At 42.2% G+C, this 1,096,212-nt stretch overlaps 2 protein-coding genes across 9 annotated transcripts; one reads left to right on the top strand and one right to left on the bottom strand.

Moving 5' to 3' along the window:
- Positions 1 to 18,038: 18,038 nt before the first annotated feature.
- VPS41 (VPS41 subunit of HOPS complex) lies at positions 18,039 to 290,756 on the bottom strand. Of its 2 annotated transcripts, none has more exons than XM_056520459.1 (29): positions 290,380 to 290,756; positions 254,186 to 254,224; positions 222,263 to 222,370; positions 190,874 to 190,951; positions 155,913 to 155,987; positions 144,675 to 144,737; positions 141,693 to 141,758; positions 113,070 to 113,189; positions 106,627 to 106,773; positions 105,270 to 105,336; positions 101,516 to 101,613; positions 100,263 to 100,392; positions 97,587 to 97,702; positions 89,975 to 90,031; positions 89,761 to 89,822; positions 82,800 to 82,881; positions 76,766 to 76,858; positions 74,534 to 74,661; positions 67,366 to 67,510; positions 66,924 to 66,965; positions 64,581 to 64,631; positions 51,575 to 51,712; positions 46,377 to 46,431; positions 41,236 to 41,376; positions 30,261 to 30,397; positions 21,640 to 21,739; positions 21,228 to 21,272; positions 19,870 to 19,949; positions 18,039 to 18,341 (listed from the first exon to the last, which is right to left on the bottom strand). In XM_056520459.1, exons 1-29 carry the CDS (start codon positions 290,473 to 290,475, stop codon positions 18,261 to 18,263), a joined length of 2,640 nt encoding a protein of 879 aa, XP_056376434.1. In that variant the 5' UTR covers positions 290,476 to 290,756; the 3' UTR covers positions 18,039 to 18,260. The 2 variants fall into 2 exon arrangements, with proteins under 2 accessions (XP_056376434.1, XP_056376435.1); XM_056520460.1 differs by lacking the exon at positions 290,380 to 290,756 and adding an exon at positions 275,962 to 276,073.
- A 37,704-nt stretch (positions 290,757 to 328,460) lies between these two features.
- POU6F2 (POU class 6 homeobox 2) lies at positions 328,461 to 1,043,737 on the top strand. Of its 7 annotated transcripts, none has more exons than XM_056520455.1 (10): positions 328,461 to 328,588; positions 541,245 to 541,416; positions 710,565 to 710,656; positions 721,411 to 721,639; positions 866,250 to 866,596; positions 955,441 to 955,590; positions 990,749 to 990,955; positions 1,009,536 to 1,009,704; positions 1,030,453 to 1,030,621; positions 1,041,162 to 1,043,737. In XM_056520455.1, exons 1-10 carry the CDS (start codon positions 328,481 to 328,483, stop codon positions 1,041,556 to 1,041,558), a joined length of 2,040 nt encoding a protein of 679 aa, XP_056376430.1. In that variant the 5' UTR covers positions 328,461 to 328,480; the 3' UTR covers positions 1,041,559 to 1,043,737. The 7 variants fall into 7 exon arrangements, with proteins under 7 accessions (XP_056376430.1, XP_056376426.1, XP_056376429.1 ...); XM_056520451.1 differs by having other exon boundaries at positions 1,041,054 to 1,043,737; XM_056520454.1 differs by lacking the exon at positions 328,461 to 328,588 and adding an exon at positions 525,610 to 525,802 and having other exon boundaries at positions 1,041,054 to 1,043,737.
- The last annotated feature ends 52,475 nt before the right edge of the window (positions 1,043,738 to 1,096,212 follow it).

The raw sequence follows: 1,096,212 nt of genomic DNA, 5'->3' as shown, positions 1-1,096,212 counted from the left end.
TAAAGTAGAATATGTCACGAAAAAACAATCTCTGAATCAGAATGATAACTAAAAGCATTCCAGAGTTATTAATGTTTAAAGTGACAGTGGTCAGATTTGCAAAAAACGCTCTGGTCCTTAAGGTGTAAAATGACCTGGTCCTTAACCTCTTAAGGACCAATGACGTCCTGGGACGTCATGGCACCCTGGGCCTTAAGGACCAATGACGTCCCAGGACGTCATGGCGTTTTCCGGTCCCTGCCGCTCGCCGGGCAGAGATCGGAACCGGATGCCTGCTGAAATCCTTCAGCAGGCATCCAGGGCAAATGCCGAGGGGGGCCTTGCGATCTGCGGCGATACCGGGCTGATGGAGTCTCTGGGACCCGACCGCCCGGGAATTTTGCATGATCCTGGCTGTCACAGCCAGAACAATGCTAAAGTATAGGAGCGAGGTGGCAAGCCTGCCACCTCCTCCGATCCCCTGCGACCAATCGCAGGGGGGGGGTGGTTACTTCCTCCCGCCCTGCCCGGCCCCTGGAAGTCCGGAGAGGACGGGAGGAAGACCGTAGGACGCAGCGGGGGACGGGGGAGTGCTGGGGCCCGGCCCTGGTACTTACCTCGTCCCTGAAGACCCGGATCCCGGAGATGAAGACGGCGGAGGCGGTGACAGGTGAGTGGATCTTCAGCCGCGGTCGGGCCCTTTACAGCAATGCACATCGCCGTAAAGCAACATGCATTGCTGTATTGGGACCCTGTATACTACAACTCCCAGCATGCCCAGACAGCCCTTGGCGTCTGGGCATGCTGGGAGTTGTAGTTTTGCAACATCTGGAGGTCCACAGTTTGGAGACCACTGTGCCCTTCCAGATGTTGCAAAACTACACATCCTCAGCATGCCCTTACTGTCCAGGCATGCTGGGAGTTGTAGTTCTGTAACATCTGGCCCTTCAGATGTTGCAGAACTACAACTCCCAGCATGCCTGGACAGTTTTGGCATACTGGGAGTTGTAGTTTTGCAACATCTGGAAGGGCACAGATTGGGAACCACTGTATTAGTGGTCTGCAAACTGTAGTCCTCCAGATGTTGCAAAACTACAACTCCAAGCATGCTGGGAGTTGTAGTTCGGCAACATCTGGCTCTAAAGATGTTGCCGAACTACTACTTCCAGCATGCCTGAGAATGCTGGGAGTTGTAGTTTTGCAACAACAGGAGGCACACTGGTTGGGAAACATTGTCTGTTTCCTAACTCAGTGTTTCCCAACACGTGTGCCTCCAGCTGTTACAAAACTATAACTACCAGCATGCACTGATAGACTGTGCATGCTGGGAGTTGTAGTTTTGCAACAGCAAGAGGTTCCACCCCCCTGTGAATGTACAGGATTCATTCACATGGGCAGGGGGCTTACAGTGAGTATCAGGCTGCAAGTTTGCAATGCAGCAAATTTTGCGCGGCAGGTCAAACTCGCAGCGGGAAACTCGCTGTAATCCCCCGCCCGTGTGACTGTACCCTAAAAACACTACACTACACTAACACAAAATAAAAAGTAAAAAACATTACATATACACATACCCCTAGACAGCCCCCCTCCCCTGTCCAGGCATGCTAGGAGTTTTGCAACAGCTGGAGGCACCCTGTTTGGGAATCACTGGCGTAGAATACCCCTATGCAAATCCCTAATTCAGGCCTCAAATGCACATGACGCTCTCACTTCGGAGCCCTGTCGTATTTCAAGGCAACAGTTTAGGGTCACATATAGGGTATCGACGTACTCGGGAGAAATTGCCTAACAAATTTTTTTTTTTTCTCCTTTCACCCCTTATGAAAAGGTGAAGTTGGGGTCTACACCAGCATGTTAGTGTAAAAAAATACATTTTTTACACTAACATGGTGGTGTTGCCCTATACTTTTCATTTAGACAAGAGGTAAAAGGGAAAAAAGCCCCCCAAAATTTGTAATGCAGTTTCTCCCGACTACGGAGATACCCCATATGTGGGCGCAAAGTGCTCTGGGGGCGCACAACAAGGCCCAGAAGGGAGAGTGCACCATGTACATTTGAGGGGATTTGCACAGGGGTGGCTGATTGTTACAGCGGTTTTGGCAAACGCAAAAAAAACAAAACCCCACATGTGACCCCATTTCAGAAACTACACCCCTCACGGAATGTAATGAGGGGTGCAATGAGAATTTACACCCCACTGGTGTCTGACAGATCTTTGGAACAGTGGGCTGTGCAAATAAAAAAATTTGTACAGCCCACTGTTCCAAAGATCTGACAGACACCAGTGGGGTTTAAATGCTCACTGTACCCCTTGTTACGTTCCTCAAGGGGTCTAGTTTCCAAAATGGTATGCCATGTGGGGGTTATTTTGCTGTCCTGGCACCATAGGGGCTTCCTAAATGCGACATGCCCCCCGAGCAAAATTTGCTCTCTAAAAGCCAAATAGGACTCCTTCTCTTCTGAGCATTGTAGTTTGCCCGTAGTGCGCTTCAGGGCAACTTATGGTGTACCTACACCTACATACCCAGAAGAGATGGGGTTACAAATTTTGGGGGGTATTTTCTGCTATTAACCCTTGCAAAAATGTGAAATTTGGGGGGGGGAAACACATTTTAGTGAAATTTTTTTAAACTTTTTTTACATATGCAAAAGTCGTGAAACACCTGTGGGGTATTAAGGCTCACTTTATTCCTTGTTACGTTCCTCAAGGGGTCTAGTTTCCTAAATGGTATGCCATGTGTTTTTTTTCCTGTTCTGGCACCATAGGGGCTTCCTAAATGCAACATGCCCCCCAAAAACCATTTCAGAAAAACGTACTCTTCAAAATCCCCTTGTCACTCCTTCGCTTCTGAGCCCTCTACTGTGCCCGTCGAACACTTTACATAGACATATGAGGTATGTGCTTACTCGAGACACATTGGGCTACAAATATAAGTATAAATTTTCTCCTTCTACCGCTTGTAAAAATTCAAAAATCGGGTCTACAAGAACATGCGAGTGTAGAAAATGAAGATTGTGAATTTTCTCCTTCACTTTGCTGCCATTCCTGTGAAACACCTAAAGGGTTAAAATGCTGACTGAATGTCATTTTGAATACTTTGGGGGCTGCAGTTTTTATAATGGGGTCATTTGTGGGTTATTTCTAAGATGAAGACCCTTCAAATCCACTTCAAACCTGAACTGGTCCCTGAAAAATTGTGATTTTGGAAGTTTTGTGAAAAATTGGAAAATTGCTGCTGAACTTTGAAGCCCTCTGGTGTCTTCCAAAAGTAAAAACTCGTAAATTTTATGATGCAAACATAAAGTGGACATATTGTATATGTGAATAAAAAAAAATGATTTGGAATATCCATTTTCCTTACAAGCAGAGAGCTTCAAAGTTAGAAAAATGCTAAATTTTTAATTTTTTCATCAAATTTTGGAATTTTTCACTAAGAAACTATGCAAGTATCGACAAAATTTTACCAATAACATAAAGTAGAATATGTCACGAAAAAACAATCTCGGAATCAGAATGATAGGTAAAAGCATTCCAGAGTTATGAATGTTTAAAGTGACAGTGGTCAGATGTTCAAAAAACACTCTGGTCCTAAGGTGTAAAATGGCCTGGTCCTTAACCCCTTAAGGACCGGAGGTTTTTCCGTTTTTGCATTTTCGTTTTTTGCTCCTTGCCTTTAAAAAATCATAACTCTTTCAAATTTACACCTAAAAATCCATATGATGGCTTATTTTTTGCGCCACCAATTCTACTTTGTAATGACGTCAGTCATTTTGCCCAAAAATCTATGGTGAAGCGGGAAAAAAAATCATTGTGCGACAAAATTTAAAAAAAAAACGCTGTTTTGTAACTTTTGGGGGCTTCCGTTTCTACGTAGTACATTTTTCGGTAAAAATGACACCTGATATGTATTCTGTAGGTCCATACGATTAAAATGATACCCTACTTATATAGGTTTGATTTTGTCGGACTTCTGGAAAAAATCATAACTACATGCAGGAAAATTAATACGTTTAAAATTGTCATCTTCTGACCCCTATAACTTTTTTATTTTTCCGTGTATGGGGCGGTATGAGGGCTCATTTTTTGCGCCGTGATCTGAAGTTTTTAACGGTACCATTTTTGCATTGATAGGACTTATTGATCTCTTTTTATTCATTTTTTCATGATATAAAAAGTGACCAAAAATGCACTATTTTGGACTTTGGAATTTTTTTGCGCGCACGCCATTGACCGTGCGGTTTAATTAACGATATATTTTTATAATTCGGACATTTCCGCACGCGGCGATACCATTTATGTTTATTTTTATTTACACTGTGTTTTTTCTTTTATGGGAAAAGGGGGGTGATTCAAACTTTTAATAGGGAAGGGGTTAAATGATGTTTATTCACTTTTTTTTTGCACTTTTTTTTTGCAGTGTTATAGGTCATAGGGACCTATAACACTGCACACACTGATCTTTTACATTGATCACTGGTTTCTCATAAGAAACCAGTGATCGATGATTCTGCCGCATGACTGCTCATGCCTGGATCTCAGGCACTGAGCTGTCATTCGGCGATCGGACAGCGAGGAGGCAGGTAGGGGCCCTCCCGCTGTCCTGTCAGCTGTTCGGGATGCCGCGATTTCACCGCGGCTATCCCGAACAGCCCACTGAGCTAGCCGGCATGCTTTCGGTTTCACTTTAGACGCGGCGTTCAACTTTGAACGCCGCGTCTAAAGGGTTAATAGCGCGCGGCACAGCGATCAATGCCGCGCGCTATTAGCCACGGGTCCCGGCCGTTGTTAGAGGCCGGGCCCGAACCGCTATGACGCGGGGCCACGCCGTGGCCCCGCGTTATAGATCGGGAGTGGACACATGACGTTCCAGTACGTCATGTGTCCTTAAGGGGTTAAAGGGGTATTCCAGGAAAAATCTTTTTTTATATATATCAACTGGCTCCGGAAAGTTAAACAGATTTGTAAATTACTTCTATTAAAAAATCTTAATCCTTCCAATAGTTATTAGCTTCTGAAGTTTTCTGTCTAACTGCTCAATGATGATGTCACGTCCCGGGAGCTGTGCATGATGGGAGAATATCCCCATAGGAGCTTCACAGCTCCCGGGACGTGAGTCATCAGAGAGCAGTTAGACAGGAAACAACAACTCATCTTCAGAAGCTAATAACTATTGGAAGGATTAAGATTTTTTAATAGACGTAATTTACTAATCTGTTTAACTTTCCGGAGCCAGTTGATATATAAAAAAAAAAGTTTTGGCCTGGAATACCCCTTTAAGGACCAGGCCAATTTTATTTTAGCATTTTAGTTTTTCCTCCTTCTAAAATCCATAACTTTTATATTTCCATCTACAGACCCATATAAGGGCTTGTTTTTTGCGTGACCTATTGTACTTTGTAATGAAACCTATTATTTTACCATAAAATGTACGGCGAACCCAAAAACATATTTTTTTAGGGAGGAAATTTAAATTAAAACCACAATTTTGCACATGGAGGGTTTCGTTTTCACACTGTACACTTTACAGTAGAAATTACATGTCTACTTTATTCTGTGGGTCAATACAATTAAAATGATACCCATGGCTAGATACTTTTATATTTTTGTACCACTTATATATTTTTGCATATATAAAACTTCTAGATAATATTTTATTAATCTTTTTGGGAAAAAATGTGACAAAAAAGCAGCATTTTTGGACTTTAGGTTTACGCTGTTCACAGTACGGGATCATTAACATTATATTTTGATAGTTCGGACATTTACGCACGCGACGATACCAAATATGGGCCCGAAGAGAGCGGACTCCTGCCGTTTGTCCGGCGGAAGGCAAATCCAGGCAGAGGCCGAGTTGAATTGAAGTCCCAAGAAGATCAGAGACTGGGTGGGAGAGAGGACAGACCTGTCCCGGTTGACCATCCACCCGAAGCGATTCAGGGTCTTGCGAGTGAGATCCACATTCTCCAGAGTCTGGACTCTGGTGGGAGCCTTGATGAGAAGGTCGTCCAGGTAAGGGAGCACTGAGACTCCTCTCGACCACAACAGGGCCATCACTGGCGCAAGGATCTTGTTAAAGACCCGAGGAGCAGTGACCAGACCAAAGGGTAGGGCTATGAATTGAAAATGCCCCTCCGAAACCGCAAAGCGGAGGTACCGCTGATAGCTGGGAAATATTGGAACATGAAGGTAGGCATCCTTGATGTCCACTGAAGAAAGAAACTCCCCTTGCTCCATGGATGCCACTACCGAACGGAGAGATTCCATTCGGAAGTGGCGGATGAGAAGATGACGGTTGAGACGCTTGAGGTCCAGAATTGGTCGCACAGAACCGCCTTTCTTGGGGACCACAAAAAGATTGGAATAGAAACCCCGAAAATGTTCCCCTGGAGGAACGGAGACAATAACGCCCGGGAGGAGCAGGGACTGGAGGGCCTCCCGAAACTGCTTCCCAGAGAAGGAGACCGGGGGGCTCGGGACTGAAAAAAAGATCCCTCGGAAAGGAGGCAAATTCGATTCGGTATCCGTTGGACACCACGTCTCAGACCCAAGAGTCCTAAATGTGTGCGGTCCAGATGTCTCGAAAAAGAAGAGACGGCCTCCCACCCGAGAAAAATCTGCGGGTGGGGGCTTCACTTCATGCGTAAGTGGGATTGCGGTTGCCCAATTTGGCCGCAAAACTGCCGGAACGGTTCGTGCCCGACTTCCAAGTCAGACGCGCCCTGAACGAGGGAGCCTTTTTGTCCCGCGAAGGCGCCTGCCCAGACCCCTTATTGGGGCCAAAAGTCCAAAAGGACCGGAAGGAAGAGGACGTCCTCTGGGAAGTAGTGTGAGCCTTATTTTGAGGCAACAAGTAACTCTTACCCCCCGTCGCCTCAGAGATAATCTCGTCAAGGCACTTGCCAAGAAGACGGGTACCAGTAAAAGGAAGCTCGGTGAGAGACCTTTTGGAGGCGGCATCCGCATCCCACGCCTTAAGCCACATGGAGCGGCGGAGGGCCACTAGGAGACCCACAGCAAAGGCAGCACAACGGATTGACTGCATGGAAGCTGTGCACAGAAACTCCCCAGCGTTAGAGCATTGGAGAACCAAAGCAGATAGATCCTCTAGGGGGGAATCCCGCCAGGATACCCTGACGGAGTTTTGAGCACCACACCGAAAGGGCCTTGGACACCCATGCAGAGGCGAAGGTGGGAAGCAGAGAAGAGCCTGCTGCTTCAGAGGAAAACTTCGCTAAGGACTCCACCTTCTTGTCTGTCAAGTCCTTGAAGGCAGCCACATCTGCTAGCGGCAGTGTAGTAGCCTTAGAGAGGCGGGAAATTGGTGGATCAACCGAGGGAGGGGAAACCACCTTAGAAGCAAGGTCCTTGGCGAATGGGTAACGCACTTGAACCTTCTTCATTCCCGGGAACCTCTTGTCCGGATGTCTCCATGCAGATTCTAGAAGGATGTCAAATTCAGCGTGAGAGCTGAACCTTTGAGCACGATGAAAGGATACTTCAGGAGTCACGTCCGAAGATAATGGGTCCTCTAAGTGAAAGGTGTCTCTTATGGCCGCAACCAATGAGTCCACCGTTTCAACTGTATCCGAGCGGTCCTCTGAGTCAGATGCCGATTCGAAAGCCTCATCCGCCAGTTCACCAGGAGAATGTGAACGAGTGGAGGAAGCCCTGGAGGGGGGCAACCCTGACCGGGTACGCGGCTTTGGCGAGGCATAGCGGCGACTCTGGGAACGTCTTCTGGAGGAGCGACGTTTGTGCCCAGATGACACGGGGGGCGAGACCCACGGGGAGAGCGCCCCCACGTCTACCTGAAGACTCAATGTAAGAGTCAGAAGAAGCGGGACCCTCTAGAGGACCGGTGCAGGCTTCTTAAGGCAGACACCACGTCACGGGAGGCCTCAGCCACCGAATGGGAGACTTGAGTCAAGTCAGCCATATACTGGGATAGGAAGAAACCCAGGCTGGAGGGGCGGCCAAATCCACTGGAACTGTAAGAGCATCCGGGGGAGCTAGGGGGTCTGGGGGAGCAGTGGAGCAGGCAGAGCCAGTGGGTTAAGCAGAACCAGGAATTTTGGAATTAAATGTCATACAGACAAAATAGGAGACTAAGAGTCCAGTTGTCTGTTTAGAGGGAGGAACAGTTCTGTGTCCCCTGTGGCAGCTGCTGTGAGGAAACTCCGCTCTGTAGACAGAGAGGAGAACAGACTAGCCAATAGCCAGAGAGGGGCGTGTCTGGAGCAGGGTCACTGTCTGATTGGCCCCTGCCACCTACATCGCGCGCACAGCACTGATTGGAGGACAATTCGCGCCTCCAGTAAGCTCCGGCGACCCTGTGGGCGGAGCTATAGCGCCCTGGCCGCCGAAATGCCGATGAAGAAGAATAATAATGGCGCCCGCTCGTTGCCCCGAGCGCACATGTTGTCCGCATATGCGCTCGCGGGGAAGTGAGCGGGCAAGACTGATATGCGCCGGCAGCTGTCTGCTGCCAAAGTGAAAGTAAGTCGGCGCTTCATGAGCCCGTACAGTACAAGTGCCGCGGCTGTCAGCCGCATAGTAACACACACACACACACACACACACACACACACGAGTGCACAGTAACACACACGAGTGCATAGAAAAAACTAAGCCATTCATCCCAATATGTCACTGCTCTCCCCAGAATAATGGAGATTAAGCCCCTAGCACAGGCCAGCCCCAAAAGACCCTGAAAGGTGGGCCAAAAACTGAGGGTCTCCAGAGGTTGCGAATTAGCACCTAAGGAAGAAAGGAATAAATATATACTCACCTCAGTCAGAAGAACTTACCTAAGTGAGTCTTCAATGAGGTCTTCAGTCAGCTTTCTGTCACCTGCATCATGCCGAGCTACCATGTGCGAGCGAGGCGAGCAGGGAATAGGGGGACCCGGACTCATGAGGTACAACCCCAGGTGCTGACCACTGGCGAGAGGGGGTGAACAACGCATATACGCAATGTCTGTGCCCCCTCAATCGCAATGGGGAAACCGCAGTGAGCCGCAGTTCCTGAGTCCCCACCTGAAAACATGAAAGAAAAAGGAATAAAAAACTAACACATTCCCTAACTAGGAAAATAATAAAACAGAAGACCTGGTCTGGAGAATTCCAGACCATGTCCACCTTCTTTAGACACTAAGCTTAAACTGATTAGCTCAAGGCCTGGAGGCGGGTATATCCTGCTGGGAGGAGCTGACTTCTTTGTTGCCATAGTGTCATACCTCCGAGAGACAGCAGCATACATCCACGGTCTGTGTCCCCCAATGGAGCCGGTAGAGAAAATGAAGTTGTTATCACAAAGCCCATTGGAAATGTAAGGGTAGAAGTGAAAAAAAGCATCTGCAAGCCTACAAACCTAATTGTTCGGTCAGAAGGAGCGAGACACAATTCCAGTAACTTTTTATGAGAAGCTTGTGGAAGCCTACCTAAAACCTTTTACCAAGCTAGGCAACTTAAATTGAATCTGTCAGCCGTATTTTCTGCTAAGAGCTGAAGACACTGTTGGATAGCCGTTATGGTATAAAAGCAAACTGTACCTTTCTTGGAGCTGATGGGACTGAAAGGTATGTATGTAAACTTCTGAGCCACTGGGAATGTGATGAAAGAAAATAAAACCTGAAATAGATAATTGTCTCCAGTATTATTCTGGCATTCACGTACTTGAAATATAACAATGATCTTACGGGACCCAAGAGAAGGAATGGTGCACCAGGATTAAATGTCAGGAGATGTGACAAATTGAGTTTTAATAAATGTGAGAGAATGATCCAGTTTCTTGAATGTAGACATTACTGTTTGCACATGGCAGCTCTGGTAACTACAGTCCAGCAAGAAGGGACTATCTGACTTCCGGTTCCGGCGCGGCCATGTGAGGAGCGGAGGGACGGAGCTCCTGTACCCCACACCCCAGAACGGCACAGTACCGGGCGACTTTGCCCCGCTCGCAGTCCCTGCACGTACCTGCATCCCCGTGAGCGCTACGGAGATCAGCCGGCAGCGAAGCGCCCACTCCCCGTGCTGTACCGGGCAGCGCATTAATCTCGGCCGGGGTTCCGGAAGCCGCGGCGGGAACTCCGTCCGGGAAGCAGCAGAAGATAGCTGACTGAGATAGCGGGTGCCGGAGAGAAGACCGGGAATACAGCTGGGCGGCCTGAGGAAGACGGCGGAAAACCCGGAGAGCACAAAGACAGGTGCCCGCAGCCAGGACAAGCTCCGGTGCGGGGAGGGGGGGCCCTCATCGGGTGCACTCAGCTGGATCCCTGCACAGCGCTCCTCAGCGCCATCTTGGCCCCTCTGAGCCACCACTGACTATTCTTCCCTGTTCCCTGCTGAGCTACTATTGCAACAGGGCATTCCCACACTGACTTTAGGGAGTGACTTTATACGGACATAACAGCCTGGTCATGGATAAATTTGTCCACAAGGGACCTCAGGGCACGGCAGCCTCTGGATTACACACATCTCCTGCGCCTTCTGGGCCCCCCTGCCCCCCTACCCCTCAGCACGAGACCACAAACGGCGCCTCTATTTCTGCTGCAATGGAAGTGAATGGTAGCCAACTCCTGTTCTCTCAACTTGCAGAGTCCTCGGGTCTGGGGGTCCAGCTCTCAGATGCCATGGCCGCAGGACCCTCTGTGGGGGGTTTACCGGCCCACCCTGATCTACAGGCACTGGCCGCAGCGCTAGTTTCTCTCATCACCCCCACGATACAGAAAACTTTAGAAAATACCATACGTGACACCCTAACGCAGATACGCACAGATTTGGGCGCTCAGGAGGGCCGCATTGGCGAGATGGAGCATAGAATTGTTGCGCTTGAGGATGAGAACAGCGGCCTGGCTACCAAATTGCGTCAAATGGACACAGATTTATGCTATGTTAGCGGAAAGCTGGAAGATTTGGAGAACCGTTCGCGGCGCAACAATCTGCGTTTGGTAGGCGTTACTGAGTCGCTCCTTCCTGCGGAAGGCGCTGGGTCTGCCACACAAGTGCAGGGTGGAGAGGGCACACCGTATAGGCAAATTGCCTGACCGTAATGTTGCTTCCAAGGCGAGTTTAGATAGCCGTCCACGTCAAGTCATATTTAACCCCTTAAGGACCGGAGGTTTTTCCGTTTTTGCATTTTCGTTTTTTGCTCCTTGCCTTTAAAAAATCATAACTCTTTCAAATTTACACCTAAAAATCCATATGATGGCTTATTTTTTGCGCCACCAATTCTACTTTGTAATGACGTCAGTCATTTTGCCCAAAAATCTATGGTGAAGCGGGAAAAAAAATCATTGTGCGACAAAATTTAAAAAAAAACGCTGTTTTGTAACTTTTGGGGGCTTCCGTTTCTACGTAGTACATTTTTCGGTAAAAATGACACCTGATATGTATTCTGTAGGTCCATACGATTAAAATGATACCCTACTTATATAGGTTTGATTTTGTCGGACTTCTGGAAAAAATCATAACTACATGCAGGAAAATTAATAAGTTTAAAATTGTCATCTTCTGACCCCTATAACTTTTTTATTTTTCCGTGTATGGGGCGGTATGAGGGCTCATTTTTTGCGCCGTGATCTGAAGTTTTTAACGGTACCATTTTTGCATTGATAGGACTTATTGATCGCTTTTTATTCATTTTTTCATGATATAAAAAGTGACCAAAAATGCACTATTTTGGACTTTGGAATTTTTTTGCGCGCACGCCATTGACCGTGCGGTTTAATTAACGATATATTTTTATAATTCGGACATTTCCGCACGCGGCGATACCATTTATGTTTATTTTTATTTTTATTTACACTGTGTTTTTTCTTTTATGGGAAAAGGGGGGTGATTCAAACTTTTAATAGGGAAGGGGTTAAATGATGTTTATTCACTTTTTTTTTGCACTTTTTTTTTGCAGTGTTATAGGTCCCATAGGGACCTATAACACTGCACACACTGATCTTTTACATTGATCACTGGTTTCTCATAAGAAACCAGTGATCGATGATTCTGCCGCATGACTGCTCATGCCTGGATCTCAGGCACTGAGCAGTCATTCGGCGATCGGACAGCGAGGAGGCAGGTAGGGGCCCTCCCGCTGTCCTGTCAGCTGTTCGGGATGCCGCGATTTCACCGCGGCTATCCCGAACAGCCCACTGAGCTAGCCGGCATGCTTTCGGTTTCACTTTAGACGCGGCGTTCAACTTTGAACGCCGCGTCTAAAGGGTTAATAGCGCGCGGCACAGCGATCAATGCCGCGCGCTATTAGCCACGGGTCCCGGCCGTTGTTAGAGGCCGGGCCCGACCCGCTATGACGCGGGGCCACGCCGTGGCCCCGCGTTATAGATCGGGAGTGGACACATGACGTTCCAGTACGTCATGTGTCCTTAAGGGGTTAAACTGCTCGACTACAACGACAAGGTTGACATCCTGAGAGCGTTTCGAAAGCGCACAACACCTCTGACATTCCGTAACAAGAATATGCTGATATTTGAAGATTTTTCGGCTGATGTAGCGAAGAGAAGGAGAGCTTTCAGCAATGTTTGCACTGCCTTAAACAATACCAAACACCGCTTTCAACTGCAATACCCAGCCACATTAAAAGTGCACATGCCGGATGGATCTTTTCGCTCCTACCAGACTCCGTCAGCAGCCGAGGTGGAACTGCGAGATGTGCTAGCGGACCACCAGAGACAGCCCAGACATTCACCTACCCGCCAAGACCCCTCAAGAGATCAAGGTCCCCTGGCACAGAGACCCGCTCGTCGTAAGGAGGGGAGGGACCGATTCCCTGCAGAAGGAAGGAAGAGAAAGAAGTCTCCAAGATGGAGGAGCAGAAGCCGTAGCAGCAGATCCTCGTTACCGGACTGAATCCCAATCTTCCAGCTATTGTTTCCACCCCCCCCCCCCTCTTTTTTTATTTTTTCCAGCTTCCGATAAAGTACACGGACATATGGACTTGCCGAGCAGATGATCCATGGAGCCATCATAGAAGCTGTTCTCATTTATACCACAGCTGAGAGTATAAGACTGCACTGTATAGCGGGTATTGTTCATCCTTATCTCCCGTGCTTGGTTCCTGGGACTTAAGATTTTGAGTTATTGGCCATAGTATTTTGAGGGGACTGTTCCATTATTATCAGATTGGGCCATGGCGGTTCTTTGCATATCGTTAATGGGTACGTTTCGGGAGTGGGGCGGGGCCACGTGTACGGGTGGGTGTGGGGAGGGGTGTTCCTGTCTCCTCTCATGTCTGAAAAAAGTGAGGTCCACATACAGTCAGGGGGTTGCCATTTTTCCACACAGGGCTTCCCTCATTGTTGGAGTTACAAATATAGTTTTTTCCAGTTTTTTTAATAATTTGAATATTTTTTTCTTACAAGCTGCGCAAGCAGGGGCACACTCTAGGTTGGAAGGTTTAGGATTACTGTGGCGCTCCCCTTCTGCGAGCTCTTGTCATGTGCTGAGGTACTACGATAACTTGCGCTGGCGATCCCTGCTCTTCCCCTGTCTGCCTTTTTCCTTTGGGTTTCCTTTGAGTTTCCTTTGGGTGGTTTTTTGTGTTGTGTCCCTACGTCTCCCTGTGCATTCCTACTACCCTTCCTCACTGTATTCACGATGTGTAGAATTGTTTCGTGGAATGTGAAGGGTCTAAGATCACCTCAGAAGAGAATGTCCATCCTTCGATATCTTAAGCGCTTGAGGCTGGATGTGGTTCTTTTGCAGGAGACACATCTGACCGCAACCGATTTCCCTAGAATGAGGAAGTTGTGGGTGGGTAGTGTGCATGGTTCCCCGGCGGTGGACCGAAAGGCGGGTGTATTGATTCTGATACACAAAGCATTCCAACACCATATGATCTCCCATACCCATGATGATGCGGGACGTCTTTCCCATATTTCCTTAGTACATGGCGAGCAATCTTATGCTATCTATAATGTATATGCACCGAATGGAGATAACACCTCTTTCTTTCGTTCCCTAACAGATGAGTTAACTAGTGCAGCAGGTCTGCAGGTGGTGGTTGGAGGTGATCTGAACTCGGTGGTGGATCCCCTGGTGGACAGGAGAGGAGCGACATCGGCGCCAGTGGCCATCCGACAGAGTGATAGGGTCCTGCAACCATTTCTGTCCAGTACAGGCTTGGTGGATGCCTGGAGACATTTTCATCCCGACGGTCGTGAGTATACGCACTACTCCCATACACACAATTCCTGGTCCCGAATTGATTACCTCATGGTGAGCCTTTCCCTATGCCCTAGGGTGACTGTAACGGACATCTCTGACCTGATCATTTCTGACCACTCCCCCGTAGTGTTGGAGTTTCGGCACTCACACCCGAAGGGGACTGACTTTTTGTGGCGCTTCCCTTCTTATTTAGCGAAGGATGAGTCTTTTCAAGATCTTCTTCGGGGGTGGTGGCTGGAATTTCAAATTGACAATGCCCAACATGAAGGGGACCCTGCCCTTTTATGGGAGACAGCCAAGGTAGTTCTGAGAGGTAAGGTAATGGCCTATCATTTCACGTTAAAACGTAAATCGCAAGAGGGACATGCGGCCGCCAGCTCTCGCTTAGCCGCAGCCTATTCCAAGTTTGTATCCTCCTCGACCCCCCCCAATAAACTAGCATGGCAGACAGCACGTGCCGACTATGAACTATGGTTAGACAGGAGGGAGCGAGTTTATCGCTCACATTATGATCTCCAGCTGTTTAAACAGGGAAACAAGGCAGGTCGCTTGCTGGCTAGACTAGCGAAGGGCCCACATTCGTCCACGCATGTGCTTGCTCTGAAGGACACCCAGGGTCAAGTAAGTAGAGATCCGAAGGCTGTAAGTGCTCTATTGGGTGCTTACTATGCGGACTTGTACTCCGCTCCACCTGACGTAGGTTCTGAGGGTCGGGACTTTTTGGACAAAGTGAGTCTCCCAAAGTTGTCTGAGGACCAACGACGGGAGCTGAACATGGCCATCACAGTAGAAGAGGTTAGGGGGGCTATCAGATCTCTAGCCAATGGGAAGGCCCCGGGACCGGACGGTTATCCGGGGGAATTTTATAAACCCCTAGATGATCAGGTCACTCCTGCCCTGACAGCTTACTTTAACGGTGTCCTGTCTGGTGGAAACTTGTCGCCGGGAGGAAAACTAGCCTTCATTAAGGTTCTCCCCAAGCCGGGCAAGGATCCACTAGATCCTGGCTCCTATCGTCCAATATCACTTATTAATCAGGATATTAAATTACATACCAAAATATTAGCGGACCGGCTAGCGAAACTGTTGCCCGAGTTGGTAGGAGATCATCAAGTGGGCTTTGTAAAAACGCGTTCAGCTGTCACGAACATACGGAAAGTTCTAGCGGTCATGGATAGTGTAGGCAGAAGGCGTGCAGCTACGCCCCACCCTGCACTGCTCGCTCTAGATGCGGAAAAAGCGTTCGATAATGTCCGGTGGGATTGGTTACATTTAGTTCTAGAACGCTTTGGTATCACGGGGAGGTTCAGTGGTTTCCTGGAGAACCTCTATTCTGGCCTGGCAGCCAGGGTGTATACCCCTGGCTTTTTGTCTCCATATATCCAACTGTATAGAGGGACACGACAGGGATGTCCTTTATCGCCCCTTTTGTTTGATTTAGCAATTGAACCCTTGGCGCGCTTTTTGCTCGCTTCGGACACGTACAAAGGTATAGCGGTGGGTTCCAGAGAACTCAAAATATCCTTGTTTGCAGATGATGTGCTGATGTTCTTGGATGACCCAGGGCGGGATGTTCCCAAGATATTGTCTTTTCTGGCCGGGATGGAAGGTTTCATGGGCTATAAGGTGAACGCATCCAAAAGTGTGCTCCTTCCTTTGGGGAAGGGCCCGCCTCACTGGGAGCGGATGGCTGGGGATTTAGGGATCACTTATAGCACTTCTTCCATTCTCTACCTGGGGATTAGGATAGGGAGAACCGCGGATACACTATATGCGTTGAATTTTACCCCGGTGATTAAGAAGATAGTGGACGAGTTGGCACGGTGGAAAGACCTTCCACTGTCCTTTATGGGACGTTGTCATCTGGTGAAGATGATAAGTTTTCCCAGGCTACTTTACCCTCTACAGACACTCCCAATATTGCTGAAGAACGTAGATGTCAGGACACTCAACGCAGCATTCACTAAATTCATATGGCACGGGAAGAGACCCAGAATTGCACTTAAAAAGTTGATACTGTGTAGGATGGAAGGGGGGGGGGGGGGGGGTTAACCTCCCCAATGTGAGGGGTTACAACTTGGTATGCTTGTTCCGCAATGTGATGGATTGGTTGCATGATTCATCATACTTCTCTAATCTATTGATTGAGCGAGAGCTGGCGGCACCGTGGTCATTGACAGCCCTACTGCATACTTCCTACACTAAGCTACCCCCGCAGGTCAAGGGCTCGCAGGTCCTTAGGGATACCATTATTACCTGGAAGGAACTCCGCAAGATTTTTGGCCTACCGCACTTGTTGTCCAAGCGAATGCCACTCAGAGGACATCCTGAATTCTCTCAAGGGACTTCATCTACCTGGCTTGCTCTCTGGGAGAGGGAGGGGGTTTTGAGAGCTAGAGATTTGTGGGACGAGGATCGAAGGTCATGGCTTTCCCCTGCAGAGATGGTAACAAAATTTTCTTTACCCCAGACTCAATTGATCTATGCAAATCAATTATACTCCTTTTGTTCGACTCGACTTAGGAACCTGATGGTTGAGGCCCCTGTCCACTCTTTTGATGACATAGTGGGGGATGGTCAGAGGAAGGCTTCCATTTCCCAACTATACCTAGCTTTACGGGGGAGACTTTTAAAATTCGACCCAAAACATCTATTTACCACCTGGGAGAGATGGACTGGGGATCCAGACATTCATGAGACCATACTGACGGGATGGGAGGCTGTTTGTAAACAGGTTATCAATGAACGATGGAGGGAGACCTATTTTAAAGTTTCCCACGCAGCCTTGTATGGCTTTAATATCCCACCGTCGCCTTCTTTCCCTGAGCGTATAACACACTGCCCCAAATGTCTTACACCTATGACAAATCTTTTTCACGGGATCTGGGACTGTGCTCACTCAGCTGGCTACTGGCGCTCGGTCTGCTCCTACATCAGGGACCACTGGCGGGTAAGTCTTCCTTTTAAGATTCAGACCCTTATATTTCACCAGCTTTGTCCTCCGGAGGAGGATCAGGCGGGGATCCAGAAGATCCCTAAAATAATACATGTGGTCTTGCTGGTTGCTCTCCGATGCTTGTTTCTCCGGTGGTTGGAGGACCGGGTACCGGACCTGCAATTATTGATAGCTCAATTGAAGTTCTTTTTAGGGGTAGACAGATTGGATGCTGAACGCCATTGCAACTCTGGCACGGCACGTTTCTTCAAAAAGTGGACGCCGTTTATTGTTACACACTATAATCCCCTGGAGGTAGCAGACATAGTATATCCTTTTAGACATACCACATGGTACCTTACGGAATCATTGAAAGGGACGCTAGGGGCATTACAGCTTCCTGATTCGGTTTAGACTGTAAGGATTAGGCTTATTGAATCCTTGGGGAGGGAGGAAATCCTACATCACTTCACTGCAGCACCTCAGTATTTGTCATTTTTAAGACAGTTGTTGAATTGTATGTTGGATCACGTTCCATTATTTTTCCCAGGTGGGGATCGTGCAATTTCTGATATGTTTCTGTATTGTTCTGAAAATGTTGAATAAAAATATATTACAAAAAAAAAAGAAGGGACTATCTGATGATAGTCAATGTTTTTCAGAAATGATATAGACAAGTGCAACAGTCAAGTATAGGAGAATTAAAAGGCTGATAACTGGAGAAATAGGTATTTTTCTTTAGTAAGATATGTTACAAACCTTAATATTGTTTATGTATATCACTGACTTATGAGGAAAAAGACATTTACACGATAAGAGTGATTCAAGTTTTCACTAAGAATCTAAAAACAGTGTACTGTATAGCAATTGCTTAAATAATGTGGACAAAAAACTGTAAATGTGTTAGCATTTTTTACTTTACACTATAGAAATTATGATAGGTAGATGAAAACAGAAGTACAGAAACTTTATTTTAATTTGTAACATAAATTTTTTACAGCCGTATGCTTTGCACATGCGACAGTTGTGTCCAGAAGAATAACTAATATACAGTAAGCGACACTATGCGTCCCTGTCAACAGGAGTACATTTCTAGACACAAGACATAACATTACTTATCACAAGCATCATGAATAATAAACAAGAGAAACAATGCATTTATTACAGACTATTTAGTCATATCTAAGATTGCGCTCCCAGGACCTCTGTGTTTGGCACTGCAGATGTTACAGAAATAAGCAGGGGACATCTAAAAAAGAAGATACAATACATTAGAGTCTATGTATTATAGCCATGAGTGTAGTCAAAAATGTATTCAGCACTTAATCTGCACGGTATCAGGTGTTATTGTTGCTGTACATGGACTTCCTCTAAAAGGTCTTTCTAACGTGGTATTTAGAAATGCCGTAAATCAGGATTCATAAGGTCATCTCTCCATTGACAATGGAGACCAGAACTCTGTTCTTCCCATGATTTAGCAGGTGCCCTAGTGGTCTGACCTTTCCAATTTTACATGTTTAATTAATATCCCCTAAAAGTCTATTAACAGAAAACATCGCAGTATTGGGACTAAATTAAAGCCATGTTCACATCACTGTATTGAGCCTTTTTTTTGGCATATACAATGGAAAAAGCTTCCCGCGCATACCTCGGATTGAAGATTGCAACATATCCTACTATATAAGTATACAGGAGATATGAATATATTTGGCTAGCATTATAAAGAAGTATACTGTTGCATGGTACAGTGTAGTTACTAGTTGCTGTTCTGTACCACAAATAAGTTATAGGGGTACTCCACTACTCAGCGTTTGGAACAGAGCCTGTGTCGGAAGCTCGTGACATCATAGCATTAGGTCACGCCCCACCCCCTCAATGCAAGTCTATGGGAGGGGGCGTGACAGCCGTCACGCCCCCTCCCATAGACTTGCATTGAGGGGGTGGGGGCGTGACATCATGAGGCGGCGGGGCTATGATGTCATGAGCTCCCGGCGCTGGCTTTAGTATTTGGAACAGTTTGTTCCAAACACTGAGCAGCGGAGTACCCCTTTAAGGCAGTTGTGGCAGTTGTTTTGAGCACAAAATTAAGCAATATGGGACTTCATAAAGTTCATAAAGCAGAAAATCTGAGAAAAAATAAACCCATAAAGATAATTTCTCGGAGTAAAAGAATGTGATGCTAGTAGATTGGCCAAGATTTCTCAATTTGCCTAAAACCAAAACGGTCTGATTTGCCTATTACAACCAATCACAGCTCAGCTTTTAGCTGGTAAAATGAAAGCTGGTTGCTATGGGTAAACCAGAACATTGTTGTCAGATTGAAAAATCTAGGCCCTTGTGTCCATCTATTTAAGGATTTCTTCTTCTACAAGTGAGGTGAATATGCTTTTCTGTGCAGTATCGGAGGTCCCATTGTTGTAGGGTTGAAAGCATTTTATTGTAATATACTTCAAGAGATAATAATCTGAACAAATTAAGTCAAGACATTTAGGGATAATTGATTTCTCATTAAAAAGAAAGAAATACAACTATATATCCATAATTAAATTGTAGGTCTTTACTGTGATCCTTCTTTTAAGTGACTCACTATTACATTTCAGCCATTTCTATCCCAGCTCGGGTAGTTGTATAGAAGTAAAGGTTTCATGGAATCTGTGCAGCAACTTCATTTTCCCTTTCATATAAATACTCGTGTTTGTGATACTGTCTCAGGGGTGGATGAAAAATGTAAATCTATTTGTTTCTGATATTTGCAATAGGTTATAAAATCTGCTTACTGTGTTGCCAACAGGCAGGCACTCTCTGTGGAACATATGCCTGCAGTGGAATACCACCACTCCGAGAGGCTTAGAAGAGTCTGCAAAACAATTAAATAGTCAAACACTCACAGTAACACTGCGACAACTGGAATAAAATCATTTTATTGCCATAAATTCTTTACACTTCTATTTAAAGAGAAAAAAAAATCCACAATTTTTATTTTTTCAATAGTGTTGTTTTAACAAATACTGTTTTACCCTCACTATAGGGCGACACCTCCTGTCAGTTTTCAGCTTGTGCTGTGAACACAGGGTCAATAAGTATAAGATAACATCCCGCTCTACAACACACGCCGAAGGGGAGCCCGGCCCAGCAGAAGAGGAGCTGGGTGTGTGAAGAGGTGAATAATTCAAGGGGGAGGTTCGGATCTGCATTTGCTGAAGTCTTGCATTTGCTCTGTATTATCAGGTCTGGGGTTAAGATATTGGTTCCAATACAGGTCTGAGCATTAGGCACTGGTCTAAAGTGTCAACACTGGGGTCTAAAGTCTGGGGTCTGAATTACAGTGTCATCATTTTGGAATCTGGGGTATGGTCTGAGATTTGAATACTAGGTTCTGTATTATGACATCTATAATAAATTCTGGTCTCGATTAAAGGGGTTACTCTTGCTTTATAAAAAATGTATCACTGCTTCAGGCCCCTTTGTACTGTCCTTATAGAGGCAAACTCTGCCTAAACCATAACCTGCTGACCTGTTCCTAAAAAACATAAAATGTTTCACGTGATGACAACTATGCAATATTTGATGGGAACAACTCAGCTCCCCCTTCTCTCCAGCACAGTAATCGCTATATTGGTTCTTGGACCTACAAGTATTTTAACAATCCTGACATCATCTTAGTTGCATCTTAAAGGGGCACTCTGCCCCTAGACATCTTATAAGATGTCTGATCCCCAGCTCCCTGCTGCACCCGGCAATCGTTTAGAGAGTGTCGGGTGCAGCACCAGAGGCTTGTGATGTCACGGCCGTGCCCCGCTCGTGACGGCATGGCCACGCCCCCTCACAAAGACTTGCATTGAGGGGCGTGGCCATGATGTCATGAGCGGGGCGTGGCAGTGACATCACGAGCCTTCGCGTTGCCGGTCATCCGGCACAGAGCGAAGTTCATTCCGTGCACTGGATGTCTGGGGTGCTGCAGCCGACATAGAGGGTAAGATGTCTGATCGCGGGGGGTCCCGCTGCTGGGGACCCCCGTGATCAGACATCTTATCCCCTATCTTTTGGATAGGGGATAAGATGTCTAGGGGCAGAATACCCCTTTAAGGGTAAACACAGGTTAAAGACAATTTACTGTCACACTACAAGATGGTACCTGTTGGAAGTATTGGAGACAAGCAAACTTCACAAATCTTGTCTTCTGCAAAACAAAGAAGGTAAATGTAAGCTATAAGCTATACCTAAATAGCAGAGATGTCTCTTCTACTGTAGGTTGACTTTGTATATCAGATTATTATTGTGTATAATAGTAAATAAGCATCTTGTATAAATACTGCAAGGCAACACTGGGTGCCTACACATGCAATTCATGAGGCTCTGCTAATAGATTATGCTGTATTCTAGATGTTAGTAATGGTAACAATATAATAAAAACAAGATATAGCAGCAGATCTCAATGTGACCACTTATATTCCTTTTCAACACTGAATGTTAAAAGTAGATAAAAGCAGTAAAATAAATAGTAAGGAATACAACTATCATCTTCCAAAATGTAACTATACACATACCATCAACCAGCATGGCTCTTGACTGAGTTCGGTGCATTTTCTTCAACAATGACAGAGAGTCTGATACTAAGATCTTTTTGCAACCTTCTCTTAAAAGTATCTGAAAGAGGAAACGTACAGTATTTTTCTATGACATCTATTTACATATGAAATACCTGTGATTCACAAATATTAACATTTCTCTCCAAATAAACTTATTTCAAAAGCAAAACCATACACTTACATTCCACTATTTGGCTGATGAGGCCTATAACATCCCTGAAGCTGGAAGTACTTTACGGCAGGGACCAGCGCTCTGTGATTCCAGCAGTGGCGGGGTAGCAATTATAAAAACTATTGCAGCCTGGATAACCCATTTAAAGCAAGCCAGACTCCACATTTATGTCTGCCAACATTCTGCTAGCTATAATAGTTATAATAAATGCCACTGACTTTCTAGATAATACTTCATTCCTTAGTCCAGAAGCCATGTTTTTCTCCTCTGCTTTTTATGGAGTAAATTCAGGTTTCCATGGTTTGTGTTATGTTACTAATAAACGAAGTAAGTGCTAACTGCGTAACATAGTAAAGATTACAGTATCAAAGCTCTTGCATTACGTAAATTTTTTATTTAATACAGTAGTCCCTCAAGTTACAATATTAATTGGTTCCAGGACGACCATTGTATGTTGAAACCATTGTATGTTGAGACCATAACTCTATGGAAACCTGGTAATTGGTTCTGAAGCACCAAAATGTCATCCGAAAATAGGAAAAAGGGAGGATTAAACAAAAATAAGTAGATAACTAATATAGATAAAGCAAGTCCTTACTTAAAAAGTAAGAAAGATCTGCTTTTAGTGTTTCCCAACCAGGGTGGCTCCAGCTGTTGCAAAACTACTCCTCCCAGCATGCCCGGACAGCCTTTGGCAGCCGGGCATGCTGGAAGTTGTAGTTTTGCAACAGCTGGAGGCATCCTCGTTGGCAACACTGCTCTATGTAGAGGACAGGTGCTTCTTCAGGGTCCGGTACAGTACACGCAATGTCCTAAAAAAAGTAAAATGGAGCCGCCCTCACCTGGTGTCCAAAGGAGCAGCTAATTGTGGCATAGGTTTACAATAGTACAGAACATGTACCGTATTTTTCGTCCTATAGGACGCACCGGCGTAAAAGACGCACCCAATTTATAGGTGCAAAATCAAAAAAAATAAAGATTTTGAACCCAATAGTGGTCTTCAACCTGAGGACCTCCAGATGTTGCAAAACTACGACTCCCAGCATGCCCGGACAGCCGTTGGCTGTCCAGGCATGCTGGGAGTTGTAGTTTTGCAACATCTGGAGGTCCGCAGATTGAAGACCACTGCATAGGAGGTAATACTCGCGTGTCCCCGCCGCTCCGGACCCGTCACCGCTGCCCTGGATGTCGCTCCATCGCTGTCGCCGTTGCTTTGGAACGTCTCTGCTGCCGGCCGGGTATACTCGCTCTCCGTCGCCGCCATCACGTCGTTACGCACGTACGCGACGACGTGATGACGAGGAAGGAGAGCACCGGCCATACAGGGGATCCCTGAACGGAGAAGACACCGAGGAGGCAGGTAAGGTCCCTCCCGGTGTCCTGTAAGCACTAACCCGGCTATTCAGTCGGGCTGTTCGGTCCCGAACAGCCCGACTGAACAGCTGGGTTAGTGTCACTTTCCCTTCAGACGCGGCGGTCAGATTTGATCGCCGCGTCTGAAGGGTTAATACAGGGCATCATTGTGATCGGTGATGTCCTGTATTAGCCGCGGGTCCCAGCTGTTGATGGCCGCAGGGACCGCCGCGATAGGGGTGTATTCGCCGTATAAGACGCACCGACTCTTTCCCCCCAGTTTTGGGGAAGAAAAAGTGCATCTTATAAGGCAAAAAATATGGTAATACCTCCTTGAACTGTAGGGAGCGCTACCAGACAGCCAATCAGTACATGCACTTTAGGAATACAGGGGTTTTACCAGTGAATGTCCATTCTGATTGGTCGGGTCTTCCAGCCATTGACGCGTTTCGCAGATTCCATAGCATTGTATGTTGAGTCTGGTTTCAAGTTACAATGGTCCAGAAAAGACAATTGTATGTTGAAACTATTGTATGTTGAGGCCATTGTAAGTTGAGGGATCACTGTACAAACAATTTTTGCAACATACATTCATATATATTTGTAAAGAAACAAAAAACTATATAGCACAGTTCTGGAAATTGTGTAAGGTTTTGTAAATGTGGAATGTAAGAAATCCTTATCACACACAGCTCTATCATTCTCATTTTCCAGAGCATGCTTTCTGCTGCAATATTATCGCTACATGGGACTGTATCCAAACAAAGCAAAAACTTCTGAAACAGGCAAAGGTCTGTCAAACCTAGTGTTAACTGGCTCTTGTTAAGGCTGGCCATACACATACACGCAGGGCCGGACTGGGAACAAAAATAGGCCCTGGCATTTTACAATACACAGCCCATTTTAGCCGTGGGTGTGGCTATGTGGAGGCGGGTTAAAAATGTGAGGGGCCAGATGATAATCATAGTTGAATATAATAGAGCACATAACGGGGGGGAAAAAAATATCTATCTATCTATCTATCTATATATATATATATATATATATACACACAGTATATATACATATATGTACATACACACATGCTATACAGGCTATGATCACACAGGGTATTTTAAGCGTATTTCATTTAAAAAAATGGATCTGCAAAATCGCAGAAAGATTGTGTACTTTTTTTAACAAAAATATTTTACATAATAATTCATTATATTAGAAATAGAAGCAGAACAATATTTCAGTTCATGCACAAATATACAAAATGTATGTATTTTTAATATTAACCCCTTAAGGACCAGAGTGTTTTTTGCACATCTGACCACTCTCACTTTAAGCATTAATAACTCTGGGACGCTTTTACTTTTCATTCTGATTCAAAAATTGCTTTTTCGTGAAATATTCTACTTTATGTTAGTGGTAAATTTTCGGAGATACTTGCATCATTTCTTGGTGAAAAATTCCAAAATTTGATGAAAAAATAAAACATTTTGCATTTTTCTAACTTTGAAGCTCTCTGCTTATAAGGAAAATAAATTATATATTGATTCACATATACAATATGTCTACTTTATGTTTGCATCATAAAGTAGACGTGTTTTTACTTTTGGAAGACATCAGAGGGCTTCAAAGTTCAGCAGCAATTTTCCAATTTTTCACAAAATTTTCAAAATCGGAATTTTTCAGGGACCAGTTCAGTTTCGAAGTGGATTTGAAGGGCCTTGATATTAGAATCCAGGTAGAGAAAACAGACATCGTTGCACATCTACAATTTGTATTTTGATCTACTTGCTTCTCAGCATAAATTCAAAAACTAACAGGTTGTTAGTATACATTTTTGATCAAAAAGTACATGCCCACTTGCCACGTCATGGTCACCTATTTAGAGTGGGTCCCTAATGTCCCTAGCATAAAATGGCGTAGTGCTGGGTGGCGACAACCACCGCTGCAACACCAATTCCCACAGGGGGGGGGGGGGGGGACGATCCACTGGCAGAGCAGCCCCAATGCCACTCAAACCAGTCACAGGGCTGCCCTGCCCCACAGACACGGTGCCACGGCACCAATGGACACCGCACAGCACCACACCAGTGTGAACAAGACGCAAAAGCTCACTTACCATGTGCTCCCAGAAAGACTGGGAGGCTGCTAGAAATGAAGAGGCCCTGTGTAGCAACCTGCTACTTTATATAGGGTTGGGCTGAGGGGCTGGGGCAGAGTGCAGACACAAGTGAAATAAAAAAAAGGTGAGGATTGAAACACAATGTGAATCAAGGTAGAGAAAACAGACATGGTGCACATCTACAATCTGCATTTTGATCTACTTGCTTCTCAGCATAAATTCAAAAACTAACAGGTTGTTAGTATACATTTTGATCAAAAAGTATAAGTCCACTCGCCATGTCAAGGCCACCTATTTAGAGTAGGTCCCTAATGTCCCTGGCAGAGCAGCCCCAATGACACTCAAACCAGTTACAGGGCCGCACTTCCCACAGACACGGTACCACGGAGCAATGGACGCTGCACAGCACCACACCAGTGTGAACAAGGTGCAAAAGCTGTTCGTTTTTGAATTTATGCTGAGAAACAAGTAGATCAAAATACAAAATGTAGATGTGCGACCATGTCTGTTTTCTCTACCTGAATTCACATTGTGTATTCTATCCCCTCCTTATTTTTGCTTTAACTTGGTTTGCACTCTGCCCTACCCCCTCAGCCCAACTGTATATAAAGTAGCAAGTAGCTACACAGGGTCTTTTCATTTCTGGCAGCCTCCCAGTCTGACTGGAAGCACATGTAACTGAACTTTTGCACCTTGTTCACACTAGTGTGGTGCTGTGCGGAGTTTCCTGCTAACACCCAGAGTGGGGGGACATTCTGGGGGTTCAATAGGGGAATCTCGTCCCTCATATACTCTACGCTTTCAAATGTCCCCGGAGGTACTCTCGCAAGTTTGTTCCACGCCATACCACGCCCGCTTCGAGGGAATATACTGGCGGAAGATAAGTCTCCCCTTAAAACTGATAAGAGACTCATCTACCGAGAGCTCCCTGAGGGGTACGTAGGCCTCCCAAAATTTGGCCCCAAAGTGATCTATTACCAGCCTCACTTTGTAAGGCCATTCATAGGCGGGACCAACTCAGGGGGGGGGGGAACTTGGTGCATTATCAGCATAATGCAGGCATTTCCGAATGACCTCGAACCGCCTCCGTGCCATTGCCATACTGTAAAGCGGGGTCTGGTAGAGGACGTCCCCGCTCCAGTACTGCCTGACACTTGGTTTTTTGACCAGGCCCATATGCAGCATAAGGCGTAACAATCCATTGGGCATAGCCAAAAGCGAATCAGGGTGGTGGGCAATGAACTGTTGGGCGTACAAGTTCATTTGCTCCACTATTAGATTGACAAAGCTGTCACTGAAATAAAAACAAAAATAGTCAATTTCAGTGTATCCAGCAGTGTCAATCCGGATTCTTGGGTCGCAAATAAACTCAGGAATCTGTGGCTGATAACCCTCTGGGGGTCTTTGGACAGGATAGGATCTTATGTAGAATATGTTAACATTTTGCTTTGGTCAATAAAACATTCATCCTAAATATCAAAGAATCGGACAGTTCACTAACAATAATGATTGTGATAGACATTTCTAGTGACAAAATAGTCCAAACCAGCTCATAGGTCTATAGCTAAATGTACAGTTTAAGGGTATGTTCACACATACAGGATCCTGCACAGATTTGATGCGCAGGCATTTATAACTGCAGATTAGAAGCTGTGCTCAGTCATTTAGTTTACATTGAAATCTGCAGCAGAAAATCCTGTGCATTGCTACCACCCCTCCCCTTTGGGTGCTGTCCTGCTGTTACCTTTCTAGTGCACCTGTTGTTACTTTTATTTGCACCAAAGCAGGTGAAACAGATTACAGATTGCTTATGATTCATAACTGGACAGATTGGTGTCACTGAAGACAAAATTACTTGCGAATTGAGATATATGGACAAGTTTAAGTATTCTCTTTCAAGGAGTTCTGTAGTGAAATATAAGCTATCCCCTATACAAAGGATAGGGGATAAGTTATAAATCACAGGGGGTTTGATCCCTGGGATCCCCCACATTCTCCTGAATTGAGCCCCGGCAGTCTGCTGGAAGGGGGTGTGCCAACCCCCGCATGGAGCGGCGACCGACAAGCTCCCTCCATGTATTCCGTAGAGATATATGGAGGGGCGTGTTGGCCACCGCTTCCTGCGGGGGGTCGGAATGTCCACTTCCGGCAGACTGCCGGGGCCCCGTTCAGGAGATGGCAGGGAGGTCCCAGAGGTCGGAACCCCACGATCTATTACTTATCCCCTATCCATTTCACTGCACTACTCCTTTAACCCCTTAAGGACGCAGGACGTAAATGTACGTCCTGGTGAGGTGGTACTTAACGCACCAGGACGTACATTTACGTCCTAAGCATAACCGCGGGCATCGGAGCGATGCCCGTGTCATGCGCGGCTGATCCCGGCTGCTGATCGCAGCCAGGGACCCGCCGGCAATGGCCGACGCCCGCGATCTCGCGGGCGTCCGCCATTAACCCCTCAGGTGCCGGGATCAATACAGATCCCGGCATCTGCGGCAGTTCGCGATTAAAATGAACGATCGGATCGCCCGCAGCGCTGCTGCGGGGATCCGATCATTCATAATGCCGCACGGAGGTCCCCTCTCCTTCCTCCGTGCGGCTCCCGGCGTCTCCTGCTCTGGTCTGTGATCGAGCAGACCAGAGCAGGAGATGACCGAAAACACTGATCTGTTCTATGTCCTATACATAGAACAGATCAGTATTAGCAATCATGGTATTGCTATGAATAGTCCCCTATGGGGACTATTCAAGTGTAAAAAAAAAAGTAAAAAAATTTAAAAGTAAAAGTAAAAAAAAAAGTGAAAAATCCCCTCCCCCAATAAAAAAGTAAAACGTCCGTTTTTTCCTATTTTACCTCCAAAAAGCGTAAAAAACATTTTTTATAGACATATTTGGTATCGCCGCGTGCGTAAATGTCCGAACTATTAAAATAAAATGTTAATGATCCCGTACGGTGAACGGCGTGAACGAAAAAAAATTTAAAAAGTCCAAAATTCCTACTTTTTTAATACATTTTATTAAAAAAAAAATTATAAAAAATTTATTAAAAGTTTTTTATATGCAAATGTGGTATAAAAAAAAAGTACAGATCATGGCGCAAAAAATGAGCCCCCATACCGCCGCTTATACGGAAAAATAAAAAAAGTTATAGGTCATCAAAATAAAGGGATTATAAACTTTTTTTTTTAAGCGCAACAATAATATAAAAGTATATAATAATGGGTATCATTTTAATCGTATTGACCCTCAGAATAAAGAACACATGTCATTTTTACCAGAAATTGTACGGCGTGAAAACAAAACCTTCCAAAATTAGCAAAATTGCGTTTTTCGTTTTAATTTCCCCACAAAAATAGTGTTTTTTGGTTGCGCCATACATTTTATGATATAATGAGTGATGTCATTACAAAGGACAACTGGTCGCGCAAAAAACAAGCCCTCATACTAGTCTGTGGATGAAAATATAAAAGTTATGATTTTTAGAAGGCGAGGAGGAAAAAATGAAAACGTAAAAATTAAATTGTCTGAGTCCTTAAGGCCAAAATGGGCTGAGTCCTTAAGGGGTTAAGCAGTGTAGAAAAAAAACATAACAAAAACTATGACTATTAAGGTAAGTATGCAGAATTGCTTATATATGAACCATAAAAGTAAAGTTATACAAATACTGCATAAAGAGAGCAATTTGTTGTGGCACAATAGAATACAGTAATTATAGTATAAAACAAAGGAAACCCAGAAGAGATAAGAGAGGTCGGAAATGGTATTTGTTATAGTTATAGGATAGTACTTGATGTTACAAAAGCAACGCTGATCAAGGATCTCAATAAAAAACTGCAAAAAGAACATTACGTTCTGTATACAAGTCACTTACCAAACACAAGTAAGTGAATATATATACCGTAATTCAATAAGCAAAAAAAATCCATCTAGTTCAATCTACCTTTCTGCAGTGTTGAAACAGAGGAAGGGGAAAAAAAACGCTAACTATGATGTCAAAGACAATTTATTTTTTTAGTTTGGGGAATTCCTTTCCAACTCAGGTTCAGGAAAGAAATAAAGAGGCAGTACATAAGGTTAGTACATCGACGCTTGACTTTGATTTGGTAGCGAGTAGGAACAGGGAGGCACACATGCCTATTTTTTTTTACTAAAAAATTGTATCTTCCCTCAATCAAAAAAAAATAAAAATAAATACAGATATATAAATAAAGAGAAAGAAAAAATAAAAATAAAATATAAAAAAAATTAAAATTAAAAGAAAGAAAAATAGAAATACATGTCATCTTCCTAAGGCCTTGTTCACACAGCAACATTTCTAATCAGAATCAGGTGGGAAATACAGCTCAGAAATTCTGTTGCAGCAGAGTCTCATTTATTTCAATGGGATTTTGTTGCACCGTGCACACGGCAGAATTTCCGCACCGGAAACATCTGCCATATAAATTCAAATAATGGCCTCTGCAGAAAGATGTGACATGTCAATTCTTTCTGTGGAATCCGCTCGGAAATGCATTGACATCTATGAAGACGGTGCTTTAATGAGTGGTCCTAGAGCCAGCATGTTCTGCCAGCGCCCAACATCTGTGGAATGTCTGCCGGAAATTTTCTGGCCAGAAACTCTGGTGAAATTACGCCATGTGAACTTAGCCTTACTATGAAACAGGAATAAACATATCTAACTCTTCCTGAAGTCCAGAGACTATGACTAGTAAAAAGGTGTTAGCCTGAATGATCTTGTCTTGCAATCTAAACAAAATAAATCCTACTGCTTGAGGCTTTCACATAAGAAGAAGAGCAATGATATTACCAGATGTTTAACTGATAAATATCAACAGGGGTGAAACCATTATTTTAGCTTTCAAAAGAACACGAGATTCTATACAATGTTCGGTATTGAAGTCAGATTTACAAAGCTCCACATTCAGTTTTAGAACTCACCTGGAGGTTATAGTCTTGCAGGATTTTAACAAGCGAGTCCCTCAAATTAGGAATCTCCATTCCCTCTTTAATCCGGTGAATCAGAAGGATCGGATCAACATGGGTCCCAATGTTATTTAACAATCCAGTTATGAATGCTGTTCATAGAAATACAAGGCACGTTGTGAGAGTTTAATGGAAACAGTACAGTATTTTAAACAAAAACTTTTGGACTTAGGAGAGGTCCCAAGCCCATTTTCCTGAACAAGTAGATTCTGTAGTCTAACTTCTTTATGTTTTACATACATATGACAAGGTCAATTCAAGATGAAAATAGCATACCCCGGTCAGATGGAGAGAGACACGGGTACGCATGACTAAGGGGACGTGCCTCTGAAACATAGAATGGCAGGTTTGTACTCCTGTCTCTCTCCACCTGACCGAGGTATGCTAGTTTCATCTTGCATTATGAATAACGGCACTCATATGTCTGAATACTGACTATATTGTCAAGAATTGAACAAACAAATGAAAGATTTATCATCGGTATAAAAGTATGGACATTATGCTTTACTCTACCTGTCTGCAGTACTAACGGGGTTTTAAAGGGGTTCTCCGGTGCTTAGACATCTTATCCCCTATCCAAAGGATAGGGGATAAGATGCCTGATCGCGGGAGTCCCGCCGCTGGGGACCCCCGGGACCTTGCACGCGGCACCCCATTTGTAATCAGTCCCCAGAGCGTGTTCGCTCCATGTCTGATTACGGACGACCACAAGGCCGGCGCCGTGTGACGTCACGCCTCCGCCCCCGTGTGACGTCATATGCCGCCGGCCTTGTGGTGGTCCGTAATCAGACATGGAGCGAACACGCTCCGGGGACTGATTACAAACGGGGTGCCGCATGCAAGATCCTGGGGGTCCCCAGTGGTGGGACTCCCGCGATCAGGCATCTTATCCCCTATCCTTTGGATAGGGGATAAGATGTCTAAGCACCGGAGAACCCCTTTAAGTGATTTTTAACCTGGCATGGTTGTTGGTGCCAGACTAGCTGGTCTGAGTATTTAAAGGGTAGCTCCCATCATCCTATTTTTTTTTTCTGCCCCTGCCTATTGCCAGTCTATCCCTAACCCCCTCCCTGCTTTTAATTTTAATTTTTACAATATTAAAAATGCCTGGCATTGTGCTTACTACCAGGCAGACTTCCCCAGCAGGCACCACGTCACTGATGCCTGCTGGGGGGGACTTCCGCCCTTAGTTCATCTACACAGGGTGCCTCCAGCTGTTTCACCACTACAACTCCCAGCTTGCCCTGACATCTATTGGCTGTCAGGGCATGTTGGGAGTTGTAGTATTGAAACAGCTGGAGGCACCCTGTGTAGATAAACTATTAGTTAGTTACATGCGGCGCTAGCCCGTCCCCTCAGTCTCCCTCCCCCTGCGCCATACCCCGTTCCCCCCATCACAACCCCCCCCCCCCCGCATACCCCGTTCCCTCCATCACAAACCCCCCTCCCGCATACCCCGTTCCCTCATTACACTTACTGCAGAGTCCGGCAGCGGGCGTGCAGGGACAGCGGCGGCGATGAGGCAGCGATGTGCGGGAGGAGTGGCCTCCCAGCCAGTGGCCGGGGAGCCAATGCGCTCACTCCCTGCCTGTCTAATTGACAGGCAGGGAGCGAGCGCAGGCTGAATGAAAAAGGACCGATGCCCGGCCGCATCAGTCCTTTTTCAGGAGTGACGTCACGCCAGGCTGCAGCCGGCCACTAGGAGGGAGACCCCTAGTGGCCGGTTTTCAAATGTAAATTAAAGCATTTTAATAAAAAAAAAAATAAAAGTATATTAGAGATATGTTGTAGTACATAAATACTACAACATATCAAAAAATAAAGTTGGTGACAGTGCCCATTTAAAAAACTACTGATCTACTGGGATTTTCACACATAACCATCTCATTGGTCAGAAAAATAGAAAAATATCCAGTGAGTTGCAGTTGTGTGGACAAAAATGCCTTGTTGATGTTAGAGGAGCATGGCAGACTGGTTGGAAATGACAGATCGGTAACAATAACTCAAATAACCACTGGTTACAACCAAGATATGCAGAATACAATCTCTGAATGCACAACACATTGAACCTTAAAGCAGATGAGCTACAGCAGCCTAAGAACACACCGGATGTCATTTCTGTCATGTAAGATCAGGAAACTGAGGCTACAATTTGAACATGCTTAGCAAATTAAGGCAAAGAAAGACTAAAAGAACATTGCCTGGTCTGATGAGCCTCGATTCCAGCTGCGACCTTCAGATGGCTGGGTCAGAATATGCTGTAAACAACATGAAATTGATCCTTGTATCAATGGTGCAAGCTCGTAGTGTAGGTGAAATGGTGTGTGAGATATTATTTTATGGCCCATTTTGGCCCCTCAGTACCAGTTGAGCATTGTTTAAACGCAAAAGGCTACCTGAGTATTGTTGTGACCCTGCCCATCCCTTATGGCCACAGTGTACACATCTTCTGGTGGCTACTATGAACAGGATAATGCACCATGTCACAAAGCTCACATCATCTCAAATCAGTTTCTTGAACATGACAATAAGTTCACTGGACTCCAATGGCCTCCATAGTCACCAGATCTCAATCCAATAGAGAACCTTTTGTATGTGGTGGAAAGGGAGATTCGCATCATGGATGTTCAGATGACTAATCTACAGCAAATGCGTGAAATCACTGTGTTCAATTTCCAGCACCTTGTAGAAAGTATGCCAGGAAAGATGAAGGCAGTTCAAAAGGCAAGTCAGCCAACCCGCTACTAGCAAGGTGTACCTAATAAAGTGGCCAGTAAGTGTATATGCTCTAGTTTTTAAAGTTTTTCCCACTTTAGGTGAGATTCCTTAACATTGTTAACAATTACAAATAAATATATTAGATTATAGTTTATACAAAATACAAATTACTGTTATATTGTTTTAAACTTGTAACGGTAGATTTCATTCAAAAAGAAAAGAAAAAAAAACATCGAAAATAATCCAGTTCAAAAACCTAAAAAATGCATCTACCAAATCTACTGTGACAATGACAAACTTTTAAGAAGCACTCCAGTTTTTTTGTAAAAGAAAGAAGAAAGCACAGCTCATGTTCTTTGATTCAATGCAGGCTTCTTTTTTCAGGTTGCAACTGAACACATGTTCTGGCGGGGCGCCAGGAGCGAGCGTGTGGGACAGGTCCCACACGCTCGCTCCTGGCGCCCCACCAGAACATGTGTTTGGCCGCAACCGGAATAAAGAAGCCTGCATTGAATAAAAGAACGTGAGTGCCCCCGTGCTTTCTTCTTTCTTTTATTGTTGAGATTGCCTTTTCTCTACACGGGTAGAGCACCGGGTGTGATTCTAAGCTGCTACAGTTGCTGCCGCTGCATTAGCCATGAGAACATTCAAGCACCATACACATTACCTTACCAGTGCCAGCGCCTATATGTTGTTTCTCACTCCAGTTTTTTTTGCCTAAATCATGGACACTCGCCATCACTAGGTAACGGTGTCATGTGATCACCAATGTGTCACAGAATTTCGCTGAAATTCTAGCCCCATTCATTTCAATTGGATTCCGCTAAGGAATTCTGCAAAATATAAGACTGAATGCGGGAAGCAGAATTTTTTGCTGCTGAAATTCTGCTGTCTGTATGGGACTGTGGAATCCCCTTCAAATCAATTTGATGTAAATTAGGGTGGAATTTCCACCTGAATTACGCACGGAAATTCCACAGTGTGAACATAGCCTTATAAGGTGCAGTGATCAAACAATGGACACACTCTGCAAAGCCAGAGGATTCATGGGAAATGTAAGCAACATTAGGAATTCATTTCTGTGATGGAATTTCAAACCTGAACGGCTGCAAACCCATGTTTGCTACATGAGCTAAACAGGTAAGCACAAGGCATACACAAGAACTTCTACATTATCTAATAATATTCCGTTGCATACGGTGTATTTTTTTTCCCAGAGTGCTTCTTTATTATTGCCTTTCTCTGCCAATTGTTTTATATTGGAGATGTATGCAGGATTTCCAATATGACTGTACTCTGGAAGTAAACATATTTGAGTAAACAATATTCATAGCTGCCACTTCCTTAAATTATGAAAGCAATATTGTGCTTCAGCCGCACTGTATCTTGGCTAAATAACAGGGAAGGGCTAAGACCATGAATCTCTCCAACATACATTACACAGACAACATCCACACACTTTCATTTATAGCCCAACTAATATTAACTGGAACGGGAGAAACAAGAATTATCAATAATGACATAAAAAAAACGTTTAACATAACCAGAAAAATAGGGAATTATGACTACTGTACTAGTAGGTGATTATAAAATAAGAAATAACAGTAGATAGTGGTAGGTAATAGTAAAATAAATCATAATAAGTGTACAAATACTGAGAGCACTCTTGTTTAGGACCTGTACTCACTGGCCTGTAAAAATATATATCATAAAAGTATCTACTACTGTATATAGATTCTCAGGTACTTGAAAAGGTTTCTATGCCTGTATGTTTATAACAGGTAAAAGTCATACATCTTAAATACCCAATGCCTACTGTTGGCCAGACAGAGGCAAAACCATGAAAAACAGGGAATTAATAAATGAATATACAATAAGTATAAGAATATATGATATATATATATATATATATATATATATATAGGCCCTTGCTATAGTATATACAAGTTTTCACATATTCTTATAATCCCAATAGTAAATAGAGCAGAATCATGCTGGTCTGGAACAACATTTCACAACACTCTTAGAAAATCAGGGCCATAGTTTTACTGGGAAATTTCCAGGATAACTTGTGATTTATAGATGGAATTCTCAGCTCCTTCTGGGCTAAATAGTCAAGTAGGCGGTCTTGCTCAGTGATTAACCTCTTAAGGACCAGGCCATTTTACACCTTAGGACCAGAGCCTTTTTTGAACATCTGACCACTGTCACTTTAAACATTAATAACTCTGGAATGCTTTTACCTATCATTCTGATTCCGAGATTGTTTTTTCGTGACATATTCTACTTGATGTTATTGGTAAAATTTTGTCGATACTTGCATCGTTTCTTAGTGAAAAATTCCAAAATTTGATGAAAAAATTGAAAATTTTGCATTTTTCTAACTTTGAAGCTCTCTGCTTGTAAGGAAAATGGATATTCCAAATCATTTTTTTTAAATTCACATATACAATATGCCTACTTTATGTTTGCATCATAAAATGTACGTGTTTTTACTTTTGGAAGACACCAGAGGGCTTCAAAGTTCAGCAGCAATTTTCCAATTTTTCACAAAATTTCCAAAATCACAATTTTTCAGGGACCAGTTCAGGTTTGAAGTGGATTTGAAGGGTCTTCATATTAGAAATACCCCACAAATGACCCCATTATAAAAACTGCAGCCCCCAAAGTATTCAAAATGACATTCAGTTAGCATTTTAACCCTTTAGGTGTTTCACAGGAATAGCAGCAAAGTGAAGGAGAAAATTCACAATCTTCATTTTTTACACTCGCATGTTCTTGTAGACCCAATTTTTTAATTTTTACAAGGGGGTAAAAGGAGAACATTTATATTTATATTTGTAGCCCAATGTGTCTCGAGTAAGCACATACCTCATATGTCTATGTAAAGTGTTCGGCGGGCGCAGTAGAGGGCTCAGAAGCGAAGGAGTGACGAGGGGATTTTGGAGAGTACGTTTTTCTGAAATGGTTTTTGGGGGGCATGTTGCATTTAGGAAGCCCCTATGGTGCCAAAACAGCAAAAATTCCCCACATGGCATACCATTTTGGAAACTAGACCCCTTGAGGAACGTAACAAGGAATAAAGTGAGCCTTAATACCCAACAGGTGTTTCACGACTTTTGCATATGTAAAAAAAAATTAAAATAAATTTCACAAAAATGTGTGTTTCCCCCCAAATTTCACATTTATGCAAGGGTTAATAGCAGAAAATACCCCCCAAAATTTGTAACCCCATCGCTTCTGAGTATGGAGGTACCCCATAAGTTGACCTGAAGTGCACTATGGGCGAACTACAATGCTCAGAAGAGAAGGAGTCATATTTGGCTTTTTGAGAGCAAATTTTGCTCGGGGGGCATGTCACATTTAGGAAACCCCTATGGTGCCAGGACAGCAAAATAACCCCCACATGGCATACCATTTTGGAAACTAGGAACTTGAGGAACGTAACAAGGGGTACAGTGAGCATTTACTCCCCCACTGGTGTCTGTCAGATCTTTGGAACAGTGGGCTGTACAACATTTTTAATTTGCACAGCCGACTGTTCCAAAGATCTGTCAGACACCAGTGGGGGGGGTAAATTTTCACTGCACCCCTCATTACATTCCGTTAGGGGTGTAGTTTCCGAAATGGGGTCACATGTGGGGTTTTTTTTTTTTTTTGCGTTTGTCAAAACCGCTGTAACAATCAGCCACCCCTGTGAAAATCACCTCAAATGTACATGGCGCACTCTCCCTGCTGGGCCTTGTTGTGCGCCCCCAGAGCACTTTGCGCCCACATATGGGGTATCTCCGTAGTCGGGAGAAATTGCATTACAAATTTTTTCCCTTTTACCTCTTGTCAAAATGAAAAGTATGGGGCAACACCAGCATGTTAGTGTAAAAAATTTATTTTTTTACACTAACATGCTGGTGTAGACCCCAACTTCACCTTTTCATAAGGGGTGAAAGGAGAAAAAGCCCCCAAAATTTGTAGTGCTATTTCTCCCGAGTACGGCGATACCCCATATGTGGCCCTAAACTGTTGCCTTGAAATACGACAGGGCTCCAAAGTGAGAGCGCCATGTGCATTTGAGGCCTGAATTAGGGATTTGCATAGGGGTATTCTACGCCAGTGATTCCAAAACAGGGTGCCTCCAGCTGTTGCAAAACTTCCAGCATGCCTGGACAGTCAACGGCTGTCCGGCAATACTGGGAGTTGTTGCTTTGCAACAGCTGGAGGCTCCATTTTGAAAACAGTGGCGTACCAGACGTTTTTCATTTTTATTGGGGAGGGGAGGGGGGCTGTGTAGGAGTATGTGTATATGTAATGTTTTTTACTTTTTATTTTATTTTGTCTTAGTGTAGTGTAGTGTTTTTAGGGTACAGTCACACGGGCGGAGGGTTACAGCAAGTTTCCCGCTGCGAGTTTGAGCTGCCGCGCAAAATTTGCTGCATTGCAAACTTGCAGCCTGATACTCACTGTAAGCCCCCTGCCCATGTGAATGTATCCTGTACATTCACAGGGGGGGGAACCTCCAAGCTGTTGCAAAACTACAACTCCCAGCGTGCACAGTCTATCAGTGCATTCTGGTAGTTATAGTTTTGCAACAGCTGGAGGCACATGGGTTGGGAAACACTGAGTTAGGAAACAGACAATGTTTACCAACCAGTGTGCCTCCTGTTGTTGCAAAACTACAACTCCCAGCATTCTCAGGTATGCTGGAAGTAGTAGTTCGGCAACATCTTTAGAGCCAGATGTTGCCGAACTACAACTCCCAGCATGCTTGGAGTTGTAGTTTTGCAACATCTGGAGGACTACAGTTTGTAGACCACTAATACAGTGGTTCCCAATCTGTGCCCTTCCAGATGTTGCAAAACTACAACTCCCAGTATGCCAAAACTGTCCAGGCATGCTGGGAGTTGTAGTTCTGCAACATCTGAAGGGCCAGATGTTACAGAACTACAACTCCCAGCATGCCTGGACAGTAAGGGCATGCTGAGGATGTGTAGTTTTGCAACATCTGGAAGGGCACAGTGGTCTCCAAACTGTGGACCTTCAGATGTTGCAAAACTACAACTCCCAGCATGCCCAGACGCCAAGGGCTGTCTGGGCATGCTGGGAGTTGTAGTATACAGGGTCCCAATACAGCAATGCATGTCGCTTTACGGCGACGTGCATTGCTGTAAAGGGCCCGACCGCGGCTGAAGATCAACTCACCTGTCGCCGCCATTGCCGGGATCCGGGTCTTCAGGGACGAGGTAAGTACCGGGGCCGGGCCCCAGCACTCCCCCGTCCCCCGCCGCGTCCTCCGGTCTTCCTCCCGTCCTCTCCGGACTTTCAGGGGCCGGGCAGGGTGGGAAGAAGTAACCGCCCCCTCCCCCCCCCCCCACCTCGCTCCTATGCTTTAGCATGGTCCTGGCTGTCTGTGACAGCCGGGATCATGCAAAATTACCGGGCGGTCGGGTCCCAGAGACCCGATCAGCCCGGTATCGCCGCAGATCGCAAGGGCGATTTCCTACATGGCCCCCCTCGGCGTTTGCCCTGGATGCCTGCTGAAGGATTTCAGCAGGCATCCGGTTCCGATCTCTGCCCGGCGAGCGGCAGGGACCGGAAAAGGCCATGACGTAGTGGGACGTCATTGGTCCTTAAGGCCCAGGGTGCCATGACGTCCCAGGACGTCATTGGTCCTTAAGAGGTTAAAGGGGTACTCTGCTGCTCAACATTTGGAACAAACTGTTCCGAACGCTGGAGCCTGGAGCTCGTAACGTCATAGCCCCGCCCCCTCATGCCGTCACGCCCCACCCCCTCAATGCAAGTCTATGGGAGGGTGCGTGATGGCTGTCACGTCCCCTCCCATAGACTTGAATTGAGGGGGCAGGGCCCTTCCCATAAACTTGCTTTGAGGGGACGGGGCGTGATGTTATGAGGGGGCAGGGCTATGATTTTACAAGCTCCCGACGCCGTCTCCAGCGTTCGGAACAGATTGTTCCAAACGCTGAGCAGCGACGTGCCCCTTTAACAGCTCTATATATGTATTCACACCTATACATAGATAGCTGTCAATCAAGACACGGAGCCTGTTACCCTGCAACTTTACCCACCAAAAAATAACTCAGAACAGGAGGAGCTAAGCACCTCAATTTAATGTATAACATGCGCTGGTTCACGGAGACGCTTTTGGACCGCTGTACAGTATATAAGAAGGATTAGGATGGACAGTAAGTGAGGCACCTGAGGAAGGAGACGAAACAGCTGTAGGGGTTGTGGTGGCATAAGCGGTGCAGTTGCAATATGGGTAACATACATCTTTTTTGATATTTATATGGCAGGATTTTGTGACTATCACTTAGTGAGCTGACGCTCTGGTAATGTTAGCTGAGGCTAGGTCCATGAGGCAGTTCACTATCATAGCACCTTTCAGCAGCACAAGCACTTTACATGAATTGGCCATATATATGATTGCATAATAACACTGCACCTCCTATCCCCGCATATTTTGTTGGGTGCCTTTTTGCCTTTTTAATATTATTATTTAGTGTTCATTATGTATTTTCAATAAAATTTGTTATATTTTTGGTAATACAATTCTAGTTTTGTGTCTTTTTCACAGTACATTATTCGTAGCTACTAGAGGATTCTTTTATAATAGCAAGATAGGGGACTAGCTGTTAGCTATGATATCGTACAGTTCCGTGAGACCTTTGTGTCTAATCTTATGTATAACATGCTGCCCCCAAATTGGACCGCAAAACGTTAACAGGTTCCCTTTAAAGTGTACTTGTCATTTAAAAAAAAAAAAGGTTTGATCGGTCCATGTCTCAATGCGGAGACTCCAACGATCATTAGATCAAGCAGGGAAAAGCAATCTCCATCCAGTTGCACAAGATGGGTTGTATTATCAGTCCATGGGGCCGTCTATTGCAACTGGATGGAGATTACTGTGCACTCCCTGCTCCTTCTACTGCAGGGCGTCCCAGCACTAAGACCTCCTTTTAGTTAGGTGACAGGAACACTTTAAATCTACAGAAATCCTCCTTGTGTTACCTTTGCACTGGAAAAGGTAAAATATGCAGTGAATAAGGAGCATGCAGGGGATATGAAAATTGCAGTATGTCCTCAAATATGAAGCAGACACATTTGCTACAAGTAAACAGGGCTGGGTATAATGTTCATTTGCATGGTACTGTAAATATGCTGCAGTTTTCCATTGTAAGTTTAAAAATATATATCTTCTATGAGTGGGGTTTGTTTGTTATTGGTGCAAATAAAGACCTAAAAGGTGTAGATATTGTGGCAGTGTGGCAAGGAAAGGGTGTATTTCCCTTGCTAACTCTGGAGAATCCACCTGTGGCCTGATTAATGAGGTATCAGGAAGGGGAAGTGTGTTTAAAAGGAAAGGAAACAGAATGGTTGGGCTCTCCCTGGGAAACAGTATGCTGGCTGTTAGAGGGGGAGACACACGTGCCCTGTTTAGGTAACATGCAGAAGGCGCTGCGAGTGGTCCAAGAAGTGGTGTGAACTGTGAGTAACAGGTTGCAGGAGTCACATGTTTAACTGGCTGGGGGTAGCTCACCAGTTCGTAGTCAGGGCATGCTGATATGTGTAGTCAGTGACCAGACGGTCTAGGACTTTATTTTGTTACTGTTTATATTTTGTTTTACCTGCAACCTGTGGAAATAAAGCTGGTGAGGAGCCAGACTTGTATGCAGAACTGTGGTCTGTGGTGTTATTGTGAGGAACGTGTCCTGTGACAAGTGACCAGGACGATCCCAGAGCTAATCCCTAAGACGGATCGTCACAGTATGGATCAGGTGATACAGGTGCATGTATGAAAAACATGCATTCAGATAAAATGCTGTGCAGATTGTATACAAAAAGCTTGCAGGGAATATGCCAGAATTTGCATGAAACCTGATTTCTACAGCAGCGAATACATTCTCTATCTGCAAATATAAAATCTTAATATGGTCTAAAGATACTTTAGGCAAAGAAGTGAAGGCGATGTCTAAAATAAACAGAATTGCACATAATCTAGCTGAAGGAAATGACTGCATCCCTCACAATTCTACAGAATGCTGACAATGCAGTACTTCACACTGGCATCAGAAAAGCTGGATATACTCCAGATCAGATTCACTATTCACCAGAAGAAGACTATGGCCAGGAAGAGAAATGCCCTTGAATGTCACACAAGAGAGTATAGAAAGCAATATTCAGCACTATATGCTCTTACGTGGTTTGTCAATGGAGTATAGAATAAGGTCCTCCCACAGCTCAGCATCATCCTGCTCCTTTGCAAACTCAATAGCTTTGTCTACATTCTTTAGTTCCTCCATGATCATCTGCAATGCTCTTCGACTGTTACCCATTCTACCTGTGGAATACAAAGAATAAAGTGTTTAGGATTGTATCACCATTTAGACCTCAGTGAATGCCATGCAATAAGATATGATTCATCTATCAGTGATATACTACACATTGTAACTTGTGAGCTGCCGCTACATTTCCTTCGGTAGTCTGAAGAAACACCAAGATGGTGTGAAACAGCTGTTATCACAGTTTTGTCTGGACAGTGTGGACAAAAAAGTTTTGTCTGGACAGTGTGGACAAAAAATATACATATTTTTTAACCAATGTATATTAAAAATATACATATAATGGTATTATCTACATTATATAAAAAGTTTTTGTTGACGACAGGTACACTTTAATGTTTACTGCCATTCAGGAAGATTGAGCACCCCAGCAGTTGCCATTCTATGGCAGACACCATAGCTGCAGCAAGCCCAGTAATGCACGGCAGAGGTTCAGGGTGATTATGGCTATGCCGATCGCGGTTTCTACATAGACTACATTTCCTTCGGTCACCAAAATGTTCACCTGCATTTTTCTACACTCATCTTTTACATGAACCTTTCAGCAATGACCCATAAGTGTTTTTGATACTAGACATGAGGGACTTTTTTCTAGAGATCTCTGTTTCATGAAGCTCCAAGATAATGGCTAAAGGAGAATTGTGCAGCTGTAGGTAGGAAGGAGAAATGTTATAACTGCCAGTTCTGTTTCTAGATGTATACAATAAAGAAGACTGACAAAAATAGAGACAGGTGCTTTTGGCACAGCTGCAGGACAATCCTTGCTGAGCCTTCCTGCTGATCACCGCCTAGTGACCATGAACTGCACTGGAGTGCACAGCTAGGATTACCAAATGGACCGAGGTGCTCTCCTAAATACAGCACAAAATGCAAGGTAATGCCATGATAGAAGAAGATGCATTATATCTATTATATCTGCATATTATAGTGGAGGATGGGAGTGCAGGACACTGTGGATGCTAGCGTCCACAGCATCTTGCACTCCCCGTTCTCCACTATAATTGCTTTTGTCGGTCTGGATTTTACTGCAATAAAGTGAAGTTTGATACATGTACAGTGGTGAGTGCATCCTTCAACTTCTTTTATCATACAATAAAGAAGGCTGATGTGCCAGTGGGCATGCTCTGACTGTGATGATTCTCTGCTGTTTTTATTTTTTTTTATAATTATTTTTTTTCCTTTAGTTTCAAATTACAAAATTCAAAGAGCATATCCTCATATAGATAGAGAATAGAGTCTATATACAATATTAAATTGTATTAACCTATGATTCAAATTTGGAGATCCTAAATTGATATTCTTCCTAACTGTATCCCATTTTATTTCTTTAGTTGAGCCAATCTCCTCTTCCCATTTCTGAAAACTATATTTTTTTCTTTTTTAAACTTGTCAAAGCTTTATACACATACGACATATGTCTTTTGATTATTTTACCATCTATTATTTTAATTACAATGTCAGGATAACTTGTATTTATGCATCCTCCGTTGCTAATAAACTCAATCAAGGCTTTTTTTAAACCAATGTATTCCAACCACCCTCCCTCCTTTAAATTGAATTCCTCTTTCAGTTCTATCCAGTTTTAAAATTTACTTCTCCCCCATACCTCTTTTATCCTAATACACCCCATATTATTATATAAATTTGTTTTTCCTATCTTACTTACTTCAGGAATATTCAAGTTATCCAACAATAATGCCCTATCCATTACTCCCTTAATGACAATGGATGTAAATGTCGTTAAATATCACGCCACTCTCAGATAGCAGAGATCTAAGGAAGTCAAGTTTTTCCCATTCAATCCAAAAATATATATACTTATATATATCCGGAAAATCTATTTCTCCATTCTCCTTTCTTTGACACAGATACTCCAATTTAATTCTTGTTCTTTTCCTGCCCCAAATCAATGAATACAATTTTTTATAATTTTTCTAAACAACCTAATTTCGCACCAAATTGGTGCAGATCCAAATACATACAAAATCTTTGGCATCAAAATTGACTTGATCAATATTACGGTATCTTTTCTGTTTTGGACAAATTTAAATCATTCCATATATTAACTTTTTTTTCCATTTCCTTAATTTTAAGGTATTTAACTGATGATATTTTCTCGCTTGATATATTTATTCCCAAATATTTACACTCCTCTCCTTTATTTATTACCCCTAATCCATATGTCCTTCCAATATTTTCTTTTCCCAATGGCATAATAACCGATTTCGACCAATTTATTGCCAATCCAGAAAATCTACCATAACAGATGAGCATAAGAAGATTCTCTGCTGTTATGAAGTTCATTTCCTTACTGACCTTTTGCAGGTTATTAAAAACCAAAAGAAAAATAGCAAACAGAAAAAATAATAACAGATGTTCTGTTCCATTCTATTTTAGAATGCTTTAATGCTGAAGCAGTCACATGCCATAGCACTGTCATGGAGTCAATAAACAGCCTAGTTACATGAAGAGAAGTGAATTTCTGGAAAAATAAGACCCGCCATGTTGAAAAGTATGCTTTCTAATTTATATAAGGGGATAGAACATTTTACTCCTCCGCCCTAGGTCATCTGAAGCCATACAGGAACAAGAGGAAGATCGATACAGTTCCCCTGCAATGCACCCCAGTTCTGCTCTTCATGTAGCCTGAAGTTAGTGTTGCAAGTATATGCAACCTTCACTCCAAGCTGCTCTGGCTTTGGCTAGACTGCCGCTTTGGCCATGTTTAATAGCCAAGGCTCTATGCTGCGTTCTAGCCTGATCTTGAAACTCTAATAGCAGTTTCCACTGCAATATCACTAAAGCCTGAACGATGCTCTTTAAAACTAGTTTAAAGGTGTGTACTCTGGATTTGTAAATTACTTCTATTTATAAATCTTAATCCTTCCAGTACTTAGAAGATGCTGTATGCTCAACAGGAAGTTATTTTCTTTTTAATATATTTTTCTATCTTTTCAACAGAGTCCTCCTTCAACTTTTTCCAGGTGAATGAGCACACCTCGGGTAATCCCTATTCAATAGTAATCACTTATATCACAGGATTACAGGAGAGTTGACTTGTATACACAGGTCACAGAGCATGCTAACTATACTCCCACAGAAGACAAGCCAGACTAAAAGTTCATATGGTTCATGTCATGTGGCTGATGTAAAGCAAATCACTGAATGCTATACACATAAAAAAAAGAGAAAAAAAACTTGCCCAGGCATCATAATCAAGATAATAAACGTTATAGTTACATAATTAGATAAAATCATTTAAATAGACATGTACAGACACTTAATGTAAAAAACACACCAACTGGTCCTATCCAAACCTCTGCATAAACAGTGTAAGTATGGAGCTCACTGCATAAAATAACCCCTATAACTCCTCCAGGATATATCACAACAATCAATAATGTTCCTAAAATAATGATACAATTGTACAGTAAATATCATAGGAATGAGATAAATATATTCCAGTTAAGCTCCACAGTAGCGACACTACATCAAAAAAAGATGCTGTTTCCCAAACAGTGTGCCTCCAGCTGTTGCAAAACTACAACTCCCAACATTCCCAGACATCCAAAGGATGAGAAACACTGTGGGGAATCTCCTGCTGTGGCATATCCTGTGGAAGGTATAGGGGTTATAGCGAGCTCCATACTTACCCTGTTACCTATACATATGCTTGTAACACACATGGTTTTGAACTACACTTGGCTACTGCAGGCATTTAAAGAAGCAGTAGGGGTTTGGATAGGACTGGTACATCTCTTTTTAAATTATTTTATCTGATTATACAACAATAAAGTTTATTATTCTTTTGATTATGATGTCTGCAAGTTTTTTTTGGTAACAAAGCAAGAGCTCTTAGCAACCAATTAGATTCCATCAGTTTGGTTGTTAGGGGCAACTGCTTCCCTTTTTCATTGTATAGGATTTGATAAAACAGGGAATATGGCCACCTCCATAATAATGTACATATAAATACAAAATAACATTAATGCTTATGCAGAAATATAAAATCACATCCCTTCCCCTTCATCCAACCATACCCCTTCCCTTCAATTCCTTTTTTCAACCATACTAACTATGCAACTATGTAATAAAAAAAATATTGAATATTTGAATATCCGATATTGAAATGTTCTTAAAGGGGTAGTCCAGTGGTGAAAAACGTATCCCCTATCCTAAGGATAGGGGATAAGTTTGAGATCGCGGGGGGTCCGACCGCTGGGGCCCCCTGCAATCTCTCTGTACGGGGGCCAGGCTCTCCAGCCAGATAGCGGGTGTCGACCCCCGCACGAAGCGGCGGCCGACACGCCCCCTCTCAATACATCTCAATGGCAGAGCCGGAGATTGCCGTAGGCAGCGCTTCGGCTCTGCCATAGAGTTGTATTGAGGGGGCGTGTCGGCCGCCGCTTCTGTCGGGGCTCCGTACAGGAGATCGCGGGGGGCCCCAGCGGTCGGACCCCCCGCGATCTGCAACTTATCCCCTATCCTTAGGATAGGGGACAAGTTGTTAACCACTGAGTCACCACTGGACTACTCCTTTAACTTCTTCACAAGAAAGATTTGTTCATAGAAAGTGGATATTAAAGGGGTACTCCGTTGGAAACATCTTATCCCCTATCCAAAAGACCCCCGCGATCTCCGGGCCGGCAGCGGCTGAGACCGGAACACAGAAGCTTGCAGTTTCCGCATTTGTAACGTCACGCCACACCCACTCCATTCTTGTCTATGGGAGGGGCAATGATGGCTAGTACATAGCCGTCACACCTCCTCCCATAAACATTAATAGAGGGGGCGTGACGGCTTGCATCGCCAGTCATCGGGCATGGAGCGGAGTTCGCTCCATTCACCGAATGAAAGGGGTGCGGCTGCGGAGATCGCGGGGGTCCCCAGCGGTGGGACTTCCGCGATCTGACATCTAAGATGTTTTCAGCGGAGTACCCCTCCCTTGATTTTACCAAGACCAGTAAAACTACTAAACACAATACAGTTGTGTACTTACTTAGCAAAAAAACTGTTTCTTCCACAAAATTTCTCTGGTGACAGATCTCAAGGGCCTGTAAATTAAAACAAAAAAAAATCAATAAATCAGATTATATGTTTTGTATATATGTTCTGTATGCACTGTATGTTCTATATATATATTGTATGTTCTGTATATATTGTATGTTCTGTATGCATTGAATGTTCTATATATATATATATATATATATATATATATATATATTGTATGTTATGTATATATTGTATGTTCTGTATGCATTGAATGTTCTGTATGTACAAGTGGAAAACCAAAAATGAATTTACATAATTGTAAATAACGATGAACAATAATCGTCTCATGGCTAGACCATTGAGAATCTGTGTCCATGTGATAACAGGTAAAGTATACAAGGCAACTGTCAGTGATTGTGTAAGGGCCTGTTTTTATTTGGGGGGGAGGGTGGTCTTCTCAAAAAATGCATAATGTTTGGGGAACTGAACATCTATTACATTAAATCTGGCCATGACAAAGGGGTGGTCTTTTGCAGAGGTTTTTACTGTGTACATATATTTTTCTGAAACACTTATACAATACAGTTATGTGGTTTTACTAGGCCTCTGGCTGCAATGACAATCCAAGAGCACCAACAATTGCATGGAAAAGGGATGGGGGAAATCAGGTTATACCCAACACCCCATCCAACCCTTCCGATACCACAAATGTCTAAAGCAATAGAAAACTAAATTTCAGCGATAGGTTATGATGCAGATTTCCAGTGATCCATTTAAAGCGTCCCAACAAATAATGCAAGAAAGTGGGTGCTAAAATCAATATCAGAACAATGTAAGTTAGCATGGAAAATGTGTTTGTCTATTCTGAAAACATACAACAGGCAAAATAAAATACTCTTGTTTTTCTGTGGTTCAAAGGCTGTGATCACCTCCAACAGCTAGCATGTGAGGAGTAAGGGATATGATGTACCCCATAGGCTCTGCTCAGCTGTTTTTTAGGGGACCACACGACTGGTTTAGTAAAGTCAGTTGCTGAAGTGCCACAGCCTAGATGAGCTGCCGTCACATTCAAGTGATTGGATCTCCAACCATTGATATTTTATCATGACATCATAGGGAAACCACTTTTACATTGTACTGTATTGAGTAATTGCTGATAATTCCTGATACCATCATTACAGTGTATCATTCTAGTCTTTCATTAGTAGTATTCTGTATTACTTATTAGCACAAATTTTGTAATATACAGTCTCAATAGGGTAAAAGTGGCATCTTCTAAACTTCCAACATCTTGTACTACCCTTTATCCTTGCTGCAGGCTCTCTACTAGGTCAAGACATTTCTACATTCATAAAAACAATCCAACAAGTATAAAAAAAGAAATTATTAGACAGAGAAAATGGGAAAGTTGTCGGATTGTTTGTATGAAGAATCCTACAATCAACATGGTAGACTAAACTGACAGATCAAGGAAAAAGTTTAAGAAAAGTGTGAAACAAAGAGTGGGATTGTGCAAAGTAGTAAAAGAATAACATGTACACATCTAGTGCCAGCCGACAATGACCAAATACCTTCAATATGAGAGATAATAGTTTTCTCTGACAGTAATCTGCCATCGACATATTATTTTAAAACTGTCCAGGCAAAATGGCCATTTTGTCTGACTTTTATATTTTGTTTATATCCAGCTTAATTCTCTCTCAGCCGGTGTATGAGATTTATAAGGTGTATGAGGGACCGTATGAGTGGTGAGGGGGAGACATCTGATTTATCATGGAGAACAGCACTTAAATGGACATTGTCAGATACTAAAACTTTTGATTTGTTGTAAAGCATGTATAACCAATAGGTTTTGCAATTGCTTTCATTAGAAAATGTTCAGTATTTCATACTGAAAAAGCCAGTCAACCAACTGTCCCCCCTGCCTGCTTGGACACATACTAGTCCTGCTGTGTCCATGCGTCATCACCTATGTCATGGACACACTTCCTTGGTTGACAGCTGTGAGTGCAGGGCTAACTGCTGGAGGATAAATCCTTCCACTGTCAGCTTGTGTCCCGCTATTGTCAGTGAGGAGAAGCTGGGAGTTGTAGTTTTGCTAATGCTAGGGGAGATGTGAGCAGACAGCATACTGAGGGAGGGGGCGGAGACCTGCACAGTGAGGCCACACCCCCTCCCTTTGAGAGGAATTCAGACTAGTGAGCTAAATTAAAAGTGTAAAAAAATAAAATAAAGGTGCTAGACATAAAAATGTAGATGTAGATGTACATGGTCAGGATTAGATACTGAGTGATATATTAAAAAAAAATAAATTTTGTTGGATCTGATGGGTACACTATAAGTTCCTTACAAGGTAAAGCCTGCTAACTCAGAACAGTATAGGAAAACAAAAAAGTACATTTACAGAAATTATGTAGAAGCAAGGAAAATAATTTAAATGCACAGGCGGCACACAACATTTCTGTACCTCCTGCGAGTTCACAGAAGCATTGACTTTGCTATCTTAAACTCTAAACATGCTGAACAATGAAAATTGTTTTATATACTTATCTGAAAAGACACTCGACAACTATTTCAATTTTAATTTCCAAAAGGCTTTTAGGCTTTTCCTCAAGGAGCCAATATTTTGTAATTTGTCTATGCACTTAATCAGAGAAAAAGCTACTGATACATTGCAGCCAAGGACTTGGATTGTGTTAAGTTTCTAGATCAAACACAACACTTGCTTTATGTCATGAAATGGCAGCTGCCTGGAAGGCACAACTGCTTCTTTGTCTATTATGACAACATGAAAGCTCCAATAAAAAACATAATAATCATACTTGTAAAATAAAAAGGTATAATTCAGTATAACCTATGAAGGATTTGGCGATTTGGGAACTAGTGATAAAATACAGCTTAGATTATTACATCCTAAGTAGTAAAACTGAAGAATAGTAGAAAAAAAAAACATTACACACCTCAGTGATATCCCCCTCCGATCCTACTAGATCTCCATTTCCTGCCCCCCTTCTTACACAGGAAATAGTTGTAAACGTTTGTTGAGCCAGGCAATGGCTGTCACCCACCTTAGCTAATGACTGGCTGTGACCCACCTCAGCTAATGACCGGCTGTCACCCACCTTAGCTAATGACTGGCTGTGACCCACCTCAGCTAATGACTGGCTGTCATCCACCTTAGCTAATGACTGGCTGTGACCCACCTCTGCTAATGACCAGCTGTCACCCACCTTAGCTAATCACTGGCTGTGACCCACCTTAGCTAATGACTGGCTGTGACCCACCTTAGCTAATGACTGGCTACAGTTGCAAGAAAAAGTATGTGAACCCTTTTTTATGGATTTCTGCACAAATTGGTCATAAAATGTGATGTGATCTTCATCTAAGTCACAATAGAAAATCACAGTCTGATTAAACTAATAACACACAAATAATTAAATGTTACCAAGTTTTTATTGAACACACCATGTAAACATTCAAAGTGCAGGTGGAAAAAGTATGTGAACCCCTAGACTAATAACATCTCAAAGAGCTAATTGGAGTGAGGTGTCATCCAACTGGAGTCCAATCAATGAGATGAGATTGGAGGTGTTTGTTACAGCTGCCCTGCCCTATAACAAACACCCACCAGTTCTGGGTTTGTTTTTCACAAGAAGCAATGCCTGATGTGAGTGATGCCTTGCACAAAAGAGCTCTCAGAAGACCTACAATTAAGAATTGTTGACTTGCTTAAAGCTAGAAAGAGTTATAAAAGTATCTCCCAAAGCCTTGCTGTTCATCAGTCCACAGTAAGACAAATTGTATATAAATGGAGAAAGTTCAGCACTGCTGCTACTCTCCCTAGGAGTGGCCGTCCTGTAAAGAAGACTGCAAGAGAACAGCGCAGGTTGCTCAATGAGGTGAAGAAGAATCCTAGAGTGTCTACTTACAAAGACTTACAAAAGTCTCTGGCATATGCTAACATCCCAGTTCGCAAATCTACGATACGTAAAACACTAAACAAGAATGGATTTCATGGGAGGATACCACACAGGAAGCCACTGCTGTCCAAAAAAACATTGCTGCATATTTACAGTTTGCACAAGAGCACCTGGATGTTCCACAGCAGTACTGGCAAAATATTCTGTGGACAGAGGAAACCAAAGTTGAGTTGTTTGGAAGAAACACACAACATTTTGTGGGAAGAAAAAGAGGCACAGCACACCAACATCAAACCCTCATCTGTGAAATATGGTGGTGGGTGCATCATGGTTTGGGGCTGCTTTGCTGCGTCACGGCCTAGACGGATTGCTATCAAAGAAAAAAATAATTCCCAAGTTTATCAAGACATTTCGCAGAAGAACTTAAGCCCATCTGTCCACCAGCTGAAGCTCAACAGAAGATGGGTGTTGCAACAGGACTATGACCCAAAGCATAGAAGTAAATCAAAATGGCTTAAACAGAAGAAAATACACCTTCTGGATTGGCCCAGTCCCGAGTCCTGACCTCAACCCGATTGAGATGCTGTGGCATGACCTTAAGAAAGCGATTCACACCAGACATCCCAAGAATATTGCTGAATTGAAACTGGAATGGTCAAGAATTACTCCTGACCGTTGTGCACATCTAATCTGCAACTACAGGAAACGTTTGGTTGAGGTTATTGCTGCCAAAGGAGGTTCAACCAGTTATTAAATCCAAGGGTTCACATACTTTTTCCACCTACACTGTGAATGTTTACATGGTGTGGTAAAAAAAAAACAGTAACATTTCATTTTTTGTGTGTTATTAGTTTAATCAGACTGTGATTGTCTATTGTTGTGACTTAGATGAAGATCAGATCACATTTTATGACCAATTTGTGCAGAAATCCATATAATTCCAAAGGGTTCACATACTTTTTCTTGCAACTGCATGCCAGCATTTCCCTTCTGTTGAGATGGGACCAGGATACAAGGTGGAGATAGGTAGGAACCAAGTAAATGTCAAATGGCGAGAAACCCCGTCTGCCCCTTTAAAATGACTAAAATGCTCTGCTGAACAACCTGTTTACCCGTAGTTACACCTTTTAAGTTGTGAGTGGAGTTTAGTAATAAAAATAAAACCACAGCTGTATTTTAAAGGAGAATCTACAATCAGAAACCATATATTCTAGCAAAACTATTTTGGAAGTATGACCGCTCTGAAGAGATGAAATCATGCCACCCACAGAACAGCTGTGCTTACCTTTTCCAATGGGCAATGAGTGCTGTCTCGAAGAAAAGGCAGAAGATTTGGTCGATCGTATTCTGCATACAAGCTGATTTGTTTTTCATGATATTTTTGACCTTTATGATGATCTCTCTTAAAAAGCTTGTGAAGATACTAGAACAACCAAATAAAAGCAATAATGTTATAGATATATTCTGCAAATAAAATATGTTAGAATTTAACTATTATCACTAAATAAATCACTGATAACAATTGCTAGAATTAGCTGGGAGAGGCAATGCACTTTTTTCCCAGTCTCACCGAATAAGATTTAAAAAAAAGAAAAAAGAAAAAGAGAAATAATAATAGTGCAGTACGTTTGGAACGGGGGCCTATATACGGGTAGCAGTTACTGTATGCTTATCGGAATGCATTGTGGTAGGAGCACAGCACCTATGTATGCATGTAGACTTGCCGATGCAATGAGCCAAATGGGCTGTGGTCAGCTGCCATAGCATCCTCCCGGGTCCATAAAAATCTGCCGATACCTATGCAAATATAGTTTAGGACCAAAGCCCAGTTGGAAAAAATGGATGTTATCTACTGGCACTTCTCCTACAGAAAATGATGGCTCCAAAGTACTTTAGGTATAAATAATTTCTCTTTATTCCATAACATGACAAGTTATGGAATAAAGAGACATGCACTTTACCTAAAGAACTTTGGAGCCATCATTTTTCCTAGGAGAAGTGCCAGTAGATAACATCCATTTTTTCCAAGTGGGCTTTGGCCCCAAACTATCTTCGCTGAATAAGATGGGCTCCTTAGACTTACTACAGAACCAGTCTCACACACTTCATCACTCTTACACTATACATTTTCTCCATTATAATCATTTTGCATTTACTTTCTCTCGCATTGTCTCTCATGATAATTTTTAATAGTTGAAGGGGTTGTCCCACCTCATAACTTCCTGCTTTTCTGGGAAGCCAAAAGCAGCTGAAGCAGGGAAGTTAGACAATTTGCGTTACTCCTATTGACTTTAATGGAGGTTACACAAAGGGTGTAAGTGAGTCACGCTGTTTACCTAACTCCTGAAGTCACATAAAGAGAGAAGCCAACGGGGCTACTCTTTTTGCACAACTTCCATTAAAGCCAAAGGGAGTTATGCAAATTGCCTAACTTCCCCGCCGTGGCTGCTTTTGACTTTCCCAACCACCTCAGGTCACTGTGAACAGCCAAGAAAAGCGAGAAAATTCCTTCCACCCTGCTATAAAAAAAACAAAAAAAAAAACATATCTATTTTATATTAAACTCATATACAACAGAACATTGAATATTCAGGAAAGAAATCCCTCGATTACAGAAATGATGATTTTCCTTTAGCACTAACATCAGTATCAGTCTGGTTTCCAGGCAACCATAGAAATAAGAAGATTTAATAATTATTGTCATGGCTGCAATTGCAGGTTTTATGTACAGTTACATAATAGCTACAACCCTTCTCCTTCACCCTCTGGAATCTAATGACTAAAAGCACAAATCTCCTACAGTAAGGAAAACCTGACAAAAACAAGACACACATCATTTGGGGAAAATGAAAAGCACTTTTAATAAACTGGTGTTAAGATGATGCGTCTTATGGAAACAAGCAGTGCTACATAGTGTACTATAGCTAGAGCGTAAAAGAAAAGGACTAACAAAATAAACTGGTCATTCAGTGGATGTAGGATGAATAAAACAATTTACCATTTTCTCTAAATATGTATTTTTAAGGACATCAGAAATGTTACTTTAAGAAAAAACTGAACCTGCTCCAAAACTACATGGGCTAAAATGCAGTCATGCTGGAAGTTTTTTGCTATAATTATGGTATAATAATGTAGCACGCCATAGCCCTAAATATATTTGTAAACATATGTCTTTAGCCACATGTTCTGAATATGTTCGTATATGCTGGTCTCACCCTTAGTGGTTAGACACATAATGTTACACTGGTGATTGTCGTGGCCCCTCCATTAAAAGGCACTTTCTGTAGCGGCTGTGTCTGGTACTGACAATTACTGCAGCTCAGTCCCATTCAAGTGAATGATGCTGAGCTATGTGTAGTACAAGAAACAGCCGCTGCAGTAGTTCTCAACTGAGCTCACTCATCTGATCATAGGAGGACCCGGAGTTGGTCCCCCTCTAACCTGATATTGACAGCTTATCCTAAGGATAAGTCATCAGTCTTAAATTCTTGGCTCCCAAAGTAGTGATCATGAATCACCCAGAGTCCCTAAAGGGAAATGTAGTATTATACAGAGGCCATTCATGTAATACAAGGACAGCTCAAGTTCCTCAGAATAGGAGCAACTTTCATGAATAAGCTCTCTCTGTACTAGCTCAGAGTCACAGAAGGTGGTCCTGAACGGGGGACTCTTTTCTATGATATCCATATGCCATAATAAATCATACGGACAAATGTTGTCTTCTTGACACAAACCATTTAACATACATTTCTTTTTGTATAGCTTACTTTCATTTTAAGTTTACACGTTACTTTAGTTCTCCGCTGTGGTCCTGAGCTTGCTCCTTCCTCTGACGTTTTACTCATACACACAGTGCCCATTCAGCTCTGTGATTGGCTACCGGAGTGAAAAGTCATTGGAAGAACACAGGAGTGATGAGAAGATGTGGCAACAATGGGGGAGGTACATAGGCTGGTTATTTTCATATTAAAGGTTTTATTAATTTTTGAATAGAAACAATAACATACAAAAACAAAAAGGGGAAGACCACAGTATAGAAGCGGTTTGCACACTGCACAAGCAATGCTCAATGGAGTGCAACAGGAGTAATGCAAAAACAGCATCAAAATACAGGTTCAACTGGTCATTGAGGGTATGGAGGGCAAAATTAGGCATACAAACAGGTATATGACTTAGAAGGAAAAAGCCTTGGGAAGGAAGAAAAGGCGTAGTTTGTTTGAAAGAAAACACTGAGACGCACACGAAGACTGACATGTAAAGGGGCCATCACGACAGCAGAGTACACAGACAAAAAACAGATAAAAAAAAAAAAAAAAAAGGGGGGGGGGAGGGTGAAACACACAAGGAGGGGGAGAGAGAAAGGTCACAACCCCACAGAGCTCCCAGGGTCTGAAAGAGAACGGTACGCTGGGGAAGACTGAAAGAGCTGCCACTCCAGTATAATGGCCAATTTCTGCAGGGGACAGAGAAATCAGTTCCTCCATGCCTTAGACATCTCAGACAACCAAACCCCAATAGAGGTAGGGGAGGTCAGGTGATTTCCACTTCCAGCAAGTGACGCATCAATGACTTCTTGTAAGTGGCTGAGGAGACATCAAACATGTAAAACAGGGTTGCCTCAGCAGAGTCAGGAACTACGATTCCCGTCACAGATCGAATTGTGTTTAAGACCGTTGTCCACCAGGGGTGGAGGGACAGGCAAGCCCACCAAACATGAGTCATAGTGCCCACAGATTGCCAGCAAACCTTCAGGACCGTGGGGTACCAATGGTGGAGTTGAGCAGGGACTCTGTACCACCGTGACAAAACTTTATCATTGGTTTCCTGCGCCTTGCAGGCTATTAACAGACTTATGAGTAAGGTAAAAGCTTTTCTGCCATTGGAAGGGAGTGAATTGTTTACCCAGTTCCTCCTCCCAGGCTGCACAAAAAGGATGCCTGACATTAGAAGAGCCAGAGAGCAGGAACCGGTAAAGAAGGCCAATAGCGTGAGGGGGGTGTACAGGGGTGATAGGAGTGAGAAAAAGATGTTTGTAAGCGGACAGGTTACGGTGCATCTCATGACTCAGTTTAACCATTGCATAAAAGTGTCGTAGTTGAGTATATTCATACAGACCCTAGCAAGCGGGACATCGTCACAGAGAGGCAAAGGTTTCAGTTGTCAGTAGCAAGGACATGGGAAAATCGGAGAGGCTTGACCTTAGTACCTCCCAGAAAATCTTCGCTAGAGAGTCCCGGGGGAAAGTCAGGGTGGCCTGTAATAGGGTAAAGAGGGCCCGCCGGGTCCACCATGGAACTACACGTGGCAGATAAACGCAAGGCCGAGAAAGTCTGGGAAGACATAAACGACAGGAGGCACGGGGCGGAGGCCACAGCCAGGAGAGCACCGACAGGGAGTGCGGATTAACATAATGAGCGATGCGCACCCAAAGTTTAGATGCAGAATTATGGAGCAAGTCCAAAAGGCGTGCATGCATAGGTGCCAAATAGTATAAATGGCAATTCAGTAGACCCACACCACCAGCCTCCTTAGGATGGAAGAGAGTACCTCGGCGGATCCTGGGGTGCCCTGAAGCCCAAACAAAAGTACTAAAATGTCGCTGCAAGGTGCCCCAGTAGGAGAAAGGAATGGGAATAGTTTGGAATTTTGAGGATACTAATCCTGCCGAACCACGAAAAAAAAGTAAAAAAAATTTGGGACAGATCAGATGGTATCTAAATGCCCAGATAGGTGCTACCCTGGGAAGGCCAGGAAAACGTGAAATTCGACTTAATCACATGAGCCAAGGATTGGGTGAGGGAAACATTCAGGACCACAGACTTAGAAGTGCTTATATTGAAATTTGACCAAATGCTAAAGGCAGATATCTCCGACATTAAAGAGGGTACATAAATGTGGGGATTGGTAATATAGACAAGAAGGTCATCGACAAAGGCCGAGCACTTATATTCACATCCCCACACTGTGACATTGGAGATATCAGAGTTGTGTTGTATCGCGGCCAGGAGATGCTCCATGAAAAGGACATATAAAAGAGGGGACAAGGGGCATCCCGGTTGCGTACCATTGTGTATGCGGAAGGGTTGGGAAAGGGAGCCATTAATTTTGAGATGAGCTGAGGGGTCCTGATAAAGGGACATGATTTTAGAGGTGAGAGTGGGACAGAGGCCAATGTGAGCAAGGGTGGCAGAGAGGGAAGACCAGTAAGTAGCGTCAAATGCCTTTTCGACGTCTCCCGAAAGAATCACGAGTGGTGTTTTCATTCGCTGGGCATGATGGATAATGTCTATGGTTTTCAGGGTGTTGTCGGGGGCCTCCCTCCCCGGGACAAAGCCCACCTGATCCAGATGGATGAGAGAGGGCAAATGAAGCCCAAGCCTATTTGCAACAAGTTTAGCAAACAGCTTAAGATCAAAGTTCAAGAGCGAAACAGGTCTATAGCTGGCACAGATCTTCGGGTCCTTGCCTGGTTTACGGAGAACCGCGACATGGGCTAAGGTAGATTGAGAGGGAAAAGGGGCATCTGGAAAAACTCAATTAAAGGCTGAGATTAATAAGTGGCCAAGGCTCTCCCCAAATTTATTTTAAAATGGAGCAGAGAAGCCCTCAGGGCCTGGGCTTTTACCCCCTGGGAGGGACTCAATAACCCCCAGGAGTTCAGGCAAAGACGGGAGGCAGGGTGGAATAATAGGTGTGAAATACAGAAGCAACATCAGGTGTAGTGTGAATGGTGGAGCCAAATTGGGATTTAATGTTGGGGATGTGGGACTGACTGAGACGGTCTCTAAGTGCTCTGGCCAACATGCGTCCACTCTTATTGCCATATTCATAAAATTTACTTAGTCATAGTTGGAGGGTGCTCTTGTAAGAAGAGTCAAGCAAACGACTTGCCTCCTGCCGCGCAGCCTGTAGGTAGATAGTGCACACTTGTGGGCCAACTCTAACTCAGAGACTCACCGCAAGGCTACCTGTAGGGAATGAGCTTTCTCTATCTTAAGGCACAAACCATGCTTAATGAGAGTCCCCCTCACCACACATTTGGCAGCTTCCCACTGCACCACAGGGGGATTGTAATCCTAGGCAGGATCAAAGATAAAATTTGCGAGGGTAAGATCGACATCTGCAACACAAACCAAATCTAACAAGAGAGATTCATCCAAGCGGCAAGTCCACTCCCCCCAGGTGAGAAAGGGGATCTTCAAAGTGCAAAAGACTGGGGCATGGTCCGACCAGAGGATGCTGCCTATGGTGGCGGAAACCAGCCAGGGAAGTGCCGAATGTAGAAGAAGGACATAGTCTATTTGGCTATAGGAGTGACGAGTGGGGTAATAAAAGCTGTAGTCCCTATCAAATGGGTGGAGCAAGCACCATACATCATACACTTGAAAAAGGGCCCGCTTAAGGTGTTTAATGGCCAAACAAGAGATAGCAGAGCGGTCTGTGGAATTGTCAAGAATTGGATCCAAGGTAAGATTAACCTTTTAAGAACCAAACCCATTTTGGGCATAAAGTGTACCTGTCATAATGCAAAAAAACAAAACAAAAAAGGATTTATTACTCAGTACCTAATCCTGATCATGTACATGTGATTTTTATGTGTCTGGGACCTATATATCCCTAACAAATAGCATTTATATGTTGCGCACTTGCTTTATCTTCTTGCCTTGTGAAGGGGGCGTGTCAGTCTGTCTCCCTCACTGTGATGACTCATCCGCTCTAAGTCTGGGAGCAGCCTGGCAGTCTGCAAATCACTGCACAGTATTTTTTATGCATACATTTTCTATCTGTTCCTAGTAAAGCTGGATGCTAATCAACATAGCTGTCACTATGTGTGCCAGTCAGTGTTCACAGACTTCTGAATGTCTGATAAGCTTCTTTGTCATTCAGGAGTCTGAGAAAGCTTTGGCTGCTCAAGCATGCTGGGAGTTGTAGTTTTGCATTGCAACAGCTGGAGCTGCAATGTTTGTAAAGCACTGTGTTAGAGCAGTGTTTCCTTTAGCTGTTGCAAAACTACAACTCACAGGATGCCCACACATCCTTTTCTGTAGTTTTGCAAGAGCTGGAGGCCCACAGCTAGAGAATACACAGCTCTAAAACAGAGTTTTACAAAGATTGTACCCCCAGTTGTTGTAAAACTACAACTCCCATCATGGAAGTTGTAGTTTAGGAACAGCTGAAGGCTGTAGTGGTGCAATGGTGATCTCCTATGCTGGATACCAACACACTTTATGGCCGGTATCCAGTATACTGCAAAACACAGACTAGTTTGTCTGCATAAAGACAGATGACCCCTAATGGCGTCTATTGTCATTTTCTATTTTTTTGTAAAATTGACATTTAGAAAAAAACCATAAATGTATATTTAAAAAAGTCATCTTATCAGTAGTACTACAGAATATAAAAAGTTTTTCATAATGACCAGAGGTGCTGCAGCAGCGATCCCCGGGGTCCCCAGCAGCGGGACCCCGACGATCTGACATGTTATCCCCTATCCTCTGGATAGGGGATAAGATGTCTAGGGGCGGAGTACCCCTTTAAGGACCAAGCCAATTTTATTTTTGTGTTTTCGTTTTTCCCTCCTCGCCTTCTAAAAATCATAATGAAATCATGCTATATTTTCATCCCTCAGCATTTCGAGACACATCAGTAGATATAAAATACAAGCTTTTATTTTGTCTTCTTAAAAAACATCATGGTAGCAAATCATGTTAAAAACATAGACCGACGCATTTTGGCTGTGTAGCCTTTCTCAAGGTCTGCTCAAGACAAATATATTATGCAGAATAAATACACAAATGCATACAAAGCTCCTCCCTGTTGTTAACATCCCTTCCTGTGCCAATCCTGAATTTAAGCTACTTATTCACACTTGCTTGATTATGTGCCTGCGGTTTAAGGGGGGGAAAAAAAACGGAATTTAAGCTCCATATTCACACCTGCTTGATTGTTCCAACACAGAATAGAGAAAGAATTGTTTCAGTTGGAGAAAAATATCAAATCTACACCCACATCTTGTTCCAATGTCACGACTAGAGATAAGCAAACTTACAGTAATTCGATTCGTCACAAACTTTGCGGCTCGGCAGTTGCTGACTTTAGCCTGCATAAATTAGTTCAGCTTTCAGGTGCTCCGGTGGGCTGGAAAAGGTGGATACAGTCCTAGGAGAGAGTCTCCAGCCCACCGGAGCACCTGAAAGCTGAACTAATTTATGCAGGCTAAAGTCAGCAAACGCCGAGCTGAGAAGTTTGTGACGAATGTCATTACTGTACGTTCGCTCATCTCTAGTCATGACTACAGACCGCAAAGCCATTAAGGATTTGGAGAAATTTGATAACATTACAATACACATGTCTGACAAGGGCGGCTCATTCGTCATTTTGGATAAAGAATTGTACTGTACTGAAGTGTGGAAGATCCCAATACCTATAAAGTTTTGGATTGTAATCCATAGTGCAATCCAAACTAAATAGCATTTTACAGGAGGGTGTGAGTTTGGGCATTTTGGATGAAAAATCACGTGAATATCTGTAAGTTACCAAACCAGCATGCCCCATTTTTCGCTGTCTACCTAAAACTCAAAAACTATCCCCTACGCCTGATAGTTTTGGGCATAGGGTTGGTGAGTGAACGTCTGTCTATGTTCCTGGACAGTCTTCTTCAGTCTCTGGTCACCAGGACTCCAGGCTATGTCAGGGATACAAAAGATTTACTAACTGCCGTCAACCAATTAGAGCGGGAACCTGACATGGCCTGGGTATCCTGTGACGTCCCCTCGCTCTATAGTGTGATCCCTCACGATAGAGCCCTTTTTGCCTTGGAACATCATTTAAGTAAATACAGTAATTATCCCCCTGCTCTGCAACACTTCATGTTGGAAGTCACCAGTTTTCTTTTGAAGCACTTTTTTTTCTTTTTTGATGGATCTTTCATCCTCCAGACATGTGGTTGTCCAATGGGGGCCAAATTCTCGCCCTTAATGGCCAACCTATACATGTCTTGGTGGGAGGAAACATCCACATACACCTTAACCTCTTCCTCCGCCACATCACTTGGTACAGTCGCTATATAGATGACGTGCTGGTGGTGCAGCGGCGGTCTATGGAACCCCAGATCATGTCCCTTTTTCAACAGTATCTTAATAACAACAATGACAATCTTCGGTTTACTTTGAATTACAGTAGTACAGAGATGGTCTTTCTGGACATACATTTTTTTACTGATGACATGCAGAAAGGTATTTCTACCAAATTGTACAGAAAGCCCATCTCTGGCAACTCCTTATTACATGCTACAAGTAGTCATGAACGACACATGATTAAAAATCTCCCTGTAAGAGAATATATTATAGCACGTAGATCTGCTCTACGAATGAACTATATCAACAGGAATGTCAAGCGATCAGATGGTGATTCGAAAATAGGGGGTATAAACACAGTGTTATATCTAGAGCGGAAAACATTGCTGGTGCCAAACCCAGATCAGAGTATCTGTATCTGGGGGGTAATCCCAGATGGAAGGGAGAGGGATGCAGCAGTCCCAGATGAAGGCTGGCTACTCACAGCAGGGCAGGGACTCTGACAGGGCATGAGGACAGCAGAGGCAGGGAAACAAGGGGCATAAGGCCCCTCCAGAGGCTGAACAAGGGAGGCTATGGGATAACCTCTACCTTCAGGCACTGACTCACCCAGCGGCAAAGTGCGAGAGTAGACAGCTGCAGCATCAGGCGGAGCAGGCACAGGACTGCCCGGGAGAGCCATGAGCGATGTCGGGTCCCAGGAGGAAAAAGCGGAGGTCAGCAGCAGGGGCCGAGCACAGGACGGAGGTGCACCGGTTACTGGGGACGGCTCAGACCCCTGCTGCTTCTGTGCTCCGAAAATGAAGGCAGCCGGCATCCCTGGAGAGGAGGTACAGGTGGAGGGCTGCGGGGGGCCAGAGATGGCACCGGTCTCAGGCGCAGGCCGCGCAGTCTCAGCGCGTGACTGCTGGGACCGGGTGAAATAAGCCTCCAGATCCATAGACGGGATGAGGGTCTTGTGGGGGGCTTTCCCTTTGTTTTTCTGGAGCTTTTCCCCATATTATAGCACCGGGAGAGCTGTTTTAAAGAGGCAGCAAGCAGAAGCTGAAGTGCATTGCGCCCTCAGACCACCACGGCCAGACACGCCCCACCACGTATGCTTATTTTTATTGTTTTACTGCACAGGGAGGCATACACACAGAGGTAAAATATTTGTCTTGAAAACCCCTTTAAATTACTTAGCCCCCCGCCCATGATGCAGCTAGTACCATTTATATTGCTCATTGTAAAGAATATTTACCATTAGTACATTATTTGGCATTGCACATATTGTAATATAAGACAGTTCACTAACTACAAAGACAGTACTGTAATACTTTAAAAGGTTTTCATTAGCCAGCCATTAAAATGCACTAAATTACATTGTATAGCCATAAACTCTATCACACAGTACAAGCCTTAGCCAATTGAGAAATGTAAGCGGTATTCCCATGGAGAATGAGTGACACCTAGAGATTCCATACAAGAATACAATGTGAAAAGAGAACTGCAATTGTTGTTCATTCGGAATTTTTTGAGCCTGCAATGTTGTTTGTGCAGTAAAAAAAACAGCAGAACCCCAAAAGAAACCTGATACCCATAATAAGTCAAAGGGATCAGTCCATCAGGATTCAATGGGATCTTTTTGAGTAGGAATCCGTTTATAGTGATGGTGATTTTATAAAAAGGGAACTTGTCATCAGTTTCATGCTGCCCAAACCATGAACACCAAAATGAAACACTGACAGGTTCCCTGTGTACAGTAATGTACGATTCACCCTACTGATCTTCACCACAAAAAAATCCAACAACTTCAGGGCCGAAGCCCTAACAAATAGATTATATTATGCATAAAACATACAAAAACTTTTATAGGGTTATGTGATGTTTTTTTTTTTTTTTTTTTTTTTTAATATATTTATACATACTATAATGGAAGCTATGTCTTAGTGGTAGGATAGGAATAGGGTTTATTTTTACTCTGTGCTCCGGCCCTAATGTTATTTGACTGATAGATCTACCCCTACTTGTGTATAAGGAGACTGATCACTTAGGGTTGGGCAGTGGGGAGAAGTGCCCCATTACCAGCCATCTTTTAACTATGATTCTTTTGAAAAGCCACAGCATTACAGAGTGAATAATACATAATTGTATAGAGGGAGTCTGGCAGTGTTTCATGCTGCCCGTGGTTCTGATGGCAGATTTCCCTTGAAGAACTGAAGTTATGAGCTGTAATCCCTTTTTGTACATTTTATATTTGCACTAGGTTTACTTGTAGTCCTGTGTAAAACCCAGTGATAGCACAAATTTGCTATATAGGCCAACTCCCCACTGCCTCATACGTACAATTATATATTTGTGTATATATATAAATATATATATATATATATATATATATATATATATATATATGCCAATTGCATCTGACAGGGCTAAGAATAGATTAAACACTGTCAATTATTAAAGGAGAACTGTAGTGCAACATAACGCAGATCACAGGGGGTCCGAACTCTGGGCCCCACCGTGATCAGACTTGGGACGACTGACATGGAAAAGGACTTGGAAGTCTTAGTTAACTGTAAATGTAGCTCTAGTGACTAGTGTCAGGCAGTGTCAGGCAGCAGGTGCATCAATAGGGGCATAGATGCCCACGACAAGGAAATAATTCTACCGCTGTACAAATCACTAGTCAGACCACACATAGAATACTCTGTACAGTACTGGGCACCTGTGTACAAGAAAGATATAGTGGAGCTGGAGAGGGTTCAAAGACGGGCAACCAGGGTAATACGGGGAATGGGAGGACTACAGTACCCAGAAAGATTATCAGAATTAGGGTTATTTAGTTTAGAAAAAAGAAGGCTTAGGGGAGACCTAATAACTATGTATAAATATATCAGGGGGCAGTACAGAGATCTCTCCCATGATCTGTTTATACCCAGGACTGTATCTATAACAAGGGGGCATCCTCTACGTCTAGAGGAAAGAAGGTTTCTACACTAGCACAGATGGGGGTTCTTTACTGTAAGAGCAGTGAGACTGTGGAATTCTCTCCCGGAGGAGGTAGTGTCATGGGGAACTCTGTAATAGAGTTCAAAAGGGGTCTGGATGTATTTTTGGAGAGTAAGATCATTGACGGTTATGTATACTAGATTTATAGAGACAAAAAAGTTGATCCAGGGATTTATTCTGACTGCCATATTTGGAGTCGAGAAGGAATTTTTACCTCTAGTATGAGTTTTTTTTTTCCTTCCTCTGGATGAACTCAGTAGGGACTTTTTAGGGTTATAGGTTTAACTTGATGGACTCTGGTCTTTTTTCAACCTTATGAACTATGTTACTATGATCTTCTGTACGGGGTCAGGGAAGTCTGAAGGACATGCCCCCTCTATGTTTCTCTATGGTGTACATGGAGGGGACGTGTCGGCTGCCGTGTCATGCGGGGATGGAACGCCCCCCCCCGCGATCTATAACTTATCCAGGAGGAGATAAGTTATATTGCACTACAGTTCTCCTTTAATAAAATGTGATCTATCATTAGTTTCCTTACAGTATTTTTTAAACAGAGTGGGGGAGATTTATCAAAACCTGTCCAGAGAAAAGTTGCTGAGTTGCCCATAGTAACCAATCAGATCGCTTCTTTTGTTTTTTCACCGGCCTTTTAAAAAAAAAAAATGAAAGAAGCGATCTGATTGGTTGCTATTGGCAACTCCGCAACTTTTCTCTGGACAGGTTTTGATAAATCTCCCCCAGTGTCTCCAGCTGTTGTAAAACTACAACTCCCAGCATGCCCGGACAGCCAAAGGCTGGGAGTTGTAGTTTTACAACAGCTGGAGATACACTGTTTGGAAAACACTACATTGCAGGGCATACAGAATTATGCATGCCATGCAGGCCAAAAGTATCCACAGCATCTATGACTTTCTATTGCATAGTCAGATCAAATAAACTAGGGCAGCGGCTTACAGGCATAAATGATAAAAATAAGGTACCCATCATGCTGCATTCGGCATGCTCTATAATAAAGAAGCTCTATTCATATTAGAGGCAGATTCTTCTCAGAATGTAGTGCGCAAACAGGACAACAGGGACGCCGGGGGGATTACTTTACCCAGCACTCCAGAAGGTTACTGTCAGCATCATCACGGTTGTTACTGGAAACAAGACTGTACGACAGAGTTGTCATTTTGTGCAGTTCTTTTGTAAGGTTCACCATAAAAGAAAGAACAGACTTACCACATGTTGCAATTCCGGTCTATCTTTTAACTCTTCAATAACTTTATCAATCTACAAGAGATGCAACAAAAAAAAAGATTTATGCCTGTGTTGACAATAGATAAGATACTGCAAGGAATATGTCAGGGCCACAAATATTAGTATACAGCTACCGTACATTCTTAAAATGTATCCTAAGTGTGGGAAGAATAGGATAATAAGGGGGGTGATGGGTTTGGGAAAATATAGCGTTCTATTTGGTTTCATTGTTCTTTATCGTTTCTTTTTTTCCTATGCACCCAAGTGCACAATACTATTTATTTTGTGTTGTATTATTATCATGTTTTATATCGTGATCTGAAAATGTTTTTCTCCCAGAGTACATTTACAATATATTTCCAACTCATCCTTGTTCACACATTAGAGTTTCACCATTGCAATTCATGAAGAATTAACTTTATGAATAATGCACTTAAAGGAGTTCTGCAGTGAAAAATAACTTATCCCCTATCCTAGCGCTCAGACCCCCCGCAATCTCCTGAACTGAGCCCCGGCAATTTGTTGGAAGGGGGCGTGCTAGACCCCGCACGGAGCGCCAGCTGACACGCCTCTTCCATGTATCCCATAGAGATATATGGATGGGGTGTGGCTGCCGCAGCTTCCTGCAAACAGACGCACCCTGTTCAGGAGATTGGGGGGTCCTAGAGCTCGGACCACCGCGATCTATAACTTATTGCCTATCCTTTGGATAGAGGATAAGTTATTTTTCGCCGCACTACTCCTTTATTAGCAGAATAAAAGGGATTTTCTAGGATTTATTTTTTAAATGACCTATCCTCAGGATATCCTTAAAATCTAATTGGTGAGGGTCAGACTTCTGGCACCCCTTACAAATCAGATTACTGACGGTACTGCTATGCTACTGCAAACACCACAGTCTCTTCACTTTCTACCAGTACACAGAGTTGTGGCTGGATCTGATATTGCAGATCGTCCCACTGATGTGAATGGAATGAGATACAGCAGATACTGTGTAAGGCAGTGTATGACAGCGATTGAAAATCAGCTGAATGGTGGGGTGCCGGGAGTCGGACCCCCGCATCCAAATATTTATAAGTTACCCAGGAGTAGACCATCTATAGGTCATAGTTAATGAATTTCTAGGTGATTAGTTTGTTAATTATTCCTCCCAATAATGCTGCTATACAAATTCCAAAACCCCAACTCAGTACCCCCTACAAAACTGATTCCGAAACCCATGTTGGGGTGAAAGGGAAAAGAGTTAAGGCAGACTAGGGAAGAAGGAAGAAGGGGGGGGGGGGCAGTGCAGCCTATCTACAGTATGAGTCTTCTGAGGAAAGAACTAGCAGTCCAAGCATATATAGGCCCCAAAAAATACATAACTGGGGGGACAGAGTGGCAGGATATGGGACAGACTGTTACTTATGTCCATCAAAAAACCAAGAGGACAGGGCGCTCAATCAAATAACAATTGTGTGGGTGCTGATCAGTGTACCAATAAGCATAAACCAAAAAAGAGAAAAGCGTAACACTGAAAGAATATCAGCACACCAATATTATGATGCTATGCCATGTGGGCTAATCAATTTTTAATTTCCCTCCCTATTACAAATGTGTAGTTGTTTACAGGGGATATGTGTGTATTTAATAAAGATTTGTCTTATTAGCATCATAATATTGGTGTGCTGATAATCTTTCAGTGTTACGCTTTTCTCTTTTTTGGTTGGTACTTATGTCCCTCACATAATGGTGCTCAACAATGTCCTTCTACATCAAGTGAGCTGCCTGTGATGATGCTATAACAGGGCAGCAGCTAAGATGGTGGTGCGGCCTTTAGCCACAGCAGAACAGCACTTTCTTTCACCCATTAGGGCAGGGGCTAGGCACTAGTGTCCAGAGGAGTTTTTAGCCCCTGGGAGAGATGAATGTGCCTGTGTGTGCTGCCTGTCAGTGGTCAAGCAAGCAGTGATGCGCAGCAGGCTAGAAACTGGCAAGATTTCAGTTTCCTGGGTCACTAGGGCTGGAGTTCCAGAGTGTGCCAAGAGAGCTGCGAAACCCCCTTAAAATGGACCTCATGTAGCTGGGAGGACAAGGGCACTAAGTTTGCTGGCTTAGGGCAGTTGGCAAGGGAAAAGTATGTGAATAGAGTCAGTGATTGAGAAGCTCTGCAGAGGCACATCCTGCTGCAATGGCTTTCAGGTTTTACTCTATATTTTGGCAATGCCTTGTATTAAACCCTGGCCCCCATCCTAAGGTTCTTAGTCCATTTTATGTATTTTAAGGCTCCGATGGCCAGACTGACACATCCATTTTTCATTGTGCCCAGATATAACAAACACTCACAGAGATTTTGTCTTCATTGTCCAAAAGCATATCCACAGCTTTCTAAAAGAGAAATGTGAATAATAAGTGAAAAATACTGTACATATCTAGCAAACATAATGTCTAAATGGGAAGAGTTTATATGTAATTCAATAAGTAATTGTTTTTAATAGAGAAATCTCTCTAAGCACATTTTCTATTCAGAAATCTTAGGAGACGGGTGAAAAATCCTTTCAGAAATTGAATGACTATGTTTTCCTATTTTAGAGGCTGTACAATTAGAAAAGCTCTTTTTTATAGTGGAAACTGCGTCAGTGACCCGCTTAGTACTGAATGTCCCCTGTTTACACCTTCAACAGTCAGCTAGCAGTGCTAGAGAAAGATGTCACCGAAGAAGCAGAAGTACGATTTGCAAAAATTTGGCCAAAAGGCATCAAGTGTTGGACTTAGAATACGTACTTACCTCTGTATCAAAATCCATCAGCAAAACGATTTTGTCCTTGATAGAGCTGAAGAGGTTATGCTTGTGAATCAGTTCAAATACCTCCTTGTGTTGAAGGGTAAGATAAATTTCCAGAGCTTGACTATAACATTGATCATATGTGTGTCTACAACGACAAATCATGAGGTATGGCAAGTGAAAAATATACTTGAAAGGCTATTTTAATAACATTTAAATACCATATATAAATGTAATCATGTTTTATTCTCATTTACACTTTCATATAAAAGTAGTTAAAAAGACATCCATCCACATCAGTGTTTCACATTCTTCTAAGCCTTTAATCCCTTAAGGTCCAGGCCCATTTTATTTTTGCATTTTCGTTTTTTTCCTCCTCGCCTTTTAAAAATCATAACACTTTTATATTTCCATCCCCAGACTAGTATGAGGGCTTGTTTTTTGCGTCACCAATTGTACTTTGTAATTACATCACTTATTTTACCATAAGATGTACAGTGCAACACAAAAACATATTTTTGTGGGAAAATTGGAAAGAAAACCACAAATTTTGGAAGGTTTTGTTTTCACGCTGTACACTTTATGGTAAAAATTACATGTTTTCTTTATTCTGTGGGTTAATACTAGAGACGAGCGAATTTACAGTAAATTCGATTTGTCACAAACTTCTTGACTCGGCAGTTGATGACTTATCCTGCATAAATTAGTTCAGCTTTCAGGTGCTCCCGTGGGCTGGAAAAGGTGGATACAGTTCTAGGAGACTCTTTCCTAGGACTGTATCCACCTTTTCCAGCCCATCAGAGCACCTGAAAGCTGAACTAATTTATGCAGGATAAGTCATCAACTGCCGAGTTGAGAAGTTCGTGACAAATCGAATTTACTGTTAATTCGCTCATCTCTAGTTAATACTATAACAATGATACCCATGATATATGCTTTTCTATAATTGTACCGCTTAAAAAAAAATCTCAAACTATTTTAACAAAATTAGTAGGTTTGAAATTGCCCAATTTTGACCACCTATAACTCTCTAATTTTTCCATATATACGGGGCGGTATGAGGGCTAATTTTTTGCGTCTTGATCTGTAGTTTTTATTGGTACCACTTTTGCTTAGGTTTTACTTTTTATAAATTTTTTATACATTTTTGGGGGAATAAAATGTGATGAAAATGCAGCAATTTTGGACTTTTTTACGTTTACGCTGTTCACCGTACGGGATAATTAACAATATATTTTGATAGTTCAGAATTTTACGCACGCGGCGATACCAAATATGTTTATAAATTATTTTTTTACGCTTTTTTGGGGGTAAAATGGGAAAAACTGATCATTTACGTTTTTATTAGGGGACTATTTATAGCAATCATTTGATTGCTAATACTGTTCAGTGCTATGCATGGGGCATAGCACTAATAAGTGTTATCGGCTATCTTCTGCTCTGGTCTTCTCGATCTCAGACCAGAGCAGAAGACCCCTGGAGATGGACAAAGGCAGGTGAGAGGACCTCCGTCCACCATTATGGATGATCATCCGATCATCCATTTAAAGTGCCGCACTGCTGCAGATGCCGTGATCTGTATTGATCATGGCATCTAAGGGGTTAATGGCGGACATCCGCGCAATCGCAGCTGTTCGCCATTACCGGCTGATCCCTGGCTGCTGGTGCTCACGGTCATGGCAGAGTGTAAATGTATGTCATGGTGTGTTAAAGTACCACTGTCGTTAAGGGATTAAAGGGGTACTCTGTTGAAAAAATTTGGTGCCAGAACAGATTTGTAAATTATTTCTATTTAAAAAAAATCTAAATCCTTCCAGTACTTATCAGCTACTGTATGCTCTACAGGAAGTTGTATTTCTTTCTGGAGTTATTTTCTGTCTGACCACAGTGCTCTCTGCTGAAACCTCTGTCCATATCAGGAACTGTTCAGAGCAAGAGAGGTTTGTTATGGGGATTTGCTTCTACTCTGGACACTTCCTGATACAGACAGAGGTGTTAGCAGAGAGCACTGTGGTCAGATTGGAAAGAACTCCAGAAAGAAATACAATATCTGTGGAGCATACAGCAGCTGATAAGTACTGAAAGGATTAAGATTTTTAAATAGAAGTAATGTACAAATCTTTTTAACTTTCGGGGCACCAGTTGATTTAAAAAAAATGTTTTCCACTGGAGTACCCCTTTAAGCATTCCTGGGGAAAAAAGTTTATCTAGGGCACTGCTACCAAATAGGTTTATTGAAAAGCCAAAAAATGGCTAAACACCTGCAGTCACCATTAGCTACTTAGTACCGGAGTTGAACTTTAAAATGGGAAAAAAGGTTTACCTTTTTAGTACCATACCTTAGCCCTCTCCCAGCTGTTGGGAATCATTGCTCTACTTTGTTAGGGATATGCCAGTTTCATAGAACAACATGCAGAACTGTGAACGCAGCTCTGGACAATAACAGGAAATTTAACTTTTATAAAAGTTACAGAATCTATCTTGCAATCAACATATGTAAATGAACTTTATAGGTATACTTGCTCATTATAAAAAATATTGGTATAAGGGTTAACTATTTCACCAATATGAAAGACAAAAGCATGTGAGCCCCTTCATCCTTGGCATAAGTAGGAGTTTAAATAGTTGGAACATCACAAAAAAAAAAACCTTTATTGAAAACCAGTCTAATGAAGTAGGTATGTGTCTATGCTAATCTCCAATAATGCTATAAATTGAATCACAAAATATAGAAGGTCAATTTATATATGCCAAAAGAAGCCCCATTTGGGGATGTATTAATTAGTGACTGTAGAATATAAAATTCCACTAAACCCCCTATCTACAAATACTTACTTTCTTAGGTAATAACTACACCATGCATAGGCAACCTTCGGATTTTTGAACTACATCTCCCTTGATGCTCTTTTAGCCAAAATGTTGCCAAAGCATCATGGGAGATGTAGTCCACAACATCTGCAGTGCCATTGCCTATGCCTGAGCTACACTATAGACTCTCAGCATTACGGCTACATGATTCATCATAGAATTCATTATATCATTACGCAAAACAGATATCTACTCTTCAATAAATGACCTACACTTCTCGGCTGTGTTGTATGCAGCCTCTATGTGTGAGTTATATTGAACTCATTATTCTTATTAGGCCACTTTCATTTATTTCAGGTAAAAGCATTGGCAATGATAACCAATGCTCAGAATCACAATATAACTGTGTATAAATACTGTATAGGAGGTAGATCTCCAGACTGTTGGCAAAATTAATCTTTTTCCAAACAACTTTTAGTGTTTAATCATTAACTAATGAGTAATTTCCTAACAATGGGAGTAGCACACCATTGTAACTATGAATGAAACAATACTTAAAGGGCAATTCCAAGTGAAATCACTTATCCCCTGGTCTACGGATAAAAGATAAGTGTAAGAGTGAGGGGGGGTCTGACCACTGGGTCCCATGTGTTTGTGTTGATGAAGTGTCAAGTTGCACATGTGCACTGTGGCTGCACTGGTTGTCGATGGAGCTGCCAGAGTACAGTTCTTGACTATTTTAGGCAGCTCTCATAGAGAATCAACGGAGCTATGGCGCTTGCACAAGTCGCCACTCTGTTAAAGGATGTGATTTAACATGAACAGTGAGGTACACTTCTATTAACTTCCATAGGTCCGCCGGCAATTTGCAAATCTGCCACTTTTGCGGACTTTCAACAGACCCACTGAAGTGAAAAGTAGCATAACTCGCAGTACATTTCAGCAGCAGGTAACCCACTGTGAGTTACGATCATTTAACCTTAAAGAAGAGCTGTGGCCGCTATGAAAGGGAAACTGTCAGCTGAAAGTCACATTCCAAACTGTTGACACGGACATTTTTTTTTTCAGTTGCCAAGTGTCAAAGAGGCATTTTCAAGCTCCTGAAGTGCTGAGAGCTAAAAAATACTTTTTGCTCTTTCTCCCATTCCTGATTGACAGTCAGATGGAAGCCAAGTTCCAGCGCTGCGCCTACAAATTGAACACAGGTATGAGATTTGGAAACAAGGCTCGGCTTCCAGATCACTGTCACTCAAGCAGGAACACGGATCGGAGGGGATGCAAGGATGCATTCCGCCAGTTAGAACTTTGGAGGCTTGGAAACACATCTTTGACCCTTGGGGCACAGGGGAATAAAAGTATTTTCTGCACATAAAGAATATGTGCTTACATTGCACTGTAATTATCTCTGTTATTTCAGGACATATTATCAATAAGGTCTACTAGGTAACTTGTTAATTAACTCAAGACACATGGACACAGTTCCAAAGTCCTCTTCAGTTAGAGATGTTGTCTGCTGAACTTTGGAGCCTATTACTGAGACAGTACCTGGACCCATAGTTCCATTGGTACTCTGGTGGACCCCTCAGACCACACTTATCCGCATACACTTAAAGGGATACGCCGCTGCTAGACATCTTTTCTTATATTCAAAGGATAGGGGATAAGATGTCTAGATGCTGGGATCCCACTGCTGGGGCTCCCCGCTATCTCCCACTGCACCTGGTGTTCTAAACAAACGCCGGGATCCTGCAGCAGTAGTCGTGACATCATGACCACATCCCTTGTGACATCATGCCACGCCCCCTCCATGCATGTCTATGGGAGGGGGCGACCACGCCCCCTCCCATTGACATGAATAGAGGGGGCGTGGCTGTGACATCACGATCACAGCCTCTGGCTCAGATCGTTCTGAACAAAAATGTTCAGAATGCTGGAGCACCGGAGTACCCCTTTAAAATACTTTAGTTAAGTGCTATAATTGCTTGGCTGTAGCTGAATATATTTCAGCAGTAGCCTAGCAACCTGTCCATTTGGGTGACTACTGTACTTTGCATCTCCATGCTGTTGTTATGAGTAGCTTGCTCCTCCACTATTCTATGGTCATGTATAAAGTGGGGGTACACTTTCCTCAAGTCTGGGCTTGCTTGTAACCAGTAAATTGTGTGTATATAAAATATATATAAAAAATGATGTAGATCCAGTGAATTAATTTAAAACAATTTATTATTACAATGATAGTGCTTGTGGTGTCCTTTGTAGGTAAGCGGTACAAGTGATAGAGGCTAGACGTGTTTCGAGGTACTCATCAACCTCTTTTTCAATAGCAATGCCATTGTACCCCAGTATTTGCAAACCCAACGATCTTTAACATAATTCACCGGATTGCAAGAAATTTACCGGAGCCCGCTTCCAGGTTGTCTGCATCCCGCCTGCCAGCGGACGTCTCCCCGGCAAAAACCATTTTCCGGCTCCAGGACATTGCTGGTAAGAGGCACAGTGTGCCAAATCCCCAAATCCACTCAAAACTTTCCCTGTGCCGCCGGGGTAGAGTGGTCCACATTGAGGGGCCTCCAGTGCTGCAGAGCGCAGCCTCATGCACCCACAGGATTACAATTAAGAGACTATCTATATACCACTCACCAATCTCTATCCCTGTGCCGCCAGGGTAGAGTGGGATACACACAAGGAAACCCCTGCGCTGCAGAGCACATTGATTTTAATGCCTTACCAACATGCTGCCGCATACAGTATCCTGACCAGATACGAGCTATACAGAGACATTGCTACTCAGACTATTTGTAATCAACCATACAAGGCACGATCTCCGTGCATACATCTATAAGCGCTACAGACTATTTGTAATCAACCATACAAGGCACGATCTCCGTGCATACATCTATAAGGGATACAGACTATTTGTAATCAACCATACAAGGCACGATCTCCGTGAATACATCTATAAGCGATACAGACTATTTGTAATCAACCATACAAGGCACGATCTCCATGCATACATCTATAAGGGATACAGACTATTTGTAATCAACCATACAAGGCACGATCTCCATGCATACATCTATAAGGGATACAGACTATTTGTAATCAACCATACAAGGCACGATCTCCGTGCATACATCTATAAGCGATACAGACTATTTGTAATTAACCATACAAGGCACGATCTCCATGCATACATCTATAAGCGCTACAGACTATTTGTAATCAACCATACAAGGCACGATCTCAGTGCATACATCTAGAAGTGCTACAGACTATTTGTAATCAACCATACAAGGCACGATCTCCGTGCATACATATAAGCGCTACAGACTATTTGCCACACTGGGATACCAGCACTTTTTTACCCTGTATATTATATGTCTATTTTATATTATTTCATTGTATGAATATTTTATACATTCACTACCTTGCTTATTGTGGTGAGTCCGATGTAAGGGCAATACAAAGGACACCACAAGCACTATCATTGTAATAATAAATTGTTTTAAATTAATTCACTGGATCTACATAATTATTTTCATATATTTTATATACACCCATTTATTGGTGACAATCAATCCCAGACTTGAGAAAAGTGTACCCCCACTTTATACATTGTATGCAGGTTGTATGGGAGACACAACCTTTTTCACATTAGTACTCATTTGGCAGTAATACTATTGTCCCTACTGTTGGGTTGCAGCTACCTATACATGTTTTTATTATATGGTCATGCTGGAGAGAAGAAATGACGACGTGACACCTACACCTCCACCCCTTGTATCAAAGTTAGATGGCTTCTGATCCAATGTGGAAGTGAGCAATACTGTTAGGTAGTTACTGTATATAGATTTATGTTGGCTTTAAAGGGGTTATCAAGGATTAGAAAAACATAGCTGTTTCCTCCGAAGCAATGCCACACATTTTTTTTTTTTAGGTCGTGTGGTATTACAACTTAGCTCCATTCACTTCAACAGAACTGAGCTGCAATACCACAAACAAAATGAGGACAGGCGTGGCGCTGTTTTAGTAAGAAAATAGCTATGTTTTTCGAATCCTGGATAACCCCTTTAACGTAAAGGCCGTGGGAGACCAGCAGTAAATATTTCAAATTCCCTCCAGAGATTTTGTAAATTTCCGGTCTACGAAATATGATAAAATAGCCAACCAATATACATTTACTGTGTAACTTGTACAATAGGTCAGGCACTGCATGACAGAAACCAACATTATTTAAAATAAGAAAACAATAGACTCGGAAGTTTATAACCTCGTAAATCTGATCTGAAAAGAGAAAGCATGTGTAATGAAAACATTATTTTATACAAAACAAGCACACCGGTAATATGAGGCAATAACTTACAGTTCTGCAAGAGCCTTCAAGAGTGTTCGGTTATTTCGGTCTCGGTTCAGATGCTGCTTTAATGCATGGACTATAGTTTTGTTATTGTACAGGTCTCCAGGCCACTCTCTGATTAGGGTGGAGAATCCCTGTTGAAATAAAAAACAGTATTACTAGAACTTGTGGTGAGGAGAAGCATCAGCGGATAACCTTTATTTTCCAAGTGGACCTTTCTCAGATTCTGTCTTTCCCGACCATGAGAGGACATCACGACAGCTGACCACTCATCTTCTGGCTGCATTGCGATTCTACTTGCTACTCAGGGTATTATGCCCTCGGCCCAACATCATCCTTTAAGCCTAAATGCTATCGTCAAGTGGGACTTTGTCTCCAAACCTTACCACACTATATATTTTATAGGAGGATAGGTTTATTTGTGGGCATTCTCAATAATCCAAGTAATGGTTGATCTTGTGAAACTTTCTCCCATCTGCACACAGGATTTTTGGAGTTCAGCCAGAGAGACCATTGGGTTCTTTGTCACCTATCTTACCAAAGCCCTTTTCCCCCCATTACTTAGTTTGTAAGCTCTAGGAAGAGTCTGGGTTGTTTCATACTTATCTTATTTAAGAATTATTGAGGCCACTGTGCTTTTGGGAACATTCAGTGCAGTAGAACTTTGTGGCCTTTTGTTCAATCCTGTCTTTGAGCTCTCCAGGCAGTTATTTTCTCCTCATGTTTTTTTTTTGCTCTTATATGCATTGTTCGCTGTGAGACCTTATAAAGATAGGGTGTGTCTTTCCAAATCCTGTCCAATCACCTGAATTTACCACAGGTGACTCCAGGTGATTGGACATGCCAACCCCAATGGCAGCAATGTATTCTTTTTGTATTCCGCTGAAAGATTGAGCAGGATCATTCTTTTGTGGTGGACCTACAGCTTTGGAATGTCCACTGCTGAAATTCTGTAGTCTGAACTGTGCAGCAGAATCCCATTAACAGCAATGGGATTCTCCAGCACCGGAACTTCCAAGCGGAATTATGCTAGGAAATTCCTAAGTGGAATCACGCTCAGAAATTCCGTAGTGAGAACCTAGCCTAAGTTTTATAGCAAAGGGTCTGAATACTTATGTCCATGCTAAATTTTAATTTTACCTTTTTAAAAAGTTTGCAAAGTTTTTACTTTGTTAAAAAATGATGGGAGAAAACTAGATTTTTTTTTATTTTAACACAAGGGCGTGACATTCTAAAATGTGCAAAAAATGCATTGTATATAATGCTCTGTAGCAGTGAAAGATGCTTCTTTTAGAGACCAAAATGAATAGATATTAATCTCTGAATAAGGGTTCACACGTCCGGAATGTCCGCACAGAAAATCTCTGTGCAGACATTCCGGAGACTGCGGGCACCAGCATACCATGCCAGCGCTAAGACCACACGGAATGCGCCGTCTCATTGACTGCTATGCATTCAGTGCAGAGTCTGCAGAAAGAATGGACAGGTTCAATCTTTCTGCGGACATGGAAAGTGTGCACAGTGCAGCAGAATCCAATTGAATTCAATGGGATTCTGCTGCTCTGTGCATACTATCATGGAGATTCCGGACTTATGAACATGGTCTAATAGGAAAATGACAGCGCTAGCAAATAAGCTCCTAGGACATAACAGTATAAACAGCAGATCTAAAAGCTCTGTTCACACTGCTGCCATAGTTTTCATTATAATACACACATTACAGAGGTGCCATATCCATCACACAGTGCACACCAACAAGGCCCAATGGACCACACTGGGGTCCTTCGGGAGCTCCCATTTCAATGAGAATAATAGCACTAAATGATGACAATTTTTCCTGTAATCTGCAAGGAACCTCTGATGATAGTGTGAACACAACCTAAATGTTATTATGCAATTTCCATCCATAGAGACTATAGGCACTATAAACATTTAACTTCATTTAAATAAAAGGGTATTTTGTGCTTTTATCTGAGAAGCAGACTTTTTTCAGCCATCTTTTTGTCTTTGTGCTGGTATGTTTTTTAAATATTTCGTTGGCCACATTTAGCCAAATTTGCAGCTGTGGAACTCAATAAGAAAAATATAGCGATTTTTTTGGGTCCATAAAAATTTCTTGGCTGTTTTACATTCCAAAATTGGGTTTAAAATTGTCCTTGAAGTATATATCAGAAATATATATATATATAGATTATTTTGCAGGCAGCACTTTGTACCTTTGTACTCCAGGAGCCGTACCTCATAATCCGTTCTCAAAAACTCGTCCAGGATCATTTCATAAATTGCAGGTCTCAGCCGTAAATCTCCTCTTGGTAGATACTTGCTGATGGCCTGGAAGACACATAATACTCAGAAATCAGTTTTGTTATGTCTATTTGGGATACATTACTGTTTGCTATTAAATAGGTGTCCAAAAAACATTGGGGGAGATTTATCAAAACCTGGCCAGAGGAAAAGTTACTGAGTTCCCCATAGCAACCAATCAGATCGCTTCTTTCATTTTTAAAAAAGGCCTCTGAGAAATAAAAGAAGCGATCTGATTGGTTGCTATGGGTAACTATATATATATATATATATATATATATATATATATATATATATATATATATAAAAATTTAATAGACAGTGGCACACCAGGTGTCAGCAAAAAAAAGGTGATTTATTCAAAAGACGTGTTAGGTAACGTTTCAGCTGGCTCACCCAGGGCTTGAAATCACCTTTTTTTTGCTGACACCTGGTGTGCCACTGTCTATTTAATTTTTCTGTGTTTTGGAGGGGTCCCCAACCTAGACCCGACACAGTAGGCACCCGAGCACCTTTTTCTACCCTGGAGTGCTGCTTTGCTTTGTCGCTTCGCTTTGTCGCTTCGCTTTGTCTCTCTGTCTCTCTGTCTCTCTGTCTCTCTCTCTCTCTCTCTCTCTCTCTCTCTCCTCTCTCTCTCCTCTCTCCTCTCTCTCTCTCTCTCTCTCTCTCTCTCTCTCTCTCTCTCTCTCTCTTCTCTCTCTCTCTCTCTCTCTCTCTCTCTCTCTCTCTCTCTCTCTCTCTCTCTCTCTCTCTCTCTCTCTCTCTCTATATATATATATATATATATATATATATATATAATATATATATATATATATATATATTGTAGCCATACAACGTCAGGCTGTGGAATAAGCTATGAGGTGGTCTAGTGCAATCCATCATGAGCAGTAACCCTGAACTGACTAATGTCACAGCAGCCACGTATGTTACTGGACAATAGTGGTTAAAAGTGGTTAACATTTACATCAAAAGCTCTTGAAAAACAACAAGGAAAGGCTGTAGAAGAAAAAACAGAGCCAATATTAGCTGATGCTTATTATAATTGTTTAAAGGGGTACTCCACTGGAAAACATTTTTTTTAATTAACTGGTGCCAGAAAGTTAAACAGATGTGTAAATTACTTCTATCAAAAAATCTTAATCCTTCCAGTACTTATCAGCTGCTGTTATGATCCCCAGGAAGTTCTTTTCTTTTTGAATTTCCTTTCTGCCTGACCACAGTGCTCTCTGCTGACACCTCTGTCCATTTTAGGAGCTGTCCAGAGCAGGAGCAAAACCCCATAGAAAACCTATCCTGCTCTGGACAGTTACTAAAATGGACAGAGATGTCAGCAGACAGCACCGTGGTCAGGCAGTAAGGAAATTCAAAAAGAAAAGAACTTCCTGTGGATCATAACAGCGGCTGATAAGTACTAGATGGATTACAATTGTTTAATAGAAGTAATTTACAAATCTGTTTAACTTTCTGGCACCAGTTTATTTAAAAAAAAAAGTTTTCCAGTGGAGTACCCCTTTAAGGCAATGGGGTCATATTTACTATGAACATGAAAGATCCTTTCAAATACAATGATATTACCTATGCCAGTGTTTCCCAGCCAGGGTGCCTCCAGCTGTTGCAAAACTACAACTCTCAGCATGCCCGGACAGCCTACGGCTGTCCGGGCATGCTGGGAATTGTAGTTATGCAACAGCTGGAGGCACCCTGGTTGGGAAACCCTGATCTATGCAGTGATTGCCATATGAGACACTGGTACTAGCTGCATATATGTCATGGCATGTAGCTCTACAAAGATGTAGAAGAATGTATCTGTGGTTATGTTTTATACTCAGTAATTTACTTAACTATATACCATTTATAGGATTGATAATAGGGGAATACTGTATATGTAGTCAAATATATCATATACAATTATGAGTTGCTATTAAATGTATGACCGTAGAGACACAAGCTGCCATCGGATCCTTGACAGTCCATGAAAAGTAACAATAACAACAGTGACACCTAGTGGTACACAGAGAGCAAGACAATTTTATACTAAATGCAGCAAACGTTTCAAAACCATCCATATTATATGAGTTGCCCTGTTACATGAAGAGGTTATTTAAAAAGGGGCATTCTTGGAAGGCAGGTTTTGTTATTTTTTGTTTTCTTATTAATTGCAAAAAAACTGTAAGAAGAGGAGTGCAGCAGGGAGGGACGGAGGGGGGTGGGGTTTGAGATGGGGCGGATGGTGGTGGTTTTGGGAGGAAGGCTAATGGAGGGGCGGATTTGGGGTTCTTTTCGAGAGGGGAGTATTCTTTTTTTTTTTTTTTTTTTTAAGTGCAGCTTGAGGCAGTTAACAAAAATAATACCTGCCTGGAAAACCCCTTTAAGTTCCAAAGTATTTTTGTTATAAAAATATTGCTTCCTGTTGACAGAATGAATCATGCTTGTCTAAATATGGGAAACAGTTTCCTGCACATGCAGTTACCCTAGATCATTAAAGGGGTATTCCAGGCCAAAACTTTTTTTTATATATCAACTGGCTCCGGAAAGTTAAACAGATTTGTAAATTACTTCTATTAAAAATTCTTAATCCTTCCAATAGTTATTAGCTTCTGAAGTTGAGTTGTTTTTTTCTGTCTAACTGCTCTCTGATGACTCACGTCCCGGGAGCTGTGAAGTTCCTATGGGGATATTTTCCCATCATGCACAGCTCCCGGAACGTGACATCATAATTGAGCAGTTAGACAGAAAACTTCAGAAGCTAATTACTATTGGAAGGATTAAGATTTTTTAATAGAAGTAATTTACAAATCTGTTTAACTTTCCGGAGCCAGTTGATATATATATAAAAAAAGGTTTTGCCTGGAATACCCCTTTAAGGAATCGGACATCAATGTATCATTCAATCCTTAGAAACAATCAAGGGTGGCATAACCTTAAGCCACCAGGGTATCCAATATTAAGACCTTCACCAACCTAGAGCACCAAGGAAGGGGGCATAAAAAACAATGTTACAGTACAGATCATTCATTCTGGTTTTTGTCCACAATCTGTCCCACCAGGCACCCATTGACTCTCATTAATGAGGACTAACAGAAAGAGTTCCATCACTAATCATTGACTTCAGTGGGGACTGGCATGCACATGCACGGTGAAAGTGCCATTGGACTCAAATGGGGTACTATTCTAAACACAAGCAGATTCAATATTTATGCTATTTCCTGTAGATTTACCATCCTACTACTTAAGTGTGTGGCTGCACTGACTATACTAGGTAAAGTTAGTGGTACAATTGTGCTGAATAAGTTGCTGGATTCATTGTATTGACCATTAATATATAGCGTGTAGGTATTGTATAAATAAACTAAATGATCACTGCATTAGACACACCTACTAAATAATGGGTTGGTTCACCATGATCATGGCTTTACAGACAACAGGGGACCAATTCCTCAATGTGGTAAACATCCTCCATACTCAACTCGACCTATGCCCCCACAGCAGCTCCGTCAGTTGGTACACATTTTTGGAGCAGTAGGAACAGATCTCATTGCCCATTCCAGCATATCCCAAATGTGTTCAATGGGATTACAGTATGGGGAGATTAGGGCCAAGGTAGTCTTATTTCTCCAACCTCTACCTAATTATCCAAGCTTGATAACACAGAGCACTGTCCTGTTAAAACATGGCATTGTGGTCATGAAAAACTTCTTGAAGATATAGGTGCAGATGGTCAGCTACCAGATCCCCATGGCGCTCACTTTTCAAGGATTGTGCTATGATGATAAACAGTCATAGGACATGCCATCTGTTTCTGACACAGTGATCGTGCAGAGTATACAGTTACAATGGCCTCAGGTTACAATACTGTCAACATACAATGGTCTTTTCTGGAACATTGGAATGTGAAGTCCTACTCAACATACAACGCTATGGATAGTGCAGATCTGCAGCACACGTGAACGGCTAAAAGATCTAATCAGTCAGGGGGAGCATTATATTGTAAAACTTATTTCTCGGTCGGCTCCACTGGGGGACACAGAGATCGTGGGTATATGCTGCTGCCACTAGGACTCTGACACTAGGCAACAATATACACTCCTACCGACTATGAGCTATCAGTTGTTAGTTTTAGCTTAGTGTCTGTAGGAGGCAGACACAGGTGTGGAGTTCTCCAGACTTGGTCTTTTACTTTCTTATTTTTTAGTTCAGGGATGTGTATTTAGGTTTTTTTCTCCCTCTTATTTCTCTCTTTTTAGGTTATGCACTGTCAATTCCTTCTCACTGCTGGCCAGCACCTGTGGTTGTACCTTGGGTCCAGGTCCTCCTACCTTCCTTGCTTGTTTCGTTGTCTCAGCCCAATGATGCAGGTGTTTAATGGCTGGCTACAGACTTCGGTAGGTAAGTTTTCTCTGGGACAGGGTGAGTAAACCCCCCTCTTTTTCCCTGGGGACTACCTTTTATACTGGGTTCTCAACCTCTGGAGTCCCGCTGTTTTGGGCCCACTCTTCCACACCTCTGTTTCACAGGGACCAATTTCCCCTGCTTGGCCATCCTGAAAGTCCAGGGTGCTCTGTCAGGCTCCAGGGACAGCACTGTAAAATCGGGTCTATTCTCCCAGAGCGCCGCACTTCTACCTTATTTAGCGAGCGGTGCGCTGGCTGTCGTTATCTTCAGCATATGCGCCTCTCTCCCCTGTCAACTGCGCTGCACGTGCACGACCGGCAGTTACTTTCACTTTCGGCCACCTCCACGTGTGAGGCGACCAGAGTGTCGGGGGTCATTTTAATTGAGGCCGTGGCCTAATCGCGGCCTTTAGCTCTGCCCACTCCCTGCTGGCCAGGCATTTCGTCAGGGATCCCAGCCCCCTTCTCCCCACCGTCCTATTACTGTTCGGGGGGGGGGTCAATGACTTTCTATCCGGGGTCATGTCTGGGTGCCTCCTCCTCCAATGAGGGCCAGGCTAGATCTGGCTCTGCCCTCCCTTTTCCTTATGCGGGGCCCTCCTCTCTATCTTTCCTGAACAGAGTGCCTGCTCTTCACGCTACAGCCTGCTTCTCCTTTCCATCCGACCGATCCCCACCTTTTTACCTAAGGTGGTCTCCTCTTTTCACCTGAATGAGGATATTGTCCTCCCGTCCTTCTGCCCAGCTCCGTCCCATCCCAGGGAATGCTTGCTTCATTGTCTTGACGTGGTTCGGGCTGTTCAGATCTACCTTTCGGTCACTTCTTCTTTCTATCAGTGTGACTCTTTCTTTGTGCTTCCGGAGGGTCGTCGTAAGGGACTTCCTGCTTCAAAGGTGACCATTTCCCAGTGGATCCGTTGCGCCATCTCGGAAGCCTACCGCTTGCAAAGGGAAGATTTCACCTTTCCGGGTCTCAGCTCATTCCACTCGATCCTCTGCAATAGGGCTTCGGCCTTGCAAGTCTGTAAGGCGGCCACGGTCTCTGTGTCCCCCGAGAAAGATTTTACGGTAGGCATAAAAAAAAATCTACTTATTACTGAGGTGCAAGAATTGGCTGTCTGTCTGTTAGTGCCTCTCTACAGTACAGTGCAGTACTACAAGTCCTGTTTCTCTCCTTACCTGTGCTAGGTGAGGGCTGCTCCATTTTTTATGGCACATTCAAGGAACATGCCATGAATGTCTGATAGATGCAGGTCCCATCTCTGGGCCATGGCCCCATCCCACCTACTTGTGGGAGCCAGAAGTGCTGTTTACACACTCCTCAACTCCCATAGCGGTTACACTACTTTTGTACACCAAAAATATATAACATACACTAAAACATTATAAGGCAATATTTACACCAGACCACCTCCAATGCATGAATGTGTTTTCAGCAACAATGAAGAAAACCTTTATACAGATCTGCAGTAGTGCAAACTACACATTTACAGTACATCCAGAATACATCGGATGTATGAACATGTATACTAAGCTTTTTAGTAATATCTAGAAACAAATATTTTCCTCCTCACCTTCAATTGTCCTATTTTCTTGAATCGGTAAACTTCATCTTCCCACAGTTTCATGTTTTTGCCAAGTATTTTCTGACACTTTCTAAAAGAGAAAATGGAAGATTAAAGCTAAAGAGGAAGCTAAAAAGGAGAGAGGAGAAGAAGAGAAGGAAAGGGAAGCGTGGCAATATATGCTTAGAGATATGGCTTTCATGTGGGCAAAAATTTTAACCAAAGCTGCCAGCTTCAAGGAGAAATAAAAATGATAAATACTGCAATTTCTATTGGTGCTAACAAGAAGAGCATACTGTTTCCTGATACATATGTATTGGACATATACTCTGTCACGTCTGCTGGTTTACACATAACGGAGAACTGTTCTTTTGTTAGAGTAGTGGTTAAAAATGGCTCTTCCTATGCATTGGGATAAATGTTCACTTTCAAGTGACCTTTACATGGAGCGTCTCATTCACTACCCGTAGAGGACAAGATCCTTAAACTGTGCTAATGATGGTGTTGGCAGCTTCACGCTGAGGCCAGCATAGCCCGCAGCTAGGCAATTTACTTCTCTTAAGTGGATCTCACTGTCTAACAATTTGAACCTGACTTTACTATATCTAGTTACATCTGTTATCTGGCAGTAAGTACAAAGTTCTGCTTAAGGTGTATTTGCTAAGAAGGAATTACATAAGCCTGTGTGCTCTTCATGTTTTGAACCCGCCATTCATTTATCAATCTCCATTTCACTAATGCTGTAATAGAGTATCAGCACTTTTATGGCGAGTCCACATTAGGTGCCACTTAGCAACTGTAGAAAGGTCAGCGACTAGGACTTCAGAAGTGTGCGGAGAAAGCTCTGTGCATTAGGGGATCTTTTATACTCTGGGATTATCAAGTCTGAAATGAGCTACTACTATTAAGTGACAGCAGTGAAGTGACAAGTCAGTGACTGCCAGGGCACTACTACCATCTCGTGGCTAACCTTAACTTGGGAAGTAATGTTTGCTGCTGCATTATACAGTGGTCCCTCAACATACAACGGTAATCCGTTCCAAACGGACCATCGTTTGTTGAAACCATCGTATGTTGAGGGATCCGTGCAATGTAAAGTATAGGACAGTGGTCTACAACCTGCGGACCTCCAGATGCTGCAAAACTACAACACCCAGCATGCCCGGACAGCCAACGGATGTCCGGGCATGCTGGGAGTTGTAGTTTTGCAACATCTGGAGGTCCGCAGGTTGAAGACCACTGGTATTGGAGGTTATACTCACATGTCCCCGCCGCTCTGGACCGTCACCGCTTGTCACCGCTGCCATGGATGTCGCCTTCCATCGCTGTCGCCGCGTCACCGCGGTGTCCCCAACGCTCCGGCAAGGCCTCTGCTTCCCCGGCATCCTCGCTCTCTGTCGCCGTCATCACGTTGCTACGCATGCCGCTCCTATTGGATGATGGGACGGCGTGCACAGTGACGTGATGACGTCGATGGAGAGCGCCAACGATGCAGGGGATCCCGAAGAGGACGCGCCGGAGCCCCGAGGACAGGTAAGTGATCTTCAGCGGACCACAAGGGGCACCGTAAACAGCTATCCGGTGGTAGCTGAAGCAGACTGCGCTGCCGGATAGCCGTTTATGCGATGGCCCCGACATACAAAAGCATCGTATGTTGCTGCTGCCTTCAACATGCGATGGCGTCTGAGAGGCCATCGTATGTTGAAACGATCGGCGGCCATTGTAGGTCGGGGGGGTCACTGTACATTATAAAATGTCACTTGTTTCCAGTGTGTACTAGAACTACAGGCATAGAATTGCTGTGTCTTTTGGAATAGCTTTACATCTCTTGCTTGTTGTGTCTCATTTTTATTTCTTGTCAGTGCAGAAGGCATTGCGCTTCTAGTATTTTACACGTCATCTTGGTATCTAAAGTCCTCAAGAGTCTTGCTGAGAACTGTACATCATGCAACGGAGCTCACAGTCTAGTGCTGTGTTAAGCTGGCCATACAGTTGGGATCTTGGGATAAAAATCTATGATATTCTTCAGTCTCAACAGGATCAGACAACAACCCCAAATGTTAGGGGCAGGTGTCAGAGCAAAGTGCATTTCTTTTGCAGGAGCAGCTTACTGCCCTATCACGATGCTTATGGTGAAGTTGAAACAAACAGCTGTCTACCAAGTAAACCAGTGTTTCCCAACAAGGGTGCCTCCAGCTGTTGCAAAACTACAACTCCCAGCATGCTGGGAGTTGTAGTTTTGCAACAGCTGGAGGCACCCTAGTTGGGAAACAGTGAAATAAACATTGAGTTGACAGTGATCTCAAGTGGATGGCTGGCATGTTCTTAGTTGTAGTGAGGACATAGATCATTCTGAACATTTTGCAACACAAATAAGCCGTTCTATAACTATACACTGATCACTGAAACTTAAAGTGTACCTCTCTTGAAACAAACTTTTTATATATTTAAGATAAAGCCCTACTGAACAACTTTTCAATTGCTTTTATTAAAAATGTTTCCCTCCTTTCATGTTTTTTTTTTTACTTTAAAAACTCCTCCACTAGGGGTCTCCCAAGCAATTCTGTCAGAAAGCATTTTGGACTCAGTGAGTGAATCTGAAATCATTCTTCAGCCAGGACACATAGGAACAGTCAGACAGGCAGGAGGGAGGGAGCACTGAGCTGTACACAAGCAGGGAGCGAACAGAGAGGATACATTCCCTCTTCTCTTTTTCTCTCCCCTCTCTACACTTTCCACATGGCTTATTATATATGCACTGCTTATCCTTGGACTTGCCATTGCTATGACAACCTCCCCTGCTCTGTGCCTTCAACTGAGCTACTGAAGAGCATATAAAAAAATTATTTTTAGGGGTTTTTAAAGCAAAATAAATGCAGGGAATAGACTTAGTCAGAGTCAGGGACAGATGGGGAAGGGGATTAGGGAAAGTTTAGATGGTGATAGGTACTCTTTAATGTTGAGAAGGTGTCCCAATATAAAACCACTGAGAGGTGAAGTGGATAACACTATCTTGTTACAAAGTCACTTGTCAAAGCGATCTACTGTATTAGATAGCAAGTCAGTTCTTGAAGTTGATGGTTGATGTGTTGGAAGCAGAACTGTGATCAATAGATGGCTGGGTCAGAACATCTAGGGTTTGTAACTACAAAAAATGACCCAAACAACAGTACAAGAAAAAAACAACCCCTTACAGTGAAGTCCCCAATAAAAATCCAGAAGAAGAACAGAAGATGTATTCAAATTATCTTCCTTCTACTGAATAAAAAATGGTACATGAACAACACGTTTCAGGGTTTTACATTGTGAACCCAGAAATGTGTTATTCCTGGACCATTTATTATTCAATGTATTGAAGCTAATTTAAATATGGTACAGGAATTGTATTCAGCTAGGGAGAGGGCACTGCAGGTTGGGATTGAGGTGCTGGAGGCGGCAGTGGTGCAGAATTCTTCTTCTGAGGTGGAACGGGAGTGGGCTAAAGCTCAGAGGGCTTGTACAAGGTGTAGGTCCAAAAGAAACTGGTGGATAGGGAGGCTGGGAAACTGTTGGCGTATCTGGCTAGAGAGAGTAGACCGGTGCTTTCCATTCCTTGTATCAGGGGGCCGAATTGGGTGTTGGAGCCTGATCCCACAGCTATTAACGGTATCTTTTAGGAGTTTTACTCTTCACAAGTTAGCGATGTCCCTGTTGGTCTCCTCCCTTTTCTAGGGGTGCAAGGCTTACTCCCTTTACTGCAGCTCAGGCGTCGGCATTGGAGGCTCTCTCTGCAGAGGAGGTTTCACTGGCTATTACTACTTTGCCAGCAGGGAAGATTCCTGGCTTAGATGGTATGGTGGGGGATTGGTACAGGATGAACGAGGAGAGATTGGTCCCCATTTTGCTGAATCTCTTTAGTGTTGCCTCTGAGTCTGGGGTGCTACCGGATTCTATGAGTGAGGCCCTTATTTAGTTCTTCCTATGCCAGGAAAGGATCCATCTTTGCCGGGTCCTGGCTAAAATTCTGGCTAATCGGCTTAAGGGGGTCATTATTTCTAGAGATGAGCGAACTTACAGTAAATTTGATTTGTCACGAACTTCTCGGCTCGGCAGTTGACGACTTTTCCTGCGTAAATTAGTTCAGCCTTCAGGTGCTCCGGTGGGCTGGAAAAGGTGGATACATTCCTAGGAAAGAGTCTCCTAGGACTGTATCCACCTTTTCCAGCCCACCGGATCACCTTCTTCTATCTGTGGGTTGCAAAGGGGACCCGTGGAGGAGAAAGTTTCCATGTATGCTGATGATACTCTAGTCCATTTAGAGTATGTGGAAGGCTCCTTGATGGCGTTGTTTGATCTCCTTGACCAGTTTGGTTCCTTTTCAGGCCTGCGGGTCAATTAGTCAAAGTCGTCACTAATGCCTTTGTCTGCGGATGTTGTTCTTCCTCCTCCTCTCTCCAACGGTCTCTGGCGGCGGGACTCCCGCGATCAGGCATCTTATCCCCTATCCTTTGGATAGGGGATAAGATGTGTAAGCACCGGAGAACCCCTTTAATCGGTTTAGGTATCTAGGTGTGGAGGTTTCTGCATGTCTTGGGGATTATTTGGCTCTGAATTTGGATCCTATAGTGGCTTCTACTGCTGACCGGCTGCAGGCGTGATCGTCTTTACCTTTATCATTGGCGGGAAGGGTTAATATATTTTAAATGATTTATCTCCCTAAGTTCTTGTATGTATTTCATTTGTCACCGGTGATCCCTACCAAATGATTCTTTGTTAAAATGAGTGGTGTCGCGAGATCCTTCTACTGGCAGGGCAAACCTCCGAGACTGGGTTAGGCACTGCTCCAGGCGCCGAAACAGCGGGATGGCTTAACGGCTCCAAATCTGTTCACTTATTTTTAAGCATCTCAGCTGGTGTAAGCAGCCTGGTAGTTCAGTCTGGATCTATCTAATGTATCTACGGCTCTGGCGGGCACACTAATGGGTTTGTATGAGACTTAAACTAATGCTTTCTATAGATTTACTCCTGCTTCTAAGTTATTGACTCCTATTAAAACCGTGGCTGCAGTGTGCTTGATGGTCTCTGTGCATTTCCCACAGCCGGCAGTATCTCCTAGGGCACCTCTGTGGGGGAATACTCATTTGGAACACCTGCAGGAGTTGGAGGTGGCTGAATTCTGAAGCTCACATGGGATAAAATTTGCTATGCATTTGTTTGGGAACTTTTCCTCCTTTCCATCCTTTGCAGACCTGTGTGATCGTTATAATGTCCCTTGGAGTGCCCATTTCCGCTATCTCCAGCTGAGACATGCGGTCCAAGCGCAATTTGGCTCTCTGGTTTTAACCAGGAATTTTCTGAGGTGGAGTTGATCCTGGGAACCCCCGACCTCTCTAGGCCACTAACGCAGGCATATGCCCTGCTCCAGTCTGTACGTCCTGATCCCTTTGTTCTAGCTTATTTGAAGTGGGTGAAGGATGTTCTGGAGCTTTCGGAGGAGAAGTGGCAGGAGGTTGTTGGGACGTACTATCCCACAGTAGTTAGTGCTCGAGATATGCTTTTCCAGTCTAGATTTATTCTCTGTTTGTATTATACCCCGGTTAGACTCTTTCGTATTGATGTTTCTCCTTTGGATGTTTGTTTTCGTTGCCAGGTTGATAGAGGATCCTTTTTGCATGCGGTTTGGAGTTGCCCTTGTGTGGCTCCCTTCTGGAGAGCTGTGATGCAGTTCTTGGCAGATCATCTAGAGATTCATTTTGTCTTTACCCCTGAAGTCTGTCTGTTAGGTTTAATTAATGACCTGGAGTCAGGCTCCCATAGGCGCCTACTCATCTGTTTTCTGCTATTCTGTGCCTTGGTTGATTTTGGGGGAGTCTGTTGTCCTCGCGGAGCATGTGAGTTCTTCTCAGTAAATATAGTTGGTTCCTTTCCAATGAGTTGTGGTCCATTGGGATTTTCCTTGGTGTTTATGTGGTGTGTGGAGGGTGGTGAGTGCTGTTTGTTGTTGGGCTGCTTTATTCTAGAGACTCCATGTTTAGCCTAATTCCCGGCTGCTGTTGATGTGTTCTCTATACTTATGTTATGTATCTTTGGGGCGCTCGTGTGGTTCTCTTTACAGTGATGTTGTTTCTTTTCTGTTATGTTGTAAAATTATAAATAAATACTTTTAAGAAAAAATATGGTACAGGAATAATGTGTTTCAAGGTTCAAATCGTAAAGACTGAACTTTATTATTCAATGGATTAAAGATCATTTGAAAAACAGTACAGTAATAACAAACAGTCCAGTAATAACAAAATTTAACCACTTCTGATAACATGTATGTATTTTGTACCTTTTTATGCAGACTGGTGGAGGGTACAACTTAGTCTTTCTGTCCCAAGGGGATCCCTGTCCTGGACCTCTGGGCATCCATTACACATTAGTAGTTGGATTGTATATATTATGTTATATTTACTAAAAGCTAGGTTTAAGCACTCTCTGAAGACTACTACTGGTAACATGTGACCTAATTGTACCTTGTTACTTTTATATCTCTTTTTCAGAGGAAAGTTTATCATATTTCACGGTGCCATCTCACCATTGCACTTATGTGGTGTTTTAGCCTGCTGTGATGGACGGGACAGGGTGGGAGGGAGTGTTGTTTTGTTTTTGGGGTCATCGGGGGGATAGGTAATGATATTTTCACTCACTTTCTTGCAACTGTAAGTTGAACCCATATTCCACAAAACAGAACAGTGCACTTAACTTGTTAAAAAGCTGAACCGTCTGGCCCTACCAATGTGCAGAGTAAGAGAAAATATGCACATGCTAAAAGTACTTGCACTTAAATTTAAATTTGAGATCCCCTTTAATGGTCTATTCACACGTACAGTATTCTGTGCAGATATGATGCACAGATTTGATGCACAGGATTTTCTACTGCAGATTTCAATGTAAACATCTGTTTAAGGGGTAATCTAGAACTGAAGCTAAATCGTAGGGATACAATTACCTGGCAGCCATGTCGTAATCTCCCTTTTCCACGAGATGTGTTATATAAGCTAAACCAATATCCTGAAAAATTAAGCATAAATTCAGTGAAGCAGCTTTTAATCCATGCACACATTATAGCAATGTTTTCTACTATTATATTCTGCCCATTATATCACAATTTATAGCTCTGTAATAAAAAGTAATTAGCAAAAATCCCAGTCTGGGAAACTCACCAAAACCTCATGTCTCTTAATGTTCTTCTGACTAATTTCTGCAGCCATAAGAGCTTCCTTAAAATTAGATATCAGAGGGAAAAAAAGTCATTAAAAACCAATATGCCACAAACTGTAATGCATACTGTCAATTAACTTAATTGTCGGCATAATTAAGAAATATTTACTGCCTACTATAATAATATATAGGAAGATTAGCTTCAGTTTACGTTTATATTTGGATGCGTATCCAAAATATCAAGTTTCTTGCAGTGGGAATACAGCTACAATGGCCTAAGAGTGGGGTAACACATTGTGTAAAATCAGCTGCACAGCAGGAAATACGAGCAGACACACAGGGCAGTGAGTGCAGTGAGGTTTAAAGGCGGCCCAGGCATCACAGTCATGTGCTGGCCCTACCTCCAAACCTCACTGCACACACAGAGGGGAAGACCTGTGTGCCTGCTTACAGAAGATTTTCGCATTGTGAAATCCACTGTGTGTACGCAATGTGTGACCCAACCCTTAAAGGGAACCAACCAGCAGATGGCTTGAATGACGGCTCGTGTCACCGCTCTGCTCAGTCTGCTTAGAAAGCAAGAGCGATGATGCGAGCCGTCATTCAAGCTGTCGGGGCGGGGCCACGGCCGCATCAAACGGAGCTCGTGAGTGAAAGTCCCCGTCCCAGGGACTACTTGCCGGGTGGCCGGGGGTAACTTTACAACTTAATATCTTCACCATCCCTGGGGGCACAAAAGTTCCCCGGGATGGTGAGGATAATGATTTTAGCATATAAAACGCATTGCCAAGCGTAATATATGCTAAAATCTGCTGATTGGTTCTCTTTAAAGTGTAACTGTTACTGTCATTTGGAAAAACTTCCAACATGTTGTCCTGATATGCCAGAAGTTTAAATCGCACAAAAGTTTAAGTCTCACTCTGATCGCGGGTCATAAACTGTGAAGTGTGTGGAAGCAGGTGCTTCACTCCCCAGTCGCTCCATCAGACTCATTCCCTATATTAGAGTCTAAGGGGGAGATGCCCATAGTAACCAATCAGATTGCTTCTTTCATTTTTAGAGGCCTTTTCAAAAATGAAAGAAGTGATCTGATTAGTTGCTAAGGGCATCTCAGTAACTTTTCCTTTGGACAGGTTTTGATAAATCTCTCCCTAAGTGAATGAGTTGGGTTTAAGTGATAGCCTGGGAGTGGGGCACATACTGTCGCGCACTTCACCCAGCTGTAAGCCATGATCACAGTGGGTCTCAGCAGTGGGACCCAGAGCAATCTAAACTTTTGACCTGTCTTAACAATACATCAAAGACTTTCCAAATAACAGTTATGCTTTAAAGGGGTATTCCGGTGTGGTGCCACAAAGTTTAACAGATTTGTAAATGACTTCTACTTAAAAATCTTAATCCTTCCAGTACTTCTCAGCCGCTGTATGCTCCACAGGAAGTCGTATTTCTTTCTGGAGTTCTTATCAGTCAGACCACAGTGCTCTCTGTTGACACCTCTGTCCGTATCAGGAACTTTCCAGAGCAGGAGCAAATCCCAATAGCAAACCTATTCTGCATCAGACAGTTCCTGACATGGGCAGAGCTGTCAGCAGAGAGCACTGTGGTCAGACAGAAAATAAATTTAAAAAGAAAAGAACTTCCTTTGAAGCATACAGCAGCTGATAAGTACTGGAAGGATTAAGATTTTTATAAAGAAGCCATTTACAAATCTGTTTAACTTTCTGGCACCAGTTGATTTAAAAAAATAAAATAAAATTGTTTTCCACCGGAGTTCCCTCTAATGTTAACATTGAGGTCTGACCACTAGTACCTTTACCAATCCTCAAGAACAAGGAGTGCCAAGTCCTAAACTTGGTGGAGAGGTGGATATGCTTTCACCATAATCTCCTATAAAATTAACAGGATATACACAGATCAGTCATAACATTAAAACCACCTGCTGATATTGTGTAGGTCCCCTTGTGGCATCAAAACACCGCTGACTTATTGAGGCATGGACCCCACAAGATGAAAATGTCCTGTGGTATCTGACACCAATACATTAGCAGTAGACCTTTGAAGTCCTGTAAATTGTGAGGACAGGTAACAATGGTTTGGACCAGTTTTTCCAGCCCACCCCACAGAGGCTTGGCTGGATTAAAATATGGGGCATTTGGAGGCCAAGTCTATAGCGTTAACTCTTTGACGTGGTCCTTAAACCATTTCTAAACATTTTTTTTACAGAGTGGCTGTGTACATCCTACTGAAAGATGCCAGTGCTGTTAGGGTATATCATTGCCACCAATGTGTACTTGGTTTGCAATAATATTTGATTTTGGTAGGTGGTGCATGTCAAAGCAACATCGACACGAATGTCAAGACCATCATACTGGCTCAGGCAGCTTGCCTTCTTTCTATACTGCATCCTGAAGGCATCTCCAAGATGGCATCCAGACATCCACATGATCTTAAAGAAAAAGTTACTCATCCGACCAGGCCACCTTCTTATATTGCTCCATTGTTCAGTACTGATGCCCACATGTCTATTGTATGAGCTTTTGGTGGTGGACAGGGGTTAGCATGGCCATCACAGTTTAGCCCATGTTATATCTCTCGCATGTGCTTCACTATCTCCCTCAGAAGATATAATGAGGTAGATAAAAAAAAAATGGATATTTTTCTTGCAGTGCTGGACCAATAGAATTAGAAGAGACCAAACTCTTTTGGTTATCAAAGAGTAGTGTTTATTGAAAGCACATCAAATCGTTTCTGGCCCGGAATGGGCCCTGATGAAGGGCCCATTCCGGGCCAGAAACGCGTTGATGTGCTTTCAATAAATGCTACTGTTCGATAACCAAAAGAGTTTGGTCTCTTCTAATTCCATTGGTCCAGCACTGCAAGAAAAATATCCGTTTTTTTATCTACCTCATCTACTACTACGACGACTCCAGGGGGTGTTCGGAAGGATTGCGAGCTGCAGGACCAAAAGACTGACTCTACATGTGAACACAGGTGTTGTGCTCTTAGCGCAACACCAAAGGGTGAGTGAGATTCATATTTTTTCTTTCTCTATAACCATTGTTTAACTATACTTCACAAGGGGCGCGTGTCCTGTTTTTTCCTTTTCTCCTCTTTACATATCAGTAGATAAAATGTTATGGCTGATCGGTGTACATATTTACCGTATGTAGTGTCTTCCTTACTTCCCATTTATTTTAATAGAGAATAACCTTTTTAACTGGGTTGTGTTTAATTATATAAACACAGCTATCTTATTCATTCTCTTTTTTTTTATTCCTAGCAATTTCGAATAATAAAAGTCTCTTTCAGATATGGAGTACTGTCAGTCTATATACAGGAACTGTTGTGGTGGCACAGCAGCGAAGCGTACCAAAACTGAAACACAAAAACATCAGCACTCGTCACTGGAAAAGATAGAACTCTGCGGCAGCATTGTTTATATTGGTGGCTGCATTTTTCCTGTCACAAAAGCTTAATGAAAATATTCCTAGAATTTCTTCTATGAAAAACAACATCACAACACTGCGCCAAGGTTTCATGGGCACAATTGTGTGCATACAACATTATAGGCATAATACTTTTAACAAATGAACATTTGGTTCCAGTCTAGACAATCCCCTGTGAGCTATATTTCTTGAACTTGAGACTCATACATTGTATCTGCAATGACATATTGTGGCAAATTATCTGGACAGGAAAGAGATTTGAGCTGCTCACGATTTTCTACAGTGGATACAACTGTAATAAAATCTTCTGTGAGAAAGACTGGTTCGGAGCCTTTATGTAGACAAGAATGTTATCATTCACCTTTACATTCTACTTACAAGGGTTTTCCATTATTATACAACTGTATTTAAATAAAACTATTACCCCAATACATATAACCAAAATGGGTACTCCAGTGAAAAACATTTTTTTTTTCATATCAACTGGTACCAGAAAGTTAAAGGGGTTATCCAGGAAAAAAACTTTTTTTAATACATCAAATGGCTCCAGAAAGTTAAACAGATTTGTAAATTAGGTCTATTAAAAAATCTTCATCCTTTCAGTACTTCTGAGCTTCTGAAGTTGAGTTGTTCTTTTCTGTCTAAGTGCTCTCTAATGACACGTGTCTCGGGAACCACCCAGTTTAGAAGCAAATCCCCATAGAAAACCTCTTCTACTCTGTGCAGTTCCCGAGACAAGCAGAGATGTCAGCAGAGAGCACTGTTGCCAGACAGAAAACAACAACTCAACTTCAGCAGCTGATAATTATTGAAAGGATTAAGATTTTTTAATAGAAGTCATTTACAAATCCATTTAACTTTCTGGAGCCAGTTGATATAAAAAAAAAAAAAAAAAGTTTTTTCCGAGAATACCCCATTTAAACAGATTTTGAAATTACTTCTATAAAAAATATCTTAATCCTACCAGTACTTATCAGCTGCTGAAGTTAAGTTGTTCTTTTCTGTCTGACAACAGTGCTCTCTGCTGGCACCTCTGTCTGTCTCAGGAATTCTCCAGTGCAGGAGCAGATCCCCATAGCAAACCTATCCTGCTTTGGTCAGTTCCTGAGACAGACAGAGGTGTCGGCAGAGAGCACTGTTGTCAGGCAGAAAAGAACAACTCAACTTCAACAGCTTTTAAGTATACTGGTAGGATTAAGATTTTTTATCAGAAGTAATTTACAAATCTGTTTAACTTTCTGGCACCAGTTGATATACAAATTTTTTTTTTTTTACCGTTATACCCCTTTAGCAAACAAATGTTCAATGGTGGCCAGTTCACCTGGGCTTTGTGCTTGGCCTGAACTCCAAGTTCAAATAGAAAAAAAAGGATTGATAGCACAATGTAAAAGAATCTTGTTCTTTATTGAATATCCAAATAAGACATCAAAGATAAAAAAGAGAAAAAAAGGAACACAATAGCGCCCCTGGTGAAGCACGTTAGGCACAGGTAGGGAGACGCTGGTAATAACACTCACCCTGTAGTGTTGCGCTCAAACCACAACATCTGATATAGCATATATCATAATATCATAAAATGGGATCCTGCAGCTTGATTCCCCCGATCCCAGGCAGTGTCTGGTCCGGTAATGGTGTAGGCAGCAGAAGAAACAAAAACGGAACTTATTCCAAGCGCCAGATCCCTTGAGAGTCAGTCTAACAAAGTAGACCAATTTCCATAAAAGATAACAATTATTCCAAGCATAGATCAACGTGTTCAGACCTGAAACGGGCCCTTCATCAGGACAGAATGTTTTATAGGAAGCTGGCTGGGTGCATGGAATACTTTAGTAACTGGATGTTCGGCAGGACACTTTGCTTCCTGGACCCTGCAGACTCAGCCGACAGAAAGTTACACTGTGCGAGATCGTTCAGTCAAAGTATTCCATGCACCCAGCCAGCTTCCTATAAAACATTCTGTCCTGATGAAGGGCCCGTTTCGGATCTGAAACGCGTTGATCTATGCTTGGAATAAATGTTATCTTTTATGGAAATTGGTCTACTTTGTTAGACTGACTCTCAAGGGATCTGGCGCTTGGAATAAGTTCCGTTTTTGTTTCTTCTGCTGCCTAAATAAGACATCAAATCATAGCAAAAAGTCAAAATATAAAAAGAGCAGAGCATGCAGAAATGCAGAAAAAAAAATGCTAGAATGGATGGCATGTCCCTGATGTGTACTTAGCTGGTTTTACATTTAGGCTTTTTGATGTCTTATTGGGATATACAATAAAGAAGAGGATTCTTTTACATGATTTGGGCCTCTGCTGTCTCAAGAGGCTTTGCTGGATCTTGTGTCTAAGCTCAAACCCCCCGCCCTTAGTTATGTCCCCACTTCTGACCAGCCCCTACAGCCTACATCACCATCTTCCTGCCATATACATACATGCATATAGATTTTGGGACATTAAGGGAACAATAAGGTACGTGTACAGCATGCTGCCATACAGTGGGTGGAACAATATAATGTCAAAATATTATTTTAAATAATAAACCATGACATACCTGTCCACAGGTTCGGTGCGGTACTGCAGCCCAGGCTAATTTGAGTCCATGAATTTGAACTGCAATACACTGTGGACAGTAGCCATGTTTTTCTAATCCAGTATAACTATTTTTTCCCCGTCTATATTTGGCACTATTTTGGCGCAAGTGTCCTTTTTTTTCCACACATTTTTGCTGATTTTGAGTTGTAATACATTGGTTTTGGCAATACGCATGATAAGGACAGATTTTAAAACTGCGGCCTTTTGTGAAAAGGCGCAAAAAAGGCGCAAAACCACCGAAAAGTCTCTAAGCTACACCAGCCCAGACTTAGCTTAGCTTTTTGATGTATGTGAAGAGTGAAATTTCAGAAAGTGTGTCCCTGCACAAAATTTATCAAATGCTCTGCGACCATTTAAAGGGGTACTCCGATGGAAAACATTTTTTTTAAATCAGTTGGAGAAAGTTAAACAGATTTGTAAATGACTTCCATTAAAAAATCTTTACCCTTCCAGTACTTTTTAGCAGCTGTATGCTACAGAGGAAATTCTTTTATTTTTGAATTTCTTTTTTGTCTTGTCCACAGTGCTCTCTGCTGACACCTGATGCCCGTATCAGGAACTGTCCAGAGCAGGAGAAAATCCCCATTGCAAACCTATGCTGCTCTGGACAGTTCCTGACACGGACAGAGGTGTCAGCAGAGAGCACTGTGGACCAGACAAAAAAGAAATTCAAAAAGAAAAAGGATTTTCTCTGTAGCATACAGCTGTTAAAAAGTACTGGAAGGGTAAAGATTTTTTAATAGAAGTAATTTACAAATTTGTTTAACTTTCTAGCACCAGTTGATGTTTTCTACCGGAGTACCCCTTTAATACATTTGGTGATCCTATACATTACCAGCACACAAAGGTGTAGAAAAATGCTTCACTTACACCTACAATGATGAATGTTCATGTTCAATAATACAGATACGTTAATGTATAAGAGTCAGAATACAGAACGCCAGCTACAGTGCTTGATCACATTTGTCGGTTCACTGAGCAGATGGTACCTAGATTCTGAACACGGCACTGTACGTGCTGCTTCTACACAAATGTACTGCCAGGACCTTAGATACACACAAGCTCAGATTCAACCGCCTGATCACCGATGGCTATTACATCTGGATTATTAGATGCCCCGGCAGAGCGCTGCACAGCGCTGTCTAATGTGTCTTCTTATTAACGGTCCCCTACCACATTTTAGTTTACATTTTTGTATGATGACATGTTATCCACAGGGGCCATACTGTTTGTCATGTCACGGTCTGCTGTGGTGGAGTCTAACTATGGTCGACATGCACCGCAGAAGGCTGCGATTGGTCAGTCTGGTCATGTGACACATCAGCACACAGAGCAGATACAGCAGGAGACCCAAGAAGAATTCTAAAAGCTAGTGTAGTATTACATTATTGACATCTTGCAATACAGTAATATGGGTGCACTACTGTGGTAGATGTATACAATGACATTGGCTATCCCTCAACACATCTTGGCCAGTTTTATTATTTATTTTGCCTTGAAAAACTCACTCAGAAAGTATACATATTTCAATGTAGAACCTTCTAACTATACAAGACGTTAAAGTACTAGACTGAAAGAACTGATACCTCATATTTCTTACGCCCTAATAGCCAGTCGATGTGGTCGTCCTGGTCCCGCTCTTTGGCCACAACTACATCTCTTGGGCTGATGATATAAAAGAGTGATTCACCTTCAGCATACTCTACATAGATGAAAAGCAGAAGAGTTACTGACATAAAGTATCCAACACATACATGTACACACACAGCCATCACATATCAGTCCTTGTCCCTATTGGGGCCCACAATGTATTTACCATAATTTATATTTCTAACAAAAAATACATAGTAGGGCAATCTCATAGGAAGACAATGATCTTCTCAGTGTGTTTTTGGGGAGTCGGCATAAACAGCACTCTAGGCTCCATTATAACCATGAGTGATATTAAGTTTTACCTGTGACTGGCTGTTAAACTGGCCAATTGTACAGTAAATTTCAGGTTATGGCCGATTTCCACCTATAAAATACCTGATTCCTCACACAAATGATGGCTGACAATTAAAATGGCTGTCAGCCATACTGTAGTTGGGTAGACAGGGGAAGATGAGGAGAGGTGTGAAGAGCGCCCCCACACTATTCTGTGTATTGTGTATTATCTGATCCTGTATATGTTGCCCTCAAATAGTGTGGCGAACACTACTGGCAGACCCACTTTAAAACAGAAGGGAAAAGAAAGGTTTTGAATACACACCTTGACTTTGTGCGGCTCATTGTAATCAATGGGGTATGACATGGATATGGCAGCGATACGGCTGGAGGAGATTTTGATATTCTGGCTGCAGGATCTACAAATTCTAGATGTAAATCCACCCTAATCGAGTTTATATATATATATATATATATATATATATATATATATATATATGTCTTGAAGGAGAACCGCACTCCTCTACAGTGTTACAGATGCAGTCTGGTGTAGCCCAGGTAAGGCTCACAAATATATTCAAAGAAGTTCAGGAGCACTCTGATTCAGATGAACTTCTTTGTATATATAATAAACAGGGTGGGCCATTTATATGGATACACCTTAATAAAATGGGAATGGTTGGTGATATTAACTTCCTGTTTGTGGCACATTAGTATGAGTGAGGGGGGAAACTTTTCAAGATGGGTGGTGACCATGGCGACCATTTTGAAGTCGGACATTTTGAATCCAACTTTTGTTTTTTTCAATAGGAAGAGGGTCATGTGACACATCAAAGTTATTGGGAATTTCACAAGAAAAACGATGATGTGCTTGGTTTTAACGAAACTTTATTCTTTCCTGAGTTATTTTCAAGTTTCTCTTTGTTTACAGCCATTGACATGTCGCCGAGGTTAACACATGAGGAGCGGATAGAAATTGTGGTGATGTCCGGTGAGCGCAGTAACCGGGTCATTGCAGCAGATTTCAATGCAAGACACCCTACGAGACCAACCATCTCCCATGCTACAGTTAGCAAACTGCTTGCTAAGTTTCGTGAAACTGGTTCAGTGTTGGATTTGCCAAAATGTGGAAGCATGAAATCTGTCACTAATGAAGAAACATCAGTGGCTGTCCTAGCTTCATTCAGCAAGAGCCCACAGCGTAGCACTCACCGCATGTCACTGGAGAGTGGCATTAGTCAAACATCCCTTCGGCGGATATTAGCTACTCACAAATGGCACCCTTACAAACTCCACTCCGCTCTACTGCAGCATCTCAACGAGGATGACCCAGATCGGCGCACTGAATTTGCAGAATGGGTAAAACAAAAATTGGAACAGGACCCTCAGTTTACGCAGAAGATTTTGTTCAGTCATGAGGCAAACTTTTATGTGAATGGTGAAGTTAACAAACCAAACCACCGCTATTGGTCTGACACTAACCCACATTGGATAGATCCCTCCAAGACTGTGGGAAAACAAAAATTGATGGAATGGTGTGGTATATGGGGTACAAAGATAGTGGGGCCATTCTTCATCAATGGAAACCTCAAGGCCACTGGATATGCAAAATTGCTACATGATGATGTGTTTCCCTCTTTATGCACTGAAGCTGGCACGTTCCCTGAGTTTTTCCAGCAAGATGGTGCACCACTACATTATGGGTGTCAGGGCCGAGCAATCCTAGATGAACAGTTTCCTGGAAAGTGGATTGGTCGTCGTGGGCCAGTTGAATGGCCCCCAAGGTCTCCCGATCTGACCCCCTTAGACTTTTATCTTTGGGGTCATCTGAAGGCAATTGTCTATGCTATGAAGATACGAGATGAGATGTGCAGCACCTGAAACTACGGATACTGGAAGCCTGTGCTAGCATTTCTCCTGCGGTGTTGCTATCAGTGTGTGAAGAGTGGGGAAGAGGGTTGCATTGACAATCCAACACAATGGGCAGCACATTGAACACATTTTATAAATGGTCAGAAACTTATAAATAACTCATGAAACAATATAGTTATGTTAAAACCAAGCACATCATTGTTTTTCTTGTGAAATTCTCAATAAGTTTGATGTGTCACATGACCCTCTTCCTATTGAAAAAACAAAAGGTTGGATTCAAAATGGCTGACTTCAAAATGGCCACCATGGTCACCACCCATCTTGAAAAGTTTCCCCCCTCACATATACTAATGTGCCACAAAAAAATTTATATATGTGTGTATATATAATAAAAAGCATTATAACATAAAGGACTCCAGTCAGAGGGCCTAAAAGTAGGGGGAATTCATAGAATCCCTTCTTACCCAAACGATAATCCCTGCACTCATTCTCCTGGAAGCCCCTGACTGTTATGGCATCAGAGGACACTTCTTCACATGAATCTGCCTGAGGCTGAATGATATCGAGTCGAGGCCTGGCACAAAGCTCCTTATTCTGGAACAAAAAGCAGAAGTTTGTGGAATAAATAAAAACCACAGTTCAAGTTCTAATCCATTGTTAAAAATACTACGACTTGTTACACAATAAAATCTAGTTATACAGTAATAAAATAACTATAAAATTGTGTTACTAAAACTACAGTTCCCCCAGAAAAAACCCAAGTTCCATACAGATACATCAACAATAAGAATAATAGAAAAGTTGTAGTTTTTGGAATGCAGTGATGAAAAACCTAAAAACGTTGTGTCCTTATAGAGGACCTGTGGTCAGTTTAATAATAATGGTCAGGTTGTCAAGAACTTTGGAAGGAATCCATTAATAGTGTCCTATTGTCCGCACTATTTTAGATCAAAAAAGTTGCGTCAGATTTGATGTGCGTATGACAAATTCGTGCTGCCAGTTTAGGTGACTTTTTAGAGCTGGTAGAAGTTAGCCAGAGATAGCGTGTAAATGATGGCCATTGCGCCAAACTCGCGACATTCACACAAAATCACACATGATAAATCACTGACCACTGCACAAAGTGCTCTAAATGAGGACACTTCATGGTAATATATTTTTAATGTTCTAAATAAATTTTCGCAAGAAAAGTCGCACGGAACTAGTCTGCAACATTTCATGTGACAAATTTAGAATGAAAAATAAAAAATAAAGTATAAAACACTTTCATCAATTCCCCACTTTATTTCAAAAAGGGCTGTGAATACTAAGCTCTAAGGTCTGAGGGTTGTGAGTCCGATTCACACCCCTATATCCGCAGCATGTCAATTATGGTGTCGGCATTTTTAAAGAAAATGGTGCAGATTTACCAAACTGTCTAAGCCTAGCTCAGCTTACATTTTATCAGAATAGTATAAGAAATTAAAGCTGAGCTCTGATTGGTTGCTATGGGCAACAAAGACAGTTTTTCTTTTAGACAGTATTGATCCTCTCCCAAAGTTTTTTAATTTTTTTTTTCAAATTTCATTTGTGAAATCAACACCAAAACCTGCAGCAGAAAAAAAAATGTAAGAAATCTGCACCAAAACACTCAATTCTGTGTGGGTTCTCTGCTGCGGCTTTTAGCAGTGAAAAATCTGCAGCATTTTAAAGATCAGTGTGTAAGAGTATTCTTTACCGCATTGTCAGTCATCTCCTTCACAAAGAAAAGCATCACAAACTGGTCGCAGAGAGGTGCTATTCCACTAATGAAGAATTCTGTATCAAACTGGGACACTAAAAAGAGAATTAAAACAAAGTTAATAAATCAATACGCAATGAGGCAGATGTAGAACAGAGTTGAGCAGAACCTTTTTATTAGAGGCTGCCAGGTTTTACAGAAAAATGTAAACGTCCATCAAAATAATCTAGGAGTTAGGCAGAACAATTTTTATTTTAAGCTAAAAGTGAATCTTTCTGTGCCTAGATGGGAACTCCAGTACATGAGTAGCTATCCCCTATCCATAGAATCCTGTGAAAAGGGGATAAGTATCTGATCACGGGGGTCCGACCACTGGGACCCCCCCCACCCCAGCTCTCTAAATGCACTGAGCGACCTCCGCTCCGTGTACGTGTCGACTATGGCATGAAGAGGTGGCTGACATGCCCCTTCATGTATCTCTATCGGAAAGCCAGAGATACAGTGTTCGTGTATCTCTGACTCTACCATAAACATACATGAAGGGGTGTGTTTGCTAAAAATAAAAATCTCCTTCGGATAGGGGATAAGATGTCTGATCTCAGGGGTCCCTCCGCTAGGACTCCCGCGATCTTGATGGGGCCCCCTGAACCAAGACTTGACGTTACGACCACGCCCATGTAATGCCACCCCTCCATTCAGGTCTATGGGAGTGGGCGAGACGGCCGTCATGCCCCCTCCCATAGACATGAATGGAGGGGGTGTAGCATGACGTCACGAAGGGGTGTGGCCGTGACTCCTTTATTAAAGGGATATCCACTGTAAAAGGAAGCTTATTGTATAACGTGTTATGAAGTTACATGTACTCTAGAGGCCACAGGCAGCCAGCAGGCTATCTTTAAATGGGCACTGTCAGTATGAAAAACTTTTGATAGGTCATATCATAATTTTTGATCAGTTGGGGTCCGAGGGTTGAGACCCTGACTGATCACTAGAACAAGCTGGGAAAAGTGTGGGCTTAGCGTGTTCTCTCCTGGCTCTGTGTCATGAGACTTTCTCATAATTCAAGGTTATGGAACATCTTGCTCACAGAGCGGGGAGAGAAGCAAGTTTCCTGCTTGTTCGAGGCCGAAACACTCAGACCCTGACCAATAAATACTTTGGACATATTCCTAGAACATGTCAAACAGTTTTTGTAATGACGGGGACACTTTCAATTGACATAGGAGATGGTTGGCTCTAGATCAGAAAAGTAAATTATTGCCTGCTATGAAACATAGGGAGAAATTAACAAAAATTTTAAGTAGACATAAACAGGGGCGCTTTTGCCTTACTTTTTCAGCTGGAATATCAAAACAATGTACAATCCTAGAGAGGTCCAGTCATTGTAGCCGCAATCCAGACACAAAATGCAATGACATTACAGCCATCTGAAAACTTACTCAAACTCTGATCAATCCATCCCAATACTACGCGCGGAGATATGGCCATTAAACGCAGCATTACAGCATGAAAACGGTCATGCAGGAAATAGCTGGATTCTCCCCCCCATTCGTTTAAAAGAGCAGACATCTGAGGCAATCTGCCAGAGGCTATATTACAGAGAAAAGCTTTCCAACGCACTATATCACAAACGGGAAATTGGCCTCGCTTCACACATTTTGCTCAGAGACTTAAAAATAAGGTTTGATCTTCAAATATACGTGAAAAAGTAAAAGGGTCCAGGAATTTACCTCAGAAATAACACAAAATGCATACGATATCTAGATTTGAAGAATTTAACAAAATGATCATTTACTAACATGGACCATCATGAGTGATATAAGAATGTTTGTACAATGCTGCAGAATATGTTGGCGCTTAATAAAGTTATTATTTTTATTATTACTAGAGTGTTTAAACAGTAAATATAAACCACAAAGGCAAGAGATAAAAGTTGATGGCAGCTGGACGGTCTGTACATTATAACCGAGCACCGACCAACAGTCAACAAATAAAACTGAACGTTTATTAAAATACCTATGAGGCTATACCAATATACTAAATGGCAAACCGCTTCCATAGATACTATCTTTCCCCGATTGTTATTTTGGCTGGTGTCTCCAACCTCCATACTAACCCTATTAACACCCTATTATGAGCCTATATATCTTCCTTATAAATTGACTAGCCAATAATTAGGATTTCTTGCTGTAAATGAAAAAGACTAGGGCAGTGTTTTCCTAACAGTGTGCATCCAGCTGTTGCAGAACTACAACTCCCAACGGTGCCAGTCACTACCCTAATGCCTCCCCCTCTGTGCCAGTTACTACCCTAATGCCTCCTGCCAGTGCCAGTCACTACCCTAACGCCTACTTTCTGTGCCAGTCACTACACTAATGCCCACCCTTTGTGCCAGTTACTACTCTAATGACTCCCGTCTGTTCCAGTCACTACCCTAATGCCTCCCCTCTGTGCTAGTAACTACACTAATGCCAACCCTCTGTTCCAGAAACTACACTAATGCCAACCCTCTGTGCCAGTTACTACCCTAATGCCTCCCATCTGTGCCAGTCACTACCCTAATACCTCCCCCTCTGTGCCAGTCACTACACTAATGCCAACCCTCGGTGCAAGTTACTACCCTAATGCCTCCCTTCTGTGCCAGTTACTATTCTAATGCCTCCCTTCTGTGCCAGTCACTACCCTAATGCCTCCCTTCTGTGCTAGTAACTATGCTAATGCCAACCCTGTGCCAGTTACTACCCTAATGCCTCCCGTCTGTGCCAGTCACTACCCTAATGCCTCCCCCTCAGTGCCAGTAACGACACTAATGTCAACCCCTCTGTGCCAGTTACTACCCTAATGCCTCCCATCTGTGCCAGTCACTACCCTAATGCCTCCCCTCTGTGTGAGTTACTACCCTTATGCCTCCCCTCTGTGCCAGTCACTAATGGTTGCCAATTCCATTCAGAATACAATTTAAACTCCTCACTCTCACCCACAAAACTTTCCACAACAAAATGAAAGAGAGTAAAATTATACATTTAAAAAAACAGAGGCTACCCAGCCTAAGTATTAATAAAAAATCTTAAGTATCTATGAATGTTTTGGCTTTTAAAGAAGCAAATGAAACAGTAAAAGTAGGCAGGAGATAAATCTGCCCACAGTGTCAGTCACGGCAGGATTTTCATCCTACTTCTGAAGTCTTGCCGAAATCCTGCAGAATACAAGGGGAAGGACTAAGTGTTAAATGTCCACTATTGCAGGCAGATCAGTGGGGGGAGGTTCCTGCTGCAGCCAATTGTGCTACACAAATGCCAGGAGGGGGAAATGGCTGGAATCTTGAGATATTGAAGAAAGCTTCACATATGTGACTCTTGCAATTGTAACACTAGACAGATTGTCAGGAAATCAAAGCTAAGGAGGTTTCATTTTTTTATTTTATGTGTGTACATTTACTATGTATATGTTTCTAAATGGAAACTTTTTTGTTCACATCTTGATAAATAAAATATCAGCTGCCCTGATCCTGGACACAGTGGAGAAGGATAATAAAATAATTTGTACTACTACTGTACTTAGCGCAAGCAGGAATGCTTAGGCTGATACACTGTAACAAACACTCTGCCGTGGGAGCAGAACTACGTCCGGGCAAGCTTTAATGTTGATGTGGTCAGGTTGAATAAGATAAATGAACAAAAATCAATGATCACTAGATTGAAATTTATATTTTGGCTGCTTGAAAACTGGCAGAATATAAACCATATATTACCAATCTCCACATAACGGTTAGGCAAGTCTCTTATTTCACTGGCATGTCGCTCCTTCACAGAACAGATCTGCAATAAAAACAAAGATGTTAGTGGGTTCTTCTACATCCCATCAACTTTTTGGGACCACTTGATTCCAGAGTCCAACACAATGTAAGAGGAATATAAATATTGATATAAAAAATTTTAAAATTTTTATAAAGCGAAACACTAACTGCAGGATTTACCAGCTACAGCCTATAACAGTCGGTAGCAGCCAAATAGTTGTGATAAGAGGATCTAGAAACTAGACACCAGCGGGGGCCCAGGATAGTTTGCAATGGAGCAGCAGGAGGTGAGGAAAATAAGTCTTGTTTATTTATTTTACAATGGCCTTTTTTATTTAAACACCAGGCAACCAAAGGGCATGAACGGAAAAGAAAGTGTAAAGTACTGATTCATTTGTTAATATGTGTTTATAGACGGCCCCAAATCTCCTGAAGAGACTGAAAACATAACATGTTTATCTACTGTCACCACTAGAGGGAGCTCATAGCATACTCTTTATATATTAAATTGAATGGACATCTTTGACATATGTCTGTGGTTTTATTCGGTTAAAAGTGTTGAGCCTGCAATGTTTAGTCCTTCATTCATACTCAGATCTTTTAATACAAAGGAGTGTATTTCTCTAGGTACTTTTTCTGTCTACAATTGTAGACAGCCCATGTTATTACTCATTGTAGACTGCCATGTGTGTGCTCTCTTCCCTATCGACTGCCCTCCGTGTGTGCTCTCCCCTCTTTCCTCCAAACTCTAGTACTGAGAGAAGAAACACTGTCTAGATTTTTCTCACACTTCTGCTCTACAGAAGCTAAATGGTAGGAAATTTTAAATGAAGACTACAAAAAAAGCTAATTCATTTTGAAACTGGAAACAAATGAACAATAAAAATAATACAGAATCTAGTTAGCTCCTAAGCTCCCTCTAACGTAGACTACATGTAGCCCCTATGTTACTGTCCCAGATCTAGGTCTGTATTTCAAAGCCAGGGTGCCTCCAGCTGTTGCAAAACTACAACTCCCAGCATGCACGGACAGCCTTCGGCTGTCCGTGCATGCTGGGGGTTGTAGTTTTGCAACAGCTGGAGGCACCCTGGTTGGGAAACACTGTGCAGTGGATCTACAGGGCTCAGAAAATCAAAGCTCTGATCGCTATATAGAATTAACCAGAATGATGACAAAAGGTGGATATTTAATTTAAAATTGTAACAAAAAGATTAAAGCAAAGTATATCATTAACCGATTTATTGGGTTTAAATCTTAAATTAAAACTGTAAAAAAAAGTTATACGTTCCTTTATCCTTAAAGAACACAGTACCTTGACAGATTTCCCCCATCCGATTACAAGGGTCAGATTATCCTTCCAGAAGAGGCTGCAGGGGTACATGTCAGGACGTAGGCTGGTGTCATCTCGCGGCACATTTGTAATCCTTTGCCTTGTGATTATGTCTAGTATTTTGACACCCTATAAAGAAAAAGAATTACGTGAGGGGAGATATTTAAAAACAAAGCCTTTTTTTTTTCTTTATCTGCACCACATATTTAGATATTGTACACATGATTTTGAGTTTATTAGCACCTTGCACAACATTTTTTTTTAAAGGGCCTTGGCCTCGTGTTTTATGCATTTTACCCAAGATATTTAATGGTTTATATTCATTTTGTTTTTTAATTATAATTCTTTTCCATTTTTTTTAAATCATAAAATCTTGTTCATTTTTTTTTTCAAACTAATAATTATTATAATTTTTTTTCAATATCAACTCATGTTTCTTGAAAGGGAAACTGACAGGCTGTTCACCCCCACTAAACCCAAAACACTGGGCTATAGAGGGGTCACTTACATTAATTAGTGCTGTTGTTGCAAAGTTCTGGCCCTTTTTAGCCCCTATTGCTAAAGCGCTTTAGTGTACAATGGAGGCTGGGAGCCAGCTCGCCATGTTTCCCTGCCTCCTCAATATATGCCACTCTGCTTGCCCATTTGATGAATATTCTAATTTCTTCACTTTCATATTCTAGTGATAAGAGAGTGAAGAAAGTCATGACCCACTGCACATCAGCATGATAGGTTTTGTCCTACATTAACCCTACAGATGCCATAATCAAAGTCAGCTGTGGTATATAAAACCGTTATAATGTTGCCGGATAGTGAGAGTGGTCTGGACCTCCTTAGCGCCTTTGCAGGCTTCCAAGCAGTTTACATGACTGATCGGGATCACTTACCCTCCTCACTGGTGTCAGATTGTCAGATTATCAGATTAGTGCTCTGACTATACAGGCTTTCTCGGCCAGCTGTGTAAGCAAAGCGCCAATAACAACAACCAATAATGCTGTGCTATTTTGCATAGCATTTGTAAGGGTTTGTAATTGAAATATTTGTAACAGTCCCCGATAGGAACTACAAAATACTGATAAAATTAGTAGAAAATAGCATAATTAAGAGGCATGTCTCCTTATAAGTTTGGGCTGTTATAAGTTTGGGCTGAGCCGGCACCTTGTGACGTCATAGCCCCACCCCCTCATGATGTCACGTCCCGCCCCCTCAATGCAAGTCTATGGGAGGGGGCATGACTGCTGCCACGCCCGCTCCCATAGACTTGCATTGAGGGGGTGGGGCGTGATGTCATGATGGGAAGGGGCTATGATGTCACGAGCTCCCGCTGAAAACTTCAGCGTTTAGAACTGTTTGTTCCAAACACTGAGCAGTGGAGTACCCCTTTAAATATAGAGTGGAACAAAGACAACTTGACATAGTTTATGTGACTGTGCACAAATGGGTAGTTTTTAAGTGGGAATTCAGATGCTGCAGATTTACAGAACCACATATATAGATGGGGTTGGGAAACACCCCCCACAGTAGCATTAAAAAAATCAGATAGCCTAGGAAATACTGTAAAAATATGTAGAGTGCATATATACCATTCATGTCTACATGTTCATGCACATTGCGAGTACAGAATTACCAAAAATGTCCTTGATACAGATGACTGCCATAGAAGAGGACCCGTGGCCAACCCAAAAAATTAGATAGAGTTATCATATAACAGCTTAGGGTAACCTGATCACACCCCTTTTTACAGTATCTTGATACTCCCTTCCAGGGTTTATAGTGTGTGAGACAATGTTAGGGAATCAGTCAGTGAACTTAATTTTAATAATGGGACAGAATATCAGGTGATGGGCAGGATTATATGGTCAGGGTGGCATTATTAGGCATACATGCCCCTAAATGTACAATATTCACAACCCCTAACTGTATAATCTTGCCCATCATCTGATGGTCAGGACATAGCAAAATCTCAGTCTTTGGTGGGTTGGTCCAGGTGGGAATTTTTAGAATACTATAAGTCATGTACAGTAAGACTCACCAGTAGCAGTGGAATCATAGATATGAACCACCATAATACCCAGATGAATGTGAACGTCTATCATACCAGAGATTAGATATCTGTGAAATATACTCTGGATGAGAGATTAAGTAATAACCAGCACTTTATATACAGACATAGAACAATGTTCATAAACAAGTGACAGCAAATGCTTCTGTATTTGGAACACTTTTTCACCTGTCAGGACTGAATTAGTCATATAGAGCAGACTAGGCTGCCATAGATCATTGACTGCTATTAGCCATCATAATACTTTGTTGTGCTTTATGTGACTGAAAGCCAGACTGCCAATGATCAGAAAGAAGCCTTCCACAGCCTGACACTTAAATAACAGCTTAGTCTTTGTTTGGTCGTAGGAAGAGTAAAAAGCAACGAAAATCAAAACCATAGAGAATCTTTTTTCAGATTCTTAATCTAACTTCTTCCCTTACTATATAGAACAAGGTGTACTGCGTGTAAAGCAAAACAAGCAGTGTTGGCTAAGGACAAAGCTATCTATCCCATGTGTATTATGTTCTGCAGGGTGGGGCAACCTACAGGTACCAGAAAATTTCCTGCAGAGACCTCTGTTAGGGTGCGCTCACACGTCCAGGTTTTATTTCTATTTATTTTAAAGGAATAGATTTGAAAAGGAAAGAAGCCTCAGCTTTTCCTTTAGGTCTTCCCTTTAATTTGCTTTGCCAGTACTTGCACAATTTTCTTTTGATAAAGCCTTATTTTTCTGAATTTCAGACTTCAGTCAACACTCCATATCAACAATAGTCATCAGGGGATGTGCAGTAAAAAGTAACTTGTTCCCTATCCACAGGTGCAGCCAGACCCCCCAAGATCAGACACTTATCCCCTATCCACATCATAGCCGTGCATCCCCTCCCCTATTTCCACGGGAGGTGGTTTTGGGTTGTTAGTGGATCCAGCAAGTCATCCAGCCTGATGTGAGTGAATGTTAGGGTCCCATCCGATATGAGGCCACCTCCGCAGGGTGGATGGGGGAACACATTTTGATCAAAAAGTGCGCTAAGAGCCTCCATTTTGTTGACCAAGTGTGCTGCTGCCATTTTGTTTTTTTTACATGTTTCATAGGGGATAAGTTACTTTTCGCTTTAAGGGTATATTCACACTTACAGTATGCTATGCAGATTACATGCAAAGGAATTAAAGCTGCAGACTTGATGCTGTGTTCAGACATTTAGTTTATATTGAAATCTGCAACATAAAATCTGCAGCTTCAAATCGTGCACATCAAATATGCATAAGATACTGCACGTGTTAACAGACCCTAAAGGGGTTTTAACCCCTTAAGGAACAGGGGTTTTTCCATTTTAGTTTTTTCCTCCTTACCTTTAAAAAATCATAACTCTTTCAATTTTGCACCTAAAATTCCATATGATGTCTTATTTTTTGCACCATCAATTTTACTTTGTAATGACGTCAGTCATTTTACCCAAAAATATACGGTGAAACGGAAAAAAATCATTGTGAGACAAAATTGAAGAAAAAAAACACACAATTTTTTTACTTTTGGGGGCTTCCGTTTCTACGCAGTACATTTTATGGTAAGAATTACACCTTCTCTTTATTCTGTAGGTCCATACGATTAAAATGATGCCCTACTTATATAGGTTTGATTTTGTCGTACTTCTGGAAAAAATCATAACTACATGCAGGAAAATTTATACATTTAAAATTGTCATCTTCTGACCCCTATAACTTTTTTTCGCGTATCGGGCGGTATGACGGCTCATTTTATGCGCTTTTTTGATCCTTTTTTCATGATATAAAAAGTGATCAAAAATACACCATTTTGGACTTTGGAATTTTTTTTGCGTGTACGCCATTCACAGTGCAGTTTAACAATATATTCGGACATTTCTGCACCCGGCGATACCACATATGTTTATTTTTTATTTACACTGTTTTTTTTTTTTTATGGGAAAAGGTGGGTGGTTCAAACTTTTATTAGGGAAGGGGTTAAATGATCTTTATTCACTTTTTTTTGGCAGTGTTATAGCTCCCATAGGGGGCGTTAACACTACTACATGCTGATCTTTTACATTGATCAATGGTTTCTCATAGAATCTCAATGATTCTGCCGCTTGACTGCTCATGCCTGGATCTCATTTGGCGATTTGGCGATCGGACACCAGGAGGCAAGGTAGGAGACCCTCCTGCTTTCTTACAGCTGTTCGGGATGCCGCAATTTTGCTGCGGACATCCCGAACAGCCCCCTGAGCTAGCTGGCAACGATTTACTTTCACTTTAGACGCGGCGAGGTGCTGATCGAGGTCAACTGATCGAGGTGCCGCGCGCTATTTAGCCACGGGTCCCGCGTTATAGAACAGGAGAAGACTCAGGACGCAGATTTACGTCATGGGTCCTTAAGAAGTTAAGCCCTATAGCATAACTTCCTTAAACCCAAAATAACATGCAATAGTTACATGCTTTATCGTTCTTACTGCCTGTATCAGTCTTCCCTACAAGTACTGCATGTTATTCATGAGAGTATTGCTTTAAATAAAACTTAGGTACAAGAAACTTCTTTGGGGTGTCTTTTTGATAAAATAACTTACCATGATGTTCTTAGCAGCAAGACTTAAGACTCCATTACTAAATATGCTGTTCTGATAGAAGGCTGTGTGGGAATATAGAGTCTGGACTGACCTTAGGGCCAAAGTACCCAATGATATTTTTCCTTGACAACCAGGCAGTATGCCTATTAGAAAATGCTTAGCTGATGTGAAATGCAGGCTTGGCCTTAGCATAGCTGGCACCCTGTGTGGAACTTTCTTTTGTTGCCCCCTCCGCCATCATAACAAAAAGAAATACTAAATCATGCAATAAAGGTTATCTATCGGCACAACATGATCATGTCACAAGGTACCCACACCTCTGTCAAGCCCTTTAGATGCTGCTGTTGACCATGGCATCTAAGGGGTTAAATGGTTAACAGGGGCCCCACAGCATAACTGTATGTCAAGGTGCCTACATATAAGGTGAACTATGGCATAATCTGTCAACTGGTTTTTAATAATGTAACTAATGCCAGTGCCAGATAGAGGTTCAAAGCCTCTTTACAGTCATAACTTTAGATTTGTGAAATTCTACTTTAATAAACCGAGTAATTGGTGTTTTCTTATATATGAAAATGAGCCCAAGTGCCCAAAAGGTGGGACCAATCACCTCAAGTGCCCAGCATTTGTATGCCCTAGAGCACACAGAGGCTGTCAATCAAATGTAGGAAGAAGAGGCAAGCAGAGATAGAAGATGGAAATGCTGAACACTTGAAGTGACTGGCCCCACCCTGTGGGCACTTGCTGCTCATCTGCATATATGAAAAACCACTAATCACTCAGCTCACAAGCAGAAGTTCTCATATATATATATAGGTATGCCTGTGCCTCCGCCTGATGCTGTGACCAGTTACACCCTGTGACATCATCCAACATAGTCCATTTCCGAGGTTAAGTTTTGTACTATACAGTTCAATATGCGCATATGGGTGCCACGCTATTTTCACACAACACTAGCAATGCCAGTTTACCATATGCATTGTGAAGGCTATCAGTATATACTATAAACGTATTAATAGATGATGTCATCTGATATAGGTATATAACCTGAGAACCCCTGGGAATACAGCTTGGACACACATTGATCTGTTCACTGGTAGCAGGTCAGTGGGTGCGCTGTATGTGGCCAGGCTTGGGGTAAGGATTTTTGACACCCTAGGCGAAAGCTAATTTTGCACCCCTTGACCCCGCCCATTGGCTCCTCCCGATGTGGTGCATGTGATGTCAGGATGTTGGACGGACCTGACCTTTGTGATCACCCCTGTCTGCGTCGGAGGTGGCGCTGCGCTCCTCCAGCAGGCTGAAAAAAGCAGATTATTATAGTACGGGTGGGGTGTGAATAGCGAGGCGAGGTTTTGCTTGATGGACAGGTACTTCGGATAGGTGGGTGATTCTGACACTGGCTTACTTTATTGCAGCAGGCAGAGCGGTGCCCCCATCAAGAGGGCGCTCTAGGCGGCTGCCTATTTTGCCTATAGGCAGAGCCGGCCCTGTATGTAGCGCCATAGGCTCCCAGTAACTCTGTTTGCAGTCATTTATTGTTTCCTTCCATTTATCATATCTGTGTCTTGTTTTGAGCCATACCCGTGCCCTCACATGACCAGGACAATTTTATTGTATTTTCCAATGCTCAATGACAGCAAGCAGAGCTCTTGAAACCCATTAGGAATGGATACAGAAAATAACCTAGAAATTTATATAATATATAACTTTTCATTACAAAAAAACTACTTGATTTATTGAATTACAATATTATTTTAACAAATTTCCCTTGACTGTACGTGATAACTGCCGCCTCTTACCATGTTATTGGACCAAGCCATAAGATTTCCCCTCCATTTAATATTGGTTATAGTCCCTTCTCCTTCGTGTAAAATGGTTGTCTTCCATCGGTTCAGCCAGGTTCTCTCATACAGGATGAGCTGAGGAGAAACAAAAATAGAACTAAGTAAACTGCATATTGGTGCACCTATGCATACAGAACCTATGCTTGGACTTCTAGGATAGGATATTTATTTGTGATTAACCCCTTAATGACGCAGGACGTAAATGTACGTCCTGATGAGCTGGTACTTAACGCACCAAGACGTACATTTACGTCCTATACATAACCGCGAGCATCGGAGCGATGTTTGGGTCATGCGCAGCAGGTCCCGGCTGCTGATAGCCGCCAGGGACCCGCCGGTATTGGCCGACATCCGCGATCGCGCAGATGTCCGCCATTAACCCCTCAGATGCCGTGATCAATACAGATCACGGCATCTGCAGCGCTATGGTCGCCCGCGGCAGTCGGATCATCCAGAATGGCAGATGGAGGTCCCCTAACCAGCCTCCGCTGCCTTCCACGGGTCTGTTGCTCTGGTCTGAGATCGAGCAGACCAGAGCAGAAGATGACCGATAACACTGATCAGTGCTATGCCCTATGCATAGTACTGAACAGTATTAGCAATCAAATTATTGCTATAAATAGTCCCCTATGGGGACTAGTAAAGTGTAAAAATAAAAGTAAAAATAGAAAAAAAAAAAAAAGTTTAAAAAAATTTGAAAAACCACTCCCATAATAAAAATGTAAATTTTCCCATTTTCTCTATTTCACGACCAAAAAGTGTAAAAAAAAAATTCAATTATACATATTTGGTATCGCCGCGTGTGTAAATATCCTAACTATTAAAATAAATGTTAATGATTCCGTACGGTGAACAGCGTTAACGTAAAAAAAAAAAAAAGTCCAAAATTGCTGCTTTTTTATAACATTTTATTCCCCAAAACATTGATAAAAAAATTATTAAAAGCTTTATATAAGCAAATATAGTATCAATAAAAAGTACAGATCACGGCGCAAAAAATGATCCCTCATACCACCGCTTATACGAAAAAATGAAAAAGTTATAGGTCTTCAAAATAGGGGGATTTTAAATGTACTAATTTGGTTAAAAAGTTTGTGATTTTTTTTTAAGCACAACAGTAACAGAAAAGTGTATAATCATGGGTATCATTTTAATCGTATTGACCCAAAGAATAAAGAACACATTTCATTTTTACCATAAATTGTACGGTGTGAAAACGAAACCTTCCAAAATTTGCTAAATTGCAGTTTTCTTTTTAAAGGGGTTATCCAGGAACCGACTCCAGAAAGTTAAACAGATTTATGAATTACTTCTATTAAAAAATCTTAATCCTTTCAGTACTTATGAGCTTCTGAAGTTAAGGTTGTTTTTTTCTGTCTAAGTGCTCTCTGATGACACGTGTCTCGGGAACCGCCCAGTTTAGAAGCAAATCCCCATAACAAACCTCTTCTAAACTGGGCGGTTCCCGAGACACGTGTTATCAGAGAGCACTTAGACAGAAAAGAACAACCTTAAAGGGGTTATCCAGGAAAAAAAACATTTTTTTATATATCAACTGGCTCCAGAAAGTTAAACAGATTTGTAAATTACTTCTATTAAAAAATCTTAATCCTTTCAGTACTTATGAGCTTCTGAAGTTTAGGTTGTTCTTTTCTGTCTAAATAATCTCTGATGACACGTGTCTCGGGAACCGCCCAGTTTAGAAGAGGTTTGCTATGGGAATTTGCTTCTAAACTGGGCGTTTCCCGAGACAAGTGTCATCAGAGATTACTTAGACAGAAAAGAACAACCTTAACTTCAGAAGCTCATAAGTACTGAAAGGATTAAGATTTTTTAATAGAGGTAATTTACAAATCTGTTTAACTTTCTGGAACCAGTTGATATATATAAAAAAAAAGTTTTTTCCTGGAATACCCCTTTAACTTCAGAAGCTCATAAGTACTGAAAGGATTAAGATTTTTTTAATATAAGTAATTAACAAATTTGTTTAACTTTCTGGAGCCAGTTGATATATAGAAGAAAAAAAAAGTTTTTTTCCTGGATAACCCCTTTAATTTCCACAAACAAATAGTATTTTTTTGGTTTGCAATACATTTCATGGTAAAGTGACTGATGTCATTACAATGGACAACTGGTCACGCAAAAAACAAGCTCTCATACTAGTCTGTGGATGAAAACATAAAATAGTTATGATTTTTTGAAGGCGAGGAGGAAAAAAAACGAAAACGTTAAAATTGTCAAATTGCCAAACGGCCTGAGTCCTTAAGGGGTTAAAGTGAACACATTCAGAATGTAAACTAGTGTTTTCCAAACAGTGTGTCTCCAGCTGTTGCAAAACTACAACTCCCAGCATGCCCGGACAGCCGTTGGCTGTCCGGGCATGCTGGCAGTTGTAGTTTTGCAACAGCTGGAGGCACACTGGTTGGAAAACATAGATCTAAATGTTGCAGAAAAAATACAGTAATACGTACACAAGATGGCGCCAGAGCACAAGAATTCGGCTGCACGCTAATCCGAGCCAATAACACTTTGCCATTTTCTATGCAGCACATAACATTGCAAACCTGCAAGGGTAACATCTTGTAATTTTGTTTCTTTGTCCTACTGAGCTCATCTTGTGGGTGTACTGTAGACGGTACTTACACCCATGGGTGCCTGAGCAAAATCATTACTGTGCAAATGACTTTTGGTCGGATCTTGTGAACTAAGGTTTTAAAATATCTGTTCCATTTCACAAGGGTCATGGGCAGAGGACATTTAATGCAAATTGCTAAACTGTTACTACTCTAGAATTACCAATTGGCTGAGGGTAAACGTAGAAGACGAAAAAACAGGCTGCACACTGCCAAAAGAATAAAAATGGGAAATTAACCTTTAAAGGTGGCAAATGCAGCAATAAAAAGCCTTGAAATGCAAAAGTAACTGGTAACCCTGTGGACCAGGATCCGGCGGGGTTATCTACGGAGTTATTATCAGCGGGCGAGAAGGGGGTCACATAAGGTAGAGTGGATTTAAGCTGGCTCAAAGAGAGACGTGATCCTACACAGCTCTTCACAATACACCATTCACACCAGTGTCGGACCATCAGGAATCTCCACGGCAGACTCCATCAGAAATCCTGGTCAAGACGGTGTAGCATGCGGCACTTATTGAGGAAAATTCTGTATACTATGGTGGAAAACTGGCAGGCCTCCTTAAAGGGGTTATCCAGGAAAAAATATTTTTTTAAATATATCAACTGGCTCCAGAAAGTTAAACAGATTTGTAAATAACTTCTATTAAAAAATCTTAATCCTTTCAGGACTTATGAGCTGCTGAAGTTGAGTTGTTCTTTTCTGTCTAAGTGCTCTCTGATGACACGTGTCTCTGGAACCGCCCATTTTAGAAGCAAATCCCCATAGAAAACCTCTTCTACTCTGTGCAGTTCCCAAGACAAGCAGAGATGTCAGCAGAGAGCACTGTTGCCAGACAGAAAACAACAACTCAACTTCAGCAGCTGATAATTATTGAAAGGATTAAGATTTTTTAATAGAAGTAAGTTACAAATCTGTTTAACTTTCTGGAGCCAGTTGATATAAAAAATTTAAAAAAAAGTTTTTTCGTGGAATACCCCTTTAAAGTCAATGGAGTCTTTTGCACATTGTATCGGTCAGTAGATATAGCACTGCTTTTTTTTTTTTTTTTCCTTCATCATACTGCTTCCCAAAAGACACACTGTCCAAATACCTATAAGGCTAAATTCCCACTTGAATTTTGTTATAATTTTTTTTTTTTTAGTTGCAAAAATACAGACAAAAGCGCCCAAACCGCGTTTTTATGGCGTAAGGCTCCTTTCACGCTATATGTTGCTCTGTTTTAAAGACCCATTACAATGTCCCATTAAGAAAACCCTTAAAAACGTCCGTAAAAAAATCCCATTCAAGTCTATGGGATTTTTTGATTATCCTTTATCACCCGTTATGAATAACAGACGTTATTTGTGACGGAAGAAAAATCAGTGTATGTAACGTTTTTCTCCCAGCACAAATAACGTCCATTATTCATGATGGGCAATAACGGACGATAACGGATCCAATAGACTTGCATAGGATTTTTTAATGACCGTTTTTATGGGTTTTCTTAACGGGACATTGTAACGGGTCTTTAAAACGTAGCAACATATAGTGTGAAAGGAGCCTAAAAACGCTGTGACCAAATGTTAGCTGTAAGTCAATAGGGATTTATCAAACGTCATACCCACTTGGTGTTTTTCTGCACATTGGTGTTTTTCAGCATTTTTGGGTTTAGTAACAGTTGTTTTTATTTATTATTTTTAAATTACAGCATGTCGAGACTATGGTGTTTTTTTTTCTACGAAATCTTGGAGAACGCACCATGAACAATGCACACCCAAATCATACAAAAATATTGTAGTGTAAAGTTCATTAGGGCATCACAAAAAAGACATTGCATTTAATAAAAACACTTAAAAAGTGCTGTTTTTAGATATGATGGCCTAATAAACTTTACAACATTTTTGTATGATTTGAGTGTGCATTGTTTATAGTGCGTTCTCTCTCCTTTTTTTTTCCTGCGGTTGCTCATGGTTTGCTCCCTATAGCACCCAGTCATGTGTAAGAGCTGTGCCCCCCATGTTTTGTAGTTTTCTAGGAAATCTTGGCGTTTCTCTACCATAGAAGTCTATGGGAGAGGAAAAAAATGCCAATACCCCCTTGAGGATGAAGAATTTTTCCTTTTTGCACTTTCATTTTTTTCTCCTTGCCTTCTAATAGTCATAAAACTTTCTAATTTTACACCTACAGACCCATTTATAGGGGTATTCCACTGCCCCAGCATACACAACATTTAGTTTAGAACGCTGGGTGTGGGCTGAGAGGGTCGTGACGTCATGGCCAAGCCCCTCGTGACATCACGCCCCGCCCCCTCAATGCAAGTCTATGTCACCACGCCCCCTCCCATAGACTTGCATAGAGGGGGGCATGGCCGTGAAGTCACAAGGGGGCATGGTCGCGATGTCACAAGCCTCTGGTGGTGCAGGGAGTTCGCGGGGGGTCCCAGCGGCGGGCCCCCTGCGATCAGGCATCTTATCCCCTATCCTTTGGATAGGGGATAAGATGTCTAGGGGTGGCATACCCCTAACTAATGGCCAACCATATACAGAACCAAACCAGATAGAATGCTAGGTCGCTCAGGTTGGCTCATTCAACACAATGCTGAAAGGTAGCCGATGGAAGACAAGGCTATGTTCACACTGTGGAATTCTGTGGGAATATTCTGCTGCAGAAAAGTCACATTGATTTCAACAGGATTCTGATGCACAGAATATTTGCAGCAGATGTTTCTGCAGTGGAAATCCTGATTATGGCATCTGCAGATATAATGAACCTGTCAATGGTTCTGCGGATTCTGCTCGGAAATGCACTGCCATCTATGGAGATGGCGCATTTTTGAGCGGTCCCAGTGCCGCCGCATCAAGTTAAATGGCTGGAATGTCCTCCTGTATTCAGCCGAGTGAACATGGGTTTATACCCTGTTCCAAATAATTATGCAAATGATATTTTTCTCATTTACCTAGATAATTGATGTAAATAACATCAAGTCAAATTGTATTGAGCAAACCTCCTAATGATAACAGTATTTTTTTAAACATTAGAAAAACTTACAATGCACTGTTCTAAATTATTACACACAGTAAGTTTCAAAACGCTTTATAGATTGTAAAGAACTGAAAATTGTCATTTGTTGTGTTTGCAGCATATTTATTGAAATCAAAAGCTATTTCAATCAAACTTTTAACAACATTTTAAAGGGGTACTCCGCTGCTATGACTTTATCAATACATTTGCCCATTGGGTAAAGTTGTTTAACTCTTTAATATGCTTGCTGTGTCAATAATGCATATTATTTCCGTTATACTTACTGTTCCTATGTGCAGGAAGTAGTGTCGTTTTTTGGTGCTTGGTGACTGCTGACAACGTTTGCGGCCATGTTGTCGTCAGCCCGCCCTGCAGTTTCGGCGTTGACGTCCACATTTCCCTCCTCCCATGTCCGTAGTCAAGCCGACCCACTTCTGGAATATTCATTCTTTGAAATTGTGTGGGAATGACGTTTTTCACTTTCTTTGCCGCCCCTTGTGTGAGCGTCCTAGCCTGGTCCAATCGTCCTTTGCGCCAGGCACATGCGTCATGTATGTTTTGAGAGTCGTCTTCGGCGCGTAGTGCGCATGTCAGGTTATTTTGTGAATCGCGTTCTCAGTACTACATTTCCAGTGTAGTGCTGAGCTGTAAGGACAACTGGGAATGCGCAGGGCTACGCTAGGAACGTAAGCCCTGAACTGAAAGGAGAACTGCGCATGCGCATGGCTACGCTACTAACGTATGCTAAGTTAGCACTACGCTGGCAGCGTAGGGATGCGCAGGTGCACATTTCTCCACCGAACGATGTAACATAATGGGTGTGGAAAGAAGAAACAAGGGGCTAGGACGCCTATGGGCGGAAATAAAATAAAAAAAGGGGCATGCACATAGGCGTGAACAAAAAAAAGGATGGGCGGAATAACAAGGAAAAATAGGTGGCACCTAAGTGCATAATCAGGCTGCAAAGTATTAGGGGAATGGACGGTAATGGATAAGGCGCATACAGTACAGGGGTGTTATGGGAAGTCATCAAGTAAGAGGTAAAAAGTTGGTGAAATAAGCACTAGGCAGCGGAGTACCCCTTTAACTTCTTAGACATTTTAACAGGTCACGTTACATTTTAACATAGGACCCCTTATTTGATAGCAGCTTCACAATTCTTGCATCCAATGATTTTTGGACAGTTTCTGCTTGAATTTGTTTGCAAGATGTCAGAATAGCCTCCCAGAGCTGCTGTTTGGATGTAAACTGCCTTCCACCCTCATAGATCTTTTGCTTGAGGATGCTCCAAAGGTTCTCAATAGGATTGAGGTCAGGGGATGATGGAGGCCACACCATGACTTTCTCTCCTTTTAACCCCATAGCACCCATTGATGAAGAGGCATTCTTTGCAGCATGAGATGGTGCATTGTCATGTATGAAGATGATTTTATTATGGAAAGCATAGTTCTTCCTTCTGTACCAGGGAAGACAGTGGTCAGTCAGAAACTCCACTTACTTTGCAGAGGTCATGATTACACCTTAGGGGACCCTAAAGGGGCCGACCAGCTTTCTTCCCATGATTCCGGCACAAAACATGACTACACCACTGCCTTGCTTATGTAGGAGCCTTGTTGGAACAGGGTGGCCGTCCACCAACCATCCAGTACTCCATCCATCTGGACCATCCAGGGTTTCACAGCACTCATCAATAAACAGGACTGTTTGAAAATTAGTTTTCATGTATTTTTCAGCCCAGTGCAGCCATTTCTGCTTGTGAGCATTGGTTAGTGATGGCCAAATAGAAGGTTTATGCACAGCTGCATGACTCTGGAGGACTCTACACCTTGATGTCTGTGGGAGTCCAGAGGCAGCCGCAGCTTAAAATATCTGTTTGCTGCTATATAATGGTATTTTAGCAGCTGCTCTCTTGATCCGATGGCGGAAATCTTCCTGGACAGATGTGGGGACAGCGCAGCTGATAATTCATTGGGGGAGGGGGGGGGTGTTTTAGAGAAGCGCCGCCTAGGACACATGGGCGGGGGTTACATACCGTGGAACCGCCATCACTTACAAAAATACCGTGATACACGTTTTTGCTCATAATGCACAGCTCTAACCCATGAGTTGAACTGAAAAACAAAATGTTTTATCTTTGTGACATAGAATTGTGAATAGAATTTGCATAATAATTTAGAACAGGGTGTACAAGGGGAAAGTTGGAAGGGTGAATTCCATCTTTAGGACATGTTCACATGGACTGTACACGATGCAGATTTAATGCTGTGTAAATTAATATAGATTACATATCTGAAGACAGCATAAAATCTGCAGCAACAATTTGGCAGTGTATATAGTCTGTGTAAACATACTCTAAATATTTTGGTCAATTGAATATAATGAAATCATAAGAAAAGTCAATGAAAAAGGTTAATCCAGGTCATATATAATAATGCTATATATAACTACAATGGAGGACTTAATGTGTTACTCTGGGGCTAATGGAGCATATAGATTTCTTGTTATTGATATACACAATTGTCTACAGTGTGGACTCATTTTCCAGCATAGATTATAGTGCACTTTTTGAAGCATAACGTTTATGCACAAACATATCTTTAGTTTATGACTATGCCTATTAATGTGCCGTCATTATTGTATGCTTCAGCAATAGCAGGCCAAGGAAAAGGCTCTCTCCAAACATCACTTACCTCTATGCATGTGCTATTCTACTGTTTACATATATGGCACACTGAAATGTCACCATGCCTTAGTTTTTCAACCAGTGTGCCTCTAGCTGTTGCAAAACTACAACTCCCAGCATGTCCCACAGCCTTAGGCTGTGGGGCATGCTGGGAGTTGTAGTTTTGCAACAGCTAGAGGCACATTTGGGTTGGGAAATACTGCAACATACCATATACAAGAATCCAGGTTGTATGAGGCAAATGGTAAACCAATATGATTAAGGTGCAGTTGCCAATAGAAACCAATAACATTGCCCTTTTTTTCCTCAAAGGCCATTTTCAAAATGAAAGCTGGAATCTGATTGGTTGTTATAGACAACTGCCCCAATCATCCTCTACCCAGGTTTCGAAAAACTTCCCCATGAGGGCCCATTCACATGGGTAGAATTTTTGCACAAAGAACTTTAGCTCAGAAGTTCCAGCCTCCCACTGTCTTCAGTGAGATTCTGCTGCGCCGTGCACAGTGCAGAATTTCCGCGGCGGAAAATTCTTCAGTTGAAATGTAAATTCCGGACTCTTCCGAAAGAATGAACATGTTCATTCTTTTGGCGGAAACCGCTTGGATAAGCATTGTAGTCAATGGGTTTAGTGTCTTCTGCGCACGTATTGTCTGCCCCGAATATTACTTGTGCCGATATTCTGCTGTGTGAAGGGGAAATTTATTAAAGGGGTATTTCGGGCATTGAAAGGATAGGGGATAAGATGTCTGATCGCGGGGGCCCGCTGCTGGGACCCCCCGCGATCTCCCTGCAGCAGCCCGCATTCTATGTGTAGCTGCGTCTGAAGTTTCGGAAACCTCAGGGCTTCAGAGACGGGGACGTGACGTTATGCCACGCCCCCTCCATTCATGTCTATGGGAGGGGGCGTTGCGGCCATTACGCCCCCTCCCATAGAAATGAATGGAGGGGGCGTGGCGTGACGTCCTGGCGGTTTCCGAAACTTCAGACGCAGCTACGCATAGAATGCGGGCTGCTGCAGGGAGATCGCGCGGGGGGGGGGGGGGGGGGGGGGATTCCAGTGGCTGGCGATCAGACATCTTATCCCCTTTCCTTTCGATAGGGGGATGAGATGTTTTTGCCCGGAATACCCATTTAAAACTTGTCCAAAGGAACAGTGGAGCAGTTGTCTATGGCAACCAACAGATTCCAGATTTGATTAAAATAAATAAATAAATAAAAAGAAAGACTTCTGAAAAAGGAAAGCGGAATTCTGGTTGCTATAGGCAACTGCTCCACTGTTCCTATACACAAGGTTTTATAGATTTCCCGCTAAATTTATTTAAACCTTTGGACAGATTTATCAAAACCTTGTTACCCATAGCAACCAGATTCCAGGTTTTATTGTTCAGAGGCCTTTTAAAAGAAGCAATCTGATTGGTTGCTATGGGCAACTGCTCGATTGATTCTCTACACACGTTCTGATAAACCTCCCCCCATGTCCTGCACTCACCTTCTTTCCATCCAAACTGTGAATTTACTGGCGTCCTATGGAGCGCGTACAACAGATGGTTAACTTTGCCCTCTGGCTCCAATGGTAAAGCTCATCACTGCAGCAATATGCCTATATACATACAACTCCCCCGCTGGAAATCCTATATTTTTGGCGGCTGACACGAACACTTAAAGAGGTACTCCGCTGCACACATCTTATCCCCTATCCAAAGGATAGGGGATAAGATGACAGATCGCAGGGGACCCACTGCTGGGGACTCACGCGATCTCCAGGCCTGCAGCTCCGTGTTTGTGATGTCATGCCCCGCCCCCTCCATTCATATGTATGGGAGGGGGCATGAAGGCTAGTACAGAGCAGTCACGTCTCCTCCTATAGAGAATGGAGGGGGTGTGGCGGCTGGCATTGCCAGTCATCGGGCACGGATCGGAGTTCGCTCTGTGCCCCGAATGACAGGAGTGCTGGCCAGGAGATTGCGGGACCCTCGTGATCTAACATCTTATCCCCTAGCCTTTGGATAGGGGATAAGATGTGTGCAGCAGAGTACCACTTTAAGCCTAGTCTTACAGACTCCATTGCGCAGAACTAAACTAGTGCGGGTGATCCTGCAGTCAGTTCCCTTTTAATGTTTTGCCAAGGTGTACAACATACACAAATATTTGATTCTGACCGTGCCTATTTATTATAAGGTATAGTGTGCAGACTGAAAACCGAAATATTTCCTTATTATTATTTTTATATAAAAGCAAAATGAAAAAAAATAAAAAGACAGAACATCACCAAAAATCCTTTAAAAATATGTTTAACACAAAAACTTGACTAAAACAATAGATCATTTTCTCATGACACATTCCCTTTAAAAAGACAGCTTTCCTATTAGTATTTATCTGTAATGTCAAACTGACATGTTAGAAGCTCAAGTTAGTGGTGGGCCAGGGCCAGAATTGATCCCAGCACCCACAGAGATGGTGGCATGGCCATATTAGAGTGTAAATGATTGCCCCATAACCTCTAAGGATGTCACTTGGTGATAAAACATGTTAGGAGGGATATTGTATTGTGGTTTTAATATCAGCACAATTCACTATTTTCCCCTGACACACACTGCAGGTATGTTCAGGGTCACAGTCTATACACCGTGTACGCTTAAAGGGTGACCAAGCATACAGAAAGATCTGTTATAGTGCTGGGTTTTTATACCTCTTCCCCTTTTGATTTTGGCTCAGATTATATATATATAAAATAATACAGAGTTAGTGTTATTTAAATGGGAGGTAGGACCCCTTTATTCCAAACACTGGTCGCCATCCCAGCTAAGGAGGCTACAGATGAGACCTTTTAAAGAAATGTGGTTGATATGTCATAAAGGGGGTTGCTAGATTTCTAAAGATGGAACATTAATCCAAGGATTTATTCTGATTAACTGCTGACAAATTCCCTTTAACAAGCTATAAGGGGCCCTGCAGATGAAAAGAGCACTGTCAGATTAAAAGATGTTGTAAATTATAGTAAAACATTAAAGGGTATTCCAGGAAAAAAACTTTTTTTTATATATCAACTGGCTCCAGAAAGTAAACCAGATTTGTAAATTACTTCTATTAAAAAATCTTAATCCTTCCAATAATTATCAGCTGCTGAAGTTGAGTTGTTGTTTTCTGTCTGGCAACAGTGCTCTCTGCTGACATCTCTGCTTGTCTCGGGAACTGCACAGAGTAGAAGAGGTTTGCTATGGAGATTTGCTTCTACTCTGGACAGTTCCCAAGACAGGTGTTATCCGAGAGCACTTAGAAAACTCAACTTCAGCAGCTCATAAGTACTGAAAGGATTAAGATTTTTTTAATAGAAGTAATTTACAAATCTGTTTAACTTTCTGGAGCCAGTTGATATATAAAAAAATGTTTTTTCCTGGATAACCCCTTTAAGGTTGTTCTTTTCTGTCTAAGTGCTCTCTGATAACACGTGTCTCGGGAACCGCCCAGTTTAGAAGAGGTTTGTTATGGGGATTTGCTTCTAAACTGGGCCGTTCCCGAGACACGTGTCATCAGAGAGCCAGTAGATATATAAAAAAAAAAAAAGTTTTTCCTGGATAACCCCTTTAACCTTTCTAATATACTTCAAAAAAAAATTCTAATATACTAATAAAAAAGACCGATAGGGGTCACCATACCGTCCAGAACATGGTACTGTCAGGCAGCAGCATCATCATCTTTGTCCCAGCTAAAGCACAGGCTGGGACAAAGTCCAGTAAGTGAAGGTGGGACTAACACTCCTCTGTGCTCACTCCTGTCTTATCAGACTGCAGCATGAAAACAGGGAATGAGAGGGTAAAAGAGCAATTTGTAGTCATTAGATGAATGGGCCGAGAACAGCACAGCAGACTCAGGTGGGAAGTAAATGTATGGCGAAGGCAAGTTTGGTGCTCGCCTCGGACATTCCCTTGCTGAACAGTGGATGTCAGAATGAGTGACCAGCAGAACAGAGGAATTTGTGAGCCAAATACAGACACAAAAAGACATGTAAGCCATCTACATGACCTAGTGAGAAATATATAAGCATTTTTTTGTGACCTGACAGGTACACGTTAAAGATCTATTTACACATACACTATTCTGTGCAGATTTGATGCGAAGGATTTCATGCTGTGTTCAGTCAGTTTACATTGGAATCTGCAGCAGAAAATCCTGCGCATCAAATCTGTGCATCAAATCTGCGCAGAATACTGTACGTGTGAATAGACCAGAAAGGGTTTACATGTGAGGTGTACTGCATATCACAAGAATCTGGATCACAGTAACATTTGATGGTGCGTGATTACACAGTCATGGCCATAAATGTTGGCACCCCTGAAATTTTCAAGAAAAGGAAGTATTTCTCACAGAAAAGTATTGCAGTAACACATGTTTTGCTATACACATGTTTATTCCCTTTGTGTGTATTGGAACAAAACCAAAAAAGGGAGGGAAAAAAGTAAATTGGATATAATGTCACACCAAACTCCAAAAATGGTCTGGACAAAATTATTTGCAGCCTTAACTTAATATTTGGTTGCACACCCTTTGGAAAAAATAATTGAAATCAGTGGCTACCTATAACCATCAATAAGCTTCTTACACCTCTCAGCTGGAATGTTGGACCACTCTTCCTTTGCAAACTGCTCCAGGTCTCTCTTATTGGAAGGACGCCTTTTCCCAACAGCAATTTTACGATCTCTCCAGAGGTGTTCAATGGGATTTATATCTGGACTCATTGCTGGCCACTTCAGAACTCTCCAGCACTTTGTTTCCATCCATTTCTTGGTGCTTTTTGACGTATGTTTGGGGTCATTGTCCTGCTGGAAGACCCAAGATCTCGGACGCAAATCCAGCTTTCTGACACTGGGCTGTACAGTGCGACCCAAAATCCATTGGTAATCCTCAGATTTCATGATGCCTTGCATACATTCAAGGCACCCAGTGCCAGAGGCAGCAATACAACCCCAAAACATCATTGAACCTACACCATATTTCACTGTAGGTACTGTGTTCTTTTCTATGTAGGCCTCATTCCTTTTTCGGTAAACAGTAGAATGATGTGCTTTACCAAAAAGCTCTATCTTGGTCTCATCTGTCCACAAGATGTTTTCCCAGAAGGATTTTGGCTTACTCAAGTTCCTTTTGGCAAAATGTAGTCTTGCTTTTTTATGTCTCTGTGTCAGCAGTGGGGTCCTTCTGGGTCTCCTGCCATAGCGTTTCATTTCATTTAAATGTCGACGGATAGTTCGCGCTGACACTGATGCTCCGTGAGCCTGCAGGACAGCTTGAATATCTTTGGAACTTGTTTGGGGCTGCTTATCCACCATCCGGACTATTCTGCATTGACACTTTTAATCAATTTTTCTCTTCCGTCCATGCCCAGGGAGATTAGCTACAGTTCCATGGGTTGCAAACTTCTTGATAAAGTTGCGCACTGTGGCAAATCTAGATCTCTGGAGATGGGCTTGTAACCTTGAGATTGTTGATATTTTTATTCATTTTTTCATGATCTAAAAAGTGACCAAAAATACACTATTTTGGACTTTGGAATTTTTTTGCGCGTACGCCATTGACCGTGCGGTTTAATTAACCATATATTTTTATAATTCAGACATTTCCGCACATGGCGATACCACATATGTTTATTTTTACACAGTTTTTTTTTTTTTTTATGGGAAAAGGGGGCGGGGTGATTCAAACTTTTAATAGGGAAGGGGTTACATGATCTTTATTCACTTTTCTTTCACTTTTTTTTTTGCAATCTTATAGCTCCCATAGGGGGCTATAACATTGCACACACTGATCTTTTACATTGATCAGTGGTTTCTCATAGGAAACCATTGATCAATGATTCTGCCGCTTGACTGCTCATGCCTGGATCTCAGGCACTAAGCAGTCATTCGGCGATCGGACACCAGGAGGAAGGTAACGGGACCCTCCTGCTGCGTCTCAGCTGTTCAGGATGCCGCGATTTCGCCGCGGTGATCCCAAACAGCCCCCTGAGCTAACCGGCAATGATTTACTTTCACTTAAGACGCAGCATTCAAAGTTGAAAGGGTCACGTGTTATTAGCCATGGGTCCACGCCGTGGCCCCGTGTTATATAACGGGAGCGGACCCATGATGTACCAGTACGTCATGGGTCCTTAAGGGGTTAAAGGGGTACTCCGGTGGAAACCTTTTTTTTTTTTTTTTTAAATCAACTGGTGCCAGATAGTTAAACAGATTTGTAAATTACTTCTATTAAAAAAAATCTTAATCATTCTAGTACTTATTAGCTGCTGAATACTACAGTGGAAATTCTTTTCTTTTTGGAACACAGAGCTCTCTGCTGACATCTTTTCTCAGAAGAGAGCACTGTGCTTGTGATGTCAGCAGAGAGCTCTGTGTTCCAAAAAGGAGCAACACAAGCTTGAAACAATCTTATTTTTCCACAATTTTGAAAGGGTGCCAATATTTTGTCCAGACCATTTTTGGAGTTTGGTGTGACATTATGTCCAATTTGCTTTTTTCCTCCATCCTTTGGTTTAGTTCCAATACACACAAAGGGAATAAACATGTGTATAGCAAAACATGTGTTACTGCAATCCTTTTCTGTCAGAAATACTTCATTTTCTAGAAAAATTTCAGGGGTGCCAACATTTACGGCCATGACTGTAGATGTAAAAAAGGAAATTAGGCCACTTCTGGGGTCTAATGGAGTTTATATGGGCCAGTATTGGCCAGTAATATATGGTTTCTCTGGCTAGCATTAATTTATTTCTACACCTCCAAGTATAAGATGCCTAACCAAGTTTAAAGTAAACTGCCCTTGGAGAAGGTTACAAGCTGATTTAAGAGCCTACTTATCTTGTCATCTCTTTTCTTATGCCACATTTAAACACTTCACTATATGCTGTATTTTATCTCACTTGATTTCATGGTTTTAACATATTTTTCTGTTCTTCTAGATATGAGTTTGGTTTAACACAGAAAATTTAAGACCTTTAAGATGGTTCCTCTTGTCCCTAAGCCACTAACCATATGTTACATTTCAGGCACTTCATCAACGCTAGGTATAAAGAATAGATTTATCAAAGTTTTAGGCCAGGTTTGAAGTGGTATGATTTACAGTGGCAATGAAAATATCCTATTATATTTAATGTAAAACCAATTTTACACAGTGCATATATATAGATGACAGATTGCTGAAAAGGAATACAGGACAACACAAACAGTAGAAGTATAAGAACTAGTTTCATGACCTCAGCTACAATACTGCATTAATAAAAATGCAATCACAAGGCAGAGGAACAATTAACAGAGACCATGTCAAGAAGAGCAAAGGATCTGTCAGAAGATAGAGAAAGGGATGGTAAATGACTAAACCTTCCTTACTAAACTTCAAAACAAATATAATAAAAGGTCTAATTATTTAGTTGGTAAGAAACCTATTAAAATGGTTGTCCGGGTTAAAAAAAGAAAAAAAATGTTGGTCCATTGGTTTATTTGAATGGGAATACCCTACAACACTATTCACAAACTTTGAAAAGAAATGTAATGGTTAATGCGGAAAAAAACAGCTCCCCACCTCCTCTATTATTAAAAATTTTTCTAAACCAAGATTCTCCCCAAATTCTTAATTTCATTTCATTTCAATTCTTTGCTCATGTTCCCAAGTTAGTCTCAATGGACATTTTGTTTAAAGGAGACAAGTCGCAATCATTATTTGCACTTACCTGATAATAATAATACAGGTTCTTCTAAAAAAAAAGTTAGCATATTGTGCTAAAGTTCATTATTTTCCATAATGTAATGATAAAAATTAAACTTTCATATATTTTTAATTCATTACACACTAACTGAAATATCTCAGGTATTTTATTGTTTTAATACTGATGATTTTGGCATACAGCTCATGAAAACCCAAAATTCCTATCTCAAAAAATTTGCATATTTCATCCGACCAATAAAAAAAAAGTGTTTTTAATACAAAAAAAAAGTCAACCTTCAAATAATTATGTTTAGTTATACACTCAATACTTGGTCGGGAATCCTTTTGCAGAAATGTCTTCTTCAATGCGGCGTGGCATGGAGGCAATCAGCCTGTGGCACTGCTGAGGTGTTATGGAGGCCCAGGATGCTTAGATAGCGGCCTTAAGCTCATCCAGAGTGTTGGGTCTTGCGTCTCTCAACTTTCTCTTCACAATATCCCACAGATTCTCTATGGGGTTCAGGTCAGGAGAGTTGGCAGGCCAATTGAGCACAGTAATACCATGGTCAGTAAACCATTTACCAGTGGTTTTGGCACTGTGAGCAGGTGCCAGGTCGTGCTGAAAAATGAAATCTTCATTTTCATAAAGCTTTTCAGCAGATGGAAGCATGAAGTGCTCCAAAATCTCCTGAGAGCTAGCTGCATTGACCCTGCCCTTGATAAAACACAGTGGACCAACACCAGCAGCTGACATGGCACCCCAGACCATCACTGACTGTGGGTACTTGACACTGGACTTCAGGCATTTTGGCATTTCCTTCTCCCCAGTCTTCCTCCAGACTCTGGCACCTTGATTTCCGAATGACATGCAAAATTTGCTTTCATCCGAAAAAAGTACTTTGGACCACTGAGCAACAGTCCAGTGCTGCTTCTCTGTAGCCCAGGTCACGCGCTTCTGCCGCTGTTTCTGGTTCAAAAGTGGTTTGACCTGGGGAATGCGGCATCTGTAGCCCATTTCCTGCACACGCCTGTGCACAGTGGCTCTGGATGTTTCTACTCCAGACTCAGTCCACTGCTTCTGAGTCCCCCAAAGTCTGGAATCGGTCCTTCTCCACAATCTTCCTCAGGGTCCAGTCACCTCTTCTTGTTGTGGAGCGTTTTCTGCCACATTTTTTCCTTCCCACAGACTTCGCACTGAGGTGCCTTGATACAGCACTCTGGGAACAGCCCATTTGTTCAGAAATTTCTTTCTGTGTCTTACCCTCTTACTTGAGGGTGTTAATGATGGCCTTCTGGACAGCAGTCAGGTCGGCAGTCTTACCCATGATTGCAGTTTTGAGTAATGAACTAGGCTGGGAGTTTTTAAAAGCCTCAGGAATGTTTTGCATGTGTTTAGAGTTAATTAGTTGATTCACATGATTAGGTTAATAGCTCGTTTAGAGAACCTTTTCATGATATGCTAATTTTTTGAGATATGAATTTTGGGTTTTCTTGACCTGTATGCCAAAATCATCAGTATTAAAACAATAAAAGACCTGAAATATTTCAGTTGGTGTGCAATGAATCTAAAATATATGAAAGTTAAATTTTTATCATTACATTATGGAAAATAATGAACTTTAGCACAATATGCTAATTTATTTTTAGAAGATCCTGTATAATAATCTATCTGCACAGAGGTTATCAGATTATTGATTTTTATCTTCTTTCAAAAACCAAATCCCTATGTTATAGATAACTGGGACTTATTAATGAAGTCTGGGATAGAGGGCTAAGAATAGATAATAAGGATGTTTCAACTATTTCTCCGTCCCACCAAAAACCTCTGTATAGCATGCTTACCTTGGAGAGAAGCTTGACAAGTAGAAAAAAAGAAAAAGATGAATTGAAATTAATGATATCTGAGAAAAGATATGACATCATGGGAAAACAGAGTATACTACGGTTTAGGTCCGGTCCCAAAACCGTATACGGGGCAATAATGAGCCGACCGGAGTCACTGTCTGACTCTGGTCGGCTCATTAAAGTGAATAGGTTTCGGCGCCAGTCCGGCTGATATACGGGAGCTCCCAGTTTTGAAATTTCCAGCAGCCGTAGTGCTTAAACGTAAATGTGCATGCAGCCTTAAATGATACAGAAGTCAGGATCCACCTATGAAGTGAGCTCAGCTCCTGAGCTTGCTTAACATTTCCCGATCACACATCTGCCGTATATTGTCGTGTGGTAATAACTCAATTATGAATTATGGTGATAAAAATATAAATTATGAAAAAATTTTAATTATGAAAATTATTAAAAATATCATAACTATGACCTGGTGAATTGTAGACAAAGCCAATCAATACAATTCACATCTGAGTCCGACTATTTCCTCAGATATCAACAAGTTATTTTTATGACGGGATGACATTAACGCTTAAGGATGTAGTTTTGCAATATACAATAATACACAAGTATTATAAAAATTTGCAGATTTATTGGTTATAAGGTTATGAACATAAATTAGTAATAAACACAATGATATATGCAAATGAATATCAAATAGATATATTAGTAAACATTACAAGCTTGTTAATTGACTACATATAGTAGAACAACACATGTGAGTAGTAAGTAACTTGTTACAATACAACAAAAGCTACTAGGTTAGGAATATCATAAGAAAAAGGTTACATATCACTATCCAGAGGAACCTCATGATATCAAGATGGGCAATATCTAATCATATGGGTAAATCCATCTAAGGATATAAACATGGAAGACATATGATATACTTCCACCCCATTCTGGATTATTTTCTATACATGATCTTGGTAAGACATCAAGACCAATAGCAGAGTTTTATGATCTCCCTAAACTATATTTTAGGAGTAAAAACTTCAAACAAGTTTCCTGTGTGGGAAATATACTTATAACACTTAGTTTGGCGAATAGGAATTCTATCAATGTCTAAGCAATTATTTAATGCTTTGATAGATTATGAGTCTTGATTCTTCTGCAGGTAGATTAAAGTCTCACAATATCCTAAAACTATAATCTCAATATGGAGATAATTATTTTATTTAATTAATTTATTTGCCAATCTAAATGGTATAATTCCATCCACATTATCCAAATTAGTCTTAATTAGATGGAATACCATTTTTGTGTCTCTTACCAAGTTCTATGTAGGAACCTCGCATCTGGTCCTAGGAAAATGCTGGAATCTCACATGGCTTTTCCACCTGGTTGGACCTCTTTCCTGTGTCTTTGTGTTCTCTACAGCACAGTACAGTCTACAGTCCAGTCACTAACATCTGGTTTACCAGACTTTTTAATTAGTTAGATACACACTCCTAAATTGGAATTCCCCAATGAATGTAGGTTGGGCATGTACATATGGTAATATCTATGACATCACTATAATACCCTGAATGCATTGAGCAGATCACCCATAATGCCTTTCCTGTCGGTGTAATGTCAACTACTCATACGATAGTGGGTGCTATTGCGTAAGCACTTAGCATCATTACCATTAAGGGTTAACTGTCCAATGTTGGTTTCAAACCCATATTCCACACTTGACGTATGGAGCCATAATTTAATAGGTGTGACACATATAAGTGATTAAAACCTGGATTCTCATAGACATAGAGTCATCAACTAGACATCCAAATTCATGGGAAAGATAATAATACAAAGGACGATTCTCTAACACAGATGTGTGAATGTCTAGAGAATATAACTAGCCCCCCTTATCTTGTCTTAACCAAACAGGCATAAATATCTAAAGAGACAACCAGTATTCAACTCCCAGACTGGCACTTGAATAGGAGAACTTTATAATACACTGTGGTCTATTTAGAACATACACAAAATGGCCAACATCATGCTATTAAACATAGTGATTCATTTTTGGGGTGTATAATTAATTACATTTTCAATTTATCCGGTGAGTGCCTCCTAATTACTCTACGAGGGATATTTTTTATATTTTCTTAAATATACTTTGTGAGAAGTACATATGTTTTGGAAAGGTATATTAAGAAATAGAAGAAACCTAATGTAGAATAAGAAAAATTTAATGGGAAAATAAATATGTAAAAAAAAAAACATGTAAAATACTAAAAGAAGGAAGTAAAGCATCACTAAATAGTTAAAACTATAAATTATGCAAAATCAGATGCAGGCCCAAATGCTCAAGACACATATGCTTATTGTCATAAAGTAAAACTAACCCTTAATAGATCTTCAATTATATGAATGGTAAAAAGGTTAAAACCTAAAGTGCTGGCTATAAAAGTAAGAAATTGTTGAAGTTTCTTTTGAAAAAAAAAAAAAAAACATGTAGTGCCAATATTCACAACGGGGTCTGTTGTATAGGCCTGTAAGTTTAACATTTATTGTGGGAAAACTTTAAAGGGGTACTCCGGTGAAAAACTTTTTTTTTTTTTTAAATCAACTGGTGCCAGGAAGTTAAACAGATTTGTAAATTACTTCTATTAAAAAATCTTAATCCTTCCTGTATTTATTAGCTGCTGAATACTACAGTGGAAATTATTTTCCATTTGAGACACAGTGCTCTCTACTGACATCTCTGTCCATTTTAGGAACTGCCAGTGTAAAAGGAAATCCCCATAGCAAACATATGCTGTTTTGGGCAGTTCCTAAAAATGGACAGAGATGTCAGCAGAGAGCACTGTGCTCATGATGTCAGCAGACAGCTCTGCGTTTCAAAAAGAAAAGAATTTCCACTGTAGTATTCAGCAGCTAATAAGTACAGGAAGGATTAAGATTTTTTAATAGAAGTAAATTACAAATCTGTTTAACTTTCTGGCACCAGTTGATTTAAAAAAAAAAAAAAAAGTTTTTCACCGGAGTACCCCTTTAACCCCTTAAGGACGCAGGACGTAAATGTACGTCCTGGTGAGGTGGTACTTAACGCACCAGGACGTACATTTACGCCCTAAGCATAACCGCGGGCTCGGAGCGATGCCCGTGTCATGCGCGGCTGATCCCGGCTGCTGATCGCAGCCAGGGACCCGCCGGCAATGGCCGACGCCCACGATCTCGCGGGCGTCCGCCATTAACCCCTCAGGTGCCGGGATCAATACAGATCCCGGCATCTGCGGGAGTTCGCGATTAAAATGAACGATCGGATCGCCCGCAGCGCTGCTGCGGGGATCCGATCATTCATAACGCCGCACGGAGGTCCCCTCACCTTCCTCCGTGCGGCTCCCGGCGTCTCCTGCTCTGGTCTGTGATCGAGCAGACCAGAGCAGGAGATGACCGATAATACTGATCTGTTCTATGTCCTATACATAGAACAGATCAGTATTAGCAATCATGGTATTGCTATGAATAGTCCCCTATGGGGACTATTCAAGTGTAAAAAAAAATGTAAAAAAATGTAAAAGTAAAAGTAAAAAAAAAGTGAAAAATCCCCTCCCCCAATAAAAAAGTAAAACGTCCGTTTTTTCCTATTTTACCCCCAAAAAGCGTAAAAAACATTTTTTATAGACATATTTGGTATCGCCGCGTGCGTAAATGTCCGAACTATTAAAATAAAATGTTAATGATCCCGTACGGTGAACGGCGTGAACGAAAAAAAATTTAAAAAGTCCAAAATTCCTACTTTTTTAATACATTTTATTAAAAAAAAAATTATAAAAAATGTATTAAAAGTTTTTTATATACAAATGTGGTATCAAAAAAAAGTACAGATCATGGCGCATAAAATGAGCCCCCATACCGCCGCTTATACTGAAAAATAAAAATGTTATAGGTCATCAAAATAAAGGGATTATAAACGTACTAATTTGGTTAAAAAGTTTGTGATTTTTTTTAAGCGCAACAATAATATAAAAGTATATAATAATGGGTATCATTTTAATCGTATTGACCCTCAGAATAAAGAACACATGTCATTTTTACCAGAAATTGTACGGCGTGAAAACAAAACCTTCCAAAATTAGCAAAATTGCGTTTTTCGTTTTAATTTCCCCACAAAAATAGTGTTTTTTGGTTGCGCCATACATTTTATGATATAATGAGTGATGTCATTACAAAGGACAACTGGTCGCGCAAAAAACAAGCCCTCATACTAGTCTGTGGATGAAAATATAAAAGAGTTATGATTTTTAGAAGGCGAGGAGGAAAAAATGAAAACGTAAAAATTAAATTGTCTGAGTCCTTAAGGCCAAAATGGGCTGAGTCCTTAAGGGGTTAATATTTTGTAAGCAATGCTATTCTGTCTTAACCCCTTAAGGACTCATGACGTACGCGTACGTCATGAGTCCCGGTCCTGCGATATAACGCGGGGTCACACGGCGACCCCGCATCATATCGCGGTGGGCCCGGCGTCACAGTGACGCGCGCTATTAACCCTTTAGCCGCACGCTCAAAGCTGAGCCGCACGGCTAAAAATGAAAGTGAAAGTGCCCGGCTAGTTCAGGGAGCTGTTCGGGATCGCCGCGGCATCCCGAACAGCTGTAGCAAAGGAGGAGGTCTTCTTACCTTCTCCTGCGCTGTCCGATCGCCGAATGAATGCTTCAAGCCTGAGATCCAGGCTTGAGCAATCAATCGCCGAAAACACTGATTGATGCATTCCTATGGAGATGCATCAATCAGTGTTAAAGATCAGTTAATGCAATGTTATAGCCCCCTATAGGAGCTATAATATTGCATAAGAAAAGTGTAAAAAAAAAATCATTAACCCTTTCAATTATCCCTTCCCCTAATAAAAGTTTGAATCACCCGGCATTTCCAAGAATAAAAAAAAAAAACTGTGTAAATAAAGTAAACATATGTGGTATTGCCGCGTGCAGAAATGTCCGAATTATAAAAATATACCGCTTTTTAAACTGCATGTTCAATGGCATTGAGTCCAAAGTCCAAAATAGCGCATTTTTGATGACTTTTTATACCAGTCTGATCAGAACAAAAATGGTACCGCTAAAAATTTCAGATCACTGCGCAAAAAATGAGCCCTCATAGCGCCCTAAACACAGAAAAATAAAAAAGTTATAGGGGTCAGAAGATGACCATTTTAAATGTATACATTTTCCTGCATGTATTCATGACTTTTTTCTGAAGTGATACAAACTCAAACCTATACAAGTAGGGTATCATTTTAACCGTATGGACCTACAGAATAAAGATAAGGTGTCATTTTTGCTGAAAAATGTACTGCGTAAAAACGGAAGCCCCCAAAACTTACAAAATAGTGTTTTTTCATCAATGTTGTCGCACATTGATTTTTTTTTCCCGTTTCACCGTAGATTTTTGGGTAAAATGACTAATGTCATAACAAAGTAGAATTAGTGACGCAAAAAATAAGAAATCATATAGAATTTTAGGTGAAAATTTCAAAGAGTTCTGATTTTTTAAAGTTAAGGAGAAAAATTGAAAATTAAAAAACGGAAAAAGCCCGGGTCCTTAAGGGGTTAATGGACATAAATGTATAATTTCTTATCAGCATGGGTGTATGAGGGACAAGCCCTTTTCCTATTTGATCAACTTTTATAAGGTGGTAAGCTCAAGACTGAACTGGGGGGGGGAAGTTGCTGGATGTAATATCCTGATTTTTCCAAAGCATTTGACACTGTAATACAAAAAATATGGGGGCTCAGGGTCTCGGATATTTATCCAATGAACAGTTTATTAAAAGTAAATTATACACAATTATATAATATAACCGGTGACTCACAGAGCCCTTGTGAGTTGTCTGGGTCACCTCTTAATCAATAAAATAATATTCAGATCTTTGGAAATGTAAAAAATATATAAAGGATAATAGACTGATATAACATGTTAGCATACACCTAATAAACCAGTCCAAGTATTCCAAATAGTAAGTTCTGTTACTGTCTCTACTCGGCTGGTACGCTTAACAAGCAGACTTGAGGATAGTACTCCGTTAGAATCCTCAGAGGTTATATGCAATGCATGCATTATGTTCAATTGCAATGTAGCTCACCAATCCTAGGATGTTGGATATAGGTGAGGAAAATGTACCTTCCTGTAACGCTGGTCTTAATCCTCTGTGCCGCCTCTCCTTGCAGGAGTGAGGGCTGCTGGAGACTCTCACAGTGCTGGGTACTGTGGGCTCGGAGGACTGCAGCACTTCAGTATTCAGTAGTAAAGGGAGCTGGTACGCTCGGCGGCATCCTCGTGTCTGTAACGTGCAAAGTCAATAAGTGCCAAATAGGGCACAATGGGGTACTGGTGGTGGTCACAGATATCAGTATATCATAGGCTGGATGCGTTTCAGGACCCCCATAGCTCCTTTCCTCAGCAGCTTGATAAAAATGTTGCATTGTGAGAAAACCGTCACACACAGGTACAGACACTATATTATGGACTACACTAACTTTACAGCCCCTGTAGCATAGTCAAATAAAAAAAAATTCCTGGAATACCCCTTTAAGTAAATCTGTGCTCCTGGGCTTAGCTTGCTTCTGCAGGTGACGTAAACACCCACTTTCTGCTTTTTTCAACAATACCAGATGAACAGCACAACACTGGGGCTCACATTGGTAAGGATTGTAATCATCAAGACTGCACCTATTTGGCTTGCCTGGCTCAACAACCATGTTTTCTTCCTTAGGTTTCATTATCTTGTGTTTTGCTGTTCTTTTCTTTCTTACTATTGCCCTTTATTTAACGGGTATTTGTTGAATTTAACAGCCCCCTTTGTTACTTTATGAATACATTTTATATTTTATTTATTATTCTGTATTATACTGTTTTGCAACATGCATTTCAATTAAACCTACACTATATTAAAAAGGATTACATTGTTGTTACCTGGAAAGCTCTATTAAAACAAAGGAAAACAAAGAAAGAAACAAAGGAGCCAACATATCCTAAAACTCGTCAAACAAATGCTTCCTAAAATACATTCGTATTCATTACTTCTACTATACACAAGCAAATCACATTCTACAAGAAAACACTCTAGAATAACCACTTGTACATCCGCAATAAAGAAAACGTCATATTCTGTTTATCATCATTTCATATTCTGCTGATATCTTCTAAAAGGAACTAAAAATGATAATAGGTCAATAGCAGAGATAGCCATACATTCATATTTGCTGCATGCATAGCTAGCCATTTAAATACCTTGGTAAGCAGTGAGACAACATATGACTTTGTGACCCATTGAGATCTATGCAATAAGCTCTATAAATCATCAGCTTTAGAGGCTATAGGAAACTAAAAGTCATTGCCAGTGACTCTAGTAAAGATGTCTCTTTACATATTAATATTTGCTGCCTGATTTAACAGCTATGAATGATTTTCCTGCAGTAAAGAGGACAGGTAACATGGTTAGTATGCTAATCTCTTATTGAGCAGAAATCGGTACCTGCCTTATCTGGCCCACTGTTTTACAAAGGGCAGTAATGGCACCATTAAATGGGCTATTTAGCAAGCTTGTCATCTTGGTTAACATGGTTATCACTACTGCCAAGAATGCCCTCCCGGAAGAAATGGAACAGGGATTCTTGTGCGCACTGCAAGACAATAAACTACAGATTTCATACAGTATATGGTGCAGTATTTGCATTTGCAAATTATCCGCCTGTGTAAGCTATACTTTATGGTTTCAAAAAAAAAAAAAAAAAAAATGAAAAAACTTTTTGTTTTTAAATCAACTGGTGCCAGAAAGTTAAACAGATTTGTAAATTACTTCTATTAAAAAATCTTAATCCTTCCTGTACTTATTAGCTGCTGAATACTACAGTGGCAATTCTTTTCCATTTGAAACACAGAGCTGTCTGCTGACATCATGAGCACAGTGCTCTCTGCTGACATCTCTGTCCATTTTTAGGAACTGTCCAGGGTAAAAGGAAATCCCCATAGCAAACATATGCTGTTCTGGACAGTTCATGAAATGGACAGAGATGTCAGCAGAGAGCACTGTGCTCGTGAAGTCAGCAGACAGCTCTGTGTTTCAAAAAAAAAATTTCCGCTGTAGTATTCAGCAGCTAATAAGTACAGGAAGGATTAAGATGTTTTAAGAGAAGTAATTTACAAATTTGTTTAACTTTCTGGCACCAGTTGATTTAAAAAAAAAAAAAAAAAGTTTTTCACCGGAGTACCCCTTTAAGGGGTACTCCGCCCCTAGACATGTTATCCTCTACCCAAAGCATAGGGGATAAGATGTCTGATCGCAGGGGTCCTGCCGCTAGGGACCACCGCGATCTCCCTGCTGCACCCGGCGTTCGTTTAGAGCGTCAGGTACAGCACCGGAGGCTCGTGACGTCACGGCCACACACCCTTAATGCAAGTCTATGCCACACCCCCTCCCATAGACTTGCATTGAGGGGACATAGCAGTGACGTCATGAGCGGGGCGTGACATCACGAGCCTCTGCCCCGCATCGCCAGTCATCCATCACGGAGCAAAGTTTGCTCCATGCACCGGATGTCTGGGGTTCCGCAGCCGAGATTGTGGGGGTCCACAGCGGTGGGACCCCCGGAATCAGACATCTTATATATATATATAAGGCTATGTTCACACGGCCGTTGTCCCTGTCCCGATTTTCTCCAGTCAATGCTTCCTAAACGGAGCATACTACTAACAAATGCAAACTGATGCAAAGGGATGCCATTTAGTGGCATCCTTTTGCATCAGTTATTCATCTGTTTGTATGAAAAGTCAGCAGCCTACAGACTCCCGCAGCCAGGACTACTACTTCTACTCCCATCATGGAACAGACCTGTTTCCATGATGGGGGTAGTAGTAGTTCTGGCTGCGGGAGTCTGTAGGCAGCTATGGAGTGTTTGTACTACTACCCACATCATGGAACAGAGCCTGAGGGGGGGGGGGGGGGCCTGAGGGATTGATCATACTGGGTCTCACTTCTGAGACCCAATGCGATCAAAAGTTATTAACCTGCAATATATCGTGCGTGTTTCACTTTCATTTTAAAATACCCCGCCGGGAGCCCTGAAGGGAAGTCACAGAGTGCCCGAGTGTTTTTAAACTTGTCCTTTGATTAATTTAATTTTATTCCCCCAACTCCAAATATCAAAATTAATAATAAAATGTTGCACTAAGTTTGAGTACTACAATGTCAATCATTAATTCTCAGACTCCCTTATATTCAGTTTGCAGCCTTCTTGTAGACTTTTCTCATGTGTATATATCCTCTTAGTAATGCATGCTGGATGTGAGGGTCGTGTTCAGGAGTCAAGAGATTGCTATGGGAGCACTGCTTTCTCTCCACACTTGTTTTCACCCCATATAATTCTCCCTCCTCTTGAAAACTGCCTTGTGTGCGTTTTCATCCTTATCTACAGCATGTATGAGCTGCCCTCTATTTCTGCTCTTTCAACTCTCCAGACTCTGAGTATAACCCCTCCCTGCTGCTATCTCTATCACATCCCGTGCACAAGCAAATTGGTTGCCCATTTTTTTATGATGTTGATTAGTTAAAGACTAATCATCAACTACACTCTCCCTATTCCCCCCTCCCTATATGTCCCTAACTCTGACTAAGGCTATGACTGTACTTAATTTCATTCAAATCCTCATATAAATACCTTTTTATTGTCCTCTTCGGCAGCTCAGTTCCCCGTCATGTGCGAGCGGAGGATGTGGGCGGGGCCAGGGCGGAGCAACATCATCTGATGCCTGCCAGGCTGGCTTCCACCCTTCTTCCTGATGTAAGACCTCGATTAGATGTGTATGTGTTTTTCCTGGGCAGACCCGATATTTACAAACTGCAGGGCAGCGCACCACTGACTCAGGGCCGGGAGCACGAGTCAGGAGCGTGCCCTGCTGTGTTATGAACACAGCATTCGCTCCCGCCTGTCTGATTGATAGGTGGGGAGCTGTGCTGAGCTCGTCACGTGATCAGCCGGCGCTCTGTGATTTCGGACTCATGTCAGGCCGGCATGAGTCCGAAATCAACAGAAAGCCTTGTGGCCAGGAACTCCTATGGAGACCCCTGGTGGTGAATTTTTCAAACTTTAAAAAAGAAGTGAAAATTTATTATGGAAAGCAATTAAGAATTTGTCTATAATTGATTAAGCTATAACATCTTAAAAGTTTTTTTGATGATAGATACTCTAACAAAGTTAATTATTTATAAAAAATAAATAAAAGGAGTAAATAAATGCCTACGTATTTGTAATTTGTTGCATTGTATTTGTCAGAGCTTGTGTTTTCTTTTTTGTAAGCATTGAATAAAAATTAAAATTTAAAAGAAAAAAAAAATAGTCGCAAGTCCCTCAATTTGTAGCAAATCTTCAACAATCCAGACCTGGCATACAAAACTGGCTGTGGTGAGCATTATTTAAAAAAAAGGCGCACATTTTTTTCACAACGAAGTACCGTAATAAGTGGCAGAGAAGGAAATATATAAAGTTGCGTTCTGAAGTGATTTTTTATTTTTTTTTGCTTATGTCAAATTTATCAACCACCGTGCGACATCATGATAAATAGCTCGTACGTAAGCAAAACCAAAGAAAAAATTACACGCAATGAGAAATGTCCCTCCATTGGTTGTCCATCTTTTCTAACATACTGAATAAAACAATAGCCCAAGATCTGCACATTACCGGTCACTAGACTTACCTTCTTTCCTCCCGTCACAAACTGTTTACAGGCAGATTTTCCAAATTGAGGGTGCACAGCAACAATCTAGAAACAAAAAGAATGGCGTTGTTAAAGGGGTATTCTGGCTTTATACATCTTATCCCCTATCCTTCGGATAGGGGATAAGATGTATGATCACAGGGGTCCTGCCGCTGGGGCTCCCCCCCAATCTCGGTGCAGGCCCCCGACACAGAATGCCTCTGAGACCGGGACATGAGGTCGCCACCACGCCCCCTGCATTCATGTCTATGGCAGGGGGCGTGGCACCTCCTCCCATAGACATGAATGGAGGGGGCGTGGCGTGCCTTTACTAGGGCGTGCTCGGGGCTGCACCGAGATCGCGGGGGTCCCCAGTGATCATACATCCTACATCCTTTGCATAGGGGATAAGATGTAAACTAAAGGGCTGCACTGTGGTCAGTAAATGTCACACAACATCTTACAGTAAACTGTCCTGGTTTTTTCTAACATTTTGTACATACAAATATAGGAATGACTAAAATGTTTCCACTTTACTTAGTGCTTGTTTAATGTGAATATTCCTCATTTTATTAGGCAGAGGATCTAAATCCATCGTGTTTTAATGAGCTTCTCAATCTGAGAGACGGGTAGGCAAGTCTAAAGCTGCAGCGAAGCATTCTGGAACAGACAGAGATATCAAGATATGCCAGAGGAATCATTATTGAGCACTCCTTTATTTATGGAACAACATTATGTTTTATTGTAGTTTTAAGAGCTGCACATAAAGCAGAAAGAGCAGCACAATAACTAATGATTTTCCGAGCTGATATCAGGCAGTGGTTTTACATGCAGGGGGATTTTCATCATTTTAAATCAAAACCCAATATACTTGAAGGTTATGCTATACAAACTAATGAACGGTGCCTGTAGAAGTGTAATAAGTAGATAAACTTACTGCAAGGAAAAACTACTGCTTTACCTTACAACCCCATAAAATGTTATATCCTATCTCTTCTCACAGCCACTTCACATGGAAAATATACGGCAAAACGTAATAAATGGAGTACATACTGCGAAAGACACATTATTAGAAGTGATTCTCCACCTTTAGACCATCTGTGTATCAGTGAAATGCATACATAACCATTTCCTAATGGAATATTGCTATGAGGAATTACCTTAAAGGGTTTTGTCTGATTTATCTATGTATTCTTTATAATGATATTATTTACCTCTCGCTGTCTCCAGCAAATATATAGTTTATTTAGTGCTCCTTAAAGGATCCATTCCCTGCTTCAGCGGCACATGAAATGTGCCATCAACTCTTCCTGCTCCAGTGAGGTCCCCTATACCTATATTTTTGGCTAAAGTTGCTTCCACACCTGATGATAAAGTCAGCCAAACCCGTCGTTTCCAGCAGGTTTCGCCGACTGCTTAAAGGGGTACTCCGCCCCAAGACATCTTATCCCCTATCCAAAGGATAGGGGATGAGATGTCTGATCGCGGGGGTACCATCCTCCATGATCACAGCTGCGGCACCCCAGACATCCGGTGCATGTAGTGAACTTCGTTCCATGCCAGATGAGTTGCGATGTGGGGCGGTGGCTCGTGACTTCACGGCCACGCCACGCTTGTGATGTCAAGGCCGCGCCCCCTCAATGCAAGTCTATGGGAAGGGGCGTGGTCATGATGTTACAAGCCTCCAGCGCTGCACCCGATACTCTAAACGAACACAGGGCGCAGCAGGGAGATCCTTTGGATAGGGGATAAGATGTCTAGGGACAGAGTACCCCTTAAAGACATATGGTGGCCTCCAGATGTTGGTGGAGCGATGGAACCGGTGTCCTGGATTTTTGCTGCCTAACCATTATGTTTAGGGATGGATAAGATGGTAACAGAGCTATCTGGCTGCAGCTTTCCCTGGCAATACTAAACATTTATGTCTATGTGGGAGAAAGATAACAGTTATTAAAAAAGTATGGCCAACCTTAAAGGGATACTCCGCTGCTCAGCATTTGGAACAAACTGTTCCAAACGCTGGAGCCGGCGCCGGGAGCTCTCGACATCACAGCCCCACCCCCACATGACGTCACCTCAATGCAAGACTATGGGAGGGGGCGTGATGGGGTAAGGCGTGACATCATGAGGGGGCGGGGCTATGAACTGATGAGCTCCTGGCGCCGGCTCCAGCGTTCAGAACAGTTTGTTCCAAACGCTGAGCAACGGAGTACCGCTTTAAGGGGTGAGATTCCTAGTATGGTAGATTAATAAGAAATAAAAAATTGGACAACCCCGTTAAGTTAATTTCTAATAATAACATTATCAGAACAGCTGCTTATGTTACCTAATGTCCAGTCTGGGCTGTGATTGTTGCTGTCATGTCAGTAGATCTAGCCAGACATGTCCAAAGTTTAGACAGCACCAGGTCTCAGTAGTGAGACCCGCAATGATCATGGGTTACAGCTGGGTGAAGAGCGCGGCAATTATTAATCCCATGCGGTGCTCTACAGCTGAGTGTGATTTCATCCAGGGCTCTACCATTGTGGTGGGAAACAAAGTAAGAGGGCTATGCAGTGGGGGCCACCTGAACTAAGCTCATATAGAAATATATGCACTGCAATGTGAAAATCCACAGATTTTCTGCACAAGAACAAGCATGCTAAAGAGCAGATATTTCATGTGAAACATTGCTGCTACATGTGTATAAGAATTTAAAAACCCCATCCATTTGTAAATAAAATTGCGACATTTATGTAGACAGGAACCTCATACTGCAAAGATGCTGTTGTTTTAAAATTATTTAGGGAAACCTAACTATTGGTGTTTACAGAAGATAAGGTATAGTAAGGTCTTCCATTTATGTCCATCTCCATAGACTTCATTAAAACTATTAAACAGATGTTACATTTCCGTATTCTTTTACTGGTAAAAAGCAGCGAGCACCCAGAAACAAAATGGATTGGTGTGATAATGTGCAATAATAAAGCAGATTGTACTCACCTTTATGGGGCAGTCAAATATTTCATGTAATCCTTCTCTTGAATAAAGTCCAAACACCTGCACCTGTAACACAAGTGACTTTCTATTAACTGGAGGAATTCCCAAGTATTCTCAAGCACCGGCTATGATACAAGACCATTCGGTGAAGAGCAGTTACTGTATGTAGGTGAAGTAACTAAATAAAAGACAGTGCAATGTATTTCTCAGTAACATCTTTTACAAGCTGGAGGAAAAAAATCGAAAGGTATTTATCAGGGAACAGACTTATCCGGCATCATGTGATGCAATATCAAACGTGTTACCTCTGCGGGTACCAGGGTGCACAAAAGAAACAGTTTGCCAACAAATTTGGCTCTGCATAAAAGACGTACAGTATAACTGTTACATAGGGTTGGGACTTAGACTATATACTCATGCACTAGCAAACCTGTAGACAGCCCTTAATAATCACTGTGAAAAACCTTTGTTCTCAGTCAGGCACCTTACATGACAGAGAAAACAGCGCTTTAAATTTATAAAAATTTTTTTTGCTATTGCACTTCTTATGGTAAATAAAACATCTTTCTAATGTACTTTGTTTAGCCCCTTAACCCCTGCCCTCTTTGGCGATTTTTCATTTTTGCACGTTTGTTTTTTCCCCCTTACCTTTTAAAAATCATAACCCTTTCAATTTTGCAGCTAAAAATCCATATGACGGCTTATGTTTTGCGCCACCAATTCTACTTTGCAGTGACATCAGTCATTTTACCCAAAAATCGACGGCGAAACGGAAAAAAAAAATCATTGTGCAACAAAATGGAAGAAAAAACACAATTTTGAAAATTTTGGGGGCTTTCGTTTCTACGGGGTACATTTTTGGGTAAAAATGACACGTTCTCTTTATTCTGTAGGTCCATATGATTAAAATGATCCCCTACTTATATAGGTTTGATTTTGGATTACTTCTGAAAAAAATCATAACTACATGCAGGAAAATTTATACATTTAAAATTGACTTCTTCTGACCCCTATAACTTTGTATTTTTCCATGTAGAGGGGGGTATCAGGGCAAATTTTTTGCGCCGTGATCTGAAGTTTTTATCGGTACCATTTTTGTTTTGATAGGACTTGTTGATTGCTTTTTATTCAAATTTTTATGGTATAAAAAAGTGACCAAAAATACGCTATTTTGGACTTTGGAATTTTTTTGCGAGTATGCCATTGACCGTGCGGGTTCAATTAATGATAAACTTATAGTTCGGACATTTACGCACACGGCAATATCAGATATTAGGGATAACGTTTTTTTAGGGCCGATACCGATAATCGGTGGAGGTTAGGGCCGATAGCCTATAACTTATACAGATATTCGGCGCTTTAAATCAATGAACTGCAGTGGCTTTTGCGGTGCCAGAGACCGACGCCGCCACCCGCTTCTCTCCCCCTGCCTGTCCGGGGGTCCTGAGTCCTATCACCGCCACCACGACCACCCCCCTCCACCGCCGCACCACTCCGCGCTCCCTACCGCCCCAACGCACCGCGCCGCACCCCCCCGGCCCCATTGCCTCCCCCATCCCCGGTTTTATAATTACCTGTTCCCGGGGTCCACTCTATATCTGGCTCCGGTGGCGTCCTCCTGAGCTGTCACTGTGCACACGGACGGTGACGTCGCGTCACTCGTCATTGCGCGCACAGCGTAACGCAGGACGCAGCAGGAGCCAAAAAGTAGCGTGGATCCCGGGAACAGGTAATTATAAAACCGGGGATGAGGGAGGCAATGGGGTCGGGGCGGTGCGGTCGGGGTGCAACGCAGTGCGGTGCAGCGGGTCGGTGGGGGGGGGGGGGGCGGTCGCGGTGCGGTGGGCGGGGCATTATCGGCTTATCGGCAAGGTAATTGCCGATATCGATAATGCCCAAAATCGTGATTATCGGCCGATAATCGGTTGACCCCTACCAGATATGTTTATATTTATTTTTACACAGTTTTTTTTTTATCGGAAATGGGGGGAATCAAACTTTTATTAGGGAAAAGGTTAAATCATCTTTATGAATTTTTTTTTTCAATGTTATAGCCCTCATAGAGAACTAGAACATGCAGTGCATTGATTCAATACACTGATAACTGCCATTGCATTGCAACGCATTCATCAGTGTTATCGGCGGTTGATTGCTCAAGCCTGGATTTCAGGCAGGTATGGCACATCCAGTTGCGTTCCAGCTGGTCAGGACATTTTACTGCGATGGTCCCGATTAGCCCGGCTGAGCTGCCGGGAAGCTTTTACTTTCACTTTAGACACGGCGATCAGCTTTGATCAGCACGTCTAAAGAGTTAATGCCGGACATCAGCCCGATCGGCATTAGCCATGGTTCCCGGGACCCACCGGGTATGATGCCCGCTCACCTGCTGAGCGCGCGTCATACCTCGGGGGCCACTTATGGATGTTTATAAACATTCATATGTGGCAAAAGGTTAAGGACCAAACGTTTTTGTTTTTTTTCTCCTTACCTTTTAAAAATCATAACCCTTTCAATTTTGCACCTAAAAATTTGGCACCATACAACGGTTGCTGTCTCAGGACGAGCCGTCTCGGGACGAGCCGGCTCATCCTTAGCTGGCAACCGGTTAAAAAAAGCACCTCTAGGCCACCTATCACCAATGATTGACAGCTCTAGCGTCCAGTCTAAAAAACGTTAGAGCAGTCACTCCTTAAAGAGCCCGCCTCTCCCACTATTCAGCAGGTGTGGCTGGAACATTAAAATAAAGATATATGCCCTCTCTCCCCTTCCTGGTGGCTATTTAGGCTGCCTCAAAACTGGTGATGGATCCGCTTTAAAGCGTCACTATCCAGAGATACAAGACGTCAAGTAGCAGCTAGAAACGTTGATGAAGATCACCATTTTACAGCTTCCCTGCCTTAAAACAATAAATAAATAAAATCGATGTGTTTTTTGCCACTTTCAGTCCTTATAAGGATGTGCAATAAGAACTTGAGGAGGAAAGGCCTGTTAGTCAGCAGCTCTACTTTAATTAGTGGCACTGTGCATTTTAGTTGCTCATTTGCTAAAAAAAACTTTTCAGTGGTTTTAGGCTACACTGGTCACTTTTAAAAAATCCGTCTGGTAATAAGCAGGAAGTGGGCACAGCCTTCCATGGCCCCGCCAGTGTATCATAATGTATGCTGTGTGAAGCACACAGTCAAATTCTCCCCTTGGTGTTTTATTTCCTCAACATTTTCAGGATCTCAATTTTTTGTTAACTTTCAGACCGAAAATTCTTCTTACTTAGTCCTGTTCTCATCTAAGGAGTAAGATACAATTGTATCCAACCTAGGCAATAGTCTGTGAGCAAAATAAATCAACAGCAACTACACAATTCTCACCGATAGTTTGCTGCAATGTGAGCATTCTATACACTCAAGATTAACAAATTATGTCGTACCATATGTGCTGTTTTTCAAACGACCGTTCTAGGAACATTTATCTTAATGTGGTACTCCGCCCCTAGACATCTTATCCCCTATCCAAGGATAGGGGATAAGATGTCTGATTGCAGGAGTCCCGTTGCTGGGGACCCCTGCGATCTCCCTGCTGTACCCGGCGTTCATTTAGAGCGTCGGGTGCAGCGCCGGAGGCTCATGACGTCACAGCCACACACCCTCAATGCATGTCTATGGGAGGGGGCGTGACGGATGTCACGCCCCCTCCCATAGACTTGCATTGAGGGGGCATCTCCATGACCTCACATGCCTCTGCCCCGCATCTCCAGTCATCCAACACAGAGCGAAGTTCGCTCCATGCACCGGATGTCTGGGGTGCCACAGCCGACATCGCAAGGGCCCCCTGCGATCAGACATCCAAAGGATAGGGGATAAGATGTCTAGGGGCGGAGTACCCCTTTAACTGCAACCAGTATTGCTGTAGTTTTAGATAAGCTGTCCAGCCTGGCATAGTTTGGAGTGGCATTATAGGTCCCAGCACACACTAGCTTCTCGGTGTTTCAGGTAACGGGGATGGGCTTTCATTCATTGTTATCCTTTATCTGTTGCTAGAGTCAAAACCTTTGACTCTAAATCCATAGCACTGACAGCAATACAAGGTATTACCATAACTATATGTTACAAATATACCTACACAAAAGTGGTGATTTATTTGATTTCTATTGTAAAATAAAGCAAGCCACCATGTCCTCTACAGTACAGGGCAAAGAACTCACCTCCCATTCAGCACTAGGGCAGAGACGCATTTACAGTAACACAAAAGCTGTCCAAAGCAACAATAAATGGTTTCTCCATTTTTTTATGAATAAGTGTTCAAGGCCTCTGCCACCAAAATGAATGAGAAACTAAGACCTTCATTTATTTTCACAACAACAATACTTTTTTTCCAGGCTGATTATGGCAACTCCTGAGTAATGTCGCTATCCGGAACAGTTTAATACAATTTTTCTATACTATTTTCTCTGTTATGTATTAAAAAAATAGATGCTTCTCTCTTGAAAAGAAAACAAAGGACATATGTGTTGTGTTTGCTCAAGCTATGAAATGTGTGCTGTGTAGAAAGATGATCTGTGTAAAACAATGCCTCACCTTCCAGTGCACGGTATCAGCATTTATATTACCGGCACAAAATGAGAAGCTGGACAGCCCAAGTACAGGATGTGAACGGCGTTACTTTATAATGGCCGTTCACGACTACAGCAGCCATAAATAATTAACACTAGCCTGCGACATGGAAGCAACGATCCAAAACCAAATACATTGAAGGGTAACTAAACATTCACACAACTTCTGACGTGACATGTCAGAAATTGGGATCAGGGTGGGGGGTCCAGCTGCTGAGACCCCCACGACTGCTAGAACAAAGAGACATAAGCGCTCGGCTGAATGTTGTGTCATTTTGCTCAGCTTACATCAAAAACCCGAGAGATCATGATGTACAAACAGTGAAAAGCTATGTTAAATAAAAGTCCCTTAATTCTAGCAATTGGTGGAGGTCTCCGCAGCCGGACAACAACCACTCACAACTTCTGACTCAATGGCAACGTTTCGGTGCACTTTAAATGGGCACTGTCATTTGCAAAAACCTTTTCTATAATGTAGATGATAACAATATACTATGTATGTAATAACAAGATACTATGTATACTATAATATATTTGGGTGAAAAATGCTCCATATTTCTTAACAATAGAGGTCCCTAAACTGTCCAGAACATTGTCTGGTACCTGCAGCTATTGCCTGTGTGCCTCAGCCAGCAGCTGTGCTGAGACAAAATACAGGTAGTATGGGTGGGACAAGCAGGCCTGTGTGCACACTCATGACATGCCAATCAGCCTGATCTGTGAGCCAGAGGTGTGTTCGAGAGCAGGTAGCATCATGGTGCCCAAGAGAACACCCCTCCTTCTCTGTAAACTGAATGCAGTTTGAGGAACATAAACAAGGAAATTAGGAGCCAAAAAAGGATGAAAATCAGGATCTAAGCATAGACAGGATCAGCACCAGTAAAAGAGTAAGTCTGGAACCTTTTACAGTGATTCCCAACCTATGATGGCCCCGACATACGATCATTTCAACAAACGTTGGCCTCTCAGAGGCCACCATATGCTGAAGGCAGCATCAACATACAATTTTTTTTATATGTCGGGGCCATCGCATAAACGGCTATCCGGCAGCGCAGACTGCTTCAGCTGCTGCCGGATAGCAGTTTAACGTGCCCCACGTGCTCCGGTGAGTGTCACTCAACTGTCCTCGATGTTCTGGACCGTCCTCTTATGTTGAGGAATCACTGTATTTATTTATTTTAATCTTGTAATAGGTACATTTTAAAGCGCAACTGTCACAAATTTGTACCCCCATAAACTAATCACAGGGTAACAAAGTTCTTTAGAATTACTCTCCAGGTATACCTTTTACAGCTTTCTGGCAGCTTTTATCAAGCTAAAAAATGCTTTATAAGACAGCCAGCAACAGTCGGATAGGCGTATCTATGGCCCGCGGCCACCACGCTTATCTCCTGTATGTCATCGCTAGGACCGCTGTGTGATTGGTCCCAGCAAATAGGCCACTTTATTATCCTTATCTGTGGCGGCGAACATACAAAAGTAAAACAAGTGCCCGTTCTCCTATACTCCTATTAGGTTACAGTGCCATCACAGGGGATTAGTTTGCATAGAAAGCGGCAGAGCATTACGTTGTGCACTGGGGCCGGGAGCGAGTGCTTGCTATGAAAACTAGCCGCCCACAGCGCCGGTGATCTAATCACAGCAAATAGGCGGCCATCAGGAGAGAGCGCTTGCGGCCTGCAGGAGAGTTTTCTTCAAATCATCGGCGCTGCTGGCGGCTAGTTTTCATAGAAAGCACTCGCTCCCAGCCCCAGTGCGCAGCGTAATGCACTTCCGCTTGCTATGCAAACTAATCCCCTGTGATGGCGCTGTAACCTAATAGAAGAATAGAAGAACGGGCACTTGTTTTTTTCACCGACATTTGTATGTTCGCCACCACAGATAAGGATAATAAAGGGGCCTATGTGCTGGGACCAATAACACAGCGGTCCTAGCGATGACATACAGGAGATAGGCGTGGCAATGGCCCGCGGCCGCTCGCCTATTTGACTGTTGCTGACTGTCTTATAAAGCATTTTTTAGCCTGATAAAAGCTGCTAGAAAGCAGTAAAAGGTATACCTGGAGAGTAATTCTAAAGAACTTTGTTACCCTACGATTAGTTTATGGGGGTACAAATTTGTGACAGTTGCGCTTTACGTAGTAGTCATATTAACTACCTACAGATCTTTTCACTACTAATTTCACAGTTTATAAAACAAACCTGCGTTATAGAAGAAATACAAATTCTGGATTCACATCGGAGCCTCTGTAGCAGATTACGTTCAGCAGACGAAAAATGAACAAGCCGGTACACCGCATGAAGAACCCCACTAAGTTTAATGGGGGTCCGTTAGGATTCCAGCTGATCTCTCTCATCTTACATTATTATAGCCAGATAAAAAAATATTACATGCTGTGTTTTTTGTCCAATTATTTAAACATATTCTGCGACATACCCCAAATGGAGTGTCCGGCGCAGAACAAAGCCTAATACTGACCCTACATACCTTACTGGGCTACATTGAGACTGATTGACTTTAACTATTAATCTACAGACTACACTGAATTGCATGCAGGACTGCAGAAGTCATTCAATAGTTAAGATCAGTCCGTAGTGTAGTCACAGTGTAGCTTAGACCTAAAGATGCTCTTACACACAGCAACGGATAGTGCTTGCAATCCTGAAATGAGAGTGGGGCCTGATCTTGACGCTCTAAACAATGGCATGTCCAGATACAGAGTAGGCTTAAGTTCTTTAGCGACCACCATAAAAATGAATTTAGGTAGACACTAACAGGTTAATGGTTTTAAAATATAAAAAAAGAGGATTATTAGTAATAATATGCAGCACAGCAGATGAATTATAAACTCTTGCCCTTGCTGTATCAAGACCAGTTAATTCTGTATTACAGCAGTCCTATCTGTTAATAAAGCCCTGTAGGCCCATGATTCTTCGGTGTGCAGGTTTAGAAGGAACATTCTGAACAGTTGTACACATCATGTCAATGGGTTGTCTGTCTGTACAATGCAGGTTAAGACAGGTCCTTCAGAAGAGGAGACACTCTAAGGCTGGGTTCACACTGCAGACTGATTCAGTCTGCGCTGTTGCACTCGGAATCTCCGTCCGGAGATTCCGAGTGCAAAAGCGCAGACTGAATTAGTCGGCGTTAGGACCGCGCAGACATTGCTGTCCCCACAGACGGCAATGTCTGCAGAGCCGAGATCCGCCAGAACATTGAACAAGTTCATTGTTCTGGCATAATTTTTTGAGGGGATTTTCCTCCTTCTAAACTGACTTTTTGAGACAAGACAATTAGATTGTGAGCCCCTGAGGACCGGAACCAATGTAAATGATTACCGTTTGTGTACAGGAATAGGTGGCTGCTGTATAAATGACAGAACCATTGCACAGGTGGAGTAAACACTGCTTTATAACTGAAATAACCTATTTATTTTGGTGAAATTAATCTTTATTAAAGTAGTACGGTATATATTTATTAGGGAACCTAGTGTGTCACCTCCAACATTCACCATGCTAGGGTAATGCAAGGTCTCAGCTTTTAATCCGTATGGATCACTAAAGTTCAATTATCACTTCCCTAATTCACAAGCTAGAATCAGATATAGACATAAAATAATGCACTATATAAATACTATAAAAATCTATTTTATAAAGCGTCTCCCCATGGAGGGTGGAAGGAGGAAGAAGATAAATCATGCCAGCTTTGTTTTAGTACATTGGCCCTAATGTCCTGGCAGTGCCTCCTATTTCTTTGTCCACCGTTCACACACTTACTGAGAAATAATGGCACTTTCTTATAAGTGGGAATCAATCATTAAAAGCTTGACATGTCAGAGTCCCACATTCCCTGAAAGCTCTGATAATTGTTACTTATATAGCATCCGTGATAAATGCTCTCTAGTTGCACAGGTAGGCACACATTTTTTTTAAAAATTGGGCTGTACATATATTGATTTTACATCTATTTAATGTGGCTGTCGCTGGATACTTTAATAGGCTGATAAACTACAATTGCTCATCAAAAGTCTCAATAATTCAAAGGAAACACACATAAGTGTTTGCCACTGTCTTAATGTAAGACAGAGAACCTCAGGTCCACAGAAATCCAATTTTGCAGATTTATAACAGACAAGGCGCAAGTCTCCGCAGTGTGGAGGTGCGGTGAGATGCAGAGGGATAACTTGGTAATGGCCCTCGATGCCTCTAAACCTCTGTCCTGCCTTCCGCCTTTCTTTCTGGAGCTGTTAATCAACTTAATACAAATAACAATATTGACATTCTTGTAATTACTTTTTCCTGAGGCACATTTGTGGGAGAAAATATACTCGGCCGTAATAAGAGGAATATGTGAGTAAGCCCGGGAAGTCTGATAATAATGGGCATGTGAATTGAGGGCAGCCTCTCGCCACATTTCACTCCCTATCACCATCTCAAGAGCTGAGAGGTCAACTCAGCGGGGCTTTAGAAACATTACACCCACTTTCTATGGGAGCTGAAGGGGTTACGTTCTATCAAAATCAAGCTCCTCTGCTTAGTCTGAAAGGTTACTGTAGAAAACTGGGAAAGATTTGAGAAAACTGAATTTAGTTTGTATTTATTTGGAGAACATCTGCAAAAAGATTCCACCAGTTCCTGTCAAGCCTCATTTATGTAATAGCATCTTACCGGTACATTTTATAGCCCTGATTTGAACGCATGCCGCTGCTAACATAACTGGATGTCAACCACAATCTTACATATCTCAACCACTGCTCTGCCGCTATGAAAACTATTACATGAATACAATAACATATTGGGCTAAAACTCTATACAGAACCCTGGAAACAAAAAGTATTGAGAGGCGTTGTATGCACAATAGGCCAACCACGCGTATGCTTATGACAGCGCTGTTTAGAGGAAAAAGAAAGGTTACAAATATTTACATATATTATTGCAACGCTGGATGGTGAGGCTCCAGGCATGAGCGAGCCTACCTAAACTTTACTATATACACACACATTATATATATATATATATATATATATATTTTTTTTTTTTTTTTTTTTTTTTTTTATAGCAGTCAGAGCTTTGTTTTTTTTTTTTTTGTTTTTTTTACTCCAGATCCTCTGTGAAAGGCTACATGGGTATTCTGGAAGTTAACAAACAATATTAGAAGTTGGAAAAAAAAGTGGGGTAAAAAAAACAAACAAAAAATAAATAAATAAACCTTTACCCTCATTTTGGGCCAATTAGTCAGGTGGGTGTTCCTACTCAGAGACTGTCAACTCTATATCTCAACCATTGTATATGGACATATACACAAATAGCTGTCAATCACTGAGTAGGACTGTACACATGACTATATACACAAATGGTCATATACACAAATAGCTGTCAATCACTGAGTAGGACTTTACACATGACTACTTATTCCAAAATGAGCAGACATTTATATATATATAACACACTATCCTGAAACATTTCCCACAAAACTATATAGCAATCTGCTCAGATGTATATCATGCTGCCTGCAGAGTGGACTACATTTTCAATGTAACCAGTTTCTTGTAAAGCCTGAATGGCGAAAAATATATACAGTGATCCCTCAACTTACAATGGTCTTTTCTAGACCATTGTAACTTGAAACCAAACTCAACATACAATACTATGGACAGCCCAGATCTGCGAAACGTGTCAATGGCTGGAAGAACTGACCAATTAGAATGGACATTTACACCTGTACTACTGAAGTGCATGCACTGACTGTCTGGTAGCGCCTTCCCACAATACAGGGAGGTACTACATGTTCTGTATTACTCTTTACCTGTGCCAGGGTTAGCTGCTCCTTTGGACACAGGTAAGGGCAGCTACATTTCACGTGTACTGTACTGGACCCTGAAACAGCTTCTGTCCTCTATATAGACCAGTCTTTCCCAACCAGGGTGCCTCCAGTTGTTGCAAAACTACAACTCCCAGCATGCCTGGACAGCCTTTGGCTGTCCAGGCATGCTCGGAGTTGCAGTTTTGCAACAGCTGGAGGCACCCTGGATGGGAAACACTGACATAGACCGCGATTTAAAGCTCCCAGCAGATCTGTCTTACTTTTATATGTAAGGATTTGCTTTATCTACAGAAGTTATCTACTTATTTCTATTTACTTCTCACTTTTTCTTATTTTTGGATGAAATTTTGGTGGCTTCAGACCCAATTACCAGGTTTCCATAGAGTTATAGTATCAACATACAATGGTTTCAACATACAATGGCCATCCTGGAACCAATTAATATTGTAACTTGAGGGACCACTGTATAGTTTGGCATATAAGAGCAAAGAAGGAATACAGTAGACTCATAGTAATAATATCCCTTTATAAAGGAGGGTCCCCCACCACCTCTCCCATCCCCAGGGAGAAGAGGGAGGAGCACTCTTCTAATCTATTTGTAGAATGCTTTCTGTGCTTATAGAAGAACAGACCTGACCACAAACTTTTATTTTTATTTTTTAGCAGAAGGCAGCAAAACTTACCAACCATAATTAGAAATTTTGATTTGGGAATACTAATTTTCAGTATTTTTTCCCCATGTATTATAGACCCATGTTTTTAAACGGCTACAGTCAGAAGTCCAAATATCACAAGAGTAAATAAGCAGGGCATACCTTGCCATCCTCAGCGCAGACGCCTACATGCTCCCCACCTTCATCCAGGCTAATCTGATTGATCTTCACAGTGCTCTGCAAAAAAGAATATGGAAACAGTCACACACAAAGAGTTCCTTACAGTGATTAATGGAATAACATTATGAAAAAGCTGTAGAATATTCATATTTTCATTTGTGTTCTCCATGAGTCACATGCTAACATCAGTAAGATTATGTAAAGTAGCAACTACAATATGCAGGTGTATAGCTGATTCAGGTGTTGGATACACAGAAAATTGCTATACAGAAAAGCAAATCTGTAGAGGTCCTTGGTCTTAAGAAGTAGAAATACCTTGGTGGGAATATATTAACAATGTTGGTTCCGTTTCACGTGTTAGTTTTCACGCTCACAGTGATTTTTCCAGTAAATTTATCGATGTGGTCCAAGTGCTGAAAAGTAGTTTTTGTAGGGTTTTTGGAGCATAGTGGCCCTCATTTACTATTCTAAACCAGACTTGTTTTGTCATCTTTTTTTTGGCGCATCTTTGTCTGCGACATGTTGCAGACATCGTGCGCCAGTCTGCGACACGATGCAACATTTTTTCCCTGACGGACCAGATGTGGATTCTCCCAAATCCGAAAAAGGGGCGTAACCCGACATTTCTGAGCTTTCCCATGTATTTATACAGCTTTCCAACCCAAATTTGTTGAATTGTTGTGGATTTTTTCCCGACAACTCAGAGGAATCGGAAACCAAAACCAACAAAACCCACGTGTGACAAACAGGAAAAAAGCAATCGGGTAAGAAAGCAAGATAGACTTACAACCCGATTTTCTAAGTAAATGAGGGCCAGTGTCTGCGTCATGTCTGCGCCAGTGTACACCAGGAAAATCCGACAAACCTGAAATTGCATTGTGAAAAGCTGAAAAGGGGGTGTGGCCAGACTGAAAAGGGGCGTGGTTTCACACCCGACCTATTTACTATTGAGTTCACAGAAAATCCTGTGAATACAAGGCTGGAAATTTCAACTTAGAAAAAGCTAGTCAGAAAATCCTGCAAGTCAGAAACAACATTTCACACTAGTAAAAACCCGACATTCTTAGTAAATGAGGTCCAATATGCTCAGGGGTGACGTAAGCTGACACCTCGGTTTCCTCACAGGAAACAAAGAAATCACCAGAGAACAGTTATGGAAATTGGACAGGGGTCCCTGCAAAAGAGAAGGAAGAATCCTTCTTGTACAGAGTTCCCCACATAAAACGTCCCCAAGCATATAATTTATTAACCAGTTCCCTCATATAGTTTCCTACATTAACCAGATTTACCTGGGTTAAGTAATCATAGTTTGAAAATGCCACAGGGACCAGGGTAACTAGTCATGGGGGCGAGTCCCAGTCGCTTCTTCCTGAGTGATGCATATTTCACTCTCTACTGGCGGGGTGGAGAGCAGCCGCTGGACCCTGAACCTATGACTAGTTAACATATTTATACTATGATTTCTTTGAAACAACCTATTATATCAGAGTAATATATAGTCTCCCTTATTGCATCAAGTTTATGCTGCCAGTGGTTTGAGAAGAGTAAAATTGACGACAGATTCCCATTAAGTGGTTTACAATATTAGCTAGAGGCACCCCTTTAGGTGGTCATGACTAGGAGTCTCATCACCACTGCATATAAAAAAATATGCCACACAAGTGGACATTACTCTATCTATATTATTTACTGTAAAATAATAGCATTTATAAAAAAAAAAAAAAAAAGTATATATATATATATATATATATATATATATATATATATATATGGAAAATAATAAAATATATTCCACCCAATGTGATTTTCATAGTCAAAGATTACGCATTTTTCTACAACCATGATTCAGTTCAGCAAAGCACTAAATTAGAAAGGCATAACCTCTGTGCGCACCCCAGTGGAACTGAGTAGCTGGCACTGTTGTGGAGTAAGGTGTGGCTGTATCCTGTTTGAGTTCTTTTGAGATAACATAACGGAACAATCCACCTGTGGGAGGGGGAGGTACATGACTTCCCACAAGTTAGGGGTATGGATGGGATACGCATTTAAAGAGTACCTGTTACTAAATAAACTTTTCTAAACTAACTCAGGCTATGTTCCCTAACTACTCCTCACACACCTCCCAGCCTTAGAAAAAAATTTCAGAGCTTTAAAAAGCTCTGTATCATACCTTTCTTCTTGCTCACATAGTGAAATCTCCCAGCAGAAGAAAGTGGGCGTTTCCCTGCAGGCAAGACATCACTGAAGCCTGCTGGGGGACAACTTCCATCATCACATCGTTGCAGCGCTGTGATGATTAGAAGACCTCAAGCTCTGTGCAGCAGTTTTCAGTCTGTGTATCTTTCATTGAGACTCTGTGCAGCTTTTAGTCTGTTCAGCTTTTAGTCTGTGCAGCTTTTAGTCTGTGCAGCTTTTAGTCTGTGCAGCTTTTAGTCTGTGCAGCTGCTTTCAGTGAGGCTCTTTGCTGCTGTCAATCAAGCTCAGTGCAGAGAAACACTTCCTGAGTTTGGTCTCATACCATTACAGGCAGGAGACCAAAATCAGAAATTTTGACCGGATGGAATGTGTTCTGGCCAAAAAGGAAGACCCCTAGTGGCCAGAAGTATACAGCAGAAAAACTAACATAAAACTTTTTTTTATGGAAGCCAATTACAAAAGTTATTTATTTGGCATAAGGAATCAAATGGCCCTCAAAACATGGCCCTAACCCAGACAAGGTTGTGCTGCCCTCTACTAAAATTAAGGCAGTAAAAGAGTTTTTGTAAAATGACCATTAACTTAGAAAGACTTACAGTATTTCTATATCATTATTTCAAATTACAAGCCTACAATTACTGTATGACAGCTCTTTATGTTCTCTTTCATGTTCAGTGTTATTTCGGGTATACTGTGTGGGTCCAAATCAATATAACACATCAATTCCTACCTCTTAACTAGCTCAACTAGCAGCAGTTATGTGCATGTCTCTATATCCATATGAATGGGAAATTTATTTCACAAAGTGGAAGTGCAGATAATATTTTTTATGTACGTTAAAGAGGCCTTTCATGTATTTCTTCTGGGAGTTCTACTTAAAAGGGGTACTCCGGTGGAAAACTTTTTTTTTTTTTTAAATCAACTGGTGGCAGAAAGTTAAACAGATTTGTAAATTATTCAAGTAGAAAACGGACATGGTGCACATCTACAATCTTGCACAATGATCCAATTGCTTCTCAGCATAATTTCAAAAACTAACAGGTTGTTAGTATATACGTTTTGATCAAAAAGTACAAAGCCCACTCGACACGTCAAGGCCACCTATTCAGAGTGGGTCCCTAACTTCCCTAGCATAAAATGGCGTAGCACTGGGCGGCGACCACCACTGACGCGACACCAGTGCCCACAGGGGGAACGACCCACTGGCAGAGCGGCCCCAACGCCATTCAAACCAGTCCATGGGTCGCACCTCCCCGCAGACACGGCACGTTGTATACTAACTACCTGTTAGTTTTTTATATTATGCTGAGAAGCAATTAGATCATTATACAAGATTGTAGATGTGCGACCATGCCTGTTTTTTTTCTACCTGAATTCACATTGTGTTTTCTATCCCCTCTTTTTTTTGTTTGAACATGTGTCTGCACTCTTCCCCACCCCCTCAGCCCAACCCTATATAAGTAGTAGTTAGCTACACAAGGGCCATTTCTTTCCTAGCAGCCTCCCAGTCTGACTGGGAGAGCATGGTAAGTGTGCTGTAAAACCTTGTTCACACTGGTGTGGTGCTGTGCGGCGTCCGTTGCCGCCGTGGCGCTGTGGGGGGGGGGGGGGTGCGGCCCATAGACTGGTTTGAGTGACATTGGGGACGCTCTGCCAGTGGGTCATTCCCCCCCCCCCCCCGTGGGCACTGGTGCCGCGGCGGTGGTGGTTGCCGCCTGGTGCTACTCCATTTTATGCTAGGGACATTAGGGACCCACTCTAAATAGGTGGCCTTGACGTGGCGAGTGGGCTTGTACTTTTTGATCAAAAATGTATACTAACTGTTAGTTTTTGATATTATGCTGAGAAGCAATTAGATCATTATACAAGACTGTAGATGTGCACCATGTCTGTTTTTTTCTACCTGAATTCAGATTTGTAAATTACTTCTATTAAAAAATCTTAATCCTTCCAGTACTTATTAGCTGCTGAATACTACAGAGAAATTATTTTCTTTTTGGAACACAGAGCTCTCTACTGACATCATGACCACAGTGCTCTCTGCTGACATCTCTGTCCATTTTTATAAACTGTCCAGAGCAGCATATGTTTTCTATGGGGGTTTTCTTCTACTCTGGAAAGTTCTTAAAATGGACAGAGTTGTCAGTAGAGAGACCTGTGGTCATGATGTCAGCAGCACTGTGGTCATGATGTCAGCAGAGAGCTCTGTGTTCCAAAACACAAATCATTTCCTCTGTAGTATTCAGCAGCTAATAGATTTTTTAATAGAAGTAATTTACAAATATGTTTAACTTTCTGGCACCAGTTGATTTAAAAAAATAAAAGTTTTCCACCGGAGTACCCCTTTAACTATATTCATGGACATTTGTAATTCCATAGACAAATCAAAAACTAAAAATTATAGTAGAAAGAAGCTGCTCTGTTTTATAAACTTTACTTTTTATATAAGGATTTTTATGACCTATTTACAACATACAAGCTGGACAATGTACACCGTCACTGAACTAGCACTAGCACTAGAACTATGGAACTGATGAAAGTCTGGAAATTTAACACTTTACTTAAATACTGGTATTCTATTTTGTATGTAAAAATGAATTTTAATGCAAAACTAACTAAAAGTTGTACTACAGGAGTTATAGAATGTTCTATGTACAATTGGAGGGTGAAAACGTAGAACATGCTGAATCTGGAATGTATTCCCTTGTCTACTTAATATTTCTCAAGCTACCACTTGGAGAACCTTTAACACAGAAGACAACTGGGTCTGAACAAATGAAGCTTAAAACTAATATCTCTACAGGGCAATATTTCTCCTAAGGTATCATTAAAACTCCAGTAGGATTCTAAGACTGACCCAGAGGCAAAATTCTTAAGGTAATAACTGTAATTTCCTGGAATTTTAACAAAGGTAAAATATAAAGCATCACATTATAATATGTAACACCTACACTGTAAGCTGCCAAAAGTAGAACTAACTAGATAGCACTAGGGCTCCCACAGAAACATTTTGAAATGACTTTTTACCTTCTTAGCTTCTTCTCTCAAAGATGTACTCCTAAAGTAATATTTGGGCTCAATCAACAGAGAAGTTATCACCGCTATAAAGGTCCATAGGCATAGCAGGCTATGCCCACCAGGGACAGCAGGAGGAGCTTGGGGCACTGCTTCCCACAGGCTGCATGACAGACAGCTGTATCTGCTATAAAGAGTTTAAAGGCGAACTCCAGCAATACATTTTCTTAAAGGGGTATTCCAGGAAAAAAAAAATTTTTATATATCAACTGGTTCCAGAAAGTGAAACAGATTTGTAAATTACTTCTATTAAAAAATCTTAATCCTTTCAGTACTTATGAGCTTCTGAAGTTAAGGTTGTTCTTTTCTGTCTAAGTGCTCTCTGATGACACGTGTCTCGGGAACTGCCCAGTTTAGAAGCAAATTCCCATAGCAAACCTCTTCTAAACTGGGCGGTTCCCGAGACACGTGTCATCAGAGAGAAAAGAACAACCTAAACTTCAGAAGCTCATAAGTACTGAAAGGATTAAGATTTTTTAATAGAAGTAATTTACAAATCTGTTTAACTTTCTGGAGCCAGTTGATATATTAAAAAAAAAAAAAAAAAAAAAAAAAAGTTTTTTCCTGGATAACCCCTTTAACTCTATAGGGCCGGGTTGCTGGAATAAAAATCATAAACTTTAAAGAGTACCCATCATTAAACCATATTTTCTAAACTAACAGATTATATTCCCTAACTACTCCTAACATCCCTTTAAAAAGCTCTATATCATACCTTTCCCCTTGCTCACATTGTGTGAGCTCCCGGAAGGAGAAAGTGGGCGTTCCCCAGCAGCCATGACGTCATTGAAGCCTTCAAGAGCTCATACAAATGGTTGAGAATTTTAACAGCAAGTAAATAGCAAGGCGTCACAGTCTTTACTGTCCTATCCTCACTCCCTGGTGTCACAATCATTAGTATCTCCTCATCTTCCCCCGTTTGTCAGTTAATAATGTCCCCTTATCTCCCCCCTGTGTGTCAGTTATAATTAATGTTCCTTAGAAAAAGATGAAAGGCTGCACTCACCACGTCTTCATAAAGTGCTTTATTTCTTCCATAATCAGTGGGGGACACTACATGCGGGTGCTGTACAGAAGCAACACGTGTTTTGCGCTTAACCGCGCATCGTCTGGCTCTCTGGGAAAATTCTGGGAAAGGCACTAGCTGCTAGTGTAAGAAGAGTAGACATACAGATATGGAGAAGAGTGTTGTTCGGCAGCGTTGTCCTTCATCCTGATAGCTAAGGAAGCTATACTGTATAGTTAGTGGATAAATGGCCTACTTTGATATTGTGAGAGTAACTTTCTTGGGTGAGAAACAAATAAAGCTATTTGAGGCCAGTTTAAATAAAAATCCTAAACTGGATTAAAGGTCTTGGTGTGCAGCTGTCAAAAGGCCATCTATCCCAAGCGATCCCATGATCTACCATATCAAACAATTGATTGTGAAGAAGACTGAATCACTGCATCTGGGACACATTAAAAAGCTGTTCTATGAAAAACTTCCTCATACATGGCGCCATTCCCTCTTTCTTGATCAAGAAAAAAAAACAAAAACATGCCCTCTTTATCCATAAGAATTGTTAACCTGTCGGAATAGACTACCTCAGAGCAGGTCTAAACAGAGACACATGATGTCTTAAAAATAATAGATTAGATTTAAAAATAAAATAACATTAAACAATAAAACTTACATCAATGTATTAGTGTTTAAAACTACTTTTGAGCTGAAGCCGATCAACTGATATTTTTCCATTTAGGACGTTCATTTATGCTTTTTTTTTGGATCAGCAGATGGAAATGTCCTAATGTTACCTATATTGCTCCCTTTTATTTAAATTATTCCCCCACTGGTTGAATTTCATGGTCATTTGTCTTTTTCAATCGTATTAAAGGGGTATTCCAGGCAAAAACTTTTTTTATATATATCAACTGGCTCCGGAAAGTTAAACAGATTTGTAAATGACTTCTATTAAAAAATCTTAATCCTTCCAATAGTTATTAGCTTCTGAAGTTGAGTTGCTGTTTTCTGTCTAACTGCTTTCTGATGACTCACGTCCCGGTAGCTGTGCAGCTCCTATGGGGATATTTTCCCATCATGCGCAGCTCCCGGGACGTGACATCATCATTGAGCAGTTAGACAGAAAACTTCAGAAGCTAATAACTATTGGAAGGATTAAGATTTTTTAATAGAAGAAATTTACAAATCTGTTTAAAGGGGTTATCCAGGAAAAAAACTTTTTTCTATATATCAACTGGCTCCAGAAAGTTAAACAGATTTGTAAATTACTTCTGAAGTTTAGGTTGTTCTTTTCTGTCTAAGTAATCTCTGATGACATGTGTCTCGGGAACCGCCCAGTTTAGAAGAGGCTTGCTATGGGGATTTGCTTCTAAACTGGGCGGTTCCCGAGACACGTGTCATCAGAGATTACTTAGACAGAAAAGAACAACCTTAACTTCAGAAGCTCATAAGTACTGAAAGGATTAAGATTTTTTAATAGAAGTAATTTACAAATCGGTTTAACTTTCTGGAGCCAGTTGATATATATAAAAAAGTTTTTTCCTGGATAACCCTTTAACTATATAACTACGTATGAAGATTTACAATGCAGGAGCAGAATGATATGCAGAAAAGAAAATGTAAAATGCATGGTGTATATTTTGACACTTATGTCTACCTACACAAATGAGAGAAAAATATGTTGCTTGGTAGAGTTTTAAAATTGTACAATTTTAAAATTTAAAAGTGCAAATGTATTAAAAAAAGATTAAAAACTTTTGGTGCAAAATACTGGTGCCCAGGTATGCATCTACCGTGCCCAGTAGTTGTGACATAATGTCATGTGTTACATTTCGTCTAAACAAATTTCTCTTACACCATTCCCAGTCATTGTAAGCACTAATCCCAAATATTTGTTAATTCATTTACAGTATAAAAGAAAAATCTTTCATCCTGTCAATAATATTTGAAAAAAATCTCGGTCTTATTTCAGGGTTTATTTTCTACTCAGCACCTGTTACTTCCTTATTTTCTTGGAAAAATAAAAAAAAGTGAACCATGTAGTAATCCACCTTGTGCAATATTCAATTACCTAATGTAAAATGCTGGAAATAAATACACTTAGTATAGATTCTGTCAGCTCTTCAATTAGGAATAAATTTAAGACTTGTTGAGGAGGCCTCTTTTAATTGTGTTCTTTTGTGGAAACTCTGTCTCCCCGGAGGATCATCACCATTCTGATTATATTATCAGTCCCCCAATGGTGAACTTGAGAAATCAATCCACTAATGTATAATTTGTAAAGCTTCCCTTACTAACAAATGGATAATTGATTCTTTCACAAATGCTGCATCCCAGCGGAACTGAAGCAGAGTGGATAAGAAACTGGAGATGGGAACGCACTTTAAGGCTGAGACAATGCAATATTTAATCTAAGTAACTGTTCGTTTACCAATAAAACATCATAATTGTAATCCTCCAACAATGACCAGTCATAAAAAACAGTTTTGGTGTCATGAATTGTAGGCTTTATTTATTTAAACTAGTTAAAGTTTTGTCTAGTCAAAGATCCAACCCGTGGATGGTGTCAAAACATATCACAAACTTGCCAATATATAGTTATCCATAGTGAACAGATCATTTATTTTAGCTGTGGGTTTCTTCATGTAAGCTGTGGCATCACATTAAAGACATCAAAGCCGAATCCCTCCTCCTGCCTCCCTCCTGTCAGCATGGGACAAGACCAATGATGTGAAGGGGGGAGCTGGTATAACTGTCAATGTGAACTTCTATGATCAGATCACCAGTATCTGATGATTCTGGTTGGACGATTCGGAATAGCTGAGTGGCAGCAAGTATTTGGCCAACAGCTATTAAAAGTGTACCACCTTTAGGGGGAGATGCAAATGTTTTTCCTATACAAAACAAAAACATTCAGACCCTGCTACAGCCACTCCAGTACTTCAGGAAAGGTCAGTAATAAAAGCTTTAACTTACCACGGCCAAATAATGGATTTGGCTTTATTTTATGGCCAAAATGATGATTTAACAAAAGTCATAGTTTACCTTTCAGTTTGCATTAGTGTTTCACAACAGTCCATCAATAGTTTTTTACAACCAGTCTCAAAATCATTTAGTTGAGTGAAAGTAAAAGCATTTTTCTTTGCTGTTTTTTGCTGTGTAATCTGTGCAGAGTGTATCTTATTATATAAAGATCTAGTTGAATGGTAACATTTTTATTTTAATGGCATAAAGAGAAGAGGCCCATTTTAGAAACAATGTAAAATTTAACCTTTGATGGCTTAGAACAATGTTCCCCAACCTAGGACTGTCCAGCTGTTCAAACTACAACTCCAATCATGTCTTGGCCCCCTTCATGGGAGCTGTAGTTTTGCAACATTTGAAGAGCCAGAGTTTGGGAAACACTGCCTGAAAAGATGATAGGACTTAATTGCACAGTCTATAAAAGGTGACTGGGAAAACCATTGGGGGAAATTTTGTCTATCCTTGCACAATCTTTCAGGAAGATTGGCTATGCTTGTTTTGGGCATATTTATTATTCTGGTGCACATCACCTTATAAATATGTCTTATCCTCAAATTAGATTATGTGTGCCAGTAATCTGTCCGTGCACTACAGTTCTGTGCAGTTGTACAAACTGTTTAGATCACTTTGCATTATGGTCTATAGTGGGAAAGATTTCAGAATCAAGCTGTCACTAGATGACGAGTCTTAAAAATGTATTTCCAACTACAGCATATCCACAGGACATAGCAAACACACACACATATATATATATATATATATATATATATATATATATATATACACATATATACACACACACATATATATATGTATGTTCCAGCATAACTTTAGAACAGCTGGATATATTTCAATTAAACTTGGTACGTTTCTTATATGTAAAAAAAAACTATAGCAGAGGATGTCCCGATACTGACAATCTCCGCAGCCCGGGGGTGAAAGAGTGGAGCCCAGACAGTTCAATCATACTTTACAATGACATTTGTCCGGTGGCAGAATGTTTAAACTCCACAGCAATCTATGCAGCCCAAGAGTAACAAGATCAGGAGATGTACCGAAATGCCCATGCAAGTATGGTATGAAGACTGGGTAATGCCAGGTACTGAGCTAGTATCTGATAAATGTTTGTTCTACCTCTACCACACTTGCCCAATCTGAGATTGTGGTTCCTTCAACCCCCAACAAAGCCTTCTTGTGGGAGCCAGTTGTGGCCTAGTTGGGAGTTGTGTAAATAGTGTATCATCGCAAGCTAAGCTATTTACTTACCTCCCAAATTCCTGCATCTATCAGACATTTATGGCATATCCAAATGCCTCTTTTCGGACAGAAATTGAAAACTGTCTAAGCAAACCTTTTTTTTGGCATAAAAGAATCAAAAATATGTCTTACAGATTGGGGAGAATTAAATGAAATGTTTACTGGTGCTTTTTGCTGGGTTTTGCATCTATTTTGTGGCACATGCCACTTGTGATTGATTTCAACTTTTTAAAAAATCAGTAAAAAACAGAATTGGCACAAAAATAAGTACTTAGGAACCCGTGGAAAGAGTTTTTTGCAGTTGGTAACATGGTAACAGTTTACAATGCACCAAATAAACCAAAATCCAGCTGCCGGGGAACACATAAAACATAGGCGACTTCACAAGAGTTTCATTTATTATCTCCTATTGTATGGCAGAATATTGGTGCAGTATATATCTACAACATAACAATATCTTAATTCATAGAAGTAACAGACAGGAGATGAAGGTAACAGACATGAAGATGTCTACAATTAAAAGCAAACTTGCTGCCACTGCTCAGCATTCCTTATATTCAAAGTTGTCCAAGTTATATGCATTTATGTGCTGTTTCCTGCCCATACTGGTGGTGCACAATCGGTCCAAGGGTAAGTATAACTGGCACGTTAAAAATAATACAGAACACGTACATTTTTAGGTATAGGGATGATTAACATGTGCAATAAAAGATATTCAATAATATTCTAAGTACAAGCATTTTTTTCTGAAGTCTAAAGTACAAGAATGAGTTAATTCCTTGTATGATAACAGTAGTAATATCACAGATAACTGCATTTTAGAAGATCCTTGGAAATTTGGCACAGAACATTTTTCAAAGCAGTAAAGCTATTAGCCACGCTACATAAACAACTAATGCTCATAGTAAATGTGCGAAAAGCAAAACCATGTTTAAAATGTGTTGATTCTATTTATCATTTCATTTGGAAACATTATTTCCAGATGCTGTTTCTAATCCATGTTACAAGAAAAAGCTAATTCCCGACTCCAAACTTATAATAATGCATCACAAAGTCCCCTGATAGTAAACACATTTGGAGAAGTGGTATCGCAGGTTTTCAAAGGTCAATAAACCACATTTTGTGACATAATTAACCTTGGGCTATGATGTTTCATTTAAAGGCTTTTTAAATGTAAAGAAGAAAATAAAACTACCAAGAGCTGCTAAGATCGATCACAAGTCTGTTGGGTAAAACAGAAGGAGGAGTCAGAAACGTTAATAGTAATAAGAATACAGAAGATACTAATGCCAACTGCCTCATAAGATTGATGAAGTAAAAGGGTATAAAAATTTACATGGTGCTAGGGCCTGTAAAAATGACAAAAAAAAAAAAAAGATATGTTCACCTAGCCCTGGCCCCTTGTAGCTGCCATTTGGCTTAGTTTGATGCTTTGATCTTCTGTCTTCCTTCTGTTTTCATGAACCTGACCGCTCAGCTAATCACTAGCCGAGACAGGAAAACACCGCAGCCAGTGACTGTCTAAGCAAGTAGGCTTTGCACCGAGCGATTGTCTCGGAAGCAGGAAGAAAAAATTTAATTGGGGGAAACCGATTGGGAGAGCTGTGGGAAACCAAGATACAGTAAGTACAGTGGTCCCTGAACATACAATATTATTTTGTTTTGGGACGAAAACATGAAAAATGAATATAAATAAGCCCAAGTACAAATAAACACTATCCTTAGTATTAATAGTCAGAAGGAGCAACTGGAAACTAGTTAATCATTTTCTAGAATTACACTGAAGGCAACTGAGATAGCCTTATCTCCTTTGGCGGTAAACTAAGTGCTGGTCATGCCCCGTGTGAATAGAGCAGTAGTATGCCTGTTTGACCATCTTTTATTCACCACCACTGGCACTGAAGAAAACAGCCAAGCACGTTGCTTGACTTTCACTATAAGTCCCATATACAGCATATGAAGTGGTTGGTACTAATGCTTTATTCATGTGCGACACTCCTAGACTGCTCTTCTCTTGGTTGGTTGTGGTCCCAGAGGTCAGATTCCAAGTGATCATGCATTTACCCCCTATCTTGTGATAAATGCTTTTAATGGACAGGAACCCTTACCATTTTTTTTTTCATCTTACTTTACGCATGCCCATTTTCCCTTATGCCCTGGCTCATTAACCAATGTGCGTTCACAAAGTTCAGTGTAAAACATTAACACTGATTGGCTGGTGGTGAGTCAAGGGTTTAAGCAATTGGCTGCTGGCTTTCAGTGCTGGGACAAACGTGTGCACAGCAAATGGCTGGATATCCCAGCCAATCATTTCGCACTACCTTTACTGACTCCCTGTTGTCCTTCCATCACTTAATGCAGCAGCCACTCCGCAAGATCGTCACTACAGCTGCCACCGGGCCAGTAGTTCAGCCAGGAATTCTAATAAGCAGTTGAGCGGCATCATTAGTGAGTGAGTGAGTGCACTGCCGAACAGCTTCTTCATGTGGTCATTGTGTCAGGCACATAGAGCGGAGGTCACTAACGTAGCCAACTGTACCAATCAGCTTCGCTGAGTGGCTGCTTGAGTGTGGTCCCCTGACATATAGTAGTCAGCAAAAAAAACAGCAGCACTGTCTTTTGCAGCTGAGATGCTTCACAAGTTGATGGTGTATTCAATGACGGCCTGTGAGGGGCCATTGTAAGTTCAATCCACTGTCTATGCCATCGTATGTCGGGGATCACTGTAGTTTTTTTTTTTTTTTCATTTTAACAGGCCCAAGCACCATATTAATGTTTATACAGTTTATAGTGAAAAAATACCACTTTAAACAGTAACAATCATTTTAGAAAAAGCAAAAAAAAACTTTTCACACATGAGCGATGTTAAAGGAAATCTGTCAGCAGTATCACTTGCACTTAACCTGTCACACAGCTCTGGGCATGCTGACGTCATCTTCGCCGGGCAGGCGCTCTGCCCGGCTCATCAATTTTCATAAACACCCTCCCTGCTCTTGCACCCCGTGATAGTATACGGCGCATCCAACGCTTCCTGGGTACTCCCGGAAGCAGCATTCTTACTTCTCCAAGATGGCTGCAGGAGTAAAGTCAAGGCGAACGCCGCTTCCAGGAGTACCCAGGAAATGTTGCAGGCGCCAAACACTATCACGGGGCGCAAGAGCAGGGCGAAGACGACGTCAGCGTGCCCAGAGGTCGGGTTGGAGCTCCACCTATGCCCCAAGACCCTAATTTACATATGCAGATTATGGCAAATTGAGGCGGAACTGCTGGACAGGATGTTGTGAGTATTGTTTTGATCAGTATCACCAGCACTACAAATATTTGCTTTGTTTCTCTCCGTTCTTTCCTTACTTCCTATTCTACAGCCTCTATAGTGTCCTGTTATTAGTCGAGCCCACCAGAGAAGCTATAAGTTTGTTATCAACTCTTCTCTCCTCCATTGAAGGATCATCTAAGCTAATTTATGACCACATCAAAATTGACCTTTGATCTCGTCAAAAATTTGTTTAGAAGTTGGCTCACTTGGCGGGAAAGAACCACAATTTTAACTATATGTACTCTACCAATCCAGGAAAGATAAGGTAAGTTCTAAACACACAAGTCTGATTGGATGCTCTAATACAGTTTTGTGTAATTGGGGAAATAGATGGAGCAAAGGGTATGTGTCAAGGAAACCCCCAAATAAGATAGCTGGTCAGGGTCAGGAAAACTAAAGTCTAGGCCTATAAATTTCTGAATAGATATAGGGACCCCACAGTATAAAACTGTGGATTTAGATTTGTTTACGCTCAAACCCAGGCAGAAACCAGGAACACATTTGAGAGCGATGTAAGCGGACGAGTAAGAGTAACAGCAAGTAACAAGCAAACAAGCTTGATTTATACTCATAGTAACCCACAGAGACAATCAAAATATCTAGATGTGTCCTAATGAGTGCCCCCAGGAGCTCCACTGCCAAAGCAAACAAGGCCCGAGACAATGGAGATCCCTGGCCAGTTTCCCTAATGAACATGATTAGGGTCAGACAAACTGTTGGAAGCTTCAAGTGGAGGGATGAGAGTGCCAACAACTCAAAAACCCGAATGAATAGGCCAGAAAAGCCTATACGGACTAACACAAAAAGATACCGCCAAGAGACACTATATTGATTAAATGTTGCAGCCCTAAATGCGAGCCTATGGGGCTGTCTTCACTTCTCTCCATGCTCTTTCAAGCAACTGGTTGGGGTTTGAACACTCAAAACTTTTGAAATGTCTCTAGGACATCTAGTGACAGGTAAACTTTAAGGTGGGTGTCACTCATGTCCATGTTTATTATACTATTGTATGCGTGATTACGGCAGAACTGTGTGAATTTCTATGACACCCACTGAGTGCCAAGAGATCTATGTAAGACAGTGTCCGGGCATTCTGGGAGTTGAAGTTTTGCAACATCTATAGGGCCGCAGTTTGATACCACTGATCTAAGATGTAGGTAATTGCCAACTGCTATATGTGCTATACTGCACTGGTGTCTTCGAACACAGACTGATGCAGGTAAAACACACATTACTGGAATTGTATGATAGCCACTACGTGCTTTCTGAGGCCACTGCTACTTGTACCAATAAAATCAGAGGTTTGGATATCAGAGGTGCAATATTGAGTTAAGCTTCCATCTTGAATAAAAAATTATTCAATATAATTCTACTGGGTTATAGAGAGTGTGTCTGGTACAAACAGTGCCATAGAGAGTGGAATGGTTGAGGTAAACAAAAGGTGGTTTATGGACAAGCATAACATTCTGTAGGGGGATCTGGAGCTGTAAGATGACAGTGACACACACAACCGAGGCCCTGTTGGCATTCTCTGTCACATTTTGTATAAAAAATCTAGAAACTGTGACAAAATAACTTAAAAGAGTACTCACCTGGAAAGCATTTTTTTTTTAAATGGATTGGTGCCAGAGAGTTAAACAGATTTGTGAATTACTTCTATTAAAAAATCTTAATCCCTCCAGTACTTATCAGGTGCTATATGCTCCCCAGGAAGTTCTTTTTTATTTATTTATTTTTTTGTTTGACCTTTCTGTTTGACCACAGTGCTCTCTGCTGGCATCTCTCTCCATTTTAGGAACTGTCCAGAGCAGGATAGGTTTGCTATGGGGATTTGCTTCTACTCTGGGCAGTTCCTAAGATGGACGTGTCAGCAGAGAGCACTGTGGTCAAACAGAAAGGAAATTCCTGTGGAGCATATAGCAGCTGATAAGTACTGGAAGGATTAAGATTTTTAAATAGAAGAAATTTTGAAATCTGTTTAACTTTCTGGCACCAGTTGATATAAAAAAAAAAAAAAATTAAATTAAAATCAATTTATTTAACCCCTTAAGGACTGAGCCCTTTTTCACCTTAAGGACTCGGCCATTTTTTGCAAATCTGACCACTGTCACTTTAAACATTAATAACTCTGGAATGCTTTTAGTTATCAATCTGATTCCGAGATTGTTTTTTCGTGACATATTCTACTTTAACGTAGTGGTAACATTTTTTGGTAACTTGCATCCTTTCTTGGTGAAAAATCCCAAAATTTGATGAAAAATTTGAAAATTTTGCATTTTTCTAACTTTGAAGCTTTCTGCTTGTAAGGAAAATGGATATTCAAAATAATTTTTTTTTAATTCACATATACAATATGTCTACTTTATATTTGCATCATAAAATTGATGAGTTTTTACTTTTGGAAGACACCAGAGGGCTTCAAAGTTCCGCAGCAATTTTCCAATTTTTCACAAAATTTTGAAACTCGCTTTTTTTCAGGGACCAGTTCAGGTTTGAAGTGGATTTGAAGGGTCTTCATATTAGAAATACCCCATAAATGACCCCATTATAAAAACTGCACCCCCGAAAGTATTCAAAATGACATTCAGTAAGCGTTTTAACCCTTTACGGGTTTCACAGGAATAGCAGCAAAGTGAAGGAGAAAATACACAATCTTCATTTTTTACACTCGCATGTTCTTGTAGACCCAATTTTTGAATTTTTGCAAGGGGTAAAAAGGAGAAAATTTTTACTTGTATTTGAAACCCAATTTCTCTCGAGTAAGCACATACCTCATATGTCTATGTTAATTGTTCGGCGGGCGCAGTAGAGGGCTCAGAAGGGAAGGAGCGACAAATGGTTTTTGGGGGCATGTCACCTTTAGGAAGCCCGTATGGTGCCAGAACTGCAAAAAACCCCACATGGCATAACATTTTGGAAACTAGACCCCTCGGGGAACGTAACAAGGGGTAATGTGAACCTTAATACCCCACAGGTGATTCACGACTTTTGCATATGTAAAAAAAAAAAAAATTTTTTTTTACCTAAAATGCTTGGTTTCCCTAAAGTTTTACATTTATACAAAGGGTTAAAGCAGAAAATACCCCCCAAAATTTGAAGCCCAATTTCTCCCGATTCAGAAAACACCCCATATGGGGGTGAAAAGTGCTCTGCTGGCGCACTACAGGTCTCAGAAGAGAAGGAGTCACATTTGGCTTTTTGAAAGCAAATTTAGCTCTGGGGGCATGCCGCATTTAGGAAGCCCCTATGGTGCCAGTACCGCAAAAAAAAACCACATGGCATATCATTTTGGAAACTAGAGTCCTCGGGGAATGTAACAAGGGGTTAAGTGAACCTTAATACCCCACAGGCGTTTCACGACTATTGCATATGTAAAAAAAATAAAAAATGTTTTACCTAAAATGCTTCTTTTCCCAAAAACGTTACATTTTTAAAAAGGGTAAAAGCAGAAAATACCCCCCAAAATTTGAAGCCCAATTTCTCGCGAGTACGGCGATACCCCATATGTGACCCTTAACTGTTGCCTTGAAATACGACAGGGCTCCAAAGTGAGAGCGCCATGCGCATTTGAGGCCTAAATTAGGGATTGCATAGGGGTGGACATAGGGGTATTCTACGCCAGTGATTCCCAAACAGGGTGCCTCCAGCTGTTGCAAAACTCCCAGCATGCCTGGACAGTCAACGGCTGTCCGACAATACTGGGAGTTGTTGTTTTGCAACAGCTGGAGGCTCCGTTCTGGAAACAGTGGCGTACCAGACGTTTTTCATTTTTATTGGGGAGGGGAGGGGGGCTGTGTAGGGGTATGTGTATATGTAGTGTTTTTTACTTTTTATTTTATTTTTTGTGTTAGTGTAGTGTAGTGTTTTTAGGGTACAGTCGCACGGGCGGGGGTTCACAGTAGTTTCTCGATGGCAGTTTGAGCTGTTGCAGAAAATTTGCTGCAGCTCAAACTTGCAGCCCGATACTTACTGTAAGCCTCCGCCCATGTGAGTGTACCCTGTACATTCACATTGGGGGGGACATCCAGCTGTTGCATAACTACAACTCCCAGCATGCGCTGACAGACTGTACATGCTGAGAGTTTTAGTTTTGCAACAGCTGTAGGCACACTGGTTATGTATCACGGAGTTTGTGACCTTACTCAGTGTTTCAAAACCAGTGTGCCTCCAGCTGTTGCAAAACTACAACTCCCAGCATGTACGGTGCATGGTGTAAGGTGACTGCTGGGAGTTGTAGTTTGCAACAGCTGGAGGCACACCGGTCGTGAAACACTGAGTTAGGTAAAAAAAAAACTCTAAGTTTCACAACCAGTGTGCCTTCAGCTGTTGCAAAACTACAACTCTCAGCAGTCACCGACAGCCAACGGGCATGCTGGGAGTTGTAGTTATGCAATCAGCAGATGCACCACTACAACTCCCAGCATGCACTTTAGCTGTTTGTGCAAGCTGGGAGTTGTAGTTATACAACAGCTGAAGGTACACTTTTCCATAGAAAAAATGTGCCTCCAGCTGTTGCAAAACCATAAGTCCCAGCATGCCCATAAGGGAATGCTGGGAGTTGTGGTGGTCTGCCTCCTGCTGTTGCATAACTACAGCTCCCAGCATGCCCTTTTTGCATGCTGGGAGCTGTTGCTAAGCAACAGCAGGAGGCTGTAACTCACCTCCTGCTGCTGCTCCATCACAGGACTGTCCCTCGCCGCCGCCGTCGCTCCTGGGGCCCCGATCCCAACATGGACGCCGGGGATCGGGGTCCCCAGCACCGGGGGTCGTCTTCCCGCACCCGCTCACGCCCTCCGGAAGAGGGGCGGAGCGGGTGCGGGAGTGACGCCCGCAGCAGGCGCCCTGATTGGTCGGCCGGTAACCCGGCCGACGGATCAGGGCGATCGTGAGGTGGCACCAGTGCCACCTCACCCCTGCAGGCTCTGGCCCCGAACAGCCAGTAATTCCGGGTCACCGGGTCACTGGAGACCCGATTGACCCGGAATCGCCGCAGATCGCTGGACTGAATTGTCCAGCGATCTGCGGCGATCGCCGACATGGGGGGGCATAATGACCCCCCTGGGCGATATGCCGGGATGCCTGCTGAACGATTTCAGCAGGCATCCGGCTACGGTCCCCAACCGGCTAGCGGTGGGGGCCGAAATTCCCACGGGCGTATGGATACGCCCTGCGTCCTTAAGGACTCGGGATGCAGGGCGCATCCATACGCCCTGCGTCCTTAAGAGGTTAAAATCGATCGTACAAAATGGTGCATAATGTTACAAGGTATAGATTTCAAACAGAGTGTGATTCAATTTCACAGAATATTTATTACATCAAATATAAAAAAATTACACACATATATTAAAACAAGCACTGATAATACCTTCCTACCACATTGTTTGGATTAGATTTTCACTTGCTCATGCACAATAGTAATACCCTGATAAACCGGCAACTCTATTTGTCCACGTTACAATATATCTAAATATAAGAGTGGATACGTCCCACTGTATGCAGTTCTTACTATGCAATTCAGATATGTCTCACCAGTGTGTGGCCGCTGGTCTCGTGCTGGGATGGACACAAATAGATGCCCTGCGGACACTTTAGCTATGAGCTGCACACATTTGTGGTTTTATTTAAAATCAGTAGGTCCCATCAGGTGGCGTCTGTATACAGTAAGTTAGAGATCCCCAGCAGGGGTGGGAAAATATATAAGGGCTTGTTCGTTGCTGGACCAATTGCACTTTGTAATGACACCTTTCCTTTTTCCATAATATAAGCCCGGAAACAGAAAAAAATTATTTGTGAGGAAATTGAAAAAAAAAAAAAAGAGAGAACGCAATTTAGCAAATTTGGGGGTTACTTTTTTACGCTATTCATCTTGTGGTCAAACTACTTTACGCCGGCCTGATTACAGGAATACTAATTTAAAAAAATTCTAAACTTTTTAGAATATTTTTTTTTTATTGCCATTTTCTGACCCCTATAACATTTTTCCATGTACTGGGCTGTATGAGGGCTAATTTTTTGCACCATAATCTTCTATTTGTATTGATACCATTTTGGTATTGGACTTTTTGATCACCTTTTACTTTTTCTAGGATATGTTATAAAAAAAAAAAACCTCAATTGTATGGTTTGGTATATTCTTACGTCAACGCCACTGACTGTATGGGATATTTAAGGTTATATTCTAATAGTTCAAACAATTATGCATGGGCCAATACCAAATACGTTAATTTTTTATAATTTTTTATATGGAAAATGGGGAAAGGGGGGGTGATGTAAACTTTTCTTATGGAAGGGGTTACAGGGGTACTCCGCCACTATACTTCTTATGGACTTCTACTCCTTTGGATAGGGGATAAGATGTCTGATTGCGGGGGTCCCGCCGCTGAACCTACTCCCTTAGACTTGCATTGAGGGGGTGGGGTGTGACATCACGAGGACGGGGCCTTGACGTTACGATACTCCGGCCTCTGTATCGTGAGTCATCAGCACGGAGCGATCTTCCCTCTGTGCAGCTAATGACAAGCGTGTGCTGCAGGAGAGACTGAGGGGGGTCCCCAATTTTATCCCCTATTATATAAAAATGTAAACTTTTTTTTTTTCTTTTTTTACACGTTATTAGTCCCTTAAGAGACTTTTAGGTGGAATCATGAGATTCCTCATACAGATCAATGAAGTTCCATAGAACTCCACTGACCCATGTAATCTGTGCTCGTTTTGTTGAGCGTGCACAAGCCAGGCTCAATCAAATGCAGATCCACGGCAGCCGTGGGATGAGACGTAAGCCCTCTGGGCTACCTCTGCAGTGGATTGAGCACATCCTCACCCCTCCACGTTTGCACTTGGTTTGGTTAAAAGGTCCCTTTAGATCGCCGCTGTTAAAGCTGACAGTGGCGATCTAAAGGGTTAATAGTCGGATGTTGCCACATGCCAGCTGCACCAATCAGCTGGGGGTTGCCGAGTATGGAGCGGGCTCGAGTCAGGAGACCGCTCCAAACACCTTGAGCGCTGCCATATTAAAATTAGAGTTCTGGCCCTGCTTGCCCTAAGCAGGGCTAAAAGCATGAAAAATGTAGCAGCCCGGCACCCGGAACTGCATGCCCCAGGCGTTGGGCGATAGGATGTCCACATACCTGTCCAGTATCATTTATTTCATTTGTTCTGCTCCAATGATGAAACAGAACAACAGAAAATAGAACCCAGGTGTGAACCAAGCCTAAGGGTGCATTAACACCACATTTTTTGGGATGCTGTGCCACAGTTTTAAGTCCAGCAATTAAACTGATATGGTTAAAAAATTAGCCAACCAGAGTCACTATTTGAAGCAGTCCGGTTCATTCAAACCCTTAGCATGCAAAACATTCATCTGACAAAACAAAAATGTTACAGTAGATGCAAAAGTACCGTAAGTGAAATATTTGTTGGCCTCATGATATTTAGTTTTCATTGTTTCCTTACTTTTTTATTGCTAGATAGAACATTATATAGAGTAATTTTCTACTGTTAAAATATTTATTAAGCAAATACCTGCTTGAAGTAAAAGTATAAAACACTGTCACTGAAGACTACAATACATAAATAAACAGTCTGACAGCGTTAAGAAACATAACTTTTAAAGGGAATTTATTGTCACTTCTGCTTTGTGCAAAGCAAAGAAGCAAAATGTAGAAATTACTAATGCTCCAGGAGCCTGCACAACGTAATATGTGTTAAAGGAAAGGCACATTTTACCAAAGTGCATTAATATGCAATAAATGTCAATGGAACCTTTCATTGATTTGTAAGTAAAAATATTTGTATAATCACCAGAAAATGTGTCAGTTACAAAAGTAAGAGTAGCACTATATAGGTAATGTTTAACTCTATCTAGACCAGACACATTGACATCTGCAAGGGGGGCAAGAAGAGCGCTTGCCCTCAATGGAAAATACACACTCCTGTCATCCACTGGCAGCTTGTACATGTGCCGGCTGCCTGTGAATGATAGAAGTGTGGTTGAGGCTGCATAACTAATAATGTACACATCGACATTCAGCATTGTGCAGGAGCTGGAAGTTCGGCTGTAAACTGGACTTCCTGCTCCTGTACTGTAGTGGTGCAGGGCATACGCTACAGCCTGCAGGAGAAGGTCCTGACCTTTATGTTGGTGCAGAGGGAAGGTAAGGGGAATTTAAATTCTTGTTTGGAGGTGATTGTTTGGAGGTGATCTGGTGAAAACTACTTGCATTTACTTAATTGGGAGGGGGAGGGGGAATTTCATACATACTGGGGGATTCTACCTAATAGGGGGAATTAGCCTACCTACCTACTGCTAATGGGGGCATCAACCTAATAGGGCGAAATTACCAACCTACTGGGTGCTTCTACCTAATTGGAGGATTACCTAACTACCCACTGGGGGCAACTACCTAACTTGAGGGAAATGCATGACAAGGTCCGGTGTCACTCCGTGTGATGGACCAGAGAATGAAGAGGGCCTGACCTCCGCGTGGGAGCAGAGAGAAGATAATTAAGATTTCTTAATATTTTTTTTGTAGGTGGCCTTTTTGGTAAAAACTACTTAATGGGGGTACCTAACTAATCAGAGAGGGACTACCTATCTACTGGGAGAATCTAGCTAATAGAGGGAATTAGCTGCCTACCTCCCTACTGTTACAGAAGATATTTACCTAATTGGGGCATTACCTACCAACTGGGTGCATCTATCTAATAGGTGGGTTAACTAACTACTGGCGGCTTCTACGTAATAGGGGTGGATTTCCTTCATACTTACTAGGGATTTCTTCCCAATAGGGGATTACCTACCTACCGGGGGTATCTAACTAATAGGAGGGGGATTACCTGCCTGCCTACTGGGGGCTTCTAATTAGTAGAGGGGATTACCTATATACCTACTGGTGGCCTCTAATCGGGGGAATTTACTTAATGACTGGGAGCATCTACCTAATGGAGGAGTATCTACCTACTGGGGAAATCTGCCTTATGAAGGGAGGGGGGGATATATCACCTACTCACCACCACCCATTATCCTTCTCCCAGCACACTCACTTACTCATACTACGCAAAGCACCATGGGAAGCATTATTTGGGGCACTATGTGTATGGGAAAGGTGGGTTAGTCACTGGATAACTGCATTTACAAAGTCTTGAGCCACCTCTGATTAGAAACTGCAACACTCGGAAAATGGCCACTTAATTCTTAAGCTTTTTCATCTGGTTTCTCAACCCTTTGCATGCCTGCGCTTTAAGGAATATGGAATAAGCCCCTCCCCTTAATTACCTTGTCAAGAAGAGGCGGAGCATGTTGCCCAGACTTTTTTTCAACATTCGAGCCAGACATTGAAACAATGTGCTTTCTCCTAGTACATTTCTATTTTCTAACTGCAACTTATTACATTTCATTTTTGTGCATTATTATTGGGGATGTCATCTTTTCTGGCTATTTTTAGCAGCATTTAGTTATTTGCTTTACAGCAGAACCCAAGGACCATAAACAACAACGTGACCTGTCCCATTCAGATTAATTGGGGATGCTAGCGGGCATTCTCTATGACCTTTAATGACATTTATGGTAAAGTTGAAAGCAGATAACATGGAACCACAAAACTGTCAGTAAGTAATGGGAAACTGCTCAGGATCCTCTTTGTACACAAGTGGCCAGTATGCATGTCATAGACCATGACCAAAATATTGTCACATGCAAGTAAATAGATATTTTTTTTCTAAACTACAAGTTTTTACTACTGCTCTTTACAGATATATCTTCCTAGAAGCATGCAAAAAGAACAGAATAAAATACTGTACATTCCCTTTCAATTAAAGTATCTGTATGACATCCTAGTAGATCTATTCTACATTTCATTATTTAAACAAAACATTTTTATTACAGAAATGCTACAACCTGCTGTTGGCCACCTGTCCCCTTCAGTGACCCAAAATGATGACCTGCAGTCATCTGTACCTAGCATCTATCATACATTAGCCAGCCATAGCCGGGCTTAAGAAGGCATCATTACCAAATTGAAAAATGTAAACAAATGGAGCACATTAATGTAACCCTAAGGCGGCGAACAAGAGAAGGTCAGTACTGGCCAAAGAGCTTCAGAGGCTTTTCCTGGGAGTCTGTGAAACAAGGTGCTCAATTAGATTTACCCGACTTAACAAGTCAAAAACCTTTGACCTTCAGCAAGCCAGGCCAGCTGTGTCAGCGTACTAATGTGTGTACCCAATAATAAATGCTTCAGTATATGCTGACAAAGACACCCAGCTGTCAGTAAAGCACATAAGGAAAGATCTTTGACATAAAGCACTTGATTGATCATTGGCGTGTATATATATATATATATATATATATATATATATATATATATATATATATATATATAAATATATATATATATATAATAGTAATCATTTTATTACAAGGATATGTTATAACAACTCATGTTCTACCAATTTATAAAGGCAGCATTCATATTCCTGAAAAATGAATGGAAGCTGAGGAGACATACGGGAGATTTAAATGAAAATGCGTCATCAGAAAATAACCCATTGTTTAAATCAAGTTTTTATGTTAATCATATTCCTTCAAAATGCTATATCTATACGAAAACTGCAAGATGTCAGGATTGTTTTATATCTGGCTACTAAGCCTAATAATGAGCTGGAACTTACTGCTCTGTAAAATTCACTTTCCAGCAGGGTGCTCCTTATCACAGACAGGAGTGCAATGAAAGGTGACATCAGTAGTGTTAGGTCCTTTTACGGAGGCACATAAAGTTAATAAAACACATAATAAAGGTGTCCTCTACATCATAATTTGTGATGGAATTCTGGTACATCTAAATATGAATCAGTCCGGTATTCAGAGGAGGAGCAGTCCCCTGCATCTCCCATCATACAGTAGAATAAGGAGGCGGAAATGCTTAAATGCTAAGTATGAGTCTGTGATAATTTTTAGTGTTCACATAAACAATATCTATTTTATCTCTCTCTCTCTCTCTCTCTCTCTCTCTCTCTCTCTCTCTCTCTCTCTCTATATATATATATGTAAATATATGGGGTCAGCACTTTCCTCAGGGAGAGGACACTTCTTCAGGTGTAACGGAGATTCAAGTTAGGCCATTTAGCACTCCGCGGGCTTCTGGGTAAAAAAAATATTTAAATTAGCTCATCACACCACCTTCACAGCCTAGTGTGTCCTGCAAAACAGCTCAGGCTCCATTTAAGAAGTCTCAGAACTGATGGGGATTTATGCCAGGCTTGGCATAAATCCCAATCAGTTCTGAGACTTCTTAAATGGAGCCTGAGCTGTTTTGCAGGACACACTACCTGTGAAGGTGGTGTGATGAGCTAATTTAAATATAAATATATGTACAGTGGTCCCTTAACATACGATGGTAATTCGTTCCAAACGAGCCATCGTTTGTTAAATCAATCGTATGTTGAGGGATCCGTGCAATGTAAAGTATAGGAAGCTGTACTCACCTGTCCCCGGGCCTCCGCTGGGCTCTCCGCTGTCTTCTCCGGTCCTCTGCTGTCTTCTCCGGTCCTCTGCTGTCTTCTCCGGTCCTCTGCTGTCTTCCGCAAGGCCTTACTGGGCCTGCGTAGCGACGCCATTACGCCGCTGCGTACGCCATTCCTATTGGATGACGTGCGCAGCAGTGTATTGACGTCATCGGAGAGGGCCGAGAAGACACCGGAAGACCAGCGCTGGACCCGGAGGGCACCCCGGAGCATCGTGGAGGGGTAAGTAATACTGCACCACACGGGGAACATTAAGCTGCTATCCGGCAGCAGCTTAAGCATTTGGCGCTGCCGGATAGCACTTAATGCGATGGCCCCGACATAAAAAAGCATCGTATGTCGATGCTGACATCGACATGCGATGGCCTCTGAGAGGCCATCGTATGTCGATTTCATCATATGTCGGGGCCATCGTAGGTCGGGGGGGTCACTGTAAATACACACACACATATACATATATATATATATATATATATATATATATATATATATATATATATATATATATATATATATATATATATATATTTATATACACACACATACATATAGGCTGAAACACATTATCACTTAACCTTTTCTCCCTCCCCATGCGGTGATTGACAGACAAGGCTCGGGTTCTGTGGCCGAGCCCTGTTGAGGTCTCACGCCTGCATCACGCAGTCTGATTCAAGTGCAAATGCAGTGAGTTCCTCAGGTTTGACAGCAACATCACTTAATCCCCACCATGCATGCACTTAAATCAAACTGCATGGTGCAGGGTTCATCTACAGTGAAGTAGAGTCCTGTCTGTAAATCAACCTGCAGGGAAGGTTAAAGGGGTATTCCATGATTTTTTTTTTATGTGACTATGCTACAGGGGCTGTAAAGTTAGTGTAGTTCATAATATAGTGTCTGTACCTGTGTGTGACGGTTTGCTCACAATTCTTCTGTGATTTTCACCCCAATATTTATTTTTAACAGCATACAAAATGACTGCTGTCTCAGAATTTTTCCAGGTTGCAATGCGGCCAAGACCTGACTCACTAGTCAGCTGATGACAGGGAGCCTGTCTGCTTCAATGGGTGGAGGGAGCAATCTGCAAGTAATGCAACAGCTGGAGGCCCTCTGATTGAAAACCACAGGTCTTTTGAATGGATGCAGCTAATTTATGTTTCAATGGGTGGGGTAACTGATGTGTGGGAGGGAGGAAAATGGAATTGTGGGATTTTTTTGTCAAAAAAAGAAAAGTCAAACAGGAAATACTAGTTCACAAAAAGCTAGCCACAGTGTTATGGTAACACAACATAGCCATTTAGCCCAAAGACAAGTGCAGATCCTTCCTAAGCATGTCTGCCAGGTACGTGCTAAAATCACCTTATGGCGGATAACCCCTTTAAGCGATAAAGTATTGAAGTCCTGGGCACTGCAAGGCCTGGGGAACATCATCTTAGCAGCCAACAGCGCAAAATGAAAACATAAAGGTAACATATCCTGGCAATAATACCACCCTAAGACTGTTAGAAGGTAGGAATACGTTTTAGTGCTGACATAATATATTATGATATATTCCTTATGAACTTTATTGATACCAACAACTTTTTTCTATTTTTTCACAGTGGTGAATGTTCTTTTTATTTTATATCCTATGGCGTGTTTATGTGTCAATTATGAGTTCATCTATACATAATACATACCATATGAGTTAAATGGGTTGTCCAGTGGAATTATTTTCTTACTGTATATAGGCTGCCTAATAAAACAACAAACACTTTAACTCCCCTTCCTCCGCTCTCTCGTAGCTCGGGTATCAGGCCGCCCTGTCTCTGGCTTCCCAGAGATTTAGACATGTCACAGCGCACCTCTGCCAATCACTGGCTGCATCGGCAATGAACAGCAAGTAGCACTGTCAGTTCCCCCAGCTGTAGGCGCTACGTTCTGCAGCTTGGGGGAAAGCACAGTCACAGAGCGCGGGGTTAAAGTGTTTGTTATTTTACTAGTCAAGGCTGGGGAGAATAGAAAAATAATACATTTTATGTAAGTAAGGCACATTAGTTACTGTGCGTTATACGATCAAGCAGCCATCAGGACGGCTGCTGTTGAATATTTAAACACTCTTTACTGTAGCGATGACAATATCCTGTCTTTAGTGCCAAACTTATAAGAAAATCAGGATTCACTTGAGTGCATTCCAGATGCTCAGGTTTACTGTATCAAGTAGTAAATTCTTTGTTATACAGCTTTACAATTCAAGTTGAACAAAGTGAAAGCAACATGATTAACCTACTATGAGTTGAGGCTGTCTAGACCCTGCCATGTACTTTATGCTTTTATGTGACTAAAATGCCAAAAATACACACATTCATGTGAAGCCATTTTTTCACATAAACAGGGATCGGTTATCATGAATAACTATTTTCATAAGAATGTATGGTACACTGTTTATCCTATCACTCTCCATTATAGTCCTTTTGTTTTGAAAACCTCTTTCCAATTATGCTAGCATTAAGACATTGGGGGCGATTTACTAATGTGATCCCTACTCTTCATTCTCGGGTTATGCACCCAAATCGCACATTTCGTGTCACAGATTTTGCCTAAAAAAAATAAAAAAAAATTTGAAAAACCTGAACTCTCCATTTTACTCAGAAAACCCGAAAAAGGAGTCTGTCGAAAAAAGGGGCGCGTCACCAACCATTTAGAAAAATCCCAACAAATTAACTAATGTTAACCCCTTCCCGCAAAATTACTTACAGAAACGTCATCTTATGCTGGTAGATCGTGCATCATGACGTTTATATAAGTCATTCAGTTAACCTGGCGATGCGCGGCATCACACGGGTTAACAGGCAGAAGTCCCGCTGTTACCAGCGGGAGACAACTTCTGCAAGCCCCCCAAGACCATCTGTGGATTGTCCTGGTCAGCGACCACTGATTGGTCCCTGTGGACCAATCACAGTGTCTCAGCTGACTGGGGGGGGTTTAAAGTTCAATTTCCTGGCTCTATAGGCCATAGAAGTCTGGGCAGAGCAGGGGAAGATGAGAGCTGCGGTGAGGACATACCGCAGGTCCGGCGATGGCAACGGTGAACGGGGATCGGCAGCAGGCAGGTGGAGGACGCAGCGGCGGCAGTGAAATGGCTGTAAAGTGATCTTCACTGCTGCTTCTAGGAGTTTGAAAACTACAACTCCCAGCATGCCCAGACAGTCCAGGAATGCTGGGAGTTTTAGTTTTGTAACATCTGGCCCTTCAGATGTTGCCGAACTACAACTCCCAGCATGCCTGGGCAGTCTGGGCATGCTTGGATTTAAAGTTTTGCAACATCTGGAGGGCTACAGTTTGGACACCACTACACAGTGTTCTCCAAACTGTTCTCCTCCAGTTGTTGCAAAACTACAACTGACAGCATGCCCTTCGACTGTCTGGGCATGTTGGGAGTCGTTTTGCAACAACTGGAGGCACACTGGTTGGGAAACATTGTCCGTTTCCTAACTCAGTGTTTCCCAACCCGTGTGCCTCCTGCTGTTGTAAAACCATAACTCCCAGCATGCACTGACAGACCATACATGCTTGGAGTTGTAGTTTTGCAACAGCTGGAGGCACACGAGTTGGGAGTTAAGTAACAAACTCTCAGTGTTTTGCAACCAGTGTGCCTCCAGCTGTTGCATAACTACAACCCCCGGCATGCATGGACAGCTGAAGGTATCCCTGGCATAGAATGCCCCTATGCAAATCCCTAATTTAGGCCTCAAATGCACATGGCGCTCTCTCACTTCGGAGCCCTGTCTTATTTCAAGGCAACAGTTTAGGGACACATATTTCGGTACTCGGGAGAAATTGCCTAACAAATTTTGGGGGGCTTTTTCTCCATTTACCACTTATGAAAAGGTAAAGTTGGGGTCTACTCCAGCATGTTATTGTAAAAATTTTTTATTTTTTACACTAGCTTGCTGGTGTTGCCCCATACTTTGGGGAAAAGGAAAAAAAGACCCCCAGGCAATTTCTCCTGAGTATGGAAATACCCCATATGTGGACGTAAAATGCTCTGCGAGTGCACAACAAGGCTCAGGAGTGAGAGCGCCATGAACATTTGAGGTGATTTGCACAGGGGTGGCTGATCGTTACAGCGGTTCTGACATAAACACCAAAAAAAAAAAAAACACCCACATGTGACCCCATTTTGGAAACTACACCCCTTAAGAAACATAACAAGGAAAATGAGTGAGTGGTAATTAGTAAAAGGTCCACACAGCCTATGATACAGACCCCATAGACAAGAAATATGCACTATTTATCAAAAGAAAAAGGGGTGACGCTAAAAAGCTAATTTTATTTTATAATATTAAAAATGACCAAAGAGGAAAAAGTGCATCCCAACCAGGTATGTAGGAGACAATAATGCTGCCAATCAGCAAAAGGGAGACAACTGACAATCAAATTAGACCGTGAGCTGTTCACCCCCAAATCCGTACCTGTATACACACTCCTTATGGATAAGCAGCAATTGTATATAAACTGCAGAGGGCTATCTAGCCCATTACCAGGATAATTCTTTATTCTAATTCTAGACTACTAATTATGTGACTTAGGTTCCCCTGAGGATGTCCCCATGTACATTATTTAGCATGTAGGACAGAAAGGCGTTGGGAACGCATTTGTTGTATATATAGGTGTATTTTTATGCACAGTAACTATATCAGGAGTGCATGTGGGAACACATCTATTTAGGTATAACCCACCTGGATTGTGTATATACAATTGCCGCTTATCCATAAGGAGTGTATATACGGGTACGGATTTGGGGGTGAACGGCTCACGGTCTAATTTGATTGTCAGTTGTCTCTCTTTTGCTGATTGGCAGCATTATTGTCTCCTACACACCTGGTAGGGATGCACTTTTTCCTCTTTGGTGGTTTTTAATATTATAAAATAAAATTTTCTTTTTAGTGACACCTCTTTTTCTTTTGATAAATAGAGTATATACCGTATTTATCGGGGTATACCACGCACCGGCCTATAACACGCACCCTCATTTTACCAAGGATATTTGGGTAAAAAAAGTTTTTTACCCAAATATCCATGGTAAAATGAGGGTGCGTGTGTGCGCGTGTATACCCCGATACACCCCCAGGAAAGGCAGGGGGAGAGAGGCCGTCGCTGCCGGCTTCTCTCCCCCTGCCTTTCCTGGGGTCTAGAGCCCTGCTGCCGGCCCTTCTCTCCCCCTGGCTATCGGCGCCGCTGCCCGTTCTGTCCCCCTGACTATCGGTATAACACGCATAGACTTTAGGCTAAAAATTTTAGCCTAAAAAGTGCGTGTTATACGCCGATAAATACGGTAAATACCCCATATGTGGATGTAAAGTGCTCTGCTGGCGCACTACAATGCTCAGAAGAGAAGGAGCGCCATTGGGTTTTTGGAGAGAGAATTTGGCTGGAATTGAAGTCCATGTGCGTTTACAAAGCCCCCATGGTGCCCCCCACGTTAGCCTATTTTGGAACTACACCCCTCATGGAATGTAATAAGGGGTGCAGTGAGCATTTACACCCCACAGGTGTCTGACAGATTTTCGGAACAGTGGTCCGTGAAAATGAAACATTTTTAATTTGTAGAGCCCACTATTCCAAAGGTTTTTCAAACACCGGTTGGGTGTTAATGCTCACTGTACCCCTTATTACATTCCAAGAGGGTTGTAGTTTCCAAAACTGGGTCCATGGGGGGTCCACTGTTCTGGTAGAATGGGGGCTTTGTAAACGCACATGGCCCCCGACCTCCACTCCAAGCAAATTCTCTCTCCAAAAGCGCCTTCTCTTCTGAGCATTGTAGTTTGCCCGCAGAGCACTTTACATCCACACATGGGGTATTTCCATACTCAGAAGAGATGGGGTTACAAATTTTCGGGGCATTTTCTCCTATTACCTCTTGTAAAAATAGTAAATTTGGGGGGGAAACTGCATTTTAGTGAAAGAAATTTTTTTTTTCATTTACACATCTGAATTTAATGAAAAGTCGTCGAACACCTGTGAGGTCACTGGATCCCTAGCTACGTGCCTTGGGGGTGTAGTTTCCAAAATAGTATGCCATGTGTTTGTTTTTTTTGCTGTTATGGAACCATAGGGGCTTCCTAAATGCTACATGCCCCCTAAAACCATTTCAGCAAAATTCACTCTCCAAAATTCCATTGTCGCTCCTTCACTTCTGAGCCCTCTAGTGCACGCACAGAGCACTTTATGTTCACATATGAGGTATTTCCTTACTCGAGAGAAATTGGGTTTCACATTTTGGGGGGTGTTTTCTCCTTTTACCTCTTGTAAAAATTCAAAAACTGGGTCTACAACAACAGGTTAGTGTAAAAAATGGAAATGTTTTATTTTCTCCTTCACTTTGCTGCTTTTCCGGTGAAACGCCTAAAGGGTTAACAAACATTCTGAATATAATTTTGAATACTTTGAGGGGCGCATTTTTTATAATGGGGTCATTTATGGGGTATTTCTAATATGAAGACCCCTCAAATCCACTTCAGAACTGGTCACTGAAAAATTCTGATTTTGAAATTTTGTAAAAAAAAAAATGGGAAAATTGCTGTTGAACTTTGAAGCCCTCTGATTTTTTCCAAAAGTATTTCCCAGCATGTCCTCACTGACAGTAGCGGGACACAAGCTGACAGTGGGAGGATTTTTCCTCCAGTTGTGAGCCCTGCGCTCACAGCTGTCAATCAAGGAAGTGTGTCCATGATATAGGTGATGATGCATGGACACAGCAGGAGTAGTATGTGTCCAAGCAGGCAGGGGGGCAGTTGTTTACTGGCTTTTTCAGTATGAAATACTGAAAATTTTCTACTGAATAGGTTTTGCATGCTTCACAACATATCAAAAGTTTTTCCATCTGACAGTGCCCATTTAAGGCCAAAATGACCTCGGTCCTTAATGTGTTAAAATGTGGTGAATCAGCTGTAAAAAGCAGCAAAACCTTGGATAAAGCACCAAATTAGTAAATTCCATGGAAAACTCCCTGTCAGGAAAAAATATCCACAATGAAAACAACACCCCCATTGTCTGTACACTTTAAGTATAAGTAACATGTATTTTTTGTTCAAGAGGCAGAGCTACCTCCTCCAAAATAACGGACACCCAACAGACTCCATGAAAAGTCAATGGGATCCATCGGGACCCGTTGGTGCCCATTGTGCTTCGACCAGTTCAGGGTCCGGTAAGCACCAAAAAAAATTACAAATTTAAAAAAAAAAGAGCCTACACCAAACTCTGCATTCTATGTAAGGCCCATTAAATTTTTTTCTCCATCTACAGATTCATAATAGATCTTATATTTTGCAGGACAAGTCCTTCTTTTTAGTGGTTTCCTTCATTTTACTATATAATGCACAATGGCACAAAAAAATAATTATATATTGGGGTGAAATTGAAAACAAAAAAACGATTATAAATTTGTGAGGCAAAGGTTTTTTCCAAGTTCATCTTACAGTAAAACTGATAAGTTACTTTGTTCTATGGGTAAGTACAATTACAACAACACCTAATTTGCACCTAACAAAACAAAAACAAAAAAAAACTTGCATCGCTGTGTTCAAACCCAAGTAACTTTTCTATTTTGTTTTCCTGGATACGGAGCTGTGTGAGGGATCATCTGTAGCTTTTGTTAGTATCATGTTGGCACACACAACTTTTTAGATTTTTCTGGTATTTGATTATACCAAAAATCAGCAATTCTGGCATTTTTTTTTATGCCTTTGATTAATATTTTATTTTAAACAGTTTGGACAATTCCACACTTAGTGATACAAACTGAGTAATTTTTTATATTATTTTGGGAGCTTAGATTGTTTTATTTAAAAAGTAGGGCAATTTAAGTTCTTATTATTAGGGGGCAGGAAATAAAATGTTTTCAAACCAACTGGTGCCAGAAAGTTATACAGATATGTAAATTTATTTTATTTAAAAATCTAAACCCTAAAGTTGTGTAGTTCTTTCTAGTCTGACTACAGTGCTCTCTGTTGACACCTCTGTCCCTTTTAGGAACTGTCCAGAGCAGAAGCAAATCCTCATAGCAAACTCTCCTGCTCCAGACAGTTCCTGGCACGGACAGAGATGGCAGCAGAGAGCACTGTGGTCAGACTGGAAAGAACTTCACAACTTTCTCTATTTTAAATAGAAGTAATTTACAAATCTCTATAAACTTTCTGGCACCAGTGGATTTTAAAACATTTGTTTTCCTCTGGAGTACCCATTCAATAAAATATAAATAAAATGTTGCACCTAAAAATCTGTATTATGGCTTATTTTTTGCCATAACGGGGAAACGGGGAAAAAAATCATTGTGCGACAAAATTGAAAAAATACAGCCATTTTGTAACTTTTGGGGGCTTCCATTTCTACGTAGTAAATTTTTCGGTAAAAATGACACCTTATTTTTATTCTCTAGGTCCATACGGTTAAAATGATACCCTACTTATATAGGTTTGATTTTGTATTGCTTCAGAAAAAAATCATAACTACATGCAGGAAAATGTATACGTTTAAAATTGTCATCTTCTGACCCCTATAACTTTTTTATTTTTCCATGTTCAGGGGGCTATGAGGACTCATTTTTTGCGCCATGATCTGAAGTTTTTATCGGTACCATTTTTGCATTGATCTGACTTTTTGATCGCTTTTTATTCATCTTTTCATGATATAAAAAGTGACCAAAAATACACTATTTTGGACTTGGAATTTTTTTGCGCGTACGCCATTGACTGTGCGGTTTAATTAGCGGTATATTTTTTTAAATCGGACATTTCCCCACACAACGATACCCCATATGTTTATTTTTGTTTTTATTTACACTGTTTTTTTTTTTATTATTGGAAATGCCGGGTGATTCAAACTTTTATTAGGGGAAGGGATAATTCAAAAAGGGTTAATGATTTTTTTACACTTTTCTTTTGCAATATTATAGCCCCCCATAGGGGGCTATAACATTGCATTTACTGATCTTTAACTGTGTTCAATGCATCTCCATAGAGATGCAGTGATCAGGGTTTTCGGCGATTGATTGCTCAAGCCTGGATCTCAGGCTTGAAGCATTCAATTGGCGATCGGACTGCAGGAAGGAAGGTAAGAGACCTTCCTCCTGTAGTACAGCTGTTCGGGATGCCGCTTTATCACTGCGGCGATCCTGAACAGCTCCCTGAGCTAGCCGTGATATGATGCGGGGTCACCGTGGGACCCCGCGTTATATCACGGGAGTGGGACCAAGGACGTACTCATACGTCCTTGGTCCTTAAGGGGTTAAAGCTCGGATGTTTTTGTTTTTTTTAAAGGTCAAGAGGGGTGTTAGGACTAGTTAGGGAATATAATCTGAGTTAGTTTAGAAAATATGGTTTGATGACAGGTACTCTAAAATAATTCCTGATCACTGAAAAAAAGTCACAAAAAATTTGTTAAATAACCGAAGAAGAAGATGCTTTATAAATCTGCATGAACCAAAAAAAAAAATAATCTGAAAATGTACTTTGTCAGGAAAGGGGGTAGAAAGACTGGTCTAGAAGTGGTTAGTGGAAGTGTTGTAGCCATACTTACAATATCAAACCTCTGTGTCATGTTCCCTTGGATGTCAAGTAAATAGACCTTCCCACTGTGAGTCCCCAAGGCCAAGAACTGAAAGACAGAACAGCAGAAGAACCAATGTTATAAAATATTATAGAAACAACATTAACAAGCCAAAATAATCATTAGAACAAGAATGGTGGTAAGTCATATACCAAACTCTTCCCCAGCTGACACATTGTGGCATGTCACTTCTTTGAGCAATGCCTTCTGGCAACACATTAAAGATGCAGAGTCCTGGAAACAAATCACAGCTATGATGGCTCATATACATGGACAGATGGCAGTCACCTATTCAACAGCCAACATCATCTAAGAGATTGCCGGGAAGAGCAGCCACATTTGTAGGGTGGCAATCCATAACAGGTCACAAAATGTAGTACAGTAAGTGTTACCACGATCATTAAGAGAGCCAAAGAGGACTTGAAGCAGTCACAACTAAACCCAAAAGGATAAAGAGCAATGGCTCTAGAAAACGGCAACCAATAAAAAATGGAGTCACTTATACAACAAAATGAATATATTTATTATCATAATGAGATCAAATCAGAGTGACACATTATAAAGACAAAGAGTGGTTATTTCCTAGGACCACAACACTGAAAATTGTATATTGTAACAAGTATTAAAAAAAAATACACTATATCAAGATGTTGCGATTCTATGCAAGCGGTCACAAGCAGCTGTCACATGACGACGCATTGGAAAGTTGTCATGTTTAGCGGGCCCATCTTTGTTTTGCAGAGTTCATTCTCCCTTTATCCCACCCAAATAGGGCCTTCTGATAATAAAAACACAACTCTGGACAAAGGTTGTGTTCTGAAATGCATGTCATCCCAGGTTTCACAGTGCATTTGTTATTGATAATGATGGCTATGTATTAGTCATATGAACTTCTCTGGTACTTTTATTAATGAGTATTTGCTGCCATGTGCACTTTTTACTTTATACATTCATAGGGATTTAATCGTACATGTACCAGGGATATTTCCTGTATCATATACTCCAATAGTATACTGGAGTATTGTACTTTTTACCATATACTATTTTTAGTGTTGCGTTCCCAGTGATCCCGTACTTTGCCCCTATGATGTGTCACTCTTCCTTTTTAAACTTTTGCGATCGTGACTCCATTTTTTATTGGTTTCTGTGTAGTGTGTGGCGGTTGTGTGGCGGTCCTATCCCAATACATTTCTTCTGCATATTATTATAGACACTACTCTGCCCTAGACATCTTATCCACCCCCCGATCTCCCTGCTGCACCCGGCATTTGATTAGAGCATCGGCTACAGCTCCAGATCCTTGTGACATCACGGCCACACCCCTCAATTTAAGTCTATGGAAGGGGCGTGACGGCCGCCACGCCCCCTTCCATAGAAGGCCGTTACGTCACAAGCGGGGCGTGGCCGTGATGTTTCAAGCCTCCGCTCGGCATCGCCAGCAAATTCTACTTTCTTCCCCATTCCAATGCTCTGTTTGAACTTCAGCAAGTAGTAATCTTGACCATGTCTACATGTCTAAATCTTTTGAGTTGCTGCCATGCAAATGGCTTAGCTGCAATTTGTGATAGCAAGCCATCAGAAAGGTGTACCTAATAAAGTGACCAGTGAGTGTAAATTATTATAAAGCACAATATTGTACATTGACAACCATAAAGTATAATAATGCATATGGTAAAATTATACATATAGACTGCAGCTTTAAAAAAAAAAAAGTCTATGGGGATACATATTAAGAAACAATTAGAAATATATACATATATTTGTCAATTATTGTTTAATGAGACATAAACAATTATAATAATACTAACATTAACAATAAAAAATAAAAAAAAAAGATGTGAGCAAGCAGTTCATTACCAATTCATACCTTACATTGCCTCTCTCCTGCAAGGTTGCCCTTTTTTTCTCAAGAAGAAAAAAAAAGGAAAGTCCCACGGGTAAAAAAATCAATAGTTGTTAATAAAACATCAGGTGTGCTGACATAACTAGGTATGACTATTCCAGCGCACAGGCCTGCTTGAATGCACAGGGTGCCATGACGATTATTCATCCAGGGCAGACGGCCAGCCTGGTGAAAATATGATGCTTTACAGCTCAGGGGGCGCGGCGGATGAACAGAAGATAAGGACAATGATCATTAAAACATCATAATGATGTTCTTATTTTTATTATTATTAATAATAATAATATCAGCATTATTAGTATAAATTATAATAATATTTGTATTATTAGTTATTACTATTACTATTATTATTATTATTATTATTATTATTAATAATAATAATAATAATAATAACAGTGGCCAGAAATTAAGATGCTTTACATTTAAGTTAAATAATTACAGTACATATGAACATGAAATAAATACAAAGTTTCCATTTAGTGCAATATATTAACAAATAGTCAATACAAATTTAGTAATATAATTTAGTAAGAAGTAGTAATAAGAAAAACAGTCTGCTTAAATTAGCTTATCATATTTGTCACGATGCCGGCTGGCAGGTAGTGGATCCTCTGTGCCAGAGAGGGATGGCGAGGACCGCGCTAGTGGACCGGTTCTAAGTCACTACAGGTTTTCACCAGAGCCCGCCGCAAAGCGGGATGGTCTTGCTGCGGCGGTAGTGACCAGGTCGTATCCACTAGCAACGGCTCACCTCTCTGGCTGCTGAAGATGCTGAAGATAGGCGCGGTACAATGGAGTAGGCAGAAGCAAGGTCGGACGTAGCAGAAGGTCGGGGGCAGGCGGCAAGGATCGTAGTCAGGGGCAACGGCAGGAGGTCAGGAACACGGACTAGGAACAGACAAGGAATGCTTTCACTAGGCACAAGTGCAACAAGATCCGGCAAGGGAGTGCAGGGGAAGTGAGGTAATATAGGGAAGTGCACAGGTGATTACCAATTAAGCTAATTGGGAAGATTGGGCCAGGCACCATCATTGGTGCACTGGCCCTTTAAATCGCAGAGACCCGGCGCGCGCGCGCCCTAGGGAGCGGGGCCGCGCGCGCCGGGACAGGACCGAGGGAGAGCGAGTCAGGTACGGGGACCGGGGTGCGCATCGCGAGCGGGCGCTACCCGCATCGCGAATCGCACCCCGGCTGAAGGCGGGACCGCAGCGCACCCGGTCAGTGGATCTGACCGGGGCGCTGCAACAACGAAGATGAGGCGAGCGCTCCGGGGAGGAACGGGGACCCGGAGCGCTCGGCGTAACAGTACCCCCCCCCTTGGGTCTCCCCCTCTTCTTGGGGCCAAAGAACCTGAAAAAAAACTCAATTTTTCCGTGAAGAGGTCCGATGCAAATTAGGAGGGGTTCAGTGTGGAAACGTACAAGACAGTCCAATCTTTTATTGTAAAAACAATAGATGTAGAGGGGTCTGGCGAGACTGGTCACAGGAACGTAGAACCTGTTGATGAGAGAGGCCAAAAAAAATTTTCCTGCAGATCCGGAATCCAAGAAGAGCATAGTAGAGAAGGAGAAGGTAGAGGCAGATATCCGCACAGGCACAGTAAGGCGTGGAGAAGCAGAGTTGACATCAAGAACTGTGTCACCTTCGTGCGGAGTCAGCGTGCGTCTTTCCAGGCGGGGAGGACGGATAGGACAATCCTTCAGGAAGTGTTCGGTACCGGCATAGTACAGGCAAAGATTCTCCATGCGGCGTCGTGTCCTCTCTTGAGGTGTCAAGCAAGACCGGTCAACATGCATAGCCTCCGCGGCGGGAAGCACAGGAACAGATTGCAGAGGACCAGAGGAGAGAGGAGCCGGAGAGAAAAAACGCTTCGTGCGAACAAAGTCCATATCCAGGCGGAGCTCCAGACGCCATCCGGAAGAACGCATGTCAATGCGAGTGGCTAGATGAATGAGTTCATGTAGGTCAGCAGGAGTCTCTCGTGCGGCCAGAACATCTTTAATGTTGCTGGATAGGCCTTTTTTAAAGGTCGCGCAGAGAGTCTCACTATTCCAGGACAACTCGTAAGCAAGAGCACGGAACTGAATGGCGTACTCGCCAACGGAAGAAACACCCTGGGCCAGGTTCAGCAGGGCAATCTCGGCTGAAGAAGCTCGGGCAGGTTCCTCAAAGACACTTCGAATTTCCGAGAAGAAGGAGTGTACAGAGGCAGTGACGGGGTCATTGCGGTCCCAGAGCGGTGCGGCCCATGACAGGGCTTTTCCAGACAGAAGGCAGAACACGAAAGCCACCTTAGACCTTTCAGTAGGAAACTGGTCCGACATCATCTCCAAGTGCTGGGAACATTGCGAAAGAAAGCCATGGCAATACTTAGAGTCCCCATTAAATTTGTCCGGCAAGGACAGGCGGAGGCTAGGAGTGGCCACTCGCTGCGGAAGGGGTGCAGGAGCTGGCGGAGGAGATGATTGCTGAAGAAGTTGCGAATGTTGGCGCACTTCCGACAGCTGGTGGGTTAGAAGGGCGACCTGTCGGGCGATATCAGAGGCAACTGGCAGGGGATGTTGGTGCAAAATGGTGGACACTTCCGACAGCTGGTGGGTTAGATGGGCGATCTGTCGGGCGATATCAGAGACAACCGGCAGGGGAACCTCAGCGGGATCCATGGCCGGATCTACTGTCACGATGCCGGCTGGCAGGTAGTGGATCCTCTGTGCCAGAGAGGGATGGCGAGGACCGCGCTAGTGGACCGGTTCTAAGTCACTACAGGTTTTCACCAGAGCCCGCCGCAAAGCGGGATGGTCTTGCTGCGGCGGTAGTGACCAGGTCGTATCCACTAGCAACGGCTCACCTCTCTGGCTGCTGAAGATGCTGAAGATAGGCGCGGTACAATGGAGTAGGCAGAAGCAAGGTCGGACGTAGCAGAAGGTCGGGGGCAGGCGGCAAGGATCGTAGTCAGGGGCAACGGCAGGAGGTCAGGAACACGGACTAGGAACAGACAAGGAATGCTTTCACTAGGCACAAGTGCAACAAGATCCGGCAAGGGAGTGCAGGGGAAGTGAGGTAATATAGGGAAGTGCACAGGTGATTACCAATTAAGCTAATTGGGAAGATTGGGCCAGGCACCATCATTGGTGCACTGGCCCTTTAAATCGCAGAGACCCGGCGCGCGCGCGCCCTAGGGAGCGGGGCCGCGCGCGCCGGGACAGGACCGAGGGAGAGCGAGTCAGGTACGGGGACCGGGGTGCGCATCGCGAGCGGGCGCTACCCGCATCGCGAATCGCACCCCGGCTGAAGGCGGGACCGCAGCGCACCCGGTCAGTGGATCTGACCGGGGCGCTGCAACAACGAAGATGAGGCGAGCGCTCCGGGGAGGAACGGGGACCCGGAGCGCTCGGCGTAACAATATTTATGTTTACAGTCATCCTAATTTGCTCTGCCTAATATTTAACTACCAGTTAAAGGAACACTAACCCTTGAAATAAATGATACACAGGGGATAGACTTGCCCCCATTGTTTGCCATTCTGAACAGTTTTCAGCATTTTTCTGAAACAAACAGTCCTGAAGAAACCCGGCAGAGAGAACAGGGGTTCATTTGCTGTTGATTTCTGGAGGATAAGACCCCTTTACATCACACTTTGAGTCTCCATCACCAGTAGACATTAGATATTGGGTGCATCGAAATTAAAAATTCTAGGCCAACACCAAAAATGCAGAAAAGGGAGAAAAAACACAACAGGGTGCGCCCCTAGTGAGGATCGCTGAGGTTCGCTGGAAAGGTGAACAAACTTGGGGTCCTTAACCTTAGGTGTTGCGCTGAGGGCACAACCCCTACAGTAGCGTCTGGAGAGAGGTATGGGTTAGCCACCATGGGGGAACACCTGGGTATGACGTCAGCCAGTCTGGTACAGGTACAATGCAAGACAGTGAAAAATGGTTCCCCCAAATGAAGTGCTTCTCCCGGTGGTTGGCTGAGGATCTTTTAATGCAACGCGTTTCAATCCTGAACTAGGATCTTCATCAGGCATCCTGGTGAAGATTAGAGATGAGCGAACTTACAGTAAATTTGATTCATCACGAACTTCTCGGCTCGGCAGTTGATGACTTTTCCTGCATAAATTAGTTCAGCTTTCAGGTGCTCCAATGGGCTGGAAAAGGTGGATACAGTCCTAGGAGACTCTTTCCTAGGAATGTATCCACCTTTTCCAGCCCACCGGAGCACCTGAAGGCTGAACTAATTTACGCAGGATACGTCATCAACTGCCGAGCCGAGAAGTTTGTGACAAATCAAATTTAGTGTAAGTTCGCTCATCTCTAGTGAAGATCCTAGTAAAGGATCGAAACGTGTTGCATTAAAAGATCCTTATTCACCACCGGGAGAAGTGCCTTCATTTGGCGGAACCATTTTTCACTGTCTTGCATAAGACCAAAAATGCAGGATGTACTTCGCTAAAAACTGAAAATAAACCTTTCCCAAATCAACTTCTTTTTTAAATATTTTTATGTAAACTGCAAAACAGCAATAACCGAAGCAAAAAATTTACATCTGAAGTGTTAAAAACTTTATGTTGATCAGAGGAATATATATGAGGATCTTTATGTAACATTCTGAGACCATTTCTTAACACTCTTTACAAATATTACATGACTCAATAGACAAGCAACAGCCATTCAGCACTGACAGTAAACCAATATCTTGTAAATGCTGACGAAGATAGACTCTGTCCTTTAGAAAGTTGTAAGACTTATCACCACACAAGAAATTATCAAAGCCTGAGGAAATCCCATGAGATATTGATGTGTGCTGTTACTTGTGGTTTAACCAAAATTTGCCAACAACACTGCCAAACATTGCTTCTTGTGCCCACATGCAGCCTACAACTTCTAGCACACAGCTCCCACTTCTTCCCCTAGCTACTACACCGGGCATAGAACAGCCCCCAGCCACCCCTCCACACCAGTTTCCCTGCCCCCACCATGTTGTATTTGTAAAAAGGAAGATTGGCTGTCACGACGTACGCACTGTGATGGATGCTGTAAGGAGGAGCGACTACTGCGCTGACCCCCCTGCGCTGTTAGCGATCGACGCCAAAAAGGCGTTCAACAATGTGGATATTTAGAGACCCATCAGTTCATATATCAATGCCATATACCCCGGCCTTCCTGTCAGATACCATCCCACCACAGAAGAGTACAAGACAGGGGTGTCCCCTTTCCCCCCATTGTTTGATTTGGCCTTAGACCCATTGGCACAAAACGTTCTGAAGTCATTGATATATGAAGGGATCAGAGTGGGGAACCGGGAGGTGAAATTAACATCTTTTGCGGATAACATTTTACTGCTTCTGAACTTCCCATCTAGGGACCCTACCGCAATCCTATCCACCCCAGCCTTTTAATCATTCACGGGCTACAAAATCAATACTACGAAATGTCAGCTGTTCTATTTGCTTCCTCCCTTGCAGGACACCCCTGGGAATTTGCAAGTAGAGTGTCTCTACTTCCCTCACCTATCTTGGGGTAAAACTAGAACGGTCTCCACAATCAGTGTACAATATAAACTACACACACACACACACACACACACACACACACACTGGTTCACAAAATTGGGAAGGAACTTGAGCGCTGGCAGGATGATGAGCTTTGCAAAACTCTTATATCCCCTGCAGACCATAATTCCTCTCCTCAGACATTTGGATGTCATGAAACTGCAATCGGCCTTTGTCAAGTTCTTTGTCAATCCGCAACTATAATTTTGCCTCTCTCTGTGAGCATGTAAGAGACTGGGTGCATTCCACATCCCAATTCTCCAACCTAACATTGGAATCCCAACTTTCCCTTCCCTGGGACTTGGGTGCTCTCATCCACACTAAGATGGGCGACCTTCTGACTGAGGTGAAGGATAGCGTTCTTTTATCTGACACAAAACTGCATGGAAGGCAATCAGGAAGCTGTATGGGTTATCCTTCTATCTATCCAAATATAAGTCATTTTGGGGCTCACCATCTTTCCAAGAAGGTAAAAAAAAAAAACAGTTTGAGGCGTGGAGGAAGGCACGTTTCTGCGTAGTGGGGGACTAGACTGTACTGAGGGCAAAATCCTACCCAGGATAAAACAGCGGCTAAGTTTCAGTTACCTTCGTTGAATGCTCTTCAATACTACCAACTACGCAGCTACTGTAGGACTGTTGTATATGACTTTGCATTGATTGAAAAAAGTAGAGCCTTTGACACCTTGATAGGGACTAAAGATGGATACGATTCGCTATCAGTTTTATATGCCAGGATTTGCCCTCACTGTTTTTGTAGGACAGGCAATACACTGTTCGAGGCCTGGATTAGGGTTGTCACAGAGGAAGAGTTAGACGATAAAATCTTGGGAGGTTTGGCTCATGTAAGAACATCCATGGTCAATGAGAGATGCATTTTCGCCTCCAAAGAGCTATCTATGCCTTCAATTTTACCAATATGGAGGCCTCGACACACTACTTATGCCAGTGTCCAAAATGTAAATTGCCTAAGGCATACTTGTTTCATGCCACTTAACAATTCTAGACTTCTGTCGGAAGTTGGGCAAATTTAGAGAAGAAACCCGAAATTGGTCTGTCCCTATCACCCCGTTGGGTTGTCTATTTCACTATATGCCTGTCATATCTGATGCTACCTCCCCATCCCTCAAGGACACTGAAGGGGTGCATGTATCTCTTTTAGTGGGTCTGAAGTGCATTTTGCAATTTGTGAATATGGTTAGATGAGTAGCTTCCCACCATTCCAGAAATCGTCAATACTCTTAAGCAGCTTCTAAACATTGACATGATCAGTCCATCTAATATCACAAAAACTTCCACTAAACCTTTTTTTGAGCAAATGGAGGACTTTTATGAGAGACAAAAGTAAATGTCTCATTTTCAACAAACTATTTGGTACTTTAGTGAGGAACAGAAAGAGACACTTGGTAGCCTACAGTAGAAGGAACCCCCCCGGGTATCGGATACCCTGTGAAAGAGTTCACTGGCCCTCTAGATACTTTTTAGCCATTTTTATGGTTTATAGTTAGCTCTAGGCCACTCTGTGGTCTTCTGTAAATTAACCCTGTTTTCCTCAGTTTGGGATATCGGAAAAAGCTATGGTGCTGGTTTGGGTAGGGGAGTTCATATTCGCCCCACAAATCTTTTTTTGTTTTACAGTAAATTTTGTGGTAAAATGAGTGATGTCATAAAGTACAATTGGTAGCGCAAAATGTAAGCCCTCATATGGGTTTAAGGTGGAAAACTGAAAGGGTTATGGCTATTAGTAAGTAAGGAGGAAAAAAGGAAAGTGCAAAAAGTGTGCTTAAAGGATTAAGGTATGAGCTGTAGCCTGTTCAATAAGCAATTGCCTACCAATTGCCAAGCTACTTGTATATACAGTGGGGAAAGAAAGTATTTAGTCAGCCACCAATTGTGCAAGTTCTCCCACATAAAAAGATGAGAGAGGCCTGTAATTTTAATCATAGGTATACCTCAACTATAAAAGACATCAGGAGGAAAAAAAAAATCCATAAAATCACATTGTCTGATTTTTAAAGAATTTATTTGCAAATTAGGGTGGAAAATAAGTATTTCGTCACCTACAAACAAGCAAGATTTCTGGCTCTCACAGACCTGTAACTTCTTCTTTAAGAGTCTCCTCTGTCCTCCACTCGTTACCTGTATTAATGGCAGCTGTTTAACCCCTTAAGGACCAGGCCATTTTACACCTTAGGACCGGAGCGTTTTTTGAACATCTGACCACTGTCACTTTAAACATTAATAACTCTGGAATGCTTTTACCTATCATTCTGATTCCGAGATTGTTTTTTCGTGACATATTCTACTTTATGTTATTGGTAAAATTTTGTCGATACTTGCATCGTTTCATAGTGAAAAATTTCAAAATTTGCTGAAAAAATTGAAAATTTTGCATTTTTCGAACTTTGAAGCTCTCTGCTTGTAAGGAAAATGGATATTCCAAATAAAAAAAAATTTTATTCACAAATACAATATGTCTACTTTATGTTTGCATCATAAAATTAATGAGTTTGTACTTTTGGAAGACACCAGAGGGCTTCAAAGTTCAGCAGCAATTTTCCAATTTTTCACAAAATTTTCAAACTCACTATTTTTCAGGGACCAGTTCAGGTTTGAAGTGGATTTGAAGGGTCTTCATATTAGAAATACCCCACAAATGACCCCATTATAAAAACTGCACCCCCAAAAGTATTCAAAATGACATTCAGACAGCATTTTAACCCTTTAGGTGTTTCACAGGAATAGCAGCAAAGTGAAGGAGAAAATTCACCATCTTCATTTTTTACACTCGCATGTTCTTGTAGACCCAATTTTTGAATTTTTACAAGGGGTAAAAAGAGAAAATTTATACTTATATTTGTAGCCCAATTTCTCTCGAGTAAGCACATACCTCATATGTCTATGTAAAGTGTTCGGCGGGCGCAGTAGAGGGCTCAGAAGCGAAGGAGCGACAAGGGAATTTTGGAGAGTACGTTTTTCTGAAATGGTTTTTGGGGGGCATGTTGCATTTAGGAAGCCCCTATGGTACCAGAACAGCAAAAAATCCCCACATGGTATACCATTTTGGAAACTAGACCCCTTGGGAAACGTAACAAGGGGTAAAGTGAACCTTAATACCGCACAGGTGTTTCACGACTTTTGCATATGTAAAAAAAAAAAAAAATTTTTTCACTAATATGTGTGTTTCCCCCCAAATTTCACATTTTTGCAAGGGTTAAAAGCAGAAAATACCCCCCAAAATTTGTAACCCCATCTCTTCTGAGTATGGAGGTACCCCATACGTGGACCTGAAGTGCACTACGGGCAAACTACAATGCTCACAAGAGAAGGAGTCATATTTGGCTTTTGGAGAGCAAATTTTGGTCGGGGGGCATGTCGCATTTAGGAAGCCCCTATGGTGCCACAACAGCAAAAAACCCTCACGTGGCATACCATTTTGGAAACTAGACCCCTTGAGGAACGTAACAAGGAATAAAGTGAGCCTTAATACCCCACAGGGGTTTCACGACTTTTGCATATGTAAAAAAATATATATTTTTTTTCACTAAAATGTGTGTTTCCCCCCAAATTTCACATTTTTGCAAGGGTTAATAGCAGAAAATACCCCCCAAAATTTGTAACCCCATCTCTTCTGAGTATGAAGGTACCCCATAAGTGGACCTGAAGTGCACTACGGGCGAACTACAATGCTCAGAAGAGAAGGAGTCATATTTGGCTTTTGGAGAGCAAATTTTGCTCGGGGGGCATGTCGCATTTAGGAAGCCCCTATGGTGCCAGGACAGCAAAATAACCCCCACATGGCATACCATTTTGGAAACTAGACCCCTTGAGGAACGTAACAAGGTGTACAGTGAGCATTTACCCCCCCACTGGTGTCTGTCAGAACTTTGGAACAGTGGGCTGTACAAAATTTTTAATTTGCACAGCCCACTCTTCCAAAGATCTGTCAGACACCAGTGGGGGGTAAATTCTCACTGCACCCCTCATTATATTCCGTGAGGGGTGTAGTTTCCGAAATGGGGTCACATGTGGGGTTTTTTTTTTTTTGCGTTTGTCAAAACCGCTGTAACAATCAGCCACCCCTGTGCAAATCACCTCAAATGTACATGGTGCACTCTCCCTTCTGGGCCTTGTTGTGCGCCCCCAGAGAAGTTTGCGCCCACATATGGGGTATCTCCGTAGTCGGGAGAAATTGCATTACAAATTTTGGGGGGCGTTTTTCCCTTTTACCTCTTGTCAAAATGAAAAGTAAAGGGCAACACCAGCGTGTTAGTGTAAAAAATTTATTTTTTTACAATAACACGCTGTTGTAGACCCCAACTTCACCTTTTCATAAGGGGTTAAAGGAGAAAAATCCCCCCAAAATTTGTTAGGCAATTTCTCCCGAGTACGGCGATACCCCATATGTGACCCTAAACTGTTGCCTTGAAATACGACAGGGCCTGAATTAGGGATTGCATAGGGGTGGACATAGGGGTATTCTACGCCAGTGATTCCCAAACAGGGTGCCTCCAGCTGTTGCAAAACTCCCAGCATGCCTGGACAGTCAACGGCTGTCCAGCAATACTGGGAGTTGTTGTTTTGCAACAGCTGGAGGCTCCATTTTGGAAACAGTGGCGTACCGGACGTTTTTCATTTTTATTGGGAGGGGGGGGGGCTGTGTAGGGGTATGTGTATATGTAGTGTTTTTTACTTTTATTTTATTTTGTGTTAGTGTAGTGTAGTGTAGTGTTTTTAGGGTACAGTCACATGGGCAGGGGGGGTTACAGCGAGTTCCCGCTGCGAGTTTGAGCTGCCGCGCAAAATTAGCTGCATCGCAAACTTGCAGCCTGATACTCACTGTAAGCCCCCTGCCCATGTGAATGTACCCTGTACATTCACAAGGGGGGGACCTCCAGCTGTTACAAAACTACAACTCCCAGCATGCACAGTTTATCAGTGCATGCTGGTAGTTATAGTTTTGCAACAGCTGGAGGCACACGGTTGGGAAACACTGAGTTAGGAAACAGACAATGTTTCCCAACCAGTGTGCCTCCAGTTGTTGCAAAACCACAACTCCCAAACATTCTCAGGAATGCTGGGAGTAGTAGTTCGGCAACATCTTTAGAGCCAGATGTTGCCGAACTACAACTCCCAGCATGCTGGGAGTTGTAGTTTTGCAACATCTGGAGGACTACAGTTTGCAGACCACTAATACAGTGGTTCCCAATCTGTGCCCTTCCAGATGTTGCAAAACTAGAACTCCCAGTATGCCAAAACTGTCCAGGCATGCTGGGAGTTGTAGTTCTGCAACATCTGAAGGGTCAGATGTTACAGAACTACAACTCCCAGCATGCCTGGACAGTAAGGGCATGCTGAGGATGTGTAGTTTTGCAACATCTGGAAGGGCACAGTGGTCTCCAAACTGTGGACCTCCAGATGTTGCAAAACTGCAACTCCCAGCATGCCCAGACGCCAAGGGCTGTCTGGGCATGCTGGGAGTTGTAGTATACACGGTCCCATTACAGCAATGCATGTCGCTTTACGGCGACGTGCATTGCTGTAAAGGGCCCGACCGCGGCTGAAGATCTACTCACCTGTCGCCGCCGCCGCCATCTTCCTCGCCGGGATCCGGGTCTTCAGGGACGAGGTAAGTACCGGGGCCGGTCCCCTGCACTCCCCCGTCCCCCGCCGCGTCCTCCGGTCTTCCTCCCGTCCTCTCCGGACTTTCAGGGGCCGGGCAGGACGGGAGGAAGTAACCGCCCCCCCTCCTGCGATTGGTCGGTTAACTAACCGACGGATCGCAGGGGATCGGAGGAGGTGGCAGGTTTGCCACCTCGCTCCGATACTTCAGCATGGTCCTGGCTGTCTGTGACAGCCGGGATCATGCGAAATTACCGGGTGGTCGGGTCCCAGAGACCCGATTAGCCTGGTATCGCCGCAGATCGCAAGGGCGATTTCCCTTGCGATTTGCGGCGATCGCCGACATGGGGGGCCTACATGGCCCCCCTCGGCGTTTGCCCTGGATGCCTGCTGAAGGATTTCAGCAGGCATCCAGTTCCGATCTCTGCCCGGCGAGCGGCAGAGACCGGAAATACAACAGGACGTTCTCTAACGTCCTTGGGCATTAAAGCCCAGGTAGCGGGGACGTTAGAGAACGTCCTATGTCCTTAAGAGGTTAAACTTGTATCGGTATAAAAGACACACTCCAAACTCCACTATGGCCAAGACCAAAGAGCTGTCGAAGGACACCAGAAACACAATTGTAGACCTGCACCAGGCTGGGAAGACTGAATAGGCAAGCAGCTTTGTGAAAAGAAATTAACGGTGGAAGCAATTATTATGAAATGGAAGACATACAAGACCACTGATAATCTCCCTCGATCTGGGGCTCCACGCAAGATCTCACCACGTGGTGTCAAAATGATCACAAGAACGGTTAGCAAAAATCCCAAAACTACACGGAGGGACCAAGTGAATGACCTGCAGAGAGCTGGGACCAAAGTAACAAAGGCTACCATCAATAACACACTATGCCGTCAGGGACTCAGATCATGCAGTGCCAGACGTGTCCTCCTGCTTAAGTCAGTACATGTCTGGGCCCGTCTGAAGTTTGCTAGAACATTTGGATGATCCAGAAAAGTATTGGGAGAATGTCATATGGTCAGATTAAACCAAAGTAGAACTTTTTGGTAAAAACTCAACTCGTCATGTTTGGAGGAGAAAGAATGCTGAGTTGCATCCAAAGAACACCATACCTACTGTAAAGCATGGGGGTGGAAACATCATGCTTTGGGGCTGATTTTCTGCTAAGGGACCAGGATGACTTATCCATGTAAAGGAAATAATGAATGGGGCCATGTATCCTGAGATTTTGAGTGAAAACCTCCTTCCATCAGCAAGGGCATTGAAGATGAAATGTGGATGGGTCTTTCAGCATGACAATGATCCCAAACAAACTGCCAGGGCAACGAAGGAGTGGCTTGGTAAGAAGCATTTCAAGGTCCTGGAATGGCCTAGCCAGTCTCCAGATCTCAACCCCATAGAAAATCTTTGGAGGGAGTTGAAAGTCCATGTTGCCCACCGACAGCCCCAAAACATCACTGCTACAGAGGAGACCTGCATGGAGCCAAAACACCAGCACAGTGTATGAAAACCTTGTGAAGACTTACAGAAAATGTCTGACCTCTGTCATTGCCAACAAAGGATATATGACAAAGTAATGAAATTAACTTTTGTTATTGACCAAATACTTATTTGCCACCATAATTTGCAAATAAATTCTTTACAAATCAGACAATGGGATTTTATGGATTTTTTCTCATTATGTCTCGCATAGTTGAGGTATACCTATGATGAAAATTACAGGCCTCTCTCATCCTTTTAAGTGGGTAGCTGACTAAATATTTTTTTGCCCCACTGTATGCAGAATAATCAGTCATATTTATAAAGCACAAACATTTCGTAATTCTTTTTTAATGGGCACTGTCAGATCCAAAAATGTTTTAAATGTTGTTACTGATGAAAATTAAAGACCTTTTGTAATATGGTTGTTTAAATTTTGTTTTAATATTTAATAAAGAAAACAACTCCTAAAAATTCCACACTAGGGGTCCCCATACCTACTGGGACACTAACCAGTTCTGCAGCAGCATTAGGCTTGTCCATGAGTCATGGACAAGACAGGACCCATGGACAAGGCTGCATGAGCAGGGGCACCAATTACCTCCCACCATCACAAGGGAGGGACACGCCTCCTCCCAACAAATATCAATCACCACCCACCACAAGGAGGTACTCGCCCCCTCCCACGGCACAATAATCACCTCCCACCACCACAAGGAAGGGACATGCCCCCTTCCTCTAAAAAGGATTTCTAACACTATAGGTGTTGGAGGCATAATAATCATATGTAAATAAATAAAAATAAAAAAATTATTATAATAATAATAATAAAATAAAATGTATAATAAAATGAGAAGAGTGTGTGTGTTATTAAATGATAATGGGAAAGAATATGTAGTAAATATAGTTGTAATGAATGGTAGAGAATAGTGAGTAATAAATGTAGTTGTGGTATTGGTGTATGTGACAGTGGAATAATGTCCGGGTGTGAATGGAAACGGTGTTGGTGTTAATGTAATATAGCAAATGAACCAAAAGGATATATGGATTTACGTGTGTTGCAATAACTCATGTGCTGACCATGTCCAAAGTATAACAGTTTATTAGATACAATTTATCAACATAAACATAGCACTAATAATGCAAGTGCTGGATCCTAGCACTAACCTACAGCGCTTGTTGTATTTTAAGAAGAATATATTGCATAAATTTTTTTTTTTTTTTTTGCATAAAAAATTATTAAAATTAGTACAATTGGTTCAAACAGTCTCAAGAAATATGCGGAACAGGTGGAAAGTGAAAGTTGGGTGGTGGGAGCGCCTGCAGTGCACTTGCAGGCGCTGGAGTACCACAGTTCTTTGCCCACTCCTATTTGACAAGATGAGAGTTCCTCATTAGTAGTAAGGAGGAAAGATAGAATGGGTGCCGGACAAGCTGGTGTACAGACTTGGGAGGTAGTACAGTAGTTGGTGAACGGCTCGGCGGCCGTCTAATAACACAGCACGGCGGCTATGCGGCAAAACAAATACACGGCACGGCGGCCGTGAAGGTGGAATAAAGTCCCGTCGGTACAGCGTACCTCTTACCCTGTGCTGGAGGATATGGCAGTCCTCTCCTTCTTCTGTGGTGATTACCTAATGGTGACAGCCGGGTCTGCCTTGCAGCAGTCCGATCGTCCAGGTTAGGTTACCACTCTGTCAGAGATCGGGTAGGCGCTCAGAGTTGTAGACGTGGAGCAATAGGCGAAGATGGTGCATGCAGCGGTGGTGGCGGTGATGTCCTAGCTGATGTCCGCGGTGTTTCCGGTACTTTGTTTGAGACTGAGGGTAATGTCAATGAGCTGTTGAGCTGGATCAAACGCGTTTCGGTCCGCCTGGGACCTTCTTCAGTCTCCCACTTATCCAGAGCTATAAATAGCTGGAATTTGGCAGTCAAATTGGGTGAGTGAAAAAACCTGGTTGGATTCTTTGGACATAGATGGCCATGGGAAGTGTAAAACGTGGAATGGAATGTGTCAATGGGTGAAAATAACTTTATTCTGGATGTGCTTTAAGTGTGAATGAGTAACTGAGGTTGTATAGGGAATGAATGAGTTGGTTATAATATCGGATGATAATAGATATATGTGGAATTATAAAGATGCAATAGAAATATATGAATGTATGAAAATCAGTGCAAGAAGGATGTATCTGATATTAGTATTGAGTGAAGGTGGATTGGATTAATGTATAGATAATATAGATAAATATGCTGATTTGCTGATAGATGATATAGATAAATATGATGATTGTAAATGTTTGAGTGTATGTTGTGTGTGGAAATATGAAAATATGAGTATGTATTATGTGTGAAAATATGTCAGAAGTATGCATTAAATATATAAGCATCATAATGCATCTGAATGGCTGTTATTATGTGTGATATGAATTGAAATTGGGTGAAGCTAGATTGATATGTATAGCTAAGTATAAATAGGTACAGGTTATGTATATAGCATAAAATGTAAAATATATATTATAATGTAAAAAATGGAGATGGTGATTGGTACAGAGATAAAATATGGAGATAAAATAAAATAGAAATAAATAAAAATAAATAAAAAATAAATAAATAAATAAATAAAAAATTAAATTAAAATAATAGTAAAGTAAAAAAAATTATAAATAATAAATAAAAATTTGTAGAATAAAATAAAATAAAAATGTAAAAAATGTTAAATAATTTTTTTTATTAAAAGTCAAAATAAAGACTAAAATGCACAAAAAGGTCACAAGATAAGAGGAGATAAAATGATGATAAAATTAATATGGGTTAGGTGAGAAAACCAAAAATTTCCATTTCGGAGTTCAATCCACACAACTTTCACTTTCCACCTGTTAAACTACAACAAGTGCTGTAGGTTAGTGCTAGGATCCAGCACTTGCATTATTAGTGCTATGTTTATGTTGATAAATTGTATCTAATAAACTGTTATACTTTGGACATGTTCAGCACATGAGTTATTGCAACACACGTAAATCCATATATCATTTTGGTTCATTTGCTATATTACATTAACACCAACACCGTTTCCATTCACACCCGGACATTATTCCACTGTCACATACACCAATACCACAACTACATTTATTACTCACTATTCTCTACCATTCATTACAACTATATTTACTACATATTCTTTCCCATTATCATTTAATAACACACACACTCTTCTCATTTTATTATACATTTTATTTTATTTAATTATTATTATAATAATTTTTTTTATTTTTTTTATTTATTTATTTATTTATTTTTTTTTGCATCTTATCATTTCTATATAGTCCTTGAGAACCAGCCAAATTTTTCTGCTTTTTATCATTTTCTCCAGTGGTTAGAGGATACCATTCTAGGCTAATTTCTCGGACAATACACTGTGAGATAGATAGAGTATCCCCACCTATTGTTATTTGAAATAATAATCATATGTACATGGTCAGAAGTAGGTACTGAGTAACTTCTATTTTGTGGGATCTGACCGGTACGCTTTAATCCTATTTTCTTGTCTACCTACGTTCCCTCTTAATGCCCTGCTGAGGAGGTGTTTATTGCATGACGGCACCAAACATTCCTGGGACACACATGTTTATAAGCATTGTAAGGGTTTTTGTCAGCTTCTCACCCTGGATGCATTCTTATGGACACTGTCATAGCAAAGGCTGTCACATTCAGGAACATACTGATGTCATATCACAAGATCCGGGTGTCAAGTATGACTGACAGTGCCGATGAAGAAAAGAATGAAGAGGAAAGTGCTTAGAGCAGCATTCTATAACAAGAAGTGAGCAATGTTTATAGGTTGAGCTGCAATGGAGACTTATGGCTGTTATCATTGTCAGAACAAATGCCGATGCATTTTGGATAGTGCATGATCCTTAGTCATGGCATAACACATACTTTAAAATCATAGTTTAAATACTCATGGAGATAACACGTGCATATGACATCCCATTAAAGGGGTACTCCGCCCCTAGACATCTTATCCCCTATCTAAAGGATAGGGGATAAGATGTAAGATCGCCGTGGTCCCGCTGCGGCACTGCGCTATCATTACAGCACAGAGCGAGTTCGCTCTGTGCGTAATGACAGGTGATACAGGGGACGGAGCAGCGTGACGTCATGGCTCCACCCCTCGTGACATCACGGCCCGTCCCCTTAATGCAAGTCTATCGGAGGGGGCGTGACGACCGCCACGCCCCCTCCCATAGACTTGTATTGAAAGGAGCAGGCCTTGACGTCATGAGGGGCGGAGCCGTGAGATAACAATGCTCCGGCCCCTGTATTGCCTGTCATTACGTGCAGAGCGAACTCGCTCTGTGCTGTAATGATAGCGGGGTACTGCAGCAGGGATCCCGGGGCTCCCCAGCAGCGGGACCGCGGCGATCTGACATCTTATCCCCTATCCTTTGGATAGGGGATAAGATGTCTAGAGGCGGAGTACCCCTTTAAGGAATAAATGGAAACTATGGAGACTGGATTGTAATAAGGGAGAAGCAATTTAAAGGGGAAGACACCTTAAATAAATATTGTTTGGTGCAAAAATAGCAATATCATGAAAACTACAGGCCAAAGGCATGTAAATAAATGTAATATATGTATCAAATATTAATAAGTTAGAATTAAATCATGTATTTGATTCATGCCCCTTGGCTCTCTGGTTTCCAACAAAAATATCCAATAGGACTCTATTAAATAGCTTGCATCTTATATCTCCTTCCCTAGCATTAGTTACGGTACTCTTTCAGCACTAACGCATTGTGTGGACACATCTCCATTGTGATAATTCCGGAAATGCCGAGACAATACAGATTTATTTAATTGTTCACATTTTGCATCAGAGATATGACGTCTAATGCGCGTTTTGAGTGAATTAGAAATGCAACCCTGGACATCTTGGACATTAAGTTATGTGCAACCCCCTTGAACAATGATGGAAATGCTGAGAATAATAAGGTCAATGTACAACCTTATAGGAAGGAATCAGCTGGTAATACTATTTTACAAGCGAGCTCATGTCATCCTAAGCATGTTGTACAGAACATTCCTCATGGAGAATGGGTATGCTTGAGAAGAAATTGTTCTAATGATGACATCTTTGAAAAAGAATCTAAATCCTTACATGACAAGTTGAGACTAAGGGGTTATACATAATCTTAATTTAGCATACAGTAGAGCTAAAAGTTTAAAACAGGATGCTTTAATTACAGACAGTAACAAAAAACGATTACAATCTGACTAATACTGACAAATCAAAATTGCCGGTCTTTGTAACCAGTTACAGTAAACAATTTTATGCCAAACGCATAGTTCACTGTCTCTGGGCTATCCCCTAGCTTGTTTCTAGACAATACCAAAAAACACACCAACCCTTCCTGGTTACATTCTCCAGGAACATGGATGTGTCCACACTATGCGTTAGCGCTATTGAAAGAGTAACTAATGCTAGGGGAGGAGATATTAGATGCAAGCTATTTAATAGAGAGTCCTATTGGATATTATTGTTGGAAACCAGAGAGCCAAGGGGCATGAATCAAATACATGATTTAATTCTAATTTATTAATATTTGATACATATATAACATTTATATACATGCCTTTGGCCAGTAGTTTTCAAGATATTGCTATTTTGCACCAAACAATATTTATTTTAGGTGTCTTCCCATTTAAATTGCTATTCCTTTGTCTCCTTTTGTTATTACAATCCAGTTTCCATAGTCTTCATCTATTCCTTAAATGGGCACTGTCACCAAACTTTTTTTTTTATATGTTGTAGTACTTATGTACAATTACATTTTTTTCATTAAAATAGTTTATTTTAATGTTGAAAACCGGCCACTAGGGAGCGGGGTTCGGGGTAGCGCCGCGGCAGGCTCTGCAATAGAGGTATGGCTGGGGGAGGGAGCGGGGTTGGGGGTAGCGCCGCGGCAGGCTCTGCAATAGAGGTATGGATGGGGGGGAGCGGGGTTCGGGGTAGCGCCGCGGCAGGCTCTGCACTAGAGGTATGGCTGGGGGAGGGAGCGGGGTTCGGGGTAGCGCCGCGGCAGGCTCTGCAATAGAGGTATGGATGGGGGGGGGAAGCGGGGTTCGGGGTAGCGCTGTGGCAGGCTCTGCACTAGAGGTATGGCTGGGGGGGAGCGGGGTTCGGGGTAACACTGCGGCGCTAACAAAGTTATTGTTTTCACCACAGGGTGCCTCCAGCTGTTTCCCCACTACAACTCCCAGCATGCACTGACAGCCAGTAGATGTTAGGGCAAGCTGGGAGGTGTAGTGGTGAAACAGCTTGAGGCACCCTGCATAGTGAACTAAGGGCGGAAGTGTCGGCCCCAGCAGGCATCAGTGATGTCACGCCTGCTGGGGAAGTCTGCCTGGCAGTGAGCACACTAGGCAGACAAAAAGCCATTTTAATATAGTAAAAAAAATGTAAAGGCAGGGAGGGGGTTAGGGATAGATGGGCAATAGGCAGGGACAGAAAAAAAAAGGGATGGTGGGAGCTACCCTTTAATGATTGTGATGTCATATGCATGTGATATCTCCATGAGTATTTAAACTCTGATTTTAAAGTATGTGTTATGCCATGAGGGGTGGACTAAACACCGGTTTCTTATATACTACAACTCAGCCCATCAGGACTGAGTAAAAAGGTCCACTTGTTGTCCCTCACTAAAGATTATTAAAACTTAACTTTTATTAACTGAAAATAGTGATAGTAATAGTGAGCATCACAAGCACTCTATGCTGCTTATATATTATTTTCCAATTGGACGAATATTTAAACTTCAGTATAGCACACCTCCAGTGTGTGCTGATAGACAGTGCTGATGCTGTTGTTAAAATTCCTCACAATGCCCCCCGTTAAAGGGGTACTTCGCCCCTAGCATCTTATCCTCTAAGATGTCAGATCGCCGAGGTCCCGCTGCTGGGGAGCCCCGGGATCTCTGGTGCAGCACCCCGCATTCATTACTCCACAGAGCAAACTCGCTCTGTGCATAATGACCGGCGATACAGGGGCCGGAGCATTGTGACGTCATGGCTCCGCCCCTCATGACAACACAGCCCGCCCCCTTAATTCAAGTCTATGGGAGGGGGCGTGATAGCCGCCACGCCCCCCACCCATAGACTTGTATCGAGGGGAGGGTGACGGCACAAGGGGGCGGAGCCGTGACGTAACGATGCTCTGGCCCCTGTATTGCCCGTCATTAAGCACACAGCGAGTTTGCTCTGTGCAGTAATGATAGCGGGGTGCTGCAGCGGAGATCCCGGGGGTCCCAGCGGCGGGACCCCCTGAGATCGGACATCTTATCCCCTATACTTTGGACAGGGGATAAGATGCTAGGGGCGGAGTACCCCTTTAAGGGGCAATGACCATGAGAACACCACATGTTTATTTTTTATAACCTCCCACATCAACATATGGATCAAGACCCCCCCCCCCCCCCCCCCCCGCTAACAGCCAATAATGGACGGGTCATTTTATCTATCCTGAGGTGCATAAGATTGACCAATCAGGGAATATTCACCTATGCAGGTAAAAACCTGCTTCTTTAATCGCTATTCCAACTGCCATTCACCTTAGCTCAAAGTAGGGGGAAATGGAGGGAGTGCTGTTCTTAGATGCAATAAGTAGGCTCAGCTCTTCAAAGACATTATTAATGAACAAGATGAATGAACTATTTCAATACCCTGGCTGGTAGCTCTCACTGAAACAGATTCATAAAAAAAAGGTAAAACCTTCATTTAGGCTCCTGGATTCTAATTTATAGATCCAAAAGGCTTCTTCCTTTAGAAGTTTACCATTTAAATTACCACGTCTTGGACCCAAATTGCTTTTCTGAATGCCCCAAAACTTGAATAACATAACATTTCCACTGTGGACTTCTCTAACGTGCTTCGACAAGGGGGTATCCATATGGGTATTGATTGTGCTAATATGTTTGGATATCCATCTGCAAAGTTGCTGAACTGTCTTGCCCACATACAATTTTGACAATGGGCATTGTCCGCATAAATTACTCCGGTTGTCTGGCAATTTAGAAATGTTTATTATACTTCTTTTTATCCACCGGGTTAATGAATTCCTTAATTTTTGGCATGAACTTGCAAAAAGTACAACCCCCACAGGGGTATGATCCAGTTGTAGGTGATTTTAACCACATCTGTGTATTGGTTTCTGAGAAGAAACTAAGGACCAGGGATTCCTTCATATTTTTTCCTCAGCTATGCGTTATGGCTGTTTTTTTTAGGTAGCACTTCTTTAAGGTCCGTGTCACTGGACAAAAGTGGCCAATATTTCTCCAAGATCTTTACAACTTGTTTGTTATTGGAATCATACGTTCCAATACAACAAATGATTTTTTGTGGATCATTAGCGGAACTAGCTTGGTTTGTCAGTAATTGGCTGCATGGTGTCGCTCTCGGTCTTGCATAGGCTCTATGGAGCCATTTCTTGGGGTACCCACGACTCAGGAATCTCATATACAGTAAAAGTTATGTTTTAATCATCTTTAGTGTGGGACAATAAGTGGACCTTTTTACTCAGTCCTGATGGGCTAAGTTGTAGTATATGACTAAGGATCATGCACGATCCAAAACGCGTTGGGTTTGTCCTGTCACTTGTTCTGTATCCTATGATCCTCCAATAAAGTAACCTGATTTTACTGCACCTAGTGCTGGATATCGTTCATTGCATTACTGTATCCAGTCCGGAGGTGCTGCCGGCCAGTCCGAGCGCAGGTGGTGGGATTGAGGGAAAGAGAGCTGTCTGCAGTGTGTGATTGCATATCATTGTCAGACTTCCTGTCGTTATGACCTTAGAGGCCATGTAGTCCTTACGAAAAATTTAGTGCATCATTTATATTACGTAACCATATAAAAAGGAAATGCTAAATACATATTTTCTATATGCTGTGAAGGGTCCGAATTGAATATTATTAAAAACGGTAATCATAATAAAAAAGAAAAAATATATATAATTATACATTTTTATATATTAATAATCATCACAATACTTTATTATTATTACGGTTATGAAGAAGCATGGCTTGGGAGCTGGACACCTGTGCTTGGTTACCTTCATGTACTACAGAAAAAGCTCTGTTTGCTCTACCTTTCTCTTCTTACAACCATCTATAACAGCAAGAGAAAGGATAAGTAGTGGGGAATGGATAACCCAGGATTGTAATATCATCATCCTCCTCCCATAATAGTCTAATATTATTAACATGTAGCTACCAACAGGTGCAGACTGACAGGAAGGTCCAATAGGACGCCGTCCTAAGGCCCGGCAGGGAAAAGGGCCCGCTGTCAGCCACCAGTCAATTAAAAAAAAAAATTCAAAATTGCCCGGGCCCGGCACAGGGAAAGGGCCCGCCCTCTGCAGCCGCACAACCTACACCCCTAACCCCCGCAGCTGCCGTGTGCCTATTTCACAACTCCCGCCGGGCGCTACCTTTCATTACCCTGCGCCGCCTCCTCCGTCACTTTTATCCACGCCACTGAGGACTTTGACAGCACCGCTGTGGCTGACTGGGAGATCGACGTCATCACGTCACGGGCGGCATCATAGAGAGGAGCTAGTGGAGCAGATTCCGCCGCTCCTCTCTGTCAGGGAGAAGTCCTGTGCCACAGCCTCTGGGGCAGCTTCCAGGCCGCAGCGCACCATCACTCACCGCTGGAGTCGGTCCTGATCAGATCCGGACTGTGAGGTGAGAGGGGATTATTCCATTATGGGTAGTTGGGTATTATTCTATAGTGTGTGTGGGGGGATTATTCTATAATGTGTGGGGGAGATTATTACATGATTTTTTTTTTTTTTTGGGGGGGGGGGGGGTATTCTGTAGTGTGTGTGTGTGTGTGTGTGTGTGTGTGTGTGTGTGTGTGTGTGTGGGGGGGTTATTCTATAATGTGTGGGGGGGATTATTCTATAATGTTAGGAGGGAAGAAATTATGCATGTGAGGGGAGATAATAATAATTATTATAATCCTCCCCTCACATGTATGCAACATCTGCCCCTCACATATAATCTGATAATCCCCTCCTCACATGTATAATCCCCTCACATACAATCTGATTATAAGATTATATATGTGAGGAGGGGGGTTATCAATGTGAGGAGGGGGGTTATCAATGTGAGGAGGGGGGTTATCAATGTGAGGAGGGGGTTATCAATGTGAGGAGAGGATTATACATGTGAGGAGGGGGTTATCAGACTATACATGTGAGGGGGAGATGATACTTACATGTGAGGGGAGGATTATAATAATCCCCTCCTCACATGTATAATTCCCTCCTCACATACAATCTGATTATGAGATTATACATGTGAAGAGGGGATTATACATGTGATGAGGGGATTATAGATGTGAGGAGGGAATTATACATGTGAGGAGGGAATTATACATGTGAGGAGGGAATTATACATGTGAGGAGGGAATTATACATGTGAGGAGGGAATTATACATGTGAGGGGGAGACGATACATATATGTGAGGGGAGGATTATAATAATCCCCTCCTCACATGTATAATCCCCTCCTCACATGTATAATCCCCTCCTCACATGTATATAATCCCCTCCTCACATGTATATAATCCCCTCCTCACTTGTATAATTCCCTCCTCACAAGTATAATCCCCTCCTCACATGTATAATCTCATAATAAGATTGTATGTGAGGGGATTATACATGTGAGGAGGGAATTATACATGTGAGGAGGGGATTATACATGTGCGGAGGGGATTATACATGTGAGGAGGGGATTATTATAATTCTCCCCTCACATATATGTATCGTCTCCCCCTCACATGTATAATCTGATAATCCCCTCCTCACATTTATAATCCCCTCCTCACATGTATAATTCCCTCCACACATATATAATCCCCTCCTCACATGTATAATCCCCTCCTCACATTTATAATTCCCTCCTCACATTTATAATTCCGTTCACATACAATCTGATTATGAGATTATACATGTGAGGAGGGGATTATACATGTGAGGAGTGGATTATACATGTGAGGAGGGGATTATACATGTGAGGAGGGGATTATACATGTGAGGAGGGGATTATACATGTGAAGAGGGGGTTATCAATGTGAGGAGGGGATTATACATGTGAGGAGGGGATTATCAGATTATACATTTGAGGGGGAGACAATACATATATGTGAGGGGAGGATTATAATAATCCCCTCACATGTATAATCCCCTCCTCACGTGTATAATCCCCTCCTCACATGTATAATTCCCTCCACACATATATAATCCCCTCCTCACATGTATAATCCCCTCCTCACATGTATAATTCCCTCCTCACATTTATAATTCCCCTCACATACAATCTGATTATGAGATTATACATGTGAGGAGGGGATTATACTTGTGAGGAGGGGATTATACATGTGAGGAGGGGATTATACATGTGAGGAGGGAATTATACATGTGAAGAGGGGGTTATCAATGTGAGGAGGGGATTATACATGTGAGGAGGGGATTATCAGATTATACATGTGAGGGGGAGACGATACATATATGTGAGGGGAGGATTATAATAATTCCCTCACATGTATAATCCCCTACTCACATGTATAATCCCCTCCTCACATTTATAATTCCCCTCACATACAATCTGATTATGAGATTATACATGTGAGGAGGGGATTATACAGGTGAGGAGTGGATTATATATGTGAGGAGGGAATTATACATGTGAGGAGGGGATTATACATGTGAGGAGGGGGTTATCAGAATATACATGTGAGAGGGAGACGATACATATATGTGAGGGGAGGATTATAATAATCCCCTCCTCACATGTATATAATCCCCTCCTCACATGTATATAATCCCCTCCTCACATGTATATAATCCCCTCCTCACATGTATATAATTCCCTCCTCACATGTATATAATCCCCTCCTCACATGTATAATCCCCTCCTATCATGTATAAGGCTCGATTCACACTTATGATTCTCCAGAAGAAATTTCCGCCAGCAATCCCTTTAAGCGGCACTAAGACCGTGCAGATCTTTCTGCAGATCTGCTCAGAAATGCATTGCTGTCTGGCAGAAATTCCATCTGGAGATTCTTCAGTGTGAACCTAGTAATCAGATAATGTAAGAAGTATTACTCCCCCCCCCGTATGTATCCTGTACTGATCCTGCATTATACTTCTTGCTCTTAGATCCAGCATTAAATTTACGTGCATGTATGTTGAAACCATTGTATGTTGAGACCATAACTCTATGGAAACCTGGTAATTGGTTCTGAAGCCACCAAAATGTCATCCAAAAATAGGAAGAAGTGAGGATTAAAGAATATATGTCATGTGCGATACTGTCTGCTAAGCCTGTGTATCTAAATCTGTCATGTGCGATATTGTCTGCTAAGCCTATGTATCTAAATCTGTCATGTGTGATACTGTCTGCTGAGCCTATGTATCTAAATAGGTCATGTGTGATACTGTCTGCTGATCCTATGTATCTAAATCTGTCATGTGCGATACTTTCTGCTTAGCCTGTGTATCTAAATCTGTCATGTGTGATACTGTCTGCTGAGCCTATGTATCTAAATCTGTCATGTGTGATATTGTCTGCTGAGCCTGTGTATCTAAATCTGTCATTTGTGATACTGTCTGCTGAGCCTGTGTATCTAAATCCATTATGTGCGATACTGCCTGCTGAGCCTGTGTATCCAAATCAGTTATGTGTGATACTGTTTGGTCAGCCTGTGTATCTAATCCTATCATGTATCATACTACTGCTGAGCTTGGGGCTGGACTGGCCATGTGAGATAGGCCACAATAAGGGGCCCTGGGCGGAGGAGGGAGCAGTGGAGTCAGGAGGGTTTAGGGGTATGATGGGGTCAGAGGGGTCTGGAGGAGGACACAGTGGTTTTAGGACAGAGCAGTCTGGAGTAGGACACAGTGGTCTGGGGGATAGATCGGAGGACTGAAGGAGGACTTTGGGGTCTGGGGGCAGAGTGGTCTGAAGGAGGACTTAGGGGTATAATGGGGGCAGAGGAGTCTGGAGGAAAATTTAGGGGTAAGATGTGGGCAGAGGGGTCTGGAGGAGGATTTAGGGGTATGATTGGGCAGAGGGGTCTGGAGGAGGATTTAGGGGTATGATTGGGCAGAGGGGTCTGGAGGAGGATATAAAAGGTGTAGGGGACAGATGGGTCTGTAAGGAATATATTTAGGAGGCACAGTATCTGGCAGAGTTATAATGATTGTCTTCTTATGGAGGATGAGGATCTGCGGACAAAGTGATTAACCTATGATGTGCTTGTGTCAGACTCTGCAGAGAAGATGGAGCTGGAAGAAGTCCTAGCGTCTGGACCAGATGAAGAAGAGAAGAAATTACATCAGAGAAGATGTCACTCAGGTCACTGATATGATTGTGAAGTCAGTCTGACTGTCCCATCAGAGCTGTAGTCACTGATTTCATTGTGTAGTTTGTCTGACTGTCCTATCAGTCTGCCCCTGGCTACCAACTTTGACATTACCAGAAATAAGCATATAAATTAAGGGTGCTGTACCTGTATAGTTAAATCTGGCCATGTAACATACTTTTTAAGCAATATTTTGTTAAATAAAATGCAGCTGTCACCTATCTTAAAGAAAAAAAGAAAAAAAAACATTTTTGTTGACATTTCATAAGTTATGATTAGCGGGGGGTCTAGGTTCTGATATACCTTCACCAATTTCTAATATAAAGTGAGGGAAGTATTCTGCTGTGCCCCTTTGTTTCCTTTGCATTCGTCTAGAGTGCCGAGCAAGCAATGTACAGATTTCCTATAAATTCGCACTCCACATGGAGGAAAGCCAATCAGAAATGAAAGGGGCCAACCAACTCTTACAGATCAAAACTTATCATGCAACACGATGACCTGTCAGGAGTTTTTTTTTTAAACAGAAAGGTTTTGTAGTTTAAGAGTTCTACAGTTTACTGGAGCCATTCAGACAACAAAACTACAAGTGGCTCAGTTTTGCACCCTATTTTATTGTTTATATTAATGAACACATAAAAATAGACTCCTTCTATGACCTCAGGCTACAAGACCTTCTTATACTTACAGAGTAAAAACTTTCACAAAGTGCATTAAATGTAACAAACAAGAAACACATTAAACGCGAAGAACCATCTTTTTCCACAGACAACCTCAATGACATTAACAGACTGTTTCATATACCAAGCCTTCCATGTCAAATCACAGAAAGTATTTTCAAGACATAGGACATATTTTTAAGATATGAACATCCTTTTATTCCAAAAGAAACAAATAAATGGGCTGCTTTGAAAGCAAAGTATTTCTATCAGTCAAGGAAACACAAACTGTTGATTTCAAGGTGACTAAGTATCTGGAAGACAGCCGATATCACACAAGAAAATCCAAAAACAAGGGGGAAGACAGGACAAAATAAGAAAATGAATTTCAACATAGAAATAGCGAAGGGACAAAGGATGAGGAAGGCAGAAAAGCTTGGAAAGTTCTCTGCTATTTGTTTTTGAAGACTGGAGATTTAGGATCTCTTTCTAATTCCATGAAAGGCATTTTATCTCCCTTACTGTCTACCCCATAAAATATAACAGTAAGTGGATCGGAGCTGGTACATTCCTCCTTTTTGTTTCTTTAATGAAATCCATCAAATGGTCACGACATGCTCAGAAGCTTTGTAATGGTTGTGGGTGATGTTGGATTGAAGGGTTGTGCACTACTAATATAGATCAAAACAACAAAAAACTATACAGGCTAGGAGCCCTCCAGCAAAACAAGTAAAATGGTGGTGTGCTCGCCTAGTCTCATACTGATCTACCTCCATACAACCACAGCAGAATAGTGAGGCGAAGCAGGCTTTAGTAGTGGTCTGAATGGTGGAATTCTGCACCAGCAAGATAGCTATTTTTAAATTCCCAAGAAACTTCAGGGCCCGAGACTTGCATGAGACTATCACAAACTGGATACATGTATGCAAACTTATGACCTCCAGCAACTCCCTGTCTAGGCTGTGATAGTCTCATGCAAGTCTTAGGCTCTGAGGTTGCCGAGGAATTTTAAAAAGATATTCTCCTGCTGGAGCATCGCTGAATGAACACTTTAAAAGGGGTATTCCTATGGAAAAAAAATTCATAACAACTGGCTTCAGAAAGTTTAAGAGATGTGTACATTACTTCTATTAAAACATCTTAATCCTTCAATTTCTGACCATAGTGCTCTCTGCTGACACCTCTGTCCATGTCAGGAACTGTCCAGAGTAGGAGCAAATCCCCATAGCAAACCTCTCCTGCTCTGGACAGTTCCTAAAATGGATCTTTGCCATTTTTGATGATTTATGTACCATCATCTAGACACAAGATGTCTGATTAATCCTTTACTTACTTACATTGGGGGGGATTCATCAACATCAGTGTATGGTAGAGCTTTTTTTTACCCCTTTTTAATGCGTGTATTTGTCATTTACCTGTGCAAAATTTACTAAACTTGCGCACAGGTCTCTGTGAATCATGTGCAGTAATAGAATCCAGCCCATCTCAGCTCTTGTAAAAATATAAGGCAGACTTGTACGTGTGCTTGGAGCTGGTGTATATTTGCGCAAGAAAATGATACTTGCGTCCTTTTTTTTGGGGGGAAAAAAAAGACGCAGTTAATGAATTCATGTCTACCAGAAAAACAGATCTACGGTACACCTGAAGGGTGACATCTTTAGAAAAAGTTCCAACAAAAAGAACGCAGGAAATATCCTTGCGCAAGACTTTGCGCAAGAAAATACACCTAAAATGATTCTATATAGATTGATGAATCCCCCCCCCCATTGTGTGGCACTTGGCTGACTCTCTTCTTCTTCTATCCAATAAGTTAGACAGAAACATTGAAACATAGAATGTGTAGGCAGATAACCATTTGGCCCATCTAATCTGCCCAATATTCTAAGCAACATAGAGAGCCTCTTACCCCTCAATAGTAGGGGTTCCAGAGCGGGGCCGCCCTTCTAAGGGTGTCTTCTCCGCCTGGGGATAGGGACAGAATATGCAATATAAAAGTTTATGGTTCAACAGGTAGGGGCCGTACACCACAAGATCCTACCCTTTCTCCAAGGACATATCAAATAAAAGTTATCTTTTAGTGTTTTTTCTGTTATATTTTAACCCCTTAACAACCAGCATTTAAAACAAATAAATAATAATAATTAAATTTATGGGATTCCAAAAGGAATCTAACATTTTTGCATCATCCAAGCTTTATAATGACTTGTTTTTGGTGAGTTTGTTACATAGGGAAGTGAAAAAGAAAAATATAATTACGAAATTGTGGTTAAACTTCTCCAAAAGGCCACCTCTTTGAGAAGACCATCCCATTATACAGACCAGATATTGTGTGATGGATTTTTGATTCACCCTACATTTTGCAGAGAGGTAGTTTTCTCTGAGAAGACCTCTTTTCAGCTGGAGCATGCACTCCTCCTCTCTTCCCACCCCTCCCTGTTCTGCATGATTGATGTAAAAGGCTTAGTGCTGGAAGCCAAGGAGAGAGGGGAGGGGGAGGTAGGACGCATGCATGCTGTAGCTTGGATACACCTCCTTGACTCTTGAAATCTAAGCATGATATAGGGCTGACAATACAATTATAACTCTTTGTCTTCAGCACTTTATAATACAGAGAGGGCATGAGCATTGTATTTGAGTATCAAGTGTTGGCAAAAAATAAAAAAAATAAAAAGAATCTAGTGAATAAAAAGCAGAATGTATTTATGAACCAAGATATACCTTTTCATGGACTGTCATACAGCTTGCTGCATCTTCTTGTAAGATGTCACTCACTCCATTTGATAGCCTCTCATATTTCAGCTTTGGTTCTTCTTCACTATCATCCTCCTTGATATAAAATAAAACATAAAAAAAAAAATATTATCTATATGTATTAAAGCACATATACAATGTATGGCTGCTTTTTTAACACTGTACACAGATTACTATTTTTATATTTAATAGATTAGGTCTGGAAAGATTAGTATAAGATTTAAGAGGTATGGAAGATTAGCTCTGCAGAACCAGTGAAAATATCAGCCAGAAACAGGAACCTGGAAGGTTTAGGGTGCATGCACACAATGGTGCCATACCCAATTTATTTCACTGAACCGTCAGAAAGTGACTCCAGTCGGGTAATTTTCATGCCATATGCGTTTTTCCAGGACAAAAGTGATCCGACCGGAGCCACTAGCTTAAATCCGGTCAGCTAATTCAAATAATAGGGTACAGCATGGGATATGGCCCCTCTCCCATAGCCAGTTTTCAAATTCTCCTAGACATAAAACTTCCCTGTCTATAGAGGTGGCTTACTAACAGCCACAACAGATAACAAATGTGTTCCTCACCATATAGGTTACAACGTGCAGCAGAAAACCTCCGAATTAAAGCTTTCATATATGTCTTGCCAGGGATTTACCTATTTCTGGATTTCCCATACCTCACCAAGCTTTCCCTGGGTGAGCTATGCACTTCCTGAAACCTGGTATCCACATACAACAGGTAATATAGTAACATAGTTCATAAGGTTGAAAAAAGACCAGAGTCCATCAAGTTCAACCTATAACCCTAATAAGTCCCTATTGAGTTGAGTTGATCCAGAGGAAGGCAAAAAACCCTCATATTAGAGGTAAAAATTCCTTCCAGACTCCAAATATGGCAGTCAGAATAAATCCCTGGATCAACCTTCTGTCCCTTTAAATCTAGTATACATAACCAGTAATGTTATTACTCTCCAAAAATGCATCCAGACCCTTTTTGAACTCTATTACAGAGTTCACCATGACCACCTCCTCCGGCAGAGAATTCCACAGTCTCACTTACAGTAAAGAACCCCCATCTGTGCTGGTGCAGGAACCTTCTTTCCTCTAGACGTAGAGAATGCCCCCTTGTTATAGATACAGTCCTGGGTATAAATAGATTGTGCAAGAGATCTCTGTACGGTCCCCTGATATATTTATACATAGTTATTAGGTCTCCCCTAAGCCTTCTTTTTTCTAAACTAAATAACCCTAATTCTGATAATCTTTCTGGGTACTGTAGTCCTTCCATTCCCCGTATTACTCTGGTTGCCAATCTTTGAACCCTCTCCAGCTCCACTATATCTTTCTTGTACACTGGTGCCCAGTACTGTACACAGTATTCTATGTGTGGTCTGACTAGTGATTTGTACAGCGGTAGAATTATTTCCTTGTCGTGGGCATCTATGCCCCTATTGATGCACCCCATGATTTTATTAGCCTTGGCAGCAGCTGCGCGACACTGGTCACTACAGCTAAATGTACTGTTAACTAAGACTCCTAAGTCCTTTTCCATGTCAGTCGTCCCAAGTGTTCTCCCATTTAATACATAATCCCAGCCCGGATTTTTCTTCCCCATGTGCATTACCTTACATTTATCAGTGTTGAACCTCATCTGCCACTTCCCAGCCCAAACCTCCAACCTATCCAGATCCATTTGTAACAGTGCACTGTCCTCTATAGTGTTTACCACTTTACAGAGTTTAGTGTCATCTGCAAAGATTGCTACTTTACCCAAGGTAACTTGAGGAAATATATAAAACCCACAACAACCATTTCTGTCACTATCACACCGAAGTTTTAACATTTCAGCAAATAAAGCTACATAAAGAAGCTAAATGAGCGCTGTCAGACCCTAACCATTCATGAGGCTAAACTGGAGGAAGTGCGCGCTTATCTCCTTTTCTCCCAGTTTTGTAACAATTAACATTTTGTGCTAGTAATGTGATGCACATATACTGTCCATGGTTAGAGCTTAAATGGGCACTCTCTTTAAAGGGGTATTCCAGCTTTATTGGATAGGGGATAAGATATATGATCGCAGGGGTCCAGCCGCATGGGAACCCTGCGATCTTGGTGCAGCCCCCGGCATTCTGTGCCGTGCGCTGCCTCCAAGACGGGAAGTGACGTCATGGCCACGCCCTCCATTCATGTCTATGGGAGGGGGCATAACGGCCATTAATCCCCCTCCCATAGACATGAATGGACAATGGCGTGATGTCGCGTTCCCATCTCGGAGGCAGAGCCTGGCACAGAATGCCAGGGGCTGCCCCGAGATCGCGGGGGTCCCCAGAGGAGGGACCCCTGCGATCATACATCTTATCCTCTATTCTTTGGATAGAGGATAAGATGTATAAAGCCAGAATACCCCTTTAAAACTAATTTTTGCTATTGCAAATTGAAGCGTTCTATGTTTTATTTGTGTTTTTAAAAAAAAAAACTCCCTAATTGCCTAGAGCAGTCATCCACTCCGTCGGTGATTATGGCCATGGACGCGGAGAAGGCGTTTGACAGACTCCGTTGGTCATTCGCCTTCTCGGTCCTAGAGCACATGGGTTTCTCTGGGGTTATACTGACAGCCCTCTCAGCCCTTTACTCCCAATCTACGGCCAAGGTGCTTGCTAACGGCTCGTTCTCAAAGCCGTTTCCGATCACTAACGGCTTCAGACAGGGGTGTCACCTCTCTCCCCTAACATACATATTGTCTATGGAACCATTAGCCCAATCTATTTGACAAGATACTAGAGTTCCGGGAGTTACTATTGAGGATAGCACACATACTATAGCCTTATATGCCGACGACGTCATCTTGTCCTTAACTAAGCCAAAGAGTTCACTCCCGGCAGTAATGGAAACCATAGCTAACTATGGAACTCTATCGTATTATCACCTCAACGACAAAAAAAACTCAGGCTCTTCCCATCAATCTTACCCCTTCATTGGTTGCTGAATTAAAAGTGGCCTACCCATTCGATTGGCATGCAACTAACCTTCAATACTTAGGTATTAAACTCTCCTTCCCCTCCAACTTACTCTACTCTGACAATTATGAACGACTCCTTACCACTGTTCAGATGGATATGACCCGCTTACTGAAAACCGATCTCTCCTGGGTGGGCAGGGTAGCTACCTTTCAAATGTTTCTTTTACCTACATTTCTTTACCTTTTTCGCACTTTGCCTATCCCTCTCCCCTCTACTTTTTTCTCAAAGCACAACAAGCTCTTTCATCTTTCATTTGGGCTGGTAAGAGACCCAGGCTGGCCTCACACATTATATCTCGATCTCTCCTTGTTGGAGGTCTAAGCTCCCAAATATTCATTATTATTATATAGCTACTTTGGTATCATTGTTACGGCATTGGTGGTGTGGCTTGGGATCTCTCCCCTGGCGGGACATAGAGTCTTATTTGGTAGCCCCATTCTCACTTAAAGATATTTTGTATGCTCCCTTTTGGTCTCCCCCATCCCTGAAACTGTCTAATCCCATTGTGAAAGCTTCCTATACAGCTTGGACTTTTTTCATCACACATATGGCAAGTCCGGTCCAGATGCCCCTTATGGATACTCCACTCACTTTTTTGCAGTCTCTCATCCTTAATATAGATTTAGCCTCCTGGACTCAGAGAGGTATTGTTCAAGTTTGGCACATGCACAAAGAGGGCCTCTTACTATCATTTTCAGACCTGGCCTCTAAATTTAACATACCAAAGAAGGATTTTTATAAATTCTTACAAGTACGGCACTGCCTGCACAGCCTCACCCCTCCTCCAGGAAACTTTGACTTTAAGGGATTGAAGCCATTCTATTCTGCTCTCATGCACAGTCACAGCGACACCAAACCCTACCCGCTTAGGTTATTGGAAAGGGATCTACTAAAAACCTTTCCAATGTCAGACTGGAAATTAGCTTTCAAACTGCTCTACGCATGTCGAATCAGCAATTAAATCTATTTTGTGTTGGTATTATACACCTGATAGACTGGCTTTGATTTACCCTGATGTCTCAGATAGATGATAGAGAGGATGTGGGAACAGAGGCACGCTCTATCATATCTTTTGGGAGTGCCCTAATATTAAATTCTTTTGGTCTGCGTGTGCTAGATTGTTGAGAGAAGTCTTAGGTTGCACTATACCATGGTCACCTCATTCGGTCTTGCTATTCTTGGAATTGGGATCTATACCCAAACGTAGCAGGGATTTATACTGCATTATTTGTATACTTGCTAAAACAGCTCTGGCGGGTCACTGGAAATCGGCTACTGTCCCAACTTTGGAACATATAATTGCAAAAGTTAACACCACCTATTCCTTTGAAAAAAGTATTGCCCTTGGCTCTGTGAGCTTAAAACCTTTAACGTAAGGTGGGAGAGATGGAAAATGTCCCCAAATTGTATAGATATCTGAAAGATGGTATTCACTAATGTATTTGGTTTCCATGGCTATTGCCAGCCTTCCTTCAATTTTGAGCTTTTCGATTCCCTATAGACAATACATTTGAGCAGTTCACCTAAAGGGATATCCTAAAAGTCACTTACTCTATCTAACTGATGTTACATAACACTGAGTATTGCCCCTTTACTTGCTGTACCCATTTTCTACTAGAGTATGGACCTTACTTTCTTATTGGAATGGACTACATAGAGATGCTGATAACCACTGTTGATTTTCTTTTGGTTTGGTTAAGACTGTTTATGGAACTAAGCCGCACATCCATTTTATTCTTTGGATAGAGGATAAGATGTATAAAGCCAGAATACCCCTTTAAAACAAATTTTTGCTATTGCAAATTGAAGCTTTCTATGTTTTATTTGTGTTTTTAAAAAATCTCCCTACTTGTCCTGAGCACATTTACCCCCATCTCTTGCACAGAATTTGGACTCCTGCTGGCTTGGCAGAAGTCCAAAATCAGGAAATGCTGAGGGTGTGTGTGCAGCCTTAGCCAATCAGAGCTTACATCACACACTGAACTGCTCTGGGCTGTGTGTAGCAGAGTGAGGGAGGAAGTTCTTCCCTGTATGGCTTCAGATGATGTCACACCTGCTGGGTAATGCCCCTTCCCAGTCTGTGAATCTGAAGGAGACCGAGCAGAAAATACAGAGCAATATCAAGGTAGAAAACAAATAAGAAAAATAAAGGCAGGGGGTGGTTTATCATGATGGGGCAGTGAACTGTGAGGATTATAAAATTTAACAAGATCATGAGAGGTACTCATTAAGCATAGTTATGAGCTGAGCTGTTCTTCAGAGTAATTTTATAACCAGAACTGCTTTGAGAGCAGAGACCTTAAAAACAGTGAAGAATGGATTTAGAAAGCATCTTGTAAAAATGTAAAACTTTTCTTAATACCATTTATTTGTAGAAATTGTATTTGGTTATAAATTGCTTTTCCAGTTTAAGGACTGTCCTTGTCAGGGCTACACACCCCTAAGTCACCACAGGGCTAAGCCAAGATAAAGAAACATATTAAGAAACTAGAGTCGGCAATTAATGGTATTCCACTCTTTCTGCCTCATTTTTATTTTTTTATTTTTTTAACATTCAACATCATATTTATGGCTTCAGCCCATGTCCGAGACTATAGCACTCACTTAAAAAAAGGTTCTTTTATTTTATTGCAAATAATAAAGGTTTTAGGTACAAGCACATTTTAAGTAAATATATCAATTTTACTGCTAGTCTAGGGGGATATTTTCTGTGAGATTTTAGTGATCTCAGCATTGACCATAATGGTTGCATTAAAATAACTTATCTATACCCTCAGTACAACAAAGGCAATGAGAAACATCAAAGGATTCAACACTATAAAGGTCTGATATAAAGGATATTAGATATACCATGGGGGAGAGTTCTGCCATGCTTAAAAATAACCTTCTGCAAATGCAGCTTTTCCTCAGAGGGAAAGTGCCCGGTCACTGCCTGTTCATAGGACTTCAAGTTCAAGAATTCTTCCTGTAAAGGTCCATTGCTTATAACACCTGCTGCTCAAAACCTCAAGATACAGCCCTAGTGAAAAATTGTCTCAAGTGAAGACCCACCTCCCAATGGATCTCCAATTGGAACTAAGTAAGTATTAACCCCTTAAGGACCAGGCCATTTTACACCTTAGGACCAGAGCGTTTTTTGAACATCTGACCACTGTCACTTTAAACATTAATAACTCTGGGATGCTTTTACCTATCATTCTGATTCCGAGATTGTTTTTTCGTGACATATTCTACTTTATGTTATTGGTAAAATTTTGTCGATACTTGCATTGTTTCTTAGTGAAAAATTCCAAAATTTGATGAAAAAATTGAAAATTTCTCATTTTTCTAACTTTGAAGCTCTCTGCTTGTAAGGAAAATGGATATTCCAAATCATTTTTTTTTTTTTATTCACATATACAATATGTCTACTTTATGTTTGCATCATAAAATGTGCGTGTTTTTTTCTTTTGGAAGACACCAGAGGGCTTCAAAGTTCAGCAGCAATTTTCCAATTTTTCACAAAATTTCCAAAATCACAATTTTTCAGGGACCAGTTCAGGTTTGAAGTGGATTTGAAGGGTCTTCATATTAGAAATACCCCACAAATGACCCCATTATAAAAACTGCAGCCCCCAAAGTATTCAAAATGACATTCAGTCAGCATTTTAACCCTTTAGGTGTTTCACAGGAATAGCAGCAAAGTGAAGGAGAAAATTCACAATCTTCATTTTTTACACTCGCATGTTCTTGTAGACCCAATTTTTGAATTTTTACAAGGGGTAAAAGGAGAACATTTATATTTATATTTGTAGCCCAATGTGTCTCGAGTAAGCACATACCTCATCTGTCTATGTAAAGTGTTAGGCGGGCGCAGTAGAGAGCTCAGAAGCGAAGGAGCGACAAGAGGATTTTGGAGAGTACGTTTTTCTGAAATGGTTTTTGGGGGGCATGTTGCATTTAGGAAGCCCCTATGGTGCCAGAACAGGGAAAAAAAACACATGGCATACCATTTTGGAAACTAGACCCATTGAGGAACGTAACAAGGAATAAAGTGAGCCTTAATACCCCACAGGTGTTTCACGACTTTTGCATATGTAAAAAAAATTTAAAAAAATTTCACTAAAATGTGTGTTTCCCCCCAAATTTCACATTTATGCAAGGGTTAATAGCAGAAAATACCCCCTAAAATTTGTAACCCCATCTCTTCTGAGTATGGAGGTACCCCATAAGTTGACCTGAAGTGCACTATGGGCGAACTACAATGCTCAGAAGAGAAGGAGTCATATTTGGCTTTTTGAGAGCTAATTTTGCTCGGGGGGGGGGGGGGCCATGTCACATTTAGGAAGCCCCTATGGTGCCAGGACAGCAAAATAACCCCCACATGGCATACCATTTTGGAAACTAGACCCCTTGAGGAAGGTAACAAGGGGTACAGTGAGCATTTACCCCCCACTGGTGTCTGGCAGATCTTTGGAACAGTGGGCTGTACAAAATTTTTTATTTGCACAGCCCACTGTTCCAAAGATCTGTCAGACACCAGTGGGGTGTAAATTCTCACTGCACACCTCATTACATTCCGTGAGGGGTGTAGTTTCCGAAATGGGGTCACATGTGGGGTTTTGTTTGTTTTGCGTTTGTCAAAACCGCTGTAACAATCAGCCACCCCTGTGCAAATCACCTCAAATGTACATGGTGCACTCTCCCTTCTGGGCCTTGTTGTGCGCCCCCAGAGCACTTTGCGTCCACATATGGGGTATCTCCGTACTCGGGAGAAATTGCATTACAAATTTTTTCCCTTTTACCTCTTGTCAAAATGAAAAGTATGGGGCAACACCAGCATGTTAGTGTAAAAAATTTATTTTTTTACACTAACATGCTGGTGTAGACCCCAACTTCACCTTTTCATAAGGGGTGAAAGGAGAAAAAGCCCCCCAAAATTTGTTAGGCAATTTCTCCCGAGTACGGCGATACCCCATTTGTGTCCCAAAACTGTTGCCTTGAAATACGACAGGGCTCCAAAGTGAGAGAGCGCCATGCGCATTTGAGGTCTGAATTAGGGATTTGCATAGGGGTATTCTACGCCAGTGATTCCCAAACAGGGTGCCTCCAGCTGTTGCAAAACTCCCAGCATGCTTGGACAGTCAACGGCTGTCCGACAATACTGGGAGTTGTTGTTTGGCAACAGCTGGAGGCTCCATTTTGGAAACAGTGGCGTATCAGACGCTTTCATTTTTATTGGGGAGGGGGGCTGTGTAGGTGTGTGTATATGTAGTGTTTTTTTTACTTTTTATTTTATTTTGTGTTAGTGTAGTGTAGTGTTTTTAGGGTACAGTCACACGGGCGGGGGGTTACAGCAAGTTTCCCGCTGCGAGTTTGAGCTGCCGCGCAAAATTTGCTGCATCGCAAACTTGCAGCCTGATACTCACTGTAAGCCCCCTGTCCATGTGAATGTATCCTGTACATTCACAGGGGGGGGGGGGGGGACACCTCTAGCTGTTGCAAAACTACAACTCCCAGCATGCACAGTCTATCAGTGCATGCTGGTAGTTATAGTTTTGCAACAGCTGGAGGCACACGGGTTGGGAAACACTGAGTTAGGAAACAGACAATGTTTCCCAACCAGTGTGCCTCCTGTTGTTGCAAAACTACAACTCCCAGCATTCTCAGGCATGCTGGAAGTAGTACGGCAACATCTTTAGAGCCAGATGTTGCCGAACTACAACTCCCAGCATGCTTGGAGTTGTAGTTTTGCAAGATCTGGAGGACTACAGTTTGCAGACCACTAATACAGTGGTTCCCAATCTGTGCCCTTCCAGATGTTGCAAAACTACAACTCCCAGTATGCCAAAACTGTCCAGGCATGCTGGGAGTTGTAGTTCTGCAACATCTGAAGGGCCAGATGTTACAGAACTACAACTCCCAGCATGCCTGGACAGTAAGGGCATGCTGAGGATGTGTAGTTTTGCAACATCTGGAAGGGCACAGTGGTCTCCAAACTGTGGACCTCCAGATGTTGCAAAACTACAACTCCCAGCATGCCCAGACGCCAAGGGCTGTCTGGGCATGCTGGGAGTTGTAGTTTACAAGGTCCCATTACAGCAATGCATGTCGCTTTACGGCGACGTGCATTGATGTAAAGGGCCCAACCGCGGCTGAAGATCTACTCACCTGTCGCCGCCGCCGCCATCTTCCTCGCCAGGATCCGGGTCTTCAGGGACGAGGTAAGTACCGGGGCCGGTCCCCAGCACTCCCCCGTCCCCCGCCGCGTCCTCCGGTCTTCCTCCCGTCCTCTCCGGACTTTCAGGGGCCGGGCAGGGCGGGAGGAAGTAACCGCCCCCCCTCCTGCGATTGGTCGGTTAACTAACCGACGGATCGCAGGGGATCGGAGGTGGTGGCAGGCTTGCCGCCTCGCTCCGATACTCCAGCATGGTCCTGGCTGTCTGTGACAGCCGGGATCATGCGAAATTACCGGGCGGTCGGGTCCCAGAGACCCGATCAGCCCGGTATCGCCGCAGATCGCAAGGGCGATTTCCTACATGGCCCCCCTCGGCGTTTGCCCTGGATGCCTGCTGAAGGATTTCAGCAGGCATCCAGTTCCGATCTCTGCCCGGCGAGCGGCAGGGACCGGAAAAGGCCATGACGTCGTGGGACGTCATTGGTCCTTAAGGCCCAGGGTGCCATGACGTCCCACGACGTCATTGGTCCTTAAGAGGTTAAAGGGGTATTCCAGGCCAAAACTTTTTTTTATATATCTACTGGCTCCGGAAAGTTAAACAGATTTATAAATTACTTTGATTAAAAAATTGTAATCCTTGCAATAGTTATTAGCTTCTGAAGTTGTTTTTTTTTTTTTTGTTTTTTTTTTTGGTCTAACTGCTTTCTGATGACTCACTTCCCGGGAATCTTTGGATTTGCTTTGGACTTGATAAAGGGAGGAATCCCGAAAGCTTCTCTACAAAATCCTGTTAGTCCAATAAAAAAGGTATTACAAGATACTGCAACATTTTATGATTTGCATCACTGGACTAATACGGCTACTCAAATTTACTATATATATATATATGTGTGTGTGTGTGTTTGCACTTTACAATAAAAAGAAAACTTTCTGCAACCTACCTGGTGAGTGCTGCCATCTTCTTCCAGCACGTACCGTATTTATCGGCATATAACACGCACTTTTTAGGCTAAAATTTTTTGCCTAAAGTCTACCTGCGTGTTATACGCCGATAAGCCGCTGCAGTTCAATGATTTAAAGCGGGCGCTTTAAATCAATGAACTGCAGCGGCTTTGCAGGTGCAGAGACCTGCCGTCACTGCTGGCTTCTCTGTCCACTCGTCATTGCGCCGTGCAGTGCATAGCAACAACGCAGGGGACGCACACCGGAGGCCTGAAGCAGAACAGACTCGACCCCAGCAACAGATAATTATACAACCGGGGATGGGGGAGGCAACGGGGCAGCGGCGCCGCTGCCCCATCGCCGGCGCCGCTTCTCTCCCCCTGGCTATCTGCGCTGGCAATGGGGCGCCGGCACCGATAGTCAGGGGGAGAGAACGGGCAGCGGCGCAGATAGCCAGCGGGAGAGAAGCGGCGGCAGCAGGGTTCTAGACCCCAGGAAAGGCAGGGGGAGAGAAGCGGGCAGCGACGGCCTCTCTCACCCTGCCTTTCCTGGGGGTGTATCGGGGTATATGCATGCACACACACGCACCCTCATTTTACCAAGGATATTTGGGTAAAAAACTTTTTTTACCCAAATATACTTGGTAAAATGAGGGTGCGTGTTATAGGCCGGTGCGTGGTATATCCCGATAAATACGGTATATATATGAGTCTAACTTTAGATGGTGTTGGCCGGTTTTATCTTTTTTCAATTAACCATTGTCCTAGTTCTGGCCAGTGCCCAGTAATGCTCAAAAACTATCCAAATGACCTTGGTAACTAATGAGGCTTTTGTTGGATAACAAGCTTTTGCTACTAAGAAATAAAGTATAAAAGGAACCCTGTGGGGAGCGTGGCCTGGCAGCCGGAGAACATGGTCGCATATTAGGAGCGCTCCACACTTCAGCCTGCTAAAAGCGACCTATTTCCAGCTATACACCGCACTAACCTGCTGAATCCCGGTACTGAAACTCCGTAGAGGTGACAGCTAGATGGAGAAAGCCATCTAAGACCGGGAGGCTGGATAAATTCACGTTTACCCCGCGGGCGGCTTCTCACCAAGATGGCGCCATCTCCTCACCAGACCTGCATGCTGCGCGCTCCCCGCAGATGCGGGGACGCTCTCCTTCACGGTCTTCGCTGCTTCATAGCAGATCTACTTCAGACCCGTCGCTCCATCTATCTGCCTTCAATCTCTGGGTTGGAGTTACAGCCAGCTAACTGCCAACAACAGCGGGAAAGGGCTCTGGAGAGATCATCGGCACGCTGGGATCGGCGTTCCGCTCTGAGGTCAGTGGAACTACTAGAGGAGGCCTCTTCCTCATCCAGCACGAAAATCCCTCACACGCAGCTGAATGACCTGCAGGCGAGTATAATGGAGGGGGAATGGGACACTCTCTCTCCAGGAGGTGACATAGCGCTTGATCCTCTAGCCAACATTCCTGTATCTAATAAATCCCTCACAGACACCGCATTGAAGGATATGCTATTACTGCTACGCACTTCCTTTCTACATGATATCCATAAAATGGTGCGCCCTATGCAGGACAACATCCACGCCTTGGGTGACAGAGTGGATCATCTAGAATAAAAATTTGGTGATTTTGCAGTATCCCACAATGCCCTTATTGATCTGAGGGATGATCTAGAGGAAGAAGTGTCTGCACTTAAAATGGTGGATTTAGAAGACAGGAGCAGACGTAATAATGTGAAACTAAGGGGTATTCCCGAAAACGTTGCCCCGGCAGATATTCCGGACTATGTTCACTCTGCTCCAAGCCACCCTGCTGACCTGTCCTATTCAATCAAGAGCTTATTGTTGATAGAACTCATAGGGTCCTCAGAACCCAGCATTTTGAAGATTCCGTCCCACGAGATGTATTAGCCCGTATAAATTTTTTTCACATCAAGGAGAAAATCATGGAACATGCCTGCCGCAATAACGGACTTCCTGCTCCCTATCACAAGATCACTGTATACACTGATCTCTCAGCGGCAACGTTGCAAGCACGGAGAGCCCTCCTCCCTATCACCTCGGCCCTCAGAAAGGAGAACATTTTATATTGCTGGGGATTTCCATTTCGCCTCTTGCTTCGCAGAGACAATTCTCTACATGTGGTGCGCACCCTCAAGGAGGGAGAAGATCTGCTTAAACGATGGAACATCAATCCGATCTATCCATCCCAACCGGTGAAGCCTTCCGGACCGAGACAAGTGGAAAAAGACTGGTCCACAGCTTGACATGTCGGGCGGTATTTGACATCTTTGCTGTTGTGCGGGCCTCTGTATGGTGGCCATGATGCCCGGTTACAGTGTGGACTCTAACCCCCACTGGAAGTTGGATGGTCTTTGCCTAGGCAATCCATCCTCTGTGTGTCTTGTCTTTTTGTTTGTTTGTTTTGTTGTTTACTTTAGAAGTTTACACAGTGGTGCTATATTTGTTGGTCCCTTGGCAATACTCTGTGATCTTAGTGCGGATGCATGTTGGCTGGGAGGTGCGTTCCGCAATTCTATACCAATTCCTCTGCAACTGAACTACTATAGTTATGATCGATTCCCGTTATGGCTATAACAATAGCAAGCTTAAATGTGAATGGCTTAAATGCACCACATAGGAGAGCATTTCTGTGGAAAGAGGCTTCTAATTTAAACTGTGATGTCTTGTGCATTCAGGAGACCCATCTCGTGAGTAAAGATGGTCACCGTATCCGTCACCCTGCATATTCACATTTTTTTCACTCCCATTTTAGTTCTAAAACACGTGGTGTCCTGATCGCCATCAAGAACACTGTGATGTTCTACTAGCACGAGGTCATCCCAGATCGCCAGGGGAGGTATGTGATTCTACGCTGCACCATTAATGCGTGTGGCATCAATCCCCGGAGGGTGTTCGCTCCGTGTCTGATTACCGGGACCACACGGCCGGCGGCGTGTGACGTCACACCTCCGCCCCCGTGGAACATCACGCTCTGCCCCTCAATGCAAGCCTACGGGAGGGGGCGTGACAGCTATCACGCCCCCTCCCGTAGGCTTGCATTGAGGGGCGGAGCGTGACATCACATGGGGGCGGAGGCATGACGTCACACGCCACCGGACATGTGGTCGCCGGTAATCAGACCCGGAGCGAACACGTTCCAGGGACTGATTACAAACGGGGTGCCGCGTGCAAGATCCCGGGGGTCCCCAGCGGCGGGACTCCCGCGATCAGGCATCTTATCCCGTATCCTTTGGATAGGGGATAAGATGTCTAAGCACCGGAGAACCCCTTTAAGTATGGCTTGATACTAAAAAGAGTGAGAGAACAAAAAAAGAATGATGTAATAGCCCGGATGAAACTAGCTGAGGCTACTAACCAATCGACCCCTTCTCCTTGTCATGCTGCGGAGGTGGCGGCCTTACGTCGTGACCTCCACTGCCTTACGTTAGCTTCTTACGAAAAATCCCACAGGAAATTGCAAGCTAAATACTATTCCCAGAACAATAAAGCCAGCAAACTTTTAGCAAGCAGATTAAAACAGAGGCACACCAAAGCCCGAATCCCATATCTGCTTCACCCTACCAAACTTTATACACCAGCGGATATTGCTAATGGCTTTAGCACTTACTACTCTCATCTATACAATCTAAGGGACTATATCCCCGCCCCCCACCCCGGACCTTCCCTCCTCTATTTAGTCCTATCTGTCCAATCTACAGCTCCCCGCCTTATCCCAAGCTCAGTTGGACTCTTTAAACAAAGATATCACACTCTCTGAGATTGAAAAAACTATTAAATCCCTCCCTAAGGGGAAAGCCCCAGGACCGGATGGTTTTGCTGCATCGTATTACAAGACATTTATCGACATTATTTCTCCACATCTCCTGGCGTTCTGCTGCGCAGCGACACATACTGGCAGGTTCCCACAAGAAAAACTGCACGCAGTGATCACCACCCTGCCAAAGCCGAGTAAGGAGCCAGACAGGCCCCACAACTTCAGGCCTAAATCCTTACTAAACCAGGATGTAAAAATGTATGCAAAGCTGCTGGCTGGTCGCCTTTCCCTGGTTTTGACGTCCTTGGATCACGTTGATCAGTCTGGGTTTATCGCTGGGCGGCAGGGCTCGGACAATACTAGGAGGCTATCATACATTTTCCGTCATCTAGAGCAGTCATCCACTCTGTCGGTGAATATGGCTCTGGACGCGGAGAAGGCGTTTGACAGACTCCGTTGGTCATTCGCCTTCTTGGTCCTAGAGCACATGGGTTTCTCTGGGGTTATACTGACAGCCCTCTCAGCCCTTTACTCCCAATCTACGGCCAAGGTGCTTGCTAACAGCTCGTTCTCAGAGCTGTTTCCGATCACTAACGGCTTCAGACAGGGGTGTCACCTCTCTCCCCTAATATACATATTGTCTATGGAACCATTAGCCCAATCTATTTGACAAGATACTAGCGTTTTGGGAGTTACTATTGAGGATAGCACACATACTATAGCCTTATATGCCGACGACGTCATCTTGTCCTTAACCCCTTAAGGACAATGGACGTACTCCTACACCCCCGTTTCCGAGTCCTTAAGGACCGAGGACGTAGGAGTACGTCCTGTCCATTTCCGGCCCCCCGCCGCTAGCCAGAGGGGAGCCGGTGCCCGATGCCTGCTGAAATCGTTCAGCAGGCATCGCAGCATATCGCCCAGGGGGGGGTCATTATGCCCCCCATGTCGGTGATGGCCGCAGATCGCTGGACAATTCAGTCCAGCGATCTGCGGCGATTCCGGGTCAATCGGGTCTCCAGTGACCCGGAATTACTGGCTGTCAGAGACGGCCCCGAACAGCCAGAGCCTGCAGGGGTGAGGTGGCACTGGTGCCACCACACGATCGCCCTGATTCATCGGCCGGATTCCCGGCCGACCAATCAGGGCGCCTGCTGCGGGTGTCACTCCCGCACCCGCTCCGCCCCTCTTCCGGAGGACGTGAGCGGGTGCGGGACGTGCACCCCTGGTGCTGGGGACCCCGATCCCCGGCGTTAATGTTGGGATCGGGGCCCCAGGAGCGACGACGGCGTCCGCGGCGGGACTGACCAGCAGCGTCGATCAGCAGCAGCAGGAGGTGAGTGACAGCCTCCTGCTGTTGCTTAGCAACAGCTCCCAGCATGCAAAAAGGGCATGCTGGGAGCTGTAGTTATGCAACAGGAGGAGGCTGACCACCACAACTCCCAGCATTCCCTTATGGGCATGCTGGGACTTATGGTTTTGCAACAGCTGGAGGCACATTCTTTCTATGGAAAAGTGTACCTTCAGCTGTTGTGTAACTACAACTCCCAGGTTGCACAAACAGCTAAAGTGCATGCTGGGAGTTGTAGAGGTGCATCTGCTGGTTGCATAACTACAACTCCCAGCATGCCCGTTGGCTGTCGGTGACTGCTGAGAGTTGTAGTTTTGCAACAGCTGAAGGCACACTGAGTTAAGTAGCAAACCAGTGTGTCTCCAGCTGTTGCATAACTACAATCCCCAGCATCCCCAGCCAATTTAGTATGCCTCACGCTGTTGCATAACTACAACACCCAGCAAGCCCTTCCGCTTTCCGTACATGCTGGGGGTTGTAGCTTTTGCAACAGCTGAAGGCACACTGGTTGCAAAACACTGAGTTTGTTGCCAAACTCTGTGTTTCACAACCAGTGTGCCTCCAGCTGTTGCAAAACTACAACTCCCAGCATGCACTGATAGACCGTACATGCTGGGAGTTGTAGTTTTGCAACAGCTGGGTGCCCCCCCCCCCCCCCCAATGTGAATGTACAGGGTACACTCACATGGGCGGAGGAGTACAGTAAGTATCCGGCTGCAAGTTTGAGCTGCGGCAAATTTTCTGCTGCAGCTCAAACTGCCAGCGAGAAACTACTGTGAACCCCCCGCCCGTGCGACTGCACCCTAAAAACACTACACTAACACAAAATAAAATAAAAAGTAAAAAACACTACATATACACATTCCCCTACACAGCCCCCTTCCCCAATAAAAAAGTAAAACGTCTGGTACGCCACCGTTTCCAAAACGGAGCCTCCAGCTGTTGCAAAACAACTACTCCCAGTATTACCAGACAGCCACTGACTGTCCAGGTATGCTGGGACTTTTACAACAGCTGGAGGCACCCTGTTTGGGAATCACTGGCGTAGAATACCCCTATGTCCACCCCTATGCAAGTCCCTAATTTAGGCCTCAAATGCGCATGGCGCTCTCACTTTGGAGCCCTGTCGTATTTCAAGGTAACAGTTTAGGGCCACATATGGGGTATCGCCGTACTCGGGAGAAATTGTGTTACAAATTATGGGGGGTATTTTCTGCTATTACCCTTTTTAAAAATGTTAAATTTTTGGGAAACCAAGCATTTTAGGTAAAAATTTTTTTTTTTTTTTTTTTACATATGCAAAAGTTGTGAATCACCTGTGGGGTATTAAGGTTCACATTACCCCTTGTTACGTTCCCCGAGGGGTCTAGTATGCCATGTGTTTTTTTTTTTTTGCTGTCCTGGCACCATAGGGGCTTCCTAAATGCGGCATGCCCCCAGAGCAAGATTTGCTTTCAAAAAGCCAAATGTGACTCCTTCTCTTCTGAGACCTGTAGTGCGCCAGCAGAGCACTTCTCACCCCCATATGGGGTGTTTTATGAATCGGGAGAAATTGGGCTTCAAATTTTGGGGGGTATTTTCTGCTATTACCCTTTTTAAAAATGTAAAAATTTTGGGAAACCAAGCATTTTAGGTAATTTTTTTATTTTTTTTTTACATATGCAAAAGTCGTGAAACACCTGTAGGGTATTAAGGTTCACTTTACCCCTTTTTACGTTCCCCGAGGGGTCTAGTTTCCAAAATGGTATGCCATGTGTTTTTTTTTTGCGGTTCTGGCACCATAGGGGCTTCCTAAATGCGGCATGCCCCCAGAGCAAAATTTGCTTTCAAAAAGCCAAATGTGACTCCTTCTCTTCTGAGACCTGTAGTGCGCCAGCAGAGCACTTTTCACCCCCATATGGGGTGTTTTCTGAATCAGGAGAAATTGGGCTTCAAATTTTGGGGGATATTTTCTGCTATTATCCTTTTTAAAAATGTAAAAGTTTTGGGAAACCAAGCATTTTAGGTAAAACTTTTTTTTTTTTTTTACATATGCAAAAGTCGTGAATCACCTGTGGGGTATTAAGGTTCACTTTACCCCTTGTTACGTTCCCCGAGGGGTCTAGTTTCCAAAATGGTATGCCATGTGTTTTTTTTTGCTGTCCTGGCACCATAGGGGCTTCCTAAAGGTGACATGCCCCCCAAAAAACATTTGTAGCTCCTTCCCTTCTGAGCCCTCTACTGCGCCCGCTGAACAATTAACATAGACATATGAGGTAAGTGCTTACTCGAGAGAAATTGGGTTTCAAATACAAGTAAAATTTTCTCCTTTCTACCAATTGCAAAAATTCAAAAATTGGGTCTACAAGAACATGAGAGTGTAAAAAATGAAGATTGTGAATTTTCTCCTTCACTTTTCTGCTATTCCTGTGAAACACCTAAAGGGTTAATACACTTACTGAATGTCATTTTGAATACTTTGGGGGGTGCAGTTTTTATAATGGGGTCATTTATGGGGTATTTCTAATATGAAGACCCTTCAAATCCACTTCAAACCTGAACTGGTCCATGAAAAATAGCGAGTTTGAAAATTTCGTGAAAAATTTCCAAATTGCTGCTGAACTTTGAAGCCCTCTGGTGTCTTCCAAAAGTAAAAACTCATATATGTTATGATGCAAACATAAAGTAGACATATTGTATATGTGAACCCAAAAATGTTTTATTTTGAATATCCATTTTCCTTACAAGCAGAGAGCTTCAAAGTTAGAAAAATGCTAAATTTTCATTTTTTTCATCAAATTTTGGGATTTTTCACCAAGAAAGGATGCAAGTTACCATAAATTTTTACCACTAAGTTAAAGTAGAATATGTCACGAAAAAACAATCTCAGAATCAGAATGATAATTAAAAGCATTCCAGAGTTATTAATGTTTAAAGTGACAGTGGTCAGAATTGCAAAAAACGCTCTGGTCCTTAAGGTGTAAAATGGCCTGGTCCTTAAGGGGTTAACTAACCCAAAGAGTTCACTCCCGGCAGTAATGGAAACCATAGCTAACTATGGAACTCTATCGTATTATGACCTCAATGACACAAAAACTCAGGCTCTTCCCATCACTCTTACACCTTCACTGGCTGCTGAATTAAAAGTGGCCTACCCATTCGATTGGCATCCGACTAACCTTCATTACTTAGGTATTAAACTCTCCTTCCCCTCCAACTTACTCTACTCTGACAATTATGAACGACTCCTTACCACTGTTCAGATGAATATGACCCGCTTATTGAAAACCGATCTCTCCTGGGTGGACAGGGTAGCTACCTTTCATATGTTTCTTTTACCTACATTTCTTTACCTTTTTCGCACTTTGCCTATCCCTCTCCCCTCTACTTTTTTCTCAAAGCACAACAAGCTCTTTCATCTTTCATTTGGGCTGGTAAGAGACCCAGGCTGGCCTAACACATTATATCTCGATCTCGCCTTGTTGGAGGTCTAGGCTCCCAAATATTCATTATTATTATAGAGCTACTTTGGTATCGTTGTTACGGCATTGGTGGTGTGGCTTGGGATCTCTCCCCTGGCAGGACATAGAGTCTTATTTGGTAGCCCCATTCTCACTTAAAGATATTTTGTATGCTCCCTTTTGGTCTCCTCCATCCCTGAAACTGTCTAATCCCATTGTGAAAGCTTCCTATGCAGCTTGGACTTTTTTCATCACACATATGGCAAGTCCGGTCCAGATGCCCCTTATGGATACTCCACTCACTTTTTTTGCAGTCTCTCATCCTTAATATAGATTTAGCCTCCTGGACTCAGAGAGGTATTGTTCAAGTTTGGCACATGCACAAAGAGGGCCTCTTACTATCATTTTCAGACCTGGCCTCTAAATTTAACATACCAAAGCAGGATTTTTATAAATTCTTACAAGTACGGCACTGCCTGCACAGCCTCACCCCTCCTCCAGGAAACTTTGACTTTAAGGGATTGAAGCCATTCTATTCTGCTCTCATGCACAGTCACAGCGACACCAAACCCTACCCGCTTAGGTTATGGGAAAGGGATCTACTGAAAACCTTTCCAATGTCAGACTGGAAATTAGCTTTCAAACAAAAATATCTTGCTTTCCAGTGCTCTACGCATGTCGAATCAGCAATTAAATCTATTTTGCGTTGGCATTATACACCTGATAGACTGGCTTTGATTTACCCTGATGTCTCAGATAGATGCTAGAGAGGATGTGGGAACAGAGGCACGCTCTATCATATCTTTTGGGAGTGCCCTAATATTAAATCCTTTTGGTCTGCATGTGCTAGATTGTTAAGAGAAGTCTTAGGTTGCACTATACCGTGGTCACCTAATTCGGTCTTGCTATTCTTGGAATTGGGATCTATACCCAAACGTAGCAGGGATTTATACCTGCATTATTTGTATACTTGCTAAAACAGATCTGTCGGGTCACTGGAAATCGGCTACTGTCCCAACTTTGGAACATATAATTGCAAAAGTTAACACCACCTATTCCTTAGATAAAATTATTGCCCTCGGCTCTGTGAGCTTAAAACCTTTAACGTAAGGTGGGAGAGATGGAAAATGTCCCCTTATTGTATAGATATCTGAAAGATGGTATTCACTAATGTATCCGGTTTCCATGGCTATTGCCAGCCTTCCTTCAATTTTGAGCTTTTCGATTCCCTATAGACAATACATTTGAGCCGTTCACCTAAAGGGATATCCTAAAAGTCACTTACTCTATCTAACTGATGTTACATAACACTGAGTTTATGGAACTAAGCCGCACATCCATTTTAAAATTACTAAGTGCCTTATAATTTTCCTCAGTTTTGTTTTGTTGCATCTTATGATGTTGTTGTAAATGTAAATTAAAAAAAATGTAAAAAATAAGGAACCCTGTGATTGGTAATAAAGTTATGCACCATGAGCCACCAGGGTTCCTTATGCAGTCAGCTCACACTCAGAGTGTTGCCATATAAAAGGGCTGTAATCTATTTTGGGGTATGATTTTCTTCTGCGGAGCTGTTTCTCTGCATATAAGAGAACATCCACCTGTATCAATACATGTGCATTAAATCTGTCTGCTAATTAACACGGCTGGAGTTGACTGATCACAGGGAGAAATAGATCCTAAAAGGCACTCAAGGCTATATTATTACATCAGTAATTCCCAACCAGGGTGCCGGCAGGCCCTGCCAGGGGTCCCTGGATGCTCCAGTAGGAAAGATGGTGGCAAAAAAAATTATTTTTCAAATTTCCCTCTGTGGCCTACGTGCCTGTGACTTATGGCGCCGCAGGGAGGAAGGGAAACTTGTTTGCGTATTGTGTGTGTGTGTGTGTGTGTTGCATGTGCTCTGCACACACAGCCTTCCCTTCCCCTGCTACATCATGATTCACAGGTCCGCAGACTGGGAAGAGGATGCACGCACTGGTAAGGGGATGCTGCTCAGTTACCCATGTAATCTTTCTGGTCCTCTGCAGCCAGGCATAAAACTGGAACCACAGCCCAGATTGCTCCCCTTGCACCCCTCTGAGACATGTCACCCATGTCCACCCCTCTGACAAACCTTCCCCTCTCCTCCCCCCGTCACCCCCCTGGCATTGCGTGTAGGTGAGGCTGGAGGCATTATATGTGGATAAATCTGGAGACATTTGGGCTAGAGGCCCTGTGTGTGGGTGAGACTGGAGGCATTGTGTGTGGGAGATGCTTGAGGCATTTGGATGACTGTGTTGGTGGGTTGAAGACATTGGGGGTCATTTACTAAAGGGATCCTCACAGTTTTTTCTCGAGTTTCTGTGCCCAAATTGTGTCGCTCTTTTTTTGTGCCACAATTTGCACACAAAAAAAAAAAAAGATTAACTCTCCATTTTACTCACAAAAGCCGAAAAAGGAGCCTGGCCACCGGCAAAGGGGGCATGACCGCTGAAAAAGGGGCGTGCCGCAACACTTTTGAATAATCCCAACATTTTTACTAATGTTCCAACATAAAACGTGATGGATTTGAGCTCTTAAAAACCCGGCAGCTTAGAGCCGTCACGCCCCCTCCCATAGTCTTGCATTGAGGGGGCAGGGCTGAATGACAGATTGTGATCAGACATCCATCAGACATCCATCTTATCCCCTATCCCTATGATAGGGGATAAGATGTATTAAGGCCGGAGTACCCCTTTTAAGTATTTTAGACATCAAACCAGACAGAGGCATCAAATCAAATAAAAACCACAATAAGTATGTAATCCATGTTTTTGTTTTTTTTACGAATGCTATAATAGTTTTGTGTAGTGAAAGGCACATTCTCGGCAGCGTGTCATTGTAATAACACTGCCCACTTGACGCGTTTTAAATGCGAAGAACTAATGCGTAGCCAATGTGAAAAGTTAATTCTAGTCTCCTGGCTATTTTGCATAAAAGCACTCATACAGGCCATTAGATAAAGTTGATGTAAATACGTTTTTGCCTTTCTCATTTATAACAGGAAAAATAAAAAGGTAATAGTTTCTTTTACGCAGAGGAAAATATATACTTTGAGAACTTTGTGCACTGAAGCATTTTGCCAGGCTGTACAGCACATAAATACACGGAAAAAACTTCAACAATTTGGCATGCTGATGCGCCATTTCATGTTCTGACAGGTATCTTTTATGTTAAGTTAAAGTCTGCCTAACTGTGATTTTGGGAGGCATTTTGTCTTGCTGTAAACAAAGGAAATGGAAAATGATTTGTAAAATACAATTCTCTCAGAGTGCTCAATTGCTGAGGACAATACATCACATTCGAAACAACTAAAGGATGAAAAAATACAAGGTAAAAGGAAAACTATTTTTCTCTGTGCCTCAAAAAAAATAATCCTCTTTTTCTTTGGACAGCACCCCCTTTAAATATATATATTTATAATACTTGACAGGAAAATGCTTGCTGGTGCCAGGCCTTCTTGGGTAAACACAAGCCAGCGTTAATAAAAAGAAAATCAATAATTTTTGTTAAATTTTAATAATCCTGAAAACCTACAAATAAAACCATCAGCGACCTGAGTGGAGATGACAGTTAGCACCGTCTCCATGGCAACGTGATGAAATAGTACAAGTCCTGACTGGAAGCAAAGCGCAGCCATGAACAGAGTGACATTTACCCCATACAAGAAAACTCGCAGCTTTCCTTTCAAAAATCGATTCCTTAACCCATTAAGGACCCAGGGCGTACAGGTACGCCATGACGTGTTGGTACTTAAGGACTCAGGGCGTACTTATACGCCCATGGGAATTCCGGTCCGAGACGCGCGGGGGGCGGAGACCGGACCGGGATGCCTGCTGAAATCATTCAGCAGGCACCTTGTGCAAACCCCTGGGGGGGTCCTGAGACCGATCAATTCAGATCGTGGATTTGCAGCGATTCTCGGTCAATCGGGTCCTCGGTGACCCGGAAAAAAGGGTGATAGGTGCCATGTCGGACGGCACCTATCACCCTTTAGCAGCAGGAGTGAGGTGGCACTGGTGCAACCTCACGATTGTCGTGGTAACGGCCGACAAATCAAAACGCATGCTGTGGGGGTGTCCCTAATGGCATCTACTCCGCCCCTACTCCGGAGGGCGAGACCAGGTTCCGGGTGTATGAACTTGAAGTGGGGGCCCCGATCCCCAGCATCAGCGGTGAGATCGGGGCCCCTGAAGCGGAGACAGCGGCTGCAGGTAGGATCCGACGTGTGAAGCAGCAGGAGGTAAGACTAGCCTCCTGCTGTTGCTTAGCAACAACTCCCAGCATGCACAATAGGGTATGCTGGGAGTTGTTGTGATGCAACAGCAGAAGGTACAACTACAACTCCCAGCATGCCCTTTGGTAGTTTTGCATGCTGGGGGTTGTAGTTATGCAAAAGCTGGAGGCACCTTTTTTCTATGAAAAAGTGTGCCTCCAGTAATTGCATAATTACAACCCCCAGCATGCACAAACTACTAAAAGGGCATCGTGGGAATTGCAGTAGTGTGCCTCCAACTGTTGCATAACTACAAGTCCCAGGATGCCCTTCGGATGTAAGTGCATGCTAAGAGTTCTAGTTTTGCAACAGCTGAAGGCACACTGGTTGCGAAACACAGAGTTTGTTCCCTAACTTACTGTTTTGCAACCGGTGTGCCTCCAGCTGTTGCAAACTACAACTCCCAGCATGCATGGGCAGCCAAAGTAGTATGCCTCGAGCTGCTTCATAACTACAACCCCCAGCATGCACAGACAGCCAAAGAGCATGCTGGGAGTTGTAGTCTTGCAACAGCTGGAGGTCTCACTGTAAACCTGCTCTACACTACACCTGCACAAAATAAAGGGTAAAACACCACAGTTACACTAATTTGGAAACTACACCCCTCAAGGAACGTAAAAAGTGGTACAGTGAGGGGGTCACTATACCACTTGTTACGTTCCTTGAGGGGTGTAGTTTCCAAAATAGTATGCCATGTTTTATTTTTTATTTTTTTTGCTGTTCTGGCACAATAGGAGCTTCCTAAATGTGACATGCCCCCCAAAAACATGTTCAGAAACACTCACTCTCCAAAATCCCATTGTCACTCCTTCCCTTCTGAGCCCTCTAGTGCACACACAGAGCACTTAACATCCACATATGAGGTATTTACTTACTCAAGAGAAATTGGGTTACAGATTTTAGAGGGATTTCTCTCCTTTTACCCCTTGTAAAAATTCAAAAACTGGGTCTACAAGAACATGCAAGTGTAAAAAACTAAGATATTGAATTTTCTCCTTCACTTTGCTGCTATTCCTGTGAAACACACCTAAAGGGTTAACACACTTTCTGAATGTCATTTTGAATACTTTGAAGGGTACAGTTTTTATAATGGGGTAATTATGGGGTATTTCTAATATGAAGACCCTTCAAATCAGCTTTAAAACTGAACTGGTCTCTGAAAAATTCTGATTTTGAACATTTTGTGACAAATTGGAAAATTGCTGCTGAACTTTAAAGCCCCCTGATGTCTTCCAAAAGTAAAAACATGTCAACGTTATGATGCAAACATAAAGTAGACATATTTCATATGTAAATCAATATATAATTTGAGATGTCCATTTTCCTTATAAGCAGAGAGTTTCAAAGTAAAAAAAAAAAAAAAAAAAATGCAAAATTTGCTAATTTTTCATCAAATTTTGGAATTTTTCACCAAGAAATGATGCAAGTATTGACAAAAATTTACCACTAACATAAAGTAGAATATGTCACGAAAAAACTATCTTGGAATCAGAGAGAAAAGTATAAGCATCCCAGAATTATTAATGCTTAAAATGACAGTGGTCAGATGTGCAAAAAAATGCTAGGGCCCTTAAGGTGAAAATGGCCTGGGTCCTTAAGGGGTTAAAGAACATGTTTTTACAGCTCTACAACAAAACGTCTGTAATTTTATATCTATATCACTGCCATATTACCAATGTCACCAAAGGACGGTTCTCCGGTGAAATGGGTTGTTGCACATCTTGGTAAAACATTAGACTTTCTAATATACTTCATTAAAATTGTCTATTTTATAGATATCATGGCTTACAAAAAAGACCACTAGAGGTCCTAATTCCATACAGAACATAATACTGTCCAGCTGCAGCATCAACTTTGTTCCAGCTCAGGCTGGGACAAAGCCCAGGAAGTGAGGGCGGGACTAGCACTCCTCTGTACTAACTCCTGTCCTCTCTATCAGACTCCTGTTTTAAAACAGTGAAGAGAGTGTTACCGAGCAGCCTGCAGTGATTGGATAAAAAGACACAGCACAGCATGGCAGATTCAGGTAGGAAGTGAATGCATGGTGAGTGTAGGTAGGCTCAGTGCTTGCCTCAGACATGCCCCTTCCTTAGCAGTGGATGTCAGAATAAGTGAGCAGCAGAGCAGATAGATTTTTGAGCCAAATAGAGAAGCTAGACACATAAAGACATGTAAAGCATCTGCATGACCTAGTGAGCAGCATACGTAAAAAAAAAAAAAAAAAAAAAAAAAAAAAAAAGGTGGTACGCTTTTAGAAACAGTTAAATTATTCTACTGCCCATTGAGGGAGAGGCACTTTAAAGGGGTACTCCACTACACCAGCATTCAGAACATTTTATGAATGCAGGCTGTGGAGGCTGTGATGTCACAGTCACGCCCCTCAATGTAAGTCTATGGGAGGGGGCGTGGCTCCCGCCATGCACCCTCCCATAGACTTACATTAAGGGGGCGTGATGTCACGACCACCACAGCCCACATTCATAACAAAATATTTTGAATGCTGGGGTGGTGCAGTACCCCTTTAACCTTTTATGGACCTTTTTATGCACTATTATACTGGGTAATGTTGCTAGCAAGGTCTTGTTTTTAAAAATATAGAGATACAAGTTTACCCAACCGAGTGAAATATATTTTAATTGTCTTTTCAAACCACTTCCCTCTATTTAATAGCCTATTTATTTGTAACAGATTTGAGAATCTGTTTACCACCTAGTTTACCAAAAATGACTCCTAGTCTCTAGCAGTGGAAAGACCAAGAAAGAACACAGGAAGTAGGGGTAGGGCTTATATTTGATGTGTGCAGGGGAGTGTCTGGACAGTGTAAATGCAAGTTGAGCCAGTCTTTCTCCTCCAGAGGGTCCGCACTCTGCCTGAAAGTTAAACCAATAGTCTTCTGTAATCTCTAGGTCACTAAAGTTCTAGGCAGCTATCCCTTGTGTAACCTGTCATCTTCAGCAGAAGTTAATTGCTTTGAGCAGAGCCGCTTTGGCGATATAGCCTCTTTCTTGCTGTAACCTCGCCCCCTTCCTTTAGCTTATCATGATGATCATCAGCTGCAGTAGTTCACTGCTTAGATCAGGGCTGCTTGCTGCATTAACAACCCCCTTCTCTCCCCACAAGCCATCTATAGTAATGCATTGTAAATCATTCCTCAGCATAGTTTCTCTGACAATATGTGATGTCAAAGCAAAGAATGGTAGGTGCTGTCCTGTGATTGGCCAGTAATGTAAAGGAAGGCAAGTTCAGGCGAATAGCCCAGCTCTGGTTCCTCCCACTAAAAGGAAGATAATGAGAAATAACTTTGCACTATAGAAGAGACTCTTGGCAGCCAAGCCAATGGCAGCCGGAAGGCCTCCTCTTATTCTTTGCCGCCGATCTTCATTCTGCTTACACAGCCTGCCTCAGGCAGATCTTCGATTACATTGGTCAACACTATGCAATGGCATAGTATTGACCAAAGAAAGCAATCGCATGCTTCTGAAAGTCCCATATGGGGACTTAAAGGAAATCTGTCATCAGTATCAACTGCACTAACCTTTCATACAGGCTTGTAGTACGGGTGATACTGATTAAAATGATACTTACCACATCTTAATCCGTTGCTCCTTTCCACCGTAACTCTTCTTTTTCTGTATATGCAAATTAGTTGTTTGGGGCATGTGCGGAGCTACGAACCCAGCTCCAGGCACTGTGATGTCATCCTTGCCCGGCTTCTCCATCTTCAATACTCACTCTCCCTGCTTGCTCTGTGTACATTACTGTTCGGCACATGCGGTGCTCCCTGGGTACACCGGGAAGTGCCGTTCAGGAACGCAAGGACGCTGGAATGAAGCTCAGCCATATGCCACTTCCAAGTGTACCCAGGGAGTGGCGCATATAACGTACACCGAGCGAGCAGGGAAGGGGTTTATGAAGATGAAGGAGCCGTGCGGAGCGCCCACCCGGCAAAGATGACATCACAGTGCCCGGAGCAGGGTTCACAGGTCTGCCCATGCCCCAAGCAACTAATTTGAATATACAGAAAAAGAAGAATTACAGTGGAACGGAGTGACGGATCAAGATGCGGTTGGTATCATTTTCATCAGTATCATGCGCACTACAAGCCTGTATGACAAGTTAGTGCGGGTGATACTGAACCTGCTATTAGGTATTTCCCTATAAAGCTGCTCTCACTGTGCTATTTAAATCATCATCCCTAACCATCCATACTTGCTGTCCTCTAGGAATCCATTTGGGGATTAACTAGTTACCGCTGTTTGCCTGAGATCATGCCAGGCTAAAAGCTTCCTACGTCACTCGCTGCAGCCACTGAAGCATCGGCTTCAGGGTATCACTGCAGTGTGAAGAAGGATTGCTATGGGACAACTTCCAGGAGCCAGTGATCACCCTGGTATGGCAGGGCTTCACTTGCTGGCCAGAATAGGTATTATGTTTGCCTGACCCGAAGTATAAAAGTCCTGGAAGGTGTCTGGCGGCGATCTTTTTCCTTAACCCCTTAAGGACGCAGGACGTAAATGTACGTCCTGGTGAGGTGGTACTTAACGCACCAGGACATACATTTACGTCCTAAGCATAACCGCGGGCATCGGAGCGATGCCCGTGTCATGCGCGGCTGATCCCGGCTGCTGATCGCAGCCAGGGACCCGCCGGCAATGGCCGACGCCCGCGATCTCGCGGGCGTCCGCCATTAACCCCTCAGGTGCCGGGATCAATACAGATCCCGGCATCTGCGGCAGTTCGCGATTTAAATGAACGATCATTCATAACGCCGCACGGAGGTCCCCTCTCCTTCCTCCGTGCGGCTCCCGGCGTCTCCTGCTCTGGTCTGTGATCGAGCAGACCAGAGCAGAAGATGACCGAAAACACTGATCTGTTCTATGTCCTATACATAGAACAGATCAGTATTAGCAATCATGGTATTGCTATGAATAGTCCCCTATGGGGACTATTCAAGTGTAAAAAAAAATGTAAAAAAATGTAAAAGTAAAAAAAAAAAAGTGAAAAATCCCCTCCCCCAATAAAAAAGTAAAACGTCCGTTTTTTCCTATTTTACCCCCAAAAAGCGTAAAAAACATTTTTTATAGACATATTTGGTATCGCCGCGTGCGTAAATGTCCGAACTATTAAAATAAAATGTTAATGATCCCGTACGGTGAACGGCGTGAACGAAAAAAAATTAAAAAAAGTCCAAAATTCCTACTTTTTTAATACATTTTATAAAAAAAAAATTATAAAAAATGTATTAAAAGTTTTTTATATGCAAATGTGGTATCAAAAAAAAGTACAGATCATGGCGCAAAAAATTAGCCCCATACCGTCGCTTATACGGAAAAATAAAAAAGTTAGAGGTCATCAAAAAAAAGGGATTATAAAACGTACTAATTTGGTTAAAAAGTTTGTGATTTTTTTTAAGCGCAACAATAATATAAAAGTATATAATAATGGGTATCATTTTAATCGTATTGACCCTCAGAATAAAGAACACATGTCATTTTTACCATAAATTGTACGGCGTGAAAACAAAACCTTCCAAAATTAGCAAAATTGCGTTTTTTGTTTTAATTTCCCCACAAAAATAGTGTTTTTTGGTTGCGCCATACATTTTATGATATAATGAGTGATGTCAATACAAAGTACAACTGGTCGCGCAAAAAACAAGCCCTCATACTAGTCTGTGGATGAAAATATAAAAGAGTTATGATTTTTAGAAGGCGAGGAGGAAAAAATTAAAACGTAAAAATTAAATTGTCTGAGTCCTTAAGGCCAAAATGGGCTGAGTCCATAAGGGGTTAATTGTGATCGAGACTATCACATGCAGGCGCAGTAATGCCCTCACTTGCTGTGCGTGACGTAGGAGTGACTTGACTGTCAAACATGCCTGCCAAAAAGTGATCTCAGACAAAAAGCAGTCACTAGTCACTAGTAGTCCAATGAATACTCTGCAGTTATCAGCATAGAGCACAGCAGAATAAAAGTCAGTTTTCTGAGGATTGCGGGCTGCTATACCACGGATGTGGTGGGAAAGATGATTTAAACTCCAATAGCACAGTGTAAGCAGTCCAAAAGGTTTAATCGCGGTGACAGGTGCCCTTTATAAACTGTGTATTAAAAAAAAAGAAAAATGTTTTTAAAAAAACTTGAAAGCCCCTCCTAAAAAAATGTTTAAATCACTCCCCATTTTCCAAATAAAATAATGTAAAAATTGGTATTGCCATGTGGAAATGCCCTAACTATTATAATATACGTTAATGAAACCTCACAGTGAATAGTGTAGACAGAAAAAAATACCCAAAGCCAGAAAAGCTGATTTTTGGTCATGTCGCATAACCAGAAAAAAATTATAAAAAGTAATTAAAAAGTCCTATCTAAAGACAAATGGCAATGATGAAAACTACAGATCATAGGAAAATAAAAAAGTTATAAGGGTCAGAAGAGGGCAATTTTAGGCACACTTATTTTTGTTTAAAAAAAAGTTACATTTTTCAAACGTAGTAAACTAAAACAAAACATTCTGTAGATTTTGTGGTACAATGAATGATATCATCACAAAGTTCAATTGGTCCTGCATAAACAAGCTCTCATATGAGTCTACAGAGGGAAAACTGAATCATGGTTATTAACCCCTTAAGGACTCAGCACATTTGGGCCTTAAGGACTCATCAAACCATAACTCTTTTATATTTTCATCCACAGACTAGTATGAAGGTTTTTGCGCGACCAGTTGTCCATTGTAATGCCATCATTTACTTTACCATAAAATGTATGGCGCAACCAAAAAAATTTTGGAATGTTTTGTTTTCACTCCGTACAATTTAAGGTAAAAATGACATGTGTTCTTTATTCTTTGGGTCAATATGAATAAAATGATGATCATGAAAACATACTTTTCTATTACTGTTGCGCTTAAAAAAATCGAAAACTTTTTAACCAAATTAGTACGTTTAAAATCCCCCTATTTTGAAGACGTATAACTTTTTCATTTTTCTGTATAAGCGGCGGTATGAGGGCTAATTTTTTGCGCCGTGATCTGTATTTTTTATTGATACCAAATTTGCTTATATAAAACTTTTAATCCATTTTTTATGAATTTTTTGGGAATAAAATGTTATTAAAAAAAAGCAGCTATTTTGGACTTTTTTTTTTTTACGTTCACGCCATTCACCGTACAGTATCGTTAACATTTTATTTTAATAGTTTGGCTATTTACGCATGCGGCGATACCAAATATGTATATAATATATATATATATATTTTTTTTTTTTTTTTCACTTTTTACACTGAAACAGAGAAAATGGGACAATTTACATATTTATTGGGGGAGGGGGGGTTTTCAAATTTTTTTTACTTTTATTTTTTACACTTCAATAGGGGACTATTTATAGCAATCATTCGATTGCTAATACTGTTCAGTGCTATGCATAGGACATAGCATTGATCAGTGTTATCGGCTATCTTCTGCTCTGGTCTGCTCGATCGCAGACCAGAGCAGAAGACCCATGAAAGGCAGCGGAGGGAGGTGAGGGGACCTCCGCCTGCCGTTCTGGATGATCGAATCGCCGTGGCAGCGATGCGGGCGATCCGATCATCCATTTTAGTGACTGCGATGCTGCAGATGCCGTGATCTGTGTTGATCACGGTATCTGAGGGGTTAATGGCGGACATCCGAGCGATCGTGGATGCCCGCCATTACCGGCGGGTCCCTGCCGCGCATGACCTGCCGCGCATGACCCGAGCATCGCTCCAATGCTCGGGGTTATGCAGAGGATGTAAATGTGCATCCTGGTGCATTAAGTACCAGCTCACCAGGACATACATTTACGTCCGGTGTCTTTAAGGGGTTAAAAAGTGAAGAGGTAAAAACAAATATGCAAAAAATACATATTTACTAAAATCGAAACTGTGAGACAGTGTCTATTTTAGAAGTAATCCCTGACTAGAATGGTCGTTGGGGACTGCTATATTTCCCCAAGCTATCTGTTGTGGATACCAGTTTTCAGAAAGCGAATATCCCATCCAGCTAAAGCTGGGCGAGATATGGGAAATACAGGAAATTGTTAAAATCCCTGGCAAGACTTAACTTACTAGGACTTTTGATAAGTCCTGTTATAGGGCCTGGATTTTTATAAGGTGACAGGAAGGACTGTGGGGGGTGTCTAGGTCACTCCAGGTTTTCAGCCCAGATCAGCACAGGTGCTGTAGACAACTTGTCAATGGGCCATAAAACTATGAGATTCAGTTTGCCCTGAAAGGCTATGAGGAACTGAAGTTGGACCATTGGAGTGAGGGCAAGTTAAAATGTGCAGCTAGTGCTTAGGCAGGCAGGTTTTCCTTTGTGCAAAAGTGAATACAGTTGTATATTGTGTTTTGCCACTAAAGAGCAGGAGAAGCCCTGCATTTGAACTATGTATTTGACTGCTGTTTAATGCAGTTTGCCCATCCCTACCAAGCTAAAGACCCATTACATATAATGACAACGTATACACTATTGACATACAAGCTGGCACACTATGATTTATTCTGATTTACCTAAAGCTTGGGCATTTCAGAGAAATCAGTAGACACGGCAGGATGTTCCCACGCTGCTGTCCTCCCCACGCGTAAGGATAGACGAATTACTCAGTTCCAGCGGGGTAGAGAGAAGTCACTGGGGACTGCTCCAATGACTATTTACCTCATTCCTGGTGGTTATTTTTATATTATGTTTTCTCTGAAACACCCAAGCGATTCGGAGTAAATCGTCATTTGTTGGGATCACAGTCTCTGTCTATGAACCACTGAGTCAGAATCAAGTTAATTGTTAAATTTGTTAAAATCTTTCTAATAATGATTTATATTAGTCTATAGAGTATAATATTATCAAGACCTATAGGAAAGTCACACATTGAAACGTATAAAGTAATCACCTCAGATTCTTCTGTGGATTCTTCATGAGACATCGTCTCCTACAGAGAAAGAAGAAAAGTTATGTACGGTTACTATAATATTTTTTGCTGGTGCCCATAAAGCATTTTTAAATCCAAAATAGTTAAAAGGAGTACTCTGAAATAGAAAATAGCCCCTATCCTATGTAACTGCACTAAGTAGTAACAACAACACATTGTATGGAGTTGGCATATGGTAAGTTCCATTATCTCAATAAACATGCGGTAAAAGCTAAAACTATACCAAGTCACCCGCTCTCAACCAACAGATTTACTTCAGGACAAGAAAGGTTACTAACTCCAAAGTGATAGGAAGCGTTTTGAACATAACGGCTGACACATTTTCTAAAATAATAAAACTATACGATGCAATGACCAGTAATTCTTCATGTATCCATTGAAAGAATTTGCTGATGTGGAGCCTTCTTCAAGAGGTCAGCAAAATGAAGATTTACTTAAGCTATTTATAGTGATCAACAGCAATAAAATGTTACACCAAGATGCTGACAGAGAGTGTAAGCAGTTCTTGACCTACCTATTGAGAAAACAAAGACTGCATGAACAACAAGAAAACGGCACCTAGCTACCTATACAGACAAACACATATACAATATCTACTCAAGTTAACAAACATACAAAATTGGACGCAAAATATAAATAACTCTCCTGCAGTTGTGTCACCAAGGCTAGGTCACAATTTTTACACCTACACTAGATTTTAAATAATAAAAGAAACTTACCTCTTGAAATCTATAAAAATCTTATAGTAATGTATATCCTGGTAGAAAAAACAGACATGGTGCACATCCACAATTTTGTATTATGATCTAATTGCTTCTCAGCATAATTACAAAAATTAACAGGTTGTTAGTATATACGTTTTGATCAAAAGGTACAAAGCCCAATCGCCACGTCAAGGCCACCAATTGAGAGTGGGTCCCTAACGTTCCTAGCATAAAAATGGTGTAGCACTGGGCGGCGCCCACCACCGCCACGACACCAGTGCCCACTAAATAAAATGAGACACTGTACTACTACATCTTCTTTTCTACTTAATTTTAAAGTTTGATTATATTTTTTGTATATTATTAGGAGCACAGAAAACTGCCTAGAGTTGCTGATAACGGCACTTAGAGGTATACTTTACAGCAGTTATATGGACCACAGGAAATATTTGACTGAAGGGGACTTATTGACCAGTATGGAAGAGTTTTCTAGGCATCTTCTGTGACCTGTGCAGAGGTCTATGTGAAGAAAGAAGGAGGAGAGAAACTGTGACCCTCACATATCGTGCAATGTGTGATTCTTCGATATCTGTGAATATGTGTTACCTTTCAATGCCAATAATATGACTAATGAAAAGTAGTATAAAAAAGACCACTGTCGAGAACAGGAAGAGCCAGCTTATTATTAACCTTAGGAAAAATTCTTTAAAATGTTACACTTGATTTACATATTTAATAATTTTTCTGATGACAAATTTATTTTAAAGTATGCCCCTTCAGTCTCTGTGACACCTTGTCTTAAGGCCACAGTCTACAATACTTGCCACAGGATCACAACCCTATGAATGAGACTGTAGTCATGTGACTTGATGGGTCGTCACACAAGAAGAGATGTGCCTAAAAGTGTATGTTTAGGTAAGTTAGGTAAATTCTACATTTTTTTCCCCAACAGGTTGTGGCAATTTCCAAACAAGCAGATAACCACTTGTATTCTGAAATAAAGTACGGTAATCTCATCTTTCCAGTATCAATATCTAGAAAAATTCGGACAATTTTGTGGTGCTGTTTTGTAGTAGATAGATTAAACAGGTCAACCTGCTACTGGTTTTAGAGTCGCAACATTTCCTTCCTCAGGCAATTGGGTAATAAAACGGAGTAAAAAATATAACTCATATTGCTGAAATCGTACTGACCCCCAAAATAAATGTAACACGTAATTTGCTATTTTTAATGAAATTTTTTGTCATTTTTTAGTTTTGTAGTCACTGTTGCCCGCTAATACTAACACCAGTATAGTTGCTCCAGTTGTTCATTTATTTTAAGTCTAGTTGATGCAAAGTTTTCTCTGAATAAAGAATCTTTCAGCAACACAAATGTCATCTCTATTTCCTGGTACCTTAAAACACACAATAGCTCATTTTGAAACTAAACTATTAAGAAAGGAAAGCCAATAAAGAGGCCCGAAATATATGGGCCACTAGAGACTACTCTTCAGAGTAACCACATAAAAAATAAGTTTCTGCTGCATTCTCCCGACTTCCAAAATCTATTAATGTATGGTAAATCTTAAGGCACTTGTAAAAGGATAAAGAAAAGGTACGTAGCCTGCTTTCAGTGTATTGCAAACTCAGATTAGAAGGCTATTCAGGATCTTTAAATAGAGAAATATGTCAGATGAAGTGCATTAGCGCAAAAAAGTGTTTGATGGGTACTTGTCCTATTTGGTAATGTGGTCCATTACATTTAAAAGCTATGATGATGCTGAATAAAAATGCATGATGCACTAACAAAAAAGCAAGGCGAGGCAAGAGCACACCAAAATGTGCAATATTGCAACGTTAACTAGTCCTCCGGGAAAGCAGATATTCCCCATGAAGGAAGGATACCTTAATCTTCACTGCATTAAGCTTCTGCCGTTTCCATTTGAAGAAAAATAATGTTTACTTTAATGTCTACCACAAGAGGGGTATTCATGTAGTACAAAGTGTGAAGATAAATATTTAGGACCTGCAGTCGGTGTAATGGTACGTTTCCAGCAGTAGCGAAAGGTCAGCAGACCCATACAATTTACGAAAAACCAACAAATGTATTCATTTCCAATGCTTCACATTCACTTATTGTAGGTAAACAAGAGCTGAATGCTTAGGTCAATGGCTGTCACAGGCAAAATACAAAATGGAACACTTCTAAAAAGATATACTGTATCTGAATGATATCACATTGACCATGAGACTTCACCCTATAGCATTACAAATAAGGCCCTTGGTAATGTAAGCCGGCCACACAATACACACAAAGCAAAGTACCATAGTGGATGGAAAATATCAGTCCTCTTCCACGCAGCCTCTGTTGTTACAAATTCTTCTCGAGAAATTATTTCAAACGTTTCAATAAAATGTTTTATTGGAGTAAACATGTAAAAATGTGGAATTTAGTACTGGGAAAAACTGACAGTCCAAAAAACCCCAAGAAGTAACTGCCCCCCTGACCAGAATCACTGGTTACATCACCTTATAGGAAATATTAGCTCCCAGAATCTGGAATTGTTTTTTGAACCCTAAAGTACCGTTTTTTTTTTATTATGGATGGTTATACTGAACTCAATGAAAAAACAGCTCATAATTCCCATTTGGTAGAATTTTATAGCCATAATTTTATGGTGACTCTATGCATTAAGTCTCGCACTGAATATGGGTGTGATGCTAAAGGGATACCCCGCTGCTAAGCATTTGGAACAAACTGCCGGCAGCTTGTAAAGTAATAGCCACGCCCCCTCATGATGTCACACCCTGCCCCCTCAATGCAAGTTTATGGGAGGGGGCGTGACAGCCATCACGCCCCCTCCCATAGACTTGTATTGAAGGGGCGGGACGAGACATCATGGAGGGACGAGGCTATGACGTCACGAGCTCCCAGCACCGGCTCCAGCGTTCAGAACAGTTTATTCCAAATGCTGAACAGCGGAGTACCCCTTAAAGATGCAGTAAAAAGCTTCATCTCCTACTGCATAGTTATATATGGCTGGAGAGGGGAGATTGGTGCCCTGTTCAGACATTTAGGTCAATTTAATATGAATGTCATTTTGAGAAGTGCTGCACTACATTTTTTTAATTGTATTAAACACAATATTAGAGGTATTCGAGCAGTTCGGGTTGTTTTTTTTTTGTTTTTTTTTTATTGAGTAATATTGTACTCAATGGAAAATAGCTGGTAATTCCCATTTGGTAAAATTTCATGGCCATAATCTTAAAGGAGAACTCCAGCCAAATGAAATTACCTTTATATAGCTGCATATGTTAAAGTTATATACATTTGTAATGTACAAGTGTAATTTTTGCTGAGCACATAGGCCTGCATTTATCATTATAGGTGTAAGTGAAGCATTTTTCTGCACCGTTTTTTGTGTGCTGGTAATGTGTAGGAGCACCAAATTTATTAAATGGTCACAGAGCATTTAACACATTTTGTGCAGGTCACATTTTCTGAAATTTCTCTCTTCACATACACCGAAAAGCCAAGTACGGACTGGTGTAGTTTTAGAGACTTTTCAGTGGCTTTGTGCCTTTTTTTTTTTTTTTTTTTGAGAAAAGGCCCAGTTCATAAAACCCTTCCATATCATGTGTATTGCCAAAATTAGTGGATTGCAACTCAAAATCAGCAGAAATGTGTAAACCAAAAGGCACAAATAAACCCTGTTTGCACCTTTTTTGTGCCTTTTCTAGACACAAAAAACAGTCTAAAAGACAATGATAAATATCGGTCATACTGTTTCTCTCAGCTTTTCCTCCAGGTAGGAAGTCCAGTAGTTCTTATCACACACGATAGCTGTCGTCTACAGTAGACAGTCATCAGGTGATTTCATGGGCACACTTCAACGCGTTTCTGGTCCAGAGATCGGACCCTTCGTCAGCACAGTGCATACAGGACAATAGACTGATATAGTAGCAGTAAATACATCCTAAAGGTCATACTAATTAGCATATTCACAAACACTTGTTAAGTAGATTGCATAAGTATATCCACTAACTCTGCCTTGGCTCCACTTGCCGGCCGATTTTCCGGGAAATTACTTAAATTAAACATTGTACGTTACACGTGGTATACAGTATATTAAAATTGGCATATAAATTGACATAATTTGTTACTAGCAACGCTGTTCTTTCGAGCGGTAGCGCACTGTGCAGCCGAAACCTGCTCTCACAGTGCATCACTGCAGCTTGGGTTTCGATATAGTTGCTATCACAAACCCAAGCTAATACGGAGCCTTCATTCCTATGTGACAGCAACTCTGTTAACAGACCGCTGCTGTTAACCTACTCCTGTTTTTATAGGGACTGTTAAAGCTTTTAGGTTTAACATTTATTCATTTATTTATGCATGTGTGGCTTAATTATGGCCAATTTTAATATACTGTATACCACATGTAACGTACAATGTTCAAGTAATTTCCTGGAAAACAGGCCCGCAAGTGGAGCCAAGGCAGAGTTAGTGGATAAACTTACGCAATCTTCTTAACTAGTGTTTGTGAATATGCTAATTTGTATGACAGATGGGATGTATTTACTGCTACTATATCAGTGTGTGTCTGTCTATTGTCCTGTATGTCCTGATGAAGGGTCCGATCCCTGGACCAGAAACACGTTGAAGTGTGCCCAATAAAATCACCTTGTACTTTACCATATCATTGGGTAATTTATTTGGAAGTACAGCGCCGCAGCAATCTAATTTTTTGCACTTTTGGAAGATTGTCTATTTGCCTGGTGGATGCAGTTCCAGTCCAGGATCGATCGTGGCTGCAGTTCCTGTTTGGATATTTTCTCACATACCATTACAGGTGTTGTGCTCTCAGCGCAACACAATCCGGTGAGCGCATCACTAACATTCATTCATTGCCTGTCCATACAGGCTTCACAGAGCACGCGACCTCTGTTTACATTACAGTAGACTTCATGTCACTTTGCAATGTAACCCTCTTTTCTCCATGGCTTTCAGAGAGCCAAGAGTGCTTTAGTATGTTATCAGCTGTGATTGGCGGAGGCTCACACACCTCCCTCATTTATATTCTCTGCTTCTCTAACCATGTGACAGGCTCAGCTCTGACAGCACTTCACACAGGAAACAAGCGCAGGGGCTCATGGCCTGAATAGTCTTCTGCTGTTTTCAGCTACCTGTACAAACCATAAAGTACCTGGATATTACTGTTTATGGGGGTCCAATTTTAAAACAAATCAGCTGTGATGCCTATTCATGGTTCATATATACTGTATCTTTTTATTATTTTATCTTTATCGCTTATTTTTACCACCTTTGCCCAGATATCTCCCTTAAGGAAATACAATTTAAGGGGTACTTCTCCGCTAGACATCTTATCCCCCATCCAAGGATAGGAGATAAGATGTCTGATCACGGGGGTCCCGCCGCTGGGGAACCCCGCGATCTCTTCTGCAGCAATATAGTCATCTGCAGCACGGAGCCAAAGTTTGACTCATGATACAGGGGCCATCGGTTTGTGATGTCACGGTCCTGCCCCTTGTGACATAACGCCCCACCCCCTTAATGCAAGTCTATGGGAAGGGGGCATGACCGCGGGACCTTCGGATAGGGGATAGGATAGGATGTCTAGGGGCGGAGTATTACTTTAAGTGAAAGGTTCTCTTTTAAGTGTTTACAGCTCAAAACACATCTAATTGCAAACTGCATATAGTGAAAATAAAAGCATGAAAAACAGCTGAAAAAAAGTTAAAGGAATCAAATGTCAGAAAAACCTGCAGAAATTTTCAGCCATTTTTTGCAAGAAATAGAGTGGGCATACAGCCTTATACTACAGTGCCAAGTACAGTTTGAAAAAAATAAAGTGAGTTCTCCTATCAGACATTTATTGTATATTCCTAGAATGCCATAAATGTCCTCAAGATGTGGGTCTCAGTTCTAGATCTCTAGGTGTTGCCTACATCTAAGGAACATTTATGGCATACCCCTTTAAGTGAGAAACAAAATCCCATATAATCCCAAATGCTTTAATAGGTTCAATGTAATAAAAGAGGGGGGGGGGGTGAATAGAGGTAAGAGCGAGGGGTGGGGAGTGAGTGGAAGCAATAGCGAGGGGTGTGGGAGGGTGAATGGAGGCAATAGCAAGGGGTGGGGGTGAATGGAGGCAATTGTAGGGGGGTGAATGGAGGCAATAGTAGGGGGGTAAATGGAGGCAATAGCACTGGGAGGCAGGAGGCAATGTGGGTGGCTGGGAGGCAAGTGGGTGGGTTGCTGGGAGGCAACGTGGGTGGGTGGCTGGGAGACAACGTGGGTGGGTGGCTGGGAGGCAACGTGGGTGGGTGGCTGGGAGGCAACGTGGGTGGGTGGCTGGGAGGCAACGTGGGTGGGTGGCTGGGAGGCAACGTGGGTGGGTGGCTGGGAGGCAACGTGGGTGGGTGGGTGGCTGGGAGGCAACGTGGGTGGGTGGCTGGGAGGCAACGTGGGTGGGTGGGTGGCTGGGAGGCAACGTGGGTGGGTGGGTGGCTGGGAGGCAACATGGGTGGGTGGCTGGGAGGCAACGTGGGTGGGTGGCTGGGAGGCAACGTGGGTGGGTGGCTGGGAGGCAACGTGGGTGGGTGGCTGGGAGGCAACGTGGGTGGGTGGCTGGGAGGCAACGTGGGTGGGTGGCTGGCCGGAGGCAACGTGGGTGGGTGGCTGGCCGGAGGCAACGTGGGTGGGTGGCTGGCCGGAGGCAACGTGGGTGGGTGGCTGGCCGGAGGCAACGTGGGTGGGTGACTGGCCGGAGGCAACGTGGGTGGGTGGCTGGCCGGAGGCACCATGGGTGGGTGCAATGTGGGTGACTAGGAGGCAGAAGGCAATGTGGGTTGCTGGGCACTGTGGATGGCTGGGAGGCAATAGTGGTAAATAGAGAGAGAGAGAGAGAGACTGAAGGTATTTGTGGGAGAGGATGATGCTGGAAAAGTGCAGAGCTAATATGTTTTTTGCAGGTTCTGCGGTGAAGAGTTGTGGCTGGATGAAATGAAGATGATGGTCAGGGCCAGATGGAGAAGAATAAGAAAGTCACTCCTGCATATAGCAGCACTGTAATATACATAGATAGCAGATCTATAGGTATTGTGGATTGTTTCTTTTTAGTCATTTTTTGTCGCGTGTCAAAAATTATTTGGTAGGGGTGCCCCGCAAAAAAAAAAATTTAGGCAAGGGGTGCCCCGAGCTGAAATAGGTTGGGAACCACTTATCTAGCATAATGAATGTGTAAATGTGATAATCCACACATCCTTGGTGGTCTTGGATAGTAAAAGATTTTACAGGAATATTTATATTGGTCTGGGGTAATAAAAGGGGTTAATAGATTAAAAATACTTGTCCTTCAGTTAATTGCCCACTTCTCCAGACTGACCTCCATCAGTTTCCTCTACCTATCTAGTGCTGGTAACAGAAAAGTCTGTGTGATCACCGCATAGCATCTTACTGGTTCTCTGTATGGTTAGTGATATTGCTGGCGCAGACAGTGGAGGCGAACATTCTATTGTGCTGCTAGGTGTCATGTTTGTGGATTTACTGTAAAAGACAGAACTCTTAGAATCTGCCCAGATTTCTCAAACTTCCTCACCCCCGGCCGACTTTGGATTTAAACACCAAATATTATCATCAATGTAAACCGTCATGGTTTTGTTGGTGGCAATGTGGCTGTAGCATTCTCCTTGCTGTTATTAGGCTCCAGAGAGTCTGGTGCTCAGCGGTTTCTTATTTCTCCATATCAGTGGGCAGGACCAGAGCTGAGCTTTTTGCCAGAAGTACACACATAGTTACTTCCTCCATTCCTTCTCTAGCACAGTACAACACATCAAATACTTCTCTCTGCTCTCCCGTGACATAATGCTGTTGAAAGTGTACCAAATGAGCTTGTACTATGCAGGGCATATGAATTATAGCCTATGATTTACAACTAATAGAGATGGCACGCGAAAGGAGAAAGGTTACTGATTCACTGGGTTTTCGCAAAGGCGCTATGTGGGCAGACATAAAGGAAACAGCAGGACAGCAAAATAAGGGTTACCTTAAGCACTCAACAGGCTGCATTCTGCTGGGCAATAATTTACACAGCATACTGTGATAGATGGCAAATGGAGGGGAATAGGGGGTTACTGATGCAAAGGGTTTGCAAGGGGCTATGATCAGAAAGGAAAAAAAAAAACACTGCACAACATAGAAGAGGAAACCCAAAGCACTTAAAGGGGTACTCCACCCCTAGACATCTTATCCCCTATCCTGTCTGATCGTGAGGGTCCCGCCGCTGGGGACCCCCGGCATCTCAGCTGCAGCACCCCTCTGTCATTACTGCACAGAGCAAACTCGCTATGTGCATAATGATGGACAATACAGGGGCTGGAGCATAGTGATGTCAAAGCTCAGCCCCTCGTGACGTCACGGCCCGCCCCCTCAATACAAGTCTATGGGAGGGGGCGTGGTGGCCGTCACACACCTCCCATAGACTTGCATTAAGGGGGCGGGCTGTGATGCCAAGAGGGGGCGGAGCCGTGATGTCATGATGCTCCGGCCCCTGTATCGCCCGTCATGACGCACAGAGCGAGTTTGCTCTCTGCAGTATTGACAGCGGGGTGCTGCAAGATCCCCAGAAGCGGGACCCCCGCAATCAAACATCTTATCCCCTATCCTTTGGATAGGGGATAAGATGTCTAGAGGCGGAGTACCCCTTTAACTTTTGCAGGAGGAAAATTAGTCTTGATTTACCTTGTATAAACAATGCAGATCCTCTGGACACTCACAGATGCAGGTCCAAAGGAGGAGTGATCAAAACCTGTGCACATACCTGCGTGGCACATACCTGGGACGACGCAGAAGTGGGGATGAGGGACCAGTGGCAGGCACAAGTGGAGGCAGCGGCGGCGGCAGGCACAAGTGGAGGCAGCGGCGGCGGCAGGCACAAGTGGAGGCAGCGGCGGCGGCAGGCACAAGTGGAAAAGCGGCATCTGAGGCAGCAGTAAAGATCACTGTAAAGTGATCTTCACTGCAGCTTCTAGGAGTTTCAAAACTACAACACCCAGCATGCCCAGACAGCCATTGGCCTCGTCTAACACCTATGGGGTGTTAAGGCTCACTGTACCCCTTGTTAGGTGCCTTGAGGGGTGTAGATTCCAAAATACTATGCCATGTGTTTTTTTTTTTTTTGCTGTTATAGAACCATAGGGGCTTCCTAAATGCGACTTCCTAAAAACCATTTCGGCAAAATTCACTCTCCAAAATCCCATGGTCACTCCTTCGCTTCTGAGCCCTCTAGTGCACCCACAGAACACTTTACATCCACATATGAGGTATTTCCTTACTCAAGAGAAATGGGGTTACACATTTTGGGGGGCATTTTCTCCTTTTACCCCTTGTATAAATTCAAAAAACTGGGTCTACAAGAACATGTTATAGTAAAAAATTTAGATTTTGAATTTTCTCCTTCACTTTGCTGCTATTCCTGTGAAACACCTAAAAGGTGAGAAAACTTTCTGAATTACATTTTGTATACAGTGGTCCCTCAACATACGATGGTAATTTGTTCCAAATGAACGAACGTTAGTTGAAACCATTGTGTGTTGACGGATCCGTGCAATGTAAAGTATAGGACAGTGGTCTCCAACCTGCGGACCTCCAGATGTTGCAAAACTACAACATCCAGCATGCCCGGACAACCAACGGCTGTCTGGGCATGCTGGGTGTTGTAGTTTTGCAACATCTGGAGGTCTGCAGGTTGAAGACCACTGGTATAGGAGGTTATACAGTACTCAGTAGTCCCCACCGCTCACCGCTGCCCTGGATGTCGCCCTCCATCGCTGTTGCCGCGTCCCCAGACCCTCTCTGCTGCGCCTCTTCATCGCCGTCATTACGTCGCTGCTCACGCCGCTCCTATTGGATGACGGGATGGCATGTGCGATGACGTGATGACGTGATGATGACGATGGAGAGCGACGGCCATGCAGGGGATCCCGAAGAGGACGGTTCGGAGCGCCGGTACAGGTGAGTGACACCTTAAACGGACTACTTCAGCTGCTGCCGGATAGCCGTTTATGCGATGGCCCAGACATAAAAAAGCATTGTATGTTGATGCTGCCTTCAACATGCGATGGCCTCTGAGAGGGGCCATCGTAGGTCGGGGGGTCACTGTACTTGTACACTTTGTATTTCTAATATGAAGGCCCTTCAAATCCACTTCAAAACTGAACTGATCCCTGAAAAATTCAGATTTTGAAAATTTTGGGAAAAATTGGAAAATTGCTGCTGAACTTTGAAGCCCTCTGATGTCGTCCAAAAGTAAAAACACGTCAATTTTATGATGGAAATATAAAGTAGACATATTGTATATGTGAAACAATAAACAGGGTGGGCCATTTATATGGATACACCTTAATAAAATGGGAATGGTTGGTGATATTAACTTCCTGTTTGTGGCACATTAGTATATGTGAGGGGGGAAACTTTTCAAGATGGGCGGTGACCATGGCGACCATTTTGAAGTCGGCCATTTTGAATCCAACTTTTTTTGTTTTCAATAGGAAGAGGGTCATGTGACACATCAAACTTATTGGGAATTTCACAAGAAAAACAATGATGTACTTGGTTTAAACGTAACTGTATTCTTTCATGAGTTATTTACAAGTTTCTGACCACTTATAAAATGTGTTCAATGTGCTGCCCATTGTGTTGGATTGTCAATGCAACCCTCTTCTCCCACTCTTCACACACTGATAGCAACACCGCAGGAGAAATTCTAGCACAGGCTTCCAGTATCCGTATACACTGCTATATACTACTATATACACCGCAGGAGAAATGCTAGCACAGGCTTCCAGTATCCGTATAAACTGCTATATACTACTATATACACCGCAGGAGAAATGCTAGCACAGGCTTCCACTATCCGTATACACTGTTATATACTACTATATACACCGCAGGAGAAATTCTAGCACAGGCTTCCAGTATCCGTAGCTTCAGGTGCTGCACATCTAGTCTGTTCACAGCATAGACAATTGCCTTCAGATGACCCCAAAGATAAAAGTCTAAGGGGGTCAGATCGGGAGACCTTGGGGGCCATTCAACTGGCCCACGATGACCAATCCACCTTCCAGGAAACTGTTCATCTAGGCATGCTATGACCTGACACCCATAATGTGGTGGTGCACCATCTGGCTGGAACTCCACTGAGTTTTTTTTGGCAAAAACGCCATAAAAAACGGCAATTTTCCCGCACAGCGTTTTTTCAGTGAAAAAACGCTGCGTCCAGATGTTAGCTGCAAGTCAATTGTAAACTGCAAAATGCCAGATTCACTTGGTGTTTTTCAGTTGGTATTTTTTTAATCCTTTTGGCGTTTTTCAGCAATTTCGGGCTCAGAGGCTGGATTTTCAAATCGCCCGACAAAACCTAGTCTGGCGTTTTTTGCCCTGAAATCGTGGCGTTTTCCTCTCATAGAAGTCTATGGGAGAGCAAAAACGCCAAGAAAAATGCCATGTTGGTTTTAAATTTTGTGTTTTTGCAGGCGGTTTTTATTCTTTTTTGGACTTTAGTGATCCTAAAAAATTATGGAGATACTTTTTTTATTAAAATTTTGTAGGGTACCATAAAAAAATAAAAATAAAAAAGATACAATTTTTTCCATCACTACTGTATCTAACGAAATGTATCATTTTTATTATGAAATGTTTATTAATTTTTAAACAGGGATCAATTTATGTTGGCGGGTAAAGCACTAAAAATGTAGCCGACAATAATAAAAATGTAGTGTGTGTGTGTGTGTTTTTATTTATTTTTTTTTACATTTTTTAGGTAGTACTGTTCCATGATGGCAGTAGTAGTTACCTGTACTAATTGACAGATCGCCGGGGTCCCTTGCCATCCTCTTGTATAATGTATAGATGCGGTGGCCGCTCTTCTATGGTCCCCTGCACTGACGTATATATATATATATATATATATATATATATATATATATATATAGCACTATTCATATTTCCCGTAGAGAGCTGTGATTGGCCAGATGGTTCCAGCCAATCACAGCTCTCTGTGAGAAATAGGAATATGTGTATATATACGGCCATGCAGGGGACCATAGGAGAGCGGCCGCGGCATCTATACATTATACCGGAGGATCACAGCGTGTGACAGGAGTGATACCCGCTGTGATCTTTCCTTAACTACAAGTACTACTACTCTCACTCTGCTCCATGCTGGGAGCTGTAGTACCTGCATTAATAGACAGATCGCAGCAGGTGTCAGAATTTACACTAGCTGCGATCTGTCTATTAATGCAGGTACTATAGCTCCCAGCATGGAGCAGAGTGTGCTCCATGTTGGGAGTAGGAGTACCTGCTTAAGGACACATCACAGTGGATGTCACTACTGACACCCGATGTGATCGTCCTGTCTATAGCAGAGATGCAGAGCGACTGTATACATCGCTCGCATCCCTGCTCTGCACTGTACTCCGGGCCTACCACTCATTCATTCATCTTTTCCTCAGAGCTGTGATTGGCTGCAACCATCCGGCCAATCACAGCTCTGGGCGGAAAATATGAATGAGTGATGTAAACAGAGCAGAGGTGCGAGCGCTGTATAGAGCCACATCACTGCTATATTATGGACAATCGCATTGGGTGTCAGACTGACACCCGGGGCGATATGTCTATAATACAGGTACTACTACTTCCAGCATGGAACAGTGTATTCCATGCTGGAAGTAGTAGTAGTACTACATAAAAAAAATTAAGTTAAAAGATATACACACACACACACAATAACATGTTATAAAAAATAAACATTTAGTTAAATACAATTTTACATCCCTTCTGCGTCTTTTTATTTATTTTTTTTATTTTTTTTGGTACCCAACTATTTTGTAAAACAAAATGCCAAAGGGGCCAAAAATGGCAAATTCCACACAAAGTTAAAAACGCAAGAAAAAACACCAGAAAAAAAGCAAAAACGCAGGGAAAAATTGTTGCAGTTTTTCTGGCGTTTTTATGCCACAAAAATCGCAGGGCAAAAATATCAGTGGAGTCCTTGCTGGAAAAACTCAGGGAACGTGCCTGCTTCAGTGATAAAGAGGGAAACACATCATCATGTAGCAATTTCGCATATCCAGTGGCCTTGAGGTTTCCATTGATGAAGAATGGCCCCACTATCTTTGTACCCCATATACCATACCATAATTTTTGTGTTCCAACAGTCTTGGAGGGATCTATCCAATGTGGGTTGGTTTCAGACCAATAGCGGTGGTTTTGTTTGTTAACTTCACCATTCACATAAAAGTTTGCCTTATCACTGAACAAAATCTTCTGCGTAAACTGAGGGTCCTGTTCCAATTTTTGTTTTGCCCATTCTGCAGCACCTGAAACTACGGATACTGGAAGCCTGTGCTAGCATTTCTCCTGCGGTGTATATAGTAGTATATAGCAGTGTATACGGATACTGGAAGCCTGTGCTAGCATTTCTCCTGCGGTGCTGCTATCAGTGTGTGAAGAGTGGGAGAAGAGGGTTGCATTGACAATACAACACAATGGGCAGCACATTGAACACATTTTATAAGTGGTCAAAAACTTGTAAATAACTCATGAAAGAATAAAGTTACATTAAAACCAAGTACATCATTGTTTTTCTTGTAAAATTCCCAATAAGTTTGATGTGTCACATGACCCTCTTCCTATTGAAAAAACAAAAGTTGGATTCAAAATGTCCAATTTCAAAATGGCCGCCATGGTCACCACCCATCTTGAAAAGTTTCCCCCCTCACATATACTAATGTGCCACAAACAGGAAGATAATATCACCAACCATTCCCATTTTATTAAGGTGCATCCATATAAATGGCCCACCCTGTATAATTTATTTGTAATGTCTATTTTCCTCACAAGCTTCAAAGTTAGAAAAATGCTAAATTTTTTAATTTTTCATGAAATTTTGGAATTTTTCACCAAGAAATGATGCAAGTATCGGCAAAAAATTACCACTGTGATAAAGTAGAATATGTCACGAAAAAACTATCTCGGAATCAAATTCATCAGTAAAAGCATCCCAGAGTTATTAATGCTTAAAGTGACAGTGGTCAGATGTTCACAAAATGCTCTGGTCCCAAAGGCCAAAATGACATCGGTCCTTAAGGGGTTAATACTAATAGGTAGGGATGTCCCAATACCATTTTTTTAAGACCGAGTAGGCGAGTACGAGTACCGATACTTTAATTCTAGTACTCGCCGATACCAAGTACGAGTACTTTTATTTTAAAGGGAATTTAATAGTAGGTAGTATCACCTTGCAGTCATTAGCAACAGCCCCCCGGCAGTCATTAGCAGCAGCAGCCCCCCCCTTGTAAACAGCAGCCCCCGTGTAGACTGCAGCCCCCCCCCTTGTAGACATTAGTAGCAGCCCCCCTTTAAACAGCAGCAGGCCCCCCTTTTAGACAGCAGCAGCAGGGCCCCCCTTTTAGACAGCAGCCCCTCCCTCCCCCGTAGACAGCAGGGCCCCCTTTAGACAGCAGCAGCAGGGCCCCCCGTTTGGACAGCAGCAGCAGGGCACCCCTTTAGACAGCAGCAGGGCCCCCCTTTTAGACAGCAGCCCCTCCCTTCCCCGTAGACAGCAGGGCCCCCCGTTTAGACATTAGTAGCAGCCCCACTCCTTGCACACAGCTCACCTGTGGCTATCCTCTGTCGGGTGCTGCCGCTCCACTGTCCCGTTCTCCCGATGGCATCCTATGGAGTAGCATGTGACATACACGTCACTCTGCTTCCTCCATAGCGTTACGCTGGGCACAGGGGAGGAAGTGGAGTGACGTGTGTGACACATGCTCCTCCATGGAACACTATGATTCGGAGGGGAGGATGGGAGAACGGGGCAGCGGAGCGGCACCAGGTATCGGATATGGTATCGGGGACATTAAACGAGTCCCCGATACCAAGCAAATGACTAGTATCGACCCCGATACCAGTATCAGGACATCCCTAGATTCCATACCAATTCCACACAAAATCCACAAAAAAGCCAGAAACCACCCAAAGAAGCGGAAATGGTTCGGAAATTCCGCCCGTGTGAATATACGCATACACACCACGATTGCAGACTACGGTTGCTGGATCCGGCTGGGTAAGGGAAAACTGGGCACTCCCGTACCCGAGCCGGAGCCAGACCCCATCTCATTCATTTGAATGAGCCGACCAGTAGTATAGGTTTTAGGTCCGGTCACAAAACCACATACGGGTATACAGACCCCAGAACAGATCCGTCTTGTATACTGACCCCAGATCTGAACACTCAGGTATACAGTCCCCAGACCAGAGCCATCCTGTATACAGACCCCAGACCAGAGCCACCCTGCATACAGACCCCAGACCAGAATACTCAGGTATACAGTCCCCAGACCAGAGCCATCCTGTATACAGACCCCAGAACAGAGCCGTCCTGTATACTGATCTCAACACTCAGGTATACAGTCCCCAAACCAGAGCCGTCCTGTATACAGACCACAGAACAGAGCCTTCCTGTATACAGACCCCAGACCAGAACACTCAGGTATACAATCCCCAGACCAGAGCCATCCTGTATACAGACCCCAGACCAGAACACTCAGGTATACAGACCCCAGACCAGAGCCATCCTGTATACAGACCCCAGACCAGAGCCGTCCTGTATACTGATCTCAACACTCAGGTATACAGTCCCCACACCAGAGCCGTCCTGTATACAGACCACAGAACAGAGCCTTCCTGTATACAGACCCCAGACCAGAACACTCAGGTATACAGTCCCCAGACCAGAGCCGTCCTGTATACAGACCCCAGACCAGAACACTCAGGTATACAGACCCCAGACCAGAGCCATCCTGTATACAGACCCCAGACCAAAGCCATCCTGTATACAGACCCCAGACCAGAACACTCAGGTATACAGACCCCAGACCAGAGCCATCCTGTATACAGACCCCAGACCAGAACACTCAGGTATACAGACCCCAGACCAAAGCTGTCCTGTATACAGACCCCAGACCAAAGCTGTCCTGTATACAGACCCCAGACCAAAGCTGTCCTGTATACAGACCCCAGACCAGAACACTCAGGTATACAGACCCCAGACCAAAGCTGTCCTGTATACAGACCCCAGACCAAAGCTGTCCTGTATACAGACCCCAGACCAAAGCTGTCCTGTATACAGACCCCAGACCAAAGCTGTCCTGTATACAGACCCCAGACCAAAGCTGTCCTGTATACAGACCCCAGACCAAAGCTGTCCTGTATACAGACCCCAGACCAAAGCTGTCCTGTATACAGTCCCCAGACCAAAGCTGTCCTGTATACAGACCCCAGAACAGAGCCATCCTGTATACTGACCCCAGATCTCAACACTCAGGTATACAGTCCACAGACCAGAGCCGTCCTGTCTACAGACTAGGGCTGCACGATATGGGGAAAATGTGCAATTGCGATTATGGGCCTAAATATTGCGAGTTTGATATGCGATGCAATATAATAAATGGTGAAATCCCCCCCCCTTTTAAGTCCAATCTCCTCCATTTGACATCCATCCACCTATTTTATGCCCACCGCCCATTTCACAGTCTCTCCGCGACACATTCTCTCCCCATGGTCACATCTCACTGCTCCTTTCATATTCTCCCCCCCACAGTCACAATCTTCCCTCCATATCCCATCCTCCCCTTGTCACAATCTCTCCCCCTCCCCCCCCCCTGTGTCACATTCTCCCCCCAGTAGGTAGCTTTTTGTACTGCAGCAATACACTGGGTTTCCCGGACAGTTTTCAAATCTTTCGCGGGATGCGGGAAACCTAGTGTGTTTGCAGCCAAAAAAGTCCTTTCCTCCTCAGCGTATCACTGGCTTGACACGTGACACCGCTGCGGCCTGTGAATGGCTGAAAAGGGAAAGGTCCTACTAGTTGAATGGTGAAGAGAAGAGACACCGGACCGCATGGAGGGAATCGGCACCTGCAGGGACCGGGAGTAGGTGAGCAGTAGTTTTTTTTATCTTTCTTCCTGTGCCCTTTTACTTAGCGCAGTGTTTTTCTATCAGGGAGCCTCCAGCTATTGTGAAACTACTACTCCCAGCATGCCCGGACAGCCTTTGGCTGTCCAGACATGCTGGGAGTTGTAGTTTTGCAACAACTGGAGGCACCCTGGTTGGGAAACACTGAATTTTAGTTTTTTAATTTGGTTTTACCTGCTCTGGCTGGCCCGCCTGCAGCAGCACATGGGAGCCGGCCCGAGCAGATAATCGCAAGTTTTCCCAGAGGGCCGTATCGCTATAGCGCAAAAATCGCGATTCAATGGCTTTTGCGATATATCCTGCAGCCCTAATACAGACACCAGACCAGAACACTTGAGTATACAGACCCCAGACCCGAGCCGTTCTGCATACAGACCCCAGACCACAATACTCAGGAATACAGACCCCAGACTGGAACACTCAGGTATACAGTCCCCAGACCAGAGAAGTCTTGCATACAGACCCCAGACAAGAATGATCAGGTATACAGACCCCAGACCAGAACACTAATGTATACAGACCCCAGACCAGAGCCACCCTGCATACAGACCCCAGACCAGAATACTCAGGTATACAGTCCCCAGACCAAAGCCATCCTGTATACTAGGGATCGACCGATTATCAGCATGACCGATATTATCGGCCGATAATCACGATTTTGGGCATTATCGTATCGGCAATTACCTTGCCGATAAGCCGATAATGCCCCGCACCGCCCGCACCGCGACTATCGGCCCTAACCTCCACCGATTATCAGTATCGGCCCTAAGAAAACTATATCGTTCGATCCCTACTGTATACAGACCCCAGAACAGAACACTCGAGTATACAGTCCCCAGACCAGAGCAGTCCTGTATACAGATCCCAGACCAGAATAATCAGGTATACAGACCCCAGACCAGAACACAAGTATACAGACCCCAGACCAGAACACAAATATACAGACCCCAGACCAGAGCCACCCTGCATACAGACCCCAGACCAGAATACTCAGGTATACAGACCCCAAACCAGAATACTCAGGTATACAGACCGCAAACCAGAGCTGTCCTGCATACAGACCCCAGACCAGAATACTCAGGTATACAGTTCCCAGACCAAAGCCTTCCTGTATGCAGACCCCAACCAAGAACATGCTTGCGGCGCTCACAGGGGAGTATGGAGCGGGCTCGGGATTCCTGCCCGCTCCATACTCTGCAGCCCCCGGCTGTTCTCAGTAGACGGGGGCCGCCGCTAATAGCCAGCATGCGGCGATCGCCGCGGCTGGCTATTAACCCTTTAGATCGCCGCTGTCAAAGCTGACAGCGGCGTCTAAATGGACATGTGAATGCTCCCTGGTAGGCTAGATCGCCCCCCCGCAGCGCGATCGCAGGGGGGCGATCCACTATGGAGGTAGCCGGAGGGCTTACCTCTGCTTCCTGCTGTCCCGCTCTGTCCTTGATAGATCCTGGCTGGACTAGGCTCTATCAATGGATCACAGAGCACACAGAACTCTATTCATCTGTATGAGGAATCTAATGATTCCTCCTAAAAGTCTAATAAAGTGTAAAAAAAATAAAAGTTTTAATAAAAGTTTGAAAGACACACATTAACCCAGTGGTCTTCAAACTGTGCCCCTCCAGTTGTAGTTTTGCATCATCGGGAGGGCCACAGTTTGAAGACCGCTGCATTAACCCCTTCCATGTTAAAAGTTCAAATCACCCCCTTTTCCTATATAAAAACATGCAAACATAATAAAAATAAACATATTTGGTATCGCTTCGTGCGTAATTGTACGACCTATTAAAATATAACATTATGTATCCCGTACGGTAAATGTAAAAAAAATACCAAACCACAGATTTGCAATTTTTATAATATCCCAAAAAAAAAAAGTTAAAAAGCGATTAAAAAGTCAGATCAATACCAAGATGGTACCGATACAAAAAACAGATAATGGCGCAAAAAATGAGCCCTCATACAGCCTGGTATGCGGAAAAAAAATAAAGCTACAGGGGTTAAAAAATGGCAATTAAAAAAAATAAGAAAAAGTTCAGAATTAGTAAAACATGACATAAACTATACAAATCTGATATCGCTGTAATCAGGCGCCTAAAGTATAAAACTAACATGTTACCTCAACCACAAGGTAAATGGCGCAGAAAAGAAAAACACCAAATCTGCAAAATGATCTTTTACTATTTCAATTTCACTTCCCTTAATATATATATATATATATATATATATATATATTTTTTTTTTTTTTTTTTTTGGTCCAGAGAATATGTTATTGAAAAATTAAAAGGTGTCCTTATAGTAGGTAGTTATCATTATAGTAGGTAGTTATGGCTATTATAGGGCGAAGAGGAAAAAACGAGAGCGTAAAAGCGCAAATTGGCCAGACAAGTGGATCATCATGAGGGACAAGTAGATTTTGCTCCATTTTAGTCCCGTGGACAAGTAGTTTTTTATTAAATTTCCACACCCCTGCAGACCCCAGCCCAGAACACTCAGGTATACAGACCCCAGCCCAGAACACTCAGGTATACAGACCCCAGCCCAGAACACTCAGGTATACAGACCCCAGCCCAGAACACTCAGGTATACAGACCCCAGCCCAGAACACTCAGGTATACAGACCCCAGCCCAGAACACTCAGGTATACAGACCCCAGCCCAGAACACTCAGGTATACAGACCCCAGCCCAGAACACTCAGGTATACAGACCCCAGCCCAGAACACTCAGGTATACAGACCCCAGACCAGAGCTGTCCTGCATACAGACCCCAGCCCAGAATACTCATGTATACAGACCCCAGCCCAGAATACTCATGTATACAGACCCCAGCCCAGAATACTCATGTATACAGACCCCAGCCCAGAATACTCATGTATACAGACCCCAGACCAGAATACTCATGTATACAGACCCCAGACCAGAATACTCATGTATACAGACCCCAGACCAGAATACTCATGTATACAGACCCCAGACCAGAATACTCATGTATACAGACCCCAGACCAGAATACTCATGTATACAGACCCCAGACCAGAATACTCATGTATACAGACCCCAGACCAGAATACTCATGTATACAGACCCCAGACCAGAATACTCATGTATACAGACCCCAGACCAGAATACTCATGTATACAGACCCCAGACCAGAATACTCATGTATACAGACCCCAGACCAGAATACTCATGTATACAGACCCCAGACCAGAATACTCAAGTATACAGACCCCAGACCAGAGCTGTCCTGCATACAGACCCCAGCCCAGAATACTCAGGTATACAGACCCCAGACCAGAATACTCAGGTATACAGACACCAGACCAGAGCCGTCTTGCATACAGACCCCCGACCAGAATTCTATTGTACAAACACCCCAGACCAGAACACTCAGGTATACAGTCCCCAGACCAGAGCCGTTTTGCATACAGACCTCAGACCAGAACTCCCCATCTAGATAGAACTGAGAGCAAAATACCAGCTCCCTCCTATCTACAGACCCCAAATCAGAACATCCCCCACATATAGACCCTAGTGCAGTCCTTAGACCAATGGGAGATTTCCCAGCTCAGCTGACACATTAGCTTCCTATAGCAGAACTTGCACCAGTTTTAGGGCAGATCACTGGAAACTAGAACAGTTGCCCATAGCAAGCAGAGGAGATGAGGAAAGCAGCCATGTGATTGTTTACTACAAACACTGCTGCAACACGTGAGGAGGACCCAGTGCTGGCATGGAGCTGGTACTGGGTTATATTACGTCTCACATACACATCAGACCCCCAGTGCCAGGACTCGCCCATCTGCCCCATGAGCTTCATGATGTCTGCAGCCCTGCTGCTACCGATAGGTCACTGTAGGAGGAAGGTAAGTATTCCTGTGCCAGCTGTTCATATCAGTCAAGACATCAGCTTCATATCACACACATGTCCCGGGCCGCAACGATTGAATGGAGGGAAGCAAGAAGCCGTGTAATGTGGGGGAGAACCTGACCTGATCTGGAGAACCGGGCAGCCCCTGAGTGTCAGCCATGACAGCGGAGACAGCAGTCACATGACAGCTAGGAACGTCATGAGAGGCAAGCGATCAGTCACGTGAGTGGGAGGGGCCCGGCCGTGCGTCTGCTGAACTATGGTGTCGCTTCATCTAAACCAATACATATACAGGCTCTGCGTGTGTACATGTGTGTGTTATAGAGTACTGGGGTGTAATATGTGTGTATGTTATAGAGTACTGGGGTGTAATATGTGTGTGTTATAGAGTACTGGGGTGTAATATGTGTGTATGTTATAGAGTACTGGGGTGTAATATGTGTGTATGTTATAGAGTACTGGGGTGTAATATGTGTGTGTTATAGAGTACTGGGGTGTAATATGTGTGTATGTTATAGAGTACTGGGGTGTAATATGTGTGTATGTTATAGAGTACTGGGGTGTAATATGTGTGTGTTATAGAGTACTGGGGTGTAATATGTGTGTATGTTATAGAGTACTGGGGTGTAATATGTGTGTATGTTATAGAGTACTGGGGTGTAATATGTGTATGTTATAGAGTACTGGGGTGTAATATGTGTATGTTATAGAGTACTGGGGTGTAATATGTGTGTATGTTATAGAGTACTGGGGTGTAATATGTGTGTATGTTATAGAGTACTGGGGTGTAATATGTGTGTGTTATAGAGTACTGGGGTGTAATATGTGTGTGTTATAGAGTACTGGGGTGTAATATGTGTGTATGTTATAGAGTACTGGGGTGTAATATGTGTGTATGTTATAGAGTACTGGGGTGTAATATGTGTATGTTATAGAGTACTGGGGTGTAATATGTGTGTATGTTAGAGTACTGGGGTGTAATATGTGTGTATGTTATAGAGTACTGGGGTGTAATATGTGTATGTTATAGAGTACTGGGGTGTAATATGTGTATGTTATAGAGTACTGGGGTATAATATGTGTGTATGTTATAGAGTACTGGGGTGTACTATGTGTGTATGTTATAGAGTACTGGGGTGTAATATGTGTGTATGTTATAGAGTACTGGGGTGTAATATGTGTGTATGTTATAGAGTACTGGGGTGTAATATGTGTGTGTGTGTTATAGAGTACTGGGGTGTAATATGTGTGTATGTTATAGAGTACTGGGGTGTAATATGTGTGTATGTTATAGAGTACTGGGGTGTAATATGTGTATGTTATAGAGTACTTAGGTGTAATATGTGTGTATGTTATAGAGTACTGGGGTGTAATATGTGTGTATGTTATAGAGTACTGGGGTGTAATATGTGTGTATGTTATACAGTTCTGGGGTGTACTATGTGTGTATGTTATAGAGTACTGGGGTGTACTATGTGTGTATGTTATAGAGTACTGGGGTGTAATATGTGTATGTTAAAGAGTTCTGGGGTGTAATATGTGTATGTTATAGAGTTCTGGGGTGTAATATGTGTATGTTATAGAGTACTGGGGTGTAATATGTGTATGTTATAGAGTACTGGGGTGTAATATGTGTGTATGTTATAGAGTACTGGGGTGTAATATGTGTGTATGTTATAGAGTACTGGGGTGTAATGTGTATGTTATAGAGTACTGGGGTGTAATATGTGTGTATGTTATAGAGTACTGGGGTGTAATATGTGTGTGTGCTGTAGAGTAATAGGGTGTACTATATGTGTGTGCTGTAGAGTACTAGGGTGTACTTTATGTGTGTGTGCTGTAGAATACTGGGGTGTAATATGTGTGTGTGCTGTAGAGTAATAGGGTGTACTATATGTGTGCGCCGTAGAGTACTAGGGTGTACTATATGTGTGTGCGCTGTAGAATACTGGGGTGTAATATGTGTGTGTGCTATAGAGTACTGGGGTGTAATATGTGTGTGTGCTGTAGAGTACTGGGGTGTAATATGTGTGTGTGCTGTAGAGTAATAGGGTGTACTATATGTGTGCGCCGTAGAGTACTAGGGTGTACTATATGTGTGTGCGCTGTAGAATACTGGGGTGTAATATGTGTGTGTGCTATAGAGTACTGGGGTGTAATATGTGTGTGTGCTGTAGAGTACTGGGGTGTAATATGTGTGTGTGCTGTAGCAGCGGGACTGCGGCGATCTGACATCTTATCCCCTATCCTTTGGATAGGGGATAAGATGTCTAGGGGCGGGGTACCCCTTTAAGGCCATAACTGGCTGTGTCCTTAAGGGTTTAAAGGGGCTTTTAGATCATTTTTAACCTCTTAAGCACTCAGGGCGTACCTGTACGCTCTGAGCCCGATCCCGATTTTTTGCGCCGTGATCTGAAGTTTTTATCGGTACCATTTTTGTTTTGATCACTTTCTATTCATTTTTTAATGGTATAAAAAGTGACCAAAAATTAGCTTTTTTGCACTTTTGAATTTTTTTACTTGTACGCCATTGACCGTGCGGTTTGATTAACAATATATTTTTATAGTTTGGACATTTACGCACGCGGCGGTACCACATATGTTTATTTTTATTTACACTGTTTTATTTATTTTTTTATGGGAAAAGGGGGGTGATTCAAACTTTCATTAGGGAAGGGGTCAAATGATGTTTAATTATTATTTTTATTTATTTTTTTGTAATATAGCCTCCATAGGTGCCTATAACATTACATACACTGATCTTTTACACAGATCACTGACGTGTATTAACACACCTGTGATCAGTGTTATTGGCGCTTGACTGCTCCTGCCTGGATCTCCCTCCCGGTGTCCTGTAAGTTGTTCGGGATGCCGCGATTTCACCGTGGCGGTCCCGAACATCCCGACTGAGCAGCCGGGATAGTTTCATTTTCGCTTCATACCCGGCGGTCAGCTTTGATCGCCGTGTCTGAAAGGTTAATACAGGGCATCACCGCGATCGGTGATGTCCTGTATTAGCCGCGGGTCCCGGCCACCGGGACCGACCTGACCCCGTGGCATATTGCAGGAGCCGGCGGAAGATGTAAAAATACGTCCGTCGTTAAGGAGTTAAAGGAGTGGTGTAGTGAAAGATAACTTATCCCCTATCCAAAACATGGGGGATAAGTTATAGATCGCGGGGGGGGGGGGGTTCTGACTCCTGGGACCCCCCACAATCCCCTGAATGGGGCCACGGCCCCCTGCAGGGGTAAGAACGGTGGTGCCCCGTTCAGGAGCTCGTGGGGGAGTCCCAGCGGTCGGACCCCCACGATCTGTAACTTATCCCCTATCCTTTGGATAGGGGATATGTTATTTTTCACTGCACTACTTCTTTAACCTGTCTAATATAGTTATTAAGAAAATTGTATTTCCTTTTTGTAGAAATAATGGCTTATAAAAAGACCACTAGGGATCCCTATATCATCCAGTACATAATCCTGTCTGGCTGCAGCATCATCTTTGTCCAAGCTGAAGCACAGGCATGGACAAAGTCCAGTAAGTGAGAGAGGGACTAGCACTCCTCTGTGTTCACTCCTGTCCTATCAGACTGCAGCATGCAAAAAAGGGAGAATGGGGTTACAGAGAAGCCGTAGTGATTAGATAAAGAGACCCAGGACTCAGAGAGGAAGATGAGTAATGCAGAGGGAGGACACACCCCCTACAAAGCACAGAATGACAAACCAAGTAAGCAATAGATAGAAGGCATTTTTAAGAAATATAGGTGCTAGAAAAATAACATGTATATGATCAGGATTAGGTAGTAAGTATAAAATTACTTTTTTTCTTTCTTTTTTTTTTTTTTGGGGCTATGGCAGGTACGCTTTAACAATACTATACAGTGGTCCCTCAAGTTACAATATTAATTGGTTCCTGGATGACCATTGTATGTTAAAAGCATTGTATGTTGAGGCCATAACTGTTCCAGGATGACCATTGTATTTTGAAACCATTGTATGTTAAGACCATAACTACGGAAACCTGGTAATTGGTTCTGAAGCCACCAAAATGTCATCCAAAAATAGGAAAAAGTGAGGATTAAAGAAAAATAAGTAGATAACTAATATAGATAAAGCAAATCCTTACATATAAAAGTAAGATAGATCTGCTTAGAGCTGTAAGTTACTGTCTATGTAGAGGACAGGAGCTTCTTCAGGGTCCTATACAGTACACGCAATGTCCTAAAAAAGTAAAATGGAGCAGTCCTTACTTGGTGTCCAAAGGAGCAGCTAACTGTGGCACAGTTAAAGAGTAGTACAGAACATGAAATACCTCCCTGTACTGTAAGGAAGTACTGCAAGACAGGAATTCAGTGCATACGCTTTGGTAATACAGATGTTTTACCCAGGGCTGTGGAGTCGTAGTCGAGGGGTCGGACGAAATTTTGGGTATCGGGAGTCGGCAAACAATGCACCGACTCCTACTAAATTTAGATTGGAATAAAAAAGAAAAAAAAAAAGAAAGTTTAAATGTCCCAATTCACAAAAAGTTATAATTAATGACTTCTCTACTTTAAGAATAAAGACCAATGCATGCAGTGCCTCACGTAACCGCAAAACGAACACGTTAAGTGACCGTGAAGAAGCATGCTTTTCATGTGCTTTAATATATGGCACACAATGCACAATTAGGAGTGGCAATACTTATACTTTCCATAGTGTTGTTTTCTGCTGTTACAGGGAACCCATGGGTAACCTAGCCTCTCACTGATAAGGGGTTAAGGAAATATGTTTTTTTCAGGACTAGAGACACTTGTATAAGTGAAGGGAATGGAGGGTCAATAGTTCAAGACTGAAGCTGTAAACCATTGGAAAAACTGCTGCCATTCAGCTAAGGCTATAAAAACTTGTAAACTTGATTGTTAGCTTAAAGGGGTACTCCGCACCTATACATCTTATCCCCTATCCAAAGGATAGGGGATAAGATGTCAGATCGCCGGGGTCCCGCTGCTGGGGACCCCCGGGATTGCCGCTGCGGCACCGCGCTATCATTACTGCACAGAGCGAGTTCGCTCTGTGCGTAATGACGGGCGATACAGGGGTTGGAGCACCGTTACGTCATGGCTCTGCCCCTCGTGATGTCACGGCCAGCCCCCTCAATACAAGTCTATGGGAGGGGGCGTCTTCACGCCCCCTGCCATAGACTTGCATTAAGGGGGCGGGCCGTGATGTCACGAGGGGCGGAGCTATGACATTACGCTGCTCCGTCCACTGTATCGCTCTGTATCCGTCCCCCGAACTCGCTCTGTGTAGTAATGAAAGGGCGGTGCCGCAGCGGCGATCCCGGGGATCACCAGCAGCGGGACCCCGGGTATAAGATGTCTAGGGGCGGAGTACCCCTTTAAACTTTAAACATGACTATGGGATTCTACTAGGGAAATCATGTTTTATAATAAATGCCCCTTCCTTGATCCTCCCACTGCCCTATCTTCAGCAGCAGATCAGCACACAAACTGTTCAATACAGTAGACTGTTGGCTTCCCAGCCAGTAGTCCTGTGGTAATGACAGGTATGTTATCTTTCTTTCCTTCAAGGAATGTATAAAATACATTCGCATATTAATACAGAGGAGTCGGGGAGTCGGAGTTGGAAGTACAGAAAACGTTGGAGTCGGAACATTTATCTACCGACTCCACAGCCCTGGTTTTACCAGTGAATGCCCTTTCTAATTGGTCAGTTCTTCCAGCCATTGACACATTTCACAGATCTGAACTGTCTGTAGCATTGTATGTTGAGTCTAGGTTCAAGTTACAATGGTCCAAAAAAAGACCATTGTATGTTGAGAGATCACTGTATATATAAATAAATATATATATATAACATCATGAACAAGATTATCCATACAAGGTCAATGTTATCAAAATTATCAAGGGCTGGGGTCCAAATCACAAACAAAAATCTAAGTAAATAATTGAAAACACAAGAAGATCCAATTTGCATAAATGTCATCATGGGAATTTTGTCTATAGCCATCATGTCTGTATGTGAAAAATGTACCTTTCCTGAAATTTTCATTTCCTGTAATCCGTGGCAGCACACAATGGGTTAATGCTTTCCTCATTAACCTGAGAACAGAAAACACACACAAGCAGTAATGCAGAGATAAGTGATTAGCCCCCTTTCCCCTATAAGTAGTACCCAAAAACACACCAGTACTCATATTTTTTTATGCAGCAGTGAATTTATTTAGTTGGGTGGGTATACTTGTGCTGCCATGGATTCCAGGAAATGAAAATTTCAGGAAAGGTAAATTTTCTCTTCCTGATCATCCATGGCAGCACGCAATGGGACAATCCCAGCAGTGAAAAAGTATATAAGGGAGGGCTAAGACTTATAGGTTACCAGCTCCTTGGATAATACTCATGCCGAAGACTGATCTCTGAGAGGCAGCGACATCCAACCTGTAGTGCTTGTTGAAAGTAGTAGGCGATGCCCATGTAGCTGCTTTACAGATTTGATCCATGGGGATGTGGTATTTTTGATCCATGGGGATGTGGTATTCCATGCTGTAAGATGTAGTCTGGTCAAGTCTTGATGGAACATCCCTGATTGAAGAAGGAGATCCTTGCAAATCGGAAGCTCCCAAAATTCTCCTTTCGAAAGCATTAATGCAATCTTAAACCAGGCCCTGCGATGCCAGTATGGGAGGATTGCAATCACTTCAGCTTTTTCGTTCTGAATTTTCCTCAGAACCTTGGGGATTAGAGGCACTGGGGAAAATACACAGATGAACCTCCGACTCCAACTGATGGATAGTCCGTCCAGGAAGGTTGGATTGTCTGTTGTCTGAGTCTTCCTGTTGTGATGGGTGGCCATGACATCTAATTCTGGAAGTCCCCATTTTCTGTACCAGGTTATTGAATATTCTGGGGTTCAATTACCAATCTCCTGGGAGTATGCTGTTCCTGCTCAACCAGTCCGTTGTTATATTCAGGGAACCCTTGCTGTGGACTGCTGAGAGGGAAAGAAGACATGATTCTGCCCAACTCATTATTTTGGCACATTCCCTCTGTAGCAATTTGCTCCTGATTTCCCCCTGCTTGTTTATATAAAACACAGCAGGAAGGTTGTCTGTCTGGATTTGTACTGCCTGATGGACAAGCAGGGGTTGGAAATGCAAAAGCGTTAACTTGATGGCCTTTCTCATGTTGGACGATAGTCATGACTCTTCCCTTCTCCAGATTCTCTGCACCCAGGAATCCAAGACATGAGCTCCCCAGCCTGTGGATGAGGCATCCGAGGTCAGGACCACAGGTTGGATGTATTTGAGAGATTTGCCAATAAAGAATCTCTCTGGTTCCAACCACCAACCTAGATCCGTCTTGAGTGAACTGGGAATATTGATGAGGCAGTCTTGATCCATGTTCCAGGATTGTAGTATTGAAGTGTTCTGATGTGGGCCTTGCCCCAGGGAACTGCTTCCAGGGTGGATTTGGAAAGGCCTAGGATTCTCATGGCGTACCTGATGGAGCAAGCTCTGAGAAAAACAAAATACCTCACTGAGTGACATATGTTTCTGATTCTCTGCGTTGAGATACGTAGCTTCATCTCCACTGAATCTATTGCAAATCCCAGGTACGTGATGGTGGTAGATGGAGTGAGCTGTGACTTTTTCCAATTTATAAGAAGCCATGGGCCTGAAGAACTTGAATGGTAGTCTGAAGATGACAATTCAGAATCTGGACGATTGCTTTGAGTAGCCAATCGTCCAGATATGGCATCACATGTATGCCCCTGATCCTGAGGTAAAAACTCTTGGGGCTGAGGTTATCCCAAATGGCAGACATGTGAACGGCAGATGACGACTCCTCTCTCCGTCCCTGACTGCCACCCTCAGAAACATCTGATGCGTTCTCAGGATTGGAACTTGCAAGTATGCATCCTGGAGATCTATTGAGGCAAGATGATCCTTTTTCTGAATATTCAGAACAGCTGAGGAGATGGATTCCATCCTGAATGTTTTCTTGACAAAGAAGTAGTTCAGGTAAAACAGATCTATAATTAACCTCCAATCCCCTACTATCTTTGGGACCATGAACACCGGGGAATAGTGACATTCGCCCTCCTCTGTAGATGAAACCTCTTCAAGGGCTTTTTTCTGGACGAACTGTTCCACTAGCTGCAGAATAAGATTGGAGGCTATGCTTATTAGGAATCTGTTTGGAGGCTTCTCCTTGAGTTCTAGGGAGTACCCCTTTTTACAGTGGATGCAACCCAGGCATCTGAGGATGTCTGAGACCAGATTTCTGTGAAATCTCCGAGCCTGGCGGCCACCGGAGGCCCCGCGTCATTGCTCAGTACTTTTGGGAGTAAAGGACTTTTTCTTAGATGTTCCACTCTGGTCCTGACTTCCTCTATTTTGCCTTTTATCCGTGTGGTGAAAGGAATATTGTCTCCTAAGAGATCTTCTATAGTTTCTCCTCTAGGGTTTGAAGCTTGGTTTTCTCCTTACTGGGAAAAGCCTCTCCCTTTTCCTCGCTTAAGGACTTTAGTATGTCCTTCAGCTGTGTCCCAAAAAGAGAAGAAGGGTGGAAGGGCAAGGACACAAAACTGTATTTTGCTGGGATATCTCCGTCTCATTGCTTGATCCACATTCCCTTCTAGTAGCGTTAGCCAGGGCCATGGACCTTGAGGCAAACTTAAGGACATCCAGAGGAGCGTCACAAAGAAAATCTGCCACCGTCTTCATAATAGGGATATTGTTTAATATCTCTTTCCTGGCAACTTCTTACTGAAGGTCCTGTGTGAGATGAGAGAGCCAAACCCGTAAGGCTTTAGCTACCGGAATCGAAGATTCTGCTACTTTGGCTGCTGCAAAACCAGCCGAGTAGGTTTTTTTTACAAATGCCATCTGCCTTTCTCTCCATAGGGTCCGGGAGCCTGCATGACTATTCTGAGGGACAAACAGATTTTTTTTGCCAATCTTGCAGCTGCGAGGTCCACTTTAGGTGGGTTCTCCCATGAAGAGCAAGACGCTTCATTCAGTCTATACACAGACTTGAATTTTGCTCCTGGATCCATGTGCTTTTCTGGCTTATCCAAGTCCTCTCTCCACTGCGAAATCAGCTGATGAGATGGAAATTCTTTACCCTGACATTGAGAGAAATAAAACAGCCAATCCTTCGCAGGTTTAGCAAAAGCGTCTTTATCAGACTCCAGTACTGACTTAACTGCTGAGATAAGCTTATGTACCTTTTCTTTTTGAAAAAGATACAAGTCCTCCACATCCAATTCCTATTCAGAGTCGGCTCACCACAGATTGTTTACTCTTTTTACTCTTTCCCTTCACAGATGCTACCACTTCCTGAAAGGTAGATGTTAATTTCCCTTTTAGCCAATCTAAAAACGCCCCAGGTTTCATAGGGGTTGAAGGGGTAGGAGATAGACAGGTCTCACAGGTATCCTTGTTCCAGGTCTCAGGTAAGGGCTGATGGCACTTAATACAGGCAGCATGCCTAGACTTCCTCTTCCTATTTCCTCCTGCTTTCTCAGACATTCTTAAAATAGAGATATAGGATGCCAACCATCAAGACCTGCGCTATGAAAACATAGTAGGGGGAAGGGAAGAGCCAAATACCTGAACCTCTCAGCAGATCTGCTACCCCGGCAGAGTGTAGAGTTCAGATTACAATTCCCGACACATTTTTAAATCCCCCGCCGGAAATTCGGAATTTGCGCATATCCGATCGCATCATGCGCACAAACATGGTTAGCGCATCCTGCGCATTCACCGCTTCCTCCCACGGCACTGACAATCGCAAACGATCGCTGATAATGAGCCGGCTTACCACCGCAGGCCCCCCGGAACATCAGGACTTACCTCCTAACCGGTCCTGACTGGCTGTTCCTACCCCTTGGCTTCCAGGTACTTTTAGGGGTAGCGGGAAGGTTGAGGGACCAGTAGAACTCCGGGTTTACATCCGCCCGTAAATATGCCCCAGGGATGACAGGAACCTGTGATTTAGAGCAATGTTTCCCAACCCAGTCCTCAAGGCACACCAACATTCCGGGTTTTTTCAGTTACTCCATTGGAATAGAAAAGGGAAAAATTAAAATCCTGGACTATTGGTGTGCCCTGAGGACTGGGTTGGGAAACACTGGTTTAGAGGCTTACTTGTCTCTCGGCATCTTCTATCTTCAAGAAGAGAAAAAAAATACGAGTACTGGTGTGTTTTTGGGTACTGCTTATAGGGGAAAGGGGACTGGACCCCAAATAGTGCTAATTACTTGTCACTGTATTACTGCTTGTGTGTGTTTTCAGTTCTCAGGTTAATAAGGAAAGCATTAACCCATTGTGTGCTGCCACGGATGATCAGGAAATTGCAATTTCCAGCTGTATAAGAATGATAACTTTAAAGGAGTTTTCTAAGATAACAAAATAAAGGATTTTATTACAAAAACAGCACTACTCCTGTCCACAACAGGTTCTTTCTGCTATTGCAGTTTGTATCCACTGAAGTAAATGGGGACCTAGCTGCAGTACCACATGAAATATGGACAAGATTGGTGCTATTTTTCCAAAAAAGAAGCAGTGTTTTTCTAATCCTTGACCACCCCTTTAAATTCAATGAGTTATACATAATATGCCTGGTAGTCTATGGTGGTTTAGGTAAAAAAAAATGGGTTAAAGGGGTATTTTGGTATCAATAAATTGTATTTCAATAAGATCTTAACACTAATATAGTGTTATTACAGATTGTACTATCTTCAGCGTACTTTTACATGATTCACCCTGATGTTGTGTAGTACTTGGCTTGGCTCCTCCCTCTCTCCCAAGGCATCATGTCATCCTCTGTTGTCTCAGGCTTGGCAGGATCTTGTTTCTGAACACCAGCCCCACCCTCTGAGTGATGTCACCAATTTTGAACCAATTTTCTTTACTTTTCCATACAAAAACCATCCATGTGGAAATTCTGTCTGTTCCTAATGAGGATTATTTTAAGTAAGGAAATTCCGTTGTGTGAACCCAGCCTATTGCTCGACAATGCCACAGGCAAAGGAACAGGCAAGGAATGAATACAGTGTGTGCTGCAACCTCACTGATCGTGTGATAGTCTGCTGTAAAACAAATTTGTGTTGATTCCATTCCTGGTTTTGAATAAAAATACTGAGCAAAATACCTTTTGTGAACATAGCTTATGAATATATATACTGGTATGACAAATAAAAAAAGCCACATTTAAATGGGAGAAAAGAAGGCTATCAATAGGCATGAAAAAGTTGCCTAGTTACCGTTTTATGAACCTCTGATGGGTCCTGGTATACTGCATGGTAATTTATATCTCTCCCTTCATGGACATGCACATTTTTTAATGGCTATTCATGACAAAATAATTAAAGGTCCAACTCAAGACATTCCTACTGGTAAGCTGTTTCAAGTAGCTGCACAGCACCAGGGGTTATCCACCATAAGGTGATTTTAATACTTACCTGCCAGAACTGGGTATTTCCTGATGGATTTTGTTCTCTAACCTACACATCCCACAGTTCCATGCTTGAAAGTTTGAGATCACTTTCCTTCCTCCCATACATCAGCCACATCACTCTGACTAGTGATGTCAGGTCTCGACACACTGCAACCTGGGAAATCCCGAGATGAATAATTTTGTATGCTGTTAAAAATAAATATTGGGGCAATATTCACAGAAGAATTGTGAGAAAACCGTCACACACAGGTACAGAACATGTAAAAAAAGAAAATGGCAGCAGCACACTTGGTCAACAAAATAAAGGCTCTTAGCACACTTTTTGATCAAAATGTGTCCCCCCCCCCCCCCCCCATCCACCACGCGGAGGTGGCCTCATATCGGATGGGAGCCTAACATTCTGGGTGACATGCTGGATCCACTAACAACCCAAAACCACCTCCTGTGAAATAGGGTAGGGGATGCACTGCTACAGAGGGAGCCACTCCCCCCAAATTGCACAGCAAAAAAAAAAAAAAAAATGTAGCCAGCACCTAAACCCAATACACGGGTGCACGCTGCTGTGGCAAGTTCAAAACATGAAAAAAAAAGAAAATGGCAGCAGCACACTTGGTCAACAAAGGTACACTGGTACAGACACTGTATTATGAACTACACTGACTTTACAGCCCCTGTAGAATAGTCAAATAAAAAGAATTCCTGGAATACCCCTTTAATACTTGCACTAGCTGTGTATGGTGTTACAGTTCACTCCAGCTTCATCCCATGTATGTTAATAGGATTTAGCTGTAATACCAGGTATAGCCACTATGGAGTAAAGAGTTAAACCTGGTGAACAATATAGGCAGCCTCAGACACTTAATCGGGGGGGGGGGGGGGGTGCAAATCTGTCCCCCACAATCTAATAGGGATGACCTATCCTACAGATAGGCCTTCCATTTTTAAAGTTCTAAATAACCTCCTTTGCAGTGCTGATTATTTTCCCTGTTCCTCTCGTACATAATACTGATAACACTAACACTTAACCATTGTGAGAGCAGCAGGTTTTTCTTTTATTGGCGGATTGGCAGAGTACAGATTATTCTCACAAATGTACCTTTTTTCACAGCTTCAGTATCTTTGTGAGCTAATATGCCTGATATCCTGCTACTCCAGTTCAAGGGCCTAAGTAAAAATAGCTTTGTTGGACAAGAAGTAAGAATAAAATGAAAACTGTTACTTAACCTCTTCCTTATGTGGAACAAAGGGTGATCATTGTATGTGTTCTGAAAAGCTTACCAGTTATAAATACAATGGATTAAAATCTAAAATGTACATGCTTACATTGTGAGTAAATGTATCCTATATCCTTCGTGTTCAGTCTCTGACACTGATACCTTATGAGGTTCTTGACTTGAACCATAATTCTGATGACTGGAGCACCAACCACTTTTATAGAGAAGGTATTATATATGTCAACCATTTTCCAATCTCGATAAAGATGTATTGCTTAGCTTTACTAATCTCTAGTGGACCAGTGTTATTGAGTCTTTCAAGACTCTTTGTTTTATATATTTTGCTAGAAGGCAGACCAGAAAAGAAGACCCCGTGAGAGCAGCCAGAGGCACGTAAGGAGCCATCTGTCGGCCATCTTGGCTCATCTGACCCCCGCATTTGTGCCGCGCATGATCAGATGAACCATCAGAGCTGATCAGTATTGATCATGGCATCTTAGGGGTTAATAGCAGACCCGCCATACATGAAGAGAGCGCAGCTCCTGGGCTACCTTCATGTACAGGATGTACATGTACGTCCTGGTGCATTAGGTAAAAACAAAAAAAACATAAACAGGAGTGCAGGGTTCCTGGCATACCAAGGCACCAGGAAATATATTTATGGCCCATTTTGTCCTTAAGTGTTTATAATAGACAGAGGTGAGTTCTCTGTTTACATAGCAGGCATTCATCAGGAACAAGTGTGATGGTGTCATCACAAGTATCTTAAATACGATTGTGGTCATACTACACAGAAGGATCCAACACCCAGGAATATATATTGTAATATTAACACCTGTGCAGAGGAGAAGTGGAGCAGTTGCCCATAGCAACCAATCAGATAATAAAATAAGTGATTTGATTGGCTATAGGCAACTGGTCAACTTTTCCTCTGCAGGAGAATAGAGATGTGCTGTGAACTGAAGAAAGCAGGATGTGGGGACTTAGGACTGTTAGTCTTGACCCCATATATATAACAACCAATAGTGTTATAACACTAGCATCCTCCTTGCTTGCGTGTTGTTGCTAGACATTTTCATCATCATCATTTTATTGCTTTTTGACTGTTGACAGAGTCTTCTAGTTTGTCACCCCAGTAGTAAGGTGAGATGTGTCAAAGGATGGGCCAATGGGAGTCAAGGGGGCGGCAAAATTAGCTTTTGCCTATGGTAGCAAAAATCCTTGCACCAGCCTTGTTGTCATCATTGCCAGCAGCATGACCAATGTAGGAATCAAGTACCCTTAACTACTGACCTTGCCTATCTTTGTTTTGACCGCAACTGCCCTTACATTACCTGTCCTCCCCATTACCTGTCCTAACACTTACTTTAGTAACTGTCTTCATGTAAGTTGGTTTTGGTAGCTGAAACAGCTGTGACATACATATTGGCCATTTTGGAAAAATACCTGTACTGTGTCATCGATAAAACATTTCTGCTCAAGTCAGTGTAGTTATGTGCCCTAAGACCTCTATGCATAATAATATGTATGTTTTATCTGTAAAAATACATTTTGATCTATGTTTTACTATGCTCACTGTTCTTGCACTTCTCCTGGAGGCTGGGGGCATTTCTCCAGAAGCATGAGGAACTTGCTCCTTTCTGTCACTCTCCCTTTTCATAAGGCCTGCACATTTTTACAATTACAAAGCTTTGTGCCTAAAGTGCATGCTTTATATAACTTTAATACAGTCATGTTGAACAAAAAATAAACATTTTTACATTTGCAAAGCTTTTTGCCCAAAGTGCTTGCTTTATATATTCCTAAAGCAGCCATGTGGAATCTAAATTAATTTCATAAAATCACCAAAGAGAAATCATTTTACCTTCAAATAATAAATTAGCACTTTGTATTGCTTGTCAGTCTGCTTGGAAATGTTCCTCTTCTGAAAAGGCTCACGCTGTCTAGATCTTGTCTGCATCTCACAGGGGTTCAGCTCACAATGGGGAATTCTGGATAATACATTGCAGTGAGGCAGTGGCGTAGCAACCGGGGTGCGGCTCGCACCAGGGTGACACCAGCCTTATGGGGTGACACCACGATGCTCAACACCCCCAGCTGACCGGCGCTACATGCACTAGCAACTCCCCCCACCCAGGGGCGTCACTAGGCTGATTTATTGGGGCACCGGCCAAAAGCCAGGAGCCCCGAAGCTGTAATCTCCTCACCTCCCTGCATCATGCAGGTCCTTGTTGGTCAGTCACAAAGCACAATAGTGACTGCCGTCAAGGACCTGCCCTGTGATGCAAAATGCAAAAGATGAAGGACCTTTGGTGATGTCACAATCATGTGACCAGGACTTGGGGCAGAGCTGAAGAACATCCTGAGCGCGGGGAAAGAAGAGAGAGGGAGTCTGGTGAATTCCTAGGGCTGTTAGAGATGTGTTATAACCAGCAGTCCTTACAGTCAGTGTAATCACATACACCACACATTCCCTGCAGTTATACAATATAGTGCATCCAGCAGACTACTAAGGTAGTTACATAGAGGGATGAACCATAATATAAACTGCACAAAGCCTGTGTTATTAAAGTGAAACTCCCAGTAACCACATAAGAGATCACAAAAACATTTAAGGGGGATTTCTAGTTTAGGGCTAACCCCTTGGGGGGTGACCCCTAACAGTTTATTCCTAGGGCTGTAGTCACTGCTAGTACAGTAGTGTTTCCCAACCAGGGTGCCTTCAGCTGTTTCAAAACTACAACTTAAAGCATGCCTGGACAGCCTTTTTGCTGTGAGTTGTAGTCTTGCAACAGCTGGAGGAACCCTAGTTTGGAAATACTGTTATACAGTATATACACTATAATGTGAATCCATGTAAAGGGTACCGTAAGTAATGTAATTGTATACAGTGACCCCACCAGCAGAACAATAAGGGCAACTCTGGAGTTAATATATATTCATTATAGGATGTAACGCAATATCAGGAGTAATATTTTGCATACTCCAGAGCTGTACTCACTATTCTTCTGGTGAGGTCACTGTGTACATACATTATATTACTACGGTATAGGTCACAGCAAAAAGTAAGCGGACTCCCATATGCAAAAGGCTGTGGTCTTTATTCAGGTCATCAGCAGTGCAATGTTTCGGCTACAATCTAGCCTTTGTCAAGCATGCTTGACAAAGGCTAGATTGTAGCCGAAACGTTGCACTGCTGATGACCTGAATAAAGACCACAGCCTTTTGCATATTGGAGTCCGCTTACTTGTTGCTGTGACCTATACTGTATGGATGTTGTGATTCTGGTGATTCTGGACTGGTTACCCAGATGGTCACGGGCATAGGAGCTGGGACCGGTGCTGTCTTCCTATCTGGATTTTTTTTTTTTTTACATTACATTACTGATCCTGTACTGATCCTCAGTTATATCCTGTATTATACTCCAGAGTTGTACTCACTATTCTGCTGGTAAGGTCACTGTGTACATATATTATATTACTTATCCTGAGTTATATCCTGTATTATACTCCAGAGCTGTACTCACTATTCTGCTGGTGAGGTCACTGTGTACATACATTATATTACTTATCCTGTACTGATCCTGAGTTATATCCTGTATTATACTCCAGAGCTGTACTCACTATTCTGCTGGTGAGGTCACTGTGTACATACATTATATTACTTATCCTGTACTGATCCTGAGTTATATCCTGTATTGTACTCCCAGAGCTGTACTCACTATTCTGCTGGTGAGATCACTGTGTACATACAGTACATTACTTATCCTGTACTGATCCTGAGTTATATCCTGTATTATACTCCAGAGCTGTACTCACTATTCTGCTGGTGAGGTCACTGTGTACATAAATTACATTACCTATCCTGTACTGATCCTGAGTTATATCCTGTATTATACTCCAGAGCTGTACTCACTATTCTGCTGGTGAGATCACTGTGTACATACATTACATTACTTATCCTGTACTGCTCCTGAGTTATATCCTGTATTATACTCCAGAGCTGTACTCACTATTCTGCTGGTGAGGTCACTGTGTACTTACATTACATTACTTATCCTGTACTGATCCTGCTTTATATCCTGCATTATACTCCAGAGCTGTACTCACTATTCTGCTGGTGAGATCACTGTGTACATACATTACATTACCTATCCTGTACTGATCCTGAGTTATATCCTGTATTATACTCCAGAGCTGTACTCACTATTCTGCTGGTGAGGTCACTGTGTACATACATTACATTACTTATCCTGTACTGATCCTGAGTTATATCATGTGAGGGCCTATAACTATATATGGGGCCTATAACACAGGGGCCTATAACTATATATGTGGGCACTATTACTGTGGGGCAATACAAGGGGGGTGGGGGTTATATAGAGGTGAGAATTGTCCTAGAGAAAAGAGCCTAAAATGTTTGTCTGGCAGGTTCTGTGGAGACGAATCATGGTCGGAGAAGTGGAGAAGTCATTATGATGGTCTTGACCGGATAGAGAAGAAAAGGCTCCGGTCAGAGAAGACGCCCGTGTGAGTCTATAATATCATGTTGTATTGTCCTGATTGTGTCACTTGTACATTCTGCAGTTATGTTTAGTGAAACTACTACTCCCAGCATTCCCTCACCACTGCTTATATCATACTGGGAGTTGTAGTTTCACATGGTTAAAACATCTTTAGCGCTTTCCACTTACCTGGCAATTTGTATATTTGATTATTATGCTACACCAGTGGTGTCTGTCACAACAGGATACAACATTACTTTGGGGGGGTTAGGTATGGGGTGACACCATTTTCTATCGCACCGGGTGACATCAACCCTAGCAACGCCACTGCAGTGAGGCACGGGAGGGAACAGAGCAGTAAGATAACCATACCTCCTCTCAACAAACAAGTTCAAACTTCTAGTTGTTAGGTCCAAAGAGACTAGGATACCAGAGTTCATTTTAAAATTAAATAGACAGAGAACCCTAGTGGCCATTTTTTAAGCAATGTTTTCTTAGCAATCACATTTTTTCACATCTTTAGCAATCAAATTTATATTAGGAAAATGCTTTGTTTTTAAGAAAGTATTTGTTTAAAAAAAAGTAGTTTCTAACAACAGCAACCCTTTAATGGTTAAATCACTTTATTTAGAAATGTATTCTGGTCTTGTTATAGATAGCCGCCTCTATAGCTTTATTGTGGTTTCTCAGAATCTGACAATTTTGTCCCTATTCAGTGACAGTACACAGATCACAATTTGCATAAAGTTTAGGTATACAGTGGTCATAGGAGAAATCTAGTGCTGTATATATCTATAGAGAGACTGCCATACACACAGTTAAGTGGGGTTCAGACTAAGGAATTTCCAAGGATAATTCCACGTAAAAATTCCCATGCAGTAGAATTCTATTGTTGCCAACTGGATTACCCTGCACAGTCCACACTTCGGAATTTCAGCGGCAGAGCTTCTTGAAGGCTGGCTGGCAAGCATGACAATTCATGATATAATGCATCGATAATAAATAATTAAAAAATTATTCTATGTTATGTATGTATAGGTGCTTCCCCACAGTAGACATTTATCTCCTATCCTGCTCACTTGTCCCTAATGTAGGGGATCCCAGGCCCTCATTCTTGCTTACTGCATTCCCCATGATGGGGAGAATCTTAAATGGAACAGCAGTCAAGCGTACCCATGGTGGTTCCATTTATAGTCAGTGTGGCTCTTGAAACAGGCAGACTTGGCTGTCTCTATCAACCCTGTTGATTTTACATTGAACGCCATTGGGTAAAGCTTAGTGTTTTTTTTTTGTTTGTTTTTTTAAGCTACCATCCTCTGTGGCCATGCAGTTAGGAAGATCTGTGGGCTCCAAAATCCTGTTCTAGTGATCAGTGGGGTCCCAGTGGTGGAGCCCTTAGAAATCAACCCGAGGCTCTGTTAACAGTATTTTTGACACTTTTTTGAGCCATCGAGAGTATTTTTACTGCTCATAAAACAAGCAAAACAATGTGTTTCTTTTTTTACTATTAAGTTCTATTGATTGAAAGCAATCACTTTGATAGAAAGCAAAGTGGAAATGTAGCTGGCACATACCTGAAAGAAGTTTTTCGCTTTCTTTTCCTTGTGGATAGTGGTTTCAACCCATAAGAGTTTACCTTGTGAGTAGATTTCTCTATTATTATCTATTATTTCTCTAGTATTGTTTTCCAGGCTGCCACCGAGACTATGTGCAGGAGTTTATGGGTATAATTTATTGTTTAGTGTCCACCCAGCAAATCAGTCCCCATTGTGCATCAAAAGGAACATAATTGGTCAAATAATTACTCATGAAGTCACAAGCCTGCTACCAAAAAGGTTGAATAAGAGTACACGACCATAAACAATAGGAAATGTCCATCTGGGGGGCACCACAGCAAAGACAAGAGTCTGTGGGACAGATAGCCATTATGTGACATATATGGTGATATGTACGTTCTGTGGAGGGTCCTGAGTCATTTCTGTGTAGCTAGTTGAAGGAAAGGTTTTAGTGAATATTCTAGCTATTCTATGTTAAGCAATCTTTAGTGTCCAAAGTAGTGTACAAGGGGAGCCAGACAGAAAGGCCCGTTGTTGTAGATTTATAATCAAAGAGAAAGTATAAATACTATTAGAAGAGCAGTGTTTATCCCCTACTGGGCATGGGGCATGTCATAATAGAATAAAAGTCTAGGTCCTATCTAGCAGGAGAAAGGGTACAAATGTAGATAGTGACAAAATTCCTGGCCTGAAAATAGGCAAAAACGGAAAAGGTCAGTGGGTCATGTTTTCCAGTAGCACTTAAAGAGGCAAGGAAGACTTGGTAGAGAGTTATATGGTGCAATGGTGAACCAATAACCTTCACATGCCAATGTCGAAAAACCTAATCAGGGCAACTGTGTTAGAAACTGGGATTTCCCTTTAGGGTGACTAACAAATATCTGCAGGGTCCAGTCGGTGAATACACACATTAACCCCTTAACGACGCAGGACGTATATTTACGTCCTGCGCCGGCTCCCGCGATATGAAGCGGGATCGCGCCGCGATCCCGCATCATATCGCGTCGGTCCCGGCGCTAATCAACGGCCGGGACCCGCGGCTAATACCACACATCGCCGATCGCGGCGATGTGCGGTATTAACCCTTTAGAAGCGGCGGTCAAAGCTGACCGCCGCTTCTAAAGTGAAAGTGAAAGTGACCCGGCTGCTCAGTCGGGCTGTTCGGGACCGCCGCGGTGAAATCGCGGCGTCCCGAACAGCTGATCGGACACGGGGAGGGCTCTTACCTGCCTCCCCGGTGTCCGATCGACGAATGACTGCTCCGTGCCTGAGATCCAGGCAGGAGTAGTCAAGCGCCGATAATGCTGATCACAGGCGTGTTAATGCACGCCAGTGATCAGCATAGGAGATCAGTGTGTGCAGTGTTATAGGTCCCTATGGGACCTATAACACTGCAAAAAAAATGTAAAAAAAAAGTGTTAATAAAGGTCATTTAACCCCTTCCCTAATAAAAGTTTGAATCACCCCCCTTTTCCCATAAAAAAAATAAAACAGTGTAAAAAAAATAAAAAATAAACATATGTGGTATCGCCGCGTGCATAAATGTCCGAACTATAAAAATATATCATTAATTAAGCCGTACGGTCAATGGCGTACGCGCAAAAAAATTCCAAAGTCCAAAAAAGCGTATTTTGGTCACTTTTTATACCATTAAAAAATGAATAAAAAGTGATCAAAAAGTCCGATCAAAACAAAAATCATACCGATAAAAACCAGATCACGGCGCAAAAAATGAGTCCTCATACCACCCCATACGTGGAAAAATAAAAAAGCTATAGGGGTCAGAAGATGACATTTTTAAACGTATAAATTTTCCTGCATGTAGTTATGATTTTTTCCAGAAGTGCGACAAAATCAAACCTATATAAGTTGGGTATCATTTTAACCGTATGGACCTACAGAATAATGATAAGGTGTAATTTTTACCGAAATATGCACTGCGTAGAAACGAAAGCCCCCAAAAGTTACAAAATGGCGTTTTTTTTTCGATTTTGTCGCACAATGATTTTTTTTCCCGTTTCGCCGTGCATTTTTGGGTAAAATGACTAATGTCACTGCAAAGTAGAATTGGCGACGCAAAAAATAAGCCATAATATGGATTTTTAGGTGGAAAATTGAAAGGGTTATGATTTTTAAAAGGTAAGGAGGAACAAACGAAAGTGCAAAAACGGAAAAACCCTGAGTCCTTAAGGGGTTAAAGGAAAACTGTCAGCCTATCCACCCACACCAAGCCCAATACACTGGGTTATAGTGTGGGTGAACAGGAGTCCAAGGAGTGGTCACTTATTTAAATATGTCCAGTAGGTCCTGAGATATATCCCCCAAAAGATCCTCTACTAAATTAAGTGAATCACGCACAGGGGGCAATGAATTGTGCACAGGGGGCAGGGCTCCCCACTTAATTTACATATTCATTGCGTGTGACTCCACTAGGATATAGGGGGAGGGTCTCCGCCCCCTCAATTTACCTAGTTATTGTCTGCGACTCCACTTTACTAGAATGTGGAGTCACATACAATTAATATGTAAATTGAGTAGGCGGAGCTCCGCCCTCTGTGCTCGATTCACTGAATTTATTAGAGGATCTTCTGGGGGACATATCTCAGGAACTACTGGACATATTTAAGTAAGTGACCCCGACTCCTGTTCACCCACACTATAACCCAGTGAGTTTAGTGAGGGTGAACAGGCTGACAGTTCTCCTTTAATTTCATTGCCATAAAAATACATGTTCTTTTTATTGGCTGGTAAGGGCTGAGAATCATCCTGTGGCCAGTATTTCTAGCCATTAAATGAAAAGCTATTTTTTTGTACAAAAGCAGTTGAAAATGTCAGATTTTTTTCCAACCATTTTATTGTATAAAAATAAAAACGAAAAAACAACCACAATTACTCTGTCTGAATGCAATCTAACTAGGGGGAATCTAAAAATGATCCTAGAATCTGCCCTTGCATGGTGATCTTCATAATTCTTAAATGGAGGTAGAGGTTTGGAAAAACAAGGACTCCTCTAGAGCTGGCTGCCCCATCAACCTAAACGAAGAAGGGCCTTGGTCAGAGAGGGGTCCTAGAACCCAATGGTCATTGGCTGAGCTTCAAAGATCCTAAGCAGATAGAAGAAACTTCCAAAGGGTTAACCATCACTACAGCACTCCATTAATCTGGGCTTTATGTCAGAGTGGCCAGAAAGACGCCTTTCAATAAAAGACGTAAAAGAGTTTGTAAAAAAAAAAAAAAAAAACAAGCAATGGACTGTGCGAAACAATGTTCTCTGATCTGATTAGAAATGTTGATTTCACTTTTTGGCCTCAGTTCTAAGAGTAATAACTGAAGAAAACCAGACACTGCTCATTACATGCCCAATGCCATCCCTAAAGTGAAGCATGGTGGTGGCAGCATCAACTGTGGGGGAGTTTTCAGGGGCTGGACAAGAAGAGTGGTCAGGGTTGGGGAAAATTAAAGTAATCGGATTGGTTACTATGGACAAGTGGTCAGCTTTTTCTTTTCGCAGGTTTTGATAAATCTTCACAAATGACCCTTAGTACACAACTAAAACACCACAGGAGTAACTCCCTGAATGTCTATGAGTTACCCATCCAGAGACCAAATCGAACATCTCTGGTGAGACCTGAAAATAGCTCCCACTGACGTTCCCCATCCAACCTGAAAGAGCTTGACATGTCCTGCAGAGAAGAATCGCAGAAAATTCACAAATCCTCAGGTGTGCAAACTTTGTGGCATCATACCCAAAAAGACTGGAGGCTGTAATTGCTGCCGAAGGTGCTTCAACTAGGTACTGAGTAAAAGATCTGAATATTTATGTCTATACTGGGTCAATAAATTTGCAAAGATTTTTACCATTCTGTTTTCACTTTCTCATTATGGGGTATTAAGTGCAGATTAATGGGGGAAAACTTTAATTTTTTTTAAAAATAATAACACAAGTCCGCAACGGAACACAATGTGAAAAAAGTAAAGCATTGAAGATATATTTTTGGCAACTGGCCTCTTGTCTACACTTTGTCCAGTGCTGTCACGATGCCGGCTGGCAGGTAGTGGATCCTCTGTGCCAGAGAGGGATTGGCGTGGACCGTGCTAGTGGACCGGTTCTAAGCCACTACTGGTTTTCACCAGAGCCCGCCGCAAAGCGGGATGGTCTTGCTGCGGCGGTAGTGACCAGGTCGTATCCACTAGCAACGGCTCACCTCTCTGGCTGCTGAAGATGCTGAAGATAGGCGAGGTACAAGGGAGTAGGCAGAAGCAAGGTCGGACGTAGCAGAAGGTCGAGGCAGGCAGCAAGGATCGTAGTCAGGGGCAACGGCAGGAGGTCAGGAACACGGGCTAGGAACAGACAAGGGAACGCTTTCACTAGGCACTAAGGCAACAAGATCCGGCAAGGGAGTGCAGGGGAAGTGAGGTGATATAGGGAAGTGCACAGGTGGGAGCCAATTAAGCTAATTGGGAAGATTGGGCCAGGCACCAACATTGGTGCACTGGCCCTTTAAATCGCAGAGACCCGGCGCACGCGCGCCCTAGGGAGCGGGGCCGCGCGCGCCGGGACAGGACCGAGGGAGAGCGAGTCAGGTACGGGGGCCGGGGTGCGCATCGCGAGCGGGCGCTATCCGCATCGCGAATCGCATCCCGGCTGAAGGCGGGACCGCAGCGCACCCGGTCAGTGGATCTGACCGGGGCGCTGCAACAACGAAGATGAGGCGAGCGCTCCGGGGAGGAACGGGGACCCGGAGCGCTCGGCGTAACAGTACCCCCCCCCTTGGGTCTCCCCCTCTTCTTGGGGCCAAAGAACCTGAGGAAAAAAAACTCAATTTTTCCGTGATGAGGTCCGATGCAAATTAGGAGGGGTTCTGTGTGGAAACGTACGAGACAGTCCAATCTTTTATTGTAAAAACAATAGATGTAGAGGGGTCTGGCGAGACTGGTTACAGGAACGTAGAACCTGTTGATGAGAGAGGCCAAAAAAAATTTTCCTGCAGATCCGGAATCCAAGAAGAGCATAGTAGAGAAGGAGAAGGTAGAGGCAGATATCCGCACAGGCACAGTAAGGCGTGGAGAAGCAGAGTTGACATCAAGAACTGTGTCACCTTTGTGCGGAGTCAGCGTACGTCTTTCCAGGCGGGGAGGACGGATAGGACAATCCTTCAGGAAGTGTTCGGTACCGGCATAGTACAGGCAAAGATTCTCCATGCGGCGTCGTGTCCTCTCTTGAGGTGTCAAGCAAGACCGGTCAACTTGCATAGCCTCCGCGGCGGGAAGCACAGGAACAGATTGCAGAGGACCAGAGGAGAGAGGAGCCAGAGAGAAAAAACGCTTCGTGCGAACAAAGTCCATATCCAGGCGGAGCTCCAGACGCCATCCGGAAGAACGCATGTCAATGCGAGTGGCTAGATGAATGAGTTCATGTAGGTCAGCAGGAGTCTCTCGTGCGGCCAGAACATCTTTAATGTTGCTGGATAGGCCTTTTTTAAAGGTCGCGCAGAGAACCTCACTATTCCAGGACAACTCGTAAGCAAGAGCACGGAACTGAATGGCGTACTCGCCAACGGAAGAAACACCCTGGGCCAGGTTCAGCAGGGCAATCTCGGCTGAAGAAGCTCGGGCAGGTTCCTCAAAGACACTTCGAATTTCCGAGAAGAAGGAGTGTACAGAGGCAGTGACGGGGTCATTGCGGTCCCAGAGCGGTGCGGCCCATGACAGGGCTTTTCCAGACAGAAGGCAGAACACGAAAGCCACCTTAGACCTTTCAGTAGGAAACTGGTCCGACATCATCTCCAAGTGCTGGGAACATTGCGAAAGAAAGCCACGGCAATACTTAGAGTCCCCATTAAATTTGTCCGGCAAGGACAGGCGGAGGCTAGGAGTGGCCACTCGCTGCGGAGGAGGTGCAGGAGCTGGCGGAGGAGAAGATTGCTGGAGAAGTTGCGACTGAAGTTGGTGCGAAATGGTGCACATTTCCGACAGCTGACGGGTTAGAAGGGCGATCTGTCGGGCTTGCTGGGCGGCCACCGTGGTGAGGTCAGCGACAACTGGCAGAGGAACTTCAGCGGGATCCATGGCCGGATCTACTGTCACGATGCCGGCTGGCAGGTAGTGGATCCTCTGTGCCAGAGAGGGATTGGCGTGGACCGTGCTAGTGGACCGGTTCTAAGCCACTACTGGTTTTCACCAGAGCCCGCCGCAAAGCGGGATGGTCTTGCTGCGGCGGTAGTGACCAGGTCGTATCCACTAGCAACGGCTCACCTCTCTGGCTGCTGAAGATGCTGAAGATAGGCGAGGTACAAGGGAGTAGGCAGAAGCAAGGTCGGACGTAGCAGAAGGTCGAGGCAGGCAGCAAGGATCGTAGTCAGGGGCAACGGCAGGAGGTCAGGAACACGGGCTAGGAACAGACAAGGGAACGCTTTCACTAGGCACTAAGGCAACAAGATCCGGCAAGGGAGTGCAGGGGAAGTGAGGTGATATAGGGAAGTGCACAGGTGGGAGCCAATTAAGCTAATTGGGAAGATTGGGCCAGGCACCAACATTGGTGCACTGGCCCTTTAAATCGCAGAGACCCGGCGCGCGCGCGCCCTAGGGAGCGGGGCCGCGCGCGCCGGGACAGGACCGAGGGAGAGCGAGTCAGGTACGGGGGCCGGGGTGCGCATCGCGAGCGGGCGCTATCCGCATCGCGAATCGCATCCCGGCTGAAGGCGGGACCGCAGCGCACCCGGTCAGTGGATCTGACCGGGGCGCTGCAACAACGAAGATGAGGCGAGCGCTCCGGGGAGGAACGGGGACCCGGAGCGCTCGGCGTAACAAGTGCTTGTCTGTTATGAAAACATTTGCATTCCTGTTTATGAACACTACGTTAGATACATCACTTGCGCACCTTTTTATTTTAACAGCTACTGCATTATATAAAGTAAAGTGAAATGGTTTTCTATATCCTGTCTATAACAGGTTTTCTAATAACAAGTCAAAGTAGTCCCGCTCTCCTGTGGTTTGCCAATTGTTGCCTGAGAGAGTCACAACCGCAGTTGTAAAATTCATCCTGAGCATAGCCTGTGTCAGCCCTTGTAGCGAGGGGATCTTAGTGCCAATAATTTCCCATGGCGTTCTTAAACTAGCCATTACAACTTTTAGCTCAATTCTGTTTTATCGAGGGTCCTCCAGGGATAACTTCTTAACACAAAAAAAGATTGTTAGATCCAATTGTTTGCAATCCACTGAACAGTCGCGCCAGCAATTTCAGTAAAAATTGTTACATAAAGAATACATTTCATAGCTGACAAAGGCATGGTTATTTGTTGCTGTTTCCAGCCAGTGAAAATGTAGACTTTTGCAGCAATAAGTGATACAGTTATTGCACTGAAGTTCAAATCTATAGAAATAGTGTCATATCTCTTTTTTTAAGGAATACCATTCTTTGTGCTGGCTGCTGATACAATGAAAGCAAACATGAGAAAATGGCTTTTGTTGGTGGGGTTGTAGAATGAAATCACTTGTTATATAAAAAAGGTTCTTTTTGTCTTTGATGTTTTCAAAACCAGAGAGTACGAATGTGAAGTGGTGATGTGTTAGAAGGAGAGTATACCGAAGAGGTGTATTAAACGGTTAAGTGAAGAAAGGGATCTATACATACTGTGAATAATAGGTTCAGAAAATTAAAGATACTTATTGTTTACTTTTTCAAAATAGTTAGCATAATATAAACTATACAGAAAATAAGTTTGAAGTAACTGTCTAAGTAAAAGTTATAACAATGAAACACAAAAACCTCTTTCATATTGGAGCTACAGAGCAGGAGAGGTTTACTATGGGGATTTGCCCCTGCTCTGGACAGTTCCTGACATGGACAGAGGTGTCAGCAGAGAGCACTGTGGTCAAACAGGAAATACATTCAAAAAGAAAAGAAATTCCTGTGGAGCATACAGCAGCTGATAAGTACTTGAAGGATTAAGATTTTTATATAGATGTAATTTACAAATCTGTTTAACGTTCTGGCACCAGTTAATTAATTAAGGACACAGTACATTTTATTTTTGCATTTTTATCTTTTCCTCCTCGCCTTCTAAAAATCGCAACTCTTTTATATTTTCATCCACAGACCAGTATGAGGGCTTGTTTTTTGCACGCCCAATTTTCCTTTGTAATGATATCACTCATTTTACCATAAAATGTAAGATGCAACCAAAAAAATATTATTTGTGTGGGGAAAATGAAAAGAAAACCGCAATTTAGAAAATTTTGGAAGGTTTCGATTTCACCGTGTACATTTTACGGTAAAAATGACATGTTCATGATACCCATGATTACATACTTTTCTATTATTGTACTGCTTTGAAAAAATCTCAAACTTTTTAAACAAAATTAGTATGTTTAAAATCACTATTTTGCCAACCTATAACTTTCAAATTTTTTTGTAAACGGAGCTGTATGAGGGCTAATTTTTTGGCGCAGTGATCTGTACTATTTATTGGTACCATGTTTGTGTATATGTTACTTTTTAATCGCTTTTTAAAACTTTTTGGGATAAAATGGGAAAAAGGGGTCATTTCAATTTTTATTCGGGAGGGTCTTTTTCACTTTATTTTTTATTTTTTTACACTTTTCATGTCCCCATAGAGGACTATTTATAGCAATCAATAGATTGCAAATATTGAACAGTGCTATGCAAAGGCATAGCACTGATCAGTATTGTCGCCAATCTTCTTGATGTCAGACCAGAGGAGAAGACGCCAGCTGGAGCAGGTAAGGGGACCTCCGCCCAACATGTTGACAATCTGATTATCCATTCAAAGATGCATTGCCACTGATGCCGTGACCTGTATTGATAGCAGCCAGGGCCTGCCGCACATGATGCAAGCACCAGTCCGGTGCTTGTACATAGTTGGATAGTTCATAAGGTTGAAAAAAGACCAGAGTCTATGAAATTCAACCTATACCCCTAATAAGTCCCTACTGAGTTGAGTTGATTCAGAGGAAGGCAAAAAAAAAAACTCATACTAGAGGTAAAAATTCCTTCCTGACTCCAAATATGGCAGCTTGGGTCATGTACAGGACATAAATGTATGTCCAGGAAGTACATTTGCGTCCTGTCGTTAAGGGGTTAATGTTTGTTTAATTTAACTTATTTGAAAAATTGGAAAAGGGGGGGATTCAAACATTTATTAGGGGAGGGGCTTATTCACATTAATTAACTTTAAGGGAAAAAAAATCACAATTTTATAGGCCCCATAGGGACTATTACATGCAATCTTTCAATTGCAAACACTACACAATGCTGTGCCATTGATCAGTGTTATCAGCGCTCCATTTCTAGTGACACTGCCTGCAATACAGGAGTGCCAATCGGAGGGGACTAAAGCAGGTAGGGACTCTCCTCCTGTCCTCTCGGCTGATCGGGCCTCCTCGATTTTGCTGTGGTGATCCCTATCATCTCTCTGAGCTAGCCAAGGATTTTTATCCATTTTAGATGCTATGATTGAATTTTATTGTGGCTTCTAAAGGGGACGAGGGCATACATTTACTCCTGATGTCCTGAATAGGTTAAAAAAGGGTTAACTGTAAATATATTGTTGTAATTGACCTTCATAATAAAGATAGTATATCTGTACTGTATGGTACACTGCATAAAAATGAAACCCTTGAAAGTCGCAAAATTGTGATGGTGGGGTTGTTCCAATTCCCCCCCACAAATATTATATTTTTTTAGTTTCACTGTACATTTTATGGTAATATGAAAGGTATCTTAGCAATGTACAATTGGTAACACAATATGGGTCTGTGGATGGAAAAAATAAAACAGCTATGTCTCTGAGCTGAAAATGGGATGTGTCCACAAGGCCAAAACTGCGGTGGGGTGTTAGGAAAAATACCTTATCACTTTGTGATGCCAGGACCAACTCTCTAACTCATGTCATCACAAGGAAATACTGTACTAGTATTGGGTGGTGCAGGGAATCTATTCTGCCCGCAGAGTTCATATACAGAACATTTAAATTTAACATTTAAAGCAGCAGCATTACTTTTATCGTGTAGCCATTTAGTCTATTTCTACAAAGAGAATATTGTTAGACTTGATTTTCTGAATTGTTCCAAAATCGCTATGTGTGAATGAACCATTAGTAAAGATCAGGTGATTGAAATCCTTTACAGCAATGAGATTAAGAGAAGTCTGATAACTCCGATGTGACTACACAGAATAAAGTATAATCCTGAAGATAATGAATATAGATATCACTATACATCCATATACAGAATGTTTTAGGGTTTATGCTGTAAAATGTAATGTGTTTGGGTCTGACAAATGCTATTTTCCTATAAAGAAGCCCACTATTTTTTCTTTATACAGTGACCCCTCGACATACAATGGCCCCGACATACGATCATTTCAACATGCGATGGCCTCTCAGAGGCGATCGCATGTTGAAGGCAGCATCAACATACGATGCTTTTTTATGTCGGGGCCATCGCATTAACGGCTATCCAGCAGTGCAGACTGCTTCAGCTGCCACCGGATAGCCGTTTACGGTGCCCCGTAAGCTCCGGTGATGGTCATTTACCTGTCCTCGGGGTTCCGGCGCATCCTCTACGGGATCCTCTGCATCGTCGGCGCTCTCCATCGACGTCATCACATCGCTGCGCCGCCGCCCCGTCATCCAGTAGGAGCGGCGTGCGTAGTGATGTGATGGCGGCGACGGAGAGCGCGGATGTCGGGGAAGAAGAGGCCTTGCCGGTGCGTCGGGGACACCTCGGGGACACGGCGACAGCAATGGATGGCAACATACCGGGCAGCGGTGACGGTCCGGAGCGGCGGGGACAGGTGGGTACAACTTTCTCTAACAGTGGTCTACAACCTGTGGACCTCTAGATGTTGCAAAACTACAACACCCAGCATGCCCGGACAGCCAAGGGCTGTCCGGGCATGCTGGGTGTTGTAGTTTTGCAACATCTTGAGGTCTGCAGGTTGTAGACCACTGTCCTATACTTTACATTGCACAGATCCCTCAACATACGATGGTTTCAGCAAACGATGGTCCATTTGGAACGGATTACCATCGTATGTTGAGGGACCACTGTATTTTATTTTATTAAGTATTTATTGTCACTAAACAGTTTATGTGTAATTAAAAAAAGGTATAGCTTGTGTCATATGGTAGTCACTAGGACCCCCTCCTTGGACATAGGTCCACAGAAACCTCTGATCATCTTGTCACTAAGATTTCCCATTTGTTGATCATAGTAGTAAGTACTGATCTCGGGCTTCAGAGTTTTCTTCCATTTCCAGTATCATACTAGCCATAAACATCAGGCAATTGCTAAGGTAAAATTGTCTGCTGTCAGGGGAATCAAGGATCAGATATGCTGGATTGTTACATGCTGAATCCTGTTATGAGATATAACTCAGACTTCTGTTAAGTTTTATTAACATAGTTGTTATTGTATTAACAATTTTAATGCAAACCATCGCAAACTTAAAGCGTATGACATAGGGCATACCTGTACTTATAGCTTCACAAGTAATCCTTAAATGCTCTACTATTTCTGTATAATCCATAGCTAATATATAATCTTATCACTGAAAATGAAAAAGACAGAAACTTTACATTATTTAAATTCCAATGAAATGATCAGCCCCAGGTAAAAAATAAAAAATCAGATAGACAGCCTTCAATGTCAGATTACCATGTCAATAAATGGAAGTGATTCACTTTGTAAGTATGAGGAATGCTTCACTGGCTCATTTTAGAATAGAAAAAAAATGTAAAGGATTAGATATAATTCCATCAACATGGAATGTTAATCTCAGAATTATCATTTCATTGTCTGGATGGTAAACATAAAATATTTCTATACTTTGTATTCATTAAAACAACGCATAACAATCATTTTTTACATTCCTTAGACAATAAAATGCTACTAGATATTGTAGCATTCTGTTATTTCCTTCTGTTGGGATTTGGGATGTGCTCACAAACTATTGCTGTGTATTCTTTATTCATCAATATGGAGTATTGCGTAAATACCCCAAAAAAACAAAACAAATGTAGCACACTTATTTATACATATTGTTAGTTAATGCATATTTAATACATTGCATTAAAACTTACTTCTGTGGATCCTCGGTACTGAAGATATTGCTTACAGTATATCATTCATCTATACAGATTGCTCTGTTCTATAGTACATAAATATACATAATAACAGCAGTCTAATGTTAGCTTATTCTGTCCACTTTTAGGGCAAGTTGGAACAACTCTACAATTATTTTTCCATAAAGAGACAGGGGAATGATGAAGATATTCCCAAATATCTTGGGACACATACCCTATTTTCTGCTCCCATCGTGTTTTATTGTTAATTTTAAACTTACAAAGTGATTAATCTCCCAATAACTTATATATTGCTGCTAAAAATGTAATTCCCCTAAAGATTTATTTCCTTAAAGGAGTATTGCAGCCGAAGACAACTTATCCCCTATCCACTTATGCTCCCCTAGAGCATAAGTGTCTGATCTCCCCTTCGGCTCTGCACGGTTAACGATTGTGTCGTTGACCTCACTAAGAGGTCGACAGACACCCCCCCCCCTCCATTCAGCTCTATGCATCTCCGCCTTTCCCATAAACATGGAGGGGGTGTCGGTGCGGCTTCATGCCATGTTCAACATGCCTCCTGCATGGGGAAAGCTGCTGCAGTTCCAGATCTCCATACGGGAGATCGCAGGGGGCCCAAGCGGTCCGACACTTATCCCCTATGCCCTATCCCCTATAATCCTCAATTATACTGACAGCATTTTAACAATATATCCAATAATATCCAATAATTCAAAATCCTTTGAGTTAACAATTCTCTGTAGATTAATGGCCTTCGGGAAGTTTCATTGGCCCATACTTTCACCTGGCCCTCTTTCGTCCCCAAAGTAGCATATGGACATTAGAAGATCTGTGGCAAATTTACCACTTTTATGACTGAAGCTCTATCCACCATCGACAGTTGCAACTTAAAAGGGTACTTCGCTGCTAGACATCTTAGTGGATAAGATGTGTGATCGTGGGGGTCCCACTGCTGAGGCCCTTCGCCCCTTTACCTCTTTAACCCATATTTCCACTTTCTCCTTCAATTTTATAATACATTTTTGAAGGTTTAAAGTAATTACTTATGCAGGTTTCCAATAACTTTAATACCCAGATATTCTAAGCTAGCTTTGTTTTTCACTGTTCGTACCTCCGTACTTCCTTGATAAGAGAATTAAGTCTTCACTACTCCAAATGGAGTAGTGAAGACTTAATAAGGTATCACATTTTTCTACATATTATTTTAGCCACCGAGTTCACAGCATCTTTTGAGAACATCATTCACGTACAATAAAACTTTTTCTGCCTCCCATCCTTTGATGTCTTTATGCTGCCTACTTCTAATAAAAGTGTTACCCCAAAAGATTTCCCCGTAACCCTCCATAGAAAACTCTACTACACCCTGTTGAAAGCCTTCATGGTAGCCAAAAGAGAGTATAGCCCCTTCTCACTTTTAATCTGAAGATTGGCAAAGATTATGGCAGTGTTGCCATGGATCACCCTATTAGGCACAAAACCTGCTTGATCCCTATCGGTCAATTCCTGGATCACCCTGGTCAGTCTACTGGTCAATACTTTTGCCATGATTTTGATGTCTGTGTTTAGAAATGAATATGGCAATAGAATTTAATTAACAACAGACATGAAAAGAGAAAAAGATATTTCTGACACTGGAATGTACAGGTCTTTAGACACTAGTTTTAGTTGGAGTGTCACTGTAGGTGGTGCTCGTTCAGTTTACAAGCCAATCCAATGCATCCGAGTAGAGAAGAAAAAACGAATGGCAACTCACCACTGTAGGTAAATCTTCGGTCTCTATTCCAAATCTTGCAGTAAAAACAAACACACAGCAGGGAGCTGCTCAGAGCAGGCGGGGTAGGCGAGGTGCCTGATGAAGCTGGTTGTCCAGCGAAACGCGTTGCATGCCAGGAAATAAAGAACATTTTGCACCTGAAGTTGTGAGCGCCGGTTTGATTCCTGGGCTGTTCCTTGGATGGATCCACTTGTGAATGCTTTACTTGTGTTGCCAGGAACGGCTGCCTAACTTTACCCGTCAAGGGTCATCTTCAAGCTTACACCATAGTTGTACTTGGTCTTAGTACAACTCACCTCGTTGAGCAGTATTATATATCTTTTCCACAACATTTTATTATGACGTTATCACACTAGGAGCGCTTTCCCTCTTGTCTATTGTAGCTGTTTCTTACGTCAGTGTGTTTCATCAGGCTGGTGAGCCTGACAAAACACGCACGACGAAACGTGAGCCTGACAAAACACACACTGACGTGAGAAACAGCTGTCGCTGTTTAGCCTCCCCCGCTGGCTCTGAGCAGCTTCCGGGTTACCATCATTTCCAGGGGAGGAGGAGCCATAAAACTCAGCAGATCCTCCCTGACTTCATCTGTCAAAATTCAGTTCTAGTTTTTTCTCAGAGAGGACGGGATCCGACATTCTTGTAAAAATTTAAAGGTTTCTTCTTCCGAAGGCAGGACCTCTACTTTATATAGAGTTTAATAAAAAAAAAAAATTTGAAATTTGCTCCTGTTGAGAATTTACCTTCCTATCCTAATACTGAATGGAATATATCTGCCTGCTAACCATCTAAAAGGAGATGACTGTTAATAGCATTTTCCCAAGTCCCACCCCCTTCTACAAATATCTCTGTCCTTGAAAAAAGATCTTTTACTGTGCCTTATTACTTGTAATCTTAAAATCTTGCATACTATTCTTGCTTCTCTTTCATAAGTATAACTATTTAACAAGTATAACAAGGGAGATTTCTAGAAAAAGGTATGCTCTCTTCTCTCCTTAGATTCTTTTCTCAACTCCTCCTCCTCTTTTTACATTTAAAAAAAAAAAGATCTGAGTAACACCCCAAAAGAGAATTCTCCTGAGAAATGCCTTGAGGGTGTCCAACCCAACATATTACTCATGTCAGGATACCAGAAAAAAAGGTATTCTGTATACCACAACATAGATTTGTGAAGCCCATTGACTTAAATGGACTAGTTGACTATAATCAGTATATCAAAGTCAATGGACACATGATGGGTATGCTACTGTATATGTCATATAACCCATTTGCCTGTAAACTTATGTATACAGACAATGTACTCCAAAACTGTGATGTGAATGGAGCCTTAGAAAAAAACTGTATGTATCAACAACTTGTACTTTTCATAGCAGTTTGGATGTTATGTGCACTGCTCAAAAAAATAAAGGGAACACAAAGATAACACATCCTAGATCAGAATGAATTAACTAATCGGATGAAATATTTTCGTCTTTACATAGTTAAATGTGCTTGACATCAAAATCACACAAAAATTATCAATGGAAAATCAAACCATGGAGGTCTGGATATGGAGTAACACGCAAAATCAAAATGGAAAACCACACTACAGGCTGATCCAACTTTGATGTAATGTCCTTAAAACAAGTCAAAATGAGGCTCAGTAGTGTATGTGGCCTCCATGTGCCCGTATGACCTCCCTACAACTCCAGGGCATGATCCTGATGAGGTGGTCTCCTGAGGAATGTCCTCCAAGACCTGGACAGTCTGTGGTGAAATGTGGCGTTGGTGGATGGAGCGAAACATGATGTCCCAGATGTGCTCAATTGGATTCAGGTCTGGGGAACGGGCAGGCCAGTCCATAGCATCAATGCCTTCCTCTTGCAGGAACTGCTGACATGCTCCAGCCACATGAGGTCTATCATTGTCTTGCATTATGAGGAACCCAGGGCCAACTGCACCAGCCTATGGTCTCACAAGGGGTCTGAGGATCTCATCTCGGTACCTAATGGCAGTCAGGCTACCTCTGGCAAGCACATGGAGGTCTGTGCAGCCCCCAAAGAAATGCCACCCACACCATTACTAACCCACCGCCAAACTGGTCATGCTGGAGGATGTTTCAGGCAGCAGAACATTCTCCACGGCATCTCCAGACTCTGTCACGTCTGTCACATGTGCTCAGTGTGAACCTGCTTTCATTTGTGAAGAGCACAGGATGCCAGTGGCGAATTTGCCAATCTTGGTGTTCTCTGGCAAATGCCAAACATCCTGCACGGTGTTGGGCTGTAAGCACAACCCCCACCTGTGGATGTCGGGCCCTCATACCACCCTCATAGAATGTCTGACCATTTTAATGGACACATGCCCATTTGTGGCCTGCTGGAGGTCATTTTGCAGGGCTCTGGCAGTGCTCCTCCTGCTCCTCCTTGCACAAAGGCGGAGGTAGTGGTCCTGCTGCTAGGTTGTTGCCCTCCTTCGGCCTCCTCCATATCTCCTGAAGTACTGGCCTGTCTCCTGGTAGTGCCTCCATGCTCTGGACACTATGCTGACAGACACAGCAAACCTTCTTGCCACAACTCGCATTGATGTGTCATCCTGGATGAACTGCACTACCTGAGCCACTTGTGTGGGTTGCAGACTCTGTCTCATGCTACCACTAGAGTGAAAGCACTGCCAGCATTCAAAAGTTACCAAAACATCAGCCAGGAAGCATAGGAACTGAGAATTGGTCTGTGGTCACTACCTGCAAAATCACTCCTTTATTGGGAGTGTCTTGCTATAATTTCCACCTGTTGTCTGTTCCATTTGTACAACAGCATGTGATATTGATTGTCAATCAGTGTTGCAAGTGTGATTGACTTGGAGTTACATTGTGTTGTTTAAGTGTTCCCTTTATTTTTTTGAGCAGTGTATGTTTTTTTTAATTAAGAAACTGAAGTTGTGACACCGTATAGCTCATGTTATGGTCACGGCAGGTGGTGGATCCTCTGCGCCTGTTTGGATGATGACGTGAGCGGTGCCAGGGAGCAGAGTCTAAGGTGCCACTGGGTTTCACCAGAGCCCGCCGCAAAGCGGGACGGTCTTGCCGCGGCAGGCGGCACCCAGATCGCTACCCCTGGCACGACTCGTCCTCACAGGTAGCTGGGAGGTGGCGTGGCACAGAAGGAGACTGGCAGGACACGACAAGATGGCAGTAGGTTAGGGCAGAAACACAGGTGCAGGGTAGGAAGGTAGCAAGGAAACAGGTACACAGTAACAGATCTTTCACTATGGAAATAGACAATCAAACATCTGGCAGGGAACCAAGGGAGGAGTTGATATTTAAGGACCAGGGTGCAGGTTTAGATACTTGACCAAATGAGCACTGGCCCTTTAAGAGTGAGAGCTCCGGCACGCGCGTGCCCTAGGAGGCGGGGGCACGTGCACCGAGGCTGCGAGGACAGGGAGGTGAGTGACGGGCTGGAATTCGCATGCGGGCACGTCCCGTGATGCGAATCCCAGCCCCGCCGGCAGCGGGGAAATGACAGAGCGCTCACGGCCAGCGTGTCTGGCCGGAGCGCAGATGTTACAGCTCCCTTTATTTTATCTTGATTAGCAATTTACAGACACACAGTCATAAACATCAGCAACATGAAAAAATTGCAAGCGCTAGTGTTGCTCATGAATATTCGCAATGCAAATTTTATTCGCGAATATGGAATATTCGCGAATTTGCGAATATAGCTCTATATATTCGCAATAACGAATGATCGTTTATTTTTTTTTTTTTTTTTCACAGTACACATCACAGTGATCATTCCTCTCTGCTTCCAGCTTGTGTGGTGTAAAGAACGCTCTAATACTACTGTGTGAGACTGGCGTGTGAATTTTCGCATATGCAAAAATTTGCATATTCGAATTTTCGCATATGCAAATTTTCGCATATGCTAATTTTTGCATATGCTAATTTCCGCATATGCGAATTTTCGTATAAGCACAAATAAAACGCGAATATTACGAATATGCGAATTTTGCGAATATATGACGAATATTCGTCCATATATTCGCAAAATATCGCAAATTCAAATATGGCCTATGCCGCTCAACACTAGCAAGCGCACAATTCATAGGAAGTACATTATTTGATTGAACTGTCTTTTTTACGCAAATTATTTTTGTACCAATTTGGTAAAGATTTTGACAAAAAAATTTGTCGAAAAGACATTTTATGCTTTACTATCTATCTATTTATTGACCTATCCATCTATCTATTTCCATCATTTCCTATCTGTCTACATATGCAAACGCAAAATACAACAATCCTAAATAATCTGTCATAAATTCATAAAATTGCAAAAAGGTTGATGTATAAATAGTGAAAATTATAGTTTAAATGGTGGAAGCAGTCATTGAAATCTCTGATATCAATAGATAAATTGTAAAATATCTAAAAAAAAGTTTTAATAAAACACCCAGCTCATATATCAAATTACATGAGAACTCATACAGTACTCTAAACATATCAGGGAGATTTACGCCAGGACACACAAAGTGTTCTAAGAAATAACATTTTGCTTGTAATTCAACAATACCATCAAAAATGCGATACATCTCTCATTCAGGAAGGCGACTTTGCCTCTTTGTAACATACCTTTATTAGGCTAAGCAGCCTTTTATTCTCTCACAGACATATTTTTGATTAAGATAATATTTTTTCTAATCAATATTTTTTACCCTTGGGTTATTACCGTTGGAAAGCTCTTATTTTTCGTCAAGAGCTGCTGGATGCCTTTTATGAGACATCTACTGCACAGCTACTCCAGTCGCTTGCTATTTACGTTAAATCTTTCATACTTTATTGTGCTGCGGTGTAGCGAAGTTAGTCTTTACCAGAAACATTTATATATAGAAAGGTGGTTGCAACTTAGCAACTACAGACACACAGGAGTGGCACCACCTGACGGAAAAAGTCCACTAAAAGTGCTAATAGATTGATGGTTGGATGGGGGTTTAAAGGTTAACAACATTTTAAAAAAAAATGTTACCGGTCCCCAACTGTGCCCCTCCTCCTTCCTGAAATTGTGACGCTTGGGCCCGGAGTGAGGTGGAACATCGCTGCGCCCAATGGTTGGCTGAGGGGCAATGTAACACTCTGGACCCTGACGTCACCCAGGGTCCAAGCATCACGATTTCCAGAAGGAACTGGAGCGCAGCCAAGAACCTGAGCAGGTCACCGGAGCCCACACTGGAGTGCAAGAGGTAAATAAAAGTTAGCTTTTGTTTTTTTATTCTGTCATCCCACTCCATCCCACTGGAAAACCACTTTAACCTCTTGGGGACCAAGGGTGTACCTGTACACCCTTGTCCTGCTCCACTTCTATAGTGCGGGCTCAGAATCTGCCGCTGGGGCCGTGTCTAATGCCAGACATCACTGATCACAGTGATGCCCGTCATTAACCCCTTAGATGCCGCAATCAAAGTTTATTGCAGCGTCTAAAATAAAAAATAAAAACAGTCCCAGCAGCTCAGCTGAGCTTACCGGGACCATGCCGTTAAAACTGCAGTGTCCAGATCAGCTTAGAGGACGGCAGGAGGGCCCTTACCTGCCTCCTCACCCTCTGATGGTTGCTAGATGCTCAAGGATGCTTCAGCATGCTGGAGCAATCAAGCACCATAACACTGATCAATGCTATGCTATGGCATAGCTTTGAACAGTGTATGCAATCCAAGGATTGCGTGTAATATTCCCCGATGGGGACTATAAAATGGTGTAAATAAAGTAAAAAAAAAAAAAAGTTAATAAATGTGAATTAACCCCCTCCCCAATAAAAGTTTGAATCACTCCCCTTTTCCCATAAAAAAAAAATTTAAACAAAAATAAACAAAAACATATGTGGTATCGCTGCATATGTAAACATCTGAACTATAGAAATATAATGTTAATTAAACCGCAGGGTCAATGGCGTACACGTAAATGTCCAAAATTGTGTATTTTTGGTCACTTTGTATACCCTAAAAAATTTATTAAAAGTCCCATCAAAACAACAATGGTACAAACTACAAAAAAAAATTGTAAAAACTACAGATCTTGGTGCAAAAAATTAACCCTTACACATCCCCTTTTACAGAAAAATTAAATAGTTATAGAGGTCAGAATATTACATTTTTAAATGTAAAAATTTTGGTGCAAAAAGTAATAATTTTTTTTAACAGAAGTAAAACAAAATCAAACCTATATAAGTAGGGTATCAATTTAATCATATTGACCTACAGAATAAAGATAAGGTGTCATTTTTACCAAGAAGTGCACTGCGTAGAATCGGAAGCCCCCAAGTTTTCACGTTAGCCCCACAAAATATATTTTTTGGGGTTTTGGCATAGATTTTGTTGGAAATGATTGATGGTATTACAAAGTACAATTGGTGGCGCAAAAAACAAGCCCTCATACGGTTCTTAAGGTGGAAAATTGAAAGGGTTATGATTTTTAGATGGTGAGGAGGAAAAAAAGAAAGTCCATAAATCTTTCGGAAAATCCTGGGCCATTGGTGTAGCTATAGAGGTCACATGGGTCGCAGCTGCGACCCGGCATCTACACCAGGGCCCATTCATACACAATAAGACTTAGAACTGTAGAAAAGGGATAGGACGGCTTACAGTCTAGATAACAATCACTTAGATCAAGCTTACTTGTAGTACACCTATACCCAAGGTGAGAAAAATGACTTGGTAAAGAAAAAGGAAAAAAATAGTGCTCAAGATCTAATAGATATGGGACAAATCACATACATTGAAACAAAATTTATTAAAAAGATGCAATAGCAGCATAACTCGTATGTACCAGCAGGGCCCTTGCTGGTGGGAATACTAAGTAGATACAAATAACTGATAAAATAAAATAGTATAAAATATTACATTAAAATAAACCATAAGGAATTAGACACAATAGATAACAATAGCACATTTGCTTGTGTGCAAATAAATGTTCCTGTGCAATTATGCAAAAACTGTCTTTGGAGCGATGGTAATTATAGCAATGTCCGTACAAGTTCAATAACCTCCTTGGAGTCACTCTGAAGTATCCACAGTTAAAGGGGTTATCCAGGAAAAACTTTTTTTTTATATATCAACTGGCTCCAGAAAGTTAAACAGATTTGTAAATGAGTGAAAAAGAAATATATTGCCCGGACCTTCCAAGGTAGTGTATTTTAATTATATGAATGATAGAAAACTGGGTCGTACTCCAATAATAATTCAATGGTTATTTATTAAAAATGTATAGTGCATTATTCCTCACAGGGCCCTTGTGAGAAGAAACACATATAATAGATATACAAAATTACATATATAAAATTAAAATATAGAAATATTATAAAAATGTGTCACTGGCATATAGAATAGCTCTATGCTGATGGATTCATATATCGTCTTTAGAGTATTGTAAAGGTATAGATGTCCTTTTATATAGTAATTAAAGTGGATACTCTGTTACCGGTCCTGGGTGATGTGGCTGTGTCAGCTCCCGTGCCCGGATGGCGGTCAACGGTCCTAGATAGTGCTGTGGCTTTGTCTTTCAAGATCCAGGTGTTATGCGGTGTTGGTCGTCCCAGGCTAGTGGCACTGGCAGGTGCCGATGGTGATTCGCCGGGAGGCCGTGCGCTGGCAGGCGCTGTTGGAAATTTGTCAGGAGACCAAGCGCTGGCAGGCGCTGATGGTATCGATCTCCTCACCGCTGGACTTGGAAGCCGGAGACTACACGCTGGGTAGATGGAGCTTGCCTCGTGTAGATGGCGTGTGACGTCAGCTTGAGCCGGAGCTGACCAGGTAAAATCAGGACCGGACACTAGTCTAGGTCGACTAATGCGTGAGGAATCCACAATGTGATGGATTTGCTCCGTAAACTAGAGCTTGGATTCATAAAGAGCATAAATGCCAGTGTACAAAATCAGTGCATAAGACTAGACGCGTTTCAGGGTTCTCAGATACGACCCTTTCCTCAGTAGTCATAATGGTTAAAAGCAATATTTGTCTATTTATAGGAGTACGAATCCCATAATTCAACAGTGTTCTAAGTGGTAACAGAAACATGAAATGGATGATCAAAATAAGGAATTACCTAGAGAGCAAAAGTGAATGTGAATACCGTCAGAGGACGGAAATTAGATAATATGTATGGGTAAAACTGACTGAACTTTGTATCTGATTACAATTTAGTATCTTTCCCACAATAACGATGAGGATAATAATGATGGAATTAAAATGTATGTAAAAATAAAAATAAGAATAAGAATAAAACAAAGATGAGGGTGTAGTTCCAGATGAAAATAAAAACAAAAATATTATTAGAATATAATGAAAAAGGTAAAAATAAAAAATAAATAAAATAAAGGATGATCGATAATAAATGAAAACTGATAAATAAATAAAAAGGGGATTGGATGAATTGCATAAATAAATGGATAATGGTAGAATGGATACAAAATATAAAGGAAAAAGAGATATACAAAAATAAAAATAAAAATAAAAATAAAAATAAAAATGAAATAAGAATAGAAATAAATATAAGTGTAAATGAAAAGAAATAAATAAAAATAAAATTAAAAATTAGAAGTGGAATAAAAATAAAGATAATGATAATGATAATAATAATAATCATGAAAATGAAAAGAGTGAAAATAGAAATAATATATAATGAATAAAGTGGTGGAAAGTAAAATAAAAATAAATAAAAATAAAAATAAATAAAGATAAAAATAAAAATAAGAATGAAAATAAAAATGAAAATAAAAATAAAAATAAAATTAAAATAAAATTAAAAATAAAGATAGAAATAAGATGTCAGAGTAGAGGATGGAGTCAGTCCATGGGGCACCCCCCAAAGCACTACAGGGGTGATCCCATGGGCCAAGTGCATCCCCTACAAAAATCCAAATAGTTCAAAACTGGAGTTGAGTCCCCCTGGTTCTAAAGTTGCAAATTCAAAGATCTTCTTACTTTCAGCCTTAGACATCTTAAGCAGATGACTGCCACCACGCCAGTCCTGTTTGACTAATTGGAAACCAGTGAAGGAGAGAGAAGACATATCGCTATTATGAATGGTAGAAAAGTGAGCTGATAACGGATGTTTTAAGTTCTTATTTTTGATGTTATTGAGGTGTTCAGCTATCCTCATCTTAAGGGCCCTTTTGGTACGACCCACATATTGCTTTTTACAGCCGCATTCTATTATGTATAGTACCCCTTTTGAATTACAGGTGATTAGTTCTTCTATTCTCCATTTGAACGTATTAGTTTTAGAACAAATTTCCAAAACTTTCTTGGGGCCCTTAATTTTTATACAATTGGCACATATTCCACACCTCACAAATCCCTTTGTATTTAACCAAGTGGTGTTCTGTTTCCTTGGGGGAGCTTTTATAGATGGAGCAACTATGAGGCTCAAATTTGGGGCCCGAGTGTATACTATCGATAGTATACACTCGGGCCCCAAATTTGAGCCTCATAGTTGCTCCATCTATAAAAGCTCCCCCAAGGAAACAGAACACCACTTGGTTAAATACAAAGGGATTCGTGAGGTGTGGAATATGTGCCAATTGTATAAAAATTAAGGGCCCCAAGAAAGTTTTGGAAATTTGTTCTAAAACTAATACGTTCAAATGGAGAATAGAAGAACTAATCACCTGTAATTCAAAAGGGGTACTATACATAATAGAATGCGGCTGTAAAAAGCAATATGTGGGTCGTACCAAAAGGGCCCTTAAGATGAGGATAGCTGAACACCTCAATAACATCAAAAATAAGAACTTAAAACATCCGTTATCAGCTCACTTTTCTACCATTCATAATAGCGATATGTCTTCTCTCTCCTTCACTGGTTTCCAATTAGTCAAACAGGACTGGCGTGGTGGCAGTCATCTGCTTAAGATGTCTAAGGCTGAAAGTAAGAAGATCTTTGAATTTGCAACTTTAGAACCAGGGGGACTCAACTCCAGTTTTGAACTATTTGGATTTTTGTAGGGGATGCACTTGGCCCATGGGATCACCCCTGTAGTGCTTTGGGGGGTGCCCCATGGACTGACTCCATCCTCTACTCTGACATCTTATTTCTATCTTTATTTTTAATTTTATTTTAATTTTATTTTTATTTTCATTTTTATTTTCATTCTTATTTTTATTTTTATTTTTATTTATTTTTATTTTTATTTATTTTTATTTTACTTTCCACCACTTTATTCATTATATATTATTTCTATTTTCACTCTTTTCATTTTCATGATTATTATTATTATCATTATCATTATCTTTATTTTTATTCCACTTCTAATTTTTAATTTTATTTTTATTTATTTCTTTTCATTTACACTTATATTTATTTCTATTCTTATTTCATTTTTATTTTTATTTTTATTTTTATTTTTATTTTTGTATATCTCTTTTTCCTTTATATTTTGTATCCATTCTACCATTATCCATTTATTTATGCAATTCATCCAATCCCCTTTTTATTTATTTATCAGTTTTCATTTATTATCGATCATCCTTTATTTTATTTATTTTTTATTTTTACCTTTTTCATTATATTCTAATTATATTTTTGTTTTTATTTTCATCTGGAACTACACCCTCATCTTTGTTTTATTCTTATTCTTATTTTTATTTTTACATACATTTTAATTCCATCATTATTATCCTCATCGTTATTGTGGGAAAGATACTAAATTGTAATCAGATACAAAGTTCAGTCAGTTTTACCCATACATATTATCTAATTTCCGTCCTCTGACGGTATTCACATTCACTTTTGCTCTCTAGGTAATTCCTTATTTTGATCATCCATTTCATGTTTCTGTTACCACTTAGAACACTGTTGAATTATGGGATTCGTACTCCTATAAATAGACAAATATTGCTTTTAACCATTATGACTACTGAGGAAAGGGTCGTATCTGAGAACCCTGAAACGCGTCTAGTCTTATGCACTGATTTTGTACACTGGCATTTATGCTCTTTATGAATCCAAGCTCTAGTTTACGGAGCAAATCCATCACATTGTGGATTCCTCACGCATTAGTCGACCTAGACTAGTGTCCGGTCCTGATTTTACCTGGTCAGCTCCGGCTCAAGCTGACGTCACACGCCATCTACACGAGGCAAGCTCCATCTACCCAGCGTGTAGTCTCCGGCTTCCAAGTCCAGCGGTGAGGAGATCGATACCATCAGCGCCTGCCAGCGCTTGGTCTCCTGACAAATTTCCAACAGCGCCTGCCAGCGCACGGCCTCCCGGCGAATCACCATCGGCACCTGCCAGTGCCACTAGCCTGGGACGACCAACACCGCATAACACCTGGATCTTGAAAGACAAAGCCACAGCACTATCTAGGACTGTTGACCGCCATCCGGGCACGGGAGCTGACACAGCCACATCACCCAGGACCGGTAACAGAGTATCCACTTTAATTACTATATAAAAGGACATCTATACCTTTACAATACTCTAAAGACGATATATGAATCCATCAGCATAGAGCTATTCTATATGCCAGTGACACATTTTTATAATATTTCTATATTTTAATTTTATATATGTAATTTTGTATATCTATTATATGTGTTTCTTCTCACAAGGGCCCTGTGAGGAATAATGCACTATACATTTTTAATAAATAACCATTGAATTATTATTGGAGTACGACCCAGTTTTCTATCATTCATATAATTAAAATACACTACCTTGGAAGGTCCGGGCAATATATTTCTTTTTCACATATTTTATTATTTTTGCAACTGTGGTATAGTTGCATGCCCTGTTGACCTCAGGTAGTATTTATACACCAATTGTGAGCTGCACTTGCACCCCCCTTTTTTTCTTTCTTCAGATTTGTAAATGACTTCTATTAAAAAAATCTTAATCCTTTCAGTACTTATGAGCTTCTGAAGTTAAGGTTGTTCTTTTCTGTCTAAGTGCTCTCTGATGACACGTGTCTCGGGAACCGCCCAGTTTAGAAGAGGTTTGCTATGGGGATTTGCTTCTAAACTGGGCGGTTCCCGAGACACGTGTTATCAGAGAGCACTTAGACAGAAAAGAACAACCTTAACTTCAGAAGCTCATAAGTACTGAAAGGATTAAGATTTTTTAAGAGAAATAATTTACAAATCTGTTTAACTTTCTGGAGCCAGTTGATATATAAAAAAAAGTTTTTACCTGGATAACCCCTTTAAGCACGATTGTCCCCACTAAAACTCTGATTTTTGTTTTTGATCTTTATTTTTATTTATTTATAAAAAAAATTCATAAAAAAAACTAAATGTAATTTATCTATTTAGTTTACTATATGTCTGCCATTCATATCTGTTTGATTGTTTATGTGTAATAATACAGTATAGTGTTTTTCTAGAAATATCCAGGTGGCTATGATTTTTCTAGAAATCACACATTGGCCCTGATTTACTAAGAGTGTTGTGTAGGTTTCTTTGTGAGTTTTAACCCCTTAAGGACCGGGGGTTTTTCCGTTTTTGCATTTTCGTTTTTTGCTCCTTGCCTTTAAAAAATCATAACTCTTTCAATTTTGCACTTAAAAATACATATGATGGCTTATTTTTTGCGCCACCAATTCTAATTTGTAATGACGTCAGTCATTTTGCCCAAAAATCTACGGTGAAACGGAAAAAAAAATCATTGTGCGACAAAATTGGGGGCTTCCGTTTCTACGTAGTACATTTTTCGGTAAAAATGACACCTTATCTTTATTCTGTAGGTCCATACGATTAAAATGATACCCTACTTATATAGATTTGATTTTTTCGGACTTCTGGAAAAAATCATAACTACATGCAGGAAAATTAATACGTTTAAAATTGTCATCTTCTGACCCCTATAACTTTTTTATTTTTCCGTGTATGGGGCGGTATGAGGGCTAATTTTTTGCGCCGTGATCTGAAGTTTTTAACGGTACAATTTTTGCATTAATAGGACTTATTGATCGCTTTTTATTCATTTTTAAATGATATAAAAAGTGACCAAAAATGCACTATTTTGGACTTTGGAATTTTTTTGCGCGCACGCCATTGACCGAGCGGTTTAATTAATGATATATTTTTATAATTCGGACATTTCCGCACGCGGTGATACCATATATGTTCATTTTTATTTTTATTTACACTGTGTTTTTTTTTTATTGGAAAAGGGGGGTGATTCAAACTTTTAATAGGGGAGGAGTTAAATGATCTTTATTCACTTTTTTTTTTCACTTTTTTTTTGCAGTGTTATAGGTCCCATAGGGACCTATAACACTGCACACACTGATCTTCATCATTGATCACTGGTTTCTCATAAGAAACCAGTGATCAACGATTCTGCCGCATGACTGCTCATGCCTGGATCTCAGGCACTGAGCAGTCATTTGGCGATCGGACAGCGAGGAGGCAGGTAGGGGCCCTCCCGCTGTCCTGTCAGCTGTTCGGGATGCCGCGATTAGCTGCGGCTATCCCGAACAGCCCGACTGAGCTAGCCGGCCACTTTCGGTTTCACTTTTAGCCGCGCGGCTCAGCTCTGAGCGCGCGGCTAAAGGGTTAATAGCGCGCGGTGCCGCAATCGGCACTGCGCGCTATTAGAGGCGGGTCCCGGCTTCACTATGACGCCGGGCCTGCCGTGATATGACGCGGGGTTACTGTGTAACCCCGCGTTATATCAGGAGAGCAGGTCCAAGGGCGTACCTGTACGCCCTTGGTCCTTAAGGGGTTAAAGGGGTACTCTGGTGCTTAGACATCATATCCCATATCCAAAGGATAGGGGATAAGATGCCTAATCTAGGGAATCCCGCCGCTGGGGACCCCCGTGATCTTGCACGCGGCACCCCGTTTGTAATCAGTCCCCGGAGCGTGTTCGCTCCGGGACTGATTACCGGCGACTACAGGGTGGGCGGCGTGTGACGTCACGCCCCTTCCCCCGTGTGATGTCACGCTCCGCCCCTCAATGCAAGCCTACGGGAGGGGGCATGATAGCTGTCACGTCCCCTCCTGTAGGCTTGCATTGAGGGGCGGAGTGACATCACATGGGGGTGGGGGCATGACATCACACACCGCCCGCCCTGTAGTTGCCGGTAATCAGTCCCGGAGCGAACACGCTCCAGGGACTGATTACAAACGGGGTGCTGTGTGCAAGATCACAGGGGTCCCCAGCGGTGGGACTCACTCGATCAGGCATCTTATCCCCTATCCTTTGGATAGGGGATAAGATGTCTAAGCACCGGAGAACCCCTTTAATTCCCTACAATTTATTTTCCACGGTATTTACTAAGGTTTCCCTACATTTTCCACTTTCCCTACACTTTGCTTATTTATTGATCTGTAGGGTTTTCCTCAGCTGAAATCCACCACATTTTATGTGGAAACCTTAGTAAATATGTTGGGTTTTTGTGAAAATGTCGGGAACACACCCCTTTTCAGAGACCATGCCCCCATTTCCTGGCGACCACGCCCCTTTTTCTGGTTTTCTTAGCAAAATGGAGAGTTAGTCTGTGTTTTTTCAATTCTGGCGCAAATTCTGGCGTACAACCCGACAAAACATGTCGAGTTTGCAATAGTAAATGAGGGCCATTATGTACTATATAGAATACACTTAAACCATATATCACAGCTTTTATATTTTCTATTCTATAACAAACTATTTTAGTACTTCCTATTTCCCTCTTTCCATAATACTACTATAGTATTTACTTTATTTGTGTAGATTTATATGTATCGTCATGCTAAAATATTCACAACGGTTCCTATTCCCGTTTGTATAATTATTATGTAGCAGATTCTGGATATATTGGTATATAATTTTTACTAGATATATCTTTTTACCATGAATATTTTCATGTCCATAATCTTTTGGGTTTAACATCCTGGTATGGGATATATATATATTACTTTCCTTATGCATGTATTAAATTTAGTTGTAACTCCATGCCATGTTTTGTCGCAACCCTCTGGTTTTTCTCCCAGCTTTTTTGGTATCCCCTTTTTTGAATCACCTAATTGCAATCCCATTCCTTACATTTTTCAATGCCGGTCTTTATTTTTAACCTCCTGGACTGACCAATTGCAGAACCAGGTGTTCTTATATAAGTAGCCTATAGGCATGGTCTGACTATTATGCTCGCTAACATTACTGAAGAAGGATACTATGGGGGTCCAAAACGCCTCTAATACAGCTTATTTTATACTTTGCCACAAGGTATTAATATGGCAGTAAACCTGTCTCAGTCTTCACAATCCCACATTATCCTATTTTGGCGTGTGCCTCTGCCACGAGGACGCCACTGGAAGATAACATCCCGTTCACCTCTACTATCAAGCTCCTTGCAGGAGCTGCAGCACTTACCAGCAGCTGGGAAGAGCAGGGGTCCTTCATTCACCGGCGGGCCGGTGCACTGTCCCTCCGGACTCAGGCTTCCACCGAGGTCTGCACAGAGGATGGCATTCCGTGCAAGAACCAGAGTACTGGCTCAGTACACCTCGGGTGTACCAATCCTTTATTTACATCAGAGTTTTAGTGGGGGCAATCGTGCTTAATTGTGGATATGTCAGAGTGACTCCAAGGAGGTTATTGAACTTGTACGGACATTGCTATAAATTACCATCGTTCCAAAGACAGTTTTTTTCGTATTTGCACAGGAACATTTATTTGCACACAAGCAAATGTGCTATTAATTATCTATTGTACCTAGTTCCTTATGGTTTACTTTAATGTAATATTTTATACTATTTTATGTTATCAGCTATTTGTATCTACTTAGTATTTCCACCAGTAAGGGCCCTGTTGGTACATACGAGTTATGCTGCTATTGCTTTTTTTAATACATTTTGTTTATCAATGTATGTGATTTGTCCCATATCTATTAGATCTTGAGCACTAGTTTTTTTTTCCCTTTTTCTTTACAATAAGACTTAGGCTGCATTCACATCACGTTTAGGCACTATTGCTGCCGGGTCCGGCTGGGAAATTTCAAAACCGGGTGCTCCCGTATTCAAGCTGGACTGGCGCCAAAACTGGAGTACATACCAAGGTCACTTACCCTCCTTCCATCTGATCGGCATCAGTGCTCATTTACTGCAGGAAGCGTCAGCTTTGTTTAGTGTATGCAATTGAAAGATTGTGTGTAATAGCCCACTAAAATATTGAAAAAAATGTATTAAAAAAAAGATAATAAATGTAAATAGTAAAACTGAAAAGACAGAAAAATAGAGGAGCGTGGTCCCAGTGTATTATCCCAGGTGACAAAATATATAGGAAATTGAAGCATAACATCTAAAGCGGCATGTCACTGGAGCGGGTCAGCAGCCCTGGAGTACCCGATCCTCTCAGGATGTCAGCAAACGGCTGAAGTCTCAGTAAAATAACTAAAATTCTCCAGTGTAGGCGCTTCTCCCATAAAATGGTATTCTTTATTCCTCCATCATACATATAAAACAGTGGTGGCACTTTCAATGCGTTTTTGTTCTTTTACTGAGACTTCACTAAATGTAAATAAGCCCCTACCCAAATGAAAGTTTGAATCACCCCCTTTTCCCATTTTTTTTATAAAATAATCTAAAAATACAAGCATATGTGGTATCGCCGCATGCTTGCATGTTCAAACTATTAAAATATAATGTTAATTAAATGGGTGCGGTCACTGGTATAAATGTAAAAAGAATATCAAAGTCCAAATTGATGATTTTTGATCAAAAAGGAAGAAAAGCAATCAGAAAGTCCCATAAAAATTTAAATGGTACCAATGCAAAAAAATTGACCCTCATAGAGCCTGTATACGGAAAAGTAATAAAGTTAAAGGGGTCAGAAGAGGACATTTTTAAGCATACTCATTTTCATACAAAAAGTTATAATTATTTAAAAGTAATAAAATAAAACAAAACCTATATGAATTGGTTATCGTTGTAATAGTATGGACCTACAGAATAATGATAACATGTCCCATATAGTGTTGAGCCCCCTATACTGCTTCCATTTATTTGTTATAGGGACAGTATGGGGCCTGATGCTATATGGGGACATATTTAGAGGGTACAGTGTGTGGGAGTTTTATATTCAGAGGGTACAGTTTGTGGCAGGGTTATATTCAGGGGTACAGTGTGTCAAAGGGTTTTAATAATTATTGTCTTCATATATAGGATGAGGATCTACTGGCAAAGTTTCCTCCTACATTCCGCTCGGAAAATCCGTGTTAAGTCCGTGTTAAGTTCGCACAAATTTCGTAAATTCTGCGGTGCAATTTTTACGCAAGGAATCCTCTCCTATTCCTCAGTATGAACGCACCCTTACAGTAAAGCAAATTCTGCTTTATAGTATTGTTGCGGGGCAGGAGGTATACAATATATACCTTCTGTCCAGCATGAGCTGTACCCTCAGCTGTATAGCCGCTGGCACAACCCTGTCCTGATATCGGAAAATACACAAGTGGAAACCTAGCCTTTTTTTGTATTCTGATTTTGTACTTGGCATGTCTGTGTGTTTTGTGCTTTCATGTAGGCTCTGTTGGGTGCCATGTCTACTTTCATATCTATGGCATCGGATAAAGAATACCACAAATATTTTTCTGTCAGGTTTGTACAGAGTCCAACAAAAAATCATCAGTATGAAATTGGTGGCACATAGAGATAAAACAGGCACTTGAAATGGTAAGTACAACAAATTTTTTACTCTTCCAAAAGGGATAGAAAACACTGGCACTATTTACACGCTCACCAACTACATATATGCACTTCTGCTCCCAGAACAGACCCTTGCACCGTATTGTGGTGCTCAGTAAGTCCCAGTTAAGCAATATAAAGTCCACACAAATCCACTTTAGGGTAGGGTCACATGTGCTGTATTTTACTGCAGATTTTCTGCAGCAGATTTTGTTACCCATTGACTGGGTAGAAAGATATACAGCAGCAAATATACAGCGAAATACGGCAGATGTGACCCTACTCTAAGGGTAGGGTCACGTGCCGTATTTGGCTGCATATTTTCCTACCCATTGAAGTCAATGAGTAGCAAAATGAGCTGTGCATTTTGCTATCCATTGACTACAATGAATATGAAAATATGCAGCAGCAAATATACAAAAAAATAAATAAATAAAAATTGTCACATTTGACCCCACACTAAGGGTATATTCACATGTATAGTATCTTGCGCATATCTGATGCACAGGATTTAAAGCTGCAGATTTTATGCTTCAAAGTTCAATGTAAATTAGACTGAACACAGATTCAAATCTGCAGCTTTAAATGCTGTGCATCGCATATGCGCAGGCTATTGTACATGTGAAACACCCATGAAGGGGTACTCCACTGGCCAGTGTTCGTAACATTTAATTCTGAATGCCCCCTCGTGACATCACGCCAGGCCCCCTCAATGCAAGTCTATGGGAGGGGGGCGTGACGGCCGACCCCGCAGCGCTAAAACTAAATGTTCTGAATGTTGGCCAGTGTATACTACAGATATACTACAGAGAAATTTGTGAAGTTCTTTCCAACCTGACCACAGTGCTCTCTGCTGACACCTCTGTCCATGTCAGGAACTGTCCAAAGCAGGAGAGGTTTTCTATAGGGATATGCTTCTGAGTTCCTGACACGGACAGAGGTGTCAGCAGAGAGCACTGTGCTCGGACACAAAATAAATTCAAATTTTTCTCTCTAGTATATAGCAGCTGGGAAGTACTTGAAGGCTTCAGATTTTGAAATAGAAGTAATTTATAAATCTGTTTAACTTTCTGGCACCAGTTGATTTGAAAACATTTGTTTTCCAATTGTTTCCACCGGAGTTCTCCTTTAACGGGGTACTCAAATAAAACATTTTTTTCTAATCAACTGGTGCCAGAAAGTTAAACAGATTTATTGAGTATTTCTGTTTAAAAATCTTCATCCTTTCAGTACTTATCAGCTGCTGTCTGCTCCAGAGCAGGTTGTGTAATTCTTTCCAGTCTGACCACAGTGCTCTCTGCTGCCACCTCTGTCCATGGAGAGGTTTGCTATGGGGATTTGCTCCTGCTCCAGTTCCTGACACGGACACAGATGGCAGCAGAGAGCACTGTGGTCAGATTGGAAAGAACTACACAACTTTCTCTGGAGCGTACAGCAACTGATAATTACTTTGAGGACTTTAGATTTTTAAATAGACGTAATATACAAATCTGGTATCACTGGATTTGATTTTTTTCCTCCGAAATACCCTCTTTTAAAAGCATTTTTTTGCAATGTCACCTTTTTAACATAGAATCAAAAATGTACAAAAAAGTTAAGTTGTCGCCTATAAATAAAGCTAGAAAAAAACAAACATATTTGGTTACCCCCATCCTCAAAAAGAGAAATATTACAGGAGAAAAAAAAAACAAAAAAAAAAACCCTTCCATATGTTTGAGTCAGTAGTTGTAGAAAATTGTGATAAATACCATGGATGCTCCAGTTGTCTTTACACCCGCAGTAATTTTTCCTTGCACGTTATGAGCTTTAATTTTCGATCACTGCTCCAATACGCAATCTTAACTGAGACATTTCAACTCATAAGGGAACAGGATTATGAAACGCTTTGTCCGCATTTCATTTTGCACTTTGTGGGAGAAGCATCGCATTGATTTTTATCTTTTTTTTTTTTTTTTCACTTTGACATGGGCACATTACAGAACTGAGCACTTAAACTGCTTCGCTCTTTCAAGAGGGGGAAGCAGAGAACTACGAGTTTTGTGATAACCCTGATTTAAATAGCATTTTCTGTAGAAATGCCCTCTCTTGTATACAAACAGCAAAAAAAAAAGCTCTCTCTATTTTATTAGCCATTTTAGTTTAATCTAAAGCAGTACATGCTTTGTACTTGGTACAAGTCTGCCTGTCTCACTTTATTTAGTTTGTATTGGGCATTTGTCAATGTCATTTCATGTCTGCAGAAAATTCATACGTTGTATTGCTAGTGTAACTGTGTGTGTGTCTGTGCGTGCGTTGAAGGTCATGTGACTCTTTCATCCGATTTGTTGGGCTAGCTTGACTTTTTTCCCCTTTTGCTTTTACTGATGGCTGTGAGTGCAGAAGTTGATTGACAGATGCATGGCAGAAACCCCCATTCTAGCTTTCAAAGGCTACATATGACGGATTGCGATCTTCCAGCTCCGCAGCAGGACACAGGGACCATGCAAGCTGTAATTGGTCAGGTATCGTGTCAGCCATTTCTCAACTCCTTTTTATTTATTTATTTGTTTTTTTATTTTCAGCCTTACCCGACTTGCTACTTCTGATTCACGTAATTCCTATTTACCACCATTTTTCCATGTCTTTGACTGCCTGGAGGCTAGAAACTTGATGTACACTTAGACCTTTCATTTCCAAATTGTATTGCGTTACATTCTAGTGCTTAAACATGAATATGCAAACTGAGAGATATGATAGTTACATGTATTTGTCTCGTCATATATCATCTCTGTATTTCAAGAGTGATATTTTACTGTGCACAAAATATTTTATAGTTTTGTATTTATATTTTCTGTATAGTATTACATACATTATATATATATATATATATATATATATATATATATATATATATATATATATATATGTATATATATATTTTGTATGCACGTGATTGTGCTTATTATAGCTATGCAAGTGGTCCTGTAAATGCAAGTGGTGTTGTAAAAGGAGGTGGCAGGCTAATGTAACCCTGCTAGAATGTGAAGAGAGGTCCAGGTGGTCTGCTCAAGCCTTCTAATGTGATCCAGCACAACAGCTTTAATAAACAGCTCTATTTAGCTCTCTCCTCCCTGTATCCAGGGAGGTGAACAGGTCTGGCTCTGCTGTGATGAAATGCCGGATGAATATCTCTCAGAGGCCTCACAAGCTGATTTTTAAAGCTTTACCATTTCGCCGTCTTTTGTCTTCCGAATGGGTCAGTGAGTCCTTGTCTTACTTCAGAGATATTTCTGATAAGTGTAATGTTTGATGTTTCTTTTTCCTTTGTCTGTCTATATATACCTTTCTTGCATTAAAAAAAGAAGTGTATATTGCATTCCTTTAATTTGGGATGCTTTTAATAGAGAAGCATGTGAGACACAATTATAAATCAGCACTGTGGATAATAGAATCTGCTCTTGTTGCCATTTGTCGTAGTAACTTAAAAAGAATTTTAAAACAATATTTAAAAATCAATTTTTAGCTACTGTTGTTTATTAATAGTTTCCATGTCTTTTGCTGTAGTACTTTATGGGAATTGAATTGGGCAGCTGTGCAGTAATAGATTTTCTCAGGTTTGAAGTAGCTAATGTTTGCTAATGGGGACTAGGAGTGTGAATTCCCCTGTTGTAACTTATTACGATTATTGTCAAAAAATTTGACAAATTGGCGTAAAACCATATACTGAATGCTCTTGATTTGTACTTACTGAAGAATGCCGCAATTATGTGGTTATCAGGGCTATTTAATTCTTTTTTTTCCATTCTTGATTTTTTTTGTCATGTGTCACAAACAGTCTCAACACGTTTCTAACAGTCTACCTAAAATATTATAGTTAATCTCAGTATTTTCTGTTCTTCTTTGTTGTATACAGTAGACTATAAACTTTATACACAGAACTGCAGGGTGTTGCAATACAGAGTCCCATCACCTATATAAAGAGATACATCAGAGTACCTTTAATGAGTTTGTATTTTTTCATATAACAGACACTGCGTATATTATAGCATATTTAGTTTATATACTTTATTTTTATTTTTTTTAACCCTTTAAATGTGAACAATGTGATTTTATAATATAAATAAAGGTCTGTGCTGGGTAGTTAACCATTTGTAAACACTTTTGATGTATTGCTTTATGCTATGACATGATTAGTAATATTAGAAAAAAAGTGCCAAAAATGCTGCAGGAGTTTACAAAAACTAGGTTGTGAGAAGACATGTATACATTAGAATCCCATTGGTCAACAGCGTTAATATTAAAAGATTGAGAAAAGGACCAGCAGGGCTTGTGTAATCCATAGAGGTTTGTGCAGGTCATGTTGTCTCCAGTAAAGAGTAATACCTTAAAAGTCCTCATGTTAATCTCCATCTCAGGACATGATACTTTGTACCTGTACCTCAGGGACTTTTTCTTTGAAATATGAACCTTGAGTTTGGTACAAATATGGATGGATGTTTGACCATTAGGAATCTTGACTTTATATATATAATTCTTATATTTTCTTTTATTTACTTTTTATTACTCTATTTTAAATATCCCCCCTTAACCCAAATGTGTCAAAATTATAATATAATTATATAAAAGAAATATAATGATATAATTAATTATAATATAATACAAGTTCAACCATACGTCCACTAACACAATTTCACATATCCTTCAGACTTATTTTACATCAAACCTATTTTGTATTTTGCTTCAATAAAAAAGAATATAAAAACATTCTTGTGGAGACTATTCCACTATGCTGTCTGCTCTATGGAGGATTATTTATTTTGGATACACAAGCTGAAAGTTATATTCGCTGTACTAAAAGACAGGGAGGCAACAGTGAATATCATTTTTTTTCTTTAAGCATATTAAAATTGCACAATATTAGTGCAGTTCAGCCATGACATTTCTAACTATTGATTAGATATATATACCAGTCTGTTCACTTTGTACCATAAATGTTATATATATATATATATATATATATATATATATATATATATACAACTATTATTTGTTATACAACCTTCTGATGCTATTCTTTAATGTGAGCCAAAGTTACTACAAGCACTTTTCATATAAACTAGAATAATAAATATACACTGTACAGAAAAATAACTAAAATAAATATTTGCATATATATATATATATATATATATATATATATATATATATATATAGATATATTAAATCACCAGAAAAGAAAATCACAATAATCACTTTTGTGAATAATGCCATTAGTATATAATAGAATCACAAATGATCAAGAAAGATATGCAAAAAAAAATCAGCTTATCCCAAAAATACACACATATTTGGTAGCAGGAATATATACTTTCCTTGATGAAATGTAGTAAGACTCAATGTGCACTGTAACTAAATATTCAGAATACAGAGAAATGCTAAACACTTAATTATTTCACTGTGTAGCTCCTTTCTGCATCTTCCTATGTGGGACCTGGTCCTGTGAGTGACAGCTTACTTCATCAGCCTTACAGCCCTCCTGTTTTTCTCTCATCTCGTGCAGACAGGTCACTGTGTCCAATCACCCTTCTGGCTCCTAATTCCCCAGGGATGCCACAGCCTGCCTGCCATCTTGATCCACAGGCCTTAGGGCCTATGCTGGCTGCACATTTATATGTTCACTGGCTTTTGGAAAATGTAAAGGAACAAAGGATATTAAATTAACTGGTGAACGAAACAGATGAGGTGAATTAGGAAAAGGGGGATGAAGCTGTGCAAGAGAAAAAATGGAACTATTGGCTTATTTTTGTTTTCAGATTTTACAGATGACAAAAGGTGGAAGGTGCCTAAGGGTAGGTTCATACGTACACAGATTTGATGTGCAGGATTTGATGCACAGGATTTTCTGCTGTAGATTTCAATGTAAAGTAAATGGCTGAGCACAGCTTCTAATCGGCAGTTATAAATGCCTGCACATCAAATCTGCGCAGGATCCTGTACTCGTGAACGTACCCTAAAGATATACACTAAATGCATGCTATGATTCAATGCAATGTGTACACATCTAAAATGCAATCAGTTACTTCCATATCATGCTCAGAGCTGCAGACATAGGCAGATAGCTAAGAGGGAGATTATACAAATTATATCTGTCTTTTAGCTGATGGCTGTTTGCAAAGATTTGAAATCATGTTTTTTTTCCAAGCTCAAGAGTCGTGGAAGCTGTATATATCCTGTCCTCATATCACGTCCTCATATCCCATCCCCATAGCTAATCCTCATTTCTAATCCTCATATCCCATCCTCAGGTGGGGCTGCGTTGTGGTAAAGATATTGTAAGCTGAAAATAGAAGGGGTGTGGCTTAAAAGGTAGGCCTGTCTTTGTGAGATGGGACATGGAATGCAGGGAGGGTGTGGCTTACCAGCTGGACTGACTGGACTGAAGCAGAGCAGAAATGGTGAAGTAAGGCACCAGAAATCCAATATACTTGCATGGGACGTGAAAGAAAAACCCCATCCTTCACATATGGGGGGCAAGTTAGGGGTTAATTTAACTATTATATATTTTTATTTGACATATAAGTAATATGTGACCAAGTATTATTGAAATATTTCCAGCTGTTTGGAAGTTATGCAGTAACATATATTTCCCATAGATTTGTATGGGACTTTAAAAAAAAAAACACCGACTCTCACAAATGGGGGTGGATATCCCATCCTCATATATTGTTATCATATCCCAACACAATATGCCATCCCCATATGCCGTCCTCATTTCTCAACCTCATATCCCGACCTCATATCCCGTCCTCATATCCCGTCCTCATTCCCTGACCTCATATCCTGTCCTCATATCCCGTCCTCATATCTCGACCTCATATCCCGACCTCCTATCCCGTCCTCATATCCCGTCCTCATATCCCGTCCTCATATCTCAACCTCTTATGTCATCCTCATATCCCGTCCTCCTATCTCGACCTCCTCTCCCGTCCTCATATCCCGATCTCATATCCCCTCCTCATATCCGTCCTCATATCCTGACCTTGTATTCAGTCCTTATATCCCGTCCTCATATCCCATCCTCATATCCCGTCCTCATATCCCATCCTCATATCCCAACCTCAAATCCCGTCCTTATATCCCTTCCTCATATCCCGTCCTCATTTCCCATCCTCATATCCCGACCTCATATCCCATCCTCATATCCCGTCCTCATATCCCATCCTCATATCCCAACCTCATATCCCGTCCATATGTCCCTTCCTCATATCCCGTCCTCATTTCCCATCCTCATATCCCGACCTCATATCCCATCCTCATATCCCATACTCATATCCCGTCCTCATATCCCCACCTCATATCCCGTCCTCATATCCCGTCCTCATATCCATGGACGTGGACGTGGCTTTGTGGTACTGGGCGTGATTTGCTAGCCAGACTGATGCACAAAAAGGGTAGAGAATAAAAGGGGTGGGGCTTAAATCATGGGCGGGTCTTTATGGGATGGGGTGTGGCTTGCAAGCTGGACTGACACATTCACCAGGAGATGCAGAGCAGAGCTTGTGGAGTAAGGTACTGGAAGTCCCATAGCCTTGCATAGGACTTTAAACAAAAAAAACATATTTTATATAAGTGGGTTAATCATATATTTTTATGTGACATATAATTAATATGTGGAAAATGAAGGAGATCGGATCCAGCTCAATGCAGGTAAAATCAGGTTTAATCCATAGGACAAGGAAGGAACAAGTAACGCATTTCAGGCGCTATAGGCGCTCTTAGTCATACCTAAGAGCGCCTGTAGCGCTTGAAATGCGTTACTTGTTCCTTCCTTGTCCTATGGATTAAACCTGATTTTACCTGCATTGAGCTGGATCCGATCTCCTTCATTTTCCTGCTATTGGCTGGTGCCGTCCAGCACCTGTCACCTTGTTTGCCTTCCCATAATTAATATGTGTACCAGGTATATTTGAAATATCTCCAGTCATATGGAAATTATGTGGGAACATACATTTCCCATGGATTTGCATGGGACTTTAAACAAAAACAACGACCCTCACAAATGGGGGTAGTTAAGGGTTAAATTAACAATCCTATATTTTAAGTGGACATATAAGTAACATGTGACCAAGTATTATCAAAATATCTCCAGCCATTTGGAAGTTATGCAGTAACATATATTTCCCATAGACTTGTATGGGACTTTAAACAAAAACCCTGACGCTGGCAAATGGGGGTGAGTAAGGGTTAAATTACCTATACTATGTTTGTTGTTGACATATAAGTAACATGTGTGCCAAGTTTTATGTTAAAGGGGTATTCCAGGAATTTTTTTTATTTGACTTATGCTACCGGGGCTGTAAAGTTAGTGTAGTTCATAATATAGTGTCTGTACCAGTGTGTGACGGTTTTCACTCCAATGACTGTTGTTTCAGATTTTTCCCAGCTTGCAATGCGGTCGAGGCCAGACTCACTAGTCAGCTGATGACAGGGGGAGCCTGTCTGCTTCAATGGGTGGAGGGATCGCTTGGTGAGAGAGAGATCAATCTGCAACTAATACAACAGCTGTATGCACCCTGATTAAATGGATGCCGCTCATTAATGTTTCAATGGGTGGGGTGGCTGAAGTATGGGAGGGAGGAAAATGGAATTGTGGGATTTGTAGTCAAAAAAAGAAAAGTCAAACAGGAAATACCAGTTCACAAAAAGCTAGCCACAGTGTTATGGTAATCTCACAACATAGCCATTTAGCCCCAAAACAAGCGCAGATCCTTCCTAGGCATGTCCATTACTGTCTGGCAGGTACATACTAAAATCACCTTATGGTGGATAACCCCATTAATATCTTTAACCGTTTGGGGGTGATGCTGGAACACAAACATACATCCACACACACATTGGCCCTGAAGAGTGGAGTGTTTATTCTGGAGTGTTTTCAATATCACATGTCGGTTATTTTTCTGTCGCACGTTTTTTTTGTGTCGCACTAGTCAATTGTGTCGCACAAACTCTGAGCTAAAGAAATTAGTTGTGTGAGTCAAAATGGTTTAGAATTGTTTGTTTAAAAATGTTTCCATGAATCAAAAGTATTCATGTGTTATAATTTTTCAAACATTACAACAATTATCCTTGTTTATCAGCTTGGGTGTTAAATTGATTTAAACCTAATATTGCAAATGCGTTAAAAAAATATATATATATAAACATTATGTTATGATTCGGCTAGCTGGATGTGGATCCTCTGTGTCAGCGAGGGATTGGCGTGGACCGTGTCGGTGGACCGGTTCTAGGGTTGCTACTGGTATTCACCAGAGCCCGCCGCAAAGCGGGATGGTCTTGCTGTGGCGGTAGCAACCAGGTCGTATCCACCGGCAGCGGCTCAACCTCGCTGACTGCTGAGAAGGCGTGGGACAGAAGGACTAGGCAGAGGCAAGGTCAGACGTAGCAGAAGGTCGGGGCAGGCGGCAAGGTTCGTAGTCAATAGCAACAGCAAGAGGTCAGGTACACTGGTAAGGCAAACACTGTAACGCTTTCTCTGGCACGAAGGCAATATGATCCGGCAAGGAAGGAAAGGGGAAGTGAGGTTATATACACAGGGAGCAGGTAGAAGCTAATTAGACTGATTGGGCCAGGCCCCAATCATTGGTGTACTGGCCCTTTAAATATTAGAGAGCTGGCACGCGTGCGCCCTAAGGAGCCGCGCGCGCCAGGACGTGACAGCCGGGGACCGGGACAGGTGAGTGACTTGGGATGCGATTCGCGAGCAGGCGCGTCCCGCTATGCGAATCGCATCCCCGCCGGCAGAGTCAGTGCAGCGATGCCGGTCAGCGGGTCTGACCGGGGCGCTGCAGAGAGAGGAACGCCGCGAGCGCTCCGGGGAGGAGCAGGGACCCGGAGCGCTCGGCGTAACACATTAACTATCACAAAAGCATTCAATATTTTATTCATAGAAGTGTTGAACTGTACAAAATGTTTTCAGGTTATAAAACAAGTTACTTTCAAAATAAAAACAATATCAAACAGTCCCTTGTTAGAAATCACTCCATTTTTGGAATTTCACTCCGAGTATTTTTTGGTTTTTGTCGGTTAAATGCCAATTTTTGCATAAAACACGCCCATTTCAGAGTGAAAAAGAAACACTCCGAGTGTTTTCCAAAGTGTCAGTTGTGCGACTAAAATTTAGGCACAGTAACCGATAAAAAGAGTCGATTGGACTTAAGTAAATGAGGGCCAATGAGTTTATATATATATATATATATATATATATATATATATAGATATAGATATATAGATATATAGATAGATAGATAGATAGATATAGATAGGGACAAGGAATATTTATAGTATTCATAAATATTGGGCAGACTATATGGGCCAAATGGTTCTTATCTGCCGACACATTCTTTTTTATCCCCACTAGAAATAAAAAATGTTATTGAAGTGTTACTTTAATCAGAAACTAACTTTATGTGATGAGAAATTAATCATTCAACTGCCTATTAGTAAAGCCATTTACCAATATGCAAATTATGTGCCTGACTGTTCTCATACCAACACTTGTCAGCATAATCGCATAACATAAAATGAAACAATGTTAAATAGAAATATTATATTGATGTACACGCTAAAAATGCACTGCTGTTTTTAATGTAATAATCCTGCTATTTGTTACGCAAACATACTAACTCAGGATAGGCCATCTGTTTTAGGCTTCTTTCACACTGCTGTTAGGACACAGCAGTGTGGCGGCCATCGGGGAACCTAAGAGCCTAATTGCCGTTTAAGGACAGGCACAACAGCAGTGTGAAAGTAGCCTTAGACTGATGGGATCTGACTTACAACAACCCCGCTGATCAGTAATGGTTTATCTCTGATTATTCTTGCGATAACCATTCATCAGCAGATTGGTATGGGTGGCAGACCCTGCAAATCTAATTTTGATAGCTATTAAAAACGACAATTTCTGGCCTACAGAGAGCCTCAATAGGGGTGTAGAGCACTTTGCCTTGTCCTAACACGCATAGGGAGTGTGCTGTGTTAGTGAAATAATAGTGTTATTCAGTATGACATGCAGATTACAGACATTGCTATTAGAATCCCTGCTGCAGAGCATCGATGTGGCAGCAAGGAGACCATATGGTGTGAAAATTGAAGAGAATAAAGAGATTTTTTATGTAATTTTAATTAAATTAAATTTGAATTTATTTAAATTTTTTGAGTACCCATTCTGGTGAGAATCGAGCTGGCGGTCCTCCGCCTCTCAGAACCCCCCGGACTATGAAAGTGTGAATATTTTATTTAATCAGTCATGGTTCATTGTTATCACTCCAAACAATTTCATTGGATTCTTGTGATAATTCCACTGATAATATGACGTAGACGACCATAGGGCCTCGGTCTTGAAAAGATTACATAGATTTTTTTTAAATTTAAATTTAAGATTTATATTAGATTCCCAAGTTTTATGTCCTGGTGTTTACTTTGAACTACTACTGTATGACCACAAAACTCAATCTAACAAGGAGTCACATGGCAGAACAATGACAGAGCCTAGCGGTGGCAGCAGCATGGGGAGACCATAATCTGGCAGAATGACACAGCCTGGAATTGGTGGCAGCACAAGGAGACCATACAGTTTGGGCACCCCAGGTAAAAATTTGTATTAATGTGCATAAAGAAGTCAAGGAAAGATGGAAAAATCTCCAAAAGGCATCAAATTACAGATTAGACATTCTTATAATATGTCAACAAAAGTTAGATTTTATTTCCATGATTTACACTTTCAAAATAACAGAAAACAAAAAAATGGCTTGTGCAAAAGTTTGGGCATCCTGCAGAGTTAATATCTTGTACTGCCCCCTTTGGCAAGTATCACAGCATGTAAACACTTTTTGTAGCCAGCCAAGAGTCTTTCAATTCTTGTTTGAGGTATCTTTGCCCATTCTTCCTTACAAAAGTCTTCCAGTTCTTTGAGATTTCTGGGCTGTCTGTCACACACTGCTCTTTTAAGGTCTATCCATAGATTTTCAATTATGTTGAGGTCAGGAGATTGTGAAGGCCATGGCAAAACCTTCAGTTTACGCCTCTTGATGTAATTCCCAGTGGATTTTAAGGTGTGTTTAGGATCATTATCCATTTGTAAAAGCCATCCTCTCTTTAACTTCAGATTTTTCACAGATGGCATCAAGTTAGCATCCAAAATTTTCTGAAATTTTATTGAATACATTTTTCCTTCTACTCGTGAGATGTTCCCTGTGCCACTGGCTGCAATACAACCCCAAAGCATGATTGATCCACCCCCATGCTTAATAGTTGGACAGAGGTTCTTTTCATTAAATTCTGTTCCCCTTCTTCTCCAAACGTATCTTTGCTCATTCCGGCCAAAAAGTTCAATCTCAACATCATCAGTCCACAGAACTTGTTTCCAAAATGCATCAGGCTTGTCTATATGTTCATTTGCAAAGTTCAAACGCTGATTTTTGTGGGGAGGACGTAGAAGAGGCTTTCTTCTGATGACTCTTCCATGAAGACCATATTTGTACAAGTATCTCTTTATAGTGGAATAGTGTACCACAACTCCAGTGTCTGCCAGATCTTTCTGGAGGGATTGTGCAGTCAAACATGGGTTTTAAATAGTTTTTCTCACAATCCTGCGAGCTGTTCTGTCTGATATTTTTCTTGGTCTTCCAGATCTTGCTTGAACTTCCACTGTTCTGGATGACTGCCATTTCTTAATTACATTCCGAACAGAGGATATTGACATCTGAAAACGTTTTGCTATATTCTTATGGCCTTCTCCAGCTTTGTGAGCGTCAACTATTTTAAGTTTTAGATCTCTAGACAACTGCTTAGAAGAATCCATGCTGCTGATTGTTGGGGCAAGGTCAGATGAGTCTGGGCATTTAAAACCCTTGAGATTGACATCACCTGGTCTTCCCAGATGATGATTGAGAACAATCCATGACACTGGCAGGTCTCAGCTTTGCAAAGAGGGCAGTGCATGCTATAAATTTTGCAGGGTGCCCAAACTTTTGCAGACGCCATTTTTTTGTTTTCTGTTATTTTGAAAGTGTAAATGATGGAAATAAAAGAATGTCTAATCTGTAATTTGATGCAATTTGATTTGAATACAGTTTTTTACCTGGGGTGCCCAAAATTTTGATCCACACTGTATAGTGGCAGAACGACCCAGTCTGGAGGTGGCAACATCCTGATAAGACCATAGGGCCTCACAATAAAGAAGATTAAAGATATTTTCGAAATTTTTTATTTAAGATTTTAGATATATTAAAATTTTAAAAGTTTAATTTAAGGTGCCAACAGCCTAAGGAGACCATATGGTGGCACAATGACACAGCCTGCAACTGGCGGCAGCATGAGTAGACAATAGGGCTTCACAATCCCTATGATTAAAAGATGAATATTAAAATTGAAATTGAAGATTTATGGTAGCTAGTGCTACCATAAAATATTTTTAGGTAATGTCGCAGGCCCAGCAGCATCAGTAAACCATATAGTGGATGAATGGCACAGCCTGGAGCTGGCGGCAGCATGAGTAGACAATAGGGCTTCACAATCCCTACGATTAATCCCTTAAGGACCAGTTTTTTTTTCCCGTTTTTCCTCCTTACCTTTAAAAAATCATAACTCTTTCAATTTTGCTTCTAAAAATCCATATAATGGCTTATTGTTTGCGCCACCAATTCTACTTTGTAACGACATCAGTCATTTTACCAAAAAATATACTGCAAAACTTTTTTAAAAAATTCATTGTGAGACAAAATTTTAAATAACACGCCATTTTGTAACATTTTGGGGCTTCTGTTTCTACATCATACATTTTTCGGTAAAAATGACACCTTCTCTTTTTTCTGTAGGTCCATACGATTAAAATGATACCCTACCTTTATAGGTTTGATTTTGTTGTACTTCTGAAAAAAATCATAACTCCATGCAGGAAAATTTGTGTTTAAAATTGTAGTCTTCTGACCCCTATAACTTTTTTATTTTTCTGCGTGTGGGGTGGTATGAGGGCTAATTTTTTTGTGCCGTGATCTGAAGTTTTTAGCGGTACCATTTTTGTATTGATCGGACTTTTTGATCGCTTTTTATTCATTTTTTCATGATAAAAAAATTGACTAAAAATACGCTATTTTGGACTTTGGAATTTTTTTGGGCGCATACGCAATAGACCGTGCCATTTAATTAATGATATATTTTTATAATTCGGACATTTCAGCACACGCGATACCACATATTTTTATTTTTATTTACACTGTTCTTTTTTAAAAATGGGAAAAGGGGGTGATTCAAACTTTTATTAGGGAAGGGGTTAAATGATCTTTATTCACTTTTTTTTCACTTTTTTTTGCAGTGTTATAGCTCCCATAGGGGGCTATAACACTGCACACTCTGGTCTTTTACATTGATCAATGGTTTCTCATAGGAAACCATTGATCAATGATTCTGCCACTTGACTGCTCATGCCTGGATCTCAGGCACTGAGCAGTCATTCGGCGATCGGGCACCAGGAGGAGACGTAAGGGAACCTTCTGCTGTGTCACAGCTGTTCGGGATGCCGCGATTTCGCCGGACATCCCGAACAGCCCCCTGAGCTAACCGGCAATGATTTACTTTCACTTCAGACATGGCGTTCAACTATGAACGCTGATCAGTGCAGCGCCCTATTAGCCACGGGTCCCGGCTGTGGCCCCACGTTCTAAAGCAGGAGCGGACACAAGGCGTAACTGTACAGGTACGCCCTTGGTCCTTAACAGATTAAAAGATTAATTTTAAAATTGAAATGTAAGATTTTGAAATTGAAATGTAAGATTACACTCCCATGTTTTAAGGTCCCGGGCCCCGGCATGTGGTTACAAAGGACCAAATCCAACAAGGAGTCACAATTCACATGGCGGCACAATGACAAAGCCTGGAGGTGGCATCAGTATGAGGAGACCAAATAGTGGCTGAATGGCACAGCTTGGAGTTGGTGGCAGCATGAGTAGAACATATAGTGTCTGAATTGCACAGCCTGGAGTCTGCTATAGCATGAGGAGACCATATAGTGGCTGAATGGCACAGCCTGGAGGTGGTGAAGCATGAGGAGACCATATAGTGTCTGAATTGCACAGACTGGAGTTGGCTGAAGCATGAGGTGACCATATAGTGGTTGAATGGCACAGCTTGGAGTTGGTGACAGCATGAGTAGAACATAGTGGCTGAATGACACAGCCTGGAGGTGGTGAAGCATGAGGAGAGCATATAGTGGCTGAATGGCACAGCCTGGAGTTGGTGGAAGTATAAGTAGAACATATAGTGTCTGAATGGCACAGCCTGGAGTTGGCTGACGCATGAAGAGACCATATAGTGACTGAATGGCATAGCCTGGAGTTGGCTGAAGCATGAGGATACCATATAGTGTCTGAATGGCACAGCCTGGAGGTGGCTGAAGCATGAAGAGACCATACAGTGGCTGAATGGCATAGCCTGGAGGTGGTGAAGCATGAGGAGACCATATAGTTGCTGAATGGCCCAGCCTGGAGTTTGTGGCAGCATGAGACCATATTGTGTCTGAATGGCACAGCCTGGAGCTGGCTGAAGCATGAGGAGACCATATAGTAGCTGAATAGCACAACCTGGAGGTGGTGAAGCATGAGGAGATTATATAGTGGCTGAATGGCACAGCCTGGAGGTGGCAGCAGCAACAACAGGAGTCCTGAAAGTGACCCGGTGACAGAGTGATGCAGTGGGCGGCAATACCAATACCCGGTGATGAAGGTGGGTGAAAAAAGGTCTGATGCGGAGGAATGTTTGTAACTGGGGAGCAGCGCTTTAAATCTGTTTGGCACTATCCATATTTGTGAAGTATTGGTGTGGTACCATGGTCAATCTACTCTGATGCATCAGGCATTGGTGGTTGGAAATCTTGGCTGATCCATGCCTGATTCATCTAAACAATGGTCAGTCTCTCCACATTTTTCGTGGACAGACGAGTTCTCCTTGGGGTGACTATGGCCCCCGTGGCACTAAGCACCTGCTCTGATGACACTACTGGCCGGTCAGGACAGCTTTTCCAGAGCAAATTCTGTTAGTTGCGGCCACAAATCAAGTTTGGCTGCCCAGAAGTCCAGCAGATCTTCAAGGTGTGTTGGCATGGGCATGTCAAGGTATGCCACCACCTGCTGGTTCAGGTCTTGCTCCAGGTCTATCTGTTGCTGATGAGTTGCATCACTATGCGGGTGACGAAAGCTACTCATCAGTGACTGTAGACTCAGGCTGCTGCTGATGGAGCTGGTACTGCTCCTCCCACCCCTCCCCAGCAGCCATGGCAGTGGAAGGTGAGCGCAGGGGGCCCCCCGATTCAGGCCTGCGAGAGGATGGACGATTGTGCTGATAGGCATCAGCCAACTGACTACATTGGATGCCTCTGTAGTAGGTCAGTTTCTCCTCCCTCTCAGTGGGTGTAAAAAGGCCCCTATTTTGTGGCGGTAGCGAGGGTCCAATAAGGTGGAGAGCCAGAAGTCATCTCGCTGTTGAATGGTGACAATTCAGCGGTCACTACGCAAGCAACTGAGCATGCATCGTGCCATTTGTGCAAGTGACTCGGAGGGACTCCCTGCCTCCATCTCCACTGCATACTGCCACGGTGTGTCTGGGTCCTCTGTCTCGCCTTCCTCATAACCCTCTAGCTCCTCTGGCTGCTCCTGCTCCTCCTCTCCTGTCAGATTACTAGAAAAACCACCCATTTGGCGAAACCTAAACTGTGCTCCACTGTGCTCCTCCTCTTCCTCCAGTTCAGACCCCACAGGGCTCATGTGGCCGTGAGATGTAGGCGCCACGTCTCCAGTGCCCTGACCAGCCATCATTTGCAAGACGTGTTGTAAGAAATGAAGCAGTAGAATGACGTAGTTCATCCCGGAATCCTGGCGACTTACTAATAATGTGGCTTCCTCAAAGGGCATGAGCAAATGGCAGGTGTCACGAAGGAGCTGCCACTGGTTCACATTGAAGTTACACAGGGGAGTACCCCTGTCCGCTTGGATCATCAAGAAATCGGTGAAGGCTTTTCTCTGTTCGTACAGTCGGTCCAACATATGCAGGGTGGAATTCCAACATGTGAAAACGTGACAAATCAGACTATGTTGGGAGACACCGTTCTGATGCTGCAGCTCGAGGAGGGTGTGCTTTGCGATGTAAGAGTGGCTGAAGTGCATGCAAAGTTTTCTTCCCATTGTTAGAATGTCTTGCAAATGGGGGGAATACTTCAGGAACCGCTTGACAACCAGATTGAACACGTGTGCCATGCAGTGCGCATGGCTCAGCCTTCCCAGTCACAGCGCAGACAATATGTTCTTCCCGTTATCAGTCGGCATGGTTTCCATTTCCAGTTTTCGTGTATTAAGCCATGCTCCGATTTCTTTACGAATGATTTTTAGCAGTTCCTCCCCTGTGTGACTCCATTCGCCAAGGCAAACCATGTGAAGATCAGTGTGACACCACTGTGACCTGCACACATGGTATGCTTAAGGGGCACTGAGACTTGTCTGGGCAGTGGAGGCTGAGGACATGGTGGAAGATGAGGAGGCGGAGTTGCACACTGTCACAGGACCAATGGCCTGAGAGCGTGGAGAAGGAAGCGGCGTGACCTGTCCAAGTTGGTGTTGTGGCTGTGAAGGAACAACATTCACCCAGTGAGCCCTAAAGGACATTTATTGTCACTGACCATAGTTACAGCTCCAGATGTCGGTGATGCTGTGCACTTTGGTACACACCGACAGGCTCAAGGACTGGCCCCCCTTCTCTTCCACAAAATTGTGCATGGCTGGTACTGCCTTCTTCGCAAAAAAAATTACGGCTTGGCACTCTCCACCTCGGCAGCGTGGAGAGTGCAGCATGCCACTGGGTGATGCAGCAGGCTGGACCACTACATCAGAGCCACGGTTCTCCCATGCCGCTTTATGGTGGCGAAGCATATGTTGACGCAGGGCCGTGGTGCCAACATTGGGACCCTGGCCACGCTTCCCCTTCTGCAGACATATCTTGCATGTGGCTATGTTAACCTCCTCCGGATTCTTGTTGATAAACTGCAGCACTGCCGAGTAGCTGATTTTCCCACCAACAGTCCGCACTGATTGACTGCTACTGTCGCCATTTCCAGGAACCCCTGTTCCACTACCTCCCGGGAAGGTAGGCTGCCGCGAAGCAGGTGGTCTCCCCCCGGCACGTTTGGCTCCAGAATTTCCACTTCTGTCACCATGGTGACTGCCAACCATGTTACCACCTTGCTGGCTCAGCTGCTGCCTCACGGGTAAACTGCAGCCCTCTTCTCCTGAAGATGATGAAGCCCCTTTTGCAACCGGCTCCCAAGTGAGATAGACTTCATCATCATCAACAAGTGTCTGCACGTCACTGATGTCCTCCTCAGGTTCCTAAACAGTGTCTGCTTCAGGACCCTGAACGCTGGCAACACCGCCTCCCACGTCACTCTCCTCATCACTACTTGCCTGCCTAGTGGAGGAAGCGGCAGATGTCTTCTCTACTTCTTGGCTGGGCAGTAGCTGCTGACTGTCCTCTATTAAATCGTCCTCAGTTAATAGTGGAGCTGAACCCACAGCATAAGATACTTCTTTAGGGGAAGGAACAGCATAGGAACGAGTCAATGGGAGGACGGGGACTGCTCCCGGGCCATGCCAACTGAGGGTTGTGTCTGAGTAACCCACCGAATGTTAACTGAAGGTATCAGATGTCACTTGTGATGAAGTGGATGACTGTGTTAACCAATCAATGACGGCAGATGGGTTGCTGGTCGAGACACAACTGCTATCTGATACCGGAAACTCAGGCCTCTCGATGCGATGCCTTCTGCCACTCGCCCCTAGTTTGCTGCGACCTCTGCCTGGTAAATTTAGGCCACGGCCACTCCTCTGTGCACGTCTTGGCACTTCTCGGCCTGACATACTTAGTGCGTATATGAGAGGAGTACAATACGCTTCACTACGCTTAAAACAGTATTTGTCTAGAACAGCAGCAGGAGTGTACTTTTGGCTCTCCTTTCACAGTATCTAGGCCCTTGACAGATTAACAGGTACAAAATAGTACACGACTTAGATGTAGGTATGTGGTATGGATTTATGAGGGCAGAAAAATGCACTACAGTACACTTAAAAAAGCATTTGAGTACAACACTAGCCGGTGATTACTTTTGCCTGGCCTCTCACAGTATCTAGGCCCTTGACAGATTAATAGGTACAAAATTGTACACTACTTAGATGTAGGCATGTGGTATGCACTTATGAGGGCCGAAAAATGCACTACAGTATGCTTTAAAACAAAACATATTTGAGTAAAACACCAGCTGGGGATTATTTTTGCCTGGACTTTCACAGTATGTAGGCCCTTGACACGTTAACAGGTACAAAATTGTATACTACTTAGATGTAGGCATGTGGTATGCACTTATGAGGGCAGAAAAATGCGCCACAGTATGCTTAAAAAAAACGTATTGGAGTAAAACACCAGCCGGTGATTACTTTCGCCTGGACTTTCACAGTATGTAGGCCCTTGACTGATTAACAAGTACAAAATTGTACACTACTTAGTTGTATGTATGTGGTATGCACTTATGGGGGCAGAAAAAATTATCTACAGTACGTTTAAAAAAAATACATATTGGAGTGAATCACCAGCTGTTGATTACTTTTGCCTGGACTTTCACAGTATGTAGGCCCTTGGTGGATTAACAGGTTTAAAAGAATACACTACTTAGATGTAAGTATGTGGTATGCACTTATGACTGCAGAAAAATGCGCTACAGTACACTTAAAAAAAGTATCTGAGTAAAAACACCAGCCGGTGAGTACTTTTGTCTGGACTTTCACAGTATCTAGGCCCTTGACAGATTAACAGGTACAAAATAGTACACTACTTAGTTGTAGGTATGTGGTATGCACTTATGAGGGCAGAAAAATGCGCTACAGTACGCTTTAAGAAAAACATATTTTTGCACAACACCAGCAGTACACAGTCGCTGTGTACCAAACCCCAAATTGCACTCTCTCAAAGACTATTAGGAAAGGACTGCTGGGTATTATACTGTCTACAGACCAGTATAACCAGCAGACTATTTGTTGTGGAAAAAAGACAGAATTGTGCTGAAAAATTATTCCTCCATTCGCTTAAGGTTAATCAAGATGAGGCAGCTTGTTGAAATTTATGAGGCAACACACAGCTCTCTTCCCCTCTCTGTAATCCAATGCTGTAGAAAGTGACTGGGAGGTTAATGACTGCAGTAAAAAAAATATTTTCTGTGCAAAAACTGCACTGCTCTCTGTCCACCAGAACACTGATGTGACTAGGAAGTGACACACACACACACACACACACAGGACGTCCGACCTATCTCTCTGCAGTGAAAGGATGAAGTGACGATCCGGAATATAGCTGCCGATTGTATTGGGCTGTGACATCACAGGGGTGACTGGAAGCCTATAGGCTGCATACTGCATGTGATTCAGGGTCACCCCGCCTACCCCCCATTCCATTCCCGCTTTCCCAGAGTTCCTTGCCCCATGTCCTCACATATGGATCCGCCATTTTAAATGCCCTGGAGCCTGGACCGCACTAAATGGAGTTTAATGAAATTCGCAACAATTTTGGATTTGTCAGCTTTGATTCGCTCATCTCTATTGATAAGACTTTAACACACATTTAATAAAAAGGACAAGTTGTTAGCAGTTTTATTGGCAATCATTACTCTACAAACCCCATTAAAGGGGTACTCTGCTGCCCCAGTGTTCGGAACATTTTGTTCTGAACACTTGGAGCCGCCTGCGGGGTCGTGATGTCGCTGTCACGCCCATAGACTTTCATTGAGGGAGCTTGGTGTGTTGGCGCGAGGGTGCGTGGCAGTGTCTTCACAACTCCGCCACCCACATGCCGGGTGCTGCATAGAGATCACGTGGGGCCCATCGGCGGGACCCCTGCGATCAGAGATCCTTTGGATAGGGGATAAGATGTCTAGGGGCGAAGTACCCCTTTAATTCCAGTCGAGGAATGGTCATACACATTCAGCCATGGCATCATCGAAATGGGTGAATTTTATAACAAACAGTTTTTTAGGTTTTAAATATCACAAGTTTTAAATTATCCTAACTGATCTATGACTAAGCTGCACTCACTATAATACCAAACTTTACAACTGGTATCATCGTGGGTTGATTGGGCTTGTTGAATTTCCACCATCTGACCATATTGTCATGACAAAGCTGTCTGGCTGCGGCTTATCCTTTCCCTCCCCTTATTGGAAGCATAAACATTTGACTGTGTTCAACGTTCATATTGGAGATGAATTTCATAAAAAATTTGATTCGGACCGAATCCGAACTTTGACTCGATTCGAAATAATGAATTTCTATATTAGCGACACCCGCTGCAATCGTCCTGTATATTGTATAGTTGTGAGCAGCTTTCTCTCTGGTTCCACTGTAATATGAGTATATGCCGTATATATACCTATTATTCATATTTCCCGCAGAGAGCTGTGATTGGCTGGAACCATCTGTGATGTGAATTCTAAGTGATGTGAATTCTATTCACATTACTGGCCGGCCGGAGTATAGTGTAGAGATGCGAGCGCAGGATAAAATCCGCTCCATCTCTGCAATAGAAAGGATAATCACATTGGGTGTCAGGAGTGACACCTGCTGTGGCCTCTCTACACCCTTGCCTGACCTGCACCCCTGTGTAATATAGATAAAAGTTATATATCAAAATGATAATACATTATGAAGGAATAATATACGTATGGAATAGGGGATACAGCTGGCCTCTCTGTGTATCTGTCTGCCCCCTGAGCTGAAACTGCAGACAGCTGCCCCCAATTCACAGCAACTCTGTCAGCAGCGGTCATAAGTTGTTCTATTCACTGACAGTTTTCTTTTCCACAGGTTGACATTGAATAGAACAACTAATGATCGGGACTAAGAGCGAAAATTCTCTCACCTCTGCCAGTGCAGAGGCCAGTATAGGCTTTTCTAAGGCATGTAATACATCACTATAAGGCTGGAATTCCACTGAGGTTTTTTTCCCACCAGCAAAACACCAGGAAAAAGCACCAGTCTAAGAATATTATTTGTCTATTCTAACATTTACTGTAATACTATATTACAGTATTCTATTCATTTTCACAGGCTGCTTTGCATATTAATATCGGCTGGCCGGGGCTCTTAGTTCATAAAAATAGTTCACTGTTTTTTTTATAAAAAATTATTTCATTATAAAACATTAAAATATTGTTGCTTACAAATTCAGGCATGGCCACAGTATCAGTTTTACATCTTTTATTTCTTTATTTTTGTGATACATAAGAAAATTATTGAAATCCACATTAAATTTTTTTTCTCTTCAGCGCAGAGCTGAAATAATCATTATCAATAAACAGTAACTACAAAGATCACAGGTTAAATATATGGTAAACCACATGAGCACAGTCAATTGACCTACTTATTATGCAAATTAATTGTGATTAACCACATATTTAACCTGTGACCTTTGCCGCTACTGTGGTCTAGTTAATAATTTTCTCTGATCTGGCAGAATAGAATAAAATTTAGACTACATTCTTGGAGTTTAAAAAATTATAAAGCCCCCCCCCCCCCCCAAAAAAAAAAAAAAAAAAAGGAAAAGCAAACATTACAAATAGAAAAATTATATAAAGAAATAAAAAAAAAAGAATTGTGTTTTAAAACATATAAAATAATTCCCTACAAATTCAGACATCCCTACTGCATCATTCCTGCATCTTTTTTTGCCATTTCCACACAAAGGTAAAAAAAAGCCAGAAAAACAGCTGTAGCAGTTTTTCGGGCAGTTTTTGCTGGTGGGAAAAAACCTCAGTGGAATCCTCGCCTTAGGCTAGAATTCCACTGAGATTTTTGCCCTGCAATTTTTTTTGCTTAAAAACGCCAGAAAAACTGCCACAGTTTTTCCCTGCGTTTTGGCGTTTTTCTGGCGTTTTTACCTTTGTGTGGAATTTGCCTTTTTTGGCCCCTTTTACGTTTTTTTTTACAAAATTGTTGGGTACCAAAAATATGGACCATCGTCCATTATATAGCAGAGAAGCGGAGCGGCTCTATACAGCTCTCGCACCTCTGCTCTGTACTCTGAGTGATGTTCTATTCACATCACTCATTAATATTTTCCGCCCAGAGCTGTGATTGGCCGGATGGTTGCAGCCAATCACAGCTCTGAGGAAAAGATGAATGAATGAGTGGCCGGCCCAGAGTATAGTGCAGAGCAGGGATGCGAGCGATGTATACAGCCGCTCCATCTCTGCTATAGACAGGACGATCACAGCGTGTGTCAGTAGTGATACCCGCTGTGATCTGTCACTTACTGCAGGTACTCCTACTCCCAACATGGAGCACACTCTGCTCCATGCTGGGAGCTGTATTACCTGCATTAATAGACAGATCGCAGCAAGTGTAACTTCTGACACCCGCTGCGATCTGTCTATTAATGCAGGTACTACAGCTCCCAGCATGGAGCAGAGTGTGCTCCATGTTGGGAGTAGTAGTACTTGTAGTTAAGGAAAGATCACTGCGGGTATCACTCCTGACACCCGCTGTGATCCTCCTGTATAATGTATAGATGCAGCGACCGCTCTCCTATGGTCCCCTGCACGCCGTATATATACACATTCCGATTTCTCACAGAGAGCTGTGATTGGCTGGAACCATCTGGCCAATCACAGCTCTGCGGGAAATATGAATAGGTGTATATATACGGCAGTGCAGGTGACCATAGAAGAGCAGCCGCCGCATCTATACATCATACAATAGGATCGCAACAGGCAATCTGTCAATTAATACAGGTACTACTACTCCCATCATGGAACAGTGTGTTCCATGCTGGGAGTAGTAGTACGTGTCTAAAAAATGTAAAAAAATAAAATAAAGTGAAAAACACACACACTACATTTTTATTATTGTCGGCTACATTTTTAGTGCTTTACCCGCTCACATAAATTGATCCCTGTTTAAAAATGTATATACATTTAATAATAAAAAAAGATACATTTCGTTAGATACAATTTTTTCCATCACTACTGTATCTTTTTTATTACTTTTTTTATGGTACCCTACGAAATTTTAATAAAAAAGGTATCTCCATAATTTTTTTGGATCGCTAAAGTCCAAAAAAGAATAAAAACCGCCTGCAAAAACGCAAAATTTAAAACCAACATGGTGTTTTTCTTGGCATTTTTGCTCTCCCATAGACTTCTATGGGAGGAAAATGCCACGATTTCAGGGCAAAAAACGCCAAATTAGGTTTTGTCGGGCGATTTGAAAATCCAGCCTCTGAGCCAGAAATTGCTGAAAAACGCCAAAAGGATTAAAAAAACGCTAAACTGAAAAACGCCAAGTGAATCTGACATTTTGCAGTTTACTATTGACTTGCAGTTAACATCTGGACGTGGCTTTTTTTATGGCATTTTTGCAAAAAAAAAAACCTCAGTGGAATTCCAGCCTTATAGTGATGTATTACATGTCTTAGAAAAGCCTATACTGGCCTCTGCACTGGCAGAGGTGAGAGAATTTTCACTCTTAGTCCCAATCATTAGTTGTTCTATTCAATGTCAACCTGTGGAAAAGAAAACTGTCAGTGAATAGAACAACTTATGACCGCTGCTGACAGAGTTTCTGTGAATTGGGGGCAGCTGTCTGCAGTTTTAACTCATGGGGCAGACAGATACACAGAGAGGCCAGCTGTATCCCCTATTCCATACGTATATTATTCCTTCATAATGTTTATCATTTTGTTGTATAACTTTTATCTATATTACACAGGGGTGCAGGTCAGGCAAGGGTGTAGAGAGGCCAGCAACATCTCTTCTTCCAAACTATTTTTTTTATTAGTAATGTATTTTAATATTGTGTTTAATAAAGTGTATGTGTATGTGTGTGTTTCACTTTTTTTTTCTCTGTTCTTTACATTTTTTAGGTAGTGCTACTACGCCCAGCATGGAACAGACTGTTCCATGATGGGAGCTGTAGTACCTGTACTAATAGACAAATCCCAGCCGGTGTCACTCCTGACACCCGATGTGATTGTCCTTTCTATTGCAGAGATGGAGTGCTTTCTCCTGCGCTCACATCTCTGCACAATACTAAGTCCGGCCAGTGATGTGAATAGAATTCACATCATTTATTCATATTTCCTGCAGAGAGCTATGATTGGCCAGATAGTTCCAGCCAATCACAGCTCTCTGCGGGAAATATGAATAGTAGGTATATATACAGCATATACTCATACTACAGTGGGACCAGAGAAGAGCGGTCGGCCGTTCGCATCTATACATTATACAGGACGATCGCATCGGGTGTCAGAAGTGACACCCGCTGCAATCTGTCTATTAATGCAAGTACTACAGCTGTGCAATTTGGGGGGAGTGGCTCCCTCTGTAGCCGTGCATTCCCTCCCCTATTTCACAGGAGGCGGTTTGGATTGATAGTGGATCCAACATGTCACCCAGTCAGAGGCTGTATGCCCAGCACCATATGCCCAGCCACCTCCGCGTGGTGGATGGGGGGGGCACGTTTTGATCAAAAAGTGCGCTAAGAGCCTACATTTTGTTGACCAAGTGTGCTGCTGCCATTTTCTTTTTTTACATGTTTACTACAGCTCCCAGCATGGAACAGAGTCCTATCTAGATGCGAGAAAGCCACTTGCATCTATACATTATACAGGACTATCGCAGCGATTGTCAGGAGTGACACCCGGGGCGAATTGTCTATTAGTGTTGCTCGCGAATATTCGCAATTCGAATATTATTCGAATTTCGCGAATATAGTGCTATATATTCGTAATTACGAATATTCGTTTTTTTGTTTTTTTTTTCTTCACAGTACACATCACAGTGATCATCCCTCTCTGCTTCCAGCTTATGTGGTGTAAAGAAGGCTGTAATACTACTGTGTGAGACTGGCGTGCGAAAATTCGCATATGCTAATTTTCGCATATGCGAATTTTCGTGCGTGCTAATTTTGTATATGCAAATTTTCACATATGTTAATTTTCGCATACGCGAATCTTCGCATATGCGAAAATAAAACGAGGGGATAACGAATATGCGAATATTCGCGAATATATGACGAATATTCGTCCATATATTCGCGAATATTGGCGAATTCGAATATGGCCTATGCCGCTCAACACTATTGTCTATTAGCACAGGCACTACTACTTCCATCATGGAACAGTCTGTTCCATGCTGGGAGTAGTAGTACTACCTAAAAAAAAAGTGAAATACACACACACACACTTTATTAAACACATTATTAAAATACATTACTTTATATTATAAATTCGTCAAGAATTTATTCAGATCGAATCATTTTTTTATTTTTTATTCGGCGAATCGGCCGAATCAAATTTTTCTAAAATTCGCTCATCTCTAGTGCGAAGGTCAAAAGGCCAATCAGATTTTGTTCTGACATTTCTCTAAAGTGCATAAACACCTTTAGACTCATGGAAACTGATACACCTAGGCATTAGATTAAAACCTTTGGAAATTAACAAAATCAACTAAAGGGAACCTGTCACATTGAAATTCAGTCTGATCTGCATTCATCATATTATAGAACTGGAGGAGCTGGGCCGATTGATATATGCTTTTATATATGTATAGATTTGCAGGAGAAGTTCCAAGATAACTTCTCATTTATTTATGCAAATCTCTGCTCATTCTGGGCTAAGTAGTCATGGAGGTGGTACATGGATTTTTTGTCAACTACTGTCTTGTACTGCCTACATGACTACATTGCTCAGAATGAGCTGAGATTTACATGAGTAAATTACTAGTTATCTTGGAGCTTTTCCCAGTATCAATTTGCTCAACTTCACCTGCTCTATAACACATTGCCTGCAGATTGAACTCCATTTTCCATGTGGCAGGTTCCCTTTATAACTCTAATTTGGTCATGTGATCACAAGTCTGACTCTCTAAATCTTACGACGCCTAATGGTTACAACAGAATATCAGACTGTTACTGCAGGATGACATCACCACCTACCAGAACTTTCTGCTTTTGCTATGATTTTCTCCAAATCATGGCAAAAATTGATCCAGCACCAGCGACCTAATGTGATGACCAGATGCAATAATCAAACGCCCCATCTTAAGGCAGAGGATTCATGGGAAGTGTAGGCTGCATTACAAAATCCACATCATTGTGCATTTGTAAACCAAAATGGAACCTATTTCATGCCTGCCACCTTAGCAAAAAGAGGCATGCAAAAAGCATACACAAGATTATTGTTACGCCGAGCGCTCCGGGTCCCCGCTCCTCCCCGGAGCGCTCGCAGCATCCTCTCATTCACAGCGCCCCGGTCAGACCTGCTGACCGGGTGCGCTGCAATATCACTCCCAGCCGGGATGCGATTCGCGATGCGGGAGGCGCAGCAGGCTTAATCAGTATGTTCACCTGTGCACTCCCTACTTATACCTCACTTCCCCTGCACTCCCTCGCCGGATCTTGTTGCCATTGTGCCAGTGAAAGCGTTCCCTTGTGTGTTCCTAGCCTGTGTTCCAGACCTCCTGTCGTTGCCCCTGACTATGATCCTTGTTGCCTGCCCTGACCTTCTGCTACGTCCGACCTTGCTCTTGTCTTCTCCCTTGTACCGCGCTTATCTTCAGCAGTCAGAGAGGTTGAGCCGTTGCTGGTGGATACGACCTGGTTGCTACCGCCGCTGCAAGACCATCCCGCTTTGCGGCGGGCTCTGGTGAATACCAGTAGCAACTTAGAACCGGTCCACCAACACGGTCCACGCCAATCCCTCTCTGGCACAGAGGATCCACCTCCAGCCAGCCGAACCGTGTCAATTATAGACTATATTATTCCCTAAAAACCCAGAATGTTGAATTAGGATTTATAAAAATTCTGCAATACTGCAAGTTTGACTATACTTTAGAAGTGGCTGATTAAGGCTCAGGTAGTAATATTTAATTTTGTATTTATTAATTTTTTCATTCTTTTACATTTAATAGCACTATATACTATACAGTAATAAATATTGTAACAAATATAAATATGATTAAGTATCTAATATATATTAAGCTACAACAGTTGGAACTACAATAGTAAAAAATAAATAATGTTATAGTAGAAAATGGTGTAATAAAATAGGTAAGAACAGTTGTTGAGGATATACTGATTATTATAGCGGCTATTCAGGATTACAAAAACCTAGCTGTGTTCTTCACCTTCACTTCAGTGGAATTAACTGCAGTACCACACACATACTTAGGGCAGAAGTGATGCTCTAAACTCAGAAAGCGGCTATGTTTTACTAATCCTGGATAACACCTTTATATGTAATTTAACCTCTTTTATATACTAAAGTTAGAGCTGCTGTAGGTTACTCCTGGTTACTTGTTTTTTTGGCTTAGTGACCAGTAACTACTCAAATGGCCTGAAATTAAAGAGTACCTGTCATCAAACCATATTTTCTAAACTAACTCAGATTATATTCACTAACTACTCCTCACACCCATCCTGCCCTTACAAACATTTCTGAGCTTTAAAAAGCTCTGTATCATACCTTTCCCCTTTCTCACATTGTGTAAGCTCCCGGCAGGAGAAAGTGGGCGTTCCCCAGAAGGGCCGACGTCACTGAAGCCTGCAAGAGCTGTGACTCCCCATGCCCAACATGCACTTCCTGAGTTTGGACTTCTGCAAGTCTGGGTGGAGACCAAATTAACTGTTTGGGAACAGAACAGAGCCATCTAGTGGCTGTTTTTGCAATCATATTAAAAACATATAGAGGTTGAGAATTTTAAAAACAAGTAAATAGCAAAGTGTCTAATAATTACATAAGGAACAATAAATTAAAAGTTTAGTTTGGTGGCAGGTACTCTTTAAAAGAGCTATAACTTGACATTATGAAGAAACTGTATTATGTGTGTGGCTGCATGTTTCTTATTTCTCTTTAAAATCAAATACATTTTTCTACTTAAATAATTTCAAGATTTTATTTGACAGACTTTGCTCCAGGTAAAATTTGTTTACTCTTTCAGACAAATAATAAAAACCAGCAAACTCTTCTGCAGAACAATGTAAAGGAACTGCAGCTCAGCAATATGAAAGTCTATAAACGGACATATATAACATAGAACGTAACTAAATACTGTATATTAAAAGTTACCTTTTTTAGGTAGCATTGCAAACAAATGCTAACATATACTACTTCTATTTAACCTCTTAAGGACTCAGGGTTTTCTTATTTTTACACTTTCGTTTTTCCTCCTCATCTTCTAAAATCATAATTCTTAAAATTTTCCACCTAAAGACCCATATGAGGGATTGTTTTTTCGCCAACCAATTTTGCTTTGTAATGAAATCAATCATTTCAACACAATATCTACGGCAAAACCAAATAGAAAATATTTGCGGGACAAAATTGAAAAAAAAAAAAAAAGCCCACTATTTTGGGGGCTTCCACATCTACGCAGGGAACTTTTCAGTAAACAAAATACACCTTATCTTTATTCTGTAGGTCAATACAGTTACAATGATACCCAAATTATACAGATTTTATTTTGTTTTATTTCTTTTAAAAAATGATACCTTTTTCTACGTAAATTAGCATGTTTAAAATTGTCCTTCTGACCCCTATTGCTTTTTTTTTTATTTTTCTGTATACAGGGATGTGTCAGGGCTCATTTTTTTGCACCGTTATCTGCAGTTTATATCGGTACCATTTTTGTTTTGATGGTACTTTTTGATCGCTTTTTATACATTTTTCAGTTTACACAAAGTGACCAAAAATCCGCAATTCTGGACTTTGGTATTTTTTTGACATATATGCCATTGTCTGTGCGGTTTAATTAATGTTATATTTTTATAGTCTGGACATTTCTGCACACAGCGATACCACATATGTTTATGTTTATTTTTGTTTACATATTTTTTACATGCAATTATTAGATTGCATACACTGAACAATGCTATGACATGCATGAAATGATTGAATAGTCTTTCTCTCTAACTGAGATCCTTTGCCTTTATTTTCTTCTGTAAAAATGAACAGAAGTATTTATTGAGGCAGACAGCTATTCCTTTATGCTCTTCTACATACCTTTTTATTTTATTATTTCTTGTTTTATTTTTTTATTATATATCTAAAAAAAAAAAAATTTTTACATTTTTTACTGACTGAGCTAAGTTTCTCTTCTGCCTGCGCTTGAGAAGCTCTAATAACTTGCTTGGCCTCTTTCTGCCTTATTTCTGTCTTCATTGCTCTGTTTTTTTATACTTACTTAATACTTGCCTTTAGTTTTTTTTATGATTTTAACCACTTCTGTAGAATACCATAGTGGTCTCTTCCTTTTTTTGCTTTTACTGATAAACCTAGTGCAAATTACCTGTTGCCTTCAATAATGCAGCTTTTAAGTAATCCCATTTCTCCTGGACTCATTTACCACTAATGTAATTCTAGAAAAATCCTTTTTTCTAAAATCTAAAACGTTAGTTTGTATGGTGTGTCACTGTTCTTATATTAAACCACACTGACTGGTGATCACTAGATCCCAAGCTTTTACCTACAGTTCAATTCAATACCAAATCCCTGTTTGTGAATACTAAATCAAAATTGCCTCCTCCTAGGTTGGCTCCTCAACCACTTGGAATCCCAGGAAATTTAGGGAATTTAGAATAGCTGTACTCCTAGCAGGGAACTAGCTATTTTGGTTTTCCAGTTCACCTCAGGGAAATTAAAGTCCCCATATGATGATACTTACTCTTTCAAAGTCATTTTAGCTATTTCCTCAACTAGATTTTCAAATTCTTTTACTTTACCAGGGGGTCTATAAGTCACACCAATACAACTTACTGTATGCTTACCAAACTGCAACATAAACCAGATTGAGACTGTATTGGCCTCACAGTACCTACTTCTCACTGCTATACTATGACATAGTTCTAGAAAACCGGTACTGGATAAAACAGACTGACACTATGTAGAGCTGATGACTTTACAAAGAACAATATTAGATGAATAATGAGGGAGAAGAGGTAAATGATGCTGCACATTCCCTTTAATAACAGCAGCAACTTTTTTTTTATCTAACATGGGCTAGTTAATGGGTGAATGATTTTTGCTTTTGCGCACCCAAGTGATTTTGAGATAAAAAAAAAAATATATATATTTGTAACATATTACTTTATAAGTAAAGATGTGGTCACAGCAAAATCAGGATGTCCAAAAAATGGTGGAGTTTTATTCCACTGAAGTAATAAATACAACATTTTGGCAAACACTGTGTCTTTTACGTTGTACTTTATGTTAGTATCATTAATATCTTTTGTGTAAATTTGTTTTAAAAAAATGACTACATTTCCTTCAAAATTTAGAAAAAAAATCCCTAACTCAGAAATTGAAGGGGTTGTTCGGGGACTTGCTTTAATATGGAAATGTGCTTAAAGGTGTATTCCATTTGACTATGTTACAGGGGCTGTAAAGTTAGTGTAGTTCCTAATATAATGATTTTTGCCCCAATATTTATTTTTAACAGCATACAAAATCACTCAGGTCTCGGGTTTTCCCAGGTTGCAGTGCGTCGAGATGTGACCTCACTAATCACTTGATGACAGGGAGCCTGTCTGCTTCAATGGGTGGAGTGACCGCTGAGTGGGAGAGAGATCATTTTGCAACAGCTGGAGGCACCCTGGTTAGAAAACACTGGTCTTTTGAATAGAATGCAACTCATTTGTTAATTTATGGATGGGGTGGCTGATGTGTGGGAGGGAGGTCTCATAATTCTTCTGTGATTTTTGCCCCAATATTTTTTTTTAACAGCATACAAAATTACTGTTGACTCAGGTTGTAATGCGGCCGAGACCTGACATCACAAGTCAGCTGATGACAGGGAGCCTGTCTGCTTCAATGGGTGGAGCGATCGCTTGGTGGGAGAGAGATAAATCTGCAACTAATTGTATTTTTGCAACAGCTGTAGGCACCCTGATTGAAAAACACAAGTCTTTTGAATGGATGCAGCTCATTTATATTTCAATGGGTGGGATGGCTGATGTGTGGGAGGGAGGAAAATGGAATTATGGGATTTGTAGACAAAGAAGGAAACTCAAACAGGAAATACCAGTTCACAAAAAGATAGCTACAGCATTATGGTAATCTCACAACACAGCCATTTAGCCCCAAGACAAGCGCAGATCCTTTCTAAGCATGCCCATTACCGTCTGGCAGGTACGTACTAAAATCATCCAATGGTGGATAACCCCTTTAACTGCTCCACTACTTAGTCACAGCTATAAGGAGCCCTGTTCCACTGCTTGGTATCAACACAAGAAAATGCCCCTTAGCCGTTCACTGGATGCAGCTTTGTCCCTCCTCAGCTAGTGGCAACCCCTTGTTGTGCATACATATGTTAATTTTGGCATAGCTTTTTTGACTTTAGGATTATTGGTTTAATGGCCTTTTCTTTTTAAATTTCTAAGAAGACTTTTTGAAGTGGCTTTGAAACTATATGCTGTGAACTATACAGAACAGCACTTAATATGTTGATTCCACTTTTTTATAGCACATCATGCATTAAAAGAGACCTGCAACTCAATATTTATTACCCTGCTTCTGCTGTGTTTAGAAATATCCCACATGTGGCTTGGTGTAATATCTGACTCATACACAAGCCTTGATATGCAGGAGAACCACATGGATTTTGGGCCCTCTTTTTCTTGGTATATTTATGAGTACCTTTTGGTTTTCAGAGGTCTTTGAGTTACAAAGTATAAGAAACTGCCACAAAAGACACCAATATTTAAAATCCACCCATCGAGGCATTCATTCAGTTGTTTAATGAACATTTTGACTCCAAGGGTATTTAAATTTGGTTTTTATAGGGTCCTGAAAACAAAAAATATATGTATAATTTTTCAATAAGATGTATTTACAGGGCCTGATTTACATTTAAGAAGGGTCTGGAAGGTGAGAGTGAGTAAGAGTGTCCTCCATTACGATCCTGCCGAGTACAGCTCTATAGGAAAGGGCTCTATAGGAAAGGAAGGGGAGGGCAGCCAGCAGCTCATTGGATGCCTGCAGCAAGATGCTGCAGGCTATTGGCTATGGCTGCACTGGGGGGCGGGGCTTACACAGAGCTCACAGTGGAAGCCTGCGTGAGTTAGCAGGACAGCATGTGAGTAACAGGAGGCAGAACGGGGCACACGGGGCACATTAAACAACTATCTGTCAGTTGCTGAAGTTGTCAGCGCTGTCAGATAGCTGTTTGTACGATGGCCCCGACACACAGCAGCATCATATGTCGATGCTGCCTTCAACATACGATGGGCTCTGAGAGTCCATCATATGTTGAAATGATCATATGTCGGGGCCATCATAAGTCGGGGGGTCACTGTATACACATGTGTATATATATATATATATATATATATATATACAGAGTATACAAAAAAGAGACTTGCAGCAGCACACATTGGTCAAAAAATGTGTGCGTATATATATATACATATATATATGTGTGTGTATATATATATATATATATATATATATATATATACCCACACACACATATATATGTTCAGAATTCGAGTGGTCCCTAAAAAAAATTTGATTAAGAACTTTCGTAGTACATAAAAAAAAAAAAATGCTCATATTATTATTATTATAAGCCTTCTAATGTCGTAAAAAAAGTAAGAGAATGTTAAACAGATGATGCCAGCATAAAGTAGACATGTTGGGGATGTGAATTAATAGCTAAATGTATTTGGCATGACTATTTCTCTTACAAGTAGAGAGTTTCAAACATAGAGAAACGAAGATTTTTCTAATTTTTTACAATATTTTAGAGTTTTTCCACAAAAAATGTTTCATATATCAACAAAGATTTACCATTAATATATAGTACAATATGTCTCGAAAAAACAGTCTCTGCATCACTTTACCAGGTAAAAGCAGTTCAAAGTTATTACCACTTAAAGAGACACGTCACATTTGAAAAAACGGACTGAGTCATAAAGGGGTTAAGCTTTACCTCTGTGACACTTGGCTATGAAATACAAGGTCAATATCTAAGTTTGGCAATAATCATAAGCTCCAGGAAAGGTTCACTTTTCTTTTATACCCTAACAGCTATCCAATGGTATCTGCAACTTTATGCAGCAAATTGAGCTGACAGATTCCCTTTAAAGCATTACTGAAATTAGAAATAGAGGCGCTCCATGTGGAGTATCACACGTGCAAGATGGAAAAGCCACGGAGAAGGGAAACAGATGGTCTCTTACAACTCCGGTTGTGTATCGACATACACAACAATGGGAAGCACGTAGTGAGATATGGTAAAGGGGACCCATCTGCAGCCTTCCTAGTAATCTTAGAATGCGAGAGTAGGCTTCAATATCAATTTTGTGGTGCTGAATGGGACCAAGCAGATACCAGGTGCAATAGTGTGGAGATAACCTGTTTATTGACCAGAATGCAACGCATTTCACTGTGCAACCGCAGCTTCCCCAGGCCTGAGGAAGCTGTGGTTGCGCAGTGAAACGCGTTGCATTCTGGTCAATAAACAGGTTATCTCCACACTTCTGCACCTGGTATCTGCTTGGTCCCATTCAGCGCCACAAAATTCCTATTATGATTGAAGCCTACTCTTGCATTAAAAGTATTACTGTCACTTGTAAAATGTTATAATCCTCCCAGTTCACTGCCCCCATCACGATAAACCCCAACCATGATAAACCACCCTGCCTTTATTTTTATTATTTGTTAGCTTGATATTGCTCTGAATTTTCTGCTCAGTCTCAGTCAGATTCACACACTGGGAAGGGGCGTTCCCCAGCAGGCTGTACCATCATCTGAAGCCATACAGAGGAGAACTTCCTCCCTCACTCTGCTACACACAGCCCAGAGCAGTTCAGTGTGTGAGATGAGCTCTGATTGGATTAGGCTGCACACACCTCCCTTAGCATTTCCTGATTTTATAATTCTGCCAGGCCAGCAGGAGTACAAAGTCTGTGCAAAAGATGGGGGAAATGTTCTTTGAACAAGTAGGGAGACACCTAATGGCAGCTTTTTTTTAAACACAAATTAAAAACATAGAACACATAGAATACTTTTAAACAAAGTACATTAGAAAGATTTTTTATTTACCATAAGGAGTGCAATAGCAAAAATTAGTTTTAGAGAGTGCCCATTTCACATTTTACTTGTCCCACAGACATATCAAAAGTGTAAGCATACCTGTCATCACTGAGCCAAAACAAAAAAGAAAACGGCAGCCATACTTGGTAATGGTCTTTGATCATGTCCAGGCTTTATTTTTATTTTTTTCCTGTGCTGTTAACACCCTTTATCTCCTGCATAGGCTCATGCTGTTCTCTTAAACTCTATGGGTGTCCCCAGGCAGTGATGATGCTTGCCCTCACTGCTGTAAACTTCCTGCCCCTCAGTTGCTAGGTTGACAGTAGCCAATCAGCTACAGTCTCCCCCGTACAGCTTTCCTCTCTGTTCACCTTAGAGATACACCGAGCAGAGGGAAGCACAACTACATACACATCTTTACTACTCTCTCTCTCTTTCTCTCTCTCTCTCTCTCTCTCTCATTCTCTCTCACACACACAGCTTAGCCCTTCATACAAAGTCCTACACCCTTAGCTCTGCTGAACACACACACAGCTTACTACTAAAGTCCTATACACAAAGCCCTACACACTCAGCTGTGATGGACACACACACACACTCAGCTCTGCAAAACACACACATACTCAGCTATGCTGAACACACACACTCAGCCCTGCTGAGCACACGCAAACACAGAGCTTCAGCACATGGCTTCATCTATCTATTGACACTTAATGCAAGAGACAGGCTCCACAAATTAAACTGAATTCATGACTAACAATTAAAGGGGGTCTCAAAACTTACCTTAAATTACAGTAACCCTTTAAAGCATTATCCAGGTGTGTAGTGAGCATCTAACCCAACAAGTGTCCCTAAGATAAAAGGGTATTCTCATATTTAAATATTATCCTGTACTAATAACTAGCAGATTAGTGAGGGTCTGGACACTTGCGCCCTTACCAATTCCAAGAACGGAGGTCAGACATCCTCTGAATGGAGTATCAGTGAGCATGTGCAGCCTGCAGACTCATTGTATATGGTGCTTTAAATATTGCTTTGTGGGCTACACTCCATTATTTGTTTTAGTGATTGGGGGTGGTCCCAGCTGTCACACCCCAATGATCAACTAGTTATCCCCTATCCTGTGTAGAATAGAAAATATCCCTTAAATTCACAGCTGCAAAGTGTAAAATAGCATTTTTCCACAGATGGGATGTCTTAGCACCCAATATTTTGTGCCAAGCTTGCACCACTGAAGATAAGTGCACTATAAATTGTTTAGCTGGTTCTCCTGGATAGTGCTAGAGTCTTCAGCAGGGCAGAGAAGATTTTTTTGGAATAGTTTTTAGGTACCAGGTAACATTTTCATCCCTTAAAGAGTACCTGTCACAAAATAAACTATTCTAAACTAACTAAGGCTATGTTCCCTAACTACTCCTAACACTCCTCCCACCTTTAAAAAAAATTCAGAGGTTTAAAAAGCTGTGTATCTTCAATTGCCCAGCAGTTCAAAGTTAATTTTCCCAGCAGGAGAAAGTGGGCATTTCCCAGCAGGCATGACATCACTGAAGCCTTCTGGGGGACCACTTCTGCCCTCACATGGTTGCAGTGCTGTGATGAATAGAAGACCTCAGGATATGTGCATGTTTCAGTCTGTGTTGCTATCAGTGAGGCTCTTCAGCAGCCTTCAGTCTGTGCAGCTGTCTGTGAGAATCTGTGGAGCTTTAACTTTCTGTAGAGCTGTCAATCAAACTCAGTGGAGAGAAACACTTCCTGACTTTGGACTCCTGCCAGGTGGACAGGAGACCAAACTCACTGTATTAAATGTGTCAGGGAACAGAACAGTGCCACCCAGTGGCCATTTTTTATATTACATTTTAAACATGTTTATGTTGATAATTTTAAAAGCAAGTGAATGGGAAAGTGTCTGCTAATTACACTGTCATTGCAAAGTACAATTGGTGATGCAAAAAACAAGCCCTTATATGGGTCTGTAGGTGCAAAATTTAGAGCGTTATGATTTTTAGAAAGGAAGGAGGAATAAGCAAAAATGAAAATTTGCTGATTCCTTAACTCCTTAATGACCAAGGACGTATATTTACCTAATCCGCGATATGCCACAGGGTCACGCAGTGACCCCGGGTCATATCGGGTTGGTCCCGGTTGTTCAAAGCTGACCGCCGCGTCCGAAGCGAAAGTGAAACTATCCCGGCTGCTCAGTCGGGCTGTTCGGGACCGCCGCGGTGAAATCGTGGCATCCCGAACAGCTTACAGGACACTGGTGGGGACCTTACCTGCCTCCTCGGGGTACGATCGGCGAAATGACTGCTCCGTGCCTGAGATCCAGGCAGGAACAGTCAAGCACTGAGAACACTAATCACAGGCGTGTTAATACACGCCAGTGATCAGCATAGGAGATCAGTGTGTGCAGTGTTATAGGTCCCTATGGGGGTTATAACATTGCAAAAAAAAAAAAGTGTTAAAAAAGATCATTTAACCCCTTCCCTAATAAAAGTTAGAATCACCCCCCTTTTCCCATAAAAAAAATAAAACAGTGCAAATAAAAAAAATAAAATAAACATATGTGGTATCACCGCATGTGTAAATGTCCGAACTATTAAAATATAATTAATTAAACCACGCGGTCAATGGCGTACACGTAAAAAATGTCCAAAGTCCAAAAAAGCGTATTTTTTGTCACTTTTTATAACATAAAACAATGAATAAAAAGTGATCCAAAAGTCAGATCAAAACAAAAATGGTACCAATAAAAACTTCAGATCATGACGCAAAAAATTAGGCCTCATACCGCCCTGTACGTGGAAAAATAAAAAAGTTATAGGGGTCAGAAGAGGAAATTTTTAAACATATACATTTTCCTGCATGTCGGTATGATTTTTTCCAGAAGTGCGACAAAATTAAACCTATATAAGTAGGGTATCATTTTAACCGTATGGACCTACAGAATAATGATAAGGTGTAATTTTTACCAAGTATGCACTGCGTAGAAACGGAAGCCCCCAAAATTTACTAAATAGCGTTTTTTCTTTGATTTGGTCACACAATGATTTTATTTTCTGTTTCGCCGTGGATTTTTGGGTAAATCGACTAATGTCACTGCAAAGTGGAATTGGTGACGCAAAAAATAAGCCATAATATTGATTTTTAGGGGGAAAATTGAAAGGGTTATGATTTTTAAAAGGTAAGGAGGAAAAACGAAAATGCAAAAACTGAAAAACCCTGCATCCTTAATGGGTTAAGGAGAAAATAGGCTGAGTCCCTAAGGGGTTAAGAGGCCTGTAGGGTACACTTTGCTCTTTTACTTTAACAATTTTTAACAATTTTGTGTTTTATGTTCAAATAAAATGTTGGGTAGTTTTTCACATTATTAACAGTAACATATTACATTAAGTTGAAATCTTTTTTTAATTTAGAGAGAACTCAATACAGACAAAATAATTTTGTTTCCTTCAAACTAAACCCTGAAAGTGGTTTGAGCAGTGTGAATTAGACAGAGTAATTTAGGAATGTTGAAACATTTTTTACTGTGTCACTGTTACAGGTAAATGTGCTGTAGCTTCAGGCCTTTTGTTTTATCATTAGCTTTGAAACCTCTCTGATATGTAGGACTATTTCTTCAAAAGAAAGATTAGTTGTTGATATTTGTTGCCTCTTCTCTGTTGTCTGGAAGTGTTGTACTGTAGGTGCATTGAATCTAACTGCTAGATCAAAAAGAATGGCTTAAAAGAGGAAGCATTATTTCCTGCTGTTTGGAAATTGGAAGTGATTTCATTTCTTGCTGTACATATTACTAATGTGAAATAATTGTCAGACGTGACAGCCGATGGTAACACATTGTTAACTCTCAACCGCTCCTCTTATTGGATGCCAAATGGGGGTTACAGAGCCTGAAAGCAATATGATGTGGGAGACAGAAAGGGTCGGTTATACAGTATTTAGTCATGTCAAGTAGCCTGCACTGACCCAGACAGTGACTGAAAGTAGTGGGCTAAAAGCAGGGGCGAATATAGCCCCTCTGCTGCCTGAGGTGAACTATAGAAAGGTGCCCCATATGTATACCTAAAACACATACATCTGTAACATATATCTGTATATATTTATATATATATATATATATATATATATATATATATATTTATATATATATATATATATATATATCTAAGGCAACATATAGGTATAATACAACTAAATATGATATAATACTATCTAAATTATAGTCAAAGTTACCAAATAACACCAAGTATACACAAAGAGAATATTAATACCATACATATTAACATCATACTGTTACTGAATCAAACCTAGTGTACTGAGACCAATGTTACCAATAATACCAGTATAAAAGAAGGAAATATTATACCTCATGTATTACCATAATATTGTTACTGACCAAATCCTGTATACTAAAGCCAATATTACCAATAATACCAACCGTATATACTCGAGTATAAGCCGACCCGAGTATAAGCCGAGACCCCTAATTTCAACCCAAAATCCCAGGAAAAGTTATTGACTCGAGTATAAGCCTAGGGTGGAAAATACATCATCCCCCCCTGTCATCATCCAGACCCGTCATTAACATCCTCATCATCATCACCGCCTGTCATCATCCAGACCCTCATCATCATCACCTGTCATAATCCCCTTGTCATCATCCCACACATCCCCCCTTCATCATCCCCTTGTCATCATCCCCACCCCCCTTCATCATCCCCTTGTCATCATCCCCACCCCCCTTCATCATCCCACACCCCCCCTTCATCATCCTCTTGTCATCATCCCACACCCCCCCTTCATCATCCTCTTCTCATCATCCGCCCTCAGTGGTCTTCAACCTGCGGACCTCCTGAAGACCACTGCGGCCTTCGACATCATCCAGCCCCCTCTCACCCCCTTTAGTTCTGTACAGTACTCACCTCCGCTCGGCGCTGGTCCGGTGCTGCAGGGCTGTCCGGAGAGGAGGTGGTCCGGTGGGATAGTGGTTCCGGGCTTCTATCTTCACCGGGGGCGCCCCGGAATAGAGGCGTTGCCTTGACAATGACACAGAAGTACGTTGGCAATGAACGTACCTCTGCGTCGTTGTCAAGGCAACATGACTATTCCGGGGCCGGGCCCGAAGCGCTTAGAAGAGGCCTCCCCGGTGAAGATAGCAGCCCGGAACCACTGTCCCACCGGACCACCTCCTCTCCGGAGAGTCCTGCAGCACCGGACCAGCGCCGAGCGGAGGTAAGTACTGTACAGAACTAAAGGGGGGTGAGAGGGGGCTGGATGATGTCGAAGGCCGCAGTGGTCTTCAACCTGCGGACCTCCGGAGGTTTCAAAACTACAACTCCCAGCAAGCCCGGACAGCCGATGGCTGCCCGTGCTTGCTGGGAGTTGTAGTTTTGAAACCTCTGGAGGTCCGCAGGTTGAAGACCACTGCGGGTGGAGAGTTCACTCGAGTATAAGCCGAGGGGGTGTTTTTAGCACGAAAAATCGTGCTGAAAAACTCGGCTTATACTCGAGTATATACGGTACCTGTATACAAGGATCAAATGAAACCAGCGCACCAGGAACACACATTACCATCACACATTCATTGACTAATGCGGCATTGTGATAGATACCAGTAATCACAATAATAATTAGTGACTCACAGGTGACGTCTGCATTGACCGGAGTCATTCTCATTCCTTTTCTCCATTCAGCCATTTCTTCTTTTTTTATCCATCCAGCTTCAACTGCCACAACAAATTCTTCTAAAAACCCATTGCTTCAGCATCTGCAGAACAAAAATCATTGGCTTCCAGCACCCTCCCAACACAATCTCCCCATCTATAGGTCACCAACTTGTAATAATGCACCCTTGATGTCTGCAGGGTTAGTAGGTCCCCCACTACGTAGATGTGTCCCACAGTAGGCAAGCAGTTTACACATTAGGTAGGTATTTTCCCCACAATAGGCACGTAGTTCTCCCATTATCCAGGTACGGTCCCCCATAGTAGTTAGATAGTTCCTCCATTCCCCCATTAAAATTGGCATGGTAGCTCAGACTCCCCCAACTATCATCCACCCCTGCCCATGCCATCCCCTTTAAATGCTAAGTGATGATGCCTTAGGCTAAGTTTCTACTTTTTTGAATTTGAGTGGAAATTGCATTTTTGGCCCCTTTGGCGTTTTTTTTTTTGGTACCCAAAATTTGTTGGGTACCAAAAAAAAAAAAAAACATGCAGTAGTGAAGAAAAAAAATGTATTTGAAGAAATTTATATTTTTTATAATGAAATTTTAATAAATGTTTTAAAGCATGTGTGTGTTTCACTTTTTCTCTCTATTTTTTTACATTCTTTAGGTAGTACTACTGCTCCCAGCATGGAACATACTGTTCCATGATGGGAGTAGTAGTACCTGTACTAATAGACATATCGCCCCGGGTGTCATGACACCCGATGCGATCATCCATAATATTGCAGAGATGCGGAGCGGCTCTATACAGTGCTCGCATCTCTGTTCTATACTCCGGCCAGTAATGTGAATAGAACATCACTCCAGTGGCGTTGCTAGCGTTGGTGTCACCCGGTGCGGTAGAAAATGGTGTCACCCCATACCTCCCCCCCTCAGTAAGTTTTTAGCCTGTTGTGACAGACACCACTGTTGTAGCGCATTGTGAGAAATTCCAGTATAATAATCAGATATACCAATTGCCACAGAATAGGAAAGTGTTAAAGAAGTTTTCACCATTTAAATATACAGCTCCCAGAATTACTTCACTGGAAAACATTTACTTTTATATCAACTGGTGCCAGAAAGTTAAACAGATTTTTAAATTACTTCTATTTAAAATCTTAATCCTTACAGTACTTATCAGCTGCTGTATGCTCCACAGGAAGTTGTGTAGTTCTTTCCAGTCTGACCACAGTGCTATTTGCTGACACCTCTGTCCATGTCAGCAACTGTCCAGAGCAGGATAGGTTTGCTATGGGGATTTGCTCCTACTATGGACAGTTCTTGACATGGACAGAGGTGTCAGCACAGAGCACTGTGGTCAGACAGAAAATAAATTAAAAAAGAAAAGAACTTCCTGTGAATCACTTATACAGCAGCTAATAAGTACTGGAAGGATTAAGATTTTTAAATAGAAGTAATTTACAAATCTGTTTAACTTTGTAGCACCAATTGATAAAAATTTTTTTTTTCCAGTAGAGTACCCCTTTGAGCAGTGGTGAGGTTATGCTGGGAGTTGTAGTTTCACTCACCATAACTGTAGAACTTACAAGTGACTACAGCTCTGATAGGACATAGAGAGGAGAATACACAATGATATCAGTGACTACAGGTGACGTCTTCTCTATAGTCTTCCCTTATCTAATTCAGATGGTACATACCGCCTGGTCCAGCTAAAACTTCTGTCTGTAGAATGTGACGCCCAGACGTCTTCTCACTATGTCAGCGCATTCTCATCCTCTATATGAAAACAAGTATTATTATAAACCTGCCAGACACTGTATCCTCTAAATATAATACTACTATACACTATACTCTTTGATTATAAACCTTCCATACACCATACCCACTGAATATAATACTACCACACACTGTACATTCTGAATAGAATACCAACACATACTGTACACTCTGACTATAAATCTGCCACATACTGTACCCCTGAATATAATACCGCCACACACTGTACCCTCTGAATATAATACTACCACATACTGTACCCTCTGAATATATTAACAACACATACTGTACCCCTGAATATAATACCGCCACACACTGTACATTCTGAATGTAATACCATCACATACTGTACCCTCTGAATATAAATCTACCACATACTGTACCCCTGAATATAATACCGCCACACACTGTACCCCTGAATATAATACTACCACCCCACTGTACCCTCTGAATATAATACTACCACAAACTGCGCCCTCTGAATTTAACGTTGCCATACAGTGCACCCTCTGAATATAATACCACAACCGCAGTAACACCCCTCAATATCCGTTAGCTGATGCTATTACCACGGGAGTTTTTTTTTGGTGGTGTTGCTAGTGGATGATGGGGGTGCTACTACTGGGGGGGGGTGTTGCTGGAGGATGATGAGGGTGCAACTGGCCATCCCCCCCTAGCAGTATCACCCCCATCATCCATCCGCAGGGTCATCCTCCTGGCAGGAGCACTGCCATCATCCACCATCAGGATCTGCTGATGGAGGTGCTACTGCTTGGGGGGGGGGTGGTGTTGCTGGTGGATGATGAGGGTGCTACTGCCAGGGGGGGAGCATTAGGTAGGCAGCAGTTCCCCCACTTTAGGTAGGCAGCAGTTCCCCCACATTAGGTAGCATATTTTCCCCACATTAGGCAGCATAGATTCCCCACATTTGGTAGGTGTTCCCCCACATTAGGTAGCAATTTCCCCACATTAGGTAGCACAGATTCCCCACATTAGGTAGCAGTTTCCCCACATTAGGTAGCATAGATTCCCCCCATTCGGTAGCACAGATTCCCCACATTAGGTAGCATAGACTCCCCACATTTGGTAGCACAGATTCCCCTCATTAGGTAGCATAGACTCCCCACATTAGGTAGCACAGATTCCCCACATTAGGTAGCATAGACTCCGCACATTTGGTAGTAGTTACCCCACATTAGGCCGCAGGTTCCCTTGCAGGTTCCCCACAATGGGTCAAAGTCTCCCCACATTAGATCGCTGTTTAACACCCCCCCCCACAAAAAAACCCCACATACAACACAGAGAGACACACACACAAACACACACAGTCAGAGAGACACACACTCACAGACACACACACAGAGTCACAGTCACACACACAGAGACACACACGGAGTCATACACACACACAGAAAATAAGGCATACTTGGCACACCAGAAGGCCTCCTACATAATTCCAATACAAGAAATGATTGTGGGCAGGGGTGTAGCGCTCCTGGGTCCCCCTGCAACACACACACAGTCACACACACACAGAGTCACACACAGTCACATACACACACACACACACACACAGAGTCACACACAGTCACATACATACACACACACACACACAGAGTCACACACAGTCACATACATACACACACACACAGAGTCACACATGAATGAGTGATCTTCTATTCACATCACTGGCCGGAGTATAGTGCAGAGATGCGAGTGCTGTATAGAGCTGCTCCGCATCTCTGCTATAGATAGGACGATCGCATCGGGTGTCAGGAGTTGTACCCGCTGTAATCTGTTCTTAACTGCAGGTACTACTACTCTGCACACTCTGCTCCATGCTGGGAGCTGTAGTACCTGCATTAATAGACAGATTACAGCGAGTGTAACTTCTGACACCTGTTGCGATCTGTCTATTAATGCAGGTACTACAGCTCCCAGCATGGAGCAGAGTATGCTCCATGTTGGGAGCTGTAGTACCTGCAGCTAAGGAAAGAGCATAGCGGATGTCACTCCTGACACCCACTGCGATCGTCCTGTATAATGTATAGATGCGGTCGGCCGCTCTTCTGTGGTCCCCCGCACTGACGTATATATACACCTATTTATATTTCCCTCAGAGAGTTGTGATTGGCTGGAACTATCTGGCCAATCACAGCTCTCTGCAGGAAATATGAAAAGGTGTATATATGTACGGCAGTGCAGGGGACCATAGAATAGCGTCCGCCCATATCTATAAATTATACAGGAGGATCGCAATGGACCCATATAAAGCCTTATGAATGAATCTGAACACAACAAAAAGTTGGCATACATAGCAGAAAATATGACAATGGTAATAATCCAGGAATTCCAAATGCTTGCTGTCTACAGAAGTGCTACACTTGTTGATATAATATAGCTAGCGATAACTTTTTGTTTCCAACAATGTGTTTTAAAATACTCACTGGAAACAGTAGGTATTCAATAATGTTATCATTACTAGTACAAGTGGCTTACCGGCTTGCAGAAACTAAGCATGACATGTTTAGATCCTGCGCCGATGGTAGATTGGATATGTGGCAAAGCTTTGGGGTCTGGATGCTAAGTGTATAGGACACTGTTGTCTGGATTGGGACACAAACTTACTTTACTGTAAGTGACAGAGAGTTAAACTGGCACTGCTGCCTATTTCTGGGTGTTGCAGAGGCATAGGAGAAAAAAGCTGCGATGGCGCTCCCAAGGAAGTAACCCGAAGTCGTGGGTATTGGTGCAAAATAATAAATAATTTATTCTTACAGCATAAGAAATCAAATAAAATAATAAATATAAAGCAAGACGTGTTTCAGAAGTCACAGCTCCCTTTTTCAATTGCAGGTGGTTGCTGTATGGCAAGGTGACAGGTATACGTGTTTAAATACATGAAAAAATGGCGCCTAAACCAGGTGAGCTGGTGACGTCATGTGGGGTAGATGCTGGGGCCAGGTAAGGGCCGGGCATTAAAGACCTACATAATAAAACATATTCAATGAAGGGGCATGAAAACCACATAAAACATGTAAAAAATGCATAGGTTTAGTCTTTTACAGGAGTATTTGGATGTTCAAACTGAACCGCGAGAAATGTCCGTGGTGGCGACCAATCAGGAAGCTGCCGGCGTCCGTGGGACCAATCAGGAGGCAGTAGGAGGAGGCTATCATTGCTGTGCAGGGTTGCCGCTGTGGGGAATGAATGGAGACAAGCCTCTTGGAGCTGATTGGCCGCTTGCTGCGAGAGGTGAAGAGGTGGCCAATCAGGAGCGAGCCGTACTAGGCTGTGTATAGTTACGCTGTCATAGGGGAACATAGGCCGTATGGGGATGTAGTCCAGAGATAGTGGGTGGAATGCTGATTGGCTGTCCGAGATCTTAGATGAGCCAATCAGAGGGAGGACGTATAAGTCCGGGTTGCAAGTCTTTGTCGCTGGTGGCGGTAGAAAAGAGTTCAAAAGTGTCAGCCAATCACTGCTGGACCAGTCCGGGTGGCGGCCAATCAGAATGAAGATGTGTATATCCTCTACGGGTGATTTGTAGAGGCATCGGCGGCAAATCCATTTTGAAGAATATGACCAATTGCTGCTGGGCAGGTCCCGGCGGCGACCAGTCATGAAGAGTGATGTGTTGTAGTGCTGTCAGGATGCCGGTGTCAGACTTTATCATCGTCCGAGCGGGCTGTCATCTAATCTGGAGGTCATCGAAGTCCGGAACACTCTCGGAACTTGTCATGGAGGAGATGTAAACCTGTAAGGGAGTAAAGAGGTAGAAGGGGAGGGGAGAGACAGGTGGTTCTGGCGGCGGCTTGCGGTCAGCTTGTCCCGTAGTGAGGAGGCATCTGGTGCGGCTGTCATCGAAGTCCGGAACACACTCGGAACTTGTCATGGAGGAGCTGTAAACCTGTATGGGAGTAAAGAGGTAGAAGGGGAGGTCATAGACAGGTAGTTTTGGTGGCGGCTTGCTGTCAGCTTGTCCCGCAGTGAGGAGGCATCTGGTGCGGCTGTCATGATGTCATCGGGACCTTGTGCTGCCTTTAGCTGGCATCATAGGGTGGGCTGGGGGTATGGATTACGTGACGTTTTCGATGTATTCATTCAGTCCCGAGGGTGTCATAGTTTTGAGGGTGAAGATCCAGAAATGTCCACGTTTCCTCAGTACTGCGAAGCGGTGGGCGGTGTCGGCGGAGATGTGTTCAATGCTTGTGATGGTGAGACACGTGAAGTCGCTGCTGTGCTTTTCCGCTGCATGCCTGGAGACACTGTGGAGTTGGTACCCCTTGGTGACATTGGATCTGTGCTTGTTAATGCGCTGATTCAGTGGTTGGATGGTACGTCTGACGTACTGGAGACCACAGGGGCACTCGAGGAGGTAGATCACGTAGGAGGTGCTGCAGTTGATGAAACTCTTGATGGGGTAAGTGATGTTGGTGATCCTGCAGGTGAACTTGGTGCATGTGTTCGCAATGTTGTTGCAGCATTTGCAAAGGGGTTTGCTGCACTTGTATGAGCCAGTGACAGGTGGGGTGTCCAGCAGGGTAGTTTGTTTCTTTGGTGCTTTGAGCTTACTGGGTGCCAGCATATTTTTGAGAGACCTGTTCTTTTTGAAAGTGATATTAGGTCTGAGTGGCAGAATGTCTTTAAGGAAGGGGTCCAGCAGGAGAGTCTTCCAGTGGTCTGTGATGATCTTCTTGATGCTTTTGTGGTCATCATTGTAGGTAGTGAAGAAGTTGAAGGAGTGGGTATGTTCAGGTGGGTCATTGTTGGTGACCTTAGGTTTCAAACACTCTTTCTGTGAGAATTTACTAGCCTTGAGTTTGCTCTGGTTGATGATTGAGGTGGGGTAGCCTTTGGATTTGAAGCGCTGGTCCAGGATTCTACTTTGGTCCACAAAGTCTGAGGGTTCGGTGCAGTTTCTTCTGATTCTCTTGTATTGACCAAAAGGGATGTTCTGAGTCCACTTCTTAAAGTGGCAGCTGTCATAGTTGAGGTAGCTGTTCCCATCCACTGACTTGAAGTAGGTCTTAGTCTGGACCTGGATCCAGGTATTCAATGGAGTCTCCTGAGTGGTTAGAGGTGAATTGGATGTTCCAGGAGTTTTCATTGAGGGACGTGAGGAAGTTGTTAAGATTCTCCTTAGAGCTGTCCCAGATGATGAAGATGTAGTAAATAGAAAAAAGGGGACAACCGTATACGGCGCCTCGTGTTTTACCCCAGTGGAAACAAAGGTGGGTATGAGATACAGCAGCTGGGGCAGTATAATGCCCCCTTCAGATGGCCGCTCACCTTGATATAGAAGAATAAAGGCGTATCACCCAACACCCAGGAGGGGGGGTACAGGATGGGAGGCACTGCTGTGCCGCAGGTCACTGGACTCAGAGAGGGTCCTGATAGAGATGCGAGGATTAGGAGAAAAATACCTTTAAACCGGCACCACATCAGAGACAGGAATAGGGGTTCAGGAACAACTTGGGATCCACTTTTATTAAGATTACGTGTTTCGAGAGGAGCCCCCTCTTCTTCAGATCTGAAGAAGAGGGGCTCCCCTCGAAACACGTAATCTTAATAAAAGTGGATCCCAAGTGGTTCCCAAACCCCTTTTCCTGTCTCTGATGTGGTGAATCAGCCGGTTTAAAGGTCTTTTTCTCCTAATCCTCGCAGGTGATGAAGATGTCATCTATGTATCTTTTGTACAGTAAGCAGTGTTTGAACAGTTCATGTCTGTACATAGTTACATAGTTACATAGTTAGTACGGTCGAAAAAAAACATATGTCCATCAAGTTCAACCAGGAAATTAAGTACAGTACAGTACAGTATCTTCAAAGTGTCCCATGAAAAGGTTAGCGAGATTAGGTGCGAATCGGCTCCCCATCGCTGTGCCACAGCACTGGTGGTAAATGCTGCCGTTGAACTGGAACGTATTGTTCTGCAGGATGAAGAAGATGCTGTCTAAGATGAATTGGCGCTGGAGTGGTGGCATGGTGGGATCACTTTGAAGAAAGTGAGATACTGAAGCAATTCCCAGGTGGTGGTCAATGATAGTGTACAGTGATGTAATGTCCATAGTCAAAAGGCTGTAGTGACTTTCCCACTTAACATCGAGGATGGAGCTGATGAAGTCTGTGGTGTCCCTGGTGTAAGAGGGTAGCGCTTGGACGTATGGCTGTAGGATGACGTCCACGAACTGTGACAGATTCGATGTCAAGGAGTTGATGCCGACGATGATAGGTCTGCCGGGTGGGTTCTTTTGGTCTTTGTGGACTTTGGGCAGGTAGTAGAACAACGGGGTGTCTGGCTCTGTGATGTTAATATAGTTGTACTCCTGCTTTGTGATGATGCCCTCTGTCAGACCATGGTGGAGTAGTTTGCTGAGTTCTTTCTGTTGGTCAGAAATGGGGTTTCTTGACAACTTGTTGTAGAAGGTGCGGTCTGAGAGGAGCCTTTGTGATTCCTTCAGGTAGTTGGTTCTGTTAAGTAGGACGATGCCGCCGCCTTTGTCAGCTGATTTAATGACGATGTCGGGGTCATCTGCCAGTTCTTTGATGGCTTTTCTCTGTTGAGATGTGAAGTTGCTGGAGCCGTTAGGTATGTTGGAGGGTTTGCAGAGTCTCTCAAAATTAGTTGATACTCCGGCGGCGAAGGTGTCGATGAAGTTGCCTTTATGATGAGCTGGAAAGAACTGGGCAACTTCATAAAGGTTGCCTTTATGAAATTGCCCAGTTCTTCCCAGCTCATCACAGAGCCAGAAACCCTGTTGTTCTACTACCTGCCCAAAGTCCACGAAGACCAAAAGAACCCACCCGGCAGACCTATCATCGCCGGCATCAACTCCTTGATATCAAATCTGTCACAGTACGTGGACGTCATCCTACAGCCATACGTCCAAGCACTACCCTCTTACACCAGGGACACCACAGACTTCATCAGCTCCATCCTCGATGTTAAGTGGTAAAGTCTCTACAGCCTTTTGACTATGGACATTACATCACTGTACACTATCATTAACCAGCACAGATCCAATGTCACCAAGGGGTACCAACTCCACAGTGTCTCCAGGCATGCAGTGGAAAAGCACAGCAGCGACTTCAGGTGTCACACCATCACACCCATTGAACACATCTCCGCCGACACCGCCCACCGCCTACCGCTTCGCAGTACTGAGGAAACGTGGACATTTCTGGATCTTCATCCTCAAAACTATGACACCCTCGGGTCTGAATGAATACATCGAAAACGTCATGTAATCCATACCCCCAGCCCACCCTATGATGCAAGCTAAAGGCAGCACAAGGTCCCGATGACATCATGACAGCCGCACCAGATGCCTCCTCACTGCGGGACAGGCTGACAGCAAGCCACCACCAAAACTACCTGTCTATCCCCTCCCCTTCTACCTCATTACTCCCATACAGGTTTACAGCTCCTCCATGACAAGTTCCGAGTGTGTTTCGGAGTTCGATGACAGCCGCACCAGATGCCTCCTCACTACGGGACAAGCTGACAGCAAGCCACCGCCAGAACCACCTGTCTCTCCCCTCCCCTTCTACCTCTTTACTCCCTTACAGGTTTACAGCTCCTCCATGACAAGTTTCGTGTGTGTTCCGGACTTTGATGACCTCCAGATTAGATGACAGCCCGCTCGGACGATGATAAAGTCTGACACTGGCATCCTGACAGCACTACAACACATCCCTCTTCATGATCGGTCGCCGCCGGGACCTGCCCAGCAGCTATTGGTCGTATTCTTCAAAATGGATTTGCCGCCGATGCCTCTAGGAATCACCCGTAGAGGATATACACGTCTTCATTCTGATTGGCCGCCACCCGGACCGGTCCAGCAGCGATTGGCTGATACTTTTGAACTCTTTTCCACCACCACCAGCGACAAAGACCTGCAACCCGAACTTATACGTCCTCCCTCTGATTGGCTCATCTAAGATCTCGGACAACCAATCAGCATCCCGCCCACTATCTCTAGACTACATCCCCATACGGCCTATGTTCCCCAATGACAGCGTAACTATACACAGCCTAGTACGGCTCGCTCCTGATTGGCCACCTCTTCACCTCTCGCTGCAAGTGTCCAATCAGCTTCAAGAGGCTCGTCTCCATTCATTCCCCACAGCGGCAACCCTGCACAGCGATGACAGCCTCCTCCTACTGCCTCCTGATTGGTCCCACGGACGCCGGTAGCTTCCTGATTGGTCGCCACCACGGACATTTCTCACGGTTCAGTTTGAACATCCAAATACTCCTGTAAAAGACTATACCTATGCATTTTTTACATGTTTTATGTGGTTTTCATGCCCCTTCATTGAATATGTTTTATTATGTAGGTCTTTAATGCCTGGCCCTTACCTGGCCCTGGCATCTACCCCACATGACGTCACCAGCTCACCTGGTTTTGGCGCCATTTTTTCATGTATTTAAACACGTATACCTGTCACCTTGCCATACAGCAACCACCTGCAATTGAAAAAGGGAGCTGTGACTCCCGAAACGCGTCTTGCTTTATATTTATTATTTTCTTTGATTTCTTATGCTGTAAGAATAAATTATTTATTACTTTGCACCAATACCCACGACTTCGGGTTACTTCCTTGGGAGCGCCATCGCAGCTTTTTTCTCCTATACCTCTGCATTACTCTATGGACTCTCCTCTGGGCTCCGTCCTCGCGCTGTTGACCTGCATACCAAGCTACCATCACCGGCAAGGAATACACTACCCCCACCTGGGTACCCACCTACACCGGCTAAAGACCTATATTGCACCCCGCGCTACCTCCGCTTTTTTCCTCCATTTATTGCTATTCCTGGGTCTTGACTTCTCCAACCTCCTCTGTACCTGTGTAGTGCTGGCACAGTCACCTGCTGTTGCTTGCTTCTATGGTGGTGCACAGGCAGAGCCAAAGTGTCCAACAAATGTAACTTGCATGAAGAAAGAAAGACGGCAGCTCACCAATCTTGCATTGCAAGCTTCTTTTATTTCACAGCAGCGTGAGTTACAAAAAACGTGATGCAGGTGCCCAACAAACAACCACGCGAACAACGTCCGTTACGCATGTAAAGTGCTTCTTCCGGTAGAAGCACTTTACGTGCGAAACGGACGTTGTTCGTGCGGTTGTTTGTTGGGCACCTGCATCACGTTTTTTGTAACTCACGCTGCTGTGAAATAAAAGAAGCTTGCAACGCAAGATTGGTGAGCTGCCGTCTTTCTTTCTTCATGCAAGTTACTTTACTGTAAGGTAACAAAGAGTTACTATAGAAACAAAAACAAAAAAATAATAATAATAATAAAAAAAAAAAAATATATATATATATATATACATATGTATATATAGCAGGCTAGACTTGTCATCAAAGGCTTATTTAATTACTTGCTGACCACCGATAGACTATATGTGTCTTTTTATTTCCTTTTTCTCAACCACAACCCTCCCTTGACAACTCCCCCCACCTTCAGAATGAGCTGCATTAAAAAAAAATTCCCATGTAACACGGGATATCGGTAATAGCACTAGAATTTTGATAAACTGTAATTCCCTCCATATATCAATGCAACCCATCACCCTACTGATTTTTTTACAATGGAAAGGACCAGTATTGCAATGGCCTTATCCCACTAAGTCTATAATTGTCAGAATCTAAAGCACAATTGAAATCATATATTACATATAAATGGTGTGTCTTAATTTAAATTTTTTAGTAAATTCAGCTAACCGGAAAAGTACTCCCACAGAGAAGGGAGGGAGGATTTAAACAAGAGCAAAGATAGTAAATACATTTTTGAGTGCTAGAAAACCTCTTTAAACATATTGGCCCTGATTCACTATTGTAAACCCGACATGTTTTGTTGTGCATTGCGCCAGAAATTCTGTCCGCACAAGGGTTTGTGCCAGAATAAAAAAAAAAAAAACCTGGCTAACTCTTCATTTTACTGAGAAAACCTGAAAAAGGGGCATGGCAGTTGGGAAAAGTTGGTGTCTTGCCGAAAAGGGGCGTGGTCCCAATATTTTCACAAAAACCCAACATATTTACTAAGGTTTCCACAGAAAATGTGGTGGATTCGAGCTGAGGGAAACCCGTCAGATCAGAGCAGGTGTAAAAGGAAAAATGAGCAAAATGTAGGGGAAAGTACAAAATGTAGGGAAACCTTAGTAAATACCATGGAAAAAAATGGGAGCGAATTAAAACCCACAAAGAAAACTCCACTCCACTCTTAGTAAATCAGGGCCATTATATTAAAGGAGATTTCCGGCTAAAAATAGAATTCCACCACAATTCCAGAAGGCATCCAAGCTGGTTTATTTCAAATTTGGTTTGTTTCACACACTAAAGCACTCTTTGAGAGCTGAGGAGAAGGGAGTGTGATGTTACAAAGAGACTGTTGTCTACTGTACAGGTCAGTCATCATGTGTGATAAGAACTACTCGACTTTCTGCCTAGAGGAAAAGCTGAGAGAAACAGGGTATGTGCTTAGCAACGATTGCACTTGTACATTACAAAGTTATATAATTTTAGCATGTGCAGCTATGTAAAGCTAATTTCATTTGGCGGGAGTTCTCCTTTAAGAAGATTTGGTGATTTTTTTTTATTTTTATTATTTTTTTTAGCAAAATGTTTAAATTTTATACACTTTTGCCACTAAGTCTAATAAAAAGTTGAGACTAACTATTCTGTACTAATTACTTTCCAGCAGTGTCCTCGTTATCACAGTCAGGATTATTGTAAATTATGACATCAGTAAATAGATTAGAATAGGTCTAACTCCATTCACAATAGGTCATGAAAGCACAGTCTTTCCTCTCCTTGCACAGGTCACAGAGCATGCCTAGAAACTTTTCCTATCCAACTTAGTAGGTTCTTCTCCAGACTACTGTGTCATGTCCATTGTTTATGGGACTTGCTGTAAAGCATATCCCAGATGTACAGGATTTACTGCAGATTTCATTATCTAGGTTTAAATGGAAACTGAACGATCAAACACAACATTAATTTGCAGCAGATCCTGTACACGTGAACGTACCCTAATAGTTTGTTCACTTGTGCATATGTTCCTGGATATTTTGCTACAGATTTTCCACAGCGGATTTTGCTACCCATTGAAGTCAATGGGTAGCATAATCAGCTTTGAAAAATCTGCAGCAAAACACACAGCAAAGTACACACATGTAAATATACCCTTAAGGTAGGGTCACATACAGTGCATACATGTATTTGATACTGCGAGAAATCTGCCAGGCAACAGGAAATACGCTGTGTATGCGCTATGAGCAGACACACAGGGCTTTCCTCACGGTAGCCCTGTATGTGCAATAACGTTTGGAGGCACGTCGGCAGTGTGCTCCACCCGTCTAGGAACCTTACTACACACACAGGGCTGTGGCGGGGAAAGCCATGTGTATCTGCTCATAGCGCATTAGCAGCATATTTCCCACTTTCTCTGAGCATCAAATACGATGCGCTGTGTGTGACCCTACCCTTAGCCAGTTTTTCAAAATAAGGGTACATTAGTAAGGACAACATGGGTCTCTAAATACACATAAAAAATGGGGTCTATAAGCATACATTTTCTTGTTTTACATTTTTTTTCTCCTTCAAGGTTTAATTTTTTTCCATTTGAACATACACTTTCAATCTTAGGTAGTTTATACCTGCATTAAAGAGAGCACACACATACTGTATTTAGTAGGTATCTTCGTCTTTCATCTCCTGGGTTCTCTTGATCACATAGATTTTTCTAAGCCTAAGTCTCAGAGCCTTGTCTTGAATAGAAAATGACTTAATTCAGTCAGTGGTTATGTCATCTCCAATACCTTATATCCAGAAGCTAGTGGATATGTATAAAATATGGAATGTTATTTAGGATAAAACATAAAGCAATATTAGGAACTTCTGTTTTATTTTTCTTAATGATTTACCAACTGTTAGGATTCGGAAGGCTGGATGTGGATCCTCTGTGTCAGCGAGGGATTGGCGTGGACCGTGTCGGTGGACCGGTTCTAGGTTGCTACTGGTATTCACCAGAGCCCGCCGCAAAGCGGGCTGGGCTTGCTGCAGCGGTAGCAACCAGGTCGTATCCACCGGCAACGGCTCAACCTCACTGACTGCTGAGAAGGCGTGGGACAGAAGGACTAGACAGAGGCGAGGTCAGACGTAGCAGAAGGTCAGGGCAGGCAGCAAGGTTCGTAGTCAATGGTGATAGCAGAAGGTCTGGAAACACAGTTATGGCAAACACAGGAAACGCTTTCTCTAGGCACAAGGGCAACAAGATCCGGCAATGCTGGGAAGGGGAAGTGAGGTTATATGAGCAGGGAGCAGGTGGAAGCTAATTAGACTGATTGGGCCAGGCACCAATCATTGGTGCACTGGCCCTTTAAATCTTAGAGAGCTGGCGCGCGCGCGCCCTAACGAGCGGAGCCGCGCCCGGCAGGACGTGACAGCCGGGGACCGGGACAAGTAAGTGGATTGGGATGCGATCCGCGAGCAGGTGCGTCCCGCTATGCGAATCGCATCCCCGTCGGCAGTGTCAGTGCAGCGCTCCCGGTCAGCGGGTCTGAACGGGGCGCTGCAGAGAGGGGAACGCCGCGAGCGCTCCGGGGAGGAGCAGGGACCTGGAGCGCTCGGCGTAACACCAACATTACGTTACCCATGAAGAAAGGATATATGATGGAGAACCAGGTTTATTGCACAATTGAAGGAGCAGCCAACATTATTGAATTGAACCAGAATACATGGGAACAATAACATGGTTGGAAAGTAAAGTGTAGGTGGAAAAATGAGAGCTGAAGGAGGGAGCTTAGAGCTCACTAGGTCTGTAAAAATGGTTTCCTTAGGGTCTATTCACACGGCAGAATCTCCACTTGCGGAATTCTGCCTAAAATTAAAGCCCATAGACTTCTATGGGATTCCGTACTTCTATTCACACTTCTTTATTTCCTCTTACTCTTTGCAAACACAAAAATGAAGCATAAAAAGAAAGGAACACTGTACCTAATGTGAAGCAGGGAGGAGGCTTGATTAAAGGGGTACTCCACTGAAAAACATTTTTTTAAATCAAATGGTGCCAGAAAGTTAAACAGATTTGTAAATTACTTCTATTGAAATATATTATTCCTTCCTGTACTTATGTATGCTGTATGCTCCACAGGAAGTTCTTTTCTTTTTGAATTTCTGTCTGACCACAGTGTTCTCTACTGACACCTCTGTCCATTTTAGGAACTGTTCGGAGCAGGATAGGTTTGCTATGGAGATTTGCTCCTACCCTGGACATTTCCTAAAATGGACAGAGGTGTCAGCAGAGAGCACTATGCTCAGACAGAAAGGAAATTCAAAAAGAAAAGAACTTCCTGTGGAGCATATAGCAGCTGATAAGTACTGGAATGATTGTGATTTTTTCATAGAAGTAATTTACAAATCTGTTTAACTTTCTGGCACCAGTTGATTAAAAAAAAAAATGGTTTCCAGCGGAGTACCCTTTTAAGTTTTGAGGCTGCTTTGCTGCATCTGGCACAGGGTGTTTTGAATCAAGGCATTCTGGAGGGAAATGTGCTGCCTAGTGTCAGGAAGCTTGGTCACAGTTCATGGGTCCTCCAACAGGATAATAATCCAAAACAGACAGCTAAAAACACCCAACAAGAGCAAAACATTGGACTATTCTGATGTGGCCTTGTATGAGCCATGATCTAAATCTTATTGAACATATGTGGAAGGAGCTGAAACATTTAGTCTAGATAAGGCCCCCTCCAAACCTGAGACAGCTGGAGCAGTATCTTCTGAGGAGTGGGCTGAGATACCTGTAGATAGATGCAATGGGAGAGATTTATCAAAGGATTTAGACTGGTTTTTCTTGTCTAAATTTGTCGCACAGAAAGTCGCAGTCTAAATATGTGCGACTTTTCTGCGACTTTTGCTCTAGAAGATTTTTAGAACATGATGCATTCTAGTCTATTTTAGACTGAAATGCATTGAAAAATGCATTGGTGCTGAATTTATCAAAAGCGACTTTTCAGCGACAAGTCGCATAGGCTGAAAGTACGCCGAAATGTCAGACCATGTTGGAGCAGGTTTAAATATAGACTAAAGCATAGATCATGCAGTCTGTGCACAGAATTTATCAAGAGCCGTGTGCCATTTGATAAATTAGGTGCACAATAGACCAGACTAACCCTCTGTAGTTTGGTCTATATTGATGCGGGACATAGACAACTTTGATAAATATCCCCCAATGTCTCTTTGAGAGTTATAGAAATCACTTGATAGCAGTGACTGTCTCAAAAGGTTGCGGAACATAATGTTATGTTCGGGGTAACATCAGTTTTATTATTTTGTTTTTCAAAATGATTCAGTTGAACCACAATTTAAAATCAATGTCTTTCATTAGTTAATTTTAGAGAAATGTTTATGTATTATTACTTTTGTCAGTTTCAGGTTATTTCAGGCAGCATTGGAGGAAGTAGGGGGAGCAGTATATGTACAAGCTGATGTAGGTACAGACAGTACAGCTTCACGGGGAAAGTCGTACTGCAGTCTCTCTTATTTACTCACACAGCACTCAGTAATGGAAGCAGGCGCCTCCTGCCAGTGAAAGAAAACATGGCTGCTGGGCTCAGAAATTGACGGATTGATATATCAGAAAGAAAGTGGGGGGCATTATGGGGGTGAATGGAAGTTCACATAAAACTCCTTATGCTTTTGCATTATGGTAGCTCTTTAGTAACACTGTAGGTTTATCTACAGAAAATAACAAATTGTGGTAAACTGATGGTTCTGTAAATCCATCATGAAACACTTTTTGTATCAATGTGAATAAAAAAGATTAAGTTCTGGATCTGTCTAGTATTGTGAAGGGAGTAGCAGAATAGATTTGCATTATACCTCTTATTTCACATATCAGTATTTGTAGTCATAGGTTTATGGGATCAGGTTTTCACAGGTAATTGTTGTATGTAATTTTATGACCAGTAGTATTCTCTTGCACTGCTGTGCGGTACAAAGGGTGCAATGTTTTTCCGTTTTGACCAACACAAAAACCAAACCCCTAACAGGTATTTTGGGGATACTTATATTGGGAAGCTGTTTGGGGAGCTCTTTCTATTATTTTGTGATTTAGTGAACTTAATGTAAAATAAAAAGCTTAGAAAATCTAGGAAGACAGGTGATACTCCCTGTATTAGCTGATACACGCTATTAACTCCTTGTGAACAATTTTAATGTTTCCCATTTTTCCCCCCTTTGTCATTTTATGATCCAAGATTTTTTTTCTATCTACAAAGGCTTGTTTTTTGTGGGGCTAATTGGACTTTGTAATGACATCATTTATTTTACAATAAATTGTATGATAAAATAGAAAACAAACTTTTGCTCATTTTGGGGGGGGGGTTCCTACTCTACAATAGAACTGATATGTTATGTTCATTCTATCGGTCAGTGTGATTACAGTGATACCCAATTTGCATAACTTTTGTTTTATTTTACTACTTTAAAAAAATTACTATTCTGACACCTATAATTTTTATTTCTCTGTCTACTGGGCTATATGAAAGTTTTGCAGTTTTATCAGTACCATTTTGAAGTAGATGGGACTTTTTGACTGCTTTTATAAAAATATTTCTTATATATATATGATTGATCAAAAATCAGCAATTTTATTGCGACAGGAGGCTCCTAATATATGCATATCTTTCTCTTTACTAACTCTCAGCAGCGAAAGGGTTAATGCATTACAAAAAGAAAAAACTTGTATGTGCACCCAAACATGAATGAACATAGTGCACCAATCAGAGATAACCCTAGTGCATAAAACGTCTGTAACCGAGATAATCTTCCTTCTTTCTCGCTGCTCTCAGCAAGATAAGTATATATTATATATATTGTATTTCATTATATTATTATTGCTCCTTGATTTACTTATTACCATATATTCATTTATATTTGATATTATATTCCCGGTTTATACATATATATATAGTACATATATAATTTCCATTACTTTCTCCCCCCGCTTCACGGACAACCCCCCGCCCCTCCACCCCCCCCCCTCCCCCCCCCGCCCCTCTTTTTATACTTCACTGTCACTTTGTTCACCTTCAATTGTCTCCGCTTCGGTTCTCCTCACCGTCTCGCATCTCCGGCATTAGTACGCTGGCTGCGCTGTAGTCTCGCTTCTCGCGAGATTTCGGCTCTCCTCACAATTTTCGCAGCGCGCCGGCGCGATATTACCTTCAGTCATTCCTGTCACAGCGTTCAGTGTGTTCAGTAGCGTCTCTGCTTCTGCTTAAATTCGTGCTCGCTTATTACCTGTACCACCAACTGAATTTAAGTACTTTAGTAGTATTCTCCTGGTAGGAATATCTTAACTATAATTATTCATATTAATATATAAATACCCTCCTTTGGCATACCTTCTCCTGAGGTGGAAAAACTTTTTGCCACTCAATATGGAGAATACCAAATCTTTACCTCAAGATAATACCTCTGTCTCCATTGACCAGGCTAACAGAGACCCTGATAATATTCAATCCTTAGTGGATATTTCAGTAGCCAAGTCAGTTCATAACGCTATGAAAATGGCTATGTCCTCTCTCACTGAGTCCATCTCGAAGTCCATTTCCATGGCTATGTCCCATGATAAATCTAATTTGCCTTCTACCCCATCCGACATATTTTGGTCGGCGGAGGAGTCTACCTCCACATTAGCCAGAGGACATAAAGGAACCGGTAAATGCGCTAAAAAACAGCGTTTTTCTATAGACGACCGCAAAACCCGCTCCACTAAGCATTCTCATGAAAGGTCAAGACATGGTAAACATAAAATGCCACGTGAACCTAGTGGCCCTGAATTTTCTGCTTCTTCTGAGCAGACCAGACCCTCTGTCCATGAGGAAGTAAAAAATATTCGGACTAAGAAAGCCCAAAAACGGGCAAAACCGGATTCCTACAACTTATCATCCTCCTCTGATTCAGAGAACATGTCAGATGCCGCAATATCTATTAATGATAGTGACGGTGACAGTTTTGAAGAGGGTGAAATTCCTGAAGTCCCTTTAGAACAACCTACTACTGAAAATTCAGGATCCAACCAGGTTCTAGACAGTCAGGGCAACCCATTTTTTGAACCTGAATGTATCATACATCCCAGATCATCTGAGTGGTATCCCAACCCTATTATAGCCAAATATTTGGATACTAGGGTCAAAAAGGCTTTAGATAAACCTTCACGGAATAAACTCCGTGCTGAATGCCCGAGACCTAGCCTTCCTAGTAAATCCACTATGACCCCTGAATTAGACCCTGTCCTTATTAAATATCTGTTAAAAACAGGGAAAAATCCCAAAAAGGGATTAGACCGCTCCCTTAAGAGTGTACAAGATAAGCTGTTAGATCTGCTTGGACCTCTAACAAAAATTTTAGAAATTTCTGAAGACTCTATGGTCTCGGGTCAACCTATGAATACCTCTGACATACGAGGATGGGCCCAACGGGCAATTTGTGTCTTTGGCAATGTTAATGCTGCCATGACCGCTGAAAGGCGAAGAACCATTTTAATGAAGTTGGATCCACAACTTACCAACTTAGCTTCAGCAGAATTTGAGCCCTCTACAGATGGTCTCTTGTTTGGAGACAGTTTTTTGAAGGAAATCAGTAAATTTGTAGGGATATTTACATCCCTTGATAAGGCTCAAAACTCGCTCCGGAAAGTTTTTCCTGGAAGAGTTTTTGGACGGGCTGGAAAAGGACGGAGCCGTTTTTCCAGCCGTTCTGCCTCATCCAGAGGTACATCCAGAGGCTCCTTCCAACAGGAGAGATCCCAATACCCTTCCACTTACCAGCCAACGCAGTTCTTCCCTACTAGAGCAAGACCATGGAGAGCTAGAGGAACCCGAGGTTTTCCCAAATCCGGATCCTCCACTGGTAAGTCCTCCTCCTCTTTTTTCTTCCCTTCTTCCTCTAGGAGGAAGACTCCAACATTTTTCCCAAGCTTGGGCATCCATAACATCAGATTTATGGATCCTCAACACGGTATCAGGTTACATGATAGAGTTCATTTCTCCTCCTCTTCAAACCTCCTTCCCTCTTCCGATTCATTTTTCTCTTCTAGACGAATCTTTGATAGATCAAGAGATACAAGATCTCTCTTCCAAGGGGGCCATTATTCAAGTTCCTCCACATGCTCCAGGTTTCATCAGCAATATCTTCCTGGTGAAGAAAAAAGATGGAGGTCACAGGCCTGTCATCAACCTTCCCCAACTGAACGATTTCCTAGTATACCGTCACTTCAAGATGGAAGGTATCCATCTTCTAAGAGATCTGCTTCTCCAGGACGATTGGCTCGTCAAAGTGGACCTAAAAGATGCCTATCTCACGGTCCCCATCCATTCTTCACATCAACCTTACCTTCAGTTTCTTTGGAAAAACCGGAAATGGCAGTTCACTTGCCTACCTTTTGGTCTTTCTTCAGCCCCTTGGTGTTTCACCAAACTTTTAAAACCAATTGTAGCACTCTTAAGGAGTCGTGGCGTTCGTCTAATCATTTACCTAGACGACATCCTTATTATGGCTCAGTCTCAAGATCTGATCCAATGTCATCTTCAATGGACATTATCTCTTCTAATCAGCTTAGGGTTCACCATGAATTCGAAAAAATCGATACTGACCCCTTCAAGGGAAGTCGAATTTTTAGGTTTTCTGATAAACACCCAATTGACTACTCTCAGTCTACCTCTGAGAAAACTTCAACTGATCCGGAAAGAGATACGTTCTATATTGAACAAACGGATGACCTCTTTGAGAACTATTGCTCGCATAGTGGGTCTTCTATCAGCCTCCATCCAGGCTATTTTTCCAGCCCCGCTACATTACAGGGCTCTTCAACGCCTCAAGATTCAACATCTCAGAGAGGGACTTTGTTATTCGGATTATGTTCCCCTTTCCTCAGAAGCCGTAGAGGAGCTATCATGGTGGCTCCATCATGTCCAGCTATGGAATGGGAAAACCATTTTCAGCTGCAAACCAGATCTGATCATAGAATCAGACGCCAGCCTCTTGGGCTGGGGTGCCCGTCATGGTCATCTTTCGACGGGAGGAAAGTGGTCAGAAGAAGAGAGTTCTCTTCACATCAATTGCCTGGAACTATTAGCAGGTTTCTTCGCCATCAAGAGCTTTGCAAAGTTCAGATCGCACTGCTGCATATTACTTCGTATGGACAATATATCAGCAGTACAATATATCAACAAACTGGGAGGAACAACCTCCAAAATTTTGTCAGATATAACCTCCAATATTTGGAATTATTGTTTCGACAACGATATAATCCTAAAAGCGGAATACTTACCTGGCCTTTCCAACAATGTGGCGGATTGGAACTCCCGTTTCCTAACCGATCACAGCGACTGGAGATTGGATCCAACCATTTTCTCTATAATCAATTCTCATTGGGGTCCACTATACATGGACCTATTTGCATCTCGCTTAAATCGCCAGCTCCCTCTATTTTTCAGTTGGCGCCCAGACCCGGAAGCTCTAGGGATAGACGCGTTTCTTCAAACTTGGCCATCAGAAACCCTTTACGCTTTCCCTCCTTTTGTGATGATTCCGAGAGTCCTATCACAAACTGTCCTTCAACAAGCAACTCTAGTTCTGATAACCCCGTGGTGGCCATCCCAAGTCTGGTTTCCGCAAATCCTGAGTCTTCTGATAGATTTTCCCATTCTTCTCCCAGACCTTCATCATCTACTTCTAGACCCATCAGGGAATCCCCATCCTCTTATTCTTTCCGGAGGACTTCCTCTACTGGCGTGCCCCATTTCAGGTCAACAAACCTTGACCTCCAAATTTCAAGTTCTACTAGAGACATCTTGTCAGCAGCCTGGGCTCCAGGCACCAAGAAGGCTTACAGATCGGCCTGGGGACTTTGGGTTCGTTGGTGCTCTCAACGAAACCTGGATCCCTTTTCTGCCCCTATCTCACATATCCTAAATTATCTATCTGAGGCCTTCGATACGGGTAAAGCCTATAGAACTATCAATTTATACAGATCAGCCATCTCCTCGGAACACGAACTTATTGAGCTAATCCCTGTCGGTAAACACCCTTTAGTGTGCAGACTTCTTAGAGGGATTCGATTTAAAAGACCTCCTCTTCCCAAATATCAATCTACTTGGGATGTATCTCTCATTCTCAACCTTTTTTCTTCCTGGGAAGATAACGATCTTCTTCCTCTAAAATTACTGTCCTACAAGTTAACAGTCCTTCTTTGTTTAATCTCTATTAAAAGAGTTTCGGACGTCAGAGCTCTTGATATTTCTCATAGAACTTTTACTCCTCAAGGTGTCCAATTCTCTATTTTCCGTAGAACTAAAACTAATTTACAATCTGTTTTTTATCCTTCCTTTTCACAACACCCTAAATTATGTGTCGTCAGATGTCTTAAATCTTACGAGTCTAAAACTTCATCTCTCAGATCTCATAATTCTACACAACTTCTCATCTCTTTTTGTAAACCCCATCTTCCCGTGTCCTCTCCAACGCTAGCCAGGTGGGTCAAACATACTATGTCCTTGGCGGGTATTGATATCTCTTTATTTGGTGCCCACTACTTAAGAAGTGCCATGTCCACTAAAACCATTCAATCAGGTGGCTCTCTGTCCGATGTCCTTAAAGCTGCTGATTGGTCCTCAGAATCAACTTTTAAATCCTTTTACTTTAGACCAGAATCTCATGTATCTATGTCTGTATTATAAAAACATTGTGTCTCAATATTAGCTTTAAACTTGCATATATTAGGAGCCTCCTGTCGCAATAAAATTGAAGATTTTCCTAATTTTATGACGGAAAGTATAGATTTTATTGACGACAGGAGGCGAGTAATATCCCTCCCTTTTCCCATGCCCTATGTTATACACCATTCTTTTATTCTTTCAGCTTATTGAGACTTCTTCATTGGAAGACCTCCCCCAGAGATCCTCCCAAGATTTTATTGTCTTCGGTCCTACAGTTTCCAGATCCAGTATCAGAAGCTATGCATCACTTTGATGGTTTCCAGTTGTTCCTGATTCTTCTATGTTACTTCTAAGATTTGAGTCTCTTCAGCATTATCCTCCAAGATGGCATCGAGAAAGAAGGAAGATTATCTCGGTTACAGACGTTTTATGCACTAGGGTTATCTCTGATTGGTGCACTATGTTCATTCATGTTTGGGTGCACATACAAGTTTTTTCTTTTTGTAATGCATTAACCCTTTAGCTGCTGAGAGTTAGTAAAGAGAAAGATATGCATATATTACTCGCCTCCTGTCGTCAATAAAATCTATACTTTCCGTCATAAAATTAGGAAAATCTTCAATTTTATTGCAATCCAGGAGACTCACATTATGCTATTCTTTCTTTACTGTTTTCTATAGCAGCAAATAGAGATTAGCGAATCAAAGCAGACGAAGCCGAATTCGTTGCAAATTTCAAGATTTATTCGATTTGCAATGAATGCAAATATCGCCACGATTCTATTGCACTAATCGCTTCATTTAACTCAATTTTACGGTGTTCCAGGCTCAAGGACACCTAAAATGGTGAATCCATATGTCAGTACATGGGGCAGGGGATGCTGGGAAGGAGAGAAGGCAAGGCGGGAAGCGAGGTAGGTGTGATGACCCTGAATCACATGCAGGATGCAGCTTATCAGCATTCATTGACCCCTGTGATGTCACAGCCCTATATAATCCGCAGCCATTTTGCGGCTGCTCATTTCATGCCATACACTGCAGAGGGATAGGACAGACTGTGTGTCTGTGTGTGTTACACAGACATGCTGAATTGATCATACCGCAGCGTTCCACTACTAACTGCTAGTTACATCAGTGTTATGGACAGAGAGAAGTGCAGTGCTTGTTGTCGCTGAGAAGGATTTTGACGCCAGCCATTAAGCTCCCAGTCACTTAATTCAGCATTTTATCAGAGAGGTGCAGATAGCTTTCCGTTGCCTCATACATAACAACAAGCTGTTTTAACTTCATGAACCTTATCACAGGAGGAAGGAATGATTTTTCAGCGCAATTCTGTGTATTTTTCCAAAAGAAATCATCTGCTGTAGATATAAAAACCAGTTCAAACCATTCTTAACACTCTGTGACAGAGTGCAATTTAGGGTTTAATCCCCTTTTTTGTGGTGCTGCACTGTTGTGTCTTGCTGCTGTGCAAAAATAATTTTTTTCAGCGGACTGTAGTGCATTTTTCTGCCCTCATACGTGCATACCACATGCCTACATCAAAGCAGTCTACTATTTTGTATCTGTTCATCTGTAACAAGTCTAGATACTGGGAAAGTCCATGCAAAATTAATAACTGGCTGTTGTTTTATGAAAATACATTTTCCAAATGTACTGTAGCACATTTTTTTGCCCTCATATGTGCATACCACATACCTACATCTAAGTAGTGTACCATATTGTACCTGTTAATCTGTCAAGGGCTTACCTGTTAATCTGTGAAAGTCCAAGCACTAGTAATCACTGGCTGGTGTTTTACAAAAATACAGAGTTTTTAATGCGTAGTGTAGCACGTTTTTCTGCCCTCCTAAGTGCATACTGCATATGTACATCTAAGTAGGGTACTATTTTGTACCTGTTAATCTGTGAAAGGCCTACATACTGTGAAATAGGTAGAAAATTAAAAAGGTGTTCCCCTCAATGACGGCGCTAGTCCATGGATAGATATGCATTTATTTAAACATAAAAGGCAATGCATTTCAACCCCGGTCAGGGGTCTTCATCCGGCATCATGCCTGATGAAGACCCCTGTCCGGGGTTGAAACTCGTTGGCTTTTATGTTTCAATAAATGCTTATCTATCTATCCATGGACTAGCGCAATCATTGAGGGGAACACCTTTTTAATTTTCTACCTATGCCTCGTTACCGGTGAGACTGACGTCACCCCGGGAAGTTCCTCGTGGCAGCTGTCCGGTTATTCATCCATTCCAGACGCCACTGTAGGTGTTATGCTCTTAGCGCAACACCCAAGGGTAAGGACCCATTTTGCTTTTACTTTGTACCATTTACCTAGACGGTCCTCACTAGGTGCGCACCTTTTGTTGCTTTTTATCCCTTTTTCATTACATACTGTGAAAGGACAGCCAAAAGTAATCACCGGCTGGTGTTTTACAAAAATACAGAGTTTTTAATGCGTATTGTAGCACATTTTTCTGCCCTCATCAGTGCATACTGCATACGTACATCTAGGTAGTGTACCATTTTGTACCTGTTAATCTGTCAAGGGCCTACATACTGTGAAAGTCCAAGCACTAGTACTCACCGGCTGGTGTTTTACAAAAATACAGAGTTTTTAATGCGTATTGTAGCGCATTTTTCTGCCTTCATCAGTGCATACCGCATACCTACATCTAAGTAGTGTACTATTTTGTACTTGTTAATCTGTCAAGGGCTTAGATACTTTGAAAGGACAGCCCATAGTACATACCTGCTGCTGTTCTAGACAAATACTGTTTTAAGTGTAGTGAAGCGTATTGTACTCCCCTCATATACGCAATTAGTATGTCAGGAAGAGTATTGCCAGGATGTGGACAGAGGAGTGGCAGAGGCCTAAATTCATCAGGCACAGCTAGAGGTCGCAGCAGAGAAGGGGTGTGTGCCAGCCGAAGTCGCAGCAAGAGGTCTGAGCTCCCGGTGACAGCTAGCAGTCATGTTGCGACCAGCAACCCAGCAGCCGTGATTGATCGGTTCACTCGGTCATCCACTTCATCTCAAGTGACATTCGACACCCCCAGTCAACAGTCGGTGGGTTCCTCACACTCAACCCTCAGTTGGCATGGCCCTCATGCTGCTGCCACCTCCAGGTTCTGCCATTGTGCTGCTCTATGGTCTCCTCATGCTGATGCTGCCACCTCCAGGCTCTATAATTTATCTGCTCTATGGTCTCCTCATGCTGATGCTGCCACCTCCAGGCTCTATAATTGTGCTGCTCTATGGTCTCCTCATGCTAATGCTGCCACCTCCAGGCTCTATAATTGTGCTGCTCTATGGTCTCCTCATGCTGATGCTACCACCTCCAGTCTCTCTGATTGTCTGCCATGGATACTGCAAAACATTATTAAGGTGCTGGTCCCCGGTGTCAGAAATTCCTTGCATTAGAGTCACTTTCAGGACTCCTTATGCCACCTCCAGGGTGTGCCATTCAGCCACTATATGGTATCCTCATGCTTTAGCCACCTCCAGGCTGTGCGATTCAGCCACTATATGGTCTCCATATATTGACTGTGTATTGTAGGAAACATGTGGCTATCCTTGAGTTACTCTCCCAGCATTATTGCCATGTTGATACCAGACCAGTAATAAAAGGAATATTGCCAAGGACTAGCAGAAACAAGGAACTGTGGAAACTGACAACCAGCTGTTGGAATTGACTGACTATCCCAGGTAGATTTACCATTTTGAAGTTCCTCAGTTCCAGTAGGCTTTAAAGGGGTACTCCGGTGGTCAACGTGTTTTTCCGTTTTTGACTTACCCTATTTGTTTTGTTTAATTTCTATTCTTGTTGTTTAGCCTACTCTATTTCCGTTCTTTGTTGTCTTTTTATCTCCCACTTTGTTTTCCTATCTTTGCTTCTATTTCCTGTTTCTTGCTGTGCTGAAAACTACAAATCCCAGCATGCCACATGCCTTGCTGGTTTGGGGCGGCTCCTTTTTTTTGTTTGTTTGTTTGTTCCGCCCTTTACCCAATCTACTATTTCCCCAGGTCAGCCCCCTTATACACAGCACACTAATATAATCAGCCCTGGTTGGGATACACTGGCATACACACAAAAGGGACTACAACTCCCAGAATGTGTCATTCAGGAGTCTTCAGTCTTCAGTCTGTGGTATAACACCAGCATGCTGCCTCTGTAGTCTCCTGGGGGTTGTAGTTCACCATACCTCTATAGGGCATACACCAGTGTTTCCCAACCAGGGTGCCTCCAGGTGTTGCAAAACTACTACTACCAGCATGCCCTGAAAGCCAAAAGCTGTCTGGGCATGCTGGGAGTTGTAGTTTTGATACAGCTGAAGACACCCTGGTTGGGAAACAATGCACTTTGTTTGTAATATGCTGAATAGGCTAGGCCAGTGTTTCTCAATCAGTAATGCCTTCAGCTGTTGCAAAACTACAACTCCCAGCATGCTCAAAGGCTGTCAGGGAGTGCTGGGAGTTGTAGTTTTACAACAGCTGGAGGCACACTGGTTTGGAAATACTGGTGTAACATGATGTGTATGCTGAATAGGCTAGGACAGTGTTTCCCAGCCAGTGTGCCTCCAGCTGTTGCGAAACTACAACTCCCAGCATGCCCAAAGTCTTTCCAGGCATGCTGGGAATTGTAGTTTTGATACAGCTGGAGGCAGACTGGTTTGTAAACACTAGCATACACACACATAACAGGGACTACAACTCCCAGCATGTGTTATTCAGGAGTCCCCCCCCCCTTCACATATAGAAATCATCCCCAGTCCGAGATTTATTCCCCTGCAGTCTATACATCCCCAGCCCGTGCACCTTGTTATCCCTTCACATAACACTTCCTCCTCTTCACATACATCTTCTCTGTCTTCTTTCAGTGCAGACCTGCGTCCTCACCTTAACAAGACAAAGCAGGGGGAGGGGAGATGAGGAGCTGTGTAGGAGCTTCTTGATCTCATGCACACCTGTGACCACCAGGAGGGGAAGATGAGGGGGCGTGGCCTATCTCTGTCAGGCAGTTTTGTAAGAACAGAGAAAAAAAAAAGCCATGACATCTTGTCCACAGCCTAATCCTAACCTGTGGACAACAGTCAGAGATCCAACACAGAACTACAGAACTTCCTGACCCACAAACAGGTAAGAAAAAAAAGACACATGCTACACAAACATATAATACATGTCAATTGCAAAAAACATGAACATTAAAAGAAGAGGCAATATAGCCAAAAATCTTAACCACCGGAGTACCCCTTTAAGTTGTTCATTCTTTGTTGTGGTTCTTCAGTTGCAGAATTAAGTTGTATCATGTTTTCCTGTTCCTCCGATGAGCTAATGTCACTGGAACACACAATATTCCTATTGTCATCTAATGAAGGATCCTTTTCTTCAGAGAACATATCTATTATTTTATTATTTTGAATGTCAGGTGGTGTTCTGACAATTTTTGTGAAGCACTGGGGTCTCCTCATGCTTCAGCCAACTCCAGGCTCTGCCATTCAGACACTATATGGTCTCCTCCTATCAGAGGCGTAGCGTGGGGGGTGCAGGGGGGGGCCAGCCGCACCGGGTGCAACATCTGGGGGGGTGCGCTCGCACTCGCAGCTCTCTGCCCCTGCCTGGCTCACTCACTCTCTCTGCAGTGCTGGCTGTGCGAATCCGATCCGAGACGCCGGGTCGCCGCCCACTGTGGAGGCAGTGGCGGATCCAGGGGGGGGCAACGGGGCAATTGCCCCCCCCGAGATTGTTGCTCCTCTTCCTGAACTATCCCATGGTGGAGCGGGAGCTGTCAGTTGTCCCGCTCCACCACCCCTTTCTCACACCCGTCACCTTGCTATCACACGCCGCGGCTGCTCCATTCCTGCAGTCAGTGAGAGCCAATCACGGCAGGCCGGTGCCCGGAGATCACGTCCCCGCGGCTCTCACTGACTGCAGGAATGGAGCAGCCGCAGTGTGGGATAAAGGTGACGGGCGTGAGAAAGGGAAGGGGGGAGCAAATTATAAGTGAGAGGGGCAAATGATGAGTAAGGGGCACATGTCAGGGGGGCATTATATGTGGGGGCACATGACAGGACCCCCCCTGTCATGTGCCCCTCACATATAATACCCCATGTCGTGTGCCCCTCACATATAATACAAAAGAGCGAGACTAATGGCTGGAGGACAAAATATACAATATGTGTGCCCCTCACATATAATCCCCCCCCTGACATGTGCCCTTCACATATAATGCCCCCTGTCCTGCCCCCTCAGGGGCATTATATGTGAGGGGCACATGTCAGGGGGGCATTATATGTGAGGGGCACAGGACATGGGGCATTATATGTGAGGGGCACAGGACAGGGGACATTATAAGTCAGGGTCACATGTCAGGGGGGCATTATATGTGGGGGCACATGACAGGGGGGCATTATATGTGAGGGGCACATGTCAGGGGGCAATATATGTGGGGGCACACGACAGGGGCCCCCTGTCATGTGCCCATATAATGCACATATAATGCCTCCCTGACATTTGCCGCTTACTTATAATACCGAAAGTCATGTGCCTTGGATCATCTGCAGGGTATGGTTCCATTTTGATGTTTAGTTTTTGTTCTTGATATTTTTTGTCGTTTACGATGGTTGTGAGATGACATATAATAGCATGGCCCATGCTAGGTTACTACATTTGTAGATTTGTATTCATAGACCTGCTGAAAATGTGGAGAATGTGTAATGCATGTTCGCACTCAATAAAGTGTTTGAAAATAAACTTGTATTTAGATGCATTTTACTTTAATTACATCAGTATTTTCATAACAAACAATACATGTGCTTAGGGGGTAAGCGTTTCTTTAACTAATCTAGTGGAAGAGACTCGAGTGCTAAAATCCACGGGTTAGGGGGCGCAAATTACTTGCCTTGCCCCGGGTGCTGACAAACCACGCTACGCCACTGCCTCCTACTGATGCCACCTCCAGGCTCTGTCATTGTGCTGACATGTGACATGGGATTCCTTGTTAGATTAGGTTCTTTGTACTCACATGCCGGGGCCCGGGCCACTAAAACTTCGGAGTTAAAAGTTCCATTTCAAAATCCTCAATTTCAATTTCAAAATCTTAGATTTCTATTTAAAATTCTTGTATTTCAATGGTCTCCTCATGATTCAGCCACCTTCAGGCTGTACCATTCAGACACTACATGGGCTCCTTATGCTTTCCCCACCTCCAGGCTGTGTCGTTCAGCCAATATATTGTTTTCTTATGCTACCGGGACTGGGATATTAACTCCAAATATGTTCTGGTAGCACTAGCTAACATAAATGCTTAATTAAGATTTCAAGATTGATTTTTCAATGCAAGGGGCTATGAAACCCTCGGGTGTACTGCTGATGCCTGCTCCTGTGTCTTTCAAGAATTACTTGGCTTACTGATGCTGCTGGGCTTGGGCCTTACATTTTTGGATGTTTAGCACAAGCTAAATACATGCTTAATAGAAATTTCAACTTTGATCTTTCAATGTAAGGGGTTATGAAACCCTCTTGAGTACTGCTAATGCCTGCTTCTGATGGTGTGTTTCAGGAACTACTTGGCTTGCTGATGCTTCTGGGCTTGGGCCTTAAATTTCTGGATGTTTAGCATGAGCTAAATACATGCTTAATAGAAATTTCAACATTGATCTTTCAATATAAAGTGGTTATGAAACCCTCGGGTGTATTGCTGATGCCTGCTCTGGACTGCTCCTATATCTTTCAGGAATTACTTGGCTTACTGATGCTTCTGGGCTTGGGCCTTCAATTTTTGGATGTTAAGCCCGAGCTAAATACACGCTTAATAGAAATTTCAACTTTGATCTTTCAATGTAAGGGGTTATGAAACCCTCTTGGGTACTGCTGATGCCTGCTCCTGACTGTGTATTTCAGGAACTACTTGGTTTATTGATGCTTCCGTGCTTGGGCCTTACATTTTTGGATGTTTTGCACTAACTTACATACATGTTTAATTGAAATTTCAACATTGATCTTTCAATCTTAGGGGTTATTAAATCCTCTTGTGTACTGCTGATACCTTTTCCTGACTGTGTCTTTCAGGAACTACTTGGCTTACTGATGCTTCTGGGCTTGGGCCTTACATTTTTGGATGGTAGCACTACCTAACATGCATCTTTAATAGAGATTTCAACATTCACCTTTTAATTTTATGGGTTGTGAACCCCTCTTGTGTACTCATGTAGCTTCCTGCTCCACCCTGTCAGCCTGTTGGTCCTGTGACAGTGCGCGACTCCACCTCCTCATCCTACATTATGTCCTCAGCCTCCACTGCCCGGACAAGTCTCAGTGGCCCTTCAGCATACCATGTTTGCAGGGCATGGCGGTGTCATGCTGTTCTTCGCATGGTTTGCCTTGGCGAAAAGTGTTGGAAACAATGGCTGGTCAGTGCAATGGAGATGTTGCGCCTATATCTCATGGCCACATGAGCCCTGTGGGGGCTTGTTAAATTTGTCCCTTTGTACCCACACTCTGGGGTCCGGGACACTAAAACTTGGGAGTTAAAAGTTCAATTTCAAAATCATTGATTTAAATTTAAAAATCTTACATTTAAATAAAAAAAAAATCATACATTTCAATAGTCTTCTCATGCTTCAGCCAACTCCAGGCTGCGTCATTCAGGCAATATATGGTTTACTTACACTGCTGCTGGGCCTGGGTCTGGGACTGAACATTTTGTTATGGTATGTAGTGTTGAGCGGCATAGGCCATATTCGAATTCGCGAATATTCGCGAATATATGGACGAATATTCGTCATATATTCGCGAATATTCACATATTCGTTATATTCTCGTTTTATTTTCGCATATGCGAACATTAGCGTATGCGAAAATTAACATATGTGAATATTAGCATATACAAAATCAGCATACGCGAACATTCGCATATGCGAAAATTAGCATATGCTAATTTTCGCATATGCGAATTTTCGCACGCCAGTCTCACACAGTAGTATTACAGCCTTCTTTACACCACACAAGCTGGAAGCAGAGAGGGGTGATCACTGTGAAAAAAAAAAAAAAAAAAAAAAAGAATATTCGTAATTACGAATATATAGCGCTATATTCGCGAAATTCGCGAATTCGCGAATATGCGATATTCGCGAATAATATTCGAATTGCGAATATTCGTGAGCAACACTAATGGTATGTAGCACCAGCTATCCAAAATCTTCATTTAAAATTTCAAAAATTCTTGTGTTTTTCTTGGGGATTGTGAAGCCCTGGTGTGTACTCATGCTTCAGCCAACTCCAGGCTGTGCCATTCAGGCAATATATGGTTTACTGATGCCGCTGCTGGGCCTGGGTCTGGGAAGAAAAATGTTGTTATGGTAGGTAGCATAAGCTATCCAAAATCTTCATTTGAAATTTCAAAAATTCTTGAGTTTTTTCTTGGGGATTGTGAAGCCCTGGTGTGTACTCATGCTTCAGCCAACTCCAGGCTGTGTCATTCAGGCAATATATAGTTTACTGATACTGCTGCTGGGCCTGGGCCTTTGTCTGGGACTGAAACATTTGTTATGGTAGGTAGCACCAGCTATCCAAAACCTTAATTTTAAATAAAAAAAAATGCTTGTGTTTTTTCTTGGGGATTGTGAAGCCCTGGTGTGTACTCATGCTTCAGCCAACTCCAGGCTGTGTCATTCAGGCAATATATGGATTACTGATGCCGCTGCTGGGCCTTGGTCTGAGAATAAAATTTTGTTATGGTAGGTTGCACTAGCTATCCAAAATTTCCGGTTTAAATTTCTGAATTCATCTTTTAATCTTAGGGATTGTGAAGGCCTTGTGTCTACTCATTCTGCTGCCAACTCCTGGCTGTGCCACTATATGGTCTCCTCATGCTGCCAACACCTCCACGCTGTGCCATTCAGCCACTATATGGTCTCCTCATGCTGCCACCTCCTCATGCTGCCAACACCTCCACGCTGTGTCATTCAGCCACTATATGGTCTCCTCATGCTGCCAATACCTCCACACTGTATCATTCAGCCACTATATGGTCTCCTCATGCTGCCAACACCTCCACGCTGTGTCATTCAGCCACTATATGGTGTTTTCATGCCGCCAACACCTCCACGCTGTTTCATTCAGCCACTTTATGGTCTCCTCTTGCTGCCAAAACCTCCACGCTGTGTCATTCATCCACTATATGGTCTCCACATACTGATGCCTCCTCCAGGCTCTGTCATTGTGCCGCTCTGCGCCAGTGATTCTAAAAGCGATGCCGGTAATCTGCATGTTATTCTGAATAACAGTATTCTTTCACTACCCCAGCACACTCCACATGCATGTTAGAACACAGCAAAGTGTTCTATACCCCTATTGAGGTTCTCTGTAGGCCAGAAATAGCCGTTTTTAATATAGATTCTAAACTTTCGAAACACATTTTTTTGAAAAATTTGGCGAATCGGCCGAATTTTTCAAAAGTTCGCTCATCTCTAGCAGCAAACAAAGGGTTAATAGTATATTCCAAGAAAAAAGTTTAGCAGGTGTTAACTACTGTCTAGTGTTCGGTTAACAATGGTATAGTCTGAATAGATATAATGGTTCATCAGGATAGGCTCCTCCTCTTTCTTTGCTGCTATAGCTAGAGATAAGTATCTGAGAATTTTCTCCTCACAAATTTCATATACCTCAGAAAATTTTTTCATAATTCCATGTATATATTTGTTATTTCCATTTATTTTCATTTAGTTTTATCCTAATATATTATATAGCCATATATTCTGGTTATTTCACTACAGTATATATGTACATTTCCGTCCATTGGTCACTACATTATATTCATATCTGTAATTCATATATCTAATTCATTACTTCATTTAATTTTCATTATTTTCTTTCTATTATACTATTTACCTACAGATATATCTATATACTCTATATCACCCACATCACCATTAGAGATGAGTGAATTGAAGCTGACGAACCCAAATTCCTTACGAATTTCATGAAATATTGGATTCGCAACGAATGCGAATATTGCTGCGATTCTATCATGCAAATCGCTTCATTAAACTCCATTTACTGCGGTCCAGGCTCCAGGGCATCTAAAATGGCAGATCCACATGTCAGTACATGGGGCAAGGAATGCTGGGAAGGTGGGAAGGCAAGGCGGGAAGGGAAGTAGGCGGGATTACCCTGAATCACATGCAGGATGCAGCATGTCAGCAGCCAGTCACCCCTGTGATGTCACAGCCCTATATATTCTGCAGCCATTTTGCGGCTCGTCATATCATTCATTACACTGCATAGAGATAGGATGGACATCGCTGTGTGTGTTACACAGAAAAGCTCATTCCAGCAGCGTTTCCCATCCTAGTCACATCAGCGTTCTGGTGGACAGAGAGCAGTGTTTTTTTCACTGAAAAGGATTTTTACTGCAGCCATTAAAGGACAACTACAGCACAACATACACTTATACCCTATCTACAAGATAGGGGATAAGTGTTTGATCGCGGGGGGTCCGACCGCTGGGACCCCCCTTGATCTCCCTAACGGGGCGCCGCCATTAGCGCTCATGTCTCCCCGCCTCTCCCATAGAGATGTATTGAGGAGGCGTGCCGGCCGCAACGTCATGCTGCAGCTGGCACGCCCCCTGCACGGGGGAGCCACGGCACAGCCGCGGCCCCGTACAGGAGATCACAGGGGGTCCCAGCGGTCGGACCCCCCGCGATCAAACACTTATCCCCTATCCTGTGGATAGGGGATAAGTGTTAATTATGCTGCAGATGTCCTTTAACCTCCCAGTTACTTTCTTCAGCATTGTATTACAGAGAGGGGCAGATAGCTGTGTGTTGCCTCATACAATTCAACAAGCTGCCTCAACTTCATGAACCATAGGAGAGGAGGCAGGAATCATTTTTCAGTGCAATTCAGTGTCTTTGTTCCACAACAAATCATCTGCTGGTTATACTAGCCTGTATACGGTATAATACCCAGCAGTCCATTCCTAATAGTCTTTGACAGAGTGCAATTTTGTGTTTAGTACACAGCTTTTTTGTGCTGCAGCACTGTTGTAGACTCACTGTACCCTTTAACTTGGCAAAAACTCCTGATGTAGATCCAACATTAATACAATTGTCACGATGCCGGCTGGCAGGTAGTGGATCCTCTGTGCCAGAGAGGGATTGGCGTGGACCGTGCTAGTGGACCGGTTCTAAGCCACTACTGGTTTTCACCAGAGCCCGCCGCAAAGCGGGATGGTCTTGCTGCGGCGGTAGTGACCAGGTCGTATCCACTAGCAACGGCTCACCTCTCTGGCTGCTGAAGATAGGCGCGGTACAAGGGAGTAGGCAAAAGCAAGGTCGGACGTAGCAGAAGGTCGGGGCAGGCAGCAAGGATCGTAGTCAGGGGCAACGGCAGAAGGTCTGGAAACACAGGCAAGGAACACACAAGGAACGCTTTCACTGGCACTAAGGCAACAAGATCCGGCAAGGGAGTGCAGGGGAAGTGAGGTGATATAGGGAAGTGCACAGGTGAACACACTGATTGGAACCACTGCGCCAATCAGCGGCGCAGTGGCCCTTTAAATCGCAGAGACCCGGCGCGCGCGCGCCCTAGGGAGCGGGGCCGCGCGCGCCGGGACAGAACAGACGGAGAGCGAGTCAGGTAGGGGAGCCGGGGTGCGCATCGCGAGCGGGCGCTACCCGCATCGCGAATCGCATCCCGGCTGGCAGCGGAATCGCAGCGCCCCGGGTCAGAGGACGTGACCGGAGCGCTGCCGCGGGGAGAGTGAAGCGAGCGCTCCGGGGAGGAGCGGGGACCCGGAGCACTCGGCGTAACAGTACCCCCCCCCTTGGGTCTCCCCCTCTTCTTAGAGCCTGAGAACCTGAGGAGCAGACTTTTGTCTAGGATGTTGTCCTCAGGTTCCCAGGATCTCTCTTCAGGACCACAACCCTCCCAGTCCACTAAAAAAAATTTTTTCCCTCTGACCTTTTTGGCAGCTAAAATTTCTTTGACCGAGAAGATGTCCGAGGAGCCGGAAACAGGAGTGGGAGGAACAGATTTGGGAGAAAAACGGTTGAGGATGAGTGGTTTGAGAAGAGAGACGTGAAAGGCATTAGGGATACGAAGAGAGGGAGGAAGAAGAAGTTTATAAGAGACAGGATTAATTTGACACAAAATTTTGAAAGGACCAAGATAGCGTGGTCCCAACTTGTAGCTAGGGACACGGAAGCGGACATATTTAGCGGAGAGCCATACCTTGTCTCCAGGGGAAAAAACGGGGGGAGCTCTTCTTTTCTTATCCGCGAACTTCTTCATGCGTGATGAAGCCTGTAAGAGAGAATTTTGGGTCTCTCTCCATATGATGGAAAGGTCACGAGAAATTTCATCCACAGCGGGCAGACCAGAGGGCAAGGGAGTAGGGAGGGGGGGAAGAGGGTGACGGCCGTACACCACGAAAAATGGGGATTTGGAGGAAGACTCAGAGACCCTGAAGTTATACGAGAATTCGGCTCATGGGAGGAGATCTGCCCAGTCATCCTGGCGGGAGGAAACAAAATGTCGCAAATAATCACCCAAGATCTGGTTAATCCTTTCTACTTGTCCATTGGACTGGGGATGATATGCAGAAGAAAAATTTAATTTAATCTTGAGTTGTTTACAGAGAGCCCTCCAGAATTTAGACACGAATTGGACGCCTCTATCCGAGACAATCTGCGTAGGCAACCCGTGAAGACGAAAAATGTGTACAAAAAATTGTTTAGCCAACTGAGGCGCAGAAGGAAGACCAGGAAGAGGGATGAAATGTGCCATTTTGGAGAATCGATCAACGACCACCCAAATAACAGTGTTGCCATGGGATGGGGGTAAGTCAGTAATAAAATCCATACCAATCAGAGACCAAGGCTGTTCGGGGACAGGCAGAGGATGAAGAAAACCAGCGGGCTTCTGGCGAGGAGTCTTATCCCGGGCACAGATAGTGCAGGCTCGCACAAAGTCCACAACATCCGTCTCCAGAGTCGGCCACCAATAGAAGCGGGAGATGAGTTGCACAGATTTCTTGATACCCGCATGACCTGCGAGATGGGAGGAGTGACCCCATTTGAGGATTCCGAGGCGTTGGCGAGGAGAAACAAAGGTCTTTCCTGGAGGAGTCTGCCTGATGGAGGCAGGAGAAGTGGAGATCAGGCAGTCAGGTGGAATGATGTGTTGCGGAGAGAGTTCAACTTCTGAGGCATCCGAGGAACGAGAGAGAGCATCGGCCCTAATGTTCTTATCGGCAGGACGAAAGTGAATCTCAAAATTAAATCGGGCAAAGAACAGAGACCACCGGGCCTGGCGAGGATTCAGCCGTTGGGCAGACTGGAGGTAGGAGAGGTTCTTGTGGTCGGTGTAGATAATAACAGGAGAACTTGATCCCTCCAGCAGATGCCTCCATTCCTCAAGTGCTAATTTAATGGCTAGAAGCTCTCGATCCCCGATGGAGTAGTTCCTCTCCGCTGGAGAGAAGGTCCTAGAGAAAAAACCACAAGTGACAGCATGCCCGGAAGAATTTTTTTGTAGAAGAACAGCTCCAGCTCCCACTGAGGAGGCATCAACCTCCAATAGGAAGGGTTTGGAAGGGTCAGGTCTGGAGAGGACGGGAGCCGAAGAAAAGGCAGACTTGAGTCGTTTAAAGGCGTCTTCTGCTTGAGGGGGCCAGGACTTGGGATCAGCATTTTTTTTGGTTAAAGCCACGATAGGAGCCACAATGGTAGAAAAATGTGGAATAAATTGCCTGTAATAATTGGCGAACCCCAAAAAGCGTTGGATAGCACGGAGTCCGGAGGGGCGTGGCCAATCTAAGACGGCAGAGAGTTTGTCTGGATCCATCTGTAGTCCCTGGCCAGAGACCAAATATCCTAGAAAAGGAAGAGATTGGCATTCAAACAGACATTTCTCAATTTTGGCATAGAGTTGGTTGTCACGAAGTCTCTGAAGAACCATACGGACATGCTGGCGGTGTTCTTCTAGATTGGCAGAAAAAATTAGGATATCGTCCAGATATACAACAACACAGGAGTATAACAGATCACGAAAAATTTCATTGACAAAGTCTTGGAAGACGGCAGGGGCGTTGCACAGTCCAAAGGGCATGACCAGATACTCAAAGTGTCCATCTCTGGTGTTAAATGCCGTTTTCCACTCGTCCCCCTCTCTGATGCGGATGAGGTTATAGGCGCCTCTTAAGTCCAATTTAGTGAAGATGTGGGCACCTTGGAGGCGATCAAAGAGTTCAGAGATGAGGGGTAAGGGGTAGCGGTTCTTAACCGTGATTTTATTAAGACCGCGGTAGTCAATGCATGGACGTAGGGAGCCATCTTTTTTGGACACAAAGAAAAATCCGGCTCCGGCAGGAGAGGAGGATTTACGGATAAAGCCCTTTTTTAGATTCTCCTGGACATATTCGGACATGGCAAGAGTCTCTGGGGCAGAGAGAGGATAAATTCTGCCCCGGGGTGGAGTAGTGCCCGGGAGGAGGTCGATAGGGCAATCATAAGGCCTGTGAGGAGGTAGAGTCTCAGCTTGTTTTTTGCAGAAAACATCCGCGAAGTCCATATAGGCCTTAGGGAGACCGGTTACCGGAGGAACCACAGAGTTACGGCAAGGGTTACTGGGAACCGGTTTTAGACAGTTCTTGGAACAAGAGGACCCCCAACTCTTGATCTCCCCAGTGGACCAATCCAGGGTAGGGGAATGAAGTTGAAGCCAGGGAAGTCCAAGGAGAATTTCCGAGGTGCAATTGGGGAGGACCAAAAGTTCAATCCTCTCATGATGAGATCCGATGCTCATAAGAAGGGGCTCCGTGCGGAAACGTATGGTACAGTCCAATCTTTCATTATTTACACAATTGATGTAGAGGGGTCTGGCGAGACTGGTCACCGGGATGTTGAACCTGTTGACGAGAGAGGCCAAAATAAAATTTCCTGCAGATCCAGAGTCCAAGAAGGCCACTGTAGAGAAGGAGAAGGCAGAGACAGACATCCGCACAGGCACAGTAAGACGTGGAGAAGCAGAGTAGACATCAAGGACTGTCTCATCTTTGTGCGGAGTCAGCGTACGTCTTTCCAGGCGGGGAGGACGGATAGGACAATCTCTCAGGAAGTGTTCGGTACTAGCACAGTACAGGCAGAGGTTCTCCATACGGCGTCGTGTCCTCTCTTGAGGTGTCAGGCGAGACCGGTCGACCTGCATAGCCTCCACGGCGGGAGGCACAGGAACAGATTGCAGGGGACCAGAGGAGAGAGGAGCCGAGGAGAAGAAACGCCTCGTGCGAACAGAGTCCATATCTTGGCGGAGTTCCTGACGCCTTTCGGAAAAACGCATGTCAATGCGAGTGGCTAGGTGAATAAGTTCATGTAGATTAGCAGGAATTTCTCGTGCGGCCAGAACATCTTTAATGTTGCTGGATAGGCCTTTTTTGAAGGTCGCGCAGAGGGCCTCATTATTCCAGGACAATTCTGAAGCAAGAGTACGGAATTGTACGGCATACTCGCCAACGGAAGAATTACCCTGGACCAGGTTCAACAGGGCAGTCTCAGCAGAAGAGGCTCGGGCAGGTTCCTCAAAGACACTTCGGATTTCCGAGAAGAAGGAGTGTACAGAGGCAGTGACGGGGTCATTGCGGTCCCAGAGCGGTGTGGCCCATGACAGGGCTTTTCCGGACAGAAGGCTGACTACGAAAGCCACCTTAGACCTTTCAGTGGGAAACAGGTCCGACATCATCTCCAGATGCAGGGAACATTGGGAAAGAAAGCCACGGCAAAACTTAGAGTCCCCATCAAATTTATCCGGCAAGGATAAGCGTATCCCAGGAGCGGCCACTCGCTGCGGAGGAGGTGCAGGAGCTGGCGGAGGAGATGACTGCTGAAGCTGTGGTAGTAACTGTTGTAGCATAACGGTCAGTTGAGACAGCTGTTGGCCTTGTTGCGCTATCTGTTGTGACTGCTGGGCGACCACCGTGGTGAGGTCAGCGACAACTGGCAGAGGAACTTCAGCGGGATCCATGGCCGGATCTACTGTCACGATGCCGGCTGGCAGGTAGTGGATCCTCTGTGCCAGAGAGGGATTGGCGTGGACCGTGCTAGTGGACCGGTTCTAAGCCACTACTGGTTTTCACCAGAGCCCGCCGCAAAGCGGGATGGTCTTGCTGCGGCGGTAGTGACCAGGTCGTATCCACTAGCAACGGCTCACCTCTCTGGCTGCTGAAGATAGGCGCGGTACAAGGGAGTAGGCAAAAGCAAGGTCGGACGTAGCAGAAGGTCGGGGCAGGCAGCAAGGATCGTAGTCAGGGGCAACGGCAGAAGGTCTGGAAACACAGGCAAGGAACACACAAGGAACGCTTTCACTGGCACTAAGGCAACAAGATCCGGCAAGGGAGTGCAGGGGAAGTGAGGTGATATAGGGAAGTGCACAGGTGAACACACTGATTGGAACCACTGCGCCAATCAGCGGCGCAGTGGCCCTTTAAATCGCAGAGACCCGGCGCGCGCGCGCCCTAGGGAGCGGGGCCGCGCGCGCCGGGACAGAACAGACGGAGAGCGAGTCAGGTAGGGGAGCCGGGGTGCGCATCGCGAGCGGGCGCTACCCGCATCGCGAATCGCATCCCGGCTGGCAGCGGAATCGCAGCGCCCCGGGTCAGAGGACGTGACCGGAGCGCTGCCGCGGGGAGAGTGAAGCGAGCGCTCCGGGGAGGAGCGGGGACCCGGAGCGCTCGGCGTAACAACAATTCTTATCCAAAACATATAAAAACCCAAAGAAAGGGGTGGACCGTTCATTTAGATCAGTCCAAGATAAATTCTTAGACCTATTAGGTCCCCTCCCTCGTATTTTAGACCTCACTGAGGAGGCAACCATTTCTGGTGAACCCATTGACCTTCCTACATTCAAGGATGGGCCCAAAGAGCCCTTTGTATATTTGGCAATGCCAACTCTTCTCTATGTATGGAGAGAAATAGGTCGATCCTAATGAAATTGGATCCTTAATTAGTTAGTTCATTTAGCCTCTTCTGAGTCCATTCCCTCAAGATGTAATGTTATTTGAGTATTACACAGGGCAGTACATTGCCCTACTTTGTTAACATTGGACAGCATTATATGAATATTAAAATACAATATTATTGTGGCATGTGTGGGGCTATTATGTTGTTATTATATGGTATGTTTATTTCTGTTTTAGTTTGTAAACAACACATTGTTGCAGCACATTAGAGCATATGTACTTTATGTATTCATCCTAAGGCTATTGTCACATGACAGGATTTCCATGCAGAATCTGAGGAAAAATTCAGCTCAGAAATTCTGCTACATAAAGTTAACATTGTGGTGATTGGAATTTGCGCTGTGCCATTCACACAGCAAATTTTACACTGTAAAATTTCCGCTGTGGAAATTCTGCATTCCGGATTCTGCAAAAACATTGGGCCTGTCAATAGTTTTTGAAGAATTCCTCAGCGAAGTCAATTAACGTAATCACCCAAGTTTATTGCTAGAGCAGCAGTGCAATGATAACACTGATCAATGCTGAGCCAAAGCTCAGCATTGAACAATGTATGCAATCGCAAGATTGCATGGTATAGTCCCCTATGGGGACTAAAGAAAAAAGTTAAAAGTAAAAAAAAAAAAGAGTTAAAAGTAAAGTAATCCCTAATAATAGTTTCAATCACCCCTTTTCACATTTTTTTAAATAAAATAATGTATTCAAAAATAAACATAAACATATGTGGTATCGTCACATGCAGAAATGTCTGAACTATTAAAATATAAGGTTGAATAAATTGCACGGTCGATGACGTACACGTAAAAAATACCAAAGTACCAATTGCTCATTTTTGGTCACTTCACTTTATCAAAAAATGTATAAAAAGCAATCAAAAAGTCCCATCGAAAAACAAAAATGGCACACATGAAATCTACAGATCACAGCGCAGAAAATGAGTCCTATACATAAACTGCATGCCGAAAAATAACTAAGTTATAGGGGTCAGAAGATGACAATTTTAAGCATACTAATTTTGGAGCATGTAGTTACATTTTTCTAAATTAGTAAAATAAAATAAAACCTTGTAATCCTATAATTTGTTACTGAAAAGTGCTTTGAAACAAAGAAACAAAAGCCCCAAAAGTTACAAAAGGAAATGTTTTTTTTTATTTCACCCAAAAAATATATAGATTTTTTTGTTTTGTTGCAGAGTTTGTTATAAAATAAGTGATGTAATTACAAAGTATAATTGGTGGTGCAAAAAACAAGCTTTTATATGGGTCTGTAGATGCAAAATTGAAAGCGTTATGATTTTTAGAAGGGGAGGAGGAAAAAACTAAAATTGGCTTGGTCCTTAAAGGGGTACTCTGGTTAAAAACAATTTTTTTAAATAAACTGATGCCTGAAAGTTAAAAAGATTTGTAAATTACCTCTATTTAAAAATCTTGATCCTTCTAGTACTTATCAGCTGCTGTATGTTCCAGAGGAAGTTGTGTAGTTCTTTTCAGTCTAACCACAGTGCTCTCTGCTGACACCTCTGTCCATGTCAGGAACTGTCCAGAGCAGGAGAGGTTTGCTATGGGGATTTGCTCCTGCTCTGGACAGTTCCTGACATGGACAGAGATGTCAGCAGAGGGCACTGTGGTCAGACAGAAAAAAAAAAAAAACCTCTGGAGTATACAGTGGCTGATAAGTACTGGAAGGATTACGATTTTTAAATAAAAGTAATTTAGAAATCTGTTTAACTTTCTGGCACCAGTTAATAAAAAAAAATATTTTCCAGTGGAGCACCCCTTTAAGGCCATAATGAGCTTGGTCCTTAAGGGGTTAATTCATCACCTTGATTGATTGAACAGGGATGTATTCCTTGTTTTAGTCCTGAGGGCATCATGAGCTGTAAAGACAACCCTATCATTTGAAGCAGTAATGTTAGATAGTGACCCATATGTCAATGGAAGACAGCTTACTATAATAAGACAAGAATGGTTCTGTATACTGAGCACTATGTTCAGTTGTAGATTACAGAATAGTGGATAATGGAAAAAAACACGCGCTGCACAGTGGAGGTCACAAAAGGAGAGGCTCGAGCCAGCACAGGACAATAATGGGTTTATTTGACAAAGCGGACGACGCGTTTCGGCACACAGTCCTCAGGTCCCAACATACAGTGCATTCACTGGGGTAGTGGGATGCAAGGATGCGCTTGTGGGGATCATGTGAGTAGCGGTGCTGGCATTCAGATTACAGAATAGTTGTTATTGGACTGCTACTAATACGCATATGGCCACACCAAGCACAAGCTTTCCAGGTTTTACAGCACTGTCCATACAAAATCCAAAGTCAAACTTTGGCAAAATCCACATGTTACATGCACATTCTGCATACCATAAAAGTTATGGTAATAATTTTGGCAATATGGTTTTGAAAACTTCATCCACATTTATTGTGCAGTAAGTTAGGCTGGATTTTCCATTGTCATTGATCTTACTTACGAATGAGTCTTTAAAGTGACCCTGTTATTTAAAAAAAACTTTGGACACGTCACAAAGACAGTACTGAGATCCTCACCACTCATAAGCACAAGCAGAGAGAAGAACGCAGTCATGCACTTCACTGCCCATTTCACAACTATGCTTTACAGGATAAGCCCATTATAAGTCTATGGGGCTGTCCAGTGAAGTGTGTGTGGGGGGGGGGGGGACCCTACTGCTGCTTCAAATGATTGGTGGGGGTATTAGAACTGAAACCCTGGCCGATGAAAGCTGTTGACATATCTCTGTGACATGTTAAACATATTTTGAAAAGATAAGATGTCTCACCGCGGGGGTCCCGCCGCTGGGGACCCCTGCTGGGGAGCCCCGCAATCTTGTATTCTCCACCCACCTGTTTGAGCTGCATGCCACAGTGCCAGCTCACAAACAGCTGGGTGGCGACCACAGGGCCGGAGTATCGTGACGTCACGACTCCGCCTCCGTGTGACATCACCTCCGCCCCCGCTATCCAAGTCTATGGGAGGGGGCGTGCACCGCGGCGTGCAGCTCAAACAGGTGGGTGGTGAATACAAGATTGCGGGGGTCCCCAGCGGCGGAACCCCCACGGTGAGACATCTTATCCCCTTTCCTTTGGATAGGGGATAAGATGTCTCAGGGCCGGAGTACCCCTTTAAACAGTATTGACATGATTTTTTTTTCCAAATGTGATAACATCCTGATTGTTTATTAAGTGATTTGTATGTAAAGTTATACCAGAGTGTATATAGGCAGGCATTGTACGGTATGACTGGTTATCATAGATATATAATTTTACAACCATTTTTATTAAAATAGCTGTCTAAAAAGTACAACTGAAAATCTGAAAATTTGCACTTTGCAGTCCAGTCAGCAAAGGTCACTAGAAAGTGACACAAGTCCTTAAGCAAAACATGAACACTTAAAAAAAGCATTTGGCTAGTCAGCAGTCCCATCAGACCTTTCCTTTGTTATCAGAAACATTTTAAGCCAAAACAACATTATTCTGAAGATACAATCAGACGGTTTGTGGAAACACAGACCAAGCACCTTACATATTTTATTCTTTTCTTAAATATATATATATATATATATATATATATATATATATATATATATATATTTTTTTTTTATAAATTGAACTGATTGAACTTGATGTTACCATTTATCTATTACTTAACATTTTTTAAAGATTTATAATAATTATAAAAATAATAGGCTATTATTTTTATTATTATCATTTTTTTTATCTACAGAAATATGAGATTAGTGCATACATGGTTAAATAATTGGGTAAACAATTTTGGGGGGTATTTCTGGATTTTTTATTAGATTTTTGGCCTCAATGTGTATTTTTAACAGCATACAAAATAACTGTCATCTGAGGTTTTCCCAGGTTGCATTGCAGCCCAACATACTACATCACTAGTCAGGTGTTCAGAGGGAGACTGTCTTTGCTTCAATGGGTGGAGCGACCAGTGGGTGGGGATGGGGGGGGGGGGGGTGTAGCAACAATTGTAGCTTTGTAACAGCTGCAGGCCCCATGGTCAGAAAACACTGGTCTATTTCGATCAGAGGTGGTTTAACCCCTTAACGACGCAGGACGTATATTTACGTTCTGCGCCGGCTCCCGCGATATGAAGCGGGATCACGCCGCGATCCTGCATCATATCGCGTCGGTCCCGGCGCTCATCAACGGCCGGGACCCGCGGCTAATACCACACATCGCCGATCGCGGTGTGCGGTATTAACCCTTTAGAAGCGGCGGTCAAAGCTGACCGCCGCTTCTAAAGTGAAACTGAAAGTGACCCGGCTGCTCAGTCGGGCTGTTCGGGACCGCCGCGGCGTCCCGAACAGCTGACCGGACACCAGGAGGGCCCTTACCTGCCTCCTAGGTGTCCGATCGACGAATGACTGCTCCGTGCCTGAGATCCAGGCAGGAGCAGTCAAGCACTGATAATGCTGATCACAGGCGTGTTAATACACGCCAGTGATCAGCATAGGAGATCAGTGAGTGCAGTGTTATAGGTTCCTATGGGACCTATAACACTACAAAAAAAATGTAAAAAAAAAAGTGTTAATAAAGGTCATTTAACCCCTTCCCTAATAAAAGTTTGAATCACCCCCCTTTTCCCATAAAAAAAATAAAACAGTGTAAAAAAATAAATAAATAAACATATGTGGTATTGCCGCGTGCGTAAATGTCCGAACTATAAAAATATATAATTAATTAAACCGCACGGTCAATGGCGTACGCGCAAAAAAATTCCAAAAAAGCGTATTTTGGTCCCTTTTTATACCATTAAAAAATGAATAAAAAGTGATCAAAAAGTCCGATCAAAACAAAAATCATAGCGATAAAAACTTCAGATCACGGCGCAAGAAATGAGTCCTATACCGCCCTGTACATGGAAAAATAAAAAAGTTATAGGGGTCAGAAGATGAAATTTTTAAACGTATAAATTTTCCTGCATGTAGTTATGATTTTTTCCAGAAGTGCAACAAAATCAAACCTATATAAGTAGGGTATCATTTTAACCGTATGGACCTACAGAATAATGATAAGGTGTAATTTTTACCGAAATATGCACTGCGTAGAAACGGAAGCCCCCAAAAGTTACAAAATGGCGTTTTTTTTTCCGATTTTGACGCACAATGATTTTTTTCTGTTTCGCCGTGCATTTTTTGGTAAAATGACTAATGTCACTGCAAAGTAGAATTGGCGACGCAAAAAATAAGCCATAATATGGATTTTTAGGTGGAAAATTGAAAGGGTTATGATTTTTAAAAGGTAAGGAGGAAAAAACGAAAGTGCAAAAACGAAAAAACCCTGAGTCCTTAAGGGGTTAAATGGGTACTCCACTGGAAAAACATTTTTTTTAATTAACTGGTGCCAGAAAGTTAAACAGATTTGTAAATTACTTCTATTTAAAAAATGTTATCCTTCCAGTACTTATCAGCTGCTGTATACTACAGAGGAAGTTTTTTAATTTTTTAATTTCTTTTCTGTCTGACCACAGTGCTCTCTGCTGACACCTCTGTCCATTTTGGAAACTGTCCAGAGTAGGAGCAAAACCCCATAGAAAACCTATCCTGCTCCAGACAGTTCCTAAAATGGACAGAGGTGTCAGCAGAGAGCACTGATACTTCCTAAGCATGGCTATTACTGTCTGGCAGGTATGTACTAAAATCACCATATGGTGGATAACCCCTTTAAATATGTAACATCGTCATATATCTTGCAAATCCCCTTGTCGCTTCTGCAGTGATAGTTCTCTGGCTCTCTTGCTGGTCTTCGATTAATAGGACTCATTGATAACAAGGTGTATTTGGCTGTGGCGGTCATTTTTTAAGTACAGCATGTCATTGTTGGAGCTTCATAAACCATTGTCAGCCCCAGAACTCTCAATGCAGGAAAGACGAAGCAGAATATGCTTTTTGAAGCTGATCTCAACTCTTGCAAGGTTGGTGTTGAGGAACTTAAGTGGCCTGCACAGAGCCTTTAAAGGGGTTTCCTGGGAATTTATGCTGCGGCTCTGGTGCATACACAATAAATGGCAGGAAATCTCAGCTCCTTTAATTGTTTAGTGGTGGCACCAGGTTACTGTAGTGCAACTCCCTTTCATTTAAATGGGAGCTATGGTGCAGTAACTTGGCTCCACCTCTACACAATGAATGAAGACAACTGTGTCCGGCCTTTCAGAGCTGTCGCACTGCTGAGCATCTGATCAGTGGGGCTACTCAGTGTTGATACCCCCCCCCCCCCCCCCCGATTGGACATTGAGGGACCATCCACAGAATGCTTGAAAACCCCTTTAACCTGAACTCTGTCTAACACCTTGTGGAAAACCAATACAAAAGAGGGGAAGCTGAAAAAAGGAGTCAACCTCTATAATAACATTCATAGTTTGGGATCAGGATGTTTGACCAGCTGATGGTCAGATGTCCACATGCTTTTGACTATATAATTTATATTGCAACAGCTGAAGGCACTAGTTGGGAAAGATTGATGAAAATAGTTCTATAGTGGAAAAAGAAACTGGTTCTACGCTTCAATAGTATATTTAAAGGGGTACTCCGGTGAAAACCTTTTTTCTTTTAAATCAACTGGTGGCAGAAAGTTAAACATATTTGTAAATTACTTCTATTAAAAAATCTTAATCCTTCCTGTACTTATTAGCTGCTGAATACTACAGAGGAAATTCTTTTCTTTTTGGAATGCTCTCTGATGACATCACGAGCACAGTTCTCTCTGCTCACGTTATTATAATAATAACGCTTTATTTATTGTTGTCCTTAGTGGGATTTGAACCCAAGTCCCCAGCACTGCAAGGCAGCAGTGCTAACCACTGAGCCACCATGCTGCCCTTAGCATACATCTGCTATGCATCTGCTATGCATGGTTGCTAAAATGGACAGAGATGTCAGCAGAGAGCACTGTGCTTGTGATGTCATCAGTGTTCCAAAAAGAAAGGAATTTCCTCTGTAGCATTCAGCAGCTAATAAGTACTGGAAGGATTAAGATTTTTTAATAGAAGTAATTTACAAATATGTTTAACTTTCTGCCACCAGTTGATTTAAAAGAAAAAAGGTTTTCACTAGAATACCCCTTTAATAATGGAAGAAGATACTAGTTCACCACTCATATAGCATGTAGTATACTGGGAGAAGCTACTGGCTTATGGCTTGTGTTCCTATACTATAAAATGTACTCGATTGTATAATTTTATATACTTACTAAATCAATAAAAAAATGGAATAGTTATCATGTATAACTCTAAAGTCTATGTATTTTTACAGTGTTTATGATACTTTGTAACAAAGTTTGCAGTGGAAGACTTGATAAGGTCTCTCAGGAAACTTTAGGTCTCAGGTGAATTTCTATTATCAAGTTTATGGTCAGTTTCTCAGCACATAGTATAATACCTTCATTTGTAAAGTATATTCCTTTTGTGTCTGCATAGTCTGGAGAATTACATGAGGGAACGTGAAGGAAAGAATCCTGTGCCATTACTACCAGACTGTAAACAGTGTATCTATTCTTCTAAGGCCAAGAGAGATACAAACTTTCAGATGTGCTGGATGGTAGGAATCAAATGATGTGAAATATCAACCAACGAAAGGCCATTCAATCTTTTCAAGGAACACTCAGAAAGTTCTGTTAGATGTAGAATGCTTTAAAATGTTGACAAATATACAAAAGAATATCAGACTCATTTCGGTTAGTGTCATTCATGATGATTTATCATCGAAGTCTGGAAAAGCAGTGGTCTCAAAGGTGAAACAATTTTAGCTTCTTCGTTTTTCTTACCTATTTTTTTGCAGAATGTTCCAATGTGGATCTTATATCCTTAGGGCTGCACTATTAAATTCAGAGCCAGAAAACTTAATCTCAGAGCCAGATTTGACATGATTGTGGTTGAATTGAAGTAATTCAAGAATAGTTTGTTGGGTAAAGTGTGTATGAGCAACTGTACAATGTCTTTCTTGGCCAGCTATGTTTTAAATACAATCTTTTATTTTGTTATATTTGTATTATTAAACATTTTCAGACCTATTTTTACTGTGTATGACAATAGAAGCTAATACAACTTTTTACTCCCTTGGACTTATTTGCATATGAACCATTATAAAATGAGTACTCCAGTGCTTCTTTTCTTTATCCTATTGTGCCCGGGCTGCAAAAAATCCCAAACAAACAAACAAACCTTAACTCACCTTCCTCCGTTCCCCCGTTGCGCCGCTATCGGTCTTCGGTCGTCCGGTCCTGGTCTATTTCCTGTCTATAGTGGAGCAACGCAGGAATGGAGGAAGGTGAGTTACTGTTTGTTTTTTGTAGCCCAGGTACAGTAGGATAAAGAAAAGCAGTGCTGGAGTATTCCTTTAATTATCGCTGTTTTTAAAAAAGACGAGATGTTGTCTGACCCCCTAAATGTATATGTATAGAAAAGACAAAGAAACAGGAGATTGGGATGGGTGACTATATTTTTATTATGATTTTTAAAACAATAGGCACTGAATAAAGACATGATCCCTGTCACTGAAAGTCAAATGTATAAAATAGCAAAGAAGAGGACATGTCATGATAAACATATTAAGAGTGCAATATCAGAACACATAACATAAACACCCTCTCCCTCCCAACACCCACTGCTTAGAATTCCAAACAGCATATCTTCTTTAAACAGAATATAAAGAGATGTATTGGCCATCAAATCCCCACACAAGCATCAGATCATATAGTCATATTTCCTACCCCCACTGCAAGTGGCAACGGAAGTCCAGGACAAAAAGGGTCTCACTGAATCAACAAGTGGCCCAGTGTACCTTCCACTGCTTTTTGTAAATACCAAGTCATATTTTTAAAGGGGGTTACCACTGAAATACAGGAATACTTCTTCACTTCTTAAAAATGACGTAAAAGATGTACAGTGGTCCCTCAACATATGATATTAATTGGTTCCAGGAGAACCATCATATGTTGAAACCATCATATGTCGAGTACATATGTCTATGTAAAAATGGTAATTGGTTCTGTGGCCTCGGAACCATTGTATGTTGAATACATATCTCTATGGGAAATCGCTAATTGGTTCTGGGATGACCATTGTAAGTGGAGTGTATGGGGAGTGTTTATCAAACCAGGGTGCCTCCATCTGTTGCACAACTACAACTCCCAGCATGCATGTACAGCCATTGACTGTCTGGGCATGCTGGGAGTTATAGTTTTGCAACAGCTGGAGGCACACTTATAGGGTGACATTGATGTATGGGGTGTATTGTGTGTATATGTATTGTATATGATGTGTGACATCGCATACAGTACTGTACAGTTCTTTAAATACCTTCAGGGGAGACAGAATGTCCTTCATTACGATCCTGCCGACTACAGCTCTATAGGAAAGGAAGTGGAGGGCAGCCAGCAGCTCATTGGATGCCTGCAGCAAGATGCTGCAGGCTATTGGCTATGGCTGCACTGGGGGGCGGGGCTTACACAGAGCTCACAGTGGAAGCCTGTATGAGTTAGCAGGACAGCATGTGAGTAACAGGAGGCAGAACGGGGCACACGGGGACATTAAACAACTATCTGTCAGTTGCTGAAGTTGTCAGCGCTGTCAGATAAATGTTTGTACGATGGCCCCGACACACAGCAGCATCATATGTCGATGCTGCCTTCAACATACGATGGGCTCTGAGAGGCCATCATATGTTGAAATGATCATATGTCTGGGCCATCATAAGTCGAGGGGTCACTGTATCTGCCATCCTACCACATTCTATTTGGTCCAAATGGAGATACCGCTTCATCTGAAAAAGTACTTCCTATAACTATTTTAAGTTATTTTTAAGCCAACCTGAGCCCATAACTAAACATTTTGTGGGCAACAAATTAGCAATATATTCTGAAAACTACTTGTGCCCGCTAACACACATCAACTGGTAGATCATCGGTACACAATCTAAGTGATTGTCTTATAAATTAAACTTTATCTGGAGAGTTCAGCTGTATTATATTGCACAAAAGAAGAATAAATAACACTTCAAAGGACTCTGTGACAATGCTATTTAAAATTGGATGTTATAAAAAGAATGCTAAAAAAGTTCAGGAAATAAAACATCAATTTGGAGTATCACTGAAAATATAATGCTGTTTATATGTGAATCCAAACCAAGCTGTCCATAAACACTGAATGTGACCATGCAAGGAGGGCATTAGTGAGAAAGGCCACAAACAAACCAATAAAAATGTGAAGGAATAAGCTGAGATAGAAAATACTTTATCCCAACAACTGTTGGGTTTCAGTGTGTGTGGTTCGATTAAACACCTTCCTGACACATGACATACATGTATCTCATGTGTTAAGTGGGGAGTGAGCCTTCTCTTTACGCAGTGGATGCTGGCTACCATCTGCAACAGATACCTTCCATCAGTGGCCAGCATCTTAGATCCATCTAATGCCAGCCATTCCACTGTCTACTGGGACCTCATTGATACATTCATGGGGTGCAGACTTGTTGGCAGACTGTACTAGTAGATTGCCAATGGAGCAGATTAACATGGTCAAATGATTTAATATACAAAGAAAAAGTTTTCTTAATAAAAATGCAAATCATTGCCCTTTAAACTAGAGATGAGTGAGAAAATGCCCATAGCAAACCTATGCTGCTCTGGACAGTTCCTAAAATGGACAGCAGAGGTCAGCAGAGAGCACTGTGGTCATGACATCAGAGGAAATGCTTTTCTTTTTTGGATTTCTCTTTAGTATACAGCTCCTAAAAAGTACTGGAAGGATTAAGATTTTTTAATTGAAGTGATTAACAAATCTGTTTAACTTTCTGGCACCAGTTGATTTAAAAAAAATATTTTCCATGGGAGTACCCCTTTAACTGCAGGTACTACAGCTCCCAACATGGAGCACACTCTGCTCCATGCTGCAAGCTGTAATACCTGCATTAATAGACAAATCACAATAGGTGTCACTTCGGACACCTGTTGCAAATTGTCTATTAATGCAGGACTACAGCTCCCAGAATGGAGAAGAGTGTACTCCATGTTGGGAGCAGTAGTACCTGCGGGTAAGGAAAGATCACCGTGAGTGTAACTCCTGACAACCACTGCGATCATCCTGTATAATGCATAGATGTGTGCGACCGGACGCTCTGCTCTGGTCCCACTGTAGTATGAGTATATGCCGTATATATACCTATTATTCATATTTCACGCAGAGAGCTGTGATTGGCTGGAACCATCTGGCCAATTACAGCTCTCTGCAGGAAATATGAATAAGCGATGTGAATTCTTTTCTCGTCACTGGCTGGCCGGAGTATAGTGCAGAGATGCAAGCACAGGAGAAAACTGCTCCATCTCTGTAATAGAGAGGATGATCGCATCGGGTGTCAGGAAGGAGTGACACCCGGGCGATCTGTCTATTAGTACAGGTACTACAGCTCCCATCATGGAACAGTCTATTCCATGCTGGGAATAGTAGTACTACCTATAAAATGGAAAAAAAAATAGAGAAAAAAGTGAAACACATACACGTTATTAGACACAATATTAAAATACATTACTAATAAACATTTAAAAAAAAATTATTATAAAAAAATATATAATTTTTACATTTAAATGGTCCCTTTCTACATTTTTATTATTGTTGGCTAAATTTTTAGGTCCATGCCCTCCACATAAATTGATCCCAGTTTAAAAATTAACTTTAACATTTTTTTTTTTTTTTTGTCTTTCAATTTTCCATACCAGGCAGGGACCAGAATATTCAGTGCTCTATATTAAATATGAATGAGGAGTGCATTTCATAATCTTTTTTCTAGTTTTTGTTCTAAATCATAATTTTTTTTATTTTAACTTTACTTTTTTATTTCATTTTTTTGGGGCATTAAGTTGTGCTGCCATGAATAATTGCAGGGGTCCGAGATGAGTCAAGGACAGGGACATCAGTTATATGTATAATACAGTAGGAAAAAAAAGACTGAGTTTCCCTATTTTACCAAAAATCCATACATTTACAGAGGTCTTCTATCAGAAATCAAAGATACTTCCAATTGTAATTTGCAGAGCCAGATGGCCAGGACAATAATGTATGTATGTATTAATGTAATTGTGAAGGACAATGTCATTGTAACTATACAGTATGAACTGGTTTTAAATGACAAATTACTACCACCACTTCACTTTCCCATACACTTTACCACAATATACATACATACATATATATATATATATATATATATATATATATATATGACAAATACATATATATATATATCAAAATAAAGAGGTTTGGGGAGCACCGTGTAGCAGGATTCCAGATCCATGTGGGTGCCAAGCTCCGGGAACAGACCAATTCCCACAAAGTATAGAAGAAAGGTAGAAGCGGCACTCCGGCTTGTAGGTGAAACAATCACAAAATTTATTCACACATCTGTGCAGGCTACGTTTCGGCTCGACAATAGAGCCTTTCTCGCTTGAGAAAGGCTCTATTGTCGATCTGAAACGTTGCCTGCACAGATGTGTGAATACATTTTGTGATTGTTTCACCTACAAGCCGGAGTGCAGCTTCTACCTTTCTTCAATATATATATATATATATATATATATATAGAGAGAGAGAGAGAGAGAGAGAGAGAGAGAGAGAGAGAGAGAGAGAGAGAGACATATAGATATCTGGATAGCTATATATATATATATATATATATATATGTATTTGTCATATATATATATATATATGTATATATATATATATATATATATATATATATATGTTTCTCCCTCTCTCTGTAGATATATAGATAGATGTATAAATCATAAATCTGTATATATATATAGCAACAGGAGAATACAGCAGCACACTGCTAGCACAAAGATATAGATGAAACATGAGTATATAGATAAAACATGAGTATATAGATAGAACATGAAAAGCTATACAGCTGTAATGCAATGAATGAAGATATGGAACTATGAAAATATGAGGTACTTAGCTTGCAAATTTGGCGCCAAATAGCGTGGACCGTCCCACCACGGTAAGGTGACCTCATTCTGGGACTGACCCTACACTGTGTATATGCCTCTGTGTGAACAGTACAGCAGGCATGCAAGGTCTGAAACATCCAAGGCATCTTATATACATCTAATAGAGGTGGGTGGGGTGCAGGAGCCAACATGGAGGTAGCCACTCCCCCGTATGTGTAATACAACCAAAGGATAAATTGGCCAGCACTATTGATCCAAACTATTGTAAAAACCTGGCTTGCAGGTGCAAGCTGCTGGGCTAAATATACAGCAACAGGAGAATGCAGCACACTGCTAGCACAAAGATATAGATGAAACATGAGTATATAGATAAAACATGAGTATATAGATAGAACATGAAAAGCTATACAGCTGTAATGCAATGAATGAAGATATGAAACTATGAAAATATGAGGTACTTAGCTTGCAAATTTGGCGCCAAATAGCGTGGACCGTCCCACCACGGTAAGGTGACCTCATTCTGGGACGGACCCTACACTGTGTATATGCCTCTGTGTGAACAGTACAGTGGGCATGCAAGGTCTGAAACATCCAAGGCACTTTATATACACCTAATAGAGGTGGGTGGGGTGCAGGAGCCAACATGGAGGTAGCCACTCCCCCGTATGTGTAATACAACCAAAGGATAAATTGGCCAGCACTATTTATATATATAAGGTGCCTGTTGCTGTATATTTAGCCCAGCAGCTTGCACCTGCAATCCAGGTTTTTACAATAGTTTGGATCAATAGCGCTGGCCAATTTATCCTTTGGTTGTATATATATATGTATATATATATATATATATATATATATATATATTCTTTTTTTTCCGCTCATGTAAATGTAGATGTAAACTTTCACATTAGAATATATATATATATATATATATATATATATGTACAAATATTTAGATATATATTTGTCATATATATATATATATATGTATTTGTCATATATATATATATATATATGTATATATTTATTTGTCTCTCTCTCTTTATATATATATATATATATATATATATATATATATATATATATATATACAGTGATCCGCGGACCTACGATGGTGCCGACATACGATAATTTCAACATACGATGGCCTCTTAGAGGCCATCGAATGTTGAAGACAGCATCAATATACGATGCTTTTGTATGTCAGGGCCATCACATAAACACCTATCCGTCAGCGTAGACTGCTTCAGCTGCTGCCAGATAGCCGTTTAATATGCCCCGTGTTCTCCGGTGAGTGTCACTCACCTGTCCCCGCCACTCTGGACCGTCCTCTGCAGGCTCCGCTGCATAGCCGTCGCTCTCCGTCGTCATCCCATTACGCCCAGTCATCCAATAGGAGCGGCCTGCGCCAGGGCATCTGTGACAGTCCGGAGCTGCAGGGACACCTCGGGGACGTGATAACGGCGATGGGAAGCGACGATCCAGGGCAGTGGTGATGGGCCGGAGTGGAGGGGACACGTGAGTATAACCTTCTATTTTACTATTGCACGGATCCCACAACATACAATGGATTCAAGTATTGATGGTTCATTTGGAACTATTTACCATTGTATGTTGAGGGATCACTGTATGTATATATATATATATATATATATATATATATATCATATATCTGCATATATATTATTTATTTTTTCACTCACACAGCAGAGAAATGAATGAAGAACAGGAAATAGGAGGGAAAGACCTTAATTGAATAATGAAACCACAGCCAATTAAGGTCAAACCACTTGACCTACATTCCTTTGATGTTCTATTACCTATTTGACCTTAATTGGCTGTGGTCTTATTATTCAATTAACCTTAATTTGCACCAATTAGAGCAGCTACTGTATATTTAAAAGATTCATACGGCCCCAGTGACTCCCTGCCAGTCCCAGCTGCAACCACTGTGATTGCAAGCGAAGACTACTGGAATTCAAGAATTACAACTCCCATCATCCCATACATAAAAATGTCAAGATTTTTCACACACACACACATATATATATATACATATATATATATATATATATATATATATATATATATGAAGGTAATCCCACATCCATGGTTACATTTTCCCTTCTAAAGTTTACAGAAACGGAAAAGTCCTTTCCATCCTACTGAAATTATAGCTCCCATCCATGTCTTCCTGCATATGCAGAGACATTGGAATTACAAGAAGAGTTTTGCAGTAATTTGTCATTTAAAACCAGCTCATATTGTTTAATTACAATGACATCTTCCTTCACAATTACATTAAATACATACATGCATTATTGTCCCGGCCATCTGCCTCCGCAAATTACAATTTGAAGTATCTATAATTTCTGATAGAATACCTCTGTAAATGTAAGGATTTTTGGTAAATTAGGGAAACTCATCCTTTTTTTGCCTACTGTATTATACATATTACTGATGTCCCAGACCTCGTCTTGTCATAGCAGCACATCTAAATGCCTGAAAAAATAAAATAAAATAAATGGGGCTAAAAGAGTAAAGTGAAAAAATAAATAAATAATGATTTAGAATGAAAACTAGAAAACAAATTATGAAATGCACTCCTCATTCATTTTTAATATTGAGCAGTGAATTTTCTGGACCCTGCCTGCTTTTCTCTATTTTTAATTCATTTTTAATTTTAACATTATAGCGCCTCGTCGATCGCAGCATCTCGTCAGGAGTCAATAAAGATAAAAATTTGAAACACGCATACAAACTTTATTAAGCACATTATTAAAATACATTACTAATAAACATTTGCCACAAATTTATTCGGATCAAATTGAATTTTTTTGAAAAAGTCGGTGAATCGGCCCAATCGAAATTTTAAAAAATTTACTCATCTCTACTTTTATTTGAAATCTCCAATGAAGTACATATTTAGCATTGCCACATGTGAAATTGACCAAACTATTGAAATATAATGTTATACATCAACTATATATATATATATATATATATATATATATATATATAGCTGAACAGATGTTTGCTGAAAAAAAAGTGTCTCAACTAGACACATGAAGAGATGCTATATATTCACCTATTTGTGGTTTATGAATGTATTAGTTTTGTAGAGATTGAGGCGGTTGTCAAAATACTGTATATATAAAAGAAATCATCATCCATATCATAGTTACATTGTATGAGACAATGTATATAGGAGTAAATCCTTTACTGTAAAATAAAAGAAAAGTCCGGGAAGCAGTTTTGTGGACTCCAGGTCCGATGACCTAACTGTCTATGAAGGGAGTAAAGGGATGAGCAGCAATGATTAACTATTTTTCAGCCATGTTATGGACAAATAATAAGCCGTCTAGTTTTTTTTTCTCCATATAATGCTAACTCACGTCCAGTATTCCTGCAACACCATTTGTTTCATCCCAGGTTGGCTGCATTTATAAATTTCATTACTGCAGCTAGACCTTGTGACCACCCCTGACATCACTAGTCAGCTGATGACAGGGAGCCTGTCTGCTTCAATGGGTGAAGTGATCGCTTGGTGGGAGAGAGATCAATCTGCAACTAATGCAACAGCTCTAGGCACCCTGATTGATAACCACAGGTCTTTTGAATGGATGCAGTTCATGTATATTTCAATGGGTGGGGTGGCTGATGTAAGGGGTGGAGGAAAATGGAATTATGGGATTTGTAGGCAAAAATAAAACTCAAACAGGAAATACCAGTTCAAAAAAAGCTAGCCACAGTGTTATGGTAATCTCACAACATAGCCATTTAGCCCCAAGACAAGCGCAGATCCTTCCTAAGCATGTCCATTACTGTCTGCCAGGTACATACTGGATTTATAGAAATCATGGCTTATAAAATCATGGCTTTTTCCAAGCTGAAGCACAGGCATGGACAAAGTCCAGTAAGTGAGGGTGGGCTAGCACTCTGATAGGACAGGAGAGAGCACAGAGGAGTGCTAGCCCACCCTCACTTACTGATAAAATATTTTTGTATCTGACAATGCCCATTAAACTTCTGTCAAAACAGTTAGAAAAAGCAGTGGTTGGAAAAACATGATTTAGCAACAGCCTTTCTTTGTAACAAACTATCTTATATAGACTGTCCTATTTTTGTGATGTTTTTTAATTGCTCAAAATATAAACGTTTGCACATGAATCTATGGTTAGACAAGTATTTGTAATCTTAAAAGCAATTCCCATCTATTAAGTAATATGGTTTGAACAGGTCTAGTAGATAATAGCTTTAGACCAGTCTAACTAGGGACGAACGAATCGAATCTGATGAATCTGAATTCGTTATGAATTTCAGGAAAAATTAGATTTTGCAATGAATGTGTGGTAAGGTTGTGGGGATTTAGGGTAGGTAGGGTGTAGTTGTGCAGTGATGAAAGGGTGTCTGATTAACCCTTAACTGTCGTGATGCCAGGGTGCGGGTTCTTCCTCTATATATATGTTACGCCGAGCGCTCTGGGTCCCTGCTCCTCCCCAGAGCGCTTGCGGCGTTCTCCTCTCTGCAGCGCCCCGGTCAGACCCGCTGATCGGGAGCGCTGCACTGACATTCACGATGGGGATGCGATTCGCATAGCGAGACGCGCCCGCTCGCGAATTGCATCCCAAGCCACTTACCCGTCCCTCCCCCGGCTGTCACGTTCTGGCGTGCGCGGCTCCGCTCTCTAGGGCGCGCGCTCGCCAGCTCTCTAACATTTAAAGGGCCAGTGCACCAATGAGTGGTGCCTGGCCCAATCAGCCTAATTAGCTTCCACCTGCTCCCTGTCCATATAACCTCACTTCCCCCTCACTTCCTTGCCGGATCTTGTTGCCTTGTGCCAGAGAAAGCGTTTAGTGTTGTCCAAAGCCTGTGTTCCAGATCTTCTGCTGTTGCTGTTGACTACGACCCTTGCTGCCTGCCCTGACCTTCTGCTACGTCCGACCTTGCTCTTGCCTTGTCCTTTTGTACCACGCCTATCTCAGCAGTCAGAGAGGTTGAGCCGTTGCCGGTGGATACGACCTGGTTGCTACCGCCGCTGCAAGACCATCCCACTTTGCGGCGGACTCTGGTGAATACCAGTAGCAACTTAGAACCGGTCCGCCGGCACGGTCCACGCCAATCCCTCTCTGACACAGAGGATCCACCTCCAGCCTGCCGAATCATAACAATATATAAATCCTACCGCCACCTGTCCCAGGAACGATAGGGAGGAATAAAGGATTATCCACAACCTGAGGTTTAGTAAACTGGAACTAACTTTACTGCAACTTTTTATGCAGGTTAACGGTAGTAACAGTCTTTACAGAGGACCGACTTTAAGTTCCTCACAGTTGATTGGGACCTTATAGGGAATTAAGCTCTGAGGCTTGCGTTAGGCTGTTCCACTGAATTTAGGGTTTGGTTTTAGGTTCAGGATTTAGGATTGAGTTTAGTTGAACTCACGGTTTTGTATTCGGCTGAAGTTAGCAGGTTTCAGGCCTAAATTTGTTTTGCAGGTATACGTGGAACTTCTCTCTCTCTCTGCTAGTCCAGAAACCAAGAGAGTGATGATTGGGTAACAGCGCCCTTATATGGCAAGGGGGCAGGCTCACAAAGTCCTTTCAGTCCTTTCACAAAGCATTGTGGTACATCATGTGACCCACTCACGTAACCTGGAAGGTCCTTAAAGGGGTATTCCAGGCCAAAACTTTTTTTTATATATCAACTTTGCTCCGGAAAGTTTAACAGATTTGTAAATGACTTCTATTAAAAAATCTTAATCCTTCCAATAGTTATTAGCTTCTGAAGTTGAGTTGTTGTTTTCTGTCTAACTGCTCTCTGATGACTCACCTCCCGGGAGCTGTGCAGTTCCTATGGGGATATTCTCCTATCATGCACAGCTCCCGGGACGTGACATCATCATTGAGAAGTTAGACAGAAAACTTCAGAAGCTCATAACTATTGAAAGGATTCAGATTTTTTAATAGAAGTAATATACAAATCTGTTTAACTTTCTGGAGCCAGTTGATATATATAAAAAAAGGTTTTGCCTGGAATACCCCTTTAAGCTTAACTTAACAGTAGACTTAATAGTCATGTGACCTAAGGTCCTGGAAGTACTATACATATCCATATTATATACAAATTATATACATCAAACAACATAAAATTAAAGAAGGAAAAGGTGACAAGGGGTTATCCCACTAGGAGGATCCTACCGGTACACAGGAACTCTGACTTTGGGGGCTTAGCACACAAGGTACGGTGTAAGGTACAGTACCAGGACACCACAAATGCAAATATCGCCGCAATTTGATTGCGCAAATCGCTTAATTAAACTCCATTTAGTACGGTCCAGGCTCCAGGGCATCTAACATGTCGGATTCACATGTGAGGACATGGGCAAGGAATCCTGGGAAAGCAAGAACAAGGGTAGGCAGGATGACCCTGAGTCACATGCAGCACGCAGCCGATCAGCAGCCAGCCACCCCTGTGATGTCACAGCTCTATATAATCAGCAGCCATCTTGGGCCAGTCACTTCAGCCTTTTATTGCAGTGAGATAGAGAGGGACAGAGAGCAGTGTGTGTTGCAAAGAAAAGCATTTTTCCAGCAGCGATTTACCTCCCAGTCACATAAGCATTCTGTTGCATAGAGAGGACAGAGAGCAGTGTATGTTGCACAGAAAAACATTTTTACAGCAGCGATTCACCTCCCAGTCACTACAGCGTTCTATTACAGAGAGGGACAGAGAGCAGTGTGTTGCACAGAACAGCAGCGATTCACCTCAAGCCCAAATCCTCCCTTGAAGCACTGATAGGGAAGGGAGTGAAATTGAGAGAGAAAGTGCAACTTTTGGTGTAGTACACAGCGACTGTGTGCTGCAGCACTGGTGTGAACTGCTGGTGTTTTACACATATACCGTTTTAAGCGTACTGGAGCGCATTGTCCTCCCCTCATAAGTGCATACCACATACGTAAATCTAAGTGGTGTACTATTTTGTTCCTGTTAAAGTCTTAAGGGCCTAGATAATGTGAAATGCCAGCCAAAGTACACACTGGCTGGTGTTGTACACATATACTGTTTTAAGCATACTGGAGCGCATTATCCTCCCCTCATAAGTGCATACCACAGACGTACATCTAAGTGATGTACTATTTTTTTCCTGTTAAAGTCTTAAGGGCCTAGATACTGTGAAAGGCCAGCCAAATGTACACACCGGCTGGTGGTGTACACAAATACTGTTTTAAGCGTAGTGGAGCATACTGTACTCCCCTCAAATACGCACTCAAAGAAGTACCAGAGGGCGCAGCAGACTAGGGGTGAGTGGCAGCAGGAGTTGCAGCGAAAAGGCCTGAGCTCCCGGTATTGGCTAGCGGTCGTGTCTCGACCAGCAACCTATCTGCCGTCAACATTTAGTTAACACAGTCATCCACTTCATCACAAGTGACATCTGACACCCCCAGTCAACAGTCAGTGGGTTCTTCAGATACAACCCTCAGTTGGCATGGCCCGGGAGCAGTCCCTGTCCTCCCATTGCCTCTGTCCTATGCTATTCCCTCCCCCATAGAAGTATCTTATACTGTGGGTTCAGCTCCACTATTTAGTGAGGATGATCTAGAGGACAGTCAGCAGCTACTGCCCAGCCAAGCGGCAGAGGAGACATTCGCCGCTTCCTCTGCTAGGCGAGCAAGTAGTGATGAAGAGAGTGGCTTGGGAGGTGGTGCTACGAGCGTTTAGGCTCCTGAAGCAGACACTGTTGAGGAACCTGAGGTGGACATCAGTGACGTGTAGACACAACTCAATGATGATGAAGCCGATTGCACTTGGTAGCTGGGTGCAGAAGGGGCTTCATCATTATCAGGAAAATAGGGTTGCAGGTTGCCCATGAGGCATCAGCTGAGCCAGCAAGGTGGTAGCATGGTTGGCAGTCAGCATGGTGGCAGAAGTGGAAGGTCTGGAGCCAAATGTGCCCGGAGTAGACCACTTCCTTCCCGGGAGGTAGTGAAACAGTGGTTCCTGGAGTTACGGCAGTAACAGTCAATTAGTGCGGACTGTCAGTGGGAAAAATCAGCTACTCGGCGGTGTGGCAGTTTTTCATCAAGCATCCAGAGGAGGTTAACATGGCCACATGCAAGATGTGTTGGCAGAAAGGGAAGCATGGCCAGAGTCCCATTGTTGGCACCACGGCCCTGAGTCAACATATGCAGCGTCACCATAAAGCGGCCTGGGAGAACTGTGGCTCCGATGTGGTGGTCTAGCCTGCTGCATCACCCAGTGGCATGCCGCTCCCTGTTTAAGCCAGCCAAGGCTCCACCACCCCAGCCGAAGGGAGCTGTGTGTCATACGCATCTTCTGTCACTCCAGATGCTCATGCTCTTCCTTCTTCGAGTCAGTCATTACACCAGCAATTCATCGGCGAAGCCATGGCTAAGAGACAACAGTATGCGCCCACTCATCCAAGGGCAAAGAAGCTGAATGTGATCCTGTACAATTTGCTGGTGCTGCAGTCCCTCCCTTTTTAAGTGGTGGACTCTGCACCTTTTAGAGAACTGATGGCTTGTGCCGAGTCAAGATGGAGAGTCCCAAGTAGTGCTGGGCGGTATACCGGTTCATACCGAATACCAACATTTTTGTCCTGCCCGATATGAATTTTTCCCATACCGCAATACCAGTCGGGCCCCTCCACCCCCCCTCGAATGAGTGAATTATCCGCCGCAGCACGCTGTTCCCACATTGGGGAACTAATCATATGTGATCCGCGAGCGCTGTTCTGCTTTTCTTCCCCCCAATGAATTATCAGCTGCGCTGTCCCCACATCTGTCCTCACATCATGTCACCCGCATGCGCTCCTCTGCTCATCCTCCTATGAGTTGCGGGCCTTCGGCACTAGAAATCTGTACTGTACTACAAATAACATTGCCGGGGCTGAAAAAATAAACAAATTAAACTTTACCTTCCGACTTTCACTCCGCTGCGGTCCTGAGGATGGGAAAGTCACAGAGCCGTCAGCCTATCACCGGCCGCAGCGATGTCCCATCTTGGCCGCTGATAGGCTGAGCCCACTGTCATGTAAGGAGCAGGCCGGCTTCATACATGCGCTCAGCCTATCACCGGCCGCAGCGATGTCCCGCCCCGGCCGATGATAGGCTGGCGGCTCTGTGACTTTCATGTCCCAAGGAAACAGCAAGAAGACTGCAGCGCAAGTCAGTGAAGATGGTACCAGAGTAGTACAGTACAGATTTCTAGCGCCGGCGGCCCGTAACTCATAGGAGGATGACCAGAGGAGCGATTGCGGTGACATGATATGGGGACAGATGTGGGGACAGCGCAGCTGATAATTCATTTGTGGGGTGTTGGAAAAGAAGCGGCGCCCAGGTCACATGGATGGGGGGAATATTGTTAAATACTGTGGAACCACCATCACTTACAAAAATACAGTGATACATGTTTTTGCTCATACCGCCCAGCTCTATTCCCAAGCCGTCATTTCTTTGCAAAGAAGGCAGTACCAGCCCTGCACACTTTTATGGAACAAAAGGTGTGCCAGTCCTTGAGCCTGTTGGTGTGTTCCAAAGTGCACGGCAGCGCCGACATGTGGAGCTGTAACTATGGTCAGGAACAATACATGTCCTATATGGCCCACTGTGTGAATGTGGTTCCTGCACAGCCACAACAGCAACTTGGACAGGTCACGCCGCTTACACCTCCACGCTCTCAGGCCATTGGTCCTGTGACAGTGTGCGACTCTGCCTTCTCATCCTCCACCATGTCTTCAGTCTCCACTGCACAGGCAAGTCTCAATGCCCCTCCAGCATACCATGTGTGCAGAGTATGGTGGTGTCACGCTGTTCTTCACATGGTTTGCCTTGGTGAACGGAGTCACACAAGGGAGGAATTCCTAAAAGTCATTCATCAAAAAATCGAATCATGGCTTACTCCTCTAAAACTGGAAATGGGAACCATGGTGACCGACAACGGGAAGAACATCTTGTCTGCGCTGCGACAAGGATGCCTGGGACATGCGTGGCACACGTGTTCAATCTGGTTGTCAAGCGTTTCCGGAAGTGTTCCCCCATCTGAAAGACATGCTAACAATGGGAAGGAAACTTTGCATGCACTTCAGCCACATTGCAAACAACACCCTCCTTGAGCTGCAGTGTCAGAATGGTATCCTCCAACATAGTCTGATTTGTGACATTTCCACACTTTGGAATTCCCCCCTCCATTTGTTGGACCGACTATATGAACAGAGAAAAGCCATCACTGATTTCTTAATGATCCAGGGGGACACCCCTGTGTTACTTCAATGTCAACCAGTGGAAGCTCATACGTGACACCTGCCATTTGCTCAGGCCCTTTGAGGAAGCCACATTATTATTCAGTCGCCAGGAGTACTGGATGAACAACGTCATTCCACTGCTTCATCTACTACAACGTGTTGCAAACAATGGCTGGTCAGGGCACTGGTCAGAGCCTACATCGCATGGCCACATGAGCCCTGTGGGGACTGAACTGGAGGAGGAGGAAGAAGGGGAGGGGCACAATGGAGCACAGTTTAAGTGAGATGGGCGGTTTTTCTAGTCATCTGATAGGAGAGGAGGAGCAGGGGTAGCCAGAGGAGCTAGAGGGTTGGGAGGAAGGCGAGACAGAGGACCCAGACACACCATGTCAGTATGCAGTGGAGATGGAGGCAGGGAGTCCCTCTGAGTCACTTGCACAAATGGTATGATGCATACTCGCTTGCGTAGTGACCACCAAAGTGTCACCATTTGGCAGCGGGATGACTTCTGGCTCTCCACCTTATTGGACCCTTCTACCAGCACAAAATGGGGGCTTTTTTTATACCCACTGAGAGGGAGGACAAACTGACCTACTACAGAGACATCATACGTAGTCAGTTGGCGATGCCTATCTGCGCCATCGTCCATCCTCGATCTGATTCAGGGGCCCTCTGCACTCACCTTCCATTGCCATGACTGCTGGGGTGGGGTGGCAGGAGCAGTACCAGCTCTATCAGCAGAAGCCTGAGTCTACAGTCGCTGATGAGTAGCTTTCTTCACCCGCATAGTGAAGCAACTCATCAGCAGCAGGTAGACCTGCAGCAGGACCTGAACCAGCAGGTGGTGGCATACCTTGACATGACCATGCCAACACACCTTGATGATCCGCTGGACTTTTGGGTAGCCAAACTTGATTTGTGGCCCCAACTAGCAGACTATGCCCTGGAAAAGCTGTCCTGCCTGGCCAGTAGTGTGCAATCAGAGCATGTGTTTAGTGTGGCCGGGGCCATAGTAACCCAAGGAGAACTTGTCTGTCCATGAAAAATGTGGAGAGACTGACCTTTGCGAAGATGAATCAGGCATGGATCAACCAGGATTTCCACCCACCAATGCCTGATGCATCAGAATAGATTGACCATGGTGCCACACCAACAATTCACAAATATGTATAGTGCTAAACATATTTAAGGTACTGCTCCCCAGTTACAGACATTCCTCTGCATCAGACCACAAGTAAGTATTGAGGACATACGTAAAACTTGACTTTTTGTAATATTCTTAGGATAAAATATATGTACCCCCAATTTTGGGGAAAACAAACAAAAGGAAATGTGTGCAAAAAACACCATGTACCACCTACACCACCAAGTATTGATGTGATGCAGACCTCTAAAATGTGGAAGGGAACAACGTATGGTCCATTGTAACCGGTGGGGGTAAAAACATCCCCTGTAAGTCCCTACTCTCGCATTATTAATTCCCTTCTTGGCAAGTGTTTCTCACCCTAAAAAGGGCAGCCCCACACAGGAACCTATCCCTATTTCCCCCTACAAACACTGGCATTTCCCAGAGTTTCTAAAAGAAATAGAGAGTTTCCTGTGTGGGGCTGCCTTTTTTAGGGTGAATAACTATTGCCAAAAAGGATATTAATAGGGCGAGAGTAGGGCCTTACAGGGGAAGTTTTTACCCCCATCTGCTACAATGGACAATACATTGTTCCCTTTCACCTTTTACAGGTCTTTGCATCACATCAATACTTAGTGGTGTAGGTGGCACATGGTGTTTCTGGCACACCTTTCCTTTTGCTTGATTTAAAAATATATTTTATCCTAAGCATATTATTCAAAGTTACATTTTACAAAATGCATATCCTCAATACTTGTGCACACTAACACTTTTGCAAAAGAGACCGTTTTCTTCTGCCTACCTGCCTCGGTTACTATTCTGATCCTACCCCCCCCCCCCCCCCGCCTGATGCCACACATCTGATGCCATGTGCTCCTTTTTTCACCCACCTTTGTCACCGGGTACTGGTATTGCCATCCACCGCACCACTCTCAGGACTCCTGATGCTGCTGCCACTTCCAGGCTGTCTCATTCTTCCACCATATTGTTACTGCCTGCGTTCCGGCCGCACATGTCGGCCGTGAGCGCATTGTTCCTACTCCCGGCGAGGCCGTGATGCGCATCACGCATCCAGTACTGCTGCCGCTTCCGCTCCTGTGTCTCTGCCCCGTCGCGCGCCCGGAGCTCTGAGATTTAAAGGGCCCAGTACGCCCTTAAAGGGTACCTCTCATCAAATAAACTTTTGATATATTTTAGATTAATGAATGTTGAATAACTTTCCAATAGCATGTTAATGAAAAATATGCTTCTTTCTATTGTATTTTTCCCGATCAGTCCTGTCAGCAAACATTTCTGACTCATGCTGGAGTCCTAAACACTCAGAGCTGCCAGCCTGCTTTGTTCACAGCCAAACAGGCTGTGAACAAAGCAGACTGGCAGCTCGTAGTGTTTAGGACTCCAGCATGAGTCTGAAATGCTTTCTGCCAGGAATGGTAGAGAGACCCCTAGTGGTCATTTCTTCAAAGTGGAAAATTAAATAGAAAGAAGCATATTTTTTAATAACATGCAATTGTAAAGTTATTCTGCATACATTAATCTATAATTGTTACGCCGAGCGCTCCGGGTCCCTGCTCCTCCCCGGAGCGCTCGCGGCGTCTCTCTCTCTGCAGCGCCCCGGTCACAGCGCTGCACTGACATTGCCGGCGGGGATGCGATTCGCATAGCGGGACGCGCCCTCTCGCGAATCTCATCCCAAGTCACTTACCCGTCCCGGTCTCCGGCTGTCATGTTCTGGCGTGCGTGTCTCCGCTCTCTAGGGCACGCGCGCGCCAGCTCTCTGAGATTTAAAGGGTCAGTGCACCAATGATTGGTGCCTGGCCCAATCAGCCTAATTAGCTTCCACCTGCTCCCTGGCTATATTACCTCACTTCCCCTGCACTTCCTTGCCGGATCTTGTTGCCTTGTGCCAGTGAAAGCGTTTAGTGTTGTCCAAAGCCTGTGTTCCAGACCTTCTGCTATTCCTATTTGACTACGAACCTTGCCGCCTGCCCCGACCTTCTGCTACGTCTGACCTTGCCTCTGTCTAGTCCATCTGTCCCACGCCTTCTCAGCAGTCAGCGAGGTTGAGCCGTTGCCGGTGGATACGACCTGGTTGCTACCGCCACAGCAAGACCATCCCGCTTTGCGGCGGGCTCTGGTGAAAACCAGTAGCAACTTAGAACCGGTCCACCGACACAGTCCACGCCAATCCCTCGCTGACACAGAGGATCCACATCCAGCCTGCCGAATCGTAACAATAATTTATCAAAAGTTTTTTTGATGAGAGGTACCCTTTAATTACTGTATGCACCTGACACTAACTAATAAAGTCCCTGCACCTCCCACACTTCCCTGCCGCATCTTCAGTGCACTTTGCCTAAGAGAAAGCGTTCCCATTGCATGTTTTGCCTACCTGTGTTACCAGACTTACTTTACGTTTTTTGACTGCGAACCTTTGCCGCCTGCCTTGACCTTCTGCTACGTTGACTACACCTCTGTCTCATCCTCCTGTACCTCGCCTAGCCCAGTACCTGTGTGGTTGAGCCGTATCGGGGGTAGTGGCCTGGGTGTTGCCTGCCGCCGCAAATCCATCCTGCCTTGCGGCGTGCTCTGGTGAAGACAAGCGGCACCTTAGACTCGCTCCCCGATACGGTCCGAGTCATCAGCCACACAGGTAGAGGATCCACTACCTGCTCCGTGACATCCACATCCAGGTACGTGACACATATGTTCTCCTTATGCTGATGCCAACTCCAAACTGTCTCATACTGCCACCTTATATTCTCCTCATGCTGCTGCCACCTCCAGGCTGTGCCATTCAGCCACTATATGGTCTCCTCATGCTTCCACCACCTCAAGGCTGTGTCATTCAGCCACTATATGGTCTCCCCATGCTGCCCTTAACTCCAGGCTGTGTCATTCAGCCACTATAAGTTCTCCTCATGCTGCCTCCACCTCGATGCTGTGTCATTAAGCCACTATATGTTCTCCTCATGCTGCTGCCACCTTCACACTGATTAATTTAGCCACTATATGGTCACCTCATGCTTCTGCCATCTCCAGGTGGTGTCATTCAGCCACTATAGATTTATTTTGAGAGGCTTTTATACTAGAAAGCCCTCTTTTATATATATATATATATATATATATATATATATATATATATATATATATTTATTTATTTTTTATTTACTGTGACAACATTTTTTTATTCCTTTTACAAAATTATTTTTCCTTTTTCCTTAGTTATCATCAACATTACAAAAAGTTTTTCCCCCCAACCCCCCCCTCCCTTATACATTTCTCAATTCTGGTTCCAGTGCCCTGTCTGACCCACATCATCCACATACTCTTGTTACCAATTTAACTAATTTAAATAGTACCTCTCCTCTCCTCCCCCTCCCACCTACCCTCCTTACTAAACCACCATATAGTCATACAAGATCTAACCAAAACAGAATAAAACAGTAATTAATTCCCCCCCGACTCCATCCTGCAATCTGGCATTCAGCCACTATCTGGTCTTCTCATGCTGCCGCCACCTCCGCGCTGTCATTCAGCCACTATATGGTCTCCTCATGCTGCCGCCACTTCCACACTGTGTCATTCAGCCACTATATGGTCTCCTCATACTGATGCCACCTCCAGGCTCTGTCATTGTGCCGCTCTGCGACAGTGATGCTAATAGCGACGCCTTTGATCTGCATGTCATACTGAATAACAGTATTATTTCACTAACCTAGCACACACCCTATGTGTTTTACAGCAAGGCAAAGTGTTTTACACCCCCTATTGAGGCTCTCTATAGGCCAGAAATAGCCGTTTTTAATAGCAATTCGCCGCAAAGAAATTCGGACTGAAACTGTTTTGGGGAGAAATTTGGCGAATCGGCCATATCAACTTTTTCAAAAATTCGCCCATTTCTAATTCTAATCATTGATTCATTGTGCAAGTCTGTTTACTTTTTAAGCAATTAACCCCTTATGGACATAGCCCATTTTGGCTGTAAGGACTCAACCAATTTTTTATTTTAGCATTTTTGTTTTTTCATTCTCGCCTTTTTAGAGCCATAACTCTTATTTTCCATTCACAGACCCATATGAGGGGCAACATTTGAAAATAAAAATGCCATTTTGTAACTTTTTGGGGCTTCCGATTCTATGCAGCACACTTTTCGGTACAAATTACACCAAATCTTTATGCTGTATGTCCATAAGGTTACAAGGATACCTCATTTATATAGGTTTTATTGTATTTTACTACTTTAAAAAAGTATTGTACATGCACCAAAATTAACGTGTGAAAATTAACGTGGGCTATTTCTTTGCACTGTGATCTGAAGTTTTTATCAGTAGCATTTTTGTTTTGATGGGACAATTTGAGCGATGTTTATACATTTTATTTTGGCATACAGTGACAAAAAATACACAATTTTGGACTTTGGAATTCTTTTACATTTGCGCTATTGACCGTTCGGTTTAATTAACATTATATTTTTATAGTACGGACATTTATGCATGTGGTGATACCACATATGTTTATTTTTATTTTTGTTTACATATTTTTTTATGGCAATGATTTTTTATGGGGGTGATTCAAACTTTTATTACTGAAGGGGTTAAATCATATTTATTAACTTTTATTAAAACTTTTTTTTACACTTATTTTTTAATCTCCATAGGGGACTATTACATGCAATCCTTGGATTGCATACGCTGTTCAGTGCTATGCCATGGTAAGCATTGATCAGTGTTATTGGTGCTCTGCTGCTCCAGCCTGGAACTCAGGCATGGAGCAGCAGAGCGACAATTGGATGGCAGGAAGCAAGGTAAGAAGCCTTAGACTGTCCTCTCAGCTGTTCGGGACACTGTGGCGGTCCCGAACAGTCTACTGAGCTAACCGGCAACTGTTTTCTCCCGTTTTAGACACCGCAATCAACTTTGGGTTTTAACCCAAATTTCATTGCAGCATCTAAAACTGGAGAAAACAGTTACCGGTTAGCTCAGTGGGCTGTTCAGGACCGCCGCAGTGTCCCGAACAGCTGCGAGGACGGTGGGAGGCTTCTTGCCTTGCTTCCCGGCAGCCAGGGCATATAGGTACATCCTGCATCCTCTAGGGGGTTAAAAATAGTGGGCTCAAGAAAGGCTAATATTTGACATCATGTAAAATTAAACATGAAGTACAATCAGACACATTATTCCAAAATTATCAGCAAATTTTTAGCTGTGAAAACAACATTTTATGTAGTTTTATGACATTGCAGAGCACACCCAGTCAGTTTAGCTTCTAACTATGTAACAAAGAAACATAGTGAAAACGTAATAGAAAAGCAAATGTGGTCTTAACAAAGGAGATAAATAAAGCATATGACTGGTTGTAATGCTGCAAAAATACTTCTAAGTGGCATGACAGATAAATATATAGACCACCTATTAGTGTTCCGGGAAATCTGCTGTTTGCAAGCAGACAGGGCTACCCACCCGCAGCAGGGAGCTTGCTCTAGTGATTGGCATCAGCCGACCGCAGCATGAAACATGCACTACATGTGACCCTACCCTAGATCCATATTAAGACCATACTGTGACTGAATACTGTGATCATATAGTAGTCAGATACTACACATGTAGCGTACCATCCACTGCAGATTGGACATTCCACCGTATCAATTATGTTTTGTTTTTTGTGCCTAAATTTTTTTGCTTACACCTTTGAGATCAATGTTTACATTGTTTTCATTGTCAGAGTGGTATGAGGATAGGTATATTTGTGGTCAGGATTTTTTACCGTGCATGAGCTTACCTGTTAACTTCTACCAAGGATACCTGAAAGAAACTAGATTAAGAAATCTCAACACTTAAATTCTATGTAATGACTTAGAACAGCGGTTGAGGTGTGCCTGAAAACCGCGCCGAGGGGCCACCTTTAGAGGGCAAAAATACACCACCATTTAGGGTAATTGAATGAAATTTATTTATAGTGCCAAATATGGAAATGCCTCTGCCATCTCCCTAGAGGGATCTGGGACAATCCGAGCGCCACCTACCCAACTTCTGGATCACATGTACCGGTACCTTATGCCTAGAAGCCGCCGACGCTACTCCTATACGAAAGGAGTGCCCTGAGAACTCCCTGGGGTTGTGCCCTAAAGTGGGAATCAATGTGCTGACATGAGATGTGAATAAAGAAGTAGTAAGCGCCCCCCCCACCAAAAGGCAACAGTGGCGACTCCGGAGGCTCCTCGAGTAGGAAGTTTGCCAGCTGTGACAGCACCGCCACCGGCACCACTAGTTGCCTGAAGGGAAGAACTTCACCACAGCACCCCACCTCCATGTTTTGGTGACAGACAGTGAAACCTCGAACCAAGAACCCTGCCACCTTAAGTGAGCTTTCTGTAAATGCGCTGCGCCCCGCCTGGCACATGAAAATTCGCCCGGCCGAAGAAAGCCGTAGAACGCAAGATATATGGCAGACTTCAATATCAGGCTGTGCTCAAAGCCAAAAGGGTTGTTGTCTAATGCGTCGGACATGGCTCTGAGCAGTTCACCGCTAATAGGTCTCCTGAGAGGCGGCGCTGTGGAGCTGCGAGCCACCACCCCTCTGAGTGCAGCCTTGACCGCCTGAGATGACAATATGGATGGCCTGTCTGGGTGAGATAAAGAAATTAAATGCTGCACACCCGAAAGGTAAGATTTAATGGTGCTGTGAGATAGATGCAGAGAAGAGTGGCAGAACCCAATAAAAGATAGAATGACAGTGGTGTCATAGGAGAAAGGAATACTGTGTTGAGATAGATAAGAACTAAAGGTGTTGTAAGCTGCATGGTAAGCCTTCTTGGTGTTGGGTGCCAAGGCGTCGGACATTAACTCCCGGGCCACCTGTGTGTAGTAACTCAGTCCAGGATTAATTGTTCCAAGCATGGGGCCACCTGCGAAAAGAGATGGAAATTAGCCCTGGACAGAGCATCTGCGGCCGTATTGTCCACCCCTGGTATGTGACTGGCCACAAAGTTGATGTTATACTGCAAGGATTCCCACACTAACCTACGCACAAATCTCATGACAGTGGCGTGTTTGGAACTGCCCTTGTTGACTATAGCCACTGTCGCCTGATTGTCATACAGAAACTCCACCGTCTGCCCTGACCACTTGTTGCCCCATACCACTGCCGTTGCTACAATAGGGAACACCTCAAAAAGTGCCAAAGCGCTGCCAAAGCACGCCAACGACAACACCTGTCTGGACCTTTGTCCCGCCATCCATCTGCCACCCCACACTGCACCAAAACCGGTGAAAGACGCATCGGTGCAGATCTTGGAGGACAATTCTGAGGCCGGGGGGGACAAACATAGCTGTCCCGTTCCATTGCGCCATGTATCTGTCCCACATGTGTGATCTAAAGACACCCTGCTGTGTTCTTGTGGGACCCCGTGCAGTAGAGACAAGATTCTGGACACGAAGGCTCTACCCTGCGGAATTGCCCACATAGCAAAAGCCAGCATGCCCAACAAGCTCTGCAACTCGACCTTGGTCGTGACCCGAGAGACCGTGTACTTGTGGATGGTGTCTCTGATACGATTGAGCTTGTTGGTGGGCAAACTGACTTGCATGGAGACCGAATCTAGGACTACTCCCAGAAAGGTGAGGCTCTTGGCTGGACCAACCGTTTTCTTGGGAGACACCGTCACCCCAATGTCTGCAAACAGTTTAAGCAATCTGACCAACTGGTCCGGCTCTTCCCTTGGGCGACTGAGCAGAAGAAAGTCATCCAGGTAGTGGATGACCTGGCTGCATCCGGAGACATTAACCAGCAGCCAATGCAATGCCTGGGCCAGTTGGTCAAACAGCCACAAGCTGCTCTTGCATCCGAACGTCAACTTGGTGGCAAAATAGTATGAACCCTGCAATTTGAGACCGAACCATTGCCACTGGTCCCTGAGCAAAGGAAGCAACTTGAAGGCATCCGTGATATCTGCCTTTGCCATCCAGGTCCCTGGACCAAGTGCCAAGATGACCTGTATGGCCTGGTCAATGGATGCGTACTAAATGCTGAACTCCTCGGGTGGGATGAGCGAATTGATGGTGGGAATCGCTGACCCGTGAGGAGCCGACAAGTCAAAAATCATCCTCTTCTTCCCACTAAGCTTGTCCGTCACCACCCCTACCAGGCTGACCCTCCAAGACTTAAAGGGAGACACTTCAAAGGGCCCAATCATATAACCTTTGACTAGCTCTGCATTTATTAATTCAGTGACAACATCGGGGACAAGCACAGCAGACAGCAGATTGTCACATTCGTATGTGGATTGCGGCAGAGTGACCATACCGATGTGGAAGCCCCTGTCAAAACTGTTGACCAACCATTTCACCCAGTCCGGGTCTCGGTGATCCATGAGCAGTGCGGCAAGGACCGGGGCTCGTACCCCGCCTAGTCATGCTGGCCCTTTCTGCCTGCATGCAGAGCCCGGATGTGCCCTGAAACAGTAGAGACAGACATGCAATAATCTGCAATTGCTATAATTGCAAGACGCCATATTATAATTATTGCATATCTGTGAGCCGATGAGGTAGTGTACAGGACGTCCCAACTTGTCCACGGAAGACGCGGACCTGGAGGAACTATCCGTGGAGGTGGAAGGTCTGTCACCACTATGGTCACCCTGCTGCACAAGCCCTGCACACCACGCAGTGGTATGCGTGATTGATTGACAGGAGGCACATGACGGGAACTTGAGATTCGCAAAGTGGCTGCAGAACATCTGCGAATCTTCGATGCTCCAATCCGTGACATACCCATCCTGACTATAAGCCGCCGCTGCCATAGCCGAGAAACTCCTATGATAATCGTAGAAGTGTGTCCCACCGCACTTGTAAGCATATTCGGTAACCCTCAGCAAATACAGGTCGAGCTCCTCCCTGCGCTCCGGCCTGACGGAGCATATGACCTCCCTGTATTTGCTGAAGGCAATCACAAATTCGTGTATGTTTAACTTCCGCTTCAGCCTTGTGTCCTTGCTTCTAAGGACAACTGATAAATCAGCACTCGCTACAGTCCTAGTGTCCTCCACGTCAAAGGCCGACATCAAAAGTGAAGCCAGATTTATATCCTTCCCCTCAAGTATGTCCTTTCTCAGGGTTGCTGGGACAAAGTTGACTGGTGACACCCTAGGCGGCCCTGAGCGTCTACCTGGGTTGCCTCCCGGTACTGGGGCCAACACCGGTATTGGAGCCGGTACTGCTGGAGCTGGAGGCTGCTGAATGTCCCTTTTCTCAAGAGACTCCAGCCTGGCCAACATAGAAGTAATCATAGAATGCAGTTCGTACAGGGTGGATTGGTTCGAGGTCCCCTCTTGACTTTCACTAGCACCCTGATCCGCCATGAGGAGCTTGTATAGATCCGCTTTACGGGCGGTTGCTGGGAACGGAATTGCTCTCTTGTGCAACTCCTCCATTAGCTTGGGGATCGTCCAAACTCTGTATGCTGCAGCGGTGGACGGTCCTTGCACGGATCTCCTAGCTGGCGTCTCAGGGATAGATAACGGTTCCTCTATGTCTGATACGTGAGACATGACCTGTCCGGGCAGTAACAGGTGCCGGGGAAACAAAAGCGGTAATAATGAGAACCCTGACTGAAACTTACACCCCTCTCGCTGAACCCTGACTGACCTTACCACCACAGCAAGTTGAATGAATCGAATGGGACCGACTACACCACCTGCGAATAACCGAACATATGCTTAGATTAAGCATACTGCTAAACGTGAATGCAACGTACGAATAGTGCCCAAACTAACGAGTGCTGGCCGTGATACCACTGCAATTTCTCCGAGTCCACCTGGAGCGTTTAAACTGCCAGTGAACTGCCAGTGAGCTAAGCGGAATGTATACATGACACTTGTAGCCATGAAGTAACTGGAGAACGGTGAACACCTCCTGGCGACGAGCCAAGATTACAGTATGCACCATCCCTAACTAACTAGCGATGGTTCTGAAGACGTGTCAGCAACAACCGCAGGCAAGTGGTCACCCTTGAAGAAGAGTCAAGATAGCAGTGACCACTACCCGTGTAAAGACAAATGCTCTGAGTACGTGACAGTAGCAAATGACGCACTGAACCCTATCTGACGGTCGTGTCAGATTAGCAGTGATTCAGTGCCTATGTGTACCAGCTGCTGTGCTTAACGTATAACAAGTGTAGCGGGAGTATTGAGTGTTGCACCGGTGATGATGTGCCTTAGCGCCTACTAGCGGAAGTGCTGATAATCGTGCAACAAATAGCATGAATAAACCAACGTACGGTTGGTACTAACCGTAGACAACAACTGTATCTTGAAATGAAACAGGAACGTGACGACCACCTAACCGGATACAGACCACCCAATCTGCAAAAGAAACAACCAGTATTCTAGACCACAAGAGTTGCCATTGCGCCTACCGTCTCTGACTGATAGTACGGTTGACTCCTACTAGCCCCCCCTTTTTTCTACGACTACCCCCGCCACACTACATGCACCAGACCCAGTGCCCCAAATATGTCTTTTTATTTTTTTTTATTTTTTATCCCCCCCCCCCCACCGTGTAACCGTAAGGATGCATGTGTAAGGTGCCACCTACACGGTGCCCATGAATCCACCGTCTGTTCAACAGCAAACATTGTGATGTCAGCCTGATACTGTAAGGGAACCCAGCTCTACCCTTGACTGAGACCGTGCATGTAACCTGGCAACGCCGGCCAGCAGTGCTTGATCAGTGCCAGGCCTCCCACATGTACCTGCTCACCTGCATGCATATATACACTTTACCCCCTTTTCTCTTTATAATTATTATTATTATTATTTTTTTTTTTCAGAACGGCACAGCGCTGTCCGGCCGTGACATGCCCGACCCATTGTGACTCTGCCCGGAGTTCAACGTGTCACGTGAGACGCCAGAGCCGGGCGGCCCACGTGGGTCGCATCCCCCCTGCTCCGGCTCCCCGCTCCGTGCCGTCGGATCCCAGATGCCGGCACGTGACACGATAAGCCCGGGCACACGCCGCCCCGCTGAGACCCGCCGCCTGGTAATCGCGCTAGGTGCCAGAGCCTGCCCGCCATGCCAGGGGAGCAACCGCTACAGGCCAGGGCACCCCATGTGAAACCTGACGGCACTTACCTGCACCACCACGCACACTGCCCGGCGTACACAACAAAAGAACCCCCGCAATTTCGCCAACCCGGCATATGCACAGAGGGCGGGGTCGGCGGTTGTTAAACAGCCAAAGCCCCTCCCGCAAATTCAGCCTGATAGGCTTCGTACATATATTTATATATATGTGGGGAAATAAAAAAAACACAATTTTTTGTGAGACGTTCATTTTTTTAAAGTTCACATGTGGTAAAAATGACAAGTTAATTGTATTCTGCAGGACAATGCGACTATCAATGTTTTCTCTGCATACTAGAGTTTAGCATGTGATCCCCTCTTCCCAAAACACACAAGATTTCCTGACAATTCTATAAGCAGGGAGGAGGGGACTTGTAACAAAAGATTAAATATTTTTTTCCTGCTCCCTGGCACCGCCCCCTGCAATATACTGTCTTAGGCTCTGAACCAGCAGTGCCTAGTTGCAAATCTGGCCCTGACTGCTGCAGTATCTTAAATGAGAGCCTGCAGTGTGAGTGAGGGGACCAAAGTTCTGTGTTACTGTTCTGTCCCTTGCTTCTCCACTGGCTCTGACACATCATGGGAAAGTAGGCTGCACTAGAAGAACTGCAGGATCAAGGGAGGTGAGAAGAGGTTTTTTTTATTCTGCAAAAATGACTAAATATGTTAGCCCTGATTTACTATTGCAAATTTTGTCGGGTTGCACACCAGATTCTGCACCAGAATTTGCGCCAGAATTGAAAAAAACTTAACTCTCCATTATACTGAGAAAACCTGAAAAAGAGGCATAACCAGTGGGGAAAGTGGGTGTGGTCACCGAAAAGGGGCATGTCCCCAACATTTTCACAAAAACCCAACATATTTACTAAGGTTTCCACAGAAAACGTGGTAGATTTTATCTGAGGAAAACCCGACAGATCAGAGCATGTGTAAAAAACAAGCAAAATGTAGGGAAAAGTGCAAAATGTAGGGAAACCTTAGCAAATACAGTGGAAATAAAATTGTAGGGAATTAAAACCCACAAAGAAACCTACACTCCACTCTTAGTAAATCAGGGCCAATATATTCTTTATCATTCATCATACACTTGTAATCTTTTATTTCCTGCGAATTGCAGGAATCCGCGTACTATTCTTCCTTCTCATGTTTGGGGGCAGTTTCCATGCAACTGTCTTGCACGTGATCCATTTCTCTGGATAGTGTATTTTCACTACCAGCCCTGTATTGTTTAGAGTGAAGTTCATGTTTGTTACCTTATCTTTAAAAATCCATGGCTTGTGCAGTTCTATGTGGATAATTGCATATATGCCGGTGAGTTTGAGACCCCTATTTTTGCATCTTTCTAGTTGCAGGTAGGACACTGGCAACCGTACTCCATTCTGGTTCTTTTGTTACACCATGTAACATGCATCCTGACACTGTGAATCATATAGCATCTTCTGTGTGGACCTGGAGCCAGTCTTCCCATGCATTCCTAGGAGACCCCTATTGTCAGAGAGTAGGTCATTTGGTATTACCAAAGGACTGGAATGGATCTGATAATTTTCTAACCAATGGCCTTATTCCAGGATTAACAATTCTACTATGAAACTGTTCTACATTAGCAATGTGGAAGAATATACATTTTTTTTTTTGGAATGGTTCTTTAGGGATCATAAATGTTATAACTTTAGATAAAATGTGATAATGATAAAGGTAAAAGCCCTCTCAACAACATTCAGCATAAATCTCAATTTATCACAGGATAAGAGGAGACTGATAAAGAGAAAGTGATCATGGCGTTCTCCTTTAACTAATTGTCGATACTTTAGACAAGTTGGAAGCTTTGCTTGGCAGAAACCGCAAACCTGGATTGCCATTTGTCTGAGAACTAAACCAATATCCATATGTCTTTTCCATGAAAAAAACGAGAACATAACAGCTTTATATATTTATTCTGAGAGATACTTACTGTAAATGACACTTTTAGGTTCTTTTAACAGCAAAATGCCCGATTTGGGAGCTTAATACCCAGCCTCCTAAGTGTTATATTGCTACCCATGGCTAATCATTTATCTGAAAACATTACGAAGCAAAGAATCTGTCAATAACATTCTTTAAAGACAGTCACTAGTTCAAAGCGTTAGAACCTGTACAAGGTTTGCAGAAAGCATTACAAGAGGACTGGAGCCAATAATAAAATCTTACAGCTTGGCTCGTATATTTTCATCGGTCTGCCTGTTTCAGAGTTTTCAAAAAAACGCACAAATGGTATGATTTTTAATAATGGATCCATTGTAAAATAGATTTAGCAATTCACACAAATATCGCTAAATCCATTCTGCACCTCCAAAGAGACACTAAATGGATATGTGATTGAAGAGGAATGACAGTACTAAAACTTTGAAATAATAATAAAAAAGAGCTTTTTGTTTTCGAACAGTGCTGGTAGAGGAAGGGAAGCGCAGTGTATTGTTTAGGATAGAGCACTCAACTGCAATATATTCTGCATTATGATTGTGATGTCAGAGTTGACAAATTCCATACATATGTACGTTGCCTAAGCCTTTGTTTTGGTATTGATTCTTTTAACCATGAACTGCTCAAGGTTTAGAGTGACTATAGAGATACTATGATGTTTACTGTGTACTTTTTTAATGCGTCTCCATGTTCTTCACAAGTTATCCTATTATAAATGTCAGCAAATTTGTGTAATTCAGACAATTGTCACCGTCCATGTGTTTGAAAATGAGGTAAATGGTTGGGAGAAAGAGCAGTCAAATACTGAGAGCAAGGTTTATTTTTATAAAGCATTTCTAGGTTTACTGTTCATTTAACCCTTTATCCAAGTTTCACATGTAGTCAGTGTAGCTGATAGCTTGGGATAGAACTGGATGAAAAGAAATTGCATTTTAACAGGCAAACATAGTTATTCTATTGTAAGATGTAAGACCCTAAAGAATTTTGTTTTATTATTTGGTAAAATGAATATATTTATTTTATCAAGTAAACAAATAATTGAATACATCATGACTCCCCAATCTCCTTTTACAGGTACATATATAAGTCATTTTTAAAATAACTTTGTCATTGGTTGTCAGGGATGCTCAGTTGTGCATTGGGCTACACTCCTCTTGGTATCCCTAAAGGTCATTACTCATGAATGTCTAGCTAACAATGCCATTGTATTTCATCCACTACGTACAAGGAAAATAACACATAACTTAGGCTGCATTCACATTTGGTTTTTGCAATATGGTTCCTGTATCCGGTTTCAGTGACAAAACCGTATGGAATCGTATTGCAAACCAATGTATAGACATTTCATAGAAAACCCTATGCCAACCGTAGCATCTGGTTGTGTACATTTTGCATCATTTCTGGTTTTATCCCTTTTTTTCCCCCCGTACACAAATCCGTAGTCTACTACGGTTTCATGTCCGGGTGAAAAACCAGATACAACCCGTATACGTTTTTTTTTTTTAAATGGTGGTCTTTGGGTACGGTTGCGTACGGTTCCATCCAGTTTGCACAATACGGTTTTGCAGTTTGCACATGTGCAGTGCACGCCGAAAGTTCTTCCCACAAATAGAACAAGAAGAACTTTAATTAAAGACAAACATAAAACTGTATCCATTTCTTTTTCTCAAAGCACCTATTAAACCGTATGCAACAGGACATCCGTTTTCAAACTGTATACGGTTTAAAACTGTGCAGAGGCATATATACGGTTGTACACGGTTGTATGCGGTTCGGTCTGGTTTTGAGACATACTTTTTTTTTCAAAAAACCTGATATGGGAACCGTATTGCAAAAACGAGATGTGAATGCAGCCTTTGTCCCATTCTGTGAGCAAAGTCTCAGCTTCTCTCATCATGTATTTGTTGCAGATAAAAATGTACTATGTCTTAGAAAGAACACAGGCTATATGGGCAACCATTCTAAGGAATGTATGAGTCCTGTTGGTGTCATTTACAAAAGTTGGATGACCAGTTGACTGGGTGTGAACCCATTACGTAGACAACTATTAATCAGGGGACCCATTAACTCTAAACTAAACATTATACTTGTATAAACGCCTGAACTGCTGTGTCAGCCATATATAAAAAAAAAATTATATTGGATTTGAAGTTCTTTCAAAATAGAAAAAGAGGAATACTTATCTGTCCTGATCCCCTGCAGCTTCCCTTCCGACAGGTCCCAGCTGCTCCCTTCCTCTAGGACGTGTCGTTTCTGCAGAAATAGCCAACTCAGGCAGTAACTGGCTGACCATGCATTTCCTGGAGAAAGATAGCAGAAATAGGAAGCAGTGGTGAGCAGTTGGGACCCAGTGTGAACGGAACAGAAGCTGCAGAGGATTGGGGCAGGTGGTTATGGATTTTTTTTATTTTGAAAACACCCAAAGTCCAATATAACATTTTTTTTTTTTTATAGCCGGAATAACCCTTAAGTAGACATTTATCATGCTACAAGTGTGCGACTTCCTGATATACAATGAAAAAAGTCCTAAATATGACTTAGCATTTTTAGTTTGCTGCTTTTGTTGTGCTTTTGCATTTGTGCTGCATCCATGGCATCGCCACATGTATTTCATTTCAGTTAAAAAAAGTGATTAAAGTAGTTATCCACCATAAGGTGATTTTAGTACGTACCTGCCAGACAGTAATGGACATGCTTAGGAAGGATTTGTGCTTGTCTTGGGGCTAAATGGCTATGTTGTGAGATTACCATAGCTCTGTGGCTTTCTTTTTGTGAACTGGGTATTTCCTGTTGGATTTCATTCTTAAACTACACATCCCATAGTTCTATGCTTTTAAGTTTGAGGTCACATTCCTCCCTCCCACACATCAGTCACCCCATCCATAAATTAACAAATGTGTTGCATTCTATTCAAAAGACCAGTGTTTTCTAACCAGGGTGCCTCCAGCTGTTGCAAAATGATCCCTCTCAGCGGTCGCTCCACCCGTTAAAGCAGACAGGCTCCCTGTCATCACGCACTGCAACCTGGGAAAACCCAAGACCTGAGTAATTTTGCATCCTGTTAAAAATAAATATTATATTATTAACTACACTAACTTTACAGCCCCTGTAGCATGGTCAAATAAAAAAAAATCCTGGAATATCCCTTTAAATCTGTTTGGGGTTAACTAATTTGTTTACATTAACCTCTTATATCTGACTATGAGAAAAGACACAACTATTACATGATGCGTCCTTGCTTATTATACTACTACTTTGGTGTCCATAAGAGTATCCTAGTTATATAATTCATAAACAAGAGTAGATGTAATCTGTTTATATGGGCCATACATTATTCCAACTTTTCTAAGTTAGATTATGTTTAAAACCAAGCTGGGTTTGTTTTTTCTCCCAAGGAGATATGGAAATATGTGCTACACATTACACTGGGGAATTCTGGGAAAACCAACAAGACTCTGCTTTTAAAGTTAATTCTTGTGAAAACCAAACTAAAACAGGTAGTGGGATGGAGATGCAGAACATTAAGTTTTTACTCTCTAATGTATTCCCTTTAATCCTCTGCTTTAAACAGACTTGAAATTTGTGGAGTGCATTTGTGGATGTATGAGGTCAGAGCACAAATTCCAGGGATCCACAGAAAATGTGTAACAAAACCCGAATAGATATGATACTTAATCAACGTGTGCATTGAAGGCAGAAAAAAAAACTGTTGAAGTGTAAATCTTATTCTCAGTGGACTAAGTCATATGCCAACCAATTGAAATCTCACTAACACAGATACTAGACTTCATCAAAAATTTAAGAAGACTTCTACCCAGTTGCACATACTTAGAGGAAAATGTCTCTCCCCAAACTCGTTAAACAGAGAAAACAACATAAAAGGGAAAAGATAAAATAAGTTCAGATCGTTCTTCAGACACATCTTTATTATATTAGTTAGACTCACACATGGTGACTTATAATCTGAATATTATGTACTTGGAATTATACATTTGTCACATACTGTGTTAAATTCCTTAGTTATTGTTTATGTTTGAAGCCACTGTCTCTTGTTTGGGCTCAGGGTGGTACAGCGTATGATACAAAGCTTATCAAAGAAGCTCACAAGTTTCATCCATGACCTTGCTTATCTCTCTTCTTGTTGTAAAAATACATAGATCAGTGCTAGCGTACCTGCATCATGACAGGTTTTATCTTTTGGTATTATTCATTACAGGCCCGTAGAACTTATATTCAGGTGACAATTAAATCCTAAATGCAATGACAAAACAACATATGACATATGTAACCAATATTTCATGCTATGTTACATTATTCTGTAACATAATTTTCCTGTGTGATGCCATCTACTTCAAATGTTGTCCTCCTGTCTGATTCTATCATTCAATGTACTTCACTTGTTGCGTCCCACAGAGCCTTGTCTTCTACTTAAACTAGCCCTCATAGTGGGGTGCCCACGAGTAATATTTAAGACTAGCTTGTTGTAGTAGTCCCTTGGATGCAATAAATCTTAATGTCACATGTGGAAGGATGGATTGGCTAATCTGATGAATTACCTATGACCCTGTGCAACATTTATGTTAATGGGGGAGGTCTTGCGCTTGTATCATGCTACGTATAGCCTACAGGTGGTGCCAAGCGTTGGTACCTGGAACCTAGGGCTCCGGTACACTGCCAGCAATAATAATTCCTCTAGAGATGTGCTTACAATTAAATGCAGGCAGGGAACCAATTTAAGGATCCTACCTCTCCCCAATTTTAAAAACTTGGTGGGAATTAGTGAAAAGGGGGCAGAGGCTTGTGCACCCACTGGATTTACTAAAACATACGACTGCACAAGTGGAAGTGTTAGGGTGCATTCACACCACGTTTTTGCAATACAGTTCCCGTATCAGGTTTTTGATGAAAAACGGATTCCTCAAAATCTGACTAAACTGTATCAAAACGTGTGTACAAATTTCAACCCGTATACAGTTAAATACCATATACGGTTTGCAAAATTATGTCCGGTTGCATCCGTTTTGCAAGAAAAAAACGTATATGTTTTTAACTGTTCACTCCATTTTGAATAAAGTTTCATTTATTTGATTGAAATTCCAAGAAAAAAAACTGTGCAAAGTCAAAAACCGGATGGTGAAAACCGGATGGAACCGTACGCACATACAGTTCTGTACGGTTCCCATTGACTCCCATGTTAAAAAATAAAACATATACGGTTTAATACAGTTTTTCACCCAGACCAAAAAACGTGGTCGGTTTTGGGGACAGGAAAAAAACTGACAAAACTGTACAGGATGCATCTTTTGGTATACGGTTTTCAATGGAGAGTCAATGCATACGGTTTTCAATACGGTTCCATACGGTTTTCACATTGAAAACGTATATGGGAACTGTATTGCAAAAACGTGGTGTGAATGCACCCTTAACTGAAATCTATACCAGTTCTGAGCTGGGGTAGATTTTAGTGAAGTGTACAGGGCAGCCAAAGATGCCCCCAGTTTTAGTAAAAGGTGTGTACTTCTCGTTAAATCTATTCGAACACAGACAGGATTTCCTGGCATATGAAACATGGTCTTAGTAAATCCCCCAAAGGTTTTTTTTTATATATTTTTTTTAATATTTGGAACAAAAAGAAAATTTGTATAATAATATGTGTCCTTGGGCCAATTCAAGAACTAGTTAGTAAACAACAGAAATATTAGTAAGTCCAGGGGATGCTAAAAAGCATAATGGAATAGTTAAATGGTGTAAAACATTGGTAATAATTTTGTGGAGATACCTAGGTCACATCATGTTGTGTCGTAGTTCCAAAATACAGTTCTAATTCCTTTTGTACTGCCATATATTTTTGTATTATTAGTTGTGGTGACATATACACCTATGCAATGAGAAATTTTTACAAAGTAGTAGAAGCTAAAGCTCGATGAGGAGAAGAACAGTGGTTCTGTGTAAAGGCTCCCTTGTGCTTTTGTTTAAGAAGTTAGAAGAAAGGAATCCAAGTTGTCCTTGACAAACAAACATTAAACATGAAAATAAAAGTTGTTTGCCAGTTTTGCTGACAGCAAGTGAAATGTATTCTCCATGACCTTCCTTGTGAACACTTAAAGATTATGGCAACGGTTGACACCACTGAAAGGATTGTGGATACAGAAGGAAGGCTCATTTTCCATGTAACCTAAACAATGTTTCGTACAACTTTCTACTCACTTTAAACTTCTTTTTTCCTTCAAACGTTGAGGCTTTCATTTTTAATTGTATCACTGTTTGACCACAAATATATATATAGATGGAGCCAGCAAGAAATGATTTGCTTCTTAGCGCATGAAGAAATGATTATTAATGTTCTCTGTGATTTTCCATAGGGTCACAGGCAAGTCTTACCTTAGAGTTATCACAATGAGCTAACGACATATCTCAACATGTACAATTCAGCTCTGTCACACTAACAAACTAATATATTAAAAAAGTAAATTCAATCCATGTTGTAATTTGAGGCCAGCAAATGTCTAATATAATTGTATGACTAGAATCACATTATATAATAGGAGTGTGTGTGTGGGGGGGTGTAAAATCACAGTTTATGTGATTAATATGTCAGCACAATAGCAAACAGACTCGTGTACAGAAACCTTTACATTGGTCATTGACCTACATAGAGAAAGAGGGGCTATTGCAAAGTAAAATGTCTCCTTTAACCCCTTAAGGACTAAAAATTATAACTCTTTTATATTTTCATGCACAGACTAGTATGAGAGCTTGTTTTTTGCGTGACCAGTTGTCCTTTGTAATGACATCATTCACTTTACCATAAAATGTATGGCTCAACAAAAAAAATACTATTTGTGTGGGGAAATTGATAAGAAAACCGCAATTATGCACATTTTGGAAGCTTTTGTTTTCATGCTGTGGACTTTAAGGTAAAATAAACCTATTATCTTCATTCTGTGGGTCAATACGATTAAAATAATACCCATGATTACATACTTTTCTATTAGTATAAAAAAAATTTGCAAACTTTTTAACCAAATGAGTGTGTTTAAAATCCATCTATTTTGCTGACCCATAACTTTTTCATTTTTCCATATAAGCGGTGGTATGAGAGTTCATTTTTTGCGCTGTGATCTTACATTTTTTTATACCACATTTGCATATATAAAACTTTTAATACATTTTTTATCAATTTTATTTGGAATAAAATGTAATGAAAAAGCAGCAATTTTGGACTTTTTTTTAACGTTCACGCCGTTCACTGTACGGGATGATTAACATTATATTTTAATAGTTTGAATATTTATGCGGTGATACCAAATATTTTTTTTTACACATTTTGGGGGTAAAATGGGGAAAAACTGACAATTTACATTTTTATTAAGGGAGGGGATTTTTCAACTTTATTTGATTTTTACACTTTAATAGTTCCCATAGGGAAAATTGCTAATACTGTTCAGTGCTATGCATAGAGCATAGCACTGATCAGTGTTATTGGTTATCTTTTGCTCTGGTCTGCTAGATCTCAGACCAGAGCAGAAGACGCATGCAAGGCAGTGGAGGCAGGTGCGGCAGCGCTGCGGGCGATCCGATCATCCATTTTAGTGACCGCAGCGCTGCAGATGCCGTGACCTGTATTGATCACTGCATCTAAGGGGTTAATGGCGGACATCCACGTGATTGCGGATGTCGCCCATTACCAGTTGGTCCCTGGCTGCATTCAGCAGCCGGGACCTGCCACGTATGATCCGAGCATCGCTCTGATGCTCGCGATCATGTATAGAACGTAAATGTATGTCTTGGTGCGTTAAGTACCACCGCACCAGGACGTACATTTACGTCCTGCGTCATTAAGGGGTTAACTGCTTAAAGAGATACTCCAGTGGAAAGCATTTTTTTAAAATCAACTGTAGTGATGAGCGGCAGGGGCTATATAAAAATTTGCAATATTTCTGTATATGGACGAATACTCGTCCTATGTTTGCAAAATTCACATATTCGCTATGTTCTTTCTCTTTTTTTTAATCCAAAAATTCGTAATGAAATATGCATAATGCGCATGCGCAATTATATCTTCCACCTAAAAGAAAGGAGGGATAAGTGTCCAGCCTGGAAGTGCCAATATTCGCATACCGTAAATATTTGCAAAAATTCCAATAAAAAAAATGAATATTCATCATTACGTATATATATCACTATATTCTAAATATTCACAAAATCGTGAAGTGCTGATATTCGTGGTAATAATTCGCATTTCAAATATTCACGCTCAACACTGATCAACCGGTGCCAGAAGGTTAAACAGATTTGTAAATGACTTCTATATAAAAATCTTAATCCATCCGTTACTTAACAGCTGCTGTATGCTCAACAGGAAGTTCTTTTCTTTTTAAATTTCTTTTCTGTCTGACCACAGTGCTCTCTGCTGACACCTCTGTCCATATCAGGAACTGTCCAGAGCAGGAGCAAATCCCCATTGCAAACCTCTCCTGTCAGTTCCTGACATGGACAGAGGTGTCAGCAGAGAGCACTGTGGTCAGACATAAAGGAAATTCAAAAAGAAAAGAACTTCCTGTGTAATATACAGCATCTGATAAGTACTGGGAGGATTAGGATTTTTAAATAGAAGTAATTTACAAATCTGTTTACCTTTCTTGCACCAGTTGATTTGGAAAAAAAAATGCTTTCGACCGGAGTACCCTTTTTTGACATTAAGGACACACTTAATTTTCCTTTTTGCATTTTCATTATTTCCTCCTAGCCTTTTAAGAGAACTGGCTCTTTTATGTTTTCCATACACTGACCCATATGAGGGCTTGTGTACTTTGACCAAATGTACTTTGTGATGACACCTTTCATTTTACTATAAAATGCACAGCAAAAGGAAAATATTGCTATCTGTGGGAAAAACCTTAGAAAAAAAACACAATTTTGCAACTTTTGGGGGTTTAGTTTTTAGGCAGTGCACTTTACATTCTTTTCTATTATGGTACTACTTGTTAAAAAAGATCAAACTTTTTAACAAAGTAAGTATTGTTAAGTTGCTCTATTACGACCCTTTTAACTTATAATTTTTTTTTTACATATATGGGTCTGTTTTGATGAGACTTTTTGACCACTTTTTATTCCGTTTCTCTGGGATTTGATGTGACCAAAAATCATAAATTTTGTTCTCTGGTATTTTTTTATGTTTGCGCCGTTCCCTGTACTGGATCATTCATGTTATATTTTAATGGTTTAGACAGTTCTGCATGTAGCAATATTTTTTTTATGTTTAAATTTTTATTTGAAAAACTGTGAAAAGGGATGTGATTTCATTTACACATCATAAGATTGTATTTACTGAGCAATGCTATGCTAGTACATAGCATTGCTCAGTTTAATCTAATATCTGCTGGTAGAGTCTGCTGAGTCAGGCTGTCACAATAGATTGCTGAGGAACCTACACATGGAAGTTTAGGAGGACTTTGTGGTCAATCAGAAAACTCTTTAATGCTGCATTAAAAAGCAATTCATACAGTTTTTCTATTATTTTATGCCTAAATTGTCTAGTTCTGACCCCTATAACTTTTTAATTTTTTTGTATAGAGGACTGTATGAGGGCTCATATTTTGTGCTGTAATCTGTACTATTTATCAATACCATTGTTTTGCCTTCATTTTTTGATCGCTTTTTATTTTTTTTCTGGTATATAATATGACAAAAAATCTGCACTTTTGGCAATTGGTATTTGTATTCCATTTACGCCGTTTACTGTGTGGGATCATAAACATATTTTAATAATTTGGACACATATGTACATGGTGATACAAATTTTTTATTTTTTTTTATGGACTTTTTTGGGTGGGTTGCAGGTGGAAAAATGGGAAAAATTATTTAATTTTTTATTAGGGAAGGGGCTTTTATATAATTTAAATTTTTTATATATTATTTTATTTTACACGAATTAAGTCCCCATAGACTTTTATACACAATCACAAAATGTAATTAATTGTATAATGCTATGCCTATTGCATAGCATTATAAGGTGAGATCCACCGCAGCCTGGCTACGTTTGGAAAACCAGCCGAGACAAACTTTTGAAAAGTTTGTGCGTCTCACGTAGTGGCCATGCTGGGTTACTCCAGCCCATATATACAAATGGAGCTGTCGAGATGTCTGCTTCCAGCTTTGTTCTTTGTATATTTTGGGTCCAGGTTTTCAGAAAGGAGTTGGTCTGAAGCTAAGATCAGTTGTTTGGGTTTCATTGGATACTGCTACACTGTACCAAAAAGACTGACTTCAGGACTGTACCTGCCACATTTTGGTGAGAAGCTCAGAAGTTTATGTTTTTATAGAGATTCTGATGTGAAAGACATTAAAGGGGTACTCCGGTGGAAAACATTTTTTTTTAACTCAACTGGTGCCAGAAAGTTAAACAGATTTGTAAATTACTTCTATTAAAAAATCTAGATCCTTCCAGTACTCATCAGCTGCTGTATGCTCAAGGGGAAGTTATTTTATTTTTGAATATCTTTTCTGTCTGTCCACGGTGCTCTCTGCTGACACCTCTGTCCATGTAAGGAACTGTCCAGAGCAGGAGAGGTTTGATATGGGGAATTGTTCCTGCTCTGGACAGTTCTGACATTAACAGAGGTATCAGCAGAGAGCACTGTGGTCAGACAGAAAAGAAATTAAAAATGAAAAGAACTTCCTCTGTATTATAAAGCAGCTTGTCCCGTTCCGTAGCGGGGATCTTCGGTAATTTCCTCTGTTAGCTCCAGTCCAGGCAGCCGGCTTGGGGGAAGGACGGAGCTTACTGACTTCACCACTGCTGCGAAACTCTGCAGAGAGCAGCAGCAGCTTGGGGCATGGACGGAGCTTAGTGACTTCACCACTGCTGCGAGACTCTGCAGAGAGCAGCAGCGGCTTGGGGCATGGACGGAGCTTAGTGACTTCACCACTGCTGCGAGACTCTGCAGAGAGCAGCAGCGGCTTGGGGCATGGACAGACCTTAGTGACGTCACCGCTGCTGTTCCGCGGTGGGTTCTGCTGTGAGAGAACAGCAGCGATGACGTCAGTAAGCTCCACCCGTGCCCCAAGCCGGGTGCCCGGAACAGAGCTAACGGAGGAGGTTACCAAAGATCCCCGCCACGGAACAAGGTGAGTACCGTTGTCATCAGTGTCACCTGTACTATATGTCGGTACCGACAGGTTAGTGCAGGTGACACTGGTGACAGATTTCCTTTAACACATAGAGTATATTTCTCATATTTGATGTGCAGGATTTAAGCTGTGTTAAGTCATTAAGTTTACAATGAAATCTGCAGCTTTAAATCTGCACCTTCAAATCCTGCACATCAAATATGTGCAGGATACTGTGCATGTGAATACACCCTTAAAGTGTACCTATCATGTTAACAAACTTGTGATGCGTCATAGTGTTAAAGTTATAGTGAAATGTCCTTTAGATAAGGGATAACATGTCTAGCAGCGGAGTATCCCTTTAAGAATATTATGACCTCCACCCTTCTTATGATGTTTGCCTTGACCTCTCAGTGATTGACTTTCAGTTAACCCCTGCCTCTTGCCCTTTCATCTTCTGTCATGCATAGAGATCACTAACTGCTGTTTACTTCGGAGGTGGTTGCTCTGAGGTTGCTGTTGTTTTTTGGGTTTTGAGATATAAAATGTTTAATTCCTGATACTAATGCATAATCCAATTGGATTGAAACATATAAAATACATAATGCTTAATCCATTTGCTCAGCGGGTCCACAATTTGCCTACTTTCCTAAGTGGGTTTTCCTGCTATGAGTTGAATTATAGTTCCTGCACAACAGATGACAACTAGTTGTCACGATGCCGGCTGGCAGGAGGTGGATCCTCTGTGCCAGAGAGGGATTGGCGTGGACCGTGCTAGTGGACCGGTTCTAAGTTACTACTGGTGTTCACCAGAGCCCGCCGCAAAGCGGGATGGTCTTGCTGCGGCGGTAGTAACCAGGTCGTATCCACTAGCAACGGCTCAACCTCTCTGACTGCTGAAGATAGGCGCGGTACAAGGGAGTAGACAAAAGCAAGGTCGGACGTAGCAGAAGGTCGGGGCAGGCAGCAAGGATCGTAGTCAGGGGCAACGGCAGGAGGTCTGGAACACAGGCTAGGAACACACAAGGGAACGCTTTCACTAGGCACAAGGGCAACAAGATCCGGCGAGGGAGTGCAGGGGAAGTGAGGTATACATAGGGAGTGCACAGGTGAAGACACTAATTGGAACCACTGCGCCAATCAGTGGCGCAGTGGCCCTTTAAATCGCAGAGACCCGGCGCGCGCGCGCCCTAGGGAGCGGGGCCGCGCGCGCCGGGACAGGACCGAGGGAGAGCGAGTCAGGTACGGAAGCCGGGGTGCGCATCGCGAGCGGGCGCCACCCGCATCGCGAATCGCATCCCGGCTGGAGGCGGTATCGCAGCGCACCCGGTCAGTGGATCTGACCGGGGCGCTGCCGTAGCGAGAATGTTGCGAGCGCTCCGGGGAGGAGCGGGGACCCGGAGCGCTCGGCGTAACAGTACCCCCCCCCTTGGGTCTCCCCCTCTTCTTAGAGCCTGAGAACCTGAGGACCAGACTTTTATCTAGGATATTGTCCTCAGGTTCCCAGGATCTCTCTTCAGGACCACAGCCCTCACAGTCCACTAAAAAAAAAGTTTTCCCTCTGACCTTTTTGGAGGCCAGTATCTCCTTTACGGTGAAGATGTCTGAAGAACCGGAGACAGGAGTAGGAGAAATAAGTTTGGGAGAGAAACGGTTGATGATGAGTGGTTTAAGAAGAGAGACATGAAAGGCATTAGGAATACGAAGAGGAGGAAGAAGAAGTTTGTAAGAGACAGGATTAATTTGGCACAAGATTTTGAAAGGACCAAGATAGCGTGGTCCCAATTTGTAGCTGGGAACACGGAAGCGGACATATTTAGCGGAGAGCCATACCTTGTCTCCGGGAGAAAAAATGGGGGGAGCTCTTCTTTTCTTATCAGCAAACTTCTTCATGCGTGATGAGGCCTGTAAGAGAGAATTTTGGGTCTCTTTCCATATGGTGGAAAGATCACGAGTTATTTCATCCACAGCGGGCAAACCAGAGGGCAAGGGAGTAGGGAGGGGGGGGAAGAGGGTGACGGCCGTACACCACGAAAAATGGGGATTTGGAAGAAGATTCAGAGACTCTGAAGTTGTACGAGAATTCGGCCCATGGAAGAAGATCTGCCCAGTCATCCTGGCGGGAGGAAACAAAATGCCGTAAATAATCACCCAGGACCTGGTTAATTCTTTCTACTTGCCCATTGGATTGAGGATGATAAGCAGAAGAAAAGTTTAATTTAATCTTGAGTTGTTTACAGAGAGCCCTCCAGAATTTTGACACGAATTGGACGCCTCTATCCGAGACGATCTGCGTGGGCAACCCGTGAAGACGAAAAATGTGTACAAAAAATTGTTTAGCCAACTGAGGCGCTGAAGGAAGACCAGGAAGAGGAATAAAATGTGCCATCTTGGAAAATCGATCAACGACCACCCAAACAACAGTGTTGCCACGGGATGGGGGTAAGTCTGTAATAAAGTCCATACCAATCAGAGACCAAGGCTGTTCGGGGACAGGCAGAGGATGAAGAAGACCAGCAGGCTTCTGGCGAGGAGTCTTATCCCGGGCACAGACAGTGCAGGCCCGCACAAAATCAACAACATCCGTTTCCAGAGTCGGCCACCAATAGAAACGAGAGATGAGTTGCAAGGATTTCTTGATGCCCGCATGGCCTGCGAGATGGGAGGAGTGACCCCATTTGAGGATTCCGAGGCGTTGGCGTGGAGAGACGAAGGTCTTCCCTGGAGGAGTTTGCCTGATGGAGGCTGGAGAAGTGGAGATCAGGCAGTCAGGAGGAATGATGTGTTGCGGAGAGAGCTCTACTTCCGAGGCATCCGAGGAACGAGAGAGAGCATCGGCCCTAATGTTCTTATCGGCAGGGCGAAAGTGAATTTCAAAATTAAACCGGGCAAAGAACAGAGACCACCTGGCCTGGCGAGGGTTCAGCCGTTGGGCAGACTGGAGATAGGAGAGATTCTTGTGATCGGTGTAAATAATAACTGGAAATTTTGATCCCTCCAGCAGATGCCTCCATTCCTCAAGTGCTAATTTAATGGCCAGTAGCTCTCGATCCCCGATGGAGTAGTTCCTCTCCGCCGGAGAGAAGATCCTAGAAAAAAAACCACAAGTAACAGCATGCCCAGAAGAATTTTTTTGTAGAAGAACCGCTCCAGCTCCTACTGAGGAGGCATCAACCTCCAATAGGAAGGGTTTAGATGGGTCAGGTCTGGAGAGCACGGGAGCAGAAGAAAAGGCAGACTTGAGCCGTTTAAAGGCATCTTCCGCTTGAGGAGGCCATGACTTAGGATTGGCATTCTTCTTGGTTAAAGCCACGATAGGAGCCACAATGGTGGAAAAATGTGGAATAAATTGTCTGTAACAATTGGCGAACCCCAAAAAACGTTGGATAGCACGAAGTCCGGAGGGGCGTGGCCAATCTAAGACGGCAGAGAGTTTGTCTGGGTCCATTTTTAGTCCCTGGCCAGAGACCAAGTATCCTAGGAAAGGAAGAGATTGACATTCAAACAGACATTTCTCCATTTTGGCATAAAGTTGATTGTCTCGAAGTCTCTGAAGAACCATGCGGACATGCTGGCGGTGTTCTTCTAGGTTGGCAGAAAAAATCAGAATATCGTCCAGATACACAACAACACAGGAATATAAGAGATCACGAAAAATTTCATTAACAAAGTCTTGGAAGACGGCAGGGGCGTTGCACAGGCCAAAGGGCATGACCAGATACTCAAAGTGTCCATCTCTAGTGTTAAATGCCGTTTTCCATTCGTCCCCCTCCCTGATGCGGATGAGATTATAAGCACCTCTTAAGTCCAGTTTGGTAAAGATGTGGGCACCTTGGAGGCGATCAAAAAGTTCAGAGATAAGAGGTAGAGGGTAGCGGTTCTTTACCGTGATTTTATTAAGTCCGCGGTAGTCAATGCAAGGACGTAGGGAGCCATCTTTTTTGGACACAAAGAAAAATCCAGCTCCGGCAGGAGAGGAGGATTTGCGGATAAACCCCTTTTTTAAATTTTCCTGGATGTACTCGGACATAGCAAGAGTCTCTGAGGCGGACAGAGGATAAATTCTGCCCCGGGGTGGAGTAGTGCCCGGGAGGAGGTCAATAGGACAGTCATAAGGCCTGTGAGGAGGTAGAGTCTCAGCTTGTTTCTTGCAAAATACGTCAGCATAGTCCATATAGGCCTTAGGGAGACCGGTTACAGGGGGAACCACAGGGTCACGGCAGGGAGTACTGGGAACCGGTTTAAGGCAGTCCTTGAAACAAGAGGTACCCCAGCTCTTGATCTCCCCTGTGGACCAATCCAGGGTTGGGGAATGGCGTTGAAGCCACGGTAGTCCAAGGAGAATTTCGGAAGTGCAATTGGGGAGGACCAAAAACTCAATTTTTTCATGATGAGGTCCGATGCACATTAGGAGGGGCTCCGTGCGGTAACGTATGGTACAGTCCAATCTTTCATTGTTAACACAATTGATGTAGAGGGGTCTGGCGAGACTGGTTACCGGGATGTTGAACCTGTTGATGAGAGAGGCCAAAATAAAGTTTCCTGCAGATCCGGAATCCAAGAAGGCCATAGTAGAGAAGGAGAAGGTAGATGCAGATATCCGCACAGGCACAGTAAGACGTGGAGAAGCAGAGTTGACATCAAGGACTGTTTCACCTTTGTGCGGAGTCAGCGTGCGTCTTTCCAGGCGGGGAGGACGGATAGGACAATCCTTCAGGAAGTGTTTGGTACCGGCACAGTACAGGCAGAGATTCTCCATGCGGCGTCGTGTCCTCTCTTGAGGTGTCAGGCGAGACCGGTCAACTTGCATAGCCTCCACGGCGGGAGGCGCAGGAACGGATTGCAGAGGACCAGAGGAGAGAGGAGCCGGGGAGAAAAAACGCCTCGTGCGAACAAAGTCCATATCCTGGCGGAGCTCCTGACGCCTTTCGGAAAAACGCATGTCAATGCGAGTGGCAAGATGAATGAGTTCATGTAGATTAGCAGGAATTTCTCGTGCGGCCAGAACATCTTTAATGTTGCTGGATAGGCCTTTTTTAAAGGTCGCGCAGAGGGCCTCATTATTCCAGGATAGTTCAGAAGCAAGAGTACGGAATTGTATGGCGTACTCGCCAACGGAAGAATTACCCTGGACCAGGTTCAGCAGGGCAGTCTCAGCAGAAGAGGCTCGGGCAGGTTCCTCAAAGACACTACGAATTTCCGAGAAGAAGGAGTGTACAGAGGCAGTGACGGGGTCATTGCGGTCCCAGAGCGGTGTGGCCCATGACAGAGCTTTTCCAGACAGAAGGCTGACTACGAAAGCCACCTTAGACCTTTCAGTAGGAAACTGGTCCGACATCATCTCCAAGTGCAGGGAACATTGTGAAAGAAAGCCACGGCAAAACTTAGAGTCCCCATCAAATTTATCCGGCAAGGATAGTCGTAGGCCTGAAGCGGCCACTCGCTGCGGAGGAGGTGCAGGAGCTGGCGGAGGAGATGATTGCTGAAGCTGTGGTAGTAGCTGCTGTAGCATCACGGTCAGTTGAGACAGCTGGTGGCCTTGTTGCGCTATCTGTTGTGACTGCTGGGCGACCACCGTGGTGAGGTCGGCGACAACTGGCAGAGGTACTTCAGCGGGATCCATGGCCGGATCTACTGTCACGATGCCGGCTGGCAGGAGGTGGATCCTCTGTGCCAGAGAGGGATTGGCGTGGACCGTGCTAGTGGACCGGTTCTAAGTTACTACTGGTGTTCACCAGAGCCCGCCGCAAAGCGGGATGGTCTTGCTGCGGCGGTAGTAACCAGGTCGTATCCACTAGCAACGGCTCAACCTCTCTGACTGCTGAAGATAGGCGCGGTACAAGGGAGTAGACAAAAGCAAGGTCGGACGTAGCAGAAGGTCGGGGCAGGCAGCAAGGATCGTAGTCAGGGGCAACGGCAGGAGGTCTGGAACACAGGCTAGGAACACACAAGGGAATGCTTTCACTAGGCACAAGGGCAACAAGATTCGGCGAGGGAGTGCAGGGGAAGTGAGGTATACATAGGGAGTGCACAGGTGAAGACACGAATTGGAACCACTGCGCCAATCAGTGGCGCAGTGGCCCTTTAAATCGCAGAGACCCGGCGCGCGCGCGCCCTAGGGAGCGGGGCCGCGCGCGCCGGGACAGGACCGAGGGAGAGCGAGTCAGGTACGGAAGCCGGGGTGCGCATCGCGAGCGGGCGCCACCCGCATCGCGAATCGCATCCCGGCTGGAGGCGGTATCGCAGCGCACCCGGTCAGTGGATCTGACCGGGGCGCTGCCGTAGCGAGGATGTTGCGAGCGCTCCGGGGAGAAGCGGGGACCCGGAGCGCTCGGCGTAACACTAGTGTCTCTCTAGTGCAGGAGAAATGGCAATCGAGAACGCTGTATCTTCATTTTTAGTAACGGACGGGGTTTTTGATCCCCACTTACAGTAAATTAGGGTATATTATAGTGATATGTTAGATGGGAATATAACTTTAATTGAAGTTTTAATGGAGCAGTGAATGTATACTTGCATGAATATGTTATTCTTTTAGTATTTTCACAACTATACATAGTAGGATACAAAAAATCAAGTTGAAGGCAGCACTTTAATATTGATGAAAAAACTGTGAAAAGGGTTTTATTCTATCATAATGTGAACAGCTGTTATATATGGCGTTGCTAGAGAACTGTTTATATTTTACACCATAGATCTGGAACTTGCCAGTGAGCTTTGGTAAGTTCTGTATATTATGCCAAGATACGTTCAAGGTGAGACAGAGTACAAATTGCGTAAGCTAATTCTGTCACCCTCCTCATCTTCATAATCTACTCTCAGCTTCCTTTGCTTCCTCACCCCTGGTATTGATCAGGTCAGGGGCCACAGTAGACCAAGGCAGGGGGCTGAAATCCTTTCCTAGAAGCAGGAACAAGCATGTCTGTCGCGGTTTGGGGAAGGGAGACACGCTGTGAAAACAATCTGTGCATTTATTTTAGATCTAAGTGATTCCAACTAGGTCGATGCTTCATGCTGATGTGTTGAAAACATTTAAAACATTCTCAGTGTTTCCTTTCAGCTGCAACATATGCAATGTGTTTTATTCTGTTTGACGTTACTCGTCACTTTCACCGCAGCACAGGAAATGTGCACATAAAGGTAATTTCTGTCATTTGCATTTGTAAGTCGCTACCTGTTTTATTTGGAAACCTTTCATCCTTCAGCACTGTTTGCCGTATATTAAACACTTTGCTCATAAAAATATGTTTACTCTATTTTTCCTCTTTATTCTGCTTTATAATCTGGAATGTTGTTGAGACAGGTTTTTGATGTTAAGTTTTATTCTAAAAACTTGGAGGTACTGTAAATAGTAAAGGAGATATATTAATTGTATAGTTCAAATCTTTTTACATTTTGAGATACATATAAGAAGGTAAAGTAAAGGTTAAAGGGGTACTCTACCCCTAGACATCTTATCCCCTATCCAAAGGATAGGGGATAAGATGCCTGATTGTGGGGGCCCCACTGCTGGGGCACCCCAGACATCCGGTGCACTGAGCAAACTTCGCTCCGTGCCGGATGACTGGTGATGCGGAGCGCGGGAGGCGTGTGAAGTCACGGTCATGCCCCAATAGTGATGTCACTGCCATGCTCTCTCAATGCAAGTTTATGGGAGGGGGAGTGACGACCGTTACACACGCCCACCCATAGATTTGCATTGAAGGGGCATGGCCAAGACATCACAAGCAGGGTGTGGCCATGATGCCAGGAGCCTCTGGTGCTCCGCCCCTATCAGACATTTTATCCCCTATCCTTTGGATAGGGGATAACATGTCTAGGGGCAGAATATCCCTTTAAGGCTTTTATGAGCACAGAGGTGTGTCAGCAAATTATTAGTAAAAATAAAAATAAAACTAGAAGGGCAAAAAAAATGTACTTCAAATGTTGGCAATATTGTAATAAAACATGACGAGAGGCACACACCATATCCTACGTTCAACAGAGTTTATTTTTTTTGAGCAGTTAAAAATACAACAAGACCAGGTTTGCTGGTCTTGTTAATTTCAATGGAGATTGCCACCCCATGGTGACAGTTCATGCCTTGTGGCATTGCCTAGGAATTTTTGAATGTGAATGCCGGTAGAAAAGATGGGATCAAGTTGTGCCGACTTCTGTCTCTTACATACGATTTACTTCAAATTTCCACCAACATAATTTTAGGTCAAAGACTAAGGCTATGTTCACACAGCATAAAGTTTGACTGTGTATTTTATTTAAAGGGGTACTCCGGTGAAAACCTTTTTTCTTTTAAATCAACTGTTGTCAGAATGTTAAACATATTTGTAAATTACTTCTATTAAAAAATCTTAATTCTTCCAGTACTTATTAGCTGCTGAATGCTACAGAGAAAATTCCTTTCTTTTTGGAACACTGATGACATCACGAGCACAGTGCTCTCTGCTGACATCTCTATCCATTTTAGCAACCATGCATAGCAACCATGCATAGCAACCATGCATAGCAGCTGTATGCTAAGGGCAGCTCAGTGGTTAGCACTGCTTCCTTGCAGTGCTGGGGACTTGGGTTCAAATCCCACTAAGGACAACAATAAATAAAGCCTTATTATTATTATAAAAACATCAGCAGAGAGAACTGTGCTCGTGATGTCATCAGAGAGCATTCCAAAAAGAAAAGAATTTCCTCTGTAGTATTCAGCAGCTAATAAGTACAGGAAAGCTTAAGATTTTTTTTTATAGAAGTAATTTACAAATATGTTTAACTTTCTGCCACCAGTTAATTTAAAAGAAAAAAGGTTTTCACCGGAGTACCCCTTTAACTCATGCAATTTCATCCGTAATTTGTAAAAATCTTATTTGAGGCCACATTTTGGTGGATTGGGCATTTTATTATGGTGCAATGCTGGTAAGGGAGGAACTAAGGTGACTCCATACAGGGTGCTGGCCTGCCCCTGCTCTGAGACAAGTCTGCAATCTGAGCCGGGACCAGGCCTTGGCAGATGAGGCAGCAGCGGAGGGGGGGGGGGGGGGAGAGGAGAAGAGGGGAAAGGGGCTTAATGATTTGGCACAGGGGGGAGGCCTCACTGGAGGAAGATATATGTGAAATATCTGATAATGTACTGTTGATAATGTGGAACAATTAAGGTTTGAAATATATATAGAGAGAAATTATAAAATACTGATCAGGGTTTGCTATAAGCCACCGAATATAATGGAAGCAGCATAACATCAATTATTGGGGCAAATAAATAAGGCAGTAAATCTCAATGAAGTGTAATAATGGGGGCACTATCTATCCTGATATAAACAGGGAAACTGAGACCTGTGAATCTCATAAAGGAAACAAGTTTCTGACTATATTTAAAGAAAATTTTCTGTCCCAAATTGTGCAGGACCCGACTAGAGGTAGCACCCCACTGGACTTAAAGGGGTATTCCACTGGGAAATATATATATATATATATATATATATATATATATATATATATATATATTTTTTAAATCAACTGGTACCAGAAAGTGAAACAGATGTGTAAATTACTTCTACTAAAAAAGTTTTATCCTTCCAGTACTTATCAGCTGCTGTATACTACAGAGAAAGTTATTTTCTTTTTGAATTTCCTTTCTGTCTGACCACAGTGCTCTCTACTGACACCTCTGTCCATTTTAGAAACCGTCCAGAGTAGGAGCAAATCCCCATAGAAAACCTATCCTGCTCAGGCCAGGAAGGCAGTGAATGAGCATTCAAAAGCTATAGGGAAAAAAAAAAATATGTAAAAAACTGATAAAAACTGCAAAAGTGAAGATAGACTCGTTGCTAAAAAGAGTAAAACTAACCTCAAAAACTATATAAATAGTAAAAGGTTAAAATCAAAGGGAGAAATTATAGACAATGATTAGAAAAAAGCAAACCTATATTACGCACATTCTTCTCCACTGTATTCACAGAGAAATATTAAATGCCAGGTAAAATACAACAGGATAAGGTAAACTCCCCAGTACAGGTCACCTGTCTAACCCAGGAAGAAATACAAGAAAATCAAAACAAACAAATTACCAGGTCCAGATGGCATTCACCCCCACGTTCTAAGGTACCGTATATTCCGGCGTATAAGACGACCCACAACTTTTACAGTTAAAATACAGAGTTTGGGATATACTCGCCATATAAGACTACCCCTCCTACTGCGATGTACGGTACCTTGTAGTTCCCCCTACATTAGGTAGGCATCATGTTCCCCCACATTAGGTAGGCAGTATAGTTCCCCCACAATAGTAGGCAACTCCCCCACAATAGGTCGGGAGTTACCCCACATTAGGTCAGCAGTTACCCCACATTAGTAGGCAGCTCCCCCAAATTAGTAGCAGTTCCCCCACATTAGTAGGCAGCTCCCCCCACATTTGTAGGCAGCTCCCCCCACATTAGGTCAGCAGTTCCCCCACAATAGTAGGCAGCTCCCCCACAATTGACCCAGGGAATTATGGGTCTGTTATTTTAACCTCTGTTGCACGTAAAATGTTTAAAGGTTTTCTAAGAGATACTATATTGGAATGCCTCAAAAATAAATGCATGATGCAATATCAGCATCGGTTTCAATAAAAAAAGAATTTCCTGTGGAGCATACAGCAGTTAATAAGTAATAAAAGGATTAAGATTTTTAAATAGAAGTCATTTACAAATCTGTTTAGCTTTCTGGCACTAGTTGATCAAAAAAAAAAAAAAACTGTTTCCCACCGCAGTGCCCCTTTAACCCCTTAACCGCAGTGCCCCTTTAACCCCTTAACCCCTTTTTCACCTTAAGGACTGAGCCCTTTTTCGCAATTATGACCACCGTCACTTTACGAATTAATAACGCGAAAACGCTTTCACCGAATATTCTGATTCTGAGATTGTTTTTTCGTGACATATTCTACTTTATTTTGGTGGTAAATTTTCGGCGTTAATTGCATCCTTTTTTGGTGAAAAATCCCAAAATTTCATGAAAATTTTGAAAATTTAGCATTTTTCTAACTTTGAAGCTCTCTAATTGTAAGGAAAATGGATATTCCAAATAAATTTTATTTTTCTTCACAAATACAATATGTCCACTTTATGTTGGCATCATAAAATGGACATACTTTTGCTTTTTGAAAAAATTAGAGGGCTTCAAAGTAACGCAGCAATTTTCAAAAATGTCATGAAAATTGCTAAATCTGAAGGGACAGATGTTACAGAACTACAACTCCCAGCATGCCTGGGCAGTCGAGGTATGCTGAGAGTTGTAGTTTGGCAACATCTGGAGGGCTACTGTTTGGGCAACACTGTAACAGTGGTCTCCAAACTGTGACCGTCCAGATGTTGCAAAACTACAACTCCCAGCATGCCCAGACAGCCTTTGGCTGTCTGGGCATGCTGGGAGTTGCAGTTTGGCCCCCCTAGTGGTTGCCACAGTAAAGATCGATTTACTTTCACTTTCAATTCCCCCCCCCCCCCACTGTCGATTCCCTACCTGAGCAAAGATCCAGCAGGCTCCAGCAAAGATCCCAGGTCCCCAGGCATCTTCTCCTGCAGTTACGGCCTCCATCTTCTTCCCAGAGCCCCTCGACATCCAGGGGCGGGCAGAACGGGGGGTTGCCATGGCAACCCCCTGTCCTGCACTGCCATTGGTCAGAACTCCGTTCTGAGTAATGGCAGGGGATAGGAGGAGATCACAGCTTTGCGACCTCACTCCTATCCTTTAGGCTGATCGGCGCTGTTGCTGACAGCTCCGATCAGCCCTATTTTCCGGGTGATCGGGTCACCAGAGACTCGATCAGCCCGGAATTGGAGAAAATTGCATGTCTGAATTGACATGCGATTTTCTCCGATAGCCGACATGGGGGGTTCTCAGGACCCCCCTGGGCAATGTGCCAGGGTGCCTGCTGAATGAATTCAGCAGGCATCCGGCTCCGTTCCCCAACCGGCTAGCGGTGGGCACCGGATTTCCCACGGGCGTATGGATACGCCCTCGGTCCTTAAGGACTCGGAATGCAGGGAGTATCCATACGCCCTGTGTCCTGAAGAGGTTAAGGACCAGGGGTTTTTCCGTTTTTGCACTTTCATTTTTTCCTTCTTACCTTTAAAAAATCATAACTCTTTCAATTTTGCGCCTAAAAATCCATATGATGGTTTATTTTTTGTGCCACCAATTCTACTTTGTATTGACATCAGTCATTTTACCCAAAAATCTACGGCGAAACAGAAAAAAATAATCATTGTGAGACAAAATTGAAGAAGAAGAATGCCATTTAGTAAATTTTGGGGGCTTCTGTTTCTATGCTGTACATTTTTCGGTAAAAATGACACATTCTCTTTATTCTGTAGGTCCATACGATTAAAATGATAGGTTTGATTTTATAGGTTTGATTTTGTCGTACTTCTGACATTTTTTTTTTCTTCCGCATATGGGGCAGTATGAGGGCTCATTTTTTGCACTGTGGTCTGAAGTTTTTAATGGTACCATTTTTGTATTGGTTGGACTTATTGATCGCTTTTTATAAATTTTTTCATGATATAAAAAGTGACCAAAATCCCAAATTTTGGACTTTGGAATTTTTTTGTGCATACTTCATTGGCCATGTGGTTTAATTAATGATATATTTTTATAATTCGGACATTAGGTGATTTTAGTACATACCTGGCAGGAAGTAATGGACGTGCTTAGGAAGGATTTGCGCTTGTCTTGGGCTAAATGGCTATGCTGTGAGATTACCATAACACTGTGGCTAGCTTTCTGTGAACTTGTATTTCCTGTTTTCAGTTTTCTTGTTTGCCTACAAATCCCATGATACCATTTTCCTCCTTCCCACACATCAGCTACCCCACCCATTGAAACATAAATGAGCTGCAGACCTGTGGTTTTCAATAAGGATGCCTACAGCTGTTGCATTAGTTGCAGATTGCTCTCTTCACCCATTGAAGCAGACAGCTGACTAGTGAGTCAGGTCTCGACCGCATTGCACGCTGGGAAAAATCCGAGACAGCAGTCATTTTGTATGCTGTTAAAAATAAATATTGGGGTGAAAATCACATAAGAATTGTGAGAAAACCATCACACACAGGTGAAGACACTATATTATGAACCACGCTAACTTTACAGCCCCTGTTGCATAGTCAAACAAAAAAAAATTCCCGGAATACCCCTTTAAGAGGTTAATAGATTGGACAAATGGGAAAATGAGGAAGGGGTTCAAACTTTTATTATGGAAGGTGTTAATTTACTTTTACTAACATTTCTTTTTTAACCTTTTTTTTATTTATCTTTTACTATTTTTTAGTCCTCATAGAACAATATTACATACAATCTTTAGATTGCATACACTGTTTAGTGCTATGCTATAGCAGCAATGATCAGTGTTATTGTTGATCCATTGCTCCAGGCTGCCATGGCTTTCTCCAGTATAGATTTGAACATTTTAAAGGCATAAATATAGGTTTTACCTGGTTCTTTTCTGATGGATTGCATTTGAGTTTACATAAGTAGGATATATATCAGATTTTCAGTGATGTTTTAATTCATGCTATTATATGTTTATGGACTGTAGTTAAGTTAATTGAAAATACAGTAACTTTGTTTTTATAGATGTTTTTTGCATTCCTCAAGTGATGTGTAATCAAGAAATAGTGCGTTATTTATCAAAAAAAAATCATGAATTATCTAAATGATTGAAAAAAAAATATATTTATTTATCATTACAATAAGAGATGATGAGTGAATTAAAAAAAAATTTGATTCAGCCAATTTGCCGAATTTCCCCAAAAAATTTGGTTTGATCCAAATTTAATTAGCAGCAAATTGCTATTAAAAATGGTTATTTCCGGGCTACAGAGAGCCTCAATAGTGGTTTAGAACAGTGAATGGGCTAGTGAAATAATACTGTTGTTCAGTATGAAATGCAGATTACAGGCATTGCTATTAGAATCACTACCGCAGAGCATCTGGATGTGGCAGCAGGGTCGGGAGACCATATGGCATCACAATTGAAGAGATTAACCCCTTAAGGACCAAGCCCATTTTCACCTTAAGGACCAGAGCATTTTTTGCACATCTGACCACTGTCACTTTAACCATTAATAACTCTAGGATGCTTTTACTTTTCATTCTGATTCAGAGATAGTTTTTACGTGACATATTCTACTTTATGTTAGTGGAAATTTTCGTCCATACTTCTTGGTTAAAAATTCAAAAATTTTATGAAAAAATTAACAATTTTGCATTTTTCTAACTTTAAAGCTCTCTGTTAGTAAGGAAAATAAACATTCCAGATAAAGTATATATTGATTCACATATACAAAATGTCTACTTTATGTTTGCATCATAAAATTGACATGTTTTTACTTTTGGAAGACATCAGAGAGCTTCAAAGTTCAGCAGCAATTTTCCAATTTTTCTCAAAATCTGAATTTTTCAGGGACCAGTTCAGTTTTGAAGTGAATTTGAAGGGCCTTCATATTAGAAATACCCCACAAATGACCCCATTATAAAAACGGCACCCCTAAAGGTATTCAAAATGACATTCAGAAAGTGGGTTAACCCTTTAGGTGTTTCACAGGAATAGCAGCAAATTGAAGGAGAAAATTCAAAATCTTAGACCCAGTTTTTGAATTTTTACAAAGGGTAATAGGAGAAAACGCCCCCCAAAATTTGGAACACAATTTCTCTTGAGCAAGGAAATACCTCATATGTGTATGTTAAGTGTTCGGCGGGAACTGTAGAGGGCTCAGAAGGGAAGGAGCGACAATGGGATTTTGGAGAGTGAATTTTGCTGAAATGGTTTTTGAGGGGCATGCCGCATTTAGGAAGCCCCTATGGTGCCAGAACAGCAAAAAAATAAAAATAAAAAAAAACACATGGCATACCATTTTGGAAACTACACCCCTCAAGGAACGTAACAAGGGGTACAGTGAGCCTTAACATCCAACAGGTGTGTGACAACTTTTTGTTAAAGTCGGATGTGTAAATTAATTAATTTATTTTTATTCACAAAAATGCTGTTTTTTCCCAAATAATTTTTTTTACAAGAGGCAATAGGAGAAAATAACCCCCAAAATTTGTAACCACATTCATTTTGAATATGGAAATACCCCAAGTGTGGATGTAATGTGCTCTGTGGGTGCACTACAATGCTCAGAAGAAAAGGAATAACATTTGGCTTTTGGAATCCAAATTTGGCTGAAATTGTTTTGAAATTGTCCCATTTAGGAAGCCCCTATGGTGCCAGAACTACAAAAACAAAAAACAAAAAAACACAACATACTAAATTGCACCCCTCCAGTAACGCAACAAGCAGTACAGTAAGCCTTAACACCCCACAGTTGTTTAATAAATGTTAATTAACCCCTTAAGGACTGAGCCCTTTTTCACCTTAAGGACTCGGCCATTTTTTGCAAATCTGACCAATGTCACTTTAAACATTAATAACTCTGGAATTGCTTTTTTGTTTTTTCGTGACATATTCTACTTTAACTTAGTGGTAAAAATTTTTGGTAACTTGCATCCTTTCTTGGTGAAAAATCCCAAAATTTGATGAAAAACTTTGAAGCTCTCTGCTTGTAAGGAAAATGGATATTCCAAAAAAAAAATGTTTTAATTCACATATACAATATGTCTACTTTATGTTTAAATCATAAAATTGATGAGTTTTTACTTTTGGAAGACACCAGAGGGCTTCAAAGTTCAGCAGCAATTTTCCAATTTTTCACAAAATTTTGAAACTCGCTTTTTTTCAGGGACAAGTTCAGGTTTGAAGTGGATTTGAAGGGTCTTCATATTAGAAATACCCCATAAATGACCCCATTATAAAAACTGCACCCCCCAAAGTATTAAAAATGACATTCAGTAAGCGTTTTAACCCTTTAGGGGTTTCACAGGAATAGCAGCAAAGTGAAGGAGAAAATTCACAATCTTCATTTTTTACACTCGCATGTTCTTGTAGACCCAATTTTTGAATTTTTGCAAGGGGTAAAAAGGAGAAAATTTTTACTTGTATTTGAAACCCAATTTCTCTCGAGTAAGCACATACCTCATATATCTATGTTAATTGTTCGGCGGGCGCAGTAGAGGGCTCAGAAGGGAAGGAGCGTCAAATGGTTTTTGGGGGGCATGTCACCTTTAGGAAGCCCCTATGGTGCCAGAACAGCAAAAAAAAACACATGGCATACCATTTTGGAAACTAGACCCCTCGAGGAACGTAACAAGGGGTAATGTGAACCTTAATACCCCACAGGTGATTCACGACTTTTGCATATGTAAAAAAAAAAATTTCCCCAAAAATGTACATTTATACAAAGGGTTAAAGCAGAAAATACCCCCCAAAATTTGAAGCCCAATTTCTCCCGATTCAGAAAACACCCCATATGGGGGTGAAAAGTGCTCTGTTGCGCACTACAGGTCTCAGAAGAGAAGGAGTCACATTTGGCTTTTTGAAAGCAAATTTTGCTCTCGGGGCATGCCGCATTTAGGAAGCCCCTATAGTGCCAGGACAGCAAAAAAAAAACACATGGCATCCCATTTTGGAAACTAGAGCCCTCGGGGAACATAACAAGGGGTTAAGTGAACCTTAATACCCCACAGGCGTTTCACGACTATTGCATATGTAAGAAAAAAAAAATGTTTTACCTAAAATGCTTCTTTTCCCAAAAATTTTACATTTTTAAAAAGGGTAAAAGCAGAAAATACCCCCCAAAATTTGTAACACAATTTCTCCCGAGTACGGCGATACCCCATATGTGACCCTTAACTGTTGCCTTGAAATACGACAGGGCTCCAAAGTGAGAGCGCCATGCGCATTTGAGGCCTAAATTAGGGATTGCATAGGGGGGGACATAGGGGAATTCTACGCCAGTGATTCCCAAACAGGGTGCCTCCAGCTGTTGTAAAACTCCCAGCATGCCTGGACAGTCAACGGCTGTCCGACAATACTGGGAGTTGTTGTTTTGCAACAGCTGGAGGCTCCATTTTGGAAACCGTGACGTACCAGACGTTTTTCATTTTTATTGGGGAGGGGAGGGGGGCTGTGTAGGGGTATGTGTATATGTAGTGTTTTTTACTTTTTATTTTATTTTTTGTGGTAGTGTAGTGTTTTTAGGGTACAGTTGCACGGCCGGGGCTTCATAGTAGTTTCTCGCTGGCAGTTTGAGCTGTTGCAGAAAATTAGCTGCAACTCAAACTTGCAGCCAGATACTTACTGTAAGCCTCCGCCCATGTGAGTGTACCCTGTACATTCACATTGAGGGGGACATCCAGCTGTTGCAAAACTACAACTCCCAGCATGCGCTGACAGACTGTACATGCTGAGAGTTTTAGTTTTGCAACAGTTGTAGGCACACTGGTTATGTATCACTGAGTTTGTGACCTTACTCAGTGTTTCAAAACCAGTGTGCCTCCAGCTGTTGCAAAACTACAACTCCCAGCATGTACGGTGCATGGTGTAAGGTGACTGCTGGGAGTTGTAGTTTGCAACAGCTGGAGGCACACCGGTCGTGAAACACTGAGTTAGGTGAAAAAAAAAATGGGTTTCACAACCAGTGTGCCTTCAGCTGTTGCAAAACTACAACTCTCAGCAGTCACCTACAGCCAACGGGCATGCTGGGAGTTGTAGTTATGCAACCAGCAGATGCACCACTACAACTCCCAGCATGCACTTTAGCTGTTTGTGCAAGCTGGGAGTTGTAGTTATACAACAGCTGAAGGTACACTTTTCCATAGAAAAAATGTGCCTCCAGCTTGCCATAAGTCCCAGCATGCCCATAAGGGAATGCTGGGAGTTGTGGTGGTCTGCCTCCTGCTGTTGCATAACTACAGCTCCCAGCATGCCCTTTTTGCATGCTGGGAGTTGTTGCTAAGCAACAGCAGGAGGCTGTAACTCATCTCCTGCTGCTGCTCCATCGCAGGACTGTCCCTCACCGCCGCCGTCGCTCCTGGGGCCCCGATCCCAACATTGACGCCGGGGATCGGGGTCCCCAGCACCCGGGGTCGTCTTCCCTCACCCGCTCACGCCCTCCTGAAGAGGGGCGGAGCGGGTGCGGGAGTGACACCCACAGCAGGCGCCCTGATTGGTCGGGCGGTAATCCGGCCGACGAATCGGGGCAATTGTGAGGTGGCACCAATGCCACCTCACCCATGCAGGCTCTGGCTGTTCGGGGCCGTCAGAGACGGCCCCGAACAGCCAGTAATTCCGGGTCACCGGAGACCCGATTGACCCGGAATCGCCGCAGATCGCTGGACTGAATTGTCCAGCGATCTGCGGCGATCGCCGACATGGGGGGGCATAATGACCCCCCTGGGCGATATGCCGGGATGCCTGCTGAACAATTTCAGCAGGCATCCGGCTCCGGTCCCCAACCGGCTAGCGGTGGGGACCGGAATTCCCACGGGCGTATGGATACACCCTGCGTCCTTAAGGACTCGGAATGCAGGGCGTATCCATATGCCCTGCGTCCTTAAGAGGTTAAAGTGGGATGTGAAAAGGAAAAATTTTATTTTTTACACTAAAATGCTGGGGTTACTCCAAATTTTTCATTTTCACAAGTGGTAATAGGAGAAACTGTTGCCGTAAATTTGTAAATACATTTCTTCCGAGTAAGGACATATCTCATATTTGATGCAAACCGCGGTTGCACACCAGGTTTCAGAATAGCAGGAGAGCCATTCAGCTTTTGGCAAATTTTGTCAGGGGCATTTACAAAGCTACCACGGAGCCAGAAAAGGGGGACCCCCCCTCAAGTGCCATCATTTTGGAAACTACACCCCTCAAGGAACTTAACAAGGGGTACAGTGGGTATTTACACTTCACTGGTGTTTTGAACAGTGAGCTATAAAACGACAAAATCGGGTTTCACAAAAATGCTGGTGTTACCCCAAATTTTGTACAAGGGGTAATAGGAGAAAATTCCTCCCAAATGTTGTAACCCCATTGCTTCTGAGTATGGAAATACCACATATGTGGACATAACATACTGTGTGGGCGCACTACAGGGCTCAAGAATCATAGAGCTATGTTTGCATTTGAGGCCTATAGCATATCAGTAGCTGACGGTTACATACATTCAGCGGAAAATGAAGAAAAGGAACACCTACATGTGACACTATTACAGACAATACACCCCTTGGGGAAGGTGTATATGGAGGAACTGAACATTTCGAACGGACGGGTGTTAACTAAATTTATTTTCCAGGAATGGATGAAGTGCATTATTGGGGATGAAAATTGCAATTTTACTACTGATATGCCAATTATGTTCCCAGAATGATGACCCAGAGCATGGCCAAAACTATAAAATATGCCCGCCCCAAACCCTATGCTCTGAATCATCATTCTGGGAATGTGATGTGTATGGCCGTCCCTAATCTGTTGCTGTTACGCCGAGCGCTCCGGGTTCCCGCTCCTCCCCGGAGCGCTCGCTTCTCCCCCTCCGCTGCAGCGCTCCGGTCACGTCCTCTGACCCGGGGCGCTGCGATCCTGCTGCCAGCCGGGATGCGATTCGCGATGCGGGTAGCGCCCGCTCGCGATGCGCACCCCGGCTCCCCTACCTGACTCGCTCCCCGTCTGTTCTGTCCCGGCGCGCGCGGCCCCGCTCCCTAGGGCGCGCGCGCGCCGGGTCTCTGCGATTTAAAGGGCCACTGCGCCGCTGATTGGCGCAGTGGTTCCAATTAGGGTTATCACCTGTGCACTTCCCTATATTACCTCACTTCCCTTGCACTCCCTTGCCGGATCTTGTTGCCTTAGTGCCAGTGAAAGCGTTCCTTGTGTGTCCCTTGCCAGTGTTTCCAGACCTTCTGCCGTTGCCCCTGACTACGATCCTTGCTGCCTGCCCCGACCTTCTGCTACGTCCGACCTTGCTTCTGCCTACTCCCTTGTACCGCGCCTATCTTCAGCAGCCAGAGAGGTGAGCCGTTGCTAGTGGATACGACCTGGTCACTACCGCCGCAGCAAGACCATCCCGCTTTGCGGCGGGCTCTGGTGAAAACCAGTAGTGGCTTAGAACCGGTCCACTAGCACGGTCCACGCCAATCCCTCTCTGGCACAGAGGGTCCACTACCTGCCAGCCGGCATCGTGACAGTAGATCCGGCCATGGATCCCGCTGAAGTTCCTCTGCCAGTTGTCGCTGACCTCACCACGGTGGTCGCCCAGCAGTCACAACAGATTGCGCAACAAGGCCAACAGCTGTCTCAACTGACCGTTATGCTACAACAGTTGCTACCACAGCTTCAGCAGTCATCTCCTCCGCCAGCTCCTGCACCTCCTCCGCAGCGAGTGGCCGCTCCTGGGATACGCTTATCCTTGCCGGATAAATTTGATGGGGACTCTAAGTTTTGCCGTGGCTTCCTTTCCCAGTGTTCCCTGCATCTGGAGATGATGTCGGACCTGTTTCCCACTGAAAGGTCTAAGGTGGCTTTCGTAGTCAGTCTTCTGTCCGGAAAAGCCCTGTCATGGGCCACACCGCTCTGGGACCGCAATGACCCCGTCACTGCCTCTGTACACTCCTTCTTCTCGGAAATCCGAAGTGTCTTTGAGGAACCTGCCCGAGCCTCTTCTGCTGAGACTGCCCTGTTGAACCTGGTCCAGGGTAATTCTTCCGTTGGCGAGTATGCCGTACAATTCCGTACACTTGCTTCAGAATTGTCCTGGAATAATGAGGCCCTCTGCGCGACCTTCAAAAAAGGCCTATCCAGCAACATTAAAGATGTTCTGGCCGCACGAGAAATTCCTGCTAATCTACATGAACTTATTCACCTAGCCACTCGCATTGATATGCGTTTTTCTGAAAGGCGTCAGGAACTCCGTCAAGATATGGACTCTGTTCGCACGAGGCGTTTCGTCTCCTCGGCTCCTCTCTCCTCTGGTACCCTGCAATCTGTTCCTGGGCCTCCCGCCGTGGAGGCTATGCAGGTCGACCGGTCTCGCCTGACACCTCAAGAGAGGACACGACGCCGTATGGAGAACCTCTGCCTGTACTGTGCTAGTACCGAACACTTCCTGAGGGATTGTCCTATCCGTCCTCCCCGCCTGGAAAGACGTACGCTGACTCCGCACAAAGGTGAGACAGTCCTTGATGTCTACTCTGCTTCTCCACGTCTTACTGTGCCTGTGCGGATGTCTGCCTCTGCCTTCTCCTTCTCTACAGTGGCCTTCTTGGACTCTGGATCTGCAGGAAATTTTATTTTGGCCTCTCTCGTCAACAGGTTCAACATCCCAGTGACCAGTCTCGCCAGACCCCTCTACATCAATTGTGTAAATAATGAAAGATTGGACTGTGCCATACGTTTCCGCACGGAGCCCCTTCTTATGAGCATCGGATCTCATCATGAGAGGATTGAACTTTTGGTCCTCCCCAATTGCACCTCGGAGATTCTCCTTGGACTTCCCTGGCTTCAACTTCATTCCCCAACCCTGGATTGGTCCACTGGGGAGATCAAGAGTTGGGGGTCCTCTTGTTCTAAGAACTGTCTAAAACCGGTTCCCAATAACCCTTGCCGTAACTCTGTGGTTCCTCCAGTAACCGGTCTCCCTAAGGCCTATATGGACTTCGCGGATGTTTTCTGCAAAAAACAAGCTGAGACTCTACCTCCTCACAGGCCTTATGATTGCCCTATCGACCTCCTCCCGGGTACTACTCCACCCCGGGGCAGAATTTATCCTCTCTCTGCCCCAGAGACTCTTGCCATGTCCGAATACGTCCAGGAGAATCTAAAAAAGGGCTTTATCCGTAAATCCTCCTCTCCTGCCGGAGCCGGATTTTTCTTTGTGTCCAAAAAAGATGGCTCCCTACGTCCTTGCATTGACTACCGCGGTCTTAATAAAATCACGGTTAAGAACCGCTACCCCTTACCCCTCATCTCTGAACTCTTTGATCGCCTCCAAGGTGCCCACATCTTCACTAAATTGGACTTAAGAGGCGCCTATAACCTCATCCGCATCAGAGAGGGGGACGAGTGGAAAACGGCATTTAACACCAGAGATGGACACTTTGAGTATCTGGTCATGCCCTTTGGACTGTGCAATGCCCCTGCCGTCTTCCAAGACTTTGTCAATGAAATTTTTCGTGATCTGTTATACTCCTGTGTTGTGGTATATCTGGACGATATCCTAATTTTTTCTGCCAATCTAGAAGAACACCGCCAGCATGTCCGTATGGTTCTTCAGAGACTTCGTGACAACCTACTCTATGCCAAAATTGAGAAATGTCTGTTTGAATGCCAATCTCTTCCTTTTCTAGGATATTTGGTCTCTGGCCAGGGACTACAGATGGATCCCGACAAACTCTCTGCCGTCTTAAATTGGCCACGCCCCTCCGGACTCCGTGCTATCCAACGCTTTTTGGGGTTCGCCAATTATTACAGGCAATTTATTCCACATTTTTCTACCATTGTGGCTCCTATCGTGGCTTTAACCAAGAAAAATGCTGATCCCAAGTCTTGGCCTCCTCAAGCAGAGGACTCCTTTAAACGACTCAAGTCTGCCTTTTCTTCGGCTCCCGTGCTCTCCAGACCTGACCCTTCCAAACCCTTCCTATTGGAGGTTGATGCCTCCTCAGTAGGAGCTGGAGCTGTTCTTCTACAAAAAAATTCTTCCGGGCATGCTGTCACTTGTGGTTTTTTCTCTAGGACCTTCTCTCCAGCGGAGAGGAACTACTCCATCGGGGATCGAGAGCTTCTAGCCATTAAATTAGCACTTGAGGAATGGAGGCACCTGCTGGAGGGATCAAGATTTCCTGTTATTATCTACACCGACCACAAGAACCTCTCCTACCTCCAGTCGGCCCAACGGCTGAATCCTCGCCAGGCCCGGTGGTCTCTGTTCTTTGCCCGATTTAATTTTGAGATTCACTTTCGTCCTGCCGATAAGAACATTAGGGCCGATGCTCTCTCTCGTTCCTCGGATGCCTCAGAAGTTGATCTCCCTCCGCAACACATCATTCCACCTGACTGCCTGATCTCCACTTCTCCTGCCTCCATCAGGCAGACTCCTCCAGGAAAGACCTTTGTTTCTCCACGCCAACGCCTCGGAATCCTCAAATGGGGCCACTCCTCCCATCTCGCAGGTCATGCGGGCATCAAGAAATCTGTGCAACTCATCTCCCGCTTCTATTGGTGGCCGACTCTGGAGACGGATGTTGGGGACTTTGTGCGAGCCTGCACTATCTGTGCCCGGGATAAGACTCCTCGCCAGAAGCCCGCTGGTTTTCTTCATCCTCTGCCTGTCCCCGAACAGCCTTGGTCTCTGATTGGTATGGATTTTATTACGGATTTACCCCCTTCCCGTGGCAACACCGTTATTTGGGTGGTCGTTGATCGATTCTCCAAAATGGCACATTTCATCCCTCTTCCTGGTCTTCCTTCTGCGCCTCAGTTGGCTAAACAATTTTTTGTACACATTTTTCGTCTTCACGGGTTGCCTACGCAGATTGTTTCGGATAGAGGGGTCCAATTCGTGTCTAAATTCTGGAGAGCTCTCTGTAAACAACTCAAGATTAAATTAAATTTTTCCTCTGCATATCATCCCCAGTCCAATGGACAAGTAGAAAGAATTAACCAGATCCTGGGTGATTATTTGCGACATTTTGTTTCCTCCCGCCAGGATGACTGGGCAGATCTCCTTCCATGGGCCGAATTCTCGTATAACTTCAGGGTCTCTGAATCTTCCTCCAAATCCCCATTTTTCGTGGTGTACGGCCGTCACCCTCTTCCCCCCCTCCCTACCCCCTTGCCCTCTGGTCTGCCCGCTGTGGATGAAATTTCTCGTGACCTTTCCATTATATGGAGAGAGACCCAAAATTCTCTCTTACAGGCTTCTTCACGCATGAAGAGATTCGCAGATAAGAAAAGAAGAGCTCCCCCCGTTTTTTCCCCTGGAGACAAGGTATGGCTCTCCGCTAAATATGTCCGCTTCCGTGTCCCTAGCTACAAGTTGGGACCACGCTATCTTGGTCCTTTCAAAATTTTGTGTCAAATTAATCCTGTCTCTTATAAACTTCTTCTTCCTCCTTCTCTTCGTATCCCTAATGCCTTTCACGTCTCTCTTCTCAAACCACTCATCCTCAACCGTTTTTCTCCCAAATCTGTTCCTCCCACTCCTGTTTCCGGCTCCTCGGACGTCTTCTCGGTCAAGGAGATTTTGGCTGCCAAAAAGGTCAGAGGGAAAAATTTTTTTTTTAGTAGACTGGGAGGGTTGTGGTCCTGAAGAGAGATCCTGGGAACCTGAGGACAACATCCTTGACAAAAGTCTGCTCCTCAGGTTCTCAGGCTCCAAGAAGAGGGGGAGACCCAAGGGGGGGGGTACTGTTACGCCGAGCGCTCCGGGTTCCCGCTCCTCCCCGGAGCGCTCGCTTCTCCCCCTCCGCTGCAGCGCTCCGGTCACGTCCTCTGACCCGGGGCGCTGCGATCCTGCTGCCAGCCGGGATGCGATTCGCGATGCGGGTAGCGCCCGCTCGCGATGCGCACCCCGGCTCCCCTACCTGACTCGCTCCCCGTCTGTTCTGTCCCGGCGCGCGCGGCCCCGCTCCCTAGGGCGCGCGCGCGCCGGGTCTCTGCGATTTAAAGGGCCACTGCGCCGCTGATTGGCGCAGTGGTTCCAATTAGGGTTATCACCTGTGCACTTCCCTATATTACCTCACTTCCCTTGCACTCCCTTGCCGGATCTTGTTGCCTTAGTGCCAGTGAAAGCGTTCCTTGTGTGTCCCTTGCCAGTGTTTCCAGACCTTCTGCCGTTGCCCCTGACTACGATCCTTGCTGCCTGCCCCGACCTTCTGCTACGTCCGACCTTGCTTCTGCCTACTCCCTTGTACCGCGCCTATCTTCAGCAGCCAGAGAGGTGAGCCGTTGCTAGTGGATACGACCTGGTCACTACCGCCGCAGCAAGACCATCCCGCTTTGCGGCGGGCTCTGGTGAAAACCAGTAGTGGCTTAGAACCGGTCCACTAGCACGGTCCACGCCAATCCCTCTCTGGCACAGAGGGTCCACTACCTGCCAGCCGGCATCGTGACAGTTGCCTCAAATGTGCACACCGCTCAGGTGGAGAGAGAGCGATGCGCATTTGAGGCAACATAAAAAAGACCCTGATGATAGTGACTCAGTGACCCATGACCCATTTTTGGACAAAAATACCCCCAGAGGTCTTATCAGTTTTTTTTTTATGAAAGAGTTTTTTGGGCAATTTAGTGGTTTATGGGGTTAAAATTTGGAATGTACTCTGGGCTTGGTACATTGGGGTCAAATTATGGGAAATTAAAATGAAAAGGGAAAATTTAGTACTCCATGGAAGTGTGATACTCCCTGAAGCAGTTTTTAATGCAGAGGCCCGGATGATCAAGGCAAGTGTCACATTGAGTGGTGGTGTCATTCCGTATCCCTTCTTTTGACACACTCTGCACTTCTGAAATCCTGGCACCTATATTTTCCCGTTAACACCTAGAGTGGGGGGACATTCTGGGAGTTCAATACGGCAATCCCGTCCCTCATATACTCTAAACTTTCAAGTGTACCCGGAGGTACTCTCGCACAGTTTGTAGAGTTTCAAGCTTTACCGCGCCCGCTTCGAGGGAATATACTGGCAGAAGATGAGTCTCCCCTTAAAACTGATAAGAGACTCATCTACAGAGAGCTCCATTAGGGGTATGTAGGCTCACCAAAATTTGGCCTCAAAGTGATCTATGACCAGCCTCACTTTGTAAAGCCGGTCATAGGCAAGATCACTTCGGGTGGGGGGGAAATGCCACATTATCAGCGTATTCAGGCATTTCCGTATGGCCTTGAACCACTTCTGTGCCATGGCCATACCGTAGAGTTGGGTCTGTATGTGTGTGTGTGGTGGAGGGGTGGAGAGTGTGTGTGTATGTGTTTGGTACACACTTTACATAACGGTGTGTAATAAAATATCACACACTGTTTTAAAAAAAAAATGCTGTGGCCCCAAAAAAATGGTGGCCAAATGCAGTGCCCTGAAACCCTTATAGTGCCCGGGTCACTCTGCAAAATGTGTGGCGGACCCTTGAGGACCTATTAGGGGGTCGGGGGGGGGGGGATTTTTTTAAAACTTTTTTTTACTTTTAACTCCTACCTTCCCCTCAGACAGACTCACCCTGAGCTACAGGTGGCAGGAGTCCACTTCTTCTCCCTTGAGGGGCACAGATCTCGTCAAAGGGGGGGGGGGGGGGGTTCCTGGCTCCTTCTCTCAACTCTGCCCGCTGACTGAACTCGGTGTGCTAGCAGAGCTGAGAAAAGGGGACGTTAACCCTTCCTCTGCCGGCTGCTTTTGGTCGGATGATCCGACATGCAGTTCGGATGATAAAAAATAAAAATAATTCAATGATCAAATAAAACCAGAAAAACAAGTTCATTTATTTGAAGCCTGTGGTGGCATGTTGTTACTTCTTCTGCACTTTTCTCTGCACTTCAATCCTGTACAACAATTTCAAGCAGATATATCCACTACACCAAAGCTCTGTTTAAAAGAAATGGCTTCGACTTTACTAACTTCTTTACTTACATGCAGATCAAGGATTTTACTTCAAAAGTGGCACAGCAGGCGTGACGTGTCATATTTGCCTGCTGTGCGACGTACATGGGCCCCGTAGGCATTGGAGCTCAGTCTCACCTTAACATTAGAATAATTGCCTAATAGAGTGAAATTACTGGTGGTCTCTTTACTACCTGATGCCGCTGACACTGTGTATGACTTCTGTAGGAGATTCTATTATTGCACACAACATACAGTAATACAAATGACACATACAGACACCTATGCTGTCATGACATTTATATATTGAAAACGATTTATACAGAAATGTGTGCTTGTGCGTGTTGCACAAAACTGTGCACTGTAGAATTTTCAACATTGTAAGTCTTTGGTGTAGAAAAATGTATGCCTTGTTTACTGTTGTATTTATTACTAAAAGGGGTATTGTGGTATTTTAAAAAAATTGTAATTGTGCTGGAGCTGTAGAAATAAGATGAAACTTACCTACCCCTAGTCCCCTGCAGGTCCCGATTGGTTGATGTGGGATAAGGACTCCTTTTTCTCAGATTCCCTACTACAGAGCCCCAGTGTTTTTTTTTTTTTAAACATTTTGCAATTTTTGTGGCAATTATTCAATTCAGCTTTTCAACTTGGAAATATAGCAGAATGGCCCCTTGTTCCTACTGGCTCCCCTCTGGCTTTGGCTTAACCCCTTAAGGACGCAGGACGTAAATGTACGTCCTGGTGCGGTGGTACTTAACGCACCAGGACGTACATTTACGTCCTAAGCATAACCGCGGGCATGCCCCGTGTCCGTGTCATGCGCGGCTGATCCCGGCTGCTGATCACAGCCAGGGACCCGCCGGCAATGGCCGACGCCCGCGATCTCGCGGGCGTCCGCCATTAACCTCTCAGGTGCCGGGATCAATACAGATCCCGGCATCTGCGGCAGTGCGCGATTTGAATGAATGATCGGATTGCCCGCAGCGCTGGTCATTCATAACGCCGCACGGAGGTCCCCCCTCCTTCCTCCGTCCGGCTCCCGGCGTCTCCTGCTCTGGTTTGTGATCCAGCAGACCAGAGCAGAAGATGACCGAAAACACTGATCTGTTCTATGTCCTATGCAAAGAACAGATCAGTATTAGCAATCATGGTATTGCTATGAATAGTCCCCTATGGGGACTATTCAAGTGTAAAAAAAAATGTAAAATGTGAAAAATCCCCTCCCCCAATAAAAAAGTAAAACGTCAGTTTTTTTCTATTTTACCCCCAAAAAGCGTAAAAAATTTTTTATAGACATATTTGGTATCTCTGCGTGCGTAAATGTCCAAACTATTAAAATAAAATGTTAATTATCCTGTACGGTTAACGGCGTGAACGAAAAAAAAAAAAGTCCAAAATTCCTACTTTTTTAATACATTTTATTAAAAAAAAATTATAAAAAATGTATTAAAAGTTTTTTATATGCAAATGTGGTATCAAATAAAAGTACAGATCATGGCGCAAAAAATGAGCCCCCATACCGCCGCTTATACGGAAAAATAAAAAAGTTATAGGTCATCAAAATAAAGGGATTATAAACGTACTAATTTGGTTAAAAAGTTTGTGATTTTTTTTAAGCGCAACAATAATATAAAAGTATGTAATAATGGGTATCATTTTAATTGCATTGATCCTCAGAATAAAGAACACACATCATTTTTACCATAAATTGTACGGCGTGAAAACGAAACCTTCCAAAATTAGCAAAATTGCGTTTTTCGTTTTAATTTCCCCACAAAAATAGTGTTTTTTGGTTGCGCCATACATTTTATGATATAATGAGTTATGTCATTACAAAGGAGAACTGGTCGCGCAAAAAAAAAGCCCTTATAATAGTCTGTGGATGAAAATATAAAAGAGTTATGATTTTTAGAAGGCGAGGAGGAAAAAATGAAAACGTAAAAATTCAATTGTCTGAGTCCTTAAGGCCAAAATGGGCTGAGTCCTTAAGGGGTTAAAAAAACAGCATCAAGTACTTCAGTGCCAGTTTAACCCCTTTAAGGACACCGTCCATTTTGTCCCTAAGGACACAGCCAATTTTTATATTTGCGTTTTTGTTTTTAGCTTCTCATCATACCTCTCCTATTTTTCCATCTACAGGCCCCTTTTTTTCCATGACCAATTGTACTTTCAAAAGAAGAGTGATTTACATTTTTATAAGGGGAGGGGTTTTTACATAACTTTAAAAACATTGTCTTTTTTATTTGACACATTTAAAGTCCTCATAGGGAACTAAAATATGCAATCCACTCATCCTAACTAGCTGTGTTTTATTTACTGTCCTGTGTTCCATGGAGGTGCAATGAAGATCAAGATCTATCCACAATGTGAATTGGTGAGGACTATGAGGGAGATTTATCAAAACCTGTCCAGAGGAAAATTGGTGCAGTTGCCCATAGCAACCAATCAGATTGCTTCTTTCATTTTTTCAGAGGCCTTTTCAAAAATGAAAGAAGCAATCTGATTGGTTGCTATGGGCAACTCAGTGAATTTTCCTCTGGACAGGTTTTGAAGAATCTCCCCCTGTCTTTCTCCTCCTTTTTAATATATTGTTCAGACTGCATTTAAGCTAGATTCAACAACAAAAGGTTACGATGGTATGTAGGTAATATTGATATATGTATACCAAGTCCATCACAGGTGAGTGGTGCTATCGTTCACCACCATTGCAAACTATAATCAACTGACCTGGATAGCATGCGGCGAGCATGTACAACTGTACAAGAAGATTTAGATGAATTACTCAGGACCACCACGTTTGGTTCTTCTTGAAGCTTTGCTTTTTATTCATATGTAATTTTCAGAATCATCATAATTTCTTATCAAGATGCATGGGGGACGATGATTTACATCCCAAGTGGGCAAGATGACAAATGCCTCAGCTCCAGTCTGCCGCGCTACGTAACGGGGAACCACCCCTTAATCATGCACGATTTAAGCTAGAACATTTAGCATCCCGGTATGTGAATCACAGCTAGCAGTGGAGCTTATATTGGACTGATACCTGCAGTGTCCTCGTATTTTTCTACCTTACCTGTTAAAAATGAAACACACTTAACAGAAACTCTCTGTACAGAAACATCTAAAATAGCTCAAAAATCGGTTTGAAACAGAGCTCTTTTAGCACAGTGAAAGGGAATACTTGGTTTGGAGACATGCTAAGCATTACTTTAGGGTAGTTCTAGTGCATTCCGAGCCATTTTCTAATAACCAAAAATCTGAATATTTCCTTTTACAAAATATAAAAAATAAAAAAATACTTCTGTGCAAGCAACATCTCCTCTGCTTCTGGCATGTTTCATACAAGCATAATTTGTATCCATATTATATCATTTTACCATTAAATACTATTGAGAGATAAATTGGATGCATTGGTATGTGATATAGGGTGCCATCAGGAGCCCATTCCATATATAGCGAGTGCCAGCTGTTTATTACAGCTGGCACTCACTGGCAGTATAACCCCCTAGATTCTATATTCAATAGCTATCTAGGAGTTTTTTTTGACAGATGCCATTCCTGTCATGTTCATGACTGATTAAGTTTAATGGTAGCCGGGGGTTGTCTGCAGGCCTCTGTGGCTGCTGTGATAAATCTACTGTTAAAACTTGCTATAGGCAGGTAGTAATAATAAAGCACTGAAATGACAGTTCACAGCAATATAGATATATTTATTTATTTACAAACAATAGCAAAGTCCACTAGATAAACTTAAAAAGTTTTTACAAATATTTATAAACAATATTGCTTAATTAAAATTAAGTTCGCTAACCTTTCCCCATTTCTCATTGAAAAATAAAGTCTTAAGTAAAATGTAAAAAAAAATCCACAATATTGTCAAAGTTTGTGACAAAACTTCAGCAGAAATCAGCAGAATGATATGGGATTAATGAAAACCAACACTGACACAAGAAAAGGTTACAGTCCTCTAAAGAGAAGTGATCATGGAGTGTGGAGGTTTGGATGAAAGTGATATTCAGTAATGATTCGCCAACCTGTATTGGCCATTGTCATGCAACACTTAGAGATGATCCCTGAAGAAAAACAGATTACATCTCGGGTTGTATGTAAAGGACCAAGGGAACAATTATTACTTCAATAGTCATTGTATAGGTGTTTATAAAAAAAAATAAATTAAAAAACCAATTAAAGGGGTACTCTGGCGCTAAGACATCTTATCCCCTATCCAAAGGATAGGGGATAAGATGCCTGATCGTGGGGGTCCCGCTGCTGGGGACCCCCGTGATATTGCACGCAGCACCCTGTTACAATCAGTCCCAGAAGCATGTTTGCTCCGGGTCTGATGACTGGCGATCATGGGGGCCGGAGCATTGTGACCTCACGGCCTGCCCCCTCAATGCAAGCCTATGGGAGGGGGCATGACAGCTAAGATGTCTTAGCGCCGGAGTACCCCTTTAATAGGAATAAGGAATGATGTAGATGTAGTCAAACTTCAGGATGATAATGTATTATGCCAATGTATTAAGCTGCTATCCGGCAGCAGCTTAAGCATTTGGCGCTGCCGGATAGCACTTAATACGATGGCCCCGACATAAAAAAGCATTGTATGTCGATGCTGACATCGACATGCGATGGCCTCTGAGAGGCCATCGTAAGTCGATTTCATCATATGTCGGGGCCATCATAGGTCGGGGTGTCACTGTACTACGGTTTTAGGTCCGGTCAGGAAACCGCATCCGTGTCAAAAATGAGCCGACCGGAGTCCCCATTTGACTCCGGTCGGCTCATTAAAGTGAATGGAGTCAGGGGCGTACCTAGAGCATTTGGCACCCGGGGCGGACCCTTTGTGTGGCACCCTTCCCCCCTTTAATTACACCCCCACCCCCCCTTAATTACACCCCCACCCTTCCCCCCTTTAATTACACCCCCCCCTCCCCTCCCCCCACGGGCGGACTGACAACACTCGGGGCCCTCGGACCAAAAAAAAAACAAGGGCCCTTGCTAGGCTCTGCAGCTTGTCAATCTTCCACCCAAATCTCACACACAATAAACTAAAATGTATATATGTAAGAAACACTTTAACGTAGGTAAATTTCCATGACCAATAATACTGGTATACAAGGAGTAAATATATACCACCACTCAATAACTGGATAATACCGCCATACTGTACTGAATAAAACCACCATACACCGACCAGTATACTGTAAATGATCTGTATACAATATAAGTGATTATATACAGGACCATATGGCGGTAGATATCAGCTGTACACAGGATGTATATACCATATAAGTGATTACAGTTACATTTTCGAACTCACAATTACGTCTGTTCTGATCAGCGGTGTCCTCTTTCCTTTTCTTCTCCATCCAGATAAGACCGCCATGTGGATCTCTTAACATCTGCAGGAAAAACATGTCAGACTCTGAATTTTTCTAGTGCCCTCCCCTACTCTACAATCTTTCCATCTATAGACCCACAAACTGTAATAATGTCCTCCTTGGTGTCCCACACAGTAAAAGGGCAGGTAGATAGGTAGCCAGGTAAATAGGTAACTAGGTAGGTAGATCAGGAAGCCAGATATGTAGGTAGGTGACATGTTAGGTAGGTAGGGGGCTAGCTAGGTAGTTAGGCAGCCATGTATGAATGCCAGGTATGCACATAATTAGGTAGCTGGGTATGTAGGTAAGTAGTTAGGCATCCAGGTATAAAGTTAGGTAGCCCCCCTTCCCTGTAGGTATAGGCAGCAGAGTTAACCCCCCTCCCCCAAAGGTATAGGAAGCAGAGTTAGCCCCCCACCCTTCCCCATAGGTATAGGCAGCAGAGTTAAACCCCCTTCCCAATAGGTAGAGGAACAGAGTTAACTTCCCTTTCTCTTTAGGTATAGGCAGCAGAGTCCCCCACCCCCCACCTTCTTTCCCCGTACGTATAGGCAAAATAACACCCCCCTCCTCCTTTCCCCATAGGTATAGGCAGAGTCCCCCCCCTCTTCCCCATTGGTATAGGCAGAGTTACCACACCCCATCTTCCCCATTGGTATAGGCAGAGCTACCCCACCCCCCCTTTCCCCATAGGTATAAGCAGAGTTACCGCCCCCCCTCTTTCCCATAGGTATAAGCAGGTACATTATCCCCTCTTTCCCATAGGTATATGCAGTGTTACCCCCTTTCCCATAGGTATATGCAGTTACACCCCCTCTTTCCCATAGGTTTATGCAGTTACCCCCCTCTTTCCCACAGGTATATGCAGTTACATACCCCCCTCTTTCCTATAGGTATATGCAGAGTTACACCCCCCTCTTCCCCATAGGTATATGCAGAGTAACCCCCCCCTCTTCCCCATAGGTATATGCAGAGTTTCCACCTCCCCCATAGGTATATGCAGAGTAACCCCCCCAGGTATATGCAGAGTAACCCCCCCTCTTTCCCATAGGTATATGCAAAGTATCCCCCCTCCCCCATAGGTATATGAAGAGTAACCCCCCCCAGGTATATGCAGAGTAACCCCCCCTCTTTCCCATAGATATGTGCAGAGTATCCCCCCTCCCCCATAGGTATATGCAGAGTTGAGGGGGGAAAAAAAGGATGCTCACCTGATATCCCACGGAGCGATCTCCTCAGCAGCAGGGGCCTGCTTCTTCTCCCCTTCACAGTACAGGCACCGGATGAGCGCCTGTACTGAGTGCTGCGTGGGGGCGGAGGTCACGTCTCCTCTGTGTAAGCTGCAGATGTGGCTCAGACAGAGGGGACACCTTCTCCTGTATGTGCGTGTATCGCACATACAGGAGAAGGCACCGCTGTCTGCTGGGGATCTGGTACAAGTGTCCCAGACCTCAGTAGTGGTGGCGACGGCTCAGTCCGCCCCTGGCACCCCCCTTGTGAGTGGCACCCAGGGCGGGCCGCCCCCTCCTCCCTTGATATGCCACTGAATGGAGTTCAGCGCTGGTCCGGCTGGGGTACGGGAGAGCACGGTTTGCCGCTCCCCCAGCCAGATCCGGCACCCGTAGTGAAAAAAACAGATGTGAATGCAGCCTAACTCAATGACATGGCCAACAAACAGTCTGTAGCTCGATTTGTCTAAAAATATAAGGTTCCATCCTGCAAATCTGATCTATCATCACTCTTGAAACCAGTCTGATGTAGAATATTGTTTATCACTAGCAGAATCCATGCCTTAAGACATCAGGGCTTCTTAAAGGGGTATTCCTGCCATAGACATCATAGATCTCTGCACACCATGCCACCTCCATTCAGGTCTATGGGAGGGGGCATGACGGCCATCACGCCCCCTCCCATAGACATGAATGGAGGGGGCGGGGCGTGACATCACAAGGGGCATTGCGTGATGCCACTTTTCCAGTCCCAGAGACACAGAGGTTTCTGAGACTGGAGCAGCAACCCGGCATAGAAGGCGAGTGCTGCATGGAGATCGCGGGGGGTCCTAGCAGCGGGCCCCCTGCAATCAGACATCTTATCCCCTATCCTTTGGATAGGGGATAAGATGTCTTTGGCCAGAACACCCCTTTAAAAGACAAAGTAGGAGCAACAAAGCACTCAATGGGATATTTTTGTTGATGATTCCATAATTTTTTCTTGAAATTGAGTGATTCCACACTTTACTTCATCTGGAGAACAAACAAACATATGTCTTTCATTTGTTGTAGGTATGTTTTATGAAGCCAGTGTAGTCAGCTATTAAAGGGGTACTCCGCTGGAAAACAGATTTTTAAATGACTTCTATTTAAAAATCGTAATCCTTCCAGTACTTATCAACTGGTGTATGCTCCAGAGAAAGTTGTATAGTTTTTTTTGGTGGACCACAGTGTTCTCTGCTGACACTTCTGTCCATGTCAGGAACTGTCCAGAGCAGGAGAGGTTTTCTATGGGGATTTGCTCCTGCTCTGGACAGTTTTAGACATGGACAGAGGTGTCAGCAGAGAGCACTGTGGTCAGACAGAACGGAAATTCAAAAAGAGAATAACTTCTCATGGAGCATACAGCAGCTGATAAGTACTAGAAGGGTTAAGATTTTTAAATAGAAGTAATTTACAAATCTGTTTAACGTTCTGGCACCAGTTGATTAAAAGAAAAATGTTTTCCAGTGGAGAACGCCTTTAACCCCTTAACGACGAAGGACGTATATTTACGTCCTCGGCCGGCTCCCGCGATACGCCGTGGGGTCACGCGGTGTCCCCTTGTCATATCGGGTCGGTCCCGGCGACTATCAATGGCCGGGACCCACGGATAATACAGGACATCACCGATCGCGGTGATGCCCTGTATGAACCCTTCAGACACGGCAATCAAAGCTGACCTCCTCAGTGTCCGATCGACGAATGACTGCTCCGTGCCTGAGATCCAGGCAGGAGCAGTCAAGCGCCGATAACACTGATCACAGGCGTGTTAATACACGCCAGTGATTAGCATGAGAGATCAGTGTGTGCAGTGTTATAGGTCCCTATGGGAGCTATAAAACTGCAAAAAAAAGTTTAAAAAAAAGTGTTAATAAAGGTCATTTAACCCCTTCCCTAAAAAAAGTTTGAATCACCCCCTTTTCCCATAAAAAAAATAAAACAGTGTAAATAAAAATAAACATATGTAGTATCACCGCATGTGTAAATGTCCGAACTATAAAAATATATCATTAATTAAACCGCACGGTCAATGGCGTACGCGCAAAAAAATTCCAAAGTCCAAAAAAGCGTATTTTTGGTCACTGTTTATACCATTCAAAAATGAATAAAAAGTGATCAAAATGTCTGATCAAAACAAAAAGGGTACCGATAAAAACATCAGATCACGGCGCAAAAAATTAGCCCTCATACCGCACTGTACGTGGAAAAATAAAAAAGTTATAGGGGTCAGAAGAGGACATTTTTAAACGTATACATTTTCCTGCATGTAGTTATAATTTTTCCCAGAAGTACGACAAAATTAAACCTATATAAGTAGGGTACCATTTTAACCATATGGACCTACAGAATAATGATAAGGTGTCATTTTTACCGAAATATGCACTGCGTAGAAATGGAAGCCCCCAAAAGTTACAAAATGGCGCTTTTTCTTCGATTTTGTCGCACAATGATTTTTCTTTTCTGTTTTGCCATTCATTTTTGGGTAAAACGACTAATGTCACTGCAAAGTAGAATTGGTGGCGCAAAAAATAAGCCATAATATGGATTTTTAGGTGGAAAATTTTAAGGGTTATGATTTTTAATAGGTAAGGAGGAAAAAACGAAAGTGCAAAAACTGAAAAACCCTGCGTCCTTAAGGGGTTAAACACTATTTTGTATCATATCTGTGATCTGTTTATTTGCTAGAAAAGTAACAAAGCTGAGTTTGGTGCTTGGTGATCCCATAATATTTGCCAGGGGCTGTGTATCTATTGCATAGTATTAACTATATGCGGTATAAGAAGCATGCTACAAATGGTTTCGCAGTATCCACGATAAATTTAGAGCCAATAGCCAGGCAATGATTCTAGATTATTTAAAGTAAAATACACATGAAGAATCTCTGTAAGAAATAGGATGTCTTTAGTTTATTGAGATTGTTTTCAAAGCTTTAATGCGCTGTCACCAAAAGAATAATTTTTTCCTTTCCAATCTACTTAGCAATGATTTATCGATCCTCGTCCCCTTCATTGAGAATTACTGATCCATTTTAGAAAATCAGATTTTTCACACCCTTCATGAGAATGTGCAGAGAGCGCAGATCCCTGGAGACTGCCTGAGAAGTTGACTTTGACATGAAATTCCTCAGCTGCAGCACACCGAAGTCCATGGTCTTATTCCCGATTTGTTGCTAAAGGTGGTAAACTACTTTTCTCCATCTAGAGAGACATGATAGCACGGCGAAGACCTATTTCTTCCATCCTGCTGGATGTATCTGGGTTACTGTTATTTGTGTAAATAGCATTTTCCCTTTCTTCTCCATCTCACTCTCCCGCGCGGTAGCTATGCTTTGAACACCAAGGTAAGATTTACATTGTTTAAATTCAGCTTTTCAAACCAGTGGGGTTTTTGGATGAAATATATATTGTGTGAGCAAATAACTTTCTTGTAGATGTGCTTGCTTTATGAAGGCTACTCTGCAGTGACTGCTGGCTACTATGGCTTCTGGATCAGACATGATACATTAACCTGCAGGCTGGAAGGGTCTTAATTCATTCATTCCTTTATTCATTTATCATCATCCTGCCGCCAAATAACTATTTTAGCTCTTATTACTTTACTTTTCTGGCATTCGAAAACTTTTTCTCTATAGGTTAATTACATATGCCCTTATTATGTAAAGATTTTAGGTAACTACTAATAATATATAAAAATAGACAGTATATATTTAATATTGAAGCACTAAATGTTTATTACCTAACTTACATGTATTTACCTTATCTATTTATTTATATATTAGTTAACATTTACTGTGCAGTTTAAAATGGTACTCCGGCCCTGAGACATCTTATCCCCTGTCAAAAGGATAGGGGATAAGATGTCTCACCGCGGGGGTCCTGCCACCTGTTTGACCTGCACGCCAGCTCACAAACAGCCGGGTGGCGACCACGGGCACGGAGTATCGTGACATCATGACTCTGCACCTGTGTGATGTTACCCCCCGCCCCCATGTGACGTCACCCTCCACCCCCCGCTATGCAAGTCTATGGGAGGGAGCGTGACGCCCCCTCCCATAGACTTGCATAGCGGGGGCGGGGGTGACATCACACAGGTGCGGAGTCGTGACGTCACGATACTCCGACCCAGTGATTGCCACCCGGCTGTTTGTGAGCTGGCACCGCGGCATACAGCTCAAACAGGTGGGTGGCGAATACAAGATTGCGGGGGTCCCCGGCGGCAGGACCCCCGCGGTAAGACATCTTATCACCTATCCTTTGGATAGGGGATAAGATGTCTCAGGGCCGGAGTACCCCTTTAATGCCATCTACTGCTCTCTGTAAGTGGCCAACTTAGATATGAGAATAATGAAACAATGATCCCCAGTAAGATGATAAGATGTTTGTAAAAAGGTCTCCCAACCAGTATGCTGCAGTGTTGTACAAATAGTTCTACACTTCTGTCTCAGTTATATGTCGGGAGTATTCTAGGGCTATTTTGGTGCACACTCTGGGGCTATTTTGGTGCATGTAGAAAAACTAAGTGCAAAATTAGCTTTAAATGACAAAAGTTAGCGTAAAAAATGTTTAAGACGAAAGGACCCTAACCTATAAGGGTTAGCACTCAGTAGACAGTTTTACGAATGTCATCCATGTAAAATTCTCCTATGGAACGGATTTTTAAATCTCCAGCATGTCAATTTATGATGTGTATTGATGCTGTTCACAGATTTGTTGCAGATTTACTTCAACAAGGAAATCAAAATGTCCTTGATAAAGTCAGCAGGCAATGTATTTTTGTTGATTTTGCTGTAGAGTATCCATGGATCTGCAGCAAAATACTTAACTGTATTTTAGAACACAATTGTTTTGGTATAAATGTCCCAATCCACATTTCCCTGCCTGGTGCAGATTTTTATTTTTTTTTGTATCAAATTTGACCTGTTTGAACTTAGCCTAAGGCCCTATTGACAGGTGTTGGATTTGATATGGATATTAATCTCGCAGCAAATTCCATGCCAAAATTAATATCAAAATCAATGATAATCCGCATTCCATGCATTCTAAGGGTGCCGTCAGTATTCATATTTGATGCACAGATTTTGAACCTGCAGATTTTATGCTACAGAGTTCAATGTAAACTAAATGGCTGCATCAAATCCGCAGGTTCAAAATCTGCATATCAAATATGCACAGAATACTGTACGAGTGAATAGACCCAAATGGGGTATCTGCAAACTTGTTCACATCCAACTGAAAATTCCAGCTGATTTTTGCTGCTTCCACAGATCCAACACCAAACATTAGAACTAAAATCAGCAACTAGATGTATTGAAAAAATGCCAAACTTTATTTATTCATATCAAACAGACACAATAAAATGTATATGCAGCACAGTGCACAAGGCTGGTAGAAGAGGGCAGGACAATACAGGCTGTGACACAAGGTATATAAAAGGAAGATGGCTTACAGAAGTTGGTAGACCAACAACATGAATACATGAATAATAAGACTTTAGGACTTGCGGATGTAGCGATCACACAACATAATGAATGGAAGGTAAACATCTTGAGGGTAAAAGCAACAGACGTCAAACAGTACATATGAATGACCTGAGCAGAGCCATGTATACCTGTACCTACCCCAAAGCACGTTTCACACCAATGCCCTTCGTCAAGGCCCCCTGACGAAGTGCATTGGCATGAAACGTCCCCTAAACGTTCCCATGATCCCTAATTTATCTCACCTATCTCTAGTTCTGAAAACATCCCAAAAAATTACATATATGTGTGAATCACACTTGCAGATCTCCATATAAGCTTTTTACAGTAAATCTTTGTATTGATGCCTTTAATGGGCACTAACCCTAAAGATATCAACCTGTAATAATTAAAGGTAATCCGTCAAATGCTGATGTACAGAGCTCAAGTGTCAAGGAGGCTGTGCTAAGCCCCAGGAGGTATGACTCCTCCCTCCCCCACACCACACTGCCTTAACTGATTGATGTACATGCAGTACTTATCTACCAGCACTGAACTGTGCAAGTCAAGGCAGGGAGGGGTGGAGGAGCAAGGGAGGAAGCATGTATCCTCCAGCTCAGCACATCATACTTGACATTTGAGCACTGAACTCTCTAGAGTTTACATGATACAGATTCCCTTTAACCCCATAACGACCACGGACGTAAATGTACGTCCTGGTTTGGCGGTACTTTGCGCACATTTACGTCCTGTGTATGACCGCAAGCATCGGAGCAGTGCTCGCGTCATACACGGCAGGTTCCGGCTGCTATCAGCAGCTGAGGACCCGTCGGTAAGGGCCGACATGCGCGATCGCGCGGATGTCTGCCATTAACCCCTCAGATGCTGTGATCAGTACAGATCACTGCATCTGCGGCAATGCGCATGTTAAAATAGATGATCGGATCGCCCGCAGCGCTGCCGCGGCGATCCGATCACGTGTAATGGCGGACGGAGGTCCCCTCCCCTGCCTCCGTCCGTCTCCAGGCGTCTCCTGCTCTGGTCTGAGATCGAGCAGACCAGAGCAGGAGATAGCCGATAATACTGATCAGTGCTATGTGCTATGCATAGCACTGAACAGTATTAGCAATCAAATGATTGCTATAGATTGTTCCCTATGGGGACAAAAAAAGTTACAAAAAAAAAATCCACTCCCCTAATAAAAATGAAAATTGTCTTTTTTTCCCAATTTACCTCCAAAAAGCGTAAAAAATTAGTCATGCATACAGTGCGTGGCATATTTTTAAGCAACTAGTAGTTGTTGTAAACTCAGACTCAATATATGACAAATGTATTTATCAGTATGCGCTACTGTGATAAAGTCTACAAGAATTAGAAAGCTTAAGTAAATCTGGGCTAAAGAGGGTATATACTTTGTATGTGTGTGTGTTTATGAATATATATATATATATATATATATATATATATATATATATTCATAGTGGAATTCCAATTATTATTATTTTTTTTAGAATTTAAATGTAAAGTCCATTAAAAGGGGTACTCCGGTGGAAAACTTTTTTTTATTTTTATCAACTGGTGCCAGGATGTTAAACAGATTATAATGACTTCTATTAAAAAATCTTAATCCTTCCAGTACTTATTAGCTGCTGAATACTACAGAGGAAATTCTTTTCTTTTTGCAACACAGAGCTCTCTGCTGACATCATGACCACAGTGCTCTCTGCTGACATCTCTGTCCATTTTAGGAACTGTCCAGAGCAGCATATGTTTGCTATGGGGATTTTCTTCTACTCTGGATAGTTCTTAAAATGAACAGCAGATGTCAGCAGAGAGCACTGTGGTCATGGTGTCAGCAGATAGCACTGTGTTCCAAAAAGAAAAGAATTTCCTCTGTAGTTTTCAGCAGCTAATAAGTACTAGAAGGATTATGATTTTTTAATAGAAGTAATTTAGAAATCTGTTTCACTTTCTGGCACCAGTTGATTTAAAAAAAAAAGTTTTCCAACAATTTAAACAAATTCCCAAATTCACTAATATTTTTAAACTGTAACACACATTTTCAGAATGATACAAACACGAAATGGAAGAAAAAAATGTAGATATCTTATTGTAAAGGTGCCACATCTTCCTCATAAAATGCAAGAAACTGTAGCAAGAAATATAAAATTTTAAGTTTTTTTTTTCATATAAAGAGCAAAGAGCTAGTACGTGAATGAAGTGTTCTCGGCAGGAGCAGTTCTAGAATTCTTTATTATACATCCATGGAGACAATAGCATGGACTGTAAGTAGCTCCTGTCTCTCACTATAATAATGCACATAAAGCCAGGGGTCAGTTTGGGTTCGTTCTTGGCTTTGATGCTCTGAGAAGGTCACCGGGGGAATCGATGGGCAAAAAAATGAGACCTGCATTCCATCCAATCAATGAAATATTTTTTTTTTTATCTAAAGTGGACACCGCTGGGTGTAAGTTTTACAGCTTCAAAATGCCTTTTTCTACTTTAATAGACTGAGACTGAGATGTATTATATACTTACATCTGTGTTTTTTTCCCCTTTTTATAATAGAAAAAAAAAATGGCTAACGCCTACAGGAGATGATTTCACAAACCTAATATTTCTTTAAAAGACCCATTTTAAACTAGTGTGATAGGAAACCATATGAATACTAGTCTTTGTATACTACACATTAATGGAGAAATATCTACTAGTCTTAGTTGCTTTATGATCTGGAATAAGTTGAGCTTGGTTTGAGCTTTATCTATATCTATAACAACAAAAGAACGATAGCATGCACTCACCGCTAGGAACGTGTCTAAAGGTTCAAGGTCTGGGGTCACGGAACTGCGTACCAGGATGTGCCGAAGCGCTCAGAGAGCGCTTCGGCACATCCCGGTATGCTGTTCCTTGACCCCGGACCTTCGGACCTTTAGACACGTTCCTAGCGGTGAGTGCATGCTATCTCTCTTTTGTTGTTACACTTGTTGATTCTATATCTGGATTGCGTGCACCCCACAGGTGTCAGCTGCAGTTCTGCTGGATCCCAGATTATAATGACCGGTGTATCTCCCAGTGGTGGTTTTGGAGCATTAGATTTTTATAGGTGTTCTCTCCCCTAATATTCTTTGGCTACGATCTTTATCTATATGTGTTGATAAATGAACAACAAGGCTATTGTAAAGGTGACAAATCCCACATTTGTCAGATTTTGCTAACCGTTGAATCCCGGTATCCTATATATGTGTATAAAATGTTGTGGATTTGCAAAACTGCATAGTTGTTGTTGAGGTTTTGCAAAAACATTTTGTTTTTGTTGCAGCTTTGCCTAAACTCTCTGTAACCCTCTTGCATCTATAGTTTCTCATAGTCACTTTAATATTAAAGCTGTCTGACGAAAGCTCATTTTGTGGACTACTATATCTTTTGACCCCCATACTAACCTTACCAGAGTGTTTTCCGAAACAAAGAGTCACTCATCAGTAGAAAGCTGTTTTGAGACCTTGTCTCTTTTCACTGCAAACCTGGGAACTGGTTTGCCTAGAGAGATCCCTTATATGCAGTTTTAGTGGCTATGGTTTCTCATTGAAGAGACGCAATAGTATATGGAGACTTATTTTTACAATCTTCCATGGAAAAAGTATGCAAATCCTGAAAATAAATGTAATCTTATATTTCATACTGCATTTCTCCAATAAAAAGCAGTACCTCCAAGATCTCTCTCTAGCCAGGCCCTGTCCTACAAGGGGCAAGAACCCCACAGTTGGTCAGTCATCACAGTAGGTGACAACTGGGCCCTGGAGTCACATGCTACATGTGACAGTTCATCCCATGAAAGTGATACCAATGTTTTTACTGTTTGTAAGTAGTAATAAATTAGGACCATTGTGTCAGATAAGTTAATAAGATAATTACATGACAATTTTTATAGGTTTTTACCTGTAACTGACTTCTGACTGAATTCTGAATTTCAGATAACCCATGTAAGTCTGTTTGTCCTTAGAAATTCCCATATTTATATTTTGTTTACATAGGGCTGGGTATTCTTTCTACAGAATACCCCATTTGTCTGTTTAATAGACACAATTGCTTAATGCTCCTGCTGTGACAACATTTGGAGAAGTTCGGACCTGGCTACAGGATAGATTGTAAACAATTGTTTCAGCTTGTTCGCTCTACAGTATCAAACTGTGAAATATGCTTTTCAGCTCACTAGCACAGTGCACGTAGACATCAGACACTGTGCTCTGTACCAGACATTCACTGGACATCACAGTGTGAACTCAGTACTTAACCTTTTCATTGCTCAGGAGTATTACTTTACACATCACTCCGCAATGGAGTTGTATTTATTTAAGATGAGCTGTGGCCCAAATAAAATTTATATATTGCCCCAGGCAAAGAATGTAAAGTGAGTGGCGATGTATAAAATAGGAGCAAGGGGTCCAACGGTAAACAGCAGTTCCTGCTGATGTGTGTACATTCCGTGGGGCACTACACAATATACGTAAAGAAGCAGGGACTACTTTCCTATCTGTACTGTACTTTACACCAGTGCAGGGCTTCTACTGCAGGCCAAATACGATAACATAATTTTATTGCCTGCAGCCTGCAGGAGACACAGCACAGAGCAGAGGTGGAAGACGGGATCCTGTCCTAAGCATGGGAGTGGAGGAAAGGTGATTGGCAAACTACCTACTTATACCTATTGGGGGTATCTGCTTAATGAGGGGTATTACCTACTTACTGGGGGAATTTACTTGAGTGAGTGGGTAATACTGATGGCTGATAGCTTCTACCTAAAAGGAGGAAATGATATGCTTACTTCTACCTATTGGCTAGTAATTGTCTATCTACTGGGGGCTTCTACCTAATTAAGACAGGGAATTATGTACCTACCGGTGACATCTACCTAATGGGGGGAAATTATGTACTACTGTCGGTATCTACCTAATGGGGGGGGGGAATTACCTACTGGGGCATCTACCTAATGGGTGGGATTATCTGCCTACCGGGGGTGTTTACTTAACTGGGGATTACCTACCTACTGAAGGAATCTGCTTAATGGGGGACTTATTTACCTACTGGGGATTTACCAACCTACTTTGGGGGGGGGGGGATAGGTTGGATTTTCCACCGACGGGGTAAGACTTACTGGTGACTTCTACCTAATAGGGGGAAATTATTTACCTACTTGGGGATTCTACCTAATGGGGAGGAATTGTTTACCTACTGGGGGGATTATGTACTTACTTGAGTCATCTACCTAATGGTTGACTGGTTGTAACAGCACTGTAACCTCTTCATTAGCATGGTGGTATTATCCAGTCACTATATGGTGGTGATCATCACCTTGCACAATTTTTTGTCTTGTGTATAGTGGTGATGTCATTGGTGAGATTGGTCTGTGTTTAGTGGTTTTTATTATGTTACATTACGGTGGTATTTTGTCAGTGCAGTAGTAATATGTCATCCTGGTGGTGTGGTATTATTTTATTGAGAAAATCCTGCATGCACCCCGGGTGAGCAGCGATGGACTCTGTGGAACATTTTATGGCATAGCCTCTGGATATACTGTAAATGTCCCAGATGAGAATACTCCTTTATCCAAAAAGCAAAATACATTTGCCTTTTAGGCTTATCTTTCCATATTGATTTTTGCCTTAAATGGAACAAATATGATGTGACAGATATGCTATTAGCTTTCAGATGAAAAATTGTTCAATATCTATTCTACAGACCACAAAGTAAAAGAATAAAAAAATAAATTGCCAGTAATGGAGACAATCTGCAAAGACTAAAGGGTTGTACAAACGGCAACATTGAAGGGGTTCTCCGCTCCTAGACATCTGTTCCCATATCCAAAGCATAGGGGCTAAGATGTCTGATTGCGGGGTTCCCTTGCGATCTCCCTTAACGCTGGCTGTGGTGCTGGAGGCTTGTGACATCACGGCCAGGCCCCCTCGTGACCATCTCGCCACGCTTCCTCAGTGTAAGTCTATTGGAGGGAGCGTGGTGGCCTCTCATAAACTTGCATTGAGAGGGAGGGCATGACATTATAAGGGCAGCATAGCCGTGATGTCATGAGCCTCCGATGCCACATCGTTAGTCATCCGGCACAGAGTGAAGTTCGGATGACTGGGGTGCTGCAGTGGAGATCGCAGGGGGTCCCAGTGACGGGACACCCTCGAAAAGACACCTTATCCCTATCCTTAGGATAGGGGATAAGATGTCTAGGGGTGGAGTACCCTTTTAAGGGTGCAATCACACCACATTTTGGTTTCCTTTTAAAGTATTAGTTTTTTAAGAACAAATGTATACATTAACATATACTAAAAACTGATCATTGACTTACGTTATAGAAAAGGACCTTATTTGTTTTTTCTTCTCATATTTAATAGCATAGTTGACTGTTTTTTGCATGCAGCTAAATTAACCCCTTAAGGACCAGTTTTTTTTCTGTTTTGCACTTTCGTTTTTTCCTCCTTACTTTAAAAAAATCATAACTCTTTCACTTTTGCACCTAAAAATCCATAAGATGGCTTATTTTTTGAGACACCAATTCTACTTTGTAATGACATCAGTCATTTTACCCAAAAATCTAAGGCGAAACGGAAAAAAAAATCATTGCGAGACAAAATTGAAAAAAACCCCGCCATTTTGTAACTTTTGGGGGCTTCTGTTTCTACACCGTACATTTATCAGTAAAATGACACTTTCTCTTTATTCTGTAGGTCCATATGATTAAAATGATTTCCTACTTTTATAGGTTTGATTTTGTCGTACTTCTGGAAAAAATCATAACTACATGCAGGAAAATTTATACGTTTAAAATTGTCATCTTCTGACTTTTTATTTTTCTGTGTATGGGGCAGTATGAGGGCTCATTTTGTGCACCGTAATCTGAAGTTTTTAGTTACTATTTTTGTATTGATCAGACTTTATAATTCTTTTTTATTCATTTTTTCATGATATAAAAAGTGGCCAAAAATAAGCTATCTTAGACTTTGGCATATTTTCGCGCGTACGCCATTGATGGTGTGGTTTAATATAAACAATACATTTTTATAATTTGGACATTTCTGCACAAAGCTGTACCACATATGTTTATTTTTATTTTTCTTTACACTGTTTTTTTTATGGGAAAAGTGGGGTGATTCAAACTTTTATTCACTTTTTTTCCACTTTTTTTTTTTGCAATGTTATAGCTCCCATAGGGGGGCTATAACACTGGACAAACTGATCTTTTACATTGTTCAATAGTTTCTCATAGGAAACCATTGATTAATGATTCTGCCTGGATCTGAGGCACTGAGCAGTCATTCGGCGATCGGACACCAGGAGGCAAGGTAAATGACCCTCCTGCTGTGTCACAGCTGTTCGGGATGTCGCGATTTTGCCATGGCGATCCCGAACAGCCCCCTGAGCTAGCCGGCAATGTTTTAGTTTCACTTTAGACGTGGCGTTCAACTTTGAACACCGCGTCTAAATGGTTAATAGCGCGCAGCACAGCGATAAGTGCCGCGCGCTATTAGCCACGGGTCCCGGCCATTGTTAGAGGCCGGGCCCGACCCGCTATGATGCGGACCGGTACGTCCTTGGTCCTTAAGTGGTTAAACATACTGTGTGAATGCAGTTTAATACAAGTATACATGTTCTTCCCCAAAGAATAGTCTTGTGAACTGCAGGCTGAGACTAATGTCTTCCAAATTAGACCATTTATATCCGAGGCACTTATTTCCAACTTGCCTGAATTGGTTCAGTTTATTCCTCTAAACATGTCCGAACTGGAAAGTAGTGTGCTTTAAATTATCCAGACTCCAAAATGAATACTTTTAATGGTCTGCAGCCTTTCCATTTCTTATAAACCTAAATAGTTTCTGAGTCCACTGGAAGCTGGGCAATACAAAGAAATGTATTGAATGATTTAATTTATTAAACACTGCTGCTGGGAGACATTTGCACTAACCTACTGAGTTAGCAAGAATTTCCTATGGAGTGCACAGGTCATTCTAATAATATGGGTTTTACCAAAAACACGCTGCTTTCAACTAAGGGAAGCACAAAAATCTCCGCTTTTGTACTAGATTTTATAAATTGTGTTTAGTAATGTGCAACAAGGGACCAGACAAAAGTCTATTGCTTTTATATAAGAGACACTTAGTAGTAAGGATGCTCTTGTTTTGCACTAGAGCCCAAAACAGTTATAACAGTTAAGCATTTGGGTTTCCCACAACTAGTACAGTGACCCCCCAACCTACGATGGCCCCGACATATGATGAAAACGACATACGATGGCCTCTCAGAGGCCATCGCATGTCGGTGTCAGCATCGACAAACGATGCTTTTTTATGTCGGGGCCATCGCATTAAGTGCTATCCGGCAGCGCCAAATGCTTAAGCTGCTGCCGGATAGCAGCTTAATGTTCCCCGTGTGGTGCGGTAAGTATTACTTACCCCTCCACGATGCTCTGGGGTGCCCTCCGGGTCCAGCGCTGGTCTTCCGGTGTCTTCCCGGCCCTCTCCGATGACGTCAATGCGCTGCTGCACACGTCATCCAATAGGAATGGCGTACGCAGCGGCGTAATGACGGCGCTACGCAGGCCCAGTAAGGCCTTGCGGAAGACAGAAGAGGACCGGAGAAGACAGAAGAGGGCCGGAGAAGACAGCAGAGGACCGGAGAAGACAGCGGAGAGCCCAGCGGAGGCCCGGGGTCACCATCGGGAGCGGCGGGGACACCATCTCGAGCGGCGGGGACAGGTGAGTACAGCTTCCTATACTTTACATTGCATGACTCCCTCAACATACGATGGATTCAACAAACGATGGCTCGTTTGGAACGAATTACCATCGTATGTTGAAGGACCACTGTATAGCAATGATGGCTGTTTACTGCCTCTGTACCCTGTCGGGGTATATCTTCGACAATAAATGCCCCTAGATCAATCACTGGGGCAAATTTTTAGTACCCAAGATTAGATTATTGGGTACCGTTTTGCATTATAATAAAAAAACACTCTAAAAAAACAAGAAAAAAAAAACCCTATAGTTGAAGCATACTTATTGTAAGACTCATGGCTAGTAGACCATTGAACGCTGGAAGTAATAGATCCGCTGGACCTGTGTGGCTGATGATGCGGGCCGTGCCATGGAGCGGAATCTAAGGTTCTGCTGGTTTTCACCAGAGCCCGCCGCAAAACGGGATGGTCTCGCTGCGGCAGGCGGCACCCAGGTTGCTACCCCTGGAACGACTCGACCACACAGGTGGCTGAGGAGTTTCAAGGCACAGGAAGGATATGGCAACTCATGACCAGGATAGCAGCAGGTCAGGGCAGCACAGGTGCGTACTCAGGATCAAAGCAGGAGGTCAGTAGGCAGGCGGCACAGGAGAAGGTCAGGTCATGGAACAAAAGTCAGAAACACATCAAGGCAAGACAAAATAATGCTTTCTCTCAGGCACTAGGGCAACAAAGATCCGGCAGGGGTGTGTGGGAGGTGCAGGAACTTATAACAGTGGAACAGGTGTAAACCATTATTATGGGCGCACTGGCCCTTTAAATCTTAGAGTTCCGGCACGTGTGCCATAGGAGGCAGGGGCATGCGCGCCGGAGCTGAGAGACAGAGGAAGCAGCAGAGGATGGAGGTGAGTGACGGGCTGAGATTCGCATGCAGGTGCGTCCCGCGATGTGAATCCGTGCCCCCCGGCTGGGGACAAGAGAGGGAATGCGTGTCTGGTCGGAGCGCAGAGTGTAACAGTAACCCCCCTATGGTCTCCCCCTCTTTTTGAGGCTCAAAAATGTATTGAGGAGATTACGCTCCAGGATATTCTCCTCGTGCTCCCAGGATCTCTCCTCAGGACCAAATCCCCTCCAGTCAACTAAGAAGAATTTTCTTCCTCGCACAGTCTTAGTGGCTAGAATTTCTTTAACTTGGAAGACATCAGAGGAGCCTGAAACGAATGTGGGAGCAGTATTCCTATGAGAGCAACGGTTGATTACCAGAGGCTTGAGGAGTGACACATGAAAAGAGTTAGGAACGCTTAGAGAAGAAGGCAAACTGAGTTTATATGAGACTGGATTAATTTTCTGTAAGACCTCGAATGGACCAGGAAACGAGGACCCAACTTATAACTGGCAATCTTGAAGCGAATGTACCTGGAAGATAGCCAAACCTTATCACCGGGAGAGAAAGAGGGAGGAGGTCTTCTTTTCTTATCTGCCTGGGTTTTCATGCGGGAAGAGGCTGGAAATAAAGAGTCTGTTGCCAAATGGAAGAGAAGTCAAGCACAAGTTCATCAACAGCTGGTAGTCCGGAGGGAACTGAAACTGGAATAGGAGAACGGAGATGATGTCCATAAACAATAAAAAACTAAGAAGACCTTGTGGACTCAGAATCCTCATGATTATAGGAGAATTCAGCCCAAGAAAGAAGATCAACCCAGTTGTCCTGACGAGCTGAAACAAAATAGCAAAGATAAGTCTCCAGAATCTTATTTACCCTCTCCACCTGACCATTGGACTGAGGGTGGTAGGCGCAGAAATCTAGGTTAATGTCAAGACAAATACAGAGAGCTCACCAGAACTTAGAAACAAACTGAACTCTGCGATCCGAGACAAATGACCAGGTAGACCATGTAGGCGATAGATATGTTGTAAGAAGTGCTACGCTAGCTGTGGAGCAGATGGGAGACCAGGTAAAGGGATGAAATGAGCCATCTTGGAAAACCGATCAGCCACGACCCAGATGATCGTGTTATTACGTAATGAAGGCAGATCATTATTAAAGTCCATGGCGATGTGTGACCAGGGAGTCTCCGTGATGGGCAATGGTTGTAAGAATCCTGCAGGTTTCTGTTGAGGAGATTTGTCAGGGGAACAGGTAACATAGGAACGGACAGAATTGGAGACATCGCATTCAAGATGCGGCCCCCAGTAATGCCGGTCTTTCGTACTCCAGGATGTCCTGCCATCCTGCCAACAAAGAAGAGTGACCCCATTTCAGTACCTTGCATCTCAATCTGGCAGGCACAAAGGATTTTCCAGGAGGAACCTGCTGAAGTACAGCAGGAGCTGCAGAAATCAAATGATTTGGAGGAATAATATGCCTTGACATGGAGTCCAAACCTAGGACATCAGAGGACCTGGAAAGAGCATCTGCTCTAATGTTCTTGTTAGCTGGACGGAAGTGAATGAAGAAATTAAATCTGGAAAAAAATAATGACCACCGTGCCTGGTGGGTATTCAATTGCTGAGCAGTCTGAAGATATAGAAGGTTCTTGTGGTCTGAATAGATGCTGACTGTATGGGTAGACCCTTCTAATAAATGTCGCCATTATTCCAAGGCAAGCTTTATAGCAAGGAGTTCTCGATCTCCAATGGAGAAGTTCCTCTCAGCACGCGAGAAAGTCTTGGAGAAGAAACCACAAGTTACAGTCTTGCCCTTGGAGTTTTACTGAGTAAGAACGGCACCAGCTCCTACCGAAGAAGCATCAACTTCCAAAGCAAAGAGTTTCTCCGGATCATGTCTTGTAGGCACGAGAGCAGAGACAAACGCATTCTTTAACCTCTTAAGGACCCATGGCGTAAATGTACGTCCTGAGTCCGCTCCCGTTCTATAATGCAGGGCCACGGCGGGGACCCGTGGCTAATACCGCGCAGCACTGATCGCGGTGCCGCGTGCTATTAACCCTTTAGACGCCGTGTTCAAAGTTGAACGCCGCTTCTAAAGTGAAAGTAAATCGTTGCCTGTTAGGGGGCTGTTCGGGATGTCCGCGGCGAAATCATGGCACCCCGAACAGCTATAAGACAGCAGGAGGGTTCCTTACCTTGGCACCTGGTGTCCGATCGCCAAATGACTGCTTAGTGCCTGAGATCCAGGCATGAGCAGTCAAGCGGCAGAATCATTGATCAATGGTTTCCTATGAGAAACCATTGATCAATGTAAAAGATCAGTGTGTGCAGTGTTATAACCCCCTATGGGAGCTATAACATTGCAAAAAAAAAAAAAGTGGAAAAAAAAAGTGAATAAAGATCGTTTAACCCCTTCCCTAATAAAAGTTTGAATCACCCCCCCTTTTTCCCATAAAAAAAAACCCAGTGTAAATAAAAATAAAAATAAACATTTGTGGTATTGCCGCTTGTGGAAATGTCCGAATTATAAAAAGATATCATTAATTAAACTGCACGGTTAATGGCGTACGTGCAAAAAAATTCCAAAGTCCAAAATAGTGTATATTTGGTCACTTTTTATATCATGAAAAAATTAATAAAAAGCGATCAAAAAATCATATCAATACAAGAATTGTACCGCAAAAAATTTCAGCTCCTGGTGCAAAAAATTAGCCCTCATATCACCCCATAGGCGGAAAAATTAAAATGTTATAGGGGTCAGAAGATGACAATTTTAAACGTATACATTTTTCTGCATGTAGTAATGATTTTTTCCAGAAGTACGACAAAATCAAACCTACATAAGTAGGGTATCATTTTAATTGTATGGAGAATAAAGAGAAGGTGTAATTTTTACTGAAAAATTTACTGTTTAGTGTTGTACTGTGTACTGTGTAGAAACGGAAGCCCCCAAAAGTTCCAAAATGTTTTTTTTTTCAATTTTGTCTCACAATGATTTTTTTTCCATTTCGCCTTATATTTTTGGGTAAAACGACTGACAATAAATTCACTGAAAGTAAATAAGATAGCTTGATTCCGACTCAAGCTATATGGCCAAAGTTTCACAGAAACTTCGCTTAAAATGTAACTTTTAAAACTTAACTGCTGCTGCTGCCAGGAGGGCACTAGCCGTCATCATACGGCCACCTAGATCATTCATCCCACATCAAGGACGGTATCTTAGGGTCTGATTGAGTGGTCCCCACCGGAACGTACATCTTATATTCCACACTAACTGGAGGTTATTGTATTACAGCTGCATATCCTTGTTAATTTTCTTTCCTACATTTGTATCCCCTGATCAACCCTGCATTACTCCACACTATCTATTTTGGAGGGGGGAAACGCATCGGGATTAATTACATTGTATTTGTGTATATTGACACAGTTGATTCTCTATAGGATTTTGTGCTCTAATAGGTGACATTTTTAACCATTTATCTGAGCTCCTCTTCACTTATACTTATTACTAATTATTTTTCGTACTTTGAAGACTATTTATCTCATTACTAAATACTCTTAAACGTTAAGTTTTAAGCGAGCTAACTATTCGTCTTCTGTAAAATGTTTGATATCATTACAAAGTAGAATTGGTGGTGCAAAAAATAAGCCATCATATGGATTTTTAGATGCAAAATTTAAAGAGTTATGATTTTTTAAAGGTAAGGAGGAAAAAATGAAAATGCAAAAACGGAAAAACCCCGGGTCCTTAAGGGGTTATGCGAGAGAAGGCCAGTTCAGCCTCAGGAGGCCATGACTTGGGGTTAGAGCCCTTTTTAGTGAGAGCCACTATCAGAGCGACCAAAGAAGAGAAATGGGGAATAAATTGACGATAATAATTGGCGAGTCCCAGAAAGCATTGAATAGCCCAAAGTCCAGTAGGGTGAGGCTAATTCAATACCATAGTCAGTTTTTCAGGGTCCATCTGCACGCCTAGATGGGAAACAATGTAACCGAGAAACGGGAGACTAGATTTCTCAAATAGTAATTTCTCCAGTTTGGCATAGAGCTGATGCTTCCAGAGCCGCTGTAGAACCAGACGAACATGGGAATGATGTTCCTCTAAATTAGTAGAGAAGATCAAGATGTTATCTAGGTACACGACAACTCAGGTGTAGAGAAGATCTTGGAAGATATCGTTGACTAATTCTTGAAAAACAGCTGGAGCATTGCAGAGGCCGAAAGGCATCACTAGATACTCCAAAAATGTCCATCATGGGTATTGAAGGCCGTTTTCCATTCGTCTCCCTCGTGGATACGGATTAGGTTTTATGCTCCCGTAAATCGAACTTAGAGAAGATATTGGCTCCCCGGACACAGTCAAAAAGTTCAGAGATCAGAGGAAGAGGATAACGATTTTTTGACCATGATCTTGTGAAGTCCTCTGTAGTCAATACATAGACTGAAAGAACCATCCTTCTCCCCAACAAAGAAGAAACCTGCTCCGGCAGGAGAGGAGGACTTTCGGATAAATCCATTTTGTAGATTCTCCTGGATATATTTTGCCATGGCTTGCGTCTCAGGAACTGATCCACGAGGAGGTGTGGTTCCAGGCTGTAAATCAATGGGACAATCGTAAGGACGATGTGGAGGTAGAGTTTCAGCCTGCTTCTCTCAGAATACATCTGAAAAATCTTGGTAAGGAAGAGACAGACCAGGAAAGAAACAGCTTTAGTCCGGACATGCACGAGACAATGATTTTGACAGAATTGTACCCAACATGCAATCTCTCCAGATCTCCAGTCAAGTTGAGGAGAATGCCGTTGAAGCCAAGGAAGACCAAGAAGAGCCTCTGAAGTACAGTGAGGAAGCATGTAGAATTCAATCTTTTCAGTGGAAATGAACAAAGGCTTAGCCAGCCTAGACACAGGTATGGACCACATGGAGACATCTATGAAGTCGCCAGCAGACCCTGAATCCAAGAAAGCAGAAGTGCAGAATTTTTAACAGAAATGGTCAACCTAGGAGAGGTAATATTCACACCTAGGGACGCCTCTCTCACGTCTCCTAGGTGCGAGCATTTCCCGGATGCTGTGGATGAACAGAACCTTTGAGTAAGTGCTCTGGGCTGGCACAGTATAGGCACAAATTCTCACTGCGTCGTGGAAATGTTTCCTGCATTAAGCGAGAACGATCGACTTGCATAGCCTCTTCGGCAAGAGGTAAAGAAGACTGTAGAGGAGGACATTGGAACACGGGTGCCAATCGAGGAAACCGCCGTGTTCGGGCAGGTTCTCTCCATTCGAAGTTCTTCCTGCCTCGGCAAAACGTATATGAATACGTGTGGCTAGATGTATTAGTTCACATAGGGAAGACGGAGGATCTCATGCAGCGAAGGCATCTTTTTTTCTGTTAGACAGTCCTTTTTTAAATGTAGCACACAAGGCCTTATTGTTCCATGCCAGTTCAGAGGCAAGTGTGCGAAATTGAACTGCGTAATCACCAATGGAGGAATTCCCTTGGCAGAGGTTCAGTAGAGCCGTTTCAGCAGAGGAGACATGTGAGGGTTCCTCAAATACTATGCAAAATTCAGCAAGAAAAGCCGTCAAGTTAGAGGACACCGGGTCACCGCAATCCCAGAGAGGAGTAGCCCAGGGCTTTTCCAGACAAAAGACTGACGACAAAGGCCACCTTAGCTTGTTCTGTCGGAAACTGGTCCGCCATGAGCTCCAGATGCATGGAGCTCTGTGTCACAAAGCCTCTGCACAACTTAGGATCTCCATCAAACTTCATGGGTAATTGTTAACGTAGCTTGGACCCAGAAGAGACTTCAGGAAAAGGTGGAGAGACTGGAGCAGATTGCTGCTGCTGTTGCATGGCTAGTAGCTGTTGCATCATTGCAGACAATTGACTTAGTTGCTGCACTTGATGGGCCAACTGCTGAGACTGATGAACCACAACTGAGGGAAGATTTGAGACTTCAGGCAGGGGTACCTCAGTGGGATCCATGGCTGGATCTCACTGTAAGACTCACAGTTAGTAGACTGGAAAGCTGGAGATAGTAGATCCGCTGGACCGTGTGGCTGATGATCCGGGCCGTGCCAAGGAGCGGAATCTAATGTGCCGATTGTTTACACCGGAGCCCGCTGCAAAGCGGGATAGTCTTGCTTTGGCAGGTGGCACCCAGGCCGCTACCCCTGGCACGACTCGACCACACAGGCAGCTGAAGAGTTTCGAGGCACAGGAAGGATATGGCAACTAGTGGTCAGGATAGCAGAAGGTCAGGGCAGGTAGCACAGGTGCATAGTTAGGATCAAAGCAGGAGGTCAGTAGGCAGGCGGCACAGGAGCAAAGTTAGGTCATGGAACAAAGGTCAGAAACATGGCAAGGAAAGACTAAATAACGCTTTCTCTCAGACACTAGGGCAACAAAGATCCGGCAGGGGTGTGTGGGAGGTGCAGGAACTTAGAACAGTGGAACAGGTGTAAACCATAATTATGGGCTCACTGGCCCTTTAAATCTTAGAGCTCCAGCGCATGCGCCCTAGGCGGAGGGGGCACGTGTGCCGCAGCTGAGATATAGAGGAAACAGTGCAGGATGGAGGTGAGTAACAGGCTGAGATTCGCATGCGGTCGCGTCCCGCCATGCAAATCCCTGCCCCGCTGGCCGGGGACGAGAGAGGGGGAATGTGCTCACGGCCGTGTCTGGCCGGAGCGCAGAGTGTAACACTTATCAGATCCAACCAAGTCATTGAATATATACATTCCTTAGCAGGGCTGCCATCAGAAATTTTTGGGGCACCTTACACAGCTTGTGGTCTAACCCCTCCCCCCCCCCCCCCCCCCCCCCCCCTTCCCTCACTGTGGCACACGCTAGATTTTATCTTAGTATCTGGCTTAGAAACATAAAATAATATTGCCATTCCATATTAATTCTGCAATGACATAATAATACCACCATACTGTAAGGAAATAAAAGCCACTATACACAGACTAGTATTACTAATAACACCACAATACAAGGGACATATACAGTAATTCTGCCACACCAAGACCACTACCATTACCACTGACTTACACTGCTATATTGTTATTGCATAAAAACCACTATACAAAAGATCAATAACCCCCTATATAGGAGTAGATTTGAGCTGTACACGGGTACTGCAGACCATATAAGTTATTATAGTTACATACTCATGGGGGTGTCTTGTATGATCTGAGTCGCTCACTTTTCTCTTTCTTCTCCATCTGTCCTGGGTCATCATGAAGATTTCTCCTGATCACAACTCATCTTCACCGAATCTGCCAGACAAACATTTTAGGCTTCTCGCTACAGCAAAGTCCTCACCTCTTTACAAACCCCTATATATATTATACTGCCCCATGTAGTAGTTTTACTAGGCTTTTTTTTGCCATGTTACCTGTATTTTCTGGGTTTTACCAAATATAGTGCATTTCTAGCTAGGCTTAACAAAAAGCAGCATTTCTAGCTGTGAGAGTGAAATTTGATTAGGCCTTTTACGCCACATGTCCTAAATGGTGACTTAGCAAAAAGAGAGCATTTCAAGCTGGGTTTAATAAAAACTGCATTTCTAGCTGTGAGAGGGAAAACTGATACAGGAATGGTTGGACAGGGTAGAGGAAAGAGTACCCCTGTCATGTGCCAGTAAGCATGTTGGTGACAGTGCCAGCACTGGGGCACCACCCATTTAGCCAGGCCCAGTAAAAGCTCTCTGTGAGATTTACATTTGGCTAGACATTTTATGCCACGTTACCTGAATTTTCCTGGTCTAACCAAATATAGAGCATTTCTAGCTGGCTTTAACCTCTTAAGGACGGACCTCTTTTTTTACCTTAATGACCAGGCTTTAAAAAAAAAAAAAATTTTTTGACATATGCCTCTTTAAATGGTAATAACTTTAGAATGCTTTTTCTGAGCAAAGCGATTCTGAGATTTTTTTTGTGACATCTTGTACTTTATATAGGTGGTGCATTTTTGTTGACACATGCAGCATTTTTTGTGAAAAACTCCAAAATATTGTGAAAAACTGGAAAATTTGTGGCATTTTTTTAAATTATTTTTTGTGGTGTTCACTATGTGGTAAATGTGATAATACAAGGCTTTTATTGGGAAAGGGAATTTTTTTTACACTTTAGACTTTTATTGAAGCTTTTTTTATTTTCTTTTTTTAACTTTTCTTTTTACAGGTTATACTATGCGGCAATACATTTGTACTGCAGCAGAGTATGACCTGATGAGCTGCACACACACTACAGCCTGTGCGATCCAGCCTCCAGCATTTCTAGTTTAAAAAAAAAAAAAAAGCAACAACATTTCAGCTGTGAGAGTGAAAGTTGATAAAGGAATGGTTGGGGAGAGGGGGAGAGGAAAGAGCACTCCATCCATGTCCTCTGCCAGAAAGCATGCTGGTATCAGTACCAGCACTGTGGGCACCACCCATTTGCCCAGGCGCAGTGCAAGTAGCAGCAGCAGCAGCCAGGTGCCTGGTAATAGTAGTATCAGCAGTATCAACAAGCAAAAGTTGTTCATGTCTTCCAGGGCTTGTATTGTTTTGCAGGATAATGCGGCCATTGTGGAGCGGTTGGCTCTTTCTAGGTCATCTGGTGATATAACCTTAAGCTCCGTATCAGGAACTGTCCAGAGCAGGAGAAAATCCCCATTGCAAACCTATGCTGTTCTGGATAGTTCCTGACATGGACAGAGGTGTCAGCAGAGAGCACTGTGGACAAGACAAAAATAAATTCAAAAATAAAAGAATTTCTTCTGTATCATACAGCTGCTAATAAGTACTGGAAGGATAAAGATTTTTTATTAGAAGTCATTTACAAATCTGTTTAATTTTCTGGCACCGGTTGATTTGAAAAAAAAATGTTTTCCACCGGAGTCCACCGGACTTCCATTCTTGGTGCTGTGGCCTTGGATTTCTTTTGTATATTTTAATAGAGCTACATCATATCTTATGTAAAATATAAAGACATCTGATATGTTTGTGTAAATATTTTACAGAATCACTATAGTAGAAAATGTATTCTGTGTTCTCAGCAGCAGCGGAGACCATGTGGTCCATTTCCTCCCTTGGGCTCCATATATGTACCTGGGACCTTTTCTTGTATGGAATATCATAGATTTCGGAGATGCTATATATCTGATGGATTGCATTATTCTGTGCAATGAAAGGTTACATTCCCGTATGACATTAAGCAAAGATGGAGGCTATTGTCAATGTAGAATACATTTTATCAATGACATGTCTAGACTATACATGATAACAAAAGCTTTTACTGGTAAAGTCAAGTGAAGATGAGATTAACCAGGCCAACAGGTACAGTAATGAATGACATCTCACTTGATAACTAAGGAGATATCATACTTGTGGATATCTTTTACACTATTCTGAAGTCATGTGCATTTAAAATTGAATACAGTGAATTATAAAGTCACTTGATGAAAGTAATGACTTAAATATATAGCTTATGGTCCTTTTATGAAGGCAGATAAATATCCCATAACAAGCAGTGATTGAGTATTTTCTTTTGCACTTGTCATTTAGTAGGAGTTAGAAAGAATGATCATTTTTGTGATCATTTATTTAAACCTTAAAGAGGACCTGTGGTCAACCCCCCAAAAATTGAGATTACATTGACATTAAAGGGGTACTCCGGCGCTTAGACATCTTATCCCCTATCCAAAGGATAGGGGATAAGATGCCTGATCGCGGGAGTCCCGCCGCTGGGGACCCCCGTGATCTTGCACGCCGCACCCCATTTATAATCAGTCCCCGAAGCGTGTTCGCTCTGGGTCTGATTACTGTCGATCATGGGCCAGAGCATTGTGACGTCAAGGTTCCGCCCCGTGTGATGTCACGCTCCACCCCCTCAATTCAAGCCTATGGGAGGGGGCGTGACAGCTGTCACGCCCCCTCCCATAGGTTTGCATTGAGGGGCGGAGCATGACTTCACACGGGGGCGGAGGCGTGATATCACACGCCGCCGGCCCTGTGGTCGCCGGTAATCAGACCCGGAGAGAACACGTTCCGGGGACTGATTAGAAACGGGGTGCGGCGTGCAAGATCACGGGGGTCCCCAGCGGCGGGACTCCTGCGATCAGGCATCTTATCCCCTATCCTTTGGATAGGGGATAAGTTGTCTAAGCGTTGGAGTACCCCTTTAAATAGCTTAGGATAACCTAATCACACACTTTTTGACAGTTTTTTTTAAATGCTTTCTTTCCTGAGATATGAGGGTTTATAATTTATCTGGTAATTCAGGGAATCAGTCAGATTGGCGTGGACTTAATAAAAAAAAAAATACATATCAATATCAGGTGATGACACCCCCTGACTATTTAATCCCACCCATCACCTGATATTCACTCACATTTTTTAATAAACCCCTTTATATCTCAAGAAAGAAAATACAGTGGTCCCTCAACATACGATGGTAATTCGTTCCAAACAACCCATCGTTTGTCGAATCCATCGTATGTTGAGGGATCCATGCAATGTAAAGTATAGGAAGCTGTACTCACCTGTCGCCGCCACTCCGGACCAGGTCCTCACCGCTCCCGATGCTGTCCCAGGGGCTCCCGATGCTGTCCCGCTGCTCCGGTGTCTTCTTCGCGATCCTCCGGCTTCTTCCGCATCTTCCGCATCTTCTACAGGGTCCGGGCCTCGCTTTCTGGTGACGTTATTACGCTGCTGCGCCGGCGCGGCGTGCGTAGTGATGTAATAACGATGCCGGAAAGTGAGGCCCGGACCCTGGAGAAGATGCAGAAGACACCGGAGGTTCGCGAAGTGGACCCGGAGCAGCGGGAATAGGTAGGCGAACCTGCCCGGGATGCTTAAACTGCTATCCGACAGCAGCTTAAGCATTTTGCGCTGTCGGATAGCAGTTAATGCGATGGCCCGACATAAAAGCATCGTATGTCGATGCTGACATCAGCATGCAATGGCCTCTGAGAGGCCATCGTATGTCGATTTTATCATATGTCGGGGCCATCGCAGGTCGGGGAGTTACTGTATATATCAAGAGACTGTAAAAAAGTGTGTGATCAGGGTATCCTGAGCTATTTAAAGGGGTACTCCAGTGGAAAACATTATTTTTTTTTAAATCAAGTGGTACCAGAAAGTTAAATAGATTTGTAAAATGCTTCTATTTAAAAATCTTAATCCTTCCAGTACTTGTTAGCTGCTGTACACTGCAGAAGACTCTCTTTAGTTTTCATTTACAGATCCATATTGGGAGGCTTGGTTTTTTGGGACCAATTGTTTGTTTTGTTGGCATCATTATAGTATACTATATAATATACTATACTACTATGTACTGCAAAACAAAACAAAAAAAACACTATTTGTGGGGTAAAATTGAGAAGGGCCCCTTCACCTATAATGGTATTAACTACTGTCTTCAACTAGTTGATCCTGGGGTTAAGGGATCGCAACAAAACCCACTCCAACTAACAAGAATGCATGGCAAGTTCTGTACATCCCTTCTGGAATTGGACTGTGTAATACAAGTACTGCTGGTTAAGGCCACCTCTGGTACAAAACCACTACTGAAACTATGGGCAAACTAAATTATTGCTGTCCATTTGTGCCGATATAGAATAGACTCTAAGGGGGACATTTAAAAAGGTGCTTATAGCCATTTTTATGCTTATTTCAGGCACACAAAAAGTCTCACATGCGCCTGAGCACTTTTTTTGTGCGACTTTTGTGGGTAAGCAAAAAGTTACAAACAAATGTTAGTTTTTACTTTGCACTGGTCACGAATTTATGATGTGTGAAAGTCTCATGTAGGCAAAAAAAAGTCGCAAACCCCTTACAAAAAGTTGCAAGTCTGCTCCAGGTCTGGCCTGGAGTACTAAACTCCTGTACTTGAGCAAATGTAAAAAGTTGCAAAAAGTCTCATAAAAGTCTCAGCTGCGACTTTTTTGTTTTGCCCCCGTGTGTTTTGTTTTGCTTGATGTGCTCAAATTTATAAACCCCCTGTGATAGTATGATAAATATATAGCACATGAGCAAAACTAAAGCAAACAAGATTCCTTCAGAACTTGCTTACCAAAGCAAAAAATGATAAATGTCCCCCAAAGTAGCTAAACAATGGGTGGGCCTGCTTGTGAACCAGGTAATATAATTTTTACATTGGGCTCCAGAATTTTGGTAAGTTGTCTACTGCACAATCCACAAAACAAAAAGAAAATAAATTGGAGGGGAAATTTATGTGAACATGAATAAGTGGAGTTAGAATGAGCAAGTATTTTCATTGATTTTAGAATATTTTGTATGGACGACATGCATAGTAGAATAGCAGATTAGCTGCCAAAAGTAACCAGAGTTCAGTTAGATTTTTCCAAAAGTATTTTTGAAAATTAAAGCCAAGTCCTAATTGGTTGCTAAGGTGGATTTATCTATATATGCCTTGTGCAATGTTTGATCTCTGCCCATATGTTTTCTGATGTTTTGTATTGTGTTATTTAAAAACTATTTTGACAGTTTAAAAAAATAAGTCAGGTAAATGAAGTTTAAGTGCTGACTTTTAATATGGTCAACTACATATAAGTACTCAATTTTAGTCTTTTGTTATGTATGCTCTGTATACTATGTTTAGCTAGAGGATACACTATCTATTGGAAACCATCCAAAAGTATTGCTAAAACCTTTTATCTTAGTAAAAATTTTCAGAACAGCACTGACATCAGGAAATATGCAAATAGGGAGAGCAGATGTACAGGGTGGGCCATTTATATGGATACACCTTAATAAAATGGGAATGGTTGGTGATATTTACTTCTGTTTGTGGCACATTAGTATATGTGAGGGGGGAACTTTTCAAGATGGTGGCCATTTTGAAGTCGGACATTTTGAATCCAACTTTTGTTTTTTCAATAGGAAGAGGGTCATGTCACACATCAAACTTATTGGGACTTTCACAAGAAAAACAATGATGTACTTGGTTTTAACGTAACTTTATTCTTTCATGAGTTATTTACAAGTTTCTGACCACTTATAAAATGTGTTCAATGTGCTGCCCATTGTGTTGGATTGTCAATGCAACCCTCTTCTCCCACTCTTCACACACTGATAGCAACACCGCAGGAGAAATGCTAGCACAGGCTTCCAGTATCCGTAGATTCAGGTGCTGCACATCTCGTATCTTCCCAGCATAGACAATTGCCTTCAGATGACCCCAAAGATAAAAGTCTAAGAGGTCAGATCGGGAGACCTTGGGGGCCATTCAACTGGCCCATGACGACCAATCCACTTTCCAGGAAACTGTTCATCTAGGAATGCTCAGACCTGACACCCATAATGTGGTGGTGCACTATCTTGCTGGAAAAACTCAGGGAACATGCCAGCTTCAGTGCATAAAGAGGGAAGCACATCATCATGTAGCAATGTTGCCTATCCAGTGGCCTTGAGGTTTCCATTGATGAAGAATGGCCCCACTATCTTTGTACCCCATATACCACACCATACCATAATTTTTCGTGTTCCAACAGTCTTGGAGGGATTTATCCAATGTGGGTAAGTGTCAGACCAATAGCGGTGGTTTTGTTTGTTAACTTCACCATTCACATAAAAGTTTGCCTCATCACTGAACAAAATCTTCTGCGTAAAGTGAGGGTCCTGTTCCAATTTTAGTTTTGCCCATTCTGCAGCACCTGAAACTACTGGAAGCCTGTGCTAGCATTTCTCCTGTGGTGTTGCTATCAGTGTGTGAAGAGTGGGAGAAGAGGGTTGCATTGACAATCCAACACAATGGGCAGCACATTGAACACACACAAGTGGTCAGAAACTTGTAAATAACTCATGAAAGAATAAAGTTACGTTAAAACCAAGCACATCGTTGTTTTTCTTGTGAAATTCCCAATAAGTTTGATGTGTCAGATGACCTTCTTCCTATTGAAAAAGCAAAAGTTGGATACAAAATGTCCGACTTCAAAATGGCCGCCATGGTCACCACCCATCTTGAAAAGTTTCCCCCTCACATATACTAATGTGCCACAAACAGGAAGTTAATATCACCAACCACTCCCATTTTTATTAAGGTGTATGCATGTAAATGGCCCACCCTGTAGTTTTTCATATTATAGCTAAATTATAGTATTTAGTTGTCATAAAGATGGGATAATGCATAGGACCCCTCTCTGTGAGCCAGATCAGAAAGCTGCAGGCAAGAGTGATTTCTGATGTGCTAAAGAATTATTGTGCCTATACAGTATTGTTAAATGGTCACCATTTATTTGATTCTGTGCCATGTAATACCTACATTTTCCTTGAAGCATCTGTACAGAGATTTCCTCGATAACAGCCGATTGGTGGGGATTAAAGAGGCTGTGGTGGCTCTATCATTTTTAAAGTTTGACACATCATGCTCCTACCAATGGCAAAAGGGAAGGTGGTGATTCAACCATTGAAAACTTCATTGACTGCAAAAATATGTAACAATATTTTATAAAATGCAAAAAAAAACAATACTGTCTTACAAGTGGAGAAAAATAAAAATGACACAGATCCAATAAAATATCATAAATAAATGTCTTTATAAAACCCACATTAGATATATGTTTTTATTTATCATGACAACATTTTGTAATGCAATTTTCACCCCAAAATGGCACATGAAAGCCTGCAGTTAAGCGCGTCAAGCCAAGGAAGAAATGGAATGCTAATAAATAACCAGCAATTTAGGCTGACAATGACAGACTGATCACATTGATTACATTGATTATCTCTCAGACTTTTACAATGTATATACAGACAAGGCCAATTTATTGCCCTAAGAGGTTAAGACGGATATCATTATAGAAGAAAAAGAAACACAAACAAAAATAATCCTATATCTCAATGTGAACACATGCAGTCATAAGCAAGGCCAGTGAAAGCATTCTGTTGAGAGAACTGAATTTATTTAGTTGGCCCTGCAGAAAACTGCTCTTACCAAATTGTTATCCCAGATATTCCAGTGCATGTGATGTTTATTTTAATGGTACTGAGGATCATTATTAAAAAGACTAATTTTATAAAAGTTTTTAATTTTATTTTTATTTTATTGTGTTCTTTTATTATACATAAAAATAACTAATACAAAACAAAATAAAATAAGGGTAAGACCTTGAGCCCCTTACTTGAGTCAGACATCATGGTTGTTGAACTTCAACTAGAGGTAAAAATTGCCTCTAGAGCTTAGGTTAGTTTATTCTCCCAGCATGCAACGCGTTTCACTGCCACAGCAGCTTCATCAGGCATAACAAGAGACATATGTGTGGTGAATTTATCTAGGTCTTGAAAGGATACGTCCCTGACGTATCCTTTCACCACCTAGATAAATTCACCACATATATGTCTCTTGTCATGCCTGATGAAGCTGCTGTGGCAGTGAAATGCGTTGCATGTTGGGAGAATAAACTACCCTTACACTCTACTTACCTTTTGGCATGTCTGTGATCTGCGCCATCTAAAGCCGGCATTCTTCAGAAGTCCGTCCTTACTCCAATTCTTTCCAGCCGTCTGGCTGCGGACAGCTTATGCGCTCACCATTGTTGTGTATGTGGGTACACAACAAAATCAGGTGAGCCTCTCCTACTACATTGACCTTATACCTAACAGGTCTCTCTTTTATTACACCATGGAGCGCTGTATCTTTTATCTTTTTTAGACAGCTTGGATGTGGCTGAAGCATGAAGAGACCATATAATGTCTGAATAACTCAGCCAGGAGTTGACAGCAGGATGAGGAGACACTAGGGCTTCACAAAACCTAAGATTAAAAGATTAATTTAGAAATTTAAATTGAAGATTTATGGTAGCTAGTGCTACCATAAATTTTTTTTGGCCCAGACCAAGGCCCAGCAGCATCAGTAAACCATATATTGGCTGAATGACACAGTCTGGAGTTGGCTGAAGCATCAGGAGACCATATAGTGTCTGAATGGCACAGCCTGGAGGTGGCAGAAGCATGAGGAGACCATTGAAATTTAAGATTTTTAAATTGAAATTTAAGATTTTTAAATTGAAATGAAGGATTTTGACATTGAAATTTCACTACTCTGCCTGACATACTTATTGCGTATATGTGGGGAGTACAATACTCTTCACTACGCTTAGAACAGTATTTGTCTAGAACAGCAGCAGGTGTGTACTATTGGCTGTCCTTTTACAGTATATAGACCCATGGCAGATTAACAGGTACAAAATGCACTACTTAGATGTAGGTATGTGGTATGCACTAATGAGGGCAGAAAAATGTGCTACAGTACACTTAAAAATACTTATTTTCACCTGTATCCAAAATTACTTTATAATCAGAAAATGTCAGAATACCACCTGACATTCAAAATAAGAAAATGATACATACATTCTCTGAAGAAAAGGATGCTTCATTAGGTGACAATGTGAGTATTGTGTGTTCCAGCGACATTAGCTCATCGGAGGAACACACCAAAGAATGAACGACTTAAAGCCTACTGGAACTGAGGAACTTCAAAATGGTAAATCTACCACCTGGGATAGACAGTCGATTCCAACAGCCGATGGTCAGTATCCACAGTTTCCTTTTTCTGCTAGTCCTTAGCAATATTCCTTTCATCACTGGTATCAACATGGCAATAATGCAGGGAAAGTAACTCAAGGATACCCACATGTTTCCTACAATACGCATTCAATATATGGAGATCATATAGTGGCTGAATGACACAGCCTGGAGATGGCTGAAGCATGAGGAGACCATATAGTGTCTGAATGGCACAGCCTGGAGTTGGCAGAAGCATGAGGAGACCATTGAAATTTAAGATATTTAAATAGAAATTTAAGATTTTTAACTTGGAATTGAGAATTTTAATGCCCAAGTTTTAGTGTCCCGGGCCCCAGCGTGTGTGTACAAAGGACCAAATCTATTTTGAAATTTCCATTGAAGATGTATGGTACCTAGTGCTACCATAGACATATATAGGTAATGTTCTAGGCCAAGCAGCATCTCTAAAGCATGTAGTTGCTTAACGACACAGACTGGAGCTGGCTGAAGCATCAGTAAACCATATATTGGAGGAATGGCACAGCCTAGAGGTGCCTAAAGCATCAGTAAAACATATATTGGATGAATGACATAGCCTGGAGGTGGCTGAAGCATCTTTAAACCATATATTGGATGAATGGCACAGCCTGGAGGTGGCTGAAGCATCTGTAAATCATGTATTGGATGAATGGCACAGTCTGGAGTTGGCTGAAGCATCAGTAAACCAGATATTGAATAAATGGCACAGCCTGAAGGTGTCTGAAGCATGGGGAGACCATATAGTGTCTGAATGGCACAGCCTGGAGTTGGCAGAAGCATGAGGAGAAATTGAGATTTCAGATTTTGAAATTGAATTGAGGATTTTGAAATTGAAATTTTAACTCCCAAGTTTTAGTGTCTTGGGCCCCGGCGTGTGGGTACAAAGGACCAAATCTATCAAGGAGTCACATGGCAGCACAATGACAGATCATGGAGGTGGCATCAGTATGAGAAGACCATATAGTGGCTGAATGGCACAGCGTGGAGGTGTTGGCAGCATGAGGAGACCATATACTGGCTGAATGACACAGCTTGAATGTGACCAAAGCATGAGGAGACCATATAGTGGCTGAATTGCACAGCCTGGAGGTGGCTGAAGAATGAGGAGAGACCATATAGTGGCTGAATGGCACTGCCTGGAGTTTGTGGCAGCATGAGGAGACCATATAGTGGCTTAATGGCACAGCCTGGAGTTGGCAGCAGATGAGGAGACAATAGGTCCTCACAATCTCTAAGAATAAAAGATTAATTTTGAAATTTCCATTGAAGATGTATGGTACCTAGTGCTACCATAAACATATATAGGTAATGTCCTAAGCCCAGCAGCATCTCTAAAGCATGTAGTTGCTTAACGACATAGACTGGAGCCTGCTGAAGCATCAGGAAACCATATATTGGATGAATGGCACAGCCTGGAGGTGCCTAAAGTATCAGTTAAACAGTGGCTGAATGACTGCCTGAAGTTTGTGGCAAGATGAGGAGACCATATAGTGGCTGAATGGCACAGCCTGGAGGTAGCTGATGCATGACGATACAATATAGTGGCTGAATGAGAAAGCCTGGAGGTGGCAGCAGCATCAGGAGTCCTGAAAGTGACCCTAATGCAGAGGAATTTCTGAAACTGTGGACCAGCACCTTAATTATGTTTAGCAGTATCCATGGCAGCACAATGAGAGAGCCTGGAGGTGGTAGGATCAGCATGAAGAGACCATAGAGCAGCACAATTAGAGAGCCTGGAGGTCACAGCATCAACATGAGGAGACCATATGGCGGCACAATGACAGTTCCTGGAGGTGGTAGCATCAGCATGAGGAGACCATATGGTGGCACAATGACAAAGCGTGAAGGCGGTAGCATCAGCATTAGGAGACCATAGAGCAGCACAATGAGAGAGCCTGGAGGTGGTAGCATCAGCATGAGGAGACCATAGAGCATCGCAATGACAGAGCCTTGAGGTGTCAGCAGCAGCATGAGGGCCATGCCAAGTGAGGGTTGAGTCTGAGGAACCCGCCAACTGTTGACTGGGGGTGTCGGATGTCACTTGGGATGAAGTGGATGACCGAGTGAACCGATCAATCATGGCTGCTGGGTTGCTGGTCGAGACACGACTGTTAGCTGACATCGGGAGCTCAGACCTCTCACTGTGACTCCGGCTGCCACACGCCCCTACTCTGCTGCGAACTCTGCCTGATGAATTTAGGCCTCTGCCACCCAACTGTGCATGTCCTGGCACTACTCTGCCTGACATACTTATTGTGTATATCAGGGGAGTACAATACGCTTCACTATGCTTAAAACAGTATTTGCCTAGAACAGCAGCAGGTGTCCTATTAGCTGTCCTTTCGCAGTATATAGGCCCTTGACAGATTAACACGTACAAAATAGTACACTACTTAGATGTACGTATGTGGTATGCACTCATGAGGGCAGAAAAATGCATTACAGTACACTTAAAAGAGAATCTGAGTACAACACCAGCCAGTGAGTACTTTTGCCTGGACTTCCACAGTATCTAGGCCCTTGTCAGATTAACAGGTTTAAAATAGTACACTACTTAGATGTAGGTATGTGGTATGCACTTATGAGGGCAGAAAAATGCAATACTGTATACTTAATAAACGTATTGGAGTAAAACACCAGCCGGTGATTACTTTTGCCTGTCCTTTCACAGTATGTAGGCCCTTGACAGATTAACAGGCACAAAATAGTACATCACTTAGATGTTGGTATGTGGTATGCACTTATGAGGGAAGAAAAATGCAGTACAGCATGGTTAAAAAAAACTTATGTTAGTAAAACACCAGCTGGTGATTACTTTTGCCTGTCCTTTCACAGTAAGTAGGCCCTTGACAGATTTACAGGTACAAAATAGTACACTACTTAGATGTAGGTATGTGGTATGCACTTATGAGGGCAGAAAAATGCGCTACTGTACCCTTCAAAAATTATTTGAGTAAAACACCAGCCGGTGATTACTTTTGGCTGTCCTTTCCCAGTATGTAGGCTCTTGACAGATTAACAGGCACAAAATAGTACACTACTTAGATATACGTATGTGGTATGCACTCATGAGGGCAGAAAAATGTGCTACAGTACCCTAAAAAAAAAAAGGATTTTTGCACAACACCAGCAGTACACAACAGTGCTGCAGCACAAAAAAAGCTGCATACTAAACACCAAATTGCACTCTATCAAACACTATTAGTAATGGACTGATGTGTATTATAACTAGCAGATGATTTGTTGTGGAACAAAGACAGAATTGCGCTAAAAAAAAAAATATTTTCAGTGAAAAAACACTGCTCTCTTTCCACCAGAATGCTGATGTGACTAGGATGTGAAATGCGGCTGGAATGAGCTTTTCTGTGTAACACACACACAGTGATGTCCTTCCTATCTGTATGCAGTGTAATGAATGATGTGACTAGCTGCAAAATGGCTGCCGAATATATAGGGCTGTGACCTCACAGGGGTGACTGGCTGCTGATAGGCTGCATCCTCCATGTGATTCATGGTCATCTCGCCTACTTCCCTTCCCGCCTTCCGAGCATTCCTTGCCCCATGTACTGACATGTGGATCCACCATTTTAGATGCCCTGGAGCTTGGACTGCAGTAAATGGAGTTTAATGAAGCAATTTGCACCATAGAATCACAGCGATATTCGCATTCATTGCAAATCAAATATTTCATGAAATTCGTAATGAATTCGGGTTCGTCAGCTTCCATTCGCTCATATCTAATCATGTTGCTTCTACAGCTCCTGAACCTAGGATATAAAACCTGTCCCTAGCCAATCATCTAATAGGACCATCAGGGAACTGCTCCTCCTTCTTTGGGCATACTAGTGTTCCCAGTAAAATGTCTTCCTGTTAAAGTGTTTGATGTCCTGTGTTTAACCTCTGCCTTATCCTTTGTCCTGTACTGCCTCTCTAGTGTATGACCTGGACTTTTTATTATGATTCTGTGCTGCCCTTCCTGACATGTTTGCCTGTTCCTGACAATGTGCCTTCACTTTTTGCCCAAGACCTCAGCCAGTAGCTGGACAAGATAAAACAACTGATACCTTAGCTGGAATAATAGAATAATAAAATGATTCAAGATTTCAGGAGGCGGTGCCGAGCTGCTCAAGGGCTGCAGTCTGTCATGTCTCCTGGTTTCTCCTCTCTTTTCCTCCTTGAGTAATATACAGGTTAAAAATCTTGGGTATGTCCCATGCGTAGAGGTAACAGGCCTTGTTGGCATGGGCCTCTTTGCATCACCGCACATGTATCGCTGTTGGTAGGCTCATCCCACATGTCAGATTTTGAGAAAGAGCTTGGCACATCTGTATCCACTTATCAATCTATCAGTGTGTTTCAGAAATGTTTGGAGAGGTGCCGTTTGAATGGTGGCTAGAAGGTTGGGAGTCTGTTTTCTGTAGATTTTTTTTTGTTGTATGTATTCGTGGTTTTGTGGTTGTTGTAATATTGTTTTTGTCTTTCCTTAGTTTTTTTTTTAGATGTTAGGATATTCATACATATATTGTGGAGTTTTACATGTGGATTGGGACCTGAAGACCATCAGCTAGGCCACTCCAAGGAGGAGGTGTCAGATAATTTAACCCCATCACGACTATACCATGCTAATTATAGTGTTTGCATTTGACAGATCTGCACGTTCCGGCACACAGAGTCAACAGCAGGATTGGGCTGACACCTGATCCTGAACTAAGGAGGTATGTGATGTCAGCAATGACATCACAAGGCTTTCCTTAGCAGAGTGGGCCTGAAGTCGTGCAAAGAATATGTGATCTGCGTCATTCTTCCAAGCCTGTCATTACAGATCAGTGGGAACAGTGATATAATGGATGATTATCATTAGCTCAATATTATTGATAATATTATGATCTGTATATGAGGACAACAGAGAACACATAGAAAATGTGTCCCTTATTTACATGTGCCCCCAGAGCAAAGAAAAATAAATAACTAAATAGCATTTAAAAAAAATCATAACCATTAAAACTTGGCAGAATATCCTTCCTGCAAACGCTGGAGCTAGACTCAACAACGGACTATCCCACAGCAAGAACGTCAAATGGTGAGAGGTACCATTCCCTTTTTTACACAGGTCTGCCAACCTAGGTACACTTTTATTGGTAGGAGGACATGTAAGCTAAGCAGTAACATTTCATATACATTCACTCAAGCTAAAGATAAACTTAGTCTACAAAAGAGACACTTGTTACTGTATTGAAATATTGAGAGTGCATCCAATACTGTAATGATCTGCCTACATAGCACGGCCCATTACCTTAGATTATCACTATTGTTTTTATTGCATGACATAAGGATTTGATACATCTGAAAAACATAACTTAATATTTGGTACAGAAACCTTTGTTTGCAATTACAGAGATCAAACATTTCCTGTAGTTTTTGACCAGGTTTGCACACACTGCAGCAGGGATTTTGGCCCACTCCTTCATACAGACCTTTTCGAGATCCTTCAGGTTTTGGGGCTATTGCTGGGTAATACGGACAAAGATTTTCTATTGGGCTCAGATCTGGAGACTGGCTAAGCCACTCCAGGACCTCGAGATGCTTCTTTTGGAGCCACTCCGTAGTTGCCTTGGCTGTTTGTTTTTCGGGTTGTTGTCATGATGGAAGCCCCAGCCACGACCCATCTTCAACGCTCTTACTGAGGGAAGGAAGTTGTTGGCCAAGATCTCGCAATACATGGCCCCATCCATCCTCCCCTCAACACGGGGCAGTCGTACTGTTCGCTTTGCATTAAAAAAACAGCCCCAAAGAATGATGTTTCCACCTCCATGCTTCAAGTTTGGGATGGTGTTCTTGGGGTTGTACTCATCCTTCTTCTTCCTCCAAACACGACGAGTGGGGTTTAGACCAAAAAGCTTTATTTTTGTCTCATTAGACCACATGACCTTCTCCCATTCCTCCTCTGGATCATCCAGATGTCCATTGGCAAACTTGGGTGCACTGCAGGATTTTAATCCATGACAGCTTAGTGTGTTACTAATGGTTTTCTTAGAAACTGTGGTCCCAGCTCTCTTCAGGTTATTGACCAGATCTTGCCGTGTGGTTCTGGGCTGATCCCTCACCTTCCTCATGATCATTGATGCCCCAAGAGGTGAGATCTTACATAGAGCCCCAGACTGAGGGAGATTGACCATCATCTTGAACTTCTTCCAATTTCTAACAGTTGTTGCCTTCTCACAAATCTGCTTGCTTATTGTCCTGTAGCCCATCCCAGCCTTGTGCAGGTCTACAATTTTATTCCTGATGTCCTTACACAGCTCTCTGCTCTTGGCCATTGTGGGGAGGTTGGAGTCTGTTTGATTGAGTGTGTGGACAGGTGTCTTTTCTACAGGAAACATATTCAAACATATATATATATATATATATATATATATATATATATATATATTAGTTTTTTTCCAGTTTTAATGTGTCTTGAACACATTTTATAATTTAATGCTTTATGCTATGCTTTGTGTTCTGTCCTTGTTGGTATTATGATGCTTAAATTTTTTTGCTTTACATATTATATTTCTGATATATACCTTTATTAATAACACACTGGGCCTCATTTACTAAGAGTGTTGGGTTTTTACTAGTGGGAAAAGTTGTTTCAGACTTGCAGGATTCCTCTCTATTTACTATTGGGAAAAGTCAGGAACATTTTCTGACCAGCTTTTTCTAGGTCGATATTTCCAGCCATTTACCCACAGGATGTTGGGTTTGTTGGATTTTCCAGGCGCACACTGTCGCACACTGGCGCAGACTGGCGCAGACATGTCTCAGACACTCTGAGCCAAAATAACCAGACAAAAACTGGTCGGTTTTTGTCTGGTTATTATTATTATTATTATTATTATTAAGCCTGTTATTTTAGGATTCCGAATAGCGGGAGAAAAAATAGTGCTTTTTCTCTTGCTATTCTCTATGAAAATAGCGGCGCCTGACGGACCCCATTGACTATAATGGGGTCCATCGTACCCGTTATTGCCCGTTATGACCCGTCAAAATGCTGTCCGCCAAACTCCCCCCCCAAAAAAAGAGAGTTTGATGGCCATTATTGACGGGGCATAACGGTAGTGTGAAAGGGGCCTATCAGTCTAAACATGCATCCTCGATACCCCCTGCATGCATGTCACATCGTCACAGAGCAGCAATTGTGTGTAGCTCCAGGTAGTAAAGTGTGGTGGACACCGAAGGCCAATACTGTAGATTGCGGGGTAATCGAGGGAGGTAAGGCTGGGTTCACACCACGTTTTGTTAACTACGGTTCCCATATACGGCTGGGAAGAGGGGGGCGGGGCTTAATCGTGGTGCCCGCACTCAGCCGTATTCAGGAACCGTATTTAATGTATGTCTATGAGCCGACCTGAGTGAACCGCAGCCTCCGGTCGGCTTCGTTTTCGTCCGTATGCGGTTTCCCGACCGTAGGCAAAAATGCGGTCGACCACGTTTTTGTCTGCGGTCGGGAAACCTCATACAGCCGAAAGCGAAGTGGACCGGAGGCTGCGGTTCACTCCGGTCGGCTCATAGACATGCATAGAGTGCGGGCGCCGAAATTAAGCCCCACCCCCCTCCTCCCAGCCGTATACGGGAACCGTAGTTAACAAAACGTGGTGTGAACCCAGCCTAAGAAGAGGCTTTTTTTTTATTTTAAAGCCTGGGCACATTAATTGAAAACCTTTTTTTTTTTTTCTTTTTTTTTTTTTGCTGGATAGCCCCTTTTAGTTTGCAGTGTTGAAAAGTTAGTGCAAGTAACTCTGGGCCATTAATGTATAATTAATATTTTCTCTTTATGGAGCTGCCTGTACTGTACCTCTGACTTCATACAGAGACACTGCTGTGCAAGTTCCATGCTTTGTGCATGAGCAACAGAAGTATTAAGACAAAAATCTGCAGATCTTACAAAACATATTTAACCTACCGATATGCTTTGTCTGTAGAGTGGTTCAGTATGATGAAGAAATGTTATTTATGCAGTACACAGTACAGAGTAGAAAAAAAATAATATCCATAAAAATAAATAATAAATAATATAACCTCTTCCTCCTGTATACCTGCTGGGCCTTAAAGGGGTACTCTGCCCCAGACATCTTATCCCCTATCCAAAGCATAGGGGATAAGATGTCTGATGGCGGGGGTCCTGCCACAGGGGACCCCCGCCATCATCACTACAGAGCAAACTGGCACTGTGCGTGATGATGGGGCGATGCAGGGGACGGAGTATCGTGACTTCACAGCTCTGCCCCCGGTGACATCACATCCCACGCACTCAATACAAGTCTATGGGAGGGGGCATGGTGATGGTCACGTCCCCTCCCATAGACTTGTATTAAGGGGGCAGGGCATGATGTCACGGGGGGCAGAGCCGTGACATAATGATGCACCGTCCCCTGCATCGCCCCATCATCACACACAGAGCCAGACGACCCCTGCATCACCCCACCATCACGCACATCATGCACAGAGCCAGCAGCGGGACCCCCGCGATCAGACATCTTATCCCCATCCTTTGGATAGGGGATAAGATGTCTAGGGAGTACCCCTTTAATGCTCATGCAATTTTTTTTCCTCTTTTTCCATCATCGTTCTCCAAGCGCCAAAACTTTTTTATTCTTCCATCCGCAAAGCCATATGAGGGGTTGTTTTTTGCAGAACAAGTGGTCATTTTTAATGCCCCCGTTATGGGTTTTATATTATTGGTTAATTTTTGTTAACTCTTATTTTGTGGGGGAAATAGAAAAATGCTACATTGTCATTCCTTTTTGTATTTTAAATTTACACTATTTACCACATGGTAAAAATAATATTATCATTTTTTTTTTCTTTTTACATATTTACTGCTTTGGCACAATAGAAACATTTAACCCCTTGACAACACATGGTGTACATATACAATGTGGTCACGGCTGGGGCTTATCGCTAATGCCAGACATCAGTAAGATTGCAAATGCTAGGCATTAACCATTCAGATGCCCCAATCAGAGTTGATTGTGGAATTTAGAAGGTTTATAAAATGATTTCTGCTTAACCCAGGGTATTAATTGGGAGCTATGTTACATGATCACCATATCCGAATAGACAGCTGGAGGGTCCCTGTCTGCCTCCGTGCTGTCGAGTCGGTACACAGGATATACAGACAGCTTAGGCAGTCTGTACAAAAAGAGAGCCAATAACACTGATCAGTACTATGCTATGACAAAGCATTGAACAGTGTTTGCAAATGAATGACTGCATGTAATAGTTCCTTATGGGGACTACAAAATAGTGAAAAAAAAGTATTAAATATGAATAAGCCCCTCCCCTAATAAATGTCAGCCCCCCCCCCTCCTTAAACCATTGTTCAAATCAAATAATGTTAACAGAAATAAACATTAACATATTTGGTACCGCTGCAGACGGTGAATGGCATAAACATACAAAAATACCAATGTCCAGATTTGCTGATTTTTGTTCACTTCAAATGCCAGAAAAAAAAAGCTATCAGAAAGTTACATCTAAACGAAAATTATCCTAATGAAAACTACAGATCGCGGCATAACAAACGAGCTCTCTTGCTGCCCCAAGAAGAATAAAAATAAAAAAAAAGTAGTAAAGTAAAACAAAAATCAATACATGTCGCAATAATATTGACCTACAAAATAAAGGTAACATGTCATTTTAACGGTAAAGTGCATGTAGAAACAAAACACCAAGAAAATAGTAAAATTCCAAAAGGGGTACTCTGCCCTTAGACATCTTTGGATAGGGGATAAGATGTCTAGGGGCAAAGCACCCCTTTAAGGACAATGAACATAAACATACATCCTGGTGTGCCAATTCTTAACACAAGGACATACATTTATGTCCTTTACATGAAGCAAGCACAGGAGCTGCATCTAGTGCCTGACAGGTCCCGGATTAAATCAGTAGCCAGAAACTAGCCTGTAATGGCGGACCTTAGCTATCACACTGATGCCCACCATTAACCCTTCAGATGCCATGATCAATACTGATCACGGCATCTGCGGCATTATCGGGGCTTGGGGGGGACTCATCGGGCTACCAGCAGCATAATCATGTGAGTTCAATGAGTCATAATGGCTGCTGGAGGTCCCCTTTCATGCCTCCCCGTGGCTCTGACGATGTGCTCCTCTGGTCTGCCTTCTACAGGTCACATCACAATAAATGAGCCCTCCTACATCTCAGTATTTGGAAAAATAAGAGAGCTATAGGGGTCAATATAGAGCAATTTTAAACATACTTGTTTTGTTAAAAAAAAGTTTGAGTAGTACAATAATAGTAAATCATGTAAAAATTGGTACCATTTTAATCGAATTGACCCAAAGAATAAAGAAAACATGTCATTTTTACCATAAAGTGCAATAAGTAGAAACTGAACCCTCCAAAAGGTGCTAAATTAATTAGTGGCGCCACATTCATTTTCCTCCTAATGGCGCTTTGTTAGGGCACTTTTTTTATTGGGAAAACTTGTAGTTTATATTGGTACCATTTTGGAATACCTATGACTTCATGATTGTTTTCTTTTCAGCAATCATTGCAATTTTTATTTACAACTTTTAACATTCAGAATAAATAAGAACCTTTTTTTTGTTTCGTCATTATGGAAATGGCGATACCAAATATGAGGGGGGGGGGGTTGTTTTGTTTAAATATAACTTCATTTTCTTGAGGGGAGGAGGGATTTTTTTAAATTACATTTTATTTTATTTACATTTTATGTGCGTTTATTTTTTTTTTTACTTTTTACTAGTTCCACAAGGGGACTTTGACAGCCATCAGTGTATTATGCTTTTCACCACAACGACTTTACAAGGCCCCTAGCTGCCATGGAAAGCCATTGGCACTGGTTATCATGTTGCCAGGAGCCAATAGGGTGGACAGCACACAGAGACTCCTCAAAAGGGGTAAGGGGTTAATCTACCAGAAGCAAAGGTTTTTCCACTTCTTTAAGTTTCCACTTTTTTGAGTGTTTTCAGTGGGAAAAACGCCACGGACAGAAGTTAGCAGGGAGTCAATGGGGAAACGTAAAATGCCAAACCCACTTTGCGTTTTTAGCGTTTTTCCCCTGACCCCAGTGTTTTGCTTAGATCAATTTTTACAAATCGCAGCATGCTGAGACTTTGGCGTTTTTTCAGCAAAAACGCCATAGTTTCAGCATTCTTTGAGAGAAGGAGTGATGCATAGCATCCCTACTTCCCTCCGCAGCTATGCAGCATTTGGAAAATGTCCCTGCACAGATTGGGACTTCAGCTGTGCTGCGGCTACAGAGCCGGGAGAACAGCTGATGTTGAGCAGTAGATATACGTGGTATATCTACTGCCCAGCAAAAACTTACAGTGAGCCTGCAATGTGTATACAGTATACACATTGCTGACTCACTTAACCCCTTGCTGAGCTGTGCGCTATGCACCAGACCAGCAAGGAAAGAGTTAACTTACACTGCTGGACAGTGTAGGTTAACCCTTTGTGTGGTATACAATATATACAGCTATCTATAGATAGCTGTATATAGTGTATACAGATGAGGATGTCCACTTACCTCCCTCGCTCCTGTCCTGGGTCTGTGTAGCTCCGCCCCCTAATTATGTCATTAGGGGGCGGAACTACAGACGGGAGGCAGAGTGGTAAGTGTAAGGCTCTGTTCACATTGTACGTTTTGTATAATGTGAACAGACCCTTTTAGCAGTGTCTTCCCAGACAGAGAGACAGCTGTTGCTAAACTACAACTCTCAGGATGTCCAGACAGCCAAAGGCTGTCAGGGCATGCTAGGAGTTGTAAATTTTCAACAATTGGAGGCTTTCTGTTTGGGAAGACATTACATTATGGGAGCTCTCCCCATTGGAGAGCGCCAAAAATGTCCTAACCCATTTTTTGTGTTTTTTTTCTTCTTGTTTCAGATCTGTGTATGCAGAGGATTATGACTCATTCGGTGGACTATGGCGATGAGCAGGATTTTTTTTCTATAAAATGGCTAACAAGGGCTTTTTAAATAAAAAATGTTTTCCAATGTGTGGTGATTTAAAAAAAAAAAAAACATGCTGGCATTATTTAGGCTGGTGAGGGCCAGTAACAATGGTCCTCAACCACCCTTGTAATGTCAGGCTGTTGCTGCTTGGTTGGTATCTGGCTGAGAATAAAAATATGGGGAACCCTATGCATTTTTTTTAATTATTTATGTATCCTGTTACCGGCTAGACCAAAGAGCTCCATTTTTGATGCTCCGGGCCTGTTGGTACCGGCTCTTCCCAGTATCCCTGTGGCAGTGGGTACCAGGGTTATAATTGGGGGTTAGTGCTAGCTGTTTTTGGGGCTAACGCTAAGCCCCGGCTTAGTAATGGATTCTGTCAATAAGACGGCTTCCACTACTAAGCCTAAAAATTCTATAAAAAAAAAAACATGACACATTGGCAGAAATAAATATTTTAAAAAAGACTCCCCCACAGTCCTCATTGGCCATTTTATTAAAAAATTTAAAAAAAATCCAGTTTTGTGGTGTAGTCCACCGAATCTGCCGTTATCCTCTGCATACACGGATCTGAAATGAGAAGAAAAAGAAAAAACACAAAAAATGGGGTAGGACATTTTTGGCGCTCTCCGCTGGGAAGAGTGCCCATAATGCAATGCCTTCCAAAACAGAGAGCCTCCAATTGTTGCAAAACTACAACTTCCAGCCTTTGGCTGTCTGGGCATGCTGAGAGTTATAGTTTAGCAACAGCTGGAGTATCCCTGTCTGTGAATATACTGCCAGAATGGTCTGTTCACATTATAGAAAACATGTGAACAGAGCCTCACACTTACCACTCTGCCTCCCGCCTGTAGCTCTGCCCCCTAATTATGTCATCACTAGGGGGCAGAGCTACACTGACCTGGCCGAGACAGGAGTGAAGGAGATAAGTGGACCTCGTGTTCTGTATACACTATATACAGCTATCTATAGATAGCTGTATATACTGTATATTGCCCAAAGGGGCTATAGGAGCAGGGAGTCCTGTCAGTATAGTGACAGGATTCCCAGCTCCTGTACAGTATATACAGGTACACTATGCACCCCTGTATACTATACAGCCGGCAGAGGTGAGTATAATGCTATACATCACTTCTCACCTCCTTACACTCTGTGGACCGGGCGCACAGCATCCGACCCACAGAGTGGTTCCCTGAAGACAGTGAAAAAACTGCCACAGAGTACAAAATTGGCTGTTTCCACACAGAAAAAACACCAGAAAAACTGCCAAAATGCAGGAAAAAGCTGTGGCAGTTTTCCTGACATTTTTTGCTGGCGTATTTATAAGTGTAAAAAAGTGGAAACTTAACATTACTTCAGGAACCCAGCAAATATACTGCAATCCCTGCACAAGAAAGCCTTATTCTAGCCCTGCTGTAAAAACAGGACGGGCTTAAATAAGTACCCTTAATGACTAGGGTACGCGAATATCAGCACAATATTTAGAATATAGTGATACAAATTCATAATGACGAATATCAGTTTTTTTTCTTTTTGCGAATATGCGAATAAATGTGAATATTGGCACTTCCAGTGAGAGGACACTGATCCCTCCCTTCTTTTAAATAAAAGATATAATTGCGCATGCGAACATAGTGAATATGCAAATTTTGCGAATATAGGACGAATATTCGTCCATATATTTGTGAAATATCTAGAATTTGAATATGACCTATGCCGCTCATCACTATTAATGACCACCCTAAAACAGGCATATCAGTGGTCATTAAGAGGTTAATATAAAGTTATATGATAAATAATATATACTATAGAATAAATAAATCCGAAAATCCTTCCTTTAGAATTGAAGTTCTCTCTTTTTGTTGTCAAATATTTATCCTAGTAAAAAGGATTTAAAAAGAAATGAACACACGAGAGCCTTGAATTCCCAGGTCTTACTACAACTTTTTGTGTTGATTTTTTCCCCCCACTTAGTTTAATGAGGAAAATGTGTCCAGTAGACTGCAGTTTACAAAAGAAGCAACACAGTTTGCTGTTAGGCACATAAATGTTAGGCTCAGGCCCATAAATTGGGGTTGTGGCTTAGCTAGTGCTAAACACAGGAGAGAGAAGAATCCTGGGGTGTGTACCTGCCTGTCTGTCTTCTCCAGAGAATCCGTGCTGTGTCTGAAAGGTTAATTGAGGCTCCCCCCACCTGTGACTACCCATAAAGTTCTGGGTAGCTGTCCCTTAGTGTTCATACTACTATATGTAAAGCTCTTTAATGCAATATCTGCTCCCCACTGCCTTTTGTTTGACATCATCAGCAGTTCAGTGCTTAGTGTAACATGTACTTTGCTGTGCTGCTGCTGTTTCTTTCATTTATGCTCACATAGAACCTTGCAAATTCAGGGCATCCATCAACCTTTTCCCTCCACATGCCATCCATAGAAGTGTACTGTACATCATCCCCTAGCACAGTGCATGCCTGTTCAGTTAAGTGCACTTTTACCTGCACTATGTCATGGCATAGCAGTAATGAGTAGGTGTTGTATTGTACTGTGATTGGCCAGAAAACTAAGGAAAAGTAAGTGCCTGTGTGGGTTTTTACTGGCAAACAGCCTAGCTTTGGTCCTATCGCCTGACATGGCGAAAATGAGACATAGCTGTAAACCAGGGGTCTCAAACTCAAATTATCTGGGGGCCACTGGAGGTAGCGGCTGGGTGATGCCGGGCCACATGCGCCCCTCACATATAATGCCCCCATCATGCGCCCCTAACATATAATGCCCCCATCATGCACTCCTCATCATCCACCAGCAACACCCCACACCAGCAATAGTACCCCCATCATCCACCAGCAACACCCCCCACGAGCAGTAGCACCCTCATCATCCACCCCCCACCAGCATTAGCACCCCCATCATCGACCAGCAACACCCCCATCCCCCAAACCAGGAAGGTTTATAAAAACACTTTAACCTGTGAAACACTGTGGCAAGCAACCGCATTGGAAAACCATGGCAAGTTTATTGGCTACATGCCACACTACTGCTAACTGCAATTACAGCCTCAGGGATTACCTGGTGTACAAACAGCATCTCTCACAGAACATGCATCACTAAGAGACTAGGTCTAGAGAGAAGTTTAAAATAAAACAGATTTCTTTTACTTGTGGTTTCTTTTTTTTTGTACAGTAGTTTATAACAATTCTTTCCATGAAGAGCTTCTTATGGACTTGTGATTATGTGGTAGCCTGGGGTTGTAGGGTATATGGGGTGTAGCTGTGCGGTAACTAAAGGGTGTCTGGTTAACCCTTTCTATTTGTGACGCCAGGGTGAGGGCTCCTCTGTAATACTTGTCCTACTGCCACCCATCCCAAGAGCGGTAGAGAGGTATTAACCCCTAAAGGACCGGGGGGTTTTCCGTTTTTGCATTTTCGTTTTTTGCTCCTTGCCTTTAAAAAATCATAACTCTTTCAATTTTGCACCTAAAAATCCATATGATGGCTTATTTTTTGCGCCACCAATTCTACTTTGTAATGACGTCAGTCATTTTGCCCAAAAATCTACGGTGAAACAGAAAAAAAAATCATTGTGCGACAAAATTGAAAAAAAACCACAGTTTTGTACATTTTGGGGGCTTCCGTTTCTACGTAGTACATTTTTCGGTAAAAATGACACCTTATCTTTATTCTATAGGTCCATAAGATTAAAATGATACCCTACTTATATAGGTTTGATTTTGTCGGACTTCTGGAAAAAATCATAACTACATGCAGGAAAATTAATACGTTTAAAATTGTCATCTTCTGACCCCTATAACTTTTTTATTTTTCCGTGTATGGGGCAGTAAGAGGGCTCACTTTTTGCGCCGTGATCTGAAGTTTTTAACGGTACCATTTTTGCATTGATAGGACTTATTGATCGCTATTTTGGACTTTGGAATTTTTTTGCGCGCACGCCATTGACCGAGCGGTTTAATTAATGATATATTTTATAATTCGGACATTTCCGCACACGGTAATACCATATATGTTTATTTTTATTTTTATTTACACTGTGTTTTTTTTTTATTGGAAAAGGGGGGTCATTCAAACTTTTAATAGGGGAGGAGTTAAATGATCTTTATTCCCTTTTTTTTCACTTTTTTTTTTGCAATGTTATAGGTCCCATAGGGACCTATAACACTGCACACACTGATCTTCATCATTGATCACTGGTTTCTCATAAGAAACCAGTGATCAACGATTCTGCCGCATGACTGCTCATGCCTGGATCTCAGGCACTGAGCAGTCATTCGGCGATCGGACAGCGAGGGGGCAGGTAGGGGCCCTCCCGCTGTCCTGTCAACTGTTTGGGATGCCGCGATTAGCCCCGGCTATCCCGAACAGCCCGACTGAGCTAGCCGGCAACTTTCGCTTTTAGCCGCGGCCGCGGATAAAGGGTTAATAGCGCGCGGCGCCATGATCGGCGCTGCGCGCTATTAAAGGCGGGTCCCGGCTTCACTATGACGCCAGGCCCGCTGTGATATGACTGTGTAACCCCGCGTTATATCAGGAGAGCAGGACCAAGGACGTACCGGTACGTCCTTGGTCCTTAAGGGGTTAACTAAGTGAATGTCCACAACCGGAGAGTTTGCTGAAAACTGTTGAAACTTTTACTGAAGATTTTATGCAGGCTTTATAACAGGAACAGTCTCTTTACAGGCAAAGTCTCTTAGATATTGACAGTGGTTGGGACCTGTTGGGAGACTGATATGCGCTGTTCCACTGGATTTAGGGGATTTAGTTTTGGTCCAATAGTCGCGCTAGCTTTAGCTGGGATTTAGTTTAGGAGTCACGGTTTGATTCACGCTGAGGCCGGCAAGCTTCAGGCCTAGGGTTGTCTTTGCAAGTTACGCAGATCTCAGATTCACGCTGAGGCCGGCAGGCTTCAGGCCTAGGGTTGTCTTTGCAAGTTACGCAGATCTCAACTCTGCGATGATCCGGAACCCAAGAGAGCGATCATTGGCTGCAGCTCCCTTATATTGGCAGGGGCTGGCCTTTAGCTCATTGGTTCAAAACTTCTGTCAATCATCTGTACAAAGGATCATCGTCTGACACGTCACCACACCATGTGACCTCTGAAAGGTCCTATAGCATAACTCAAAGGATTTAACATAGTCACATGACCGAACATCCTGCGATACTATAAAGGTAATTATATTAATATACATTATTAAATATATACACATAAACACTATAAAATTAGAGAAGGAGGAGGCGACTAGGGGCTGTCTCACCTGTAGGACCCTACGTGAACATAGTAACTCTGACTTTGGGGACCACCATACAAGGTACGGTATGCAATACGGTACCAGGACACCACAATTACACACAGCAGCCAATCAGACTAAACAGAGCTGCAGTGTAAAGCAAGAGGGAGAGACAGGGCAGCAGCCTGAACCTATAGTGATGCAGGTGGGTGTTTGCTGACTATCTCGGATTTCAGATAGCCCCTTGTAATTACATGAAGCAAAGCTATGAGGCAGGAAGCAATGCAAACGATAAATATCTAGTCAATATTATCTATAGTCAGTGACCTTAACATTAATATATTAAAAATGTTGCACTCTAAAGATATTAAGAGAGCTATTTATCTTTTTAACCATACCCAGATCTTTTCATTAGTTTTCTTTTTGTTTTATTATACAAATGATGCAATAACGCCGACCGTGGTCCTAAGTCGCTCCATTACTGTATTTCTTCTTTATAGAGACATACATGGTCAGATCCTCTTTCCTTTGTCCCTGAGGATTGCTCATGAAGAGCCAGGAGCTGAATTAACCTATGAATTAAGCCTCAGGATCACGTTATGTATTTTCTCATTTCCAGCTCAGTAATATACAGTATAGGCAAGTGTCTTTTCTGCCTGACATCTCCCAATCATGAAAGCCTTAGTCTTCTGTACATTTGTGTAAGGACCTATCTTAAATTGGTCTCCAGAGGCTTTAGCTAGCCCGGTGCGTTATTGTATCCTCTTTATTATCTACTGACCCCTTTGATCTTCTACCAAAAACAAATTTTTTAAGACCCACTTTGTGGCTTGTGTAGACCCTTGGTACAGGTTATACGCTGCCACCCTTCCTTGCACAGGAGTGTTTTATTTAGTAATTAACAGTGTATAGGGAAGAGGACCTGTCATGTTGGTTCTTAAGCTGGAGGATGTGATGAAAGATGATATCAGCGATCCCATCCTTTTCACTTGTTTAGGATTGTCAGGATGAGAAATGTCAGCATTATGAAAGCTCAGCTCTGCTCTTGATATGATAAAACCTTTCAAAACCCAGCTCCTACCTATCCTCGTTCTCCTTCTCCCTTCAGCCTCCCTCCCCCCTTTTTATTTTCCTTTCTCTCCGCACCAGCTTCTTTCTTTCTTTTTTTTATTTATCTTGTTTTATTAGATGGCAGAAATATAATTCTTTTCTTTCTTCCTATTATAAGCCACCATTTTTGTTTTATTATATGTTTCACAACCCCTAATGCTCCGCTGAAAATTACCTTGTTAAATGACAGTGTTTCAAAGCCATGAATCCTTTCCACCATCCCCTTTGAGGTTTGAAACAGTCAACAGACTGTAAAGAATAAATAATAAAAAAGTATTGATTATTTTGATGACTGTGAGATTCAATTAAGTATTAATTTTGCCCTCCAGTGGACCTATCAAGGTATTCAAACGGTAGGATTCGACTCAGCTAAATGCATGCTGAGTGCTCTAGCCTTAAATAGGGAGAAAATGTGTTTACCTACAGTATTTCGAGAGGAGTGCACTGATGCACAGACTCCAATATTTAAGTGCTGTGCAAATTAAGCCTCGGTGACAGTGACATTGTTTGCAGCAATATGAGTATTGACTAAAGAAGTGCATTTGATGACAGCTTAAACTATTTGTATTGATTAACATTTTCATAGATTATCATGTGTCATATCAAATTCAGTTTTCAGACATGAATACATTAAAGAACCCACAGGCACGCATCGACCAATGTGATGATGGGGTATTAGGAGCATCCTAGCCCACCTCCTAGCACGCTGGTCACCTGTTCTCTACATTAGAGTCATTTAGGCATGAACTTAGCAATAAATAGCTGACAGATAACACCACAGGGTCATTTGTATCTTCTTCCCTATTTGGGTATTTTATTAGTATCTTGATATCCGCCACAACAATAACAAAAAAATAAATAAATTGTAGAACTATGCACAGGGAATAGAGAAATTGTGGAAGAGCCTATGACCCCACCATGGCCTCTGACTGAGATGACGAGAACAGATCCAATCGCTAGCAAGTACTTTTTATTTCTACCTTTTGGGGCCTTAATGCTGCAGGAGAAATAAGAACGTTTGCAATTGTTTTGTAAGTACTGATCCTTTTTATTTTATTGCTATGCTTTTAAGTATTTAGACAAATGGATAACATGATATGATAATATATTGAATTTATGCCTGCCTTTTGTTGAGTTTTTGCAGTTGTTTTGGAGCTGGAGGAAACTGGATTATGTGCAGATAGGGAGCACCTTAATTGTCCTGAAATAAAAATGACTAGTATGTCCTTGCACTTGAACTTTCCAGACTAGAAGGAACTGTATTTGCTGTATTTGCTGCCTGCTTGTTTGCCCATTTCAAAGCATAATCAGAGTTTTAATTGTAAGATCTCTTTGTAGCTTTGCTTGCCATACGTGTGTGTTGTGAAGGTGCAAACACTGCCATTGTGAACTCTGTATGTAGCACAATACTCCTCTGACCCTTCAGTGGGGAGCTGACCCTTTCAATAGGCTGCTGTCCATTTCAGTAGGCTGCACTGCTTTCAATAGACTGCTGTCCCTTTCAGCACTAAATGGGAGCAGACAAATAAAGATAAAGTTTACGATTATTCACACCCGTCATCAGCATTCCCCAAAACGTTCAGGATCTCCCTTGCTAGAATGGAATAGATGTGATTATTTTGGACTCATGTCTCATAATGCGTGCTTGTCAATGTTAATGCCAGGTTAATCACCTTGTAATGAGACGACGTCTGCATAATTCTGAGGCAGGGTAGGGGGGCAGAGAGAAGGACAGGAGGGAGGCAGGTACTTTGTCAATATGTATAATTAGGCTGTGGTGCAATATGTGAGGGGATCTCTTCCTACAGCCAGGGGTGCCTTGTTGCAGTACAGCCAACGGAGGAGCCGACCCAGCATATCATGCATTTACAAAGATGATTGTAAGCATGCTTTCAAAGAAGTTCGCTCTCCCAAAAGCATTCTGAATCTTTCACATGATAGTTGAGCTTTAATAGGGTGGAGTGTAATGGAAAACTCATTGGATCTGTAATAGCTCTTCACTTGACTGCAGCCAGCAATAACAACAGGAGCAGCTGGGGAGATAAGAGAGACGGTGTGTGTGTATGTGTGTATGTGTGTGTAAAGGAGAGCTGGAGAGGGGGAAGGTGTTGGAGTGAGTGTACTAACACCGTAGCATCCACTTTAGTTCCTTATTTCGCTCACTCTTTATTTCCCCCCCATCACTAGGATCCAATGATAGCCGGAAAAGTCAGTAAGCCCTTGCTGCTGCTGCGGAGTGAGATGAATGCAGAGTCGAGAGGTGAAGACAAGGCAGCTACTTCAGACAGTGAGCTGAACGAGCCCCTGCTTGCTCCTGTGGAATCAAATGATGGTGAGGACACTCCCAGCAAGCTCTTCGGTAAGTCTGTCTAGGTATTTAATTTCACTTGTACCATGCTGTCCACGACACCGCTGGCCCCTTTTTATTATTGTGTAGTCTTATTTGCTTTTTTGTCTGTTATATTTAGTTCACGTCCTTCTGCATATGTTAAAACAGTGTGTCAGCCTAAAGGGTTAGCATTGTGGTCATATGTGAACTAAGACAGGCTTGTCTCTAGTTAACACGTTGTAGGCTAGTGTGGCCTTCGGTGCATTAATATAAATCTTGCAGTCAACATAAGGCTTTATTTTACTACTCTAAATATTTGTTTATATATATATATTTTTAATTTTTAATTTTTTTAAAATTTGAACTTATGTGTACCGCATTGTCAGGCCAGGTGTCAGACGATGCTTGTATTCTTGAGTTCTGCTATACGGAAGTATGGATTTTGCTTGCAAGTTTGCAAGAGACAAAAGTGCAACGGCCTAAATAGTGAATGATAAGGGTACGATTGGTGAAAGCCCCCCATTGTAATGATTTGCTTGTAAATAAGCATGTAATGCTGCTACTGCAGGCAGCATAATAGAGCAGTGTGCTGTGCTTTCCACTTTTTCACAGGCGTTTGTCATTCAAATGGATAGCATAGTGGACGTCCACTCTAGCACCTGTGATCTCCAATTACAAAGAGGAGCAAAGGCTAGGGTGAATGATATCGCTCACACAATATATATCAGGCTTCAAGGTCTCATTTTCAGGTTGAGATGAGGTAATCAAGAAGCATTTTCTGTTCATTTATTTCTGCTCTGGATTGATTTTTTTTTTTTTTTTTTAAGTTAAAGCAAAAAACCTTCAGCAGATTTAAAAAAAATATTATTTAGGCCTTAAAACAGATCATCAGAACAAAACTAAAAAGGTCACTTTATCTAAATGGCATTTGTTTGTAATGATAAAAATCAAGTGAGAGATAATATAATACTATATAGTTTTTGTTTGTATGTTAAAAAAATATACCTCCAAAAAGTAATAATACAATTTAAAAAAAATTACATATCATCCTATGTATGATAAACTTTCTTTTTCTTTCAAAATGGTGAAAGAAAAACGTAAGTATCATGTGTGCAAAACATTAGCATACACAGTCTTTATATAGCAAATAGATATGTAACATTTTACTTTGAACTTGACACAAATTTTGTATTTGTAATGCTATTATAGGTAGGCTAGCAACAAGAAATTCTTATTTTAGAAAAGATCTATCCTGGGCTCTCTTTGATATTTTCATTTCTATGTGTAAATGTTTTATTTTAGTAAGTTATAGTATTATAGTCATTCTCTCTTACTGTCCCTATAAGAAAACTCATTTCCCTTATTAAAGTACTTCACATTGTATATATATGAACTACTATACTTTAGTCTGATACAGTTTGTTTTAGTTGTATTATTACTTTTTTAGATACTTTTACGTGTATCAGTAATCAGTTCTTTATGTGAGTAAAGTAAGGTACGTACATGTGGTTTTAGGGAATAAGAATATAGTTATTTGTATATGTACACATGTGTATGTAAGATGCATAACTATTTACAATGGCGAGTGGATGACTTTCCACCATTGAATTAGATTATTTAGTTGGCTTACTTTTATTACAATAAACAGGTTTGCAATGTACAATATAAAATCAGTGTGATGAAATATATCTTATAAAACTGGAATGAACACAACAAGTAGTTTACTACATGACAGCTGGAAAAGGTAAATTGCAGCTGTCCAAATGGCGGATCTACCGTACACATCTTCTAGTATATTTTATGTTTTTTACTTAAAGACTCCAACCCTGAAGTTTAGGTATGTGTATCTGTGTGGATAGGTAGATAGATAGATAGAAGAATAGATAGATGCAATAAAGGGAAGTATTACTTTTCAATGCCTTAACTAGAACATATATAATCATATCACCCCCATTGTAATTTTTTCTTTTTTTTATAAATATTTTAGTGTTTATTGGTGTCCATGTCCTGTATACACTGTGCTGATCAGGATGAGTGCTGGGTGGACAGTGATGATAGCTGAGTGCACGCTCCAGCATATGTTCATATTATCCCATCATACTATTGTTCCTGCTGCTGTTTTCCATCAATTCTGTAACTATGTAAACTTAAAAATACAACTCAATGGACAATATCTATTTACAATGTTTAAGATTTTTAATATGATTAATATTTAATATGAGTTTAGTGACCATCCGTACATGTGGCTGTGAAGTGGTTTGGGCGCAGCCACTTGTAGGATAACTTTTTAGGGCTCCATGGATGGATCACCCATTCACGGTTAATACTTAGGATGTTTTGGATTTCTATACCACTTAGTTACAACAAGCTTGATATCTGAAACATATTCCTGAGTTTTGAAGACAATCTTTGCATATGTCACAAATGGTGAAGTAACCATTTGACATGTAAAATATTTGGGAAAGTTACTTGATGAACACAACTGAGGTGTTCCCAAGGTGTATTACAGTAGATTGTGGCATTTTTGTATGTACAATATTTGTCAACAAATAGACCTGGAGATGTGTTGAATATGATTGTTATTCACATACAGGCGGCTGTGTTTAATATAGCTCACTATAGTCGCTAATGCAGGGGTTCCAAAAATCCTTCTTACCTCCAGGTATCTAAATCCAACAGCTTAGAAAGAGCACAAAGTCCTGATGCAGTTTATGAAGATATGATATTTTAACTCATTTTAACTCAGCATTTACAGTATTACTGCCTCTCTCTGTCCATGTGCACAGAGTATTTAAGTTTGGATAAAGTTAGGAAACTTATAACGTGTATGGAGTTCTTGCCAGGCCTTACTGTGATAACATCCATAACAGAACTATAGTAATATATAAAGTTGTGTCCAATCACATAAGTGGGCAGTGCATTCACCTCAAAGAGGTTACCCTCCACCCATACATGTGGTTCCAAACTAAAAGCTTAAGCTAATGTAAGGGACTGAGTTTCCACATGATGTTAAAAAAGTGTTATTTATTAAAATGAGGCAACCTGCAAAGTGCAAAAACAATTCAAATGTATAATCATTTTATGTATGCAGAAGCCAAAATTAGATTGCTATGGTTTTATCTGCATTTGCTGAGTGCACCCTTTTCCTGACTATAAAAGCGACACAATGAAAACCTTTATTTTTTGGGATTATTTTTGTTCTTCTTAGATAGCTGAAGACTGACTAAGAAATGTGAATGTGGAGTAGCATTTATTCTAATAGCAATAAACAATTTGTGTGATATGTTAAGGTATTAGCTCATGTGATGTACTGATGATAAGATAACCTCTTATTAGGAATGTACCTGTTTTCTTGCTGTCAGAGAACGTAGAGTAGAGCAATACTTATCATTGCTTTCTTGTAGCTCTGAGGCCATAAGTTCAACCTAGGCAACGTCTCCATAGAGTTTATATGTCTGTACATTTGTCATGTCTGCATGGGTTTCCTCCTACAGTACTCAAATGCACTACTAGAGTACTATGCAGAGAACGATCAAATGGGTCATAACCTATGTGAGTGTGTAAATCTGTACTAGGGAAATTAGATTGTAAGCTCCCTGGGGCATCGAAAAATGTAACTGCAGGATTGTGTTCCAGATCATACAATATCTATAAGTAAAGAATAATATTATAATAACACAGAACAGTCTACAATTCCTTCTCTGGATCTCACTTTATAATAACAGTGTGGAATTAACTGTTTCAATGCTCCTTCTAGTCATGTAAAAGCAATTCCATTCTGCTTGTTCATGACAATTCCAGTGTATGATGCCTCGGTCTTGATAGAACTATGTATTGAAAGTTGCAATAGCAGGAGGAAAAGAATACAGATACACATATGCATGGTATACAGCTATCTTGGATTTATACACTGTTAAACTGGACGTTGCATTACCAACAGTTTTTGTTCATGTCTACATGTGTATATATATATATATATATATATATATATATATATATATATATATATAATGTATCTCCGACAAATTCTTACAGACACACACCCCTGTACAGGAGAAGCACACATCTATCTAACATATATACACACATTATATATATATATATATATATATATATATATATATATATATATGTATATATATATATATATATATATATATATATATATATATATATATATACACATATATATATATCTATGTAAAAGTAGAAGTACCAACACAGGTGCATGCATATACATGTACAGTATATACACACATAAATAAACCATAAATATAGTTTAAGTACACATCAATAGAAATATTCATAAATAAAACATATAAAACATGTTTGCAGTATAGAAATACATCCAAGCATCTAATCAAACACATTTATGTGTGTGCATACACACAGACACACACATGCTGTAGAACAGTATAAGCAAATTCCAAAAAACATGAATGCATGTACAGTATACGTACACACCTGTATACAGTACATGTAGAAACATACATATATACATGTAGTATAAGAAAATAAGTGAGATACTTAAAAATAATATACACAGACACACACATATTCATTTATATCAATAAATATTTACAGTAAACATATATATATATATATATATATATATATATATATATATATATACAGTTTAAGTGTTTCCACTGTCTGCCCATCCTTAATAGCTATATATTATGTGCCATTTCTGTGTTTTGATAGCGCTATTCAACAGATATTACATTTTGATTTGTTAGCCATGACAAAGGTTATTGTACATTTTATGGGTTTGCACAAATTATGTGCAAAATACGGTCTGAAGCAAGGTAATGTGCAGGTTGTGGCCACAATGGCTATTTTGAGCTACTAATGGCACATTTGGACATAATAATACATAAACTGCCCCTGAAAGTAAAATCTGTGCACAGCATGGGGCCAGGACATGCTGGAGAACAGACAGTTTGGAAGAAACCCTTGCTGTAGATGTACACAGGAGTAAAGGAAAAAGAAGCACCTAAGCATATCTTATGACCTGGCACCTTATCTTAGCAGGGTAAGTAACATTTATTTTATTCCCATCTAGATACAGTACACTACAAAATAGTAAATGTGTGATATCGCTGTGTTGTACACAGTTGTGATGTTAACAGTGTGAATGTTTTCTGGCTGTTATGTGTTTTTTTAGTGTTCTTTAGGTTAAATAAAATCCAGACTAGGCAATACTCTGAGTTTGCTGTTTGTTTAAAATACTACAGACTGGGACTAGGGTCAAAAAGCTAAAAAAAAAAAAAAAATCCCATTCCCTTCACCCCTATATTTGCCACTACTCCACATGCCACAGCCACTCCAGGGCTCTCTCCCAGAAATTTTGCGACAACATCCCATACATAGACTTAGATTTATCAATCTGCCTAAAACCCAATCTGCCTAAAAACTGCCTGGTTTTACCCACAGCATCCAATCACAGCTCAGCTTTCATATCCTAATGAGCTCTGGTAAAATGAAATCTTAGCTGTGATTGGTTGTTATAGGCAAAACAGTTTGGGTTTTGGGCAAATTGATTCTGCTCAAATTTTTCCACTGATTTATTAAACATGACTGTGCATGCCAAAAAATCATGTCAAGGTACAAGGTAACACACACTTGTTAAAATGGCAATTAAAGGTAATTTTCCGCACCTGTGGCTTTTTACAATGTAATTAGTGTTGATTTATAAATATGAAATGTATTTATTAGCTCTCATGATGCACTGAGAAGGCTACTGAGCCATGGGGAGCAGAAAATTGTCAAAAGACCTGCGTAACTAGGAAATTGAACTTTATAAAGATGGAAAAGGATATAAAAAGATGTCCAAAGCCTTGGAAATGCCACTCAGTACTGCTCAGTCACTTGTAAAGAAGTGGAAAATTTGAGGGTCTTTTGATACCAAACCAAGATTACGTAGACCAAGAAAGATTTCAGCCACAACTCCTAGAAGTAAAACACACAGGTACCCTCAGGAGAAATACAGACTGCTCTGGAAAAAGACAATGGGGGAGATTTATCAAAATCTGTCCAGAGGAAAAGTTGCTGAGTTGCCCATAGCAACCAATCAGATCGCTTCTTTCATTGTTCATAGGCCTCTTTAAAAATGAAAGAAGCAATCTGATTGGTTGCAACTTTGCCACTGGACAGGTTTCGATAAATCTCCTCAAAAGTGATTGTTTCAAGGAATGACAATACTTAAACAAAAGTGAGATACATGGACAAGTTGCTAGAAGGAAGCCTTTATTGTGCCAATGCCTCATAAAAGCCTAGTTACACTATGCCCGACATTACCTTAACATGCCTCACAGCTTCTGGCACACTGTAATTTGAAGTGACAAGACTAAAATAGAGCTTTTTGGTCAAAACCATAAGTGCCATGTTTGGAGATGGGTCAACAAGGCTGACAGCGAAACAAATACTGTCCCCACTGTAAAGCATGGTAGTGGCTCACTGATGTTTTGGGGGACGGGGGAGCTCTAGAGGCAAAGGAAATATTGTGAAAATTGATGGCAAGTTGAATGCATCATGTTATTAAAAATATTGGCAGACAATTTGCATTCTTCTGTATGAAAGCTGTGCGTGGTATGCTGTTGGACTTTTGAGCACAACAATGATCCTAAACCCAAGGCCATGTTGATCTTCCAGTGGTTACAGCCGAAAAAGGTGTAGGTTCTTGAGTGGCCATCACAGTTCCCTGATCATTATCATGGAGTCACTTTGGGGAGATCTCAGACGTGCAGATCATGCAAAGGGGCCGACGACAGTTGGCCCATTTCTTGCAGTTATACCACCTGCAAGAAATAGACAACTAAAACAAAGTTTGCAGCTATCATTGATGAATAAGAGGGCAATACATAGTATTAAGATCTATGGGGATGCAGACAAGATCATTTTTGCCCTGTATCCAGTTTTGTGACCGGACCTAAAACCGTAGTATGGTCCAGTCACAAAACTGGATACAGCCTCCCCTTGTTTCCAATAGGATTCTGCTGTACTGTACACTACAAAATGTATGCGATGGAATTTACAATGTGGACCCAGATTCCAACGAAAGAATGAAATTGTTCATTCTTTTGCGGAATCTACCTGGAAAAGCCCATTTGTGAATGGGATTTTGAATTGCAGGAGTTAATTTCCGCAGCAAAGTCTGTGCATAATTAACCCCAATTCTAGGCGGTGTGGATTTGCTGGGGAAATTCATATATGTACTGTGTTCAGGGGGTGTTCCCTGCTTAGACATTTATGACATATCTATGGTCATTAGAGAGAGCCACACAAGTCCAGTCACCTCTTTATTTGCCCAGGTGAAATGTAGGTGAGGGGGCCACTCATTCTGGAGATGGTGCTGGTCTAAGCGATAAAACCAGAACTATGGATCTGGTGTGAACGCGTAAGATAGCAATGTCACTTTAATTTGGATATTTCTGACTTTACATTTAAAGTGAATTTAAAGCTTTGTATCAATTACTAGGATTGTTATAAGATAGAGAAGGCATGAGAAATAGCATATGTGCGCTAAGAATCCTATATCCTTAGTTGGGTAAGTGGACGACAGATTTAAAAGCTCTGGATGCACTAATATGGCTCTCAATAATAGTCATTTCTTAGCTACTTTCTATGGCAAAAATAGAAGAAAGCACTTACGCATCTATGACAGATATATTGTATACAGTGACTGAACACAATGATACAGGAGAGCAGTGAATTTTTACTGCTTCAGTGGAGAGGTACTTTAAATGTTTTGACGGGTGAGAAACTGTTATACGTCTGTTTTAAATATATTTAAAAGGATGTTTCGTGAGGACAACCCTAGTTTTATTAGGGTATATGAACATCACACAATATCCTCCCTTCCCTGTTACAACCAGGACAAATAGCAGCTCTGGACCCAACCTGTCTAGTCATCTAAATAGCCACCATGTAATGCTCTGTTTCCCCTACAGTGGGTGCTGTGGGGAATATCTGGCTACATACAGCTTCCTCTGGTGACAACTAGTGTTAGGAAAGCCGGACCTATTGATCTTAGCTTATTCTACACCAGCTGTCTTCTTTTTTTTAAACTTAAGTTACCAGCTGTCTTCTTGATGCAACCTATTAATAGCCTATTTTTATATTTATTTATGACATATTTATGTCAGATTTATGGCAAAAAATTTGTTTAATCTTGACCCGGAGCAAAGACTACCCCATGTTTGGTCTGTAGGACTTGTACACAGGCACATAGCTTTGCATAAATAAGGGTGCTTTCACACCACATTTTGTACTTACGGTTCCCGAATACGGCTGGGAGGGGGGGGGGGGGGCTTAATCGCAGCACCCGTACTGAGCCGTATTCGGGAACCGTATTTAATGCATGTCTATGAGCCGACCGGAGTGAACCGCAGTCTCCGGTCGGCTGCGTTTTCGGCCCTATGTGGTTTCCCGACCGTAGGCAAAAACGCGGTTGACCACTTTTATGCCTGCGGTTGGGAAACCGCATACGGCCGAAAACGAAGCCGATCGGAGGCTGCGGTTCACTCCGGTCGGCTCATAGACATGCATCAAATACAGTTCCCGAATACGGCTGAGTGCGGGCACCGCGATTAAGCCCCGCCCCCCTCCTCCCAGCCATATTCGGGAACCGTAAGTACAAAACGTGGTATGAAAGCACCCTAACTGGTATTCAGAGCCGATAAATATGTAGCAATACTCTGTAGGCACTTTCTTGTCCTGACTCCTGACCATTACATGTTTTTTGCAATACAGTGATCCCTCAACTTACAATGGCCTCAACATACAATAGTTTCAGCATACAATGGTCTTTTCTGGACCATTGTAAGTTGAAACCAGACTCAACATACAATGCTATGGAATCTGCTATGGAAATATGTCAATGGCTGGAAGATCCGACCAATCAGAATGGGCATTCAATGGTAAAACCCTGTATTACTGAAGAACATGCACTGACTGGTGTCTGGTAGCGCCCCCCTACAGTACAGGGAGGTACTACGTGTTCTGTACTACTTTTAACCTATGCCAAGGTTAGATGCTCCTTTTAAACCAAGTAAGGGCGGCTCCATTTTACTTTTTTTAGGACATTGCGTGTACTGCACAGGACCCTGAAGAAGCTTCTGTTCTCTGCATAGACCAGTGTTTCCCAACGAGGGTGCCTCCAGCTGTTGCAAAACTACAACTCCCAGCATGCCCGGACAGCCTTCGGCTGTCCGGGCATGATGGGAGTTGTAGTTTTGCAAAAGCTGGAGCCACCATGGTTGGGAAACACTGAATTAGACAGTGATTTACAGCTCCCAGCAGATCTTTCTTACTTTTATATGTAAGGAATTGATCTATAGATATTAGTTATCTACTTAATTTTGTTCAATCCTCACTTTTTCCTATTTCGGATGACATTTTGGTTGCTTCAGAACCAATTACCAGGTTCCCATAGAGTTCTGGTCTCAACATACAATGGTCGTCCAGGAACCGATTCATATTGTAACTTGAGGGACCACTGTATTGCCATTTCTTCAGCTTAGATAGATCCACAAAACCCTATTACAGATATCTCCTTGTTGCAGTGTAACTGTTATACCTTTCAAGAATTGCATTTTGCGTCTTAGCCTTTTGTTCCGATTTGATATTTTATGTTTATAGGGGAAACATTAACTATGTGCTTAGTATTCTCCTTTTCATTTTTCCTGCCGTTTGCATATAAATGATATTGCATGCATGAATTTTATACACGGTTATAAACAGTGCATATGATCCTAAACAAATCCCGGCATTCCTGTGGACGCCCATGAACGGGTAGATTGCTAGTCTATTATACACACCATTTACCATTTCATTACATGTGATCCTGCCTTAAAACCCTGCGCTGTTTACCATTCATGTTTCTATCCAAATATGTAATCTCTTGCTGAGCTACTGGCAGTCTCATTCATTCGGCCTTATTGATTTTCAACATCAGCGGCAGCGCTCTGACTGGAAGGAATCAGCACTTATGAATGTCATTTTTTTCTTCATGTGCCCTAAGTTTCCTTTTTTCTTTATGCTGCATCTCGGAGATCTGCTTGAAACATGACTCGAGTGGATTCTTATAATAAAATCAAATCATGGCGATACTTCTCTGGAAATGATAGGCGGGCAGATTTGTGCTTGTTTGCAGCCTCAATCTGTACCCATAGGTTCAAGTGAGATGGAACAGAGAAAAATAGCTTCATGCCTGTATGTTATTTAGGTTAAATCTTTAGGGGGGACGGTCAGTTGAGTTATTTGCAGTTTGGATCTGTCTATGATTGTACCATCATTTACCAATATGGTGATTATTTTTTTTTTCTATCGACTTCTGTTCACGAAATGTCAATTTTGGACTTGACAGGGTTGTATCTTACCCCCTGCTGGCACATTTTCATGGGTAAAGTAAAGACCGCAATTACATATTTTTATGACATACGTGTTGTGACTATGTTATCAGATTGCTCATGTGAGTAGTCAGACCCAGCTGCTGCTATGAAACCTGTAGAGATGGTAACCATTTCCACCTAATCTTCTCTCCTAATAGGCTATGTCCACACATCATTTTTAAGGCTCATTTTGATGTCTGATGTCAAAAATGTCTGACATTTTTTCAGCCTTCCTTTTACATGTTTTTTGGCCTGTTGTGTGAAACATTTTTGGCTGCTTTTTAGATGCTTTTTGAGCTAGACCAAAAGCTAAAGCCGAGAAAAACTGCAGTTTTTGAGATGTTTACGTTCCAAAATACATTGCAAATTATGTGGCAAGATATGTGCCAAAATACAGAGATACATTATGTAAGCACTAATACCGTATTTTTCGCCCTATAGGACGCACAGGCATATAAGACGCACCCTATTTTAAAGGTGCAAAATCTAGAAAAAAAAAGATTCTGAACCCAACAGTGCAGTGAACTTCAACCTGCGGACCTCCAGATGTTGCAAAACTACAACTCCCAGCATGCCCGGATAGCCGTTGGCTGTCCGGGCATGCTGGGAGTTGTAGTTTTGCAACATCTGGAGGTCAGCAGGTTGAAGACCACTGGTAGGAGGTAATACTCACGTGTCCCTGCCGCTCCGGACCTGTCACCGCTCGTCACCGCTGCCCTGGATGTCGCTCCATCACTGTCGCCGCGTCACCATGGTGTCCCCGATGCTCCGGACGTCTTCTTCCCCGGGATCCACGCTCTCGGTCGCCGTCATCACGTCACTACGCACGCCGCTCCTATTGGATGACGGGACGGCGTGCGTGACGACGTGATGACGTCGAAGGAGAGCGCCGGCCAAGCAGGGGATCCCAGCCCGGAGCAGACACCAAGGAGGCAGGTAAGGTCACTCCCGGTGTCCTGTAAGCTGCTCGGGATGCCACGATTTCACCGCGGCGGTCCCAAACAGCCCGACTGAGCAGCCGGGTTAGTGTCAATTTCGCTTCAGACGCAGTGGTCACCTTTGATCGCCGCGTCTGAAGGGTTAATACAGGGCGTCACCGCGATCGGTGTTGTCCTGTATTAGCCGCGGGTCCCGGCCGTCGATGGCCGCCGGGACCGACCCGATAGGTGTGTATTAGCCATATAAGACGCACCAACTTCCCCCCCCCCCCCAGTTTTGGGGAAGAAAAAGTGCGTCTTATGCGGGGAAAAATACGGTATATGGCCCTAAATAGGTCACCTGCACTTAGTTTCTATGGGAGTAACAATAACATCTGTAAAATTAAATTGTGTTGGAACAAAAAACTATTTCTCCATTGAATTTAACATAAATTAATCAAAGGGAAAAAAACGATCTTTTTGGGGACTTTTTAAGATGTTTTACAAGTGTTACATCCTCAAAAAATGGGTCAAAAACTACATATGAACTTACTGCTGATCGCCCCATCCACTGTGCTCGTTTACAGATTTAAAGTAAAAAGCATTTTTTTTTCCCACAGAGACAGCACCACTTTTGTGGATGGACTGTATTGGTATTGCAGCTTGACCCAATTCAAGTGAATGTCATATTAGACTAAGAGAGGCACTTTTATTGTGGATAAAACAGACCTTTCCCTCTGCTCTCATACAGTGTGCCTCCAAGCATGCTTTAAACTAAGTATAAATATATAGTCCGTTCTTCATGGACCATGTCAACCATCACCCTGTTTGTATACAGTAAATAAAGTCAAAGTGATTCAGATATTGTTTTATATTTCTAAGAAACAGTACATTTTTATATTATATTCTAGGTATTTGTAAGTATAAAATCATTAGTTTTTATGAGATGACGGAATTGTTTCTTAGTAACTGTAGATGAGAAAATCTTTTGAATTAGTATTTCTATTTATTCTTGCTCACTTGGGGAGGGCATTTTGGTGTCTCTGCTGGAACCATAAATGAAATATTCGTAAGCCTTTAGAATAAGTACTGGTAAGCATGTGGTCACCATGGAGCGTGTCATGAATTAGGACCCATGGATACATAGCAATGTTGTTCCCTGTAATTTCCTGGTGATTTATCTTGATCTCTACTTCACTCTTCATCTCAGGTAAAAATTGTTGTTACGCGATAATCTCCCCAACATAAGTCATGTCCTATTATTCGACTCCCTCATTTACTTTACCATTATCCTCTCAATGCCGGTACAATACATAAGATCAGGTATTGCAAATGATCTTGTCTCCATTCTTAGAACTATCAGCCGTGATAGTTACTTCCCTTCTTACCATTATTATACAGCACTGGCAGCTGGAACTTAATGACCAGTGCCGTACATGTGCCAGTGCAATAACCCAGGGGGTGTACGATCAGTAAAAAATGCAATGCAGGCCATTAGAAAGGGTTTGCCCCCAAAGAAATAAGATGACTGCCTGGCCATCTTCCACCGGTTTGAGCCCAGTAGAGATGGTCAGGCACTGAAAAACAGACAAGTTGGATGTGCTACGCACATTGTCTCCCATTGTCCCATTGTCTCCCATTGTCAAGTACAAAGCATATGAAGAGAAGTGTGTTGTCTTATCCCCACGATTATCATGCAGGGCACTGGCAATAATCTTTTATCCCAAACAGCCCGAAGAAGGCCCCAGACCTGCTGTGAGATGATGCATGTTCGGCAAGTTATGTATTGGGATACATATGTTTTCCAATATATTAAATTAAAAATAACCCAGAGGGTTTAAAATTACATGTATTTAGACACCAGAAAACGTAAACCTTGGTGAAACTATTTTCAAATTAGTTTGTCTCATCGTCTGGCACAACTGCGCTAACTGAGGTGCAAATCTACACAAGTCCTCAGTTGGCTTAGAAACTGACTGTGGACAGCATTATTAAAAAGTCGCACAAAAAGTTGATCAGATGAATTACCATGCAGAGTGGAGTACTGAAGAAAGAAATGTAATCAGCTCCATATTTGTCACATGCCCTGCGCCATGTAATAAATTTGTGCAGGTAAGCAGTTTATTTATTTATTTATTTATATAGCGCCTACAGATTCCGCAGCGCAGTTTCCACCACATTAATTAATCGAGTAAAAAGTCGTTCTCCACTTTCACTTTTCATGAGTATCCCGCTATAACTTTTTGTATGAAAATTAGTAAGCTTAAAATTGTCTTTTTCTGACCCCTATATCTTTTTTATTTTCCGTATACAGGAATGTGTGAGGGCTCATTTTTTGCGCCGTGCTCTATTGTTTTTATCTGTATCTTTTTTATTTTCATGGGACTTTTTGATCACATTTTATACATTTTTTTAGGGTATACAAAGTGACAAAAATTTTTTTGGGGTATTTTGGTATTTTTGACATATACACCATTGTCCGGTTTAATTAAGGTTATATTTTTATTGTTTGGTAATTTACGTACGTGATACATATGTTTATTTTTGTTTTCATATTTTTTTTTATGGGAAAAGGGGAATGATTTAAACTTTTATTAATATTAAGGAAGGGGTTAATTCACATTTATTACTTTTTTTTTTTTTTTTTTTACACTTTGTTTTAGTTCCCATAGGGGACTATTACATGCAGTCCTTAGAATAGTAAAACTAATATTGCTAATTTATAGCTGTGTTCCACCTGGAATATAGTTATTTTATTTTTATTTTTTTTTATATTTATTGTGAAAAGTTTATTGTATGATATATAGAGTTGCTCCAATCTACAGTGCACACTATGCAGCTTTCATTTATTGTTGCCATCACTCCTATTACAGTTACTTTTTAAAGGAGTTAAAGGAGTACTCCAGTGTTTAAAATAATATCCCCTCTCAACAGGATGTCTGACCTCTGGGACTCCCACAATCTCCGGAATGGGTCCCATAATCTTCCCACTGCATGAAGCCCCTAGTCGGCACACGATCCCTGCATTTTCTATCATCACAGTATAGCACTCGGGTATCACCGGTGCTCCCATTGACAATACTGGAATATTCCTTTAAGAGCACTCAAACTTTTTATAGCATTAGTGTGGGTACCAGTTATCACCAAAAATGTTGGAACATCATTGTTAATATACAATCGCCCATATTTATCAATCTGTCTGAAATTAAAACTGTCTGTTTTTTTTTCCATAACAGCCAATCACAGCTCAGCTTTCATATATAAATGAGCTTTGGCAAAATAAAAGCTGAGCTGTGATTGGTTGCTCTGGGCATAACCAGAAAGCTGTGGTTAAAAGGGGTTATCCAGGTAAAAAAAAACATTTTCATATATCAATTGGCTCCAGAAAGTTAAACAGATTTGTAAATTATTTATTTTAAAAAATCTTAATTCTTTCAGTATTTATGAGCTGCTGAAGTTGAGTTGTTCTTTTTTGACTAAGTGCTCTCTGATGACACGTGTCTCGGGAACTGTCCAGAGTAGAAGCAAATCCCCATAGCAAACCTCTTCTACTCTGTGCAGTTCCCGAGACAAGCAGATATGTCAGCAGAGAGCACTGCTGCCAGACAGAAAAGAACAACTCAACTTCAGCAGCTGATAATTATTGGAAGGATTAAGATTTTTTTAATAGAAGTAATTTACAAATCTGTTTAACTTTCTGGAGCCAGTTGATACATATAAAAAAAAGTTTTTCCCTGGAATACCCCTTTAAGGCTAATGAATAAATCTGGACCAATGTGTATTTTGTTTGGGATCTACAATCCCTTTATATCTATGAATTATTTTTCTCTATCCTGGATTCACTCGTGCAACCAATTTAACACTGGCCATTCACTTGTGATGTTAGAGGACCATATGGTGAACAACTTGTTATAGTTTATCTGAAAAGGTCACTTAGACTGGAAGCTCTATACATCACATTAAAAAATCACTGACTGGGGGCAGATCAATCTCTGCCTTCTTTTATGACATAATGCCAGTCTGTTGTTTGTCATGATGGTCCTATTATGTCACCTGACATTGGCTGAAAACTCTGTGTCAGATCAGCATTTCCACAGATATCAACTTTCAGTTGGCATCTGACATGCTTTTTCATGTCACAAAAAGTCACAATTTTTTATGGCAAACTAAACTTAGTAAGGAGTCTAAAACAGAAGTAACCTTTTTTTTGTTTAGACAGATTTGTTGAAAAAGTAGCGCAGCACACCTTTACAAAAGTATTTTACCTTGTTTATGGTGAAAAAGGGGGTGTGGCTTAAATTTTAGCAATTTTTTAAAAGTCTGTGACAAAGAAACCACAGTTCTTAAAGGGGTACTCTGATCACTGGGGTCGCGCTTCTGGGGACCCCCGTGATCTCCCTTCTGCACCCGGCATTCATTTAGAGTGTTGGGTGCAGCGCCAGAGGCCCCACTTGGGGCGTGCATTGAGGGGGGCGTGACCGTGACATCATGAGCAGGGCGCGGCCATGACATAACGAGCCTCCACCCGGCTTAGCCAGTCATCCGGCATGGAGCGAAGTCTGGATAGGGATAAGATGTCTAGGGGAGGAGTACCCGTTTCACTATGCCACCTCAGAGATGGTTTAGACTGAACACACATTGTAAACTGCAACAGATTTTCAACAGCCTGAGTCCCTTTTAAAAAAACTATATCATATGGGGAACAGAAAAAGTAAATACCAGAAGCACAAAATGTGCTGTTATCTTTAGCTGTACAGGAAAAATCTGCAAGCTATAATGTGCTCACCTTAAACCGATTGATGTTACTTATCGGGAAGCTGACGCACCTGAAACCTAGGTACTAGGATGGAGGTAGAACAGTCGAGGAGAATGATCAATCCAATAAAGGAAAAAATAGATGCTTCAGTGTCGCCAACCCAGGAAGTAGGGATATGCTACTAATAACCTTTTTATTATAAAACAAAAAGGTTTATTACATACAAAATATGGGCAACACGTTTTGAGGGGCCAGCACCCCTCTTCTTTAGGACCTTTATGATGATTTTTACTGTACTTTGTGTAGATCAAAATGCATGCAGCTCAATGTTACTTTTAGGTCTATAGTGAAATACTGAAAGTTTATATATGAAGTGTTTTGGTTTGTGGTATATTTCAATTGTGTTTTAGGGGGCAGTGGTGCTTTTTTTTTTTTTTTTTTCCAAAAGGCATCATGTTCTGGGTATGGCATTTTGTCTGGTGCTTTTCCTGTCTGCTTCACTAGAGAACCTTAAAAACATAAGGAAAAAGTGTGTTTAAAATGTTTTAAGATTAAAAACCCCAAAAACATTCTTGTTAAAAAAAACTAAGATTTCAAGCAGTTCACATGGAATTTCTTAAGATATTTAACAAATGCTGAAAAAAATAGGTTGTGTAAAAGAGCCCCAGATCTGGTGCTCCATACCATCACAATTATGGCTATTTTACCTATCAATAGTGACAACTACTCTATTGTCCGTGAGAGCTTTTAACAGTCTTGTCCCAGTGACATGTTGATCTTGATTCATACGTTGACTTTTAGCAGTATATTATAGCAGTATAAAGTGCAAAAAACAACAATTTCCTTTGAGTAAATATTAATAAGGCAAATTCACTGTCAAGTGCATTTTGCAGAGCTTTGTACTCTGTCGTTTCAATGCAATGTTTAAATTAATAGACATTCTATGGCTTCAAAACCGCTATTTTGTATAAAATGATTTAATTTAATGTACGGGAAGTTGAAGGTAAATGCCTGGAAATTGTACACAATAATTAGTAATCCAATTGGTAGGAAACCTCCATTTAATGAAACTGGTTCACAGTCTTGGTATTGATTTGAAATGCAATGCTTGTACGCCTTGTGTCACTAATGATAAGTAACTAGATGAACACAGCACACTTCACTTTGAAGTACCTGATATGCACATGGAGATATGCCTCTTTTCCTAATTAACAGGGTTCAGCTGTGGAAAAAACACTTCCTTTCTATCCAAAAATACTAAAGGTTTCGGCAGGTTTTCAAGTTGATTTCTTATAAGAAGATAATAAACCGATAATTTGTCTGAAAACCCAAGCTTTCAGTTGATTGGGATCCAGCCGGCTCACGTCTGGAGATAAATAATACATCAGACGTCCTCACGTTAAAAGGAAGAAGACATGAAGAAGAAAAACATAAGTAGAATTTCTTCACGGGAGATTTGTGATTACTTAAGCCCTCCAAGGGAATGGAGAAAAGTGAGTTATCATGTGCAGCCTCTAGTGAAGAGAACTTTATTAGAAGCAGGATTTGTTTGATGATGACTTACCAAAATTCAACATCTCATTAGTCAATAAGGTGCCAGCCGGCTGTGTGACACTGACCATGTCCTCAGTACATGAACTTTTCTTATAAACACTTTAAATAGAGAACTGAAGTGGCAAACCATATAACAGTGTCCAGAAACCTAGCGGCTATGAACTGAGCTAAAATGGGATCAAAATACTATTTAAAAGTCATCTAGTGCCTGGTTAATAGTATGTTTCTGTTTGACTTTTGTGTTTTGTTAGACTGTTGAATACATTGTTCTTAACAAGATAAACAACAAGGATGTACCAAGCTTATTCAGTTTTTTATGGTTTATTTGGAGGTATACCACTGTTCATATGTTTTTTAGAAACTTTGTTACATCATATTTAATGAAGATTAATTAGGTGTAATGAAAGATTGCTGTGTAACCCCTAGACAACACAGGGCGTAAGTGTATATCCTTGTCGTATGGGACATGTAAATGTACACCCTGAGGCATTAAATGAGTGTAAAGCAAGCCCAGAAGCTGTGCTCGCTTCATTGCAGTGAGTGCCCGCTACTGTCAGTAACCAGACATTCACCGCTCATGACAGGGAGCCACCTTCTTCAAATCTCACCAAAGATTTTCTATGGTATTTACGTCAAGTGGCTATGATGGTCACTCCAGATCCTTTAGAAACAAAACCTTGATAGACTTTGAGGTATGCTTGAAATAAATGTTCTACTGGGAGGCCCTAGACTTTTCTGATACTTGATTCAAACAATCTTGCCTCCACATACCTGCAGGTTTCCAATGCCAGAGGAACAAAAGCAGATTCATCATGCCTTACTGTAGGCAGAGCGTTCTTTTCAGTGCTTCAATCTTCCAACACCTGCCGATCATGTATGGCTTTGAGCATGTTAGAGATTACTTTTTTTGAGCTGTTGGCCAAGTAGAGGTGTTTGTCCTTGAGCTCAGTCGTGAAGATCTTCAGTATACACCTGCCTTAGGCTAGGTTTCCACTTGGTTTTTTTTCTGGCAGTTTTTGGAATACTGCCACTGCAGTTTTTGAGCCAAAGTCAGAAGTGGATCCGTAAGGGAGGAGAAGTCTAAGTCCTTCCTTTATATGTCCTATTACTTTTGAATACACTTCTGGCTTTGGCTCAAAAACTGCAGTGGCAGTATTCCAAAAACTGCCAGAAAAAAAACCAAGTGGAAACCTAGCCTAACTCTGCAAATGGAAACCTGAGTGCCTGCTGCCACCAAATCTTGTTGCACGTTTTTTGCAGTAACTTAAGGGTTTTTGACCACCTGCCTCCTCAAGGATCTGTTGGCAGCTAATAACAGCTTCTTCTTTTTGTTAATACAGGGGGTGTAGGCAGTGCTTCTTCAACTTTGAACATCCAAACTATATTTCCAGCCATATCTCTAACATATAGTGCCATTTTTTTTTGTATGGTGTCCTTTTATATGCAAGCCAATGACCACTTCTCTTAACTTTGTGGATCACTCTCTTCACTTAGTAATATGCCATCTAACATGCCATCAAATGTCACAGTCAACAATCCCTAGTCAGTCCAGGTATTTGGGGTTTATCTTTCTGACACCTGATCAACTAGTGAAGCCCTTGATGCTCGGGACAACACCCGATCTTTAAATGTGTGCTTTTAGGCTATGTTCACACGGCAGAATGTCTGTGCGGAATTCAGCATAAATATTCCGCATGGATATTCTGAATGATTTCAATGGGATTCTGTTGCACTGTTCACATAGCAGAATTTCTGTGCCAGATGTTTCTGCCATGGAAATTCCAATTCTGACAGCCACAGAAAGAAAAGTCAAGTCTATACTTTCTGTGGAGTCTGCAAGGAAATGTATTGCTGTCTATGAGCTGGGGCATTTCCAAGTGGTCCCAGCACCCGTCAGTTAGTCAGATGTGCATAATGCCACAAGTCTATCATATCTGACAGACTACTAATTTGTTTCTATTGCTTTGTTTCTCTTATCTAGAGCAATTATACTTGTTATAGTTGAGTTAGAAGAGTTTGTGTAACAGTTTAACAAAAAATGAATTGGAAAGGAGAAACCTTTCAGGTTTTTGCTGCCCTCTACAGATGCCTAGGGAATGCCAATTTGAAGGGGTACTTTGCCCACAGACATCTTATCCTTATCCAAAGGATAGGGGATAAGATGTCCGATTGTGGGGGTCCTACCACTTGGGCCCCCCGCGATCTCTGTGCAGCACCTGACATCCTAAACAGTATGTTTATAATGCTGGGTTTCTGCGGCTGGAGACATGACGTCACGCCACGCCCCCTAGTGATGTCCAACCATGCACCCTCCATTCATGTCTATTGGAGGGGACATGACCACAAAAATACATGTTAAGTGGACTTTAAAATATTTTACTACATATATTAAAGTAACATCTTGCTGCAGTATTTAACAAGAAAAGTAAAAAAATGCCACAATTTTTTTTTTTTTTTTTTTTTAAGTTTCACATAGAATGTTGTTTCTAACAGGTCAGGATGACTGATGGGGAGTTTCAAAACCTGAGCAAGGGGAGAGGTAGAGCAGTTTCCATAGCAACCAATCAGATAAATAAAAAAGCAATCTGGTTGCTATGGGTGACTGCTTTACTTTTCCTCTGCACAGGATTTGATAGATCTCCCCTATTGTTCTTTGTAATGCTCATATAAAGAGATATGGATGAAAAACAAATATTCTGGCTACATTATTGGGTGTATACCTACTATTGCTGTTTTTATTTTACTAGATTTATGCTGCTCGAAGTAAGGTGAAACCATCGGTCTGATTGATAGATCTACAAATAGGATAGATCTGTCAGTCAGGGCTGTCGGACTGCTTTGATGACTCATATAGTCCCGTTTCTGGCCAAAGTTACGATGATTTCTAAAAATTGCACCTGCCATTTAGAGTAAGTTATACATCATTATAATTAGGGAGCCTGTTCATGTTTCATGCTGCCTGAATTTTAACAGCATGAAACTCATAACAGGTTTCTTTTAATCCATGTATTACATTTTTCAAGCTGTACAAATTATGCACACAACAGTGAGTTTGTTAAATGACTAAATGCCCTGCAAAAAATAATTTCTTCCCTCTGTGATGTCATTTCCCATGATCAGGTTGCGTAGATACACGCTATAATCAACCGGTGATCTCAGCTTCCCTGCCTCCACTCTTCTACTTTAGTATGCCTGCACATCTCATAAGTATTTATAGTCTTTACCCATGTGTGCGCTATGTGGGCAGGCATGTGGTAACAGAGAAGATCAAAACACCAGCTCCCCCCTCCATTGTGCAAAGGGGCATCATTAATATATTACCAAACAGGGGCTAATATGTAGGTGAAACTCAAAAAATTTGAATACCGTGCAAAAGTCCATTGCATTTCAGTAATGCAACTTTAAAGGAATGGAAGCATGAAGTGCTCCAAAATCTCCTGGTAAACGGATGCATTGACCCTGGACTTAATGAAGCACAGTGACCAACACCAGCAGATGACATGGCTCCCCAAATCATAGTAAGTGGGGGGGGGGGGGGCGGGGTCAGGGGGGTGCTTTGGGGTTTTCATGAGCTGTAAGCCATAATCATCACAATTATGACAAATCACGGCTTGAACTATCTTGCTGTACATGTAATAAGTCTCTCTCATATATTAGTTTCACTGTTCAAGTTGCATTACTGAAATAAATGAACTTATAAAATATTAAAATTTTTCGAGTTTCACCTGTAGTGCATACCTCCAGAACCGGACCACGTATCCGTATAATACATCATTTTAAGTAGTAGTTTTCATTGCTACCATATTGCACAGTACTTACAACTTTTTAAACCCTTTTAAATCTTTTTTTTTATTTCAATTTTTTGGATTGTGAGATAATGTAAACTAATTTCTGGTAATGTTGACCCCCACCGTGCTGGATAAAAAAATATATATTTAAATAGTACGGCAATACCATTTATGTGCATTTCTTTTCGCGCCCCCTTCCCATAGACTTTCGTTGAGGGGGCGGGCGAGACGTCACGAGGGGGCGGGCGAGACGTCACGGAGGGGCCGGGCGTGACGTCACGCCCGGCGGCTGCGAACACGGAAGCCCGCACACAGCGTTCGGAGTAATGAACTTCCGGACGCTGTGAGCCGAGCTCCGAACTGCAGGGCAGCGCACAACCCCTTTAACCCCTTAAGAACTCAGGGCGTACCTGTATGTCCTGAGTCCGCTCCCGTTCTATAACACAGGGCCATAGCAGGTCGGGCCCGGCCTCTAACAACGGCAGGGACCCGTGGCTAATCAGTGTCGCGCGCTATTAGCTATTTACAAAGAAGAGGGAGAACAGCACTGGGCCCCAGCTGTTTAGTGCAGGTGATCGTCCGGATAACCAGTCCAGTATATCGACATCCACACACCAATTGGTCACAGCACAGAAGCAGCAGACTCCAAAGTAAAGCAAGCTGTTGTCTTTTATTTGTTACCAGTAGTGCAACGTTTCGGCTATATATTAGCCTTTGTCAAGCATGCTTTACAAAGGCTAATATATAGCCGAAATGTTGCACATAACAATGGTTTCCTATGAGAAACCATTGAACAATGTAAGAGATCAGGGCATGCAGTTTTATAGCCACTAGAGGGGGCTATAACACTGCAAAAAAGTGAAAAAAAAAAGGTAATAAAGATCATTTAACCCCTTCCCTAATAAAAGTTTGAATCACCCCCCTTTTCCCATTTAAAAAAAAAAACTGTGTAAATAAAAATATACATATGTGGTATTGCCGCGTGCGGAAATGTCAGAATTATAAAAATATATTGTTAATTAAACTACACGGTCAATGGCGTGCGCGCAAAAAAATTCTAAAGTCCAAAATAGCGTAATTTTGGTCACTTTTTATGTCATGAAAAAATTAATAAAAAGTGATCAAAAAGTCTGATCAATACAAAAAAGATACCGATAAAAACTTCAGATCACGGCACAAAAAATGAGCCCTTATAACACTCCATACGCAGTAAAATAAAAAAAGTTATAGGGGTCAGAAAATGACAATTTTAAACGTATATATTTTCCTGCATGTAGTTATGATTTTTTCCAGAAGTCCGACAAAATCAAACCTATATAAGTAGGGTATCATTTTACTTGTATGGACCTACAGAATAAAGATAAAGTGTTATTTTTACTAAAAAATTTACTGTGTAGAAACGGAAGCCCCCAAAAGTTACAAAATGGCGTTTTTTCTTCAATTTTGTCGCACAATGATTTTTTTTCTGTTTTGCCGTAGAATTGGTGGCACAAAAAATAAGCCAACGGATTGATTTTTAGGTGCAAAATTTAAAGGGTTATGATTTTTTAAAGATAAGGAAAAAAAAACGAAAGTGCAAAAATGGAAAAACGCTGGGTCCATGACTTAAATGTATGTTGTCTGGGGTACTTAAATATGTGTCCCTTTGTACAGTCAATTTGTCTGTCTCCTATTATACAATGCCACTGCTCCAAAATATTGTCTGTAGAGTTTTTTTAATGCATGAACATTCCTATGTGGTCTTAAGATGTTCCTATAAACAGGATAACACTTCTAAATAGTGTTTGGAAAGTAAAGTTTGGTTCATCCAGTAAGCCAGAAGCAGTAATAGAAGATGGTTCCTAGTATTGTGGTAACTTATAAAGGAAATATAAATAAGTAAAAAAAAAAAAAAAAAAGGTTTTAAATATACACACAGTTTAAAACTTGATAGATTGGAGAAGGGGAGTTTACGGTGCTAAATCAGGCTTTAAATGTATCTAAATGCCATCATTATCTAATAAAAGTACTTTATGAGTTAATAAATTATAGCTAATCTAAAAAAAACTCTTGCGACCCCTTGAATTGTGATTCCTGGCTTACGTTTTCTTCCTTCTCACCTTCTAATAACCATTAATAAACTTTTTTTTTTTCAACTTACAAAGTTGTATTAGGGATAATTTTTTTGTGGGACAAGTTGTCCTTTTCATTGTCCCTTTATTTAATCATATAATGTATTACAAAGCCAGAAAATTGTTATATGTAAGGCAAAATTTTAAAAAAATAAAATAAATGAGTTAATGGCCATGTTCTGACTGACCCCTATAAAACTTGCTGTGTTATGGTTTATTTAGCACCATTAGCTGTGGTTTTTAACAGTTCTACTTTTGTGTACTACTGGCTTTTTGATCACTTTTTATTCATTTTTGGTGTTTGGATTTTTCTTTTTTGTGTTTACGCTGTTGACCATGGAGGATCAGTAATGTAATAATTAATAGTTCAGACAATTAAGCATGGCGTAATACCAAATGTGTTAATTTATTTCATTATTTTACACTGTTTTATATGGAAAATGGGAAAAGAATATGAGGATGAAGAGGATGATTTAACCCCTTCATAACCCAATTTTTTTTCTCACATTCTAAGACACATAACTTTTTTTTTTTTTTTTGACTGACAAAGTTGTATTAGGCAAGTTTCACTTTTCATTGGCATACTTTGTTTTATCACAAAATGCATTATGGAGCCAAACAAAAAAATATGTAAGGCGAAATTGAAAAAATATGGAATTGTGCATTTTCCAATGATACCAAATTTGGCTAATTTATTTTATGCATCATGAGCTATAGTTATTAACTGTACCACTTTTACCAGCAGATGTCAGCTGCTGATAGCAAGTCTAATTTCATGGGTTGGGAAGGGGAGATTTTTTACATTTTTAAAACTTTTTTTATTTTTTCTAATAGATTTGTTTGACCATCCAAGGGGCCTAATATAAGCCAGTCGATGGCTTAGAGATCAAAGTAATGCTATTGCACTACAGTGATCTATGTTATAAGCACTTTTTGCTAAAACCTGCCTAACATTGTGGCATTTAAACAGTTGACTGCAGCATTTTAACAGTTAAATGAAGGACATCAGAGCAATCTCTGTCATTATCAGCAGATGTCAGCAGACGGGCAGTGCATCGCAAGGTACTCCCTCATCCATCGCATGACGTCAAGGGTTGAGAAGGGGTTAAAGTTGAAACATGCTGTGTTCCGGCCGCTGACTCTGGCCGTGAGCACAGCGTCCCCATGTCGCCGACTCCCAGCGGGGCCGGGATTCGCATCACGGTACGCGCTCGTATGTGAATCCCAGGCCGTCCATTACCTTGTTCCGCTCCTGCTCCTTCCTCTCAGCCCCGGTGCACGCATTCCTGTCCCTTAGGGCGCGCGCGCGCCGGGCTTTGAAATTTAACGGGCCAGTGCACCCATAATTTGTGAATGCACCTGCCCCTATGTTATAAGTTGTTTGCACCTCCCACACTTCCCTGCCGGATCTTGTGCTCAGAGCCTAAGAGAAAGCGTTCCTATTGCCTGTCTTGCCTACCCATGTTTCCAGACCTCCCTGCTACGTTTTTTGACTCCGAACCTTTGCCGCCTGCCTAGACCTTCTGCTACATTGACTATGCCTCTGTCTCATCCTCCAGTGCCTCGCTTTGCCCAGTTACCTGTGTGGTCGAGCCGTATTGGGGATAGCGACCTGGGTGTCGCCTGCCGCAGCAAATCCATCCTGCTTTGCGGCGGGCTCTGGTGAAGACCAGCAACACCTTAGACTCCGCTCCCTGATATGGTCCGAGTCATCAGTCACACAGGTAGAGGATCCACATCTAGCTCTGTGACAGCCAGCATTCAGGTGCTTGACAAAAGTGTATCTTCAAAGTACAGTTAACGCCCAATCTTCACATTGGAAGTAAAAAGAACCAGACCACGCTAGTACTTTGAATGAGTCCTCCTTATTTAAAAGGGTTGTGTATGGAACTTGATAGGGGTCAGACAGTTGCCTTATCAACTGTACCGCCCAGCGTGACCTGCATCTCTTCATACCCGATGTGAAGATCACGCAGGATCTGAACTTTAGAGCCTTAAAATTGTTTCTACATCACAAATTTAGATATTATTTTGATAAAAAGAAAAGTCTTATCAGGCAGTTTAATAAAAACCTGTGTAGAGAATGAGTGGTTTAGTTATCCATCGCAACAAATCAGATTGCTTCTTTAATTTTCAAAAAGGCCTCTAAAAAATAAAGAAGCAATCCGATTGTTGCTATGGGCAACTGTCCATTGTCCCTCTACACAGGTTTTGATAAAACCTACCCTATGGGGGAGATTTAGCAAAATCTGTGTAGAAGAAAAATTGACCAGTTGTCCATAGGAAACAATCAGATCGCTTCTTTCATTTGTCAGAGGCCCTTTTCAAAATGAAAGAAGCGATCTGATTGGTTGCTATGAAAACTGGTCAATTTGTCCTCTACACAGGTTAAATCTCCCCCAATGTGTTTTTTTGAAAAGTGTAGAGAAGTAGGGTATGGGGTTACTTGTAAGTCAACTTTAAAACATTAATTGAGACTCTTTAGTAGAATTCATAGTATGTTTTGTCCATGAGAAAAAGAGCAGAAAGTCAAAGTCTGTTTTAGTATTGCTGTATTCATTTGTTAAATATGTTACTAACATTTTAAATATAGCTCATAGCTTTTCTGTTGTTTTGTGGAAGACTTAAGGTGATTTTAGTACGTACCTGGCAGACAGTAATGGACATGCTTAGGAAGGATCTGCACTTGTCTTGGGGCTAAATGGCTATGTTGTGAGATTACCATAATGCTGTGGCTAGCTTTTTGTGAACTGGTATTTCCTGTTTGACTTTTCTTTTTTGGACTACAAATCCCACAATTCCATTTTCTTCCCTCCCACACATCAGCCACCCCACCCATTAAAACATAAATTAACTGCATCCATTCAAAAGACCTGTGGTTTTCAATCAGGGTGCCTACAGTTGTTGCATTAGTTGCAGATTGATCTCTCTCCCACCAAGCGATCCCTCCACACATTGAAGCAGACAGGCTCCCTGTCATCAGCTGACTAGTGAGTCAAGTCTTGGCCGCATTGCAACCTGGGAAAAATCTGAGACAACAGTCATTTTGTATGCTGGTAAAAATAAATATTGGAGTGAAAATCACAGAAGAATTTTTTAACTTTTAGTTTGGATCCTGCTGTTCAATGTTGACATAACTGCATTGAATTACAATTAAAACTCAAGTCACATATATTTATTTAGCATTGTATGTAGTCAGCGACTCCTATGTGCTTCACCATATTTGCACCAAATGTCCACCAAACGGTGCAAATATGGTGAAGCACATAGGAGTCGCTGACTACATACAATGCTAAATAAATATATGTGACTTGAGTTTTAATTGTAATTCAATGCAATTATGTGAACATTGATCAGCAGGATCCAAACTAAAAGTCAAAAAATACAGAGCCTATGTGTTAGTATTTGTTTTTTTTTTTGCTTAAATCTCTTTAAAGGAGTACTCCACTGGAAAACATTTTCTTTTAAATCAACTGGTGCCAGAAAGTTAAAAAGATTTGTAAATTACTTCTATTAAAAAATCCCAATCCTTCCAGTACTTTTCAGCTGCTGTATAATACACAGGAGCAAATCCCCATAGCAAACCTCTCTTACTCTGAACAGTTCCTGACATGGACAGAAGTTTCAGCAGAAAGCACTGTGGTCAGGCAGACAGGAAATTCAAAAAGAAAAGAACTTCCTGCGTATTATACATCAGCTGATAAGTACTGGAAGGAATGGGATATTTTTAATAGAAGTAATTTACAAATCTGTTTAACTTTCTGGCACCAGTTGATTTAAAAGAAAATGTTTTCCAGTGGAGTACCCCTTTAAACAGTCACCGTCATTACAAAGAACTTCCATCCATTTTAGTAGCTTTAATTTAATTTTTATCATGTCTCCTTACCCCAGAAACATGCTCTAAAATCTTGGCCACAAAGTGCCTCACTACCTTGTAACTGCTATATTCTGCAAACAGCAGTGAAATCACTCTCAGGGTACATTCACACGTACAAGATCCTGCGCAGATTTTATGCGCAGGATGTGTAACTGCCAAATAGAAGCTGTGCTCAGTCATTTAGTTTACATTGAAATCTGCAGTAGAAAATCCTGTGAATCAAAACCTGCGCATCAAATCTGCGTACGTGTGAACGTACCCCCAAGCAGGAAGTGGGGACAAGACTTAGTGTATGTTCACACTGAGTAATTTAAAAGAAATCCTGTGAGCTGAGATTCCATCTGGCGGCAGCCGCCAAAATCCTTCATTGGTAGGACTACAAGGCCCTGTACTGTTACCATTGAGGGCAGTACAGTGCTAGCGGAATTCTGTACAGGTTAATTCTTTCTGCAGATCAATTTCGGTGGCAGAATTTTCTGCTGCTGAAATTCTGCTGTGTGAACAGGTCTACAGAAGTCCTATTCACACAAATTTTAGGGGTTCACACAACAGAATTCTGTGCAAATTTCTCAGTGTGAACATACTCTTAGTGTTATGCAGAGGAGAGAGTCTGGAAAAAGTCTGTCTGCTTAAAAGGTATTATCAATCTCTGACCACCTATTAAGTTCTAGTAACTGTTTCCTGTGTATGTATTTGTGTTCTTACTATGTGCACAGTGCTGCCTCTTGAATGTAATCCCCTCTCACCCTCTTTTTAGCTTGTCATCATGATTATTAGCAGAAGTTCAATTCTTAGACCAAAGCTGTTTTGTAATGTAATCCCCTCTGCTGTTGTACATTCAATATCATTATCAGCAGTTCACTGCTTAGACCAGGGCTACTTTGGTGATGTAACCCCCTTCATTTCTGTGATCTTGCTACTCTTTATTTCCTTTCTGCTTACATAATACTTTGCAAGCCCAGATCGTGGGTCCCTTATATGGGTCTGGGGATGGAAAAAAAAAAGTGATGACTATATTAGCATGTTTGACACCTAAGAGTATGATATGCCAGGAAAGTATGTTGCAACTAACCTAATTTTAAGGTTTTCCATAAAACTGGTTAAAAAATGTGCGAATTTAAAACATCTATGAAATTATGCTACATGACCAGTTTTGATACATTAACTGTAAGACCTGTTTTACATGACAGTTCCACCAAATGGGATGCATATGATACATAATGCAGTGTAGACTGGCACTCATAACATTTAGGACAAATACTGCTTCATCTTTATACATTATTTCATCAAAGGGGTACTCTGGTGTAAACACATTTTTTTTAAATCAATTGGTGCCAAAAAGTTAAACAGATTTGTAAATGACTTCTATTTAAAAATCTTAATCCTTCCAGTACTTATATGCTGTTGTATACTACAGAGGAAGCTGAGTTATTCTTTTCTGTCTGACCACAGTGCTCTCTGCTGACACCTCTGTCCATGTTAGGAACTGTCCAGAGCAGGAGCAAATCCCCATAGCAAACCTCTCCTGCTTTGGACAGTACCTGACATGGACAGAGGTGTCAGCAGAGAGCACTGTGGTCAGACAGAAAAGAACTATACAACTTCCTATGTAGTATACAGCAGCTGATAAGTACTGGGATGGTTAAGATTTTTATATAGAAGTAATTTACAAAGCTGTATAACTTTCTGGCACCAGTTGATTTTGAATTTTTTTCCCCCACCGGAGTACCCTTTTAAATCTCAGCAAATCCTAATAGTCTCCCAGTAACACAGTGACTATTCAAAGGGACTGGGGACAAATTACACGTAATCTCTAAATGACTTTCTTTAGAGTAATAATTAAAGAGCTGTATAGGAAATGTCTTGTTGTAGGCATGAATGAACTTCCAACGCTGGTTAGGGATATTTAGCATAGCTTCATGTTACACATTCATGCTATTACATGGCTAGCATAAATGTATGATCATTTAGTGATGAAATGTGGATAATATAAATACCCATGCATTACATTTTATGACAATCTCCAGCTCTTTATACAGTGTAAAACCTGTCAAAACCAATCTAATATTTTATATTTTAATGAGGGAACTTTATATAGTGTGTTATATAAGTAATTGCTTTTATGCTGCATTATTAATTTATATGGATCTTTTAGAGTGGTGATGGGAAGAATTACTTGACAAGTATATGTAAGTGGCAGCTTGAAGCTTGCAAAATTATTAGTGATTCTCTGAACGATGTTACTTACTAGAAGTGATGGTTGACAGCAACACAAGTGTCAGTACAGTAGAGTTATCAGCAAAGATCCCTGTAAACCTTATGCACAGTTACATACACATTTGTTTTAGTAATTACTAAGTGCTAAAATTGTCATAAATTCGGCAAAGTATTGCTAGATTCTCAAATTGAATGTAAAACATGAAGTGTTTCAGTGCTAACTTAACATTCCACAACAGCTCTATTCAGGACCAGACTGGGATCAAAAATAGGCCCAAGCATTTTAGACTAGGCAGCCCATTTGGGTCATGGCCATGGGCATGGCTGTATGAAAGTAGAGCCACAAAGGGAAGTTCTCACCCATATCACAAATTAAGTATATTGAGAGTAATAATACCAATAATATCAGTATATTAGGAGGAATATTATTACCATACATATTACCACCATACTGTTACTGACCAAATCCTCTATATGAAACCAATATTTCTGATAATATCAGTATCACCATAGAGTTACCATATAGTGGTAGATATCAGCTGTACATAGGCTCTGCAAATCATATAAGTGATTACAGTGCAGTTACATTAGGTTATTCACAGTTGACGTCCACTCCTTTTTTACTTTCACTTTTCTTTTCTTCTTCCAGCCACAAATCATCTCCACAGAATCTGCCAGAAAAACATTTTAGGCTCTGTACTTTTTGGTATAGTGCTCCAAACAGTAATAATAACCCTCTTGGTGTCCTACACACTTGATATGGGTAAGAGAAGCTAGGTCCATCCCCCCTCTCCATTAAGAAGTTAGGTCACTCCAGTAGGTAACAGGTCCTTTCACGTGGTTTCCACTATTATGCAGGTGCCTCAAATAGGTAAGTGCCACGTGTAGGTAAGTCCCCCGGTAGATAACTTCCCCCTGTAGATTGTTACTCCTGTAGCTAGTAGCAGCCCGCTATAAGTAGAGGTTACTCCCTGTAAGTAGCCCCCCTGTAGATGGTAGCTCCTTGTATATAGTTTCAGTGCCCTGATAGGTAGCAGTAGCAGCAGTTCCCTTTAGGTAGTGATATCAGCTCCCTTTAGGTTGTAGTAGTATCAGCCCCCTTTAGATAGAAGTAGTAATAATGGCAGCCCCCTTTAGGTAGTAGCAGTAGTAATGGCAGCCCCTTTTAGGTAGCAGTGGTAGCCTCTCTTGAAAATTCGGCACATAATGCAGAGTGCAGAGCAAGGATGTACGGCCTCTTGTGGCTGCATGCATAATGTGGACAACCTGCCGCGACTCAAACCAGCTGCAGGAAACTTTCTTTAGGTCCTATACATGTGCATCTACAGTAACACAGCTAAACGTTAGACATTTCAGATGTTTGAAACAATCTGATATACAGGCAATCAAATTTAAAAGATCAAATTATCTCTTTAGAGATTATTCACATGTACCGTATCCAGCACATATTTGATGTGCAGGATTTGGAACTGCAGAGCTATCAATGGCTGGGCACCGCGGCTAAAACCGGACATCACCGATCGCGGTGATGCCCGGTATTAACCCTTCAGACGCGGCAATCAAAGTGATTGCCACGTCTAAAGTGAAAGTAAACTGTGCTAGTAACTCAGTGGAGCTGTTCGGGACCGCCGCAACGAAAACGCGGTATCCCGAACAGCTTGCTGAACAGCTGGAGGATCCCTACCTGTCTCCTCACTGTCCGATCGCCGAATGACTGCTCAGTGCCTGAGATCCAGAAGATCAAGTGATAGAGATAAAGTGTTAATAAAGATCATTTAACCCCTTCCATAATAAAAGTCAGAATCACCCCCCTTTTCCAAATAAAAATAAAAAACAATGTAAATAAAAATAAACATATGTGGTATCGCCATGTGTGTAAATGTCCGAACTATAAAAATATAATAGTAATTAAACCGCACAGTCTATGGCGTGAACGTAAAAAAAATTCCAATGTCCAAAATAGCGTATTTTTGGTCACTTTTTATACCAGCAAAAAGTGAATAAAAAGCAATCCAAAAGTCTGATCAAAACAAAAATGATACCAATAAAAACGTCAGATCACGGCACAAAAAATTAGCACTCATACTTCCCCATATGCAGAAAAATAAAAAAGTTATAGGGGTCAGAAGAGGACATTTTTAAACGTATATATTTTCCTGCATGTAGTTATGATTTTTTCCAGAAGTACGATAAAATCAAACCTATATAAGTAGGGTATCATTTTAATCGTATGGACCTACAGAATAAAGAGAAGGTGGAATTTTTACCGAAAAATGTACTGCGTAGAAACGAAAGCCCCCAAAATTTACAAATGGCATTTTTCTTCAGTTTTGTCGCACAATGATTTTTTTTCCGTTTAGCCGTGGATTTTTGGTTAAAATGACTAATGTCACAGCAAAGTAGAATTGGTGGCACAAAAAATAAGCCATAATATGGATTTTTAGGTGCAAAATTGAAATCGTTATGATTTTTAGAAGGTGATGAGGAAAAAATGAAAATTCAAAAACGGAAAATACCCTGCGTCATTAAAGGGGTACTCCGCCCCTGGCATCTTATCCCCTATCCAAAGGATAGGGGATAAGATGTTAGATCGCCGCGGTCCCGCTGCTGGGGACACCGGGGTTTGCCGCTGCGGCACCCCGCCATCATTACTGCACAGAGCGAGTTTGCTCTGTGCGTAATGACAGGCGATACAGGGGCCGGAGCAGCGTGACATCATGGCTCCGCCCCTCATGACATCACAGCCCGTCCCCTTAATGCAAGTCTATGGCAGGGGGCGTGACGACCGCCACGCCCCCTCCCATAGACTTGTATTGACCGGGGCGGGCCGTGACGTCATGAGGGGCGGAGCCGTGACATAACGATGCTCCGGCCCCTGTATTGCCCGTCATTACGTGCAGAGCGATCTCGCTCTGCGCAGTAATGATAGCAGGGAGCCGCAGCAGCGATCCCCGGGGTCCCCAGCAGCGGGACTCCGGCGATCTAACATCTTATCCCCTATCCTTTGGATAGGGGATAAGATGTATAGGGGTGGAGTACCCTTTAAGGGGTTAAAGAACTAATGTCACCAATTTTATGTTGCCCAAACTGCAGCCAGTATAAAACTGCAGGGAGCACAATGTTGGCACACTATAAACTATTCTGAAATACTCAGGGTTTTAGACAAAATCACAATTAAAAAATATAGTAGTTTTAGTAAATCTGGGCCAATATGTCCAGTATGCAGGACACAGTCTAAAAAGGCAATGTTAGCACTTCATCTCAGATGACATATCTTCCAGACTGTAGGGGGCAGCAATATTTAGAAGAGCCACCAGCAGCCATGCTGGACACAGTCTAAGAAGTGAAGTCTCTAAGAAGTGGGGGGGCAGGGAAAGGTGAGCAGGGAGAGAGGATTTTTCACTTGTGATCTTTGTGACAGATCAGCTGCTTTTGACAGATTTTCTTTCCTAACAAGAGCAGAGTCACGCGGGACGGCTTTATTGACTTGTAATACAGCTGTTCTGCAGTCCCATTCTCTTCCTGTCCATGAAGAACTTTCTTCTGTAGTTCCGCCACAGACAGTGGGGAGCACCACTAGGGATTAGCCTAATTAACCCCTCTCATGCCTCAGGCCAGTAACAACATGTATCTTTTTACCTTCCACAACCTAGGTAACCAGAAATCTTCCTATTAATCCCTTCTCTGTCTTGGGCCACCAAGCACCTGCCCAAGACCACCAAGATTTGTCTATAAAACCATTCTCTACCCAAGACCAAGGGCATGCCCCATTAGCCTACTCACTTTTCTGCACCTGCGTCCATATCTTTATTAACCCTTTCAGACAACAAGTATTCTTCCTCTCTTTCCCTAGACCACCTAACATCTGCCTATGAACCTCTATATTGTCCTAGACTGTGAGGGGTAAGGCTGCTTTCACACTATGAATTTCTCCGTTTAGGAACTTCCGTCAGAAGTTCCGTCACTACAGCTGCGAAACCCGGCCATTACAAAACCCCTGATGGCCGTGACTAAATTGCATTGCAGCCTATGGGGTTTTGTAACTGCCCGTTTGCACCCGTATATGCCCATAATTCATTACGGGTGTTATACAGTGACGGGACATCGTGGTGGAAAAATTACTGCATGCATGCCGGGTTTCGCAGCTGTAGTGACGGAACTTCTGACGGAAGTTCCTAAACGGAGAAATTCATAGTGTGAAAGCAGCCTAAGGGTACTACAGTGGAAAACTATTTTTAAAACAACTGGTGCCAAAAAGTTAAACAGATTTGTAAATAACTTTTATTTAAAAACTTAATCCTTCCAGAACTTATCAGCTGCTGTATGCTACAAAGTAAGTTGTATAGTTATTTTATGTCTGACCACAGTGCTCTCTGTTGACACCTCTGTCCATGTCAGGAACTGTCCAGAGTACAAGGAAATACCCATAGCAAACTATCTCCTGCTTTGGACAGTTCCTGACATAGAGGTGTCAGCAGACAGAAAAGAACTACACAACTTCCTCTGTAGTATAAAGCAACTGATAAGTACTGGAAGGGTTAAGATTTTTAAATAGAAGTAATTTACAAATCTGTTAACTTTCTGCCACCAGTTGATTAGAAATTTTTAAATCTTTAATTAACTCTCTGCTATCCCAGACCAACAGAGAGTTAAAGGGGTATAACCATTTTGACATTTGGGGGATATCCACCTATGGGACACACACCACACCTGAGTTTAAAGAATCTCCTGCCCCCTCTGGCCTGCTTGTGGCCCCAAAAAGCTGAGCCTGCCTGTTGTAAGATTTTTTCCATTACTACCGTTGATTTTGCTGACAGTTTCATAAACAGCGTAACATGGCAAGTTATACTGCTTGTAATCAATGGGAAATATGCTTGAGGCAGCCTGCGGGGCTGTTTTAGCTTCCTTACCACCTCTGGCAGCTATAAGCTAGCTGAAGTGCTTAGGGCCCCTTGAGCTAAAGAAGGTAGGGCCTGCTTTTCTCAGACATTAATGGCATGTCCTGTTTATAGGTCATAATTGTTGAGATGGGATTACCCTTTAAAGAAAAACTGTCAGTCCGTTCACCCACACTAAACCTTATACACTGTCTTTTATTGCGCGTGAACAGGAGTCCAACAAGGAGGTCCTGAGATATGTCCCCCAGAAAATCCACTGCTGAATTCAGTGGATCATGCAGTGGGGGTGGGGTTTCGCAGGGGTCGGGGCTTCATTGGCTTATATTACATATTCATTGTCTGACTCCACATCCTTGTGGAGTCACTAAGCCCGGCCCATTGTGAAGCCCCGCCCCCACTGTGCGATTCACTGAATTCCGCAGTGGATCTTCTGGGGAACGTATCTCAGGACCTACTGGACATATTTAACTAAGTGACCCCTCAATGGACTCCTGTTTACCTGCACTATAACTCAGTGTATAAGGTTAAGTGTGGGTGAACAGGCTGACAGTTTTCCTTTAACCACTTTACTAGTAACATAGTAACATAGTTCATAAGGTTGAAAAAAGACCAGAGTCCATCTTGTTCAACCTATATCCCTAATGAGTCCCTAATGAGTTAATCCAGAGGAAGGCAAAAAAATAAAATAAAACTCATACTAGAGGTAAAAAATTCCTTCCCGACTTCAAATATGGCAGTCAGAATAAATCCCTGGATCAACGTTCTGTGCCTATAATTCTAATTTACATAACCAACAATGTTCTTACTCTCCAAAAATGCATCCAGACCCCTTTTAAATTCTTTTACAGAGTTCCCCATGACCATCTCCTCCGGGAGAGAATTCCACAGTCTCACTGCTCTTACAGTAAAGAATCCCCATCTGTGCTGGTGTAGAAACCTTCTTTCCTCTAAACGGAGAGGATGCCCCCTTGTTATAGATACAGTCCTTGGTATAAATAGATAATGGTAAACATCTCTGTACTGTCCCCTGACATATTTATACATAGTTATTAGGTCTCCCCTAAGCCTTCTTTTTTCTAAACTAAATAACCCTAATTCTGATAATCTTTCTGGGTACTGTAGTCCTCCCATTCCCCGTATTGCCCTGGTTGCCCGTCTTTGAACCCTCTCCAGCTCCACTGTATCTTTCTTGTACACTGGTGCCCAGAATTATTTCCTTGTCGTGGGCATCTATGCCCCTATTGATGCACCCCATGATTTTATTTGCCTTGGCAGCAGCTGCCCGACACTGGTCACTACAGCTAAATTTACTGTTAACTAAAACTCCCAAGTCCTTTTCCACGTCAGTCGTCCCAAGTGTGCTCCCATTTAATACATAATCCCAGCCTGGATTTTTCCTCCCCATGTGCATTACCTTACATTTATCAGTGTTGAACCTCATGGCCACTTCCCAGCCCAAGCCTCCAACCTATCCAGATCCATTTGTAACAGTGCCCTGTCCTCTATTGTGTTTACTGATTTACAGAGTTTAGTATCATCTGCAAAGATTGCTACTTTACTATTCAACCCCTCTAAAAGGTCATTAATGAATATATTAAATAGGACAGGACCCAATACTGACCCCTGTGGTACCCCACTAGTTACAGTCACCCAATCAGAATAAGTACCATTAAGTACCTCTGTTTCCTATCACTGAACCAGTTACTTACACACATTCTCCCCCAGCCCCATCCTTCTCATTTTATGCACCAACCGTTTATGTGGAACCGTATCAAATGCTTTGGAAAAATCCAGATATACGACATCCAGCGATTGCCCATTGTCCAGTCTGGAGCTCACCTCCTCATGAAAGCTGATCAGGTTAGTTTGACCAGGATACTAGGAATGTGACATAACCCTGTTATGGTTTGCGCTCCGGCCGCCAGTCTCCTAGGGCGCACGCACGTTGGAGCTTTAAGATTTAAAGGGCCAGTACACCCATAATTATGTGCAACACCTGTGTCTCCTCTATAAGTTCCTGCTTCTCCCCCACATCCCTGCCAGATCTTTGTTGCCTTGTGCCATTGAGAAAGCGTGACTGTGTTTTGCCCTGCTTGTTACTGACCTCCTGGTATGTTCCTGACCTTGCTTCTGTGCCACCTGCCTACTGACCTTCTGCTTCGTTCCTGACTTCGCACCTGTGCTGCCAGCCCTGACCTTCTACTATCCAGACTACGAGTTGCTGTTTCCCATCTGTGTTTCCCATCTAAGCAGTGTTATCGGCGCTTGACTGCTCCTGCCTGGATCTCAGGCATGGAGCAGTCATTCGCCGATCAAACACTGAGGAGGCAGGTAGGGATCCTCCCGATGTCCTGTAAACTGTTCGGGATGCCACGATTTCATGGCAGCAGTCCCGAACAGCCCTACTGAGCTGCCGGGATACTTTCAGTTTCACTTCAGACGCGGCGGTCAACTTTGATTGCCGCGTCTTAAGGGTTGATACAGGGCATCACTGCGATCAGCGTAAATGTACGTCCTTCATCGTTAAGGGGTTAAGGATACCGCCCATTATCACCTTAAGGACCAGAGCATTTTTTGCACATCTGACCACTGTCACTTTAAGCATTGATAACTTTGGGATGCTTTTCCTAATCATTCTGATACCGAGATTTTTTCGTGACATATTCTACTTTATGTTAGTGGTAAATTTTCATTGATACTTGCATCCCTTCTTGGTTAAAAATTAAAAAATTTCAAGAAAATTTTTAACATTTTGCATATTTCTAACTTTTAAGCTCTCTGCTTGTAAGGAAAATAGACATTCCAAATAAATTATATATTGATTTAGATATACAATATGTCTACTTTGTGTTGGCATCATAAAGTTGACATGTTTTTACTTTTGGAATACATCAGAGGGCTTCAAAGTTCAGCAGCAATTTTCTACTTTTTCACAAAATTTTCAAAATCTGACTTTTTTAGGGACCAGTTCAATTTAGAAGGGGATTTGAAGGGCCTTTATATTAGAACTACCCCATAAATGACCCCATTGTAGAAACTGCACCCCTCAAAGTATTAAAAATGACATTCAGAAAGTTTGTTAACCCTTTAGGTGTTTCATTTTTTACACTCGCATGTTCTTGTAGACCCAGTTTTTGAATTTTTATAAAGGGTAATAGGAGAAAAAGCCCCCCAAAATTTTTAACACACATCAGGAAATACCTCATATGTGGATGTAAAGTGCTCTGTGGGTGCACTAGAGGGCTCAGAAGGGAAGGAGCGACAATGGGATTTTGGAGAGTAAAGATTGCTAAAATGGTTTTTGGAGGGCATGTTGCATGTAGGAAGCCCCTATTGTGCCATAACCGCAACCCCCCCCCCCCACTGATGGCACCTAACAAGGGGTCCAGGGAGCCTAAACACCCCACAGGTGTTTGACGACTTTTCGTTAAAATCGGATATGTAAATAAAAAAAATGTTTCACTAAGGTGCAGTTTTTTTCTCAAATTTACCATTTTTACAAAGGGTAATGGGAGAAAGTGCCCTCCAAAATTTCTTCGGAGTATGGAAGTACAGCATGTGTGGACGTCAAGTGTTCTGCTGGCTCACTACAATGCTCAGAAGAGAAGGAGTCCCATTTGGCTTTTGGAAAGCAAATTTTTCTGAAATGTTTTTTTGGGGGCATGTCACATTTAGGAACACATTTAGGTGCCAGAAGAGCAAAAAAAAAAAATCACATACTATTTTGGAAACTACACACCTCAAGGAACATAACAAGGGGTATAATTTTACATTTTTACAAGGGGTAATAAGAGAAAAAGCCCCCCAAAATTTGTAACCCCATCTCTTCTGAGTATGGAAATACCCCATATGTGGATGTAAAGTGCTCTGCGGACGAACTACAATGCTCAGAAGAGAAGGAGTGCCATTGAGCTTATGGAGAGAGAACTTAGAATGGAAGTCGGATGCCATGTGCGTTTACCCATGGTGCAAGAATAATTGACCCCACATGTGACCCCATTTTGGAAAATACACCCCTCATAGAGTTTAATGTATGTGTGTATATGTAGTGTTTTACTTTTTATTTTGTGTAGTGTAGTGTTTTTAGGGTACATTCGCACTGGTGGGGGTTTACGGTGAGTTTCCCGCTAGGAGTTTGAGCCGCAGCTAAAACTTCAACTTCACTGTAAACCCCCGCCCGTCTGAATGTACCCTGTACAGCTGTTGCAAAAGTACTACTCCCAGCATGCACTGACAGACTTTTGCAACAGCTGGAGGCACACTGGTTGGAAAACCTTGGGTTAGGTTCTGTTACCTAACTCAGTATTTTCAACCAGTGTGCCTCCAGCTGTTGCAAAACTACAACTCCCAGCATGTACTGATCGCCGAAGAGCATGTTGGGAGATGTAGTTATGCAACAGCTGGATGCACACAACTACAACTCCCAGCATGCTGAGACAGCCATTTGCTGTTTGTGCATGCTGGGAGTTGTAGTTCTGCAAAATTTAGAGGGCCACAGTTTAGAAACCACCACAAAGTGACCTCCAAACTGTGGCCCTCCAGATGTTGCAAAACTACAAATCCCAGCATGCCCATACAGCAAACGGCTGTGTGGGCATGCTGGAAGTTGTAGTTTTGCAAGATCAAGAGGGCCACAGTTTAGAGACCACTGTATAGTGGTCTCCAAACTGTAGCCCTCCAGATGTTGCTAGGCAACAACTCACTGGCTTTCGTAGTCAGCAGGATCGCTGCACCAGGGAAAGGATCCCCGCCAACCTCCGATCGCCGCTGGTAAGTGACCTCCGGCGCTGGTCCCAACACAGTTCCCCCGCTCTGCCTAGGCTACCGTGGGTGGGAAGAGCGAGGGAAGCGAATTTTAACCCCCCCTGATCTGCTATTGGTCGGTCACTTCTGACTGTCCAATATCAGGGATAGGAGAGGTGTATATATATATATATATATATATATATATATATATATATTGGTTTAGTGAGTGTGAACAACTTTTTTTTCCTTGCTTCTTTTCTATTCATGGATGATCATAGACTTGAGGGTACTTGTTTTACATTTCTTTGACTATGGGTTTCTCAGCTTAGAAAAGTTGAAAAAACGCTGTCACAGACCATCCAGAATGGATCATTAGAGATGGGCACATTAACCCTTTCAATAACATAGACCTCCAGAGAAATGATATTTCAATGGAACTTTTTTGTAAATCAGTTAAGTTACATAGTTAGTACGGTCGAAAAAAGACATATGTCCATCAAGTTCAACCAGGGAATTAAGGGGTAGGGGTGTGGCGCGATATTGGGGAAGGGATGAGATTTTATATTTCTTCATAAGCATTAATCTTATTTTGTTCCAGGAATGTATCTAATCCTGTTTTAAAGCTGTTAATTGTTCCTGCTGTGACCAGTTCCTGAGGTAGACCGTTCCATAAATTCACAGTCCTCACGGTAAAGAAGGCGTGTCGCCCCTTGAGACTAAACTTTTTCTTCTCCAGACGGAGGGAGTGCCCCCTCGTCCTTTGGGGGGGTTTAACCTGGAACAGTTTTTCTCCATATTTTTTGTATGGGCCATTAATATACTTATATACGTTTATCATATCCCCCCTTAAACGTCTCTTCTCAAGACTAAACAATTGTAACTCCTTTAATCGCTCCTCATAGCTAAGATGTTCCATGCCCCATATTAGTTTAGTCGCGCGTCTCTGCACCCTTTCCAACTCCGCAGTGTCCCTTTTATGGACAGGTGCCCAAAACTGAACAGCATATTCCAGGTAAGGCCGTACCAATGATTTATAAAGGGGGAGTATTATGTCCCTGTCCCTTGAGTCCATGCCTCTTTTGATACATGACAATATCCTGCCGGCTTTGGAAGCAGCAGCCTGACATTGCATGCTATTCTGTAGTCTGTGATCTACAAGTACACCCAGATCCTTCTCTACCAGTGACTCTGCCAGTTTTATCCCCCCTAAGACATACGATGCATGCAGGTTATTAGTACCCAGATGCATAACTTTACATTTATCCACATTGAAGTGATAAAAGTATTAGAAGCTATATTTTTTCTTTTTCTTTGCAAAGTTGTGTTAGTTATTATTGCAGGGGTCAAATTAAGGTTTTCTTTAAATTGTAGAAAGGCTAAATGCATCCATGCCTATTCCTAGAGCCAGAGTATATGACCCAACACAAACACTACATCCTGCTCTGAAAATGTTTTGCTTCTGTTTTAAAATACTACTGTAGTCTATCCTTATTTTATTATTCATAATTATTATTTCTTAGGCCAAATATTTTGAGTACATTGTAAGTTGGACTCATGCAAGTCTTTTTATTATAAAAGTATTTCCACAACTATATATTTCCAGATTTGTGAGCCAGAAGAATGCAATTGCGCTGTTCTGTATTCTTAAATAATTCCGTACTATTTTAGTTATTTTTTTTACCCTTGGCAAAAGTAAGGGCAGTTTAGAGATGTAATAAACTTTGACTTATGTTTTTGTTTACACAGCACAGTTTTGTGGCAGACACTGGGGGTCATTTACTATTGTATCAATTTTTTTATGTCGTTTTCGGCTGTTTCCCGACTCTTCTTTCCCTTCACATTTACTAAATTGGCGCACATTCTACGCGCAATGCTTATTTTTCGCGTGCACAATGTTTTTTTGGGCGCAAGACATAAATTAATAACCGGAGCAAGAAAAATTCCTGTCACAAGCTCAGGGACTGTACAGTCATGCTGGGAGTTGTAGTTCTGCAACACCTGAAGGGCCACATGTTACAGAACTACAACTCTCAGCATGCCTGGACTGTGTGGGCATGCTGAGATTTGTAGTTTTGCAACATCTGGAAGGACACAGTTTGGAGACCACTGTATAGTGGTCTCCAAATTGTGGCCCTCCAGATGTTGCACAACTACAACTCCCAGCATGTCCAGCCAGCCTTTGGCTGTCTGGGCATGCTGGGAGTTGTAGTCTGGAGGCAGCGGTGGAGGCGATCTTCACTGCTGCCTCCACCGCTGTCGTCGCCTGATGCTTACTGTAGGTCCTGCCGCCATGATGGTCCCTTTCTGCAAGTCCCCGCAGATGCCGCAGCCGATATAGCCGCCAGGTAGCCGTAACCCCCGCCGCCATCTTCTCCCCGCTCTGTCCCGACATCCAGGGGCTGGCAGAGCGGGGATTTGAATGGTAACTCCCCCCCCCTCACCTCCAACTGCCATTGGTCAGTAAGTAAACTGACCAATGGCAGGTGATAGGATAAAAAAAAAAACCTGGTTGCAAGTTGTGGGTTGTATAATGGTAAAAACCCAACTAGTTTTATTTATTTATTTTTATAAATTGGTAGGGTTTGGCCAAAATGTCGGGAACACGCCCCTTTTTCGGTTTCCTAAGGGAAAATGTCAGGAGGGTCCGGAAAGTATGTTGCATAAAGGCACACAATGTCTGCGCCATGGCGCACATAGCTTGTGCAATGGCGCACACATCATGCGCTTTAAATATCGGAAAGAAAAAAAAAACAACAAATGGCTTTCGGGAAAAAATTTGTAAATGACCCCCACTGTGTCTGACTTGAGTCTGTCGCTTACTAGGCCAGTTCTGTAGGAATAGCTCACCTAGTCTTCCTTCGCTATTAGGCCCTTTTGAATATAGATTTTTCCTGAATGCTATCTCTTCTAGTTCCTAAGTAACTGGACATGCTAGGCAGGATAGAGATGTGCTGGAACAGTGCTGGAAAGTTAAAGTGTACCTGTCATAGTGCAAAAAAAAGAAAAAAAAGTGATATGTTACTCAGGACCCAATCCTGATCATGTGCATATACTTTTTATGTGTCTCTGACCTATATATCCAGAGATATAAGCATTTATCTGCTGGTGAGTTACTTTTTCATTGTGTAGGCTGGAGGGGGCGTGTCAGTCTGTCTCCCTCACAGGAGCAAGCCTGTGCAGTCAGCTAATCAGTACTCTCTACTCTTTAACCCTTTCCTCTCTGGTTTTATGCTGTCATGTGTCAGAGGAAGATACTTGGAGCTTGCCTGCAGTACTCAGAAGACATTATGGTGAATTCATAACAGGATAAAATGTATAAATATAAAAATAGATCTTTATAAAATTAGTGCAAGGATTTTTTAGATAAAAGTACAGCATTTTTATGAATACATGTTCTATCTGTTTTATCTTCTCCTAGTAAAGCTGGATGCTAATCAGCATAGCTGTCACTATGTGTGTCATTCATCTTTCACAGACTCCTGAATGTCTGATCAACTTCTTTGTCATTCAGGAGTCCGAGAAAGCTTTGATTATCTCAGCATGCTGGGAGTTGTAGTTTAGTAACAACTAAAGCTGCAATGTTTGTAAATAACTGTGTTAGAGCAGTGTTGCCTCCAGCTGTTTTAAAACTACAGCTCCCAGCATGTCCACACATCCTTTATCTGTAGTTTTGCATACACAATAGAAATCTCCTATACTGGATACCGGTATGCTTTACGGCCGGTATCCAGTATGCTGTAAAATCTAGACTAGTCTGTCTGGCTAAAAGACAGGCGACCCCTAGTGGTGGCTATTTTGAGCTTGAATTTCAGGTGAAATAAAAACAATTTTTTAACAGGTGTATATTGTGAAATGTCATATTATAATGAGTCCTGCAATATATGAAAAGTTTTTAACAATGACTGTGCCTCTTTAACCCCTTAAGGACCAGGCCATTTTACACCTTAGGACCAGAGCGTTTTTTGCACATCTGACCACTTTCAATTTAAGCAGTAATAACTCTGGGATGCTTATACCTTTCATTCTGATTCCGAGATAGTTTTTTCGTGACATATTCTACTTTATGTTAGTGGTAAAATTTTGTCTATACTTGCAAATAAACATTCCAAATACATTATATATTGATTCACAAATACAATATGTCTACTTTATGTTTGCATCATAAAGTTGCCATGTTTTTACTTTTGGAAGACATCAGAGGGCTTCAAAATTCAGCAGCAATTTTCCACTTTTTCACAAAATTTTCTAAATCAGAATTTTTCATGGAGTTCAGGTTTGAAGTGGATTTGAAGGGTCTTATTATTAGAAATACCCCACAAATTACCTGTTTATAAAAACTGCACCACTCAAAGTATTCAAAAATGACATTCAGTAAGTGTGTTAACCCTTTAGGTGTTTCACAGGAATAGCAGCAAAGTGAAGGAGAAAATTCAAAATCTTAATTTTTTTACACTCGCATGTTCTTGTAGACCCAGTTTTTGAATTTTTACAAGCGATAAAAGGAGAAAAATCCTCTCAAAATGTGTAACCCAATTTTTCTCGAGTAAGAAAATACCTCATATGTGTATGTCAAGTGTTCGGCGGGCGCAGTAGAGGGCTCAGAAGGGAAGGAGCGACAGTTGAATTTTGGAGAGTGAGTTTTTCTGAAATGGTTTTTGGGGGGCATGTCACATTTAGGAAGCCCCTATGGTGCCAGAACAGCAGAAAAACCCCCACATGGCATACCATTTTAGAAACTACACCCCTCAAGGCACGTAACAAGGGGTCCAGTGAGCCTTAATACCCCACAGGTGTTTGACGACTTTTCGTTAAAGTCGGATGTGTAAATGAAAAACATTTTTTTTCACTAAAGTGCAGTTTTTTCCCAAATTTACCATTTTTATAAAGGGTAATGGGAGAAATGCCCCCCAACATTTGTAACCCCATCTCTTCTGAGTATGGAAATACCCCATGTTAGGACGTAAAATGCTCTGCGGGCGAACTACAATGCTCAGAAGAGAAGGAGTCACATTTGGCTTTTGGAAAGCAAATTTTGCTGAAATGGTTTTTTGGGGGGCATGTCGCATTTAGGAAGCCCCTATGGTGCTAGGACAGCAAAAATACCCACATGGCATACTATTTTGGAAACTACACCCCTCAAAAAACGTAACAAGGGGTACAGTGAGCCTTAACACCTTACAGGTATTTCACGACTTTTTGTTAAAGTTGGATGTGTAAATGAAAAAAAATAATTTTCACTAAAATGATGGTTTTTCCCCAAATTTTACATTTTTACAAGGAGTAATAGGAGAAAATTACCCCAAAATGTGTAACCCAATTTCTTCTGAGTATGGAAATACCCCATGTGTGGACGTCAAGTGCCATGCGGTCGAACTACAATGCTCAGAAGAGGAGGAGCACCATTGAGCTTTTGAAGAGTGAATTTGTTTGGAATGCTAGTCAGAGGCCATGTGCGTTTACAAAGCCCCCCGTGGTGCCAGAACAGTGGACCCCCCCACATGTGACCCCATTTTGGAAACTACACCCCTCACAGAATTAAATAAGGGGTGCAGTGAGTATTTACACCCCACTGGTATTTGACAGATCTTTGGAACAGTGGGCTGAGCAAATGAAAAATTTAATATTTCATTTTCACGGACCACTGTTCCAAAAATCTGTCAGACACTTGTGGGGTGTAAATGATCACTGTACCCCTTATTACATTACATGAGGGGTGTAGTTTCCAAAATGGGGTCACATGTTGGGGGGTCCATTGTTCTGGCACTATGGGGGCTTTGTAAACACACGTGGCCTTCAATTCCGGACACATTTTCTCTTCAAAATCCCAATGGCGCTCCTTCTCTTCTGAACATTGTAGTTCGCCCGCTGAGCACTTTACATCACACATTTGGGGTATTTTCTTACTCAGAAGAAATGGGGTTACAAATTTTGGGAGGCTTTTTTCCTATTTTCCCTTGTGAAAATGAAAAATTTAGGGTAACACCAGCATTTTAGTGAAAACAAATAATTTTTTTAATTTTCCCATCCAACTTTAACGAAAATTTGTCAAACACCAGTGGCGTGTTAAGGCTCACTATACCCCTTGTTACATTTTGTGAGGGGTGTAGTTTCCAAAATGGGGTCACATGTCGGTATTTATTTTTTTGCGTTTATGTCAGGACCGCTGTAAAATTAGCCACCCCTGTGCAAATCACCAATTTAGGCTTCAAATGTACATGGTGCGCTCTCACTCCTGAGCCTTATTATGCGCCCGCAGATCATTTTACGCCAACATATGGGGTATTTGCGTACTCATGAGAAATTGCTTTACAAATGTTGGGGGTCTTTTTTTCTTTTACCTCATTTTACCTTATTTGTGAAAATAAAAAGTAAAGGGCAACGCCAGCATGTTAGTGTAAAAACATTTGTAGCCCCCAACTTTTCCTTTTCATAAGAGGTAAAAGGAGAAAAAGCCCCCCAAAATTTGTAGTGTAATTTCTCCCTAGTACGGTGATACCCCATATGTGGCCCTAAACTGTTTCCTTGAAATACAACAGGGCTCCGAAGTGAGAGAGCGCCATGCGCATTTGAGGACTAAATTAGGGATTGCATACCGGTGGACATAGGGGTATTCTACGCCAGTGATTCCCAAACAGGGTGCCTCCAGCTGTTGCTAAACTCCCAGCATGCTGGGAGTTGTTGTTTTGCAACAGCTGGAGGCTCCGTTTTGGAAACACTGCCGTACAATATGTTTTTAATTTTTATTGGGGGGGGGGGGACAGTGTAAGGGGGTGTATATGTAGTGTTTTACCCTTTATTTTGTGTTAGTGTAGTGTAATGTAGTGTAGTGTTTTTAGGGTACATTCGCACTGGCGGAGGTTTACAGTGAGTTCCCTGCTAGGAGTTTGTGCTGCGGCAAAAAATTTGCTGCATCTCATACTTGAAGCAGAAAACTTACTGTAAGCCTGCCCGTGTGAATGTACCCTGTACGTTCACATGGGGGGGGGGGGGGCGCAAACCTCCAGCTGTTTCAAAACTACAACTCCCAGCATGTACTGACAGACCATGCAGGCTGGGAGTTGTACTTTTGCAACAGCTGGAGGCACACTGGTTGGAAAACCTTAAGTTAGGTTCTGTTATCTAACTCAATATTTTCCAACCAGTGTGCCTCCAGCTGTTGCAAAACTACAACTCCCAGCATGTACTGATCATCGAATGGCATGCTGGGAGATGTAGTTGTGCAACAGCTGGAGGGATCACAACTACAACTCCCAGCGTGCTGGGATGTGCAGTTTTGCAACATCTGGAGAGCTACAGTATAGAGACCACTGCAAACTGTGGCCCTCCAGATGCTGCAAAACTACAAATCCCAGCATGCCCAGACAGCAAGCAGTTGTGTGGGCATGCTAGGAGTTGTAGTTTTGCAAGATCTGGTGGGCTATAGTTCAGAGACTACCATGCAGTGGTCTCCAACTGTAGCCCTCCAGCTGTTGCAAAACTACAACTCCCAGCATGCCCAAACAGCTGTCTGGGCACGCTGGGAGTTGTAGTTTTGCAACATCTGGAGTGCTGCAGTATAGAGACCACTATATAGTGGTCTCGGACTGCAGCCCTCCAGATGTTGCTATGCAACTTACCGACTTCCGTCGGATCCAGGGAGCCTGCCTCAAGTCCTCGCAGCCCGCCGATCTCCGACACCGATCGTCGCCCGCAGCCTCTGCAGATCGGTAAGTGGACTATGGCGCTGGTCCTCTGTCATTTCCCCGTTCTGCCCCGCCTATTGTGGGTGGGCAGGACTGGGAAAACGAAAGTTAACCCCCCCCCCCCGCCCGCGATCTGCTATTGGTGGTCTTGTCTAGACCACCAATAGCAGGGATAGGATGGGTGTCACCCCTGCCACCTCACTCCTATCTCATCAGGTGGATTGTGGGTGTCTTAGACACCCGCGATCCCCCTTATATTCCGGGTCACCATAGACTTATAATGACCCGAAATAGGCACAAATCACAAGTGTGAATTCACTTGCGATTTGCGCCGATCGCCGACATGGGGGGGTCTGATGACCCCCACAGGGCATTTGCGCGGTGTGCCTGCTGATAGATATCAGCAGTCTCCCCGGTCTGGTCCCCGCCCGGCGCTCGGCGGGATGCGAAATTCCCACGGACGTATGGGTACGTGCCTGGTCCTTAAGACTCAGGGTGCAGGGACGTACTCATACGTGCCTGGTCCTTAAGAGGTTAAAGATTTAGACAGACTCCCATTGCAGGGGAGAGCTGCAGGACAGGTGTTCCCTCTTTCTCCGGGCCAAGGCTAGTTACCACTAACATTTCCTCCCCTATCCCTGGAATCCAGGTGGATTGGGGTGGCTAAGGGGTGGACATTTGACAGATTTCAAAAGCTTTTACAGAGTGAATCGACTTTTGGGTAGTAAATGTTAACACCTTATACTCTATTTATGTCTCCATGCAAAATACATTTGTAATGTACAATACTTTAAAGAGATATGCCTCAGCCTTTTAGAGACAAACTTTAGTCAGAGCAGTAACCTTTGTGACTACAGCCACCCAGACAGTGTTCAGAGTAGCAACAGGTAACTCCACTCTGGGACACCACAAATGTACTTCCTGTTGCCAGCACCTTCAGATTGCCTCCTCTTCTTTCTTTTATAGTATGGCAGCACCATCTAGCTGTGTTAGATAACATTTCAGCTCATAGCCTTTTGCATAGGATAACATACAAAGTAACTTAGTAAGACAAAATAGAGAAAAGAGTCACAATTTAGTGTCATAATTTAATTTCTTTTTAAGCTTAATTTGCACTACCTTTGCAGTGTATTTTCTTTTTTTCAGATTTCCATGAACCTGAATAGGGTTTGCAAACATCCTTGCACCTGCTACATAAATAACTCTATTCAGATGTATAAAATACATTTTGAAGCTGGAAAAATTTAAGTACCATTTACTATGCGTCACTTGCCTCTGTATACATCACTTGATAATTATCTTTTTGTATGTAGGCAGTCAACTATTGGTACAGTGGTACATAGGAGTAACTTGTAGAGATGTTACTTGTCTAGGGTAATATAGGAAACATTTTTGAATTTACATAGAAATATCAAGGACAACATTTTTCGAATGCATTTATTAATTAGTTAATTAACAAAAATAGATGTGGTTCAAGACAGCAAACCACCTGTCTTGAACCACCTCTATTTTTGTTAATTAACTAATAAATATATGCACTCAAAAAATGTTGTCCTTGATATTGGTACAGTGGTAGTCAGCTCTTTATTAGAAGACATAAGTACAGACGGAGGGAGAAAGTGATAGCACGAACCAATGATGAGACGGAGAAGAGGTAGATATCAGACTTCCCAGACTTCTCAGAAGGGGTTATGCAGGATTACATTAACAGAGCTGATTTCTTCAAAAAACTGCACCACAACTGTCCTCAGGCTGTGTGTGATACTGCAACTTAATTCCATTGAAGTGAATAGAGTAAAGATGTAATACCACATACAACCTGAGGGCAGGTGTGGTGCTTTTTACTTGGAAGAAATTAGCCATGTTTTTTATTCTTGGATAACCCTTTTAAGCTGCTGTAGCTTAGGTATCCTTTACATCCCTTTTATAGTCTCAGTTTAACACATATGCCGGGATATTTATACAATTATCAGCAGCATCCATCTGTGATGTCCCAGTACAGGATATGATCCTGTGCTACCCTTAGGTCCTGTCAGGTTGAGTCCCTCAGTGACCTGGGGGCTCCCCTGCAAGGTCTCCCCTGTTGGTTTTTATAAAGGTGTGTTTGTCACTTTAATGCCTTCACAGGATCCCTATGTATGTGTAGTATAGAGGACCTGTGGAGGTCTCAAGGACCTGTGTAAGTCTGTCACATGTTATGTTATGCAGTCACATGATTTGTTGTCACATGTTCTCCCAGAGACCACCAGCTTAACCTATGACCGCAGCTTAACCAATGGGCTTAGTCCAGCCCCCCCCATTATATAAAGGGGTGGCCATTACAATTCACTCTCTTCCTTTACTGAGAACAAGTCAGTACAGATGTCTCAGTGCAAGTGATCAGCATCTGGAAGACCCCAAAAGCTACAGTCATTCCAGTAAGTCTCAAGTCTATGTCTGCTGTCACTACAAGTAATCAACTTTTGCACATAGTCAGGTTAAGTCTAATTTCAAGTCAAGTTAACTACAAGTATATTGGTCCAGCAAGCTGCGAGGTCCTCTGGGTCCTGGCCACCTCTCTGGGAATTCTGGCCTTAGCTGTGAAGATAATTACCTCTGTCTTCTACTCAGTAAAGCCTCCGTCTTACCACAACTGGTTGTGGACTCTCATTTCACTTCTAGAAGTTGGGATAGCGGAGAATTCGGGCATGTGGTGTTCCAGAACCCGAAAGCCACTCTGGTGTTGCGAACACTAGGGGTTAATACCATCCAGCCATTTCACCCGGTGGTCCACCACACATCATCCATAGTATTCTCTGCTAAACAAAAAGTATGTGTCAACACTTTTTCGGCCTTCATCGGAATAACGTTACTCTACCGACACATTTAGCATGTTGGGACCTTTATTATCATACATGCAAAATATACAGTGTGATGTAAACATTGCCTAAGCTGCCGTCACAGATCACAGCTCTGTTCTTATGGAGCAGAGCTAAAAAACAGTCAAGCAGCAAGATCTGAAGAAAAGAAAAAGCAGGTGCTCATCCCCTTTAGGTGCCCATGTCATTTTTGTGCTCCTGACGGAACACTCGCTTTAATGTGTTTTATTTTTTTGTTTATTAAAGGTTGATAAAAAAAAAAAAGAAAATGATTACAAAAAGTCATACTTTTTAAAATCACACACATTTTAAAATTCATCTAATAATAATAATATTCAATTTAATTAGAAATCCATATTCTACAAAGTCAAAATCAAAGAAGACGGAGCGCTCCCTGTGTGGAATCAAGGTGGAATAAAGGTGAAGGAGTATTTGTAAAAAAAACTCGCTCACCTGATTCAGTTGTGCTAGAAAGGCACAACGCTCTCAAAGGTGTATAATCCGAACGACTGCAGCAGCTTCCGACGCCGACTCGCGAGCGTGATGATATGCAGGAGGAGTAGCTAAGAAGGTGGAAGCTGAGACCGCACTGTCATAGAGTTTGGACGATTCCAGGGCATAATGTAGGAATGCTTTATTCATAAAACACACGCAACGCGTTTTGAAACACGTTGCGTGTGTTTAATGAATAAAGCATTCCTACAATATCCCCTGGAATCGTCCAAACTCTATGACAGCGCGGTCTCAGCTTCCACCTTCTTAGCTTTTCCTCCTGCATATTCTACAAAGTAGCCCTGTAATGACTTTCTCCGTATGTTGAATACACATGAAGATAAAGCATATAAACATGCATAGCTTAACAGGTGCTGACATGACAGCGTAGTGTTGCGACAAAGATCTGTCACCAGCAATAGCGAATTAATAAGACTTGCACTAAGTGTGCTTCCCTTCACACTCACGCCAAGATTATAATGAAAGGTCTTTCCAGTGACAAAACAAAACTTTATCTAGTCAAGAGCGGAAACACATTCAGCTGGAAAGTGCGACGATAAAAAGCGCGCCAACATCTGCATAAGGATCCCGTCTAGTTTAACATTTGTAATGGTGCTAATTTAAAATGCTTTTTAGAAATAAGCTTCCACATGAGCTACCACAAGCCATAAAAGCCTGGCATGTAAAGCAAATTGTTTGTCACTTACTGATGGCCTGACATATTTATTGTCAGAAAGAAATGGACATTAGACGGAAAAGCAGTTGTTATAGGCCAAACAGTTTTTTCCCCTCTAAAGACGGTAAAGATGTGCGACTGTTCTCCTTTTTTCCCCTAACAATGAACCACCCCTTCAGACATCAAAAGACAAGATAATAAGGCACTTCAAGCACAATTCAAGATTATATTCAACATCTAAAGGCTCATCTCTTGTCAGTTTGCATTTTCTCTTCCAGGGATGTGATGCTTCTATCATCATGCTGTCAAAAGGAGTCTGGCAAAAGTGATGAGGCCTCTCATTTCACACACTTAGTGTTTTATCAAATAGCCCACGCTCTTTCTGATTCAGCCAAAATGGAGGGATAATTTGAGGAAGGTCATGCACAAGTACAAAAATCTTGTATTGATTTGTGTGATTAGGAGGCATTCAAATTGCACATTTATGTTAGTTTCCAAGATGTTTTGTCACTTTATTTAGTAATACACTTTTATAACCAGGAGAGGGGGGAAAAAATGAAAAAAAAATATATAAAAAAATGAAAATTTTCCTCCAGCCTATTTGAGGCGTGATGTTAAGATTGTATAAAAGAGGCTCATTTCTGATCCAAACCTTTAATTTTTAGTTCTAAAATTGCTGTCTTTTATAGATTTTAGAAAACGCTGCAAGAATGAGGACGAAAAGGACAGAATCTTGTTTGAAGATATAGCAAAATGTAACTGTGCAGAATATATCCTAAGGCTTGGGGAGCAGTATCTGTTGCAGTTTTTTCTTATTCTTTAGGAGTATTCCTTCTTTACCTCCTTGGTTGAACTTGATGGACATATGTCTTTTTTCAACTATATTATGTAACTATTTGTGCACTGCAGGTTATGATCTTAAGAATGAATTATCACTGAAGATCCCTTTATTTTCATAAAGGGCTGGTGGGCTGGTCTTGACTGTCCACAGATGTTTCCCATTGGGTGAAATAAGAATTGGAAAGGCTGGATTATGACCATGCAGGTTTTGGCAATGTTTGTAAGCCCTGGAGGACGCAGCCAATTTTTATTTTTGCTATTTTGTCTTTCCATAACTTCATAAATTTTTTTATGCAAGAGAAATTGTACTTTGCAGTGGCACCCTTCATTTTACCATAAATTTTATTGCAAAACAAAAACAATACATTATTCTGCAACCTTTGGGGATTTTTATCTTTGTTTCGTTCACTGTGCGGTACAAAATTAAAAAGTAAACTTTCAAATGTCAGAGATGTTTATGTGATATGTGGGCACTGTGGCTGACAGTTGGATGGGTGGATATTTTATATAGAAATCAAGGGGGGTGGCGTTCTGAATGATATTGGGGGATATAGTGGTTGACAATTAACCACTGAGGGACCCAGGGAGTACAGGTATGCCTTCGGTCCCTGGTACTTAAGGACCCAGGGCGTACCTGTACACCCGTGGGAATTTCGGTCCCCGCCGGGTGCCGGGCGGGGACCGGACTGGGGTGACTGCTGATATCGATCAGCAGGCACCCCACGCAAATGCCCAGGGGGGATCATCAGACTCCCCCCCCTGCCCCATGTCGGCCGCAAATCGCAGGTGAATTCACACTTGCGATCTGCGCCGATCCTGGGTCATATGGGTCTATGGTGAGCCGGTGACCCGGAATATAAGGGGGTTTGTGGTTGTCCATGACACCAACGATCCCCCTGAAGGGATAGGAGTGAGGTGACAGGGGTGCCACCCCTCCTATCCCTGCTTCTGGTCGACAAGACGTGACGACCAATAGCAGATCGGGGCGGGGGGGGTAAACTTTTGGTTTCCCCATTCTGCCCACCCACAATAGGCGGGGCAGGGGACCGGCGCCGAAGTCCACTTGCCCATCAGCGATGGCTGCGGGCTGCGATCGGGACAGGGATCGGCGGAAGAAGAGGACATCGATGCGACTCCCTGGATCCTACGGGATCTGTGTGGGCAGACTGGGATTTGTAGTTTTGCAACAGCTGGAGGGCTGCAGTTTGGTGATCACTGTGCAGTGATCTCTAAACTGTGGCCCTTTAGATCTTACAAAACTACAACTCCTACAACCCCTATGTCCACCACTATGCAATCCCTATGTAGTCCTCAAATGCGCATGGCGCTCTCTCACTTCGGAGCCCTATCGTATTTCAAGGAAACGGTTTAGGGCCACATATGGGGTATTTCCGTACTCGGGAGAAATTATACTACACATTTTGGGGGGCTTTTCCTACTTTTACCCCTTATGAAAAGGAAAAGTTGGGCGCTACACCAGCCTGTTAGTGTAAAAAAAAAAAATGTTACACTAACATGCTGGTGTTGCCCCATACTTTTTGTTTTCACAAGCGGTAAAAGCAAAAAAAGACCTCCAAAATTTGTAACGCAATTTCTCCTTACAACGGAAATACCCCTTATGTGGGCATAAAATGCTCTGCGGACGCATAACAAGGCTCAGGAGTGAGAGTGCACTCTGTACATTTGAGGCCTAAATTGGTGATTTGCACAGGGGTGGCTGATTTTACAGCGGTTCTGACATAAACGCAAAAAAATAAATACCCACATGTGACCCCATTTTGGAAACTAAACCCCTCACAGAACGTAACAAGGGGTATAGTGAGCCTTAACACCCAACAGGTGTTTGACGAATTTTCATTAAAGTTGGATGGAAAAATTAAAGAAAATATTTTTTTCCACTAAAATGCTGGTGTTACCCTAAATTTTTCATTTTCACAAGGGAAAATAGGAAAAAAGCCCCACAAAATTTGTAATCCCATTTCTTCTGAGTAAGAAAATACCCCATATGTGGAGGTAAAGTGCTCTGTGGGTGCACTACAATGCTCAGAAAAGAAGGAGCATCATTGGGATTTTGAAGAGAAAATTTGTCTGGAATTGAAGGCCACGTGTGTTTACAAAGCCCCCATGCCAGAACAATGGACCCCCCACATGTGACCCCATTTTGGAAACTACACCCCTCATGTAATAAGGGGTGCAGTGAGCATTTACGCCCCACAGGTGTCTGACAGATTTTTGGAACAGTGATCCGTGAAAATGAAAAATGTAATTTTTCATGTGCAAAGCCCAGTGTTCCAAAGATCTGTCAAATGCCAGTAGGGTGTAAATACTCACTGAACCCCTTATTAGGTGTGTAGTTTCCAAAATGGGGTCACATATGGGGGGTCCACTGTTCTTTCACCATGGGGGGCTTTGTAAATGCACATGGCCCCCGACATAACGTCCACACATGGGGTATTTCCATACTCAGAAGAAATGGGGTTACAAATTTTTGGAGTCATTTTCTCCTATTACCCCTTGTAAAAATGTAAAATTTGGGGAAAAAATGCATTTTAGTGAAAAATTTTTTTTTTCATTTACACATCCAACTTTAACAAAAAGTCGTCAAACACCTGTGGAGTGTTAAGGCTCACTGTACACCTTGTTACATTACTTGAGGGGTGTAGTTTCCAAAATAGTATGCCATGTTTTTTTTTTTTTTTTTTTTTTTTTGCTGTTCTGGCACCATAGGGGCTTCCTAAATGCGACATGCCCCCCAAACACCATTTCAACAAAAGTCTTCCAAAAGCCAAATGTTACTCGTTCTCTTCTGAGCATTGTAGTTCGCCCGCAGAGCATTTTATGTTCTAACATGGGGTATTTATATACTCAGAAGAGATGGGGGTTACACATTTTGGGGGACATTTTCTTCCATTAACCTTTTAAAAATGGTAAATTTGGGGGGAAAAACTGCACTTTAGTGAATTTTTTTTTTCATTTACACATCAGACTTTAACGAAAAGTCATCAAACACCTGTGGGGTGTAAAGGCTCACTGGACCCCTTGTTATGTGTCTTGAGGGGTGTAGTTTCCAAAATGGTATGCCATGTGGGGGTTTTCTGCTGTTCTGGCACCATAGGGGCTTCCTAAATGTGACATGCCCCCCCAAAACCATTTCACAACACTTGACATACAAATATGAGGTATTTCCTTACTCGAGAGAAATTGGGTTACAAATTTTGGGGGGCTTTTTCTCCTTTTACCCCTTGTAAAAATTCAAAAAAATTTGTCTACAAGAACATGCGAGTGTAAAAAATGAAGATTTAGAATTTTCTCCTTCACTTTGCTGCTATTCCAGTGAAACGCTTAAAGGGTTAACAAACTTGCTGAATGTCATTTTGAATACTTTGAGGGGTGCAGTTTTTATAATAGGGTCATTTATGGGGTATTTTTTTTTATAAGAAAGCCCAAAATCCACTTCAAAACTGAACTGGTCCCTGAAAATTTCCGATTTTGAAAATTTGGTGAAAAATTGGAAAATTGCTGCTGAACTTTGAAGCCCTCTGATGTCGTCCAAAAGTAAAAACATGTCAACTTCATGATGAAAATATAAAGCAGACATATGGTATATGTAAATCAAAATATAATTTATTCGGAATGTCTGTTTCCATACAAGCAGAGAGCTTCAAAGTTAGAAAATGCTAAATTTTAAATTTTTTCATCAAATTTTAGAATTGATAGAAATAATTCAAGTATTGGCAAACATTTACCACTAACATAAAGTAGAATATGTCAAGAAAGAACTATCTTGGAATCAGAATGAAAAGTAAAAGCATTCCAGAGTTATTAATGCTTAAAGTGACAGTGGTCAGATGTGTAAAAAATGGCCGGGTCCTTAAGGTGAAAATGGGCTGGGTCCTTAAGGAGTTAAAAAGCATTGTGGCCAGCACTTGGAGTTATTGTGAGTTTGTTGTTGCTAATAGAATAAGGGCAGTTTTGAGGCTGCTGAAAACCAGGGGTAGAGGAGCTGCAGTACTCAAAACTGCCCTGCCACCCATGTCACGGGTGCACTTTTTCTCTTCCTTTAACCTCTTAAAAAGTTAGTAAAATGCAGGCGCAGTAAAGTCTCCATGGGAGGAACAGGTGCACAGTAAGTATTCAGGGGTATAGCCAGATGCAAAACTTCTTCATGTTTCATAAACACATGTTTTTTTTCTGTAAGGTTGCATTCACACCTTGTTTTTATGTTACAGATGCCGGAACCGGCTGGTGGAGGGGCAAACCGTGCATTCCCTTATCCCAGCCGGACCAGCGCTGAAATCCATTTACTTTAATGAGCTGACTGGAGTCAAACGGTGAATCCGGTCGGCTCATTTTTGACCCGTATCCGGTTTTGTGACTGGACCTAAAAACGTAGTGTACTACGGTTTTAGGTCCGGTTAGGAAACCTATGCAAAGGATAGGGGATAAGATGTCTGATCGCTGGGGTCCCACCACTAAGTACCCCCGCGATCTCCCTGCTGCCCTCGGCATTCATTTAGAGCGTTGGGTGCAGCTCCGGAGGCCCATTCGTCACAGTCACGCCCCCTTCCATAGACTTGCATTGAGTGACGTCATGAACCTCTGCCCCACATCGCCAGTTATCTGGCATGTAGCGAAGTTCACTCCGTGCACCGGATGTCTGGGGTGCCGCTGCCGAGATTGTGGGGGTCCCTTTGGATGGGGGATAAGATTTATAGGGGCGGAGCACCCCTTTAACCACGTGTTTTAATGGTGAATAGAACTGTTCAGGAATCAGGAGGGTCATGTTTTAACTTCTGAATTCTGTGATGTAAGTTTGGTCATACCATCGAACATTATGTGCTGCTCACTGCCCCATTGGCAAAGGAGGGAGCAGAAGGAAATATTGGATTTCAGCCATCCTCACCCTTTAGTTTTTTGGACAATAAGGTGTCTGGCAGTGACTTATTTCTCTCTCCCCATTGGGAATACATAGGCTAAGTGTCAGGAGAAATGGTTGTAAGCTGAACAAACTATCTGCAAAGTTTGGTCAGCTAGAGCTATGTGGGAACAGTTTTAAAATCTCTGTTGAAAGTTAAAGATCAGGGCTCAAGTCCTGCAGGAACGCATGGAAACGGAGTCCCTACACTTTTTTTCACAGCACTGTTCCCATTAGCAGGAGTCCTGCAGGACCAGCCCCTGAATGGAAATCTTGGGTGAGTTCCCACACTTTTATTTCCAGGACTTGACCCCTGTTTAATTTGTGAATGTTAAGAGGTAATGATTGCATTATGAAAAAAAAATTTCAGTGTAGCCCTGGCCCAACATATTTGTAATAGGTAAATGTAAGAACCCAAAGGACTAATCTGCACTGAGGTCTTTGTTATTCTGGTTACTGTGGGAACGCCCTGTTCTCTGGATGGTCAGCTGACCTCATTGGCTTTTCACCTGCTTAGCTCCCAATTTAATCCCTCAATTTTAATCGACGTCGCCTGAGAAAGAGCTCATACTCTTAGATAGCATTTGTATTGTATCTTGAATTTCTTGAATATTTGGTCCATTGGCTCCACTCTCTGACTCCTCTCCTGTTTCTGTGATTTTGCTTTTCTGTAATCTCTTTGTACTGACTTGGCTTGTGGACTGTGACATATTGTGTGTTTGTTTAATTATTATTTTTTTTAGTGTATGTGGTTCCATACAGTGTCCTGACCTCCATCTGTATTGTAAGTATATTTTGTTGATGTTTTACGCCCTGCACTAGAGATGAGTAGATGTTTAAAAAATTTGATTTGGCCCATACACAGAATTTTCACAAAAAATTTGTTTCGGTCTGAATTTAGTTGTGGCAAATCGCTATTAAAAACGGTTATTTCTGGCCCACAGAGAGCCTCAATAGGGGTGTAGAACACTTTTCCTTGCTGTAACATGCATAGGGAGTGTGCTGGGTTAGTGAAATAATACTGTTATTCAGTATGACATGCAGATTAGAAGTGTCGCTGTTAGAATCACTGTCGCAGAGTGGCACAATGACAGAGCCTGGAGGTGGCATCAGTATAAGGAGACCATGTAGTGGCTGAATGACCCAGCCTGGAGGTGGCAACAGGCTGACAAGACCATACGGTCTCACAATTGAAAAGATTAAAGTTATTTTTTAACATTTAAATTTAAGATTTCAAATAGATGTACCTAAAAAGTTTTATTTAATGTGCCACCATATAGTGGCTGAATGACACAGCCTGGAGTTGGCGGCAGCAAGAGGAGACCATATAGTTGCTGAATGACACAACCTTAGACGTGGCGGAAGCATGAGTAGACCATATAGTGGCTCAATGATACGGCCTGGAGCTGGCGGCAGCATGAGGAGACCATGTAGTAGCTGAATGACACAGTCTGGAGTTGGTGGCAGCAAGAGGAGACCATATAGTGGCAAAATGACACAGCCTAGAGCTGTCATCAGCATGAGGAGAATATATGGTGACAGTATGAGACAGCCGGGAGCTGACATCAGCATGAGAAGAACATATGGTGGCAGAATGAGACAGCCTGGAGCAGGCATCAGCACGAGGAGAACATATGGTGGCAGTAGGAGACAGCCTGAAGCTGGCATCAGCATGAAGAGAACATATGGTGGAAAAATGAGACATCCTGGAGTTGGCATCAGCATGAGGAGAACATATGGTGGCAGAATGAGACAGCTTAGAGGTGGCATCAGCATGAGGAGAACATATGGTGGCAGAATGAGACAGCCTGGAGCTGGAATCAGCATAAGGACAACATATGGTGGCAGTATGAGACAGCCGGGAGCTGACATCAGCATGAGGAGAACATATGGTGGCAGTATGAGACAGCCTGGAGCTGGCATCAGCATGAGGAGAACATATGGTGTCAGAATGACACAGACTGGAGCTGGTATCAGCATAAGGACAACATATGGTGGCAGTATGAGGCAGCCTGGAGCTTGCATCAGCATGAGGAGAATATATGGTGGCAGAATGACACAGCCTGGAGCTGGCATCAGCATTAGGAGAACATATGGTGTCAGAATGAGACACCCTGGAGGGGGCATCAGTATGAGGAGAACATATGGTGGCAGAATGAGACAGCCTGGAGCTGGCATCAGCATGAGAACATATGGTGTCAGAATGACACAGACTGAAGCTGGTATCAGCATAAGGACAACATATGGTGGCAGTATGAGACAGTCTGGAGCTGGCATCAGCATGAGGAGAGTATATGGTGGCTGAATGACAGCCTGGAGCTGGCATCAGCATTAGGAGAACATATGGTGTCAGAATGAGACACCCTGGAGGGGGCATCAGCATGAGGAGAACATATGGTGTCAGAATGACACAGACTGGAGCTGGTATCAGCATAAGGACAACATATGGTGGCAGTATGAGACAGTCTGGAGCTGGCATCAGCATGAGGAGAGTATATAGTGGCAGAATGACAGCCTGGAGCTGGCATCAGCATTAGGAGAACATATGGTGTCAGAATGAGACACCCTGGAGGGGGCATCAGCATGAGGAGAACATATGGTGGCAGAATGAGACAGCCTGGAGGTGGCATCAGCAGCATCAGGAGTCCTGAAAGTGACCTGGTGACAGAGTGGGGCAGTGGGTGGCAATACCATTTCCCGGTGATGAAGGTGGGTGAAAAAAGGAGAACTTTGCATCAGATATGTGACATCAGGCGGGTGGCAGGATCAGAATAGTAGCTGAGGCAGGTAGGCAGAAGAAAGCAATCTCTTTTGTAAAAGTGTTAGTCTGCACAAGTAAGTATTGAGTATATGCATTACGTAAAACTTAAATTTTAATAATATTCTTAAGATAAAATATATGTACCCAAAATTTTTGGGAAATCAAACAAAAGGAAAGGTGTGCAAACAACAGCATGTGCCACCTACACCACCAAGTATTGATGCAAAGACCTCTAAAAGTTGGAAGGGAACTATGTATGGTCCATTTCCCAGGATTTTTAGGTGGAAATAGGGAGGTTCCTGTGTGGGGCTGCCCTTTTTAGGACGAGTAACACTTTCCTCGAAAAGGTGGAAGGAAACAATGTATTGTCCATTGTAGTAGGTGGGAGTAAAAACTTCTCCTATAAGGCCGTACTCTCGCCCTATTTATTCCCTTCTTGGCAAGTGTTACTCACCCTAAAAATGGTGACCCCACACAGGAACCTCTCACTATTTCCACCTACAAATGCTGCCATTTCCCAGGGTTTTTAGGTGGAAATAGGGAGAGGTTCCTGTGTAGGGCCGCCCAGTTTAAGACGAGTAACACTTTCCACGAAAAGGTGGAAGGAAACAACGTATTGTCCATTGTAGCAAGGTGGGGGTAAAAACCTCCCCTGTAAGGCCCTACTCTCACCCTATTAATTCCCTTCTTGGCAAGTGTTCGTCGCCCTAAAAAGGGTGGCCCCACACAGGAACCTCTCCCTATTTCCACCTAAAACACTGGGAAATGCCAGTGTTTGTAGGTGGAAATAAGAAGAGGTTCCTGTGTGGGGATGCCCTTTTTAGGGTGAGTAACGCTTGCAAAGAAGAGAATTATTAATGCGAGACTAGGGCCTTACAGGGGAAGTTTTTACCCCCACCAGTTACAATGGACATAGGACAATACGTGTTTTACGTAAAACTTAAATTTTAATAATATTCTTAAGATAAAATATATGTACCCAAAATTTTGGGGAAATCAAACAAAAGGAAAGGTGTGCAAACAACAGCATGTGCCACCTACACCACCAAGTATTGATGCAAAGACCTCTAAAAGTTGGAAGGGAACAATGTATGGTCCATTTCCCAGGATTTTTAGGTGGAAATAGGGAGGCTCCTGTGTGGGGATGCCCTTTTTAGGGTGAGTAACGCTTGCAAAGAAGGGAATTATTAATGCGAGACTAGGGCCTTACAGGGGAAGTTTTTACCCCCACCAGTTACAATGGATATTGGACAATACGTTGTTTTCTTCCACCTTTTAGAGGTCTTTGCATCACATCAATTCTTGATGGTGTAGGTGGCACATGTTTTTTTTTTTTGCACACCTTTGCTTTTCTTAGATGTTAAAAAAAATTGGGGTCCATATATTTTATCCTAAGAAAAGTAGTTTTAGCTAATGCATATCCTCAATACTTACTTGCAGTCTGATGGCGAGGAATGTCTGTAACTGTGGAGCAGCACCTTAGATATGTTTTGCACTATCCATATTTGTGAAGTGGTTTCCACCCACCAATGCATCAGGCATTGGTGGGTGGAAATCCTGGCTGATCCGTGCCTGATTCATCTTCACAAAGGTCAGTCTCTCCACATTTTTCGTGGACAAACGAGTTCTCCTTGGGGTTACTATAGCGCCCACCGCACTAAACACCCGCTCTGATGGCTCACTACTGGCAAGGCTGGACAGCTTTGCCAGGGCAAAGTCTGCTAGTTGCGGCCACAAATAAAGTTTGGCTGCCTAGAAGTCCAACGGAACTACAAGGTGTGTTGGCATGGTCATGTCAAGGTATGCCACCACCTGCTGATTTAGGTCCTGCTCCAGGTCTACCTGCTGCTGATGAGTTGCTTCACTATGTGGGTGAAAAAAAGGTACTCATCAGCGACTGTAGACTCAGGCTGCTGCTGATGGAGCTGGTACTGCTCCTGCTACCTGCTTTTCTGTGCAACACACACTGCTCTCTGTCCCTTTCTCTCTGCCATAGAATGCTGAAGTGACTGGCCGCAAGATGGCTGCCGATTATATAGGGCTGTCACATCACAGGGGTGGCTGGCTGCTGATAGGCTGCATGCTGCATGTGATTCAGGGTCATCCCGCCTACCCGTGTTCCCACTTACTCAGCATTCCTTGCCCCATGTTCTGACATGTGGAGCCACCATCGATTTGCGATTTGTGTGATCGAATCGCGGCGATATTCGGATTTGTTGTGAAGCAAATTTTTTCTGAAATTTGTAACAAATTCGGATTCGTCGGATTTGATTCGCTCATCCCTACCTTGCACTTCTTCAGGCTGGGACTTTCACCATGGTTGTGGACCCGTCGTCTAGTGTGAGTATGCAAGTAGACCGGGCAAGTGGGGTCACTTCCATGGAATTCTCTAAAGTGTTTCGGGATTGTGGTCAAGTTGGAAGTATCTTCTACATCTGCCGAAGCCAAAATTCCCAGTACATGTTCACAAACAAGTCGTCGTAGTTCCCTTGATGTCAATCCTATATAAATAAGGTTACATGGACAGGTAGCATGGTAAATCACACCAATGGTACTGCAGGTAATGCTATGAGTAATCATGTATGTCTTGCCGTTTGCATCTGTGAATTTGTTAGTTGTATCAATATTAGAACAGGCAATGCATTTCCCATATGTCTTACAGGCCCATTTTGGGTCCTTTGTACCAAACGCATTTTCAGGGTTTGTACCGGTATGGTGACTCGTACTAAAACATCCTGTAAGTTAGTTGACCTTTTATAGGTAATAGATGGAAATCCCTGGATATGTAGTTTCAATATTGGGTCTATTAATAACAGATCCCAATGTTTGGCTTGTACCTGTCGAACATCATTGGCTTATGCATACATTTTTTTTAATAAATCTCACCTGGGTATTCTTTTCCTTCCTCCTTTTAAAGTGTAGCAGGGAATCTCTTCTTGAGTATTTTGCTCGTCGGTAGGTGCATCTGATGGATCTCTCACTATATCCTCGTTCATAAAAACGTGAGCATAATTCCACGGCCTGTTCTTCAAAGTTCTGGTCAGTTGAACAAATTTGTCTTATTCTTAGGAATTGTCCTACCGGTATGCTCTGAACTAGTTTTCTAGGGTGAGAGGAATGAGCCTGTAAAAGTGAGTTTACTGCTGTGGCTTTCCTAAACAGATTAGACTGTATGCATGGTCCAACATTCCTGCTGAGAAGCTTAATGATGGTTACAGGAAGCGATTGATTTCAGTTATTTTTTCCAAAGGGTGTGCAACCAAATATTAAGTTAATGGTGCCAATAATTTTGTCCAGCCCATGTGTGTATGTGTATGTATATATATATATATATATATATATATATTGTGACAGTGTGGCAAGGAAAGGGTGCATTTCCCACACTGATCCTGCAGAAATCTCCACCTGTGGACTAATCAATGAGGCAGCAGAAAGGGGAAGGGTCCTTAAAAGGAAGAGAAACAGAATAATCTGGGCTCTCCCCTAGACAGAAGTGGCTGTTAGAGGGGGGAGACACCGTGTCCAGTGCCAGGCGGGCACAGCAAGGGCTGCTGAGGACACAAGCGTGGACTCCCGGAGTGAGAGACGCGGCTCCTGTAACATATAGCAAGGTGGCTGTACGAATGGGACTTTATGTTCAAATGTGAACTGTGTCTTATAAGGCTGCAGGACTTATTGTGTTTAAACTGACAGGGAAAAGCCCATCAGTTATTAGTCAGGGCATGCTACATGTGTAGTGAGTGGCTAGACGGCCTAGGAGTTATTTTTATGTTTTGTTTATCCTGCATCCCGGTTAATAAACCTGGCGAGGAGCCAGAATTGCAGAAAGGACTCATTGTTTGCCGGTTTATTGAGAAGAAACGCATCCTGTGGCGTGGTCCAAGACGATCCCAGAGCTAATCCCCAAGACGGAACGTCACAATTGGTGGAGGATGCGGGCAGAGACTTCCCCTATTTTTGGCCTTTGTGGAATGGGGAGAATGTGCCAGAGAAATCGCACACAAAGGTTCCTGAAGTAAAGGTTGGCGTTGTCTCGCTAGATGACTGTGTGAACTCTGTCCAAGATGTCTCCAACCTGTGTCTAAGTGCAAAATCATGTGAGGGTGGAGCGCCCCTCATGAAGGCTGATGGGACTGTTCACACTCTGCAGGTTGGACTAAAAAAGTCTAGTGAACAGAAAAGGTTGAATGCAGGACTGGGAGAAAATATTACAAAAGGCAATTTGCATAAGTTAGGTCATGTAGATATGAACTGTCCTGTCAACTCTGAACATGTGCAGTGTGATATTGTATTGTGTGAAACATGCATGCCTATGTCTTCTGATGTAATGTGTACTGCTACCAACTCTGACAGGACAAAAGAAAACTTGTGTGAGTTGGTTGTAGATGGTAAAAAGATGGCGGCTATTCTAGACCCAAGATTGGCAATAAGTCTAGTAAAGACCAGTAGCAGAAAGCCAGATCCTGACATAATGTCTATACAGGCTGATTTTTGGGGTTATAAAACTGTTGATGTCTGTTTTTCTACTCCCTATGGTACAGTGAGTCACAAGGTTGCAATAGCGCCCTCCTTGGAGAATGATGTAGTACTAGGGACAAATTTTCAATTTTTCCAGCAATTATGGGAAGACTGTCAGGTGACTAGAGCAGGTACACCTGATAGGCCCACAACACTTGACTTGCATCACACACTAGGTGAGAGTCACTCAGCAGAGGCTGAGGACGTGGAGTATCAGCAGTCACTAGACACATGTCAGGTAAGGGTCTGCCAGATTGCTGGGAGAGCTGAAGAACAGACTGTGAGTCAAGTCCAAGAGGATCCGGAGACTCAAGTGAAGAGTGTGCCTCTGACTGAAACAGAGTCTTCAGTAAAACCAGAAACGGAGCAGGTTCTGGAACATAGGTTCCATCCTCAAGTTAAAGATGAGTCAAAAGGGGGGCTGAAATTGCATGGTCATCTAGAAGGGAAGATGGTGGCCGAAAAGGAAGCTACAGTGATGGCTGTGGATAAAGCAAAAGTGCTGAAGAAAGTACATGTGGAGCCGGGTGCTGCGCTTACTGTCACTGACAGAGTCCTGAGTGAAGGAAATGTGACATCTGAACCAGAGATGGATCCTGACTGGGAAGGTAGAACCATTAAACCAGATGTTGTTGCAGACCCCAAGGCCCTTGATGTCTCTGCTGGACAGCAGAGAGATAATGTTGAAGTGAAAGAGAAGTCTGCGAGTGAGCAGAGAGACAGCGAGAAACTGTCCAGGAACTACCCTAAGGCCCATGGGACCAAGTCCCTTGCAAACGGGAAGACAACTCCTAAAGGAGGAGAAGAGCTGGATCAAGTTGGCTCAAAGGAAGAGACAGGCCAAGAACAGGTGACGGTCAGAAGACAAGAGAATGTCTCAAGTTCCTGCAGCGAGAGTGAAGAGACCACTGTAAGTAAGAGATCTCGGAAAAACCGAGCTGGACTTTGTAAGAAAAGAGAGCAGATCCAGAATCTTGAAGAAACCTTACAGATGATTTCTTCAAAATTGGCACAAAAAGAAAAAGAGGTGTATTACCTGATGGAGGACAAAGAAAAATCGCTTGTAGACTTGAAGAAAGAGAAAGAAGCGAAGCTTCAGATGCAGAAAGATATGGAGATCCACCAAAGTGAGCTTGTGGCTCTGCAGGATGAGCTGTTCCGCTCCCAGGGTCATGTGACCAGCAAGGAGAGCGAATTGGAGAGGCTGGTCCAGCAGTTGTCACTCAAGGAGGAAGAAGTGAATGTTCTGTCTGAGGCATATCGGGCTCTACAAAGTGATCACCAGGCTAGGTTGGTAGCCATGGAAGAGCTTGAGAAGGAGAAAGTGGTAATGGCTCATAAGGTGCAGAGCCTAGAGGCGCAGAACGAAATGCACATTAAGTCTCATGCAGCTACCTTGGATTCGCTGGGAAGGCAGATCTCCAAACAAGAGGCTCAGCTAAAAGTCTATGAGCAGAAAGTGTCCGAGATGGAGCTACTGAGTAAAGACAATGAGCAGATGAGACAACAACTGCTGTCCCTGGAAGATACTGTCAATAACTTGACAGAATTGCTAGAAAGAGAGAAGGTGAACTCCTCTAAACTCAAGAGTGAGCAGCAGAAAAACTTAAAGCTGGAAGGGGACATGAAGGTCCTAAAAGAAAGCAGTGACCAGGCTGCAGCAGAACTGCACAAAGAGAAACTTGCTGTTGGGAGACTTGAAGCGCAAATTGCTCAGTTGTATGAAGAACTCAGAATGAAAACAGAGAGTCTGCAGAAGAAGCTGCTGGAGATGGAGATGCCTCCTCTAAAAGTGTCAGAGTCTGAGCGAAGGGCTCAAGAAACAAAGCAGCTGAAGCAAGTCTCACAAGAAGCTCCGGAGTCTGGATGCAGAGTCCGTGATCAGAAAAATAAAGGCGGTACAGACATGGATGGTCGGGGCCAGAGAAGCTCACACTACAGTCCAGCCTTTGGTGAGAGAAGGCAGAGGCAAGAAAGGACTACCTTGTTTGCAGCCAGTGTCCAGGGCGTTGCCTTGAGCAACATGAAGAAGGTAGGAGGCTCCAAGGAAGTCTTTGGAACACCAGTTGTGAAGAACAGTTTCTATAATGTGAAGCTGAAAGTTCCTGAAGACTTGCAGCAGATGTGCATAAAGGAATCGGCTCATAAAGACTTTTCAAAGGCAGTGGAAGCCTTTTCGGTGTCTTATGACTCAGAGAATGCCCAGCTGGTCATCTTGTCTGACAATGAAGTTACCATTCAGAGGGTGAACATGTTGGGTAACATCCATTTCCGAAGTCTTCGGACAAAATTGTCTGTGATATCGAGAATCAAAGAAGCCAGAAAGAATCTGGAAAGCTTATGTCTGTCAGTGTCTAGATTCCATGTGAAGTTTGATGTACGAAAAGACTTGATGCGCTCAGTAATCGGCACTCATGGCACAAATATACAACAAGCAAGGAGAATCCCTGGGGTGACTGCTGTTATTCTTGATAAAGATACATGTACGTGTCATGTGTATGGTGAGAACCAAGATGCTGTGAAGAAGGCAAGAAGTTACCTGGAGTTGGCTGAGGTGGTAATGTGGGTTCCCCGAAACTTGGTGGGAAAAGTCATTGGGAAGAAAGGAAGGCACATTCAGAAGGTTGTCGACCAGTCAGCGGTTGTCAGAGTGAGAGTTGAGAGTAATAAGAAGAGCTCCCAAGACGAGGGAATGGTCCCCTTTGTATTCCTGGGCACAAAGGACAGTGTTACTAAAGCAACCATTCTACTGGACTACCACCTCAAAAGGTTGAAGAAAGTGGACCAACTTCAGCTAACTCGACCAAAGAGAAGGACAGATGCATGGTCGTGTGTGCACTGTCTTTTGAAGACAAGTGCTCATCCCCAGTGGTCTGAGCAGAGGGGGGGGATATGTGACAGTGTGGCAAGGAAAGGGTGCATTTCCCACACTGATCCTGCAGAAATCTCCACCTGTGGACTAATCAATGAGGCAGCAGAAAGGGGAAGGGTCCTTAAAAGGAAGAGAAACAGAATAATCTGGGCTCTCCCCTAGACAGAAGTGGCTGTTAGAGGGGGGAGACACCGTGTCCAGTGCCAGGCGGGCACAGCAAGGGCTGCTGAGGACACAAGCGTGGACTCCCGGAGTGAGAGACGCGGCTCCTGTAACATATAGCAAGGTGGCTGTACGAATGGGACTTTATGTTCAAATGTGAACTGTGTCTTATAAGGCTGCAGGACTTATTGTGTTTAAACTGACAGGGAAAAGCCCATCAGTTATTAGTCAGGGCATGCTACATGTGTAGTGAGTGGCTAGACGGCCTAGGAGTTATTTTTATGTTTTGTTTATCCTGCATCCCGGTTAATAAACCTGGCGAGGAGCCAGAATTGCAGAAAGGACTCATTGTTTGCCGGTTTATTGAGAAGAAACGCATCCTGTGGCGTGGTCCAAGACGATCCCAGAGCTAATCCCCAAGACGGATCGTCACAATATATATATATATATATATATATATGTATATATATATATATTTTTTTTTTTATATATATATATATATATATATATTCCTAATGGTATTAAAAAAAACACACACACATTGAAATCTGCACTCAAATGCTTTATTTAAATCTAAATATAGGATGTTTTTAGGAGTCAAAGAGAACCTATAATAAAAGATTATGTGATTTTTGGTAATGGTGTTTTTGTTTCTTATCCCGTTGTTCTAAGAGACATCTTTTTGAACAGTAGTACATTTTAATGGCTTCCTTAACCCCTTAAGGACTCAGCCCATTTTGGCCTTAAGGACTCAGACAATTTAATTTTTACGTTTTCATTTTTTCCTCCTCGCCTTCTAAAAATCATAACTCTTTTATATTTTCATCCACAGACTAGTATGAGGGCTTGTTTTTTGCGCGACCAGTTGTCCTTTTTAATGACATCACTCATTATATCATAAAATGTATGGCGCAACCAAAAAACACTATTTTTGTGGGGAAATTAAAACGAAAAACGCAATTTTGCTAATTTTGGAAGGTTTCGTTTTCACGCCGTACAATTTATGGTAAAAATGACAAGTGTTCTTTATTCTGAGGGTCAATACAATTAAAATGATACCCATTATTACATACTTTTATATTATTGTTGCGCTTAAAAAAAATCACAAACTTTTTAACCAAATTAGTACGTTTATAATCCCTTTATTTTGATGACCTATAACTTTTTTATTTTTCTGTATAAGCGGCGGTATGGGGGCTCATTTTTTGCGCCATGATCTGTATGTTTTTTTGATACCACATTTGCATATAAAAAATTTTAATACATTTTTTATAATTTATTTTTTTAATAAAATGTATTAAAAAAGTAGGAATTTTTTACTTTGTTTTTTTTTCGTTCACGCCGTTGACCGTACGGGATCATTAACATTTTATTTTAATAGTTCGGATATTTACGCACGCGGCGATACCAAATATGTCTATAAAAAAAAAATTTACGCTTTTTGGGGGTAAAATAGGAAAAAACGAACGTTTTACTTTTTTATTGGGGGAGGGGATTTTTACTTTTACATTATTTACATTTTTTTTACACTTGAATAGTCCCCATAGGGGACTATTCATAGCAATACCATGATTGCTAATACTGATCTGTTCTATGTATAGGACATAGAACAGATCAGTATTATCGGTCATCTTCTGCTCTGGTCTGCTCGATCACAGACCAGAGCAGGAGACACCGGGAGCCGCACGGAGGAAGGAGAGGGGACCTCCGTGCGGCGTTATGAATGATCGGATCCCCGCACAGCGCTGCGGGCGATCCGATCATTCATTCAAATCGCGCACTGCCGCAGATGCCGGGATCTGTATTGATCCCGGCACCTGAGGGGTTAATGGCGGACGCCCGCGAGATCGCGGGCGTCGGCCATTGCCGGCGGGTCCCTGGCTGCGATCAGCAGCCGGGATCAGCCGCGCATGACACGGGCATCGCTCCGATGCCCGCGGTTATGCTTAGGACGTAAATGTACGTCCTGGTGCGTTAAGTACCACCGCACCAGGACGTACATTTACGTCCTGCGTCCTTAAGGGGTTAAAGGATAGGGTAGAAGTGTCTGCTCACAGGGGGGCCACCTGCTGGAACCTCCCATGATCTCCTGCCTGGCACTTCGGTTCTCCTCCTGCACTGAGCGGGATCTCCATGCATCTCTACGGGAGGGCCGGATTTACACTTGTACAGCGCTGTATGTGTCAGTGCACATTAAGATGGCTTCCTACTTCACAGTGCGAACACAAGCATTCTGTACAGCAGACCCTCCATCTCTGGGCCCTTTAGTGAAATCTGGACAGGAGTCTCCAGGATGCAGGGGAGACTGACAGGGTCTGTTTTATACATACCATTGCAGAAATAGTCCTCCCTCTAACAGCCCAAGTGTTTAGATGAGCAGAAAATCCGGTAGTCTATGCTCATTTTATGCTGAGTTGAATACACTTTATTTAGTAAATTAAACATTTCAAGAATTTTTTTTTTTTTATTAAGCTATTACATCTCAGCTTAGTTAGGTCCTCTGCAACCATAGTCCAAAAACCATTGGATAATGCAGTCAAAAGCAACCAAGGTATCTAAAGTGAGTGTCATCCATCTGGTCCCCTATGATATGGTAAAATGGTTCCCATAAGTTATCATGAAAGCCAGGGGACTTAATGAAGGTCCCTTGGCCTGCCATCTCTGTACGCTTACTAGGCCCTCCCAGCGTCAGGGTTTAATATAATAACATGCCCAGGAACAATATACCATAATACATATGTATTGCAATTTCTATATAATAAAATATATGGTATGTATAGTGGCCAAGCATACTCCAAAAGGACACGTTTGGGCATTCATTGGGTGCATGGGGCCTTATAAATATGTTTGTATGGACAAATTTTGTGAACAGAGCCGCACATTTGTATATCTAATATGTTACACCTGTTACAACAGCCTGCACAGTGCATAGGAGACAGCCCTGTCTGCATTATCATCATAAATAAAAAATCTTTCTCCCTCTGTTATATTTGATCTTAATACTTATTCTGCCTTTGAAGTCCCAGATTTGACTGGTAACAAAGATTACTTGACGCTCCAGGAAAATTAACACAAAGCACTCATGTATAGGAAAAAGTGTTAGTAGATATTTACATAATGCCACTTGCATCTGCATGAATGAGCCATAAGATAATTGTACTGGCTCGGCTCAAATGTTTCCGCTTGCACCATCCTCAATGTATTAGTAAAAATAATTGCGTTGCTTGACAGTAGAATTTAGATTGTGTTTGAGAGTCTTTGAGCAAACACCTGAGAGTTAAAAATGCATTATAGACCTGGAGAGCAAGATGTGATGGTGAGAGAGGGTAAACTAATGTTAAAAATGTTGTGTAGTTATTTCAGTTTTGATGTTCTAGAAAATAGCTTAAAAACGCATTTGTAATCATTTTGGTAAGCGTGCAGAATTTATTTTCTGAATTGGATTGTTAAACATAACCATTTCATCTTTTGTCATACCATACTAAAAGTATTTATAAGACTTTCCAGTTGCCGTTTTAAGTTCTTTTCAAATAATGCATGTAAAAATGTTCCAAAATAAACAACCAGATAAATACAAATGAGTAATTTATTATTTATGCCACTAATATAAATAGAATTTACAAATGATAAATAGATAGTCCAGTATAGTATAGTCCACCTATGTATCTCAGTTTGTTTATTTAAAATTTCAGAATGTGCACCATTAGTTTTATTATCCGTGACAAGCCAGAAGTGTGCGTCGATGGAAAAATATTTGTAACAATTGAAACAAGTTGCCATGGGATAATTTCATCCCATTGTTATAAAAGTTTTTAAACCACTTTTTTGTGGAAAGAAAAAATAACAGTGTTTCCTGCAGTATTTAATACAGCAATATCTATACAGTAGTTGTGATGCACCCAATTCCTTCTGCTGATCAGTAGTGGTAAGGCCTCAACTAAACACACATTGAAGACTTATCCGCAGTCCATCATACATCCCACAAAACCTTGTTACCGATTTAATACTCACTTCTCTTCTTTAAAATATTTGTTTCTCTATAAATTTTTTCCTGACATTCTACCTAGTAATAAAATCTAACACTTCACCTCTTATTGACTACCGATACACCTTTTTACGGGAGTCAATATAGGTATTAATTCTAGAATAAGGCAGAGACCACCAGAGCCAACCAACCAGGCTCCCTCAGTAATAGGAGCGGAGAAACAAGTTGGGTATGCTTTAAAGAGAAATTTCTCACACATTTCATTCAACCTTTATTCAACCCTCTACTTATTACTCACAATCCACTTTACACTATTTATTTGACTGCACGGCAGAGTTTCCTTTATCCACCTAGGGTGATTTCTATCATGTAATGCAATATATTATTCCTGTCTGTAGGTTAAGCAAAATGTCAGTTTGTAATCTATCATCTATTTGGTACATCAATGTGTCCAGAAATCGAATTTCTACCTCTAACCAAGTGAATGTGAATTATAATTGCATAAAAACTCCATGGATTTTCTCCTGGAATAACAATATCTCTTTAACACTACCTTTTCACACCATGAAAGTGTCATCAATATATTGCCACTAGCTATGGACATGTCTCCAAAAATTTAAGGTGTACATATATATTTGTGCTCCAGGACAGCAGTATATATGATAGCATAAGTAGGGGCCACAATGGACCCCCATGGCTGCTCCCTGTCATTTAAGAATCAAATAATTGCTTTGCTTGAATGTCACAAAAATGTATTTAAGGAACCTTTTTCTTCAGGTTTTTCAGTCAGGAAGATTCTGTAAAGCAATGCATAAAGCGAAAAAAAAAAAAAAAAAAGCAAAAGTCATACTCACCTGCCCTGATCTTCTGCAGCTACCATTCTGACATCTCCTAGACCTCATCACTCAGTGCTGCTTCCTGGTTCTTGTTGCACGTCAACTTCACATAATCGGCCAATTCAGTCGATCACTGGCCACAACAGTGTCCTACCTCAGCCAGTGATTGGCTAAATGGAAAGTGCTCATGGGATCAACATGTTGCAGAGACCAAGACGCTATGGGGATCAGGGAAAGTGAATATGATATAAAAAAAATTCTATCACCCTGACTCACCCTGGCTTGTAGGGGTTTGAACAACCCCTTTAAATGTCAAAGGGAGATCCCAAAGATCCCAAGTTGTTTTTCTGCAGTGATCATAAATGTATTATGTCTGCAACTTTTGGTAAAAAGTTGCACAATTTATAGCAAAGCTCTCAATTTGTCGCCAATCTACCCCAGCCCAGACCAAGCTTACAAAACTGGCTCTGGACAGCATTTGTAACATGTCACATATTTTGTCAAAAAAAGTCACATAGGAGGAACCATACACAGTGTTGTACTAAAGAATAATTTATTAAAAAAAAATGTGTACTAGCTTCTTATTTAGCACATGCCGTGGAACCAAGTTTGGCACATAAAAACGTTACCACCACACAAATGTAAGGTGTAGAAAAATCATTCACCTACACCACCCTTGATAAATCACCCCCCTCTACAATCTATGAGGCCAATACAAATATTTTTCTCAATAGTCATGGGTCCCAGGCATGCCATAAATGTTTATACCTCTTTCAAAATTAGATTGGTCATGACTAGGAGTATGGTAATCACCTGAGATTGCCATGACAAAACACATCAAATAAACAGAAAGTCCAATGAAAAAAATTATTAAGACCATAATATACCAATATATAGCTTCCTAACCACATAGATGTGTTAAAAAAAACACCTTTTTTATTTTGTTTTATTCACTTGCCATGCAGACATTCTTTCCAAATTACAATAAAGCGATAATAAAGCAGAAAGAGTAATAATAGCAAGCAATAAAAAGATTAAGGTAAACTACACAGATACAGCAGGACTAGAAATGAATTACGGTGGTAGTCAGCGAGCATTCAAGTATTTAGAATCAATAATATTTTATATCCCTAATTTTAAAATTATTCAACATATTTTATATTCTTTATATGAAAAATCCAATATATAACAGTAGTAATGACTTTTACATAGATTTTTACAATACAACAAAAAAACTGAGCTTTTCATTCACTCTAGGAAAAGCGGAGGTTTGACACACATTTACAATTGTTACTTTTTTCAATAGATCATCTGTAAATGATGGGTTTGGTATTAATAAGATTTTCAATCCCTGTGACAAGCCTGGAAGAAGTAAATGTCATTACGGAGTTTAGGAACATTATCACATCACATTCGGGAAGTAGCTACAATTACATCTATTTCACATATTTGACTGTGTTAATAGAAATGTAAAAGGAAGTTGAAATGTGTAGATGAAACAGGTGTTAAATGTTTTAGTTTTTTTAATACGGTTGACAGATATGCATATATAGAGTTTAGTGAGTTAGGCTAAAACTAGAATAACCCTATTCCATTAGAATATCTATTATGACTTTTGGTTTTTATTTCACTGGACATAATTTCAAAATATTATCAAAAGTTTTCCTCGGGAAAAAAAAAAGAATATATTTTTACCCTCCCCTACCCATCACACTATGTAGGAAATGGTTATTCACTTCAAAACAAAATGTCGTTTCTACTTAGTTGCCTACAGTTGGCTTGTGAATTTCTATATCATTGTTAATGAGCACTCGCCCTGAAAGGACGACCCCTGCCCCGATCTACCCCTTGGACCATGCCCTAGAATTCCCTAGTAGTAAAAAATAGCCCTTGTTCTGGTGTACGGGGTACACCAGAACAAGGGCTATTTTTTACTACTAGGGAATTCTAGGGCATGGTCTAAGGGGTAGATCGGGGCAGGGGTCGCCCTTTCTAGGGCGAGTGCTCCGACAGTCCCTGTGGGAGCAGGGGTAGACCTCACCACATCTCCCCGACAGGGATTACTAGGGTGAACATTAATTTGTGTACCCTGCTCTTCCAGACCCTATCCCTCAATACAATACGCACCTTATCTATATGCGGTCTGTATTGCACATCACAGATCTGGTGTCCAATTACCATACTGGCTCAATTTTGTTGTGGGGCCTATGCTTTTAGTACGTGTCTGGTTAAAAGTTATATTTTAAGTGTGTACCCCCCTGTGATTTCAGAAAATTATGAAGATTATTACCAATTCACAGGATAAGGGGATAACTATTGGATCAAGGTGCGGGCCCTTCGATAGTGTCCCTGAATAAACGGAGTGCATCACGCATGTGTGGTCAACACTCCATTGATATTCTGTAGGCTTACGCATATTGTTGAGCCGCACATGTGCATTCCCTCTCCTTTTTTTTAGAGGACATTTGTCCTCTTCTCTCGATCAGGCTCCCCTATCAATCTGCTAAGAGTGGGATGTTTGGTATCTCATGACTAAATGGAGATAATGTTTTCTTTTTTTTTTTTTTTTTTTTTTTTTTACATTTAGAGTACCCTAGGAAGGTTTACTGCAGGTAGAGATAAATCATTGAAAATACTTAAATGTTTTAGACATTTTTTCCAAGTGTACTTACTCTAGCCCTACCACTAGCCATGTTGCAGCTGTGTTCTGGTCAGTCTTCTATTTACTGCATAAAATAACCCACTAGCCCTTGATAACCACATAATCTGATCTATAGTCTGTAAATACCACCAATTGGGAGGTTGAGCTACTATTGCAGTCACCCAAGGTTATTATGTATATGTATCTTTATGGCTCAGTACACTGACATTGGAAGGCTCAGCATGTGGTCCTGACACCTCCTTGTCCCCAAATAAAGCTAATGCATAGTTCCACTGATGTGAGTGTGGGGAACAGTATAATGGAATATCATATTTATTTGATATAAATAAAGAAATTATTATTTAAAGTCAATATCCCTATAAAACAGAAAGTTTGGCTTTTGCCTGCTGATGGTTTGCTCTTGCCCTATCCCCTCCCAAAGCTTCTTGTCACCATTCACATAACAAAGCTTTTAAATGAAGATATATTTCCTCACTCCAGCCGAACTATTTCTTTAAAGACAGATCAAGAAGTAACAGCATGCAGTAAGAACCCTTGATATCTCTGGGTCCAGACAATTCAGGTACATTATATTTTGGGACAGAGGCCCAGTTTATTTCATATCATATATTGATAAAAACAATGCATTATGAACCCTGTTTCTGATGTATGCTAAACAGATATTTGACTTGTGACAATTGCACCTGTCAAGGGGTTGGATGTATTAGACAGCAAGTGAATAGTCAGTTCTGCATGTTGATGTTTTCGAAGCAGGATTATGGATTATGAATCTCAGTGACTTTGACAAGGGCCAAATCATAATGACTAGATGATTGGGTCAAAGCATCGCCAAAATGTCAGGAATTTTGTGTTGTTCCTAGTATGCTGTGGTAGTATTTAAAGTAAGGACAACCAGTGAACCAGCTACAGGGTCATGGGTGTCCAAGACTTATTGGTGCTCATAGGGAGCCAAGTCTACTCATGTAAATATAAATTCTTGATGTTGGCAGACACAGAGTGGCACAATAAGCTGCATGGTTACAGAACAGTTTTAAAGACACCAAAATGTTGGTGGTTGCAATCACACTAGGTGGCTCAGAAAGCTTAAGGATTTATCAGGGCTAACAGTCAGAGGGAGTTAACTAGATGTGTTATTCCACAAAGTCTAAATGTTAACTCTTCAACATTAGTACTGGTTGCAACATAAACTTGAATTTCAATGTTATTTTCTTGAGCAGGTCTTCACCTGGCCAGGGAAAACACAATAGTCCATTAGTCCATTAAGAGAGAGAGAATCTGCTAAAGCTAGTCCCAACATCTTTGGTCAGACAACTCAAAGGACTGTCAGCCACTGTACAAGCCACAATGGATGCCTTTTTCCACAACAGAAAACAAACTTTACAAATGTCCTCTTTGCGTAGTCCACATAGACTCTTCCAGAGTTATTCTCTTCCAAGGATAATGCCTCCTCAATGGATAACAATGCATGAGGCACCTCACCAAAATAGCTTGCTGACTTTTCAGGAGAGTACCCCATCCTTGTTCAACTGTATTGTTTAGGCAATGACTTAACTTGCTGCCCCTAGCTCAATGGACTTCAGTTATGAAAGCAGATTATCTACTAACCTTAGCACATATAAGGTACAACTCAATTTGATGGTCAACATTCTAACCTGAAACAGATGTAAGTGCTGGGAATTTTCTTAGTGGGTCACAGGCTGAGACTGCCAAGTGCAATAACACACTCCACGGCATGCCCTCCCCCCTTCCTCGGACAATCCTCAAATGCCAAATTAGTGGCATTGACTTATACACTTATATATCCATAGTTTCTTATCTATGGAATGTCTGCTCAATAGCTGATACAAGAGCGCTACCATATGTTGTCAAACCACACAAAGACAATACTTCCTTTATGGTCTACAGTTCAAGCCACTTGTGTACAGTCCTAACTTAGATTGGGGCAATGTCCATGCTGCTTACCACATGTCCATAGTACTATATATGCTGTAGCACCAGTTAACATATACTGTATTAAAGCTTCAAGCCAATTTGTCCCAGTAATTTCAGAACTATACCCAGGTGACATAGACAATCCTCTTGTGGACAAAAATGGCAGTAGACTGAGGCTATGCAGCAAGCTCTGGCATCTTTCTTTATTACCAGTATTAATTGTTCAGCAATTTGTGCTGGGGTAGGTCTACTGTGGGATCAGAGGAGCTAGCCTTCTTTCTCCACAAACATCAATGAGCTTTGGGTATCATGACTGTATCATCAGCTCACCAGTTTTTCTGCCTTGGATCGCTATTGGTAGGTGCCAGCCATTGAATTGTGTGGGAACACCTCACACATTTTGGATACAATCTAAGTTGTCTCGCCATTACAAATTGGCACATTTTAGAATTGCTCAGATCCTTATGTTTGCCCATTTTTCCTGTGTCCAACACATCAACTATAACTGACTGTTTACTTTCCGTTTAATATATCCCACATCCTGACAAATGCCATTGTAGCAAGGTGATCTAGATTATTCACTTATGGCTCAACAACATACAACAATAATAATAAATACATAAATCAACAACAACAAAAAAAAGAGATAGATAGAGTAAATGTACTGTGCTATGGTATGTGAAATGGTTGACACTCATTTAGATGAGTCCATTCTAAATACAATGTAGATCATTTTTGGCTAAACTATAATCCCTTGTCAGGACCTGCACCACTTAAAACCGCAGGTATATGATGAAGATGATGATCTCTTTCAGATTACACTACCTGCTTATCCATGTTAGAGTAATTTAAAGAAAATCTGCAGCTCATCTGTCTTATTCAGTGGGTAGCATGAATATGTGGCTGCAGAAATGTAGCATTTACCCTTCATGGGTCAGTAAGTAGGTTAGATTTAAAACCTCCTTATGGAGAGATTATTCTAATAGAACCTTTTCTTTTGCGTTACACATGCTAGTATTTCATTTTCCTTAAAAGAAACAATGCCAGAGGTGATATAAACCCTTGTAAAAGATGTAATGCAGGAGCCATTTTCTTAGATTGATGTGTTGTATAATGATGTCTTTTTCTTTCAAGTCTCATTTGAGTCTTTCTTCAAATACATATTTTATCTCCTGCCGTCATCCGTTCTTGTTTCCTTATAAAATATAGTATGTGAGTAAATACTGTTGGACATGCAGGATAACAGCACACTATAACACATTGGTTATAAACATATAGATGATTATTAATTTATGAATATTTGGATTTCATATTCACTCATAACGCTTCATAAATAAAGAGCCCAATGGCAAAAAATAGACTTTTTTATGTCATATAAAAGAAAAAAAATAGAGTCAAGGGAAACTCTACAAAGGTAACATGAGCAAATGCTGTGCAAAATAGGCCTCAGGCCCTCTTATATGTTTACCCATTTTGAATTTTTTTTGAGGCTTTAAATAAAGTGTTACACGACATAAACACTTTTTACTCAGTAATTTTTACTTAGTACTTAGTAGCAGTGACTTCAGTCTCGTGTCTTCTTTGTTTGCACACATGGATTTGGGGATTTCTGCCATTCTTCTCTGCAGATCCTATCAATTTCTGTCATGTCTAATGAGAACTGTTGGTGAAAGCCATTTTCAGGTCCCTCCAGAGATGTTCCATTGGGTTGTGGCTTTGTCAGGGCTCTGGCTGGGCCTCTTACTAGATAAATAGCAAGTATAAGTATAAGATTCCCAGCTCTTTTATATTTGTATTCATCTAACCTTGCCTTTAACCCATAAATCCAGCATGACATACTGGTACGTCATAATGGCTTCACAGAGGTATAGAGAGGGGAGCCGGAATCAATGCGCTGTGGCTATTGGCTGCTTCTAGCATCTGACATCCGTGGACATAGACCAGCATCAGAGCAATATGCTGCTGGAATTTTGCGACAGATTCTCTTTAAATACTGCCCCAGGTACAACTCTGATTACCTACCATGATGTCAGAAGCTTCTAAAGCCATGACACTATATTCTGGAACTTTACCAACCTATTTAAGAGCACAGTCAAGTGAGTCTCTGGAAGTATAGTTAATTCTAAATGGAATAATCTATACAGATTTGGTGGAAACATTTTCTTGTTTCACATACAAAGTAGATATTCTAAATAAGTTGGTAAAGCTATATAGGGGAAAACATGTGCAAGAAAAAGTTGTCCATAGCAACCAATTAAGATTGCTTTAATTTTTAACCTCTTAAGGACGCAGGACACCTGTACGCCCTGAGCCTGCTCCCGCAATATAACACGAGGTCACGCGGTGACGCCGCATCATATTGGGTTCCCGGCGGCTAACGGTAGCCGGGACCTGTGGCTAATACTGGACGTCACCGATCGTGGTGATGCCCGGTATTAACCTTTTAGACGCGGCGATCAAAGTTGATTGCTGCGTCTAAAGTAAATAAAAAAGCATTCCCGGCAGCTCAGTTGGGCTGTCCAGATCAGCTGTACAGATCCGAGGAGGGTCCCTACCTGCCTCCTTTTTGTCTGATCGTCGTTTGATTGCTCCATGCCTGAGATCCAGGCTGGAGCAATCGAGCGCCGAAAACACTGATCAATGCAATGCTGTGGCATAGCATTGATCAGTGTTTGCAATCAATGCATTGCATGTTATAGTCCCCTATGGGGGCTATAAAATTGCAGAAAAAAAGTGTAAAAAAAAATGTTAATAAATGTGATTTAACTCCTTCCCTAATAAAAGTTTGAATCACCCCCTTTTCCCATAAAAAAAAACTATGTAAACAAAAATAAGAATATACACATGTGGTATCGCCACATGCATAATTGTCCGAAATATAAAAATATATCGTTAATTAAACCCCACAGTAAATGGCGTATTCGTAAACAAATTCCAAAGTCCAAAATTGCATATTTTTGGTCACTTTTTATACCATTGAAAAATGAATAAAAAGCAATCAAAAAGTCAGATCAAGACATAAATGGTACCAATAAAAACTTCAGATCATGACGCAAAAAATTAGCCCTCACACATTCCTGTATGCAGAAAACTAAAAAAGTTATAGGGGTCAGAAAAGGACATTTTTAAACGTATACATTTTCCTGCATGTACCGTATTTATCGGCGTATAACACGCACTTTTTAGGCTAAAATTTTTAGCCTAAAGTCTGTGTGCGTGTTATACGCCGATACACCCCCAGGAAAGGCAGGGGGAGAGAGGCCGTCGCTGCCCGCTTCTCTCCTCCTGCCTTTCCTGGGGTCTAGAGCGCTGCTGTCGGCCCTTCTCACCCCCTGGTTATCGGCGTCGCTGCCCGTTCTGTCCCCCTGACTATCGGTGTCGGCGCCCCACTGCCGACGCCGATAGCCAGGGGGAGAGAAGCGGCGCTGACAGCCAGGGGGAGAGAAGGGACAGCGGCACCCATTGCCGTCGCCGCTGCCCCGTTGCCTCCCCCATCCCCGGTGGCATAATTACCTGAGTCGTGTCCGCGCTGCTCCAGGCCTCCGGCGTGCGTCCCCGGCGTCGTTGCTATGCGCTGAACGGCGCGGCGCATGACGTCAGTGCGCCGCGCCGTGCATAGCAACGACGCTGGGGATGCACGACGGAGGCCTGGAGCAGCGCGGACCCGACTCAGGTAATTATGCCACCGTGGATGGGGGGAGGCAACGGGGCAGCGACGCCGGCAATGGGTGCCGCTGCCCCTTCTCTCCCCCTGGCTGTCGGCGCCGCTTCTCTCCCCCTGGCTATTGGCGCCGGCACCGATAGTCAGGGGGACAGAACGGGCAGCGGCGCCGATAACCAGGGGGTGAGAAGGGCCGACAGCAGCGCTCTAGACCGCAGGAAAGGCAGGGGGAGAGAAGCGGGCAGCGACGGCCTCTCTCCCCCTGCCTTTCCTGGGGGTATATCGGGGTATACACGCGCACACACGCACCCTCATTTTACCATGGATATTTGGGTAAAAAACTTTTTTTACCCAAATATCCTTGGTAAAATGAGTGTGCGTGTTATAGGCCGGTGCGTGGTATACCCCGATAAATACGGTAGTTATGATTTTTTTCCAGAAGTAAAAAATAATCAAACCTATATAAGTAGGGTATCATTTTAATCGTATAGACCTGCAGAATAAAGATAAGGTGTAATTTTTACTGAAACAGAAGCCCCAAAAAGTTACAAAATGGCTTTTTTTTTTTTTTTTTTACATTTTGTCCCACAAATGTTTATCTTTTTGGTTTCACCATAGATTTTTTGGTAAAATGACTGATATCATTACAAAGTAGAATTGGTGGGGCAAAAAAACAAGCCATCATTTGGGTCTGTAGGTGCAAAATTGAAAGGGTTATGATTTTTAAGAGGTAAGGAGGAAAAGACGAAAGTGCAAAAACAGGAAAACGTTCAGTCCTTAAGAAGTCCCTAAAAAGGCCTCCAAAGTAATGAAGAATGCTATCTGTTTGGTTGCTTTGGACAACTGGTTAACTTTTCCTCTGCACAAATTTTGATAAACCTTCCCAATAGTTTGTAGTTTGTTCACATACTGGGACATTTATCATCGTTGCTTTGGTAAGCGAGTTCTGTAGTAATTTTTTTCTTGCTTTGGTTTTGCTTATGTGTGACATATTTATGACAGTATCACAGGGGGTTAATAAATTTGGCTTACCTAAGCAAAAACCAAGAAATCACTTTTGAATGCCATTTTTTTTAGCACACATAATATATATATATATATATATATATATATATATATATATATACACACACACATATATATATATATATATATATATATATATATATATATATATATATATCCCTTTTAGGACACAGGGTTTTTTATTTTTGAAATTTTGCTTTTTTTCTTGTTTTTTGCACCACCAATTTTACTTTGTTATCAATCAATAATTTCACCACAAGATCTATGGTGAAACAAAAAAAATTAATTATTTGTGGGACAAAATGGGAGAAAAAAAAATGCCATTTTGTGACTTTTAGGACATTTACCAGTGCACTTTTCGGTATAAATGACACATTCTATGTATTCTGTATGTACATACAGTTGAAATTAAAAAGTGACTGACGGACGTTTTGGCGGCAGTGTGAAAGGAGCCTTATATAGGTATGATTTTGTTTTACTTAAAAAAAATAAAACATATATATATATGTAACTATTAATATGAAAATTGTCCTCTTCTGACCACTCTAACTTTTTTATTTTTCCGTATACAGCGATGTGTGAGGGATAATTTTTTCATCACGGGAGTTGTAGTTTAGAAACAGCGAGACTCCAGCTGTTGCTAAATTACAAATTATATCTTTCCCAGACAGCCAAAGGCTGTCTGGAAATTATGAGGGTTGTAGTTTAGTAACAACTGGAGGCTCCCTGTTTGGAAACTCTGGTTTATGGGAGTTTTCCCTAAGGAAGGGCACCATAAATGTACTAACCAATTTTCAGTGTTTTTTTTCCTTATAATTTCCAATACGTGTATTCAGAGGACTTCTTCGGATTTGGTAGACTATGTCTTATGGTTAACGAGGGTGTGTGGGGGAGTGTTTTTTGGAATAAAAGTTTTCAAAAAGTGTTGTGTTTTTTTAATTTACTTTACAGGCTTAGTAGTGGAAGCTGTCTTATAGACGGAATCCATTACTAAGCCAGGGCTTAGCATTAGCCACAAAAACAGCTTGAGCTAACCCCTAACTACTACTCTGGTACCTATCGCCACAGGGGTGCTGGGAAGAGCTGGTACCAACAGGCCCGAAGTGTCAAAAATGGTGCTCCTGGGCCTAGGCAGTAACAGGCTGAAAATATGTAGGCTGGGGAGGGCAAGTAACAATGGTCCTCTCCCAGCCTGGTAACGTCAGGCTGTTGCGGCTTGGCTGGTATCTGGCTGAGAATGAAAAAATGGGGAACCCCCACACATGTTTTGCATGAATAATAACACAAAAAAAAATGCATAAGGTTCCCCCTATTTTTATTCTCAGCCAATTTCCAACCAAGCAGCAACAGCCTGATGTTACCAGAGTGGGCGAGGACCATTGTTTCTGGCCCTCCCCAGCCTAAATAACATCAGCCTGTTACCGCCTAGGCCCAGGAGCGCCATTTTTGATGCTCCCGGCCTGTTGGCACCAGCTCTTCTCGGCACCCCTGTGGCGGTGGGTACAAGGGTAATAATTGGGGGTTAGCGCTAGCTGTTTTTTGGGGCTAACACTAAGCCTGGCTTAGGAAAGGACTCTGTCTATCAGACATCTTCCACTATTAAGCCTGTAAAGTACAAACACCACTTTTAAAAAAGAACTTTTATTCCAAAAAACACTCCACCACAAGCCCTCGTTAACCATTTGATTAATTTTAAACAAAAAAAAAAAAAACGCTGTTCATCGACATAGTCCACCGATTCTGAAGAAGTCCTCTGCATACATGGATCTGAAATGAGAAGAAAAAAATACAGAAAATTGGATAGTACATTTATGTTGCCCTCCCTTAGGGAAAACGCTCATAAACCAGCGTTTCCAAACAGGGAGCCTCCAGCTGTTTCCAAATTACAACTCCCATCATTTCCAGACAGCCTTTAGCTGCCTGGGAAAGACATAACTTGTAATTTAGCAACAGCTGGAGTCTTGCTGTTTCTAAACTACAACTCCCGTCATGGGAGTTGTAGTTTAGCAACAGCTGGAGGCCCTAGCTGCTCAGAGAAATACGTTGGAGGAGAGATGGGGGGGGAGATGAGCGGCGGCGGGGGAGAGATGAGCGGTGGTGAAAACTTTTTTAATTTACAGGAGTTTTGTACTCCAGGTCAAACCTGGAGCAGACTTGCGACTTTTGGAAGGGGGACTTTTTTTTGCCTACCTGTGATTTTCACACATCATAAATACTTGACATAAATACCTTAGGCGCATGTGTGACTTTTTGTGCGACTTTTGTAAGGTTTGTAAAAGGTTCTAAATACTTTGATAAATATCCCCTATAGAGTTTGTAGAAGGGGTATATATGAAAGTTAAGGACTTTACCGTGTATGGACTGTAAACACATATCTTCAGTAAGTTTTGTAATTTTGTTTCCCTTTTACTACGCGAGATGATCACAGTGGTCCTAAAAATAATAGTAACTGCACACCAATATGACTTTGTACCCAAAAGGACAAAAGTTGAATAACACCATCATACAGTTTAAAACTGTAAGGCTATGTTCACACTTCGGAATGTCTGCATGGAAAATCTCTGTGCGGACATTCCAGAGACCGCATCTCATAGACGGCTATGCATTCCATGCAAGGTCCGCAGAAAGAATGAACAGGTTCATTCTTTCTGCGGACACGGAAATCAGAATTTCCATGCCAGAAACATCTGACACAGAAATTCCGCCATGTGCACAGTGCAGCAGAATCCTGTTAAATTCAACAAGACTCTGCTGCTCCGGAATCTCCGTGCAGGATTCAAATGCAGAATTCCGCATGAAAATTCAGAGGTGTGAACATAAAAACAGAAGGCAGACATTGGTTTTAAATTTGATGCAACTGTTGACTTCCAGGCAGACATAGCATTAGAAATTTCCTTTGCCACAATGATAGGTTCTATAAATGTGATATTGGTGCAGTGTCCTGCAAAATGCTGTGGTAAAACAGCTATGTAGCAGGGGCATTATACACTAATTATGTTTTGTTATGTTTAGTTTAATATTTTGTACCATGTTACACACAGATCCAATACTGACTTCACTGTTGTATGAGGCACAAATTGAAATTAATCTGCCTGATGAACATTTTAGGCACAGAACTTTTTCAAAGCCATCCATGCCTTTGCCCCATATAGTGTTTCAAACAATGTTTGCCTTGGTAGGTTGGTGTCCCCAGTAAATAAATAGGGGACCCCTAAGTAAATAAAGTTGACCAACAGTAAGTAGAAACTTCCCCCTAGTAAATAAAGCCAGCTCCCAGTAGGTAAAGTTGCCCCCTAAGTAAATAAAGCTGCCCCCATAGGAACAGCTGCCTCCCAGTAGGTAGAGTTTCCCTCCAGTAGGTAAAGTGCCCCCTGGTAGGTATAGAGGCCATTTGATTGATAGAACTGCCCCAGTAGGTACAGTGCCCCCAAGAAGGTAGAGATGCTCCCTCAGTAGATACCTGAATAAGTACAGTGCCCACCAGTAGGTAGAATGGCCCCCTTGTATGTACAGTTGCCTACTTGGACATATGTTAAAAGTTTAATTGGTTGGAGTCTTGGTGCAGAGACCCTCACTGATGGCAAGCAGGGAGAAGCACTCAGCCAAGAACTTCTTTCCACAGGGCTCCATAAACTTTCCATAGAAATTATCTGCTGCAGCAAGTAGAGAGATGGGGAAAGAAGCGCTTAGTTTAGCACTTCGCTCCATTCATTCTAGCGATCAGCAAATCAGTGGGGTGATCAAAACTTTTCTTACTACTATGATTCCCAAGCCATTGTGGCTGGCATATTTAAAGTGTCTATGGACTGTAAAGAAATGCAAAAATCCACATTTTTCTATGCTTTATTTTCAGTGGAAACCTTTCTGCTGCAACTTTAGATAGACATTTGAAGACTTGAAATGTTCAGGGATAATCAGTATCATTACACAATGCCATACGTTCACTTTATAAGTTGAGAGGCTGTCTGCTCATTAAGCTTGTACTTTCAGGAAATTGCAGAGCTTTCAAAACCTCAAAGACTTTGTTTTCAAGTGCACCATACAATTGAAAAGAGTGGAACTCACATTGAATTATTATTATAAATGACCAACACACCAGAGGTAAGGCCACTGAAGCTCTGGTAACCAAAAACACTATAATTTAGCTTTACATTTCCTCTTAGACAACCTTAAAGGGGATGGCTGGTTCTAAACATAGCTTGTTTATACAAATATGTATGCACATTATATACCCATCAGACATATAATTAAAACCACACACACATACACACATACACACACACACATACACACACACACACACACACACACACACACACACATACACTTATGCCGCAAAACAGTTCTGACCCATGGAAACGTGGGCTCTACCAGACTTCAGAAAGTGTCCTGTTGTGTCTGGCATCAAGACATTAATTGTAGATCTTTGAAGTCCTGCAAGGTAGGTCTTTATGGTTTTGAGGAAATATTGAAACCAAATGAACATTATAAACTCTTTTGTCCTCAATGCATTCCTGAACAATTTTCACAGTGTGACTGGGTACTGAAAAAAGCCACCACTATTGTAGGATTGTCTAGAAGGGGCATTCTTGGTCCTTCACAATAATTACATAGATAGTGTGTGTCAAAGTAACATCCATATTAATTCCAGGACCCACATTTCATCTTAGAACGTGGCTCATGCTGACTTGCCTTCTTTCCATAGTGTATTCTGGTGCCAGCTTCCTTAGGTAAGCAATACACAAGCACCCAACCATCAAATAAAACCCATAAGAAATCAAACAAGACCATCTTTTACCATTGGTCCATGGTCCTGTTATGCTGCAAGTGTCTTGTTGTTTGCAACAGGCTGAAAGTTATGACACCTTTCTATTAAAGGGGTACTCCACTGGAGAATTATAATTTTTTTTTAAATCAACTGGTACCAGAAAGTTCAACAGATTTGTAAATTACTTCTGCTAAAAAATCTTAATCCTTCCAGTACTTATTAGCTGCTGTTATGATCAACAGGAAGTTCTTTTTTTTTTTGTATTTATTTATTTTCTGCCTGACCACAGTGCTCTCTGGTGACACCACCTTGGAACCGTCCAGAGCAGTATTGGTTTTCTATGGGGATTTGCTCCTACTCTGGACAGTTCCTAAAATGGATAGTGGTGTCAGCACAGAGCACTTGTGGTCAGGTAGAAAGAAAATTCAAAAATAAAATAACTTTCTGTGGATCATATAGCAGCTGATAAGTACTGAAAAGATTAAGATTTTTAATAGAAGTAATTTACAAATCTGTTTAACTTTCTGGCTCCAGGTGATTTAAAAAAAATGTTTTCCAGTGGAGTACCCCTTTAAGGTCCAACATTAGTTTTTCGGCAATTTGTGCTACATCAGCTCTTCTGTGGGATAAGAGCGGATGATCTAGCCTTAGGCAATATGTTACTGGTTCACCAGTTGTCCTTCCTTTTGCCAATTTTCTCAGGATATATGGATAGTTAATCAATAAAGTAGTAGGGCACATAGAGTCCTCAAAAAGATAGCACATAGATTTAACATGATAGAATAGTGATCAATATGAGCACCAAAAATACGCTGTGTAGACAAAGCCAAAAAGTGTAGGGGGATGAGTAGGAGAGCTTCCACCTGCTAAACAAATGTATGTTTCTCATGTCCGTACATAGATCAAGGGTATCAAAAGAAGCCTGCGGCTGAAAATGGGGTCACATGTTTATAAACCCTTCCATATCATCAGCACGTTGATGCTTCGGGCTATTTATCTATAACTTGATGCGCCTTTATGTTAGTGCAAACTCTGTTACAGGGCCCTTCCTACTATCATGTTTCATTGTTTACTTTGTAATGTTAAAGTGTTCCTGTCATTTGAAAAAAGGTAGATAATAACATTATATGTATATTTGTAATAAACATTGGATAAAAAAAAATCTGTATATTTTTAGGTGAAAAAATTGCTGTCTTTTCCCGGCAGCTATTGCCTGTGTGTCTCTGTGCAGAGACAAAATACAGGAAGTGAGGGCGGGACCAGCAGGGTCTGTGCCAGCTCCTGACTTGTCAGTCATCCTGATGTGTGAGTCGGGGTCATGTGCATCCCACAATTTCTGTATTTTATCTCTGCACAGAGAAGCACAGACTGCACCTGCAGTGATAAAACAGCATTTGTTTACCCAGAAATGTACACATTTACAAGTTTTCATTTCTCAAAATAATATGTAATTGGTTGCAACCTGTCTGACTTATTTTTAATCTCAGACAGATAAATCCAGGCACATGTGTTTACATTTTTAGATGCTAAAAATGTATATCATGAATAAACATATAAGGTTATTATCTACATTACATACATTTTTTTTTTTTTTTGCAAATGACAGTGCCTATTTAAATCGTTCACGTTTCAGAACAATGCTGATCACAGCATCTAAAGCAGTTGTGGGCTTTGGATGCACACGTCGGACCACCCACAACTCAATTGCTGGGGTCTGATGAGTAAAGATGGTAGCCAGCATTCCTCTTACCTGCTCCGTGCCACTTTGCTGCACTCCTCTTGTATGGTCTGCCTTCTGGTAGGCTGTACAAGAGGATCGCTGCTAGCAATATGAACAGAACAATGACAATAGCAATGAAACTCCATAAATGGTCCCCTGTGGGGAATTAAAAAGTGTAAAAAAAAAGTTATACATTTAAAAAAAATGTGAATAACCCCCTTCCTAATACATATAAATCACCCCCTTTTCAATAAAAATAAATGAACCCATGTGGTATCACCGCTTGTGGAAATGTCTGAACTTGTAAAATATTTTATGATCCTGTATAGTAAAAAGAAAAAACTCGAAAAATTGCTAAATTGTGTGTGTGGGGGAGAAGGGTTCAATTCCCCGCCACCCCCCCTCCCCCCAAGGGATTTTTTTTATGCCATAAAATAAAACATGTCATTACAAAGTTCAATTGTCTCGCAAAAAACAAGCCCTCATATGTGTCTGTTGATGATAAGAAAAGAGTTATGCCTTTTAAAAGGTAAAAAGAAAAAACAAATATGCAAATATTATAATTGCCTGTATCCTCAAGGCCAAAATTGGCTGTGTCCTTAAAGGGTAAAAAAAAAAACTCTCCTCTGGCGACATTGATGAGTATATAAAAATGGTATGGCTTTCTAAAAAAAAACTACATGCTGCATCCATAAGGCCTAAAACAGCCTTAAAGGGATTCATTGTGGCATTGAATCATATGTATACAATGAAGAGACATGCTGGGACATATCGTAAATTAGCATAACCAATACATTTAATGGGTACTCCGGTGGAAATTATATTTATTTATTTTTTTTTAAATCAACTGGTGCCAGAAAGATATACAGATGTGTAAATTGCTTGTATTTAAAAATCTTACTCCTTCCAGTACTTATCAGCTGCTGTATGCTCCCCAGGAAGTTGTATTTCTTTCTGGAATTCTTTTTCAGTCTGACCACAGTGCTCTCTGCTGACACCTCTGTCCATGTCAGGAACTGTCTAGAGCAGGCATAGGCAACCTTCGGCACTGCAGTTGTTTTAGACTGCATCTCCCATGATGCTCTTACATCCAAAATGCTGACAAAGCATCATGGGAGATGTAGTCCAAAACATCTGCAGTGCCGAAGGCTAGAGTACAAGCAAATCCCCATAGCAAACCTATCCTGCTGGACAGTTCCTGATACGGACAGAGGTGTCAGCAGAGAGCACTTCGGTCAAACTGAAAAGAACTCCATAAAGAAATACAACTTCCTCTGGAGCACACAGCAGCTGATAAGTACCGGAAGGATTAAGATTTTTAAATAGAAGTAATTTACAAATCTGTTTAACTTTCTGGCACCAGTTGATTTTAAATAATTTGTTTTCCACCAGAGTACCCCTTTAAAGGGAATGTATCACTTAGATTTTTTTTTACTTCTTTACTTCTGTTTCTATTTTCTGAATTTCATTTTTGTACATTGCATTGTTATGAAAGCTGCCATCTTGCCTGAGCTGTTTTTTAGTGTTGAGCGGCATAGGCCATATTCGAATTCGCGAATATATGGACGAATATTCGTCATATATTCGCGAATATTCGCATATTCGTTATATTCTCGCTTTATTTTCGCATATGCGAACATTCGCGTATGCGAAAATTAACATATGTGAATATTAGAATATATTCAAAATTAGCACACGCGAAAATTCGCATATGTGAAAATTCGCATATGTGAAAATTCGCATATGCTAATTTTCGTATATGCGAATTTTCGCGCACGCCAGTCTCACACAGTAGTATTACAGCCTTCTTTACACCACACAAGCTGGAAGCAGAGAGGGATGATCACTGTGATGTGTACTGTGAAAAAAAAAACAAAAAAAAACGAATATTCGTAATTACGAATATATAGCGCTATATTCGCGAAATTCGCGAATTCGCGAATATGCGATATTCGCGAATAATATTCGAATTGCGAATATTCGTGAGCAACACTACTGTTTTTAACAGACAGAGTTGACCAATTCACATTAATGAGAATTGTGTCAGGGAGGGGGAGGCTGAGCTGTGAACTTTAGCTAATGTGAAGTTTCTGTCTTCTCTATATACTGGTGTCACCTTTCTCTGTAATACTATACAGATCACTTTCCAGCAGCCTCCTCCTTATTGTCACAGACAAAACAGAATGTCCGAGTATAGTTTTAGTTCTAGTGGCCAAAATGAAAACTACAAGATTTCAGGATTATTATAAAATATGGATAGCTAAATGAAAAATTAGAAAAACAAAACAAAACACTGACACTAAAGGGGTATTCCAGGAAAAAACTTTTTTATATATATCAACTGGCTCCAGAAAGTTAAACAGATTTGTAAATTACTTCTATTAAAAAATCTTAATCCTTTCAGTACTTATGAGCTTCTGAAGTTAAGGTTGCTCTTTTATGTCTAAATCCTCTCTGATGACACCTGTCTCGGGAAACGCCCAGTTTAGAAGAGGTTTGCTATGGGGATTTGCTTCTAAACTAGGCGTTTCCCGAGACAGGTGTCATCAGAGAGGATTTAGACAGAAAAGAACAACCTTAACCTCAGAAGCTCATAAGTACTGAAAGGATTAAGATTTTTTAATAGAAGTAATTTCCAAATCTGTTTAACTTTATGGAGCCAGTTGATATATAAAAAAAGTTTTTTTCCCGGAATACCACTTTAATAATTCCTTTAAAATACCTTTAACATAAAAACTTAAACAATAGGTCATGTTTCTGACCTTTAAATATATAAAAGCCAGTCTATATACAATTTCGTATATTTACCTACTGTAAATCCAAGACTTACATGCTGTATTGGAGAATAATATATGCCTTAACGTGCTAGAATGGAAGCTAAGAAAAGCCTTCCTTCATAAGTTGTTTTTTCTTTCTACACATGAATCGTATGTAGGCCCTGGCAATTTCTTCCTGCTGACCAAATACTGAACTTTATCTAAGCTTCAAAGTTGCCAGTTTTCTTAAATCCTGAAATTAGATATCATTTCCCTTTGATTATTTCCTTTCAGGAGTCATATTTTAGTGTCCTTCACCTTCTCCTTTTTTATTATTTATAACCAACACACTTTGAGCAATGACCAGTATTAATTTGTGACCTTCTGTCCTTCTGCCTGATTCACTTCTTTCTGAGATCCAAAGACTGAAGGAAATATTCAGTGACTTACTGGCTAGAAAATAAAAATCACCTTACTGCGCATTTCTTACAGAGGAAAAGAAAGCCTTTCATTTTTCTGGTAGTTGTTCCACACAGATGTTTTCTCCTTCAGAATCCTATCATCTCCAGTTGTTAAGGTAAATAACTGAGCTTAGCATAGAATACGGTATAACATTATAATAGAGGGTACGGTGAAATCATCCTACAGTAGTCATTCACTAGGGACTCAGAATGACTCCATAAGGAATATTCACTTTAGCTGCTCTATGTTCAGCCATTACTTTAGTAATAGAAGGTGACAAGTATAAATGTAATTCTAACAAAATTGGAAATATTCACTTAGAGTGCCAGAAAGAAAGAAGGAGACAGTACTGCCTAAGCACTGTAAATACATTCTCCATAGTGTAATGGAAGGACCATTGGGAGAAAGGTGTGTGTGAGGGAAGGGAGTACCATATATACTCGAGTATAAGCCGACCCGAATATAAGCCGAGGCCCCTAATTTCCCCCGAAAAACCCAAGTTATTGACTCGACTAAAAGCCTAGGGTGGGAAATACATCATCCCCCCTGTCATCATCCAGACCCCCGTCATTAACACCCCCGTCATCATCACCCCCTGTCATCATCCAGACCCCGTCATCATCACCCTGTCATCATCCCCCCCCTGTCATCATCACCGCCTGTCAATCCCTTCATCAGTGGTCTTCAACCTGCGGACCCCCAGATGTTGCAAAACTGCAACTCCCAGAATGCCGATGGCTGTCCTGGCATGCTGGGAGTTGTAGTTTTGAAACATCTGGAGGTCCGCAGGTTTAAGACCACTGCCAGGCCTTCATCATCATCCAGACCCCCCTCTAGTTTTCTACTCACCTCCCCTCGGTGGGAAGGAAGGGTGAGCTGGTCCGGGCCATCTATGCTGCAGGGACCATCCGGTGGGGAGCGTTAATCGTTCCGGGCTCTCCATCTTCACCGGGAGGCCCTCTTCTCCGCTCCGGGCCGGCCTCGGCCTAGTGACGTTGCCTTGACGACGACGCACAGGAACGTTCATCATAGCATAACATAGATGGCCCAGACCAGCTCACCCTTCCTTCCCACCGAGGGGAGGTGAGTAGAAAACTAAAGGGGGGTCTGGAAGATGACGAAGGCCTGGCAGTGGTCTTCAACCTGCGGACCTCCAGATGTTTCAAAACTACAACTCCCAGCATGCCCGGACAGCCGATGGCTGTCCGGGCATGCTGGGAGTTGTAGCTTTGCAACATCTGGATGTCCGCAGGCTGAAGACCACTGAGAAGGGATTGACAGGCGGAGAGTTCACCAGAGTAGAGGGGGGCGTTTTCAGCACGAAAAATCATGCTGAAAAACTTGGCTTATACTCGAGTATATACGGTAGAGTTCCTCTTGAGGCCTCGTTCACATGCAAGAAAAAATTTTGAATAATGTCCGTCCGGAAAACACGGATGGACATTCCGCAAAGAGCATGTTTTGCCGGTGCTAGGATTGCTCAGTAAATGTAGGGTCTCTATAGATGGCAATGCATTTCCAATGAAATACTAAACATGATCAATCTTTTGGAGGAGAGCAGAATCTGAATTTCCATGCGGAATCATCTGCCATGGAAATTACACCAGGTGCACGCTGCATTGTTAAAAACAATGAGACTTTGCAACAACGGAATTTCCAAGCAGAATTTTTTTGTTGGATACTGCTTGGAAATTCCGCCGTGTGAGCATACCTTTAGGTGGGGTTATCTAGACTAGCATCTTTAATCCCCCGCCAGAGCATAGACTCACTGGATTTATTTAGAGGTGCACGTTTTTACATAAAACCTGCCTTTAACTACAGTTAATGCTTGCTAGCAGTGTGGATGTGTCTAAAACACATAAAAAATGTGCTGCAAGTCATGTAAGCTTGTTTGTTGGTACAAATTGCACTTGATTTTTGGTCTTGACACTTTTGCTGCTCTCCCCTGTCTATGGTAAAAGCTAGAGTCTCAGGTTTTGTTTGGCATATCTCTTTAAGTAGAACCTCTTTTTTATTATTGGCTCTATCACTTCTTCAATTACTTGGTATTGCTAGTGAAACCCAATCACATTTGTGCATACAGCATAGCTTGACATTAAAATAATTGGAATAGATTGTAATGTCAGAGGTTATATTACAACAAAGCGCTATCAATTTAATGTGCTTGCTTTTCTTACTTAGGATCTGTCCCAAACATGCATTGATTCATTTATGTATACTAGTCATTGTAAAGAAGTGGGGCATAAAACAGCATTAGTGGTAAATTCCCCCGAGGACTAGATAACCACACAGGGGCCTGGTCCTTTGAATGGTTCTCTGCCACTACCTTACAGCTAATGACTGAAACGGAATCCAGCGCCATTGGGATCTCGTAATTGCCTTCTTTCTACTGATTGTAGTGATGAGATGGGATGTGACAGCTTGGATTTTACTAGTACATCCTAATAACTAATGTGAATGAAGAGTGCGGTGGTAAGGATGTGAGACATGGACATATATTAACAGCGCAGATGTATTTCATATCTCTTTGTCTGTTAGGGATTACTAAGGACTCATGTAAAGCTGAGAGGTCAGAACTAAAATAAGAAGGCACATATGTCCATAGACACAATAAAATTCACTGACACATACATATAGTTTCATGAACATAGAGTGACATTGACAGACATCCCATCTCCCCCGCTCCATTGCACCGCTGGCTGCTGATTTTTTATCAGACAAGTCTCAGAGCCTTTAAGTAATTATTAATATTTCCTTCCTTTTAACCCCTTATGGACATAGGGCATACGGGTACGCCCTGACGTCCTGGTAGTTAAGGATACAGGGCCTACCTGTACACTCGTGGGAAATCATTCAGCAGGCATCCCGTGACAATGTCTGGGGGGTCCTGAGACCCCACCCATGTCAGCGATCGCCGCTGAATTCACACCGGTGATCTCCAGCGATTCCGGTCATACGGGTCACGTATGAACCGATGACCCAGAATTAGAATGTAATCGGCGGTGTACTATACACGGCCAATCACTTCTTGTTGTATGGGGGAGGTGGTGATCCCGTCACCTCCCCAGATGAGCTTCTATTAGTCCGACCAATCCTAAGGGCCATGATCTTTGGCGACCGGGAAAGAGCAGGCTGGAGTTCCCATGAAACTGGAAATATAGGTGCCAGGATCGTCCCAGGCCAGCACTTTCCAGGTGAGGTCACCCACAATGGAATGAAGGGATGATCCCAGAAAGAATGCGGTCTGTGTCACAAGAGGGGGATACGAAAGGACACCACCACTCAGTGTGACACTTGCTCTGATCATCCGGGCCTCTGCAATAAAAACTGGCTTCAGGGAGTATCACACTTCCATGCAGTACTAAATTTTCCTTTTTCATTTTAATTTCCCATTATTTGACCCCATTGTACCAAGTCCAGAGTACATTCCAAATTGTAACCCCATAAACTACTAAATTGCCCAAAAAAAAAAAAAAAAAACCTGATAAGACCTCTGGGGGTATTTTTTCCAAAAATGGGTCATGGGTTACTGAGTCACTAGCATTGGGGTCTTTTTTATGTTGCCTCAAATGCGCAGCGCTCTCTCTCCACCTGAGCCGTGTGCACATTTGAGGCAATACACATCACATTCCCAGAATGATGATTCAGAGCATAGGGTTTGGGGTGGACATATTTTTTACTTTTGGCTATGCTCTGGGTCATTATTCTGAGAACATAATTGGCATATCAGTAGTCAAAATGTAACTTTCATTCCCCCCCCCCCCCCCATGGTACACTTCATCAATTCCTGGAAAATAAATTTAGGGAACACCCTTCCATTCCAAATGTCTTGTTCCCCCCCCCCCTATACATCTTCCCGTGGGGGTGTACTGTGTGGAATGGGGCCACATGTGGGTGTTGCTTATTTTATTTTCGGCTGAATGTATGTAACCGTCAGCTACTGATATGCTATAGGCCTCAAATGCAAACATAGCTCTATGACTCTTGAGCCCTGTAGTGCGCCCGCACAGCATGTTACAATGGTACAATGGTATTTCCATACTCAGTATTGGGGCTACAAAATTTAGGGGGCATTTTCTCCTATTACCCCTTGTGCAAATGAAACATTTGGGGTAACACTGGCATTTTTATGAAAAAAAACCTATTTTATCTTTTTACGGCCCAATGTTCCAAACACCTTTGAGGTGTAAATACTCATTGTACCCCTTGTAATGTTCCTTGAGCAGTGTAGTTTCCAAAATCATGGCACTTGAGCGGGGGTCCCGCTGTTCTGGCTCCATGGTAGCTCTGTAAATGCTGAAGGCCCCTGACAAAATCTCCAAAAGCTGAATGGCGCTCCTACTCTTCTGAGACCTGGTGTGCACCCGCAGAGCAGTTTACGCCAAATATGAGGTATGTCCTTACTTAGAAGAAATGTATTTACAAATTTACGGTGACATTTTCTCCTATTACCACTTGTGAAAATGAAACATTTGGGGTAACCCCAGCATTTTAGCATAAAAAAATCAAATTTTTCCTTTTCACATCCCACTTTAATGAACATTTATCAAACACCTGTGGGGTGTTAAGGCTCACTGTACTGCTTGTTATGTTCCTTGAGGGGTGTAGTTTCCAAATTAGTATGCCATGTGTATTATTATTATTATTTTTTTCTTCTGTTCTGGCGCCATAGGGTGCAACATGCCCCCCAAAAACCATTTCTGCTAAATTTGCTTTCCAAAGGCCAAATATGACTCCTACTCTCCTGAGAATTGTAGTGCACCTGCAGTGCACTTGACGTCGACACATGGGGTGTTTCCATACTTAGAAGAGATGGGGTCACAAATTTTAGGGGGGCATTTTCTCCCATTACCATTGTAAAAAAAAATGTAAAGTTTGGGGAAAAACAGCATTTTTGTAAAAAAAATAAAATAAATTCCTTTACACATCCAACTTTAACGAAAAGTCGTTGTCACGATGCCGGCTGGCAGGTAGTGGACCCTCTGTGCCAGAGAGGGATTGGCGTGGACCGTGCTAGTGGACCGGTTCTAAGCCACTACTGGTTTTCACCAGAGCCCGCCGCAAAGCGGGATGGTCTTGCTGCGGCGGTAGTGACCAGGTCGTATCCACTAGCAACGGCTCACCTCTCTGGCTGCTGAAGATAGGCGCGGTACAAGGGAGTAGGCAGAAGCAAGGTCGGACGTAGCAGAAGGTCGGGGCAGGCAGCAAGGATCGTAGTCAGGGGCAACGGCAGAAGGTCTGGAAACACAGGCAAGGAACACACAAGGAACGCTTTCACTGGCACTAAGGCAACAAGATCCGGCAAGGGAGTGCAAGGGAAGTGAGGTAATATAGGGAAGTGCACAGGTGAAAACCCTAATTGGAACCACTGCGCCAATCAGCGGCGCAGTGGCCCTTTAAATCGCAGAGACCCGGCGCGCGCGCGCCCTAGGGAGCGGGGCCGCGCGCGCCGGGACAGAACAGACGGGGAGCGAGTCAGGTAGGGGAGCCGGGGTGCGCATCGCGAGCGGGCGCTACCCGCATCGCGAATCGCATCCCGGCTGGCAGCGGGATCGCAGCGCCCCGGGTCAGAGGACGTGACCGGAGCGCTGCAGCGGAGGGAGTGAAGCGAGCGCTCCGGGGAGGAGCGGGGACCCGGAGCGCTCGGCGTAACAGTACCCCCCCCCTTGGGTCTCCCCCTCTTCTTGGAGCCTGAGAACCTGAGGAGCAGACTTTTGTCAAGGATGTTGTCCTCAGGTTCCCAGGATCTCTCTTCAGGACCACAACCCTCCCAGTCTACTAAAAAAAAATTTTTCCCTCTGACCTTTTTGGCAGCCAAAATTTCCTTGACCGAGAAGACGTCCGAGGAGCCGGAAACAGGAGTGGGAGGAACAGATTTGGGAGAAAAACGGTTGAGGATGAGTGGTTTGAGAAGAGAGACGTGAAAGGCATTAGGGATACGAAGAGAAGGAGGAAGAAGAAGTTTATAAGAGACAGGATTAATTTGACACAAAATTTTGAAAGGACCAAGATAGCGTGGTCCCAACTTGTAGCTAGGGACACGGAAGCGGACATATTTAGCGGAGAGCCATACCTTGTCTCCAGGGGAAAAAACGGGGGGAGCTCTTCTTTTCTTATCCGCGAACCTCTTCATGCGTGAAGAAGCCTGTAAGAGAGAATTTTGGGTCTCTCTCCATATAATGGAAAGGTCACGAGAAATTTCATCCACAGCGGGCAGACCAGAGGGCAAGGGGGTAGGGAGGGGGGGAAGAGGGTGACGGCCGTACACCACGAAAAATGGGGATTTGGAGGAAGATTCAGAGACCCTGAAGTTATACGAGAATTCGGCCCATGGAAGGAGATCTGCCCAGTCATCTTGGCGGGAGGAAACAAAATGTCGCAAATAATCACCCAGGATCTGGTTAATTCTTTCTACTTGTCCATTGGACTGGGGATGATATGCAGAGGAAAAATTTAATTTAATCTTGAGTTGTTTACAGAGAGCCCTCCAGAATTTAGACACGAATTGGACCCCTCTATCCGAGACAATCTGCGTAGGCAACCCGTGAAGACGAAAAATGTGTACAAAAAATTGTTTAGCCAACTGAGGCGCAGAAGGAAGACCAGGAAGAGGGATGAAATGTGCCATTTTGGAGAATCGATCAACGACCACCCAAATAACGGTGTTGCCACGGGAAGGGGGTAAATCAGTAATAAAATCCATACCAATCAGAGACCAAGGCTGTTCGGGGACAGGCAGAGGATGAAGAAAACCAGCGGGCTTCTGGCGAGGAGTCTTATCCCGGGCACAGATAGTGCAGGCTCGCACAAAGTCCCCAACATCCGTCTCCAGAGTCGGCCACCAATAGAAGCGGGAGATGAGTTGCACAGATTTCTTGATGCCCGCATGACCTGCGAGATGGGAGGAGTGACCCCATTTGAGGATTCCGAGGCGTTGGCGTGGAGAAACAAAGGTCTTTCCTGGAGGAGTCTGCTTGATGGAGGCAGGAGAAGTGGAGATCAGGCAGTCAGGTGGAATGATGTGTTGCGGAGGGAGATCAACTTCTGAGGCATCCGAGGAACGAGAGAGAGCATCGGCCCTAATGTTCTTATCGGCAGGACGAAAGTGAATCTCAAAATTAAATCGGGCAAAGAACAGAGACCACCGGGCCTGGCGAGGATTCAGCCGTTGGGCAGACTGGAGGTAGGAGAGGTTCTTGTGGTCGGTGTAGATAATAACAGGAAATCTTGATCCCTCCAGCAGATGCCTCCATTCCTCAAGTGCTAATTTAATGGCTAGAAGCTCTCGATCCCCGATGGAGTAGTTCCTCTCCGCTGGAGAGAAGGTCCTAGAGAAAAAACCACAAGTGACAGCATGCCCGGAAGAATTTTTTTGTAGAAGAACAGCTCCAGCTCCCACTGAGGAGGCATCAACCTCCAATAGGAAGGGTTTGGAAGGGTCAGGTCTGGAGAGCACGGGAGCCGAAGAAAAGGCAGACTTGAGTCGTTTAAAGGAGTCTTCTGCTTGAGGAGGCCAGGACTTGGGATCAGCATTTTTTTTGGTTAAAGCCACGATAGGAGCCACAATGGTAGAAAAATGTGGAATAAATTGCCTGTAATAATTGGCGAACCCCAAAAAGCGTTGGATAGCACGGAGTCCGGAGGGGCGTGGCCAATCTAAGACGGCAGAGAGTTTGTCTGGATCCATCTGTAGTCCCTGGCCAGAGACCAAATATCCTAGAAAAGGAAGAGATTGGCATTCAAACAGACATTTCTCAATTTTGGCATAGAGTTGGTTGTCACGAAGTCTCTGAAGAACCATACGGACATGCTGGCGGTGTTCTTCTAGATTGGCAGAAAAAATTAGGATATCGTCCAGATATACAACAACACAGGAGTATAACAGATCACGAAAAATTTCATTGACAAAGTCTTGGAAGACGGCAGGGGCATTGCACAGTCCAAAGGGCATGACCAGATACTCAAAGTGTCCATCTCTGGTGTTAAATGCCGTTTTCCACTCGTCCCCCTCTCTGATGCGGATGAGGTTATAGGCGCCTCTTAAGTCCAATTTAGTGAAGATGTGGGCACCTTGGAGGCGATCAAAGAGTTCAGAGATGAGGGGTAAGGGGTAGCGGTTCTTAACCGTGATTTTATTAAGACCGCGGTAGTCAATGCAAGGACGTAGGGAGCCATCTTTTTTGGACACAAAGAAAAATCCGGCTCCGGCAGGAGAGGAGGATTTACGGATAAAGCCCTTTTTTAGATTCTCCTGGACGTATTCGGACATGGCAAGAGTCTCTGGGGCAGAGAGAGGATAAATTCTGCCCCGGGGTGGAGTAGTACCCGGGAGGAGGTCGATAGGGCAATCATAAGGCCTGTGAGGAGGTAGAGTCTCAGCTTGTTTTTTGCAGAAAACATCCGCGAAGTCCATATAGGCCTTAGGGAGACCGGTTACTGGAGGAACCACAGAGTTACGGCAAGGGTTACTGGGAACCGGTTTTAGACAGTTCTTGGAACAAGAGGACCCCCAACTCTTGATCTCCCCAGTGGACCAATCCAGGGTTGGGGAATGAAGTTGAAGCCAGGGAAGTCCAAGGAGAATCTCCGAGGTGCAATTAGGGAGGACCAAAAGTTCAATCCTCTCATGATGAGATCCGATGCTCATAAGAAGGGGCTCCGTGCGGAAACGTATGGTACAGTCCAATCTTTCATTATTTACACAATTGATGTAGAGGGGTCTGGCGAGACTGGTCACCGGGATGTTGAACCTGTTGACGAGAGAGGCCAAAATAAAATTTCCTGCAGATCCAGAGTCCAAGAAGGCCACTGTAGAGAAGGAGAAGGCAGAGGCAGACATCCGCACAGGCACAGTAAGACGTGGAGAAGCAGAGTAGACATCAAGGACTGTCTCACCTTTGTGCGGAGTCAGCGTACGTCTTTCCAGGCGGGGAGGACGGATAGGACAATCCCTCAGGAAGTGTTCGGTACTAGCACAGTACAGGCAGAGGTTCTCCATACGGCGTCGTGTCCTCTCTTGAGGTGTCAGGCGAGACCGGTCGACCTGCATAGCCTCCACGGCGGGAGGCACAGGAACAGATTGCAGGGGACCAGAGGAGAGAGGAGCCGAGGAGACGAAACGCCTCGTGCGAACAGAGTCCATATCTTGGCGGAGTTCCTGACGCCTTTCAGAAAAACGCATGTCAATGCGAGTGGCTAGGTGAATAAGTTCATGTAGATTAGCAGGAATTTCTCGTGCGGCCAGAACATCTTTAATGTTGCTGGATAGGCCTTTTTTGAAGGTCGCGCAGAGGGCCTCATTATTCCAGGACAATTCAGAAGCAAGTGTACGGAATTGTACGGCATACTCGCCAACGGAAGAATTACCCTGGACCAGGTTCAACAGGGCAGTCTCAGCAGAAGAGGCTCGGGCAGGTTCCTCAAAGACACTTCGGATTTCCGAGAAGAAGGAGTGTACAGAGGCAGTGACGGGGTCATTGCGGTCCCAGAGCGGTGTGGCCCATGACAGGGCTTTTCCGGACAGAAGACTGACTACGAAAGCCACCTTAGACCTTTCAGTGGGAAACAGGTCCGACATCATCTCCAGATGCAGGGAACATTGGGAAAGAAAGCCACGGCAAAACTTAGAGTCCCCATCAAATTTATCCGGCAAGGATAAGCGTATCCCAGGAGCGGCCACTCGCTGCGGAGGAGGTGCAGGAGCTGGCGGAGGAGATGACTGCTGAAGCTGTGGTAGCAACTGTTGTAGCATAACGGTCAGTTGAGACAGCTGTTGGCCTTGTTGCGCTATCTGTTGTGACTGCTGGGCGACCACCGTGGTGAGGTCAGCGACAACTGGCAGAGGAACTTCAGCGGGATCCATGGCCGGATCTACTGTCACGATGCCGGCTGGCAGGTAGTGGACCCTCTGTGCCAGAGAGGGATTGGCGTGGACCGTGCTAGTGGACCGGTTCTAAGCCACTACTGGTTTTCACCAGAGCCCGCCGCAAAGCGGGATGGTCTTGCTGCGGCGGTAGTGACCAGGTCGTATCCACTAGCAACGGCTCACCTCTCTGGCTGCTGAAGATAGGCGCGGTACAAGGGAGTAGGCAGAAGCAAGGTCGGACGTAGCAGAAGGTCGGGGCAGGCAGCAAGGATCGTAGTCAGGGGCAACGGCAGAAGGTCTGGAAACACAGGCAAGGAACACACAAGGAACGCTTTCACTGGCACTAAGGCAACAAGATCCGGCAAGGGAGTGCAAGGGAAGTGAGGTAATATAGGGAAGTGCACAGGTGAAAACCCTAATTGGAACCACTGCGCCAATCAGCGGCGCAGTGGCCCTTTAAATCGCAGAGACCCGGCGCGCGCGCGCCCTAGGGAGCGGGGCCGCGCGCGCCGGGACAGAACAGACGGGGAGCGAGTCAGGTAGGGGAGCCGGGGTGCGCATCGCGAGCGGGCGCTACCCGCATCGCGAATCGCATCCCGGCTGGCAGCGGGATCGCAGCGCCCCGGGTCAGAGGACGTGACCGGAGCGCTGCAGCGGAGGGAGTGAAGCGAGCGCTCCGGGGAGGAGCGGGGACCCGGAGCGCTCGGCGTAACAGTCGTCAAACACCTGTGGGGTGTTAAGGCTCACTGTAACCCTTGTTACATTCCCTGAGGGGTGTAGTTTCCAAAAAAGTATGCCATGTTTTTTGCTGTTCTGACACCATAGGGGCTACCTAAATGCGACATGCCCCCCAAAAACCATTTCAGCAAAATGTGCTTTCCAAAGGCCAAATATGACTCCTCTCCTGAGCATTGTAGTGCGCCTGCAGTGCACTTGACGTCCACACATGGGGTAATTGCATATTTAGAAGAGATTGGGTTACAAATTTTGGGGGGCATTTTCTCCTATTACCCCTTGTAAAAATGTAAAATTTGGGGGGGAAAAACTGCATTTTAGTGAAAAAAAAAATCATTTACACATCCAACTTTAACAAAAAGTCTCAAACACCTGTGGGTGTAAAGGCTCACTGTACCCCTTGGTAAGTTCCTTGAGGGATGTAGTTTCCAAAATAGTATGCCATGTGTTTTTTTTTTTTTTTTTTTTTTTGCTCTTCTGTCACCATAGGGGCTTCCTAAATGTGACATTCCACCCAAAACCTCAGCAAAATTTGCTTTCCAAAAGCCAAATGTGACTCCTTCTCTTATGAGCATTATAGTGCGCCCGTAGTGCACTTGACATCCACACATGGGGTATTTCCATACTCAGAAGAGATGGGGTTACAAATTTTGGGGGGCATTTTCTCCTATTACCCCTTGTAATAATGTAAAATTTGGGGAAAACCAGCATTTTAGTGAAAAAAAATTTCATTTACACATCGAACTTTGGCAAAAAGTCGTCAAACACCTGTACCCCACTGTACCCCTTGTTACATTCCCTGAGGGGTGTAGTTTCCAAAATAGTACGCCCCCCCCCCCCCCCCAAAAAAAAAAAATTCTGAAAAACTCACTCTCCAAAATCACATTGTCGCTCCTTCTCTTCTGAGCCCTCTACTGCGCCCGCAGAGCACTTGACATACATATATGAGATATTTCCTTACTCGAGAGAAATTGGGTTACAAATTTTGGGGGGATTTCTCTCCTTTTACCCCTTGTAAAAATTCAATAACTGGGTCTACAAGAACAGGTGAGTGTTAAAAATTTAGATTTTAAATTTTCTCCTTCACTTTGCTGCTATTCCTGTGAAACACCTAAAGGGTTAGCTAACTTTCTGAATGTCATTTTGTGGGTTCAGTTTTTACAATGGGGTCATTTACTGGGTATTTCTAATATGAAGGCCCTTCAAATCAACTTCAAAACTGAACTGGTCCCTGAAAAATTCTGATTTTGAAAATTTTGTGAAAAATTGGAAAATTGCTGCTGAACTTTGAAGCCCTCTGATGTCTTCCAAAAGTAAAAACATGTCAACTTTATGATGCAAACACAAAGTAGACATATTGTATATTTGAATCAATATATCATTTATTTGGGATGTCTATTTTTCTTACAAGCTGAGAACTTCAAAGTAAAAAAAATGCAAAATGTTCAAATTTTTTATAACATTTTGAGATTTTATGAAATTATGCAAATATCGATGAAAATTTACCACTATGTTAAAGTAGAATATGTCTTGAAAAAACAATATCGGAATCAAAGTAATAATTAAAAGCATCCCAGAGTTATTAATTCTTAAAGAGACAGTGGCCAGATGTGCATAAAAATGCTCTGGTCCTTAAGATGAAAATGGCTTGGTCCTTAAGGGGTTAAGTCCAGCATATTATGGCAGCATTTTGGGTTCTTATTACGTCCGCATGCCCTGGCTTGACCGCGGGTCTGATGACATGAACTGAGAGCTGTCAGTTTGGGTCATTGCCCATTTGTAAAAACCCCAAGGGCAGAGGATTTAGTATTATTTTATTTATTTATAGTCATAATTTACAGTTCTGTTTTATTATTTTCCACTATACTTTCTATCAGTTTCACATGATTTTCAAGATGTCTGTGTCATTTTATTCTAACCTTCTTTGTTTACTTCCAGGGGATAAAGTTTTCCCTGGTTATCGGTTTATAGACTCTTGGACTGATACATAGGGACATGCCTGACTATATTTACAGTACAGTTATCAGAGAAGCGTCTCGTAAGGAGTTGTGTCAGTCACATGACCAAGTTGGATTGTTTTCCTTAGAAAAAAATCTATATTAAAAATGTACATTACGATTTCACATTGAAGAACCTCTGTTTATTGAAACATAATAAGAGGCATTAAAGCTCAGTTTTCAGAAATTCAGTTTTTCCTGCAGTTTTTATCTTTTTCCATCATATAAAAGTATGCACTTTGCTGCATGAAAAAAAAAAATCAAAAAAGCACTGGTCACCTCTTTGCACAATTTGTTAATTCATTCAATTCATTCAAAGTGGTACACTTCAAAGTGGCTCTATAGTCCTCCTTTCTATATTTATTCTATGTTTACATTTTACACATTAATAGCCCTTTTACTCTTTTGTTAGCGAAATTGCTCTTAAAACATTCAGAATTTTAGATTTCTATGCATTAACTCTTAAACATAAGGATAAATACCTTTTGCAAACTGAAATACACCACAAACCCGACACGCATCACAACCATAATGTCAAAATAAATGTAAAATAAAAAGCAAAATGACAGTTTTATCGTTTGTAAGGTAACATAGGATTATCTCGCCTGTGGACAAGACTCAATAGGGAACTTGGTCAAAAACAGAAAAATGCATCAGAAAATATGTTAAAGATAATCAGGGTCCTGCCTGGCTTTTCTGGAGGCTAAAGCAATTATGTCTTAAAGAATCACTGAGATAAACCTGGACTTGGCTGTGCATGGTGAAAGCCTTGGGTCAAAGGACACATATGGGAACCACAGGAGAGAGGTTGTTGTGGGCATTATGATCTGTCATACTGAGGAGGCATAGGGGCAAGGAAATAATTGGCAGAAATTGGAATATTTAGATTCTCTGAGGCACATTATGTTTGTTATAGACTTCTAACCATCAAACATTGACAGCATTAGAGAAAGCTCTTCCCTGTATACATCAATGTACTGTATGACCAGCTCACACTTCATTTTCCATGTTTTAGATGGAAATCTTTTTGCAAGGAAAAATCATATAGTACATTTCTCTTCTTCCCAGTGGAGGCAGCTCGATGGGTATTGATTTTGTCATGCCTGCTGTGGTTGCCCCCGCTCAGCATCACTTGCCATGTGTTACCTTATAAATTTTTGCTTTGGCATCTAGTTATTGCAAAAGCTTTCACAATGAAGCTGATTTCTGAAGTAATATAATGGTGCTTAAAGGCATTATTAAAATGTGGGCAGAGGAGACTTTAGTCTGTTTTTAGGATTACATACTTTTTTACTATTGACCTTTCAAAAACAATATTGTAAATCACCCCAGAAAAAAATATCTAAATACTTTTTTTTTTTTTATGCAGAGGGTTTTCTAGACCCTTACAAGGGTTAAATGAGGACCTATGAAGTACCTTCTGTTGACACTCCTTCATGGTGTAACACATTGAGGCAGATTTAGTATTGCAAATGTGCAAGACATTTGGCGCACAGCCTAACAAAAAACCCCTGACAGGGGTGTGAGGCCATGGTGAAGGGGCACCAGAATTCAACTGCAAGATTTTGGTGCAGTTTATGGGTATGTTCACACGTGCATATTTTGCTGCAGGTTTTCTACAGCTAATTTTGCTACCTATTGACTTCAATGGGTAGCATAATCCACTACGAAAAATCTGCAGTAAAATACCCCGCAAAATACACGTGTGAACATACCCTTAGGCAACTAATATTTGGCCTAAACTTAGTCTAGACAGCATGATACACTTTAATAAATCAGGTGCATTCCTAGACTGTCTAGTCTAAGTTTACACGGTCTGAGAGTGGGACAGCACAAATAGATAAGCATATAAATATATTTTTCCACAAGTGATACACCCTGTCCAACAGCAAGGGTTGCAAATACCTAAGGCTGGCATTCTACATCTGTATATTACTAGCAATAGTAAACAATAGCAAACCTATTATTATCACTATTAATATACAGTGATTCCTCAACATACGCTGGTAATTCGTTCCAAATGAGCCTTCGTTACCATCGTATGTTGAGGTATCCGTGCAATAGTAATACAGTACAGTATAGAAAGTTATGCTCACGTGTCCCCGCCGCTTCGGACCGTCATTGCTGCCCTGGATCATCACGGTCATCACGTTACCGAGGTGTCCTCGCAGCTCCAGACCGTCACCGCTGCCCTGGATCGGCGCTCTCCATCTCCGTCATCACGTCACTACGCACGGCACTCCTATTGGATGACGGGACGGGGTCTGCATTGCCGGATAGCCGTTTATGCGATGGCCCCGACATAAAAAATCATCGTATGTTGATGTTGCCTTCAACATGCAGTGGCCTCTGAGAGGCCATCGTATGTTGAAATGATCGTATGTCGGGGCCATCGTAGGTCGGGGGATCACTGTAATCATCAGCTTTATTGGAATTTCTATATACAGGTAGGCATTTAGAGCAGCCGGCATGCTATCAGTTTGTTGCAAATACAGGATGTCATAACTAGCAGGTTTTATGTCAGCTTACGAAGTTTAAACTACTGGTCATATTATAGTACTTCACACTCGTCCTGGTTACAAACCATGATAATATATACTTTTAAGGGTGTTTCATAGAAAAAGTGGTTGATAGATGGTCCTGTATCGACTGTATTCTACATGTGGAGCCACAGGCAAAGGCTGGTAAAAATAAAAACCTCTGTCTGCTGGTTCAAGGCTGCAGGGAAATTGAATTTCCTGTGACTTCGCTGTACTGGTACTGGATGATTATTCAGTTCCTAAATATAAATACAGGTTTAACCCATTAAATCATTCCCATTAAAACAGATAAATTGTGTAATGCCATTACCGTTCTTAAGGGGGCATTGTGTGACATCTTGATGTTCTTTGAATCCTGGAGTCATGGATCAGCAGGAAATCCCTGAGTGCTACAGTAAGAGGGCTCTATAAACTAACAGCCCTTACTATAAGAATCACACACACCTAGAGGTTCAGCTATTTAAGCAGATATTTCAGCATTCAGAGCTATTGTTTCAATGAAAATAACATATATATTACTGCCAACATTTACAAGGGATTATCCCCAACATTTGTTTATGTTCTCTATTGTACTGAAAGATCAGTTAAATACCTTGTAGATCAACTTGATTACCCCATCCTTGTATTCAACCCATCTCACCCTCCTGTGATTACCCCATCCTTGTATTCAACCCATCATCACCCTCCTGTGATTACCCCATCCTTGTATTCAACCCATCTCACCCTCCTGTGATTACCCCATCCTTGTATTCAACCCATCATCACCCTCCTGTGATTACCCCATCCTTGTATTAAACCCATTATCACCCTCCTGTGATTACCCCATCCTTGTATTCAACCCATCATCACCCTCCTGTGATTACCCCATCCTTGTATTCAACCCATCATCACCCTCCTGTGATTACCCCATCCTTGTATTCAACCCATCATCACTCTCCTGTGATTACCCCATCCTTGTATTCAACTTATCATCATCCTCCTGTGATTATCCCATCCTTGTATTTAACCCATCATCACCCTCCTGCGATAACCCCATCCACGTATTTAACCCATCATCACCCTCCTGTGATTACCCCATCCTTGTATTCAACCCATCATCACCCTCCTGTGATTACCCCATCCTTGTATTAAACCCATCATCAACCTCCTGTGATTACCCCATCCTTGTATTCAAGTTATCATCATCCTCCTGTGATTACCCCATCCTTGTATTCAACCCATCATCACCCTCCTGCGATAACCCCATCCATGTATTTAACCCATCATCACCCTCCTGTGATTACCCCATCCTTGTATTTAACCATCATCACCCTCCTGTGATGATCCCATTTTGTCTGTATGATCACCTCCATGTGATCACCTCAGTGATACCTTCACGCCATTATCAACATGTGATCAGCCCTGGTGCTTACTATTTGTTTATTTATTTATTATTTTTTTTGAGAGAGAACTATAAAAATTGTGTTTATTTATTACCAATTAGTTCAGATAATCATGCAAGGTACTAAGACATTTGCTGTGTGCAATCTGTAGGCCAGTAGGTAATTTCTATATAACTTGTAGAGGAGTAGGTAATTCCTATATAACTTGTAGGCTAGTAGGTAATTTCTATATAACTTGTAGGCCAGTAGGCAATTTCTATATAACATGTAAACCAGTAGGTAATTTCTATATATCTTTTAGGCCAGTAGGTAATTTCTATATAACTTGTATCCCAGTAGGTAATTTTTACATAACTTGTATGCCAGTAGGTAATTTTTACATAACTTTAAGGCCAGTAGGTAATTTCTATATTACTTGTAGGCCAGTAGGTAATTTCTATATAACTTGTAGGCCAGTAGGTAATTTCATTTAACTTGTAGGCCAGTAGGTAATTTCTATATAACTTGTAGGCCAGTAGGTAATTTCTTTAAAACTTGTAGGCCAGTAGGTAATTTCATACAACTTGTAGGCCAGTCGATAATTTTATATAACTTGTTGACCAGTAGGTAATTTCTATATAAATTGTAGCAAGTAGGTTACTTCTGCATAACTTGTAGCCCAATAGATGTTTTTTTTTACAAAACCAGTAGGCCAGTAGGTAATTTCTATATAACTCGTAGGCAAGTAGGTAATTTCTATATAACTTGTAGGCCAATAGGTAACTTCATATAACTTGTAGGCCAGTAAGTCATTTCTATATAACTTGTAAACCAGTAGGTAATTTCTATATAACTTGTAGGCCAGTAAGTAATTTGTTATTTAACTTGTAGGCCAGTAGGTGATTTCTATATAACTTGTAGGCCAGTAGGTAATTTCTATATAATTTGTAGGCCAGTAGGTAATTTCTAAATAATTTGAAGCCAGTAGGTTACTTCTGCATAACTTGTAGCCCAATAGATATTTTTTTTACAAAACCTGTAGGCCAGTAGGTAGTTTCCAGCACATTGGGGGAGATTTATCAAAACCTGTGAAGAGGAAAAGTGGACCAATTGCCTATAGCAACCAATCAGATTGCTTTTTTAAATTTTTCAGAGGCCTTTTCAAAAATGAAAGAAGTGAACTGATTAGTTGCTATGGGCAACTGGTCAACTTTTCCTCTGCACAGATTTTGATAAAGCTTCACCATTATTTTTACGCCACAAGGTAACTTTTGTGAATTTGTTTAGTACTAGTTTACTATAATCCATATTTTAATACCAAATGTGTTGAATAGAAACAACTCATAAAGATAAAAAAAAATAATCTGTAAAATCAGTTTTTTTTTCTGCTGAGAATGACATACCTCTCCTTCTGTCATTCTCTAGTTAGAGATGAAGACATTCCAACATTACCACTGAATTGGACCATGAGACTTTAAACCCCATGTGGACAACCCCTGAGAATTGCCTACCCCATGAATTTATTTCAACATAACGTTGTATTCATTATAGGGCTATAAGAGAAGCCAAGAATTAGGGGATACGAGAGCTAATATATAGCACATCCCAATGTTCCACATAGCCATGGCCAGGACACATTTTCAAGTTCTTTAGAGATATTGATCATGCTATGTGCCCACTCTGAGATGACTCTATTGCAGGCATGGGCAACCTTCGGCACTGCAGATGTTTTGGACTACATCTTCCATGATGCGTTGTTAGCATTTTGGCTGTAAGAGCATCATGGGAGACCAAAATATCTGCTGTGCCAAAGGTACAACTCACCCCCCCCCCCCCCCCAGGGGCGGATCCAGAGTCGAGTCTCGGGAGGGGCACCATTAGAGTATTTTGTGTTGGCGGACAGAAAATAAGATTACGGAACTTACAATATTATTAAATGTATCATACAGTCCTAACCATGTTTAAGACTCTTAGGCCGTGCTCATAAGTCAGAATAATAATCAAATATACCAATTGCCACAGAATGGGAAAGTGCTAAAGAAATTTTTACCATTTAAAGGGGTTATCCAGGAAAAAACTTTTTTTTATATATCAACTGGCTCGAGAAAGTTAAACAGATTTGTAAATTACTTCTATTAAAAAATCGTAATCCTTTCAGTACTTATGAGCTTCTGAAGTTTAGGTTGTTCTTTTCTGGCTAAGTAATCTCTGATGACCCGTGTCTCGGGAACCGCCCAGTTTAGAAGAGGTTTGCTATAGGAATTTGCTTCTAAACTGGGCGTTTCCCGAGACACGTGTCATCAGAGATTACTTAGAAAGAAAAGAACAACCTTAACTTCAGAAGCTCATAAGTACTGAAAGGATTAAGATTTTTTAATAGAAGTAATTTACAAATCTGTTTAACTTTCTGGAACCAGTTGATATATAAAAAAAAGTTTTTTCCTGGAATACCCCTTTAAAACTACAGCTCCCAGTATGACCTTAGCAGTGGTAAGGGGATGCGGGGAGTTGTTGTTTCACCCATCATAACTGCAGAACTATAGAGAAGACGTCACCTGTAATCACTGATATCAATGTGTATTCTCCTCACTATAGAGAAGACGTCACCTGTAATCACTGATATCATTGCGTATTCTCCTCACTATAGAGAAGACGTCTGTTACGCCGAGCGCTCCGGGTCCCTGCTCCTCCCCGGAGCGCTCGCGGCATTCCTCTCCCTGCAGCGCCCCGGTCAGACCCGCTGACCGGGAGCGCTGCACTGACACTGCCGGCGGGGATGCGATTCGCATAGCGGGACGCGCCCGCTCGCGAATCGCATCCCAAGTCACTCACCTGTCCCGGTCCCCGGCTGTCACGTCCTGGCGCGTGTGGCTCCGCTCCTTAGGGCGCGCGCGCGCCAGCTCTCTAAGATTTAAAGGGCCAGTGCACCAATGATTGGTGCCTGGCCCAATCAGTCTGATTAACTTCCACCTGTGCACCTGTCTATATAACCTCACTTCCCCTTCCCTTCCTTGCCGGATCTTGTTGCCCTTGTGCCTAGAGAAAGCGTTTACAGTGTTTGCCTTACCAGTGTTCCTGACCTCTTGCTATCTCCATTGACTACGAACCTTGCCACCTGCCCCGACCTTCTGCTACGTCTGACCTTGCCTCTGTCTAGTCCTTCTGTCCCACGCCTTCTCAGCAGTCAGCGAGGTTGAGCCGTTGCCGGTGGATACGATCTGGTTGCTACCGCCGCAGCTAGACCATCCCGCTTTGCGGCGGGCTCTGGTGAATACCAGTAGCAACCTAGAACCGGTCCACCGACACGGTCCACGCCAATCCCTCGCTGACACAGAGGATCCACATCCAGCCTGCCGAATCCTAACAACGTCACCTGTAGTCACTGATATCATTGTGTATTCTCCTCACTATAGAGATCAGTGATTACAGGTGACGTCTTCTCTATAGTGAGGAGAATACACAATGATATCAGTGATTACAGGTGACGTCTCCTCTATAGTGAGGAGAATACACAGTGATGATATCAGTGACTACAGGTGATGTCTTATCATTGTGTATTCTCCTCACTATAGAGAAGACGTCACCTGTAATCACTGATATCATTGTGTATTCTCCTCACCATAGAGATGTCACCTGTGATCACTGATATCATTGTGTATTCTCCTCACTATAGAGATCAGTGATTACAGGTGACGTCTTATCTATAGTGAGGAGAATACACAATGATATCAGTGATTACAGGTGACGTCTCCTCTATAGTGAAGAAAATACACAGTGATATCAGTGACTACAGGTGATGTCTTATCATTGTGTATTCTCCTCACTATAGAGAAGACGTCACCTGTAATCACTGATATCATTGTGTATTCTCCTCACTATAGAGAAGACGTCACCTGTGACCACTGATATCATTGTGTATTCTTCTCACTATAGAGATCAGTGATTACAGGTGACGTCTTCTCTATAGTGAGGAGAATACACATTTACATCAGTGACTATGGGTGACGTCTTATCTATAGTGAGGAGAATACACAATGATATCAGTGATTACAGGTGATGTCTTCTCTATAGTGAGGAGAATACAGAATGATATCAGTGATTACAGGTGACGTCTTCTCTATAGTGAGGAGAATACACAATGATATCAGTGACTACAGATGACGTCTTCTCTATAGTGAGGAGGATACACAATGATATCAGTGGTTACAGGTGACGTCTTCTCTATAGTCTTTCCTTATCTAATTCAGCTGGTACATACCGCCAGGATTTGTTTCTGCTAAATCTTCTCTCTGCAGAACTTGATGCCCAGACGTCTCCTCACTATGTCAGCGCATTCTGATCCTCTATATGAAAACAATAATTATTATAATACTGCCAAACACTGTATTCTTTGAATATAATACTGGCACACACCCTCTGAATATAATTCTGACACACTGTACCCCCTGAATATACAACACACTGTTCCCTCTGAATATAATACCGCCATACACTGTACCATCTGAATATAATACTACCACACACTGCACCCTCTGAATATAATACTACCACACACTGTGCCCTCTAAATTTAATACTACCAAACACTGCACCCTCTGAATATAATACTATCACACACTGCACCCTCTAAATATAATACTATCACACAATGCACCCTCTAAATATAATACTATCACACACTGTACCCACTGAATATAATACTACCACACACTGTGCCCTCTAAATCTAATACTACCACACAGTGCATTCTCTGAATATTTCATAAAAGAAGTAGCACGGCACTGCGGTATTAGTGGAAACTAACGTGTTGGATATGCGTCGGTGTAGCTAGGTGCTGTTGGTGGTGCTCTGACACAATGAGATTTTCATATGATATTCCAAGAGAAGAGAAAGAAATCGGCAACTCACCATTTCAGCTGGTATGTTCTTCTTTATTGAAGCATACTCACATAAATATGACAAAGGGAGAGGGTGGTGGGGGATAGTGATATGCGACCGAGCTCCTGTTTCGCACACTAAGTGTGCTTCCTCCGGCCATGTCTATTCCTATCTGTGCTCCATATAAATACACAGGTGAGTGCAATGTTCATCCAATCACGTCTTCGGACTACAGTCATGTGTTCGACTGACGTGAATAGTAAGAAGGTGTGTTCTAGCTAAAAACAAGCTGATAGTTCAGTCCTATCATTTAACCCTATGTTGCCTGTTGCGTGCGTCTTTAGTATCCATAGAGTTTCTGCACGCAATAGTTTTTGGTCGGTGCGCTCAAATTTCTCTGACTAACCTGAGCGAACTTATCCATTTAGTCACTCGAATAGATGTGCGTTTTGCCGAGAGGCAGGAAGTGGTTTAGCTAACCTAATATTTTAATAGTTCGGACATTTACACACACGGCGGTACCACATATGATTATTTTTATTCTTTATTACAATATTTTATTCAAAAAATGCGAAAAGGGGGGTGATTTAAACTTTTAATAGGGAAGGGGTTAATGAACTTTTATTACATTTTTTTTTGCACTTTTTTATTTTTTATTTTTTTAGCCATGCCTATGCCATTGCAAAGCACTGATCAGTGTAACCGACGCTCTGCTGCTCCTGCCTACTGTGTAGGCATGGAGCAGTAGATTGCCGATTGGACAATATGCATACGCCCTGCGTCCCCAAGAGGTTAAAGTTTACTGTGACTGAGAATACGTATTGTTGTTCTAGGGTCCTTATCCTGTCAGCAGCTCCACATGTTGTGGAAAAGGATTTGAGTAAAACAAAGATTCCCCTCCCTCGATCATGTGCTTTCTTTGCTAGAGTCCCCAAAATGGACACCGAGCATTTGAAACTGAAGCAGGAAGTACAGGCTAAATTTATAGGGCCAAAATATGTTTGCAAACACCCAGAAATACTGTTAGTTTTGTATACCTATGAAATAATTGTACCAGGTATTTTGGCAGAAATGTCTTGTACCAGCAGTGTATCCCACCAAATTAACAATTACTCAATAACCAGCAAAGTTAATACCATTTAATAAAACATTAATATCTAAACCAAAATAAAGCATACATACAAGCATTTATACAAATGTACATGCTCTATGGATCTACCCGAATGATACATAAATATTTAGTGTAGAAATTATACAATTAATATACTTATCCATCCCAGGCTATGGTGATAAGGAGCAGGAAATGCTCCTCTCTTGCAGGAAGTTCCAAGAGAGCCTGTTTGTCTATCAAGTTCTCAATGAACCATCACTAACGCCCCACCCAGTGGCTTAGGCTCCACCTACTTTCCTCACATAAAGCAGAAAAACTGTTTTTTTGCCACGCCTACTGTGGCTTTGCTTGAAACAAAGCTTTAGACTGCGGGGGGTAGGGACATGTATACTAAATGGATTATTAGGGTGTAAAAACACAACTTTTCCATGTCCATAACAATCACACACATAAAAATGTCTATATCTTACATAAATATGCACCATGTTCTGCTCCCCTTAAACATGAATTTAGTTATAGTTTGATGTAGCCTTGTGTGTATGTATAAATCCTGAATAGCGAGAAACATATTAGTTCTAGCCATCTATTATTATTAACGAACTGTATAGCAATATATGAAACTAACCAGGTATTTAATTAAACGGTTGGGCTGTGTATTTCATTAAGTAGGAAATTCACATTTTTCCCTGCCACCTGCTGCCATGCTGAGCTTTAGGCAGCTCCAGTAGTGACAAGTGATCCACATGCAGGTGAGCTGAGAGCGCAGCCACTTTCACAGTCCAGAAAGCGTGACAATGGTCCTCACCAGTGGAAGGAAAGGCTAATTGAGAAGTGTGTAGAAAAGGCTGTAATGATGGGGAGCATTTACATGTATTGATTAGATGCTGGCCCACACGCTCTCATTTATCACCAGTGGCAGCTGTGAAATCTCTCCCTACGTCGATTGGCACAGCTTATATTCCCGCTTCTCTGATTTTTTTTTTCCATTTCATATTTTTTCTCATCCTCTTTCTGAACCAAAATACAGATCCACCAGCTGGAATGGCCTAGTAATTACTCCAGCAATTCCAGCAGCTGCCGCAATAGCCAAACTGCTGGAGTGAAAAATTCCATCCCGCACTTCCGATTTTTTACATTACCACTGCATAATCATATTTGACGAATAATTAACCTGGGTTAATACCTTAGGGAGCCATTTGCAAGTAAATTGATAAGCTGAGCACTGGAAAGGACTAAAAAGCTTATGGCATCTTCACACAATCGATACCATGACCTGCGATTTTTTTAACCCGTAAGAAGAGGAACATCTTGCTATTTGTTTAGTGACACTTAAAAATACATAAAAATGATTTCATGCCCTTCACTGTTACTGTATTTTTTGATATTAGAAGACATTAGGTATATAAAAGTTTTCTGCACTGTAAAACAGTATTATTGCCAATGAATTTTGGATATACAATTTGAATTTATTAAAATCACACTGTGTCCTCTCTTAAACTGACCATGCCCTTAAATGGTTATTTTCATCTTAAACATTTATTCCTATATGATATGATATAAATGTCTCAAAGATTTGGGTCCCACCCTTCCAAACCTATCCCCAGGGTCCCTCAACCCCTGTGCAGCCTGGTGAGGCGGCCACTGGAAGTCATGTCCAAGTGGGGACTGAACAAAGAGGTGGCCTTAGTTACAGAAATAGCTGAGCTCACTGTGTTCTGCTATTTCTGTAACTCCAATAGAAGTGAATGGGAGTTTTAGAAACAGACTAGCAAAAGACACTCTACATTTTCTGTTACTTGTAGTTCCTGCAACTGTTCAGCACCTACACAAAGGTGGTGGTCTCTCTCTCTCTTTCAACATAACAGAATTTTAAAGGGACTCCGTCATGTTGAAAAACACAGGTCCAATCTTTAGGTATCATATTATTGAGCAGGAGGAGCTCTGTGGGAAAAGATTTTTGAGGTCTCATTTTTCACTGTCATCTGTAGTTTTTATCAGTACTCCTACTGTGTATATGTGATTACTTTTTATTAAATTTTTTCCTGGGATGTGATGTGACCAAAAATCAGCAATTTTGGACTTTATTTTTTTACATTTATACCGGTCATCATACAGGATCATCAACAGGGCTGGTTAGTAAAAATGCCTAACCTTTGGTCCCTCTATACATGTATATTACTATTGTAATACACATGTATTACAGTTTCTGCCCTGTTTTCCTACTTCCCAGTTTAATTTTTAGACTTTTAGCCAAGAAATGCAAAAAATCTCCACTTCTGCCATCCACTCCATCTTCTGTAGAACCCCTTTACTCTCTGCCCCTTCAGAAATCAACACTCCCTTCCCACCGTGCCCCACTTCCTGCCTGAAAAGGAGACAACATGGTTTAGGCAGAGAGAAGGGGCCTGGCATTGGGTAAACCAGTCTTTGTTCTGACATCACAGCTGTAAGCTCGGTCCCCTGCACTGATGTGGAAATGCGTGCAGGAGAACAGGGCTGGGTTTAGAGAGGGTGGGAGAATGCTCAGCAGCCGCACAGAGAAAGCGAGGACTGCCAACATGTGTAGCATTGAGACATTGTGCAGGAAGAAGGATGATAAGAAGAAAGGAACAGCAGCAGGAGGTGAATGGTGCACCCTGGAGCACAGAGACAAATCAGGGGGCCTAGGTGAGTATATTCCACAACAACTGTCATTTACTGCTTTAGATGCCGTGACTAGCATTGATCATGGCATCTAAAGAGTTAACCCTTTAATGACACTGCCCATTTTGGCCTTGGGGACAAAGCCAATTTCCATTTTTGTGCTTTCATTTTTTACTCATGTACAGTGACACCAAAAAAAATGATTATTCGTGTGAGGAAATTGAAAATAAAAAACACAATTTTGCAACTTTGGGGGAAGGGATTGTTTTTACGCTGTGTATTTCATGATAAAAATGACATGTTCTTTTTATTCTGTGGGTCAATATGATTAAAACAATACCTAACTTGTATAGTTTTTTTTCTGTTATTGTCCTACTTTAAAAAATAAATAAAACTTTTTTTTAAAGTGTCAACAAAAAGATTTCATATAATGTAGATAATACCATTATATGTTAATTTGTAATGTACTTTGGTTAAAAAAAATTGTATATTTATGTCCCTGCAGCTATTGCCTGTGTGTCTCTGTGAGGAGACCAAATACAGGAAGTGTGGGTGGACAAGCAGGGCTCTGTACACTGAGGACAAGCAGGGCTATGTACACTGAGGGCAAGCAGGGCTCTGTACACTGAGGACAAGCAGGGCTCTGTGCAGTGAGGACAAGCAGGGCTCCGTGCAGTGAGGACAAGCAGGGCTCTGTGTATTGAGGGCAAGCAGGGCTTTTTGCAGTGAGGACAAGTAGGGCTCTTTGTATTAAGGACAAGCAGAGCTCTGTGCACAGAGGACACTCAGGGCTATGTACACTGAGGACAAGCAGGGCTCTGTGCAGTGAGGACAAGCAGGGCTCTGTGCACTGAGGACAAGCAGGGCTCTGTGCGCTGGGGACAAGCCGGGCTCTGTGCACTGAGGACAAGCAGGGCTCTGTGCAGTGAGGACAAGCAGGGCTCTGTGCAGTGAGGACAAGCAGGGCTCTGTGCACTTAGTACAAGCAGGACTCTGTACAGTGAGGACAAGCAGGGCTCTGTGCACTGAGGACAAGCAGAGCTCTGTGCACTGAGGACAAGCAGGGCTCTGTGCAGTGAGGACAAGCAGGGCTCTGTGCAGTGAGGCTCTGTGATATGCTCCCAGCTCACACATCAGGACATTGACAAGTCAGGAGCCTGCACAGAGCCCTGCTTGTCCTGCCCTCACTTCCTGTATTTGGTCTCCTCACAGAGACACACATGCAAGAGCTGTAGGGACAGCGTTTTTTTTTCACCCAAAAATATACACATTTTTTTAACCTATGTATACTAAAAATATACATATAATGTTATTATCTACATTATATAAAAAGATTTTATTAACGGCAGTTACACTTTAACAAAATCAGTATGCTTAATTTCTCCTATACTGGGCTGTACTATGCGCCATGATCTGGAGTTTAGTTTGGTTGTCAAAGGGGTACTCCGCTGGAAAACATTATTTTTTTTTTAAATCAACTGGTGCCAGAAAGTTAAATAGATTTGTAAATTAAGAAATAAACTTGTGTGTGCAGCTCACAACCAATGTCTGAGGTATATGTGGTTAAAAAGATCCATCCCCACCGATCCAAAATGTAATATGAATACAGAGGTCCCTCAACATACGACGGTAATCCGTTCCAAATGAACCATCGTTTGTTGAAACCATCGTATGTTGAGGGATCCGTGCAATGTAAAGTATAGGAAGTTATACTCACCTGTCCCCGCCGCTCCGGACCGGTCACCGCTGCCCTAGATGTCGCCCTCCATCGCTGTCGCCGCGTCCCCGGGGTGTCCCCGACGCTCCGGACCATCTCTGCTGCCCGGGATCCTCACTCTCCGTCACCGCCATCACGTCGCTACGCATGCTGCTCCTATTGAATGACGGGATGGAATGCGGGACGACGTGATGACGTTGAAGGAGAGCGCCGGCGTAGCAGGGGACCCCAAAGAGGCCGCGCCAGAGCCCCGAGGACATGTAAGTGATCGTCGGGGCACACGGCGCACCGTAAACGGCTATCCGGCAGCAGCTGAAGCAGTCTGCGCTGCCGGATAGCTGTTTATGCGATGGCCCTGACATACAAAAGCATCGCATGTTGATGCTGCCTTCAACATGCAATGGCCTCTGAGAGGCCATCGTATCTTGAAATGATCGTATGTCGGTGCCATCGTAGGTCAGGGGGTCACTGTAATAATTTTTTTAACCACATCTCAAGGATGATACACAATGACTAAATATTGCAGACAGTTTTGTTGATATGAATGCAAAAATGATTTATTTTACAATGTTAATCACAATATTAACCCCTTAAGGACCCTTGATGAACGCGTATGTCATGACACCCTGGTATGCGCACCGGGTGGGGATCGGACCGAGATGCCTGCTGAAATCATTCAGCAGGCATCCCGTGCAAAGGCCCAGGGGGGTCATCAGACCCCCCCATGTCACCGATCGTGGAAAATCGCAAGTGAATTCACACTTGCAATTTGCGCAATTCCGGGTCATTATGGGTCTATGGTGACCCGGTGACCCGGAATAGAAGGGGGATCGTGGGTGTCCTTGACACCCACAACCCCCCTGAAGAGATAGGAGTGAGGTGGCAGGGGTGCCACCCCTCCTATCCCTGCTATTGGTGGTCTAGATGCGACCACCAATAGCAGATCGGGGACGAGGGGGTTTACTTTCGTTTTCCCCGTCCTGCCCACCCACAATAGGCGGGGCAGGATGGGGAAACCCAACAGGGACCAGCGCCGAAGATCCACTTACCAATCCGGAGGCTGCGGGCGACGGAGATCGGCGAGCGGCAACGGAGATCGGCGGGCGGCGACGTCGTGCGGCTGGATCCTACGGAAGCCGGTGAGTTGCCTAGCGACATCTGGAGGGTACAGTTTGAGACCACTAGATAGTGGTCTCTAACTGTAGCCCTCCAGATGTTGCAAAACTACAACTCCCAGCATGCCCAGACAGCTGTTTGGGCATGCTGGAATATGTAGTTTTGAAACAGCTGGAGGGCTACAGTTTGAGACCCCTACATAGTAGGCCCTAAACTGTAGCCCTCCAGATCTTGCAAAACTACAACTCCTAGCATGCCCAAACAGCTGTTTGCTGTCCAGGCATGCTGGGATTTGTAGTTTTGCAACAGCTGGAGGACCACAGTTTGGAGATCACCTTGCAGTGGTCTCTAAAACTGTAGCCCTCCAGATGTTGCAAAACTGCAAATCCCAGAATGCCCAAACAGCTGTCTCGGTATGCTGGGAGTTGTAGTTGCGTACCTCCAGCTGTTGCATAACTACATCTCCCAGCATGCCCTTTGGTGATCAGTACATGCTGGGAGTTGTAGTTTTGCAACAGCTGGAGGCACACTGGTTGGAAAATACTGAGTTAGATAACAGAACCTAACTGAAGGTTTTCCAACCAGTGTGCCTCCAGCTGTTGCAAAACTACAACTCCCAGCATGCACGGTCTGTCAGTACATGCTGGGAGTTGTAGTTTTGAAACAGCTGGAGGTTTGCCCCCCCAGGTGAATGTACAGGGTACATTCACACGGGCAGGTTTACAGTAAGTTTCTTGCTTCAAGTTTTTGCCGCAGCGCAAACTCCTAGTGGGAAACTTACCGTAACCCGCCAGTGCGAATGTACCCTAAAAACACTACACTACACTAACACATAATAAAGAGTAAAACACAACATATACACCCCCTTACTTTCCAAAACGGAGCCTCCAGCTGTTGCAAAACAACAACTCCCAGCATTTCTGGACAGCCACTGACTGTCCAGGCATGCTGGGAGTTTAGCAACAGCTGGAGGCACCCTGTTTGGGAATCACTGGCTTAGAATACCCCTATGTCCACCCCTATATAATCCCCAATTTAGTCCTCAAATGTGCATGGCGCTCTCACTTCAGAGCCCTGTCGTATTTCAAGGAAACATGTTAGGGCTACATATGGGGTTTCTCCGTACTCGGGAGAAATTGCACTACAAATTTTGGGGGGCTTTTTCTCCTTTTACCCCTTATGAAAAGGAAAAGTTGGGGGCTACACCAGCTTATTAGTGTAAAAAAATAAACATTTTTACACTAACATGCCCCATACTTTTTATTTTTTCAAGCGTTAAAAGGAAAAAAAGACCCCCAAAATTTGTAACGCAATTTCTCCTGAGTACGTAAATACCCCATATGTGGTCGTAAAATGCTCTGCGGGCGCACAACAAGGCTCAGGAGTGAGAGCGCACCATGGACATTTGAGGCCTAAATTGGTGATTTGCACAGGGGTGGACGATTTTACAGCGGTTCTGACATAAACGCAAAAAAATAAATACCCACATGTGACCCCATTTTGGAAACTACACCCCTCACATAATGTAATAAGGGGTACAGTGAGCATTTATGCTCCACAGGTGTCTGTCAGATTTTTGGAACAGTGGTACGTGAAAATGAAAAATGTAATTTTTCATTTGCACAGCCCACTGTTCCAAAGATCTGTCAAACGCCAGTGGGGTGTAAATACTCACTGCACCCCTTATTAAATTCTGTGAGGGGTGTAGTTTCCAAAATAGGGTACATGTGGGGGGGGTCCACTGTTCTGGCACCACGGGGGGATTTGTAAACGCACATGACCCCTGACTTCCATTCCAAACAATTTTTTTCCCAAAAGCTCAATGGCGCTCCTTCTCTTCTGAGCATTGTAGTGTGCCAGCAGAGCACTTGACGTCCACACATGGGGTATTTCCATACTCAGAAGAGAAGGGGTTTCAAATTTTGGGGGGCATTTTGTCCTATTACCCCTTGTAAAAATTTTAAATTTGAGGGAAAACTAGCATTTTAGTAGAAAAAAAAATAATTTACACATCCAACTTTCACGAAAAGTCGTCAAACACCTGTGGGGTGTTAAGGCTCACTGGACCCCTTGTTACGTGCCTTGAGGGGTGTAGTTTAAAAAATAGTATGCCATTTTTTTTTTTTTGCTGTCCTGGCACCATAGGGGCTTCCTAAATGCGACATGCCCCACAAAAACCATTTCAGCAAATTTTGCTTTTCAAAAGCTAAATGTGACTCCTTCTCTTCTGAGCATTGTAGTTTGCCCGCAAAGCATTTTACATCCTAACATGGGATATTTTCATCCTCAGAAGAGATGGGGTTACAAATGTTGGGGGTCATTTTGTCCTATTATCCCTTGTAAAAAATCTAAATTTGAGGGAAAACTAGCATTTTTGTGAAAAAAAAAATCATTTTCGCATCCAGCTTTAACGAAAAGTCGTCAAACACCTGTGGGGTGCTAAAGTTCACTGGACCCCTTGTTACGTGCCTTGAGGGGTGTAGTTTCCAAAATAGTATGCCATGTGTTTTTTTTTTGCTGTTCTGGCACCATAGTGGCTTCCTAAATGTGACATGCCCCCCAAAAACCATTTCAGAAAAACTCGCTCTCCAAAATCCCACTGTCGCTCCTTTCCTTTTGAGCCCTCTACTGCGCCCGCTGAACACTTGACATACACATATGAGGTATTTTCTTACTCGAGAGAAATTGGGTTACACATTTTAGGAAGATTTCTCTCCTTTTACCTCTTGTAAAAATTCAATAACTGGGTCTACAAGAACATGCGAGTGTAAAAAATGAAGATTTAGAATTTTCTCCTTCAATTTTCTGCTATTCCTGTGAAACACCTAAGGGGTTAACAAACCTTTTGAATGTCATTTTGAATACTTTGAGGGGTGCAGTTTTTATAATGGGGTCATTTGTGGGGTATTTCTAATAAGAAGGCCCTTCAAATCCACTTCAAAACAGAACTGGTTCCCAAAAAATTTCGATTTTGAAAATTTTGTGAAAAATCGGAAAATTGCTTCTATACTTTGAAGCCCTCTGATGTCTTCCAAAAGTAAAAACATGTCAACTTTATGATGGAAACATAAAGTAGACATATTGTATATGTGAATCAATATATAATTTATTTGGAATATTCATTTTCCTTATAAGCAGAGAGCTTCAAAGTTAAAAAAAATTCTAAATTTTCTATTTTTTCATCAAATTTTGAAATTTTTCACCAAGAAATGATGCAAGTATCGAAAATATGATACCACTAACATAAATTAGAATATGTCACAAAAAAACAATCTTGAAATCAGAATGAAAGGTAAAAGCATCCCAGAGTTATTAATGTTTAAAGTGACAGTGGTCAGATGTGCAAAAAATGGCCGTGTCCTACAGTGAAAATTGGCTGGGTCCTTAAGGGGTTAAAACAATTTAAAATAAATTCATAAAAATCACAAAAATATAGCACCTGTAATACCTGTCATTTAGGCCCCAATGGATAAAAAATCAGAACACTACTAATGGTTGCTCTTGCACTTAGAATATTGATGGTTCAGATGGTTCTCTGGACAACAACTTTCAGAGAACCAGTCCAATGAAAACATTCCAATGTTTTATGAAGTTGAAAATTGGTTCTGAACCTGTCTTTATGATTACAACTTATACAGATAAGAAATGTATTAAAAAAAAAAAAACGAATTAGCAAATTGTGAATTGTTTACTGGAAATACTTTATAGCTACTGGCCATTTGCAGTACTGCTGTCCTCTTATATAGCAGGTAAATTTGTAGGGCCCTACAGGGTCAGCAGCTTCCAAATTACCCACTATAGTTCCAATATGTGGCTACATATAACCATTTAATTGCCAAAATATCTGTTTATATAACTTAGTAGTATGGAAATCTTAAACTCAAAGAGAAAAGCACCATAAACAGCCTTATTCTAGTGGTCATAGCTTATGAATTCACACTGATATCTTCTGACATGTCTCTGCATATGTTAAAAATAGCTAAAAGCAGAGGCACACTAACTGACCGAAATCCAACAGTCATGTACAGACACACTATTTGCAAATATACTGGTACTAAAACAGTCAATTCCTGCTTTTTGTCTTATTTCCCACAATTAACAAATTCAGATCATGATCCATATTTATGACATACTGTAATACATAGACTAGTATTCAAGACACAAGAATTGTACACAATATTTAGGACCAGAATTAGCAATTTTCCTAAAAGCATATAAAATATTAGTAATGAAAATAAATGTCTCTGGTAGCTAAATATTACAAACAATTGTACAATTGACAGTTCAGCAAGAACTAGAAGGAGTGTTAGGCTGGGTTCACACTACATTTTTCAAATACGGTTACCGTATACGATTTTCCGCTAAAAAACGTATGGCAAAAACCGTATGCAACCGTATACAACCGTATGACTCCAAATACGTTTTTTCCCCGTATACGGTTCCAAAATGTATGTACGGTTCTATCCGTTTGCATCTGTTTTTGCCAACGGTTTTGCTATTTTGTTGGAATTAGTTTTCAAGCAATTTAATAAAGTTACTATTGTTCTATTGAAATTCCTTCTGCGCATGTGTCAACTCCAAAAACGGATTAGAAAAACCTTGTGCAACCGTATTCTGAAATTCTGTGTACGGTTCTCATAGACAACAATGTTAAAAGAACCGCATATGGTTTCGAATACGGTTTTCCAACCAGAGGCAAAAACGTGGTCGACAGCGTGGTCGTATACGTTTTTTTGCGGAAAACCGTATACGGTTACCGTATTTGAAAATCGTAGTGTGAACCCAGCCAGTTTTGCAGACACTCCCAGTACAATGTGCCTTACAGGAAAGCAGATACCTTTTAATGGTCTATTCACACGTACAGTATGATGCACAGATTTGATGCGCAGGATTTTCTACTGCAAATTTCAATGTAAACTGAATGACTGAACACAGCTTGAAATCCTACGCATGAAATCTGGGCTTCAAATCTGCACAGAATACTGTACGTGGGAATAGACCCTAAGGGTACGTTCAAACGAGCGGATTTTTTTGCGGGTTTTCTGCTGTGTATTTGAAAGTGGGCGGGCTCTTCTCGGCTGTCCACAACAGATTTTCCGCGGTGGAATTTGCACTGCGGAAAATCCGCCGCCGTCCCTACTGACTTCAATGGGGCTTGCGGCGGATTTTTCGCAGCGTAAATTCTGCCACGGAAAATCTGCTGTGGACAGCGGAGAAGAGCCCGCCCTCTTTCAAATACGCAGCGTAAAAAAACCCGCAAAAAAATCAGCCCGTGTGAACATACCCTAAGGGTGCGTTCACATGTACAGGATCCTGCGCAGATTTGATACTCAGGATGTGTAACTGCAGATGAGAAGCTGTGCTCAGTCATTTAGTTTACATTGAAATCTGCGGCAGAAAATCCTGTGCATCAAATCCTGCGCATCAAATCTGCGTACGTGTGAACGTACCCTAAGTGCTCAAACTCTGGCACTAAGCAAAATCAATGAGCAAACAATCTAACACAATTGGTCACATATTGATAGAATTAAATACTGCTGTTAACGTGAGTTGTCATTGATCTGACAAAAACCATAGTCCAGGGTAAAAGTCGCCTGCAGCCTTTAGAGACTTACTGTGCTCATGCAGTGAAGGTTATGGAATGATTGGTCTTGACTTCTATAGACGTGCTTATTGTAATATTGTATTTGTATTACCGCCATTACAAACAAAATCGGTTTACCCATGATAGTTCCTTTGCAAGAAATCTATTTTGTTATTCGGACTTTAAAAGTTATTGCTAGCAAAAATAAAGTTGGAATGATCTCACAGCACCAGCTTGTGCTTGTAGGCAGAGCCGTGAATATTTATGAAGGCGGGTATTGTGCAGTGCCGAGCCAGGGAGACAGAAAAGTGCATCAAGGGGCTGGAAACACCCCCCCCAGTACATCAACGTATTTATCTACATGTATGGATTTTCGTCCATAATTTTGGAATGTTAAAAAGGAGGTAAACAGCATTGGAATCAGCATCACCAATACTATTAGCATGTACCAGCAAGTTAGTGTGGGCAACGCTGTAGACAGACTCTCTTTAATGTTGTCAGAAAAATCCTAGGGAAAATGACTGCAGGTTTTTTATTATCATAATATTCCTGTTATAATTTCCTTTTTTCTTTTGTGTATAGGTCCTTTTTTATTCCAAAAAGAAATGTTTAAATTTACAGAAATTAAAATAAATGATTTGTCTATACCCCTTTGGAGCACAATGCGCCACTTTTATAGTTGAGCCATAGCCTTTCAGAAGCATGTGCCAAGTTAATCTGGTGGGAAAAAAAAAAACCCCGTCAGATCATAGCCTAACATTAGAGAAAAAAATACTATAATAAATATGAGCCAATAAGTTAGTTGCACTGGCAAATACATGAGATTCTGGTACAATTTGATCAAGAATTCTGGTGCATCTTGCCTATAAATCTCTTCCAGCGTGCGTGTTTCCGGAGTTTAAACCTATGATAATGCAGTCACTAATGTATTTGATCCGTTACCCAGTTTAGAGTGTCCAAATACAGACAATTTCTGCCATGATCATGCTCCACAATCTGTCACACCATCTGCAGCTGTTATTTCTACCCACTTACAAAGTTTCTATGGTTCTGTACACACTTTGCATGCATATCGCTTGTCACCTGCACTGATCTACTTTGTGTAGAGCAGTGTAAGGGCCATAATGCTCTATCATGCTGCGGCTCTCAGATGCTGTGCTAACGCAATAGCATTAGTGCTGGCTGTATCTGTACAAGCCCCTTCATGTACAGTGTCCCCATGTATATCCAAACAAGCAGAGGGTGTATCCAGCTAAGCCACATACCTTGTCCTCCTGGGAGGCATGGAATAGACCCAATTTTAGTCTCCACAGACAATCTAAGCAAAACAAGGTCCAGTCAAACTAGGAGTTGCTTGACAAGGTGTTTTATTGATTTTCCCTGTCTGAAATAAAGCACCTTGACAGACAACTTCTGGTTTGGTTGGATGTTGTTTTGCTTAGATCTGCCATGTTTGGTGCCCCAGGTGAAAAATTGCTGGATAAAAAGTATCTCAGCCACATTATGCCTACATTTACAAAGCCCCAGTGAAAGAGAGAGAGACCCCATATACAGAGCCTCAGTCAAAAAGTAGCTATTTAAAGGTCACTTTCCTAGTTTTTTACCATATTGCCAGTACACAGCCTGCACTCTCCCGATCTAAGGGCAGCTGCATCGCATGTCGCTGTGGCAATGGCTCTGCACCCTGGAGGGCCACGCACAACTGAGTGACAGCGCCACTATTTAAACTCTGCCCTGAGTTGTGAGTTTGCTTGTGATTGCAGCCAATGTCCTGTCATTAGTGTTTGTATTTCTGCCTGCTTTTTCTGCTATTCTGACCTTTGCTCAAACCTGACTGTCCTTTACTTACTGATTTTGTACCTCATTGTACCTTTGTACACCTGGCTGTGACCTCTGACTTCCCGACTTGCTTGTTTGTTGTTTCCTTTATTTATTTTTTGTCCTTGGTTGGATTCCTTGGTTCTTGGACTTTAATTAGTTTCTTAGCTAACCCTTTACCTGCTAACTTGGTAAAAAGACAACTAAAAAAGTTGTAAAAATCCCATTAAATTTCTTTCTATAAGCCAAAAAACATAGTGGCCACTGAACAGTGGGAACTGACACATTCAGGATTGTGGGATAAAGAATCTGAGGCAGGGAAAATACATTAAAACCAGAATGCTGTTCATGTAGTCTTTTGATACAAACTTTAAAGTGGAAACACACCATTAAAACTGCCACAAAAACACTTAAAGGGTTTATACAAGTTTGATAATTTTCTTTTTTAAAGGGCCCCAAATGCACTTAACCCCTTAAGGACCCGGGCTTTTTCCGTTTTTTCATTTTAAATTTTTCCTCCTTAACTTTAAAAAATCATAACTCTTAAAAATTTTCACCTAAAATTATATATAATGGCTTAATTTTTGCGTCACTAATTCTACTTTGTAATGACATTAGTCATTTTACCCAAAAATCTACGGTGCAACGGGAAAAAAAATCAATGTGCGACAAAATTGATGAAAAAACACTATTTTGTAAGTTTTGGGGGCTTCTATTTTTACGCAGTACATTTTTTGTCAAAAATGATACCTTATCTTTATTCTGTAGGTCCATACGGTTAAAATGATACCCTACTTGTATAGGTTTGAATTTGTATCACTTCCGAAAAAAATCATGAATACATGCAGGAAAATTTATACGTTTAAAATGGTCATCTTTTGACCCCTATAACTTTTTTATTTTTCTGTATTCAGGGCGCTTTGAGAACTCATTTTTTGCGCCGTCATCTGAAGTTTTTAGCGGTACCATTTTTGTTCTGATCAGACTTTTTGATCACTTTTTATTCACTTTTTTGTGGTATAAAAAGTGATCAAAAATGCGCTATTTTGGACTTTGGAATTTTTTTGCGCGTACGCCATTGAACGAGCGGTTTAAAAAGCGGTATATTTTTATAAATCGGACATTTCCGCACGCGGCGATACCAGATATGTTTATTATTATTTACATAATGTTTTTTTTATTTTTGGAAATGCCGGGTGATTCAAACTTTTATTAGGGGAAGGGATAATTGAAAGGGTTAATGATTTTTTTACACTTTTCTTATGCAACATTATAGCTCCCATAAGGGGCTATAACATTGCATTTACTGATCTTTTACACTGATTGATCCATCTCCATAGGAATGGATCAATCAGTGTTTTCAGCGATTGAATGCTCAAGCCTGGATCTCAGGCTTGAAGCATTCATTCGGCGATCGGACAGCACAGGAGAAGGTAAGAAGACCTCCTCTTGTGCTACAGCTGTTCGGGATGCGGCGATTATACCGCGGCGATCCCGAACAGCTCCCTGAGCTAGCCGGGCACTTTTACTTTCGTTTTTAGCCGCACGGCTCAGCTTTGAGCGCGCGGCTAAAGGGTTAATAGCGCGCGGCACAGCGATCAGTGCCGCGCGCTATTAGAGGCGGGTCCCTGTTTCACTATGACGCCGGGCCCGCCGCGATATGATGCGGGGTCACCGTGTGACCCCGCGTTATATCGCAGGACCGGGACTCATGACGTATGCATACGTCATGGGTCCTTAAGAGGTTAAAGTATGCCTGTCATCAACAAAAACTTTATCCCATTATATGTATATTTCTAATATACATTGGTTAAAATGTTTTATATTTTTGGTGAAAAAATGCTGTCCCTGCAGCTATTGTCTATGTATCTCTATGAGGAGTCCAAATATAGGAAGTGGGGGCAGGACAAGCAAGGTTCTGTTCAGGCTCCTGGCTTGTCAGTCATCCTGATGTGTAAGCTGGGGTCGTGTCTAGGGATGAGCAAATTGAATCTGATGAATTTGCTTCGAATTTCAGGAAAAATTTGATTTGTAACTAATCTGAATATTGCCACAATTCCTTTGCACAAATCGCTTTATTAAACTCCATTTAGTGCGGTCCAGGCTCCAGGGCATCTAAAATGGTGGATCTACATGTGAGGACATGGGGCAAGGAACTCTGTTTAGGTGGGAAGGCGGGTAGACGGGATGACCCTGAATTACATGCAGAATGCAGCCAATCAGCAGCCAGCCACCCCTGTGACACCATGTCACAGCCCTATATAATCGGCAGCCATCTTGCGGCCATGCATTCCAGCGTTTTATTTCAGAGAGAGCTTTTTATTGCAGGGAGAGGTAAAGCAGAGTGTGCGTTGCACAGAAAAATATCTTGACAGCAGCGATTCACCACAAGCCCAAAATCACTGCAGAAAAGCACTGACAGGGACGGGAGAGAGAAAGTACACTTTTGGTGTAATACACAGCGACTCTACTGCTGCAGTGGTGTACAGCAACTCTAAAGCTTATAGGGGCCAGTTAGGCTGAGCACTAAAAGCCATTGTCACCTGCTATTAGTGCCTAATAATACTCTACTGGGCTCTACTACACAACGATTCTGTACTGCTGCAGTTGGTTTTACAACAACTGTAAAGCTTACAGGGGCCAGTTGGGTGAGCATGAAAAGCGCCATAGTCACCTAATTACAGTGCCCAATACAGGTTGCGTAGCGGAGCTTATTGTCCTCTTATAAGTGTAACCTGTGCATACATAGGGGGTGTACTTTTTTTTCCCTGTAAAACTGCTTTGGGCCTAGTTACTGTGAAAGGCCAGCCAAAGTTACACCCTTGTTTTTTTAGCCTAATACAGTTTTAAGCAGAGCAAATTGTCCACCTCTCATATGTGTAACCTATGCGTACATAGGTGGTGTGCATTTTTTCCCCTGTAAAACTAATTTGGGCCTAGTTACTGTGAAAGGACAGCCAAAGCTAAACACTTGTTTTTGTAGCCTAATACAGATTATCGTACAGTGGAGCGTATTGTCCACCTCTCATAAGTGTAGACTTTACGTACACCTACGTGGTGTACGTTTTTTTTTTTTTAACTAATTTTGGCCTAGTTACTGTGAAAGGCAGGCCAAAGATACCCACTTGGAGCGCATAGTTCTCCTCTCATAAGTTTAAACTGTGCGTACACCTACTTGGCCGTGATTGATTGGTTCACTCGGTAATCCACTTCATCCCAAGTGACATCCTACACCCCCAGTCAACAGTCGGTGGGTTCCTCAGACTCAACCTTCAGTTGGCATGGCCCTCATGCTGCTGCTGCCACCTCCAGGCTCTGTAATTGTGCCTCCCTATGGTCTCCTCATACTGATGCTGCCACCTCCAGGCTCTGTCATTGTGCCGCCATATGGTCTCCTCATGCTGATGCTGCCACCTCCTTGGGCAACCGGGACATTAAACTTGTGAATCTAATCAAAATCTTCAATTTAAATGAAAAAATATCCCTTCAATCTTTTACCACTGGAATCTAATGAAACAGGTTGGAGCGGTAACAATGAACCATAACTGATTAAATGAAATATTTGCAGTTCCACACAGAGTAAGACAGGGGCTGGAACAGGTGGTAGCTCGCCTTGTGGCGGACCTCCAGCTGGATGCTCACCAGAATGGGTTCTCAAAAAAAGATTTTAAAAAATTTAAATAAATTAAAATTAAATAAAAATTGTATTGAAAAATCTTTTTATTCTCTTCAATTGTGGCGCCATATGGTCTCTCAACCCTGCTGCCACATCCACATGTTTTTTTTTTATTATTGTCTTTTGTATTTGACAACACAATGAACAATGTCATTATGTATGCAGGTGTGTTTAGAGGCTATTAGCCATGGGTCCCGGCCATTGTTAAAGGCCAGGCCCGACAAGCTATGACGCTGTGGCCCTGCGTTATAGAACGGAAGCAGACTAAGGACGTACAGGTACGCCCTGGGGTTAAGACACAAATGCAATAGCTGCAGGGACAAAAAAATACACTTTTTTAACCAATGTATAGTATAATGGTCTTATCTACATTATACAAAAAGTTTTTTGTTGATGACAGATGCACTTGAGGTAACAAAACAGCAGTTACTCACCTCTCCAATCCCGTGCTGATTCCCCCTCCAGGCTCCGTTTGCCACCTAGTCTTCTTTTTTGGAGCAGACGTGACATGACCACCTCAGCCAATCAGCAGCCCCAGCTGTAGCTGATTAGCTTCAGTAAACACGTGACATCCACATGGGTACTAACAAGAGCCTGTACAGGGGATAAGTGCAGGACTACTGCTTTGTTACTCTTAAGCATCAATGATCTACTCATGTGTACAGATATATCATGTCCTCCAGAGCAATACATACTCTATGCCACTCTCCACTATGTGCAATAGCTGAGGATTTTGAACAGTGGGCACTCCTCTATTATCTCATAATTCTCAAATATGATATTCTGATTCTCTAAATAACCAATCAATAATGCAATAAATATGAATTAAAATTGTCATCTCCCCTTAAGGAGCTTTATTCCCTTACTTTAATTTACAGAGTCAGTATGATGTTTGGTTATATCCTTTTCACTTTTCAAAACACATCAAAATAAATAAATTGTTTCCTGTGTTATAACTAAGCTGCATAAATAAGATACAGCTCTAAAAGGCTGAATGGGGGGTGTTCCTAATTTCACTTCGGCCACATATAGTCCTTGAAAGTGCATTTAGAAAAGGTCACTTGTCTAGACTCAAAGGTAGAAATGTTTTCTTAGCCGTCAGCAAATTCAAGGAGGTTTAAGGCTATTAAACAGCAAAATGGACAAAAGTGAAATCAATCCGCTTTTGCTACCCAGCTGCTTAGGGGGAAAAGAGTGGAGAACCTGGCTTATCTAATGTACATGGGTATTGCTTGTCTTGCTAACAATTTTGTTTGTGTCTTCAATTTTGGTCTTTGTTATAATCCTTGGATATTGCATTTTACATCCTGTAAATTAAATATTGGACTTAATGCATTGGAAGAACACAGAGTGTTAAAATGCTTAATTCAAGTAGGTAAATGCCTGAGGGCATATAAAGCTTGGCTCATATCATGTTAATATTGCATTAAGCATTCTCTTATTGTACAGGATGCTTATTCATAATGTCTATGGGGAGGATTGCTTCCAAAGATTTCAATTTCAATAAACAGATTATGCAGCCGGGCGGTATACAATAAGGAAGGTAGTAATGAATTGGTTATAAAGTCCCTTGCCATTCGTTTGGTATTTTTTAATTTTGTAAATAACATCACCAGTGTTCTGAGGGTAAGTGTTTGCATACTTATTTATTATTGATTTTTTTTAAATGCATTTAACATGAGAATTTATTGCAAACATAAAAAACAGCATCTGGTAGAGGAAGCCTGCTGATGAAAACAGTACTATTAAAAAAATTGCAGAAAGCTATCGGGATTAAATAACAACTTAAAATACATTATTGATGCACACCTATTTAAAATATTAAAATCATATTTCTCATATGTGGAAGACCTTCATATCGTAGCTTGAATAAATGCACTGTATGCAGGAGGTCAGGCAAGGATCTAAGGCTAGATTTATTTTGGTAAGGTTTGATCATTTCTAGTTTAGTCCCAGGACATCTATGAACTAATAACATTAGTGTAGGATACATGCACAGTCATTTAAGTGTATTACTGTAATCTTTCTTTACAATGTCACACAGTATTTGACACTTCATTTGCAAGCCTTGCATTCTGTACATAAGTGGCATCTTATAGGAAGTATGAATTGGATTGTCCATTTTCTGTGGCTGCCGAGAGCCCTGGACTTCAGAAAGGGCCATGCCTTCCCAAACTGAACACAAGCTTTCTTGTCCTGCAATGCCACAGTCTTTCAGTTTTGCCACATTTTGTACAAAAAGTTTGTGAAAGAGGAGAAAGGGCTAGCTGACTAGCTTGTAAGAGAGGGGACAGGGAGACTAGCCTGTTCTGGAGGGGGAGATCATTGGGGCTTTGAGAAAATTTGTGGGCAGAGAGACCGGCCTTTAAGAGAAAGAGGGGCACCTATGAACAGCAGTCTGTTAGGGAGGGGCCATGATAGCAGTGTGTGTGGGAATTTTGCTCTGATCTAGGATCTTAAATAATTCAGGGGTCAAGTTTGAGATCTGAATGAATTTTGTGGCTTTGTCTGGGCCTTATTTAAATGGGCACTGTCAGATTCAAAAACTTTTTATATGTTGTACATCTTGGCAAACCATTAACTTTTCTAATATATTTCATAAGAAAATGTTATTTCTTATTTAAAGAAATCATGGTTTATAAAATCATGGCTTTGTCCATGACAAAGTCCAGTAAGTGAGGGCGGCTAGCACTCCTCTGTGCTCTCTTCTGTCTGAAAGCACTCCTCTGTGCTCTCTACTGTCTGATAGAACTCCTCTGTGCTCTCTCCTGTCTGCTAGCACTCCTCTGTGCTTTCTCCTGTCTAATAGCACTCCTCTGTGCTCTCTCCTGTCTGATAGTACTCCTCTGTGCTCTCTACTGTCTGATAGTACTCCTCTGTGCTCTCTCCTGTCTAATAGCACTCCTCTGTGCTCTCTCCTGTCTGATAGTACTCCTCTGTGCTCTCTACTGTCTGATAGTACTCCTCTGTGCTCTCTCCTGTCTGATAGGACTCCTCTGTGCTCTCTCCTGTCTGATAGGACTCCTCTGTGCTCTCTCCTGTCTGATAGGACTCCTCTGTGCTCTCCCCTGTCAGATAGGACTCCTCTGTGCTCCCTCCTGTCTGATAGGACTCCTCTGTGCTCTCTCCTGTCTGATAGCACTCCTCTGTGCTCTCTCCTGTCTGATAGTACTCCTCTGTGCTCTCTCCTGTCAGATAGGACTCCTCTGTGCTCCCTCCTGTCTGATTGGACTCCTCTGTGCTCTCTCCTGTCTGATAGCACTCATATGTGCTCTCTCCTGTCTGATAGGACTTCTCTGTGCTCTGTCCTGTCTGATAGCACTGTTCTATGTTCTCTCCTGTCTGCTGATAGCACTCCTCTGTGCTCTCTCCTGTCTGATAGTACTCATTTGAGCTCTCTCTTGTCTTATTAGACTCCTCTGTGCTTTCTCCTGTCTGATAGGACTCCTCTGTGCTCTCTCCTGTCTGATAGGATTCCTCTGTGCTCTCTCTTTTCCTATCAGACAGGGGAGTCCTAGCCCACCCTCACTTACTGGGCTATGTCCATGCCTGTGCTTCAGCCTTTCTGTTAATATGCAAATTAGGCTTAAGTGCCCAGGGGGCTTTCCTCAGCACGGCAAGAGCCCAGGAAAGTTTATCCCATGTCCTCTGTGTCACCACCACTACAGACTGTTTGAATCCATCTACTGTACCATGTTTGACAGTCACTAGATAAAGATCACATGGGTTGAAAGATAACACTTATCAGGAAAGGTTAAAGGACCTTAACATGTATAGCTTGGAAGAAAGAAGAGACAGAGGGGATATGATAGAAACCTTTAAATACATAAAGGGAATCAGCATGGTAAAGGAGGAGAGGATATTTAAAAGAAGAAAAACTACCACAAGAGGACATCGTTTTAAACTAGAAGGGGCAAAGATTTAAAAGTAATATGAGGAAGTATTTATTTACTGAGAGAGAAGTGCATGTATGGAATAGCCTTCTGGCAGAAGTGGTAGCTGCAAATACAGTGAAGGAGTTTCAGGTGCTATTCCGGGAATTAAAAAAACGCGCCCTGTTTGTCTCCACCTTGGGTGTGGCTTTACAACTTGGCTCCATTCACTTCAATGGAACTGAACTGCAGAACCACACCCAAACTGGAGACAAACAGAGCAGTCTGTGAAAGAAAAAAAGGCCTGTTTTTTTATTCCTGGAATACCCCTTTAAGCATGCATGAGACAGACATAAGGCTATCCTTCATATAAGATAGGGCCAGGGACTATTGATAGTATTTAGAATATTGGGCAGACTAGAGGGGCCAAATGGTTCTTATCTGCCTACACCTTCTATGTTTCTGTGTTTCTTTACCTGTATAGAAATAGAAAAAAGAAAGGCCCAAGGGAGGTGCCTTGTATGTTACCCTAAAAAACTGTAAAAAACAGCCCCACAGATGTGGGGGCAGATGCAGGGTCTATAAATTAAAAGGAAAGGATTGCAGCACACATGGAAATTCATTAAAGTGCTGTGTTTATTGCATCCTCACAACACAAATTGCAACGTTTCTGAGGCCTCTCGCCTCCTTTCTTAAGCTTGCTTGAGAAAGGAGGCGAGAGGCCTTAGAAACGTCACACTTTTTGTTGTGAGAATGCAATAAACACAGCACTTTATTGAACTTCCATGTGTGCTGCGATCCTTTCCTTTGGATTGATGCTAGATTCCCTTACCAGGAACCCGATGATGGCGTGCACTTTATACCTTTGGCACTTTGGTGGATGTGCTGCTTGTTAGGACTTCTGGGTCTATAAATTAGCCGCTCACCTGGAGCCTATAGTATATACACACATAACCTCGAGCAGAGGTACAGTAGATGGGGGATCCCGTGCAAGCCTGCAGGTCTCAGGATGGAACCAAATGGAAATCCTGAAATGGAACTAGGTATAGAGAAAACGATCTCCATAAAGGCAACCAGGTATCCAAAGAAATGTCACAACCAAGTCATGGGAGTGAATACAAGCTTCAAGTTTATTGAGTTGCAATGACGTCTTTCATGGTATACAAACCCCTTCATCAGATTAGCAGATTAATACCTATTAATTTACCAATCTGATGAAGGTGTTTGTACACCTTGAAACGCATCATTCAACTAAATAAACTTGAAGCTTGTATTCACTCCCATGACTTGGTTGTGACATTTCTTTGGATACCTGGTTACCTTTACGGAGATCGTTTTCTCTTTGCTATACTCTTGTGTTTCTATGACATAGAAGGGACTTATCTGGGCTCTTGTCATGCTGGGGAATACCCTTGGGCAATTTAGTCTTATTTACATATTAACAAAAGGGCTTATATCTCACCAGTGGAGAATACTATTAAAATACAAAAGGGATGTCTGGAATCCTGATGACAAGTCCTATTTAGGCATGTACTTATTTACACCTCTGTTTTCCTGGTGGATGTTAAAAACCTTGCACTTCCCCACCTTTTATTTGAGGATGACCTACAGATGCTCAGTAGGGTTTAGGTTTGGAGACATGGTTCTCCAGTCCATCAACTTTACCCTCAGCTTCTTTAGCAAGGCAGTGGTCATCTTGGAGGTGTGTTTGGGGCCATTATCTTGTTTGAATACTTCCTGAAGGGAGGGGATAATGCTCTGCTTCAGTATTCCACAATGCATGTACTGTAGCTCCCCAGTGCCAGCACCACTCATGCAGCCCAGACCATGACACTCTCACCACCATGCTTGACTGTAGGCAAGACACATTTGTCTTTTTTCTCCTCTCCTGATTGGCGCCATGCATGCTTGACACCATCCAAACCAATTGAGTTTATCTTGGTCTCATTGGAACTCAGATAATTGGAATAAAAAGAGAGCAGAACTCCTCATAGGGCAATACCATTTGAACCACTGCAAGATGAAAGGTTGTATGGAAAAACCCTTAAAGGGATTATGGCTCACCTTGTTCTGTTGTGTATGATGACACAACAGCAATTGGAGCATGTAGAGGTAATTTAGGTGGTGCAACTTCCGTGTCGGCATCGGATTCCACCTGGCCGATTCAAACAGTGATATGAAGAAAGCAGGAAAAAAACAGCCCGGGTACTTAGCGCGATCCACCAGTCAAGAATGTAAAAGTTTCTTTAAATAAAGAAATTTTACGAGGTCTAGGAAGCTCTTCCTCATATGTACTGGCATACATACAGGGTAAAATAGCAGACATTTAAATGCAAAAATGGTGCCAAGCTATAGGCTTTGCCAACCTTTGGGCGTCACAGGATGTGAACAACACAGCAACATTAAACAGTTATCAAGACTGTGCATTCACTACTTTACATTGTAACAGAGTGTAATTTCTGTAATGTGAATATGAAAAGTTATAGAAAATATTTACAAAAATGTGAGGGTGGTACTAACTTATGTACGATACTGTATGGATATATGGAGTAGACTCAGAAGCTAAGTATACTGCATAAATACGTTTAATCTACCAGTGGAAAGAGCTACCAATACAATGTACTTTTTTTCTTTCTTTTCTATTAATACATAGCTGACAATCCAAATAGTCAAAAGTATAGACTGGCACTAGTGGTTTCACTCAATATGGCACGCTACTCACACTTTCTCTGGTCATGTCCGCCTTAACTTCTGCATATATACTATACACACAACTTTATTAACACATGACAAAATTACAAAAATAAATTATATAGTCACTAAAACAATGACATAGGAAGGGAATTGCATGTGTAATGTATAGGGCAACTACTATCCATATACAGCTAGCTGTGCTTAAATAGACACTTACATGGCTCCGGTCATTAAGACTGAGCAGTCCAAGCGCCAGCCTATTCAAATTTAGTTTTGTTTCTGTAATATCAATTTATTATGGTTACCCCCTGTGACCAGTATAGACACTTTCTGCAACCATACAAATTGCAACTAGTTCTAAACCTTGATTGTACAGTTTTCTAAGAAACTGAATAGGTATTGCATCCTTAAGTTTTATAAGAGCCTTTTCCACCCTACTGGCTGCCCTATTGTAGCAGGAAGGGGTTTAATTACAGAACCCCTTTTGAAATCTTTGGATTAGGGGTTGCACCCACTTGTACCATTATTACCCCGGCAATATGCAAGTGTAGAGGCTGTCAGGCATCTACTACTGGGGAGTGATACGAATAATGTAATCTTAAATAGGTTAATTATATTTGGGAAGTATTGCAATTCATGCTGGGCCATAACTCTAACAATGACTTCACAGATGGCTTCGAAGGGCAGAAGGAAATAGTAAAATGTAAAATATGTAAGGAGGCCCCAGCCGACCACAGGTTTTTTATAATACTGTCATTCTGAGCACTTTTCAGACTGGTCTAGAGTCAGAGGAGCTGGTTAGAAGGCTGCAGTGAGGCATGTGTAAGCTATGAGGGTGCAGGGACCACTAGGTCCAGTTTGGTTTCTTCAAACCCCACCAGCCTTGACTGATAAATCTCTCCCTGTTTGGATATAAGAAACGACCAGTGGGGCAGGCAGAAGCTACCAGGGCCCGCCCCTATGACTTATGGTTTAGGCATCATAAAAGCTATGACAGGTTCCCTTTAAAAATACAGAGTATTCAAATAAACCAAATACAAAAATGTTGTTCTTCCTTAAAGTTTCTAAAGAAAACTACAGTAGCCTTGTTTTTTGTATAAACCAATCACAGTGCAGGTTATGTTTTTTTCAAAAACACTTTAAGATCCAAATGATTGCCATGGTAATCTCTGTCAGCATTCATAATGAATCCTATGGTTTATAGACATCAGTTTTACCTAAACTATAGGTAAAAAGTTATCCAGTCCAAGTAAAGCAGGCCATATACTGTTTGCCTTCTATCATTTGGCTAACAAGGCTATTCCTCCCAGCTCCTCCATAAGCATGCAAGCTGGGCCCAGCGGGGAGAAATAAGCTGGTACCAGAACACCCTGACAATTGTTTATCTTCCATAAAAACAAGAACATGCTAAAATCTAACATGCCAAATCAGCAGCCATAGAGGAGAATGAGAAGACCCTCATGCACATCGGAACATTCATCAATATTAGCCCCTTAAGGACGGAGGGTTTTTTAGTTTTTGCATTTTCGTTTTTTTCTCATCACCTTCTAAAAATAATAACACCTTCAATTTTGCACCTAAAAATCCATATGATGGCTTATTTTTTTGTGCCACCAATTCTACTTTGTAATGTCATCAGTCATTTTACCCCAAAATCTACAGCAAAACGGAAAAAAAAATCATTGTGCCACAAAATGGAAGAAAAAACACCATTTTGTAAATTTTGGGAGCTTCCGTTTCTACACAGTAAATTTTTCGGTAAAAATGTCACATTATCTTTATTCTGTAGGTCCATACAGTTAAAATGATACCCTACTTATATAGGTTTGATTTTGTATTACTTCTGAAAAAAATCATATCTACATGCAGGAAAATTTATATGTTTAAAATTGTCCTATTCTATAACTGTATTCTGTATACTGTAACCCTTATAACTTTTTTATTTCTCCATGTACGGGGTGGAATGAGGGCTCATTTTTTGCACCGTGATCTGAAGTTTTTATCGGTACCATATTTGTTTTGATCTGAATTTTTGATCGCTTTTTATTCATTTTTTTATGTTCTAAAAAGTGACCAAAAATACACTATTTTGGACTTTGTAATTTTTTTGCGCATACTCCATTGACCATGCGGTTTAATTAATTATTTATTTTTATATTTCGGACATTTATACACGCAGCGATACCACATATGTTTATTTTTATTTACACAGTATTTTTATTGGGAAAAGGGGGGTGATTCAAACTTTTATTAGGGAAGGGGTTAAATGATATTTATTAACTTTTTTTTTAACTTTTTTTTTTTTGCAATGTTATAGCTCCCATAGGGGACTATAACATGCAGTACATTGATTCAATACACTGATTACTGCCATTGCATTCAATGGCAGCGATCAGTGTTATCGGCGGTTGATTGCTCAAGCCTGGATTTCAGGCTTGGAGCAATCAATCGCCGATCGGACGAGCAGGAGGCAGGTAAGGGACCGTTCTGTTGCGTCCTAGCTGATCGAGGCATCGCGATTTTACCACAATGGTCCCGATCAGCCCCACTGAGCTGTCGGGAAGCTTTTACTTTCTCTTTAGACACGGCGATCAGCTTTGATTGCCGCGTCTAGAGAGTTAATGCCGGACATCAGCCCGATCGGCGATGTCCGGCATTAGTCACGGGTTCTGGTTGCTTATAGCAACTGGGACCCACCGGGTATGATGCGCGCTCACCTGCTGAGCGCCCGTCATACCTCAGGAGACGCTTGTGGACTTTCATAAACATCCATATGCATTAAGGGGTTAAAGGGGTAGTCCAGTGGTGAAAAACGTATCCCCTATCCTAAGGATAGGGGATAAGTTTGAGATCGCGGGGGGTCCGACCGCTGGGGCCCCCTGCGATCTCTCTGTACGGGGCCCCGGCTCTCCGCCGAGATAGCGGGTGTCGACCCCCGTACGAGGCGGCGGCCGACAAGCCCCCTCAATACATCTCTATGGCAGAGCCGGAGATTGCCGAAGGCAGCGCTTCGGCTCTGCCATAAAGTTGTATTGAGGGGGCGTGTCGGCCGCCGACTCGTGCGGAGGTCGACACGCCCCCTTCCCGCGGGCTGTCGGGGCTCCGTACAGGAGATCGCAGGGGGCCCCAGCGGTCGGACCCCCCGCGATCTGCAACTTATCCCCTATCCTTAGGATAGGGGATAAGTTGCTCACCACTGAATCACCACTGGACTACTCCTTTAATTCTATAAGTATGCAAATATTTAATGTGTCATGTAAACAGGATACTTTTTACACAATAATTATTATTACACAACTAGAAACAATATATTAATATACTTGTTTGCAACAAAATGCTATTGATTAAATTGACTGACCTGTTAGGCTCTGACAGTCTGACATTATGTATTTGTACAATTACAGTGATTCATATCATGTTATCAATGATGTTATTTGGAGGAATGTAGATTTTATAAGCTCCAACAAATAAATATTGATGTTGAGTTTAGTAATTATTTTTAGACACTTTAATAAAATAAGGACCAAAAGTGGAAAAATAGACAACTGCACAAACAAGGACTTGGCAAATGTATGTTAAAGGAGTAGTCCAGTCCTGAAAAACGTATCCCCCTATCCCTAGCTGGAGCGCTGCCTTCGTCAATCTCCGACTCTGTCATAGAGTTGTATTGAGGGGGTGTGTAAGCCACTGCTTCGTGCTTCCCGTGGGCTGCCGGGGGCCCCGTAAAGGAGATCACGGGGGGCCCCAGCGGTCGGACCCCCCCCCCCCGCGATCTGAAATTCATCCCTTATCCTTAGGATAGGGGATACGTTTTTCAGGACTGGACTACTCCTTTAATATGCGTGCACAATGATCATACTTATGTCAAGTCTTGGTGCAGTTGTTGTTGTGCACACTCATTTACTTTGATCATACATATACCAAGTCCTTGTTTGTGAAGTTGTTGTCTTTTTTTTTCTTTCAATACATGATAAATAGTTAAAGGGATTCCCATTTTTATGCAGCTTCCTGCATTTAAGTAAATTGAGATTTGTTGTTACTTAGAGTCAATATACCTTGTTATTATTGATAGGTCTTAAAGTGTTTATCCAGCCTTATAAAATAGATGGCAGTTAATGTTGTAAATTGGACCGCCACAGATAGGCTCCTTGAATGTTTACCAGTGCTCATAATAGCGTTACCATACTTAAAGGGGTACTCCGCCCCTAGACATCTTATCCCCTATCCAAAGGATAGGGGATAAGATGCTGGATCGCCGCGGTCCCGCTGCAGAGGACCCCGGGGATCGCTGCTGCGGCACCCCGCTATCATTACTGCACAGAGCGAGTTCACTCTGTGTGTAATGACGGGCGATACAGGGGCCGGAGCATCGTGACGTCATGGCTCCGCCCCTCATGACATCACGGCCCGTCCCCTTAATGCAAGTCTATGGCAGGGGGCGTGACGACCACCACGCCCCCTTCCCATAGACTTGTATTGACGGGGGCAGGCCGTGACATCACGAGGGGCGGAGCCACGATGTAACGATGCTCCGGCCCCTGTATTGGCCATCATTACGTGCAGAGCGATCTCGCTCTGCTCAGTAATGATAGCGGGGTGCTGCAGGAGCGATCTCCGGGGTCCCCAGCAGCGGGACCCCGGCGATCTAACATCTTATCCCCTATCCTTTGGATAGGGGATAAGATGTCTAGTGGTGGAATACCCCTTTAAAGTAGCCATTCAGTTGAAAGGGACAATGCTGCAGTATCTTTATTTTTTAAATGCTCCTAAAATCTTGCAAATTACATTGTGATCACTAGTCCTAACATAGTTATGTACATATCGCTTGCCAGCAGTGGCTTCCTTTTTTCACAGGCAGGATTACAGTGAAAGAAGACACCTGTATATAGATAAGACACCTATTCCCAATAGCTGAAGCTCAGAGATTAGCAACCCCCAGGCCTTGTTGAATGACCTCAGCTCAGGTCACAGAGCATGTCTAGAAAAGTCTCCCATAGAACTGAAAGAAGTGAATAAGGTCTGGGCCAGTCTATTAGGACTTTGTCTAAGGGGCTTCCTGTAATGCTTATTTCTAAATTTCAGTATGTGGCTCCAATTGGTAAAGTAATAATAGGCAACACATTTACTTTAAGCCATAGCCTCTTGTGTGCATTGATAATGATCCTGGGAAAAGATGTTGCACTATCATTTCACACATGCCTGTTTTAGATGCAAGTTTTGTACAATTGGACTGAAAGAAGCACTCGAAAGTACCTGTTGTAAGGTGTCACATGCAGAGTTCTTTTTTTTTTAAACTGCCTGTGCACACGGGTCCTAGTGTGGGTAGTAGTTAACTGAGCAGACCAGGAAACTCGAGTTAGGTTGCACCGGAGGGTCAGGCAAAGACAGGTCGAGGTCCAGGCATGGGTTGTAGGCAGACAGCAAAGTAGCGTAGTTAGGTACAGGCAAGAGAGTTTAGGCAGGCAGCACAGGTTTAGTGTCTGCAACACCGGCAAGGCACAGGAGAGTATGTACAGTGCACAGGGGTCAGGAAGAAGGAGAGTCAGGAGAGAGAGGCAGCCTTTTAAGGGGTTGTCCAGTGGAATTAGTATATTACGGTAACTACTGTCCCCAGGCTGCCTACAAAAATAACAAACAGTTTAACTCACCTTCCGTGACTTCCGCATAGCTCCAGTATCAGGGTGCCCCATCCATGACCAGAGACACAGCTCTCTCCCAGCTGCAGAGCATAGTGGAACTGTGGGGGAACTGTGACATCATGAGATGGGACACCCAGATCCCAGAGGTATGAGGAAGCAACAAAGGATGATTTAAAGTGTTTATTATTTTGTAGGTAGCCTGGGGACAATAGTAAACTAATGAATTCCACTGAACAATCCATATAAGTAGGAAGTGCTAAGCCAGGACAGGTGGGAGACATTATAAGGGGAATAGAGAGCATGTGCATGCACCCTATGGACACAGGATAAGGAGGTCCGGTAATTGCACCACCTGTATCTTTAAAGGTACGCCGCTGGAAAATATATATTTTTTAAATCAACTGGTGCCAGAAAGTTAAACAGATTTGTAAATTAATTCTATTTAAAAATCTTAATCCTTTCAGTACTTATCAACTGCTGTATGCTCCACAGGAAGTTCTTTTCTTTTTGAATTTCCTTTCTGTCTGAGCAGGATAGGTTTTCTATGGGTATTCGTTCCTACTCTGGACAATTCCTGACATGGACAGAGGTGTCAGCAGAGAGCACTGTGGTCAGACAGAAAGGAAATTCAAAAAGAAAAGAACTTCCTCTGGAGCATACAGCATCTGATAAATACTGGAAGGATTAATATTTTTAAACAGAAGTAATTTACATATCTGTTTAACTTTCTGGCATCAGTTGTTTACAAAAAAAAATCTGCGGAGTACCCCTTTAAAGGGGTTGTCTGGAAAGCAGTGTTCCTAGCATGTGTAACCCCTCAGCAGTTGAGAAAATATCTAGTAAAAAACACAAATCATTTCTGTTGCCACTAGGGGAGCTAACTGCCTTTGAATTTATTATTAAGCTCCATTTAGTGGCTACTGCACTTCACATCTGGTGGGCTGTGTAAAGGGTAGCAGAGGATTTGGACCCTTAAATTGGAAATATTGGAGTGTCAACTCCTTTAAAGAATGTTAAACCTATTAAGATTAAATTTAGTGAAATTTTAGGTATCCTTCTCTGGCTACCAACATTAAACCCATTACCACCAGAGATAGAACAATAATAACTGCATAACATAATTATATTAGTATACATTATTCCACATTAAACCTTAAATCACACTACACCATTATAATATGTCAGTACTAACTCATCAACCTAGGCCATATGAGATATTAGGTACTAGCCATTAAACTACTCTAGTCCACCAGGAGTATGATAGTGCTACTATTGGTAGGGGTTGTCCCACTAGTTAACATTGTATTTCTCTGTAAGATCAAAAAACATACACATTTTTCATTGAGTTGACCAAAAAAATCTCCTTTGTTCTAGATATTGCTGGTATTTACTACTAGTGCACTCCTAATGTTATTTTGGTTTCTTCTTAGAAAATCAACCTATTATCTGATGACATATTACCCCTATTTATCCGCCAGAGTGAGGACAGTGAGGAGAGGTTACAAAGAACATCTCTCATGGAGTACTCAATTCCTCCATCCATTACACGGATAGACCTTTGATTGTAAGGGAGCTATGTGATACCACATTTATTCTATAGTGGCTTTGCATGGATTTAGCACATAGATAGATACATTCACTATAGAGTGCAGGGTTAGTGTCGTATATTCTTTCACACTGGTGGCATTTCTACTGTGGATTATTATGGGGCATGGATGCAAAGACAAATGTGTGCCTACCCACTCTCCAGGCAGTTCTGTCAGACAATACAAAACCTTAAAGGGGGACTCTTGTGGAAAAATTTTATTTTATTTTTTTTAAATCAACTGATGCCAGAAGTTGAACAGATTTGTAAATTTCTTCTATTAAAAAATCTTAATCCTTTCAGTACTTATTAGCTGCTGAATACTACAGAGGAAATTCTTTTCTTTTTGGAACACAGAGGTCTCTGCTGACATCACGAGCACAGTGCTCTCTGCTGACATCTCTGTCCGTATTTTTTTTATAGAAGTAATTTACAATTCTGTTTAACTTACCTGCACCAGTTGATTTAAAAAAAAAAGTTTTCCACAGGAGTACCCCTTTAACTCTTATGAGAAGAGGAAGATCATGTTCACATACAGTATGGATATGTGACAGAACCCCCCCATAAATTACATAGTTAGTACGGTCGAAAAAAAGACATACGTCCACAAAATGATTGTATTGTTCTATTACTGCAGTTGCTAATATGCTGAAAAGACTGAAATGTAATACCTAATGTAAAATACCTATGGACTGTATGGTAATACCTAATGTAAAATACCTGTAGACTGTATGGATTTTTGTAAATTAGAACAGAAATACAATTGTGTTCTTTATTTCCAAACAAGATGTGGAAATAACATTTTATCCAATAGCGTATGACCACAATAAGGAAATTGTCCTCCTTCCATACAATTTTTTTCTATGCAGTATGAACATAGCCATAAATTCAACCTGTCTTAAAATATTAGAGCTAATACCATATTTTCGCCATACAAGATGCTCCAGCATGTAAGAAAAAAAAGATTCTGAACCTTCAACCTGCGGACCTCCAGATGTTTCAAAACTACAACTCCCAGCAAGCCCAGACAGCCGTTGACTGTTCGGGCATGAAAGGAGTTGTAGTTTTGCAACATCTGGAGGTCCGCAGGTTGAAGACCACTGGTATAGGAGGTAATACTCACATGTCCCCGCCGCTCCGGACCCGTCACCGCTGCCCTGGATGTCGCCCTACGCATTCTGCTACGCACGCCGCTCATATTGGATGATGGGACGGCGTGCGCGACAACGTGATGACGAGGAAGGAGAGCGCAATCGGTGATGTCCTGTATTAGCCGCGGGTCCCGGCGGTTGATGGCCGCAGGGACCGCCACGATAGGACAGGGTTTTAATGTGTATTTGCCGTATAAGACGCACCAACATTTCCCCCCCAGTTTTGGGGAAGAAAAAGTGCATCTTATACGGCGAAAAATGCGGCAATTAGAAACTGCCCCACACACATAAGAAGAAAAGCAATGTCTATAAAAATACAGTAGTAAAATAAATATATTGATGAAAATTTAGGAGCTCTATTCCCTACATCTTTTAAAGTAAAAAACTGGTGCAGAACATTCTGCCTAGTACATATGAGGATGATTGAAAATAAAAATCAGAGAAAGAATGTATGTACCGTTCACCGCCCCTTAGGATCCTGCACTAGGCATAGTTATGTGGGTCAGTTTTGGCAACAATTATGGACATTTATCAACAGGTTTAGTCAGGTTTTCTTTACTATAATTGTCGCAACATTGTCTCAACTGCGACTACGCGATTTTTCGTGCAACATTTTGACTGGAAAGCGAGAAAAGCATGTTTTCCAAAAATTAACTACGTAGTAATAATTTTAAAATGGACTACGGGTAGTCAGGTATTTATTAACTGCGACAGTCGCAACTGCGCAAAAAAAGTCGCAACAGGGTTAAAAATTGACTAAATTTACTCCAGCTCAAACATAGAGCAGAAAAAGCTACTACCAAAGTAAAAAAAGGAAAAATTGCTTACGTGAAAGAAAATTATCAACAAGCTGAAACCAGTTGATAAATAAGTCACACATAAGCAAAAAAAAAGTAAGGAAAAAAATACTAAAAAAAAGAATACATAAGCAAACATTGATGAATGTCCCTCATTGTGACCAGGATTAGATAAAAAATAGAGAAAAGTGTCTGGTATTGTAGGTCAGACTTAATTATTTTTTAGGTAGATTTTTTTCCCTGATATTGTGGAATTCCGGAAGTGAAGCAAACAACATGGTCTTTTTGTGTGTTTACAAAGTGCACAGTTTTAGATGACAAGCAACTATGCAAAGTTAAGATTACAATGCTACTTTTTCTGCCATTGTTAAAAAAACCCTATTATGAACTCCAATAGTCAAAGCAGCTGTTAACATGAAAGTGAGACTCTGTGACATTAAACTGTCATCTTCAATGGTGACAGTGACAATGGGAGATGGTGTAGGAATTAATCATTCAGCATGAAACATAAAGATGAAGAAGACCTTATTAGAAGGGTTCTAACAAAGACAAGCTGATCCATGTAATTATCCAGTGTGTAAATGTACGTACACCCTTTCTATTTACATGATAGTAATAAGAAGATGATATAAGAAGAAAGACATTAAAATAAATGGGTAAAAAAGATCATGTACAGAAGCAGCCCAGGATGACAGAAACTAGAGATGAGCGAATCGAAGCTGACGAACCCGAAATTGTTACGAATTTCATGAAATATTCGATTCGCGATTGAGAATATCGCCGTGATTCTATAGCGCAAATCGCTTCATTAACCTCCATTTACTGCAGTCCAGGCTCCAGGGCATCTAAAATGGCAGATCCACATGTCAGTACAAGGAACGCTGGAAAGACGGGAACGCAAGACGGGAAGGGAAGTAGGCGGGATGACCCTGAATCGCATGCAGAATGCCGCCTATCAGCATTCAGTCACCCCTGTGATGTCACAGCCCTATATATTCGGCAGCCATTTGCGACTCATCATATCATTCATTCCACTGCATAGAGATAGGACAGACATCGCTATGTGTGTGTGTTACACAGAAAAGCTCATTCCAACAGTGCTTCACATCCTAGTCACATGAGCGTTCTGGTGGACAGAGAGCAGTGTTTTTTTCACTGAAATGGATTTTTACTGCAGCCATTAACCTCCCAGTTACTTTCTACAGCATTGTATTACAGAAAGGAGCAGATAGCTGTGTGTTGCCTCATACATTTCAACAAGCTGCCTCCACTTCATAAACCTTAGCAGAGGAGGCAGGAATAATTTTTCAGTGCAATTCTGTGTCTTTGTTCCACAACAAATCATCTGCTGGTTATACTAGTCTGTAGACGATATAATACCTAGCAGTCCATTCCTAATAGTCTTTGACAGAGTGAAATTTTGTGTTTAGTACACAGCTTTTTTGTGCTGCAGAACTGTTTTGTTTTGCTGGTGTTCTGCAAAAATAAAAACATTTTAAGCATACTGTACCGCATTTTTCTGCCCTCATAAGTGCATACCACATACGCACATCTAAGTAGTGTACTATTTTGCACCTGTTAATCTGTCAAGGGCTTAGATACTGTGAAAGTCAAGGCAAAAGTAATCACCAGCTGGTGTTTTACCAAAATATTTTTTTTGTAAGCATACTGTAGCGCATTTTTCTGCCTGTCAAGGGCCTACATACTGTGAAAGGACAGCCAAAAGTAACCACCGGCTGGTGTTTTACTCCAATACGTTTATTAAGCGTATTGTAGCGCATTTTTCTGCCCTCATAAGTGCATACCACATCTGCCGTCATCGATTGGTTAACACAGTCATCCACTACATCACAAGTGACATCTGATACCCCCAGTCAACAGGTGGGCTCCTCAGACACAACCCTCAGTTGGCATGGCCCAGGAGCAGTCCTTGTCCTCCCATTGCCTCTGTCCTAGGCTGTTCCCTCCCCTACAGAAGTATCTTATGCTGTGGGTTCAGCTCCATTATTCACTGAGGGCGATCTAATAGAGGACAGTCAGCAGCTACTGCCCAGCCAACAAGTGGAGGAGACATTCGCCGCTTCCTTCGCTAGGCGGGCAAGTAGTGATCAGGAGACTGACGTGGGAGGCGATGTTGCCAGGGTTCAGGGTCCTGAAGCAGACACTGTTGAGGAACCTGAAGAGGACATCAGGGACGTGCAGACACTTGTTGATGATGATGAAGCCGATCCCAATTGGGAGCCGGGTGCAGAAGGGGCTTCATCATCATTAGGAGAAGAGAGTTGCAGGTTGCCCGTGAGGCACCAGCTGAGCCAGCAAGGTGGTAACATGGTTGGCAGTCAGCATGGTGGCAGAAGTGTAAATTCTGGAGCCAAACATGCCTGGGGGAGACCACCTGATTCGAGGCAGCCTACCTTCCCGGGAGGTAATTGAACAGGGATTCCTGGAGATCGCGGTAGTAGCAGTCAATTAGTGTGGACTGTTGGGGGGAAAATCAGCTACTCGTGGGTGTGGCAGTTTTTCATTAAGCAACCAGAGGAGGTTCACATAGCCACATGCAACATCTGTTGGCAGAAGGTGAAGCGTGGCCAGGGTCCCAATGTTGGCACCACGGCCTTGCGTCAACATATGCTTCGCCACCATAAAGCGGCCTGGGAGAACCGTGGCTCCGATGTAGTGGTCCAGCCTGCTGCATCACCCAGTGGCACGCCGCTCCTACTTTCAGACAGCCAAGGCTCCACCACCTCAACCGAAGGGAGCTGTGTGTCATACCCTCCTTCTGTCGCTCCTGCTCCTCCTACTTTTAGTCAGCCATTCTGCCAACAATCCATCGGCGAAGCCATGTCCAAGAGACAACAGTATGCACCCACTCATCCAATGGTGCAGAAGCTGAATGTGCTCTTGTCCAAGTTGCTGGTGCTGCAGTCCCTCCCTTTTCAAGTGGTGGACTCTGCACCTTTCAGAGAACTTATGGCTTGTGCCAAGCTGAGGTGGAGAGTGGTCCCTGACCATAGTTACAGCTCCAGACGTCGGCGCTGCCGTGCACTTAGTAAACACTGACAGGCACAAAATTGTGAAGGGCTGGTACTGCCTTCTTCACAAAGAAATGATGGCTTGCATCATTTCTTTGTGAAGAAGGCAGTACCAGCCCCTCACAATTTTGTGCCTGTCGGTGTTTCCTAAGTGCACGGCAGCGTCGACGTCTGGAGCTGTAACTATGGTCAAGGACAATACTTGTAATTTACAACTCTGCCTCCTCATCCTTCACCGCGTCCTCAGCCTCCACTGCCCAGATAAGTCTCAATGGCCCTTCAGCATACCATGTGTGCAGGACACGGCGGTGTCAGGCTGTTCTTCACATGATTTGCCTTGGCGAAAAGAGTCACACAGGGGAGGAACTGCTAAATGTCATTTGTAAAGAAATCAGAGCATGGTTTACTCCACGAAAACTGGAAATGGGAACCATGGTGACTGACAACGGGAAGAACATCTTGCATGTGCTGCGACTGGGAAGGCTAAGCCATGTGCCCTGCATGGCACACATGTTCAATCTGGTTGTGAAGCAGTTCCTGAAGTGTTCCCCCCATCCTAGCAATGGGAAGGAAACTTTGCATGCACTTCAGCCACTCGTACACCGCAAAACACACTCTCTTTGAGCTGCAGCGTCAGAACGGTATCCCCCAGTCTGATCTGGGACGTTGCCACACGTTGGAATTCCATCCTCCATATGTTTGACCGACTGTACGAACAGAGAATAGCCATCACCGATTTCTTGATGATCCAAGCGGATAGGGGTACTCCCCAGTGTAACTTCAATGTGAACCAGTGGCAGCTCATACATGACACCTGCCGTTTGCTCAGGCCCTTTGAGGAAGCCAAATTATTAGTAAATCGCCAGGATTACAGGATGAACGACATCATTCCACTGCTTCATTTCTTACAACATGTGTTGGAAACGATGGCTGGTCAGGGCACCAGAGACGTGGTGCTTACATCTCACGACCACATGAGCCATGTGGGAGCTTAACTGGAAGAGGAGAGGGAGGGGCACAGTGGAGCACAGTTTAGGTTTCACCAAATGGGCGTTTTTTCTGACAGGAGAGGAGGAGCAGGAGCAGCCAGAGGAGCTAGAGGGTCATGAATAAGGCGAGACAGAGGACCCATACACACTGTGGCAAGATACAGTGGAGATGGAGGCAGGGAGTTCCTCCGAGTCACTTGCACAAATGTCACGATGCATGCTCACTTTCTTTCGTAGTGCTGAATTGTCACCATTCGGCAGAGGGATGACTTTTGGACCTCCACCTTATTGGACCCCCTGCACTCACCTTCCACTGCCAAGGCTGCTAGGGAGAGGTGGGATGGCAGGAGCAGTACCAGCTCCATCAGCAGCAGCCTGAGTCTACAGTGGCTGATGAGAAGCTTTCTTCACCCGCATAGTGAAGCAACTCATCAGCAGCAGGTACAACTGGAGCAGGAAGAGAAACAGCAGGTGGTGGCATACCTTGACATGCCAACACACATTGAGGATCCGCTGGACTTCTGGGAAGCCTCACTTGATTAGCAGAGTTCGCCCTGGAAAAGCTGTCCTGCCCAACCAGTAGTGTGCCATCAGAGCGGGTGTTTAGTGCGGCGGGGGCCATAGTTACACCAAGGAGAACTCGTCTGTCCACGAAAAATGTGGAGAGACAGACCTTTGTGAAGATGAATCAGGCATGGATCAGCCAGGATTTCCAACCACCAATGCCAGAGTAAATTGACCATGGTGCCACACCAACACTTCACAAATATGGATAGTGCCAATCAGATTCAAAGGACAACTATAGTGGTACACATTTATATGTGCCCGGGCCTCAAAAACAAACAAAATAAACTCATACATACCTTCCTACGAGCCCCCGTTGGTCCGGCACAGGCCCTGATGGTCCGGCAGTGCTGACGTCATTCCACTTCTTGGGGAAGAGGAAGCCGCAGAGCTGTCGGGGTATCACCGGCCATAGCGATGTCCCGCCCCGGTCGGTGATAGGCTGAGCCCACTGTCATGTAAGGAGCTCTAGCTGGCTTCTTACATGACACTGGGCTCAGCCTATCACATGCTGGGGTGGAACATCGCTACAGCCGGTGATACGCCGACGGCTCTGCGACGTCCCCGTCCCCAGGAAGTGGAATGACGTCAGCACTGCCGGACCGTGAGGCCTGTGCCGGACCAATGGGGGCTCGTAGGAAGGTATGTATGAGTTTATTTTGTTTGTTTTTGAGGCCCGGGCACGGGCATATATAAATGTGTACCACTACAGTTATCCTTTAAGGCGCTGCTCCCCAGTTACAAACATTCCTCCGCATCAGACCTTTTTTCCCCCAACTTCGTCACCCGGTACTGGTGTTGCCACCCACCGCACAACTCTGTCACCGGGTCACTTTCAGGACTTCTGATGCTGCCATCTCCAGGTTGTCTCATTCAGCCACTATATAGTCTCTTCTCATGCTTCAGCCAACTCCAGGCTGTATCATTCAGCCACTGTATGGTCTCCTCATGCTTCACCCACCTCTAGGCGGTGCCATTCATCCAATTTATGCTTTACTAATGCTTCAGCCAGCTCCAGTCTGTGTTATTCAGCAACTACATGGTTAAGTGATGCTGTTGGGCCTAGGACATTACCTATATATGTTTATGATAGCACTAGGTACCATACATCTTCAATGGAAATTTCAAAATTCTTTTATTCTTAGAGATTGTGAGGCCCTATTTTCTACTCATCTGCTGCCAACTCCAGGCTGTGCCATTCAGCCACTATATGGTCTCCTCATGCTTCAGCCAACTCCATGCTGTGCCATTCAGACACTATATGGTCTCCTCATGCTTCAGCCAACTCCAGGCTGTGCCATTCAGACACTATATGGTCTCCCTATACTGATGCCTCCTCCAGGCTGTCTCATTCAGCCACTATATTGTCTTTTCTAATGCTTCAGCCAACTGCAGGCTGTGCCATTCAGCCACTATATGGTCTCCTCATACTGATGCCACCTCCAGGCTCTGTCATTGTGCTGCCATGTGACATGTGACTCCTTGTTAGATTTGGTCATTTGTACCTACACGCCGGGGCCCGGGACACTAAAACTTGGGAGTTAAAATTTCAATTTCAAAATCCTGAATTTCTATTTATAAATCTTAAATTTCAATGGTCTCCTCATGCTTCTGCCAACTCCAGGCTGTGTCATTCAGACACTATATGGTCTCCTCGTGCTTCAGCCAACTCCAGGCTGTGTATCAGCCAATATATGGTTTACTGATGCTGCTGGGCCTGGGCCTAAAACATTTTTATGGTAGCACTAGCTACCCTATATCTTCAATATAAATTTCTAAATTAATCTTTTAATCTTAGGGATTGTGAAGCCCTAGTGTCTACTCATGCTGCTTCCAGCTCCAGGCTGTGTCATTCAGCAACTATATGGTCTTCTCATGCTTAAGCCAACTCCAGTCTGTGCCATTTAGACACTATATGGTCTGCGCATGCTTCAGCCAACTCCAGGCTGTGCCATTCAGACACTAAATGGTCTCCTCATGCTTCAGCCAACTCCAGGCTGTGTTATTCAGCCACTATGTGGTCTCCTCATGCTTCAGCCAACTCCAGGCTGTGTCATTCAGCCACTATATGGTATCCTCATGCTCCAGCCACCTCCAGGTTGTGTCATTAAGCCAATATATGGTTAACTGATGCTGCTGGGCCTGGGTCTGGGCCTAAAAAAAATTATGATAGCACTAGCTACCCTAAATCTTCAATTTAAATGTCAAAATTCATCTTTTAATCTTTTAATTCTACTAGTGTTGCTCGCGAATATTCGCAATTCGAATATTATTCGCGAATATCGCATATTCGCGAATTTGCGAATTTCGCGAATATAGCGCTATATATTCGTAATTACGAATATTCATTTTTTTTTTTTTTTTTTCTTCACAGTACACATCACAGTGATCATCCCTCTCTGCTTCCAGCTTGTGTGGTGTAAAGAAGGCTGTAATACTACTGTGTGAGACTGACGTGCGAAAATTCGCATATACGAAAATTCGCATATGCGAAAATGAGTGTATACTAATTTTCGCATATGCGAATTTACGCGCGTGTTGATTTTGTGTATGCCAACATTCACATATGTTAATTTTCGCATATGCGAAAATAAGACGAGAATATAACGAATATGCGAATATTCGCGAATATATGACGAATATTCGTCCATATATTCGCGAATATTCGCGAATTCGAATATGGCCTATGCCGCTCAACACTAGTGTCTACTCATGATTCTGCCAACTCCAGGCTGTGCCATTTAGACACTATATGGTTTCCTCATGCTTCAGACAATTTCAGGCTGGGTCATTCAGCCAATATATGGTTTATTGATGCTGCTGGGCCTGGGTCTGGGCCTAAAAAAATGTTATGGTAGCACTAGTTACCCTAAATCTTCAATTTTAAATTTCCTCATCACCTTCTAAAAATAATAACGCTTTCAATTTTGCACATAAAATTCAATATGATGGCTTATTTTTTGAGCCACCAATTCTACTTTGCAGTGACATTAGTCATTTTTCCCAAAAATCCACAGCAAAATGGTAAAAAAATCATTTTGTTACTTTTGGGGGCTTCCGTTTCTACGCAGTGCATTTTTCGGTAAAAATTATACCTTATCTTTATTCTGTAGGTTCATACGGTTAAAATGATCCCCTACTTATATAGGTTTGATTTTGTGGTACTTCTGAAAAAAATCATAACTACATGCAGAAAATGTATACATTTAAAATTGTCTTCTGACCCCTATAACTTTTTTAATTTTCTGCGTACGGGCCGGTATGAGGGCTCATTTTTTGCACCGTGTTTTGAAGTTTTTATTGGTGCCATTTTTGCATTGATCAGACTTTTTGATCGCTTTTATTCATTTTTTTATGATATAAAAAGTGACCAAAAATACGCTATTTTGGACTTTTGAATTTTTTTGCGCGTACACTATTGACCGTGCGGTTTAATTAACGACATATTTTTATAGGTCGGACATTTATGCACATGGCGATACCACATATGTTTATTTTTATTTACACTTTTTTTTCTAATGGATAAAGGGTGTTGATTCAAACTTTTATTAGGGAAGGGGTTAAATGAACTTTATTAACTTTTTTCTTAACTTTTTTTTTGCAGTGTTATAGCTCCCATAGGGGCTATAACACTGCACACACTGATGTTTTACTCTAATCCATGCAAAGCCTTGCTTTGCATGGATCAGCGTTCTAGGGGGGCTGATTGCTCAAGCCATGTAGCTCAGGCTTGGAGCAATCAAACGCCGATCATTTACAATGAAATAATAAAAAAAAAAATTTGATAAAATAAAATAAAAAAAATAAAAAATTATATATATATATATATATATATATATATATATATATATATATATACACACCGTATATACTCGAGTATAAGCCGAGTTTTTCAGCACGATTTTTCGTGCTGAAAACACCCCCCTCGGCTTATACTCGAGTGAACTCCCCCACCCGCAGTGGTCTTCAACCTGCGGACCTCCAGAGGTTTCAAAACTACAACTCCCAGCAAGCCCGGGCAGCCATCGGCTGTCCGGGCTTGCTGGGAGTTGTAGTTTTGAAACCTCCGGAGGTCCGCAGGTTGAAGACCACTGCGGCCTTCGACATCATCCAGCCCCCTATCACCCCCCTTTAGTTCTGTACAGTACTCACCTCCGCTCGGCGCTGGTCCGGTCCTGCAGGACTGTCCGGTGAGGAGGTGGTCCAGTGGGATAGTGGTTCCGGGCTGCTATCTTCACCGGGGAGGCCTCTTCTAAGCGCTTCGGGCCCGGCCTCAGAATAGTCACGTTGCCTTGACAACGACGCAGAGGTGCGTTCATTGCCAACGTACTTCTGCGTCGTTGTCAAGGCAACGCCTCTATTCCGGGCCGGAAGCGCGAAGAAGAGGAGCCCTCGGTGAAGATAGCAGCCCGGAATCACTATCCCACCGGACCACCTCCTCACCGGACAGCCCTGCAGGACCAGACCAGCGCCGAGCGGAGGTGAGTACTCAGAACTAAAGGGGGTGAGAGGGGGCTGGATGATGTCGAAGGCCGCAGTGGTCTTCAACCTGCGGACCTCCGGAGGTTTCAAAACTACAACTCCCAGCAAGCCCGGACAGCCGATGGCTGCCCGGGCTTGCTGGGAGTTGTAGTTTTGAAACCTCTGGAGGTCCGCAGGTTGAAGACCACTGAGGGCGAATGATGAGAAGAGGATGATGAAGGGGGGGGTGTGGGATGATGACAAGGGGATGATGAAGGGGGGATGTGTGGGATGATAAGGGGATGATGAAGGGGGGATGTGCGGGATGATAAGGGGATGATGAAGGGGGGATGTGTGGGATGATAAGGGGATGATGAAGGGGGGATGTGTGGGATGATAAGGGGATGATGAAGGGGGGATGTGTGGGATGATAAGGGGATGATGAAGGGGGGATGTGTGGGATGATAAGGGGATGATGAAGGGGGGATGTGTGGGATGATGACAAGGGGATGATGATGAGGATGCTTATACTCGAGTCAATAACTTTTTTTTTTTTTTTTTTTTTTTTTTTTCTTTTTTTTTTTCCCTGGGATTTTGGGTTGAAATTAGGGTAATTTTCACGGTAGATTCCACCTTGTTACTGCATAGGAAATGCAGATTTCAACATGGATTCAATATGGATTTACAGTGGATATTCAACAAAATCCATAATAGAAAAGCCTAAAGGGAATTTCCAGGATTAGAAATAAGTGTCTGTGCATTTTCCTAAAACAACTCCACACTTGTCCATAAGCTGTTTTGCTATTAGACCTGTTCAAGTCAGTTAATGGAGCTGAACAGCAATACCAGATAACACCTTTGGACAAGTGTGGTGCTGTTTGGTGAAAAGATGCAGACCTTTTTATCTATCCTGGACAACCACTTTAAATGGGTCTGGAATGTTTTAATATAAATGGGCCCCTTTAACTGGGCTCTGTCATTTTCATACAAGGTCACTCTATTTGATTCCTAACATTTTTGTAAAGTAATTTACTTAATTTACCAAAAATGATTCCTTACCCCAGCACTATGTTATGGCATGACAGAGAGGAGAAAGCTGTGCTGGCAAGACAACTAAGGGAGGAAGTGCCTGAGTGTGTACTACTAGTAAACAGCCCAGCTCTGTTCTCACTTCTCAGAATGGAAAGAACAAGAAATGGCTGTGCATTATAGAGGGCATACTTGGGGGCTCAATAACAGCAGTGAGAGAACTAAAATAATTTTGTCAGGACTCTGAAAGGTTATTCTGAAAAAATAAATAAAAAAAAAACATGCATGTTTACAAAAAATCTTTTGAAGAAAATGCTAGTACACTGTAGGGTAGCCATACATTATATAACTTGGTTACTCATTTGAAGGCTTCTAGTTCCCCTATGTTGTTCCCTAATATATTCTTGTAGGACCGCCAAGAGTTTAAGCTCTACTTTAACTTTTGCTTATATCATAAATAGTTGGTAGATTTGTTATTGCATCATCAATCGGTAAATTAACATATTTCCAAACTATAAAACAACTGTTCTGTTCAAAACAAATCTGCAAGAATTATGACTGACGGCAAATTATGTTTAGTCGGCACATCATGACAGCTGAATGCGAACATAATCCTTAGGAATAAATAATATGACAAATGGAGGTTGATGCCTATTTTGTGCAGTATAATGGAGTTAAAGTAATGACAGGACAATAACATAATAGAATCCAGCGAAGCTTTCACTCTGCTCTACTTTTAAGTGGAACAAAAATCTTACAAATGAGAGGACAATAAAATAATGATTTGTAAAAAGGATAAAGGCTTAATGTCAGCTAAGTCTATTAGTGACATAACACACTATAAATGCACTTAAATTAATAGCATCTTTTCTTTCTTTTTTTTTTTTTTTTTTTACCAGTAGATAGTTTTCAATTACTTGTGATGCCTTAAATGAGAAAAGCAGAATGTAACAGTGATGTGATGTGATGGAAGGGCTAAAAGCTGAGCTGTAACAATTTACCCTGGTATTTATGTGAAGTGAAAGGTTTTGGCTATTATGTATTTTCATTATCATTTAATCCTGTTAAATTCAGCCAGTCTCACTGCCTCTTTAATGCAATCTGTAGTGTTTATACCTTTCAATATAACCATTATGAAAAGAAAGGTTAGAAAGCCAAAGCCACGCATTGCCAGCCTTGCATGTACCAGCATGAAGAGATACCATGCTTTACTTTAGTGCTATGAACAAAATATTTGCACCCTAATGTCATACTCAATAGTTTAAACAAAATGTTGCTGAAAAAATCATCAAAAAGATGCTGTTGAGTAAATTTACTGCACAGAATTCTAACTGTATATTCAAAAAAGTATAACAGTTACGTATTGCACTGAATTTTTAAACTGTCAATATTTCTACCTAAATGTAAATTGAAAGACATTTTAAATACCATAGTCTATATTTTTCCCTACGATTTTGCTGTTGTAGAGTTTATGTAACTTTATGACATAGCTGGCTGTCCTGATGAATCTGACACTAATTAGATATTCCTCCTAAGCTGCAGTAAGGGAAATCAGTTCAGAAATGAAGATGCACTAATACGTGAGAGCTGGTGAGGGACACAGTGTCCTGAACACACAGACCAAACACACTGACTCACAGACCAAACATCAATATCACTTGAGGGGACATGTCCACATGAGAAAAGTCTTAAACTAGTAGGAGGTTGGAACGTGCATATCAGAGGTCTCAATGAATAAAATGGCAGTAACAGGATGAAAGCGGAGTCCATTCAGCACCGGGAGAATCCTGGTAGGCTGTCCAGAATTGTTTTCATTTAGTTACCGACATTGTATTCCAGAGCAGGAGGGCTGGAGAATGACCGTTATTTTCCATACACGCCATTGAAAGGGGTACTCCTGTGGAAAACTCTTTTTTTTTTTTTTAGATCAACTGATGCCTGAAAATTAAACAGATTTGTAAATTACTTCTATTAAAAAATCTTAATCCTTCCAGTACTTATTAGCTACTCCACCGGAGTACCCCTTTAATTGTTGTGTATGGTGTACACAACCAGGTGGAGTAAGCGGATTTCACTTTTTTCACGCTTACCCCATTCTATGGTAATACAGTATGGAGCGCTTCCACTTGTATTTTTGAAAATGAATGAACGAATGGAGATTTCAGCATTGGCTGTAACTCATGGTAACTAAATGAACATATGTAAAAAAAAATATTTTCCATACCAAATCTGTTCAGATCCTTTAATGGGGTACTCCGTGGGTAAACATTTTTTTTTTAAATGAACTGATACCAGTTATACAGATTTGTAAATTACTTCTATTTCAAAATCTTAATCCTTCCAGTACTTATCAGCTTAAGTACTTAAGATTTTTTAATAGAAGTAATTTACCAATCTGTTTAACTTTCTGGCACCAGTTGATTTAAAAAAAAATTTTTGCAGCTGAGTACCCCTTTAAGTGAAAACTACATTCAGTTTTTCAGCCAGGCTGTATTGGATAAGTCATATTGAATGCAATGAAAAAGTAAGGAGTTGTGGAAATACTTTAAAGTGTGAAGTCTTTGAATTTCCCAATGTGCTGTTTACAAGTGAATCAAATAGTGAAGAGTTCACATCCGGTAAACCTGCATAAACAGATCAGCAGGGCCGAATAAATAATGCCAGTTATCTGGACATTTGGACCTTCTACAGTATTGTACAGGATAAGTAATGTAATGGATGTACACAGTGACTCCACCAGTAGAATAGTAAGTGCAGCTCTGGAGTATAGCAGATGTTGCTCCTGAGTTTGTCCAGAGCTGCATTCACTGTTCTGCTGGTGGGGTCACTGGGGGAAATTTATCAAAACCTGTCCAGAGGAAAAGTTGCCGAGATGCCAATAGCAACCAATCAGATCACTTCTTTCATTTTTGAAAAGGCCTCTGAAAAATGATAGAAGCAATCTGATTGGTTACTATGGGCAACTGGTCAACTTTTCCTCAGAACAGGTTTTGTTAAATCTCCCCCACTGTGTAGAATTACATTACTTACCCTTACCCTGTAAATGGGTGTATACTGTATACCAGTGTTTTCCAACCAGGGTGCATTCAGCTGTTGCAAAACTACACCTCCCAGCATGCCTTTGGCCTTTGCTTTTGGCTGTCCAGGCATGCAGGAAGTTTTGCAAGAGCTGGAGGCTCCCTGGTTGGGAAACAATGCTGTATACAGGGACTTCACACCAGCAGAATATTCCACAGTAGGAATACTCACCAGGCTTTTTCTCTCCCTCTTTTCTCCGACTGATCTGCTCAATAGGACCTTCAGCCCCGCCCCCCACAGGTCCCCTCCAGCATATACAGCAGCAGGGCCAGCATCACCAATAGGCGGGATAGGCAGCGGCTGCCCAGAGCGCCCTCTTGATGGGGGAGCTGATCCGGCCACCGCAAAAAAAAAGTTATTGTGTGCCCACACTCCCTTGGCTGGCAGATGAGCGTAACACAGCTCCCTTCACTCAGCTCCCCTCAATTCTTGTCGAGCGTGCAAGTGTAAACTTATACTCCCCGCTGCTCCCCCTCCCCAGCCCACTACTGTGCTTAGCACCCGCAAAGCGTGCAAGCCACACCCACACCACCAACCCCCTTCCCCCCCCAGCTACTATGTTAGCGGCACACGCAACAAACTCCGGGCCTCCCTCCCCCTCCTGTCACGTCCTCTCCTGTTACGCGGCATGTGCAAGAAAAAACACCGGCCCACTGCCCCCACCCTATCCCGCTACTGTGTTAGCCGCAGCAAGACCCCCACCTCCCCCTCTGGCGCTAGTAGATTACAGGCAAAAGCACCTACCACAGTGTCGAAGACAGCTCCCTGTAAGTCCCTTAGTGTCACGGCCCTGTATGTGAGGGGTTGGGAGAGAATTGCAAGGTGCCTCTAGCTGTTGTGAAAATGCAATTGGGCATGCTGGGAGTTGTAGTTTTAAAACAGCTGAAGACACCCTGTTTGGGGAACACTGATATGTAATATATATTGTGTATTTTGTATCCCAGGGTGCCTCCAGCTGTTGCAAAAATGCAATTGGGCATGCTGGGAGTTGTAGTTTTGCAACAGCTGAAGGCACCCTGGTTGGGAAATGCTTGTCGTGTCTTGGTACAGAATGGTTCTGTACAGTTTCCTAATGTCCCCTCAGGTAGAGTCCCTCAAATCCACAGGGCTCTCCTGCAGGGTTTTCCCCCTAGATCATTATTATGATTACTATTGTACATTAATTCTGTATGTTTATTATCGGTATTGTACAATGAATTTAAGCTATGTGCACAGGTTATTAGGATGTTTAAACTGTATAGGACCTTCCTAAGGTCATGTGACATAGTCATGTGATATGTGATCACCTGATACCCAGAGTTCCAGAGGCACAGGTAACAACAGGCAACCCGCTACCAATGGGCTTTAGTCCAGCCTCCTGATATATAAAGGGCTGTAGTCTCCACACTAGGTCTTTAGTTCCTGGACAGTAAAGCAAGCACCAGTCCTGTACAAGTTCAGCCCAGTTCAGCTAGACCAAAGCCTACAAGTCTGCAGCCACATCTAATCTGTAAGTCTCATCTATGTCTACAAGTCAAGTCTCTACTGTCCCTACCAAAGTCATAACAGTGGCCTGCACCATCATTATCACCACTACAAGTCCAAGCAAGCCTGAGAGGTTCCCTGTAAGTCCCGGTCACCCCTGTAAGAAATGTTATACTGCCTTCTTCAGTAAAGTTCCAGTTGCATCAAAACCTGCTTTGGACTCTCATTTAATATATGCCGTTTCTGGGGTGGTTGTCGGCGGTGCCCTACACCAAACAACCACCTCCTGGTGTCACGAACAATAGGGGTTAACAGCATCTTGCCCCAGTGGTTAATACCATTTGGCCCTCACCACCTTCACCGCTACACCCCGTGGTCCCGCCATACACCGTGGGTCACCACACGTTGATATGTATACATACACACCAGTGTTTCCCAGGGTGCCTCCAGCAGTTTTGTATATCTATATCTCATACATGTGTGAGAAATATATCAAATGAGGTTTTGCCTAGGGTGGCAAAATCCTTGCACCAGCCCTGTGCAGCAGATTTAGAGCAGGTACTAGTCGGGCAGTCACTGCCGTTATGTTGTGTGTTGAGATCGCTGCTTCTGATTGACTGACGGCCGACCAGGACCAGCATGATGCGGGGAGGGGGAGGGAGATTTAGAATTACACCTGATTTAAAAAAAAAAAAAAAAACAGTACTGGTGGCTACAGGCCCCCAAGCAGGAGCTCGATAACAGCAGTGAGAGTCCAAAATCCCATTGTCTTCACTTTAAAGGGTTAAGGTAACAAAATCATGTGAGTTTTTTTTATAATTATTTTAAAACAATGTGTGGTATTTGCAAAATTGGTTTGTTTTAGATAGATTGGAGATATAATAAAAACTTGTTACAAAGGTGAGCAAAGCCTTTCACAATAATAACAACAACAATCATAATAATAATAATAATAATAATATACAATAATTAATTATTATTAGTATTATTTAATATAGAACAATTGGTTCCAGGGCACATTACATCTGATAAGGGTTAACATACATGACACTCATGCAGGTACAGTGAACATGACACAGAAAAAATTGCAGACTGACGCAGAAGGAGGGAGGGCCCTTCCCGCAAGGACTTACAGCATTTAAAAAGATATATACATTGTATATACAGTATAACAGTAAAAATTGTAATATATATATATTGTGGTTTTATTTATGGTATCATTTACTTTTTCTTGGTATTCTAAAGAACAATATGAATGTGAAATAATCATTCACAGAAGTATCCTTTTTTAATATATAGCCTTCATTGTCAACAGCTGGAGTAGGAAATGTCGTCTTAATATCACGGGAAACATAGAAGATCCCAGTGACCCTTAGATGATTATGTTTGAGTTAACACATTTGTGGTAGACTGCAGCAGAATCAGTATGTACACCCATAGTTCATAAGAAATGCATGGACTATCAAACAGCGGATGCTCATTGCTGCACATAGAGTGGCTCTTCCTGCTATATCTCACCTACAATGTCTTATTTATTTTACCCATTGTTTGAACTGTATTAGATTGTGTTAGCACAATATGTTATAACATCACTTCTCGGATCCAATTTTCAAACACACACGCTATAAGGAAACTTAGTAATGAAACAGTACTGCATTTATACTGCACATTGAAATATATAGAGTGCAGCATACTGAGCCAAATACATCTACAGCAATCTCAATGATAAAATTGCTAAATATAATATTGTTTACCAAACAATAAAAAAGAAAATGAAATGGTTGACTATGTGTTTTACAAAATCTATCGATCATGAATCAGTCAGTTCTTTTTTCAGGGATTTTATTTTTAGTATCTGAAGTTTAATTTCTATAAACCAATTCTAATATATTAGTTTATAAAGACTAAACAAATGCTGCTGAGCTCAAAGAAAAATATAAAATATGAGAGAATACGTTACTTATTTTATTCATAATGCTGTATTAAGCTTTCAGTCAGTTCCACCCTAGAGATTAAAGTGCTGTTCTCCCTTAGAAAAGGACTTTACAGGTATATCTACAGCTTCTACAATTCACAGACCCCATAAGAAAGCCAGAAATGACTCCCCCCATATTTGTCAGGAAACTAAACTAAAATGCAAACAGCAGCATAAACAGCAAGCAAAGGTTTTGTGGTAGCTTCATATGTCATATTTTCTACACTATGAGAAGAACCCACCCAATTCAAAATATGTAAGGCGGGGTTGACATATGTCCGGCATCCAGCGTAGGTGAACTCAGCCTAAGGGTACGTTCCCACACGGCGTATTTTGCTGCGTATTTGCTGCGTATTTGGTGCAGCGTATTTTCCTACCCATTGACTTCAACAGAGAAAATAAAATACGCAGCAGCAAATACGCAGCAAATACGCTGTGTGGAAATGTACCCTAAAGCTTGATGCAACTCATGCCGCAACTGATGACAACGTGCATCTTTTGTTATCAGTTGTATGGCATCCAGTGTCTATTGTTTCCGGTTCCCCTTTCCTGGATCAGTCCAAGCATCAGTTTTCCTCCGGTGCACGATGGAGGGAAACTATGCCGGACAACTGATATATATATATACAGTGGTCCCTCAACATATGATGGTAATCCGCTCCAAATGGACCATCGTTTGTTGAAACCATCGTATGTTGAGGGAGCCGTGCAATGTAAAGTATAGGACAGTGGTCTACAACCTGCGGACCTCCAGATGTTGCAAAACTACAACAGCCGGCATGCTTTTCAACATCTGGAGGTCCGCAGGTTGAAGACCACTGGTATTGGAGGTTATACTCACGTGTCCCCGCTGCCCTGGATGTTGCTGTCGCCACGTCCCCGAGGTGTCCCCGACGCTCCTGCAAGGCCTCTGCTTCCCCGGCATCCTCGCTCTCCGTCGCCGCCATCACGTTGCTACGCACACCGCTCCTATTGGATGACGGAACGGCGTGCGCAGCGACGTGATGATGACGATGGAGAGCGCCGACGATGCAGGGATCCCGAAAAGGACGCGCCGGAGCCCCGAGGACAGGTAAGTGATCGTCACCGGACCACATGGGGCACCGTAAACGGCTATCCAGTGGCAGCTGAAGCAGTCTGCGCTGCCGGATAGCCGTTTATGCGATGGCCCCGACATTAAAAAGCATCGTATGTTGATGCTGCCTTCAACATGTGATGGCCTCTGAGAGGCCATCGTATGTTGAAATGATCGTATGTCAGGGCCATCGTAGGTCGGGGGGTCACTGTATATATATTAAATAGGCATAAGTTTACACGATTAGACTGTAGAACCTTAGATTATCTCAAGGGTTGACATACAGTATTTTGTCTAACCTGATGTCCGATATACTATGTTATGCTATATTGATTAACCCCATTATTATCCACTGTACCTCCAAAGGAAAAAAATTGCTCTCCAATAACCAACTAATTTCAATGTAAGAAAGAAATCATTGTTTTCATGAGTGATATTTTCAAGGAATTGTTTTCTTTGTTTTGTTTCTTAGGATTACAATAGGGCATCCTCTCCTGGTCTGGAAATGACAGTGGTCATTTAAATGCCAGACGTATTTTGACAGAAATCACTTTATAAAAATGTCAGCAAGTCTCTGTGTTTTTATTAGTTTGTTCCAAAATCAATTTAGATATTTCAGCTGAGTGCTTGTAAGTATTCCCAGAGCAATGTCCATTTCTGACTTTCTGCACAAAGGATATTACAGATTAATCAGATTTTCAAATTTACGCATTATAGCTTTGCACATTTATTTCATAATCCTATTTTGTAGCCCTTCTCTGATTGACATGGGGCCATAGAGATAGGAATTCCATTGAATTATATGTAGGAGTCAATTTTATTGCCATTGTAATGTACTGAGATATTGTTAAATTATTAAGAGGAGATCTGCTGTTTGGTAAATAATACAGGGTTCAGACCTAACGATAGATCAATGTAACAGTCTTTTTAATCATTGTACTGCAGTTGTATGTGGAAAAGGTTATAAGTGGCCGTGTGGTGCTATCATGTTTCATGGCATTTCTATCATTGTTGGAAGGACCTACGTATACAGAAGATTGTATTGGGTATATATCGTATGGATTCTTTAAACTAAGCAGCTTGTGATGTCATTGATAGTTTGTTGGTAATACAAGAAGAATGTTTGACTGAGTGTAATTACTAATATATCCAATAAAGGAAAAGAGACATAGCTAGTTATAGACAAGAATGGCTTAAAATGATCATTGAGCCGGCTCCCAGCACTGCAGCTTTGCCTCTATAAAGTAAATGGACCTGTGGTATCCCAGTACCGGATTGCATCCGTTACCTTGTGGTGAGGTCCCCAGAGTCCCTAGTTACCGGTGGGGTCCTCATCTATAGTTAGCCCCTTGTCACCCCTTAAATAGTTAAAACTATTCAAATTCTAAGTGTATATATGTATATAATGTATACTTACCTTGTTGTGGCGTCACAGGACCTGTGGGTCACGTGATGCATTCCAAAACTCTATGGTTTTATGGTTCAAGGACCTTTGGAGGAAGTCAGGTGATCGCCCACCATACATTGTAGCTGACTCGGACCAATCCAAAACGGCCCTGCCCCTGCCCATATAAGGGAGCGGTGGCCATTAAGCGCTCTCTTTCCTCGTGGGCTGCTGATAGAGGAGGATCTGCGCAGCGGTCGTCAGCAGTGACTAGGCCCAAGTCTTGCGGCAACGGCCATCTTACAGAACTGTGAGTTATTTCAATCCCTCTTAAGTCTGCAAGATCACCGGACCTAAACAGACCCCTAAATCCGGACGGATCTCTGCATCACCCCTAATTCTAATAACCTCTTGGATAAGCTAATGGTCCGTGGCATCTGTCAATAACTGCCGTACTACATAGAGACTGTATTGCTAAGACTGTTGCTGTTAATTGGATGTACCGCAAGTACTTCAGTAAAGTTTATACAAGTTCAAGTTCATCCCTATTGTGGACCTTCATTCATTTAAGCACGCACCTATCGTTTCTGGGAAGGGTGGCGATAGGCTGAAGATTTACCTCAGCGTATTAACCCGCACCCTGGCATCATGAGTGACAGGGGTTAAATTAAACCCTCATCTACTGAAGCAACACCCCAACTACACTACACCCCAAGGCCCTACCACAGACCTAAGCTGCAGAAGACAATCCCTCACATGGATCTTGACCCAATGAATGAGATTACACTTTCATCTCTACATTATTTGCCTCTTCTAGAGGCAAATAATGTAGAGATGAAAGTGTAATCTCATTCATTGAGTCAACATCCATATATATAAAATACATTCCCGGTGCACCTAGTGAACTTTGCTTATTGTCCGAGATGAGTAAATCAATTGTTTTCAAATGTAAAAAATTTTGTAAATAGCTTCAGACGAATTGGCACAATAGCAGGAACTCCTGTCTAAGAGTACGTTCACACGGGCAGATTTTTTTGCAGGTTTCCCACTGCATATTTGAAAAGGGGCAGGCTCTTCTCGGCTGTCTGCAGCTGATTTTCCGCTGCGGTAGACAGTAGTCCCTATTCTTGTACTTACTGAGCAGCCTAGCATACTGTACATTGTATGACTGCTGCTCAGTTCATATTCACTTGGCCAGGGGCAGAGTGTGCCATCTAGAGCCAAGTGGCAATGCTAAAGCATTGCCCCTTACTCTCATTGCCCTACACCTCCAGCCAAACAAATATTCAGTGAGTAGCAAAAAATTCAATATGTGCCTTGTTGCTCATCACATAGTTTCCATGGTGCCTAACAGTACCATGTGATGTACATAGGGGAGCAGGGAATCTTGTAATAATTTTGACAGGAGTCTTTGGTCCTCTAGAGCAGGGTCCTCAAACTTTTTAAACGGGGGGCCAGTTCACGGTCCCTCAGACCGTTGGAAGGCCGGACTATAGATTAAAAAAAAGAAACTATGAACAAATTCCTATGCACACTTATAAATCTTATTAGTGGACTACCCCTTTAAGTAAGCAGCACAGTTCCCCCCACATTAGGTAGGTAGCATAGCTCCCTCCACATTAGGATGGCAGTATAGATCCCCCACATTAGGTTGTAGTTCCCCCACATTAGGGTTGGCAGTATAGTTCCCCCACATTAGGGTTGGCAGTATAGTTCCCCCACATTAGGTTGTAGTTCCCCCACATTAGGATGGCAGTATAGTCCCCCCCCCACATTAGGATGGCAGTATAGTTCCCCCACTTCAGGTTGGCAGCATTGCCCCCCCCCCCAAACATTAGGTTGGCAGTATAGTTCCCCCACATTAGTTGGCAGTATAGTTCCCCCCACATTAGGTTGGCAGTATAGTTCCCCCACATTAGGTTGTAGTTCCCCCATATTTCGTTGGCAGTATAGTTCCCCCACATTAAGTGCAGTATAGGTCCTCCACATTAGGTTGGCAGTATAGTTCCCCCCCACATTAGGTTGTGGTTCCCCCACATTAGGTGCAGTATAGTTCCCCCACATTAGGTGCAGTATAGTTCCCCACATTAGGTGCAGTATAGTTCCCCCACATTAGGTTGGCAGTATAGTTCCCCCACATTAGGTTGTGGTTCCCCCACATTAGGTGCAATATAGTTCCCCCACATTAGGTGCAGTATAGTTCCCCACATTAGGTGCAGTATAGTTCCCCCACATTAGGTTGGCAGTATAGTTCCCCCACATTAGGTTGTAGTTCCCCCACTTTAGGTGCAGTATAGTTCCCCAACATTAGGTGCAGTATAGTTCCTCACATTAGGTGCAGTATAGTTCCCCCACATTAGGTGCAGTATAGTTCCCCCACATTAGGTGCAGTATAGTACCCCCACATTAGGTGCAGTATAGCTCCCCCACATTAGGTGCAGTATATCTCCCCCACATTAGGTGCAGTATAGTTCCCCCACATTAGGTGCAGTATAGTTCCCCCACATTAGGTGCAGTATAGTTCCCCCACAGTAGGTGCAGTATAGTCCCCCCCACAGTAGGTGCAGTATAGTCCCCCCACAGTAGGTGCAGTATAGTCCCCCCACAGTAGGTGCAGTATAGCTCCCCCCATTAGGTGCAGTATAGTTCCCCCACATTAGGTGCAGTATAGTTCCCCCACATTAGGTGCAGTATAGTTTCCCCACAGTAGGTGCAGTATAGTTCCCCGACATTAGGTGCAATATGTTCCCCCACAGACATACAGCCTCCAGCCATACAGTGTATGGCTGGAGGCTGTATGCCTGTGTACTGCCCCACTTCAGTGCTCCAACCACCACTCCTCCGTACCGGCCATAGCAGTAGGTCCCGGGACCAGAGGAGCGGAGGTCGGAGCACAGAAGCTGATGTGCCGCTGGTAACACTCACCTAGCTGGCCAGCACACGTCCTGGTTGCTGCTCCGCTCCTCCGCACTCCGTTGCTATGGGTGCACGCGCGGGACGTCAATGACGTGCCTGCATGCGCCATGTCCTGGCGGTCCCTGCGTTTTAAAGTAAATGCGGGGCCACCGAGAGCGCATCCCTGTGTCCCGAAAACATCTTTCGGGACACAGGGATGTCCTTAGGTAGCGGCGGGCCGGATAAATGTCATCGGCGGGCCGCATGTGGCCCGCGGGCTGTAGATTTTTGTAAATATTTTATTATATCTTTGCATATGGCAACACTGAAAAAATGACACTCCACTACAATGTAAAGTAGTGAGTGCAAAGCCTGTATCACAGTGTTTAATGTTGTGTCCCCTCAAAATAACTTCACACACAGCCATTATGTCAAAACCTTGGAAACAAAAGTGAGTACCAATTGGGCCCAAAGTGTCAATATTTAGTGAGGCCACCATTATTTTCCATCACTGCCTTAAAGGGGTACTTATTTATTTTATTTTTTTATCAACTGGTGCCAGAAAGTTAAACAGATTGGTAAATTACTTCTATTTAAAAATCTTAATCCTTCCATTACTTATTAGCTGCTGAATACTACAGAGGAAATTATTTTCTTTTTGGAACACATTGCGAGCACAGTGCTCCCTGCTGACATCTCTGTCCATTTTTAAGTACTGTCTAGAGCAGGAGAAAATCCCCATAGCAAACCTATCCTGCTCTGGACAGTTCCTGACATGGACAGATGTGTCAGCAGAGAGCACTGTGGTCAGACAGGAAGGAGCATACAGCAGCTGATAAGTACTGGAATGATTAAGATTTTTTAATAGAAGTACGGTAATTCCTTGCAAAAAAACAAGGCAGTGGTCACCTTGGAGGTTTGTTTGGGCTCAATATCATGTTGGAATACTCTCCTGCGTCCCAGTCTCTGAAGGGAGGGGATCGTGCTTTGTGAATCCTTCCAAACAAACTAGCCAGTCTCACTTTTTTGTTAGTGGCGTACAAGGATTAGGCATGTAAACAATGAATGGAAACTATTGAAACAATTTGTGATCACTTACGTTATTTATGCATGGACAGCTTGTGATAGGAAGAGATACAATAAAGGTGCAGAACTGATTTTTTACATGTATTGTTTTTGTTTGTATATTTTGGGACAAATATGGTATTGGACCAGTAGTAAATAGTCAGTCTGCTGCTGGTCTTTCTTTATTTGTACCATGTTTAGGAATTACACTAGCTCTCGCTCATCGGAGCTTGAAAAGAAATTACACTACACAGTCACGCTGGCAAGTCATGTATGTAAATTGTTGGATAATATGACCCGCATTAGCCTTCCTGATGATAGGCTCAGTTTCTCCGCTGTCAGATCGCTGTATCTCTCTGAATGAGCCGGCTGCTCTGAATGAGCCTTAGCATAATTTATGCAGCTGATAAGTGATTTGAGCGCCAGGTTATTGATAAACCATTTAAGCATATCATTGTCAGTCTGATGCTCCGTGACATCACAAGTGAAAAGCAACGTGCTGATCTCTGCTTCACATAATAAGACACATGTTCTCTTTACATTGCAGGGGGCAGAGGGAACTCTGTGCCGGCTGAGTCGGGTACAAACGATCCTCATCACCCGGGCCAGTCTCATCCAGGATTCTCGGTTGGGCACCAGGTAATAAAATCTTTTCTATGAATTCTAGAATCATTTCCTACTATGCTATTATTTTTGTGTTTATTTACAATGGTTTTCATCTATTTTTTATGGTTAACATTTCACTGCTGAGAAGTGTGCATGCCACAGGAAATGTTGTAATTTTAACTATGTAAAAATACATAAAGCTCACTAAATAGAGATGATAGCTTATGTTAAAGGAGAACCATCACCAGGTTGGCCATGTCATGATAGGGTATTTATAAGACTGGTGCGCCTTTAGTGCCCAGTCTTTTGGGGTTTTGTGTGTGTGGTGCGTGGTGGTGGGGGGGGGGGGGGAGAAACGGGGTGGAGGTTCCAAATATATTACCATGTAATATGCATATTAATTAGCTGAATCTCCCAGGCCCATCAGTTACTCTACAGGCTTATACTTACTTTTCAGTAAGGGGACGTTGTACCTAAATGTAACTTATCTACATTTAAGGCATAGTTGAATGCAGAATATTGTTTCCTGTTATCAGCCATTTTATCCTGGAATGAGGTTGACTGTAGCGTTCTTTACTAGAAGTACTGGCCCAGGAAGTCCAGAAAATTGTCTGCCCTTATGATCACTGATTTGTTGCATATCTCCACTGAAAACCACTTAAACCATTTAATCGTTATAGGCTGTGTTCACACAGTGTTTTACAATAGTTAAGTTTTTTTTCTAGCCTGCTGCTATATCATTTCTTTATTATCATTTTTTTATGATAGACATACTGTATGTTTACCCAGACATGCTTAAATTCACTTACGGTGGATTCAACAACACATCTGCTGGAAGCTTGTTTTTAGCATTTACTACTCTTTCAGTAAAGTTATATTTTCTCACATTGCTTCTGTAGAGTACAGTAGCTATTTGGAGTGTTTTTATGCACATTTTAACAGAGCTTTGTGGGATTATTTTTAGGTGTTTCAAGCCTTTGCCTGCAATTATGTATGCGTGTTTGTTTACATGCTAAAACTCTAAAAAGGCATAAATAAAGACAAAAAAACACCAAAAACAAGTCCCATGCACATATTACTACATGTAAACTGTCAGGAATTTATCCTTTAAACTCAGTGGGGGAAAACAGATGTAAAATGAATGTTTTTTTTAGGTGTTTTACTTCTTAGAAAACATTCCATTTGTGAACATAGCCATGGGCCTTTGTATTGGGGTTAAGTTCTCCTTTAATCGTTACTTGTACAACTGACTCGTGACTAGATCACAATATTTCCATAATATATACTAGAACTTTCAGGAAGAAATCATTTTTATCATAACTTCTGCATGCAAGACACATAAATTGGAAATGTTGAAGACATGTGTCACAACGCTTTTTTCTGCATTAAATATGGAAAAGCAGCTTGTTAGACAAAATAGCTCCCTGCGGAGAAGATTTGACTGTTAGATAAGTAGCTCAAGCTCATTCTTCTGCGCTCACATTTAGCTGTTTAAAGATGATTTTATTCAGTGGCTTCCTCTATTGCTGATGGTAAGCATACATTCACACATAGAAATAGTAATGGAGTAGAAAGCCTTACTACCACAGTTTCGCAAAGCTAAGGTTTTGCTGTAGATTGGCCTAAAGTGATTATCTAGCCTGTGGATAAGCCTTCAATGTGATATTGGCTGTGGTCTGACTCCTGGCAATGCCAATCAACTGTTTAAATGGGCAGCAGAAATAGTGTGGGTGCCACTGCTTCTTCACTGTTTACTTGTGCTGATCCTTTCACTGCCGAACTCTTTGTAGTGGTGGTGCAAGGAACTGCGGCAATGTCCTATTCAAGTGAACGGGGCAACGCTGCAGTTCCTTGCACCACCAATAAAAATAGAAAAGCGCTGCAAGGATTAATGCAGGTCCTTTCAAGCAGCTGAACAGTAAGGCTTTGTTAACTTTTTCATTTTTCCATATATAGGGCAGTATGAGGGCCGTTTTTTTGCGCCATCATCTGAACTTTTTATTGATACCACATTTGCATATATACAGAACTTTTATATGATTTTTGATACATTTTTTTTAAAATAAAATGTGACAAAAAAAGCATCATTTTTGGACTTAAAATTTTTTACGTTTACACCGTTCACTGTACGGGATCATTAACATTATATTTTGATAGTTCGGACATTTATGCATGCGGCGATACCAAATATGTTTATTTAAAAAAAAAATACGCTTTTTTGGGGGTAAAATGGGAAAACCAGACAATTTTTATTTTTATTGGGGGAGGGGATTTTTTACTTTTTTTTACTTTTTTTTACTTTTTATTTTTACATTTTTCAACTTTTTTTTTACACTTTTTATGTCCCCATAGGGGACTATCTATAGCAATCATTTGATTGCTAATACTGTTCAGTGCTATGCATTGGACATAGCACTGATCAGTATTATCGGCTATCTTCTGCTCTGGTCTGCTCGATCTCAGACAAGAGCGGGAGATGCCGGTAGACGGCCGGAGCCAGGCAAGGGGACCTCCTGCCACCATTACAGATGGTCGGATCGCCGCGGCAGCGCTGCAAGCGATCCGATCATCTATTTTATTATGCGCATTGCCGCAGATGCCGTGATCTGTACAGATCACGGCATCTGAGGGGTTAATGACTGACATCCGTGCGATAGCGGATGTCGGACATTACTAGCGGGTCCCCGGCTGCTGCCGGCCGTGTATGAAGCGAGCACCGCTCCGATGCTCACGGTCATACACAGGACGTAAATGTACGTCCTGGTGCGGGAAGTACCGCCAAACCACGACATACATTTACATCCTTGGTCGTTAAGGGGTTAAAAGGGTTGTCCATGGTAGTAAATTAATTCATGGTATAACAGTAAGATATTCAGTCTGTGTATGATCAATTGGAGTCTGAATGTTTTGACCACAATACCACTTTGGCTTTGCTTACCTTTTTTTTCTGAGGCAGTATGGTTAGCCCATCATAGTCAGTGGTCTACAAAATGATGCCAGCTGGAGCAGTCAGGAAATGAAATGGGGTCAGAAATTTGGGTAGTGACTGGGTTTCCAAAGATTAGTCATTAATAGAATATCCTTTAAGCAAGTAAATTAGAAGTCATGATACAGTAGACAACATTAAAATATATATGGGTTGCTTTACGGTGTATGCCACCACCATGAATTAGTGTGGCATAAAGTAATTTTTAGTTAGGCCAAGCCTCTGGAGGGAAGTAGCTATGCATTCTAGACTTGAATATATTAAACTTAGAAAACCTGTTATGAAACAATTTAGTACACTTGTTCTTTACTCATACATATTTAGGCCAAATGCTTTGGTGTGTGAATATACAATGAAGTGCCTCACGTCTAATGTAATGCATGTTATTATGACACACACTTTATGTTCTCTTGCTTGACTTTGTGATCTCAAAGAGTAAGCAGCATTGCTGAAAGGACAGGTGAATGTAGAATATAGCATCTCGAGTATGTTAAGATCTCCTGGGGGATTTTTGAAATCATATTGCTTTTGGCAATCATTAAATTTGTATTATTAGTAGCTGTTGAGTTTCTGCAAACTACAGAAGGTTTGTGTCAGATGAAGACAAGTGTGTAATATCAAGACTGGAGGAGCTCACATTGTTTGAAAGCTCTATGTAACATCCACAGTTCAGGAGTTTAGCTTCTATGCATGGCTAGGTCTTGCTGTTCGACCTCAGTGATTCTCTGCCCTGTTTGACCCCTTTTTAGTTCTGAATTGATTTGAGTTTAGATTAAATTGTATTTAAATATATATTATTGTATATTATAAAAGTATGCTTTTTTTTTTTTTTTTTTGCTTAAACACAATGTTCACTTGAATTTCCAATAGAAAACTGTAGACTTTTGACCTCTTTGGTACCTATTCCCATTTGAAAGCTTCAAAGAGTACCTGTACTCTTTTAGTTATGGTCAGCTCTGCTCTGATCTCCTTAGAGAGCTGACAGTATAGAGGAAGGTCGAAGAGGCACAAAGCTCAGCTGAGCACTTATTCTCCTTGAGTTCAGGACCCAGTGGGGATCACAGTGTCCAGACCCCACTGATCAAAACCTCTGACATGTCACTTAGAGATGAGCGAATTTTAGGAAAATTCTATTCATACGGTTCGCCAAATTTTCCCCCAATTTTTTTTTCGATCGGAATTTATTTGTGGCGAATCGCTATTAAAAGCGGCTATTTTTGGTCTACAGAGATCCTCAATAGGGGTGTAGAACAGTTTGCCTTGCTGTAACACGCATAGAGTGTGTGCTGGGTTAGTAATATAATACTGTTATTCAGTATGACATGCAGAATAGTGGTGTCGCTATTAGAATCCTTCTCGCAGAGCAGCACAAAGACAGAGCCTGGAGGTGGCATCAGTATGAGGAGACCATATAGTGGCTATATGACACAGCGTGGAGGTGGCGTCAGCATAAGAAGAATATATAGTGGCTAAATGACTCAGCCTGGAGGTGGCAACAGCCTGACGAGACCATAGGGCCTCACAATTGAAAAGATTAAAGATATTTTTTAACATTTAAATTTAAGATTTCAAATAGATGAACCTAAAAAGTTTTATTTAATGTGCCAGCAGCATGTGGAGACCACATGCGGGTACAGTGACACAGACTGGAGGTGGAAGCAGCAAGAGGAGACCATATAGTGGCTGAATGACACAGCCTGGAGTTGGCAGCAGCAAGAGGAGACCATATAGTGGCTGAATGACACAGCCTGGTGGTGGCGGAAGCATGAGTAGAACATATAGTGGCTGAATGGCGCAGCCCGGAGTTGGCGGCAGCAAGAGGAGACCATTAAGTGGCTGAATGACACAGCCTGGAGCTGGCATCAGCATGAGAAGAACATATGGTGGCAGAATGAGACAGCCTGGAGCTGGCATCAGCATAAGGAGAACATATGGTGGCAGTATGAGACAGCCTGGAGCTGGCATCAGCATGAGGAGTACATATGGTGGCAGAATGAGACAGCCTGGAGTTGGCATCAGCATAAGGAGAACATATGGTGGCAGTATGAGACAGCCTGGAGCTAGCATCAGCATGAGGAGAACATATGGAGGCAGAATGAGACAGCCTGGAGGTGGCATCAGCATGAGGAGAACATATGGTTGCAGAATGAGACAGCCTGGAGATGTACGTACGTGGTATGCACTTATGAGGAGAGTATAATCGCTCCACTACGCTTAAAACAGTATTTGTCTAGAAAAGCAGCAGGTGTGTACTTTTGGCTGGCCTTTCACAGTAACTAGGCCCTTAAGACTTTAACAGGAACAAAATGGTACACCACCTATGTACGCACATGTTACACTTAATAGAGGACAATACGCTCCGCTACACGACCTGTATTATTCACTAATAACAGGTGATTAAGGCTTTTAGTACTCTGCTCACACTAACTGGCTGGCTACTATTAGCTTTTCAGTTGTTGTACACACCAGTGCTGCAGCACACAGTCGCTGTGTACTACACCCAAAATTGCACTTACTCCCTTGATCTCTCTCCCTTCCCCATCAGTGCTTCTAGCCTGGATTTGGGATTAAGGAGAATAGCTGCTGTAATACACCCAAAATTGCACTTTCTCTCTCAATCTCTCTCCCTTCCCTATCAGCGCTTCTAGGCTGGATTTGGCCTTGAGGTGAATTGCTGTGTACTACACCCAAAATTGCACTTTCTCTCTCAATCTCTCTCCCTTCCCTATCAGTGCTTCTACGCTGGATTTGGGCTTGAGGTGAATCGCTGCAGTAAAAATGCTTTTCTGTGCAACACACACTGCTCTCTGTCAATAGAATGCTGATGTGACTGTCCGCAAGGTGGCTGCCGATTATATAGGGCTGTGACACAGGGGTGGCTGGCTGCTGACATGCTGCATGTGATTCAGGGTCATCCCGCCTACCCGTGTTCCCGCCTTCCCGGTGTTCCTTGCCCCATGTCCTGACATGGATGCCATCTTAGATGCCCCGGAGCCTGGACCGCACCAAATGGAGTTTAATGAAGTGATTTGTACGATCGAATCGTGGCGATATTTGGATTCGTTGTGAAGCAAATCTTTCCTGAAATTCGTAATGAATTAGGATTCGTCAGATTCGATTTGCTCATCCCTAATATTACTATTATTCTTGGTGGAAATATCTAACCCTTTTTCTCTAAGACCTATTCCTAATGGAGAAATATGGTTTTCCTTTCTCTCTGGGGACTAATTCCAGTTATTTTATAAAGGGATATAGTACATCAGTGCTCAGCCTCAGTCAGTATCAGTCAGTTATTGGCTCAGTAAACATTTCCTGTGTGTAAAGAAGGAAAACAGGAAGTAGGGATTTGCAGAGTTCCTGCTAAGGATTGAGCTAAGGATTGTTGGGGAATTCAGGAGATGTAGACACTATATTTTCTTCTTTCCCACCCAATTTACTTCTAACTTTCCTGTAAATAGGTTCTTGTAGCTTCAAAGCCACATAAAAGCTGTTATGCTATCAAAATACGATGGGTAAACAATGAGCAGTAGAGCAGTATTATATCAAGAAGAAAAAAAAGGAAAACATTCTATAGATACGATCGCTTTATTGCTTGCACCTTTTTTTTGTCACTGAAGAAAACATTAATAATTTATAACTCCGCAGACTGACAATAGTGGGGTCATTAATGACATAGCCCATGACTGTGACTATTGATTCCTTTAGGATCAAAGTAAGAAACAGAATATGCTGTCATGAAGTTTTAAGATTGCTTGTAATGGCATATGACAAAGTGACATGAAAAAGAGTTTGAAAATCATAGTCAACAAAATAGCGGACTGTGAGTAGCAATTACTTTAACCATTTGTACCCATATTTGTTCCAGGATTTCCTGTTAACAGGGGGCTTAGAGTAACACTGGTGGGTCAGTTAAGGAAATGTAATGCTGGCACTAGCACCAGGGCATGTTCACATGTTGCGCATTACATGTGTTTTACAAGTATAATAAACTACCATATTGGTGAGATTGTACAATGTTGTGCTCTGCGTTTTTGTCTGTCTGCTTTACTTTTCTAGTTAGTTTTAGATATCAATTTTGCAACAAATTGTAATGAATATGCATTATGGCCCAGATTTATCAAAGAATGTCTATAGTAGAGCTATTTTCCCACGTTTATTTGGGTGGTGGGTTTGACTAGCGTGCATCTTATTTATCAAGAAGGTGCAGCAGGATGATGAATTTTGTGCAGCTCTGCTGTGGGTGGGAATAGCTCTACCACATACACAAAGTAGACACTTTCCTGGGTCCTGAATTTGGCAGGTAAGGTGTTTTTACTTACTTTCACAGAGCTGCTGGGACATTTACTTTCATTTTAGACCCTACAATCAAATTTTATTGTGGTGTCTAAGGGGTTAAAGCCAGGCATCACAGTGATCGGTGATGTCTGGCATTAGAGATGGGTCCTGGTGGAGATAGCCTGCGTTCAGCTCCTGAGCGCGTGCCATAGAAGGGGAGTGGGACGCTGTCGTCCACAAGAGGTTAAAGGTTGAACTGTGGAAGGTAGAAATTATTCTCACGCCTACTGTTAGGTGGTGTACCTTTGCGCCTCAAAAAGTACCTTTGCGCACAAAATAGCAACTTTTGACAAAAGTTGTAAATGATAAATACGTGACCACTGCATGGTCAAAAAGAAAAAGTTCTACAGGTAGGCAAAAAGAGTGAAACTGTCTATATCAAAAGACGCATTAAAGTCACTAAATATGCTGCCTGCGCCTGAACTGCACCTAAACATAGACAAAAAAAATGCTCTAAAAGCAATGATAAATCTCCCCCTATGTCTCTAAAAGTATAGGAACACCACACCATCACAGCTACAACACTGTCTTTAAAAACATAGGCATTTTCACCACAGTGCCCCCGCATCTCCCATTTGTAGCTTTACCAGCCTCCCCTCATCTAGGAAAACTTTCTCCATGATTTTTATGTTTTTCTGTGGAAGTCAGTTCAGCCAAAATAACATCCATGTCACTTGTGTTTCTCCTTACCAAGAAAACCTCAAACCAGGACTTTATGCAGGTCATGCTAGAACAAGAAACTGTTACCACAAAATTTAAAGCACATACTTGTCTACAATATCTTTATAAACTGTTGCATTAACATTGCTTGTAGAAATAAAAACCCAAACCCTGAAATGCATAACCCTCCTGTAGTAGGCCCTAGCATAGTAGGCGCCATAGTAGGCCCTAGCATCCACAAAACTCAGATTTAACCCCTTGATGACAATGGACCTAAATATATGTCATGGTGTCGTGGTACTTAGTGCACCATGATGTACATTTACGCTCCGCCATGACCGCGAGCACCAGAACGGTGCTCTCGTCATGCGCGGCAGGTCCTGGCTGCTATCAGCAACCAGGGACCCGCCGGTAATGGCGGATATCCGCGATTGCGTGGATGTCCGCCATTAACTACTCAGATGCCGTGATCAATACAGATCATGGCATCTGCGGCAGTGCGGTACTTTAAATGGATGATCGGATCACCCGCAGCGCTGCCGCGGGGATCTGATTATCCAGCATGGCAGCATGGACTAGTTCTCCTCACTTGGCTCCGGCCGTCTCCCGGGGTCTTCTGCTCTGGTTTGAGATCGAGCAGACAAGAGCAGAAGATGACCGATAATAGTGATCAGTGCTATTTCCTATGCATAGCACTGAACAGTATTAGCAATCAAATGATAGCTATAAATAGTCCCCAACGGGGACTATTAAAGTGTAAAAAAAAAATGTAAAATAAAAAAGTTAAAAAATTGAAAAATCCCCTCCCCCAATAAAAATGTAAAATGTCTGTTTTTCTCATTTTACCCCCCAAAAAAGCGTTAAAAAAAATTAATACACATATTTGGTTTTGCCGCATGCGTAAAAGTCTGAACTATTAAAATATATTGTTAAATATCCCGTATGGTGAATTGCATAAATGAGAAAAAAAAATTAAAAAGTCCAAAATTGCAGCTTTTTTTGCCACATTTTATTAAAAAGAAAATCCATAAAAAATTTATAAAAAGTAAAACCTAGGCAACAGTGGTACTGATAAAAACTAAAGATCATGGCACAAAAAATTAGCCCTCATACCGCCCCATATACAGAAAAATTAGAAAGTTATAGGTGGTCAAAATAGGGCATTTTCAAACATACTAATTTTGTTTAAATGGTTTGAGATTTTCTTTTAAGTGGTACAATTATAGAAAAGCATATAACATGGATATCATTTTAATCATAATGACCCACAGAATAAAGAAAGCATGTAATTTTTACCGGAAAGTATACAGCGTGAAGACCAAACCATTCAAAATTAGCTAAATTGCAGTTTTCTTTTCAATTTTCCCACATAAATAATATTTGTTTGGTTGCGCCGTACATTTTATGGTAAAATGAGGGATGTATTTACAAAGTACAATTGGTGACACAAAAAACAAGCCCTCATATGGGTCTGTGGATGGAAATATAAAAGAGTTATGATTAGAAGGTGAGGAGAAAAAAAACAGAAATGCAAAAAAAAAATTGGTCTGGTCCTTAAGGCCAAAATGGGCCTGGTCCTTAAAGGGGTTAAACACCTCAAACACATGCATCTACTTTTGGCCATACAGTGTCCCATTGTTGGAGAATAACATGTTTTCTCATTGTACATTCTTCCCAGGACTAGAAAGCAGTTTTACAAAAAAAAAAATAATAATAATAATAATACATAATATATATGTAGATAATCTTAAATACAAAAAACTAAAACTTGGCCACAACACATATATTATCTCTCTCTCTATATATATATATATATATATATATATATATCCCAAAATTATATAGACATGTGATATACAAAATACATTTTAGCCAGTTTTCAGGCATGACATCAAACAGCATCCAATAATTTCCAACTAAAACACTATCCAAAAACAATGCCCTTCCTGTTATGTTAAGAGAGCAATTCCTCAACAGGGTGTGCACCCTGTTGATCAAAGAAGTACATAACCAGGGCCAGAGTGGGACTAAAAAGCAGCATTGTGCCTGGGGCCTGCTACAGCAGATTTTACCTGTTAGTCATACCCACACTACTCATTAAGGCAAGTTTCACACTAGTGTAATGGCACAGTTAAGCCAAGACTGGCATGTGCTGCAGCAAGGCCCCCACACACTCCTACGTACTCACTCTAAGAGTCTGGCAGCCACAGCAGGGCTTGAGCGGCCCATGGACTGATAATCTGTAAGGCCGAGAAAGTATCTGCATGGCCGGGAAGATTGTAAGTCCAGCCCTGCACTTGACGGCCAGTGGGAGAGACTGGCATATAGACTGTACATACTATAAATTATCAATAAATCTCCTCTAGAGTTTTGTACCAATGGATTGTTGCAGGTGGGTACATATTACCCAGGGGAAGAAAAGGTTATTTTAGTCACGGAGATGTTTTTTGTATTATACACAAATGAAATGTTTGTAGACTAAAGTAAAATGTATTCCATGGGAAAGCATAATATATTTCTATAGATAATGGTAATTCATCTATCTTGTGTTTATTCATCCTGTTCTAGCTTCACATTGTATGCGAGTACTAAACAACGGCTCAAGCAATATCTAGCTTTTATGTCCTTTATTCACATCTTATGCTTTATTCCTTGCATTTGCAGTTCAGTATACTGTAAACATAACTCAGTCAATTGATAAAGTGGCAAGCTTTATAAAATGCTTTTCAATGTTCTATTGTAGAGTTTGTCTTTTAAGCCATATAACCCCATACCTGCTTAACTCATATTTATGCTTATTTTCCAGCCACTGCTAGCAGCACAACAACTGGCATCAGCTGTAGCTGGAGTGATGCCAGGGGGTGCTCCCGGCCTCAACCAGCCAATCCTTATCCCTTTTAACATGGCTGGACAACTTGGGGGACAGCAAGGACTGGTGCTGACATTGCCTACAGCCAATCTTACAAATATTCAAGGCCTGGTGGCAGCTGCAGCAGCAGGAGGAATAATGACTCTACCATTGCAAAATCTACAAGGTAAGTCAATGTAGCTGTTGCATATTTTACCAGAAGGAAAACTTAACAATAGGAGCTCAACACCACTGTGAGCTGAGCCAAAACAGCGTAGGACTATTGAGACTATTTACACCACAAATAAGTCTTTACTCCTATAAAGGTCAACGCTTTACAAGGTTTAGAAATGGTGTTCCATTCCACCTACTGCTCCTTGTTTGATATTATTCACATAATGGGGTATATTTACTAACATGCTCCCGACTCTTTTTTGTCGGGTTTTGCACCCAAATTGTGTTGTACATTCCATGCGACACAATTTGCGACCCAAAAAAAACAAAACCCTCCATTTTATAAGAAAAACCTGTAAAGGGGGCATGGCCATGGAAGAAAGTGGGCATGACCCCGACAAAAGGGGTGTGTCCCCGACAGTTTTGAAAAATCCCAACATATTTACTAAGGTTTCCACAGAAAATGTGGTGGATTTGAGCTGATGAAAACCAGACAGATCAGAACAGGTGTAAAAAGAGCAAAACATAGAGAAAAGTGCAAAATGTAGGGAAACCTTAGTAAATACTGTGAAAAATACCTGTCGGAAATCAAAACCCACAAAGAAACCTACACTCCACTCTTAGTAAATAAACCCCAATATATGCAAAACTGTATGATAATATAATGTATCCTCTCCACAGAGTACAACGATCTATCGGTTTTACCAACCTGAGGGTAGTAGTTTTATCAATATTCTACAACTTTAAAGGGTTGTCCAGCATAACCTTGGGTTACATACATTGCATGTATATGTTAGCAACCTGTAAAATGACAAGACAACATTTACCTACACCTACTGGAACAGGCTCTATTGACTTTGTTTGTGTCAGCTAGTTACTACTTTTGAACCATTTTCTGAACATACACATGTATTTTACAGGACTCAAAATCGCTAACACACCATGCTTTTAAAGGGTACCTCTCATCAAATAAACTTTTGATATATTTTAGATTAATGAATGTTGAATAACTTTCCAATAGCATGTTAATGAAAAATATGCTTCTTTCTATTGTATTTTTCCCGATCAGTCCTGTCAGCAAGCATTTCTGACTCATGCTGGAGTCCTAAACACTCAGAGCTGCCAGCCTGCTTTGTTCACAGCCAAACAGGCTGTGAACAAAGCAGGCTGGCAGCTCTGAGTGTTCTCCTTTGTGAACAAAGCAGACTGGCAGCTCGTAGTGTTTAGGACTCCAGCATGAGTCTGAAATGCTTGCTGCCAGTGGTCATTTCTTCGAAGTGGAAAATTAAATAGAAAGAAGCATATTTTTTAATAACATGCAATTGTAAAGTTATTCTGCATACATTAATCTATAATACATCAAAAGTTTTTTTGATGAGAGGTACCCTTTAAGTCAAAGAAAACACATGTATAGGTTTCAAGAAATAACTCAAACATAGTCAACTTGTTGACTTTGTTCAGGCCATTAAAGTCAATGGGGCCTGTGCCAGTAAACCCAATTCTTTCTTCCAAAACCAGTGCCACATCAGTCTATAGGTTGTATGTGGCCGTCTTCTTCACTTTCTAAGAGCTTAGTTGAAATGTCACAACCTATAGACAAATATTTTGCTGATTTTGGAAGAAAGTAGCCATGCTTATTTAACCTTGTACAACCCCTTTGAAAATATGGCCAAAGCGGCAATAGATATAGTTTTGGTTTGACTTCTGCCAAGCCTCTTTGCCTATTCCAGCTACTCAATATTGTGGAAAATGTGTTGAAGGTCTCAGTAATGGTTGCTTGGGTTAATCCCAGTGAACTGATGTTAGGCATTCTGTCATTGGCAACCAGACTGTAACACTTGATACCAGCTGACAACCAAGAAGGAGTAAAAGCTTGGCAATAGTCTAGCCATGTAATATGGTCTGAATAAGATGTTTGATGAAGAACATCTTTAAATAATGTATGATATATATATATATATATATATATATATATATATATATATGAAAGCTATGTCAAATACCATCAGCTTTGTCTATTAAAGAGTCTTAAGTAAGTTGTATAATAACTTTACTTGGTTTATTCATTTTTTTTTTTCCCCCTTGAGTTTCACCTGTTGGTGAAGCCACAGCTTATGCAGCACCTTGTGGCTATTTTAAAGATTAATGTCAACAGACCTTTCTTATCATACTTGTAAATGGTTTTCACTTTAATGTTTAAAATAATGTCTCTCTCATACCATTAAGTTGCAGCAAGGAACCTGTCAGTCATAAATCATAAATGAAAAAGGGCAAGCTAATGCACAAATTTTACTTGTTTAAAATTTGAGAGTGCATGTAAAGTAGGAAAGCAAAGATTAAAATAATGCAGAAACAGCACTGGGTAAAAGCAGATTTAACAAAGTGAGGGAAGAGGCTTTTTAGAGGAGGTGGATGATAAAATGTTAATGAAGAAACAGGCATTATAAAAAGTGTTGTGCTGCTGTTTTTTTTTTTTTGCTTATGTCTATATATATATAGTATTATAAATAAATATTAAGTAATGGGACACAATGCCATACGTCATGAAGTCTTTCTGCTTACCTCCTCTGATTTCTTTGCTGAGGACACACAATCCCTAAGGGGCTTGTTCTAATAGCGCATCCTATGTGGGTTATTAGTCTAATTTGTAGTGGTAATTTTAGAGCAGACATAAGTTTGTGGTTATTTATAAGGATGTTTAAATAGAAATCCAGTTATCATTGGAATTTCATATTATGAAATTAAAATGTTTGGTATAAATGTCATTTGTACACATTTTATACAATACGGTCTTCTCTCAGAAAAAAAATTCCACAAAATGATGACAAGGTATTTTGTGGCTTGGATAGAAACAGCTTCAAAGATTCACCATTTATGGAATAGTAATAGAATTAGAAAATAATGAAAGTAATAGAAAAGTATGAACGAAGGGAAATAATGTATTTTTGATTGGAGAAGTGCAATGTCTTAAGCTTCTTCTATTATTGATTTTTCAAAATGTTAAATACCGAGGGGCTGCGGATCTTCAGATTTGGTCAATTTATTCTACTGTCTCTGTTTATTATAATACATTTATGATTTAACCTCCATAGAACAAATCTGTCCCTGATTGTTACAATAATCTAAGCTCCTTATTACCTGTGTGTAATAGTCTGTTCCACCGCTCTCCTTAACTGACTGTGTCAATGTGGATCAGACAATTGCACATAGATAATGGAGTGGGTTCGACTTCACTAAAAACCAGCTAGAGAAGTCAGCTTCCGAAATCTGTTAAGTACAGCTCTTGTTCTCTTTAAAATACAATTATTATTGTGAGATTCTAATAAAAGTCCACATTGTAATGTTAAATCTTCACTCCACACTGAAGACGTCAACACAATTGGAAACACAAGGGTTTCTTTGTCAAAGCACCTTTGCTGTGTGAAACATTTTCGCATCCTCAGCGTGGACCTTGTTTTAACATTTTGTTAATAGAAATTCCAGGTTCTGGATTTCTCTAGATTTTATTGACTGTTCCTTGTAAGCCAATGGATAACACAGTATGTATCGGCTCGGCGTTGAGAAGGAATGTCTTTTGCTGTTGTATTAATGTCACTTTCTCAACCTACCAAATGTTCAGACCTGCCCCTTGCTACATCAAGTAGTAGTGAGTGGCATGATAATAATAAAGTAAAGAAAATTGTCTATGCTGTGTTTATAAACATTAGCAGCTTTTTATTATATGGTAAATTATAATAATAGTCTATAAAGCAGCTAAATAACATTTGATTGCAATAATACCAAACAATTAAATGTTTTTCTGATGAAGTGCTAAAGTCAAAGATACTATACATGTTTGAGAAGCTTGAAACCCCAGTGACCCTCTTGGTCAATCAGTGCCAATGAGAGGACTCATCATAAGCATTTAAAGGGGTTATCCAGGAAAAAACTTTATTTATTTATATATATATATATATATATATATATATATATATATATATGTATGTATCAACTGGCTCCAGAAAGTTAAACAGATTTGTAAATTACTTCTATTAAAAAATCTTAATCCTTTCAGTACTTATGAGCTTCTGAAGTTAAGGTTGTTCTTTTCTGTCTTAGTGCTCTCTGATGACACGTGTCTCGGGTACCGCCCAGTTTAGAAGAGGTTTGCTATGGAGATTTGCTTCTAAACTGGGCGGTTCCCGAGACACGTGTCATCAGGGAGCACTTAGACAGAGAAGAACAACCTTAACTTCAGAAGCTAATAAGTACTGAAAGGATTAAGATTTTTTAATAGAAGTAATTTACAAATCTGTTTAACTTTCTGGAGCCAGTTGATATGAAAAAAAAAATTTTTTCCTGGATAACCCCTTTAAGGCTATAGGTATTACAAGAGTCCACTTGACAGAAAGCTCAATAAAAGTGCCCATTGAGGGGTCTTACAGATGTTCTCGTATAAAGAGGTATATGTGAGTTGTAGAAACACTCATGTCTCCAGGAGAAAATATGATTACATTTATATTTCATGAAATAAAACTACACATTGACAGCTTGATGGAGCTTATTATATTATGTATGATCATACATTGCAGAAAAATCGTACCAATAGAGTAAAAGGGATTTTTAGTCCTAATGATCTATTCAGTTACAGCAAACAGCTATCTTGACACTGGTGAGGAGTTGAAAGTTGAAGTACAAATTTTAAGGTTTCATTAAAATTTTAAGCTCACTTGTAATGTGCATCTTAAAATAGCTTAACACGTTTCTTTGTATTTAGAAAACTGCCAAAAAGAAGAGACTTCCATTTATGCAGCCCTTTTCATTACTATAAAACAACACAAATTACCATGAGCAAGCGATTGTTTAGATTAGCCATAAAGAACTTTCTAAGGTGCCACAATTGTAACTGTGAAAGTAACAGCTTATGGAAGTAAATTGCCTCTCTTAGGCTTTAAGCCTTAATAGTCCGTAGTAATACTGGAAATCTATTACAATTACTCCATTACAGCCTCTCATAAAAGTTCTACTTCAATTTGTACTTATAGAAAGAAAACTAGTAGAACAAGACTCTACTGATCAGATCAGACCTCAAGCAGGTTTAGAACACAAAGACACCAGCTAAGATCAAAAGGTTCAGCCATCTAGCGTCTTGCAAGTAAAGGGCCTTTTACAGGGGGGATTGTCAGATCATTCTTGCAGCATGCCCTGGCCACACTTTCATTAAGTCATGGTAAAAAGCTTGTATCAGGTATGTGTCTGAAATGACCCAATGTCTAGAGTCTTGGAGTGGGTAGGTGATGCATTTACAGCTTTCTAAGGCTGGGTTCACATATATATCAGGCATTCGGCATAGTTTCCCTTCGGCGTGCACCGGAGGGAAACTGATGCTAGAACTGATCCCATTCATTTGAATGGGACAGTTCACTATCATCCAGTGTCTCAATTGTTACGCCGGATGGTTGGACATGCCGGACAGTACCGGACAGGGGAACTAAGCTTGCTGCGTTCCCTTGTCCGGTGCCAGAAACAATGGATGCTGGATGCCATACAACTGATGACAGCGGATGCACGTTGTCATCAGTTGCGGCATCAGTTGCATCGAGATTTAGGATTCTTGGCATATGTGAACTGAGTCTAAGTCGGCTAAACAAATATGCTGAATTTCAAAATAAAGCACCACCTAAAGCCAACTTAGTTTTATATTAAAGTATACCAAAAAAAATAAACTTTGGACATTTCCTAAAGACATGTTCAAAGTTTTCATCAGTTGGGGTCTGAGTGTATATTGTTCAGACCCCGACGGATTATGTAAATGAACCAAGGGAAAGTTGTGTAGCCACGATCCTTTCCCTGTTCTGTGTCCATGAGACCCTGATGGCCCATAGACCTTTTTGTGACCAGTCAGAGGCTGAACACTCATACCATGACTGATAAAAACTTCTGATATGTCTCTATGGCATCTAATATACATCTATTACCTACATAAAGCCAAAGTATTTTGTTAATATAGAATTGCAGCACTGAGGATATAAAGCTCCCAACAGTTGCCCTCCTAGCACCATTAATGGAGTACGGGTATATTTGTAGTACAGTGTTGATGATATTAGAAGAGCGAGAAGCTGCTCATCTGGGCATTAGATGTACATTTGGAAAGTTTCTGTTTATTTATAAATCTGGTTTTATTCATTTTTTACTAGATATTTATAGCAGTCTGTGTACTGTCTGTTGGCTTTTCACAGCTGTGATTATTAGGAACTTACTGTTTTTGTAGTTTATTGTATAGAGAGTCACAGGAGTAATGGCAGCAGGCAGTCATAGCGAGCATTCTCATGTGCATATATTGTGCTGCAGATTTTCTGCTGCAGATTTTTCTACCTATTGACTTCAATAGGTAGGAAAATCAGCAGCAGAAAATCAACAGTAAAATACATGTGTAAACATATCCATCATGTTATACTTTAGGGGGACATTTGTTATAATGATTCTCCTTCTTGCCCCTAGTTACCAATCAGAGCTTAGTTTTCATTTTACCAGAGCAATAGGAGAAATGAGCTGGGATGAGTTTGGTTGCTATGGGCAACAAAGAGAATCTTACTAAAAGACGGCTTGATAAATCTCCTTTAAATCTCAGTGCTACAGATTTTGACCTTTAAATAATAAATATGAACTTGAAACAATAAAAGGTGGCCATTATTTTAATATTAAGTTTAACTAAACTCAATGCAAACAAGGCCATTCATATGCCATTCCCATACTTGCTTCATGCCATTTTTTTGGGCCAAAAACACTATGGCCAAATGTTAGCTAGGGATATGAGATACCATACTCACATGGCATTTTTTGGAAAAACATTTTGCCCTTTAGTGATGTTTATAGACTCACTGGAAATTTTTCAAAATCACAGTATGCTCTGGGCTTGGCATTTATTTGAAGAAATAGTCTTCTATAGAATCTTTCTATGCATGTATGTTGCCATTTTTCCCCACCATAATTTTTCCCCTCAAGGAAAGGGTTACATGTAACGGATCCACAGGGTATTTTACGCTGCGGATCCGCCGGTGACCTGACCCATAGTGTGCCTCCAGCTGTTGCCCCACTTTGCCCTGCCCCCTGGCTTGCTCGCAGCAGCAATCCACTGCTCTGAGCAACCACACAGGGGCCTGCGAGTCCCCACACGCATGCACAGTGTATTCTGACATTGTGGCTGCTCTGCACTCGGCGACTCGCAGTCCCCTGTGTGGTTGCTCGGAGTTGAGCGAGCAGGCCAGGGGGCGGGGTGAGGGCAACAGCTAGAGGCACACTATCGGTCAGGTCACCAGTGGATCCGCAGCGTAAAATACACTGTGGATTTGTTACATGTGACCCTACACTAATTCTTCAAAATAAATCATGATGAAAGAATAACATGACTTGGAGATAAATTCAGGGTATAAAAAAAACATCTGTTCTAATACACACTATTTTAGAAAAAAAGTCATATGAACTGCATCATGGAGGAAAAAAATTAGGGAACAGTTTTTTGTGGCATTTTTTCAGGCCACAAAAGGTCAAACAAAACTTGTAACTGTTCATAGCCTAATAGTATTTGCTGTAGCAAAAAAAAAAAGGAAGAAAAGAATATGAAGGATGTTTTTTGAGTGCAAAAAAAAACATGCTCAAATACAAACTAAATGGCAGAAAAGAATGCACAGACTTACAGTGAACATGTATGCACATAGACTAACAGTTAACATGTGTGCACATAGACTTACAGTAAACATGTATGCACATTGACTAACAGCAAAGGTTCACATATCTATCTTCTGAGCCACTGTTGGTTACTTAATCCCTTAAATGGGCACTGTCACCAACTTTATTTTTTCATATGTTGTAGTACTTATGTACTACAACATCTCTAATATACTTTTATTAAATTTTTTTCATTAAAAAGGTTTAATTTACATTTAAAAACCGGCTACTGAAAAAGGACTGATTTTGGAGTGGCAATCAGTCCTTTTTCAGTTAGGCTGCACTCGCTCCCTGCTGGTCAATCAGACAGGCGGGAGCGAGCGCATTGGCTCCCCGGCCACTGGCTGGGAGGCCACTCCTCCCGCACATCGCCGCCGCTGCCTCGTTGCCGTCGCTGTCCCTGCACGCCCACTGCCGGACTCTGCAGTAACTGCAAGTGTAATGAGGGAACGGGGTATGCGTGGCGGGGGGGGTGGAGGAGGGAACGGGCTAGTGCCGTAGCGGGGGGGGGGGGGGGAATAGGCTAGCAAAAAAAAAAATAGGATGGTGGGAGCTACCCTTTAAGGACAATCGATGTAGATGTATGTCCTGATGTGGTGGGACTTAACACACCAGGACGTACATTTATGTCCTATACATGACGCGAGCATCGGATCGGTGCTTGCATCATGCATGGCAGGTCCCAGCTGCTTTCAGCGGCTAGGGACCTGCCGGTAATGGCAGACATCAATGATCATGCTGATGTTTGCCATTAACCTCATAGATGCCGTAATCAACACAGATCAAGGCATCTGTGGCAATGCGGGTGTTCTGATGGATGATTGGATCGCCTGTGGGGATCCGATCATCCAAAATGGCAGACGGAGGTCCCCTTTCCTGCCTCCACCACCCTTTTTAATGTCTTCTTCTCTGGTCTGACATTGAGCAGACCAGAGAAGGTCGCCGATAATACTGATCAGTGCTATGCCTAAATAAAGCATTGAACAGTAATAGCAATTAAATGATTGCTATAAATAGTCCCCTATGGGGACATATAAAGTGTAAAAAAAAAAAAAAGTAAAAACATTTGAAAAATTCCTCACCTGGGTCTGTGGATGCAAACATAAAAGAGTTATGATTTTCAGAAGGCAAGGAGGAAAAAACTAAAACACAAAAATAAGGGGCCTGCTCCATAAGGCCAAAATGAGCTGTGTCCTTAAGGGGTTAAATTAGGTGGCTGCTATTTTTGTACTCAATTCATATTGTCTAGTTGCAGCTGTAGACATTTTCACACAACATGACCTTTATAGTCATAATTTGTCTTGGTCAGAAATAGTCTCAGGACAGCCAAGCACCCTCTAGTTCTACTCCTTGGACTGGTGCGGACACCTGCTTTTCCTGGAAGTACTGGCACTTGTAGAGTGCCTATAAATATTACTGCATGCACATAAACCATTTAAGAGTGTAGTCTCTTAAGCAATGTCAGTACCCAATGACTAAAATTTACATACATAAAGTATATACACTGCTCCGTTTTCCTTCAGCAGACATCTTTGCCCCAGGGCCACTTACAAGCAACCTATGCTTATAGGGCAGTGATGGCGAACCTGTGGAATGTCGAGCCCACTCTGTGGGTACGCGGCCATAGTTCGCCATGGATGCCTTTTGATGCGCTCCGCCGGCGCCGAACTTCCTGTTTAAAAATAAATATATGAGCATTTCTAAATGTATTAAAAATAAATAATCTGCAGCACCCCTAACCCCCACACACACAGTACCCCTCCCCCCCACACACAGCACCTACCTCACACAGCACCTCATCCCCCACCACACACCCACATAAACACAGCAGACCGCCATACAGCACCCATAGCACCCCCCACACAGAGCACGCCTCAAACGCACACACACAGTAACCCAAAGACAAACACACACACACATCACCCCCACACACAGCACCCCTCAAACACACACACACAGCACCTTTAGACACACAGCATCCCTCAGACACACACACACAGCACCCCTCAGACACACACACAGCAGCCCTCAAACACAGCACCCCTGAAACACACACAGCATCCGTCAAACACAGCACCCCCACACACAGCACCCCTCAAACACACACACACAGCACCTTTAGACACACAGCATCCCTCAGACACACACACACAGCACCCCTCAGACACACACACAGCAGCCCTCAAACACAGCACCCCTGAAACACACACAGCATCCGTCAAACACAGCACCCCCACACACAGCATCCCTCAGACACGCACAGCACCTTTAGACACACAGCATCCCTCGGGCACGCACAGCACCCCTCAAACACAGCACCTCACACACAGCATCCCTCGGGCACACACAGCACCCCTCAAACACAGCACCTCACACACAGCATCCCTCGGGCACGCACAGCACCCTTCAAACACAGCACCTCACACACAGCACCCCCAAACACACACACACAACAAAAGATGTTAATTAGTTAAAACAAAAGGTGTTAATTAGTTTTGACAACTGTATGCATTGTTTTTTCTAACTTAAACCTCAGTATTCTGATTTAATTGCTGTGCTGGCACTTTGAAGGGAAAAACATTGGCGTGCATTACCGTTTGGGCTCTCGGGCTCAGAAAGGTTCCCCATCACTGTTATAGGGGAATTCAGTCCTCACTGCAGTTTTTTTTTCCAGCTTTTGTAATTCATGTAACATACAGTATGACAATTTCATATGACACATAGAACATTCAATGGAATACATTGGCAATAAGTGAATAAAAACCTATCAACGTTAAGAATTGTATGTAAAGGCACACAGCAGTAATTTACTAAACAGTGTGTATATTTATAATGTTATAACAAATGATATTATAGTAGTCAGTCACCTTGTCACTAGTTTCCATGTTATCATAAATAAATCACTAAGTCCTTCCTTTGACCTATCATATACTCTATGAAAAAGTTTGTCATATACTGGTCCGAGTAAAATGTGTTGCCCTTAGCAACCTTACACAGATGATTCTTAACCCAAGGAATATAGGAATCCATCACATTTTCTGAGACCTTACAGGCATGTAGTAAATGAGATATACATGAGTTCTGCTATGACAAGCAGGGTACGTGACACCAAACTTAATAAGCCTTGAAAAGTCACAGGTAACTGCTGTAAATTGCAAATAGAGAAATGACTGACAATCATTTTGCAATTTCTTGCATGTGTTGTAACTGTTCCCCGGTGATTTCATGCAAGCAAAGCAGCTGTAAGTACACACAGATGGGCTGATTATGTCGCCTGCCTTGGAGATTCGCTCCAGCTATTTCTATATTCTGCTTCAAGCACTAGAATGGGGAGAATTTTTAGAAATGAAAATTAGAAAGCAGCATTTTACACAAAAATACTCCAAATGGCTTGTAGAACCCAGTGTGGCAAATAATCGCTTGGTGGTCTATAAGAATAGAGCTGGGTACACTTAGGATCTGACAGCAGCTCGACATATATATATATATATATATATATATATATATATATACATATATATATATATATATATATATATATATTTGTATATGAATATATTAGCTCTAAAGTGTGTAAATAGGGGTGACCCTCATTTTCCCCCTTATTTGGTGTTTCCACTGAATGTCCTTTTTTGGTTTGCCTTGTTTTGCCCACAGCACTGTATGTGACGTTATGCCTGTCTCTGCCAGTGTCATTGCTCGCTAGAAAACAAAACTTTCTCAGTACAAGCTTGTGGGTAAAGTAAAACCAGAAAACCATTATGCCAAAATAGGCCTATGCAGGGCTAGACACTGAAGCAGGGGCAGTGTGGTTGTGCTAAGCATGGTGTTGTGGCAATGCTACATGGGGTAGGAAATGTAAGCAGGCATATTAGGCAGAGAAAGTGAGTTGGAGCGCGGTTATGGCCACTTGCAGTGCCAGGGGACACTCTTACGTGTATGGCTTAACAATAGGCCTGTGCAGCTGAGAAACGGGGGTGCTGCAGAAGAGAATGTGGGGGTCCCAGCGGCAGGACCCCCGCAATCAGACATCTTATCCCCTTTCCTTTGGAAAGGGGAGAAGATGTCTAGGGGCAGAGTACCCCTTTAAGGCCTTCAACGTGGGTTAAAAGAGAACCTTATGGCCTCTTTATAAAATCTGTGGTGTCATCACACAAGCGGATGATGTGTCAACTAAACATCACTACCACTCATTTCAGGGAGAGTGCATCATTTTGTGCCATATAGAAAACTAACCACTTTCTTGATGATTCGCATACTTAAAGGGGTACTCTTCCCCTGGACATCTTATCCCCTATCTGAAGGATAGGGGATAAGATGTCTGATTACAGGGGGTCCGGCCACAGGGACCCCGTGATCTCCGGGCCAGCATCCCATCGTTTTGAACATTTATGTTCAGAACACTGGGTTCGGGTGGCCCTGGTCATGATTTCATGCTGCGCCCCCTCCATTCATGTCTATGTAAGGGGGCGTGGTGGCTGTGGTCACTCGTCACTCCCCCCATAGACATGAATAAAGGAGTGCCGGCCTGGAGATCGCAGGGGGTACCAGCAGGCAGACATCTTATGATAAGATGTCCAGGGGCCGAGTACCTCTTTAAACAGTGCCCATAGGCTGTCAATGGGGAGGTCACAACTAGGGATCGACCGATTATCGGTATGGCCGATATTATCGGCCGATAATCACGATTTTGGGCATTATCGGTATCGGCAATTATCTTGCCGATAAGCCTATAATGCCCTGCCCCCCGCACCGCCCCCACCGCACCGCGACCGCCACCCCCTCGACCCGCTGCACCGCACCGCACCCACCGCACCCCTGACCCACCGCACCGTGTCGCACCCCCCATTGTGATGCTAGGCGGTATACCGGTATGGATTTTTGCCCATACTGTTATACTGGTCAGGCCCCTCCCCCACCCTCCGAGTCAATAAAAAAATTTAACTTACCCGTAATGGGGGTGGTCCGGGCCATCCATCCTTCCTTCCTTCCTTCCTGTAGTGTCCGGGGGCGTTCCGGGTGAAGAGTGAACCGGTCCGGGCTGTCCTTCTTCTCCCACGATCATCTCCACTCCGGGCAGGCTCCGGCCTAGTACGCTGCATAGACGCCGCTACGTCGTGACGTCAGGTGCGTCGCTGCGCACGGGCGTCACTGCGCAGCGGCGTCTATGCAGCGTACTAGGCCGGAGCCTGCCCGGAGTGGAGAAGATGACCCCCGGAGAAGAAGGACAGCCCGGACCGGTGCACCGTCCACCCGGAATGCCGCCGGACACTACAGGAAGGAAGGATGGATGGCCCGGACCACCCTGACAGGTAGGGGGAGAGAAGCGGGTGGTGGCGGCGGCCTATGGCCCCGCAAAAGCCACTGCAGATCATTGATTTAAAGCGCCCGCTTTAAATCAATAATCTGCAGCGGTGTCGCAGGGGGTTAAATAGCCGATAACTTGTACCGGAATATATTACTGAGAAAGTTCTTTTGTTTTTGGATTTCTTTTTTTTCTGTCCACAGTGCTCTCTGCTGACACCTCTGTCTGTATCAGGAACTGTACAGAACAGCATTGGTTTGCTATGGGGAAATTGCTCCTGTTCTGGGCAGTTCCTGATACGGACAGAGGTTTCAGCAGAGAGCACCGTGGACAGGAAAAAGAAATCCATAAAGAAATCCAAAAAGAAAAGAACTTTTCTCTGCAGTATGCAGCAGCTAATATGTACTGGAAGGATAAAGATTTGTTTAATAGAAGTAATTTACTAATCTGTTTAACTTACTGGCACCAGTTGATTAAAAAATATATTTTCCACGGGAATACCCCTTTAAGACAGTGCTCTAGCTGGGCAACTCAAGAACACACAGTGTTTTCCCTAAGCCGCTCCTGTGGCTGTATGTTTCAGATCATTGTCTTGTTGGAAACCTCTGGATCAGGTTTTCATTAAAAATACATTTTTGCTTTGCTCCATTTTCCTCAAGCCTGACCAGTCTCCCTGTCCCAGCTGCTGAAAAAGACCCCATAGCAAGATGTTGCCACCACAATGCTTCACTGTAGGGTTGGCATTGGGCAGGTGATGTCCAGTACCTGCTTTCCTCCAGACACGATGCTTAGAACTGAGACCAAAAAGTTAAATATTGGTTTCATTAGTTTCATCAGCCCGGAGAATATTGTTTCTTACAGTCTTTTTTGCAAACTTTAGGCGGGCTTCCATGTGTCTTTTAATGAGAAGAGGTTTCTTTCTGGCCAATGTTGCCGAAAAGAAATTTCACCAGCTTCCAGAAATGAATAAATAAATAAAAAAATTCCAATATATAATGAGAAAAGTGTACATAAAAGAACAAACTGAAATGGCAACGCTAATGATGGCATATCATACAAACAAAAGAGGCATACTTTAGTGGGGCGGCCTTTTTTAGGAAGAGTCCTGGTTGTTCCACACTTCTTAAATTTAAGAATTTCGGAGGCCACTGTGCTCTTGGAAACTTATCTGAATACTTATGTCCTTGCTAAGTTTTTGGTTTTATATTTTTCATTAATGTGTAAAAAATTCAAAAATTCTATCTTCACATTGTTCTTGTGGGGTATTGAATCTAGAATAATGGGTAAAAATATATATTTTTTTCAAGGCCACAACATAACAAAATGTGAAAAATTTTACAGGGTCTAAAAACTTTCAGAATGCCTTGTATCATGCGTGATAGTATATGCCATTCACTTCAAGACAGAAATGGTAGGCTTCATTTTTTTAAACTGACTGAAAAGATCGCCTTGTTGCCCATAGCAACCAATAACAATGCAATAAGCAGACAGCATTGATAAGGACCAGTCTTGTATCCAAAGTCACACATGGATAGGGGTGGAATGTGGTGGGTTCTACAGAGCCAGAGAAAAGCAACATGCCGATTTAGCCCCCCATATGGTATCCTTACCCCCCCTCCCAATGTATCCCTATCCTTAATTGAAGCATATACATATATATATATATATATATATATATATATATATATATATATATATATTTGGCTTTTTGTTGATCTTCAGTGTGGCCATATCTGTACTTCTGCTTTATGTATTCATAGTATGGCTAAACAGTTTAAATTCTATACTGTATAATGTAAGTTAGATCAATTTTCCACAGAGAACTATACTATCAGTACCATGCACATACTATATATCTTTGCCATACAAATCTGAATTGATGATGAAGAACCTTTACACCAGTGGAGAATCCAAGACAAAGATTTAAAGGGGTTATCCAGCATAAGGTGATTTTAGTACGTACCTGGCAGACAGTAATGGACATGCTTAGGAAGGATCTGCGCTTGTCTTGGGCTAAATGGCTATGTTGTGAGATTACCATAACACTGTGGCTAGCTTTCTGTGAACTTGTATTTCCTGTTTTCTGTTTTCTTGCTTGCCTGCAAATCCCATGATTCCATTTTCCTCCTTCTCACAAATCAGCTACCCCACCCATTGAAACATCAATGAGCTGCAGACCTGTGGTTTTCAATCAGGATGCCTCCAGCTGTTGCATTACTTGCAGATTGCTCTCTCCACCCATTAAAGCAGACAGACTCCCTGTCATCAGCTGACTAGTGAGTCAGGTCTCGACCACATTGCAAGCTGGGAAAAATCCGAGACAGCAGTCATTTTTTATGCTGGTAAATAAAATAAATATTGGGGTGAAAATCACATAAGAATTGTGAGAAAACCGTCACACACAGGTAAAGACACTATATTATGAACTACACTATCTTTACAGACCCTGTAGCATAGTCAAATAAAAAAAATTCCCAGAATACCCCTTTTAATGCTATGTTTGTAAAAGATTTCCATGAGAAAGTTGTTGAAAATTTACCAGAAGTGTTGGGTAGACCATAAATATTAGATTGACGGGGGTCAGACACCAAGCATCCCCACTGATCACCTGTTTAAAGGGGCTAACCCTCTTAAGGGCTTGATTATATGCTTTATAATAGGTAGCCCATTTATGTTTAGCTGTAATTTATATAAGTAAGTAAGTAAGGTTACTGGTCTAAAACACTTCCTACCTTATCAGTGGTTTAGTTTGCTGTTCTGTCCCTTCCTAATACTTTACACTGCAGTTGCCTCCTTCCTTTTTGATATAATGAAGGAGATCATTGCAATACTTTGGCAGAAAACAAATGGCGCATTGCTTTTTCTTACCCTTTAAGTATTGGAGTATGACAAGTTAACAGCCTGCTTGAATGCCACAGTCATGGACTAAAGTGACAGGATCAATATGTCTCACAAGTTGATGACCAACTTAAAGGGGTACTCCGCCCCTAGACATCTTATCCCCTATCCAAAGGATAGGGGATAAGATGTCAGACCGCCGGGTCCCGCTGCTGGGGACCCCGGGGATCGCTGCTGCAGCACCCCGCTATCATTACTGCGCAGAGCAAGATCACTCTGCATGTAATGACGGGCAATACAGGGGCTGGACCATCATTATGTCATGGCTCCGCCTCTCGTGACGTCACGGCCCACCCCCATCAATACAAGTCTATGGGAGGGGGCATGGCGGTCGTCACGCCCCCTGCCATAGACTTGCATTAAGGGGACGGCCGTGATGTCATGAGGGGCGGAGCCATGACGTCACACTGCTCCGGCCCCTGTATCGCCCGTCACTACGCACAGAGCGAACTCGCTCTGCGCAGTAATGAAAGCGGGGTGCTGCAGCAGCGATCCCCGGGGTCCCCAGCAGCAGGACCGCAGCGATCTAACATCTTATCCCCTATCCTTTGGATAGGGGATAAGATGCCAGGGGCGGAGTACCCCTTTAACATGACCAATTTACAAAATTTTTATGCTGGGGAAAAATATATTTACTTTTCTGAAAAATATTAGTTAGAAATTAGTTAGAAATATAATAACCTTAACTAGATCACATATGTTTCTCTGTATAGACATGTCAGCGTATGTATTCACATATATTTCTGGTAACAATTTATGCCGGTTTTCCAAACTGTAATTGCGGCCCTTTCTTTACAATCACAAGTCCAAATTTCATTTTTCCTTTTAAGTAAATGGAAGCCGTCACTATTCATTTGTATATTCCTGCGAGGAACATGAAATAGCTTTCAGAGACTACACAAATCCAGTGTCTAACTTATGTATTTTAATGAGCACCAATGTCAGTAATGATAACAATGATGTTTCACTTAGAGGAATAGCTTATGCACAGATACTTCTGTATGCTAACACAAGCAGAACATGAGTAAGAGCTGCGATGAGTAGTCTTCCATGGATGCTGCCAGTGTTCTCTGTAGCAGGATTGAAGCTTTTATAGTCATTGGTGTTAAATTTAAGCTGCCAGTTTAGCTGAAGTTATACAACATGTATGCTTGCTTATGAGACAGCCAAGAGCATTACTATGTCTTCTGTTATAAGTTACAATCTCCTTGTGACTCCATCACGCCGCCACTAATGTAATTACTGTACTTCCGCACCCGTACGGGCATTGTGCCTTGTAATATGTTAATGGTCTATGAATAAAACAGCAGCAATTTGTTTCTTGTAATCCCTACTGTTCTCACTGTAATGAGGATCTTTTCATATCTTCCTATTGCCTGAATGCATAAGTAGGAGTCATGTCTACTTATGTTTACAGAGGTTTCATTAAAACCCTATTGTAAATAATGTAACATTATGATTTTTATTTAGAAAATAGCTTCAAACATATTCACAAATATTTATGTAGACTAACCATTCATTTGTATGTCTACCATACAAGTCTCATTTACGATTCTCTCATAATGTTTAAAGGGGCACTCTGGTGGAAAAAATTTTTTTTAAATCAATTGGTGCCAGAAAGTTAAACAGATTTGTAAATTACTTCTATTTAAAAATATTAATCCTTCCAGTACTTATCAGATACTGTATGCTACAGAGGAAGTTGAGTTGTTCTTTTCTGTCTGATCACACTGCTCTCTGCTGACACCTCTGTCCATTTTAGGAACTGTTCAGAGTAGGAGCAAATACCCATAGCAAACCTATCCTGCTCTGGACAGTTCCTGACATGGACAAAGGTGTCAGCAGAGAGCACTGTGGTCAGACAAAAGAAATTCAAAAATAAAAGAACTTCCTTTGTAGTATACAGCAGCTGATAAGTACTGGAAGGGTTAAAAAAATTATAGAAGTAATTTACAAATCTGTAACTTTCTGGCACCAGTTGATTTAAAAAACATATTTTTCCACCTGAGTACCCCTTTTAGGAGAAAAATGATTTATCAAGTGTTTTGTCATTTCTTTTACTAATGCAGTTATGTGTTATGTGTTTGCTATGTTTCTTATTTACTTCACCAGGGAAACCTCTTGGTTTACTTAAATGGTAAAACAGCCTATGCCCATGTTCATATGGTGGAATTTCTGTTGAAAATTTTCACCAGAAATTCTGCAGAAATATACTGCCCATTGATTTCAATGGGATTCCGCAGTCCCATTCAGACATCGAAATTTCCCGCAGTGGATATTCCGTTTTCAGTATTCCGCAAAAATATAAGACCGGTCTTATATTTTGCAGAATTCCCTATTGGAATTGTGGAAATTCTTCTGTGTGAACATAGCCTAACATCGCACACACATGGATGTATCATGAATCCACTTATGAGTCCAGTCCTTATCTTTAATTCGAACACCAATTTCTCAGAAAACCTATTCCATACAATGTCATAAGTTTCTTTTACATTATAGTCCCTGTGTGTCCACACAGACACAGCATATACTTCTCATGATAGAGTGTCTAAAAATCATGTAGTTGTGAAAAACTGGTGATCTCACACCATAAGTCTTAATACAGTGCTTCCCAAACAGAGCACTTCCAGCTCTTGCAAAACTACAATACCTAGCATGCCTTTGGCTGTCCGGGCTTGCTGGGAATTGTAGTTTTGCATAAGCCTGAGGAGCCCTGGTTGGAAAACACTGTCTTAGGATATATTGAATTTGGAGATAAGTTATCACATAAGTGTGCTGAATAAAATGCCAAGAAGTAATCTTGGGACATCAGGACAAACTATTCATTGTATGTGCCATAGGGGGTACTTTAGATCCTTACAGAAATTTTTTTTGGGGGAAACCTCACTCCGCTTTCTCTTAACCGGATCAATTCTGGTTTTGGAACTAAGTGTATGGCTCACAATCTAATCTACAGTATAAAACATCCATCTGAATTAGTCATTGGCATCAGATTCTGTACTATAAAAGAAACGTAACTTTAAAATGGGCATTTGAAAAGGCAGGAAATATACTGCTTGAATTACACTGCTTGTGCTCACCTGTTTCTTGCCTAGTTAGGCTAACACATGGCCCCTGGAACACTACACTGTTCAGACACATGCAGACAAATGTAAGGTGATACTATTTATTTTTTGTGTATTTCTCAGCTAAAATCATAGTGGGAAATTTACCAAGATGCACACACGGTCCAGTCATATTACAAAAAAAAAAATGCTTTTACATGTTACCCACTAGGTCATGCAAATTTGTTACATGTCTTTTTATGTGTCTAGCTTCTGGCTCACAAATCTCTCTGATCTGCTGCTCACTCATTCTGACATCCACTGCTCAGAAAGGGGTTTGTCTGAGGCAAGCACTGATCCCACCCTAACTCACTATGCATTCACTTTGCTGCTGTCTTGTGCTTGGTCTCTTCATCCAATCACTGCAGGCTGCTCTGTAACCCCCTCCTCTCTGTTTTCTTGCTGCAGTCTGATAGAGCACAGGTGAGTGCTAGTCCTGATTTCATTTCCTGGACTTTGTCCCAGTCTGTGTTTCAGCAAGGACAAAGATGATGCTGCAGCTAAACAAGATAATGTCCTGGATAGTATGGGGACCCCTAGAGTTTTTTTTTTTTATAAGTTATATATGTCTATAAAAAAAAAAGGAGATTAAAAAATATGAAGTATATTAAAAAAGGTACATTTTTTGCCAAGCTGTACCAAGATGTGCCAAGATAGCCCATTTCATAAATTCCTTTATTGATTCCTATGTAAACCCTGATAAGTGGATAAGACTTCCACTTAACCTCATATGCTCCACTGGCCATAAGAGCATTGTACAGGAATACAAAAGCATGGCTGACACATAAGAACCACCTTTGTAGTGCAGATTCAGGGACAACATGACAGTACATATCCTCTATACTGCTATTTTGTTAGTTTTGTGTGAGACAGAAATGGGAGGATGTGTTGTTACTGAGCAGAGTAAAGTGAGCCGAGCCTATTGAAGACAGATGCAGAAGTGTAGGGAGATCTGTATGCTTCAACAACTTTGACGGTTTGTGGCAGAAAGATTGGAAATGAATCTTCAGGCAAGGGAATTTTGTTATTGGGAGAATTCTTAACAAATGGTTGCATCATTATGTCTAAGAAAATACAAAGAAAAAACAAAATCTTATTTTTAGTGCGAAAAAAACCCCAGTGGCCCCGCACAATGTCGGGGAATGTGACATATAATCCATAACAAGTATTTTCCCCAATGGATTGCTATCCCTTAGAGCAAAAGAGTTGTTTAAACTACCTTTCTACACGAGGTAAACTATTTAAAGTGATGGGAGGTTGAAGGGTCTGTATTTATTATTTATAAAATGAATGCAAAATGCCAAATAAGGTTATTGGATATGCAGTAAAGGCACATCCGATCCTCTGTCCTATGTAGGGCACTTCTCTATTCTAAAAGCATTGTCTGATGGTTAGTAGTAGAAAACACTGGCAAGGCAACAATAATAAAACATCTCCAATGGTTTCTCTTTTTAGAAAGCACACCTCATCTTATTTACTTTACTTTAATGCATATGGCTCTTGTGTATTCAAATCATTTATTTAGCATCCAAACTTGGAGTTGGCTTTTTGACTGTCAAGAAAACTTAAGCAGCCAGCAGTCTGATAAAAAAAAAAATCTTCTAATGAGTATGCCCTATATGGAGTGTGGTCTGATGTAGCAGAGGACTATGTTTAACCCCTTAAAGGGGTACTCCGGTGAAAAAATTTTTTCTTTTAAATCAACTGGTGGCAGAAAGTTAAACATATTTGTAAATTACTTCTATTAAAAAATATTAATCCTTCCTGTACTTATTAGCTGCTGAATACTGCAGAGGAAAGTATTTTCTTTTTGGAATGCTCTCTGATGACATCACGACCACAATTCTCTCTGCTGATGTTATTATAATAATAATAACGCTTTATTTATTGTTGTTCTTAGTGGGATTTGAACCCAAGTTCCCAGCACTGCAAGGTAGCAGTGCTAACCACTGAGCCACCATGCTGCCCTTAGCATACATCTGCTATGCATGGTTGCTAAAATGGACAGAGATGTCAGCAGAGAGCACTGTGTTTGTGATGTCATCAGTGTTCCAAAAAGAAAGGAATTTTATCTGTAGCATTCAGCAGCTAATAAGTACTGGAAGGATTAAGATTTTTTAATAGAAGTAATTTACAAATATGTTTAACTTTCTGCCACCAGTTGATTTAAAAGAAAAAAGGTTTTCACTGGAGTACCCCTTTAACCCTTTAAGGACCCAACCATTTTTCACTGTAGGACCCGGCCATTTTTTGAACATCTGACCACTGTCACTTTAAACATTAATAACTCTGGAATGCTTTTAGTTATCATTCTGATTCCGAGATTGTTTTTTCGTGACATATTCTACTTTAACATAGTGGTAACATTTTATGGAAACTTGCATCATTTCTTGGTGAAAAATCCCAAAATTTGAAAATTTAGCATTTTAGCATTTTTCTAACTTTGAAGCTCTCTGCTTGTAAGGAAAATGGATATTCCAAATAAAAAAAAAATTTTATTCACATATACAATATGTCTACTTTATGTTTGCATCATAAAATTGACGTGTTTTTACTTTTGGAAGACACCAGAGGGCTTCAAAGTTCAGCAGCAATTTTCCAATTTTTCACAAAATTTTCAAACTCACAATTTTTCAGGGACCAGTTCAGGTTTGAAGTGGATTTGAAGGGTCTTCATATTAGAAATACCCCACAAATGACCCCATTATAAAAACTGCACCCCCAAAGTATTCAAAATGACATTCAGTAAGTGTTTTAACCCTTTAGGTATTTCACAGGAATAGCTACAAAGTGAAGGAGAAAATTCACAATCTTCATTTTTTACACTCGCATGTTCTTGTAGACCCAATTTTTGAATTTTTACAAGGGGTAAAAGGAGCAAATTTATACTTATGTTTGTAGCCCAATTTCTCTCGAGTAAGCACATACCTCATATGTCTATGTAAATTGTTCGGCGGGCGCAGTAGAGGGCTCAGAAGCAAAGGAGCGACAAGGGGATTTTGGAGAGTACGTTTTTCTGAAATAGTTTTTGGGGGGCATGTTGCCTTTAGGAAGCCCCTATGGTGCCAGAACAGCAAAAAAAAAAACACATGCCATACCATTTTGGAAACTAGACCCTTTTAGGAACGTAACAAGGAATAAAGTGAGCCTTAATACCCCACAGGTGTTTCACGACTTTTGCATATGTAAAAAAATATATATATATTTTTCACTAAAATGTGTGTTTCCCCCCAAATTTCACTTTTTTGCAAGGGTTAATAGCAGAAAAGACCTCCCAAAATTTGTAACCCCATCTCTTCTGAGTATGGAGGCACCCCATAAGTATACCTGAAGTGCACTACGGGTGAACTACAATGCTCAGAAGAGAAGGAGTCATATTTGGCTTTTTGAGAGCAAATTTTGCTCGGGGGGCAAGTCGCATTTAGGAAGCCCCTATGGTGCCAGAACAGCAATAAAACCCCACATGGCATACCATTTTGGAAACTAGACCCCTTGAGGAACGTAACAAGGAATAAAGTGAGCCTTAATACCCCACAGGGGGTTTCACGACTTTTGCATATGTAAAAAAATAATAATAATTTTCACTAAAATGTGCGCTTCCCCCCAAATTTCACATTTTTGCAAGGGTTAATAGCAGAAAAGACCCCCCAAAATTTGTAACCCCATCTCTTTTGAGTATGGAAATACCCAATGTGTGGACGTCAAGTGCTCTGCTGGCGCTCTACAATGCTCAGAAGAGGAGGAGCACCATTGAGCTTTTGGGAAAAAAATTGTTTGGAATGGAAGTCAGGGGCCATGTGCGTTTACAAAGCCCCCCGTGGTGCCAGAACAGTGGACCCCCCCACATGTGACCCTATTTTGGAAACTACACCCCTCACAGAATTTAATAAGGGGTGCAGTGAGTATTTACACCCCACTGGCGTTTGATAGATCTTTGGAACAGTGGGCTGTGCAAATGAAAAATTAAATTTTTCATTTTCACGGACCACTTTTCCAAAAATCTGTCAGACACCTGTGGGGCGTAAATGCTCACTGTACCCCTTATTACATTCCGTGAGGGGTGTAGTTTCCAAAATGGAGTCACATGTGGTTATTTATATTTTTGCGTTTATGTCAGAACTGCTGTAAAATCATCCACCCCTGTGCAAATCACCAATTTAGGCCTCAAATGTACATAGTGCGCTCTCACTCCTGAGCCTTGTTATGCGCCCACAGAGCATTTTACGCCCACATATGGGGTATTTCTGAACTCAGGAGAAATTGCGTTACAAATTTTGGGGGTCTTTTTTTCCTTTTAATGCTTGTGAAAATAAAAAGTATAGGGCAACACCAGCATGTTAGTATAAATTTTTTTTTTTTTTACACTAACAAGCTGGTGTAGCTCCAACTTTTCATTTTCATAAGGGATAAAAGGAGAAAAATCCCCCAAAATTTGTAGTGCAATTCCTCCCGAGTTCGGAGATACCCCACATGTGGAACTAAACTGTTTCCTTGAAATACGACAGGGCTCCAAAGTTCACATGGGGGGGGGGGGGGGCAAACCTCCAGCTGTTTCAAAACTACAACTCCCAGCATGTACTGACAGACCGTGCATGCTGGGAGTTGTACTTTTGCAACAGCTGGAGGCACACTGGTTGGAAAACCTTCAGTTAGGTTCTGTTACCTAACTCAGCATTTTCTAACCAGTGTGCCTCCAGCTGTTGCAAAACTACAACTCCGAGCATATACTGATCGCCGATGGGCATGCTGGGAGAAGTAGTTATGCAATAGCTGGAGGTACGCAACTACAACTCCCAGCATGCCAAGACAGCTGATTGCTGTTAGGACATGCTGGGATTTGCAGGGCTACAGTCTTAGAGAACACTGCAAAGTGATCTCCAAACTGTGGTCCTCTAGCTGTTGCAAAACTACAATTCTCAGCATGCCCTGACAGCAAACAGTTGTTTGGGAATGCTAGGAGTTGTAGTTTTGCAAGATCTGGAGGGCTACAGTTTAGGGACCACTATATAGTGGTCTCAAACTGTAGCCCTCCAGCTGTTGCAAAACTACATATTCCAGCATGCCCAAACAGCTGTCTGGGCATGCTGGGAGGTGTAGTTTTGCAACATCTGGAGGGCTACAGTTAGAGACCACTGTATAATGGTCTCAAACTGTACCCTCCAGATGTTGCTAGGCAACTCACCGGCTTCCGTCGGATCTAGCCGCACGTCATTGCCGCCCGCCGATCTCCGTCGCCCGCAGCCTCCGTCGCCTGCCCGGATCGGTAAGTGGATCTTCGGCGCCGGTCCCCGTCGTTTCCCCGTCCTGCCCCACCTATTGTGGGAGGGCAGGACGGGGAAAACAAAAGTAAACCCCCCCGCCCCCGATCTGCTATTGGTGGTCGCGTCTAGACCACCAATAGCAGGGATAGGAGGGGTGGCAACCCTGCCACCTCACTCCTATCGCTACAGGGGAATCCTGGGTGTGTTAGACACCCGCGATCCCCCTTACATTCCGGGTCACCGGGTCACTATAGACCCGTAATGACCCGGAATCGCGCAAATCGCAAGTGTGAATTCACTTGCGATTTGTCGCGATCGCCGACATGGGGGGGTCTAATGACCCCCCTGGGCATTTGCACGGGATGCCTGCTGAATGATTTCAGCAGCCATCCCGCTCCGATCCCCGCCCGGCGCACGGCGGGGACCGGAACTGCCCATGACGTAACTGTACGTCATGGGTCCTTAAGACCCAGGGTGTCGGGACGTACCGTTACGTCATGGGTCCTGAACGGGTTAATGGGTCCTGAACGGGTTTTTTTTTTGCTGCTGCATATTTCCGTACCCATTGAAGTCAATGGGTAGCAAAATCAGATACAGGAAATACGCAGTAAAATACAGCACGTGAGACCCTTCCCTAAAAGGGCATAAAAAGTAAATCTTACAATGTGGGTAAAATAATGAGATAACTTTAGCCTCTGTGGCAATACCAATTGTGTGCAGGGATTTTTATTGTTTATATTTTTGGGCGACTTAATAGAGGATTTTTTTTACAGCATTTATTGAATGCCATAAATAAAATTGTAATTGTATTATTCAAATCATTATGAATGCGACAATATAAACTGCAACACTCACGTTTCAAAAGACAGGAATCCCTGGTGGATGTGGATCTGCTCGACCTGTGTGGCAGATGACTCGGACCGTACCAGGGAGCGGAGTCTAAGGTGCCGCTGATTTTCACCAGAGCCCGCCGCAAAGCTGGATGGATTTGCGTCAGCAGGCGGCACACAGGTCGCTACCCCTGGCATGGCTCGACCACACAGGCGGCTGAGAAGATGTGAGGCACAGGAGGGATAAGGCAGCTCATAGTCTGGATAGCAGAAGGTCAGGGCAGGCAGCATGGTTGCGTAGTCAGGACGTAGCAGGAGGTCAATAGGCAGGTGGCAGAGAAGTAAGGTTGGGTCACAAAGCAAAAGATCAGATACACGGCAAGGCAGAAACAGGAATGCTTTCTCTCAGGCTCAAGGCAACAAAGATCCGGCAGGGGAGTGAGGAGGGTGGAGGAATATATAAATGAGCCACAAGTGAATCACACTAATGAGCACACTGGTCCTTTAAATCTTAAAGCTCCAGCATGCGTGCGCCCTAGGGGATGGGGACACGTGCGCCGGAGCAGTGAGGCAGAGGCTGGGGCAGGAGAAGCACCAGGTGAGTGACAGACTGGGGCTCGCATTGTGGGCACGTCCCGCGATGCGAGTCCCAGCCCTGCCGGCAGCAGCATGTAACGGGACCATGCACTCAATGCCAGCGTGTGCGGCCGGAGCGCAAAACGTAACATAAACTATGTCTATTTTTTGCCATCGTGTTTACTTTAAAAAAAAAAAATTCTATTAAGTTTTACAATATAAATTTTATTAAATCGGATTGCTTCTACACTCCTTTCTATACATTAGGTACAAGAGAGATATCAATAATAGAAAAATATTCCCAAAATTATTAAGATAAAGTATCTAAAAGGAATCAGGTGATGCCAGGAAAGTTATATATCCATTGTTTACATTTTTTATGGAAAAAAAAAAAGTATTTACTTTTACATTAAATTGTATTCATTTATTTCAGTATGTTCATCCAGAATGCTCTGCAATACATCTGCAATACATTTAGCCTTTGGCAGGGCCTTATAGACAAATACACATATTAGCCATATTGGCCTTTGTTTGGCCTCTGGCTGCAATGGTAACCCATCAGCACCCTACAATCAGGTTTCTGATGTTCCCATTGGGTGACAGAAGGAGCTAACTTATTTCTATCTAACCACCTAAGAACTGCAGGGTTAAAAGATTGGGTTTGGAGCTTACCTGCTAACTAGCAGTCGGAGCCTCGCATTATATTATATCTATGGATGTTAAAGACACAATAGATGAGCTAGTACTATCCCCACAATGTAACTGTATGTAATGTTGTAGCTAGTCACTTAAAACTCATTGTACAGTTACTTACTCTTAAAGGATAAGTCTCATGCCCGACAGTACAGAAAAAGGTATCCCCTATCTGCACTCACTGCATCATTATTCTAATTCCTCAAAATAATCTGTGAGCATTATTATACCTGGTTACAGACTAGTCTTTTCCTATGCAGTCGATATAAACACACCAAAGAATTATGATAAGTAACATTACAAATATAGCAGCATGTTTCTCTGTACTAAGCGGTTAATGATTTCACAATAAGACATTTCCAGAGTCCATGTCTCTGTTGGCCTCTTCTTAGAAGGCATAAAGAATAATTTTATGCCTGTGTGACTTGAATATGAACTGTGTAGTTAAGGTACAAAACACATAAAAATGGCAATTTGAAAAAAAAATAAGTTTTCTGCCATCTTAAGAATTCTAGACAAATTCAAAGAATAGAAGGAAGTTGCCAGTAATTGAATGGTTATATTTCTAGGTGAGTGAGGACAAATGATGGGTCGATATGAAGGAAAGCCTTACATTGAGGTCATAATTCATGAGAAATGGTTGTGCTTTCACGCTAATATGTATTTTTGGTTAAATAACAAGTTAAAATTACAGCTGTAAATAATAATAGATAGTAATTTCTTAACACTCTTCCTATGCTTATTTCATTTCTCCATAATTGGATTATTTATGATACAATGTCTGTGTTGGTAATGTAACCAAGAGTAGATCCACTCTTGGACGCTTTTATTTTTTAAATCACCAAAACAGTGAAAAATGCCACACAACTTGAAAAATATACATATTAAAAAAGAATTCATAAACACATTAAAAACACATATAATGATAAAAATGTATCACCACAGTATAGTAAGAAAGAAAAAAAAGTATAGGTACCAAGGTTTAATAATCATATATGTTATAAGGGGTGGAGGTGGGCGAATGATAAAATACCTACAAATAATAAGTACAAATAACCTACATAGTAAAAAGTGGGTGTTATTTTTACACTGCATAACAACTGTAGATGGCCACGAATATTGCGAATATGCGAATTTTGCGAAAATATGACGAATGTTCGTCCATATATTCACTAAATATCACAAATTCGAATAGGGCCTATGCCGCTCAACACTACTCATAAACCAGCACAAAGATTTGTTTTGTAGCTGCACTTTCTTCCTGGTTTGTCATAAAAGGTCATGCAGCTACACTGTACCACAGAAAAGGAGGAGGAGGAATAAATAGATAGGCTGCGCACATTTTACCCCTAAAACGCTGCAGAGAGCTGTGTTTAGATCTCCCATAGAGATTGAATGGAGCGGTGACCGAGGATGCACACGACCACTCCATTCACTCAGGAGACAAGGGACCTCAGCTGGAAATATGTCTGATAGCTTAGGAATACGGGAATAATTTCCATTGAGTTAGTAGGTTGTGTTATTCAACCCTTCTGTTCTGCAAAACACTGAAATTGATTGTAATTTAAATTGAATCTTTAGTAATAGTCATATCAGTCCTCACAACTCTTTATGAAATTTATACATGTACTCTATGAGGGAGATTTATCAAAACCTGTGCAGAGGAAAAATTCCCAGTTGCCCATAGCAACCAATCAGATCTCTTCTTTCATTTATAACAAGGCCTCCTCAAAATTAAAGAAGCGATCTGATTGGTTGCTATGGGCAACTCAGCAACTTTTCCTCTGGACAGGTTTTGATAAATCTCCCTCTATGGGGGAGATTCATCTAAACCAGTGTAGAGAAAGAGTTGTGCAGTTGCTGAGCTTGCCAGTGTCCACAAACATAAATCTGTCGCCCGTTAGCTGATGCACTTTTAGGGTTGGTAACATTTTTGGTTCCAGCTGGGTGTGGCTATCACCTATGATGATTCCACATAGTAAAAGGTTGAGAAAAGTGGAGGTTTGTCCACCTTCAATTACAGGAATGTGGTTACCTGGCACAGCAACTCTCAGGGGTAATTCTGCGTTGTTTTCATATGTGAAATTTAGACTGCTTGACCCTGCTCAACCCAAAGAATAAACAGTTATCATCTTATACTGTTATTTAAGTAAAATTAAAACTCAACCCATGTGCCTCTACTTTATCTCTACAGTTCATATGCTGTAGCCAACTTTAATATAATATTTCTTCATAAATTATACCTAGCTTTTTGGCTTTGTTTTTTTAAAGCCCATCTTTATTTCCCTGATCGCATGGGAACATTAGATAAACTAAGTTAAGAACTTTTACCTCTCAATGGAGTGAAAATGTGCCAGGGCTCTATGGAACGACAGTGTGTACTTTAGGTATGAAAGAGAAAAAACACTCCTCAATGCATAAGCAAACAATCAGTTTCTCCTCGTGAAGAATAAACTGAAAAATAACATTCATTGCTAGGACCACAAAACGGCCCTCAGAATAGATATTACAAATTAAGACTCTCCAACATATGAGTCCCCATGCTCCCAACAATTCTATTGACTTCTAATAAGATCCATCAGGTTCCACCAAGGCTTTCATCATTTTAGCAGGAAAAATAGGGCTGCATCTGATATCATGGAGTATGCACCAGTACTGCACACTTAAAACATGGTTGGTCAAACCTGGTGGCAGGCAATATCCTGAATTTCAACTTCTCCCAATGCATGTTGAGGAAAATGTGGGGAAATATTTGCCAAATCTATCTAGCAGTCCAGAAATCACCATTATCAACGGATGAATGTGGCGGAGTATCATATTAGCTAAGGTTTTGGTGAAGTTTGGTTAATGTAAGAAATAATTTGCCTTCCGTACAGTAATAGCTCATTGCTGATTTCATTTTCTAAAGGACCCCTGAAAATAAGAGGCGAAATCTAACCAGTTGCATAAGCAGCTACTCCACTTTTTCTTTATTTAAAGTGGTATCCACAACTCAATATTTATGGCATATCTACTGACCATGCCATATACTGAATGTCTGATAGAAGCTCGACCTCTTTGACCTGCAACAATCCTAGGATTAAGGGCTCCATGTCCCCCTTTTGCCAACCTGATGCAACCAGAAGTGGTCAGTAAACCGAATTTAAGCATTTTGCTTTACTCCCATTCACTTAAATGGGTACTCCACAGGATATGCCGTAAATGTCTGATAGATAAGGGTCTAAATAACCAGCATAGCTTGCACTGCTACACTATTTAATCAGTCCACATTAAAGTTTTGCTACATCTCCGACATTGTATCTAGAGCTGGATGTCCCGATTCTTCAATGCTGGTAGCTCTACCATGATGATATTTTGCAATCTAGTCCAATCCTATTGAGTCAGGGGATTGTGTTGTTTAACCCTTCTGTTGTACAAAACATTGCAATTGATTGTAATGGAAATGAAATCCTAAGTAATAGTCGTATCAATCCTCTATATAAAATTGATACATATACTCTATATCTGTTTATCCTTTTGTCACTCACACTTAACCTAATAAACCTGCAATCACACAGCAATGGTATAGTAAGTGAATAATATATGATTATTAATGGAACTTGTTTAATGCTAGAAGGGGTAAGGGAACGCTATGAAATCAGACAAGCCAAGCTCCATGCAGCCTGGATCAGTCATACCTTGGTGAGCTGTATTCAATTTGATTGTGATCATCCACGTTTGTACGTAATAAAGCATACAACATTGGACTATAGTGGTAATAATGTAATAAAATATATATTTTTCCATCATACACTGGGTCTTTTATGTGTGCAAATTCCCTGGTGTGCTATGATTGAAAAAGCACATTTTGTAGCAGAACTTATTCAGCATTTGACATAAGATAATTTAAATTTGCCATGCTTGTGAAATAACTCGCTGGGGAGAAAGCAGTCTTAAATAAATAATACAGATAAAAATGTATACTTCCTTCTATTTCAAAGCTAATGCAGCCAGCTTACAATGGAATGGTAGCATGAAGACACAGCACTGTAATTTGATGGATTTGTTTTGACAGCAGCCAAATAATTGAGAGTGAAAGGTGTCAGGAAAGATGATATATCGTATAAGCCACATTCAGGAGGCTACCCCAGAAGCAATGGCAACAAGAGTATTATTTCCTTTGATATCCCACTGTTACTCACTTCCAGTTTATTACAAAACCATGAAAGGTATTCAGTTTAACAGATCAGAGAGGCGTTGCTGAGGAAAGGACGGAATGCACGTAAGCTGCGAATTAGGACATTGTATCCTGACAAATGGATCCGTTCCGAACAAACAAAAGAATTACCAAAGGGCAACCAGCATGAAAATAGCAAACTATAACTGGAATAATTGGTAGTAAGGAAATCAGCATATACGTAGGATGTACAAAGGACTCAAAGAGAGAGCTTGCAGTCCACTATGTAATGTATATCTAAGTGTATATACAGATAAAGAAGAGCACAGTGCAGACCAATATATATGTGCGCACAATAGAAATAGTTCAATTAGATCAGCTCTGCTACTTCTATCGCTACTTTCATAAAATATGTATTAGACAGGAACCTACATGAACTATCTATGGGATGTACATAGGGCATTCATGGACCTGTATGAATTATATCTAAAAAGCAATGTCTTAATGCAGCAGATTCTCAGATCAATAAGCTTCACTGTCATGTATGTAAAGGAGATATAACAAAATGACATGTCCCATACAGGAAAATAGTTTTCTTTATTTTATTCATGTGTCTAGGTTATTAGACTGATGCTTGCAGCTTCTCAGAGTATCCCAATGGCAATCCTTCTTTTCCCGTGGGTCCATACTATGGGGGGGATTTATCAAAACCTGTCCAGAACAAAAGTTGCTGAGTTGCCCATAGCAACCAATCAGATTGCTTCTTTCATTTTTGAAAAGGCCTCTGGAAAATGAAAGAAGCGATCTGATTGGTTGCTATGGGCAACTCAGCTACTTTTCTTCTGAACAGGTTTTGATAAATCTTCCGCCTATATCCCTATGTGCTGTCAAATAGATGTTATATGGATCGACATTGCATGTGTTTACTGGCTTGAATAAGGATATGGAAGAATGTTTGACTCCAAGAAATATTACAAGCACTAAACCATCAGAAAAGGAAAATGACTCAGTAAGGCTGGGTTCACATATATCAGTCGTCCGGCACAGTTTCCCTCCGGCGTGCACCAGAGGGAAACTGATGCTAGAACTGATCCCATTCATTTGAATGGGACAGTTCACAATCATCCAGCATCTCAATTTTGACGCCGGATGGTTGGACATGCCGGAGGGCACCGGACAGGGGAACGCAGCTTGCTGCGTTCCCCTGTCCGTTGCCCAGAAACAATGGATGCCGGATGCCATACAAATGATGACAATTTGTTTGTTGTGGCATCAGTTGCGTTGAGATTTAGGCTGAGTTCACCTATGCCTGATGCCGGACATATGTGAACCCAGCCTAAGACTGAGTTCACATATGTCCAGCGTCTGGCACAGTTTCCCTCTGGCGTGCACCGGAGAGAAACTGAAGCTAGAACTGATCCCATTCATTTGAATGGGGACAATGCACATTTATCCAGCATCTCAATTTTGACACCGGATGGTTGGACATGCCAGAGGGTACCGAACAGGGAAATGCAGCTTGCTGCGCTCCCCTGTCCGCCGTCGAAAAACAATGGACGCCGGATGCAATACAACTGATGACAACTTGTGATCAGTTGTGGCATCAGTTGCGTCGAGATCTAGGCTGAGTTCACCTATGCCGGATGCCAGATATATGTAAACCCAGCCTAACACAGTAGACTTAAACACATCCAGACCTAGCCGTAATGTGTCAGAAAAATGGTCCAATGATTAATTGTATTGATAAAGTATACTTTATAGAGGAATTACCGAAAAAAATCCACTAAAATAAATGCTCATTAGTTCTTCACATAGAGGATATAAACACTATAACCATTAAGGATACCCAAAAATGTAGTGTTTCTAAAATGGGACAGTTTTGGCATGCTTTTTATTCCCCATCTTTTCTATACACATTGGGACAGTTTTTATCCATGTTTGACAAAAGAAGAGCTACATACACTGTATGACCACTTTATTAGAGACACTTGCACTTGCAATTTTAACTTCCCTGTATGAAGATTAGACAGGTGCGGCACCTGTGGATCAGTTTCAGTATGCATCCACATTAGAATAGGAATCAAGTGATCTGAGTGACTTCCAGGGAGGCATGGGTATAGGTGACAGACTGGCTTGGACCAATATTTTGGGGTTTTCTTGTGTAATAATGTCAAAAGTATACTAAAAATAGTGTGAATGGTGCAACTATGAGAAATTCTCCATTCCACATCCATCAACATCTTTGCAGAATGATTTCAATACCTAGTAGAAAGTGTGCACAGAAGGCCAAATGAGGTCCAACACACTACTAGATGGGTTGCTGTAACAAAGTAGGCATACAGTGTATATGGTACATACATTCTAGCACTTGGACAGGTGAGCAATGTAATCATAATGACATACTGAAGGACAGATAAGCAGAACTGGTGGGTCAATACACCACACCTTTGGCTAAATTCACAAGGCAGACTTTCTGCATGCAGATTCCACATCATGTTAAAGGGGTACTCTGCCCCTAGACATCTTATCCCCTATCGAAAGGATAGGGGATACGATGTCAGATCGCGGGGGTCCCGCCACTGGGGACCCCCGGGATCTCGGCTGCAGCACCCACCTGTTGCGGCTTCCGGAAACGCTGGAGGCTTTGGCTCCTGACAACAGTGACGTGAGATCGTGATGTCACGACTCTGCCCCTGTGTGACGTCACGCCCCGTGGAGCGTGACGTCACACGGGGGAGGAGTCGTGACGTCACGATTTCTCGTCACCTGGGTCGGGAGCCAAAGCCTCCAGTGTTTCTGGAAGCCGCAGCAGGCGGGTTCTGTAGCCGAGATCCCGGGGGTCCCCAGCGGCTAGACCCCCACGATCTGACATCTTATCCACAATCCTTTCGATAGGGGGATAAGATGTCTAGGGGCGCAATACCTCTTTAAAGCCCAATAGACTTCAATGGGATTCTGCACTCCCAGTCACACATCAGAATTTCAGCATGCAGATTCTGCTCCAATTCCACTCGTAATCCACACAAGCCAGAAACCACCAAAATGAATGCGGACAAAGAATTGGTGCAGATATGCGGAAATTCTGCCGTGTGAATTTAACCTCTGGCTGTTTACTCTGCTACATATGTATGCATTACAGCTCATATTTCTCATTACATCACCTACAGTATATGCACAAACACATTTATGTGTTTTGATACCTATTCATTTTTGACACCTGGTACAAGTTATGTGTTATCAGATTCTACTTACAGTTTCATGCAGCACTTGTACTATGGAGCTATAGGCCTCTATATGGCACAATTTTTACAATATTCCTCCCTTGAAAAAGTGCTTCTGGGGATTATTTCCATAATATGATATTCAGTGGGAAATGCCTCTAGAAGAAATTACGGGAATACAGACGTCACTTTTTATAGGTTCCATATGTTCCATATCTACATCTACCTCAAGTACATAAAGAACCACAGAAAGGAAAGACAAACATAAAAATAGAATTTGTTTTAAGAGTCACCTCCACAGAATGACTATGTTTTTACATGGCAATAATAGTAGTGATATATTTTCTTTTATGTGTAATATTATATTTTTTGTACTTTATATGACTTCCTGGTCAACCAGTTCATGAATTAACTATGCATAAGATCATATTTCCTAAATGTTATAAAGTCTGAAATAGATAAAATGTTCTACATCACAACCATGTCAATTGGAGGCAGGTTACGTAAATGCCTATTCTTTTTGTTATAATGGTAAAATGCAGTGCTCATTTTGATGTTAGACTGCTACATTTCACTTGTTCCATCCTAAGCACTTGAATTACAAAAAAGCTATGTAACTTTTCAAGCAGAAAATCTTGGAAATCATTGGAGGAATGCAATTTATGAACTGGGAAGTAGTGGAGATTCAATGTGGAAAGTACTCTAGATGACATGAAGTAGAAGTGTGCATGAAAACCTCATAGCTCATTGGCAGCATAATGGAAATCAACTGTAATGTCTAATTTAGACACAAGGATGCAGTGAGGTTTGGCGTTCAGTTACCCATGAAAAAAGGAGAAGTCAAGTCTTGGATTGATTCTAACATAATGCTTATATCACTACTGTATACTGCAGGCTTCACATGTAGGTGATGGCGCACATACTCATCACCCTAGACTGGAGTTTTGAATCTTAAACTGTATATATAGCAATATTTTGTTTGTCATATGTGTTCTTAACCCCTTAACGACCACGGACATAAATGTACGTCCTGGTGCGTCCTGGTGCGGAGATACATCGTGCACCAGGATGTACATTTACGTCCATAACCACGAGCATTGGAGTGGTGCTCACATCATGCACTGCAGGTCCCGGCTACTATCAGCAGCTGGGGACCCGCTGGTAATTGCGGACAACAGCAATCATGCCAATGTCCACCATTAACCCATCAGATGCTGTGATCAATACAGATTACGGCATCTGCGTCAATGCGCATGTTTAAATAGATGATCGGGTCACCTGCAGCGCTGCCGCGGGGATCCGATCATCTGTAATGGCGGCCGGAGGTCCCCTCACCTGCCTCCGCCTGTCTCCTGGGGTCTTCTGCTCTGGTCTGATTTCGAGCAGACCAGAGCAGAAGATAGCCGATAACACTGATCAGTGCTATGCCCTATGCATAGCACTGAACAGTATTAGCGATCAAGTGATTGCTATAGATAGTCCCCAACATAAAAAGTGTAAAACAAGAGTAAAAAAATTTAAAAATAAGAAGTGAAAAAATTGTGAAAAATGCCCTCCCTTAATAAAAATGGAAAATGTCCCTTTTTCCCATTTTACCCCAAAAAAACTTAAAACATATTTGGTATTGCCACATGCATAAATGTCTGAACTATCAAAATACAATGTTAATGATCCCATATGGTGAACAGCGTAAATGTTAAAAAAAAAAAAAAGTCAAAAATTGCTGCTTTTTTGTCACATTTTATAAAAAAATAATAAATAAAAAAAAAAGTACAGATCACAGCACAAAAAAATTAGCCCTCATACCGCCCCATATACGGAAAAATGAAAAAAAAATATATAGGTGGTCAAAAAAGGGCGATTTTTTACATACTGATTTTGTACAAAAAGTTTAAGTTTTTTTTAAGCTGTACAATAATAGAAAAGTATGTAACCATAGTATCATTTTAATCATATTGACCCACAGAATAAATAAATATGTCATTTTACCATAAAGTATATAGTGTGAAAACAAAACCCTCCAAAATTTGCAAAATTGATGTTTTCATTTTTAATTTCCTCCCTAAAAAAATAATTTTTTGGTTTAGCCGTACATTTTATCAAAAAATTTGAGGTGTCATTACACAGTACAATTGGTCACGCAAAAAGCAAGTCATTATATGGGTCTATAGATGGAAATATAAAAAGTTATGGATTTTAGAAGGCGAGGAGGAAAAAACGAAAACGTAAAAATAAAAATGGCCTGGTCCTTAAGGGGTTAAAGACTATTCTCTAGTTATTTTCCTGTATATGGTGCATAGTGCTGCTGTCACCAATCTCGTCAGTTCCTTTCCCCAGTGGAGTTCACAATCAAATTTTATTGTCTTCTATTTGGGTCAGATAACCTCTTAAAAAAAGATGTGTAAGGCTATGGTCAGTTTCAAACGTGTGTAAGGCTGGATTCACATATGTCCGGCATCCGGCATAGGTCAACTCAGCATAAATCTCAACACAACTGATACCTCAACTGATGACAACGTGCATCAGTTGTAATCAGTTGTATGGCATCCGCCTTCCATTGTTTCTGGCACCAGACAAAACCGTTCCCCTGTCTGGTGCTGTCCGGCGTATCCAACCATCCGGCGTCAAAATTAGGATCCATCCGGCATCAAAATTTTGATGCTGGATGATTGTGAACTGTTCCATTGAAATGAATGGGATCAGTTCTAGCATCAGTTTCCCTCTGGTACACGCTGGAGGGAAACTATGCTGGATGTCTGACATATGTGAACCCAGCCTAATAAAGCCAAATTTATCTGTCCATATTACAGCCACTTGTCCTGGTCCAATTGCAGGTCAAATGAATTAAACAGACATCATCACAGATTTCTATGACACTGTCATATCAGGTATAACCAGGACGTGTGGTCATAATATGATCACAGAAATGCAGCCATATTTGGTTCATCTGATACTGGTCTAAATAAGAGCAGACTCAAAAGCCTTATGACTCGATGACAACATGGATGAAATGAGTAAACAGTAGAAAATGCATCGGTATAGTGGTATTGGGAATAAATGTTCCTCCAAAGCATAGATCCTCATCTTGTAGAATAATATGGTGCTGGGGCAGGAGAAAAATAGAAATAAAAACATACTCACCTGGCCCCGATCCCCCACTGGTCAATCACAGCTCCCATTAGCCCTTTGTCTGTTCCATTGGTCTTCTGTCTTCTTGTTTCAAGATGAGTGCTTGGTGCAAGACCTGCAGGCTCAGCCAGTCACTGGCTGCAGCAATGTCCCTTCTCAGTCCTGCACCCATTGCTCATCTCTGAGAATGGAAAGAGTGGAGAATAAGAATGGAGATTAAGGGACCAGATGGAGATGGATGGGTACTGTGGGGGGCCAGCAGGGGACCGGAGCTAGGTATCTATATTTTTATTTTTACTACCCAACCCCACCCCAGCACCATATTATTATAAAAAAAAAAAGTCTGGAATACCCCTTAAAATATTTGCAACAGTATGCCAAGCCTACCACACATTCATGTACCTCTTTCCCATTTAAAAATATACATTAACTCTGACGTAACAATGACATGTCATCTCTTAGTGATGGGGCTAAGGCTACGTTCACTTCAGTGTTTGGAGCTTCATTAGGAAGCTCTGTGCACTGATTCCATTACAATAATGGGACATTAGCAGAGAAAAAAACATTTTACTCTGCTACAATGCTGAAAAATAACGGGCATATAAAGGTACCCCGACAAACCCCATTCAAAGTAAATGGGACTGGTTCAGATCCATCGGTGTCTGGTGTCACCTCCCTCTAGCCAGGTTAAACGAAGCTCACGAATGGAGCTTCGCAAAACTGGTGTGAACATAGCTTTAGCCTTATAAAGAATGAGTGCACCAAACCCTAATGCCTCAAATGAATCCAAGACATTAGTTACTTATAGAAACTGCAGAGCACTAAAATATAGCTAGAGCTCTGCGTAAGATTGTTTAATAATATTCATCGGCTGGTAAAATCTCTTTGATAAGGGGTCCTTGACGTAAAAACATTAAAAATTGTCCATTATTAGTTGGATTCTGTGTATAAATGTTTAAAGATGTGTATAGATAGGAGGCATCGGGATTGATGTCTGTACAACACGTGTGTCCATCACATTGTATGTCTACAGTCTTGTCACTACCTTTTTGTTTATTGTCATGAGCCCAAAATCTATTCCTGGACAAAGAACAGGAGAGATGGGAAGATTACGCAAAGCAACAAGTAAGAGCTATATATTAGAAAGGTAGATAATACATTGGTCACAAGGAAATGAGAACTGTAAATTACATGCAAAGATACCCTGACCAATAACTTCACCTTATAGGAAATAGTGTAAAAACTGTACATAGCGCTGTGCCAAAAACATTACACTTACGTCATTATCATTATATCATTTTATCCTCGCAATAAAGCACAACGTTTTTTTTTCTTTATCTTCACAGATATTGATTTTTTTTTTCGTGTGGCTTGAGCCACATGCATGTGAAATTATTAGTTTATATTATTTTTGTTATCTACTGACTGTACTATAATATATAAACAGTGAAGTTGGTTATATTACTAACCAGTGATTGCATTTATTGATATTATATCATGTATTTGGAAACTGAAAAGAAATAAAGTGGACCCTATTGAATTAGGAGTGAGTTCACATTATAAAAGTAGGAAGAGTTGCAGACCTCAAGGTATATACTTACTATATAGAATGTGGTGCAATAAATCACTAGGTTTACATTAACCTCCCTGGCGGTATGATTATGTGTGGAAATTTGTACCAAAAGCGGTACAATTTTTTGCATTGAAATTTCACATCTCCCCCCGCCCATTTCACATCTCCCCCCCGTCACATTCCCCCTCCCTTGTCATATTCCCCCCCTTATCACATTCTCCTCCCCTTGTCACATTCCCCCCCCTTGTCACATTCTCCCCCCCTTGTCACATTCTCCCCCCCCTTGTCACATTCTCCCCCCCTTGTCACATTCTCCCCCCTTGTCACATTCTCCCCCTCCCTTGTCACATTCTCCCCCCCTTGTCACATTCTCCCCCCCTTGTCACATTCTTCCCCCCCCTTGTCACATTCTCCCCCTCCCTTGTCACATTCTCCCCCCCCCTTGTCACATTCTCCCCCTCCCTTGTCACATTCTCCACCTCCTTGTCATATTCTATTCCCCTTGTCACATTCCCCCCTCCATGTCACATTTCCCTCCTCCCCTGTCACATCCCCCCTTGTCACATTCTATCCCCCTTGTCACACCCCCCCCCTCCATGTCACATTCCCCTCCCCCCTGTCACATCCCCCCTTGTCACATTCTATCCCCCTTGTCACACCCCCCCTCCATGTGTCACATTTCCCTCCCCCCTGTCACATCCCCCCTTGTCACATTCTTCCCCCTTGTCACATTCCCCCCCTCCATGTCACATTCCCCTCCCCTGTCACATTCCCCTCCCCCTGTCACATCCCCCCTTGTCACATTCTTCCCCCTTGTCACATTCACCCCCCTCCATGTCACATTCCCCTCCCCCTGTCACAGCCCCCCTTGTCACATTGTTCCCCCTTGTCACATTCTCCCCTTTGTCACATTCTCCCCCCCCCTTTTTCACATTCTCCATCCCCCCCTTTGTCACATTCTTCCCCCCCCCCTCTTTGTCACATTCTCCCCCCCCCCCCCTTTGTCACATTCTTCCCCCCCTTCTCACCTTGTCTTGTCCTGCAGCAGAATACACTGGGTTTGCCGGGCAGATTTCAAACCTAGTGAATTTGCTGCAGAACAAGCCCTTTCCCCTTCAGCCAATCACAGGCTTTACACCACTGCGGCCGGTGATTGGCTGAAAAGGGAAAGGTCCTGCAAGATGAATAGTGAAGAGAGCAGAGACCGGAGACAACGGAGGGGAACGGCATCTGCAGGGACCGGGAGTAGGTGAGCAGAAGTTTTTTTTTTTTTTTTCCTCCTTTTACACTTAGCTCAGTGTTTTTCTACCAGGGTGCCTCCAGCTGTTGTGAAACTACTACTCCCAGCATGCCCGGACAGCCTTTGGCTGTTCGGGCATGCTGAGAGTTGTAGTTTTGCAACATCTGGAGGCCCCCTGGTTGGGAAACACTGACTTTTAGTATTTGTCTTTACCTGCTCTGGCCGGCCCCCGCCACGGGAGCCGACCCGAGCAGATAATCGCATGTTTTCCCGGGGGGCCGTATCACTATATCGCATTGCTTTTGGGATATATCGTGCAGCCCGGCCGGCAAGTCTGCAATTCTACCCCGAGTGTGACTCAGGGTTACCGCTCCTGGCAGGGAAAATTATCCCCGAGACACGCTTGGGATAACCGCTAAGGAGGTTAAGTGTAGATTAAATCCCCATCTACACTTTTAATGTAAACCTAGTGATTTATTGCACCACTTTTTATATAGTAAGTATATACCTTGAGGTCTGCAACTCTTCCTACTTTCATTGTATTCATTACACGTGGGGTTACATGTAACGCAGAAACCTCGGCATATACTTTGTTTAAACTATTAGTGTGAGCCCCCCAACTCCCTTTTTTATTGAGTTCACATTATGCTTTGCTGTCTTTTACAAATGTTCATTTAATCTTTATTTTTTTTTTATTGATCTTTTATAATTTTGGAGTTCTTCACAGTTTTTACTGGAACAACCCTGGATAAAAAAAAAGGCTATGTATAGTATACTGATATACCCTATTTGTGAAAAAAAATGCCATAAAATTGCCCCATAACAGACAAAAAATTATAACCATGCAGCCAATGGCATGCACTGCGTGGCATTGGAAGACCCCAAAAGTTGCTAAATGGTGGGAAGTTTTGAATTTTGCTCGACAAATATTTTTTTTGTTTGTTTCATAGTTTCTTTTTGTTGTCATTACACAGTACAATTGGTGCCACAAAAAACAAACCCTCATATGGGTCTGTTGGTGAAACATTTAAACGGTTATGGCTATTAGAATGTGAGGAGGAACAAGTAAAAAGGGCAAAAATTTTAGAATTGCTGTGTCCTTAAGGGGTTACTCTAAAAAAGAAAGGTTCAACAGAATACAGAAACTTAGTAAACCTAGCCTCATTGCAATATAAAGTCTAAACACAATGGTGAAGGTTTATCACTATTTGCCTGCAGCACAGGGCCCTTGAGGCTAGACCCAACCATCTAGCGACCTCAGGGTTTAAAAATCCCTGCACAAGTTTTTTTCTGTTTTTTCCGTTTTTTCTTTCACATTCATAAACATTCTAATAGGTCAACTGTCTACGGCTCTAGCATGTATGCGTATGTGTAAGTCTGAGATGGAGGGATTATATAGTGATCCCAAGGGAGACATAGACTGATGAGAGTGAATACATCAGGAAGAGAGTGCAATGAAATATGTTACAGGTCTCGAAATATACAAAGACTGCATAAGGGGGTCTTACATACTAAAAATACATATTTATCTCTATATTTACATATTTATTGATGCAAAGTGATAATCACTTAATACATTTACGGGGTTATATAAAAGCAATGAAAATATTAGAAAACGTTATAATATTTACACCTGAAACCAATAGAAGGTATTTACACAACATAATAATCTCTTTAAGGATAAATTCACATATTACATTATTGCACCAGAATGTCAGTGCAGAAAACCCACCACAATGTACACTACAAAGAAAATAAATCCACAGCACACGCTCTGTGTGGTCTTCTTGGTGGGTAGGATCAGATGCTTCTTTACACATTTTTTTCAATTTAACAAACTATAATTTGTTTTTATTTGCAGCAAAGCACTAAAGTGGGCGCTATTTTGGGTGCATTTAGCAGGATCACTGAGAGAGACAGAGAGAGGCCTTTTCCATTAAAATATATATTGTTACATATATTGCTATATACATGCTTGAAAAAGCTCCATTGAGGAGCTGAAACATTGCTTGTTTTTTCTGGATATGTGGGAATAAACTCACTTTTTTTTTTTGCATTTAATCGAGTGGTGCGCCAATTTTCTTATATATATATATATATATATATATATATATATATATATATATACATATATACAGATAGAAAAAATGTGGTGTGAAAAGAGTCTAACAGAGGTTAGGGTAAAGGGGTACTCCATTACAAAAAAAAATTGTATTTATTTTTTTTAATCAACTGGTGCCGGAAAGGTAAACAGATTTGTAAATTACTTCTATTAAAATATCTCAATCCTTCCAGTACTTATCAGCTGCTGTATGATCCACAGGAAGTTCTTTTCTTTTTGAATTTCCTTTCTGTCTGACCACAGTGCTCTCTGCTGACACCTCTGTCCATTTTAGGAACTGTCCAGAATAGGAGCAAATCCTCAAAGAAAACCTATGCTGCTTGGGGCAGTTCCTGACATGGACAGAGGTGTCAGCAGAGAGCACTGTGTTCAGACAGAAAGGAAATTCAAAAAGAAAAGAACTTCCTGTGGAGCATACAGCAGCTGATAAGTACTAGAAGGATTGATAGTTTTTAATAGAAGTAATTTACAAATCTGTTTAACTTTCTGGCACTAGTTGATAAAAAAAAAAAAAAAAAAAAAAAAGGTTTTCCAATGGAGTACCCCTTTAAGGCAAGGGCTACACTAAATGATGAAGCCTAATGAATAAAATTTGCAGTTGTGGTGCAATTTAGTTTTTTGTTGATATTGGGGAAAATAGCTGCCTTTCTGTCAGACATTGTGTGTCACATGGTGTCACAAGGATTCTTTATTCTTGTGGGAGATCTATGAAAACCTGTCCAGAGGAAAAGTTGCCCAGTTGCCTATAGCAACCAATCAGCTTGTTTCTTTCATTTTTAACAAGGCCGCTGTAAAATTTAAGAAGCAATCTGATTGGTTGCTATGGGCAACTGGGCAACCTTTCCTTTGCACAGGTTTTAGTAAATCTTACCCAATATGTTTCCTGTAGATATTAATGAGCCCCTGATGCACCTACAACTTTTATTTTGTTTTTGATTCTCATGGGATTGTGATATATCACCTACTGGTTTACATAAATATTAGGGGCCAATACAACATCTAACACATGTCCTATACGGCAGCATATGTAATGCCTATAGATTAATATTACGCACTTATTTTACAGTCCATTCATCATCATGGCACAGGCTCTATGTTCAAGGAATACTGAAGGATCTTTTTGCTCATCTGATCATTATTTGTAAATAAATAAATAAATAAATATTCTCATTCTTATGTACTTAAAGGGGTATTCCAGGCAAAACCTTTTTTTATATGTATATCAACTGGCTCCGGAAAGTTAAACAGATTTGTAAATTACTTCTATTAAAAAAATCTTAATCCTTCCAATAGTTATTAGCTTCTGAAGTTTTCTGTCTAACTGCTCAATGATGATGTCACGGGACGTGAGTCATCAGAGAGCAGTTAGACAGAAAACAACAACTCAACTTCAGAAGCTAATAACTATTGGAAGGATTAAGATTTTTTAATAGAAGTAATTTACAAATCTTTTTAACTTTCCGGAGCCAGTTGATATATAAAAAAAAGTTTTGGCCTGGAATACCCCTTTAATTTGTTTTATTTTATACCTATATTTGTTTTCTTAACCCCTTAAGGACTCAGCCCATTTTGGCGTTAAGGACAATTTTATTTTTACATTTTCGTTTTTTCCTCCTCGCCTTAAAAAAATCATAACTCTTTTTCACTCATATTTTCATCCACAGACTAGTATGAGGGCTTGTTTTTTGCGTGACCAGTTGTCCGTTGTAATGCTCTCACTCACTTTACCATAAAATGTATGGCGCAACAAAAAAAAATACTATTTGTGTGGGGAAATTAAAAAGAAAACCGCAGTTTTGCTAATTTTGTAAGGTTTCGTTTTCACGCCGTACAATTTACGGTAAAAATGACATGTGTTCTTTATTCTTTGGGGCAATACGATTAAAATGATACCCATGATAACATACTTTTCTATTACTGTTGCGCTTAAAAAAATCGCAAAATTTTTAACCAAATTAGTACGTTTAAAATCCCCCTATTTGGAAGACCTATAACTTTTTCATTTTTCTGTATAAGCGGCAGTATGAGTGCAAATTTTTTGAGCCGTGATCTGTACTTTTTATTGATACCATATTTGCTTATATGAAACTTTTTTTGAATAAAATGTTATAAAAAAGCAGCTATTTTGGACTTTTTTTTTACGTTCACGCCGTTCACCGTACGGTATCATTAACATTTTATTTTAATAGTTCAGATATTTACACACGCGGCGATACCAAATATGTATATAAAATATTTTTAAACATTTTTTGGGGGTGAAATAGGGAAAATGGGACAATTTACGTTTTTATTGGGGGAGGGTTTTTTTTTCACTTTTTTTACTTTTATTTTTACACTTTAATAGTCCCCATAGGGGACTATTTATAGCAATCATTAGATTGCTAATACTGTTCAGTGCTATGTATAGGACATAGCACTGATCAGTGTTATCGGTGATCTTCTGCTCTGGTCTGCGGGAAGGCAGATCAGGTGACGGGACCTCCATCTGCTGTGCTGGATGATCGGATTGCCGCGGCAGCGCTGCGGGCGATCCGATCATCCATTATAGTGACCCAGATGCTGCAGATGCCGTGATCTGTATTACCGGCGGGTCCCAGGCTGCGATCAGCAGCCGGAACCTGCCACGCATGATCCGGGCATCGCTCCGATGCTCGCGGTTATGTTTAGGACCTAAATGTACGTCCTGGTGTGTTAAAGGGTAGCTCCCACCAAGTACTATATAATCTAACATGTCCCTACCTAGTAGTAATCTAGCCCTAACCCCCTACCTGCCTTCAAAAATTTTTTTAATCGCTTTAATAGAGCAGATTTAGTGCTTCTAAATCTGCTCTAGAAAGCCGGGCAGGAAGCAGCGCTTCCCAACAGGGGTGACGTCACTGATGCCTAGGGCTAACGTAGGCAGCGCTAGGAGCCTGGTATTAGCCTTACGCTATTTGCGTAGTACTGCGCATGCGCAGCACTACGTTAGCTGCGCGCAAGGCTTTTAAATCTGTTCCCGTACCCTGAGAGCTGACAGGGACGCAGAACAGAGCCGTGCCTGGCATTCTTGTGACACCGCTAATGGGCACAGGGACCCCGCTAGCGGTGATGGTAGCGATCGCGCTCGTGGGCACAGGGACAGGGTAACGGGGCGGGCGGGGCCGTGCGGGAGGCCAGTGGAGCTGGCTAATGCGCGCAGCCCCAGCTATCAGCGTGCTCAGGGGTACTTCGCCCTTAGACATCTTATCCCCTATCCAAGGATAGGGGATAAGATGTCTGATCCCAGGGGTCCCGCTGCTGGGGACCCCTGCGATCTCCTGCTGCCCCCCGAGTCATCAGCTCTCCGGAACTAAGTTTGCTCCGTGGTTGATGACAGAGGCCGGCGGTTTGTGACATCATGGCTCCGCCCCTTAATGCAAGTCTATGGGAGGGGGCGGGGCAATAGTCACGCCCCCTCCCATAGACTTTCATTAAGGGGTGGGGCGTGACATCATTAAGGGGCGGAGCCATGACATCACGAACCGCCGGTCCCTGTATCGTTAGTCATCGGCCATGGAGCAAACATAGCTCCAGAGAGCTGATGACTTGGGGGGCTGCAGGGGATCGCGGGGGTCCCCAGCAGCGGGACTACTCGGATCAGACATCTTATCCCCTATCCTACAATAGGGAATAAGATGTCTAGGGACGGAGTACCCCTTTAAATACGCTATTTTATGCTATTTTATATGAAACCAGCTACATCGTATTTCTCTAGTTACATTTTCAATGATTTACACACCATTACATCAGTCCATTCCTTGAAGTCTGATTTCCATTATTATTGCTTTTATATTCCACAAATTTGCATGTTTTGTCGGCACTAGGACCGCTAAAAAAGGCACTGTCTCCTTTACATGGCAATGCATTTTTGAGAGGAATCCGCAGAAACAATAAACATGCTTATTGTTTCTGTGGATTCTGAAATTGAGATTTCCGCGGCAGATCTTTCTGTCTTGGAAATTTCACCATGAGCATGGTGCAGCAATATCCCATTGAAATCAATATGAAATCAATACTCTACTGCAATAGACCTTCAGAGCAGAATATTTTCTCTGAATTCTGCTCAGAAATTCAGCAGTATGAACATAGCCTAAGAAAGCCCATGCTGAGCCATGTCCAATGCAGAAAAGTTTTACTATGGGAACATCAGAACAGCGGAGTAGTGGAATACGGTAACCTGGTCTACTGAATCACATTTTATTTTATATCCCACCAAATGGTTGTGTGTTTCTTAGCCAGATAAAAGATGGAACCAGAATGCATAATGGTAAGAAGATGACCAGATGGCGGTGGAGGGATAACCTGAGCAATGGTTTGAGGAATATTCCAAAGATTTCATTGTGTTAACTTGGCCTCTAGATTCCAAGATTTTGATTCAATAAAGCATCTGTGGGATGTAATGAAAAAACAAGTCTGGTCAATGGAGGCATTACCTCGTAACCTACAGTACCTAAAGTACTTGGTGTGCTCGATACCACAGGACACCCTTGGAGGTCTTGTCTCAACAGATTAACCTATGTAATATTAGGAATACATAGGCTAATATTAGTATACATCACACATACACATATACTGTGTGTGTGTGTGTGTATGTATATATATATATATATATATATATATATATATATAGATATATATATATATATATATATATATATATATATATACAGTATATACACTCATGGCCGTAAATGTTGGTACCCCTGAAATTTTCAAGAAAATGAAGTATTTCTCACAGAAAAGGATTGCAGTAACACATGTTTTGCTATACACACGTTTATTCCCTTTGTGTGTATAGAAACTAAATCAAAAAGGGAGGAAAAAAGCTAATTGGACATAATGTCCCACCAAACTCCAAAAATGGGCTGGACAAAACTATTTGCACCCTTAACTTAATATTTGGTTGCACACCCTTTGGGAAAAATAACTGAAATCAATCGCTTCCTATAACCATCATTTCTGGGTGCTTTTTGACGTATGTTTGGGGTCATTGTCCTGCTGGAAGACCCAAGATCTTGGACGCAAACCCAACTTTCTGACACTGGGCTGTACAGTGCGACCCAAAATCTGTTGGTAATCCTCAGATTTCATGTCTTGTACACATTCAAGGCACCCAGTGCCAGAGGCAGCAAAACAACCCCAAAACCTCATTCAACCTTCACCATATTTCACTGTAGGTACTGTGTTCTTTTTATTGTAGGCCTCATTCCATTTTCAGTAAACAGTAGAATGATGTGCTTTACCAAAAAGCTCTTCATTTGTCCACAAGACGTTTTCCCAGGATTTTGGCTTACTCAAGTTCATTTTGGCAAAATGTAGTCTTCCTTTTTTTTTTTTATATTAACGTTTTATTAATTTTATTCAAAGTACAAAATTCAAGTAAAGTACAAAAGCACCATCAATAAACAGGCATCGTAAGAAACGCGGTTGTCGATAGGGTACACACATATGATGCGTACTATCACTATATAAAGTCAGGTATTCAGTAACAAGACAGGATGTTGAATACATTAAAGTGAATAGTTAACCCCTTCACGACGAGCGGCGTACATGTACGGCGCCGTGAAATGTCACTTGGCGCGCGGCGACGTACATGTACGTCGCGGGGTTCCGGGAGCGCCGCGTCACTGGTAGCGGTGATCGGGCCGGGATGACTGCTGTTATCTAACAGCAGGCATCCCTGCACATCGCCGAGGGGGGTCCTGAGACCCCCCCATGAACGCGATGCGTGCAAATCGCAGGTCAATTCAGACCTACGATCTGCGCGATTCCGGGTCATACGGGTCACTGGTGACCCGGTGACTCGGAAAATAAGAGGGATCGGGGGTGTCCGAGACACCCTCGATCCCCCTAAAGGGATAGGAGTTTGGTGGCAGGGGTGCCACCCCTCCTATCCCCGCTATTGGTCGGCCGAGCGACCGACCGATAGCAGACCGGGGGAGGGGGGGGTTAAAGTTCGGTTCCCCCGCTTTGTCCACCTATCGGTGTCCGGGCAAAACGGGGGAACCGTCCAAGGAAGGTCGGCGCCGAAGGTCCCTACCTGGATCCCGGATCCCCGTCCGCGATCCTCCCCCACGTGCGGCGGCGGCAGCAATACTTCCGGGTCCTGCTAGGTCAGTTGTTGCCTAGCAACATCCGGAGGGCCACAGTTTACAGTGGTCTCTAAACCGTGGCCCTCCAGATGTTGCAAAACTACAACTCCCAGCATGCCCAGACAGTTGTTTGCTGTGTGGGCATGCTGGGACTTGTAGTTTTGCAATATTTAGAGGGGTTCAGTGGTCTCAAACTGTAGCCCTCCAGATGTTGCAAAACTACAACTCTCAGCATGCCCAGACAGCAGTTTGCTGTCTGGGCATGCTGCGAGTTGTAGTTTTTCAACATCTGGAGGGCCACAGTTTTGAGACCACTGAACAGTGATTTACAACTTGAACCCCTCTAAATCTTGCAAAACTACAACTCCCAGCATTCAGGAACAGCATAACAGCTGTCTTGGCATGCTGGGAGTTGTACTTGCGTGCCTCCAGCCATTGCATAACTACATCTCCCAGCATGCCCTTCCGCAATCAGTACATGCTGGGAGTTGTGGTTTTGCAACAGCTGGAGGCACACTGGTTGGGAAATACTGAGTTAGGTCATAGAACCTAACTCAAGGTTTTCCAGCCAGTGTGCCTCCAGCTGTTGCAAAACTACAACTCCCAGCATGCATGGTCTGTCAGTGCATGCTGGGAGTTGTAGTTTTGACCCCCCTCCTGTGTGAATGTACAGGCTACATTCACACTGGCGGCAGATTACAGTGAGTTCCCCGCTACAAATTTGAGCTGCGGGAAATTTTTCGCAGCAGCTCAAACTCCTAGCGGGAGACTCAGTGTAATCCGCCGCCAGTGTGAATGTAACCTAAAAACACTACACTACACTAACATAAAATAAAGAGTAAAACACTACATATACACACGTACACTACCCCCCCCCCCCCGCCCCCCTCCCCAATAAAAATGAAAAACGTATTGTATGGCAGTGTTTCTAAGATGGAGCCTCCAGCTGTTGCAAAACAAAAACTCCCAGCATTTCTGGACAGCAATTGACTGTCCAAGCATGCTGGGAGTTTAGCAACAGCTGGAGGCACCCTGTTTGGGAATCACTGGCATAGAATACCCCTATGTCCACCCCTATGCAAGTCCCTAATTCAGGCCTCAAATGCGCATGGCGCTCTCACTTTGGACCCCTGTCGTATTTCAAGGCAACATAATAGGGTCACATATGGGGTATCGCCGTACTCGGGAGAAATTGCCTAACAAATTTTGGGGGGCTTTTTCTCCTTTTACCCCTTATGAAAAGGAACAGTTGGGGTCTACACCAGCATGTTAGTGTAAAAAAATAATTTTTACACTAACATGCTGGTGTTGCCCTATACTTTTCATTTTCACAAGAGGTAAAAGGGAAAAACGCTCCCTAAAATCTGTAACGCAATTTCTCCCGAGTACGGAGATACCCCATATGTGGGCGCAAAGTGCTCTGGGGGCGCACAACAAGGCCCAGAAGGGAGAGTGCACCATGTACATTTGAGGTGATTTGCACAGGGGTGGCTGATTGTTACAGCGGTTCTGGCAAACGCAAAAAAAAAAAACACACCCACATGTGACCCCATTTTGGAAACTACACCCCTCACGGAATGTAATAAGGGGTGCAGTGAGAATTTACACCCCACAGGTGTCTGACGGATCTTTGGAACAGTGGTCCGTGAAAATGAAAAATTTTGCACAGCCCACTGTTCCAAAGATCTGTCAGACACCAGTGGGGAGTAAATGCTCACTGTACCCCTCATTACATTCTGTGAGGGGTCTAGTTCCCAAAATGGTATGCCATGTGGGGGTTATTTTGCTGTTTTGGCACCATAGGGGCTTCCTAAATGCGACATGCCCCCCGAGCAAAATTTGCTCTCAAAATGCCAAATATGACGCCTTCTCTTCTGAGCATTGTAGTTCGCCCGCAGTGCACTTCAGGTCCACTTATGGGGTACCTCCATACTCAGAAGAGATGGGGTTACAAATTTTGGGGGGTCTTTTCTGCTATTAACCCTTGCAAAAATGTGAAATTTGGGGGGAAACCCACATTTTAGTGAATTATTATTTTTTTTTTTTTACATATGCAAAAGTCGTGAAACACCTGTGGGGTATTGAGGCTCACTTTATCCCTTGTTACGTTCCTCAAGGGGTCTAGTTTCCAAAATGGTATGCCATGTGCTTTTTTTTTACTGTTCTGGCACCATAGGGGCTTCCTAAATGCAACATGCCCCCCGAGCAAAATTTGCTCTCAAAATGCCAAATATGACTCCTTCTCTTCTGAGCATTGTAGTTCGTCCGCAGTGCACTTCAGGTCCACTTATGGGGTACCTCCATACTCAGAAGAGATGGAGTTACTAAATGCGACATGCCCCCCAAAAACCATTTCAGAAAAACGTACTCTCTAAAATCCCCTTGTCGCTCCTTCGCTTCTGAGCCCTCTACTGCGCCCGCCGAACACTTTACATAGACATATGAGGTGTGTCCTTAATCGAGAGAAATTGGGCTCCAAATATAAGTATACATTTTCTCCTTTTACCCCTTGTAAAAATTCAAAAATTGGGTCTACAAGAACATGCGAGTGTAAAAAAATGAAGATTTTGAATTTTATCCTTCACTTTGCTGCTTTTCCTGTGAAACACCTAAAGGGTTAAAACATTTACTGAATGTCATTTTGAATACTTTGGGGGGTGCAGTTTTTATAATGGGGTCATTTATGGGGTATTTCTAATATTAAGACCCTTTAAATCCACTTCAAACCTGAACTGGTCCCTGAAAAATTGCGAGTTTGAAAATTTTGTGAAAAATTGGAAAATTGCTGCTGAACTTTGAACTTTGAAATATCCATTTTCCTTACAAGCAGAGAGCTTCAAAGTTAGAAAAATGCAAAATTTTAAATTTTTTCATCAAATTTTGGGATTTTTCACCAAGAAAGGATGCAAGTTACCACAAAAATTTACCACTATGTTAAAGTAGAATATGTCACGAAAAAACTATCTCAGAATCAGAATGATAACTAAAAGCATTCCAGAGTTATTAATGTTTAAAGTGACAGTGGTCAGATTTGCAAAAAAGGGCTTCGTCCTAGAGGTGAAAATGGGCTCCGTCCTTAAGGGGTTAAAGACATGACAATTCAAACATCAATTAGTCAACTCAAGGTGCATGGTCCGAGCGTAGTCTTACTTTTTATGTCTCTGTGTCAGCAGTGGGGTCCTCCTGGGTCTTCTGCCATAGGATTTCATTTCACTTAAATGTCAACGCTGACACTGATGCTCCCAGAGCCTGCAGGACATTTCATTTCACCTAAAAGTTCGTGCTGACACTGATGCTCGCAGAGCCTGCATGACAGCTTGAATATCTTTGGAACTTGTTTGGGGCTGCTTATCCACCATCTAGACTATCCTGCGTTGACACCTTTCATCAATTTTTCTCTTCCGTCCTTGCCCAGGGAGATTAGCTACAGTGCCATGGGTTGAAAAATGATTGATAATGTTGCCCACTGTGGACAAAGGCAAATCTAGATCTCTGGAGATGGACTTGTAACCTTGAGATTGTTGATATTTTTCCACAATTTTGGTTCTCAAGTCCTCAAACAATTCTCTTCTCCTCTTTCTGTTGTCCATGCTTAGCGTGGCACACACAGACACACAATGCAAAGACTAAGTGAACTTCTCTCCTCTGCTTTCAGGTGTGATTTTTATATTGCCCATACCTGTTACTTGCCCCAGGTGAGTTTAAAGGAGCATCATATGCTAACCAATCTTATTTTTCACAATTTTGAAAGGGTGCCAATAATTTTGTCCAGCCCATTTTTAGAGTTTGGTGAGACATTATGTCCAATTTGCTTTTTTCCTCCCTTTTTTTGGTTTAGTTCTAATATACACAAAGGGAATAAACATGTGTATAGCAAAACGGGTTACTGAAATCCTTTTCTGTGAGAAATACTTTTTCCCACATTTTCTTGGAAAATTTCAGGTGTGCCAACATTTACGGCCATGACTGCATGTATGTATATGTATACATATATATCATACTGTACTATATACTGTATATATAAATCTATACCTATCTCTCTCTCTCTCTCTTTTTATATATATATATATATATATATATATATCATACTGTGTCACAAAAAAAATATATATATATATAAATAAATATATATAATATGTATATATATATATATATATATATATATATATATATATATATATATTTATACTAGAAATTGACCTCCAAAATAGACTTACTAGTGAGAGACAAAACATTTTTTAATGTACATTAAGGAAGCCTGGGAGTTCACTCAAGCATATGGTTTGAGCTTTCAAGAACAATCCGTAGTCAGGCATTTTAAATGAAAATTGATTTGTGATTTACATGGTCACTGGAAGGAAAATTAACTTATGGAAGCCTGTAATGAAATATTAGACAAGTAAAAAAGTGGATGGTGATCTAGTGGAACTAAAAGTCCCATCTGGAAGAGTTCTGTGACATTTTTACATTTATCTACGTTCTGCATGACTTGTAATGTTAGTGGTAATTTTATGGGACTGAATTGAAATGAAAATGGTGTTATCATAGATTGCCTACAATATGAGATTGTGCTCACTGGAAAGTCGTGTATCCTTTTCTCCATTTTCCTTTAATATGACTCATTGCACTTTTTTCAGCTACTGTTGTTGAATCCATTCAGCCTTTTACTGGGTGCTATTAAAGGAAAACATCAAGTGTACGCCAATACAATTTAACTGCTGCTTGCACTTGCTCTAGCATTATGAGGGCATTGTCCAAAGACTGAACAGGTATTATCTAGAATTTCCAGCACAGAGAGCTCACTTTCACATTTTATTGCTGGCATAACTTTTCTCCATGTTCTTCCTTCAATATCAAATTAGAAGGTCCAAATGTAGAACATCCTATTATTTTGGTGCCATTTGTCAGTGCTCTTAGTATTAGGTGAATGCATTGCGTGAAGAGTCTGCTTTCACTTCAGTCAATTAGGCAAATAAATTGCAAACACAAAAGTAAAACAGTCACCAGCGGGAAGAGAAATATAATCTACAAATGATTATGGTTGTAATCCAGTTCATAAAACCAAGCACACTGCTCTCTGTATTTAAGAGCTCCTGCAAATGTGTCTCACTGATGGATGAATAGCACTTAAAATACTGCTGGATGCCACCGAGCAATACATGGAAACATAAATCAGCTTGCCTCTATGGGTTATTTTGTAGAGATTTGAACATCATCATAACACTACAAGCACGTTGTTTAGTAGAAACACACAGTGGTCCCTCAACTTACAATGGCCTCAGGTTACAATATTTTTTGCATACAATGGTCTTCTGTGGACCATCGTAACTTGAGACCAGACTCAACATATAATGCTACGGACAGTCCAGATCTGTGTAATGTGTCAATGGCTGGAAGAACTGACAAATAAGAATGGGCAATTTACTGGTAAAACACCGGTATTACTGAAGTGCGGGCATTGCCTGTCTGTCTGGTAGCATCTCACTAGAGTATACTTATTTACTTAATGTTCACTTTTTTCTTTTTTTAGATGACATTTTGGGGCTTCAGAACCAATTACTAGATTTCCATAGAATTATGGTCCCAACATACAATGGTTTCAACATTGTTACAACGCTCATCCTTGAACCAATTTGTGGTGGCTACTTGGGGTGACATGTCTGGAATTAAGTTCATGACGCCAAGGTAGCATCAACCTCCATGCTCCAAGGGTAATAGCCTCCTGAGCCAAGCGCTGAGGTAATAATGACCACAGATGCAGGGTTGTGGAAACTTCTACATTTTACTCAGGAACTTGCAAAATATACAGGAATGGTTCAACAGTTCACTGGAGTATGCTTCAGGGATCACAGTTGCGCACTATGGGACTTTTAGTCCTAGCTGACTGACTAGCAGCTTGCTTGTTGACTTAGGTTTAGATGGATCTGGGATTTATGGTATAGCTTACATAATACTAAGGAGCTGACCCACACTGACTCTACTGACACTTAGGAATCTTGAATTAGGGCTCATCATCAGACTGGACCTATTTGGACCGGAGTTTCCCAAGGCTTATCTTCTGCTATCCTTTCAAAACTTGACTTGACTGAATTTGAATTGGTCAGTACAAGGTCTGGTCAGCTGGATCCTGTGAAGGGTGCTGTTGCTCTGGAACAGATTAGTGCTGTAACTGGATTTTCTTAGGTCTTTCCTTATGTGGTGAGATACAGGTCCACAGCAGAGGTCTGAGGGCGACCTCCACTCTCCTACATAAAGACGTTAACCCCTTAGGGCACAATAAAGTATAAAAGTGCATTGACAGTATATTACAGAATACAATAAATCATAAGGCATTATACAGGTGAACCTGACCAGTGGGCTCGGAACAGACACGATAGGTAACATCCGCCTGACAGGTCCGGAAGACAGGTGTGTTCTGCATCGGGATACCACAAATTAATATTGTAACTTGAGAGACCACTGTCCTAAAAATACTAAACATAACATAACTGTATGCATTGCCATCGCTGGGCTGCATTTGTGTATTGCCACTGTTATTTGAAACAGATAAGGGGCAGAACACTTTTTGTAGGCCACACCCTATTTGTTTGGGGAGCTTGATCTATGAAGCATTCATGTTTACATGCCATTTTTTGTTAATACAGTTACAACCTGCATTCTCTATGGAAAACACTAAATCATTGTCCATTGTTAGAGATGTTAAACTCTATTTTTTTGCATCACCCCTTAGTGACCAAAAAATTTTTTTTCTCCTTGACCCTCAATTGTTTGGACATACTTTTTCCTTCCATTATAGATTCATATTGAAGGAAGAGGGAGATAATCCAAAAACTATTTAACTGTAAAACTGCCTTTGTTGCCCATAGCAACCATTTGGAGCTGAGTTTTTCTTTTACCAGAACTCAAGCTGAGCTCCTATTGGTTGCTTTGGACAACAAAACCGATATTTTACTATTAGAAAGTTTTGATTATGTTTCCCAGTATGTTTTATTTGAGGAAAATTGTGGACTGTCTTGCCTTCATAAAGTGTGTGAAGCCATCTGTTGCATTGTGTGAAGGTAGGATTGGAATACAGTTCCATGGAGTGTTTAGCCTTGTGACAGCCCATCATTAATTTATTACATGAAGGTCAGGCTAACCACTCTGGCTAACTTTGAAGGTATCTTGAAGTGCAGTAATGAAAACCATTAAACGCTATGATGAAACAGGCTCTCATGAGGACCACCCAAGGGAAGGATGACCAAGAGCTCCAGAGGAAAAGTTCATTACAGTTACCAGCCTCAGAAACCAAATATGAACATCACTTCAGATTAGAGCCCACATAAATCATTCACAGAAATCAAATACCAGACATATCGCAACTGTTCAACTGTGATAATAAGACCTTTTGTAGTCATATTGATGCAAAGAAGCCACTACTAAGGAACAAAACCAACAAGCAGACAGTAGACCAGTGGAAATCTCTACTCTGCTCTAATGAGTCAAAATGTGACATTTTTGGTTCCAACCACTGTGTGTGTGTACAGTTCAGAAAAGGTGACCAGATGGTTTTAACATGTATGCTTCCCTTTGTAAAACATGGAGGAGGAGGAGGTGTAATGGTGTGAGGTGCTTTGCTGGTAATACTTTCCAAAATTCAGGACACACTGAACCAGCCCAGCCAGCACAGCATTCTGAAGTGACACGCAATCCAATCTGGTTTGTGCTTAGTAGAACCATCAATTGTTTTTCAACAAGACAATGATACCAAACACCATTTTAGGCTATGTAGGGGTTATTTGATTGTGAATGAGAGTGAAAAATACTGTGTCAGAGGACATGGCCTCCATAATCACCAGACCTACACCCAAATGAGATGTTTTGGATGTGTTGGAAAGTAAAATGAAGTAAAATCAGCAGCTCAGTACCTCGGGGACCCTGTACTAGACTGTTGGAAAACCAGTCTAGAACTTTATGAAGCTGATCAAGAAAATGCCATGAGTGTGCAAAGCTGTCATCAAAGCAAAATTGTAGATGTGTATAAATTGTAATAATGTGTTCAATATGAATCTACAATGTTAAAAGTTAAAAATAGGAAAAAATGTATATTTTTAAGTTTTAGTGGAGTCCTGCTTTTGTGACATGTCTGATGATTGATTTCAAATATAAAAAAACTGACAGCCAAAGAACTGATTCCCTCTTTAACACTTTAATTAACCTAGTAGCTAATACTTTGGATATCAACTTTACAACATCCACATTTAGTGACAATATTGGTCTGAATGCGGCTGGGGTTGGATTTGGCTTATCTTTTTTTGGAATTAATGCTATTTTTGCCTCCATCATCGAGGGGGGAGAGTCCCTTTCTCAAATGCTTCATTAAAAATTAATAACAAATTAGGCAAAATAAATGGCAAAATAAACTCTTCCCATTCTCTATAGACTTCCCAGGGGATACCCTCTGGCCCAGGGGCAGATGGGCCTGAGTATGAGGCCAGAGCTGATTTTAGTTCATCCAGAGTAATTGGCATATCTAAAAATTTATTTTGAGACTCTGCCAATTTTGGAACATCGGCTTTCTCTAGGAAGGCACAAAATTTATGTAATGAAAAAGTGCATTCTGACATATAAAGAGCCGAGAAAAAATCATAGAGACTGGCTTAATTATATTTCCGATTTAGTTGGATACCTTATGGGTGTTCAATAAATTGGCCAACTTTCTCCCAGGTCTACTTCCCTCCGCAAAATACTTCTGACCTGAAAAAAAAAAATATGTATGTTGTACCTTATCCATCATGACTTTAGAAAGTTGTTCCTGACCCTGCTTCATTCGTTCGCATTTATCTTGCGAGGGGGAATAAGCAAATTCCATCTCTAATCTTACCACCTCTGCAGATTCCCTTTCCCGGAACTCTCTCTTCATGCGACTGACCTCTCGGAAATGGAGGCCCTGCAGGAAGGCTTTCATGGAGTCCCACAGCATCTGGGGGGAAGCAGAGGGTCTGTTAATTTTCCACAATTCTCTCAACTTTGAATTAATCCCTCATAATATTCAACCAATTGGGATTAAAATGAAAATTCCTAGGTCGGCCTATCGCTTCATTCCCCAGGTCCAATTCTGTCATAATCAAGGCATGGTCTGATAACACCTTGGTTATGGTACTTCATATTTTTCACTAATCACTGGCCATAGAAATTACAAAACAAAAGGTCAAAACAGGATGCAGCTTAGTAAGAGCTTGAAAAACAGGAAAAGGTTTTTTTCATAAGATTTAAGTGCCTCCATGTATCTATTCATCCAAGTTCAGTTATCAGCTTAGCCAGCCGTGTCTGGCCGAATGAGTTAACATTTTCTTGGGAGGCTGCCCTTTTCCTGTCTTTTACCAGATTCAGAACATTATTATAATTACCCCAAGCAAATAAAGATAGATATTTATACCCTTTCACAAACTTAGCCAAGGCTAAAATAGGTTCTGGAGAGAAAGGCGGGGGGATGTAGAAAAAGGCCCAAATCACTTCCCGATCGAAGATTTTAATATGCAAAAATATAAATCTCCCTTTGTTTTCTACCCAATAAAGGAGATTTTTATTTTTGCATATTAAAATCTTCCATCGGGAATTGATTTGGGCCTTTTTCTACACGCCCCTGCCTTTCTGGAGCCTCTCTAATGCTTAACTTTTACTTCAAACATACATAAAATAAAATTTTAAGATTCTATTAAGATCAAAGTACAAAAAGGCCAATAAAAAGCCCCACTGGCTGTTTTAAGGGGATGACTCCTCTTTTTCTTCAACTCACTGGGGAAAAAGCGCAATAATTGGTGTTGAGATTCAATCCATGAGAACCTTTAAGGGGTGGGCTTAAGGCTATGTTCACATGGGGGAATGTCCGCACGTAAAATCTCTGTGCGGACATTCCCCTGACAGCGGAGTGCCGGCAGAACATGCTGGTGCTAGGACTGCTCTGAAATACACTGTCTTATAGACGGCAATGCATTTCCATGCGTAATCCGCAGAAAAAAATAGACATTTCATGCCAGATGTTTCCGGTGTAAAAATTCTGCTATGTGAACAGCGCAGAATCAATGCGGAATCATGCGGACATAACCACTCTCTTCCTATCCTACTGCAAGCAGTCACAAGAGGAAGAGAGGAGTAAATTGCTGTTCTTCAGGGATGCCAGAGACAACTTCTTTCTTGTGAATTTTCCATATCTAGGGTATTTTTCTTAGCTGACATATGCCAGTCTGAATTACAGTTTACTTGACTGGTTTACTTTAAAGAGAACCAGTCACATGAATAGGCCCTGGTAGACTGTGGCATCTGCAGATGGCCATTATTGGATGATCTAGCAAGCACAACTGCTTTTCCTGAGCTCTTTGACTCCTTTTGGCATTTCAGCAGTGTCAAGAACGCTCACGTCTACCGTGCAACAAACATCTTTGTGAATATACCCTGAGAAATGTGTCTTCAACAGTCCTGTCCCCAACACTGGATTAAAGCTGCCACTTTACTGACTTCAAATCAATGACATAACTAAGACACTGGCAGTCATAAAATCCATCTATATATTCAAATGTAATGGACTTTTTAGACTGGTTGTTACCATCAAACCGTATTGTTTATAATGTAAATAAAAGGGCTTTCATGAAAATAGAAATACATGGCTGCTTTTTTCCAGAAACAACATGACCATTGACCAGGACTAGGTGCACTTGATATTCATATGGGCAGTATAGTGGCAGCCTAAAGACAAGAGTGGTGCAGTATCTGTAAGATTGCAGCCATGTTTTTGCAATATCAACGTATAATGGTAAAATTAGACAAATCCTTATTATGTAAATACTTTCTATACTTTTTTAATGCTAATAAGGTAAAGACACACTGTGATATCCAAATTAAAAATAATGCCTATAAAATGCTTTTATTATAAAACGACAACTGAATTATTTGTTATATAATCCAAGCCATTTGCAGCCGTCTCTATAATCATATCAGTTTTGGTATTGGTTTTCAGCATGGCCCTTCAGTAACAGTATATGCCGGCTTGTTTAATCAGTAAATGGTGGTAAATGAAGCTTTCAGAAACATTAGCGCTGCGGAAAGACAAGAATGGAGGAGAGATGCTAAGTGTGCCTTGTGGTTTCTAATTGCAGCCCTGGGCCTAATCACCCTAATTAATAGCTGCTTACTCAGGACCTTTGCGTAATGATCCCAGTGTGAAAGGGAATTTTTCTGGCAGATTTGCAAAAGAATGTCAGAAGGGTAAAGAGGCTCCAGGGAGATGGATTGAGCTCATATAGTTGAAGTCCCATCATTTACTAACCACAAGTACATCAGTGCATGATCAGATAGCATCTACACAAACCGCAAGGAGAGCTGTGGTGGGTGAGATAATGAGACAGATCTATTACCGCTCCACATCCTCAAGTACATTTCACACACTCTTAAATTAGAGAGAATCCATCCATATAATATTAATTATCAAACTACAGATATAAACTACTCTCAGCCAAGTCTATAAAGAGTGCGATGGTAGCTTTCCATGTCAGCAACTCATTTTATATACTGTAAATGGCTTTAATGCATTAGAATTGTGCTGCAAAATTTTCTGATGCCTTAACATAGTGTAGGGAGACTGGGGGCACCCTGGGTGGGAAACACTGACTTAGGGTATGTTCACACTGAGGAATTGGGGCGGAAGTCAAGCAGAAATTTTCTGCCTCAAAATATTGTTACTTTTACACAAGAACTCACCGAGATTTTGCGCGGAATTTCGTGCGGAATTGGCGCGGAAATGCAGGTTTAATGCGGAGGAGGAGTATCAAGTATTTCTATTCATAATTTTTTTTTTTCATGTGGAAATTCCGTGCCAATTCCGTGCCAATTCCGCGCGAATTCCGCGTGGAAATGCTCCTGACAAAAAAAAATAACCTTGATCTCTATGGGAGAACGAAGCTGATTCTGCCTGAAAGAAAGAACATGTTCTTTCTTCAAGCGGAACAAACTTCCTCGTCAGAATTCTGCTTGAAGAAATTCCTCAGTGTGAACTGAGGGGCAGAAATTCTGCACAGCTCTATGAGGATTTTCACTGCTGAATGATTGGAGAGGAAAAGCGAGCAGAATTACTTGTGGAAATTCCTCTCCAATTCCTCAGTGTGAACATACCCTTAGAGAGGTAGAGATGCCTTATACGGGCACTGATCAGCTCTCAATGAAAGAGTCCTTTAAATGGCCCAATATTTGACAATGAAGAGCTGCCCAACAATTGCTAGACTTTTCCGGTAGCGTTTTATCTTCATCATAGTCAGCAGATTATACGGGCCAATTGCCTACACAAGTAGTATATTAGTCACAATTTTTAGCCAAAACACGATCTGCACCTGCTTCTGTGGTTTTGGATGAAAATACTTTCCAAACACTTGCCAAATAATATATATATTGTGTATATATAATATATATATATATATATATATATATATATATATATACTGACACTGAGGCAGTGAAAGGGTTTTTCTTTCTAGATGGGATAGCAGATTCTCCCACCTGTGGGCTGATTAACACAGAGTGGGGGTTGTGAGTGACCCATACAGTGTGGATGGGTACAAGTGTGGCAACACGAGTCAAGTACTCTTTCCCCAGTGCAAGAGACAGTTGGACGGGGCAGCTGATGCATCTATATTGCAAAGCGTGAACAGTGAATAAGGTTGTAGGTACAAATATTTTTAACTGGCAATGGTCAGCCTAGCAGTTGGCAGCCAGGGACTGTATTGTGTAGTCAGTGGCTAGATGGCCTAGGATTTTATTTGGTTCCTTTTTTGTTCTGCAACCTGTGTAAATAGACCTGTCTGGGTAGTTGCATGAAGAAGTCAGTGTGGACGTGGTGGACGTGCTTTAAGGAAGTGAAAACGTGTCCTTCTGGCTGCAGCGAAGGATGGTCCCAGAGTTAATCTTGGTGAAAATCTCACTATAAATAGATAAATATACATATAGTGAGATTTTCACTAAGATTAGCTCTGGGACCATCCTTCGCTGCAGCCAGAAGGACACGTTTTCACTTCCTTAAAGCACGTCCACCACATCCACACTGACTTCTTGCTTCTTTTATTTTTAAAAGGACCTCCTCTGAAAAATAAAAATGCAATCTGTTTGGTTGCTATGGGCAACTGCGCCACCTCTAAAAGGTTTTGATAAATGTGTCCAATATTGTGTATTCATAAAAGGGACACCTGCATATAATATACCATCAATACAACAATAACATGTAGTAGACATTTTGCTTTATCTGTATTTCTTTTGCATTGATTCCCTGTATTGAACACGCCTTGTGGGTATCACAGGATGGTGGCATCTGACTTAGATCACAGATTCTTAAATGTCACTGTAGATAAGTAGTTAATCTGTGTTTATCAGTCTGGCACCAGATTTATAGATGAAGTCTATAAAATGTTATAGTTTGAGGTTAAGGATCATTTGAACTTTTCCTCAGCATACAGTTTTACAGTATGTGTAAACTAGCCCATTTGAGTTCAGATTAATAACAATGGAAAGGACATCAAAGGGAAAATATAAGGATCTTTATACAGTAAGTACAGCCTCAGCGTTTAGAGATGTAGCAGTTGAGCTGTGTTTGTCGAAGCAGGGCTGAGTTTTTAATTGTCCACAATCTTTTGTTGTGTTGTGTGTTTTATTTTTATTTTTTGTCAATTAACAAAGGAAAGTAAGGAAAACTGAATGAACCGCTTATGTGAAGTCTACTTTACCACAAAAGCATAAATATATAATAAAGCTCCTGACAACACTAAGAAATTAGTCATGTTCATATGGGAATATATTATCTTATTTATTACTTATTAAAACCAGATACTTATACATATTTTTCTTTCAGGGGCAGGGAGGGGGAGGAAGGGAGCTGTGACTATAACATGTAGTAAATGGTGAATCAGCCATAAATTATAGGACACCCTTGTATAACATTTAACCATCATGAATAACATTATACTCAGAAATCTAAAACCTATTAAAATATTTAGAAAGCTCCACATCAATAACTTTGTTATAGGGATGTCCCAATACCATTTTTTTAAGACCGAGTACAAGTACCGATACTTTAATTCTAGTACTCGCCGATACCAAGTACGAGTACTTTTATTTTAAAGGGAATCTGACACCAGGGTGACCCGGTTTCTGGTACTGCTTACCGTGCTAATATGTGGTTCCTTGTTCTGTGCAGTGGTGGCGGCTGCTGTAGGATGAGCCAAGATTTCTCTCTTCTCCATTGGACAGAACAGGGAATTTGCATTGGCGGTGAGACCGATGTCTCCGGAGCGATTGCGCTGACATTCACATGGTGAGCAGCGGTAGAAACCGGGTCACCTGCACCTACCTATAAATTCATGTTAGTGCAGGTGACTCTGCTGTAAGATTGCCTTTAAAAGTAGGTAGTATCCCCTTGTAGATAGTATAGATAGTTGCAGACATTAGTAGCAGCCTCCCTGTAGACCGCACCCCCCCTTGTACACAGCACCCCCCTCTTGTCCCCCTTGTAGACAAGGCCCCCCCCCCTGTGTCCCCCCCTTGTAGACAACAGCCCCCCCCTTGTAGACTGTACTCCTTCTTGTCCCCCTTACAGACAGCAGTCCCCCCTTGTAGACAGCAAGCCCCGCCACTTTGTAGACAGCAGCCCCCCCTTGTAGACAGTGCTCCCTCTTGTCCCCCTTACAGACAGCAGGCCCCCCACTTTGTAGACACTAGCCCCCCCCCCCTTGTAGACAGCGCTCCCTCTTGTCCCTCTTGTAGACAGCACCCTCCCATGTCCCCCTTGTAGAAAACAGCCCCTCCTTGTAGGCAGTGCTCCCTCTTGTCCCCCTTACAGACAGCAGGCCCCCCCTTGTAGACAGCGGGCCCCTCCCCTTGTAGACAGCAGCCCCCCACTTTGTAGACAGCAGGCCCCCTTTGTAGACAGCTCCCCCCTCTTGCTCCCCTTGTAGACAGTGCCCCCTCCGTGTCCCCCTTGTAGACAACAGCCCCCCTTGTAGACAGAGCCCCCTCTTGTCCCCCTTACAGACAGCAGGCCCCCCCACTTTGTAGACAGCAGCTCCCCCCTTATAGACAGTGCTCCCTCTTGTCCCCCTTACAAACAGCAGGCCCCCCTTGTAGACAGCAGGCCCCCCCACTTTGTAGACAGCAGGCCCCCCCTTGTAGACAGTGCTCCCTCTTGTCCCCCTTGTAGACAGCAGTCCCCCCTCTTGTAGACAGCTCACCTACGGCTGTCCTCGGGTGTTGCCACTTTGCTGTCTCGTTCTCCCGATCACATCATGGCATCCTATGGAAGAGCATGTGACATACATGTCACTCTGCTTCCTCTGTAGCGGTACACTGGGTGAAGGGGAGGAGGTGGAGTGACGTGTGTGTCACATGCTCCTCCATAGGACGCCATGATGTGATCGGGAGAACGGGACAGCGGAGCCGGGCCGTGCAGCAGCAGGTATCGGACATGGTATCGGGGACATTAAAAGAATCCCCGATACCATGCAAATGCTGAGTATCGGCCCCGATGCCGATAGTAGTATTGGTATCGGGACATCCTTACTTTGTTATATAAGTTTAAAGTAGAAAGTAGGGCACCTTATGAGGCACCCCCAATCCCTTTTCTAGAAGAAAGTTTGCAACCAGTTGGCTATTGGGAAAAATATGTAAGTTTGCAGTCAAGTAGTGAACCCAGGAATTGAGATGGGACTATACAATAAAAAAAAAATAAAAATAAAAACACATGGAATCATGGCAGCAAAGGCTACAAACAGATATAAGGAACTCAATTTTTTCAAACAGGCCCAGGTCGAATCTTTACTGTAAGAGAAATGAGACTATGGAACACTCTGCCACAGAAAGTGGTCATGGTGAACTCAATAAGGGTGGGTTCACACCACGTTTTAGCTATACTGGGAAGGGGCTGGGGGAAGTGAAAACCGGGCGCTCCCGTATCTCAGCCAGTCCAGCCCCCTTCTCATTCAGTTTTCCGACTGGACCTAAAACCGTGGTATGCTGTAGTTTTCAGTCCGATCAGAAAACCGGATACTTGGTAAAAATGAGCCGACCGGAGTCGCTGTTTGATTTCTGTTGGCTCATGCAAATGAATGTGAAGGGGGCCGGGTCCGGCTGGGATACGGGAGCACCCGGTTTTCATTCCCCCTCAGCCGGGTCCGGTCCCCGTATCGCTAAAACTTGGTGTGAATGCACCCTAAAAGAGTTCAAAAGGGGCCTGGATGCATTTCTGCAAATAATAACATTACAGGTTATAGATATTAGATTTATAGGGCAGAACATTGATCCAGGGATATATTCTGACTGCCATATTGGAGTCAGAATATTTTTTTCAACCCTGGTATAAGTCAATTGTTATCAGTCTCATAAGGTTTTTTTTCAACACCGGAGGGACACAATAGGGATTTAGGTTGAGCTTGATGGACTTTTGTATTTTTTTCAACCTTATGAACTAAGTAACTATGTAAAGGTAAATCTCATTTTAATTATCGTGTATTATGTTTATTATTATTATACTCATTAACACATTGGGGATGAAGGGCGTACGCATACACCCTCGTTCCCAAATCCTTAAGGACTCAGGGCGTACCTGTATGCCCTGGTCCCGTTCACGTTTCAACCAATTCTCAGGACCAGAGAACGATTTAAACCCCGTGGGTCCCAGGGTTAATGCCGGGCACGGCCGATCGGGCCGATGCCGGCAGTAACCCTTTAGATATCGCGATCAAAGATGATTGCGGCGTCTAAAATGAAACCAAAAGTATCCCAGAAGCTCAGCAGAGCTGATCGGGACTATCGCAACATAATCGCAATGTCCTGATCAGCTTACTGGGTGACAGGAGGGTCCTGCCTTCTCGTCGTCTGATCGGTGATCTGCTGCTCCAAGCCTGCTTCAGAAAGCTAGAGCAGCAGGCTTGGAGCAATCAATCGCCGATCGGACACAACAGAGGCAGGTAAGAGACCCTCCAGCTGCATCCTAGCTGATTAGGACATCACCATTTCACCGCAATGGTCCCAATCAGCCCGACTGAGCTGCTGGGAAGCTTTCACTTTCATTTTAGATGCGGCAATCAACTTCAAACGCCGCGTCTAAAGGGTTAATAGCATTAAGCACAACGATCGGTGCCGCACACTATTAGCCTAGGGTCCTGGCTTTCACTAGCTGCTGAGACCGAGCGCCGGGACCGGGTGCAGGGCGTACAGGTATGCCATGCGTCCATAAGAGGTTAAGGTGAAAATGGCCTTAAGGAGTTAAGGAGTTAAAAAAAATCATCCAGCCTCACAGTCCACAGTGTTGACTGTCTTTAACTGTCTTATAGGACTTATGACTGATGTGTAGAAAACTCTGTGTAAAAGGTCTAAAAATACTTTAACATATTTAAACCAAATGTATATAAATTCTGATGTAGTCTATAGATTCTAAGTTAAGTTGAGAAAAGTAGTAAATGGGTCTTACTATTGCACTTTATAGTAATACCTTTCCTCAGGATAGATTTTTGTACAGCCCATTTATGTGATACAGTGTGTGCACATGTGTATGCAGCAATCTGCTTGTAACATTTTGGAAATTTATTTTTCCCATGCAATAAAAAAAAAAAACCCCTTGTGTAGTTTCTTCTGTATTGTGATATATAATGCAGCATCTTCAATGTATATGAAAATGCAGCTGAATTTGAAATGCCCTGTATTGCTGCTCCCGCTCTCATTTTTTACCATTTCACACCTTGTCCGCATCTTGAACGAGCTTGTAAGTTTTCAGTGCATACATTTCTTCTGATGATATATTGTCCTGGTGGAAAATTTCATTTACTGGCTGTGCCCTTTGCTGAACCTGTTGCTAGTCTAAGAACATGATAAGCGTATAAGTAGCATGCTACTTCATTTATCATACATCGTTTCAGACACTAAAATATCTCATATGCAATTCTGAATTTTGCACTAGGGGAATTCACTAAACCAGCAGGAAAAATATCCAAATAAATTGCTGCTCACTGCTATATAGAGTATTATTGAGAATATTTATTCATGATGTGTGCTATAAATAGATTTTTATTTGCTTCGCTTCTTGCACTATATAGTTAACAATTTTTGTATTAACATTTTATTACATAACTCATTCGGTATATTTAGTTGTTATAGACAGATTGTTCACAGTAATTCCAGATAAATCATTCATTCCCCATAGAGAGCCATGTTAAAATACCAGAAGTGCTTAGCTGCTAGTAGGTTCACTTTACCCAAAAAAGAACAGCACAGCTTAGTGGTAGCTCATGGTGGCTACGAAAGTTTGTATTATACTATACAACAGTTTTAATGGTTATGCAGTAAAATCTCCTTTAGCGGACACCTCTCAATAGCAGACAGTTTTTAATTCCCCGGCAGAGTCCCATAAGTCCCATAAGTCCCAGGCCCCCGCTGCACCACCCTGCAGAAGCCCCAGCACAGAAGAAGAATACCGCTGTTTAAACAGTGGTCTTATGCTTCTATACATCCGCCGGCCACATCATTCACCCCTCTTCTTCCTTAATCCCCCCGTGCCACTTTATTTCCCCTGTGCCAAATCATCCCCCTTTATTAACCCCTGTGTCACATCATTTCCCCTTGATCCCCCCATGCTATTTCATTCCCCCTTTATTCCCCTCTGTGCAAATTCATCACCCCCTTTTTACCACCCCCTGTGTCATTTCTACCCCCCTCTGTCATTTCATTCCCCCTTTATCCCCCTGTGCCACTTCATAAAGAGGGGGGTGATGAATTTGCACAGAGGGTAAGAGGGTAATAAAGGGGGAATGAAATTGCACAGGGGGATCAATGGAAAATGATGTGTCACAGGGGGTAATGGGGGGGGGGGAATACCCCTACACAGTAATCCCCCCCCCCCTCCCACAATAAAAATGAAAAATGTCTGGTACGGCACTGTTTCCAAAATGAAACCTCCAGCTGTTGCAAAACATCAACTCCCAGTATTGCCGGACAGCCATTGACTGTCCAGGTATGCTAGGAGTTTTGCAACAACTGCAGGCACCCTGGTTGGGAAACAGTACCATAGTTTAATTCTTGCATCCAGGTCCATCCCTATGCTAATCTGTATGCAAATCCCTAATTTAGGCCTCAAATGCTCTCACTTTGGAGCCCTGTCGTATTTCAAGGAAAGAGTATAGGGCCACTATACATTTTTGTATTCGGGAGAAATTGCCTAACAAATTTTGGTGGGTTTTTCTCCTTTCACCCCTTATGAAAAGGCAAAGTAGGACTCTACTCTAGCATGTTACTGTAAAAACATTAAAACATTTTGAACACTAACATGCTAGTGTTGCCCCATGCTTTTCATTTTCACAAGAGGTAAACGGGAAAAAAGACCCCTAAAATTTGTAACGTACGGAAATACTCTCACTCCTGAGCCTTGTTGTACACTCGCAGAGCATTTTACGTTTACACTGTAACGATCATCCACCCCTGTGCAAATCACCTCAAATGTACTGTACATGGTGTTCTCACTCCTGAGCCTTGTTGTACACCCGCAGAGCATTTTACGTCCACATACAAGGCTCAGGAGTGAGAGCGCTATGTACAGTACATTTGAGGTGATTTGCACAGGGGTGGCTGATCGTTACAGTGGTTCTGACATAAACGGCAACATTTTTTTTATGTGACCCCATTTTGGAAACTACAGCCCTCACGGAACGTAACAAGGGGTATAGTGAGCCTTAACACCCCAAAGGTGCTTGAAGAATTTTCGTTAAAGTTGGACAAGAAAATGACAAATTTTTATCTTTTCACTAAAATGCTGGTGTTATCCCAAATTTTTCATTTTGACAAGGAATAATAAGAAAAAAGCCCCCCAAAATGTGTAACACCATTTCTTCTGAGTATATAAATACCCAATGTGGATGTAAAGTGCTCTGCAGCATATTACAATGCTCAGAAGAGAAGGAGGGCCATTGGGCTTTTGGAGAAAGAATGTGTCTGGATTTGAAGGCCATGCGTTTACAAAGCCCACATGGTGCCAGAACAGTGTACATGTGACCCCATTTTGGAAACTACACCCCTCAAGGGATTTAACAAGGGGTGCAGTGAGCATTTAAACTCCACAGGTGTCTGACAGATTTTTTGAACAGTGGTCCATGAAAATGAAAAATGTAATTTTTCCTTTGCACAGCCCACTGTTCCAAAGATCTGTCAAATGTAAATGCTCACTACACCCCTTATTAAATTCTGTGAGGGGTGTAGTTTCCAAAATGGGGTCACATGTGGGGGGGGGTACACTGTTCTGCCAACCCGGGGGGCTTTGTAAATGCTCATGGCCCCCGACTTTCATTCCAAACAAATTCTCTCTCCAAATGCCCAATGGCGCATCTTCTCTTCTGAGCATTGTAGTTCGCCCGCAGAACACTTTACATCTACACATGGGGTATTTTCATGAAATGGGGTTAAAAAGTTTGGGAGTCTTTTTCTCCTATTATCCCTTGTGAAAATGAAAAATTTGAGTAAACACCAGCATTTTTGTGAAAAAATCTAATTTTTTATTTTCACTTCCAACTTTAGCGGAAATTTGTCAAACACCTGTTGGGTGTTAAGGCTCACTATACCCCTTGTTACGTTCCTTGAGGTGTGTTGTTTCCCAAATAGAGTGCCATGTGGGGCTTATTTTGCTGTTCTGGCACCATAGGGGCTTCTTATATGCGAAAAACCATTTAAATGCAAAAAAAACATTTCAGCAAAATTTGCTTTCCAAAAGCCAAATGTGACTTCTTCTCTTCTGAGCATTGTAGTTCTCCCGCAGTGCATTAGATGTCCACACATGGGCTATCTCCATATTCAGAAGAGATGGTGTTACAAATATTGGCGGGCATTTTCTCCTATTACCCCTTGTAAAAATGTAAAATTTGGGGAAAAAACTGCATTTTAGTAAAAAAATTCATTTACACATCCGACTTTAACAAAAAGTCGTCAAACACTTGTGGGGTGCTAAGAGTCACTTTACCCCTTGTTACGTTCCTTGAGGGGTGTAGCTTCCAAAATAGTGTGCCCTGTGGGGGATTTTTTTGCTGTTCTGGCACCATAGGGGCTTCCTTAATGCGTCATGCCCCCCAAAAACCATTTCAGCAAAATATGCTTTACAAAAGCCAAATGTGACTCCTTCTTTTCTGAGCATTGTAATGCGCCACTGTGCATTTTTTGTCCACACATGGGGTCCACACATGGGGTAATTACTCAGAAGAGATGGGGGTACAAATTTTGGGGGGCATTTTCTCCTATTACCCCTAAAAAATGCATTTTAGTAAAAAAAATTGTTCCTCCTTCCCTTCTGAGCCTTGTAGTGCACACACAGAGCACTTGACATCCACGTATGAGGTATTTCCTTACTCGAGAGAAATTGGGTTACACATTTTAGGGGGATTTCTCTCCATTTACCCCTTGTAAAAATTCAAAAACTGGGTCTACAAGAACATGCAAGTGTAAAAAGTTTAGAATTTTCTCCTTCACTTTGCTGCTATTCCTGTGAAACACCTAAAGAGTTAACACACTTTCTGAATGTCATTTTGAATACTTTGAGGGGGGCAGTTTTTATAATGGGGTATTTTATGGAGCATTTCTAATATGAAGGCCCTTCAAATCCACTTCAAATCTGAACTGGTCCCTGAAATATTCAGATTTTGAAAATTTTGGGAAAAATTGGAAAATTGCTACTGAACTTTGAAGCCCTCTGATGTCTTCCAAAAGTAAAAACATGTCAACTTTAGGATGTAAACATAATTAAGACATATTGTATATGTGAATCATTATATAATTTATTTCGGATGTCCATTTTCCTTATAAGCAGAGAGTTTCAAAGTAAAAAAAAATTGCTAAATTTTCAATTTTTTCATAAAATTTGGGAATTTTTCACCAAGAAATGATTTCAAGTATCCATGAAAATTTACCACCAACATAAAGTAGAATATGTCACGAAAAAACTATCTCGGAATCAGAATGAAAAGTAAAAGCATCCCTTAATGCTTAAAGTGGTCAGATGTGCAAGAAATGCTCTGGTCCTTAACCCCTTAAGGACCAAGGACGTACTGGTACGTCCTTGGTCCTGCTCTCCTGATATAACGCGGGGTTACACGGTAACCCCGCATCATATCATGGCGGGCCCGGCGTCATAGTGAATCCGGGACCTGCCGCTAATAGCGCGCAGCGCTGATCGCGGCGCCGTGCGATATTAACCCTTTAGCCGAGCGCTCTGAGCTGAGCCGCGAGGCTAAAACCGAAAGTGAAAGCTGCCGGTTAACTCAGTGGGCTGTTCGGGATAGCCGCGGCGAAATCGCGGCATCCCGAACAGCTTACAGGACAGCGGGATGGCCCCTACCTGCCTCCTCGCTGTCCGATCGCCGAATGACTGCTCAGTGCCTGAGATCCAGGCATGAGCACTCATGCAGCAGAATCGTCGATCACTGGTTTCCTATGAGAAACCAGTGATCAATGATGAAGATCAGTGTGTGCAGTGTTATAGGTCCCTATGGAACCTATAACACTGCAAAAAAAAGTGGGAAAAAAAGTGAATAAAGATTATTTAACTCCTCCCCTATTAAAAGTTTGAATCACCCCCCTTTTCCCATAAAAAAAAAACACAGTGTAAATAAAAATAAAAATAAACATATATGGTATCACCGCATGCGGAAATGTCCGAATTATAAAAATATATCATTAATTAAACGCAAAAAATTCTATATCAATAAGTCCTATCAAAAATTCAGGATCAATAAGTCCTATCAATGCAAAAATGGTACCGTTAAAAACTTCAGATCACGGCGCGAAAAATGAGCCCTCATACCGCCCCATATACGTAAAAATAAAAAAGTTATAGGGGTCAGAAGATGACAATTTTAAACGTATTAATTTTCCTGCATGTAGTTATGATTATTTCCAGAAGTCCGACAAAATCAAACCTATATAAGTAGGGTATCATTTTAATCGTATGGACCTACAGAATAAAGATAAGGTATCATTTTTACTGAAACATGTACTACGTAGAAACGGAAGCCCCCAAAAGTTACAAAACTGCGTTTTTTTTTCAATTTTGTCGCACAATGATTTTTTTTCCCATTTTACCGTAGATTTTTGGGCAAAATGACTGATGTCATTACAAAGTAGAATTGGTGGCGCAAAAAATAAGCCATCATATGGATTTTTAGGTGCAAAATTGAAAGAGTTATGATTTTTTAAAGGCAAGGAGCAAAAAAACGAAAATGCAAAAACGGAAAAACCCCCGGTCCTTAAGGGGTTAAGGTAAAAATGGGCTGTGTCCTTAAGGGGTTAAACATCAGCCCCCATCTGGGGGAAGGTCCCTACACTCGCTAAGCATGAGAGGTAAGGAAAGAAAGACCGGCCAGATCAGCACCGCACAGACAAAAGGGCAAACCATGAACAAGCCAGAGAGTCAAAACCTAGAGGGAAGTGCAGTACAAAATTAGAGTCAGAAACAGAGTCAGGCCAAGCAAGGATCAAGCCAGGAAGGTCAAAACTCAGCAGGCAAAGTCAGGGTCAGGTCACAAGCAGGGGTCAGGTCACAAGCAGAGGTCAGATCACAGCAGGTCAGGTATCATTAGTTACACAGGGAATACAGGAACACTGATGACAGGCATACAACTAAGAAATAATTCAGTACACATACGTCCCCACTGGGAGGTGTGAGTTCTGGCACTGCAGCTGATTGGCCCATTGGCTCACCCCTTCTTATAGTCTAGGTTGGCTATTTCACATAGTATTGAACAACCCAGTTAGGTGTAGGGCCATTACCAAGACGATGAGGAATCCCGCTGACAACCAGATAGAGAACCAAACTGGAGCTGGGCCAGGTAAGTTCATTACAGGGGGAGATTTATCAAGTTGTCTTAGACTTCTTTCACACTACAAAATTACTCCGTTTTAAAGATCCGTACGAAGTTCTGTCTGAAAATCAGCTGTAAAACGGCAGTTACAAAATCCTATATGGCCTTTAGAAAATCCCATTATAGTCTATTGGATTTTTACATTATCCTTTTTATCCCGTTATAAATAACATCCGTTATTTTGTGATGAAAGATCGTAACGGGAGAAATAGTGCATGCACTATTTCTCCTGTTACTTTCGTCCGTCACAAAATAACGGTGGTACCATTTTTGCATTGATCGGACTTATTGATCGCTTTTTATACATTTTTTCATGATATAAAAAGTGACCAAAAATGCACTATTTTGGACTTTGGAATTTTTCTTTGCGCGTTGCCATTGATCGTGCAGTTTAATTAACGATATATATTTATAATTCAGACATTTTCGCACGTGGCAATACCACATATGCTTATTTTTATTTACACAGTTTTTTTTTTATGGGAAAAGGGGGGTGATTCAAACTTTTATTAGGGAAGGGGTTAAATGATCTCAATTCACTTTTTTTCCTAACTTTTTTTTGCAAAGTTATAGCTCCCATAGGGGGCTATGACACTGCACACACTCATCTTTTACATTGATCAATGGTTTCTCACAGGAAACCATTGATCAATGATTCTGCCGCTTGACTGCTCATGCCTGGATCTCAGGCACTGAGCAGTCATTCAGCGATCGAACACCAGGAAGCAAGGTAAGGGACCCTCCTGCTGTCTTACAGCGATTTTGCCGCGGACATCCTGAACAGCCCCCTGAGCTAACCGCCAACGATTTACTTCCACTTTAAATGCGGCATTCAACTTCTCAGGGCCTCATGCTATGAGCCACGTGGCCCCGTGTTATAGAACTGGAGCGGACTCAGGACTTACCATACATTTACGTTAAGAGGTTAACGGGGTACTCTGGTGGAAAACTTTTTTTTTTTTAAATAAACTGATGCCAAAAATGTAAACAGATTTGTAAATTACTTCTATTAAAAATCTTAACCTGTCCAGTACTTTTTAGTAGCTGTATGCTACAGAAGAAATTCTTTACTTTTGGAATTTCTTCTTTGTGTTGTCCAAAGTGCTTTCTTCTGACACCTCTGTCCATGTCAGGAACTGTCCAGAGCAGCATAGGTTAGCTATGGGGATTTTCTCCTGCTCTGGACAGTTCATAACACATGCATCAGATGTCAGCAGAAAGCACTGTGGACAAGACAAAAAATAAATTCAAAAATAAAATAATTTCCTCTGTAGCAAACAGCTACTGGAAGGGTAAAGATTTCAAAATAGAAGTAATTTACAAATCTGTTTAACTTTCTGGCATCAGTTGATTTAAAATATATATATATATATATATATATATATATATATATATATATATGTTTTCCAACGCAGTACCCCTTAATGGTTATAGTATGCAAATAGTTGCTATAAAAAGACAGCAGTCAGGTTTTGAAATCTGTCTGTGGTTCACACTGAAAGGCTTGTGGAATGTAACAGGTCAGATAGATATTCATCTACAAAATGACATTTATTGACATAATTACCTTTCATGAGCTATCGGTTGGCACATCATTTTTTTTGAATAATTTCCTTAAATGTAGTTGACACATTAATTTTATTCTATGAGACATTTAATCAGGTATTTAACGTTTATCTCAGAAATTTTGAAATTAAATATTCTGTAGTACTGGGACAAAAGTAAACAAAAAAAAACATAAAATAGAAAACAACTCTTTTGTGTACACACTTATTTATAAATAACATAGACATTCATATTAAATTATTATTTTTTTGGCTACAAAAATGAATCCTCCTCAAAAAACAGGTTTTCATTTTAAAAATATATTACTTTTGCTCCACTGGTGATCTGATTTTATACAATTTTGGGTGTCGCATGTTGAAGGCAGCATCAACATACGATGCTTTTTAATGTCGGGGCCATCGCATAAACGGCTATCCGGCAGTGCAGACTGCTTCAGCTGCCGCCGGATAGCCGTTTACGGTGGCCCGTGAGCTCCGGTGATGTCTTTTACCTGTCCTTGGGGCTCTGGCACGTCCTCTTCGGGATCCCTTCTATCGTTGTCGCTCTCCATCGACTTCATCACGTCGCTGCACACGCCGTCCCGTCATCCAATAGGAGCGGCGTGCTTAACAACGTGATGGCGGCGACGGAGCGCGCAGATGCCGGGGAAGTAGAGGCCTTGCCGGAGCGTCGAGAACACCTCGGGGATACGGAGACATCCCGGGCAGTTATGACGAGCGGTGACGGTCCGGAGCGGCGGGGACAGGTGAGTACAACTTCCTCTAACAGCGGTCTTCAACCTGCGGACCTCTAGATGTTGCAAAACTACAACACCCAGCATGCCCGGACAGCCGTTGGCTGTCCGGGCATGCTGGGTGTTGTAGTTTTGCAACATCTGGAGGTCCGCAGGTTGTAGACCACTGTCCTATACTTTACATTGCACGGATCCCTCAACATACGATGGTTTCAACAAACGATGGTCCGTTTGGAACGGATTACCATTGTATGTTGAGGGACCACTGTATATGTATTTATACTTTTTTTCATTTAAATCAACAATATACATGATATTACTGATATTTAATGAACAAACAAAACATTATCTACTAAATCTGCTGAGTTGTATGAATGACAGTGCAGACATGCACACACGTGTATACACTACAGTCACAGTTTAAAAATGTCTGTGCTATTTTTAGTTGGGCAACAGAAGTTTAGAAAGAAAACAACTGCAGGAAAGAAATTGTAACCATGCCACATGTCCCTTGTTAGATACCTGACTTCTGTTTGGTTTGCCACACAATTTATTGTCCATCACAAAAGGATCCAGCCATTGTCAATGTTCAAGCTTCACATCATTCCCATTGCCCTCCCCCATAAAGAGACACAGCAGGTTTCCAAATGAAACTGTCCTAGCAGACAGAACCGGAGGCAATCATCTAACAAGGCAATGTTGAGAGCGAGATATTTAGAAACAAGAACATGATGGATTGTTCCATGTGGCGCCATCACTGTGTAGTAATGTATTTCTTTGTGATTAGTATGAACGGTTTACAATTCCTCTAGAAAACATAGACAGGTAGACAATATTTTTCCACATATTATGAAAAGAAATACTATGGGGACATTTATCAAGTGGCGTGCAATTGCAAAATTGTGTGCACTGTGTGTTTTTATTTTGTGCATTGACTTGTGCTCAAATTTTCATCTAATTTTGTACTATTAATATGTTCTCGGCTCTGGTTTTGTTAGTTTTCTTGTGTGCTTTTTGGGGGCATGCTTAGCGGATGCGCTGGTGGTAGGCTGAATTGATCACTTGCAGAAAAAAATATTTTTGCACACATTTTAGCACTAATGTACTTGTGTACTTGTAGCTGGTGTAGGAATGTGTGTGTGCTTTTCACCCTTTTCTGGACTATGCAGGGTCCTCTTGTCATTTACAAAAACGTATAAAGTGATGTGTGCAACGTAATACATTTTGTGCAAAGAATACAAATACACTGCTCAAAAAAAATAAAGGGAACACTTAAACAACACAATGTAACTCCAAGTCAATCACACGTCTGTGAAATCACACTGTCCACTCAGGAAGCAACACTGATTGACAATCAATTTCACATGCTGTTGTGTAAATGGAACAGACAAAGGGTGGAAATTATAGGCAATTAGCAAGACATGCCCAATAAAGGAGTGGTTCTGCAGGTGGTGACCACAGATCAGTTCTCAGTTCCTATGCTTCCTGACTGATGTTTTGGTACTTTTGAACGCTGGCGGTGCTTTCACTCTAGTGGTAACATAAGATGGAGTCTACAACCCACACAAGTGGCTCAGGTAGTGCAGCTCATCCAGGATGGCACATCAATGCGAGCTGAGGCAAGAAGGTTTGCTGTGTCTGTTAGCGTAGTGTCCAGAGTATGGAGGCGTTACCAGGAGACAGGCCAGTACATCAGGAGACATGGAGGAGGCTGTAGGAGGGCAACAACCCAGCAGCAAGACCGCTACCTCCGCCTATGTGCAAGGAGGAGCAGGAGGAGCACTGCCAGAGCCCTGCAAGATGACCTCCAGCAGGCCACAAATGTGCATGTGTCCTCTCAAACGGTCAGAAACAGACTTCATAAGGGTGGTATGAGGGCCCGACGTCCACAGGTGGGGGTTGTGCTTACAGCCCAACACCGTGCAGGACACAGAACACCAAGATTGGTAAATTCACAACTGGCGCCCTGTGCTCTTCCCAGATGAAAGCAGGTTCACACTCAGCACATGTGACAGAGTCTGGAGATGCCGTGGAGAACGTTCTGCTGCCTGCAACATCCTCCAGCATGACCAGTTTGGTGTTGGGTCCGTAATTGTGTGGGATGGCATTTTGGGAGGCCGCACAGCCCTCCATGTGCTTGACAGAGGTATCCTGACTGCCATTAGGTACCGAGATGAGATCCTCAGACCCCTTGTGAGATCATATGCTGGTGCGGTTGGCCCTGGGTTCCTCCTAATGCAAGACATTGCTAGACTTCATGTGACTGGAGTGTTTCAGCAGTTCCTGCAAGAGGAAGGCATTGATCCTATGGACTGGCTTGCCCGTTCCCCAGACCTGAATCCAATTGAGCACATCTGGGACATCATGTCTCGCTTCATCCACCAACGCCACGTTACACCGCAGACTGTGCAGGGGTTGGCAGATGCTTTAGTCCAGGTCTGGGAGGACATCCCTCAGGAGACCATCTGCCACCTCATCAGGAGCATGCCCAGGCATTGTAGGGAGGTCATACGGGCATGTGGAGGCCACACACACTACTGATACTCATTTTGACTTGTTTTAAGGACATTACATCAAAGTTGGATCAGCCTGAAGTGTGGTTTTCCAGACCTCCATGGGTTGATAAATTTGATTTCCATTGATAATTTTAGTGTGATTTTGCTGTCAGCACATTCAACAATGTAAAGATGAAAGTATTTCATACGATTAGTTCATTCATTCAGATCTAGGATGTGTAATCTTAGTGTTCCCTTTATTTTTTTGAGCAGTGTAATTCTTTAATTCACTATGGAATCAGCAAACAGACTATGGGAGGAATTTATCAATGCAGATTTTTGCACAACACTCTCAATTGTTGTGCAAAACACTGGAAAACTCTCACATTTTTACGCAAATAAGCAATTCCTCAAGTATCCTCACTGTCTAATTATTCTAATGAATACAATATTCATCATCATCAATATTATTATTATAATTATTATTGGTATCATATTACTAATATTGGACTGTAAAATAATATGTAATATCATACTATTATTATGATTATATAGTTCATGTAATTAAAGTATGATATACGTTTATTTTTATGATCATTACTCATATCGCATATTACAGAATTATTATTACTACTACTATCATGATGTCATGAGTTTTTTTTTGTTACAATAAAACCTGCTTTCTTTTCCTTCTGCTTTGTCTTTTACCATTTAGTCACCTATGCTTATGTCTGTGTCCTCCCTGATTGTTTCTCCACCATTTAACCATGTGTTTCGTTCACCTTGTGTACAGCTACTGTGAGAGCAGTGCTGTAGTGAGGGAGCAGCACTCTCAAGCCATGGTACTGGCATATTGTCATTGTCATGCCAATGTAGGAGATGGAGGGGAACTCCAAAGCAGCATTTAGCAGAACACAGTGAAGGAAGAGATATGTAGTACAGGTTCCTTTGAGGAGGGGAAAGCGTAGATCAAGAGAGAGTGTGCTAGCGCACTGTCATGTAAGAAGCCCAGACAGCAAAGAGAAGGCAGGGCCCATGCTCCTTACATGACAGTGCGCTCAGCCTATCACTGGCTGAGGCAGGACATTGCTGTGGCTGGCGATGCGTTGAGCGCAGTATGAGTCACCGAGCCCAAAAAGCAGTAAGCAGACCAGTAACGGAGGAACAGGATGTCGATATCAGTGCAACAGGGGAACCTAGGAAGGTGAGTTAAAGTTTGTTTCTTTTAGTTTTTGCAGCCTGGACACAGGGGAAGTGAAAAGTGTTGCGCCACAGTTCTCCTTTAACCCCTTCACGACGAGCGACGTACATGTACGGCGCCGCGAAGTGTCACTTGGCGCACGGCGACGTACATGTACGTCGCGGGGTTCCGGGAGCGCCGCGTCACCGGTAGCGGTGATCGGACCGGGATGACTGCTGTTATCTAACAGCAGGCATCCCGGCACATCGCCAAGGGGTGTCCTAAGACCCCCCCATGACCGCGATGCGCGCAAATCGCAGGTCAATTCAGACCTGCGATCTGCGCGATTCCGGGTCATACGGGTCACTGGTGACCCGGTGACCCGGAAAATAAGAGGGATCGTAGGTGTCCGAGACACCCTAGATCCCCCTAAAGGGATAGGAGTTTGGTGGCAGGGTTGCCACCCCTCCTATCCCTGCTATTGGTCGGCCGAGCGACCGACCGATAGCAGACCGGGGGAGGGGGGGTTAAAGTTCGGTTCCCCCGCTTTGCCCACCTATCGGTGTCCGGGCAAAACGGGGGAACCGTCCAGGGAGGGTCGGCGCCGAAGGTCCCTACCTGGATCCCGGATCGCGATCCTCCATGCGGGGATCCCCCACGTGCGGCGGCGGCGGCTTCCGGGTCCTGCTAGGTGAGTTGTTGCCTAGCAACATCCGGAGGGCCACAGTTTACAGTGGTCTCTAAACCGTGGCCCTCCAGATGTTGCAAAACTACAACTCCCAGCATGCCCAGACAGCTGTTTGCTGTGTGGGCATGCTGGGACTTGTAGTTTTGCAATATTTAGAGGGGTTCAGGTTGTAGATCACTAAGTGGTCTCAAACTGTAGCCCTCCAGATGTTGCAAAACTACAACTCTCAGCATGCCCAGACAGCAGTTTGCTGGCTTGGCATGCTGAGAGTTGTAGTTTTGCAACATCTGGAGGGCTACAGTTTGAGACCACTTAGTGATCTACAACCTGAACCCCTCTAAATATTGCAAAACTACAACTCCAAGCATTCAGGAACAGCATAAGGCTGTCTTGGCATGCTGGGAGTTGTACTTGCGTGCCTCCAGCCATTGCATAACTACATCTCCCAGCATGCCCTTCCGCAATCAGTACATGCTGGGAGTTGCAGTTTTGCAACAGCTGGAGGCACACTGGTTGGAAAATACTGAGTTAGGTCATAGAACCTAACTCAAGGTTTTCCAGCCAGTGTGCCTCCAGCTGTTGCAAAACTACAACTCCCAGCATGCATGGTCTGTCAGTGCATGCTGGGAGTTGTAGTTTTGACCCCCCTCCCGTGTGAATGTACAGGCTACATTCACACTGGCGGCAGATTACAGTGAGTTCCCCGCTGCAAATTTGAGATGCGGCAAATTTTCCGCCGCAGCTCAAACTCCTAGCGGGAGACTCAGTGTAATCTGCCGCCAGTGTGAATGTAACCTAAAAACACTACACTACACTAACATAAAATAAAGAGTAAAACACTACATATACACATGTACACTGCCCCCCCCCCCACCCCCCTTCTCCAATAAAAATTAAAAACGTATTGTACGGCAGTGTTTCTAAGATGGAGCCTCCAGCTGTTGCAAAACAAAAACTCCCAGCATTTCTGGACAGCAATTGACTGTCCAAGCATGCTGGGAGTTTAGCAACAGCTGGAGGCGCCCTGTTTGGGAATCACTGGCGTAGAATACCCCTATGTCCACCCCTATGCAATCCCTAATTCAGGCCTCAAATGCACATGGCGCTCTCACTTTGGAGCCCTGTCGTATTTCAAGGCAACAGAATAGGGTCACATATGGGGTATCGCCGTACTCAGGAGAAATTGCCTAACAAATTTTGGGGGTCTTTTTCTCCTTTTACCCCTTATGAAAAGGAACAGTTGGGGTCTACACCAGCATGTTAGTGTAAAAAAATAAAAAAATTTACACTAACATGCTGGTGTTGCCCTATACTTTTCATTTTCACAAGAGGTAAAAGGGAAAAACGCCCCCCAAAATTTGTAACACAATTTCTCCCGAGTACGGAGATACCCCATATGTGGGCGCAAAGTGCTCTGGGGGCGCACAACAAGGCCCAGAAGGGAGAGTGCCCCATGTACATTTGAGGTGATTTGCACAGAGGTGGCTGATTGTTACAGCAGTTCTGACAAACGCAAAAAAAAAAAAACACACCCACATGTGACCCCATTTCGGAAACTACACCCCTCACGGAATGTAATGAGGAGTGCAGTGAGAATTTACACCCCACAGGTGTCTGACGGATCTTTGGAACAGTGGTCCGTGAAAATGAAAAATTTTGCACAGCCCACTGTTCCAAAGATCTGTCAGACACCAGTGGGGGGTAAATGCTCACTGCACCCCTCATTACATTCTGGGACTAGTGAGGGGTCTAGTTTCCAAAATGGTATGCCATGTGGGGGTTATTTTGCTGTTCTGGCACCATAGGGGCTTCCTAAATGCGACATGCCCCCCGAGCAAAATTTGCTCTCAAAAAGCCAAATATGACGCCTTCCCTTCTGAGCATTGTAGTTCGCCCGTAGTGCACTTCAGGTCCACTTATGGGGTACCTCCATACTCAGAAGAGATGGGGTTACAAATTTTGGGGGGTCTTTTCTGCTATTAACCCTTGCAAAAATGTGAAATTTGGGGGGAAACCCACATTTTAGTGAAATTTTTTTTTTTTTTTACATATGCAAAAGTCGTGAAACACCTGTGGGGTATTAAGGCTAACTTTATCCCTTGTTACGTTCCTCAAGGGGTCTAGTTTCCAAAATGGTATGCCATGTGTTTTTTTTTTGCTGTTCTGGCACCATAGGGGCTTCCTAAAGGTGACATGCCCCCCAAAAACCATTTCAGAAAAACGTACTCTCTAAAATCCCCTTGTCGCTCCTTCGCTTCTGAGCCCTCTACTGCGCCCGCCGAACACTTTACATAGACATATGAGGTATGTGCTTACTCGAGAGAAATTGGGCTACAAATATAGGTATACATTTTCTCCTTTTACCCCTTGTAAAAATTCAAAAATTGGGTCTACAAGAACATGCGAGTGTAAAAAATGAAGATTTTGAATTTTCTCGTTCACTTTGCTGCTTTTCCTGTGAAACACCTAAAGGGTTAAAACATTTACTGAATGTCATTTTGAATACTTTAGGGGGTGTAGTTTTTATAATGGGGTCATTTGTGGGGTATTTCTAATATGAAGACCCTTCAAATCCACTTCAAACCTGAACTGGTCCCTGAAAAATTGCGAGTTTGAAAATTTTGTGAAAAATTGGAAAATTGCTGCTGAACTTTGAAGCCCTCTGGTGTCTTCCAAAAGTAAAAACTCGTCAATTTTATGATGGAAATATAAAGTAGACATATTGTATATGTGAATCCAAAAAAAAATAATTTGGAATATCCATTTTCCTTACAAGCAGAGAGCTTCAAAGTTAGAAAAATGAAATTTTTTTAATTTTGTCATCAAATTTTGGAATTTTTCACCAAGAAAGGATGCAAGTTACCACAAAATTTTACCACTAAGTTAAAGTAGAATATGTCACGAAAAAACAGTCTCAGAATCAGATTGATAACAGAAAGCATTCCAGAGTTATTAATGTTTAAAGTGACAGTGGTCAGATTTGCAAAAAAGGGCTTCGTCCTAGAGGTGAAAATGGGCTCCGTCCTTAAGGGGTTAAAGGGGTTATCCAGGAAAAAAACTATTTTTTATATATCAACTGGCTCCAGAAAGTTAAACAGATTTGTAAACTACTTCTATAAAAAATCTTAATCCTTTCAGTACTTATGAACTGATGAAATTTAGTTGTTCTTTTCTGTCTAAGTGCTCTCTGATGACACGTGTCTCGGGAACCTCCCAGTTTAGAAGTAAATCCTCATAGCAAACCTTTTCTACTCTGTGCAGTTCCCGAGACAAGCAGAGATGTCAGCAGAGAGCACTGTTGCCAGACAGAAAACAACAACTCAACTTCAGCAGCTGATAATTATTGAAAGGATTAAAACAGTAATTTACAAATCTTTTTAACTTTCTGAAGCCAGTGTATATGAAAAAAATAGTTTTTTCCGGGAATACCCCTTTAAAGGGTACCTCTCATCAAAAAAACTTTTGATATATTATAGATTAATGTATGCAGAATAACTTTACAATTGCATGTTATTAAAAAATATGCTTCTTTCTATTTAATTTTCCACTTTGAAGAAATGACCAATAGGGGTCTCCCTACCAGTCCTGGCAGCAAGCATTTCAGACTCATGCTGGAGTCCTAAACACTACGAGCTGCCAGTCTGCTTTGTTCACAAAGGAGAACACTCAGAGCTGCCAGTCTGCTTTGTTCACAGCCTGTTTGGCTGTGAACAAAGCAGGCTGGCAGCTCTGAGTGTTTAGGACTCCAGCATGAGTCAGAAATGCTTGCTGACAGGACTGATTGGGAAAAATACAATAGAAAGAAGCATATTTTTCATTAACATGCTATTGGAAAGTTATTCAACATTCATTAATCTAAAATATATCAAAAGTTTATTTGATGAGAGGTACCCTTTAAGTATGTGTGTGGCCACCATAGAGAGCTGGGATAGGAATGGATGACATTCTTAGTGACAGAGAAATTAGTCTCATTCTCTCAGCACTTTTCAAAAAAACTGTATACATTTCTTTGCTTGTGGTACCTAAACCTAAAAGTTTTTCACTTAAACATAGAAACATAGAATGTGTTGGCAGATAAGAACCATTTGGCCCATCTAGTCTGCCAAATAATCTGAATCCTGTCAATAGTCCCTGGAAGTATCGGAAGTCTTACTAAAATCTAGATATGCAATGTCTACTGCCCCTCCGCCATCTATTATTTTAGTCACCCAGTGAAAAAAATCAATAAGATTTCTTTGTCTTGATCTCCCCACAGTAAACCCATGTTGTTTTTCATCTTGCAATCCATGGGATTTTAGATGTTCTACAATCCTATCCTTTGGTAGGGTTTCATTAATTTCTCCACTATTGATGTCAGACTTACTGGCCTATAGTTGCCTGATTCCTCCCTACTAGTGTTGAGCGGCATAGGCCATATTCGAATTCGCGAATTTTCGCGAATATATGGACGAATATTCACCATATATTCGCGAATATTCGCATATTCGTAATATTCTCGTTTTATTTTCGCATATGCGAATATTCGCGCATGCGAAAATTAGTATAAGAGAAAATTTGCATATGTGAAAATTAGCATATGCAAATTTTTGCATATACTAAAATTCGAGCCCCAGTCTCACACAGTAGTATTAGAGCCTTCTTTACACCACACAAGCTGGAAGCAGAGAGGGATGATCACTGTGATGTGTACTGTGAAAAAAAAAAAAATATTCGTAATTACGAATATATGGTGCTATATTCGCGAATATGTGATATTCGCAAATAAAATTCGCATTGCGGATATTCGTGAGCAACACTACTCCCTACTACCTTTCTTGTGAATGGGCACGACATTTGCTAATTTCCAATCTTCCGGGATGACTCCTGTTACCAGTGATTGGTTAACTAAATCTGTTAATGGTTTCCTAGTTCACCACTAAGCTCTTTTAACAATTTTGGTGTATCCTATCAAGCCCCTGTGACTTATTTGTCTTAACTTTAGATAGCAAACGTAGAACCTCTTCCTCTGTAAAGACATGCATCAAATGATTAAATAGTCTTCCTCCCTAATTGAGGTCCTGAACAAAAGTATTCATTAAGGCAGTCCGCTAGCCCTTTATTCTCTTCTACATACCTTCCTTCCTTTGTTTTTAATTTAGTTATTCCTTGTTTTAATTTCCTTTTTTCATTTATATATCTGAAGAATGGCTTATCCCCCTTTTTTCACAGACTGAGATAGTTTTTCTTCTGCCTGCGCTTTAGAAGTTCTTATAACTTGCTTGACCTCTTTCTGCCTAATCTTGTAGATTTCACTATCTTTATTGCTCTGGCTTTTTTTTTTTTTTTTATATAATTGTTAAATGCTAGCTTTTAGTTTTTTAGGATTTTGAGTACCACAGTGGTTTCTTCCTTTTTCTGCTTTTACTGACAAGTTTAATGCAATGTTCTGTTGCCTTCAATAATGCATCTTTTAACCCCTTAAGGACCGGGGTTTTTTCCGTTTTTGCATTTTCGTTTTTTGCTCCTTGCCTTTAAAAAATCATAACTCTTTCAATTTTGCACCTAAAAATCCATATGATGGCTTATTTTTTGCACCACCAATTCTACTTTGTAATGACGTCAGTCATTGTGCCCAAAAAATCTACGGTGAAACGGGAAAAAAATCATTGTGAGACAAAATTGAAAAAAAAAACGCCATTTTGTAACTTTTGGGGGCTTCCGTTTCTACGTAGTAAATTTTTCGGTAAAAATGACACCTTACCTTTATTCTGTAGGTCCATATGATTAAAATGATACCCTACTTATACAGGTTTGAATTTGTCGCACTTCTGGAAAAAATCATAACTTCATGCAGAAAAATTTATACGTTTAAAATTTTCTGACCCCTATAACTTTTTTATTTTTCCGTGTATGGGGCGGTATGAGGGCTCATTTTTTGCGCCGTGATCTGAAGTTTTTAACGGTACCATTTTTGCATTGATAGGACTTATTGATCGCTTTTTATTCATTTTTTCATGATATAAAAAGTGACCAAAAATGCAGTATTTTGGACTTTGGAATTTTTTTGCGCGCACGCCATTGACCGTGCGGTTTAATTAACGATATATTTTTATAATTCGGACATTTCCGCACGCGGCGATACCATTTATATTTATTTTTATTTTTATTTACACTGTGTTTTTTCTTTTATGGGAAAAGGGGGGTGATTCAAACTTTTAATAGGGAAGGGGTTAAATGATGTTTATTCACTTTTTTTTTGCACTTTTTTTTGCAGTGTTATAGGTCCCATAGGGACCTATAACACTGCACACACTGATCTTTTACATTGATCACTGGTTTCTCATAAGAAACCAGTGATCGATGATTCTGCCGCATGACTGCTCATGCCTGGATCTCAGGCACTGAGCTGTCATTCGGCGATCGGACAGCGAGGAGGCAGGTAGGGGCCCTCCCGCTGTCCTGTCAGCTGTTCGGGATGCCGCGATTTCACTGCGGCTATCCCGAACAGCCCACTGAGCTAGCCGGCATGCTTTCGGTTTCACTTTAGACGCGGCGTTCAACTTTGAACGCCGCGTCTAAAGGGTTAATAGTGCGCGGCACAGCGATCACTGCCGCGCGCTATTAGCCACGGGTCCCGGCCGTTGTTAGAGGCCGGGCCCGAACCGCTATGACACGGGGCCACGCCGTGGCCCCGCGTTATAGATCGGGAGTGGACACATGACGTTCCAGTACGTCATGTGTCCTTAAGGGGTTAAGTAGCCTAATTTCTCCTGGACTCCACCTAATCCATTCCAGTCTCATATGGACTCTTATCACTAATCTAATTTTTGAAAAGTAGTTTTTTCTAAAATCTAAAACTTTTGTTTTTGTGTGGTGAGACTCCTTCATTTTCTTATATTAAACCACACTGACTGGTGAACACTAGATCCCAAGCTTTTGCCTACAGTAACATCATATACCAAATCCCCATTTGTGAATACCAAATCCAAAATGGCCTCCCTCCGGGTTGGCTCCTCAACCATTCGTTGTAGAGATAATCCCAGTAAGGAATTTAGAATATCTGTACTCCTGGCAGAATTAGCTGTTTTGGTTTTCCAGTTTATATCCGAAAGATTGAAGTCTCCCATAATGATAACTTCTCCTTTCATTGTCATTTTAGTTATGGTACCTAAAGCATTACTTCACATTTCACACAGACATGAGAAAGGTTTTGATCATTTGGGGGTTTTGTGTCTAGACCACAACTGATTGCTCGATAGACCCATGAGAAATTTCCTTGCTTACTGCTCTTCCTGACCTGTTGCATAATAGCATAACCTGCCAAACCTTGAACCACTGCTCCATTTTAACAGGAGACTTGGTTCCCCATTCGTGAGATTGTGGGGGCCCAAGCAGCCAGAGCTTGTATTCAATGTCGGAAAACCCTTTGAGGAAGACCTGTGGCCAACCCAAAACAAATAAGATTGCATTATCAATAGATATCTTAGAATATCCTGATTACACACCTTTTTACAGTTTCTTGGTACGCCCTCCCATTCAGGAGATATGGGTTTATTGTTTGTATGACAATTTAGGGAATCAGTCAGATGGCTGTCAACTTACTGTTAATAATGGGGGTGAAAATCAATTGATGGGCCGGATTAGACAGTCAGGGGGTGTGTATAAGGCATACATACCCCTTAATGTAATAAAGTCACAAGTCCTGACTGTATAATCCCACCCATCACCTGATTATTTGTTTATATATTTTTTTAAATACTCAAGTCAGTGTACCAATGTGCCCTAGACTTGTATGCATCAGGAGCATGATGAACTTGCTCCTCCCCCCTACCACTCCCTTGTCAGAAGGCCTGCACAATCATTTTAACATTTGCCGAGCTTTGTGACAGAAGTGCATGCTTTATATAACTCTAATTCAGCAATATGGAACATATAAGGTGCAAATACAACAGAAAAACCTCTAGTTTGTGCCCCCAAAATTTTTTTTACATTAGCGTAGATTTATGCCTGTTTTATAAACCCCTAAAGCAGCCGGTATAACCTATGTAATGCAAAATACACAAGAAATTAATGAAATTATCAAAGATATAATATCTCATATAATATAACAATTTCTTATAGAGAGAATTTAGCACCTTGGTTTGGTTGTCAGTGTGCTTGGGAATGCTCCTCTTATGAAAAGACTGCATGCTGTCAAGATCTTGTCTGGATCTCACAGAGGTTCAGCTCACAGTGGAGAAAGCTGAATTATACACTGCTCTGAGGAGGGAGCAGAAGAGGGACAAATTTCTAGTTGCTAAGACCAAAGAGACAGAGACCCCCTAGTGGTTGTTTTCTTTTACATTTTTATACATCTTTAACAATCAAATTTTTATTATGACATATATTAGGAAAACGCTTCGTTTTTAAGGCAGTATTACATTTAAAAAAGTTGTTTCTAATGACAGTAACGCCTTAAATTCACACCCATCTGACTGATTCCCTGAATTGTCAAATTATAAACCCACATATCTCAGTAATGCGAGGGTATATTAAAATTTTGGGTTTGTCACAGGTCCTCTTTAAAGGGGTACTCCACCCATAGACATTGTATTCCCTATACTTTGGATAGGGGATAAGATTTATAATCGCAAGGGTCCAGCTGCTGGGGACCCCCGTGATCTCCCTGCTGCACCCGACATTCGTTTAAGGCATTGGGTGCAGCGCCAGAGGCTTGTGATGTCATGGCCATGCTTACTCGTGACGTCACAGCCTCGCCCCCTCAATGCTCCCCTCAATGCCCCCCTCAGTCTATGGAGTCTACCTTAGACTTGAATTGAGGGGGCTTGGCAGTGACATCACAAGCGGGGCGTGACCGTGACGTCACAAGCCTCTGCCCCGCATCGCCTGTCATCTGGCACGGAGCGAAGTTTGCTTCATGCACCAGATATCTGGGGTGCCACAGCCGAGATCGCAGGGGTCCCCAGCGGTGGGACCCCCGTGATCAGACATCTTATCCCCTATGCTATATAATGGATAGGGGGCGGAGTACCCCTTTAAGAATGAGCATCTACCTCTTTAGTGAATACACCCCATTCCTTTAAGTGGTAAGTGGTATAAATTATACAGCTGAGCACATCCCTATATCATTACTACCATAGGCCAACATGCCATAAAAATTGCTAAGTTCTAGCTTTAGGGAACCGGGTATTGTTTTGGCATTCTGTTTCTTTCTTTGTGTTTGCTTGTCTTGTTTACTCAGACAAAGGATTTACAGTAGATACTGTTATCTAGTTTACTGTCCATGCAGTCTTCTTTTTTTATAGACTTACAGCCTGTTATACATTTTTACTCTTTATAACATTGGATCTAGGAAATTGAGAAGCTCCTTTTCCAAAGATTGCATCACGACTGTGATTCTTATTTATAAAACATATAAGGCTAATATATATCCATTCAGACAGTCTTTCTGCAGGAGCACATTGTTGCCGGAATAATTGGAAGGCGGTTATGGTTTGAAATATATGACAGTTTTACGGGGATATAAAAAGGAGCTTTTTTCTTTTGTAATAGTGTAATTGCCTTAAACCCCACAATCATAATTGTTATCAAAAAATAATCCTGCAGAAAGGGTAATATAAGGGGAGCAGACTATTATAAGACTCTAATACACTCGATTCCTTGAGCAGCAAATGCCGCCTCTCAATCTCTCAGTGCTTTTAGTGTCAGTCAGAAAGCACTCAGTCATTTCTGTGAATCAAGCCTACAGTATTGATTTTCCCACTCACTGAAACAGCCATATAAGCATACATTTTGCATGAGGCTTTCACTTTGTAGACTCTCCTTTGGTCAGATGACACATGATGTGAACATGCAGACTACATAATAACAATGCATGGTCAAGCGGCAGGGACTGAATAGTGGTCTCACTTGCCTAGAAGGACAAAAGGCAGGCAAAGTGATTGCTTTTATGATAGGCAGTGTGCAGTGATTTATATTTAGATAATGTAATATTTCTAACTTCATTAAAATATGTGAAACAAAATTAAAACTATATAATATTGTAATATTTTATTACAAAACTAAAGTACAAGTTATTGTAAATATCTAATAAAGATAGATAAATAAATAAATAGATAATGTGATTTTAAATGTTTTTTTTTACTATCAAACTTATTAGGTACTTAAAAAAACTTCAATATATCATTATTATTAAGGGTATTCATAATAATAATGATAATAATAATAACAACAACAATAATAATAAAAAATAAATAATGATATATTATCCTAAATTTGTATCATTTTATATTAATCAAATCTACAGTTGTTTGTGAATCATAATCTGCATATATACATATTGCAAAAACTGCTGGAAAAGCTGGGGGGAAAAGCGGGTGGTTCTTTTTTTTTTAATGTAAATAGTCTTTCAATTTTATTTTTACTTTATTGTTTCATAATATTTCTGTATTATTAATACAGGCAACACTGTAAATGTGTAAATTACCCTACAGTTTACTGTTTTTCAGCTATATTTCCTCCAGTAGCATCAGGGAGCCAACCAGAGCTGCTTTTCTTTATTACTTTACCTCATGTACTAATATCTACATGGTCAACAAAAATTAAATTCATTACCTATTTACAATTCATTGACATCACAGCATTATGTTAGTCCCCTCCCCCCTAACAGTATAAGGTTATATTATTTTCCTTTATTTTAATGCTTACACAATGTAAACTTAAAGAACTCTGGCAAACATTTACTTATCTCCTTTCCACAGCATAGGGGATAAGTAGCTGATGGCGGGGGGTCCGACCGCTGGAACCCCTTGCGATCTCCGGGATGATACCCCGACTCTCTTTGATAAACGCGTGTCGGGCTTCCTTGATCATGATGTCATGCCATGCCCCCTCCATTTATGTCTATAGGAGACGGCACGATGGCTATGTACTAGACATGAATGGAGGGGCGGGACTTCACAATCACGGAAGCCCCAGGCTTCCATGCCCGTAATGCCGCAGTGCCAGCTTGGAGACCGCTGGGGGTCTGACAAATTAACACAGCTCAGCTATTAAAATAGGTAGAAGGGCATATTACGGCCTCTTAGCGACTCTTGTAAAAAGGCATTTTGGGGGATTCTATTATCACACCTGTGCACTACTTCTTTATGTTTCAGCTATTACTTATATTATCAGGGAGTATGAGGCCTTCAAGGATCGGCCAAAGTTACAAATGTATCTCTGCAACTACTATTTCATCTTTTGTGGTGGTTAAACAAAGGAAATAACCTTAGACCTGATGACAGGTCACCTTAAGGGTGCATTTACATGCTATTACTAGCAGCGGGTTGATGTAAAAACTCCTTTAGGGTGCATTCACATGCTAGCAGCGGGTTTCCCACTGCGGAAAACCTGCTGCGTGTTGCGCAACCATTGATTTGAATGGGTCCACAGACAGTCCGCAATAGTGTCAGATTTGAGGACTGTCTGCCGACCCATTCAAATGAATGGTAGCGTAACTCGCTGCTAGCGTGTGAATGCACCCTAAAGGACTTTTTACACTAACCCCTTAATGAAGCAGGATGTATATTTCCGTCCTGCGCTGGCTCCCACAATATAACGCGGACCCCGTGTGACCCGTGTGTCTTATCATATTGGTCCCTGCAGCTATCAACAGCCGGGACCCGTTGCTAATACTGGACATCACCGATCGTGGTAATGCCCGGTAATAACCCTTCAGGCACGGCGTCTAAAGAGAAAGTTAAACCTTTCTGGCAGCTCAGTCAGGCTGATTGGGACCACCACGGTGAAACCGCGGTATCCCGATCAGCTGTTAGGACACAAGGGGGGTCCCTACCTGCCTCCTCATTGTCCAATCGTTGATTCACTGCTCCATGCCTGAGATCCAGGCAGGAGCAGGGGAGCGCCGATAACACTGATCAATGCAATGCTATGGCATAGCATTGATCAGTGTCTTCAATCAAAGTACTGCATGTTATAGTCCCCTATGAGGGCTATAACATTGCAAAAAAAAAAGTGTAACATTTAAAAAAAAAAATGTGATTTAACCCCTTCCCTAAAAAAAAGTTTGATTCACCCCCTTTTTCCCATTTAAAAAAACTGTGTAAATAAAAATAAATATAAACATATGTGGTATTGCCACATGCATAAATTTTCAAACTATAAAAATATATCATTAATTAAACCGCAAGGTCAATGACGTACACTTAAAAAATTCCAAAGTCTAAAATAGCGTATTTTAGGTCACTTTTTATACCATAAAAATTTTTTCAAAAGCTATCAAAAAGTCAGATCAAAATGTCACCAATAAAAACTTCAGATCACTGTGCAAAAAAATAGCCCTCATACACCCACATATGTGGAAAAATACAAAAGTTATAGGGGTAAGAAGAGGACAATTTTCGTGCATGAAGTAAGACAAAATTAAACCTATATAAGTAGGGTATCATTTAATAGACCTACAGAATAAAGATGAGGTGTCATTTTTACCGAATAATGCACTGAGTAGAAACGGAAGCCCCCAAAAGTTTATTTTTTTTTTGTTTTGCCGTAGATTTTTGGGTAAAATAACTGATGTCATTACAAAGAAGAATTGGTCGCACACACAAAAAAACAAAAAAAAACAATCATATGAGTCTGTAGGTGCAAAATTGAAAGGGTTATGATTTTTAAAAGGTGAAGAGGAGAAAAACAAAAGTGCTAAAACTTAAAAACCCTGGGTCCTTAAGGGGTTAAATAAAATGTTGTATCATTTGGTTATGTTATTTAACAGGCTTGTATTTGAAAACTATCCCTGACTCCTGTATTATGTAAGCATGAACAGTTCATTAATGGTAGACTCCGGTCTCCCCTGCTGCTAATTACATTCACCGGCCCGGATTTTATGATCTCTTAAATGTTGCTCTTTAAACATAATCTTCTTGCAGTGAGATTTATTTGGTTGATCTCTACAGTACACACAAGGGTAAACTTAACAAAGATGAGTCTTGAATAGGCACATCATGTTACTGCTCTGTGATTTAGCACCGGCTATTAGTGGATGCACTCTGTACATTCTCTAGGAATAACGTAACTAAGTGTAATACCACAGAGGAAAATCGCTTTGTATCTCAACATCTATATAAACTGGATATATTTCCAAAATCATTCACATTGACTGGTAAAACTATGTCCTCTAAATGTGTGATTTTATCAGATCATCATATAATTTGCTTTAAGTGTAATGAGTTGATTTGCTTTTATAGATTTTTTTATGGTTTTTATCTTTATTGTCTATATCCACAGATCAGCTATAACAGCTACCGTATATACTCGAGTATAAGCCGACCCGAATATAAGTTGAGGCCCCTAATTTCACCCCAAAATCCCAGGAAAAGTTATTGACTCGAGTATAAGCTTACGGTGGGAAATACATCATCCCCCCTGTCATCATCCAGACCCCCGTCATTAACACCCTCATCCTCATCACCTTGTCATCATCCCCCCTTCATCATCACTGCCTGTCATCATCCATCCCCCCTTCATCATCCCCTTGTCATCATCCCACACCCCCCTTCGTTATCCCCTTGTCATCATCCCACCCCCCCACCCCCCTTCATCATCCCCTTGTCATCATCCCACACCCCCTCTTCATCATCCCCTTGTCATCATCCCACACCACCTCTTCATCATCCCCTTGTCATCATCCCACACCCCCTCTTCATCATCCCCTTGTCATCATCCCACACACCCCCTTCATCATCCCCTTGTCATCATCCCCTCCCTCCTTCATCATCCCCTTGTCATCATCCCACACACCCCCTTCATCATCCCCTTGTCATCATCCCCTTGTCATCATCCCCACCCCCTTCATCATCCCCTTGTCATCATCCCACACACCCCCTTCATCATCCCCTTGTCATCATCCCACACCCCCTCTTCATCATCCCCTTGTCATCATCCCACACCCCCTCTTCATCATCCCCTTGTCATCATCCCCACCCCCCTTCATCATCCCCTTGTCATCATCCCACACCCCCTTCATCATCCCCTTGTCATCATCCCACACCCCCTCTTCATCATCCCCTTGTCATCATCCCACACCCCCTCTTCATCATCCCCTTGTCATCATCTCACACCCCCTCTTCATCATCCCCTTGTCATCATCCCACACCCCCCTTCATCATCCCCTTGTCATCATCCCACCCCCCCTTCATCATCCCCTTGTCATCATCACCACATGTCATCAGCCCCCCCCACCTTCATCATCACCACTTGTCAATGTCTGATACAGTGGTCTTCAACCTGCAGACCTCCAGATGTTTCAAAACTACAACTCCCAGCAAGCGCGGGCAGTCATCATCCCCCTTCATCATCACCGCCTGTCATCATCCCCTTGTCATCATCCCACACCCCACCTTCATCATCCCCTTGTCATCATCCCACACCCCACCTTCATCATCCCCTTGTCATCATCACCACATGTCCCCACCTTCATCATCCCCGCCTGTCAATGTCTAATACAGTGGTCTTCAACCTGCGGACCTCCAGATGTTTCAAAACTACAACTCCCAGCAAGCCCGGGCAGCCATCGGCTGTCCGGGCTTGACGGGAGTTGTAGTTTTGAAACCTCTGGAGGTCCGCAGGTTGAAGACCACTGCGGCCTTCGACATCATCCAGCCCCCCCACCCCCTCTCAACCCCTTTAGTTTTGTACTCACCTCCACTCGGCGGGACGTTAGGGTGCGCTGGTCCGGTGCTGCAGGACTGTCCGATGGGGAGGTCGTCCGGTGGGATAGTGGTTCGGGGCTGCCATCATCACCGGGGGGCCTCTTCTCCGCGCTTCGGGCCCGGAATAAAGGCGTTGCCTTGACAACGAAGCAGAGGGACATTGGTAATGAACTTCCCTCTGCGTCGTCATCAAGGCAACGTGACTATTACGGGGCCGGGCCCGAAGCGCGGAGAAGAGGTCCCCCGGTGAAGATGGCAGCCCGGAACCACTATCCCACCGGCCGACCTCCCCACCGGACAGTCCTGCAGCACCGGACCAGCGCACCCTAACGTCCCACCGAGCGGAGGTGAGTACAGAACTAAAGGGGGTGAGAGGGGGGGCTGGATGATGTAGAAGGCCGCAGTGGTCTTCAACCTGCGGACCTCCAGAGGTTTCAAAACTACAACTCCCAGCAAGCCCGGACAGCCGATGGCTGCCCGGGCTTGCTGGGAGTTGTAGTTTTGAAACATCTGGAGGTCCGCAGGTTGAAGACCACTGAGGGCGGAGAGTTCACTCGAGTATAAGCCGAGGGGGGTGTTTTCAGCACGAAAAATCGTGCTGAAAAACTCGGCTTATACTCGAGTATATACGGTATGTTTTCATTAGTATTAAGAGCTCAGTTAGGGAGCTCCATTTGCTGATTCTTTTAAAATGACAGGATTTTAACAGGGAGAAAAAAATCCTTAATGTCAGTTTTTTTTCTCCGCTAAAAATCCAAAAAATTACGTACATCTAACAGAACCCCAACAGACGCTATTCAATGTGAATGGAACCCATCGGGATCCGTTGGTGTTTAGTGTCACACCTTCTGTCCAGTGCCATTATCAGCGTTTATAATGAAGATCCACTGGTGAACATAAAACCTATAAGTGCCAATCATAAAAAAACTATCAAAAGCCAATACAGAATACAAAATGAAACTTTATTACGCCATTACATAAATTACACTACAGACAAGGACAAAAGATATCCCTGAACCCCTAAAAATGCATGTACCCCCAATCCAATCTATAGATAGTAATTCTAAAGCCCACAGCAGCCAGATAACAATTAATACAGCAGAGTGCAAAAAATCTATAAAAAAGTGTAAAGTGCAAATACCATCAATAATATATACTGGGCCTCATTTACTAACCTGAAACCGACCGGTTTTTGTCTGGTTATTTTAGTGCAGAGTGACTGAGACATGTCTGCGCCAGTCTGCGACAGTGTGCGCCTGAAAAATCCAACAAAGCCGACATTGCACTGTGAAAAGTCAAAAACGGGGCCTGGTCAGCCCAAGAAGGGGCATGGTTTCACAACCTGACCGATTTACTATTGAATTCACAGAAAATCCTGTATGTAAATGGCTGGAAATATCGACCTAGAAAAAGCTGGTCAGAAAATGTTCCCGACTTTTCCCAATAGTAAATAGAGAGGAGTCCTACAAGTCTGAAACAACTTTTCCCACTAGTAAAAGCCTGAAACTCTTAGTAAATGAGGCTCAGTGTGTTACCTGGAGTGCTCATTGTGCCTGTAGCCATATTGGGAAACGATTGTTTCAAAGACAGATCCACTTCGTCAGGAGGTGCACTTCATCACCATTGGTAAACTCAGGCTCAAGGAAAACTATCAGAAGATCAGACCATTCTAACCTGCTGATATAGGCTAAAAGGGCACATTATAGTGAGGATAAGGTTAGTTTTATTATTTGTACACAATGTGCCATTATTCTATTAAATTCTGTTTCATAAATATGCAAATTAGAGTGTTATGACAATCAGGCAAACACGCTAACCACCAGCACCAGAGAAACTTCTGATCCTGACAGTTCAGCCCCTAATGTGACAGTGGGTATAAAGGGTTTGTGGGGCTCTGTGACCCCATTGGCAACCCAGCAACTGCCCCCAGGCCTGCAATGCATGTGCTGATATACAGCCATGTCGGAGGCAAGGCTGTGTACAGTGCCTGTCAGGATTATACTGACAGAAATAATGAAAAACATGACTATGTTAATGCAGTGTATTATATGAGCAATCCGACTTTGCTGCTGAAAATCCCCTTATAGAACTAGTTAAAGGGGTTATCTACCATAAGGGGATTTTAATATGTACCTGCCAGACAGTAATGGTCATGCTTAGGAAGGATCTGCGCTTGTCTTGGGGCTAAATGGCTATGTTGTGAGATTACCATAATACTGTGGCTAGCTTTTTGGGAACTGGTATTTCCTGTTTGAGTTTTTCTTTTTTTACTACAAATCCCATAATTCCATTTTCCTCCCTCCCACATATCAGCCACCCCACCCATTGAAACATAAATGAGCTGCATCCATTCAAAAGACCTTTGGTTTTCAATCAGGGTACCTACAGCTGTTGCATTAGTTGCAGATTGATCTCTCTCCCACCAAGCGATCCCTCCACCCATTGAAGCAGACAGGCTCCCTGTCATTAGCTGACTAATGAGTCAGTTCTCGGCCGCATTGCAACCTGGGAAAAATCTGAGACAACAGTCATTTTGTATGCTGTTCAAAATAAATATTGGGGTGAAAATCACAGAAGAATTGTGAGCAAACCGTCACACACAGGTATAGACACTATATTATGAACCACACTAACTTTACAGCCCCTGGATAGGGGATAAGATGTCTAGGGGTGGAGTACCCCTTTAAGGTGGTAACCACCTGAAAATGCATACATTTTAAGTTATTTGACCCCTAACATGTGCCAATAAAAAGTTCTACTATGATGATGAAAAAACTGAAAAGTTATATCTCTTAGAATGTAACAATGAAAAATACTGTGGTCAGTAAGTAATTTACAAATCTGTTTAACTTTCTGGCACCAGTTGATTTGAAAATTATCTTTTTTCCCACCGGAGTACCCCTTTTTCGCTGCGTATTTGAAAGGGGCGGGCTCTTCTCGGCTGTCCATAGCAGATTGTCCGCGGCGTAATTTACGCCGTGGAAAATCCGCCGCAGTCCCTACCGACTTCAATGGGGCTTGCGGCAGATTTTCCGCTGTGTAAATTCCTCAGTGGAAAATCTGCTGCGGATAGCCGAGTAGAGCCCGCACCCTTTCAATTATGCAGCGGAAAACCCGCAAAAACAAAGAGCGTGTGAACGCACCCTTAAGCTGTGCAACCCAGTGCAAGCTGTTTTTCACCTTTCTGCTACTTCTCCAGTATTGTTTGATGTATAATATTGTGGTTATGATGTGCACAATTTATGTAATATCATTGGTACCTAACTTAGTTTTTTTTTTTTTTTTTTTTTTTTGGTTTAACCAGAATCTCAATCTCCTGACCTGAAAAAAATAAAACATTTCTCCTTTTCTTGAATCACTTTGATAAATCAACAACACTGCCCTGTGATCCCATTGATTCTGCATCTATATCCCCGTCTGAGATGCTGCCATCTTCTGACATTGAAATTTCACCTTGTTCAATTTGGTTTTATATCATAAATTGATTTTACTTATTCTTTTGGCAATTTTAAGATAAATCTTTACAAACAACAACATTTTTTCAATAACAATGCCCCCTAAACCCTTGCCCACTGCAACTGATATAGACATTTTGTATATAAAAAAAAGTGCTGGATGTGATTTATAGAGCCCACTCTGCCACTTCAATACAGTACACTTCCCTGTATACTCAAACTATATAAACAATAGGTAAAGAAGCATAACTACTAGTGCGCGCTGTGTGGGGCTTACATGTGTGGTGTTGGTAACTACAGTATTAGCAACCAATAGTAAATACAAAATACATAGGTGTGGGAGCTCTACATAAAATGGAAGGGGCCTAAACCGAGGATACTGTGTTGCACATACCCAATGTGCCAAATATAACACTAACAAATATAAATGAAACAGTCCTACTAGGCTATAGGCAGGAAAAAAGGAGAAAATTGGGACAGTTATAACGAGAAAATGAAGAAAGGGAAATCAGGATTGTATCTAATAAAATAACTTTTATTGTGAATAGTAAATTATGTAAAAGTGAGATCCCAAGCAGGGCCCTTGCTTAGGACACCTCACAATACAAGTAATTTATAAATAGTATTTAAATACATTAAAAACTAGCGATGCACAAGATAAAATTAATGAAATAGTGCGATGCAATAGTCCAGTATAAATTGGACTATTGCATTGTGCTTATTATAGCGCATTATTTTATGTTTATTATATAGTTATGAACAGAGAAATATAATGGTCTGCCATTGTAAAGTCCCAGCTTATGTACATGTGAGTTTAGTTTATCTGTTTTAGTGTACCTGATAGATGCACCATATGTAGATAGGGTGCAGTAACAATAGAATACACGGATTCTGTGGTGGAGTTCAATGAGCCATGCTGTCAGCGTACTCTGCCAGTTGATATGCTGGAATTTTGCACCGCGGACTTTAATATATATGATTGTGCTTACTATTCACGTTTTCGCATAGCTACTAACTGAACTGATACAGGTGTACCCGTCTTTAACTACCACAAAAAAAAACCTAGGTGGGTCAGGGATCCCACTAATATAAATCACACAAACCCGGGGCCTAAGCCCAGGGCACAAACCCCTTTAAAGTGAACCCCCCCCCAATTAGAATAAAATATAACTTTTATTGTCTTATAATATAAAATGATAACAAGTGATTAAAACCACAGTTTCACAGTTCCAGATAAATAGTAGGATCCGAGGGGTTCACTTTAAAGGGATTTGTGCCCTGGGCTTAGGCCCCGGGTTTGTGTGATTTCTACCCATCTTTAACACACTGAACTGGGTACCTGTATACCCTCTGTTGATGGTTCTATGTTCCTCTGCTGGTCCGTCCTCAGTTTTTCTTATGTGATGCGATCCCCATTGTTTTCTGGGTCTGTATAGGTTCTATGTCCTCGGTGCAGGAAAGGCATTGGGAGAGCGCCTCAGCTGGTGGTGTCTCAACCAAACTGCGTCCAAACTCTAAGCCTCTCGATGTAGTGAGCGGTAGGTAGTAACGTCACTACGGTGGCTCCTCAGTCCCACAAAGCTTTTTGACTCATTTCGCAAACAGTGATGCGGTTTCCTTCGTCAGATGCCAGTCGGAGTGTAATGTTCCATGTTCTCCAGGATACAGGAAAACTTCTAAGCAAGGATATCACATCTGCTGCTATGACTGTGTGCCATGTTATGGGTTATGACCGTAAATCCAAATATGCAAATGAAGTGTTCTGGAGCACTGGGGGCGGTCCCTGCAGGCAGAATAGTGCACAAGGAGGCAGGGAACACCCCCAGTGCTCCAGAACACTTCATTTGCATATTTTGATTTACAGTCGTAACCCAGAACATGGCACACAGTCATATCAGCAGACTTTGACAGTCAAACCTTAGACTTTGAATGGAGGGGGAAAGTGCATATTTACCAGTCAAGTCACTCCATTTACATGCCACCAAGGCATGGTCTTGCAGTTGAGGGGACAAGTGATAGAGTCCTCCATTTTGGTGATCAGTGAGGGTCACATGGGTTGGGTCCCACTAGTCTAGTATTTCTCACCTAATGAATGGATAGATAAATGCTTTAGGTTGGTATACCCCTTTAATGGTGCGATCTCTTTACTTAATGAGTAACACTTGACAGGCCTGTGCTCTCCCAGTCCGGTATCTGAACAATCAATGAGATGGTAAAGCACCTGCTGCTAGCGGGTGAGAATAAGTACACTGTTATAATTGCTATATTCAACTGAAATCAATCTTTTTTTTTCTAACCATTTGTGATAATGTCCGTTGCTTGTGGTAGAGCCAATGAGAACATATTCATTTTTCACAGAAATTGCACCAAAAGCTGAGGGATTTGTGTGACTTATTCTATCCTGATAGCTCATTGATAGCATTATCTAGTAATCACTTCATCAAAACAGGCTGATTACCCAGAAGAAATACTGGACAGAAACAAAACATGCCGGGAAGATAAAACTATTGATTATTGTACTGGAGTCTATCAATTTATTATCCTGAAACACATTGTGGAAATGTTACTTTTAATAGAATTTACCACATCTTCATCATAGGCATTGATGTCACAAACGTACAGAGGACAAGGTTTTGGGTGACATGCAATTTCAGCAATTTACTGTTTTTCTGAACCACATGAACACTCTGCAAATCAGTATTACATCTATAATGTATCTTACGAGGTATTTGTGTTATCTTTACTTTATATTAACAGTATAGATAAAAGTCATCTCAACTCAAACTCACAAAATGTTTTGTTGTTAAAAGAGTTAATTGGATCTTAAAATCAAGATTTGAAGAGCTTTGTTCCATCATTTATGTTTTTATATAAACAATAAATTATGAAAACATTGTCCTCATTGTATACTATGATGCTTTTACTAGGTAGATCCATATCTTTAGTGAAATGACATCCAATACCAAGTGTTACTTAAAGCATTGCATGTCAAAAGCTTTGATCGGTCAGGGAGCTCCATGCTGAGACCCTTCAAGATCTCTAGATATAGTCTAGAGAGCGAGCAGCAGATTGCAAGATTCAGGCTCCATAGACTTATATCCCAACCATATTTAGACATTGGTGAGGGTCTCTGCACTGAGAACCCGATCAATCAAAACAAAACTTTGTCTATTTTTTTGCGTCTCATGTCAAAAGTATATGAAAATGACAGTAACCCTTTAAAACTCATGGTACCATAACCATCTGATATGATCATCTCTTAGCATCTTAGTATCTCAAATCTTAGCATTTAGCATCATTTCAAATCTTAGCAAAAAAATACTATCCTTCTTTGTATTAGATTTTTAATTCACACTGTGTAATCACACTTAATCTGAATTCTAAAATTTGTTTTTTTTCCTCCTCGCCTTCTAAGAGCCATAACTCTTTTATATTTCCATCCACAGACCCATATGAGGGCTTGATTTGTGCATGTCCAACTTTACCATAAAATGTATGGCAAAAAAAAATATTCATGTGGGGAAATTGAAAAGTAAAAACACAGTTTAGCAAAATTGATGGGTTTCATTTTCGTGCTGTACACTTTACGGTAAAATTACGTTTTCTTTATTCTGTAGGTCAAGAGAAAAATGATACCCATGCATACATGCTTTTCTAGCATTGTTCAACTAGAAAAAAAAAAGCTCAAATGTTTGTTTATAAAATTAGTATGTCTACAATTTCCCTATTCTGATCCCCCTTTAATGTTCTAATTTATTCGTATATGGGTCTGTATGAGGGCTCATTTGTTGCACCATGATCTGTAGTTTTTTTTTGTACCACCTTTGCATATATGTGACTGTTTTATAATTTTTTACAATTTTTTTGCTGTAATGTGTTATGACCAAAAAGCAGCAAATTTGAACTATGTTTATTTTAATTTTTTTTTTGCAATTTTAAAATACACATATCCCCAATGTACATAGATAATACAATACAAAAAAAAAAAAAAACACTGTACTGCTCTCCTGCAAAATACTCGGTCACCAAGACCCTTAAGCATTAATACAGCCTGCACCAAAGAAATGCTAAAATAACAAAAATGCAATTGGCATATTCCATAATCATCCAAGTACAAAAGAGTATATATGCTCGGCACCACTAGTTGGAGAGACCGCAGTAAATAGTGTCAATACAGCAGTAAAATGTACCGATAGAATTGTGTGCTGTCATTCTCCAAGTGGTGGTGCGGTAATCCCAAAGTAATAGCAAATGGATATTGTAGATAGAAGCAGGATGGAAAACGCACTCACCACTCTCTTAGTCGGATGAATCAATCTTTATTGCAGCGTCGTCTATTTCATAAAATCTTCAGGTACAAGCGTACATAGGGAGCTGAAGATGGACACAGGCAGGGGGCGTGCAGGGGGCGGCAACTAGTTTCGCGCACGTGGGCGCTTCCTCTGGCTCGCACTCGCTATGCTATTGGCATACTATAAGTAGAACAAAGGATTGATATGGGAGTCATCCAGCAGTAGCTTAAGGTTAAATAGGTATGAAGAATAATGATCCCTCTCCCTAAACTTCCTTTCAATCCCTATAGTGTAAGAGGTATACCCTACTACTAACCTGTCCCCTAGCTGTAGCATAAGGGTGACCCCTGTGCCTCTGGAACCTTAACCCTAGCCTATTATTGCCCTAACAGCATTGCATAGGGATAATGTGTCAGGACAAACCTATGGAGTGATACTACATAAATTAATGCCAAGCGAGTGATAATATATCATACGACCTAATCTCCGTTTTTGGGACTTTTTATAGCAATCATTAGATTGCTAACAGTGTTCAGTGCTATGCATGGTATGGTAGCATGGTATCATCTGCAATCTACTTCTCTGGTTTTCCAGAGAAGTCCCTGTGAGAGTGGTTGAAGGCAGGTAAGGAGACCTCTTTCAGCCATCTTGGCTGATCTGATCCCTGAGGTTGTACCGCGGTAATCAAATCAGCCATCAGAAATGCTGCATTTCTGCATTTGTTATGATTAGTACTGATCACGACATCTAAAGCAAGCAGCCGTGCATGAAGCAAGAGTAGTTCTTGTGTTCACTTCATGTACAGGATGTAAATATGCATCCTTGTGCACATCAGGACGTACATTTGCATCCAGTGTCCTTAAAGGGGTACTCCGCCTCTAGACATCTTATCCCCTATCCAAAGGATAGGGGATAAGATGTCAGATCGCCGGGGTCCCGCTGCTGAGGACCCCCAGGATCTCCGCTGTGGCACCCCGCTATCATTACTGAACAGAGCACACTCGCTCTGTGCGTAATGACCGGCGATACAGGGGTCGGAGCATCGTGACTTCACGGCTCCGACCCCTCGTGATGTCATGGCCCGCCCCCTTAATGCAAGTCTATGGGAGGGGGCGTGATAGCCACCACGCCCCCTCCCATAGACTTGTATTGAGGGGGCAGACCATGATGTCATGAGGGGGCGCGCCGTGATGTTACGATGCTCCGACCCCTGTATTGCCCGTCATTACGCACAGAGAGAGCTTGCTCTGTGCAGTAATGATAGCGGGGTGCCACCGCGGAGATTCCGGGGGACCCCAGCAGCGGGACACCGATGATCTGACATCTTATCCCCTATCCTTTTGATAGGGGATAAGATGCTAGGGGTGGAGTACCCCTTTAAGGGGTTACGTTCAGTCATTACTTTGCTGTCTTTAGCAAACATTTCCATCATCTATAGCCTTCTATGGGTAGCATGTAACCTGATCTTTCAGTCAGCTTATCCATATCCTGTCAGTTTCTTAGAGTCATTTATGAGTTTTGGATGGAGAGGAGGAAGTTTCTTATATTTGCTTGTAATGGTTATTTATATCTATTATGCCCACATTTTTGGATCCTTAGTACGCTCATGTTTCAGATGACCTAAACTGACAGCTGTCAGTTTGAGCCATCAGTCCCGCGGTCAGGCCAGGACTTGTAACTATAATATGGATAATAAAATATGGCTATATAAGAAACTGGCCCAAGGGGCTGTTTCACATGCTTTGTAAATGTTCAAAAACTTCCCAAGTTGCCAAAAACCTATCAGTGTAAAACTGGAAGACTAGAAAAAGGGAGATGCAGCTATGTTATTCTCTTTTGTTGATTCTTTGAAGCTGCATGCTGTGAGGGAAAACAGAAGTGGGGAGAAATCTTATTGGCTCAGACTGCTGTCTACTGCATTATAGGATGTGTAGACAACAAGAATTGTCACCAATGTTCCTGGTGTTATCCCAGGAAATCATGAAAGGAAACTCCAAAATATGCAGCCTAGGCACAAAATATCAGGCTGCATCTCTATCTAACACACATCTACAACTGCCTGGAAATACGTTGGGATTTAAAAAAAATATATATATATTTTTATAATATGTTTTGAGAATTCTTTAATTGTCCTGTAAATTCATCATGTTTCAGGCCACTTTCAATTGTGTAAAGAAACCACTTGGAACACTTAGTTATTTTAAAGCTCTCAACTACTGACAAAATATAATTTACAACCTGTAAGTATAAGTCTATCATTTTACAACATTAGAGAACACTTGATGCTGATTTGGTGGGTATTGTTGAAGCTTATCAGATAGATTGCAAAGCAATTTATTCAAGTGACACCTGAGCATAAGTGAGATTGATTGGTTCATGAAGCTGGTGAACACTGCTCAGATGGTGTTGTAGCCGCCCTAACATATACATTTGCATTACAGTATTATTTGGAGTAAGTTTAGATATGGGGGAATTTTCTAACACATCTATAAGTAGTGGAAAAAATATGAGCATGGAGGGGATTTAGGCATTTATTTAGGAAAAAAAATTAAAATTAACAGAAATTCTGTTCCTTAGCATTTATATTCACAGCTTATGAAATATGTAGTACACAAATATCATATATTGCACTATGCAAAGTTTATATGTATAGATATGTTTATAGATATATATATATATATATATATATATATAAATATATATATATATATATATATATGTATTAGACAAATGGACAGCGGCAGCTCCAATATGATGAAAAAGTATGTGTCTTTTTATTGACACAATGTGATGCAACGTTTTGGCTTGCTCATCAAGGCACTCTTGAGAATGACTTGGTGAGCAAGCTGAAACGTTGCATCACATTTTGTGAATAAAGACACCTACTTTTCCACCATATTGGGGCTGCCGCTGTCCATTTGTCTACTTTATACACTGGAGTCCGAAGCCAGGACCTTGCTACAGCGGGCACCCATGCACCTATTATAGAGGTGCTGCTCTCCTTTGGAGTATATATATATATATATATATATATATATATATATATATATAGGGCTCAAGTCCTGCAGGAACGCATGGGAAAGGAGTTCCTGCACTTTTTCCACCACAGGAACGCAGTTCCCATTAGCAGGAGTCATTCAGGACCAGCCCTTAAAGGGGTACACCATCCCTAGACCTCGTATCCCCTATCCAAAGTATGTCCAGCAGCAGGACCCCTGCGATCTCGGCTGCAGCATCCCAGACATCCGGTGCACGGAGCAAGCTTTTATCCATGCCAGATGACTGGTGATGTGGGGCAAAGGCTCATGATGTCACAGTAATGCCCCCTCAATGCAATTCTATGGAAGGGGGCATGAGACTTGCATTGAGGGGTTGTGACGTCACGAGCCTCCGGCGCTGCACCCAAACGCTCTAAACGGATGCCGGGTGCCGCAGGGAGAACGTGGTGGTCCCCAGCAGCGGATAGGGTATAAGATGTCTAGTAACCCTTTAAGTGGAAACCTTGGGTGAGTTCCCACACTTTTTTCCTCAGGACTTGCCCCCTGTATGTATATATATATATATATATATATATAAAATCATATATGAGAGAGGATAGACTTTATCCAGTTTATCAGTTTCATTTCCCAACCCCATCCAAAAGTCATGATTGACTCCTGAAAAGCTGCCTGATTCCTTCTTGAGATAGATCAGCTCCTCCTTTAGATAGATGTTACATATTACCTATAGAAGTCTATGGGGAGGAGAGGAGTGAAGATGAGATCGCTGCAGAGTAAACACAGTAAAGACTGCATCTTGTAGTGAGTGTTATATCTCATTTTAGCGTTGGATTGTGTAGTGTAGATTACACTAGCCAGTACTGCTCTATAATGTTCTATATGCCACTGCTTCTGATGTGGAGCCTGCAGAGCTGATACAAGTAATATAATGGATAGAAATAGTGTGTATCCTGAAAAGTTTGCTAAAAGGTTAATGACTATTTAAATGTTTTTTGTATATGTGGGGTCATGATGCGCCACTCTTGGGGAGAGACAGGGCTCCGTACAGGAGATCACAGGGGGCCCCAACGATCAGACCCCGGCAATCAAAAATGTATCCCCTATTCAGCTGATATGGTATAAGTTTTTCAGAATTTTGTAGGATGAGACATCTCTTTTAATGCCTATGGATTTATAATGTATTGTCATAAAAACTTTTGTGGGCATAAGGTAGGTGTTTATATAGGAGGGAATACATTTAGACAGCTTTTCAGGTGCCAGTCTTTTAGTAAACTCCCACCAGTGTAAGATTGCACTGGATCTATCAAGGTACAAATGCCAAGATACAAAGGTCATTCTGGCATTAACTCTGCAATTAAGATATTGTATAGTAATGCACATGAGAGTTTTCTGTAGTAAGAGAAATATACAAAGTGTTCTAATGCATTTTACATTTTTTTACCTCTTACTGTGAAATTAATTTAAACATCGACAAGCACAATTGACGAATCTCTTCTGTCATCTTCTACCTACAATATTTAGCTATCTATCTATCTCCTATATATCTCTTTATCTGTCTATCTAAAGAAATCTAGCCACAGCACACAGAATTGGTAAAAAAATTATGGGTGTTTACTCCATAGCAAAAAATCAGTGTCTAACAGCAAGCTACGTTTCGACCAGCTTAAAAATGACCAAGGGAGCCACTTGAAACATAGCTTACTGTTATTTTTTTATTTTTTTTGCCATAGAATAAACACCCATGATTTTTTCACCAATTTTGTGTGCTGTGGGAAGATTCCTTTTGCTAAACAGACAGATAGATAGATAGAAAGATATGACATAGATAGATAGACAGACAGACAGATAGATAGATAGATAGATAGATAGATAGGATGTGAGATAGATATGAGATAAATAGATGGATATGAAATAGATAGATGTTAGATAGATGGATAGATAGATAGATAGGATGTGAGATAGATATGAGATAAATAGATAGATATGAAATAGATAGATAGATATTAGATAGATAGATACAAACAGGAGAATACAGCAGCACACTCACTGCTAGCACAAAGATACAGGTACAACATGAAATGCTATATTGCTACAATGAAAAATTGAGATGCTTTGCTCACCATTTGGCCAAATAGTTTGGACCATCCCAACGCAATAAGGTGACCTCATTGGGACAGACCCTACACTGTGAATGTGCCTCTGTACAATCAGTTACCAGGCTTGTTAGGTCTGAAACATCCAGCACCTTATAAAATGGGTGGGGTACAGGAACCCACATGGAGGTAGCCACTCCCCCATATGTGTAACACAAAAAAGCATAAGTTGGGCAGCACATGCTGATACCAAACTGTTGCATGGACCTGGCATACAGGTGTTTGCCGCTAGGCTAAATATACACAAACAGGAGAATACAGCAGCCCACTGCTAGCACAAAGATACAGATAAAACATGAAATGCTATATTGCTACAATGAAAAATGAAAAATTGAGGTAGATAATTGAGATAGATATATAGATACAGTGGGGCAAAAAAGTATTTAGTTAAGATGAGAGAGGCCTGTCATTTTCATCAAAGGTATACCTCAATGAAAGACATAATGAGAAAAAAAATTCATAAAATCATATTAGAATTTATTTGCAAATTAAGGTGGAAAATAAGTATTCGGTCACCTACAAACAAGCAAGATTTCTGGCTCTCACAGACCTGTAACTTGTTCTTTAAGAGTCTTCTCCGTCCTCCACTCATTACCTGTATTAATGGCACCTGTTTGAACTTGTTCTAAGTATAAAAGACACCTGTCCACAACCTCAAACAGTCACTCCAAACTCCACTATGGCCAAGACCAAAGAGCTGTCGAAGGACACCAGAAACAAAATTGTAAACCTGCACCAGGCTGGGAAGACTGAATCTGCAATAGGCAAGCAGCTTGGTGTGAAGAAATCAACTGTGGGAGCAATTATTAGAAAATGGAAGACATATAAGACCACTGATAATCTCCCCTGATCTGGGGCTCCACGCAAGATCTCACAAGAATGGTGAGAAAAAATCCCAAAACCACACGGTGGGACAGGGACGTGCACACATAGGGCTCAAATGGGGCTTGAGCCCCTGCCTCCTCTGGCCCTGCCCCTGCAATGCCTTTTTTTTTTTAATGTTGTCATCACCGCCCTCCGCAAGCCCCCTTCCCCCATGCCCCCCACCCCCAGATCGCTCATCTCCCCTATCGGTGCAATCCACACGTCCGCTATGTCATGTGACTCCCCCAGCGGTATTAACGCAGAGGAGATAGCGCCGGCCTGACTGACTTCTGCCGGGAGCGGAATGACAGGTCGGGCACTAGGGGCACTGCACCCGAGGGGGGCCCCGCACTTTTTTTTTTTTAAAAGGTTTGGCCTGCAGATATTATAAAGAGCTACAGAGTTTCTCTCTATTTGTGTCTCTTAGGACACTGAGCTCTGCTGCTCCTTCTATGAATCATGGCTTTTGAAGAAAAATATATATTCCTTAGCAGACTCCATGCGCTGGGGACAGCTGCTCTGCTGTGCCCTTACTCCTCCTGACCTACCCATCTCCGAGGTCAGATGAGATCACCGGCACTGAAGACTGTTATCTGTCTTTAAGTGACTTCTCACACACTGCCCTGCATGTAAAGAGAGGGGGATGGGTAAGTGTATTTGTGTGTGTTGAACAACTAATGTGTCTTCAACAGTTGCAAAACTACAACTCCCAGCACTTCCAGAGTTTGGCTGTCTGGGCATACTGAGAGTTATAGTTTTGCAACAACTGGAGGCACCCTGGTTGGGAAACACTGATACATACACCATATGTTTTTAATGACCTCACTGATTTCACCACAAAATCTTCTGTGAAACTAAAAAATAAAAAATTTTGTGTGGCGAAATTGAAAAAAATTTTGCCATTTTTCATATTTTGGGTGCTTTCGTTTCTACACCATGCACTTTTCAGTATAAATGACACATTGACCCTCATTTACTAAAGTCCAAATGACTCTTTTTCTCGCTTATTGCGCCTACATTTTTGCCGCAACGTCTGTGCGACTATTTATGCGACCAAATTTTAGTCGCACAACCGACACTTTAGATAGAAAACACTCGGAGTATTTTTTTTCACACTGAAATGTGCATGTTTTATGCAAAAATGGGCGTTTTACCAACAAAAAAATACTCGGAGTACTTCCAAAATCATCCGAGAAAAAGTGTGAGTTTGCCTCACACAATAACCGACAGCCAAGAGGCCGAGTGAAATTCCAAAAATGGAGTGATTTCTAACAAGGGACTGTTTACCATTGTGTTTTTCGTGAAAGTAACTTGTTTTCTAACCTGAAAACATTTTGTACAGTTCAACACTTCTATGAATAAAATATTGAATGCTTTTGTGATAGTTAATGTTTATATATATTTTTCTTTTTAACACATTTGCAATATTAGGTTTAAATCAATTTAACACCCAAGCTGATAAACAAGGATAATTGTTGTAATGTTTGAAAAATTATAAAATTAACCGACATGTGCGACAGAAAAGTAAATAAGCCTGAAGAAAAAGACAAGTGATATTGAAAACACTCCAGAATAAACACAGGGCCATTATATTTATTCTGATGGTCCATATGATTACAATGACACCCAAAATATATCGTGTTTATTTTACTACTTTTAAAAATAACTTCTTGCATGAAAATAAGTATGCTTGAAATTGTTCTCTTCTGACCCCAATAACTTTTTTATTTTTCTGTATACGGGTATGTATGAGGCTCATCTTTTGAGCTATGATTTGTATTTTTTATATATTTTTTTTCATTGGACTTTTTGATCATTTTTTATTAATGTTTTTTATATGATATCTGAAGTGACAAAAATCTGCAATTCTGGACATGCTGATTCTAAGCTTTTTTCTCAGTATTTTTATATGTTTATGCTATTAGCTGTGCATTTTAATTAACATTATACTTTGATATTTCAGACATTTAGACTATGTTTATGTTTCTTTTTACATAATTTTATTTTTTAAAGGGAAAAGGGGAAGATTCAATATTTTATTAGATGAGGGGCTTATTTACATTAATTACTTTTTTTTCCCCTTTTATTCACTATTTTTTAGTCCATAGGAGACCATTTCAGATTGCAAACACTGAACAATGCATTGAGCATTGTTGTAGGCGATGCATTATTACAGGCTGCCTGCACTATTGGAGCACTGATTAGACAGATGGAGGCAGGTAAGGGCCCTCCCACCTTCTTCTTAGCTCAGCTCTCACCCTACAGTTTCATTGCGGTGGTCCCGATCAACCCACTAAGCTAGCCATGAGGTTTTTCACATTTTAAACGCCGCAATCAACTTTGATTGCGGTGTCTAAAGGGTTACTGCAGGACATCGTCCAACATCAGCCACCTCATTGGTTGATGATACTGAGCTGCCTGTCGCCGACGCGCTTGGGGGCCCCATGATCTTCTAATACCCGGGGGCCCCATGAGTTGTCAGTCCACCCCTGACTCCTGCCTTCCTTTAGTGCCTGTCTGACCTAATCAAACATAACATATCTCATGTGGGTGGAAAGTAGTCCAATCTAATCCAATCAATTTGCATATTGGGGGTTGTAGTGTTTTGTCCATTTGCACATCAGTACAGACTCTAATATGCAAAGATGCAAAGGGACAAAGCATTACAACCCCCAGGATGTACAGTGATAATTAGAGTCTGTAGTCAAGATTATAATATGGAAAGGGACAAAACACTACAACCCCCAGTATGTAAATATACAATGCATTACAAGCTCACAAGCTCCAGCACGCTAGGTAAGAAGGCACTACAATGCATTGTATCTTTACATACTGGGAGTTGTAGTGCTTTGTCTCTTTGCATACTATGGATTGTAGTACATTGTTGCTATAAATACTAGAGGATGTAGTACAAAATAGTGAATAAAATATTTAAAAAAAAATGTTAATAAATGTGAATAAGCCCCTTCCTTAATAAAAGTTTGAATCACACCCCCCCTTTTCTCTTTTTTTCAAATAAACAAATGTAAACAAAAATAAACATATGTGGTATCACCCTGTGCAGAAGAGTCCAAACTATTAAAATATAACATTAATTAAGTGATGTAAATATAAGAAAATGTCAAAGTCCAGAATTGCAGATTTTTGGTCACTTCATACATGAGAATTTTTTTTTATAAAAACTCCAATCTAAAGAAAAATGGTATCGATAAAAACTACAGATCACGGCGCAAAAAGTGAGTCATCATATGGGTAAAAAAAGAGCAATAGGAGTCAGAAGAGGACAATTTTAAAGGGGTTCTCCGGTGCTTACACATCTTTTCCCCTATTCAAAGGATAGGGGAGAAGATGCCAGAATGCGGGAGTCCCGCCGCTAGGGTCCCCCGGGATCATGCATGCGGCACCCCGTTTGTAATCAGTCCCCGGAGCGTGTTCGCTCCGGGACTGATTACAGGCAACCACCGGGCTGTAAGCAAAATCTTAGCAAAATCTATAGAGGGACATTAGAGGTAGAGCTTTTTTTTTTTTTTTGCTTAGCTTGGGCGCATTGAGTGTTGCAGGTGCATTAAAGAATACTGTAGATTTGTGCGACAATTCATGAGGTCCAGAGGTTAAAGGGGTATTCAAGAATTTTTTTTTATTTGACTATGCTACAGGGGCTGTAAAGTTAGTGTTGTTCATAATATAGTGTCTGTACCTGTGTGTGATGGTGGTCTCACAATTCTTTTGTGATTATTGCCCCAATATTCATATAACAGCATACAGAATTACTCAGGTCTTGGGATTTCCCAGGTTGCAGTGCGTCGAGACCTGACATCACTAGTCAGGTGATCAGAGGGAGCAGTCCTGCTTCAATGGGTGGAGCAACCGCTGGGTGGGAGATAGATCATTTTGCAACAGCTGGAGGCACCCTGGTTAAAAAAAACAATGGTCTATTCATGAAGAACAAGGTAGGACTTTTAGAAAAGTAAGCTTTGCGGTACAAACTTTGTTTATATTATGAGTAGTGCCCCCCTTTTTTTTTACTTGAGCCCCTGCCCTTCGAAAAGTCTGTGCAAAGGTCCCTGTGGTGGGACCAAGTGAATGACCAGAGGAGAGCTGGGACCAAAGTAACAAAGGCTACCATCAGTAACACACTACGCCACCAGGGACTTAAAGCATGCAGACGTGTCCCCCTGCTTAAGCCAGTACATGTCCGGGTCTGAAGTTTTCTAAAGAGCATTTGGATGATCCAGAAGACAATTGGGAGAATGTCATATGGTCAGATGAAAGCAAAGTAGAACTTTTTGGTAAAAACTCAACTCGTCGTGTTTGGAGGAGAAAGAATGTTGAGTAGCATCCAAAGAACATCATACCTACTGTGGAGCATGGGGGTGGAAACATCATGCTTTGGGGCTTTTTTTCTGCTAAGGGATCCGGACAACTGAGCCATGTAAAGAAAAGAATGAATGGGGCCGTGTACTGTGAGATTTTGAGTGAAAACCTCCTTCCATCAGCAAGGGAATTAAAGATGAAACGTTTAGCATGACAATGATCCCAAACACACCACCCAGGCAACGAAGTGGCTTCGTATGAAGTATTTCAAGGTCCTGGAGTGGCCTAGCCAGTTTCCAGATCTCAAGCCTATAGAAAACCTTTGGAGGGAGTTGAAATTCCTTGTTGCCCACCAACAGTCACTACTCTAGAGGAGATCTGCATGGAGGAATGGGCCAAAATACCAGCAACAGTGTGTGAAAACCTTGTAAAGACTTACAGAAAACATTTGACCTCTGTCATTGCCAACATAGAGTAAATAACAAAGTATTGAGATGAACTTTTGTTATTGACCAAATACTTATTTTCCACCATAATGTGCAAATAAATTCTTTAAAAATCAAACATGTGATTGTATGGATTTTTTTTCTCATTATGTCTCTCATAGTTGAGGTATTCCTATAATGAAAATTACAGGCCTCTCTCATCTTTTTAAGTGGGAGAACTTGCACAATTGGTGGCTGACTAAATGCTCTTTTGCCCCACTGTAGATAGATCAATAGATAGATAGATAGATAGATATTGTAGTAGAATATGACTTGAGAGATCAATCATTTGTGCTTGTTGATGTTTAATTTAGGTTCACAGCTAGAGGTTAAAAATGCATTAGAAAACTATGTATATTTCTCTCACTACAGAAAACTCTCATTTGCATTACTATACAATATCTAACTTGCAGAATTAATGCCAGAATGACCTTTACTGCAGCTCAAAGACAAACTTATAAATACTCTGGAAGGACACTATTTACCATGTATAGTATATGCGATAATGGCATTATCCATATTTTCTCAGTATAACCTCTCTATGTCACCAAGATAGCCCGAGTGATTTTCTACAGCTCACTCTGGATCTTGTCAGCAACCTGTAGACTATAGAGTGCAGATTACAAACCATCCCAACAACTGTCTGGCTCCAGAAATGTGTCAAAAATGACCCTTTAAAATATTTACATAGAATGCCATTACCTTATGCTGTTACCACATGAGATACTTGCTGTGAATCCTCAGCAATTTATGGTAAACAAGAAATTGGGGCAAGTACAGATGTAGTACAAATGGAACCCTGGATTATTGTATACAATTTTGTATGTGGTTAGTGCATTATGTATAAACACTTAAGAAAATTCTTTGTTCAGAAAATTTATTGGAACTTTAAAATGAGAAATAATAGCATTTCTAGTTGAAAAAGACATGTGGTCATATTACACATATCACCTGTTTAGAATATTCGGTTGTTATAAAGGGAATATTTCATCACATGTCATCCAGCCCTGACGGCTTTGCCCCACCCCACTGGACTTGATTGAAATATCTCTGCCTGTTTGGGTATAGGGAGAGATCTCCTAAGACTTGCTTGTTAATTGTACTTCAGGCAGTATAAAAGTGATGAAAGGTTAGGTTTTGATAGCAAATTTTACTCCATTTCTGAGTGCTATTGTTAATACAAACAGATGTATGGTTCTAGTCAAGAGGGAAATATGAAGTATTGAAAACAGAATCAAGGCGATATATACCGTATTTATCGGGGTATACCACGCACCGGCCTATAACACGCACCCTCATATTACCAAGGATATTTGGGTAAAAAAAGTTTTTTACCCAAATATCCATGATAAAATGAGGGTGCGTGTGTGCGCGTGTATACCCCGATATACCCCCAGGAAAGGCAGGGGGAGAGAGGCCGTCGCTGCCCGCTTCTCTCCCCCTGCCTTTCCTGGGGTGTAGAGCGCTGCTGTCGGCCCTTTTCACCCCCTGGTTATCGGCGCCGCTGCCCGTTCTGTCCCCCTGACTATCGGTGCCGGCGCCGATAGCCAGGGAGAGAGAAGCGGCGCCGACAGCCAGGGGGAGAGAAGGGGCAGCGGCACCCATTGCCGGCGCCGCTGCCCCGTTGCCTCCCCCCATCCCGGTGGCATAATTACCTGAGTCGGGTCCGCGCTGCTCCAGGCCTCCGTCGTGCGTCCCCGGCGTCATTGCTATGCGCTGAACGGCGCGGCGCATGACGTCAGAAGCGGGCAGCGACGGCCTCTCTCCCCCTGCCTTTCCTGGGGGTGTATCGGCGTATAACACGCACACAGACTTTAGGCTAAAAATTTTAGCCTAAAAAGTGCGTGTTATACGCCGATAAATACGGTAGTTAAATATAGTTAAGGCTAAATATTCAGCCTGTATTTGTGGGAAGGGTGGAGGCCCAGTTTAAAAGAGTCCGGCCCCCTTCTTCTTCACGTGCACTGCTTTGTGCCCCTTCCATCCCTCCCTCATTTATAGTCTTTTTTGCTTAGGGCAGGCCCCCCTTATAGGTCTACCCTCGATGATGGCCAGGACATACCATCAGCCATCTTGTCGGTTTTTGGTTGTAGTAGGTTAGGACTGTTACTTTAGTTTCAGTAGGGTTAGGTTCAGTCCGGTATCTTGGCCGTAGCCATGACCACAAATTAAAATTTGTACAGAATGGTGCAGTTGCTTCAATCAACCAATCAATTTGGCCCTTCACTTAAGACATATGGTAGCTATAATTTCATTTGTGTCAATGAGCATCTACTTCACTCTTCCCTTCCCTTCCTTTCCACTAAAATATGTAATATCTTGTGGCTTTTAAAAGGATATGGACATGCTAGATGTGGTGTTTATGAGATAAGATGTCTAATCGAGAGGGTCCTGCTGCGGGGAACCCCAGTGATCTCTGCTGCGGCCCTTCGCTCAGTGCCGGATGACAGCGATGCGGGGTGGAGGCCCCTCACACCCTCTCCTATAGACTTGCATTTAGGTGGCTTGGCGTGAGCCTCCGGCGCTGCACTCAATGCCGTAATCAAACACCAGGTGCAGCAGGGAGATCGCAGGGGTCCCCAGCGGCAGGACCCCCACGATCAGACATCTTATCCCTATCCTTTGGATAGGGGATAAGATGTCTAGGGGCAGAGTAGCCCTTTAAAGTGTGTTTCTTAGAAAACAAATGTCATGAGGGAAAAGTGACTCCAATATTCACAATTGAGATGTTTTATGAAGATTTGAGTTATTCAAGCTGTGTTCACATCTTGCATTACTACTGCTTTTTTTATCATGTGTTTTCCTGTGATTTTCCAAAATCAAAATAAGCCTTTTTTTTTTACTGTGATTTGTTCAATTGGGGTACATAGCACCATATTTCTGTGAAAAAAAAATCCTGCAAAAGTAACATGTGAACACAGCCTAGGGGGATAGATGTATAACTACTCTACTATAACTAGAGCTTGGATGTGGACGAAAAGAGTCTGGGAGCTGCCAGGAGAGTCTGATAGGTGATACCATCCTGTGGTTTACGGAAAGTCAGCTGACCCAGGACTGAACACTTCCTCTGACACATTGAACACTGATATTTTCCATGGGTGAGACTTGTGATCACATGGCCCAGTAACTGTAATAAAACACATGGATGCAGCTGTGCTGGAATAATACAAATGGAGCTGTAGGATAAATGATGGTGAGTGGACATGATGTGGGAAAAACTAAGCCTGAAATTAATTTAAATTAATTTAAAGGGGTATTAGACTGGGTTCACATGTAATATTTTTGTTAGCAATTTTACCAAAACCAGGAGTGGGCTCAAAACACAGAATAGGCTGTAAGTCTCTCCGCACGGACATTCAGCTGCAGTAGAGTCCTATTGATTTCAATAGTATTCTGCTCCATTGTTTACACGGCAGAATTTCTGTGCCAGATGTTTCTGCCGCGGAAAATCTGATTCCAGGATCTGTAGAAAGAACAGACATGTCTAATCTCTCTGCCAATTCTGCAATGAAATGCATTGTCGTGTTTGAGATGGTGCATTTCCGAGTGGTCCTAGCACCCACTGGATTAGACAAATGTTTTTTTCCCTAACATTCCACACATTTTCTGCCGTGTAAACCCTGCTTTACAGTTTTCCTATGTCAGTTCCACTCCTGATTTAGGCTAAAAATGCTGATCAAAGTACCATATTTTTCGTTGTATAAGACACACTTTTTCTTCCCAGTTTTGGGGGGGAAAAGTTGGTACTTCTTATACGGCAAATACACATTAAAACCTGTCCTATCTTGGCGGTCCCTGCGGCCATCAACAGCCAATCACGGTGATGCCCTGTATTAACCCTTCAGACGCGGCGCTCAAAGCTGACCGCCGCATCTGAAACAAAAGTGACACTAACCCGGCTGCTCAGTCGGGCTGTTCGGGACTGCCGCAGTCAAATCGCCGCATCCCGAACAGCTTACAGGACACCGGGACGGACCTTACCTGCCTCCTTGTTGTCTTCTCCGTGCCAGGATCCCCTGCATGGCCGGCGCTCTCCTTCGTCGTCATCACTTCGTCGCGCACACCGTACCATCATCCATTAGGAGTGGCGTGTGTAGCGACGTGATGGCGGCAACGGAAAGCGAGGATACCCAGCAGCAGAGACGTTCTGGAGTGACGGGGACACCCCGGGGACGCGGCGACAGCGATTGAGGGCGACATCCAGGGCAGCAGTGACGGGTCCGGAGCCGCGGGGAAAGGTGAGTATTACCTCCTATACCAGTGGTCTTCAACCTGCTGACTTCCAGATGTTGCAAAACTACAACTCCTGGCATGCTCGGACAGCCAACGGCTGTCCGAGCTTGCTGGGAGTTGTAGTTTTGCAACATCTGGAGGTTTGCAGGTTGAAGGTTCAGAATCATTTTTTTCTAGATTTTCACCCTTTAAAATTGGGTGTGTCTTATATGCCGGAGCGTCTTATATGGCAAAAAATACAGTACTAAGTGTGAACCCAGGCTTATGATTTCAACTTTTTTTTCCTTAAAGATGAATGTTTTTGTAATTAAATGCTATCTAATGTGCAAGTGTATTGTTACACGACAGCAAGCAGTGATCTTCAAAATTGTAAGGAATTAATATAGAAAACAGAAAGTATATTAAAACATTGTATAACTTTTTACTATTCAACAAATAACCTTTATTTGCTATGACCACAATACCTTTCAACAAAAACTATAATCGCCTGTATGACCTTTGTTGCAGTTTTTTTGTTGTTTTTTTTTTGTTGTTGAAAATGTCAAAAATGGTCAAACAAAAATAGAGGCTTTTTCTATAAAGCACCGTACGCTTCACTTATTAATGTTCCAGAATAACGCCTACATTATTTCCGGCTGTTATTAGACTTAGTGAATTACAACCACTTAACAAAATTACTTTTACGTCCCTCTCTCTTCCCAACAAGTATCTGCCTCCACCCTCATAGCTGTTCAGAGAATGGGAACGATAGTCTAGATAATCCGTGACCTGCGTTTCCACCTTTTCTTTATTTGGCTGAAAACAAGTCCAGTTCACAAGCGACTAGGAAAGGCACATTGTTCAACTCATCTGCTACAGATCAAATTAAGGAAGATAGCAGCAATTTGTCTCATCTTGTCATGAAAGCACATCCAGTAAGTACACCTGAAGTATGGAAGGTTGGAATAAAGGTTTTCTTAGCTTTGCAGCAATCCAGTAAATGGTGAAATTGTCTATTCCAATTATTTTGTAAACATAAAGGCTCAACATTTATATATATCACCATGTCTCTCATATCAAAACAGGTGAGCCTAGAGGTGAGGAACTGAAAAGAGTGCAGTGAAATCAAAGACTCACACAAAGACCGCGCTTCCTATTAATAGCGATTGCTTTGTAGCATGAAAACAACTTCAGGAATGGCGAGTTAACAATAAAATGGGAGTTATTTCGTTCTGACTGGATGATTCCTGTCTTTTCCCAGTCACATTTGCTTTGAAGTACAGTAGGTGCACAGTTGTGCAGTTGTTACACTATTTGCACAGCCCTTCATTTACACCATTATCAGTTACACATTCCCTGTTTACACAGAAAGGGCAGTTGACCGATAATGATTTTTAGGGCCACATGATCCCAGTGATCAGCTGACAAATGAGTGACGATTCATCAGCTGATCTCTGTAGTTTACACACCCATGACCCATGAGCCCATTCTTGGTTGAAGTGACAGGTATGATGACTATAAAATGGCACAGTCGATCAGAGTGAATCATAGATCATTGTAATAAGGAAGACTGTCAATGTGTCATGCTACCCAAGGTTTGGCTGCATGTACCTGGTGACAGGTTCTCTTTAATCTGTACTCCTGCTATTCATTAACAGCTTATACAGAAGCCAGTAATGTGTATGGTCCTGTCTTAAAAATATAATTTACAGTTTTATAGTTTTCTCTTTTCTTTTTCTCCTTTTTTCTTCTTTTTATTTCACGTTTAATCGGAATAACAGCTTTGTCATTGGCGGCTCATCAGATATGTGTGCCCTATAGCATGTTACAAAATGATCTGGTTTATATATCTAAGAAACAGTAATAAGCTTAAGAATGATAACCGAAAAAAGGGAAAAAAGTAGCAGATGAAATTCTGGGTGATCGTGATTGATGAGCGGTGACTAATATGCTGTTTCCAGGTATTTTTTAATTTAACTGGGTATCTCCAGAGACAGACACTCCATATATTAACACACTCTGTTCCCATAAGCTTGGGCATTTAAGAATGGTCTCGGCAGAAGTGAATGTTCATAAAAAGACATCAATTACAAGCCGTTTTAGGGATTTAAATGTAATCCAGCAGTGCTGCTTAACTAAATGATTCTTGAGAAATGATCTCCAGTGAATTACCAGAGTCGAGTGAGAAGAACTCACTATAAATCTAACGTAATGACTGAAGAAGATCAAATTAATTACAAGAGTCCATAGAGAGTTTATGGGGAAGCAGATATGTGTTATCACTTCATGGAACTCCCCGAAACTCATTAATGTCTTTTGGCTTATTGTAGTTAGTTATAAAGAAGCCTTTGAATAAATACCAACTGCTCTTTTTGGATTGGACTTAGTTCTCTCCTCTTTATTTAGTATTGTAGCATTTTTTTCTCTGCATAAATTATGGAACAATATTTATAATCTTACATCTATAGGGACAGTCAGGTTATGATGTTACCACTATACATGGAATAGAAGGCTGAAAATAAAGACCTATTATTCCATTTTTGGCTGGATTTTCAGCACTCCTGGGTTCAGGTAAGGCCATAAATAATGGCTACTGTAAAAGCACATAGATGTGTGTCTTTTGGCCACAGTATGGCTCCACCACTGTCATGTAGCCTTCTAGATTATTATTTATTATTATTTGTTTCGGGACTGTTTTTCGTGGTTCTGTTTAGGTTTTTTTTTAGTGGGCTTGTAACAGTTTAAAGCCCTCCAGCACTTACCGATATCAAAAATGTTAACATAACCAGAGGCAATTTCAACCTAATAGTTAAAGATTAGCAATTTTAAAAGCCATTTTACTCTGTTAACTCCTTAAAGGAAAGCTGCCATCAGTGTCACCTGCACTAACCTGTCAGTACATTCAGGTAGTGCAGGTGACACTGATGACAATGATACTTACCTGGTCCCTTTCTATGCTGTGGTTTCCCGGCTATCCTGTTCCGCTCAACTTGGAGAATGGGTGGAGCTTAGTGACATCACCGCTGCTGTTTGCTAACAGCGGGACCCAGCAGAGAACAGCAGCGGTGAAGTCACTAAGCTCCCCTCATGCACCATGTAAGGCCCGAAATGGAAGCTAATGAAGAGGACCAGAGAACCAGAGCACGGAATGGAACCAGGAAAGAATGGTTGTCATCATTGTCACCTGCACTACCTGTCTGGATCGACCGGTTAGTGCAGGTGACACTGATGACAGATTACCTTTATGGACGCTCCCTGTTTTTATCTAAATGGCCAAGTCCAATTTTTCTAATCTGGCATGTGTCTTTCTAAGTTGTAATGACTTTGAAATGCTTATGCTGAGCGAAACAATTCTGAGAAAGTTTTTTAGTGACAAATTTTACTTTATATTAGTGGTAGTTCTTTGTTGATACATGCAGCATTTTTTGTGAAACATTTGAAAATATTGTTAAAAATGGGAACATTTTTGGTGTTCTTTTTTAATAATTTTTTTATGGCGTTCACTGTGTGGTAAAAGTTGTCATCTTTATTCTGTGGGTCAGTCTGACATGGCAATACCCAATTTATATAGATTTTTATGTTCGTTATCCTCTTCGCAACAACATTTTTTCCCTCTTTTTTGGGTTGCCATGATTTGACAGCCATAACTTTTTTATTTTTTGTCCAACACCCTTGTGTGAGGGCTTATTTTTTGCGGAACAAGCTGTACTTTTTATTGTTACCTCTTTGATCTTCTTTATTCCATGTTCTGGACCAAAATTAGCCAATCTTGACAATTTTTTTTTTTTTACGGTGTTCACCATGCAGGATGAATAGCATTATCCTTTTAACATAGCAATACCTATTATGTATATATATGTATTTTTTTTTTTGGGTGATAATACAGGCCTTTATTGGGATGGGGATCGCATCGTAGGGTCACCATGAAGGAACAGGGGGAGTACTGATCAAGGTATCTATGGGATTATACTGCCAAGACTGGCGTAATCCAGGTTTCAGCAGCTCCGGCGGGATCCTGGCTATGACTGACAGCCGAGTCCTTCACCGATCTCCTGCAGTGCATCGGGCAGAGCAGAAGATTGCTAGGATATATGCATACATTCAGTTGTGCTAACATGTCAGCAGCTGGAACGGCAGAAGGGGTTAACAACTACTTTATTGACATTTTACATCTATATTACAAAAACTTAAAGAAAAAACTAAACGTCAAATTGACAAGTATAGACAAGTTTGTAAATATAATCCTTGGGTGGTGTTGCTTTGCGCAAAAATTTTGTCTCTTGTGCAATTTTTTTAACAACTGGTTTTGTTCAGTAGTTGCAGTTGATAAATCAATGTCCATTTTATCTGACAAAGAACAAAAAAAAACAAAAAGATTACTACAAGTAGCCACAAACTGTGAGGTGTGCATGTTAACCCCATTTTCGCACTTTCGCATTTTCCACCTCGCCTTTTAAAAATCAGAATGCTTTCAATTTTGCACCTACAAACCCATATGAGGGCTTGTTTTTTGCGCCACCAATTGTACTTTGTAATCATTTCACCATAAAATTTACGGTGAAACCAGAAAAAAAATATTTGTGGGGCAAAATCCTATTTTGTAACTTTAGGGGCTTCTGATTCTACGCAGTGAACTTTTCGATAAAAAGTGACACCATATCTTTATTCTGTAGGTCCATATGGTTACAAGGATACCCAATTTATATAGGTTTTATTTTATTTTACTACAAAAAAAAATTATAACTACATGCATAATTAGTATTTTTAAAATTGTCATTTTCTGACCCCTATAATGTTTTTATTTTTCCGTATATGGGGTGGTATGAGGGCTCATTTTTTGCGCCATGATCTGATGTTTTTATCGGTACCATTTTTGTTTTGTTGGGACTTTTTGATCACTTTTTATACATTTTTTAGGGTATACAAAGTGACCAAAAATACACAATTATGGACTTTGAAAAAATTCATGTAAAAAAACTTCCAAAGTTTGGACATTTATGCACGCAGCGATACCACATATGTTTATTTTTATTTATATATTTTTTTCATTGGAACAGGAGGTGATTCAAACTTTTATTAAATCACATTTATTAACTTTTTTTTTTACACATTTTTTTTTGTCCCCATAGCCACAGCATATCATTGATTAGTGTTATCTGTGCTCGATTGCTCAAGCCTGGATCTCAGGCTTGAAGCAATGGAGCGATGATCGGACAGCAGGAAGGCAAGTAAGCACCCTCCCACTGTTCGGGATGCCACGGCAATCCCTAACAGCTCCACTGAGCTAACCGGCAGTGATTTCTCCCGTTTTAGACGTGCAATCAACTTTGATCACGGTGTCTAAAGGGTTAATACTGGACATCAGCCCCATCGCGATGTCCCGTATTAGCTGTGGGTCTTGATTGCTTATAGCAATCCGGACCTGCCGGTTATGAAGCGTGTTCCGCTCGCGTTTCATATAATGAGAGCTGGCCACGGATGTAAAGGGGTTAAAAAGTTGCAAAGTAAATGCTTGTTGCAACGAAAATGCTACCTGTGAAAAATATGTGACTTTTTACAACACAAAAAGATGTCCAGATCCAATGATAAATCCCCTCCCCCCCATGTGTATCTTTGCCCTACTAGCTATCTGACATTTGTAACAAGTTTTGCACCTTAAAGATTCCCTTGAAAGATAAATGTCCTCCCCTACAATTAGAAAGCACTAATAAGCCCATCGAAGTTATGTTAACTTTACAGGCAGAATTGCTGTACAACTAAGTTAAAAAAAAAAAAAAAAAAAAAGATCCTCCAGCACTCTGGTGTATTAAATGTCAGCTGAACTTGCAGTGGCAAGAATGCAGGGAGTCCAGTGATGCACCTCCTGCTGCCACTGTGGAAGGCCACATATTAGACAGTTAGGACCTGTTAGGACCTGTGTGAGTTTGCCTTGTTTAGAGCATTAGTTCCATTGCATCAAAAAGACATACCAGATTTGAGGAAAGGGGCAGATGGACTGTTTTATACTAAGCTATCCTCTCCTATCATTTTTATTGTAATGATTTGCATACACATTATAAGTATAATTTCAGCAGTAAAAATGAGAAGATTTATGTGTGCAATGCTGACACTGCCTGTTTGACCTTAACTATTATAATATTGTTCTGTTAATTTTGGGGGGAAAAATCATAACCTTGAAGAGAATTGATTAAAATTTTTTTTATCCCTATCCACAGAATAGGGGATAAGTTTCTGATCATGGGGGGCCGACCTCTGGATCTCCCCTGCATGAAGCTAGTAGGAACCTCAACCTCTGATGAGAGTTGAAGTCCTGAGGTCTGCAGTCCCCGGGTTGAGCGCATTTGACTTGTGTGAGTAGCACATTTTGATGACTATATTGTTCAGTGGCTGGTAGTAAGGCACCTGTATAAATAGATTTATGTGAGTTAGTGCTTGGACAAGCAGGATTTACTTATAATTTTGTTCCTAAATGTAAAGACTTTACTTTGTGTTATGCTACAAAATCGAAACAGAAGAAGCCCTGGTTAAACCTTACTTTTGTGCCATTGTCTCTGACTGCTGTTTACCTTTTTTGCCTGGCTATACAGAGCTAATCTTGCTACTAAAATATGGAGGTATAGTTTTACAGACTGTTTTGTGGACACACACAATGCTATGTGGCCCATAGAGCCTGATCTTGTGATCACACTTAAATTAAAGCCTCTAAGTAAAGATCGGTACCTGAGCTCCCATCTACAGGTGCCATTTTATAATACTGGTGTCTTTCTTTGTTGCAGTCAGTACCAATATCTATGCTCTATATTAAGAATTTCACATCTTATTATTTTGGCTCCCAGGAGGCCGTTTCCAGGCCCCCGTATTACATGATATGGTTACAGAAGCATAGAAAGTTAGGCTTCTATAGCCTTTAGTGTCATACATACCAAAATGATACTGTTATTAACCAATATAAGATGTAACATATACTGTTGTACATTCTCATCGCATTCTTTGAATTGTAGCCTTATTGCCAAAAAATAATAGTAAATTTACTATAATAAGTTTATTGTCAGCTAGCCAGAGCTGAAATGAAAACTCTAGTGTTGTGGCTGCTTTACGGTTCTGAGAGCTAATATACTGGCACTTAGCCAGATCAAGCTCTTTACTGCAACATGTCAGTAGCCGATCCATATGCAAATAAAATATGTCAAGTGTGAGCAAATGTATTATCTGTTTCTGCCATCACAGATGCTAGCGGTCCACGAGAAGTAATTTTGATAACCACTGATTTAGTGCATATTAATAAAACTGAATTAAGGTTTGCTATTTCACGCTTTATCTTTTAATGCTTAAGACCATTTTGTGATTCACCAGCAGTGTATTCCTTTATGTTATTAGTTATTTAAAAACATTTGCTTAGCACATCCAAAAAAACTTAGCATGGACAAACAGCATCTTTTTGTTTATAATAATGCTTGCTTTCTTAACCATTTGGGCATCCTGTGAAATGCATTTCAGAAAGTAAGAATTAGGCCACCCAAACCATATACAAAACGCGTTAACCTGACTTATTTTCAGGTCCATAGGAATCACATTTAAGTCTATTGTCAGGAAATGATTGCTTAAATAAAAAAATGTTTACATTAAAAATAAATGTTTCATACTTTTGTATTTTCCATTTTATTATGTATATACAAATCTCCAATATTGCAGTTTTGATATTACCCATTGAGCCCTCATTAGTATTAGACTTACTGTTCTGAACACTTTTCAGCATTCCTCTCATTATTATCATAGACATGGGTCCAAGATGACACCTCTGTTATAAAGTCAGAGACAGATAACACAGGTGATTATGGGCGACTACAGGGCGGGCGGCGTGTGACGTCATGCCTGCGCCGGCATGTGATGTCACGCTCCACCCCGCAATGCAAGCCTACGGGAGGGGGCGTGATAGCTATCACGCCCCCTCCCGTAGGCTTGCATTGAGGGGCGGAGCGTGACATCACACGCCGGCGCAGGTGTGACATCACACGCCGCCCGCCCTGTAGTCGCCGGTAATCAGTCCCGGAGTGAACACGCTCCGGAGACTGATTACAAACGGGGTGCCGCGTGCATGATCCCGGGGGTCCCCAGCGGCGGGACTCCCGCGATCAGGCATCTTATCCCCTATCCTTTGGATAGGGGATAAGATGCTTAAGCACCGGAGAACCCCTTTAACTTTCTGGCACCAGTTGATTTGAAAAGATTTGTTTTCCACCCCTTTAATGATCCCTGGTTAGGGATCTTGTGATAGTATGGGTGTCAGCAAAGTCTTATTCTATCATTTACCTCCATATTGCCAATGAAGGTTTGTAGTTTTCTGCATAATACTTCCACAATATAGGTGATAACCCTGTAACAACCCCTTTAAAAATACTAAGGAAAACAATCACAATCATATATCAGATTTTTTTTATTTATAACTGCTTTAATGCTCTAAAGTGTTATTTTGTTACATTAATTTAGTATTTATTGCCATAAAAATGAACAAACTTCCAAATTTCATTTTCAATTTTTTTCCAAAATCAGAATTTTCTTTTCAAAAATCTTTTTATTTTATTTATTAAATTGGTGACTGAAAGTAAATGCTTCAGTTATTAGCCTAAAATTGGCTGAGATATTTTACTTCTAGTCATGGCAAATATAAATATAACTCCCAACTTTTGCAAACGCGAATTGTATGGCGCTTCTTCGGGATTGAGAATGTTAAGATTTCATCTTCAATTACTCCTCAGTCTCGGTGTCATAATGATGTTGTGAAAATCAAAAATAACTAGCTATGAGAACTTTAACATTATATGAATAATGTATTCAATTGATTTGTTATAACCTTATGTAGAAAAGGATGAAAAGCGGTTTTGAAGGTCCCCATGGATAGTCATCACATCTATATACATAGAAACTTGATGATAAAGATCACTTTATCATCTGTTTTTGAAAAGTAGCCCATGGGAGTACTGGTGCCTATTGGGACATTGACTTGAAATATGTATTTTTTCACTGTTCTCTTTTGTTTCTTAATTTATGCATGAGATTCATGTAAAATGCAGCTACTGTCTGAAATTAATATATTATCACTTTTTGCCAGATTTCCATAAAGAAATTCTTAAATATCATGGGAAATGGTATTTATTCCATTACTAATGTAACATTATTGATTATGGATAATACTCAAGATGGAACTCAGCTGTTTGCTTCTGTGGTCTTCTTCATGGCATAAATACTCTGGATATACAGTAGTAACAAATGGGCAGGTTTCCATAGTTCATTTCATATAACCCAAATACACGCAATCTCTGCTTCCCTAGAGTAATACGATCAGAAAATATATTAGATGTCCCATAGACTTGCATGGGATTTCAGAAAAAAAAAAATCCAACCCTCACATTAAGGGGTTGGGTTAGAGTTTATTTAACTCTACTATATTTTTAGTTGACATATGTAAAATGAGTACCATGTTTAAACAACTATCTTCACACATTTGAAAGTTATGCTGAAACATATACATATATGCAGTATTCAGTGGCCAGGTTAGGTGGTACACAATGAATATATATATATTTTATTTGGAAACAGTTTAAGGCTCTGTACACATCTACATTCTACATTTCTGTTGTCATAGGTGCAGATAAATAGATTGCAAGTAGTGATGGAGCAGTCACACAACACACACACCAACAGTACCCAACAGACCTCTGAACAGAAAAAATATCATTACATGTTGTACTATTTTTTCCATCACCTATGATGGAATCTGAGATGGTAGCTCTGAAAAGAGGCAAATATAAACAAGGACGACTTTCAAAGTCCAACTGTTCACCTTCTGTAGCTGATCATTTGGTTATGCCCAATCAATGGGCATCACAAAATGATCAGCTACAGAAGGTGAACACTTGGACTTTGAAAGTTGTCCCTTATATACTTCAATATGATGTGTCCTTTCCTCCTAACAGCTTCTCACTTTATGTGGAGATGGGCCCCTTAGAATGCCTTCTAGAAGTTAGGTAGAAGTAAAACAAAAATTCTGCTGATCATACAACAGAGATTTAGTTATCTCCTCAGAGACAGCCCCTTCTACAATATAGCCCATGGGGTGATCTGCTTGGATTTCAAGCTTAGCTCACCCATTTAAATATTTTTACTCAAAGAAGCCACAGCCAGCCAGCCACATGGTCACTGGTACCTTCCCTGGTTACAATCACACGACAACAACACTTAAAGGTATATAACATTATATTTACATTATACCATATAACATAGGCACTTAGGGGAATACATAAGACACATTTACAGGGGGGGAGGGCCAGGGGTCACGGAATGGAGTCTGCCGGACAGGGCAGCGAAGGTACAGGGGTGCAACTCCTGTGCTGGGTCACCACAAACTCCCCCCCCCCCCTTAACAACAGCCGTCCTCAGCACCCAGACCTGGAGGCTAGATGACATGCAGTGGCCACTGAGGCCTGTTGAGAGCAATGACAGTACCTGGGTCATTTTAGAAATGTCCTTCTCAGAGCTGGTGAACAAACATTTGAGGGAAGTGTCCATGTGGCATTGCTCTTAACGTCCATATGTGCTCAATTGATGAGGGTGTGAATAACTGGGATTAAGATGTAAACATGTGGGAGTTTAGGACTTGCAACTGCATACTTTAGCACATATTTGATTTTGATTGGGCTGTCAGAGGCTTTCAACTGAATGCCTTTGCTGCAAGGGCCCTTCAGCTATCCCTACTTCTCCCCAGAACATTATACAAGTAAAAATACATGACAATATTAGCTATACACATAGTAGCTAGGCTTGCAGGAGAACTCTCTGGCCAGTAGAGCACCCTGTGCACGATGGAGAGGAAAATAGACATTAAATATGACATTTGATGACTGATGTGGACTGGAAATATAAACTGATTAGCTACAGTCCTAACTAGACATGACATTTGACTAGTTTAGATACACACAATGCTATGTACACTAGACTTAGTTATTCTATACTGAATATGAGTATACTATGGACAAATAACTTTTGTACAGAGGCACTATCATTCTCTGTACCTGGCTGATAACTGTCCCTGTGTAGACTAGTGTTGCTCGCAAATATATGAAATTCAATATCGCATATTCGCAAATTCGCAAATATTGCGAATATATCACTAAATATTAGCAATTACGAATATTCGCTTTTTTTTTTAGTTCACAGTACACATCCCAGTGATCACCGATCATCCCTCTCTGCTCTTCGCATATGTGCATATTCGCGAATATTGAGCCCTCCCTTCTTTAATGGCATAGGGAACTAATGGGCTTGCATTACCTCTGTGATTTTTTGCCCATTGTGGTCTAAGGGGATCTCATGGTATGTAAAACTGTACGATAAGTAGGAGGGTCTCTGCAGTACAGTGGATGGGAGACCGTGCGGTGGTTCGAGTCCCGGGGTGGGACGGAGTGTTACAGTGTTGTGGTTTAACTTTTTTACTCATGATTGACAAATGTAGGTCAATTGGTAATTAAGAAAGCCTATGAACCGTGGGAACTAGGTCAATCGGCAATTAACTGAGTGTTTGAACCGTGGGAACTAGCTTAATGGGGTACTAAATATGGGTATTGGGGTCAATTGAAACTGGATGTAATGTGTAAGGCTGGATATTCATCAAAACCTGTCCAGAGGAAAAGTTTCTGAGTTGCCCATAGCAACCAATCAGATCGCTTGCTTCATTTTTCAGAGGCCTTTTCAAAAAAGAAAGAAGCAATCTGATTGGTTGCTATGGGCAACTCAGAAACTATTTCATCTGGACAGGTTTTGACAAATCTCCCCCATAGGGGGAGATTTATCAAAACCTGTGCAAAGGAAAAGTTGACCAGTTGCCCATAGCAACCAATCAGATCGCTTCTTTGATTTAGCAGGAAAATCTGCTGAGTTGCCCATAGCAACCACTCAGATTGCTTCTTTCATTTAGCAGAGGCCTTGTGAAAAATGAAAGAAGCAATCTGATTGGTTGCTATGGGCAACTCATCAGCTTTTCCAGGAAAATCTGCTGAGCTGCCCATAGCAACCAATCAGATCACTTCTTTCATTTAGCAGAGGCCCTGTGAAAAATGAAAGAAGCGATCTGATTGGTTGCTATGGGCAACTCATCAGCTTTTCCAGGAAAGTAAAGTTTAACCACAACACTGTAACACTCCGTCCCACCCCAGGACTTGAACCACCGCACTGTCTCCCATACACTGTACTGCTGAGACCCTCCTGCTTATCATACAGTTTTACATACAGTGAGATCCCCATAAACCACAATGGGCCTGTTGGTTTCAACCAATGAGTTAATGCACTAGCCCATAAGTTCCCTATAAAGAAGGGAGGGCTCAATATTCGCGAATATGCGCATATGCGCAGCTATTTTCATGAATATAACGAATATGCGAACTTCGCGAATATATGACAGATATTCGTCCATATATTCGCGAAATATCGTGAATTCGAATATGGCCTATGCCGCTCATCACTAGTGTAGACCTTTGGGATCTGTGCAGCACCACCTCTGGAGAATCAGAAACCCTCAGAGCTTCTGGAGCTTCAGCCAGCTATTCTTCAGCGAACTCAGAAGCTAGAATTGGTTCAGAACTTGTTGGACTCAGAATTGCTGGCACTTGTACAAGAGACATTGGAGACATTGTTGGGGCTCTGGAGACAGGTGTGTAAGCCGGAGCCAATGGTGATAGAGCAGGGACTGGCGTGTTGACAAACATTGGTTGGCTTAGTCCTGGGTTTGGAGACACATAGAAGAATGCAGGCTGATTTGGAGAAAACATGGGGAAATCCATGGATGGGTGGATCCCCTCACCAGGAACATACTCCCTTGCATGATCGGGGCCTGCAACCCAAATGTCCGGTCTTTCCGGATGTCGTACCATCATCAAGAAGAAGATGATTTATCCGGTGGAGCAGTGCACTGTATTGTTGTAAATTTCCAACAACTCGGGTAGTAACAGGGGGAGCTTCTTGCAGTTGTGGAATTTACATAGTTCTTGAAAGAGTTCTGGCGCAAATTTTATTCGCATCTGCGTGCACATTTTTGGCAATACTGCATACAGTTCAGACTAGGGGGGTACTTTTTGCATCAGGCGCACACCTGTATCCTGTTTGTAGGACGCCAAAAGTTGTGCTGAGGGTGTGATGCAGGGCAGATGTTATCCTAGGGGCAGATGGCATTAACCCCTTTTATTCGTGATGCCAGGGCGTGGTTTATCCTCTACACCACCCGAAGGTATACCGCTGGATCCTGGGCTAGGCACGGGGTCAAATAATGACTCCGACGCCAAGTTACGGAAAAACGTCAGCTTTACTGAGTCAGAGAGATGTAACAGTCTATACAGCTTGGCTAGGCCCAAGGAGGTGACCAGTGACTTCAGAGACCACAGGGCTTGCTGGGACTTGTAGTGGACTTGGACAATTTCATGCAGGGCCACGCTGACTTGATACAGAATACTTGACTGACTTGTCTGAGACTGACTATGGCTGACTTCACCCCATTTGTAGCTTACCAGGCTTTGACTTGGACCTGGGAAGTAGTGGACTTGTGGATCCATGGCTGCGTAGTAGACTTTAGGCCTCTTTAGGACACCAGACACTCTCTCCAGACTTGACCTCACTGCAACTCAGCACTAAAGAGAGTCTGAGGAAGCTTCACCCAGGGCCTATATGGGGGAGACTCAGGAGGGGTCCCATAGGTCACCCTGTAGGTCACATGGTCACTGGTACTTTCCCTGGTTACAATCACATGACAACAACACTTAAAGGTAAATAACATTATATGTACATTATACCATATAACATAGGCACTTAGGGAATACATAAGACACAAGTACAGGGGGGCCCAGGGGTCACGGAATGGAGTCTGCCGGACAGGGCAACAAAAATAAACAGGGGTACAACTCCTGTACTGGGCTACCACACCCTTTTCAGTGGCAGAGTTTAGCTGTAAAACAGCACTGTGACACAATCTGCATTACATTTTCCTATAGTTCAGTATATAGGCATATAGGCATGTGTACAATGTGGTTTAATTGCCCAAACACCATATGAATACATTTTGTACATAACCAAGTTTTATGCAATAAAATGTTATATCATATAGTTTATTTTATTTTAATAAATTTTTTTTCTTTAGAAATCACCTCTCAGGGAGAATATTTGTAACAAAGTCTGCCACACTCTATAGTATTAGAAAAAAAAGTGAAGTACATAAAGGAGAACCTCAAAGATGAAGGCCAGGTTTGAAGCACAGTTTCATTAATACTGGATGGCAGGAACGCAGCCAAGTCCCAGATAATGAGGAAGGAGTTGCATTTTTTTTAAAAGCTATCTAGTGACAAGGAAAACAAAAATGACATTCAACTGAGGAATAAGCCAGGTTTGACCTAGCCTTACGACCCCTGACAATCAATCTTACCTGCTACTTCATAAAGAATTATAGCTATGCCACTCACATTTGACTCCAGAATTTTACAATTTCCATTTTGTGCTTCTTCATCCTATTTAATACATGGCCTAAGAAGATAAATGTCTGTGAGTAGCAGATTGCACAGAACACAGATTCACATGAAAGTAAAAGAACAAGGGTGGAATATGTACACTCAATATTCCATTGTCCATAATATTTTAGTCTGTCTGATGAGGAGATAGTGAAGAGATGGCTGGCGGAAGTTCTTTCTTATTCTTTTGTTCACTATATCCTATTGCATGCCACTTACTGAGAAGAATCATCTGCGACATACACAATAAATTGAAACGTTCCAGCCCCTCACTTCATATCGACCTTCTACGTGAAGAATTTGAAAATGTCATTATGAAAAGACCAAATATTTCAACAATAGTAAATACTGTGGTGATGGAAAGCCTTGATTCTTTAATGGCAAATTTCACTTAAAGCTTGCATTGGGGGCTGCATAGACAAGTGCATTATACTGAAAAACTATAAGTAGCAAATAAATATCTTTATAGATAAGGTAAAATGATACACAAGACAGGCTGCATAATACATTTGTTTCTTTTTTGGGTTTTTTCGGCATTTTGAATATTCAGACAATTGCTTTATACTGTTAAGATCAACTGTTGCCAGAAAGTTAAGCAGATAACCCTTAACCCTTCCAGTACTTATCAGCTGCTGTATGCTACAGAGGAAGTTATTTTCCTTTTGAATTTCTTTCTGTCTGACCACAGTGCTCTCTGCTGACACCTCTGTCCATGTCAGGAACTGTCCTCTCTAGCTCTGGACAGTTCCTGACATGGACAGAGGTGTCAGCAGAGAGCACTGTGGTCAGACAGAAAGAAATTCAAAATGAAAAGAACTTCCTCTGTGGTATACAGCAGCTGATGAAGGATTAATATTTTTAAACAATTTACAAATCTGGCACCAGTTGATTTAAACTCCACTGGAGTACCCCTTTAAATGCTGATACTTTCCTTACGTATATTAGGCCTTTCAGAGTAGGATTTTTTAAGGGCCCCATCACTTCTATGTGCACCAACAGCTGTTAGAACGAAGATCAGGGTGGGCCACAGGTATGGGTGGGTAAGGAAAACTTCTATTCACATTGCTCTGCCTGACTTTGTATTATACCATTACTTATTGTGTTATGTTATGCATTGATTGTTCATTTTCTTCTTGCCATATAAAGTTAGTTCAAATTAGGCTGTGTCAGTCTCATTGTATCTATTAGGGACCCCACATCCCTTCTCCGGGTGCTCCGCTGGGTGAAGGCACTGCTACAGACATGTACCCCAGCTCCCAGATAGGGGAGTCTCAGGATACTCATGTTGGTGGTAGTGAGGTAACAAGGGTAAGGGACCCCAGAGACCCCATGGGATACTAAAAACTTGTTATATATACGCAGCTAGGGTCCAATAAATAATAACAAAATCATCCTCCCATGCTGACGATTCAGTGGTCCTCTGCTGGTCTTTATTTACTTGGCTGAAGTGGTGAAGGGCTGAACTGGACTCATGATCTGGCAGCCAATCACTGGAGGCAATGTCAGAATGAACGGCACAGCTATGTCTGACTGTTGCTGTTTTATGTAAAATGTAGCTTGTTATGCCTATGGCCATGTAAATAAAGACTGGCGGGGGGCACATGACTGTTGCATGAGCAGATGGGGATTTAAGAACTGAATATGTGCATGTTCCTTCCTTTTAGCCATATGCATGCTATATCCAGGGTTTATCACAAGGTCAGAAAACCCTTTAGACAGGAGCTGTAAATGTGTTGTTATGACTCAGGTAATTATATAGTGTATATTAAGCTCAATGTAATACTGTGAACCTCCGTGAAGAGGTCAGGCTGATACTATAGTGTGCTATACTAAACCAATCAAGTGTTATTACCAGTGGCTGCAATCAACACATACAACACTAGGCTAACATTGATAACCTTCCTTTTCAGCAATATGCCGTGCAGCTTGGAATGAGGGATACTGGTATTATTGCTCTTTGAGGGATCCGGTTTTCGTTTTCTTTTCTTTTTATTGTCTTGGAAGGTTGGCTTTATACCCTAAAGCTGGCTTTATTGTGCTACAGTTCAGAAGCTCCTGAGCTGACCACAGGGAATTTTCCTAACCTTTATAGAGAAAATATTTTTAGTGACTGTGTTTGAGGCCTGGCAACGGCCACCGTGTTTTTGCCAGAAAAGAAATTAGATAGAAACATATTGCTAGAAAGGTGCTTTCTCAAGTGTTATACTTTTTTATTGAAGTCAACTATCTAGTGCAGTAAAACAGATCTGTTTGAGGTAGGGTAGAATTACACTAAAATCTATTCAAATAGTTGTGTCATTTTGGTCTAATTGTTATGTCTCTAATAAAACTTGAAAAAGCATACAAGACATCTGCAGAAAATACATCTGCACAGTCACAGAAATGATATCTGCTATATAATGGTTTATTGTGTTCTTTATATTTCTATTGTGTAAATATTATGGTATTGGTGTTTACATTTATCCTTCCAACAGGATTTTAAAGGAAAACTGCCAGTTTGCTTTCCCCACACTCACTAGCGATACTGGCTGGTAATGCGGGGGACACTGATCAGTTTGATGCTTACTGTGCCCGGATCCGCCCAGCCGTTCTGCCGATATCTTCGTTTTTCCCTATATGCTAATGAAGTGCTAACTGGCACTGGCAGGGTTAACTAGCACTCTCACATCACCGCCGCCGGCTGCACTGCCTCCCAGCTCATCAATATTCTTCCCCTCCCTCCGCCTTTCCCTCTTCCCCCCGCTCTGTAATGAAGAGGGAGAGGCGGAGGGAGGGGAGGAATATTGATGAGCTGGGTGGCACTGCAGCCGGCGGCGAGGACGTCAGAGTGCCAGTTACCCCGCCTGCGCCAGTTAGCACTTCATTAGCATATAGTGAAAAACGAAGATAAAGGCAGAAAGGCCGGATGGATCCGGGCACAGCAAGCATCAAACTGATCAGCGTCCCCGGCATTATCAGCCAGTACCACTGGTTAGTGCGGGGGGAAGCATGCTGACAGTTTTCCTTTAACAGTTTCTATGAAATCATTTTGTCATTGCGTACCCTTCTATTGTTTACTTCATTCAGCTCATACATGAAAACTAAAGCAAACCCACACACAAGGCTCTTAAGAGCTCCTGCATACAGTACCTTTTACTGCCATTTTAGACTTCATGAAAAAAATGCATTTTTAAGACAGCAGCTTTTTTTTTTTTTTTTGTAGCATGCTTTTGTTACAACACTTTATTTACCTTTTTGGCAATTTTTTTTTATTTAGCCTCATTTTGTAGGTGCCACATTTTCTGACATTTTCAAGTCCTTCAGTAAAGCCCAAAAAAAATCTCAATGCACAAAACCTGGTTGAGTAAGACTAGGTTTCCACTTGTTTGTTTTTTGTTTTTTTGGCAGCGTTTTTTGGGGGAATTTCTTATTTCCTTAACAAGAATTTCTTAACAAGAGGAAAAATATAAAGCATATAACTATACTTGCCTTTTTTATACGCTTTCTTGGCGGTGGCTAAAAGAAGGTCCATCCAAAACTGCACACTAGTGCCCTGTTTGGACCTTCTTTAAAGGGGAACTCCGGTGGATACAAGTGGAAAACTATTTTTTTTTTCAAATAAACTGGTGCCTGAAAGATAAATAGATTTGTAAATTATTTCTATAAAAAAAATATTGATCCTTTCTGTACTTATTAGCTGCTGTATAAAACAAAGAAATTTGTGAATTTCTTTTCTGTCTGACAACAGTGCTCTCTGCTGACACCTCTGTCCATGTTAGGAACTGTTCAGAGTAGAAAAATATCCCCATAGAAAACCTCTCCTGCTCTGGACAGTTCCTGACATGGACAGAGGTGTCAGCAGAGAGCACTGTGGTCAGGCTGGAAAGAACTTCACAAATGTCTCTGTAGTATATCCGTATTATACAGCAGCTGATAAGTACTAGAAGGGTTAAGATTTTTAAATAGAAGTGATTTACAAATATGTGTAACTTTCTTGCACCAGTTGATTTGAAAATGTTTTCCCCTTTAAATGTACTACTCACTAACATTAGGGATGAATGAGGTCATGTAATGTCAAAATATTTTTTTGTCATGACTTCATTGCTGGTGTATAAAGATCCTTTAATATACCGGAAGAAAAGGCCTTGCTTTGCATTCATTTGGGTTTATTAACATTTTAAGTGTATCTGCTGCATATAATATATTTATTACCATATTTTAACACTGTTCTTAAACTCATAAGACGCACGTGCAAATCAGCTTCTTATAAGTACATTTTGGCTGGAGTTCTCTTTTTAAGGGTTTAAATTGGCCATACACATTAGATCAGTAGATTATTACACAGAAGTGCTCTATAACAAGTTGAAATTTTTAAACACTCACAAATAATGTAGTAAAACCTCCAAGGCAAATGAGTAAAGGTGCCCATGCACCCTATACTAAAGTCAGCTAACCCCCTCCCCCTTCCCCCACACTGTGGTAGGGTCCGGCCAACTCTCTAAAGTATATGGTGGCCTTCTGATTCTTTATGAGGTTTTATTACATTATTTGTGAGTGTTTTAAAATTTCTGATGGCTATTCACTGTTCTACTCTTTTGTTCTGGGAGGGATAGGCTGGCACAGAGCAGTCTGGACACAGCTTACCCCTTCCCATGGGGGATTTATGACAGTTCTTTATCATGTTCTTTGACATTGTGGAGTGGAACTATGGATGAGACTAACCCAGTACACATAATTTCATATATGACTTGACTATACTTACACCAATATCCCATTCACCTCCCATAATTTCCATAGAGGTCTAGAAAGCAAAGTCCATGAGCTAGGTGGAGTTGTATGGCCGGATCCTCCACTTGTGAACTTTAGAAAAGCAAACAGGAATCAAAAATGATATACACTACAGAGTACATCATTTTCAATGTGTCTAGCTTTATTACTTTTCTTTCCTAGCTACATTTAACCAGTTTAGTTACAGTAAGATTTTTGCAGCCTCTGGCCTGTGAATGGATACAAAGAGACTGGTTTAAAGGTTGCGGTGTAATTTGTAGACTCTTAGGCTGCAGTCTAGAAGGTATCTAGTCACGCACTCTAGAGCAATGTATGTTATAGTATCCAACAGCTAGATACTGTTATTGGCACAGGTTGAGGCCTCGATTTGCTCAGGTCCTGACCCATTGCTGCTTTGATGCACTAAAATATTGAGTGTAAGCTATCTGCTGTGAGCAAGGAAGAGGTGCCAGAAACATGTTATCACACCTGCTGGACTATACAACGACTCGCGCTGCATCTCTGTGTGAATCTCCACATTTCCTGCACATGACAACTGAGAAAGATATAGATTTTTCAAGAATTTTTATCAATAAATGTTTTCGTTTTTAAATTTAAAACACCAGTACACCATAGATATGTGTGCGTTGTTTAATAACCACATAATGTGAACAGCTTTTAACTCCTATTTATTTCATTTTGTAGCATTGAGGCTCACAATTTGTATTATGTACACATTACTACATCTGAACGGCAATTTTGTTTTCTCTTTAGTAAATTATTTAAAAGTATTTGTCATCAAACCATATTTTCTAAACTAACTCGGATTATATTTCATAACTACTCCTAACACCCCTCCTGCCCTAACAAAAAAATTTCTGAGCTTTGAAAAACTTTGTATCATACCGTTCCTTTTGCTCACATTGTGTGAGCTCCCAGCAGGGGAAAGTGGGCGTTCTGCCGCAGGCGCGACATTGCTGAAGCCTGCAAAAGCTGTGCCTCACGATGTCCCACACTCACTTCCTGAGTTTGGTCTCCTGCCAGGCCGGGAGGAGACCAAACTAACTGTTTGACTTGCACAAGGAACAGAACAGAGCCACCTAGTGGCTGTTTTTTCAATAACGTTAAAAACGTATAAAGGTTGAGAATTTTAACAGCAAGTAAATAGCAAAGTGTCCTATAATTACATAAGGAACAATATATTAAAAGTTTATTTTGGTGACAAGTACTCTGTAAAGATGCAAATAATATTTACCACATATTGTATATTCATAGCAAGAACTGTGTTAAAAATGACTTTATTTGATCATTCTTTTAACATTAAAAATTTACATTAAATAATATTTACAACGTTGAATCAAATGGTGAAAAATGTCTAAATAAAACTACAGCTTACCTAATATGTGCAATCATTTAATAAAACAAATTGATTCATGGGTTTGGACCTTTTATTAGTTCCAGTAAGTATTTCTTACTGTTAAGATTTGCAGAATAAGATTACATATAAATTTCCTTTTAATGAACTTCTTATTTATGTCACCATCCATTTTGGGCATCGGTACCTTGAGCCCACAAGAGGATTTTTTTACATTTATTTTTAGAACATCTAGGGCTATCATAGTGACTTCATGAAGTGATTTGATTGATTTTAACTATTGAGTGACAGCTGAGGGCACACAATTGTATACAATTCAATGTATGGGTTTGGCTGAAGCTGCAGAGTGATAATTAAAATCAATTATAAGTGCTATAAAATGTCACAATGTAGCTCTAGTCTTAGAATAGTGTCTTTAAAACACTGATACAAATGAATAGTCATGCGCCGCCCAAACGGGGGAAGACTCTGCTCCCTGCCCAGTCGCCCAGCAGTTCTTCTGTGATGCGGTTGTAGTTTGCAACAGCTGGAGGGGGTGGCAGGGTATAGTCCATTGGAGGGGGGGCGCAATACACGAGGGGGGGCACAGTCCATACAGGGGGCCCATTGCATGGAGGAAGGCCCGATGGACAAAATATTGTGGGGGCACAGTGGCAAAGTTCGTGGGGGCATGGTGACATCATTCATTGAGGGGGCATAGTTGCATTATTCATTGAGGGGGCACATACACCTCATTCATTGCTTTATGGAACACAAAGTTACACATTATTTGGTACAGGGTACAGTGTTTGTCAGTATTATACTCAGGGGCACAGTGTGTGGCAGTAATATATTCGGGGGCACAGTAATATTCCAATACACCAATCATTATCAGAATTGATCACAGCATCTGAAGGGTAAATGGCAGCCATTAGCAGTGAGGTCCTGGATGCTGAAGCGAGCATAGCTCCTGCACTCGCATCAAATTCAGAATGCCCCAAAGGATTAAAATGTTCATCCTGGTGCATGAAATTCTTAAGGCACCAGAATGTACAGTTAAGTCCAATGTCATTATGGGGTTAAAGACCAAGCATTTCATTTTCCATTGTTTCAAGGATTACTTTTTTTTCCCCATCTATGTAGCTGTTTAATGGTTTATTAATGTGGGATGAATTGTGGGATAAAATATGATCCATAAAGTTTTAATGCAAATTACCATAAATTGAGACAGTACAGTAGGTTTAAAAAAAATGTAAGTCCTGGGCCTTTCTCTTGCAATGAATCAGATTGGGCAACAATCAGGGGCATGAAGCACCCGACCACACACTTATCCCAGGTAAATCTAGAAATTATGGGGCCTTACCACTGAGACCCAAACCAGTCAAAACTTCTGGCATGTCTATAATTAAAAAAAAAAATTTTTAATGGCAGCAATGCTTTAACTTTATTTTATGGGTCATTACTATTGCAGCTGTGCCTTAGTTATTTTCTTTTTTATATTTACTATTTTAAAGCAAAAAGAAGGGTCAGGACCCGGGCTGGCGGATGGTGAGGACACTGTAGTTGGATCCTCTGTGCCAAAGAGGTGATGGCGTGGGCCGTACCAGGGGAACGGAGTCTAAGGGGTTACTGGTATTCACCAAAACCCGCCGCAAAGCGGGATGGACTTGCTGAGGCGGTAGCCCCCAGGTCGTTCCACCCGGTAGCGACTCAAGCACTCTGGCAGCTGAGATGGTGCGGTACAGAAGGACAAGGAAAGGCAAGGTCAGACGTAGCAGAAAGTCAGGGCAGGCGGCAAGGTTCGTAGTCAGGGGCAACAGCAAAGGTTCTGGGAACAAAGGCAATGGACACTCAATAGAAACTTTGTATTTCAAAGCATTATTGATGTAAGTGTTACACTGACTAGAAATCTATCATTGTTAAGCAATGGTTACAATAGTAACCCATGGCAACCCGGAGTGTTTGAAGGGGCTAATCCGAGGACAGAGAAAGCCCTCTCCCTCAATTAAACTCTTTAGATGCTGCAGTTGTTATTGACCGTGGCATCTAAGGGATTTAACATCAAAGGTTCTCGGATCCCCACCATAACAGCCAAGCTCCTGCTGTTGTATGCACAGGCATAGCTTCTCGGATCCCAAAACCATCCTGATGCTCCCGCATATCACATCTGTAAGGTATTCTATGACCTACATGTACCTACAAGGCGTGTTAAAGGGGTACTCCGGTGAAAAACTTTTTTTTTTTTTAATCAACTGGTGCCAGAAAGTTAAACAGATTTGTAAATGACTTCTATTAAAAAAAAATAGTAATCCTTCCAGTACTTATTAGCTGCTGAATATTACAGAAGAAATACTTTTCTTTTTGGAACACAGAGCTCTCTGCTGACACCACGAGCACAGTTCTCTCTGCTGGCATCTCTGTCCATTTTAAGATCTGTCCCAAGTAGGAGAAAATCCCCATAGCGAGCATATGCTGCTCTGATCAGTACCTAAAATGGACAAAGATGTCAGCAGAGAGCACTGTGCTCGTGATTCAGCAGAGAGCACTGTGTTCCAAAAAGAAAAGAATTTCCTCTGTAATATTCAGCAGCTAATAAGTACTGGAAGGATTAAGATTTTTTAATAGACGTAATTTACAAATCTGTTTAACTTTCTGGCACCAGTTGATTAAAAAAAAAGTTTTCCACCGGAGGATCCCTTTAAGGAATTAAAGAATTTAGCATGGCTTTAAACATTTCCACTATAGTAGTTATCTACAATCAGGGCTATCATCCATATAGGTCATTAATGTATTCGATTAGACATATTTTATTTCAGCCTTTATTACATTGCACTTGTCTGTAAGCACAGTTTTTTGTCTTGTACTCTAACATAAGTTGTAAAATGACATATAATTTATAGGGAGGTTTTACAACAGGGCTGAATACTGGCAACTGGAAGCTGCCATGAAAATACAGTTCTTACATAGCAGGGGTGTGCTTAATTTATCTTAACAGCAAAGGGCTTAAAGTAGATACCTTACCAATGTTCACAATAAAATGGCACCGAAAAGTATAATTGAACTACGCTGACCCTGAGACGAGCACAATAATAACTTCCAACACGTGTCATTTCTTTCTTTCTTTTTTCCCTTTTTTAAGCTGTGAACTGGATGATATTTTCTTGGCCAAATTTAGTGTTATAAAGCAATATTGAATTGAGCACACTTTCAGGCCTTAGGAGTTACTATGTCATTTTAAAGGTGAAAACTGTTAAAGCTTACCAAGTATACAGGCAAAAGAACATTACAGTGGCTATTTCTGGATTTTGTGGACCCATCTATTGTCTTTACTATGTAATAATACCACTCTTCATGTAAAATGTGTGCTTCTACTGATACATATAATAGTGGATAAATCTCTATTAAGGAAAACAAGAACATTTTCTTGTCTGGAAAACATGTCCATAATGAAAATGTGTAAAGCAATTGTACAATCATTTTACAAAAAAGAAGAGAGATGGTTTGTGTATTTTATTCGATCAGGTTGACTCTCTTAGGCATTATTTAAATATTTGTTGCCCAATGCTGTAGCAATTGTGTTGGTAAAGGTTGTAGCCTGACATGAGGAGGCCCAAAACTTAAATGACAGATGCAATACAGTAAACATTTTAAAATATTTAAGGGTTTTTCCCATCTGGGAAAAGCATGGCTTTTTAGCCCTCTTCAGCCTGTTTGCAGCTAAAGAGATATTTAGGAAGCCAAATCAGCCTAGTCTGCTGTTTTACTCAATTTTCAGAACTTCTTTTGACATATAAGTTAAGGTATGGAAATCAATCTCCCCTTTATTGAGGGACAAGTGTCTCCCTTTATAGGAAGGAACATCAAGGGGGGGGGGGGGCAGTAGAGCCAGCCCATCGCAGGTGACACTAAGTATGGAAGATAATCCAATAATGGTAATTAGCTCTCCCTATCTTGTGCAAAAATATGTGTCGTGTACAAATATGTGCCTTATGCAATCATAGCATGAAGTGGCAAATAAAGGCATTTTTAATAAATATTCAACAAAGAGCTTTATGTCACTGGACAATATTAACTGTGGGGCAAAAACTGTGAAAATAAAAATAGCGACACCCTAGAGTCCATCAAAGTCCCGGTCTTACTCATGCCCACCCCGGTAGCTAATCTGAGCTCCGCTCAGGCAGCTCTGGCAACAATAGTCCCCTGGGAGCCTGGGCAACAATAGCAGAGGAGCAGAAAGTCATTGGCACAGTCAAATAGGGCAGGGGTGGTAGAGCCCTCAAAACAGCCAGCACTTTTCCAAATAATCACAAGGGCAGTAAACCCAATGGGACTAATGAAAATTGCATTAGACAGCAGGCTTGGCTGTTTTCAGCTGGGGGCAGGAGGCGGCAAGGAAGTCATGTATTGCATAGATGAGAAAACCCCTGTCAAGTGGAAAATCAGCCTTAGTTCATACACTAGAAAATAGCAGTGGGTTTCCAGCTGCGGGAAACCCGCAGAGAGTTACGCTACTATTCATTTGAATGGGTCCGCAGACAGTCCACAATAATGTCAGATTTGCGGACTGTCTGCCGACCCATTCAAATAAATGGTAGCGTAACGCTCAGCAGGTTTCCTGCAGTGGAAAACCCTCTGCTAGTTACTAGCTTGTGAACGAACCCTAAGGATGATTTTCCACTCGGCAGCCATATTGGATATCTGCCACTGCAGTTTTCGAGCTAATGCCAGACGTGCATTCAAAAGGAATGGGAAATATAAAGGAAGGACTTATACTTCTTCTTCCTGCTGGATCCACTTCTGATTTTGGCTCAAAAATTCCAGTGGCAGTTTAAAAAAAAAAAAAAAAAAAGTGGATGCTATGATGTAACTGTGCACTTAGGTGAAGACAAATTGGAATGTCCATATTTGAGTCTCTAGGACCGTTCTCTCTTTTGTCTATGAAATAATTTGTCTAAGTTGGATGCCACAAAATAAATTAAAGTTTCTGAGCCTGAATGAGAATAGTATTGTACACATTACATTTAAAACTTGAGTCAAGTCAGTGTTTACTTCACACAGACCTCAGGGCAGTGTTGCTTTCTTACTGCCATGTAGAATGTGACCCCACTAACTATGAATCACAATATAATTTTTTTAACCCAACCTCTTGATTGGAAGAGGGTCTCTCTGCAATTTTCATATTACCAATCCCCTTAAGTAACTTTTGTTCAATCCTCTACACCACAGAACAGGACTGTCCACCCTTACTTTAGGTCTCATGGCAGCTAACATCCTATGCTAGCCCCAAATTTCCCTCAACTTTCATATACCAGACCTTCCCAGTTCCAGCTATAGACTTCCTCACAAAACCGATTCGTTACTACTAGGCATCCTCAGCCTACATTTCTTTGACAACAGTCCATACAGAGCTCCACAAGCTGCTCCTTCTCACAGCCAAACTATCCAAGCCTATAACTCCTAAAGTGATGATGGTTCCCAATCTGCTTACCATCTGCTTTTCAGTGATGATGTCCATGCCTGCTTGATGTTCGATAGCACATATCACCTGTAGGTCTCTCATATGTGTTCTAGTCCTTCCACTTTGCAGCTTCTCCACAGGCTCCTTATACCACGTTTTCAGGCCTCTGGGCCACTGCCTCTCTTGTGAAGCTTCTCCACACTTTAGCCTCCCAACATACCAGCAATGGACACACCAAGGCCTATCTGTCTCACAAGCCAATCACAGGTCTTCCAAGCACCTCAGGCAGATCATCTATAATCAGTTCTTTGGTGCAAAACCATTCACCTTTATTAGCTTCTCTCTGTCACTTCTATCAGTACTGTGGCACAGCATTCCAGTGTTTAGTGGTCTAGGCTGTTCAAAAATCTGGTGCATTAATACAATGTATAATTTTTGCTCACATAGGGGGAGATTTATCTAAACCTGTCCAGAGGAAAAGTTGCCCAGTTGCCCATAGCAACCAATCAGCTCACTTCTTTCATTTTTAACAAGGCCTCTGAAAAATCAAAGAAGAAATCTGATTGGTTGCTATGGGCAACTGGGCAACTTTTCCTTTGCACAGGTTTTGATAAATCTCCCCCATTATTTTTAAACTAGTCTAGCTGAACTTTTGGCACATTTGTAGCCTACTTTTGGCATAATTTGCATGCATTTAAATGGGTACTCAGGCGCTAAGACATCTTATCTCCTATCCAATGGATAGGGGATAAGATGCCTGATCGCGGGGGTCCCGCCGCTGGGGACCCCGTGATCTTCCTCGCCACACCCCGTTAAAATCAGCCCCCAGAGCGTGCTCGCTCCGGGTCTGATTACTGGCGATCACGCCTCAGTGCAAGCCTTTGGGAGGGGGCGTAACAGCTGTGGATACGGGATAAGATGTCTTAGCGCCGTAGTACCCCTTTAAGCAGCACACCATTTATGCAAAACCAGACCTAACTGTCAGGGTGCAAAATTATTTTTGTCTGATATGTTCAAAAAAATCTGTTGAACAACCAAGGTTTATCCAACTTAGACAAATTATTTCATAGACAAAAGAGAGAACGGTCCTAGAGACTCTAGTGGGGAGCATAACATTTGCTCTTCTTGCATAATCCCCTAAAATCACCAATATTATCACAGTGCCTCAAGATATAGAACACAGTCTAATATGCTGTAAGAAAGATTGTTATTCAAATTGTATAGCATGTTTTCACAGAGATAAGTAGTAAAGGAAATGTATGTATACATATTCTTTATTGTGATCCTTATAAACATCAAAGTGATCCTTATAAACACCAAAGTTACTCCTGTATGCATTTTTGGTAAATATTCATGAATGTATATTCTAAAGCTGAGTTGTGACAGACACCAGTGGACGCCGCTAGTTGAGGAAAATTATTTCCAGTATAATAATCAAATATACCAATTGCCATAGTAAACTAAAGCTCCCAGTTTTACCTAAGCAGCGGTGAGGTTATGCTGGGAGTTGTTGTTTCACCCATCATAACTGCAGAACTTACAAGTGACTACAGCTCTGATGGGACAGTCAGGCAGCATACACAATGATATCAGTGACTACAGGTGACGTCTTCTCTATAGTCTTTCCTTATCTAATTCAGAGGGAGTATACCGCCATGACTTCATCCAGATAAATCTTCTCTGTGCAGAACGTGACACCCAAATGGCTCCTCACTATTTTAGCGCATTCTGATCCTTTATATGATAACAATAATCATTATAACCCTGCTGCACACTGCACTCTCTGAATATAATACTGCTACACACTGTATCCTCTGAATATAATACTGCCATACACTGTACCCTCTGAATATAATACTGGCACACATAATAATTATGACCCATCCTGTTCTCCCCACATAATAATGCCTTGTCCTGTTCCCCCCACATAATAATTCCCTCTGCCCTGTGCCCCCACATATAATGCTAATGCCCTCGTCCCCCCCACGTAACCTTGTGCCCCTCACATATAATTTCCCCTTTCATGCACCACTTATAATGCCCCCTGTCATGTTCCCCTTCACTTATAATGCTCCCTGTCCTGTGCGCCTCACATATAATACCCCCTTCTCTGTGACACTGACATAAAATGCCCACTGTTCTGTGCCCCTTACATTAAATGCCCCCTGTCCTGTGCCCCTCTGATATAATGCCCCTTGTATAATGCCCCCATATTGCCCCAAACATAGAAATAAAAAACAACAATTATTCTCACCTGATCCCACGAGCAGGTCTCTCCCTTGCTTCTGGCTTGCAACTACTCTGACTCGCATGCAACCTCAACGTTTGTCTTTCAGAGGCTCAAAAGCCACAAACTTCATGCAATGATATAGAGAATTTCCGCTGTGAATTTCCGCTTGTGATTGCCATACAACTTTTTCCTCCGATATGGACATGATGTTGTGTATGAGTGATGATAATGCTGCAACTTTATTGTGTCTCGTGAATGGCTTAATCCAACTGTAAGGCATTTGTAAATGAAGTCATGAGAATTCCCACTTAAAATATTTAATCAATTGTTTTACTTTATTAAAGCTACCTCATCCCTGAACTCACAACTTCAGCAACTTCAGCATCTACAGCAGCTTCATCAGCATCATCACCACCATCATCATCAAGGGTCACAGCAACAACAACAACAGCAGCAGCAACAGCCGCAAACCACAGCTCAGCATCAGCAGTCACCGCAGCAGTCATCCCAGCCTCATCCCTCACAGCAATCCCAGCAGCAACAAAATCAGCAACAGCAGCAAAACCAAACACCAAACAAAAGCCAGAACCAACTTGCTACAAGCCAGCAGCCCTGCAGCTCTCCCCAAAAGCCCAATCAATCACCAGGACATGGCCTTCCTTCCCCAATGACTCCGCCAAACCCATTGCAGGTAAGTCAGTGCTTTTATCCTCAAGTCATGTTGAGTCCTCATTGTCTACTATTTTGCAGCTGCATAAAGTTATCCTCTATGCTAGTAATAGTCTGTTACATCAATTTTTGTAAACGTAATCCTTGACAAAAAAGACGCACAAGATGGATAAACCTAAACCCAACACGACACTCATATACAGTAATACTTGTCCATATCACGCATTCATAAAAAGTCTAGGCATGTGCATGGAAACAATGTTGTGATGCCACCTTTGTCCACTTCATATGCACAGTCTTAAAACTTAAAACTAAAATTGTGAATTATTTGGACAATATAAAGGTGCCTGCAGCAATACAATGTGAATCTTTAAAAATAAATTATGGTCCAGATCTCCAGTCAGGGAGGAGGTTAGTAAAAAAAAAAAAAAAAAAAAAGCTCAGCCTGAGCCAATGATGCTAAGTTACAATACTGTGTAATATGTTTCTATGACCTCAATGGGCCACTTTTGCATGCATGTCACATTTTATTTAATGTCTCTTACCTTCCTAGCATTCCTTGTGGCCAGAGCTAATAGGTCCTATGTCACATGGTCTCAAGGAGTAATGCTATCCACCCACCATGCCATCTACCCAGCCATTGCAGCATAGCCACCATATTACACATCTGCCTGTGCACATCTGATGAAGAAGTTCCAAAACCTTGAAACGCGTAATGTTGTGGCTAATAAACTGAATCTTGCTGTATAAGAAGCCTCCTACCTGGTGGATCGCGCTGACTAACCTGGTATTTTCCTCTACACCACTTACCATATGACATATTGGCCCTGCTTTACTAAGAGTGTAACGTAGATTTTCTGTACTTTCAAGGACATGCCCTTTTTTCAGTGGCCACGCCCCTCTTCAGGTTTTCTGATTAAATTGGAGCAACTTCTGGTGCAAAAAGTGTGCAACACAATTTGGGCGCAAAACCTGAGAAAAAAACTGCTAGGATCACATCAGTAAATGACCCCTATTGTCTCTGACCACAAGGAATGCCATATTGGAAACATTTTTATTTTTCCATTTTTGTTTTTCTGTGTGGAAGAAGCTGTAGTTTTTATTGGTACAATGGGGGACATACAACTTTTTGATAATTTTTTATAATTTTTTTTATGGATAAACAAACGAAAAAAAAATCCAATATAATTTTTTAGGCTCTTTTATGATATTCATGTTAATAAAATATTAGTTTTTATTACAGGTTAACAATTTTAAAGGGAAATATATAGAAAGATTTACCAAAACCTGTGCATAGAAAAAGTTGATCAGTTGCCCATAGCAACCAACCAAATAGCTTTGTTTATTGAGGCCTTTTAAAAAATTAAAGAAGCAATCTGGTTGCTATGGGCTACTAATTAGGTTCTCTTCTGCCCAGGTTTTGATACATCTCTCCATTAGTTTTTTCTTAGCCCCACTATAGCAATGGTCTCCAAACTGTGGCCCTCTGAATGTTGCATGACTACAACTCCCAGCATGCTGGAGTACATATTTATTTCAAAGCTTTTTTTTCACCTGTCAGCATTACTGTTATGATTCCTACATATCACAGGTATCCATCAGAACTCTGTCAAAAAGTTCCTGCTGATTTATATTGCAACATCTTCCCAGTGGGCCTCCTCACAAATACTTTGTGCAGTACTCGAAAATGTAGCAGACCATGTTTTTGAGTAGAGCTTTGGAAATGGACTATTTGACTATGTTTGATCCATTAAAGTCAATGGGCTTGCTGGGAACCTGGAATAGTATTTGTCAGCAAACCTATTTGACAGGTTACTAATGTATACCAGCAACATGAGCACAAAACGTGGTGTGTTTGTTCCTTTAGGCACCATATTAAAGGGGTACTCCGGTGGAAAACTATTTATTTTTATTTTTATATCAACTGGCTCCAGAAAGTTAAACAGATTTGTAAATTACTTTTATTAAAAATCTTAATCCTTACAGTACTTATCAGCTGCTGTATACTACATAGGAAGTTTAGTTGTTCTTTTCTGTCTGACCACAGTGCTCTCTGCTGACACCTCTTTCCATGTCAGGAACTGTCCAGAGCAGGAGCAAATCCTCATAGCAAACCTCTACTGCTCTGGACAGTTCCTAACATGGACAGAGGTGTCAGCAGAGAGCACTGTGGTCAGACAGAAAAGAACAACTAAACTTCCTCTGTAGTATAGAGCAGCTGATAAGTACTGGAAGGATTAAGATTTTTTAATAGAAGTAATTTACAAATCTGTTTAACTTTATGGCACTAGTTGATTTGGAAAAAATTGTTTCCCATCGGAGTTCTCCTTTAAGCCCTAATAGGAGCACAGAGATGGCAGTCTAGATTGGGAACCCCGTCAATCTGTTCAACCACTAAGATGCCATGGATGCTATTGACCATGGCATATAATGAGTTACTGTATACAACTGGGATCAGATTTTTCTCCAATCTCATCCATTGTAGCAGGACATTAGCTGTATGTTATAGTTGACACCTGCTGCTAAGGGCATGAGTGCATCTTCTGAACTTGTGTGAACACTGTGACTAACTGAATGGTAGTGGGGAAAGGTTTGACTTAATGATAAATCCATCAAAATATTCTACAGTATACAGTATCCTAGTATTCCTGTCCTACATCTTCTATCCACATCCATTGGTGAATACATCATGGAAATCATTACAAATGTGTAAATTCTGAACAAAAGTCAGCTTGTAATAATTTTGTATAGTATTAAACCCAGTTTAATACTTGACAGCATCAATTTAATTTAAGATTTTTTGATTCCATCTTATTTCCTGCCAGTTTCACCCTCCTGCATTATTTTGAAACCATTTGAAGGATATTAGTTTAGGGCAATGCAAAGATTGTCAAGAGAAGACAGTAATTCAAAATGATGATGTTGTTTGTTTCAAAAACTCTGCAGGATAACAACAATTATTTCTATAGAGATACCAACACTGTTGTTTCTTCAGAGAGGAAATTAAATGAAAGTGACTCGCCTAGGTGAAATGGCTTAAAGTTTCACAAAATGAACAAATATTAACAAAATCATCTAACAGAACATTGAAATTCATAAACTGTTCTTGTCACTTCTCTATCGGAGAGAAATTTCATAACACTTTATATTAAATTCACTCAAATGGGTTTTATTTTATTTTTAAACAACATTTTTAAGTTAACCTTGGTTGATTTTCTGTATTAAGAGTAAAATCTGTGAAATGTTTGAGGGATTTTTTTTTTTTACCCGTTAAGGACCATGGGCGTACGGGTATGCCCTGACGGCCTGGTACTTAAGGACCAAGGTCGTACCTGTACGCCCGTGGGAATTTCCGTAACCGCCGTGCGCTGAGCGGGGAGCAGACCGGGTTGCCTGCTGAAATCATTCAGCAGGCATCCCGTGACAATGCCAATTGGGGTCCTAAGACCCCCCATGTCGGCGATCACCGTAGATCTGCAGCGATTCCAGTCATATGGGTCACGTGTGACCCCATAATCCGGAATAAAAAGGTGATCGGTGGTGTAGTATGCACGGGGAAGGTGGTGATTCCCCCCCCCCCCAGGAGCGCCGCTATTGGTCCAACCAATAGCAGCTGGCAGAGGAGGGGTTAATGTCCCCTTCTCTCAGCTCTGCTCGCCCACCGAGCTCAGTCAGAGGGCATAGCTAAGAGAAGAAGCGGGGGACCCCCCTTCTGCCAAGATCTGTGCCCCTCAGGGCAGAAGAAGTGGCCTGCTGCCACCTGTAGTCAGGGTGAGTTTTTCTGTTAGGGAAAGGTAGGGATGTGAAAAGTAAAAAAAAATAATGGTATGTCTAATCACACACCGCTATATGGTATACACCAAGCACATACACATACACTTCCCCAACAACGCCACCCCCCGCACACACCCCCAGAGGTGCCTGCATTATGATGATAATGTGGCATGTCCCCCCCCCCCCCCCCGCGAGGTGATCCCGCCGATGACAGGCTTTACAAAGTGAGGCCGGTCATAGATCACTTTGGGGCCAAATTTTGGGAGGCCTACGTACCCCTCAGGGAGCTCTCGGTAGATGAGTCTCTTATCAGGGGATACTCATTTTCCACCAGTACATTTCCTTGAAGTGGGCGCGGTATGACGTGAAACTCTACAAACTTTGCGAGAGTACCTCCAGGTACACTTGCAAGTTTAGAGTATATGAAGGACAGGATTCCCGTATTGAACCCCCAAATGTCCCCCCAGCCACACTGAATGTTAGCAGGAAACCCCTTTGGGACCTTGTACACCCATTGCTGGATAAGGGTTACCATGTGTGCACGGACAACTTTTATACCAGCATCCCTCTGTTCACATCCCTTGCCGCCAGATCCACGTCTGCTTGTGGGACCGTGCAGAAAAACCAGACACCTATGCCCAAGGGTGAGTCCCATGCCTTTACACATGAAAACCTGGTCAGGTATATGGATAAGAGGGATGTCCTTATGCTGACCACAATTCATGGTAACGGCAGCTCACCTGGCCCTCTGCGAGTTACCACAACAACGGTCCTAAAATCAGTATATGGGGGGAGTTGATCTCTCTGATCAAGTCCTCAAGCCATACATGGCCATGGGGAAAACACGGGTATGGTACAAAAGTTGCAGTCTACTTGGTACAGGTTGACATGTACAACTCTTTTGTACTGTCCAGTATGCTGGCAACACAGGGACATTCCTCCAGTTCCAAGAAGAAGTCCTAAGGGCCCTGATTAGAGATGAGCGAACTTACAGTAAATTCGATTCGTCACAAACTTCTCAGCTCGGCAGTTGCTGACTTTTCCTGCATAAATTAGTTCAGGTTTCCGGTGCTCCGATGGGCTGGAAAAGGTGGATACAGTCCTAGGAAAGAGTCTCCTAGGACTGTATCCACCTTTTCCAGCCCACGGGAGCACCTGAAAGCTGAACTAATTTATGCAGGAAAAGTCAGCAACCGCCGAGCCGAGAAGTTCGTGACGAATCGAATTTACTGTAAGTTTCTAGCCCTGATCTTTGGCAGCGGGAAAGAGCAGGCCGGAGCTCACAAGGAACTGAAGTTATACTGTAGGTGCCAAGATCGTCCCAGGCCAGCACTTTCCAGTGAGGTCCCCCACACTAGAAAGAAGGGACGATCCCAGATCATGGGTCATGGGTCACTAAGTCACTATCATCGGGAACTTTTTTAGGGTAGGGACAGTCACACACATCACATTCACAGAGTGATGATTCAGAGCATAGGGTTCTGGGTGGGCATATTTTTTAGTTATGCTCTGGGTCATCATTCTGGGAGCATAACCTATTTTGTCATTTTATGGCCCACGGTACCCCACTTTATTAACTCAGTGTACCCCATGTAATGTTCCTTGAGGGGGGGGGGGAGTCCCACTTTTCTGGCTCCATAGTAGCTCAGTAAATGCTTAAGGCCCCTGACTGCGCGCCTGCTCTTCCGAAACCTGGTGTGCACCCGCAGAGCCATTTACGTGAAAATATGAGGTATGTCCTTACTCCAATGAAATGTGTTTACAAGTTTTCCTTGAAATTTTCTCCTATTACCACTTGTGAAAATGAAAAATTTGGGGAAACCCCAGCACTTTAGTGTAAAAAATTTCACATCCCACTTTAATGAACATTTATCAAATACCTGTGGGATTTTAAAGCTCACTGTACTGCTTGTTACGTTCCTTGAGGGGTGTAGTTTCCAAAATAGTATGCCATGTGTTTTTTGCACCATAGGGGCTTCCTAAATATGACATGCCCCCCAAAAACCATTTCAGCTAAATTTACTTTCCAAAAGCCAAATGTGACTCATTCACTTCTGAGCATTGTAGTGCGCCAACAATGCACTTGACGTCCACACATAGGGTATTTCCACACTCAGAAGAGATGGGGTTACACATTTTGGGGGGCATTTTCTCCTATGTCCCCTTGTAAAAATTTAAATTTGGGGAAAACCAGCATTTCAGTGAAAAAAATAATTAATATACACATCCAATTTTAACGAAAAGTCATCAAACACCTATGGGGTGTTAAGGCTCACTGTACCCCTTGTTACGTTCCTTGAGGGGTTTAGTTTCCAAAATAGCATGCTATGTGTTTGTTTTTTGTTTTTTTGTGCTGTTTTGGCACCATAGAGGTTTCCTAAATGTGACAGGCCCCCCCAAAACCATTTCAGAAAAACTCTCTCCAAAATCCTATTATAGCTCCTTCCCTTCTGCGCCCTCTACTGCGCCCGCCGAACACTTGACATACATATATGAGGTATTTCTTTATTCAAGAGAAATTGGGTTACAAATTTTAGGTGGATTTCTCTCCTTTTACCCCTTGTAAAAATTCAAAAACACGGTCTACAAGAACATGCAAGTGTAAAAAATGAAGATTTTGAATTTTTTCCTGCACTTTTCTGCTATTCCTGTGAAACACCTAAAGGGTTAACACTTATTGAAAGTCATTTTGAATACTTTGAGGGGTGTAGTTTCTATAATGGAGTCTTTTGTGGGGTATTTCTAATATGAAGGCCCTTCAAATCCACTTAAAAACTGAACTGGTCCCTGAAAAATTTAAATTTTGAAAATTTTGTGAAAAATTGGAAAATTGCTGCTAAACTTTCAAGCCCTCTGATGTCTTCCAAAAGTAAAAACATATCTTCTATGAGATAGTACCCTAGGTGACCACCCCAAAATAGATAGACAGATGAGAAAGAATAAAAAATCCCATTAAAAACATACATAGAGTCAAGATATTAGCTAAAGGAAAAAAATAGTACATGAGTTATATAGTATATTGTCACTACTTGTAGAACTAAAAAATAAATAAGAGCAGAAGAAGTAAAGTGGCTGTTGAGTTTATTCAGATACGTTAACAAGTCTGCCAATGTTGGAAAGGACACCAGCTCCTGACCCCAAATTTTGCTGAGTTCTCTCTATGGATCTGGAATCATATACCACCATATCCACACTTAATTCCTGGCACTCTCCTATAGTATATAGGTAGGCAGTTAAAAAAAAAAAAAAAGTCTTTGAAAACATATTGACTAAGCAGAATGCTTGATATTCCTGTTGTTGTCCTAGAATGCCCACGGACCAGACAAATTTCATTATAGGAACATGCAGGTAAGGACAAGACACTCATAGGTTTGTTCCATTTGAAAAGAAATCAATAGTAAAAGATGGCATTTGATATTTGAGACGAATAACCATGACCCCTTTTGGCTATTTGTTCCTAGAGCACATTGACAGGGCTGTGATCATATACATATAATGAGAGGCTTACTCTTTTGCCAGCCTGTTTTGAGAGAATGACTAAACATTGCGGGAGAATGTGGAATTTGCTTAGGTATTAATGGGTTGATGGCGGAGTTAAAGCCGTGCATATTCCCTGCTATTTGATTGATTAGTGCCTCCAGTCTTCACACTTGAAGCTTGGATTTGACTTGAAAATTCTGCCAAGTCTTTTACTCTGAAATTTATCTTAATTAGATCTGAAAGACCTGTCACAGCAGAACAGTCGCACCGATTAAAATGAAAAACAGGAGAAATTACTGATCAAATTAATCATAATGTCGGGTTACAGCTGTAGGTCTGATGTAATTTGCCACTCCAGTGAGTTACATCAGCGCAGGCGAAGGAGAGGGAGCTGGATTCTGGTTGATCCGTAACACAAGCCAGCTTTGGGCAGCTCATCAGCAGGCTTATTCCATCCTTTATTTTGGCTTCTTTCCAGTGGCCGGTAACTGCTGCTACTACACATTTAGTACTAAGCAGGTGCCGCATCTTCCCTGCAGCTGAAGTCCAACAATCAACTCTGCTAAAAAGATATATATATATAACACATATACAGTGTGTTGTATATATGTATATATTATGTGGTATGGTAAATATATTACAACTAATATTAATAGATTTAGTTAAGATTATTATGATTATTGTTTCCCTCAGTTATTATAAATGACTGCATAATTAACCATTCATAAATACATATTTGTATATATTGTATGAGGCAAAGGTGAGCTTATATTAACCCTTAGGGGAGCAGAGAATGTCATACTCAAGAGATCTGAGCACATTACTAACAGTGGCTGTTATGAATCAAGCCCAGGTTATAAGGATTCTGATAAGAACTTAAATATCATTTTTGGAATAGCTTCTTATAATGATGTAGAGATTTGATCTTACAGTCATGTGTTACTTTCTCTGCTTTCTCTTCTTATTACCCTACAAATAATAGAAGAGCAGAAAACAGAGGGAGTTAAGTAACACATGATCTGCGAGATCAGACCACATGGAGAATTGGTTTGTAGTCTGTTACCATGCAGACATAAAAGAATATAAGGTTTTTATTTAAAAATGTTTGCAAAGTTGTATAACTTTTTTCTATTGTAAAGGAAATCTGCAGCAAATAAAATGTATCCACACGATAGGGGATAAGTGTCTGATCTCCTACATGGGGCCCCGGCTCTGCCGTGCAGGAGGCGTGTCAGCCGCAGCATGATGGTGCGGCCGACACGCCTCGTCTATGTATCTCTATTGGACAGCTGTATGGAGGGGGCATGTCCGTTGAGCTCAGTGAGCTAGACTCTGGGTACATTAGCCAGCGCACATCGTGGCAATGCCAGGGCCCCATTTGGGAGATCACAGGAAGCCCCAGCGGTCAGACCCCCCCCCCCCCCTCCCCGCGATCAGACCCTTACTCCCTATCCTGTGGATAGGGGATAAGTGTATTTTGCTCTTTAATGCATTAGATACATTAGAGATACATACAGCAACTAGGTGACTGTTACGCCGAGCGCTCCGGGTCCCCGCTCCTCCCCGGAGCGCTCGCTACACTTCCCTCACTGCAGCGCCCCGGTCGGTTCCACGGACCCGGGGCGCTGCGTTACCACCTCCGGCCGGGATGCGATTCGCGATGCGGGTAGCGCCCGCTCGCGATGCGCACCCCGGCTCCCGTACCTTACTCGCTCCCCGTCAGTTCTGTCCCGGCGCGCGCGGCCCCGCTCCCTAGGGCGCGCGCGCGCCGGGTCTTTGCGATTTAAAGGGCCACTGCACCGCTGATTGGTGCAGTGGTTCCAATTAGTGTTTACACCTGTGCACTTCCCTATATCACCTCACTTCCCCTTCACTCCCTCGCCGGATCTTGTTGCTCTAGTGCCAGTGAAAGCGTTCCTTGTGTGTTCCTTGCCTGTGATTCCAGACCTTCTGCCGTTGCCCCTGACTACGATCCTTGCTGCCTGCCCCGACCTTCTGCTACGTCCGACCTTGCTTCTGTCTACTCCCTTGTACCGCGCCTATCTTCAGCAGCCAGAGAGGTTGAGCCGTTGCTAGGGGATACGACCTGGTCACTACCGCCGCAGCAAGACCATCCCGCTTTGCGGCGGGCTCTGGTGAAAACCAGTAGTGACTTAGAACCGATCCTCTAGCACGGTCCACGCCAATCCCTCTCTGGCACAGAGGATCCACTACCTGCCAGCCGGCATCGTGACAGTAGATCCGGCCATGGATCCCGCTGAAGTTCCTCTGCCAGTTGTCGCTGACCTCACCACGGTGGTCGCCCAGCAGTCACAACAGATTGCGCAACAAGGCCAACAGCTGTCTCAACTGACTGTTATGCTACAACAGTTACTACCACAGCTCCAGCAATCATCTCCTCCGCCAGCTCCTGTACCTCCTCCGCAGCGAGTGGCCGCTTCTGGAATACGACTATCCTTGCCGGATAAATTTGATGGGGACTCTAAGTTTTGCCGTGGCTTTCTTTCCCAATGTTCATTACACTTGGAGATGATGTCGGACCAGTTCCCCACTGAAAGGTCTAAGGTGGCTTTCGTAGTCAGCCTGCTGTCTGGAAAAGCCCTGGCTTGGGCCACACCGCTCTGGGACCGCAATGACCCCGTCACTGCCTCTGTACACTCCTTCTTCTCGGAAATTCGAAGTGTCTTTGAGGAACCTGCCCGAGCCTCTTCTGCTGAGACTGCCCTGTTGAACCTGGTCCAGGGTAATTCTTCCGTTGGCGAGTATGCCGTACAGTTCCGTACCCTTGCTTCAGAATTATCCTGGAATAATGAGGCACTCTGCGCGACCTTTAAAAAAGGCCTATCCAGCAACATTAAAGATGTTCTGGCCGCACGAGAAATCCCTGCTAACCTACATGAACTCATCCATCTTGCCACTCGCATTGACATGCGTTTTTCCGAACGGCGTCAGGAGCTCCGCCAGGATATGGACTCTGTTCGCACGAGGCGTTTCTTCTCCCCGGCTCCTCTCTCCTCTGGTCCCCTGCAATCTGTTCCTGTGCCTCCCGCCGTGGAGGCTATGCAGGTCGACCGGTCTCGCCTGACACCCCAAGAGAGGACACGACGCCGCATGGAGAATCTCTGCCTGTACTGTGCTAGTACCGAACACTTCCTGAAGGATTGTCCTATCCGTCCTCCCCGCCTGGAAAGACGTCCGCTGACTCCGCACAAAGGTGAGACAGTCCTTGATGTCTACTCTGCTTCTCCACGTCTTACTGTGCCTGTGCGGATGTCTGCCTCTGCCTTCTCCTTCTCTGCTGTGGCCTTCTTGGACTCTGGATCTGCAGGAAATTTCATCTTAGCCTCTCTCGTCAACAGGTTCAACATCCCGGTGACCAGTCTCGCCAGACCCCTCTACATCAATTGTGTAAACAATGAAAAATTGGACTGTACTATACGTTTCCGCACGGAGCCCCTTCTAATGTGCATCGGATCTCATCACGAGAGGATTGAACTGTTGGTCCTCCCCAATTGCACTTCTGAAATCCTTCTTGGACTTCCCTGGCTTCAACTCCATTCCCCAATCCTGGATTGGTCCACTGGGGAGATCAAGAGTTGGGGGCCCTCTTGTTCCAAGGACTGCTTAAAACCGGTTCCCAGTAAACCTTGCCGTGTCCCTGTGCTTCCTCATGTAACCGGTCTCCCTAAGGCCTATATGGACTTTGCGGACGTTTTTTGCAAAAAACAAGCTGAGACTCTACCTCCTCACAGGCCTTATGATTGTCCCATTGACCTCCTCCCGGGCACTACTCCACCCCGGGGCAGAATCTATCCTCTGTCCGTCCCAGAGACTCTTGCCATGTCTGAATACGTCCAAGAAAATTTAAAAAAGGGCTTTATCCGTAAATCCTCCTCTCCTGCCGGAGCCGGATTTTTCTTTGTGTCCAAAAAAGATAAACTCTCTGCCGTCTTAGATTGGCCACGCCCCTCCGGACTCCGTGCCATCCAACGTTTTTTGGGGTTCGCCAATTATTACAGGCAATTTATTCCACATTTTTCTACCATTGTGGCTCCTATTGTGGCTTTAACAAAAAAAAATGCCGATCCCAAGTCTTGGCCTCCTCAAGCGGAAGACGCCTTTAAACGACTCAAGTCTGCCTTTTCTTCGGCTCCCGTGCTCTCCAGACCTGACCCATCTAAACCCTTCCTATTGGAGGTTGATGCCTCCTCAGTGGGAGCTGGAGCTGTCCTTCTACAAAAAAACTCTTCCGGGCATGCTGTTACTTGTGGTTTTTTTTCCAGGACCTTCTCTCCGGCGGAGAGGAACTACTCCATCGGGGATCGAGAGCTTCTAGCCATTAAATTAGCACTTGAGGAATGGAGGCATCTGCTGGAGGGATCAAGATTTCCAGTTATTATTTACACCGATCACAAGAACCTCTCCTACCTCCAGTCTGCCCAACGGCTGAATCCTCGTCAGGCCAGGTGGTCTCTGTTCTTTGCCCGATTTAATTTTGAAATTCACTTTCGGCCTGCTGATAAAAACATTAGGGCCGATGCTCTCTCTCGTTCCTCAGATGCCTCTGAAATTGAACTCTCTCCTCAACACATCATTCCTCCTGACTGCCTGATTTCCACTTCTCCAGCCTCCATCAGGCAAACTCCTCCAGGAAAGACCTTTGTTTCTCCACGCCAACGCCTTGGGATCCTCAAATGGGGTCACTCCTCCCATCTCGCAGGTCATGCGGGCATCAAGAAATCTGTGCAACTCATCTCTCGCTTCTATTGGTGGCCGACTCTAGAGACTGATGTGGTGGACTTTGTGCGAGCCTGCACTGTCTGTGCCCGGGATAAGACTCCTCGCCAGAAGCCCGCTGGTTTTCTTCATCCTCTACCTGTCCCCGAACAACCTTGGTCTCTGATTGGTATGGATTTTATTACTGACTTACCCCCATCCCATGGCAACACTGTTATTTGGGTGGTCGTTGATCGATTCTCCAAAATGGCACATTTCATCCCTCTTCCTGGTCTTCCTTCAGCGCCTCAGTTGGCTAAACAATTTTTTGTACACATTTTTCGTCTTCACGGGTTGCCTACACAGATCGTCTCGGATAGAGGCGTCCAATTTGTGTCTAAATTCTGGAGGGCTCTCTGTAAACAACTCAAGATTAAATTAAATTTTTCTTCTGCATACCATCCTCAATCCAATGGACAAGTAGAGAGAATTAACCAGATCTTGGGTGACTATTTACGACATTTTGTTTCCTCCCGCCAGGATGACTGGGCAGATCTTCTACCTTGGGCCGAATTCTCGTATAATTTCAGAATCTCTGAATCTTCCTCCAAATCTCCGTTTTTCGTGGTGTACGGCCGTCACCCTCTTCCCCCCCTCCCTACCCCCTTGCCCTCTGGTCTGCCCGCTGTGGATGAAATTTCTCGTGATCTTTCCACCATATGGAAAGAGACCCAAAATTCTCTCTTACAGGCTTCTTCTCGCATGAAGAGATTCGCAGATAAGAAAAGAAGAGCTCCTCCCATTTTTTCCCCTGGAGACAAGGTATGGCTCTCCGCTAAATATGTCCGTTTCCGTGTCCCGAGCTATAAGTTGGGACCACGCTATCTTGGTCCTTTTAAAGTTTTGTGTCAAATTAATCCTGTCTCTTACAAACTTCTTCTTCCTCCTTCTCTTCGTATCCCTAATGCCTTTCACGTCTCTCTTCTTAAACCTCTCATCCTCAACCGTTTTTCTCCTAAATCTGTTCCTCCCACTCCTGTTTCCGGCTCCTCGGACATCTTCTCTGTCAAAGAGATTTTGGCCTCTAAAAAGGTCAGGGGAAGAACTTTTTTTTTAGTGGATTGGGAGGGTTGTGGTCCAGAAGAGAGGTCCTGGGAACCTGAGGACAATATCCTGGACAAAAGTCTGATCCTCAGGTTCTCAGGCCCCAAGAAGAGGGGGAGACCCAAGGGGGGGGGTACTGTTACGCCGAGCGCTCCGGGTCCCCGCTCCTCCCCGGAGCGCTCGCTACACTTCCCTCACTGCAGCGCCCCGGTCGGTTCCACGGACCCGGGGCGCTGCGTTACCACCTCCGGCCGGGATGCGATTCGCGATGCGGGTAGCGCCCGCTCGCGATGCGCACCCCGGCTCCCGTACCTTACTCGCTCCCCGTCAGTTCTGTCCCGGCGCGCGCGGCCCCGCTCCCTAGGGCGCGCGCGCGCCGGGTCTTTGCGATTTAAAGGGCCACTGCACCGCTGATTGGTGCAGTGGTTCCAATTAGTGTTTACACCTGTGCACTTCCCTATATCACCTCACTTCCCCTTCACTCCCTCGCCGGATCTTGTTGCTCTAGTGCCAGTGAAAGCGTTCCTTGTGTGTTCCTTGCCTGTGATTCCAGACCTTCTGCCGTTGCCCCTGACTACGATCCTTGCTGCCTGCCCCGACCTTCTGCTACGTCCGACCTTGCTTCTGTCTACTCCCTTGTACCGCGCCTATCTTCAGCAGCCAGAGAGGTTGAGCCGTTGCTAGGGGATACGACCTGGTCACTACCGCCGCAGCAAGACCATCCCGCTTTGCGGCGGGCTCTGGTGAAAACCAGTAGTGACTTAGAACCGATCCTCTAGCACGGTCCACGCCAATCCCTCTCTGGCACAGAGGATCCACTACCTGCCAGCCGGCATCGTGACAGTGACATTAGTGCACTAGCTGCATACTGTGGACAAAAAGTTCTGTATTCCTTAAGCAGACCAAGTTTTATTTAGATGATAGCAATTTAACCTAAAGATGATATTGATGGTCTATCCTCAGGATAGGCTGTCAATATGAGATTGGCACTATGGCCGATCAGAGTTCAGGAAAATGGGAAAAGGCTGCCATGCACTACATAGGCACAAATACAATGTGCAGGTGTGTATTGTTTCTGATATTTAAAGGGGTATTCCGCCACTAGACATCTTATCCCCTATCCAAAGGATAGGGGATAAGATGTCAGATCGCCGCGGTCCCGCTGCTGGGGACCCCCGGGATCCCCGCTGCGGCACCTCGCTATCATTAATGCGCAGAATGAGTTCACTCTGCACGTAATGATGGGCAGTACAGGGGCCGGAGCATCGTTCCGTCACGGCTCCGCCCCTCGTGACATCACGGCCCGCCCCTTTCAATACAAATCTATGGGAGGGGGTGTGGCTGTCGTCACGCCCCCTCCCATATACTTGCATTAAGGGGACGGGCAGTGATGTCACGAGGGGCGGCGCCATGACATCACGCTGTTCCGTCCACCATATCGCCTGTCATTACGCACAGAGCGAACTCGCTCTGTGCTGTAATGATAGCGCAGTGCCGCAGCAGGGATCCCGGGGGTCCCCAGTAGCGGGACCGCGGCCATCTGACATCTTATCCCCTATCCTTTGGATAGGGGATAAGATGCCAGGGGCGGAGTACCCCTTTAAGAGGGCAGCATGTGATCAATCCTTCAAAGTTGTAAGAGCTCTAGAACAATTGTGGAGATAAAACTCTCTGCACCAAAAACTGTATCTTATGACTAATGTCACATTTTCAATATGTTTTGCAACATTTTTTCATCTTGCTTGATAATGGGGTGAAGCTTGTAAGAAAGTGGGCATGGCTGTGAAGAAAGAAGGGCTTATATTTGCCAAAAGTGAACCAAATGTTTCTGCACATATTTGGTGTAAAATTATGTGTGTGGTATATAAAATAAAACCAACTAATAGATGGTACACACTAATAGATGGTACACACTAATAGATGGTACACACTAATAGATGGTACACACTAATAGATGGTACACGCTAATAGATGGTACACGCTAATAAATGGTACACGCTAATAGAAGGTACACACTAATAGATGGTGCACACTAATAGATGGTACACGCTAATAGAAGGTACATGCTAATAGATGGTACACGCTAATAGATGGTGCACGCTAATAGATGGTACACGCTAATAGAAGGTACACGCTAATAGATGGTACACGCTAAGAGATGGTACACACTAATAGATGGTACACACTAATAGATGGTACACACTAATAGATGGTACACACTAATAGATGGTACACACTAATAGATGGTAGACACTAATAGATGGTACACACTAATAGATGGTAGACACTAATAGATGGTACACACTAATAGATGGTAGACACTAATAGATGGTAGACACTAATAGAAGGTACACACTAATAGATGGTAGACACTAATGGATGGTACACACTAATAGATGGTACACACTAATAGATGGTAGACACTAATGGATGGTACACACTAATAGATGGTACACACTAATAGATGGTACACACTTATAGATGGTAGACACTAATAGATGGTACACACTAATAGATGGTAGACACTAATAGATGGTACACACTAATAGATGGTACACACTAATAGATGGTGCACACTAATAGATGGTAGACACTAATAGGTGGTAGACACTAATAGGTGGTACACACTAATAGATGGTAGACACTAATAGATGGTAGACACTAATAGATGGTACACACTAATAGATGGTACACACTAATAGATGGTACACACTAATAGATGGTGCACACTAATAGATGGTGCACACTAATAGATGGTACACACAAATAGATGGTAGACACTAATAGATGGTACACACTAATAGATGGTACACACTAATAGATGGTACACACTAATAGATGGTAGACACTAATAGATGGTAGACACTAATAGATGGTGCACACTAATAGATGGTACACGCTAATAGAAGGTACATGCTAATAGATGGTGCACACTAATAGATGGTACACGCTAATAGAAGGTACACACTAATAGATGGTACACGCTAATAGATGGTGCACGCTAATAGATGGTACACGCTAATAGAAGGTACACGCTAATAGATGGTACACGCTAAGAGATGGTACACACTAATAGATGGTACACACTAATAGATGGTACACACTAATAGATGGTACACACTAATAGATGGTACACACTAATAGATGGTAGACACTAATAGATGGTACACACTAATAGATGGTAGACACTAATAGATGGTACACACTAATAGATGGTAGACACTAATAGATGGTAGACACTAATAGAAGGTACACACTAATAGATGGTAGACACTAATGGATGGTACACACTAATAGATGGTACACACTAATAGATGGTAGACACTAATGGATGGTACACACTAATAGATGGTACACACTAATAGATGGTACACACTTATAGATGGTAGACACTAATAGATGGTACACACTAATAGATGGTAGACACTAATAGATGGTACACACTAATAGATGGTACACACTAATAGATGGTGCACACTAATAGATGGTAGACACTAATAGGTGGTAGACACTAATAGGTGGTACACACTAATAGATGGTAGACACTAATAGATGGTAGACACTAATAGATGGTACACACTAATAGATGGTACACACTAATAGATGGTACACACTAATAGATGGTGCACACTAATAGATGGTGCACACTAATAGATGGTACACACAAATAGATGGTAGACACTAATAGATGGTACACACTAATAGATGGTACACACTAATAGATGGTACACACTAATAGATGGTAGACACTAATAGATGGTAGACACTAATAGATGGTACACACTAATAGATGGTACACACTAATAGATGGTACACACTAATAGAAGGTACACACTAATAGATGGTACACACTAATAGATGGTACACACTAATAGATGGTACACACTAATAGAAGGTACACACTAATAGATGGTGCACACTAATAGAAGGTACACACTAATAGAAGGTACACACTAATAGAAGGTACACACTAATAGATGGTACACACTAATAGATGGTACACACTAATAGATGGTAGACACTAATAGAAGGTACACACTAATAGAAGGTACACACTGATAGAAGGTACACACTAATAGATGGTACACACTAATAGATGGTACACACTAATAGATGGTAGACACTAACAGAAGGTACACACTAATAGATGGTACACACTAATAGATGGTACACGCTAATAGATGGTACTCACTAATAGATGGTGCACACTAATAGATGGTGCACACTAATAGATGGTACACACTAATAGATGGTACTCACTGGTAGATGGTGCACACTAATAGATGGTAGACACTAATAGATGGTACACACTAATAGATGGTACACGCTAATAGATGGTACTCACTAATAGATGGTACACACTAATAGATGGTGCACACTAATAGATGGTAGACACTAATAGATGGTAGACACTAATAGATGGTACACACTAATAGATGGTGCACACTAATAGATGGTAGACACTAATAGATGGTACTCACTAATAGATGGCACACACTAATAGATGGTAGACACTAATAGATGGTAGACACTAATAGATGGTACTCACTAATAGATGGCACACACTAATAGATGGTACACGCTAATAGATGGTGCACACTAATAGATGGTAGACACTAATAGATGGTAGACACTAATAGATGGTACTCACTAATAGATGGTACACACTAATAGATGGTGCACACTAATAGATGGTAGACACTAATAGATGGTAGACACTAATAGATGGTACACACTAATAGATGGTGCACACTAATAGATGGTAGACACTAATAGATGGTAGACACTAATAGATGGTACTCACTAATAGATGGCACACACTAATAGATGGTACTCACTAATAGAAGGTACACACTAATAGATGGTAGACACTAATAGATGGTACACACTAATAGAAGGTACACACTAATAGATGGTACACACTAATAGATGGTACACACTAATAGAAGGTACACACTAATAGATGGTACACACTAATAGATGGTACACACTAATAGAAGGTACACACTAATAGATGGTACACACTAATAGATGGTACACTGTCTACACAGACTAAACAGTGACAGTCAGTCTTCATCTTTTCAAACAGCGGTGATACATCTGGTGCATTTGTAGACTGTCTAGCCTTCATTTACACTAACAATTAGACAGGTTTGATTTATCTCTCCCTGTGTTTCAGTAATGGTCATATTGAGTTCAGCTGAGTACATATTGGTTGGAGTACTGATATATTTAGCAGGGATTGATCTAAACACTGTAAGACCATCAGCTCAGCATATGTTAAGCAGTTTTTAAATGTCTTTTATTACTTTATGCTTCTCTGTAGGCCTTTCCGGCAGCAAAAGGGTTGAGAAAAATCTGAGTTCAAGTACATAAAACTAAGAGAAAGGATCCTGGCAGATACATCTAGCAGAAGATCAATAGTAAAGCAGTTTTTTTCATGATTTATTTTCTCTCGTTCTTAGCTGTAATTTCTTGACTTTATAAAACAAATAGCCCATTCAGGAAAAGCGCAATCTTCTTCCACAGTTCTTTTTTATCTGAATTATGAGTTATCAAGCATAATTGGAGCAATTCATCAATTTTTAGGTACTAAAGAAACTTTCTAGGTCATCACAAAGGGGCATTCAAAGGTTTTGACACTAAGGGGAAAAAATTTAATCTGGAACACAAAATAATTCTGGAACAAAAGATAATTCTGCAAATCACATTGAGGGACATTTCACTACTATATGTAAACATGTCAATAGTGAATTGTAATATTTTATGAAAAGGTGAAAATAATAATGGTTAACTTCATGATACAGTAAAATCTCCTCCAAATGTCCTGTGCTTCTATAAAAGACCACTATGTTAAAAAACATAATCCCCTTGTGTGACAGCTTTTTAGTCCACAATGGGGGAGATTTATTAAAACCTGTGTAGAGAAAAAGTTGACCAGTTGCCCATAGCAACCAATCAGATTGCTTCTTTCATTTTTCAGAGGCCCTTTCGAAAATGAAAGAAGCGATCTGATTGGTTGTTATGGGCAACTGGTCAACTTTTTCTCTACACAGGTTTTGATAAATCTCCCCCAATATACCCGCATAAAAGACCAATTTTCAATGCATTTTTATGGTCTTCCCAGACCCCTCTGAGTACAGAATGTGCACTAAATATAGTGTGGACATTAGAATGAATGACCCCCTGCTGAAATATTTCTACCTGACCCTCAATAAAGGGGCTTTCAAATTTTAGAAAAAGAAAGAGTACTTTCTTTCAAAGATGTGACATCTGTCATCAAGTTTTTTGTGGCAACATGGCTCCTCTCCAGTCACCTTCAGGGAGCTGAGTTACAATATCAGACACAACAAAAGGACAAATGTGGTTCTGCTTCAGGAAGAAAGCAGCCATGTTTATGTAATCTTGTAGAAATATTTTAACTGATCCTCTTATCCATGCTATTGGTGCGCATGCCTAACCTGTAGTTACAATTTTCACATTTGAGCCTCTTCTACTAGCATTTTCCATAAATCTGCAGCAACTGATACAGATGTATGTTAATATGTCTGGAAGTATGGAACCAGCTTATAAGCCCCCTTAGGGGCTCACTTTTTTTTAAAAAATGTCCAAACTGTCCCATGCCTGTTTTTTGTGGGGGGGGGGGGGGGGGGAACCCACAGTGGTCAAATGTTAGCTGCAAGTCAATAGGGAATTGCAAAGCACAATACCCACTTGGCGTTTTTCTCTTAAGCATTTTTTATTTTTCTTTGGCCTTTTTCTGCATTTTTGAGCTTAGTGGTAGTTTTTCAAAACGGCAGCATGTTGAGACTATGTTTTTTTTTTCCCACTGAAACCTTAGTGTTTTTTCCCATAAAATCATATTGGAGAGAAAAAAACGCCATTAAAAACGCAATGTGGGTTCTTCTGGCGTTTTTTCCTCAATTTTTTTTTTTTTTTGGTCCAAAAAAAACAAGTGGAAACCTAGCCTTGGGATTGCCATCTTTATACTTCTTTTACACCATGCTACAAGTTGGATATAATAGGCAAACTGTCAAAATACACGCAATGCAAAGCAACGCAGGACTGTACAGCTTATTGTACAGTCAGTCAAGTCTAGAAAAACGTTAAATACATACCGTATATACTCGAGTATAATCCGAGTTTTTCAGCACGATTTTTCGTGCTGAAAACACCCCCCTCGGCTTATACTCGAGTGAACTCTCCACCCGCAGTGGTCTTCAACCTGCGGACCTCCAGAGGTTTCAAAACTACAACTCCCAGCAAGCCCGGGCAGCCATCGGCTGTCCGGGCTTGCTGGGAGTTGTAGTTTTGAAACCTCCGGAGGTCCGCAGGTTGAAGACCACTGCGGCCTTCGACATCATCCAGCCCCCTCTCACCCCCCTTTAGTTCTGTACAGTACTTACCTCCGCTCGGCGCTGGTCCGGTGCTGCAGGGCTGTCCGGAGAGGAGGTGGTCCGGTGGGATAGTGGTTCCGGGCTGCTATCTTCACCGGGGAGGCCTCTTCAAAGCGCTTCGGGCCCGGCCTCAGAATAGTCACGTTGTCTTGACAACGACGCAGAGGTGCGATCATTGCCAACGTACTTCTGCGTCATTGTCAAGGCAACGCCTCTATTCCGGGCCGGAAGCGCGGAGAAGAGGCGCCCCCGGTGAAGATAGCAGCCTGGAACCACTATCCCACCGGACCACCTCCTCTCCGGACAGCCCTGCAGGACCGGACCAGCGCCGAGCGGAGGTGAGTACTGTACAGAACTAAAGGGGATGAGAGGGGGCTGGATGATGTCGAAGGCCGCAGTGGTCTTCAACCTGTGGACCTCCGGAGGTTTCAAAACTACAACTCCCAGCAAGCCCGGACAGCCGATGGCTGCCCGGGCTTACTGGGAGTTGTAATTTTGAAACCTCTGGAGGTCCGCAGGTTGAAGACCACTGAGGGCGGATGATGAGAAGAGGATGATGAAGGGGGTGGTGTGAGATGATGACAAGAGGATGATGAAGGGGGGGGGGGGGTGGGATGATGAAGGGGGGTGTGTGGGATGATTACAAGGGGATGATGAAGGGGGGTGGGGATGATGACAAGGGGATGATGAAGGGGGGATGTGTGGGATGATGACAAGGGGATGATGAAGGGGGGATGTGTGGGATGATGACATGGGGATGATGAAGGGGGGATGTGTGGGATGATGACAAGGGGATGATGACAGGTGATGATGAAGAGGGTCTGGATGATGACAGGCGGTGATGATGATGAGGATGTTAATGACGGGTCTGGATGATGACGGGGGTCTGGATGATGACAGGGGGGGATGATGTATTTCCCACCCTAGGCTTATACTCGAGTCAATAACTTTTCCTGGGATTTTGGGTTGAAATTAGGGGTCTCGGCTTATACTCGGGTCGGCTTATACTCGAGTATATACGGTACACAAATTTAGACACTCTATTTATTGTTTAAAACATTAAAAAATAATTGGTTTCATAGCATCCAATAGTTCAAGTTTTACAATATCACACTTATACAGTTGTTGGAAAAACAGCAGTCTGGTTTATACAAAAATGTGGTTAGTTTATTTACTTATCATGATACAGGCAACATTTCAGTCCTCCCATGGGGCCATTTTCAAGCTACTAACAAGTCTATTAATCCCAGTGTATATAGTTCCATCCCTAACATATGTGTGATTAAGTAATTACATCGTCATTGAATAATATCCAGGTATAAATACACTTCTTATATCAATTAGAGATGAGGGACTCGAAGTTGACGAACCCGAATTCGTTACGAATTTCATGAAAAATTTGATTCGCAACAAATACGAATATCGCCGCGATTCTATCGCACGAATTGCTTCATTAAACTCCATTTTACAGCGTTCCAGGCTATTGGGGACCTAAGATGACGGATCCACATGTGAGTACATGGGGCAGGGGATTATGGGCGGGAAACAGCGGCGGGAATGAAGGTAGGCGGGCAGACCCAGAACTACATGTGAGATGCAGCCTATCAGTGTTCACTGACCCCTGTGATGTCACAGCCCCTATATAATCGGCGGCCATCTTGCCTCACTTCATTTCATCTATGCACTCAGATGGAGAGGATGGGACTGTGTGTGTGAATAGCTCATACCACAGCGTTACACTGCAACTGCTAGTCACATCAGCATTAGGGAAAGGCAGGAGTGCAGAGTGCTGTGCTGTTACTCTGAGAAGGATCATTGATTGCTAAACCTCCTATTCACGTTATTGAGCATTGCAGCAGAGAGGGGCAGATAGCTGTCAGCTGCCTCATACAGATCTCCAAGCTGCCTGGACTTTCTGAAGCATCTTATCTCCTCATTTTTCAGCCCAATTGAGTTTTTTTTTGCTCCACAAATCTTCTGCTGCTCAGAATTGTGTGACAGAGGGCAATTTAGGGTTTAATCCCTGGATTTTTTTTTTGGTGGTGCTGCACTGTTGGGTCCTGCTGCTGTTCAGAAATAAGTCATATTAGTGTGGACTGTAGTGCATTTTTACCATTTTTCACCTGTTACTCTGTCTCTGTGCTAAATTCAGTGTTATACCACATGTTATACACCTGCCAGTGTATTAAAGAAAAAAAAGTTTTTCCTGAGTACAAATACGCTTAACAGTGCGCTCATCATTGCAAAGGGCATACATACAACCAAGTAATATACTATTTAGTACCTGAATTTCTGTCTCGGTGCTAAATTCAGTGCTGTTCCACACATTAGTATACACTGGCTGGTGTATATAACAAAAAAAGAGGTTTTTTTTCTGCGTATAAGAACGCTTAACAGTGCACTCATCATTGCAAAGGGCATACATACAACAAAGGAGTGTGCTATTTAGTAACTGTTATTCTGTCTCTGTGCTAAATTCAGTGCTATTCCACACATTAGTATACACCTGCTGGTGTAATAAAAAAAAAAAAGTGTTTTTTCTGCATAGAAATACGCATACCAGTGCGCTCATCATTGCAAAGGGCATACATACAACAAAGGAGTGTACTATTTAGCAACTGTTATTCTGTCTAGCGACTATATACTTTGAAAGGACAGCCGTAAGTAATCGCCTGCTGCTGGTCTATACCCTCATAAACGCGCTAAGTATGTCAGGCAGGGAAGTGCCAGGATGTGCACTGAGAAGGGGCAGAGGCCTACATACGTCAAGCAGAGTTGGCAGCAGACTTGGGTCGAGTGGCAGCAGGAGTCGCAGCAATAGGCCTGAGCTCCCGTTAACACCCAGCGGTCGTGTGTCGACCCATCTCTCCTCGTCAATTGGTTTGCGCACTCATCCCCATCATCACAAGCGACATCTGACAACCCCATTCAAGAGTCGGTGGGTTCCTCAGACACAACCCTCAGTTGGCATGGCCCGGGAGCAGTCCCCGTAATCCCATTGCCTTTGTCCTATGCTGTTCCCTCTCTCAAAGAAGTATCTCATGCTTTGGGTTCAGCTCCACTATTTAGTGAGGACGATGTAATAGAGGACAGTCAGCATCTAATGGGCAGCCAAGAATGTGAGGAGACATGCGTCGCTTGCTCCGCAAGGCGGGCAAGTATTGATGCGGAGAGTGACGTGGGAGGCGGTGTTTCAATTGTTCAGGGTCCTGAGGCAGACACTGTTGTGGAACACGAGGAGGACATCAGTGACCTTCACACATCTTTTGATGATGATGAAGCCGATCGCAATTGGGAGCCGGGTGCAGAAGCCGGGGCTTCATCATCATCAGGATAAGAAATTTGCTCTTTGTCTATGAGGCAGCAAGGCGGTAGCACAGTTGGCAATCAGCGTGGTGGTGGCAGCAGCGGAAATTCAGGAGCCAAACGTTCCAGGGGGAGACCACCTGCTTCGCGGCAAGCTACCATTCAGGGAGGTAGTAGAACAGGGGTTCCTGGAGACGGCGCCAATAGCAGTGAAATAGTGCGAACTGCGGGTGGGAAAATCAGCTACTCTGCGGTGTGGTTGTTCTTCATAAAGAATCCGGAGGACCTTAGCGTAGTCACATGCAAAATCTGTTGGCAGAAAGTGAAGCGTGGCCAGGGTCCCAATCTCGGCACCACGGCCCTGCGTCAAGACATGATTCGCTACCATAAAGCGGCCTGGGATAACCGTGGCTCCGAGGTAGTGGTCCAGCCTGCCGCATCACCCAGTGGCCGCTCCCTCTTTCATCCAGCCAAGGCTCCACCACCTCAGCCGAAGGGAGCATTGTGTCAAACCCTCCTTCTTGCGCTCCTGCTTCTTCCGCTCGTAGTCAGCCATTCCGCCAACAATCGATCGGCGAAGCCATGTCCAAGAGACAACAGTATGCGCCCACTCATCCAACGGCGCTGAAGTTGAATGTGCTCCTGTCCAAGTTGCTGGTGTTGCAGTCCCTCCCTTTCCAACTGGTGGACTCTGCAGCTTTCAGGGAATTGATGGCTTGTGCAGAGCCGAGGTGGAGAGTCCCAAACCGTCATTTCTTTGCGAAGAAGGCAGTACCAGCCCTGCATAAGTTTGTTCGAGAGAAGGTGGGCCAGTCCTTGAGCCTGTCGGTGTGTTCAAAAGTGCACGGCAGCGCCAACGTGTGGAGCTGTAACTACGGGCAGGGACAATACTTGTCTTTTACGGCCCACTGGGTAAATGTTGTTCCTGCACAGCCACAACAGCAACTTGGACAGGTCACACCGCTTCCTCCTCCACGCTCTGGCTCCCAGGCAGTTGGTCCTTTTACAGTGTGCGCCTCTTCCTCCCCCGTGTCCTCGGCCTCCACTGCATGTCCAAATCTCGGTGGCCCTTCATTGTACCACGTGTGTAGGGCACAGCGGTGTCAAGCCGTCCTTCACATGGTTTGCCTTGGTGAACGGAGTCACACAGGGGAGGAACTGCTAAAGTTCATTAGGGAAGAATTCCGAGTATGGCTTACTCCACGAAATCTGGAAATGGGAACCATGGTGACCGACAATGGGAAGAACATTGTGGCCGCGCTGCGACAAGGAAGTGTGAACCATTCGCCCTGCATGGCACACGTGTTGAATCTGGTTGTCAAGAAGTTCATCAAGTCTTCACCCCATTTGCAAGACGTCCTGACAATGGCAAGGAAACTGTGCATGCACTTCAGCCACTCGTACACCACCAAGCACACTTTGCTTGAGCTGCAGCGTCAGAACGGTATCCCACAACATAGTCTCATTTGTGATGTTGCCACACGTTGGAATTCCACCCTCCATATGTTGGACAGACTATACAAACAAAGAAAAGCCATCACAGATTTTTTGATGATACAAGCAGATAGGAGTACTCCCCTGTGTAACTTCAATGTGAACGAGTGGCAGCTCATACGTGACACCTGCCGTTTGCTGAGGCCCTTTGAGGAAGCCACATTTTTTGTTAGTCGCTCGAATTTCGCCATGAACGACGTAATTCCACTCCTACATTTACTCCAAAAAATGATTGAAAACATGGCTGGTCACGGCAATGGAGACGTTGCGCCTACATCAGAAGGAGCAGTACTGGCTCAATCAGCAGCAGCCTGAGTCTACAGTCGCTGATGAGTAGCTTCCTTCAGCCGCATAGTGAAGCTACTCATCAGCAGCAGGTGGACATGGAGCAGGTCCGAACCAGCGGGTGGTGGCTTACCTCGACATGACCCTGCCAACAACCGTTGAAGATCCGCTGGACTTCTGGGCAGCCAAACTCGATTTATGGCCGCAACTACCGGAGTTTGCCCTGGAAAAGCTGTCCTGCCCGGCCAGTAGTGTGCCATCAGAGCGGGTGTTTAGTGCGGCCGGGGCCATAGTCACCCCAAGGCGAACTCGTCTGTCCACTAAAAATGTGGAGAGACTGACGTTTGTCAAGATGAATCAGGGATGGATCAGCCAGGATTTCCAGCCACCAATGACAGATGGGTCTGAGTAGATTGACCATGCTCCTACAACAAAATTTTCTCTATTGTGGTTGGTTATGAAACCCTCTGGGGCAGACCTGGGCATTGTACGGCCCGCTTGCCACATACGGCCCTTTGATTGGCTCTGACTGGCCCGCGCTGATTGGAGGACAACTATGCTGCCTAATCTGGGGGACATCTGTGCTGCCTAATCTGGGTGACATCTATGCTGCCTAATCTGGGGGACAACTATGCTCCTTATCTGGGGGACAACTATGCTCCTAATCTGGGGGACATCTATGCTGCCTAATCTGGGTGACATCTATGCTGCCTAATCTGGGGGACAAGTATGCTCCTAATCTGGGGGACATCTATGCTGCCTACTCGGGGGGACAAGTATGCTCCTAATCTGGGGGACATCTATGCTGCCTAATCTGGGTGACATCTATGCTGCCTAATCTGGGGGACAACTTTGCTCCTAATCTGGGGGACATCTATGCTGCCTAATCTGAGGGACATCTATGCTGCCTAATCTGGGGGACAAGTATGCTCCTAATCTGAGGGACATCTATGCTGCCCACTCTGGGGGACAAGTATGCTCCTAATCTGGGGGACATCTATGCTGCCTACTCTGGGGGACAAGTATGCTCCTAATCTGGGGGACATCTATGCTGCCTAATCTGGGGGACAACTATGCTCCTAATCTGGGGACATCTATGCTGCCTAATCTGGGGGACATCTATGCTGCCTAATCTGGGGGACATCTATGCTGCCTAATCTGGGTGACATCTATGCTGCCTAATCTGGGGGACAACTATGCTCCTAATCTGGGGGACATCTATGCTGCCTACTCTGGGGGACAACTATGCTCCTAATCTGGGGGACACATATGCTGCCTAATCTGGGGGACATCTATGCTGCCTAATCTGAGGGACAAGTATGCTCCTAATCTGGGGGACATCCATGCTGCCTACTCTGGGGGACAAGTATGCTCCTAATCTGGGGGACATCTATGCTGCCTAATCTGGGGGACAACTATGCTCCTAATATGGGGAAAACTGATGCTTCTGGCCTTGGGCCTATAATTTTTTGAAGTTTACCAGTAGCTAAATACATGCTTAATGCAAATGTCAACATTGATCTTTAAATGTAAGGGGTTATGAAACCCTCTTGGGTACTGCGAATGACTGCTCCAGACTCATTCTGTGTCTTTCACAAACTTCTTGCCTCCCTGGTGCCTCAAGCCTTGGGCCTATAATTTTTGGATGTTTAGCAGTAGCTAAATATATGCTTAATGCAAATTTCAACAATGATCGTTAAATTCTCGGCGCTCTGCCAGGGCCTTCTCCTACCCCGCCTGGGCCAATCCGAGGACCTCACTAATCAACTCACTAACTAATCCAATCGCTTATAGCGACGGGCGGTGTGTACAAAGGGCAGGGACTTAATCAACGCCAGCTTATGACCCTCACTTACTGGTAATTCCTCGTTTTAAGGTTAAATAATTGCAATCCCAGATCCCTATCACGAACTGGTTTCAGTGTGCAACACGCACCTGTCCTTGAAAGATAGAGACACGCTAATCCGTTCAGTGGAGCGCTAGTGCGGCCCAGGATATCTGAGTCCATAACACACCTGTTTTTGCTCGATCTCGCAATTGATCGGGCAAGGTAAGGGGTTATTAAAGCCTCTCGGGTACTGCTGAGGCCTACTCCTGACTGCTCCTGGTGCAATGTATGGGGTAATTAAACACTCTTGGGTAGTGTTATTGTTAAATTTACTGGTAATTTTATCAGTAATAAAATTGAATTTTGCAGAATGCTAACCGTTACACAACGGAACGCTTGTTGCGTGTGATTAGATGGAGAGGGATTAACTCTGCTTAATCATTTTTGGCGATTAGAATCCTTTTGTCATCTGATTTTTTGGAGACAGATGCGCTTACACACATGTAATAATTTTTTTAACCAAAATTTGCGTTTTTTGGGGGTGGATTGTGAAGCCCGGGTGACGGGTGTGTAGTGTGTACTCGTGCATCAGTCAACTCCAGTCTGTGTCCGTTAGGCAATATATGGGTTACTGATGCAGCAGAGGTGGGGCCTTGGTCTTGGAATTTCAATTTTTTTAAAAACTTGAACATATTGTGGGGTTTATTATTTTTGAGAAGAATGTCTATTGGTGGTCCACCGTCCTGCATTATAGAGTCTTCTGAAACTCTGTATATGCGCTGGTTTTTTAAAAACAGGTATTTTGTCAGACAATTTCAATAAAATTTGGTGTTTTTTTGGGGTGGATTGTGAAGCCCGGGTGTGTACTCGTACATCAGCCAACTCCAGGCTGTGTCTTTCAGGCAATCTATGGGTTCCTGATGCCGCAGAGGAGGGGCCTGGGTCTGGGAATTAAAAGTTTTTGGATTGCGGGTGCTACCAAAAAAGATGGACACACCCTAATCCGTTCAGTGGAGCGCACCTGCGGCCCCGGACATCTGAGGGCATAACACACCTGTTATTGCTCGATCTCAGAAGAAGGGGGGTTCATCATCAGGAGAAGAGAGTTGCAGGTTGCCCTTGAGTCAGCAAGGCGGTAGCACGGTTGGCAGTCAGCGTGGTGTGGCAGTAGTGGAAATTCTGGAGCCAAATGTGCCCGGGGGAGACCACCTGCTTCGCGGCAGCTTACCTTTCCGGGAGTTAGCGGGTTTCCAGCACCGGTCGATGAAAGATAGAGACACGCTAATCCGTTCAGTGGAGCGCGCCTGCGGCATCGGAGATCTGAGGGCATAACACACCTGGGATTGCTCGATCTCGCAATTGATCGTGCAAAGGTAGGGGGTTATTAAAGCCTCTTGGGTACTGCTGAGGCCTACTCCTGACTACTCCTGGTGTAATGTATTGGGTAATTAAACACTCTTGGGTAGTGTTTTTTTTTTTATTTACTGATAATTTTATCTGTAATAAATTTGAATTTTCCAGAATGCTAATCGTTACACAACGGAACGCTTGTTGCGTGTGATTTTTTTAATGAAAATATAAAAAATAAAAACGGACAGGGATTAACTCTGCTTCATCATTTTGGGCGAAAAAAGTCCTTTGGTAATCTGATCTTTTGGAGACAGATGCGCTTACACACATATTGAATTAGTTTTTGTAAAAAAAAATTCAAACATTGTGTGGTTTATTATTTTTGAGAAGAATGTCTTTGGGTGGTCCACTGTCCTGCATTATAGAGTCTTGTGAACTTTTGGATATGCGCTTGTTCTTACACAAAGGTATTTCTTTAAAACATTTCTAAAATGTTGTTGTTTTTTGGAGGGGATTGTGAAGCCCGGGTGTGTACTGGTGCATCAGCCAACTCCAGGCTGTGTCCTTCAGGCAATATATGGGTTCCTGATGCAGAGGTGGGGCCTGGGTCTGGAAATTTCTAATTTTTGGATAGCAGGTGCTACCTATGAGAAATCTTTGTCAAAAATTTCATATATTGTGTTGTTTTTTGGGGAGGGATTGTGAAGCCCTGGTGTGTACTCTTGCATCAGCCAACTCCAGGCTGTGTCATGCAGGCAATATATGAGTTACTGATGCCGCAGAGGTGGGGCCTGGGTCTGTTAATTTCAAATTTTTGGATAGCAGGTGCTACCAATGAGAAATCTTTGTCAAAAATGTCATATTGTGTTGTTTTTTTGGGAGGGATTGTGAAGCCCTGGTGTGTAGTGTACTAGTGCATCAGCCAACTCCACGCTGTGCCATTCAGCCACTAAATGGTATCCTCTTGCTGTCAACATGTCCACGCTATGTCATTCAGTCACTATATGGTCTCCTGACACGGATGCCACCACCAGGCTCTGTCATTGTGCTGCTGTGCGGCAGTGATTCTAAGAGCGATGCCGGTAATCTGCATGCTATTCTGAATAACAGTATTATTTCACTACCCCAGCACACTCCATATGCGTTTTAGGACACAGCAAAGTGTTCTATACCCCTATAGAAGCTGTATGTAGGCTAGAAATAGCCTTTTTTTAAATCGATTTGCCGCAAACAAATTCGGATCGAAACAAACTTTTCGGGAAAATTCGGCGAATCGGCCGAATCGAATTTTTGAAAAGTTCGCTCATCTCTAATAACAATATTAGCATAAAAAGCATCAAATTAACTTATTTTGAACACTTCTATATAAGTATGTACATACTCCATTGTTAACAAACTTTAAAGGGGTTATCCACCATAAGGTGATTTTTTTAGTACGTACCTGGCAGACAGTAATGGACATCCTTAGGAAGGATCTGCGCTTGTCTTGGTGCTAAATTGCTATGTTGTGAGATTACCATAAAACTGTGGCTAGCTTTTTGTGAACTTGTATTTCCTGTTTGACTTATGTTTTTTTTTACTACAAATCCCACAATGCCATTTTCCTGCCTCCCTCACATCAGCCACCCCACCCATTGAAACAAAAGACCTGTGGTTTTCAATCAGGGTGCCTACAGCTGTTGCATTAGTTGCAGATTGACCACTCCACCCATTGAAGCAGACAGGCTCCCTGTCATCAGCTGACTAGTGAGTCAGGTCTCAGCCGCATTGCAACCTGGGAAAAATCTGAGACAACAGTCATTTTGTATGCTGGTAAAAATAAATAGTGGGGTGAAAATCACAGAAGAATTGTGAGAAAACCATCACACACAGGTACAGACACTATATTATGAACTACACTAACTTTACAGCCCCTGTAGCACATTCAAATAAAAAAAAAATCCTGGAATACCCCTTTAATTAACCCCTAGATGACAATGTACTCCTGGTTCACCTACATGTAAGCCCTGCAGTGATTTATTTTTTTAATTCAAAGTTTTTTATTGGTTTTACACATTTTATCAAACTATACAAAAGTAGACAGGAATTCAAACATAATATAAAGAATGAGCAGACGTCAAAACAGCATAAGATTCCAACACCCTGAGGAAATCATAATAACGTCCATTAGAATATAGCAAATTGTTGATATAACATGAAATAAAGTAATGGTAAAGGTGTGAGCTACTCTACCAGATTATATAGCTCGTCATCTACGGCTCAAAATATATCAAGAACTAAGTTATAGAACACAATGAGAATACAGAAGTTCAAATATAAATCGTCATCTGCATTGTTAAGTGCGCTTCGGATAAAGGGGAGTTGACATCCAATAGTTCCAGCGAGTGAGAAATTTATCATGCGTGTATGTAGCTAATGAGAAAGCCTTTTCATAGTTACATATGAGGTTCAAGAGGTTGAATACTTCACAGAGGGAGGGAATTTTATCCGATTTCCAATTTCTGACTATGTGCAATTTGGCAGCCATATATAAATGGGCAAGAGGATATCGCACTTTATGAGGGATCATATCAAAGTTCATGAGGAGAAGGACTGTCTCCGGGACCAGGACGTTCGGAGACTGCAGCATTTTGGTGGATAACAGTTCAATCCCCTTCCATAGATCCTTGAGGCGAGGGCATTCCTATAAAGTGTGGAAGAGGGAACCCACCCCGCCAGCACAGGTTGGAATATGTATTATCAATGAGATGAAGTCTAGAGGGCGTGTAGTACCATCTATAAATCGTTTTAGATACTGCTTCCTGGTGGTTTGTAGATCTAAACAGTCCTGCAGTGATTTCTGTCTATGAAACCAGAGATATCACTGATCAATAGTATGCTAAGGCATAGCATTGAACAGTAAAAGAATTCTAATGATTGCTTATAATAGACCTCCATGGGAGGACTTAACCCCTTAAGGACCAAGGACGTACCGGTACGTCCTTGGTCCTGCTCTTCCGATATAACGCGGGGTTACACAGTAACCCTGCGTCATATCATGGCGGGCCCGGCGTCATAGTGAAGCCGGGACCCGCCTCTAATAGCGCGCAGCGCCGATCGCGGCGCCGCGCGATATTAACCCTTTAGCCGCGCGCTCAAAGCTGAGCCGCGCGGCTAAAAGTGAAAGTGAAAGTTCCCGGCTAGCTCAGTCGGGCTGTTCGGGATAGCCGCGGCTAATCGCGGCATCCCGAACAGCTGACAGGACAGCGGGAGGGCCCCTTCCTGCCTCCTCGCTGTCCGATCGCCGAATGACTGCTCAGTGCCTGAGATCCAGGCATGAGCAGTCATCCGGCAGAATCGTTGATCACTGGTTTCTTATGAGAAACCAGTGATCAACATAGAAGATCAGTGTGTGCAGTGTTATAGGTCCCTATGGGACCTATAACACTGCAAAAAAAAAGTGAAAAAAAAAAAGTGAATAAAGATCATTTAACTCCTCCCCTATTAAAAGTTTGAATCACCCCCCTTTTCCAATAAAAAAAAAAAACACAGTGTAAATAAAAATAAAAATAAACATATGTGGTATCACCGCGTGCGGAAATGTACGAATTATAAAAATATATCATTAATTAAACCGCTCGGTCAATGGCGTGCGCGCAAAAAAATTCCAAAGTCCAAAATAGTGCATTTTTGGTCACTGGGTTCCTGATGCAGAGGTGGGGCCTGGGTCTGGAAATTTCTAATTTTTGGATAGCAGGTGCTACCTATGAGAAATCTTTGTCAAAAATTTCATATATTGTGTTGTTTTTTGGGGAGGGATTGTGAAGCCCTGGTGTGTACTCTTGCATCAGCCAACTCCAGGCTGTGTCATGCAGGCAATATATGAGTTACTGATGCCGCAGAGGTGGGGCCTGGGTCTGTTAATTTCAAATTTTTGGATAGCAGGTGCTACCAATGAGAAATCTTTGTCAAAAATGTCATATTGTGTTGTTTTTTTGGGAGGGATTGTGAAGCCCTGGTGTGTAGTGTACTAGTGCATCAGCCAACTCCACGCTGTGCCATTCAGCCACTAAATGGTATCCTCTTGCTGCCAACATGTCCACGCTATGTCATTCAGTCACTATATGGTCTCCTGACACGGATGCCACCACCAGGCTCTGTCATTGTGCTGCTGTGCGGCAGTGATTCTAAGAGCGATGCCGGTAATCTGCATGCTATTCTGAATAACAGTATTATTTCACTACCCCAGCACACTCCATATGCGTTTTAGGACACAGCAAAGTGTTCTATACCCCTATAGAAGCTGTATGTAGGCTAGAAATAGCCTTTTTTTAAATCGATTTGCCGCAAACAAATTCGGATCGAAACAAACTTTTCGGGAAAATTCGGCGAATCGGCCGAATCGAATTTTTGAAAAGTTCGCTCATCTCTAATAACAATATTAGCATAAAAAGCATCAAATTAACTTATTTTGAACACTTCTATATAAGTATGTACATACTCCATTGTTAACAAACTTTAAAGGGGTTATCCACCATAAGGTGATTTTTTTAGTACGTACCTGGCAGACAGTAATGGACATCCTTAGGAAGGATCTGCGCTTGTCTTGGTGCTAAATTGCTATGTTGTGAGATTACCATAAAACTGTGGCTAGCTTTTTGTGAACTTGTATTTCCTGTTTGACTTATGTTTTTTTTTACTACAAATCCCACAATGCCATTTTCCTGCCTCCCTCACATCAGCCACCCCACCCATTGAAACAAAAGACCTGTGGTTTTCAATCAGGGTGCCTACAGCTGTTGCATTAGTTGCAGATTGACCACTCCACCCATTGAAGCAGACAGGCTCCCTGTCATCAGCTGACTAGTGAGTCAGGTCTCAGCCGCATTGCAACCTGGGAAAAATCTGAGACAACAGTCATTTTGTATGCTGGTAAAAATAAATAGTGGGGTGAAAATCACAGAAGAATTGTGAGAAAACCATCACACACAGGTACAGACACTATATTATGAACTACACTAACTTTACAGCCCCTGTAGCACATTCAAATAAAAAAAAAATCCTGGAATACCCCTTTAATTAACCCCTAGATGACAATGTACTCCTGGTTCACCTACATGTAAGCCCTGCAGTGATTTATTTTTTTAATTCAAAGTTTTTTATTGGTTTTACACATTTTATCAAACTATACAAAAGTAGACAGGAATTCAAACATAATATAAAGAATGAGCAGACGTCAAAACAGCATAAGATTCCAACACCCTGAGGAAATCATAATAACGTCCATTAGAATATAGCAAATTGTTGATATAACATGAAATAAAGTAATGGTAAAGGTGTGAGCTACTCTACCAGATTATATAGCTCGTCATCTATGGCTCAAAATATATCAAGAACTAAGTTATAGAACACAATGAGAATACAGAAGTTCAAATATAAATCGTCATCTGCATTGTTAAGTGCGCTTCGGATAAAGGGGAGTTGACATCCAATAGTTCCAGCGAGTGAGAAATTTATCATGCGTGTATGTAGCTAATGAGAAAGCCTTTTCATAGTTACATATGAGGTTCAAGAGGTTGAATACTTCACAGAGGGAGGGAATTTTATCCGATTTCCAATTTCTGACTATGTGCAATTTGGCAGCCATATATAAATGGGCAAGAGGATATCGCACTTTATGAGGGATCATATCAAAGTTCATGAGGAGAAGGACTGTCTCCGGGACCAGGACGTTCGGAGACTGCAGCATTTTGGTGGATAACAGTTCAATCCCCTTCCATAGATCCTTGAGGCGAGGGCATTCCTATAAAGTGTGGAAGAGGGAACCCACCCCGCCAGCACAGGTTGGAATATGTATTATCAATGAGATGAAGTCTAGAGGGCGTGTAGTACCATCTATAAATCGTTTTAGATACTGCTTCCTGGTGGTTTGTAGATCTAAACAGTCCTGCAGTGATTTCTGTCTATGAAACCAGAGATATCACTGATCAATAGTATGCTAAGGCATAGCATTGAACAGTAAAAGAATTCTAATGATTGCTTATAATAGACCTCCATGGGAGGACTTAACCCCTTAAGGACCAAGGACGTACCGGTACGTCCTTGGTCCTGCTCTTCCGATATAACGCGGGGTTACACAGTAACCCTGCGTCATATCATGGCGGGCCCGGCGTCATAGTGAAGCCGGGACCCGCCTCTAATAGCGCGCAGCGCCGATCGCGGCGCCGCGCGATATTAACCCTTTAGCCGCGCGCTCAAAGCTGAGCCGCGCGGCTAAAAGTGAAAGTGAAAGTTCCCGGCTAGCTCAGTCGGGCTGTTCGGGATAGCCGCGGCTAATCGCGGCATCCCGAACAGCTGACAGGACAGCGGGAGGGCCCCTTCCTGCCTCCTCGCTGTCCGATCGCCGAATGACTGCTCAGTGCCTGAGATCCAGGCATGAGCAGTCATCCGGCAGAATCGTTGATCACTGGTTTCTTATGAGAAACCAGTGATCAACATAGAAGATCAGTGTGTGCAGTGTTATAGGTCCCTATGGGACCTATAACACTGCAAAAAAAAAGTGAAAAAAAAAAAGTGAATAAAGATCATTTAACTCCTCCCCTATTAAAAGTTTGAATCACCCCCCTTTTCCAATAAAAAAAAAAAACACAGTGTAAATAAAAATAAAAATAAACATATGTGGTATCACCGCGTGCGGAAATGTACGAATTATAAAAATATATCATTAATTAAACCGCTCGGTCAATGGCGTGCGCGCAAAAAAATTCCAAAGTCCAAAATAGTGCATTTTTGGTCACTTTTTATATCATTTAAAAATGAATAAAAAGTGATCAATAAGTCCTATCAATGCAAAAATGGTACCTTTAAAAACTTCAGATCACGGCGCAAAAAATGAGCCCTCATACCGCCCCATACACGGAAAAATAAAAAAGTTATAGGGGTCAGAAGATGACAATTTTAAACGTATTAATTTTCCTGCATGTAGTTATGATTTTTTCCAGAAGTCCGACAAAATCAAACCTATATAAGTAGGGTATCATTTTAATTGTATGGACCTACAGAATACATATCAGGTGTGATTTTTACCGAAAAATGTACTACGTAGAAACGGAAGCCCCCAAAAGTTACAAAACTGCGTTTTTTTTTTCAATTTTGTCGCACAATGATTTTTTTTCCCGCTTCACCATAGATTTTTGGGCAAAATGACTGACGTCATTACAAAGTAGAATTGGTGGCGCAAAAAATAAGCCATCATATGGATTTTTAGGTGTAAATTTGAAAGAGTTATGATTTTTTAAAGGCAAGGAGCAAAAAACAAAAATGCAAAAACGGAAAAACCTCCGGTCCTTAAGGGGTTAAAAAGGGTAAAATAAATAAAAACATTTATTTTTAATATATGAACTTCATTTGTACAAATGTATTCGGTATCTCCACTTGCAGAATTGTCTGAACGGTTAAATATAATATTAATGGTCCCACGCATTAAACTATGTCAATGTAAAAAAATACCAAACTTATAAAGTAAAAAAAAAAAAAAGTAAATATATTTATTATCAAAGTACTGACATATGTGACCCTACCCTTATAGCGTGATTTTTAGATAATTTTCTAAAACTGCTGTACATCAAGGGGAGAAGAGGTGTCCATTGCCTTGCTCTTTAACTTCTGGTCACAGCAAACATGAGAATATCACAGTCTCTTAGAACTTATAGTATTAGCTCACACCTATGTCTTGCATATTGCTTACACATGGCCTTGCCTCCCATATTTTAGTGCTCATAAATGTCACCTAAGGAACAGGAATCAGTTGTTTAATCCTAAAATGAAATGTTATTTCATGCTATGAGAAATAATGACATGCTAATAGTGTGGGAGAAAATTTGTTTCATGATGTGTAGGTATTTATGAAATTAAAGACTAATCGGCCGTGAATACAAACACCTAAACCATAAAATGAGATGGCCTGGAATCCATATTATGATGTAAATAATTTCCTATTTAATTAGTAATATCCATGAAAGACTCCTAAAGAAATTAAAAAGAAAATATTACAGATAATAAACATACATCAGGTTTTTGGTAGAGTACAGGCAAATTGTGTTTCCCAACATCTAATATTTTCTACTCTGTAAAAGATTATTATAATTTTTTAAGCGTATAAAGTTTAGCATATAATTGCGGGATGATAAATTTGGGTCTGAGAAGTTTCCTAATTGATACATGTTAGCTCAAGTTAACATAGTAGGGAGAATTTACTAAGAGCGGCGTTTGGCTAGGCTTCCACACAAATTTTTCCTGGTGCTTTTTGGAAAAGTGCAGTTTTTGAGCCAAAGCCAGAAGTGTATTCAAAAGGAATGGGAAATATAGTATAAAGAAAGGACTTGTACTTCTCCTTTCTGCTGCATCCACTTCTGACTTTGGCGTAAAAACTACAGGGGCAGCTTTCCAAAAAACACCATGAGAAAACTAGGGTGGAAACCTAGGCTTTTATACACCATTCCTAAAATGAACTGGTGCCAGAAAGTTAAACAGATTTGTAAATTACTTCTGTTAAAAAATCTTAATCCTTTTAGTACTTTTTAGCAGCTGTATGCTACAGAGGAAATTCTTTACATTTTGAATTTCTTTTTTGTGTTGTCCACAGTGCTCTCTGCTGGCACCTTTGTCCATGTCAGGAACTGTCCAGAGCAGCATAGGTTTGCTATGGGGATTTTCTCCTGCTCTGGACAGTTCCTGATACAGGCATCAGGTGTCAGCAGAGAGCACTGTGGACAACACAAAAAAAAATTCAAAAAATTAAGATTTTTCCCTGTAGCAAACAGCTGCTAAAAAGTACTGAAAGGATTAAGATTTTTGAATAGAAGTCATTTACAAATCTGTTTAACTTTCTGGCACCAGTTCATTTAAAAAAAAAAAAAAAAAAAAGTTTTCCACCGGACTACCCCTGTAGAATCACACAGAAATTATAAAGTAGCTTCACAGGATAGGTGATAGGACGCTGGCAGGCATTTCAAATGTGGGTCCCTTGTTATTTACCGTATTTTTCGCCATATAAGACGCTCCGGCATATAAGACGCACCCAATATTAAAGGGTGAAAATCTAGAAAAAAAAGATTCTGAACCAAATACAGTATAGGACAGTGATCTTCAACCTGCGGACCTCCAGATGTTGCAAAACTACAACTCCGGGCATGCCAGGAGTTGTAGTTTTGCAACATCTGGAGGTCCGCAGGTTGAAGACCACCGATATAGGAGGTAATACTCATGTTTCCCCACCGCTCCGGACCCGTCACCGCTTCCCTGGATGTGGCCCTCCATCGCTGTCGCCGCGTCCCCGGGGTGTCCCCGTCGCTCCGGGACGTCTCTGCTGCCGGGTATCCTCTCTCTCCGTCACCGCCATCACGTCACGGTGTGCGCAACGACGTGATGACGTCGAAGGAGAGCGCTGGCCATGCAGGGGATCCCGGCACAGAGCAGACAAAGAGGAGGCAGGTAAGGTCCCTCCCGGTGTCCTGTAAGCTGTTCGGGACGCCGCGATTTCACCGCGGTGGTCCCGAACAGCCCGACTGAACAGCCGGGTTAGTGTTATTTTCGCTTCAGACGCGGTGTTCAGTTGTTATCGCCGCGTCTGAAGGGTAAATATAGGGCATCACCGCGATCGGTGATGTCCTGTATTAGCCGCGGGTCCCGGCCGTTGATGGCCGCAGGGACCACCGCGATAGGACAGGGTTTTAATGTGTATTTGCCATATAAGACGCACCAACTTTTCCCCCTCAGTTTTGGGGAAGAAAAAGTGCGTCTTATACGGCGAAAAATACGGTACTCATTTTGAGAGTGCCTAATATAGTCAAATACTGTGTTCTAACCAACCAAAGATGATAGCAATGCTCACCACAAATGTATAATACAAGAACTTTAGCCGGGTAGCCTGAATTACATCCTATAACAGCAGGTCTGGACATACTCCTGTAACAACAGCCTTTCGGAGTAGTCTGGACCGCCCACTATCACAGCTTGTGTGTTTAGTCTGGCAACCTGTAACTGTAGCCTTTGTAGCCTCCTCTTAGAACAGCATTCTAGTTGTATAGGTTGCTTTGTCCATTAGACCAGCAGTCTGGCTGTGTAGTGTAGAATGCTCCTTAAACCAGTAGTCTGGCTGTTTTAGATGCATATATTACAGTGTACTAGATTTTCTAATGTGTATCGCAATGCTTACTGTAGATAAGCACAGAAGAAAATAATGATAAAGCAGTTATCCCTCTCCTCCTACTTCTGTGGCCTAACATTAACATTAACCTCTAGGTCCAACATGAATTTAAAAAAAAACTATGACATTTTACAAATCATTATTTGCTTATATTCTGTCATTGAAAAAACAAACAGACAAAAAGAGATAACCAGAACATTAAATGACCACTATGTAAAGTCTGAAATTATAGTGTGCGACCAAACATCACATTAATCCTAATAAAACTGTGGCTGCAGTAAAAATCAATACCATACAGCACTTTCTGAAAATAAATGTTGAATGTCACCTGCCAGCCGCACAAACTTTTTGTATAGATCTGTAATACTAAACAAAGAATTCTCGACCAGAATAATCAGACATGAAAATTGAGTGCCTGTACCTTATTGCTTTAATAAGTTATTGCATTCCCTGACCCTTTAGTTATTGCATTTATACTATAATAAAGGTACACGTTGCTATTGATTACATGTTCATGAATGCCAGGCAAATACTGAATTTATATGTCAAATGTTTGCAATATTTCCTATAAATAACACAAAAGGAAAAAATAAGGTGCTAAAATATATGCATTGTATCAATCACATAGATTGTGCATACAGTGTAAGTAAATATCAATGTTTTTATTTATCTATTAAATCTTACTGTCACAAAGTAGACCATGCTGTAATGTTTACCTACAAGATGTGGACAACATAATGTAAGTACCTGACAGCAGGGCTAGATTATAGGGAGGGCATAAGGGAAGATTGCTTAGCGGCTTAAATCACTTTGACCCCTTCAGAACTTACCAGACACTCCCCACAGCCAAACTTATTTTTTGGGCATAAATTGGGCATTCATACTAGAAGACACTCCTGGTGGGCATACCCTTAGTTAGCTGGTATTGTAGGTTGGAGCACACTAATAAGATAAGAGGGGACTTTCACTTAGTGTTAACCACAATGTACAACTTTCTACTCTTGCTTATGCTTCACACGTTTTTCGATCTTCTGGCCAATCACAGCTCTCTGCAGGAAATATGAATAAGTGATGTGAATTCTATTCACATCATTGGCCGGCCATGATATAGTGCAGAGATGTGAGTGCAGGAGAAAGCCGCTCCATCTCTGCAATAGAAAGGACCATTGCCTGGGGTGTTAGGAGTGACACCTGCTGTGATCTGTTTATTAGTACAGGTACTATAGCCCCCATCATAGAACACAATTAAAAAACATTACCAATAAAAAAAAATTATTATAAAAAAATATATTATTTTTATTATTGTCAGCTACAATTTTAGGTCCCTGCCCTCCCACATAAATTGATCCCTGTTAAAATATTAACATTAACATTTTTTTTTTTTTGGTGACTTTACAATTTTTTTTATACACCCAAGAATGGAGTCTACATTTTAGGCAGCTTTCAAACTATGAGTATTCATCTGTTATCAAACATACGTTTTCTGTATTGTATAATTATAAAACGGATATATAATAACGGATGAAATAACGGGTGCTAACTGCTGAATAATGTCCGTTATAATAACGGGCATATTTATCCATTAAGACCCGTTATAACATTCGTCATGTACCATTATTTTATGGCCGTTTTAACACCTCCGCCTTCAGACTCCCACAGCTGGGACTACTATCACTCCCATCATGGAACAGACTTGTTGTCATGATGGTAGTAGTAGTTCCCCGGCTGCAGGAGTCTGCCGGTGGTTGGGGAGGCTACATTAGTGTTTGTACTACTACCCCCATCATGGAACAGACTTTGGTCCATGATGGGGGTTGTAGTACATGGGCTGAGGGATTGATCACACTGGGTCTCACTCCTGAGACCCGATGCAATCAGAAGTTGTTAAACAGGGGAGCGGGTGGCATGCTCCACTGCTCTGCGATGTACAGTGTATTTTTACTTTTCCTTAAAAAATCCCCACCGGGAGACGTGAATGGCTGTCACCGAGGAGGGTTTTTAAACTAGTAATTTGACCCCCCAAATGTATGCCCCATGCATATTTATAATAATTCATTGGCCCCAGTGTGTTTATAATAATTCATTAGGCCCAGTGTGTTTATAATAATTTATTGTCCCTAGTGTGCTTATCCTTATTCCCTCCCCCTCAACACAGTGTCCTTATTTCCCCTCCTGCTGCCTGCTCCTCATCTCAGCAGGGCAGCAGTGGGACAGGTCGGGAACCGGAGGCGTTGAATGAATGACGCCGACATGTCCCGCATGTAGGCTTTATTCACCGCCGCTGCCCGACATGCCTGCTGCCGCCCTGCTCTAAGCGCAATCAGCACACTGCCAGGACATCTCTATTCTCTGCTGCTCATCTCCATACGGAGATGAGCAGCAGCCAGGACATGTCTATTCTCTGCTGCTCATCTCCATACGGAGATGAGCAGCAGAAATAGACATGTCCCGGAGGTGCGCTGATTGCGCTAGGAGCAGGGCAGCAGCGGGGACATGTCGGCGGCCGTGAATGAATGAAGCCTACATGTGGGACATGTCCCTCTGCAGCCCTGCTCCAAGAAGATGAGGAGCAGGCAGTGGGAGGGGAAATTAGGACACAATAAGGATAAGGACAATGGGGCCAATTAATTATTATATACACACTGTGGCCAATTAAGTATTATAAATATGCATGGGGCCATACATTTGGGTGTCAAATTAGTAGTTTAAAAACCCCGCCGGGAGCCCTGAATGACTCCTCAGTGGCGGCCATTCAGGGCTCCCGGTGGGGAATTTAAAAGTTAAAGTAAAAATACACTGTTCATTGCAAGGAAGCGGAGCATGCAGTCCACTCCCCTGTTTAATAACTTCTGAACGCACTGGGTCTCAGATGTGAGACCCAATGTGATCAATCATTCAGCCCATGTACTACAACCCGCATCATGGAACAGAGTCTGTTCCATGATGGGGTTAGTAGTACAAACACTATTGTAGCCTCCCTAGCCACCGGCAGACTCCCACAGCCGGGGAACTACTACTCCCATCATGGAAACAAGTCTGTTTCATGATGGGAGTAGTAGTAGTCCCGGCTGCGGAAGTCTGTAGGCAGAGATGTTAAAATGGCCATAAAATAATGGTACATGACGAATGTTATAACGGGTCTTAACGGATAAATATGCCCTTTTTTTGATGAACATTATTCAGCCATTAGCACCCGTTATTTCATCCATTATTATACATTCATTTTTTCATTATACAATTCAGAAAATGGATGTTTAATAACGGATGAATACTCATAGTGTATAAAATGTAGACTCCATTCTTGGGTGTAATGTTAAAGTAAATTTTTTAACAGGGATCAATTTATGTGGGTGGGCAGGGACCTAAAAATGTAGCCGACAATAATAAAAATGTAGAAAGGGGCCATTTAAATATAAAAATAATATATTTTTTATAATTTTTTTTTTTTATTAGTAATGTATTTTAATATTGTGTTTAACCCCTTAAGGACCAGGCCATTTTATACCTTAAGGACCGGAGCGTTTTTTGCAATTCTGACCACTGTCACTTTAAACATTAATAACTCTGGAATGCTGATTCCGAGATTGTTTTTTCGTGACATATTCTACTTTAACTTAGTGGTAAAATTTTATGGTAACTTGCATCCTTTCTTGGTGAAAAATCCCAAAATTTGATGAAAAAAATGAAAATTTAGCATTTTTCTAACTTTGAAGCTCTCTGCTTGTAAGGAAAATGGATATTCAAAATATATTTTTTGGGGGTTCACATATACAATATGTCTACTTTATGTTTGCATCATAAAATTTATGAGTTTTTACTTTTGGAAGACACCAGAGGGCTTCAAAGTTCAGCAGCAATTTTGAAATTTTTCACAAAATTTTCAAACTCACTATTTTTCAGGGACCAGTTTAGTTTTGAAGTGGATTTGAAGGGTCTTCATATTAGAAATACCCCATAAAAGACCCCATTATGAAAACTACACCCCCAAAAGTATTCAAAATGACATTCAGTAAGTGTATTAACCCTTTAGGTGTTTCACAGGAATAGCAGCAAAGTGAAGGAGAAAATTCAAAATCTTCATTTTTTACACTCGCATGTTTTTGTAGACCCAATTTTTGAATTTTTGCAATGGGTAAAAAGGAGAAAATTTTTACTTGTATTTGAAACCCAATTTCTCTCGAGTAAGGACATACCTCATATGTCTATGTAAAGTGTTCGGCGGGCGCAGTAGAGGGCTCAGAAGGGAAGGAGCGACAAATGGTTTTTGGGGGCATGCCGCATTTAGGAAGCCCCTATGGTGCCAGGACAGCAAAAAAAAAAACACATGGCATACCATTTTGGAAACTATACCCCTCAGGGAACGTAACAAGGGGTAAAGTGAACCTTAATACCCTACAGTTGATTCACGACTTTTGCATATGTAAAAAAAATATATATTTTTTTTACCTAAAATGCTTGGTTTCCCAAAAATTTTACATTTTTAAAAAGGGTAATAGCAGAAAATATCCCCGAAAATTTGAAGCCCAATTTCTCCCGATACAGAAAACACCTCGCATGGGGGTGAAAAGTGCTCTGCTGGCGCACTACAGGTCTCAGAAGAGAAGGAGTCACATTTGGCTTTTTGAAAGCAAATTTTGCTCTGGGGGCATGCCGCATTTAGGAAGCCCCTATGGTGCCAGAACAGCAAAAAAAAAACACATGGCATACCATTTTGGAAACTAGACCCCTCGGGGAACGTAGCAAGGGGTAATGTGAACCTTAATGCCCTACAGGTGTTTCACGACTTTCGCATATGTAAAAAAAAAAAATGTTTCTTACCTTAAATGCTTGTTTTCCCAAAATGTTTACATTTTTAAAAAGGGTAATAGCGGAAAATACCCCCCAAAATTTGAAGTCAAATTTCTCCCGATTCCGAAAACACCCCATATGGGGATGAAAAGTGCTCTGCTGGCGCACTACAGGTCTCAGAAGAGAAGGAGTCACATTTGGCTTTTTGAAAGCAAATTTTGCTCTGGGGGCATGCCGCATTTAGGAAGCCCCTATGGTGCCAGAACAGCAAAAAAAAAAAAAAAACACATGGCATACCATTTTGGAAACTAGACCCCTCGGGGAACGTAACAAGGGGTAATGTGAACCTTAATACCCTACAGGTGTTTCACGACTTTTGCATTTGTAAAAAAATATATATTTTTTTTACCTAAAATGCTTGTTTTCCCAAAAATTTTACATTTTTTAAAAGGGTAATAGCAGAAAATACCCCCCAAAATTTGTTAGTCAATTTCTCCCAAGTACGGCGATACCCCATATGTGGCCCTAAACTGTTGCCTTGAAATACGACAGGGCTCCAAAGTGAGAGCGCCATGCGCATATGAGGCCTAAATTAGGGACTTGCAGAGGGGTGGACATAGGGGTATTCTACGCCAGTGATTCCCAAACAGGGTGCCTCCAGCTGTTGTAAAACTCCCAGCATGCCTAGACAGTCAACGGCTATCTGGCAATACTGGGAGTAGTTGTTTTGCAACAGCTGGAGGCTCCGTTTTGGAAACAGTGGCGTACCAGACGTTTTTCATTTTTATTGGGGAGGGGAGGGGGGCTGTGTAGGGGTATGTGTATATGTAGTGTTTTTTACTTTTTATTTTATTGTGTGTTAGTGTAGTGTAGTGTTTTTAGGGTACAGTCGCACGGGCGGGGGTTCACAGTAGTTTCTCGCTGGCAGTTTGAGCTGCGGCAGAAATTGCCGCACCTCAAACTTGCAGCCGGATACTTACTGTAATCCTCCACCCATGTGAGTGTACCCTGTACATTCACATTGGGGGGGGGGGGGACATCCAGCTGTTGCAAAACTACAACTCCCAGCATGTACGGTCTATCAGTGCATGCTGGGAGTTGTAGTTTTGCAACAGCTGGAGGCACACTGGTTGTGAAACACAGAGTTTGGTAACAAACTCAGTGTTTTGCAACCAGTGTGCCTTCAGCTGTTGCAAAAGCTACAACCCCCAGCATGTACGGACAGCGGAAGGGCATGCTGGGTGTTGTAGTTATGCAACAGCTGGAGGCATACTACTTTGGCTGGGGATGCTGGGGATTGTAGTTATGCAACAGCTGGAGACACACTGGTTTTCTACTTAACTCAGTGTGCCTTCAGCTGTTGCAAAACTACAACTCTCAGCAGTCACCGACAGCCAACTGGCATGCTGGGAGTTGTAGTTATGCAACCACCAGATGCACCACTACAACTCCCAGCATGCACTTTAGCTGATTGTGCAAGCTGGGAGTTGTAGTTATACAACAGCTGAAGGTACACTTTTCCATAGAAAGAATGTGCCTCCAGCTGTTGCAAAACTACAAGTCCCAGCATGGCCATAAGGGAATGCTGGGAGTTGTGGTGGTCTGCCTCCTGCTGTTGCATAACTACAGCTCCAAGCATGCCCTTCATGCCCATGCTGAGAGCTGTTGCTAAGCAACAGCAGGAGGCTGTCACTCACCTCCAACGATCCTCGCCGCACAGGTCAGTCCCTCGTCGTCGCCGCCGCCGCCGCTGCTCCTGGGGCCCCGATCCCAACATTGACACCAGGGATAGGGGTCCCCAGCACCTGGGGTGCACGTCCCGCACCCACTCACATCCTCCGGAAGAGGGGCGGAGCGGGTTGCGGGAGTGACACCCGCAGCAGGCGCCCTAATTGGTCGGCCGGTAATCCGGCCGATGAATCAGGGCGATCGTGAGGTGGCACCAGTGCCACCTCACCCCTGCAGGCTCTGGCTGTTCGAGGCCGTCTCTGACGGCCCCGATCAGCCAATAATTCCGGGTCACCGGGTCACTGGAGACCCGATTGACCCGGAATCCGCCGCAGATCGCTGGACTGAATTGTCCAGCGATCTGCGGCCATCGCCGACATGGGGGGTCATAATGACCCCCCTGGGCGATGTGCCCCGATGCCTGCTGAACGATTTCAGCAGGCATCGGGCACCGGCTCCGCTCCATATGGTTGCGGGGGGGCGGTAAAACACATGACGCTCTCATACGTCATGTGTCCTTAAGGACTCGGAAATATGAGAGCGTCATGTGTCCTTAAGGGGTTAATAAAATGTGTGTGTATGTGTGTTTCACTTTTTTTTCTCTATTTTTTTTACATTTTTTTAGGTAGTACTACTACTCCCAGTATGGAACACACTGTTCCATGAAGGGTGCTGTAGTACCTGTACTAATAGACAGTCACAGCAGGTACCACTCCTGATACCCGATGTAATTGTCCTTTCTATTGAAGATGGAGCGGCTTTCTTTTGCGCTCCCATCTCTGAACTATACTCCGACATCATTTATTCATATTTCCCGCAGAGAGCTGTTATTGGTTAGATGGTTCCAGCCACTCACAGCTTTCTGTGGGAAATATGAATAATAGGTATATATACAACACATAGTCATGCTACAGTAGGACCAGAGAAGAGCGTCTGGCCGCCCGCATCTATAAATTAGAAGTAATACCTGCTGCAATCTGTCTATTAATGCAGGTACTACAGCTCCCAGCATAGAGCAGAGTGTGCTCCATGTTGGGAGCAGAAGTACCAGCAGTTGAGGACAGACCACAGTAAGTGTCATTCCTGACACCCGTTGCAATCGTCGTATCTATTGCAGAGATGCGAGTGCAGGAGAAAGCTGCCCTCATCTATACATTATACAGGACGATCGCAGCGGGTGTCAGGAGTGACACCCGGGGCGATCTGTCTATTAGCACAGGTACTACTACTCCCATAATGGAACAGTCTGTTCCATGCTGGGAGTAGTAGTACTACCTAAAAAATTTTTAATAAAAAATAGAGAAAAAAAGTGAAACACACTTTATTAAACACATCATTAAAATACATTACTAATAATTTTTCAAAAATTCGCTCACCTCTTGTTATTACGGTTGAAAAGAAAATACATATCCATCAAGTTCAACCAAGGAGATGGGTATGGGTGGGTAAATAGAAAGGCATGTAATATTGTTTTTAGAATGTATTTAAGCCTGTTTTGAAGCCCTCAACTGTTTTTTGCTGTGACCAGTGCCTCAGGTAGACTGTTCGATAAATTCACAGTTCTTATGGTAAAGAAGACTTGTTGTCCCTGGAGACTAAGCGGGATATTTATCAAAACCAGTGTAGAGGAAGAGTGGTGCAGTTTCCCATGGCAACCAGATTGAGTCTTTCATTTTTCTCAGACCATTTTAGAAATGAAAAAAGAAATCTGATTGGTGGCTATGGGCAACTCTTCCTTTACACAGGTTTTGATAAATCTCCCCCTAAATCTTTTGTTCTCTAGGCAGAGAGAGTGCCCCCTTGTCTTTTTGAGGGGTTGTACTTAGAACAGTTTTTCCTCCATATTTTTTTGTATGGGCCATTTATGGACTTAAAAAAGTTCATCATGTTTCACCTTAACCCCTTAAGGACACATGACTTTCTCATACGTCTCCATTTCCGAGTCCTTAAGGACACATGACGTATGAGAGCGTCATGTGTTTTACTGGCCCCCCGCAACCATCTGGAGCGGAGCCGGTGCCCGATGCCTGCTGAAATCGTTCAGCAGGCATCGGGGCATATCGCCCAGGGGGGTCATTATGACCCCCCATGTCGGCGATGGCCGCAGATCGCTGGACAATTCAGTCCAGCGATCTGCGGCGGATTCCGGGTCAATCGGGTCTCCAGTGACCCGGTGACCCGGAATTATTGGCTGATCGGGGCCGTCAGAGACGGCCCCGAACAGCCATAGCCAGCAGGGGTGAGGTGGCACTGGTGCCACCTCACGATCGCCCTGATTCGTCGGCCGGATTACCGGCCGACCAATCAGGGCGCCTGCTGCGGGTGTCACTCCCGCAACCCGCTCCGCCCCTCTTTTCCGGAGGACATGAGTGGGCGCGGGACGTGCACCCCGGGTGCTGGGGACCCCAATCCCCGGCGTTAATGTTGGGATCGGGGCCCCAGGAGCAGCGGCGGCGGCGACGACGACGTCGAGGGACTGACCTGATGCGGCTGGATCGTTGGAGGTGAGTGACAGCCTCCTGCTGTTGCTTAGCAACAGCTACCAGCATGCAAAAAGGGCATGCTGGGAGCTGTAGTTATGCAACAGCAGGAGGCAGACAACCACAACTCACAGCATTCCCTTATGGGCATGCTGGGACTTGTAGTTTTGCAACAGCTGGAGGCACATTCTTTCTATGGAAAAGTGTACCTTCAGCTGTTGTATAACTACAACTCCCAGCTTGCACAATCAGCTAAAGTGCATGCTGGGAGTTGTAGTGGTGCATCTGGTGGTTGCATAACTACAACTTCCAGCATGCCAGTTGGCTGTCTGACTGCTGAGAGTTGTAGTTTTGCAACAGCTGAAGGCAAACTGAGTTAAGTAGCAAACCAGTGTGTCTCCAGCTGTTGCATAAATAAAAAGTAAAAAACACTACATATACACATACCCCTACACAGACCCCCTCCCCAATAAAAATGAAAAACATCTGGTACGCCACTGTTTTCAAAACGGAGCCTCCAGCGGTTGCAAAACTACAACTCCCAGCATGCACTGATAGACAGTGCATGCTGGGAGTTGTAGTTTTGCAACAGCTGGATGTTCCCCCCCCCCCAATGTGAACATACAGGGTACACTCACGTGGGCGGAGGATTACAGTAAGTATCCGGCTGCAAGTTTGAGCTGCGTCAAATTTTCTGCCGCAGCTAAAACTGCCAGCGAGAAACTACTGTGAACCCCCGCCCGTGTGACTGTACCCTAAAAACACTACACTACACTAACACAAAATAAAATAAAAAGTTAAAAAACACTACATATACACATACCCTTATACAACCCCCCTCCCCTCCCCAATAAAAATGAAAAATGTCTGGTACGCCACTGTTTCCAAAACGGAGCCTCCAGCTGTTGCAAAACCACTACTCCCAGTATTGCCAGATAGCCGTTGACTGTCTAGGCATGCTGGGAGTTTTACAACAGCTGGAGGCACTCTGTTTGGGAATCACTGGCGTAGAATACCCCTATGTCCACCCCTATGTCCACCCCTATGCAAGTCCCTAATTTAGGCCTCAAATGCGCATGGTGCTCTCACTTTGGAGCCCTGTCGTATTTCAAGGCAACAGTTTAGGGCCACATATGGGGTATCGCCGTACTCGGGAGAAATTGGGTTACAAATTTTTGGGGGGGGTATTTTCTGCTATTACCCTTTTTAAAAATGTAAAATTTTTGGGAAAACAAGCATTTTAGGTAAAAAATATATATATTTTTTTACATATGCAAAAGTCGTGAAACACCTGTAGGGTATTAAGGTTCACATTACCCCTTGTTACGTTCTCCGAGGGGTCTAGTTTCCAAAATGGTATGCCATGTTTTTTTTGCTGTCCTGGCACCATAGGGGCTTCCTAAAGGTGACATGCCACCCAAAAAACATTTGTCGCTCCTTCCCTTCTGAGCCCTCTACTGCGCCCGCCGAACAGTTTCCAAAATGGTATGCCATGTGTTTTTTTTTTTGCTGTCCTGGCACCATAGGGGCTTCCTAAATGCGGCATGCCCCCAGAGCAAAATTTGATTTCAAAAAGCCAAATGTGACTCCTTCTCTTCTGAGACCTGTAGTGCGCCAGCAGAGCACTTTTCACCCCCATATGGGGTGTTTTCTGAATCAGGAGAAATTGGGCTTCAAATTTTGGGGGGTATTTTCTGCTATTACCCTTTTTAAAATTGTAAAAATTTTGGGAAACCAAGCATTTTAGGTAAAAAAATATATATATTTTTTTACATATGCAAAAGTCGTGAATCACCTGTGGGGTATTAAGGTTCACATTACCCCTTGTTACGTTCCCCCAGGGGTCTAGTTTCCAAAATGGTATGCCATGTTTTTTTTGCTGTCCTGGCACCATAGGGGCTTCCTAAAGGTGACATGCCACCCAAAAAACATTTGTCGCTCCTTCCCTTCTGAGCCCTCTACTGCGCCCGCCGAACAATTAACATAGACATATGAGGTATGTGCTTACTCGAGAGAAATTGGGTTTCAAATACAAGTAAAAATATTCTCCTTTTTACCCCTTGCAAAAATTCAAAAATTGGGTCTACAAGAACATGCGAGTGTTCACTTTGCTGCTATTCCTGTGAAACACCTAAAGGGTTAATACACTTACTGAATGTCATTTTGAATACTTTGGGGTAGTAGTTTTATAATGGGGTCTTTTATGGGGTATTTCTAATATGAAGACCCTTCAAATCCACTTCAAAACTGAACTGGTCCCTGAAAAATAGTGAGTTTGAAAATTTTGTGAAAAATTTCAAAATTGCTGCTGAACTTTGAAGCCCTCTGGTGTCTTCCAAAAGTTAAAACTCATAAATTTTATGATGCAAACATAAAGTAGACATATTGTATATGTGAACCCAAAAAATATATATTTTGAATATCCATTTTCCTTACAAGCAGAGAGCTTCAAAGTTAGAAAAATGCAAAATTTTCATTTTTTTCATCAAATTTTGGGATTTTTCACCAAGAAAGGATGCAAGTTACCATAAAATTTTACCACTAAGTTAAAGTAGAATATGTCACGAAAAAACAGTCTCAGAATCAGAATGATAACTAAAAGCATTCCAGAGTTATTAATGTTTAAAGTGACAGTGGTCAGAATTGCAAAAAACGCTCCAGTCCTTAAGGTGTAAAATGGCCTGGTCCTTAACCTCTTCAGGACATAGGGCGTATGGATACGCCCTGAATCCCGAGTCCTTAAGGACCGAGGGCGTATCCATACGCCCGTGGGAATTCCGGCCCCCACCGCTAGCCGGTTGGGGACCGGAGCCGGATGCCTGCTGAAATCGTTCAGCAGGCATCCCGGCATATCGCCCAGCGGGGTCATTATGCCCCCCCATGTGGGCGATCGCCGCAGATCGCTGGACAATTCAGTCCAGCGATCTGTGGCGATTCCAGGTCAATTGGGTCTCCAGTGACCCGGTGACCCGGAATTACTGGCTGTTTGGGGCCGTCTCTGACGGCCCCGAACAGCCAGAGCCTGCAGGGGTGAGGTGGCACTGGTGCCACCTCACGATCGCCCTGATTCGTCGGCCGGATTACCGGCCGACCAATCAGGGCGCCTGCTGCGGGTGTCACTCCCGCACCCGCTCCGCCCCTCTTCTGGAGGACGTGAGCGGGTGCGGGACGTGCACCCCGGGTGCTGGGGACCCCGATCCCCGGCGCCCCTGTTGGGATCGGGGCCCCAGGAGCAGCTGCGGCGGCGGGACTGACCTGCAGCGTCTGGATCGTTGGAGGTGAGTGACAGCCTCCTGCTGTTGCTTAGCAACAGCTCCCAGCATGCAAAAAGGGCATGCTGGGAGCTGTAGTTATGCAACAGCAGGAGGCAGACCACCACAACTCCCAGCATTCCCTTATGGGCATGCTGGGACTTATGGTTTTGCAACAGCTGGAGGCACATTCTTTCTATGGAAAAGTGTACCTTCAGCTGTTGTCTAACTACAACTCCCAGCTTGCACAAACAGCTAAAGTGCATGCTGGGAGTTGTAGTGGTGCATCTGCTGGTTGCATAACTACAACTCCCAGCATGCCCGTTGGCTGTCGGTGACTGCTGAGAGTTGTAGTTTTGCAACAGCTGAAGGCACACTGGTTGTGAAACTCAGAGTTTTTTTTTACCTAACTCAGTGTTTCACGACCGGTGTGCCTCCAGCTGTTGCAAACTACAACTCTCAGCAGTCACCGTACACCATGCACCGTACATGCTGGGAGTTGTAGTTTTGCAACAGCTGGAGGCACACTGGTTGTGAAACACTGAGTTAGATCACAAACTCAGTGATACATAACCAGTGTGCCTACAGTTGTTGCAACTCTCAGCAGTCACCGACAGCCAACGGGCATGCTGGGAGTTGTAGTTATGCAACAGCTGGATGTCCCCCCCCCCAATGTGAACGTACAGGGTACACTCACATGGGCGGAGGATTACAGTAAGTATCTGGCTGCAAATTTGAGCTGCCGCAAACTTTCTGCTGCAGCTCAAATTGCCAGCGAGAAACTACTGTGAACCCCCGCCCGTGCGACTGTACCCTAAAAACACTACACTACCACAAAAAATAAAATAAAAAGTAAAAAACACTACATATACACATACCCCTACACAGCCCCCCTCCCCTCCCCAATAAAAATGAAAAACGTCTGGTACGCCACTGTTTCCAGAACGGAGCCTCCAGCTGTTGCAAAACAACTCCCAGTATTGTCGGACAGCCGTTCACTGTCCAGGCATGCTGGGAGTTTTGCAACAGCTGGAGGCACCCTGTTTGGGAATCACTGGCGTAGAATACCCCTATGTCCACCCCTATGCAAGTCCCTAATTTAGGCCTCAAATGCGCATGGCGCTCTCACTTTGGAGCCCTGTCGTATTTCAAGGCAACAGTTTAGGGTCACATATGGGGTATCGCCGTACTCGGGAGAAATTGTGTTACAAATTTTGGGGGGTATTTTCTGCTTTTACCCTTTTTAAAAATGTAAAATTTTTGGGAAACCAAGCATTTTAGGTAAAAAAAAAATTTTTTTTTTACATATGCAAAAGTTGTGAAACACCTGTGGGGTATAAAGGTTCACTTAACCCCTTGTTACGTTCCCCGAGGGGTCTAGTTTCCAAAATGGTATGCCATGTGTTTTTTTTTTGCTGTTCTGGCACCATAGGGGCTTCCTAAATGCGGCATGCCCCCAGAGAAAAATTTGCGTTCAAAAAGCCAAATGTGACTCCTTCTCTTCCGAGACCTGTAGTGCGCCAGCAGAGCACTTTTCACCCCCATATGGGGTGTCTTCTGAATCGGGAGAAATTGGGCTTCAAATTTTTAGGGGTATTTTCTGCTATTACCCTTTTTAAAAATAAAAATTTTTTGGGAAAACAAGCATTTTAGGTAAAATTTTTTTTTTTTTTTTACATTTGCAAAAGTCGTGAAACACCTGTGGGGTATTAAGGTTCACTTTATCCCATGTTACATTCCCCGAGGGGTCTAGTTTCCAAAATGGTATGCCATGTGGGTTTTTTTTGCTGTTCTGGCACCATAAGGGCTTCCTAAAGGTAACATGCCCCCCAAAAACCATTTCAGAAAAACGTACTCTCCAAAATCCCCTTGTCGCTCCTTCCCTTCTGAGCCCTCTACTGCGCCCGCCGAACACTTTACATAGACATATGAGGTATGTGCTTACTCGAGAGAAATTGGGCTACAAATACAAGTAAAAATTTTGTCCTTTTACCCCTTGTAAAAATTAAAAAATTGGGTCTACAAGAACATGTGAGTATAAAAAATGAAGATTGTGAATTTTCTCCTTCACTTTGCTGCTATTCGTGTGAAACACCTAAAGGGTTAAAACGCTGACTGAATGTCATTTTGAATACTTTGGGGGGTGTAGTTTTTATAATGGGGTCATTTATGGGGTATTTCTAATATGAAGACCCTTCAAATCCACTTCAAACCTGAACTGGTCCCTGAAAAATACTGAGTTTGAAACTTTTGTGAAAAATCGGAAAATTGCTGCTGACCGTTGAAGCCCTCTGGTGTCTTCCAAAAGTAAAAACACGTCAATTTTATGATGCAAACATAAAGTAGACATATTGTATATGTGAACCCAAAAAAATGTATTCGTAATATCCATTTTCCTTACAAGTAGAGAGCTTCAAAGTTAGAAAAATGCTAAATTTTCAAATTTTTCATCAAATTTACGGATTTTTCACCAAGAAAGGATGCAAGTATCGACAAAAATTTACCACTATGTTAAAGTAGAATATGTCACGAAAAAACAATCTCGGAATCAGAATGATAACTAAAAGCATTCCAGAGTTATTAATGTTAAAATGACAGTGGTCAGATGTGCAAAAAACGCTCCGGTCCTTAAGGCCAAAATGGGCTCCGTCCTGAAGGGGTTAAGGGGTTAAAGGGGTATTCCAGGCCAAAACTTTTTTTTATATATATATCAAATGGCTCCGGAAAGTTAAACAGATTTGTAAATTACTTCTATTAAAAAATCTTAATCCTTCCAATAGTTATTAGCTTCTGAAATTGAGTTGTTGTTTTCTGTCTAACTGCTCTCTGATGACTCACGTCCCGGGAGCTGTGCAGTTCCTATGGGCATATTCTCCCGGCATGCACAGCTCCCGGGACGTGACATCATCATTGAGCAGTTAGACAGAAAACTTCAGAAGCTAATAACTATTGGAAGGATTAAGATTTTTTAATAGAAGTAATTTACAAATCTGTTTAACTTTCCGGACCAGTTGATATATATATATATATATATATATATATATATATATATATATATATATAAAAGGTTTTGCCTGGAATACCCCTTTAAACACCTCTTTTCAAGACTAAACAAATTAAATAATTTTAATCTTTTTATCATAACTAAGATTCTCCATGCCCTTTATTAGATAAGTTGTGTGCCTTTGTGCTCTGCCCAGCTGGGCATCATCAGGTTGGTTAAAAGATAGAGTAAAATAATATTTAACTTTGTTTTCCTGTTGAGATTTCTTTAAAGGGGCTTTCTGAGAGATGTAAAACTGAAGGTAGCAGTAGTAAATGTTATAAAAATAAAAAACAAAGGTTACTCACCTGCTAAATGCCCTGCAAATCCAGCACCAATACTTCATAACCCCTGCCAGTCTGTGTTTACTGCTCCTTTAGCAATGACTTGATGTACTCCCACATGGTTTTTGAAGCCAATTACTGCAGTTGTCACATGGTAGGATGGCACTATATAACTGACGGTAAGGTCAAGAAAGCATTAGAGAAATGATGCTGATACCAAGATAAGTATCTGTTATGTGCAGGTTGGACTGATGGAGCCCCCACTGGTGATGAGAATGTGAGTCCCTTGTAGCAGTGGTCTACCGTGCACAGTGCCACTCCAGTTCCTTTTGTATGGAACTGATGTTGATAAAAACTGAATGGAATGGCAGCGTGCACACTTGACGGCCACTGATCAGCTACTTATTATCTATCCTGCATATAGTTTTTAAGTAAGTAAAACAAAAAATTCCTTTTATAACATTTAATACAGATAGTTTCAAATGTAAAACTCTCGGATAACCACTTTAATGTTAGTCTCATAGATTAGCTTTATTACCCCACAGTTTCTACTAATTCCAAAAACTTTCATTTTACATTTCACTAATAGCAGGGAACAATAACTTGGGGTGTAATAGATATGCAGCAACTTTAGCATCATAACAACAAACGTCCCAATATGCAGCTGTGTCTCTGTGTGACACTGGAAAGAGATTATTATTCCCTTTTAATAAACTAATCCACAGACTCAGTACCACTCGGATACCTGTTGAGATATACTAGTGAAGAAACAGCTCACTTCACATCCATTCAAATGCATTAACGTAATATATGCCGAAACGCTCTGCTCTTCCCCATGTACTGCAATTAGCGCATACCATTAATTTCAGGAAAGAATACAATTTGGTAGGTCAATGAATACTATTGAATTGTTTTGAAAGGATTAACAGAACATTGAGTATAAAGATATTGCCTCTAATGACATTCTGGCATGCCGGGTTTTAGATCTCTCAAGATAACACTCCATTAGCAAATGCTTTCAAATTAGTAAACGAAAGAAACCTTTAGCCAACCACTGGGGAGTCTTTACAGTAGGGTTTCGATTGGAGTCTGAAAGCAGAACTGTGAGCAGGAGGTGTTTGTAAGCATTTCTAATGGCTTTTTGATGTACATGTACAAAATTGATGTCGGAAGGATCATTGTAGAGTCCCAAACAGTGGAATATTGAGGACACTTTCAGGTGGCAGTCACATTCTGGCTGGGTGAGCCCAGTATATTTTCTCATGTCACAGTTGATTAGGTTCACGGGGAAGTGGAAAGAGTAAAAATTCTCTTATTATTGCAGCCTGCCATATCAGCCTCTTTTCCCTTTGAATGCAACATTAGTTTTTGTCCAGGACTCTAACCGCTTTCTTTAGTTTGGGGAATTGTAAAGCAGAAACAATTTTCACAGCAAGGTTGACCTTCAGAGTAATGAGAAATGACTGGAATTTCTCTATGTTTCACTAAAATTTTTAGGTGAGTTTTTGCAATTGGGATATTATGCTTGTTTTACCCACTATTATCACCGAGGTATCTATTTTATACTTTACAGTCAAATTCCTTTTCTTTTCCTAAAATTACATGGGCCGATGCGTCTACTGACCAGAGAACAAATTTATGGGAAAATAACAGTAATATATTATAGATCTTTCATTATAACTGTGCTTGAGAATTTAAGATGTTGTCTGCCATTTTGTAAATGGACTATTGCAGTCTTGAAAAGACTTGTATAATGTAGCTGGCACTTGAAGGATGGACTGTTCCACGGAAAGATTTACTTCAATTATATAATATGAATAATATGGTAAAATACCTAATATTGGTATTCAAAAAAGTGTTTAAAAAGTTAAAATGGATTTAAATGGTCCCAAAAATACAACATAAATGGTATACATGGACATATTAAAATGTACCAGATGTTACATTTCTTAGTATTTCTCCTGAGTTTATTTATTGAGCAATGGATTAGGGTAAGAGGGTTTAACAATCATATTGGGTTTTCTCTCTTACTATGAATGAGCATCAATCAGGCTTGTGCCTTACTGGATGTATTCTAGTAACTGCTTTTACTGGAAAAATAAAATATTAGTGTTACATGTGTGCTGGCTATTGTACATCTCAGTCATTGTAAGGTATATGGTGTCTATATTGAAATGTACCGATACACCTTAGACTAAAGTCTACTTCCTAAAGTTTAGGACAGTCGCCCAATTCTCCACCAACAGATGATGTTGGTGCAGAGAAGGGTCAGGCATATTGCATTTTTCCTGCCTGATTCTATTGTTAGGAAAGGAATGAGCTGTCGGGCAGCAGCTTACCCCTCCTCATAGAGGAGGCATAAATGTTTGGCTGTGCCAAGCGTTCATGTGCATGAGGAGGTTGGGAGAGATAACTGTCTGAATAAAACTGAATGGATGTTATTGAAAATGTATGGCCAGCATAAGACCTATTCTGGATTCATAACTGTTTAACATAAATCTAAATGTAAAAGGGAAAAAGGGCAATTAATCTTATTCTTGAGATAGCACATTATGTGCACCAGTTTTTAGCATGCTTTTACTAGAAATTACTCTGCTAAAAAAATAAATAAAGGGAACAGTAAGATAACACATCCTAGATCAGAATGAATGAACTAATCATATGAAATACTTTCGTCTTTACAAAGTTGAATGTGCTGACAACAAAATCACACAAAAATTATAAATGGAAATCAAATTTATCAACCCATGGAGGTCTGGATATGGAGTCACACTCAAAATCATAGTGGAAAACCACACTACAGGCTGATCCAACTTTGAGGTAATGTCCATAAAACAAGTCAAAATGAGGCTCAGTAGTGTGTGTGTGTGGCCTCCACGTGCCCGTATGACCTCCCTACAATACCTGGGCATGCTCCTGATGAGGTGGCAGATGGTCTACTGAGGGATGTCCTCCCAGACTTGGAATAAAGCATCCGCCAACTCCCGTACAGTCTGTGGTGCAACGTGGCATTGGTGGATGGAGCGGGACACGATGTTTTAGATGTGCTCAATCGGATTCAGGTCTGAGGAACGGGCGGGCAAGTCTATAGCATCAATGCCTTCCTCTTGCAGGAACTGCTGACACTCCAGCCACATGAGGTCTAACATTGTCTTGCATTAGGAGGAACCCAGGGTCAACCGCACCAGCATATGATCTAACAAGGGGTCTGAAGATCTCATCTCGGTACCTAATGACAGTCAGGCTACCTCTGGCAAGAACATGAAGGGCTGTGCGGCCCCCCAAAGGAGCGCCACCTCACACCATTACTGACCAACTGCCAAACTCGGTCATGCTGGAGGATGTTGCAGGCAGCAGAACATTCTCCACGGCCAGGGGCGTACCTAGAGCATTTGGCACCCGGGGCGGACCCTTTGTTTGGCACTCCCCCCCCACACACACACACACGCACTCCCCCCTTAATTACACCCCCTCCCTCCCCCTTAACCCCTTAAATGGGCACTGTCACGAAATAAAAAAATTGATATGTTGTAGTACTTAAGTACTACAACATATCTCTCACATAGTTTAATAAAAAAAAGTGATTTCAAACCAGTTTAAAATCACTTTTAAATTCGGCCACTTGGGGGTCGCCCTCCTAGTGGCCGAATGCATTCGGCAGTGGCGTCACTACAGAATTTTGACTCATTTAAGCCTGGCAATGAGTCAAAATTCAGTCACTGCGGTGCTCGCTCCTGCCTGTCAATCAGACATGCGGGAGCAAGCGCTTTGAAGGAAGTGGATGCGCTCTGGCTCCCGGGGACAAGGTAAAGTATTATGCCGGGGGGGGGGGGGGGTTGCGTGTTCACCAGTACAGTACAGTATGCCTCCAGTTTCCCCACTACAACTCCCAGCATGCCCTGACAGCCAATAGATGTCAGGGCAAGCTGGGAGTTGTAGTGGGGAAACAGCTGGAGGGACACTGAAGAGGTGAACTAAGGGGGGTGGGGAAAGGGAGTGGGTTGAGCGGAGCGGCAGGGCCGGGGGGGGGGTTGCGGGCTGCGCAGCGGGGAGGGGGTACTCTGAATGGGTGAACTAAGGGGGAGGGGGAGTGAGTTGAGCGGCGCGACAGGGCAGGAGGGTTGCGGGCTGCGCAGCGGGGAGCGGAATGTGCGGCCATCACAGATCCAGTGTTCACCTATACAGGGTGCCTCCAGTTGTTTCCCCACTACAACTTCCAGCATGCCCTGACAGCCAATAGATGTCAGGGCAAGCTGGGAGTTGCAGCGGGGAAACAGCTGGAGGCATCCTGTATAGGTGAACTACGGGCGGAAGTGTCGGCCCCAGCAGGCATCAGTGACGTGGTGCCGGCTGGGGAAGTCTGCCTGGTAGTGAGCACACTACCAGGCAGACAAAAAGTCATTTTTAATATGTAAAAAAAAATTAAAGGCAGGGAGGGGGTTAGGGATAGATGGGTTATAGGCAGGGACAGAAAAAAAGAAAAAAGTGATGGTGGGAGCTATCCCTTAAGGACCCATGACGTACCGGTACGTCATGAGTCCACTCCCGATCTATAACGCGGGTCGGGTCGGGCCGGGACCCGTGGCTAATAGCGCGTGGCACTGATCACAGTGCGGCGCGCTATTAACCCTTTAGACGCGGCGTTCAAAGTTGAACGCCGCGTCTAAAGTGAAAGTGAAACCATGCCGGTTAGCTCAGGGAGCTGTTGAAAGCCTTGAACAATGTAAAAGATCAGTGTGTGCAGTGTTATAGGTCCCTATGGGAGCTATAACATTGCAAAAATGAAGTGAAAAAAAAAGGGAATAAAGATCATTTAACCCCTTTTCCCATAAAAAAAAACTGTGTAAATAAAAATAAACATATGTGGTATTGCCGCGTGCGGAAATGTCCGAATTATAAAAATATATTGTTAATTAAACCGCATGGTCAATGGCGTACGTGCAAAAAAATTCCAAAGTCCAAAATAGGATCAATAAGTCCCATCAAAACAAAAATGGTACAGCTAAAAACTTCAGATCACGGCGCAAAAAATTAGCCCTCATACCGCCCCGTACGCGGAAAAATAAAAAAGTTATAGGGGTCAGAAGATGACAATTTTAAACGTATAAATTTTCCTGCATGTAGTTATGATTTTTTCCAGAAGTACGACAAAATCAAACCTATATAAGTAGGGTATCATTTTAATCATATGGACCTACAGAATAAAGATAAGGTGTCATTTTTACTGAAAAATGTACTGTGTAGAAACGGAAGCCCCCAAAATTAACAAAATGGTGGGTTTTTTTTCAATTTTGTCTCACAATGATTTTTTTTTCCGTTTCGCCGTAGATTTTTTGGTAAAATGATTGAAGTCATTACAAAGTAGAATTGGTGTCGCAAAACATAAGCCATCATATGGATTTTTAGGTGAAAAATTGAAAGAGTTATGATTTTTTAAAGGTAAGGAGGAAAAAACGAAAATGCAAAAACGGAAAAACCCCGGGTCCTTAAGGGGTTAATTACACCCCTCCCCCCTTAATTACACCCCCTCCTTCCCCCCCCCCTCTTAATTACACCCTCTCCTTCCTTTCCCCCCAGGGGCTTACAACACTCGGGCCCCCGGACCAAAAAAAAGGCAAGGGCCCCTGCTAGTCTCTGCAGCTCGTCAATCTTCTGCCATGCCCCTATTCCACCCAAATCCCACACACAATAAACAAAAATGTATATATGTAAGAAACACTTTAACGTAGGTAAATTTCCATGTCCAATAATACTGGTATACAAGGAGTAAATATATACCACCACACAATAACTGGATAATACCGCCATACTGTACTGAATAAAACCCCTATACACAGACCAGTATACTATAAAGGATCTGTATACAATATAAGTGATTATATACAGGACCATATGGCGGTAGATATCAGCTGTACACAGGATGTGTATACCATATAAGTGATTACAGTTACATTTTGGGACTCACAATTATGTCTTTTCTGATCAGTGGCGTCCTCTTTCCTTTTCTTCTCCGTCCAGATAAGACCGCCATGTGGATCTCTTAACATCTGCAGGAAAAACATGTCAGACTCTGCATTTTTTCAGAGCCCTCCTCTACACAATCTTTCCATCTATAGGCCCACAAACTGTAATAATGCTCTCCTTGGTGTCCTGCACAGTAAAAAGGCAGGTAGGTAGGTAGCCAGGTAACCCCTCTTTCCCATAGGTACAGTACAGACCAAAAGTTTGGACACACCTTCTCATTCAGAGTTTTCTTTATTTTCATGACTATGAAAATTGTAGATTCACATTGAAGGCATCAAAACTATGAATTAACACATGTGGAATTATATACATAACAAAAAAGTGTGAAACAACTGAAAATATGTCATATTCTAGGTTCTTCAAAGTAGCCACCTTTTGCTTTGATTATTGCTTTGCACACTCTTGGCATTATCTTGTTGAGATTCAAGAGGTAGTCACCTGAAATGGTTTTCACTTCACAGGTGTGCTGGTGTGGAGGAGGAGATGTGATGGTGTGGGGGTGCTTTGCTGGTGACACTGTTGTGGATGTATTCAAAATTGAAGGCACACTGAACCAGCATGACAACCACAGCATCTTGCAGTGGCATGCTATTCCATCCGGTTTGTGTTTAGTTGGACCATCATTTATTTTTCAACAGGACAATGACCCCAAACACACCTCCAGGCTGTGTAAGGGCTATTTGACCAAGAAGGAGAGTGATGGGGTGCTGCGCCAGATGACCTGGCCTCCACAGTCACCGGACCTGAACCCAATCGAGATGGTTTGGGGTTGAGCTGGACCGCAGAGTGAAAACAAAAGGGCCAACAAGTGCTAAGCATCTCTGGGAACGCCTTCAAGACTGTTATAAGACCATTTCAGGTGACTACCTCTTGAAGCTCATCAAGAGAATGCCAAGAATGTGCAAAGGAGTAATCAAAGCAAAAGGTGGCTAGAACCTAGAATATGACATATTTTCAGCTGTTTCACACTTTTTTGTTATGTATATAATTTCACATGTGTTAATTCATAGTTTTGATGCCTTCAGTGTGAATCTACAATTTTCATAGTCATGAAAATAAAGAAAACTCTGAATGAGAAGGTGTGTCCAAACTTTTGGTCTGTACCGTATGTGCAGAGTTACACCCCCCTCTTTCCCATAAATATATGCAGAGTTACACCCCTCCCCCTCTTTCCCATAAGTATATGCAGAGTTACACCTCCTCCTCTTTCCCATAGATGTATGCAGAGTTTCCCCCCTCTTTCCCATAGGTATATGAAGAGCTACGCTACACCCCCTCTTTCCCATAGGTATATGCAGAGTTACACCCCCCCTCTTTCCCATAGGTATATGCAGTTACACCCCCCCTCTTTCCCATAGATATATGCAGAGTTACACCCCCCTCTTTCCCATAGGTATATGCAGAGTTACATCCCCCCTCTTTCTCATACGTATATGCAGAGTTACACCCCTCTTTCCCATAGGTATATGCAGAGTTACACTCCCCCCCTCTTTCCCATAGGTTTATGCAGAGTTACCCCCCCTCTTTCCCATAGGTATATGCAGAGTTACCCCCCCCTCTTTCCCATAGGTATATGCAGAGTTACACCCCCCTCTTTCCCACAGGTATAGACAGAGTTACACCCCCACCCTCTTTCCCTTAGGTATATGCAGAGTTACCCCCTTCCTCTTTCCCATAGATATATGCAGAGTTACACCCCTCCCCCTCTTTCCCATAGGTATATGCAGAGTTACCCCCCAACCTTTCCCATAGGTATATGCAGAGTTACACCCCCCCTTCCCCATAGGTATATGTAGAGCTACACCCCCCTCCCTCCCTTCCCCATAGGTATATGCAGACCTACACCCCCCTCCCCTGCCCCTCCCTCCCTTCCCCATAGGTATACGCAGACCTACACCCCCCCCTTAGGTATAGGCAGGGTTAAAAAAAATGATGCTTACCTGATGTCCCACGCAGCAATCTCCTCAGCAGCAGGGCCCACGTCTTCTCCCCTCCACAGTACAGGCACCGATGAGTGACGTCATCGGTGCCTGTACTGCGTGCTGCGTGGGGGTGGAGGTCATGTCTCCTCTGTGTAAGCTGCAGATGCGGCTCACACAGAGGGAACACCTTCTCCTGTATGTGCGTGTATCGCGCATACAGGAGAAGGTAGCACTGTCTGCTGGGGATCTGGGAGGAGTGTCCCAGATCCTCAGTAGTGGCGGCGGCGGGTCAGTCCGCCCCTGGCACCCCCCCTTGGTACTCCACTGTCCACGGCGTCTCAAGACTCTGTCGCGTCTGTCACATGTGCTCAGTGTGAACCTGCTTTCATCTGTGAAGAGCACAGGGCACCAGTGGCGAGTTTGCCAATCTTGGTGTTCTCTGGCAAAGGCCAAACGTCCTACATGGTGTTGGGCTGTAAGCACAACCCCCACCTGTGGATGTCGGGCCCTCATACCACCCTCATGGAGTCTGTTTTTGACCATTTGAGTGGAGACATACACATTTGTGGCCTGCTGGAGGTCATTTTGCAGGGCTCTGGCAGTGCTTCACCTGCTCCTCCTTGCACAAAGGCGGAGGCAGTGCTCCTGCTGCTGGTTTGTTGCCCTCCGGCTCCTCCATGTCTCCTGATGTACTGGCCTGTCTCCTTGTAACGCCTCCATGCTCTGGACACTACGCTAACAGACACAACAAACCTTCTTGCTACAGCTCACATTGATGTGCCATCCTGAATGAGCTGCACTATCTGAGCCACTTGTGTGGGTTGTAGACTCTGTGTTATGCTACCACTAGAGTGAAAGCACCGCCAGCATTCAAAAGTGACTAAAACATCAGCCAGGAAGCATAGGAACTGAGAATTGGTCTGTGGTAACTACCTGCAGAACCACTCATTTATTGGGGTGTCTTGCTAATTGCCTATAATTTTCACCTGTTGTTTGTTTAATTTGCACAACAGCATGTGATATTGTTGTCAATCATTGTAGCTTCCTGAGTGGACAGGGTGATTTCACAGAAGTGTGATTGACTTGGAGTTACATTGTGTTGTTTAAGTGTTCCCTTTATTTATTTATTTTTATTTTTTGAGCAGTGTCTTTAACTTATAGAAATAAATTAGGTGAGAAATCAAAGTTTCCATTCGGTTGGTTTTGTATGGCTATAGAAGTCAATTCATTAAATCCTGCTGTTTGTAGTATGCCCTGGTATATTGTGCTTGCACTTGATTTTCAAATCTAACATTATCAAGACAGAGTCTTCTTTTTCTTAAAAAATGTATTAAGAGTAATATTTTTCTCTTTTTTTTTGTTGAATAATTTTTATAAATTCAAATGTAACAAAAAAAATTATATGCAAACATATATTTTTGTATTAGGATACAAATTTATTTAAAAAAGGCCAGGCTGGCTTGTGAAAAAAAATAGTGTTACCTATTTGTGTGATCCTTCGCAGCTGCCATACCTACGTTTATCTGGTCCTCACTGATCTCAACTTCCTGATCCTGCCTCAACACTCCAGAAATGCTTACTCGGCCCATCACTTTCTAGAGGGGTTGTTTTGTCAAGATGTCATACAGAATATTGAAAGGTCCCTACTCAGTAAGCCAGAATGTAAAGCAGCACCTGCTCGTGGTTATTCAAATTGTTCATGTTTTTTGTGGAGGCCATTTATTTTATTAAACAATTAATTGCTAAACTGTACAATTTACCATTCTAAAGCATTATTTACCCTTTTAACACCTTCCTGCCCTGTGCCATAATAGCATGAGAACTATGCAGTTTCTAAAAGCCAATGTATTGTTAAGGTGCTGTCCACGTACAGGCTCTAAAGCTTTGTCCATGCAATCACTTGTGGGTTCCAGCAGCATTATACAGCGGACACCCATCTACAAAAAACAGAATTGGAGATAACTCTGATCCACCATTACTCCTAAGAGGTACTGCAGAATATTATAGAAGCAATTCTAGTGGGCATTTGTTTTCAAACCTGCAGGGTAAATGCCAGAAAATGAAGACCAAAATCCAAATTGTGTTTTCGTTTACCCTACTTCCCAATAACAAAACAAGAATACATATATTTCAATCTACAACAGTTTGCCAGATGTTTCTGGAGCCAGACCCTTGGTAATCAGTTAATTTCTTGCCAAACTTCTCTCTGAAAGGTATTTTCTGTGACAAGCCAATAAAACTTTGGGAGAATAACATTTTATATTGATAAGTTCTATAAACTTTAATATTAATCCTTGATCATTTTACCCATATTTTAATACTTAATAAAATCCCCAAATGTTCTCAAGTGTAATATATTCTACTAAAATATTTTTTTTGCTCCTGTAATGTGGAGCAGGTAGTGGTGGGGATATGGCATAGGTAGTTATAGGAACAGAAGGTAGTGAATAAGAAGTAGTGAGAAGTACATAAAATGGTTCATGACAAGAATATAGAGAGCTATCAGTGATTTGAAACATTATATCAGATCCCACACAAAAACAAAAATAATAATATGTTACTCAGTGCCTAATCTGAGCCATGTATATCTAATTTTATGTCTTTTTCACCTATATTTATTATAAAAAATAGCTTTTTCATTAGCTCACAGTGTGAGAAATCCTCTTAGGGGAAAGGTGCTTGTCCCTCCTTTGTGTTGGTGGTGGGAGGTGATTAGTGTGTCTGCTCATGCAGCCTTGTCCATGAGTCATCTCTTGTCCATGGCTCATGGACAAGCTTGACACTGCTGAAGGACTGGTTAGTGTCCAAGTAGGTATAGCGACCCTTAGTGGTGGCATTTTCAGGGGCCGTTTTCTTTATTAAATATTAAACAACAAAAAACTAACGGCATATTACAAAAGGTCTTTAAAGGGGTTATCCAGATATAGAAAAACACAGCAACTTTCTTTTAAAAACAGCTCCACGTCTGTCTCCAGGTTGAGTGTGGTTCTGCAGCTCAGTTCCATTAAAGTGAATAGAGCTGTGTTGTAAAACCACACCCAACCTGGAGACAGAGAGCTGTTTTTGAAAGAAATTAGCTGTGTTTTTCTATTCCTGGATAACCTCTTAAATTTTCCTCAGTAACATCTTATAAAACGTTTTTGGATCTGACAGTGCCTATTTAAACAGTAACATAACATGACCATGCTGTGAACGTGACATAATAGGTGTAATATGTCCTGCTTCTAGGAGGGAGTAAGATAATATAAATTCACTTATAGATATCTGTTTTATTCTTGATACACACATAGTAATAATAGAAATAGTTTCATAGAAATTTATATAAATATTCTTCAATACTGCATTTTGGGGTGTTTTATAGCACCCTATGAAAACTGGTGCAAAAGAAAAGTTGAGCAGCTGTGAATAGCAGCCAATCCCATTCCAACTCTCATTTTTGGGCAGGTTCAAAAATAGTAAATGCAATCTGACTGGTTAGGGCAATGCCTTTTCTTTTCGATTGTGGTAAATCTCTCTTCCCAGGATGTGTTCTGTTTGAGAACATTCTGTTTTTTTTAATGTATTGTAAACTGTTATGTGCACTTTCTGTGCTTAGATTAGTGTACAAGTATTTAAAAATCAAAACGTACTTTTTGTCTTTATGCTTTCTTTACAATGTAATGCTGGGAAAATGCAATTTCTCCCTCATTCTTCTTTTATTAAATAAACTCTACCAGGGATGTAGTTAAAAATAGTGAGGTGCTTTGTTACAATCATAGCGCTTTCCAGTTAGTTACCTTTGTAAAACGCGTACTATTCTTATCATTATGTCATTCAGGGTTCTTAACCTCTGAGCCATCTTCTCTTCCATCCGAGAATGTGTTGTAGTGTGTGTAGTAAAGGAAAGGTTGTGATAGTAAATGCTGTAAGCAGTGAACGTGTAGTATGCTAATGTATTTCAAGGCATCATTATTCACAGTATGATGTGCTTTTTTATGGAAGCCGTACCATTGAGATTGCTGTCTTAATGCCCTTACATGTTCAGCATAGACACAGGTGTACAGAGAAGGGCAGCTATGTTTAACTCCAATGCTGTGGGCTCCTGTCCACACAAGTTACTTATGAAATCAAGTACAGAGGTTTCATTCATAATATAGAGCCTGCAGTGCAGCATTAATCCTATTATTATTTCCTGGGAATAATTCTACACTTTGAAATATTTTGTAGAATTACTCTAAATGTTAAACTGTCTACCCCTCTTCGTGAGCCGATATGGAAACAATATAGAATGTGACCATTTTTCTAGATGCATGCTACATTTTTGTATTGCTGTGTTAGCAATTATTTTAATAGCATCAGAAAATGTTTATACTGTGTGAGTACATTATATGGAAAAATGTATTGGACTCCACATATTTTATTCAGTCCCATTGTCACATGTGTATGCAATCCAGATTCTACCAATACAATCAAAACAGTCTTTACATAGATTTCTGAAAGAATGGGCCGTTCTAAAGAACACCAGTGAATTCCAGTGTGGTACTGTAATAGGATGCCATAAGAGTAGTGACTGAAAATAATGGAACAAGCACTCCGTAGTGTGATACCGTAGAGGGAACAATAATTAGCCAGATAAAACTCACCAACGGTGGTTGTACTGTCCACGAGCAACTATGGTATAGGCATACAACCGTGGGTAAGACGAGACCCTGCAGCCAACCCTGGCAAGCAAACAACGAATCCAACAAGCACACCTCCACAGTAATGTCAGGATCAAGCAGGGCGCTGGGACTCTTGACAAGCTAAGATTTTATTACCCATAATGCAACGCATTTCGCAGTAACTCCGCTTCATCAGGAATATTGAGAACAGAGAGGGTCAGTGGTATTTATACCACACCATTAACCCTTAGTTAGATATATAAAAACATGTACAAAATACAAATCCACATAAAAAACACAAATATATACATGAAAAAACATATATTAAAAAATATAAAAAGCAAATATATATATATATATATATATATATATATATGGAAAAAGAATAAAGATGTAAAAATAAGAACCGCCATATGCTAGCGAGCATTTTCAATAACTTCATTCAAACCGCTCGGAAAAATCGGATCAAGTGTGAATATCCAAAAGAATTTTCTATTGATTAGTTTCTGAAATCTATTGTGAACATGTGGTGGTATAATTTCAATAATGGATAAGTCCAAGACATCAAAGTCACTGTCATGTTTTAATGTTAAATGGTGAAACACCCTATGGAGCATATAGAGGTTCTTGGAATTGGATCTATGTTTGTTCATGCGGGACCGCACTGTCTATGGCCCACATATTGAAGAATGCATGGACATGAGAGTAAATAAACTGAATACATACTGTCACAATTTCCAGACACATTAATGGAATACCTTTTTTTCGAGGAGGAGGAAATGAAAGAATATTTTGTTTGTCCAATTAGGGAACAACATTTGCATCTAATTTTATTAATGCACTATATCACCTTCCCATTTTCTTCTATTTTCCTTCTTCTATTATTTGTCACACTTGAAAGTTAACCTAAGAACATAAAAAGGTTTTAAATCGATGATTTTATTTAGTAAAGGAAAATGTTTTTAGTTCTACCTGGCCATATGTGAAAAAGTAACTGCCCACTTAGCTAATAAAGCAACCAGATATCTAAATTTAATGGACAATTAGATTCATTTTCAGTAGCCACACCTATGAACTAATGAATCAAGGTGGAAGGTGGAACGTTTTGATAGACATATGGCATTAAAGGGGTTCTCCGGGGAAGGTAAGAAAAATAAAAATCCCCCAAAGCCACCACAATACCTGTTCTGTGTCCCCTGTAATTATCCTTGTGATTTTGCCAGCTCCTGTGGCCCCTGTTGTCTTCTGAATATTATTTTCTATTGCTTGCAGCCCAGACAGTCAGTGCAGCTGCTTAATGGCTGCCAGCCAATTGCTATTACTATCTGCCTGCATGCTCTGTGTTGTTGTAAACACACTGTTCAAGTCTTTGCTTTCAAACTGTCCTTCCCCCAGCAATAAATCATCATATGCTCTGAATGGCAGCAGTCAGCGACAAGATCTACAGCAGGCAAAGAGCAGCATCGTGTGCTGAGTTGTGACTGAGAATCTTCACAGGAAACACTGGGCTGTTTCTCTCCTGGCAAGATCCTCACACAAGTAAGGGGAGGCGAGGTATGGCTGTGAAGTCAGATTCCTAGACAAGACAGAAACCATGTGGTGCTTGTCTTCCAGAAGGGTGGGGGCTACTCTTAGTGAGGGCTTTGCACAAAGACAAGGTGGATCTAATAATGACGCCTTTCCCTTACTTCCTGCATGTAAGTGACAGCTAAAAGAGGGAAAACTGCTCTAGATAGCTAATGAGTGATATATAGACAATTAAATAGGTTGGTGAGAGGAGAAGGAAGAGCTATTGGTTTAGTTCCCCAGAGTACCTCTTTAACCCCTTGGGGACAGAGCCCATTATAACCCTAAGGACGGGAGCATTTTTTGCAAATCTGACGACTGTCACTTTAAGCATTAATAACTCTGGGATGCTTTTACTTGTAAATTTGATTCCGACATAGTTTTTTCGTGACATATTCTACTTTATGGTAGTGATAAATTTTCGTCAATACTTGCATCATTTCTTGGTGAAAAATTCAAAAATGGGATCAAAAATTTGAAAATGTTGCATTTTTCTAGCTTTGAAGCTCTCTGCTTGTAAGGAAAACAGACATTCAAATAAATTATATATTGATTCACATATACAATATGTCTGCTTTATGTTTCCATCATAAAGTTGACATGTTTTTACTTTTGGAAGACATCAGAGGGCTTCAAAGTTCAGCAGCAATTTTCCAATTTTTCACAACATTTTCAAATTCAGAATTTTTTTACGGACCAGTTCAGTTTTGAAGTGGGTTTGAAGGGCCTTCAAATTAGAAATACCCCACAAATGACCCCATTATAAAACTGCACCCCTCAAAGTATCCAAAATTACATTCAGTAAGTTTGTCAACCCTTTAGGTGTTTCACAGGAATAGCAGCAAAGTGAAGGAGAAAATTCAAAATCTTCATTTTTTACACTCGTATGTTCTTGTAGACCCAGTTTTTGAATTTTTACAAGTGTTAATAGGAGAAAAAGCTCCCCCAAAATTTGTAACCCAAATTCTCTTGATTAAGGAAATACCTCATATGTGTATGTCAAGTGTTCGGCGGGCGCTTTAGAGGGCTCAGAAGTTAAGGAGCAACAGTGGGATTTTGAAGAGGGAATTTTGCAGAAATGGTTTTTGGGGGGGTATGTTACATTTTGGAAACTACACCCCTCAAGGCACATAGCAAGGGGTCCAGTGAGCCTTAACACATCACAGGTGTTTGACGACTTTTCGTTAAAATCGCATGTGTAAATGAAAAAAAATTGCAGTTTTCCCCCAAATTTTCAATTTTTTACAAAAGGTAATGGGAGAAAATGCCCCCCAAAATTGGGGGGCATTTGGGTTCCTCAGACTCAACCCTCAGTTGGCATGGCCCTCATGCTGATGCTGCAACCTCCAGGCTCTCTCATTGTGCTGCCATATGGTCTCCTTATGCTGATGCTGCCACCTCCAGGCTCTCTCATTGTGCCACCATATGGTCTCCTCATGCTGATGCTTCCACCTCCAGGCTCTCTCATTGTTCTGCTCTATGGTCTCCTCATGCTGATGCTGCCACCTCCAGGCTCTCTCATTGTGCTGCTCTATGGTCTCCCCATGCTGATGCTTCCACCTCCAGGCTCTCTCATTGTGCTGCTCTATGGTCTCCTCGTGCTGATGCTTCCACCTCCAGGCTCTCTCATTTTGCTGCCATGGATACTGCAAAACATAATTAAGGTTCTGGTCCCCAGTTTCAGAAATTCCTCTGCATTGGACCACAAGTAACTATTGAGGATATGCATTAACTAAAACGTAACTTTTCTTAGGATAAAATAACGTTTTCTTAGGGAACAACGTATGGTCCATTGTAACAGGTGGGGGTAAAAACTTTGTCTGTAAGGCCCTACTCTTGCACTATTAATTCCCTTCTTGGCAAGTGTTACTCGTCCTTAAAAGGGCAGCCTCACACAGGAACCTCTCCCTATTTCCAACTAAAAACCATGGGAAAGGACAATGTTTTTAGGTCGAAATAGGGTGAGGTTCCTGTGTGGGGCCGGCCCTTTTTAGGACGAGTAACACTTGCCAATGAGGGAATTAATAATGCGAGAAAAAGGCCATACAGGGGAAGTTTGTACCCGCACCAGTTACAATGAACCATACATTGTTATCTTCCACCTTTTAGAGGTATCACATCAATACTTGGTGGTGTAGATGGCACATGGTGTTTTTTGCACACTTTTCCTTTTTTTTATTTAAAATTTTTTATTGATCCATATATTTTATCCTATGAATAATGTTAAAAGTAAAGTTTTACATAATGCATATCTTCAATACTTACTTGTGCACACAAACACTTTTACAAAAAAGACAGTTTTCTTCTGCCTACCTGCCTCAGCTACTCTTCTGATCCTGCCACCCGCCTGATGCCACACATCTGATGCCACACATCTGATGCCAAGTTCTCCTTTTTTTCACCCACCTTCATCACCGGGTACTGGTATTGCCACCCACCACCCTACTATGTCACCGGGTCACTTTCAGGACTCCTTGTGCTGCTGATGACACCTCCAGACTGTCTCATTCTGCTACCATCTGTTCTCCTCAAGCTGCTTCCAACTCCAGGCTGTCTCATACTGCCACCATATGTTCTCCTCATGCTGATGCCAGCTCCAGGCTGTCTCATTCTGCCACCATATGTTCTCCTCATGCTGCTGCCACCTCCGGGCTGTCTCATTTTGCCACTATGTGATCACCTCATGCTGATGCCACCTCCAGGCTGTGTCATTCAGCCACTATATGGTCTCCACACGCTGCCGCCACCTCCACGCTGTGTCATTCAGCCACTATATGTTCTCCTCCTACTAATGCCTCCTCCAGGCTCTGTCATTGTGCCACTTTGGGACAGTGATTCTAATAGCGACACCTCTAATCTGCATATCATACTGAATAACAGTATTATTTCTCTAACCTGGCACATACCCTATGCGTGTTACAGCAAGGCAAAGTGTTCTACACCCCTATTGAGGCTCTCTGTAGGCCAGAAATAGCAGTTTTTAATAGAGATTCTCTGTGAATAAATCCGGACCAAACCAAATTTTTTCAGAAAATTTGTCGAATCAGCCGAATTGAATTAAAAAAAATTCACTCATCTCTATTAGTAACTATTAGATTTTCTATGTTCTTCTTTAATATTTAGGACAGCTTTTTAAAAGTGAAATAATCAATCTGATTGGTTGCTATAGGCAACTGCACCACTCCTTTTCTACGCAAGTTTTGATAACTTTCCCCCATGTTTTTTTTTATTTAACTTCAGTTCCAAAATAAAGTACAATAACAAACATAAGGAATAAAATGAGAAATATAAAAACTAAATCTTTTTAAAAAACAAGTAAAAAATGTTGTATACTGGAATTCTTTTGAGAGTTTACAGTTAGCACTTGTAATTGTTGTGGCAATTGCTGAGTATAAACTGCTCCCATTGAGACTGACTATATGTCTGTAGCCTCAAAATAAGGGGGACATGTGAACTCTGTATGGTGCAAAAGTGATAATGATGACAATAAAGCATCTGCCTCAGCAGTAGACTGCACAGGACAGACAATGATTATTATGGAGTTAACACTTACATGGGGCCATGGGGCTGACTGGTCCACAGACCTTTAGGCTTTATTGTGCACACTAACATATGTTTTCATTTGTCTAGCTAAAATTTTAAATCATTTAATAAAATTTTATATCCCCAAAAGAAAGTAGATCTTACATGAAGTAAATGATTTTTTACCCTACAATTTACTTTAATCACACACATTGACATATATATATATATATATATATAGATAGATAGATAGATAGATAGATAGATATGTTATTTATTGTTGAATGTATTACCTTCATCTGCTTGATATTATCTGCACTTTTCCTTTGTTGGTGGTTGCTGTTGATAAAGCTAGTAAAAATTAAATACAATATTTTATAATATGATTGTATCATAATATTGTTACCATTGAAAGGTATCCTTCTTGTGGAGTTTAAAAACATTTAAGTAGGACCCTAAAAGAGTCTTGTTGGGGCCTCCATCTGGTTAAGACACAGCAGTAAACCCCCAAAAAAGATGGAATAGTGAAGTAGACTATTCTTCTAACAAAAAAGAATGTATGAACCTGGGCTTCATTCTGAGTGTTCTATCCTTCCCATCTGCATAGCGGTTTTTCTACTAGCAATTATTAGCCCTTTTTATGGCTACATCACTCCAGAGAGTAGTGTTACCCTACAGGAGGAATTAGGAACTGTTTTGTGTGCACAGTTAGCAGGAAGATCCAGATAAGTAACCAAAGTAAAAATTGAATGGGAGCTCTATATAAAACCAGAATTCATGGCTGAGGATACTGCATTGCGCATTACCTGATGTGCCAAATATACTGCAAGAAAAACAAAATACCAAAGCAGTCCTGCTAGACTAAGGATAATAGATAGAAAGAAATTTATATAAGATTGTGTCTTTTGCAGGGCCCTTGCATCAGACCATATGTATAAAAGCAAAAAAGAAAAAAATATTAACAATTTTAAAAAATAATATTATGCACCATTGGTAAGTATAGTTTTCCAGTAATTTGGTGATCTCTTCACCATAACTGGCGTACTGTAATGAGGCAACAGGGTAATGTCCTCTCCACAATATGGGAACAATGATTTACAATTCAGTTAGTAAGTTGTCCTTTATGGAAATGGCTCTGGCGGCGCCGTGCTTGTAATGTAGACCGAAAGTGTGGCTTGTGTTCAGTATAAGCGCTCTGCAGAGCTGTAGTGCCCCTATTTGCTGCCCACTTTACACTGATAGCACAGGGCTATTATGTTAGTGTCCTTGAGGGTGGGGGTTAGGGTTAGGTGCCAAGCAAGTGCACGGTGCAGCACTGGAGATCCTGGACAAGTGCGCTGTGCAGCACTGGAGATCCTGGACAAGTGCGCTGTGCAGCACTGGAGATCCTGGACAAGTGCGCTGTGCAGTGCTGGAGGTGCCGGACAACTGCGCTATGCAGGGAAGCGCCTCTTACCAGTGTTACCGATATCGGTTGGTTGCTGCAGGGCACGTCCTAATTCAGTTTGTTGGGGGGCAGCATGAATATTGTTCATTTAGCGTGCATCTACTTCTGGATTTGCAATGATGGTTGTAGTAGTGAATTGCAAATCACTGTACCCATATTGTGGAGAGGACATTACCCTGTTGCCTCGTTACAGTTGCCAGTTACGGTGAAGAGATCACCAAGTTACTAGAATCCACACCAAATAGGGGAACTATACTTACCAATGGTGCATAATATTATTTTTTAACATTTTTAATATTTTTTACTTTTTGTTTTTATACATATTATCTGTCTGATGCAAGGGCCCTGCAAAAGACACTTTTGTATGTGAATTAATATTGTATTTAATATGCGTAATACATATATCTATTGGACATATTCTTATATCTGTTTCTTTCTTTCTATCTATTATCCTTTGCTTAGCAGTACTGCTTCGCTATTTTAGTTTTTCTTGAAGATCCAGATAAGGCCTAAACGTGTGGGAGAAGCTATGAGCCTGTAGCTACGTTGTGGCCCTGAATTGAGCTGAGCACTATGTTCTACCAGCAACTATTAGCTCTTTTTATGGCTACATCAGTCCAGAGAGGCCCCCAATAAAGTATTGCTTATACAGTGGTCCCTCAAGTTACAATATTAATTGGTTCCAGGATGACCATTGTATGTTGAAACCATTGTATGTTGAGACCATAACTCTATGGAAACCTGGTAATTGGTTCTGAAGCCACCAAAATGTCATCACAAATAGGAAAAGGTGAGGGTTAAAGAAAAATAAGTAGACAACTAATACAGATAAAACAAGACCTTACATATAAAAGTAAGAAAGAGCTGCTGGGGGCTGTAAATCACTGTCTATGTCAGTGTTTCCCAACCAGGGTGCCTCCAGCTGTTGCAAAACTACAACTCCCAGCATGCCCGGAAAGCCAACTGCTGTCCGGGCATGCTGGGAGTTGTAGTTTTGCAAAAGCTGGAGGCACCCTGGTTGGGAAACACTGGTTTATGTAGAGGACAGGAGCTTCTTCAGGGTCCTATACAGTACACACAGTGTCCCAAATGGAGCCACCCTTACTTGGTGTCCAAAGGAGCAGCTAACCCTGGCACAGGTAAGGGGTAGTACAGAACTTGTAGTTCCTCCCTGTACTGTAGGGGGCGCTACCAGACAGCCGGTCAGTGCATTCACTTAAGTAATACAGGTGATTTACCAGTAAAATGCCCATTCTGATTGGTCAGTTCCTCCAGTTGTGAAATGTCTCACAGATCTGGACTGTCCTTGGCATAGTATGTTGAGTCTGGTTTCAAGTTACGATGGTTCAGAAAAAAATATTGTATGTTGAAACTATTGTATGTTGAGGCCATTGTAAGTTGAGGGATCACTGTACTTTGGAATCATCTGCTTCAATTGTGCTGGCTATTTTTCAATTTTTTTTTTCTTTTTGTTATATTTGTAAATTACTTCTATCCTTCCAGTACTTATTAGCAGTTGTATATTACTGAGAAAGTTCTTTTGTTTTTGGATTTCTTTTTTTTCTGTCCACAGTGCTCTCTGCTGACACCTCTGTCTGTATCAGGAACTGTACAGAACAACATTGGTTTGCTATGAGGATTTGCTCCTGTTCTGGGCAGTTCCTGATACGGACAGAGGTTTCAGCAGAGAGCACCGTGGACAGAAAAAAGAAATCCATAAAGAAATCCAAAGAAATCATATCGCGTCGGTCCCGGCGCTCATCAGCGGCCGGGACCCGCGGCTAATACCACACATCGCCGATCGCGGCGATGTGCGGTATTAACCCTTTAGAAGCGGCGGTCAAAGCTGACCGCCGCTTCTAAAGGCGAAAGTAAAAGTGACCCGGCTGCTCAGTCGGGCTGTTCGGGACCGCCGTGGTGAAATCGCGGCGTCCCGAACAGCTGACCGGACACCGGGAGGGCCCTTACCTGCCTCCTCGGTGTCCGATCGGCGAATGACTGCTCCGTGCCTGAGATCCAGGCAGGAGCAGTCAAGCGCCGATAACACTGATCACAGGCGTGTTAATACACGCCTGTGATCTGTGTAAAAGATCAGTGTGTGCAGTGTTATAGGTCCCTATGGGACCTATAACACTGCAAAAAAAATGTAAAAAAAAAAGTGTTAATAAAGGTCATTTAACCCCTTCCCTAATAAAAGTTTGAATCACCCCCCTTTTCCCATAAAAAAATAAAACAGTGTAAAAAAAATAAACATATGTGGTATCACCGTGTGCGCAAATGTCTAAACTATAAAAATATATCATTAATTAAACCGCACATTCAATGGCGTACGCGCCAAAAAATTCCAAAGTCCAAAAAAGCGTATTTTGGTCACTTTTTATACCATTAAAAAATGAATAAAAAGTGATCAAAAAGTCAGATCAAAACAAAAATCATACCGATAAAAACTTCAGATCACGGCGCAAAAAATTAGTCCTCATACCGCCCTGTAAGTGGAAAAATAAAAAAGTTATAGGGGTCAGAATATGACATTTTTAAACTTATAAATTTTCCTGCATGTAGTTATGATTTTTTCCAGAAGTGCGACAAAATCAAACCTATATAAGTAGGGTATCATTTTAACCGTATGGACCTACAGAATAATGATAAGGTGTAATTTTTACCGAAATATGCACTGCGTAGAAATGGAAGCCCCCAAAATTCACAAAATGGCGTTTTTTCTTCAATTTTGTCGCACAATGATTTTTTTTTCCGTTTCGCTGTGCTTTTTTGGGTAAAATGACTAATGTCACTGCAAAGTAGAATTGGCGACGCAAAAAATAAGCCATAATATGGATTTTTAGGTGGAAAATTGAAAGGGTTATGATTTTTAAAAGGTAAGGAGGAAAAAACGAAAGTGCAAAAACGGAAAAACTCTGAGTCCTTAAGGGGTTAAGACAGTGCTCTAGCTGGGCAACTCAAGAACACACAGTGTTTTCCCTAAGCCACTGTGGCTGTATGTTTCAGATCATTGTCTTGTCATGGTGCCAAACCAACACTTCACAAAAATTTACAGTGCCAAAAAGATTTAAGTTGCTTCTCCCCAGTTACAAACATTCCTCTGCATTAGACCTTTTTTCATTATATCATCTCCTCATTCTTCAGTCACCTCCAGGCTGTGCCATTCAGCCACTATATGGTCTCCTCATGCTTTTGCCAACTCCAGGCTGTACCATTCAGCCACTATATGGTCTCCTCATGCTTTTGCCAACTCCAGGCTGTGCCATTCAGCCACTATATGTTCTACACATGCTGCCACAACTCCAGGCTGTGCCATTCAGCCACTATATGGTCTCCTCATGCTTTTGCCAACTCCAGGCTCTACCATTCAGCCACTATATGGTCTCCTCATGCTTTTGCCAACTCCAGACTGTCCCTTCAGCCATTATATGGTCTCCTCATATGCCGCCAGTTACAAACATTCCTCCGTATTAGAACTTTTTTCACTATATCATCTCCTCGTGCTTCAGCCACCTCCAGGCTATGCCATTCAGCCACAATATGGTCTCCTCATGCTTTTTCCAACTCCAGGCTGTGCCATTCAGCCACTATATGGTCTCCTCATGCTTTTTCCAACTCCAGACTGTGCCATTCAGCCACTATATGGTCTCCTCATGCTTTTTCCAACTCCAGGCTGTGCCATTCAGCCACTATATGGTCTCCTCATGCTTTTGCCAACTCCAGGCTGTGCCATTCAGCCACTATATGGTCTCCTCATGCTTTTGCCAACTCCAGGCTGTACCATTCAGCCACTATATGGTCTCCTCATGCTTTTGCCAACTCCAGGCTGTACCATTCAGCCACTATATGGTCTCCTCATGCTTTTGCCAACTCCAGACTGTGCCTTCAGCCACTATATTGTCTCCTCATATGCCGCCAGTTACAAACATTCCTCCGTATTAGAACTTTTTTCACTATATCATCTCCTCGTGCTTCAGCCACCTCCAGGCTATGCCATTCAGCCACTATATGGTCTCCTCATGCTTTTGCCAACTCCAAGCTGTGCCATTCAGCCACTATATGGTCTCCTCATGCTTTTTCCAACTCCAGACTGTGCCATTCAGCCACTGTATGGTCTCCTCATGCTTTTTCCAACTCCAGGCTGTGCCATTCAGCCACTATATGGTCTCCTCATGCTTTTGCCAACTCCAGGCTGTGCCATTCAGCCACTATATGTTCTACACATGCTGCCACCAACTCTAGGCTGTGCCATTCAGCCACTATATGGTCTCCTCATGCTTTTGCCAACTCCAGGCTGTGCCATTCAGCCACTATATGGTCTCCTCATGCTTTTGCCAACTCCAGGCTGTGCCATTCAGTCACTATATGCTCTACACATGCTGCCACCAACTCCAGGCTGTGCTATTCAGCCACTATATGTTCTGGAGAGAAGAGGTGGAAAAAACTATCCCTACTAGGTGCTATCTCCAGAGGAGAAAATAAAAGTGAGGAGAATCCTCTTAATCCAATACAACTTGTTTATTAAATAAACAAAAATAAAATAACAGACTATATCAAAGCAAGACGCATTTCAGGTATTGTACCACCCTTCCTCAGTTGCAGATGTGAAACATCATCTTCATATCATCAGATGCCTGATGAAGGGGTTCACCTTGAAATGCATTGCATTATGGGTAAATAAACTGTTTGCTTCAAACAAGATCCAAGCGCCTGCCTGATCCTGTGTTTTTTTCGGAGGAAATTTTGTGATACCTACTGTGAAGCATTGAGGTGGAAACATCATGCTTTGGGGCTGTTTTTCTGCTAAGGGACCAAGGGACAACTTATCCGTGTAAAGGAATGAATTAAGGGGGCCATATATTGTGATATTTTGAATGAAAACCTCCTCCCATCAGCAAGGGCATTGAAGATGAAACGTGGCTGAGTCTTTTAGCATGACAATGATGCCAAACACACTAACCGGGCAACAAAGGAGTGGCTTGGTAAGAAGCATTTCAATGTCCTCAAATGGCCTAGCCAGTCTCCAGATCTCAAACCTATAGAAAACCTTTGGAGGGAGTTAAGTCTGTGTTGCCCAACAACAGCCCCAAAACATCACTACTCTGGAGGAGATCTGCATGGAGGAATGGGCCAAAATACCAGCAACAGTTTGTGAAAACCTTGTGAAGACTTACAGAAAACATTTGACCTCTGTCATTGCCAACAAAGGGTATATAACAAAGCATTGAGATGAACTTTTGTTATTGACCAAATACTTATTTTCCACAATAATTTGCAAATAAATTCTTTAAAAATCAGACAATGTGCTTTTATGGATTTGTTTTCTCATTATGTCTCTCATAGTTGAGATATATCTATGATGGAAATTACAGGCCTCTCATCTTTCTAGGTGGGGGAACGTGCACAATTCGTAGCTGACTAAATACTTTTTTGCCCCACTGTACTTGACTTGGTAAAACAAGTGCGCTGTACCCATATGCTGCTTATTAATTTCAGAATGTGCCAGAGACATGCTCTAAAGCAGAATATACCCATGTGGAAGGGGTGAATGGCAATTCAATCAAGGCAAAATATAGTAAGCAAAGTCTCTGCTCTATTTTCATCATAGTCAGGCCTGTGAAGTTTCTTCCTTTCAGTACAGAAACTCATGCAGTTTCAGATTAGCCCTAACAAAAGCATGTTTCTGCGGTCTACAAAGAAGCCTACTCCTTCCCTCTTACACAGGATTCATGACCTGTGCAGGAGAAAAAGTTATGTGGTTCACTGTCACGATGCCGGCTGGCAGGTAGTGGATCCTCTGTGCCAGAGAGGGATTGGCGTGGACCGTGCTAGAGGATCGGTTCTAAGTCACTACTGGTTTTCACCAGAGCCCGCCGCAAAGCGGGATGGTCTTGCTGCGGCGGTAGTGACCAGGTCGTATCCCCTAGCAACGGCTCAACCTCTCTGGCTGCTGAAGATAGGCGCGGTACAAGGGAGTAGACAGAAGCAAGGTCGGACGTAGCAGAAGGTCGGGGCAGGCAGCAAGGATCGTAGTCAGGGGCAACGGCAGAAGGTCTGGAATCACAGGCAAGGAACACACAAGGAACGCTTTCACTGGCACTAGGGCAACAAGATCCGGCGAGGGAGTGAAGGGGAAGTGAGGTGATATAGGGAAGTGCACAGGTGTAAACACTAATTGGAACCACTGCACCAATCAGCGGTGCAGTGGCCCTTTAAATCGCAAAGACCCGGCGCGCGCGCGCCCTAGGGAGCGGGGCCGCGCGCGCCGGGACAGAACTGACGGGGAGCGAGTAAGGTACGGGAGCCGGGGTGCGCATCGCGAGCGGGCGCTACCCGCATCGCGAATCGCATCCCGGCCGGAGGTAGTAACGCAGCGCCCCGGGTCCGTGGAACCGACCGGGGCGCTGCAGTGAGGGAAGTGTAGCGAGCGCTCCGGGGAGGAGCGGGGACCCGGAGCGCTCGGCGTAACAGTACCCCCCCCCTTGGGTCTCCCCCTCTTCTTGGGGCCTGAGAACCTGAGGATCAGACTTTTGTCCAGGATATTGTCCTCAGGTTCCCAGGACCTCTCTTCTGGACCACAACCCTCCCAATCCACTAAAAAAAAAGTTCTTCCCCTGACCTTTTTAGAGGCCAAAATCTCTTTGACAGAGAAGATGTCCGAGGAGCCGGAAACAGGAGTGGGAGGAACAGATTTAGGAGAAAAACGGTTGAGGATGAGAGGTTTAAGAAGAGAGACGTGAAAGGCATTAGGGATACGAAGAGAAGGAGGAAGAAGAAGTTTGTAAGAGACAGGATTAATTTGACACAAAACTTTAAAAGGACCAAGATAGCGTGGTCCCAACTTATAGCTCGGGACACGGAAACGGACATATTTAGCGGAGAGCCATACCTTGTCTCCAGGGGAAAAAATGGGAGGAGCTCTTCTTTTCTTATCTGCGAATCTCTTCATGCGAGAAGAAGCCTGTAAGAGAGAATTTTGGGTCTCTTTCCATATGGTGGAAAGATCACGAGAAATTTCATCCACAGCGGGCAGACCAGAGGGCAAGGGGGTAGGGAGGGGGGGAAGAGGGTGACGGCCGTACACCACGAAAAACGGAGATTTGGAGGAAGATTCAGAGATTCTGAAATTATACGAGAATTCGGCCCAAGGTAGAAGATCTGCCCAGTCATCCTGGCGGGAGGAAACAAAATGTCGTAAATAGTCACCCAAGATCTGGTTAATTCTCTCTACTTGTCCATTGGATTGAGGATGGTATGCAGAAGAAAAATTTAATTTAATCTTGAGTTGTTTACAGAGAGCCCTCCAGAATTTAGACACAAATTGGACGCCTCTATCCGAGACGATCTGTGTAGGCAACCCGTGAAGACGAAAAATGTGTACAAAAAATTGTTTAGCCAACTGAGGCGCTGAAGGAAGACCAGGAAGAGGGATGAAATGTGCCATTTTGGAGAATCGATCAACGACCACCCAAATAACAGTGTTGCCATGGGATGGGGGTAAGTCAGTAATAAAATCCATACCAATCAGAGACCAAGGTTGTTCGGGGACAGGTAGAGGATGAAGAAAACCAGCGGGCTTCTGGCGAGGAGTCTTATCCCGGGCACAGATAGTGCAGGCTCGCACAAAGTCCACCACATCAGTCTCTAGAGTCGGCCACCAATAGAAGCGAGAGATGAGTTGCACAGATTTCTTGATGCCCGCATGACCTGCGAGATGGGAGGAGTGACCCCATTTGAGGATCCCAAGGCGTTGGCGTGGAGAAACAAAGGTCTTTCCTGGAGGAGTTTGCCTGATGGAGGCTGGAGAAGTGGAAATCAGGCAGTCAGGAGGAATGATGTGTTGAGGAGAGAGTTCAATTTCAGAGGCATCTGAGGAACGAGAGAGAGCATCGGCCCTAATGTTTTTATCAGCAGGCCGAAAGTGAATTTCAAAATTAAATCGGGCAAAGAACAGAGACCACCTGGCCTGACGAGGATTCAGCCGTTGGGCAGACTGGAGGTAGGAGAGGTTCTTGTGATCGGTGTAAATAATAACTGGAAATCTTGATCCCTCCAGCAGATGCCTCCATTCCTCAAGTGCTAATTTAATGGCTAGAAGCTCTCGATCCCCGATGGAGTAGTTCCTCTCCGCCGGAGAGAAGGTCCTGGAAAAAAAACCACAAGTAACAGCATGCCCGGAAGAGTTTTTTTGTAGAAGGACAGCTCCAGCTCCCACTGAGGAGGCATCAACCTCCAATAGGAAGGGTTTAGATGGGTCAGGTCTGGAGAGCACGGGAGCCGAAGAAAAGGCAGACTTGAGTCGTTTAAAGGCGTCTTCCGCTTGAGGAGGCCAAGACTTGGGATCGGCATTTTTTTTTGTTAAAGCCACAATAGGAGCCACAATGGTAGAAAAATGTGGAATAAATTGCCTGTAATAATTGGCGAACCCCAAAAAACGTTGGATGGCACGGAGTCCGGAGGGGCGTGGCCAATCTAAGACGGCAGAGAGTTTATCTGGGTCCATTTGTAGTCCCTGGCCAGAGACCAAGTATCCTAGAAAAGGAAGAGATTGGCATTCAAACAGACATTTCTCTATTTTGGCATAGAGTTGATTATCACGAAGTCTCTGAAGAACCATACGGACATGCTGGCGGTGTTCTTCAAGATTGGCAGAAAAAATCAGGATATCGTCCAGATATACAACAACACAGGAGTATAGTAGATCACGAAAAATTTCATTAACAAAGTCTTGGAAGACGGCAGGGGCGTTGCATAGACCAAAGGGCATGACCAGATACTCAAAGTGTCCATCTCTGGTGTTAAATGCCGTTTTCCATTCATCCCCCTCTCTGATGCGGATGAGATTATAAGCCCCTCTTAAGTCCAGTTTGGTAAAAATATGGGCACCTTGGAGACGATCAAAGAGTTCAGAGATGAGGGGTAGGGGGTAGCGGTTCTTAACCGTGATTTTATTAAGACCGCGGTAGTCAATGCAAGGACGTAGAGAGCCATCTTTTTTGGACACAAAGAAAAATCCGGCTCCGGCAGGAGAGGAGGATTTACGGATAAAGCCCTTTTTTAAATTTTCTTGGACGTATTCAGACATGGCAAGAGTCTCTGGGACGGACAGAGGATAGATTCTGCCCCGGGGTGGAGTAGTGCCCGGGAGGAGGTCAATGGGACAATCATAAGGCCTGTGAGGAGGTAGAGTCTCAGCTTGTTTTTTGCAAAAAACGTCCGCAAAGTCCATATAGGCCTTAGGGAGACCGGTTACATGAGGAAGCACAGGGACACGGCAAGGTTTACTGGGAACCGGTTTTAAGCAGTCCTTGGAACAAGAGGGCCCCCAACTCTTGATCTCCCCAGTGGACCAATCCAGGATTGGGGAATGGAGTTGAAGCCAGGGAAGTCCAAGAAGGATTTCAGAAGTGCAATTGGGGAGAACCAACAGTTCAATCCTCTCGTGATGAGATCCGATGCACATTAGAAGGGGCTCCGTGCGGAAACGTATAGTACAGTCCAATCTTTCATTGTTTACACAATTGATGTAGAGGGGTCTGGCGAGACTGGTCACCGGGATGTTGAACCTGTTGACGAGGGAGGCTAAGATGAAATTTCCTGCAGATCCAGAGTCCAAGAAGGCCACAGCAGAGAAGGAGAAGGCAGAGGCAGACATCCGCACAGGCACAGTAAGACGTGGAGAAGCAGAGTAGACATCAAGGACTGTCTCACCTTTGTGCGGAGTCAGCGGACGTCTTTCCAGGCGGGGAGGACGGATAGGACAATCCTTCAGGAAGTGTTCGGTACTAGCACAGTACAGGCAGAGATTCTCCATGCGGCGTCGTGTCCTCTCTTGGGGTGTCAGGCGAGACCGGTCGACCTGCATAGCCTCCACGGCGGGAGGCACAGGAACAGATTGCAGGGGACCAGAGGAGAGAGGAGCCGGGGAGAAGAAACGCCTCGTGCGAACAGAGTCCATATCCTGGCGGAGCTCCTGACGCCGTTCGGAAAAACGCATGTCAATGCGAGTGGCAAGATGGATGAGTTCATGTAGGTTAGCAGGGATTCCTCGTGCGGCCAGAACATCTTTAATGTTGCTGGATAGGCCTTTTTTAAAGGTCGCGCAGAGTGCCTCATTATTCCAGGATAATTCTGAAGCAAGGGTACGGAACTGTACGGCATACTCGCCAACGGAAGAATTACCCTGGACCAGGTTCAACAGGGCAGTCTCAGCAGAAGAGGCTCGGGCAGGTTCCTCAAAGACACTTCGAATTTCCGAGAAGAAGGAGTGTACAGAGGCAGTGACGGGGTCATTGCGGTCCCAGAGCGGTGTGGCCCAAGCCAGGGCTTTTCCAGACAGCAGGCTGACTACGAAAGCCACCTTAGACCTTTCAGTGGGGAACTGGTCCGACATCATCTCCAAGTGTAATGAACATTGGGAAAGAAAGCCACGGCAAAACTTAGAGTCCCCATCAAATTTATCCGGCAAGGATAGTCGTATTCCAGAAGCGGCCACTCGCTGCGGAGGAGGTACAGGAGCTGGCGGAGGAGATGATTGCTGGAGCTGTGGTAGTAACTGTTGTAGCATAACAGTCAGTTGAGACAGCTGTTGGCCTTGTTGCGCAATCTGTTGTGACTGCTGGGCGACCACCGTGGTGAGGTCAGCGACAACTGGCAGAGGAACTTCAGCGGGATCCATGGCCGGATCTACTGTCACGATGCCGGCTGGCAGGTAGTGGATCCTCTGTGCCAGAGAGGGATTGGCGTGGACCGTGCTAGAGGATCGGTTCTAAGTCACTACTGGTTTTCACCAGAGCCCGCCGCAAAGCGGGATGGTCTTGCTGCGGCGGTAGTGACCAGGTCGTATCCCCTAGCAACGGCTCAACCTCTCTGGCTGCTGAAGATAGGCGCGGTACAAGGGAGTAGACAGAAGCAAGGTCGGACGTAGCAGAAGGTCGGGGCAGGCAGCAAGGATCGTAGTCAGGGGCAACGGCAGAAGGTCTGGAATCACAGGCAAGGAACACACAAGGAACGCTTTCACTGGCACTAGGGCAACAAGATCCGGCGAGGGAGTGAAGGGGAAGTGAGGTGATATAGGGAAGTGCACAGGTGTAAACACTAATTGGAACCACTGCACCAATCAGCGGTGCAGTGGCCCTTTAAATCGCAAAGACCCGGCGCGCGCGCGCCCTAGGGAGCGGGGCCGCGCGCGCCGGGACAGAACTGACGGGGAGCGAGTAAGGTACGGGAGCCGGGGTGCGCATCGCGAGCGGGCGCTACCCGCATCGCGAATCGCATCCCGGCCGGAGGTAGTAACGCAGCGCCCCGGGTCCGTGGAACCGACCGGGGCGCTGCAGTGAGGGAAGTGTAGCGAGCGCTCCGGGGAGGAGCGGGGACCCGGAGCGCTCGGCGTAACATTCACATTAAAAAGAAAACTCAATAGGTCTCCTGAAAGAAGAAAAAGTGTTCAAAGACGGTAGTTATCTCCTAAGGGAAAGAAAAAAACAAATCCCTACTGTGTAGAATAGAGACCCATTAGTTGGACATCAAGCTATCTATGACAGTTCTTCCTGAAAGGCAGAACCAATAATTCTGTTTTTGGTTTATGTTTTTCCAAGAAAAGAGCTGCAAATAATTAAAGGGGTGATCCTGAAATTCTTGAGCTTATTCAATATACTTTCACATCTCCTTCATTAACATAGACAAGTGCAATGATGTATTTATGAGCTCTATAAACTAGAGAATTGTTTTGTTAACATGTCAGTGCCCCATCATAAAAAGCCCTTATAACATGTAACTGCAGCCTTTAATGAACAAATCTTTGATGAATATGAAAGGAAAAAGAAGTGGATATTTCACCTTGTAGGAATTGTATCTTTTGTAAATATCTCGCCCGTCACTTTAAATTGACAGTACATTTAAGGGACGTCTCAGTGATACTTTTATGTGTTCACATTTTGCAACTATGTATATATAAATATGTTAAGGATATGCACTATATATATATATATATATATATATATATATATATATATATGTATATATATGTTAACTCTGTGCTATAGCACGAACTACAGAAAGGTGGGCAATACCTGATGGGGCCACGATGGTGAAGTGATTCGGCTGGCTACAAAGAAGACAGACTTCTTTGCTCTCAGACAAGGGGGGATGGGGGGAGGATTAGCCGATACTGGCATAGACCCTGCCCTGGAAAAGCCAAGTGCTGATGGAAGAATATACACTGCTCAAAATAATAAAGGGAACACTAAGATAACACATCCTAGATCTGATTGAATTAACTAATCATATGAAATACTTTCATCTTTACATAGTTGAATGTGCAAACAACTAAATCACACAAAAATTATCAATGGAAATCAAATTTATCAACCCATGGAGGTCTGGATATGGAGTCACCCTCAAAATCAAAGTGGAAAACCACACTACAGGCTGATCCAACTTTGATGTAATGTCCTTAAAACAAGTCAAAATGAGTATCAGTATTGTGTGTGGCCTCCACGTGCCCATATGACCTCCCTACAATGCCTGGGCATGCTCCTGATGAGGTGGTGGATAGTCTCCTGAGGGATGTACTCCCAGACCTGGTCTAAAGCATCTGCCAACTCCTGGACAGTATGTGGCGCAAAGTGGCGTTGGTGGATGGAGCGAGACAGGATGTCCCAGATGTGCTCAATCGGATTCAGAACGTTCTCCATGGCGTCTCCAGATGTCTCCAATCACATCTGTCACATGTGCTCAGTGTGAACCTGCTTTCATCTGTGAAGAGCACAGGGCGCCAGGGGCAAATTTGCCAATCTTGGTGACGTGTTCTCTGGCTGTAAGCACAACCCCCACCTTTGGATGTCGGGCCCTCATACCACCCTCATGAAGTCTGTTTCTGACCGTTTGAGTGGACACATGCACATTTGTGGCCTGCTGGTGGTCATTTTGCAGGGCTCTGAAATGCTCCTCCTGCTCCTCCTTGCACAAAGGCAGAGATAGTGGTCCTGCTGCTGGGTTGTTGCCCTCTTACAGCCTCCTTCATATCTCCTGATGTACTGGCCTGTCTCCTGGTAGCACCTCCATGCTCTGGACACTACGCTGAAAGACACAGCAAACCTTCTTGCCACAGCTCCCATTGATGTGCCATCCTGGATGAGCTGCACTACCTGAACCACTTTTGTGGGTTGTAGACTCCATCTCATGCTACCACTAGAGTGAAAGCACCGCCAGCATTCAAAAGTGACCAAAAAATTAGCCAGGAAGCATAGGAACTAAGAAGTGGTCTGTGGTCACCACCTGCAGAGCCACTACTTTATTGGGGGTGTCTTGCTAATGGCCTATAATTTCTACCTGTTGTCTGTTCCATTTGCACAGCAGCATGTGAAATTGATTGTCAATCAGTGCTGCTTCCTGAGTGGACAGTGTGATTTCACAGAAGTGTGATTGACTTGGAGTTACATTGTGTTATTTAAGTGTTCCCTTTATTTTTTTTGAACAGTGTATTTGGTGACTCAATGTACCGCGTGTAGTATTTCTCAACTCTAGTTTTCCAATACCCAAAAGGTCCCAAATTGAGGACATACCATAGAGAGATACTGTAATTGTGACAATACTTCATCTCACCTGTCTTCATGTGTCCAGTCACAAAATAACATTTGCCTTTGCTTTCGTAGATATTTTTGTACCTAAACATATTGGTATATGAATTATTATAATAGTAATCTGAGTTGACGAGTAGCATTTCTATTGACATTCAACCTAAAGGGGTTATCCAAGCTTTAAAATGAATGACCTGTTAATGTACAAGGGGCTGTATGCAATGTAGAATCTTGCCTGACTGCCGCAGCTGATCAGCAGGGGTGCATAGGTCTGGAATGGAGATGGAGTGCCTTTTTTTTTTTTTTCTTTACATAGCACACACACATTCCGCTCAGAAATTCAGCTGCAGCAAAGTTCCATTGCTTTCAATGGGATCCTATTGCACTGTGCACACAACAGAATTTTGTCATTGGAACATGCAAATGTGTGGAATGTCTGCTCGTGTTTTCTGGGTGACCATAGCCTTACTGGGGATTATACATTAGTGGGGGCACTGTGGACTAGTAGTAAAAGTGGGAGCCATGCTGTGGATCAGGAATGAGATGGGTAGCCTTGCTATGGACCAGGAATAAGAAAGAAGGCCATGCTGGAGACAAGAAATAGGATTTAGAGCAATGCGTAGGACTAAAAATGGGATGGGCAACCATGTTGTGGGCTAGGAAGGAGATCAGTAGCCATGCTGAAAATTAAAAATTTGGGAAGAGTCATGCACCGGACGTAAAATTAGACTGTGTGCAATGCTGGAGTCTAATAATTTAAAGCATAATAAAGCACATCATTTGGGGCTCTTCTATCATTATTTGTGTGCTGTACATACATGCGGACTCTGTTAGACACTGTAACCAGAAAAGCCCACAAAAGACCACTTTTTCATGCAAATTTGTGTGGTCAGCTCATAGGGGTTTTACTGTAAGAAATTATTGTAGGATGTATGTTGTATTTAACCACTTAAAGATGTATGACAAATATATCATTGTTAAGGGTGTATGAAGAGGGCTCCCAAGCCAGCCTGCTCCATACCTGATAAATATCAGCTGCATTTAGCAGCAGACAGACACCGGTAATAGCTGGCACAGAGTGATCTCCATTGCCAGCTATTAACTGGTAAAATGCTGCTGTCAAAGATGACAGTAGCATTCAAACAGCATTTGATCCATTGTCCCCGTTCCATTGTCATGGCAGCCCGAGGCCTTCTAAAGAACTCTTTGCCTGCAGTGACTGATCTGCTTCTACAGTCTGCCATAGGCTATTGAATGGATCAGTTCATTGCAATAGCACTGCATTGATCTGAATAAGCAAACAAATACTTGCTCATACAAGTTCCCTAGAGGGACTAAAAAAAGTGTAAAAAAAAAAAAAAAAGTTCCACAATAGTTTTTAAAAGTATAAAATAAATCCTGTATAGAAAAAATTCTAATGACCCCCCCCCCCCTTTCCCAAAACAAACCCCACAGCGAATGGTGTAAACAAAAATATAACTGTGTTTGTCTTGGCCACATCTTATCCCAGAAACAAATTTATAAAAATCGATCAAAAAGTCCAAAGTGAAGCCAAAGTGGTACATCAACACAGCTCCAAACACTGAAACATAAAAGATGTTATAAAAAGTGTAAAAGTGTATGCTTAAGGGGTTAAATATGGATTACATATTGTTTTTGTTTTGTTTTTAGATGGTGAACAATCCCTTAGCGAACCAGGCAGCAGCAGCTGCAGCAGCAGCAGCTGCCATGGGCTCCATAGCAAGTTCACAGGCCTTTGGTAATGCACTCTCCAGTCTGCAAGGTGTTTCTGGTCAGCTGGTCACAAATGCACAAGGACAGGTATGTGCTTTTATCCATTGATGCAGTCCCTATTAAGTTGTTGGGTCATTTATATATAGTCATTTCAGTGAATTCAGTGATTCTGTGAATCCTGTCTATTTGAAATCAGTTTCAAGCGGTATCCCAGTATGCAAAAAGTTGTGTTGCTGTAGTTTGGAGGGCAGGAGGAGGGGGTAATACTAAAAAAGCCATACTTACCTACCCTGCGGATCTCTTCTCTCTGCTCCCCTTCCCTTTTTTTTTAGCCCAGCAACATATACATTTTTTTAAACTGGAATACCCCTTAAAGACCTCATCGCTCACACACTATTTCTTAGGCATTTTAATGCATTAAGAATGTTCTACGTCTTTCAAAGGTTATTTTTATGGTATTTTGTGGTGCTTTTTATATAGCTGTCATCCTGCTCCTATAAATGTGATTGAATATAGCTCAGTCATAGCTGTTTAATCCTAGTACTTTATGTGGTACAATAAGAAGGTGCTTGGCACTGTACATTCTCTAATAATATTGGTATGACCAATAGACTGTAAGCCAGCATGTTTCACTAACGTAACTGTGTGATGGCATCCTACACGAATATGGGGGAAAAGAAAAGAGATTTCCCTGATCACACACATTGTTACACTTTGTTGATATGCTCTTCTTTTCCGGAGATATGTGAGTTCATATTTTGTCTAACAATTTAGGGAATAGACAGATAGGCATGAACTTCATTTAAATAATGGGATTGACTGGGTGGGATTATGCAGTCCTGGGGTCTGTATTAGGCATACATGTTCCTCGATGAAAAACATTCACTTTATTTGATTGTAACATCACACCCACCACCCCCAGTTTTTAAAACTAAACAGCCACTATTATTATTATTTTTATATAATGTAGATAATAACATTATATGTATGTTTGTAATATACATTGGTTAAAAATTTTTGTATTTTGGGGCAAAAAAATGCTCCACAGACAAAAGTAAGGATGGGACAAGCAGGGCTTTGGGTATGCTCCAAACTTGTCAATAAGCCTGCTATGTCAGTCAGAGGTGTGTCAGGTAGACTTAGAGCAAAGAGCAACCAGTTGTCGGCTTTGAGGAAATAGGGAGGACGTTCCCACATTAAGGGGTTAAAAAAGGTCATTCTGCAGTAAACCCATTCTTAGTCTCCAATAAACTGTCCATCTTAATCTGTATTTTCAAAATTGTTCAGCATAACATATCAGTAAAATGCATGGAAAGTGAATAGCTATTGTTGATGCTCTACAATTCTCAACAATATCGTCTGTTATTTTCAATTGATAAAGTAACCTGTTGCGCACATCTAAAACAAAATGCATTATTTTCGAATAATAAAACTAATGCAGAAAATCAATAAACATCATTCATTGCATTTTTCCCTGTAAATCCCATCAGTTGATTATTTCTGCAGAGGTTCAGTAGATTGAACACATTTTCCTCAGTTCCATTTTTTTTCTTACATAGTAAACAAAGATACATCTGAAGCCTTTTTACCTCCCATTCAAGATCTAGAAAAGATGCTGACCTTGTCATATTTATAGGGATGGAGCAGAATTGTTCCATCACCATCCTGGGTGTTGAACGATGGAGCTTGTCAAAGTGAAACCATATCTAATGAATCATCTTATCGCAGGTGCACACCGCACATATTAAAAGAGGATTGTATGAACAATGTGCCCTCTACAATAACCTTTCAATGTCTACTTTAACCCGTCTTTCAATCCCTTTCATCAGACGATCATCTCGTAAAGCAGATCTTAAACAGAGTCACTTCAAAGACTTCTATGATTATTGGTCAGTGTGAGGATAGAGGGGAAAACACTGTGTTAGAATTGTAACTTTTTCTAATCCAGGCTGCTTCCATGATGTTATCTTACTTGCTACTTTACTAAATAAACCTTTCTCAATAACACACGTGATAAATATATTTTATTAAAGGGGTACTCTGGTGGAAAACTATTTTTTTTTTTTTAAATCAACTGGTGCCAGAAAAGTTAAACAGATTTGTAAATGACTTCTATTTAAAAATTTTAATCCTTCTAGTACTTATCAGCTGCTGTATACTACAGAGGAAGTTATTTTCTTTTTGAATTTCTTTTCTGTCTGTCCACAGTGCTCTCTGATGAAACCTCTGTCTGTATCAGAAACTGTCTAGAGCAGGATAAGTTTGCTATGGGGAATGACTCTGCTCTGGACAGTTCCTGACATGGACAGAGGTGTCAGCAGAGAGCACTGTGGTCAGACATAAAAGAAATTCAAAAAGAAAAGAACTTCCTCTGGAGCATAAAGCAGCTGATAAATACTGGAAGGGTTAAGATTTTTAATAGAAGTCATTTACAAATCTGTTTAACTTTCTGGCACCAGTTGATTTAAAAAAAAATGTTTTCCATCGGAGTACCCCTTTAAGCATTGTTCACTCTATAGTCTATAGACTTCTCAAAAAGGTGAAGTAACCAGCTTATACCAATTAGCAGCAGAGGTGGGTCACCAGTGAGGCCACATACAAAGTACAGGGTTCTTCTTTAACAGCCTCATAGTGTTGAAGGGAGCAGCAGTGCATGTGTCTAACTGCCAATTCATTTAAATAGTGGGGAATGGTACCCCTGCTCTCATGAATGCTTGGACCAACCATAGATCAGAAAATCATCACCTATCCTGCTTCTAGGTAATAAGTGTTGTTGGCAAAAAAAAAAAAAAAAAAAAAAAAAAAAGCCTGTAACTATAAGTTCTAATTGTCGAATTGGTACTTCTAGGTTAATGCTCTTTCACACACTTTTTTTTTTCAAACCACAACAAACACATACATATACAGTATCTCAGTACCTTATATCTTTATTGCTATTTTACTATATCTTTTCATGTGACAACACTGAAGAAAGGACATTCTGCTACAATGTAAAGTAGTGAGTGCACAGCCTGTATAACAGTGTTTAATGTTGCGTCCCCTCAAATCAACTCGACATTAATATTTAAACCTAAAGGTCTAAGATTTGTATAACTGTTAAATTGATTGATATAAATAAAAATGTAAATAAAAAGGGTAGGGAAAAAAATCTAAACATTGGCAACAAAAGTGAGTACACTTGTTGGTGTCCTGTGACTTGTTAGTGTGAATGGGGAGCAGGTGTCTTAAATTTGGTGTTATCGCTCTCTGACTCTCTTAATACTGGTCCCTGGAAGTCCAACATGCCCCCTCATGACAAAGAACTCTCTGAGGGTCTAAAAAAAAGTGTTGGTCTACATAAAGATGATTGCCAAGACTCTGAAACTGAGCTGGTGCATGGTAAACAAGACCATACAGAGGTTTCAAAGCACATGTTCCACAGGCTTGCCATGGTTGACCACAGAAGTTGAATGCACATGCACTCAAACCCAGGGGTTGTCTTTGGGAAGAAGGCATAAGAGTTCTGCCAGCCAGCATTGCTGCAGAGGTTGAAGAGGTGGGAGGGTCAGCCTGTCAGTGCTCAGACCATATGCAACACACTGCATCAACTTGGTTTGCATTGCTATCCTTCAAGAAGGAAGTCTCTTCTAAAGATGATGCACAAGACTAAGGATTGCTTAGATGTTGTCCTGGTCCAGTCAAGCATGGTGGCGGGAGTGTCATAGTCTGGGCCTGCATGAGTGCTGCTGGCACTGGGGAGCTACAGTTCATTGAGAGAACCATGAATTTCAACATGTACTTTGACATACTGAAGCAGAGCATGATCCCCTCCCTTTAGAGACTGGGCCACAGGACAGTATTCCAACATCATAACAACACCAAACACACCTCCAAGACGATCATTGCCGTGTTAAAGAAGCTGAGGGGGAAGGTGAAGGACTGGCCAAGCATGTATCCAGACCTAAATCCTATTGAGCATCTCTGGGGTATCCTTAAATGGAAGGTGGGGGAGCACAACGTTTTTAACACCCACCAGCTCTGTGATATCATCATGGAGGAGTTAAAGAGGACTTCAGTGGCAACCTGTGAAGCTCTGGTGAACTCCATGCCCAAGAGGCTTAAGGCAGTGCTGGAAAATAATGGTAGCCGAACAAAATATTGACACTTTGGGCCGAATTTAATCATTTTGACTTAGGGGGTACCGCCTTTTGTTTCCAAGGTTTAGACATTAAGAGGTTATTCAACAAATTTTTTTTTGCATTGTGCCTGGGCTGACACTATAAAAATGACACAATAAACTTTCTTTCCAACTTTTGCCCAGTGCTGCTGGACTCGGCCCTGGTCTTCTTCCGGCTTCTGGGGCTCAATACATGACACTGCATTGAGCTAATTGCAAGCCACAGCTCAGCTTATCACTGGCAAAGGCGATACATAGCTCCAGCAATTAGCTTAAAAAATATTTTTTTTCTTGATTATCATTGGCATATGATTAACATGTGTATTGATCCAGTGATTTTTCATTATTCCAAAATGACCAAAATCTGCTAAAACCCTATCACCCTGATGTAACAGGAAAAAACTGTAAAGATGTTGCCCATAACAACCAATCACAGCTCAGATTGGATTTTACCAGATCTTGTTAGGATGTGAAAGCTGAGCTGTGATTGGTTGCTGGGGACAAAATCTCTACAAATTTTCTCTCACACTTTTTGATAAAACAAGGCCTCTGTGTGAATTTAGCCCAACATATCAATGAATTATCTTTGTGACATTTATTATCCAGCCTAAACTGTATTTATACTCTTTACAGTTAAAACGCGTTTCTGCCTTGTGAGTTTTCTCTAAATGACTAGTTACATGACTACTCTAAATCTAGTTGATGAATGATTTTGTTTTATTATAGTGATGTGGATGAATCTATTTGCATTTATTTATTCTGTATACATTTTGTAATGTACGCAGATCATTTTGTAGAAATATTTTTTTTCTGTTAATCAAAACATCTCATTGCTTTATTTACATAATAAGATATGAAAAAGGGCGTAAGGGCGTCCATGGGCGTAAATACCTATATACAGTAGGTGCTGTTTCCAGATATGTACCATTGATAATCTTCATTTCACAAAAGGAGTGTGATTTTTACACTAGTTTTTACAGTTCATAGTAAGTATTGAGCCTGCAATGTTTGCATTTCTGCAATATTTTGCTACATTTTTGTTTATGCCATACAATATTAAACTAAATGCAAAACATAAAATCTTAGTAATTTTCTTACATTATACAAAGTACAGGAATCATAATTCACCATGAGACCAAGGCCGGTTCCGAACCGAATAAAAGTCTTACACGGTCATGATAAAGCCTATATATGGTAAAGAAAAGAGAAAACACTGACAGTGTTCTTAATCCCAGCAAATGTTTCTGCTACGTTCCCAGTAATACTTTCCTCCTCACAATTAAATAAATAGTACATATTGCCCCTGACACTGTCCTTGACAAGTTGAGTTGTGAGATTTAGGGTATTAAGTCTTTGGTTTGTAATACTTGAAAGGTCTTTTGACTAGAGTCACTGTACTCCTACCTCATGCTGAGCATTCTGTTGGTGGTGTGAAGCTAGATCAATGATGTGGTATGAAGTCCGGAGTTGACAACATTCTAAGCCAGCAATGTTAAACTTGAGGTACAGTTTCCAACCTTTGTTGGCTTCTTTCATTTCCAGAGTTAATGTTTCATGTTTTGGATAGGTTACCATAAAAGAGAACTCATACTGTTAAGGATTCATGAAAAGTGACAGTGAAGTAGGAAAATGGGATCGTTTAGGGTTTTACAATACCACTTCCTGCATACATTATATACAGCTAACCACTACTGTAAACTGTGAAGCTTTTCTAGTTTGAGAATTAATTGGGTTTTTGATAGATATATTTATATATAATTTGGTAAAGAAGCTACATACAGTTACTATTTTCCCCATATAGTTTCTGCAGCAAGTGTTTGCTCTCTCACTCCTCAGAAGTGGACACAAACTGCATTGCTTGGTCATATTTTTGCTTATCGGTAGCAGAAACAGGATATGTGAGTTCATTTTTATTTATTTAAAGGGGTACTACTGTGTTCCAAAAAGAAAACCATTTCCTCTGTAGTATTCAGCAGCTAATAAGTACTGGAAGAGTTAAGATTTTTTAATAGAAATAATTTACAAATCTGTTTAACTTTCTGGCACCAGTTGATTTAAAAAAAAAAGTTTTCCACGGGAGTACCCCTTTAACCACGAAGCCTAAACATATGCCAGAACAGTGGCCCTGATTTACTAAGAGTGTAGTATAGTTTTCTTTGTGGGGTTTAATTCCCTACAATTTTTTCCCACTGTACTTACTAAGGTTTCCCTAAATTTTGCACTTTTCCCTACATTTTGCTTCTTTTACACATGCTTTCATCTGTAGGGTTTTTCTCAGCTCAAATCCACTACATTTTCTGTGGATTTAGTTACTGTGTACTGTGTACTCTAATTTTGGCCTAGTTACTGTGAAAGACCTGCCAAAGCTACTCCCTTGTTTTTGTAGCCTAATACAGTTTTAAGCGGAGCGTATTGTCCACCTCTCATAAGTGAAACCTGTGCGTACATAGGTGGTGTACGTTTTTTTTTCCTGTAAAACTAATTTGGACCTAGTTACTGTGAAAGGCCAGCCAAAGCTACACCCTTGTTTTTGTAGCCTAATACAGTTTTAAGTGGAGCGTATTGTCCACCTCTCATAAGTGTAACCTGTGCATACATAGGTGGTGTACGTTTTTGTTTTTTCCTGTAAAACTAATTTGGGCCCAGTTACTGTGAAAGGCCAGACAAAGCTACACACTTGTTCTGTAGTCTAATACATTTTTAAGCGTAGTTGAGCGCATTGTCCTCCTCTCATAAGTGTAACATATACGCACTGGTGTATAAGTATGTCAGGCAGAGAAGTTCCAGGACATGCACAGAGAAGTAGCAGAGGCCTAAACTCATCATGTGCAGGCAGAGGTTGCAGCAGAGTAGGGGTGTGTGGCAGCAGGAGTCGCAGTGAGAGGTCTGAGCTCCCAGTGTCAGCTAACAGTCGTGTCTAGACCAGCAACCCAGCAGCTGTGATTGATTGGTTCACTGGGTCATCCACTTCATCCCAAGTGACATCCGACACCCCCAGTTAACAGTCAGTGGGTTCCTCAGACTCAACCAGACTTAGTTGGCATGGCCCTCATGCTACTGCTGCCACCTCCAGGCTCTGTCATTGTGCTGCCATATGGTCTCCTCATGCCGATTTTGCCACCTCCAGGCTCTTCATTGTGCCGCCATATGGTCTCCTCATTCTGATGCTGCCACCTTCAGGCTCTGTCATTGTGCCACCATATGGTCTCCTCATGCTGATACTACCACCTCCAGGCACTCTCATTGTGCTGCCATGGATACTGCAAAACATAATTAAGGTGCTGGTCCCCAGTTAAAGAAATTCCTTGTGCATTGGACCACAAGTAAGTATTGAGCATATGCATTAGCTAAAACGTAACTTTTTTTAGGATAAAATATATGGACCCAAATTTTTTTTAAATCTAACAAAAGGAAAGGTGTTGAAAAAAACACCATGTGCCACCTACACCACCAAGTATTGATGCGATGCAAAGACCTCTAAAAGGTGGGAGGGAACAACGCATGGTCCATTGTAACAGGTGGGGGTAAAAACTTCCCCTGTAAGGCCCTACTCTCGCACTATTAATTCCCTTCTTGGCAAGTGTTACTTGCTCAAAAAAGGGCAGCCCCACACAGGAACCTCTCCCTATTTCCACGTAAAAACACTGCCATTTCCAAAGGGTTTTTAGTTGGAAATAAGGAGAGGTTCCTGTGTGAGGCCACCCTTTTTAGGGCGAGTAACACTTACCAAAAAGGGAATTTATATTGCGAAATGAATGCCTTAGAGGGGAAGTTTCTACCGCCACCTGCTACAATGGACAATACGTTGCTCCCTTCCACCTTTTGGAGGCAAGTGTTACTCATCCTAAAAAGGGCGAGCCCAAACAGGAACCTCTCCCTATTTCCTACTAAAAACCCTGGGAAATGGCAGTGTTTTTGGTGGAAATAGGGAGAGGTTCCTGGGGGGGTGGGGGGGGGGGGGGTAGACGTAACAATTAAGCGAATTAATAGTGCGATAGTAGGGCCTTAAAGGGGAAGTTTTTACCCCCACCTGTTACAATGGACCATATGTTGTTCCCTTCCACATCTTAGAGGTCTTTGGATCGCATCAATACTTGGTGGTGTAGGTGGCACATGATGTTTTTTGCACACCTTTCCTTTTGTTAGATTTTCAATAATATTAAGTTTTACGTAATGCATATCCTCAATACTTACTTGTGCACTTTGACAAAAGAGACCATTTCCTTCTGTCAACCTGCCTCAGCTACTATTCAGCTACTAGTCTGATGCCACACACCTGATGCCAAGATCTCCTTTTTTCACCCACCATTGTCACCGGGTACTGATATTAACACCCACCACCCCACTCTACCAAAGTGTACCAAAGAGCACGGCAGCACCAACGTGTGGATCTGCAACTACGGTCAGGGACAATAAATGTCCTTTACGGCCCACTTGGTGAATGTGGTTCCTGCACAGCCACAACAGCAACTTGGACAAGTCACACCGCTTCCGCCTCTACGCTCTCAGGCAGTTGGTCCTGCGACAGTGTGCGACTCCGCCTCCTCATCCTCCACCATGTCCTCAGCCTCCACTGCACGAACAAGTCTCAGTGTCCCGCCAGCATACCATGTGTGCAGGGCATGGCGGTGTCACACTGTTCTTCACATGGTTTGCCTTGGCGTACGGAGTCACACAGGGGAGGAACTGTTAAGTGATTCATCAAGAAATGGAATCATGGCTTACTCCACAAAAACTGGAAATGGGAACCTTGTTGACCGACAAGGGAAGGACATCTTGTCTGTGCTGCGTCAAGGAAGCTTGAGCCATGCGCCATGCATGTTACACATGCATGTTACACGTGTTGGAAACGATGGCTGGTGAGGGCACTGGAGACATGGCGCCTACATCTCACGGCCACATGAGCCCTATGGGGGCTGAATTGGAGGAGGAGGGGGACAGTGGAGGACAGGCAAAGTTTTGCAAAATGGGTGGTTTTATAGTTTTAAGGTCTCCTCATGCTGCTGGCACATTAAATGAATGTGGCCATTAAATGAAATGAATTTATCTTAATGAATTTTAAATCTTCAATTAAAATTTTACTAAATATCTTTAATCTTTTCAATAGTGAGGCCCTATGGTCTCGTCAGGCTGTTGCCACCTCCAGGCTGGGTCATTCTGCCACTATATGGTCTCCCCTTGCTGCTGCCACCTCCAGGCTGTGTCATTGTGCCACCATATGATCTCCTTGTGTTGTTGACACATTAAATTAAACTTTTAAAATTTTAATCTATATAAAATCTTCAATTTAAATTTCACAAAATATCTTTAATCTTTTCAATTGTGAGGCCCTATGGTCTCGTTGGACTGCTGTCACCTCTAGGTTCTGTCATTGTGCCACCATGTGACTCCTTGTTGTATTGGGTTTTGTGGTCATGCAGTATTAGTTCAAAGTAAATGCTTCAGGCACCTGGGACATTAAACTTGTGAATTTAATTAAAATCTTCAATTTAAATAAAAAAAAAATCTCTTCAATCTTTTCAATTATGAGGCCATATGGTCGTCATCATATATAACCTGTGGAATTACCACAAGAATCCAATGATACAGGTTGGAGTGATAACAATGAATTCTAACTGATTAATTGAAACATTTGCAGTTCCACGCAGAGTAAGACAGTCAGGGGCGGGGGGGGGGGGGCTAAGAGGCAGGGGCTGGAACAAGGATTTTAAAAAAAAGAAAAATAAATTCAAATTATATTAAATAAAAAAAAAACATTAAAAAATCTACTTAATCTCTTCAATTGTGAAGCCATATGGTCTCCCGACCATGCTGCCACATCCAGACACTCTGTGGCAGTGATTCTAATAGCGATGCCTGTAATCTGCACGTCATACTGAATAACAGTATTGTTTCATTAACACAGCACACTCCTTATGCGTGTTAGGACAAGGCAAAGTGTTCTACACCCCTATTGAGGCTCTGTAGCCCAGAAATAGCCCTTTTTAATAGCAAATTGATGCAAATACATTCGGACTGAACCAATTTTTTTCAGAAAATATGGCGAATCAGCCAAAGGTTGAATAATGCTATGTACTGAAATGGCCTATGCTCAAATATTGAAAGACACTTTACTCACATATGAAGGACATTTTTAAGGGGTCATTTTTAAATGAAATATTAAGTTATATTTTAGAAGAGGGTTATTAGTTTGCAGTATTTTTGTTTAAAGTTGATCTACATTTTTTATTAGATTTTTTTGTGCTGTGACAAATGTCACCCCAAAATGTTGTTTGTGATTCTTTCAGGAGTACTAAAAGAAAGAAATATAGTTACAATACCACTACAACAGGACCATCCAATAAATATTTCCTCCATATATATTTATTTTTATTTTTTCAATCACTTTTTTCACAAGTCAGAATTGGTATCACATAAAAGTGTCAGTGTACAATTTTTTTTATAAGGTAATCACGGATTGTGTAAAGTATATTGAAATCGACACACTGGGGAACATTTACTTTAGTAGACCTTTGTTTTTCTTGAATTAGGCAGATTCATTGAGAGGGGTATGGCTTTAAATGAATCGGCCCCTGCTGCAGCTGCTACCCAGTGCCCTACATTTAAAAATCTATGCTAGAGCTTTGTGCAAAAATTGGCAACTATTTGATCAATTACCCCATTATTTTCTCAAAATACATCTCATTTTCAAGAAAGTATAATAGGTAAAAAGACAAAAGACGGCGCTCAAATCCCAAAAACCAATAAAGTATAAGAGGAGTGTACTCACCCGGTGTATGTGGGAGGTCACAGACAGTGATCCCCCACTAACACCTGGAGTCCTCTTCACGCTTATAAACTGAACCAATCTCCGTCATGTGGACATCCCTTAGGGAGGGCGCAGGGTGTGCCGGAATCACAAAACCATGGTCCGTATATATAGGATAAAGACAAACAGAAAAACCAGTGCTCTCATTTTCAAGAGTAAGGTCACACCAAGTGAATCAGCAGCGGGTTTACAGCAGCAACAATTCCACTTGCCGATTTTTTACGGTGAAAATTTCTCAAACAGAATTTTCACAGCTGAGAATCTGCAAGCAGATTATGTTGCTACCCATTGACTTCAATGGGTAGCAACATAATCCTCTTGTGGATTCTGCAGTGCTGATGTGCTACATGTGACCCTACCCTAAAACAGAAAACCCACGATATAAAGCATCCTCCAAACCTGCGATGGGAGTAAAAGGGCGCTGGACACACAGCACTAGGATGGGATTCCATTTATTCACCCATGATGCAACACGTTTCCCAGTAAGACTGCTTCAATAAACAGAATCCTTTCCTAGTGATGTATGTCCAGCGCCCTTTACTCCCGTCGCAGGTTTGGAGGATGCTTTATATCGTGGATTGTACATAGACGTGGAGCAGCTGCAGGCACCTATATCACACATTCAGTTCCATAGTTACACTTGGTGGAGTGTAACTTTATTTGGTAAGCCCTACCTTTCACACACCGACATATGTTTTAACATTATCCCACCATGGAGTGCTGTCTTTCTTTGTTTTAGTCTAAAACTGAAAAGTTTACATGAACACAAGTTTATAATCCACTCAGTCATGTCTTACAAAGGTGTGTTATGTCACTGCCTGCTTTACAAAATGACTGCAGTTATTTTTAAGGGGTAATCCCCATAGACATCTTATCCCCTATCCAAAGGATAAGATGTCTGATCACGGGGGTCCCACCACTGGAGACCCCCGCAATCTCCCTGCTGCACCAGCGTTCGTTTAGAGGGTCGGGTTCATGGGCGGAGGCTCGTGATGTCATGCCCGGGCACAGCCACCTGTCACAGCCACGCCCCCTCAATGCAAGTCTATGGGAGAGGGCATGACGGCTGTCAAGCCTCCTCACATAGACTTGCATTGAGGGGGCATGGCGGTGCCGTCCCAAGTGGGGTGTGACCATGACATCACGAGCCTCTGCCCCGCATTGCCAATCATCCGGCACAGAGCTAAGTCAGAGATCGCAGGACCTGCTATTAATGTACCCAACAAATTTTGGGTACCAAAAAAAAAAAAAAAAAAACGCCAAAGGTGCCAAAAATGCAATTTCCACACAAATGAGAAAACGCCAGAAAAAACGCCAGATGCAGGAAATTGCACTGGTTTTTTTTGCATTTTTTCTTGCATTTCTTGCATTTCTTGCATTTTTTTTTAAGTCACACTAGAACACTGCTATAAATTTACTTCTCAGGGACACGTCTTAAAAAAAAGACGCACATATTTTTGGTTGAAGAAATTTAACTTGTGGTCAGAACCTGGGCTGTGAACAACCTACAGAGCACTTTAATACACAATTAGCCACTAATGGATAAGCAGAAGGGAAGCATGAGCTGATCCAATTAGATGAGAGAATGAGAGCTGTAGTTCTCATTATTGTGATGAAGGGGCAATCTACACTCCTTGATGGTAAATGGTGCTAATGAGGCCTGATAGATTGTGTGCTTCTAACAAGACTCACAGAACAGATAGGAAATAGATTTGATGGGATGCTATGCCCTTTGTAGTGTCTCTGGTGCTGACACTATGTGACATAATCAGGTCACAAAGACGGTCAGAGCCATCAAAGAAAGCTATTTCTTCCTTCCCCTCATTATTAACTCACATTATTTATTTGTAAGCCCCTAAAAACTGCTATGGGCTGTTTGTATGGATTTATGAACCATCTACTTTAATACACATGGGTTATTGAAACACAACGTTTTCTTTTCAATGGACCTTTAATTAGCAAACAGCATAAAGCAGCCTGTTCAGAATCATTGGAGGGTTACTATTAGACTAATGTGGCTGACAAAGGAGTATATATATATAGGAGAACATTAAAAGCTAGTAATGTAAGGTTAATGTGTACATTCACTGAACAGATTCACTTTAAGATGTTGTTCTAATGCCCCAGCTACTGGTTAATTTAAGAGATGAAGGACTTTTATATTACATTACAGAACAATCACGTGAACACATTTTAGTTAAACCATACAGCTGCTAGCATAAAGATTGCTACCAGTTGTTTTATATATATATATATATATATATATATATATATATATATATATATATATATATATACAGTATATATATATATATATATATATATATATGTGTGTATATATATATATATATATATATATATATATAGTCTGCAATTATATTCTACAAAAAAGAAAATATTAACTAAATGCATCTGAACTACAGGAAATATCAGCCCATTAAATATTTGAAAGAATATTAATCAGTAAATTTTGGTGCTATTTTTTACCATATATTTTTATAAATGTAATTTTAAAATGATTCTAACATGCTAAAAAGGGCAAAGATTTACATATAGTCTAGAATACTCGGTTATACTACTGTGGGGGATGTATGGAGTTGTGCTATGGCTGTGTGCATTAATCCTTAACCCCTTATGGACAAAGCCCATTTTGATCTTAACCACTACAGGTATGTCCTGACGCCCCTTGTACCTAATGACCCAGGGTGTACCTGTACAGCCGTGGGAATTTCAGTCCCTGCCAGTGATCGAGGTGGCGATCGGGGCGGTGATTGGGGCCGGCGGGGGTCTCTTACCTCTCCCTGGTCCGGCAGGGGTCCCCTCAGAAGCAGCGGTGGCAGTCCCGGCAGCAGCAGCGCCCGGCAGTCCCGGCGGCAGGATACAGCAGGAGGTGAGGCCTGTTCACCTCCTGCTGTTGCTTAGCAACAACCCCCAGCATGCACAGAAAAAGGGCATGATCGGACTTGTAGTTTTGCAACAGCTGGAGTTCCAACTACAACTCCCAGCATGCCCTTTGCTAGTCTGTGCATGCTGGGGGCTGTAGTTATGCAACAGCTGGAGGCACATTTTTCTATGAAAAAGTGTGCATCCAGCTGTTGCATAACTACAACTCCCAGCATGCACAGACTACAAAAGGGCATGCTGGGAGTTGTAGCAGTGTGCCTCCAGCTGTTGCTAAACTGCATCTCTCAGCATGACCTTAGACTGTCAATGCATACTGAGTGTTGCAGTTTTGCAACAGCTGGAGACACATTGGTTCTGAAACAGAGTTTGTGTCCTAACTCAGTGTTTTGCAACCAGTGTTGCAAAACTACAACTCCCAGCATGCACTGAGAGACTGTATATGCTGGGAGTTTTAGTTTTGCAACAGCTGGGGACACACTGGTTGCAAAAAACTGAGTTAAGTAACAAACTCTGTGTTGCTCAACCAATGTGCCCCCAGCTGTTGCATAACTACAACTCCCAGCATGTATGGTCTGTCCGTGCATGCTGGGAGTTGTTGTTTGCAACAGCTGGAGGTTTGCCCCCCCCCCCACCCCCCCCCCCCCCCATGTGAATGTACAGGGTACATTCACACGGGCGGGTTTACAGCGAGTTCTGCTGCAAGTTTGAGATGCGGCAAATTTTCCGCCGCAGCTCAAAATCCCAGCTCAAACTCACTGTAAACCCCCGCCCGTGTGAATGTACCCTAAAAACACTACACAAAATAAAAGTAAAACACTACATATACACACCCTTAATCAGCCCCCCCCCCCAAGAAAAAAAAAAACGCCTTGTATGGCACTGTTTCCAAAACGGAGCCTCCAGCTGTTGAAAAACAACTCCCAGTATTGCCGGACAGCCACTGAATGTCAGGGTATGTTCTGCGAAGAGTTAGAGAAAGAAGGACCAACGATTATCCAGGCGCTGCTAGCTCAAAAACACCGGAGGCAATGGGTTATAGATGAAAGATCCTGGCAGGGATCATATTTATTAAAAAAACAAAAGTACAGATGACTCGTTTCGAGGGTAAACCCCTCTTCATCAGGCACCCTGTTTGGGAAACACTGCTGTAGGGTATTTTGGTAGCGGATGCAAATCTCCAAAATAGGCCTCAAATGCGCAATGTGCTCTCTCGCTTTGGAGCCCTGTCGTATTTCAAGGAAACAGTTTAGTGCCACATATGGGGTATTTCCATACTCGGGAAAAATTGCGTTACAAATTTTGGGAGACTTTTTCTCCTTTTATCCCTTATGATAAAGTTAGGGTCTACACCAGAATGTTAGTGTAAAAAAAACATGCTGGTTTTGCCACATACTTTTCATTTTCACAAGCGGTAAAAGGGAAAAAAAGACCCCCAAAATGTGTAGTCCCATTTCTCCCAAGTAAGAAGAAACCCCATATGTGGATGTAAAGTGCTCTGTGGGCAAACTACAATGTTCAGAAGAGAAGGAGCACCATTGGGCTTTTGGAGACGCCCTGCCTCCTTAAGAGGTTAAGGGGAAAAATGGGCTGGGTCCTTAACGGGTTAAGGGGGTAGTCCACTGGGAAATTCTTATTTTTTAAATCAACTGGTGCCAGAAAGTTAAAAAGATTTGTAAATTACTTCTATTTAAAATATTAATCCTTACAGTACTTATCATCTGTTGTATACTACAGAGGAAGTTCTTTTCTTTTTGAATTTCCTTTCTGTCTGCCACAGTTCTCTGACACCTCTGTCCATTTTAGGAACTGTCCAGAGTAGGAGCAAATCCCCATAGCAAACCTATCCTGCTCTAGACAGTTCCTAAAATGGACAGAGGAATCAGCAGAGATCACTGTGGAGAACTTCCTGTGGAGCTTATAGCAACTGATAAGTACTGGAATTAAGATTTTTTTAATAGAAGTAATTTACAAATCAGTTTACATTTCTGGCACCAGTTGATAAAAAAAAAATTGTTTTCCAGTAGAGTACCCCTTCAACCCCTTAAGGACTGGGGTTTTTTCCGTTTTTGCATTTTCGTTTTTTGCTCCTTGCCTTTAAAAAATCATAACTCTTTCAATTTTGCACCTAAAAATCCATATGATGGCTTATTTTTTGCGCCACCAATTCTACTTTGTAAGGACATCAGTCATTTTGCCCAAAAATCTACGGTGAAATGGAAAAAAAATCATTGTGCGGCAAAATTGTGCGACGTACATTTTTCATAAAAATCTTTATTCTGTAGGTCCATACGATCAAAATGATACCCTACTTATATAGGTTTGATTTTGTCGGACTTCTGGAAAAAATCATAACTACATGCAGGAAAATTAATACGTTTAAAATTGTCATCTTCTGACCCCTATAACTTTTTTATTTTTCCGTGTATGGGGCGGTATGAGGGCTAATTTTTTGTGCCGTGATCTGAAGTTTTTAACAGTACCATTTTTTGCATTGATAGGACTTATTGATCGCTTTTTATTCATTTTTAAATTATATAAAAAGTGACCAAAAATGCACTATTTTGGACTTTGGAATTTTTTTGCGCGCACGCCATTGAACGAGCGGTTTAATTAATGATATATTTTTATAATTCGGACATTTCCGCACGCGGTGATACCATATATGTTTATTTTTATTTTTATTTACACTGTGTTTTTTTTTATGGGAAAAGGGGGGTGATTCAAACTTTTAATAGGGGAGGAGTTAAATGATCTTAATTCACTTTTTTTTTCACTTTTTTTTGCAGTGTTATAGCTCCCATAGGGACCTATAACACTGCACACACTGATCTTTATCATTGATCACTGGTTTCTCATAGGAAACCAGTGATCGACGATTCTGCCGCATGACTGCTCATGCCTGGATCTCAGGCACTGAGCAGTCATTCGGCGATCGGACAGCGAGATGGCAGGTAGGTGCCCTCCCGCTGTCCTGTAAGCTGTTCGGGATGCCGCGATTTCGCTAGCCGGCAATTTTCACTTTCGCTTTTAGCCGTGCGGCTCAGCTCTGAGTGCGCGGCTAAAGGGTTAATAGCGCGCGGCGCCGCGATCGGCGCTGCACGCTATTAGAGGCGGGTCCTGGCTTCACTATGACGCCAGGCCCGCCGTGATATGACGCAGGGTTACTGTGTAACCCCGCGTTATATCAGGAGAGCAGGACCAAGGACGTATCGGTACGTCCTTGGTCCTTAAGGGGTTAAGGACCAGGCCAATTTTCATTTTTGCAATTAGTTTTTATCTCCTTCCCTTCTATAAATCATAACACTTTCACATTTGCACCTATAGACCCATATAAGGGCTTCTTTTTTTTGTCACTTATTTAATACCAAAATCTGCAGATAAACAAAAAAAAAAAAACATTAATTGTGGGGTGAAATAAAACATTTTTGTAACTTAGGCCTCAACCCCTTTTACCTAAGTCATTCCCTTTTAATTTCAAGGCCATGACTAAATGCATGATAAATGTGACACATAAGATGTAACACAAGCCAGAATTCTGACCCATTTTCCATAGTAATCTGTCCCAGTGTCCCTCAAAATAATTCCATATACATAGCCCTGTAGCCATAAATCTGTCTCAGACAAAAACGTATTGTATTAATCTCCACCCCCTGAACCACCCCCACAGCACCCGGGAATTCTCAACCCCACCCCTTTTTTTCTGGGATTGTTGGCAACTATGGCAACATACATCAGTGTCCCTAAGTAGGTAGTAGTGCAGCAAAAAACCTTGTAATGCCAGGCAAACACCTTTCAGTAAATTTTAGCTGTGATTTGGTTGTCATAGGACAGGACTAATTTATTATTTTGATTTCTTTATTAGAGATGTACAAATCTAAAGAGGATATATAATCTAGTTTCGTGTTTTTTTTTTTTTTTTTTCGTACTGGAAGGGTAAAGATCTGTTAATAGAAGTAATTTACAAATCTGTTTAACTTTCTGGCACCATTTTATTTTAAAAAAAAATATGTTTTCCACCAGAGTACCCCTATAAGTCTGAAAGTAGGAAATTGAAAACAGTATCTGTATTCCAGAGGATGGTAACTATTTTCTGATGAAACAAATAGAGAAATGTCATGCAGCTATGCACAGTTGTAGCTAAATTCTCTCATATGAACTTTTCTGATAAATTTCATTGAAGACATAAAGGTATTTGTATATGATGCAGTTTGTATGCCTTTGGGTAACTGTTCAGCTTTTTCAAAAAATGTAAAAACAAAGCACATTTGCAAGGCCCGGTATTTTTTATGTGTTATGATACATATGATGTAAATGAACACATTACTTTATGTTTTGCTATTTTTCCACAAACTGGTGTCAATAAATATTTACAAGAAAACTAAACAGTTTATCATTAAAAATTAATCTAAAAATTGGAACTACTTTTAAGCCCCCCCCCCCCCCCTTTGCATCCAATTCTATTGCTTTAAGGCATATATGAAAAAATGAAACAAATTTAAATGAGTGAACAGGTGTTGTGCAACCGATAATGATTGCAGTGAAGGTCCTCACAAACGATCCAGTGATCGTCCATGCAGCCTTGACCAAAGAATCATTGAGCCGTGTAAAATTAAATCTAATCTGCTAGATCGGTGCTTGTATTTGGCAACAGAGAGGGCATGCAGAGTTCTGTACTAGAGACAAAAAGCCTGAACCCTTTTAGAGATATCAATTCCAAATGAGAAAAGATGAATAGGACACTCACCAGGTACAGTGCTGAAATTTTCTTTATTGAAACAAATGGAAAAACAGTGCTTGAAGACATGACATGATGGGTGTGCAGGTGGGGTGTACTCCCTGCACACTCGTCCTGTTGAGTCTCCTATGTAATGGAGCTGGATGTGGATCCTCTAACCTGTGTGGCTGATAACTCGGACTGTATCGGGGAGCGGAGTCTAAGATGCCGCTGGTTTTCACCAGAGCCCACCGCAAGGCAGGATGGGCATGCTATGGCAGGCGACACCCAGGTCACTACCCCCGACATGGCTCGACCACACAGGTAGCTGGGCAAGGCGAGGTACCGAAGGATAAGGCAGTAATGTATTCAAACTTAGCAGAAGGTCTAGGCAGGCGGCAAAGGTGCAGAGTCTAATAACGTAGCAGAAGGTCTGGAAACATGGGTAAGGCAAACAGACTATACGGGTTGCTTAATCTCAGGCTTGAGGCACTGAAGATCCAGCAGGGAAGTGTGGGAGGTGCAGGAACTTATAATGTGGTGTCAGGTGCACACTGGCCCTTTAAATTTCAGAGCTCCAGCGTGCGCACGCCCTAGGAGATGGGGACACACGAGCAGGAGCTGAGATCTGATTCACCCTCTAAATCTGTCCATTAGATTGAGGGTGGTAAGCCGAGGAAAAATACAGCTTAACTTGAAGGTGTGAGCAGAGGGCCCGCCACAACTTATAAACAAATTGGACACCACGGTCAGATTCTATACGGGAAGGAAATCCATGTATGCGAAAGATATGCTGAAGAAAAAGCTTAGCAAGCTGTGGTGCAGAAGGAAGTCCGGGTAACGAGACAAAATTAGCCATTTTAGAAAATCAATCTACTACCACCCAGATGACTGTATTGCCATGTGAAGGATGGTCGGTAATGAAGCCCATGTAAATATTTGTCCAGGGAAGCTCTGGAACTGGCAAGGGCTGAAGAAGTCCCACTGGTTTGGAATGAGGGGTCTTGTCCCGAGCACAGACAGAGCAGGACTGGACAAAATCAACGACATCCCGTTTTAAGGTAGGTCACCAGTATTGTCTGGAGATGAACTGTAGGGATTTACGAATATCGGGATGACCATCCAGAAGAGAAGAATGTCCCCATTTCAAGACTCAGACCTTCATATGGGGAGAGACGGGGAGTCTTTCCGGGAGGCAGATGCTGAAGACTTGCAGGTGCTGCAGAGATGAGACGTTCAGGAGAAATAATATGCTGCGGAGGAGATTCATGGTCATGTACATCAGAAGACCTGGAAAGTGCGTCTGCTCATAAATTCTTTTCCGCAGGACGGAAGTGGATGTAGAAGTCGAATCTGGAGAAAAATAAAGACCACCAGGCCAGCCGTGGGCTGAGTCGATGGGCTGTCTGAAGATAGAGCAAGTTTTTGTGGTCTGAATAAATAGTGACAGGATGTACAGAGCGTTCCAAGAGGTGATGCCATTCTTCTAACGCCAACTTAATGGCCAAGAGCTTGCGATCTCCGATGGCATAATTTTTTGCCGCAGGGGAGAAGGTTTTAGAGAAAAATTCACTGGTCAAAGTTTTCCCCTTAGTAGACTTTTGCATTAACACTGCACCTGCTCCAACTGAAGAAGCATCCACTTCCAAGATAAATGGTTTGTTAGGATCGGGTCTAGATAGAACAGGAGCATATGCAAAGGTGGACTTTAACGCTTCTTCAGCCTCCGGAGTCCAAACTTTTGGATTAACAGTTTTCTTGGTGAGTGCAACGATGGGAGATACCAGAGTGGAGTAGTGAGGAATGAATTGGCGATAGTAATTGGCAAAGCCGAGGAAGCACTGAATCGCTTTTAGACCAGTAGGTTGTGGCCACTCCAGAACTGTGGATAACTTGTTGGGATCCATTTTAAGACCTTCACTGGTAACAATATAGCCCAGAAAAGTGAGGCTAGTCTTTTCAAAAGTACATTTCTCCAGTTTAGCGTAGAGATGATTTTCAGTTTAGCATAGAGATGCTGTAACACCTGGCGGAGGTGAAAGCGGTGAGACTGCACATTGGGCGAGTAAACAAGTATGTCATCCAAATAAACAATGACACAGGAGTATAGGAGGTCACGGAAAATATCATTGACGAATTCCTGGAAGACTGCTGGAGCATACAGAGTCCGAATGGCATAACTAGATATTCTAAATTACAGTCACGCGTATTAAACGCAGTCTTCCATTCGTCCCCTTCACGTATACAAATCAAATTATAGGCCCCACAAAGGTCTAGCTTAGAGAAAATCTTGGCACCTCGCAGACAATCAAATAACTCCAAGATTAAAGGAAGTGGGTAGCGGTTCTTTAATGTAATTTTATTCAAACCTCGGTAGTCAATGCATGGTCGCAATGACCCGTCTTTTTTTTCCACTAAGAAGAAGCTGGCTCTGGCAAGGGAAGAGCTCTTCCTGATAAATTCCTTCTGAAGGTGGTAACACTTCGGCTTGGTTTTCACTGAAGACATCAGCATAGTCCTGAAGAAAGGAAGGCAAACCGGGCATAGGACGAGATGATGGTTCCAATTTTGAGAAACGTATGTGGATACAGTCGTTGTTGCAATGCGCACCCCAGCGAAGAACCTCTCCAGTTTTCCAATCCAGCTGCTTGTGCCTGCTGGGCCAACTGCTGTGACTGGAGAGCCACGATGAAAGCGAGATCCGGACAATCAGGCAGAGGAACCCTAGCGGGATCCATGGCGGATCTTGGTGTAACGGAGCTGGATGTTGATCCTCTAACCTGTGTGGCTGATGACACGGACAGTATCGGGGAGTGGAGTCTAGGGTGCCGCTGGTCTTCACTAGAGCCCACCGCAAGGCAGGATGGGTTTGCTGCAGCAGGTGACACCCAGGTTGCTACCCCCGACACAGCTCGACCACACAGGTAGCTGGGCAAGACGAGGTACCGAAGGAAAAGACAGTAGCGTAGTCAAACGTAGCAGAAGGTCAAGACAGGGGTTCCAGTAGTCTTATTTAGAGCTGGCAATGGTGTGCCACTATATACATGTATCTAGTACAACTGTGTTGACCAACATTCTGCAGACGGTTGATCCACTTCTTTTCCCTTATTTCTACTGCCATCATGTCTTAGATAGCTATGCATTTTTTAACATACTAAACTTTTTTCCCTTCAATTAATTAAGCAGGATTTATTGTTTCTCACTGACAACTTTTGATAAAAATAACATCACTCAGTATTCAGATCATGAAGTCAATACATGTGCTTGAAACTTTTATTTCCTGTTAGAGTTGAAATAATGACTTTCAATAATGCTAAAAATTCTTAAGTGCCTGTAAATGTCAGCATACCATTACAACTTAAATTTAATCAATATGGTTAGAGTTACTTCTACATTGATTTTATTTATATAATCTAGTTACTTCACCCTTATATCATGTAAAAACAAAATGCAAGTTACATGCTGCTACCAAGTATGCCAGGGATTCTTACTGGGCCAGTTTATATATAATGTATTTATCCTACACAACCAAATTTAAGGCAGTAGAGGAACATTTTAATATTTAGCATTTTTTGTAACTAATTCTTTATTAAAATTCAGTAAAGATTGTGCACAGAAGAAGTACATGATCACATATAAACATTATAAAATATTATGTCAATCCTAGACAACAATTTAATCTCCCTGTAGCATCTACAAGCTGGCAGCCAGAGTTGGATACCACCCATGCCCACCAGGAAAGCACTTTTATATAAATATCAAAAGGCATGGAAGAGGCAAATGTATAAGGTTAAGGGACCCAATTGCGAATGATGAAAAAGGAAGGCCCAACCTATGAGAATTAAGGTATGGAAAAAAATAAAACGGGGAAACTAACTTGTGGAAAAAAATACAATAAATAAAAAATTTTTTTATAATTGACTAAAGAGAAAAACAAAGGATAAAAAGATAAGCAGAGGACAAAAAAAAGTATAAAAGCTTGGTACAAAAAGATGACTATATAGCTTATGAATGTGACATTCTACAATGCCTTTGTGCTTTATAAAATAAACAGTAAAAATGATTGAAACTCACCTACTTGAAGGTAGGCAATGGGGGGCACTGGCAGACTGGGGGAGTATATGGATATCAAAAGATTAATTGAATTCATTTTATCAGTCACGTTCCTACCATGGGTGAGATAAAATAAATGAACAGCAGGTTCCCTACTTGACATGATGGACGCTTGCGGTGTATCACATTGAGGACAATTATTACTGCTGTAATAGTCTAATATACTAATTTTCAAGTGAAACTACAGCTCCCAATATTGCCTAAACAGTGGTAAGGATATGCTGGTTGTTATTGTTTCACTCATCATCACTGCAGACCTTTCAAGTGCCTACAGCACTGAAAAAGTCAGGCAGAATATACAATATCAGTGACTCTCATTTACTTGGTGTCTTCTCTGCCTTTTTTCTTCATCTGGTACAGCATGAAATTACTTATTATAGCTTAATCTTCCCTCTACAGAGTGTAATGCTCAGACATCATTGGGTCCTTACTCTGTCACCAGATCCCCATTCTCTATATAAGTACAATAATAAACATTTTGTACCCTCTTCATATAACCCTAACAGACACTGTACCCTCTGAGGATACCCCTATATCCCTGCCACACACTGTATTGTCTAAATATAACACTGCCACACATTGTGCCCTCCAAATATAACCATAGAACATTCTTTTCCATCTGAATATAAAACTTCAAGACACTGTACTCTCTGAATATAACATTGCCACACACTGAACCCTCTATACATAATACTGCAACACACTGTGCCCTCTGAGGATAACCCTATATCCCTGCCGCACACTGTATTGTCTGAATATAACACTGCCACACATTGTGCCCTCTAAATATAACCCTAGAACATTCTTTTCCATCTGAATATAAAACTTCAAGACACTGTACTCTCTGAATATAACATTGCCACACACTGAACCCTCTATACATAATACTGCAACACACTGTGCCCTCTGAGGATAACCCTATATCCCTGCCGCACACTGTATTGTCTGAATATAACACTGCCACACATTGTGCCCTCTAAATATAACCCTAGAACATTCTTTTCCATCTGAATATAACACTTCAAGACACTGTACTTTCTGAATATAACATTGCCACACATTGAACCCTCTATATATAATACTGCCACACACTGTGCCCTCTGAATATATCACTGCCACACACTATGCCTTCTGAATATAACTCTGCCACATACATATTGTACCCTCTAAATATAACCCTGTCACACATTGTAACCTCTGAACAAGAAACTCTCTGAAAATTTCCATGACACATTTCACCCATTATCTACACTGTTGTAAAACCTGCATTTGGAAAATAAATAAGCAAATAAATGATATATATATATATATATATATATATATATATATATGTATATATATATATATATATATTAAACATCTATTTGTGTGTGTATGTTCCAGCATCACGTCCAAACGGCTAAAGATATTGACATGAAACTTGGCACACATGTTACTTATATGTCAACAACAAACATAGGATAGGTAATTTGCCAGGGTCGGGGTTTTTGCTTAAGGTCCCATACAAGTTAATGGGAAATATATGTTACTGCATAACTTCCAAATGGCTGTAGATATTTCGATAATACTTGGTCACATGTTACTTATATGTCCACTTAAAATATAGGATAGTTAGTTCAACCCTTAACTACCCCCATGTGTGAGGGTCGGGGTTTTTGTTTAAAGTCCCATGCAAATCAATGGGAAATGTATGTTCCCACAGAACGGAGATATTTCAATACTTGGTACACATATTACGGGTCGGGATAGGAGGTCGAGATAGGAGGACGGAATAGGAGGTTGGGATAGGAGGTCGAGATAGGAGGACGGGTATATAACTGAATGTATGTGTGTATATGTGTATGTATGTTCCAGGATCACTTCCAAACATCACTTCCAAACAGCTAAAGATATTTTCATGAAACTTGGCACACATGTTACTTATATGTCAACAACAAACATAGGCTAGAAAAATTAACCCTTATCCACCCCAGTACCTTACTCCAAGCCCTGCTCATCCTTGTGAGTGCGTCAGTCCAGCCATACCCCTCCCACATGCCACACCCCATTTCACAAAGCCCTACCCATCATTTAAGCCACACCCCTTTTTATTTTCTACCCATTTTATGCATTGGTCCAGCTTGCAAGTTATGCCCAATTCCACAAAACCACACCTCCTTCTATTTTCCCACTACAATCGCTTCATCACAGCTCAGCCCCACCTAAGGATGGGATATGAGGATGAGATATGAGGGCGGAAGATGAGGACGGGATATGAGGTCGAGATATAAGGTCGGGATATGAGGACGGGATATGAGGTCAAAATATGATGATGGGATATGAGGTCGGGATATGAGGATTGGATATAAGGTCAGGATATGAGGACAGGATATGAGGACAGGGTATGAGAGTGGGAGATAAGGATGGGATATGAGGTTGGCATAGGAAGTCGGGATATCAGGACGGGATATGAGAACTGGATATGAGGACGGGATATGAGGACTGGATATGTGGTTGGGATATGAAGAAGGGGTATGAGGACAGGATATGAGTTTGGGATATGAGGACGGAATATGAGGACAGGATATGAGGACGGGATAGGAAGTTGGGATATAAGGATGGGATATGAGGACTGGATATGAGGTCAGGATATGAAGACAGGATATGAGGCCAAGTACTTTCTCCGATGTTGCTTTTCCTCCACCACAAGGATTAGGTAGGAAAAATCGGGTAACACCGGGTACTCAGCTAGCGTATGTATATATATATATGTATATATATATATATATATATATATATATATATATACACACACACACATATTATTTTGAGAAAAAATATATAAAAACTTCTTTATAAAAAAAAAAAAAAAGCCGATCAGCTTAAAGGACAACTGCAGCGCTAGCAAATTAGGGCCCAAATGTAATAATAACACAAGTTATATAAGTTTCTAAATGGGATCCATTACCTGGCTGACCCGTTTCTCCACTATGCTACCACCGGAAGTCATCTCCTGGTCCCCTAACGCACGTAGCGTCGACCTACTATTCTCTATGGAGCCGCCATCTTGGTCGACGCTACATCACAAATGCCCATAATGCGCCGTGGGATTGCTTCACTCCCCCTGCAAAGTTTTTCGAAGCTAGAGCGGGGAGGAGCGGGGAGAAGCGAGGGCAGAGGCCGAGATCGCACGTCTGCAGGACATAATTAAGCCACGCCCCTTGGGTTCAGAAATCTCCCTTCACACCCCCCTCTCTTACATTACACAAGAAACAGGGGGAGACGTATACAGCTCTGTACAGCTCTGTACACAGCTCCATACACAGCTCCATCCCCCGCACACAGCTCGGTACACAGCTCCATCCCCCGTACATAGCTCCATCCCCTCCCCCTGCTCTGTCTCCCCAGGACCTCATCCAGTGGCGTTGCTAGGGTTGGTGTCACCCGGTGCGGTAGAAAATGGTGTCACCCCCATACCTCCCCCCTCCCCCCAGTAAGTTTTTAGCCTGTTGTGACAGACACCACTGTTGTAGCGCATTGTGAGAAATTCCAGTATAATAATCAGATATACCAGTTGCCACAGAATGGGAAAGTGTTAAAGAAGTTTTCACCATTTAAATATACAGCTCCCAGAATTACTTAAAGGGGTACTCCACTGGAAAACATTTTCTTTTATATCAACTGGTGCCAGAAAGTTAAACAGATTTTTAAATTACTTCTATTTAAAATCTTAATACTTACAGTACTTATAAGCTGGTGTATGCTCCACAGGAAGTTGCGTAGTTCTTTCCAATCTCACCACAGTGCTATTTGCTGACACCTCTGTCCATGTCAGGAACTGTCCAGAGCAGGATAGGTTTGCTATGGGGATTTGCTCCTACTCTGGACAGTTCTTGACATGGACAGAGGTGTCAGCACAGAGCACTGTGGTCAGACAGAAAAGAAATTAAAAAAGAAAATAACTTCCTGTGAATCGCTTATACAGCAGCTAATAAGTACTGGAAGGATTAAGATTTTTAAATAGAAGTAATTTACAAATCTGTTTAACTTTGTAGCACCAGTTGATTAAAAAAAATGTTTTCCAGTAGAGTACCCCTGTATGCAGTGGTGAGGTTATGCTGGGAGTTGTAGTTTCACTGACCATAACTGTAGAACTGACAAGCGACTACAGCTCTGATAGGACATAGTGAGGAGAATGTACAATGGTATCAGTGACTACAGGTGACGTCTTCTCTATAGTGAGGAGAATACACAATGATATCAGTGACTACAGGTGACGTCTTCTCTATAGTGAGGAGAATACACTATGATATCTGACTACAGGTGACGTCTTCTCTATAGTGAGGAGAATACACAATGATATCAGTGACTACAGGTGACGTCTTCTCTATAGTGAGGAGAATGTACAATGATATCAGTGGCTACAGGTGACGTCTTCTCTATAGTGAGGAGAATACACAATGATATCAGTGACTACAGGTGACATCTTCTCTATAGTGAGGAGAATACACAATGATATCAGTGATTACAGGTGAAGTCTTCTCTATAGTGAGGAGAATGTACAATGATATCAGTGACTACAGGTGACGTCTTCTCTATAGTGAGGAGAATATACAATGATATCAGTGACTACAGGTGACGTCTTCTCTATAGTCTTTCCTTATCTAATTCAGATGGTACATACCGCCTGGTCCAGCTAAAACTTCTGTCTGTAGAATGTGACGCCCAGACGTCTCCTCACTATGTCAGCGCATTCTCATCCTCTATATGAAAACAATTATTATTATAAACCTGCCAGACACTGTATCCTCTAAATATAATACTACTATACACTATACTCTTTGATTATAAACCTTCCATACACCATACCCACTGAATATAATAATACCACACACTGTACATTCTGAATATAATACCATCACATACTGTACCCTCTGAATATAAATCTGCCACATACTGTACCCCTGAATATAATACTATCACATACTGTACCCTCTGAATATAATACTACCATATACTGTACCCTCTGAATATAAATCTGCCACATACTGTACCCCTGAATATAATACTATCACATACTGTACCCCTGAATATAATACTATCACATACTGTACCCTCTGAATATAATACTACCATATACTGTACCCTCTGAATATAAATCTGCCACATACTGTACCCCTGAATATAATACTATCACATACTGTACCCCTGAATATAATACTATCACATACTGTACCCTCTGAATATAATACCAACACATACTGTACACTCTGAATATATTACTACCACCCACTGCGCCCTCTGAATATAATACTTAGAGATGAGCAAACTACAGTAAATTCAACTCGTCACAAACTTCTCGGCTCGGCAGTTGATGGCTTTTCCTGCATAAATTAGTTCAGCTTTCAGGTGCTCCCGTGGGCTGGAAAAGGTGGATATTGTCCTAGGAGAATCTTTCCTAGGAATGTATCCACCTTTTCCAGCCCACCGGAGCACCTGAAGGCTGAACTAATTTACGCAGGATAAGTCATCAACTGCTGAGCCGACAAGTTTGTGACGAATCGAATTTACTGTAAGTTCGCTCATCTCTAATAATACTACCACAAACTGCGCCCTCTGAATATAATACTACCACCCACTGTGCCCTCTGAATATAACACTACCACAAACTGCGCCCTCTGAATATAACGTTGCCATACATTGTACCGTCTGAATATAATACCACAACCGCAGTAACATCCCTCAACATCCGTTAGATGATGCTATTACCACGGGAGGGGGGTATTGGTGGTGTTGCTAGTGGATGATCGGGGTGCTACTACTGGGGGGGGGGTGTTGCTGAAGGATGATGAGGGTGCTACTGGCCATCCCCCCTGGCAGTATCACCCCCATCATCCATCGGCAGGATCATCCTCCTGGCAGGAGCACCGCCATCATCCACCATCAGGATCTGCTGATGGAGGTGCTGCTGGGGGGGGGGGGGTAGTTGCTGGCGGATGATGAGGGTGCTACTGCCAGGGGGGGGAGCATTAGGTAGGCAGCAGTTCCCCCACATTAGGTAGGTAGCAGTTTCCCCACATTAGGTAGCATCTTTTCCCCACATTAGGCAGCATAGATTCCCCACATTTGGTACCAGTTTCCCACATTAGGTAGGTACCAGTTACCCCACATTAGGTAGCAATTTCCCCATATTAAGTAGCACAGATTCCCCACATTAGGTAGCAGTTTCCCCACATTCGGTAGCACAGATTCCCCACATTAGCTAGCATAGACTCCCCACATTAGGTAGCATAGACTCCGCACATTTGGTATCATAGACTCCGCACATTAGGTATCATAGACTCCGCACATTAGGTAGCATATACTCCGCACATTAGGTAGCATAGACTCCCCACATTAGGTAGCATAGACTCCCCACATTAGGTAGCATAGACTCCCCACATTAGGCCGCAGGTTCCCTTGCAGGTTCCCCACAATGCGTCAAAGTCTCCCCACACACACACACACACACACAAAAAACACATACAACACAGAGAGACACACACACAAACACACACAGTCAGAGAGACACACACTCACAGACAGACACACAGAGTCACACAGAGTCACACACAGAGTCACACACACACACACACACAGAGTCACACAAACACACAGTCACACAAATACACAGAGTCACACACACACTCAGAGAGTCACACAAACACACACAGTCACACACACACACAGAGTCACACACACAAACATAGATAGAGACACACACACACACTCACCCATCCAGCGCAGCGCTCCTTCTCACCGGGCGCCGTGCGTGTGACGTAACTCACGTCCTCCTGCGCGGCCATGCGGTGTGACGTCAGGCCAGCGCAGACGTGGGAGCGGAGGACGGGCACAGTACTGGTGAAGGTGAGAGAGGGGGGGGGCGTGATGACGGACGGGCGCACTGAAAGGGGGGGGGGACGGGCGCACCGCACACACAGCACGGGGGGGGGGGGGGGTGCTGACGGATGGGAGGCCGGTCGGGCACATAGGGGGGTGTCAGTGTAGCTGGGGAGGGGGTGTGGGTGCTGCGGAGCGTCTGGGTGTCACCCCATTAGGTTGGTGTCACCCGGTGCGGGCCGCACCCCCCGCACCCGGGTCGCAACGCCACTGCATAGACTCCCCACATTAGGCCGCAGGTTCCCTTGCAGGTTCCCCACAATGCGTCAAAGTCTCCCCACACACACACACACACACACAAAAAACACATACAACACAGAGAGACACACACACAAACACACACAGTCAGAGAGACACACACTCACAGACAGACACACAGAGTCACACAGAGTCACACACAGAGTCACACACACACACACACACAGAGTCACACAAACACACAGTCACACAAATACACAGAGTCACACACACACTCAGAGAGTCACACAAACACACACAGTCACACACACACACAGAGTCACACACACAAACATAGATAGAGACACACACACACACTCACCCATCCAGCGCAGCGCTCCTTCTCACCGGGCGCCGTGCGAGTGACGTAACTCACGTCCTCCTGCGCGGCCATGCGGTGTGACGTCAGGCCAGCGCAGACGTGGGAGCGGAGGACGGGCACAGTACTGGTGAAGGTGAGAGAGGGGGGGGGGGCGTGATGACGGACGGGCGCACTGAAAGGGGGGGGGGGGGGGGGCGCACCGCACACACAGCACGGGGGGGGGGGGGGGGTGCTGACGGATGGGAGGCCGGTCGGGCACATAGGGGGGTGTCAGTGTAGCTGGGGAGGGGGGGGGGGTGCTGCGGAGCGTCTTGGTGTCACCCCATTAGGTTGGTGTCACCCGGTGCGGGCCGCACCCCCCGCACCCGGGTCGCAACGCCACTGACCTCATCTACCACGGGGAGGCTGCAACTTTGCATGGGGAAAACACAGAGCGGGGGAGGGGAGAGAGGACGTCCGTGCAGAGCTCTTTCACCTCCATAATGATGTGTGAGGAGGACAGACTGCACTGCACAGGGGCTGAGGATTTCTGTGTGTGAAGGAGACACAGACTGCAGGGGAATAAATATCATAGTGGGGATGATTTCTATGTGTGAGGGGGGAGACTCCTGAATGACACATTCTGGGAGTTGTAGTCCCTGTTATGTGTGTGTATGCCAGTGTTTCCCAACCAGGGAATGCTAGGAGTTGCAGTTTTGCAACATCTGGAGGCACCCTGGTTGGGAAACACTGGTGTATGGACTACAACCCCCAAGAGACTACTGAGATACAATATAGGTGTTGGTGAACTACAACTCCCAGGAGGCTACTGAGATACAATAGAGGTGTTGGTGAACTACAACCCCCATGAGACTACAGAGGCAGCATGCTGGTGTTATACCACAGACTGAAGACTCCTGAATGACACATGAGAGTTGTAGTCCCTTTTGTGTGTGTATGCCAGTGTATCCCAACCAGGGCTGAGTTATATTAGTGTGCTGTGTATAACTCTGCACATGCTGTATATATATATATATATATATATATATATATATATATATATATATACAGCATGTGCAGAGTTATACACAGCACACTAATATTAGTGTGCTGTGTATAACTCTGCACATGCTGTATATATATATATATATATATATATATATATATATATATATATATATATACAGCATGTGCAGAGTTATACACAGCACACTAATATAACTCAGCCCTGGTTGGGATACACTGGCATACACACACAAAAGGGACTACAACTCTCATGTGTCATTCAGGAGTCTTCAGTCTGTGGTATAACACCAGCATGCTGCCTCTCTAGTCTCATGGGGGTTGTAGTTCACCAACACCTCTATTGTATCTCAGTAGCCTCCTGGGAGTTGTAGTTCACCAACACCTATATTGTATCTCAGTAGTCTCCTGGGAGTTGTAGTTCACCAGCACCTATATTGTATCTTAGTAGTTTCCTGGGAGTTGTAGTTCACCAACACATATATTGTATCTCAGTAGTCTCCTGGGAGTTGTAGTTCACCAACACCTATATTGTATCAGTATTCTCCTGGGAGTTGTAGTTCACCAACACCTCTATTGTATCTTAGTAGTCTCCTGGGGGTTGTAGTTCACCAACACCTATATTGCATCTGAGTAGTCTCCTGGGGGTTGTAGTTCACCAACACCTATATTGTATCTTAGTAGTCTCCTGGGGGTTGTAGTTCACCAACACTTCTATTGTATCTCAGTAGTCTCCTGGGAGTTGTAGTTCACCAACACCTATATTGTATCTTAGTAGTCTCCTGGGGGTTGTAGTTCACCAACACTTCTATTGTATCTCAGTAGTCTCCTGGGAGTTGTAGTTCACCAACACCTATATTGCATCTGAGTAGTCTCCTGGGGGTTGTAGTTCACCAACACCTATATTGTATCTTAGTAGTCTCCTGGGGGTTGTAGTTCACCAACACTTCTATTGTATCTCAGTAGTCTCCTGGGAGTTGTAGTTCACCAACACCTATATTGTATCTTAGTAGTCTCCTGGAAGTTGTAGTTCACCAACACCTCTATTGTATCTTAGTAGTCTCCTGGGGGTTGTAGTTCACCAACACTTCTATTGTATCTCAGTAGTCTCCTGGGAGTTGTAGTTCATCAACACCTATATTGTATCTTAGTAGTCTCCTGGGAGTTGTAGTTCCCCAACACCTATATTGTATCTCAGTAGTCTCCTGGGAGTTGTAGTTCACCAACACTTATATTGTATCTTAGTAGTCTCCTGGGGGTTATAGTTCATCAACACCTATATTGTATCTCAGTAGTCTCCTGGGGGTTGTAGTTCAAACACCAGTGTTTCCCAACCAGGGTGCCTCCAGATGTTGCAAAACTACTACTCCCAGCATTCCCTGGTTGGGAAACACTGGCATACACACACATAACAGGGACTACAACTCCCAACATGTGTCATTCAGGAGTCCCCCCTCACACATAGAAATCATCCCCACTATGATATTTATTCCCCTGCAGTCTGTGTCTCCTTCACACACAGAAATCCTCAGCCCCTGTGCAGTGCAGTCTGTCCTCCTCACACATCATTATGGAGGTGAAAGAGCTCTGCACGGACGTCCTCTCTCCCCTCCCCCGCTCTGTGTTTTCCCTGTGCAAACTTGCAGCCTCCCCGTGGTAGATGAGGTGCTGGGGAGACAGAGCAGGGGGAGGGGATGGAGCTGTGTAACAAGCTGTGTGCGGGGGATGGAGCTGTGTACAGAGCTGTATACGTCCCCGCTCTCCCCCTGCTTCTTGTGTAATGTAAGAGCGGGGGGTGTGAAGTGAGATTTCCGAACCCAAGGGGCGTGGCTTATGTCCTGCAGACGTGCGATTTCGGCCTCTGCCCTCGCTCCTCCCCGCTCTAGATTCGGAAAACTTCGGAGAGCGAAGGGGAGGAGGGAGAGCAGCAGTTAACAGGAAGCTGGCGCAGGGGGTCATGGGAAATGTAATCTTTATGACATGGCTGCTTACTGCTACAGGTGGCAATTACAAGAGAATGGCTGGGCCAAATTTGACAAATGAGGTATCGTTGGAAAGGTCTTTGAAATAGCTATCAGATGGTAAACTTTTTTTTTATGTATGTATGTATGAGCGCTGCAGATGTCCTTTAATGAATAATTAGGGTATCTGCTAGAAGACATGATTTAGGGTGTTTGCTATGTTGTGGTGCTCCAGTGTGTTCAAAACACTGCATACAGTGAGAAATGTGGTGAGCCAAAAAATGTTATTATCTAAAAGTAAATAAGCATATATTTTGGGTGTTCACATCCATGGTTGAAATATCTGAATGTAAAATAAGGTCAATATTACTCATGGTCTATACTATTTATGTGTGTATAAAATGATGCATTTAATAAAAAAAAACATTTTATTTATTTCTATCATTTTCAAGAACATGTCTGAAAAATCTGCATTAGATCTAAAAAGACATTTGATCATGGGCTTAAAGGGGTTGTCTGGATATAAAAATATTTAAACAAAGCCCCCTAGGTGTTGCCAAAATAAAGCATATGCACCTTCCCAGCTCCCCCACAACTGCAGTCTCACCTTCTCCCCGTCCCTAATGCTCTTGGCTTTTTCCTGCTTCCTATTACACAGTCATCATACAGCAACTGCTCACTCAGTCATCCACTGGCTGAGGAGGGTCACAGCTGCACAAATACAGAGGAGTGGGATAAGGGCAGGTGAATATGCTTTATCTTTCATTTTGGCAGCACCCATAACCTTTTTTTCTCCAAATACTTGTATCCCCAGACAACCCCTTAAACTTTCAGAGTATAAAGCCACATTTCCACCCAGTGGTATGATATATTGGAAAATCTAAGGTAGCCATTATGCATTATCTCTTCTTTATATGTATACCTCTTAAATTATTCCTGTGCTATATTATCACTGCTTTATCACTGTACATAGACATCATTATGGACATTTATCAACGGGTTTAGTCAGGTTTTCTTTACTATAATTGTCGCAAAATTGTCGCAACTGCGACAACTGCGACTACGCGACATTTTGACTGGAAAGCGAGAAAAGCAAGTTTTCCAAAAATTAACTACGTAGTAATAATTTTAAAATGGACTACGGGTAGTCAGGTATTTATTAACTATGACAGTCGCAACTGCATAGGGTAGTCGCAATAGGGTTAAAAATTGACTAAATTTACTCCAGCTCAAACATGGAGCAGAAAAAGTAAAAAAGGAAAAATTGCTTACGTGAAAGAAAATTATCAACAGGCTGAAACCAGTTGATAAATAAGTCACACATAAGCAATAAAAAAGTAAGGATAAAATTACTAAAAAAAAGAATACATAAGCAAACATTGATAAATGTCCCTCCATGTGTGTATTACACCAGAATGAGATTGCGCTTAAAAGACTTCCTTTGATTAGAGTGTCTTGCCAGTCACATGGCAGATACTGTATAATGGATTAAATGGACACTATTAAAATAACAATAAAAAAACAACTTTTTATATATTGTACTTGTTGGCAAAATAATAACCTTTCTAATATACTTTTATTTCCTTTTTATAAAAATCATGGCTTATAAAAAAAAAAAAGACCACTATGGGTCTCTATATTTTTTTTGTCTGGCTGCTGCATTATAGCACAGGCAGGGATAAAGTCCAGGAAGTGATGGCAGTACTCCTCTGTGCTCACTCCTGTCCTGTCTATCAGACTGCAGCATGAAAACAAGAGGAGTGGGTTACAAAGCAGCCTACAGTGATTGTATGAAGAGACCCAGCACAGCACAGCAGACTCATGGAGGAAGTGAATGCATGATTAGTGAGAGCAGGCTTACCTTGGACACACCCCTTCCTGAGCAAATGATACAACGAGTGAGCAGCAGAACAGAGGGATTTGTGAGCCCAATATCGAAACTAGTCACATAAAAACAAGTTTTGTAAAGATTCTGCATGACCTAGTGAGTTTATATTGCATATATGCAGTATTTTTCTTTGATATGACAGGTATGCTCTCAAAATAATATGTGGAAGGCATTTTGAACACTAAATGCTAATAATAAAGAAACCTCTTTCACTCTTTACAGATTATTGGAACAATCCCCCTCATGCCAAGCCAAGTGTCATCAAATCAAGCGGGAAGTGGAGCTCAGGGACTTCAAGTGCAACCCATCACGCCACAACTGCTGACCAACGCCCAGGGACAAATTATTGCCACTGTAATAGGGAACCAAATCTTACCAGTGATCAATACCCAGGGTATTACACTTTCACCACTCAAACCTGGCCAACAGGTAATTTGACAATTTTATACATTTTTTCCCCCCAATTGCTCCTATAATATTTTAGCATCAAGTTATGTGCACACACATTTTGGGGATTTTTTTTGGCTGTGTTCTCCCTTATTTAAAATTTATGGCCATAATTGTTACAGCCATAAAAATGTCAGCTGTAAGCGGTTTTGTGGACTATAGTATTGATGCAGCCCAAAGAAGAGCTACAAAAAGGTAAAAAAAAAAAAAAATGCCACAAAATAGTGAAAAAGCAAAAAGAACATCCTAAAAGCTGGGAAAATCTGGCTGAAAAACGATTAACAATTTCAGATCTTTTGAAGAACGACCTTTTTGTTTTGAAAAGAAAAACAAAAAACAAAACGTGTGAACATGTCCTTGAATAAAAAAAGACAACAGTCCAAGAGCATTTATATAGGTTCTAGAACTCCAAATTTTAATTTGTATCATTCTTCATAATTTATTGTAGTAGTACATTATTTCTTATTATGTCAGAACTTCTGATTTGTGAATCCTGTTGTATTACACACACTGCATCTGCTGAAGAGACTTTTTTGTAAAGAAAGGTAGCATGAAGTGTCAGTCTCTGTAGATGACACAGGAGAAGGAACTTATTGGTTACAAACCTATTTTGGCAGGAAAATATTAGTAGAACCTATATACAGATTTAATAGCCACCAACCAGATGGGCAGCACACCTCTCTGTTTCTGTGGTGTGGTACCAGAACACTGCAGCCCTCTCATTGCCCTACAGTTTGTGTAATGCTTTGTGCAATGTGAAATTATCACTACAATTGTGTCTGTGGTGCCCAACACAAATAGCATAGAGTGCCCCGAAAACTGGAGTGGAGCTGGAACAAGGAGACCCCTGCTTCATTGCAGAACAGTAAGATTTGGCTCTGAGCCTAGCCTGGCGAATCTATCCGTCTAGTCTGAAGTAACAATGCTTTATGTATCACTGGATTACTTTTGAAGACTCGCTAGGTTGGGTGTCCTGTGCCTGGCTCAGCAAGTTGCCCAACCAGAAAAAATGAGCCAGTAATCCTTTATGCATTGCCACCTTCCTTTAAATGACTTTCCAAGCGGGACGCACTGTGTTCCTGCTCCTGTTATTGTGGCAATCTATCCTAATAGTTTAGCATGCTTTGTGACAGATGAAGCCCACCAACTATAGCGCTGGCTTTGTCTAAATCTGTACATACAGGAGCAAGGACTTCTGTTTCTCTGTGGATTCTCTGCTCCTGTATATACTGAATTCACCCCTCCCCCCCTCACCGGGTCCTGTTGAATATTCTGTACAATTTCTAAGCTGTAATACATTGCTGCTCCCTACACAGTCGCTGGCCTGCTGTGCTTCAAAGAAGCTCACATTGGCACACTGTTTCAACAAGATGTTGAGCCACCGTGCTACTGTTATGTGCTACATCTGTTTAACAAATACTTTTTTTTGTTGATAGGTTGACATCAGAATGTCATGTTTATACAAAAACTGAAATGAAAATCCATACATTCCACTTTCTAAGTGCACACTCTAGTCCTCACAGACATGGAAATAAATCATACTCTCTTTGAATTCTATGATTTTATATAACTGTAGGTATTCACAGTGTACTATAGAGCGAGTTCATGAGCAGTTGTTCTGGCCTGCCCACACAGTGATTGGTAGCATAGTGTCTGTGATCAGTATTGACAGAACACTGACAATCAATAATGGTCGGAAGGGACAGAGTGGCCGCTTATCAGTATCACGGACTACTGACCATGAGCTCCCTCAGTAGTCCATAGTGATAAGAGTGATTTTATTACTAGATATGTACAGCTCCTAAAAAGAAAAGTGATACAGCTTTTTGCTCAGGACCCTTGTCACCAGGCTTATGCTGCCTTCAAAAAGGTTCACATTTCCGTTTGCATCCGACCTGTTAAGAGTCCGATCGACTCCTCTCGTTCTGACCAGATTGCCAACAAAACTCCGAATAGCAGAGTCTGACGACAATGTGTATGAGCCCTAAGAGGGTAAGTAGCAACTAGATGCTGCCTTTTCCAATGCCCTTGATTAACTGATCATCAGCAGGTATAAAAGCAGAAGTTTTGGCAGTTTGCTCATCAATCTGGGAAGGGTTATAAGGTCATTTCCAAACAACTTGAAGTCTGTTATTCTATGACTTTATGATTGGTGTATGGTTATGTCTTCATATATAAAAACATTACTAGAGAGAAAATGATACAAAAACAGAGCTTCCTATTGGGCACGATGTTTGAACCAGATGAGAGGCAGCGTGAGTATATGAATTAGATTCTCACCTTGTCAGGTTGTGTTAGGCACACAACAACCTCAAAAAGCCTCTAGTAGTCACAACCTTTAGGATCCTTATTTGCGGTGCAGCCATCCGGAGTACTCGAGTCGTGCAGATCCACGCTCGATGTGAGCACTTGTATATAGAGTAGTAGGTAAAAATTTCCGGGTATTCGGTGCCAACTGTGGATGGAAATAATTGTCCAGAACAGACTGGTATATTCAAAATTCCTTTATTCACCTTGTCAGACGTGTTTCGAGGTCTTGCACCTCTTTTTCAATGACTATGGCAGATATACATAGATACATTACAAGTGGCTTTATATAGCCTAAAATGAGTGCCAGAGTTTACAACTGGAGTGCATAAAAAAGTGTCATAGGGCTTCGCTGTAGTAGCGCTGTCCAGTGACGTATGTAAATAAACACACGTCAAGTATTCATTCATAAAATTGGCAGTCTAAAACTCTTGTTCATAAAATCATGCAAATATATTATGAAAAGTAAACCAATTGAGCCTTGTACCTACAAGTGACATCACATGCAGGGATTTGTCAGTATAAATAATGCCGTTATGCCTGAGTGTTAGTATGTCCGAGATTATCCACGCTGACTGTTAGGAAATATCTGATGCACTTCACTTGACTCCTGAGGTGACAATTGTAAAATGTTCCCTGTTTCGAAGTCCGGATGCTGTATTATTAGATCCTATAGACCGCATAAGTTAGGAAGCTTCTGATCCGTTCTTCTTATAGATAATTTTATTCAGTAGTATGGAATGTCCAGCTTTGCATTTTGAATATCACAAAATAACAATAGATAATATTTAACACTATAAATAATCCAAAAATGATTCATGTTTAGTAGGGATGTAAGAAAAAATCGATTCTCGCGATAATCGCGATTTTTCATTTGCCGATACAGAATCGATTCAAAATATTTTTGAATCGATTCTTTTAGGGATGTGGAATTTTTAATAAAACGCACTTTTCTTACCTGCCAACGAGCCCGCGGAGCTCCGGTACAGTCCGGTACAGGTGTTGGGTCCCCGGGCTGTATTCTTCTTACTTCCTGTTAGTCCGGCACGTCACATGGAGCTTCAGCCTATCACCAGCCGCAGCGATGTCCCGCCTCCGCTGGTGATAGGCTGAAGCTCCATGTGACGTGCCGGGCTAACAGGAAGTAAGAAGAATACAGCCCGGGGACCCAACACCTGTACCGGAGCTCCGCGGGCTCGTTGGCAGGTAAGATAAAGTGTGTTTTATTTTATTTTGCAGCACCGGAGTACTAGATCGCCGCTGTCAAAGCTGACAGCGGCGTCTATTGGGATCTATGAATGCTCCCAGGTGGGCGATATATCGCGATGTATCGTCACCTAGACGGTATCGCGATATATCGCGATATATCGAATCGCCACACTGGTATCGCGATTCGAATCGAATCGCCAAATTCTTGGCGATTCACACCCCTAATGTTTAGTAGTATGGATGAGTACAATAATACAATATGCAATAAATCATATGTGAGGTATTATTTACTGGTTTTAAATAAGTGTATATACATATATAGAATATTGTTAAATAGTGTTTAACACTATAGGTATTCAATTAATAATGGTCGATGTTCATTAATATGGATGAATCCAATAGCAGAATATATAATAAATCATATATGAAGTATTATTTACTAGTTACAAATGAGTGTATGCACATATATGGAAGGTGTATTTACATATATAAAGGGAATATATAAAGATGTAAAAGGTATATGTTGGTCTATTCTTATTGATTTATGAGGTTGTAACTTTTTATAGTTTTTTTCTCCATATAATTAAATTCTATTTTTATAGTTTTTCCTCTTTTTTATGTTTTTTTCTGAGCTATATTTGTCGGTATTCTAATATCGTTTCCTCATACATTATTGATATCTTCATTAAGACCCAGAGGGGTCAAGGTGATTCATGTTCTAAATCCAGAATTACTGCAGAGTCTACCAAACCTGACATCCCTGTCTTCAGGTATCTGTTCTATCGCAGTGATTTTCAATTCTTCAAAATTATTGTTGTGTTTTTTGGTTGCATGCCTCGACACACTGTGTTTTGGGAATTTATGCATAACATTAAAGCGGCGTCCACTCATGCGGTTTATCAGTGTTTGTGAAGTCCTTCCAATGTACTGCAGGCCACACCCACACTCTTAAATGTTTTTACGCCATGGTTGATATTGGTACAAAGTTTGCAAGTTTTTGCTCTACATTTGAAGCATCCTGTCTGATCTATGATCGGATTTTTGGCTGTCTTCCTTGGTGGTTTATCTTCTCTAAGGCGGCTGGGAGCCCCCAAGAAAGAAACATAAACAGAAATCCAAAAAAGAACAAAAAAAGATATTACGATATTCAATCTGTTTAGCCATAGCTTAAAGGAAGCAGAACGAGAAGTCCTGAGATGAATTTAAGTTATTTGTGGACCTAAACAAGTATATAAGAAAACTGACACTCACCATACATTTCTCTATGACAACACATCAAGCTACACCTGCTTGTTCGGAAGACTACTCCGACAACAGCCTGAATCCCCATCCCATCCACACAGATTTAAAATTGAAATAGTCATTTCATCCAACTCATCATAAGGGACCTTTTCTAGAAACATTCTACGTATTAGTATCCGAAGATTTCTGGAACATCAACAATAGTAAGGAAGGGATCTGTAAAACAAAAAGAAATCTAACAAAAGATCAAGAAAAAGCCATAAAGTCCCTGGCTGAAAAAAGAGAGATTGTCATATGAAGCGCTGACAAAGGGGGTGGAGTGGTCATTCAGAAACATCCAATCTATGTGGCGGAAGCACTGAGAATCATCCGAATACAGATCCGGATTACTACATTTCACTCTCAGAAGACCCTGTCAAGTAGTATCAGAACGAATGCTTTCAGATGATGGAACAAGCATACAGACATGGTCTTCTCACCAAATACTAAAAGGACTGTCACGATGCCGGCTGGCAGGTAGTGGATCCTCTGTGCCAGAGAGGGATGGCGAGGACCGCGCTAGTGGACCGGTTCTAAGCCACTACAGGTTTTCACCAGAGCCCGCCGCAAAGCGGGATGGTCTTGCTGCGGCGGTAGTGACCAGGTCGTATCCACTAGCAACGGCTCACCTCTCTGGCTGCTGAAGATGCTGAAGATAGGCGCGGTACAATGGAGTAGGCAGAAGCAAGGTCGGACGTAGCAGAAGGTCGGGGGCAGGCGGCAAGGATCGTAGTCAGGGGCAACGGCAGGAGGTCAGGAACACGGACTAGGAACAGACAAGGGAATGCTTTCACTAGGCACAAGTGCAACAAGATCCGGCAAGGGAGTGCAGGGGAAGTGAGGTAATATAGGGAAGTGCACAGGTGATTACCAATTAAGCTAATTGGGAAGATTGGGCCAGGCACCATCATTGGTGCACTGGCCCTTTAAATCGCAGAGACCCGGCGCGCGCGCGCCCTAGGGAGCGGGGCCGCGCGCGCCGGGACAGGACCGAGGGAGAGCGAGTCAGGTACGGGGACCGGGGTGCGCATCGCGAGCGGGCGCTACCCGCATCGCGAATCGCACCCCGGCTGAAGGCGGGACCGCAGCGCACCCGGTCAGTGGATCTGACCGGGGCGCTGCAACAACGAAGATGAGGCGAGCGCTCCGGGGAGGAACGGGGACCCGGAGCGCTCGGCGTAACAGTACCCCCCCCCTTGGGTCTCCCCCTCTTCTTGGGGCCAAAGAACCTGAGAAAAAAAAACTCAATTTTTCCGTGAAGAGGTCCGATGCAAATTAGGAGGGGTTCAGTGTGGAAACGTACGAGACAGTCCAATCTTTTATTGTAAAAACAATAGATGTAGAGGGGTCTGGCGAGACTGGTCACAGGAACGTAGAACCTGTTGATGAGAGAGGCCAAAAAAAATTTTCCTGCAGATCCGGAATCCAAGAAGAGCATAGTAGAGAAGGAGAAGGTAGAGGCAGATATCCGCACAGGCACAGTAAGGCGTGGAGAAGCAGAGTTGACATCAAGAACTGTGTCACCTTCGTGCGGAGTCAGCGTGCGTCTTTCCAGGCGGGGAGGACGGATAGGACAATCCTTCAGGAAGTGTTCGGTACCGGCATAGTACAGGCAAAGATTCTCCATGCGGCGTCGTGTCCTCTCTTGAGGTGTCAAGCAAGACCGGTCAACATGCATAGCCTCCGCGGCGGGAAGCACAGGAACAGATTGCAGAGGACCAGAGGAGAGAGGAGCCGGAGAGAAAAAACGCTTCGTGCGAACAAAGTCCATATCCAGGCGGAGCTCCAGACGCCATCCGGAAGAACGCATGTCAATGCGAGTGGCTAGATGAATGAGTTCATGTAGGTCAGCAGGAGTCTCTCGTGCGGCCAGAACATCTTTAATGTTGCTGGATAGGCCTTTTTTAAAGGTCGCGCAGAGAGTCTCACTATTCCAGGACAACTCGTAAGCAAGAGCACGGAACTGAATGGCGTACTCGCCAACGGAAGAAACACCCTGGGCCAGGTTCAGCAGGGCAATCTCGGCTGAAGAAGCTCGGGCAGGTTCCTCAAAGACACTTCGAATTTCCGAGAAGAAGGAGTGTACAGAGGCAGTGACGGGGTCATTGCGGTCCCAGAGCGGTGCGGCCCATGACAGGGCTTTTCCAGACAGAAGGCAGAACACGAAAGCCACCTTAGACCTTTCAGTAGGAAACTGGTCCGACATCATCTCCAAGTGCTGGGAACATTGCGAAAGAAAGCCACGGCAATACTTAGAGTCCCCATTAAATTTGTCCGGCAAGGACAGGCGGAGGCTAGGAGTGGCCACTCGCTGCGGAAGGGGTGCAGGAGCTGGCGGAGGAGATGATTGCTGAAGAAGTTGCGAATGTTGGCGCACCATGGTGGACACTTCCGACAGCTGGTGGGTTAGAAGGGCGACCTGTCGGGCGATATCAGAGGCAACTGGCAGGGGATGTTGGTGCAAAATGGTGGACACTTCCGACAGCTGGTGGGTTAGATGGGCGATCTGTCGGGCGATATCAGAGACAACTGGCAGGGGAACCTCAGCGGGATCCATGGCCGGATCTACTGTCACGATGCCGGCTGGCAGGTAGTGGATCCTCTGTGCCAGAGAGGGATGGCGAGGACCGCGCTAGTGGACCGGTTCTAAGCCACTACAGGTTTTCACCAGAGCCCGCCGCAAAGCGGGATGGTCTTGCTGCGGCGGTAGTGACCAGGTCGTATCCACTAGCAACGGCTCACCTCTCTGGCTGCTGAAGATGCTGAAGATAGGCGCGGTACAATGGAGTAGGCAGAAGCAAGGTCGGACGTAGCAGAAGGTCGGGGGCAGGCGGCAAGGATCGTAGTCAGGGGCAACGGCAGGAGGTCAGGAACACGGACTAGGAACAGACAAGGGAATGCTTTCACTAGGCACAAGTGCAACAAGATCCGGCAAGGGAGTGCAGGGGAAGTGAGGTAATATAGGGAAGTGCACAGGTGATTACCAATTAAGCTAATTGGGAAGATTGGGCCAGGCACCATCATTGGTGCACTGGCCCTTTAAATCGCAGAGACCCGGCGCGCGCGCGCCCTAGGGAGCGGGGCCGCGCGCGCCGGGACAGGACCGAGGGAGAGCGAGTCAGGTACGGGGACCGGGGTGCGCATCGCGAGCGGGCGCTACCCGCATCGCGAATCGCACCCCGGCTGAAGGCGGGACCGCAGCGCACCCGGTCAGTGGATCTGACCGGGGCGCTGCAACAACGAAGATGAGGCGAGCGCTCCGGGGAGGAACGGGGACCCGGAGCGCTCGGCGTAACAAGGACTATCTAAAAATAAAGAATCCAAAAACACCAACCTTTTATCACCTACCAAAGTTCCACAAGGACCAGACCAACCCATCTGGCCGCCCGATAATATCAGGGATAGTGACCAATAACCTATCTCAGTATGTAGATCTGTTACTACGAAAATATGTTGTCAACTAACCCTCACATTTGAAGGATACTCCCAGCCTGATCCAGATTTTGAGTGAACATGAATAGAAACCCAGCTATATATGAGCTACCCTTGATGTTGCAGCCCTATATTCCAACATCCCCTATCAGAAGAGCATCAATGTGATCAGTTCCACCCTGGAAAAAGATTGTGCTATGCCACAAGAACAAATTAAATTTATTACTGAAAGCTTAGCGTTCATCTTGGAACATAACCCTTTTTGCTTTGAAGGAAAAATCTACAGACAGACCACAGGAACGACAATGGGGACGTGCTTTGCCCCATCATTCGTGAACCTTTACATGGGCGCATACGAGGAGGAAATAATCTACAGAGCACACCAATGGAGAGACAGAATCATCCTATACAAAAGATATATCGATGATTTGCTCTTCATTTGGGAAGGTACTGAGGAATCCTTTCAAGCATTCACTGAACATTTAAATAATAACACCTGGCACCTCAATCTAACAGGGAAATGCAACACCATATCCATAGAACATCTGGATCTAGAACTTTCATTGGAGGAGTCCACGATAATTACAGAAACCTTTATGAAGAGTCGGGATTGTAACAGTCTCCTGGAGTATAACAGTTGCCATTTCCATAAATGGAAAAAAAACATCCCATTTGGTCAGTTTACAGGCATCGGAGAAACTGCACAAAACCCTCAGACTTTGTGGCAAAGAGCAAAGTCATAAAAAGAAGACTGCTAGAAAAGGGCTATCCCAAAAAGATCATCCAGGCCGCCTATCAAAAGGCATATACATCTACAAGAGTAATAGTTAGAGACAGGCATGAGAAGGAATCCAAGGAGACCACCAAAGGAGAAAAAAAACTGAAAAACTTCAGATACAACTTCATTACAGATTATGCTGTAGAAAAACAGAGAATTAACAGCATAATGGAGACACATTGGAAAATATTGCTACAGGATCCTATTCTCAAAAAAGTATTACCGGAAAAAACAGGTTTCATTTACAGGTGAAATCACTGTGATAGAACAGATACCTGAAGACAGTGAAGACAGGTTTGGTAGACTCTGCAGAAGAGAGTCCTTCTGGATTTATAAGATGAATCACCTTGACCCCTCTCCGTCTGAATGAAGATATCGATAATGTATGACAAAACTATATGAGAATACAGAAACATATAGCTTAGAAAAAAAACATAAAAACAAGAGGAAAAACCATAAAACAGGAAATAATAATATTGAGAAAAAATAAATAAAGGTATAAAAAGTTACAACCTCATAAAGCAATAAGAATAGACCAACGTATACCTTTTACATCTTTATATATTCCCTTTATATATGTGATGACTATGGGGCCGGAGTTTTGTGATGTCACAACTCTGCCCCCTTGTGACGTCACGCCCCGCCCCTAAATGCAAGTCTATGGGAAGGGGCGTGTCGACCTTAGCAGCGGGACCCCTGCAATCAGACATCTTTGAAGATGTCTCAGGGCCCATTAAACACTAAGATGTCTTAAGGCCCTTTAAACACTATTTAACAATATTCTATATATGGATATACACTTATTTAAAACCAGTAAATAATACCTCACATATGATTTATTGCATATTCTATTATTGTACTCATCCATACTACTCAACATGAATAATTTTTGGATTATCCATAGTGTTAAATATGATCTAACATTATTTTGTGATATTCATAATGCAAAGCTGGACATTCCATACTACTGAATAAAATTATCTATTTACGTTCATTAATATTATACATTGCATATTCTATACTGCCAAACAAAATATTCAGGTACATTCAGTGATACGGATACCTTGTGTGTGATACCTCCCAGGGCTGTGGAGTCGGAGTTGAGGAGTCTGAGTCGGAAGAAATTTTTGGTACCTGCAGTTGGAGTCGGCAAACAATGCAATGACTCTGACTCCTGCTAAATTTAGATTGGAATAAAAAAAAAAAAAAGCAAGTTTAAATGTCCCAATCACAAAAAGATATAATTAATGACTTCTCTACTGTAAGAATAAAGACCAATGCATGCAGTGCCTCACGTAACCGCAAAACGAACACGTTAAGTGACCGTGAAGAAGCATGCTTTTCATGTGCTTCACTATATGGCACGCAACACACAATTAGGAGTGGCAATACTTATACTTTCCATAATGTTGTGTTACAGGGAACCCATGGGTAACCTAGCCTCTCACTGATAAGGGATTAAGTCAATATATTTTTTGCAGGACTAGAGACACTTGTATAAGTGAAGGGAATGGAGGGTCAATAGTTCAAGACTGAAGCTGTAAACCATTGGAAAAACTGCTGCCATGCAGCTAAGGCTATAAAAACTTGTAAACTCTGATTGTTAGCTTAAATGGGTACTGTCATCAAATTTTTTTTGATATGTTGTAGTACATATGTACTACAACATATCTGTAATATGTTTTCATAATTTTTTTTTATTAAAATTTTTTAATTTACGTTTGAAATCCGGCCACTAGGGGTCTCCCTCCTAGTGGCCGGCTGCAGTCTGGTGTGACGTCACGCCTGAATTCGGACCGATGCCGGCCGGGCAATTGGTCTGAATTCATTCAGCCTGCGCTTGCTCCCTGCCTGTCAATCAGACAGGCGGGAGCGAGCACATTTGCTCCCTGGCCACTGGCCGGGAGGCCACTCCTCCCGCACATGTCGCCGCTGCTGCTGCAGGACTCTGGGGCATGTAAGTATGTTTAGGGGAGATATGTTTAGGGGGATCAGGGTTTTAACACGGGGGTTGGGGGAAAGCGGGGTTTGGGGTTTTAACACGGGGGTGGGGTAGCACGGCGCCGTGCCAATGGCCCTGACTTATTGTTTTCTACACAGGGTGCCTCCAGCTGTTTCACTACTACAACTCCCAGAATGCCCTGACAGCCAATAGATGTCAGGGCAAGCTGGGAGTTGTAGTGGTGAAACAGCTGGAGGCACCCTGAGTAGATGAACTGAGGGCGTAAGTCGGCCCCCCCAGCAGGCAACAGTGACGTCGTGCCTGCTGGGGAAGTCTGCCTGGTAGTGAGCACACTATCAGGCAGACAAAAAAGCATTTTTAATATAGTAAAAAAAAAAAATTAAAAGCAGGAAGGGGGTTAGGGATAGATGGGCAATAGGCAGGGACAGAAAACAAAAGGATGGCCGTAGCTACACTTTAAACTTTAAACATGACTATGGGATTCTACTAGGGAAATCATGTTTTATAATAAATGCCCCTTCCTGGATCCTCCCACTGCCCTATCTTCAGCAGCAGATCAGCACACAAAAAGGAGAAGGCAGCAGCTTCTGCCCAACTACCTCTTTCTCTGCTAGAAGAGCTTAGAAGAACTTGGTGGAACGGCTTCTTGGATTCAACTCTAAGTGTTTATAAATACATTCGCATATTAATACAGAGGAGTCAGAGTCGGAAGTACAAAAAACTGCGAAGTCGGAACATTTATCTACCTACTCCACAGCCCTGATACCTCCTGTGTGACTTCCATCACACATAAAAACACCTACACATTGTTCTAAACACCTATGCTCACTTTCAGTTCCAACAGTGGACACCGCTGCAGTCCCACGCAAAGCTTATCATCAAAGCTCCACACTAAAACACTGCTGCAGTGCCATGTCCAAAAAGTGGCATTTAAAAACCTCACGCATGCGCCAGAGACATACCAGCAGCTGCGCTGCGAGGCTACCCAGAGTAGCTGATGCATGAGAAGAACGGATCAGAAGCTTCCTAACTTATGTGGTCTATAGGATCTAATAATACAGCATCTGGACTTTGAAACAGGGAACATTTTACAACTGTCACCTCAGGAGACAAGTGAAGTGCATCAGGAAATCTACAGTCAATGCGGATAATCGCGGACATACTAACACTCAGGCATAACGGCATTATTTATACTAACAAATCCCTGCATGTGATGTCAGATGTAGGAACAAGGCTCAATTAGTTTACTTTTGATAATACTGTATGTTTGTATGATTTTATGAACAAGAGTTTTAGACTGCCGATTTTATGAATTAATCTTTGACATGTTTGTTTATTTACATACGTCATTGGACAGCGCTACTACAGCAGCCCTATGACACTTTATTATGCACGCCAGTTGTAAACTCTTGTGCCCATTTTAGGCTATATAAAGCCACTTGTAATGTATCTATGTATATCTGCCATAGTCATTGAAAAAGAGGTGCAAGACCTCGAAATGCGTCTGACAAGGCGAATAAAGGAATATTGAATATACCAGTCCGTTCTGGACAATTATTTCCATCCACGGTTGGCGCTGAATACCAGGAAATTTTTACCTACTACTCTATATACATATACAAAATCTGAATTTAAAGACAACAAACTCTCTTGTCCATATGTTTGGTATATGATTTCCACTTCCACTTAGGGAAAATATGAATCTCTAAGCCTCATTAAATAGGCAGTGATATCTGTGACATCTACAGTAGTATCAGCCGATTGTATCCAGTGAATGAGTGCATATGTGAAAATCTTGTTAGCCCTTAGGCAGTCATGGAGATAGCTGTTTACAGATTATTGGCTTGGCATTTTATAATAATAGAAATTAATTTTGTTCATGCTGAGTACTGCTGAAAATACCACGGACCTCATACATCAAAGTCCAGAAGAAGTCACACTGTATGGCTTTGCAACTCTCTTCAATAAAAGCAGCCTTTCTTAATGTCTAGCCCATTAAACATGGATGGGAATGTTACCAGTCTAATGTTACATGCTGTATATCACTGCCATAGACATAAATGCCTTTGAATAATTACATTAAAATTTTACCAGTAAATGTTATAATCCATAAAATAGGCATTTTACAATTTTGAGGGAAATTCCTTTGTCTGGTTTTCCACAAGCCAATAACCTTGGCTTTGTGTACATGGTAATGCCTTGTACAGGGATCTCTACAATGGAGCATGGTGTGCACTTCAGGTCCTAAAAATAGCCTATAGGGTAGAATATCATTTTACAGAGGAACACTATGGGCCCATAGGTTTCCATATTTAGGATCTTTATCATTATAGGAAGTGCAGAAAAAGCAGGCCATGGTGTCTGAGGGTGTACAAAAGTCTTTATGCCATATAAGGCTGCTTTCACACTATAACATTCATCTGTTTTAAAGATCCGTCTGATGTTCCGTCATGAAAACCCTGCAAATCGGCCGTTAGAAAATCCCATTATAGTCTATGGGATTTTTACATTATTCGTTTTAATCCGTTATAGTCCGTTATTAATAACGAACGTTATTTTGTGACGGAAGATGGTAACGGGAGAAATAGTGCATGCAGTAATTTTTCCGCCACGATGTCCCGTCACTGTATAACGTCCGTATTGAATTACGGGCATATACGGGTGCAAACGGGCAGTTACAAAATCCCATAGGCTGCAATGCGATTTAGTCTCGGCCGTCAGGGGTTTTGTAACGGCAGGTTTTTGCCGAAAATCGTGATGGAACATGCGACGGAACTTCAAATCACTAGTGTGAAAAGAGCCTTACTGAAATTAAATTAAGAGGTTCTTTGCTGCATTAAATGTGTATTTATATTTATACCCCCTTACAAATCCCTAGAGTAAAGAACTGTAGATTTTAAGGTGTTGTTAAAGCAGTTGTTCAATCACTTGTACCACCCTTGATAGGATATCTTATATCCTAGCCATCACTTAGGCCATGTTTAAATGCAGAATTTTATACAAATTCAGAGTGGGTAACTGCTAGAAAACTCCCTCTAGAGCAGTGTTTCCCAACCAGTGCGCCTCCAGCTGTTGCAAAATTACAACTTTCAGCATGCCCAGACAGCCATTGGCCGTTGTAGTTTTGCAACAACTGGAGGCAAACTGATTGGGAAACACTGCTCTAGAGGTAGAGGTAAATGGCAGTCAAAAAGACACTCAAACACAGATGCATTTAAAGGTGCCTATGGGTGTGTCTAGTTGGGATCTATATGTTATACATATTATGAGGCTTAAAGGGGTACTCCACTGGAAAAAAAAAATGTAATCAACTGGTGCCAGAAAGTTAACCAGATTTGTAAATTACTTATATTACAAAATCTTAATCATTCCAGTACTTATCAGCTGCTGTATTATCCATAGGAAGTTATTTTCTTTTAAAATTCCCTTTCTGCCTGACCACAGTGCTCTCTGCTTACACCTCTGTCTATCTTAGGAACTGTCAAGAGCAGGAGCAAATCCCCATAGAAAACCTATCCTACTCTGGACAGTTCCTAAAATGGACAGTGGGGTCAGTCGCGAGCACTGTGGTCAGACAGAAAAGAAATTCAAAAATGAAAGAACTTCCTGTGGATCATACAGCAGCTTAAAAGTACTGGAAGGATTAAGATTTTTTCATAGAAGTAATTTACAAATTGATTTAATTTTTTTTTTTCCAGTGGAGTACCCCTTTAACCCCTCACATGTCTAGGGATTAGTGTATCGCACATGATCAGGGGATAAGGTATAATATGTTATGATGCTTTATATTTATGCTAGTTATAAACCTCTCCATGGAAAAATACATTACCAAACAATATTTTGTTTACTTACCCTACTTGCGCTCACAGCACAATCATAAGTTCTGTGAAAAAACATATCTGATGTTTGTTCAAATACATAAAATGCAAGCATAAATAATACGTTTGGCTAAAGCAAATAATGTAGACTCAATACTGTTTAACCCTTACACTGAATTTTTCTTACAATATTTGCCGGAATGAATGGAAATCTGTGCTGTCAGTTACTATGGGGGAGATTTATCAAAACCTGTGCAAAGGAAAAGTTGCCCAGTTGCCCATAGCAACCAATCAGATTTCTTCTTTCATTTTGCAGCGGCCTTGTTAAAAATCAAAGAAGCAATCTGATAGGTTGTTACGGGCAACTGGGCAACTTTTCCTCTGGACAGGTTTTGATAATCACCCCCATAGGTGTGTATATTTTCCCCAGCGGTGGGACCCCCGCGATCAGGCACCTTATCCCCTATCCTTTGGATAGGGGATAAGATGTCTAAGCGCTGGAGTACCCCTTTAATGCTTAAATATGTATTGCTAGTGCCAGAGTGTCAAATAACCTGATGTGTTGCATTTGCCATCAGTTTTCCAACCCTATAAATATAAGATATACCAGTAAACAAGCATCATTTTTTCCATTAAACCTCTATTCCCTGTTTGGATAACACTCTGACGGGTCTAGATAATCTCGGCGTAGCTACAACTTGCTTGGTTGTCTAATCATTTTTATCCTTTCTAAACACAACTAAATCCAATTTAAATTCTAGAGTCTGGAAAGCTGGGTTCCATATTTACTTTAATTTCATGTGACCACATAAAAAGTAAGCAGATAAACCAGGTCTAAATCTTGTGTACCTGTTTGAAGGAACAATAAACCCAGAAACGAATGACAAAAGTAAAGAAGAGATAAAATTGTCCAACTGTTTGTCAGTCTCAATGACTTCTGAATATCCTGAACCATTGAGTCCTGTAGAAACAAAACTTTTAGATCATCCTTTCCATTCTTGGCTGGTTAAAAAATAATAATAATTAGGCCTTAGGCCCCATCCACATGTTAAAGGGGTACTCTGGTGAAAAACTATTTTTTTTTATCAACTGGTGCCAGAACGTTAACCAGATTTGAAAATTACTTAAAAATATGAATCCGTCCAGTACTTATCAGTTGCTGTATGCTCCACAGGAAGTTTTTTTCTTTTGAAAATTATTTTCTGTCTGATCACAGTGCTCTCTGCTGACACCTCTTTCTGTCTCAGGAACTGTTAAGAGCAGAAACAAATCCCCATAGCAAATTTATCCTGCTCTTGACAGTTCCGAAGTGTGAATGAGAATGCAGAATCCCACAGAAGTCTATGGGCTTTAATTCGAGGCAGAATTACGCAAGTGGAAATTCTGCCGTGAGAATAGACCATAAGGAATAAATGCTGGGATTATTTTTATTTTACTCATTTGTAAATTCTTTATTTATTCTTTAATTAAATAGAGATTTTTATGTAAAACTGTTGGTTCAAAATAATGGAAGTTGAATTATAGAGTCCAAAAATAGACTCCATATATTTCCATGAACACTCCGCAACAATGAAATCACAAGACCAATGAAGACAAACCGTAAGTCTATGCAAATTAAGAAAGCTGCAGATTTGCAAATGATCAATGGTAGAAATGGTATAAAAGCCAGATGGGAAGCAATACTTTTAGCCACATGAGACCTCAGAAGGTAGATCAAGTCAGTACAATATGATTGTGCGATGCCCCTGTTTGTCAACATGCCAGTTATCGATGCAAGCTTAGAGGGACAGAAACCTTGAAAGGAGAGACCTTGGCTTATCACTCTGGGAGATCACTACACATGTACCAAAGATGTCAGTACTGTTTAACGTTGCATGCTCCAGCGTTTTAGAGACCAACGACGGACTGGAATGACAGCAAAAGGTGCACAGGGTAGAACCTCTGCACGGACGGATCTTCAGATTAGAAGAATGGCATGTACAGGTGTTCCATTGACCTTACACCACTGCTATCAAAGGTTATCATGGTGCAGAGCAAGATGGCAATGAAGGCTAGAATTGTCTATCCTGCTTTTATCTCAGACACAATAATAGCCAAAGATTGGTTTGGAGACCATGTGGGCAATACCATGAAGAGGCATTCCTACTCCTGGCATTATGGTGTAAGGTAGCATAATACATGGTAGCGAAAACCCTTTTTGTCTTTATTCCAGGTACAGCTTGGCATTACATTGATTTGTTGGTGAAAACAGTGGTATGGCCATTTCAATGAAGTGTCCCACGAGGCATTTTCCAACACAACAACCCCAGACCACATGGCTGCATGGCCTTAAAGGTGTACTCCGGTGCTTAGACATCTTATCCCCTATCCAAAGGATAGGGGATAATATGCCTGATCGCAGGAGTCCCGCCGCTGGGAACCCCCGTGATCTTGCACGTGGCACCCCATTTATAATCAGTCCCCGGAGCGTGTTTGCTCCGGGTCTGATTACCGGTGACCAAAGGGCCGATGGCGTATGACGTCCCGCCTCCACCCCCTTGTGACGTCACGCTCCGCCCCTCAATGCAAGCCTATGGGAGGGGGCGTGACAGGGTGGGACTCCCGCGATCAGGCATCTTATCCCCATCCTTTGAATAGGGGATAAGGTGTCTAAGCATCGAAGTACCCATTTAACATGCTAGCATGGCCTGCAGCATCTCCAAACTTGTTTCCTGTCAAGAACATCTAGGATGTCATTGGTTGACAATTGCAAAGGGAGCTGGCATCAGATCTCCATGCAGGTGCATTCAGTTTGGCAGAACATTCCTAACCACGTTGATATTATGCCATGGCGTCTAAGTGTATGTGTATTTCTGCATATGGCGCCCATACTCAATATTGAATAAATCAAGATGTTTTGAAAGTCTTGTTTGCATTGTTTTTATATTTTGCATATTATTAACATGTCTATTGATCTTATAACTTCCATAATTCCTCAACTATAGCCTACGCGGTGTTACAGTTTCAATGTTGAAGATTGTATTTTCATTTATGCTTTGTTTGCCACATTAAACTTGTTGTGGAATAGGTGCCATTTGGATGTTAATTATTTTCTAAACTCATACTGTTAATTTTGTAAGAAAATGCAAAGGTGTAGTAAAATAAGTCTGCAACGTGTGAACTTCATCAGGACTATAGCTATAGTAGCCATATTTTTTTTTCACTATTGTCACAGTTGCAGTTTTTGGGCACCAATTTAGCAATAGATATAAATATAACAGTATCTTTCTGACTACTATCTCCCTGTAATGGTGTAGTTAGTGTAGATATAAGGTATTCTATAACAGTGAATAGAGTAGGCGAGCATAGCCGGTGGTATCACTAGCATCTGCTCACCCCACACCATTTTGAAGCAGTAGATCAGTAGAAGGGCCATGGGAGAGTATCTGTTTTTTTTTTTTTTTTTTGCAAAACCTGTTGTTAACATGGCCAATAATGACTGCCTAGTCAAGGTTATAAACAGTCTATTTATCTTAGCAGTTTGACTGAAATACATCATGTTCTCAAAACTATATTGCACAAGGTTTAAAAACAGGTCCCGCACCTGCTTCATCGGTCAATGTCGGTGCACACGGTCTACTCATGTTCAGTAACAAATTCAAATTCTAAATCAAATCTGCAATTTATAGTTTGAGCATGAAGTTAGACTTTAAAATGATATATTTCTTTAAATCCATTCTATGTTCTTGCCAGCCCCTATGTCTGATGCACATATTTTTATATTTTGATATACAGCTCCATCAACCAGCACAGGCGCCGGTTGGTCCAGCAACATCACAGGCAAATCTTTTGCACTTGGCTCACAATCAGGCAACAATGGCTCAAAGTCCAGTCCGCCAATCTTCATCTTCTTCCTCCTCATCTTCCTCTTCTTCAGCTTTGAGTGTTGGTCAGTTAGTAAGCAGTAAGTATCTACTTTCCTTCTGGTATCCTTCTTTAGCTATTAAAGGGGTACTCTGGTGGAAAAGATTTTTTTTTTTTTTAAATCAACTGGTGCCAGAAAGTTAAACAGATTTGTAAATTACTTCTATTAAAAAATTCTTAATCCTTCCAGTACTTATTAGCTGATGAATACAACAGAGGAAATTTTATTTTTGGAACACAGAGCTCTCTGCTGACATCTCGAGCATAGTGCTCTCTGCTGACATCTCTGTCCATTTTAAGAACTGTCCAAAGTAGGAGAAAATCCCCATAGCAAACATATGCTGCTCTGGTCAGTTCCCAAAATGGACAGAGATGTCAGCAGAGAGAACTGTGCTCGTGATTCAGCAGAGAGTACTGTGTTCCAAAAAGAAAATAATTTCCTCTGTAGTATTCAGCAGCTAATAAATACTGGAAGGATTAAAAAATTTTAATAGAAGTAATTTACAAATCTGTTTAACTTCCTGGCACCAGTTTATTTAAAAAAAAAAAGAAAAAAAAAAGTTTTCCACTGGAGTACCCCTTTAAGGTAGTTCTTACTTTCATTTCTTAAAAGAGCAATACAACTATGATGTGTGTACATTACATAGCGTGGTATGCTAACAGCCACTGAAACAGTGTAGGGTGCTACAGAAATTGTTGGTGGCAGATACATTTGTACAGGATACATTTTAATAACTCCAGGAAAAGGAACACAGAGCTAATTCTAATTCTTCTAATTCTTCCCACAACAGTACCACCCATGTCCTCAGGTTGTGTGTGGAATTACAGTTGGGCTCCTTCCACTTCAATGGAACTAATCTGCAGTACCATAACTAAGGACAGAACAATTGTACTTTGTAATGACACCTTTCATTTTTACATAATATATAAAATATACAGTGAAGCCAAAAAATACATATTTGTGAAGTGAAATTGAAAAAAAATACATCATTTAGCAAATAGTGGACAGTTTGTTTAATCCTATCCCCCGTGTAGTTGACCTGTTTGGTTGACAAATAATAAGACAAACAATAAAAACTTTAACTCGCCTTCCTCCTTTTCCATGTAGCCTTCTGTATCAGAACATCCCATCTGCAGCCAGTGATACTACTTTCCCCAGAACTGCAGAGCTTAGTGTCTTCAAACAAACACTTACATTGATGTGATCTAAGGTGATACAAGGTGCTCAACCCCAAGTGCAGTTGTGCACCTACTTTGGAGTGGAGGACCTGCACCTATGGATCACAATGTGGTTTCACAACTGTGGTTAATGTAAACAATGACATTAGCTAACCCTCAAAACTGATGTAAAACTGAGACATTAGCCAGTATATCCTTATATGAAGGACACACTTGAGCCCGCACACTGGTATCTTGAATCTTGCAACACCTTAGATCACGTCAATGTAAGTGTTTGTTTAAAGTCAGTCATGTTTAACGCATCCACATACACATTTATCTGGTGTCAGGATGCCATTGTGGTACTTGTGACCGTTTGCAGGCATCCTCCATTGTATGCAATTTTTGCTGGGGATATCGCCCTTAGCAACGGTTTACAAGTGCAGGACCTCCTCCCCAGCAAAGGTGCACAACTGCACTTGGGGTTGAGTTTTCCTGCTATAACCATGTACATGCAAATAAAAGCCGTTATGTCTTTGCTTAGGGCTTATACTAATGCACCCTTTCATCTTGCTGCGTAGCATTAGGGTTTCACCTGTGAGGCCTGCTATAAATGAACCAACCAGGGGTGGGGCTTGTAGCTTGTCTCCTCCCTCCCATTGTATGTGTGCTTAGATTCACACTGGAGGTGACTGAGGAGCAATCTGCAAGTCGGGCCTATGGCTGCTGTAATTTGGTTCCTGTTTTTATTTATCTGGCCAGGTAGGTTAGCGGATAGGTCCCGCACCATCTGAGAAACCAGAGCTTAGTGTCTGTAGTTGGGGGAACTGAAAGTGCAGCTCGGATAATCACTGCGGGGGACACTGCTGTGGCCAGTGGTGAGCTGAGCAGCCCTATGACTTCCCGTTTGCATCTCCAGCTGCCTTCTAGAAGCAGACTATGAGCGGAGACTCAGCTGCAGAAGGGGTGTCCTGATAACGGAGGCTTCAAGGGAGCTGAGGAAGGTGAGTTAAAGGTTTAATTGTTGTATTAGAATATCGGGATATTTGGAAATGGGTTCCTCTGGATAAAGGCGTTGGTCCACACTTATTATAAACGGATTTTATTTGCAACGCGTTTCGATCCCGGACAGGGATCTTCGTCAGGCATACATTTTACTTAGAGAGACATACATTTATAAGTATAAGTTGATGACCACCGTGTGCAAAAAAAATGTTAAAAGTAAAAATAAAATCATTTCCATACAATATATCAAATGTAAAAATGTCACAATTTTTTTTTTTTAAATAGATGTCTGGCCATGTGTGATTTCTTTGCAACAAATATAGTTTTTTTTATTGCACCTGTAACTCCTGGGTTTAGTAAAAAAAAATCTGTTTTATTTGCATCTTTTTGATGACGATGTTGCCGTAGTTGGCTGGGGGGCCAACAGACTCTTAAGGTTCGGTGCCCTTCGGAAGGTCAATTGCGGCATAGTAGGTAGAGATTTATTCAAATAACTATCCTGTTGGAGTATATGCCAATGGGATTTCAGAATATCTCTGATAGCATTGGTGTTACTATTAAATGTAGTGATAAAATTAGCAGCTAAATTTGTTGTTTTTTTTCTATGTCCTTTTTTTTGGGGTATTAGACAACTTTTTTGATTTAGAAGTTTCGCCCTCTCGAAAGCGAAACTTTTTTTTTTACATCAACTGGTGCCAGAAAGTTAAACTGACTTGTAAATTACTTCTATTAAAAAATCTTAATCCTTCCAGTACTTATTAGCTGCTGAATACTACAGAGGAGTTTTTTCTTGTGTTGGAACACAGTGCTCTCTGTTGACATCACGAGCACAGTGCTCTCTGATGACATCTCTGTCCATTTTAGGACCTGTCCAGAGCAGCATATGTTTACTATGGGAATTTTCTCCTACTCTTTGCAGTTCTTAAAATGGCCAGAGACGTAAGCAGAGAGCACTGTGGTCATGATGTCAGAAGATAGCTCTGTGTTCCAAAAAGAAAATAATTTCCTCTGTAGTATTCAGCAGCTAATAAGCAATGGAAGGATTAAGATTTTTTAATAGAAGTAATTTACAAATCTGTTTAACTTTCTGGCACCAGTTGATTTAAAAAAAAAAAAAGTTTTCCACCGGAGTACCCCTTTAAACACTTTGGCTTTACATCTGCTTTACTCCTTATGATGCAGGACGTATATTTACGTCCTGCACCGGCTGGGACCCGCGGCTAATACCGGACATCACTGATCGCGGTGATGCCTGGTATTAACCCTTCAGACGCAGCGCTCAAAGTTGACCGCCGTGTCTGAAGTGAAACTGAAAGCATCAGCTCGGTCGGACTGTTTGGGTCCGCCACGATGAAATCAGCTCGGTCGGAATGTTTGGGTCCGCCACGATGAAATCGCTGCACACCAAACAGCTTGCAGGACACCAGGAGGATCCCTACCTGCTGCCTGTGTGTCCGATCACCGAATGACTGCTCCATGCCTGAGATCCAGGCAGGAACAGTCAAGCACCGATAACACTGATCAATGCCATGTTTATGCATGACAGTGAACAGTATAAGAGATCAGTGTGTGCAATGTTATAGTCCCCTATGGGAGCTATAACATTGCAAAAAAAAGTGAAAAAAAGTGTTAATAAATGTCATTCATCCCATTCCCTAATAAAAGTCAGAATCACCCCCCTTTTCCCATAAAAAAAAATAAAAAATATGTAAATAAATATAAATATAAACACATGTGGTATCGCCAAGCGTGTAAATGTCCAAACTATAAAATTATATTGTTAATTAAACCGCATGGTCAATGGCGTACACGTAAAATAATTCCAAAGTCCAAAATAACATATTTTTTGTCACTTCTTATACCATTAAAAAATTATTAAAAAGCGATCAAAAAGTCAGATCAAAACAATAAAACAAAAACTTCAGATCACGGTGCAAAAAATGCACCCTCATACATCCCCATATGCAGAAAAATAAAAAAGTTATAGGGGTCAGAATAGGACATTTTTAAACGTATACATTTTCCTGCATGTAGTTATGATTTTTTCCAGAAGTACAACAAAATCAAACCTAAATAAGTAGGGTATCATTTTAACCGTGTGGACCTACAAAATAATAAAAAGGTGTCATATTTACCAAAAAAGGCACTGCATAGAAATGAAAGCCCCCAAAAGTGACGAATGTCACTGCAAAGTAGAATTGGTAGCACAAAAAATAAGCCATAATATGGATTTTTAGGTGGAAAATCAATACATTTTTAAAAGTTAAGGAGGAAAAAATGAAAATGAAAAAGTGAAAAATGCTGAGTCCTTAAGGGGTTAAGCACTCATTTTCTGATATACTCCTGCTATACTTGTGCTAAGCCACCCCTATGTCGAGCAAGAAAAATGTCTAACGCGTATAGTAAATGTGATATAAGGGCATGCATACCTGTTTTTGTATGAAATAGCTACAGAATTGCAGCTTGTTTGCAATAATAAATATTAAATGGTGGCATTAAAAATACTGCTTGTTCGGCAAGAACTATGTTGATGGAAAATTTGGAAATTTATGGTTCCCAGAATGGAAAGATGAATAAAACTTAAAATTGTTCTGTTCTTAGGGCCCTTCAGCTGCTTCCTTAAAGGGTTAATAGGTTTGATAATAAAATATATGAAAGGTTTTAATGTGTGACAGGTTGTCAGTCACTTTGAAAGCTGGCATTTATAATATCATGGTGGCCTTCTGCTGCTTGTGTGGTTAATCTTATATTTAACCTATAGTGTGCAATATCCGTACATATGACACAGTTTATGATCCTATCTATTCATACATGTTCTAGAGACGGCTTGAGACAACACATGCCATTATGAGATGGGTCTATCTCTAAAATCAGCCAAGTGAACAAGGGACAGCATGTACATGATGTATACATTGTCAAGGGCTTGCTTGTGAATGATAAATGTATACAATGGTTCATTATTATGTCGTTCAGTCACGGTATGGTTTGCCAGGTGCCCTATGTTCTGTATAAAAGAAATTGTGAAAATCACAATTAGGAATAATTCTTAAAATAGCACATTATTTGCATTTGGAATAGTAATATACAGCCCCATAGATAAAAGAAACGGCATACTGTGTTGATTATATTAATGGGGGGCACACTATTGGCACTGCTGTAATTATTGGAGATAATGTTGTAACTATTTATAATGGGGGGTGCTAACATAAAGGCCCAAGACACATTTACATTTATATGCTTTTTGTATATATTTTTTATATATTTTTTAAACTTATTTGGTCATGTATCTGTTTATTCATTTGTTAATCTACACCTGTGTTCCCCGCCCATCCCCTTGGGTGGAGCTTCATGACCCAGTGAATTGCAAAGGACATTATGATATATAAGGGAGTTATGCTGTGACTTGTAGTTGCCATGACTAAGACTCACTGGTAAGTCGAAACGCGTCGGTGCGTTTGTGTCCCACTTCTTATGTTTTTATGCTTTTCGTGCATAGGATTTTAATATGAAGAATAAAGTCTAAATTTTTATCCAGCTTGGGAGCCGGAACTTCCTTTCTCTACCAAGACACATAAGCTACATATTCCAGATTTGTATTTACTAGACACTTTAACACCTTAACTGAAATGCACATAAAAATAAATAAATATTGAACACAATTGAGCTTTGCAATCCTAGTTTCTACTTTTATGATTTAGGGTGATTTTATTTTTCTTTAGTCAGGGGTCAGTAAAAAGTTCTTGTCTCCAGCAGCTAAGTCATTTCCCTTGATAAGTCTTAAATTGACTGCATTATCTGGCACCAAAGGAATCTTCCTTACCTAGTATGTGTCTTCAATTAGGTGCCCTTTTTAGAAGCAAAAGCTGCTTTGGCTACAAAAAGAGAAAGAGATATAAATTTGAAATACACTTTGTGGCATTTTGCTTGTGACCTGATAAAATTGTAAAGGACAGCTAAAATACCAAAATGATACTTAAGGTATATATATGTCAAATTACAATAGACGGTAAAGCTTTGAACATAGCTTTAAAATAATCGTCATATTGCTGTTATTTTGCCTGAATATTTAACCCCTTAAGGACCCAGCCATTTTACACCTTAGGACCCGGCCATTTTTTGCACATCTGACCACTGTCACTTTAAACATTAATAACTCTGGGATTCTTTTAGTTATCATTCTGATTCCCGAGATTGTTTTTTCGTGACATATTCTACTTTAACTTAGTGGTAAAAATTTTTGGTAACTTGCATCCTTTCTTGGTGAAAAATCCCAAAATTTGATGAATATTTTGAAAATTTAGCATTTTTCTAACTTTGAAGCCCTCTGCTTGTAATGAAAATGGATATTCCAAATATTATTTTATTTTATTCACATATACAATATGTCTACTTTATATTTGCATCATAAAATTGACGAGTTTTTACTTTTGGAAGACACCAGAGGGCTTCAAAGTTCAGCAGCAATTTTCCAATTTTTCACAAAATTTCCAAAATCACAATTTTTCAGGGACCAGTTCAGGTTTGAAGTGGATTTGAAGGGTCTTCATCTTAAAAATACCCCACAAATGACCCCATTATAAAAACTGCACCCCCAAAATATTCAAAATGACATTCAGTCAGCATTTTAACCCTTTAGGTGTTTCACAGGAATAGCAGCAAAGTGAAGGAGAAAATTCACAATTTCCATTTTTTACACTCGCATGTTCTTGTAGACCCAATTTTTGAATTTTTACAAGGGGTAAAAGGAGAAAATGTATACTTCTATTTGTAGCCCAATTTCTCTCGACTAAGCAAATACCTCATATGTCTATGTAAAGTGTTCGGCGGGCGCAGTAGAGGGCTCAGAAGGGAAGGAGCGACAAGGGGATTTTGGAGCGTACGTTTTTCTGAAATAGTTTTTGGGGGGCATGTTGCATTTAGGAAGCCCCTATGGTGCCAGAACAGAAAAAAAAACACATGGCATACCATTTTGGAAACTAGACCCCTTGAGGAACATAACAAGGAATAAAGTGAGCCTTAATACCCCACAGGTGTTTCACGACTTTTGCATATGTAAAAAATTTTTTAAAAAATTTCATAAAATGTGTGCTTCCCCCCAAATTTCACATTTTTGCAAGGGTTAATAGCAAAAAATAGCCCCCAAAATTTGTAACCCCATCTCTTCTGAGTATGGAGGTAACACATAAGTTGACATGAAGTGCACTATGGGCGAACTACAATGCTCAGAAGAGAAGGAGTCATATTTGGCTTTTTGAGAGCAAATTTTGCTCAGGGGGCATGTCGCATTTAGGAAGCCCCTATGGTGCCAGGACAGCAAAAAATACCCACATGCCATACCATTTTGGAAACTAGACCCCTTGAGGAATGTAACAAGGAATAAAGTGAGCCTTAATACCCCACAGGGGTTTCACGACTTTTGCATACGTAAAAAAAAAAAAATAATTTCACTAAAATGTGTGTTTCCCCCCCAAATTTCACATTTTTGCAAGGGTTAATAGCAGAAAATTGCCCCCAAAATTTGTAACCCCATCTCTTCTGAGTATGGAGGTACCCACTAAGTTGACCTGAAGCGCACTACGGGCGAACTACAATGCTTAAGAAGAGAAGGAGTCATATTTGGCTTTTTGAGAGCAAATTTTGCTCGGGGGGCTTGTCGCATTTAGGAAGCCCCAATGGTGCCAGAACAGCAAAATAACCCCCACATGGCATACCATTTTGGAAACTAGACCCCTTGAGGAATGTAACAAGGGGTACAGTGAGCATTTACCCCCCACTGGTGTCTGTCAGATCTTTGGAACAGTGGGCTGTACAAAATTTTTAATTTGCGCAGCCCACTGTTCCAAAGATCTGTCAGACACCACTGGGGTGTAAATTCTCACTGCACCCCTCATTACATTCCGTGAGGGGTGTAGTTTACGAAATGGAGTCACATGTGGTTTTTTTTTTTTGCGTTTGTCAAAACCGCTGTAACAATCAGCCACCCCTGTGCAAATCACCTCAAATGTACATGGTGCACTCTCCCTTCTGAGCCTTGTTGTGCGCCCCCAGAGCACTTTGCGCCCACATATGGGGTATCTCCGTAGTCGGGAGAAGTTGCATTACAAATTTTTGGGGGCTTTTTTTTCCCTTTTACCTCTTGTCAAAATGAAAAGTATAGGGCAACACCAGCATGTTAGTGTAAAAAAATTATTTTTTTACACTAACATGCTGGTGTAGACCCCAATTTCACCTTTTCATAAGGGGTGAAAGGAGAAAAAGCCCCCCAAAATTTGTAAGGCAATTTCTCCTGAGTACGGCGATACCCCATATGTGACCCTAAACTGTTGCCTTGAAATACGACAGGGCTCCGAAGTGAGAGCGCCATGTGCATTTGAGGCCTGAATTAGGGATTTGCATTGGGGTGGACATAGGGGTATTCTACGCCAGTGATTCCCAAACAGGGTGCCTCCAGCTGTTGCAAAACTCCCAGCATGCTTGGACAGTCAACGGCTGTCCGGCAATACTGGGAGTTGTTGTTTTACAACAGCTGGAGGCTCCATTTTGAAAACAGTGGCGTACCAGACGTTTTTCATTTTTATTGGGGAGGGGAGGGGGGCTGTGTAGGGGTATGTGTATATGTAGTGTTTTTTACTTTTTATTTTATTTTGTGATAGTGTAGTGTAGTGTTTTTAGGGTACAGTCACACGGGCAGGGGGGGTTACAGCGATTTTCCTGCTGCGAGTTTGAGCTGCCGCGCAAAATTTGCTGCATCGCAAACTTGCAGCCTGATACTCACTGTAAGCCCCCTGCCCATGTGAATGTACCCTGTACATTCACAAGGAGGGGACCTCCAGCTGTTGCAAAACTACAACTCCCAGCATGCACAGTCTATCAGTGCATGCTGGTAGTTATAGTTTTGCAACAGCTGGAGGCACACGGGTTGGGAAACACTGAGTTAGGAAACAGACAATGTTTCCCAACCAGTGTGCCTCCTGTTGTTGCAAAACCACAACTCCCAAACATTCTCAGGCATGCTGGGAGTAGTAGTTCGGCAACATCTTTAGAGCCAGATGTTGCCGAACTACAACTCCCAGCATGCTTGGAGTTGTAGTTTGCAACATCTGGAGGACTACAGTTTGCAGACCACTAATACAGTGGTTCCCAATCTGTGCCCTTCCAGATGTTGCAAAACTACAACTCCCAGTATGCCAAAACTGTCCAGGCATGCTGGGAGTTGTAGTTCTGCAACATCTGAAGGGCCAGATGTTACGGAACTACAACTTCCAGCATGCCTGGACAGTAAGGGCATGCTGAGAATGTGTAGTTTTGCAACATCTGGAAGGGTACAGTGGTCTCCAAACTGTGGACCTCCAGATGTTGCAAAACTGCAACTCCCAGCATGCCCAGACGCCAAGGGCTGTCTGGGCATGCTGGGAGTCGTAGTATATAGGGTCCCAATACAGCAATGTTCAATGTCCAAAGTGCACTGCTGTAAAGGGCCCGACCGCGGCTGAAGATCTACTCACCTGTCGCCGTCGCCGCCATCTTCCTCGCCGGGATCCGAGTCTTCAGGGACGAGGTAAGTACCGGGGCCGGTCCCCAGAACTCCCCCGTCCCCCGCCGCGTCCTCCGGTCTTCCTCCCGTCCTCTCCGGACTTCAAAGGGCCGGGCAGGACGGGAGGAAGTAACCACCCCCCCTCCTGCGATTGGTCTGTTAACTAACCGACAGATCGCAGGGAATAGGAGAAGGTGGCAGGCTTGCCACCTCGCTCCTAGGCTCCAGCATGGTCCTGGCTGTCTGTTACAGCCGGGATCATGCGAAATTACCGGGCGGTCGGGTCCCAGAGACCTGATCAGCCTGGTATCGCCGCAGATCGCAAGGGCGATTTCCCTTGCGATTTGCAGCGATCGCCGACATGGGGGGCATACATGGCCCCCCTCGGCGTTTGCCCTGGATCCCTGCTGAAGGATTTCAGCAGGGATCCGCTTCCGATCTCCGCCGGGTGAGCGGCGGAGACCAGGAAAAGACATGACGTATGCATACGTCATGGGTCCTTAAGACCCAGGGTGTGATGACGTATGCATACGTCATGGGTCCTGAAGAGGTTAAAGAGTACCCGTCACCAAACTAAACTTTAAATTTATTGTTCCTTATGTAATTATGAGACACTTTGCTATTTACTTGCTGTTAAAATTTTCAACCTTTATATGTTTTTAGTGTGATTGAAAAAATGGCCACTAGGTGGCTCTGTTCTGTTCCCTGCCACAAGTCAAACAATTAGCTTAGTCTTCTCCCGGCCTGGCAGGAGACCAAACTCAGGAAATGCATGCTGGGCATGGCGAGGCACAGCTCTTCCAGGCTTCAGTGACGTTGCCCCTGCTGGGGAACGCCCACTTTCTCCTGCCGGGAGCTCACACAATGTGAGCAAGGGAAAAGGTATGATACAGAGATTTTTAAAGCTAGGAAATGTTTTTGTAAGGGCAGGAGGGGTGTTAGGAGTAGTTAGGAAACATAATCTGAGTTAGTTTAGAAAATATGGTTTGATAACAGGTACGTTTACGGTTTATTCTTTATCCTGTATCAAAAAGTTTTCGTTTTTTTGGGAAGTGTGTGGGAGGGTTCTATTATTTTTTAAGTTAATAAAATACTGTATGTAGAATATACTGGTGCTGGCTTATTTGTTTACCCTAACAGAGGTGGAAAACCCCTATTTTGGTGTATGCTTGTCACGATGCCGGCTGGCAGGTGGTGGATCCTCTGTGCCAGAGAGGGATTGGCGTGGACCGTGCTAGAGGATCGGTTCTAAGTCACTACTGGTTTTCACCAGAGCCCGCCGCAAAGCGGGATGGTCTTGCTGCGGCGGTAGTGACCAGGTCGTATCCCCTAGCAACGGCTCAACCTCTCTGGCTGCTGAAGATAGGCGCGGTACAAGGGAGTAGACAGAAGCAAGGTCGGACGTAGCAGAAGGTCGGGGCAGGCAGCAAGGATCGTAGTCAGGGGCAACGGCAGAAGGTCTGGAATCACAGGCAAGGAACACACAAGGAACGCTTTCACTGGCACTAGGGCAACAAGATCCGGCGAGGGAGTGAAGGGGAAGTGAGGTGATATAGGGAAGTGCACAGGTGTAAACACTAATTGGAACCACTGCACCAATCAGCGGTGCAGTGGCCCTTTAAATCGCAAAGACCCGGCGCGCGCGCGCCCTAGGGAGCGGGGCCGCGCGCGCCGGGACAGAACTGACGGGGAGCGAGTCAGGTACGGGAGCCGGGGTGCGCATCGCGAGCGGGCGCTACCCGCATCGCGAATCGCATCCCGGCCGGAGGTGGTAACGCAGCGCCCCGGGTCCGTGGAACCGACCGGGGCGCTGCAGTGAGGGAAGTGTAGCGAGCGCTCCGGGGAGGAGCGGGGACCCGGAGCGCTCGGCGTAACAGTACCCCCCCCCTTGGGTCTCCCCCTCTTCTTGGGGCCTGAGAACCTGAGGATCAGACTTTTGTCCAGGATATTGTCCTCAGGTTCCCAGGACCTCTCTTCTGGACCACAACCCTCCCAATCCACTAAAAAAAAAGTTCTTCCCCTGACCTTTTTAGAGGCCAAAATCTCTTTGACAGAGAAGATGTCCGAGGAGCCGGAAACAGGAGTGGGAGGAACAGATTTAGGAGAAAAACGGTTGAGGATGAGAGGTTTAAGAAGAGAGACGTGAAAGGCATTAGGGATACGAAGAGAAGGAGGAAGAAGAAGTTTGTAAGAGACAGGATTAATTTGACACAAAACTTTAAAAGGACCAAGATAGCGTGGTCCCAACTTATAGCTCGGGACACGGAAACGGACATATTTAGCGGAGAGCCATACCTTGTCTCCAGGGGAAAAAATGGGAGGAGCTCTTCTTTTCTTATCTGCGAATCTCTTCATGCGAGAAGAAGCCTGTAAGAGAGAATTTTGGGTCTCTTTCCATATGGTGGAAAGATCACGAGAAATTTCATCCACAGCGGGCAGACCAGAGGGCAAGGGGGTAGGGAGGGGGGGAAGAGGGTGACGGCCGTACACCACGAAAAACGGAGATTTGGAGGAAGATTCAGAGATTCTGAAATTATACGAGAATTCGGCCCAAGGTAGAAGATCTGCCCAGTCATCCTGGCGGGAGGAAACAAAATGTCGTAAATAGTCACCCAAGATCTGGTTAATTCTCTCTACTTGTCCATTGGATTGAGGATGGTATGCAGAAGAAAAATTTAATTTAATCTTGAGTTGTTTACAGAGAGCCCTCCAGAATTTAGACACAAATTGGACGCCTCTATCCGAGACGATCTGTGTAGGCAACCCGTGAAGACGAAAAATGTGTACAAAAAATTGTTTAGCCAACTGAGGCGCTGAAGGAAGACCAGGAAGAGGGATGAAATGTGCCATTTTGGAGAATCGATCAACGACGACCCAAATAACAGTGTTGCCATGGGATGGGGGTAAGTCAGTAATAAAATCCATACCAATCAGAGACCAAGGTTGTTCGGGGACAGGTAGAGGATGAAGAAAACCAGCGGGCTTCTGGCGAGGAGTCTTATCCCGGGCACAGATAGTGCAGGCTCGCACAAAGTCCACCACATCAGTCTCCAGAGTCGGCCACCAATAGAAGCGAGAGATGAGTTGCACAGATTTCTTGATGCCCGCATGACCTGCGAGATGGGAGGAGTGACCCCATTTGAGGATCCCAAGGCGTTGGCGTGGAGAAACAAAGGTCTTTCCTGGAGGAGTTTGCCTGATGGAGGCTGGAGAAGTGGAAATCAGGCAGTCAGGAGGAATGATGTGTTGAGGAGAGAGTTCAATTTCAGAGGCATCTGAGGAACGAGAGAGAGCATCGGCCCTAATGTTCTTATCAGCAGGCCGAAAGTGAATTTCAAAATTAAATCGGGCAAAGAACAGAGACCACCTGGCCTGACGAGGATTCAGCCGTTGGGCAGACTGGAGGTAGGAGAGGTTCTTGTGATCGGTGTAAATAATAACTGGAAATCTTGATCCCTCCAGCAGATGCCTCCATTCCTCAAGTGCTAATTTAATGGCTAGAAGCTCTCGATCCCCGATGGAGTAGTTCCTCTCCGCCGGAGAGAAGGTCCTGGAAAAAAAACCACAAGTAACAGCATGCCCGGAAGAGTTTTTTTGTAGAAGGACAGCTCCAGCTCCCACTGAGGAGGCATCAACCTCCAATAGGAAGGGTTTAGATGGGTCAGGTCTGGAGAGCACGGGAGCCGAAGAAAAGGCAGACTTGAGTCGTTTAAAGGCGTCTTCCGCTTGAGGAGGCCAAGACTTGGGATCGGCATTTTTTTTTGTTAAAGCCACAATAGGAGCCACAATGGTAGAAAAATGTGGAATAAATTGCCTGTAATAATTGGCGAACCCCAAAAAACGTTGGATGGCACGGAGTCCGGAGGGGCGTGGCCAATCTAAGACGGCAGAGAGTTTATCTGGGTCCATTTGTAGTCCCTGGCCAGAGACCAAGTATCCTAGAAAAGGAAGAGATTGGCATTCAAACAGACATTTCTCTATTTTGGCATAGAGTTGATTATCACGAAGTCTCTGAAGAACCATACGGACATGCTGGCGGTGTTCTTCAAGATTGGCAGAAAAAATCAGGATATCGTCCAGATATACAACAACACAGGAGTATAGGAGATCACGAAAAATTTCATTAACAAAGTCTTGGAAGACGGCAGGGGCGTTGCATAGACCAAAGGGCATGACCAGATACTCAAAGTGTCCATCTCTGGTGTTAAATGCCGTTTTCCATTCATCCCCCTCTCTGATGCGGATGAGATTATAAGCACCTCTTAAGTCCAGTTTGGTAAAAATATGGGCACCTTGGAGACGATCAAAGAGTTCAGAGATGAGGGGTAGGGGGTAGCGGTTCTTAACCGTGATTTTATTAAGACCGCGGTAGTCAATGCAAGGACGTAGAGAGCCATCTTTTTTGGACACAAAGAAAAATCCGGCTCCGGCAGGAGAGGAGGATTTACGGATAAAGCCCTTTTTTAAATTTTCTTGGACGTATTCAGACATGGCAAGAGTCTCTGGGACGGACAGAGGATAGATTCTGCCCCGGGGTGGAGTAGTGCCCGGGAGGAGGTCAATGGGACAATCATAAGGCCTGTGAGGAGGTAGAGTCTCAGCTTGTTTTTTGCAAAAAACGTCCGCAAAGTCCATATAGGCCTTAGGGAGACCGGTTACATGAGGAAGCACAGGGACACGGCAAGGTTTACTGGGAACCGGTTTTAAGCAGTCCTTGGAACAAGAGGGCCCCCAACTCTTGATCTCCCCAGTGGACCAATCCAGGATTGGGGAATGGAGTTGAAGCCAGGGAAGTCCAAGAAGGATTTCAGAAGTGCAATTGGGGAGGACCAACAGTTCAATCCTCTCGTGATGAGATCCGATGCACATTAGAAGGGGCTCCGTGCGGAAACGTATAGTACAGTCCAATCTTTCATTGTTTACACAATTGATGTAGAGGGGTCTGGCGAGACTGGTCACCGGGATGTTGAACCTGTTGACGAGAGAGGCTAAGATAAAATTTCCTGCAGATCCAGAGTCCAAGAAGGCCACAGCAGAGAAGGAGAAGGCAGAGGCAGACATCCGCACAGGTACAGTAAGACGTGGAGAAGCAGAGTAGACATCAAGGACTGTCTCACTTTTGTGCGGAGTCAGCGGACGTCTTTCCAGGCGGGGAGGACGGATAGGACAATCCTTCAGGAAGTGTTCGGTACTAGCACAGTACAGGCAGAGATTCTCCATGCGGCGTCGTGTCCTCTCTTGGGGTGTCAGGCGAGACCGGTCGACCTGCATAGCCTCCACGGCGGGAGGCACAGGAACAGATTGCAGGGGACCAGAGGAGAGAGGAGCCGGGGAGAAGAAACGCCTCGTGCGAACAGAGTCCATATCCTGGCGGAGCTCCTGACGCCGTTCGGAAAAACGCATGTCAATGCGAGTGGCAAGATGGATGAGTTCATGTAGGTTAGCAGGGATTTCTCGTGCGGCCAGAACATCTTTAATGTTGCTGGATAGGCCTTTTTTAAAGGTCGCGCAGAGTGCCTCATTATTCCAGGATAATTCTGAAGCAAGGGTACGGAACTGTACGGCATACTCGCCAACGGAAGAATTACCCTGGACCAGGTTCAACAGGGCAGTCTCAGCAGAAGAGGCTCGGGCAGGTTCCTCAAAGACACTTCGAATTTCCGAGAAGAAGGAGTGTACAGAGGCAGTGACGGGGTCATTGCGGTCCCAGAGCGGTGTGGCCCAAGCCAGGGCTTTTCCAGACAGCAGGCTGACTACGAAAGCCACCTTAGACCTTTCAGTGGGGAACTGGTCCGACATCATCTCCAAGTGTAATGAACATTGGGAAAGAAAGCCACGGCAAAACTTAGAGTCCCCATCAAATTTATCCGGCAAGGATAGTCGTATTCCAGAAGCGGCCACTCGCTGCGGAGGAGGTACAGGAGCTGGCGGAGGAGATGATTGCTGGAGCTGTGGTAGTAACTGTTGTAGCATAACAGTCAGTTGAGACAGCTGTTGGCCTTGTTGCGCAATCTGTTGTGACTGCTGGGCGACCACCGTGGTGAGGTCAGCGACAACTGGCAGAGGAACTTCAGCGGGATCCATGGCCGGATCTACTGTCACGATGCCGGCTGGCAGGTGGTGGATCCTCTGTGCCAGAGAGGGATTGGCGTGGACCGTGCTAGAGGATCGGTTCTAAGTCACTACTGGTTTTCACCAGAGCCCGCCGCAAAGCGGGATGGTCTTGCTGCGGCGGTAGTGACCAGGTCGTATCCCCTAGCAACGGCTCAACCTCTCTGGCTGCTGAAGATAGGCGCGGTACAAGGGAGTAGACAGAAGCAAGGTCGGACGTAGCAGAAGGTCGGGGCAGGCAGCAAGGATCGTAGTCAGGGGCAACGGCAGAAGGTCTGGAATCACAGGCAAGGAACACACAAGGAACGCTTTCACTGGCACTAGGGCAACAAGATCCGGCGAGGGAGTGAAGGGGAAGTGAGGTGATATAGGGAAGTGCACAGGTGTAAACACTAATTGGAACCACTGCACCAATCAGCGGTGCAGTGGCCCTTTAAATCGCAAAGACCCGGCGCGCGCGCGCCCTAGGGAGCGGGGCCGCGCGCGCCGGGACAGAACTGACGGGGAGCGAGTCAGGTACGGGAGCCGGGGTGCGCATCGCGAGCGGGCGCTACCCGCATCGCGAATCGCATCCCGGCCGGAGGTGGTAACGCAGCGCCCCGGGTCCGTGGAACCGACCGGGGCGCTGCAGTGAGGGAAGTGTAGCGAGCGCTCCGGGGAGGAGCGGGGACCCGGAGCGCTCGGCGTAACAATGCTGCTATTGGATAAGTGGTTTCCCTATGTACCATAAATAAACAATGGCCAAAATGTTATTTGTAGCCAACAGCGCAAAGTGGGGGACAGTGAGAGTATAAACCGTGTGGTATGTAGAGGTAAAAGCAATCAAGCTTAGAAATCTTAAAGGGGTACTCCAATGGAAAACATTTTCCTTCCAGTACTTAACAGCTGCTGTATTCTCCAAAGGAAGTTGTATTTCTTTCTGGTGTTCTTTTCAGTCTGAACACAGTGCTCTCTGCTGACACCTCTGTTCAGATCAGGAACTGTCCAGAGTACAAGCAAATCCCCATAGATAGCAAACCTTTCCTGCTCTGGACAGTTCCTGATACGGACAGAGATGTCAGCAGAGAGCACTGTGTTCAGACTGAAAGGAACTTCGGAAAGAAATACAAATTCCTGTGAAGCACACAGCAGCTGATAAGTACTGGAAGGATTAAGATTTTGTAATATAAGATTTTGTAATATAATACAAATCTGTTTAACTTTCTGGTACCAGCTGATTTTGATAAAAAAAAAAAAAAATGTTTTCCACTGGAGCACCCCTTTAATGTGGAAGGTTATTGGTATGTGTAAAAAGCAGCTAACCTGAATGTGGATAGTGTTCCCAGATGGAGAAAATAGTGCCTGCTATTCATGTATCATCAGATCAAGAAATGGGATCCAACGTTGATACAGCAGTTTTAAGTCCTTTGTTCGTGCAGCAAGCTTTGTGTGGGAAACAGCCTCGGCCAGTGGCATTTCGACCAAGCAATGCTGTTAAAAATTTGCTTTCCACGTTGTGACGTCACTATGAAGGTTTGTGAGATTCAAAATTAGACGCGTTTCAGAAACAAACTGTTTCCTTTACCAGTCCCTATTTTTGTATGCCATTTTGGGTCTTCAGCTAATTATCCGTTTTCCATAAAGTTATGGTCTCAACATACAATGGTTTCAACATACAATGGTTTCAAAACACAATGGTCATCCTGGAACCAAATAATATTGTAACTTGAGGGACCACTTTACTCACCTTGCTGAGTCCAGTACTGTTGCTTTAGTCCTGGTACCTCTGTTTACGTCTCCTGATGACTTGCTCTCCCTGTTTTGCTGATGAAATTCTAATCCTGCTGCAGCCTCAGTGATATGCCTTAGTCATTGGCCGCAGTGTCATCAGGAGTGCAGGGAGAGCAGATCATCAGGAGAAGAAAGCAGAGGCAGTGGTGAGTATTGGAGAGCTGGCAAGTAGAGTGTATTTCATTATTTTATACCCCTACCAGACTGTCATTTGCTTTTTATTTATGATTATGCTTATTATAATTTTAAATTGCAAGTATATATATATATATATATATATATATATATATATATATATATACAATACTCGCTAATGCATTAACCTTTATACATGCACCGTCCCATCTACACCTAGCTCTCAAGTAATTGGATATCTTTAGGTTCTTCGTTTTTTAAAGGGCTGTAAAGTGTTTCCATAGAGGTGGATACTTGTACAGTATACAGTACATATACTCATACAGTACTTTTATACAGTATGTCTGTCACATATGAATATCTTGGTATACACATAGATACTTCTAGTCTGCTCTAGAAGTATCACTTGTGCTGGAGGGAACATAAAGGACTTGTGCAATGCCACACAGGCAGCTCTACTGTGTGTATAAGAAATGTTTCTGATCTCTCCCCTTCCTTTCATAGAATCAGACATATCTAGAAATGGCTAAGCAGTATTTTTAGCAACAATATATATATATATATATATGTATATATATATATATATATATATATATATATATATATATATTTGGTGTATATTTTTGATGACAATCAATCTGCTCAACTTGGGATGTATTCACATGGTGTAAAATTACTATGGTAACATTTGCTTCTTTTTTTACAGGAAAGCTTTTTGGTTTTGTGATGTTTTTCCTCAGTTGTGGTGCATTTTTGGGACAGTTTTTAAAAAATGCAGCATGTTCCCAGAACAGGATTTTTGTTCACTAAATTCTTGCCATTTTATATTCTATGCTATTGTTTATGCTCTTTTTTTGCAATTTTTTTACACTCTTTAAGGCAAATCCTTAAGGCTGGAATTCCACTTATATTTTTTGGTGGTGGTGGGGGGGGGGGGGGGGGGACGCCAAGAAGAATGCCAATTCTGCCGCATGGCATTTTTTCAGCCAAAAAACGCTGTGGCCAGATGTTAGCTGTAAATCAATGAGAAATCGCAAAATTCTTATTCCACTTGGCATTTTTCACGTTAGCGTTTTTTAAAATCCTTTTGGCGTTTTTTCACTCTTTTTTGGCGTTTTTCAGATTGTTGGTAATCGCAGCATGTTGAGCCACTGGAGATTTTTTAGTCAAAATCGTGGCGTTTTTCTCCCATAGAAGTCTATGGGAGTGAAAAAACGACAAGAAAAACGATATTTGGGTTTTAACTTTGGCGTTTTTGCAGGGTTTTTCATTCTGTTTTGGACTTTAGCGATTCAAAAAAGTGATGGAGATACCTTTTTTTAATAAAATTTCGTAGGGTACCATTAAAAAAAAAAAAAAGATACAGTAGTGAAAGAAAAAATTGTATCTAACCAAATGTATCTTTTTTATAACAACATTTTATAACTTTTAATACAGGGATCAATTTATGTGGGTGGGTGGGGCTACAAATTGTGTTTTTCACTTTTTGTCTTTATTTTTTAATTTTTTTTTAGGTAGTACTACTACTCCCAGCATGGAACACGCTGTTTCCTGATGGGAGTCGTAGTACCTGTACTAATTGACAGATCGCCGTTGCGATCCTCCTGTATAATGTCAGATGCGTCAGGCTGCTCTTCTATGCTCCCATGCACTGACGTATATATACACCTATTCATATTTCCCGCAGAGAGTTGTGATTGGCCAGATGGTTCCAGCCAATCACAGCTCTCTGTGGGAAATAGGAATATGTGTATATATAGGTTTAGTGCAGGGGACCATAGAAGAGTGGCCGCATCTATACATTATACAGGAGGATCACAGCAGGTGTCAGTAGTGATACCCGCTGTGATCTGTTCTTACCTGCAAGTACTACTACTCCCAACATACAGTACACGCTGCTTCATGCTGGGAGCTGTAGTACCTGCATTAATAGACAAATTGCAGCGGGTGTCAGAAGTTACACTCACTGCGATCTGTCTATTAATGCAAGTACTACAGCTCCCAGCATGGAGCAGAGTGTGCTTCATGTTGGGAGTAGTAGTACTTGCAGGTAAGAACAGATCACAGCGGGTATCACTACTGACACCCGCTGTGATCCTCCTGTCTATTGCAGAGATGCAGAGCAGCTGTATACAGCGCTCGCATCTCTGCTCTGTACTCCGGCCACTCACTCATTCATATTTCCCTCAGAGCTGTGATTGGCTGCAACCATCACAGCTCTGGGCATAAAATATGAATGAGTGATGTTCTATTCACATCACTGCCCGGAGTACAAAAATTGAGAAAAAAAAGTAAAACACACACACTTTATTTAAAAAATAATAAAAATGTTGTTATAAAATATATACATTTCGTTTAATAAACATTTTTCCATCACTGCTGCATCCTTTTTTTTTTTTTTTTTTTGATAGCCAACAAAAAAAAAAGGTGCAATTTCCACACAGATGAAAAAACGCAAGAAAAAATGCCAGAAAAAATGCCAGACACAGGAAATTGCACTAGCGTTTTTTCAGGCATTTTTTTCTACCCAAAAAACGCAGCACAAAAAAACAAGTAGAAACTTAGCCTAAATCTTATGTACAAAAAAACATGTAATTGAAATGGGGAAAACAAAACCAAACAAGAAAAAAATGATAAACTAAAACACCCATTTACAATTTGTTTTTAACTTTGTTTTAAAGGGAACTTGTCATTATTTTCCTTCTGCATGAACTATAAATCATACGGGCAGTCCCTTGCCACTTCACCAGCCTTGAGTGGTAGATCTTCCCCTATCTAGGTATTGGGAAAGATCAAGGCTGTTGATACAGACAGAAGCCACCAAGGACCGCCTCAATAAATCATAATTGAGGAAGCATAAATGTGATAACAGGTTTTCTTTAAGCCCCCCAAAAAAGTCACAATAAAAAGTATGTGTGCAGTAACTAAATCTAATTTCTGTGGTTCTATGATGGACCTTTACACATCAAAAAACTTTACAGATAGGAGAAAATCACAGCTTATAAACTGGCTTTATTGTACAGTGTTTATATGTCACATTATTTAGATATGTACCTTTTATTCTTTATTTAACAGATCCACAAACTGCCAGTGGAGAGGTCGATGGGGTAAATCTGGAAGAAATCAGAGAGTTTGCTAAAGCTTTTAAAATCAGACGCCTTTCTCTTGGCTTGACTCAAACGCAGGTGGGGCAAGCATTAAGTGCAACGGAGGGCCCAGCCTATAGCCAGTCAGCCATCTGCCGGTAAGGAGACATTGTGCATGTAAAGTATAATTCAAGAACATCAACTAGGATAGCATGTTTACCTTTCTGTGATTGCACAAAGGACATATTATTCCTTTTTAGAAAGATGATATGGTAATATTTAAAGGGAACCTGTCATCAGATTTTACAATATATAATGCGTGGCAACACATTAAATATGCTAAAATCTTCTTCCTTGCCATCCCTGGGAGATGTTCCTGCCCACAGGGATGGTGAGGATATCATGTTAGAAAGTGTTCCCAGCCAGCCCTGTAGTCCCCTGGACGGGGAGTTATACTCACCTAGTCCTGTCTGCTGTGCTGTAATCATGCCCCGTCAGCATGATTGATAGCTCGGGCACAACCCGCGTCATCACTCTGTTTAGGAACCAGAGCGGCAATGCGGGCTGTCAATCACGGAGAGGGGGAGAGATTACAGCCAGAGAAGACGGGACTAGGTAAGTATAGCTCCCTGCCCTGGGGACTACTTACAGGGCTGTCCGAGAACACTTTCTAACATCATATCCTCACCATCCTTGCGCACAGGAACATCTCCCAGAGATGATAAGGAAGAAGATTTTATCATATATTATGCATGGTAAAATCTAATGAATGTTTCCTTTAAATGTAATGATAAACTGGTTGCCTGCACGGATTAGGTTGAAATACAGTAAAACATCAACCATAAATCTAAGACAATATAAGTCCAAGACAGTAAGAATTAACATAGGAATAATGATGTTAACGAGCCTGTTAAAGGGGGTGTGTGAAACCTGCTTACAAATTTAACTAAATAGTGTGTTATAGTAAAGTAAATTATTATTATTTTTTTTTTAATTTATTTTTTTACACGTCTTTGCAAAAATCCTTCCTTTTTTATGCTGTACTCTAGTCCTTCTTCCCCCAACCCCCCCCCCCCCCCCCCCCCCCCCCGCTGCTGTGTAAAGCTGTTTTCACAATATGGTTGTGGTTTATGTTTTCCATATGCATTAGGAAAAAAATAACATGTTGCCCATTGGGGGTTTCTGTTTATTTGCAAGAACAAATAGCATAGACCTCTATGTTGTTCCTTAGACCTAGATTACGGTAGTTAAAAAAAAAAAAAACACACCACACATACATTTTTTTTTTTTTTTTTACATAGGGGTCTATGTATGATGGATGCCACTAACGGGCATCTGTCACAGCTATATGGCACAAATACATGTTAGGGATTCCTCTGGTGTATACCCCCTCCTGTGTGATGTTATAGTTATAGGAATGGAATGTCTCTTGGCCAGCCAGTCACAGCCCACTATATTGCTGTCCCCACTGTATTGCTGTCCCTGTCCCTGTGGACTCAAGTTGGCTGGACCACTCACGGGACATATAAGAATGCAATCCAAAATCTGTGTTAACATATTGTTGGTTTGCTCATCATTCTGCACATTTCTCTGTCATAGAGAAATGTTGAAAGATATATATATATATATATATACACATACACACACAAATACACAATTCAGGCACAGACATACTTACATATGCATGGATCAATAGATCATTAATATGATCTTTATGGATAAGGCAGCAAATACTGAGCCAAGAGGTTTCTATTGTTCTCTGAGACCTTGGAGTCTGTCACAAAAAGCCAACCAAATCTGAGCTCATTTAAGTGGATTTTGTTCTTGGTGATCCATGAAATACTCTGTCTCTTTATCCGCTCTTTATATTTTTAATGTATTCCCTGTAGAACAGAAGTGTACTTTTCCCGCAGTTTTAGACTAAGGTTATAAATAACATCAGTATGGGGTAGTGAGCTTGCAGCTCACATTTTGCTCAATGATTTTCCATAAAACCCACTGATTGTCGTTAAATACAAAAAGCTCCATAGGATCCTCTCACTTCTATGGCATCCCCTACTGTTTTTTCTTATAAGATACCTCCCTGTAGAAAATAACCTTTATTCAGTCTATACAAGGATACCACTGCTGAGAAATTTGTTTCATGACTTGTATATTGTTATACCAAGTCTCATGTAGTGAAGAATCAACACAGATAAGAAACACCAATGATCTAAATACTACCTCCTTTTCTGTTGAGTAACAATTTAAGATTTTCTCCATTTCATGGCGCTATGAATGAAATATAAGAATGTGTTAATTTACTGCTAATATTATTTATGTTAGACATACAAGTGGTCCTCAAATGCATACACCAGCTATGTATCATTGTGTATGTACTCATTGCTACAAACAACATATTTTTATAATATATCATAGTCGTGTTAAGCATAAATAGGACTGCAGTATGTTAATGACATAAGCAATCCTGAAACCCTAAGTGTCTTACTACCTAGCAGATATACCTACAAACCCTGCTCTGTGACTATAACTACTGTACTTTACATTAAAGAAAATACCTAACACAGAGAGGTACAAAATCAAAAAAAAAAATTATCGAGAAATGCTTCAATACTGGAAGAGGCTATCATCCCCTGTTTAGTACATTCGGGGACAAAACCATTTATAGTCTTGTGCTATTATGCATGCAGAAATATTTTGGAGACAAAAGAAGCAGAGACTATACATTTTAGTTAGGGATTACATATAAACATCATGTAAATGTTACGGATAATTTCATGGGTCAACAGTACCATGAAAAAACTGTGAAACCTCTCTAAAAGACCATCCTCTCTTGGGAAGAGCACCCCCTTATTTAGAACCAATTTTTTATGGCAGATTTTAGTCCACCATACCTTATGCATTGTGGCCAGTTTCTTTGAGAAGATCACCCACATAGAAGACCACTTTTCAAGATAATTTTGGGCAGTCTTCCAAGTGATTATGAAATTGATTATTTTTTATTTTTTTGTCAAACAAGCCTTAAAGAGTACCTATCATCAACTAAACTATCCCTAATCCCCCCTCCCCATCTGTCCCGGACTCTAGCTGACTCTATCCCTTTCTTTTTTTGTACCCAAAACCGCCTATAATTACCTTTTTTTTCATCCCCTGTGGCTGCTCAAGATCCTGCCGTGAGCGAGGGAGGAAGGGGGAGTGGCCGGCAGGCGCGACATCGTCTGGTGCCTGCTGGGGTGCACTTCCGCCATTCTTCCTCTTCACACAGATATATATATATATATATATATATATATATACAGTACAGAACAAAAGTTTGGACACACCTTCTCATTCAGAGTTTTCTTTATTTTCATGACTATGAAAATTGTAGATTCACATTGAAGGCATTAAAACTATGAATTAACACATGTGGAATTATATACCGGTAAATAACAAAAAAGTGTGAAACAACTGAAAATATGTCATATTCTAGGTTCTTCAAAGTAGGCACCTTTTGCTTTGATTACTGCTTTGCACACTCTTGGCATTCTCTTGTTGAGATTCAAGAGGTAGTCACCTGAAATGGTTTTCACTTCACAGGTGTGCTGGTGTGGAGGAGGAGGTGTGATGTTGTGGGGGTGCTTTGCTGGTGACACTGTTGGGGATTTATTCAAAATTGAAGGCATACTGAACCAGCATGGCTACCACAGCATCTTGCAGCAGCATGCTATTCCATCCGGTTTGCGTTTAGTTGGACCATCATTTATTTTTCAACAGGATAATGACCCCAAACACACCTCAAGCCTGTGTAAGGGCTATTTGACCAAGAAAGAGAGTGATGGGGTGCTGCGCCAGATGACCTGGCCTCCACAGTCACCGGACCTGAACCCAATCGAGATGGTTTGGGGTGAGCTGGACTGCAGAGTGAAGGCAAAAAGGGCCAACAAGTGCTAAGCATCTCTGGGAACTCCTTCAAGACTGTTGGAAGACCATTTCAGGTGACTACCTCTTGAATTCATCAAGAGAATGAGTGTGCAAAGCAGTAATCAAAGCAAAAGGTGGCTAGAACCTAGATGATGACATATTTTCTCACTTTTTTGTTATGTATATAATTCCACATGTGTTAATTCATAGTTTTGATTCCTTCAGTGTGAATCTACAATTTTCATAGTCATGAAAATAAAGAAAACTCTGAATGAGAAGGTGTGTCCAAACTTTTGGTCTGTACTGTATAGAGTGCCCATTACCTTGCTGCTCCCTGCTGAAGACCTCGATCAGACTCTGGAGAGGTAGACCCGATCCTCTCCTGTGCAGCCATGTGTATGACCTCGATCAGACTCAACTCACGTGAGGCAGACCTGATCCTCTTCTGTGCAGCCGTGCACTACACCGACATTTGGCCAGCGCGTGCCAGCTCTCCTTGCAAGGGGAGCAACCTGATGACGTGGCTGGCCAGGTCAGGAGCGCCCATGCTGCAGTCACAGCGCAGAGATTTCGGACTCATGCTGCCAGGCTGGCATGAGTCCGAACTCTATGCGCAGGGACATGTAGGGAGACCCCTAGTGGTTGTTTTTTAAAAGTTAAAAATATATATATAAATATACATTTTTGTTAATCACATGTAATTAAAAAGTTGTTTCTAATACATTGATTAACAAAATATAAAAAGTTTTTTTGGTGACAGGTACTCTTTAACCTCTTAAGGACCAAGGACGTATGAGTACGTCCTTGGTCTCGCTCCCGTAATATAACGTGGGGTCCCACAGTGACCCTGCATCATAGCACGGCGGGCCTGGCGTCATAGTGAAGCCGGGACCCACCGCTAATAGTGCGCAGCACTGATCGCTTTTAACCCTTTAGCCGCGTGCTCAAAGCTGAGCCACGCGGCTAAAAGTGAAAGTAAAAAGTGCCGGTCAGCTCAGTGGGCTGTTCGGGATAGCTGCGGCGAAATCGCTGCATCCCGAACAGCTTACAGGACAGCCGGAGGGTCCCTACCTGCCTCCTCGCTGTCCGATCGCCGAATGACTGCTCAGTGCCTGAGATCCAGGCATGAGCAATCAAGCGGCAGAATCATCGATCACTGGTTTCCTATGAGAAACCAGTGATCAATGTAAAAGATCAGTGTGTGCAGTGTTATAGGTCCCTATGGGAGCTATAACACTGCAAAAAAAAGTGAAAAAAAAGTGAATAAAGATCATTTAACGCCTCCCCTATTAAAAGTTTGAATCACCCCCCTTTTCCCATAAAAAAAACATAGTGTAAATAAAAATAAACATATATGGTATCGCCGCGTGCGGAAATGTCCGAATTATAAAAATATATCATTAATTAAACCACACGGTCAATGGCGTATGCGCAAAAAAATTCCAAGGTCCAAAATAGTGCATTTTGGTCACTTTTGATATCATGAAAAAATGATCAATAAGTCCTATCAATGCAAAAATGGTACCGTTAAAAACTTCAGATCACGGCGCAAAAAAATAGCCCTCATAACACCCCAAGAAAAAAAAGTTATAGGAGTCAGAAGATGACAATTTTAAATGTATTAATTTTCCTGCATGAAGTTATGATTTTTTCAAGAAGTACGACAAAATCAAACTTATATACGGTAAGTAGGGCATCATTTTGATCGTATGAACCTACAGAATAAAGATAAGGTGTCATTTTTACCGAAAAATGTACTACGTAGAAACGGAAGCCCCCAAAAGTTACAAAACTGCGTTTTTTTTTCAATTTTGTCTCACAATGATTTTTTTTTCCGTTTCACGTAGATTTTTGGGCAAAATGACTGACGTCATTACAAAGTAGAATCAGTGGTGAAAAAAATAAGCAATCATATGGATTTTTAGGTGCAAAATTGAAAGAGTTATGATTTTTTAAAGGCATGGAGCAAAAAAACGAAAGTGCAAAAACGGAAACCCCCCCGGTCCTTAAAGGGTTAAAAAAAAGACTAAAATATGAAATCTATCTTTAAATAATTATATATAAAATAGTTCATATAACAAAAAAATACAGACAAATCAATTCTACATTTACATCAAGCAATGTCCCCCAACTAGTGGCTCAGGAGCCCCATATGGCTTTAATGCCTTATATATTTGGTTATAGAGATACTATAATATACTCATCGCACCAGGGTTGTCACTCATAACTAATAATGTAGCTTAAGAGGTTATATCTTATATTTTCCTGTTTAACTGTCACTGTGGCTGAACACCACCCGTAGTATTGTAAAGTGGCTCTCAACCTATAACATTCTAGAGACCCTTAGACCATATTATATCAAAATACTTACCAACCTAGATTACAAAGTCTACTATATATGCACATGCCAGGTGTGGGCTACTCTGAAAATGTATTTCTTTACTCATGTTATAATATATATTCAAAATGAATCTATGGTCAGTATTAAAAAAAATTGTCCGATCGCCGAATGACTGCTCAGTGCCTGAGATCCAGGCATGAGCAATCAAGCGGCAGAATCATCGATCACTGGTTTCCTATGAGAAACCAGTGATCAATGTAAAAGATCAGTGTGTGCAGTGTTATAGGTCCCTATGGGAGCTATAACACTGCAAAAAAAAGTGAAAAAAAAGTGAATAAAGATCATTTAACGCCTCCCCTATTAAAAGTTTGAATCACCCCCCTTTTCCCATAAAAAAAACATAGTGTAAATAAAAATAAACATATATGGTATCGCCGCGTGCGGAAATGTCCGAATTATAAAAATATATCATTAATTAAACCACACGGTCAATGGCGTATGCGCAAAAAAATTCCAAGGTCCAAAATAGTGCATTTTTGGTCACTTTTGATATCATGAAAAAATGATCAATAAGTCCTATCAATGCAAAAATGGTACCGTTAAAAACTTCAGATCACGGCGCAAAAAAATAGCCCTCATAACACCCCAAGAAAAAAAAGTTATAGGAGTCAGAAGATGACAATTTTAAATGTATTAATTTTCCTGCATGAAGTTATGATTTTTTCAAGAAGTACGACAAAATCAAACTTATATACGGTAAGTAGGGCATCATTTTGATCGTATGAACCTACAGAATAAAGATAAGGTGTCATTTTTACCGAAAAATGTACTACGTAGAAACGGAAGCCCCCAAAAGTTACAAAACTGCGTTTTTTTTTCAATTTTGTCTCACAATGATTTTTTTTTCCGTTTCACGTAGATTTTTGGGCAAAATGACTGATGTCATTACAAAGTAGAATTAGTGGTGAAAAAATAAGCCATCATATGGATTTTTAGGTGCAAAATTGAAAGAGTTATGATTTTTTAAAGGCAAGGAGCAAAAAACGAAAGTGCAAAAACGGAAACCCCCCCGGTCCTTAAAGGGTTAAAAAAAAGACCAAAATATGAAATCTATCTTTAAATAATTATATATAAAATAGTTCATATAACAAAAAAATACAGACAAATCAATTCTACATTTACATCAAGCAATGTCCCCCAACTAGTGGCTCAGGAGCCCCATATGGCTTTAATGCCTTATATATTTGGTTATATAGATACTATAATATACTCATGGCACCAGGGTTGTCACTCATAACTAATAATGTAGCTTAAGAGGTTATATCTTATATTTTCCTGTTTAACTGTCACTGTGGCTGCACACCACCCGTAGTATTGTAAAGTGGCTCTCAACCTATAACATTCTAGAGACCCTTAGACCATATTATATCAAAATACTTACCAACCTAGATTACAAAGTCTACTATATATGCACATGCCAGGTGTGGGCTACTCTGAAAATGTATTTCTTTACTCATGTTATAATATATATTCAAAATTAATCTATGGTCAGTATTAAAAAAAATTGATTTTATTTTGTTGTCATGACCCCAACAAATTATGAGACATATGAACAACCAGGTGGAAGTAAACTTTATTTCAGTACGAGGCGTAAATACTATGTTCAGTGGGGTATAAGCCAGATTCTTTCCCCCTTCGCTTGCAGCACAATGCCATTGTTATCTATGGTATTCTGTTGCACTGTTGCACACAGCCAAATTTCTGCATGGGAAACATCTGCCAGCCTCCGCCAAAAGAATTAACATGTCTTTTCTTTTGGCGGGGTCTGTTCAGAAATATATTGCAATCTATGGAGACAAGTCATTTCTTAGCGGCCCTAGCTCTGACATTTTCTGCCCGCAGCCTCTATTTGGGAAAAGTCTGCTCATGTTTTCAGGGTGGACATTCAGCAAAAATTCCCCCATGTGTACATGGCCTTATCCTCATTCACACTCCCTGAGCCTGAATCATGCCCCATCAGCCTCATAGTCAAACCACCCAGAGCCTCATTCATGTCCCCTCACCCTCATATTCACACACCTGTGCCTGATTCATGTCCCCTCACCCTCATATTCACAACCCTGTGCCTGATTTATGTCCACTCACCCTCATATTCACACACCTGTGCCTGATTCATGTCCCCTCACATTCACACACCCCTGTGCCTGATTTATGTCCCGTCACTCTCACATTTACACCCACCTGTGCCTGATTCTTGTCCCCTCATATTCACACACCCCTGTGCCTGATTTATGGCCCTATACCCTCACATTTACACCCATCTGTGCCTGATTCATAACCCCTCACCATCACATTCTCACCCACCTGTGTCTGATTCATATCCCCTCACCCTCACATTCACACCCCTGTGCCAGATTCATGCTCCTCACCCTCAAATTCACACCCACCTGTGCCTGATTCATGCTCCTCACCCTCACATTCACACACACCTGTGCCTGATTCATATCCCCTCACATTTACAACCACCTGTGCCTGATTCATGCTCCTCACCCTCATATTCACACCCACCTGTGCCTGATTCATGCTCCTCACCCTCACATTCACACCCACCTGTGCCTGATTCGTGTCCCCTCACATTCACACACCCCTGTGCCTGATTCATGTCCCCTCACCCTCACACACCCCTGTGCCTGATTCATGTCCCCTCACCCTCAAATTCACACCCACCTGTGCCTGATTCATGTCTCCTCACATTCACACTCCCCTGTGCCTGATTTATGTCCCCTCACCCTCCCCTGTGCCTGATTTATGTCCCCTCACCCTCATATTCACACCCACCTGTGCCTGATTTATGTCCCCTCACCCTCACATTCACACCCACCTGTGTCTGATTCATGTTTCCTCACATTCACACTCCCCTGTGCCTGATTTATGTCCCCTCACCCTCCCCTGTGCCTGATTCATGTCCCCTCACCCTCATATTCACACCCACCTGTGCCTGATTCATGCTCCTCACCCTCACATTCACACCCGCCTGTGCCTGATTCATGTCCCCTTACCCTCACATTTACACCCACCTGTGCCTGATTCGTGTCCCCTCACATTCACACACCCCTGTGCCTGATTCATGTCCCCTCACCCTCAAATTCACACCCACCTGTGCCTGATTCATGTCTCCTCACATTCACACTCCCCTGTGCCTGATTTATGTCCCCTCACCCTCCCCTGTGCCTGATTTATGTCCCCTCACCCTCATATTCACACCCACCTGTGCCTGATTCATGTCCCCTTACCCTCACATTTACACCCACCTGTGCCTGATTCGTGTCCCCTCACATTCACACACCCCTGTGCCTGATTCATGTCCCCTCACCCTCAAATTCACACCCACCTGTGCCTGATTCATGTCTCCTCACATTCACACTCCCCTGTGCCTGATTTATGTCCCCTCACCCTCCCCTGTGCCTGATTTATGTCCCCTCACCCTCATATTCACACCCACCTGTGCCTGATTCATGTCCCCTCACCCTCACATTCACACCCACCTGTGCCTGATTCAAGCTCCTCAGCCTCATATTTTAAATTTAAATTCCTCTGAGCATACATTAAGAGGAATGTAAATTTAAAATATGAGGCTGAGGAGCATGAATCAGGCACAGGGGTGTGTGAATGTGAGGGTGAGGGGACATGAATCAGGCACAAGGGTGTGTGAATAGGAGGGTGAGGAGCATGAATCAGGCACAGGGGTGTGAATGTAAGGGTGAGGGGACATAAATCAGACACAGGGGTGTGTGAATATGAGGGTAAGGGGACATAAATCAGGTACAAGTGGGTGTGAATATGAGGGTGAGGGGACATGATTCAGGCACAAGTGGGTGGGAATGTGAGGGTGAGGAGCATGAATCAGGCACAGGTGGGTGATTAAAAACATTTAACTACACTCATCTGACTATAGTGGAAAAAAATGTAGGGGAGAATGGGGGCTGTAGCTGCAAAATAAAAACAACATTGGGAATCAGGGCACCCAAAGCTGCAGAATAATAAAAAAAAAATTGTTTTATAACAATCACAAGTCCTCTTTAACATCTGGCACTAAATAATGCTGAGGTTATCCTTTAAAAATCTAGCTGCTCCTATACTCAATAATATTCCTATATTTTAATATAATATACGTTATACATTTTCCTTTCTATACTGCTGGTTGTTTGATATGTTGCATGTCTGTGATTAGTGTTGTTTTATCATAAAAGATAAGTACCTCTGCCAGTCCATTAGTTAGGTAGGCAGGAAGTCCCACCCTGGCAGAGCATCAGTGTAAGACTCTTCTTTTTCAATTTTCCCCTCAGACACACCATCCTGAGAAGCCACTTTTTCCTACCACAGGAAGCCCAAGAGAACACTATAGCTAGCAGTCTGACAGCCAAACTGAACCCTGGCCTTTTGTATCCTGCCAGGTTTGAAAAGCTGGACATCACCCCTAAAAGTGCCCAGAAGATAAAGCCAGTCCTTGAGAGGTGGATGGCTGAGGCTGAGGCCCGCCACCGAGCAGGTATGCAGAACCTGACGGAATTTATCGGCAGCGAGCCTTCAAAAAAACGCAAGAGGCGCACATCATTCACTCCACAGGCCCTAGAGATCTTGAATGCCCATTTTGAGAAGAACACACACCCTTCTGGACAGGAAATGACAGAAATTGCAGAAAAGCTGAACTATGATCGGGAGGTTGTCCGCGTGTGGTTCTGCAACAAGCGACAAGCTCTCAAGAACACAATAAAACGCTTAAAACAACATGAGCCTGGCACAGGAGTCCCTATGGAGTCTTTAACAGACTCAATGGAGGAAAATTCCTAAAACTTTGAGATTGAACTCTATGAAATGCCTGTCCATCATCCTTGTAAGTAAAAGACTGAAAACATAGGTGGACTGAACAGTTTATTAATGTACTGTATTCATGAGTTTTCCAAAAACATTGCACAACACTTAGTGTGTGTGATAGTAGTTCTGAACAAAAATAAAAAAGACAATGTTTTTCTATGGACTTCACAAAAATACCAAATAACTGAATACATTGTGTGTATACTAAGACAATACAAACAGTGTTTGAAAAACAAGATGTTTTATCTATGTAAAAAAGAAAACAAGCCTGCCACCTGGAGGATCAATCGACCTAGACTTTCAGGTTCTAAAGTGCTCATTCACTACGAAATCTTCACTGATAACCAAAGCGAGAAAAATGGTGTTGCAAACCTAGATTGTTGGACTTCTCTATAATGAGCATAATGTTGTGTTACACATGTCACTGTCTACTATGTGAAAAGCAGAAAACATTGAGAATTTGTATTTTATTCTAAATTGTTACTTTATGTTGAGACATAGCTTATCATTTGTCACATATTTCTTTTTACTAGACTGTGTTATTTATGCTACATTTGTTTATTGAGACAAATGCAGTTTTCCTAACATAGTCTTTTAAAACATAGATCCCATGGTTTTCCATAAGAAGAATGGATTATAATTGGTTTGTTCATGCAGTGCCAATGAACTAGGATTTTCTTGCCCGACAAGGAAATATCTTCCATCGTGACAATTATTATAAGAGAAGTAATAGGGTTTCCACAATTACGTTCTGCAGCCATTTTCTGCATTTTCTCTCCAAAGTATCTTAGCCAAAGAAAAAAATCAAATAATATAAAAGAAGCAGCTCAAGAAAACAAACCAAATGAGAAATTGAAGGAACGTTAGGGTGTTTTTCACATATGTGTATTAGAAATAATAAGGTGTTTTTCACATGTGCGTAAATAGCTGTTTAATAGTTCATGTGACAGCTGTAGCAGTGCATAAGGTAATATGTGCAGCCAAAATGTGATATGTATATATATATCTATGCCTTTTGTCACACAAGATGCTGCACAATGTCACAGTAGCATGGTCTTTTTTTTTTTTTTGCTATAGGGTCATCTGTTGCCACATACATTGTGTCACATATCTTACACGTCTGAACGCAATATAATGATTCTGTATGTCTCACAAGCAGCAAAAACATTGCATTACATGCTACAGCTGTCACTGAGTACTCCACTGTGCTTAGTGTTCCCTTTCTTAAATGTAAAGCACATATTCTTTCCCACTCTTAGGTTATGTACACACTCTGTTTTTGGTCCAATTTTTCATGCAAAAAAAAAACTAACAAACAAAAAAAAACTGCTAAAAATTTTAATAGTTTTTTCCTGCTATTTTGTCTATTTTTGGTACTTTTGAAATGTGTTTTTCTGAAATTTTTCCCATATTTTTTGTATTTTTTTTCCTTTTGTTACAGCAAATGTTATTATGCAATTAGCAAACCAGATTTTTTTCTGTAAAAATGGCCAATAAAACATGCAAAAAAAACAAACAAAAACTGAGCCATGATCAGCTGAACAAAAGGACCTTGCACTAATTTATGGTCATAAAATATTATTAGATGGGAATCACTCAATATTAATAAACAGTGATTCTTTGGTCAATTTTTTTTCTACCACAATTGATTTTATGGCTCAAAAATGGATCAACATACTATGTGTGAACAAAGCCTGACTGTAAAGTATCAGAAGGGGTTGCAGTACATATGCTATATTATAGAGGCACTATTTATTTTAATAGGGGTCTACAATGATTCTCACTGCAAAGATTTTCAATCTAGCAGTATGGTGGAAGGAATATTACAAAAATAAAGGTTCTTCAATGCCATCAATGCCACTAAAATCCACTCAATACTACAATAGCATTGCTGTATACAGTATTTATAATTTGTTGCTTTTTAGATGTTTAAAACTAGGTAAATTGGTTTATAGTTTGGATTCTCATTTGAACATTTCACTGTTTACAAACAGAATAACTGACCAAAAAATTGAGTAGCCTTGTAAATCTATTACTGATCCTCTATTATAGCTCAGAGCCACAATGACAACTTGTTAGCTGCTCATCACTGGAGATCATCAACTCAGTTAGGCACATCCCTAACAGTTTAGCTGAGCTACTACTATATAGTAAGAGAGTTAAAGGGGTACTCCAGTGCTTAGACATCTTATCCCCTATCCAAAGGATAGGGGATAAGATGCCTGATCGCGGGAGTCCCGCCGCTGGGGACCCCCAGGATCATGCACGCGGCACCCCGTTTGTAATCAGCCTCCAGAGCGTGTTCACTCCGGGACTGATTACCGGTGACTACAGGGCGGGCGGCGTGTGACGTCACGCCCCGCCCCCGTGTGATGTCACACTCCTCCCCTCAATGCAAGCCTACGGGAGGGGGCGTGATAGCTGTCACGCCCCCTCCCGTAGGCTTGCATTGAGGGGCGGAGTGTGACATCACACGGGGCGGGGGCGTGACGTCACACGCCGTCCGCCCTGTAGTCGCCGGTAATCAGTCCCGGAGTGAACACGTTCCGAGACTGATTACAAACGGGGTGCCGCGTGCATGATCCCAGGGGTCCCCAGCGGCGGAACTCCCCCGATCAGGCATCTCATCCCCTATCCTTTGGATAGGGGATAAGATGTCTAAGCACCGGAGTACCCCTTTAAGGCCTTTTTACATGGGCCTATTACCAGATGAATAAGGCTATGTTCACACCTCAAAATTTCTGTGCGGAATTCTGCATGGAGATACAACAGCAGCAACCCTATTGATGTCAATGGGAATAGAATTTCTGTGCAAAATTGGTGTGGAATACATGTGGAATTGAAGCAGAATTTAAACTTAGCTTCAAAAAAGGCCATCACAGGCCATGTTCACATGTCAGATTTGACACAGAGATTCCGCTGGCATGGAAATTCTAAATTCCCTGTCTGAATAAACAATGAACCTGTTCATTTTTTCTGTGGACTGTGCACGGAATGCACAATCGTCTGAGACAGCACACCCCAAACGATCCTAGCGCCGGTATATTATGCTGGTGCTCGCAGTTTCCGGAATGTCTGCACTGAGATTTTCCTTGCCGACATTTTGAAGTGTGAACATAGACTTATTAAACATATCCTTATTAGCCAAATGTTCCTAGGGATGCTTGTTCCCAATAATCAACCCCTGTAAAAGGGCCAGCTATCAGCCAATGAACTAGCCATTCTCTTTTGTTGGCTGATTGGCTGTGTGACCATTTAACTTATTGTTGTTGGCTGCACATCACTCAGTATAAACAGGGCATGTGGGGCCAACAATTATGAATTTAATAAACTGCAAGAACGATCCAGCGAATGTTCGAGCCTTGTGAAAGCTCACCAAATGAACACCGAACAACGAGACTGGTGCTTGTTATTGTAGCAACATTGGCCAATCTAAACGTACCTTTATGTCTTCCTACATCACATTACTGTACAGTGCCTGGTGGAAAAAATATGCCATCAGGATAAAAATCCCAAGAGCTAGAGTTGTTTAGTTTTTGAGCCAGCAAGGAATGCTGGGAGATTTCAGCACGGAAGAGCATTAAATTGTGAATGTATCTCTGGACTATAATACATTTTGGGAACAGTGAAAGATAAAGAATGGAATGTTGCCATGCAAATTAAGCAAAGAGTGCAAAGTTAGCAGAGGACACTATCTTTTCCTATATCCTATCAATAGACAAGTGTGTGCCAAGAAACTGTATGGTTCTGGTAAGTTGTGTAAGTGTGTTTCTGCAAATACACAACTTACACATATTTACACTTATTTGAGTGCTAGTTGCTGAAATTATAGGCCCCTTTTTATTAGGTAAATTAGTTAGATTTAAGATTATATATATATATTTTTTAAACACCATTTCATAGATTACATAAAGAATTAATGACGACGACAACAAAATGACTTACCTCTCCGATCCTACGGTGATCAACCATACAAGCTCTGGTCATATCTCAGTCTTTCTTTACAAACAGTTGACATATGACTGCTGCAGTTAATTAGTGGCCTTGGCAGTCATATGTCTTATGGCATATGACTGCAGGGGCTACTGATTGGCTGCAGAGATCATGTGTCTACCACTTCTACAGAAAGGATCGGGCACAGGCTGGAGCTTGTACAGTGCATTACCTTGGGATCGAAGAGGTTATTTTATTTTTTTTTTGTTATTTTATCCAGTGCTGGGCCCTTGTTTTCAATTTTAAAACATGGATTATCCCCTTTTCATTTTAAATGTACATAACTTACAATAGTTGCCAATTACAACCAAGTGTTTAAGGCTATGTGATTTTTTTTTTTTTTTGCTAATTGGCCACGAATGTGACTGATAGGTAACAATGCACAATTATGTTTACCTCACAAATGGACACATAAAAGGAAAATCTCATAGAAGGAGAATAGAATACTTATGAGTTTTTGTATACTTAGATGTCAATCACAAACATCTCAAAATCTCTACGCATTATGTAACAAGATTGGTACAGTGCCATAAAATGATAATGATATGGGATTTATGTATTTATTTTTTGCCAAATACTACTGGTCTGAGAAAGACTTGAGAAAGATTCTGAACCTTCCAGAATGACTCTATCCACATGCACATCCTAACACAGGTTATAATATGAGTGTAAATATATCCCCATTATTCAACAATAGGTGCCAAGTGCAAAAACGACAAAAACGGTCAGTCCCTTTTGCATTGATCCACTGAATCAGCTCTTGACACAAAACAACATTTTTAAAATGTTTTATAATTTTTTTATTATGTTTTTGTATTCTTGAAAGGCGGTGTTATGCTTCCTATATTCATTATAGTAATTTTGCAGGTCCAGCAAGAATAATAACTCAATATTGAGAAAGATGTAGATATGTAAACCATAATTGTTTGTAGCCACTTATCCCTTTTAACTTATTACATAGAAAAACCATGACAATTTTGTAAAAAAAAAAAAAAAAAAAAAAGAGAAAAAAAAGGGAGGAAAAAGGGAAAAAAATGCACTTTTTTATTTGTACATTTTTTTTGGTTAAATCTCTTTGTTCTCTGTGTTTTGGAAACTGTAGACTGAATGGATACAGAATAATACTTATTGTATAGTTGTGTTTTATTTCACTCTGAAAGGTTAAGTCTAATGATTGTGTCTATTGAAAGAACCTGCAATTCATTGCAGCTACTGATAAAATAATCTGGTGATGTCAACTGTAGTGCTGAGACCTAAAATAGCAGCTCCAATGAACAGAAAATTATGAAATCTCTAAGTATGATTATTAAAGATGCTTGCCACAATAAGTGAGCTGCAGTGACATCCAGTGTCAAAAGTAAGAACTTCTCTAAAACCTTCATACAGATCAGGGATACTTATTTACTGCTTAGTCTCCCAGAGAACTTTTGGAAACAGGACTCTAGAAGAATACAATAAACTGTATCATTAAACAGAACTCATCGTTATAGGGAATTTGTCATCCAACTTGTTATTTTTTTTTAATTATTATTATTTTTTTTATACTGATACATTTCTTTCTATTTTCTGAGGGTAAATAATTTTAATAAATTATTAATTCATTTTAGTGCATTAATATAGGAGCAGCCATCTTGCCTGCACTATGTTTATCAGCATTTAGAGATATGCTTTATAGCATGCCACATGGACAATGAAACAATAGACTGGAGGGGACCATATTTACTTCTATCAGAGAGTATTCTAGGCATGCACTATGACCCGTGCACAGGTCTTTCCACAAGGAGGCGAGGAGGCGCACTGTAACCATCACCTATTGTGTATATTACAACAATTGAGTCATCATTGTTATATAACATTATTGGTAAAGCACTTTATTAAGACATAATTCCTAAAACAATACAATATAAGTAAATATGGAGCTAGAAAGCAACAAATACATACAACTCACCATTGCACAGATGAATCAACATAAAGGTATTGCAAATCATATCTAGTTGTAAGCACCATCAATGGTCACATATTTTATATACAATGTACTGGAACCAATAATACATATTGTATCCTAGGAAAAGAAAAAAAATGCAGGTCAGTTCCCCATTATGATGTAGGCAGGCTCTGAAATAAGGTCCAGAAGCACGGAGACAGAGGGCCGCTTCCCTCATTGTAGATATTCAAAGAGAGAATGGAGAAGGTATCCAACTTCCATAATAAAGCAGTTAAAAAATAGAAGTTCATTTCAATCCATTAAAAAAGTAACTAAAAATTACATGTCACTTCGAATTACTGAAGAGCTCCTAGTCCTACTTTTTTAATAGATTGAAATAAACTTAAATTTTTTAACTGATTTATACTGGAATCTTGATACCTCCTCCATTTTTTCTTTGCATTGTATATCTTACTAGCAATATAGAATAGGGTCCCATATATTTCACCATATCTCTTATCTCCCGCCAGAATGGTAAATCACTTTATATAGCACTTTAATGGTGATTTTATGTGGCAGTAATGGACTAGATTTTTAGATAAGTATGCAGAATAGATATGAGTCCCTATATTTCCAACAAGCATAGTAATGATCAAAAATTTATGATGCAAATGAGAAGATGTAAATGTTCGAAAGTGTCCTATGGGATTTTAAGTGCACCTATTGTGCATGGTCTGACCCCATCACATCTGTATACTGGTGTCATCTTTCATTGTAATCCTGTCTTTGATGTTAAGAAGGACACTGCTAAATGTTTCCCCTACAGAATAAGAAATATCATCTAATTATTAGGCCTATTGGTCAGAATGAAAACTGCAAGATTTCTGGAATATTATATAATACAGATAGTAAAATGGAAAATTAGGAAAAACATTACCAAACATTTTTTTTTAAGTTTACCATAAAATTTGGAAAAACATTACCAAACATTCTTAAAAAAAAGGTTACCATAAAAACTTCACTTGAACAATATATCATTTTCTGATGACACATTCCCTTCAAGACTACAACCAGTGACATAGCTAAAGGGGTGCAGAGAGTATGGTTAGGCTTCCATTGCATATGTACAGCATCCATTTTAGGATATCATCAGTCGTCAGCCATAACTCCGTCCCGCGTCAAGCGAAACAGCGTTCCGGCTTTTCCCTGCGACCAATCGCCGTCAGTCGTCAGCCGCAACTCCATCCTCCGTCAGGTGAAACAGTGTCCTGCCTCCTCCCTTGCACCAATCGCTGTTATTCTTCAGCCACAACTCCCTCCTACCTCATCCGAAACTCCCTCGTCAAAAACGCTGTCATGCCTCAGACTATTCTCCCTCAGATGCAACTTCCTGCTACACGGCAGAGCCGATACTGCACAGCATGTATAGCAGAGTCGAAACTGTGAAACTTGCACGTGTATACTACAGACACTACATGTGCTACAGAGTCATAGCATGTACAGCAGAACCCGTATAGTAGAGAGCCGACACTGACTCGGCGCTGCTACACGGCAGGAAGGTTTTTCTTCTGAGAGATGACAAAGTTTCGGATGATGGAGTTTAGGATGACGAAGGAGGGAGTTGCGGCTGATGCCTGACAGAGATTGGTCCAAGGGAGGGGTGGGACGTTGTTTCTCCTGACGCGGGACGGAGTTACCGCTGACGACTGACGATGTCCTAAAATGGACACCATACATATGAGCACAGAATTAGCACTGTAAATGACTGAGGGTAGTTCCGATGGGAATAGTAAAGATATTGCATTTCTTTCTAGGAACTTTAATAGTTTATAGACACCTTTGAATGCATTTTCTTGTTGTTGCTCTGGAAAACATTTTTCTACATAGGGTTTTATTAAACATTCTGCTTATTTTGACTTATAGCCCCTTTATTTTGACATATAGTGCTGCTATTTCCCGTTCCATCAGAGTAGTAGTCTGTCAGTTCTGTTTCTCTTCACTCCTAAGAATATAATTCAGCACACTGTACCATATGTATAGATGCTCAGTACCTTTTTAACAGGGAGTTTGTTCACAGACAAGAGTCCCTGTAGCTGTATTTTCGATGACACACTGCTGATGTGTTTGATATCAGCTACCTGTAATGGTAATACAAATCCATACACAATTTATCACAAAATAATAGGTTCTCTCTAACTTAGAGCTTTTCACAGAGTGATACATTTAATCCCAATCTATTTTATTGAACTGACAAATGAGCGCATATGCTAACAGAGCACACCTTGAAGGGGTACTCCACTGCCCCAGCGTTTGGAACAAAATGTTCCGAACACTGGGTGCGGGCTTCGGGGGATTGCCACACCCCTCTTGACATGACACCATGCCCCCTCCCATAGACTTGCATTGAGGGGGCTTGCACGTGACATTATGAGGGGCGTGGTGACCCCCAAAGCCTGCACCCAACATTTGGAACATTTTGTTCTGAATGCTGAGGAAGTGGAATACCCCTTTAAGAGCCAGCAACAGATACAGATGAGAAGCATTTAAAGCCCAGTTTTTGCCTTCTTCTACCTGTGTTCTTATGTTGCTGTTTCTGAAGTTCACCTTTATGGTCTATTTATACATACAGTGTTCTGTGCAGATTTGATGCGCAGGATATTCTGCTGCAGATTTCAATGCAAACTGAATGACTGAATACAGCTTGAAATCCTGCGCATCAAATCTGCGCAGAATACTGTACGTGTGAATAGACCCTTAGGGTTTGGCTCTGGATCCCGCAGAACCATTTTAGATTAAAAAAAAAAATTTGAAAACTTTATTTAGTCTTCTCCATCTTGTGATCAGACTCAGATTATTTTCGGAATGAAAAAAGATAATTAGAATCTTACCAAAGATATTAAGGTTTATGATAAACAGCTACTGTGTATCATGTGCATGGACTCATTATGGCTGCACATCCCTGGACCTGTAAATCCTCTGTGTGCCACCATGTTGTTCCTCTGTAAGGCATCGTATTCACTGTGTGCTTCCATGTAAAATTGGAGCCACGCAGAGAGTATGGGTCCATAGGATGAAAATATAAACATTTTTATTAGGCATCTATATGAAACTCAATATCAAATGTGGATTTTTGTATACACTTCGTAAGTCATTTTATACACCAACATGTGGATCTGCTACTTTACAAAGCTCAGCCTTCCAGATTTATCCTTTTTTAATAGAATTTTGGTGTAAGTTTTGGTTTCCCAATAAATCCTTGATATAAGAGATGGGATCAGTAAAAAAAAGTAGAGGCTTTAAAATACTCAAGCTATAACCAAAAAGACAATTATAAAATGCCTTTGCTTGTCTTAATGCTGGACCAAAGCTCAATGTACGAAGGTATATGCACATTGTATAAAATGGCTAAATGTTGCTGACAATCTTGCAATATTAAGATGTGATATGGAAAGCAGAACATACATGTTCCTCACGGCACCACAGCGCTGCTCTTCAATGCTCTGAATATTGTAGACATCCGTGCATATACAGCACAAATGGCTTACATTTTTCAGTAGAAAATTCATATCATTTTTAGGGAGGTTTTATTTACTTTTACCCTATATATAGTTTTACCGTCTGTATCTCATTTGTAATGTCACTGTGAGACACCAAATGTTCTTCTCATTCTATGTATTTAAGATCTAGAAAATGGTCATACAGGTTGGAATAATAAACTGCTTTAGTTTCTCATTTTTAGCATTGAACGTAAGAATGAAAAGAAAGCACTGAGAGACAAATTACGTTACCACAGCTTTAATATGGAGGACTTGTGACTTTGAAGATAAGCAAAAAGTATTCTGGAAGCTCCCTACTGCTCTAACACTGAAACCAAAGCTGATTTAACTGCACATGTTGCTTTAAATTTTATAGACTGGAACAAAACTGTAATTAATCTAGAGCAATATCTGTATGGTCAGTAAAGCTGCACTTTGTGTATTTCTTAAAAGCTTCAGATCTGTCACTTTTAATTTGTACCATAAGAATAAAGAATTGTTTGACATGAAAAGTGCTATAAAGTTGAATGTTCAGTCATTCTTAGCATCATATAGGTGTATAACATTGTCTATAAGTACTCGGCACAGCTCCAACACCTTATGTCAGTCCATTCACCATTATACGTTCCAGTACAGACAGGTAAAAACTGCATTAAAGCCATGTGTGGTGCTCAGTATCTAATAGCTGTAGAGCCATATCCAACTCCAACAAAAAATAAATAAGGCACTCACCATTCTCTGCTTCTGCGGTAACATTTATTGAAGAAATTCACAAACACATCAGGCAAACAGGTATGGGACGGACAAGTGAAGGGGGTTTCTTCTCAGGGCGAAGGTGCCATTTTGCACTTGGTTAGCGCTTCTACTGGCCCACACGTCACTACATCTGAAGATATGTGTACCTTATGTAGCCATAGTAACGCATACACAAAAAGGGAAATGTTAAAAAACATCTAAAAACATAAATCAAGTGAACAATGGAGAACGTACAAAAAACTTTAATCTTGTTACGATCATAAAGGCCAAGGGGTCCCATGGCCTCAAGGCGCATAATCCACCTTGCTTCTTTAATCATTAAAGTGTACCTGTCATCAACAAAACTTTTTATATAATGTAGATGATACCATTATATGTATATTTGTATTATACATTGATAAAAAAAAATTGTGTATATTTTTGGGTGAAAAAATGCTGTCCCTGCAGCTATTGTCTGTGTGTCTTTATGATGAGTCCAAAAACAGGAAGTGAGGGTAGGACAAGCAAGGATCTGTGCAGGCTCCTGGCTTGTCAATCATCCTGATGTATGAGCCAGGAGCATGTTATAGAGCCTCAGTGCACACTGTCCTGCTTTTTCTTACTCCACAAAGCCCTGCTTGTCCACCCTCACTTCCTGTATTTGGACTCCTCATAGAGACATACAGGCAATAGCTGCAGGGACAAAAATATACAATTTTTTTAACCAATGTATATTACAAGTATACATATAATGGTGTTATCTACATTATATAAAAAGTTTTTGTTGACAACAGGTACACTTTAAAAGCTGATGACTGCCCATTCTGTTCCATGGCCGTTCCACTCTCTCCTGTGCTGTAAAAGCAATGGCATTTGCATCACTATCATGTGTTTTGTACATATCAGGAGGCGCCTACTCCAATCTTGAGAGAGCGGACATACAGACTAAACTATAAACAGTAAACGGGGTTCTACAAGTTATGCATTGCTCTATATTAATCTAATGACCTGCTAATGTTATACTTTTTAGTTTGGAATTCATAAGGCAAAACGAGCAGGTACCACAGCAAAAGTCACATTTAGGTTTTTATTCTGACAACCTGTTTGCCTTATGTGTTTGTGAATTTCTTCAATAAACTTTACCGCAGAAGCAGAGACTGGTGAGTGCCCTATTCATTTCTTGTTCGAGTTGGATTGTCTATAGCTTACCATGGTTTTCTGAATGGAAATTGTGTCATATCAGAACAGATGTCACGGGCAGTTAATAAAGTTAACTAAAATTTTCTTTTTTTTTTTACTATACTTCCTATAGTGTTTTCCAAATAGTTCCTAGCAGGGCACCGTTTTTGTTATTGCACACATAACAATAACCCCGTATAAAGATCAGTACTCTGCATTATTTTGCAAAAAGTGAACCAAAGAGAGCTTAACATCTGAGACTGCTCTGCTATCCTGCTTCTTCTAATGCTTTCAGATGGCCATAATATAGCACCATATTGTAGCAGATTGTAAAAAAGAAGCAAGAGAACCTTTGCCAAAAAAAACTCAATGCAATCTGGGTGCAATCTGATCCTCTTGACATACAATAGATGGCTTCTGTATGGAACTGTTTTATTCTTGATTTTCAGGTATATTTAAACCTCTTATGAGGTGAACATTGGATGTACAGGGCTTCTTTCCATATACCTCTGACTTTTGTCACTGTATAGCCATTAAGTGGCATATGTCTCCCATAGGTTCTCAGGTTAAACAAATACTGCATGATATACAGGTGAACCCTGTCTCGCTCAGAACTTTGGGGTGAAAGCTTCTCGCTTTTGCTTTTGGTGCTATTGTTAGCAGAAGGGATGAGAAACACGTGACATTTTGGCACCTAAATGAATGAAGAAACAACTACGAACTCTGAAATGATGTCAGAAAAACCCAGCATACCGTGCAGCAAAATCATATTACCGCAGGTCATCCAATCGCTGCTTGCATTATGAGACATACAGCTCCCAAGCCAATCAGGAGATAGCATAGGGGTGGGTTTAACCCCTTGAGGACCTGGCCATTTTAAATTTTTGCACTTTTCTTGTTTCCTCCTCCCCTGCTAAAAATAGCAACCCTTTTAATTTTCCACCTACAGACCCATATGAGGGCCTGTTTTTTTGTGCCACAAATTTTACTTTGCAATAACTTCAATCATTTCACCACAAAATCTTTGGCAACACCAAAAAAAATTATTTGTGGGGCAAAATAAAAAAAAATGCCATCTTGTAACTTTTGGGGGATTTCAATTCCAGTGCACTTTCTGGTAAAAATTACACCTTATATTTATTCTGTGGGTCCATATGATATATATATAATACCAAACTAAAATAGGTTTTATTTTGTTTTACTGCTTTGAAAAAATTATAACCTTTTTTATGAAAATTAGCATGTTTAAAAATGTCCTCTTTTGACCCCTATAATTTTAGTTTTATTCCGTATACAGGGATGTATGAGGGCTAATTTTTGACACCATGGTATGTAGTTTTTATCAGTACCATTTTTGTTTTGATGGGACTTTTTAATCACTTACATTTTTTAGAGTATACAAAGTGACCAAAAATATGCAATTCTGGACTTTAGTATTTGTTAAATTTACATAATTGATTGTGCGGTTAAAGTAACATTACATTTTTATAGTTGGACATTTACACAGGCAATCAGGAACAGGAAAGGGAAAAAAGATCCTCAATAGGCGCAATGGACAACAGTGAAGGAGAATTCAATGGTCATCCATCATTAATATAAAGATATTTATTGAGCACACAATGGCAACGCGTTTCTTGCCCGGATCGGGCACTTCCTCAGGCAAATGTGCATGTCTACATGTCTAGACATGCACATTTGCCTGAGGAAGTGCCCGATCCGGGCAAGAAACGCGTTGCCATTGTGTGCTCAATAAATATCTTTATATTAATGATGGATGACCATTGAATTCTCCTTCACTGCTGTCCATTGCGCCTATTGAGGATCTTTTTTTCCCTTTCCTGTTCCTGATATCTCTGCAAGCCGGCCAGCCACGCTGATACCGGAGGATCCAGGCTGCATTCAGCACACTGCATCATCACTCGAGCTCATCTAGTTGTTGTGCCCATAGCGCAACACCATCTGGTAAGTGGAATACCAACCCCTTCCCTTACCCTAAAGTTTTTGAAGTATTACACTAGGGGCGCGTGTCCTTTTTTTCTTTTTGTCTTATTTACACAGGCAAGGATACCACATATGTTTATGTTTATTTTTGTTTACATTTTTTTTATGGGAAAAGGGGGGTGATTCAAACTTTTTTAGGGAAGGGGTTAATCACCTTAATTAACCCCTTAAGGACTCAGGGTTTTTCAGTTTTTGCACTTTTGTTTTTTCCTCCTTACCTTTTAAAAATCATAACCCTTTAAATTTTCCACCTAAAAATCCATATTATGGCTTATTTTTTGCGTCACCAATTCTACTTTGCAGTGACATTAGTCAAAAAACCCCGCCATTTTGTAACTTTTGGGGGTTTCCATTTCTATGCAGTGCATATTTCGGTAAAAATGACACCTTATCATTATTCTGTAGGTCCATATGGTTAAAATGATACCCTACTTATAAAGGTTTGATTATGATTTTGTCATACTTCTGGAAAAAATCATAACTACATGCAGAAAAATTTATACGTTTAAAAATGTAATCTTCTGACCCCTAATTTTTCCACGTACAGGACGGTATGTGTACTCATTTTTTGCGCCATGATCTGAAGTTTTTATCGGTATGATTTTTGTTTTGATCGGACTTTTTGATCACTTTTTATTCATTTTTAATGGTATAAAAAGTGACCAAAAATAAGCTTTTTTGGACTTTGGAATTTTTTTGCGCATACGCCATTGACCGTGCGGTTTAATTAATTATATATTTTTATAGTTCGGACATTTACGCACGCGGCGATACCACATATGTTTATTTTTTATTTTATTTACACTGTTATTTTTTTTATGGGAAAAGGGGAAGGGGTTAAATGACCTTTATTAACACTTTTTTTAAAACTTTTTTTTGCAGTGTTATAGGTTCCATAGGGACCTATAACACTGCACACACTGATCTCTCATGCTGATCACTGGTGTGTATTAACATGCCTGTGATCAGTGTTATTGGCGCTTGACTGCTCCTGCCTGGATCTCAGGCATGGAGCAGTCATTCGTCGATCGGACACCAAGGAGGCAGGTAAGGGCCCTCCCAGTGTCCTGTAAGCTGTTCACCGCGGTGGTCCCGAACAGCCCGACTGACTAGCCGGGATAGTTTCACTTTCACTTTAGAAGCAGCGGTCAGCTTTGACCGCCGCTTCTAAAGGGTTAATACCACAAATTGCCGCGATCGGCGATGTGTGGTATTAGCCGCGGGTCCCAGCCATTGATGAGCACCGGGACCAATGCGATGTGATGCGACCCCGCTTCATATCTCGGAAGCCGGCGCAGGACGTAAATATACGTCCTGCGTCGTTAAGGGGTTAAGATTATAATTTTTTTTTTTGTTTACACAATTTTATATTCCCATAGGGGACTATTACATGCAATCTTCAGATTGCATACACTGTTCAATGCTATTGCCATAGCAAAGCATTGATAAGTGTTATCGGTGCGCGATTGCTCAAGCCTACCATGGCTGACTGGAGCTTTGGATTACCAGCGCTCCTGCCATCTTTTCAGCTGATCGGGACACCAGGGTTTCAGCACCGCTAAGCAGCTGGGAAGTGTTTTTCAACATTTTAGACTCCCCACTCAACTTTAATCACGGTGTTTAAGGGGTTAATGCAGATAGCCACCAGGACCACCCTGCTATGACCTGCACTCAGCTCCTGAGCCCGCGTCATAGAAGGGGAGCAGGACAAGGGCATAAGAGGTTAAGAGGCTAATAAAACTCTCTGCATTACATTGTGGCCGCCATCTTGGAGGAAAAATAGAGAGAGAGCACAGAGAAATGCTGATCCCAGAAAGCCTTCAAAAATCCAATAGAAAGCAAGCCAATCAAATTATAGAGTAGGGGGCTGACCTCAGTGACACGTCACCTGCATTGCTGTGTTCAGTTTGTGCACTACAAATCACAGCAGTCCGACTGCAGAACAAGCCTAATAAAACTATCAAATTAAAATACAAAGCAAGCCGAGCAAATCAGTGGGCTTACATCAAACAGTGACCTGTCACCTACATTACTGTGTCCTGTATTTATGGAAGTTACAAGTATTTTCTGTATTTTCAGGGTTTAATCACACACATATAGCATTTCTACTGGGATGTAACATAAAATGCATTAAAAGCATTGAGAATAAATGTGAAGTAGGCTTCTAAGGCCAAGTTACCTGTATTTTCAGGGTTTGCTCAGACATAAAGCATTTCTATTTGGGTTTAACATAAATATGCAATAAACATACTACAGATGGTGAACCACTTGTAACAGCATTGCAAAGCAATGACGGACTACCTAATGCTGCAAACATACAGCTCAAGCCTTTCAAAGAGGCAATAATTGTGTCAGCAAGGACAACAGTGGAATTCGTTTTGTTATGCCGCTAACATTCCTTCTAGAGCAAATGCCTAAGATGATAATTGAGCAAGAAGGGGAGGAAGGTTTGCATCTGGCTGAATGTTCTGACCTGAGGAGGATTTGGAGATATAATCTGTCTGGGGATAGGAGATGGGTAACCTACACAAGGTGACAGTGATGATGATGATGATGATGAAGAACGTGATGACCAGTATGGGACAGAGACCTCAAAAGAGCTGGCAAGGAAGGCGAGCTGTATGCTTTGCGCAGGGACAGGCATATTGCACGATTGAAGGGAAGAGATCAGTACTGGAGAGCCACACTCTTAGACCCTAGGTATAAAGCAAAAATGAAAGAATTTACTTTCCAAGAAGGTGGAGGGTAGGGTATGTAGAAGGAGCTGTTGTGAAGGTGATCAGCCGCACAAAGGCAGTGTATAATGAGCACTGCTTGTTTACCTATGACATGTGTAAAAGAGAGTGTGTTGTCCTTTTGTACATATGCATAAGGTAGTTTGGCACGCATACTTTGGGTAAACAAAACCAAAAGCTTGCCATACTTTCCAGCAACAAACACCTGTAGACCTAAGTAGTCCAGCTGATGGGACAGTCAGGCAGAATACACAGTGATACCAGTGACTCACAGATGACATATTCTCTGTAATCTTCTTCTTGTCCAGGCATCAGGACTTCTTCCGGCTACATCTTCTGGTTTGGTTCCTGGATATCATTGGCTCCTCTCTTTTTCAGAAGATCCTTATCCCCTGTATAAAGACAATAAATACTTTAATCGAGCCAGATACTGTGCCTCCTGAATATAACCCTGCCCCAAACTGTATCTTCCGAATATGATACCGACACACACACTGTTTTTCCCCTATTTATAACCTTGCCACACAATGTACCCCCTAAATATAGCCTGCCAAACACTGCACCCTCTGAATATAACCCTGCCATACAATGTCCTCTTTGAATATACCTTGTCACACACTCTGCCCCTGAAAATAACCCTGCCGCACTGGACCCTGAAATAATACTGCCACACATCGCTTTTTCTCAGTTTAGCTGAATATCACCCCTGTACTGTACTCCAGTCCCATCCACCCCCCCCCCCCCCCTTACCTCTTATTCCTCTTTCAGACCCATTTGCCCTTCCCGGACCCCTCTCCCCCCCAGACACCTTTGTCCTCCTCCCCCACATTCCTCTGCTACTCCAGACCCCACTGTCCTCTTTTCCAGACCCCTCTGCAACCTAGACTTTTCTGTCTTCCTCCAGACCCCTGTGTCCCCCAGACCCCTGTGTCCTCCTCCAGATCCCTATGTCCCCTCCCCCAGACTCCTTTGCTCCTTTACAGACCCTTCTGTCTCCCCTCCAGACTCCTATGCCCCACAGACCATTATGTTTTCTTCTCGACACTGCTCTGGCCCCCCCAGACTCCTCTGACTCCTTCCTTATCCCTCTGTCCTCTCCCCCAGACTCCTGTCACCACCTAGATCCCTCTGTCCCATACAGATTCCTATGTCTCTTCCGCCAGACTCCTCTGTTTCTCCAGACACCTCTGTCCCCTTCACACCCCTCTGTCCTCTCCCCCAGACTCCTGTCACCATCTAGATCCCTCTGTCCCATCCAGACTCCTATGTCACTTCCACCAGACTCCTCTGTTTCTCAAAACACCTCTGTCCCTTTCCACACCCCTCTGTCCTCATTCCCAGACTCCTGTCACCATCTAGACCCCTCTGTCCCATCCAGATTCTTATGTCCCTTCCGCCACACTCCTCTGTTCCTCCAGACACCTCCTCTGTTCCCCCCCTCCCCCCAGGCTGCAGACAGTTACCAGCAGTGGCAAATCAGCATAGTTCTGCTCCTACACAGAGCATAGCAGCAAGGGCAGGGACACGTAAGAAGATAAGTGTAAAGTGTCCCGTCCCCCCCCCGACCCCCTTACACTGTTGTGTCCTCACTCCTCCTGGCTTATGTAATGCTGTCTGCCAGTAAACTTTACATGGAAAGTGTTTTTGTGTTTTGTCACGGGTTGGGTTTTAGAAATATAATATAATACTATAACATAAAAACCACTATACAGAGACCACTCTACAAGGGACACATAATTTCACAGCACCATGATCACTACCATTACCACCATATTGTGACAGCATAATACTACCATAATAATACTGAATAAAAACACTATACACAGACCAGCATCACCAATAACAACACTATACAAGGGACACAAAATTGCGCCACACAATGACCACTATCATTACCACTGCATAGTGACTGGATAACAGTTCTATACTGATACTGAATGAAAAACAGTATTCACAGACCAGTATCACCAATAACACCACTTTACAAGGGACAAATAATTTCACCACACCATGACCACAACCATTCCCCCCACAGTGACTGGATAATACCACCATACAGATGTGATAGCCTGGGGGGTGTAGGGTATGGGGCGTGTAGCTGTGCGGTAATCAAAGGGTGCTTGTTAACCCTTGCTATTCATGACACCAGGGTGCGGGCTCCTCAGTAAAGCTTTTCCTACCACCGCCCCTTCCCAGGAACGATAGGGAGGTAGATGATAATGGGTTTGAGGTAGAGAATAATAGATTGTCCACAACCGAAGAGCTTCTGTAAACAGTGTTAACTTTTACTGAAGATTTTCTGTACACTTCATTAACATAACAGTCTCTTAGCATAACAACAGCTTTCCTTTGGAGATTGACAGTGGTTGGGACTTTAGCATTCAGAGTCTTTTAATCTATTGCGCTGTTCCACTGGATTTAGGGGAATTTGTTGCGGTCCAGTAGTCATGCTAGCATTAGCAGGAATTTAGATTTGAACTCACGATTTTGGTTCAGCTGAGGTGGTAGGTTTTGAGGCCTAGTGTGTCTTTGAAAGTTGCGTAGCACACCGTCTTGTTGGTTCGGCATCCACGAGAGCAGCAACCCAAGAGAGCGATAATTGGACGCAGCTCCCTTATATGGGCAGGGGCTGGACTAACACTAATTGGTCCATACTGATGTCAATCACTATTACAGAGATTACTAGCATGGTCACATGACCGAAGGTCCTGTGACGCTGAACAAGGTAAGTACTATACATTCCTATGAAATATAGATAGAATTATTAAATATAGACATATATTAACATTAGAGTTACAATCAAAGAGAGGCGACTAGGGGCTGTCCCACCTGAGGAACCCTACCTTAACGTAGTTACTCTACACTAGGGGGGACCTCTACACTAGGTACGGTATGCAATACGGTACCGGGACACCACACAGATACTTAATAAAAACAACTGTACACAGATGAAAAATCCCCCCTTCCAGTGCCATATAGTGGTGACCCCAGCTCTATACAGGCTCTGCAGAGCGCATAAGTGATCACAGTGCAGTTACATCTGGTAACTCACAGTAGGCATCTTTCCTTTTCTTCTCTGCCTTGTTCAGATTGCCATAAATAATTATTCTAACCATGACTCGTCACTGCAGAATCTGCCATAAAAACATGTTAGGCTATTTTCACACATTTCCTTGCTACGGCTCAGGTCCGTTCTGCCATGCTGGCAGCAAATTTTTTTTGCAGTTTTGTGGATTCAGCACAGAATCTGTGCTGAATTTACGCAGGAGTTCTTGCAGTCAACAAACAAGTTCTGCAAAAATAATCGACATTCTGCAGCAGAAAAACTGCCATGTGAATGGGAAAGTGGAAATTTAATTCAACATAATGTTAACTTCATGTTGCAGAATTTCCAAGCTGAATTATTCAGCTGGATTCCACATGGAAATTCTGCTGTGTTAACATATCCTCAGTCTGCACATTTCCCAAGTTTTCTCTACCCTCAGTGCCCCAAATAATGTCTCCCTTGGGGCCCTGCATAGTATGAGTGAGTAGGTGAGCGTGTTTGGGGTAGGGTGGTGGTGGGTAGGTAATTTGGCCCATTAGGTAGATGTCCCCATTAGGTAGGTAGGGACTTCCTCCAGTGAGTAGAGAGGTAATCTCCCAAGCAGGTAGGTAGATAGGTAATCAGGGAGTGCAGGTAGGTAGGTAGGTAATCCCCTCCCCTAAAAATCCCATTCACCTTTCCTTAGTTCCCATGCTGAAATCAGAGCCTTCCATTTCTCCTCCTGTCTGAATGGCACAGCACTTCTTTTCCACACTGTACAGCACTTTCCAGCATGTAATGGCGTTATCTGAGCACCATCTGGGTACAGTACTGGATAATGGATTCAGGTTTCCTGCTCCTGTACAGTGGCTTCGGATTTGTACTTTTCCTGATGATCATGGGGGTCTCAGCGCAAATACCCCAACTGATCAACTGATGAAAACTATTGAGATGTCTCTGTGCCAATTTATTTTTTATAAATAATACATACACTTAAGAAAAAATGTAGCCTTAATATAAATGAGGCAAACAAATGGGGAGGGGAGAAAAGTGTAGCAGAACCACAGTAGACTTAATGCAGAGTATAAGTCGGGGAACTCCTAAATATGTATTTCCATTGTATAGCTAAGACAGATGCCACTAGCTTTTTAATGTTTCTTTTATGAAGTCCATTAGAGAAACCTATTAGAAAAAAAAATGCCAGAAAATTTGCCATAATACGCATGCTGTATTTTGGGGAAAAAAAATCACAGAACCCCCAAAAAGCTAAATAAAACAAAAAAAATTCAACAAAAACTATAAATGACTATCATAATGGTATAAAACCCTTAGTGGCTCTTTGCCTACAAGCTCTTTCCTTCAAATTTGTGTTGGAGGTATGGCTCTCAAGTTGTCTCTCTCTCGCACATATTGTGGGACTGGCACATCATTCTGGAGGCAGGTTGAGGAAGTGGTGAGGGAGGTGACCTCCACCCAAATTACTCTCTCTATGGCGATCATTGCCCTTAGTCTACCCACACCGAATTGTAGGCCATCCATGCGTGACTTGACAGTCTACATTTTAGCTGCAGCTAAAGTCCTGGTGCCCTTGAAATGGAAACAGACCTCCCCTCCGACCATCCTCGAGTGGACAAATAAAATCAATGATATCTGTAGATTCGAAGAGTTGATTAGTTGGTCCAATTGGACCCATGATAGATTCATAACCTTTTGGTCCCCCTGAAAGAACTCCCTACATCACAACCCCACCCACATTGACTACCCCTTCCACTTCCCCAATTGGAATCTTGAACTGAAGTGTGGTGCCTTGGTAGGGTATGTAGGGTAGTTGGGCTGTTGCTGTCCTGGATTATAAAGGGCGCTGTTAACCCTTGTCACTCGTGACGCCAGGGTGAGGGTTAAATACTGTAATGGTGCTGGGCCTATAGCCACCCTTCCCAAGAGCGATAGGTGAATACGTAATAAATAGATTGTCCACAACCACTGTCAACTGAAACTTGCAGGAACTTTTACTGAAGATTTTCCGAAGCAGGCAACAGCAATAACAGTCCAGATAACAAAGTCTATTTATAGTTGAGCAGAGATTGACAGTTGGTTGAGATCAGATAAGCTCAATTTAGCTTTAGGAAGATTCCGTTGCATATATCCGCTGGATTTAGGAGTGCGTTTAGGTCTAGTGATCTTGCGGAGAGTAGCGGGGAATTATATATATATAACCGCTGTGGTATAGGCCGAGGCCGCAAGGCTTTGGCCTAGTAAATGTACTTGAAAGTTGCGGATGTCCTACCTCGTTCAGAGTCAGCAACCCAAGAGAGAAGAGAGAAGAAGAAGACCCGACTAATGGCCGCAGCTCCCTTATATGGGCTGGGGCGGGCCGTTTTGGATTGGTTCAAAACAACTGTCACTCACCGTTACACGGCATTATGGGTGAACACGTGACTCAAGAACCACCTAAGGTGCTTCAACATACCATAGAGTTCTGAACCAAGTCACATGACCCGCAGGTCCTGCGACGCTAAACAAGTGAGTAACACAATATACACATTTACAATGATAATATTTATAAATATCAAGTTACTAACGGGTGACTAGGGGCTAATTAAGGAAGCGAACCCCGACAGTCCTAGGAACTCTGACTTTGGGGACTAATAACCAAGGCACAGTATGAAATACGGTGCCGGGACACCACAAACCCCCTTACTTAAAGCAAGTCGACCCCGACGCCTGTCCCCTAAGGCAGAGGGACTAGGACAAGGACAGAATTATTAAACATACTATATACATTCTGACAAAATTTTCTTTTAGTCTGACTAGTATCCTTACTAGACAATTATGAAGCTATCTAACATTTAGTCTCTAGCTCCTTAAACATTTTTATACACAGCTCTCTATACATTTTCTTTTGCTTTGCCATGATGAGTCACCTGTTATATTGGCTTGCCTGAGGCTATCTACCAAGAAGGTTAACTACTAGGGTCTATCGGCTACACGCTACTTACCCATAGAACACAACAGTATAACCTACCTAGGTTACCTTTAGAAATATGTGTTTAATTTTAAGCTCGCAAGAGCATCTACTGGCCAGGTAGAGCATCTCACACAAGTAATCAAGAGAAGAGAGATTAGTGTACCTAACAGTGGCAGGAATTGAATATTAATAGACTACAATTCCTGAAGTGTTTCTTGAGTGTGAGACATATTTTTATTTTGTGTATGTACTGAAGAAGACTAAGGTAGTACATTTAGGTGAGCAATTTAAGGTACTATGTGTGCAAGTACTGCTTAAAAGTTAGTCTTGATATCTTAAGGGTAGTTTACCCTGTTATTTTTTCTGAGACAGGTGCTAGCGATTGGCGACTGGAATGCTACTCTCGGAGGGGTCGGGAGAGTCACCTATTTAGTAACTACTAAAACACCTTTTTAGTATTTTTATACATTTGTATGTACATGTATACAAGAATTATTTACGTTTTTTGTTTTTAGTGTACACGTGCATCTAGCAGATAATTTTCCGTGTACAACCTTTACCTACTTTTTATGTACACCGACACAAAGCTATATTTTCTGTGTACAAGAACCATATACATTTTTATTACACAGACTTACATATTTATTAACACTCCAACAAGGTTCAGGCGCATACATCTGATAAGTGCAATTTTTAGCAAGAAAGTCTCATGAATATAGGGATATATACACAAACGGACGTGTAAGGATCTGCAGTCCACCTACACTAGGAGTCCATGTTTCACGGCTTCCACAAATCAGCCGGGCACAAAACTTACGAATCTCCTACTGACTAGGAGTCTCTTGACCTGATGGTCAGGCACAAAGCTTAATGGTTACGTTGCGGAACTTGGAACTGGAACAGTCTTAGCATAGTCCTGCTAGGCACAATTTCTTGAACTTGGTTACTGGAAAACAAAAGTGGTTAGGAAAGAAAACAACAGTCATTACTTTACAGTCTTTCAGAAAACATTCTTCCGAACTCTTCTTGTGCCACTTGTAGAACCCCTAGCCCTTCCAACATCAGGGGCTGGCAGGGAGTTAATATAGCTCTCCCACACCACATTGGTGAGAGTAGAATGGGTAACAGTGGGATTCAAAGTGACCAGGGGTTTACTGGTCGGGATCAAGGTTGGTGCATAAGGTTTTAGCCCCATCTCCATGCCAGGAGTGGGCCAGAGCACTTTCGTTGGTACCCTTGCAGGAGGCAAACTCTCATTTCTCCGAGAGGGCCTAGGTACATACATTGGTACCATGGAAACAGACAAACTCTCATTGCTCCGAGAGGGTCTAGGTACGGTCTTTGGCGCCCGCAATTTGGGCTTACTTTCTTGGTCCTGAGCAGGTCTTGGCACTTTGCTGTACAAAGAAGATGACTGTTGTTTGGGAGGCTCCTCCTCCTTGAGTACGGTGGTGGAGGTATCAGAAGCAGACCATTTCGGCCTCAGATTAAAGGGATCCGATTCCCAATCTGTAGACGGAAAGTATTTGAAGGGAAGCTGTGTTGGGGCCATTGGTCTTGTGTCCGCAGCAGCCCATTCTCCATGCAGGCCCTGGACAGGGGTGTACTCCACTATCTCACCCACCTCCAGAGAGTAGAACTTTGTATAAAGATATGGCCACTGTACTGCTCGCCGGTTTATGAGGATGGTTTGCCCTGTATGGCTATCTAATAGTGTCCCATAACCTCTGACCTTGTCGAACTTGGCTACAGTTGCTCTCCGTCGTTCTAAAGGCTCCTCCCCTTCTCAGGGATGATCCCACTTGCGGATGTAGAGTGCTTCCATTTCTTTAGTATTCTCCTGAATTCTCTCCTCAGGAGGCAAATGCATATGCTTAGGGGCGTACAGTTCTCTATGTCAGGCCTTTAATTTGTCCATCAACTCAGACTGCTCGGCTTCCTGATGGGCCCTTTCTCTTTGTGCGGTTGGAACTGGTGGGAGTGGCTTCCCAGGTATAGGTTGTAGAACCACGTGCATATATTCGGTAAGTTTGCATATAAAAAAACTTTTAGATCATTTTTTATTAATTTTTTTAAAATAAAATGTGACAAAAAAGCTGCATTTTTGGACTTTTTTATTTTTTACTTTTACGCCATTCACCATACGGGATCATTAACATTATATTTTGATAGATCAGACATTTACGCACGCGGCGATACCAAATATGGACTATATATAGCAATCCTTTGATTGCTAATACTGTGCAGTGCTATGTATAGGACACAGCACTGCTCAGTATTATCGTGATCTTCTGCTCTGGTCTGCTCGATCTCAGACCAGAGCAGAAGACCCCGGGAGACGGCCGGATGTACATTTACGTCCGTGGTTGTGAAGGGGTTAAACCTCTATCCCACCTACTCCCCTTCTTTTCCCCCTTTCCCTGCATGTTCTGTTTGTCTTTCTGTCGTGTGAGCCCTTAACCTCTTAAGGACCCATGACGTATGCATACGTCATCACACCCTGGGTCTTAAGGATCCATGACGAATGCATACGTCATGGTCTTTTCCTGGTCTCCGCCGCTCACCCGGCGGAGATCGGAAGCGGATCCCTGCTGAAATCCTTCAGCAGGGATCCAGGGCAAACACCGAGGGGGGCCATGTAGGCCCCCCATATCGGCGATCGCCGCAAATCGCAAGGGAAATCGCCCTTGCGATCTGTGGCGATACCGGGCTGATCGGGTCCCTGGGACCCGACCGCCCAGTAATTTCGCATGATCCCGGCTGTCACAGACAGCCAGGACCATGCTAAAGCATAGGAGCGAGGTGGCAAGCCTGCCACCTCCTCCGATCCCCTGCGATTCTTTGGTTAGTTAAGCGACCAATCGCGGGGGGGGGGGGGTTACTTCCTCCCGCCCTGCCCGGCCCCTGGAAGTCCGGAGAGGACGGAAGGAAGACCGGAGGACGCGGCGGGGGACGGGGGAGTGCTGGGGACCGGCCCTGGTACTTACCTTGTCCCTGAAGACCCGGATCCCGGCGAGGAAGATGGCGGCGGCGGCAACAGGTGAGTAGATCTTCAGCCGCGGACGGTCGCTTTACAGCAATGCACGTCGCCGTAAAGCGACATGCATTGCTGTATTGGGACCCTGTATACTACAACTCCCAGCATGCCCAGACAGCCCTTGGCATCTGGGCATGCTGGGAGTTGCAGTTTTGCAACATCTGGAGGTCCACAGTTTGGAGACCACGGTGCCCTTCCAGATGTTGCAAAACTACACATCCTTAGCATGCCCTTACTGTCCAGGCATGCTGGGAGTTGTAGTTCTGTAACATCTGGCCCTTCAGATGTTGCAGAACTACAACTCCCAGCATGCCTGGACAGTTTTGGCATACTGAGAGTTGTAGTTTTGCAAAATCTGGAAGGGCACAGATTGGGAACCACTGTATTAGTGGTCTGCAAACTGTAGTCCTCCAGATGTTGCAAACTACAACTCCAAGCATGCTGGGAGGTGTAGTTCGGCAACATCTGGCTCTAAAGATGTTGCCGAACTACTACTCCCAGCATGCCTGAGAATGTTTGGGAGTTGTGGTTTTGCAACAACAGGAGGCACACTGGTTGGGAAACATTGTCTGTTTCCTAACTCAGTGTTTCCCAACCCGTGTGCCTCCAGCTGTTGCAAAACTATAACTACCAGCATGCACTGATAGACTGTGCATACTGGGAGTTGTAGTTTTGCAACAGCTGGAGGTCCCCCCCCCCCCCTGTTAATGTACAGGGTACATTCACATGGGCAGGGGGCTTACAGTGAGCATCAGGCTGCAAGTTTGCGATGCAGCATATTTTGCGCGGCAGCTCAAACTCGCAGCGGGAAAATCGCTGTAACCCCCCTGCCCGTGTGACTGTACCCTAAAAACACTACACTACACTAACACAAAATAAAATTAAAAGTAAAAAAACACTACATATACACATACCCCTACACAGCCCCCCTCCCCAATAAAAATGAAAAACGTCTGGTACGCCACTGTTTTCAAAATGGAGCCTCCAGCTGTTGCAAAACAACAACTCCCAGTATTGCCGGACAGCCATCGACTGTCCAAGCATGCTGGGAGTTTTGCAACAGCTGGAGGCACCCTGTTTGGGAATCACTGGCGTAGAATACCCCTATGTCCACCCCTATGCAAATCCCTAATTCAGGCCTCAAATGCGCATGGCGCTCTCACTTTGGAGCCCTGTCATATTTCAAGGCAACAGTTTAGGGCCACATATGGGGTATCGCCGTACTCGGGAGAAATTGCCTAACAAATTTTGGGGGGCTTTTTCTCCTTTCACCCCTTATGAAAAGGTGAAGTTGGGGTCTACACCAGCATGTTAGTGTAAAAAAATAAATTTTTTACACTAACATGCTGGTGTTGCCCTATACTTTTCATTTTGACAAGAGGTAAAAGGGGAAAAAAGCCCCCCAAAATTTGTAATGCAATTTCTCCCGACTACGGAGATACCCCATATGTGGGCACAAAGTGCTCTGGGGGCGCACAACAAGGCCCAGAAGGGAGAGTGCACCATGTACATTTGAGGTCATTTGCACAGGGGTGGCTGATTGTTACAGCGGTTTTAACAAACGCAAATAAAACAAAACCCCACATGTGACCCCATTTCGGAAACTACACCCCTCACGGAATGTAATGAGGGGTGCAGTGAGAATTTACACCCCACTGGTGTCTGACAGATCTTTGGAACAGTGGGCTTGCGCAAATTAAAAATTTTGTACAGCCCACTGTTCCAAAGATCTGACAGACACCAGTGGGGGGTAAATGCTCACTGTACCCCTTGTTACGTTCCTCAAGGGGTCTCGTTTCCAAAATGGTATGCCATGTGGGGGTTATTTTGCTGTTCTGGCACCATAGGGGCTTCTTAAATGCGACATGCCCCCCGAGCAAAATTTGCTCTGAAAAAGCCAAATATGAATCCTTCTCTTCTGAGCATTGTAGTTCGCCCGTAAGTGCGCTTCAGATCAACTTATGGGGTACCTCCATACTCAGAAGAGATGGGGTTACAAATTCTGGGGGGTATTTTCTGCTATTAACCCTTGCAAAAATGTGAAATTTGGGGGGGAAACACACATTTTAGGGAATTTTTTTTTTTTTACGTATGCAAAAGTCGTGAAACCCCTGTGGGGTATTAAGGCTCACTTTATTCCTTGTTATGTTCCTCAAGGGGTCTAGTTTCCAAAATGGTATGGCATCTGGGTATTTTTTGCTGTCCTGGCACCATAGGGGCTTCCTAAATGCGACATGCCCCTGAGCAAAATTTGCTCTCAAAAAGCCAAATATGACTCCTTCTCTTCTGAGCATTGTAGTTCGCCCGCAGTGCGCTTCAGGTCAACTTATGGGGTACCTCCATACTCAGAAGAGATGGGGTTACAAATTCTGGGGGGTATTTTCTGCTATTAACCCTTGCAAAAATGTGAAATTTGGGGGGAAACACACACTTTATTGAAATTTTTTTTACATTTTTTTACATATGCAAAAGTCGTGAAACACCTGTGAGGTCTTAAGGCTCACTTTATTCCTTGTTACGTTCCTCAAGGGGTATAGTTTCCAAAATGGTATGCCATGTGGGGGATTTCCCTGTTCTGGCACCATAGGGGCTTCCTAAATACAACATGCCCCCCAAAAACCATTTCAGAAAAATGTACGCTCCTAAATCCCCTTGTTGCTCCTTCCCTTCTGAGCCCTCTACTGCGCCCGCCGAACACTTTACATAGACATATGAGGTTTATGCTTACTCGAGAGCAATTGGGCTACAAATATAAGTATACATTTTCTCCTTTTACCCCTTGAAAAAATTCAAAAATTGGGTCTACAAGAACATGCAAGTGTAAAAAATGAAGATTGTTCATTTTCTCCTTCACTTTGCCACTATTTCTGTGAAACACCTAAAGGGTTAAAATGCTGACTGAATGTCATTTTGAATACTTTGGGGGGTGCAGTTTTTATAATGGGGTCATTTTTGGGGTATTTCTAAGATGAAGACCCTTCAAATTCACTTCAAACCTGAACTGGTCCCTGAAAAATTGTGATTTTGGAAATTTTGTGAAAAATTGGAAAATTGCTGCTGAACTTTGAAGCCCTCTGGTGTCTTCCAAAAGTAAAAACTCGTCAATTTTATGATGCAAATAGAAAGTAGACATATTGTATATGTGAATAAAAACAAATAATATTTGGAATATCCATTTTCATTACAAGCAGAGAGCTTCAAAGTTAGAAAAATGCAAAATTTTCAAATTTTTCATCAAATTTTGGGATTTTTCACCAAGAAAGGATGCAAGTTACCAAAAATTTTTACCACTAAGTTAAAGTAGAATATGTCACGAAAAAACAATCTCGGAATCAGAATGATAACTAAAAGCATTCCAGAGTTATTAATGTTTAAAGTGACAGTGGTCAGATGTGCAAAAAATGGCCGGGTCCTAAGGTGAAAAATGGCTGGGTCCTTAAGGGGTTAAAGGGGTACTTTGGTGGAAAACTTTTTTTTTTTTTTTAATGAACTGATGCCAGAAACTTAAACAGATTTGTAAATTACTTCTATTAAAAAATCTTTACCCTTCCATTACTTTTTAGCAGCTGTATGCTACAGAGGAAATTCTTTTATTTTTTTATTTATTTTTAGTCCACAGTGCTCTCTGCTGACACCTCTGTTCATGTCAATAACTGTCCAGAGCAGCATAGGTTTGCAATGGGGATTTTCTCCTGCTCTGACAGTTCCTGATACAGCCATCAGGTGTCAGCAGAGAGCACTGTGGACAAGACAAAAAAGAAATTCAAAAAGAAAATAATTTCCTCGGTAGCATACAGCTGCTAAAAAGTACTGGAAGGATATTGATTTTTTAATAGAAGTAATTTTTACAAATCTGTTAAGCTTTCTGACACCAGTTGATAAATTTTATTTTTTATTTTACACCGGAGTACCCCTTAACTTGTTTCAGTAGTGGCCACGCCGGCTGCTCTTAGATAACTCTGTAATAGTCTATACTCCATTGTCACGATTCGGCAGGCTGGAGGTGGATCCTCTGTGCCAGAGAGGGATTGGCGTGGACCGTGTCGGTGGACCGGTTCTAAGTTGCTACTGGTATTCACCAGAGCCTGCCGCAAAGCGGGATGGTCTTGCAGCGGCGGTAGCAACCAGGTCGTATCCACCGGCAATGGCTCAACCTCTCTGACTGCTGAGATAAGCACGGTACAAGGGAGTAGACAAGAGCAAGTTCAGACGTAGCAGAAGGTCGGGGCAGGCGGCTAGGTTCGTAGTCAATGGTGGAAAAGCAGGAGGTCTGGAACACAGTATGGGTAACACAGTAAAGCTTTCTCAAGGCACAAGGCAACAAGATCCGGCAAGGGAGTGCAGGGGAAGTGAGGTATAAGTAGGCATGAAACAGGTGCAAGCTAATCAGGGTGATTGGGCCAGGCACCATCATTGGTGCACTGGCCCTTTAAATCTCAGAGAGGCCTGTAATTTTCCTCATAGGTATACCTCAACTATGACATAATGAGAAAAAAAATCCACAAAATCACATTGTCTGATTTTTAAAGAATTTATTTGCTAATTATGGTGGAAAATAAGTATTTGGTCATCTATAAACAAGCAAGATTTCTGGGTCTCACAGACTTGTAAATTCTTCTTTAAGAGTCTCTTCTGTCCTCCACTCTTTACCTGTATTAATGACACCTGTTTGAGCTTGTAATCAGTATAAAAGACAGCTGTCCACAACCTCAAACAGTCACACTCCAAACTCCACTATGGCCAAGACCAAAGAGCTGTCGAAGGACACCAGAAACAAAATTGTAGACCTGCGCCAGGCTGGGAAGACTGAATCTGCAATAGGCAAGCAGCTTGGTGTAAAGAAATAAACTGTGGGAGCAACTATTAAAAAATGGAAGACATACAAGACCACTGATAATCTCCCTCAATCTGGAGCTCCACGCAAGATCTCTCCCCATGGTATCAAAATGATCACAAGAACGGTGAGCAAAAATCCCAGAACCACACGGGGGACCTAGTGAATGACCTGCAGAGAGCTGGGACTAAAGTAACAAAGGCTACCATCAGTAACACACTATGCCGCCAAGGACTCAAATGATGCAGTGCCAGATGTGTCCCCCTGCTTAAGCCATTACATGTTCTTTAAAAATCAGACATGTGATTTAATGGATTTTTTTTTCTCATTATGTCTCTCATAGTTGAGGTATACCTATGATGAAACTTGCACAATTGGTGGCTGACTAAATACTTTTGTGCCCCACAGAACATATGGGGCACGCATGACTCTGTTGTGATGTTGTTGTACCTCTGTGTTATATATATATATAAAAACTGCTAATAAAAAAATAAATGATAAAAAAAAAATGCCACAGAAAGCATTGTCTGTACTGAACTAACATTTCATTATAGGCTTGAGTGCGATTGATGTGTATGAAACCATTCTTATTGATTTTTATTGATTTGAGGGGTCTTCTAGAGACAATATATATTTAAATCAGGTGGTGCAGAATGTCAGGGGCGTAACTATAGGGGTTGTAGATTTGCCCTATTTTGGGCAAAGGTGGGAATAGGGAGCACCATATTAGATAGGAAACAGAAAGCCGCAGCCATTTCTGGCTTGTTATACACAGAAACAAAACACTGGATTTGTTGAAATTGCCCAACACAAAAAACAGGTGGGGCAGTCAGAAGGGTCTTATGTATATGAAATTCTCAGTTTATCCCAATGAAACAGGCAGGTTTGTCAGACTTCTATCGTCAAGGTGACCAGCTCAACAAGGCCTCACAACATTGCTGTATGCTTTTCTTCTACACTTATCTCCTGCTTTTGATGATTTCACTGGGGGTGGGGGGGGGCACAAACCATTAAAACTTAAAGGGGTACTCCAGTGGAATTTTTTTTTTAAATCAACTGGTGGCAGAAAGTTAAGCAGACTTGTAAAATACTTCTATTAAATTTTAATCCTTCCAGTACATATCAGCTGCTGTATGCTCCACAGGAAGTTGAGTTGTTCTTTTCAGTCTTACCACACTGACACCTCTATCCATGTCAGGAACTGCCAGAGCAGGAGAGGTTTGCTATGGGGATTTGTTCCTGCTTTGGACAGTTCCTGACATGGACAGAGGTGTCAGCAGAGAGCACTGTGGTTAGACAGAAAATAAAATAAAAAAGAAAAGAACTTCCTCTGGAGCATACAGCAGCTACTAAGTACTGGAAGGGTTACAATTTTTAAATAGAAGTAATTTACAAATCGGTTTTACTTTCTGGCTCTAGATGATTTAAAAAAAAATGTTTTCCAATGGAGTACTACTTTAACCCCTTAAGGACCAAGGACGTACCGGTACGTCCTTGGTCCTGCTCTTCTGATATAACGCGGGGTTACACAGTAACCCCGCGTCATATCATGGCGGGCCCGGCGTCATAGTGAAGCCGGGACCCGCCTCTAATAGCGTGCAGCGCCGATCGCGGTGCCGCGCGCTATTAACCCTTTAGCCGCGCGCTCAAAGCTGAGCCGTGCGGCTAAAAGTGAAAGTGAAAGTTCCCGGCTAGCTCAGTCGGGCTGTTCGGGATAGCCGCGGCTAATCGCGGCATCCCGAACAGCTGACAGGACAGCGGGAGGGCCCCTTCCTGCCTCCTCGCTGTCCGATCGCCGAATGACTGCTCAGTGCCTAAGATCCAGGCATGAGCAGTCATCCGGCAGAATCGTTGATCACTGGTTTCTTATGAGAAACCAGTGATCAACATAGAAGATCAGTGTGTGCAGTGTTATAGGTCCCTATGGGACCTATAACACTGCAAAAAAAAAGTAAAAAAAAAGTGAATAAAGATCATTTAACTCCTCCCCTATTAAAAGTTTGAATCACCCCCCTTTTCCAATAAAAAAAAAAACACAGTGTAAATAAAAATAAAAATAAACATATGTGGTATCACCGCGTGCGGAAATGTCCGAATTATAAAAATATATCATGAATTTTTATAATCGGTCAATGGCGTGCGCGCAAAAAAATTCCAAAGTCCAAAATAGTGCATTTTTGGTCACTTTTTATTTAATTTAAAAATGAATAAAAAGTGATCAATAAGTCCTATCAATGCAAAAATGGTACCGTTAAAAACTTCAGATCACGGCGCAAAAAATGAGCCCTCATACCGCCCCATACACGGAAAAATAAAAAGTTATAGGGGTCAGAAGATGACAATTTTAAACGTATTAATTTTCCTGCATGTAGTTATGATTTTTTCCAGAAGTCCGACAAAATCAAACCTATATATGTAGGGTATCATTTTAATCGTATGGACCTACAGAATACATATTAGGTGTCATTTTTACCGAAAAATATACTACGTAGAAACGGAAGCCCCCAAAAATTACAAAACAGCGTTTTTTCTTCAATTTTGTCGCACAATGATTTTTTTTCCCGCTTCACCATAGATTTTTGGGCAAAATGACTGACGTCATTACAAAGTAGAATTGGTGGCGCAAAAAATAAGCCATCATATGGATTTTTAGGTGTAAATTTGAAAGAGTTATGATTTTTTAATGCAAGGAGCAAAAAACGAAAATGCAAAAACGGAAAAACCTCCGGTCCTTAAGGGGTTAAGAACCTCTCGCAATTTCAACATAGAGAGGGACAAAAACCAACAATAAACCTCAAAAGGGAGGCCATCTAAACCAGGTGCAGTGTTGCCAGAAATAGTGCTGGATCTCCTTTCATGCAAGGTTTATTTATGTTGGGTTTTCTGTAGTCTTAGATAGTTCACTTCATCTAATGCCCTGAAATTGGGGCCTGTGGAGTCACACAACAAATGGGGAGCTGTATCTCATTTTTTCTTTCTACTCTTTAACCCCTTAAGGACCCGTGGTTTTTCCGTTTTTGCACTTAAATTTTTTCCTCCTTACCTTTAAAAAATCATATTTCTTTCAATTTTGCACCTAAAAATCCATACGATGGCTTATTTTTTGCGCCACAAATTCTACTTTGTAATGAAATCAGTCATTTTACACAAAAAACTTCGGCGAAACAAAAAAAAACATTGTACGACAAAATTGAAGAAACAATGCCATTTTGTAACTTTTGGGTTCTTCCGTTTCTACACAGTCCTTTTTTCGGTAAAATTTACACCTTCTCTTTACTCTGTAGGTCCATACAATTAAAATGATACCCTACTTATGTAGGTTTGACTTTGTCGTACTTCTGAGCTAACCGGCATTAGTTTAGTTTCACTTTGGATGCAGCAATCAACTTTGAATGCTGAGTCGAAAGGGTTAATAACGCGCGGCACCGTGATCAGTGCCGCGCGCTATTAGCCACGGGTCCCGGCCTCTAACAGCATGTGGCCCCGCGTTATAGAACGGGAGCGGACTCAGGACATACAGGTACGCCCTGGGTCCTTAAGAGATTAAACTGTATGACTCTGATCAATCGTTTTCAATATCCTTCCACAAGCTTCTCACAATAGTTGGTAGGAATTTTGGCCCATTCCTCTTGACAGAACTGGTATAACTGAGACATGTTTGTAGGTTGCCTTGCCCGCACCTGCCTTTTCAGCTTTGCCCATACGTTTTCAATAAGATTGAGATCAGGGCTTTGTGATGGCCACTCCAAAACTTTGACTTTGTTCTGCTTAAGCCACTTTATAACCAGTTTGACAGTATGCTTTGGGTCATTGTCCATTTGGAAGACCCATTTCCACCTAAGCTTTAACTTCCTGGCTGATGTCTTGAGATGTTGCTTCTGTTTAGCCGCATAATGTTCTTTTCTCATGATGCCATCTACTTTTTGAAGTGCACCAGTCCCTCCTGCAGCAAAACAATCCCACAACATGATGCTGCCACCCCCATGATTCACAGTTAGGATGGTGTTCTTAGTATTCCAAGTTTCTCCCTTTTTCCTCCAAATATAACAATGGTAATTATGGTGAAACAGTTCAATTTTAGATTTGTCAGACCACATGACATGTCTCCAAAAATGTAGGTCTTTGTTCCTGTGTGCAATTGCAAACATTAATCTGGCTTTTCTGTGTTTCTTTTGCAGAAAGTAAAAATGTTGGAATGTACTTTCTCGTACCACTTTTGCATATATTTGACTTTTTAATTGCTTTTTTAAAACATTTTTGGAATATGATTTGAAAAAAAAATGTACATATGATGCATGAAATAGGTATTAAACACGTCATCATTTTCCCACTTAATCAATTTCCAAAGGTTCTCTTGACATGATTGACATGAATTACATTTTCCCCAGATGTTGGTAACATCCCAAGTAATCTATACATACATAGAAACCAAAACAAATTAGCTCAGAAATTAATGTGTAATAATGTGGAATGACACAGGGAAAAAGTATTAAACACGCTTACTAATTTTGGCCCATTCCTCCTGACAGAACTGGTGTACCTGAGCCAATGAAATTACTTGTGCACAACCATATATATTCTATAAAGTCACTTATACTTTATATTATAAGATTAATGCAATCAGAAGATAAAACAAAATGAACTAATGTAATGAACTTTACCAAAGGCAAAAATTCCACATAAAAAATATCCACTTGAACATATGAGCTCGTATATAGACTTACAATACAACAGTAATAAAATGACAACAAACTACCATTAAAAAGAAGAAAAATCCATAGATATAAAGCTTGACGTCAATCCTTTTAAAATTAATATCTCGCTCCTAGACACAAAGAAAGACAATGTACTTCACTTAATTGCTGTGTAATTGTGTATATCTAGGATAAAAGAATTACCTCATTCTGACAAAAGCACTTTACATGATGCCCAAGTGATTGGTAAATTAAATGAAATTTGAGAAGGGTGATTCCTACCACAAAGTTTTTGACCCTATGATATTTCTAAGAGTAAAATCGATGCAACATTTCATTAGTATTGAATGACTTCAGATCCAAGTATATCATAGAAATCATATCTGTTGAAGGGGGCAACAAAAACAAAAAAGTATGCAAGTAAATTAACTTTCCAGGTCCTGCGTTTTCATGTTACTATATATATATATATTTATATATATATATATATATATATATACATATATATATACATATATATATATATATATATATATATGTGTTTCATGTTATATATATATATATATTTTTTTAAAATTTTTTATTTTTATTTACTTATTTATTTTTTTACTGCCAGTGACTTAGTTTTAAGGTTGCATGTAGGGGTCCTAGTAGTTGCCACTGTCCGATGACTAGAAACACCAGCCATCTCATCCAACCTAAACTGTGCTCCGCTCTGCCCCTCATCATCCTCCTCCTCCAGTTCAGCCCCCACATGGCTCATGTAGCCTTGAGATGTAGGCGCAACGTCTCCATTGCCGTGACCAGCCATGGTTTCAATAATTTGTGGCGTAATCCAGGCAACTTACAAATAATGTGGCTTCCTCAAAGGGCCTCAGCAAACAGCAGGTGTGACGTATGAGCTGCCACTGGTTCACATTGAAGTTACACAGGGGAGTACTCCTATCTGCTTGGATCATCAAGAAATCGGTGATGGCTTTTCTTTGTTCGTATAATCTGTCCTACATATGGAGGGTGGAATTCCAACGTGTGGCAATGTCACCAATAAGACTATGTTGTGGGATAACGTTCTGACACTGCAGCTCAAGGAGGTTGTGCTTTGCCGTGTACGAGTGGCTGAAGTGCATGCACAGTTTCCTTGCCATTGTCAGGATGTTTTGTAAATGGGGTGAAGACTTCAGGAAGTGCTTGACAACCAGATTCAACACGTGTGCCATGTAGGGTGCATGTTTCACACTTCCTTATTGCAGCGCGGACACGATGTTCTTCCCGTTGTCGGTCACCATGGTTCCCATTTCCAGATTTCATGGAGTAAGCCATACTAATTTTAGCTGTCCCCCTGTGTGACTCCGTTCACCAAGGCAAACCATGTGAAGAACAGCTTGACACCGCCGTGCCCTACACACATGTACGATGAAGGGCCACCGAGATTTGGACGTGCAATGGAGGCCGAGGACACGGTGGAGGATGAGGAGGCTGTGTCGCACACTGTCACAGGACCAACTGCCTGAGAGCGAGGTTGTGGAGGGGGAAGCGGTGTGACCTGTCCAAGTTGATGTTGTGGCTGTGCAGGCTGGTACTGCCTTCTTCGCAAAGAAATGACAGCTTGGGACTCTTCACCTCGGCTCGGCACAAGCCATCAATTTTCTGAAAGGTGCAGAGCCCACCACTTGAAAAGGGAGGGACTGCAGCACCAGCAACGTGGACAGGAGCACAATCAACTTCTGCGCCGTTGGATGAGTGGGCGCATACTGTTGTCTCTTGGACATGGCTTCACCGATGGATTGTTGGCGGAATGGCCGACTAAAAGCGGGAGAAGCAGGAGCATCTGGAGCAACAGAAGGAAGGTTTGACACACAGCTCCCTTCGGCTGAGGTGGTGGAGCCTTGGCTGGATGAAGGAGGGAGCGGATGGCCACTGGGCGATGCAGCAGGCTGGACCACTACATCGGAGCCACGGTTCTCCCAGGCCGCTTTATGGTGGCGAAGCATGTGTTGATGCAGGGCCGTGGTGCCAACATTGGGACCCTGGCCACGCATCACCTTCTGCCGACATATCTTGCATGTGGCTACGTGAATCTCCTCCAGATGCCTGATGAAAAACTGCCACACCGCCGAGTAGCTGATTTTCCCACCTACAGTCCGCACTAATTGATTGCTACTGGCGCCGTCTCCAGGAACCCTTGTTCCACTACCTCCCGGAAAGGTAGGCTGCCGCGAAGCAGGTGGTCTCCCCCGGGCATGTTTGGCTCCAGAATTTCCACTCCTGCCACCATGCTGACTGCCAACCGTGCTACCACCTTGCTTCCTCAGCTGCTGTCTCACGGGCAACCTGCAACTCACCTAACCCCTTAAGGACCCGGGCTTTTTCCGTTTTTTCATTTTCAATTTTTCCTCCTTAACTTTAAAAAATCATAACTCTTTAAAAATTTTCACCTAAAATTCTATATTATGGCTTATTTTTTTGCGTCACTAATTCTACTTTGTTATGACATTAGTCATTTTACCCAAAAATCTACGGTGAATCGGGAAAATAAATCAATGTGCGACAAAATTGATGAAAAAACACGATTTTGTAAGTTTTGGGGGCTTCCGTTTTTACGTAGTACATTTTTCGGCAAAAATGATACCTTATCTTTATTCTGTAGGTCTATACAGTTACAAATGATACCCTACTTGTATAGGTTTGATTTTGTATCACTTCAGAAAAAAATCATGAATATATGCAGAAAAATGTATACGTTTAAAATGGTCATCTTCTGACCCCTACAACTTTTTTATTTTTCTGTGTTCAGGGTGCTATGAGGGCTCATTTGTTGCGCCGTGATCTGAAGTTTTTATAGTTGGTATAAAAAGTGATTAAAATACGCTATTTTGGACTTTGGAATTTGTTTGCGCATACGCCATTGAATGTGCGGTTTAAAAAGTGGTATATTTTTATAAATCGGACATTTCCGCACACGATGATACCACATATGTTTATTTTTATTTTTATTTACACTGTGTTTTTTTTATTCTTGGAAATGCCGGGTGATTCAAACTTTTATTAGGGGAAGGGATAATTGAAAGGGTTAATGATTTTTTTACACTTTTCTTATGCAATATTATAGCTCCTATAGGGGGCTATAACATTGCATTAACTGATCTTTTACACTGATTGATCCATCTCCATAGGAATGGATCAATCAGTGTTTTTGGCAGTCCGATCGCCAATTGAATGCTCTCAAGCATGAGATCCAGGTTTGAGCATTCAATCGGCGATCGGACTGCAGGAAGGAAGGTAAGAGACCTTCCTCCTGTGCTACAGCTGTTCGGGATGCCGTGATTATACCGATCACGAACAGCTCCCTGAGCTAACCGGCAACTTTCACTTTCGTTTTCAGCTGCGCGGCTCAGCTTTGAGCGCGAGGCTAAAGGGTTAATAGCGATTTTAGAGGCGGGTCCCAGCTTCACTATGACGCTGGGCCCGCCACGATATGATGCGGGTTCACTGTGTGACCCCGCGTTATATTGCAGGACCGGGATCAAGGATGTACCCATACGTCCTGGGTCCTGAAAAACTGCCACACCGCCGAGTAGCTGATTTTCCCACCTACAGTCCGCACTAATTGACTGCTACTGGCGCCGTCTCCAGGAACCCTTGTTCCACTAACTCCCGGAAAGGTAGGCTGCCGTGAAGCAGGTGGTCTCCCCCAGGCATGTTTGACTCCAGAATTTCCACTCCTGCCACCATGCTGACTGCCAACCGTGCTACCACCTTGCTTCCTCAGTTGCTGCCTCACGGGCAACCTGCAACTCTCTTCTCCTAATGATGATGAAGCCCTTTCTGCACCCGGCTCCCAATTGAGATCGGCTTTATCATCATCAACAGGTGTGTGCACGTCACTGATGTCCTCCTCAGGTTCCCCAACAGTGTTTGCTTCAGTACCCTGAACCCTTGCAACACCGCCTCCCAAGTCACTCTTCGCATCACTTTTTGGCCGCCCAGCAGAGCAAGCAGTGCATGTCTCCTCCCCTTCTTGGCTGGGCAGTAGCTGCTGACTGTCCTCTATTAGATCGTCCTCAGTGAATAGTGGAGCTGAACCCACAGCATAAGATACTTCTCTAGGAGAGGGAAAAGCATAGGACAAAGGCAATGGGAGGACAGGGACTGCTCTGGGGCCATGCCAACTGAGGGTTGTGTCTGAGGAACTCACTGACTGTTGACTGGGGGTGTCAGATGTCACTTGTGAAGATGTGGATGAGCGTGTTAACCAATCGACGACGGCAGATGGGTTGCTGGCAGAGACATGACCGCTGGCTGATAACGGGAGCTCGGGCCTCTCGCTGCGACTCCTGCTGCCACTTGCCCCTAGTCTGTTGCCAACTCTGCCTGAAGTATTTAGGCCTCTGCCACTCCTCTGTGCACATCCTGGCACTTCTCTGCCTGACATACTTAATGTGTATATGAGGGTATTACAATACGCAACACTACTCTTTAAACAGTATTTGTCTAGAACAGCAGCAGGTGATTACTTATGGCTGTCCTTTCACAGTATGTAGGACCTTGACAGATTAACAGGTACAAAATGGTACACTAATTAGATGTACGTATGCGGTATGCACGGATGAGGGCAGAAAAATATGCAACAATACGCAGAAAAAAATCTGTATTTTTGTAAAACACCAGCCGGTGAGTACTATTGTTTGGACTTTCACAGTATGTAGGCCCTTGACAGATTAACAGGTACAAAATGGTACACTACTTGGATGTACATATGCGGTATGCACTGATGAGGGCAGAAAAATGCGCAACAGTACGCAGAAAAAAATCTGTATTTTTGTAAAACACCAGCCGGTGAGTACTATTGTTTGGACTTTCACAGTATGTAGGCCCTTGACAGATTAACAGGTACAAAATGGTACACTACTTGGATGTACGTATGCGGTATGCACTGATGAGGGCAGAAAACTGCGCAACAATACGCAGAAAAAAATCAGTATTTTTGTAAAACACCAGCCGGTGAGTACGTAGTACGATTATTGTTTGGACTTTCACAGTATTTATACACAACACAACAAGTTGCATTCAATTATAAAATATATATCTTAATTACATGTCTTTTAAAAACTCAATACCATACAACAAAAGATGTAAAATCAGACTCTGCACAGAAAAGCCGATGCCATACTGCAGAAACGTTATTACCAACACAGTGTATATCAGCAAGGGGAGTATATCCCAACAATGCATTAAAGAATTTGAAGTAACTATGTGGCTAATATAACGGTAGGTAGTATACATAACTCACTATCTGAGGGCCAATAAACACAGGCCTACTAACTCCTATACACCACCCATATTGAATAATGCAATATCAAAAGTTAAAATTCACCCATGCTAACTGCAGTCTTACGCACCAGACCCCGAGCACGCTTTCGCTCCTTCCTCAGGGTACTTACTATCACTATGTCCATGTGCGCTTTATTTACATGCAAGGGAGACTCACATTTCCGGAACGCCATCTCTTCTTCCGCTCTCAGTTTAACAGGTACAAAATGGTACACTGTTTGGATGTATGTATGGGGTATGCACTGATGAGGGCAGAAAAATTCGCTACAATGACCCTAAAATCTCTGTAATTTTTGTAAAACACCAGCCAGTGAATACTATTGTTTGGACTTTCACAGTATGTAGGCCTTTGACAGATTAACAGGTACAAAATGGTACACTACTTGGATGTACGTATGCGGTATGCACTGATGATGGCAGAAAAATGCACAACAATACCCAGAAAAAAAAAAGTATTTCAGAAAAACACCAGCAGCTGATTACTTTTGCCAGGACTTTCCCTGTATCTAGGCTTGTTAAAGATACAAAATAGTAGACTGCTTTGATGTAGGTATGTGGTATGCACGGATGAGGGCAGACAAATGCCCTACAGTCCGCTGATAAAACATATTTGTGAACAGCAGCAGGACCCAACAGTGCAGCACCACAAAAATAAGAAAACAGGGATTAAACCCTAAATTGCACTCTGTCACAGAGTGTTAGGAATGGCGTGCACTGGTTTTTATACAGTCTACACACAATTCTGAGCAGCAGATGATTTGTGGAGCAAAAAAAGCACTGAATTACACTGAAAAATGAGTTGATGGTTCATAAAGTTCAGGCAGCTTGTTGATCTGTATGAGGCAGTGAAAAGCTATCTGCCCCTCTCTGATGAAATGCTCAATAACGTGAATAGGAGGTTTAAGATCCTTCTCAGTGAGAATATCAAAGCACTGCAATACTGTCTGTCTGCAATGCTGATGTGACTAGCAGTTGGAGTGGTACGCTGTGGTATGAGCTATTCACACACACGAAGTCCTGTCCTCTCTCTCTCTCTGAGTGCATGGATGAAATGAAGAGAGGCAAGATGGCTGCCGATTATATAGGGCTGTGACATCACAGGGGTCAATGAATGCTGATAGGCTGCATCTCGCATATGATTCAGGGTCATCCCGCCTACCTTCATTTCCGCCGTAGTTTCCTGCCCTCCCATAATCCCCTGCCCCATGTACTCACATGTGGAGCCGCAATTTTAGGTCTCCTTTTGCCAGGAACGTGGTAAAATGGAATTTAATGAAGCGATTCGCACGATCGAATTGGGGCGATATTCGCATTCATTGCGAATCGAATATTTAATGAAATTCGTAATGAATTTGGGTTCGTCAGCTTCGATTCACTCGTCTCTAGTCACGAGTATTAAATGCAGTCTTCCATTCGTCCCCTTCTCGTATACGGATCAAATTATAGGTCCCACGAAGATCCAAAGATTTTGTCCCCTTGTAGACGATCAAACAACTCTGTGATCAGAGGAAGTGGGTAGCGGTTCTTTACCATAATTTTATTCAGGCCACGGTAGTCGATGCAAGGTCGTAGAGACCTGTCTTTCTTTTCTACGAAGAAGAAACCAGCTCCGGCAGGGGAGGAGGACTTCCTGATGAATCCATTCTGTAGGTTTTCCTGGATATAATTAGACATGGCCTGAGTTTCGGGAACAGATAGGGTGGGTAGATTCTGCCCCTGGGAGGTATGGTGCCAGGCAGCAGGTCTATGGGACAATCGTAGGGGCGATGTGGTGGTAACACTTCGGCTTGCTTTTCACTGAAGTCATCAGAATAATCCAGAAGAAAGGAAGGCAAACTGGGCAGTGGGGGAGACGATGGTTCCAACTTGACTACTCGTACCTGAATACAATGATTGTTGCAGTGCGGACCCCAACGAAGGACTTCTGAGGTTTTCCAGTCCAGCTGTGGGGCATGGAGCTGCAACCAAGGTAGACCCAGCAGGAGAGAAGAAGTACAGTGAGGAAGTACGTAGAAGGACAAGCTCTCTCTGTGTGAGATTCCGACCTGCATCAACAGGGGTTCAGTGCGGTAAAGCACGGTACAGTCCAGTTTTTCATCATGAACCGGTTTCGGGAGGCGTAGAACTGGCAGAGAATACTTGTGCTCCAGAGAGGCATCAATGAAGTTACCAGCGGAGCCAGAGTCCAGGAAGGCCAAAACTGAGAGGTTCACTTTAGAAGGGAGATGAAGCTGAACCGCCATACTTAAGCATGGAGAGGAGGGATTCACACCTAGGGAGGCCTCTCCAACAAACCCTAGGTGCGACCATCTCCCTGTGGCTGAGGACGCTGAGGACGCAGAGGACAGTCCTTAAGGAAGTGGTCTGCACAGGCGCAGTATAGACAAAGATTTTCAGTTCTTCGACGAGTCCTTTCCTGCAAGGTCAGACGAGACCGTTCCATTTGCATAGCCTCCACTGCGGCAGGCAACGTAGAAGATTGCGGTGGTTGCTGGAAGACGGGCGCCAACCGAGGATAGCGCCGGGGTCGTGAAGATTCCCTTTCTTGATGTAACTCCTCTCGTCGCTCGGAGAAACGAATATCGATCCGGGATGCCAATTGTATAAGTTCATTCAGGGTTGATGGCAATTCCCGAGCAGCGAGGACATCTTTAATTTGACTCGATAAACCCTTCTTAAAAGTAGCGCAGAGAGCTTCGTTATTCCAGGATAGCTCCGATGCCAAGGTTTGGAACCGGATGGCATACTCGCCAACAGTGGAGTTGCCCTGGGAGAGAATTAGCAGAGCCATCTCGGCAGAGGAAGCACGGGCAGGTTCCTCAAAAACAGTGCGAAATTCCGTCAGGAATGCCTGAAGATTTGAAGTGAGGACATCACTGCGATCCCATAGCGGAGTTGCCCAGGCCAAGGCCTTCCCAGACAGGAGACTGATGACGAAGGCCACCTTAGCACGTTCCGTGGAGAACTGGTCCATCATGAGCTCAATGTGCATGGAGCATTGTGTCACGAAACCTCGACAGGCCTTGGGATCCCCCTCATATTTATCAGGAAGAGACAAGCGGAGTCTGGTCCCGGAGGAGACTGCAGCAGCGGGAGGCTGTACTGGAGCTAGAGGAGGCTGTGGCGGGTGCTGCTGAGCGGATAACAACTGCTGCATCATGGTGGTTAGCTGGTTAAGCTGCTGTGCCTGCTGGGCCAACTGCTGGGACTGAAGCGCCATGATAGGTGCAAGATCCGAGTTGTCAGGCAGAGGAACCCCAGTTGGATCCATGGCCGGATCTTGCTGTCACATAGCTGGATGTGGATGTCACGGAGCAGGGAATGGATCCTCTACATGTGTGGCTGATGACTCGGACCGTATCGGGAGCGGAGTCTAAGGTGCCGCTGGTCTTTACCAGAGCCCGCCGCAAGGCAGGACGGATTTGCTGAGGCAGGCGACACCCAAGTTCCTAGGTCAAGGCAGGTGGCAAAGTTTCGTAGTCAAAAAAGTAGAAAGTAATTCTAGTAACATGGGTAGGCAAAACAGGCAATGGGAACGCTTTCTCTTAGGCAAAGTGCACTTAAGATCCGGCAGGGGGGTGTGGGAGGTGCAGGAATTTATAATTTGGTGTCAGGTGCTGGGAAACTTGGAAACTGGGAAGAGCTGAGTTATGGACGCAGCAGAACGGGGTAAGTGACGGGCTGGGATTTGCATGCGGGCACGTCCCGCGATGCAAATCCCAGCCCTGTCGACAGACGGGGACCCCGGGACACTGCGCCCATGGCTGGGGCTTGAGGCCGGAGCGCAGCTCCGGACACCTAGAACAGGCACTTTTCCTCCTTAGTGGCGGTCGGAGCACCGTGTAGGTGTAAATGGGCTCCTCGGTGGCCTGGTAAGAGAGGAGTTGGAGGAAAAGGTACCAAGGGCACATATGCCCGCCAGGAGTCTGGCGGTCGGCATACCGCCTTGGTAAGAGTTTCTGGTTTATGTTGAGGTAAAAGCTGATGTTAACTGTTAACTGCCATGCAGTTCTATATTGTTATGTTGTTTACATAAAATAAATTTGAGCGGTGACCACTACCTAGACCAGTTAAAATGGAGAATTGATTTTGTCGTTTTTGGGGGGAAAGGGGGAGAGGGCTCTTGGTATATATAAGGGGAAGTGTGTTCTATGCAGTCAAATGTACACTACTGTTACACCAGAAATAAGTTGCACTGGTGTGACACTGTGCACTGGCAGGCCCTGAAATGCACACGTGTGAAGGAAACTGGCTGATATTATTTCACAGTCAAAAAAGTATTTTTTTTTTTATAAATGCAAGCTACTGTGACACCAGATAGGAGTGGTGTGTTAAGTAGTTCCATTCATCTCAGTTTAATCCCTGTTACGTCTCCTATCAGGCAACATGTATATGGCATTGAGTTTAGGACCCGGGAGATGGAAAAAGATGCTTCAAATTTTGGGCACTGCAAGTGTAATGTAATGTGCCACCAGGTAGGAATAGTAGTACTTAACCTCTTAAGGACGCAGGGCGTATGGATACGCCCTGCATCCCGAGTCCTTAAGGACGCAGGGCGTATCCATGCGCCCGTGGGAATTCCGGCCCCCACCGCTAGCCGGTTGGGGACCGGAGCCGGATGCCTGCTGAAATCGTTCAGCAGGCATCCCGGCATATCGCCCAGGGGGGTCATTATGCCCCCCCATGTCGGCGATCGCCGCAGATCGCTGGACAATTCAGTCCAGCGATCTGCGGCGATTCCAGGTCAATCGGGTCTCCAGTGACCCGGTGACCCGGAATTACTGGCTGTTCGGGGCCGTCTCTGATGGCCCCGAACAGCCAGAGCCTGCAGGAGTGAGGTGGCACTGGTGCCACCTCACGATCGCCCTGATTCGTCGGCCGGATTACCGGCCGACCAATCAGGGCGCCTGCTGCGGGCGTCACTCCCGCACCCGCTCCGCCCCTCTTCCGGAGGACGTGAGCGGGTGCGGGAAGACGACCCCCGGTGCTGGGGACCCCGATCCCCGGCGTCCATGTTGGGATCGGGGCCCCAGGAGCGACGGCGGCGGCGAGGGACAGTCCTGTGATGGAGCAGCAGCAGGAGGTGAGTTATAGCCTCCTGCTGTTGCTTAGCAACAGCTCCCAGCATGCAAAAAGGGCATGCTGGGAGCTGTAGTTATGCAACAGCAGGAGGCAGACCACCACAACTCCCAGCATTCCCTTATGGGCATGCTGGGACTTATGGTTTTGCAACAGCTGGAGGCACATTTTTTCTATGGAAAAGTGTACCTTCAGCTGTTGTATAACTACAACTCCCAGCTTGCACAAACAGCTAAAGTGCATGCTGGGAGTTGTAGTGGTGCATCTGCTGGTTGCATAACTACAACTCCCAGCATGCCCGTTGGCTGTCGGTGACTGCTGAGAGTTGTAGTTTTGCAACAGCTGAAGGCACACTGGTTGTGAAACTTAGAGTTTTTTTTTTTACCTAACTCAGTGTTTCACGACCGGTGTGCCTCCAGCTGTTGCAAACTACAACTCCCAGCAGTCACCTTACACCATGCACCGTACATGCTGGGAGTTGTAGTTTTGCAACAGCTGGAGGCACACTGGTTTTGAAACACTGAGTAAGGTCACAAACTCCGTGATACATAACCAGTGTGCCTACAGCTGTTGCAAAACTAAAACTCTCAGCATGTACAGTCTGTCAGTGCATGCTGGGAGTTGTAGTTATGCAACAGCTGGATGTCCCCCCCAATGTGAATGTACAGGGTACACTCACATGGGCGGAGGCTTACAGTAAGTATCGGGCTGCAAGTTTGAGCTGCAGCAAATTTTCTGCAACAGCTCAAACTCCCAGCGAGAAACTACTGTGAACCCCCGCCCGTGTGACTGTACCCTAAAAACACTACACTACACTAACAAAACATAAAATAAAAAGTAAAAAACACTACATATACACATACCCCTACACAGCCCCCCTCCCCTCCCCAATAAAAATGAAAAACGTCTGGTAGGCCACGGTTTCCAAAACGGAGCCTCCAGCTGTTGCAAAACAACAACTCCCAGTATTGTCGGACAGCCGTTGACTGTCCAGGCATGCTGGGAGTTTTGCAACAGCTGGAGGCACCCTGTTTGGGAATCACTGGCGTAGAATACCCCTATGTCCACCCCTATGCAATCCCTAATTTAGGCCTCAAATGCGCATGGCGCTCTCACTTTGGAGCCCTGTCGTATTTCAAGGCAACAGTTAAGGGTCACATATGGGGTATCGCCGTACTCGGGAGAAATTGGGCTTCAAATTTTGGGGGGTATTTTCTGCTTTTACCCTTTTTAAAAATGTAAAGTTTTTGGGAAAAGAAGCATTTTAGGTAAAAAATTTTTTATACATGCAATAGTCGTGAAACGCCTGTGGGGTATTAAGGTTCACTTAACCCCTTGTTACATTCCCCGAGGGCTCTAGTTTCCAAAATGGTATGCCATGTGTTTTTTTTTTGCGGTCCTGGCACCATAGGGGCTTCCTAAATGCGGCATGCCCCCAGAGCAAAATTTGCTTTCAAAAAGCCAAATGTGACCCCTTCTCTTCTGAGACCTGTAGTGCGCCAACAGAGCACTTTTCACCCCCATATGGGGTGTTTTCTGAATCGGGAGAAATTGGGCTTCAAATTTTGGGGGGTATTTTCTGCTTTAACCCTTTGTATAAATGTAAATTTTTTGGGAAACCAAGCATTTTAGGTAAATTTTTTTATTTTTTTTTACATATGCAAAAGTCGTGAAACACCTGTAGGGTATTAAGGTTCACTTTACCCCTTGTTACGTTCCCCGAGGGGTCTAGTTTCCAAAATGGTATGCCATGTGTTTTTTTTTGCTGTCCTGGCACCATAGGGGCTTCCTAAATGCGGCATGCCCCCAGAGCAAAATTTCCTTCAAAAAAGCCAAATGTGACTCCTTCTCTTCTGAGACCTGTAGTGCGCCAGCAGAGCACAAAATGGTATGCCATGTGGGTTTTTTTGCAGTTCTGGCACCATAGGGGCTTCCTAAAGGTGACATGCCCCCCAAAAACCATTTGACGCTCCTTCCCTTCTGAGCCCTCTACTGCGCCCGCCGAACAATTAACATAGACATATGAGGTATGTCCTTACTCGAGAGAAATTGGGTTTCAAATACAAGTAAAAATTTTCTCCTTTTTACCCCTTGCAAAAATTCAAAAATTGGGTCTACAAGAACATGCGAGTGTAAAAAATTAAGATTGTGTATTTTCTCCTTCACTTTGCTGCTATTCCTGTGAAACCCGTAAAGGGTTAAAACGCTTACTGAATGTCATTTTGAATACTTTCGGGGGTGCAGTTTTTATAATGGGGTCATTTATGGGGTATTTCTAATATGAAGACCCTTCAAATCCACTTCAAACCTGAACTGGTCCCTGAAAAAAAGCGAGTTTCAAAATTTTGTGAAAAATTGGAAAATTGGTGCGGAACTTTGAAGCCCTCTGGTGTCTCACAAAAACTCATCAATTTTATGATGCAAATATAAAGTAGACATATTGTATATGTGAATTAAAAAAAATGTATTTTAAATATCCATTTTCCTTACAAGCAGAGAGCTTCAAAGTTAGAAAAATGCAAAATTTTCAAATTTTTCATCAAATTTTGGGATTTTTCACCAAGAAAGGATGCAAGTTACCAAAAATTTTTACCACTAAGTTAAAGTAGAATATGTCACGAAAAAACAATCTCGGAATCAGATTGATAACTAAAAGCATTCCAGAGTTATTAATGTTTAAAGTGACAGTGGTCAGATTTGCAAAAAATGGCCGAGTCCTTAAGGTGAAAAAGGGCTCAGTCCTTAAGGGGTTAAAGGGGTACTCCGGTGAAAACCTTTTTTTCTTTTAAATCAACTGGTGGCAGAAAGTTAAACATATTTGTAAATGACTTCTATTAAAAAATCTTAATCCTTCCTGTACTTATTAGCTGCTGAATACTACAGAGGAAATTCTTTTCTTTTTGGAATGCTCTCTGATGACATCACGAGCACAGTTCTCTCTGCTGACGTTATTATAATAATAATACTTTATTTATTGTTGTGCTTAGTGGGATTTGAACCCAAGTCCCCAGCACTGCAAGGCAGCAGTGCTAACCACTGAGCCACCATGCTGCCCTTAGCATACATCTGCTATGCATGGTTGCTAAAATGGACAGAGATGTCAGCAGATAGCACTGTGCTCGTGATGTCATCAGTGTTCCAAAAAGAAAGGAATTTCCTCTGTAGCATTCAGCAGCTAAGAAATACTGAAAGGATTTTAATGGAAGTAATTTACAAATATGTTTAAGTTTCTGCCACCAGTTGATTTAAAAGAAAAAAGGTTTTCACCGGAGTACCCCTTCAACACACCACTCCTATCAGTTTAATCCCTGTTATGTGCCTTTTTTTTTGGTTTGGTTTTTGAAGCCACAGTTCATCACCAGAGGACAGAAAAATTAGGCATGTAAACATGCTTGAAAAATTAGGGATTGTTGCAGCCGCTGCTGTAGCAGCGGCCAGAAAAATTGATGTTTGTTTTCCAGGCAGAAAGTGCCCTAAAGCATTGCGGCTTGAACCCTAGTTGGTGGCGGATAAGTCACACAAGTCATCCGGCATTCAGAGGTATAATACAGCAGTGTGTGGATCATTTTTAGCCCAAGGCAGCTCATCTAATCAGGCCTTGTTTAGTCGAATGTATTGCCCACTGTCAGTCCCTTCGAGATCCATCCCTCATTCATCTTAATAAAGGTGAGGTAAACTAGACGTTTTTGACCTAGGCGACTTCTCTTCTCAGTGACAATACCTCCTGCTGCACTGAGGGTCCTTTCTGACAGGACTCTTGAAGCAGGGCAGGCCAGAAGTTCTAGCGCAAATTGGGATAGCTCAGGCCACAGGTCAAGCCGGCACACCCAGTAGTCAAGGGGTTCATCGCTCCTCAGAGTGTCGATATCTGCTGTTAAGGCGAGGTAGTCTGCTACCTGTCGGTCAAGTCGTTCTCTGAGAGTGGACCCCGAAGGGCTGTGGCGATGCGTAGGACTTAAAAAGCTTCGCATGTCCTCCATCAACAACACGTCTGTAAAGCGTCCTGTCCTTGCCAATGTGGTCGTGGAAGGATTACTTTCACCTCTTCCCTTGTTAGATTCCCTTTGTGCTGTGACATGACCCTTATACGCTGTGTAAAGCATACTTTTACATTTATTTTTGACCTGCTGCATTCTTTCCGCCTTGCAGTAACTCTGTAACATTTCAGGCACTTTCTGCTTATACCTGGGGTCTAGTAGTGTGGACACCCAATACAGTTCGTTATCCTTCAGCCTTTTTATCCGAGGGTCCCTCAAGAGGCATGACAGCATGAAAGACCCCATTTGCACAAGGTTGGATGCCGAGCTACCCATGTCCCATTCCTCTTCCTCAGTGATCTCATGGATGGTATGTTCTTCCCCCCCATCCACGTACAACACCACGGGTACCAGATAGGTGACAACCAGCACCCTGGGATGCCTGTTGTGGTGACTCCTCTTCCTCACAATCCTCTTCCAGCATTGCCGCAGGTCCAGCAAGCGATGCTGATAAGGCTGTTTCTGGTGGTGATGGTGACTACAACTCTTCCTCTCCACGCTCATCTACAATCTGATCCAGCACTCTTCGCAGCGCACGCTCAAGGAAGAAAATAAATGGTATGATGTCGCTGATGGTGCCTACGGTGCGACTGACTAGGTTTGTCACCTCCTCAAAAGGATGCATGAGCCTACAGGCATTGCGCATGAGTGTCCAGTAACGTGGCAAAAAAATTCCCAGCTGGCTGTCCTAGCACCACGGTCATACAAATACTCGTTAACGGCTTTTTCTTTTTGGAGCAGGCGGTCGAACATTAGGAGTGTTGAATTCCAACATGTCGGGCTGTGGCAAATCAAGCGTCTTGCTGGCATGTTGTTTCGCCCCTGGATATCTGAAAAGTGCGCCATGGCCGTGTAGGAATGCCTGAAATGGCCACACATCTTCCTGGCCTGCTTCAGGACATCCTGTAAGCCTGCGTACTTATGCACAAAGCATTGAATGATCAGATTACACACATGTGCCATGCACGGCACATGTGTCAACTTGCCCAAATTCAATGCCGCCAACAAATTTGTTCCGTTGTCACAAGCCACTTTGCCGATCTCCAGTTGGTGCGGAGTCAGCCACTGATCCACCTGTGCGTTCAAGGCGGACAGGAGTGCTGATGCAGTGTGACTCTCTGCTTTTAGGCAAGTCAACCCCAAGATGCCGTGACATTGCCGTATTTGGGATGTGGAATAGCACCTGGGGAGCTGGGGGGGTGCCGTTGATGTGGAGCAAGACGCAGCAGTAGAAGAGGACTCAGCAAAGGAGGTTATGGAAGAGGATGGAGTAGGAGGAGTAGAGGAGGTGGCAGCAGGCCTGCCTGCAAGTCGTGGCGGTGTCACCAACTCCTCTGCAGAGCCACGCATTCCATGCTTGGCAGCCATCAGCAGGTTTACCCAATGCGCAGTGTAGGTGATATACCTGCCCTGACCATGCTTTGCAGACCAGGTGTCAGTCGTCAAATGAACCCTTGCCCCAACACTGTGTGACAGAGATGCCATTACTTCCTTTTGCACAATCGAATACAGGTTGGGGATTGCCTTTTGTGCAAAGAAATTTCTGCCGGGTACCTTCCAACTGCTCAAGGCAAGAGACGGAGAGGTGGATGTTGAGAGGGGGCAAGGAGGACAGCAGTGGTTGACGTGGCTGAAGATGCTGGACCAGGAGGAGGATGGCGGCTTTGAGTTTGTGTGCTGCTTGTACTCATGTGTCGATCCCAAAGGCGTTTGTGATGTGAAATCATGTGCCTTCGCAAAGCAGTTGTACCTAGGTGGTTGTTGGACTTCCCACGACTCCGTTTCTTTTGGCACAGGTTGCAAATGGCATCGCTGTTGTCAGAGTCAGACACAGAAAAAAAATGCCACACTGCTGAGCTCTGCAATGACAGCATTCTGGTGGAGGCAACAGCATGAGTTGATTGGCGTGCTCTCTGGCTGACCCCGGGTGCCGATGCATGCTGTCTGACTGTGCCACTAGCTCCTTGCGACGACCTCCCCCTGCTTCAAACTCATCTCCTCCTCCTCTCTGTCTCCTCATCTGAACTTTCCCCCTGTTCTTCTTCTCTTCTAGCGGGCACCCACGTGATATCCACGGACGCATCGTCATCATCAACTGCTTCACTTGTATCTGACAACTAAAGAAAGGAAACAGCAGCGGGTACAACATCATCATCACACCGTACGTCCATGTGTGTAATGCTGCCAGACTGAGACATATCCCTGTTATCTACATCCTCTGGCAATAATGGTTCCGTATCACTCATTTCTTCCAACTGTAATTAACTCCTCTGACGGATCAAGTAAAGCGGCTGTGGTTCTAGTGTTGGTGGTGGCAGCAGGCGGGCGAGTGGTAACTTGAGAGGTGCCGAAGCTAAGCTAGAGGAGGAGGATGGTGTGTCAAAGTTACGAGCGGAAGCTGTAGAAGATTGGGTGTCCTGTGTTAGCCAGTCAACTATGTCCTCAGATCTTTGCGAGTTCAGTGTACGTGGCCTCTGAACACTGTCCATTATTCTAGGGCCAAAGGGAATCGAAGCACCACGACGGTCCCTTCGGGGTGGCCTGCCTCTGCATGTCATTTTTTTTCAATTAGTGGTACTATGCATGCAAGCTACTGTGACAACAGATATGAGTGGCACTGTGCACTGGCAGATGTTGGCAGAGTAGACGCTGTAGGCCTGACACACGCTTGCAGACAACTAACTGCTATTCAATCTATTACAGTCAAAATTGTATATATTTTTTAAATGTACACTACTGTTACACCAGATATGAATTGCACTAGTGTGACACTGAGCCCTGGCAGGCCCAAAAACTCACAAGTGTTTTGTAAACTGACTGATATTATTTCACAGTCAAAAAAGATTTTTTTTTTGTTAAATGTACACTACTGTTACACCAAATATGACTTGCACTGGTGTGACACAGAGCCCTGCAGGCCCAAAAACTCCAGAGTGTTTTGTAAACTGACTGATTTTATTTCACAGCCAAAAAAGGTTTTTAGTTTTTTTCTAATTTACACAACTGTTATACCATATATGACTTGCACTGGTGTGACACTGAGCCCTGCAGGCCCCAAAACTCCCAAGTGTTCTGTAAAATGACTGATTTTATTTCACAGCCAAAAAAGTTTTAGTTTTTTTTCAAATTAACACTACTGTTACACCATATATGAGTAGCACTGGTGTAACACTGTGCCCTTGCAGGCCCCAAAACTCCCAGGTGTTTTGTAAAATGACTGATATTATTTCACAGTCAGAAAAGTTTTGTTTTTTTAAATGTACATGACTGTTACACCATATATGAGTAGCACTGGTGTAACACTGTGCCCTGGCAGGCCCTGAAAAGCACTTGTGTGATGTAAAATGACTGATTTTCTTTTACAGCCAAAAAAGTTTTTTTTTTTTTTCTAATTTACACTACTGTTACACCAAATATGACTTGCACTGGTGTGACACAGAGCCCTGCAGGCCCAAAAGTATTGTAAACTGACTGATTTTATTTCACAGCCAAAAAAGGTTATTTTTTTTCTAATTTACACTACTGTTATACCAAATATGACTTGCACTGGTGTGACACAGAGCCCTGCAGGCCCCAAAACTCCCAAGTGTTTTGTAAAATGACTGATTTTATTTCACAGCCCAAAAAGGTTTTTTTTGTTTTTGTTTTCAAATTTACACTACTGTTACACCATATATGAGTAGCACTGGTGTAACACTGTGCCCTGGCAGGCCCTGAAACACACTTGTGTGATGGAAAGTGACTGATATTATTTCACAGTCAAAAAAGTTTTTTTTTTAAAATGTACACTACTATTACACCATATATGAATAGCACTGGTGTAACACTGTGCCCTGGCAGGCCCTGAAACACACTTGTGTGATGGAAAGTGACTGATATTATTTCACAGTCAGAAAAGTTTAGTTTTTTTAAATGTACATGACTGTTACAACATATATGAGTAGCACTGGTGTAACACTGTGCCCTGGCAGGCCCTGAAACGCACTTGTGTGATGGAAAGTGACTGATATTGCACAGTCAAAAAAGTTTTTTGTTTTTTTAAATGTACACTACTGTTACACCAAATATGACTTGCACTGGTGTGATACAGAGCCTTGCAGGCCCAAAATCTCCCAAGTGTTTAGTAAACTGACTGATTTTATTTCACATCCAAAAAAGGTTATTTTTTTTTTTCAAATTTACACTACTATTACATCAAATATGACTTGGACTGGTGTGACACAGAGCCCTGCAGGCCCAAAAACTCCAAAGTGTTTTGTAAAATGACTGATTTTATTTCACAGCCAAAAAAGGTTTTTTTTTTTTCTAATTTACACTACTGTTACACAAAATATGACTTGCACTGGTGTGACACAGAGCCTTGCAGGCCCAAAAACTCCCAAGTGTTTTGTAAACTGACTGATTTTATTTCACAGCCAAAAAGTTTTATTTTTTTTTCAAATTTGCACTACTATTTCACCAAATATGACTTGCACTGGTGTGACACAGAGCCCTGCAGGCCCAAAAACTCCAAAGTGTTTTGTAAAATGACTGATTTTATTTCACAGCCAAAAAGTTTTTTTTTTTTTTTTTTCAAATTTACACTACTGTTACACCATATATGAGTAGCACTGGTGTAACACTGTGCCTTTGCAGGCCCTGAAACACACTTGTGTGATGGAAAGTGACTGATATAATTTCACAGTCAAAAAAGTGTTTGTTTTTTTTAAATGTACACTGCTATTTTTTTTATGTACACGACTGTTACACCATATATGAGTAGCACTGGTGTAACACTGTTCCCTGGCAGGCCCTGAAATGCACTTGTGTGATGGAAAGTGACTGATATTATTTGACAGTCAAAAAGTTTTTTTTTTTTTTATGTACACTACTGTTACACCATATATGAGTAGCACTGGTGTAACACTGTGCCCATGCAGGCCCTGAAATACACTTGTGTGATGGAAACTGACTGTTATTATTTCAAAGTCAAAAAAGTTTTTTTTATTTTTTTTTAAATGTACACTACTGTTACACCATATATGAGTAGCACTGTTGTAACACTGTGCCCTTGTAGGCCCTGAAACGCACTTGTGTGATGGAAACTGTTATTATTTCACAGTCAAAAAAGTAATTTTGTTTAAAATGTACACTACTGTTACACAATATATGAGTAGCATTGGTGTAACACTGTGCCCTTGCAGGCCCTGAAACGCACTTGTGTGATGGAAACTGACTGTTATTATTTCACAGTCAACAAAGTGTTTTTGGAAAAAAAATGCAGACTGATGTTTGAGCCCTTAAAAGGGCTTTTTTGGGTGCTGTCCTTACAGCAGAGATCAGATGAGTCCTTCTGGACTTTTGGGGACACTGAATACTGTAGTTGCTTTAAAGAAAAAAAGTTTTCCACCAGAGTACCCCTTTTAACCAGTGGTTCCCAACCAGGGTGCTTCCAGCTGTTGCAAAACGCACGGGTGAAAAAAACTGACTGCTATATTACTGCTATATTGCAAGCTATTGTGACTGCAGATATGAGTGGTGCC

This window comes from Hyla sarda, chromosome 5 (assembly GCF_029499605.1).
Source record: "Hyla sarda isolate aHylSar1 chromosome 5, aHylSar1.hap1, whole genome shotgun sequence".
Lineage (NCBI taxonomy): Eukaryota > Metazoa > Chordata > Amphibia > Anura > Hylidae > Hyla > Hyla sarda.
The sequence above is the reverse complement of the archived record's forward strand: the minus strand, read 5'-3'. Positions and strand labels throughout refer to the sequence as shown.

Coding starts and splice junctions, on each gene's coding strand:
- VPS41 (XM_056520459.1), bottom strand. CDS start 290,475: ATGCAGACAAGATCTAGACAGCGTGAGCCTTTTCAGAAGAGGAACATT. Junction 67,511..74,533: donor TTGAAGGCTCTTGCAGAACT/GTAAGTTATTGC, acceptor TTGTCGTTGTAG/ACACACATATGATCAATGTT. Junction 46,432..51,574: donor CTCATTGCCCATTGGAAAAG/GTAAGCACAGCT, acceptor TTTAATTTACAG/GCCCTTGAGATCTGTCACCA.
- POU6F2 (XM_056520451.1), top strand. CDS start 328,481: ATGCATGGCAGAAACCCCCATTCTAGCTTTCAAAGGCTACATATGACG. Junction 710,657..721,410: donor GATTCTCGGTTGGGCACCAG/GTAATAAAATCT, acceptor CTTATTTTCCAG/CCACTGCTAGCAGCACAACA. Junction 866,597..955,440: donor CTCCGCCAAACCCATTGCAG/GTAAGTCAGTGC, acceptor TTTTGTTTTTAG/ATGGTGAACAATCCCTTAGC.